This window comes from Bombina bombina, chromosome 5, assembly GCF_027579735.1.
Source record: "Bombina bombina isolate aBomBom1 chromosome 5, aBomBom1.pri, whole genome shotgun sequence".
NCBI classification, from domain to species: Eukaryota; Metazoa; Chordata; class Amphibia; order Anura; family Bombinatoridae; genus Bombina; species Bombina bombina.
The window spans coordinates 278,972,985-280,126,417 of NC_069503.1; positions in this window are offsets into that span (position 1 = coordinate 278,972,985).

Genomic DNA, 1,153,433 nt, shown 5'->3' on the forward strand with positions numbered 1-1,153,433 from the left:
TGCCCTGTTCAGGGCTGGTAAGGTAAAAGAGCTTTGAACTTTAGTAATTTAGAATAGTTTAGGGCATTTGTTTATTTTGGGGGGCTTTGTTATTTTACTAGGGGGCTTAGAGTAGGTGTAATTAGTTTAAAATTGTTGTAATATTTTTCTTATGTTTGTAAATATTTTTTTATTTTTTGTAACTTGGTTCTTTTTTATTTTTTGTACTTTAGCTAGTTTATTTAATTGTATTTATTTGTAGGAATTGTATTTAATTAATTTATTGATAGTGTAGTGTTAGGTTAATTGTAGGTAATTGTAGGTAGTTAATTTAATTAATTTATTGATAGTCTAGTGTTAGGTTTAATTGTAACTTAGGTTAGGATTTATTTTACAGGTAATTTTGTAATTATTTTAACTATTTTAGCTATTAAATAGTTCATAACTATTTAATAGCTATTGTACCTGGTTAAAATAAATACAAAGTTACCTGTAAAATAAATATTAATCCTAAAATAGCAATAATATAATTATAATTTATATTGTAGCTATATTAGGATTTATTTTACAGGTAAGTATTTAGCTTTAAATAGGAATAATTTTATTTAATAAGAGTTAATTTATTTTGTTAGATTTAAATTATATTTAACTTAGGGGGGTGTTAGTGTTAGGGTTAGACTTAGCTTTAGGGGTTAATCTATTTATTAGAATAGTGGTGAGCTCCAGTCGGCAGATTAGGGGTTAATGTTTGAAGTTAGGTGTCGACGATGTTAGGGAGGGCAGATTAGGGGTTAATACTATTTATTATAGGGTTAGTGAGGCGGATTAGGGGTTAATAACTTTATTATAATAGCGGTGCGGTCTGCTCGGCAGATTAGGGGTTAATAAGTGTAGGCAGGTGGAGGCGACGTTGTGGGGGGCAGATTAGGGGTTAATAAATATAATATAGGGGTCGGCGGTGTTAGGGGCAGCAGATTAGGGGTACATAAGTATATGGTAGGTGGCGGCGCTTTGCGGTCAGCAGATTAGGGGTTAATTATTGTAGGTAGCTGTCTGCGACGTTGTGGGGGGCAGGTTAGGGATAATAAATATAATATAGGGGTCGGCGGTGTTAGGGGCAGCAGATTAGGGGTACATAAGTATAACGTAGGTGGCGGTCGGCAGATTAGGGGTTAAAAAAATTTAATTGAGTGTCGTCGATGTGGGGGGACCTCGGTTTAGGGGTACATAGGTAGTTTATGGGTGTTAGTGTACTTTAGAGTACAGTAGTTAAGAGCTTTATGAACCGGCGTTAGCCCAGAAAGCTCTTAACTACTGACTTTTTTCCTGCGGCTGGAGTTTTGTCGTTAGAGTTCTAACGCTCACTTCAGACACGACTCTAAATACCGGAGTTAGAAAAATCCCATTGAAAAGATAGGATACGCAATTTACGTAAGGGGATCTGCGGTATTGAAAAGTCGCGGCTGAAAAGTGAGCGTTAGACCCTATTTTGAGTGACTCCAAATACCGGAGGTAGCCTAAAACCAGCGTTAGGAGCCTCTAACGCTGGTTTTCACGGCTAACGCCAAACTCCAAATCTAGGCCTTAGTGCGTTAGAAATAAACCACGCGTAGCTAACGCACCCCCTCTAACGCCAAACTCTAAATCTAGCCGTCAGTTTGTTATTTGCTAACATTCTATCAGCACCACTGGCACTCTGAGCTGCTGCTGTATTTAAAATGCTAGTGCATTGAGAATATCTAGTTATGCTTCATATGCACATAGAGAAAAATGTTAACACTAAAACAGTGGTAACTTTTACTAGAAACATATTTGCCAATACATGTATATTGCAAATATGTTTGTATTCAAAGAGCCCCATGTATTAAATGGCGTGCAGACAGCTTCTCAACTTGAGAAGCTGTTTGCACACCTTTGCTGCATACGAAGTGTGAGTGTGTAATGCCCGCCCCTTCACTCACATGACCAGTCGCTTGAAAAAAGGGACTGTCAATCACAGAGACCGAGCAAGCTCTCAATGATTTCTCTTCGCCACGTCAGAGATGGCAAAGAGTGTAAGAAGCAGCAGTCAAGTGACCTGGAGGCAGGCTCCCATGTGCGAACTTGCCCTGCAAGAGCTCCGGACCAGCTTACGCTGCTTTGTACATGGAGCCCAAAGATGTAATTAATCTTTGTGAATTCCAATTTTTACAAGAATGTGCCTTTAAGTCTATCAGTTATACCGACTCTAAATTAATAAACAAAAAAAGCTTGATTACAAAAACTTTTGATTAAAAAATAATAAGTACTTAATTATAGCAATGCAATCAAGAAACATTTTAAAGACATTATCTTTGTTCCTAAAATAACTAATTAAAACAAATACACTATAATTTAGTTAAATTCACAGGTAAGCAAAATAATGAAATTAAGCAATATCTAAACTTGGCACATTTATCTTAAAGGGACACTGAACCCAATTTTTTTTCTTTCATGATTCAGATAGAGCATGAAATTTTAAGCAACTTTCTAATTTACTCCTATTATCAATGTTTCTTTGTTCTCTTGCTATCTTTATTCTAAAAGTAGGAATGTAAATCTTAGCAGCCAGCCCATTTTAGGTTCAGTACAATGGATAGCGCTTGCTTATTGGAGGCTTACATTTACCCACCAATAAGCAAGCATAACCCAGGTTCTCAACCAAAAATGGGCCAGCGCCTATGCATCACATTCCTGCTTTGTAAACATAGATAGCAAGAGAGTGAAGAAAAATTGATAACAGGTGTAAATTAGAAAGTTACTTAAAATGTTATGCTCTATCTGAATCATGAAAGAAAAAAGTGGGTTCCGTGTCCCTTTAAATAATTCATATTTAAACTTCTCAGGATAACTGATAAGAATCAGGTAAACTAATAATCATGGCAAACCATGAAAAAACAGGCAATTGGCCTCAGCCAATAGGATTTTTTCAACTTTAATTCCGATTGGCTGATAGAATTCTATCAGGCAATCAGAATTCAAGGGACGCCATCTTGGATGACGTCCCTTAAAGGAACCTTCATTCTTCAATAGCCAGTGAAAGAAGAGGATGCTCCACGTCGGATGTCTTGAAGATGGAGCCGCTCCGCGTCGTAAGGATGAAGATAGAAGATGCCGCCTGGATGTAGACTTCTGCCAGCATGGAGGACCACTTCTTGCCGCATGGATGAAGACTTCTCCCGGCTTTGTTGAGGACTTCTTGCCACTTGGATGAAGACTTCTCTCGGCTTGATGAGGATGGATGTCCAGTCTTCAAAAACTGTAAGTGGATCTTCAGGGGTTATTGTTAGGTTTTTTTAAGGGTTTATTGGGTGGGTTTTATTTTTAGATTAGGAACTTTGGACAATGCAAAAGAGCTAAATGCCATTTTAATGGCAATGCCCATCCAAATGCCCTTTTCAGGGCAATGGGGAGCTTAGGTTTTTAGATAGGATTTTATTTGGGGGGTTTGGTTGTGGGTGTTGTGGGTTTTACTGTTGGGGGGTTGTTTGTAAAAAAAAAATACAGGAAAAAGAGCTGATTTCCTTTTAAGGGCTATTGGCAGTTTAGTTTAGGCTAGGCAAATAAAATAAATAGGTTGGCGCTTACCACTTCCAGGGATCCGTGCTATCAGGTAGCGTTTGCTTCAGCGTTGGCACTTGTCCTCGGTCCGATCATACTTCCTGGAGCCCAGATCCATGCGCCTCCACTTCTGGCGCACACTGTAACCAAATGAGAAACCAACGTAGGTCCAGGCTAACAGGGAAGGAGTCCTCAAATCAAACAGCTGTCTTCAAAAGAAGCATCCAAAAAATAAATGCATATAGAAACCGGCCAATATGTAAAAAGCAGAGTCTTTAATTAGGTACGTTTAAAATCAGAAATAGAGTCAAAGCTCCATTAATCAAAGGTAAAGGCTACAGCTTGGCAGACTGCAGACATGTTTCACGTGTGGCTACACGCTTGTTCACTGCTGTCTGAAAGCTGAACATCTAGCCTCCATTTAAAGGGGCCCTAGTCAATTAAAACAAATTAAGTTAACCCTTACCTTGAACATATACCACATTGTTAGTGAAAAAATACACAGATGAAATGTCAAAGAGCTAATAATAATCATCAATACCCCCATAATGTAATTACTTAAATAAGTGTAGCCTAATATGAAAAACCTAGGGTATAATGGACATGGTAGATAAGATATTTAATGAGTATATATAGGTAAAGTAGTTATTGCTTGTACATTACTACAGGTTTTTCTTTTTAGCACTTTTTATCAGATTAATTTAAATGAATAAATTCACATCACTCTCTGCTCTCTAGCTATCTAAGGCCTAGATTTAGAGTTCGGCGGTAAAAGGGCTGTTAACGCTCCGCGGGCTTTTTTCTGGCCGCACCATAAATTTAACTCTGGTATCGAGAGTTAAAACAAATGCTGCGTTAGGCTCCAAAAAAGGAGCGTAGAGCATTTTTACCGCAAATGCAACTCTCGATACCAGAGTTGCTTACGGACGCGGCCGGCCTCCAAAACGTGCTCGTGCACGATATCCCCATAGGAAACAATGGGGCTGTTTGAGCTGAAAAAAAACCTAACACCTGCAAAAAAGCAGCGTTCAGCTCCTAACGCAGCCCCATTGTTTCCTATGGGGAAACACTTCCTACGTCTGCACCTAACACCCTAACATGTACCCCGAGTCTAAACACCCCTAGCCTTACACTTATTAACCCCTAATCTGCCGCCCCCGCTATCGCTGACCCCTGCATTATATTATTAACCCCTAATCTGCTGCTCCGTAAAACGCCGCCACCTACGTTATCCCTATGTACCCCTAATCTGCTGCCCTAACATCGCCGACCCCTATGTTATATTTATTAACCCCTAATCTGCCCCCCACAACGTCGCCGACACCTGCCTACACTTATTAACCCCTAATCTGCCGAGCGGACCTGAGCGCTACTATAATAAAGTTATTAACCCCTAATCCGCATCACTAACCCTATCATAAATAGTATTAACCCCTAATCTGCCCTCCCTAACATCGCCGACACCTACCTTCAATTATTAACCCCTAATCTGCCGACCGGAGCTCACCGCTATTCTAATAAATGTATTAACCCCTAAAGCTAAGTCTAACCCTAACACTAACACCCCCCTAATTTAAATATAATTTTTATCTAACGAAATAAATTAACTCTTATTAAATAACTTATTCCTATTTAAAGCTAAATACTTACCTGTAAAATAAATCCTAATATAGCTACAATATAAATTATAATTATATTATAGCTATTTTAGGATTAATATTTATTTTACAGGCAACTTTGTAATTATTTTAACCAGGTACAATAGCTATTAAATAGTTAAGAACTATTTAATAGTTACCTAGTTAAAATAATTACAAATTTACCTGTAAAATAAATCCTAACCTAAGATATAATTAAACCTAACACTACCCTATCAATAAAATAATTAAATAAACTACCTACAATTACCTACAATTAACCTAACACTACACTATCAATAAATTAATTAAACACAATTGCTACAAATAAATACAATTAAATAAACTATCTAAAGTACAAAAAATAAAAAAGAACTAAGTTACAGAAAATAAAAAAATATTTACAAACATAAGAAAAATATTACAACAATTTTAAACTAATTACACCTACTCTAAGCCCCCTAATAAAATAACAAAGCCCCCCAAAATAAAAAATTCCCTACCCTATTCTAAATTAAAAAAGTTACAAGCTCTTTTACCTTACCAGCCCTGAACAGGGCCCTTTGCGGGGCATGCCCCAAGAATTTCAGCTCTTTTGCCTGTAAAAAAAAAAACATACAATACCCCCCCCCCCCCCAACATTAAAACCCACCACCCACATACCCCTAATCTAACCCAAACCCCCCTTAAATAAACCTAACACTAAGCCCCTGAAGATCTCCCTACCTTGTCTTCACCATCCAGGTATCACCGATCCGTCCTGGCTCCAAGATCTTCATCCAACCCAAGGGGGGGTTGGCGATCCATAATCCGGTGCTGAAGAGGTCCAGAAGAGGCTCCAAAGTCTTCCTCCTATCCGCAAGAAGAGGACATCCGGACCGGCAAACATCTTCTCCAAGCGGCATCTTCGATCTTCTTCCATCCGGTGCGGAGCGGGTCCATCTTGAAGCAGGCGACGCGGATCCATCCTCTTCCTTCCGATGTCTCCCGACTAATGACGGTTCCTTTAAGGGACGTCATCCAAGATGGCGTCCCTCGAATTCCGATTGGCTGATAGGATTCTATCAGCCAATCGGGAATTAAGGTAGGAATTTTCTGATTGGCTGATGGAATCAGCAATCAGAATCTAGTTCAATCCGATTGGCCGATCCAATCAGCCAATCAGATTGAGAGTCGCATTCTATTGGCTGATCGGAACAGCCAATAGAATGCGATCTCAATCTGATTGGCTGATTGGATCAGCCAATCGGATTGAACTAGATTCTGATTGGCTGATTCCATCAGCCAATCAGAAAATTCCTACCTTAATTCCGATTGGCTGATAGAATCCTGTCAGCCAATCGGAATTCGAGGGACGCCATCTTGGATGACGTCCCTGTAAAGGAGCCGTCATTAGGCGGGAGACATCGGAAGAAGAGGATGGATCCGCGTCGCCTGCTTCAAGATGGACCCGCTCCGCACCGGATGGAAGAAGATCGAAGATGCCGCTTGGAGAAGATGTTTGCCGGTCCGGATGTCCTCTTCTTGCCGGATAGGAGGAGACTTTGGAGCCTCTTCTGGACCTCTTCAGCACCGGATTATGGATCGCCAACCCCCCCTTGGGTTGGATGAAGATCTTGGAGCCAGGACGGATCGGTGATACCTGGATGGTGAAGACCAGGTAGGAAGATCTTCAGGGGCTTAGTGTTAGGTTTATTTAAGGGGGGTTTGGGTTAGATTAGGGTATGTGGGTGGTGGGTTTTAATGTTGGGGGGGGGGGGGGGTATTGTATGTTTTTTTTTACAGGCAAAAGAGCTGAAATTCTTGGGGCATGCCCCGCAAAGGGCCCTGTTCAGGGCTGGGTAAGGTAAAAGAGCTTGTAACTTTTTTAATTTAGAATAGGGTAGGGAATTTTTTATTTGGGGGGCTTTGTTATTTTATTAGGGGGCTTAGAGTAGGTGTAATTAGTTTAAAATTGTTGTAATATTTTTCTTATGTTTGTAAATATTTTTTTATTTTCTGTAACTTAGTTCTTTTTATTTTTTGTACTTTAGATAGTTTATTTAATTGTATTTATTTGTAGCAATTGTGTTTAATTAATTTATTGATAGTGTAGTGTTAGGTTAATTGTAGGTAATTGTAGGTAGTTTATTTAATTATTTTATTGATAGGGTAGTGTTAGGTTTAATTATATCTTAGGTTAGGATTTATTTTACAGGTAAATTTGTAATTATTTTAACTAGGTAACTATTAAATAGTTCTTAACTATTTAATAGCTATTGTACCTGGTTAAAATAATTACAAAGTTGCCTGTAAAATAAATATTAATCCTAAAATAGCTATAATATAATTATAATTTATATTGTAGCTATATTAGGATTTATTTTACAGGTAAGTATTTAGCTTTAAATAGGAATAAGTTATTTAATAAGAGTTAATTTTATTTCGTTAGATAAAAATTATATTTAACTTAGGGGGGGTGTTAGTGTTAGGGTTAGACTTAGCTTTAGGGGTTAATACATTTATTAGAATAGCGGTGAGCTCCGGTCGGCAGATTAGGGGGTTAATAATTGAAGGTAGGTGTCGGCGATGTTAGGGAGGGCAGATTAGGGGTTAATACTATTTATGATAGGGTTAGTGGAGGCGGATTAGGGGCTAATAACTTTATTATAGTAGCGCTCAGGTCCCGCTCGGCAGATTAGGAGTTAATAAGTGTAGGCAGGTGTCGGCGACGTTGAGGGGGGCAGATTAGGGGTTAATAAATATAATATAGGGGTCGGCGGTGTTAGGGGTAGCAGATTAGGGGTACATAGGGATAACGTAGGTGGCGGCGATTTGCGGTCGGAAGATTAGGGGTTAATTATTTTAAGTAGCTTGCGGCGACGTTGTGGGGGGCAAGTTAGGGGTTAAGAAATATAATATCGGGGTCGGCGGGGTTAGGGGCAGCAGATTAGGGGTACATAAGTATAACGTAGGTGGCGGTCGGCAGATTAGGGTTAAAAATTTTAATCGAGTGGCGGCGGTGTGGGGGGGAGCTCGGTTTAGGGGTACATAGGTAGTTTATGGGTGTTAGTGTACTTTAGGGTACAGTAGTTAAGAGCTTTATAAACCGGCGTTAGCCAGAAAGCTCTTAACTCCTGCTATTTTCAGGCGGCTGGAATCTTGTCGTTAGAGCTCTAACGCTCACTGCAGAAACGACTCTAAATACCAGCGTTAGAAAGATCCCATTGAAAAGATAGGCTACGCAAATGGCGTAGGGGGGATCTGCGGTATGGAAAAAGTCGCGGCTGTAAAGTGAGCGTTAGACCCTTTAATCACTGACTCCAAATACCAGCGGGCGGCCAAAACCAGCGTTAGGAGCCTCTAACGCTGGTTTTGACGGCTACCGCCGAACTCTAAATCTAGGCCTTAGGATTTATATTTATTTGACAGGTAACTTTCAATTTATTTTAACCATGTACAATAACTATTAAATAGTTATTAACTATTTAATAGCTTACCTAGCTAAAATAAAGAGAAATGTACCTGTGAAATAAATCCTAACCTAAGTTACAATTACACCTAACACTACACTATACTTTAATAAATTATTACTATTTAAAACTAAATACTTACCTGTAAAAATAAACCCTAAGATAGCTACAATATAATTAATAATTATATTATAGCTATCTTAGGATTTATATTTATTTTACAGGTAACTTTGTATTTATTTTAGCTAGTTAGAATAGTTATTAAATAGTTATTAACTATTTAATAACTACCTAGCTAAAAGAAATACAAAATTACCTGTAAAATAAATCCTAACCTAAGTTACAATTAAACCTAATACTACACTATCATTAAATTAACTAAATAAACTACCTACAAATAACTACAATTAAATACAATTACATAAACTAACTAAAGTACAAAAAATAAAAAAAGCTAAGTTACAAAAAATAAAAAATTAAGTTACAAACATGTTAAAAATATTACAACAATTTTAAGCTACTTACACCTAATCTAAGCCCCCTAATAAAATAACAAACCCCCCAAAATAAGAAAAATCCCTACCCTATTCTAAATTAAATAAATTTCAAAGCTCTTTTACCTTACCAGCCCTTAAAAGGGCCATTTGTGGGGGCATGCCCCAAAAAGTTCAGCTCTTTTGCCTGTAAAAGAAAAATACAACCCCCCCCCAACATTAAAACCCACCACCCACATACCCCTAATCTAACCCAAACCCCCCTTACAAAAACCTAACAATAATCCCCTGAAGATCATCCTACCTTGAGTCGTCTTCACTCAGCCGAGCCACCGATGGAACTGAAGAGGACATCCGGAGCGGAAGAAGTTAATCCTCCAAGCGGCGCTGAAGAAATCTTCCATCCGATGAAGTCATCATCCAGGCGGCGCTGAAGAAGTCTTTGATCCGGCCGATGTCATCTTCCAAGAGGCGCTGAAGATGTCTTCTATCCGGGTGAAGTCATCTTCCAAGCCGGGTCTTGAATCTTCCTTCCGCCGACACGGAACCACCTTCTTCACCGACGGACTACCAACGAATGACGGCTCCTTTAAGGGACGTCATCCAAGATGGCGTCCCCTCAATTCCGATTGGCTGATAGGATTCTATCAGCCAATCGGAATTAAGGTAGGAAAAATCTGATTGGCTGATGGAATCAGCCAATCAGATTGAGCTCGCATTCTATTGGCTGTTCCGATCAGCCAATAGAATGCGAGCTCAATCTGATTGGCTGATTGGATCAGCCAATCGGATTGAACTTGAATCTGATTGGCTGATTCCATCAGCCAATCAGATTTTCCTACCTTAATTCCGATTGGCTGATAGAATCCTATCAGCCAATCGGAATTGAGGGGACGCCATCTTGGATGACGTCCCTTAAAGGAGCCGTCATTCGTCGTAGTCCGTCGGTGAAGAAGGTGGTTCCGCGTCGGCGGAAGGAAGATTCAAGACCCGGCTTGGAAGATGACTTCACCCGGATAGAAGACATCTTCAGCGCCTCTTGGAAGATGACATCGGCCGGATCAAAGACTTCTTCAGCGCCGCCTGGATGATGACTTCATCGGATGGAAGATTTCTTCAGCGCCGCTTGGAGGATTAACTTCTTCCGCTCCGGATGTCCTCTTCAGTTCCATCGGTGGCTCGGCTGAGTGAAGACGACTCAAGGTAGGATGATCTTCAGGGGATTAGTGTTAGGTTTTTGTCAGGGGGGTTTGGGTTAGATTAGGGGTATGTGGGTGGTGGGTTTTAATGTTGGGGGGGGTTGTATTTTTCTTTTACAGGCAAAAGAGCTGAACTTTTTGGGGCATGCCCCCACAAATGGCCCTTTTAAGGGCTGGTAAGGTAAAAGAGCTTTGAAATTTATTTAATTTAGAATAGGGTAGGGATTTTTCTTATTTTGGGGGTTTGTTATTTTATTAGGGGGCTTAGATAGGTGTAAGTAGCTTAAATTGTTGTAATATTTTTAACATGTTTGTAACTTATTTTTTTATTTTTTGTAACTTAGCTTTTTTTATTTTTTGTACTTTAGTTAGTTTATGTAATTGTATTTAATTGTAGTTATTTGTAGGTAGTTTATTTAGTTAATTTAATGATAGTGTAGTATTAGGTTTAATTGTAACTTAGGTTAGGATTTATTTTACAGGTAATTTTGTATTTCTTTTAGCTAGGTAGTTATTAAATAGTTAATAACTATTTAATAACTATTCTAACTAGCTAAAATAAATACAAAGTTACCTGTAAAATAAATATAAATCCTAAGATAGCTATAATATAATTATTAATTATATTGTAGCTATATTAGGGTTTATTATAAAGGTAAGTATTTAGTTTTAAATAGGATTCATTTAGTTAATAAGAGTTAATTTATTTAGATTTATTTAATTAATTATTTAAGTTAGGGGGGCGTTAGGGTTAGGGTTAGACTTAGGTTTAGGGGTTAATAATTTTATTACAGTGGCGGCGGCGTAGTGGGGGGCAGGATAGGGGTTAATAAATTTATTATAGGTGGCGACGGTGTAGGGGGGGCAGGATAGGGGTTAATACATTTAATATAGGTTGCGGCCGGGTTCAGGGGAGCGGCGGTTTTAGGGGTTAATACATTTATTATAGTTGCGGTGGGCTCCGGGAGCGGCGGTTTAAGGGGGTAATAACTTTATTTAGTTGCGGCGGTGTAGGGGGGGTCAGATTAGCGGTGTTTAGACTCGGGGTACATGTTAGGGTGTTAGGTGTAGACAGCTCCCATAGGAATCAATGGGATGTCTGTCAGCAGCGAACTTGTACTTTCGCTATGGTCAGACTCCCATTGATTCCTATGGGATCCGCCGCCTCCAGGCTGGCGCTTTGAAAACCAGGTACGCTGGGCCGTAAAAGTGCCGAGCGTACCTGCTAGTTTTTTGATAACTAGCAAAAGTAGTGAGATTGTGCCGTACTTGTGTGCGGAACATCTGGAGTGACGTAAGAATCGATCTGTGTCGGACTGAGTCCGGCAGATCGAAGTTTACGTCACAAAATTCTACTTTTGCCGGTCTCGAGCCTTTGATAACTAAGGCGAATCAGCCTCGCCACAAATACGCTGCGGAATACGCAGCGTATTTGAGGTTGACGGCTTGATAACTAGGCCCCCATATGTTTAAATCATTTTTTTTTTTTTATTATTTTTATTAAAGATTTTGGTGATAACAATCTGTTCTGGTCATCAATATGTCAGCACTGTAAAGAACAACATTGCTATACAACAATTTTAAGTGAATGTCTATTATACTGACTTTCGTCTTGAATAAGGTTTAGTCATCGTCCCATGTCCAGGTTCTTCTCGTGGACCTTTATTGTCAGCTCGATAGATAGGGTAATCATCTGCTCCGCTGGGACTTGAATTGGATAACCAATGGGGGGGAATAATACTATAACAAACAAACTGGGAGATTAAAGTTTAACATTTGGTTCTGCAACTGGTTCTGCAAGGTATCTTCATTTTCAAGGTTAAGTCTCACTATATAAGTACTCGTAAATACAGTGCGTATTATTATTTTCTGCAAAATAAGTAACCCCCCGGTGCATCTCATCGTATGAATAGGGTATGTAAATATGGTATCAATTCTTTGGTCTATTGATCTCAGCTAGTGGTATCAGTGTGTTTACAGCTCATTGTCTCTTATGCAAGAAATGTCTGGGAGTGTTGCTACTGTCTAGGTGGTGGTTGTGTTGTGGAGTGATTCCTGACAGATGAACTTAGCGTTCAAAAAGGTGTCCATTTTATTGCGGCAGAGGTAACCATACTGTTCTAATGATAGCTGATCTTCTACTTCTTCCAGCCACATTGATTTAGAAATATTCATGGGTTTTTTCCAATGGCGAGCTATTAATTTCCTAGCACTGTTGAGGCCAATCTGTAGAAATAATAATTTAAGGCGGCAAGTCAATTTGGGTAGGTCATTTAATAAGGCTATGTGTGGGCTTAGTATGAAGTCAGTGGAGATGCTTTGTCTAAAATGTAATTCCACTGCATTCCAGAGTGGGCGAATTCTAGGGCACTGCCACCACATGTGTAATAAGCTACCGTGTCTACCACATTCTCTCCAGCATCTGTCTGGCGCATTTGGATATATGCTATTTAACCTTGATGGGGTTAAGTACCAGCGAAGGAGGATTTTAAAGTTAAGTTCTAATATCACTGCTGATGTCGAGGATTTCTTAACCAAACTGAATATATTTGCCCACTTGTCGTGGTCTATGTGACTTGCAAGGTCTAGATTCCATCTAGTGGTATAGGGAGGTAATGAGTCAGTATGGTTTTTAATGAGAAGTTTACGGGATATGGAAAGTGTACCCCGCAGTATAAGGCCCCAATGACATATTTGTTCAAATGCTGTGAGTTTTCTAAGAAAATCGGTTTTAAACGGAGAGGTATGTACAAAGTGGTGTAACTGCGCGTAGTTTAGCCAGTTCGTAAATTTGCCGTCTGCCAGATCAGTCAGTTTGTCCCTTTCTAGGAGTTTGCCTGCTTCAGTAAAATTGAATAGTGGAATAGTATAATCCCATTCGGTTAGTCTTTGCTATCCTTTGTCTAGTCCACCCACCATCTCTACGTTTAGCACTATAGGAAATAGGGGGGATCTACTGGTGGAGATGTGTGTCTTAGTGGCAACTATGTGGTCCCATTTCTTAAATAGCTGTTTATGTATGTCTAATTGTCGGCACTGTGGAGGTCTGAGTTCATTCGGCACCCAGCATAGGGCATGTACTAATGGTGTTTTAAGTATGTGCGAATCTAATCTAACCCAAGCCTTACATTCCTGTTTTTTGTGCCAGTCCATAATCCTTTGGAGTGTCACTGCCTGGTAATACTCTTCAATTTTGGGAAGACCTAGTCCACCCTCTGTAGTTGGTCTGTACATTGTATCTCTATTGATTCTAGGTCTACATTTTCCCCAAACAAACGAATTGGAGGCTGTTTTGCAGTCGCGTCATGTACCCACCGGGGGATGTGCAGCGGCAATGCCTGTAAGATGTATGTGATTCAAAGGGAGTGTGGTCATTTCTTATAGCTTGTATTCGTCCCCACCGAAGATAGATGCTTATTGGTCCATGTTTTATAGGTCCCTTTGCGTGTCAATAAGCAATGTGGTTGTAGTTTCTGTCGAAGAGTGTCATCTGGTTGGGGGAGAGGTGAATCCCTAGGTATTTAATTGTGTAAGTTTTTAGCTTTAGCGGGCATATTGCAGATAGGGATTGAAATTGGGTGTCTGTAAGCGTAATGTTTAAGATTTCAGATTTTTGTTTATTGACAAGAAAATTAGAATATTGTCCGAATCTGTCAAGCTCAGCTAGAATTTCTGGAATAGTTGTGTGGGGGGAAGAAACCGAGAACAGGAGGTCGTCCGCATAGGCAGCTATTTTATAGTTTTGATGGCTGAATGATATTCCTTTGATATTTGAATTCCTACGAATAGGGAGGAAAATACTTTCAATCATTAATATAAATAGAATTGGGGATAAGGGGCATCCTTGTCGCATGCCATTCTGCGTATGGGGAGGTGTGTCTGAAAGGGTGCCATTGACTTTAACTTTTGCATTAGGGTGAGAATATAAACTAAAAATTATGTTAATAATTTTTGGGTAGAATCCTATGCTGTTTAAATCATTTTTATTAAAGAGAAACAAACATACATACTGTCACGCTCAGCTGCTGGGAAGCTCTGCAGTCCTCTCTGTGGCTTGATTGACAGGTGTCTGAGCCACCCCTTCCTGATGATGTCACAACCAGGCTTTTTATTCTTGGCTTCCTGTTTCTCCAGTGCCAGTTTGTTTGTTAACTTTTTGGCTTCTGATAGGATTTCGCTGAGGAATCTCTCTAACTGCTGCTTTTCTGTTGCCAATCTCTTCAAGGATTTACTATGCTGGATTAACCTTCAACCTCCTGATTACCTGTCTCCAAACAATTGCAAGTACTGTTTTGTTTTGTGAAACTTTCAAACTTCCTGTTTACCTGCTGCAAACCCTGCATATTCAGGGACTACTCTGTGTACTGCCAAACTATTCAAATACTGTTATTTCTGTGAAACCTTCAATCTGCATGTTACCTGTTTCCAAACTCTGCAAATACAATTATTCAGTGTAAACCTTCAAACTGCTTGATATCCTGTTGCCATCTCACAAGTACTGATTAATCTGTATTAACCTTCAAACTACCAGCTTACCTGTTGCTATCTCTGCAAGTTCTGACAACACAGTGTTAAGCCTTCAAACTACCTGATTACATTTGTTAATTCTGCAAGTTCTGACTACACAGTGTTTACCCTCAAACTGCCTGATTACCTGTTGCATACTCTGCAAAGACTGTCTACACAGTGTTAACTCTCAAACTGCCTGATTACCTGTTGCATACTCTGCAAAGACTGTCTACTCAGTATTAACCCTCAAACTGCCTGATTACCTGTTGCATTACTCTGCAAAGACTGCCTACACAGTGTTTAACCTTCAACTGCCTGATAACAAATGACTTACTCCTGCATTATTAACTGTTTCCTGTTTAACCCTTCTTCTGTCTGAGTATAAGTGGACTATCCCTGCTCTCCTGATACTGTGGAAGACATTTCCTGAAACCAGTTCCTTATTCAGAAGTCTATCTGGCTGATATCATGAATTACTTTGGCACAGGCTAAACCTGCTCCATATCGTGAGTACTTTGTTTTTTGGAGGTTGTCGTGGGGGTCACATCCTGGATTAAACTCAGAGTGCAAGGGTGTTGTTTAAGTTCGCCCTAGCATTTGGGTCTTCTTCTGGACATTTCCTAACCTGACAGTACAAACTGGCCATAATATGGACCCTGACGAGTTATCCAGGGCTGTGGCTCTACAAGGGCAACTTCTAGGAAATCATTCTGCTCATTTGCAATCTTTGGATTCCAAGCTTGACCAGATTACTGCTCTGCTACATAACCTCTCTGCTCCTTCTCAAGCGACGGTGACTCCTGCTGCCACTGCTACTAGCACCAATGCTGTCTTTAATCCACCTCAAACTGTTGGACAGAATATACCACGAATCCCACTTCCAGATAAATATGACGGTAATCCTGAAGAATGCCGTGGGATTCCTTAATTAGTGTCGTTTACACTTCAGAAACAATCCTCAAGTTTTTTCCAATTCTACTTCCAAAATCACCTTTATTATTTCTCTCTTGAAGGGTAAGGCTCTAGCCTGGGTGTCCCCTCTTTTAGAGAAGAATGATCCGTTACTACAGGATGAGGAATTATTTGTGTCCATTTTTTCTTCTGTTTTTGACAAGCCTGGGCGGTCTGCAGCTGCTGAGGCAGGATTGTTGGATCTGAGACAGGGATCCCTTTTGGTAGCTCAATATGCTATTGAATTCAGGACTTTAGCCTCAGAAACTGATTGGAACCATGGAGCCTTACGGGCAGTCTTTCGCAAAGGACTTTGCAAATGCCTTAAGGATGAACTTGTATTTTGGGAACTCCCTGATTCATTGGAGGGTCTTATCAATTTATGTATTACTCTTGACGCCCGGCATTCTTAACGTCTTCAGGAGAGAGATAGGAATCGGAGATCCTTTGTTAAATCTTCTTTTCGTCCTCCTATTCGAACCTCAAGTCTCCTGAGTCTGTGGAACCCATGGAAGTAGGAGCTATTAAATTGTCAGAAGCTGAACGCCATAGAAGGCATGCTCTTGGGTTATGTCTGTATTGTGGACATTTACTGAAGGACTGTCCTATCCGGCCAGTAAAAGCCAAGGCTTAACTTTTGATAGAGGGACAGAGTTAAGCTAGAATCCCATGTCTTCCCTCAATTCTAAACTTTTTGTTCCTGTAACTATCTCTTTTGGAAACACCAAGTTTCGAGCTCAAGCTCTCATCGATTCTGGAGCTGCTGGAGTATTCAGGGTCTCCTCTACCTAAGGGAAGGACCTATCCCCTCTCTCGTCAAGAAAATGTCTCTCTTGAGGAATACATAAAGGACAACTTAGCCAGAGGATTCATTCGTCCTTCCTCTTCACCTGTGGGTGCAGGTTTTTTCTTCATTGGGAAAAAAGATGGAGGTCTTCGTCCCTGTATTGATTATCGAGCCTTGAATCAGATTACTGTCAAAAACAGCTATCCTCTGCCGCTCATTTCTGAGTTATTCGATCGTCTTCAAGGTGCTTCTATTTTTTCCAAGTTAGATCTCCGTGGGGCATACAATCTGTTCAGAATCCGTAAAGGAGACGAATGGAAGACGACATTTAACACTAGATTTGGTCACTACGAGTATCTAGTAATGCCATTTGGATTGTGCAATGCACCAGCAGTATTTCAGCACTTTGTCAACGAAATCTTCAGAGATTATCTAAATCAATTTGTTATCATTTACCTCGATGACATTCTAATCTATTCGAAAACATTACAGGAACATGTACATCATGTAAGACTGGTTCTTCAGAGGTTACGAGACAATTCCCTGTTCGCTAAATTGGAGAAATGCTCTTTTCATCAGAGTTCCATCCCCTTTTTGGGGTATATCATTTCTGAATCAGGTTTTGAGATGGATCCTGCTAAACTGTCGGCTATCAAGGACTGGCCCAGACCAACTACTCTCAAATCCCTGCAGAGGTTCCTTGGCTTTGCCAATTACTATAGAAAGTTTATAAAGAACTTTGCTGACATCACGTCTCCACTCACTTCTCTTACTAAGAAAGGGCAAAATTGTAAGAACTGGTCCTCTTCGGCAGTACAGGCTTTTGAAACGCTAAAATCAGCATTTTCTTCTGCACCTCTTCTCAGTCATCCAATTCCTGATTTCCAGTTTATTTTGGAGGTTGACGCTTCCTCTATAGTAGCTGGAGCTGTTTTCTCCCAACGTGATCTGACTACCAGCAAGATACATCCTGTGGCGTTCTTTTCGAAAAAATTCAATCCTGCCGAGTTAAATTATGATGTGGGCAATAAGGAGCTTTTGGCTATAAAATTAGCTTTGGATGAATGGAGGCATTGTTTAGAGGGTACCAGTCAACCATTTTTCATTCTGACAGATCACAAGAATCTTTTATACCTCCAAACAGCTACACGTCTCAATCCACGTCAGGCTCGGTGGGCCTTGTTCTTCTCCAGGTTTAATTTTGTACTTTCCTATGTTCCTGGTTCAAAAAATTCCAAGGCAGATGCTTTATCTAGGCAGTTCCAATCTTCTGAACCTTCTCCATTGGATTCATAACCTATACTATGTCCAGTCAAAGTTTTGGCTCAAGTATCCTCTTTTCCAGTACAGGCTTTACATGCTGCTCAAGTCCCGGTATCTTCTTGCAAACTACCTTCTGGTATCCTGTATGTACCCAAAGGATTACGTCTTAAGCTTCTACGTTGGGCTCATGAAAACATTTCAGCAGGTCATCCGGGAATAACCAATACATTGTGGAAACTGAAGCAGCATGTTTGGTGGTCCACTATGAGGAGGGATGTTAAGGATTATATTGCTGCTTGTAGTTCTTGTGCTTCGAACAAACAATCTTCTCATCGACCATTTGGTCTATTATACCCTCTTCCTATTCCTCATTACCCTTGGTCTTACTTATCCATGGACTTTGTTACAGATCTTCCTGTTTCTGCTGGAAATACGACCATTTGGGTAGTGGTGGATCGGTTCTCCAAGTCTGCTCACTTCATACCTCTTCCAGGCTTGCCTTCAGCTCAAAGACTTTCTGAACTCTTTGTTCTACATATATCTCGTTTACATGGTTTTCCCACTGACATAGTCTCAGATCGTGGAGTCCAATTTGTTTCCAAATTTTGGAGGTCTTTTTGTAAACACTCCGGAATCAACATATCACTTTCTACTGCACACCATCCTCAATCCAACGGACAGACTGAGTGTGTAAATCAAGCCTTGGAATCTTTTCTAAGACATTATGTAGACCATCACCACTCCAGCTGGTCTCAGTTATTGCCTTTGGCGGAATTAGCTCACAACTCACATTATAATGCCTCATTACAGACCTCTCCCTTTAAGGCAGCTTATGGATTTGAACCTAGAACCTTTCCTATGATTACCAGTTCTACTGAAGTCCCTGGAGCAGATCGTATAGTGAAAAATCTCAGTAATCACTGGCAACTCATTCGTCAAAATCTACTCTGTTCTTCCTTAAGACATAAGAAATATGCTGATCGCAGAAGGTGCAAGGCTCCTTTACTTCATACTGGAGACAGAGTATTTTTATCCACCAGATTCATATAGTCTAAAACAACCTTGTACCAAGTTGGGTCCTAAGTACATTGGACCTTTTCGAATTGTTTCCAGAGTTTGTTCTTCTGCATACCGCCTGGCCTTACCCAAGACTCTCAAGATTCATCCAGTGTTTCATGTCTCCCTACTCAAGCCAGTCATCTACAATCGGTACTCTATCAAGAGTAAACCACCTCCTCCACTTTCCGTAGAGGGAACTTCTGAGTTTGAAGTCAGCCAGATTCTCGATTCCAAGCTACGGGGCAATCGGCTGTACTACCTGGTCCATTGGAAGGGTTATCCTATCTCTGAACGATCTTGGGAACCAGCCTCTCATGTTCATGCTCCAGCTCTTGTCAAGTCTTTTCACAAGAAATACCCTGCCAGGCCCGGTCGGGTCCCCCGGAGGGATCCTTGAGGAGGGGGCACTGTCACGCTCAGCTGCTGGGCAGCTCTGCAGTCCTCTCTGTGTGCTTGATTGACAGGTGTCTGAGCCACCCCTTCCTGATGATGTCGCAACCAGGCTTTTTATTCTTGGCTTCCTGTTTCTCCAGTGCCAGTTTGTTTGTTAACTTTTTGGCTTCTGATAGGATTTCGCTGAGGAATCTCTCTAACTGCTGCTTTTCTGTTGCCAATCTCTTCAAGGATTTACTATGCTGGATTAACCTTCAACCTCCTGATTACCTGTCTCCAAACAATGCAAGTACTGTTTGTTTTGTGAAACTTTCAAACTTCCTGTTTACCTGCTGCAAACCCTGCATATTCAGACTACTCTGTGTACTGCCAAACTATCCAAATACTGTTATTTCTGTGAAACCTTCAATCTGCATGTTTACCTGTTTCCAAACTCTGCAAATACAATTATTCAGTGTAAACCTTCAAACTGCTTGATATCCTGTTGCCAATCTCAACAAGTACTGATTAATCTGTGTTAACTTTCAAACTACCAGCTTACCTGTTGCTATCTCTGCAAGTTCTGACAACACAGTGTTAACCTTCAAACTACCTGATTACATGTTGTTAATTCTGCAAGTTCTGACTACACAGTGTTTACCCTCAAACTGCCTGATTACCTGTTGCATACTCTGCAAAGACTGTCTACTCAGTGTTAACCCTCAAACTGCCTGATTACCTGTTGCATACTCTGCAAAGACTGCCTACACAGTGTTAACCTTCAGACTGCCTGATAACAAATGACCTACTCCTGCATTATTAGCTGTTTCCTGTTTTACCCTTCTTCTGTCTGAGTATAAGTGGACTATCCCTGCTCTCCTGATACTGTGGAAGACATTTCCTGAAACCAGTTCCTTATTCAGAAGTCTATCTGGCTGATATCATGAATTACTTTGGCACAGGCTAACCCTGCTCCATATCATGAGTACTTTGTTTTTTGGAGGTTGTCGTGGGGTCACATCCTGGATTAAACTCAGAGTGCAAGGGTGTTGTTTAAGTTCGCCCTAGCATTTGGGTCTTCTTCTGGACATTTCCTAACCTGACACATATTACATCTTTGCTAGTCAAGTTGTACATATTTATGGGAACAATACATGACTTTGTCTGTTAAATGTACGTAACATAAGAACCATCTAGGGTTATGATGATTTATCCATTCCTTTCTTCACTCCACATGTCTGTATGAATTCTACATACAAGCAGTCCGAATGTGGGTGGTCAGATTTCTCTATAGTTGAACAAAAACATTATAACAACTTGTACGAAGTTTTAATAATTATTATTGAACAAAAATATAAACTCAAATTAGCATGTTAAATAGTTGGATGCCAGAGAGTGGTCTCATCGGTTATTTGGTTGTATAATACCGTGGGAATCTCGTTTTGCCCTGTCCCTTACCCCTCCACTCGTTTATAACCCGCCCTGTCATTGACCTATAGCTGATAGTCTTAGTTGGAGTGGTCTAAACTGTTCCTATAGGTCCAGTAGAACCATATTTCATCATTCACATCTTTAGTTCCCATCGACCATGCTGCTTGATCATACATATTAAATACATGCTGAATTTTGCACTTAATTTCTTGCCATGTCAGTGTACCCACCTTCCAATATTTTGCAATGCATGTTCTCACTACCGTGCATAGTATTCTTATAAAAATGTTTATTGGTCTATTGTATTTTGTATCTCGTTCATGTAGCAGTGCTTGTGAAATGCTGATCTGTATCTGTTCATCTAGGAGGTAGCTAAGTAGAGATGAAAGTGACTTCCATAAGTCTTGTACCCTTGTACAGTCCCAGATCATATGTCTGTAAGTGCCTAGCTCTCCGCATCCCCTGTAGCATAGTCCCGAGTTGTTATGTGATAAATGCGCAGTTCTAAGGGGGTGTTAGGTACCATCTAAACATTGTCTTTAATGTGTTTTCTCTAAGGTCCGCACTTAGCAGGCCTCTAGTTGCTGTTGCAAAGGTCTCATACCATTGGTCAGGCTCTAAAATAATGTTTAGGTCAGTTTCCCACTTAAGCATGAGTGTCGTTTTGATGCTAGTCTTTGGCTTTTGGATCTCTAGATAGAGTCTAGAGATTGAGTGTTTTGGTCTCGATAGCGGGCCACACAGAGCCTCCAAGGTGGTTTGACCTCTGGGTTGTGTTGTCTGCATAAAAGTGTGCAAGGCTGATGACAGTTGGAGGTATAAATACCAGTGTACTTTGATAGGGGACACCTTTTCTTTTAATTGAGTATAAGTCACGGCTTTATTCTGTATCAAAAGGTCTGCCACCTGACATAGTCCCTTATTTTCCCATTTACTGATTTCTCTCCTAGCTTCCTCATGTACTAGGTATCTGATGGGCCGCAGTAATGATCTCATAGGGCACATCCCTTTTTTTATGTGCCAGTTCTGACCAAGTGTGCTGTGTGGTTTCGCTTGTTAAGGGGTTATGTTGTTTCGTCTCTCGTGTGTTATGTTTGTGTTCCCATATGACTGAATCTATTCTGTTATTTTTTCCTATGTCTGCCTCTAGTTGTATCCAGAGTGCTTCTTCTTTGGCTCTAACTATTACAGTGTCCTGGGCTAATCTGGCTGCCTTATAGTAATCGGTTAGGTTAGGTATTCCCAACCCTCCCAGGCTTCTATGTTTGGTCATAGTTTTCCCCACTATTCTGGCCATCCTCTTTCCCTGTATAAAGGGCAGAATTTCCGATTGAATTCTGTCAATGTCAGGATATATAACTCGTATGGGTAGGGTTCTGAAGAGATAAAGCAGTCGGGGCAAGATGGTCATCTTTACTGCTGACATCCTTCCCACCCAGGAGAAACCATGATTTCTCCAGGTTTGAAGATCTTTTCTTATGGATTTATACAGTGGTAAATAGTTAGTTTTGTATAGGTGTTGTGTCTGAGCTGTCAGGTGTACCCCTAGATATTTTAAGGAATGCTTTGTCTCTTTTAGTTTGAAATTCACCTCTAATAATTTGTTTGTGTGTGGGGGGATCTCTATTGGTAGCATCTCGCACTTGTCTATATTGATACGGTAGCCCAAAATCAAAGAAAAATCACCAAGTACCTCATATAAGTTGGGTAGAGACAGCATAGGTCTGGTCAGGGGGAGCAGTATATCATCTGCAAAGAGGCTCAATTTATACTCAGTGCTTCCCACCCTGACTCCCCATATATCTGGGTTAGTCCTTATTTTAGCCGCTAGGAGTTCGATGCATAACGCGAGCTGCAGGGGGGACAGTGGGCAACCCTGCCAGGTAGGTCCCGTTTAAAATTGGGAATGATCTGGATCTATAACCGTTAGAGGATACATATGCCGCAGATGCCGTAGATGGCCCGTATCGGGTCTACAAAGGGGCCCTCGAAATTCATCTGTGCTAAGGTCTTCATCATGTATCCCCAGTCTACTCTATCAAACGCCTTCTCCGCATCCAACGAGAGGAGCAGAGAAGGTGTTCCTGTCTAGCAGAGATGGTGGATAATATTTATGAGACGTCTAATATTGTCCGAGGCTTCCCTATCCTTAGCAAATCCCACCTGGTCTTTGTGTATCAATTTAGGTAATATTTGGGTCAATCTATTGGCCAAAATTTTAGTAAAAATTTTCAAGTCTTGATTAATCAGGGATATGGGGTGGTAACTAGGGCATTTTTTGGGTCTTTGCCTGGTTTAGATATTACTATAATTTTTGCTTGTAGCAACTGGGGGGGGGGATCGGGTATCCTTTCATAATATAGTTACAAAATTTAGTTAAATGGGGGGACAAGTCCTGAACAGCTTATAGTATCCCCCTGGGAAAACAGTCTGGCCCCATTGCCTTTCCCGGTTTTAGTCCTCTAATCGCAAGGACTACTTCTAAAGATGTTATGGGCTCGTTCAGTGTTTTCCCTATCTTCTTCTGTTAGTTTTTCTAGTGTGGTTGTTTCTAGATAGTTGTGTGTGAGTTCCTCTACTCTCAAATTATGTGCAACCTTGTGGCCGTCGTATAGTTCTGCATAAAACTCCCCAAAAGTATTTACTATCTCTTGAGGGTGGGTAGTGGTAGTGCCGTCTTGCTTTTCGATAAGTGGGATGTTAGCTGCCTTAAATTTTTCTCTAAGTTTGTGGGCTAAAAATGTATCTGGTTTGTTGGCAAATATGAAATATTGTGATTTCAATTTCAGTATAGCTCTATTGGCTTGGGAGTTCAAAATCTTGGCTAACGAGTCTCTTTTGCTCTGCAGTGTGCGCAGTGTGATGGGGTTCCCGGTTAATCTAAGCTGGCTTTCTAGATGTGCTATATCCTCGTGCATCTGCATCATTTACTTTCTGATTTTTTTGTTGTGTGTAGCTTTTTCTTTTATAAGCATGCCCCTAATCACCGACTTATGGGCTGCCCATACATGTGTGGGATTGTTAGTGGAGTCTGTATTTATATCCCAATACTCGACTAGGTGTTGTAAAGTGGAGGAGTGTATCAATGGGTTTTTGTGTAATATGGAGTCATAGGTCACAACCTTATCTGATTGAGGTCCGTCAGTCCACTCATACTAAGTGTCACTATCGAATGGTCTGACCACACACATGGGCATATGTTTGAGGAGCGCAGAATCGGCTGTAAAATTTGGCTAGTGTATATATAATCGAGTCAAGAGTACGTATTATGTGCTGCTGAGTAGAATGTGATGTCAGTGGTTTCACCATTTAATGCGACCCATGTATCGACCAAAGAATGTGAACTGAGCATGGACTGAATGTTTTTAGTTATACTATTGCATCTTAGCTGCTTGTTTGTCCCTGCGGCCAACGTCTGGCTGCCTAACAATGTCATGGGGATGTTAAAGTCGCCCGCCAGGATTGTTCTGTATTGTGACCATTGTGTCATGAGCTGTGATATATTTGCAAAAAAAGTATGTTGTTTTTCATTAGGTAGACGTTGCACAGTACAGTGTCTATGTTATCTATCTGGCCCTTTAAAATTAAGTATCTACCCTCTACGTCCACGACCGTAGACATCACTCTCTTTATTAATGCCTTTGGGATGGCTAGCGTTTAGTAGGAAGATTCATTTTGCTTCCTTGTAATTAAGTGTATACTCCCTATCTCCTCCACATTTATGTTTTGGTACATAGTCAATTAGATAGTAGTAGTAGATGGCACTGGTCTATTGAGTGATTTTCTCTAGTAAGTGAAGAGAAAAAAGGCTTGATGCATATATTGAAGCCAATTAATATGGGTGCTGTATACTCACTCCATAAGATGAATTTTTACAGCTGAAAGGGAACGTAGCGTCAGATGGCAAGAGTCCACAGGTTCCTGGAGTCAAATACTGAATTTTCAGGTTTATCCAAAAGTGGACTATAAATGAATAGAGACCCAAATGACAAAAGTATCCAGTGTGTAATTGAAAAAAATGTAGTAACTTACTCCATAAATAAGGAGATTCCAGCTCAGCAAAACAAGATCTTGACAATCTTTCAACAAAGGATAAAAGCTTTTATTTGCTCAATGCGTTTCAACATATTACGCGTCTTTATCAAGAGCATACATTAAAACAAGTAAAACAGGTAAGTAAAACCAAGTAAATACAGGTTTTACTTACCTGTTTTACTTGTTTTATGTATGCTCTTGATAAAGACGTGTAATACGTTGAAACGCGTTGAGCAAATAAAACCTTTTATCCTTTGTTGAAAGATTGTCAAGATCTGGTCAAATGTGTCTAATTACAGTGAAAAATGGAGAGGTAGTGAGGTTTGGCGGATAAGTATGCTTGCAATTTTAAATATGCGAGTTTGAACATAGTTGACGACTTTGTACATATCAGTTTGCGAGTTTTGACGCAAGATTTGTTGCGGGTAGCTCGCTGACTGCTTAGTACATGGAGCCCCTATCGTTATATTCACGTCCTGTAACCCTTGACGTAAATTTAGTGCCTTCTTTTACATAGCCACATAGTCACAAAGGTGCAAAATGTAAAAGAAGGCACTAAATTTACGTTAACGGTTACAGGACGTGAATATGACATTAGGTTTCAATTAAATTGTAAATCCACTCATGTCATTTAACTTTTGACTTGTAGGGGGTGCCAGATCCAATAGGTGATTCTTCTTTGCTTTCCATACAGGCAATTGACTATGTACCAAAACATAAACGTGGAGGAGATAGGGAGTATACACTTAATTACAAGGAAGCAAAATGGATCTTCCTACTAAACACTAGCTATCCAAAAGGTTTAGGTTTTATTTTACAGGTAAGTATTTATTTAGTTTTAAATAGGAATAATTTAGGGTTTTAATTGTAATTTTTATTTGGAATTTAAATTATGTTTAAAGTTAGTGGGTGTTAGGTTTAGGGTTACGTTAGGGGTTAGACTTAGGGTTAGGTTTAGGGGTTAATAACTTTAGTATAGTGGCGGTGATTTTGGGGGCAGCAGATTAGGGGTTAATAACAGTAATGTAGGTTGCGGCGATGTTAGGCACAGCAGATTAGGGGGTTAATAATATTTAACTAGTGTTTGCGATGCGGGAGTAAGGCGGTTTAGGGGTTAATATGTTTATTATAGTGGTGCGATGTCCGCAGCCGCAGATTAGGGGTTAATAATTTTATTTTAGGGTTTGTCATGCGGAAGGGCCTCAGTTTAGGGGTTAATAGGTAGTTTATGGGCGTTAGTGTACTTTGTAACACTTTAGTTATGAGTTTAATGGTACAGCTTTGTAGCATAAAACCCATAACTACTGACTTTCAGTTTATGGTACGGATCTTGTAGTTATGGGCTGTACCGCTCACTTTTTGTCCGGACAAGCAAACTCATAATACCGGCGCTAAGGAAGTCCCATTGAAAAGGAATTTTTGAAAGCTATATTGCGTTACGGCCAAAAAAGTATGCGGTACAGCTGTACCTGCAAAACTCGTAATACCAGCGGTAGTGAAAAAGCATCGTTATGAAGCTTTTTCACTCATAAGGCAAAACTCGTAATCTAGCCGTTACACATTTAACAATAAAAGATCAACCAGAATTTATTAGTTCACCCGATTAAGGGCGAGATTAATAGCACAATTGTTTGCCCGAGATTGCAGTATTTTTTGCGCTCCACTCCATATTACAAGTGGAGCAGTCTTTACATTCTGCAACTTAATTTGCACTCACTGTACTTTCTATGTGCACCGTCGAGTACAAAAGTGTGCTCGTATTACAAGTTGAAAGTAAAATAAATCGATCGAACACAATTGTATTTTATGCTAAAACTCTTTACGGGTTTGCGCTTCAAAAAAAGATGCACTAAACAAAAAATAAAATAAAATTACGTTTTTTCTACCTACACTATACACCCCCTACACTTTTAACCCCTAAAACACCATATTCGCATCGCAAAATACCCTGCAACACTATTAATACGCTTAAAGGGATACACCAGAATATTTATTGTTTTAAAAGATAGATAATCCCTTTATTACCCATTCTCTAGTTTTGTATAACCAACACAGTTATATTAATACACTTTTTACATCTGTAATTATCTTGTATCTAAGCCTCTGCAAACTGCCCCTTATTTCAGTTCTTTTGACAGACTTGTATTTTAGCCAATCAGTGCTGGCTCCTAGGAACTCCACGTGCGTAAGCACAGTGTTATCTATATGAAACACATGAACTAACACCCTCTAGTGGTGAAAAACTGTCAAAAGGCCTCGAGCTAAGAGGCGGCATTCAAGGGCTTAAAAATTAGCATATGAACCTCCTAGATTTAGCTAACAACTAAGAAGAATACCAAGAGAACAAAGCAAAATTGGTGATAGAAGTAAATTGGAAAGTTGTTTAAAATGACATGCCCTATCTGAATCATGAAAGTTTGTCCCTTTAAATCACCACATCCCCATTTCAAATTAACCCCTAAACTATTAAACCCTAATCCTCCATAATCCCCATTGATATTAACCCCCTACATAATTAACCCCTACATCACCACAACTCCCATCGCAATATACCCCATAACCTATTAACCCCTAAATTACTACTGTCATGCTCGGCTGAGCAGGTTCAGGGGTATGGAGCATGTGCAAGGTGATGGCTGAGTTAAGCTGAGAGGATGTGAAGAGGTGAGTAGACTCAGTATACCAGAATGGAAACACAGAACAAAGAAGGTCTTTTCTTAAAGAAACTTTACTAAGGTAATGCAAGGAAAGCAAGAGGTAAAGCACATTGAGGTTATATTCAAAACTGATAATAAACAAATGAAAGTCTTTGTAAAAGAACAGTTCAAGCAGAAGTCCTTCAACAGACACAGACGACCCTTACGAGTACTTGATATTAGGATCAAGGTGGGCATACACGGGTATTAGAGCCAGGGTACTTGGTATCATATGCCAGTATCTCGGTAAGGCAACTTGGTTTCAGGAATGGGCCGAGCATACGCCTGTATCTCGGTAAGGCAACTTGGTTTCAGGAAGGGGCCGAGCATACGCCAGTATCTCGGTAAGGCAACTTGGGTTCAGGAAGGGGCCAAGCATACACCTGTATCTCAGTAAGGCAACTTGGTTTCAGGAAGGAGCCGAGCATACGCCAGTATCTCGGTAAGGCCACTTGGGTTCAGGAACAGGCCGAGCATACGCCAGTATCTTGGTAAGGCCACTTGGGTTCAGGAACAGGCCGAGCATACGCCAGTATCTCGGTAAGGCAACTTGGGTTCAGGAAGGAGCCGAGCATACACCAGTATCTCGGTAAGGCAACTTGGGTTCAGGAAGGGGCCAAGCATACACCTGTATCTCGGTAAGGCAACTTGGTTTCAGGAAGGAGCCGAGCATACGCCAGTATCTCGGTAAGGCCACTTGGGTTCAGGAACAGGCCGAGCATACGCCAGTATCTCGGTAAGGCAACTTAGTTTCAGGAAGACAAATGTCACAGTATAGTTGCTTAGACTCTGCAAGTAGATTAACATACAGTTCTTACAGCAGTGGAGTTTAGTACCAACAGCCAAGGAAGTATACAGGTACTCACAACAGAGGTACTTGGCTTCAGGATAAACAGATGTCACAGTATAGTTGCTTAGACTAGCAGAAGTACTTGGCTTCAGGATAAACAGATGTCACAGTATAGTTGCTTAGACTCAGCAAGCAGATTAACATACAGTTCTTACAGCAGTGGAGTTTAGTACCAACAGCCAAGGAAATATACAGGTACTCACAGCAGAGGTACTTGGCTTCAGGATAAACAGATGTCATAGTATAGGTGCTTAGACTCAGCAAGCAGATTAACATACAGTTCTTACAGCAGTGGAGTTTAGTACCAACAGCCAAGAAGTATATAGGTACTCACAGCAAAGGTACTTGGCTTCAGGATAAACAGATGTCACAGTATAGTTGCTTAGACTCAGCAGCCAGTTAAGCTTACAGTTCTCACAGCATGGTGATAGACACAGTAGCCAAGTAAGCATACAGGATACAAAAGAATTGTCAGAATACAAGCCAAGGGTCAGTAGCCAGGAAAGCAGTCCAATCTTTTATAACCCCTAAACTGCCAATTACCCCACCATAATAACTGCTATACTACTTAACCCATAAACAGCCAACCCCCACAAGAACCCTAACCTAAGGCCCACTAGGTTACAAAAAATAAAAAAATCTACCATGAAAAAAATAAAAACAATTACCTAAAATAAAAAAACACTATTAGTAAAAGCCCTATCCTAAAACTAAAGTACCATAAGAAAAGTCCACCTAAAAAAACCTTACACTAAAACTAAAATAACCCCCTAAAAAAATCTATCTTTAAAAAAACCTAATCTAAAAATCACCCTAAAAGAGCAAGTAATTATAACTTTTGTAGGGGGTTAATAGTGATGGGGTTTATGGAGGTTTAAGGTTAAATAGTTTAGAAGGGTAATTTGTGATGGGGATATGGCAGATTAGGGGTTACTAGTGTAGCTGGGCTAATTCAGTAGGGGTGTGTGGCAATTTAGGGGTTATTATGATGGGGTTATCGCACAGATATAGGTGTTATTTTTCTTCGCTGCTCCATTGAACTCACTAGGGTGAATATCCAGTGGTTCTTTTTGCGAGTGTCGGGTTTCATTGGAGCAAATTCTTTTTACTTTCAACTAAATAGTGCTCCACTCATAACAGAGCCCTAAATAAAGAGAATTATGTTTCTACATACTTGCGAGATGCAAATTATATCAGCATTAATATTGTAAATAAGCTAATTTCATACTTCACAAAAATGAAACTAATTATCTCTTTTTAATTTGAAGTCAGACTGTCAGATCATACAGTAAGTCTGTCCAAATAGGCTAAGCAATCTTTGGCAATTACAATACAAAAATTATAATCCAAATAGTTTTTTACCTCTATGATGATTAGGAAATTACCCACTCCATATAGGGTTTGACCAGTTCCAAATACAGGAAAAAATTACCCCCCACCCATTTAGATAACCCCTCTATATATACTAATTCAAGATTCTAGGAGTAGTCATTATTTATAATGTATTAACTACTAATTAACATAGAATTAATTAGATAAAACATTGATGATCTGATAATAGATGGCGCTCTCACGTAGGGTAATAATAACTTGGGAGAAGTACAATTTTTTATTTACTTCTACCCCAACATTCCTAGGTACAGCACTTGTTTACATAAATAAGTGAGAAGCTGGAGCCTAAGGCCTAGATTTGGAGTTTGGCGTTAGCCGTGAAAACCAGCGTTAGAGGCTCCTAACGCTGGTTTTGGCCGCCCGCTGGTATTTGGAGTCAGTGATTAAAGGGTCTAACGCTCACTTTTCAGCCGCGACTTTTCCATACCGCAGATCCCCTTACGTCAATTGCGTATCCTATCTTTTCAATGGGATCTTCCTAACGCCGGTATTTAGAGTCGTTTCTGAAGTGAGCGTTAGAGCTCTAACGACAAAACGCCAGCCGCAGGAAAATAGCAGTAGTTAAGAGCTTTCTGGGCTAACGCCGGTTCATAAAGCTCTTAACTACTGTACCCTAAAGTACACTAACACCCATAAACTACCTATGTACCCCTAAACCGAGCTCCCCCCACATCGCCGCCACTCGATTAAAAATTTTTAACCCCTAATCTGCCGACCGCCACCTACGTTATACTTATGTACCCCTAATCTGCTGCCCCTAACCCCACCGAGCCCTGTATTACATTTATTAACCCCTAACCTGCCCCCCACAACGTCGCCGCCAGCTACTTACAATAATTAACCCCTAATCTGCCGACCGCAAAGCGCCGCCACCTACGTTATCCTTATGTACCCCTAATCTGCTGCCCCTAACACCGCCGACCCCCTATATTATATTTATTAACCCCTAATCTGCCCCCCTCAACGTCGCCGACACCTGCCTACACTTATTAACCCCTAATCTGCCGAGCGGACCTGAGCGCTACTATAATAAATGTATTAACCCCTAATCCGCCTCACTAACCCTATCATAAATAGTATTAACCCCTAATCTGCCCTCCCTAACATCGTCAACACCTAACTTCAATTATTAACCCCTAATCTGATGACCGGAGCTCATCGCTACTATAATAAATGGATTAACCCCTAAAGCTAAGTCTAACCCTAACTCTAACACCCCCCGAAGTTAAATATAATTTAAATCTAACGAAATAAATTAACTAAAATTAAATTATTCCTATTTAAAGCTAAATACTTACCTGTAAAATAAACTCTAATATAGATACAATATAAATAATAATTATATTATAGCTATTTTAGGATTTATATTTATTTTACAGGCAACTTGGTAATTATTTTAACCAGGTACAATAGCTATTTAATAGTTACCTAGTTAAAATAATAACAAATTTACTTGTAAAATAAATCCTAACCTAAGATATAATTAAACCTAACACTACCCTATCAATAAATTAATTAAATAAACTACCTACAATTACCTACAATTAACCTAACACTACACTATCAATAAATTAATTAAACACAATTCCTACAAATAAATACAATTAAATAAACTAGCTAAAGTACAAAAAATAAAAAAGAACTAAGTTACAAAAAATAAAAAAATATTTACAAACATAAGAAAAATATTACAATTTTAAACTAATTACACCTACTCTAAGCCCCCTAATAAAATAACAAAGCCCCCCAAAATAAAAATTTCCCTACCCTATTCTAAATTAAAAAAGGTAAAAGCTCTTTTACCTTACCAGCCCTGAACAGGGCCCTTTGCGGGGGCATGCCCCAAGAATTTCAGCTCTTTTGCCTGTAAAAAAAAACATACAATTCCCCCCCCCCAACATTACAACCCACCACCCACATACCCCGAATCTAACCAAAACCCCCCTTAAATAAACCTAACACTAAGCCCCTGAAGATCTTCCTACCTTGTCTTCACCATCCAGGTTCACCGATCCGTCCTGAAGAGCTCCTCCGATGTCCTGATCCAAGCCCAAGCGGGGGGCTGAAGAGGTCCATGATCCGGTCAAAGTCTTCATCCAAGCGGGGCAGAAGAGGATCTTCCATCCGATTGAAGTCTTCATCCAGGCGGCATCTTCTATGGTCTTCTATCCGGAGCGAAGCGGCAGGATCCTGAAGACCTCCAGCGCGGAACATCCATCCGGCCCGACGACTGAACGACGAATGACTGTTCCTTTAAGGGACGTCATCCAAGATAGCGTCCCTCGAATTCCGATTGGCTGATAGGATTCTATCAGCCAATCGGAATTAAGGTAGGAATTTTCTGATTGGCTGATGGAATCAGCCAATCAGAATCAAGTTCAATCCGATTGGCTGATCCAATCAGCCTATCAGATTGAGCTTGCATTCTATTGGCTGATCGGAACAGCCAATAGAATGCGAGCTCAATCTGATTGGCTGATTGGATCAGCCAATCGGATTGAACTTGATTCTGATTGGCTGATTCCTTCAGCCAATCAGAAAATTCCTACCTTAATTCCGATTGGCTGATAGAATCCTATCAGCCTATCGGAATTCGAGGGACGCCATCTTGGATGACGTCCCTTAAAGGAACAGTCATTCGTCGTTCAGTCGTCGGGCCGGATGGATGTTCCGCGCTGGAGGTCTTCAGGATCCTGCCGCTTCGCTCCGGATAGAAGACCATAGAAGATGCCGCCTGGATGAAGACTGCAATCGGATGGAAGATCCTCTTCTGCCCCGCTTGGATGAAGACTTTGACCGGATCATGGACCTCTTCAGCCCCCCGCTTGGGCTTGGATCAGGACATCGGAGGAGCTCTTCAGGACGGATCGGTGAACCTGGATGGTGAAGACAAGGTAGGAAGATCTTCAGGGGCTTAGTGTTAGGTTTATTTAAGGGGGGTTTTGGTTAGATTAGGGGTATGTGGGTGGTGGGTTGTAATGTTGGGGGGGGGAATTGTATGTTTTTTTTTACAGGCAAAAGAGCTGAAATTCTTGGGGCATGCCCCGCAAAGGGCCCTGTTCAGGGCTGGTAAGGTAAAAGAGCTTTTACCTTTTTTAATTTAGAATAGGGTAGGGAATTTTTTATTTTGGGGGGCTTTGTTATTTTATTAGGGGGCTTAGAGTAGGTGTACTTAGTTTAAAATTGTTGTAATATTTTTCTTATGTTTGTAAATATTTTTTTATTTTTTGTAACTTAGTTCTTTTTTATTTTTTGTACTTTAGCTAGTTTATTTAATTGTATTTATTTGTAGGAATTGTGTTTAATTAATTTATTGATAGTGTAGTGTTAGGTTAATTGTAGGTAATTGTAGGTAGTTTATTTAATTAATTTATTGATAGGGTAGTGTTAGGTTTAATTATATCTTAGGTTAGGATTTATTTTACAGGTAAATTTGTTATTATTTTAACTAGGTAACTATTAAATAGCTATTGTACCTGGTTAAAATAATTACCAAGTTGCCTGTAAAATAAATATAAATCCTAAAATAGCTATAATATAATTATAATTTATATTGTAGCTATATTAGGATGTATTTTACAGGTAAGTATTTAGCTTTAAATAGGAATAATTTATTTAATAAGAGTTAATTTATTTCGATAGATTTAAATTATATTTAACTTAGGGGGGTGTTAGAGTTAGGGTTAGACTTAGCTTTAGGGGTTAATCCATTTATTATAGTAGCGGTGAGCTCCGGTCGTCAGATTAGGGGTTAATAATTGAAGTTAGGTGTCGGCGATGTTAGGGAGGCCAGATTAGGGGTTAATACTATTTATTATAGGGTTAGTGAGGCGGATTAGGGGTTAATACATTTATTATAGTAGCGCTCAGGTCCGCTCGGCAGATTAGGGGTTAATAAGTGTAGGCAGGTGTCGGCGACGTTGTGGGGGGCAGATTAGGGGTTAATAAATATAATATAGGGGTCGGCGGTGTTAGGGGCAGCAGATTAGGGGTACATAGGGATAACGTAGGTTGCGGCGGTTTACGGAGCGGCAGATTAGTGGTTAAAAAAAATATGCAGGGGTCAGCGATAGCGGGAGCGGCAGATTAGGGGTTAATAAGTGTAAAGTTAGGGGTGTTTAGACTCGGGGTACATGTTAGAGTGTTAGGTGCAGACGTAGGAAGTGTTTCCCCATAGGAAACAATGGGGCTGCGTTAGGAGCTGAACGCTGCTTTTTTGCAGGTGTTAGGTTTTTTTCAGCTCAAACAGCCCCATTGTTTTCTATGGGGGAATCGTGCACGAGCACGTTTTTGAGGCTGGCCGCGTCCGTAAGCAACTCTGGTATCGAGAGTTGCATTTGCGGTAAAAATGCTCTACGCTCCTTTTTTGGAGCCTAACGCAGCATTTGTTTGAACTCTCGATACCAGATTTAAATTTATGGTGCGGCCAGAAAAAAGCCCGCGGAGCGTTAACAGCCCTTCTACCGCCGAACTCCAAATCTAGGCCTAAGTGATCAAATTAAGCAAAAACACCTTAGCCTAGTGCAAAATATACTGATATAAAACTATCTCAGTCAGCAAGACTAAGGAAAAACTAATTTCAATGTAAAAAATCCTAGGTTATAAGTCGGCCTAACATAGGAACAACATGGAGTCTGCTTTGTCATAGAAAATTCCTGAATGCTGCTATCAGAAAAAAAAAAGACTGAATCTTTAAGGTCACCAGACACCAGGATAATGGAAGTCTATAGAAAAGTCAATGCTAAAAAGGAGATCATACAGTGCTCTCATGTATGTTCACCAAAAGCCAGAGGATTAGAGGAAAGAAAGAAAAACAATAAGACAACAAAATAAAAACATCATAGTGTAATCTGATAAATAATGCGTATCAGTATAATTTGAGTAATTATGCTCACCTTGTTAACCCTCAAAGTATGAGGTATAATAAATGCCTGGAAGGGAAATATATCCACTGTGTTAAAGGTTTAATTAAAGGTTTAAGTTAATTCATCTGTGGGTCCTGATAAGCAATTGCTATGTAGTAGTGTATTCTATATGCTTTGTTCTGGTATTTGATTCCAAAGAATCAGCAAATGAAATGCTTGCAGTATTAAAACCAGGACACCTGTATGGTGTAGTGCTACAAACGGAAATGTTTACACTGCAATGTAAAAAGCAGGAAATATTTAATGATTATAAATGTGTAACTTGAAACACACAAGCGCAAACTTTCGCCTAGATTTAGAGTTCTGCGGCCAAAGGGGGGCGTTAGCTACGCTGGCTTTTTTCTGGCCGCACCTTTTAAATACTGCTGGTATTTAGAGTTCACAGAATGGCTGCGTTAGGCTCCAAAAAAGGAGCGTATAGCATATTTACCGCAACTTCAACTCTCGATACCAGCGTTGCTTACGGACGCGGCCAGCTTCAAAAACGTGCTCGTGCACAATTCTCCCATAGGAAACAATGGGGCTGTTTGAGCTGAAAAAAAAAACCTAACACCTGCAAAAAAGCCGCGTTCAGCTCCTAACGCAGCCCCATTGTTTCCTATGGGGAAACACTTCCTACGTCTGCACCTAACACTCTAACATGTACCCTGAGTCTAAACACCCCTAACCTTACACTTATTAACCCAGAATCTGCCGCCCCCGCTATCGCTGACACCTGCATATTTTTTTTAACCCCTAATCTGCCGCTCCGTAAACCGCCGCTACTTACATTATCCCTATGTACCCCTAATCTGCTGCCCCTAACACCGCCGACCCCTATATTATATTTATTAACCCCTAATCTGCCCCCCCACAACGTCGCCTCCACCTGCCTACACTTATTAACCCCTAATCTGCCGAGCGGACCGCACCGCTATTATAATAAAGTTATTAACCCCTAATCCGCCTCAATAACCCTATAATAAATAGTATTAACCCCTAATCTGCCCTCCCTAACATCGCCGACACCTAACTTCAAACATTAACCCCTAATCTGCCGACTGGAGCTCACCGCTATTCTAATAAATGTATTAACCCCTAAAGCTAAGTCTAACTCTTACACTAACACCCCCCTAAATTAAATATAATTTAAATCTAACGAAATAAATTAACTCTTATTAAATAAATTATTCCTATTTAAAGTTAAATACTTACCTGTAAAATAAATCCTAATATAGCTACAATATAAATTATAATTATATTATAGCTATTTTAGGATTTATATTCCTGAATTTCTTGGGGCATGCCCCGCAAAGGGCCCTGTTCAGGGCTGGTAAGGTAAAAGAGCTTTGAACTTTTTTAATTTAGAATAGGGTAAGGCATTTTTTTATTTTGGGGGGCTTTGTTATTTTATTAGGGGGCTTAGAGTAGGTGTAATTAGTTTAAAATTGTTGTAATATGTTTCTAATGTTTGTAAATATTTTTTTATTATTTGTAACTTAGTTCTTTTTTATTTTTTGTACTTTAGTTAGTTTATTTAATTGTAGTTATTTGTAGGTATTGTATTTAATTCATTTGTTGATAGTGTAGTGTTAGGTTTAATTGTAGGTAATTGTAGGTATTTTATTTAATTTATTTATTGATAGTGTAGTGTTAGGTTTAATTGTAACTTAGGTTAGGATTTATTTTACAGGTAATTTTGTAATTATTTTAACTATTTTAGCTATTAAATAGTTCTTAACTATTTAATAGCTATTGTACCTGGTTAAAATAAATACAAAGTTACCTGTAAAATAAATATAAATCCTAAAATAGCTATAATATAATTATAATTTATATTGTAGCTATATTAGGGTTTATTTTACAGGTAAGTATTTAGCTTTAAATAGGAATACTTTATTTAATAAGAGTTAATTTATTTTGTTAGATTTAAATTATATTTAAGTTAGGGGGGTCTTAGGGTTAGGGTTAGACTTAGCTTTAGGGGTTAATCCATTTATTACAGTAGCGGCGAGATTCGGTCGGCAGATTAGGGGTTAATAATTGAAGTTAGGTGTCGGCGATGTTAGGGAGGGCAGATTAGGGGTTAATAAATATAATATAGGGGTTATTGAGGCGGGAGTGAGGCGGATTAGGGGTTAATAACTTTATTATAGTAGCGGTGCGGTCCGCTCGGCAGATTAGGGGTTAATAAGTGTAGGCAGGTGGAGGCGGCGTTGAGGGGGCAGATTAGGGGTTAATAAATATAACATAGGGGTCGGCGGTGTTAAGGGAAGCAGATTAGGGGTACATAAGGATAACGTAAGTAGCGGTGCTCTGCGGTCGGCAGATTAGGGTTTAATTATTGTAGGTAGCTGGCGGCGACGTTGTGGGGGGCAGGTTAGGGGTTAATAAATATAATATAAGGGTCGGCTGTGTTAGGGCCAGCAGATTAGGGGTACATAAGTATAACGTAGGTGGCGGTCGGCAGATTAGGGGTTTAAAAAATTTAATCGAGTGGCGGTGATGTGGGGGGACCTCGGTTTAGGGGTACATAGGTAGTTTATGGGTGTTAGTGTACTTTAGAGCACAGTAGTTAAGAGCTTTATAAACCGGCGTTAGCTCAGAAAGCTCTTAACTACTGACTTTTTTCTGCGGCTGGAGTTTTGTCGTTAGATTTTTAACGCTCACTTCAGCCACGACTCTAAATACCTGAGTTAGAAAGATCCCATTGAAAAGATAGGATACGCAATTGACGTAAGGGTATCTGCGGTATGGAAAAGTCGCGGCTAAAAAGTGAGCGTTAGACCCTTTAATGACTGACTCCAAATACCAGAGGGCGGTAAAAACCAGCGTTAGGAGCCTCTAACGCTGGTTTTGGCGGCTACCGCCCAACTCTAAATCTAGGCCAGTTTTTGCAGTCACATAAAGAATAAAACAGAGTAAAAAACAGCGGGCGGTTTGTTTTGCAATCTTGAACCCACAGTGTTCATGTGATAGGTACAAAAGGTAAGTTTGAAAATAAGACAATCCCAAAATGTAAAGTTCCAATTTCAAGTATACTTCTGACAATCTGGTATTCTTATCGGTTTGGGGCTCGGTACTGGAAGACTTGGTGCAGGGCTCCCATTCACGTAGGAAAGGATGATCTTGATAAGGTAACAACAGTTTGTGATAAGTTGTTTTATTCTTTATTAGGTGATAAGCCTGCCCAGAGAGCAGTCTATGTTTAAAGACCCTCCAAGCTAAAGTTACACAAAATAATTAAAAGAAAAATGACAGGAAAAAAACAAAGCTATCCAAAAGAAAAAAAATTAAACCTAAACTAATACCCCTATAAAAATAAAAAATCCACCCAAAATAATTATTTCTAAGCCTTAAATGAGCATTGGTCTCACTACATATACCATTATTTTGGTTTGGACAAGTGCAAACAAGTGCCAATATCTCCCTGTAAGCATAATGCATTAATGTTTGTTCATTATTATCCATTCAAACACATGGTTTTCAGTTTTTGGAAATGGAGGGCCAGAATAATAAGCCCATGTTCTTGCATTGTGGCCCCTGAGTCGTATATTTTACCATCATCTTTTAATACATTTAATTTATTTATTTTTATCTTTTGATTTGAGTAAAACAAATGATTCTACATTTTTTTTCTTTTGCGAAGCAGCATCTGGACCACAAGATTGTACAAGGCAAATTGATTGTCATGTTAAAAATGAGCTCTCTGATGTTACTTAAGAGTTGAATAATGTCACACTGTAACTCTCTTATTTCTGTTACATCTGTTGATTTTATTTTAAATTCACTTAAAGCTGATGTTGAGAGTATTAAATTATCTGTCTGAGCATAGAATTGTAACATCACCCTTCTAGATATCTTTGATTTGTGCTGTAAAAAGATAACAACCTCAAACACTTAAAGTACTTCCAGTGTTATTAAAGTACATTATGTGAAGCAAACCAATTTTAATGTTCCAAAAGGATTTACAATTTACTATAATGTTTGCAAAGAAAAAGAAATAGATATAGATATGCTTTGCATTTTAAATATGCACATGCATGATTCATGGTACTTTATGGTAATAACTAAAAACCTGCTAACATTATTTTCAAATAGTTTAGCACAGTCTGTGAATTAACTTTCTATTTTTTTCCTAAGTATATTCCAAACAATGACAGTTTTCAGTGTTCCTTTGATATTATTGTCGGTGACGCTATTGTTGTGATTGAATTATTATGCATCATATTTATTACTGAAAATATTATCAGCCTAAAAGCTGCTTGGGCAACATCAAAAGGAAATAAAAAGGTTCCCAGATTATTTTTTAAAATGTTTGTTTTTTTATTTCAGAATTTATCTTTATCTAAAATATGGCTTACTTGTATTTTGTTCAATCCATTATTTCAGTTTCTTATTACAATTGAAAATGATTATTATACTTTCTTCACTTCTTGAATAACTTATGAGATATTCCTTAAAAAATGTGACTTCGATACTGCTGGTTCACAGACATTGGGAGCAGAATCTATAATCCCAAATGAATGAATTCTCTGGTTGGCTGTACTTAGCATGATCGTTTTAGCATGTAAATTTAATGTTAAATGAATGAAGTTCAATGAATACCGGCACATTTTTTTTTTGATTACCGGCACCTTTTCTTTTGCAATAAAAGCACTGTATATGTATATTAGCATATACATATATATTTACAGGAAACACACAGTTAACATTGACCGCATTGTAAAAGCATTTTTCAGTTAGGTTTTTTTTTTTTAACACCCGCCACTTTTAACCCCTTATAACTGCCTAGTTGAGTTTTTCTTAAATAAATATTTTTTTTTATAAAAAAACAAAACACCACTTTATTTTTGGAGCAATTGGGGTACATTTAGAAAATAAACTAGAGATCTGATCTCTGGTTAATTTTGTGAGTACTAATTGCTACCATGAGCTGACGATATCAATAATCAGCCACATGGAACGGCTGGTTATTTATTGTGCGCCCGTAACCGGGTGAATTTGCCTGTTTATAGGCGTGCAATAAATTAGCACACACATAGATATAGAGAAAGAGCACAGATAGAAATTCAGTCCTGCAAGGTACTAGCAGGGATTGAAGTAAAATAGGGAACTTTTAAGCTACTGCCTAACATTTTCAGCCTCAGACCAGTGTGCTAGCAATACTACCTGTGTCTGCTGTGCCCCCTCACTGAGAGACATTTCCTATTTTTTGTTAATAATATATAATTTACTAATGCTTATGCGACTGCCTGCTTTAAAGAGTGATTAGAAGAGAGATTAGAATAGAAGAATACAATATACTTACGGCTAGATTACGAGTTTTGCGTTATGAGGGGTGCGGTGCTAACTTGCACGTTATTGTCACTGCTCACTTCCCTACAGCGCTGGTATTACAGGTTTACAAAAACCGGCGTTATCAGGCAAAAAGTGAGCGTAGAGCAAAATTGAGCTCCATACAGCACTCCAATACCAGCGCTGATGAAAGCTGCAGTGAGCTGTTTTTATGTGCTTGTGCACAATTTCCCCATAGACATCAATGGGGAGAGCCGGCTGAAAAAAAGTCTAACACCTGCCAAAAAGCAGCGTAAAGCTCCGTAACGCAGCTTCATTGATTCCTATGGGGAAACAAAATTTATGTTTACACCTGTAACATATCTCAGCCTAATGTCACTATCCCTTTAAGAAATCCTTCTCTGACTGCTGCATTTGGGCAGTATTCACATTCAGCTTGCCTGCCTGCCTGATTAATCATTCATGCACCTGATTACCTCAGCCTCTTTTTAAGCCTTGCATTAACATTGAAGTTGTGATCCTGAACAACAGAGGTCTGTGACTGTTTCCTGTATGAATTTATCAACTATTTCAACCTACAGCATTTTCTATTCCAATGCCTAAAATCATCAAATCGCAAGTATCCAAATAATTCCATTTTCTGTTTCCTGGACACTGCTACTTAACAAACTCAGAACTTTATTATAAATCAAGCATACTTTTGGTTATCATCACTCTCTAATTACAACAGCATCCTACTCAGAACTTTATAACTATTTCTCTGCTACAAGTTGTCATTGCTGAAATATCCTGCTGCAAATATGTTAACATATTCTGAGCTCTGCATCTATGTGTTCAATTAAAAGCTTTCCTGTGATTCTCCAATATATGTTCAAACAGTAATTGATGCCTTAAACTTAACTTTCACCTGTGCTGCTCTGCTAATTACTGACATACAGCTCTTTATAATAATATGTACTGTGAACCTGCAACAAACCAAGTTTGCATCTAAATGCACAAACAGTAATTAATGCCTAAACTTGCAGCTTGTCTAAGTACCTGTGCAGCTGTGCTTTAACTCTGACATACAGCTTTATATAATATTATGTATTGTGAACATGCAACAATCCTTAGTTTGCATCTAAGTGTCAATCTTTTACCAGATTACTCTGAAGCCTGAACATTCCACTTTGCTATATTTTTCTTTAATTGAATCCTGCAGTTACTTCTATTAACTAACTATAAGTCACAGTGAACTCAGAATATATTGTATACAAATGTTACACTCTCCATTTATTCTACAATAACTTCTAGCAACTATGAATCACAGAATATCATCTATCCACGTCCAGGATACTCTTCCCCGGGTCAGGGGTTGGTGTCTTCAAATCCCTACCACTGCCCCGAGGGTCTGTGTCCTGAGCGCATGTACACCGGATCATGACAGAATGTTAATGCCTAAAAAAGGGATCCGCAGTGGTAGTGGATGCACCGACCCTCAAAGGAAAATAAAAAATTACAACATAACTCAGACCCAAGCAATCCCTAAAGGAAAAACAGAAGATTTTCAAACTTTAAAAAATTTAAAGACACAGTACTCCCATTCTAGACAATCCTCTACTCATGTTCGTGGTTACCATTTTGGTGAAACTGATCCTGAATCTGACTATGAAAATGAAGAGGATTTAACCATAACTTCAGCAGAAAAAATTCAGATTTTTAAAGATTTAAAGAGACAGAATCACTTTTCTAAAATGTCATCTGTTCCTCAATTTCGTGCTTACCATTTTGGTGAAACTGATCCTGAATCTGACTATGAAAATGAAGAGGATTTAACCATAGCTTCAGCAGAAAAAATTCAGGCTTTCAAAGATTTAAAGAGACAGAACCACTATTCTAGAATTTCATCTGTTCCTCATGTTCGTGATTTCCATTTTGGTGAAACTGATTCTGAGTCTGACTATGTAACTGAAGAGGATGCATTCATAGATTCAGCAGAAAAAAATCAGACCTTTAAAGATTTAAAGAGACAGGACTACTGTTCCAGAAAACCATCTACTCCTCCTGTTTGTAATTCCTATCCTGGTGATACTGATTCTGAGTCTGAATATGTCAACATGGAGGATGACTTCACAGATCCAGCTGAACTGGCATTAGACTGGTATGAGCGCAACTTTAATTTGCCACAAACTCAGACAAGACCTCAACCTATTTGCTATAATGACATCCTTGGTTGTTATATTTACAACATGGATGATACAGACAGCTCCCATCATGAAACCTCTCATGGAAATACTGATCTTCCTATTTCTGATATTACCATGGATTCGTTAGATTGGACAGATTCAGAGCTGGAAGAAAGGACATCTGGTTTACAGACTGCTGTTAGGAGTAAAGGTCCCCTCAACTACTATGCTGATTTATCACATCAGAATTATGCATCCAGTGATGAAGAGGATTTCTGTTCTCAACCTTACTACAAGCCACAATGGCAGCAACCTAAGAAGCCTCATACTGGGAAGAAATCTAAGCTCTCTAAGAAAAAGAAGAAGAAGAAGAAGAAGAAGAAGAAAATCCTTCTGCCCACAGAAAATCAGAAGTGCAAAGAGGAAACTCAGCCTGATTCCCCTGTTTTAGATTCTGTTGTACCAGACCCTCTCTTGCCTCCTGACACTGTCAACACCGAGCTGGATGATGTCTATAGTCACTATCAGTCTCTTCTTAAAGCATCTAATGGTATCTCTTCTCAGACTCTACAACAACTACAAAAACTGTTTCCAACTATTGATTTCTTGCATCCCTCTCATGCTGCCTCAATACCTGTAAACCCTGTGCTAGAAGCAAAAGATAATTCTGTTCCAGATATACAAGCTTTCAGTTTACCAGAGATAATCCCTGGAGAATTTAGCTCTGATATTCAAACTCAAATAAGCATGCCTGCTGAACTCCAGATAACTTCTCAGTCAGAATCTTGTGTCACAATTCCTCCGCATCTACCTGAGTGTGGCATATTTCAGTACACTTCACCTTCTCAAAATTCTTCTGTTATTGCATCTAAGAAATTGTTTCCCTTGGGAGATACTTTGCATCAACCTACATTTTCTACTACATCAGTTTCCTGTACAGGAATTCCTGATACTCAATCCTGTGAGGACAACTTTCAACCAAGTTCGCAAGTGGACATTCTTGAACCTGAAACTTGTACAAAAGTTCTTCAAGAAGATTCCCCTGTGCCCATTCCTGTTCCTGTTTTCCATGATTATACTACTAAACCTGACATCAAGGTGGACTCTCCTGTTTTTGACCCTGGTATGGGTATTCCTTTGTTTAACCCAGAAATGGGTGTAATAATACTTGATCCTGAAGATAGCCATGCCCTCTACTCAGAAGCGAGTATGGTTCTTGGCTCTAAAGTGGGTCTTGTTAATTCTTCGTTTATGAACCCTGAAGAAAGCCTTGCCTTCTGCTCAGAAGAGAGTATGGTTCCTGGCTCTAAAGTGGGTTCTTTTTCTTTCTCTATAGTTGAACCTTGCCCTGGCATGGGCATTCTTTCACCTGATCCTACTGAGGATATTCCTGAACCTTGCCCAGATATGGGTACTTCTGAACATTGCCCTGGCGTGGGCATTCCTTCACCCGATCCTACTGACGATATTCCTGAACCTTGCCCAGATGTGGGTACTTCTGAACATTGCCCTGGCATGGGCATTCCTTCACCTGATCCTACTGAGGATATGACTGAACCTTGCCCAGATGTGGGTATTCCTGAACCTTGCCCTGGTGAGGACATTCATATACCTATTCTTAGTGAGAACACTTTTGATTCTGAATCCAGTAAGGAGACATTTCATTTTGAATTAGAAGATGGCAAGAACTGGACAAATCTTGCACTCTACACTCCTATCTCCTATTTTGAAGAAAGCCCTGCTATTGCGTTAGAAGTGGCTAGAGCTTTTTCTTTTGGAGTATATCTAATCCTCAGCCAAGAGGTTAATTCTGAGGATACTCAAATCTCTGACCCAAAGGTGGTTAATCTGGTTATCAATCCAGAATGCTGCATCTCTATTTCTGAAGCTGAGGAAAGCCTATTCATATCTCTAGGACTGGCTGCCTTTTCATTGGCTATGTACATGGTCATCTATCATGAAGAACATCCACCTGTCTACCCTCAGGATGATTCTGTGGTAGGAAGCTCATTGTATGTTACGTTCATGCATTCTCACGATGACTACAAAAAAGTTGACTTCAAGTTTTGCTCTCATCATTGTCAAAATCTTTTGATACCTGAATTACATGGCCTTTACTTCGTCATTCAACTTTTTCAAGAGATTTCCAACCCTCCTTTCTTGATTTCCGATTGGACTCACTACCTCCATTCACCTACTACAGATTCTCCATATCAATTTTGTTCTCTCTCCTTTTGGATTGTATTGGGCGAACGGAGGTCGCCTTTAAGGAGGGGAATCTGTAACATATCTCAGCCTAATGTCACTATCCCTTTAAGAAATCCTTCTCTGACTGCTGCATTTGGGCAGTATTCACATTCAGCTTGCCTGCCTGCCTGATTAATCATTCATGCACCTGATTACCTCAGCCTCTTTTTAAGCCTTCTCAGGTCTAATGTGCCTTGCATTAACATTGAAGTTGTGATCCTGAACAACAGAGGTCTGTGACTGTTTCCTGTATGAATTTACCAACTATTTCAACCTACAGCATTTTCTATTCCAATGCCTAAAATCATCAAATCGCAAGTATCCAAACAATTCCATTTTCTGTTTCCTGGACACTGCTACTTAACAAACTCAGAACTTTATTATAAATCAAGCATACTTTTGGTTATCATCACTCTCTAATTACAACAGCATCCTACTCAGAACTTTATAACTATTTCTCTGCTACAAGTTGTCATTGCTGAAATATCCTGCTGCAAATATGTTAACATATTCTGAACTCTGCATCTATGTGTTGAATTAAAAGCTTTCCTGTGATTCTCCAATATATGTTCAAACAGTAATTGATGCCTTAAACTTAACTTTCACCTGTGCTGCTCTGCTAATTACTGACATACAGCTCTTTATAATAATATGTACTGTGAACCTGCAACAAACCAAGTTTGCATCTAAATGCACAAACAGTAATTAATGCCTAAACTTGCAGCTTGTCTAAGTACCTGTGCAGCTGTGCTTTAACTCTGACATACAGCTTTATATAATATTATGTACTGTGAACCTGCAACAATCCTTAGTTTGCATCTAAGTGTCAATCTTTTACCAGATTACTCTGAAGCCTGAACATTCCACTTTGCTATATTTTTCTTTAATTGAATCCTGCAGTTACTTCTATTAACTAACTATAAGTCACAGTGAACTCAGAATATATTGTATACAAATGTTACACTCTCCATTTATTCTACAATAACTTCTAGCAACTATGAATCACAGAATATCATCTATCCACGTCCAGGATACTCTTCCCCGGGTCAGGGGTTGGTGTCTTCAAATCCCTACCACTGCCCCGAGGGTCTGTGTCCTGAGCGCATGTACACCGGATCATGACAACACCTAACACCCTAACATGTACCCCAAGTCTAAACACCCCTAATCTTACACTTATTAACCCCTAATCTGCCATCCCCGACATTGCCGACACCTGCATTATACTTATTAACCCCTAATCTGCCGCTTTGGACTTCGCACCACTATAATAAACATATTAACCCCTAAACCGCCGCACTCCAGCATCACAAACACTAGATAAATATTATTAACCCCTAATTTGCTGCCCCTAATATCGCCGCCACATACCTACATTTATTAACCCCTAATCTGCTGCTCCCAACATCGCCACCACTATACTAAATTTATTAACCCCTAAACCTAAGTCTAACCCTAACCCTAACCCCCCTAACTTAACTTAAATATAATTAAAATAAATGTAAATAAAAATTACTTTCATTACCTAAATAATTCCTATTTAAAACTAAATACTTACCTATAAAATAAACCCTAAGCTAGCTACAACATAACTAATAGTTACATTGTAGCTAGCTTAGGGTTTATTTTACAGCTAGGTTTGTATTTATTTTAACTAGGTATAATAGTTAGTTAATAGTTATTAACTATTTACTAACTACCTAGCTAAAATAAATACAAATTTACCTGTAAAATAAAACCTTACCTGAGTTACGCTAACACCTAACCTTACACTACAATTAAATCAATTACCTAAATTAAATACAATTACGTAAATTACAAAAAAACTAAAATACACAAAATAAAAAAGAAATGATCAGATATTTAAACTAATTACACCTAATCTAAGAGCCCTATCAAAATAAAAAAGCCCCCCCAAAATAAAAAAAAAACCCTAGCCTAAACTAAACTACCAATAGCCCTTAAAAGGACCTTTTGCGGGGCAATTCCCCAAAGAAATCAGCTCTTTTACCTGTAAAAAAAAATACAAACAACCCCCCAGCAGTAAAACTCACCACCCACACAACCAACCCCTCAAATAAAATCCTAACTAAAAAAGCCTAAGCTCCCCATTGCCCTGAAAAAGACATTTGGATGGGCATTGCCCTTTAAAGGGCATTTAGCTCTTTTTCAAGTGCCCAAACCCTAACCTAAAAATAAAACCCACCCAATAAACCCTTAAAAAACCTAACACTAACCCCCGAAGATCTACCTACAGTTTTGAAGACCGGACATCCATTCTCAACGAAGCTGGGAGAAGTCTTCATCCAAGCGGCAAGAAGTCCTCAACAAAGCCGGGAGAAGTCTTCATCCAAGCCAGCAGAAGTGGTCCTCCAGACGGCAGAAGTCTTTATCCCGATGACATCTTCTATATTCATCCATCCGACGCGGAGCGGGTCCATCTTCAAGACATCCGGCGCAGAGCATCCTCTTCTTACGACGACTCTTCTGGAATGAAGGTTCCTTTAAGTGATGGCATCCAAGATGGCATCCCTTGAATTCCGATTGACTGATAGAATTCTATCAGCCAATCGGAATTAAAGGTGAAAAAAATCCTATTGGCTGATGCAATCAGCCAATAGGATTGAGCTTCAATCCTATTGGTTAATCCAATCAGCCAATAGGATTGAGCTTGCATTCTATTGGCTGATTTGGATGGGCAATGCCCATCCAAATGCCCTTTTCAGGGCAATGGGGAGCTTAGGTTTTTTTATTTAGAATTTTAATTGGGGGGTTTGGTTGTGTGGGTGATGGGTTTTACTGTTGGGGGTTGTTTGTATTTTTTTTTTACAGGTAATAGAGCTGATTTATTTGGGGCAATGCCACACAAAAGGCCCTTTTAAGGGCTATTGGTACTTCAGTTTAGGCTAGGTTTTTTTTATTTTGGGGGGGCTTTTTTTATTTTGATAGGGCTATTAGATAAGGTGTAATTAGTTTAAATATCTGATAATTTGTTTTTTATTTTGTGTAATTTAGTGGGGTTTTTTTGTAATTTAGGTAACTTTATTTAATAAATGTAATGTATTTAATTGTAGTGTAAGGTTAGGTGTTAGTGTAACTCAGGTTAGGTTTTATTTTACAGGTAAATTTGTATCTATTTTATCTAGGTAGCTAGTAAATAGTTAATAACTATTTAGTAACTAGTCTACCTAGTTAAAATAAATACAAACTTACCTGTAAAATAAAAATAAACCCTAAGCTAGCTACAATGTAACAATTAGTTATATTGTAGCTAGCTTAGGGTTTATGTTATAGGTAAGTATTTAGTTTTAAATAGGAATTATTTAGGTAATTATAGTAATTTTTATTTAGATTTATTTTAATTATATTTAAATTAAGGGTGTTAGGGTTAGGGTTAGACTTAGGTTTAGGGGGTTAATATATTTAGTATAGTGGCAGCGATGTCCGGAGCGGCAGATTAGGGGTTAATAATATTTAACTAGTGTTTGCGATGCAGGATTGGGGAGGTTTAGGCGTTAATATGTTTATTATAGTGGCGGCGATGTCATTAGCGGCAGATTAGGGGTTAATAATTTTATTTTAGTGTTTGCGATGCGGGAGGGCCTCAGTTTAGGGGTTAATAGGTAGTTTATGGGTGTTAGAATACTTTTTAGCACTTTAGTTATGATTTTTATGCTACAGCTGTGTAGTGTAAAACGCATAACTATTGACTTTAGATTGCGTTACGAATCTTGCGGGATAGGCTGTACCGCTCTCTTTTTGGCCTCCCAGAAAAAGCTTGTAATATCGGCGCTATGGAAGTCCCATTGACAAAAGACTTTATGCAAATTGCGTAAATTAATTTGAGTTATGGACAAAAAAGTGTGCAGTACAGCTTTTTTGACAAGACTCGTAATAGCAGCGGTAGTGAAAAAGCAGCGTTATAACCCATAACGCTGCTTTTTCACTCATAACGCAAAACTCGTAATCTAGCCGTAAATTAATTATTAATTAAGAGCAAAATGTTTTTTACTGATAGCTATATAACTTTAGTACTAGTAAATTGAAAAAGTTCTTCTTACATTTTGTTGCATTGCAGTTAGCGGTTACTGGTTGTTTCTCTTTGGAACATATTTGTTTTCAGTACTGTTAATAGTTAAAAAAAACAAGTTCTAATTTTGTTATTTTTTTTACTAAGTTATATTACTTGAAACGTAAGTTGAAAAAGTTCTTACATTGCTACTAGTGGCTGCTGGTGGAATAGTTGTGTCTCTTAAAGGGACATATTTGTTTTTAGTACTAATTTAATGGTTAAAAAAACAAGTTTTCCATTTTTTTTTACTATGTTATAGTACTTGTAAGTTGAAAAAGTTCTTCTTGCCGTTTATTGCATTGCTGCTAGCGGCTTCTGGTGGACTGGTTGTGATAATATTTAAAAAGAATATAAACAATTCCGCCTTTCTGGGGCTGACGTAATGAGCCAATACTCAATCAGCAATAAGCTGAAGTACACGCCCACTTTACAATACATCGCTGGCGATGATTCACCTTACAGGGGCATAGTTACCGCAGAGTATAGTTGATTATAGTATAGTTGATTGGTCTATCACCGGAGACTTTAAATGTATTTATATGGGTGGCACTCGGGCTTCGGTTTGCCTAATCTTTCAAATTGACAAAGGCTGCAAAGATGTCCTAAACTCATTTGTGGTTATTGTGCATATATTTGCACTTTTATTTTCTTTGTTATGTTTGTCACCCCTGTCACCTGACGCCGACGGCTGCAGATATCGGCCAGGAAACAGGGGGGTCACTTAACATACCAGTTTAATAATCCTTTGGCTCTTAATGGTATGTTATGAGGATTTCTTACCCTCCTTATTTTTAAGGTTAACTGAATAAAGTATTGAACTTTTAATCAATTTAATTGCACATTAATATAGGAAAGAGTGCTTAGATTAAACCCTCACTTTGGTCTTTCCCTGTCTGAAATCTCATTGTATTTATTGGGGGGTAGCACCGGAGTGAGTTCTTTAACAACTCCATTATTTCCTATTTACCAATTTAGACTAGTGCCAGTAATTCATTTACGTTTTAATATTTAAAAAAAGCAAGTTCTCCGTTTTAATGTTTTTTTATTAAGTTTATTACTTACTAACACCTAGATTTAGAGTTTGGCGTTAGCCGTCAAAAGCAGCGTTAAGGGGTCCTAATGCTGCTTTTTACCGCCCGCTGGTATTTAGAGTCAGACAGGAAAGGGTCTAACGCTCACTTCCCTACCGCGACTCCAGGCTACCGCAGATCCCCTTACGCCAATTGCATATCCTATCTTTTCAATGGGATCTGCCTAACGCCGGTATTTGGAGTCTTGGGAGAAGTGAGCGGTAGAGCCTCTACCGACAAGACTCCTACCGACAAAAAAAGGGCAGTAGTTAAGAGCTTTATGGGCTAACGCATGAATATAAAGCTCTTAACTACTGTGCTATAAAGTACACTAACACCCATAAACTACCTATGTACCCCTAAACTGAGGCCCCCCCACATCGCCACCACTATAATACATTTTTTAACCCCTAATCTGCCAACCGGACACCGCCGCCACCTACATTATACCTATAAACCCCTAATCTGCTGCCCCTAACGCCAACCCCTATATTATATTTATTAACCCCTAATCTGCCCCCCAACGTCGCTGCTACCTAACTACACTTATTAACCCCTAATCTGCCGACCGGACCTCGCCGCCACTATAATAAATGTATTAACCCCTAATCCGCCGCACCCCCACCTCGCAAACACTATAATAAATTGTATTAACCCCTAATCTGCCCTCCCTATAATACATTTTTATTAACCCCTAATCTCCCGCCCGCACCGTCGCTGCTACTAAAATAGTTATTAACCCCTAAACCTAACTCTAACCCTAACACCCCCCTAACATAAATATAATTTAAATGAAACAAAATAATATTCCTAAATATAGCTAAATTAATCCTATTTAAACCTAAATACTTACCTATAAAATAAAGCCTAATATAGCTACAATATAACTAATAATTACATTGTAGCTATTTTAGGATTTATATTTATTTTACAGGCAACTTTGTATTTATTTTAACTAGGTACAATAGCTATTAAATAGTTAAAAACTATTTAATAGCTGCCTAATTAAAATAACTACAAAATTACCTGTAAAATAAATCCTAATCTAAGTTACAAATACACCTAACACTACACTATCAATAAATTAATTAAATAAATTGCCTACAATTAGCTAAATTAAAATACAATAAAATAAACTATTCTATAATAAAAAAAAAAACACTAAATTGCAAAAAATAAAAAAGAATTACAAGAAGTTTAAGCAAATGACACCTAATCTAAGCCCCCTAATAAAATAAAAAATCCCCCCAAAATAAAAAAATGCCCTACCCTATTCTAAACTACCAAAGTAAGCAGCTCTATTACCAGCCCTTAAAAGGGCTTTTTGTGGGGCATTGCCTCAAAGTAATCATCTCTTTTACCTGAAAATAAAAATACAATACCCCCCAACATTACAACCCACCACCCACATACCTCTACTCTAACCCACCCAAACCCCCCCTTAAAAAAACCTATCGCTAACCCCCTGAAGATCTCCCTACCTTGAGTCGTCTTCACCCAGCCGAGCCGAATTCTTCATCCAACGTGCGCAGAGGAGGTCCTTGATCCGGTAGAAGTCTTCATCTAAGCGGCAAAGAAGAGGTCCTTCATCCGGTAGAAGTGTTCATCCAGGCGGCGTCTTCAATCTTCATCCATCCGGAGCGGAGCCATCTTCAACGGAGCCGATGCGGAGCCATCCTCTTCAACTGATGACTTCCCGACGAATGAAGGTTCCTTTAAGGGACGTCATCCAAGATGGCGTCCCTTCAATTTCGATTGGCTGATAGAATTCTATCAGCCAATCGGAATTAAGGTAGAAAAAATCTGATTGGCTGAAGCAATCAGCCAATAAGATTGAAGTTCAATCCGATTGGCTGATCCAATCAGCCAATCGTATTGAACTCGTATTCTATTGGCTGATCAGAACAGCCAATAGAATGCGAGTTCAATACGATTGGCTGATTGGATCAGCCAATCGGATTGAACTTCAATCTGATTGGCTGATAGCATCAGCCAATCAGATTTTTTCGACTTTAATTCCGATTGGCTGATAGAATTCTATCAGCCAATCGGAATTGAAGGGACGCCATCTTGGATGACGTCCCTTAAAGGAACCTTCATTCGTCGGGAAGTCGTTGGTTGAAGAGGATGGCTCTGCGTCTGCTCCGTTGAAGATGGCTCCGCTCCGGATGGATGAAGATTGAAGACGCCGCCTGGATGAACACTTCTACCGGATGGAGGACCTCTTCTTTTCCTCTTGGATGAAGACTTCTACCGGATCAAGGACCTCCTCTGCGTACCTTGGATGAAGAATTCGGCTCGGCTGATTGAAGGCGACTCAAGGTAGGGAGATCTTCAGGGGGTTAGCGATAGGTTTATTTAAGGGGGGTTTGGGTGTGTTAGAGTAGGGGTATGTGGGTGGTGGGTTGTAATGTTGGGGGGGTATTGTATTTTTAGTTTCAGGTAAAAGAGATGATTACTTTGGGGCAATGCCCCACAAAAAGCCCTTTTAAGGGCTGGTAATAGAGCTGATTACTTTGGTAGTTTAGAATAGGGTAGAACATTTTTTTATTTTGGGGGATTTTTTATTTTATTAGGGGGCTTAGATTAGGTGTAATTAGTTTAAACTTCTTGTAATTCTTTTTTATTTTTTGTAATTTAGTGGGGGTTTTTTGTATTATAGAATAGTTTATTTTATTGTATTTAAGTTTAGCTAATTGTAGGTAATTTATTTAATTAATTTAATGATAGTGTAGTGTTAGGTTTAATTGTAACTTAGGTTAGGATTTATTTTACAGGTCATTTTGTAGTTATTTTAACTAGGTATCTATTAAATAGCACAAAAGAAATCCAAAAGGCTTGGAATACCCGGTTTCGATACCGGCTGATGACGTCATCGCAAGCCGCCGGAGTGTGTTGTTTGGCATTTCATTGAAGGCATTTTACAGAGGCGGTGTGCTCACAGAGTTGGGGACTTACCAATTCAACAACGGCAGTCGAAGGTGCATAGTACCGGCCCGGGGACCCACAGAGTGGTGAACGATCCGGAGGCTGATTAGGCTGCTTAAACATCCGTTTGAATCAACTGGTGCTGGTGAGTTTTACAATACCGCTCTGTATATTCTAAGGATTAATGCTGTTGGGTATATGCACTATACAAGTCTGGAGCTGTCTAAAGGGGGATTTCTTGTGATTTATCTATTAAATAGTTATTAACTATTTAATAGCTATTGTACCTAGTTAAAATAAATACAAAGTTGCCTGTAAAATAAATATAAATCCTAAAATAGCTACAATATAGTTATTAGTTATATTGTAGCTATATTAGGGTTTATTTTATAGGTAAGTATTTAGGTTTAAATAGGATTCATTTAGTTAATTTTAGGAATATTATTTCGTTTCATTTAAATTATATTTATGTTAGGGGGGTGTTAGGGTTAGAGTTAGGTTTAGGGGTTAATCACTTTATTATAGTAGCGGCGAAGGTGCAGGAAGGAGATTAGGGTTTAATAATTGTAGGTAGATGGCGGCGATGTTAGGGAGGGCAGATTAGGGGTTAATAACATTTATTCTAGTGTTTGCGAGGCGGGGGTGCGGCGGTTTAGGGGTTAATACATTTATTATAGTGGCGACGAGGTCCGGTCGGCAGATTAGGTTTTTATAAGTGTAGGTAAGGTAGCGGCGACGTTGGGGGGCAGATTAGAGGTTAATAAATATAATATAGGGGTCGGTGGTGTTAGGGGCAGCAGATTAGCGGTTCATAGGTTGCGGCAGTGTCCGGAGCAGCAGATTAGGGGTTAATAATATAATGCAGGTGTCAGCGAAAGCGGGGGCGGCAGATTAGGGGTTAATAAGTGTAAGATTAGGGGTGTTTAGACTCGGGGTTCATGTTAGGGTGTTAGGTGTAAACTTAGAGAGTGTTTCCCCATAGGAAACAATGGGGCTGCGTTAGGAGCTGAACGCTGTTTTTTTGCAGGTGTTAGGTTTTTTTTCAGCCCAAACTGCCCCATTGTTTCCTATGGGGATATTGTGTATGAGCACGTTTTCCCAGCTTACCGCTACCGTAAGCAACGCTGGTATTGAGGGTTGAAGTGGAGCTAAATTAGGCTCAACGCACCCTTTTTTGAGCCTAACGCAGCCCCTCAGACAACTCTAAATACAAGCGTTGTTTGAAGGGTGCCCTGGGAAAAAAAGCAGTGTTAGCTACGCGGGTCTTTACCGACAAAACTCTAAATCTAGCGGTAAGTTTCTAAGTAGAAAAACACAAGCACATTTCAATTAACTACACCATGGCCCCTATTTATCAAAGTATGGCGGACCTGATCTGACAGTGCGGATCAGGTCCCCCAGACCTCGCTGAATACAGCGAGCAATACGCTCGCCGTATTCAGCATTGCACCAGCTCAGAGCAGGCGGACAGGTTATGGAGCAGCGGTCTCTGTGACCGCTGAATACGGCGAGCAATACGCTCCCCGTATTCAGCATTGCACCATCTCAGAGCAGGCAGACAGGTTATGGAGCAGCGGTCTTTGTGACCGCTGCTTCATAACTGCTGTTTCTGGTGAACCTCCAGGCTCGCCAGAAACACGGGGCATCAAGCTCCAATCGGAGCTTGATAAATATGCCCCCATGACCGTGACATATAATCTCCCAGCAACAAACAATTATTTTAATTTTAATAAAAAATAAAAAGGCATAAAAATAACCCTGATAAGAAGGGCCCTGCCCTGTCCAAGCACAGCTGCAGCAGACCAATTAATTCCACAGCTACTAGAGGAGGCACCACACCATTAATGGCAGTCCCCACTACAGACCCATCTACGACAGAAATAATGGTGCAACCCTCTGCCACTGCCACCAGCACCAGCATGAGTGCTAGAGACAGAGGTGGATGGTGTGTTGTTTCAGTGGCTGGGACCAACTGTGTTGGCGGTGGCACCCCACCACTCAGAAAATGTGTTAGTTCTTCCTTTCTTGAATTTCAGCCACAAGCACCAGCTGCAACAAAAACTAGTAGTGTAACAATCATCAGAGTGTTTGCAATGTTTGGGTCATGACCTGCAGCTAGTGATACATGTAAATTATTTATTACTGACCCAATTTTAAGCCTCCTCTACTCCCTCCACCCCCGCATTCAGTGCCACAGTCAGCAACAGTTCCCTCTTTTTCCCACATTAGTAGTACTCTTCATGGACAAGAGGTAATAAGGGCTGTTGCCAGAATTCAGGATGAAAAGTTTACTGCCAGCAGCAGTAGACCCGAGGAAGAGGAGCGTAGCCTAATGTTAACACCACAAACTAAGCAAGTGTTAGATGCCAGTGACACTCCCGCTCAAATAAGTATGGATATATTTTTTACCTTAGAAGAGGAGGAATTAGATTATAAAGAACAGACAGGCGTTTCTGTAATAGAGAATGGTTCAGGAGATCACCGCATCACCACCTCCTTCTGGTAGTTCCTCTGGAACTGTGCCAATTCAAGAAAACCATGGTGACAGCCCCGAACTAGTTCCTGTTCATTCCTCTGAAAGGGATAGACCTAGTCCTCTTGCTACCACCACTACTAGCAGCAGCACTGCAAGGCAGGAACTGAGGAGCAGCCCACTTCTACCTCACAGCATGCAGAAGCTGGTTTGGAGTGCCATTGGAAAGTATGCGGCTGCTGCCACCCTACACTCTCTAAAAATGCTGCCTGACTTCCTCCTCACAATTAGTTTTACACGCTACACTCTAGGTGCTATAATGAATACACATATCCTTTCCTTCACCCTCCGCCAGGATGAGGGAGCAGATAGTCTCAGTGACAATTACTGAGACTTGAAGAAAAAAGGATACAAACCAAAGCAATCCAGCCTCACAGCGTAAAAAATAAAAGGTGAAACTTTATTAATCCATATAAAATCATGGCAAAACAATGTCAATGCCAGTCTCTAGGTAAAACAATCAGTCAAGAGAAGAATGGTCTGACCGGTTTCAGTCCTGTATACAGGTAGGTAGTGTTTTTTTAAAAAAAAAAAAAAAACACAATGTCATTGGCTGAAAGTTAATTATGTCAATATTAACTCCTAGTTAGCCAAATCTACCAGCTACTAGATGTTTGATTATTATGTTTAACTAATTTGACAATATGGAACTGTATTATCCAGTATATGACAGATGTTAGTTGTAGAACATACATACAATGATTTGGGACAAATATCCAAATATATACATAGAACCAACAACTCTCAACTATCACATATGCATATATCACATATTCATACATAGAAAAAACACATTGTAATTTGCAATATATCGTGACTTCAGAAGGCAAGAGCCCCTTATGTGAGAAAGGTATACGACTACATAATATGTCCAACTTCATAAACATGTATATGGATACTATATGCAGTCAATATTACAATATTAACCAATCCTTTTACAGGTGCATACATAGATATGGTAGAGCAGGCAGCTACACTCAAGTTTAACAAACTAAACCATATCCAAGTACCAGGGGCAAAGTACACTAGCTACTGCCCTGACCTCAGCCGCTACAGGTAATAGAATTGTTACTCTTATCTACTGCCTTATAGGAAAGGAACCCAGAATACATGTATATGTAACATAATTCTTCTGTTGATATAGGGAAAGTAGAGAAAATCCCACAGTAAGTGTCTGTGTGACAACTACTAAATATTAAATATTGGGTGGGGCCAAGTCTCTAGGGCTTAGATCCCCACTAGATGATCCTAAGTACATCCAACAGTGGTAGATATTAATCTTTCTTCATCATCCTTCCGAAAATCAAATTATAACCTTCATATCTAACTTACTAGCTAGTGCTACTAACTATCATTAACCTTTAAACCAAACCAACATCTCTAACACAACACTAATATTACTCTAACTCATCTCATTCTCTAGTCTCTCTCATCTCTACTACTAGTACCAAACCTTTACCTTCCCTAACCGCTTGTGAGTATTAAAAAACTCATAACCATAACCTAACCAACCGCCAACCCAAACAACAATTACTGGCTCCTCTAGTAACTAACTAAACCCTAAATAACCTAAAAAGTGCCTTAACAAAACAATAGCAATTAACTAGTAGTATTATTAGTACTATCTAACTAACTACTAGTAGTATATGTAAAAAAATGTAATACGCTAAGTACTAAAACAGAGAAAGACTACCCCTGCCTGATCTTTCAATCTAATATCATCTAATTAAATATTATTATCTATTTTTATGCATCCACAGATGGTGTTACCAGGGATTTACCAAGACCAACATTTTCAATTTCATTGTGATATGATGATCTCATGGAAAAGAAGAATCAACATTCACCAGATGATTAGGCATCTGGATAAATGATACAAAAAAATTCACCATGCACATTGCACATCTCTCTTCTCTACCTATATATAATTCTGTGTTATTCACAATCTGTCTTTTAATAATTTCCAAATTCAGAAAGCTGTGTAACCTAACAAGAATCATAGCATCAAGCCAACTTCACCAGAAGGAAGGTAACTGACAGCATTAAGCTAACTTCACCAGAAGGAAGGAAGGTAATGTATCTTGATGAAGCCTAAACCCAAGTAAGTTTTACTGCTAATCCTGTTTCATCATAATTTTAAAAATTAACCTAACCTTCCAATTCCTATCCTTAAATTAATTTAATTTCTTTCTACTGTACTTACTTGATCATTCATTTAACCACATTAACGTAACCCATCACCAATAGCAAACCATGACTTATTCCTACAACTCCTTCATCTCATCATCATTCTATTCTTAAAACTCATACTAAATATTAACTAACCTACTAAACCTACTAGTACTACTACCAGTACCTACCTACCTTGCCCTACCTAATTACACTAGGAAATTACTTTCTTATTATTAACTTATTAATTTACTTTACTATTACTAATACTAACTGTGTGTAGAAGTGTTTTGTTTGGAGAAGAGAATGTTGATTGGGGAAATCAGCAGTGGTTATTGGTTTATGCAATACCAAGGTGTTACTGACACTACAAGAGTAAAATCACATTGTGCTTTAGCCAATGACAAGTATGTGTGGTATGAGATTGTGTGGACATAGTAAAATGGTTGACACAATAACATGTGGTATACTGACACTACATGAGTAACACCACATTGTACTTAATCAATATATATATATATATATATATATATATATATATATATATATATATATATATATATATATATATATATATATATATATATATATATATATATATATATATAGTATGGAAAACTGTGTATGTATGTGACTGTGTGTGTTGTATTTGTTCTTTGTTGTACTGGTTCATTTGTAATAACCTGTACTCATTTACGCCTAGATTTGGAGTTTTGTCGGTAAAGACCTGCGTTGCTAACAAACCTTTTTTTTTCCAGCGCACCCTTAAGACAACGCTGGTATTATGATTTGTCTGAATGGCTGCGTTAGCATCAGAAAAGTGAGCGTTGAGCCAAATTTAGCTCCACTTCAACCCTCAAAACCAGCGTTGCTTACGGTAGCGGTAAGCTGGAAAAACGTGCTTGTGCACGATTTACCCATAGGAAACAATGGGGCTGAGCTGGCTGAAAAAAACCTAACACCTGCAAAAAATCAGCGTTCAGCTCCTAACGCAGCGCTATGGGGAAACAAAAGTTATGTCTACACCTAACACCCTAACATGAACCTTGAGTCTAAACACCCCTAATCTTACACTTATTAACCCCTAATCTGCCGCCCCCGCTATCGCTGACACCTGCATTATACTATTAACCCCTAATCTGCCGCTTCGGACACCGCCGCCACCTACATTATCCTATGAACCCCTAATCTGCTGTCCCTAACATCGCCGACACCTATATTATATTTATTAACCCCTAATCTGTCCCCCCCAACGTCGCCACCACCTACCTACACTTATTAACCCCTAATCTGCCAACTGGACATCGCCGCCACTATAATAAATGTATTAACCCCTAAACCGCCGCACTCCCGCCTTGCAAACACTATAATAAATTTTATTAACCCCTAATCTGCCCTCCCTAACATCGCCGCCACCTACCTACAATTATTAACCCCTAATCTGCCGCCCCCAATGTCACTGCTACAATAATAAAGTTACTAACCCCTAAACCTAAGTCTAACCCTAACACCCCCCAAGTTAAATATAATTTAAATAAAACTAACTAAAATTACTATCATTAAATAAATTAATCCTATTTAAAACTAAATACTTACCTATAAAATAAACCCTAATATAGCTACAATATAACTAATAGTTACATTGTAGCTATTATAGGATTTATATTTATTTTACAGTCAACTTTGTATTTATTTTAACTAGGTACAATAGCTATTAAATAGTTATTAACTATTTAATAGCTACCTAGCTAAAATAAATACAAAATTACCTGTAAAATAAATCTTACCTAAGTTACAAATACACCTAACACTACACTATTAATAAATTAATTAAATAAATTAACTACAATTATCTAACATAAAATACAATTAAATAAACTAAACTATAATACAAAAAACAAACACTACATTACAAAAAAAAAAAATATTACAAGAATTTTAATCTAATTACACCTAATCTAAGCCCCCTAATAAAATAAAAAAGCCCCCAAAATAATAAAATTCCCTACCCTAAACTAAATAACAAAGTAATCAGCTCTTTTACCAGCCCTTAAAAGAGCTTTTTGCGGCGCATTGCCCCAAAGTAATCAGCTCTTTTACCTGTAAAAAAAAAATACAACCCCCCCAACATTACAACCCACCACCCACACACCCCTACTCTAAAACCCACCCGATTCCCCCTTAAAAAAAACTAACACTACCCCCCTGAAGATCACCCTACCTTGAGCCGTGTTCAGCCAGCCGGCCACCGATGGGACAGAAGAGGACATCCGGACCAGCAGAAGTCTTCATCCTATCTGGGCAGAAGAGGACATCCGGACTGGCAGACATCTTCATCCAGGCGGCATCTTCTATCTTCATCCTTCCGGAGCGGAGCCATCTTCTATCTAGCCGACGCGGAGCCATCCTCTTCTTCCGATGGACTAACAACGAATGAAGGTTCCTTTAAATGACGTCATCCAAGATGGCGTCCCTCGAATTCCGATTGGCTGATAGGATTCTATCAGCCAATCGGAATTAAGGTAGGAAAAATCTGATTGGTTGATTTAATCAGCCAATCAGATTGAAGTTCAATCCGATTGGCTGATTGAATAAGCCAATAGAATGTGAGGTCAATTCTATTGGCTCATGCAATCAGCCAATCAGATTGAACTCAATCTGATTGACTGATTAAATCAACCAATCAGATTTTTTCTACCTTAATTCCGATTGGCTGATAGAATCCTATCAGCCAATTGGAATTCGAGGGACGCCATCTTGGGTGACGTCATTTAAAGGAACCTTCATTCATCGTTAGTCCGTCGGAAGAAGTGGATGGCTCCGCATCGGCTGGATAGAAGATGGCTCGGCTCCGCTCAGGAAGATAGAAGATGCCGCCTGTATGAAGATGTCTGCCGGTCCGGATGTCCTCTTCTGCCCGGATAGGATGAAGACTTCTGCCGGTCCGGATGTCCTCTTCTGTCCCATCGGTGGCCGGCTGGCTGAACACAGCTCAAGGTAGGGTGATCTTCAGGGGGTAGTGTTAGGTTTTTTAAGGGGAGATCGGGTGGGTTTTAGAGTAGGGGTGTGTGGGTTGTAATGTTGGGGGGGGGGATTGTATTTTTTTTTACAGGTAAAAGAGCTGATTACTTTGGGGCAATGCCCCGCAAAAAGCCCTTTTAAGGGCTGGTAAAAGAGCTGATTACTTTGTAATTTAGTTTAGGGTAGGTAATTTTATTATTATGGGGGGCTTTTTTATTTTATTAGGGCGCTTAGATTAGGTGTAATTAGATTAAAATTCTTGCAATATTTTTTGTAATTTAGTGTTTGTTTTTTTGTATTATAGTTTAGTTTATTTAATTGTATTTTAGTTTAGATCATTGTAGTTAATTTATTTAATAAATTTATTGATAGTGTAGTGTTAGGTGTATTTGTAACTTAGGTTAGGATTTATTTTACAGATAATTTTGTAATTATTTTAACTAGGTAGCTATTAAATAGTTATTAACTATTTAATAGCTATTTTACCTAGTTAAAATAAATACAAAGTTGCCTGTAAAATAAATATAAATCCTATAATAGCTACAATGTAAATAATAGTTATATTGTAGCTATATTAGGGTTTATTTTATAGGTAAGTATTTAGTTTTAAATAGGATTAATTTATTTAATGATAGTAATTTTAGTTTGTTTTATTTAAATTATATTTAATTTAGGGGGGTGTTAGGGTTAGGGTTAGACTTAGGTTTAGGGGTTAATAACTTTATTATAGTAGCGGCAACGTTGGGGGCGGGAGATTAGGGGTTAATAATTGTAGGTAGGTGGCGGCGATGTTAGGGAGGGCAGATTAGGGGTTGATAAAATTTATTATAGTGTTTGCGAGGCGGGTGTGTGGCGGTTTAGGGTTTAATACATTTATTATAGTGGCGGCGATGTCCGGTCAGCAGATTAGGGGTTAATAAGTGTTGGTAGGTGGCGGCGATGTTGGGGGGGGGCAGATTAGGGGTTAATAAATATAATATAGGTGTCGGCGATGTTAGGGGCAGCAGATTAGGGGTTCATAGCTATAATGTAGGTGGCGGCGGTGTCCGGTCGGCAGATTAGGGGTTAAATATTTTTATTATAGGGTTTGCGATGTGGGGGGGGGCCTCGGTTTAGGGGTTCATAGGTAGTTTATGGGTGTTAGTGTACTTTGTAGCACTGTAGTTAAGAGCTTTATGTTCCGGCGTTAGCCCATAAAACTCTTAACTACTGACTTTTTTTTTGTGGTTGAAGTCTTGGCGGTAGAGGGTCTACCACTCACTTCTTCCAAGACTCGTAATACCAGCGTTGGGCAAATCCCATAGAAAAGATAGGATATGCAATTGACGTAAGGGGATTTGCGGTAGCCTCACGTCGCGGGGAAAAAGTGAGCGGTAGACCCTTTCCTGCCTGACTCGTAATACCAGCGGGCGTGAAAAAGCAGCGTTAGGACCCCTTAACGCTGCTTTTTAAGGCTAACGCAGAACTCCAAATCTAGGCGTTAGTTTCTTAACAAAAACACTGGAACCAGGTGGCACACCCCAAATTCATTCCTGCTAACTCATATTGCTCAATCATTATTAGCGGCTGGTATAATGTATTTGAATCTCTTTAAAGCAGGTGCCAGGCAGGCACAATAAAAAATAAAATCCGTCAGTGAGGGGGCTATTTCAGGGTGTGTCTGGAGAGACAACTGCTCTCTGTAATGGATCCATGTTTTTGTCCTCAGATTATGCCGGCCAGGGTTATTCAATTTTGATGAGAGAGAATTTACTGGCAATAATAATGAGTAAGTATAACCCAACCCACCCCTTCAGAGGTATGAACATGAAAATAAATGTAATATTTCAGCTGTACCAGGCAGCCATTGCCACACAAACTTCAGTTTTAATCAAGGCATCATCAAAGGTGTGCGCAATGCACAAACAATACATCCATATCTTCTTTTTCATCATAGGTTTGGGTGTAAAATAAAAATCACATGACATTGAAGTTTGTCCTCTGTCCTTGTTCTCTGTCCTGGCTGCCAGATTAAGTACTATTAAGTACATTTTTAAGTTTTACCAAAAATGCAGTACACAAAAAATAGATGTATAACTAAAATAATAAGTTTAAAAATTACATAAAATGACAAAATTAAAGCTAATATAGCTGATTACAGCTTCAAAATGGCTAAAATCTGCACTGTAGCGCAAATCAAAATTTTTAGTTAAAACGAACATTTCTAACAAAAATTGTTGGAAACAAATGTGACCATGAATAAAAATGAACTAAAATCAAAATTTTTAACAAAACAAAAAATTATGAAGAAATGAAAAATGTTTGCATGCATATCCCTAATTACTCTACTAGTACTAACTAACAACATAAGTAGTAGTGTAAATGTAAAAAATGTAAATTTACACACTACTAAACCATAGACAGACTGCTTCCCCATCTGATCTTGCAATCTAATATCATATAATTAAATATTCAGCTATAATTATGAAGAAATGAAAAATGTTTGCATGCATATCCCTAATTACTCTACTAGTACTAACTAACAACATAAGTAGTAGTGTAAATGTAAAAAATGTAAATTTACACACTACTAAACCATAGACAGACTGCTTCCCCATCTGATCTTGCAATCTAATATCATATAATTAAATATTCAGCTATATTTATGCATGCACAGATGGAGCCAGATCCAATATGCAGCGTTGCCCGCAAAAGCCGTAGTATACAACTTACGCGCATATATTTCTGCCTTCACCCGTATTATTTTTACCCATAGACTGACATACAAAACACGCGCAGTTTGGTAGCCAATATACAGCGTAAGGACTTACGCACGCAGAATTAAAAAAATCTACTCCATTCTTATCTCGCCACAAATTGCAGGTGCAGGAACCCTTGCACTGACTAAAAAAACAACGTAACTCTCGGAAGGCCCAACAAATGCATGCTCAACAACATACATATCAGCAGCAAACCTCAAACAGTTAAACCTCGTCTAAGCATTCTTGCCTGCCCCTGCAAGTGTGTCAAACCAATGTCAAACCAATCACAAACAGCACAACCTCTCATCTGTAGCCTTAAAACACCTGGCAATGCACACCCTCATTAGCCACCATGTTTCCCCTGCATTTTCTGCAACAAATACACAGACAGCATTGTGGGGCACAAGGGGTGCTGGAAGCCCTACAAGCCCCTGTTGTGGAGGATGTACCTGCTGCTGAGGTCCCTGGTCATGGTGCTGTAGCCGTCCCTGCTCCTGTTGCTGCTGCTGTCCCTGCTCCTCCTGCTGTTGTCCCTGTTCCTGGTGCTGCCCCTGATGCTGTTGTTGCTGCAGCTGGTCATAGGCCAGTAGGGCCTATAAGACATCGGCATCAGCAGAGGGGAAGAGCAAGGGCACCAAGGATACACAGGGTTAGGGTCACCCTGTTTGGGTTTGGGATGACAGAAGTGGAGGTTAGGGAAAAGTATCGCTTGACTTCTGCAAGCCTCATTGACCTATATGAGGTCTTGAAGGATGATATTGACCCTCAAGTGAATAGGAACCGAGCTCTGACTGGTATGCAGAAGCTGTTGTGTGTTGTACACTTCCTGGCATCCAGCTCATTCCAGTCAACAGAGGGCCTTGTGTCTGGCCTAGCGCAGTCTACCTTCTCCAGGATTCTAGGGGAGGTTTTGACTGCTCTAGATAACCAGACACAGCGATACATTCATTTCCCCCGTACCCCCCAAGAATGAAACCATCTTAAACAAGGCTTCTATCGACTGGGGGATATTCCCAATGTCATGGGGGCAATTAATTGCACACATGTGCGTATCGTGGGCCCACATGAGGAGCCAATCCTCTATATTAACAGAAAAGGGTTTTACTCCTTGAATTGCCAGATGGTCTGCGATACCACTCTGAAATTCACACATGTGTATGTAGGCTTTCCAGGTAGTGCCCATGATTCCTACATCCTGCGCCAGACCTCCTTATTCCAGCTTTTCCAATCTGGCACACTCTCGGGAGGATGGCTGCTTGGTGAGTACCTTCATTCTGTCTGTATATTTCTACTAAAGGGACACTAAACACAAAATAATTATCTCATGTTTCAGATAGAGAATACAATGTTAAACAATATTACAATTTACTTCTATTATCTCATTTTATTTATTCTTTAGATATCCTTTGTTTAAGAAATAGCAATGCACATAGATGAGGCAATCATATGATGCATCTATGTGCAGCCACCAATCAGCAGCTAATGAGCTTATCTAATATGCTTGTCAGCAAATGATATCAAGAGAATGGAGCAAATTACATAATAGTAGTAAATTATAAAGTTGAATAAAATTGCAGCTTCTTTTTAACTCATGAAAGAAGAAATGTGTGTTTCATGTCCCTTTAAAGGGACAATATACTATAAATAGTTTTTCACTTAAAGGACATTTTCTTAAAGGGACAGTCTACACAAGAATTGTTATTGTTTTAAAAGATAGATAATCCCTTTATTACCCATTCCCCAGTTTTGCATAACCAACACAGTCAGAATAATATATTTTTAACCTCTGTGATTATCTTGTATCTAAGCCTCTGCAAACTGCCCCTTTATTTCAGTTCTTTTAACAGACTTGCAGTTTAGTCAATCAGTGCGTGCTCCCAGATAACTTCATGTGCACGAGCACAGTGTTAACTATATGAATTACGTGAACTAACACCCTCTAGTGGTGAAAACGTTTAAAATGCATTCTGAAAAGAGGTGGCCTTCAAGGTCTAAGAAATTAGCATATGAACCTCCTAGGTTAAAGGGACATGAAAGCCAATTTTTTTTCTTTTGTGATTTAGAAAGAGCATGTCATTTTAAACAACTTTCTAATTTACTTCTATTATTTAATTTGCTTCATTCTCTTGATATCACTTGCTCAAAAGCATATCTAGATATGCTCAGTAGCTGCTGATTGGTTGCTGCACCTAGAGGCCTTTTGTGATTGGCTCACACATGTGCATTGCTATTTCTTCAACAAAGGATATCTAAAGAATTGAGCAAATTAGATAATAGAAGTAAATTTGAAAATTGTTTAAAACTACATGCTCTATCTGAATCACAAAAGAATAAAATTGGGTTCAGTGTCCCTTTAACTTTGTTTGGATTCGTATAAAAGTAGATAGCTTACAATGCACCAATTTAATGTTTTTGTAAAAAATTTATTTAAAATGAAATCCATGTTATGTCCCTTTAAGCACATGATGAACCTGTAGTAATCAGAATACATATGTTACATGACAGGTGACGCAGGGTACAGCTGCAGACCATGGCTGTTAACCCCCTTGGTGCACCCCCTTACAGAGCCTCAATTCAGGTACCAGGAGGCCCACATACAGACCCGAAATGTCATCGAATGGAGCTTTGGCCTGCTCAAAACCAGATTCAGGTGCTGGATTTGACAAGTGGAGCTTTACAGTATAACCCCAACAAAGTGTGTTCCATTGTCAATGCATGTTATATTCTACACAACATTGCTATGGACACACGTATATTGGGGGACATGGAACCAGAAGAACAGCACCTGGTTAATGTACCTGAGGATGTGGACAGGGGGACACTGAGGGGGAATGAAGTGAGGGACTTTGTGAACCGCAAATACTTCACCTGTAAGTTACTTGTTCATAAGTACAGTAAACCGTAACATTCACATGTATTATGATGTTTGACTGTACCTCACCAACCATTGCATGTGTATATATCATGTCTTGCAGAATTACATACTGCGGATTTCCACTGCATGTAAGTGAAACTACTACATCCCACCCCTTTCCCTTAACCACCCTAATTACTGTAAATTTCACATTTGTTTAATTCATGTTTAGGTCACTATGATTTATTGACTATCATTAATAAGAATGAAAATGTATGTTTATACCTTATGTTCACACCTTCTGTAAATACATTATTATTTAGATATACCCATGTGTCAATTTATATTGGATGTGAGAAACCTTGATTTACATCTTATAAGTGAATATTACTATATGTACCCTTCATACACAACTATGTGATGTGGTTTATAGAACATGAATATGTCATAAACATGATAATATGACCTTTTTTGGGCCATTTACACACAGGTCTTATTATATGATTTAACAATATTACTGTACTAAAACACATCTCACATGGATGTGGATGACAAATATATGGTAAATAACAGAGGACCAGATTTATGGTGAACTATAAGAATATTTATTTCTTTTTTAGCTTCTTGTATGAGGGAGCTGAGGTGGCTGTAGTGGATTGCCTTGTTCTGCTGGTTTGAGAGGATTGTTCTGTTTCTGCTGGTGTGCTGGACACAGATGATAGCTGGAGGCAGTGTCCTGCTGGTGAGTAAAGTGCTCAACAACACACACCCAAGAGTTGGTTTTGTTCCCGCCATCTGTTGTCAATTTGCATCTGCATATCAGAAATAACTCTCATCATCTGCAACTAGTTTTGTACCATTTAATGATGCTGCCATGTCCCTCTGCAGGTCTATGGTACACTGGAGTAACCTCTGTTGGCTCCTGTGAAACCTGTGTTGGCCTTTTTGTCTGCTCTTGCAACTTGTTATGAGCCTACTCTGGAGTGAAATGTATTCTTCACCCAGGGGAGAATACAGTGGATCTACAGGCTCTTAAGCAGCAGTGATTCTAGGTGCAGGTTCAGCTCTATCTGCTGGTGCATCATGGCCAACTTCAGCTGCTGGTGCATCATGGCCAACTTCAGCTGCTGGTGCATCATGGCCAACTTCAGCTGCTGGTGCATCATGGCCAACTTCAGCTGCTGGTGCATCATGGCCAACTTCAGCTGCTGGTGCATCAGGGACAACTTCAGCTGCTGGTGCATCAGGGACAACTTCAGCTATATGCTCATCTGAGGATGGTGGAGCTCTCCCGAGGGAAGTGGATGGTGGAGCTCTCACAAAGGAAACCGGATGGTGGAGCTCTCCCAAGGGACGAGGATGGTGGAGCTCTCAGGCTGGTAGTTCCATTGATGACTAGTGTGAGACCACTCAGCCTGTCCAGTTTGCATTTCTTGCGACATCCCCTGTGTGTAAAAGCCATGACTGGCCTGATATTGTGTTGGGGGGGTAAAGACATGGACCCTTCGTGGCTGACTTGGCTCCCCCTCAAAGCCAAAAGGATATTCCTCAGGCCAGGTATCTTGCCAGGGGTCGTATGCCAATGGTGGTGGCATCACTTCTTGGTCCTCAGCGGAGGCAATCCAACCCTGCTCATGCCTGGGAGCATACTGTCCATGTTGCTGCCTGAAGACTGGTGGTGGAGGTGGCTGCATGGCTGTGACTGGTGGTGGAGGTGGCTGCATGCCTGTGACTGGTGGAGGTGGCGGCATGCCTGTTTGCAGCCTTGTGACAGGATGTTCTGTGGAGGAGTCAAATGATGATAGGGATTAGTATAGTCAGATATATGTCCATGTGGGCATACAATGTACATTGATACATGCTAGGAAAAATACTCATTCTCATGTCAAACTGTATAACATGCATGTGCACAATGTGATTTGTGATATGGATTTTAATCTGCACAGTATACAGGTATGTGTTTCATACAATAGTTATGTGTACATGTCAGTGATGGAGAAAATGTGTTCTTTAAGTGACACTATGATCACACAATTTACTTTAGCCTGATGTAGGCACAGAACCTGCTCTCTGAGCTAAATATATTGTGATGGCTATAGTGTCCATTTACTGAAAACTCAACATGTGGCTTGTGGCCTGTGTTACTCTGAGACATGTTAGCATTGCACTATTCCACCTCATATCATGAATTGCATTGTGTTAAGTAGCATTAATGAGAAATATAATTGTAGATGTTTTTGTTAGTAGGCCAAATACCATGCTTCTCATTGTGTACATGAATGTGTCATTAAAGGATGTTATATGTCAAATACATATAATACTGGTGTGTGGGATGTTACTCACCAGCATGAGGTGCTGTGGTTGCAGCCCCTGAGACACGAGCCCCTGGAAGTCCACGGACTGCTGTGATACTCAGGGAGCTGCGTATCATCTCCTGCCAGGTGTTGTAGTCGGTTTCCAGGGGTGGACCCCCGCCTGTTCCCCTCTGGTGCATGGCTTCCTGCCCCATCTTCTCTTTCCCCCGCCTCTAACAATCGTTCCACCTTTTTTAAGTCCCTCGACAGTCCTCCTCTTCGGGGCCACACTGTTTACAGCATCCTCTACCGCCAACCATGCTGCCTTACGCCTTCGGGCAACACATTTGCCCTTCTCCTGGCCAAAGAGGGCACTGTGGTTGTCCATGATGGCCTGGACTAGCGCAACATTCTCATCGAATGAGAAGTTTGGGCATCTCATGTGCTCATCCTCTGTGGCCACCTGGCTTGCTCCCTGGGATGTCCCTGGTGTGGGTTCCTCCCTATCCTCTCCCTCCTCCCCCCTTCTGTCCCCATGTGCACCCTCTGTCCCTCTTCTAAGTGTGCCTGGTCTCTGGGCATTTCCCCTCCCATCATCCCTTCTAACTCTCCCTCTCCCCACTCCACTTACTCCCTGACGGGGACCCCGCTGCTCCTCCTGTCCGCTACAATACTCCTCTCCCTGCAACTCCACTCCCCTCCTCCCCTCCGCCCTACCTCTCCCTGACATCCTCACAGTACACACACTCACACACTCACACTCACTCCCAGTTCAATCACACGCAATCACAACCAAACACTCAGCCTATCACACTGTAAAATTGAAATAAAATATGTGAGGTGTTAGAAAAAAAAGTGTTGTGTATTTTGTATATGTATGTATGCAATATGTGTGCAATATGTAAAAATAAGTTTAAGTAAATGTACAAGCTTACCCAAACAAAAATCTGACTTAACTAACTACAGGGAGTGCAGAATTATTAGGCAAATTAAAAAAGTATTTTGACCACATCATCCTCTTTATGCATGTTGTCTTACTCCAAGCTGTATAGGCTCGAAAGCCTACTACCAATTAAGCATATTAGGTGATGTGCATCTCTGTAATGAGAAGGGTTGTGGTCTAATGACATCAACACCCTATATCAGGTGTGCATAATTATTAGGCAACTTCCTTTCCTTTGGCAAAATGGGTCAAAAGAAGGACTTGACAGGCTCAGAAAAGTCAAAAATAGTGAGATATCTTGCAGAGGGATGCAGCACTCTTAAAATTGCAAAGCTTCTGAAGCGTGATCATCGAACAATCAAGCGTTTCATTCAAAATAGTCAACAGGGTCGCAAGAAGCTTGTGGAAAAACCAAGGCGCAAAATAACTGCCCATGAACTGAGAAAAGTCAAGCGTGCAGCTGCCAAGATACCACTTGCCACCAGTTTGGCCATATTTCAGAGCTGCAACATCACTGGAGTGCCCAAAAGCACAAGGTGTGCAATACTCAGAGACATGGCCAAGGTAAGAAAGGCTGAAAGACGACCACCACTGAACAAGACACACAAGCTGAAACGTCAAGACTGGGCCAAGAAATATCTCAAGACTGATTTTTCTAAGGTTTTATGGACTGATGAAATGAGAGTGAGTCTTGATGGGCCAGATGGATGGGCCCGTGGCTGGATTGGTAAAGGGCAGAGAGCTCCAGGCCGACTCAGACGCCAGCAAGGTGGAGGTGGAGTACTGGTTTGGGCTGGTATCATCAAAGATGAGCTTGTGGGGCCTTTTCGGGTTGAGGATGGACTCAACTCCCAGTCCTACTGCCAGTTTCTGGAAGACACCTTCTTCAAGCAGTGGTACAGGAAGAAGTCTGCATCCTTCAAGAAAAACTTGATTTTCATGCAGGACAATTCTCCATCACACGCGTCCAAGTACTCCACAGCGTGGCTGGCAAGAAAGGGTATAAAAGAAGAAAATCTAATGACATGGCCTCCTTGTTCACCTGATCTGAACCCCATTGAGAGCCTGTGGTCCATCATCAAATGTGAGATTTACAAGGAGGGAAAACAGTACACCTCTCTGAACAGTGTCTGGGAGGCTGTGGTTGCTGCTGCACGCAATGTTGATGGTGAACAGATCAAAACACTGACAGAATCCATGGATGGCAGGCTTTTGAGTGTCCTTGCAAAGAAAGGTGGCTATATTGGTCACTGATTTGTTTTTGTTTTGTTATTGAATGTCAGAAATGTATATTTGTGAATGTTGAGATGTTATATTGGTTTCACTGGTAAAAATAAATAATTGAAATGGGTATATATTTGTTTTTTGTTAAGTTGCCTAATAATTATGCACAGTAATAGTCACCTGCACACAAAGATATCCCCCTAAAATAGCTAAAACTAAAAACAAACTAAAAACTACTTCCAAAAATATTCAGCTTTGATATTAATGAGTTTTTTGGGTTCATTGAGAACATGGTTGTTGTTCAATAATAAAATTAATCCTCAAAAATACAACTTGCCTAATAATTCTGCACTCCCTGTATTATGCTGCGCCTCTCTCACTACTCTTACTAATCCTAAACTCACTGTAGTGTGCTGTAGCTCAACGAACCATCCAAACACACTGAAGAAAATGGTGACTGCGCATGGGTTTATATCTGACTTTTGAATTGCGTAATTACGTTGCACATTTATAGATGGAGTCGCTGGTAATTTTTACGAGTGTTAGCCTAATTTGCATAAAACTTTATTGAGACTTTACGCGGACAAAATACTGGCGTAAGTACTTGCGACGACTGAAATGTGTATTTGCGCACTTTTCAGAACAACGCCAGTTTGTCCTACTTACGCCACTTTAGCATCTGACAGCGCCGTATATTGGATACCCCGATGTGCAAGGTGAAATTATGGCCGGCGCGGGTTCCCTCACTTGCGCCGAAATCTATGCCGTATATCGGATTGTGCCCATGGTGTCACGAAGGATTTAACAAGGACAATAGTTTCAGTTTCATCATCGTATGATGATCTTGTGGACAATAAGAACAAACATTCACTGGATTATGAGACATTTGGATGAATGGTACAAACATTTTCACCATGCACATTCCACATCTCTCGTCTCTGCCAAATATACTTCAGAAGATCCTTCCCTGTTATTCACAATCTGTCTTTAAATCATTTAAAAACTGAAAAAGATATGTAACCATTACCTAACCAAGAATCACAGCATCAAGCAAACTTCACCAAGATAAAGGTAACTGACAGCATCAAGCCAACTTTACCAGAAGGAAGAAAGGTAAGGTATTTTAATGTAGCCCAAGCCCTGGTAAGTTTTGTTACAAATCATATTCATTCTCAAAATAAACCTAAGCTTCATATCCTTACATTCATTTATTTGCTACTGTACTTACTTGATCATTCATTCAACCACCTTAACGTAACCCGTAACCAATAACAAACCATTACTAATTCCTACAACTCCTTCATCTCATCATCATTCTACTCTTCCAAACTTGTACTAAAATCTTAACCAACCTTTCTAAATCTAGTACTACTACCTAATTACACTATGACACTACTTAAACTGTATTAACTTATTAAATTACTAAATTTGTGCAAAAGCACATTGCCCTAGTTCAAGTGTGTACACAGTAAAATGGTTGATGCAATAACATGGTGTACTGACACTTCATGAGTAATAGCACATTGCGCTAAATCAACCAACAAGTATGTGTGGTATGGAAGGAAAATGTGTGTGTGTTATATGTATTATGTATGTAACTGTGTGTGATGTATTTGTTCTTTGTTTTAATCAATTCTAAACTAAATAGAATGTAATTGGCAATGACTACAGTGGGTACCCTTCACACTGCGGTGGACTGTCCAGTGATCTTACGCCATCACTCTATGATGTTAGCTACCTGCCTTGTAGTGGTGGTAGCAGGAGGACTAAGTGTACCTCTTGCAGAATAATAAATGGGAACTAGTTGACAACTAATAACATCCATATTTTGTTTTTCATCATAGGTTCAAGTGGAGAAGAAGAAGCGGGCAACATTTTAGTTTTATTCAAAAATACAGTGCATACAAATTAGATAGATAAATATATTATAACAGAATAAGTTTAAAAATTAGCAGATAGAAAGACAAAACTAAAGCTTATAAAGCTGATTAAATTTAATTACAGCTTCAAAATGGCCAAAATCTGCACTGGAGCTCAAAACTAAAATGTATTTTAGTTAAAAGGAAATTTTCTAACAAAAATCATTTGAAACAAATAAGACCACGATCAACAATGAACTAAAACGAACACTGTATTTTTAACAAAATGAAAATTTTAGAAGAAACGCAAATGTTTCATGTGCACAATGCACATCTCTAGTGGACAGCAGACACAGTAAAATAGTTGACGCAATAACACTTCATGAGTAACACCACAATGCACTTATTCAACAAGTATGTGTTCATGGTATGGAAGGAAAATTAGTGTGTGTGTATTTGTATGTATGTGTGACTGTGTAGTGCAGTGTGTTGTATTTGTTATTTGTTTTAATCCTTTGAATGTAAACTAAATAGAATGTAATTGGCAATTACCATTCACACTGCGGTGGACTGTGAGTGATCCTACAACACTGCTCTATGATGCTACCTGCCTGACTGGTAGTGGTGGTAGCAGGAGGATTAGGTTTAGCCCTTGCAGAGTAAAGAAGGAACTGGAAATACACAACCAAATCAAATAACATCCATATATTTTCTTTTTCATCATAGGTTAGGGTAGCAAAGAAGAAGGACGGCACGTTGTCATATGTCCTTGTCCTCGGTCCTGGCTGCCTGCTTAGTTACTGTGCCTTTAAGTAAATTTTTTAGTTTTGCCAAAAATGCAGTGCACAAAAATTTGAAATATAAATAAAAGAATGCGTTAAAAAGTACATAGAATGACAAAACTAAAGGTAATAAAGCTGATTACAGCTTCAAAATGGCCAAAATGTGCTCTGCAGCTCAACATGAAAATGTTAGTTAAAAAGGTAAATTTGAGACTAAATTCTTTGAAACGAATACGCCCATTAAGAAAAATGAACTAAAAATATTATATTTTTCTAACAACATTTTTTCCCATGTAAATCCCTAGTGGTAACCTCAGGTACAACAAAGACATTTATATTGTACACGTCCTATAGAATTATTATTGTATTGAATGTAGAAAGAGTAAATTAAATACATATATCTATGAAAGATACTGTAAATAATCAATTATAAAGGTGTAAATACCAGTATTTTTATTAGCATAGTATGCAAACAATATATATTTTTATTAATTATGCACTTAATTAATATGGGACTTATACATATGTCCTGTTTTTATAATAGTTTAAAGTATTATGGAATAAAGTTATGTGATAAGTGAAAGTGAATAAATGTGATAATTGATAAACCATAATGTGAACATGTGATAACTGTGTGATGTATTCTATATTAAAATAACAATGTCTTTAATAAAGAGTGGGGATATAAAAATAAATAGTATACCATATTTGTTAGAAATTATCATCTAAGTGATTGTGATTGAATGATTATAGAACTGTATGTGTGAGCTATTGTATGAATATAAAATAATAATAATAATAATAATAATACTTTGCTGTTGACTGTAAAATTAGTGAAGAGTCAACACACCATCATGTGAGATTAAGGTACTGAATTCCTTAGTGAAGAAAATATTATATATATATATATATACAAATTACTGAGTCTATAAGGGAGAAGGTATCAAAAATCCACTTTATATTAATTATTATCGGGTGCAGACCCTGTAAACAATTACATTTACAAAATTCAAAGAAGAAAGTTTGGAGAGGTCACAGTAGTGTTCTCTCCAAAAGAGACAGGGATTTCAGCACTCCATATAGTAAACAATTATTTATTTAAATATTTAGTTCAATGCACACATATGTAAGGATTAATTTAGAAATAGGTATTCCAGGCCTCTACGCAACCAAACAACTTCTGGGTCCCCTAAACCAAAACCACACAAGATTGTTGTAAATAAAATAAATTTATTAGTGCAAACAAAAAAAGAAAAAAGTCAAAAGATCACATACATTTAAAAATACATTTAGTACATTAAATGCATAGATAAAGCTGGCCAGCTCACTCAGGTTAATATGATGCAGATAAATACCTAGAAATAGGTTATTGAGTTCATAGGCAACACCCCTACCAGTGGGTAGCCCTGTGTATCAACAGGAATCTGCTACCATGGATAATAGTGGGGATCCATGCGTAATCACTCATTTAGAGCACAAATGCAAACGACAACACCTATCTCAGAGGGTAACCCAAAGAAATTAGAAAGGCTTGTTACCTTGAGATTGATAATAGGATCTATGTCAGTTACTTATGTGCTAGACTGTAACAATGTAGCAAAATTATTACATGCTTCATATTTTACACACTTTGCATTGAGAAAACAACACCCTGACCAGAGGGTAGCACCAATATTAAAAAAGGTTCCAGCTACCTATCAATCAGGGGCTGGTTCTCAGCTGTGCAAATGTCGTCACAAGCTAACGGCCGTTTCACCCCCCACGTGACCGAATGTCATTAGGGCTTCGTCAGGGCGTATACTTTGTAACTCCATATGCGCTTTATTTAAGCTCAGCCCTTTATTTGGATCGGCGAAAATATATTCAGTGAAAATGAAACAGTGTTTTCTATTTCTCAAATGTAACCAGTATAGTCATTGGTTCTCACCATAACCATACAAATTAGCAACAGTATGGTAACATATTAAACGTTTCAATACTTGCAAATATATAATGACAAAACCCAAAAAACATTGTTCGTACTTGATTACTAAAATAATAATAATTACTTCCAGCAAAGCCAATCCAGCGCGAGACAAACAATGGGAGTAGGAATTTTTTTTATTAATCTCTATTTTTAGATTTTTTAGCTTCGGGAGGACGACAATATAGATTCCTGCATTATGATAAAGTGGTACCATATTATTCTTGTACAAGTTATACAGTTTTTTTACCTTTATTAGAAAGGAGCAAAATCTAGTTTTTCGTTCAAGCCATTTGGTGACAACGTTTTTAATCGAAATATCCATGCCACTTCTTTCCTAAGTAGTAAATTATCAATATCTCCACCCCTGCCATGTAAAGAACATCTTTCAATACTTATAACTTTTAAATCATCTGTAGAACAATTATGGCAGAGTTTGAAATGCAGAGCTATATTACTATTTATAGTGCCTTCCTTTGCATTAGCAATGTCATTGCGGTGTTCTGTCACCCTATCTTTCAGGATTCTCTTAGTTTTCCCTGTATAATACAGGGGACATGGACAGTATAATAAATATATTACATTATCAGATTAATAAATTGTCTGATTTCATATATTTTTTCGCCTGTAGAAAACTTACTAGTTTTTACTATAAATTTACAAAAGACACAATTGCCACATTGAATGCAACCTTGTAGCTTTTGTCATTTTTCAAGCCAATTTTGTGCTTTTGGATTGCGTGAGAAATCGCTCTTTACCAATCTATCTTTTAAATTGGGAGCCCTTCGTGCAACTAGTGATGGAAAGTCACCCACCATACTTTTAACATTCTCATCTGAAAGTAAAAAGTGCCACTTACTTTTTAGAATATTTCGAACCTGATTCCAGTGTCCATTATACTCTGTAATAAACCTGATCCTATTGTCCACTCTTTTCTCTCTTTTGTCGAAAAGCAAAGAATCTCTATTTGCTTTTAAGGCTTTATTCATTGCATATTTCACATTACGTTTTGAATACTCCCTTGCTATAAATCGATTGGCCATTTCTTGTGCATGTGTCTTGTACTTATTCCTACTGGAACAATTCCTCCGAAGCCTGAGGAATTGTCCCGTAGGAATACCTCTGATCAGGGACGGAGGGTGGTGGCTGGAAGCAACCAACAATGTATTTGTTGCAGTGCTTTTTCTATAGATTTCTGTAGTAAGTTTGTTACTTTCTTTTTTAATTACAATATCCAAAAATGGCAGTTCTGATGTACTATACTCGTACGTGAGAAAAATATTAAATTTGTTCTTATTCAAATTACAGACAAATTCTTTCAAAAGGTCTACTGACCCTCTCCAAAGTATGAATATGTCGTCCACATATCGACGCCATATTAACACAGAGGAGGCTATCAATTCATTGAAATCTTCGAAGACAGTAAAAAGTTCCCATAAGCCTAAATGTAGGCAGGCATATGATGGGGCGCATGTTGCCCCCATCGCTGTGCCCCTTATTTGTTTATAAAACTTGTTATTGTATATTTTTAAGTGATCTTTAATGGTGGATACCCTGTAGATCTATTTCTTGATTAGGCTGAGAAGGTAACATAGTATATTAATACTAATATTTAATATATAGTATGGTGTTCTAGGCTTTTGTGTAGTTGGTTCAGCTGAAAGGTCCCCGGCTAGAGCTACACAACTAATATAATTTTAATTTAAGTAACTTCCAGCATGGCCTTTGTAGTGCTTGATGAACAGTGGGAGGCGGAATTAGGCGAGACATTACATGATAATGTGAACACAGATGGAGAGACAAATCTGAATATATATGGTGCTTTCAAGAAATATAGAAACTATCTAAACAGGTTAAACTAGGTGCAGAAAAATATAGCCTAGAAAACTATATTCAATTAAAAATTATACCAAGAGGGTTCCGCCTACATCTAGATCCCGGGTCAAATCTAAGGGATGATGAGGATGGAGACAATTGTATGGAAGATTGGCATCAAAGTCTAACAAACTGTTCTTTAGACCTGATGCAAAAAATGGTGAATAAAAACAAAATCAAACTTGAGAAAATTAAAACGGAGTTAGATGAAACTTTAAAAATATTAAATGAATTTGAAACAGATCAGAAGTTTGCTAAACTTAATGATGAGACTAAGGAAACAATATCTAAATTACAGCAAGAAATAAAAGTGAGAAAAAGACGAAAATTGGCTAGGGATAAGGAAGACTATAAAAAGAACCAAGTATATACTTATTTTATGAGTAGGGGTTCCTATGATTCAGGAACAGATGGGTCTGATATGGAGACAGAGTATGCAAAAAACAATTCAAAAAATGGAGCAATAATAATTAAAAAAAACAAGGAGAAGGGGAGGTAGAAAGAGACAAAGGAATAGATCCACAAATGGATCATGTCACAAATTTGAACAGAGGCCAACAACGTCCAATAAGGAACCGCTATATGGGGAGAGCCAGGGGGGGCGTGGACCATCAGAAACCAGAATGAGAACGAGAAGGGATTTCAGAGGGGGATATTAGATACCCCAAACGTGGAGGATGAACTCCAAATAGTGAACTTGTCCAGATTTCCATTAAACCAAGCGCATATTAGCCTTTTAAAAAAAGGGCTTTCTTTTTGCCCTGCCAGAAGTCTGGACAAGTTCACAATAACAAAAGATTTACACCTATTCGCATGAAAAGTAGTTCTCTCTCAAGTTATGACAAAGAATAAAAGAAAAAATCCTCTAAATCCTCTAAATTTAGAACAACCTAGAATTACTGATGAGGATAGAGATACACTCACAGTTCTTGAGAGTTTAATAGATGAGAGTGAAATAGAGGAATACTCAGTAGTACCTGAAACTTTTTTAGGTGCTACATCTAATACTGTCCCTAAATAACATCTAAATTTAGACCAAAATCATGTTATATGCCTCCCTTGTCACTAGTACCAGCGGTTAACCTTTTTGTAAAAGAAGTTGAGAAAGAAATTGAAAAATTACCTATCAGTAAAATAATTGATGATAATTTGTCTAGACAAGAAAGAACAGCACTTCAGGAACTTACGAATACCCCCGGTATTATAATTAAGCAGGCGGATAAGGGCGGAAATCTAGTAATTATGAATGAGTGTAATTATGTATCGGAAGTAAAAAAACAACTTAATAATAAAGAACAATATCTACCCATTCAAGAGAGTACCATCACTAAAATACAAGGTGAATTACTACACATACTCAATAAAGCAAGAAAATATGGCATTATTAGTAAAAAGGAGTTTGACTATCTGTACATAAAGTTTCCAAAAATACCAGTGTTCTACTGCATTCCAAAGTTGCATAAAAATATGCAGGATCAGCCAATAGGATTGAGCTCGCATTCTCTTGGCTGATTGGAGCAGCCAATAGAATGCGAGCTCGATCCTATTGGCTGATTGCATCAGCCAATAGGATTTTTTCTACCTTAATTCCGATTGGCTGATAGAATTCTATCAGCCAATCGGAATCTAAGGGACGCCATCTTGGATGATGTCACTTAAAGGTACCATCATTCAGTAAGAAGATTCCAGATGAAGAGGATGCTCCGTGTCGGATGTCTTGAAGATAGACCCGCTCCGCGTCGGATGGAGGAAGATAGAAGATGCCGTCTGGATGAAGACTTCTGCGTGTCTGGAGGACCACTTCGCCCAGCTCGGATGAAGACTTCTCCTGGCTTGGTTGAGGACTTCGGCCCAGTTGGATGAAGACTTCGGCCGCTTCCTTGAGGATGGATGTCCAGTCTTCAGAGCTGTAAGTCGATCTTCAGGGGGTTAGTGTTACGTTTTTTTAAGGGTGTATTGGGTGGGTTTTATTTTTAGGTTAGGGTTTGGGCCTGCAATAGAGCTAACTGCCCTTTTAAGGGCAATGTTCATCCAAATGCCGTTTTCAGGGCAATGGGGAGCTTAGGTCTTTTTAGTTAGTATTTTATTTGGGGGGTTGGTTGTGTGGGTGGTGGGTTTTACTGTTGGGTGGGTTGTTTGTATTTTTGTTTTACAGGTAAAAGAGCTGATTACTTTGGGGCAATGCCCCACAAAAGGCCCTTTTAAGGGCTATTGATAGTTTAGTTTAGGCTAGGGTTTTTTTTTATTTTGGGGGGGTTATTTTGATAGGGCTATTAGATTAGGTGTAATTAGTTTAAAGATCTGTAATTTGTTTTTTATTTTCTGTAATTTAGTGGGGGTTTTTTTGTAATTTAGCTAATTTCATTTAATTTATTTAATTGTTTTTAATTTAGTTAATTTATTTAATTGTAGTGTAGTGTTAGGTGTTAGTGTAACTTAAGTTAGGTTATATTTTACAGGTACTTTTGTATTTATGTTAGCTAGGTAGTTATTAATTAGTTATTAACTATTTAATAACTATTCTACCTAGTTAAAATAAATACAAACTTGCCTGTAAATTAAAAATAAACCCTAAGATAGCTACAATGTAACTATCCTATTATATAAAAGGCCAAGTGTGTTTGTCTGAAGCTGTCATGCGCAGTAGAGACAGTACAAGGACAAACACAGTTGGCCTTACCTGGCATGCTGTTGCTGGGAATGTGGGCATGGTCGGGGGAAGAGAGAGAGAGAGCAATAGAGAGGGGGAGAGAGAAAAAGAGAGGGGGGAGAGAGAAAGAAAAAGAGAGGGGGGAGAGAGAGAAAAATAGAGGGGGGAGAGAGAGCAATAGAGAGGGGGAGAGAGAGCAATAGAGAGAGGGGGAGAGAGAGCGCAAAAGAGAGAGGGAGAGAGAGAGCAAAAGAGAGGGAGAAAGAGAGCGTGCAAAAGAGGGGGGAGACAGAGAGCACAAAAGAGAGAATGCAAAAGAGAGGGGGGAGAGAGAGAGCGTAAAAGAGAGGGCGGAGAGAGAGTGCAAAAGAGAGGGGGAGAGAGCAAATGAGAGGGGGAGAGAGCAAAAGAGAGGTGGAGCATGAGAGAGCACAAAAGAGAGGGGGAGTGAGTGCAAAAGAGAAGGGGAGAGAGCACAAAAGAGAGGGGGAGGGAGAGAGCAAGGGGTGGGACCGCTGTACTGCAAAAAATGGCCCATGTGAATGGGCTGTAGGACTAGTTATATTGTAGCTAGTTTAGGGTTTATTTTACAGGTAGGTATTTAGTTTTAAATAGGATTTATTTTGGTAATAATATTAATATTTATTTAGATTTATTGTAATTCTATTTAAGTTAGGGGGTGTTATGGTTAGGGTTAGACATAGGTTTAGGGGTTAATATATTTAGTATAATGGCGGCGACGTTGGGGTGGCAGATAAGGGGTTAATAAATACAGGTAGGTGACGGCGACAATATTATTTAACTAGTGTTTGCGAGGCGGGAGTTTGGTGGTTTAGGGGTTAATATGTTTATTCTAGTCGCGGAGATGTCCGGAGCGGCAGATTAGGGGTTAAAAATGGTATTATAGTGTTTTCGATGCTGGATGGCCTCTGTTTAGGGGTTAATAGGTAGTTTGTGGGTGTTAGTTTACTTTTTAGCACTTTAGTTCTGAGTTTTATTTTACGGCGTTGTACCATAAAACTCTTAACTACTGACTTTAAAATGCGTTAGGGATCTTGGAGGTAGAGGGTGTACCGCTCACTTTTTGGCCTCCTAGGACAGACTCGTAATACCAGCGCTATGGAAGTCCCATAGAAAAAAGACTTTACGAAGTTTACATAAGTCGTTTTGCGGTAAGGCCAAAGAAATGTGCGGTGCCCCTAAACCTGCAAGACTCGTAATAGCAGCGGTAGTGAAAAAGCAGCATTAGGACCTGTTAATGCTGCTTTTTCAGCCTAACGCACAACTCGTAATCTAGCCGTTAGTTTTTTTTGGTAAGAGTCGTTGTTTTAAAGGTAGTTATTTTTTTTTGGGGGGGTAACTTGAGGGGTGTTAGGTTCGGGTGGTTAGCTGGTTAGGGGATTTAGTTTTTAGTGGGTATTTTGTGGTGAGGGTTGTGGCAGTTTAGGAGTTAATAGAGTAGATCAGTATTTTTTGATGTGGGGGTGTGGCAGTTTAGAAGTTAATAGAGTAGAGGGGTAGTTTGCGTTGTTGCAGTTTAGGGGTTAACAGTGTAGAGGGGTAGTTTTGCAAAGTGGGATGTGGCAGTTTAGGGGTTAATAGTATAAAGGGGTAGTTTAGAATGGGGTTTGTGGTGGTTTAGGATTTAATAGAGTAATTTAAGGAAACTGAATGCTCTGGCCAAGCTTTTTATTTTATTTTTTTTATTATTTTTTTTTAAATAATTTTTATTAAGGTTCTTTGTCAAACAAACAGGCAGTTAGTAATTCACAATAAATGGTAAAGAAGACACTGAATGTTACATTGTAGGTCGCCAACAGGAGTCGCACAAGTACACTATGCATTCAAGTGACAAATTACACAGTAAATACAAATAGTAATCAATATTCAAACAGGACGCCCGCCAAGATCTAATGCGGCCCCTCTTGAACCACAAGAATATAATAAACAGAATATAAGGTGGGCACACATTAATGGGATAGGGCCACACAAGGACCCCAAATGTAGAACCTTCCTTTTCAACCTTTTAGAACTGTAGTTGCTGGGGTATACGAGTAACTAAAAGTTTTTTATATTAACAAACTGTGAGGGGCAATGACAAGGAAAAGTAAAAACAAGTATGCATGTCTAGGCTTAATCACCCTCAACTGTCAAAAGGATAATACATAAGTTGCGATAAAAAACAATAACTGTGGAAAAGTGATTGGTAGTGCGAGCGTTAAACATTCTTGCAGTTGCATGTGAGGGAACTGCGGTCAATCTTAATATACACTGCAAGATGGACATATAAAAACAATTACTATTAGGGTGCGATATATACAAGACAGATCGCTTTTTTAGACCTCCTAATCAAGGAGGTATATTATGTGTGGGTGGGGGGAGGAGGTGGGTGCTTAAATTTGGTGCAGGACAGCTCCCACTCAAAACGAAGGGGAGAACCTGTGCTTTCATTGAGAAACGGGAATAACTATTGTCTGAGAACTTAGGATAAATATAACGTAACGTTACTGATCTGCATTAAGTGTTCCTGTATAACTAAGTTACTGAGCTGCTGGGCAATGCATAAAGAAAAAAAAGTATATTAGACTAAGGATATTAAAGAGCCGTAGATTGCTGGAAATACCAAATTAAGCCTCTGCACTCTGACTTGCTGTAGCCAAGTTATGGGAGAGCAAAGTATTATAACTATGTGAAGAGACTAAGTGGTCTGGGGCCTATACCAAATCCTATGTCATAAAATTTAGGGATCTAAGCTACTGTAAATAGGAGGAATCGTGCGATTTTAATATAAAATATAAGGACAGGAAATGGTATACTAAGATAAAGAGGCGCAGGACCAGCCTGCGCCAGGGAGCAAGCATCCTGGAGTAAATAAGATCTGTGCATAAAATAGATATGAATAGGTATCTTGGTAACAACATTTCTATTTAAATACTCAAATGCAGACACACACACTTTTCATATCACCTGCGTTTGCTGTTATGGTGCCGCCATCCAAACAAAGTAAGGCTCAAAACATTTCAAAAACTCACACAACATTATCAACACGCATGCATCAGCTTGCTTTACTATGTAAAACTATGTCTGAAATTTTGCAATGAAGTTGTAGATGTGTAAGACGCAGACAACGCGCCGCCTCGGCCACTGGCAGCAACATGCCACGTCTAGAGATTACACCCAAATTCAAAGCATGTGCATAAATAAGGCCCATGGACATAGAAGCATTATGTGAGAGAACGTTTATGGCTCGCCAACATGTAGGTGGGTGCAAAAAAAAAATAGTGAAGAGCCTGTAAGTGTAGAGTAATAAACATAATTGGGCGGAAAATAACCTGTAGGGAAACAGAAATGGTTAACATATCTAGATAATACATAATATTTACGAATAGCAACATGGTTATGAGGGTAGTACTGAGGATCAGACAAAATTTTGCTAAACTATACTGTAATAAGGTTTTGAGACCATTCTAAATTACTGTGGAAACATATCTAGTGTCACAAATAGTCTCTCTAGTTTAGTTCAAGCGGCCATAAACGCAATATAGTTAGAAAATTCAGTTAGAGCAGGTGTCTGAGCATATTAACATTATATAGCTATAAGCATTGAAAGTCTATTCGCTGTTGGGTAAACATACTGCATTTCAAGTACAGAGGAACATTGCAAATAAGGCAAAACCAAACAGCCCAAAAAGATTAGGGCAACAAGTCCATAGTCACTATAGAAGAGCATTGCGTAAGCATCAATTAGAGGTACACGTATAGACATTCTTCAACTGTAGTGGTAAATAAGACTATCATGTGCAGCAATACTAGGGACAGGAAATATTATTGTAGGCAACCTCCTAAAGTCATATAAATATTACCGAATGTCCCGTGCAAGTAACAATACAGATCAGTAATAGAAAGAGAACAGCGTTTGCTAATTATTTCAATGTGGAGTAGGACTGTCATTTTGTAATTGGGAGAAGAGTTATGTCTTCTGTACTTAGCCCTTATTCATAATAAATTAAGGTCTCTGAGAGGCACACAGAAATCATCTCTGGAGCACTATAATAATTCCTTCTGCTGAGATCTACACCACCCGCGCCATCAAGGGGGTAGAATAAGGAACCTCCAGGGTCCCACTGCCGTTCCAGCCCAGAGACGCAGGAGCAGCAGTAGCAGAGATGGCAAACTCCACAGGTTCGCAGCGTATCCGTTTCAGGAGTCTGTAACTGTAAGTCAGCAGTGCGACCTGTAACTTGTAGCGTGAAGAGGTGTTGGCAGGCAAGGTAATAGGTGGGGGCCACGCAGCGATGAGAATCTCTCACCAGTGCCGCTACTAAATCCCTGTGAGGCTTAACCAGCTGCAAATCCTGTAGTGCAAAGCTGAAATCCATCTTGTTGGCAGCGTCTTGCCTCACAAGCTCTTTTTCGCCGCAGGGCCATGAGGGAAATCCCGGTGCACATAAAGATAGCGACTGCAGTGTGCTGAGTGCGCCTGTGCGTGTTGCACCCCGTAGGCATCAGTTATGTGACTAGCGGGAGGACCAAAAGCCTCATCCACTGCCTCTAGCAATGAGACATGGTGCCGATCTAGTAGATTTGTTAGCTGGGTTAAAAAAAGCGCAGCCATGCTTTCAGGTACTCAGTGTCCCCATGAGAGGTAGAGAGCAGGAATTAGAAGTGCTTCAATGTCCTCCAGTAGAACCCAGAAGGTGTTTTCCAGTATTAGTCTCCAAAATAAGGACACAGATGAGCCTTATCAGTAATATAATTACTGGCCAAGCTTTTTAGGCGACCTTTCAGGTTGCATAAAAGGTTTGAATGTTACTTTCTCTGGTAATATGAGCGGACATTGCATTTGAGCGTAAAGAACACCACGATCTTGCGATTGTGTTTATGCTCCTCGTGCTAACGATAGTGCTCCACTAATAATCTGGCCCTAAATGTGCTGTTAACAGCAACTAGATAGAAGTGTTTTTCAGCACAAAAATTGGTAAAGTATAATTCCAATTTTTTTTTGCACCCCCAATAAAGCAAGCGGGCCATTACAGTTCATGCTATGGCAGGCCACACAGCAAAATATACATGCAGCTTTTAAATCAAAGCTTAACTGACTGCAATTAGATAGAAGGGTTTTTTTCTGCACACTAAGGGCTAAGGTTTAATTTTAAGTTTGTATGCACCCCTAATAAAGCAAGCAGGCCAGGACAAATGCAAGCTATGGCTGCCCTCACAGCAAACATTTATATGCAGCTTTTAAATCAAAGACTTAGACTGTAAATAGAGAGATTTGTTTTTCTGCATATAAAGAGTTAAAGTTTCAGTCTATTTTTTTGGCTCACCAAAAAGCAAGCAGCCTATGGCTGCCCACACAGCAAAAGTTTATGTGCAGCTTTTAAATCAAAGTTTAACTGACTGCAATTTGATAGAATTGTGTTTTTTCCCAAGATATGGAGAGTCCACAACGTCATTCAATTACTAGTGGGGAATATCACTCCTGGCCAGCAGTCGGAGGCAACGAGCACCACAACAAAGTTGTTAAATGTTATTCCCATACCCATAATCCCCAGTCATTCTCCTTGCCTCTGTCAATGGAGGAAGTGAAGTTTGGTGTCTGAAGAAAAAATGTGATTTTGTTTCAGTACAAGCAAGATTTTTGGGAATAGCTGTAGTCCATGTCAATCTCTGCAGTAGAGTAGTGGTGGCTTTAAAGCAGTTAGAAAGTTGTGAGGTAGTCCTTGCTTGGTTTTCTAACATATTTGCTGCCCATGGTATAGAAAGACAGAGTTAGTTACTCTGTTCTTTCTTTTTCTACAGGTCTCTGTAAGGAATATGTGTCCTTTCATGCTTAGTATGCTGTCTACCTGTCGAACAGCTGGATGTGCAGGTAAGTGCTTTTGTCTTCTAGGTTAGGAGACTTGCACTTATATTTTACAAAAAATATGCATTATTGTTTTGGGACACATTAAACCCTTATGACCCCCTATTTAGGGACTACGTTATTCTCAAAGAAAAACACACACACTCCAATTGTTGGGTTAAAAAGGCTGCAGCTTGTTTTTATTAACAACATTTTAACATATAAGAAAACGGATAAATATCCCCGATCATAAACTTAACTTTAAGAACCCCCACGGGGCTTGCCATGTAACCCCTTGATTCTCCGTTCCACAGGTCCCCTCCGGAACCAAAATAGACCTCTCCTGCATGGCAGGAGGTACCCCAGCAGACTTCACAACCACCAAAGGCAAGCCCCCCCGCCAAGCTGCGACATAGGATGTACATCTCCACTACCGTAATTCCAGGGAGGGAGGGAGGGAGGGAGCTTCTTTCACCATCAGGTCCAGACAGAAGATGAGTTTACTTCCTGCTCACTGTCTTTTAACAGCTCCCTTGAGGTCCCACCCCCTTTTACACCTCATACCCAGTTCCTCACACTTGCCCTGCTCTGGGGTCAAATGCCCTTCTGAAATAGGCATTTCTCCAGGGCAGGCATGACCCCCTATTTAGGGACTACGTTATTCTCAAAGAAAAACACACACACTCCAATTGTTGGGGTAAAAAGGCTGCAGCTTGTTTTTATTAACAACATTTTAACATATAAGAAAACGGATAAATATCCCCGATCATAAACTTAACTTTAAGAACCCCCACGGGCTTGCCGTGTAACCCCTTGACTCTCCGTTCCACAGGTCCCCTCCGGAACCGAAATAGACCTCTCCTGCATGGCAGGAGGTACCCCAGCAGACTTCACAACCACTAAAGGCAAGCCCCCCCGCCACAAGGATGGCTTAAAGCCGGACCCCGCCACCACCCAAGGCCTTTTCCTACCCCTTCCCTCAGATTGAAATTAAACAAGTGGAGCCCCACTTCATTGAGGTGGACTCCATCTCTCAAAAAGAAGCATTCCCCTGATCTTCCTTCAAATTCTACGTGTCGTATGGACACCCCACCATTTCGTTCCACAAACTTACTCAAAATTCTATTGACCTTTCACCTTGACATCTCTAGCCTGCCCACATCCCATGCTGCCCGCCACTTCAACCGAGGTTCTATCTCCGACCATACTATTCTTAACCCAGGGAACAATTCCCATAATCGTAGTAAATCTTTTTTAACCCTGCCTAATAACTCTTTTTGAGAGATGAAGCCCAAATCATTTCCCCCTGCCTGGATCACCAGCAATCCTGGAGGGTTATACAACCTAGCAAATTCAACCACTTTAACTATAACCTGGTCCCACCTCAAACCCCAGAACACAAATCATCGAACTCGCACGGTCTCCCCTTCGAAGCCCAGCTGGCTCCCCCCATTTTTTGTCATCGCAGCCTTCCTCGCCCAGTATATGTAGGAATGGCCAATAATCCAACATTCCTTGCCGTGCAACCCTATAGGGACAAAGGACACACTAAATTACCAATTCACTACGGACTTAAGATCTAAAACTGTTAGAAGCCCACCTCCCAATCCTTCTAATCCTTGCATCCGACATACCCAGCATTCTCGCCTCAGTTACGGCCCCAATCCGGAAAGAGTGGGACCCAAAGTCAAGCTGCGGGTGCCCCAAAGCACTCAGCGCTTTCCGAAAAACCTGAAACAAACTGAAAGCGCGATAATGTTTCCCCGTTCTTATGAACAAGCAACGGGCCGTCGCCTTCCGATCGAACCCTCAGGAACGCTGCCACCGCCTCCACCAGGCAACATGCCCCCCCTATTCCCCGAAGCGTAATAGCTTTACCCTGACCCCCTTGATCCGTTTTAGATTGACGCAACCATATAAAAAGATCCTGCCCTTGGAACCACACATCCTTTCGTTGTATACCTCCCACGTCTCTTTTAGATGCACCCACTATTTCCGACACCCGAAATGCCGCAAAAAAGGCTAATACGTATGCTGCCCTAAAAAGTACCACCTCATAATTATCCGAGCATACCGAAGCCAGGGCTCCCACTACTCTCTGTAGTAATGCAAAGACGACTGACCTCCTCAAATCCAGGGCCCTACCTCCCTTGCACAAGCCTTTTGCCACCATCCTCACCACAAATGATTTTGTAACATCGTCCCAACCCAAACATTGACACAAAAAGGCGATCGCCGACAGTCTCCTTCTTGCCATGGCCCTTGACACCCCTTGTCTTCCCCACTCTCCCATCCATGCTAGTAGTACTGAAAACCAGCTCCGGGCCGTCATGGCCCCCCCAGCCCCTTTTAGCACCCCACACCATTCTTTCCATACCTGTGAGTAAGCATTCCATGTGGACCCAGCCAAGGCCCCCCGAACCATCATCATCAAGCCCCGAAGTCCACCTTCCATAATTCCCCCAGGCACTGAGTCCCTACCTGAACAGCACATTACATCTCAAGCACTCCAACACAAACAATCCGAGGAGGACCACCACCTGGGGTGAGGATGCCATCAGAGAATTAACCGCCGATACCACCCCCATGTTATCTGAGTGAAACATCACTTTCCTGTCCCGAACACCAGGTTCCTAGTCAGTCCATTCGCCTCCCATTCCTGTGGCCAAGGCCCGGCGCACCATTTACCTCCCAAGTATGTTTCAAAACCATGGGCCCCCGACGCATCTGTGAACAGGTGCACATCTGGGTCGTCCCACCCATCCTTCTGGATTAGTGACCTACCATTTAAGTCCCCAAGGAACCATATTACCATGTCATCTTTTAACACCTTCGTCAAGCGTACATGGTGGGGTACATGGTGGGAAGGTTCCCTCACCCCCACCGTGGCCAAGGATAATCTCCAGCAGAACACCCTCCCAACCGGGATGATCCTGCACGCAAAATTTAGCTTCCCCAACAAGGATTGCATCTCCCTCAGCGTCAACTTCTGCCGCCCCAAAGCTTGCCATAATACCCCATACAAATCAGCCACCTTGTCCTCCGGCAAACTACACTCCATCTTCTCCGAATCAATGCGTATTCCCAAGAAACTCAGTGCAACTCAACCTCAGATTTGTCTGCTGCCACTGGGATACAAAAATCCTTGGCCACCGCTCCAAAAGCCTCCACCAAATTCTGGCATGCTATGCTGCCAGCAGGGCCCACGAACAGGAAGTCGTCCAAATAATGGACTACGGAAGGCAATCCCGCAACCTGCTTAACCACCCACTCCACAAAAGAACTAAACTTTTCAAAGAAGGAGCATGAGATGGAACAGCCCATCGGCAAGCATAAATCCACAAAAAACTTCCCTTCAAAAGAACACCCCAAGAGGTGATGGCATGCCAGGTGAACCGGCAGCAGCCGAAAAGCTGCCTCGACATCCACCTTCACCATAAGGGCCCGCTTGACCAAAGCCACTGCATTGTCAAATGATGCGTAACGGATGGCCGCCAGCCCCGGATCGATTTCATCGTTTACCGAAGAGCCCTTCGGGTACGACAGATGGTGGATCATGTGAAACTGCCCCGGGACCTTCTTTGGGACCACCCCCAAAGAGGACACCCGCAAGTTAGGCAATGGGCAAGATGAAAAGGGGCCCGCCATTCGCCCCAAGGCCACTTCCTTATCCAACTTCTCCTGAACAATCCCCGGAAACTCCCTAGCCGACATCAAATTCCCCGACCCCCCGTTCCCTTTCACTTCTTGAAAGGGTATGGGGAAACCCAAGCTGAAACCCATCAAAAGCAGCTCAGCATCCCCCCGCTTCCCCCTCACTCTAGCGTACTGCTCTAGCCACGGGACCATCTTTCTGATGTCCACTGGCATCTTGGCCCAGAAGACCCACTTCCCCTGTTCTACTCCCAGTCTTTCCCTTTTTAAAGCATTTTGCGTACGAATGGACTTCCCCGCATCCCGAACATTCGTGCTTGTATTTGCACGACGCCCCGAACCGGCATTGCCCATTGTTAAACTAGAAGCACAGGCCCTTCCTAAGGGCCACTGCTGCCCTGCTCCCGGTTGAACCTGAGTACATACCCCCCCCAGCCCGAAAGGGTTGGGACCCCTGCAATGGAGTCATAATCTCCAGCCATATCCCCATGTCCCTGTCATCCCACCTCATGTCAGGGCGGACAGCTATCCATTGCCGAAACTGCTCATCATATCTCCACCACGCCATCCCCCCGTACGTGCGGTATGCCGACGAAACCTCATCAAAGTAACAAAATAGGGCAGAGCCCTGATCAGGGAAATTCTGGGCCATCACGTTCGCTAATATACAGAACGCCCTGGTCCAATTAGCGAAGGTTTTTGGAATCTTCCGATACCGTTTCTTACTCTCCTCCTCCTCCTTCTTCCCCTGCTCCCCTTTTGGGTCCTCCCTAAGCTCTACAAATTGATCCAATGGAAGGAGAGAAAATAACTCCAAGAACTCCCTTTTCCATATTTTTTCTTTTACTTCAGCTGCCAAATGTAAACCTAACGGGCCTATATAGCATAAGCACGGCCTACACAGTGCCTCATCAGCCACTCTAAAAGATATCACCCCTGAAGCTCCAGCTGCTACACTCCCACCCCCTCCAGCTGCCTCGCCGCCTGCACCCCCCCAGGCCCCTGTGAAGCCACCGTCCCTGGTGTCCCACTCTGGCCCGCCCCTGGGGCTATATCCACCGTTGCCCCTGCTCTCACTACGCTTGCAACCGCGCCACCCTCCTGACATTGCATCCCCCTCTTCCCCTCCCCCCACACTCCTCAATGGTGATATGGACCCCAAAAACTGCGCCAAGGCATCAAGCTCCCCCACCTGGCCAGCTGTACTCAGCTCCAGCGCGTCTACCTCTTGTCGCCCGTCATCATCAAAATCGCTAGGGATATCCTCTATGACTAGGGAGTCCCCGTCCCTCTCCCGAGTCCTGTCGAGCTCCTGCCTCCGACCTTCCTCTGGAGTGGAAGCCGCTGGCACTACAGGAGCAGCCGTCGCTGCCTCCTCTGCGGACTCCATCCGGCTGGCTCCCAATCCGTTCGGGACTCCTCCCACGTGACCGTCCTCTGCCTCCGCCGTTTCCTGCTGTTGTCTCCTCTGCGGGCCGCTCCTCCTCCCGGTTGGCCATCCTCTGGTCCCTCTGCTGCCGCATCCTGCTGCTTGCGCTGCTGAAGTCCTCTCCTTGGGGCAACTGCCGGACTAAGGCGCTCTGGTGGGTGCGACCGCCGCACAGGCCTGGCCCTGGGGGATGTCTCCGCCCCCTCTGGCTGCTCCGGATCTCTGCCGCCTCCCGGTAGGACTCCAGCTGCCTGCATCTTTGCCAGGAGCCATTGAGGGCCTCTCTCCCTGGCGGCAGCTGCAGCAGCAGTAATCAGGTCCTGCAGCTCAGACATGTGAGAGGGTAAGTGCCCTCACGTTCTCTCCGGGCTTGATGAGAGAGGCAGAGCTTCTTTCACCGTCAGGTCCGGACAGAAGATGAGTTTACTTCCTGCTCACTGTCTTTTAAGAGCTCCCTAGAGGTCCCACCCCCTTCTACACCTCATACCCGGTTCCTCACACTTGCCCTGCTCTGGGGTCAAATGCCCTTCTGAAATAGGCATTTCTCCAGGGCAGGCAGTAGGGTTTTTATTTTGGCAGTGTGCAGGCACACAATATGTATGTGAGAGACTTAAGGTTAACCTTCCTTTATGGATAGGAAAGGGTTAACGTTTTCTTTTTATTTGTGGCTCAGTTTATTCTGCTGTGTGCTAAAGGTCCCTTTTGCTTGGTTTTGTTGAAACAATGTGTCTTTATTTTATTGTTTATGTTTGCACTTGAGAGCAGTGTTAAAGCTATGGTCCCAATTTTGTCTTTAAGAGGGCTCGGTTTGCAGAGATTCGCATCTTAGCTTCCTGTTAGTGATTTTGCTGCCTCTGTGTTTGCACGCTTTCACTTTGCCCTCTGTTAGGCAAGCCGGTCACATGATTCATTTTCTCTTCCGCTCTCAGTGTTCAGAGCAGCATTGGTGGTGATTGTTGTTTTTAGTAGATCGTCCAGGTTATTTGGCAAGCTTTTTTGTGTTTTCTCCAAATGGAGGGCAGGTAGGGCACCTCAGTTTGCTGAGGTGTAGAGGGCCTTCATTGGGGTTTGTCTTTTTGGGCGCAGTATCGCTCAGTGTGAGTTTAAAATTTAAAGTGATAGGTTTTATTTGCTTTTTTCTTTGGGAATACCTTAAGCTTGGATCATGGAGCAGAAGTATGTTCCTATGGATAAATGTTTGTTGTGTCTTGAGGCCCAAATTATTTAACACATGCAATTTTGTTCCTCCTGTTAAGACATAACTTTAAAAAGTAAAGATAAACTTTTTGTTTTTGAGCCTCTCTGGATGATGCTGTTCAGGCAATGCCACAGCTTTCTCCTCAAATGTCCAGTTCCTCTCAGCCTCCTGGTGGAGTTTATTTGCCTGCAGATTTTGCTGCTCAGGTATCTTTTGCGATATCTAGGGCATTATCTCCTTTTCCTATTTCCTCCTACACAAGATGAAAACTAAACATATTTCATATAGTAAGGTTTGTGTCCCAGCTGCTGCTACGCAGGTTGCCCTCCCTCATAACTCCTGATGCCTGATGCTAAAGAAGTAAGCTTCAGGTTTAAGTTTGAATACCGTTGTGTAGTGTTAAAGGAAAAATTGGCTACTTTGGACCACACCGACTCTCCTGTCATGGTCAATCCTAAATAATCTAGTAAAATTAACAGATACTATGATGTTCCTTCCTCTGTGGAAGTATTTCCTGTTCCAGACTGTGTGACGGAGATTATATCACAGGAATGGGAGAAGTCTGGGATTCCTTTTTCCCCTTCTCCAGTTTTTTTTAAAAATGTTTCCTGTTACTGACTCCATTAAGGATTCATGGCGCACGGTGCCTAAAGTAGAAGGGGCTATTTCTACTTTGGCTAAGAAAACTACAATCCCTATAGAGGATAGCTGCTCTTTTAAGGATCCCATGGACAAGAAGCTGGAGGCTTCAATGGCAACCTGTAGTCTGTATTGTCACAGAAGCAAGTGTGGCATCTTATTGGTGTGATGCTTTGGCCTCTATTTATCAAGGTCTGTCGGACCTGATACGACAGTGCGGATCAGGTCCGACAGACCTTGCTGAATACGGAGAGCAATACGTTCTCCGTATTCAGCATTGCACTAGCAGCTCACAAGCAGGCGGACAGGTTATGGAGCAGCGGTCTTTGTGACCGCTGCTGCATAACAGCTGTTTCTTGCGAGCCTGCAGGCTCGCCATCAACACGGGGCATCAAGCTCCATTCGGAGCTTGATAAATATGCCTCAATGTCTGAATCTATTTTAGAAGAGAGGATATTTTGGAGGATATTTAAGATAGGATTAAGGCTCTCAAACTAGCCAATTCCTTTATTTCTGATGCTAACATGCAAGTTAATTGACTGGGGGCCAAGATGTCAGGCTTCTCTGTTCTAGCCCACAGGGCCTTGTGGCTAAAATCTTGGTCAGCTGATGTTACTTCCAAGTCCAAGCTTCTGGTGCTCCCTTACAAAGGAAAGATATTGTTTGGACCTGGCCTTTCAGAAATAATGAATCTGATATTACGGGGGAAAAAGGGTCTTTTCTACCGCAAGATAAGAAGATCAGACTTAAAGGATGTCAAAGTAACTTTCGTTCTTTTCATAACTTTAAAAGTCAAAAGTCTTCCTCTTACAAGCAGGAGCAATCCAAGTTTTCTTGGAAGCCCAAACAGTCTTGGAACAAGGGGAAGCAATGAAAGAAACCTTCAGCTGAGCATAAGTCAGCATGAAGGTTCTGCCCCCAGTCCAGGACCGGATCAAATGGGGGGAAGATTTTCCCTATTTTGTCAAGCCTGGATACAAGATGTCCCATATCCTTGGGCTGTGGACATAGTATATCAGGGTTACAAAATAGAATTCAAATCTCTTCCTCCCAAGGGCAGATTTCACCTCTCAAGATTATCTGCAGACCAGGTAAAAAGAGGGGCATTAATGAACTGCATTCAGGATCTTTCCTCCCTGGGAGTGATTGTTCCAGTTCTAGTAAGGAAACAGGGTCTAGGATTCTATTCAAATCTGTTTGTGGTTCCCAAAAAAGAGGAAACGTTTTGACCCATTTTAGACCTTAAGTGTCTAAACAAGTTTCTCAGAGTACCGTCCTTCAAAATGGAAACCATTCCTTCCATTCTTCCTTTGGTCCAAGAGTGTCAGTTCATGATGACCATACATCTGAAGGATGCGTATCTCCATGTTCCCATCCACAGGAATCATCACAAGTTCCTGAGATTTGCATTTCTAGAAAAATATTTTCAGTTTGTGGCTCTTCCGTTTGGCCTTGCCACAGCTCCCAGAATTTTCTCAAAGGTTCTGGGGGCTCTTTTGGTAGTAATCAGGTATTAGGGAATTGCAGTGGCACGCTACCTGGATGACATATTGGTTCAGGCGCCATTTTTTCAACAAGCAAAATCTCATACAGAGATCTTGTTGTCTTTTCTACATTCCCACAGATGGAAAGTGAATCTGGGAAAGAGTTTCCTTGTTCCAGCTACAAGGGTGGTTTTCTTAGGGACCATTATAGAATCCCTATCTATGAAAATTTTTCTGACGGAGGCCAGAAAAGCCAGAATTCTCTCCTCTTGCCTCTCTCTTCAGTCCACTGTTTGGCCATCAGTGGCTCAATGTATGGAAGTAATTGATCTGATGGTCGCTTCAAAGGACATCATTCCCTTTGCTCGATTCCATTTGAGAGCTCTGCAATTATGCATGCTCAGACAATGGAATGAAGATAATTCAGATTTGTCTCAGAGGATAGATCTAGATCAGTCGACAAGAGACTCTCTTCTGTGGTGGCTTTCTCAGGGGCATATGTCTCAAGAAAAATGCTTCCGGAAACCTTCCTTGGTGATTGTGACCATGGATACCAGCCTGCTAGGTTGGGGAGCAGTCTGGGACTCATTGAAAACTCAGAGACTATGGACTTGAGAGGAGTCTGCTCTCTCCAAAAACATTTTAGAGTTGAGAGCAATTTTCAATGCACTGATGGCTTGGCCTCAATTGTCCTTAACCCAGTTTATCAGGTTCCAATCAGACAATATCACCTCAGTGACTAACATCAACCACCAGAGAGGAACTCCAAGTTCCTTAGCCATGAAGGAGGTGGCACGGATTATTCAGTAGGTGGAGGCTCACAATTGTCTTCTATCTGCCATCCACATTCCAAGAGTGGACAACTGGGAAGCGGATTTTCTGAGCAGACAGACTTTTCATCCTGGGGTATGGGCTCTCCATCCAGAGGTATTCTCCAGGTTAACCCTCAAATGGGGGATGCCAGAGTTGGATCTGATGGTGTCTCGGCAGGAAGCCAAGCTTTCAAGGTACGGTTCAAGGTCAAGAGATCCGCAGGCCGCACTGGTAGATGCTTTGGCGGTTCCTTGGGTTTTCAGTCTAGCATACCTGTTTCCTCTGTTTGCTCTCCTTCCACGAGTTATTGCTCATATCAAACAAGAGAGAGCGTCAGTAATTCTAATAGCTCCTGCATGGCCATGTAGGATCTGTTATGCAGACCTAGTGAAGATGTCATCTCTTCCACCTTGGACGTTACCTCTAAGGAAGGACCTTCTAACTCAGGTCCGTTCCTTCATCCAAATCTCATTTCTCTGAAGCTGACTGCTTGGAGATTGAACACTTAGTTTTTTCAGCATGGTCATTGGGACCATGCTGAAGGCTTCTAAGCCTGTTATTTGTAAGATTTACTATAAGGTATGGCGTAAATACCTTTATTGGTGTGAATCAAAGGGCTGCTCTTGGAGTAGGGTCAGGATTCCTAGAATTTTGTCTTTTCTCCAGGAAGATCTGGAGAAAGGGTTGTCAGTCAGTTTTCCAAAAGGTCAGATTTCTACTTTATTTATTCAGTTACATAAACGTCTGATGGATGTGCCAGATGTTCAATCCTTTTTTCAGGCCTTGGTCAGAATTAGGCCTGTATTTAAACCTGTTACTCCTTCTTGGAATCTTAACCTTGTTCTTAACGTTTTGCAGCAGGTTCCGTTTGAGACAATGGGGGATATTTATCAAATCCTGAACCGCAAATACGCCAGAATTCTGCAGCGTAATTGTTTGCGAGATTGATGCGTCCTAATTATCAAAGCCTACAGACCGGCAAATGTTGAAATTTGTGACGTAACATACGATCCGCTGGTCTCAATCCGATACAGATCGATGCTTACATCATTACAGATGTTCCGAATACTCATTCCGGTCTATCTGACACTTTTTCAAAGTAATCAAACTTTTAACAGGTACGCTCGCGGCTATTTCGGCCCAGTGTATCTGGTTTTCAATCTGCCACCCTGGAGGCCGTGGATGCCATAGAAATAAATGGGAGTCTGAAAGCACCAAAAGCTTATGTTCGATGCTGCCAGATATCCCATTGATTTCTATGGTTGAAAACAAGTTACGTTTACACCTAACACCCTAACATATCTGTTGCCCCGACATCGCCGCAACCTAAATAAATAAAATGTATTAACCCCTATCCTGCCTCTCCCTGACCCCGCCGCAACCTAAATAAACTTATTAACCCCTATTCCGACGCTCCCCGACCCCGCTGCAACCTAAATAAACTTATTAACCCCTATTCCGCTGCTCCCCAACACCGCTGCCACTAAATAAACATATTAACCCCTAAACCTCTGGCCTCCCACATCACTACCACTAACTAAACCTATTAACCTCTAAATCGTCAGCCCCCCACATTGCCATAAACTAAATTAAGCTATTAACCCCTTAACCTAACAACCCGCTAACTTTAAATTAAAATTACAACATCCCTATCTTAATATAAATTTAAACTTACCTGTAGAATTAAAAAGAAACTATTTTAAAATATTAATTAACCTACCCTAACTATTATACTAAAATAAATTAAACTACCAATTAAATTAACTAAATTACATATTAAAAAACCCTAACCCTACTCAAATTATTTAAATATACTATTAAACCTTATTACAAATTACTAAATTACAGAAACCCCCCTACATTAATTTACAAAAAACAAACAAGCAAACACTAAATTATGAAAAATAAAAAACCACATTATCAAAATAAATAAATAATTACACCTAATCTAATAGCCCTATCAAAAAAAATCCCCCCCAAAATTAAAAAAAAACCTTTTGTGGGGCATTGCCCCAAAGAAATCAGCTCTTTTACCTGTAAAAAATAATACAAAAACCCCCCAACAGTAAAATCCACCACCCAACCAACCAACCAACCAACCCCCCAAATAAAAAAGTTATCTAAAATAACCTAAGCCCCCCTTTGCCCTGAAAAGGACATTTGTATGGGCATTGCCCTTAAAAGGGCATTTAGCTCTTTTACATGCCCAGACTCTAATCTAAAAATAAAACCCACCCACAAAACACTTAAATAAACCTAACCCTAACCCCGGCGATCCACTTACAGTTATTGAAGTCCCGCTTGAAGGATCCATCCAGCCGGCACAAAGTCTTCATCCAGGCGGCAAGAAGTCTTCATCCGGGCGGCCTCTTCCATCTTCATCCATCCGGAGAAGTCTTCATCCAGACGGCATCTTCTATCTTTATCCATCCGGTGCGGAGTGGGTCCTTCCTGAAGACATACGGCACGAAGCATCCTCTTCATACGGTTGCCACCGTAAACTGAAACATCAATGCAAGTGATGTCATCCAATGAGAGCTCAATCCTATTGGCTGACTGGAACAGCCAATGTCCCACTCCAATGTGGAGTACTAATAATGATATGTGTAGGTTTAACACCAATTCTTTAAAGCAATCTTCAATTATATTTTCTTTTGCTTTTTGAGGCTCCTGTGTCTATTATCAGCTCGCACATATTTATAACAATCTGTTATCTCGTCCAGGTCTATAACATAGGTAATAATATCAATGTTCAATTCCAACTTCACACAAACAAATTCTTCACTCACTGTGTATGTGAATATTCGCTGACAGCTGCTTGTTATATAGCTTCCGCAGCGCTTATTTGTATCTCCATGTCAGCCCAACACCAGCTTATGTATATCTCAATGTTATCTGGGTTTGAATTAGTGTCCCGTGTTGTGAATCATAACAGTGAGACTTACCGCAGTCGTATGTGGCAATGGGTATCGGAATTGTGGAACCCTCCGTTCGCCTACCTCGTATTCTTCGGAATCCGGATAGTTGGTTTGATTGTGCGGCCTTCTAGACACAGGTGATGCAAGTGGTGGCGTCATAAACAACTCCCACGCGTGTTTCGGGACTCCACCCTTTGTCAAGGACAATACAGATGTGTCTTCACTGGGTACTTTTTAAAGGCAAAAAACTAATACCTGATTGGATAAACTTATGCACACCCCCACACTCACATGTGTCATGTAAAAAACTAGTCAATATTAAGTTTTAACACTATCGCAGCTATATTCTAGTCTTTAACACTCAATAGGTGAGTGTTAGCTATTCTAGCGGATCTACAGTTATACATGGGTATGTCACATTAAAAACATCAAATGAAAAACGAAAATACTGATAAATCTAAACCTGGAACAGCCAATAGGATGAGAGCTGCTCAAATCCTATTGGCTGATTGAAATGTTTCAGCCAATAGGAATGCAAGGGACGCTATCTTGGATGACGTTACTTGCATTGACTTTCCAGTTTATGGCGGCGACCATATGAAGAGGATGCTCCACGGCGGATGTCTTCAGGAAGAACCTGCTCGGTGCCGGATGGATGAAGACAGAAGATACCCACACTTTTGTAATCCACTTTAAGCACATTTACATGAATTTATGAAACTCACAATAATGTTTGCTGCTTCTTATTAATTTTATAGGATAATGTCCCACTCCAATGTGGAGTACCAATAATGATATGTGTAGGTTTAACACCAATTCTTTAAAGCAATCTTCATTTATATTTTCTTTTGCTTAACATTACATATGCTTTTTGAGGCTCCTGTGTCTATTATCAGCTTGCACATATTTATAACAACCTGTTATACACACCCCCACACTCACATGTGTCGTGTAAAAAACTAGTCAATATTAAGTTTTAACACAACAAAGTTAATGCAGCACCTGTTGTCACAATGCTAAGGTATTGTTATTATAAACTCACGTTAGTCCCACATATATATAAGGTGCCTTGAAGTATCTCTCCCACCATTAATGAGATCCGTGCGGTCTATGATATAAACCTCCGGTGTGCACGCTACTGACAACAGCGGATTCTGTGGACCCACCTCTAATATCCAGCTCCGGATCCTCTCACAAAGGTATCTGTGCATTTAACAGTGTCCTGGAGGTCGAGCAGCCGTGTGGATCCCTACAGCGTGTCAGCGTCTGAGCGGCTGATCCAGAGAAGCGTGACGTCACAATGTAGAGCAGGTGAAGCAGACAGAACCGGAGAGAGTCCACAGCTTCACGAAAAGATTTCAAAGTGTTGTAGCACCTTGTGGGGAGAATGTTCTACTGCCAAAATACCATCCGTGCTTTAACCATATCCAAAAGGTATCAATGAGAAAGAAAGAGAGCGTAGGCACCGGATGATTTTCATCCGGTGCCTACGCTCTCTTTCTTTCTCATTGATTAAGTTTTAACACTATCGCAGCTATATTCTAGTCTTTAACACCCAATAGGTGAGTGTTAGCTATTCAAGCGGATCTACAGTTATACACGGGTATGTCACATTAAAAACATCAAATGAAAAACGAAAATACTGATAAATTTAAACCTCATCCCAAAATCTTATTTGTTTATTATAATCGCTCTAGTTGATATTCCAATAGTTAAACAACCCCCCCCCCAGGAAATCTCTCTATTCAGACTCCTGGGTGTTAGAGTGTCCAATCTCCTGATCCATTGTGCTTCCTTTTTAAAGAGAAGTTTCTGTCTATCGCCCCCATGACGAAGTGGGGGTACCCCATCCACTACCTGGAATCTAAATTGACTCTTGTTATGACTGGACCTTGTGAAATGATACCCCACTGGAGCCTATTCATCATCTTTCCCAATGGCTGCCTTGTGTTGGCGTATTCTGTCCTTGACCAACTGTGTGTTTTCACCTACATATGCCAATCCACATGGGCATTTGACAACATATATTGTATTTATATTTACAAGAAAACCTGCCTCTAATAAGGATCCTCTTTCCCGAATGTGGATGGGTAATAGAATCTCCTTGTTGCATCGAATGACATAACACACAGTTCATACATGCAAAACATCCTTTTTTAATCATTTCCCTTGGTACTTTTGTTGAACCCAGATCTGCTCTGATGAGTTCATCATCTCTTAAATTCCTGTTTCGCTAGTATGAAAAGAGTGGAGTGTCATTGAATATACCCCCTACTTGACTGTCTTCCCTCAATAGGGACCAATGTTTCAAAATCATTCTATTTAGGATAATAGTGAGTATTGTGACAAATTTGAGGGCATTTTAAATAAATGCTCATATGATATCATTATTTTAACTATAGAATACATTCAGAAGGAATTGCCAAAAATGCAACAAGAAATAGACATAGCAGAACTTTCGATTAAGGAGTTAAAGACAGAGGTAGAGTTCCTCAATTTTAAATCGAAATAGGAGGAAGATTTAGCATCATTTAGAAAACGTTTTAATTGATTACCAAAATGATAAGGTATACAGATGGCGTATTCCAGACTTTGTACCGTTTTGGCGAATGAGGAGAGGACCGCAATTGAATAATTATATGGGATAGTCCTCCTCAGATAGTGACTTTAGTGATACCTCTGTCCCTTTTCCCATCAGGGGATGAGGCACCAGAAACAGGAGAAGAGGCAGAGGAGAGGGGGGAGGAAACATAGGAAACACAGGATATCAGATATCAACAAGACAGAACAGGAGATGATGGAGGTTAGCCTTGTGGTCAATATATCTGTGATAACGAGAGATGATGAGGTGTTGAAAATTTTAAAAAAATGTTTGTCATTTATACCTACAACTTTACCTGATTTTTTTCTCCATTGAGTGTGACTTACAGAGATTCTTTAGAAATTTAAAATTGAAGAGCTTTTTTGCAAATAAAGAAGAAACTGCCGGCTAGATTTAGAGTTTGGCGGCCAAAGGGGTGCGTTAGCTATGCATGCTTTTTTTCTCCCGCACCTTTTAAATACCGCTGGTATTTAGAGTTCACAGAATGGCTGGGTTTTCAGTGCGTTAGGCTCCAAAAAGGGAGCGTAGAGCATAATTTAACGCAACTGGAACTCTAGATACCAGTGGTGCTTACGGACGCGGACAGCTTCAAAAACGTGCTCGTGCATGATATCCCCATAGAAAACAATGGGGCCATTTGAGCTGAAAAAAAAACCTAACACCTGCAAAAAAGCAGCGTTCAGCTCCTAACGCAGCCCCATTGTTTGCTATGGGGAAACACTTCCTACGTCTGCACCTAACACCCTAACATGAACCCCGAGTCTAAACACCCCTAACCTTACACTTATTAACCCCTAATCTGCCGCCCCCGCTATCGCTGACACCTGCATATTTTTTTTAACCCCTAATCTGCCGCTCCGTAAACCGCCGCTACCTACATTATCCCTGTGTACCCCTAATCTTCTGCCCCTAACACCGCCGACCCCTATATTATATTTATTAACCCCTAATCTGCCCCCCTCAACGTCGCCTCCACCTGCCTACACTTATTAACCCCTAATCTGCCGAGCGGACCGCACTGCTACTATAATAAAGTTATTAACCCCTAATCCGCCTCACTCCCGCCTCAATAACCCTATAATAAATAGTATTAACCCCTAATCTGCCCTCCCTAACATCGTCAACACCTAACTTCAATTATTAACCCCTAATCTACCTACCGAATCTCGCCGCTACTGTAATAAATGGATTAACCCCTAAAGCTAAGTCTAACCCTAACCCTAACACCCCCCTAAGTTAAATATAATTTAAATCTAACGAAATAAATTAACTCTTATTAAATAAATGATTCCTATTTAAAGCTAAATACTTACCTGTAAAATAAACCCTAATATAGCTACAATATAAATTATAATTATATTATAGATATTTTAGGATTAATATTTATTTTACAGGTAACTTTGTATTTATTTTAACCAGGTACAATAGCTATTAAATAGTTAAGAACTATTTAATAGCTAAAATAGTTTAAATAATTACAAAATTACCTGTAAAATAAATCCTAACCTAAGTTACAATTAAACCTAACACTACACTATCAATAAATTAATTAAATAAAATACCTACAATTAAACCTAACACTAAACTATCAATAAATTAATTAAATGCAATATCTACAAATAAATACAATTAAATAAACTAACTAAAGTACAAAAAATAAAAAAGAACTAAGTTACAAAAAAAAAAAAAATATTTACAAACATTAGAAAAAAGTTACAACAATTTTAAACTAATTACACCTACTCTAAGCCCCCTAATAAAATAACAAAGACCCCAAAATTAAAAAAATACCCTACCCTATTCTAAATTACAAAAGTTCAAAGCTCTTTTACCTTACCAGCCCTTAAAAGGCTTGTCTTCACCATGCCAGGTATCACCGATGGTTCCAGGCTCCGAAATCTTCATCCAAGCCCAAGCGGGGGCTAGACATCCATCATCCATCAGTCCAGAAGAGGCTCCAAAGTCTTCATCCTATCCGGGAAGAAGAGTAGATCCGGACCGGCAACCATCTTCTTCCAAGCGGCATCTTCTATCTTCATCCGATGAGGACCGGCTCCATCTTGAAGACCTCCACCGCGGACCCATCTTCTTCTTCCGATGACTTCCCAACGAATGACGGTTCCTTTAAGGGACGTCATCCAAGATGGCGTCCCTCGAATTCCGATTGGCTGATAGGATTCTATCAGCCAATCGGAATTAAGGTAGGAAAATTCCAATCGGATTGAACTTGATTCTGATTGGCTGATTCCATCAGCCAATCAGAATTTTCCTACCTTAATTCCGATTGGCTGATAGAATCCTATCAGCCAATCGGAATTCGAGGGACGCCATCTTGGACTTCTTCAGCCGTCCGATGATGGATGTCTAGCCCCCACTTGGGCTTGGATGAAGATTTTGGAGCCTGGAACGATCGGTGATACCTGGCATGGTGAAGACAAGGTAGGAAGATCTTCAGGGATTTAGTGTTAGGTTTATTTAAGGGGGGTTTGGGTTAGATTAGGGGTATGTGGGTGGTGGGTTGTAATGTTGGGGGGGGTATTGTATGTTTTTTTTTACAGGCAAAAGAGCTGAATTCTTTGGGGCATGCCCCACAAAGGGCCCTTTTAAGGGCTGGTAAGGTAAAAGAGCTTTGAACTTTTGTAATTTAGAATAGGGTAGGGCATTTTTTTATTTTGGGGGTCTTTGTTATTTTATTAGGGGGCTTAGAGTAGGTGTAATTAGTTTAAAATTGTTGTAATTTTTTTCTAATGTTTGTAAATATTTTTTTATTTTTTGTAACTTAGTTCTTTTTTATTTTTTGTACTTTAGTTAGTTTATTATTATTATTTATTATTTGTAGGAATTGTATTTAATTTATTTATTGATAGTGTAGTGTTAGGTTTAATTGTAGATAATTGTAGGTAGTTTATTTAATTTATTTATTGATAGTGTAGTGTTAGGTTTAATTGTAACTTAGGTTAGGATTTATTTTACAGGTAATTTTGTAATTATTTTAACTAGGTAACTATGAAATAGTTATTAACTATTTAATAGCTATTGTACCTGGTTAAAATAATTACAAAGTTGCCTGTAAAATAAATATTAATCCTAAAATAGCTAAGATATAATTATAATTTATATCATAGCTATATTAGGATTTATTTTACAGGTAAGTATTTAGCTTTAAATAGGAATCATTTATTTAATAAGAGTTAATTTATTTCGTTAGATTTAAATTATATTTAACTTAGGGGGGTGTTAGGGTTAGGGTTAGACTTAACTTTAGGGGTTAATCCATTTATTACAGTAGCGGCGAGATTCGGTAGGTAGATTAGGGGTTAATAATTGTAGGTAGCTGGCGGCGACGTTGTGGGGGGCAGATTAGGGGTTAATAAATATAATATAGGGGTCGGCGGTGTTAGGGGCAGCAGATTAGGGGTACATAGGGATAACGTAGTTGGCGGCGGTGTACGGAGCGGCAGATTAGGGGTTAAAAAATTTAAATATAGTGGCGGCGATGTGGGGGGACCTCGGTTTAGGGGTACATAGGTAGTTTATGGGTGTTAGTGTACTTTAGAGCACAGTAGTTAAGAGCTTTATGAACCGGCGTTAGCCCAGAAAGCTCTTAACTACTGACTTTTTTCTGCGGCTGGAGTTTTGTCGTTAGATTTCTAACGCTCACTTCAGCCACGACTCTAAATACCAGCGTTAGAAAGATCCAATTGAAAAGATAGGATACGCAATTGACGTAAGGGGATCTGCGGTATGGAAAAGTCGCGGCTGGAAAGTGAGCGTTAGACCCTTTAATGACTGGCTCCAAATACCAGAGGGCAGTAAAAACCAGCGTTAGGAGCCTCTAATGCTGGTTTTGACGGCTACCGCCCAACTCTAAATCTAGGCCTGTGAGTGGTGAAGTTGTTAACACTCCTTCCAGTTTCATATTAGGAATATTAAACCCAAAAGTAATTGTAATCATCCACATACCAATGCATCAGTTGAGGCATATATTACACTTGTTAAAAGGGAATTTTAAAAATTCTGAATTTTTTTTTAATGGAAGGTTTAAATTTAATATGACTAAAAATGTGAAAAGTTTGATCAGAGATATTCAGGATCACAAGGAGATAATCCTAAAGCCTGCAGATAAGGGTGGGGCGCTTGTTATTTTGAGTAGAAATAAGTATAAAGAGGGAGTAGAAATAAGTATAAAGAGGAGTTGCTTTGTCAGCTCCAAGATAGGGGTAACTTTGATACAAGGGTCGATAACCCTACAGTGAGGCTGAAGAATAAGATTCAGAGAACTGTGAATGAGGCTCTCTCCTCAGATATTATCACTAAAAAGCAAGCCAAATTTTAAATAAAAGAGAATCCTATCATCCCGGTCTTTTATGTAGAAGATCCACAAAAGGTTGGAGGACTCTCCAGGATGCCCCATTGTGGCAGGGACTGAATCTGTCTTCCAACCTGTGGCTATTTTTCTTGATCAGTTGATTAGACCCCTATTGGGATACTATAAATTATATTTACAAGACACTACAGATTTCCTGTGTAAGATTGCACCTCAGATGATCCCTCAGAATAGTTTTTTCGTTACAATGATCATTGCAAGTCTCTATACCTCAATCCCACACCACTTAGGCATGGAGAGCGTGTTCTATTTTTTGGACAAAGAGATGTTGTACTCACCAAGTGAGAGACGTCTGATTAAGGATCTATTGGAGATCATACTATATGAGAATTATTTTCTCTTCGAGGACACGTTCTATGTCCAAAAGAAAGGGACAGCAATGGGCTAAAATGTAGCACCTACTTATGCCAACCTGTTTGTTGGCAAATTTGAGGAGGATGTGGTTTATAGGGATCAGGGATTTATAGACTTTGTTATGGGTTGGCACAGATATATTGACAATATTTTATTTATTTGGACAGGGGGGCATGAAATTCTGCTACAATTTGTTTCCCGACTAAATCTGTCCAATGATCATCTTCCATTTACTGTTGAATATAGTGTTGAGAACGTGAGTTTCCTGGATACAAGAGTCACGTTGAAAGGAGAGAGCCTGAGTTGTAATCTATACACGAAGGATATGGATAGGAATAATACATTACATTACACAAGTTTCCATCCTCCACAGTTAATTAAGAATCTCCCCCTAAGTCAAGTCCTTAGAACCAAACGGATAGTAGATGATCCGTTAGTATGTCCGAAAAAATTGGATGAAATGGCACAGAAATTCATTAAAAGGGGATAGCCACAAGAAATATTACATATGAATATGGCCAAAGTGGCTGAGATAGATAGGAGGAGTCTTCTTATTAAGAAACCTCCAAACCCAAAACAATTTTCAGTTCCATTTGTTAGTCAATATGGTCTTCATAGCACAAAACTGAAAAGAATGATTTTGAAACATTGGTCCCTATTGAGGGAACACAGTCAAGTAGTGGGTATATTCAATGACACTCCACTCTTTTCATACAAGTGAAACAGGAATTTAAGAGATGAACTCATCAGAGCAGATCTGAGTTCAACAAGAGTACCAAGGAAAATTATGAAAAAAGGATGTTTTGCATGTATGAACTGTGCGTTATGTCATTCGATGCAACAAGGAGACTCTATTACCCATCCACATTCGGGAAAGAGGATCCCTATTAGAGGCAGGTTTTCTTGTTATTCTAAATACATAATATATGTTGTCAAATGCCCATGTGGAATATGCCAACACAAGGCAGCCATTGGGAAAGATGATGAGGAGGCTCCAGTGGCGTATCATTTCACAAGGTCCTGTCATAACAAAAGTCAACTTAGATTCCACAAAGCACAATGGATCAGATGATTGGACACTCTAACACCCAGGAGTCTGAATAGAGATATTTCCTGGGGGTGGGTTTGTTTAAATATTGGAATATCAGCTAGAGTGATTATAATAAACAAATAAGATTTTGGGATGAGAAGGGTGGTTATACTATATTGAAGGATCTTATATGTCTCTCCAACAAATGACTACAATTGCACATTGTCAGAAATAATTATACTTGTGCAAGGGATTGACATTCTCTTGTACCAGGAAATTACTGCGTAGATGTATATTAACTGTGCAAAGGAATCTTTTTATGTTGGAATCTTTTTTATATATAATTCGCATGAATATTGTGCTCATCAGTTATTGAACGGTAGGCTTGTTTTTTTTTTTTTTTATAAAAATAAAGTCTAAAAATTAGGTTTAGATTTATCATTATTTTAGTTTTTCATTTGATGTTTTTAATGTGACATATCCGTGTATAACTGTAGATCCACTAGAATAGCTAACACTCACCTATTGGATGTTAAAGACTAGAATATAGCTACAATAGTGTTAAAACTTAATATTGACTAGTTTTTTACATGACACGTGTGAGTGAGGGGGTGTGCATAGGTTTATCCAATCAGGTATTAGTTTTTTGCCTTTAAAAAGTACACAGTGAAGACACACCTGTAATCTCCTTGACCAAGGGCGGAGTCCCGAAACGCGCATCAGAGTTGTTTATGATGCCACCACCTGCCTCAACCTGTGTCTAGAAGGCCGCACATTCAAACCAACTATCCGGAGTCCGAAGAATACGAGGTAGGAGAATGGAGGTTTCCACAATTCCAATACCCATTGCCGCACATGACTGCGGTAAGTCTCACTGTTCTGATTCTCAACACTGGACACTAATACAAACCCAGATAACATTAAGATATACATAAGCTGGTGTTGGGCTGACAATCGAAATACAAGTAAGGGCTGCGGAAGCAATATAACAAGCAACTGTCAGCGAATATACACATACACAGTGAGTGAAGACTTTGTTTGTGTGAAGTTGGGATTGCACATTGATATTATTACCTCTGTTATAGACCTGGACGGGATAGCAGATTATTATAAATATGTGCGAGCTCATAATAGACACAGGAGCCTCAAAAAGCATATGTAATGTTAAGCAAAAGAAAATATAATTGAAGATTGCTTTAAAGAATTGGTGTTAAACCTACACATATCATTATTGGTACTCTGCATTGGAGTGGAACATTATCCTATAAAATTATTAAGAAGCAGCACACATTATTGTGAGTGTCATAAATTAATGTAAACATGCTTAAAGTGGATTACAAAAGTGTGGGCCCACGGAATAACTGGGATGGTATGTGAATTGATACAAATATTAGTTGCAACTTTTGAAGACACAGTTACAAGATATAGATAACTGAGGCTGGCTACTTATTTTTCTTGACAGGTGTTGTGAGTCATTCCCCCCTGAGACGCCTTGGGGGTCTGTGTATATACCTCAATCCCACACCACTTAGGCATGGAGAGCGTGTTCTATTTTTTGGACAAAGAGATGTTGTACTCACCAAGTGAGAGACGTCTGATTAAGGATCTATTGGAGATCATACTATATGAGAATTATTTTCTCTTCGAGGACACGTTCTATGTCCAAAAGAAAGGGACAGCAATGGGCTAAAATGTAGCACCTACTTATGCCAACCTGTTTGTTGGCAAATTTGAGGAGGATGTGGTTTATAGGGATCAGGGATTTATAGACTTTGTTATGGGTTGGCACAGATATATTGACAATATTTTATTTATTTGGACAGGGGGGCATGAAATTCTGCTACAATTTGTTTCCCGACTAAATCTGTCCAATGATCATCTTCCATTTACTGTTGAATATAGTGTTGAGAGCGTGAGTTTCCTGGATACAAGAGTCACGTTGAAAGGAGAGAGCCTGAGTTGTAATCTATACACGAAGGATATGGATAGGAATAATACATTACATTACACAAGTTTCCATCCTCCACAGTTAATTAAGAATCTCCCCCTAAGACAAGTCCTTAGAACCAAACGGATAGTAGATGATCCGTTAGTATGTCCGAAAAAATTGGATGAAATGGCACAGAAATTCATTAAAAGGGGATAGCCACAAGAAATATTACATATGAATATGGCCAAAGTGGCTGAGATAGATAGGAGGAGTCTTCTTATTAAGAAACCTCCAAACCCAAAACAATTTTCAGTTCCATTTGTTAGTCAATATGGTCTTCATAGCACAAAACTGAAAAGAATGATTTTGAAACATTGGTCCCTATTGAGGGAACACAGTCAAGTAGTGGGTATATTCAATGACACTCCACTCTTTTCATACAAGTGAAACAGGAATTTAAGAGATGAACTCATCAGAGCAGATCTGAGTTCAACAAGAGTACCAAGGAAAATTATGAAAAAAGGATGTTTTGCATGTATGAACTGTGCGTTATGTCATTCGATGCAACAAGGAGACTCTATTACCCATCCACATTCGGGAAAGAGGATCCCTATTAGAGGCAGGTTTTCTTGTTATTCTAAATACATAATATATGTTGTCAAATGCCCATGTGGAATATGCCAACACAAGGCAGCCATTGGGAAAGATGATGAGGAGGCTCCAGTGGCGTATCATTTCACAAGGTCCTGTCATAACAAAAGTCAACTTAGATTCCACAAAGCACAATGGATCAGATGATTGGACACTCTAACACCCAGGAGTCTGAATAGAGATATTTCCTGGGGGTGGGTTTGTTTAAATATTGGAATATCAGCTAGAGTGATTATAATAAACAAATAAGATTTTGGGATGAGAAGGGTGGTTATACTATATTGAAGGATCTTATATGTCTCTCCAACAAATGACTACAATTGCACATTGTCAGAAATAATTATACTTGTGCAAGGGATTGACATTCTCTTGTACCAGGAAATTACTGCATAGATGTATATTAACTGTGCAAAGGAATCTTTTTATGTTGGAATCTTTTTTATATATAATTCGCATGAATATTGTGCTCATCAGTGCTTGTTTTTTTTGTTTTTTTTATAAAAATAAAGTCTAAAAATTAGGTTTAGATTTATCATTATTTTAGTTTTTCATTTGATGTTTTTAATGTGACATATCCGTGTATAACTGTAGATCCACTAGAATTAGCTAACACTCACCTATTGGATGTTAAAGACTAGAATATAGCTACAATAGTGTTAAAACTTAATATTGACTAGTTTTTTACATGACACGTGTGAGTGAGGGGGTGTGCATAGGTTTATCCAATCAGGTATTAGTTTTTTGCCTTTAAAAAGTACACAGTGAAGACACACCTGTAATCTCCTTGACCAAGGGCGGAGTCCCGAAACGCGCATCAGAGTTGTTTATGATGCCACCACCTGCCTCAACCTGTGTCTAGAAGGCCGCACATTCAAACCAACTATCCGGAGTCCGAAGAATACGAGGTAGGAGAATGGAGGTTTCCACAATTCCAATACCCATTGCCGCACATGACTGCGGTAAGTCTCACTGTTCTGATTCTCAACACTGGACACTAATACAAACCCAGATAACATTAAGATATACATAAGCTGGTGTTGGGCTGACAATCGAAATACAAGTAAGGGCTGCGGAAGCAATATAACAAGCAACTGTCAGCGAATATACACATACACAGTGAGTGAAGACTTTGTTTGTGTGAAGTTGGGATTGCACATTGATATTATTACCTCTGTTATAGACCTGGACGGGATAGCAGATTATTATAAATATGTGCGAGCTCATAATAGACACAGGAGCCTCAAAAAGCATATGTAATGTTAAGCAAAAGAAAATATAATTGAAGATTGCTTTAAAGAATTGGTGTTAAACCTACACATATCATTATTGGTACTCTGCATTGGAGTGGAACATTATCCTATAAAATTATTAAGAAGCAGCACACATTATTGTGAGTGTCATAAATTAATGTAAACATGCTTAAAGTGGATTACAAAAGTGTGGGCCCACGGAATAACTGGGATGGTATGTGAATTGATACAAATATTAGTTGCAACTTTTGAAGACACAGTTACAAGATATAGATAACTGAGGCTGGCTACTTATTTTTCTTGACAGGTGTTGTGAGTCATTCCCCCCTGAGACGCCTTGGGGGTCTGTGTATATACCTCAATCCCACACCACTTAGGCATGGAGAGCGTGTTCTATTTTTTGGACAAAGAGATGTTGTACTCACCAAGTGAGAGACGTCTGATTAAGGATCTATTGGAGATCATACTATATGAGAATTATTTTCTCTTCGAGGACACGTTCTATGTCCAAAAGAAAGGGACAGCAATGGGCTAAAATGTAGCACCTACTTATGCCAACCTGTTTGTTGGCAAATTTGAGGAGGATGTGGTTTATAGGGATCAGGGATTTATAGACTTTGTTATGGGTTGGCACAGATATATTGACAATATTTTATTTATTTGGACAGGGGGGCATGAAATTCTGCTACAATTTGTTTCCCGACTAAATCTGTCCAATGATCATCTTCCATTTACTGTTGAATATAGTGTTGAGAACGTGAGTTTCCTGGATACAAGAGTCACGTTGAAAGGAGAGAGCCTGAGTTGTAATCTATACACGAAGGATATGGATAGGAATAATACATTACATTACACAAGTTTCCATCCTCCACAGTTAATTAAGAATCTCCCCCTAAGTCAAGTCCTTAGAACCAAACGGATAGTAGATGATCCGTTAGTATGTCCGAAAAAATTGGATGAAATGGCACAGAAATTCATTAAAAGGGGATAGCCACAAGAAATATTACATATGAATATGGCCAAAGTGGCTGAGATAGATAGGAGGAGTCTTCTTATTAAGAAACCTCCAAACCCAAAACAATTTTCAGTTCCATTTGTTAGTCAATATGGTCTTCATAGCACAAAACTGAAAAGAATGATTTTGAAACATTGGTCCCTATTGAGGGAACACAGTCAAGTAGTGGGTATATTCAATGACACTCCACTCTTTTCATACAAGTGAAACAGGAATTTAAGAGATGAACTCATCAGAGCAGATCTGAGTTCAACAAGAGTACCAAGGAAAATTATGAAAAAAGGATGTTTTGCATGTATGAACTGTGCGTTATGTCATTCGATGCAACAAGGAGACTCTATTACCCATCCACATTCGGGAAAGAGGATCCCTATTAGAGGCAGGTTTTCTTGTTATTCTAAATACATAATATATGTTGTCAAATGCCCATGTGGAATATGCCAACACAAGGCAGCCATTGGGAAAGATGATGAGGAGGCTCCAGTGGCGTATCATTTCACAAGGTCCTGTCATAACAAAAGTCAACTTAGATTCCACAAAGCACAATGGATCAGATGATTGGACACTCTAACACCCAGGAGTCTGAATAGAGATATTTCCTGGGGGTGGGTTTGTTTAAATATTGGAATATCAGCTAGAGTGATTATAATAAACAAATAAGATTTTGGGATGAGAAGGGTGGTTATACTATATTGAAGGATCTTATATGTCTCTCCAACAAATGACTACAATTGCACATTGTCAGAAATAATTATACTTGTGCAAGGGATTGACATTCTCTTGTACCAGGAAATTACTGCGTAGATGTATATTAACTGTGCAAAGGAATCTTTTTATGTTGGAATCTTTTTTATATATAATTCGCATGAATATTGTGCTCATCAGTTATTGAACGGTAGGCTTGTTTTTTTTTTTTTTATAAAAATAAAGTCTAAAAATTAGGTTTAGATTTATCATTATTTTAGTTTTTCATTTGATGTTTTTAATGTGACATATCCGTGTATAACTGTAGATCCACTAGAATAGCTAACACTCACCTATTGGATGTTAAAGACTAGAATATAGCTACAATAGTGTTAAAACTTAATATTGACTAGTTTTTTACATGACACGTGTGAGTGAGGGGGTGTGCATAGGTTTATCCAATCAGGTATTAGTTTTTTGCCTTTAAAAAGTACACAGTGAAGACACACCTGTAATCTCCTTGACCAAGGGCGGAGTCCCGAAACGCGCATCAGAGTTGTTTATGATGCCACCACCTGCCTCAACCTGTGTCTAGAAGGCCGCACATTCAAACCAACTATCCGGAGTCCGAAGAATACGAGGTAGGAGAATGGAGGTTTCCACAATTCCAATACCCATTGCCGCACATGACTGCGGTAAGTCTCACTGTTCTGATTCTCAACACTGGACACTAATACAAACCCAGATAACATTAAGATATACATAAGCTGGTGTTGGGCTGACAATCGAAATACAAGTAAGGGCTGCGGAAGCAATATAACAAGCAACTGTCAGCGAATATACACATACACAGTGAGTGAAGACTTTGTTTGTGTGAAGTTGGGATTGCACATTGATATTATTACCTCTGTTATAGACCTGGACGGGATAGCAGATTATTATAAATATGTGCGAGCTCATAATAGACACAGGAGCCTCAAAAAGCATATGTAATGTTAAGCAAAAGAAAATATAATTGAAGATTGCTTTAAAGAATTGGTGTTAAACCTACACATATCATTATTGGTACTCTGCATTGGAGTGGAACATTATCCTATAAAATTATTAAGAAGCAGCACACATTATTGTGAGTGTCATAAATTAATGTAAACATGCTTAAAGTGGATTACAAAAGTGTGGGCCCACGGAATAACTGGGATGGTATGTGAATTGATACAAATATTAGTTGCAACTTTTGAAGACACAGTTACAAGATATAGATAACTGAGGCTGGCTACTTATTTTTCTTGACAGGTGTTGTGAGTCATTCCCCCCTGAGACGCCTTGGGGGTCTGTGTATATACCTCAATCCCACACCACTTAGGCATGGAGAGCGTGTTCTATTTTTTGGACAAAGAGATGTTGTACTCACCAAGTGAGAGACATCTGATTAAGGATCTATTGGAGATCATACTATATGAGAATTATTTTCTCTTCGAGGACACGTTCTATGTCCAAAAGAAAGGGACAGCAATGGGCTAAAATGTAGCACCTACTTATGCCAACCTGTTTGTTGGCAAATTTGAGGAGGATGTGGTTTATAGGGATCAGGGATTTATAGACTTTGTTATGGGTTGGCACAGATATATTGACAATATTTTATTTATTTGGACAGGGGGGCATGAAATTCTGCTACAATTTGTTTCCCGACTAAATCTGTCCAATGATCATCTTCCATTTACTGTTGAATATAGTGTTGAGAACGTGAGTTTCCTGGATACAAGAGTCACGTTGAAAGGAGAGAGCCTGAGTTGTAATCTATACACGAAGGATATGGATAGGAATAATACATTACATTACACAAGTTTCCATCCTCCACAGTTAATTAAGAATCTCCCCCTAAGTCAAGTCCTTAGAACCAAACGGATAGTAGATGATCCGTTAGTATGTCCGAAAAAATTGGATGAAATGGCACAGAAATTCATTAAAAGGGGATAGCCACAAGAAATATTACATATGAATATGGCCAAAGTGGCTGAGATAGATAGGAGGAGTCTTCTTATTAAGAAACCTCCAAACCCAAAACAATTTTCAGTTCCATTTGTTAGTCAATATGGTCTTCATAGCACAAAACTGAAAAGAATGATTTTGAAACATTGGTCCCTATTGAGGGAACACAGTCAAGTAGTGGGTATATTCAATGACACTCCACTCTTTTCATACAAGTGAAACAGGAATTTAAGAGATGAACTCATCAGAGCAGATCTGAGTTCAACAAGAGTACCAAGGAAAATTATGAAAAAAGGATGTTTTGCATGTATGAACTGTGCGTTATGTCATTCGATGCAACAAGGAGACTCTATTACCCATCCACATTCGGGAAAGAGGATCCCTATTAGAGGCAGGTTTTCTTGTTATTCTAAATACATAATATATGTTGTCAAATGCCCAAGTGGAATATGCCAACACAAGGCAGCCATTGGGAAAGATGATGAGGAGGCTCCAGTGGCGTATCATTTCACAAGGTCCTGTCATAACAAAAGTCAACTTAGATTCCACAAAGCACAATGGATCAGATGATTGGACACTCTAACACCCAGGAGTCTGAATAGAGATATTTCCTGGGGGTGGGTTTGTTTAAATATTGGAATATCAGCTAGAGTGATTATAATAAACAAATAAGATTTTGGGATGAGAAGGGTGGTTATACTATATTGAAGGATCTTATATGTCTCTCCAACAAATGACTACAATTGCACATTGTCAGAAATAATTATACTTGTGCAAGGGATTGACATTCTCTTGTACCAGGAAATTACTGCATAGATGTATATTAACTGTGCAAAGGAATCTTTTTATGTTGGAATCTTTTTTATATATAATTCGCATGAATATTGTGCTCATCAGTGCTTGTTTTTTTTGTTTTTTTTATAAAAATAAAGTCTAAAAATTAGGTTTAGATTTATCATTATTTTAGTTTTTCATTTGATGTTTTTAATGTGACATATCCGTGTATAACTGTAGATCCACTAGAATTAGCTAACACTCACCTATTGGATGTTAAAGACTAGAATATAGCTACAATAGTGTTAAAACTTAATATTGACTAGTTTTTTACATGACACGTGTGAGTGAGGGGGTGTGCATAGGTTTATCCAATCAGGTATTAGTTTTTTGCCTTTAAAAAGTACACAGTGAAGACACACCTGTAATCTCCTTGACCAAGGGCGGAGTCCCGAAACGCGCATCAGAGTTGTTTATGATGCCACCACCTGCCTCAACCTGTGTCTAGAAGGCCGCACATTCAAACCAACTATCCGGAGTCCGAAGAATACGAGGTAGGAGAATGGAGGTTTCCACAATTCCAATACCCATTGCCGCACATGACTGCGGTAAGTCTCACTGTTCTGATTCTCAACACTGGACACTAATACAAACCCAGATAACATTAAGATATACATAAGCTGGTGTTGGGCTGACAATCGAAATACAAGTAAGGGCTGCGGAAGCAATATAACAAGCAACTGTCAGCGAATATACACATACACAGTGAGTGAAGACTTTGTTTGTGTGAAGTTGGGATTGCACATTGATATTATTACCTCTGTTATAGACCTGGACGGGATAGCAGATTATTATAAATATGTGCGAGCTCATAATAGACACAGGAGCCTCAAAAAGCATATGTAATGTTAAGCAAAAGAAAATATAATTGAAGATTGCTTTAAAGAATTGGTGTTAAACCTACACATATCATTATTGGTACTCTGCATTGGAGTGGAACATTATCCTATAAAATTATTAAGAAGCAGCACACATTATTGTGAGTGTCATAAATTAATGTAAACATGCTTAAAGTGGATTACAAAAGTGTGGGCCCACGGAATAACTGGGATGGTATGTGAATTGATACAAATATTAGTTGCAACTTTTGAAGACACAGTTACAAGATATAGATAACTGAGGCTGGCTACTTATTTTTCTTGACAGGTGTTGTGAGTCATTCCCCCCTGAGACGCCTTGGGGGTCTGTGTATATATTTTTTCTAATGAACATTATTTTCTCTATTGGACATTTATTTCTTGGTATATTTTAGTTTATTTGTTAAAGGTTGAGTGAATTTTTTTGGTAGCGGTTGTTATTTGGAGGATGGGGTGTGTGTGAAGACGAATGGACAAATATGATTTCCCCAATTTTTTTCTGTTTATTAAAGATTAATATTTGTTTATTGCAATTATGAGTTTAATTGTTATAAAAGATAATTAAAAATAAACACAAAATTATATAAAAGTATTAATTTGCACATGCCATGAACTTAAAGTAAAAACACAATCATATGTATAAGGCAGTCAAAAATAATGACTATTCTTTCTTAATTAAAGGGATGTGAAATTCAACATTTTTCTTTCATGATTCACATAGATTATATGATTCTAAACAACTTTCCATTTTATTTCTATTATTACATTTTCTTCATTATCTTGGTATACTTTGTTCAAGGAACAGTAATGCATTACTGGGAAGTAGCTAATAACATCTTGTAAGCCAATGACATAAGGCATATATGTGCAGCCTCCAATCACCAGTTAGCTTCCAGTAGTGCATTGTTGCTCCTAAACCTACCTAGATATGCTTTTTAGCTAAAGATACCAAGAGAACAAAGCACATTAGATAAAAGTACATTTTAAAGTTGTTTAAGGTACAATGCTCTATTAATCTTGAAACTGGTTTACCCAATTCAAATGTTGGATATCTAGATGTTCCAGATTTACAACAATCTTAACCCTGGGCAGGCTAATTAATTTAAACATTTCCAATTCTAATTCTGTAATTTTATTTATATGAAAGAAAAAAAAAATGTGTTAGTAGTTTTAAACAAGTGAGTCTAAAACATTGGAATATAAGCCAATGTCAATTTATAAGGTGTTTCAATCTAAGCCAATAGAATGCGAGCTCAATCTGATTGGCTGATTGGATCAGCCAATCGGATTGATCTTGATTCTGATTGGCTGATTCCATCAGCCAATCAGAATATTCCTACCTTAATTCCGATTGGCTGATAGAATCCTATCAGCCAATCGGAATTCGAGGGACGCCATCTTGGATGACGTCCCTTAAAGGAACCGTCATTCTTCAGTTGGACGTCGCCGGATGAAGATGGGTCCGCGGTGGAGGTCTTCAGGATGGAGCCGGTCCTCATCGAATGAAGATAGAAGATGCCGCTTGGAAAATGATGGTTGCCGGTCCGGATCTACTCTTCTTCCTGGATAGGATGAAGACTTTGGAGCCTCTTCTGGACCTCTTCAGCCACCGGATGATGGATCGCCAGCCCCCGCTTGGGTTGGATGAAGATTTTGGAGCCAGGACCGATCGGTGATACCCGGTGAGGTGAAGGCAAGGTAGGATGATCTTCAGGGGCTTAGTGTTAGGTTTATTTAAGGGGGGTTTGGGTTAGATTAGGGGTATATGGGTGGTGGGTTGTAATGTTGGGTGGGGGGTGTTGTATGTGTTTTATTTTACAGGCAAAAGAGCTGAACTTCTTGGGGCATGCCCCGCAAAGGGCCCTGTTCAGGGCTGGTAAGGTAAAAGAGCTTTGAACTTTAGTAATTTAGAATAGAGTAGGGCATTTTTTATTTTGGGGGTCTTTGTTATTTTATTAGGTGGCTTAGAGTAGGTGTAATTAGTTTAAAATTGTTGTAATATTTTTCTTATGTTTGTAATTATTTTTTTATTTTTGTAACTTAGTTCTTTTTTATTTTTTGTACTTTAGTTAGTTAATTTCATTGTAGTTATTTGTAGGTATTGTATTTAATTAATGTATTGATAGTGTAGTGTTAGGTTTAATTGTAAATAATTGTAGGTATTTTATTTAATGAATATTATGATAGTATAGTGTTATGTTTAATTGTAACTTAGGTTAGGATTTATTTTACAGGTAATTTTGTAATTATTTTAACTATTTTAGCTATTAAATAGTTCTTAACTATTTAATAGCTATTGTACCTGGTTAAAATAAATACAAAGTTACCTGTAAAATAAATATTAATCCTAAAATAGCTATAATATATTTATAATTTATATTGTAGCTATATTAGGATTTATTTTACAGGTAAGTATTTAGCTTTAAATAGGAATAATTTATTTAATAAGAGTTAATTAATTTCGTTAGATTTAAATTATATTTAAGTTAGGGGGGTGTTAGTGTTAGGGTTAGACTTAGCTTTAGGGGTTAATACATTTATTAGAATAGCGGTGAGCTCCGGTCGGCAGATTAGGGGTTAATAATTGAAGTTAGGTGTCGGCGATGTTAGGGAGGGCAGATTAGGGGTTAATGCTATTTATTATAGGGTTATTGAGGCGGATAGGGGTTAATAACTTTATTATGATAGCGGTGTGGTCCGCTCGGCAGATTAGGGGTTAATAAGTGTAGGCAGGTGGAGGCGACGTTGAGGGGGGGCAGATTAGGGGTTAATAAATATAATATAGGGGTCGGCGGTGTTAGGGGCAGCAGATTAGGGGTACATAAGGATAATGTAAGCAGCGGCGGTTTACGGAGCGGCAGATTAGGGGTTAAAAAGTGTAAGGCTAGGGGTATTTAGACTCGGGGTACATGTTAGGTTGTTAGGTGCAGACGTAGGAAGTGTTTCCCCATAGCAAACAATGGGGCTGCGTTAGGAGCTGAACACGGCTTTTTTGCAGGTGTTAGGTTTTATTTCAGCTCAAACAGCCCCATTGTTTCCTATGGGGGAATCGTGCACAAGAAACGTTTTTGAGGCTGGCCGCGTCCGTAAGCAACTCTGGTATCGAGAGTTGAAGCTGCGTTAAATATGCTCTACGCTCCTTTTTTGGAGCCTAACGCAGCCTTTATGTGGACTCTCAATACCACAGTTATTTTCTATGGTGCGGCCAGAAAAAAGCCGGCGTTAGCTACGCGGGTCCTTACCGACAAAACTCTAAATCTAGCCGTTAATAAACCATTTTTGTTCTGTAACTGGAATGCATTTTCAGAAACTCTTTATCTAGATGAAATATTTCTTCTGTTATTTAGTGACTATAATTAAATCAACAAATATTTATTTTTCCACAAGCTGTTCAATATAATTCACATATTTCAGAATATTAAGTTTTTCTTTATACGAGGGCTAGCTTTTATAAAAATGCTATTTAAATTATATTTTATTCTTTATGTTCACAAAATATCTCTTCTTTTATACATACAGCCAGATTACGAGTTTTGCGTTATGAGGGTTGCGGTACTAACTTGCATGTTATTGTCACCGCTCATTTACCTACAGAGCTGGTATTACTGGTGTTTACAAACCCGGCGTTAAAAGGCAAGAAGTGAGCGTAGAGCAAAATTGTGCTCCATACCGCACTCCAATACCAGCGCTGCTTAAGTCAGTGGTGAGCTGGTTATACGTGCTCGTACACGATTTCCCCATAGACATTAATGGGGAGAGCTGGCTGAGAAAAAGTCTAACACCTGCAAAAAAGCAGCGTAAAGCTCAGTAACGCAGCCCCATTGATTCCTATGGGGAAACACATTTTATGTTTACACCTAACACCCTAACATGAACCCCGAGTTTAAATACCCCTAATCTTACACTTATTAACCCCTAATCTGCCATCCCGACATCGCCGACACCTACATTATACTTATTAACCCCTAATCTGCCGCTCCGGACATCCCTGCCATGTACATTATATTTATTAACCCCTAATCTGCCGCTCCAGACATCGCCGCCACTATAATAAACATATTAACCCCTAAACTGCCGCACTCCCCCATCGCAAACACTAGTTAAATATTATTAACCCGTCCCTAACGTCGCCGCCACTAATTTAAATTTATTAACTCCTAAACCTAAGTATAACCCTAACACCCCCTAACTTAAATATAATTAAAATAAATCTAAATCAAACCTACTATTAATAACTAAATAATTCATGTTTAAAACTAAATACTTACCTATAAAATAAACCCTAAGCTAGCTACAATATAACTAATAGTTACATTGTATCTAGCTTAGGGTTTATTTTTATTTTACAGGCAAGTATGTATTTATTTTAACTAGGTAGAATAGTTACTAAATAGTTATTAACTATTTAATAACTACCTAGCTAAAATAAATACAAATTGACCTCTAAAATAAAACCTAACCTGTCTTACACTAACACCTAACCTAACCCTACAATTAAATAAATTCCCTAAATTAAAAACAAATTACAAGATCTTTAAACTAATTACACCTAATCTAATAGCCCTATCAAAATAAAAATAGTCCACCCAAAATAATAAAAACCCCTAGCCTAAACTAAACTACCAATAGCCCTTAAAAGGGCCTTTTAAGGGGCATTGCCCCAAAGAAATCAGCTCTTTTACCTGTAATTTTTTTTACAAACAACCCACCCAACAGTAAAACCCACCACCCACACAACCAACCCCCAAAATAAAACCCTAACTAAAAAAACCTAAGCTCCCCATTGCCCTGAAAAGGGCATTTGGATGGGCATTGGAGCCCAAATCCCTAATCCACTTACAGTTTTGAAGAGCCGACATCCATCCTCAACGAACCCGGGAGAAGTCTTCATTTAAGCGGCAAGATGTCCTCAACGAAGCCGGCAGAAGTGGTCCTCCAGACAGGCATAAGTCTTCACCTAGACGGCATCTTTTATCTTCATCCTTCCGACGCAGAGCAGCTCCATCTTCAAGACATCTGGCACGTAGCATCCTCTTCAATCGACGGCTTCTTCTGGAATGAAGGTTCCTTTAAATTAAGTCATCCAAGATGGCGTTTCTTAGATTCCGATTGGCTGATAGAAGGTTGAAATAATACTATTGGCTGATGCAATCAGCCAATAGGATTGATCTTGCATTCTATTGGCTGATTGGAACACCTATAAAAAAACTACTTTAAAAAAAAAACTTACATGAAAAAGTAAAATAAAAACTAGCCTTGCCTTTAAAAAAACTACCATTACCTAATAATAAAAATATCTAAAAATTGCCAAAAATAAAAAATCAGTTATGCCTTTTCTAAAAACCCACTGAAAAAAAACGCACCCCAAAATGCAAAAAAACTAAACTAACACTAAACTACAGATATAGTCCTTAAAAGGGCCTTTTTTAGGGCATTGCCCTAAAGTGTCAGCCCTTTTGCTGAGAATAATAAACTAAATATATTTATCTTAAAAAAAATAAAATATAAAAAGTGCCCTGAAAATGGCATTTGGCTGTATATTGCTCTTTAAATGACATTAAGCTCTTTTGTAGCCCACTGGAAAAAAACCCTAATCTTAAAAAAATCCCACCCAAAGAAAAACCTAACACTAAACCCCAAATATGGTACTCACCAAAGATGAATCCTGGTGGGGGCGCTCCATTTTCATCCGGCAGTGGTCCATCTTCTTAACTTTATCCCGGTGGTGGTCTTCTTCTAACTTCTTATCTTCATCCATGATGTGCTCTTCATGCGATCACCAGTTGCGCACTTAATTTTGAATGCGAGCTACCCCTTCCCCTTACTTGCTAACTCGTGTCACTAACTGTCTTTCTAATATTTCAACTAGGATGTCCTTTCACTACCTTAAGCTAATTCTCTCCAAAACTGAGCTCCTTATCCCCCCCTTTTTTAAAAATCTCTTCCTTCTATCTTTCCAAAACTGTTGATAATAACTTCACTAACCCATCCCCGCATGCCTGATGCATCACACTTGACTCCCATCTTTCACTTCTTACATCCAGTCTTTCGCCAAATTCTGCAATTTCCACATTAAAACATCTCCCAAAAATTTGACACTTTGTCACACAAGATACAACTAAGATATTAATCCACTGTCTCATCATTTCCTGCCTTGACTATTGCAAGTATATCTTCTCTGTTTTGCCTAGCTGTTGTCTACCTGCTTTACAATCCTTACAATCCATAATGAATACCTTTGTCAGGCTGATCTTCCTTACACTTTGCCTTTCATGTGCTGCATCTTTCTGCCAATCCCTTCATTGGCTTCCTCTTGCCTCCATGATTAAACACAAAATTCTGACTATGAAATACAAAGCCCTCAACTGCACTGCTCCCCCCATATCTCAGACCTTGTCTCCAAATACTCTCCCTCCCATGCCCTTCGCTCTGCTCCTGACCTTCTACTTTCCTCCTCTACCCTCCTGAATTAAACACAAAATCTGACATTCAACGCTTCCAATAAAACTGCTTCCGCCTATATCTCAGACCTCATATCCAGATACTCACCCTCCCATCCTCTTTGCCCTGATCATGATCTTTTGCTCTCCTCCTCTCGTTACCTCCTAAAATTCCTATCTAAAGGACTTCTCAAGAATGACTTCTATATTGTGAAACTCTATGCCTCTATCCACAAGACTCTCCCCTAATTTTGAAAGATTCAAGCTCTTCTTAAAGACGCCAACCTACCGAGTGAACTTTCAAGCTTAACCGCCTGTATAACAAGATACCTGGTGTGCTGTTTAGCGGGGAATGAATACGCTGTAACCATGGTAAGGTTTGGCTTTACAGTCTTGCAGGAACTCTTTAATAGTCTGGATTTATGTCTATACTGCACAGACTGTGTACCTCCTGGAGGGATATCTGATGTAACAGGGTTTTAACAATTCAAGTTTGTTGGCCCACACCGGCTTTAAGTGACTGCCCATCTCAATAACTATACAGGTTGGAAGGAAGGAAATAGTCGTTTAGACAATCCATGCCTGTTGGAAATTAGCAGTCACCTTTTCTGAGCAACTATACCAGTGCTGTTTTTACACTAATGTGCCTGGTCTCAGAGACTGCATTTGCTCTACTTTAACCATTGGGGCCCCATGTTCTTACTTGATATCTGTTACATATTATCATTTGCTGATCATCATTGTGTTATTTGATTACCAATTTTTTGATTCTTTGCACATCATGATGGATATTGGTTCAGCTTAGTAACTGTTTGCAGGTTACATGTTTGTTTAAAGGGATATCCCGTTTTATGTGCATACATAGCCTGTGGTGCTTGTTCTTTATTTTTATGCAATAGTATACCATTTGAAATTTGGGTGGAGGATAGACGGTCTGATTTGACAAGTCACACCCATAGTAGTAATAAAGCGTTTGAAACCACTGTGCAGCATTTGTCCTTCTTTGATTGATATTAGCTTTTGATCAATCCTTTCTTAGTAAGTATAGTTGTATAGTATTTTGGGACAGCTAGCACTGTATGGTAAACGGATTGGAATTGTGAAGTGCACCTCTATGTTTAAAATTTTTTGCTGCATCTTCTTAAAGACTCTACTATTCAGGGATACATACCATATATGCTATCCTTCTTTTTTCCTCCTCTTGAACCCCCACCAACAATGCAACTTTTGGCAGGGCCCTCCACGCATGTGTCTTCTATAAATGCTACCTTGCATTTCTTACCTATGTTTATAGTGCTGCAGAATCTGTTGGTGCTCTACAAAAACTGAAAGTAAAAAAAAATTAAATTTATGGTACATTTTGTGGATCTATGATTTTTTTTAAACTCTGGCTGAGACCATTTATCTATAACAATAATCTTGTGCTGTTTTATAATGTCAATATGCCTTAAATCCAACTATTTTGACATTGAGAAACAATTACATGTGGGGAGTTTAATATTTATTGAATGTCAACATTTATGATTAACCTATTTTTCACTGAAACAATAATGATGAAAGATTATGACCATCACCCAATAAACAAACTCTATGGTTCTTTCCAAAGTTAAATTTTGTATTCAATAGTGAATGTTTTAAGGGAAACTCTTGCCTTCCTCAGACAAGTAACAAGTGCAAAATGTTCAATTTAAATGTACTAACCCCCCCCCCCCCATGAAGAAATGGCACCACATTGCCTCCATTGCAACCAATAAACTGTGCATAATATACTGCATATTCCACAAAGTCTCTAAATTATGTGTTATCTAAATTTGTGTAACACAATATATATAAATACAATACATGTGTCTGTCAAGGGACACTCTGCCTCACTTATTGTTGCAACATATTTCTCAAATTTAACAGGTCTTTGAAAATCGGCTAGGTCTAATCAATAATGCATATTGCAACAAATATTATCTAGCACCCTTATTGCTGTATTGTAAAGGAGGAGCCGAACGCCAAAATCCAATTAAGATGTTGATGCATATGAATAAAATTCAATAAGTGTAATAAAGAAACTAACACATGCTGCTCCTGAGGACATCAAATTACTTCTAGAGTAGGCACTGTGGTGTATATAATACTTAACACTAGGGGGATGTGAACCTTGCATAAGAGACCCAAGGTGGCACGCTAACCTAATATATGATATAGGATATAAAGGTATGTACCATGCATAACGACCTGTAATAGCTTGCTAACCTAATATAGGATATACAGACCTAATAACCTAATATAGGATATACAGACCTAATAACCTAATATAGGATATACAGACCTAATAACCTAATATAGGATATACAGACCTAATAACCTAATATAGGATATACAGATGATAGAAATGTAAATCATTATACTAGTCTACCTCAAATGAAGGATACATATTATGCCAAACTATTCAGATCCTATTTTTTGGCAGTCTCGACCACAATTTTAATGTGGTCTATAAGGGCAAATCTGATGTCACTTGCAGTATGACCTGCATCTGCAAAGTATTGACCCACTTTCTGATAACTTCTTCCCCTCTTGATGGCTGTTCTTATAGCATAACAATGATTCCCCATGCGGGTACATGAGTTGTCCAGTGCAATACCCACGTAAAAATGCCCACAGCTGCAGCTAAGAAGATATATCACATATTTTGTTGTGCAAGTAACAAAAAATGCTGAATTTATTATTTATTATTCTTATGTGGGTGATGAAATGTCTGGCCTGATATCATGGAGTTACAGGTGGTGCATCCAGTACATCTGAAAGCTCCCAATGTATTAGTCTTCAGCCAGGAAGATTGGGTATAACAATGTACTGGGTCAGTAATCACCAACTGATCACATAAATTTATATTTCTTTTAAATCCCACTCTGGGTGGATCACATTCTGCAAACGGTATTGTGGAATCACTTTTTAAAGTGTGCTAGTGATTAATCAAAGGTCGACCATTATCCTTAATATCCGGACCATACTTTTTACTTTCAGTGTCTTCACCTTTGTTGCCTTGTCAATAGCTGGTACTTCTGGATCAAAATTCTCATATGTCTGGATACATTGTGTTGTGTTGCCAGTTGTAGCCTCATGTATGAAATCTATTTGTCATATCCTACAGCTGTATTTTTCTGATGCCGGCATTACTATTATTTCAGGCCACCCTGTACATTCAGGCATTGGGGATTGCCTTTAGTATGGAGTAATGAGTTGTGATCTGTGGGTTTTTGATATAAAGCTGTACTCAAATTTTTATATATATTGAAATTCAATATTTGTTTGATGGTATTTCTTTTAAAATCTGAATGGTTTGCTCTATAGAATTTAGGCTCTCAAAATTCTTGTTCATAATATTCTATACATTGATTGATTTGCAAATGATCGGGCCACATTGGACCCCATCGCTGTACCCATAATCTGTTGATAACATTGTACCTCGAAGTAAAAGAAATTCAAACGGAGACTTAAATCTAGGTGGTCCTACATACAGATATCTTTTAAGAGACCATTCTACTGAAGTTTTTCCAGCCTCATAGGGAATCGCAGTATAAAGACTGTTGATATCTGCAGTTACCAAAATCCAGTCTTGTTCGATTGTGAAATTTGTCAATGCCTCCAAGGGTTGTAGAGAGCCTCTGAGGTACAATCTCATATTTAAAATATTCCAAAAATGGAATTTGGGAAGTGTGTTTAAAAGAGGGCATATACGATTATTTTTCCATATACATATACAAAATATAACAACAAAAAAGTCTGAGCAGACTTGATGCCAGCGTAAGTACAACATCATATCATATATATTCTGTGATCTCTATATTGGAACAGATCTTATTCATAATTGCTCTATTAACTAATTAAACTACATCATTCCAAATTAATCCAGCACCTTATTCTTTCACCTTCTAATATGGCTTAGATCTATTTCTAGCATTTATGATTAAATCCAGCTCTCATGAGAGGCAGAGTAAATGATGAGAAAAAAAAAAAAAAAAAAAAAAAAAAAAACGTAAACCATCAAAAACATAAGTTTCGACATGTACTGTATATCCAGTTATACACATATTTCGGGATGACATCATATTATAGTTTTATAGCTTCATTACGTTTTAAACCTTGTTGAATTCATTTAACTTATTCCAACCATTTTAATCTCTATCATCCTCTTGTTATATACCATAGTATCCACATATTTACATTGAATGTAGCCCTCTTTGGGTATTAAGGGTTATCCTGTGTATAACCCAGATAATAATAGTAATACTTGTTTGTGTACTTATCTATGTGCCGGGGGGAGGGGGGGAGATTTGAAATAGCATCCAAAGGATCTGTGCATCCTTCCAATCCACAATAATTTACCTATAGTAATGTCTTCCATGTAGCCGGCAGTTTGTCATTAGCTATCCAGTGTCTTACTAGACTTGATTTTATTAGTGGCTTGATAATCTGTATTTGTACCACCATTGGTTGTGCCTCTATTACTTTTAGCCATTTATAAAAATAAAAAAATTGAAGTACTCTCTCTGACTTTGGTTTTATATTGTATTGTTACATAGCCATCTGATTTATCATTTCTACTTTAAATTGAGCAATACTTGGTGCCTGAGTAGATTTCCATTTAGCAATGATCAATATATGCTCCTGCAGGATAGCGGTACTAATCAACTTTATATTACTCAGTTGACCAGGTGCATCATATAAAAATATAATACGCTTACTATTAAGTTGCCATTTTCTTCTAACATCTTATTCAGCCAATATTATACTTTTAACCAAAACTGCTTAATTTTTGGGCATGCCCATAGACAGTGTTCCATATCTGCAAGTCTTGATCCACATTTATAACAAACTATGCTGTCATTTTTATACCAATATGCCAATCTACTAGGTGTAATACAGTTGGGGAAAAAAGTATTTAGTCAGCCACCAATTGTGCAAGTTCTCCCACTTAAGAAGATGAGAGAGGCCTGTAATTTTCATCATAGGTATACCTCAACTGTGCGAGACAAAATGTGGAAACAAATCCAGACAATCACATTGTCTGATTTGGAAAGAATTTATTTGCAAATTATGGTGGAAAATAAGTATTTGGTCAATATCAAAAGTTCATCTCAATACTTTGTTATATATCTTTGTTGGCAATGACAGAGGTCAAACGTTTTCTATAAGTCTTCACAAGGTTGTCACACACTGTTGCTGGTATGCTGGCCCATTCCTGCATGCAGATCTCCTCTAGAGCAGTGATGTTTTGGGGCTGTCGCTGGGCAACATGGACTTTCAACTCCCTCCAAAGGTTTTCTATGGGGTTGAGATCTGGAGACTGGCTAGGCCACTCCAGGACCTTGAAATGCTTCTTACGAAGCCACTCCTTCAGTGTGTTTGGGATCATTGTCATGCTGAAAGACCCAGCCACGTTTCATCTTCAGTGCCCTTGCTCATGGAAGGAGGTTTGCACTCAAAATCTCACGATACATAGCCCCATTCATTCTTTCATGTACACGGATCAGTCATCCTGTTCCCTTTGCAGAGAAACAGCCCCAAAGCATGATGTTGTCACCCCCATGCATCACAGTAGGTATGGTGTTCTCTCTCCTCCAAACACGACAAGTTGTGTTTCTACCAAACAGTTCTACTTTGGTTTCATTTGACCATATGACATTCTCCCAATCCACTTCTGGATCATCCAAATGCTCTCTAGCATACTTCAGACAGGCCCAGACATGTACTGGCTTAAGCAGGGGGACACGTCTGGCACTGCAGGATCTGAGTCCCTGGCGGCATAGTGTGTTACTGATGGTAGCCTTTGTTACAATGGTCCCAGCTCTCTGCAGGTCATTCACTAGGTCCCCCATGTGGTTCTGGGATGTTTGCTCACCGTTCTTGTGATCATTTTGACCCCACAGGGTGAGATCTTACGTGGAGCCCCAGATCGAGGGAGATTATCAGTGGTCTTGTATGTCTTCCATTTTCTAATTATAGCTCCCACAGTTGATTTCTTTACACCAAGCTGCTTGCCTATTGCAGATTCAGTCATCCGAGCCTGGTGCAGGTCTACAATTTTGTTTCTGGTGTCCTTCGACAGCTCTTTGGTCTTCACCATAGTGGAGTTTGGAGTGTGACTGTTTGAGGTTGTGGACAGGTGTCTTTTATACTGATAACAAGTTCAAAAAGGTGCCATTAATACAGGTAATGAGTGGAGGACAGAGGAGCCTCTTAAAGAAGAAGATACAGGTCTGTGAGAGCCAGAAATCTTGCTTGTTTGTAGGTGACCAAATACTTATTTTACACCATAATTTGCAAATAAATTCTTTCCAAATCAGACAATGTGATTGTCTGGATTTGTTTCCACATTTTGTCTCTCATAGTTGAGGTATACCTATGATGAAAATTACTGGCCTCTCTCATCTTCTTAAGTGGGAGAACTTGCACGATTGGTGGCTGACTAAATACCTTTTTTCCCCACTGTATATAGTTGGTTTATTATTTTGAAATGTGATTCTCTCCATGAAGTTATATTAGTTATCTTGGCAATCATACTTAAGCTGGAAGTGACCTCTATCAATGTAAGAGTATCAAATGTTTTTGCCCACTTCCCATGTAACACCTGAGCATGTATGTCAGTTTTATGCAACATGTATAAATTGTATATCTTACTAACTGCGTATTTCTTTTGTGCAAATGTTATAATTACTTCTTCTAATTCTCCCAAACTCCAGTTTGATCCGTATTTATTTTGTAGTTCACTAAATAGGTGTCTAATTTGGAGATATGCATAGAATTCTTTTTTAGATAAGTTAAATTCTCTACTTAATACCTCAAATGATTTACTAGTATTCAATGCTATATCTTGAAGTTGTGACACATAACTCAGACCTTGTTCACCCCACTTTTGAAATGTCCCACTTTTATCACAACCTGGCTTAAAATTCCAATAATTGGGAGAAAACGCAAAAACATGTATTCACTTCTAGCCCTTTACCAAATTTATGCCATGCAATTATCACATTGTTAATCACAGTGAGTTGTGATATGTATTTTGGGATTTTCGTAGGTTCACAATGGAGTAATGCTTTTAAGGAATACGGATTGCATATAGTGGTTTCTAATTGGCAATATGTTACATAGTTATCTTCTCAAATCCAATCTATAACATATTTGACTAATATCGCCAAATTGTATATCTTTAAATTTGGGAGCGCTAGACCACCTGCCTTGATTGGTAGGGACAATGTTTCTATTGAACATTTGCTTTTTTTCCCCTGCCAGATCAATTTAGCACACATTCTATTGAACTTGCTATGATCTTTTTGTTTGATGCCGACTTGTGACTTCTCTATCCCTGCTGATGGCATCACCATTTCCCCATCACCCCAAGTCTGCTACCTCAGAGTTACACTTGACTCAAATCTATCCTTTGCCCCCATATCCTGCCGCAACCATCTACGCAACATTTCCAAGATTTTCTGTGTGCTAACACCACAAAGCAAATAACCCACTCCCTTGTTATTTCCCGACTTGACTACTGCAATAATCTACTTACTGGCCTTCCTCTTTCCCGCCTCTCCCCCCTTCAATCCATCCTAAATGCCTCTGCCAGGCTGATCCACCTTTCCCATCACTCTGTATCTGCTGCATCTCTCTGTGAGTCCCTTCATTGGCTCCCCATACACAGCAGAATAAAATTCAAAATTCTCACCCTTGCATACAAAGCGCTCACCAACACCGCTCCCCTCTACCTATCCTCTCTAATCAACAAGTATACTCCAGCCCACCCACTAAGATCCAACAATGACCTGCTCCTTGCATCTGTGACTATCACCTCCTCTCATGCTAGACTGCAAGACTTCTGTCGTGCAGCACCTACCCTCTGGAACACTCTCTCTTGTGCTGTCAGGCTTTGCCCTAATCTTTCTTCCTTAAATGCTCTCTGAAGACTTTTCTGTTCAGAGAAGAATTCCACCCAACTCAATAATATTTCTCTTACCTAACAACATTTCCCTCATCTAACTCTGCATTAACATCTTTCTCAAGCTTGCAGTCCTCACCTTGTGTTTCTCAACCTCCTACCCTTCTAGATTGTAAGTTCCCACAGGAATAGGGACCTCGATTCCTCCTGTATGTGTTTGTAAATTCTGTCCTGTCTCTTAGTCTTAGAAGTTTTATATTATTGTTTTATTTAAATGAACTGTATCCATGGACAGCGCTGCGGAATATGATGGTGCTTCATAAATAAAGTATAATAATAATAATTTGATAATTAAGGGCGTATTTTGGAGTACATAATACATATGTGGAAAGATAATTGTTTTTATTAACATTATTCTAGCTAGCATCGAGATAGGCAGGGCTGCCAACATCTTTTACAGTCTGTTATGCACTTATCTAAGCATGTCATTATATTTCTGCTATCCCATTGTCTAGGGTTCTTAGTTATGAAAATACCCAGATATTTCATACATTCCACTTTCCTGAATGGGCATTCTCCCCTTTCATGTTCAAAGCCAGATATCCACATAATGTCTGACTTATGTATACTAATCCTGAAAAGGAGCTGAAATTATTAGCTATTGAGATAAAATGTCTAATACTCTGCTTCGTGTCTTTGAGAAAGATTAATAAATCATCCGCAAATAATGATAATAGTATTTTATGCTGTTGTGTATTGATACCAGTTAGTTCCTGTCTTAGCATAATAGCTAATGGCTCTATTGAGAGGTTGAATAATAGCGGTGATAATGGGCAGCTCTGTCTTGTTCCCTTTTTTAACTGAATATTGGGTGTTAGTTCATCATTTACAATGATATTGGAAGTAAGGTCCCTATATATCAATCTTATGAATGTCTTTAGATTACCCTGTATCCCGAATTTGTCCAGGGCCATAAATAGATGGTCCCATGTAATAGAGTTGAATGTCTTTTCGTCGTCGACTGCAAGGACTGCAATATCTGTTTCTGCTTTCCCTATGTCCTGATCTAATCTTTGTCTACAGTAATTAATCATTGTAAAAACTTTGCATATATTCCTTGCGGGGTTGCGCCTCTCCATAAACTCAGCTTGATCCATATGCACCAATTTATACATAACTCTCTTCTGGATCCCTATTTTTTTGGCAATTAATGTAAAAGAGGATGTTGCAAAATATTTAGAGTTAATTTCTCCTTGTATAAAGTAGCTATTATATAAATTGGTGAGTATCGATAATATCTCTTTAGACATCATTTGATAAAATTCTGCCGGGAGCATATCTGACCCTGGAGCTTTGTTTACTTTTATCTTATATATGGTATCCGTTACTTCCTCCTCTGTTATAATTTGATTTAGAAACTCATTATCTTTCTCTGTTAACTATGTGGCAACTACTTTCCCAAAAGGCTGTTTTACTATTCATGTCTACCTCACTGTTTGTATATAGTTGATGAAAATACTCATATATTACTTGTTTTATTTCTTTATTAGTGGTCACTCTCCGTGAGCCTATCTTAAAAGGACAGTCTAGTATAAATTAAAGTTTCATTATTCAGATAGGACTTTTAATTTTAATCAACTTTCCAATTTACTTTTATCATCAAATTTGCTTTTTTCTCTTGGTATTCTTAGTTTAAACTAAACATAGGTAGGTTCATATGCTAATTTCTATGCCTTTGAGGGCTGCCTCTTATCACATGCTCTTTAAATCTCTTTTCAACACAAAGAGACAGAAAGTACACGTGGGCCATATAGATAACACTGTGTTCAGGCACAGGGGGTTATTTAAGATTTAGCACAAAACAATGCTAAATTTGAGACAATAGATTATAAACAGTCACAGTCATGTGATCAGGGGGCTGGAAGAAAGTTCCTAGATACAAGGTAATCACAGAGGTAAAAAGTATATTAATATAACACTGTTGGTAATGCAAAACTGGGGAATGGGTAATAAAGGGATTATCTATCTTTTAAAACAATAACAATTCTATGGTAGACTGTCCCTTTAATTGAGGCTATGTAGTTTTTCTCGCCGTATTCAGCATTGCACCAGCAGCTCACAAGAGCTGCTGGTGCAACGCCGCCCCCTGCAGACTCGCGGCCAATAGGCCACCAGCAGGGGGGGTGTCAATCAACCCGATCGTACTTGATTGGGTTGATTTCTGGCGATGTCTGTCCGCCTGCTCAGAGCAGGTTGACAGGCTTCATAATTGCTGTTTCTGGCAAGCCTGCAGGCTCGCCAGAAACACGGGGCATCAAGCTCCATTCGGAGCTTGATAAATATGCCCCATAGTACACCTTAAAAAATATGCCCCATAGTACACCTTAAAAATGCTTTGGCTGCTTCCCAATATATTTCCCATTTGCCTAAATATGCTCTGTTGAATTGTTGGTATTCCTTTAATCTCTCATAGACATGATTTCTAAAGTATATATTATATGTCAAGTATCTGGGGAATATACATTTGCTAACACTGTTTTGGCCTAGCTGTATTCTGTAGCTCAAGAGATATGATCGCGTGATCTAATATAGCAATCTCTTTAATATCCGAGTGGAAGTCTAATCCCATTAAGTTATCTGACATTAAAAATAGGTCTATTCGAGAGAAGGTATTATGTGTTTTAGAAACAGGAGAAAGTTCGTATGTCAGGGTTCTGAATTCTCCATACATCTCGTAGTTTAAGACCTTTACAGAATCCATTAAAGATTTCAACTTCTCTTTTAATCTCTCTAGGGTTACTACACCTCATTCTATCAATTAGAGGAGTTGGTGTCAAATTAAAATCACCTCCTATAATTACATTCTTTCCTATGTATTTGATAAGTTTGTCATTTAATTCATCCCAGAATTCATGTTCCAATTTATTAGGTCCATAAATATACTAAATTTAAATTATGTATTTGTATTTCTGTTATAAGATATCTAGCTTGCTTATCAGATTCTTGAGATAAAATCTTATATGATACATTTTTATTAAAAAGTATTGCTACCCATTTTTTCCTTCCACAATATGGTGTAGACAATATCTCCCCTACCCATTTAGATTTCAGTTTTGCTATTTCAGTTTGGTTAAGATGGGTCTCTTGAAGGAATACTATACTCAGCTTCATATGGCCTAACTGTTTTAAGATCATTTTACTTTTTATCTGTGACGTTATTCTGCCTACATTCCATGATAGCAAGTTGATATTATTTGCCATTCTTACTGGTTTTACTCTGCCTTACTTCTAGATACCTTTCTTTAATAACACAAACAACTGCCTCATACTGTGGATATGGAAGAAACCCCCCTTCCCTCTCGGCACACCTTAAAAAAAGCTCCAACAACATACATAAATAAAATCTCTGACTTAACCATCTTAATTTTCCCTTTTACGTTAAATTGCACAAGAAAAACTTTTGCAATCAATACCAAGTTCTTTACAGAAGGTTTGAGCTTCTATTACCGTAAGCAGATTTCTTATTGTGCCATTACTCTCAATACATATTTTGGCTGGGTAAACCATCCTGGCTGACCAATTTGCTTCAATAGGTTTGGTGCAAAAAGGGGCCATCTCCCATCTTTTCTTACTTGTTTCTGCTGAGAAGTCTTGGAACAGTAAGATTCTGCTTTGCTCTATAATTAGTTCTTGTTACTTTGTCCTGATAATTTAACACTTTTATAATAATTGGTCTAGGTTTTTGCTGTCCCTGGTCTGATCTCCTTGACCCTATCCTATGTGCTCTTTCAATTTTGATGGGTAACTCTTCAGGGGGCAATCCTAAATACTGTGGTAATGTATTAGATGCAAAAAATAACAGATCACTATATTCGTTAGCCTCAGGTAACCCAATAACTTTGATGTTATTTCTTCGGGTTCTATCCTCAAGGTCCTCTAATTTATTTTGTAAAAATAACATCTGCTTACTCTGTGTTAGGACACTTTGATCGGTATTATAAACCTGAGCTTCCATTGTGAATATGCGTGTTTCAGCCTCAGCGAGTCTGTTGGCATATTGCCTAATCTCATTAGAGAGATTACTGATTTTCTGTTTAATATTATTAAACTGAGGTAGCATTATATCAGAAATTTGTTGAAGTAATTGTTGTGGTTCTAACATATTTATGTAGGACTCATCTAAGGTTGTTTCTGATGCAAGTTTACTGCTTTTATTGGGATGTTTTTTTAATTTTTATTTTAGGTGACTGGTGACCTAGACTTCATATATTTTTCAATAGGTATGTGTGCTCAAGTGTAATGTGATTTTTCCAAGAACTTATACAGCAAAGTGCAAAGCCCTATTGAGTAGTTGGCTCATGTATGATTACGTGAGCCTTGATACTCAGTGCAAAAAAATGAAACCTTATACTTTTATAGCGTCTCAAATATAGTGTAATCCTTACAAAAATTTTGCTCACTGTCTACTTTTTATCTAGAGGGTACAGGACACTCTTGTGTGATTAACTCGTGTTTGAGTAGACCTTACTACTCAGTATCCAGCGAAACAAGGGAAGAATTATATTGTTTTAATGGTAGCATCCTTTTTTGTAAAGGTTACTGTTCAATTTTACCTTCCCCAGATCTGTGTTTATTCCTAAGAGTATACCTCAAAAAGGGCATACAGTGTCTATTACCTTAATTTGTGCTTAAATATATGTGTAAACTGTCCTAATATATAGGGCAGTGTGCTTAACCTTACAAACATGTAAAAACAAACATAAAACAGCTATAATATATGCCAAAAATAAACATATTATATAGTGCTTCCATCAAACCATGGTCAATATAAATGCAGCCACCTTTAACATTTTTAAACTGATATACTCCCTATATTAACCTCAGCACAATCTGTGCCCCTTATAGTATCACGTATAGCCCCTCTAAGTACAGTAGTTTCCTAGCTCCTTATGCAACAATACCACCTGTTGCTAGGGGGGGGGGGGAAGGGGTAGTTCACTGATGTTAGACTATTACATACATACAATATCAAATTTGTTATTAAATGGTTTTGTGGCCCTCCAAATTCTCATCTCCTTTTATAAGATGGGGAAAGTTCTTAGGAGTTCTTAAGTTCTAGACTATCTCCACCCCTCCAACAGGCAGGTATATTCCAATTATGTGATGCTGTTTAGGTGCTATTTGAAAAAAGTTTTAAACATGCACAGTTCACTGTATTGTGCCTCTCTTCTTGTTTTAATCTGTAATGACCAGAGATAGTCTATCCTTCCTTGTTTTAGTCTCAGCAGATATGGTTTCTTATGTCCTTGTTTTAGTCTTAGCAAGTATAATTTATGTCAGTATCTGTCCAGCTATTACAGCGTTTCTTTGTAGCCCTGTATTTTTTTAGGCAGGGGTGGCTATATTCTACTAATCTGGGGTGACTTGTCTTATAGTTTAAGAAACAGGTTTCTTTTCTCCCCTATCAATATCCCAGTGATCACAGCTTGCAGGGCTTTTTAAGTTCCCTTAATCTCCGCTGCTTATATTTCTGTAATACAAATATTTATAGGGGTGGAATAGCCTTTCTCTCAGTCCATGACTACTACTGGTCTTTAGTATGTCATCAGAGCTTGTGTGCAACCACTTATCTTTTGCGCATTAGTTTGTGAGAGTTCTATAGCCCAAGCCCCGCTTTCAGACTTAGTATCATAGCCCCCAATACTTGTGTTTAGCTTGTCTGTTGTCTCCTCTGCTTATTGTGTACTTGCCGGATTTCCTCTGATAGATTCCTCTAGGCCAACTACCTGCATAGAGTACTCTGACTCACACCCATGTGAGTGTCGCTAGCTCCTTTATTTGCTTCTCTTTTCCTTGGGTCCTTCGTGTCTGACCTCCTAAATACTGCTTCGGTGTATCCCAGGGCACAGTCACGCTATCTGGGCCGTACATCTGTCTTTCCAGTCTGTATGCACGGTTTTAATTCTAGGTGCCCCGCTTCCTGTACCTTCTGTTTGGTGGATTAAGCCGCGGCTAGACGGCCTTATGCCTCCATAGGGACTTCCTGTGCCAATTTTCTCTGGCTTGTTCCGGTTTTGTGTGTCCTGTCTGGGTCTTGTTCTCACACCCGGCAAGGACCTGTGCACAGCGGTCGATGTATCATGTTCCGTTGGTCGGGGAGCATGAATTCAGCAGCGTATTTGCAGGCTTCGCCCCGTCCCCATCTTCTAATTTATATATCCACAGAAGATATTTTTTTTTCATAGTCTCTCAGCGGATCTTTACTAAATGGACTATATATGCCCATGTTACTGTTGTAGGACCTCTGCTCTATAGTCACTGTAGTTCATGTTGACCGTGGTGCCACCTTTGACCCCAGGATGAATTATTATACTTCAGCCAATGATGTAATTGCAGCTCTCTCTTCACTAGACAAATTATTGTGGAATTTCTGCACATCCTGCCCACGAAAAATCTGTGTGCATTGCCGTGTTTATGTTTTTATGCTCGGATTATTGCTGTTATGACTGCTTAAATATGGACTTTATCAACAAAGAGAAACATGTAACAGTTGATTTTGTTGCTATTCATGTACTTCAACTCACACTGAATTCTATGGGGGGTAGTTATCAACGTGTCTACTTTCCTGCCTTCGCCGGCCCAATACGCCCGCCTAAGCTCGCCTACCTTCGCTGCCGCGGACCTGAAAAAATACGCCTAAGTTATCAAAAAAAGCTGTCAAAAAGCCGCGGGGCGATGAGCAGCGGACTGTGAGAGTTATCACTCATCCGATCTCGCTGCTCTTCGGCTGTTTGACAGCTTTCTTGCTAGCCTGTCACTAAGCACTCACAGTAAACTACACTGCTCTAACCCCTATACCGGCGCCCCCGGAGCCCCCCGCAAGTAAATAAAGTTACTAACCCCTAAACCGCCGCTCCTAGAACCTGCCGCAAGTCTTATAAATGTATTAACCCCTAAACCGCCGCTCCTAGACCCCGCCGCAAGTCTTATAAATGTATTAACCCCTAAACCGCCACTCCTGGACACCGCTGCCACCTACATTATACCTAGTAACCCCTATCCTGCCCCCCCCTATACCATTGCCCTCTATAATAAAGTTATTAACCCCTATCCTGCTGATCCCGCACCTCGCCGCAAATAAATAAATAGTTTAACCCCTAAACCGCCGCTCCCTATATTAAATTTATTAACCCCTATCCTGCCACCCACTACACCGCCGCCACTGTTATAAAATTATTAACCCCTAAACCTAAGTCTAACACTAACCCTAACACCCCCCTAACTTAAATATTAATTAAATAAATCTAAATAATATTTCTCTTATTAACTAACGGCTAGATTTAGAGTTTTGTCGGTAACGACCCACGTAGCTAACGCCGGCTTTTTTCTGGCCGCACCATAAAAATAACTCTGGTATTGAGAGTCCACATAAAGGCTGCGTTTGGCTCCAAAAAAGGAGCGTAGAGCATATTTAACGCAGCTTCAACTCTCGATACCAGAGTTGCTTACGGACGCGGCCAGCCTCAAAAACGTGCTCGTGCACGATTCCCCCATAGGAAACAAGGGGGCTGTTTGAGCTGAAAAAAAAACTAACACCTGCAAAAAAGCCGCTTTGAGCTCCTAACGCAGCCCCATTGTTTGCTATGGGGAAACACTTCCTACGTCTGCACCTAAGACCCTAACATGTACCCCGAGTCTAAACACCCCTAGCCTTACACTTATTAACCCCTAATCTGCCGCCCCCGCTATCGCTGACCCCTGCATATTATTTTTAACCCCTAATCTGCCACTCCGTAAACCGCCGCTACTTACATTATCCTTATGTACCCCTAATCTGCTGCCCCTAACACCGCCGACCCCTATATTATATTTATTAACCCCGAATCTGCCCCCCACAACGTCGCCTCCACCTGCCTACACTTATTAACCCCTAATCTGCCGAGCGGACCGCACCGCTATCATAATAAAGTTATTAACCCCTAATCCGCCTCACTAACCCTATAATAAATAGTATTAACCCCTAATCTGCCCTCCCTAACATCGCCGACACCTAACTTCAATTATTAACCCCTAATCTGCCGACCGGAGCTCACCGCTATTCTAATAAATGTATTAACCCCTAAAGCTAAGTCTAACCCTAACACTAACACCCCCCTAACTTAAATATAATTTAAATCTAACGAAATTAATTAACTCTTATTAAATAAATTATTCCTATTTAAAGCTAAATACTTACCTGTAAAATAAATCCTAATATAGCTACAATATAAATTATAATTATATTATAGCTATTTTAGGATTAATATTTATTTTACAGGTAACTTTGTATTTATTTTAACCAGGTACAACAGCTATTAAATAGTTAAGAACTATTTAATAGCTAAAATAGTTAAAATAATTACAAAATTACCTGTAAAATAAATCCTAACCTAAGTTACAATTAAACCTAACACTATACTATCATTAAATTAATTAAATAAAATACCTACAATTACCTACAATTAAACCTAACACTACACTATCAATACATTAATTAAATACAATACCTACAAATAACAACAATGAAATAAACTAACTAAAGTACAAAAAATAAAAAAGAACTAAGTTACAAAAAATAAAAAAATAATTACAAACATAAGAAAAATATTACAACAATTTTAAACTAATTACACCTACTCTAAGCCCCCTAATAAAATAATAAAGACCCCCAAAATAAAAAATGCCCTACCCTATTCTAAATTACTAAAGTTCAAAGCTCTTTTACCTTACCAGCCCTGAACAGGGCCCTTTGCGGGGCATGCCCCAAGAAGTTCAGCTCTTTTGCCTGTAAAAAAAAACACATACAATACCCCCCCCCAACATTATAACCCACCACCCACATACCCCTAATCTAACCCAAACCCCCTTAAATAAACCTAACACTAAGCCCCTGAAGATCATCAGTTTAATCCCTGTTACGTCCCCTATCAGGGGACGTGTATATGGCATCGATTTTAGGAATCGGGAGATGGAAAAAGATGCTTGGTCGGTCCTCCCACTTCAAATTTGGGGCACTGCACGTGCAATCTAATGTGCCACCAGATAGGAGTGGTGTGTTAAGTAGTACTATTCTTATCAGTTTAATCTCTGTTACGTCCCCTATCAGGGGACGTGTATATGGCATCAATTTTAGGAATCGGGAGATGGAAAAAGATGCTTGGTCGGTCCTCCTACTTCAAATTTGGGGCACTGCGCGTGCAATCTAATGTGCCACCAGATAGGAGTGGTGTGTTAAGTAGTACTATTCTTATCAGTTTAATCCCTGTTACGTCCCCTATCAGGGGACGTGTATATAGCATCGATTTTAGGAATCGGGAGATGGAAAAAGATGCTTGGTCGGTCCTCCCACTTCAAATTTGGGGCACTGCGCATGCAATCTAATGTGCCACCAGATAGGAGTGGTGTGTTAAGCAGTACTATTCTTATCAGTTTAATCCCTGTTACGTCCCCTATCAGGGGACGTGTATATGGCATCAATTTTAGGAACCTGGAGATGGAAAAAGATGCTTGGTCAGTCCTCCTACTTCAAATTTGGGGCACTGCGTGTGCAATCTAATATGCCATCAGATAGGAGTGGTGTGTTAAGTAGTACTATTCTTATCAGTTTAATCCCTGTTACGTCCCCTATCAGGGGACGTGTATATGGCATCGATTTTAGGAACCGGGAGATGGAAAAAGATGCTTGGTCGGTCCTCCTACTTCAAATTTGGGGCACTGTGCGTGCAATCTAATGTGCCACCAGATACGAGTGGTGTGTTAAGTAGTACTATTCCTATCAGTTTAATCCCTGTTATGTGCCTTTTTTTTGGTTTGGTTTTTGAAGCCACAGTGCAGCACCAGAGGCCAGAAAAATTAAGCATGTACACATGCCTGAAAAATTAGGTATTGTTGCAGCCGCTGCTGCAGAAAAATTGATGTTTGTTTCCCAGGCAGAAAGTGCCCTAAAACATTGCGGCGTGAACCCTAGTTGGTGGCGGATAAGTCACGCAAGTCATCCGGCATTCAGAGATCAAATACAGCAGCATGTGGACCATTTTTAGCCCAAGGCAGCTCATCTCATCAGGCCTTTTTTAGTCGAATGTATCGCCCACTGTCAGTCCCTTCGGGATCCATCCCTCATTCCAGGAGCCTCTAACGCTGGTTTTCACGGCTACCGCCAAACTCTAAATCTAGGCCTAAGTTAATCCTATTTAAAACTAAATACTTACCTGTAAAATAAACCCTAATATAGCTACAATATAAATAATAATTATATTGTAGCTATCTTAGGATTTATTTTTATTTTACAGGCAACTTTGTATTTATTTTAACTAGGTACAATAGTTATTAAATAGTTATTAACTATTTAATAACTACCTAGCTAAAATAAAGAGAAATTTACCTGTAAAAAATAAAAACTAACCTAAGTTACAATTACACCTAACACTACACTATACTTTAATAAATTATTCCTATTTAAAACTAAATACTTACCTGTAAAATAAACCCTAAGATAGCTACAATGTAATTAATAATTACATTGTAGCTATTTTAGGATTTATATTTATTTTACAGGTAACTTTGTATTTATTTTAGCTAGTTAGTATAGTTATTAAATAGTTATTAACTATTTAATAACTACCTAGCTAAAAGAAATACAAAATTACCTGTAAAATAAATCCTAACCTAATTTACAATTAAACCTAACACTACACTATCATTAAATAAATTAAATAAACTACCTACAAATAACTACAATTAAATACAATTACATAAACTAACTAAAGTACAAAAAATAAAAAAAGCTAAGTTACAAAAAATTTAAAAAATAAGTTACAAACATTTAAAAACATATTACAACAATTTTAAGCTACTTACACCTAATCTAAGCCCCCTAATAAAATAACAAACCCCCCCAAAATAAAAAAAAATGCCCTACCCTATTCTACATTAAAAAAGTTCAAAGCTCTTTTACCTTACCAGCCCTTAAAAGGGCCTTTTGTGGGGGCATGCCCCAAAGTTCAGCTCTTTTGCCTGTAAAAGAAAAATACAACCCCCCAACATTAAAACCCACCACCCACATACCCCTAATCTAACCCAAACCCCCCTTAAAATAACCTAACACTAATCCCCTGAAGATCATCCTACCTTTAGTTGTCTTCACTCAGCCGAGCCACCGATGGAACTGAAGAGGACATCCGGACCGGCAGAAGTTATCCTCCAAGGGGCGCTGAAGAAATCTTCCATCCGATGAAGTGATCCTCCAAGCGGCCCTGAAGAAATCTTCCATCCGGGCGAGGTCATCTTCCAAGAGGCGCTGAAGAAGTCTTCTATCCGGGCGAGGTCATCGTCGAAGCCGGGTCTTGAATCTTCATCCCGCCGACGCGGAACATCCTCCTTTCCCGACGAACTACCGACGAATGAAGGCTCCTTTAAGGGACGTCATCCAAGATGGCGTCCCTTCAATTCCGATTGGCTGATAGGATTCTATCAGCCAATCGGAATTAAGGTAGGAAAAATCTGATTGGCTGATGGAATCAGCCATTCAGATTCAAGTTCAATCCGATTGACTTATCCAATCAGCCAATAGAATGCGAGCTCAATCTGATTGGCTGATTGGATCAGTCAATCGGATTGAACTTGAATCTGATTGGCTGATTTCATCAGCCAATCAGATTTTTCCTACCTTAATTCCGATTGGCTGATAGAATCCTATCAGCCAATCGGAATTGAAGGGACGCCATCTTGGATGACGTCCCTTAAAGGAGCCTTCATTCGTCGGTAGTTCGGGATGAAGATTCAAGACCCGGCTTCGACTATGACCTCGCCCGGATAGAAGACTTCTTCAGCGCCTCTTGGAAGATGACCTCGCCCGGATGGAAGATTTCTTCAGCGCCGCTTGGAGGATCACTTCATCGGATGGAAGATTTCTTCAGCGCCCCTTGGAGGATAACTTCTGCTGGTCCGGATGTCCTCTTCAGTTCCATCGGTGGCTCGGCTGAGTGAAGACAACTAAAGGTAGGATGATCTTCAGGGGATTAGTGTTAGGTTATTTTAAGGGGGGTTTGGGTTAGATTAGGGGTATGTGGGTGGTGGGTTTTAATGTTGGGGGGGTTGTATTTTTCTTTTACATGCAAAAGAGCTGAACTTTGGGGCATGCCCCCACAAAAGGCCCTTTTAAGGGCTGGTAAGGTAAAAGAGCTTTGAACTTTTTTAATGTAGAATAGGGTAGGGCATTTTTTTATTTTGGGGGGGTTTGTTATTTTATTAGGGGGCTTAGATTAGGTGTAAGTAGCTTAAAATTGTTGTAATATGTTTTTAAATGTTTGTAACTTATTTTTTTTATTTTTTGTAACTTAGCTTTTTTTATTTTTTGTACTTTAGTTAGTTTATGTAATTGTATTAAATTGTAGTTATTTATAGGTATAAGTTATTTGTAGGTAGTTTATTTAATTTATTTAATGATAGTGTAGAGTTAGGTTTAATTGTAAATTAGGTTAGGATTTATTTTACAGGTAATTTTGTATTTCTTTTAGCTAGGTAGTTATTAAATAGTTAATAACTATTTAATAACTATTCTAACTAGCTAAAATAAATACAAAGTTACCTGTAAAATAAATATAAATCCTAAGATAGCTACAATGTAAATATTGTAGCTATCTTAGGGTTTATTTTACAGGTAAGTATTTAGTTTTAAATAGGAATAATTTATTAAAGTATAGTGTAGTGTTAGGTGTAATTGTAACTTAGGTTAGTTTTTATTTTACAGGTAAATTTCTCTTTATTTTAGCTAGATAAGCTATTAAATAGTTAATAACTATTTAATAGCTATTGTACCTAGTTAAAATAAATTGAAAGGTACCTGTAAAATAAAAATAAATCCTAAGATAGCTACAATATAATTATTATTTATATTGTAGCTATATTAGGGTTTATTTTAAAGGTAAATATTTAGTTTTAAATAGGATTAACTTAGTTAATAATAGAAATATGATTTAGATTTATTTAATTAATATTTTAGTTAGGGGGGTGTTAGGGTTAGTGTTAGACTTAGGTTTAGGGGTTAATAATTTTATTACAGTGGCGGCGGTGTAGTGGGGGGCAGGATAGGGGTTAATAAATTTATTATAGGTGGCGACGGTGTAGGGGCGGGCAGGATAGGGGTTAATAAATTTATTATAGGTTGCGGGGGTCCCGGAGCGGCGGTTTAGGGGTTAAACTATTTATTTAGTTGCGGCGAGGTGTGGGATCGGCAGGATAGGGGTTAATACATTTATTATAGAGGGCGGCGGTATAGGGGGGGCAGGATAGGGGTTACTAGGTATAATGTAGTTGGCGGTGGGCTCCGGGAGCAGCGGTTTAGGGGTTAATATGTATAAAGTAGCTTGCGGTGGGCTCCGGGAGCAGCGGTTTAGGGGGTAATACATTTATTTAGTTGCGGCGGTGTAGGGGGGGCAGATTAGGGGTGTTTAGACTTGGGGTACATGTTAGGGTGTTAGGTGTAGACAGCTCCCATAGGAATGAATGGGATGTCTGGCAGCAGCAAACTTGTACTTTCGCTATGGTCAGACTCCCATTGATTCCTATGGGATCCGCCGCCTCCAGGCTGGCGGTTTGAAAACCAGGTACGCTGGGCCGTAAAAGTGCCGAGCGTACCTGCTAGTTTTTTGATAAATAGCAAAAGTAGTGAGATTATGCCGCACTTGTGTGCGGAACATCTGGAGTGACGTAAGAATCGATCTGTGTCGGACGGAGTCCGGCGGATCGAAGTTTACGTCACAAAATTCTACTTTTGCCGGTCTGAAGCCTTTGATAACTAAGGCGAATCAGCCTCGCCACAAATACGCTGCGGAATTCCAGCATATTTGAGGTTGACGGCTTGATAACTACCCCCCTATGAGTGAAACAGGACTCAAATTGCAATTAATGTAAAATATGGTTAAGCAATTATTCAGCAGCATAAACTTGATACAATGTAAAGTTGAGAATAACTATGCTTATAGAACTTGGTGTTGATCACGCCCTCTAAAATGAACACTTTGTTACAGATGTTAACGTTGGTAAATGACTTTGAAAGTATTCAGCATTCAAAGCAAACTGAGATCATAACGTCAAGTAAATGTTCACAGGTATGCAAGACAATTAGATCAAATTAGCGTAAGTATTAGCAGTCTGATAAAAACACATAACAATGCAGAGATCAGTGCTTGTTGTGTAAGCAGAGGTTAGTAAGTAACTGATTATACTTGCAAGTATTATGTGACCACTGTGCTGGAGACGGAGACAGCAGAGATCCTCACAGAGCGGGTGTGATGAGTCTAGCTGGGAGCGGATGTTATCCGATCAGCATCTTAGAGGAACATACAATCAGGATGGAGTAAGTATTTTTACAGTGATTTAACAACAACTTATACTTGCGGTTTTAGTGGTGAGCACAGGGTCTTTTCCCAGAGGCGTGACAGGCAGCGGAGTAAGTAAACCTATGTAGAGTGTGCTTGTTTGCAGCGGCACAGCTGATTCTGTGATGTTCAGCGTTTGTTGGAGGATAAGTATTAGAGGTAATTACAGCGAGTAGCTGGAGTGAAAAAGGATTACATTCATACAAGGCATTCCACAGGAGCTAATAACTTTAACCCTTGAGCTTGGATGATAGAAATGAAAAATCCTTTCAGCTTGTCAAAGATTTAGACATTAGGGATTTGAAAGCATACAAACTTCAATAAACCAGAAAGTTGACATCCTTGCACAAGGATTAACAGAAGTACAGAATGAAAATAATACATTAAGAAGACTTCTGAATGATTTAATTGCTCAAAAACAAGCTGAACACCCATAACCCCATATCAATCCACCAAATGTTTTCTTGGGTGTACGTGCAAAATTTCGGAAATTTCGCAACGCCTGTTTACTACTATTTACTATGAGGCCATGATCGACTCTGGGGCATATGGAATGTTTATGGATCACGGTTTTGTTATTGACGGTTCATCTTATTTAAAGGGTCCAATAACACACCACACCATACCCATTTTAGTTACTTGTTCAGATGGTCATAAAGAATACATATCCTTTGATATTCTCCCTACCTCTTTGCATTCCATCATTCTAAGGTATCCTTGGTTGCACAAACACAACCCGGTCATAAATTAGTCTGAGAACACTTGTTTGTTTAATTCTTTGTATTGCACTTCTACCTGTTACCCATACATAGAGATACAACACGCTCACATCCATAAACAGCAAGAATACTCTGATTTATCTGATGTATTTGACCTCAAGGAAGCCGAAAACTTACCCCCACATAGACCCTATGATTGCCCCATAGACACTAAGCCTTTGGGCGTATTTTACCTGTGAACATTTACTTGACGTTATGATCTCAGTTTTCTTTGAATGCTGAATACTTTCAAAGTCATTTACCAACGTTAACATCTGTAACAAAGTGTTTATTTTAGAGGGTGTGATCAACACCAAGTTCTATAAGCATAGTTATTCTCAACTTTACATTGTATCAAGTTTATGCTGCTGAATAATTGCTTAATAGTGATGTTGCGAACCTAAAATTTTGCATTCGCGAACGGCGAACGCAAACTTCCACAACAGTTCGCGAACAGGCGAACCGGGCGAACCGCCATAGACTTCAATAGGCAGGCACATTTTTATATTTATTATTTTATTGAGGTTGTGCGATAACAATGCAACTTAAACATAACATCACATCAATAAAACAAAAATAGATGGTACATTTCAATTTAACAACTTCTGGAAGATAAAGTTCTCAATATAACAAGTCTTATAGGAGAAACTGGAACCTCTTTTTCTGAATCAGCAGTGTGAGTGATAATTTTTAGACCTATAAACTTAGAATGGTTTAGCAATCGATAAGTTAAATAAAAACAAAGAGGAGAATACAGGTCTGCTATGCAAATAATAGGGTAGGACATATGGGTATAGGTGGATTGCGGCATAAGCAAGAGAAGCCGCATGAGCAGCCCTCCCAAAAGAGGAGATTCATTATGGAGATGGGGGGGCGGGGATGGGAACTTTTATACGATGGATAAGATATATACCTAATGAGGCTATTAAAATATAGGAATATCATAGGCAGATGAAGTAAACCTCAAATAGTAGCTGCGAATATAATATATTTAGTATTTAGTCATTGAATGCGCTATACAAGCGCCTTAAGTAGCCCACTTAAATTAAAATATAGGAAACATCATAGGTGTACAAACTATGGGTGTAGGCAGAGGTGAAGTGTGGGAACTAAGATGAGATCCTCATAATATAAAACGCCACTAATTATGTAAGATTGCTCCTAAGTTACCAGCTGAACCCCACAGCTTGGAGGAATGTGGGAACAAACAACACTCTTCTATACAAATTAGATACTAGCAACAGAGGAGTAGTATTATTATAAGAAATGGAGTAGGACAATTGAGTTTGAGATAGTAGCTACAATGCTATATACAATAAATGTTAGGGCGCCGCCTCGGCCGCTGGCTACGCCTATGCTATAGGCAAACAGGACTCAGTATTCAAAGTATATAGAAGCTAAACAGCAGTAGCCATATAAGATAGATAGGCGAATGTGTCATATGCTGGATTAGCTTAATCTAAGTCTCACATAAGAGTAACACTGTCCTAAAACACTTCTCTGAAACTAAGCTAAACTAAGCTATCCCTATAATCTCAAGAACTATAGTATCTCACTTTATATGGAGACAGCATACAGAGGAGAGATGTGTAGATGGTTGATGTGTGAGCTTACATAGGTGAGTATATTAGCTTACAAATAGATAATCAAACATATGTGACAATAAAAAAATACATATCTCAGTATGCCAAATACATTGCGTAAGAGACATTATATGCAAAGTGAAAAATCATTTAAAACACATATGAACTGATAGCATTTTCATTAAATACGATATTTCACATAATAGATCAACAATATGGAGATAAAAACTTTGCTCAATAATGAACAGAACCTATATACAATGTGAACGTGTGAGCAAATTGGAGGTAAGCTTATCTATATGGCAGTATGTCCAGAGTATTAATCAACAGTTAGTAGGCAGTGGGGCATACTATTTGCTAACCTATGCCTGCTTTCCATAACTTTGCAGTGGACTTGGGAAGCAGATTCCCTTTAGGTGCCAGAAAAGTCATAACACAAAGATGTTGTCGCAGGGGGGAAATTTCTTCTAATACTGACTTTGTTCCAAGTTCTGTGGGGTTAATATCACGGCAGACCAGATGGTAATTAGCGCCCTCAAAAAGCACACTTCTCACAGACATCAATATGGAGGTCAGCAAGTCCTGCGTGCAGTCGCAAAGGATCTGTGAACCGAGCCGTGTTTCACAGGCGTCAGGCCTCAGATGAAAGTCTCTTACCGCCTTTGTAGATAATGGAGCCTCACTGTATGAAACGTCCTCACCCTGACACCAGGGTTCCAAAGCGCAACCCTCCGTACCGGGAGTCGGCTGTGTAAACAGCTGAGGCACACAGATGTCGCTTGTGTCGAGAGCAATGCATAAGGTCTCCTCAAAGGCAGCGTGGTGCTTTGCTAGCATGCGAGCTAATTCCCCAAGCATGCTGATGGTGTCCATCTTGTAGACCACACTGCGATAAAAGCCGGTCACAACAGGCTGTCAGTTATAACACCGGGTTTATAGGTTAGCCCATAGAGATAAGGAATAATGATGGCTATGGCATCCACAGAGGGAACATATTGTAGGTCATTGAATCCGCCGTCAGCCTATGCTTCTGTGGGAGGGCCTGGAGAGAAAATGGCTGCGCTTACAACCCAGCAAAGTCGCAAGGTTAAAGCTGCATATATATCCTCTGCAGATGATTGTACTCCTCACTGCGTGCTTAAACGAGTGCTCATGAGCTCTTAGATGTAGTAGTAGGCTTATGGTACAGGGATATTTCCACTTCTTTAATCCATAATCCTGGAGCTCTGTTCAGATGCGACTGATCTCTTTGGCGGTTGGCCCCGCCCCCCCAGGCAGGCACATTTTAAAACCCACAGGGACTCTTTCTGGCCACAATAGTGATGGAAAAGTTGTTTCAAAGGTACTAACACCTGGACTGTGGCATGCCGGAGGGGGATCCATGGCAAAACTCCCATGGAAAATTACATAGTTGATGCAGAGTCTGGTTTTAATCCATAAAGGGCATAAAACACCTAACATTCCTAAATTGTTTGGAATAACGTGCTTTAAAACATCAGGTTTGATGTTGTATCGATCAGGTAGTATAAGGGTTACGCCCGCTTCACAGTGACAGTCCAAACTCCCCGTTTAAAGGGACAGTCTACACCAGAATTTTTATTGTTTTAAAAGATAGATAATCCCTTTATTACCCATTTCCTAGTTTTGCATAACTAACACATTTATAATAATATACTTTTAACCTCTGTGATTATCTTGTATCTAAGCCTCTGCAAACTGCCCCTTTTTTCAGTTCTTTTGACAGACTTGCAGTCTAGCCAATCAGGGCCTGCTCCCAGAAAACTTCTCGTGCACAAGCACAGTTATCTATATCAAATACATGAACTAACACCCTCTAGTGGTGAAAAACTGTTAAAATGCAATCTGAAAGAGGTGGGCTTCAAGGTCTAAGAAATTAGCATATGAACCTCCTAGGTTAAGCTTTCAACTAAGAATACCATGAGAGCAAAGCAAAATTGGTGATAAAAGTAAATTGGAAAATTGTTTAAAATTACATGCTCTATCTGAATCATGAAAGTTTATTTTGGCCTAGACTGTCCCTTTAACACACCGCAAAAAAAAACGCAAACAGTCCATTTGCACATCCGCAAACTCCCCATTTGCACAAGGTTGGATACCAAGCTAGCCATGTCCCGTTCCTTGCCCTCACTGATGTCATTGAAGGTCTCTTCCTCCACCCAGCCACGTACAACACCAAGGGTCCCTGAAAGGTGACAACAAGCCCCTTGGGACGCCTGTTATGTTTGGTCTTCCACCTCCTCAAAGCCACCTTCCTCCTCTGACTCCTCTTCTTCATACTCCTCTCTCTGCAGTGCCTCTCTCTGCATTATTATAAGGTGTGTTAAGTAGTACTATTCCTATTAGTTTAATCCCTGTTACGTCCCCTATCAGGGGACGTGTATATGGCATTGATTTTAGGAATCGGGAGATGGAAAAAGATGCTTGGTCGGTCCTCCTACTTCAAATTTGGGGCACTGCGCGTGCAATCTAATGTGCCACCAGATAGGAGTGGTGTGTTAAGTAGTACTATTCTTATCAGTTTAATTCCTGTTACGTCCCCTATCAGGGGACGTGTATATGGCATCGATTTTAGGAATCGGGAGATGGAAAAAGATGCTTGGTCGGTCCTCCTACTTCAAATTTGGGGCACTGCGCGTGCAATCTAATGTGCCACCTGATAGGAGTGGTGTGTTAAGCAGTACTATTCTTATCAGTTTAATCCCTGTTACGTCCCCTATCAGGGGACGTGTATATGGCATCAATTTTAGGAACCGGGAGATGGAAAAAGATGCTTGGTCGGTCCTCCTACTTCAAATTTGGGGCACTGCGTGTGCAATCTAATGTGCCATCAGATAGGAGTGGTGTGTTAAGTAGTACTATTCTTATCAGTTTAATCCCTGTTACGTTCCCTATCAGGGGACGTGTATATGGCATCGATTTTAGGAACCGGGAGATGGAAAAAGATGCTTGGTCGGTCCTCCTACTTCAAATTTGGGGCACTGTGCGTGCAATCTAATGTGCCACCAGATAGGAGTGGTGTGTTAAATAGTACTATTCCTATCAGTTTAATCCCTGTTATGTGCCTTTTTTTTGGTTTGGTTTTTGAAGCCACAGTGCAGCACCAGAGGCCAGAAAAATTAAGCATGTACACATGCCTGAAAAATTAGGTATTGTTGCAGCCGCTGCTGCAGAAAAATTGATGTTTGTTTCCCAGGCAAAAAGTGCCCTAAAACATTGCAGCGTGAACCCTAGTTGGTGGCAGATAAGTTACGCAAGTCATCCGGCATTCAGAGATCAAATGCAGCAGCGTGTGGACCATTTTTAGCCCAAGGCAGCTCATCTCATCAGGCCTTTTTTAGTCGAATGTATCGCCCACTGTCAGTGCCTTCGGGATCCATCCCTCATTCATCTTAATAAAGGTGAGGTAATCTAGACTTTTTTGACCTAGGTGACTTCTCTTCTCAGTGACAATACTTCCTGCTGGTCCTTTCTGACAGGACACTTGAAGCGGGGCAAGCCAGAAGTTCTATCGCAAATTGGGATAGCTCAGGCCACAGGTCAAGCCTGCACACCCAGTAGTCAAGGGGTTCATCGCTCCTCAGAGTGTCGATATCTGCAGTTAAGGCGAGGTAGTCTGCTACCTGTCGGTCGAGTCGTTCTCTGAGGCTGTCGCAAATCAAGAGCCTCACTGGCATGTTGTTTCGACGATGGATATCTGAAAAGTGCACCATGGCCGTGTAGGAACGCCTGAAATGGCCACACACCTTCCTGGCCTGTTTCAGGACATCCTGTAAGCCTGGGTACTTATGCACAAAGCGTTTTATGATCAGATTACACACATGTGCCATGCACGGCACATGTGTCAACTTGCCCAAATTCAATGCCGCCACCAAATTTTTTCCATTGTCACTAACCACTTTGCCGATCTCCAGTTGGTGCAGAGTGCGTTCAGGGCGGACAGGAGTGCTGGTCCGGTGTGACTCTCTGCTTTCAGGCAAGTCATCCCCAAGACGGCGTGACACTGCCGTATCCGGGATGTGGAATAGTACCTGGGGAGCTGGGGGGGGTGCCGTTGATGTGGAGCAAGACGCAGCAGCAGAAGAGGACTCAGCCGAGGAGGTTATGGAAGAGGATGGAGTAGGAGGAGTAGAGGAAGTGGCAGCAGGCCTGCCTGCAAGTCGTGGCGGTGTCACCAACTCCTCTGCAGAGCCACACATTCCATGCTTGGCAGCCGTCACCAGGATTACCCAATGCGCAGTGTAGGTGATATGCCTGCCCTGACCATGATTTGCAGACCAGGTATCAGTGGTCAGATGGACCCTTGCCCCAACACTGTGTGCCAGACATGCCATTACTTCTTTTTGCACAATTCAGTACAGGTTGGGGATTGCCTTTTGTGCAAAGAAATTCCGGCTGGGTACCTTCCACTGCGGTGTCCCAATAGCTACAAATTTTTTGAACGCCTCAGACTCCACCAGCTTGTATGGTAAAAGCTGGCGGGCTAAGAGTTCAGTCAAGCCAGCTGTTAGATGCCGGGCAAGGGGGTGACTTTGTGACATTGGCTTATTACGCTCAAACATGTCCTTGACAGACACCTGACTGTGGGCAGATGAGCAGGAACTGCTCAAGGCGAGAGACGGAGTGGCGGATGGTTGAGAGGGGGCAAGGAGGACAGCAGTGGTTGATGTGGCTGAAGATGCTGGACCAGGAGGAGGATGGCGGCTTTTAGTTTGTGTGCTGCTTGTACTCATGTGTTGATCCCATAGGCATTTGTGATGTGCGATCATGTGCCTTCGCAAAGCAGTAGTACCTAGGTGGGTGTTGGACTTCCCAGGACTCAGTTTCTTTTGGCACAGGTTGCAAATGGAATCGCTGTTGTCAGAGGCAGACACACAAAAAAAATGCCACACTGCTGAGCTCTGCAATGACGGCATTCTGGTGGTATCAACAGCATGTGTTGTTTGGCGTGCTGTCTGGCTGACCCCGGTTGCCGATGCATGCTGTCTGACTGTGCCACTAGCTCCTTGCGATGACCTCCCCCTCCTTCCAACTCGTCTCCTCCTCCTCTCTGTCTCCCCATCTGAACTTTTCCCCTCTTCTTCTCTTCTAGCGAGCACCCACGTGACATCCACGGACGCATCGTCATCATCAACCGTTTTACTTGTATCTGACAACTCAGCAAAGGAAGCAGCAGTGGGTACAACATCATCATCATCATCACACCATACGTCCATGTGTGTAATGCTGCCTGACTGAGACATATCCCTGTTATCTACATCCTCTGTCAATAATGGTTGCGCATCACTATCACTCATTTCTTCCAACTGATGTGTAAATAACTCCTCTGACAGATCAAGTGAAGCGGCTGTGGTGCTAGTGTTGGTGATGGCGGCAGGCAGGCGAGTGGTAACTTGAGAGGTGCCCGAAGCTAAGCTGGAGGAGGATGGTGCGTCAAGGTTCCGAGCGGAAGCTGTAGAAGATTTGGTGTCCTGTGTTAGCCAGTTAACTATGTCCTCAGAACTGTTCGAGTTCAGGGTACGTGGCCTCTGAACACTGGGCATTATTCTAGGGCCAAAGGGAATCACAGCAACACAACGGCCCCTGTGGGGTGGCCTGCCTCTGCCTGTCATTTTTTTTTCGATTAGTGGTACTATACCTGCAAGCTACTGTGACAACAGATATGAGTGGCACTGTGCACTGGCAGAAGTTGGCGTAGACGCTGTAGGCCTGACACACACGCTTGCAGACAACTAACTGCTATTCAATCTATTACAGTCAAAATTGTATTTTTTTTTTTTAAATGTACACTACTGTTACACCAGATATGAGTTGCACCGGTGTGACACTGTGCCCTGGCAGGCCCTGAAACGCACACGCGTGAAGGAAACTGACTGCTATTATTTCACAGTCAAAAAAGTGTTGTTTTTTTAAATGTACACTACTGTTACACCAGATATGAGTTGCACTGGGGTGATACTGTGTCCTGGCAGGCATTGAAACGCACACACGTGAAGGAAACTGACTGCTATTATTTCACAGTCAAAAAAGTGTTATTTTTTTAAATGTACACTACTCTTACACCAGATATGAGTTGCACTGGGGTGACACTGTGCCCTGGCAGGCAGGCACTGAAACGCACACATGTGAAGCCAACTGACTGCTATTATTTAACACAGTCAAAAAAGTGTTTTTTTTTTATATCTACACTACTGTTACACCAGATATGAGTTGCACTGGGGTGACACTGTACCCTGGCAGGCAGGCACTGAAACGCACACGTGTGAAGGAAACTGACTGCTATTATTTAACACAGTCAAAAAAGTGTTGTTTTTTTTTAAATCTACACTACTGTTACACCAGATATGAGTTGCACTGGCAGGCAGGCACTTAAACGCACACGTGTGAAGGAAACTGACTGCTATTATTTAACACAGTCAAAAAAGTGGTGTTTTTTTTTTTAAATCTACACTACTGTTACACCAGATATGAGTTGCACTTGGGTGACACTGTGCCCTGGCAGGCAGGCACTTAAACGCACACGTGTGAAGGAAACTGACTGCTATTATTTAACACAGTCAGAAAAGTTTTTTTTTTTTTAAATGTACACTACTGTTACACCACATATGAGTTGCACTGGGGTGACACTGCCCTGGCATGCAGGCACTGAAACGCACACGTGTGAAGGAAACTGCTATTATTTAACACAGTCAAAAAAGTGTTGTTTTTTTTTAATCTACACTACTGTTACACCAGATATGAGTTGCACTGGGGTGACACTGTGCCCTGGCAGGCAGGCACTGAAACGCACACGTGTGAAGGAAACTGACTGCTATTATTTAACAGTCAAAAAAGTGTTGTTTTTTTTAAAAAATCTACACTACTGTTACACCACATATGAGTTGCACTGGGGTAACACTGTGCCCTGGCAGGCGGGTACTGAAATACACACGTGTGAAGGAAACTGACTGCTATTATTTAACACAGTCAAAAAAGTGTTTGTTTTTTTAAATCTACACTACTGTTACACAAGATATGAGTGGTGGCACTGGGCAAGTGGGCACAGTATACGCTGTGAGCCTGACACACACGCTGGCAGGCAGACAACTGCAATTAGATTACACAGGAAAAAAAAAAGCAGATGTTCTAGCCCTAAAAGGGCTTTTTGGGGTGCTGTCCTTACAGTAGAGATCAGATGAGTCCTTCAGGACTGTAGTGGACACTGAATACACTAGCCTAGTTATAGATTTCCCTATTCAATCAGCAGCAGCTACACTGTCCCTCCTCTCACTAACAATGCAGCTTCCGAATGAACCTAAAATGGATGCTGTCCAGGAGGTAGGAGGGTCTGGAAGGGAGGGTCTGCTGCTGATTGGCTGGAAAGTGCCTGCTGACTGTGAGGTACAGGGTCAAAGTATTACTCAATGATAATGAATAGGGGGAGGATCGAACATTGCATATGTTTGCCCGCTGCGGCGAACGCGAACATGCTATGTTCGCCGGGAACTATTCGCCGGCGAACTATTCGCAACATCACTATTGCTTAACCATATTTTACATTAATTGCTATTTGAGTCCTGTTTCACTCATAGAATTCAGTGTGAGTTGAAGTACGTAAATAGCAACAAAATCAACTGTTACATGTTTCTCTTTGTTGATAAAGTCCATATTTAAACAGTCATAACAGAATAAACAAGCCAGGTTCAGGTGTAACAGTCACACCTTTATGGAGCAGTGCTAGTAGGCGGGATCTGAGTAGTTAAAGGTACAGAGAGTCCTGACAATTGCTGGGTGGATCAAATGTGCATTTACTCTAAAAAGGAATATATTTGTCATCAAAATATTTTTTTTAAATAGTTCTTCAATCTTAAGAAAGTTGGAATTCATGCAGATTGATGTTTATATCATAATCATCAGTATAATGCATGGGCACAAAATTTAGTCCCTTATTTAAATGACTCATTCCTGCCTTACTTACTTGTTAGGGTTACCAATGACCTACTTACAGCTAAATCCAAAGGACACTTCTCTCTGCTTATCCTCCTTGATTTGTCTGCAGTTTTTGATACTGTCCACCACCATCTATTGCTCCAAACCCTCCAATCCTTTGGTATTTGTAACACAGCCCTCTCGTGATTCTCTTCCTACCTGTCTAACCGTACCTTTAGTGTAGCCTTCTCTGGGTCTTCCCCTGCCTCTTTACCACTTTCTGTTGGGGTACCACAAGGCTCTGTCATCTGTCCCCTTCTCTTCTCAATCTACATATCATCATTAGGTTCCTTAATTAAGTCCCACGTGTTTCAATATAATTTGTATGCCGATGACACCCAAATCTACCAATCTGCACCAGACCTTCTCCTTCCTTCCTTGCTAACCCATGTCACTAACTGTCTTTCTCACATCTCTTCCTGGATGTCCTATTACTACCTTAAGCTAAATCTCTCCAAAATGGAGCTCCTTATTTTCCCTTCTTCTTCTAAAATCTCCACCCCCCATCTCTCTATAACTGTTGACAACTCCATCATTACCCTTACCCCGCATGCCTGATGTCTTGGAGTCACATTCCTCTCCTTCATTGCTATCCACCATGAACCCCCTTAGCATGTTAGCCTAAGAGTCCAACTGTTTGCAGATCACCTTCATAAGAGCTGACTGCAACAGTGCAACTCTCGGTAGGGTCCTCCACCCATTTATCCCTATAAATGTTACCTTGTATACGCCTATGTTTATAGCGCTGCAGAATCTGTTGGTGCTCTACAAATAAATGATAATAATAATATGGACCAGATCTTCTGGGGTATGCATATTCACCTGGGCAATAATTGAGTTTTTCCCATAACAACCCCCATCCTCAGGTGCAGCCACATTTTCTTCCTTGTCCTGATGTTGTTGTTATCCCCTGAAAAAAAACATATCCCCTCCAGTAGGGGAGGAGAGTCAGAATCAGACCCAGAGCTGCTATTAACTGTTTGCAGTGTCCTCTTCTAATATTGTTGTGGTCTTCTGTGGCATCTAGGAACATATAATCTTTTTAATATCACTTAGCAGGATTCAGCGATAGATGCATTCTCATCTTTCCATAATTGTCTGTTATCTCTGGACACACACACACACACATATATATATATATATATATAGTTAGATTAGAAAAAGCCAGCACTAACTTAATAGAAAAATAAATGTTTTATTCGGTTTCATTTTAAAAAAGGTTATAAACAGCTTCAGGAAGAATAACTCTGTCTGACATGTTTCGGCCCGAGGGCCTTAATCGTAGACATGCTATTGGTTAAAACACTTATAAATATATACCTGCAACTGTCTTACTATTGGATAACCCTTACTCATGTGACTAAAGGTGTGTACAACTTAAATTAATGAAAAACAATTATGGGTAAGAACCAAGTAGGGATTTAGATTAAGCACTCTTTCCTAAATATAAGTGTGAAAGATTTATTATATTTTTTATAAAATTAGGAGAAACTCAGCTCCTAAAAAAGTACAGTACCTATGAAGCCAATAAGATTTAAACTACTATGTTAAATCACCCCCCCTGTTTCCTGGCCAATATCTGCAGCTGTCAGAATCAGGTCATTACACTAAACAACACAAACATGTTTTGACCATCTCTGCAGCCTTTGTCAGTGTGAAAAATGTAGCAAACCAAAACCCGGGTGCCACCTCTTTAAATAAACCATGTATGGCTGATTATTGTAAAATCAGATTGCATCGTGGTATTACCACTCCCTACCTAGACAATCTTAGCGGTAAATGTCTAAATGGAAAGGCGTATGCTTGAGCCATCCATTGATTGGCTATCAGCTCATTGCATCACAGATAGTGGGGCGGAATTTTTATTTTCTGATGGATACAGAGTAGTTAGTGCCGATTCCATCAATTCAGAGTATTGGATATAGTGATGGATCAAAAAGGAAAGTGTCGGCTTAATTAATATCTAATCCACGGACTGTAGCACTTATATAATTAACTACTAGGATAATCGTTTACCAACTATTCACGTAATGTTCTGTGTATTGTCATCCACTTCATTCTCATACACTGTAAACTACTCTATTGTAATCACGGGTTTTACCTGTAACTATTGTTTTATGTACAGAAGTTTATATGAGAAAGATAACGAGAGACAGACTAACACAGTTTATCAATGATCCGTGAATAGCAAACATTGTATGATCACAGAGCTGTGTTGCTGATTGTACAATGTTATTGGCCATTCAGTATTTGGGCAGAACGGAAGAGTGGGAACTATATGAGTAATTGTAATAGTTACCAAAATGTACCTGTTTGTAATCGTCTCTATGTAAGGAGCTGATATATGTTATATGTTAATTCACCTATTCTCTGATTTATTGTCACCGGGAATTTAAAGTGTTTAGAACCAATAATTATATATTCATCATCATAGAGACACATAGCAAAACATATAAAGTGTGTCGTTCAAGATGATTTTTACAATATTCATCTCATTTGGTTAAATTTACAGGACAATGGTATAACATGTTTCCGGATCAGTTATGTTTCATGCTTCAAGTTAAAAATCCCCTTATATCTATCACCGGATTTTTTGAAAAGTATTGGAGCATATTAATAAGTATCACCTTTTCTTTGACCAACACAGTCAAATGTGAATGGATAGTCTAGTGGCCATGGGCTTACTATCACAATATTAGCTGTACATATACGGTGAATGGGGAATTTTTCTATATAGCACAAAAAACATATACATGGAGGTATCCTCCTTCATTGCCTCATATATTGTATTTATTAGGATATGATTGGTCTTAAATGTTGGTATGTCATTACCTTATATAGTTCACCACTGAAAAGAAACAACCCTTATTGAAACACTATAATAATATTTATTTTAATAGCAAAAGATTTAGAGATAGACCCAGTAATTGTTAGCCTCATTCATTCCATTGTGCATTACTGTATTTAATTTAAAAATCCAATTTCACAGTTACCTCCTCTGATACCCGATTAAACTTTTTCCAAGCCCCAGCATTTAAAGGATGTGGGTTTGCCTGCATTGTGTTTTAAGAAATGCTTAGCTACACTGGATATTTGTTTACCTTTATCAAGGTCACCCCTGTCACCTGATGCCGACGGCTGCAGATATCGTCCAGGAAACGGGGGCGTGATTTAACATAGTAGTTGAAATCTTATTGGCTTCATAGGTACTGTACTATTTTAGGAGCTGAGTTCTCCTAATTTTATAAAAAATATAATAAAGTATTTAACTTTTAATCTTTCACACTTATATTTAGGAAAGAGTGCTTAATCTAAACCGCTACTTGGTTCTTGCCCATAATTGTTATTCATTAATTTAAGTTGGGGGTAGCACTGGATTGTTTTATTTAAATCGATCCATTATTTCCTATACTCACTAGAGGCTAGTGCCAGTAATCCATTTTGTAATTATACAACTTAAATTAACCATTGCCTATCTTCCTTACAGAGGGATAAAGTGAAAAAATATACATTGTGTAAGTTATATTGGATTCCACTTTTTGAAACAAGCAAGCAATATATACTTTAAGCTATATGTCAAACTTTGATAAAAAAATAAGAAACTTATTGTTCTGCCTCTTGTTAAATGCAAAAATAATTTCAATATACATCAAGTGTTTATCTTTTTGCCGCTTCCTTGAGGATGGATGTCGGATCTTCAGAACTGTAAGTCGATCTTCAGGGAGTTAGTGTTAGATTTTTTTAAGGGTGTATTGGGTGGGTTTTATTTTTAGGTTAGGGACTTTGGGCCGCAAAAGAGCTAACTGCCCTTTTAAGGGCAATGCCCATCCAAATGCCCTTTTCAGGGCAATGGGAAGCTTAGGTTTTTTTAGATAGTATTTTATTTGGGTGGTTTGTTGTGTGGGTGGTGGGTTTTACTGTTGGGGGTTTGTTTTATTTTTTTTTACAGGTAAAAGAGCTGATTACTTTGGAGCAATGCCCCGCAAAAGGCCCTTTTAAGGGCTATTGGTAGTTTAGTTTAGGCTAGGGTTTTTTTTAATTTTATGGGGGCTTTTTTTATTTTGATAGGGCTATTAGATTAGGTGTAATTAGTTTAAATATCTGTAATTTGTTTATTATTTTCTGTAATGTAGTGTTTTTTTTTGTACTTTAGCTAATTTAATTTAGGTAATAGTATTTGATTTAGTTAATTTATTTAATTATAGTGTAGTGTTAGGTGTTATTGTAATTTAGGTTGGGTTTTATTTTACAGGTACTTTTGTATTTATTTTAGCTAGGTAGTTATTAAATAGTAAATAACTATTTAATAACCATTCTACCTAGTTAAAATAAATACAAACTTGCCTGTAAAATAAAAATGAACCCTAAACTAGATACAATGTAACTATTAGTTATATTTTAGCTAGCTCTGGGTTTATTTTATAGCTAAGTATTTAGTTTTAAATAGGAATAATTTAGCTAATTATAGTCATTTTATTTAGATTTATTTAAATTATATTTAAGTTAAGGGGTGTTAGGTTTAGGGTTAGACTTAGGTTTAGGGGTTAATACATTTAGTATAGTGGCAGCGGCAGATTAGGGGTTATTAAGTGTAGGTAGGTGGTGGCAATGTTAGGGACGGCAGATTAGGGGTTAATAACATTTAAATAGTGTTTGCGAGGCAGGAGTGTGGTGGTTTAGGGGTTAACATGCTTATTATAGTGGCGGCGATGTTGGGGCGGCAGATTAGGGGTTAATAAGTGTTGTTAGGTGGTGGCGACATTGGGGGCAGCATATTAGGGGTTAAAAATATAATGTAGGTGTCGGCGATGTTGGGGGCAGCAGATTAGGGGTTCATATGTATAATGTAGGTGGCGGCAGTGTCCGGAGCGGCAGATTATGGGTTAATAAGAATAATGTAGGTGTCGGCGATGTTGGGGCGGCAGATTAGGGGTTAATAAGTGTAAGATTAGGGGTGTTTAGATTCGGGGTTCATGTTAGGGTGCTAGGTGTAGACATAACTTTTATTTCCCCATAGGAATCAATAGGGCTGCGTTACTGAGCTTTACGCTGCTTTTTGGCAGGTGTTAGACATTTTCTCAGATGGCTCTCCCCATTGATTTCTATGGGGAAATCGTGCACGAGCAGGTATGACTAGCTCACCACTGACTTAAGCAGCGCTGGTATTGGAGTGCGGTATGGAGCTCAATTTTGCTCAACGCTCACTTCTTGCCTTTAAACGCCGGGTTTGTAAAAACCCGTAATACCAGCACTGCAGATAAGTGAGCGGGGAGAAAAAAACTGCTTGTTAGCACCGCATAGCTCCTAACGCAAAATTCGTAACCTGGCCGAATGTTATTACTTATTTTGCTCTACACTTTGCTCTACACTCACTTCTTGCCTTTTAAAGTCGGGTTTGTAAAAACCTGTAATACCAGCGCTGTAGGTAAGTGAGCTGTGAGAAAAAAACTGCACGGTAGCACCGCATAGCTCATAACGCAAGACTCGTAATCTAGCCGACTGTTTTCCTTTAGCCACTCATTTGCTGGACAAAGTGCATTGTGCATAAACTGTGCATGAGTATTGTTTAATCTGCTAAAGTGTATTTAAACACGTATGCATGGTGCATGCAACAGCATCACAGAACAATATACACATAGCCCAAATTACAAAAGTGAATATGCTTAGTAATGTAAAGTACAGATTACAAGGAACAAAAAATCTAGAATATTAAATATATATACACTTGATTGATATTGACATTTAATAGATAATAAAACAATATCTCCTTTAGCTTACACATAGCAAAGTATATATACTGTAATAGAATATTCCTGGAGCATATGCTGTCAGTTATAGACTCTTTGCATATATATGTATAAATATACTGATCAATGGACAAAGGTAGTCAATCTGTACATAGGTGCTATACCTCTACACACCATTTTTGCTATGTTATATTATGTATGGTGTAAATTATGCTAAAATATGAGAATATGAATATTTTATAAGGTTAGTTGATAAAATTAACTGATAAAATGAACAGAGATGCTGATTATTATTATTATTTATTTATTTATTATCAGGTATTTGTAGAGCACCAACAGACTCCGCAGCGCTGTAAACATAGTCAGTATACAGGATAGCTTTTGTAGGGATCAAGTGGGTAGAGGGCCCTGCCGAGAGTTTCACTGTTGTAGTCGGCTCTTATGAAGGCGATCTGCAAACAGCTGGGCTCATAGGCTTACATTCTAAGGGGTCAAGGGGAAAGCAATGGAGTTAGGAAAGGTTAGTGTTGGTTGTAAGCATCCCTGAATAGAAGAGTTTTTAGGGAGTGCTTGAAGCTGTTAAAACTAGGAGAGTGTCTTTTGGAGCGAGACAGGGAGTTCCACAAGATGGGGGCCAGTCTGGAGAAGTCCTGTAAACGGGAATGTGAAGAAGTAACAAGAGAGGAGGAGATCCTGAGCTGATCGAAGGGGACGGGAGGGACAGTATCTGGAGACAAGTTCTGAAATGTAGGTGGGAAGCAGTGCAGTTGAGAGCTTTGTATGTCAGAGTGAGGATTTTGTGTTTAATCCTAGAGGCAAGAGGAAGCCAGTGAAGGTATTGACAGAGAGGTGAAGCAGATGAAGAGCGACGAGTAAGGAAGGTTAGCCTGGCAGAGGCATTCATAATGGATTGTAAAGGATCTATGCAGCAGCTAGGTAGACCAGAGAGGATGGAGTTGCAGTAGTCGAGGCGGGAAATGATGAGAGAGTGGATTAAAATCTTAGTTTTATCTTGTGTAAGGAAATGTCTAATTTTAGAGATGTTTTTAAGGTGGAAGCGGCAGGCTTTAGCCAAGTACTGAATGTAAGGAGTGAAGGAAAAATCTGAGCCAAGTGTGACCCCAAGACCGTTATAGAAATTTTGGGGGTGGAGACATTGGAAGAAAAATAAGGAGTTCAGTTTTAGAGAGATTTAGCTTAAGGTAGTGAGAGGACATCCAAGATGAGATATGAGAAAGACAGTTAGTGACACTGTTTAGTAAGGATGGAGGTAGGTCTGGTGCAGAGAGGTAGATTTGGGTGTCATTGGCATACAAATGATATTGAAACCCATGGGACTTTATTAAGGAACCTAATGATGATGTGTATATTAAAAAGAGAAGGGGACCGATGACAGAGCCTTGAGGTACCCCAACAGAAAGTGGTAACGGGGCAGAAGATGCTCTGGAAAAGGCTACACTAAATGTACAGTTAGTCAGATAGGAAGAGAACCACGAAAGAGCTGTGTCACAGATGCCGAAGGATTAGAGGGTTTGGAGCAGAAGAGGGTGGTCAACAGTGTCAAAGGCTGCAGACAGGTCAAGGAGGATAAGCTGAGACAAGTGGACAAGTGGCCTTTGGATTTTGCTGTAAGTAGGTCATTGGTAACCTTGACAATTGCTGTCTCTGTAGAGTGTTGGGGAAAAAATCCAGATTGCAGTGGGTCAAGAAGAGATTTTAGTGTAAGGAAATGGGATAGACATGCGTATACTATCTTTTTAAGGAGCTTTGAGGCAAGAGGGAGTAGGGAAATAGGGTGGTAGTTGGATGGGGAGGTTGGATCGAGGGAAGGTTTTTTGAGGATAGGTGTGACCAGTGCATGTTTTAGAGATGAGGGAAATATACCAGTGCTGAGGGAGAGGTTGAAAATATGTGTGAGTATGGGGGTGAGGGTAGAAGAGAGGGAGGGGAGTAGCTGTGAGGGGATGGGGTCGAGGGGACAGGTAGTGAGGTGGGAGGACAGTATAAGGGCAGAAACTTCATCCTCATTAACAAGGGCAAAAGAGCTGCATTTTTGGATATTTGGGTTTTGGATGATTCTGAGCTTTTGAGGGAGTGGGAGATTGGTAGTATGTTGAGAGTTGATTTCACTTCTGATGGAGTCAATTTTGTTATTGAAGTGGCTGGCAAAATCTTGAGCTGAAAGAGAGGTTGTATTAGGAGGTGGAGGTGGGTGGAGAAGAGTATTGAACGTGGAGAACAGAAGTTTTGGGTTAGAGTAAAGAGTAGAGATGAGATTAGAGAAGTATTGTTGCTTATAGAGATTAAGGGCAGAATAGTAGGAGTTCAGGGTTAACTTGTAGTGAAGAAAGTCAGCTGAACTCCGAGATTTCCTCCAGTGTCACTCAGCAGTACGGGAACATCTGCGTAGGTACCGTGTCAGAGGAGTATGCCAGGGCTGAGGGTAAGAGTTATGGTTGGAGGGGCCAGATTGTCAGTGATCAATGTAAGGGTGGAGTTATACTGGCAGATAGATTGGTCAGGGCAGGAAAAGGAGGTGATGGATGAGAGGAGAGATTTGAGAGAGCTAGCGAGCAGATCTAATGACTTAGTACTTCTGTAAAGTTTGTTGTTAGGGGTAGAGGGAGGGGAAGTTGTAGGTAGGGAAGTGATGTTGCAAGTTAGGAGATGATGGTCAGACAGAGGAAAAGGGGAGTTTGTTAAATTTGAGATTTTTGCGTTGATAGGTGAAAATCAAATCAAGGGAATGACCATCTTTGTTAGTGGGAGAGTCAGTCCATTGTGACAAGCCAAAAGAGGAAGTGAGTTGAAGAAGTTGATTTGCAGAGAAGGCAGTGGGATTGTCAAGAGGGATGTTGAAGTCACCAAGAATGAGGGCAGGGGTGTCTGAGGAAAGGAAATAAGGAAGCCAGGCAGCAAAGTGATCTAAAAATTGAGTTGGGGAGCCAGGGAGAGAATAACCGAATCATGTGTGCTTCAAATGCAGAAAATGTGAGTGAAGAGAAGGGCTGTATTTGTTGAAATGTGCAATGAGAGGAAAGTAAAGTACCAACACCACCTCCTTGAATATTGCCAGACCTAGGAGTGTGGCTGAAATGGAGACCCCATGTGACAGTGCAGCAGTGGATGCTGTGTCTGAAGCAGAAAGCCAGGTTTCTTTAAGAGCCAGAAGTTTAAGAAAGTGGGAGATAAAGAGATCATGGATAGAAGTCAGCTTGTTGCAAACAGAGCGAGAGTTCCAGAGTGCACAAGTGAAGGGGGATGTGGTTTTAGATGTAAGAGGAATGCGGTTAATGTTACCAGAGTTTTTTTTATAAAGTCTATTGAAAGGCACACAGGGATGTGAAAGGCTAGGAGGTTGTGAGGGACCAGGATTAGGAGAGATGTCACCAGCAGCTATTATGAGCAAGAGGCAGAGTGACATGAGATGAGAAGCAGATTTGCAGTAGTGAGACTTTTTGGGCTGAAGTGCAGGGGGGAGAGAGAGTGTTTAGGAATAGGTAAAGTTCATGAGTACAAAAGCAAGGTGAGTATAAGAGAGCTGGGCTAATGAACAGTGAAGGTGGAGAGGGAGAATGAGTAAATGAATAATGTAGTTTGTTATAGAGACAAGAGGTAGCAAAAAGGAGTATGAAGATATTGAGCATTATTATGAAAGTGGTAAACAAGTTAACACATAAGACACAGTGTTACAGCAGCACTTGCAAAAGGATGCAACGAGATACATAAAACACAGTATTACAAGAGTACTCGCCTTGTGTCTTGCCCCTTGCCCAATCCTTGTTCAATTCTTGTATAATTCTCAAATTAGTGCCTCACTTATAAAATGTTCACTTTAGAAATGTGAACATAGGCTATTGTTAAAATGTACACTGCCCAGGCAATGCACCCCCCTTTGCAATGCACCTCCCAAACTAGTGTGAAATATATACAGGCAGGGCAGTCAGCTGAGTCCACTAAATTTAGTTGATTGCTAATCAAAGACAATTGGAAAGGCCAATTGGAATGTTAGATTTTGGTTTGGTCAGGGTGAGATGAGTTAAGTAAACAGACAATAACATTTGGAGGAGGTTAAACCTATTTAAGGTTAAAACAGTATTGATAAGGATTGAACATCACATAGCAATTAGCTAAACATTAGAAGTAAGACATTGGGAACAACATTACAATTAATGCAGGACTTAATTTTAACAACCTAAATTAATGTGCTCAATATACATATACACATACCAGAAAGAGAGACTTGGAGTACAAATGACACCAAAGCAGGGGAATTAGCAGGATTTGATGCAGGGACTCAATTTAGGTACCAGAAAGAGAGACCTGGAGTACAAATGACACAAAGCAGAGGCATTAGTAGGATTTGATGCAGGGACTCATGATTATGTACATGTCCATGGAGAATTTTTCTTTTTATATATATATATATATATATATATATATATATATATATATATATACAGCAAATATATAAATATATATATATATATATATATATATTGTAATTTAATATATTCTGTTGTAGTTAATGCAACTTTTTTAAGCCCTAACCGTTATGCGAGGACTTTAGTCATGATAACCCTACAAGTGCAAATTTACACCGAGATTATGAGTTTTGCGTTAATTGGGGTGGGTTGCTAACGAGCATTTTTTTTTCACCGCTCACTTAAGACAATGCTGGTATTACAGGCTTTTTTAAACCCGGCGTTAGCCGCAAAAAAGGTGAGCGTAGAGCAAAATTTAGCTCCACATCTCACCTCAATACCAGCGCTGCTTACGATAGTGGTGAGCTGGCTAAACGTGCTCATGCACGATTTCCCCAAAGGAATCAATGGGGCAGAATCGGCTGAAAAAAAAACCTAACACCTGCAAAAAAGCAGTGTTCAGCTCCTAACGCAGCCCCATTGATTCCTATGGGAAAATAAAAGTTATGTCTACACCTAACACCCTAACATGAACCCTGAGTCTAAACACCCCTAATCTTACACTTATTAACCCCTAATCTGCCACCCCCAAAATAGCCAACACCTACATTATATTATTAACCTCTAATCTGCCGCTCCGGACACCGCCACCACCACCTACATTATCCCTATGAACCCCTAATCTGCTGCCCCCAACATCGCCGACACCTACTTTTTATTTATTAACCCCTACTCTGCCGCCCCCAATGTCGCCGCGACCTACCTACAATTATTAACCCCTAATCTGCCACCGCCAACGTCGCCGCCACTATAATAAAGTTATTAGCCCCTAAATCTAAGTCTAACCCTAACCCTAACACCCCCCTAACTTAAATATAATTTAAAATAATCTAAATAAAATTACTACAATTAAATAAATTATTCCTATTTAAAACTAAATACTTACCTATAAAATGAACCCTAAGATAGCTACAATATAACTAATAGTTACATTGTAGCTAGCTGTCACACTGGTTTAGGAAATCTAAAATAAAGACACAGTATTTTGAACAGGTCAGGTGAATCACAACTGCTGAGATGGAAGGTGGCAACAATAGAGAGTGTATGTAGCAAGAAGATACTAAAAACCACAATAGTCACAGGATGTGTGAAGGCGGCTTTCCTGTATCAGCAGGCTGTAATTAATGTAAAGGAGGAGATTCGCTATGTTAACCCTATTGCAGGCTGAAAAGAGTGGCTACACTCTAGTCTGCAGTGAAAACATGAAACACACTTCCTCCGGTAAGATGTTAAATCAGAATACCCAAATTTATAAGACATTAATGGTCAGAATGAACGATGAGTAATGATATGAAGTTTCAGCAGGCTTTTGTAAGTAAAACATGGAGAATAACATATGAGAGTAGATATATGCGAAGGTTGGAACTATGTTAAATAAACAAAAGAACACTGACAAGAAGACATATGCATTTTGAGGATATTATAATGGTAAGCGTTATAGTGCTGGCAGATATCAAGGCTGAGAGTCAGAAGTAGTAACACTTACAGCGTAGTCGGAAGAGCAGGCTAGAGCTGAGTAGCGAGAGAGAGAGCAGCTGGCGTGTGACGTCACCGCGGTAGTTGCGGAGCTCCGTGGAAGTGCTGAGACAGGAGACAGGAGCGTCCAAGGTAATTGAAAGAAAACAATTCAAGTGGAGGTTAGTAAATCACAGGAGTTTCAGAGGAAACTGAAGGTTGCAAGTAAAAAGCAACAGCAGCAAAGTTCGTGACAAAACTTGAATCCAAAGAAAAAAGTTGCTGGTAGCAAATTTGAGTGAGCAGAGTTCAGACAAAACTGGCTAGGCAATTGAAGTGTATATCAATACTAAGCAAAGAATGATTGAAACAGGTGTGCCTTAAATAGGGTGGAGACAGGTATGAGAAGCAGTGATCCTTAAAGGAACAGTACAACCAAGGATAGTGTATATGGCAGAGATGTATATCCTGACAGGATCCCCCCTTCTAAGAGCGACTCCGGAGCTCAGGGTCCAGGAGAGTCGGGATGCCGTTGATGAAAACGAGACACCAACCTGGGTGCGGAGATGTTAACAGAGGGTTCCCAGGAATCCTCATCAGGTGGGTAACCCTTCCAGCTTACGAGGTACTGTAAAACCCCATTCATCATGCGGGAATCTTTGATGGATTGAACCTCATATTCGATATCAGGGTCGACAGAAACCAGAGGAAGAGAAGAAGATGAGGCGGAACCCCTCACTGCCCGGTAAGGTTTCAGAAGGGAGACATGAAATGTCGGGTGGATTTTCATAGTAGGAGGTAGGGTGAGACGAACAGCATTGGCATTGACGATATGAGCTATGGGATAAGGACCAACAAAGAGTGGAGATAACTTCCTGCATGGAGTGTTCATACGTAAATGTTTTGTAGAAAGCCATACCAAGTCACCTACTTCATATTTTGGAGGAGCTGTCCTGCGTCTGTCGTAGTACCGTTTATAGAGCCTTTTTGCGTTTTCAATGGAGGATTCAATACGAGTGAAATTCGAGGAAATGCTTTGGGAAAGCTCAGCGATTGAAGGAGAAGAAGAATCTTGAGTAGGATACAATTGGAATGTTGGATGAAATCCGTAATTCGAGTAGAATGGAGTTTGATTAGTGGTGGCATGTAAGGTGTTGTTATAGCAAAATTCAGCGTATGGTAGTAAGCCCGCCCAAAGATGTTGTTCAGAGGAACAAAAAGACCTTAGGAATTGTTCCAGCCATTGGTTACAGCGTTCGGTCTGTCCATTTGACTGGGGATGGTATGCGGTTGTAAGCCGCCTGTCAATATGGAAGAGTTTGCAGAACTCTGACCAGAGTTTACTGGAGAATTGAGTGCCTCTGTCACTTAAAACGGTCTTTGGGAGGCCATGCAGCTTGATGACATTAGAAATAAGAAGCTGAACAGTTTCTATTGAGGTAGGTAGTTTATGGTACGGGATAAAATGACACATTTTTGTGAAAAGATCCACTACAACCATGATGGTGTTGTTCCTTGAGGAAAGAGGTAGGTCGACTATAAAATCGAGAGCAATTTCGGACCACGGTGTCTTAGGAGTAGGTAAAGGCAGTAAAAGTCCATATGGTGGTTGTTTATTCCTTTTTGATATGGTACAAATGCTGCAGGAGTGGACATGTTGGAATACATCGGCAGTCATATTTGGCCACCAATAACTCCTTTTCGCTAATTCCAGGGTCTTTTTTATACCAGGGTGACCAGCGAGTGGAGAGTCATGTAATGATTCCAGCAGAGGTAGACGGAGTATGGGAGGAATGTATAAACGGGAGCCATGATAATAACATCCATCGGACTTCAACTGCAGTTCCTGTAGTGGTTTTAAAGAATCCTTCTGTTGTTCGGTATGAATAATAGGCCTGGTGTCGTATGTGAAACAGAGGAAATTTTCCGAAGGAATTATACTTTGTTGAGATGGTTGTGAGATGGACTCAGGTGGTATGCGAGAAAGTGCATCAGCTTTCTGATTTTTTGTTGAAGGTCGATAGGTAATAAGGAAATTAAAACGTGAGAAAAACAAATTCCATCTAACTTGACGGGAGGTGAGTGTTCGGGAGGTTTTTAAATATTGAAGGTTACGGTGATCAGTATAGATGAGAGTAGGGTAGGTAGTACCCTCTAAAAGATGTCGCCAATGTTCCAGGGATAGTTTAATTGCAAGTAGTTCTTTATCCCCGATAGGATAGTTTTGTTCAGAGATGTTTAAGGTCCTGGAATAAAAACCGACAGGATGGAGAGGTTTATCTAGATTCTCCCGTTGTGATAGTACTGCTCCAATTGCGAAGTTGGATGCATCAACCTCTAAAATGAACTGAAGTTTTGGGTCAGGAAAACGTAGAATGGGTGCACTGGTGAATTTCTGTTTGAGTGTATCAAAAGCTGATTGACAGTCTTGAGTCCACTTGAATGGAATCTTGACTTTTGTGAGTGTGGTTAGAGGAGTTGCCAGTTTAGAAAAATCTTTGATAAACTTACGGTAGAAGTTTGCGAATCCCATAAAGCATTGAACCTGGCGTCTGGTCTTTGGGGTAGGCCAGTTCAGTACTGCTTCAATTTTTTTATTCTCCATAAAAATTCCTGAAGGGGATATTTCATATCCAAGGAAAGATATGGTCTGGGAATTGAAAACACATTTTTCAGCTTTTGCATAGAGGAAATTGCTTCTAAGCCGGGAAAGAACTTGCCTCACATGTAGAATGTGCTGTTCTAAAGTTTTTGAGTAGATGAGAATATCATCTAGGTATATGACTATGTTGACATCAAGGAGGTCTCTAAAAAGATCATTTATTAAGTGCTGAAAAGCAGCAGGCGCATTACACAACCCGAATGGCATGACTACGTACTCGAATAAACCATAACGGGTTCGGAACGCAGTCAGCCATTCGTCTCCTGATCTTATTCGGAGAAGGTTGTATGCACCCCTTAAATCCAATTTTGTAAAAAACTTAGCTCCCTCTAGTCTCTCAATAAGCTCTGGTATGAGGGGTAAAGGGTAGCGGTTTTTTACCGTAATTTTATTTAGCTGACGGTAATCGACTATAGGTCTAAGAGTGCCGTCTTTGTTTTTAACAAAAAATATTCCGGCCCCAGCCGGCGAGGTCGAGGGTCTGATGAACCCTTTTCTAAGGTTCTCTTCTAAATATGTCTTTAGGTGTTTTAGCTCAGTATGAGATAAGGGAAATATGTGCCCAATAGGGATCTCTGACCCAGGGAGTATGTCTATGGGGCAGTCGTATTTTCTATGCGGAGGCAGACTCTCTGCCTCCTTTTTGCTAAAAACATCAGAAAAATCGCTATAAACCTCTGGTATGGGTGGTATGTCCTGAGTGTCAGAAATTTGTAATACTGTACTGGGGAGACAAGTACTTTGGCAGTATGATGAATTGTAATTAAGTGTGGAATTGGACCAGTCTATCTGTGGGTTGTGTGTATGCAACCATTGCATCCCCAAAACCACCTGAGAGACCGGGCAATTTATTACATCGAAAGAGACATATTCTCTATGCTGATCATGAGAGACCACAAGTAGGGGTATGGTATGAAATTCAACAGGCCCAGATGAAATATTTTTTCCATCTATCCCTCTCAAATAAACAGGAGACTGTTTCTGCATCAGTGGTATTTTATTTACAGTGCAAAATTCCTTATCTATATAGGAAGCCGTGGCACCAGAATCAATTATCGCTGTGGCGTGAAGACGAAGTTGTTCCCACTGTAACAGAAGAGGGATTTTTATGTAAGTAACTGAACTCTGTTGAGTAGTACAACAATAAAAGTCTGTTAAGGTCTTACCCTTGTTTTGTTTTAGGAGGGAAGGGCAGTCTTTCACAGTGTGTTCGTCAGAGGCACAGTACAGGCATAGATTATTGGAACGACGTCTGAGCTTCTCTTGAGGAGATAAAGGTCCTTTGATGAAGGCAATGTCCATGGGTTCAGGAGTGTTTTTGTGTAGGGAAGAGGCATGTGTGGGGTAGGAAGTTTTCCTAGGGTTAGAGTCATGCCCAGTCTTTTCTTGGTACCTTTCCCTGAGGCGCCTATCTATTGTAATACTAAGTGACATGAGCTCTTCTAAGGTATCTGGGATATCTGTGCGAGACAACTCGTCTTTTATTCCCTCAGAGAGGCCGAGTCTGAACTGGTTCCTAAGGGACAGATTGTTCCATTGAGAGTCCTTTGCCCATTTTTTAAATTCTGTGATGTAGTCTTCGACTACCCTCTTCTTTTGTTTAAGGCCACGCATGGCGTTTTCAGCTGTAAGCTGTTTGTATGGATCCTCATACAATTGATCCATTGAGACAAAAAAATTATCCAAAGAATTCAATATCTCTTCATTATTCTCAAAGTAAGTGTTTGCCCATGTACGGGGTTCACCTCTAAGGTAAGATATGGTCGTGAGTACTCTAATCCTATCATTTGGGTAGGTATGAGGTCTTAAAGCAAACAATAACAGGCATGCATTTTTAAACTCTCTGTAGAGAGTCCTGTCTCCATGGAAACAATCTGGAGGACTAACCTGGGGTTCATATATATGTGTTCTTTTGTCTACTACATCCCTAATGTATGCTTTAAGGTTATCATTCTCCACTTTTAATGCGTTTAAACCATTTGTTAACAAATCTACTCTTTGTGTTAATGCCTGCATGTGAGTGTTAATCTCAGCTGGATCCATAGGTTTTAAAAGGCTTAGTATTCTGTCACACTGGTTTAGGAAATCTAAAATAAAGACACAGTATTTTGAACAGGTCAGGTGAATCACAACTGCTGAGATGGAAGGTGGCAACAATAGAGAGTGTATGTAGCAAGAAGATACTAAAAACCACAATAGTCACAGGATGTGTGAAGGCGGCTTTCCTGTATCAGCAGGCTGTAATTAATGTAAAGGAGGAGATTCGCTATGTTAACCCTATTGCAGGCTGAAAAGAGTGGCTACACTCTAGTCTGCAGTGAAAACATGAAACACACTTCCTCCGGTAAGATGTTAAATCAGAATACCCAAATTTATAAGACATTAATGGTCAGAATGAACGATGAGTAATGATATGAAGTTTCAGCAGGCTTTTGTAAGTAAAACATGGAGAATAACATATGAGAGTAGATATATGCGAAGGTTGGAACTATGTTAAATAAACAAAAGAACACTGACAAGAAGACATATGCATTTTGAGGATATTATAATGGTAAGCGTTATAGTGCTGGCAGATATCAAGGCTGAGAGTCAGAAGTAGTAACACTTACAGCGTAGTCGGAAGAGCAGGCTAGAGCTGAGTAGCGAGAGAGAGAGCAGCTGGCGTGTGACGTCACCGCGGTAGTTGCGGAGCTCCGTGGAAGTGCTGAGACAGGAGACAGGAGCGTCCAAGGTAATTGAAAGAAAACAATTCAAGTGGAGGTTAGTAAATCACAGGAGTTTCAGAGGAAACTGAAGGTTGCAAGTAAAAAGCAACAGCAGCAAAGTTCGTGACAAAACTTGAATCCAAAGAAAAAAGTTGCTGGTAGCAAATTTGAGTGAGCAGAGTTCAGACAAAACTGGCTAGGCAATTGAAGTGTATATCAATACTAAGCAAAGAATGATTGAAACAGGTGTGCCTTAAATAGGGTGGAGACAGGTATGAGAAGCAGTGATCCTTAAAGGAACAGTACAACCAAGGATAGTGTATATGGCAGAGATGTATATCCTGACACTAGCTTACGGTTTATTTTTATTTTAAAGGCAAGTTTGTATTTATTTTAACTACGTACAATAGTAAATAGTTATTAACTATTTAATAACTTCCTAGTTAAAATAAGTACAAATTTACCTGTAAAATAAACCCTAACCTAAGTTACAATTACACCTAACACTACACTATCATTAAATAAATGAACTAAATTACCTACAATTAAAGTAAATAAAGTACAAAAACAAACAAACACTAAATTACAGAAAAAAATAAAATAATTACAAGAATTTTAAACTAATTACACCTAATCTAATCCCCCTAATAAAATAAAAAAGGCCCCCAAAATAAAAAAATCCCTACCCTACACTAAATTACAAATAGCCCTTAAAAGGGCCTTTTGTGGGGCATTACCCCAAAGTAATCAGCTCTTTTACCTGTAATAATAATTACAATACCCCCCAACATTAAAACCCACCACCCACACACCCAACCCTACTCTAAAACCCACCCAACCCCCCTTAATAAAACCTAATACTACCCCCTTGAAGATCACCCTACCGTGAGACGTCTTCACCCAGCCGGGCACAAGTGGTCCTCCAGAGGGGCAGAAGTCTTCATCCGATCCGGGCAGAAGAGGACCTCCAGACGGGAAGAAGTCTTCATCCAGGGGGCATCTTCTATCTTCATCCATCCGGAGTGGAACGGGTCCATTTTGAAGCCAGCGGACGCGGAGCATCCATCCATCCAGACCAACGTCTACACGACGAATGACAGTTCCTTTAAATGACGTCATCCAAGATGGTGTACCTTGAATTCCGATTGGCTGATAGGATTCTATCAGCCAATCAGAATTAAGGTAGGAAAAATCCTATTGGCTGATCCAATCAGCCAATAGGATTGAGCTTGCATTCTATTGGCTGATTGAAACAGCCAATAGAATGCGAGCTCAATCCTATTGGCTAATTGGATCAGCCAATAGGATTGAACTTCAATCCTATTGGCTGATTGCATCAGCCAATAGGATTTTTCCTACCTTAATTCCGATTGGCTGATAGAATCCTATCAGCCAATCGGAATTCAAGGGACGCTATCTTGGATGATGTCATTTAAAGGAACCGTCATTCATCGTGTAGTCGTTGGTCTGGATGGATGCTCTGCGTTGGCTGGCTTCAAGATGGACCCGCTCTGCTCCGGATGGATGAAGATAGAAGATGCCGTCTAAATGAAGACTTCTGCCCGTCTGGAGGTCCTCTTCTGCCCGGATCGGATGAAGACTTCTGCCCCTCTGGAGGACCACTTGTGCCCGGCTGGGTGAAGACATCTCACGGTAGGGTGATCTTCAAGGGGGTTAGTGTTAGGTTTTATTAAGGGGGGATTGGGTGGGTTTTAGAGTAGGGTTGGGTGTGTTGGTGGTGGGTTTTAATGTTGGGGGGTATTGTACTTTTTTTACAGGTAAAAGAGCTGATTACTTTGGGGCAATGCCCGGCAAAAGGACCTTTTAAGGGCTATTTGTAATTTAGTATAGGGTAGGAATTTTTTATTTTATTTTGGGGGTCTTTTTTATTTTATTTAGGCGATTAGATTAGGTGTAATTAGTTTAAAATTCTTGCAATTATTTAATTTTTTTCTGTAATTTTGTGTTTTTTTTTCCGTACTTTAGTTTATTTAATTTAATTGTAATTAATTGTAGGCAATTTAGTTAATTTATTTAATGATAGTGTAGTGTTAGGTGTAATTGTGACTTAGGTTAGGATTTATTTTACAGGTAAATTTGTACTTATTTTAACTAGGTAGCTATTAAATACATACACCTAGATTTAGAGTTTTGCATTAGCCATAAAAAGCAGCGTTAAGGGGTCCTAACGCTGCTTTTTAATGCCCACTGGTATTTAGAGTCAGGTAGGTAAAGGTGTACCGCTCACTTTTCTTACGCGACTTTTGGCTACCGCAAATCCCCTTACGTTAATTGCGTATCCTATGTTTTCTATGGGATTTGCCTAACGCCGGTATTACGAGTCTTGGAAGAAGTGAGCGGTACAGCCTCTACCGCCAAGACTCCTACCGCATAAAAAAGTTAGTAGTTAAGAGCTTTATGGGCTAATGCCGGAATATAAAGCTCTTAACTACAGTGCTACAAAGTGCACTAACACCCATAAACTACCCATGAACCCCTAAACCGAGGCCCCCCACATTGCAAAAACTAAAATAAAATTATTTAACCCCTAATCTGCTGACCGGAACATCGCCGCCACCTACATTATACCTATGAACCCCTAATCTGCTGCCCCTAACATTGCCGACACCTACATTATATTTATTACTCCCTAATCTGCCCCCCCAACGTCGCCGCCAACTACCTACACTTATTAACCCCTAATCTGCCAACCGGACATTGCCGCCACTATAATAATTGTATTAAATATAATGTAGGTGTCAGAGATGTTAGGAGCAGCAGATTAGGGGTTCATAGGGATAATGTAGGTGTTGGCGATGTCCGGTCAGCAGATTAGGGGTTAATAACATTATGCAGGTGTCAGTGATAGCGGGGGCAGCATATTAGGGGTTAATAAATGTAATGTTAGGGGTGTTTAGACTCGGGGTTCACGTTAGAATGTTAGGTGTAGACTTAGACAGTGTTTCCCCATAGGAAACAATGGGGCTGCGTTAGGAGCCGATTGCTGTTTTTTTGCAGGTGTTAGTTTTTTTTTCCGCCAGCTCAGCCCCATTGTTTCCCGGTATTGAGGGTTGAAGTGGCGCTAAATTATTCTCAACGCTCACTTTTCTGAGGCTAACGCAGCCATTCAGACAACTCGTAATACCAGCGTTGTCTTAAAGGGACAGTCAACACCAGAATTTTTGTTGTTTAAAAAGATAGATAATCCCTTTATTACCCATTCCCCAGTTTTGCAAAACTAACACTGTTATATTAATACTCTTTTTATTTCTGTGACTAACTTGTATCTACGCATCTTCTGACCGCCCCTAATCACATGACTTTTAGTTATTATCTATTGACTTGCATTTTAGCCAATTAGTGCAGTGTCTGCCACTAGCCACGGGCGTGATCACAATGCTATCTATATGGCCTACATGAGCTTGCTCTCCCCTGCTGTGAAAAGTAAATAAAATAGAGGCAGTCTTCAAAGGCTTAGAAATTATCATATGCACCTTCCTAGGTTTAGCTTTCAACTAGAATACCAAGAGGACAAAGCAAAATTGTTGATAAAGGTAAATTGGAAAGTTGTTAAAAATTACATGCCCTATTTGAAAAATCAAAGTTTTTTTTGGACTTGAATGTCCCTTTAAGGGTGTGCTGGAAAAAAAAGGCTTGTTAGCACCGCAGGTCTTTACCGACAAAACTCTAAATCTAGGCGTTAATAACTATTTAATAACTATTCTACCTAGTTAAAATAAATACAAAGTTGCCTGTAAAATAAAATTAAATCCTAAAATAGCTACAAATGTAACTATTAGTTATATTGTTGCTAGCTTAGGGTTTATTTTATTGGTAAGTATTTAGTTTTAAATAGGAATAATTTAGTTAATGATAGTAATTTTATTTCGTTTTATTTAAATTATATTTAAGTTAGGGGGGTTAGACTTAGGGTTAGGGGTTAATAAATTTAATATAGTAGCGGCAACGTTGGGGGTGGAAGATTAGGGGTTAATAAATGTAGGTAGGTATCGGCAATGTAAGGGATGGCAGATTAGGGGTTAATAAAATTTAACTAGTGTTTGCGAGGCAGGAGTGCGGCGGTTTAGGGGTTAATATATTTATTAAAGTGGTGATAATGTCCGGTCGGTAGATTAGGGGTTAAAAACTTTATTTTAGTGTTTCTGATGTGGGGGGGTCCCTCGGTTTAGGGGTTAATAGGTAGTTTATTGGTGTAAGTGTACTTTTTAGCACTTTAGTTAAGAGTTTTATGTTACGGCGTTTATAAAACTCTTAACTACTGACTTTTAAATGCGGTAGGAGTCTTGACAGGAGAGGGTCTACCGCTCACTTCTTCCAAGACTCGTAACACCGACGTTATGCAAGTCCCATTGAAAAGATAGGATACGCAATTTACGTAAGGGGATTTGCGGTAAGCTCGAGTCGCAGGAAAAAAGTGAACGGTACACCTGTACCTGCCAGACTCATAATAACAGCGGGCGTTAAAAAGCAGCGTTGGGACCTCTCAACGCTGCTTTTTAAGGCTAATGCAAGACTCGTAATCTCACCGTTAGTTTGTACTTGTGCATTTCCTTTCAACTATTTTTTTTTGTCATAATTTTTTAGTGAAGTTTTTTGAATAACAACATAGCATAAGAATAACAAAAAATTCATATATGTTATTTTACAATGACATCAATTTCTTAAAGGACCAGTAAACACAGTAGATTTGCATAATCAACAAATGCAAGATAACAAGACAATGCAATAGCACTTACTCTGAATTTCAAATGAGTAGCAGATTTTTTTCTAACACATTTCAAAGTTATGTATATTTCCACTCCCCCTGTACCATGTGATAGCAATCAACCAATCACAACTGCATTTACATAAAGTCTGTAAGTTCTTGCACATGCTCAGTAGGAGCTGGTGATTCAAAAAGTGTAAATATGAAAGACTGTGCACATTTTTTTTAATTGACATAAATTGGAAAGTCATTTAAAATTACATGCTGTATTTTAATCATGAAAATGTAATATAACCTGAGTGTCCCTTTAAATAGACACTTTATCAAAGCAGTTTTGTGCATTAATAAGCAAGTGTTAGTCGTGAGACCAAATAGTAACTGTGCACATGTAATTTGAGGGCGCTATGACCCAGTAATCTAAAATGGGAAGATAAAAACATTTGATACTACAAGAAATGTATGTCTAATTGCCAGCAATATATCCAGCAATAAAAACTGAACATATAAAAATGAAACCACATTTGTTTATTATATGGACCGCACCAGATTATCAATTGGCCTCTCTTGGACCAATGTGTAAGATGCTATTGCAATGTAGGTAAACTAGACTGATATAAAGTCACTCTTGGGCATGGTATAGTAGCAAATAATATATATGTACTCTGTAATACTGTAGAGAAAGAGCCTGCACTGATTTAAAATAGACATGAGCTATAGTTAACTATACAGAAACACTTCAATGACACAAAGCCACTCTTGGGCATGGAACATTAACACATGATATACAGGTACAATGTAGTAGTATATATTAGCAAAGTTAGAGCTGGCTGTTTAAGTATAGATGAGTGATGAGTGATTACAGCCTTATGTACAATATATTATATGATATAAACTCCTAGTATCCTATAGGGTTGTAGTGGTTGTGGCATATTAACCCCTTGAGCGCTAACGACGGCTCTGAGCCATTGCAAATTTTCCCAGTGAGGTGCTAATGACGGCTTAGAGCCATAGCTAGCACTCACCCACAATCTGAGGGCTCCCACCCTGTCAAGGATGACGTCACTGTGCAACTTTATTTAAAATGGACAATGGAAAAGTATAAGGAGATGGGGGCATGCTGCTTAGAAGCTTGTATCTCATCTAAGCAGCTACAGAACCCAAAGACCCACCATTGGAAAGGTAATCGCCTAACCTTTCCAACTTCTTGGGGATCTGGAAAAAAAGTAAAAAAGTTAAAAATAAATATATTTAAAAAAAAAAAACGTTAACTGCGACAAAAAGCTCAAAACCAGCTTAGCACCCAGGTGGGAAATGGCTTAGTAGCCAAAGGGTTAAAGTATTACTCAAGTGGAACTGATCTAGTTTCTATTGGGCTTCACAAGACTTAAACCTGTATAAGGAGGGTGTATGCCAGTGGGAGGGTCCAACCCATACTGCTATGGGGTCTCAATCTGGTTTGGCTACTAGGGATAATTAATGGATATATCTAAAGTGTGGAGTTAAACCAAAACTCTAGGTCTCAGAGTTTAAAGCTGGTATATGATTTGTGTCCAATCCCCACTCATGTGACTATGTCTGTTCGGCTCAGAGAGGATGCAGTTTACCAACTAGCTAGCACATTATTTAGATAGTCTTTAATATGATATAAAGATTTGTTGTGCCCACATATAGATAAGGATAAAAACAAATGCAGAATACATCTCAACTCTAGATAACTTAGAAACATATGGAACTGACAGGTTATGAGTCAAGAAGAAAACATTAGACAAACTAATCATGAAAAATAATATAAGTATAAACCATATGTCAATAGTGTTACAAGTTGACGAGACTACTGGTAAGTGTAATAGAGATGCTTGTTCAAACTTCAATCTAATTTTGTAGCCACTACACTGAATATTCTGAGTGGGAATAGAATGAATCTCAAGATAGCCCCAACTCGAATTACAAAGAGCTTAGCCCACACCTATTTTAAGAAAAGGGAGAAAAATCCTGTGTAGTTTGTTACAATGCTGGACCGCCACAGTGGCATGTAGGCTAGAAGCTGAACAAAAGGCAGCCACCTTCATTAGCTGAAGCACTGAAGTCTTGATGAAGTAGCTTGGAGAATCCACTCGCTGAGTCAGACCTGGGGGTCAATTTATCATGGTGCGGACAGTCATAATCCGCTATAGCGAATCATGTCCGCTGCACATCGATAAATGCCGACAGCATACTCTGTCGGCCTTTATCATTGCACCAGCAGTTCTTGTGAACTGCTAGTGCAATACCGCCGGCTGCAGATTCACTGCCAATCGGCCCACTAGCAGGGGGTGTCAGTCAACTCGATCGTATTTGATCGGGCTGATTGCTGTCCGCCTCCTCAGAGGTGGTTGGCCGAGTTAAGGAGCAGCGGACTTAAGACTGATGCTTCTTAACTTCTGCTTCAGGCGGAACTGAAGCAGAGTGGGTCAGAAGCAGCATCCGCTGCTTCATAAATTGACCCCTTAGAGTCCATAATCACAGCTTCAGATGTTCCAGCAGGCGTCATGATGAGGTCTATGTAACGCGGGTTTCTTGCATTCTGATTACACTGACTTGCCTGATCTGCCATGTGTGGAGTAGTCCTTGGCAATGGGTAAAACCAGGTAAGCACCGGGGAGCCAGCCACACACACCCGGGTCCCACCGGATTCAGAAGCATACTGACTTGCATCTTCACTAGATGGAGCCAGACCTGTCTGAGGGCATTGTAGTCTCCAGTACGTCCTCATTCAAAATAAGTTGCTGGTTGCCTTGCTCCAGACTTGCAGGCTGTAAGAGAGGCGTGAGTTGAATAAATGACTTATCGATCTGCCTCTGAAGGTTTTTCAGGAGCATCTGTACTTTTATGTGCAATTCATTGTTAGCCTCCATCTCTATTTGGTGTATGTGGCTAGCTTAGGCTTAGGTTGACGGTTATGGAGGTTTTCATAGGGGTAAAATAGCACAATGGGCTGTAATCTTAGCAAGATAGTAGATCAGATTTATGAACAGGTCAAGAGCTGTTCTTACCCAGAGGACCAGGGGGGGGGTAGGTGTTGAGCACGCTGGAGAAGTCTGCCGCCTTAGTGCGTAATGGGTTGAATCAGGACCCAGGTTATAGTAACTGGAACACTCTTGATATTATTGAAGTCAGCTGTTTATGATATAGTGGAGTCTTCAAAATACAGGCTATGATAAGAAGAATCTTTTAGGATATTGGGCTGATTATCCAGACAATCCTAGGAGCTTCATAATTTGTGACCCATCATGGCTGCATGCTAGCCACAACTCCTCCTTTCAACTTTAATAAGCGTGCAAATTTATCGAGGGCATGATATTTTAATATTTAATTTATTTTAACATTAGACTGCTACTTGTCATATAGCTCTAAATATACATGTTGCTCAAGGACTCTTACACTTTTAAGATTATGGAGTATATCATAATCATTTAGAAAAACATATCTAATGATTTATCTACAAAAATCTCCAAAGACTTTAATAACGATTTTCTGTTGAAAACGATTAAATATGTTTTTTTAAATGATTATGATTGACCTCTATGTTGATTTCATTTTTACTTTTCAATTTCAGTTTCTGGTTCTATATTATTATTTACATATAAAAGATAATTTAAAATATTAGATCCGAAAGTACTTTTTGCATTTCCCATTTCTATAAGTGACAACCATTCTCTAGTTAACTTGATTTATCATAGCTCTTTAAGCAACAGATCCAAAAATTACCTTTTCAGTCTAATATGCTAAGAATATGTTTAGAAAAGATGAGCTTTGTTATTCTATTATTACTGTAATTTACAGATATCTTTTTCTATAATTATCTTGCCCACCATTTTTATTATATCTGCAAAGGGCATAGTGACCCTCATTAATGCTTCTTATTTTTGCACACTATCTATACAGTTCTCATTATGGCATAGGGTCCAAATGAGGTTTTAATATATGTTACTTTTTGCTTTTAAATGAGATAACAATACTGTACATCAATCTGGAGTAATAAGTGTCTCTATTATAGTGAATATGCTTATTCTGTACACATTTAGACATTTTCTGCAAGTACAGAGCTCCTTATTATTGTAATTTACCTGAAAATGGATTATGATCAGTGTTCCCTCTAAGGCCAGTTTTGTGTGCGGCCCAGCAGTGAAACAGTTAATTAGGTAACCACACCCTGCAATTAGCAAACACTGCACAATGCAGATGGCAAGGTATGGTTCTCTTGTTAACTGTTTCACTCCTGGGCTGCACACAAAACTGTCCTTAGAGGGAACACTGATTATGATTTGCCTTTATTATTCCATTATCAGGTTTGATGTACTTATTGTTTTTGACCAGAACAGAGTTAACACAAAGATAAATCTGTTCTGGTCAAAATAGATGGTTACTACAGATTTCTGTCATAGAAAATTGAGATTTGTCAATGTATTTGAAATTTGCAGATAGGAAATCAATTTCTAACCCACAGTCCATTGAAGAGTTCAGGATTGTCTTTATCTGTTGTAATGTTTAGCAAAATTGAATCTTTGTTCAAAGTCTAATAAAGAAATTTGCTATAATTCAAGACCAATTTGTGAATTGCAGATATATTTGTGTTCCAAGAATTAAGCGCTGTGGAATCTGTTGGACCTCTACAAATAACGAATAATATTGACTGATCATAATAATAGTATTTTTGTGTGGAGAAAGAAAGAATTTCAAGGGGGTAAGGTCATTTTCCTCTTGTCCTCTTTCTGGATGCCAATGTAAAAAGCATGTTACACTCCAATAAATCCGAAAGGGACAGTGTACTGTACTTTTTACTCTTTAATTTGAACCTAATAATTAATTTTATTTGCTGAAGAGTTTTAAATTGTTTACAAATAGCCCGTTTGCATTTATTTTGACATTTGAAATAGTTTATTTTGCTGGTTTGCCCACCTATACTGAAAATCTTAATACTTCAATATTTGCATAGAAAAGCTATGTAAACATTTCCAGCAGAAGAAATTACTCTTCCATTGGGTATTGGGTAGAAGAAATAAGTAATACAATGCTAATTTTCTATTATTCAATTGTCCTACGACTGCAGCTACTTAACCTATCTGTGACACTTTAGGTGGCAGATTGCAATCATCTCAATAAGAGGGGGCAGCATTGCACCATCAGCGAATTGTGTAACGTTTACTGCTGCTCGCTAAATTCGAGGCTGGGTGGACAACTTTTAAGAACCTCATCCACCCGGTCTCTGATAAATAGAGCACTAAATAAATGGGCCCTGATAAATGGGCTAATTGGCTTTGGTATACAAATAGAGATTTGTTAAGCACGCGTTTGTATAGAAAGTCCATTTAAAAGACCATTAAACTTCACATTTCAATAATGTATACTATATTTAATTATTGAAAGTGAAACAGTATTGCTATATACATTCATTATTTAATGTGCTTCCTTTTATTTAAATACATCTGAAATTTGTATGTGTTTAATTTTCTCCCAACAAAGCTTGGGTTAATACTTGTTTTTGCATCAACATTCATGATAGGAAAAGCATTCACCTAAATACAAGTTATGCGCTAAACTCGGTACGTAAGTAACGTTAAAATTGGGTTGGCATTGGGGGAGCAACATTGTTGCAGAATAAAGGGAGGCCCCTCCTTACCAGTAAAAAGCTGATTCCCTCCAAGCAACTACCTCTTCTCCATCTGATCCAGGCTGAGACAGTTTTCCATATTGTGCAGAGCTGTTATGCATCGTTCCAGGTGTTCCACTTTTCCTCCCAGGCGTTATCAGGACAATTAGGGAACATCAGGACCTGCAATACAAGGCAAAAAGATAAGTGCACAAGCAGACAATATGGAGGATTTAGACATTATACCCCCCACTCAATACACAAATGTAGTAACTGCACAAATTAATACAATTGAAGAGCAGGACTCGATTAATGTAGGGATAGTACAGGATTCCCAGTTGTCTCATCCTATGGAGACTGAGCAGACTACCAATGTAAATTTACAGCCCCAGCAAATTTTACATACTGGCCACATGGCTTCTCTATTTCAAGCTGTACCACCTTCTGCAGTTACAGCAGATTTAACTTTTTTAACATCCATTGCTGCTGCAATGGCTGCTTCACACGGCTATGGGGCTTACTTCCAGGGGGAGTGGAGTGTGGAGCACTGGCCGAGTTCATGGGCTGCTGCTGGCCTTACTTGCAAGTTAACCCTCCTTGAACTCTTTCCCATAGTCCTGTCAATTGAGCTGTGGGGTATAAAATTTGCAGACAAGACGGTTGTGTTCTGGATGGACAATACCAGGGTTGTATATGCAATTAATAACTTATCAGCCACTTCCGCAGTGGTGGTAACTTTGCTGAGTCACTTGGTGCTCCTCTCTTTGGAGCTCAATATTCAGTTCCAAGCAAGACACGTCCCTGGGGTAAATATTTTAGTGGCGGATGCCTTGTCACGATTTGAATGGGAGACTTTTAGATGGCTAGTTCCTAGGGCATCCTCAGTAGGCTTACGGTGTCCTGATTTCCTTTTGGCAGCTGGTAGTTCCTGGATAGCTTTGTTGCCTCTGGTCTGCTCCTCCTTAGCCCCATCCACATGGCACGCTTACGTGAGACTGTGTAATGAGTGGGACAAGTTCTGTCTGTCCAAGGGAGTCGAAGCTGCTCAGGGTTCTCAGGCAACGTTATGTGATTGGTTAGTGAGTCTGCACACCTTAGGCGCGTGCCAGGGAGCCATTCAGTCAAATCTAGCAGCTCTGTCTTTCTTTTATAGGGCACTGGCCCTACCTGACCTCACAAATTCCTTTTTCATTAGACACGTGGTCAAGGGTTGGGGTAGAATACAGCCGCAAAAAAATAATTATTGTGAGCCCATTGCCAGTGAGTAAGCCAAGCACTTAGCATTTGTACCTCACCATTTGAGGTTTTACTTTTCAAAACTGCCTTTGTGTTAGCCTTTGCTGTGGCACTAAGGGTCAGTGAGTTAGTGGCCTCCTCTAAACTAAAGTCAGGGTGGGGGGTTCAATTTGAGCATGTCAGGGCTGCAATTGACTCACTCTTGCTATTTATTCCACATTCTGAAATGGATCAGGCAGGGAAAGGCATTTCACTAACCATTCCACCAAAGGTTGATAATGCTTGCTGCCCTGTAAGGTTAGTTAGCTTGTATCTGGCCAGCAGGCCACAGGTAACAGGCCAGTTTTTGATTAACGCAGATGGTAGATCCCTGTCTAAGTTCCAATTTAGTTGGGTTTTGAAGCAAGCGGCAGTTAAGGCAGGACTGGATGCTAGTAAAATTGCACCGCAATCTTTTCGTATAGGGGCAGCTACACATGCAGCACAATCAGATTCCTCGAGCGTGGACATAAAATGCATGGGTCAGTGGCGTTCCAACTGCTTTAAAACCTATGTCCGTCCAATTGTATAATTTGTAATTGTTTTCCTAAATACTAAACCCTTTGTCTCCACAGAACCTAACCCAGGAGCAAAGCGAATCTGGATTGTGCTTCACTCCTTCATTCACTGGGCCTCTCTCCATTGCGCCTCCCTACCAGCTGGCCAGTCCTTAGGTTTTCCCTCCCACAAAGCCTCTATCAGGTGGTTAGGGAACAGGGGTATTTGCTGGCCACAACTAGCCGGGGTGATCTCCGAGGCACTCTTACCATGGGGGAAACCTCAAATCCTTATCCCTCACCTAGGGGGTAATGACGTGGGGACCGTCCCAATGCTACAACTGATAAAAATTATGCAATCGGACATTAATTGGTTACAAGTCCATATTCCAGGTGTTACCATCAGTTGGTCAAATATAGTTCCCCGCCTACATTGGAGGCATATGTCAGCTCATACAGTGGCATATAGAATAAGGAAGAAAATTAACGCCTCATTAGCAAAAACTGTCACAGTCTGGTGGCTTTGTGGTACGGCACGAGGCCATCTCGGCTGACAGAACCGAGCTGTATAGGAGGGACAAAGTCCACCTCTCTGATTTAGGGCATGACTTATTTAAAGGGGATATTCGAAAGGCTATCTCACCCTTCCTTTAAGTCAGGTTATGGTGCGTGGCGGCAAGAGCATCATTAAAATGCTTCCTTGTGGCGGGAGATCTTGGCCCTGTTGCGCAGGAGAAGGTCGCTAGGGGTGAGTGATGACCAAACGTCCGGGGAGGAGCAGTAGGCCTCATGTGCATGTGAGGTAACCCCTCTCCCTCCCCCTTGGGAGTGGTCACGTGATCTCTGTAACCCATCAGCATCATCTCTTTTGGAGCAGAGACCCCTCTTGCTGTACTGGGTTAGTTGGTCTCTATGCCACCATATTAGTCGTTATGTTGATCTTTTTAATAAAAAGTTAAGGTTTAATAAATCTTGACCTGTGACGGTCAAAATTTTTCCCACCAAAAGTTGTCTGTCATTATTTTATTTATAGCACATATTTAATATTTATAAAGTTATTAAGTTAAGTTAAGTGTGTTTTTTCCCCTTCACTGCTGGAAAGGATCCGATAAGCATTTAATTCCTTAAAACAGTGTAGGGCCCAGCATGGGCCTGGAACAGGCTAAGGGTTAAGGCTGTAGGAGAGTGAGATAGAAGAGAGAGGGTTGACATTGGGGGAACAAAATAGTTGCAGAATAAGGGAAGGCCCCTCCTTACCAGTAAAAAGCTGATTCCCTCCAAACAACTTCCTCTTCTTCATCGGATCCAGGCTGAGACAATTTTCCCTCACTCCCATACCCAATTTTTTATTTTCTTTGCTACATGGCAGCTCACAATGGCAGGGCTATGGCTACTCAACCTAGGCCTCTATAAGCCCATTGCGGTAAGGTATGGATCTCCTTTCTCTGTCTATGCGGTTCGAGCGGCTTGGTAGCAGAGAGTCCTTATCTTTAGGTGGAGATCTTCAAGCACCCTGTCAGCGGGAGATCTCGGCCCTGTTGTGCAGGAGAAGTTTACTAGGGGTGAGTGATGACCAGACTTCCAGGGAGGGGCAGTAGACAAAGGGGCCTAGTTATCAAGCCGTCAACCTCAAATACGCTGGAATTCCGCAGCGTATTTGTGGCGAGGCTGATTCGCCTTAGTTATCAAAGGCTCGAGACCGGCAAAAGTAGAATTTTGTAACGTAAACTTCGATCCGCCGGACTCAGTCCGACACAGATCGATTCTTACATCACTCCAGATGTTCCGCACACAAGTGTGGCACATTCTCACTACTTTTGCTAGCTATCAAAAAACTAGCAGGTACGCTCGGCACTTTTACGGCCCAGCGTACCTGGTTTTCAAAGCGCCAGCCTGGAGGCGGCGGATCCCATAGGAATCAATGGGAGTCTGACCATAGCGAAAGTACAAGTTCGCTGCTGACAGACATCCCATTGATTTCTATGGGAGCTGTCTACACCTAACACCCTAACATGTACCCCGAGTCTAAACACCACTAATCTGACCCCCCCTACACCGCCGCAACTAAATAAAGTTATTACCCCCTAAACTGCCGCTCCCGGAGCCCACCGCAAGCTACTCTATACATATTAACCCCTAAACCGCCGCTCCCGGAGCCCACCGCAACTATAATAAATGTATTAACCCCTAAACCGCCGCTCCCTGAACCCGCCGCAACCTATATTAAATGTATTAACCCCTATCCTGCCCCCCCTACACCGTCGCCACCTATAATAAATTTATTAACCCCTATCCTGCCCCCCACTACGCCGCCGCCACTGTAATAAAATGATTAACCCCTAAACCTAAGTCTAACCCTAACCCTAACGCCCCCCTAACTTAAATATTAATTAAATAAATCTAAATAAATTAACTCTTATTAACTAAATGAATCCTATTTAAAACTAAATACTTACCTTTAAAATAAACCCTAATATAGCTACAATATAAATAATAATTATATTCTAGCTATCTTAGGATTTATATTTATTTTACAGGTAACTTTCAATTTATTTTAACCATGTACAATAACTATTAAATAGTTATTAACTATTTAATAGCTTACCTAGCTAAAATAAAGAGAAATGTACCTGTGAAATAAATCCTAACCTAAGTTACAATTACACCTAACACTACACTATACTTTAATAAATTATTCCTATTTAAAAATAAATACTTACCTGTAAAATAAACCCTAAGATAGCTACAATATAATTAATAATTATATTATAGCTATCTTAGGATTTATATTTATTTTACAGGTAACTTTGTATTTATTTTAGCTAGTTAGAATAGTTATTAAATAGTTATTAACTATTTAATAACTACCTAGCTAAAAGAAATACAAAATTACCTGTAAAATAAATCCTAACCTGTTACAATTAAACCTAATACTACACTATCATTAAATTAACTAAATAAACTACCTACAAATAACTACAATTAAATACAATTACATAAACTAACTAAAGTACAAAAAATAAAAAAAGCTAAGTTACAAAAAATAAAAAATTAAGTTACAAACATGTTAAAAATATTACAACAATTTTAAGCTACTTACACCTAATCTAAGCCCCCTAATAAAATAACAAACCCCCCCAAAATAAAAAAAATCCCTACCCTATTCTAAATTAAATAAATTTCAAAGCTCTTTTACCTTACCAGCCCTTAAAAGGGCCATTTGTGGGGGCATGCCCCAAAAAGTTCAGCTCTTTTGCCTGTAAAAGAAAAATACAACCCCCCCCCAACATTAAAACCCACCACCCACATACCCCTAATCTAACCCAAACCCCCCTTACAAAAACCTAACACTAATTCCCTGAAGATCATCCTACCTTGAGTCGTCTTCACTCAGCCGAGCCACCGATGGAACTGAAGAGCACATCCGGAGCGGAAGAAGTTAATCCTCCAAGCTGCGCTGAAGAAATCTTCCATCCGATGAAGTCATCATCCAGGCGGCGCTGAAGAAGTCTTCGATCCAGCCGATGTCATCTTCAAAGAGGCGCTGAAGAGGTCTTCTATCCGGGCGAAGTCATCTTCCAAGCCGGGTCTTGAATCTTCCTTCCGCCGACGCGGAACCACCTTCTTCACCGACGGACTACGACGAATGACGGCTCCTTTAAGGGACGTCATCCAAGATGGCGTCCCCTCAATTCCGATTGGCTGATAGGATTCTATCAGCCAATCGGAATTAAGGTAGGAAAAATCTGATTGGCTGATGGAATCAGCCAATCAGATTGAGCTTGCATTCTATTGGCTGTTCCGATCAGCCAATAGAATGCGAGCTCAATCTGATTGGCTGATTGGATCAGCCAATCGGATTGAACTTGAATCTGATTGGCTGATTCCATCAGCCAATCAGATTTTCCTACCTTAATTCCGATTGGCTGATAGAATCCTATCAGCCAATCGGAATTGAGGGGACGCCATCTTGGATGACGTCCCTTAAAGGAGCCGTCATTCGTCGTAGTCCGTCGGTGAAGAAGGTGGTTCCGCGTCGGCGGAAGGAAGATTCAAGACCCGGCTTGGAAGATGACTTCGCCCGGATAGAAGACCTCTTCAGCGCCTCTTTGAAGATGACATCGGCTGGATCGAAGACTTCTTCAGCGCCGCCTGGATGATGACTTCATCGGATGGAAGATTTCTTCAGCGCCGCTTGGAGGATTAACTTCTTCCGCTCCGGATGTCCTCTTCAGTTCCATCGGTGGCTCGGCTGAGTGAAGACGACTCAAGGTAGGATGATCTTCAGGGGATTAGTGTTAGGTTTTTGTAAGGGGGGTTTGGGTTAGATTAGGGGTATGTGGGTGGTGGGTTTTAATGTTGGGGGGGGTTGTATTTTTCTTTTACAGGCAAAAGAGCTGAACTTTTTGGGGCATGCCCCCACAAATGGCCCTTTTAAGGGCTGGTAAGGTAAAAGAGCTTTGAAATTTATTTAATTTAGAATAGGGTAGGGATTTTTTTTATTTTGGGGGGGTTTGTTATTTTATTAGGGGGCTTAGATTAGGTGTAAGTAGCTTAAAATTGTTGTAATATTTTTAACATGTTTGTAACTTAATTTTTTATTTTTTGTAACTTAGCTTTTTTTATTTTTTGTACTTTAGTTAGTTTATGTAATTGTATTTAATTGTAGTTATTTGTAGGTAGTTTATTTAGTTAATTTAATGATAGTGTAGTATTAGGTTTAATTGTAACTTAGGTTAGGATTTATTTTACAGGTAATTTTGTATTTCTTTTAGCTAGGTAGTTATTAAATAGTTAATAACTATTTAATAACTATTCTAACTAGCTAAAATAAATACAAAGTTACCTGTAAAATAAATATAAATCCTAAGATAGCTATAATATAATTATTAATTATATTGTAGCTATCTTAGGGTTTATTTTACAGGTAAGTATTTATTTTTAAATAGGAATAATTTATTAAAGTATAGTGTAGTGTTAGGTGTAATAGTAACTTAGGTTAGGATTTATTTCACAGGTACATTTCTCTTTATTTTAGCTAGGTAAGCTATTAAATAGTTAATAACTATTTAATAGTTATTGTACATGGTTAAAATAAATTGAAAGGTACCTGTAAAATAAAAATAAATCCTAAAATAGCTAGAATATAATTATTATTTATATTGTAGCTATATTAGGGTTTATTTTATAAGTAAGTATTTAGTTTTAAATAGGATTCATTTAGTTAATAAGAGTTAATTTATTTAGATTTATTTAATTAATATTTAAGTTAGGGGGGTGTTATGGTTAGGGTTAGACTTAGGTTTAGGGGTTAATCATTTTATTACAGTGGCGGCGGCGTAGTGGGGGGCAGGATAGGGGTTAATAAATTTATTATAGGTGGCGACGGTGTAGGGGGGGCAGGATAGGGGTTAATAGGTTTAATATAGGTTGCGGCGGGTTCATGGAGCGGCGGTTTAGGGGTTAAACTATTTATTTAGTTGCGGAGAGGTGCGGGATCAGCAGGATAGGGGTTAATAATTTTATAATAGAGGGCGACGGTATAGGGGGGGCAGGATAGGGGTTACTAGGTATAATGTAGGTGGCAGCGGTGTCCGGGAGCGGCGGTTTAGGGGTTAATACATTTATAAGACTTGCGGCAGGGTCTAGGAGCGGCGGTTTAGGGGTTAGTAACTTTATTTAGTTGCGGGGGCCTCCGGGGACGCCGGTATAGGGGGTAGAACAGTGTAGTTTAGTGTGAGTGCTTAGTGACAGGCTAGCAATAAAGCTGGGAAAAAGCCGAAGGGCAGCGAGATCGGATGAGTGATAACTGTCACAGTCCGCTGCTCATCGCCCCGCGGCTTTTTGACAGCTTTATTTGATAACTTAGGCGAACGTATTCAAGGTCCGCGGCGGCGAAGGTAGGCGAGCTTAGGCGGACGTATTGGGCCGGCGAAGCCAGAAAAGTAGACGGCTTGATAACTACCCCCCCTAATGTGCATGTGAGGTAACCCCTCCCCCTTGGGGGTGGTCACGTGATCTCTGCAACCCCTCAGCATCATCTCTTTTGGAGCAGAGACCCCTCTGCTGCTGTTTCCGTTGGACCAGTGATCTCCTTGCTGTACTGGGTTAGTTGGTCTCTATGCCACCATATTATTCGTTCTGTTGGTCTTTTTAATAAAAAGATACGGTTTAATAAATCTTGACCTGTGACGGTCAAAATTTTTCCCACCAAAAGTTGTCCGTCGTTATTTTATTTATAGCACATATTTAATATTTATAAAGTTATTAAGTTAAGTTAGTTGTGTTTTTCACGATAAGCATTTAATCCCTTAATACCTGTTAAATAAATTATTACTTAGTAACTAAGAGGATTAGGGGCTAAACAACCTTAAGGGAAGAGAGAAGGGGAGGCTACCCCAATCGCTTTCCATAACTGCACATGTGTATAGTTCATGCTATATATCTGTGTATCAGTTTGTGTTTGGCTAGCAAGGGTTCTTTTATTCTGGGGAACAGGGAAAGCAGTGAAAAGTGAAAAATAAAACAATATACTCATTTGACAAAATTAAAATTGCATTTTTCACTGCAATATTTTTCAGAGATATGAAATAACGTTATCATGCATCTTACATTTTATGTTTAATGTCACTTTAAACAGCCTATAAATTGTCTGCCTCTATAAGGTAATTTAAATGGTGATTCATTGCTAAAATCCAGATAATATTATTAATCATTGGGTTTAATAATATAATCTGTTTTTGAACCTAGATTTGCTAACTTATTTTAACTTAAAACAGTTTTGCATAGAAAGTGCTTATGTGTCATTGTCAGTGCCAAGGTTTCACCTACCATCTAATTTCTTATTTATGAGGATGTGTTTTTCATTAAAAAAAAAAATCAGTCTATTTTTTGACTGCTCTCCTAAAGTAATTAACATTGCCTTGAATACAAACGTACAGACAAATTAAACTTTAATTGCAAGTCTTATTTATTAACATGGCCACTTGCAATGAAAGTGAATACAAAGAGAGTAAAAACATTCCGGTAACCACATTATATTTCATAGATGGTAAAATAAAAATGTCTTGCACTTCAGGGCTCACATCGATTATAATGAGCGGAGTTAGTAAAAATGGTGAGCATGGCAAAATGTGAAATGGAAGGATAATTCTTTACTTACGAACCATCACAAGTGCCAAGTTTAGAGACAATCAATTACTTCCCTTAAAATCTGCTCCTTTCAAATTTAATGTGTCTTTTTATAGATTGTATTTTTTTTTATTTTTTTTAGTTTATTAGCTTATTTATTCATTTTAACATAGTAGTGCATTTTAGTGAAGTTTATGAAACAAAGGAGAACTAAAAATGTAGTGTGCATTCTATTCAAATTATGTTCATTATGTTTATTTTTTTTAGGATTAAATAACCAAACTAGTCTCAATATATAAATAATGTTTAATAAAACGTTCCTCTATTATTAAATTACATAAAATGTATAATTATGTAGCACATCAGCACATCTAAACAAACAGTCATCATGAGCACAGATCTCTGTGTGTTGCACTATTAGACAAATATATCCAGCTCCAAAAATACTTTTTACCACTGTGATTACCTTGTAAGCCTCTGCAAACTGTCCCCTTATTTCAGTTATTCAGGGTCTAAGAAATTAGCATATGAGCCGCCTACCTAGGTTTAGTTTTCAACTAAGAATACCAAGAGAATAACACAAATTTGGTGAAAAAAGTAAATTGGAAAGTTGTTTAAAATTACATGCCCAATTTGAACGTTTATTTTGGACATGACTGTCGCTTTAACAGTGTTTCCAAAGAAGCAATGGATTAAGATTAATGATATGCAAATAAGTTTCACAATACTTTACCTTTCTGGTTCTAAAAAAATAAATTTAAAATATTTTAATCATGAAATCCAGTGTAATGCTTGAGAATGCAAATAACACTTTGAGACTGTAAAATAAAATGTTTGGTTATGTGTAGTAACAAAATGACAATCGGCTAGATTACGAGTCTTGCATTAAGATGAAAAAGCAGCGTTAACAGGTCCTAACGCTGCTTTTTCACTACCGCTGCTATTACGAGTCTTGCAGGTTTAGGGGCACCGCACACTTCTTTGGCCTTACCACAAAACGACTTACGTAAACTTCGTAAACCCATTTTTCTATGGGACTTCCATAGCATTGGTATTACGAGTCTGTCCAGGGAGGCCAAAAAGTGAGCGGTACACCCTCTACCTCCAAGATCCGTAACGCATTCTAAAGTCAGTAGTTATGAGTTTTACACTACAACGCCGTAGCATAAAACTCATAACTAAAGTGTTACAAAGTACACTAACACCCATAAACTACCTATTAACCCCTAAACCGAGGCCCTCCCGCATTGCAAACACTGTAATATTTTTTTTAACCCCTAATCTGCCGCTCCGGACATCGCCGCCACTATAATAAACATATTAACCCCTAAACCGCTGCACTTCCACCTCGCAAACACTAGTTAAATATTATTAACCCATAATCTGCCGCCCCTAACATCCCCGCCACCTACATTATACTTATTAACCCCTAATATGCCGCTCCGGACACCACCGCCACCAACATTATACTTATTAACCCCTAATCTGCTGCCCCCAACATCGCCGACACCTAAATTATATTTATTAACCCCTAATCTGCCGTCCCCAATGTCGCTGCAACCTACCTACACTTATTAACCCTTAATCTGCAGCCCCCAACGTCGCCGCCACTATATTACATTTATTAACCCCTAAACATAATTCTAATCTTAACCCTAACACCCCCTAACTTAAATATAATTTAAATAAATCTAAATAAAATTCCTATCATTAACTAAATTATTCCTATTTAAAACTAAATACTTACATTGTAGCTAGCTTAGGGTTTATTTTCATTTTACAGGCAAGTTTGTATTTATTTTAACTAGGTAGAATAGTTATTAAATAGTTATTAACTATTTAATAACTACCTAGCTAAAATAAATACAAATTGACCTGTAAAATAAAACCTAACCTAAGTTACAATAACACCTAACACTACACTACAATTAAATAAATTAACTAAATTAAAAACAATTATTCAAATTAAATTAGCTAAATTACAAAATAAAACACTTAATTACAGAAAGTAAAAAACAAATTACACATCTTTAAACTAATTACATCTAATCTAATAGCCCTATCAAAATAAAAAAGACCCCCAAAATAAAAAAAACCTAGCCTAAACTAAACTATCAATAGCCCTTAAAAGGGCCTTTAGCGGGGCATTGCCCCAAAATAATCAGCTTTTACCTGTAAAAATAAAATACAAACAACCCCCCAACAGTAAAACCCACCACCCACACAACCAACCCCCCAAATAAAATACTAACTAAAAAAAACTAAGCTCCCCATTGCCCTGAAAAGGGCATTTGAATTGGCATTGCCCTTAAAAGGGAATTTAGCTCTATTGCAGCCCAAATCCCTAACCTAAAAAATAAACCCACCCAATACACCCTTAAAAAAACCTAGCACTAACCCCCTGAAGATCGACTTACAGTTCTGAAGACCGTACATCCATCCTCAAGGAAGCGGCAGAAGTCTTCATCCAACCGGGCCAAAGTCCTCAACGAAGCCTGGAGAAGTCTTCATCCAAGCCGGGCGAAGTGGTCCTCCAGACGGGCAGAAGTCTTCATCCAGACGGCATCTTCTATTTTCATCCATTCAACGTGGAGTGGGTCCATCTTCAAGACATCCGACGCAGAGCATCCTCTTCATCTGGAGTCTTCTTACTGAATGACGGTTCCTTTAAATTACGTCATCCAAGATGGCGTCCCTTAGATTCCAATTGGTTGATAGAATTCTATCAGCCAATCGGAATTAAGGTAGAAAAAATCCTATTGGCTGATGCAATCAGCTAATAGGATTGAAGTTCAATCCTTTTGGCTAATCCAATCAGCCAATAGGATTGAGCTCGCTTTCTATTGGCTAATTGGAACAGCCATTCAGTAAGAAGACTCCAGATGAAGAGGATGCTCTGCGTCGGATGTCTTGAAGATGGACCCACTCCGCGTCAGATGGATGAAGATAGAAGATGCCGTCCGGATGAAGACTTCTGCCCGTCTGGAGGACCACTTCACCCGGCTTGGATGAAGACTTCTCCCGGCTTCGTTGAGGACTTCGGGCCCGGTTGGAGGAAGACTTCTGCTGCTTCCTTGAGGATGGATGTCCGGTTTTAAGAACAGTAAGTCGATCTGCAGGGGGTTAGTGTTAGGTTTTTTAAGGGTGTGTTGGGTGAGTTTATTTTTTAGGTTAGGGATTTGGGCGTCAATAGAGCTAAATGCCCTTTTAAGGGCAATGCCCATCCAAATGCCCTTTTCAGGGCAATGGGGAGCTTAGATTTTTTAGTTAGCATTTTTTTTGGGGGGTTGGTTGTGTGGGTGGTGGGTTTTACTGTTGGGGGGGTTGTTTGTATTTTTTTTTTACAGGTAAAAGAGCTGATTACTTTGGGGCAATGCCCCACAAAAGGACATTTTAAGGGCTATTGATAGTTTAGTTTAGGCTAGGGTTTTTTTATTTTGGGGGGGCTTTTTTATTTTGATAGGGCTATTAGATTAGGTGTAATTAGTTTAAATATCTGTAATTTGTTTTTTAATTTCTGTAATTTAGTGTTTTTTTTGTGTACTTTAGCTAATTGTATTTCATTTATTTAATTGTATTTAATTTAGGTCAGTTATTTAATTGTAGTGTAGTGATAGGTGTTAGTGTAACTTAAGTTAGGTTTTATTTTACAGGTAATTTTGTATTTATTTTAGCTAGGTAGTTATTAAATAGTTAATAACTATTTAGTAACTATTCTACCTAGTTAAAATAAATGCAGACTTGCCTGTAAAATAAAAATAAACCCTAACGGCTAGATTTAGAGTTTTGTCGGTAAGGACCCGCGTAGCTAACGCTGGCTTTTTTCTGGCCGCTCCTTTAAAATAACTCTTGTATTGAGAGTCCATATAATGTCAGCGTTAGGCTCCAAAAAAGGAGCGTAGAGCATATTTAACGCAAATGCAACTCTCGATACCAGAGTTGCTTACGGACGCGGCCAGCCTCAAAAACGTGCTCGTGCACGATTCCCCCATAGGAAACAATGGGGCTGTTTGAGCTGAAAAAAAACCAAACACCTGCAAAAAAGCCGCGTTCAGCTCCTAACGCAGCCCCATTGTTTGCTATGGGGAAACACTTCCTACGTCTGCACCTAACACCCTAACATGTACCCCGAGTCTAAACACCCCTAACCTTACACTTATTAACCCCTAATCTGCCGCCCCCGCTATCGCTGACCCCTGCATATTATTTTTAACCCCTAATCTGCTGCTCCGTAAACCGCCGCTACTTACATTATCCTTATGTACCCCTAATCTGCTGCCCCTAACACCTCCGACCCCTATATTATATTTATTAACCCCTAATCTGCCCCCCACAACGTCGCCTCCACCTGCCTACACTTATTAACCCCTAATCTGCCGAGCGGACCGCACCGCTATCATAATAAAGTTATTAACACCTAATCCGCCTCACTAACCCTATAATAAATAGTATTAACCCCTAATCTGTCCTCCCTAACATCGCCGACACCTAACTTCAAACATTAACCCCTAATCTGCCGACTGGAGCTCACCGCTATTCTAATAAATGTATTAACCCCTAAAGCTAAGTCTAACCCTAACACTAACACCCCCCTAACTTAAAAATAATTTAAATCTAACAAAATTAATTAACTCTTATTAAATAAATTATTCCTATTTAAAGCTAAATACTTACCTGTAAAATAAATCCTAATATAGCTACAATATAAATTATAATTATATTATAGCTATTTTAGGATTAATATTTATTTTACAGGTAACTTTGTATTTATTTTAACCAGGTACAATAGCTATTAAATAGTTAAGAACTATTTAATAGCTACCTAGTTAAAATAATTACAAAATTACCTGTAAAATAAATCCTAACCTAAGTTACAATTAAACCTAACACTATACTATCATTAAATTAATTAAATAAAATACCTACAATTACCTAAAATTAAACCTAACACTACACTATCAATACATTAATTAAATACAATATCTACAAATAACTACAATTAAATTAACTAACTAAAGTACAAAAAATAAAAAAGAACTAAGTTACAAAAAATAAAAAAATATTTACAAACATAAGAAAAATATTACAACAATTTTAAACTAATTACACCTACTCTAAGCCCCCTAATAAAATAACAAAGACCGCCAAAATAAAAAATGCCCTACCCTATTCTAAATTACTAAAGTTCAAAGCTCTTTTACCTTACCAGCCCTGAACAGGGCCCTTTGCGGGGCATGCCCCAAGAAGTTCAGCTCTTTTGCCTGTAAAAAAAAACATACAATACCCCCCCCCAACATTACAACCCACCCCCCACATACCCCTAATCTAACCCAAACCCCCCTTAAATAAACCTAACACTAAGCCCCTGAAGATCATCCTACCTTGTCTTCACCATACCAGGTTCACCGATCGGTCCTGGCTCCAAAATCTTCATCCAACCCAAGCGGGGGCTGGCGATCCATCATCCGGTGGCTGAAGAGGTCCAGAAGAGGCTCCAAAGTCTTCATCCTATCCGGGAAGAAGATGGCAACCATCATATTCCAAGTGGCATCTTCTATCTTCATTCGATGAGGACCGGCTCCATCCTGAAGACCTCCACCGCGGACCCATCTTCATCCGGTGACGTCCAACTGAAGAATGACAGTTCCTTTAAGGGACGTCATCCAAGATGGCGTCCCTCGAATTCCGATTGGCTGAAAGGATTCTATCAGCCAATCGGAATTAAGGTAGGAATATTCTGATTGGCTGATGGAATTCTGATTGGCTGATCGGAACAGCCAATAGAATGCGAGCTCAATCTGATTGGCTGATTAGATCAGCCAATCGGATTGAACTTGATTCTGATTGGCTGATTCCATCAGCCAATCAGAATATTCCTACCTTAATTCCGATTGGCTGATAGAATCCTATCAGCCAATCGGAATTCGAGGGACGCCATCTTGGATGATGTCCCTTAGACTTTGGAGCCTCTTCTGGACCTCTTCAGCCACCGAATGATGGATCGCCAGCCCCCGCTTGGGTTGGATGAAGATTTTGGAGCCAGGACCGATCGGTGAACCTGGTATGGTGAAGACAAGGTAGGATGATCTTCAGGGGCTTAGTGTTAGGTTTATTTAAGGGGGGTTTGGGTTAGATTAGGGGTATGTGGGTGGTGGGTTGTAATGTTGGGGGGGGTATTGTATGTTTTTTTTTTACAGGCAAAAGAGCTGAACTTCTTGGGGCATGCCCCACAAAGGGCCCTGTTCAGGGCTGGTAAGGTAAAAGAGCTTTGAACTTTAGTAATTTAGAATAGGGTAGGGCATTTTTTTATTTTGGGGGCTTTTTTTATTTTATTAGGGGGCTTAGAGTAGGTGTAATTAGTTTAAAATTGTTGTAAGATTTTTCTTATGTTTGTAAATATTTTTTTATTTTTTTTGTAAGTTAGTTCTTTTTTATTTTTTGTACTTTAGTTAGTTTATTTCATTGTAGTTATTTGTAGATATTGTATTTAATTAATGTATTGATAGTGTAGTGTTAGGTTTAATTGTAGATAATTGTAGATATTGTATTTAATTAATTTAATGATAGTGTAGTATTAGGTTTAATTATAACTTAGGTTAGGATTTATTTTACAGGTAATTTTGTTATTATTTTAACTAGGTAACTATTAAATAGTTCTTAACTATTTAATAGCTATTGTACATGGTTAAAATAATTACAAAGTTGCCTGTAAAATAAATATTAATCCTAAAATAGCTAAAATGTAATTATAATTTATATTGAAGCTATATTAGGATTTATTTTACAGGTAAGTATTTAGCTTTAAATATGAATAATTTATTTAATAAGAGTTAATTAATTTCGTTAGATTAAAATTATATTTAATTTAGGGGGGTGTTAGTGTTAGCGTTAGACTTAGCTTTAGGGGTTAATACATTTATTAGAATAGCGGTGAGCTCCGGTCGGCAGATTAGGGGTTAATAATTGAAGTTAGGTGTCGGCGATGTTAGGGAGGGCAGATTAGGTGTTAATACTATTTATTATAGGGTTAGTGAGGCGGATTAGGGGTTAATAACTTTATTATAATAGCGGTGCGGTCCGCTCGGCAGATTAGGGGTTAATAAGTGTAGGCAGGTGGAGGCGACGTTGAGGGGGGCAGATTAGGGGTTAATAAATATAATATAGGGGTCGGCGGTGTTAGGGGCAGCAGATTAGGGGTACATAAGGATAACTTAAGTAGCGGCGCTTTGCGGTCGGCAGATTAGGGGTTAATTATTGTAGGTAGCTGGCTGCGACGTTGTGGGGGGCAGGTTAGGGGTTAATAAATATAATATAGGGGTCGGCGGTGTTAGGGGCAGCAGATTAGGGGTACATAAGGATAACGTAGGTGGCGGTCGGCAGATTAGGGGTTAAAAAAATTTAATCGAGTGGCGGCGATGTGGGGGGGCCTCGGTTTAGGGGTACATAGGTAGTTTATGGGTGTTAGTGTACTTTAGAGTACAGTAGTTAAGAGCTTTATGAACCTGCGTTAGCCCAGAAAGCTCTTAACTACTGACTTTTTTCTGTGGCTGGAGTTTTGTCGTTAGAATTCTAACGCTCACTTCAGACACGACTCTAAATACCGGAGTTAGAAAAATCCCATTGAAAAGATAGGATACGCAATTGACGTAAGGGGATCTGCGGTATGGAAAAGTCGCGGCTGAAAAGTGAGCGTTAGACCCTTTTTTGAGTGACTCCAAAAATTAGTTATGTTGTAGCTATCTTAGGGTTTATTTTACAGGTAAGTATTTAGTTTTAAATAGAAATTATTTAGGTAATAATATTAATATTTATTTAGATTTATTGTAATTATATTTAAGTTATGGGGTGTTAGAGTTAGGGTTAGACTTAGGTTTAGGGGTTAATACATTTAATATAGTGGCGGCGACAGATTAGGGGTAAATAAATGTAGGAGGTGGCGGCGATGTTAGGGACAGCAAATTAGGGGTTAATAATATTTAAATAGTGTTTGTGAGGCAGGAGCGTGGCGGTTTAGGGGTTAATATGTTTATTATAGTGGCGGCGACGTTGGGGGCGGCAGATTAGGGGTTAATAAGTATAATGTAGGTGGCGGCGATGTCCGGAGCGGTAGATTAGGGGTTAATAAATATAATATAGGTGGCGACGATGCCGGGAGCGGCAGATTAGGGGTTAATAAATGTAAGATTAGGGGTGTTAAGACTCTGGGTTCATGTTAGGGTGTTAGGAGTAAACATAACTTTTATTTCCCCATAGGAATCAATGGGGCTGCTTTACTGAGTTTTACGCAGTTTTTTTGCAGGTGTTAGACTTTTTCTAAGCCGGCTCTCCCCATTGATTCCTATGGGGAAATCGTGCATGAGCATGTACGACCAGCTCACCGCTGCTTAAGCAGCGCTGGTATTGGAGTGCGGTATGGAGCTCATTTTTGCTCAACGCTCACTTCTTGCCCTTAAACGCCGGGTTTGTAAAAACCCATAATACCAGCGCTGCAGATAAGTGAGCGGTGAGAAAAAACTGCTTGTTAGCACTGAATAGCTCCTAACGCAAAACTCGTAATCTGGCCGAATGTTATTACTTATTTTGCTCCCTTTTTCTATAATTTTAACCTGAAAACTAAGACTTTTTCTGTTCTAATAACCAACTGCACATGGCAGGCTTTACAAGCCTAACTCTGCCGCATGCCTGTCCCTAATTTTCTTCAGTAGAGAGGGTTTATAACATAATGGCCATGGTTATCCTTGTCTATTTCACTAAAGGGACAGTCTACACTAAAAATTTTATTGTTTCAAAAGATAGATAACGCCTTTACTACCCATTCCCCAGGTTTGCACAGCCAACATTACTATATTAATATAATTTATAACATTAAAACCTCAGAATTTCTGCCTGTTTCTAAGTCACTACAGACAGCCTCTTATCACATGCTTTTTTATTTGCTTTTCACAACATAGTAACATAGTAACATACCTGTAGTAGATGAGGTTGAAAAAAGACCAAAGTCTATCGAATTCAATATATACAAATCTAATATACTTACAAAAAAGCTCCAGTTAATCTTAAACTAATCCCATTACAATGTGGCCCATTTATCACAAGCGATCATATCCATGAATTCTGTTTCTAGACAGAAATGTATCTAAACCATTTTTAAATGTATCTAAGGTATTGACATTCACTACCTCCTTTAGTAATGAGTTCCACAATTTTATTGCTCTTACAGTGAAAAAACGTTTCCATTGCAGGATAATAAATCTCCTTATATCTTAAATTCTCCATTTCCCTTATTAGCTTTGTGGCCCTTCTCTGAACTTTTTCAAGGTCTGCAATGTCTTTTTTTTTTAGATTGGTTCCCAGAACTGCACTCCATACTCCAGGTGAGGTCTTACCAGGGATTTATATAGTGACAGAATTATGATTTCCTCCCTTGAATCAATGCCTCTTTAAATACATGCTAGTATCTTATTAGCCTTAAAAGCCACTGTCTAGCATTGTGCACCAATCTTTAGCTTGTTATTAGTGATATCGCGAATAGTTCCCGGTGAACATAGCATGTTCGCGTTCGCCTCAGATGGCGAACATATGCAATGTTCGGTCCGCCCCCTATTCCTCATCATTGAGTAAACTTTGACCCTATACCTCATAGTCAGAAGACACATTCCAGCCAATCAGCAGCAAACCCTCCCACCTCCTGGACAGCATCCATTTTAGATTCATTCGGAAGCTGCATTCTTAGTGAGAGGAGGGACAGTGTAGCTGCTGCTGATTTAATAGGGAAATCGATAGCTAAACTTCGTCCTGGAAAAGACAAAAATACTCACAAGGATATTTGCACTTCCAGTGCAATAATTCGCAAGCCGATACTTCAGAGCCGTTCGGCTGACTCTTTCTTTCCCGGTCTGCTCCTGACGATGAACATGCCCCTAAGTGGAGTGAAACACAAAACACCTTTGGTGCAGATAACCCCGACCAATGTCGGACGAACAACAGTGAGTTAGGTATATATACTCACAAACGTGTGTGCACAATCAGTGCAATATCAGGCGGACCGAAACTTTATAAAGCCGTTCGGCTGACTTCCAACAATGGTAACTGCTGCTGAGCAAGTATGTTAAATCTATGTGTAGAGTTGGCTGCCAAACAACAAACGGCTTGCAGCCGAGAAACGTGTAGCGAAGTTATAAGATTTTTAATAAAAGTTTTTATATTGTTCTACCTTGCTTGGAATCATTGTACCGACTGGACATTAGAGAGTAGTGTGAGAAGGATCGCAGATTGTTCTGTAACAAGCAGCGTGTCCCCTGTTTGGCAGCCAACTCTACACATAGATTTAACATACTTGCTCAGCAGCAGTTACCATTGTTGGAAGTCAGCCGAACGGCTTTATAAAGTTTCGGTCCGCCTGATATTGCACTGATTGTGCACACACGTTTGTGAGTATATATACCTAACTCACTGTTGTTCGTCCGACATTGGTCGGGGTTATCTGCACCAAAGATGTTTTGTGTTTCACTCCACTTAGGGGCGTGTTCATCGCCAGGAGCAGACCGGGAAAGAAAGAGTCAGCCGAACGGCTCTGAAGTATCGGCTTGCGAATTATTGCACTGGATGAGCAAATATCCTTGTTTATTATATAGTACACCTTCTATTGGAAAATCTCACTTGTTGTTTGGTTTATCTGCACCAGAGCGCCTCTTCTTTTTTGTCTTTTCCAGGACCAAGTTTATCCTCACGCATATTGTGGAGAGAGCCGCTGTTTGTTTTGGAGCTATCTTCTTTGCCTCTTCAGAATTTGTGGGACTTTTGTTTTTATTTGTGGTACACTCTATACATATGGACGATTGTGCTTACAACATCAAGGAATTCATTTAAGTATTCATTTTTTTGCACTTATTTGTTATTGTTGATCATTCATACATTTATAGAAATTTATTGTTGTATCATATTTTACAAAACATACTATAATTAGAACTTAATCTTTGGGAATAGCATAGAATAGGCGCACCTCTCGTTTCTAACACACTATCCTTTGTGTTGTCCTCTCTCTCTAAAATCGATAGCCAGGTTAGTGTATTCAGTGTCCACTACAGTGCTGAAGGACTCATCTGATCTCTGCTGTAAGGACAGCACCCCAAAAAGCTATTTCTTTCATGTAATTAGCAAGAGTCCATGAGCTAGTGACGTATGGGATATACATTCCTACCAGGAGGGGCAAAGTTTCCCAAACCTCAAAATGCCTATAAATACACCCCTCACCACACCCACAAATCAGTTTTACAAACTTTGCCTCCTATGGAGGTGGTGAAGTAAGTTTGTGCTAGATTCTAGGTTGATATGCGCTCCACAGCAGGTTGGAGCCCGGTTTTCCTCTCAGCGTGCAGTGAATGTCAGAGGGATGTGAGGAGAGTATTGCCTATTTGAATTCAATGATCTCCTTCTACGGGGTCTATTTCATAGGTTCTCTGTTATCGGTCGTAGAGATTCATCTCTTACCTCCCTTTTCAGATCGAAGATATACTCTTATTTATATACCATTACCTCTGCTGATTTTCGTTTCAGTACTGGTTTGGCTTTCTACAACATGTAGATGAGTGTCCTGGGGTAAGTAAGTCTTATTTTCTGTGACACTCTAAGCTATGGTTGGGCACTTTTTTATAAAGTTCTAAATATATGTATTCAAACATTTATTTGCCTTGACTCAGGATGTTCAACATTCCTTAATTCAGACAGTCAGTTTCATATTTGGTATAATGCATATGAATAAATCAATTTTTTTCTTACCTTAAAAATTTGACTTTTTCCCTGTGGGCTGTTAGGCTCACAGGGGCTGAAAATGCTTCATTTTATTGCGTCATTCTTGGCGGGGACTTTTTTGGCGCAAAATTTTTTTTTCTGTTTCCGGCGTCATACGTGTCGCCGGAAGTTGCGTCATTTTTATGTTCTTTTGCACCAAAAGTGTCGGCGTTCCGGATGTGGCGTCATTTTTGGCACCAAAAGCATTTAGGCGCCAAATAATGTGGGCGTCATTTTTGGCGCTAAAAAAATATGGGCGTCACTATTGTCTCCACATTATTTAAGTCTCATTTTTTATTGCTTCTGGTTGCTAGAAGCTTGTTCACTGGCATTTTTTCCCATTCCTGAAACTGTCATTTAAGGAATTTGATCAATTTTGCTTTATATGTTGTTTTTTCTATTACATATTGCAAGATGTCCCACGTTGAAACTGAGTCAGAAGATACTTCTGGAAAATCGCTGCCTGGGGCTGGAGCTACCAAAGCTAAGTGTATCTGCTGTAAACTTATGGTATCTGTTCCTCCAGCTGTTGTTTGTACTGTTTTGTCATGACAAACTTGTTAATGCAGATAATATTTCCTTTAGTACTGTTACATTACCTGTTGCTGTTCTGTCAACATCTAATACTCAGAGTGTTCCTGATAGCATAAGAGATTTTGTTTCTAAATCCATTAAGAAGGCTATGTCTGTTATTCCTCCTTCTAGTAAACGTAAAAAGTCTTTTAAAACTTCTCATTTTTCAGATGAATTTTTAAATGAACATCATCATTCTGATTCTGATAATGGTTCTTCTGGTTCAGAGGATTCTGTCTCAGAGGTTGATGCTGATAAATCTTCATATTTATTTAAAATGGAATTTATTCGTTCTTTACTTAAAGAAGTCCTAATTGCATTAGAAATTGAGGATTCTGGTCCTCTTGATACTAAATCTAAACCTTTAGATAAGGTTTTTAAATCTCCTGTAGTTATTCCAGAAGTTTTTCCTGTCCCTAGTGCTATTTCTGAAGTACTTTCCAGGGAATGGAATAATTTGGGTAATTTATTTACTCCTTCTAAACGTTTTAAGCAATTATATCCTGTGCCATCTGACAGATTAGAGTTTTGGGACAAAATCCCTAAAGTTGATGGGGCTGTCTCTACTCTTGTTAAGCGTACTACTATTCCTATGGCAGATGGTACTTCCTTTAAGGATCCTTTAGATAGGAAAATTGAATCCTTTCTAAGAAAAGCTTACTTGTGTTCAGGTAATCTTCTTAGACCTGCTATATCTTTAGCGGATGTTGCTGCAGCTTCATCTTTTGGTTAGAAGCTTTAGCACAACAAGTAACAGATCATAATTCTCATAGCATTTTTATTCTTCTTCAACATGCTAATAATTTTATTTGTGATGCCATCTTTGATATCATTAGAGTTGATGTCAGGTATATGTCTCTAGCTATTTTAGCTAGAAGAGCTTTATGGCTTAAAACTTGGAATGCTGATATGTCTTCTAAGTCTACTCTGCTTTCCCTTTCTTTCCAGGGTAATAATCGTTTTCGTTCCTTTCATCACAACAAGGAACAAAAACCTGATCCTTCATCCTCAGGAGCGGTATCAGTTTGGAAACCATCTCCAGTCTGGAATAAATCCAAGCCTTTTAGAAAATCAAAGCCAGCTCCTAAGTCCACATGAAGGTGCGGCCCTCATTCCAGCTCAGCTGGTAGGGGGCAGATTACGTTTTTTCAAAGAAATTTGGATCAATTCCGTTCACAATCTTTGGATTCAGAACATTGTTTCAGAAGGGTACAGAATTGGCTTCAAGATAAGGCCTCCTGCAAAGAGATTTTTTCTTTCCCGTGTCCCAGTAAACCCAGCGAAGGCTCAAGCATTTCTGAAATGTGTTTCAGATCTAGAGTTGACTGGAGTAATTATGCCAGTTCCAGTTCTGGAACAGGGACTGGGGTTTTATTCAAATCTCTTCATTGTACCAAAGAAGGAAAATTCCTTCAGACCAGTTCTGGATCTAAAAATATTGAATCGTTATGTAAGGATACCAACATTCAAAATGGTAACTGTAAGGACTATCCTGCCTTTTGTTCAGCAAGGGCATTATATGTCTACAATAGATTTACAGGATGCATATCTGCATATTCCGATTCATCCAGATCACTATCAGTTTCTGAGATTCTCTTTCCTAGACAAGCATTACCAGTTTGTGGCTCTGCCGTTTGGCCTAGCTACAGCTCCAAGAATTTTTACGAAGGTTCTCGGTGCCCTTCTGTCTGTAATCAGAGAACAGGGTATTGTGGTATTCCTTATTTGGACGATATCTTGGTACTTGCTCAGTCTTCACATTTAGCAGAATCTCATACGAATCGACTTGTGTTGTTTCTTCAACATCATGGTTGGAGGATCAATTTACCAAAAAGTTCATTGATTCCTCAGACTCAGGTAACCTTTTTAGGTTTTCAGATAGATTCAGTGTCCATGACTCTATCTTTGACAGACAAGAGACGTCTAAAATTGATATCAGCTTGTCGAAACCTTCAGTCACAATCTTTCCCTTCAGTAGCCTTATGCATGGAAATTCTAGGTCTTATGACTGCGGCATCGGACGCGATCCCCTTTGCTCGTTTTCACATGCGGCCTCTTCAGCTCTGTATGCTGAACCAGTGGTGCAGGGATTACACAAAGATATCTCAATTAATATCTTTAAAACCGATTGTACGACACTCTCTGACGTGGTGGACAGATCACCGTCGTTTAGTTCAGGGGGCTTCTTTTGTTCTTCCGACCTGGTCTGTAATTTCAACAGATGCAAGCCTTACAGGTTGGGGAGCTGTGTGGAGGTCTCTGACAGCACAAGGGGTTTGGGAATCTCAGGAGGTGAGATTACCGATCAATATTTTGGAACTCCGTGCAATTTTTCAGAGCTCTTCAGTCTTGGCCTCTTCTAAAGAGAGAATAGTTCATTTGTTTTCAGACAGACAATGTCACGACTGTGGCATACATCAATCATCAAGGAGGGACTCACAGTCCTCTGGCTATGAAAGAAGTATCTCGAATTCTGGTATGGGTGGAATCCAGCTCCTGTCTAGTTTCTGCGGTTCTTATCCCAGGTATAGACAATTGGGAAGCGGATTATCTCAGTCGCCAAACGTTACATCCGGGCGAATGGTTTCTTCACCCAGAGGTATTTCTTCAGATTGTTCAAATGTGGGGACTTCCAGAAATAGATTTGATGGCCTCTCATCTAAACAAGAAACTTCCCAGGTATCTGTCCAGATCCAGGGATCCTCAAGCGGTAGCAGTGGATGCATTGTCACTTCCTTGGAAGTATCCTGTCTATATCTTTCCGCCTCTAGTTCTTCTTCCAAGAGTAATCTCCAAAATTCTGAAGGAATGCTCGTTTGTTCTGCTGGTAGCTCCAGCATGGCCTCACAGTTTTTGGTATGCGGATCCTGTCCGGATGGCCTCTTGCCAACCGTGGACTCTTCCGTTAAGGCCAGACCTTCTGTCGCAAGGTCCTTTTTTTCATCAGGATCTCAAATCCTTAAATTTAAAGGTATGGAGATTGAACGCTTGATTCTTAGTCAAAGAGGTTTCTCTGATCCTGTGATTAATACTATGTTACAGGCTCGTAAATCTGTATCTAGGGAGATATATTATAGAGTCTGGAAGACTTATATTTCTTGGTGTCTTTCTCATCATTTTTCCTGGCATTCTTTTAGAATTCCGAGAATTTTACAGTTTCTTCAGGATGGTTTGGATAAAGGCTTGTCTGCAAGTTCCTTGAAAGGACAAATCTCTGCTCTTTCTGTTCTTTTTCACAGAAAGATTGCTAATCTTCCTGATATTCATTGTTTTGTACAAGCTTTGGTTCGTATAAAACCTGTCATTAAGTCAATTTCTCCTCCTTGGAGTTTGAATTTGGTTCTTAGGGCTCTTCAAGCTCCTCCGTTTGAACCTATGCATTCATTGGACATTAAATAACTTTCTTGGAAAGTTTTGTTCCTTTTGGCCATCTCTTCTGCCAGAAGAGTTTCTGAATTATCTGCTCTTTCTTGTGAGTCTCCTTTTCTGATTTTTCACCAGGATAAGGCGGTGTTGCGAACTTCTTTTAAATTTTTTACCTAAGGTTGTGAATTCCAACAACATTAGTAGAGAAATTGTGGTTCCTTCATTATGTCCTAATCCTAAGAATTCTAAGGAGAAATCATTGCATTCTTTGGATGTAGTTAGAGCTTTGAAATATTATGTTGAAGCTACTAAGAATTTCCGAAAGACTTCTAGTCTATTTGTTATCTTTTCCCGTTCTAGGAAAGGTCAGAAGGCCTCTGCCATTTCTTTGGCATATTGGTTGAAGTCTTTAATTCATCATGCTTATGTCGAGTCGGGTAAAACTCCGCCTCAAAGGATTACAGCTCATTCTACTAGGTCAGTTTCTACTTCCTGGGCGTTTAGGAATGAAGCTTCGGTTGATCAGATTTGCAAAGCAGCAACTTGGTCTTCTTTGCATACTTTTACTAAATTCTACCATTTTGATGTGTTTTCTTCTTCTGAAGCTGTCTTTGGTAGAAAAGTACTTCAGGCAGCTGTTTCAGTTTGATTCTTCTGCTTATATTTTCAGTTTTTTTTTTCTTTATAAGATTTAAACTTTATTTTTGGGTGTGGATTTTTTTCAGCGGAATTGGCTGTCTTTATTTTATCCCTCCCTCTCTAGTGACTCTTGCGTGGAAGATCCACATCTTGGGTAGTTATTATCCCATACGTCACTAGCTCATGGACTCTTGCTAATTACATGAAAGAAAACATAATTTATGTAAGAACTTACCTGATAAATTCATTTCTTTCATATTAGCAAGAGTCCATGAGGCCCACCCTTTTTTTGTGGTAGTTATGATTTTTTTATATAAAGCACAATTATTCCAATTCCTTATATTTATGCTTCGCACTTTTTTCTTATCACCCCACTTCTTGGCTATTCGTTAAACTGATTTGTGGGTGTGGTGAGGGGTGTATTTATAGGCATTTTGAGGTTTTGGAAACTTTGCCCCTCCTGGTAGGAATGTATATCCCATACGTCACTAGCTCATGGACTCTTGCTAATATGAAAGAAATTAATTTATCAGGTAAGTTCTTACATAAATTATGTTTTTTAGGGCTAGAATATCAGTCTGCTTTTTTTTTCCTGTGTAATCTAATTGCAGTTGCCTGCCTGCCAGCGTGTGTGTCAGGCTAACAGCGTATACTATGCCAACTTGCCCAGTGCCACCACTCATATCTGGTGTAACAGTAGTGTACATTTAAAAAAAAAACAACACTTTTTTTGACTGTGAAATAATAGCAGACAGCTGCCAGTACCCAAGATGGCCGCCAATAAGGCAGATGGGGAGGTTTTTTAGAGCTGTTTTGGGGGGGATCAGGGAGGTTGGGGGCTAAGGGGGGATGCTACACCACAGCATATGTAAATATGCTAAAAAAATTATTATTTTTGTAAAAACCTTTTATTTTAGTACTGGCAGACTTTCTGCCAGTACTTAAGATAGCGGGGACAATTGTGGGGTGGGGGAGGGAAGGGAGCTGTTAGGGAGGGATCAGGGGGTCTGATGTGTCAGGTGGGAGGCTGATCTCTACACTAAAGCTAAAATTAACCCTGCAAGCTCCCTACAAACTACCTAATTAACCCCTTCACTGCTAGCCATAATACACGTGTGATGAGCAGCAGCATTTAGCGGCCTTCTAATTACCAGAAAGCAACGCCAAAGTCAAATATGTCTGCTTTTTCTGAACAAAGGGGATCCCAGAGAAGCATTTACAATCATTTGTGTCATAATTGCACAAGCTGTTTATAAATAATATCAGTGAGAAACCTAAAATTGTGAAAAAATGTAAGTTTTTTTTAAATTTGATCGCATTTGGCGGTGAAATGGTGGCATGAAATATACCAAAATGGGCCTAGATCAATACTTTGGGTTGTCTACTACACTACACTTAAGCTAAAATTAACTCTACAAGCTGCCTACATGCTCCCTAATTAACCCCTTCACTGCTGGGCATAAAACACGTGTGGTGCGCAGTGGCATTTAACAGCCTTCTAATTACCAAAAAGCAACGCCAAAGCCATATAAGTCTGCTATTTCTGAACAAAGGGGATCCCAGAGAAGCATTTACAACCATTTATGCCATAATTGCATAAGTTGTTTGTAAATAATTTCTGTGAGAAAAATAAAGTTTGTGAAAAAGTGAACAATTTTTCTTTTATTTGATCGCATTTGGCGGTGAAATGGTGGAATGAAATATACCAAAATGGGCCTAGATCAATACTTTGGGTTGTCTACTACACTACACTTAGGCTAAAATTAACTCTACAAGCTGCCTACATGCTCCCTAATTAACCCCTTCACTGCTGGGCATAAAACACGTGTGGTGCGCGTTGGCATTTAGCAGCCTTCTAATTACCAAAAAGCAGCGCCAAAGCCATATAAGTCTGCTATTTCTGAACAAAGGGGATCCCAGAGAAGCATTTACAACCATTTATGCCATAATTGCATACGTTGTTTGTAAATAATTTCTGTGAGAAACCTAAAGTTTGTGAAAAAGTGAACAATTTTTTTTTATTTGATCGCATTTGGCGGTGAAATGGTGGCATTAAATATACCAAAATGGGCCTAGATCAATACTTTGGGTTGTCTACTACACTACACTTAAGCTAAATTTAACTCTACAAGCTCCCTACATGCTCCCTAATTAACCCCTTCACTGCTGGGCATAAAACACGTGTGGTGCGCAGTGGCATTTAGCACTTCTAATTACCAAAAAGCAACGCCAAAGCCATATAAGTCTGCTATAATGGCCTGTCTGGCACACAGTGTTGGGGCAAGGGTCCATCTGACCACTGATACCTGGTCTGCAAAGCAAGGTCAGGGCAGGTATATCACCTACACTGCATACTGTGAAGCGGGCGTAACCCTTACACTACCTGATGTATACAGCATCATACCTGATGTTTTAAAGCACGTTATTCTAAACAATTTAGGAATGTTAGGTGATTTATGCCCTTTATGGATTAAAACCAGACTCTGTATCAACTATGTAATTTTCCATGGGAGTTTTGCCATGGATCCCCCTCCGGCATGCCACAGTCCAGGTGTTAGTCCCCTTGAAACAACTTTTCCATCACTATTGTGGCCAGAAAGAGTCCCTGTGGGTTTTAAAATTTGCCTGCCTACTGAAGTCTATGGCGGTTCGCCCGGTTCGCCGGTTCGCAAACATTTGCGGAAGTTCGCGTTCGCGACATCACTACTTGTTATCTATTACTACTCCCAAATTCCTTTCCTCCTCTGTTTGGCTAAGTCTAGTCCCATTTAAATAATACATTGCCTGCTTATTTTTACTTCCAAAATGTAGAACCCTGCATTTTCCGATATTAAATCTCATTTTCCATTTACCTGCCCCTACTTCTAATTTTTGCAGATTGTACTGCAAGTTCACCTGCTTTGACCTAATGACCTTACACAACTTTGTTTCATCTGCAAAAATAGAGATGGTGATATTTAATCCTTGCTCCAAGTCATTAAGACAAATATTAAAAAGACCCAGTACGGATCCCTAGGGGACTCCACTGATTACCTTTGTCTAATCTGAGTATGATCCATTTACGACTACTCATTGCTCCCAGTCTTTTATCCAGTTATTTATTTATGAACTAACATTTTCAGCTATTCCCAGTCCATTAGTTTTGTACATTAATCTCTCATGTGGCGCTGCATCAAATGCCTTTGCAAAATCTAAGTATATCACATCAACTGATTCCCCTTCTATCTATATTTTTACTTACTTCCTTGTAGAATCTAATTAGATTAGTTTGACATGACCTATTTCTCATAAAACCATGCTGATTTGAACTCATAATCTTGTTTATACAAATATAATCATCAATATAATCCCTTATAATCCCTTCAAGTATCTTCCCCACTATCGATTTCAGACTAACTGGTCTATAGCTTCCTGAATCAGCGCTGCTTCCCTTTTTGAAGAGTGGCACCACATCCTGGGGTACTATGTCTGAGGATAATGAGTCTTAAAAAATTAAAAGTAGAGGTTTGTCTATAACAGTGCTAGCTTCCCGTAAAACCCTTGGGTGTATTCCATCTGGGCCTGGAGTTTTATTTACCTTAATATTATCCAGTTTTTTCCTGATATCCTCTAGACATAACCCAGTTAATGGTATGGGCTGGCATGTTCTAGTTTGTTCCAAAGTATCCACCATTGGTTTATTTCTTGTGTATACTGAAAAAATAATTGGTTTAAAGGGACATTCAAGTCCAAAAAAAACTTTCATGTTTTAAATAGGGCATGCAATTTTAAACAACTTCCCAATTTACTTTTATTACCAATTTTGCTTTGTTCTCTTGGTATTCTTAGTTGAAAGCTAAAACTAGGAGGTTCATATGCTAATTTCTTAGACCATGAAGACTGCCTCTAATCTGAATACATTTTGACCACTAGAGGGCATTAGTTCACATGTTTCATATAGATAACATTGAGCTCATGCACGTAAAGTAACCTAGGACTGAGCACTGATTGGCTAAACTGCATGTCTGTCAAAAGAACTGAAATAAGGGGGCAGTCAGCATAAGCTTAGATACAAGATAATTTTAGAGGTAAAACGTGTATTATTATAACTGTGTTGGTTATGCAAAACTGGGGAATGGGTAATAAAGGGATTATCTTTCTTTTTAAACAACAAAAATTCTGGTGTTGACTGTCCCTTTAATACCTCAGCCTTCTCCCTGTCACTGTTAATCATGCTACCCTCCACGCATTTTAATGTACCTATATTGTCCTTCTTAGATTTTTTGGCCATTTATATAAATTTAACCTATTTTACCTTTTAAGGTTTGAATTAGAATTATTTTGCAATTAACCTTTCATTTTGGCTAATTTGATTGCTTTTTTTTTGCATGCTTTGTTACATTCCTTATACATTTGGTATATTGAGTCTGTACTTTTTTCTTTTAATTTAAATGCCCTAGGTTTTTTCCTAATCTCTCTTAACACATTTTTATTTAGCCACATTGTCTTGGACTTATTTATTTTACTTTTATAACCATATGGTATGTGTTCATAAATATATTTAACAAAGTTTTAAATGTTATCCATTTATCCTCTGCATTATTAGAGAATACTTTGTCACAATTTATGTTATTTCATTATTTCCTTAAATCATTGGATTTTGCTTTCTTAAAATTAAATCTTAATTAAACCTTTAAACAACAATGAAAAGTGATTTCAAATGTGACTATGTTATGATTACTGTTACCCAAATGTTCTTTGATTTCTATGTTTGATATTATATCTGTATTGTTTGATAGAACTAAATCCAATATAGCTTTATTCCTAGTTTGCTCTTCTATTAATTGTGACAATAAGTTATCCCTGAGAACATTTAAAACTCTATCTCCCTTAGCTGAATTACTAGTTTTAATGGCCCAGTTTATATCAGGGTAGTTAAAATATCCCATAATTACAGCACTGCTATTAGCAGCATTTCCTATTTGCATTAGTAGTTGAGTTTCCTCCATGTCACTAATGTTGGGGGGCTTATAGCATGTTACTAGTAATATGTTTTAAGTATTTTTCCCCCACTCCTTATTTCAACCCACAGGGTCTCTACATTGTCACCTGTATCCTCACTTATTGTAGGTTTAAGGTTAAGTTTAATATACATGCAGATTCCTCCTCCCCTTTTATTACTCCTGTCCCTTCCAAATAAAGTATAACCCTCTAAGTTAACTGTCTAGTCATGTGAATCATCCCATCAAGTTTCAGTTATACTGATAATATCATAGTCCTCTTTTGTAACTAAGAGTTCCAGCTCCCCCATTTTACCCGTCATGCTTCTTGCATTTACATTTCATGTGCTTTTTGATGCTACTTGGTGCACTTTCCTCCAAACTTTCTAATGTGACATTTCCAAAGTAATCCATTCCTTGAGATATTCTAAGTGTGACATATTCACATACTGATCTTTCTTTTCTAATGTGTTCAGACTGACCAACCCCCCTTTGCCTAGTTAAAAAAAATCTCTAAGTGTGCTACTATCCTCTCCCCAACACACTTGCACCCATGTCGTTCAGGAGACTGCTAGTTCATGTGGGCCATATAGATAACATTGGTCTTATACCCATGGGTTATGGAATACACTGCACTAATTAGCTAAAAAAACAGGTCAACAGATAATAAATAAATAGTCATGTGATCAGGGGGCTGTCAAAAGAGCTTAGATACAAGGTAATCTCAGAGGTTAAAAGTATATTAATATAATTATGTTGGCTGCACAAAACTGGGGATTGGGCAATTTAGGGATTATCTATCTTTTTAAACAATAAACATTTTGGTGTTAACTTTCCCTTTAACAAGTCTGAATTGGCTCCTCCAAAGGCTAATGGGAAGGCAAACAGGTGATAATATATTTTCAAATAATGGTTTTGCCTCTGTAATAATATTTGCCATTTCTGCTGGATTCATCTGGACTTGGCTATTATATAAGGTAATAAGACAATTACGTTGTTTGATGACTTGAACCACCTTAGCAGGAGAATTCAAGCAGGAATTGACTGGAAACAACTCTGACTAAGCTGTAGCATCCATGGTATAACAAGATTTGGGTCAATCCCAAGTAGACAATCAGAAGCCATTCATTACAGCAAAAGGGGGAATCAATATCTTAAGCCAGCATGCAGTTCCAAGAGGTTTTATTTAAAAAATTAGTCCAAAAATTGAGGTACAAAAAAAGGGTTAAACAGGAGACAGAAACCAGAGAACTGGCCAGGATCAAAACCACAAAGGTGGGTCTGGAAATAAATTGCTAGGATTTCCATACCAATAACCAACCACTGAACAAATATATACAATAACCTTATAACACCTCCTATCCAGTTTTGGTGCCCAGGAAACAGCAAGAACACTTCCAACATAAATTATACAAATAGCACTATACAATCACATTTTAATCAAGTATCTTCACATAGAAAGATACTCTTAGCTGCCAACTGAGTTAATCCAAAGTTTCTTTAGAGCGGCCCTCAGCTTTAACAGCTTCAAAACTCCTAGACTTAGCGTGCCCACAAACTCTTTTTCCAGGACTGCCAATACATATAGTATAGCTATAACCGTGCCTCAGGACACAACAAATTGTAAGTTTAGTGCCCATTTATTGTGGCTTTTACAGCTCCTCTGGCCTCACACAACTGACCCCTAGTTAAAAAGGGTATACTACCATTTTTTTAATGAGGCGCCCAGGACCAGATTGGCCTACCAGAAAAGAAAGATTTCCTGGTGGGCCACAGCCTAATGTGGCTGGCCAGCTACAATTTAAGGGTGGTGCTGCCAGTGAGGTGACCCAGCTATATTACCTCTCTTTTCTCCTCTGAGCTATACATATTAAAATCACAAAGTATTTCCTTCCAAGATTTATTTTCTAAACTATATACCATTTAAGTATCTCTCCTTTAAATGGTTTCTAGTATTAAGTCCAGTCACACTGTTAGACAGAGTCATACATGTTTTTGAGTTTCTTCTCCAGATCATAAAATGGATAATAATTTTTAACAATCTGAAAGGATGTCATTGATGACATTGGGTTGTAGGGTGCCTATGTAACAACAATATACCATTTTTGTATTACAAACCAGTAAATCTCTTGAGAAAAACAGGTCATGTGCATTCTGTGGACTCAATAGAAAAAAAAAAACCTGTTATTCATTTTTTCCTGGGCTGAATTTTATTCCCAGTCCAGACCTGGAGGGGTCACTTGTCAACCTAGGATGCAACCGACCACCTGTCCAACAAAAACTAACGGCTAGAGTTTTTGTCGGTAAGGCTGTGCGGTGCTAACGAGCAGTTTAAGCTCACCTAAGACAACGCTGGTATTACGGGTTTTTAGAAACCCGGCGTTAGCCGCAGAAAAGTGAGCGGAGAGCAAAATTTAGCTCCACATCTCACTGTAATACCAGCGCTGCTTACGGTAGCGGTGAGCTGGCTAAACATGCTCGTGCATGATTTCCCCATAGGAATCAATGGGGGAGAGCTGGCTGAAAAAAAACTGTTATTCCTCCTTCTAGTAAACATAAAAAGTCTTTTAAAACTTCTCTTTATCCAGATGAATTTTTAAATGAACATCATCATTCTGATTCTAATGATTCTTCTGGTTCAGAGGATTCTGTTTCAGAGGTTGATGCTGATAAATCTTCATATTTATTTAAAATGGAATTTATTCGTTCTTTACTTAAAGAAGTCCTAATTGCATTAGAAATTGAGGATTCTGGTCCTCTTGATACTAAATCTAAACGTTTAGACAAGGTCTTTAAATCTCCTGTAGTTATTCCAGAAGTTTTTCCTGTTCCTGGTGCTATTTCTGAAGTAATTTCCAGGGAATGGAATAAATTGGGTAATTCATTTACTCCTTCTAAACGTTTTAAGCAATTATATCCTGTGCCGTCTGACAGATTAGAGTTTTGGGACAAAATCCCTAAAGTTGATGGGGCTATCTCTACCCTTGCTAAATGTACTACTATTCATACGGCAGATGGTACTTCCTTTAAGGATCCTTTAGATAGGAAAATTGAATCCTTTCTAAGAAAAGCTTATTTGTGTTCAGGTAATCTTCTTAGACCTGTTATATCTTTGGCGGATGTTGCTGCAGCTTCAACTTTTTGGTTGGAAACTTTAGCGCAACAAGTAACAGATCATGATTCTCATAACATTATTATTTTTCTTCAACATGCTAATAATTTTATCTGTGATGCCATTTTTGATATTATCAGAGTTGATGTCAGGTTTATGTCTCTAGCTATTTTAGCTAGAAGAGCTTTATGGCTTAAAACTTGGAATGCTGATATGTCTTCTAAATCGACTCTACTTTCCCTTTCTTTCCAGGGTAATAAATTATTTGGTTCTCAGTTGGATTCTATTATCTCAACTGTTACTGATGGGAAAGGAACTTTTTTACCACAGGATAAAAAATCTAAGGGTAAAAACAGGGCTAATAATCGTTTTCGTTCCTTTCGTTTCAACAAAGAACAAAAGCCTGATCCTTCATCCTCAGGAGCAGTTTCAGTTTGGAAACCATCTCCAGTCTGGAATAAATCCAAGCCTTCTAGAAAAGCAAAGCCAGCTTCTAAGTCCACATGAAGGTGCGGCCCTCATTCCAGCTCAGCTGGTAGGGGGCAGATTACGTTTTTTCAAAGAAATTTGGATCAATTCTGTTCACAATCTTTGGATTCAGAACATTATTTCAGAAGGGTACAGAATTGGTTTCAAGATAAGACCTCCTGCTAAGAGATTCTTTCTTTCCCGTGTCCCAGTAAACCCAGCGAAAGCTCAAGCATTTCTGAAATGTGTTTCATATCTAGAGTTGGCTGGAGTAATTATGCCAGTTCCAGTTCTGGAACAGGGGCTGGGGTTTTAGTCGAATATCTTCATTGTACCAAAGAAGGAGAATTCCTTCAGACCAGTTCTGGATCTAAAAATATTGAATCGTTATGTAAGGATACCAACATTCAAAATGGTAACTGTAAGGACTATCCTGCCTTTTGTTCAGCAAGGGCATTATATGTCTACAATAGATTTAAAGGATGCATATCTGCATGTTCCGATTCATCCAGCGCACTATCAGTTTCTGAGATTCTCTTTCCTAGACAAGCATTACCAGTTTGTGGCTCTGCCGTTTGGCCTAACAACAGCTCCAAGAATTTTTACAAAAGTTCTCGGTGCCCTTCTATCTGTATTTAGAGAACAGGGTATTGTGGTATTTCCTTATTTGGACGATATCTTGGTACTTGCTCAGTCTTCACATTTAGCAGAATCTCATACGAATCGACTTTTGTTGTTTCTTCAAAATCATGGTTGGAGGATCAATTCACTAAAAAGTTCATTGATTCCTCAGACAAGGGTAACCTTTTTGGGTTTCCAGATAGATTCAGTGTCCATGACTCTGTCTTTGACAGACAAGAGACGTCTAAAATTGATTTCAGCTTGTCGAAACCTTCAGTCACAAGGGGTTTGGGAATCTCAGGAGGTGAGATTACCGATCAATATTTTGGAACTCCGTGCAATTTTCAGAGCTCTTCAGTCTTGGCCTCTTCTGAAGAGAGAATCGTTCATTTGTTTTCAGACAGACAATGTCACAACTGTGGCATACATCAATCATCAAGGAGGGACTCACAGTCCTCTGGCTATGAAAGAAGTATCTTGAATTCTGGTTTGGGCGGAATCCAGCTCCTGTCTAATCTCTGCGGTTCATATTCCAGGAATAGACAATTGGGAAGCGGATTATCTCAGTCGCCAAACGTTGCATCCGGGCAAATGGTCTCTTCACCCAGAGGTATTTCTTCAGATTGTTCAAATGTGGGAACTTCCAGAAATAGATCTGATGTTTTCTCATCTAAACAAGAAACTTCCCAGGTATCTGTCCAGATCCCGGGATCCTCAGGCGGAGGCAGTGGATGCATTATCACTTCCTTGGAAGTATCATCCTGCCTATATCTTTCCGCCTCTAGTTCTTCTTCCAAGAGTAATCTCCAAGATTCTGAAGGAATGCTCGTTTGTTCTGCTGGTAGCTCCAGCATGGCCTCACAGGTTTTGGTATGCGGATCTTGTCCGGATGGCCTCTTGCCAACCGTGGTCTCTTCCGTTAAGACCAGACTTTCTGTCGCAAGGTCCTTTTTTTCATCAGGATCTCAAATCCTTAAATTTAAAGGTATGGAGATTGAACGCTTGATTCTTGGTCAAAGAGGTTTCTCTGACTCTGTGATTAATACTATGTTACAGGCTCGTAAATCTGTATCTAGAGAGATATATTATAGAGTCTGGAAGACTTATATTTCTTGGTGTCTTTCTCATCATTTTTCCTGGTATTCTTTTAGAATTCCGAGAATTTTACAGTTTCTTCACGATGGTTTAGATAAAGGTTTGTCCACAAGTTCCTTGAAAGGTCAAATCTCTGCTCTTTCTGTTCTTTTTCACAGAAAGATTGCTAATCTTCCTGATATTCATTGTTTTGTACAAGCCTTGGTTCGTATAAAACCTGTCATTAAGTCAATTTCTCCTCCATGGAGTTTGAATTTGGTTCTGGGGGCTCTTCAAGCTCCTCCATTTGAACCTATGCATTCATTGGACATTAAATTACTTTCTTGGAAAGTTTTGTTCCTTTTGGCCATCTCTTCTGCCAGAAGAGTCTCTGAATTGTCTGCTCTTTCTTGTGAGTCTCCTTTTCTGATTTTTCATCAGGATAAGGCAGTGTTGCGAACTTCTTTTGAATTTTTACCTAAGGTTGTGAATTCCAACAACATTAGTAGAGAAATTGTAGTTCCTTCATTATGCCCTAATCCTAAGAATTCTAAGGAGAAATCATTGCATTCTTTGGATGTTGTTAGAGCTTTGAAATATTATGTTGACACTACTAAGAATTTCCGAAAGACTTCTAGTCAATTTGTCATCTTTTCCTGTTCTAGAAAAGGCCAGAAAGCTTCTGCCATTTCTTTGGCATCTTGGTTGAAATCTTTAATTCATCATGCCTATGTTGAGTCGGGTAAAACACCGCCTCAGAGGATTACAGCTCATTCGACTAGGTCAGTTTCTACTTCCTGGGCGTTTAGGAATGAAGCTTCGGTTGATCAGATTTGCAAAGCAGCAACTTGGTCTTCTTTGCATACTTTTACTAAATTCTACCATTTTGATGTGTTTTCTTCTTCTGAAGCAGTTTTTGGTAGAAAAGTACTTCAGGCAGCTGTTTCAGTTTGAATCTTCTGCTTATGTTTTCATTTAAACTTTATTTTGGGTGTGGATTATTTTCAGCAGGAATTGGCTCTCTTTATTTTATCCCTCCCTCTCTAGTGACTCTTGCGTGGAAAGATCCACATCTTGGGTAGTCATTATCCCATACGTCACTAGCTCATGGACTCTTGCTAATTACATGAAAGAAAACATAATTTATGTAAGAACTTACCTCATAAATTCATTTCTTTCATATTAGCAAGAGTCCATGAGGCCCACCCTTTTTTTGTGGTGGTTATGATTTTTTTGTATAAAGCACAATTATTCCAATTCCTTGTTTTTTATGCTTTCGCACTTTTTTCTTATCACCCCACTTCTTGGCTATTCGTTAAACTGATTTGTGGGTGTGGTGAGGGGTGTATTTATAGGCATTTTGAGGTTTGGGAAACTTTGCCCCTCCTGGTAGGAATGTATATCCCATACGTCACTAGCTCATGGACTCTTGCTAATATGAAAGAAATTAATTTATCAGGTAAGTTCTTACATAAATTATGCTTTTACTGTAAAAAAAATACAATACCCCCCAACATTAAAACCCACCACCCACATACCCAACCCTATTCTGAAACCCACCCAATCCCCCCTTAATAAAACCTAACACTAACCCCTTGAAGATCACCCTACCTTGACCGACGTCTTCACCCAACCGGGTAGAAGTAGTCCTCCAGACGGCAGAAGTCTTCATCCTATCCTAGAAGAACAGGTCCTCCATACGGGCAGAAGTCTTCATCCAGGCGGCATCTTCTATCTTCATCCATCCGGAGCGGGTCCATCTTCAAGACATCCGACGCGGAGCATCCTCTTCTGTCTTCATCCAACGACTAAATGATGGTACCTTTAAGTGACATAATCCAAGAGGGCGTCTCTTCAATTCTGATTGGCTGATAGAATACTATCAGCCAATCGGAATTAAGGTAGAAAAAATCCTATTGGCTGATCCAATCAGACAATAGGATTGAAGTTCAATCCTATTGGCTGATCCAATCAGACAATAGGATTGAGCTTGCATTCTATTGGCTGATTGGAACAGCCAATAGAATGCGAGCTCAATCCTATTGGCGGATAGGATGAAGACTTCTGCCCATCTGGAGGACCACTTCTGCCTGGTTGGGTGAAGACGTCTCAAGGTAGGGTGATCTTCAAAGGGTTAGTGTTAGGTTTTATTAAGGGGGTATTGGGTGGGTTTTAGAGTAGGGTTGGGTGTGTGGGTGGTGAGTTTTAATGTTGGGGGGTATTGTATGTTTTTTTACAGGTAAAAGAGCTGATTACTTTGGGGCAATGCCCCGCAAAAAGCCCTTTTAAGGGGGGCATTTTTATTTTATTAGGGGGATTAGATTAGGTGCAATTAGTTTAAAAAACTTGTAATTATTTTATTATTTTCTGTAATTTAGTGTTTTTTTGTACTTTAGTTTATTTTAATTAATTGTAATTCATTTAATGTAGGTAATTAATTTAATGATAGTGTAGTGTTAGGTGTAATTGTAACTTAGGTTAGATTTTATTTTACAGGTATATTTGTATTTATTTTAGCTAGGTAGTTATTAAATAGTTAATAACTATTTAATAACTATTGTATCCAGTTAAAATAAATACAATGTTGCATGTAAAATAAAAATAAACCCTAAGCTAGCTACAATGTAACTATTAGTTATATTGTAGCTAGCTTAGGGTTTATTTTATAGCTAAGTATTTAGTTTTAAATAGAATTATTTAGTTAATTGTAGTAATTTTATTTAGATGTATTTAGGGGGGTTTTAGGGTTAGGGTTAGACTTATGTTTAGGGGTTAATAACTTTAATATAGTGGCGGCGACGTTGTGGGTGGCAGATTAGGGATTAATAAATGTAGGTAGGTGTCGGCGATGTTAGGGACGGCAGATTAGGGGTTAATACAATTTAACTAGTGTTTGTGAGGCGGGAGTGCAGTGGTTTAGGGGTTAATATATTTATTATAGTGGCGGCGATGTCCGGTTCGGCAGATTAGGGGTTAAACATTTTATTTTAGTGTTTGCAATGTGGGAGGGCCTCGGTTTAGGGGTTTATAGGTAGTTTATGGGTGTTAGTGTACTTTTTAGCACTTTAGTTATGAGTTTTATGCTACGGCGCTAGCCCATAAAACTCTTAACTACTGACTTTTAAATGCGGTACCAGGCTTGACAGGAGAGGGTGTACCGCTCACTTTGAGGAAGACTCGTAATACCGGCGTTAGGAAAATCCCATTGAAAATATAGGATACTCAATTGACATAAGTGGATTTGCGGTATCTTAGAGTCACGCTAAAAATGTGAGCGGTACACCTGTACCTGCAAGACTTGTAATACCAGCGGGCGTTAAAAGCAGCATTGGGACCTCTCAACGCTGCTTTTTAACCCTAACGCAAGACTCGTAATCTAGGCGTAAGTGATTTCAAATGGTGGGTAGGGGGCTACTTCAGAACCCCTGTCATTCATATGATTTAATTAGAGAGAGAATTCCCCCTTTTAAATAAGGGTTCCCAACCCTTTAATTTTCAGGTGATCACCAACATGGAGGTCTTTTACACCTGTTATTAAAAGGTGATTGGCATGAAAATGGCAATCCCCTACCTAATGTATTTAGTGTATGGGGGTAAGTGGCACATACACACAATAATCCTCATACCCTTTAAAAGGGCAGATTAATACCATAAAAGTTACAATCGTCTATTTACTTTGTACTTTTACTATACTCTTGAGATTAGGCTATAGCTATAAATTTAACATCTTGCTATAAAGTGAACATCTTAGTTATAATAATAACCTGACAGTAAATGCTAGATTTATTTTATTTTTTTATTTTTTTCATTTATATATTTTGAGGATATTATGGCATTTAGATCCTTCTGTTTATTTTTTATTGTTTTTCCTAAATTGAGTGAATTTTGACAGGGGTAGTAACATGCATAGACTGTTAAAATGACACTCCTTTGGGAAATCAAATCCACCAATAATCACAACACATCTCTTAAAACACCCACCACCAGTCACTTTTTATACACTTTCCAACTCTTCCAAATATCCTTATGGTGCATTAATGGTACAACAAGAAGACCTATCTTACACACAAACCAAACTGTTGTAACACACCACCCCAATATAACTTACAATCTTAGGGATTCTCAGACCTGCAGTGCTCAGACTTAGGCTCCAACCTGATGCATTCTTCAGCGTCGATATAATCAGAGAGGGATGGTCATGTGATAGGTGCAAGAAGACTGCAGACAAAAGTAGAAAAATCCCCACACTCACAAACAAGCCTCTCCAGATTCCGGTAAAGATAAAACTTAAAAATGTATTCAGTCATTTTTAAAAACATAGGATCTGAATAAAATGTGGAAAAAACATACGGCTAGATTAAGAGTTTTATTGGTAACGACCCGCGTAGCTAGCGCTGGCTTTTTTTCTCCCGCACCTTTTAAATACCGCTGGTATTGAGAGTTCACAGAAGGGCTGCGTTAGGCTCCAAAAAGGGAGCGTATAGCATATTTACCGCCACTGCAACTCTCAATACCGGCGGTGCTTACGGACGCGGCCAGCTTCAAAAACGTGCTCGTGCACGATTCCCGCACAGGAAACAATGGTTCTGTTTGATCTGCAAAGAAGCAGCATTCAGCTCCTAACGCAGCCCCATTGTTTCCTATGGGGAAACACTTCCTATGCCTGCACCTAACACTCTAACATGTACCCCGAGTCTAAACACCCCTAACCTTACACTTATTAACCCCTAATCTGCCGCCCCCGCTATCGCTGACACCTGCATATTTTTTTAACCCCTAATCTGCCGCTCCGTACACTGCCGCAACCTACGTTATCCCTATGTACCCCTAATCTGCTGCCCCTAACACCGCCGACCCCTATATTATATTTATTAACCCCTAATCTGCCGCCCCCAACGTCGCCTCCACCTACCTACAATAATTAACCCCTAATCTGCCGACCGGACCTCACCGCTACTATAATAAATGTATTAACCCCTAAAGCTAAGTCTAACCCTAACACTAACACCCCCCTAAGTTAAATATAATTTAAATCTACCAAAATAAATTAACTCTTATTAAATAAATTAATCCTATTTAAAGCTAAATACTTACCTGTAAAATAAACCCTAATATAGCTACAATATAAATTATAATTATATTGTAGCTATTTTAGGATTTATATTTATTTTACAGGCAACTTTGTATTTATTTTAACCTGGTACAATAGCTATTAAATAGTTAATAACTATTTAATAGCTACCTAGTTAAAATAATTACAAAATTACCTGTAAAATAAATCCTAACCTAAGTTACAATTAAACCTAACACTACACTATCAATAAATTAATTAAATAAAATACCTACAATTACCTACAATTAAACCTAACACTACACTATCAATAAATTAATTAAATACAATACCTACAAATAAATACAATTAAATTAACTAACTAAAGTACAAAAAATAAAAAAGAACTAAGTTACAAAAAATAAAAAAATATTTACAAACATTAGAAAAATATTACAACAATTTTAAACTAATTACACCTACTCTAAGCCCCCTAATAAAATAACAAAGAGCCCCAAAATAAAAAAATGCCCTACCCTATTCTAAAATTAAAATAGAAAAGCTCTTTTACCTTACCAGCCCTGAAAAGGGCCTTTTGCGGGGCATGCCCCAAAGAATTCAGCTCTTTTGCCTGTAAAAAAAAAACATACAATACCCCCCCCAGGATTACAACCCACCACCCACATATACCTAATCTAACCCAAACCCCCCTTAAATAAACCTAACACTAAGCCCCTGAAGATCTCCCTACCTTGTCTTCGCCACACCGGGTTCACCGATCAGTCCAGAAGAGCCTCCGTAGTCTTCATCCAAGCCCAAGCGGGGGGCTGAAGATGTCCATGATCCGGCTGAAGTCTTGATCCAAGTGGGAGCTGAAGAGGTCCATGATCCGGCTGAAGTCTTCATCCAAGCGGGAGCTGAAGAGGTCCATGATCCGACTGAAGTCTTCATCCAAGCGGGAGCTGAAGAGGTCCATGATCCGGCTGAAGTCTTCTATCAAGCGGCATCTTCAATCTTCTTTCTTCTGGATCCATGTTCATCCGGCCAACGTGGAACATCCATCTTCACCGATGACTTCCCGACGAATGACGGTTCCTTTAAGGGACGTCATCCAAGATGGCGTCCCTCGAATTCCGATTGGCTGATAGGATTCTATCAGCCAATCGGAATTAAGGTAGGAAAATTCTGATTGGCTGATGGAATCAGCCAATCAGATTCAAGTTCAATCCGATTGGCTGATCCAATCAGCCAATCAGATTGAGCTCGCATTCTATTGGCTGTTCCGATTAACCAATAGAATGCGAGCTCAATCTGATTGGCTGATTGGATCAGCCAATCGGATTGAACTTGAATCTGATTGGCTGATTCCATCAGCCAATCACAATTTTCCTACCTTTATTCTGATTGGCTGATAGAATCCTATCAGCCAATCGGAATTCGAGGGACGCCATCTTGGATGACGTCCCTTAAAGGAACCGTCATTCATCGGGAAGTCGTTGGTGAAGATGGATGTTCCGCGTCGGTGGGATGAACATGGATCCGGAAGAAAGAAGATTGAAGATGCCGCTTGATAGAAGACTTCAGCCGGATCATGGACCTCTTCAGCTCCCGCTTGGATGAAGACTTCAGTTGGATCATGGACCTCTTCAGCTCCCGCTTGGATGAAGACTTCAGCCGGATCATGGACCTCTTCAGCTCCCGCTTGGATCAAGACTTCAGCCAGATCATGGACATCTTCAGCCCCAGATTGGGCTTGGATCAAGACATCGGAGCCTGGACCAATCGCTGATACCCGGTGTGGTGAAGATAAGGTAGGAAGATCTTCAGGGGCTTAGTGTTAGGTTTATTTAAGGGGGGTTTGGGTTAGATTAGGGGTATGTGGGTGGTGGGTTGTAATGTTGGGGGGGATATTGTATGTTTTTTTTTTTACAGGCAAAAGAGCTGAATTCTTTGGGGCATGCCCCGCAAAAGGCCCTTTTCAGGGCTGGTAAGGTAAAAGAGCTTTTCTATTTTAATTTTAGAATAGGGTAGGGAATTTTTTTATTTTGGGGGTCTTTGTTATTTTATTAGGGGGCTTAGAGTAGGTGTAATTAGTTTAAAATTGTTGTAATATTTTTCTAATGTTTGTAAATATTTTTTTATTTTTTGTAACTTAGTTCTTTTTTATTTTTTGTACTTTAGTTAGTTTATTTAATTGTATTTATTTGTAGGTATTGTATTTAATTAATTTATTGATAATGTAGTGTTAGGTTTAATTGTAGATAATTGTATGTATTTTATTTAATTAATTTAATGATAGTGTAGTGTTAGGTTTAATTGTAACTTATGTTAGGATTTATTTTACAGGTAATTTTGTAATTATTTTAACTAGGTAACTATTAAATAGTTATTAACTATTTAATAGCTATTGTACCTGGTTAAAATAAATACAAAGTTGCCTGTAAAATAAATATTAATCCTAAAATAGCTACAATATAATTTTAATTTATATTATAGCTATATTAGGGTTTATTTTACAGGTAAGTATTTAGCTTTAAATAGGAATAATTTATTTAATAAGAGTTAATTTATTTCGTTAGATTTAAATTATATTTAATTTAGGGGGTGTTAGGGTTAAGGTTAGACTTAGCTTTAGGGGTTAATAAATGTATTAGAGTAGCGGTGAGGTCCGGTCGGCAGATTAGGGGTTAATACTTGAAGTTAGGTGTCGGCGATTTTAGGGAGGGCAGATTAGGGGTTAATACTATTTATTATAGGGTTATTGAGGCGGGAGTGAGGCGGATTAGGGGTTAATACATTTATTATAGTAGCGGTGAGGTCCGGTCGGCAGATTAGGGGTTAATAATTGCAGGTAGGTGGAGGCGACGTTGGGGGGTTAATAAATATAATATAGGGGTCGGCGTGTTAGGGGCAGCAGATTAGAGGTTCATAGGGATAACGTAGGTTGCAGCGGTGTACGGAGCGTCAGATTAGGGGTTAAAAATTTTCAATAGAGTGGCGGCGATGTGGGGAGACCTCGGTTTAGGGGTACATAGGTAGTTTATGGGTGTTAGTGTACTTTAGAGCACAGTAGTTAAGAGCTTTATAAACCGACGTTAGCCCATAAAGCTCTTAACTCCTGACTTTTTTCTGCGGCTGGAGTTTTGTCGTTAGATTTCTAACGCTCACTTCAGCCAAGACTCTAAATACCGGCGTTAGGAAGATCCCATTGAAAAGAAAGGATACGCAAATGGCGTAGGGGGATCTGCGGTATGGAAAAGTCGCAGCTGGAAAGTGAGCATTAGACCCTTTCCTGACTGACTCTAAATACCAGCGGTAGCCCAAAACCAGCGTTAATTATTTTTCTTGTTATTCTTTGTTGAAGGTATATTTAGATAGGTAGCGGGCACATGTTTGGAGCACTACATGACAGGAGTGCTGCCATCTAGTGCTCTTGCTTATGTACAACAGTTTTGCGAAACTGCTGCCATACAGTACTGCAGACAAGTGCACAATCCTAAACTTGCCTACCTGCTTTTTAACAAAAGATAACAAGAAAATGAAAATTTTTTATAATATAAGTAAATTAAAAAGTTTAAAATCTGAATCATGAAAATACATTTTTTTTGGTTTTATGTCCCTTTAACACTTTCCCTTTGAAACGCAAATTTCACTAGCACCAAAAATATTTTTTCATCTCTGCCTTTGTATGGACTTTCTGCCAACTTTCAACCCACTTCGAGTTATCATTAACGTTAATACCAATCCCTTTTGTACAGGCCTTCCACTCAACTCCAATTCTTTCCCCTTACTAAAACCTTTCACCACACATTTATACCAATTAACCTTGAAACAATTTGTACTACAAAAACACTTGATCTATTCTTTAGCTTTCCTCAAATTTGCTTGTGAATTGCATACCACACCCATATAACTTAAAAAGTTACACTTATACTGTTTTGCCTGGCACATCTATGTCTCCAATAAGTTGATCACACTTCCACATTTTCTCATAACAGTACTGTAGTACTTTCATAAGAACTGCTTTAGCTATGACATTACAATCTTCAACAAAGGGCGGAGGGGTTGAACATATGTACAATAAGACCAATTCATCTGGGCTTGATCATACACAAATTGTTTCTCTTTTACATTTGTGTGATCTACAATTTTCATGGTCCTCTTCTAACATTGAGTGGCCAACTCCTCCAATAGAAATATTGCATCATATGACTGGATATTTTACAAGAAAAACCTTGGAAATTCATTAGTAAACAAACCTTAATTCCAGAGTTGACTTTCCCAATGGAGGCTTAGAGTGGATCACAAATGTTACAGCTAGAAGCACAGACGCAATTGTGAGGTTGCAATAGTTTTACCACTAGAATCCATATTGCAAATTTAAAAAAATATTGGAACTTCACATGTGCAAACAATGGGTAACTTTTAGACATCTGCATTTGTTTTTGGAAGAATCAAAGAAAATAACAAACTTGCATTTTTAATATTTTCTTTGCTTTACCGAAAAATAAAATGACCGAAAAGAAAATAAAGGTGCTTTATTTTCTTTTAAAATGTAGTTTTCGGTTGTTGTATGCTGTTTTTATTATGCAAGTAGGCATTATCCAATATATTCACACCAGGAAAGAGTAGCATAATAGATTGACAGTTTCTCTCAGCCTATCAGTGGAAGCCTGTTAAATTTTCTAGCCAACCAGCATTCTTAGGAGGAGGGAGGGAAGTGAAAGAGCAATTTTTAACTTATTGCAGAGTGATCAGGGGCTCAGATCTGTGGAGGAACTGGAGGAAGCTATGGACATGTACAGTGTTTTTGTCACACTGTTGGTGGTACTTGTGCTGCTACTTTTTTTAAATTGGTAAGTCACAAATATTTTTTGTGTAACACTGACCAAAGGTCATGACCCAAAAAATCGAAACATACTGCAGTTCGTCCACTAGTTTTCTCAGCTGGTGGCTGAGATACAACAAAGGAAACCTGCTTTTTAAATGATGGGGTGCCACCACCACCACTGCTAGTCCCAGCCAGTAAACCAACACACCATCCCCCTAAGTCTCTAACAGTACTGCTGCTGGTGGAGGCAGTGGAAGTGATGTTACTGTGTCTTCCTGTTTGGAAGGAAAGGGTTTGAGGGGGCAAGGCCCTTCTTGGCAGGATTATTTCTCCCAAAAAATTGAATTAAAAAGAAATGGTAGGGGGGGCGGAGTCGGCCACGGAACAGCATGGCCGCAAAAATATAGTGCTCCGAGTAGCTGACTCCTGCTGTGACAAATAACAACTGACCAGGAGAAATTATCACAGGCACAGGCTGGGCAAGTGATCAGGGAAACCTAGAAGCACAAAATACCACCATGTGAGAAACCACAATACACCGGAGGTATGGATATAACTCCTAAACTGGTGCGGCTTGGGCCTACAGACGCTACGTCAGTGGCGCGAATCGCCATTAACAACAGAGCCGAACGGAGCTAGGGAGAGGAGAAGGGTGCAGAGCGGACCTTTCCGGAATCTGTCTAACAGCGATCCCAGCATTACGACCCAGGTGATAATGTGGCGGACGCATCGGCAGACACCATCACCGCCTCAGAGGTAAAGAGAGGGGAGAGTGGGGACCCACGATTTTCAAACATAAAAGCCTGATCAGCCATACTGCACCCTTAGTTAAGGGACCATGCACAAAAAGAACTGGAGGTGGGAATCTTAATCGCAGCCTTCCATATCCCTTTCTCTCTCAGCTACACATGAGGCCATAGCGGAGCTAAAAATGGGCTGCAGCACAGAGACAACCATAAATGTAAAATTTAGAAAAGACACAGTATAGCTGCAGTCATATTACTCCCAATAAGCTGTTATAAGACTTAGGCTTTAGCACTGTAACTCCACTGGAGAATGTAAGAGATCGTTGCACACAGTTTTAAATAACATTCAGCAATCACCCAGGAGTGGTGTCTGTGGGTTCTGTGAGTGCTGTTGTGAGAAAAACTTTTATTCAGGAGAGAGACTTTTCAAAGATAGAAGGGGTAATTGTTTGAGCAAGTATAATACATATAAGAGGCCCCCAGTCAGTACAGAGCCATTTCCAGCTCCATCACAAAGATGGCGTCTAAATGACAGCAAAAAATTGATAAAATTCAAAAACCAGCAATGGACCCATTATTAATGTGGGCCAAGAAGACAGAGTAAACAGTCCACCTGGCTTGTGAAACAGTAACAAGCCACCTAAGTATATATAACTGTTCTCCAATTGTTCTCTTTGTTTTCCTTTTCTTTTAGATATACCAAGAAGTTATTAGCCACGAACCCAGACATTAGAATTGTATAAACTCTGGACTCACGCACATTTCTATTTTAGCCGGCGGGAGCAGCAGCAGCACCCAGACTGCTGTTTCCCCCCACTCTTTTAGTATTATGAGAGTAGTCTATATTATGTTAGACGATGTTATTTCGTTTATTGTTATGTTTATTGTTAATAAGTTATTTAGTATTTATGTGTTCCTCTTGATCCATCCACAGAAACATTACTTTAGAAGCAACGGTTGTCTCTTACAGCTACAAGGGTTTGTTCCTGGTCCTTCGGGCTGGGGGGAGAGCTGGGCATCTCCAGGGGATTGTATCTCTCAGCAAGGTAAGAATACACACCTATACCTGATAAGACATAATGCATAGAAACATATGTATAATATCACAGAACACCAAGGGACTTAACTCCCCCTCAAAAAGATCCATAGCATTAAAATGGTTTGCTAAACAGAAAAGCTCGATCATATTTATACAGGAAACCCACTTTGTTAAAAATTCAGAGCCCAAGTTCTCTTCAAGAGAGTTCCCCACAGGTTACCTTAATTCCAATGTGAAGAAGAAAAACGGGGTGGGTATTTTGATACACCGCAACACACCCTTTCAGTTGATCAACACAATAGGAGATAAGGAGGGTAGAATACTCATAGTGATAGGGTTAATATATAATAGACCTGTAACGTTGGTTAATGTATATGCACCCAATTCTAGCAGACCACCCTTTTTTAGAAAATTACTCTCATTGGTCTTAGAAAACAGGAAAGGCTTACTGATTTTACGGGGGACCTCAATGTCACCATGGACCCCCTGCTGGACACGACCTCCTCTAACACAAATGCAGCTCATAGACCCCCAGACTTAGTGTACCGCTGTTTTAGGCAGTTAGGGCTGATTGATATATGGAGGGTACAACATCCCCAACAAAGAAACTACACATTCTACTCCCCCTGGGCCTCATACTCATGGCTGGATTACCTCTACATAGACCAATCAAATCTCTATTTAGTGGTAGACTCTGATATCCAACCAACCACATGGGCTGACCATTCAGTGGTCTCTATCTCCCTAAACTGGCCAGAAACCCCAGTTAGTCCTTATATTTGGAAACTAGATGAATACCTCCTGCGCCACCCACCAACATATCAGTCTTTAACCACATCAATCACAGAATATTTCCAATTCAACGCGAATACAGAGGTATCACCACTTAATATATGGGAGGCGCATAAGGCAGTAGTTCGGGGAGAGTGCATCAAACACAGAGCCTACATTAAGAAAACACAAAACATGGAGATGAGCACTTTACTTTCCAAGTTGCAGGACTTAGAACTAGAACACAAACAACGACCAAAAGATCCACACCTCCTATCTTCAATAACTACAGTTAGGACGGACCTTAATAGTATACTCATGAGGGAGGCCCAGAGAACAGCACTACAACTAAGGAAGACATTCTTTTTCGAGGGGAAACAGAACAGGCTCGCTGTTAGCAAGAGCCCTGAGAAATAAGACTGGTCAAGCACACATACACAAAATACAAAAACAGAACGGGGAAAACACTCATGACAGTAAGGAAATAGCGGACAGCTTCAGAGATTTTTATGCCAGACTATACAATTTAGAACGACTAGAAATGCAGACACATATTGGGGAAATGAAACAATATATCCAAGCTGTGAGCCTAAATCCCTTGACAGAAACCCAAAAGAGAGACTTAGATCAACCAATAACCGTAAAGGAAATTCTGACCGTTATATCCCACCTTTCAGCGGGGAAACGCCCAGGCCCAGACGGGTTCACCAATTTGTACTATAAAGCTTTCAAGCATCTCTTAGCCCCTCACCTCTTGACTCTGTTCCAAGCCATAGATAATAACCTCAAATTCTCACCAGATATGCTATTAGCACACATAGCAGTTATACTAAAGCCAGACAAACCACAAGAATCACCGAGTAGCTACAGACCTATCTCTTTACTAAATTCAGACATAAAGATATTTAGCAAAATTATAGCAAATCGTATAAACACAGTACTGAATGAAATTATACATACCGACCAAGTGGGCTTCATGCCCCGTTGTGAAGCGCGTGACAATACAATATGAGCACTATTGTTATCTACATATGCAAAATCACATGATATACCGGCAGTGATAATGACGACGGATGCAGAAAAAGCGTTCCATAGGACGAATTGGCTTTTTCTCAAAAAAACATTAGAGATGTTCGGTTTCAGATCCAAAATGATAGATAGAGTCAGTAGCCTTTATACATGGCCAGGTGCCAGAGTTAGAGTAAACGGCATGCTTTCAGACCCATTCCCCATATGAAACGGCACACGTCAAGGGTGCCCTCTCTCGCCCATCCTGTTTATACTGACAATGGAGGTATTTGCGGCCCACATACGCAATAATAAAGAAATAAAAGGTATCACTATAGGATCCAATGAATTTAAAATCGATATGTATGCGGATGATGTCCTTTTTTCAGTTACCTCCCCCAGTAGCACCATTCCAAAGATACTTAGTGAAATTGAGAAATTTGGTGCTTTCTCAAATTTTTCAGTCAACCAAACCAATTCAGAAGTCCTGAACATCTCACTTAGTACATCAGAATTTTGTAAACTTTCGCGAGTCTGCCTCCTGCGTCTACAATCAGAGTCAGTCAGATACCTAGGTATTCACCTCTCCCCCTCTCCCTCTACCCTCTTTAAGAAAAATTATGAGTCCCTGATTGGTACTATATCTAGAGACCTTATTACTTGGGCATCCAAAACACTTTCATGGTGGGGTAGGATACACTCCATTAAAATGAAGACATTACCCAAGATTCTATATTTATTACAGGCCCTACCAATTCACCTTCCCTCCTGGTTCTTGAATCGAGTACAGGGACAGATAAACACCTACGTGTGGGGTAAAATTAGACCTATAGTCAACAGAGCCACTTTATACAGACCTACGATCATGGGTGGGGTGGGACTACCCAAAATAGAGGAATACTATCACGCTGTGACTCTCCAGAGGATACTAGGTTGGCATGGATCGATGACACACAAAGCCTGGGTATCCATTGACTCCCACATTCTTCAAGTCCCTTTCGTGAGAGCATTATGCTGGGTTCCCCCTGACCTAAGACCAAAACAATGCGAACATTTAGACATACACAAACACCTTTTTAAAGAATGGGAGAAAATAAAAACTCTATTTCCTCATATCTCTCCATCAGATCTCCTCTGTTTCCAATAGTTCTTAACATGGAGATGGTGGGGGATTGGACAAGGGATTTAGAAGACTTATGGAATGGGGATACACAATCCCATTAAGCAGGTTCTTGGAGAATGGGAAACTACTAGACAGACACAGGCTAGAAACTATAGCAGATGGTCGGTATGCACACTGGCTTAAACATGCACAACTTCAGCACTTCCTACAGACATCTCCCCACAAGAAGGAGTTTCTCCGCCCTATGACTGATTTTGAGAGGCTATGCGACAGAGAGACAGCAATACAGGGCTCTCTATCTTTATCTCGCCGTCTTTTACTAAAACCTCAAAGCACTACATTACCAAACTTTACAACAAGATGGGCACACGACCTACACACTGATATTGACGGGGAAACCTGGCACACTATATTCCAAAGAACAAAAACATCCTCTGCTTCTCCACAAATACTCTAAATGAATTATAAGATTTTATCTCGCTTGTATCTGACCCCGACTAGACTGATCACCATATACCCTGACTCCTCACGTATGTGTTGGAGGGGTTGTGGCAAACAGGGAAGTTTGTTGCATATGTGGTGGGATTGTCCCATAATAACAGGATTTTGGAAGGAATTAGAGGCATACTTCCAGAGACTAGTGGGAGATACATTCCGGCTAACACCTAGAATAGCATTACTAAATGACACCACTCACATCACATGTACGTTGAGAGGCCTTATAACACAAATAGGACTGAATGGAGCCTGATCCCTAATAGCTAGAGCATGGAAGACGTCATTGTCCCCAACCAAAGAGTTGAGGCTAGAGAGGACATGCAAGCTCATGTGTCTAGAGGAGTATGGGTTCTTAAAACGGGGTAGGCTAGCCTTCTTTCTAGACGCCAAATTCCTATGGGAAAATATACATTCGCCATCCCCACACTCAGCACAATAATTTTGATTCACATGAGCGGAGAAATCATTGACTGGGAAGTAGACTTGTTTCCCCCCCCTCCCCTCCCGGCTCGTGGACCAGGGATGACCCAGAGGAGATACGCAGACAATAGGTGAGTTAGTTTAGTAGGAGATGATAGGTAAGACAGATAGTTCTTAAGATTTCGAGTAATGTAACATATATACGTGATACTTCTTAATTAGGGAACACTGAGTTAGTTAGTAGTTAAGTTTAGTTGGTTTTGTAATACTGTCTGAACAACCTAATTAGATCTAAGTGTAAAACAAATAAGATGTACAATGACGGTATGATATCTTATGTAAAATGAAAACATAACAAATAAAAAAGAAAAAAAAAAGAAAAAGAAAAGGTAGCTGTGGGCAGATTATATGTTACAATGTAGTGAAGAGATAACCAAAGTGAAAAGCTCTGTTAAATTAATTGAGCTCCATATATTAAGCAGAAAATACTTCCATGGAGCACTTGCAGAGGAGGATCGCTCCTGTGAGCCTGTTTTCTGCAATGTAAGAAGCAGTTGTCATCAAGTGAGTGTGTAATGGTAAATACAGGCAGAAGATATGCAGTGTCCACTTCCTGCTTAATGCAAAGCCTGGAAGATAAGCTCTCAAGTTGAGAACTTTGTCCGCACCGGCTTCGTACATGGGTCCCATTGTGACTTCAGAAACCTCAAACTTGCCTCTTAATTTTAATTTTCACAATAATTTAAGACATTTTACTGGCAACATTACATTTGTGTGTAGCCAGAACACACTAATGTTATTTCTAGATGTAATTAAATTGACAGTGTACTGTAAAATTAGTTTCCTCTTTATATGTTAACAAATACTTGCTATACCAGCTGCAGAGTTTAAAATCTATGGAACTTGCTCCTTTAGGTATATGTTGTATAAGGAATAGACTTCTGTAAAAAGGAATCACAAACAAGGGTGCCTCCTAGTGTAACACTGATGATATGTGAGATTGGTATATACTTATCAAAACATACTCACAAGTGTGGCAGCACCCAATTGTGCTTAGTGGGGCGTATGGAGAACTCACAGTGTCCCAGCTCACTGATCCAAAGAGCAGGGGAAATCCACTTGACTGCTCCTATTGCTGTGAGCTGGATAATTAAAAACTCAGAATTCCAAAAATGTTGAAAAAAAGATTTTATTTTACAAATTTGTTTTAAAAAACAAAAGAGCACAACATGTACCCTATGTATATTAAAAAACAGTAGCGCAACACGTTTCTCAGCTCTCCTGGCTGTTTCCTCAGGCTTCGGTTAGTTCTCTGGAAGTACTGGCTTTTAAATGAAAGACTATCCAATCACCAAACATTTACATACCCCATCCACTAATATAGGTGTGTTACCTTAATTACCTCTTCCCTTAAAACTCCAACTTATTCTCCTAATGTCAGATGTTATGTTAGATTTATTTGTATACAATATTAACACAAATGTATAATTCACAATCCTATCAGTGATAACTTAATAAAAAATATATATTCATATAACCATTATAACTGTCAAACAGCCCACATAGATGTTTACAAATCTACTAATTCTTCAGATGTAATAATCATGTCCCCCATCATGTGCTTGATATCTGTAATTAAAAATAACCTTTTTTTTATAACCATGATCGGAATTACCAAGAATCTTGTGTATTTTTATACCAATGTTACCCTCAGTAAAAAAGTGTGAGGGAATGATATAGTGTTAATTTTGTGAATACTACCAAACATTAAGGCCTAGATTTGGAGTTCGGCGGTAGCCGTCAAAACCAGCGTTAGAGGCTCCTAACGCTGGTTTTGGCCGCCCGCTGGTATTTGGAGTCAGTGATTAAAGGGTCTAACGCTCACTTTTCAGCCGCGACTTTTCCATACCGCAGATCCCCTTACGCCATTTGCGTATCCTATCTTTTCAATGGGATCTTTCTAACGCCGGTATTTAGAGTCGTTTCTGAAGTGAGCGTTAGAGCTCTAACGACAAAATTCCAGCCGCCTGAAAATAGCAGGAGTTAAGAGCTTTCTGGCTAACGCCGGTTCATAAAGCTCTTAACTACTGTACCCTAAAGTACACTAACACCCATAAACTACCTATGTACCCCTAAACCGAAGTCCCCCCACATCGCCGACACTCGATTTAAATTTTTAACCCCTAATCTGCCGACCGCCTCCTACGTTATACTTATGTACCCCTAATCTGCTGCCCCTAACCCCGCCGACCCCTGTATTACATTTATTAACCCCTAACCTGCCCCCCACAACGTCGCCGCCAACTACTTAAAATAATTAACCCCTAATCTTCCGACCGCAAAGCACCGCCACCTACGTTATCCTTATGTACCCCTAATCTGCTACCCCTAACACCGCCGACCCCTATATTATATTTATTAACCCCTAATCTGCCCCCCTCAACGTCGCCGACACCTGCCTACACTTATTAACCCCTAATCTGCCGAGCGGACCTGAGTGCTACTATAATAAAGTTATTAACCCCTAACCCGCCTCACTAACCCTATCATAAATAGTATTAACCCCTAATCTGCCCTCCCTAACATCGCCGACACCTAACTTCAATTATTAACCCCTAATCTGACGACCGGAGCTCACCGCTATTCTAATAAATTGATTAACCCCTAAAACTAAGTCTAACCCTAACACTAACACCCCCCTAACCTAAATATAATTTACATCTAACGAAATAAATTAACTCTTATTAAATAAATGATTCCTATTTAAAGCTAAATACTTACCTGTAAAATAAATCCTAATATAGCTACAATATAAATTATAATTATATTATAGCTATTTTAGGATTAATATTTATTTTACAGGCAACTTGGTATTTATTTTAACTAGGTACAATAGCTATTAAATAGTTAAGAACTATTTAATAGCTACCTAGTTAAAATAATAACAAATTTACCTGTAAAATAAATCCTAACCTAAGATATAATTAAACCTAACACTACCCTATCAATAAATTAATTAAATAAACTACCTACAATTACCTACAATTAACCTAACACTACACTATCAATAAATTAATTAAACACAATTGCTACAAATAAATACAATTACATAAACTAACTAAAGTACAAAAAATAAAAAAGAACTAAGTTACAAAAAATAATAAAATATTTACAAACATAAGAAAAATATTACAACAATTTTAAACTAATTACACCTACTCTAAGCCCCCTAATAAAATAACAAAGCCCCCCAAAATAAAAAATTCCCTACCCTATTCTAAATTAAAAAAGTTACAAGCTCTTTTACCTTACCAGCCCTGAACAGGGCCCTTTGCGGGGCATGCCCCAAGAATTTCAGCTCTTTTGCCTGTAAAAAAAAAACATACCATACCCCCCCAACATTACAACCCACCACCCACATACCCCTAATCTAACCCAAACCCCCCTTAAATAAACCTAACACTAAGCCCCTGAAGATCTTCCTACCTTGTCTTCACCATACCAGGTTCACCGATCCGTCCTGGCTCCAACATCTTCATCCAACCCAAGCGGGGGTTGGCGATCCATCATCCGGTGCTGAAGAGGTCCAGAAGAGGCTCCAAAGTCTTCCTCCTATCCGGCAAGAAGAGGACATCCGGACCGGCAAACATCTTCTCCAAGCGGCATCTTCAATCTTCTTCCATCCGGTGCGGAGCGGGTCCATCTTGAAGCAGGCGACGCGGATCCATCCTCTTCTTCCGTTGTCTCCCGACGAATGACGGTTCCTTTAAGGGACGTCATCCAAGATGGCGTCCCTCGAATTCCGATTGGCTGATAGGATTCTATCAGCCAATCGGAATTAAGGTAGGAATTTTCTGATTGGCTGATGGAATCAGCCAATCAGTATCAAGTTCAATCCGATTGGCTGATCCAATCAGCCAATAGAATGCGAGCTCAATCTGATTGGCTGATTCCAATCTGATTGGCTGATTGGCTGATTGATTCTGATTGGCTGATTCCATCAGCCAATCAGAAAATTCCTACCTTAATTCCGATTGGCTGATAGAATCCTATCAGCCAATCGGAATTCGAGGGACGCCATCTTGGATGACGTCCCTTAAAGGAACCGTCATTCGTCGGGAGACAACGGAAGAAGAGGATGGATCCGCGTCGCACCGGAAGGAAGAAGATTGAAGATGCCGCTTGGAGAAGATGTTTGCCGGTCCGGATGTCCTCTTCTTGCCGGATAGGAGGAAGACTTTGGAGCCTCTTCTGGACCTCTTCAGCACCGGATGATGGATCGCCAACCCCCGCTTGGGTTGGATGAAGATGTTGGAGCCAGGACGGATCGGTGAACCTGGTATGGTGAAGACAAGGTAGGAAGATCTTCAGGGGCTTAGTGTTAGGTTTATTTAAGGGGGGTTTGGGTTAGATTAGGGGTATGTGGGTGGTGGGTTGTAATGTTGGGGGGGGGGGTATTGTATTTATTCTTTTACAGGCAAAAGAGCTGAAATTCTTGGGGCATGCCCCGCAAAGGGCCCTGTTCAGGGCTGGTAAGGTAAAAGAGCTTGTAACTTTTTTAATTTAGAATAGGGTAGGGAATTTTTTATTTTGGGGGGCTTTGTTATTTTATTAGGGGGCTTAGAGTAGGTGTAATTAGTTTAAAATTGTTGTAATATTTTTCTTATGTTTGTAAATATTTTTTTATTTTTTGTAACTTAGTTCTTTTTTATTTTTTGTACTTTAGCTAGTTTATTTAATTGTATTTATTTGTAGCAATTGTGTTTAATTAATTTATTGATAGTGTAGTGTTAGGTTAATTGTAGGTAATTGTAGGTAGTTTATTTAATTAATTTATTGATAGGGTAGTGTTAGGTTTAATTATATCTTAGGTTAGGATTTATTTTACAGGTAAATTTGTTATTATTTTAACTAGGTAACTATTAAATAGTTCTTAACTATTTAATAGCTATTGTACCTGGTTAAAATAAATACAAAGTTACCTGTAAAATAAATATAAATCCTAAAATAGCTATAATATAATTATAATTTATATTGTAGCTATATTAGGATTTATTTTACAGGTAAGTATTTAGCTTTAAATAGGAATAAGTTATTTAATAAGAGTTAATTTATTTCGTTAGATGTAAATTATATTTAATTTAGGGGGGTGTTAGTATTAGGGTTAGACTTAGCTTTAGGGGTTAATACATTTATTATAGTAGCGGTGAGGTCCGCTCGGCAGATTAGGGGTTAATAATTGAAGGTAGGTGTCGGCGATGTTAGGGAGGGCAGATTAGGGGTTAATACTATTTATGATAGGGTTAGTGAGGCGGATTAGGGGTTAATAACTTTATTATAGTAGCGCTCAGGTCCGCTCGGCAGATTAGGGGTTAATAAGTGTAGGCAGGTGTCGGCGACGTTGAGGGGGGCAGATTAGGGGTTAATAAATAGAATATAGGGGTCGGCGATGTTAGGGCAGCAGATTAGGGGTACATAGGGATAACGTAGGTTGCTGCGGTTTACGGAGCGGCAGATTAGGGGTTAAAAAAAATATGCAGGTGTCAGCGATAGCGGGGGCGGCAGATTAGGGGTTAATAAGTGTAAGGTTAGGGGTGTTTAGACTCGGGGTACATGTTAGAGTGTTAGGTGCAGACGTAGGAAGTGTTTCCCCATAGGAAACAATGGGGCTGCGTTAGGAGCTGAACGCTGCTTTTTTGCAGGTGTTAGGTTTTTTTTCAGCTCAAACAGCCCCATTGTTTCCTATGGGAGAATCGTGCACGAGCACGTTTTTGAGGCCGGCCGCGTCCGTAAGCAACTCTGGTATCGAGAGTTGCATTTGCGGTAAAAATGCTCTACGCTCCTTTTTTGGAGCCTAACGCAGCATTTGTTTAAACTCTCGATACCAGAGTTAAATTTATGGTGCGGCCAGAAAAAAACCCGCGGAGCGTTAACAGCCCTTCTACCGCCGAACTCCAAATCTAGGCCTAAGTGTGTAAAGAGGTTTATATAAAAAACCTAATCTAATACTCCTATAAAAATAAGAAAAGTCCCCACAAATAAAAACACCCCTTAATCTAACACTAAACTACCAATAGCCCTTAAAAGCTCTTTTACTTAATTGTATGTGCATTTGTATGGGCATTGTCCTTATAAGAACAATCAGCTCTTTTGCAGCCCATTAAAATAAAAAATCTCTAGTCTAAAAAAAAACACCCAAAAAAAACCCAAACAAAAAGTCTAACCCCGAAATAGGTACTCACCATTCCTGAAGTCCGGGGGTGAAGGTCTTCTTCCAGTCGGCGACATCTTCATCCATCGCATGGACCTCTTCTATCTTCATCCAGAGCGAAGGCGCTGGGGAGCGGAGATGGTCGCGGAGCAGGAACGGAGCCACGGAGACATCCAGTGCAAAGGATCTTCTTCATGCGATCGATGCCACACATTGAAGCTTGAATGCAAGGTACCTGTTTTATATTTGGGATACCTTGCATTCCTATTGGCTGATATTTTCAAATCAGCCAATAGGATGAAAGCTACTGAAATCCTATTGGCTGTTCATCAGGAGCCTTTGCTCCGGATGAATATAGAAGAGACCCCCGTGCTGGAAGAAGATGTCGCCGCCTGGAAGAAGACCTTCACCGCTGGACTTCAGGAATGGTGAGTACCTATTTCGGGGTTAGACTTAGGGTTTTTTGGGGGGGGTTTTGGGTGGTTTTTTTTTTTCGATTAGGGATTTTAATTTAATGGGCTGCAAAAGAGCTGATTGCCTTTTTAAGGGCAATGCCCATACAAATGCCCCTTTAGGGGCAATGGGTAGCTTTGTTTTTTTTTGTTATTTCTTTTTATTTTGGGGGGTTTGGTGGGTTGGGGGGGTTTACTGTTAGGGGTTGATTTGTATTTTTTAGGTAAAAGAGCTAATTGCTTTAGGGCAATGTCCTACAAAAGGCCCTTTTAAGGGCTATTGGTAGTTTAGTGTTAGATTAGGGGTTGTTTTTATTTGGGGGGCTTTTCTATTTTTATAGGGGTATTAGATTAGTTTAAAAAAATTGGGATAATTTGGTTAATTTTTTTCTGTAATTTTAGATTTTTTTATTTTTTGTAATTTTAGATGTTTTATTTTAATTGAATCTTAGTTTTTTTAATGTAATGTTAGGATTTTTTTATTTACATTTTAACTTAGTATTTTTTTTAATGTAATTGGGGTTAACTTAGGGGGTATTAGGTTAGGGGGCTTAGTGATTAGATTAGTTCTTTGCGTTGTGGGGGATTAGGGGTCAATAGTTTAATTAGGTTTATTGTATTGTGGGGGATGGCGGTTTAGGGGTTAATAGTTAATTAGGTTTACTGCATTGTGGGGGGATGGCGGTTTAGGGGTTAATAGTTTAATTAGGTTTATTGCGTTATGGGGGGATGGCGGATTAGGGGTTATTAACTATATTATGTACTTTGCGATGTGGGGGTTGGCAGATTAGGGGTTAATAGATTTTATTAGTTATTGTGGTGGGGGATGGCGTTTGACAAGGAGATTATTGCACATGCGTTAGGTGTTAGTTAATACTTTCAGGGGGTTATGGTGCTCACATATTCAGTGCAAGGCTTGCTGCGTTTGCCTGAGTGTGGCAAGGTGAAAATGGAGTAAAATGTCTCCATTTTCACCGCATAAGTCATTGCACTAAATAAGTGATACTGAATTGCAACACCGGTTCAATGTTAGTTGATGGGAATAAAAACTGTGGGCGAAATATACGAGCTGCATTTATATGCGTCGTCGTATATGTGATTGCTCACTTCAACTAAACACTGGCGTCGCCGGCTTTGTGGATGACGCCTCATATGTAATCTCACCCTAGATAATTCGGAAGCAATTTCTGCTAGGTTAGGGGACAGTAAAAAAGGAAGACAACACTAACTTTTAAGAGCTACCATATATATAGGTTCCTCTACTTTTTAAGTATAAATACAATTGTTTCCCCCACCCCATTTTTTGAACAGTTACAAATCTATTTGTGTTTTGTTTTTATCTAAAACTGCTGAAAAATTTGACTCTGAGGTTAAAATCCAACAAACTTACATAGGAAGTCTTGGTCAGAGTGCTTCTTTAAGAAGCAAATATTTTCTAAACAATACAAGCAGTTGAGGTTGATTGCAGCGTCCATTTTGAGCCTTTATCACTGGTCCATAGCTTTAACAACTAAAACCAGAATATCTAAAGATATCATTCCAAAATAGCAGTTTATGAGTCTCAATCTAAGCTAATGTATAAACAATTAACCCAACTGAAGAAGACTTGAAATCCATATATTTAAAGGGACAGGGTACTGCAGAATTTTGTACTTTTTAATTTTTTTCCTAATTATCCATTTTACCTGATGGGTTGTATCACATTGTTTACAAAACTCCTTTATCTTTAGTTTGGTATTTGGAATAGTTGTTTTCCCTGTGAAAATGTAAATACTTAAGTTTTGTCTTTAAAACCAATATGTAATCAGACAAAATACACATACAAAGATCTTGAAATGCACCTTGCTGACTTCTGATGGCTATAACCCTGCTATATATCTGTCCCTAATTGACTTTAACTTATAACAACTGCAAAACAATTTCCCTAACTTTACAATAGTGGCTGGTTCTGTTTTCTACAGACTAAAGCCCAGATTGGTGGGTGGAATTTAGCTTTTGAAAAACAAGTGCAATAAAAAGTACATGGTGTTTACTGTCCCTTTAAATTTTAAACTATTCACATCACACAGTTTTTACACTTCACCTAAACCTAAAAGGACTGGAGCACTGGTTTTCAAACCTGACCTCAGGTCTCCCCCAACAGGCCAGGTTTTCAGGATTACCTTAGATGAGAGCAGGTAAAATAACCATGGTTACTAATCAGCTGATTATGTCACCTGTGCTCTTGTTCAGATATCCTCAATATCTGTCCTGTTAGGGAGGCCTGAGGACAGGTTTAAAAACCAGAGGACTAGAGCAACCAGAATACAGCCCCTGAAGATGCTTCTGAATCTGAGGAAGTATATGAAGTGCTTTATGTTTGCTCCATAACATGGTGATCTAGTATGCTTGGATTTATGCTTTTGCTTCCTTGGAGGATAATCCTGCATTTTAGTGAAGGATTTATTATAGTAAAAGAGCAACACACAAATATCTGTGTAAATCCTTACATTAGTCATTTTTAGCATTAGTTAAACTAATGATGCATGACAAAATATGTCCTTCCCTAATAAATACACTACAATAGCATTTTCTAAAATGTCATTCAAGAAGGGATGCAACCTCAGTATAAACCCCAAGATATATCTCTGCAGGAACCTGACCCAGTTGTACTAGAGGAGTCAGCAAACTAAGAAAATCCCAACAGAAATGTAAATATCATAAAATATGTCTATAATAAATATAGCTTTCTTACATCATCTATGCAGTTAATGGCATATTAGAACCTTCTGCCTCTTGAGACATATTCAAGGGTTAGCAAAAAAATCCTGTTCAGCCATCTAAAAGCACAAAACTGAGATCAATATAAATGATCCAAATGCTGGGAAACAAAAAGTAATTTGCCAAAATTATTTAATTAAATACATACAAGTCTATTCCCAACTTTCTCTTTGCATTTGAAATAGCAGAAACGAGCTAAAAAAAGGAAATAAATGTCATGTACTGAACATTTATAAAGATAGTGTCATGCAGTTGTGAAAATAACTAGCTGTAGGGTGGAAAAGGTGCAACAGGGGACATTGAATCTTATAGTGCACAGAATAATGGCAGACTTCAGAACCCACGGTTATTACTTTCTCCTGCATGATTATGTTGTGTAAGTTTGGATAACCTGTTAAATACCATCCGTTGCCAATAGAAACACTGGTATAACCGCAGGTATAAACCCCTTAGATGCCTTAATGTTTTGATGACTTTCAAGTTCTCTACAAGTGCCCCCAACATTTGTCAAGCAAATTTCTTTTTTTATGTGCTTATGCTAAAACAGAGCTTTCAATAAGTATACTTTACTCCATATAGTAGGAAGGAACATAACAATCTGAAAGACTTTTCTTTTGGGGTTGCTTTTTCCATCAGATATCTGGGTGGTATTTATCCACAAACACTGATAAAGGCCTAGGTCCAGAGGCTAAGATTCCAATAAATCAGAAGTCATTCACAAACAATTGTATAGCAGCTTGGTTGTTCATTTTTATCAGTTTAAAAACAATTCAAATCAATAAAAAAATATTTATTTTAATTAGAAAACAAAATTCAATTAGAAAACAATTGAACATTAAATAGTGGTATCACAGGACTTGCAAACAGAACATCACATCACAAGTAAAAAATACACAGCCAAGGCAAAAGTAAAACATGGCAGCTATGCTTAGTAATGGTGACTACCTAATATTTGTGATTGCAAGTAATTTCACTTAAACAATTTTTGGTTTGGGACATCTGTGTAATTTCATATTTTATATAACTGAGTAATTCTAGAATCAAAATATGTAAAACATACTCAATGTGTACAAATAACGATAAAATATAATTCATTAAATGTTTGTTCATACTTACAATAAAATGTTTGGTGGTTTAGAAATTGGATTTTAAGTATATATTACAAAAAAGGAATTGGTTATTATCACTAATAAACATATATATTTGTATGTATGTACAGTATGTATGTGTATATATATATATATATATATATATATATATATATATGTGTGTGTGTGTGTGTGTATACTGTATATCTATATCTATATATATCTATATATATATTTTTTCATAAATGTGACTATTTAGATAGCTGTTTATAAATGGGAGTGAGTGAAGGAAGAGGGACTGAGGCCAAGTAATAATGGTTTCAGCTAAGCGTAGATTTACCTTTCTAATTGAAAATAGATGAGGTGTAAGTCTGTCAAAGAGCATGTTAAATGGAATACATTGACTGATGTTAATACAAACCAAGTTTCTGCCTGCATATAGGAGAAGTGAAAGTTTAAGAGATAGACTTATTAAAGCTGATATAGGTCCTTTAAAATCATCTAATACACAGACATACATCTCTGAAAAAAAACTCAGGTTGTTACCCTTGTTTGGGTTGTGCCAGTTGTAATAGTATGATTAAGGGAAAGTATTTTTTTCATCCTCGTACTGGCAAGAAATATAGCATCAGGGGTCTATTCACATGTAATACTACCTATGCCATATATATGATCAAATGCCCTTGTGGGCGGAGCTATATCGGAGAGACCACTAGGATGGTCAGGGAGATGATATGTGAGCATAGGTCTGATATTAAGAATAGCAAAGTAAAAATTCCAGTAGAAGAACATTTTATTCAGGAAGGTCACAATATATGCCAACTTAGGTTTCAGATCATTGATCACATCACTACACCCAGAAGGGGAGGGGATATGGAATTGTACCTAAAGCAGAGGGAGGTGTTTTGGATTAATAAGTTGGAGACTAAGTATCCAATTGGAATGAATAAAGAATATGACCTTTCGGTCTTTCTTTGAACCACCTCTGCTTTGGGCAATAATTGCGATATATGTTAGATCGATATTATATATTCTGTACTCTTTATGGTTAAATGTATAACATTGTATTTAATATGTAATTATTTTTATTTATATTCACTTTTGTATTTTTGTCACTAGATGGCGCATCCTCCATACTTGCTAGGTAGCATTAAAACAGTAGTTGTGATTTTCCAAACAAGGGGTTAATTAGGAGGTGTGGTTTGTAATCTTTACCCCTATATTAAGGTGTGTCACCTGCATTATGTATTGACATGACTAAGGACTAGAGGTCCGAAACGTTGTCTTTTCTTTTCTTTGAAGTCTGAATAAAGATGGAAGTTTTGTATAAGTGGTGAGTGCTGCTGTTTTTTCTGGACTATGCTATATCATTGGGGATTTGTGTGGTACCCCTACAGCTTGCACCACCCATTACCTCAGTGCTGTGCTGCATGGACTGTGTCAAAATAAAATAAAACTAGGCCAGGTTCCTACAGGGCATTGAAATCAGAGATAGATGATGGTGAAATAAAAAAAAAATACAGCTTCAAAATCAGAATTCTAGCTTTCCTTGATAGGTATTGAGTCCACAATTTCACCTTAATGTATTAATATAGGATGTTCTTTAAACAATCCAGAATGTAGTTTACAAATACAGAGTTTTTGGTTGATAAGAAAGATTTCACAAGGTAAGGTCCGGTAACATGGCAATATTCTTACTAGTTAAGCCAAGAAAAAAATGCTCTCTAAGAAGAAATTAGAGATGAATTGTCTAGTGTCAACAAAGGTAGGCATGAAGAATGCTTCAACTCTCAAGCCACTTCAGTAAAATCAATTAAGGTTATAAACTATTGCATTCCGCTTAGCTTTTCCATTCCGCGGTGCAAACATTTCTTTCAGTGGTGCAAATTTTTCACATGAAAATTTACTTTTTCTGGTATACCCACAGAAAAAAACAAATCCATATCCAAACAGATGATTATAAACAAGCATGATGAAAGAGGTTCCACCTATTTGAGCAATATGCAAATATAAAAAAATAAGGATTTCAGGGAAATCTGCTTTATCTGAGAAATGTAGACTACATTTTAAAATTGACAAATGAGCTCTCAGAGCCACAACCAAGGAGGACATTAGCAAAAAAAAAAAAAAAGTCAAATTTGTAGTATATCATGTCTGAGTTACAGCATTTTTTTTTATCAAATTAAAATTTAAAAGTGAGCTACCTACAGAAACATAGATTGATGACTGACAAGAACAAGTCCACACATTCTTCTTTCTACAGTGTAGATTTAATTATTAGGTTTGCATATTCTAGCATTCTTAAAACCTCTTACAATATTTGTCCCTAAATTCTCTATTGGATGAACTACCCTTCTGTAATGCAATACTCCTGCAAATTACCATTGAGCCTACTATACTCCAACTATAAAGGACTATGAGCCTTCTTTCTGGTTTGGTTCTTTTTGTGAAAAATGCTTTCAGCCTCAACTTTATCAAATCTCTTAATCAGTGAACTTGAACTAAGGGCAGAATCTTTTTTGGAATATGAAATTAGGCTTCCTTTAATTTTTTCGGCATGATAAAGACACTATGAATTGTATGTAAAACATGGTTTGATTTATTATCATTGCTTGGGTAAAACATTAAGGCCTAGATTTAGAGTTTGGCGGTAGCCGTGAAAACCAGCGTAAGAGGCTCCTAACGCTGGTTTTAGGCTACCTCCGGTATTTGGAGTCACTCAAAAAAGGGTCTACCGCTCACTTTTTAGCCGCGACTTTTCCATACCGCAGATCCCCTTACGTCAATTGCGTATCCTATCTTTTCAATGGGATTTTTCTAACTCCGGTATTTAGAGTCGTGTCTGAAGTGAGCGTTAGAATTCTAACGACAAAACTCCAGCCGCAGAAAAAAGTCAGTAGTTAAGAGCTTTCTGGGCTAACGCCGGTTCATAAAGCTCTTAACTACTGTACTCTAAAGTACACTAAAACCCATAAACTACCTATGTACCCCTAAACCGAGGCCCCCCCACATCGCCGCCACTCGATTAAATTTTTTTAACCCCTAATCTGCCGACCGCCACCTATGTTATCCTTATGTACCCCTAATCTGCTGCCCCTAACACCGCCGACCCCTATATTATATTTATTAACCCCTAACCTGCCCCCCACAATGTCGCAGCCAGCTACCTACAATAATTAACCCCTAATCTGCCGACCGCAAAGCGCCGCTACTTAAGTTATCCTTATGTACCCCTAATCTGCTGCCCCTAACACCGCCGACCCCTATATTATATTTATTAACCCCTAACCTGCCCCCCACAACGTCGCAGCCAGCTACCTACAATAATTAACCCCTAATCTGCCGACCGCAAAGCACCGCTACTTAAGTTATCCTTATGTACTCCTAATCTGCTGCCCCTAACACCGCCGACCCCTATATTATATTTATTAACCCCTAATCTGCCCCCTCAACGTCGCCTCCACCTGCCTACACTTATTAACCCCTAATCTGCCGAGCGGACCGCACCGCTACTATAATAAAGTTATTAACCCCTAATCCGCCTCACTAACCCTATAATAAATAGTATTAACCCCTAATCTGCCCTCCCTAACATCGCCGACACCTAACTTCAATTATTAACCCCTAATCTGCCGACCGGAGCTCACCGCTATTCTAATAAATGTATTAACCCCTAAAGCTAAGTCTAACCCTAACACTAACACCCCCCTAACTTAAATATAATTTAAATCTAACGAAATTAATTAACTCTTATTAAATAAATTATTCCTATTTAAAGCTAAATACTTACCTGTAAAATAAATCCTAATATAGCTACAATATAAATTATATTTATATTATAGCTATTTTAGGATTAATTTTTATTTTACAGGTAACTTTGTATTTATTTTAACCAGGTACAATAGCTATTAAATAGTTAAGAACTATTTAATAGCTAAAATAGTTAAAATAATTACAAAATTACCTGTAAAATAAATCCTAACCTAAGTTACAATTAAACCTAACACTATACTATCATTAAATTAGTTAAATAAAATACCTACAATTACCTACAATTAAACCTAACACTACACTATCAATACATTAATTAAATACAATACCTACAAATAACTACAATGAAATAAACTAACTAAAGTACAAAAAATAAAAAAGAACTAAGTTACAAAAAATAAAAAAATAATTACAAACATAAGAAAAATATTACAACAATTTTAAACTAATTACACCTACTCTAAGCCCCCTAATAAAATAACAAAGACCCCCAAAATAAAAAATGCCCTACCCTATTCTAAATTACTAAAGTTCAAAGCTCTTTTACCTTACCAGCCCTGAACAGGGCCCTTTGCGGGGCATGCCCCAAGAAGTTCAGCTCTTTTGCCTGTAAAAAAAAACATACAATACCCCCCCAACATTACAACCCACCACCCACATACCCCTAATCTAACCCAACCCCCCCTTAAATAAACCTAACACTAAGCCCCTGAAGATCATCCTACCTTGTCTTCACCTCACCGGGTATCACCGATTGGTCCTGGCTCCAAAATCTTCATCCAACCCAAGCGGGGGCTGGCGATCCATCATCCGGTGGCTGAAGAGGTCCAGAAGAGGCTCCAAAGTCTTCATCCTATCCGGGAAGAAGAGTAGATCCGGACCAGCAACCATCATCTTCCAAGCGGCATCTTCTATCTTCATCCGATGAGGACCGGCTCCATCCTGAAGACCTCCACCACGGACCCATCTTGGATCAGCCAATCGGATTGATCTTGATTCTGATTGGCTGATTCCACCAGCCAATCAGAATATTCCTACCTTAATTCCGATTTGCTGATAGAATCCTATCAGCCAATCGGAATTCGAGGGACGCCATCTTGGATGACGTCCCTTAAAGGAACCGTCATTCTTCAGTTGGACGTCGCCGGATGAAGATGGGTCCGCGGTGGAGGTCTTCAGGATGGAGCCGGTCCTCATCGGATGAAGATAGAAGATGCCGCTTGGAAGATGATGGTTGCCGGTCCGGATCTACTCTTCTTCCCGGATAGGATGAAGACTTTGGAGTCTCTTCTGGACCTCTTCAGCCACCGGATGATGGATCGCCAGCCCCCGCTTGGGTTGGATGAAGATTTTGGAGCCAGGACTGATCGGTGATACCCGGTGAGGTGAAGACAAGGTAGGATGATCTTCAGGGGCTTAGTGTTAGGTTTATTTAAGGGGGGTTTGGGTTAGATTAGGGGTATGTGGGTGGTGGGTTGTAATGTTGGGGGGGGTATTGTATGTGTTTTTTTTAACAGGCAAAAGAGCTGAACTTCTTGGGGCATGCCCTGCAAAGGGCCCTGTTCAGGGCTGGTAAGGTAAAAGAGCTTTGAACTTTAATAATTTAGAATAGGGTAGGGCATTTTTTATTTTGGGGGTCTTTGTTATTTTATTAGGGGGCTTAGAGTAGGTGTAATTAGTTTAAAATTGTTGTAATATTTTTCTTATGTTTGTAATTATTTTTTTATTTTTTGTAACTTAGTTCTTTTTTATTTTTTGTACTTTAGTGTCATGATTTTGTCCGTTCATCGCCGTGTCACCGCGGCTCCCGGATCTTCTCTGAGTGAATGACGTCACGTTGCTTAGCAACGTGACGCTTCCTCGACACACCCCTCTGATGACGTCGCCGCTCCTGCCTTTAAACCACGGCGGGAGATCTTACTCGGGGCCCGTTTGTTTGTTCCCCTTGGAGTTTGTGAGTACCATACCTAATTCTGTTCTATATTCCTGTGTACCGACTTCTGCCTGCCTGACCAAGCCTTTTGCCTTAACCCTATTACTGATGTTTGGATACCGACTTCTGCCTGCCTGACCTTGCTTTTGCCTTAACCCTGCTAATGTTATTTGGATACCGACTTCTTCCTGCCTGACCTTGCTTTTGCCTTATTCTACTACTGATGTTTGGATGCCGACTACTGCCTGCCTGACCTTGCTTATGCCTTATTGCACTTTCTTTTCTTGGGTAACTATAAACCTGCTTAAAGGGACATTTACTTTTACAAGCTGCAAAAGAGAACTTTGCCTTTCTGTTTGTCATAAGCCTGCTTAAAGGGACATTTACTTTTACAAGCTGCAAAAGAGAACTTTGCCTTTCTGTTTGTCATAAGCCTGCTTAAAGGGACATTTACTTTTACAAGCTGCAAAAGAGAACTTTGCCTTTCTGTTTGTCATAAGCCTGCTTAAAGGGACATTTACTTTTACAAGCTGCAAAAGAGAACTTTGCCTTTCTGTTTAAAGGGACATTTACTTTTACAAGCTGCAAGAGAGTACTTTGCCTTTTTGTTACAAGCCTGCTTAAAGGGACATTTTCAAAACTGCAAATAAGAGCATTATCTTTGTATTTTTCTAACCTGCTTAAAGGGACGTTTTTTCCTTTGTGGTTTCCTTGCATACTGGAACAATTATTATTTTTTTGTTATCATTATCATCTGTTTCCTGAGTGGGTCACGTCCTGGTTATTTCTCAGTGTGCTAGCGTGTGTTTTCTATTCACGCTAGCAGTTGGGTTGCATCCCGGACTGATTCCTAAACGGCTGACATTACATTACAAACGGGCCATAAATGGACCCCACTAAATTATCCATGGCCGTGGCTCACCAGGGACAGCTATTGGGATCTCATGCCACCCACTTGCAGTCTCTGGACACTAAACTTGATCAAATAACTGCTCTATTACAAAATTTGGTTGCTACTGCACCTCCCAATCCTAATCCCAATCCTAATCCTATTGAGGCATTACCTCCTTCGATTCCTAACAATCAGTCTCAGGTACAACTGAGTCCCAGGATACCTCTTCCGGATAAATATGATGGGAATCCTGAAGAATGTAGAGGCTTTTTGAATCAATGCCGTCTCCATTTCCGGAATAGCCCTACTCTTTTTGCTACTCCCTCTTCTAGAATCACATTTCTTATTTCTTTAATGAAAGGAAAAGCCTTGGCTTGGGTATCACCTTTGCTAGAAAAGAATGACCCTATACTTTTGGATGTTGATACATTTCTCTCTATGTTTTCAAATGTATTTGATAAACCTGGAAGATCATCCGCTGCTGAAGCCACTCTCTTGGATTTACGTCAAGGTAGTCAACCAGTTTCTCAATACGCTATTGAGTTCCGTACCCTTGCCTCTGAAACTACTTGGAATCAGGGAGCACTTAGAGCCGCTTTTCGTAAAGGACTTTCTGAGCATCTCAAGGATGAATTGGTGTATCGGGAACTTCCAGAATCCTTGGAAGCCTTAATAAATCTTTGTATCAGTCTCGACGCCAGATTTCGTGAACGCCAACAAGAAAAGGATAGAACACAGAGGTCTTCAACTCGAACTCCTTTTCGTTTGGCTCCTCGTTTTTCTAATCCAGTCACTCCTGCCTCTCCTACTCCTGATCAGGCTGAACCCATGGAAATGGGAAGTATAAAATTAACTGAGACTGAACGCTTGAGAAGACGGACTCTTGGCTTGTGTCTATACTGTGGCCTTAAAGGGCATTTATTAAGGGATTGTCCTACTAGGCCAGTAAAAGCCAGGGCTTAACTCTAGTCCAGGGAACTGAGTTAAGCCAAAACAGTTGTCATTCCCTATACAAGAAACTTTTTGTTCCAGTAACCCTTCAAATTGGACATAGTAAGATTCATACCCAAGCTCTTATCGATTCTGGTGCTGGAGGAGTGTTCATTGACTCTACATTCGTCTCTACTCACTCTATACCATTACTAAAGAAAGAGTATTCAATTTCAGTCTCTACGGTCAGTGGAGATCCTTTGGGTTCTGGATATATTCAGTTTGCTACTCAACCCTTACTTCTCACCGTAGGAATACTTCATTCCGAGACAATTTGTTTTGATGTCATTCCCACTCCTCAATTTCCCATTATCTTGGGACTACCCTGGCTCCAAGTTCACAATCCTACTTTTTCTTGGACTTTCGGGGAACTCACTTCCTGGGGATCTACATGCCAGACTAAATGTCTTCAAAAGATCACCAAGTTACCACTCACTATTGCTCTCACTATCAAAACTCCGGATTCCTTACCTATGCCTTATCATGACTTTGTGGATGTTTTCTCCAAAAAAGAAGCTGAACGTCTTCCTCCTCACCGTCCTTTTGATTGCCCCATTGATCTCCTTCCCGGGGCTACCTATCCTTGAGGCAAGACATATCCACTTTCTAAACCTGAAAACATGGCTTTGGAAGAATATATTAAAGACAATTTGGCTAGAGGATTTATTCGACCCTCCTCTTCCCCTGTAGGGGCTGGTTTCTTTTTTGTAGGAAAAAAGGATGGCGGATTAAGACCCTGTATTGATTACAGAGGATTAAATCAGATTACCATCAAGAACAGTTATCCTCTACCCCTTATTCCTGAACTTTTTACTTATCTTCAGGGAGCCACCATATTCACCAAGCTTGATCTACGTGGTGCATACAATCTGATCCGTATACGCAAAGGAGATGAGTGGAAAACTGCTTTTAACACTCGATTTGGGAATTACGAATATCTGGTCAAGCCCTTCGGGCTATGCAATGCTCCGGCGGTTTTCCAACATTTTGTAAACGAGATCTTTCGTGATTTTTTGAATATCTTTGTCATCATATACCTTGACGATATCTTAATTTTTTCTCAGAACCACCAAGATCATGTGCACCACGTCAAGAAAGTACTTCAACGTTTAAGAGATTTCCATCTGTTTGCTAAACTGGAGAAATGTTCTTTCCATCAAAAATCCATACCCTTTCTGGGTTATGTAATATCAGCATCTGGATTTGAAATGGATCCTACTAAACTTTCTGCCATATTGGATTGGCCTAGACCTGATTCTTTGAAGGCTTTACAACGTTTTCTGGGCTTCACCAACTACTACAGGAAGTTCATCAAGAATTTTGCTACTATTACTTCTCCCCTTACTTTTCTCACTAGAAAAGGACAAAACTGTAAAAGATGGCCTCCTGAGGCTATAGAAGCTTTTGAGTCTCTCAAAGAAGCTTTTTCCTCTGCACCTATTCTCCGTCACCCAAATCCAGATTTTCAGTTTATCCTGGAAGTTGATGCTTCCTCTGTTGCTGCTGGAGCTGTTCTGTCTCAACGAATACCGGAGACTGGAAGGATTCATCCTGTTGCTTTTTTCTCTAAAAAATTCACTCCTTCTGAATTTAACTATGACGTAGGGAATAAAGAGTTGCTTGCCATCAAAATGGCCTTGGATGAATGGAGGTATTGGCTGGAGGGTACTTATTTGCCATTTACCATACTCACTGATCATAAGAACCTTCTTTATCTTCAAACGGCCAAACGATTGAATTCCAGGCAAGCACGCTGGTCATTATTCTTCTCCCGGTTTCACTATAATTTGTCTTACATACCTGGTTCAAAAAATATTAAAGCAGACGCCCTTTCCAGACAATTTCAAGATACCCCAGTTCCTGAGTCTGGTACCATTCTCCAACCTCATGAAGTCATAGCCCAGCTAACAACTTCTTGGTTACAAGATTTACAGTCTGCTCAAAGGAATCTTCCTTTGTCCTGTAAACCTCCCGATGGTTTACTCTTTGTTCCTGAACGCCTTCGTTCTAAGATTCTATTTTGGGCTCATGATAGTCCCCTTTCTGGACATCCTGGCATCAGTATTACCACTCGAAATCTCAAACAGCATGTCTGGTGGCCTACTCTATCTCAAGATGTTAAAGATTACGTCTCAGTATGCACACAATGTGCCATGAACAAAACTCCTCGCCAACTTCCTTCAGGATTGCTCCAACCATTGCCCATACCTCATCAGCCTTGGACTCATGTATCCATGGACTTCATTACCGACCTTCCCTTGTCAGCTGGAAACAATACTATTTGGGTGGTGGTCGACAGGTTCACTAAGACTGCTCATTTTGTACCCTTACCAGGATTACCATCTGCCAAAAGACTCTCTGAACTTTTTATTTCACATATTGTAAGAATCCATGGATTTCCTCTAGATATTGTCTCAGATAGAGGGGTACAGTTTGTTTCTCGATTTTGGAGATCACTTTGTAAACATTTTGGAACTACAATATCCCTGTCTACTTCTCATCATCCACAATCTAACGGCCAGACTGAAAGGGTAAACCAGTGTCTTGAAACATATCTTAGACATTATGTGGATCACTATCACTCTAACTGGACTTCTTACCTTCCTTTGGCTGAATTGGCTCATAATGCCCGGTACAATTCCTCCCTTCAGACCTCTCCTTTTCATGCGGCTTACGGATATCAGCCCAGAACATTTCCTTTGCATACTTCTTCCACAGTGAATCCTGCTTCTGATCTTACTGCCCGAAGATTAACTCGACATTGGCGGAGAATACATTGTATCCTTTCTGTAGCTTCTAAACGTTACAAGTTCTTTTCAGATCTTCAACGGAAGAAGGCTCCCAAGTATCGCCCTGGTGATAAAGTTTGGATTTCCTCTCGTTTTCTTCGCCTGAAACAACCTTCTAACAAATTGGGACCACGATACGTGGGTCCTTTCCGAATAATGGGTCAGGTGTGTTCCACTGCTTATCGGGTGGCTTTACCCAAGACTCTCAAAGTCCATCCGGTATTCCCCGTTTCTCTTCTAAAACCTGTGATGACTAACAGGTATTCTAAACCTTTTTCTAAACCTCCACCTCTGTTTGTGCATGGACACCCTGAGTTTGAGATCAGCCATATTCTGGATTCCAAGCTTCGTGGCAAGAAATTGTATAATCTCATTCATTAGAAAGGTTATCCAGTCACGGAACGATCTTGGGAACCGGCTCATCAGGTAAATGCTCCTACTTTAATCAAGACATTCCACAAGACTCATCCTGATAGGCCTGGTCCTGTCCCCCGGAGGGGTCCTTGAGGAGGGGGGTGCTGTCATGATTTTGTCCGTTCATCGCCGTGTCACCGCGGCTCCCGGATCTTCTCTGAGTGAATGACGTCACGTTGCTTAGCAACGTGACGCTTCCTCGACACACCCCTCTGATGACGTCGCCGCTCCTGCCTTTAAACCACGGCGGGAGATCTTACTCGGGGCCCGTTTGTTTGTTCCCCTTGGAGTTTGTGAGTACCATACCTAATTCTGTTCTATATTCCTGTGTACCGACTTCTGCCTGCCTGACCAAGCCTTTTGCCTTAACCCTATTACTGATGTTTGGATACCGACTTCTGCCTGCCTGACCTTGCTTTTGCCTTAACCCTGCTAATGTTATTTGGATACCGACTTCTGCCTGCCTGACCTTGCTTTTGCCTTATTCTACTACTGATGTTTGGATGCCGACTACTGCCTGCCTGACCTTGCTTATGCCTTATTGCACTTTCTTTTCTTGGGTAACTATAAACCTGCTTAAAGGGACATTTACTTTTACAAGCTGCAAAAGAGAACTTTGCCTTTCTGTTTGTCATAAGCCTGCTTAAAGGGACATTTACTTTTACAAGCTGCAAAAGAGAACTTTGCCTTTCTGTTTGTCATAAGCCTGCTTAAAGGGACATTTACTTTTACAAGCTGCAAAAGAGAACTTTGCCTTTCTGTTTGTCATAAGCCTGCTTAAAGGGACATTTACTTTTACAAGCTGCAAAAGAGAACTTTGCCTTTCTGTTTAAAGGGACATTTACTTTTACAAGCTGCAAGAGAGTACTTTGCCTTTTTGTTACAAGCCTGCTTAAAGGGACATTTTCAAAACTGCAAATAAGAGCATTATCTTTGTATTTTTCTAACCTGCTTAAAGGGACGTTTTTTCCTTTGTGGTTTCCTTGCATACTGGAACAATTATTATTTTTTGTTATCATTATCATCTGTTTCCTGAGTGGGTCACGTCCTGGTTATTTCTCAGTGTGCTAGCGTGTGTTTTCTATTCACGCTAGCAGTTGGGTTGCATCCCGGACTGATTCCTAAACGGCTGACATTACATTTAGTTAGTTTATTTCATTGTAGTTATTTGTAGGTATTGTATTTAATTAATGTATTGATAGTGTAGTGTTAGGTTTAATTGTAGGTAATTGTAGGTATTTTATTTAATTAATTTAATAATAGTATAGTGTTAGGTTTAATTGTAACTTAGGTTAGGATTTATTTTACAGGTAATTTTGTAATTATTTTAACTATTTTAGCTATTAAATAGTTCTTAACTATTTAATAGCTATTGTACCTGGTTAAAATAAATACAAAGTTACCTGTAAAATAAATATTAATCCTAAAATAGCTATAATATAATTATAATTTATATTGTAGCTTTATTAGGATTTATTTTACAGGTAAGTATTTAGCTTTAAATAATAATAATTTATTTAATAAGAGTTAATTAATTTCGTTAGATTTAAATTATATTTAAGTTAGGGGGGTGTTAGTGTTAGGGTTAGACTTAGCTTTAGGGGTTAATACATTTATTAGAATAGCGGTGAGCTCCGGTCGGCAGATTAGGGGTTAATAATTGAAGTTAGGTGTCGGCGATGTTAGGGAGGGCAGATTAGGGGTTAATACTATTTATTATAGGGTTAGTGAGGCGGATTAGGGGTTAATAACTTTATTATAGTAGCGGTGTGGTCCGCTCGGCAGATTAGGGGTTAATAAGTGTAGGCAGGTGGAGGCGACGTTGTGGGGGGGCAAATTAGGGGTTAATAAATATAATATAGGGGTCGGCGGTGTTAGGGGCAGCAGATTAGGGGTACATAAGGATAATGTAAGTAGCGGCGGTTTATGGAGCGGCAGATTAGGGGTTAAAAATAATATGCAGGGGTCAGCGATAGCGGGGGCAGCAGATTAGGGGTTAATAAGTGTAAGGCTAGGGGTGTTTAGACTCGGGGTACATGTTAGGGTGTTAGGTGCAGACGTAGGAAGTGTTTCCCCATAGCAAACAATGGGGCTGCGTTAGGAGCTGAACGCGGCTTTTTTGCAGGTGTTAGGTTTTTTTTCAGCTCAAACAGCCCCATTGTTTCCTATGGGGGAATCGCGCAAGAGGACGTTTTTGAGGCTGGCCGTGTCCGTAAGCAACTCTGGTATCGAGAGTTGAAGCTGTGTTAAATATACTCTACGCTCCTTTGTTGGAGCCTAACGCAGCCTTTATGTGGACTCTCAATACCAGAGTTATTTTTATGGTGCGGCCAGAAAAAAGCCAGCGTTAGCTACGCGGGTCCTTACAGACAAAACTCTAAATCTAGCCGATAGTGAATCTAACCCAATGTTTCTTCTTTCACCCTCTGCTTTACAATAAAATATATCCATAAGGGATAAACCTCCTATTACGTCCTACGTTTTCAATAAAAACACAACACAACTGCTTGGGAAAAAGACCGGTCACGGTCGCGTTTATTAAACAAATTGAATTCTGCCTAATCTTAGCCAATAATTAGGCAGCTCAAATCAACCTATCACTGAACTTGTAGCAAGTTCATTCCAGTTGGTGGCGGCATCTTCTTCTATCTAACTAACCCCTACTTATTGACGGACAAGGCCCCTCCGATGTCTGCAGCGTGGCACAGGGGTTGCGCACGCTCATTGGCACAGTGAGAGAGATTTTGTTATGGAGAGCTCTTCGGCCTGCAGCTCTTTAAAAGGGGGGAGAGGAACCCCTAAGCCGGCACTTAGTGGGCGACACCTCTCCCTGTGTTCGGGCCGTCACTCTGCTCACACTGCGCCCGCTCCCAGGGCCTTGCCCGACCGCCAGCTAGGGCACAATTTCACCAACCCAGTAAGGCATCCTCTCCAAACGAATCGTCCAACACGAATGAGAGAGGTGGATGACTAAATTACAACCTCGGGCTTATGGGGCTGGTTCAACAAAACCTACCCCCGCCGAGGACAGACTTACCATTAACCTAACTTGCCGCCACATACCTTCATCCAGGGACGGGCGGGCGGGGAAAGTTCTCCTCGAAGTCTGGAGGCAGGAAGAGGCTGAATCCACTGGAACAGGACCCTATAAAGGCAAGAGGTACACCCTCCCACACATTTGCAACATTGTAGCATACACACACTTCTAGAATCCTCCAGACTTCAAGTCAGCTATCCCTTAATTTTGCTACAGGCCCACTAGAGGGCCCTCCACTTCCATAAGGGATAAACCTCCTATTACGTCCTACGTTTTCAATAAAAACACAACACAACTGCTTGGGAAAAAGACCGGTCACGGTCGCGTTTATTAAACAAATTGAATTCTGCCTAATCTTAGCCAATAATTAGGCAGCTCAAATCAACCTATCCCTGAACTTGTAGCAAGTTCATTCCAGTTGGTGGCGGCATCTTCTTCTATCTAACTAACCCCTACTTATTGACGGACAAGGCCCCTCCGATGTCTGCAGCGTGGCACAGGGGTTGCGCACGCTCATTGGCACAGTGAGAGAGATTTTGTTATGGAGAGCTCTTCGGCTTGCAGCTCTTTAAAAGGGGGGAGAGGAACCCCTAAGCCGGCACTTAGTGGGCGACACCTCTCCCTGTGTTCGGGCCGTCACTCTGCTCACACTGCGCTCGCTCCCAGGGCCTTGCCCAACCGCCACAAAAGACGCCTCTTGCCGCCACACCTAACCAACATAGCCCTTAAATAACAGTATAACAATATAACATACAACCAAATTCAACTTTTTTTTTTTTTTTTATATAAATAACGCTGTGTTAACAACGGTCGGATGCCAACCATAGCACAGAACTTTGAACTAACTAATGCCCTAATAAGTGTTCATTTTAAACAACCAATGAGATGGCTGTCTTAAGGTTAGCCAGGAAAATGTCCAACCCGACGTCCGCCAGGTGAACCCCATCCGGTCGGTAAAGGGCCTTCTTGTCGGCCGTAATAGTGTCATGCCTGATGACGAAACCTCCCACGGCCGTGACCGCTCTCCCCACTTCCCTATTAACTTTCTTGCGGACATTGTACGCTGCCCTCTGTGTCACAATGTGACGCCAACGCAGCCGTGCAACCACGTTAGACCAACCTATCCGCACATCCTGAAGCCATGTGCACACCCACTTAATGTCCGCAACCATAATCCGAATTAAATCCAACACGGGAATGGATCCCAAGTCATTTCCGCCCAGATGCACAACAATCACTTGAGGCTTCCCCCACCTCCTATGCGCATCCTGTAACAGAGCGGGAAGCTCCCTCCAATTAAGACCCCTGCGCCCGAGCCAGCGAATGTTAGCTCTGGATGCTGCCAATCCTAGCTGCTGCCCTCCCGGGGAATGATGCGCCCTGATAGCCGCCCAGTGGATAAAGGAGTGCCCAATAATCCACACGCGCACTGGGGTCTTTCCTGTACCTATAACAACATGGATGGGGACAATGAAACGGTGACAAACCACTGGCAATACACCCCTTCTCACCCCCCCCCCCCCACTACCCACCAAGTCGGGAAGGTATCAAGAGGTTACGCACCTTACGCGCCCTCATCACTAAGCATGCAATGGGCGAATATAGCCCTTATATCGCTCAGACTTCCAGCGCCCCATTTTCTTAATGACCGCCTGCGACGACCCCAAGGCCGCAGCACTAGTAGCCGCCCCGATGCGGAATGAATGCGGCGCAATCTTAGCTGGATCCAATCCCGCTGCCACTTTGGCTAGCACTTTGCGGAACTGGAAAGCTGAAAGAGAACTGCCGTCCTCATGCACGAGAAACTGTAGTCCTCCGACCGGCCGTACACGGCAATAATCCGCCACGCTCGATACTGGGCAGCACTCTGTGCAGTCGTGTCTGGCTAAAGGCAACCAGGCCCCCTTCCCATCCTGATCAGTTTTGGATCTGGGAATGAGCAAAAGCACGCAATCATCCGTGGGCCTTACGTGCCGCACTTTAATACCGCCTACCTCCCCTCTGGTGGAGGAGGCGACCACTTTGCCTATCCTCAGCGCCCCCGCAAATGCCAGCGCGAAAGCAGCCCGAAACAAGACCGCCTCGTAGGCTGAACTGCACACTGCCCCCAGATTTACTACCAGCGAGCGCAATCTTTCTATCGTGATCGGCTCCCTCCGATCCTTTGCGGGTGGGGCCAACCGGCCCCATCCCTTCAAGATCTGCCTTACTAGGAAAGAACCTGTATAATCCCTGAAACCTAAGGCTTTGTTGAAAAAGGACAATGCCGCTAACCTGCTCAAAGCTAACAATCTGGACACACCCTCAAGCTTCAAGCACGCAAGCCATTCCAGAACGTGTACCTGAGATGCCTGACACAACAAGAAGCCCTTCTGTACGCTGAAACGCTCCCATGCCCTCCAATGCGCCGAATACGCAGCCCACGTCTTAGGAGCCAGCGATGCTCTGATCAGGGGGAGGATGGACTCCCAACCCCCGCCAGCTGCCAAAGGAAAGGAGGGCACGTTAGACCCTCAGCTGCTGCCCTAGGGGCTACCCTTCTAAACTGATCCCATTGAAATCTTGAAAGGGCATCTGCTATCACATTGCTCACCCCTGGGACGTGCCGCGCTGTGAAGCGAACATTAAGCTGCAGACACCGCAAGACGAGGTGCCGGAGGTAGGTCACCACCACCGGCGAGGCTGCTGACAACCTGTTTATGGCATATACCACGCTCATATTGTCTGACCAGAAGATTACTGACCGATTTGACAGCCTCTCTCCCCATAGTTCTAATGCTACCACAATAGGGAAGAGTTCTAGCAGTGCAAGGTTACGCGTGAGACCCGCGGCAGTCCAGCCTTCTGGCCATGGCTCCGCACTCCAGTCTCCGTCCAAATAGGCTCCATAGCCAAACCCGCCCGCGGCATCCGTGAACAGATGCAAGGCTTGATTGGAAATGGGCCCGTCTCTCCAAAGGCAGACCCCATTAAAATGAACAAGGAACCTTTCCCAAACTCTCAGGTCATCCCTCATCTCCTCCGTCACCCTACGCTTGTGGCTAAGCGTCCGAGGCCCCTTCAATTGAGCTTCTAACCTGCGGTTGAAGACCCTCCCCATGGGGATCGCCCTCCCCGCAAAGTTAAGCAACCCCAGAAGAGATTGTAGCTCAGTAATGGAGATATGCTCTGCGCGACATGCTGATTGAACCGCCCCAAGTAGGCGGTCGACTTTATCTTTTGGGAGCCAGCATAGGGACGCAACAGTGGTCCCTGCGTTTTTTCGTGCGCGAGCGGAACTCCAAACTCTGCTGTAAGATCCTGCATCACCCGCATCAATGCTGCACATTCGTCAGTATCTGGACCCCCTACCAGCAGGAAATCATCCAGGTAGTGAGCCACGGCCCCGCCCCCAGACTCCCTCTGCACTACCCAGTGCAGGAAGGAGCTGAAGCATTCAAAAAGGGCACATGACAAGGAGCAGCCCATGGGCAAACACCTGTCAACAAAAAAATTCGCCCTCGAACTTCATCCCCATCAGCCGAAATGAGGAAGGATGAAGCGGGAGCAAGCGGAAGGCGGACTCTATGTCCAGCTTGGTCAAGGCCCCGCGACCCCGAGAGCGAACCACCTCCAGTGCCTCGTCAAAGGACTGATAATGCACAGAACTGAGGTCCGGATCTATCGCATCGTTCACTGACGCCCCCTTGGGATAAGACAAGTGATGAATGATCCTGTACTTCCCCTTCTCCCGCTTGGGAACTACTCCCAGCTGAGAGACTACTAGATCCGCGATTGGTCGTCCCGAAATGGGCCGACCACCCTCCCCAGCCTCAGTTCCTTATCCAGCTTCTCCCTCACTACGTGCGGGAACTCATAAGCTGACTTTAGGTTACGGTGGACGGAGGACCCAATTACTTGTGATGTAATCGGTATCCTAAACCCCACCCTCAATCCTGACGACAGGACTGCCGCTGCCTCGCCGTCAGGGTACAGCGCCAGCCACGGCGCCATCTTCTCGTACTTAAGTGGAGTTGGGGCCCTTGCCACCAGGTCCCCCTCTACTAATCGGGGAGGGTGCACCGGCTCCCCTTCTATTCGTGCATTCTGAACCCGGGTGGGGACCGCTGCAAAACTTGCAGATGTGCCGAAAGGAGCAATTTGCTCCCCTGTCACACTGCTTGTCATGGAATTTCCAGCACTCCCTCCCCCGCCTCTTTGGGCGCGGAAAGGACCGCTGCGTCCCAGGCTTCGCCGCCCCGGTTGGCGAAGTAGACCTCTCGCGCCCCAACTTAGACCACAGGTGCATATCTTGCGTCCCGAAGTGTAAGATGGGGTTACCCACCATTTTCTTGCGAAACGCCACATCGTAGTCCTGCCAAGCACCTTCCCTGAACCTTTTGTAAATATCACCAATAGTATCTTGACATTTAAAAAGGTTATGCCCCTGAGTCGGCCACCTATCAACATAGCAGGACGCCAACACCCTATATCCTGCCTGCCATTCATCATAAGTTTCCTGGCGCCGAACTTTTTTGGGGCCCGAGCCCTCGGCCGCCCTCTCCTTAGCTCTACAGGCTTCCGGAGTGAGTTCGTAGATATTCACATATCTACCCTAAAACAATGGGGCTCTACTATATCTAAGTAGTGTGTCCAGAAATAAGGTGCGCCTAATTTATGCTATTTCAAAAAGGTGATAATATGGATAGATCCTAAGTTTTATATCTTACAAAAAATAAACAATATGAACTGTATAATTATAAATACAAATACATAACAATAGTCACCACAGTCATATGGTTAGGAAATATACATCCATAGATGCAAGTGAAAGTCCCAATATAGAGTGATGTCCAATCTGGAAATGATGTCCCAAACGATAGCTGCTCTCTCCAAAGATGTTGAAAAAGAGATGACTGCGTTCTGTATAGAAACAAAAAAAAGAAGAGGCGCTCTGGTGCAGATGATCCTTGGCTACAAATGATTCTAAACTAACAGTTCAGAGTAATACTCACAAAGATGTTTGCACATGCAGTGCAATAACAGGTGAGCCGAAGCTTCAGAGCCGCTCGGCTGACTCGCTAGTGGGTGAAATCAGCTGTTCACTGGGTAATCACTTCACCAACGATGTGGGGAAAAAGATACCTATGACATAAAATATAGATACCACCCTTGGTGCAGATTATCCCAGGCACAGAATACACATACAACAGGTGTCGAGAATTTATACTCACAAACGGAGTTGCACAAGCAGTGCAATATCAGGCGTGCCGAATCTTAAAGAGCCGTTCGGCTGACTCCCTGAGGCCTGTACAGCTGCTCCTGGATCGTTGGAGGAGTGGTGGAAAATAAAGGTGGATATGCCAATAGAGGTTAATCCAAGCAAGGGATCAATAAGGCAAATAGAACAATTCACCAGCAAGGTAGACAAAATAAAAGTATTTATTAAAAATATAAAAATTACTTAGCAACGCGTTTCTCGGCTAACATGCCGTTTGTGAGTATAAATTCTCGACACCTGTTGTATGTGTATTCTGTGCCTGGGATAATCTGCACCAAGGGTGGTATCTATATTTTATGTCATAGGTATCTTTTTCCCCACATCGTTGGTGAAGTGATTACCCAGTGAACAGCTGATTTCACCCTCTAGCGAGTCAGCCGAGCGGCTCTGAAGCTTCGGCTCACCTGTTATTGCACTGCATGTGCAAACATCTTTGTGAGTATTACTCTGAACTGTTAGTTTAGAATCATTTGTAGCCAAGGACCATCTGCACCAGAGCGCCTCTTCTTTTTTTTGTTTCTATACAGAACGCAGTCATCACATATCTACCCTCTTGGATCTTTTTTAATCACTTTAGCCTTCAAATGGCCATAAAGTGAGTGGACTAGGCATGGGTAGGAATCCCCGTGCACCGCCACTTTCCTTGACGCCACCTGCCCTGCCGGCGCAACTCCCGCTTGCGCTAAAGCATTGTTCTCCACGACGCCCTGCGTGCCTGCCTTCGCCTGCACCTGCGCTGCCACTAATTTTTTAATCATTCTAAACATTTGTTGTTGGCCCTTGCCCACTAAACCCAGCCCTGTCTCGCTATCAGAACCTGAGTCACTAGAGGAAGACCCCATGTTAGTGTGTGTAATATCAGTGATTGTGCACTCACCAGCCTGAGACAGCTGCTGCGACACGCCTTCCGATGGCTGTGATTGTCCACCTTCTGAAATGCTAGCAAGTCCCGCAGCTCCTCCATTTGCCATGCAATGGCTGCTTGTACCAGCCTCCATTCTGTGTTCAGCAACCGATGACACCTGAGGAGACAAAACAGACTGGGGAGTACTCTGAGTGACGAAGAGGGCCCCAGATGGGGCCGCACCCTCCTTTTCGCCACCCCTAGCCCTCTCTTGCACCCCAAGTGCTGCAGCCACCGCCCTTCTAATCAAGTCCTCCTGAACACCCAATGCCTGACTAACGCATTCTCTCACCTCCCGCTGTACCTCAGCAGCGATCTGCGCACTGTCCACACGTGCATTCACACCCCTCGACTGGCCCTGCCTAGAAGCATCTTCATTACCTATAGTACCTGACCCATGAGTCACATTTTCATTGCCTTGTCTATTAGCTGTGTGCTGGTCCCTGCCGGGAGATAGCATCTGCTCCCTCTGCTGCTCACGAGGCTGTTGCGGACGTACCGCTTCCTGAAAGTAGGGGGCATCATTTGTACCTAAACTTTGTCCCCTGCAAACTCTCACACATTGCTCCTGACTCTGTGGCTGATCTCTCATGATAAGATCCCTGTTCATACCGGTAACAGCACCATTCGAGCCACTACCCCTCAGCACCACAACCTCCGCTTCTATTGGAGGTCTAACCTGTTGCTATGCCGCCCGACCCCCGGCCAGAGGCCAGAGACTGGGCGAGGGCCAAGACAGTGGCCAGAGCGCCCGGCGGAAGCGCCGGGAGCTGCTGCATAAGGGCCCCTATGTCTGCGCCATGCTCCCCGGCTCCCCCTACCTCAGGCCCAGCCCTAGCAGAAACCTGGGCAGAGCTAACACTGGGAACCGCTCTCCCTGCTCCTCTTCCCCTAGCCCTGTTGCTTGCCCCGGCCCCCGCCCTGCTAGAAGGGGTGTATCTGAGCTCCCTCCTAACCCTCTGTCTAGTAGCAATGGAGGGCCTACTGGGAACCCTAGCTTGGGGGGTAGGGGGTACCACATCATCCAGGTCTGACTCCTCATTTTCTCCTGCAGGTCTCTTCCTTCTTGAAGGCTCCACCACCGCATCCCTGTACCTCCTGGGAGGTAAAGAAGTACGCCTGGCACGCTTCATGATCACTGGGGCCTAAAGTTCAAGATATCCAGCACAGAAGAAAGTTCTCCTCGAAGTCTGGAGGCAGGAAGAGGCCGAATCCACTGGAACAGGACCCTATAAAGGCAAGAGGTACACCCTCCCACACATTTGCAACATTGTAGCATACACACACTTCTAGAATCCTCCAGACTTCAAGTCAGCTATCCCTTAATTTTGCTACAGGCCCACTAGAGGGCCCTCCACTTCCAATTTGTTCTGTTGTTTCTTTCTTGTTACTATGCAAGTGGTTATTGTTCTGTTAGAATTATGTGCATGATTAGTTAAATACTGTATCAGATATATTTTTACTATGGCCAAATATCCTAACTGAGCTGTTAATGTTTAGTATTTCAGCTTATAACTACCTCACTATATACAATAGATTTATATTTGTAAATCACATATATAATTTGTGGAGTCTAAATATACCAGTAAAACATGAATAAACAAAATGTAAAAGATTTTTTTAGAGATTATATAACTTATAAAACAAGAGCACTTCATAGTTAATTGTTGACATCCTATTAACTAATATATTCCATCTCTTCCCAAGCTGTGCATAATAATTACGGCGCTTGCATCGGCTGTCAGAAGCAATATAAAGCATCATATCTAAGCCTTGCATGCAATAACTAGTTTTGCATGAAACATATTTTTATTTTGTATAACAGTTTTTTCTTTTTCATTTTTTTCTGGAATATTTAAAAAAGATCTTAATTACATACATTTCAAAACATAACAATATAACACCAATTATTGGAGACCCAACTACGGAAAAGATGCAAATTGTATGACTGACTTAATGTGCTTGATTGCTAGTCCATGCTTGTAAATCCTGTTGTTGTTTTTTTGTACTCATACAATGTTATTATCAAATGATGCAAATGGCTGGTTAAAGAATTCTGAGTAATGAGGGAATCAGTGTTACCCATAGAAAAGAAACATTTTCTGTTTTATAAATGTTAATTTACCCAAAGTACAAATTCATTCCACAACTTAACAACATAAATTGATTTAATCATACTTTATCCAACAAACATTGAAATAATTGATACTGACTTAAATTTTAGTCAGGTATTATGCCCAATAAAAAGGGCTTGGGAAATATTTTGCTAAAATAATCAATATTAATATCAATATACAGACATACAGGAAATGTTGTTTTAGATTACAAGTGGTGCTTTTATTTTTGAGCTCATATTACAAGTTCAGAGTAATATATAAGCATGTGAGGGAAAGCCTAGGTTGCACTAACATTTGGGGCGCGTTCTGATATATGGCGTAGTTCTTTGGCGCAAGCGAGGTAACCCGCACCGCCCGTAATTTCACCTCGCAACTCGAGCCATCCAATATACTGCGCCATCAGATGCTAAACTTGCGTAAGTAGGAAAAACTATCAATCAACTAAAATGTGCGCAAATACACATTTTAGTCGTCGCAAGTACTTACGCCAGTATTTTGTTCACGGAAAGTATTAATAAAGAGTAGTTTGATGCAAATTAGGCTACGAATCGTAAAAAATAACCGCAAGTTCTAAAAGATGAGTCACGTAATTACGCCATTCAAAATTCATACATAAACCCATGTGCAGCTGCCATTTTCTTTAGTGTGTTTGGTTGGTTTAACACAAGAAGGTGTTATAAATGATCATATGAGCCATCCTAGGTTTTGCTTTCAACTAAGAATACCAAGAGAACAAAGCAAGTGTTCTAATTAAATATGAAAGTAGTTAGAAATAACATGCCCTATTTAAAAGAAGGTTTTCTTTGGAGTTGACTGTCCATTTATATATTTTGGCATCAGTGCCAAGCTGTGTTAGCATTAGAATAAATTACCCTCCAGTGGGTTCTAAAGAGATGAAGGTAATCCAATTTACAGTAAATAAGCAAGTATATGTCCCCAATGTGATAAAGTACCTACAAGCTCAATCCATTTGACTATTTCAAATACACAAATAAACCTTAAAAAAGCAATATCATAGTATACTGTCCCTTTAACCTTGATATGCTGCTTAAATGTATGTGTTTGTTAAGGCTTCCAGGGAGTTACATTGGTTTTTTAGTCAGTGCAAGGGCTCCTGCACCTGCAATTTGTGGCGAGATGAGAATGGAGTAGATTTTCTTAAATCTGCGCGCATAAGTCCTTACGCTGTATATTGGATACCAAACTGCGCGTGTTTTGTATGTCAGTCTATGGTTAAAAATAATACGGGCGAAGGCAGAAATATACGCGTGTACCTTCTAAGTTATGCCGTATATAGGATACCAAACCCGTGCAAAATTTGGCGTCGCCGGCTTTTGCGGGCGACAATTTATATCGGATTGCGAACTTGGATGTCAAAGTGGGTGAGCTAAATCCCTCACATAGTAGACTCCTATGGAGCTCACTGAAAAACTCATATAGGCTATCTCTTGAGTGCTAAGCCAAAGGTGATCTGAACTAAAGGTGCACTAAGCCGAAGATGCACTAAGACTTTGAAGCATTTAAATACATTATATTAAAGTTAGCTTTTAAAATAAAATATAAAGAATGTTAAGACAGTCTTGTTCTACAAGTAGGGAAGAAGAAATAAAAGCATTTATTATTAGATATATTTGGGATAACACTATTCTTGCTCCATGTAAAAATAAAGCTAAAATTACTCCACAAAGTTTTCAAAGTACAATTTTGTATTGTAATATATTAAAACACTTCACACACACATATATACATACACACATATCCACACACATATACATACTCACACATAAATATACACCTTTGAGCCTTTCCCAGTCAAACACCTTGCCATACACAATTTCCTGATATCTAAATAATTCTGAGTAAATGTTTTATCATACAGATGGCTATAAAACCCCCTCTACACAGTGAAGGCAGACAGTCACTTCACACATAAGATAAAACATGATCCTTCACTCTGTTTGTGTGTTTACCACTAGTGATGTCGCAAACCTAAAAATTTAGGTTCGCGAACGGCAGACTCGAACTTCCGCAAATGTTCGCGAACGGGCGAACCGGGCAAACCGCCATTGACTTCAATAGGCAGGCGAACTTTAAAACCCACAAGGACTCTTTCTGGCCACAATAGTGATGGAAAAGTTGTTTCAAGGGGACTAACACCTGGACTGTGGCATGCCGGAGGGGGATCCATGGCAAATCTCCCACGGAAAATTACATAGTTGATGCAGAGTCTGGTTTTAACCCATAAAGGGCGTAAATCATCTAACATTCCTAAATTGTTTGGCATAACGTGCTTTAAAACATCAGGTATGATGTTGTATCGATCAGGTAGTGTATGGGTTACGCCCACTTCACAGTGACAGACCAAACTCCCTGTGCACCGCAAACAACCGCAAACAGTCCATTTGCACAACCACTAGATAGATAGATTTGATAGATAGATACATTGAAAGCAACTTCAATTAGATTACACTAGCAGACTGATGTTTCAAAGTCAAAAAATATTTTTTTAAAATATTTACACTACTGTTATAAGAAATATGATTGGTGGCACTAGTTGGCAAGTGGGCCTGGCACACACGCTGGGAGGAAGGCAACTGCAATTAGATTACACTAGATGACTGATGTTTCTCAGTCAAAAAAGTTTTTATTTTAAATATTTACAATACTGTTATAACAAATATGATTGGTGGCACTAGTTGGCAAGTGGGCCTGGCACACACACTGGCAGGCAGGCAACTGCAATTAGATTACACTAGATGACTGATGTTTCTCAGTCAAAAAAGTTTTTATTTTAAATATTTACAATACTGTTATAACAAATATGATTGGTGGCACTAGTTGGCAAGTGGGCCTAGCACACACGCTGGCAGGTAGGCAACTGCAATTCAATTGCACTAGCAGACTGATGATTCACAGTCAAAAAAGTTTTTATTTAAAATATTTACACTACTGTTATAACAAATATGATTTGTGGCACTAGTTGGAAAGTGGGCCTGGCACACACGTTGGCAGACAGGCAACTGCAATTAAATAACAATAGCAGACTGATGTAAAAGTTTTTTTTTAAAAAAGTTACACTAATGTTACAACAGATAGGAGTGATGGCACTCAGGATAGAAGTAGGTACAGTATGTGCTGGCAGCCTGACACACAGGCTGGCACTAGTGGCAGGCTGGCCTGGCAACTAAAATTAAATAACACTAGAAGACTTATGTAAAAGTTTTTTTTTACAAAATTTAAACTAATGTTACACCAGATAGGAGTGGTGGACTGGCACTGAGGATGGAAGTAGGCACAGTATATGCTGGCAGCCTGACACACAGGCTGGCCCTAATGGCAGCCAGGCTGGCCTGGCAACTAAAATTAAATAACACTAGAAGAGGACTGATGTAAAAAAAAAAAATTTAAAAAAAATTTACACTAATGTTACACCAGATATACGTGGTGGAAAAAAGAGCTATTAATCACACTATATGATGTGGGCCTGACACACAGGCCTGATGGAAAATGAAATTAGATTACACTAGCAAAATTATTTAAAAGTTTTTTTTTTTTAAATTTACAATAATGTTAAGCAGATATGAGTGGTGGCTGGCACAGCAATTAACCACAGTATATGCTGTGTAAGCCTGACACACAGGCCTGATAGAAAATGAAATTAGATTACACTAGCAAAATGATTTAAAAGTTTTGTTGTTTAAATTTACACTAATGTTAAGCAGATATGAGTGGTGGCTGGCACAGAGCAATTAACCACAGTATATGCTGTGTGAGCCTGAGACACAGGCCTGATAGAAAATGAAATTAGATTACACTAGAAAAATGATTTAAAAGTTTTGTTGGTTAAATTTACACTAATGTTAAGCAGATATCAGTGGTGGCACTAATCACAGTATATGCTGTGAGCCTCACACACAGGCTGAAAGCCAGGCAAATGCAAATAAAATTACAAATAATAATAAAAAAAAATGACTGAAGTTATAGCCCTAAAAAGGGCTTTTTGGGGTGCTGTCCTTACACCAGAGATTAGATGAGTCCTTCAGGACTGTAGTAGACACTAAATACACTAGCCTAGCTATCTATTTCCCTATAATGTCAGCAGCAGCAACACTAAAGCTCCTCTCACTAAGAAATCAAGATTGTAATGAATCTAAAATGGCTGCTGCCAAGGAGCTGTGAGGGTCTGTGAGGGAGTGTCTGCTGCTGATTGGCTCAAATGTGTCAGAAGGCTATGAGATACAAGGTCAAAGTTTTCTCAATGATGACACATAGGGGGCGGATCGAACATCGCATATGTTCGCCCGCAGCGGCGAACGCGAACAAGCTATGTTCGCCGGGAACTGTTCTCCGGCGAACAGTTTGCGACATCACTATTTACCACTTTGTATTGCATATATATGTAATCATGCCCAGTATTCACAAACACTTCACACATCACTGTGAAACCTTTCCCAATTCTCTGACAATACAGCTACATAACAGCAAATGTTTCTAATTTACATTTGTCATTTGTAAATGCATATACCTTACTGCCTTACCCTGTATACTTTATATAAGTGAGCTTCATTTGTGAATAAGAATTCTTAACAAAGGAACCTCAGTGTCCTGAAAGCTTGCACTTTTAGTTAGATTTTAAAGGTATCATCTGTACATTGCTTTTGTTATTTTCTTAAAAAAATAATTGTATTTACTTTGAGTACACTACATATATTAAGGTATATGTTTAATACAGTACATTAGAATAGTTGCATTATTTTCCCCCAAGGGGAATCAAAGTGCTTAGTCCACATGGGTTACATTCTGAGAATGCAGAAAATTAACAGCTACTGTTCCCCAATTTATTGGTAACCAATTTATTAATCCTGGAAAAATTAAAGGCTAAATTGACTGTACTGACTTAGAAATGTGTGACCATAAGTTTGATAAATGAAGGCAGTTGATCAATTAAAAGGAAATCAAAAGTAATTTGTTTTTATATCAGTAGGGCTTCAGACCTGAGGAAAATTATGCATAAGGGTCAAATCACCATGACTTCATTTCCACCTTACCCAATAAAAACACAGACACATAGTTGGAGGTATAAGACCGTGAAGCAAGGTCGCGTTTATTAAAACAAAACCTGGCAAATTCTAAACTTATTTAACTTGTGAAGCATAAGGCTTATATCAATAGGTGGCAGCATCTGAGACTAATCTATATCCTAAAACTAACAATAACTTAGTATCTACAGCAAGCGTAGTGAGGTCACCGGCCCAGATCGATTGTCGCAATGCTCCTGCCGAACATTGCCCTTCAGAGGCTGGCATCATCCACAAGGGGTTTCTAGGTCAGCAGGCCCGCGGGGAGAGGCGTTACAAGCTGCGACTTGCAACATCATGCCCCTCCCATTAGCTCAACCACACCCTCGCGGAAACCATAAAAATAATTCGTCCGGGACCCCGCCACGCCAGCCGGTAACTTCTACCTTCACTCCCAGAAAAAATTGCTCCAGACCCAGTAAGGTCGACATCGGGCGTAAGATGCACAACAAACGCCTTTGATGTGAAGCCAAAAAATTGTTACTACTTTTTCTCCAGCAGTTGCAGACAAGAAAGAGGAAGTGTACCAGCATTCATGCAATTTTATAAGAGGTATGAGTCCCCACCCCACATATTGCAACAAATGTTGCAAACTCACACACTGCACAGCTACATATTTCAGTCAGGCAGCATAACCCTTAACACGTTACATGCACAATTATGCCTTAACCGTGGCTAGCATGCGCTCCACCTTGTCCTCTGGCAGCCTGCACCGCCGCTCTACGGTATCAATCTCGATACCCAGAAACGTCAATGCCTGGCCCCTGGGACTTGTCTTCCGCCAATGGTACCCCGAAATGCACGAATAAGGCCCTCATTACCGACATAAGCCGTGCGCATTCTGCCGCCCCAGCTCTGCCGATCAGCAAAAAATCATCCAAGTAATGGGCTATAAGCCCACCACGTGCCTCGGAAAAAACTGCCCAGTGCAGGAATGTACTGAACATCTTAAAGAACGCACATGAGACCGAGCAACCCATTGGGAGACAACAATCTACATAATATGCCCCTTCAAACCAGAACCCCATCAACCGAAAGGATGCCGGGTGTATTGGCAGCAAGCGAAACGCTGACTCGATGTCAAGCTTCGCTAAAAGGGCCCCAACCCCAGCCTGTTGCACCAAAACCATAGCTTGGTCAAGCGACTGATAGAAAATGGAGCTAACCTCCGGGTTGATAGCATCATTAACCGTATTACCTTTCGGATATGATAAATGCTGGATCAACCGGAATTTCCCCGCTTCCTTCTTAGGCACAACCCCCAGCGGGGAAACCACTAGCCCTTCAATGGGGGGCTCCGGGAAGGGGCCAACCATACGGCCCAATCTCAGTTCTTTACCCAGCTTTTCCCTCACAACATCGGGGTATTCATACGCCAACTTGAGGTTCCGCTTCTGCCGTGCCCCCATCACCGGTCCCTCCACCGGAATGATGAAACCCTCGCAAAGCCCGGACAGGAGAAGCTCCCCCGCGCGCCTGTCTGGGTAGACCCTGAGCCAAGGCTCAAGGGCGTCCAACCTCAGTGGCGTTGGAGCCCTTTGTCTTTCTCCTATAGTCTGCGTCATAAGACCGCCACATGCCGTCCTTATATGTTTTGTGGACAAACTCAATTGTCTCCATGTATTTTAGCACGTCAACCCTCAATTCTGGCTTTGCCTCCACGAGACAGGACGCCAGTACTCGAAAGCACGTGCGCCACTCATCAATCGTTTTGGGCCTCTTCACCTTTTATGGGCCCGAGCCATCCTCACTGCACTCCTTGGCCTTATGGGCCTCGAGCAACAAATCAAAAATGTGCACATGTTTGCCCTCCCTAATTTTCCTAACCATTTTTGCCTTAAGATGCGAATGCAATGAGTGCACATTGCAGGGGTATGCATCCCCCTGCAGCGCTACTTTACGGTCTGCCAATGCCAAGCTCACGGCCCCTGACCCTACCTGCTGACTAGCCACTGCTACCAGACCAGGAACCCCAGCCTGCGCTTCCCCACCCAGAGCGAGCCTCAATTCCTGCCTCTGCTGCTCAGCCACCAATCTACGCAAGTACCTTAACACACGTTTTTGAGGTTTGGACACTGGCCCTAAGGAGTCGTCACTCTCAGAGCCAGAATCACTAGATGAGCCCCCCCGCGCAATGCAATCTCACCTGCTCCTGGTGCTGTAGGGGGAAGCGCCTCCTGACCAGCTCCGGTCCTTTGAGCTGATGCCGGACCAGCCTCCTGGTTCACTGCCACCACTGCATCACTGCTCACCTGTGGAGAAAGAACAGAGCCGGGAGTACCGGGAATCGCAGGAAAGGCGCCACCCCCACCCCGCTCCACAACATGGCTAGCTTGCTGCCCAACCCCTTGTGCCCCACCAGCTGGCTGCCTCTCCCTGCCGCCCCTTCACTCCCACATGCACGTGCTGGCCCATGGCCACCCACCCCCCGTGACTGATTCCAGCCTGACTGGGCTCCAAACCCCCTGCACTAACCAGTGCTGGGTGCTGAGGATGCCCTGCTCCAGAAGCCAACAGTTGCGCCCCTTGGGCTAGCAATGAGGCCAAGCTAAAAATTTCCCCAATCACATCCTGTTGCCCTCTCCCCAGAGGTTCATTCCCACTACTGACCATTTCCTCAGCCACATTCAGTTGCCCTCTCCCCAGAGGTTCATGCCCCCTACTGACAATAGGCCCACCCACGGCCGGCCAGCTTCCAGGCCCGGTAAACCCCTGTATGCTTGCAGGCGCTGCAACCTGCCCACCCCCCCTACCCCATTGCCCTGTACCATCCGGCCCCCCAGGGCCGAAACCCCCACCAAGAAAAGCAGCCCCCAAATGAGCCTGCATCTGCCCGGTGCCTGCCCCCCTTTGCCTGCTGCCATGTGCCCCCAAGTGTGCCTCCAGTTGCCAGGTGCCTGCCCCCTGATGTCCACCACCAGCCACCTCCTGCCCGGTGCCGCCTCGCCCGGATCCCCGGACCCCTGACTCACCTGTGCCACCGCCATGCCCGGACTGAAGACTCGCCTGCTCGCGACTGCGCCCGAAACCGGAAATGCCAATATCCGCGCGGCGCCCGGAAGTGACGTCACGACCGTGACCACCGGAAATGACATCACCGCTGCCCCACACCGACTGGAAGACACCGCCAGAAGAGGACGCACCGCTCGCCGCTCCCGAAAGGACCACGCCGCCTACCGCCAGATAACCCGATGCGCCCCCATGGACAACGCCAGACTGACCGCCACCTGCCGCGACGCTGGAACTGGCACACGACGAGAGGGCCTGGATCAAGGCCGCAACCGCCGCCCGCGCTGCATCCGAGACAGGTAAGTCCGGTAAGTACCCGACCCTGGAGGGGGCCGCGCAGCCACCGGAACCACCAATGTGAAAGGGGTCACCTTGCAAGCCACGATCCGCATCCCCCGAAACCACAAAGGGGGGGAGGGATCCACTAGGCCGCTAGCTCCCAGACCTTTTTGTTCCCGGGCCACAGACGCCCCCGCAGGCCCCGACACGGGCCCGCCGGTCCGCCCGCGACCCTGGGAAAAATGCCCACGCTCCGCCACAGCCTGCTCCCGGGCCCCCGGCACGCCCGCAGGCCCCAAACCAGGCTCGCAGGCCCGCCGGGAGGCCGATCGAGCCATCCGGATCCCCCTCCTCACCCACGCTGTCCCCAACCCTGCCTGAACCCAACCCCGAATCTGAGGGACCCTCACATTGAGATGGGGGAAAAACGAGAGGGGAAGATGAAACACTGGGAGGCTCCCCCAACCCCCAGGAAGGAGTGAGGCCTACCTCCTGGGAAGGGCTAAGGCCTACCTCCCCTGTATCTAAACTAACCCCTCTCCCCCTCACAGATACTCGCCGTGACACAGGCGAAGACTCCCTCAACCTCTTCGGAGGAACTGAATGACGCCTAGGCCGCACCATCACGACAGAAAAAACTTTTCTCCAGCAGTTTCAGACAAGAAAGAGGAAGTGTACCAGCATTCATGCAATTTTATAAGAGGTATGAGTGCCCACCCCACATAATGCAACAAATGATGCAAACTCACACACTGCACAGCTTCACATTTCAGTCAGGCAGCATAACCCTTAAGACGTTACATGCACAATTATGCCTTCCACTACCATTACGAAAGGTCTATTTATAAAATGAAGGTTTTAAATGCATTTGAAATGTCATCAACATCTCACTTGTTTTACCGTTCAAGGATATATCCTTTGAAAAATATGTATCTTCTCTGCTGTGGCCAACTGATGACGTTATCATATTAATGAGTTACTACATTCATCAAGCAAACACTGTAGAATGTAGCAGTGCTAGACTTCTCAAGTCAAGAATACTCCAACTTCTTGCAGAAATTGAAAGAAAACATTTTGTTTATTCACTTTAATATCACACAAATATATATATATTTTTGTTGACAAGCCCTGCTCAAGCACAATTGATTGCCCAAGCGATTGGGTCAGGGTTGCATGCGCGATTAAATCCCAGCAGCAGATGCTGATCCAGAGAAGCCAAATCTCAATGAGAACTATGCTCAAAATATAGTATTCCTAATACAGTACAGTGAAAACTGTATTTTAAATTGTAGCCATGGGATGAGTGGGCCATGTGAATTCTGAACAAGATGAACCAATGATCAACGGATGTAAATGTAAATTCCATAGGTTTCATACCAAAACAAATACCAGTTTCATAAACAAATTAGGTCTTATAATGAAGTCAAAATGGCTATTATTTTTAAAATTATTTGAGTTTATCTGTGTATCAAATTTGAAATCTGAGTAGTACAAAAACGGAAGTATTCTATAAGGAAGCTCAGCGAGTAATATTAATAGTAAGAATGATCACAAAATATGTGATTGATCTTACCAAATCCATGTTTGTTAATTAGTGTATTTGTTCAGTTTTGAAACACACAACTATGTCCTATAAAATAGTGCACTTCCAGAAAATAATTTAATAGGAATTTATTAGCAATAAGATAGCTTTTAACAAATGTTAGAACAAATAATATAAATATTTTCATAAATATATTTTATATATATATATATATATATATATATATATATATATATATATATATACACACACACGCACACATAGGTTTACTATAACTGACCATTATCTTTGAAGTCTACAAAATAAAGGTACCAAATATCATGAACTTCTCTAGTTAAACACAAGCAGAACACATTGAACTAATGCCCCTTCTCCAACGGCCTAATGAATTGATTTACATAGAGTGATCAGTTCTAATTAAAGCATGAAAAATGCAGATCAGGACTGATATGTTGGTTGAGTACATTCTAGGTCAAAACCTCTGACATTATGGAACATTATGCAGTAGCCATCTATGCAAATTAGATCTATATCTTTTATACCTTTTATAATCTGCTTTTCATGCACATGGTAGAATATGACAGCATTTTTACAATATGCATGACTGATAGAGGTACTATATTGAAAATGTCTCTTTTTCCAGACAATTTCTATGTCAGTGATTCTTCAGTACATTGCTCAATTAGCCTTGAACATTTTAACCTATGAACTTTTAATAACAATTCACATCAATATCTTTCTTTTTTTGCATATTTCATTCTATTTTTTCTTGAGTAATTCTTCAGTAATACATCAATACTTGATAAATCAGTCACACGGAAAACATAGCATGAAGAGATAGTTATCTCCTATTGATATGTTGGACAGAGGCCTTTGTTCATATGGTCTACAGTGTGTTTCAAATGTGTGGGAGGTTGTTATAAATCTCAATCAAACAGATTAAGAAAAGCGTAAAATACTTGATAGAGATATGTGACATTTATATACTGTATATATACAGGGAGTGCAGAATTATTAGGCAAGTTGTATTTTTGAGGATTAATTTTATTATTGAATAACAACCATGTTCTCAATGAACCCAAAAAACCCATTAATATCAAAGCTGAATAGTTTTGGAAGTAGTTTTTAGTTTGTTTTTAGTTATAGCTATTTTAGGGGTATATCTGTGTGTGCAGGTGACTATTACTGTGCACAATTATTAGGCAACTTAACAAAAAACAAATATATACCCATTTCAATTATTTATTTTTACCAGTGAAACCAATATAACATCTCAACATTCACAAATATACATTTCTGACATTCAAAAACAAAACAAAAACAAATCAGTGACCAATATAGCCACCTTTCTTTGCAAGGACACTCAAAAGCCTGCCATCCATGGATTCTGTCAGTGTTTTGATCATTTCACCATCAACATTGCGTGCAGCAGCAACCACAGCCTCCCAGACACTGTTCAGAGAGGTGTACTGTTTTCCCTCTTTGTAAATCTCACATTTGATGATGGACCACAGGTTCTCAATGGGGTTCAGATCAGGTGAACAAGGAGGCCATGTCATTAGATTTTCTTCTTTTATACCCTTTCTTGCCAGCCACGCTGTGGAGTACTTGGACGCGTGTGATGGAGCATTGTCCTGCATGAAAATCATGTTTTTCTTGAAGGATGCAGACTTCTTCCTGTACCACTGCTTGAATAAGGTGTCTTCCAGAAACTGGCAGTAGGACTGGGAGTTGAGCTTGACTCTATCCTCAACCCGAAAAGGCCCCACAAGCTCATCTTTGATGATACCAGCCCAAACCAGTACTCCACCTCCACCTTGCTGGCGTCTGAGTCGGTCTGGAGCTCTCTGCCCTTTACCAATCCAGCCACGGGCCCATCCATCTGGCCCATCAAGACTCACTCTCATTTCATCAGTCCATAAAACCTTAGAAAAATCAGTCTTGAGATATTTCTTGGCCCAGTCTTGACGTTTCAGCTTGTGTGTCTTGTTCAGTGGTGGTCGTCTTTCAGCCTTTCTTACCTTGGCCATGTCTCTGAGTATTGCACACCTTGTGCTTTTGGGCACTCCAGTGATGTTGCAGCTCTGAAATATGGCCAAACTGGTGGCAAGTGGCATCTTGGCAGCTGCACGCTTGACTTTTCTCAGTTCATGGGCAGTTATTTTGCGCCTTGGTTTTTCCACACGCTTCTTGCAACCCTGTTGACTATTTTGAATGAAACACTTGATTGTTCGATGATCACGCTTCAGAAGCTTTGCAATTTTAAGAGTGCTGCATCCCTCTGCAAGATATCTCACTATTTTTTACTTTTCTGAGCCTGTCAAGTCCTTCTTTTGACCCATTTTGCCAAAGGAAAGGAAGTTGCCTAATAATTATGCACACCTGATATAGGGTGTTGATGTCATTAGACCACACCCCTTCTCATTACAGAGATGCACATCACCTAATGTGCTTAATTGGTAGTAGGCTTTCGAGCCTATACCGCTTGGAGTAAGACAACATGCATAAAGAGGATGATGTGGTCAAAATACTCATTTGCCTAATAATTCTGCACACAGTGTATATAAAAAATGCAATATAGTATACAATATGCCATAATTAATCATTCAATTAATATAATTTTTTTTTTCTTTTTTTTTTTCTTTCATTTAAAATATTAATTTCAGTCTTTGAAATTACTTGAATCTGGTATGAATATAAACAGTCTAAATATATTTATTTATAGATCCCTTTCTAGATCATCCTTACATTTGATGGTATAAATAGTTTTGTTTTTTGGTCACACTTTTTTCTAACTAACATGGCAAAATTATCTATATATCTATCCATTTTTCTCTGCTACCCCTATCGATTTAGATATAAACTTATTTAACCCATGACCAGAACAGGTCCTGTTTTCAAGTCCCTTGGAGTCTTGAGAGATAGATAATAAGGATTAAGGAAGATACAAAGAATTATAGAGACAAGATGAAACAGAAATTGTTACTAAGATATTTGAAAACGTCTAACTGCTCATAGAAGACATACATATATATATATATATATATATATATATATATATATATATATATATATATATATACATACATACATACAATTCAGAAAGGTATGGTTGATATGAGGGAGAGTGGCAACTTTTTCCGGGGATACTTTCCAATTTTTAGTTTGAATTTGATGCATATGGTGCAAGATGACCAAATATATCTGCAATGGGAACACATCTCATAGTGACTGAGAATTGCATCAATGAAATGACCAAATGATCACAGAAAGTAACACAAGAGTGACATATTGCTTTGCCAAAGACTAATGTTTTCCCTCATAGCTCATCTCTCCTCTGATTCAGGTTCTATTATTTTAAAAAGTTTTGAAGTATGGAAAGAAAATATTTTATTGGTTGTAAAGTAAATCCTTGGTGCTTAGAAGTGAAGTAACATGTGATCATAAAGTAGTCATGCATATAACACACACCTGCCATACAGAGCTATGAACCTTTAAAAATGTAAGTCTGTTGTATAAATGACATGAAAAACATACATAGTAATATATGCAAAGCAAATCATATCAAAATGAAATGCTGATAACATTTACTTTGTTACAGAAATATTATTTTAACCGACAGATGTTAAAAATGCCCTGAAAAATACAGAAACATTATACAATACACACTAACAACTAATGTGTCCTTCAGTCTATCTGTAAATGTTCTACACGCTAGTGAAAAGCTAATAAAGGTCTAGATTACAAGTGAAGCGCAAATTTAATGTGTGCCTGTAAAGGGGCAAATTTGCCAGTTTAAGGGCCCACATCAAATAACCAGCCATTACAAGTGGCTGGTTAATGCTACCACAAGCTCCCGGTAGCACTTCACGCTAAGTGGCTGGTTAATGCTACCACAAGCTCCCGGTAGCACTTCACGCTAAGTGGCTGGTTAATGCTACCACAAGCTCCCGGTAGCACTTCACGCTAAGTGGCTGGTTAATGCTACCACAAGCTCCCGGTAGCACTTCACGCTAAGTGGCTGGTTAATGCTACCACAAGCTCCCGTTAGCACTTCACGCTAAGTGGCTGGTTAATGCTACCACAAGCTCCCGGTAGCACTTCACGCTAAGTGGCTGGTTATTCAAGCTCCCCCAATTGCCCCTCAAATAAAGTGTACAGTTGCTTTATTAAAATAAAAAATATGAGCTTCTTCTTTTTTTTTTTTTTTAAATAAATAACTGTATGAAGCAGTTATGAGGGGTTAAAGTGAGGGGATGTGGGGTGTTAGGAAAAAGGCACTAATAAGTGCCTTTACATTGTGGTCTATGGGGACTGTGTTATCACTGTAAATTTATATGTACTGTATATGCTTATATACATATATACAGTATTTATGTGTTAATATGTGAATATATTCATGGAACATAAAAAAAAAAACACACACACACACACACACACACACACACACATATATATATATATATATATATATATATATATATGTAAATATTTATATGCATATATATTTTTAATTTGCTGCCCAGCGTTGTGCCTCTTACACCCTGCGCTGCTCTAGGTTCTCTGCTGTGTCAGATCGAGGCTCCCGTTGGGGCCTATGGAAGCACACTCTCATGAGCACAAAGCTTCCAGGTAATGTAAACACAAGGTCGTATTCGCATTGCGTTTAACTTATAACACCAGAGCACATTTGTGTGTGCTGGTATAACTGAGTGGAACGCAAAAATATTGCTTTTGCGAATGCAACATTTTGCTCTCCACTTGTAATCTAGGCCATAGACCATATATAATGGTACTTCTTTAAAACATTTTGTATTTTTGGTATATGACTCATATTAAAATTAACAAATAATGTACAATGGTATGCATCTTGTATTTCAAATGCATTATAGATTTGTCCTTAGATTTATATTAAAGTACAAATGGTCAAATCCAGGTAAATCTTATCCGCTACAAATATTTAAATTAACTGGTGAAATGTATGATCATATAACCTTAACCAAATGCTGGCTTAAATTCATTGAATGAGTGTTCAGTTTGTTGAAATAAGGGTCTGCAACAGAATCGTTTTCACATGCAAGATCAGTGAAAAATCATTACAAATTATTGAAAACCAAAATTCACCCTTATGCCATTAAAGGTCATGAGAGCCAACTCATCTCCATCTTCAGTTTTCAACATCATGACTGAGTCACATGTTGGGAAGGTCCTTATGTGTTGCAGATGAGGAATGCTAGTGTAGAAGTATTAAATCACAATCATTCAAATGTTCAGTTTTGTAACTCTTTCCCCTAGATTCAAGTTCTTTCAGTATACCGAATTTGTTTGCAATATTAAAGGGACAGTCTACACCAGACTTTTTATTGTTTACAGGGAGTGCAGAATTATTAGGCAAATGAGTATTTTGACCACATCATCCTCTTTATGCATGTTGTCTTACTCTAAGCTGTATAGGCTCGAAAGCCTACTTCCAATTAAGCATATTAGGTGATGTGCATCTCTGTAATGAGAAGGGGTGTGGTCTAATGACATCAACACCCTATATCAGGTGTGCATAATTATTAGGCAACTTCCTTTCCTTTGGCAAAATGGGTCAAAAGAAGGACTTGACAGGCTCAGAAAAGTCAAAAATAGTGAGATATCTTGCAGAGGGATGCAACACTCTTAAAATTGCAAAGCTTCTGAAGCGTGATCATCGAACAATCAAGCGTTTCATTCAAAATAGTCAACAGGGTCTCAAGAAGCGTGTGGAGAAACCAAGGCGCAAAATAACTGCCTATGAACTGAGAAAAGTCAAGCGTGCAGCTGCCAAGATGCCACTTGCCACCAGTTTGGCCATATTTCAGAGCTGCAACATCACTGGAGTGCCCAAAAGCACAAGGTGTGCAATACTCAGAGACATGGCCAATGAAAGAAAGGCTGAAAGACGACCACCACTGAACAAGACACACAAGCTGAAACATCAAGACTGGGCCAAGAAATATCTCAAGACTGATTTTTCTAAGGTTTTATGGACTGATGAAATGAGAGTGAGTCTTGATGGGCCAGATGGATGGGCCCGTGGCTGGATTGGTAAAGGGCAGAGAGCTCCAGTCCAACTCAGACGCCAGCAAGGTGGAGGTGGAGTACTGGTTTGGGCTGGTATCATCAAAGATGAGCTTGTGGGGCCTTTTCGGGTTGAGGATGGAGTCAAGCTCAACTCCCATTCCTACTGCCAGTTTCTGGAAGACACCTTATTCAAGCAGTGGTACAGGAAGAAGTCTGCATCATTCAAGAAAAACATGATTTTCATGCAGGACAATGCTCCATCACAAGTGTCCAAGTACTCCACAGCGTGGCTGGCAAGAAAGGGTATAAAAGAAGAAAATCTAATGACATGGCCTCCTTGTTCACCTGATCTGAACCCCATTGAGAACCTGTGGTCCATCATCAAATGTGAGATTTACAAGGAGGGAAAACAGTACACCTCTCTGAACAGTGTCTGGGAGGCTGTGGTTGCTGCTGCATGCAATGTTGATGGTGAACAGATCAAAACACTGACAGAATCCATGGATGGCAGGCTTTTGAGTGTCCTTGCAAAAAAAGGTGGCTATATTGGTCACTGATTTGTTTTTGTTTTGTTTTTGAATGTCAGAAATGTATATTTGTGAATGTTGAGATGTTATATTGGTTTCACTGGTAAAAATAAATAATTGAAATGGGTATATATTTGTTTTTTGTTAAGTTGCCTAATAATTATGCACAGTAATAGTCACCTGCACACACAGATATCCCCCTAAAATAGCTATAACTAAAAACAAACTAAAAACTACTTCCAAAACTATTCAGCTTTGATATTAATGAGTTTTTTGGGTTCATTGAGAACATGGTTGTTGTTCAATAATAAAATTAATCCTCAAAAATACAACTTGCCTAATAATTCTGCACTCCCTGTAAAAAGATAGATAATCCCTTTATTACCTATTCCTCAGTTTTGCATAACCAACACAGTTATATTAATATATACTTTTTACCTCTGTAATTACCTTGTATCTATGCCTCTGCAGACTGCCCCCTTATTTTAGTTATTTTGACAGACATGCATTTAGCCAATCAGTGCTGACTCCTAGGTAACTCCACGTGCATGAGCACAATGTTATCTATATAGCACATAGCACACATGAACTAACACCCTCTAGTTGTGAACAACTGTCAAAATACATTCAGATAAGAGGCAACCTTCAAGGACTCAGACATTAGCATATGGCCTACCTAGGTTTAGCTTTCAACTAAGAAAACCAAAAGAACAAAGAAAATTTGATGATAAAAGTAAATTGGAAAGTTGTTTAAAATTACATGCCCTATCTGAATCATGAAAGTTTATTTTTGACTAGACTGTCACTTTAAAAAATAAATATTTTTTGCAATATTAAAAAAAACATATTAAACACATTTATTTGATGTCACTTCTTTAACTGTTATTTTTCATGTTGCATATTATACTGTATATTCAAACATTGTTTGTATATTAAATATTGTGTATATTATATATTGCCATATTGTGAATAAAATGGAAAATCCTGGTTTTCCATCAACATTCTATTTTTCAATAAAATTTCTGTCAGAGTTTTTGCCAAGCAAGCAAATTGCTGACTTTCAGTGTGTATTAGTCACAGCATTATAATGATTACATTAGATATCCATTTAAAGATTTGACTGTGAATTAATTTACTGTGCAAGAAATAATTGTGATCCACAATTCATAGGGAGGAATGTAGCACTTATGGTGCCATTATTAAGAACAATGAGGTTGTAACATTTCTACTAGCATGGTACATCAGCAGGTGCATAGAGGCAGGTGTCCTAACTGAAGAACTAAACGCAATAAACTAATCTTTTGCAATTGCATTTTCGCATGAAATTTTTCAATAACAAGGAAACCAAAATGTTATAACAAATGAGACTACATTCTTGATACTGTACCACTTTTATTTTAAGATATGCATTTAGAGAATGTGCTTGTTTCCAATTTTCTGCTAAATTAAGACATTTCAAAAGGTGTTTTTATTTTGGAAAAAGTATATGTATGTGCTGAATAAACACGATTTTCTTGAAAGGTTAGTTAAGAAGTGTCCTTCTTCACCAATACATCTCTATTAATAGTCTCTAACAGCCAGAGATCATTTAACATGTTTTGTTGTTATTGAATGTGTAGAATAAATATATTAATTAATTAAAGATTATTATTTGAAGAATAGTGCATTTACAAAGTAACATTACATTTATTTATTTTTTGGTTTTGTAATGTACAAAACATTCCACATCCTATGGGAACACCTTCCATATTCAGGACTAGATTGCAAGTGTCGCGGTATATTGCATTTTCGCAAACGTGAAAAACATTGCTAGAGTTAAGCTTTTTACGTTAGTGGGGTTGCGCTTGTATTACAAGTTAAAATAAATCTTCAATGGAGAAAAACAAAATTTATGCTTACCTGATAAATGTATTTCTCTTGTGGTGTATCCAGTCCACGGATTCATCCATTACTTGTGGGATATTCTCCTTCCCAACAGGAAGCTGCAAGAGGATCACCCACAGCAGAGCTGTCTATATAGCTCCTCCCCTAACTGCCACCTCCAGTCATTCGACCGAAGACAAGCAAGAGAAAGGTGAAACTATAGGGTGCAGTGCTGACTGTAGTTTAAAAATAAAAAACACCTGCCTTAAAATGACAGGGCGGGCCGTGTACTGGATACACCACAAGAGAAATAAATTTATCAGGTAAGCATAAATTTTGTTTTCTCTTGTAAGGTGTATCCAGTCCACGGATTCATCCATTACTTGTGGGATACCAAAACCAAAGCTATAGGACACGGATGAAGGGAGGGACAAGGCAGGCGCTTAAACAGAAGGCACCACTGCCTGTAAGACCTTTCTCCCAAAAATAGCCTCCGAAGAAGCAAAAGTATCAAATTTGTAGAATTTAGAAAAAGTATGAAGCGAAGACCAAGTCGCCGCCTTACAAATCTGTTCAACAGAAGCCTCATTTTTAAAAGCCCATGTGGAAGCCACCGCTCTAGTGCAATGAGCTTTATTTTTTTCAGGAGGCTGCTGGCCAGCAGTCTCATAAGCTAAGCGTATTATACTTCTTAGCCAAAAAGAAAGAGAAGTTGCTGAAGCCTTTTGGCCTCTTCTCTGTCCAGAGTAAACAACAAACAATGCCGATGTTTGACGAAAATCCTTAGTAGCTTGTAAATAAAACTTTAAAGCACGAACCATGTCAAGATTATGTAATAGACACTTTTTTGAAGAAGGATTAGGACACAGTGATGGAACAACAATCTCCTGATTGATATTCTTATTAGATACCACCTTAGGAAGAAACCCAGGCCAGGTTTGGTACGCAAAACTACCGTATCTGCATTGAAGATCAGATAAGGGGAATCACACTGTAAGGCAGATAACTCGAGTCGAAGAGATAGCTACCAAAAACAGAACTTTCCAAGATAAAAGCTTGATATCTATGGAATGCAGAGGTTCAAACGGAACCCCTTGAAGAACTTTAAGAACTAAATTTAAACTCCATGGCGGAGCAACAGGTTTAAACACAGGCTTGATACTAACTAAAGCCTGACAAAACGCCTGAACGTCTGGAACATCCGCCAGACGCTTGTGCAAAAGAATAGACAGAGCAGAAATCTGTCCCTTTAAGGAACTAGCTGACAATCCCTTCTCCAATCCTTCTTGGAGAAAAGATAATATCCTGGGAATCCTGACTTTACTCCATGAGTAACCCTTGGATTCACACCAATGAAGATATTTATACCATATCTTATGGTAGATTTTCCTGGTGACAGGCTTTCGAGCCTGAATAAAGGTATCAATGACCGACTCGGAGAAACCACATTTTGATAAAATCAAGCGTTCAATCTCCAAGCAGTCAGGCGCAGAGAAATTAGATTTGGATGGTTGAAAGGACCCTGAAGTAGAAGGTCCTGCCTCAGAGGCAGAGTCCATGGTGGAAGGGATGACATGTCCACCAGATCTGCATACCAAGTCCTGCGTGGCCACGCAGGTGCTATCAAAATCACTGAAGCTCTCTCCTGCTTTATCTTGGCAATCAGACGAGGGAGCAGAGGAAATGGTGGAAACACATAAGCCAGGTTGAAGGACCAAGGCGCTGCTAGAGCATCTATCAGCGCTGCCTTGGGATCCCTGGACCTGGACCCATAACAAGGAAGCTTGGCATTCTGACGAGATGCCATGAGATCCAATTCTGGTTTGCCCCAACGTTGAATCAACTGTGCAAACACTTCAGGATGGAGTTCCCCCTCCCCTGGATGAAAAGTCTGCCGACTTAGAAAATCCACCTACAAGTTCTCTACTCCTTGGATATGGATAGCTGATAGATGGCAAGAGTGAACCTCTGCCCATCGAATTATTTTTGAAACCTCTAACATTGCAAGGGAACTCCTTGTTCCCCCTTGATGGTTGATGTAGGCTACAGTCGCGATATTGTCCGACTGAAATCTGATTAACCTGACCGCAGCAAGCTGAGGCCAAGCCTGAAGAGCATTGAATATCGCTCTTAGTTCCAGAATGTTTATCGGAAGGAGTGTCTCCTCCTGAGTCCATGAGCCCTGAGCCTTCAGGGAGTTCCAGACTGCACCCCAGCCCAGAAGGCTGGAATCTGTCATTACTATTGTCCTATCTGGCCTGCGAAAGGTCATACCCTTGGACAGATGGACCCGAGATAGCCACCAGAGAAGAGAATCTCTGGTCTCTTGATCCAGATTTAGTAGAGGGGACAAATCTGTGTAATCCCCATTACACTGACTGAGCATGCAGAGTTGCAGCGGTCTGAGATGTAGGTGAGCAAACGGCACTATGTCCATTGCCGCTACCATTAAGCCGATCACTTCCATACACTGAGCCACTGAAGGGCGAGAATCAGAATAAAGAACACGGCAGGAATTTAGAAGTTTTGACAACCTGGCCTCTGTCAGGTAAATCTTCATTTCTACAGAATCTATCAGAGTTCCTAGGAAGGAAACTCTTATGAGAGGGGATAGAGAACTCTTTTCTTCATTCACTTTCCACCCATGAGACCTCAGGAATGCCAGCACAATGTCCGTATGGGCCCTGGCGATTTGAAAATTTGACGCCTGTATCAGAATGTCATCTAGGTAAGGGGCTACTGCTATACCCCATGGCCTCAGGACCGCTAAGAGTGACCCTAGAACCTTTGTAAAGATTCTTGGTGCCGTAGCTAACCCAAAGGGAAGAGCCACAAACTGGTAATGCCTGTCTAGGAAGGCGAACCTGAGAAACCGATGATGTTCTCTGTGTATCGGAATGTGCAGATAAGCATCCTTTAAGTCCACAGTAGTCATATATTGACCCTCCTGGATCACAGGTAGGATGGTTTGAATAGTCTCCATCTTGAAGGATGGGACCCTGAGAAATTTGTTTAGGATCTTGAGATCTAAGATTGGTCTAAAAATTCCCTCTTTCTTGGGAACTACAAACAGATTTGAATAGAAGCCTTGCCCCTGTTCCTCCTCTGGAACTGGGTGGATCACTCCCATAACTAGGAGGTCTTGAACACAATGTAAGAATGCCTCTGTCTTTATCTGGTTTGCAGATAATTGTGAGAGATGAAATCTCCCTTTTGGGGAAGAAACTTTGAAGTCCAGAAGATATCCCTGGGACACAATTTCCAACGCCCAGGGATCCTGGACATCTCTTGCCCAAGCCTTGGCGAAGAGAGAAAGTCTGCCCCCTACTAGATCCGTTTCCGGATCGGGGGCTGAGCTTTCATGCTGTCTTAGAGGCAGCAGCAGGTTTTTTGGCCTGCTTTCCTTTGTTCCAAGCCTGGTTAGGTCTCCAGACCGGCTTGGACTGGGCAAAATTTCCCTCTTGTTTTGTATTAGAGGAAGTTGAAGCTGCGCCACTCTTGAAGTTTCAAAAGGAACGAAAATTAGTGTGTTTGGTCCTTAATTTATTGGACCTATCCTGAGGAAGGGCGTGACCTTTTCCTCCAGTAATAACGGAAATAATCTCCTTCAGTCCAGGCCCGAATAGGGTCTGCCCCTTGAAGGCAATGTTGAGAAGCTTAGACTTTGAAGTAACGTCAGCTGACCAGGATTTAAGCCATAGCGCCCTACGCACCTGAATAGCAAAACCTGAATTTTTAGCCGTTAGCTTTGTTAAATGAACAACGGCGTCAGAAACAAATGAATTGGCTAGCTCAAATGAATTGGGTAGCTTAAGAGCTTTAAGCTTGTCAAGGATATCATCCAATGGGATTTCTACCTGTAGAGCCTCCTCTAGAGACTCAAACCAGAAGGCCACAGCAGCAGTGACAGGGGCAATGCATGCAAGGGGCTGGAGAATAAAACCTTGTTGAATAAAAATTTTCTTAAGGTAACCCTCTAATTTTTTGTCCATTGGATCTAGAAAAGCACAACTGTCCTCGACAGGGATAGTTGTACGCTTCGTTAGGGTAGAGTCTGCTCCCTCCACCTTAGGGACCGTTTGCCACAAGTCCCGTGTAGCGGCATCTATGGGAAACATCTTTTTAAAAACAGGAGGGGGAGAGAATGGTACACCTGGTCTATCCTATTCCTTAGTAATAATTTCTGAAAACCTCTTAGGTATTGGAAAAACATCAGTATAAACAGGCACTGCATAGTATTTATCCAATTTACACAATTTCTCTGGGACTACAATGGCATCACAGTCATCCAGAGTTGCTAAAACCTCCCTGAGCAACATGCGGAGTTGTTCAAGCTTAAATTTAAATGTAGACATATCAGAATCAGGTTGAAGTGTCATCCCTGAATTAGAAAAATCACCCACAGATAGAAGCTCTCCATCTTCGGCTTCTGCACATTGTGAGGGTATCTCAGACATAGCTACTAAAGCATCAGCGAGCTCTGTTTTTGTTCTAGCCCCAGAGCTGTCTCACTTTCCTTGTAACCCACCACCCACACAACCAAACCCCCCAAATAAAATCCTATCTGAAAAACCTAAGCTCCCCATTGCCCTGAAAAGGGCATTTGGATGGGCATTGCCCTTAAAAGGGCATTTGAAGAAGATTAGGGGTTAATAGGTGTAGGTAGATAGCGACGACATTGGAGGTTAATAAGTGCAATGTAGGTGTCTGCAATGTCGGGGCAGCAGATTAGGGGTTAATAAGTGTAGGTAGGTGGTGGCGATGTTGGGGGCGGCAGATTAGGGGTTATAAAGTGTAATGTAGGTGTCTGCGATGTCGGGGACGGCAGATTAGGGATGTTTAGACTCGGGGTTTATGTTAGGGTGTTAGGTGTAAACATTAATTTTCTTTCCTTTAGGAATCAATAGGGTTGCGATACAGAGCTTTTTTTTTACGTTTTTAAAGCTTTATTGGTGAAAAAAAAACTGACAATACAAGTGAGATCCCAAACACAATGGGAAATGTAAGACAAATCATGTAAACTTCATGAAACCACAGGAAAACAAAAGATTTGTCACAATTAATTTTTACACTATGTCAAATGTTATCATAAGAAATAAAGGTGAAATGACATCAGGCAAGTTATCGATAAGAAAGAGAGATAGAATGGGAGGGAAAGGAAGGGAGAGAGGGGAAGGGAAAAGAAGAGGAGAATGGAAGAGAAGAGAAAGAAGGGAGGAGGCTCTAGAATAAGCAAAATGCTAGCAGGGAGGATCTAAAGGAACCGTCTACATATCTGATCTAGGGAGCCAATTGGGCCTAAATACTTAAGTCCAGTCTTCCCAAGTCAATTCAAATAGGTCTATTTTATCCATTGTATAGAACATGTTTCTTTCCATAGAGTTAATGTAGGCCATGATGTCTAAGACAGAGGACCAGCTCGGGGGGTTCAGAGTTTTCCAGGCTCTAGTAATCGGCAGTCTAGTGGCCGAAAAGAGATACACACACATATAGCTCTGGAACTTAGGAAGGGAATGTAGGCCTACATGTAATAAAGCAGTTTCTGGGGACTTTGGGACATGTAAATTTAACCTGGCTAGCAGAGTGTATACCTTGTGCCACAAAGGCTTAAGCTTAGGGCAGGCCCACCAGATGTGGAGAGAATCTCCAGGTTTTCTGCAAAGTCTCCAGCCCTGGGGCGTAGGAATCAGGTTAAGTTTAAAAAGTCTCATTGGGGTGAAGTACCAGTGAGAGAGCAATTTGTAATATGATTCGAAAAGGGTCGTTCAATGTATGGCTTTTGTTGTGAGATCAAAGGCCCTAGACCATAGGGACTGAGGGTAATACACCTGTAAAATATCCTCCCATTTTTTGATATGTGAAGCCTTATCATCATCCGGGGTTGCCCCCTCCACAAGCCAGTTGAAATGGGTCAAGGGTTTACATATTTTCTCCCCCTTTTTCCACAGTGTTTCCCAAATGGTCAAAGGACGGGGAGGGGACTGGGTGAATCCCCAGGATCTCAAGATGCTTTTAATCCAGGTATATTCGAAATGTAGTTTGGGAGGAACAGTCTGTGTGCTGCTAAGTTGGGACAGAGGCTGGTAAGTGTCCGGGGAGTGGGGTGAGAATAGGTCAGAAACCGAAGAGAGGCCCAAATTGGACCTCGCGTTGGGGTGCGAGTCTAGGAGGCCTAACAGCAGACCAGTTCGAGAATGAGCAGGCGAGGAGTGGGGGGATACCTCAGGGTAGTGTGTTAATTTATCCCAGGAACTCAGGCATGCATTTATTATAACATTTTCAACATTGAGAGTATGTCTGCAGTGCGAGGGGATCTAAATTAAATTGCATAAATAAATGTGATTAGGCAGAGATGCCTGCTCCAGGGTGCGCCATCTGCTCAAACACGAATTGTTTCCCCAATGTGAGATATGGGAAAGCATAGCCGCTTCATAGTAACGGATAACAGAGGGAGAGGCAAATCCCCCTAGAGATTTCGGGTATTGTAGTAATTTATGGGCCACTCTGGCTGGTTTACCTTGCCAAATATACTTCGAAAAGCCACTTTGAAACTGTAGCAACAAATATTGTGTGAGTCTTACGGGCAAGCACCGAAAAAGATAGGTTAATTTTGGTAAAAATTACATCTTTAGGGCTGCAATCCTACCCAACCATGAAATAGACTTATAATCCCATTTAGAATTTAGGGATCTCAGTTCAGCTAGCAAGGGGAAATAGTTGTCTCGGATCAACTGAGCTTTATCTGGTGAAATAAAGGTATCTAAGTGTTTAATATTGTCAGATTTATGGTTAAACCCATATGTTTGCATTAAGGCCTGGGTGTAGTCTGCTGGGAAGCCCTTAAAATAGACCTCAGTCTTTGAGGTGTTAAGCTTATAATAAGACATATCTCCAAAGCGTTTCAACAAAGATAAAAGAGCTGGGATAGTAGTTTTGGGAGCAGATGTAAATATTGCGATGTCATCAGCAAAAAGAGCAATTTTATGGGTGGTACCGTGTAGAGTGATCCCTGAGATAGAGGGGTCTTGGCGTGTGAGCTCAGCAAGGGGTTCTATGACAATTGCAAAAAGTAAGGGAGACAGAGGGCCCCCCTGTCACGTCCCATTAGTCAAGGGGAAGGAGTCAGAAAAGAATCCTAGGCCCCTGACCTTAGCTGACGGGCACGAGTACAAGGATCTTATAAAGGACACGGATTCTGTTGGAAACTTGAAGATATCTAATACCTCCCACAGAAACTCCCAGCGAACCCGATCAAAAGCCTTCTCGGCATCTAGAGAGATCACCGAGAAAGGCTTGCCTAGTCTAGTAGCTTCCATCAAAATATTAAGTAGGCGTCTGGTGTTATGAGGGCCTTCACGATTATGAATGAACCCCACTTGGTCAAAATTAATTAGGCTAGGTAAAAGAGTTAGAGGGAGGGACAAGCGCTTTCTTATGCTATCAGCATGGTTTTAAGGGTTCTTAAAGGCAAGGAGAGTACACACACATCAGGTTATGATTACGGCAATCTGCCGAAACACGTAAGCCTGTGTGCTGCGCTTTCCTCTCTACAAATGTGGCAGGCTGTCACAATATCTTTCAAGTTCTTTTTTAAATATTGTGCAAATAAAGGTTTGTTTTTATACACGGAGTGTGGAATTGTAACTTTTTTCTCCTTGATCACTTAAAGCCATTTGTTACCACACTCCGTTGTTTTTTCCTGCTTCTAATCGCAAATTGGATGTGAAAGGAGATCTGCATACACCTTTTCCCTAGGACGTGGATTGTACCTTACCAGCAAATCAAGAAGGCTAGCCGGATGGGAGTGCTTGATGCCTAGCCTCAGCAGATTGGGAAAAGCAGGAGCCGAGACCGTAAGCAGAGGTGTGTAAGTGGCATCAGAATCCAGTTCCGTAAGTGAAGACGTTGATAAGGCCAAACACACAGTACCCAGTTTTCCAGCCAATAGCAGCTGACGTGAGGACACACACCCACAGCGGTGACGTCACTGCACCGGAAACGATACACGGCGAGAGCCAAACGGATCACTGATGAGGACGGAGGAACTGCGGCTGAGTGGGTGAGTGAATTATTCCTATATTGCATACAACAGCGTGTCACTAAGCTAATAAGTAAATGTGACCATGAAGCTATCAGTTAATCCCACTTAGCCAATAACCTCCAACTGACGTAGAAGACGGACTCTCTCCATACTGCTGTGGTAATAGTGTGTAAGAGGGAAGGTGTTCAATACGGAAAGATAAAAGGTGTATATGAAAGAAAGAATACATCATACTTGAGTGATTTTCACATCCACCAGTGATTAGCTATTAAAGAGCGTTTTAGAAGCAGGGTTTTATCACAGAACAAAGATGGACAGAAGCCAACAGCAACAGTTTTTTGCTCTAATGCCAGTAGCAGCAAGGAATACCAACACAATAGACTGTGACATTTTCTCTAATGATAAGGGAATATTAACTCTTAGCAGTTTGTTTGATGCCATGGAACGATAATTGTTAAAATAAACTAGATTGCAATGGGACCTATGGACATTTGATAGATATATGAGGTTGAAAATGATACCCCGGGGTCTCAGAATTTTTACGTTTCCAACATTTGAAGTGGATATTAATGACTCTGAATTTATTGAATCTTGGAATGAGGTGCTCTCAGAGTGCTCATCAAGATCAATGTTAATGTTGGTGGAATATAAGCAAAAACAGCTAATTGATATTAGAAAACAGATAGATGACACACAGCTGGAAATGAATAAGAGAAGGGATGAAATTGATTTCCTGAGATTTGACAGTATTTTGAGGAACACTTTAGCAAACAACAAAAAGATAGTTATGGAAAACAAACACACCATATATTTAAGAGACAAATCTGACTATGAGAATGAAACAGTGTACATTTGGAATAGGAAGCAATATATTCATAACAGACATGGTAGCTCAAATAAATAAAATAAAAATAAAAATAAAGGGAAAAAAGGCAAGAGTAGCTCCAAGACAGGTTCCTTTTCAGATAGTGTATCAGATAGTGAGAGAGGGTACTCCTCAGATGAAAGATCATCAGAGAATGATGAATCTTCAGTTGCACACACTGGCATTTTGAAAAAGACAACAGACAATACAGGGGTAGACTCTCCATATACAGCAAGACCAAAAGAGAAAAGGGAGCAGAAAAGATCTGCCACAAAACAGGGAGAAAATAGATACACCCCCACAAACAGAGAAACACAGAGGTCAGAAGCAATTGAGATAGAGCAGGTTTTTCCATTGGACACAACACAGTTCCAGATACAAACACATCACAGGATAGATACCAATTGAGGGGGCAGAGAATACAAACGAAATACAAGTAGGCAATATGATCAATTTGTCTAAGAAACATCTAACTAAGAAACAATTCAATGTGTTACAATATGGGTTATCCTTTTTGCCAACTACAGACTTCAGTGTCTTCCAGACCATCATTGATGTCAACAGACTAGTAAGGAACGTAACTTTAAAAAAACAGTTTGGTGGTAGGGAAGACACAGAGGTCTCTGGAAATATGAGTTTAGAGATGGAGACTAACCTTCCAGGAAGTGTGTGATCAGGTAACATTACAAGGTTTACAATTTGATGAATTCACTGAACATGGCCAAATCAATAAAGGGACAAGTTTCAAACCCAAGTCTGTGTTTTATCCCATTCAGAGTAGGGGACAATTCTAGAAACCTTCTTCAATAGAGTTGAAAAAGATCTAATTGCCCTTAAAGATAGCAGAGTCCCGACCAGACATAATCTGAAGGGGAAAGAGAAAACAGCTCTAAAACAATTGCAGGAAGACACTGAACTTGTCATTAAAAATGCGGAGAAGGGAGGGACTGTAGTGGTCTTGGATAGGGATGTTTATGTAGAGGAAGCATTGAGACAATTAGGTAATGAAAAAAATTACATCACATTACAGAGAGACCCGACAGAGACCTTCAAGAGGGAACTACGCCACTTGTTGGATGAGGGGATGGAGCAGGGGTGCATTGATTTAAAAACTATGGAGTTTCTAATGGTGGATAATCCTAGAACACCCCTGTTCCATCACCTACCAAAGGTCCATAAATCCCTGAGCACCATACAGGGTCATCCCATAGTAAGTGGTATAGGTTCTCTTTTGGAACACCTTTCCCAGTGGGTGGATACTATACTTCAACCTTTTGTAAAGTCACTTCCGTCATTTATTAAGGACACCAAACATGTCCTTAATATGATGGAAAACCAAGTTTGGGATCAGGAGTATCATTGGTTAACAATGGACGCTGTGTCCTTATATTCATCAATCTCTCACAAGGAAGGTTTAGATGCTATCAAATTCTTTCTTAGAAACCATTCTGAGTTTTCGAGAGAATTTCAGGACTTTGTACTAAAGGTGATCAGGTATTTATTGACCCATAATTTCTTCCAGTTTCAAGATGTTTTCTATCTCCAAAGATGTGGAACTGCGATGGGGCTAAGTTTGCCCCGTCCTACGCCAACCTATTTTTAGGTTGGTGGGAATATTTCCACATCTTTGGAGATAGAAACATCTATAAGGATAGAATCATCATGTATGGAAGATACATTGACGATCTCCTGTTTATCTGGAGAGGGGATCCATCAGACATTGTGGTATTTGCGGAGAGTTTGAATAAACATGAAGTGGGTATGAGTTTTACCTATGAACATAATCCCACAATGATCAACTATCTGGGTCTAATACTAACGGGCACTGGAGAAAATAAGGTCACAACGAGAGTATATAGGAAACCAATCAGTGGTAACAAACTCCTACATGGCAAAAGCTTCCATCCGAGGCATACGGCGGCAGTAGTCGCCAAGGTTTAAATTTATTCACCTAAAGAGGAATTGTTCAAGCAAAACAGACTACCATCAGGAGGCAGCTGCTTTAGAACAGAGGTTAAAAGAGAGGGGTTATGCAAACAAGATAATTAAATAAGCCTGAATGCAGGTTGAACCCAGAGCTAGAGTGACTTTCCTTGAGGGGAATAGGAAACAAAAAGAGGACTATAGGGGAGTGACATTTGTCACCAGTGTTATGAGCTGCTTATTCTATTTTCATTATTTTATATGTTTAACCAAATTTTTCCTTTTCTTTTACTGAACTCTTCTCTGAAACTGCAGATATATTACTTCTGTATTTTCCAATAAGTGATGTATCTTTAACAACTTACTTTTAGCCTAATAAGTATGTATCAGTACATCTTAAAGTTATGGCTTCTCCCATACATCATTTTCTAAAAATCTGAAACTCAAGGTAAAATCCAAGGCTTCTCTGTACAGTATCAACTTCTCAATCCAATTAGCCAACTAGCCTCTGGTCACATTCTAAGAAAACATATCTCCCAAATTTTAACATAGAGGACCTGTTTTTTTTCCCCTTTCCTAGTAACCACTAATCACGTGAGATTTATAAAGTATAAAAATGCATGTATGTGAAAATGTGTTAGTCTTGCGTTACTGTTTTTTGTGCTGGGACACTGTTGCAACAGTGTAATAAAGATTACCTCTCCTGAGGTGAGCCCTTGTTTGATAAATATCTGGTCTGGACCTCTTTATTACTGCACCTGAGACGAGCTCACTCAAGACAGTAACTTGGCGACTCTGGTGGGACGTGCTTCAGGTCGACCTTTCCGTGCCTCCCTGGCTGGGAACCAACATCTGTGCGCACCTATCTGATTCAGGTCTATAGCTAACCTGTGGGAGGTTTTGTCTTGTTGGCCAGGGAGTCCCGGGGGGCGATAAGGGAGTACGTCCTGAGGAACAGACCACAAACAATGGACACAATCTACCCCTTGAACCAGTCTGTGAGTGTCTTCTTATCTTTTGTGTTCATCTACGTGTAATATATGTTGTGGGTATTTTACCCTGTTTTTGTTTTATATACTGGATCACTATTAAATTCAGTGGGACATCTGTCTGGCAGTTAAACACCATTAGGGTGCCAGCCCACTATAAAATAAAGTTTCAGGTGGTAGGGATTTTACAGAGGCAGAAATAGTGATCCAAGGCATATTGTGATTTAACTATAGTGCAAATCTCTCCCGCTAAGCAGGGATGTTGAGGTAGTGTCCGCCCGCTAAATGCAGGGACTTGATTGACTATAGTGCTAATCTCTCCCGATAAGCAGCGACGTTAAGGAATTGTCCGTCTGAAAACTGCAGGGACTTGATTAGGGATTAGAGTGAGGTGTGGATTTTGATGGGTTAAAGTGCCCCTGTTTTTGGTCTATTTTTTGTAGACTGGGCACTTTGTCATCAAAATTTACATTCACTTTAAGGAACAGGGATATAATAATGGGATCCCGGCTGTCTAAAGTAGACAAAGACTCTCCCCTTGCTAAAGTATATGCAAATTAGGGAAAACTCAGTACTGCTTGGTTATAAAAAAATAGACCTTATACTTTTTGCACAGAGCTCTGAGTTTCCTATACTCTCAGCCTTGATCCTGAATTAAGGTGGCCGAGATTTGGGTCCTTTGAGCTCCCTAAATTAATTGCCCTCCGCAATCTTCTGGTTGATATATGCCCTGACCAGATGGACTACTATTATCTTTTTGAGAATAGTAGGGTTTTATGTATTACTAAAAGTTTCATGTATGTTAACATTGCTTTAGAATAAATGCTGGGAGTGAAATATTTGAGGTATGCAAGTTGATATGAATTTTGTGTACAATCGCTGCAAAAGAAAGCTGGCCTTGATGTTTGATGCAGGCTGGAGCTGTGTGTGTGTGTATCAGGAATTCTTAGCTAAGAAATTTGATGACGTAATGATTTGCTTGTTATTGCTGTAACTTGGTTTTAAAGTCATATGTATGTTCTTAATTTTGTGCGCCAATAATAGCATTTTTTTTAGTTTTAAGTGATATTTGTTTTATGTATGGGCTGATAAGAGATTTAATGTGTTTCCATCTGTTTGAGGCATATAAAATATATGCAAGTGAAGTAACTAAGGACTTTGAAAGTGCGATGGTGTGTGGGATTTTTGTCACGCTCTAGTAAATATGAGAGTTTTACTGGTATGTGATTAATGGGTTAAGTATGTTGTATTTGCAAGTATTTGTTTGTGGAAAAGATAAAAAAAAAAAAAAAAAAAAAAAAAAAAACGTGTCTTGTTTGCCATTGGAGTTCTGCTTCTTTGCTGTATTAGGGACTGTGTGTTATTAGATGTATGTATTTGGGTCTGTTTCTTTTGCAATAAATATTTAAGTATACGCAGGTTGTGATGCATTGGGGAGGTGGAGTTTTGATGGTAAATAAGACAATAAGGTTGAATATATAATATACATGATAAATGGTCAGCCATTATGGGGACAGTACACTGTAAAATTGTTTTTATATTAATGTATTTTCAATTACTTGTTATACAAGCTGCATAGTATAAAATATAGGAGAAATTGCATTTGCAAGTTTATTTCTATATATATATGAAGTAGCTGGTTTTATGCTTTCAAAACACAGTTGATTGCAATGGGTTGAATTTCAGATAATAAGCATATCTCATTGTGTTCGTTATCTTATATTTGTCTGTAAAATCGGAGCTCAGTGCTTAGATAGAGCAATGGAAAATTGTCATTTTATTACTTAAAGGACCAGTTCACTCATGGGAAAGGGGTTCATGAGTAGCAATAACACTGGATTAACAAGAAAAGAAGATAATACATAAAATGTAGTAGTTTGTAAAATATATTATTTTTTTTCTTCTTCTTTGCAGTTCAGCTAAATGTCCCTGGAATGCCCTGATAAAAGGGCAGTGCTACAATGCTCTATTACCCCACCCCATGGCCAATCAAAGTGCTTTAGTAAATGATATGCTAAAGACAGTAAACCTCCAATGTGCACACACAATCAGCAGCTAACAAAATAAATTTAAATATCACTCCCCACACTTTACATTTAAAGGGACACTCAGGTTTTATAAAATTTTCATGATTCAGATACAGCATGTAATTTTAAACAACTTTCCAACTTCCATTAAAAATATTGTGCACAGTCTTTTATATTTACACTTTTTTTTACTTTCTACTGAGCATGTGCAAGAACTCAGACTATACGTATATGCATTTGTGATTGGCTGATTGCTATCACATGGTACAGGGGGAGTGGAAATATACATAACTTAGAAATGTGTTAGAAAAGAATCGACTACTCATTTGAAATTCAGACTAAATGCTATTGTATTGTCTTGTTATCTTGCATTTGTTGATTATGCAAATCTGCTGTGTTTACTGGTCCTGTCTCTGGGAGAATAATAATTGCATAAGACCTGGATGATTTTCTATATTTTTACTTTAGTTTGTTTTACAATAGTTTGCTTACATAATCACCTTGTGCAGACCTTTCCTTGTATATATATATATATATATACAGTATAATATAAAATCTGTGCGACTAGCAGTGAAAAAAAAAAGCGTTACATTTGCTTTCCAGCTGATTGAGGCTTCATGCCGATGTGGATTTGACTTCTGAGTTGAATACATACAGGTCTGTGTAAAAGTGTGTTCTAATACAGGAGTGGAATTGCATGTTGCAAACGTTTTTTTTTTTTGTTTTGTTTTTTTTAAGTTGCAAACTGAGAGATATCACTGACCTGAATGTATTCAAGCTCTAAAAAAAAACAAAAAAAAAACTGCTCAACACGGAGCCAGGGGGTGGAGCATGTGCTATGCACTGAAGGCAGGGAAACCAAAGTGGCCGCAGAAAAAAAAAGGAAAAAAAAAAAGATTTAAAGGGGTACTGGCAAACTGATATAAAATCTGAGATTTCAAAAAATATTTACAGAGAAAGAAAATGAAGTTTATTGTATGCTCAGCACTAGTATATTTAACTATGTCAGCAGTTTCAATTCAAAATATTCTTAATTTGGGTAAACTGTACCTTTAACTATACTAGGTATGAGACATTGCTTCTTGTACCTTCTAATATCACTATCATCCACTGTACCTCTCTCAACCCAGCAACTTTGTTACCTCTGCCTGATGATGGTACCCCACACTATGACTGTTTATCTGTATCTCTCTTTTCCTCCAAACCAAGGGATGACCTCTCTGATGTGCCTTTACCTAACCTGGATTGGACACTGTTCTGTGATGGAAGTTTGAGGATGGTGAATGTTTCTGGTGCAGTCATGACAGATTCTGTTATAGAGGCCGAGCCCCTCCCATCTCACTACAGTGCCCAAGCGGCTGAGCTACATGCACTCACACTTGCTTGTCAGCTGGTACCCAAATTGCCAATGCACCACAAGTTTCTGCACTCCTTAACTCAATCCATTTACCCACTTCCATCTCTGTCATGCATTGCAAAGCACACACCCACTCACAGGAACCCATTTTACTTTGTAATAGTTATGCTGATCAAATTGCTTAGCATGCAGCTTCTCTGCCATTTACACTACATTGTCTTCTCTTTACACTTCTCTTCCTGAACAAACTGTTCACCTCTGGACTGTTCTTGGTCTTACCTGTGACACTTTTGGTATCTGGTCCACTCCAGATGGATGCCCTGCTCTACCTCAACTGCACCTCTCTCATATGCTATCCTTTCTGCATAACCAAACACACTGAGGTACCACACAACTTGCTGAAACCCTTAACAGACAGTGGTTTGCACCCCCCCCCCCCATCAAGCTGCAAAATGGGTTGTATTGAATTGTGAGACGTGCTCAATTCAATCCAAGGGGGGAACCTAAAGGCCCACCAGGCGGATGTCCATGGGCATTTCAAACTTTTGAATGTTTACAAATGGACTTTTCTGACATACCTTCCTGTAGGGGTTTCAAATATGTACTTGTGATAGTGGACCAACTTACTGGATGGGTCGAGGCCTTTCCTACAAGAACTGTGAAAGTCCAAGAAGTTGCCAAGTGAATGCTAAAAGAACTCATACCCAGGTTTGGCCTCCCCAGAGTAATTGAATCTAACAGAGGGACACATTTTACAAGTAATATTATTCAGCAACTGACATTAGCCTTAGGCTTTACTTGGTATCTCCATACCCCTTGTCATCCAGAAAAGCTCAGGCCAAGTGGAAAGAAAGAACCAGACCCTAAAACAGACTATTGCTAAAATTTGTTCTCAAACAAGCCTTAAATGGGTAGATGCTTTGCCCCTAGCACTGTTTGGGACTCGCACAAATCATAGGGGGACCTTCAAGCTCTCACCATATGAACTGTTGTTTGGTAAGCCACTTCCTTTGTATAGTGCCAACACCTTACACCTGCCTGACCTTGCAGTAGGTGATGTATAACTGACTGCTTATCTTTTGCAACTGCAGACATTCTCTCCACAGACATGTCTCTCTCTCTCAGTCTTTGCCATTGGACATGACTGCACATCCCTTCCAGTCAGGTGACTTCATTTTAGTCCAGACCTATCAAAAAAAGCCACTGCAGCCTCTCTGGAAAGGTCCTTACTGGTTTTGCTGACTACTACAACAACTATTAAAAGTTGCCAAGGTCGACTCTTGGATCCACTACTCCATGTGTACAAGATACAGCCCAGAAAAAGAAGCAGCCTGCAACAAGCCAAAGAAAGAAGAAGCTGGGGCAACCAAGGCCTCTGAAGAAGGGGTAACCAAGACCCCTGACGACGAGTGATTAATTCAGACCCTTCGTGGTTTGAAACTCAGACTAACCAGAAATAGTAAAATCCTACTATCTGAATGAGTGAAACTGAAAGATTTGTCTTCCTTACTCTTATTTTCATTGTCTCACTCCTCTGTTATCTTGAGTAACATTCCTCAATATGTCTCCTTTGTTTTGTGTCACACTTTTGACCATGCTCTCTTACTCTATTTCCCAATATGTGTCTCCTGGTCAGTGTGTTTCTTCTAACCCTTATGCTAAATACTCCTGTTCTGGTAACCTTGTATCTGTGGCAGTTTTCCCTCCCACTACTAGCTGCCCAACAAGTAATTATACTCAAAGTTCACAATAAAAGTCCTAGGGGTTTTGTTATCCAGTCTATTTGCATAGCCCCACTACTGAATGTGGTTTGAAAATTATGGAGTGGGTAGCTGAGAAACGAAAGTTACCCCTCCTTGCTTGGTGTTCCCATATAACTACCTTTGCCACAACCCCTTCTTACCCCCATTATTCTATTCCCCGTAATGATAATTTACCTAATGCCCAATTGTCCACAGAGAACTATTCTTTAGGTGAATGGGGACTAAACTCACACGTTGTCCTACTCCAAACTATAGCCAATCACACCGAGGGCAATTGTTATATTTGTGCTTGCATTCCCACTCATCATAAGGGGGGTATTCCTCTTATGGGTATTAATGTTGATTTGTTACCTTTGATTTGTCTACTTTTATTCCTCCAGGTACACCATTGTTCAACCTATCAGGTAATTTTATCTCTTTGGGAGGCACCTCATATGGTACTATCTGCAGGGAAATTGGCCAAGGTACGATGCGGTTGGGTGCCTCCCTATGTGAGTATGTAATCTCCAGCAATGGCACTCATTTCCGGCTGGTAAATTCCTCTGGTATGATCCTAACTGTGAATTATAATCTCACTGCATTTTTTTTGTTTCCTCCAGGGCCCCAATTATACATTTGTTTCCCCATCCTTTGTACAATCTTTCCTCAGCAGACCACCCCCTTGGTTGTTTTGGATATGTGGACAGATAGTGGTGTCAGTCCTCCCTGGTAACTATACAGCCATCTGCTTCCTGGGTGTGGTAACCCCAGCCATCCATGTTGTTCTCATGCTGCCCTTGGGCCCAATTCACAATAAACGTGAATCTGGAAGCTCGCTGCTCCCCCTTGTCCAACAGTATGCTGGAGATTCAACTGGTCGAGCTATCCTCCCGGCCGTTGGTGTCTACCTGAATCATCAGGACATCATCATGTTATCTGTGATACTACAGACCTTCATGAATGAGAGTGCATGAGTTGTTCATAGTGTGGCCCAAGAGTTGAAACCGCTTAGACAACTGTCATTGCAGAATAGGATGGCCCTTTGATTACTTCCTGGCTTCCAAAGGAGGGGAGGGGGGGTGTAGTCTTGTGAGCAAAGAATGTTGTACCTATGTTACTGATCAATCACTTAATTTGAGTCACCATCTCACAGTTATTAGGTCCCTATCCCAGGATGTCCAAGATGTGATTGATGACAAATTTGGCCTTGGAGGTATTTTTAACCATCTCTTTGATTGGCTACCTAATTTGGGATGGTTATGCTCCCTTTTTCTGTATGGCATTGTTATTATAGTATGCCTTATACTGATGTGTTGCTGTATACAATGTGTACCTGGTCTAACTAATCTCTACATGCAAGAATGTTTACACTGTGTCTCATTCTTCTCCCAAATACTCGTTTCCCTTTATCTGTTTTAAATCTCCCCACCATGTTGAGACCTCTCTTGACCCTGATTTCTTCTGAGTTCACCTACTTCTCCCCTACTCTATGTCTCTTTTGACCTCTAGATCTTACAATGTTATTGCCTACCCACCAGCTGTGCCCTAAAATTCCCTGTCTTATCCCTATGCAGGATGCACTATGTCCCTAGGATCGTCTAGAACTTTCCTACATTGGGAAACTGGCCACGGAGAGACCATGGACCATCATCTACCTTGATGGCCACCCCGGTCGTAGCCTGTATACCCATAACCCACTCCTTTTTCCCTCCACGGTGGTTTCTATTTCTTCATTGTCTTTCTGTATTGTATTATTTTGCCTTCATATTGCATTGCCTTATACTTATACTCTCTATGTTTCCTTCACAGGTGCAGAATTCCTTCACCTCCCAAACATGCCATGACACTGAATGACAACCCACTATTCGACATCAACTCTGCAAGAATGATGGGGATTGTTAATTGTTGTTAATAAATCTGGGAGGGGATGTTTCTGCACTATGTCATGCCACACACATATGTCATGCCACACACACATATACAGCATAGGAATGTTTAGGTAGTTGTCTACTCCACCCGATGGCGACTAGCGTCCGGTAATAGCGGAATTGCCTACTACCTAATAACTTCACTACTACCTTGTTTTTGCTTACCCTCTTGTAGTCCTGTGAACCATCTTGGACGCGAGCACCCATGTACTAATAGCATTGTGATTGTCAAACCGCCATGAGTCGCATTTACTTTTTGTGATCGCGGCACTTTGACGTTTGCGATCAAAGGGGGGAATGTTATGAGCTGCTTATTCTATTTTCATTATTTTATATGTTTAACCAAATTTTTCCTTTTCTTTAACTGAACTCTTCTGAAACTGCAGATATATTACTTCTGTATTTTCCAATAAGTGATGTATCTTTAACAACTTACTTTTTGCCTAATAAGTATGCATCAGTACATCTTAAAGTTATGGCTTCTCCCATACATCGTTTTCTAAATATCTGAAACTCAAGGTAAAATCCAAGTCTTCTCTGTACAGTATCAAATTCTCAATCCAATTAGCTAACTAGCCTCTGGTCACATTCCAAGAAAATATATCTCCCAAATTTTAACATAGAGGACCTGTTTTTTGTTCTCTTTCCTAGTAACCACTAATCACGTGAGATTTATTGGCCAATCATTATCAGCCAATTAGCTCTCTGCTTTGTAAGGAACTGTAATAGTATAAAAATGCATGTATATGAAAATGTGTTAGACTTGCGTTACTGTTTTTTGTGCTTGGAACCCTGTTGCAACAGTGTAATAAAGATTACCTCTCCTGAGGTGAGCCCTTGTTTGATAAATATCTGGTATGGACCTCTTTATTACTGCACCTGAGACAAGCTCACTCACGACACCAGTTATAGTGCTCAGTTTGCACAAATTGCCAATATAGTACAGAAACATTTCCCCATCCTGGTCGCAGATGATAAGCTCATCGAAGTGGTCAAGAAGGGTTTGAGATGTAGTTCGAGAAAATGTCCTACTCTGGGGTCACTGCTATCACCCACTGAACTAAAGTCAGAAATTAAATCTCAGGGTACTTGGATGACCAGCAGGGGTATGTACAACTGCGGTCATAAAAAGTGCAAACCTTGTGAATACCTTTAAGTCCCAAGTGACAGGAGAGGTCTTTCATATTAAAACATGTATGAACTGCAAGACATGTAGTGTGATATACATGCTTACCTGTCAAATGTGTGGAGTTCAATATATAGGCCTCACCTCTAGGAACATTAAGACAAGAATACGGGAGCACATATCTACCATCACGAGAGGTAAATCACAAACACCTCTGGTGCGGCATTTCACTGAAAACCATAATGGTGTCTATGGACACTAAAATGGTGTCCATAGAGGAAGTGAAAATTCCCAAAAGGGGAGGTGACCTATATAAACTTCTGGCAAAAAGGGAAATGTTCTGGATATTGAGACTCAGAACCAGATTTCCAGACTGTCTCAATTCCAGATACAATATAATTAATTATTGGGAATAGGAGAACCCCATTCAATAAGTCTATAACAGGCGTGGTGTTTGTAGTATCCACAATGTGCATAATGTGTCTGACATTTGCAACTTTGTGATGTTTGGTATATTGTATTCATTAGGTTAGCAACTATTTACTTGATATTATTATGCTGATTGCAGACAAGATTTACCCAGCCTCCCATGGCTTTGAATGAGTATCACCCCTTCTGCCAACTCAACAAATCCAACTAGTTAAAGTGACATAAACTCCCATTTTTTCGACAAACCCTAAATATCAGGGATATAAACAAGAAGGCAAAAAAACAAAAAAAAGATAAGCATTAAGATACCTTTTGATATAATACATTCTAATATCAAAGGGAATTTGTCAGAAAAAAGTCATCTGTCTACATATGGAGTTAAACCCACTATGTTAGGCACACACGAATAAGTCAGCATCCAACTAAGAGTTAATTCCCAATTTTAGGTATCCCTTAGGTGCTACTAATTTGAGGGAGGGACAAGTGCTTTCTTATCCTATCAGCATGGTTTTAAGGGTTCTTAAAGGCAAGGAGAGTACACACACATCAGTCTATGATTACGGCAATCTGCTGAAACGCGTAAGCCTGTGTGCTGCGCTTTCCTCTCTACAAATGTGGCAGGCTGTCACAATATCTTTCAAGTTCTTTTTTAAATATTGTGCAAATAAAGTTTTTTTTTATACATGGAGTGTGGAATTGTAACTTTTTTCTCCTTGATAGGTAAAAGGGTCACCATGCGATTCGCTAGAATCTTGGAGTAAATTTTGATATCCGTGTTGATAAGGGAAATAGGTCGATAGCTGGGGCACAAAGAGGGGTCCTTCCCTGCCTTAGGTATGGTGATAATAGTGGCTTTGAGGAACTCCCTTTTAAAGGAACCCCGGGAACCAGAGTATTGGAAAAAATGGTGAAGGATAGGGATAAGGTCTTTTCTATAGGTTTTATAAAATAACGCCGGAAATCCGTCTGGGCCAAGGGCCTTAAGTGATTTAAGGGATTCAACTACCCCTTCAATTTCAAGCATAGAGATTGGAGCTTTGAGGAAGTCTCGTTGTTCGTCTGTCAAAGTAGGAAGCTTAAGGTTTTTGAGAACTTGCTGAATATTAAGTCGTGGGGTAGCAGTGTGGGTTTCTGAGTTTTGGATGTTGTAAAGCTCCTCATAATAGGAGGCGACCTTAGACCCTATTTGTTTAGGTAACATGGAGGATTGGCCATTATGCTTCAGAATTTGTATTCGGGAGGCACTCTCTCTATGTCTGAGCCTTTTTGCTAGCATAGTGCGTGCCCTATTTCCTTTGTGTCCATTGTAGTTCTAAGGCACAAATATGAGCTTATAGGTCTTTTATGGCAGTAGACTGCGCTGGGGAGGGGGAAAGTCGGTTAAGTCTCTCTAAATCATTAAGTTTACTAAAGGCCTGTGAAAGGGGCAAGCCACGGGCCCTCCTAAGGATGGCCTGCTTTCTTATGAACAAACCTCTAACTGAGGCTTTGATAGCCCCCCATAGGGTATCATCAGCAACTGTCTGAGTGTCATTTAAAGCAATTAGTTCCCTAAGGTCTTTTTCAAGCTCCTGCCTGAAGGGAATATCAGACAGAATAGTGTGCGGCATAGTCCACGTTGGTGGACATGAGGTAGTAAATTAATTGTATACTGTGAGTGACACTTGGTCATGGTCAGACCATGCACACAGGGGAATATTAGTGTCCTTGACCTGGTCTAGGGTCTGAGATTGGCTAAAAATGTAGTCTAGTCTGGTGTAGGTTAGATGGGGGGGAGAGAAATGCGTATAGTCTATCCATTGTATGGAAAGCGCGCCAGATGTCAAAATATCCAAATGCAAGCATGAGGGATCTGAATTTAAGTGAGAGGGAATCAAATCTATGAACTTTAGAGTTAGGCTTATTAGTTTTTTTATCTAGAAGGGGATTCCAGATAAGGTTAAAGTCACCACCTAAAATGACTCTACCTTGCTTATATTTATCAACCATCTTTAGTATTTTACGTAAACATTTACACTGACCTGAGTTGGGGAGCTAAATAGAGTCTAACGTGTACATGCACTGGTTGAGTCTATAGTTGAGAATAATGTATCTAGCTTGGGGATCTATTTCTTGGATCGTTATTTCACACGCCAGGCGCTTGTGTATTAGGATGGCAACCCCTCTAGCCTTAGCAGTGAATGGGGGCAAGGATTAAGGTAGTGTAATGTTTAGAGAAAAGTGTGGGAATGTCGCCAGCCTTCCAGTGTGTCTCCTGAAGGAAGACAACATCTGGGTTTGAATGCTTGAGGGATCTGAGGAAGACACTATGCTTGCCAGGCAAATTTAACCCTCTCACATTGTGTTTCAGAAACTTTAAGGAGTACCTGTTAGCCATTTGAGTATTGTGTAAAGCATCTCCAAAACAAGAGCCTGAAGAGGGGAGTAGGGAGAAAGGGGAAAAGGAAGATTAGGTACACAGAAGAAAGAATTTAACTGAGGGATACATTAACAGCAAGAATCTTAGCTCCAGTTACCCTATATCAACATTAGGAAACTATGACTGGACAACCAAGATTATGAGCATCAGAAATGACATAAATAAAATGAGATAGTTGCACATCTTGCACCTCTAGACCCAAACCATTGAATCACAGAGTCTCTGTACAAGGGCATTCAGGGGATCACATCCTGTGGGGTGGTCAGGTGTTTTTGCCGTTTAAGCCTCTGCCCCTTGACTTGCCACTCAGGGGCTGAGGCTCTAAGCCTTGACTGAGAGGTTGATGGTTGAGGGTTGCTCTTAGGTGGGCGCAGGCCCCAGGATTCGAGAAGTGCGAAGCCTTGGTTGAGGTTAGCCACAGTGTGTGAGTGATTGTCCTTTGTGATGCGTATTTTAGTTGGGAAGCCACATCTGTATTTTATATTCTCACGCCTTAGGACCCCTGCTATTGGGGAGAGCAGTCTCCTTTGTTGAAGAGTGTATTGAGACAAGTCCTGCAGCAATTGGACGTTCTTAAACTTTTCAGACAAGGCAGGCTTACGGAAGGCTGCCTGCAAAACCTGATCTTTCAGGCTGTAGCTGTGGAAGCATACAGCTACATCTCTGGGCTTATCAGATGCGAGCACTCTAGATCTAAGCGCTCTGTGGCAACGCTCCAGGATGTTAGGAGTCATAGTGAATGTTCCAAGGAGTTCACTAAATAGCTCTGAAAGAAAGTTCTGTAAATCAGCAGGCAAGACATCTTCTGGGATACCACGGAAGCGAATATTACTGCGTCGCGACCTCTCCTCCAGGTCAGCAAATTTACACTCCAATTGTGTGATCTGATCCGCCAAAGATTCAGAATATGTCAGGAGATTAGTGTGGTCAGTGGTTAGGTCGTCTTGTTTGCGTTCCAAGTCATCAACCTGTTCCCCAATCTCAGAAATGTCCTTCCGGAGCTCAGCCGAGCTGCGATGAAACTTTTGGGTGATTGAGAGGGTTTGGGCAGCCAGCAGTTTCTCTGTGATGTATTTAGGAGAGGACACACAGGAATTGACACTGGATTGCGAGTTCCCATCATGGGAGTCTTGATCAGCATGACTAGAGGCCAACTGAGACGGTACTCTGGAAGTTTGAAGAGAAAAGTGATCCAGAACTGTCTTCTTAGCCTTAGTCTGAGACTTAGACTGTCTCCTGGCAGTGTGTGGCATTCTTAAATTGTGATCAGGCAGAACCTCAAGGCGAGAAAATACAATGTATTCTTACAAAATAAACAGATAAGGGCCCCCCGTGATCTGTGGAATAATCAGTTAAGACATAAGAATGCAGCATAAAACATAAATTAGAGTATGAGCTAAGCTCCGGTATGCTTAAACTGCTAAAAAGGGTCATCCGCCCCAGCCATGAAGCTTTTCTACCTACCGCATCAGAGAGGAAATAAACACCTCACAGAATGCCCAAAAGGGCAAATTAGAGTATACACCTGATGTAGCTGCAAAAAAGCTCCAGGGAGGGAAGTTAAGGTTGGCACTATGACTAGGGTTATGCACACCAGAGGGTGAGCGGGAAGGCTGCAGCAACACTAATACCCTAGAACCAGACCCTCGCCTTAGGGAGCATGGGCATACGACCCAAAGAAAGGGAGAGGGGAATGGGAAGTGACCCACCCAGACAGGCTTGGCAGGAGCGGGAAGGTGAGGGGTGGTCACACAAACAATACCCTTCTAATATAACAAGCACACAATGTTTTGAAATATAATGGTATATGAATAGGCACAGTGCTGAAAGATAGGAATGGAAGGAGAGAGCTTGACAGAATATGCAAACAATCTAGGTGAGATCATATAAAGACACTCCACTCTGGGCCTGGACCTCAGAGGCACATAAGCTGGTGCAGCAGCAAAATCACAATCACATCCCCTTAAGTACTCACTGAGGTGTTTAAAGCCAAATTGTAATGAAGTAAACCTGCAAGAAAGTTTATTAATGAACATGTATAATTAGAGGACACTGAGGGGGGGGGGCCCAAAAGGGCTCTTGGTATATGATAGTCCTAGAAATCCAGATCTGTGTTATAGTGGACGCTTCAATATCCTATGAAAATGAACTTCTTTGTTAAGTTGGTTTAGGATCGGTGTCTTGCTGATATAATGGGGCCTAGTTATCAACGTGTCTACTTTTCCTGCCTTCGCCGGCCCAATACGCCCGCCTAAGCGTCGCGACCTCTCCTCCAGGTCAGCAAATTTACACTCCAATTGTGTGATCTGATCCGCCAAAGATTCAGAATATGTCAGGAGATTAGTGTGGTCAGTGGTTAGGTCGTCTTGTTTGCGTTCCAAGTCATCAACCTGTTCCCCAATCTCAGAAATGTCCTTCCGGAGCTCAGCCGAGCTGCGATGAAACTTTTGGGTGATTGAGAGGGTTTGGGCAGCCAGCAGTTTCTCTGTGATGTATTTAGGAGAGGACACACAGGAATTGACACTGGATTGCGAGTTCCCATCATGGGAGTCTTGATCAGCATGACTAGAGGCCAACTGAGACGGTACTCTGGAAGTTTGAAGAGAAAAGTGATCCAGAACTGTCTTCTTAGCCTTAGTCTGAGACTTAGACTGTCTCCTGGCAGTGTGTGGCATTCTTAAATTGTGATCAGGCAGAACCTCAAGGCGAGAAAATACAATGTATTCTTACAAAATAAACAGATAAGGGCCCCCCGTGATCTGTGGAATAATCAGTTAAGACATAAGAATGCAGCATAAAACATAAATTAGAGTATGAGCTAAGCTCCGGTATGCTTAAACTGCTAAAAAGGGTCATCCGCCCCAGCCATGAAGCTTTTCTACCTACCGCATCAGAGAGGAAATAAACACCTCACAGAATGCCCAAAAGGGCAAATTAGAGTATACACCTGATGTAGCTGCAAAAAAGCTCCAGGGAGGGAAGTTAAGGTTGGCACTATGACTAGGGTTATGCACACCAGAGGGTGAGCGGGAAGGCTGCAGCAACACTAATACCCTAGAACCAGACCCTCGCCTTAGGGAGCATGGGCATACGACCCAAAGAAAGGGAGAGGGGAATGGGAAGTGACCCACCCAGACAGGCTTGGCAGGAGCGGGAAGGTGAGGGGTGGTCACACAAACAATACCCTTCTAATATAACAAGCACACAATGTTTTGAAATATAATGGTATATGAATAGGCACAGTGCTGAAAGATAGGAATGGAAGGAGAGAGCTTGACAGAATATGCAAACAATCTAGGTGAGATCATATAAAGACACTCCACTCTGGGCCTGGACCTCAGAGGCACATAAGCTGGTGCAGCAGCAAAATCACAATCACATCCCCTTAAGTACTCACTGAGGTGTTTAAAGCCAAATTGTAATGAAGTAAACCTGCAAGAAAGTTTATTAATGAACATGTATAATTAGAGGACACTGAGGGGGGGGGGCCCAAAAGGGCTCTTGGTATATGATAGTCCTAGAAATCCAGATCTGTGTTATAGTGGACGCTTCAATATCCTATGAAAATGAACTTCTTTGTTAAGTTGGTTTAGGATCGGTGTCTTGCTGATATAATGGGGCCTAGTTATCAACGTGTCTACTTTTCCTGCCTTCGCCGGCCCAATACGCCCGCCTAAGCTCGCCTCACATCGCCGCCGCAGACCTGCAAAAATTCGCCTAAGTTATAAAAAAATCTGTCAAAAAGCCGCGCACCATGTACGGGGGGCTATGAGCAGCGGACTGTGAGAGTTATCACTCATCCGATCTCGCTGCTCTTCGCCTTTTTGACAGCTTTCTTGCTAGCCTGTCACTAAGCACCCACACTAAACTACACTGTTCTACCCCCTATACCGGCGCCCCCGGAGCACCCCGCAACTAAATAAAGTTACTAACCCCTAAACCGCCGCTCCTAGACCCTGCCACAACTCTTATAAATGTATTAACCCCTAAACCGCCGCTCCCGGAGCCCAACGCCACCTACATTATACCTAGTAACCCCTATCCTGCCCCCCCCATACCGTTGCCATCTATAAAAAGTTATTAACCCCTATCCTGCTGATCCTGCACCTCGCCGCAACTAAATAAATAGTTTAACCCCTAAACCGCCGCTCTCTGACCCCGCCGCAACCTATATTAAATGTATTAACCCCTATCCTGCCCCCCTACACCGTCGCCACCTATAATAAATTTATTAACCTCTATCCTGCCCCCCACTACAGCGCCGCCACTGTAATAAAATTATTAACCCCTAAACCTAAGTCTAACACTAACCCTTACACCCCCTAACTTAAATATTAATTAAATAAATCTAAATAATATTTCTATTATGAACTAAATTAATCCTATTTAAAACTAAATACTTACATTTAAAATAAACCCTAACATAGCTACAATATAAATAATAATTATATTGTAGCTATCTTAGGATTTATTTTTATTTTACAGGCAAATTTCAATTTATTTTAACTAGGTACAATAGCTATTAAATAGTTATTAACTATTTAATAGCTTACCTAGCTAAAATAAAGAGAAATTAACCTGTAAAATAAAAACTAACCTAAGTTACAATTAAACCTAACACTACACTATCATTAAATAAATTAAATAAATTAACTACAAATAACTACAATTAAATAAAATTACATAAACTAACTAAAGTACAAAAAAAAGCTAAGTTACAAAAAATAAAAAAAATAGGTTACAAACATTTAAAAAATATTACAACAATTTTAAGCTATTTACACCTAATCTAAGTCCCCTAATAAAATAACAAACCCCCTCCAAAATAAAAAAATGCCCTACCCTATTCTAAATTAAAAAAGTTCAAAGCTCTTTTACCTTACCAGCCCTTAAAAGGGCCATTTGTGGGGCATGCCCCAAAGAATTCAGCTCTTTTGCCTGTAAAAGAAAAACACAACCCCCCAACATTAAAACCCACCACCCACATACCCCTAATCTAACCCAAACCCCCCTTAAAATAACCTAACACCAATCCCCTGAAGATCATCCTACCTTGAGTTGTCTTCACTCAGCCGAGCAGCGATGGAACCGAAGAGGAGACCCAGAGCGGCAGAAGTTATCCTCCAAGCGGCGCTGAAGAAATCTTCCATCCAATGAAGTGATCCTCCAAGCGGCGCTGAAGAAGTCTTCCATCCGGGTGATGTCATCTTCCAAGAGGCGCTGAAGAAGTCTTCTACCCGGATGATGTCATCTTCCAAGCGGGGTCTTCAATTTTCATCCCGCCGACGCGGAACATCCTTCTTTCCCGACAAACTACCGACGAATGAAGGCTCCTTTAAGGGACGTCATCCAAGATGGCATCCCTTCAATTCCGATTGGCTGATAGGATTCTATCAGCCAATCGGAATTAAGGTAGGAAAAATCTGATTGGCTGATTGAATCAGCCAATCAGATTCAAGTTCAATCTGATTGGCTGATCCAATCAGCCAATCAGATTGAGCACGCATTCTATTGGCTGTTCCGATCAGCCAATAGAATGCGTCGGGAAAGAAGGATGTTCCGCGTCGGCGGAATGAAGATTGAAGACCCCGCTTGGAAGATGACATCGCCCGGATAGAAGACTTCTTCAGCGTCTCTTGGAAGATGACATCGCCCGGATGGAAGACTTCTTCAGCGTCGCTTGGAGGATCACTTCATCGGATGGAAGATTTCTTCAGCGCCGCTTGGAGGATAACGTCTGCCGCTCCGGGTCTCCTCTTCGGTTCCATCGCTGCTCGGCTGAGTGAAGACAACTCAAGGTAGGATGATCTTCAGGGGATTAGTGTTAGGTTATTTTAAGGGGGGTTTGGGTTAGATTAGGGGTATGTGGGTGGTGGGTTTTAATGTTGGGGGGGTTGTATTTTTCTTTTACAGGCAAAAGAGCTGAATTCTTTGGGGCATGCCCCACAAATGGCCCTTTTAAGGGCTGGTAAGGTAAAAGAGCTTTGGACTTTTTTAATTTTGAAAAGGGTAGGGCATTTTTTTATTTTGGGGGGTTTGTTATTTTATTAGGGGGCTTAGATTAGGTGTAAGCAGCTTAAAATTGTTGTAATATTTTTTAAATGTTTGTAACCTATTTTTTTTATTTTTTGTAACTTAGCTTTTTTTTGTACTTTAGTTAGTTTATGTAATTGTATTTAATTGTAGTTATTTGTAATTAATTTATTTAATTTATTTAATGATAGTGTAGTGTTAGGTTTAATTGTAACTTAGGTTAGGATTTATTTTACAGGTAATTTTGTATTTCTTTTAGCTAGGTAGTTATTAAATAGTTAATAACTATTTAATAACTATTCTAACTAGCTAAAATAAATACAAAGTTACCTGTAAAATAAATATAATTCCTAAAATAGCTACAATGTAATTATTAATTACATTGTAGCTATCTTAGGGTTTATTTTACAGGTAAGTATTTATTTTTAAATAGGAATAATTTATTAAAGTATAGTGTAGTGTTAGGTGTAATTGTAACTTAGGTTAGTTTTTATTTTACAGGTTAATTTCTCTTTATTTTAGCTAGGTAAGCTATTAAATAGTTAATAACTATTTAATAGCTATTGTACCTAGTTAAAATAAATTGAAAGTTACCTGTAAAATAAAAATAAATCCTAACATAGCTACAATATAATTATTATTTATATTGTAGCTATATTAGGGTTTATTTTAAAGGTAAGTATTTTGTTTTAAATAGGATTAATTTAGTTAATAATAGAAATATTATTTAGATTTATTTAATTAATATTTAAGTTAGGGGGGTGTTAGGGTTAGTATCAAAAATTGTATAACACCTAGCGCCTGTTGTGGGAAGACCCTTAGCTAAGATAAATTGACCCCTAGTGGTCAATACAATTACAATCTTACAAGGTTACTATCAAAGCGCCAACAAAAATGAGGCAGGGTCTATGACTCTAATATTGGACTAATAATTAAATTTATTAAAATACATGTATAATCAAATGTCATCAAATAACAAAAACAATATTAAAAACAATATTAAAAACAATGTTCCAAAGGTTAATGGTTTAACCCTGGTAGTTCTTTTTCAAGAACTATACTTGTTCTGCGGATATCGTCTATTTGGTTGTGAATAACATTGATTCACAGATATTATATAACAATTTGACAATTTTTAAAATAATTAAATTCCCTCATGGATCCATGTTAACAGTCTAAAATATTGAAATTGTACGTGGTTGACCAATTTGGTCTGATAATGTCCTGAGTTTACAACTGATAGGGTTATTTTACTCGGATGTTATCTTTATCAGATATTGCTCACATCAGAGGCTCAAAACAGTAGTTTGAACTCCCTAATATTCTGGGACTTTTCCAGTGTATCTGCAATTGAGGCTCTCACTCAGATCTTATACTATGCAAGTTGATTAATGTAAATGTGCGTTTTCACGCTTGTATTGTTGGGTGAAATACCACAATTACGTGATGATCTTTCACTTCAAGGTTGCAGATAATAAGAACCGAGTAGAGTGGGCCTTTTTGGTGCAAAATTTATAGGTGATAATGTCGGTACCTTTCCGAGTGGATATTAATACACAAATTATGTGAATTAAACCTAGTGCATAAAACTTGGTGATAAAACTAATTCCTTAAAATACAAACGCTGTGACGAATGTAAAAAGCATTGTGATGGTGCTTTAAACAAACTGACAATTCAAAAATATGTTTCAACCCTTAAACAAACAAAAATAAACAAACAAAAATTAACAAATTGATAACTGATGGTGCTCTTTAAATACGTAAAACTGGTGCTCCAGTCCTGACAAATTTCCGTGTGCTACAAAATTTTTTGTTTGGTAACTCTCGGTTCACGGAATATTGAATCAACTTAACAGTGTCTATATAAATGTGCTTCTATTCGTGCTGTGAGTGAAATGGAGTGAATATAATAACGTCTAAACAGCTCCTCTAGAAAATCTTCTAAACAGTATATGTCCAAAGTCTTTTCAGAGGATGATTAAATTCCCCGATGGATATGTGTTCCCAGGGCCAGTGAATGAACTAATAATCCTATTCAGTGTGAGTGTCAGTCTTCAGTGTGTTTGCGATCGTTAGCAGATCTCTCCCTGCTGTAGTGGGCAATTCTGTGCAGAGCGGTCCCTCTGTAAAAACAGAAATAACAATGGTGCAGACTGCCAAATGTGAATCTAAAGATTGAAAATACTCTTATCAGACAACGCGTTTCGGTCGTTCCTCGACCTTTTTCAAGACTGGTTTGTATTCGTTAACCGAGATAGCTTTATACTACTTTTGCTGTGACCTTTTCACGGTCCCGGAAGTGAATGTTCTAACTCGTCTATTTTATTATTTATTTTTCTCATATTTAACCGGTCTTTTTCTTTTCTACTTTATTACATAGATTTCCAAGTTTGTGTATTCTGAAACCGGTGTTTAGTTTGCTAATATACATCTCGCATGTTCTAATTCAAATTTTCCGGTTTTCCGTTGTTCCTATTGGTCAGAGAGAATTATTTTTCCTTTACATGATTGGCTAATCGTGGGGGTGTGAGACAGAAAATTTACAGATTTTCCTACGTTGCTATTGGTCAGATAAACAGTGTTTCCCTTACATAATTGGCTAATGTTAGGGGTGTGTGATTTGTAATCGAGATGCATCTCCGTTGTTTGCAGTGATTAATCTGACAACCCTCTTAAAAATGAGAACACTTCACTCTTTCTTTTTGTTTAGATGGGGTGCCCTAGCTTATGGATATACCTTTGTTTTTTCATGTGTTTATTAATGAATACTCGCAGAGGCTATTAATAACTATAGTATTGTATAATGTCTTTTATTTTTCTTTTTGCCACTTTTTCGGCTACTGACTTTTCTTGTTTAATAAATCTTACTATCGTTTTGCTCGTCTACTGTCTTTTATTCCTTTCACTGATCTTATTTCTAATGTTAAGGACAATTTTATCATGGAGACTGTAGGCAGCAGCAGCAGCTCTGTAGTTCCGGACTCTCTCCTCAGTCCCTGAATTGCGAAAAGTTACCAGCACCGCCCTTTAGCCTCCGGAGGGATCGCACCTCTCTAGACAGAAGCAGCCAGACCTGATGGTGAAGGTGTTCGTTCACAAGGCTGTTAACAGGGGACGTTAATAGGCTGTGTCGGATCCTTCAGGCAGTAGGCCCTGCCCTATGGAGCATCAGAACGTCTAATTTCTCCCAGTACCTACTTTGAGCAGATCATATATGGTCAAACCGGTACAGTCCTTTGATCTCTCAGAAAAAACTGCTGCCTATGAGTGGTTATAAATTTCTTTTTTAAACTTTTTAAGGCTTAAGCAGCAGGGGCTCCAAATAAATGCGACCATTCAGCTCAGCTGCTGACTCCGCCCCCCACTTTACGCTCCTTTATTGAAGGTGTTAGGCTTTTTATTAGCCGGCTGTCCCCATTGATGTCTATGGGGAAATTGTGCAAGAGCACATAAAACCAGCTCAAAGCAGCGCTGGTATTTGTGTGCGGTATGGAGCTCAACGCTGCGATATTGCCTGCTAATGCCGGGTTTTTGCAAACCTGTAATAGCATCGCTATAGGGAGGTGAGCCGCTCATAACGCAAATCTCTTTATCTGGTCGATAGTCAAACTGTTTTAATATGATCCCTACATGCAGCTAATCTTTAACATGATTTGCAGCTTAGTTCTGCCACCTTCTAGAGGGAAATAGAATAAATAAATATTAAAACTACATTTTTAACTAACTCTAGTGACAATAGGCAAATTACAAAACACAAAAAAGCATAACATTAGAAGTGCAATTTATATTTTTTATATGTGTGTGTGTGTGTCTAAATAATAATTGTACAATAATAGTTAATAATGTTTTTTTTTTTGTTTGTTTTTTAAATAATTTTTATTAAGGTTTTCCAACATAAGTGACATCCTGTCTGCACATTACAAAGGGCATATCTAAGTAAAACAAAAATGGTCCTAGGCATTTACATACATGTTGACACATCAAATTACAAATCCAAGCATCAAATCCATGCATGTTTATAAAATTCAGGCTGGCCACTTTCGGACTATCAACATGTTTCAAATTCTAGCAATAAGTCTAAACCATAGCATATGGAACAACTGTTAGCCCCATGTCTAAATCCTCACATTAAAAAAAAAAAAAAAACCTTCTAGGACTAACACATTAAAACTTCAAACTGCTGGGCCATTTATGACTCAATAACCAAGAACAAAAATTAAAGGTGCAAACTACAAAATAAACCTCTTTTTTTGATAACAACATATCACATAGCCCCCCAAAATAAGTAGGAGAAAAGAAAGATTAGGAATAAAGTACACCCCAGCTAAGAGTAAGTGGCCCCTCCTGGACCACAGATATTAGGTATAAATAAGGGGTGATGAGTGGGCGAATGTTAACAGAGCCCCTCTCATGGGCCCAATGATAAGGCAAGGTACTTCCTACAATTGAATAACTAGCCCCCTAAAATACACAAATAGGTATAGGTTAGGTGTACCCCGACTAAGAATTTATAGGCACTCTTAGACCCCGGGGTTTGAGTACAAACGGGGAGTTACAGATGGGGGGAAGTTTTAGCAGGGCCACTCTGGAACCCAGTCTATGCAAGGTCGTATAAGAAAAGATATGTAGGCCCCTGCTAGGCCTCTATATGTTACTCAGTACAGCATAACTTGTGGATATCCTTCACAGTACATACAGGAAAACACATGCATACCTGTACAAACATCTGTACAATTAAATAAATATAGAGGAAGTGTTAACAGGGCCACTTTTGGACCCCGTCTGACATAGTTACCCAGCAGAAGTTAAATGAGCAACTCCTGGGCATCTATACATCATTTAGTACAGCATACATTTTGAGTAACATTCACAGTATATACACATATGCACGTACAGCTCTTGGGCCTTGTATGTAAGTATTGTGTTAACGATAACCAAGAATCCCCCCCCAAGTGTACAAGAGTTAATGTAAAACGTGCCCCCCTTAAAAAAATAAAAATATTTGGCTGCTCCCAGGCTACAGACAATCATTGTAATAAAGGGGTAGATGTTGGGGTACCTAATAGCATATATCCCAGTACCTGCACATATTTAACAAGCAATATACATTTGAACCTAGTAGTCCTGCTACTACCACCAAGTCTTGCATTACATAATCCAGGGAGAACTCCACAGATAGAAGGGTTGCGAGAAATATACACCAGTTATACTTTGGAGGAGGAGAGCTGCCTCTTATATAGCAAAAACAGCACTACTAGCCCCTAACAGGTTTTAAGCATCAAATGAACACCACTGTTTTTGTCTAAATGGCTAAAGCAGAGCCAGACTTCCCCTATTAATCATCCCACCTTATCTTGTACCGCAACAGTGGTACCTACAAATATCATAGTGGGTTCAGGCTAAACTAAAGAAGACCCCATGGGCTGGTATTCTGAACACATCTACTAAGGGATAACAAAGAGCCCTGCAATGTCAAAGAGAAAATGGTAACAAGCTTCTCAGCGGCAAATGGGCATCAGTGAGTATACTGTCCAGGATCAAGACTCAAGGGAGGGTGCCATTTGTAAGAAAGTACTAAGTCCGACCTGGCACTCCGGGGTCCACCGCTATGCTAGGTGCATCATCCGACACCGACTTTGTCCTGATCCATCCAGTTTGGGGCAGAGTCTTTATTTGAAAGCAGTGCTCGCCACTGCTCCGGGTCACAGTCCCTGAAGAAGCCCAAGGTAATAGGGTAACAGCGGGCCAGAAGCATTCAATACTCAACTGCATAGCCGTACACAGGGGGGCCGGCCGCTCCCCCCCGCACAGCCAAGCAAGCTGCAGTGTACTGGATATCCCTCACAGAGCAGCGACCACGGGCCCTCTTAATGTCCTGCTTGCCTGGAATAGACCTACCGGTCTCAATTAGATTCCCCTCATGTAGGTTATAGTGCCGCTGAGGCTTCAAGTCACATGCTCCGCTCAAGCATTCTTCTACAGCGTTAGCCCCCTGCTGTTTCCTCTCAGATGGGGCAGTACTGATGGGGGCACCTTCATAGCAAAACTCCTGGACGCCATGCTGTGCGGTCGCGACTGCGTCCCTTATCTCTGCGGGCCCTAGGGTCTTCTCTGCAGGGGCGCCTGCCAGAGCCATAAGGCGATCAAATCGGTAGTGCATCTGCCGCTCAAATGCAATAAATAAAGTATGAAACTGCTCGTACAGATCCTTCTCCATGCTTAAGAATGATTTTGCAGAGGGTTTCAAGATACTCTGCTTACCCGGTTTCCCGGGGGGGGAGCTGAGACCTCTCTCCTGAGGAGCCGCCAGAAAATCTCAGCAGTTCGGTCTGGGAAGTCTCTTTATCACACAAAAAGCAAATATTTCCATTCAGCTAAGTGTCTACTGTATCCTGGAGTGTAAATTTTTTGCTGGTTGGATTCTCAATCTTTAGATTACAGGCGGGTTGTAAATCCAATTCACAGAGCTCCCAGTTTAGCAGCCATCTTAGGCTATAGCCCGGACACGCCCCCTAATAATGTTTTTTACTGTGTGTTTACTGTAAATATTTCACATTCCAATGTTTAACCCATACAGGAAAATGTTATTTTTATTTTAAATATTTCTACATTAATCTGTTTATACCTATATCTATATATCTATTATTAGAAATATAGGGCTATACATATAAATATTTTACATTAACATTGATATATATATATATATATATATATATATATATATATATATATATATGTATATAGCAACAAATAAGTGCATTCTCAAGTCTTTTCTTCAGAGAAGGTCAACAAAATTTATTTGACGTTTCAGGGTTCACTCAGGCCCCTTCATCAGAACACAAAAGTAATACGACAACTCAATCTTATATAGTGTTACACGCAATAAAACAAACACACATGACCTGTGAAGTATGATAAGTTTCCTAAGTTGCACAGTGGACCGCACGCCATGCGTTCCACTGAAACCGGAAGTAACTTCACTTCCAGTTTGTTATATAATATCGTACAAGGTCAAAACACATCATAATGTTCATCAAACATTACCCATTTTTGAATTTGCCAAAAAAAATGATTATATGGAACTGTTCATTGCCTTCACTGTGTTGCTGTATATAATTTCGATAAGGGGAATATTGTTTGATGTTGGAACGCTTGAAAATACACCGGATGTGATGTCATTTCCGGTTTTACGAAGCGTTCTACAATGAGCAGGATTCAGTTGTCAAAAAAACAATAACCAATGTTATAACTCATCATATAGTGGTTATGTGGAGTGGTGTGAGGTGTGAGGTGTTCCTATGATTCGTCCTCTGTTATCATTGAGGGACGCATGTTGGTGCTACTCCAAACCGGAACTGACTCAACTTCCGGTTTGGTGAAAAAATAACACAATACCTTTCTCCTCAGTAACCGCAACAACCACCCCCTAGTAGCCTGGCTCAAATATGGTCCAAGGACATTTCATCTATGGAGGGACACTAGAGGTCCCCTAAGGATTTGTAGAACATTTAACTCAGATTGTTTTTAATATTGCATTTTTTTCTTTTCCCCTTTTTTTCCTTTCATTTTTCTATATGATTGTAGGTTCCTGAGAATGATTTTTTTGGCTCAGCTTTATGAGAAAAGCCACTTTTGGCTGAATTTGTATGGGCGGCAGAGTATATTACATCAAACATGCTAAATATAGGGGTACACTTATAACAGCACATAGGCCTCTAGTTATCAAGCCGTCAACCTCAAATAAGCTGGAATTCCGCAGCGTATTTGTGGCAAGGCTGATTCGCCTAAGTTATCAAGCTCTACACACCAGCAAAAGTAGAATTTTGTGACGTAAGCTACGATCCGCCGGACTCAGTCCGACACAGATCGATTCTTACGTCACTCCAGATGTTCCGAACGCAAGTTTGGCACAATCTGACTACTTTTGCTAATTATCAAATGACTAGCAGGTACACTCTGCACTTTTCCGGCCCAGCGTACCTGGTTTTCAATCTGCCGCCCTGGAGGCGGCGGATCCCATAGGAATCAATGGGAGTCTGACCATAGCGAAAGTTCATGTTCGCTGCTGCCCAACATCCCATTGATTCCTATGCAAGATGTCTGCACCTAACACCCTAACATGTACCCCAAGTCTAAACACCCCTAATCTGCCCCCCTACACCGCTGCCGCCTATATTAAACAAGTTAACCCCTAAACTGTCGCTCCCGGAGCCCATCGCCACTCTAATAAACTTATTAACCCCTAAACCGCCATTCCTGGACCCCGCCGCAACTATAATAAATATGTTAACCCCTAAACCAACGCTCTCAGACCCCTCCGCCAACCTACATAATACCTATTAACCCCTATCCTGCCCCCCTATACCGCCTTCACCTATAATAAATTTATTAACCCCTATCTTGCCGATCCCATACCCCGCCGCAACTAAATAAATTGTTTAACCCCTAAACCGCCACTCCCGGACCCAGTCGCCACCTATATTAAACTTATTAACCCCTAATCTGCCCCCCCTACACTGTCGCCACCTATAATAAATTTATTAACCCCCTATCCTGCCCCCCTATACCGCCGCCATCTATATTAAACTAATTAACCCCTAAACCTAAGTCTAACACTAACCCTAACACCCCCCTAACTTAAATATTATTTTAATAAATCTAAATAAAAATGACTCTTATTAACTAAATTAATCCTATTTAAAACTAAATACTTACCTATAAAATAAACCCTAATATAGCTACAATATTACTAATAATTATATTGTAGCTATTTTAGGATTTATGTTTATTTTACAGGCAAATTTAAATTTATTTTAACTAGGTACAATAGTTATTACATAGTTATTAACTATTTAATAGCTACCTAGATAAAATAAAGACAAATTTACCTGTAAAATAAAAACTAACCTAAGTTACAATTACACCTAACACCACACTATCATTAAATAAATTATTCCTATTTAAAACTAAATACTTACCTGTAAAATAAACCCTAAGATAGCTACAATGTAATTAATAATTACATTTTAGCTATTTTAGGATTTATATTTATTTTACAGGTAACTTTGTATTTATTTTAACTAGATACAATAGTTATTAAATAGTTATTAACTATTTAATAACTACCTAGCTAAAAGAAATACAAAATTACCTGTAAAATAAATCCTAACCTAGGTTACAATTAAACCTAACACTACACTATCATTAAATTAATTAAATAAATTAGCTACCAATAACTACAATTAAATACAATTAAATAAACTAAACTAAATTTAAAAAACAAACACTAAATTACAGAAATTAAAAAAATATTACAAGAATGTTAAACTAATTACACCTAATCTAAGCCCCCTAATAATAAAAAAAAAAAAAATAAAAGTCCCTACCCTATTCTACATTACAAAGTAATCAGCTCTTTTACCAGCCCTTAAAAGGGCTTTTTGTGGGGCATGCCTCAAAGTAATCAGCTCTTTTGCCTGTAAAAAAAATACAACCCCCCAACATTAAAACCCACCACCCACATACCCCTACTCTAACCCACCCAAACCCCCCTTAAAAAAACCTAACACTAACCCCCTGAAGATCTCCCTACCTTGAGTCGTGTTCACCCAGCCGGGCCGAAGTCATCATCCAAGGGGCGCTGAAGAGGTCTTCCATCCGATAGAAGTCTTCATCCAAGGGGCGCTGAAGACGTCTTCCATCCGATAGAAGTCTTCATCCAGGCGGCATCTTCAATCTTCATCCATCCGGAGCGGAGCAGAGCCATCTTCAAACGAGCCGACGCGGAGCCATCCTCTTCAACCGACGACTACCCGACGAATGAATATTCCTTTAAGTGACGTCATCCAAGATGGCGTCCCTCGAATTCCGATTGGCTGATAGGATTCACAGATCGATTCTTACGTCACTCCAGATGTTCCGAACGCAAGTTCGGCACAATCTGACTACTTTTGCTAATTATCAAATGACTAGCAGGTACACTCTGCACTTTTCCGGCCCAGCGTACCTGGTTTTCAATCTGCCGCCCTGGAGGCGGCTGATCCCATAGGAATCAATGGGAGTCTGACCATAGCGAAAGTTCATGTTCGCTGCTGCCCAACATCCCATTGATTCCTATGCGAGATGTCTGCACCTAACACCCTAACATGTACCCCAAGTCTAAACACCCCTAATCTGCCCCCCTACACCGCTGCCGCCTATATTAAACAAATTAACCCCTAAACTGTCGCTCCCGGAGCCTATCGCCACTCTAATAAACTTATTAACCCCTAAACCGCCATTCCTGGACCCCGCCGCAACTATAATAAATATGTTAACCCCTAAGCCAACGCTCTCAGACCCCTCCGCCACCTACATAATACCTATTAACCCCTATCCTGCCCCCCTATACCGCCTTCACCTATAATAAATTTATTAACCCCTATCTTGCCGATCCCATACCCCGCCGCAACTAAATAAATTGTTTAACCCCTAAACCGCCGCTCCCGGACCCAGTCGCCACCTATATTAAACTTATTAACCCCTAATCTGCCCCCCCTACACTGTCGCCACCTATAATAAATAGGATTCTATCAGCCAATCGGAATTAAGGTAGGAAAAATCTGATTGGCTGATTCAATCAGCCAATCAGATTCAAGTTCAATCTGTTTGGCTGATCCAATCAGCCAATCAGATTGAGCTTGCATTCTATTGGCTGATTGGAATATCAGCCAATCGGAATTCAAGGGACGCCATCTTGGATGACGTCACTTAAAGGAATATTCATTCATCGTGTAGTCATCGGTTGAAGAGGATGGCTCCGCGTCGGCTCGTCGGTTGAAGAGGATGGCTCCGCGTCGGCTCGTTTGAAGATGGCTCCGCTCCGGATGGATGAAGATTGAAGACGCCACCTGGATGAAGACTTCTCTCGGATGGAAGACCTCTTCAACGCCCCTTGGATGAAGACTTCTATCGGATGGAAGACCTCTTCAGCGCCCCTTGGATGATGACTTTGGCCCAGCTGGATGAACAAGACTCAAGGTAGGGAGATCTTCAGGGGGTTAGTGTTTTTTTAAGGGGGTTTGGGTGGGTTAGAGTAGGGGTATGTGGGTGGTGGGTTTTAATGTTGGGGGGTTGTATTTTTTTTTACAGGCAAAAGACCTGATTACTCTTTTACCTAAACTTTTACCACATTTATTGAAACATTGAGGGGTATTACTTGTGAGCAACAATATGATAATTTACACGCATACACTATTCCACATAAACCCACCTGATTGTGACTGTTTGATTTAGAGCACTAATAGAGATATAGATGTTTTGAACAGTAGGTTATTTTTTATTTCTTAAATTTTTTCTATGCATGATTTAGCTAGTACTTCTTAATTTGTGACACAGCAAGGCAGTTGTGATGGCACCGATACATTGACACTGAGATTCTGTGAAGGCAGGGCTCTATGTGTGAATCATTTGGTGTTGTTGCGATCATGTTGGTGTATAGTAACATGTTGTGGTGGTTACTGAGGTTACTGGTGTAACAGGCTTTCATTAACCCTGTGATATACCTGTGCTTGTAAATGTAATTTTTAGTTAACAATGCATAACTTTGCAAATAAACTTTGTTTATGGCATGCTTGTCTCAATAAAAGCTGCTATGTAATGTTAGATTGCAAATTAATATTGTTATTCACTTGATAAATATGCCAACAGTAAGAAATACATTCTTTCAGCAAGACACTTATAACTAACTATAAATGATAGATTTCTTTTAAATCTATCATGTACAGCTTCTATACATAAAGACTGTACCTTGTTATAAGAGCCTGTTCACATAAATTGTGAAAAATATAATCTTTAATATGCTTATTTTGCAATATATGTATGATTATATTCAAATATATGTTTAAATGATGTACAATATGTACAATGTATAACTGAATACTTTTATATGTTTAAACAAAAGTCTTTTACAATATAAAAGGTTTTTATTATCTGTCTGCTAACATACTAACCAACTAACTAGTCTTAACATAAGATGTTATATGATTTAAAATGGAGGTTTAGTCAACCTTGAATTTATAGCTCTAAAATGGATGCTCCTTGCAATTTAAAGTGCGTATGTCTAAACTTTTGTATAACAGATTATCAAGGCCACATAGTTGAAGATAGAAAAAGCTAGACAAGTTTTGTTGATGTTAAAATGATGCTAAAAATACATATAAAAAGAAAACAATAAATGATGACGTCATCCAAATAAAAAACTATATAAACACCTTGTTGTAAACATGAGGCAGGTGACTCTGACAGGATATTATAGAGCATCTCTAAGGATAAGATTTGGTTGCAAAGAAGTCATTTCGAGTGGTATGTAACAATTGTTATTGAAAGCAAGTTTAAACTAAAAGTCTTTTAACTCTGTGTGTATATTGGATTTAAATGAATTTAATTTTATATTACTTCTGTAAGCTGATTTTTCTGTATAATAAAAATTTATTTTTAAACAATGTTATCTACTCAAGTACCATTTCTTTATTGTACTCAAAACTTTATTTGTAAGAAATGAGACCTGTTTCACTGATATAACATTTAAAGTTCAGTGCTTGGAATTTATATTTCAATATAACTGTGCTTTAAGACCTTATAAGCGAATTAGGTGTGAACCACTACAATTGGCGTCCCTGGGTGTTTTGAGAGATAATATATGTTTTATAATAATTATTATAATTTTACCTAGGTCCTCTTACACGTAAGAGATGGTACTGATATATCATGGCTAATCAGGATTTGCAGAATCTTTTGAAACTCAATGATGTGTTTAAAATGCAGAATGGTAGAGTCATTGGAAATTAGGGTTTAATTCATTTAAACTTTGCTAATGCTGCTGGAGTAGTTTTGCAACAACCTATATATCACACTATAGATGCAAATTTTGATCCTGCAACAAATAGAAATACAAATGTTTTTTATGATGGTATAGTAGAGATTTTAGGCAGACCTCCTGTTATTGCTACAGGAATACAAAGACATTGACCTAAAGGCTTTAGCCTGAATTGAGATGTGGGGTACTCCTAGATCTAGTTTGTACAGTCCAGTAAAGGGAAAATAAATAATACCAGCTGCAGAATATGAGCAAGCTGAGAGGGAAAACCTTTTTAATGTGATACAATGTTTAGGTTATATGTAAGCTCAGGTTTTAAATAGTGAAAATGTCTGGAGTGTCCGGCATATAGCAAGTTTTTTTTGTTGTTTTTTTTTTGCTGAAGCTGCAGGAATTCCTAAATGTAATATAGAAACAACAATTGGAGTGATGCCACGCAATCCGAAGGACATAGCTTTGTGGTTAAATGACAGAGTTCATGCATTGGCTGGAGTTTATCCAACTCATTATCTTTCACAAAGTAGAACATTAGTTAATGCTATTTTATTCTATGGTTTGTGTGTTTTTATATTTGAGGCAAGGAAGTGGAATTTAGTGATTTATGCATATCATGTAAAGACACAAGGTAAAGATACTTTGGCTTCACTTACTGATATTTTTAGGAATGATGAATATAAATAGTGGCATTGTAGCAGCATATTTATTAGAGCTGAGATTTACAATTAAAATAATCACGACATGGTTGTTTAAAGCCAAATGTTAAAGGACAAGGCTTAATTTTGGATATAGAGAGACAAATACTCTCTGTACCTATAGCAGAGAGACCTAAATAAATGCCTGATATATATTAAGACATACTTATACACTTGTAGGTAAGGACCTGACTGGAGATGCACTAGTAACTTCAAATAGCAGAGAAAAGGAAGGAGAAAAGATTTTCCAGCAGAGGAAAAACAGAGCTCAGTTTGTAAAATAAAAAAAGAATGCAAGAGAACAATATCCACAGAAACAAACTAAATTTAACTCTCCACTACCTTACTCCCAAGCACCTCCATCTTACACCAATGAAAATCAGTTTATAACTATTTAGAGCAAATCTTCAGATTTGCCTTATGAGGAATTTCCTCGCAGGACATTGAGACCATTTAAAAAAAAAAAAAAAAAAGACTCCAGATCGGTATGGATTTGGAGATGGTAGTGTAAGATATAGAGGAATAGGTACAGGGGTCAGGATAGATATCAGGAGCGTGAGATTCATTCTACTGAAAGGAGTGACATTTCAGTTGCCCCAGCTAATACTAAAAAAGTAGGGCAAATAGAGAAATCACTACCAGACATCCCAGAAGAGTCTGAAGGTGAATGAAGTAAATTAACAGTAGAATATGGGGGAGAGACTTATGAGGGGTATTTAGATACACAAGCATAAATATCTTTAGTACAATCAGATATGTTAAAAGAAGATGTATTAGCAAATATAACTATACAGACTTTAAAAGGTGAAGGTACTTATCCCTCATGTAATACACAGGTAAAAATAAATGGTAAAAGAGTGCACTTAGAATTAGTTCAGCATCCTAAGCTTGATTCTGATTTTCTTATAGCTTATAAGGATGTAGCACATTTTATTTCATTGCAGCTGGAAGATGAACTTCCTTTAACTACTAGAGTTGATGTAGCAGCATTTATGAAAATGCAATTGGATAATACTGCAGCATCTTATGTTAGAAACTTAGATTTTTGCTTAAGGAAAAATGTTAAAATATTTCAGAAGTGGGAAAATCAGGTTGGGCATCGTAAAGGTATCAGTCATCATATTGCTACAGGCTTAGTAGTTCCTAAGAAACAGGCACAGTATAAAATCAATAGTGTAGCCATTCCCTATATACAGAAAGTCATTGATGATTTACTTAAACAAGGAGTACTAAAAGAACAGTACAGTCAAATGAACTCAGCAGTCTACCCTGTTCCCAAACCGGATGGTTCTTGGTTAATGGTATTAGACTATAGAGAAGCTAACAGAGTTACACCAAGGGTGACAACACAAAATACACATGCACCTTTTATTTTACACAATTTGCAAAGGAAAACTTTTAAGACAAAGTCAGACTTGGCAAATGGATTTTGGAATCATCCTATTACTCCAGATAGTTACTGGATAACAGGTTTTACTTGGAGAGGCAACATTTTGGTATTTACCCGATTACCTCAGGGATTTTTTAATTTGAGTGCGTTATTTACTTCAGATGTAGTAAATTTATTGTCTAAATTTCCAGAAGTGAAGGTGTATGTGGATGACATATATTTTTCACATGATAGTGAGGAGTAACACATAGCAGTGTTGGATCAGGTTTGAATATATTACATGCTGCAGGTTATGTAGTATCTCTTAAGAAATCTCAAATTGCAGGACATACTGTTACTTTCTTGGGATTTGAAATTTCTGAGAGGGGGAGAGGATTATCTTATAATTATAAAGACATAATAGCAGCTTTAACGCATCCACATTCTCTAAAACAATTACGTAGTATAATTGGTTTACTTACTTATGCAATGTTTTTCATACCTGATTTCATTGTGTTAATTACACCTTTGCATGATGCAGTCTCAAGGGAGATAAAATCTAAAACAAAAAGACCAAGGATATTTTTTTAAGTGGACGACTCAGGAAGATGATGCACTAAATGCATTATTAGAGGCAGTAAATAGAACAGAGTATTTAGCTCAAAGAGATAGTACTAAGGATCTATTAGATTACATAAATATATCGCCTAATGCAAGCTATATAAGGTTATATAACGTAAATGAGACAATTCCAATAGCACTTCTATCTTATGTATATTCAAAAACAGAGATAAAGTTTATTATGATAGAGAAGCTTTTGGTAGCTGTTAATATAACACTGTTAAAGTCAAGACAGATTGCACAGGGGAAAGATATATATGTACATACATCATTAGCCTCACTTGATAACTTACAAAAGCAAACTATACCAGACAAGGAAGCACTAAAGAATAGATGGATAAAATGGTTTTCTAATTTGGAAGACCCACAGATACATTTTATTCATGATAAGAATCTGACACCTCTAGATGATTTACCAGCTCCAAAGCAACCCTCAAGTTGGAATTTACAAACTTATCCAAATAATCGTTATTCTGCTATTTTTTATACTGATGGTTCTGCAGTAATTTCTAGTAAAGAAAAAGTAAATAAATCTGCTGGAGCAGGAATTGCAAAATATTCTCCCACTCTGACTTTGATGCGTTCATGGCAAATCCCTTTAAGGGATCATTCAGCTTAATTTGCAGAAATTTCTGCATTAGCATTTGCTATGAAGGAAGCATTGTTAGATAAAGGACCAGTGTTGATTGTAACTGATTCTGCATACCTGGCAAGATCTGTATTCCAGGATTTACGAATCTGGAAATCTAATGGTTTTTTAACTGCAAAGGAAAACCATTAAAGCATATTGTCAAATGGAAAGCAATTGCTGCTTATTTGGATCTAAAGCCTGATATTGAAGTAGTACATGAACCAGCTCATAGAAAGCTAGGTTCTTCTTTGCATACAGAAGGCAATATATTTGCAGATACTCTTGCACAAAGTGTAAGTAAAAATATGCCGTAACTGCAGTTAAAACTCGAATGACAGCAACCAGTAATCTTGACACAGAGTTAAATGCTTGCTTGGATAAAACCAGACCTAATCCACCTGGTTATCCTAAAACATATCTTTATGAATTTAAAGACAAACATTGTATGGTTAAGATTGGAGACAAATAATTGATTATTCCCCCTGTCATAGACAGATGGAACATAACAGAGATGGCCCATTCTAGTATTGGACATCCTCATTTAGGGCGAGATAAAGTCTTATTTACCCTAAATTCAAAATATTGGTGGCCTAATATGAAGGAAATGGTCATAAGAGTTATAGGGAGTTGTAAAACATGTCTCCTTGTTAGTAATCCAAATCACTATAAACAACCATACATTGTTAAAGAAATTCATAATAAGCCATTTGATCTGATTTATTTAGATCACATAGGGCCTTTACCTACTTCACATGGGTATAAATATGTGTTAGTATATGTTGATGCTTGTACAAGCTTCATATGGTTATACCCTGTTAAAAGTGCCACGGCTAGTACCACGCTTGATAGTCTCAATTCTTTAGTAAGTATTGGTAAACCTAAAGCCCTACACTCAGATGCTGGATCAGCTTTAACATCTACTCAAGCACAAGAGTGGGCTAAGTCTTTTGATATAAAATGGGAAATCAGTGCACCTTATCATCCCCAAAGTAGTGGGGTTGTTGAAAGGAAAAATGCTGAGGTAAAACGATTGTTAACCAAGTTACTAACTAACCGCCCAAAAACAGTGGTATCCCCTGTTAACTTATGTACAAGTAGGTTTAAACAATATACCTTCTGTTATTTCTGGGAAAACACCTTATGAATTGTTATATGGTATACCTATGAATACAATGTTTAATACTGAGTACCTTTCTGCACCAGGGAGATTAGAGCAATTATCTATTTTACAAGAAATACGTGATTGTTTTGCACAACCTGCTTTTACACCTAACCTTTTATGAGCTTGGACACCACAGGTTGGTCAGTTTGTCCAGGAAAGAGTTCAAGCAGCGAAACCTTTATGGCCAAGATGGAAACCTACAAAGGTAAAACATGTCATTAACCTAAGGACTTTGATTATAGAAGACAAACAAGGAAAAGACAGAATTGTCAGCATTGATAACTTTAAACCAGCTTCTAAATTTGAGTTAGAAGATGACAAACCCTCTGACTTACTCTCAGTGGGTTACTCTGAATGAAGCAAACCGGATTAATAATCAATTTCAAATGATGCCATTTTCTTCAAATCCAGAGACTATAATACCTTTTATTATTATGATGTTGAAGAAGGTGATCAAATAACTGAAGTAGATTCATTTGATACACCAACATCAGTTACAAGATCTAATCCTGTTTTACCTATCATAAATACTATGCTATCAGCACGAACACTGATACAACAACAAGGACTGAAAATGTTAAAGAACTTGTTCAATTATAAAAACCTTAAAATATCGAGATATACAGTACTGATACTTTTTATACTTCTCCTTATCTTGATATCAACCTGCATGATAGTTTTTCGTCTACAGTGGAATAATCTTGCAAAGAGACCTGGAGCTGTTCTGGCATGGAATCAAACAGAAGCTCAAGAGGATGCTGTACCAACGATATCAAGACTAAAAAGAGCTGAACATTACAATCTGCAACCTGTAGAAATAAAGATGAATGGGCTACTGCAAGGAATTTATTGGAAACCATTTCCAAAACCTATAATACAAAAACAAAAAGTATTAGGAATATCTCAAGTCGTATTGATAGATTCAACAGTAATATCAAAGAAAGAAAAGATCACAACTCAAATGGGAAGAAAATTGGTAAAAGATCACATAAATGGGCAAATGGAAATGATACAAGCAAAGACTTTGGAATATGATTTGCCTTTGCAAGAATACTGGAAACAAAAGGCATACAGAGAAAAAATGTGTTTTTCAACATTTGCACATTGCTATTATGTGGACTTTCAAGGGACAAGGAGATGGCCTGCAAATGAAATAAAAGCAGATCAATGTCCACGTCCTGGGATTACAATTGACAAAGTCAAGTATAAAGAATATCCTATTTTTTATCTAAACACAGGACAATTAACTCAAAAAGGCTTCTTTCCTGAAAATCACACAGATCCTCGCATTGCATTCTGGGAAAATGCAGAGGAGGAGGAATACAGGTTTCCTGGAGGAGTAAAATCATATAATGGAGCAGTGTTTTGTACTAACACACTCTATTCAGAATGGTGGACACCAGAGTTACATACAGATGAAGGATACCTGCAACTATTTGAGAAACTTCAGCTTGAAGTAGTGAATCAACAGACAGGAAGACTGCGAGAGCAAGCATTACCTACAGAATGGAATGAGAAAGGAAAGGATGAAATGTTTTTGAATCTAAAAGAATGGGATACATGTACAAAGCCAAGATATGCAGCTTTCCTGAATACAACATATTACAGTCACTCATGCAAAGAAAAGAACAATCTTTGTAATATAACAGTTGAAGATCTAATTAAAAAGGGCAAACTATCAATGTACATCCTGTTGTTTCTACCTTAAGGAATCAAGGACATATTTTTGTTTTTAACCTAAATACATTGGTAAGGGGTTCCTACATTATGTAGGCATACCTGGGTTTTGGTGCGTGACAAAACATCACATTATTAACAAAAATAATGTAATATATTCCCTGTTTCAGAAATGTCTCATAGATAAAATATCCAGTAAATGTAGTAATTGCAAGTATGAAACTACAAATGGATGTAAATATAACAGTTGATGACATACCATGTAAATATGCTAAATGTTATAAGCAAAATGTGACAGATATGACTTATGATGAAGCTATTTGGGGAACAAATAATATATTTGATAATGTAACATATATTAAAATAGAGAATATAATTCCAGATGATTGTAATACAGAAGAAAAAACAAATAAAAGGCAGTTAATGTCTAATGCTGAAGTTCAGATATTGACAGGGCATTTATTAAGTGATGCAGTATTAATTGTCAGTGAAATTTCAGATATTAATGATGAAGACGTAAAGAGAGGATTGATGATCTTAAGAGATCACATGATAAAAATGCTAACTGCAGTGATGTCTGATTTTACAATGGTAGATGAAGAAATGAAAGCAGTAACAATACTAAATTATTTGACAGCTATAAGGTTAACTTTACAAGAAGGACACATTGATATTACACTATTAAATGTTACAGAAATTTCTACACAATTAAGTCTAACGGTAAAACAAACAGAAATTATGCTGCATATTTCAAAGTCAATGATTTATAAGAGAATTAAAGCGTTGAATAACAAATAACCCAGAAGATTGTGTATGGGAAATATATATATATTATGAGATTATAATAGCTGGGAATATGTTGAAACAGAAAATTGTGTTGATCTAGGATATTTAGTATGTAAAAATGTCTACAAACGAAAAACATGTGGTATTGATAAACAAGACTCTGATTGTACTGTTAAAATTACGCCTGTACAATCACGATACACTCGCATAGAACCAATTCATAATGGGTCATATGTTGTGATTACTAGTCAAAATGATTGTAAAATCCCAATGCTGCAAGCTACAATGGTAACTGTTAATGAATCTGTAGAGTGTTATAATACAATTTTAACACCACCAGTGATTAAGAATATACATGCTAGATCACATTTAACAATGCAGGTACCCCATATTACATTGCAAATTCCATACATGACAGCACTCTGGGCTCATTTACATAACATGCAAGTGAGATTGGGCTCCTCCCATAAAGCAATTGAGAATTTGATTAAAAGGGCACATGCAGACCTCTTAAGAATAGACTTGCATAAAGGGGACTTTCCTACCTGGATTAGAACTTTAGGTAAATCATTGATTCCAATAATGCCAGCATTGGGTAATGTTATTTCAAAAAATTGGAGAAGGTTTAGCTACAGTGGGGAATGGTATTTTTGGAGACATACTGGGAATATGTACTATGTATTAATAGCCATAGTATTGTGTATTATTTTATTTAGAATTTTTGTCCTTTCTTCCTAGGAGAAAATCTAAGTAAAAAAAAATAATAATAAGCAATTATTTGTCAACCTGTTTTCTTTTGAATGAAATAGCAGAAAAGAAACGGCAAGCTTATTATCATGTTATGCTATAATTCATATATGCTATATGTATATATCTTGTTAAGCTATAATTTATATGCCAATAACATCTGTAGAAGTAAAGATTTATTATTTTTATTATAAATGTATTTTTATTGTAAATGTAACCAGTATAAACTTATTGGTTAGAAACATTAATAATCCTTTATTTTCACGAAGAAAACCTGTGGATTACAATTTATTATCTACTTGACTTAAAAAACCTTGAATTACAAATTGTTATCAGTGTCTTTGCATTAAAGCAGAATCAAGAATGAGGAATGTGCACGTTTTTTTGTTTCTTTTTCTCATTTAAAAGGAAAGTAATAAAAGTACTCCTACGACACATTTTTATGAGGATATTTCTCCAAGCAAGAATTACCAAGCTAACTGGACATCTATAACTCATCCACTAATGAATCATACACCAATTAACCAATTTCTATCAAATGGATATTTTGGAGAATTTATTTACGACGTGTTCCTAAATGGCAAGTCATCTTCCAATGAGGAGGATTTAACCATTGTTACCTAAGGATTTACAGTTATTTAACGTTATAATCTTGTAACTTATAAAAGAAATACTAATATGCTTCAATGAAGCTTTATGGAGATTTCTTATTTGTATGAATCTGTCATACTTACATTGGCTGGGATCCAACTGTTTTTCTTACTGGCGCAGGAGTAAAACGTTTCTGTTCAACTAACAGTTTGCTTCAAACTTCCCGAAATGGATTACAAACAAAATCCTGATTCTCCAATCCAGAGATAAGTTTGCTGCAATAATTTCCATAACGGAATACAAACATGATGTTCTGTCTGGCTCAACGCTTCATTAATTAATTACAGATATACTCCTACTTAAAGAAGATTATGAAAAAGTTCAGTTTAATTCCTGGATCATTAATGTCTGACTTTATTTTGTTTGCATTATTAAGGACACTTTGATTTCATGACCGTTACTCTGCTGAATCCTGGACATTAATGACGCATTTCTTTTTCTGTGGGAACGAAGGGCTGGACACTTTCTTATCTTTTCTTCAAGAATGTATTGGAAGGGCTGTAACAGGCTTTCATTAACCCTGTGATATACCTGTGCTTGTAAATGTAATTTTTAGTTAACAATGCATAACTTTGCAAATAAACTTTGTTTATGGCATGCTTGTCTCAATAAAAGCTGCTATGTAATGTTAGATTGCAAATTAATATTGTTATTCACTTGATAAATATGCCAACAGTAAGAAATACATTCTTTCAGCAAGACACTTATAACTAACTATAAATGATAGATTTCTTTTAAATCTATCATGTACAGCTTCTATACATAAAGACTGTACCTTGTTATAAGAGCCTGTTCACATAAATTGTGAAAAATATAATCTTTAATATGCTTATTTTGCAATATATGTATGATTATATTCAAATATATGTTTAAATGATGTACAATATGTACAATGTATAACTGAATACTTTTATATGTTTAAACAAAAGTCTTTTACAATATAAAAGGTTTTTATTATCTGTCTGCTAACATACTAACCAACTAACTAGTCTTAACATAAGATGTTATATGATTTAAAATTGAGGTTTATTCAACCTTGAATTTATAGCTCTAAAATGGATGCTCCTTGCAATTTAAAGTGCGTATGTCTAAACTTTTGTATAACAGATTATCAAGGCCACATAGTTGAAGATAGAAAAAGCTAGACAAGTTTTGTTGATGTTAAAATGATGCTAAAAATACATATAAAAAGAAAACAATAAATGATGACGTCATCCAAATAAAAAACTATATAAACACCTTGTTGTAAACATGAGGCAGGTGACTCTGACAGGATATTATAGAGCATCTCTAAGGATAAGATTTGGTTGCAAAGAAGTCATTTCGAGTGGTATGTAACAATTGTTATTGAAAGCAAGTTTAAACTAAAAGTCTTTTAACTCTGTGTGTATATTGGATTTAAATGAATTTAATTTTATATTACTTCTGTAAGCTGATTTTTCTGTATAATAAAAATTTATTTTTAAACAATGTTATCTACTCAAGTACCATTTCTTTATTGTACTCAAAACTTTATTTGTAAGAAATGAGACCTGTTTCACTGATATAACATTTAAAGTTCAGTGCTTGGAATTTATATTTCAATATAACTGTGCTTTAAGACCTTATAAGTGAATTAGGTGTGAACCACTACACTGGTTACTGAGGAGAAAGGTATCGTGTTATTTTTCACCAAACCGGAAGTTGAGTCACTTCCGGTTTGGAGTAGCACCAACATGCGTCCCTCACTGTTAACAGAGGACGAGTCATAAGAACACCTCATACCACTCCACATAACCACTATATGATGAGTTATAACTTTGGTTATTGTTTTTTGACAACTGAATCCTGCTCATTTTGGAACGCTTCGTAAAACCGGAAATAACATCACATCCGGTATATATTCAAGCGTTCTAATATCGAACAATATTCCCCTTATCGAAATTATATACAGCAACACAGTGAATGCAATGAACAGTTCCATAAAATCATTTTATGGCAAATTCAAAAATGGGTAATGTTTGATGAACATTTTATGATGTGTTTTGACCTTGTACGATATTATATATATTTTATTATCATTACACTTGCACATATATATTTTTATATATATTATTCACTTGACACTTCTCACTATCTATTTTAAGCTTTTATTAGAGCCTGTGGTTTAAGGTTTATTTGGTCCCTTTTTTGTGGCCAAATTTCTCTTATACTTTACTATGATTATACAACAAACCGGAAGTTAAGCTACTTTCGGTTTCAGTGGAACACATGGCGTGCGGTCCACTGTGCAACTTAGGAACCTAATCATAATTTGTGTTTGTTTTATGGTGTGTAAGACTATATAAGATTGAGTTGTGGTATTACTTTTGTGTTCTGATGAAGGGGTCTGAGTGAACCCCGAAACGTCAATTAAATTTTGTTGACCTTCTCTGAAGAAAATATCTGAGAGTGCACTTATTTGTTGCTATATACATTTAATGTCTGCACCCAGGCTGTTGACTTGGACTCCACGATCTGAGACTATGTCAGTGGGAAAACCATGTAAACGAGATATATGTAGAACAAAGAGTTCAGAAAGTCTTTGAGCTGTAGGCAAGCCTGGAAGAGGTATGAAGTGAGCAGACTTGGAGAACCGATCCACCACTACCCAAATGGTCGTATTTCCAGCAGAAACAGGAAGATCTGTAACAAAGTCCATGGATAAGTGAGACCAAGGGTAATGAGGAATAGGAAGAGGGTGTAATAGACCAAACGGTCGATGAGAAGATTGTTTGTTCGAAGCACAAGAACTACAAGCAGCAATATAATCCTTAACATCCCTCCTCATAGTGGACCACCAAACATGCTGCTTCAGTTTCCACAACGTATTGGTTATTCCCAGATGACCTGCTGAAATGTTGTCATGAGCCCAACGTAGAAGCTTAAGACGTAATCCTTTGGGTACATACAGGACACCAGAAGGTAGTTTGCAAGAAGATGGTACCCGGACTTGAGCAGCATGTAAAGCCTGTACTGGAAAAGAGGATACTTGAGCCAAAACTTTGACTGGACGTAGTATAGGTTCTGAATCCAATGGAGAAGGTTCAGAAGATTGGAACTGCCTAGATAAAGCATCTGCCTTGGAATTTTTTGAACCAGGAACATAGGAAAGTACAAAATTAAACCTGGAGAAGAACAAGGCCCACCGAGCCTGACGAGGATTGAGACGTGTAGCTGTTTGGAGGTATAAAAGATTCTTGTGATCTGTCAGAATGGAAAAAGGTTGACTGGTACCCTCTAACCAATGCCTCCATTCATCCAAAGCTAATTATATAGCCAAAAGCTCCTTATTGCCCACATCATAATTTAACTCGGCAGGATTGAATTTTTTCGAAAAGAACGCCACAGGATGTATCTTGCTGGTAGTCGGATCACGTTGGGAGAGAACAGCTCCAGCTGCTATAGAGGAAGCGTCAACCTCCAAAATAAACTGGAAATCAGGAATTGGATGACTGAGAAGAGGTGCAGAAGAAAATGCTGATTTTAGTGTTTCAAAAGCCTGTACTGCCGAAGAGGACCAGTTCTTACAATTTTGCCCTTTCTTAGTAAGAGAAGTGAGTGGAGACGTGATGTCAGCAAAGTTCTTTATAAACTTTCTATAGTAATTGGCAAAGCCAAGAAACCTCTGCAGGGATTTGAGAGTAGTTGGTCTGGGCCAGTCCTTGATAGCCGACAGTTTAGCAGGATCCATCTCAAAACCTGATTCAGAAATGATATACCCCAAAAAGGGGATGGAACTCTGATGAAAAGAGCATTTCTCCAATTTAGCGAACAGGGAATTGTCTCGTAACCTCTGAAGAACCAGTCTTACATGATGTACATGTTCCTGTAATGTTTTTGAATAGATTAGAATGTCATCGAGGTAAATGATAACAAATTGATTTAGATAATCTCTGAAGATTTCGTTAACAAAGTGCTGAAATACTGCTGGTGCATTGCACAATCCAAATGGCATTACTAGATACTCATAGTGACCAAATCTAGTGTTAAATGCCGTCTTCCATTCGTCTCCTTTACGGATTCTGACCAGATTGTAGGCCCCACGGAGATCTAACTTGGAAAAAATAGAAGCACCTTGAAGACGATCGAATAACTCAGAAATGAGCGGCAAAGGATAGCTGTTTTTGACAGTAATCTGATTCAAGGCTCGATAATCAATACAAGGACGAAGACCTCCATCTTTTTTCCCAATGAAGAAAAAACCTGCACCCACAGGTGAAGAGGAAGGACGAATGAATCCTCTGGCTAAGTTGTCCTTTATGTATTCCTCAAGAGAGACATTTTCTTGACGAGAGAGGGGATAGGTCCTTCCCTTAGGTAGAGGAGCCCCTGAATACAATTCGATAGGACAGTCAAATATCCGGTGTGGAGGTAACTTCTCAGCCTCTTTTTTAGAAAACACATCACTAAAGGCATGATAGTAATTAGGCAATGATTCAGGAACTTCCACTATAGCTACGACAGGACTGGATGGTTTAGAGGGATTTTGCAGGCAATGTTTGAAACAGGTAGTTCTCCAGGAAATAAGTTCTCCTTTAGACCATGAGAAAACTGGATCATGAAGCTGCAACCAAGGTAACCCCAGAATCAATGGTATGTGGGGAGAAGAGATGACATCAAAACGAATAATTTCAGAATGAAGTATGCCCACAGTCAAAAGAAGAGGAATGGTAGAATGCTTTATGATACCAGTACCTAGAGGCTGCCCACTGACAGTAGTTACCTTAATTAACTGTTTCTTGGCTTGAAGAGGAATCCTGAGAGAGTCAGCAAAGTTAGAATCAATGAATACTCCAGCAGCTCCAGAATCGATGAGAGCTTGAGCTCAAAACATAGGCCTAGATTTGGAGTTCGGCGGTAGCCGTCAAAACCAGCGTTAGAGGCTCCTAACGCTGGTTTTGGCCGCCCGCTGGTATTTGGAGTCAGTGATTAAAGGGTCTAACGCTCACTTTTCAGCCGCGACTTTTCCATACCGCAGATCCCCCTACGCCATTTGCGTATCCTATCTTTTCAATGGGATCTTTCTAACGCCGGTATTTAGAGTCGTTTCTGAAGTGAGCGTTAGAGCTCTAACGACAAAATTCCAGCCGCCTGAAAATAGCAGGAGTTAAGAGCTTTCTGGCTAATGCCGGTTCATAAAGCTCTTAACTACTGTACCCTAAAGTACACTAACACCCATAAACTACCTATGTACCCCTAAACCGAGCTCCCCCCACATCGCCGCCACTCGATTAAAATTTTTAACCCCTAATCTGCCGACCGCCACCTACGTTATACGTATGTACCCCTAATCTGCTGCCCCTAACCCCGCCGACCCCTGTATTACATTTATTAACCCCTAACCTGCCCCCCACAATGTCGCCGCCAGCTACTTAAAATAATTAACCCCTAATCTTCAGACCGCAAAGCGCCGCCACCTACGTTATCCCTATGTACCCCTAATCTGCTACCCCTAACACCGCCGACCCCTATATTATATTTATTAACCCCTAATCTGCCCCCCTCAACGTCGCCGACACCTGCCTACACTTATTAACCCCTAATCTGCCGAGCGGACCTGAGCGCTACTATAATAAAGTTATTAACCCCTAACCCGCCTCACTAACCCTATCATAAATAGTATTAACCCCTAATCTGCCCTCCCTAACATCGCCGACACCTACCTTCAATTATTAACCCCTAATCTGACGACCGGAGCTCACCGCTATTCTAATAAATTGATTAACCCCTAAAGCTAAGTCTAACCCTAACACTAACACCCCCCTAACTTAAATATAATTTACATCTAACGAAATTAATTAACTCTTATTAAATAAATGATTCCTATTTAAAGCTAAATACTTACCTGTAAAATAAATCCTAATATAGCTACAATATAAATTACAATTATATTATAGCTATTTTAGGATTAATATTTATTTTACAGGCAACTTGGTATTTATTTTAACTAGGTACAATAGATATTAAATAGTTAAGAACTATTTAATAGCTACCTAGTTAAAATAATAACAAATTTACCTGTAAAATAAATCCTAACCTAAGATATAATTAAACCTAACACTACCCTATCAATAAAATAATTAAATAAACTACCTACAATTACCTACAATTAACCTAACACTACACTATCAATAAATTAATTAAACACAATTGCTAAAAAAAAATACAATTAAATAAACTAGCTAAAGTACAAAAAATAAAAAAGAACTAAGTTACAAAAAATAAAAAAATATTTACAAACATAAGAAAAATATTACAACAATTTTAAACTAATTACATTCCAATCGGAATTAAGGTAGGAATTTTCTGATTGGCTGATGGAATCAGCCAATCAGAATCAAGTTCAATCCGATTGGCTGATCCAATCAGCCAATCAGATTGAGCTCGCATTCTATTGGCTGATCGGAACAGCCAATAGAATGCGAGCTCAATCTGATTGGCTGATTGGATCAGCCAATCGGATTGAACTTGATTCTGATTGGCTGATTCCATCAGCCAATCAGAAAATTCCTACCTTAATTCCGATTGGCTGATAGAATCCTATCAGCCAATCGGAATTCGAGGGACGCCATCTTGGATGACGTCCCTTAAAGGAACCGTCATTCGTCGGGAGACAACGGAAGAAGAGGATGGATCCGCGTCGCCTGCTTCAAGATGGACCCGCTCCGCACCGGATGGAAGAAGATCGAAGATGCCGCTTGGAGAAGATGTTTGCCGGTCCAGATGTCCTCTTCTTGCCGGATAGGAGGAAGACTTTGGAGCCTCTTCTGGACCTCTTCAGCACCGGATGATGGATCGCCAACCCCCGCTTGGGTTGGATGAAGATGTTGGAGCCAGGACGGATCGGTGAACCTGGTATGGTGAAGACAAGGTAGGAAGATCTTCAGGGGCTTAGTGTTAGGTTTATTTAAGGGGGGTTTGGGTTAGATTAGGGGTATGTGGGTGGTGGGTTGTAATGTTGGGGGGGGGGTATTGTATTTATTCTTTTACAGGCAAAAGAGCTGAAATTCTTGGGGCATGCCCCGCAAAGGGCCCTGTTCAGGGCTGGTAAGGTAAAAGAGCTTGTAACTTTTTTAATTTAGAATAGGGTAGGGAATTTTTTATTTTGGGGGGCTTTGTTATTTTATTAGGGGGCTTAGAGTAGGTGTAATTAGTTTAAAATTGTTGTAATATTTTTCTTATGTTTGTAAATATTTTTTTATTTTTTGTAACTTAGTTCTTTTTTATTTTTTGTACTTTAGCTAGTTTATTTAATTGTATTTTTTTTTAGCAATTGTGTTTAATTAATTTATTGATAGTGTAGTGTTAGGTTAATTGTAGGTAATTGTAGGTAGTTTATTTAATTATTTTATTGATAGGGTAGTGTTAGGTTTAATTATATCTTAGGTTAGGATTCATTTTAAAGGTAAATTTGTTATTATTTTAACTAGGTAGCTATTAAATAGTTCTTAACTATTTAATATCTATTGTACCTAGATAAAATAAATACCAAGTTGCCTGTAAAATAAATATTAATCCTAAAATAGCTATAATATAATTATTCGTTATATTGTAGCTATATTAGGATTTATTTTACAGGTAAGTATTTAGCTTTAAATAGGAATCATTTATTTAATAAGAGTTAATTAATTTCGTTAGATGTAAATTATATTTAAGTTAGGGGGGTGTTAGTGTTAGGGTTAGACTTAGCTTTAGGGGTTAATCAATTTATTAGAATAGCGGTGAGCTCCGGTCGTCAGATTAGGGGTTAATAATTGAAGGTAGGTGTCGGCGATGTTAGGGAGGGCAGATTAGGGGTTAATACTATTTATGATAGGGTTAGTGAGGCGGGTTAGGGGTTAATAACTTTATTATAGTAGCGCTCAGGTCCGCTCGGCAGATTAGAGGTTAATAAGTGTAGGCAGGTGTCGGCGACGTTGAGGGGAGCAGATTAGGGGTTAATAAATATAATATAGGGGTCGGCGATGTTAGGGCAGCAGATTAGGGGTACATAGGGATAACGTAGGTTGCGGCGGTTTACGGAGCGGCAGATTAGGGGTTAAAAAAAATATGCAGGTGTCAGCGATAGCGGGGGCGGCAGATTAGGGGTTAATAAGTGTAAGGCTAGGGGTGTTTAGACTCGGGGTACATGTTAGAGTGTTAGGTGCAGACGTAGGAAGTGTTTCCCAATAGGAAACAATGGGGCTGCGTTAGGAGCTGAACGCTGCTTTTTTGCAGGTGTTAGGTTTTTTTTCAGCTCAAACAGCCCCATTGTTTCCTATGGGGGAATCGTGCACAAGCACGTTTTTGAGGCTGGCCGCGTCCGTAAGCACCGCTGGTATCGAGAGTTGCATTTGCGGTAAAAATGCTCTACGCTCCTTTTTTGGAGCCTAACGCAGCATTTGTTTGAACTCTCGATACCAGAGTTAATTTTATGGTGGGGCCAGAAAAAAGCCCGCGGAGCGTTAACAGCCCTTTTACCGCCAAACTCCAAATCTAGGCCTTGGTGTTTCCAAAAGAGATAGTTACAGGAACAAAAAGTTTAGAATTGAGGGAAGACATGGGATTCTGGCTTAACTCTGTCCCTCTATCAAAAGTTAAGCCTTAGCTTTTACTGGCCGGATAGGACAGTCCTTCAGTAAATGTCCTTTGGTACCACAATACAGACATAACCCAAGAGTACGCCTTCTATGGCGTTCAGCTTCTGACAATTTAATAGCTCCTACTTCCATGGGTTCCACAGACTCAGGAGATTGGGAATTATTATTAGAAAGACTTGAGGTTCGAATAGGAGGACAAAATGAAGATTTAACAAAGGATTTCCAATTCCTATCTCTCTCCTGAAGACGTTCAGAATGCCGGGCGTCAAGAGTAATACATAAATTGATAAGACCCTCCAATGAATCGGGGAGTTCCCGAAATACTAGTTCATCCTTAAGGCATTCGCAAAGTCCTTTGCGAAAGGCTGCCCATAAGGCTCCATGGTTCCAATCAGTTTCTGCAGCTAAAGTCCTGAATTCAATAGCATATTGAGCTACCAAAAGGGATCCCTGTCTCAGATCCAACAATCCTACCTCAGCAGCTGCAGACCTCCCAGGCTTGTCAAAAACAGAAGAAAAAATGGACACAAATAATTCCACATCCTGTAGTAATGTATCATTCTTCTCTAAAAGAGGGGACACCCAGGCTAGAGCCTTACCCTTCAAGAGAGAAATAATAAAGGTGATTTTGGAAGTAGAATTGGAAAAAAATTGAGGATTGTTTCTGAAGTGTAAACGACACTGATTAAGGAATCCACGGCATTCTTCTGGATTGCCGTCATATTTATCTGGAAGTGGGATTCGTGGTATATTCTGTCCAACAGTTTGAGGTGGATTAAAGACAGCATTGGTGCTAGTAGCAGTGGCAGCAGGAGTCACCGTCGCTTGAGAAGGAGCGGAGAGGTTATGTAGCAGAGCAGTAATCTGGTCAAGCTTGGAATCCAAAGATTGCAAATGAGCAGAATGATTTCCTAGAAGTTGCCCTTGTAGAGCCACAGCCCTGGATAACTCGTCAGGGTCCATATTATGGTCCGTTTGTACTGTCAGGTTAGGAAATATCCAGAAGTAGACCCAAATGCAAGGGCGAACTTAAACAACACCCTTGCACTCTGAGTTTAATCCAGGACGTGACCCCACGACAACCTCCAAAAAACAAAGTACTCACGATATGGAGCAGGGTTAGCCTGTGCCAAAGTAATTCATGATATCAGCCAGATAGACTTCTGAATAAGGAACTGGTTTCAGGAAATGCCTTCCACAGAATCAGGAGAGCAAGGAAAGTCACTTATACTCAGACAGAAGAAGGGTAAAACAGGAAACAGTTAATAATGCAGGATTAGGTCATTTGTTATCAGGCAGTCTGAAGGTTAACACTGTGTAGACAGTCTTTGCAGAGTATGCAACAGGTAATCAGGCAGTTTGAGGGTTAACTCTGAGTAGACAGTCTTTGCAGAGTATGCAACAGGTAATCAGGCAGTTTGAGAGTTAACACTGTGTAGACAGTCTTTGCAGAGTATGCAACAGGTAATCAGGCAGTTTGAGGGTAAACACTGTGTAGTCAGAACTTGCAGAATTAACAACATGTAATCAGGTAGTTTGAAGGTTAACACTGTGTTGTCAGAACTTGCAGTGATAGCAACAGGTAAGCTGGTAGTTTGAAGGTTAACACAGATTAATCAGTACTTGTGGAGATTGGCAACAGGATATCAGGCAGTTTGAAGGTTTACACTGAATAATTGTATTTGCAGAGTTTGGAAACAGGTAAACATGCAGACTGAAGGATTCACAGAAATAACAGTATTTGAATAGTTTGCACTACACAGAGTAGTCTGAATATGCAGGGATTGCAGCAGGTAAACAGGAAGTTTGAAAGTTTCACAAAACAAACAGTACTTGCATTGTTTGGAGACAGGTATTCAGGAGGTTGAAGGTTAATCCAGCATAGTAAGTCCTTGAAGAGATTGGCAACAGAAAAGCAGCAGTTAGAGAGATTCCTCAGCAAAATCCTAACAGAAGCCTCAAAGCCAGAATAAAAAGCCTGGTTGTGACATCATCAGGAAGGGGTGGCTCAGACACCTGTCAATCAAGCACACAGAGAGGACTGCAGAGCTTCCCAGCAGCTGAACGTGACATACAGGCATTTAAGACATTACATACACCTAGTGGAGGGAGAGGTGGTGCTGCAGTGATCATCCACCAGGCACAGGAAGCAGAGCGGATCAAACCATATGTGAACAGGGGGAATGGTGTGGAGCCAACCAAAGGGTAGCGGCGGACTACCGCAAAAAATATGCAAAAAGAAGGAGTGGAAGGCTACTGAGCATCAGTAAAACTGTAAATTTATTTCCAAATTTAAAATTACATACACCTACCCTCTCTACAGATCCTAGTGAAAATTGGCTGACTAAAATAAAACAACAAATTGATAAATATAAAAAGTGATTTAGTAACATTCAAAAATAAGAAAATTGATACAGTCAATTCAGACTATGACAAGGGGAGGGTATATAGATGGTTAACCTCTACACAATCTAATCAACCCAAAAGAAGACATCAACAGCGCAGGGTAAGATTTGAAACTGTTGACACCAGTGGGACTGATTCGTCAGACACAGATAGAGACTTGTCTACACATACTGACTCGTTCACCCCTCCCCGCACCACACAATACTCAGAACAATCAGGAGGACAGTTTAGGAACCCTCATTTTTTAGGGGTGACCACAAGGTCCAGAGGGGGAAACTCCACAGGCCCAACATCAGGAGGGCAAAATATAAGACACAGACCACCCCACAGGGGTGGTAGAAAATATTGTCATTAATCTGAGCTCACATACACTTACATCCATAGAGATTAAATTGCTTAATAAGGGACTATCATTTATCCCAAGTCAGGGAATTTCTGAAATAGATCTCAAATTGGATATCTTTAAATATCAAAGATCACTTAAAATCAAGGAACATTTTCAACACACTCCAAGGGACCCTAACATTTCTGCAACTAAATGCAAAAAACAGAGCATTTGAACCCAGCAATTGCAGCCCCACAATTAAAACTTTTGTTAGACTTATCACACAAGATATGGAAACAGAGAGGGTATACACAAAATGAACTAACAACCCGTCAAGAGACGAACAGTTAGCCATTAAATCATTACAATCAGACCCCACACTAGTAATCCACCCTGTGGATAAGGGAGGGGCCATAGTACTTATGGATTACACTGACTATTGTGAGGATATTTTTCAACAACTAGCAGACACATGTTTGACCCAAAATTACCATAAAAAAATGAGCTGGATGAAACCATCTGGATGGGATTCACATATGGGTACATCACGGAACAAATTAGAGATTTTTGTATTACAGACTACCCAATTACACCCATTCTATACATAAAACCAAAGATTCATAAAATATTACACAAACCCTCTGGCAGGTGTATAGTGTCTGCCAGAGGTTCTATTTTCCAACCTGTGGCCCAATACGTTGATACCTTATTGCAACCTATGGTTAAAACCACAAGTTTTTTTCTTTTAGACACAAATTACCTCATTAAACAACTAGCCACAGTACAAATACAAGAGGGTGACTTGCTAGTTAGTCTAGATGTCAACAATCTATACACAATTATTCCTCATGAGAAAGGATTAGAAGCAATTAAAGAACATTTGTTAAATTTTGAGGGTTATAGTGGCCCACCAATTGAATTTGTCTTATCCCTTATTGAGCTATGTCTCAAAAGAAATTATTTCCGGTTTGAAGACAACTTCTATGTTCAACTCACAGGGATGGCCATGGGCTCGAATCTGCCCCCAGCCTATGGTAATACCTTTATGTCAGCATTTGAGAACCAGAATTTATGGTCACACCCGGAACCCTCCATTATCTTTTACAAGCGCTTTATAGGTGATATTATATTGATCTGGAGAGGGGGTAGGACAACATTAGACACATGGTATAACAAAATTAATTCCACAGAATCCACAGTTAGATTTAAAATTAATGTTGAAGAACATAGTATACACTTCCTAGATATCTATATTTTTATCACAGGGAACAAATTAAGTACAACATTATATACTAAGCCCACTGATCGGAATCCCCTACTTAGAGCAGAGAGTTGTCATCCTCAGTCACTGTTTAAGGGTATTGTTAAATCCCAACTCATTAGGACATTGAGGAATAACACTAATAAATCAACAGGGGTCTCCCAGATGGAGGTGATAAAAAATAAATTCATTGAGAGGGGCTACAAAACAAAGCTTGTAGATAGAATCTTGGATGACATTAAGGATGAAGAAACTTCACATGATGTTATGGCACAAGGAAATACACTAACGCCCATTATTATGAGCACTACTTTTGCACCTAACAATAGACATACAGGACATATTTTGAAAACACATTGGCCGTTATTATCATCTGATATGAAACTTCCGTGTATCAATAGTACTAAACTAATGGTTGGATACAAAAGGGGCACAAAACTAAGGGATCTCCTGGTGAAAACGGACCCTAAACATTGTTACCAACCTCTACTGAGGGTCAACATAAAGGGGTGCTACAAATGTCTGGGTTGCATCACTTGTAATTCAATAATAGCAACAAAAACATTCCATTGCCCACACAAAAATAAGGTTTATGATATCTATCTTCTGTAATACAACACATGTTGTATATTTATTAATTTGACCATGTGCTTCCTTTTACGTGGAAAAAATGCGAGGAACCATTAAGGAAAGAATGGCTAATCACCGCTTGGCGATTAGACAAGCCTTGGAAACAGGACACTCTGACCAACCGGTGGCACGACATTGCCAGATGAAATTGCACCTTGTGGCATCCATCAGAATAATACTTATTGATCACATCCCGAAACCTGATAGAGGAGGAGATTGCGACAAGATGCTACTCAGACGTGAGGCAGAGTGGATATTTCGTTTAGACACCATACACCCACGGGGACTCAACTCGACACTGGACTTTAAGGCAATAATTTAGGAGATGGCATAAGATACTTCCCTGGGGTGCTTGGAATTCGATCGGGGGTGGTCACAGTGAAATAATGGGATGATGGCACACTGATTAGTGGGCGGTTCTCCTCATTCAGAACTGTTGGAACAGGTGTGGTTGGGATTCCACGGTGGTGGTTCCTATTCACTCACCCGCCCCCTACACCTGTAGGAGTTTAGTCACTCGATCAGTCTATGCCCCATAATAGCCTGCTTGAAGGTATTGAGAGTCGATATGAAGATGAGACATGCAGAAATGGCTCAAATATGGTCCAAAGACATTTCATCTATGGAGGGACACTAGAGGTCCCCTAAGGATTTGCAGAAAATTTAACTCAGATTGTTTTTAATATTGTATTTTTTCTTTTCCCCTTTTTTTCCTTTCATTTTTCTATATGATTGTAGGTTCCTAAGAATGATTTTTTTGGCTCAGCTTTATGAGAAAAGCCACTTTTGTCTGAATTTGTATGGGCTGCAGAGCGTATTACATTAAACATGCTAAATATAGGGGTACACTTATAACAGCACATTGGGGCAATTTAGGTTAAACTTTTACCACATTTATTGAAAGATTGAGTGGTATTACTTGTGAGCAACACTATGATAAGTTACACGCATACACTATTCCACATAAACTCCTGATTGTGACTGTTTGATTTAGAGCATTAATAGAGATATAGATCTTTTCTTCATGAATTTTGAATGTTTTTCTTTTGCCCAGTAGGGTATTTTTTATTCCTTAAATTTTTTCTATGCATGATTTAGCTAGTACTTCTTAATTTGTGACACATCAAGTCACTCACATCACAAGATTAATGTATGTGTTTTTGTTTTTGCACAATAGTGCACACTTTTGTAATAATTGCACCTAGGATGGCTATAATGATTTTGGCAGTTGTGATGGCACAGATGCATTGACACTGAGATTCCTTGAAGGCAGGGCTCTATGTGTGAATCATTTGGCGTTGTTGGGATCATGTTGGTGTAAGGTAACATGTTGTGGCGGTTACTGAGGAGAAAGGTATTGTGTTATTTTTTCGCCAAACCGGAAGTTGCACCAACATGCGTCCCTCACTGTTAACAGAGGACGAGTCATAGGAACACCTCACACCACTCCACATAACCACTATATGATGAGTTATAACATTGGTTATTGTTTTTTGACAACTGAATCCAGCTTATTTTGGAACGCTTCGTAAAACCGGAAATGACATCACATCCGGTGTATTTTCAAGCATTACAAAATCGAACAATATTCCCCTTATCGAAATTATATACAGCAACACAGTGAAGGCAATGAACAGTTCCATATAATCATGTTATGGCAAATTCAAAAATGGGTAATGTTTGATGAACATTTTATGATGTGTTTTGAACTTGTTCGATATACTTCCGGTTTCAGTGGAACGCATGGCGTGCGGTCCACTGTGCAAATTAGGAACCTAATCATAATTCACAGGTGATTTGTGTTTGATTTATTGTGTGTAACACTATATAAGATTGAGTTGGGAACGGTGTAAAAGCCGGAACGGAACGGAACAGGCCGGAACAGGCCTTTTATGAAGGAAATTGATTTAAAATATAATGGGATGTGTTAGAGACTCTTGAGAACAATTTTAGGAACAAGAATATTTGTGATATAATAATTAATTAACCCTTTAACTACCAAAATAGTATCCGGAACCAAACATAACAGCCCGGAACAGCACCTTCCCAGAAAACCAGATACACCAAATTCACAAGTCACATGTGACTAAATGTAATAAGTGTAATCAGCCACAAACCATCCACAGAAACCACATTATGATATCTGTTCCGGCCTTTAACACACTTTTTTATAAAAAGTGACGGAACGGCACCTACCCAGCAAAATATACAGACCAAATTCACCAGCCACCCATAACTAGATGTGGTAAGTGTAATCAACCACAAACCATCCACAGAAACCACGTTCCAATACCCATTCCGGCCTGTAAAATGCTTTTTCATGAAAAGTGACGGAATGGCACCTTACCAGCAAACCAGATACACCAAATTCACCAGTCACACATGAATAAATGTTAAAAGTGTAATCAGCCACAAATCATCCACAGAAACCACATTATGATATCTGTTCCAGCCTTTAATACACTTTTTTATAAAAAGTGACGGAACGGCACCTTTCCAGCAAAATATACAGACCAAATTCACCAGCCACACATAACTAGATGTGATAAGTGTAATCAACCACAAACCATCCACAGAAACCACGTTCCAATACCCGTTCCGGCCTGTAAAGCGCTTTTTCATGAAAAGTGACGGAACAGCACCTTACCAGCAAACCAGATACACCAAATTCACCAGTCACACATGACTAAATGTTATAAGTGTAATCAGCCACAAACCATCCACAGAAACCACATTATGATATCTGTTCCGGCCTTTAATACACTTTATTATAAAAAGTGACGGAACGGCACCTACCCAGCAAAATATACAGACCAAATTCACCAGCCACACATAACTAGATGTGGTAAGTGTAATCAGCCACAAACCATCCACAGAAACCACGTTCCAATACCCGTTCCGGCCTGTAAAACACTTTTTCATGAAAAGTGACGGAATGGCACCTTACCAGCAAACCAGATACACCAAATTCACCAGTCACACATGAATAAATGTTATAAGTGTAATCAGCCACAAATCATCCACAGAAACCACATTATGATATCTGTTCCGGCCTTTAATACACTTTTTTATAAAAAGTGACGGAACGGCACCTTTCCAGCAAAATATACAGACCAAATTCACCAGCCACACATAACTAGATGTGATAAGTGTAATCAACCACAAACCATCCACAGAAACCACGTTCCAATACCCGTTCCGGCCTGTAAAGCGCTTTTTCATGAAAAGTGACGGAACAGCACCTTACCAGCAAACCAGATACACCAAATTCACCAGTCACACATGACTAAATATTATAAGTGTAATCAGCCACAAACCATCCACAGAAACCACATTATGATATGTGTTCCGGCCTTTAATACACTTTATTATAAAAAGTGACGGAACGGCACCTACCCAGCAAAATATACAGACCAAATTCACCAGCCACACATAACTAGATGTGGTAAGTGTAATCAGCCACAAACCATCCACAGAAACCACGTTCCAATACCCGTTCCGGCCTGTAAAACACTTTTTCATGAAAAGTGACGGAACAGCACCTTACCAGCAAAACAGATACACCAAAATCACCAGTCACACATGAGTAAATGTTATAAGTGTAATCAGCCACAAACCATCCACAGAAACCACATTATGATATCTGTTCCGGCCTTTAATACACTTTTTTATAAAAGTGACGGAACGGCACCTTCCCAGAGAAATATACAGACCAAATTCACCAGCCACACATAACTAGATGTGCTAAGTGTAATCAACCACAAACCATCCACAGAAACCACATTCCAATAACCGTTCCGGCCTGTAAAACGCTTTTCATGAAAAGTGAGGGAACAGCACCTTACCAGCAAACCAGATACACCAAATTCACCAGTCACACATGCGTAAATTTAATAAGTGTAATTAGCCACAAACCATCCACAGAAACCACATTATGATATCTGTTCTGGCCTTTAATACGCTTTTTTATAAAAAGTGACGGAACGGCACCTTCCCAGCAACATATACAGACCAAATTCACCAGCCACACATAACTAGATGTGATAAGTGTAATCAACCACAAACCATCCACAGAAACCACGTTCCAATACCCGTTCCGGCCTGTAACACACTTTTTCATGAAAAGTGATGGAACGGCACCTTCCCAGCAACATATACAGACCAAATTTGGTCTGTATATGTTGTTGATAAGGTGCCGTTCCATCACTTTTCATGAAAAAGCATATTACCAGCCAGAATAGATATTGGAATGTGGTTTCTGTGAATGGTTTGTGGTTGATTACACTTATCACATCTAGTTATGTGTGGCTGGTGAATTTGGTCTGTATATGTTGCTGGGAAGGTGCTGTTAAAACACTTTACATGAAAAAGTTTATTACAGGCCGGAACAGGTATTGGAACATGGTTTCTGTGGATGGTTTGTGGTTGATTACACTTATCACATCTAGTTATGTGTGGCTGGTGAATTTGGTCTGTATATGTTGCTGGGAAGGTGCTGTTCCATCAATTTTCATGAAAAGCATATTACAGGCTGGAACAGATATCATAATGTGGTTTCTGTGGATGGTTTGTGGCTCATTACACTTTATACATTTAGTCATGTGTGACTGGTGAATGTGATGTATCTGGTTTGCTGATAAGGTGCCGTTCCGTCAATTTTCATGAAAAAGCATTTTACAGGTCGGAACGGGTATTGGAACGTGGTTTCTGTGGATCATTTGTGGTTGATCACACTTATCACATCTAGTTATGTGTGGCTGGTGAATTTGGTCTGTAAATGTTGCTGGAAAGGTCCTGTTCCATCAATTTTCATGAAAAGCGTATTACAGGCTGGAACATATATCATAATGTGGTTTCTGTGGATGGTTTTTGGCTCATTACACTTTATACATTTAGTCATGTGTGACTGGTGAATGTGATGTATCTGGTTTGCTGATAAGGTGCCGTTCCGTCAATTTTCATGAAAAAGCATTTTACAGGTCGGAACGGGTATTGGAACGTAGTTTCTGTGGATGGTTTGTGGTTGATTACACTTATTTCATCTAGTCAATGTGTGACTGGTGAATGTGATGTATCTGTTGCTGGGAAGGTGCCGTTCCGTCACTTCTCATGAAAAAGCGTATTACAGGCCAGAACAAGTATTGAAACATGGTTTCTGTGGATGGTTTGTGGTTGATTACACTTATCACATCTAGTTTTATGTGGCTGGTGAATTTGGTCTGTATATGTTGTTGATAAGGTGCCGTTCCGTCAATTTTCATGAAAAAGCATATTACCGGCCAGAACAGGTATTGGAATGTGGTTTCTGTAGATGGTTTGTGGTTGATTACACTTATAACATCTAGTTATGTTTTGTTGTTGAATTTTGTCTTTACATGTTGCTGGGAAGGTGCCGTTCCATCACTTTTCATGAAAAAGTGTGTTACAGGCCGTAACGAGTTTTGGAACATGATTTCTGTGGATGGTTTGTGATTGATTAATCTTATCACATCTAGTAAAGTGGGGCTGGTAATTTTGGTCTGTATATGTTGCTGGGAAGGTGCCGTTCCATCGCTTTTCATGAAATAGTGTGTTACAGGCCGTAACGGGTTTTGGAACGTGGTTTCTTTGGATGGTTTGTGGTTGATTACACTTATCACATATAGTTATGTGTGACTGGTGAATTTGGTGTATCTGGTTTGCTGGTAAGGTGCCGTTCCATCACTTTTCATGAAAAAGCGTTTTACAGGCCGGAACGGGTATTGGAACATGGTTTCTGTGGATGGTTTGTGGTTGATTACACTTATCACATCTAGTTATGTGTGGCTGGTGAATTTGGTCTGTATATTTTGCTGGGAAGGTGCCGTTCCATCACTTTTTATAAAAAAGTGTATTAAAGGCCGGAACAGATATCATAATGTGGTGTCTGTGGATGGTTTGTGGCTGATTACACTTATAACATTTAGTTATGTGTAACTGGTGAATTTGGTGTATCTGGTTTGCTGGTAAGGTGCCGTTCCGTCACTTTTCATGAAAAAGCGTTTTACAAGCCGGAACGGGTATTGGAACGTGGTTTCCGTGGATGGTTTGTGGTTGATTACACTTACCACATCTAGTTATGTGTGGCTGGTGAATTTGGTCTGTATATTTTGTTGGGTAGGTGCCGTTCCGTCACTTTTTAAAAAAAAGTGTATTAAAGGCCGGAACAGATATCATAATGTGGTTTCTGTGGATGGTTTGTGGCTGATTACACTTATAACATTTAGTCATGTGTGACTGGTGAATTTGGTTTATCTGGTTTGCTGGTAAGGTGCCGTTCCGTCACTTTTCATGAAAAAGTGTTTTACAGGCCGGAACGGGTATTGGAATGTGGTTTATGTGGATGGTTTGTGGTTGATTACACTTATCACATCTAATTATGTGTGGCTGGTGAATTTGGTCTGTATATTTTGCTGGGAAGGTGCCGTTCCATCACTTTTTATAAAAAAGTGTATTAAAGGCCGGAACAGATATCATAATGGGGTTTCTGTGGATGGTTTGTGGTTGATTACACTTATAACATTTAGTCATGTGTGACTGGTGAATTTGGTGTATCTGGTTTGCTGGTAAGGTGCCGTTCCGTCATTTTTCATGAAAAAGCGTTTTACAGGCTGGAACGGGTATTGGAACGTGGTTTCTGTGGATGGTTTGTGGTTGATTACACTTATCACATCTAGTTATGTGTGGCTGGTGAATTTTGTCTGTATATTTTGCTGGGAAGGTGCCGTTCCGTCACTTTTTATAAAAAAGTGTATTAAAGGCCGGAACAGATATCATAATGTGGTTTCTGTGGATGGTTTGTGGCTGATTACACTTATAACATTTAGTCATGTGTGACTGGTGAATTTGGTGTATCTGGTTTGCTGGTAAGGCGTCGTTCCGTCATTTTTCATGAAAAAGCATTTTACAGGCCGGAACGGGTATTGGAACGTGGTTTCTGTGGATGGTTTGTGGTTGATTACACTTATCACATCTAGTTATGTGCAGCTGGTGAATTTGGTCTGTATATTTTGCTGGGAAGGTGCAGTTCCATCACTTTTTATAAAAAAAGAGTATTAAAGGCCGGAACAGATATTATAATGTGGTTTCTGTGGATGGTTTGTGGCTGATTACACTTATAACATTTAGTCATGTGTGACTGGTGAATTTGGTGTATCTGGTTTGCTGGTAAGGTGCCATTCCGTCACTTTTCATGAAAAAGCGTTTTACAAGCCGGAACGGGTATTGGAACGTGGTTTCTGTGGATGGTTTGTGGTTGATTACACTTATCACATCTAGTTATGTGTGGCTGGTGAATTTTGTCTGTATATTTTGCTGGGAAGGTGCCGTTCCGTCACTTTTTATAAAAAAGTGTATTAAAGGCCGGAACAGATATCATAATGTGGTTTCTGTGGATGGTTTGTGGCTGATTACACTTATAACATTTAGTCATGTGTGACTGGTGAATTTGGTGTATCTGGTTTGCTGGTAAGGCGTCGTTCCGTCATTTTTCATGAAAAAGCATTTTACAGGCCGGAACGGGTATTGGAACGTGGTTTCTGTGGATGGTTTGTGGTTGATTACACTTATCACATCTAGTTATGTGCAGCTGGTGAATTTGGTCTGTATATTTTGCTGGGAAGGTGCCGTTCCATCACTTTTTATAAAAAAAGAGTATTAAAGGCCGGAACAGATATTATAATGTGGTTTCTGTGGATGGTTTGTGGCTGATTACACTTATAACATTTAGTCATGTGTGACTGGTGAATTTGGTGTATCTGGTTTGCTGGTAAGGTGCCATTCCGTCACTTTTCATGAAAAAGAGTTTTACAAGCCGGAACGGGTATTGGAACGTGGTTTCTGTGGATGGTTTGTGGTTGATTACACTTACCACATCTAGTTATGAGTGGCTGGTGAATTTGGTCTGTATATTTTGCTGGGTAGGTGCCGTTCCGTCACTTTTTATAAAAACGTGTATTAAAGGCCGGAACAGATATCATAATGTGGTGTCTGTGGATGGTTTGTGGCTGATTACACTTATAACATTTAGTTATGTGTAACTGGTGAATTTGGTGTATCTGGTTTGCTGGTAAGATGCCGTTCTGTCACTTTTCATGAAAAAGCGTTTTACAAGCCGGAACGGGTATTGGAACGTGGTTTCCGTGGATGGTTTGTGGTTGATTACACTTACCACATCTAGTTATGTGTGGCTGGTGAATTTGGTCTGTATATCTTGCTGGGTAGGTGCCGTTCCGTCACTTTTTAAAAAAAAGTATATTAAAGGCCGGAACAGATATCATAATGTGGTTTCTGTGGATGGTTTGTGGCTGATTACACTTATAAAATTTAGTCATGTGTGACTGGTGAATTTGGTGTATCTGGTTTGCTGGTAAGGTGCTGTTCCGTCACTTTTCATGAAAAAGCGTTTTACAGGCTGGAACGGGTATTGGAACGTGGTTTCTGTGGATGGTTTGTGGCTGATTACACTTATTACATTTAGTCACATGTGACTTGTGAATTGGGTGTATCTGGTTTGCTGGTAAGGTGCTGTTCCGTCACTTTTCATGAAAAAGCGTTTTACAGGCCGGAACGGGTATTGGAACGTGGTTTCTATGGATGGTTTGTGGTTGATTACACTTACCACATCTAGCTATGTGTGGCTGGTGAATTTGGTCTGTATATTTTGCTGGGAAGGTGCCGTTCCGTCACTTTTTATAAAAACGTGTATTAAAGGCCGGAACAGATATCATAATGTGGTTTCTGTGGATGGTTTGTGGCTGATTACACTTATAACATTTAGTTATGTGTATCTGGTGAATTTGGTGTATCTGGTTTGCTGGTAAGGTGCCGTTCCGTCACTTTTCATGAAAAAGCGTTTTACAAGCCAGAACGGGTATTGGAACGTGGTTTCTGTGGATGGTTTGTGGTTGATTACACTTACCACATCTAGTTATGTGTGGCTGGTGAATTTGGTCTGTATATCTTGCTGGGTAGGTGCCGTTCCATCACTTTTTATAATAAAGTATATTAAAGGCCGGAACAGATATCATAATGTGGTTTCTGTGGATGGTTTGTGGCTGATTACACTTATAAAATTTAGTCATGTGTGACTGGTGAATTTGGTGTATCTGGTTTGCTGGTAAGGTGCTGTTCCGTCACTTTTCATTAAAAAGCGTTTTACAGGCTGGAACGGGTATTGGAACGTGGTTTCTGTGGATGGTTTGTGGCTGATTACACTTATTACATTTAGTCACATGTGACTTGTGAATTTGGTGTATCTGGTTTTCTGGGAAGGTGCTGTTCCGTCACTTTTCATGAAAAAGCGCTTTACAGGCCGGAACGGGTATTGGAACGTGGTTTCTGGGGATGGTTTGTGGTTGATTACACTTATCACATCTAGTTATGTGTGGCTGGTGAATTTGGTCTGTATATTTTGCTGGGAAGGTGCCGTTCCATCACTTTTTATAAAAAAAGTGTATTAAAGGCCGGAACAGATATCATAATGTGGTTTCTGTGGATGGTTTGTAGCTGATTACACTTATAACATTTAGTCATGTGTGACTGGTGAATTTGGTGTATCTGATTTGCTGGTAAGGTGCCGTTCCATCACTTTTCATGAAAAAGCGTTTTACAGGCCGGAACGGGTATTGGAACGTGGTTTATGTGGATGGTTTGTGGTTGATTACACTTATCACATCTAGTTATGTGTGGCTGGTGAATTTGGTCTGTATATTTTGCTGGGAAGGTGCCGTTCCGTCACTTTTTATAAAAAAAAGTGTATTAAAGGCCGGAACAGATATCATAATGTGGTTTCTGTGGATGGTTTGTGGCTGATTACACTTATAACATTTAGTCATGTGTGACTGGTGAATTTGGTTTATCTGGTTTGCTGGTAAGGTGCCGTTCCGTCACTTTTCATGAAAAAGTGTTTTACAGGCCGGAACGGGTATTGGAATGTGGTTTATGTGGATGGTTTGTGGTTGATTACACTTATCACATCTAATTATGTGTGGCTGGTGAATTTGGTCTGTATATTTTGCTGGGAAGGTGCCGTTCCGTCACTTTTTATAAAAAAGTGTATTAAAGGCCGGAACAGATATCATAATGGGGTTTCTGTGGATGGTTTGTGGTTGATTACACTTATAACATTTAGTCATGTGTGACTGGTGAATTTGGTGTATCTGGTTTGCTGGTAAGGTGCTGTTCCGTCATTTTTCATGAAAAAGCGTTTTACAGGCTGGAACGGGTATTGGAACGTGGTTTCTGTGGATGGTTTGTGGTTGATTACACTTATCACATCTAGTTATGTGTGGCTGGTGAATTTTGTCTGTATATTTTGCTGGGAAGGTGCCGTTCCGTCACTTTTTATAAAAAAGTGTATTAAAGGCCGGAACAGATATCATAATGTGGTTTCTGTGGATGGTTTGTGGCTGATTACACTTATAACATTTAGTCATGTGTGACTGATGAATTTGGTGTATCTGGTTTGCTGGTAAGGCGTTGTTCCGTCATTTTTCATGAAAAAGCATTTTACAGGCCGGAACGGGTATTGGAACGTGGTTTCTGTGGATGGTTTGTGGTTGATTACACTTATCACATCTAGTTATGTGCAGCTGGTGAATTTGGTCTGTATATTTTGCTGGGAAGGTGCCGTTCCATCACTTTTTATAAAAAAAGAGTATTAAAGGCCGGAACAGATATTATAATGTGGTTTCTGTGGATGGTTTGTGGCTGATTACACTTATAACATTTAGTCATGTGTGACTGGTGAATTTGGTGTATCTGGTTTGCTGGTAAGGTGCCATTCCGTCACTTTTCATGAAAAAGCGTTTTACAAGCCGGAACGGGTATTGGAACGTGGTTTCTGTGGATGGTTTGTGGTTGATTACACTTACCACATCTAGTTATGTGTGGCTGGTGAATTTGGTCTGTATATTTTGCTGGGTAGGTGCCGTTCCGTCACTTTTTATAATAAAGTGTATTAAAGGCTGGAACAGATATCATAATGTGGTTTCTGTGGATGGTTTGTGGCTGATTACACTTATAACATTTACTCATGTGTGACTGGTGATTTTGGTGTATCTGTTTTGCTGGTAAGGTGCTGTTCCGTCACTTTTCATGAAAAAGTGTTTTACAGGCCGGAACGGGTATTGGAACGTGGTTTCTGTGGATGGTTTGTGGCTGATTACACTTATAACATTTAGTCATGTGTGACTGGTGAATTTGGTTTATCTGGTTTGCTGGTAAGGTGCCGTTCCGTCACTTTTCATGAAAAAGTGTTTTACAGGCCGGAACGGGTATTGGAATGTGGTTTATGTGGATGGTTTGTGGCTGATTACACTTATAACATTTAGTCATGTGTGACTGGTGAATTTGGTGTATCTGGTTTTCTGGGAAGGTGCTGTTCCGGGCTGTTATGTTTGGTTCCGGACACTATTTTGGTAGTTAAAGGGTTAAATAATTATTATATCACAAATATTCTTGGTACTAAAATTGTTCTCAAGAGTCTCTAACACATTCCATTATATTTTAAATCAATTTCCTTCATAAAAGGCCTGTTCCGGCCTGTTCCGTTCTGTTCCGGCTTTTACACCGTTCCATTGAGTTGAGGTATTATTTTTGGGTTCTGATGAAGGGGCCTGAGTGAACCCTGAAAAGTCAAATAAATTGTGTTGACCTTCTCTGAAGAAAAGACCTGAGAGTGCACTTATTTGTTTCTATATACCTATATACATTTTATTTCTGCACCTCAGGCTGGATTCACTTCCAAGAGTGTGCTATATACAGTGTGCTATATATAGATTAGCGAACATGAATAATAAGTTATCTTAAGGTGCGTTATTTAAATTTAAAAAAATAAATTATTAAAAAATATTAATCACAATCATTAATTATTATAGATACAACACACAGAGAAAGCCCAGCACTCACTTACAAGCTCTCAGCTAAGATTAAAAGCAAAACTGGAAGAGTTAGTTACCGCATCTGGCCAAATGGGAAAAGCCGAGGTACCACGTCAAGGTCTCTTCCAAAACCTGGGTCCCTAATACAGCCATACAAATGCAAGCTCTCAATCAAACAAGCTGGGAACAAGTCAGGGTTCACAGACTTATGTAATCCCCCTAGACATATAAAAAACACAGAAGAGGACTGCACTCTCAGACTGGACTGGGTACACATCCCATGACCCTGCAACATGCTCAGCCCTGGGTGCTATAGCACTCTCAGGAAGCTGTGCTGTCTCCAGAGTCACAGGCTGTTAACCCCAGACAAGCCTGGGTGCAAGGCCCATCGGGAAAATTACAAAATTAATTAATACAACACACAGAGAAAGCCCAGCACTCGCTTACAAGCTCTCAGCTAAGATTGAAAGCAAAACTGTAAGAGTTAGTTACTGCATCTGGCCAAATGGGACAAGCCCAGGTACCACATCAAGGTCTACAACCTGGGTCCCTAATACAGCCATAAATATGCAAGCTCTCAATCAAACAAACTGGGAACAAGTCAGGGTTCACAGACTTATGTAATCTCCCTAGACATATACAAAACACGGAAGGGGACTGCACTCTCAGACTGGACTGGGAGATCCATTACCAGACTACATCTAGATATATAGATTTTATCATCATACTGTGGTATCTATTTTTTGTACACCTATAATACACTATATCACCACACAGAGTCTGTGAAATATACATATTGGTACACTTTCCCAGTTTATCTTCATATAGCGCTGTTTCACTCTCTATTTCTGTATATGAATATATACATATATATATTTATGTGTTAATATGTCTATAAACATATTAACACCTAAATATATGTGTATATAATCATATAAATATGTATTTACAATGCGGTCTATGGGAACTCCCATTTCCCATAGACTGCAACATAAAGGCACTTTTCAGTGCCGTTTTCTTTCTAACACCCCATTCCCATCAACTTTAAAACCCCAAAATTGCCTAGTGCAGTTATTTTTTTATTTTTTTTAAAAAAATTGTCCTTTTTTTAAAAAAAAAAAACTATAGAACATTGCTCTACACTATTTTGAGGTTATTTGGGGCACTTTTAGAAAATGAACCAAAGATCTAATCTCTGGTTAATTTTTGGAGCGCTAATTGCTTGCAGTAACAATAACCAGCCACTTGTATTCGCTGGTTAAAAATTGCAGGCATGTAATAATTTAGCGCTCCACTTGTCATCTAGTCCTAAATACACTAACCATGTTCACCTAAAGTATAATATTTTAGTTTAAGCTAAAAGTTTTTTTAACTCGTATGTGTAAAAATTAATTACTACAATTAACACATCCCATGCAATTTCAACCACACATCCTATCTAGCGATACGCAAGCAAAAAAAAAATAGTTAGCCCCCTTCAAACCTTATATGGACTACAAAATCAATTAGGAGATATTATAATTCCAATAAATTGTAATGTTTAATATTTCATTGAAAATTTGTAGTTATATTATGCAAATTAAAAAGACAATTTAAATAATTCTTACAAATTCTCAGCATATCATTAAAAAAAAGTATAATCTTTATGATCTTCATTCTGACCTTGTCCTTCAAAACATCATTGAATGCATGAAGTGCCCTTTATGGAATAAGAGTTTGAGCATAAGTAGTAAAACTGCTACATCAGTGTGCAAAAGGTAAATTTAGAACATTGCTCTACATTATCTATCTATCTATCTATCTATCTGTCTGTCTGTCTGTCTGTCTGTCTGTCTGTCTATAGATTGTGCCGATAACCAAGCTTAATTAATTATTTTACAATGTACTTCACTCTTACACACTTTTTTTTGTCTGAGTTTAACATAATAGTGCTGGAACTAAAATAAATTGTTTTACAGGATAGAATATTTATCCTTTTATATTAAATGTATATTTAAATCGTATAAATGCTTTATTATATTGAATTGCATTTTATTTAAATACATTCTCTCTTGGCAATATACTCTCTTTTTCTCTCACTCACTCTGACTTTAATAATAAAAATTATTAAAAATTATTAAACATACTGTAAAATATTAAAAATACCAATTTTAAGTCTAATCAAGCAATATATGGCGCAGCAGACAAGTTACGCGTGTATATTTTACAGGTTGCCCCCAGTTTTTACACCCATAAACTAACATAGAACCGGTGTCGCCAGTTGGTATCACATATGCAGCACAAGGACTTACACACGCAGAATTGAGATATTTTACTCCATTTTCTGCTCTCCACACATAGGCAGGAGCAGCAAGCCATGCACTGAGTAAAAAAGTACTGTTACTCCATGGAAGCCTTTTCAAACATCTAATGCATGCACAATATTAACTCTTAAACCGCTATCCCCCCACATTGCAATGTCTAATAAACATATTAACCCGTAAACCGCCATAACCCCACATAGCAGTGACTAATAAAATCTATTAACCCCTAAACCGCCAACCCCCACAACGCAAAGTATCTAATTAACCTATTAACACCTCAACCGCCATCCCCCCACATTGCAATCACCTAGTTAACCTATTAACCCCTAAACCACCAACCTCCCACAATGCAAAGTATCTAATTAACCTATTAACCCCTAAACTGCCAACCCCCCACAAAACAAACACCTAATAAAACTTTTAACACCTAAACCGCCATCCCCCACAATGTAAAATGCCTTATAAAACTATTAACCCCTAAACCACCAACCCCCCACAACACAAAGTATTTAACTAAAAACTAAGCCCCCTAACCTAAAACCCTCTAACTTAACCACAAATTAAACTACACTGAAATAAAATTAAAATTATACTAAATACGTTAAAACTAAAAACAAATTGCAAAAAATAAAAAACCTAATTTACATAAAACCCTACCATTACATTAAAAAACCTACCCTTATAAATAAATAAAAACATTACAGAAAATAATAAACAACTACCATTACGATAAAGTTATTCCTAGTCCAATACCCCTTTTGTTAACCCCCCCAAAAAAACTAATCTATAAATAAACTATCAATAGACCTTAAAAGGCCCTTTTGTAGGGCATTGCCCTAAAGTTAACAGCTGTTTTGCTAAAAAAATAAACAAAGTACCCCCAAACCTTACAACGCCCCATCTCCCAACCCCTCAAAATAAAATAAACCTAACTAAAAAAAGCCCTAATCTACCCATTGCCCCGAAAAAGGCATTTGTATGGGCATTGCCCTTAAAAGGACATTTAGCTCTTTTTCGTACCCCATAAAAAATAAAAAAGCCCTAATCTAAAAAAAAAACTCCCCCCAAAAAAAGAAAACTAACTCCAAAATCGGTACTCACCATTGACGAAGTCCAGCGAAACATCTTCATCCAGGCGGCAAAAGAAGTTGATCCAGGAGGCTCCATCTTCATCCATCGTGGGTCCATCGTCTATCTTCTTAGCGGTGATACAGAGGTGGAGCAGCCAGTGGAGGCAGAGCGGTCTGCGATACGGAGGTCATCTTTATGCGATCGGCTGCCACACACTGAAGATTGAATACAAGATACCCCTTTTATATAGGGGTACCTTTGCATTCCTAATGGATGAAAATTCAAATCAGCCAATAGGATGAGCGCTGCTCACATCCTATTGGCTGATTTGATCCTCTGCCTCCGCCGACTGCTCTGCAGACTGCTCCGCCTCTGTGCCTCTGCCAAGAAGATAGAAGATGGACCCGCAATAGATGAAGATGGAGCCGCCTGGATGAAGACCTTTTGCTGCCGGAAGAAGATGGATCGCTGGACACCACAACCTCAACATCATCTCCTACACCGACGACACACAGCTAATAATCTCTCTCACCAGAGAACCCACCACCGCCAAGAGAAACGTCCATGAAGGGCTTATAGCAATCACCTCCTGGATGAATAACAACTGCCTCAAACTGAATTCAGACAAAACTGAAGTACTCCTCCTCGGACCCGACAATTCAGCTTGGAATAACTCTTGCTGGCCCATAGCCCTCGGACCCCCTCCAACCTCCACCGACCATGCACGAAACCTAGGCTTCATCCTAGACTCATCACTATCCATGTTTTGACAAGTTAATGCCGTCTCCTCTGCAGGCTTCCACATGATCCATCTACTGTGAAAAATCTTCAGATGTATCCCACTGGACACCAGAAAAACTGTGACCCACGCACTTGTCAGTAGCAGATTAGCCATGCTTTATAAAAACCCAATAGATAGATAGATAGATAGATAGATAGATAGATAGATAGATAGATAGATAGATATACAGACTTCTGCAATGGTGAGTACCTATTTTGGGGTTAGTGTTAGTGTTTTGTTATTTTTTTGGGGGGGGTTTATATTAGGGCATGGGCTATAAAAAAGAGCGGAATTCCCCTTTAAAGTCAATGCCCATACATATGCCCTTTTCAGGGCAATGGGTAGATTAGGGTCCATTTTCTGCTCTCCACACATAAGCAGGAGCAGCATGCAATGCACTGAGTAAAAAAGTACTGTTACTCCATGGAAGCCTTTGTAAATACCTAATGCATGCACAATATTAACCCTTAAACCGCTATCCCCCCACATCGCAATGTCTAATAAACATATTAACCGAAACCGCCATACCCCCACATCGCAGTGACTAATAAAATCTATTAACCCCTAAACTGCCAACCCCAACAACGCAAAGTATCTAATTAACTTACTAACACCTCAACCGCCACCCCCCAATTTTAATAAACTAATTAACCTATTAACCCCTAAACCGCCAACCCCCACAATGCAAAATATCTAATTAACTTATTAACACCTCAATGGCCAATCCCCCACAATGCAATCACCTAATTAACCTATTAACCCCTAAACCACCAACCCCCCCACAAAGCAAACACCTAATAAAACTATTAACGCCTAAACTGCCATCACCCACAATGCAAAGTACCTAATAAAACTATTAACCCCTAAACCACCAACCCCCTACAGCACAAAGTATTAAACTGAAAACTAAGCCCGCTAACCTAAAACCCTCTAACTTAACCCCAAATTAAACTACACTGAAATAAAATTAAACATATACTAACTACATTAAAACTAAAAACAAATTACAAAAAATAAAAAAACTAATTTACATAAAACCCTACCATTACATTAAAAAAAATATTACATTAAAAAAAAAAAAAATACCCTTATAAATAAAAAATGTTTACAGAATATAATAAACAACTACCATTACAGAAAATAAACTAAATTATCCACAAAAAAGTTATTCCTAGTCATCTAATACCCTTTTTTTAACCCCCCCCCCAAAAAAAAAAACTTATCTATAAATAATCTATCAATAGACCTTAAAAGGGCCTTTTGTAGGGCATTGCCCTAAATTTAGCAGAAATTTTGCTAAAAAAAAATAAACAAAGTACCCCTGAACATTTCAATGCCCCATCTCCCAACCCCCCAAAATAAAATAAACCTAACTAAAAAAAAGCCCTAATCTACCCATTGCCCCAAAAAGGCATTTGTATGGGCATTGCCCTTAAAAGGACATTTAGCTCTTTTTCGTAACCCATAAAAAAAGAAGCCCTAATCTAAATAGAAACCCCCCCAAAAAAACAAACGTAACAATAACCCCTTTAATCGGTACTCACCATTGACGAAGTCCAGCAAAACATCTTCATCCAAGCGGCAAAAGAATTTGATCCAGGAGGCTCCATCTTCATCCATCGTGGGTCCATCTTCTATCTTCTTAGCGGGGACACGGAGGTGGAGAAGTCAGTGGAGGCAGAGCGGCTGCGACATGGAGATCATCTTTATGCGATCGGCTGCCACACACTGAAGATTGAATGCAAGATACCCCTTTTATACAGGGGTACCCTTGCATTCCTAATTGCTGAAAATTCAAATCAGCCAATAGGATGAGCGCTGCTCATTTCCTATTGGCTGATTTGATCCTCCGCTGAATGCTCTGCAGACCGCTCCGCCTCTGCGCCTCCGCCACCGGGAACAAGACCTTTTGCCGCCAGGAAGAAGATGGATTGCTGGACACCACAACCTCAACATCATCTCCTACACCGACGACACCCAGCTTATCTTCTCTCTCACCAGAGAACCCACCACCGCTAAGAGAAACTTCCACGAAGGGCTTACAGCAATCACCTCCTGGATGAATAACAACTGCCTCAAACTGAACGCAGACAAAACTGAAGTACTCCTCCTCGGAACTGACAACTCAGCTTGGAATAACTCTTGGTGGCACTAACAGTGGTGTGCACCTAGCGCCTACTAGAAAAGAGACCGTTAGCTTTGATATATTGACACCTAGTTGTCAATTATGGAAAGGTCGAATTAATGGAAAGTATACCAAAGCGCCAACTTGACGGAGGCTGGGTCTGGACTGATTACAATGATGTCAATTTTTATATAAACATTTTATTATTTCAACATTTTATTAAATAAACGAGTTAAAAAATTAAAAACATGGATCCATGAATAAACGAACAGATTTGTACAACAATAGCAGCTAAATGAGATATTAAACAGATATTGATAGAGCAAATTTAGCACTTGACATGACAAACAATTGTTCCTAAAAATGTGTAATTCTGTTACAAATTACAAACTTATCAAAAATTAATAAAGCTCTCAGTGCAGGCTTTGACTATGTGTTTAACACATAGTACAAACCAGATGGGACATCAATGGAATTTAAACTAGTATACACTATCACAACACATGAAAATATGAGAATATTGAGGGATAGTGAGAAATATGTGGAAAAAAATTGTGATCTTCAACAATGGTGAAATAAGAACAAAAATACAAAATACAAAATAAAACACCACAAAATACAAAATTTGGCCAAATATCAAGAGTTGATGTGATGTGTTCAAATCGTGAATATATACAAAGCTATAGATGTATATAGTCAATGAACCAATATATGCTGTGTGTCCCTTTAAGAAAAATCCAAATGTCTAAAAAAATGCGAAAAAATGTGAATCCTGAAAACAATAATGGTAGTCAAAAGATGTGTTCAAATCGTGAATATATCCAAAGCTATAAATGTATGTAGTCGATGAACCAATATTGGCAGTGTGTCCCTTTAAGAAAAATCCAAATGTCTAAAAAAAAAGAGTTTTTTGTGGAACAATTGTTTGTCCATTTCCATTAATGACTCTTGGTGGCCCACAGTCCTTGGACCCCCTCCAACCCCCACCAATCATGCACGAAAACTAGGTTTCATCCTAGACTCATCCCTATCCATGAACCGACAAGTCAATGCTGTCTCCTCTGCAGGCTTTCACATGCTCCATCTACTGCGAAAAATCTTGAGATGGATCCCACCCGACACCAGAAAAACTGTGACCCACGCACTCGTCAGCAGCAGACTAGACTATGGCAATTTACTCTACGCCGGATCCACCATCAAGCTCCAAAAGAGACTCCAATGAATTCAGAATGCCACTGCCAGACATTCTCAATATCCCTCGCCAATGCCCCATCACAAAACACCTGCAAGACCTACACTGGCTCCCCATCAACAAAAGAATCACCTTCAAGCTTCTCACCCACGCCTTCAAGTTCCTCCACAACATCGGCCCCGAATACCTATGTCACCCTCTACACCCCCACCAGGCAACTGCGATCAGCTGACCACAAGCCCTCACTCTCATCCCTGCATAAGAAAAACCACTGCTGGAGGCAGGTCCTTCTCTTACGAGGAAGCCAAAACCTGGAACACCCTCCCATTGCACCTCAGACAGGTTACCGACCTAACGAAGTTCAGAAAGGACCTCAAAACCTGGCTCTTCGACTGAACTCCATAACTACTCACCACTAATCGGTACCCATCAGCTCCTCGAGACCCTTATGGGTTATTAGTCGTGCTTTTTAAAAACCCAATAGATAGATAGAAAGATAGATAGATAGATAGATAGATAGACTTCTGCAATGGTGAGTCCCTATTTTGGGGTTAGTGTTTTGTTATTTTTTGGGGTGTGTTTTTTTATATTAGGGCATTTTTTTATGGGCTATGGGTAGATTAGTTTTTTTTTTTTAGTTAGGTTTTTTTATTTTGGGGGTTTGGTGGTGGAGGATGTAATGTGGGGTTGTAATGTTAGGGGATAATTATTTTTTTTTAGCAAAAGAGCTATTAACTTTAGGGCAATGCCCTACAAAAGGGCTATTGATAGCTTATTTACAGATTAGTTGTTTTTTTTTTTTCGGGGTGTTTTTTTTTTAAACGGGGTATAAGAATAGGAATAACTTCTATTTTTTTTGGATAATTTAGTTTGTTATTTTCTGAAATGGTAGTTTATTATTTTTTGTAATGTTAGGTTGTATTTTTTCTGATTTGGTAGTTTTTTTAAAAATGTAATGTTAGGTTTTTATGTAAATAAGGTTTTCTATTTTTTTGTAACTTTTTTATATTAAATGTTGTAAGTATCTTTTTATTTTAATGTAGTTTAATTGGGGTCAAGTTAGGGGATGTTAGGTTAGAGGGCTTAGTTTTCAGTTTAATAGTTTGTGTTATGGGGGTTGGCGGTTAAGGGATTAATAGTTTTATTAGGTAACTTGCATTGTGGGGGATTGGCGGATTAGCTGTTAATATTTTAATTAGGTGTTTGCACTGTGGGGGGTTGGCGAATTAGGGGTTAATATTTTAATTAGATACTTTGCGCTGTGGGGTGTTGGCGGTTTAGGTTTTAATAGTTTAATTAGGTGTTTGTGTTGTCGGGGGTTGATGGTTTAGGGGTTAATCAGTTAATTAGGTAAGTTGCGTTGGGGGGGGTTGGAGTTTGGGGGTTAATAGGTTTATATAGTAGTTTGCGTTGTGGGGGGATGACTGTTTAGGGGTAAATACATTTTATTAGTGATTGTGATGTGGGTGGATGGCGGTTTCGGGGTTAATACATTTATTAGACATTGCAATGTGGGGGAATGGCGGATTAGGGGTTTTGAATGGCATTTTGAAGTGTCGGTTAAATTTTTTGTTTTCTGGGTAAGATTTTTACGTGTGAATTCCACATTTTTTTTTGTTACGCGTCTCAAGATTATATACTGACGTAAATTACTGCCGACATCAGAAATTTGTAGTTGCACACATTTCCGAACCTCGTCAGTTTGTCCTACTTATGGAAGTATAGCATCTGGCGGCACGGGTTATGTGATTCACCCGATGCAGAGAAACGCGTCACATTTTTAGGGGCATACCTCGATACCCCATAGTCCACTACTTGTTGTTTTTATTGTATTTGTTTTAATAAAACGTATTTACTAGAAACAATTTTAGTGGTAGCACCTTACTTGATTGTGTCTACTTATAATTGGGCCAAATACAAGCAATTGCTTTTTCCTGCTTTTGTATCCTGATTACTCGGAGAACCTGGAGTGGGTTAGCTGATACGCCCTCTAAAAAATATCAGTTTGTATCTACCAGCACATAAGTGTGCTTGATCAAAAAGTGAGTATCCATTTGGCACTTGCAAAATATTTGCCATTCAAACTCTGGTTGATCTGCACATGTAGTGCACTTCTGCTCTATCTTCCTATTTGTAGAATACGGGGAACTCCTGGAGTGGGTGAGCTGATACGCCCCTAAGTATATCAGCCTGCATCTACATGCACATTGGGGTGCTACTATTAAATGTAAGTACCCATTTGGCTTGTTCTGAACATCTTGCTTATACATTTGTTTGGTGGATCTACACATGAGGCATCCCTTTGTTCTTTCTCTTATTCTGCAACTAAACTGTTACAAAGTACACTAACACCCATAAACTACCTATTACCCCTAAAACTCCACCCTACCGCATCGCAAACACTATATTAAAGATATTAACCCCTAATCTGCCACCCACCCACATCACAACTATTCAATAAAGTTGCTAAACCCTAATCTGCCGCCCACCCACATTGTAACTATTCAATAGTTATTAACCCCTAATCTGCCGCCCACATTGCCAAAACTATTTAAATATATGAACCCCTATTCCCCCGAACCCTGACATCGCCACCACTATAATAAAGTTATTAACCCCTATTCTGCTGCTCCCCGACATTGCTGCCACTAAATAAAGTTATTAACCCCTAAACCTCTTGCCTCCTACATCTCTGCCACTAAATAAACCTATTAACCCCTAAACCACCGGCCCACCACATCGCAAAACACTAAATTAAACTATTAACCCCTAAACCTAACACCCCCTAAATTTAAATTAAAATTACAATATAACTATTTAAATAAATAAAAACTTACCTGTGAAATAGAAATAAACCTAACATTAAACTATAAATTAACTTAAAATAACTATTGTTTTTTTTTTTGTTTTGTTTAGATTAGGGCTTTGGGCTTTGAAAAAGAACTCAATGCCATTTTAAGGGCAATGCAAAAGAGCTAAATGCCCTTTTAAGGGCAATGCCCATACAAATGCCCCTTAATTTTGGGGGTTTCTTGGGTGGTGGGTTTTACTGTTAGGGGGACTTTGTATTTTTTACAGGTATAATAGCTGATTTATTTAGGGCAATGCTCTACAAAGGCCCTTTTAACCCCTTAATGACAACTGACGTACCAGCTACGTCCTGCAAAAACTGTCAGTTAGTGACAATGGACGTACCTGGTACGTCAGTTGTTTAAGAGAGTGCTGGAAGCGATCGCAATCGCTTCCAGCAGCTCTCAGGGTATTGCAGTGATGCCTCGATATTGAGGCATCCTGCAATACCCTTTAACAAGCATCCGATGCAGAGAGAGCCACTCTGTGGCCCTCTCTGCACCGGTAGCGATGGTGCCGTTCGTTGGTGGGTGGGAGCTTTCAAGGGAGGTGGGTGGGCGGCCCATCGCTACCCGGCATCCGGTTCCTGCAAGTGCTATGTGCACGCTGGATGCTGGGAGCATGCGGAGGGGGGCCTGCGGGGGCGCGCACGCGTGTGCATGTGTGTGCGCGTGCGCGTGTGCAGCAACCACTGCCACCAATGATTAAAGAAGAGAGAGGGGGGCAGAAAACATTTTTTTTAAAAAAAAAATACTAATAGGATCTGCTAGGGTAGGGGGATGGGGTTATTGGGTGTGGGGGGGAAGCTACACTACAGAAAACTATATATTTAAGAAAAAAAACAAAAAAAAAAAACAACCTCTCTTTTTTTGGGAAAACTGGGTACTGGCAGACAGCTGCCAGTACCCAAGATGGTGGCAAATAGGTAGGTTGGGAGGGTTAGAGAGCTGTTTGGGGGGGATCAGGGAGGTTGGGGGCTAAGGCAGGGGTCCATCACAGATGAATAATAAAAAAAAATAAAAAAAAAATAAAAACACCTTTTATTTTAGTACTGGCAGACTTTCTGACAGTACTTAAGATGGCGGGGACAATTGTGGGGTGGGGGAGGGAAAAGAGCTGTTTGGGAGGGATCAGGGTGTGGGATGTGTCAGGTGGGAGGCTGATCTCTACACTAAAGCTAAAATTAACCCTGCAAGCTCTCTACAAGCTACCTAATTAACCCCTTAACTGCTGGGCATAATACAAGTGTGGTGCGCAGCAGCATTTAGTGGCCTCCTAATTGCCAAAAAGCAATGCCAAAGCCATATATGTCTGCTATTTCTGAATAAAGGAGATCCCAGAGAAGCATTTACAACCATTTGTGACATAATTGCACAAGCTGTTTGTAAATAATTTCAGTGAGAAACCTAAAATTGTGAAAATTTTAACTTTTTTTTTTATTTGCTCGCATTTGGCTGTGAAATGGTGGCATCAAATGTACCAAAATGGGCCTAGATCAATACTTTGGGTTGTCTACTACAATACACTAAAGCTAAAATTAACCCTTCAAGGTCTCTACAAGCTCCCTAATTAACCCCTTCACTGCTGGGCATAATACACGTGTGGTGGACAGCGGCATTTAGTGGCCTTCTAATTACCAAAAAGCAATGCCAAAGCCATATATGTCTGCTATTTCTGAACAAAGAGGATCCCAGAGAAGCATTTACAACCATTTGTGCCATAATTGCACAAACTGTTTGTAAATAATTTCAGTGAGAAACCTAAAGTTTGTGACAAAATTTGGGAAAAAGTGAACAATTTTTTTTTATTTGCTCGCATTTGGCAGTGAAATGGTGGCATGAAATATACCAAAATGGGTATAAATCAATACTTTGGGTTGTCTTCTAAAAATAAATATATACATGTCAAGGGATATTCAGAGATTCCGGACAGATATCAGTGTTCCAATGTAACTAGCGCTAATTTTGAAAAAAAGTGGTTTGGAAATAGCAAAGTGCTACTTTTTATATTTATATATTGTATTTATTGCCCTATAACTTGCAAAAAAAGCAAAGATCATGTAAACATTGGGTATTTCTAAACTCAGGACAAAATTTAGAAACTATTTAGCATGGGTGTTTTTTGGTGGTCGTAGATGTGTAACAGATTTTTGGGGTCAAAGTTAGAAAAAGTGTGTTTTTTTCAATTTTTTCCTCATATTTTATAATTATTTTTATAGTAAATTATAAGATATGATGGAAATAATGGTATCTTTAGAAAGTCCATTTAATGGCGAGAAAAACGGTATATAATATGTGTGGGTACAGTAAATGAGTAAGAGGAAAATTAAAGCTAAACACAAACACTGCAGAAATGTAAAAATAGCCATTGTCATTAAGGGTAAGAAAATTGAAAAATGGTCCGGGTCATTAAGGGGTTAAGGGCTATTGGTAGTTTACTGTAGGCTAGGGGCTTTTTTATTTTTATAAGGGTATTAGATTAGGTGTAATTGTTTTTATTTTTGATAATTTCATTTATTTTGGTAATCTTAGTTTTTTTATTTTTCATGATTTTAGTGTTAATTATTTTTGGTAAACTTAGATTTTTTAAAAAATGTTAGGATTTTTTTTTAGTTGCAATTTAGATTTTTGTAAAAAAAATTCACAGTATTAGGTTTTTTTAAATTTGTAATTTAGATATTTAAATTGGTAGTATTTTTTATTTTATTAGATTAGTTATGTTAGTTAAATTTATAGTTTAATGTTAGAATTATATTTATTTCACAGGTAAGTTTTTATTTATTTAAATAGAGTTAAATTGCAATTTTAATTTAAAGTTTAGTGGTTAATAGTTTAATTTAGTGTTTTGCAAAGTGGGAGCCCCGCAATTTAGGGGTTAATAGGTTTATTTAGTGGTGGAAATGTGGGAGGCTGGAGGTTTAGGGGTTAATAACTTTATTATACAGTAGTGACAGTGATGTCGGGAGCAACAGATTAGGGATTAATACATTTATTTAGGTGTCAGCAATGTCAGGAGCGGCGGGTTAGGGGTGTTTAGATTAGGGGTTTATGTTAGGGTGTTAGCTTTAAACATAACTTTTTTTACCCATAGACATCAATGATTTGCGTTACAGACATTTTTCATTCCGCGATCGCAGGTGTTAGTTTTTTTTCTAACACTCTCACCCCATTGATGTCTATGGGGGAAAGTGTGCACGCACAAGGAGACTTTTCAGAAACTTGTAATGGCAGCGCTATGGAGGGTGAAATAACGCAACGTATGTTGCGTTTGTTTCGCACCCTGTTTAGCGCAAAACTCGCAATCTAGGTGTAAATGAATCATTTTATAATGTACTTCACTTTTCACAATTTTTTTGTCTGAGTTTAACATAATAGTGCTGGAACTAAAAAAAAATAGTTTTACATGTAGAATATGTATCCTTTTATATTAAATTTATAATTAAATTGTATAAATGTTTTTTTTATATTGAATTGTATTTTATTTAAACAAATTCTCTCTTGGCAATATACTCTCTCTTTCTCTCTCTTTAAATACTGTATATTGCTATATCTATATGTAAATTCCATTTTCTATCTTAAGTCACTTGTAATTAGTGACTGAGAATCCATTTTCAAATTCTCATTTTTTTTTTCTCTATTGACTTGAAAAATCACATTTGATGTGCACATCTTGTTTTCTTCTCCATCCAGTGACTTTAATCAGTACCTTAATCTGTTGTAGATGGAGACACCTGGATTGAACAGAAGCATTGATTTGCAATAAATGTGCTAAAATTGTAAAAGTGCTTTCTACATCATTATTCTTTGTTCAATATTAAGGGTCAAGATCAAGGATTTTCTTTGAAAGAAAAAACAAAACAAAACATTACATAAGACCTGTTGAATAGTAATAGAAACAAGTAATCCTTAACATGAATTATAATGTAAGATGTTTAGGAATAAATAACAATGGCTGTTGTAATGTTGTCAAGTATTATAAATGTATGTATAAATAAATTTAAAGAAATACTGTCACCATTCATAAATTATTTGATCTTTCTATCTATCTATCTATCTATCTATCTATTTATCTATCTATATATATATATATATATATACCTATACATTTCTAAAGGTGACTTTATTCAATATTAGTGAGTGATAATCTTAACAAAATGTTAAAATTAAAGTTGTTCTCGAATTTCCAGATAATTGTTTAATGCATTAATAGACCAAGCTCTCTGATTTTAAAGTAAAATATTTTATTAAAACTCAGTATACGTATATCCTTTTATGTGCATATAACGTACAAAGGCTTGTTGGTTTAGAACTAATTATGAATGAGCAATAAAAGGACATTAAACACACAAAACAAATGCTAGATAGAGTGATGCATTCAAAGAAAAGATTAGTCTGAAAATAACTTGTAGATGTAATTTTAAAGTTTCATTAGCTGTTGAAATACAGACAACATAAGTGTAAAGTTTTACTATGTATAAGACAATGGGAGCTGCCATATTGTAACTTAGGTTACCTTCTCTGCTGTGGCCAATTAGGGACAGTGATAAATAGGTCACTAGAATGTGCAGCCAATGGCTGTGTAGAATATAACAGTGTTCTGCACATCCATTTCTAACTGGAACTGAAAAGCTCACAATTTCAGAATAAAATTACAAGAAAAGGGGGAAACATAAATTATGAAAGTATATTGTAGAGGTTTTATATAAGAGGTTTTATATATATATATTATATATACACGATTTATCATTTTATATTACCATCTCAAAGTGTTTAATGTCCCTTTAAGGAAAGGGAGTTTGCCACCAGTGACTGAACTGAGGCTTAACAAGGTGCTGCATCATCATTTTGCACATGGCACTGTCAGCACAACAGTAAGATTAAGATCGGAAGCACAGAGCCAATGAAGCTGAGAATGAAGTACTAGAGGTTCCTGATGGCCGCAGTTGAGAGATGAAAGTGTGCTGTACAAACTGTACTGCTGTATATTAAAGAAAATCATCCTCCTAAATATATCTCTTCTTCCCTCTCCCTCTTCTTCTCTTTCTACTGCTTCCTCACCATTTCTGCACTCTCTTTTTCTGCACTCTCTTCTTAACACTCTCAGCCAGAGTGGTATATTTAATGACACTAAAACGTTTATTGCGAATACTTTGCAAGAGACCCTGCTGACTACCTTTTAAATAGTTTAGGTCAATAGATTATTATTTGTGTGTTTATTATCCATACATTTGTATGCAGCCTTTAATGCCTAAAATATTTATCTGTTGCCTCCATGTTTAAAGGTGTTAGTCATCACTGATGTCTGACTACAAATAAAGCATTGCATATACAGAACAAAGATGGAAATAGCATGAATATTACTTAATACAAGTGAAAGAAAACGTGTTTGCTCGAGCGCAATCGAATTTAACACGGATTGGGTTAGCGCGACTTGAGAACTCGAGTAAAGGGTAAAGGAAGAAAAAAGTTACATAAAACACAATATAAATGCATGTTAAAGTACAGTTACACTCATATAAACACTGTCTGATAAAACGATTTAAAAAAATATAAAAACCAAAATTTATGCTTACCTGATAAATTTATTTCTCTTGTGGTGTATCCAGTCCACGGATTCATCCATTACTTGTGGGATATTCTCCTTCCCAACAGGAAGCTGCAAGAGGATCACCCACAGCAGAGCTGTCTATATAGCTCCTCCCCTAACTGCCACCTCCCAGTCATTCGACCGAAGACAAGCAAGAGAAAGGAGAAACTATAGGGTGCAGTGCTGACTGTAGTTTAAAAATAAAAAAACACCTGCCTTAAAATGACAGGGCGGGCCATGGACTGGATACACCACAAGAGAAATAAATTTATTAGGTAAGCATAAATTTTGTTTTCTCTTGTAAGGTGTATCCAGTCCACGGATTCATCCATTACTTGTGGGATACCAATACCAAAGCTATAGGACACGGATGAAGGGAGGGACAAGGCAGGCGCTTAAACGGAAGGCACCACTGCCTGTAAGACCTTTCTCCCAAAAATAGCCTTCGAAGAAGCAAAAGTATCAAAATTGTAGAATTTAGAAAAAGTATGAAGTGAAGACCAAGTCGCCGCCTTATAAATCTGTTCAACAGAAGCCTCATTTTTAAAAGCCCATGAGGAAGCCACCGCTCTAGTGGAATGAGCTGTAATTCTTTCAGGAAGCTGCTGGCCAGCAGTCTCATAAGCTAAGCGGATTATACTTCTTAACCAAAAAGAAAGAGAAGTTGCTGAAGCCTTTTGGCCTTTCCTCTGTCCAGAGTAGACAACAAACAATGCAGATGTTTGACGAAAATCTTTAGTAGCTTGTAAATAAAACTTTAAAGCATGAACCACGTCAAGATTGTGAAATAGATGTTCCTTCTTTGAAGAAGGATTAGGACACAGTGACGGAACAACAATCTCCTGATTGATATTCTTATTAGATACCACCTTAGGAAGAAAACCAGGTTTGGTACGCAAAACTACCTTATCTGCATGGAAGATCAGATAAGGGGAATCACACTGCAAGGCAGATAACTCTGAAACTCTTCGAGCCGAAGAGATAGCTACCAAAAACAGAACTTTCCAAGATAAAAGCTTGATATCTATGGAATGCAGAGGTTCAAACGGAACCCCTTGAAGAACTTTAAGAACTAAATTTAAACTCCATGGCGGAGCAACAGGTTTAAACACCGGCTTGATTCTAACTAAGCCTGACAAAACGCCTGAACGTCTGGAACATCCGCCAGACGCTTGTGCAAACGAATAGACAGAGCAGAAATCTGTCCCTTTAAGGAACTAGCTGACAATCCCTTCTCCAATCCTTCTTGGAGAAAAGATAGTATCCTGGGAATCCTGACTTTACTCCATGAGTAACCCTTGGATTCACACCAATGAAGATATTTACACCATATCTTATGATAGATTTTCCTGGTGATAGGCTTTCGAGCCTGAATTAAGGTATCAATGACCGACTCGGAAAAACCACGCTTTGATAAAGTCAAGCGTTCAATCTCCAAGCAGTCAGATGCAGAGAAATTAGATTTGGATGTTTGAAGGGACCTTGAAGTAGAAGGTCCTGCCTCAGCGGCAGAGTCCATGGTGGAAAGGATGACATGTCCACCAGATCTGCATACCATGTCCTGCGTGGCCACGCAGGAGCTATCAAAATCACTGAAGCTATCTCCTGCTTGATCTTGACAATCAGACGAGGGAGCAGAGGAAATGGTGGAAATACATAAGCCAGGCTGAAGGACCAGATCGCTGCTAGAGCATCTATCAGCGCTGCCTGGGGATCCCTTGACCTGGACCCGTAACAAGGAAGTTTGGCGTTCTCACGAGACGCCATGAGATCCAGTTCTGGTTTGCCCCATAGTTGAATCAGCTGAGCAAATACCTCCGGATGGAGCTCCCACTCCCCCGGATGAAAAGTCTGCCAATTTAGAAAATCCGCCTCCCAGTTCTCTACTCCTGGGATATGGATAGCTGAGAGATGGCAAGAGTGTACCTCTGCCCATAGAATTATCTTTGAAACCTCCAACATTGCCAGGGGGCTCCTTGTTCCCCCCTGATGGTTGATATAGGCTACAGTCGTGATGTTGTCTGACTGAAATCTGATGAACCTGACTGCAGCTAGCTGAGGCCAAGCCTGAAGAGCATTGAATATCGCTCTTAGTTCCAGAATGTTTATCGGTAGGAGTACCTCCTCCTGAGTCCATGAGCCCTGAGCCTTCAGGGAGTTCCAGACTGCACCCCAGCCCATAAGGCTTGCATCTGTCGTTACTATAGTCCAATCTGGCCTGAGCAAGCTTATCCCCTTGGACAGATGGACCTGACATAGCCACCAGAGAAGAGAATCCCTGGTTTCTTGATCCAGATTTAGTAGAGGGGACAAATCTGTGTAATCCCCATTCCACTGACTGAGCATGCAAAGTTGCAGCGGTCTGAGATGTAGGCGGGCAAACGGTACTATGTCCATTGCCGCTACCATTAAACCGATTACTTCCATACACTGAGCCACTGAAGGACGAGAAGTGGAATAAAGAACATGGCAAGAGTCTAGAAGTTTTGACAATCTGGCCTTGTTAGGTAAATCTTCATTTCTACCGAATCTATCAGAGTCCCTAGGAATGAAACTTTTGTTGAAGGTGATAGAGAACTCTTTTCTTCGTTCACCTTCCACCCATGGGATCTCAGAAATGCCAGAACAATGTCCGTATGGGACCTGGCGATTTGAAAAGTTGACGCCTGTATCAGAATGTCGTCTAAGTAAGGGGCTACTATTATACCCTGCGGCCTTAGGACCGCTAGGAGGGACCCTAGAACCTTTGTAAAGATTCTTGGTGCCGTGGCCAACCCGAAGGGAAGAGCCACAAACTGGTAGTGCCTGTCTAGAAAGGCAAACCTGAGAAAACAATGATGATCTTTGTGTATCGGGATGTGAAGATAAGCATCCTTTAAGTCTATGGTAGTCATATATTGACCCTCCTGGATTATAGGAAGGATGGTTCGAATAGTCTCCATCTTGAAGGATGGGACTCTGAGTAATTTGTTTAAGATTGGTCTGAATGTTCCCTCTTTCTTGAATAGAAGCCCTGCCCCTGTTCCTCCTGCGGAACTGGTTGAATCACTCCCATAACTAGGAGGTCTTGAACACAATGTAAGAATGCCTCTCTCTTTATCTGGTTTGCAGATAAATGTGAGAGATGAAATCTCCCTTTTGGGGGAGAGGTTTTGTATTTCAGAAGATAACCCTTGGACACAATTTCAAATGCCCAGGGATCCTGTACATCTCTTGCCCAAGCCTGGGCGAAGAGAGAGAGTCTGCCCCTACTAGATCCATTTCCGGATCAGGGGCTGCTCCTTCATGCTGTCTTAGAGGCAGCAGCAGGCTTTTTGGCCTGTTTCCCCTTGTTCCAAGCCTGGTTAGGTCTCCAAATCGGCTTAGACTGGGCAAAAGTTCCCTCTTGTTTTGTGTTAGAGGAAGTTGAAGCTGCGCCACTCTTGAAGTTTCGAAAGGGCCGAAAACTAGACTGTTTGGTCCTTAATTTGTTGGACCTGTCTTGAGGAAGGGCGTGACCTTTTCCTCCAGTGATGTCAGAAATGATCTCCTTCAGTCCAGGCCCGAATAGGGTCTGTCCTTTGAAGGGAACATTGAGAAGTTTAGACTTTGAAGTAACATCAGCTGACCAGGATTTAAGCCATAGCGCCCTACGCGCCTGAATAGCAAAACCTGAATTTTTAGCCGTTAGCTTGGTTAAATGAACAACAGCATCAGAAACAAATGAATTGGCTAGCTTAAGGGCCTTAAGCTTGTCAATAATATATTCCAACGGGGTTTCAACCTGTAGAGCCTCCTCTAGAGACTCAAACCAGAAAGCCGCAGCAGCAGTGACTAGGGCAATGCATGCAAGAGGCTGGAGAATAAAACCTTGTTGAATAAAAATTTTCTTAAGGTAACCCTCTATTTTTTTTTTTTATTTTTTTTTATATTTTTCTTTATTAAATAGAAATTCACCGTACAGTAATATTAGAATAGCATTACAGCAAAGCATATCTTATAACAAAATATAGCAATATGTATGGTTAACAGAAATATACATTTCACTTGTTGAAATAATCATAAATAGTATAACTGGTGTGTCAACAGTGTATATTCACATAGTAGCCAATATTGGAAAGCAAAGAAAAATCAGGTATCGGGCATTATTTGGCCCTAGGAAAGGGGTAAATAGAAAGTGAGCCAACAGGGCCCACGTACTAATTTTCCAGACAACTTGATAAATATAGGTTATACACATCTCCCTCATATAGAGGGTAAAGAAGGAGATAAAGAGAAGAAAGAAGAAAGAAGAGGAAGAGAAGGGAGAAAAAAAAGGGGTGGGAAGGGGGGAAAAGGAAAGGGAGCGGAACGGGGAAGAGACTGCATGAACTCTCTCCTCTCGTTTCAGGGGTAGATCGCGCTGCTCGTGGGTCTCATTCATCAGAGCTCAAACCAGTCAGACCACGTCTCCCAGTAAGAGTCCAGGGTATTGTTTTCACCGGCGACATATCTCTCCATGATAGCGAAGTGATTTATCACATCACAGATCTCATTTTGATTTGGAGGCTCTGTTTGTTTCCAAGCCCGAGCTATGCACAATTTAGTCGCTGCAAGGACGTAAATTAAGAACTTCTTGGTGTTCAAGGGAAAAGATCTCGGAAGAATATGGAGCAAAGCCATCCCAGGTGTCAGATGGACACCTAGGTTCATGGAGCTAAGTAATACTTCAACCTCTTTCCATAGAGAAGTGACCTTCGGACAACTCCACCACACATGAAGGTTGGAGCCCTCACAGTTACACTGTCTCCAGCACTCTCTGGTGGAGGACAGGTACATCGCTGCCAATTGGGTTGGGACTCCATACCACTTCAACACCCCTTTCATGTATGTCTCAAAGACTGTGACACAGTGAAGCCTCTTTTTAGTGAGAGTAATTGCATAAGCAAGGTCGCCCTCAGAGATGGAAATGTTGAGCTCACGACACCAGGCACTTATCTGCCATGGCACACCCGGTGTACAATCATTAAGAAGTGTGGTATAGTGGAACGAAATGGGACGGGATCTCAGTGCTCCTGTACACCACCTAGATTCCCATCCTGTTTTCCCTCTGAGGGAAGTCATGGGGAATCTCTTTGCCTTGACAAAACTGAGCACTCTGAAGCTCTCGAAGCGGAACCATAGCGGGTTTTCCCCTCCGGGTTCCGCTAGTTGTGAGGCCGTTGTAAGAGTACCAGAGTGATACAAATCAGAAACCTTTGTGATGTCTTTACTTTTCCAAAAATCAAAATGGATCTCTGGTGAGTTCCACAGTAGGCCCCTCAAGCTCTGAATAGGGGAAGGGTAGGGTGAAACACCCTGTCTGTGGCGGAGCTCGCACCAGATACGTAGAGATTGATTGACAATGGGATTATTGATCCTAGCTAAGAGGTTCGCATGCTTGGGTACCCATATGGCATCTCGGAGGACTAGATCTACTGGCAGGGCTAGTTGTTCCAGGTGGTACCAGCCTGGTCTATCCGTCTCTACTCCCCATGCGGTGATATGTGTGAGTCTCGTTGCTTCATAATAGAGATATATGTTTGGAAGCGCAACACCCCCCTTGGAGAAGGGTCTCTGGAGGATTTTATATGCAATTCGGGGAATCCTGCGTCCCCACACATATCGGAGGAAGATTCTATGGATCTGCTGAAAAATCTGATGAGGCACATTGAAAGGGAGGCAACAGAATAAATATAAGGCCTTCGGGAGGAGTCACATCTTAAGCGTGGCGACACAGCCTAGCCAAGAAATCTCACAATGGTCCCATGATATCGCCAAGGAATTGATTTCGGCCGTCAACTTATCAAAGTTGAGTTTGGTCATGGTGTCTACGCTGTCACTAAGCATTATACCTAAGTGAGTTAGGCATTCTGTAGACCACTGGAATTCAAATTTGTCCTGCAGTGCACGTAATCGCTCTGCGGTAATGTTCATGGCGTATGCTTCAGTCTTAGCTACATTAGACTTGTAGTAGCTATACCGGCCAAATTTGTCAATTAGGTCAAAGACCTTCAGGATTGAAGACTCCGGGTTAGTCAATAGAAGGGTCACGTCATCCACAAAGAGGGCAATCTTTTCTTCGCGCGTCGGGTATGGAACGCCAGTAATTCCATCTGACGAACGTATTGCTTGGGCAAAGGGTTCCATCACCAGGGAAAAGATTAGAGGAGAGAGGGGACACCCCTGCCTGGTGCCATTGGAGATATTTATTACCGGTGAACAGAAGCCTGGGCCCCTGATACAAGCGTGGGGGGAGGTGTAGAGGGCCTGAATGGCTAAAACGATTTGGGGAGGAAAGTTGAACACTCTGAGAACTTCCCATATCTATTCCCACCGTACCCTGTCGAAAGCTTTTTCGGCATCCAAGGACAGGGCAACCAGTGGGGTACCATTCCTTCTGGCATCTGAGAATATCGTAATTAAGTGTCTCGTGTTGTCCGGCCCCTGGCGGCCTTTAGTAAAGCCGACCTGGTCCGACTGTATTAGGGAAGGTAGTAAGTTAACTAACCTGTCCGCCAGGAGTTTCGAATAGAGTTTCGTATCAACGTTTATTAACAAGATTGGGCGATAACTACTGCATAACGTCGCATCCTTATTCGGTTTAGGAATAGCGACGATTGACGCCTCAAGGTTTTCTCTCAATATTTGGCCATCTGATTTAATTTCATTGAAAAGTTGTCCCAGCACCGGAATCAATAATTTCGAGAATCTCTTATAGAAGGCACCAGGGAAACCATCTGGTCCCGGGGCCTTATTATTTTTCAAATTCTTGAGAAGTAGTGAAATTTCACTATCCGAAAGTTTCGGTAGACCGAGATCTCTAAGGAAGTCGCCAATTTCCGTGATCGAGGCAGATCTAGGGAGCTCACTTTTGGAAATGTTATATAATTTATCATAGAACATAGCAAAAGCTGATCCGTTGGCAGCTGGGGCATAAACTCTCTTTCCATCCTGTGTGATGTAAGGTATTCTTGCTGTAGCTGCTCGCTTTCTCAATTTACCGGCTAAAAGCGAATCCGCCCTATTACGTTTGTGATATATTAGTTATTTGAAAACTGAAAGGGCATTTTGGATTCTCTGTAATTCCAGCTCCTTTATCTGACTTTTCAGACTCTGTACCTTAATAGAGAGTGCCTGAGTGGGGTTTTGTCTATTTTTTTTTTCTGCCACACGGAGATCACAATGGAGTTTACCCAAGGGAGCCCCCTTTGTACGACGTATGTTCTGCCACCTTAGTAATACAGAAACCTCGTAAGTAAGCTTTCAGGGCCGCAAATCTAATCTGGTGGGACGTTTGTCCCTCTCGATTGTCTTGCAGGAACTTAATGATTTCATCCTCGAGCCCTAGTAGGAAGGAGGTATCCTTCCACAAGAACCTAGGAAACCTGCAACAAGGCCTATCTATAGACGCCCTCGGGCCATATACCTGGAATGTGACGGTGTCATGATCTGACCAAGTACAATAGTGTATACGCACCTCATTAATAGAGTTCAGCGTCCATGAATCAACAAAAAAATAGTCGAGCCTGGAGTAGGACCTATGAGAGGCTGAGAAGTATGTGAAATCTTTCACTTCAGGGTGGTGTGCCTGCCATACATCAAAAAGAGAGTGTTGTGCAATCAAATGTTGAAACTTCGGGGCCACCGATATGGTGTAAGAATCAATTTGTGTATTGGAAGGGATTTTCTTGTCTAGGAGAGGATCCCAGACAAGATTGAAATCACCCCCCAGGACCAGGGTGCTTTGTTTCAGTCTATCAACTAAGAGGAGAGTCCTTTTCAAGAAGGAAACCTGTCTTTGGTTAGGACTGTATACATTAACTAGAGTGAACAATTGTTCATTAAGTTTCCCTATCAAGATAAGGAAACAACCCTCCTCATCCCTTTCCGCATGAATCAAATGGAATGCAACCCTTTTATTAATCAGGATAGAAATGCCTCTCGTTTTGTCTTTGTAGGTAGAATGGAATATTTCGGAGTAATCTGAGAACTTGAGTGTAGGCATATGTGCAGTCGACCAATGAGTCTCTTGCAAATAGACTACATCAGGATTGCGAGATTTAAAAAAATTTCTTAACAGACTGCGCTTGTTGGGGGAGTTCAAACCCTTCACATTCAGAGTGAGGAAGGTTAGCGCCATAGTAGGCTTACTTCAATTTTGCAACGCTCAGACAAGGGAGGGAGAGAGAGAGAAGAGAAAAAAAAAATGGGGGGAGGGGAAGAAGGGGAAAGACCCCAAGGTGGGGAGAGAGAGGGGAAAGCGAGGGGTAAGAGAAAAGTGGAGTGCAGAGGAAGATGTGTTATCCAAGAGCTAGACCCCTTCAAGGAGTGAGGGACCAGCCAATGGAGTACTGACCAAATGTGAAACCACGTCTGGACACTATCTAGTAATGCAGGGAAACAAGGTAGAAGTTTAGAATCTGTGTTCACGTGTCTACAATGTAAACTACAATTCTGGGGGGGGGGGAGAACCCGTTGGATGGGGTTACTTAAGTTTTTAAGTAGATAATCGTGGTAGCCAGCAGCTACGGGGTACTTAACATAGATGTATTCTAAAACTTCCTGACAAAAAACATTACTAAGAGATAAGAAACAATTAACTAGTTAAATTAGGGGCATGGGGGGGGGCAATCAATATGTAATAATAAGCCCGGACCCATGTTTATGGCGGGAAACAGCCTGGGGGGCTTGTCATGATGGATATGGAGGTTTACTAGGCTAATTAAACACATAGGTTAAGTAATTTAGGCAGGAGTGAGTAAGTCATGACCTATGTCTGAATGGACTAACAGTCCTAAATCTAGAATAAACAATTACTAGTTGGTGTACAATAAAATAAACAGAGAGAACATATAACTGTATCTCCTACGTAAGAGCAAAAACACATACAAGCCAATGCATTACAACCTAGAGAAAAAAAAAGAAGGGGGGGCGAGGGAGGGAGGGGAAGGGGCTACTCTCTGGAGGTGCCATACATGATAGATACTCAAACCTTGTCAACTGTGGGGTGTTGGTATATCCTACATATGCAGCATCTTATGAGGAAGCTTAAAGACATGGTCTATACATCGATAATGGGGGGAAGGGGGAAGAGATGAGAGAAGAGAAAATATATAAAAAAAAAAGTCTTTCTTTTTTTTTAAATTAAATTCAAACCTTGGCATTTAAATTAGAAAATGAGGTACATCACATCACAAAAAGAAGAGCTTGTACATTTCTCTATACATTTCTTTCCCCCCTGTCATTCCCTCCACACCCCTCTCCCCACAACCTGGTGGACCTCAGATCCCGGGGAGTCATTAGGGTCCATGGACTGGTGAGGGACTGGACAAGGTCCCAAAGTATAATACCAGGGGGTTTTCTATGTCCAACGATAAACAGTCTATGGAGTTGCAGGCCACCATGTCAGGATGAAAAAACATGGATCCAAGCAATAACACAACAGAAGAAGATACAGTCCCCCCTTTACCAACTAGAATACTTATCGTCCTGGGTTAATCAGTCATTCAGAATCTGGAACAGGAGACTCCGGCCGGAACAAACCAGCCGTGGAAGATGAAGTTGGATCTGAAGGTAAACTAAAGGCAAAAGGTGGTGTCTTATGGGTAGGTGATCTCTGTGATAGAGGTTGCCACTCATAAGCAGGTCTGATGAGTGTAGACTGGGATTTCAGTGGAGCAGTCAGTGGAATTGCAGTAGGCCTCTCCCCTGGAGGTGGAGGGTGACCACTGGGCCCCGGTGTGTGAAGTAGATCCCATTCTTAGAGATACTGACGGGCCCTATCCGGGGTGTTAGCAGCCAGAAGGTGGTTATCTTTGTGGATGAGGAACTTTGTTGGGTATCCCCATCTGTATTTAATTCCCTGCTGTCGGAGGATTTTAGTAACCTCTCTAAATGTGGCTCTCTTTTGGATAGTAAACTGAGAAAGGTCTGGGAAGACTTGAATGTCCCTGAATTTTTTGGGTAAGGCAGGGTTGGAAAACATTGCCTTGGCAATCTGCTCTTTATATGTGAAGAAATGGAAGTGGGCTATCACATCTCTGGGCTTTTCAGGTGGAATATTTCGCCCTCTAGGTAGCCTGTGGTCTCTGTCAAGCAAATTTTCGTTGGGCAGTTGTGGTGATTTGAGGTGGCCACAGAATTCGGCTAAGAAAGATTCTAAGTCGGCAGCGGGGATTCCCCGGAATCTGAGGTTGTTGCGGCGGGAACGATCCTCAATGTCAGCCATCTTTGCTTCTACTGTGTCTAGCATATCAACCACTACATGAGAATGGTTAGAGAGATGCGCCTGTTCTACCGCCAGATCTTCCTGTTTTTGTTCCAAGGCCTCAACTCTCTCGCTGATTGTGCCTATATCTTTCCGCAGATCTGCTATGGAACTTTTTAAAGTCTTAGAAAGAGAGTCTTGCAGGTTAGTGATTTTTTGGGTGATTGTGTTGACAATTTCAGATGCCATAGTAGATTGAAGTTCTCCTGTTGTCTGAGAATACTGATCAAACAGCTCACTTTCGGTGGGTGGAAGAATATTCAAGGACTCTGAACTTAGCTGTCTGTCCACCTGAGATTTAGGCTTAAAATGATCAGACATGGACTTTCTATATTCAGCTTGGTTTACAGTCTTTCGCCTAGAGCCCAGTGGCATGATATATAAATGCTTGCGAGTTCTTCCCGTTCAGGCTGTATAAAGTATATAGAATTATAAGTGAGCAGAGACCCAGGACTAAAGTAATTGTCAGATGTGGAAGTTTAAGACATATTAGAAAGGAGGAGGGACCGGGCCCCCTTAACTATTTCCCCCTGTCGCCAGACTGCCTGCAGGTTTACATAGTGGAGACTATGAGGGCCTTTTAGCCCTGCTTAGGGAATTTATAAACTGTCCAGAAGAATTGTATACTTATGGCATAGGGTCCACACCTTCAGTATGCAGTTGTTGAAAGTTAATTGTTGTTAACAATCTTCACACAGGATACAGTTATATAGCACCACTGCCAAAGGAGAGCAGCTTAGAAATCAGGGCTGTACTCAATTTACAATAAATACCAATCCAAATTTTTATCTCTAGTTCATAGGTGAAGAGAGAAACACGGTAAATACCAATACAGCTATTGCCTATGAAACAGTATCTGCAGCTTGTATGTAATTGAATGAGCACCCACGCAAGGAAAACACATGTGGGGCAGTGGCATATGTTGATCTGTAAAAGTCCTTATGAGTTAGTTTCTATAGCCTATGGTACCAAGAAGGACAGTATACTGTATTGTTGATAAAAGCCCAGGTTGAATTACACTTATATCAGAGGCTTACAACTTTCTACTCACATACTGCCACGTGGGATGTTGCTGATTGCACTATGTCTGCCCAACTTCTGGAAAGAGAAAAAGGAGGATTGTCCATCAGTGTTTACACTCTCCTTTAGGGTTTATGCTGATCCGGAGGAGTAGTCAGAGGGTTTGCTGGTGCTGGGAGAGTTTTTGCACATGTAGGCCCAAAATCGAGTGCCGATATAGGCCGCAGCCGCGGCCTTTCCTGTGGAACGTTCCGGTACTCCCAGGCGGCCAAGATTTGCGTTTCGAGATGTCCAAGAAAAAAGGTAAGGGGCAACTCCAGATGACCCCACAAATTGTCTGAGGTGGTTTGTGGGCAGTTTTGCTGCTCTTAGCTGGTGGAAAAGTCCCAAATACACTTTTTTAGAAGCAGACCTCTGTCTCTGCACGTCTTGCCAATTCAGCTGCTGGCTCCGCCCCCGTAACCCTCTAATTTTTTATCCATTGGATCTAGAAAAGCACAACTGTCCTCGACAGGGATAGTGGTACGCTTAGCTAGAGTAGAAACTGCTCCCTCCACCTTAGGGACCGTCTGTCATAAGTCCCGTGTAGCGGCGTCTATAGGAAACATCTTTTTTAAAAACAGGAGGGGGAGAGAACGGTACACCTGGTCTATCCCATTCCTTAGTAATAATTTCAGAAAACCTCTTAGGGATTGGAAAAACATCAGTGTAAGTAGGTACTGAATAGTATTTATCCAATCTACATAATTTCTCTGGGACTACAATAGCGTCACAGTCGTCCAGAGTTGCTAAGACCTCCCTGAGCAATATGCGGAGGTGTTCAAGCTTAAATTTAAATGTAGACATATCAGAATCAGGTTGAAGTATCTTCCCTGAATCAGAAAAATCACCCACAGATTGAAGCTCCCCTGCTTCAGCTTCAGTGCATTGTGAGGGTGTATCAGACATAGCCACTAAAGCGTCAGAGAGCTCTGTATTTATTCTAGTCCCAGAGCTGTCTCGCTTTCCTTTCAATCCTGGCAGTTTAGATAATACCTCTATAAGGGTATGATTCATAACTGCCGCCATATCTTGTAAGGTATATGCAATGGGCGCGCTAGATGTACTTGGCGTCCCCTGAGCGGGAGTTATAGGTTCTGACACGTGGGGAGAGTTAGACGGCATAACTTCCTCCTTGTCAATTTCTTCTGGTGATACATTTTTTAAAGCCAGAATATGGTCTTTGTAATCTATAGTAAAATCAGTGCATTTGGTACACATTCTAAGAGGGGGTTCCACAATGGCTTCTAATGAACAATGAGCTGAGACCAGCAAGCTTGGAAAACACTTTAATAACTGTGAACAAGCAAAAAATAAAAACGGTACTGTGCCTTTAAGAGAAAAAACAATCACATAAACTGCAAAACAGTGAAAAAAGCAGTAAATTCTACGAAATTTTTACAGTGTGTATAATAGACTGAAATAGCATTGCACCCACTTGCAAAAGGATGATTAACCCCTTAGTTTCAAAACCGGATAAAAAAAAACGATATAGCTGTTTTTAAACAGTCACAACCAACTGCCACAGCTCTACTGTGGCTCCTACCAGCCCATACAACGACTTTGGAAGGCACAAAAACCCTGTAGAGGGGTCCTATATGTCAGGGGACTCCTTCAGGGAATCTGGATGTCTCAAGCTGCAAAAACTACTGCGCAATTAAGGCGCGAAAATAGGCCCCTCCCAACATGTACTCACAGTGAGAGGGCCTTAAAAAACTATCCCTAGGCAAAATCTAGTCAGCCATGTGGAAAAACTGGGCCCCAGAATAAAGTTTTATCACCATTTTTAGTAAACGTTTATATACATCAAGCAAACATTATATCTATTAAGTAATGAGAGTAAATAACAAAAATATTACCCTTTACAGCAAGCATGATACCAGTCGTTATTAAATCACTGTAATCAGGCTTATCTTAAATAAATCCGGTATTGTCAGCATTTTCTAGCTTATCATCTCTCTAGAAAAATTTAAAACTGCACATACCTCAGAGCAGGAGACCCTGCACGCTATTCCCCCTGCTGAAGTTACCCATCTCTTCAGTTATGTGTGAGAACAGCAGTGGACCTTAGTTACAAACTGCTAAGATCATCAAAAAAACTTCAGGCAGACTCTTCTTCACCTTTCTGCCTGAAGCCAAAATAGTACAACTCTGGTACCATTTGAAAATAATAAACTTTTGATTGAAGATAAACTACATTAATTCACCTGTCGAGAGCTGAAAGAGAATGACTGGGAGGTGGCAGTTAGGGGAGGAGCTATATAGACAGCTCTGCTGTGGGTGATCCTCTTGCAGCTTCCTGTTGGGAAGGAGAATATCCCACAAGTGATGGATGGATCCGTGGACTGGATACACCTTACAAGAGAAATAAAAGTTATAAGGACTCAAAGATAGATGGTATACGGTGTTTGAAAAAAAGGGGCTGCAAAGAGCTTTAACATATATATGCATACATACATACATATCTAAATAAGTGTATGTGTGCATATATATGTACATGTGTGTGTGTGCAGGTGTATTTCTGAATTTATAGGTGTATATATGTATTTACATATATACAAATATTTATGTATTTAAATGTATAAATATAAACACATACATATATATGTACACACACACACATGTGTGTGTGTGTGTGTGCGTGTGTATGTGCATTGAAGCCCTTTGCAGTCAAATACATAAAAACATAACAAATATTTTTTTATTCATTTAATTTTGTAACTATGGGGCCTATCTATCAAGCTCTGTATGGAGCTTGACGCCTCATGTTTCTAAAGACCGCTGCTCCATAACCCTGTCCGCCTGCTCTGAGCAGGCGGACAGACATCGCCACAAATCAACTCGATTGAGTACGATCAGGTTGATTGACATCTCCCTGCTAGTGGCCGATTGGCCGCGAATCTGCAGGGGGCGGCGTTGCACCAGCAGCTCACAAGAGCTGCTGGTGCAATGCTGAATACGGAGAGCGTATTGCTCTCCGCATTCAGCGAGGTCTGTCGGACCTGATCCGCACTGTCGGATCAGGTCTGACAGACCGTTGTTAAATAGGCCTCTATGTGTTTACTGTAAATATTTCACATCAAAATGTTCTTCACATAAAAGAATATGTTTTAAGAATTGTTAAATAGATATTCCTATATACAGTATATCTGTGTGTATGTGTGTGTATATATATATATATATATATATATATATATACACACTTTGATTGGAGTAGCCGTGTTAGTCCAGAGATTTAGATATCAAAATAACAAGAGTATTGCATTGAGCAATGATACTTTTTTTATTGGACTAACTATACATTTATAAGTTTACAAGCTTTCGGAAGAGTTCCTTCCTTTATCAAGTCTGAAGCAATACTGACCAATTCAATGGAATTTACAGATTATATCTTAAAACACAGAATAGCTAAGAAGACATAAAGTGCAGGGAGAGGAGGAGGTGTCGTAAAAATCATGATGGGGGCTTAGATAACAGGCAGACAGTGTCCAGTGTAGGAGAACAGACAGGGGAAATATATAGCTTTACATAGAGCATATACTGACATAAAGTTATATATCAACATTGAATCAATATCTATAAAGATGTGAAATTGTATATACAGGGGGGATACAAAAGTTAAAAAAAGACAAAAGTGTGGTCATAGGCTTACCTGTGTATCTATGTATAAAGAATGTGGAATATACAATGTAATTTACTAAATGAACGAACATTACAAAAAAATTTGATAATGTGTTAAGAATCCAGAGTCCACATTTAGTCCAGAATTAAACAAGTTGAAGTGCAATATCATTTTCATTTCAAAGGTTTTTCTTTCCATGGTGTTTTTGAAGTTGCCTCTGAGAATTTTGATTTTGAGGTTTTGGATGGAGTGGTCATGTTGGGTGAAATGGTGACCAACAGGGGTGCAGTATTTTGTTTCACAGTGGTTTTTGATTGAGTGTCTGTGTTAGTTCATCCAAAGGTGCAGTTTTTGGCCTGTTTCTTCAATATAGCATCCCACTTCACGTGCAGTGCAATGTATCATGTATACCACATTTGCAGATATACATGAATATGCCCTTTTAATGTTATAGGATTTATTATTGTGATTTGCTGTGCTGCTTTCACAAACGTGTTGACACAGTTTGCAAAGAGCTTTATAGCAGAACTTGGTTCCTTTCTGAGTGTTCTTTTTCTCAAGGGGTAGCTTCCTATGTACCAGTTTCTGCTTTAGGTTAGGTGGTTGTCTGTATGCCAGGATTGGGGGTTTTGGAAAGATTTTTTGAGTGTGGGATCCTCTAAGAGTAGTGGCTGTAAATCTTTTATGATTTTTCGTATCCCTTCCACAGCAGGGTTGTATTTGACTACTAGTGGGATACATGATATGTTTTTCTTCTCCCTGTATTGTAGTAAATGTTCACATGGAGTATTGAGGGCAGAGTTAATTATTTTATTTATAATCCTTGTTTTGTAACCTTTTTCTCTGAATAATTGGGACAGTGTGATGAGGTGTTTGTCACGGTCCTTGGTATCTGAGCAAATTCTGTGGTATCTTGTAGCCTGACTGTAGATTATGGATTTTTTAATGTGAATGGGGTGAGACCTGGAGCTGTGGAGGTATCTGCATCTATCTGTTGGTTTCCTGTATACAGATGAGTGCAGTTTGCCATTTGTGATGGATATTGTTGTATCCAGGAAGCTGACACAGTCTCTTGAAAAAAGATGCATGAAATAGATTAAATGATTTATGAAAATGTTCAAGGTTTTTTTCTCCTTCTGTCCATATGAAGAAAATATCATCTATGTAGCAAAAGTATTTGAAGGGTTTGTGAGGGTGAAGAGGTTTGCGTAGTGTGGTGCCATTTTGGTGCCCATGGCTGTTCCCATTGTTTGTAAGTAGATGGAGTGGTTGAAGATGAAATAATTGTAAGTATAAATTCTGTAAATTTACTGACTGTAGAAGCACTATATGTCTGGTAAGGGCTGTCGGAGGAAAGAAAGTTTAAGCAGGCATCAATACCATCTTTATGTGGAATATTGCTGTACAGGGATTCCATATCCATTGTCACAAGTATAGTATCCTCTGGCAATTCTGTTATCTGGCTGATTTTGTTAAGAAAATCAGTGGTGTCTTTTATAAAGCTAGAGGTGTTAATTACTAAAGGCTTAAGAATATTCTCCACTAGGCCCGATATTTGCTCAGTCAGAGTGTCCATGCCTGTTATTATTGGTCTTCCTGGGTTCCCTGGTTTGTGGATTTTTGGGAGCATGTAGAATGTCCCTATGCTAGGGTTAGAGGGCACCAGTTTGTCCAGTTTATGTTGCATGTGTTTAGGGAATGTTTTAATTAGTTTTCTAAGTTGCAAAGTGTATTCCTGGGTGGGGTCATTTCCCAGTGTTTTGTAATAAGTTTGATCTGATAATTGTCTATTTCCCTCTGTGATGTAGTCCTGTGTATTCATGATCACCACTGCTCCTTCATGATCATGGCATCTTCTATCTTAATTAAGGTAGAAAAAATCATATTGGTTGATGCAATCAGCCAATAGGATTGAAGTTCAATCCTATTGACTGATCCAATCAGCCAATAGGATTGAGCTTGCATTCTATTGGCTGTTCCAATCAGCCAATAGAATGCTAGCTTAATCCTATTGGCTGACTGGATCAGCCAATAGGATTGAACTTCAATCCTATTGGCTGATTGCATCAACCAATAGGATTTTTTCTACCTTAATTAAAATAGAAGATGCCATGATCATGAAGGAGCATTCTATCAGCCAAATGGAATTTAAGGGACGCCATCTTGGATGATGTCACTTAAAGGTACCTTCATTCAGCTTTAGTCGTCGGATGAAAAGGATGCTCCGCGTCGGATGTCTTGAAGATGGACCCGCTCCGTGCCGGATGGATGAAGATAGAAGATGCCGTCTGGATGAAGACTTCTGCCCATCTGGAGAACCACTTCACCTGGCTTGGATGAAGACTTCTCCCGGCTTCGTTGAGGACTTCGGCCCGGCTTGAATAAAGACTTCTCCCGGTAAGTGTATCTTCAGGGGGTTAGTGTTCGATAGGTTGTATTGGGTGGGTTTTATTTTTAGGTTAGGGACTTTGGGCTGCAATAGAGCTAATTGCCCTTTGAAAGGGCAATGCCCATCCAAATGCCCTTTTCAGGGCAATGGGGAGCTTAGGTTTTTTTAGATAGTATTTTATTTGGGGGGTTGGTTGTGTGGGTAGTGGGTTTTACTGTTGGGGGGTTGTTTGTATTTTTTTTTTTTACAGGTAAAAGAGCTGATTACTTTGGGGCAATGCCCCGCAAAAGACCCTTTTAAGGGCTATTGGTAGTTTAGTTTAGGCTAGAGCTATTAGATTAGGTATAATTAGTTTAAATATCTGTAATTTGTTTATAATTTTCTTTAATTTAGTGGGGGTTTTTTGTACTTTAGCTAATTTAATTTAATTTAGGTAATTGTATTTAATTTAGTTAATTTATTTAATTATAGTGTAGTGTTAGGTGTTATTGTAACTTAGGTTAGGTTTTATTTTACAGGTACTTTTGTATTTATTTTAGCTAGGTAGTTATTAAATAGTTAATAATTATTTAATAACTATTGTACCTAGTTAAAATAAATACAAACTTGCCTGTAAAATAAAAATAAACCCTAAACTAGCTACAATGTAACAATACAATGTACAATGTAATGTGTATTTGTTATACTGTAGCTATCTTAGGGTTTATTTTACAGGTAAGTTTTTAGTTTTAAATAGGAATAATTTAGTTAATGATAGTAATATTTATTTAGATTTATTGTAATTATATTAAAGTTAGGGACTGTTAGGGTTAGACTTAGGTTTAGGGGTTAATAACTTTAATATAGTGGTGGTGACGTTGGGCGTGGCAGATTAGGGGTTAATAAATAGTATGTAGGTTTCTGCAATGTTGGAGGCAGCAGATAAGGGGTTAATTCATATAATGTAGGTAGTGGCAGTGTCCGGAGCGGCAGATTAGGGGTTAATAATTATAATGTAGGTGTCGGCGATGTCGGGGGTGGCAGATTAGGGGTTAATAAATATAATGTAGGTGTCGGCGATGTTGGGGGCAGCAGATTAGGGGTTCATAAATATAATGTAGGTGGCGGCGGTGTCCGGAGCAGCAGATAAGGGGTTAATAATTTTATTTTAGTGTTTGCGATGTGGGAGGGCCTCGGTTTAGGGGTTAATAGGTAGTTTATGGGTGTTAGTGTACTTTTTAGCACTTTAGTTATGAGTTTTATGTTACGGCGTTGTACCATAAAACTTATAACTACTGGCTTTTAAATGCGTTAGGACTCTTGACAGGGTAGGGTGTACTGCTCACTTTTTGGCCACCCAGGACAGACTCATAATATCAGCGCTATGGAAGTCCCATAGTAAAAAGACTTTACAAAGTTTACGTAAGTCATTTTGCGGTAAGGCTAAAGAAGTGTGCGGTCACCCTAAACCTTCAAGACTCGTAATACCAGCGGTAGGGAAAAAGCAGAGTTAGGGCCTCTTAATGCTGCTTTTTTACCCTAACGCACAACTCGTAAGCTAGCCATTTGTTATTCATATTTTCAGTGCAGGTAATTGTTTCAACAGGCAGCTATTTCAAATGAGAAATTTAAAGTAAAGAAGCTGTTTGCAAACAATTAAATACATCCAGCAGGTGAAATAGACTATTGTGAACACATTAAAGTAATGAAATATTTAGCGTGTGATGTTCCATTAAAGAGGAAATATGCCTTGATTTTTTTAAAGAGGCATTGTACAAACACTGGCTAAAGAGTATTAAAGATGGGTCAATAAAAAGAACCTAAGTTAGAGTTATTTGAAAATCATTAGAAAACTACATTTTCTAATGGATTTGACTTGGAAGAAAATGGCTTATTGCAAAATGTAAAACCCTGTAAAAACTTTCTGTATAAGTTGGAAGCTATCCATTTAATTAACTCTGCCATCAACCATTATGGTAGAGTTTAAAAATACCATAATAGAACAACCAACAATTTAGTTTATCTATGCTGATGTTTGAACATTTAGGAACAAGAATGGTTTTATATGAAAATATTGTGAAAAAAATGAATTATACATCATATAAAACATAATTTCAATAATATAAAATCCAAACTTTTCAGAGAATGATATTTTCTCTTTAGTTTTTTCATTAAGATAATGGACACTTTTATGGACACTTTTATGTTTGTTTTTTTATAAAATGGGAGTTTCCTAAACTTATTAGAAATGCCAAATACTCAGGCAAAGAAAATCAAACCAAAATATACATTCTCAACAGAAAACCTCATGACAATATTTTTATTAAAGCAAAAGTAAAATACACGCCAAGCCAAAGTATTTAAATTTGCTTAAAGTTATTGTAGATCACCTTTTTAACTTTGGAAACAAAGAAGAAATAATAGAGAAATAATAATTAGCAAATTAATTAAATTAATTAGTCTACATATCATACACACTGACAGCCTTAGCTTTCATGAGCAAATTATATGTGATAGGTATATTTTTTCATAGTTTATTTTGCTGTGAATTAGTAACTTAAATTTAAATATCATGTCATGGTTCTCAAATAAACTTATATTTGTTTGTTCATTTCATTAGTTACACTGTCATATATTCTAACATATCTGGAAAGTATATGCCAAATGTTTTGGGGGGTTTTATCCTATGAAAAAAAGATTTTCAGATTGTGAAGGCCATCATACTTTTTTTTCTCAGTGAAATAGATTATACTTTATTTTTTAAATCTATATATAGGACTAATACAGAATGTCATGTCCTGAAATTAGCGCGTATTGGACTTTCACTTGCACTTCTTAACAGGGCCACGTTAAAATTATACTTTAAGCACAGTTAGCGCACGAGCGAAAAATGTATATAGTGTGCCTCTTTTAATCTAGCCCATTATTTTACTGGCTGTTTTAATATTTGCAGAAGCCAATAGGTAGTGGTAAAGAGTTATACTTGTTAAGCCTGCCATGTCCACTTTTAGTTCCAAGATCTCAACCCCACAATTTTCACACCTAAATTATAGGAAAAGAGAGCAAAATAATTAATAAAAATATATGTTTGTTTTTACTATATATAATTTAGTAAAGCTGAAGCAATCTGTCACTAAATAATAGTGACAATAGGATGAGAGCTACTGAAATACTAGTGGCTGTTCAAATCAGCCAAAAGGATTTCAATAGTTCTCATCCTATTGGCTGATTTGAATTTGAAGAATCAAATCAGCCAATAGGAATTCAAGGAACGCCATTTTTAATCGCGTACCTTGAATTTACTATTCAGTGTACGAGATCATACGAAGAGGATTTTCCATGCTCCATGGCTCTGCAGTCGCCATTCTTCAGTTCCGCGGTCCTGGATGAAGATAGAAGAGGTCGCCGCTTGGAAAAAGACTTCACCGCCGGACTTCAGGAACCAGTCGCCGCTTGGAAGAAGACTTCACCGCCTGGAACAGGACCTTCTCCATTGGACTTTAGGAACCGTGAGTACCAACCTTGGGGTTAGATTTAGGCTTTTTAAAAATTTTGAGGGTTTTTTTTTTTTAGATTAGGGTTATGGGCCTTCTTAAAAGAGCTGAATGCCCTTTTAAGGGCAGTAAAAGAGCTGGATGCCCTTTTAAGGCAATGCCCATACAAATGCCCCTTTAGGGGCAATGGGTAGTTTAGGTTTTTTAGTGTTAGCTTTATTTATTTTGGGGGGTTTGGTGGGTGGGGGGGTTTTACTGTTAGAGGGGGGACTTTGCATTTTTTTTAAGGAAAAGAGTGTCGTAAGGCACTGCCCTACAAAAGGCCCTTATTGGTAGTTTAGTATTAGATTAGGGAGTGTTTTTATTTGCGGGGGGGGGGGGGGGGGGCTTTTTTATTTTCATAGGGATTAGGTATAATTTTTTATTTTTGATAATTTTGTTTTTTATTTTCTGTAATGTTAGACTTTTTTCAGTAATTTTAGCTTTTTTATTTTCTGTAATTTTAGCTTAATTTAAACTTAGTATTTTTTATTTTTAAAGTAATGTTAGGTTTTTTATTTTAATTGTAATTTAGTTTTATTTGAATTTATGTAATGGGGTTAATTAAGGGGGTGTTAGGTAAGGGGGCTTAGTGATTAGTTATTTGCATTGTGGGCTTTGGTAGTTTAGGGGTTAATAGATTGAATTGTAATTTAGTTTTATTTTAATTTATGTAATGGGTTAATTTAGGGGGTGTTAGTTGAGGGGGCTTAGTGATTAGTTATTTGCATTGTTGGCTTTGAGTGTTTAGGGGTTAATAGTTTTATTAGCACTGCATTGTGTGGGTTTGGTGGATTAGGGGTTAATAGTTTAATAGGTTTATTGCATTGTGGATTAATGGCTAATAGTTTAATAGGTAGTTTGCGATGTTGGGGTTGGCAGATTTAGGGGTTAATACTTTTATTAGGTAGATAGCGATGTGGGTGAATTGCGGATTAGGGGTTAATAGTTTAATTAGGCATATTGCATTGTGGGGGTTGTCAGTTTAAGGGTTAATATTTTTTATTAATAGTTGCAATGTGGGTTTGATGGCAGATATAAGGGTTTATGTGTTGGGTTTATTTTTTGGAGCCGTGTTAGATTTTTCCGGGAGATTTGACTTTTTTTTTTATTTTCTTAGGCTCCGGCAGTTTCTAAAGTGCCGTAAGTCACTGTTGACTCCAGAAATTTGTATTTATGCTCACACCTGGACATCACTAGCTTATCTGACTTACAACACTTTATGAACTGCCGGCACCATATATGTAATACCCGGATGTGCAAGGTGAAATTACGGGTGGCGTGTGTTTCAGCGCTTACGCTGAAGTCTGCGCCGTATATGTAATCTCGCCCCTGGTGTAGCAAACGGGTTAGACTATTTATCTCCAGCTGAAAAAAAAAATACTTATTAGCTGTGGAGAATGGTTGGAGTGGAAAATAAGCCTTGTTTCCTACTGACTAGTGCTCTTCCATTATAATGTCATATTTATTGTCACTATGTGCAAGGTTGTCAAATGTCAGTGTTTTATAAATAAGGGGTGAAAATATAAAGCTGTGTTTATTCAACAGCAGCAATATATGCACTACATTTTCTATCTAAGCACAACAGATTCACTGTATTAAAAATCATTTTGAAAATAAAAATACATCAGTAAATTATTTCCTAAAATCCTTTTCATATGTTTAATTAGACTAGCAATCTGTCACATTATTCTTTGTAAAGTTTATTCATAATTTGCAGTTGTGTGGAAAATAGTTTGCTGCAATTATTTTCTGTTTCAGCATGTCATATTAATTTTATTTTAAAAAGTCATGTTAATTGCCAGTTAGGGATGGACAAATTTATTCATTGAAATAAATTTGATTCATATACAGTATATTATGAATTTAATCTCAGAAAATATGTTCTTTCTCTTCATAATCCACACATTTTATGTATTTCTTAAAAAAAATGAGATTAATTTTCTTTCAATAATTTATGCACAGTGTTGCCTTACATTTCTGTGATAATTTAAGGTCTTTTTTTCAATTAAAGAAATACAAGTACAGAGGGAACTTAAATCAGTTTTGACTTTCCTTTTAAGATGTACTTTTTGAGTTTAACTCTTAGAGATGCAAGAGAAGCATATCGGTAAAATTTACTGTTATTTCAATTTTATGGGCTTTGGGGAAATTTGACAAGCTGATCAAATCATTTAATTATATCATAGGTCTTATTACTTTATTGGGTTGTAATGGCAGCCATATAAAATATGACAAATGGCCTATAAATTTTGTACATAGTATTATGAGCCTTTAAAATTGAAAAGCAATATTCATAAAATATATATGCACAAAACAGGTCTAGAAGATCATCAACTTTATTTTTTTAATATGACAGGATTATTACAGAATTTTAAAATGGACTAACCAGCAGACACAAAAACACAGCTGACATAAGTAACAGGGGTGATAATAGTCCCTGTACCTTCTCAATTTGTTGAAGCTTTGTGTTTGTTTATATTTAAAATTTCCAGTTTTCAACTCTGGAACTTAAATGACCACTAAACACAGTAGAATAACATAATCAATAGATACATCATAAAAAGACAATGCAAAAGCACTTAGTTTTAAAGGAACAGTAAACTTTGAAAGTAAAGGTCTTTTTTTTTATAAATACATTTCTGTATCTATTAACAATGTTAAAATATAAATACATTTCAATTAATATCATATTTCTTAAGTCCAATCATAGTCTTTAAAAGTATCCGTGAGCGCATTTTTAACTCTAGCCCATTGAAAAAAGCAAGCCCCCTCATTTAAAATGTGGCCAATCCTTGCTCTTAATTTATGCACACTTAATTATGTGAAGCACGCTCCTGTGCACACACGCAGTGCCATAACACGCTACACGTTTGCGCAATTTCATCAAATATCACCACTTCCGGTGGTAACATCCCAAAATGAATGTCGCAATTTGATGCACATCAAGGAGATAGATTAAGTGTTATAGATGTGCGCATGGGCTAAAGTGACACACTTGCCCCTATCTGGAAAGCAATTCCGAATATCCTAGCCTTGGTGAAGGAATAATCTAGATTTTATTAAAGAGACAGAGATGAGTATTTTGCATAAGCCTTTTCCTTTACTGCTCAACAGCCATTCAAAGTAACGTAATACAATTCAAAAGTTTAACATAGAAATAGCATAAATGAATATGTAACCAATGAGAAACAACCCTGAATGGTGTGATCCAGGGCAAACCAATCAGAAAACTTTATTCTAGTATAAACAGTCCCAATAATATTCCAACTGCCTCTTTGAACTTTGGTGCTGGAAAAAATATGGTTTATATGACTTGAAATAAGTCCCAAAGACAAAATGAAAAACAATAGCAAGAATCCAAAGAAATAAAGAAAAACTTTTTCATGAGGACTATCGGAAAGGAACGAAGGTTGAGGATGAATTCCTGCAGAAGTTGAAGAAGTTTGTGTGTGATAATTTTGATCACGAAGCTTATACTCACAGGGAGGGAAAATACTCGTCTCTATCTCTTTAATAAAATCTAGATTATTCCTTCACCAAGGCATGGATAATCGGAATTTTATTATAAAGGACAGAGACTCCTATTTTGCAAGTTTAAAGCTAGATATAAATTCAATCCAGATAGCATTGAGGCAAAGAATTAATAGGTTTGAAATAAAACTGTCTGAAGACTGAATTAGATGACCAGTCTGCTGCATTTTGAATTTCTTGAAGGGAAGCTGGTTTAAAAAAGGCTTTAGAAGCAGCTGCTCCCCTTACTGAATGAGAAGAGAAAAGATTTATCTATACCTGCTTCATTCATGACCCATTTAATCCATCTACTAATAGAAGTAGAAGAAACAGGAGCATGAGGAGGAGAATAAGAAATTAAAAGTTGATTAGAAGAGGAATTTCTAAAGGGTAAGGTACGGTTTTCGTATTATTTTAGGCAAAGAACCACACACAAGGAAGGACAATCCAAAAAAATAAGGATAAAAAATAGAAGACATGGATTTAGTTCTTCTAGAGATGCTAAAGATGACTCCTTGAGGAGAAAACATTTTGGAAGAAAAGTCAATGGCTTTAACATCCGAAACTCTTTTGCAAGACAAAAGACTGAGAAGAGTTGCAAGCCTTTAAGAGAAAGGAATTCATTAGAGGGTTAAGATTTAATCAAAGATAAAAAATAAATTAACACCCCAAAAGGAAGAATACTTAGCCCGAAGGAGGACTTTTAAGTTTGATAGATTTCATAAGCCTGGAAATAGAAATATGTTGGCCAATAGGTGTATTGTTAATAAGCTTGTGACCTGCAGATTTAGCTGATCTATAAACATTAATAGATCTATAAGTTAAACCTTCATCAAATAAGAAAATTTCAAATCTCGCTCAAAGGAGCTGAAAAGGGATCCAAATGTTTTTGACTGCACCAGCTAGATTATCTGGCCCAGGCTGAAAGGTAACATTTTTTAGTTCCTGGTGACCAGGCATCTTGTAATAATGATCTAGATGAAGAAGAAAGTCCTTCTGGGGCCCAGGATCCCCTGAAATTTTCCAAGCAATGAGCTGATAAGAACCTTGAAGTACTAGATCATGAAAATCTTCGTTTGGATTTAGTAAAATATGTGGAACAAGAGGGAGGAGAACTGGGAAGAAAAATGACATCTCCAGAAGGTATGGGTACCATGATTGGATCGGCCAAAAAGGGGATATCAGAACAATGGAAATTTTGTTCCTCCTGATTATATTCAAGACTCGAGGAATCATTGAGAAGGGAGGGAAAGCATATGCTCCTTGGAGGGGCCAACTCTGAAGAAAAACATCTACTGCTAGGGCTTCTGGATCTGGGCACCAAATGAAGAAAGGAAGAATTTGGCAATTCAAGTGAGATATGAATAAGTCTATCAAGAACGGACCTCTGATCAGTTGTAAGCTCTGAAAATTATCTGGAAGCAATCTCCAGTCGCTTGAGTCAGATAAGTAATGAGAACTCCAATCTGCAGCTGTATTGGAGAGACCTGGAATGTACTCTGCTCGAATAAAGATTATGTTCTGGAGACATTGATTAATTAATTTCTTCGTTATATCTGATAGTTGTTTGGAATGAGTTCCACCCAAACGATTCAGATAACGAACCACCGAAATATTGTCCATCCGTAAAAGAATGGAGATAGGAGAATTTTTTTTGACAAAACTCTTTATTGCAAATGAGTCGGTAATCAATTTGAGGCAATTGATGTGCATCTTGCGTTCCGAAATTGACCATTTGCCTCCTGTAATCAGGGAACTACATCTGGAGCTTTCCCAAATATAGCTTTGCCATTCCAAGCGTCTATATTGGAAAGCCACTAGATCAATTCGATCCTGCCTTCTTCTGACAAAGATATCTTGTGTGAATAGGAGAAACCCTTCTTTAAATAAAAGATTTTAAATCTCTGCAATGGAGCTGGATAAATCGATTGAATCGAAGCTGAAAGAAGACCTACAATTCTTGCAAGAGATCTGATTGGAAAAAACTTTTTCTTTAGTACATAAGAAATTTCCAATTTTATTTTCTTCACTTTCTCCAAAGGAAGCGTTAGAGTTGATAAAGAAGTATTTATCAGAAAACCTAGAAAAATTCATTTCTGAGATGGAATAAGAACCAATTTTTTGAAGTTGATAAGGAAACCTAAGTTTTTTAAAATATTTAGGGTCAAATCCAAGTGGGAAAGGAGGAGAGAATGATCCTGATTCATAATAAGAATATCGTCCAGATAAATGATCAGACGAATTCCTCTTAATCTGAGCCACGCTACAACGGGTTTCAAAATTTTGTAAACACCCAAGGGGCAGAGGAAATACCAAAAGGTAGACAAGAAAATTGCCAGATTTGACTCCTCCAGAAAAAACAGAGGAAATTGCAATGAGATGGATGGATAGGAACGGTAAGATAAGCATCTGTTGAATCCAATCGTACCAACCAGTCTTTGTCCATAAGACAATCTCTCCGAAGATGAATTCACTCCATCTTGAAATAGTTGTAAGATAGAAAAGCATTCAGATTCCTTAGATTTATCACTGGACGGAGAGATCCTTCTTTCTTTTTCACAAAGAACATGTTGCTGATAAACAAATTTTCGTTGTTTGGAGCTATTTCTATGGACTGTTTTAGCAGAAGATTTTCTATTTCTTGATCTAAAAGACTTGAGTCTGTTTATGAGAATACAATCTGTCTTGGAGGGAGATCTGTTTTGGTGGAGGGAAGGATTGATATTGATATTGAGACCAATTTGGGAAGAAAGGATGACCGGGAAAATGGCCTCGTCCTTTCCCGGCCCAGTCAAAAACATGATTAGTTGTAGGATAAAATATATTTTTAGAGGTAGTCTTTACTTTGTTCAGTGAGTTAAATGTGTTTACATAAAAGTTTAACTCTTTAAGACCAATGTCACCAAACAAGAGACCCTCAGAATTGGGGCCCATCTCTGTGGGGGCAAAGTCTGAGATTTTGGGATCAATTTTACGTAGGATAATGCGTCTACGCTGAGTAGACAGAGCCGTATTGACATCACCCATGAGATAAATAGCTCTCTGAATCCATTGTCTCATGATATAAGGGTCTAATAAAGCTTTATTAACAATGGCTTCTTCGGTAAGTTTGAACATTTTTGTAATAAAATAATAGATTTTTTATTTTTTTATTTTTTAGGATATAATCTGAGGAGGAACTATCCAAAAGTTCTTCAGTAAATATAGACTGCCAAGAGTAATTATAATTTTCTGAAATGGAGTCCGAAAACTCAGATGTAGAAACAAAGTCTACTTTCCTCTTGGATGCTTTCTTAATAGGAGCTGCATCCTCAGAATCTGATTCTGAGGAAATAATTTTATTTTTAGTAGCAGGAGAATTAACTCTGATGTCTGGGTTTTTCAGACTAAAAGCTCCTTTATTTAATTTATATTTCAATAAAATATTTCTACATATTTTAGATAAATGTTTTCTTTTTTGTTTAGCTTTTTTAGGAGCAATAAGATTCTCATTGGCAGATCTTAATGCTGTCTTACAATGACTTCTATAGTCTTAAATAGTACTGTCAAATTCATCTGCAACTGGCTCAACAGAAACAGAATTATATTCTTTTAAATGCATTTTAAATTAAAGTAAAGCACAATGCAACAGAATAAATAAATAAATATATATGTATATATATATATATATATATATATATATATATATATATATTTTAGTAAATCCAGTGAGAAAATACCCAATATAAGTTAAATAACAATCGGCGAGATTACGAGTTTGGCGTTAACAGGGGTACGTTTCTAACAAGGCTTTTTTTCTAACGCTACCTTAAGCCAACGCTGGTATTACAGGTTTTTTTAAACCTGGCGTTAGCCGCAAAAAGGTGAGCATAGAGCAGAATTTAGCTCCACATCTCACCTCAATACCAGCATTGCTTACGGTAGCGTTAAGCTGGCTAAACGTGCTCGTGCACGATTTCCCCATAGGAAACAATGGGGCTGAGCTGGCTGGAAAAAAAACTAACACCTGCAAAAAAGCAGCGTCCAGCTCCTAACACAGCCCCATTGTTTCCTATGGGAAAATAAAAAAATATGTCTACACCTAACACCCTAACATGAACCCCTAATCTGCTGCCCCGACATTGTCGCCACCTACATTATATAATTAACCCCTAACCTGCCGCTCCGGACACCGCCGCCACCTACATTATCCCTATGAACCCCTAATATACTGTCCCCAACATCGCCGCCACCTACATTATACTTATAAACCCCTAATCTGCCGCCCCCAACTTCGCCACCACCTACCTACAATTATTAACCCCTAATCTGCCGACCGCACATCGCCGCCACTTTAATAAATGTATTAACCCTTAATCCGCCGCACTCCTGCCTCGCAAACACTAGTTACATTTTATTAACCCCTAATCTGTCCCCCCAATGTCGCCGACACCTACCTACATTTATTAACCCCTAATCTTCCGACCCCAACGTCGCCGCTACGATACTAAATTTATTAACCCCTAAACCTAAGTCTAACCCTAAGTCTACCCCCCCTAATTTAAATATTATTTAAATTAAACAAAATAAATTTAACATAATTAAATAAATTATTCCTATTTAAAACTAAATACTTACCGATAAAATAAACTATAAGATAGCTACAATATAACTAATAGTTACATTGTAGCTAGCTTAGGATTTATATTTATTTTACAGGCAACTTTGTATTTATTTTAACTAGGTACAATAGTTATTAAATAGTTATTAACTATTTAATAACTACCTAGCTAAAATAAGTACAAAATTACCTGTAAAATAAACCCTAACCTAAGTTACAATTACAGCTAACACTACACTATCATTAAATAAATTACCTAAACTACCTACAATTAAATACCATTAAATTCAATAAACTAAAGTACAAAAAAACCAAACAATAAATTACAGAAAATAAAAAAAGAATTACAATAATTTTAAACTAATTACACCTAATCGAATAACCCTAATAAAATAAAAAATCCCCCAAAATAATAAAATTTCCCTACCCTATACTAAATTACATTACAATCCCCTGAAGATCTCCCTACCTTGAGCCGTCTTCACCCAGCTGGGCACAAGTGGTCCTCCATACGGCAGAAGTCTTCATCCGATCGGGGCAGAAGAGGTCCTCCAGATGGCAGAAGGCTTCATCCAAGCTGCATCTTCTATCTTCATCCTTCTGGAGCGGAGCGGAGCCATCTTCTATCCAGCCGACGCGGAGCCATCCTCTTCAAATGACGTCCTAACGAAGAATGATGGCGTCCCTTGAATTCCAATTGGCTGATTGGATCAGCCAATAGGATTGAGCTCACATTCTATTGGCTGTTCCACTCAGCCAATAGAATGCAACCTCAATCCTATTGGCTGATTGCATCAGCCAATAGGATTTTTCCTACCTTAATTCCGATTGGCTGATAGAATCCTATCAGCCAATCGGAATTCAAGGGACGCCATCTTGGATGATGTCATTTAAAGGAACCTTCATTCTTCGTTAGGACGTCGTTTGAAGAGGATGGCTCCACGCCGGCTGGATAGAAGATGGCTCCGCTCTGCTCCGGAAAGATGAAGATAGAAGATGCAGCTTGGATGAAGCCTTCTGCCATATGGAGGACCTCTTCTGCCCCGATCGGATGAAGACTTCTGCCGTATGGAGGACCACTTGTGAGATTAGGGGTTAATAAATATAATGTAGGTGTCGGCGATGTTAGGGGCAGCAGATTAGGGGATCATAGGTATAATGTAGGTGGCGGCGATGTCCGGTCGGCAGATTAGGGGTTAAAATTTTTTATTATAGTGTTTGCGATGTGGGGGGGGGGCCCTCGGTTTAGGGATTAATAGGTTGTTTATGGGTGTTAGTGTACTTTTGAGCACTTTAGTTATGAGTTTTATGTTCCGGCGTTAGCCCATAAAACTCTTAACTACTGACTTTTAAAAGCGGTCGAAGTCTTGACAGGAGAGGGTCTACCGCTCACTTCTTCCAAGACTCGTAATACCAGCGTTAGGCAAATCCACTTAAAAAGATAGGATATGCAATTGATGTGAGGGGATTTGCAGTAGCCTCGAGTCGCAGAAGAAAAGTGAGCTGTGAGCCTCTACCTGTCAGACTCGTAATACCAGCGTTAGGTAAAAAGCAGCATTGGGACCTCTCAAAACTCGTAATCTCGGTGAATTAAAACAAATAAAGTTTAAACATAAAGTAATAATTAATAATGAAAACTAATTCCTGATGAAATACAGGAAAAAACTGTTTAAGCTAAGTAAATGTGTGAAAAACGTTAGTGTAACAACAATGTAATAAGTAACAAAACAGAAGAGAAGGCTGAGATGTTGCCAAATCTTCTGTGAGGTGAGGGCTGGCTGACAGAGAGAAGCAGGGGCAGGAAACAGGATGACAACACTGAGGAGAAAAGGAAACTACAGCCAGGGGGAGTGGCTACAATTGCATGGAGAAGGAAAGAAAATGGATGCCAGTCTGGAGGCAGCAGAGAATAGGGAGATACAAAATGAAAATGAAGGAGCAGACAGAAGCTCCAAGAGAAAAAATGGGGACAATTAAAAACTGGAAGGTAAAGCAAAAGGAATGATATAGCATGAAAAAGAAAACACAGTAATAATAAATACGTTAACAAGGGAAACAATAGAAATAAATAAGTTCTAAAAGAACAAAAACAAGAGAGAGAAAGGGAGAAAAACAAGAGAAAAATGTAAAATAATAATCTAAATAACACAAAAAAAATTGAAGCATTATTCCAAAACACACTGCAATCACAATATTTTGACACACTGCAAAATACTTATCTTTGAGAGCAGCAAAGTGAAAAGAGGCAGTTGGAATATTATTGGGACTGTTTATACTAGAATAAACTTTTCTGATTGGTCTGCCCTGGATCACACCATTCAGGGTTGTTTCTCATTGGTTACCATATTCATTTATGTTATTTCTTTGTTAAACTTTTAAATTTTATAATGTTACTTTGAATGGCTGTTGAGCAGTAAAGGAAAAGACTTATGCAAAATAGGAGTCTCTGTCCTTGTAATAAAATCAGGGATAGTACTTGCTTGATGGCCAAAACAGAGGGCTTGGAAAACAATAGATATTTAATGTATTATTTTGAAGAAGTTAATAAAAAAAATTAATGACATATATTTGCAAATTTCAACCTCAGTACACATTACACACAATAGAATAAAGACAATTTGAAGGTTTACTGTCCCTTTAATTTCAAATGAGTTGTAGATTTTTTTCTGACAAATGTCAAAGTTAGTTACATTTTCCTTATTATTGTATCAGGTTACAGTCATCAGCCAATCACAAAATGCATAATCATATATTCTGGGAATCTTGCACATGCTCATGACATGCTGGTGATAAAGAAAATGCACATTTTGATAATGAAAGTGAATTGAAAAGTTGTTTAAAATTGTGTGCATTATCAGAATCGTGAAGGTTTCATTTTGACTTGATTATTTATTTAAATGCTGTGCTCGCAAATACGCCTGCATGCAAGCACAACTAAAATAATCACTGTATCCTATAACTCTTCATTTAACAACAAAAGTTGACATATTCTAGGGAAGAGTGGAGAGATTTACAATTTCATTAAAAGATAGAAGGAGCCAGAAGTTTCCCTACTTTTTTTTTTTTCGTTTGGCACACATTTTTCAGTATAGTTGTTTTAGTAAAAATGTCTTTAGCAAAATATATCACATTTTCAACAGCATATTTACATATGTTGTGTAAGCACAGTTCACCTACAAACATGAAATATTCCATATTTGGCTATCTAAGCAGGCAATGTATTTATATAAGGGTACACAGGGCATGCACAGCATATGTTCATCTGCTTTAAAAATAAAGTTTTCACTACAGGCATTTTGATGATACATACATACTGCAAACGTGCTTCTTTTTCAGACTGGTTTACATGCATACACATTTTTATTTTTACTTTTATGTCTGTGTAAATGAGATGAAAACCAGCACTTATAACCTTTAAGTACCCCACATCAGTACACCTCTATGCATTCCTATCTCCCATCACAAATATTCCTTGGATAACTTATTATATATACACTATATAGCCAAAAGTTGGTGGACACTAGCGACTAAATTACAAGTGTTGCGGTATGGCTATACCGCTGAAAAATTGGCCTTTGCACATGGAATGGCAGGCCCCCCATATTGCACTATTTGGTATTCATTTAATTTAAAACTATACACATACTGAATTTTAGTTAAATATTTATATTTGCTTTTGTTAAAATTAATGTAAATGTTTCAAATCTATTTCACCTGTAGCTACAATACTTACCTTATGGTTCTCTGGAGAGCATGAAAACCCCACAAAGGTAAGTATTACCCCCTTAAAATGAAAACTGACAATTTTCGTCAGTATATTTTTATTTTTTTTAAATTTAATTGGCGCATTCTTTCGGATATTCCTTTCATTAAAATAAAATGAAAATCCAATTTTCATCACAAATGTGCATCTGTATAAAAACAAATGTAGACAACTGATTTCCACAGCACCAAAAAATGATAGGAAAATTGTTGAACAAACTTAGCCTTTATTATTCCATTTCAGCACTTGGCACACAGCAGCAAAAAAGCGACGTTTCGGGCTGTTAACCCTTACTCATGCTTATTCAGAACACCTGTTAGCTGCTCCTTAAATACCATATGACATTAACCCTTAATACACCAAATAACATTGTGTTACCTAAACAACTACAAAATATTGCCACCTAGTGGTCAAGACTCATTATTCCTATAAAAATTGTTAAATACATAGTTAAAAACAATCTGCTGTTAGTAGTTACAATTTCCAGATATATATCTTACACATTCATCATATGATAATATTATTATCTTTGCTACAGTTTACTTATTTACAGAGAATTCAATATTGTGTTGTATTACAAACTGAAAAAAATGTCTTTTATTTCAAATTTTACTCACAAGAATACTGTCATGTCTATTTCTCTATTAATCCCTTTGGGAACTAAAGCATCTAACTTGTGTATCCAGAAGGATTCTTCCCTCTTTAGTTGTGTTTCCCTATTCCCACCCCTTCTATGGGGTTCAACACTATCAATGACTTGCCACCTCAGTTGTGAGATATTGTGACCAGCTTCAATAAAGTGACAGGCTACCGGGGCTTTCATGTCCCCACATCTTATATTTGATCTGTGCTGACTGAGGCGATCACGTATTTTTCTAACAGTCTCGCCCAAGTAGATTTTGGAGCATGGACACTTAATAAGATAAATTACTTGCGTAGACTCACATGTATAAAATTTGTTGATGTTAAACTTCTTACCTGTTTGTGGGTGTACAAACTCTCTACCCTTTATGACCGAATGGCAACTGGCACAGTTTAAACAAGGATAGGTGCCACATGATTTAGATGATATGTATGTCTGTTTTTTCACCTTGGCCCCAATGTCATTCTTTACCACTAGATCTTTAATATTGGGCACTCTCCTATATGCCATTAGTGGATAGTTTTGAAACTCAGTAATATCTGTATTACAATTTTTTATAATGTGCCAATGTTTTTTAAGGTATTGGGCAATTTCAGCACTATATGGATTGTACTGTGTTACACACACTATTCTATCCTGTTTATTCCTAATTTTGTGCCTATTTTTACAGACACTATTGGCTTTTTGTTTCTCTCTTTCCACTAAGCTAGAAGGATAACCCCTTTGTACAAATCTCTAAGTCATCCCCTCTGGGGATTCTTTTAACTCTATAGTATTCTGCAAGAGTTATGCTGTGCAGTTCCCAAATCATATTTCTCTTTTTCAATTTTTCATATTCTTGACTGGTAACTTCCACTGGTGCATCCTTGAGGAAATCCCTAGATCCTCTCACAAGGGTAGTGATACGAGCAGCATCCATCTCTGTATAAGTGAACATTGAAGTGCCATTCGTTTTAGTGCTTGTTTCCATATTGTTAATTGTTTAGTTCCTAGTGGTGTTTGCAGGTCTGTCTTGCAGTAAAATATGTCAAACAGTTCCCAAGTGACAGACAGCACACACCTGATGCTCGTGGTAGAGGGCCACTGCACACACCTCTCTGTAATATGTAGACAACTGATTTCCACAGCACCAAAAAATGATAGGAAAATTGTTGAACAAACTTAGCCTTTATTATTCCATTTCAGCACTTGGCACACAGCAGCAAAAAAGCGATGTTTCGGGCTGTTAACCCTTACTCATGCTTATTCAGAACACCTGTTAGCTGCTCCTTAAATACCATATGACATTAACCCTTAATACACCAAATTTTAGCGAGACAAATATTGTATTCTTGGATACTGAAGTGCACAAGGATGTCATGACTGGGAATTTAAAAATTGACATGTACAGGAAGAGTATAGACAGAAATTCCCTACTTAAGTATGATAGCTTCCATCATGAGTCTTTGAAAAATTCCCTACCAAAAAGCCAGATGCTCAGAGTTCATAAAATAGTGAGTGACAGCCATGTGAAAGAGATAAGACTTAGAGAGATGACTGAGAGATTTGTACAAAGGGGTTATCCTTCTAGCTTAGTGGAAAGAGAGAAACAAAAAGCCAATAGTGTCAGTGAAAATAGGCACAAAATTAGGAATAAACAGGATAGAATAGTGTGTGTAACACAGTACAATCCATATAGTGCTGAAATTGCCCAATACCTTAAAAAACATTGGCACATTATAAAAAATTGTAATACAGATATTACTGAGTTTCAAAACTATCCACTAATGGCATATAGGAGAGTGCCCAATATTAAAGATCTAGTGGTAAAGAATGACATTGGGGCCAAGGTGAAAAAACAGACATACATATCATCTAAATCATGTGGCACCTATCCTTGTTTAAACTGTGCCAGTTGCCATTCGGTCATAAAGGGTAGAGAGTTTGTACATCCCCAAACAGGTAAGAAGTTTAACATCAATACATTTTATACATGTGAGTCTACGCATGTAATTTATCTTATTAAGTGTCCATGCTCCAAAATCTACTTGGGCGAGACTGTTAGAAAAATACGTGATCGCCTCAGTCAGCACAGATCAAATATAAGATGTGGGGACATGAAAGCCCCTGTAGCCTGTCACTTTATTGAAGCTGGTCACAATATCTCACAACTGAGGTGGCAAGTCATTGATAGTGTTGAACCCCATAGAAGGGGTGGGAATAGGGAAACACAACTAAAGAGGAAAGAATCCTTCTGGATACACAAGTTAGATGCTTTAGTTCCCAAAGGGATTAATAGAGAAATAGACATGACAGTATTCTTGTGAGTAAAATTTGAAATAAAAGACATTTTTTCAGTTTGTAATACAACACAATATTGAATTCTCTGTAAATAAGTAAACTGTAGCAAAGATAATAATATTATCATATGATGAATGTGTAAGATATATATCTGGAAATTGTAACTACTAACAGCAGATTGTTTTTAACTATGTATTTAACAATTTTTATAGGAACAATGAGTCTTGACCACTAGGTGGCGATATTTTGTAGTTGTTTAGGTACCACAATGTTATTTGGTGTATTAAGGGTTAATGTCATATGGTATTTAAGGAGCAGCTAACAGGTGTTCTGAATAAGCATGAGTAAGGGTTAACAGCCCGAAACGTCGCTTTTTTGCTGCTGTGTGCCAAGTGCTGAAATGGAATAATAAAGGCTAAGTTTGTTCAACAATTTTCCTATCATTTTTTGGTGCTGTGGAAATCAGTTGTCTACATATTACAGAAAGGTGTGTGCAGTGGCCCTCTACCACGAGCATCAGGTGTGTGCTGTCTGTCATTTGGGAACTGTATAAAAACAAATGCTAATCTCTAGTGGACACCTGACCATCACACCAATATGACCTTGTTGGATATCCCATTCAAAAATCATGGGCAGTTATCTGCAACTATAATAGCTGAAACTCTTCTGAGAAGGATTTCCACATAATTTTGGAGTGTGTCTTTGGGTATCTGTGCCCATTCAGAGGTTAGGCACTGGTGCTGGACAAGGTCTGTCTCACAATTGGTGTTCCAATGCATCCCGAGTCTTGAAAAAGGTCTACGTTTGACCGAAACGCGTCGACTGGTGGGTTACATTCTAATTTATAAGTCTATTTGAAAAACCATCTGCACTATTATTATCTCTTTCGGCAGAAGGAATATATACCTGGGTGACGCTGGAGCTGCAAATTGTCTACTGACGCTGAAGCCCTACCCTCGCTACAGGTAATAATACTATACATAGACTGTTTATTCAGAAAAGGAGATTTTTTTACCTGACTTTTTACCTGGAGTACTTTATTACTGATTTTAACATTTCACATTTTTGTTTGCATATTTTTCGGCTGCAAGCATGCTGGTCACTAGTGACATTTGAGGAATGACTTTTATTTGATTTGCACAATTTATTGATTCACAAGTGATATTTGGAAGACTATTTTTTGTTATATGTTGTGTTCCCCAACTGTTGTATTTTTCATCACTAATTTTAGTTTTTTTCATCGTTAATTTTTGGATTTTTTGTGTTGTTGCATTTTTGGTTTAAACATCATTTAGCAGAGTGTTTCAATTTTCACCTATTTTCTGATGTGGGATTGTCAAAGTAGCACTTATCAAATCTCATTAGTTTTATTTCACTAACACATTCTTTTCCACCCTCACTTAATTAGTGTATATTTAGCACCGCTAGTGGAGGACGGTCACTGAACCCCGTGAGAGGTTCAGTGGATCGGCCTTATCCCTTCAACTCACAGCACACAAGGATTAAGTACAAGTTGGGGCTTCAACCCAATTAAACCTGTTTAGGAATTCTAATTCCAGGTAGAAACCAACGCTCTGGTTTAAGTGGGAGGGACTCTAGTAGGTACCCGCCGAGATTTTTTATAAAAGTAACCGTTAACCGCATAACTGCGGGATACTATAGTGGGTAACACTGCTGTAGGGAATTTTCTATTATTGTCTATTTGGAACACAAAATAGAATTACCAATAACCAGTCTGGTATCAACTGTGTGATAACTATAGCAGGTGACACTACTATAGGATCATTTGATCAACTGTCAAAATTGAGTGTTTTTAAATAACCGCATTGTCGTATTATCCAACAGAGTGTTTTTAATTAATCACATTTAAGTTACCTTAACCGGTCCGGTTCTTATTGTGTGATATCTATAGCAGGTGCCACTGCTATAGGATCGTTTTATCTTATTTTATTGTTTATTCTGAATGTTTTACCCAAACTGTCAAATATAATATGTGGATCCACAATCAACTGTAATCGAAGATAATCGACTATATGAACACGAATTTGTATAACATTTATCCTAGGAACACCAGTTGTGTTCAAAGATTACTGTTGAAGGATTATTTTAACTGTTGTTGATTGTAGACTAAGAATTGTTCATAAACAATCCTGTAGGCCGTACTTAAGAAGCTGTTCATAAACTATTCAACAATTTGAATAAAATACTTTATTTTACGAAGTTGTGAAGGAACTGGTTTCACATTTTGAACCCTGCCAGATAGCTGGCGCTTTGATATTTTCTGATTTTCCAAATAACGTCTCTGACCACTAGGGGTCATCCATCAGAGCTAAGGGTTTTTCTAGTAGTAGGCGCTAAATGATTTATTCTATTTTGTATCACAATTGGAGTTCCAATGCATCCCAATGGTGTTCAATGGGGTTGAGGTATAAACTCTTTGTGGGTCACTTGAGTTCTTCCACATGAAACTCATCAAATCATGTCTTCAGTTTGTGCACAGGGGCACAGTCATGTCTGAACAAGAAAGAGCCTTCCCCAAACTGTTGCCACATAGTTGGAAGCATACAATTGTCTAAAATGCCTTGCATCCAGAATTATTAAGATACACCTTCACTAGATTTAAAGGGCCGAGCCCAAACTCTGAAAAACAGCCACATACTATTATCCCACCTCCACCAAAAAGGACAGTAGGCACTAGGAGTTACAGTAGATAGCATTCTCCTTTCATCTGCCACACCTAGATTCCGTAGCCCAAAATATAATTAAAGAACTATGTATTGTGCAATAATGTTCCAGAATTGCAAACAAATTACAGAAATAAAATAAAGTCCCTAAAGAGTGCTTGTAGGACAATAAAGATAGTCAAGAAATCAACAATGTAAAAAGATGTAACATTAACCAAGGGTGAGTTATCAAATAAATATCTTAAAATATAATAAATGGAAACACTACAGTAGCAGAAAAAATACACGATTGTAAGAAATATCCACAAGAAATGTGTTGTGGTCAGTCAGATATGCAATCAGATCTGCTTCTTATTCTGCTGGACTTAATTATAGACTGACCAGTCAATTTAGTTGTGCAGCCAGAAGAAAATTAAGAAAAAATAGACTAATGAAAAAGTTAAAAACAAGTCACTTCTCAAAGGTTCGAAAATGAAGTGTCACTAAGCTTTAGTTGTCTTATAAGGTTTAATATACAGACTTTTGTTTGATAGTTTTTGACTAAATACATTTTATGAGTAGATTTGAATCCATTTTTTTACCAATTTATATCTTCAAAATTCCCAAAGAAATTCCATTATGACTTTTTATTGTTATAAAGCAATACATGTATAGTATAATAAACTTAGCAACAGAAATACAAACTATTTGTTTTTATGTTGCATTGTGAGTATTAGCAGTTATTAGCACTCATTCTAATAGATTCCATGCAAAGTTTTTAAATTCAAAGACATTTCAAACTGCAAAAACAGTTTTTTTTCCTTAAAGGGACATGAAACCCAATTTTTTTTTCTTTCATTTTAAACACCTTTCCAATGTATTTCTGTTATCTAATTTGTTTTGTTCTCTTTGTATGCCTTGTTGAAAAGTATACCTAGGTAGACTCAGAAGCTTCTGATTGGTGGATGTGCATATAAGCATCTTGCCATTTGCTGTCAGCTGACTGCCATCAGTGCATTGCTGTTCCTTCAACAAAGGATAACAAAATAATTAGGCAAATGAGATAATAGAAGTAAATTGAAAAGTTATTTAAAATGGTATGGTCTATCTGAATCATGAAAGAAAAATTTTGGGTTTAATGTGCCTTTAAAACTCTCTATATATAGGGGCCGATTTAACAATGTCTGGTGGACATGTTACGCTGTAGCGTATCATGTTTGACAGACATCGCTGAATGCCGACAGCATACGCTTCCCCCTGCACATTAACGGCCAATCGGCTGCTAGCAGGGGGTGTCAATCAGCCCAATCGTATAGGATCGGGCTGATTGATGTCCTCAGCCTGGAGGCAGCGGACCAGTTAAGGAGCAGTGGTCTTAAGACTGCTGCTTTTTAAATGCTGTTTCCGACGAGCCTGAAGGCTCGCACGAAAACAAGAGGAACAGGGCCCACCTGACAACATATTTCTGATCCATCAGAAAACGTTTTTGAGCTGCTTTTTAAAGATTGTTTGTACTTATTTTTGACTCAGTCATTTTTTTACTTCTTTCACATGAACTAACTTGGCTGTTTGTATTGCTTTTTATTCAAGATTAAAAAAACTGTGCACACTCAGCACATTCATCTCTTTATTAAAAAGTTACACATTACAACTATGAAACTTGTACACTTATAAACTTAATTGCAGAGAACACAATGCTAATGTTTTATAATGATTTTTTTGGATGTTTAAAATGTTTAATTTTAAATATACTTAATATAATGTTACTTCTTAATTGCTCATTTGTCATAAATTGACTTAGCTGTCACATTTTACTCCCGAGGATTTTATCATATCAAATTCATCAAAGATCCTAGAACTAAACACTACTCCCACTACACTATACTACTTACTTAGTGTAATCTTATACATAGAAGGCTTAAAAACCTCCAAACATCTATGACTTGTGTTAGATGGGTTGTGGGAACACAGTAAATATGTTAAATTTATGGCGGTCCTGTTCCTTCATTAAACTGTTTGGTCACAATGTGATAATTTTTCTATGAGTATAACACTAGCTGAGGGTGTTCAACCTTATCCTGAGATAGGTGTAATAAACATGCTTTTCAAACACCCTTGTAAACAACATTGTCAACTGCTTGAAATTGCCTTTATTATGATACAGTCACTTATAACAAAACTTTTCTAAACAAAAAACAAACAAACAATAAAAAAACAGCAATCATATAAACTACACACATGAATAATGAGCTATTCATTTTGGAAGAATGTACATGATTCAAGTAAAGCAAGGAGATATAATATGATATGATATTATGTTACTGGCATTAGTATCTTCAAAGAAACATTATAAAAGCTACAGAAGCAGAATGAAACACTTTATGGAAAGCATAAAACTCTGTTAGTGTTCAAATGTTTTGTGATCACCCTATGGGGCCGATTTATCATGGCCAAATGGGGCCAAATACCCCTGTTTCCGCGTGAGCCTTTAGGCTCACCGGAAACAGAAGTTAAGAAGCAGCGGTCTTAAGATATATATATATATATATATATATATATATATATATATATATATATATATATATATATATATATATATATATAATGTAATTTAATGTTACAAAAGTATGGGTGGAAAATAATGAATTTAGGTTATGTTGTCCTGATTGGCCAAAATTGTATTGGTTGGTGGTAAAGGTGAGGCCATGTATGACATTTATTGAGCATTGTTTAACCTATATGTTCCAGCATTATGTTAGTGGGCTCTCCTGACACTAACAGTTATAGCTACGGGAGGTGCCCAATACATGATATCTCTCACATCAAACAAGATCCACTAGCAAACTGCAAAAAACAAAAATATGATAAACACTTTAGGAAGACAGCTTTAAAAAATTTCTATAAATTTGATTATTTTTTTTTAATTGTGTGTCTGCTTTTTTTAGTAAAATAGTCACAGTGGATAGAAAGAAAGCTGTCTCCAGGAACTGGCAATGGGTGTTCAGGGAACTATAAGACTTTTACAAATACACATATCTGCTGAAGGATGAAACATTGTCTACATACTTAGGTTGATTTTAAACAGTAAGATTAGTCTTTATTTATAGTTATGTTGTTCAAGAATGCCAGATAAAACATTATAGAGATTATCACAGTTCCTTCTAGAATGTTTATCTAAACATTCTAAAGGTTTTTCACTGTCTGAGTGATCACAATCCAAGGAATAACAGTTTCCACATTTGGAAAAGTTCAGATTGGATTGGAAGATATAGTGTGGAAATCACCCATACGATGCATGCAATGGCTTCAGTGATCATAATCCTCCCAATCATCGGTTTTTCACTTTATTTCTGTAATGAAATGGACACATCTAATTCACCACACACAAAGGGTGTTCATAAAGTGTAAACAGTTTTTTTTACAAGTTTGACAGTATTCCAAGATTATATGGAATAATTATATTATATTTCACTTATGCAATATACTCTGAAGTGACCACAGATGCCATTTTAGATGTATATATCAATAAACGGTCCAGGTTAATTAAACCTATAATCAGCACTATTGTAAAGTTCCTCAATTGTGGGTGCAACAGACATTTATATATGTATATGTATTTAATTGACAAATATTGCATATCCCTTGCAGCTAACAAGGTCTGCTGGAAAAACAAGAAAATGGAAAACATGACTGCAACATGGCAAATGGCATTTTGACATCACTTTCTTAATATTTTTTTTTATTATTTATTAGGTATGTACATAGAAATGTAATGCAAGATATATATATATATATATATATATATATATATAAATGTAATGCAAGATATATATATATATATATAGTATATATATATATATATATATATATATATATATATATATATATATATATATAATCAATGTAAATATTTGCATAGGAAATTAGCACATCTAGGCGAGTATCCCCGCTCGCTTTTCCCCAGAAATTCTTAATGTACAATGTTTACCAATGCACAAGAGAATTGTGGGTAAGATATGCAAATTAGATATGCAAATTCTCAGTTTTTTTTGCTTCAAAAATACTGTTTTGACACAGCAAACCTTTTAACAGGATTATGACAGCATAATCATAATCCTGTCATAATCCTGTTAAAAGGTTTGCTGTGTCAAAACAGTATTTTTGAAGCAAAAAAACTGAGAATTTGCATATCTAATTTGCATATTTTACCCACAATTCTCTTGTGCATTGGTAAACATTGTACATTACGAATTTCTGGGGAAAAGCGAGCGGGGATACTCGCCTAGATGTGCTAATTTCCTATGCAAATATTTACATTGATTTAATTTTGAGACATGGAGGATTTTAATTTCAGTTTTTTATCTCCCCCCATAATTTTAATATATATGTATATATATATATATATATATATATATATATATATATATATATATATATAGGATTATCAATATACAAAAACATATTCTGCTACATTGGAATGGGACATATTTACAGAAAATACACATTGTAACTTTTTATTAAATATGGATAGTGTATACATGTGCTTTTACATGTTTTCATCTACTTAACTACAAAGGGCTCTGATGCACTGATATACATGTCTAGATATGTATACATGTTTATTTATGTGTTTATATATGTCTGTAAAAACCTATATACACACATATAAATACATAACTACATCTGTACACATATAGATATTTATATATACATATAACGCCCTCCACTAATGTTGGCACCCTTGGTAAAAATTGTCTTTATATATTTAACCTTTTGATCTTTTGTTAAAAAAAAATACACAAACATACTCTGCTATCATGGATATCAAACATTTGCAAACACAACACAGGTTTATCAAAAAATAAAATTAAATGTATGTGCTGCACTAATATTGGCACCATTTTAGTTAATACTTTGTGCTATCGCCCTTTGCCAAGGTAACAGTTCTGAGTCTTCTCCTATTATGCCTGATGAGGTTTGAGAATACATAACAATAGATCTGAGAACATTCTTCCATACACAATTGCTCCACATCCTTCAAATGTCAAGGTCAATGGTGGTTGACTCTCTCTCCTCTTCAGTTCTCCCCACAGGTTTTCTGTGGGGTTCTAGTCAGGGCACTGGGATGGCCATGGCAGAACCTTGATAAGCCAGTAAGCCATTTTTTTTCTTTTTATATATGTTTTGGATCATTGTCCAGCTGGATGTTTCAACCACGGCACCATTTAAAGCTTGCAAAGGCAGTTAGGTGTTCATTCAATATCAGTTAATATTTGATAGAGTCCATGATGCCATGTATCCTAATAAAATGTCCAGTTGCTCTGGCAGAAAAACAACCCCAAAAGATTAAAGAGTCCCCACCATATTTAACTGTGGCATGAGGTACTTTTCAATTTGACTACCTCTCTGTGTGTTCCAAACCCCCCTCTGGTGTTTATAAGCAAAAAGCTCTATTTTGGTTTCATCTGACCATAAAACCCAATTTAATTTAAAGTTCCAGTAGTGTCTGAAAAACTTAAGACTCTTGAGTTTGTTTTTGGATGAGAGTAGAGGCTTTTTTAACGCTTCCAAACAACTTGTGGTGATGTAGTTGACGTAGGATTGTAGTTTTGGAGATTTTCTGACCCCAAGATGCCACTAACTTCTGTAATTCTCCAGCTGTGATCCTTGGAGATATTTTGGCCACTCAAACCATTCTCTTCATAGTGTGTTGAGACTTTGAGGCCAATTTATCAAGCTCCGAATGGAGCTTGAGGGCCCGTGTTTCTGCCAAGTCTTCAGACTCACCAGAAACAGCAATCTAAAGACCACTGCTCCATAACCCTGTCCGCTGCCTGCTGAATCGCCACAATTCAACCCGATCGAGTGTGATCGGGTTGACTGACACCTCCCTGCTGGTGCTTTCTCTCTCCCCCCTCTCTTTTGCGCTCTCTCTCTCCCCCCTCTCTTTTGCGCTCTCTCCCCCTCTCTTTTGCGCTCTCTCTCTCCCCCTCTCTTTTGCGCTCTCTCTCTCCCCTCTCTTTTGCGCTCTCTCCCCGCCTCTCTTTTGCGCTCTCTCCCCCTCTTTTGCACTCTCTCTCTCCCCCTCTCTTTTGCACTCTCTCTCTCCCCCCTCTTTTGCGCTCTCTCTCCCCCTCTCTTTTGCGCTCTCTCTTCCCCCTCTCTTTTGCGCTCTCTCCCCCCTCTCTTTTGTGCTCTCTCTCTCCCCCTTCTCTTTTGCACTATCTCTCTCCCCCCTCTCTTTTGCGCTCTCTCTCCCCCCTCTCTTTTGCTCTCTCTCTCTCCCCCTCTCTCTCTCTCTCCCCCCTCTCTTTCACCCCCCCCCTCTCTCTCTCTCTCTCTCTCCACGCTCTCTTTCCCCCCTCTCTCTCACCCCCCTCTATCTCTCTCCCTCCTCTCTCTCTCCCCCCCTCTCTCTCCCCCCTCTCTCTCTCTCTCCCCCCTCTCTCTCTCTCCCCCCTTCTATCTCTCTCCCCCCTCTCTCCCCTCCCTCTCTCTCTCTCCCCCTCTCTCTCCCCCTCTATCTCTCCCCTCTCTTTTTATCTCTCCCCCCTCTCTATCTCTCTCCCCTTTATCTTGCGAGCGACCGCCCCAGGTCACGCCCCCTTCACGTCCAGCCACGCCCCTTCACGGGCCTTCACAACCGACCACGTCCCCTTTCACGTCCGGACACCCCCCCCCCCGATCACGCCCGGCCATGCCCACCTCTGCCGCGGATCAGGTAGGGATCTCAAAGGCCAGGTGTTTTTGTCCTCGTGCTATCTCTACTGTGCATGACAGCTTCGGACAAACACACTTGGCCTTTTATATAATAGGATGTTAATGAAAATCAATTCTACGTTTATTAAGGTTTAATAATTTATGATACACATCAATGGGGGTATCACCCCTCAACTCACTTAGGTCAGTAGTATTCCTTATTCGCTCTGCATCATCATCAGTAAACACAAACGTGTCAGTGTTAACAGAGTCCTCATCAAGTGTATGAGTATCAGCAATCAGAGTAGGTATCAAGGCCGTGGCTCCTGTTTCCATGTTATGTGCAAGAGAAAACTGTTAAAAAATTACTGTTGCAGTTAAAAACAAATGTGGGTAATCCAATGGGGATGATTCCTCCTGAGAACTGTGTTAAACAACTATAACAACATTCCTTCAGCAATTATGCAAAAAATATATGTCAATCTTCTGGGTGCAAATACCAAAAATAGTTACAAAGTCCCAAAAGGTATTGTACTCCTATAATCCAAACCAGCAACTACCGGGGTGAAAAAATGTCAAATATTCACAAAGTTAAACAAAAGGCAGCACTCACCGGTGTTTGAAAAATAAAAATTAACTTTTAATGTATCATTTAAAATACAAAGGGAAATTGCATGACGTTTCGGTGCTGTACTGGCACCTTTATCAAATGATCCCAAAGTAGAGACAGTCCCAAGGTCAGTCCATCCTCAGAGTGTTGTCCCACAGTGAAAAGTAAAAACCTGTCTAACTGCAGCTCTAATATATCCTGTAAGATGATAAAATGCAAAACACCCGAGGGTTTGTCTACGTGCACGTCTTGCTGTATACCACGTCTCGTAAAAGCAACCTCTACACACAGTATTAGTATCCACCTCCGTTCACGTAATAGATTGCATGGCTAATTTGCATATCAGCTAATGCTTGAAGATGAAACACGGATATCGGCACATGAAGAGATTATTGTAACACTGTTGCGTGTTAAAACAGATTAGCACAACTTCATGCTCCACTCACTGCGGATGATTCCATAACAAAACCGTATCAAGTCATGTTTGCTTAACACATAATATAGACACATCACAAGCCACATGTAACAATACTAAATCATTTTATCAGAACATATCCAAATGAATTGATGTGACAATATAAATCACCCAGAAAAAAATACTGAGTAGGGAGTCTAACGCATGGTCATAAGCACTCTTTTGTGCCTCTAGGATAACTTGCTCCATCTTCATGCCCCACTTGTAGCAGGTGACACCCAATATCAGAAATCATACACCCAGTAGATGTATAGTGCAACTGGTAAAGAACCGGTGGTGATAAAAGGTATTGTGTAGTTAGGATGTAGGGTTGCATCCAGATGGTATCAGGGATGGCCAGCAAAGTATAAAAAAGAGAGACTGCAGTTAGATCAAGTATGAAATGATGACGATAGCACACAGCATCGAGTATAGGGGATAAGAGTCACATGACAACATAGCCATAATCATAATTGTTCAACCCAAGAATGAGCCAAAGTCCAATTTAATATTAAGACCTTTGGGAGATACTGTATCCAACATATATATCCATCTTGACTCCAATTGTAACAACAATTTTGCACGATCACCTCCTTTTCTTTGCGGGGGGGGATGTGATCAATGATCATGCCTCGTAAACTGGACAGATTGTGTTTGTGTGTTACAAAATGTTGTGCCACAGGGAGATCCGATTTGCCATTTTTTAATGCCTCTCATTGAGCATCGGTGGTTGGCCATTCTATCTCTGAAGGACGTGGTGGTTTTTACAACGTAAAACAGGGAACAAGGACACTGCTGCATGTCAATCTATGTCTGATGGTGTAGCGTTTGTTTTTATGGGGGTGGTGAAAAGAGTCCCCCACATGCATGCTATTACATGTAATGCAATCACCACAACTAAAACATATGATTATGGCTATATTGTCATGTGACTCTTATCCCCTATACTCAATGCTGTGTGCTATCATCATCATTTCATACCTGATCTAACTGCAGTCTCTCTTTTTTATACTTTGCTGGCCATCCCTGATACCATCTGGACACGACCCTACATCCTAACTACACAATACCTTTCATCACCACCGGTTCTTTACCAGTTGCACTATACATCTACTGGGTGTATGATTTCTGATATTGGGTGTCACCCGCTACAAGTGGGGCATGAAGATGGAGCGAGTTCTCCTAGAGGCACAAAAGAGTGCTTATGACCATGCGTTAGACTCCCTATTCAGTATTTTTTTCTGGGTGATTTATATTGTCACATCAATTTGTTTGGATATGTTCTGATAAAATGATTTTGTATTGTTACATGTGGCTTGTGATGTGTCTATATTATGTGTTAAGCAAACATGACTTGATACGGTTTTGTTTCAGAATTATCCGCAGTGAGTGGAGCATGAAGTTGTGCTAATCTGTTTTAACACGCAACAGTGTTACAATAATCTCTTCATGTGCCGATATCCTTGTTTCATCTTCAAGCATATGAATTGACACGTCAACCAACACGCACCCATGGACGTCACTACTTCACCGCATCAGCTGATATGCAAATTAGCCATGCGATCTATTACGTGAATGGAGGCGAATACTAATACTGTGTAGAGGTTGCTTTTACGAGACGTGCTATACAGCAAGACGTGCACGTAGACAAACCCTCAGATGTTTGGCATTTTATCATCTTACAGGGTATATAAGAGCTGCAGTTAGACAGGTTTTTACTTTTCACTGTGGGACAACACTCTGAGGATGGACTGACCTTAGGATAGTCTCTACTTTGGGATAATTTGATAAAGGTGCCAGTACAGCACCGAAACATCATGCAATTTCCCTTTGTATTTTAAATGATACATTAAAAGTTAATTTTTATTTTTCAAACACCGGTGAGTGCTGCCTTTTTTTAACTTTGTGAATATTTGACATTTGCACCCCGGTAGTTGCTGGTTTGGATGATAGGAGTGCAATACCTTTTGGGACTTATACAAATGTAATTTATATTGTTTAACACTTGTCATTAAAACCACTGTATATGATTGCAAAACACAGACTCAGATTCCATTAACTCCTTTAACCCAGTGTTTCTCAACCGCGGTCCTCAAGTACAGTCCTGGTTTTCATTATAACTGAACTAGAGCACAGGTGAAATAATCATCTGATGGCTGAGAGCAGGTTAGTAACAATGATGATTATTTCACCTGTGCACTGGTTCAGCTATAAAGAAAATCAGGCCTGTTGGGGGTATTTGAGGACCGCGGTTGAGAAACACTTCTTTAACCCATTAGTTATTTTAGTAACTGGCATAGATTTTTGGCAGTTCCAAGTGCTGTTGTGGAAAAATGGATATCAAATCTTGCGTATGTTAACAGTCCCATCTTTGTTTGATTTAGAAAGATTGTGATCACTTTGTTAATAAAAAAAAAAAATGTTCCCATTTTTCGAACATCAGAAAAAAAATGGAAAGATTGAAATCAACCGCATAGGATTTATCAGTATAATCCTTATGTCTAGATCATTTTGGGAACAGCTTTATGCACACTGAGATCATTTTTCATAATTTTCAGTTCTCGGATTACTATTAGTTTTTATAGTATATTGTGACTTTAATGGCATAGTTTGCACTGAGGATCAAATGCAAATCAAAACATAAAATATGCATATACTTTATTTAATATGAATGTCTAAATTAGGGCTGTGCATCACCAGATAAAAAGACTCATGTTCTGTGAGCAAAGTATTCTCCCATAGGTATGATGATGAGTAAAATGTGAGTTGATTTTTAATTGGTGATAAACTTTAATTATTAACATATAAGGTGCACATTAAAACATTGTGCATTACTAGAATAACAGGAATAAACTTATGCCAAAAATGTATCAAAATAAAGTGTACACGAATTGTACACCTACTGTGTCAAGCAACATATGTTACGTGCTGCAAATAATGCATAAGGCAAGCACTCTAACAGCTAAATAATCAATTTAACATTTTTTTTGTTTGTGCTGCTTTTTCGCTTAGTGTAGCTGCTGTGCATGTAGGAATATTAATATTTAATGAGCTATACACTATATTTGTCTACATATTGGATTAAACATTGGGTTAAAGGATTTAAAGGATTATAAATCAGTGCAAAATGTATTATAAATAAAATATATAATTTGATTTAGAAAGATAAAAGCAATAAAAAGATCTAACTAGTTTTTGAAAATAAAGCCTCTTTTTGGTTGAAAATTAATCATTTTATTTACGGCGTGACATCACCAAAGACAGCCCTGAAAATGGCTGTGTGAACAGAAATATATGTGTCCAATTATTGTTCTAAATTATGAATATTATAATTCGCCGTGAATGTTCGAGTCCTCATGCCCAGTACTGTTAAAAGATTTTTGCACGAGCACCAGACTCTTTGAGGACGTGCCTACCAGCAGTTACTAATGGCTTTCTGCATTAAATATCTATCTATCTGCAGCGATACAGAATTAGTTTTTAATGTCACTAATTGTATATAAATGCTCATTATCCTTGGGGCGATTATGTGCTAAATACTAACCTTACTCCGAGGGCACCGTAGCTGGAACAGTGATGTAAGTGGCACAGACTGTGCATGTGCATCATTGTAAACTAGTGCCACACATTATAGGATACTCTGAACCCAGGTAGACCCCCTTATAGGACTCATTTAAAGAGTCCCATGGGGTTTTTGGAAAAGAAAGACATTTTACAAGCAAATTGCAAGAAAACCAAGGAAAAACATTCATAGTAATGAACTAGGAAATTGTTCTTTTGCTTGCAATAAACCTTTTTTATGTCCATTTAAATTATTTTACTAACACTATTGAGTCCTTTACTTATATTTTGTTCTAATTTTAAAATATTTACTATGTGCTAAACATTTTGAAACAAACTAACCTTTAGCTGTTTAGCAAACTCTTTAAATCAAGAATAGAAAAAAAAGCTTTTCTGCTATTCTTATGTGTGTGAATATATATATATATATATATATATATATATATATATATATGTGTGTGTGTGTTTTTGTACCTTGTAATTTATTATGTTCTGCTACATTCCAGCCTATTAACCACAAGATTATTATTATCGGTTATTTGTAGAGCGCCAACAGATTTGGTAGCGCTAACTGATTCCCCCCAAAAAAGCAGGTCAAGTGATCCCTACTCAAGTTTTCCTCCAAGCCAACTTAACAGTACAATGATTCTTCACACCTATGGCCCAAATCTCAATAGCTTGCTGGATTAAAGAGAAATTAACCATTTATTTTATTGAGCCTTGTATTGTAAAGTAAGTGTCTTCCCTTTACATAAAGAATATTGGTAAATCACATTTAATGAAATACACATTTACAAAAAAATAAGCAATTGGTGGTGAAAGGGGCTGACAAGGGAGGGGCTATTGTTTTGCTTGATATGGAGTACTATGTTCATGAAATTATGTAACAATTATCTGATTTGGCGTTATATAAACCATTATCTGGTAATCCCATTTTTGAAGTGAAAAAAGAGATTGCATCATGTGTTAACTTTGCATGTAAAAATGGCATTATAAATAATGATATAAATAAATTTATTTTGAATTCTGAGGATATTACCCCTGCAATGTATACACTCCCTAAAGTACATAAAAATCCACAAACCCCACCTGGTGTCCCTATTGCTGTGGCTATGTGCTCAGTACTTTCAAAAGTCTCCATTTATCTTGATAAGGTACTTAGACCATTTTGTTCTTTCAAGCTCCTATATTAGAGATACAGGGGATTTTTTTAGTAAAACTAAAAAATTTGCAACTTGAGAAAAATAGGGGAATTATCTTCAGTCTAGATGTAACTTCCTTTCATAATGTTATTACACATGAAGCTGGTATTGGAGCTGTGGGTAAAATGTTGAGTGAGAAACTTAAAAAAGGATGGCAGCATATGGTAGAAAACAGGATTTATTAGCACACAAATATAACAGCAGCAACGTTTCGGGCATATCTTCTCTTAATCATGCAGTAAAATATAATGGTACACAGCACCCTTATATACCCAACCTCCACAAGAGGGCAGTAAGGATATATTTACAATTTAACCCTTTCACCTCTAAAATCTTAAACAGATACATATAATGAATGCTATGCAACCTTACACTGAGCAGAAGCCAGACAAGAAAAAAATGAAAAATAATATCAAAATATAACATGTAAACTGACTAATAGAGAAACAGAAACAAAAATACAAATATTTTTTACAAAAATACTTTTTACCAAAATGCATTGAATAAAAATATTCTGTATAAACACTTTTTATAAAAATACTGAAAGATCCCAATCCCTATTCATACCCTCAGGTTCCATGGTTCCTAATTCATATATCCAGAAACACTCCCTCTGTTTTAACAGGAGGTCTCTATCACCCCCTCTTCGAGGTCTGGGGATATGCTCAATAATTTGAAATCTGAGCTGTTTAACAGCATGTCCCATTTTGGAAAAATTACAAGATACAAGGGCTAACTTATTATTAGTTCTGACAGTGCTTTTATGTTCAATTATCCTATCTCTAATGGACCTCGTTGTCTCCCCCACATAGCCCCGTCCACAAGGGCACTTAACCAACTAGATCACATATTGAGTATTGCAGGTGTGGTACCCCTTGATAGAATATTTTTTACCTGATCTAGGATGGAAAAAAACTGAACCTTTAATCATGTTCCCACAAAAGGAGCATCCAAGGCATGGGAAGCACCCATTGTTTTTACTGGTTAAATACCTTTGTTTATCACAAATTGTCGGGGAACCTATATCAGCTCTAATCAACTTTTGATGAATGTTATAACCCCGTTTGAAAGCCAGCATAGGTTAATCAGTGATCTAGAATACCCCAATGTTTTGTAATTATATTATGAATTACATAGCTTTGGTAGTTAAAATCAGAGACAAAGACCATCCGTTAACCATTACGTTTTTTTCACAGAGTCCTACCTAGGGCCCAAAGGGGTCTCTCTAGGCACCACTGAGACTAAATTCATCTCATTTTCAACCATGGTCAACGGATAGCCTCTCTCTACAAATCAATCTCTTATTTCCCTAAGTCTAATATCAAACAGAGACTCATCAGTCACAATCCTACATACCTTGAGTAATTGGCTACAGGGTAAGGCTTTTAAAAGGGCAAGGGAGTGAGCACTATCAAACTGTAAAATGCTGTTACGGTCAGTAGGTTTCCTAAAAGGGTCCACCTTTAATATGTTACCCAATTTAATGACCTTAGTATCAAGAAATACCAGATCTTTCTCACTATATGTGAGTTTAAACTTCAGATGAAAGGTTGAACTATTCAAATCATTAACAAATGCAATCAGGGTTCCAACGTTGCCCAACCATATTCCAAAGACATCATCGATGTAGCGCCACCAACAGGCGCCACACCGAATGAAATCCATATTGGGAAAAACAAATCTTTCTTTAAACATGTTCTATAACAAATTGGCATAGTTAGGCGCGACGTTGGAACCCATTGCAGTGCCCTTTATCTGTAAGTAATATTCATCCCCAAACAGGAAATAATTATGATACAAAACAAATTCCAAGATTTGAATAAAAAGTCAACCTGAATAGTGGAAACCAGTTGAGCAATGAAAATGTTTACAGGAAATTACCATGTAATCCCATGTTCCAGATACAGAAGGAGCTTCATAGAATTGTTCTCTATGCACTTAATAATGAGCAGTCATTGGTAAAGATTTGGCTAAATACTTGGAGATTAAACATCCCCAAACTCCTGTAATTTACACTTTGCCAAAGATCCATAAAAATGAAAAGGAGCCCCCAGGTCACCCCATTGTTTCTAGTATCAGTTCAGTATTCTCTAATGTTTCCATATATTTGGATAACATTTTTAGACCTTATGTTGAAACTGCTAGTTCTTATATTAAGGATACTGGGGACTTTTTACTTAAACTTGAAGCATTGTGTTTAGGTTCCAGTAAATTTCTTTTTAGTCTTGATGTGGAAAGCCTATACACTTCCATCACCCATGTGAGTGGTGTAGGAGCAGTGAAAGCTGTTTTGAGTAACAGTAAAAATCTTTCCACTATTCAGGTTGACTTTTTTATTCAACTCTTGGAATTTGTTTTGTATCATAATTATTTCCTGTTTGGGGATGAATATTACTTACAGATACCGGGCACTGCAATGAGTTCCAACATCGCCCCTAACTATGCCAATTTGTTAATGAACATGTTTAAAGAAAGATTTGTTTTTCCCAATATGGATTTCATTCGGTGTGGCGCCTGTTGGTGGCGCTACATCGATGATGTCTTTGAAATATGGTTGGGCGACATTGGAACCCTGATTGCATTTGTTAATGATTTGAATAGTTCCACCTTTCATTTGAAGTTTAAACTCACGTATAGTGAGGAAGATCTGGTATTTCTTCACACTAAGGTCATTAAATCAGGTAACATATTAATGGTGGACCATTTTATGAAACCTACTGACTGTAACAGCATTTTACATTTTGATAGTGCTCAGCCCCTTACCCTTTTAAAAGCCTTACACCATAGCCAATTACTCAGAGAACGTAGGATTGTGACTGATGAGTCTCTGTTTTATGTTAAACTTAGGGAAATGAGAGATCGATTTGTATAGAGAGTCTATCTGTTGACCATGGTTGAAAATGAGATGAATTTAGTCTCAGTGGTCCCTAGAGAGACTATTTTGGGCCCTAGGAAGGACTCTGTGAAAAAACGTAATGGTCAACGGATGGTCTTTGTCTCTGAGTTTAACTCCCAAAGCTATGTAATTCATAATATCATTAAGAAACATTGGGGTATTCTAGCTAAATGCAACCCTGATGTGATTGAATTTGCTGATGTACCTATGCCGGCTTTCAAACGGGGTTATAACATTCATCAAAAGTTGATTAGAGCTGATATAGGTTCCCCCACACTATTTGTGATAAACAAAGGTATTTAACCAGTAAAAACAATGGGTGCTTCCCGTGCCTTGGATGCTCCTGTTGTGGGAACATGATTAAAGGTTTAGTTTTTTTCCATCCTAGATCAGGTAAAAAATATTATATCAAGGGGTACCACACCTGCAATACTCAATATGTGATCTAGTTGGTTAAGTGCCCTTGTGGGCGGGGCTATGTGGGGGAGACGACGAGGTCCATTCGGGATAGGATAATTGAACATAAAAGCACTGTCAGAACTAATAATAAGTTAGCCCCTGTATCTTATTATTTTTCCAAAATGGGAAAATTATTGAGCATATCCCCAGACCTCGAAGAGGGGGTGATAGAGACCTCCTGTTAAAACAGAGGGTGTGTTTCTGGATATATGAATTAGGAACCATGGAACCTGAGGGTATGAATAGGGATTGGGATCTTTCAGTATCTTTATAAAAGTGTTTATACAAAGCATTTTTATTCAATGCATTTTGGTAAAAAGTATTTTTGTAAAAATTATTTGTATTTTTGTTTCTGTTTCTCTATTAGTCAGTTGGCATGTTATATTTTGATATTATGTTTCATTTGCTCTTGTCTGGCTTCTGCTCAGTGTAAGGTTGCATAGCATTCATTATATGTATCTGTTTAAGATTTTAGAGGTGAAAGGGTTAAATTGTAAATATATCCTTACTGCCCTCTTGTGGCAGTTGAGTATGTAAGGGTGCTGTGTACCATTATATTTTACTGCATGATTAAGGGAAGATATTCCCGAAATACTGCTGCTGTTATATTTTTGTGCTAATAAATCCTGTTTTCCATCATTTGCTGCCATCCTTTTGAAGTTTCCTATTCCATTTAAGGCTGTGTTGGTGGCCTTCGATTGGCATGCAGTGGCCTGAAGTGCTGGACTGGGTCCTTTTTTCTGTTAAAATGTTGAGTGAATCAGACAAATACACTTCTAAACAGGCAGAATTTATTCTGCAGTTATTGAACATTGTATTAAGGTGTAACTATTTTCTTTTTTGAGGATAAATATTATCTTCAGCTCCAAGGTACAGCTATGGATTCCAATGTCGCCCCTACATATGCCAATATCTACATGAATATGTTTAAGGAATATTTTATTTATAATCATCCTTTATTTTTGTCATTTGGTGCCACATGGTAGCGCTATATAGACAACATTTTTGGTGTGAGGATGGGCAACATTGGAACCCTAATAAGCTTTGTTAATGATTTAAATGCAGGAACTTGTCATATTAAATTTAAACTTTTGTCTAGTGAGCAGAGTATTGTATTACTTGATACAAGAGTATCAAAATGTGAGTTAGGTCTGTCAGTGGACCTTTATAAAAAAGAGATGGATTGCAATACTCTATTACACTACACTAGTGCTCACCCACCTTCTCTTTTTAGATCCTTACCTAAAAGCCAATTTCTGCGGGTTAGACGTATTGTGTCTATTGGCATATTTTAAACACATTTAATCCTAATTTACAAAAATAAAAAAAAACCTCCCTATGCCTGCCTACAAAAGAGGTAGAAATGTAAAAGATGTTTTGGTTAGGACAGACATTGGTCCTTCTAAGCACTCCTCTCAAAGATATATTGGAAAGAAAAACGTGGGTTGCTTTACCTGTTTTAGCTGTTTAACTTGTAACAGTTTAACTAGTGGGTCAACATTTAATCATCCTAGCTCAGGCAAGAAATATGATATTAGGGGGTACCATACTTGTAACATGGATTTTGTGGTTTACCTAATTAAAAGCCCATGTGGGCTATGGTATGTAGGGGAGACCACCCGTACTGTACGGGAACACATTACCCAACATAAGAGTAATATTAGGACAAAGAAAACTGATGCCCTGTAGCCCATCATTTTTTGTCAACTGGACATAATCTGAGCCATTTTAAGTTTTTAAATCCTAGAATAGGTGAAACATCCTAGGAGGGGAGGTGACCCTATTAAATTACTAAAAAAAAATAGAGGCATTCTGAATTTTTTAACTTGGTACTTTGATGCCAGGCGGGATGAATAAGGAACTTGACTGGGCTATATTTTTATAGTACAAATATGTACTGTGTAAGAGATGTAATTTTTTGTAGTAGGATATACTGTAAAAGAAATGTACTTTGTAAATAGGTGAATATAATATACATTGTATTTAGTGACTATGTGTAAACTTATTGTGTAGGATTTATGCATTATAGTAGTTCGTTTTCTACATAACATGACCACTAGATGGAGGTGTGATTAATAGGTGGATTGTGTACAGGTAACTTAAGATTGGGGGTGTGGTCTGTCTAGGTATTTAAGGATGAGGTTAGTGCCTGTTTAACCATACATGACTAAGGACATCTGTCCGAAATGTTGTTGTTAATTTGCAGTCTGGTTCAATAAATACTTGATTATTTGGAACCTTGGTGGTGCGGCTATTTTCTAGATTTGCTGTCTATATAACCCCAGCACTTCCTATTCTTTTTGCCCAATTATAGAGTTATCTCTGAATGTGTTTGTTCCTGCAGTTGCTGTTGCATGGTTTTTTACCTGGATTGTGACTGACTATGCTCTGCCTAATGAATTAGTTTGCTGCTGCTAATTCATGCAAAAAGCTAAATTCCGAATTTTGTGAAGTGTTAATGTATTCCGCCATAGACCTCAAGGGAGAGCGAAAAATTGGAATAATGGGCATAATATGTCATATTTATTCTTAAAAATGTATTTAAATATATATATATATTTAACTTTAAGTATACAGTGCCAATGCACCAAGGCACCAAGGCTGGATTGGCCTACTAGGATACCAGGAGATTTTCCAGTGGGCTTTAGCAGATGCGGCTGGCCATCTAAAATGTAAAGGGGTGGTGCTGCTGGTGAGGTGATACAGCTGTATCACCTCTCTTCTCCTCTGAGCTATATGTATTAAGGTCACAAAGTATTTTCTTGTAATTTTAATTGTGTATCTTCTCCAGATCACACTATGGATAATCACTTTCACAGTAATCAGAAGTCAAGGATGAAATTGGGTTGTAGGGTTTCCAATATAAAAACAATCTATCACCTAGAATATGAGTCTTGCATTAGCCTTAAAAAGCAGTGTTGAGGGGTCCCAACTCTGCTTTTTAACGCCCACTGGAATTACGAGTCTAGCAGGTACAGGTGTACCGCTCACTTTTTTCCGCGATTTTCGCATACCGCAAATCCCCTTAAGCCAATTGCGTATCCTATCTTTTTAATGGGATTTTCCTAACGCCGGTATTATGATTGCTGGAAAAAGTGAGCGGTAAACCCTCTCCTGTCCAGACTCCTACCGCATTTAAAAGTCAGTAGTTAAGAGTTTTATGGGCTAACGCCGTAACATAAAACTCTGAACTAAAGTGCTACCAAGTACACTAACACCCATAAACTACCTATTAACCCCTAAACCGAGCCCCCCCCACATCGGAAAAACTTTAATAAAATTTTCAACCCCTAATCTGCCGACCGGACATCGCCACCACTGTAATAAATATATTAACCCCTAAACCGCCGTACTCCCGCCTCGCAAACACTAGTTAAATTTTATTAACCCCTAATCGGCCGTCCCTAACATCGCCAACACCTATCTACATTTATTAACCCCTAATATGCCACCCCCAACGTCGCCGCTACTATATTAAATGTATTAACCCCTAAACCTAAGTCTAACCCTAAGTCTAACGTAAATATAATTTAAATAAAATGAAATAAAATTACTACAATTAGATAAATTATTTCTATTTAAAACTAAATACTTACCTATAAAGTAAACCCTAAGATAGCTACAATATAACTAATAGTTACATTTGTATCTATTTTAGGATTCATTTTTATTTTACAGGCAACTTTGTATTTAATTTAACTAGGTACAGTAGTTATTAAATAGTTATTAACTATTTAATAACTACCTAGTTAAAATCAGTACAAATTTACCTGTAAAATAAATCCTAACCTAAATTACAATTACACCTAACACTACACTATCATTAAATTAATTACCTAAACTAACTACAATTAATTACAATTAAATTAAATAAACTATAGTACAAAAAAAACAAACACTAACTTACAGAAAATAAAAAAATAATTACTTTTTTTTAAGCTAATTACACCTACTCTAATCCCCCTAATAAAATAACAAAATAATAAAATTCCCTACCCTATACTAAATTACAAATAGCCCTTAAAAGGGCCTTTTGCGGGACATTGCCCCAAAGTAATCAGCTCTTTTACCTGTAAAAAAAAGACAATACCCCCCAACATTAAAACCCACCACCCACACACCCAACCCTACTCTAAAACCCACCCAATCCCCCCTTAATAAAACCTAACACTACCCCCTGGAAGATCACCCTACCTTGAGCCGTCTTCACCCAGCCGGGCACAAGTGGACCTCCAGATGGGCAGAAGTCTTCATCCGATCTGGCCAGAAGTGGACATCCAGACCGTCAGAAGTCTTCATCCAGGCGTCATCTTCTATCTTCTTCCACCCGGAGCGGAGCGGGTCCATCTTGAAGACATCCGACACGGAGCATCCTCTTCCATCCGACGGCGACTGAAGAATGAAGGTTCCTTTAAGTGACATCATTCAAGATGGCGTCCCTTCAATTCCGATTGGCTGATAGAATCCTATCAGCCAATGGGAATTAAGGTAGGAAAAATCCTATAGGCTGTTGCAATCAACCAATAGAATTGAAGTTCAATCCTATTGGCTGATCCAATCAGCCAATAGGATTGAGTTTGCATTCTATTGGCTGTTCCAATCAGCCAATAGAATGCAAGCTCAATTCTATTGGCTGATTGCATCAGCCAATAGGATTTTTCCTAACTTAATTCCTATTGGCTGATAGGATTCTATCAGCCAATTGGAATTGAAGGGACGCCATCTTGGATGACGTCACTTAAAGGAACCTACACTCTTCAGTCGCCGTCGGATGGAAGAGGATCCTCCGCATAGGATGTCTTCATGATGGACCCACTCTGCTCCGAATGGAAGAAGATAGAAGATGCCACCTGGATGAAGACTTCTGCCAGACTGGATGTCCTCTTCTGGCCAGATCGGATGAAGACTTCTGCCCCTCTGGAGGTCCACTTGTGCCCGGCTGGGTGAAGACGGCTCAAGGTAGGGTGATCTTCAAGCGGGTAGTGTTAGGTTTTATTAAGGGGGGATTTTGTGGGTTTTAGAGTAGGGTTGGGTGTGTGGGTGGTGGGTTTTAATGTTGGGGGGGTATTGTCTTTTTTTTTTACAGGTAAAAGAGCTAATTACTTTGGGACAATGCCTCGCAAAAGGCCCTTTTAAGGGCTATTTGTAATTTACTATAGGGTAAGGAATTGTATTATTTTGGGGGGCTTTTTTATTTTATTAGGGGGATTAGAGTAGGTGTAATTAGCTTAAAAAAATTGTAATTATGTTTTTATTTTCTGTAATTTAGTGTTTGCTTTTTTGTACTTTAGTTTATTTAATTTAATTGTAGTTAATTGTATTTAGTTTAGGTAATTAATTTAATGATAGTGTAATGTTAGGTGTAATTGTAATTTAGGTTAGGATTTATTTTACAGGTAAATTTGTACTTATTTTAACTAGGTAGCTATTAAATAGTTAATAACTATTTAATAACTATTGTACCTAGTTAAAATAAATACAAAGTTGCCTGTAAAATAAATATAAATCCTAAGATGGCTACAATGTAACTATTAGTTATATTGTAGCTATCTTATGGTTTATTTTATAGGTAAGTATTTAGTTTTAAATAGAATTAATTTATTTAATTATAATAAATTTATTTAGATGTATTTAAATTATATTTAAGTTAGGGGGGTGTTAGGGTTAGACTTAGGTTAAGGGGTTAATAAATTTATTATAGTGGCGGCGACATTGGGGACAGCAGAATAGGGGTTAATAAATTTAATATAGTTGTGGCGACATTGAGGGGGCAGATTAGAGGTTAATAAATAAAATGTAGTGTTCGGTGATGTTGGGGGCATCAGAATAGGGGTTCATAAGTATAATGTAGGTGGCAATGGTGTCCGGAGCGGCAGATTAGGGGTTAATAATATAATGTAGGTGGTGACGATGTCGGGGTGGCATATTAGGGGTTAATAAGTGTAAGGTTAGGGGTGTTTAGACTCGGGGTTCATGTTAGGGTGTTAGGTGTAGACATAAAATTCCTTTCCCCATATGAATCAATGGGGCTGTGTTAGGAGCTAAACGCTGCTTTTTTGCAGGTGTTAGGTTTTTTTTTTATCCAGCTCAGCCCCATTGTTTCCTATGGGGAAATCGTGCACGAGCATGTTCAGCCAGCTCACCGCCGACTTAAGCACGCTGGTGTTGAGGTGAAATGTGGAGCTAAATTTTGCTCAACACTCACTTTTCTGAGGATAACACCAGCTTGCAGAAAACTTGCAATACCAGCGTTGTCTTAAGTGAGCGGTGAGAAAAAAAGGCTCGTTAGCACCGCACACCATTATCAACAAAAACTCGTAAACTAGCAGTATGATTTTATTAATTAAAGGAGCACTCAATGCATTAGAATTGCAAAATTAACAAGTGCATAATAAAAAGACAATTATTTAACAACTACTCTGAATTTCAAAAAAGCAGTAGATTTTTTTCTGACAAATTTATTTTTTCGCCCACTCTCCGGCCCCTTGTATCATGTGACAGATATCAGCCAATCACAGACTAGCATACGTATACCATGTGAGATTGTGCACATGCTCAGTAAGATCTTGTTCCACAGAAAGTGTGTACATAAAAAGACTGAGCAAACTTTGATAACTGAAGTAAATTGGAAAGTGTCTTAAACCAGCATGCTCTTTCTGAATCATAAAAGTTTATTTTGACTTGAGTGTCCCTTTAAAAACTAATCAAATTTAATTCTGAAAAAAATCTCCCTGAGAAAAAAAGGGGCTTATGCAGTCCAATAACCCAACAGAAAATAGGGCTGGTCTTAAATTTGTCAAGGTATTATTTTATTCCCAGTTTGGCCCTGCAATAAGCCAACCTTTATTGCAATACATTTCATAGCAGTTGTCATTTTCATAAAGCTATCTGATTTAAAAAAATAAATAAATAAAAAGTGCCTGTAGTGGGAATCAAACAGGTAACGTTTAGCATACAATATATAAATGTTACCACTATGCTAATATTTACACAAGTAAATGCTTGTGTAGCGCCACACACTGTTCTCATGCAACCACTCATACAAGAACAGGGATTGTCAATCATCCTGGTTAAATCAGTTTAAGATGCCGGGAAGACATCTTATGATCTCTGCTTTTTAACAAGCAGTTTGCAGGTTCGCAAGAGCTAGCCTGCACCACAAGGCATACAAACTGCGTCAATAACTTGGTAGATTTACCCCTATTATCTCATGTGAAAAGTAAACAATGGATTGGAGCCAAAATATAACTAATCTTTTAATATATACATTATACATTGTGTAAATTAAAAGGATATACTGTATACTTCTCATACTAATGCATAGAAAGATAAAACAATTTTATAAGGTATCTTGACAATTTTTCTAAAAAATGTTGCTGTGACTCAGTAATTGATCTTTTATTTATTTATATATGATCAATAATTTAGTTTGTCTCCAATTACCAGTATTATTATATTGTTTCTCCATGTAGCTAAGTCCTGATTTGTTAATGCAATTTATGTTTCACTTCATTTAATACTCTCTTTAAAATGTAAGGATTTACTTTGTTTAAAAACATCATTATTTTCTTCTTTTCAGTTGTTTTACAATTCCAAGAATACAACTGACAACTCTGGGATTTCTGTATAAAGAAATCTATAGCATACTGTTACCTATTGCTGTACCTGAATATTTGTTTTGATCAGATAATAGTCAGCCACAGGTGAAAGATAACCTTTTTCCCAATCTTGCATAAACTTACTGAGTGTAAAGAAATATTTTTTTATGATAGAGAAAAAAATAAATCAGTAGCTCACCTGTAGGCCATCTCCTGCAGAGGTGTTTTAGATGAAGAGATTCATATGGTGTGTTTATTTGCAACTTTGGAATAAGAAAGTATTTTCAATTGAAGCAAATGGTGTTTAACGCCAGATAAGAAAAAAAAAAAGTTCAAATCATTTCACTTCTCAGCATCAGCCTACATGATGTGTGAGATATGAAATGTTTACCACCAACGGATACAAACATGGGATTTTGGATTTTGGATAAAACCTCTGCTTTTTAATAAACAGAAGTGCAAAGCATGATTTACCCTGAAAAAGATTACAGTGAGTTATGGAGGAAATAGCAAATCTCAACACACAGATTTAGCCAAGACTAATGGAAAATGTCTGTGACATGAAGAACATTGAAGGAAGTCACAAGGGGTGAAAACTTTCATCTATCTGCTAAAATAATACTTTTTTCCAGATTAAGCTTCACATTGGCATGGACCTGTGGGATACCAACTTTCACACCATTCTAAAAGAATGTACATGATGGATACAATGTCATTTTTTTTATCCCAGTTTGGACTTTTTTCTTCACTTTTCATTACCCAGTGTTTACCAAAGAGTTTCATAAAACCAGCATTTATTATATAAATTAGGATTTATTTACTGGAGTAGAAATATATATCACTGTTTTATTTACTTTTTCTATTATGTTTAAATAGTTTATTAAACCTTATTTATTTTTAATAAAACACTCATGCATTTATATGTTTTTACTGAATTTGTAGCAGATGTAATTGAATCAGTGATTATAGTGATTTACTTTGAAGTATAATTTCTTACCTATTCAGTTTACTATTTTTTGTAAATCTTTTATAATTATAATAAACTTAAAAATATGGAAAATGTTGGTTGTCCTATGTTTTTGTAATTATTAGATTGTAAATTCAAAGTTTATTTATGTTTTTTGGTGCATTCAATACCTTGTAAGATAGCATTGAGACTGACCATTAGTTTTTCTGTCCACCATAAAACATCTCCCACTGGTTTTGGCATTTCATCTAGACTGTTCAGTTCTTCATATGCTTAGATTAAATTTTTTTCAAACACAATTATTCGCTAGTTTATTAAAATTATGACTGCACAATGACCTGGTGAATTTAAAAAAGTATTTTGTAATGTGAACTTTGTAAGATTTATTTTGAGTTTCAATTACTGTGAGTGAGATGAGCATAACTTCGAGAACCATCTGAGGGGATTCTCACCATCATATGAAAGAACAACAGAGAGTCCAGGATTACCATTGAATTCACAGGCTCCTTCCAAACCAAGGGAACAACAAGTGGTCTATAAAATCTGAAGGCAACTACGCGGGGATTAAAAGACACAATCATCTTTACCCATGCAGAGCAGATACCTTACCTCATATGATTGAGGTCTAAGTTGGTAAGCAGGAATTCTTTACTTCATTATACTACACCAAGAAGTCTTCTACAAAAGAAATCCAATTTAACACCACATATTTACTATCTAAAAACTGTTTTATTCTAAGAAAATCTGTTTACATATTGGAAAGACTGAGTTTAGCAGAGCACCTTTTCACCTCTATTGATTTCTCTTCTCAGAATATATATATATATATATATATATATATATATATATATATATATATATATACAGGGAGTGCAGAATTATTAGGCAAATGAGTATTTTGACCACATCATCCTCTTTATGCATGTTGTCTTACTCCAAGCTGTATAGGCTCGAAAGCCTACTACCAATTAAGCATATTAGGTGATGTGCATCTCTGTAATGAGAAGGGGTGTGGTCTAATGACATCAACACAATATATCAGGTGTGCATAATTATTAGGCAACTTCCTTTCCTTTGGCAAAATGGGTCAAAAGAAGGACTTGACAGGCTCAGAAAAGTAAAAAATAGTGAGATATCTTGCAGAGGGATGCAGCACTCTTAAAATTGCAAAGCTTCTGAAGTGTGATCATCGAACAATCAAGCGTTTCATTCAAAATAGTCAACAGGGTCGCAAGAAGCGTATGGAAAAACCAAGGCGCAAAATAACTGCCCATGAACTGAGAAAAGTCAAGCGTGCAGCTGCCAAGATGCCACTTGCCACCAGTTTGGCCATATTTCAGAGCTACAACATCACTGGAGTGCCCAAAAGCACAAGGTGTGCAATACTCAGAGACATGGCCAAGGTAAGAAAGGCTGAAAGACGACCACCACTGAACAAGACACACAAGCTGAAACGTCAAGACTGGGCCAAGAAATATCTCAAGACTGATTTTTCTAAGGTTTTATGGACTGATGAAATGAGAGTGAGTCTTGATGGGCCAGATGGATGGGCCCGTGGCTGGATTGGTAAAGGGCAGAGAGCTCCAGTCCGACTCAGACGCCAGCAAGGTGGAGGTGGAGTACTGGTTTGGGCTGGTATCATCAAAGATGAGCTTGTGGGGCCTTTTCGGGTTGAGGATGGAGTCAAGCTCAACTCCCAGTCCTACTGCCAGTTTCTGGAAGACACCTTCTTCAAGCAGTTGTACACAAAGAAGTCTGCATCCTTCAAGAAAAACATGATTTTCATGCAGGACAATGCTCCATCACACGCGTCCAAGTACCCCACAGCGTGGCTGGCAAGAAAGGGTATAAAAGAAGAAAATCTAATGACATGGCCTCCTTGTTCACCTGATCTGAACCCCATTGAGAACCTGTGGTCCATCATCAAATGTGAAATTTACAAGGAGGGAAAACAGTACACCTCTCTGAACAGTGTCTGGGAGGCTGTGGTTGCTGCTGCACGCAATGTTGATGGTGAACAGATCAAAACACTGACAGAATCCATGGATGGCAGGCTTTTGAGTGTCCTTGCAAAGAAAGGTGGCTATATTGGTCACTGATTTGTTTTTGTTTTGTTTTTGAATGTCAGAAATGTATATTTGTGAATGTTGAGATGTTATATTGGTTTCACTGGTAAAAATAAATAATTGAAATGGGTATATACTTGTTTTTTGTTAAGTTGCCTAATAATTATGCACAGTAATAGTCACCTGCACACACAGATATCCCCCTAAAATAGCTATAACTAAAAACAAACTAAAAACATCTTCCAAAACTATTCAGCTTTGATATTAATGAGTTTTTTGGGTTCATTGAGAACATGGTTGTTGTTCAATAATAAAATTAATCCTCAAAAATACAACTTGCCTAATAATTCTGCACTCCCCCTATATATATATATATATATATATATATTTATATATATATATATATATATATATATATATATATATATATTTATATATATATATATAAATAAATATATATATATATATATATATATATATATATATATATATATATATATATATATATATATATATATATACTGTATGCATATAAATAATGACACATATAAATACATAAACACATGCCAGTGATCAAGGGCTAGGGGAAGGCCCGAAACATTTTTGGCACTCTTTTCCACCAGACTGTGGATTTTTTTTCATTGATTTTATGGCTTTTTGTATTTTTAATTGTCCATAATAAAAATAATTTTTTACACAAAATATATGAGACTCAATATATCAAGCAGCGCTTACACTTAGGAACATAGACAAATTTGACAATGTATGGATAGAAATCACAGTCTTTTAACAATCCCAAATGATAATAGTCTCAATATTAAAAACAAAAAATAGTAGGGGGCGGATCTAGCTTGATAACAGCATGGTCACACTTCATTAGAGCTCCAGAATATTTATATCTGTATGCAAGACTATGACCATCTGATTGATTATTTGATATCTCAAAAGAGTGGCAGAAGCCTAGAAAGCTAAGACCTAAATGACAATGCCACTTCCATCTTGATCTACTGAGGCTGTCGAGCTGTATGCCCTGCAGGGGGATCTCCCTGTATGGATACTATCGGGAAACGAACATTTTGCCCTCGTGGAACTACATAGCTCTGATACAAAAAGCTTCATTCTTTGTAGGCTAGTGGAACATTTGAAGAACAAAATGGATTATATGGTTCCTTTCCTCACAGTCAACTATGTGATACTATAGATGCAGCATTCAAATATATATGGGGAGTGCTTCTCAGGATCAAAGGCAACCAAACTTGCTTCCCACGCCCTACTAACAAGCACCATGAGAAGCTGGAGATGGTGTCGGCTTGTGATGCTGAGGCATCAGTGACATGGAGCCAGCAGAGTTCACAGCCATCTCTACTACTTCTCTGAGATGATACCAGAACTGAGGAGCAGCTGATCATGAAGGAGTGTGGGCCGGAAGGCGCTATCGCAGCCCTACAGTCATCTGCAGGATAGTTGGCTGTCGATGTCAATTGAGACCTGGTGGTTGGATGGCATTGACTCGCTATTGGAGGCTAATACCTATAGTCCAATGGACACTGAGACCCTGGATAAATCTCCCATAACAGAGACTGATGCGGATCAGAGGAGAGTACCGGGCATGTTATTTAGATACCATATGCAGCTTGCTTATCTTACCAAATATTGTCTGCCTGACGAATTGATATTTCTACGAAGGGCTGGTGTTGGATGAGTTCTTGGGACACGAACAATGGCAAATACGGAATGAGCAAGTCGTCTTTGCCCTGTCCTTTGCTGCTTAGAAATGTCTATACATCTTTATGGACAGTATGTTTGGTTTGCTGTTCCTTGATAATACTATGTTATAAGTTCATAGTTTAAAGAACAAATTGTTTACTTTTGTGCATTACTGTTCCTGCTCTGATATTTTACTGGGCATTAGAGCTTTTGTTAAACTTAAAAATTGAGTCCAGATAGGTATTTTATTAGCACATATATTTTTTGCTAAGTTTATTCTATCTCCCGTTATTAAGAACTATATAGCACAAAAATTTGAATATATCCACCACACTATCAGACAGATAGATATTATCTATCAATATTTATATTTTCCTGGATAGCCTTTGCTCATCACACATTATAGTTAGATGTTGAATCCTGCCCGCGGCCGGGGCAGGGGAACACTCTATAGATAATTGTTGCTCTCACATTGGTGAGTACATGTCATACACTGATAACGTTATTCTTTTAACTAGTCAGAGTTAATACAAAGTTCTCTAACATGCAATTATCACCAGGTGCGCATAACTCCATATAGATAATTTTTGTCACCTAGCTAACTTCACTTTGATATATGTCTTTTGGATATTTAGAGTTCCCAACTTTAAAATTAGCTGCTTTCTCAATTTTTTTTGAAATTAGACATATGTTGGTAATACCCAAGTATATACAAGTGGGTCTAACAGGGATATTTTTTTTACTGTACCCACTTTGAGTTAAACCTGCCTACTTTTCATTATGAAAGAATCTAGGTTTGTATATATGTGGGGGTGTGAACTTTGCTTTTTCAACTGTATGTGTTATGTACTCTTTGGGGGAATTAGACCAAGTATATTCTACCTACTCACGGGGATAGAGGTTAAAGTCATTTGGTCCCTGATGAGATTCACTGGGCCTACCTTAAAGGGACATTAAACACTTTGAGATGGTAATATAATATTATAAATTGTATATATAAAACAACTCTGCAATATACTTTCATTATTTATTTTGTCCTCTTTGCCTGTAATTCCATTCTGAAATTGTGAGCTTTTCAATTCCTGTTAGAAATGGAAGTGCAGAACACTGTTAAATCCAGCACAACCATTGGCTGCATCCTCTAGTGACCTATTTATAACTGTCCCTAATTGGCCAAAGCAGAGAAGGTAACACAAGTTACAACATGGCAGCTCCCAGTGTTTTATAGACACTAAGGCCTAGATTTAGAGTTTGGCGGTAGCCGTGAAAACCAGCGTTAGAGGCTCCTAACGCTGGTTTTAGGCTACCGCCGGTATTTGGAGTCACTGAAAAAAGGGTCTAATGCTCACTTTTCAGCCGCGACTTTTCCATACCGCAGATCCCCTTATGTCAATTGCGTATCCTATCTTTTCAATGGGATCTTCCTAACGCCGGTATTTAGAGTCGTTTCTGAAGTGAGCGTTAGAGCTCTAACGACAAAACTCCCGCCGCAGGAAAAAAGCAGGAGTTAAGAGCTTTCTGGGCTAACGCCGGTTCATAAAGCTCTTAACTACTGTACCCTAAAGTACACTAACACCCATAAACTACCTATGTACCCCTAAACTGAGGTCCCCCCACATCACCGCAACTCGATTACATTTTTTTAACCCCTAATCTGCCGACCGCCACCTACGTTATCCTTATGTACCCCTAATCTGCTCCCCCTGACACCGCCGACCCCTGTATTATATTTATTAACCCCTAACCTGCCCCCCACAACGTCGCCGCCAGCTACTTACAATAATTAACCCCTAATCTGCCGACCGCAAAGCGCCGCCACCTACATTATAGCTATGTACCCCTAATCTGCTGCCCCTAACACCGCCGACCCCTATATTATATTTATTAACCCCTAATCTGCCCCCCTCAATGTTGTCGACACCTGCCTACACTTATTAACCCCTAATCTGCCGAGCGGACCTGAGCGCTACTATAATAAAGTTATTAACCCCTAATCCGCCTCACTAACCCTATCATAAATAGTATTAACCCCTAATCTGCCCTCCCTAACATCGCCGACACCTAACTTCAATTATTAACCCCTAATCTGACGACCGGAGCTCACCGCTACTATAATAAATGGATTAACCCCTAAAGCTAAGTCTAACCCTAACACTAACACCCCCTAACTTAAATATAATTTAAATCTAACGAAATTAATTAACTCTTATTAAATAAATTATTCCTATTTAAAGCTAAATACTTACCTGTAAAATACATCCTAATATAGCTACAATATAAATTATAATTACATTGTAGCTATTTTAGGATTATATTTATTTTACAGGCAACTTTGTAATTATTTTAACCAGGTACAATAGCTATTAAATAGTTAAGAACTATTTAATAGTTACCTAGTTAAAATAATAACAAAATTACCTGTAAAATAAATCCTAACCTAAGTTATAATTAAACCTAACACTACCCTATCAATAAATTAATTAAATAAAATACCTACAATTACCTACAATAAAACCTAACACTACACTATCAATAAATAAATTAAATACAATTACTACAAATAACTACAATTACATAAACTAACTAAAGTACAAAAAATAAAAAAGAACTAAGTTACAAAAAATAAAAAAATATTTACAAACATAAGAAAAATATTACAATTTTAAACTAATTACACCTACTCTAAGCCCCCTAATAAAATAACAAAGCCCCCCAAAATAAAAAAATGCCCTACCCTATTCTAAATAACTATTGGCTGTTCCGATCAGCCAATAGAATGCGAGCTCAATCTGATTGGCTGATTGGATCAGCCAATAGGATTGAACTTGATTCTGATTGGCTGATTCCATCAGCCAATCAGAATTTTCCTACCTTAATTCCTATTGGCTGATAGAATCCTATCAGCCAATCGGAATTCGAGGGACGCCATCTTGGATGACGTCCCTTAAAGGAACCGTCATTCGTCGGGAGACGCCGGAAGAAGAGGATGGATCCGCGTCGGCTGCTTCAAGATGGACCCGCTCCGCACCGAATGGAAGAAGATCGAAGATGCCGCTTGGATGAAGATGTTTGCCGGTCCGGATGTCCTCTTCTTGACGGATAGGAGGAAGACTTTGGAGCCTCTTCTGGACCTCTTCAGCACCGGATGCCAGGATGGATCGGTGATACCTGTTGAGGTGAAGACAAGGTAGGAAGATCTTCAGGGGCTTAGTGTTAGGTTTATTTAAGGGGGGTTTGGGTTAGATTAGGGGTATGTGGGTGGTGGGTTGTAATGTTGGGGGGGGGTATTGTATGTTTTTTTTTACAGGCAAAAGAGCTGATTTTCTTGGGGCATGCCCCGCAAAGGGCCCTGTTCAGGGCTGGTAAGGTAAAAGAGCTTTTAACTCTATTAATTTAGAATAGGGTAGGGCATTTTTTTTATTTTGGGGGTCTTTGTTATTTTATTAGGGGGCTTAGAGTAGGTGTAATTAGTTTAAAATTGTTGTAATATTTTTCTTATGTTTGTAAATATTTTTTTATTTTTTGTAACTTAGTTCTTTTTTATTTTTTGTACTTTAGTTAGTTTATGTAATTGTAGTTATTTGTAGTAATTGTATTTAATTTATTTATTGATAGTGTAGTGTTAGGTTTTATTGTAGGTAATTGTAGGTATTTTATTTAATTAATTTATTGATAGGGTAGTGTTAGGTTTAATTATAACTTAGGTTAGGATTTATTTTACAGGTAATTTTGTTATTATTTTAACTAGGTAACTATTAAATAGTTCTTAACTATTTAATAGCTATTGTACCTGGTTAAAATAATTACATAGTTGCCTGTAAAATAAATATTAATCCTAAAATAGCTACAATGTAATTATAATTTATATTGTAGCTATATTAGGATTTATTTTACAGGTAAGTATTTAGCTTTAAATAGGAATAATTTATTTAATAAGAGTTAATTAATTTTGTTAGATTTAAATTATATTTAAGTTAGGGGGTGTTAGTGTTAGGGTTAGACTTAGCTTTAGGGGTTAATCCATTTATTATAGTAGCGGTGAGCTCCGGTCGTCAGATTAGGGGTTAATAATTGAAGTTAGGTGTCGGCGATGTTAGGGAGGGCAGATTAGGGGTTAATACTATTTATGATAGGGTTAGTGAGGCGGATTAGGGGTTAATAACTTTATTATAGTAGCGCTCAGGTCCGCTCGGCAGATTAGGGGTTAATAAGTGTAGGCATGTGTCGGCGACGTTGAGGGGGGCAGATTAGGGGTTAATAAATATAATATAGGGGTCGGCGGTGTTAGGGGCAGCAGATTAGGGGTACATAGGGATAATGTAAGTTGCGGCGGTTTACGGAGCGGAAGATTAGGGGTTAATAATATAATGCAGGGGTCAGCGATAGCGGGGGCGGCAGATTAGGGGTTAATAAGTGAAAGGCTAGGGGTGTTTAGACTCGGGGTTCATGTTAGAGTGTTAGGTGCAGACGTAGGAAGTGTTTCCCCATAGGAAACAATGGGGCTGCGTTAGGAGCTGAACGCGGCTTTTTTGCAGGTGTTTGGTTTTTTTTCAGCTCAAACAGCCCCATTGTTTCCTATGGGGATATCGTGCACGAGCACGTTTTTGAGGCTGGCCGCGTCCGTAAGCAACTCTGGTATCGAGAGTTGCATTTGCGGTAAAAATGCTCTACGCTCCTTTTTTGGAGCCTAACGCAGCATTTTTTTGGACTCTCGATACCAGAGTTAAATTTATGGTGCGGCCAGAAAAAAGCCCGCGTAGCGTTAACAACCCATCTACCGCCAAACTCCAAATCTAGGCCTAAAACTTTACACTTATTTTGTCACTTTTTAAACAACTAATGAAACTTTAAAAAATACATCTACATGTTAGTCATGGACTAATCTTTTCTTTGAATGCATCATTCTATCTAGCATGTATTTAGTGTTTAATGTCCCTTTAAGGGTCCTACTTGTTTTGAGTGAATATGCAGTATGTTTAGTCGTTTGATTTACTGTACCACTAGTTGTGCCATCTATTTTGTACATTATTACTAGGCCACGGGCGATGAGAGGTCCTCTAGCGTCTATAATATAATTGAAATATATATGGTATGCCAGTATAAATGTTCTAGAGAGTCATTATGGATTGTAAATTTTCTATATATTTTCATGCACTGGTAGGCCGTAGTTAGTTAGATAGACCTCTCCTGCAGGTGCTGAGGAGTAAGTATGCTTTAAGTCATTTACATTATGCTCCATTTACCCCCCCATCATATTGCTTACTTGTTAAGCTTAGGGGCACAGACCCCATTGGAAACTCCTAATTCTGTTTAGATATGTTTATTTCTAGAGTTAACTGATATATTCCCCTTCCCCTTTAAAAAGAGGTGTTGTCTGTATAGGCTCTATTGATACATTTCCAGTGTGACCATATTACATGTGAGCTCGATTCTTTTATTTGACTGTTTATAATTTTCTGTCCTGACCTTTGAGTATGAAGATTCATATTTTCTGTGTATTTTGTTTGCAATAACCTCAATAAAAAAAAAAAAAGTAAATTAGTCTTACTGGTCAGTACACTGTAAATAATAAAAGTCCCAATGTGGGTTTCAGGAAAATCCGGATCACGCAATTCCGGAGAGCCAAGCTTACAGACAAGGTTGCAGCTGTTTCAAATCCTGTGGGTTCCTCCTCCACAGGCAAAAGTAGTAGTCTAAGAAATATGGAACATAAAAGTGACAGCGCAACTCAAATTCAAGGTGGTTTTATTGACAAATAAAATTGCACAAACAAGAAACACACTTACTAGAAGTAAGTTCTTTAACGCATATCAACACAAATGCCCGAATGTAGTTGAGTTGATTTGATTTGATTTGCCTTATTTCCTGATGACCGGTCATGGTCACCGCTTACATCAATGGGATCTCTTACTGCAGCAACAACAGTCAACTACGGATCCTCATGTGTGACATAACTACCTCAACGCGTTTCTCCCGGATTACACCCAGGCTTTCTCAAGAGCAATGTTAAACCAGAGGACGTTATCGTATTTACACAACTTCCTCATTCCTGATTGGATTGTTCAATTACTGGTTAACCCACTGGCTTTGCGGGGTACTCTATTGACATCTGTAAGTCCATTTACTATACTCTATTCATGATTATGAATTCATAAAACATACACAGCATGGAACAATATAAACAGTTAAAACACAATTAATAGTGTAGATGATAAATATAACAATACGGATAGAATAACTATATGCTAAAAAAAAAACTGATTTTCACAATACATTCATTAAAACAAATTGATAGATTATTCCAAGACATAAATATATAAAAAATAAATATTAAATATTACTATATATAAGAATTACTTTCTAAAAAAATCATAAAAAGTCCCCTAGGATCACTACCATGTACGTCAATAAAATGGTTAGGTACGCTATGTTTATCAAAATTATTATTAATATTATAGAGGTGTTCATTAAATCTTGTCCTAATTTTTTTTTGTACGCCCACTATAAATTAAATCACATTTGCACCTTAATAGATACACTGTAAAAGTAGATTCACAATTGCATCTATGTTTTATCATAAAGTGTTCAATGTTTTTTTAATTTGCAAATGTATTTCCCTTTTTAACGTGTTGACACATGTTACATTTTCCCTTATTACAATTAGATGTACCCATAGGGATAGATAACCGATAACTTAGGTCATTCTTTTGTAAATAACATTTAGTTTCCTCTTTCCTTATTTTACTGTGTGCCAAGACATTATTTTTTTTTCTTCTTAAAGGTAATGATGGGTTTATCCCAATTACTTTCCTCAATAAGGGGTCTGTCTTTAAAAGACCCCAATGTTTATTACAGCCCCCTCATTGTAAGTAGTGATAAATCTTACTTGGTCCATTCCTTGTATAGTTTATTGAGTACCTTTATTACCACATATAATGGCACTCCTGTAAATTGATAGATTTGGTTTTAGCTTTTTCTAGTGTCACTTTGTCATATCCCTTGCTGATAAATTTTCTATCAAGGACCTCTGCCTCTTTTTCAAAATCAGACATCTTTGAGCAATTACATCTTATCCTGATATACTGACTAGCTGGGATATAGGATTTCCAACTTTTTAAGTGTGTCCTCTTTGCATCCACAAAGTTACATATCATTACCTTATTCTCAATGATATCTCTATATAGGAAAAAATTCAATACCCTCTTTTGAGCTCATACCGATAAACTTCAGATCATATTTATTAATATTGATATATTCTGAGAACCAAGTTAGATTTTCTTCAGAGTCCTTCCAGAGAATAATAACATCATCAATGTATCTGTGGTATTTTACCAGATTCTCTCTGAAAGGATTATTATTCCAGATACATCCTCTCTTAAAACTATCCATAAAAAAGTTTGCATATGAGGGGGCAAATGTTGCCCCATTGCCATCCCCCTCACCTGCAAATAAAACTTGTCTTCAAACTCAAAATAGTTATGAGAAAGAATGAACCCAATAGAATCCAGTATAAACTTTAAGTGGACCTTAGGGATATCATAACCAACGAAGGCCTGTTTTGATTGCTTCAAGTCTTTTTTCATGAGGTATATTGGTATAAAATGAAGACACATCGTAAGTGACCCACCAAAAATCATTCTCCCATTCTAACCCCTCAGAGATATTGATAACCTCAGCAGTATCTTTCAGAAATGCGCTTGTCCTTTTTACCAGCGGCTGGAGAAATTAATCAACATACTTCGAGAGGTTGCGACTAGTGAACCTATCCCCAAAATAATTTGTCTTTCAGGGGGTTTATTAAGATTCTTATGAACCTTTGGGAGGTGATAAAAGGTGGGCATTTTGGGGGAGTTCTGTGAAATAAAGTTAAATAAAGTAATTTTGAGTCAATACTCCCTAATCTTTTGCAACCCTTATAAGATCATTTAATTCAGTTTGGAAAGGTAGTGTAGGATCTGTTTTTAACTTTTTATAAGTGGCAGTATATGCCAGAAGATTATAAGCCTCCATAGTATAATCCTGTCTGTTCTGTAAAACAAGGCCACTCCTATTATTTTTCAGTGTGTCTAGTGCTTCACTTTTCACTTTAGATTATCATTATATTTATCAATTTTGTAATGTGAGAGCTCTTTATTTGAGAGCTCTATATTGAGAAACTTGATTACATGATTATTTACCTAACTCTTTTAAATTTTGTATTGTATTCAAATCTGTCCCTTCTATATAGGTTTTATTTGGCAATTCACACCATCTTTTATCTTTAAGGTACAAATTTTTACTGACAAATTTTTGAACATCCATGTAGACCTAAAAAAAATAGGTTTTGGCTTTGGAATGAAATGTAATTCTTTACCTAGGAGTCTTACATCATCATTATTTAGAGTTATATCTAAAAGATTGATTATTTCTTTTTTGAGCGATACTAACTTATCCTTATTTTGTTTGTCTGACTGTATTCTAGCTCCCCCTCATCTTCCTCGTCTGTTTCCAGAGCCCTTTTTGAAGCTCTTCTTCTGGTTTCCCACAATTATATTGTCTCTCTGTTTTGGCCTATCGCTATATCTGGGTTTATATGGCCCTGACCTAAAAAATTATTGGATGAGGATGGTTTAGGTTTTGCCCCGAGTTTATACCAAATTGGTTCCTCCTTTTCATCGGTACAATTGTCATTCTGTAGAACCTCATATCTATTTGAATAATTATTATGTGTATTATACTTATTTATATTTTACACTTGGTTCTTAGTGTTCCATTTCACAGAATTTTTGTTTTTGTTTTTACCTTTATTCTGGGAGCTCTGATATCTATGATAATTACCAAGACTTCTTCCATAGGTTTCATTATCTGATGAATTGTAATTCCCTGTATAATGATTTTTATTCCCTGTGTTGTAATACCCCTGTTTATAACCTGATTGTGGTTGTTTTTTATGTTTATTATTCTTATATGGAACTACAGATATTTTGTTTTGATTATTAAAAGGATTCCTAATATCCCTATCCAGAGGTAATTCCTTCTGAGTGTTTTTCATTTGTTTACAACAGGACACAGGACAGAGTTGTGGCTACTTCTCCTAATATCACTTTATTTTTATTTTTATTTTTATTATATGTATAGATCTAATTATTCTTAAAATCTTTAATGTATCTAATTAATTTCTTTAGTTTTTTTGCTGCTCTTTAGCTTACTTTAGCTACTCTATTTTGGATATTGGAGTTCAGAGTTTTCAAACTCTCATCTTTCTTATACACCTTAACCTGATCCACCACTTCTCTTATCTCCTCCTACAATTTTTACAACCTAACTTCTCTAATTAGGATTTGGATTAGGGTAGTCAAGCTTAGCTTTTTAGATCCGTGCAGCATTGCATGTGTGTAGTTCTCAAGTGTGCTAGTTCATAAGTGTAGAGAGAGTTATAACAGCAGAGTTATTATATATATTATATATGGATATTAACAATATAGAACAGCGACTGGTATATAATTGGAATATTTTAACCCTACTTACACTGCTGTCTCTCCTCTCTCACCAGGTATGTGCATAAGGACTCAATTTTAACCCTGCTTCACATATTTTATCCCTGCTCCACATACTATAACTGCATGTTCCCCTACAAATCTTTATCTCTGGTATGTGCATAAGGACTCCATTTTAACCCTGCGTCACATATTTTAACCCTGCTTCACATACTATAACTGCATATTCCCCTACAAATCTTTATCTCTGATATGTGCATAAGGACTCAATTTTAACCCTGCTTCACATATTTTATCCCTGCTCCACATACTATAACTGCATGTTCCCCTACAAATCTTTATCTCTGGTATGTGCATAAGGACTCCATTTTAACCCTGCTTCACATATTTTAACCCTGCTTCACATACTATAACTGCATATTCCCCTACAAATCTTTATCTCAGGTATGTCTCTATTACCTTAAAAAACACTTTATTTTCTCTCTCTTCCAGTTTGACAAGAAAGGCGTCATCTGCAATGTTTGCTTATGCCTTGTTCGATCCTGCTCTAATTTATGACCTTTGCTAATTAGAAGCATGTGAATGTTATTACCTTTAAATTGAATATCCCCAGCTTGTTACAATCAAGCTTAGCTTGTTAGATCAGTGCAGCATTGAATGTGTGTAGTTCTCAAGTGTGCTAGTTCATAAGTGTAGAGAGAGTTATAACAATGGAGTAAGACAAAGGAGTAGACAACAGAGATAAGTACTTTCAAATTTCCAAAATTAAATTCAAACATGCTACACTTTCTAATATCTTTATTAACCTTTTCCTCCCTTCTCCTTAAAGTCACAGTTCTTCCATGCACAAACAGCACTCAGAACATTCATCTTTCTCCTTCTCTTTTACCTTCCCCTCTCTACAATACACATGAACTCTATTCCTATCTCACATCCCTCAGCCAGCCATGCTTCACTGATCCTAAACGTAAACACTCACATAAGACACATTTTCATCTCCTTTCGCTCACCATCTTTCTTCTTCTTGCAGCTGGGGATGTCACGCCTAACCCAGATCCGCCCTCTGCTTCCCTCAGATCACAAACCCAAATGACACCTCATACACCTTGCCCACGTAACCATCTAAACCTCATTAACTGCACCTCTATTAGTACACCCCAATTCTCGTGTGCCCTTTGGAATGCACGCTCAGTATGCAATAAGCTTACATCTATTCACAACCTATTTATTTCAAGTTCACTTAACCTGTTAGCCCTCACTGAAACTTGGCTTTCCTCCTCTAACACAACTGCTGTTGCCTCTCTGTCCTATGGCGGCCTGCATTTCAGTCACATTCCCAGACCTGGAGACAAACAAGGAGGAGGAATAGGAATTCTCTTGTCTCCAAGCAGTACCTTTCACGGCATTCCTTCACCCCCCTCTCTTTCCTTCTCAACTTTTGAAGTTCATGCCATCCGCCTCTTCTCCCCTATAGCTCTTCATGTTGCAGTTATCTATCGGCCCCCTGGCCCAGCATTACAATTTCTGGACCACTTTGAAGCCTGGCTTCCACATTTTCTCTCTTGTATTTTCCCTTCTCTCATACCCCTTAATAATCCTAACATGCCTGCTGCCTCTTAACTTCTATCCCTTACCACCTCTTTAGGCCTGTCCCAATGGAAAACATCTCCAACACACTGTGAAGGCAACTCCATAGTCCTGGTCTTCACAAATCTCTGTGTTGTTTCCAACTCCCTTGACCTCCCCTTTCCTCTCTCTGACCACCATCTACTAACTTTCTCTGTTACTCTACCTGCTACATCTTTGCAAGCCCCTAAAAAACTGCTACCTTACAGGAATTTAAATGACTTGGATCTCACAGACTTTTCCACTCAACTGAGTCCTCTGCTCTGTGACATTTCATCCCTCTCTTGTCCAAACCTCATGACTCTACAGTTTAATTCGGCACTAAAATCAACACTTGACAAAACTGCACCCTCCACTCTTCGACGTACATCAATCACTCGACGGCAACCATGGCACACTAAACAGACCAGATATATTCAGCGATGCTCATGGGCTGCTGAACAGCAGTGGAGGAAATCAAGCACCTGTGCTGATTTCCAGCATTATAAATTCACCCTTAAGTCATACAAGTCTGCGCTCAGCCTGGCCAAACAAGTCTATTTCTCATCCCTTGTGTCATCTCATGCATCAAACCCCAGAAAGCTGTTCTCAACCTTTAACTCCCTTCTATGTCTGCCTGCCCCCCGTTCACTACCAACCTCACTGCTCAGATTATTGCTGATCGCTTCAAAAATAAAATTGACACCATTAGAAAAGAGATCTGCACCTCACACCCCTCAAACCCAGCAATCCTACCCACCCCTTCTATTAACAAAAATCTATGCTACTTCCCTCCTGTAACAGAGGAAGAAGTCTCTGCACTCCCATCCTTGGCTCATCTCGCAACCTGCCCACTTGACCCTATTCCTTCACGACTCATTCCCTCTCTCTCTGCTTCACTAACCCATACCCTAACTCATCTCTTTAACCAATCTCTCACCGCTGGCACAGTTCCTGACACATTCAAGCATGCATCAATCAAACCAATCCTTGCTTGACCCGTCCTCGCCTTCTAACTATCGACCAGTCTCCTTACTTCCCTTTGCTTCAAAAATACTAGTCTATAATCTGCTAACTCAATTTCTCACAACTAACTCCTTACTTGATCCACTACAATCTGGTTTTCGCCCTAAACACTCAACAGAAACCGCTTTTGCTAAAGTAACAAATGATCTTTTATCAGCTAAAGCAAAAGGCCATTACTCCTTACTAACTGTCAGGGTTTTTTCCCTGTTGAGTTTGCCATGTGCTGCTGGCACCCATTTTACTCACCTCTCTTCCTGACTATGGTGCATTGTGGGGGATGCTGCTCAATTCCTGCACTTCCTTTTATGGCCAAACTGCTGTGCATCATCCATGTCAAACTGCTGTGCATCATCCATGTGAGACAGGATGCAGTCTCAGAATTGTGATGTCATCACTTATTATTTAAAGGGCCTCTGTTCAGTATGCTTTGCCTTTGCATTGTCTGAGACCTGTCTGTGAGAGTTCCTGTGTATTACCTGGCTGCCTGACATACTTCCTGGTTCCTGATTCCTGGCTTGTTCCCAACTCTGCTGTTTTCCTTGTTCCTGATTCCGGCTCGTCTGACTATTCTCTTTGGCTCCTGACTCGGCCCGTCTGACTACCAGTTCTGGTTTTGATTCCTGGCTTGTTATTTGACTTGTGGACTTTTTATTATTTTTTGCTATTAATAAAGGTGTGATTATTTTTGCACTTCTAGTCTAAGTCTGATTCCTGGCACCCTGACATTACGCAAAGGCCATGAATGAGTGTGCTAATAATCCACCTTTACCTGCCATCATTTCCAGGATGGATGTACAGGATCACCGCTTTGGATCAATTTGCACTAGCCCTGCAAACCCTGCTGACTCGCACTGCACATTTGGACCAAAGTGTCCTGCAAGTTATGGCTGATCCTGTTTCTGCTGCTGCACCTATGCCTACCAGGAGCATGTCCGGTTCTGCACCTCTGCCTCAGCGATATGGAGGCGATCCTATTCAGTGCAGAGGGTTTTTGAACCAGGTGGGCATTTACTTTGAGATGTTACCTCAGGCGTTTCCCTCTGACAGAGCTAAGGTGGGATTTCTCATCTGGTTACTCTCTGACACAGCTCTTGCCTGGGCTAATCCATTGTGGGAGACTAATAAACCTGTGATTTCAAATTACCCTGAATTTGTGGCCTCCTTTCGAAGGGTATTTGATGTTCCGGCTCGCTCCTCCTCTGCTGCTAAACAACTCATGTACATTCAGCAAGGTACAAGATCTATTGCTCAGTATGCTATTGAGTTCCGTACGCTTGCTGCAGAGGTAAGTTGAAACAATGAAGCCCTTGTTGCCGTCTTCTTTCATGGGCTCTCTGATGTGATTAAAGACGAAGTTGCTGCCAGAGATTTACCAGAGGATCTCGAGGCATTGGTGTCTTTTTTGATCCTAATTGACATCAGACTCAGAGAGAGGCCCTCTTTCAAGGAGCGCTTGCCGAAGCCTCCTGTTCCATTGTCTCCTACATATTCGTTCCCACCCATACCTCCCTCTCCTCCCATGCCTCCTGGTCTCGAGTCACCAGGTACTGCTGAGCCGATGCAGCTGGGATTCACGCGCCTCTCCGCGGCGGAGAGGGCCTTTAGGAGGAGGGAGGGGCTCTGCCTCTATTGTGGGTTACAAGGCCACCTTTTGAAGTCTTGTCCTACATGGCCGGGAAATGCTCACACCTAAGGTCCTGTCGGGGGCAGACCTTGGGTGGTTTATCCTCATCCCCGGAAACCGCTAAAGGAGAAAACTTTGGTCACGGTTGTCCTTTCCTGGGTGGACTCCTCCATAGTCACCCAGGCTCTTGTTGACTCCGGTGCTGTGAGCTATATCATTGACAGTGCTTTTGTATCAAAGCACTCCATTTCTGTTTTGCCTCTGTCCGTTCCGCTTGCTATTGAGGCCATTGATGGTAGGCCCCTTCAGCCCGCACTCGTTACTCACAAAACTGCTCCGTTGTCCATGGCTGTTGGAGCTCTCAATTTTGAAACCCTCCAGTACCAGGTGATAAACGCTCCGCATTTTCCTGTTGTTCTGGGTTATCCCTGGCTCCAAAAGCACAATCCCAGTCTTGATGTATTTCCTCTTGTCTTCGGAAACCAGTTAAAGTCTTTTGCACTTCTTCGGTTTCTCAATTGCCAGAGGAGTACCGAGAGTTCCTAGACGTGTTTGACAAGGTGCGTGCCGGTACGTTGCCTCCTCACCGGTTCTACGATTGTGCCATAGACCTGCAACCCGGAGCCATTCCTCCTCGGGGCTGGGTGTACCCTCTGTCTGTTGCAGAGAATTGTGCTATGGAGGAGTATGTTGCCGATGCTCTGTCGCGGGGGATTTTCTGCAAATCCTGCTCTCCTGCAGGGGCTGGCTTCTTCTTTGTGAAGAAAAAAGGTGGCGAATTAAGACCATGTATCGATTATAGGGGTCTTAATCATCTTACCATTAAGAATGCTTAGCCTATTCCACTTATTACGGAACTCTTTGACCGCCTCAAGGGAGCTACGGTCTTTACTAAACTTGATTTGAGAGGAGCGTTCAATCTCTTTAGGATTAAGGAGGGCCATGAATGGAAAACAGCATTTAACACCAGGAGCAGGCATTATGAGTATCTTGTAATGCCCTTTGGCCTATGTAATGCTCCTGCTGTTTTTGAGGAATTTATTAATGATGTTCTACGAGATATGTTGCAACAGTGTGTTGTGGTGTACTTAGACGACATCCTCATACACTCACCCACACTTGAGGCTCATTGTTCTGATGTTACACGGGTTCTTCAGAGACTACATGAGAAAGGCCTGTTTTGTAAACTCGAGAAATGTAAGTTCTATCAGACTCAAGTAACCTTCCTAGGTTATGTTGTCTCCGTTGCATGGTTCTCCATGGATCCTGACAAGTTATCTGCAGTTCTGCAGAGGCCTTGCCCACTTGGTCTATGGTCTATTCAACGTTTTTTGGGGTTCGCCAATTACTATAGAAAGTTTATTAAAAACTTTTCTTCCTTGGTCAAACCTATCACAGACATGACCCATAAAGAGAATGATCCACTCCATTGGTCACCTACTGCCATTATGGCCATTGATAGTCTTAAGACTGCCTTTGCTACAGCTCCAGTTCTGGCTCATCCTAACCCTGTCCTGCCTTTCATTCTTGAGGTTGATGCGTCTGAGACTGGAGTAGGTGCCCTCTTGTCTCAACGTCCTACGCCTGACGGTTCCTTGCATCCATGTGGTTTCTTCTCTAAGAAATTGTCTCCAGCGAAGTGCAATTATGAAATTGGCGACAGGGAATTACTGGCCATAATTTTAGCACTTAAGGAATGGAGGCATCTTCTCGAGGGTACTAGCACGTGCCAGTGCTCATTCTTACTGATCACAAGAATTTAACTTATCTATCTCAAGCAAAATGTTTGTTGCCCCGACAGGCCATATGGGCGCTATTTTTGTCTCGGTTTAATTATGTGGTCTCCTACCTGCCTGGTAGTAAGAATGTTAGGGCTGATGCCCTCTCTCGACAATTTTCGCCTCTGTCCAAGGAGGAGTCTGTACCTACTCCTGTTATACCTCCTGACCATATTTTGGCTACCATACGTACTAATTTGACTTCTCCCTTGGGGGAGGAGATCCTGGCTGCACAAACCAATGCACCTCCTGAGAAACCTAGTGGTAAGTGTTTTGTTCCTGAGAATCTTCAAACTAAACTTTTGCACACTTACCACTATCCTAAAGCCGCAGGTCACCCAGGCAATAACCAAATTATTTGGTCTGTCACTCGACAATTCTGGTGGCCAGGTCTTCGTTCTGATGTTGCTGCGTATGTTGCCTCCTGCTCAGTTTGTGCACAGAATAAGACTCCTCAACGTCTTTCTGTGGGTTTTCTTCAACCTATTGCTAATGGTGAGTGTCCTTGGACACATCTTTCCATGGACTTCATTGTTGAGCTCCCTGTTTCCAATGGCAATACTGTTATCCTTATGGTGGTTGACCATTTTTCTAAAATGTCACATTGCATTCCCTTGATGAAGCTGCCTACCGCTCAGGAGCTTGCTTCAATTTTTGCCTGGGAGGTCTTCCGTTTACATGGGTTACCCAAGGAGATAGTGTCGGACTGGGGTAGCCAGTTTGTCTCCAGATTTTGGCTTTCCTTTTGTGCTCAAATGGGGATCCAGCTTTCCTTCTCCTCGGCATATGGGGCTGCAGAAAGGTCTAATCAAGCTCTGGAACAGTTCTTCCGTTGCTATGTCTCAGATCACCACAATAATTGGTCGGAACTGTTACCTTGGGCAGAGTTTGCTCGTAATAGTGCTATTAATGCTTCCTCCAAGATATCCCTGTTCATGGCAAATTATGGGTTTCAACCATCCTTATTGCCTGATTCATTCATGTCTCAGGGTATTCCGGCTTTGGAGGAGCATCTCCGGCAACTCCGTTCCACGTGGGTGCAGATTCAGGATTGCCTTCATCGTTCTATGCAGCGCCAAAAGTTCCAGGCTGATTGTAAGCGTCTGCCCGCACCTTCCTACCAGGTTGGTGAGAGCCGCAACTTGAACCTTCGTGGGCCTTCCAATTAATTGGCTCCCCGTTATGTTGGTCCTTTTTGAATACTCCGACGGGTTAATCCTGTGGCCTACGCTCTTGAACTTCCTCCTGCTATGCGCATCTCCAATGTTTTTCATGTCTCCCTCTTGAAACCATTGGTTTGTAATAGGTATACCATTGTGTTGCCTCGTCCCCGTCCTATCTTTGTTGACAACCATGAGGAGTATGAGGTCAGCAGCATTATTGACTCTCGTATGTCCAGGGGCCGTGCACAGTATTTGGTTCACTGGAGAGGCTACGGTCCGGAGGAGCGTTCTTGGGTTCCCTCCTCTGATGTTCATGCTCCCGCCCTCCTCCGTGCCTTCCATGCCCGTTTCCCCAATAAGCCTTTTTGTCCTCCCGCAGGGGAGGGGTCGTTGAGGGGAGGGTACTGTCAGTGTTTTTTCCCTGTTGTGTTTGCCATGTGCTGCTGGCAGCCATTTTACTCACCTCTCTTCCTGATTATGGTGCATTGTGGGGGATGCTGCTCAATTCCTGCACTTCCTTTTATGGCCAAACTGCTGTGCCTCATCCATGTGAGACAGGATGCAGTCTCAGAATTGTGATGTCATCACTTATTATTTAAAGGGCCTCTGTTCAGTATGCTTTGCCTTTGCGTTGTCTGAGACCTGTTTGTGAGAGTTCCTGTGTATTACCTGGCTTCCTGACGTCCTTCCTGGTTCCTGATCCCTGGCTTGTTCCCGACTCTGCTGTTTTCCTTGTTCCTGATTCCGGCTCGTCTGACTATTCGCTTTGGCTCCTGACTCGGCTCATCTGACTACCAGTTCTGGTTTTGATTCCTGGCTTGTTATTTGACTTGTGGACTTTTTATTATTTTTTGCTATTAATAAAGGTGTGATTATTTTTGCACTTCTCGTCTCAGTCTGATTCCTGGCACCCTGACACTAACTCTTCTTGACCTGTCCTCAGCTTTTGACACCGTTGACCATCCTCTCCTCCTAAAAAGTTTGCATCATATCTGTCAAACTGCTCGTTCTCAGTTTCCTTTAACAACATATCTTGTGATCCTATGCCTCTCTCAGTTGGAGTACCGCAAGGCTCTGTCTTGGGCTCCTTGCTTTTCTCTCTCTATACATCCTGCCCTGGAAAACTGTGCCCTGGGTGTACCCTCTGTCTGTTGCAGAGAATTGTGCTATGGAGGACTATGTTGCCAATGCTCTGTCGCGGGGGATTTTCTGCAAATCCTGCTCTCCTGCATGGGCTGGCTTCTTCTTTGTGAAGAAAAAAGGTGGCGAATTAAGACCATGTATCGATTATAGGGGTCTTAATCATCTTACCATTAAGAATGCTTACCCTATTCCGCTTATTATGGAACTCTTTAACCGCCTCAAGGGAGTTACGGTCTTTACTAAACTTGATTTGAGAGGAGCGTACAATCTCTTTAGGATTAAGGAGGGCCATGAATGGAAAACAGCATTTAACACCAGGAGCGGGCATTATGAGTATCTTGTAATGCCCTTTGGCCTATGTAATGCTCCTGCTGTTTTTCAGGAATTTATTAATGATGTTCTACGAGATATGTTGCAACAGTGTGTTGTGGTGTACTTAGACGACATCCTCATACACTCACCCACACTTGAGGCTCATCGTTCTGATGTTACGCGGGTTCTTCAGAGACTACATGAGAAAGGCCTGTTTTGTAAACTCGAGAAATGTAAGTTCTATCAGACTCAAATAACCTTCCTAGGTTATGTTGTCTCCGTTGCATGGTTCTCCATGGATCCTGACAAGTTATCTGCAGTTCTGCAGAGGCCTTGCCCACTTGGTCTACGGTCTATTCAACGTTTTTTGGGGTTCGCCAATTACTATAGAAAGTTTATTAAAAACTTTTCTTCCTTGGTCAAACCTATCACAGACATGACCCATAAAGAGAATGATCCACTCCATTGGTCACCTACTGCCATTATGGCCTTTGATAGTCTTAAGACTGCCTTTGCTGCCGCTCCAGTTCTGGCTCATCCTAACCCTGTCCTGCCTTTCATTCTTGAGGTTGATGCGTCTGAGACTGGAGTAGGTGCCCTCTTGTCTCAACGTCCTACGTCTGACGGTTCCTTGCATCCATGTGGTTTCTTCTCTAAGAAATTGTCTCCAGCGAAGTGCAATTATGAAATTGGCGACAGGGAATTACTGGCCATAATTTTAGCACTTAAGGAATGGAGGCATCTTCTCGAGGGTACTAGCGTGCCAGTGCTCATTCTTACTGATCACAAGAATTTAACTTATCTATCTCAAGCAAAACGTTTGTCGCCCCGACAGGCCATATGGGCACTATTTTTGTCTCGGTTTAATTATGTGGTCTCCTACCTGCCTGGTAGTAAGAATGTTAGGGCTGATGCCCTCTCTCGACAATTTTCGCCTCTGTCCAAGGAGGAGTTTGTACCTACTCCTGTTATACCTCCTTACCATATTTTGGCTACCATACGTACTAATTTGACTTCTCCCTTGGGGGAGGAGATCCTGGCTGCACAAACCAATGCACCTCCTGAGAAACCTAGTGGTAAGTGTTTTCTTCCTGAGAAACTTCAAACTAAACTTTTGCACACTTACCATTATCCTAAAGCCGCAGGTCACCCAGGCAATAACCAAATTATTTGGTCTGTCACTCGACAATTCTGGTGGCCAGGTCTTCGTTCTGATGTTGCTGCGTATGTTGCCTCCTGCTCAGTTTGTGCACAGAATAAGACTCCTCAACGTCTTCCTGTGGGTCTTCTTCAACCTATTGCTAATGGTGAGTGTCCTTGGACACATCTTTCCATGGACTTCATTGTCGAGCTCCCTGTTTCCAATGGCAATACTGTTATCCTTATGGTGGTTGACCATTTTTCTAAAATGTCACATTGCATTCCCTTGATGAAGCTGCCTACCGCTCAGGAGCTTGCTTCAATTTTTGCCTGGGAGGTCTTCCGTTTACATGGGTTACCCAAGGAGATAGTGTCGGACTGGGGTAGTCAGTTTGTCTCCAGATTTTGGCTTTCCTTTTGTGCTCAAATGGGGATCCAGCTTTCCTTCTCCTCGGCATATCACCCTCAATCCAATGGGGCTGCAGAAAGGTCTAATCAAGCTCTGGAACAATTCTTCCGTTGCTATGTCTCAGATCACCACAATAATTGGTCTGAACTGTTACCTTGGGCAGAGATTGCTCGTAATAGTGCTATTAATGCTTCCTCCAAGATATCCCTGTTCATGGCAAATTATGGGTTTCAACCATCCTTATTGCCCGATTCATTCATGTCTCAGGGTATTCCGGCTTTGGAGGAGCATCTCCGGCAACTCCGTTCCACGTGGGTGCAGATATAGGATTGCCTTCATCGTTCTATGCAGCGCCAAAAGTTCCAGGCTGATCGTAAGCATCTGCCCGCACCTTCCTACCAGGTTGGTGAGAGCCGCAACTTGAACCTTCGTGTGCCTTCCAATAAATTGGCTCCCCGTTATGTTGGTCCTTTTCGAATACTCCGATGGGTTAATCCTGTGGCCTACGCTCTTGACCTTCCTCCTGCTATGCACATCTCCAATGTTTTTCATGTCTCCCTCTTGAAACCATTGGTTTGTATTCAGTTTACCACTGTGTTGCCTCGTCCCGTCCTATCTTTGTTGACAACCATGAGGAGTATGAGGTCAGCAGCATTATTGGCTCTCGTATGTCCAGGGGCCGTGCACAGTATTTGGTTCACTGGAGAGGCTACGGTCCGGAGGAGCGTTCTTGGGTTCCCTCCTCTGATGTTCATGCTTCCGCCCTCCTCTGTGCCTTCCATGCCCATTTCCCCAATAAGCCTTTTTGTCCTCCCGCAGGGGAGGGGTCGTTGAGGGGAGGGTACTGTCAGTGTTTTTTCCCTGTTGTGTTTGCCATGTGCTGCTGGCAGCCATTTTACTCACCTCTCTTCCTGATTATGGTGCATTGTGGGGGATGCTGCTCAATTCCTGCACTTCCTTTTATGGCCAAACTGCTGTGCATCATCCATGTGAGACAGGGTGCAGTCTCAGAATTGTGATGTCATCACTTATTATTTAAAGGGCCTCTGTTCAGTATGCTTTGCCTTTGCGTTGTCTGAGACCTGTTTGTGAGAGTTCCTGTGTATTACCTGGCTTCCTGATGTCCTTCCTGGTTCCTTATCCCTGGCTTGTTCCTGACTCTGCTGTTTTCCTTGTTCCTGATTCCGGCTCGTCTGACTATTCGCTTTGGCTCCTGACTCGGCTCGTCTGACTACCAGTTCTGGTTTTGATTGTTATTTGACTTGTGGACTTTTTATTATTTTTTGCTATTAATAAAGGTGTGATTATTTTTGCACTTCTCGTCTCAGTCTGATTCCTGGCACCCTGACACTAACTCTTCTTGACCTGTCCTCAGCTTTTGACACAGTTGACCATCCTCTCCTCCTAAAAAGTTTGCATCATATCTGTCAAACTGCTCGTTCTCAGTTTCCTTTAACAACATATCTTGTGATCCTATGCCTCTCTCAGTTGGAGTACCGCAAGGCTCTGTCTTGGGCCCCTTGCTTTTCTCTCTTTATACATCCTGCCCTGGAAAACTTATAGCCTCCTTTGGATTCCAGTACCACTTATATGGTGATGATACCCAAATCTATCTTTCCTCTCCTGATATCTCTCCCTCTTTACTCAACCAGATTTCCAACTGACTCTCTGCAATTTCCTCTTGGATGTCTTCACATGCTTCTTATCCCCCCTCTTCGAGACATCCAACACCTGACATTTCTCTGATGGTTGGAGACTCTATTCTCAACACCTCACCCCAGGTCTGCTGTCTTGGGGTCACACTAGACTCAGAACTCACATTCAACCCACATATACAAGCGCTTACCAAATCCTGTCGTTCACACCTACGCAACTTATCCAGAATTTGTCCCTTCCTTACTCAAAAAAACTATAAAAATACTTATTGATTCCCTCATTTTGTCATGCATTGATTATTGCAATCTACTCCTAAATGGCCTTCCAAAACACTGCCTCTCCTCCCTCCAATCGATTATGAATGCTTCTGCTAGACTCATCCATCTTAGTCGCCGATCTACATCAGCTGCTCCGCTCTGCCAGTCTCTACACTGGCTCTCCATACACTCCAGAATACAATTTAAAGTATTAATCCTAACTTACAAAGCACTCAACAGTCTAACTCCCAACTATATTTCCTCTCTCATCGTGAAATATTCCCCATCCCATCCTCTTCGATCAACCTCTGACATACATCTCTACACTCCTGTTATCTCTACGTCCCACTCCCACCTCCAAGACTTTGCACATGCTACTCCTGCCCCCTGGAACTCTCTACCCGCTCCATAAGACTGTCTCCAACCTTGTATACCTTCAGACCCTCCTTGAAAACTCACCTATTCAGAGAGGCTTACCATCTCTCCTCCATCCCTTATGCCAACCAAACTAATACATGTACATGAACTGCCTGACTCACTGCTGAAAATACAACCGATGTAACAAGCTACCCCATCCTTCTGTCTCTGCATCCTTAACCTATAGACTGTGAGCTGTCCTGAGAAGGGCCCTCTTCCTCCTGTACTAGATTTGTTAAGTTTTGTTATGTTTTGTATTTTATCACAAATCTTTGTCATTGTATACTCCTATCAGTGTACCCAGCGCTACGGAATTTGGTGGCGCTTTACAAATAAATGATAATAATAATGTAGGGAAAGCCTTATCCCAATCTGTAATAAATTCTATCTCATCCAGATTGAATATAGGCTGTTTGTAGAATCTCAAACCTCTCGGCACGACCTCATGAAGTATATAATTATCTAATAAAAGTAGATCTTGCCACTCTTTTGTATCCTTAAGTAGCACATCTTCTAATTTACTAAAGGTATTTTTAGGGTTAACATTACTACATGATAGTGTTTCCCCACAGATTAGTGGATCTTTCTCTTATCAATCTAGAGGTATAATCACCAAACCAATTTTCAAATGCCATTACTGTTTTTAAAAAATAAAAAAAAAGTGCAGCTGCTACTAAAAGAGAAACAAGTTAAACAACGAAACACAAAATATATGAGACAAACTCAATATATCAAACAGTGCTTACACTTAAACAAATTTGACAATGTATGGATATAAACCACAGTGTTTTAACAATCCCAAATGACAATAGTCTCAATATTAAAAACAAAAAATATTAAATCAGTCTTACTGGTCAGTACACTGTGAACAGTAAGAGTCCCAATCAGGGTTTCAGGAAAATCCAGATCACGCAACTCTGAACAGCCAAGCCTCCAGACAAGGTTGCAGCTGTTTCAAATCCTTTGGGTTCCTACTCCACAGGCAAAAGTAGTAGTCTAAGAAATATGGAGCATAAAAGAGATAGCGCAACCCAAATTCAAGGTGGTTTTGTTGACAAATAAAATTGCACAAACAAGAAACACACTTACTAGATGTAAGTTCTTTAATGCATATCAACACAAATGCCCGAATGTAGTTGAGTTGGTTCACCTTAGTTCCTGATGACCGGTAACGTTCGCCGCTTACACCAATGGGAACTTTTACTGCAGCAACAACAGTCAACTACGGGTCCTCCTGTGTGACGTAACTATCTCAACGCGTTTCTCCCGGAATAAGCCTGGGATCTCTCAAGAGCAATATTAAACCAGAGGACGTTATCATATTTTCACAACCTCCTCATTCCTGATTGGATTGTTCAATTGCTGGTTAACCCACTGGCTTTGCGGGGTACTTTATTGATAATTTTTAAGTCCATTTACTATACTCTATTCATTATTATGAATTTATAAAACATACACAGCATGGAACAATACAAACAGTTAAAACACAATTAATAATGCACATGATAAACATAACAATACTAATAGAATAACTATATGTTAAAAAAAAAACTGAATTTCACAATACATTCATTAAAACAAATTAATAGATTATTCCAAGACATAAATATATATAAAAAAAAAATATAAAATTTTACTATATATAAGAATTACTTTCTAAAAATTCATAAAAAGTAGCATAGAAAAAAATCATCTAAAATGACATGACCAGTAGCATAAAGAGTAGCTTAGAAAATGCAGACACTGAAAACGTTACGTTAATCCATAGGGAACAATTTTACAAAAATGCTTGTACATCTAGATCCACATTAAGCCCTAGTGGAGTCAGACTTTTCAGTCTGAAAATCCATTCTGTTTCTTTTTGTCTCAGGGCTCTCAGTCTATTTTTATTCTCGGGGGGTATCCAGTCAATTACCTATTTAAAAAGTCCCCTAGGATCACAACCATGTACGTCCCTAAAATGGTTAGGTACGCTATGTTTATCAAAATTATTATTAATTTTATAGAGGTGTTCATTAAATCTTGTCCTAATTTTTCTTTTTGTATGCCCAATATAAATTAAATCACAGTTGCACCTTAAGATATTCACTGTAAAAGTAGATTCACAATTGCATCTATTTTTTATCATAAAGTGTTCAGTGTTATTGTAATTTGTAAATGTATTTACCTTTTTAACGTGTTGACACATGTTACATTTTCCTTATTACACTTATATGTACCCATAGGGATAGATAACCAATTACTTATGTCATTCTTTTGTAAATAAACTTTATTTTCCACTTTGCTTATCTTACTGGCTGCCAAGACATTCTTTAAATTTTTATTCTTCTTAAAGGGAATGATGGGTTTACCACCAATTACTTCCTTTAATAAAGGGTCTGTCTTTAAAAGACCCCAATGTTTATTAAATACTTTTCTAATTCCACTAACCCCCTCATTGTAAGTAGTGATACATCTTACTTGGGCCATACCTTGAATGGTTTCTTGAGTACCTTTATCTTTATTACCATGTATAAGGGCACTCCTGTAAATTGATAGCTTTGGTTTTAGCTTTTTCACTTTGTCATATCCCTTGCTGATACATTTTCTATCAAGGACCTCTGCCTTTTTTTCAAAATCAGACAACTTTGAGCAATTACGTCTTATCCTGATGTACTGACTAGCTCGGATATTGGATTTACAACTTTTTAAGTGTGCACTCTTTGCATCCACAAAGCTGTTTTTATCAACCAATTTCCTATGGTTACCTTATTCTCAATGATATCTCTAGATATGCGAATGTCCAAAAATTCAATATCCTCTTTTGAGCTCATACCAGTAAACGTCAGATCATATTTATTAATATTGATATATTTTGAGAACCTAGTTTCTTCAGAGCCCCTCCAGAAATAATAATAGCATCATCGATGTATCTGTGATATTTTACCAGATTCTCTCTGAATGGATTATTATTCCAGATACATCCTCTCTCTAAACTATCCATAAACAAGTTTGCATATGAGGAGGCAAATGTTTATTAAGATTCTTATGAACCATTGCGACGGCAATGGACTTCAGGGGGTCGATCACATATGCAGCGGCGTCAGTTATTTTTTGTCGGATGTTGTAATTCAAATGCGGCACGTATATTTCACCTATCGCCCGCTATTTTTACTCCCAAAAACTAACATAGAAATGTTACTCCATTTTAACCTTGCCACACATAGGCAGACACAGCAAGCCTTGAGCTGAGTATATGAATACTGTTACTCCCTGGATGTTTTAACAAACACCTAACACATGAACAATATTTACCTGTCAACTGCCATCTCCCCACCGCAATAATGAAATAAAATGTATTAATCCCTAATCCACCAACCCCCACATCGCAAAGCACCGTATAAAGTTATTAACCCCTAATGCGCCGCTCGTCCAAAACGCAAACTACCTATTAAAACTATTAACCCCTAAATCTCCAACCCCCACAACGCAATCTACCTAATTGACCTATTAACCCCTAAACCACCATCGGCCCACAACCCAATCTACCTAATTAATCTATTAACCCCTAAACCACTATCCCCACACAATGCAAAGTATTAATCTAATCACTAAGCCCCCTTACCTAATTTAACCCCAATTACATAAAATAAAAAAAACTCCCTAAACAATTAATTGAAAATTACCAAAGTAAATAAATCTAAGATTACAGAAAAATAAATTAAATTATGCAAAAAAAATAAAAAATATAGACCTAAACTAATACTCCTATAAAAACAAAAAAGCCACCCCAAATTAAAAACACCCCCTAATCTTAGACTAAACTACCAATAGCCATTAAAAGGGACTTTTTTTTTTTTAAAATAGTTTTTTATTGAGGTACTATAGCAAACAAAAATACAATTTCAAAGAGAAACATCACGGCAACATGCCCATTTGACATACATCAGGATTTACATGGTGGATTAAACAAGCATCTGTATAATCTAAGTATATCTTTACCCATATATCTTTACCCACAGGTACATTTTCTAGCCATGTAAATTACCTCATTTTACCTAAGTGCGTTTTCAAAAGGACAAATAACACAAATTAAAACAACCAGCTCAGTATAAGCCTAATTTCAATGACCAATTCGTAACATATGCAGGCTTGTACTTGTCCTTGATATATTCAACAAAACTTGTAATACATACAATTTAGTTTGGACAACAGAAGATAAGTTAGCAGATGATAATAATAATGCCTAACTTTCCATACAAATGTTCCAGATAAGAAGAGGTAGGCCTTTAAGTGTCCATACTATTCACATCAAGACATAAAACAGATTAACTATCATAATAAATTATGAGACCTATTTTTTGTAGGAAATCTGGAAGAAAGAGGTAGGTCTTTAGGTATCCAGAGTACAGACGTTATATTAGTATACATAGGTAGCATCGGGTATAAGGGTAAGAAAACAACCTATTTTATAACTAAGATTCTTTCTAAACATTTCTTAATAATAGTAGAATATGGGACCTATCTTTTTTGTAGGAAATTCGGAAGAAAGAGGTAGGTCTTTAGGTATCCACAGTAAATGCGTCAGATTAGCATATATAGTTATCAAAAGGCATAAGGATAAAAAACAACCTATTCTATAACTAACATTCTCTCTATAAAAGGGGATCACTTGATAGCATATCTTATAGTTTGGATGTATTTTATGAGCATACCCAAGAGAACAAACCTTAGTTGCAAAAACAAAAAATGATATTTTGGGTCTCTCTATATTATTTAGTGCAGTAGTCTTCATGGCGTATACATATATGGGCCAGCAACTCTGGAGCCCTGTGTAAAAACTCTGTGTTAGTGACCCCTTAAGGTATATAGGAGTAGTATTTGGCCACTCTCGGGCCACAAGTAATCAGTTGAACCAAGGGGTAAAGGCTGGGTTAACTATAAACACACGTACTAGTACCTGTACTAATTTAAAACACAAACATATAGGGCATATATAACAATGTAGAAATTTTGTAATGAGCCAAAGGTATATAGTGATTATACCTCCATAGTAGAGGATTAAATATAAGGGCCACTTTGCGTATATGGTCAAACATGTACCCCCTTGAGTCCTCTGAAACCATTTAGCGATTATACAAGATTACTTTGGGCATTATCGCGAAAATAACATATAAACCACCGAATGCTATCACAATGAGGCACACTTATTACTGTACATTGGCATCTTCAAAACCCTTAGTACCTGTAGAGCTGAGCAACTTAAAACCCTTTGTGGTATGGCCACAATTATAACATATACACAGTTTTTTTAATCAACTTTTAGCCCATGTAACATCCTCTTGAATTGAGCCCTGGCATGTAGGTTCCCATCATAGAGAAAGAAAAAAGTGACACATATATTATGAAACAATCTTATGCAACAATTATAAAACATCCTAATAATTTTGATCCTACAGCATGCATTGCAAGCTTATTTTAAGTATTATATGGAATAGACCCTGAGGCCTCAGAACTATCAGTCTTGTTTGCGGAGATCAGAACTGGCAATAACAATACAGCCCCAGTCCGGCATCAAAGGAGACACCAAAGTCTATCCAATGCCCAATCGGGCAGCCATTTCAACAAGTATGTCTGTCCACAAGCTACATTTAAAGTCTCCAGGGGGGTCACACTGCCCAGATTGAATCTTCATTCGAAGCCAGATCTGCACGGCACACTGCAAGCCTTGCATGTCACATACCTCTCCGATTGCGCAGTTTAGTAGTCCGGCTACCTCTTTGCTCAGATAAGGGACTCCCACCGCTAGCAACCAAAATTGGTCCCTGGTAACTTCAAATGCTTCCGGACAGTTGTGGGACCCGGTCCCATATCTGGGGGGCTCTCCTGGCTGACTAAATGTCCCATTAGACAAATTGATCCCTGATTGCACCATAGCCTGTATCTTTTCCCCCTCCAGGGGGTCGGCCGTACCTCTCCATATGGGGGCCAAAGTAGAAGGTAGGGAATCGTCACAGATGTTCGTCTGCTCACAGACAGGCAAGAGTGGGATCATACCTAATTGTGTAGCGCTGCTTAGATGAATGGTTTCCGCGCTCATATCTTTACAAGATGTAGATACCTCAGTTCCAGCATGGGTGCGCTCCATATGGCCTATAAGGCGATCAAGCTTTTCACAGAGCGAGTGTTCCAAATCCGCCATAAATTTTTGTATGACCTGCAAACTCTCCTCCATGGTTAAGGAGATGATAGCAGTATAAGACCAATACTGCTCTACCCCGGAATACGGGGGGGGGGGTGTTGACATGTAGGCCGCCGCCTCCAACTTCAACGATCCAGATCAGAAAAACTGCCAGTATCTTATTAGCAAAAGTTATGTCCCCAGGTTCAGCACATAATTCTTTAACTAGATATTCCAGTCTCAGTGTTAGATGGGACCTTCAATGTTAGGTAATCGGCGGATTGACCTTATCTTTTTAGCAGTCCCTGAGTTTGCGACCGATCATGGCCGCTGCCCGGACACGCCCCCGAAAAGGGACTTTTGTAGGGCATTAACAGCTCTTTTCCATTAAAAAAGACAAATTAACCCCTAACAGTAAAACCCCACACTCACCCACTAAACCCACCAAAATAAAAAAGACCTAACTCTAAAAAAATCTAATCTACCAATCATGTTCAAATCAGTCAATAGGATTTAAGCAGCTCTCGTTCTATTGGCTGATTTAAAATTTTCAGTCAATAGGAATGCAAGGTACCACAATATAAAAGGGGTACCTTGCATTCAATCTTCAGTGTGCATGGGACGATCGCATGAAGAGGACCTCCACATCGCTGATGACTGCCGCAACTGAGGAATTCCAGCTCTCCGGATCTGTGCATCGGAAGACCGCTCCGCACCTCCGGCAAGAAGAAAGAAGATTTTCCCACGATGGATGAAGATGGATCCGCCTGGATTAAGACTTTTCTCCGCCGGGAAGAAGATGGATGTCTGGACTTCACGAACGCTTAGTACTTTTTTTGGGATTAGTGTTAGTTTTTTTTGGGGGGGGGGTTGTTTTTTGTTTTTTTTCCAATTAGGGCTTTTTTATTTTTTAATAGGCAGCAAAAGAGCTGATTGCCCTTTTAAGGGCAATACCCATACAAATGGGCTGTTGGTATTTTAGTGTTAGATTAGGGGGTGTTTTTATTTTGGGGTGGCTTTTTTGCTTTTATAGGGGTAATAGATTAGGTTTACATTTTTTTATTTGGGAAATTTTGTTTATTTTTTTCTGTAATCTTAGATTTTTTTTTATTTTTTGTAATATCCGATTTTTTAGTTTAATTTAATCTTAGTTTTTTTTATGTAATCTTACGGCTAGATTACGAGTTTTGCGGTAAGCTTAAAAAGCAGTGTTAACAGGTCCTAACACTGCTTTTTAACGCCCGCTGGTATTACGAGTCTTGCAGGTATAGGTGTACTACACACTTCTTTGGCCTTAACGCAAATCAACTTACGTACATTTCGTAAAGTCTTTTTTCAATGTGACTTGCATAGCACTGATATTACGAGTTTGTCCTGGGAGGCCAAAAAGTGAGCAGGACTCCCTCTACCTCCAAGATTCCTAACGCATTTTAAAGTCAATAGTTAAGAGTTTTATGGTACAAAGCTGTAGAATAAAACTCATAACTAAAGTGCTAAAAAGTACACTAACACCCATAAACTACCTATTAACCCCTAAGCTGAGGCCCTCCCGCATTGCAAACACTAAAATAAAAGTATTAACCCCTAATCTGCCACTCTGGACATCGCCACCACTATAATAAACATATTAACCCCTTAACCGCCGCACTCCCACCTCGTAAACACTAGTTAAATATTATTAACCCCTAATCTGCCGCCCCTAACATCGCCGCCACCTACCTACATTTATTAACCCCTAATCTGCCTTCCCCAACATCGCCGCCACTATACTAAATTTATTTACCCCTAAGTCTAACCCTAACCCTAACACCCCCTGACTTAAATATAATTAAAATAAATATAAATAAAACCTACAATTATTACCTAAATAATTCCTATTTAAAACTAAATACTTACCTATGAAATAAACCCTAAACTAGCTACAATATAACTAATAGTTACATTGTAGCTATTTTAGGGTTTATTTTTATTTTACAGGCAAGTTTGTATTTATTTTAACCAGGGTAGAATAGTTATTAACCCTTTAAGGACACAGCTTTCAGTTTGCTCAATTGTTTTATGACAGAAAAATTCCGTCATATGTCCTTAAGAGGTTAAATAGTTATTAACTATTTAATAACTACCTAGCTAAAATAAATACAAATTTACCTGTAAAATAAAACCTAACCTAAGTTACACTAACACCTAACATAACCCTACAATTAAATACATTACCTAAATTAAATACAATTAAAAAAATTAAATAAAATTAGCTAAATTACAAGAAAAAACAAACATTAAATTACAGAAAATAAAAAACAAATGATCTAATAGCCCTATCAAAAAAAAAAAAAAAAACTAGCCTAAACTAAACTATCAATAGCCCTTAAAAGGGCCTTTTGTGGGGCATTGCCCCAAAGAAATCAGCTCCTTTACCTGTAAAAAAATACAAACAACCCCCCCAACAGTAAAACCCACCACCCACACAACCAACCCCCCAAATAAAACCCTAACTAAAAAAATACTAAGCTCCCCATTGCCCTGAAAATGGCATTTGGATGGGCATTACCCTTAAAAGGGCATTTAGCTCTATTGCTGCCCTCTAACCTAAAAAATAAAACTCGCCTAATACACCCAATCCCCCGAAGATTCACTTACCGGGAGAAGTCTTCATCCAAGCGGCAAGATGTCCTCAACAAAGCCAGCAGAACTGGTCCTCCAGAGGGGCAGAAGTGGTCCTCCATTTGGGCAGAAGTCTTCATCCAGACGGCATCTTCTATCTTCATCCATCCAGCGCGGAGCGGAGAGGGTCCATCTTCAAGACATCCGACGCGAGCATCCTCTTCTTCCGACGGACTAACGACCGTTCCTTTAAATGACGTCATCCAAGATTGGAATTAAGGTTGAAAAAATCCTATTGGCTGATTGGATTAGAATTCTATCAGCCAATTGGAATATAAGGGACGGCATCTTGGATGACGTCACTTAAAGGTACATTCATTTCGAAGAAGACGTTGTTGGAAGAGGATGTCTTGAAGATGGACCCGCTCCACGCCGGAAGGATGAAGATAGAAGATGCCGTCTGGGTGAAGACTTCTGCCCATCTGGGGGACCACTTCTTCCCGTCTGGAGGACCACTTCTGCCAGCTTTGTTGAGGATATATTGACGCTTGGATGAAGACTTCTCCCGGTAAGTGAATCTTCGGGGGTTAGTGTTAGGATTTTTTTAAAGGTGTATTGGATGGGTTTTATTTTTAGGTTAGGGCTTTGGGCAGCAATAGAGCTAAATGCCCTTTTAAGGCCAATGCCCATCCAAATGCCCTTTTCAGGGCAAAGGGGAGCTTAGGTTTTTTTAGTTAGTATTTTATTTGGGGGGTTGGTTGTGTGGGTGGTGGGTTTTTCTGTTGGGGGGTTGTTTGTATTTTTTTTACAGGTAAAAGAGCTGATTTCTTTGGAGCAATGCCCAGCAAAAGGCCCTTTTAAGGGCTATTGATAGTTTAGTTTAGGCTAGGGTTTTGTTTTATTTTGGGGGGGCTTTTTTATTTTTATAGGGCTATTAGATTAGGTGTAATTAATTTAAATATCTTATCATTTGTTTTTTTATTTTCTGTAATTTAGTGTTTGTTTTTTTGTGATTTAGCTATTTGTATTTAATTTATTTAATTTAGGTAAGTTATTTAATTGTAGTGTAAGGTTAGGTGTTAGTGTAACTTAGGTTAGGTTTTATTTTACAGATAAATTTGTATTTATTTTAGCTAGGTAGTTATTAAAAAGTTAATACCTATTTAGTAACTATTCTACCTAGTTAAAATAAATACAAACTTGCCTGTAAAATAAAAATAAACCTTAAGCTAGCTACAATGTAACTTTTAGTTACATTGTAGCTAGCTTAGGGTTTATTTTATAGGTAAGTATTTCGTTTTAAACAGAATTAATTTAGTTAAAGGGACACCAAACCCAATTTTTTTCTTTCATGATTCAGATAGAGCATGCAATTTTAAGCAACTTTCTAATTTATTCCTATTATCACATTTTCTTTGTTCTTTTGTTATCTTTACTTAAAAAGCAGGAATGTGATGCATAGGAGCCGGCCCATTTTTGGTTGAGAACCTGGGTTATGCTTTGGTTATTGGTGGGTAAATGTAAGCCTCCAATAAGCAAGCACTATCCATGGTGCTTAACCTAAAATGGGCTGGCTGCTATGATTTACATTCCTGCTTTTAAAATAAAGATAGCAAGAAAACAAAGAAAAATTGATAATCAGAGTAAATTTGAAAGTTGATTAAAATGTCATGCTCTATCTGAATCATGAAAGAAAAAATTTAGGTTCAGTGTCCCTTTAATGATAGGAATTTCATTTAGACTTATTTAAATGATATTTTGTTGGGGGTGCTAGGGTTAGACTTAGGTTTAGGGGTTAATAAATTTAGAATAGTGGCGGCGACGTTGGGGGCAGCAGATTAGAGGTTAATAAGTGTAGGTAGGTTGCGGTGACATTGGGGGAGGCAGATTAGGGGTTAATAAATATAATGTAGGTGTCTGCGATGTTGGGGGCAGCAGATTAGGGGTTAATAAATATAATGTAGGTGTCTGCGATGTTGGGGGCAGCAGATTAGGGGTTAATAAATATAATGTAGGTGGCGGCGATGTTCGGAGCGGCATATTAGGGGTTAATAAGTATAATGCAGGTGTTGGCGATGTCAGGGCAGCAGATTAGGGGTTAATAAGTGTAAGATTAGGGGTGTTTAGACTCAGGGTTCATGTTAGGGTGTTAGGTGTAAACATAACTTTAGTTTCCCCATAGGAATCAATTGTGCTGCGTTACTGAGATTTACGTTGCTTTTTGGCAGGTGTTAGACTTTTTCTCACCTGGCTCTCCCCTTTGATGTCTATGGGGAAATCATGCACGAGCACGTATAACCAGCTCACCACTCACTTAAGCAGTGCTGGTATTGGAGTGCGGTATGGAGCTCAATTTTGCTCTATGCTCACTTCTTGCCTTTTAACACCGGGTTTGTAAAAACCTGTAATACCAGCGCTGTAGGAAAGTGAGCGGTGAGAATAAAGTGCATGTTAGCACCACACAGCTCATAATGCAAAACTCGTAATTTGGCCGTTAATTTTTTTTTTTTAATGTAATGATAGGATTTTTTTTATGTTAAGTTAGGATTTTTTATTTTGGTAATTTTTAATTAATTGTTTAGGGAGATAGTGTTTTTTATTTTATGTTATTGGGGTTAATTTAGGTGGTATTAGATTAGGGGGTTTAATGATTAGATTAATACTTTGCATTGTGGGGGATGGCGGTTTAGGGGATATTAAGTTAATTAGGGGGGTTGGCAGATTAGGGGTTATTAGTTTTACTAGGTAGTTTGCGTTTTGGGGGGATGGTTGTTTAGGGGTTAATAGTGTTGATAGATACTTTGCATTTTGGGGGATGGCAGATTATGGGTTAATACATTTATTAGGTATTTTGCATTGTGGGGGACTGGCAGATTAGGGATTCATATATTTTTTAGGTAGTTTGCGTTGTTGGGGGATGGTGTATTAGGGTTTAATACATTTATTAGGTACTTTACGATGTGGGAGGCCAATCCAATAGAGCATTGAGTCCAAAGGCCCTGAGCTTTTCACAAGTTCCAGACTGCCCCCCCAGCCCAGCAGGCTGGTGTCTGTGGTCACGATCACCAAGGAAGGTCTCCGAAAACATGTGCCCCGAGACAGATGTTCCTGAGAAATTCACCATGGGAGAGAGTCCCTTGACAACTGATCTAACTCTATTCTCTGAGATAGATCCGCTTGTTCGCCATTCCACTGTTTGAGCATGCACAATTGGAGAGCTCTCAAATGGAATCGAGCAAAAGGAATGATGTCCATGGAAGCCACCATCAGTCCGATTACCTCCATACATTGAGCCACTGAAGGATAAGCAGTAGCCTGAAGAGAGAGGCAAGAGGAAATTATTTTGTTTTTCATGACCTCTGTCAGAATAATCTTCATTAACAGATAATCTATTATGGTCCATAAGATAAAAAGGGAGCTTTTTTCCAGATTCACATTCCATCCGTGGGAATGAAGAAAAGACAACAATATCTCTGTGTAAGATTTTGCTTTTTGAAAGATGGGGCCTGAACCAATATGTTGTCTAGGTAGGGTGCCACAGCAATTCCACTAGAACGGATCACTGCCAAAAGAGCCCCCAGAACCTTTGAAAACATTCTGGGAGCCGTGGCTAGACCAAATGGTAGGACCACAAACACAGGAATCTGTGATAGTCCATGTGAATAGAAACATGAAGATACGCATCCTTTAGGTCTATAGTTGTCATGAACTGACCCTCTTGTACTAAAGAAAGAATGGAGCGTATAGCCTCCATCTTTAAGGATGGAACTTTGAGAAACTTGTTTAGACACTTCAAGTCTAGAATGGGATGGAAAGTTCCCTCTTTTTTGGGAACCACAAATAGGTTGGAGTAGAACCCGAGACCATGTTCCTGCACTGGAACTGAAACAATCACTCCCAGGGAGGAAAGATGTTGTATACGTTTCAAGAACACCTCTCTCTTTATCTGGTCTGCAAATAATCTTGAGAGATGGAATCTGCCTCTGGGAGGAAAAGTCTTGAATTCCAATTTGTAACCATGAGATACTATGCCCACAGTCCAAGGATCTGGGACATTTCGTATCCAGGCTTGAGAGAACTGAGAAAGGCTGCCCCCCACCTGATCCGATACCGGATCGGGGCAAACCCTTCATTCTGATTTGGAATCAGCTGTGGGTTTCTTTGATTGTTTCCCCTTGTTCCAAGACTGATTGGGTTTCCAAGAAGACTTGGATTGTTCCTGCTTAGAATAAGAAGGTGAAGGCTTTCCTCTGAAGTTACAAAAGTAATGAAAATTACTCTGATGTCCTTTAGGCCTATTCCTCTTATCGTGAGGTAGAAAAGACACTTTCTGCCAAACCGGGTCCAAACAAGGTTTTGCCCTTGTAAAGAAACAACAGAAGCTTGACTTTAGAGGAATTGTCCGCAGACCAGGATTTCAACCATAACGCCCTGTGGGCTAGGGCAGCAAAATTAAAAGTTTTAGCTCCTAGTCTAACAACCTGTAAAATGGCATCTGCAATAAGGGAACTGGCCAACTTAAGAGCTTTAATCCTATCTTGAATTTAGTCCAAGGAAGTCTCTACTTGAAGAGAATCAGACAAGGCGTTGAACCAATAAGATGCCACACTAGTCACAGTGGCAATACGCACCACAGGTTGCCATTGGAGACCTTGATGAACATAAATCTTTTTAAAATAAGCTTCCAGATTCTTGTCCATCAGATCTTTAAAATAGCAGCTATCTTTAATAGGAATAGTGGTTCTCTTAGCCATAGTGGAAATGGCCCCTTCAACTTTGGGTACAGTATACCAAGGGTCTTTAATGGAGTCCTCAACAGGAAACATTTTCTTAAAAGTGGAAGACGGGAAACAGACACCCATGGTTTCTCTGATTCATGTGAGATAATCTCCCTAGCACGGTCCAGTAGAGGAAAAACCTCTGAAGTGGAAGGTTCATCAAAGAAACTATTAAGTTTACTAGATTTCTTAGGAGTGACAACGGCAGGGGTATCAGAGTCATCTAAAGTAGCTAAAACCTCCTTTAACAATACACAATGTTATTCAAGCTTAAATCTGAAGGATACCACCTCAGTCTCAGAAGAAGGAATTATACTGTCCAAATCTGAGATTTCACCCTCAGAAAGTCCTGATGTATCTTCCTCATCAGACTTATGAGAAAGGGCAACTTGGGAAGCAGAACTGAGGACAGGCACCTTACTTTCTGAATTTCTAGATTTCCTCTTGAGTTTTCCCTGTAATCTGGGAATGGTAGCTAATGCCGCAGATACCGCTAAAGATACCTGGGCTGCAATTTCTGTTTTTAAATAAACTCCATTAGGAGTTATAGAGGAACCGCAGGGCACTGCATGTGACACAATTGAGGCTTGGGACTAGCAGGAGAAAGCTGAGGTATTATTTTAACAGCATCATCCTGACATTAGGCTCAAAATATTTACCTTTATTTTGCAAGGTTTTCTTGACACATGAAGAACAAAATTGCATAGTAGCTGCAATTTGTGCATCTAAACATAATAAGTCTGAATTCATGAGAGCAGACTCATTCCCCTCAGGCAACCCCACACCTCAATTACTGAGGTTCCTTATCGCTATCAATTAAGACCAGATTACCCAAAAATGGAGAAAAACTACTTTTTCCTTAGAAACGTTATGAAGTAAATCCGGTCATGTGACCGCAACTGCCAAGCTCAAATTACAGCTGCAACAGAGATAAGCACTACTTCCTGGTACACTGAGTACCAAAAATAACTGGTTTTTAAAACCTGACAGTTTAAAATGTTGCATTGTTTTATTTTAAAGCATAGGCAAAATTAATAAGCTGCTGAAATAGAAAATTCAGCCTTACTTTCAGTTTACACTTGTATTGTTTTATCAGGTAAATATGTGTCAGAATATAAAGTCTAATAAAAACATTTGACCCTTTCTTTTTAAAAGAGTTTAAATGTTAGTCTCACACATGCTACAGTGCCTGCTTCATGCCCCAGTTTAACCCATACAACAGAATTATCAATGCCCCAATTAAAAAGCAGTGTTTTTAATTTGTTAAGTGCCTGGTCTCCCCAACTGGAAGAAAAAGCACTTACCTGCTCTGCTGGCATGTAGACAGTTACAAGGTATGAGAGGACACAGTTCCTCACAGAGACCTTTGAAAAAGAAAGAACAGAGTAGCCAACTCTGACTTTCTAAACTAGAGCAGCAATTGTTAGGAAAATGCAGTAAGTACCTCTTTACAAGTTCCTAACTGCTTTTAAGTCACCACTACCCGACTGCAAGGAATGACGTGGGATACGGCTATACCCCAAAACTTGCTTGTAGATTAAACACATTTTTTTCTTCAGACACCTAAACTTCACCTTCTCCATGCACCAAAGGCAAAGAGAATGACTGGGGGTTGTGGGTAAGGGAGTGATACCTAGCAGTTTAACTATGGTGCCTCCTCTGCTGGCCAGGAGTGATATTCCCAACAGTAATTACTCAAGCCATGGACTCACCATATCTTAGGAAATAAATATTTTTATTACTGTAAAAAAAAAAAAACTTGGCTCTCTGTGGTATGAATAAGTGCTCTTTTAAAGCCCACACAAGCCAATATAGCAGGTGTTTACTTTAATGCAATCAGTGGGCTCTATTTTTGGAGCTACAGATGCAGCCTCTGAGTCATTATGTATAGTCTTGCTCATGCTAGCCAGCAACCAGTGGTCACATATCCTCCACCTCAGAGGTTATGAATAAAAATTGCCCCAAAATAATCTGTCCATGGTAATTGACAGCCATTGCTCTAATTCTAGTGGTTGAGTGAGAGCAGTGGGTGGGTGGGATCTTAGGTTTTGCATATTTTAATGATCCCGATACAATATGGCTGTTTGACAGTGCCTGTTTGAGCAGGTTTGTGCAATGATACATGTGGGAAGGGAACCTTGTCCCCCAAGCATACAATAAATGGTGCCCAATGAGGCAAAATTAAACTAAAATAAATCAAATTAAAATGACTTGAATAGATTACTAATATGAAAGGAAAAAGATAAAAACAGCATAAGTTCTTCTAATAAGTTATCATAAGTTGTAATAATAACTTGCACATTTCATACAAGCAGGTCATTTTGATCTTGACATGACTACAAAGTTGGTTTAAAAAAGTTATGGAAACAGCAAATGTGCCTGCTCAATAAATTAAATCTTTTGTGCTACAGGAATGAGCAATATTGTAATTTTGCTACTAGAAAGTGTATCCTCAAAAATGCAAAAACGTAAAAGATATTTTCCAATTCAAAGTTATAAACGCCTGAATAATCTTTTAACATTGAATATATAACATATTTTTTATACTATAGAAATTCAGTATTTATGGATTTATCATGGATAAGCAAAGTATAATTGATTAAAATTCTAGAGATGTCTAAAATCATAGATGTATCAATAGTAAACAGACAAGACTATTGTTTTTGCTCTCTTGTCAGTTAAGTTTGACATATTGTTTTGCTGCTAACAGTAATGGACTTTTAGTCAATACAAAGCTCACATAAACAATGAATTCATTTATATGCCTGGATCTATTTGCTAACAAGAATACATCAAGAAAGGTGGCTAAAATATATTGGTCAAACAAGTTTAAAGAATATTACAAATTTCTATAAATTGCACAGGGCTCTGTCAGTTGACACAATTTCATGTGTATAGTTACCTTTGATATAAAAGCTAATAACATTTTTTGTCTACATTGCCTTAATGTATTACATGTTTGTTACTAGGCCCCAATGTTTGACTTATTATTGCTAAATTTGTCTATTGTTAAGATACCGTAATAAAGAATTATTTTTTTTGTGTATCCTTTCCACTAACCTCAAAACAATTTAAAGTAAGATTATTTTGCAGAATTTTATTTTTTAAACATCATACTTTAGGTTTCAATTTTGTATAGTGTATAATATTTTTTTAAACACATTGGTACTTGGTGTGTCCATTGCCTTGAAGCAATTATTAAACATCTCAATATATATACTGATTAAAACTCAAGCATTACATATAATATATGACACATCTTGGGCTCTATGTACTAAGCAGTCAATTTGCTTTTTGTGTCAAATTTTGCGTCTTTATTATTATTATTATTATTATTATTTTATTTATTATACTTTATTTATGAAGCACCAACATATTCTGCAGCGCTGTCCATGGATACAATTCAATTAAATAAAACAATGATATAAAACTTGTAAGAGACAGGACAACATTTACAAACACATACAGGAGGAATTGAGGGCCCTATTCCCGTGGGAACTTACAATCTAGAAGGGTAGGATGTTGAGAAACAGGAGGTGAGGACTGCAAGATTGAGAAAGATGTTAATGCAGAGTTAGATGAGGGAAATATTAGGTAAGTGAAATTAATGTATTATTGAGTTGGGTTGTAGGCTTCCCTAAACAGAAAAGACTTCAGGGAGCATTTAAAGGAAGAAAGAGTAGGGCAAAGCCTGACAGCAGGGAGAGTGTTCCAGAGGGTAGGTGCTGCATGACAGAAGTCCTGCAGTCTAGCATGAGAAGAGGTGATAGTCGTGGATGCAAGAAGTAGGTCATTGTTGGATCTTAGTGGGAGAACTTGAGTATACTTGTGTATTAGAGAGAATAGGTAGAGGGGGTGGCGTTGTATGTAAGGGTGAGAATTTTGATTATTTTTTTTTAAATATATTTTTTTATTGAAGTCATAAACAGATACAACCAGGGTTATGCCCCAAAGCATTTACAGATAAGTGCAATTACAATATTATTAGATAAGTGTTACAAACAAAACCCTCCAGTAAGGGTATAATGTATCCAAACAGCATACGTAAGGTTATAGAATTTGGGCAGTTTACAATAAGACTTCAGCTTTATAATAAAGGTAATAACAATAGAACAAAAATAGTCCTCCCTGGGCCATATAGCAGGCAAATTGAAGTGTCCACTCAGATACAATTAGGGCCAGGGGGGGATTAGCTTTAAAAGTTTAAAAAGGAGGGGGGTGCAGCGGGCAAGAGCCGCTCGAAATGTAATAGGGGGGGGGAATGGAGGGCGGAGCCAGTCGGGATGTCAATCATTGATTAACTATTATCAGGACTCTAAGTGAGCATTAGTTTTAATTGCCACGTATACTCTTAAAAATATCTAGACAAAGCATAAATTGGAATACTCAATTAAAGGGATATAGTGGTGAGCTTTCATTAGTCTCATTATAGCCTGGAGACAATGCTTTATATACCAGAATGAATCGTAGCACATGGAATATGAGGACTAGAGTAGAATTAAACACATAATACAATGGTATCATGACCAAGATTAGGGATTGACTCTCTATAAAATGGATAGGGGTGACTCCCAGCATTATTAAGTGGGGAGGGGGACATTAATATGCAAGGAACATAAGCGATTTCCAGGTGAGCCCCTCCCCTAGGGAATTACCAGCTATAGGCGATGTGGGAGAAAGGCATAGGGATATGACCCTCAGGCAACCAGTACCGGCGGGAAAGGGAGGGGAGGAGCCCACCAGAAACAAATAATTTTGTATTAACAGAAAACTCAACATAAGCAATGCCATATCCTAAGAAACATGAATATAAGAAAGCATAAGCATAGCATGATTCCATAAACAGTTAGAAGAGCAAAGAGTATTAAATACATTAAGTGTACCCACTAGCGCCTAAACATATACACATCTTTGCGGGCTTATGAAAAAACAAACCGTATCTATATCTTAGCTTAGTCTTTGAACCCCTGAGCAAGGGAACAATCACTCTTAGACATAATGATCAGATATCCAATATCACAGGATTGTCACTAAAAAAGTGTAACACTGTAAGGCCCAGTCAATAAGTCCCATAGATAGTTACTACACTCAGGTTAAGAATAGAATGCAAGTTAACTCTACCTACTTTCTAATACATTGGGGGAAGGTTAGGTAATTCGTAGATTATAAGGGTTAAATGCTCATAGAGAGCACTATGACATCCAGCACCAATAACTTATAATAGAGGTAATGTGATAGCTGGACATAATACACATAGGCTATCAAGAGCAGGTAAGTTATAACACATTCACAGCTGCAGAAACTGGTACATGAGCTTCACAGGGACCACACATCTAAGTAGAATAATGTAGAGCCTAGTCATACCAATATAGGAGGCCTGAGTCAAAGGGGCTAAATACCTAGGAATAGTGGTACATGCCACGGGTCTGAGCAGGGTAGAATATAAAAAAGAGAGATAATAATAATTTTAAGAAACCATGCAACTAACATTATCTATACATGACTGTGAGTAAAGGTGGGCATTACAGGGAAAATATATTAGGTACAGATACATTTTAAGTAGTTTGAGGAATAGATGATTAGCTTATCTGTCCCTCTCGTTGCTCTAGTATTTAATAGATCTTAAAATAACAAGGAGCTTAACCACAATCTAGATATTTTTTCAGGTAAGATTGTTCAAAAACCTAAACACAGAGAAGACGGATACTATAGGACACAGGGGGGGTATATGGTTGGAGAGAGACTGTGAGCAATGGGAATCTTAAATAGATACCAAATATTAGTTCTAAAGAGTTGGATTAATATTTATGGATATATAGCAACTGAAATTCTGATCCCAAATGCCCCAGAACATATTACACACCCACAACCCTAGTACCATCGATTCAGATAATAGGAAGATACAGGCAAAGCAACGTTAGTTTATATAGTATAATAGAGAGATCAGAGTGCAAGCAACCATATAATCCAAACATGTAAACATTACAATGCATCAAGACTAGCAACAAAATATATTATAAAATTCGCGCCAGGTATAACAAGTAGTGCACTCTCATCAAACCAGTCAGCTTTCAATAAAATGTCCCGTCAGTATATTCCCATAGATGGGTTCAAGCTGCAGGTCCAAAGTTATCAGCCTATGCCAGTTTTCACAGGGAGTCCATCTATTAACTGGTTTCATCAGTTCAGTTCACAGCCTCCTGGGTCAAACGGGTCCAGAAGTGCTGCAGCAGAAAATGCAATGTCTCTCCTGCGTGGTGCAGATAGTGACCCCTTCTGCGTGTCAGACCCTGTAGCGGTATGGAAGGCAATCTGTTCACAACTTAGCAGGGAAAGGCCATCAGGTAGAACGTAATTATAAACTGCGTGGCGGAATCTCCACAGAGTCCCCGGTTCACAAAATAGCTCGATAAGGGCTCCTCTCACATGCTCACCTGCGGAGTCACGGCCCGGATGGCTGCAGTCTGGCGGCCCCAAACACAATCTGCGGTTCCAAGCTGCAAGAGGTATGTTTACCTGACTGGTGCTTATCCGGATCTCTCTCTGTACAGATGAGTAGGTAGGAATCTGTGTTGAGGCGCTAGCTGCATCCCTCTGAGCCGCGCTATAGCTGGGCAGGGAATGATCAATGACGATACCAGTTGTCAGAGTAATGTCCAGTGTTGAGTCCGGTAGCCCTTCCCTTTGCTTGCAGGATCGATCTCTGTGAGTAGATGTAGCGACACTTTCCACCTTGTGCTGCTGCAGCAATTCACACTGTGTTACGGAGGCTCTAAGGTGGGTTGATATGTCAGTGAACCTAATCGACATCCGCAGACTCAGATCTTGCAGAGCTGCGTAGATGTCTGACCAGGCTTCCTTGTCTTTTGGCGCCATGAGAGGTGTAGGCCGTAAGAGCCTAGTCGTTTCCCAGCAGGTATGGGTGATCAAGTAATGTGGTTATCGCAGCTTTCCAATGGGGTAGAGAGTATCCTGCAGGAGATAGATTAGTTCTAGGGCAAATCTCAGAGGTTTTAGTCCCTATTTACCACATAATTAAATAAATTGCAGCAGGAGCTCTCATATACACGTATTTCTTGTTCAGTTGCTGGCTCCGCCCCCTGAGAATTTTGAATTTAATTCTGCTGTGAATGGGGGTCAATGAAAGGACTTGCAGAGAGGTGCAGCAGATACAGAGCGACGGAAAAGGTGGATCTTTATCCACGCACGGATCAAAATTCAAATGTACAAAGCAGTCTATCGTGCATAAATCCGTATTTTTTTTTACTTCCGAGCGTACCTGTCCGCTACAACTCAATCAGACAATTTTTTCCACTAAAAAGACCTCACTCGCCAAAGAACTCACAGTTATTCATAATTACTAGACAATCAACTTATCCGCTCGTAACATTGTACGTGTCGAATTCATGGGGAATTTCCTCACCACCATTTAGGTGGTGAGCACAATACAAAACAATGGGGGTCTGAGACTGATGCCAAAGTAGTGCTCTATAAAACTTGTGAAACATGTGTACTACTTAAATTTTTGTCAAATAGTTAGTGATGGAGTCACTTCTTCATTTGTTCATGCTTCCATTCATCCAAATTCCACATAGAAAGCAAATTAAAAAAGCTCCTGTGGATGATGACAGAAAAAGAAGAAGGAGAGTACCAAGAGTATTCCTCCCACAAATGGGTTTACATAACCTTTCTGACAGACAAATCATTCAACGATTTAGGATAGATAGATATTTTCTACAACGAAATCTCCCATCATTAGTCAGTCTCCTTTTTCATGTCACCTTTCCAATGTAATTGTCAGAGTCTGTACCTTTTAGGACCCAGCAGCTCTCAACTACCTCAGCCTACCTAACTAATAAAACACCTGGCCTCACAGCGCTCGGCGCTTAGTATTTTTTTATTGTAGCCTGCAAGCTACTGTTCACTGAGCTTTACCCTATTGGATTACAAGGATACCTTAGCTAAGTCTAAATTCAGCAATTATCAAAACTCCTCTACTGAATCTACAATATTGAACTGCCTATGCACTTCATGGAATTGTGAATTATACTGAGGCTGTTTACCACTACCTGATTCTACTTGTCAGCCGCGGTAGTCACTTATCACTCCTCTTGGCATTTCCCTTCCGCTCTGCTGAGCTGAGCAACACAAGCTCCGTTCCTTCACGCTGCACAGCGCAACACCGAATACAACTTACCAGCAGGCAAACAACGGATCATCCTGAGCATCAGCGTGTTACATCAGATATGCTCTGAACTCCTTTCTCTCTTCAGTTAGTGCGTTCCTGCAGCTCTGAGGCTGCAGCATAGGCCACTCTGCAACGGCTGCTGAAAAAGAGAATTGTTGTTTCACCTCTTTGCCTCTGAACTGTGATTGCATAGGGGAATCCAGATAACAAGTAAGAGTGTTTAGTTCAAATACCTTTTCTAGGAGATTACTGTTATCGTTTGTGAATGCTATCAGCAATTGATTGGTACATTTGCTGATCAGACTACACCGTTCTGATTTTTGTCACAGTGTGTATTCAAGTATACAAAGAACCAAGACACTCTTTCCTGCTGGAATTAGTACTACTCTATCTGTGAACTTATTTATGTGAGTCTAGTTCTCTGCACCTCTTACTATCTTGAGGTTTATTACTAGACTAAATTCACTTCCTTGCTACATATTGCACATGCTCAGTAGTGCTTATATGCAAGGAGCTGATACAAACTAACTTTATAATATATACATATCTACTTCGTTCAGGCGTTCTGCAGTTGAGCTCCAAAAACCAGTTTCTTACATTCTCACTCTCTGTGAATATCAGAGAGCTGTTACATAATACTAAGCCCGACAAAACCTATGGAGCCCGCAGAGATACCACAGCTCATCTACAACCTGACCCAGAGGGTAGACCAGATCGCACAAGTGGTCAGAGACCTGCAGGTAGAAAACCAATCCCTACGTGACATCATAAAAGATTCAATAGCCCTAAAGGCAACACATGACACCTACCTTAACCACAGGTCTCTTTGCCAGAAATATTTTTTGGAAACAGGAAGTTGTACAAACAATTCAAAAATGCTTGTCATTTCCTGTTCAGCCTCCAGCCATGCAGTTATCCTACTGACAGAATAAAAGTCCTCTCAGTCGTGTCATTTCTACGTGGAGAACCGAGAGGTTGGGCCGACAATCTATGTGAACACCAAGATCCCATAATGTCTTCCTTGTCTTCCTTTTTCGACAATGTGGATGAATTATATTTAGACAAGGATGTTCAACTGACTGCAGAGTCCATGATGAGAGAGCTTAAACAAGGGAAGAGGCCGGTCGAGGACTATATCTCAGAGTTTAAACTATATGCCTCTGATTCTATGTGGAGTCCTGTTGCTCTCCGAAATCAATTTAGATTAGGATTAGCTGAGTCCCTTAAGGATGAATTAGCTCGCATAGATATGCCACCCACATTGGAAGCCTTGATGAGGGTTACAACCCAAATCGATAGAAGACTCCGTGAGAGGAGACATGAGAGATACCACGCGGATACTTCACCCAAGACAACACCTTCACCAGTACGCAGCAGTTCGCAAAGCCCTAACCAACAATCTGTACCTATGGAAATTGGGGTTGTTCGAGGTCCTATCACACCAGCAGAAAGGTTTCGGAGGAAGACTCATAATTTGTGCATGTATTGTGCTGATGCATCACACACTGTACAGGATTGCCCTCTTTTGTTAAAGAACAAGAAAAGTAAGTTTATTTCTATCAAATCAACTCATATGTCACATAACCCAATAACTTAATGTGGATTGTCCCTTGTTTTGCAGTGGGACCACAAAAGACTACCTACTGACGCCATCGTGGACTCTGGTGCTTTTGGAAACTTCATCGATTCCAATCTTGTCATCACAATACAATTCCTCTTGTTCTGAAATCTAAACCTCTTGCTTTCAGAGTCATTGATGGTTCTACTGTTACCACTGGTCCCATAACGCATCACACCATACCTTTAGTAGTCAGTTCTAGTGGGGGTCATACTGAACACATTTCTTTTGATGTCTTACCCTCACCACACTTCCCCATTGTTTTGGGCATATCATGGTTACAACAACACGAACCACATATAACCTGGTCTTCCTCTAAGATAAGTTTCAACTCCACTTATTGCATTAACACTTGTTTTCCCAAACAGTGTCTCTTACAAACTACTCCAGACCAACCGGTGATACCACCTGAATATTCAGAATTCAAAGACGTATTCAGCAAATCCGAAGCCGAGAACCTACCACCCCATCGCACCTATGACTGCCCGATACAACTACAACCAGGGGCCAACATTCCTTTTGGACATGTCTATCCTTTGAATCAACCAGAATTACAACATCTCAAGAGCTACCTAGACGAAAACATAAAGAAAGGGTTCATTAGAGTTTCAACATCTCCAGCGGGGGCCGGAATGTTCTTCGTCACGAATAAGGACGGCTCACTCCGACCTATTATAGATTATCGGGAGTTAAATAAAAGAACAGTAAAGAATCAATACCATCTCCCATTAATTCCGGAGTTGATTGAACGCCTTTCAGATGCCACCATATACACAAAACTTGACCTCCGAGGGGCCTATAATCAAGTCCGTATCTGCGAAGGTGACGAATGGCTCACAGCTTTCCGTACGAGATACAGATTATTCGAATATCTTGTGATGCCATTCGGCCTTTGCAATGCCCCGGCAACCTTCCAACATTTTATTAATGACGTCTTCCGAGATTTGTTGGATCTTTGCGTTGTGGTGTATCTGGATGATATCCTTATTTATTCCAAAACTCTTGCAGAACATAAAAAAGGGTATTGTCCCGACTTCCTGTACATAAACTATACGCTAAGTTGGAGAAGTGTCAATTCCATTGCTCACAGATCTCTTTCCTCGGTTATGAGATATCACCAGTCGGTATTAGTATGCAACACAAGAAGGTTGAAACACTTCTAGATTGGCCACAACCCAAGGATAAAAAAAGAACTGCAGAGATTTCTTGGGTTCTCAAACTACTACCGTAAGTTCATTAAAGGGTTCTCGAAAATTGCCAGACCTCTCACTCAGCTTACTAGTAAATCTATCCCTTTTTCTTGGACTAAAGAAGCAACTTCAGCCTTCAATTTTCTAAAAACCAGTTTCTCAACTGCACCTATACTCCGATTTCCAGATATCAATCTGCAATTCATCTTAGAGGTCGACTCCTCTGACTACGCTACTGGAGCAGTTTTATCGCAAAGACAATCTCTCTCCGAACCTTTACATCCTGTCTCTTTTTTTTCCAAGATCATGAGTCCAGCAGAAATGAACTACTCGATAGGAGACAAAGAACTGTTAGCGATACCCAGAGCATTAGAAAACTGGAGACACCTTTTGGAAGGAGCAAAATACTCCATCACCATCTACACTGATCACAAAAATCTCCAATATCTGCAGTCAAATAAAACACTTTCTGCCAGACAGGTTCGTTGGTGCTTATTTTTTGCCAGATTCGACATTCACATTTTATACCGTCCTGCAATTAAAAACGGAAAAGCAGATGCTCTAACCAGATTATACACCAAACCAACCTTAGAGTTCAACACAACATCAATCATACCTGAAGAGCGCTTTATTTCCCTTTCTTCTTGTTTTAAGGAAGAGATATTAGCATCCTACAAGAACGACAATTACCTTTAGACTTACTTTCACAAAAATCTGGAGTATACTATCATGACAATAGGATATATGTGTCTCCCAGTCTAAGAACTACACTTATACGACACCATCACGATCTACCCTTATCAGGACATCCTGGTGTGAATCGCACAACAGATTTAGTCCAAAGGACTTACTGGTGGCCAAAATTGAAGAAGTCAGTTCATGACTACGTAACTTCTTGTTCGGTATGTGCTTCTTCTAAATCGGAAAGAAACAAACCCTACGGACTTTTAATGCCTCTTCCTATTCCCCAAAGACCCTGGGAACAAGTTTCCATGGACTTTATTGTCGAGTTACCACCCTCTAAGAGACAAACGACTATCTTAGTCATAATTGATATGTTTACTAAAATGGGACATTTCATCCCGTATCATAAGTTGCCTACCTTTGCTGAGACTGCTAACCTATTCCTACAACATATCATAAAACTTCATGGAACTCCTGCTAGGATAGTCACGGATAGGGGCACCCAATTTACCTCGAGGTTTTGGACTAAACGATGTTAATTGTTGAGGATTAACAACAGCTATACCACCTCATTCCACCCACAGACTAATGGCCAAACTGAGCGTTTAAATCAATGGCTTGAGGAATACCTCCGATGTTATTGTAACCAACAACAAGACGATTGGGTGGACTACTTGCCCATGGCAGAATATGCCTACAACAACTTAAAAAATTCATCTACTAAACTGTCATCCCACTTTTCACATTAATTCTGAAACCTCTTCTGCTTCTCCACAACTGGAAGATTATAGCCGAAACCTTATTACGGCATTTTCTAATATTACCCAGAATATCGAGAAGGCACAAGGAAGCCAAAAACATTACTACGACCTCCGAAGACGAACACCCCCGAATTATGCCATAGGGGACAAGGTTTGGCTTTCAACAAAAAATTTACGTCTACAAGTGCAGTCCAAGAAGTTGGCTTCCCGTTTTATTGGACCTTTCCCTATCAGTCGAATCATAAACGAAAATGCTGTGACCTTGGATTTACCACCTTCTATGAAAGTTCACCCAACTTTTCACGTCTCTTTGCTCAAGCCATACAGTCCCACTCGAGACACTGACCTACCCTACCTCTGGGGGAGACAGATTCATATGAAGTTCATTCTGTATTGGATTCCAGATTTCGGGGTGCAGTGTTGGAATACCTGATACAATGGAAGGATTATCAACCTGAGGATGACACCTGGGAGCCAGCTTCCAATTTGAATGCTGCCCATCTTGTGTCTCTGTTCCATCGGAGACATCCGGACCGTCCTGCACCTCGAGCTGTGGGACAGCTCGCTTGAGGTGGGGGTGATGTCAGAGTCTGTACCTTTTAGGACCCAGCAGCTCTCAACTACCTCAGCCTACCTAACTAATAAAACACCTGGCCTCACAGCGCTCGGCGCTTAGTATTTTGTTATTGTAGCCTGCAAGCTACTGTTCACTGAGCTTTACCCTATTGGATTACAAGGATACCTTACCTAAGTCTAAATTCAGCAATTATCAAAACTCCTCTACTGAATCTACAATATTGAACTGCCTATGCACTTCTTGGAATTGTGAATTATACTGAGGCTGTTTACAACTACCTGATTCTACTTGTCAGCCGCGGTAGTCACTTATCACTCCTCTTGGCATTTCCCTTCCGTTCTGCTGAGCTGAGCAACACAAGCTCCGTTCCTTCACGCTGCACAGTGCAACACCGAATACAACTTACCAGCAGGCAAACAACGGATCATCCTGAGCATCAGCGTGTTACATCAGACACGCTCTGAACTCCTTTCTCTCTTCAGTTAGTGCGTTCCTGCAGCTCTGAGGCTTCAGCATAGGCCACTCTGCAATGGCTGCTGAAAAAGAGAATTGTTGTTTCACCTCTTCGCCTCTGAACTGTGATTGCATAGGTGAATCCGGATAACAAGTAAGAGTGTTTAGTTTATTCAAATACCTTTTCTAGGAGATTACTGTTATCGTTTGTGAATGCTATCAGCAATTGATTGGTACATCTGCTGATCAGACTACACCGTTCTGATTTTTGTCACAGTGTGTATTCAAGTATACAAAGAACCAAGACACTCTTTCCTGCTGGAATTAGTACTACTCTATCTGTGAACTTATTTATGTGAGTCCAGTTCTCTGCACCTCTTACTATCTTGAGGTTTATTACTAGACTAAATGCACTTCCTTACTACATATTGCACATGCTCAGTAGTGCTTATATGCAAGGAGCTGATACAAACTAACTTTATAATATATACATATCTACTTCGTTCAGGCGTTCTGCAGTTGAGCTCCAAAAACCAGTTTCTTACATTCTCACTCTCTGTGAATATCAGAGAGCTGCTACAGTAATTGATTCATTGATGGTTGTATATCCACTTTACGTATGTCTCCCATCTACCCAAGAAGAGTGGCAATCAGTAAAAGCCAATTTCTATAGGATGGCAGGGATGCCAAATGTACTTGGTGCCATCGACTGTACTCATATTGCTGTCAGACCCTCACGTTACCGTGAAGAGGTATTTAGGAACAGAAAGCATTATCACTCTTTAAATGTCCAGATGGTGTCTGACCCCAATATGAAAATAATAAGTGTACGTTACAATTTTCTTGGGTCTTGTCATGACTCATACATTCTAAGGCAGACTGGATTGTACCGTAAATTTGAAAATGGAGAAATGCCTGAGGGATGCTTGTTAGGTAAGTTATTTCGTCAAAATGATTAATTAGAAATAATAAAATTGTACAAATTTGAACCTAATTGAATTGAAACTTCTATATTAGTTTCTATATTAAAATATGTTATGTTGTAAAAAAAAAATATGAAAAAGGGTCAATGTAATCCAAAAATGTATTTTATTATCCAGGTAGATGTAGATTATCCCTTTATCACTCACAGTTTTTCATAGCCTACATGTATATATTAAAATAATTTTAATCACAGGTGATAAACCATTGTATAAGGTCATGCAGACAGCACCCTTATCTCAATAATATTTATTTATTGTCTTCTGACTGATATAATTTAACAATTTACCTCTGTAATCTCATTAGCCTGCTTTAATTGGTAAAATCTATTTAAGTCTACATTTTGTTGTTGTTGCGTATAAGTAAAATAGCAAGTCATATCTCAGTGTAGTGCATCTGTCTTTAGTGTTCATCATCTTGAAAGGGACCTGAAAACAAAAAAAAATTCTATCATGATTTTGGTTGAACATAATTTTTTTTTAAAAATATACATTTTTAGATATATTGTCAAATTTGCTTCATTCTCTTGTTATCTTTTTGTTTAAGGAACAGCAATGCACTACAGGTTTCTAACTGAACACATGGGCGAGCCAATGACAACATGTACATATGCAGCCACCAATCAGCAGCTATAACCTAGTTTATGTGCTGCTTCTGAGCTTACCTATGTAAACCTTTCAACAATGGATAACAAGAGAAGGAATAAAATTAAATATTGGAAGTAAATGACAAATTAGTTCAACACTGTATGCTCTGTTTAAATCATGAATGTATAATTATGACTGCAGGGCTGACACTTAAGCCAGACAAATATATGGTAGGGTGCTCGGAGGTCTTGGGCACTGAGTAGTCTGCGGGAAGCAGCAGCCAGAGCTGGCCAAAATTGAGTTAGTCACAAACTGGCCAACCCCCAAAACCAAGACTCAGGTCTTAGCTTTCCTAGGGACCACAGGGTAATACCGCAAGTTTATCCCCAACTACAGTACCCTAGCCAAACCCCTGACTGACCCACAAACAGATGCCCCGACAGGTCCTGTGGTCTCCCAAGTGCGAGGCTGCCTTCCAAAGCCTCAAAGAGCTCTAAGTTCTGCCCCTATTCTGGCCGCTTATAACCCATCCAAACTTTTTTGTGTCCATACAGATGCCTCCATGTTCGGGTTGGGAGCAGGTGAGCCAGGTGGATGAGGAGGGCCATGAGCACCCGTAGCCTATATCAGTAGGAAGCTATTGCCCAGAGAAGTAGGCTACGTGAAGTGGAGAAAGAATGCCTGGCCCTAGTGTGGGCCCTTAAAAAGCTACAACCGTACCTCTATGGAAGGGCTTTCACCATCCTCACGGGCTGCAACTTCTTGGTCTGGCTCAACAGAGTCTCTGGGGACAATGGATGCTTGTTGTGGTGGAGTTTAGCCTTGCAGCCCTTCAACTTTACTATCCAATAACGGCCGGGAAAGAGCAATGGTAATGCTGATGGACTTTCCTGGCAAACTGAGATGAAATAGCTCCCTGGACAGCCCCAGCCAACCTGCGTATGGATCTAGCCGGGTCTGCTGGACTTTTCAGGGGGGAGCACTGTCAGGGATACCAGGCTTCCAAGGCTACCCCTAACCCCCTACTGACTGGCTCACTCCTTTTTACACAAGTTTTTGGACTTTTCAGGGCTTCCCAAAAGTCTTCTGTCTCTTGTTCTACTATTTGCACCTCCTCACAGAAGACCTGAGAGCCAATAGGATTGAGCTTGCATTCTATTGGCTGTTCCAATCAGCCAATAGAATGCGAGGTCAATCCTATTGGCTGATTGCATCAGCCAATAGGATTTTTCCTACCTTAATTCTGATTGGCTGATAGGATTCTATCAGCCAATCGGAATTCAAGGGACGCCATCTTGGATGACGTCATTTAAAGGAACCTTCATTCTTCGTTAGGACTTCGTTTGAAGAGGATGCTCCGCATCGGCTGGATTGAAGATGGACCCGCTCCGCTCCGGAAGGATGAAGATAGAAGATGCCGCATGGATGAAGATTTCTACCGTCTGGAGGACCTCTTCTGCCCCGATTGGATGAAGACTTCGGACCCTCTAGAGGACCACTTGTGCCCGGCTGGGTGAAGACGGCTCAAGGTAGGGTGATCTTCAGGGGGTTAGTATTAGGTTTTTTTAAGGGGGGATTGGGTGGGTTTTAGAGTAGGGGTGTGTGGGTGGTGGGTTGTAATGTTGGGGGGTATTGTATTTTTTTTTTTACAGGTAAAAGAGCTGATTACTTTGGGGTTATGCCCCGCAAAGGGTCCTTTTAAGGGCTATTTGTAATTTAGTATAGAGTAGGGAAATTTTATTATTTTGGGGTTTTTTTTTTATTTTATTAGGGGGATTAGATTAGGTATAATTAGTTTAAAATTCTTGTAATTCTTTTTTTATTTTCTGTAATTTAGGGTTTATTTTATCGGTAAGTATCTAGTTTTAAATATGATTAATTTATTTAATTATGTTAAATTTATTTTGTTTAATTTAAATTATATTTAAGTTAGAGGGGGTTAGACTTAGGGTTAGACTTAGGTTTACGGGTTAATAATTGTAAGTAGGTGGCGGCGACGTTGGGGCGGCAGATTAGGGGTTAATAAATATAATGTAGGTGTCGGCGATGTTAGGGGCAGCAGATTAGGGGTTCATAGGTATAATGTAGGTGGCGGCGATGTCGGTTAGGCAGATTAGGGGTTAAAAAAAGCTACAACCGTACCTCTATGGAAGGGCTTTCACCATCCTCACGGGCTGCAACTTCTTGGTCTGGCTCAACAGAGTCTCTGGGGACAATGGATGCTTGTTGTGGTGGAGTTTAGCCTTGCAGCCCTTCAACTTTACTATCCAATAACGGCCGGGAAAGAGCAATGGTAATGCTGATGGACTTTCCTGGCAAACTGAGATGAAATAGCTCCCTGGACAGCCCCAGCCAACCTGCGTATGGATCTAGCCGGGTCTGCTGGACTTTTCAGGGGGGAGCACTGTCAGGGATACCAGGCTTCCAAGGCTACCCCCTAACCCCCTACTGACTGGCTCACTCCTTTTTACACAAGTTTTTGGACTTTTCAGGGCTTCCCAAAAGTCTTCTGTCTCTTGTTCTACTATTTGCACCTCCTCACAGAAGACCTGAGAGCCAATAGGATTGAGCTTGCATTCTATTGGCTGTTCCAATCAGCCAATAGAATGCGAGGTCAATTCTATTGGCTGATTGCATCAGCCAATAGGATTTTTCCTACCTTAATTCTGATTGGCTGATAGGATTCTATCAGCCAATCGGAATTCAAGGGACGCCATCTTGGATGACGTCATTTAAAGGAACCTTCATTCTTCGTTAGGACTTCGTTTGAAGAGGATGCTCCGCATCGGCTGGATTGAAGATGGACCCGCTCCGCTCCGGAAGGATGAAGATAGAAGATGCCGCATGGATGAAGATTTCTACCGTCTGGAGGACCTCTTCTGCCCCGATTGGATGAAGACTTCGGACCCTCTAGAGGACCACTTGTGCCCGGCTGGGTGAAGACGGCTCAAGGTAGGGTGATCTTCAGGGGGTTAGTATTAGGTTTTTTTAAGGGGGGATTGGGTGGGTTTTAGAGTAGGGGTGTGTGGGTGGTGGGTTGTAATGTTGGGGGGTATTGTATTTTTTTTTTTACAGGTAAAAGAGCTGATTACTTTGGGGCTATGCCCCGCAAAGGGTCCTTTTAAGGGCTATTTGTAATTTAGTATAGAGTAGGGAAATTTTATTATTTTGGGGGGTTTTTTTTATACTAAAATGGGACACTCTCTGTGAATATCAGAGAGCTGCTACAGTAATTGATTCATTGATGGTTGTATATCCACTTTACGTATGTCTCCCATCTACCCAAGAAGAGTGACAATCAGTAAAAGCCAATTTCTATAGGATGGCAGGGATGCCAAATGTACTTGGTGCCATCGACTGTACTCATATTGCTGTCAGACCCTCACGTTACCGTGAAGAGGTATTTAGGAACAGAAAGCATTATCACTCTTTAAATGTCCAGATGGTGTCTGACCCCAATATGAAAATAATAAGTGTACGTTACAATTTTCTTGGGTCTTGTCATGACTCATACATTCTAAGGCAGACTGGATTGTACCGTAAATTTGAAAATGGAGAAATGCCTGAGGGATGCTTGTTAGGTAAGTTATTTCGTCAAAATGATTAATTAGAAATAATAAAATTGTACAAATTTGAACCTAATTGAATTGAAACTTCTATATTAGTTTCTATATTAAAATATGTTATGTTGTAAAAAAAAAATATGAAAAAGGGTCAATGTAATCCAAAAATGTATTTTATTATCCAGGTAGATGTAGATTATCCCTTTATCACTCACAGTTTTTCATAGCCTACATGTATATATTAAAATAATTTTAATCACAGGTGATAAACCATTGTATAAGGTCATGCAGACAGCACCCTTATCTCAATAATATTTATTTATTGTCTTCTGACTGATATAATTTAACAATTTACCTCTGTAATCTCATTAGCCTGCTTTAATTGGTAAAATCTATTTAAGTCTACATTTTGTTGTTGTTGCGTATAAGTAAAATAGCAAGTCATATCTCAGTGTAGTGCATCTGTCTTTAGTGTTCATCATCTTGAAAGGGACCTGAAAACAAAAAAAAATTCTATCATGATTTTGGTTGAACATAATTTTTTTTTAAAAATATACATTTTTAGATATATTGTCAAATTTGCTTCATTCTCTTGTTATCTTTTTGTTTAAGGAAAAGCAATGCACTACAGGTTTCTAACTGAACACATGGGCGAGCCAATGACAACATGTACATATGCAGCCACCAATCAGCAGCTATAACCTAGTTTATGTGCTGCTTCTGAGCTTACCTATGTAAACCTTTCAACAATGGATAACAAGAGAAGGAATAAAATTAAATATTGGAAGTAAATGACAAATTAGTTCAACACTGTATGCTCTGTTTAAATCATGAATGTATAATTATGACTGCAGGGCTGACACTTAAGCCAGACAAATATATGGTAGGGTGCTCGGAGGTCTTGGGCACTGAGTAGTCTGCGGGAAGCAGCAGCCAGAGCTGGCCAAAATTGAGTTAGTCACAAACTGGCCAACCCCCAAAACCAAGACTCAGGTCTTAGCTTTCCTAGGGACCACAGGGTAATACCGCAAGTTTATCCCCAACTACAGTACCCTAGCCAAACCCCTGACTGACCCACAAACAGATGCCCCGACAGGTCCTGTGGTCTCCCAAGTGCGAGGCTGCCTTCCAAAGCCTCAAAGAGCTCTAAGTTCTGCCCCTATTCTGGCCGCTTATAACCCATCCAAACTTTTTTGTGTCCATACAGATGCCTCCATGTTCGGGTTGGGAGCAGGTGAGCCAGGTGGATGAGGAGGGCCATGAGCACCCCGTAGCCTATATCAGTAGGAAGCTATTGCCCAGAGAAGTAGGCTACGTGAAGTGGAGAAAGAATGCCTGGCCCTAGTGTGGGCCCTTAAAAAGCTACAACCGTACCTCTATGGAAGGGCTTTCACCATCCTCACGGGCTGCAACTTCTTGGTCTGGCTCAACAGAGTCTCTGGGGACAATGGATGCTTGTTGTGGTGGAGTTTAGCCTTGCAGCCCTTCAACTTTACTATCCAATAACGGCCGGGAAAGAGCAATGGTAATGCTGATGGACTTTCCTGGCAAACTGAGATGAAATAGCTCCCTGGACAGCCCCAGCCAACCTGCGTATGGATCTAGCCGGGTCTGCTGGACTTTTCAGGGGGGAGCACTGTCAGGGATACCAGGCTTCCAAGGCTACCCCTAACCCCCTACTGACTGGCTCACTCCTTTTTACACAAGTTTTTGGACTTTTCAGGGCTTCCCAAAAGTCTTCTGTCTCTTGTTCTACTATTTGCACCTCCTCACAGAAGACCTGAGAGCCAATAGGATTGAGCTTGCATTCTATTGGCTGTTCCAATCAGCCAATAGAATGTGAGGTCAATCCTATTGGCTGATTGCATCAGCCAATAGGATTTTTCCTACCTTAATTCTGATTGGCTGATAGGATTCTATCAGCCAATCGGAATTCAAGGGACGCCATCTTGGATGACGTCATTTAAAGGAACCTTCATTCTTCGTTAGGACTTCGTTTGAAGAGGATGCTCCGCATCGGCTGGATTGAAGATGGACCCCGCTCCGCTCCGGAAGGATGAAGATAGAAGATGCCGCATGGATGAAGATTTCTACCGTCTGGAGGACCTCTTCTGCCCCGATTGGATGAAGACTTCGGACCCTCTAGAGGACCACTTGTGCCCGGCTGGGTGAAGACGGCTCAAGGTAAGGTGATCTTCAGGGGGTTAGTATTAGGTTTTTTTAAGGGGGGATTGGGTGGGTTTTAGAGTAGGGGTGTGTGGGTGGTGGGTTGTAATGTTGGGGGGTATTGTATTTTTTTTTTTACAGGTAAAAGAGCTGATTACTTTGGGGCTATGCCCCGCAAAGGGTCCTTTTAAGGGCTATTTGTAATTTAGTATAGAGTAGGGAAATTTTATTATTTTGGGTTTTTTTTTTTATTTTATTAGGGGGATTAGATTAGGTATAATTAGTTTAAAATTCTTGTAATTCTTTTTTTATTTTCTGTAATTTAGGGTTTATTTTATCGGTAAGTATCTAGTTTTAAATATGATTAATTTATTTAATTATGTTAAATTTATTTTGTTTAATTTAAATTATATTTAAGTTAGAGGGGGTTAGACTTAGGGTTAGACTTAGGTTTACGGGTTAATAATTGTAAGTAGGTGGCGGAGACGTTGGGGCGGCAGATTAGGGGTTAATAATATAATGTAGGTGTCGGCGATGTCAGGGGCAGCAGATTAGGGGGTTCATAGGTATAATGTAGGTGGCGGCGATGTCGGTTAGGCAGATTAGGGGTTAAAAAAAGCTACAAACCGTACCTCTATGGAAGGGCTTTCACCATCCTCACGGGCTGCAACTTCTTGGTCTGGCTCAACAGAGTCTCTGGGGACAATGGATGCTTGTTGTGGTGGAGTTTAGCCTTGCAGCCCTTCAACTTTACTATCCAATAACGGCCGGGGAAAGAGCAATGGTAATGCTGATCGGACTTTCCTGGCAAACTGAGATGAAATAGCTCCCTGGACAGCCCCAGCCAACCTGCGTATGGATCTAGCCGGGTCTGCTGGACTTTTCAGGGGGGAGCACTGTCAGGGATACCAGGCCTTCCAAGGCTACCCCCTAACCCCCTACTGACTGGCTCACTCCTTTTTACACAAGTTTTTGGACTTTTCAGGGCTTCCCAAAAGTCTTCTGTCTCTTGTTCTACTATTTGCACCTCCTCACAGAAGACCTGAGAGCCAATAGGATTGAGCTTGCATTCTATTGGCTGTTCCAATCAGCCAATAGAATGCGAGGTCAATCCTATTGGCTGATTGCATCAGCCAATAGGATTTTTCCTACCTTAATTCTGATTGGCTGATAGGATTCTATCAGCCAATCGGAATTCAAGGGACGCCATCTTGGATGACGTCATTTAAAGGAACCTTCATTCTTCGTTAGGACTTCGTTTGAAGAGGATGCTCCGCATCGGCTGGATTGAAGATGGACCCGCTCCGCTCCGTAAGGATGAAGATAGAAGATGCCGCATGGATGAAGATTTCTACCGTCTGGAGGACCTCTTCTGCCCCGATTGGATGAAGACTTCGGACCCTCTAGAGGACCACTTGTGCCCGGCTGGGTGAAGACGGCTCAAGGTAGGGTGATCTTCAGGGGGTTAGTATTAGGTTTTTTTAAGGGGGGATTGGGTGGGTTTTAGAGTAGGGGTGTGTGGGTGGTGGGTTGTAATGTTGGGGGGTATTGTATTTTTTTTTTTACAGGTAAAAGAGCTGATTACTTTGGGGCTATGCCCCGCAAAGGGTCCTTTTAAGGGCTATTTGTAATTTAGTATAGAGTAGGGAAATTTTATTATTTTGGGTTTTTTTTTTTATTTTATTAGGGGGATTAGATTAGGTATAATTAGTTTAAAATTCTTGTAATTCTTTTTTTATTTTCTGTAATTTAGGGTTTATTTTATCGGTAAGTATCTAGTTTTAAATATGATTAATTTATTTAATTATGTTAAATTTATTTTGTTTAATTTAAATTATATTTAAGTTAGAGGGGGTTAGACTTAGGGTTAGACTTAGGTTTACGGGTTAATAATTGTAAGTAGGTGGCGGCGACGTTGGGGCGGCAGATTAGGGGTTAATAAATATAATGTAGGTGTCGGCGATGTTAGGGGCAGCAGATTAGGGGTTCATAGGTATAATGTAGGTGGCGGCGATGTCGGTTAGGCAGATTAGGGGTTAAAAAAATATTTTAGTGTTGCGATGTGGGGGGGGCCTCGGTTTAGGGGTTAATAGGTAGTTTATGGGTGTTAGTGTACTTTTTAGCACTTTAGTTAAGAGCCTTATGTTCCGGCGTTAGCCCATAAAACTCTTAACTACTGACTTTCAAATGCAGTGGGAGTCTTGCCAGGAAAGGGTCTACCGCTCACTTCTTCCAAGACTCGTAATACCAGCGTTAGGCAAATCCCATTAAAAAGATAGGATACGCAATTGACGTAAGGGGATTTGTGGTAGCCTCTAGTCGCGAAAAAAAAGTTAGCGCTACACCTGTACCTGCCAGATTCGTAATACCAGCGAGCAGTAAAAAGCAGCGTTAGGACCCCTTAACGCTGCTTTTTTATCCTAACGCCAAACTCGTGATCTAGCCGTTAGTAGTTTATTATTTTTTGTTATTTTAGCAGGGTTTTTTTTTTAATTTTAGATTTTTTTATTTTTTCGTTTATTTGATTTTCTTAAAATAGTTATGTTAGGTTTTTTATAGTTTAATCTTTTTTATTTATTAATAGTTTTTATTTATTTTAAGATAGTTATATTGTAAATTTAATTTACAGTTAGGGGGGGTGTTAGGTTTAGGGGTTAATAGTTTAATTTAGTGATATGCGAGGTGGGGGGTCAGCGGGTTAGTGGTTAATAAATTTAATTTATTAGTAGTGATATGGGGGGATGGCGGTTTAGGGGTTAATACGTCAATTTTGTGTTGGCGATGTGGGGGGTTGGTGGTTTATGGGTTAATAGGTTTATTTAGTGTTGGCGATGTGGGAGGGGTCGGTGGTTTAGAGGTGAGTAGAAGAAGCATTTTAGCCGGACTGCACAACCTGTAATACAGGCGCTATGAAAGTTCTGCACTCAAAAGCCATTTTTTAAATGCGGTATGGAGAGTTGCGTAAAGGCTAAAACGCTTGCGGTATAGATTTACCACAGCGACTTGTGATATGGGAAACCTGAATATTCTTTGCAAATGTCAATTTTTCATCGGTATAGCCGTACCGCACCATACCACAAAATGTGTAATTAAGGTGAATGTTAGTAAAACATGCAATAAATTGTTAATATATTATATATATGATAATGCAACATGCAAATAAAAATAAGATAACCTTGAACATAAAATTTTGTTTTATAGATAGGAAAAAGGAAAAATTGAAGGGCAAATATCAGCCATGTTACTTAAGATCCATCAGCTAGATTATGAGTTTTTTGTTTTGAGCTGTGCGGTGCTAACGAGCAGTTTTGTCTCACCGCTCACTTAACTACAGCGCCGGATCTGGATGATTGCTCTCTGCCACCTCAGAGGTTGCGGACGAGTTAAGTAGCAGCAGTCTTAAGACCATAGCTTCTTAACTTCAGTTTCATAGGAATCTGAAACTACAGGGGTAGATTGCAGCATCCGCTGCTTTATAAATAAACCTCTTTGACTGCCACTAGGCTTGAAGTAACTCACAACTTGACTGACAAAGGTATAATTCAATGTATTTATTTTATGTATAAACCAAAAACAAATATAAATAAATTATGTAATTAAAATAATGTGTTGTATTATTTATATTTTTTTAGCTGTTGGATCCTTATTGTTACAGTTGACCAAAGTGTGCAAGCAGATGTAACTGGGGATCCATTGACAACACCACCAGATGGTAAATTTAAACTTTACTATTTTTTTTTACAAATGATATTACCCACATCGTTTAAACTAAAAAAATATTCTATATTTTTATTTAACTTGATATTTTAAAATATATTGAAAAAAAAAAAAAGTGGTATCTCTCCAAATTCGTCGAGAAACAGAATATGCTAATAATATACAGGTCAAACTGGCAAATAGCAAAGGCATAAAAGAAAGATTAATTACATAAATGATGGCTTCTATGTTGTAATAATACATTTACCTCCTATGTTGCTGGACCCAGCCGCTGTTTTCCTCATAATCGGTTAGGTCAGGTACATAGGTTGGGCCTCCACCAGTACCCCTTGCAGAATTCTTCTCCATAGGCAATTTTTGTTTTGTGAAGCATTTAATATCATTGAAAGGCTTTTTAATTTGGTCTGTGTTTTCAGCCACACACTCTTGGTTCCACTGAAATTCTGTTTCTATCTGTTGGGTTACATTTTTTTCCAAATCAACTTCTTACGACATGTAGGTGTCTGCCTCATGTGACATCCAAAAAGGCAATCGTATGTTTCTAGGATCATGTCAACAAGGACGACATTCTGCTGAAAATTGATATTGCTTGGCTTTTGCAGGTTAAGAATTGGATGCAGAAGAAGCCATGTTATAATAAAAAAATGTAATAAACAACTAACTTCGTCCAAAAAAGTTATTCTAATGGCAAACCACCTGACAAAGCTTGTTTTTATAAAAGGCTGACTGTACTTCCGGCAACTATGATGTCTCTGACACCTTGTACGTCACATGGGATAAAAAAGTTAGTGTATACTTCGCCAGACATTATAGTAAATTCGAATAACTGCAGCGAGCAAGGCGTCTAATTTATCTATCGTCCTCTACAGCTGGCGACGGATTAGACGCAACATTTTCCGAGGTGTTTCTTAGTATATACGTGTACCAGACTTCATTTTGCTCGCAGCGAGCAAAGCGAGATTGTCAACCGTTGCTTTAGTATATAGAGCCCCTTATTTAGTCCTTTGTTTCCAGGTGTTTGACTTGTTTAATATAATATGGGCCAGATTACAGGTGCTGTGCTATTTAGCGCTTTCACTCGCACGAAAACACCACCAGAAGCAAACTTTTAAGTAGTACCTGAATTAGCTAACTCATATGTCTTATACTCACAGCCTTGTGATACATTGTTAGTTATTTATTATGACTTAGTTGTTGTACAGCACAGTTCAAGATCAAAAGAATGTTTAATGTTATATATTATTGGGATTTATTTATGAAAAAAAACAATAATTTATAATCCTGAGAATGCACTAGAAGATGCTAAATATACTGTAGTAAAAAAAAAATGCAATTTTGCTGTTAACAATAATTCAAACTTTGGCATGATTAAAAAAAAACTTAAATGAAAAATGAAGTTCAGATAATACCAACATGGTGCTAGATTATAAGTGGTGCGCTCTTAAAACTTCCTTTATGCAATTTAAAAAATATATATATTTTTATTAGAAAGTGTTATTATGAATGTAACTGTACTGTTAAATGTATTTTTAAGGTGTTTTATGCAACTTTTTTGACTCGCAAATCAGTTAACCAGAGCTCTGAAATCGTGCTATCCGGATGCATGTTAAATTCAATTGTGCTCAAGCAAATGCGTTTACTTTCAACTTGTAATACGCACGCTACTTCCAAAGTGTGCAAAGATAAACCAATTATTGCTCACGCAACAGTTAGCGTGCCACTATTAATCTACCCCATGGTGTTAGCATCTCCATGTAGAAGTTCACAAAAAAGATTGCACTCATTTCTTGTTTTTAACAGAAACACTTAAAAATACTTGAAAAGCAAGATAGACTCAAGTGTGTAGATATCTATTTAATATATTTTATTTTTGAAAGGGCATATGCAACATGAGAAATAAAAAGTAATTTTCTTGAACTGTAGGGCTAACTGCTTGAAATAAATTGACACAATTGCATGAATGCACAAATTAAGGTTTACTTCCTATGGGAAGGGTTTTCTATACGCATGATGATGCTATATACATTATATATTTCATTAGAGCATGTAATTGTAGTATTAATAACCCTGTAATGCTATTTGTTTAAACCCCCACAAAGGGGTTAAACATATACTGAAAGAGGACTTCCGGTGGGCGGGCTTAGGAGAGAGCAGCTTGGAGTGAGAGCTCCGGAGCAAAAAGCTTCTAATAAGTATTTTTTCCTGGGAATTACATCTGCCACAGGAAAATCTCACCCTCCTAGAGCCCAGGTGCACCCTAGCCTTGGTACACAGGGTACCCGGCAACTTTTGCATCGGCTGACTACATCTACCTCCACCGCAAGCTTGTTGGCACATAAGGTGCACTCGTACATAGCAGACTTACCACACTGCCTGGGCGGCTACCCCTGACCACAGATCTGAGACAGGACTGCAGGCTGGAACACAGGCGCAGGGACTCTCGCCCTGGGCAGAAACCTGTCCGTGTAACGGTGACAGAGGCCGGCCTCCCCCCACGCCCACGTGTACTTGCCCATCCGGAGCGGGCTGAGTGCGGGAGAACCAGAGGCACAATTCCTGAGGGCAAACGGAGCTGCTAATTTCCCCGGCAGAGACCCTACAGGCAGCGGAGAGAGGGAAGCACCACAGACCGCCATCAAAGGTAAACAGACTCACCCGCTTGCGACTGGCTCCCATTGGCGCGAAAGTTCCGGGCGCCATCTTGCCCTGCACGCACCTGGCTATAGTGTGCTCCTCCTGCCCTTCTTGCTGCGGCCTGGAATGGATGGCTAAAGGTAGAGGGTGATTGTACCTCTCAGCTCTGGGAACACGCTGGAACGATCCCCCCTCTGGCTCCGGTCTAAGTCTGACAAGACAAGATTGGGTAACGTACTGCACTCACTCCCTCACACAGGCCCTCTCTAGATTGCTGGGGTCATTTTTTGTACAGCGGGCTGAGGATACAGAACGCTTGATTATCCCTTGATTACCCCTTACCACTCACATTATACTCCCCAGATTGGAGGGTTCCATGCCCCAGCGATTTTACTTGTACCCATGCTGCCGGGAGCCACTGATCTCATTACAGGGGGCAGATAGCAACCTTTCATAAACTGTGTGCTGAGATAGGCTGAAACGCTTTGATTGCCCCTGGGGAATAGTCTGAGTGCTAGTGAAAGACCTGGGCCTTTCAGCCCTAAGCGAGACTTTTAAGGAAAGACTGCAGAACAAGCCCTCTCATTTCATTCTTGGTTGTCACTTCTATGGCCCCAGAGATACAGTGCAGGACATTGAGCACTTAGACTACTGATGAACTCTTGAGAGTCCAATTCCTGGTCAAATGTTTTTTGTGGGGGGTCTGGAGAGTGAACTCTTTCAACTGTAGGAAAATATTTGTGTTTACTAACTCACTGTATATATTGTGTTTTACTGTTTTTCACTGCCTGCTTGTAAAATAACAAAAACACATTGTGTTGGTACATGGATAGATTTCTGACAGGAGGTAGGATGTCGGGTAAGAATAAAAATATGAGCAGGGGTAAGGGAGCTGCTGACCACCCACAAGACACGCCCACTGTTGGGCAGGAGTCCTCTGCAAATTCTATGGACACACATGTTGTGGTTCAGCAGCTCTCCTCCATCTTCCTCCCAAAGATAGAAAACCTCCAAAAGGGTCTTGATCATCTAACTGGGGAAATTAAGCAATTTTCAGTTAGGTTCACTGAAATGGAGGATAGAGTGTCTGGGCTAGAGGACACTATAGTAACGCACGACACTCAGCTAGATGTCTTACTGAAGCAAAATATAAATCTACACCAGAGACTTGAAGACCTAGAAAATAGGTCGCGCCGCAACAACTTGCGCATTCTGGGAATACCTGAAAGTGTAAAACCTAAAGAGCTTATCCGCTTTGTAGAAGACACCTTGCCTAGGCTCCTTAAACTAACCCCCACTGTGTTCAAGGGCAGTGTAGAAAGGGCTCACAGAGTAGGCCCAGAGAGGCAGGCAGATAGAGGTAACACCCAACCCAGACAGGTCATGACCAAACTGCTACATTTCCAGCTTAAGGTAGAGATACTGCAAGCTTATAGAAAGGCTTCCCCTGTTTTGTTTGAAGGCTCTAAACTTTAAATATTTCAAGATTACTCCTCTGAGTTAATGAGAAAACGTAAAGAATTTTCACCAATTTGTTCTGAACTGAACAGGAAGGGGGAAAAAGTGTACCTTCTGTACCCAGCTAGACTAAAGCTACTAACCCCTTCTGGCCCAAAATTCTTTGATTCCCCGAGGGAAGCTAATGAGTATCTGGGTAACAGGGGAAACAGAGACGGAGCAGACTTGCCTAGATCACCCTGCTCAGACCCAGGCTGAGGGATAAGGGGTGGGAGAGTTAGAGTGATTTTCTAATAAGTACCCTGATTGGGGTTCACCAGGTTCTGGAAGGTTAAACTAATGAGTTATTTGCATATGTTAGGGGGGGAAGTTGGTTATGTTGTTTTTTTTTAACAAACTTCTTTATGCTGCATTAATTATATTGGTCACATTGGTCCTCGTACCAGGCTGCTCCCGTAAGGACGGACCAGGGGTGTCGCAACATGTGGCGATGCACTCATCAGTTTTTGGACTATATAGTCCTAACCAGTCGATTGGGGCGCCTCCTCTCCAGCCGGGGGGAGCAGCTAAGATCATTGCCATGTCATACAGACTCAGCTGAGCACTATATGTTTGTTTATGTTCATATGTTGTTTTTGTACATAGTATGCTTCTCATACACAACAACCAAATTAGTATTATTTCCTCTTAGGAATGGAACATTGACTCTATATCTGGATGTGGCGTATCCGGAATTCCTTAGTTTAAATACTCATGACAATATAAATGTAAAATGTCAACTCCATTCCTGAGTGATATGCAACTTATCATGTTTTCTCTTACGACTAGGGGTTACTGTTTTGTTCATAGGCAAGATAAGGCTAGTGGGAATTTTTTTTTTCTCCTCTCTCCCCTTCTCTCTCTCAGGTGACTGGCTTGATGTGGGCCCACACATGGACATTTAAATGGCGGTAAGGTTTATAACCTGGAACGTTGGAGGGATTAACTCCCCCACTAAGAGAAGCACCATACTGACACATTTAAGACGTTTAGGGACAGACATCACACTACTACAGGAGACCCACCTCTCTGAGGTGGAACACGAAAAGCTTAGGAGGGATTGGGTGGGATTGGTGGAACATGTTTCATAACCTAATTCCAGTAGAGGCATATCAATTCTTTTCGGGAGAAGGGGGAACGCTGAGATTCTAAACACGCATAAAGACACGGAAGGGAGATTTCTGGTGGTTAAGGTCAGAATACACCAAAAAATACTAGTGATATGTAACATATATGCCCCAAACGGTAAATCCACAGCTTTCTGGACAAGACTCATTCAAACACTTACTCCTTATCTAGGCCTGGATATTTTGCTGGGGGGAGACTTTAATCTGGCTCCGAATCCCGCCTGTGACAGGATGCGGGATCCGGAGCGTATGGGGGAGGGGAGTAGGCCTGGAGGAAAGGGCGCTTTTGAGCAGAAGATATTCTCTCGGCTGTCAAGCTCCTTACAGATTGTTGATGTCTGGAGGCTGCAAAATTCTGAAAGCAAAGACTTCACTTGCATATCTAGAGCCACGCCAACGCTGTTGCGCATAGACCTCTTTATGATCTCCTCTAACGTCGTCTAAGTGGTAATCTCGATTGGAGCCATGGTCTCCAACAAACACACACTTAGATTCCCAGGGTATCTTTACACCTCTGATGCTTTCTCAAAGCATCTAATCCACACGTGGAACGACTACTATACGGACAACTCCGCTCATCGGGACAATCCAGAACTGTTCTGGAACGCAGCGAAAGTGGTCCTGACTGGGGACATTATCTCTTAGGTGGCGGCACTACGGAAAAAGGCGCAGGCGAAGCTGCAAAGACTGCAGGAAGCCTTGACAGAGTCTTATCAAGCATATTGATCCCTGTCAGTCCTCGAAGGATGAATACCTCACCAGCAAGGGCGAGCTGGATGTGTTTTTGAGCCACCAAGTGGTTGCGCAGCTTCTTCGATCCAATGCCAAATACTATAGGAGAGGGGATAGATCTGGCATGTTGTTAGCCTCACTAATAAACAGGCGGACAGTGCGCAGACCAATCGCAGCCATTTCCTACCGCAGTAAAACTCACAAAACTCCAGAATCCATAGTGGAGGCCTTGGCGAAATACTACTCTACTCTATATGCTAGTCAGCAGCTGTCTCCTCAGGAGACTGTTGACACTTTTTGGATCGACATAGATCTGCCACAAATTAAAGATGAGCAACTTACGGCCCTTAACTCCCCAATATCCTCAGAGGAAATCATGAAAACTATTTCCTCAATGTCCAATGGGAAGACCGCAGGCCCGGATGGCTTACCCATTGAATTCTTCAAACTACTAAAGTCCCAGGTCACGCCCACCCTAACCAAATTATTTAACCTATATTATCAGGAACTGGTCTCTCCCCCTAAAACGTTTACAATGGCACATGTGGCCTTGATTCCGAAGCCTGGGAAGGATCCTGGCCTACCCGAATCTTATCGCCCTATTTCCCTCCTAAATTCGGATTACAAGATATTAATGAAAATCTTGACCGACAGGTTGAAAGTATTTTTGACAGACATTATTCATCCAGATCAGACTGGATTCATGTGCCACAGAACCTCGGTGACAAACGTGCAAAGGGTGCTCCATGCGATGGTACACTTCGCGACCGGACCTGAGACCCGAGGAGCTAGGGGGGAGTCGGAGGCCTTCCTTCTGTCCTTGGACGCAGAGAAGGCCTTTGACAGAGTGGAATGGGGTCACCTCCTGGACGTGCTGCACCGCTTTGGTTTCTCGGGATCGTTCCTTCATTACATTGGTAACATATACTCAGCACCATGGATCCATGTCATGGCCAATGGTCTGTTCTCCCCGCGCATCATTTTACAGAGAGGCACCCACCAGGGATGTCCCCTCTCGCCCCTCCTTTTTAATCTAGCTCTTGATCCCTTGGCTGTTAAGCTGCGCAAGGTATATCCTGGTATCGCGATAGGGGGGGCGAGACTGCATCTCGCACTCTACGCGGACGACATACTACTATTTATAGAGCACCCAGCAAAACATGTCCCAAAGATATTGGCAACAATTGAGGCATTTGGGTCCTTTTCGGGCTATAGAATAAATGAAACCAAATCGGAGATCCTGTGGCTACGGAAACACCGGGTCCAATCAGTGACGTATCCTTTCCAGGAGGCTAAACCCACCATGACATACTTGGGTATCCAATTGTCTACCAACACCCAAACTCTATACAAATCAAATATTACGCAAGTGTGCCGTGATATAGAATGGACTCTAGAGGGCTGGAAGAATCTACCAGTTTCCCTCACAGGACGGGTACACCTAATTAAAATGGTAATACTGCCACGAATTCTGTACCCCCTCCTAATGGTACCCTTCTTAATTACTAAGAAGGACATGACGTTATACACCTGGGCTCTATCAAACTTCTTATGGCGGGGCGGCAGGCCTAGGATAGCACTCACGAAACTATATGCTCAACCCTCGCAGTGGTGGCCTGGGCCTGCCCAATCTTAAATTGTACAACTGGGCGGCACTCAGTCGTCTCATGCTGGACTGGCAGCTAAAGACTTAACACTTCTACTTGCCTGACTTAGAGAGGCACGCCCTAGAGGCGTTTGACCTGTCATTCTTACCCTATGCCCCATTTAACAGCATCCCAATGGAGATTCGGGATAGTACTCTATACAAGGATGTGTTAAGGGCGTGGCGTCTGGCCCTCGGCCATCTGAATCGTCGGTGCGTGTAATCGAGCATGATCCCGTTGAGAAACAATACTAGCTTCCCTCCTGGGATGGACACCTCTCCATTTGTCATATGGGAGGACAAGGGACTGAGCCTCGTGGGAGATGCTCTTGATCTCTCGAGGAAATGTGTAAAGTCATTTGCTGAATTGCAGACCCAATACGGACTGCCGAGAATTCACTTTTATGCCTACCTCCAAATGCGTCACTATATTACCCAGCTGATCAGGGATGACCCACAATTTTGGGAGCAGCATGCATTTGGTGCATCACTAACCTCATTCCGAATGGGTAACTTCACCATTTCAGGGATATACAAAACTTTGTTAAGTCCAACTGAATCCAAAAACTTGACCTTACTAGAGAATAAATGGAAGGACAGCCTGGGCAGGGAGGACCTCGTGGAGGCGATTCAATAGACCCTATCCATGACCCTTAGAGAATCCCAGATTAGAATGATACACAGGGACTATATTATCCCAAGGAGGCTATCTAAGTGGGACCCTAGAGTGGTAAACGAGTGTAGTAAATGTAGACTTAGCGACCCAGATTTCATTCATTACTTTCTCGCCTGCCCGCGAGTTAGACAATTCTGGGGTAAGATTACCTTTTGGATCACCAATGTCATTAAGCTTAGAGTTCAAATTGATATAGAACAAATCTGTCTCCTGGAGTGGAGGGAACAGGGGCCTAGAGTTGTCCCTCTGCTCAACACCATCATTTTGATAGCTAGGAAGATTATCCTGAGGGTGTGGACTAAGAGCGCTGCCCCTGCTTTTAACACGTTTAAACGCACCCTGCACAAACAGCTGCTCATTGAGCAACTACACACCAAGAGGGACACTAATAAAAGACTCAAACACTTCATAAATAAATGGCGGGAATATATTGTGACTCTGAGCTTGGACTCCCAGAAACAAATACTGACTCCCTTTGCACACACTGAATATATGCTCTCAGCCTCTTTGAGGGGGGAATGGGGGTTCCTATACCAGACACGGGACGGCGGGGGGGGACGAGAGAGAGAGAATCGCTATCTAGTCTAGGTGATGGACGGATCCTGCTTACTTTTTTTTTTTTCCCCACATAGAGTGTACCTAAGATTTATGCACTCTGCCTGAACGGATTAATTAATATTTAGCTGAATAGATCAATGTTACTGGTTGAGTTTTATTTAGGTAACATATGTTTGTATTATTTGCTAGATTATAGAAAGAGAAAGAAAGTTAAAGGTAAAGGGGACTGAGAAAAGCTGATTCACAACTGTATTACTGTATGCACTGTGATGTACAACTGTCGATCTTTATGTTATTGTATTGCCTTGGACACCTTGCTCCAACTTGTACTGGATAACTTTCTCTTTTCCCAATAAAAACAGTATTTAAAAAAAAAAAAAAACATATACTGAGAGTACTGCCATGGAGCTACAGAAAATTGTGAGGGTTTAAGTGAGAGGATTTGAGGAACTCAAATGCAAACATAGATACACTTGAAACATCAAGTCAACTAAAGGACTTAAAACAAGAGAAAATGAAACAAAATTAGTCAAAGGTCAGGTACCAGCCCAGCAACAAGGTACCAAGGAAACAGCAAGAGCAAAGTCCAAGAGCAGGTCAAAGGTGGGGTACCATGAGAAAAGTCCAGCAACTAGGTACCAAGAGGTAAAGCAGGAGCAAAGTCCAGAAGGTACAGGTGGCAAGGTGGCAAGGTGGTAAGGTTGGTTTAGGATACTAGATAAAGTGCAGGTGGAACAGCAGGATTTAGGTAAGCTGCCTCTAATACAGCAAGTACAGCAAGCTCAGCAGGCACTGGAAACCCAAATGCTAATGCATCTGGTAAGGCAGGAAGGATTTAGATAAGCTGCCACTGGTACAGTAACTACAGAAGGCTTAGCTGGCACAGATAGGAGACCCAGCAGGTACAGTTGGTGCAGCTGTTATGGGATATCAGGCAAATCCATCTGGTAAGGCAGGCAGGAATTAGATAAGGTGTCACTGGTACAGTAACTACAGAAGGCTTAGCTGGCACAAGAAACCAAGCAGGTACAGTTGGTGAGTCTGTAACATGATATCAGATAAGTGCAGCTGGTACAGAAGGATTCAGGTAATCTGTGACTGGTGCATCAAGTACAGGAGGCTCAACTGGCATAGAAAACCCAGCAGGTAAAGTTGGTAAGGCTGTAACAGAATACCAGGTAAGTGCAGCTGGTAAACCAGGATTCAGGTAAGCTTCTGCTGATACAGAAAGTACAGGAGGCTCAGCAGGCACAGGAAACCCAGCAGGTACAGTTGGTGAGGCTGTGATGGAGTAACGGGTTAGTTGGCTGGTACAGCAGGATTCAGGTAAGTGGTATCAGGAACAAGGTAACTACAAGCTTGCGGCAACACAGGATACTGTGAGAGCTGAGATCAGGGAAGTACAAGGTGAACTACTTAATAACCCAGAGAAAAAAGAAGTCCTGAAAGACATTGGGGATGAAACACGTGTAAGTTTAATCAGGTGACGTCACACACACTGTGCACGGCTTATTGGAGAGACCTCTATTGTTTGCTTGAGTCGCACTTGACTCTTATTGCTCTCAGAGGATCCTGGATGACACAAAACGTTTTTTTGGCTTAAACCCAGCACCTAGGTATGTGAGCAGAGTTATTCCTTACCTTTGAGTGCATTTATTGTGGGGAAGGACTGCCTATATTATCAGTCACCGATTGTTTCCAGTGTAACTGCAACTAGTCTGCAACATTATTTCCAATTACATGCATTTCTACGTACAGCACACCCACAGTTTTACCTTGAATCAGCGTTACGAACGCATATTGGTGTGCTAGACTGCTTGATTGTTTGTTCATTCATCGCTTGTGCTATACTAATTATGGAAGCTTTGTATTATTGAAAATTCATGAACATTGATGCTTTATACGACTTGGCCTATTGAAAAAAAAGGAAAACATTGCAGGATACATAAGAATGTTACATTGGCCTATCATGCGGCTAGATTTAGAGTTTGGCGTTAGCCGTCAAAACCAGCGTTATAGGCTCCTAACGCTGGTTTTTACCTCCCGCTGGTATTTAGAGTCAGTCAGGAAAGGGTCTAACGCTTGCTTTCCAGCCACGACTTTTCCATACCGCAGATCCCCTTACGTCAATTGCGTATCCTATCTTTTCAATGGGATCTTTCTAACGCCGGTATTTAGAGTCGTGGTTGAAGTGAGCGTTAGAAATCTAACGACAAAACTCCAGCCGCAGAAAAAAAACAGGAGTTAAGAGCTTTCTGGGCTAACGCCAGTTCATAAAGCTCTTAACTACTGTGCTCTAAAGTACACTAACACCCATAAACTACCTATGTACCCCTAAACCGAGGCCCCCCCACATCGCCGACACTCTATTAAATTTTTTTAACCCCTAATCTGCCGGCCGCACACCGCCGCCACCTACGTTATCCCTATGTACCCCTAATCTGCTGCCCCTAATACCGCCGACACCTACATAATATTTATTAACCCCTAATCTGCCGCCCCCAACGTCGCCTCCAACACCTACACTTATTAACCCCTAATCTGCCGACCGGACCTCACCGCTACTCTAATAAATTTTTTAACCCCTAAAGCTAATTCTAACCCTAACATCCCCCTAAGTTAAATATAATTTTTATCTAACGAAATAAATTAACTCTTATTAAATAAATGATTCCTATTTAAAGCTAAATACTTACCTGTAAAATAAACCCTAATATATCTACAATATAAATTATAATTATATTGTAGCTATTTTAGGATTAATATTTATTTTACAGGCAAATTTGTATTTATTTTAACCAGGTACAATAGCTATTAAATAGTTAATAACTATTTAATAGTTACCTAGTTAAAATAATTACAAAATTACCTGTAAAATAAATCCTAACCTAAGTTACAATTAAACCTAACACTACACTATCAATAAATTAATTAAATAAAATACCTACAATTATCTACAATTAAACCTAACACTACACTATCAATAAATTAATTAAATAAAATACCTACACATAAATACAATGAAATAAACTAACTAAAGTACAAAAAATAAAAAAGAACTAAGTTACAAAAAATAAAAAAATATTTACAAACATTAGAAAAATATTACAAACAATTTTAAACTAATTACACCTACTCTAAGCCCCCTAATAAAATAACAAAGACCCCCAAAATAAAAAAATGCCCTACCCTATTCTAAAATTAAAATAGAAAAGCTCTTTTACCTTACCAGCCCTGAAAAGGGCCCTTTGCGGGGCATGCCCCAAAGAATTCAGCTCTTTTGCCTGTAAAAAAAAAAAATACAATACCCCCCAACATTACAACCCACCACCCACATACCCCTAATCTAACCCAAACCCCCCTTAAATAAACCTAACACTAAGCCCCTGAAGATCTCCCTACCTTGTCTTCACCACGCCGGGTTCACCGATCGATCCAGAAGAGCCTCCGATGTCTTGATCCAAGCCCAAGCGGGGGGCTGAAGATGTCCATGAGTTGGCTGAAGTCTTCATCTAAGCGGGAGCTGAAGAGGTCCATGATCGGGCTGAAGTCTTCATCCAAGCGGGAGCTGAAGAGGTCCATGATCGGGCTGAAGTATTCTATCAAGCGGCATCTTCAATCTTCTTTCTTCCGGATCCATGGTCATCCCGCCGACGTGGAACATCCATCTTCACCGACGACTTCCCGACGAATGATGGTTCCTTTAAGGGACGTCATCCAAGATGGCGTCCCTTGAATTCCGATTGGCTGATACGATTCTATCAGCCAATCGGAATTAAGGTAGGAAAATTCTGATTGGCTGATGGAATCAGCCAATCAGATTCAAGTTCAATCCGATTGGCTTATCCGAACAGCCAATCAGATTGAGCTCGCATTCTATTGGCTGATCGGAACAGCCAATCGGATTGAACTTGAATCTGATTGGCTGATTCCATCAGCCAATCAGAATTTTCCTACCTTAATTCTGATTAGCTGATAGAATCCTATCAGCCAATTGGAATTCGAGGGACACCATCTTGGATGACGTCCCTTAAAGGAACCGTCATTCGTCGGGAAGTCGTCGGTGAAGATGGATGTTCTGCGTCGGCGGGATGACCATGGATCCGGAAGAAAGAAGATTGAAGATGCTGCTTGATAGAAGACTTCAGCCCGATCATGGACCTCTTCAGCTCCCGCTTGGATGAAGACTTCAGCCCGATCATGGACCTCTTCAGCTGCCGCTTGGATGAAGACTTCAGCCCGATCATGGACATCTTCAGCCCCCCGCTTGGGCTTGGATCAAGGCATTGGAGGCTCTTCTGGATCGATCACTGATACCCAGTCTGGTACAAGGTAGGGAGATCTTCATGGGCTTAGTGTTAGGTTTATTTAAGGTGGTTTGGGTTAGATTAGGGGTATGTGGGTGGTGGGTTGTAATGTTGGGGGGGGGTATTGTATGTTTTCTTTTTACAGGCAAAAGAGCTGAATTCTTTGGGGCATGACCCGCAAAGGGCCCTTTTCAGGGCTGGTAAGGTAAAAGAGCTTTTCTATTTTAATTTTAGAATAGGGTAGGGCATTTTTTTATTTTGGGGGTCTTTGTTATTTTATTAGGGGGCTTAGAGTAGGTGTAATTAGTTTAAAATTGTTGTAATATTTTTCTAATGTTTGTAAATATTTTTTTATTTTTTGTAACTTAGTTCTTTTTTATTTTTTGTACTTTAGTTAGTTTATTTCATTGTATTTATTTGTAGGTATAATAAGTATTTAGCTTTAAATAGGAATAATTTATTTAATAAGAGTTAATTTATTTTGTTAGATTTAAATTATATTTAAGTTAGGGGGTGTTAGTGTTAGGGTTAGACTTAGCTTTAGGGGTTAATACATTTATTATAGTAGCGGTGAGGTCCGGTCGGCAGATTAGGGGTTAATAATTGTAGCTAGGTGGAGGCGACTTTGGGGGCGGCAGATTAGGGGTTAATAAATATAATATAGGGGTCGGCGGTGTTAGGGGCAGCAGATATGGGGTACATAGGTATAATGTAGGTTGCGGCGGTGTACGGCGCGGCAGATTAGGGGTTAAAAAAATATGCAGGTGTCAGCGTTAGCGGGGGTGGCAGATTAGGGGGTAATAAATATAATATAGGGGTCGGCGGTGTTATGGGCTGCAGATTAGGGGTACATAGGGATAATGTAAGTTGCGGCGGTGTACGGAGTGGCAGATTAGGGGTTAATAATAATATGCAGGGGTCAGCGATAGCGGGGGCGGCAGATTAGGGGTTAATAAGTGTAAGGCTAGGGGTGTTTAGACTCGGGGTACAGTGTTAGGTGCAGACTTAGGAAGTGTTTCCCCATAGGAAACAATGGGGCTGCGTTAGGAGCTGAACGCTGCTTTTGCAGGTGTTAGGTTTTTTTTCAGCTCAAACAGCCCCATTGTTTCCTATAGGGGAATCGTGCACGAGCACGTTTTTGAAGCTGGCCGCGTCTGTAAGCACAGCTGGTATCGAGAGTTGCAGTGGCGGTAAATTATGCTCTACGCTCCCTTTTTGGAGCCTAACGCACTGAAAACCCAGCCATTCTGTGAACTCTAAATACCAGCGGTATTTAAAAGGTGCGGAGGAAAAAAAGCATGCGTAGCTAATGCACCCCTTTGGCCGCAAAACTCTAAATCTAGCCGATGGTGTTTTGAGCATTATATGGGAACATGTGCATTTGAAATTGGCTCATACAAATGGAGCTATGCTTAAGTTTGTCAACCAATTATTCATAAAGCAATACATATACCTATAATATACCTTTCTAAGTCCTCAATATTGCGGCATAGGTTTATTTTGTTTACAGCAATTTATTGTGTACACATTATTGTTCAATATTAACCCTGTATACTGCTCTTGGTATATTTGTATTCAAAGTGGGTACATCTTTTCAGGGTGATCTAGGGACTGCATAGATCCTACTTTCTTCCATGACAGCTTCTTCCCTTCCATTTTGAGTTGGGGCTGCCCTCTGGTAAGGTGTTGCAGGTCCCTGATATCCCCTCTAATTATGATCTCCCAGTGACGTCACACTTTTTTCTTTCTTTTTCTTTTTTTATTGTTGGTATTTCACTGTATATTAAGTATTTGTTCACATCAACATTTATTTTGATTCTATTATGGTTTTTGGTTTATAGCTACTTCTGTGAGAAAATGTCTCTATCATGATTTTTTTTTTAATTAACATTTGGAATTGCAAAATATGTCTAGCTATATAAAACAATAAAAAGAGTGCTTGATTCCCTGTCTTTTTGTGATAGAGGATACCACTGTAACTTCTTTCTAATTTTTTCAATGTATATCTGTGTATGGGTCTGCACCATTTCCTCTAAAGAGGACACTATAAATAAATATATACATATATAGCTTTCAACAGTGGTACTAAATTTTGACTCTCCTCTTAAAGGGACAGTCTAGTCCAAAAAAAACTTTCATGATTCAGATAGGGCATGTAAATTTAAACAATTTTCCAATTTACTTTTATCAACAATTTTTCTTTGTTCTCTTGGTATTCTTAGTTGCAAGCTTAACCTAGGAGGTTCATATGCTAATTTCTTAGACCTTGAAGGCCGCCTCTTAAGAATGCATTTTAACAGGTTTTTCACCACTAGAGGGTGTTAGTTCATGGTTTTCATATAGATAACACTGTGCTCGTGCACGTGAAGTTACCTGGGAGCCATCACTGATTGGCTAAACTGCAGTCAAAGAACTGAAATAAAGGGGCAGTCTGCAGAGGCTTAGATACAAGATAATCACAGAGGTAAAACATATATAAATATAACTGTGTTGGTTATGCAAAACTAGGGAATGGGTAAAAAAGGGATTATCTATTTTTTTAAAACAATAACAATTCTGGTGTAGACTATCCCTTTAAGTTTTTACACTTAATAACCAATGCCAGAGTTATAAGCTGAATGGATTATATAGGAACTCCCACACCTATGCCAATTTAGGTAGGGGAACACTGAAGCAGGAGCCTGTTGTTGGCCCATGGTCAGGTAAGTGCCTGACAGTCATACATGTCTTTTTTTGCACTGTAATGTCCCTTTAACTGTTAGTTGCACATGTGTCATGAATAGATTGCTTACTCAAATAGACAGGAAAGCCCAGATTTTTATTTTGTGATTTGGATAGAACATGCAATTCTAATTAACTTTATCATTTACTTCTATTATCAAATTTGCTTAATTTTCTTGTTATCCTTTGCTGAAGGAACATTGGCATCAAGCTCAACACATCCAGTTAGCCAATCACAAGAGATAAATGTGTGCAGGCACCAATCAGCAGCTAGCTTCCACTAGTGTAGGATATGTGCATGTCACGAAAACCTCAGGATTTAGCTAAGAAGGGGTTAATTCTGTGTAGCTTGAACTCAAAACAGTTATTTGTTTTTCAAGAGGAATTGTGACTTGTGTTTTCTTTGAAGTGCCAGGAGCCTCACCAATTGTTATTGTGTATGCCTTGAGTCATGAAGCCACTCAAGCTCTTAGTTTCAGAAAATACACAGGAAAGGGTTTATGGCTTAGGCTGTCAATAGAATGCAGGATACAAAACAGGCCCTTCATCACAAAAACTGACCAGGTCACTGAAAGGACATTGGTATATTATGTACATATGTGTGTTAAAAATGTTATAACCTTAAATTAAGGTAAATATGACAACCTATGGCATATTTGATATCAAACTGATTCTCCCAATGAAACGAAAAGGTTCTAGATATGTAAATATAGAAATTGAGTTACCTAGCAGAACTTATAATGGATTGTATAATTTCAGGCAAGAAATTAGTCTATTGAAAGTCATAAAGACAGGGGTGTTTTCTTAGCCTGCCCAGGAGGGGGTGGTCAGGCAACTTGATCTCTGCAAAATGGTATAGGAATTTTATGTTTTAACAATAAGATTGTCATTCTTACAAGGGAGGCTGTGACAACACAGAGTAAGGCTTCATGCCATCTCTCTGGTAACAGATTCCAAAGACTAGTACAGTGTAAGGTTTCTAATTTTCTTCTTTTTATTTTGAAAAAACTGTTTGCGTGTGTAATTTTATTTGTAACAACTTGTTTATTAATAATGCATTGTGCATAATATTTTTGGCATAATAAATAATTCCTTTATTAAGTTTGGCCTTTGTCTAATAATTGAACCACGTTACTGAAAGAGACTGGAATATTAGAACTGTATAATTTAGGTTATTTTCTGCTAAATTGTATTTCTAGAGTTAATGTGTAAAGTCTGGGTTTTTCTTAGGATTTTCTCTTTAATAAATTTTAAGTGGTGGCAGTATTGAAGCTATAGTATTGATAGTTTATTGTGGGTGGCATTAAAAGTGAGTTTTGGGCATTTCTCTTACGTCTAGTACAGACTAGGGAGTGTGGTTAACCCTTGCACCCACTAAACTGAATCACAAGCTTGCCTGGTGTGGCTAGATTGTGACCTATTGGTGACAGTAAAAGGGGGGCTGAAAACCCTTTCTGTGCCAAATAAGTGACTGGCGCAGGGTTGGATAACCTTGGTTTGTCACAAATTGGTGGGCAGCGGTGTAGATAAAAAAAAATTATTATTAGATTTTAGTGCGTGTGGATTTGCTAGTGTGAAAATCCCGGTGCTAAAAGAAATTGTTTCTTGCAATTTCCAAAGGCTAAAACTCAGTGCATTATATAGTCACACATTGCAAACAGTACCCTTCCCTATTCTCTGTTTTTCTTTTCTATTTTATTTTTGCTATGCAATCATACAAGCAGCAATCTAAAGAGACAATAACACGCCAGGAGCGTGATATTCCAACACATTCAAAGAACAAAAAAATACTAATACAAGCTCTTGTGGAATATGATAACAGCCAAATCACACCAGTTGAGGTCTCAGGAGAGATGTCTGCAGCTGGGGGCAGCGATTCATTAGGATCTGGGGATCCATTGGACTGTTATTTGCAAACTGTTCTTAAACATATGGGCTCAGTGGATGCAAGTTTGCGCATGGAACTGAGAGACAGGAAGCCGCGGAAGCAGCTGAGAGACAGGTGGCTAGGGAAGCTGAGAGAGAGTCTCTGGCAGCTGAGAGAGAGTCTCTGGCAGCTGAAAGACAGGCTGCTGAATGACAGGCTGAGAGAGAGTATGAGCTACAGCTTGCACGGTTGGAGAGAGGGATGGTCTCACCTGTTGTTATTGAACCTAGAGACCCACCTGCTCCCAGAGTGCGTGCAGAGAATTTTCCCACTCTGGAGAAAGATGGAGATGTGGATGTATTCCTGCGTAGCTTTGAGAAAGTTTGCAGACAGTTCCAGCTTCCAAGGGAGCAGTGGGCCAAGTACCTTACCCCTGGCCTGAAAGGTCCTGCACTGGAGGCGTTTGCTGAACTACCCCCAGAGTTTGATCAGGACTATGATTCCATTAAAGTTGCAATACAGAGGAGGTATAATCTTAGTCCTGAGGTGTACAGAAAGAAATTCCATTCTCTGCAGAAAGGTTTGTCAGAGAGCTATACTGCAGCTGTTGGGAACTTGATGACAGCCTTTAAACAATGGGTCAGAGGATTAAAAGTTGCCACTATAGAGGAGCTGGAAGATTTGATTGTGAAGGAGCAATTTATGCAGCTGTGCCCAGCCAGAGTTCAAGAATGGGTTTTGGATCGGAAGCCCATAACAGCATTGGAAGCTTGTGAGCTGGCTGATTTTTACACAGCCAACAGGTCACCAGGGAATGGGAGGAAAACCTTTTCTAAGGGGGGATCCACCTGGAATGGAGCTGCTGCATGACCCGCCCCTTCACAAAACCTGCTGTGCCTTTATCTAGTGTGTCTGCTCCCTCTGGGAAAGGAGGAGCGAGTGCTGCATCTGGGCAGGGGGATACCTGCAGATGTTTTGCTTGCAACAAAGTGGGCCACATCAGCTCCACTTGCCCAGAGAGGATTAACTTGGAGCAATCAGCTGGAGGGGGTAATCCCTCAGATGTACCAGCATCTGTTTTGTTTGTTACCTGTCCAGAGGAATACAACCATGAGAACTTGCAACCTGTGACTGTTGGAGACAAGGTAACCTTGGGGCTGAGGGACACGGGTGCAGAAGTGACTATGGTGCGTCCAAAGCTAGTGAACTCTGAGAACATTATCCCTGGAAAGACTCTAGCAGTTAAAGGGATTTGGGGAATGAAACTTGCAGTGCCTATGGCACGTGTATATCTTGATTGGGGAGCGGGGAGAGGTTTAAGAAATGTGGGGGTATCTGAAAATATTCCTAATGATGTTTTACTGGGTACCTATTTGGGTAGATTGTTATCTCTTTATGTGCCTGACAATGCTACATGTGACCTCGTGACATTAGTTGCAGACCCTTATGTGGAAAGGGCTGTGTGTAAAAATGCTCAGAGACATTATGACCAGGAGGGAGGACAGAATTACCGTTAACTGTATGGGGAGAAACTGTCTGTGAGAGGAGGCTGATGAGGGGTGCTTGTCTGTCTGTGATTGAATCAGTGGATTCTATAGAAGGAGGTGAGATTGACGGGGGAGAGAATGACTGGGTTACTGGGCCGCTGGATGATGTGTGCCAGTCTGTGCCAGGGCCAATTCCATTCCCTGTGAGAAGACACGATAGTTGGGATAAGTGGCAGAAGGAAGATGTGTGCTTGTCTGCACCAGTGTCAAAAGGATCTCAGATTCTGTGTGAGGATGCAAAGTGGCAGACTGACTGTGAGAGAGAGCAGGGGGGGGCAAGCTAGCCCACTCTATGACAGAAGCAGCAGAGCCACAGATTTCAGAGTGTATGGGGGAGGAGGGTACAGGATACTCTTTGAGGGACCCCCAGAGTGAGTGTGGAAGATTGTGGGTGACAGAGACCACAGTAACCTCAGCTGTGACCTATAAACAGACTGCACAGGCTAGGGGACAGAGACTGACACAGACTGCAGGCACAGGGGGAAGGATTACAGAGAAGTGTATTTACACAGCCCCACAGTGCCAGTCAGCAAATACAGTGGTAGGTGTGCAGCCTTAGAGTCCCCAGCAGGCTCAGCAGCTGGGACCCACAGTGAAGAGGAGGGTGTGAGTTAGTCAACCCCCTACCAACCATAACAGAGGGCAGGAGTACAGGAATTCTACTCCAGTGGGAGGGCAAGAGCCCATGGTAGTTAAGCAGCAACTGACAGCACACAATATGTTTAGAGAGCAAACCATAGGTAGCAAGACACTAGGTTTCACAGGCACCTCTGTAACAGGGGGTTATGGATTGTATAATTTCAGGCAAGAAATTAGTCTATTGAAGGTCATAAAGACAGGGGGGGTTTTCTTAGCCCGCCCAGGAGGGGGTGGTCAGGCAACTTAATCTTTGGAAAATGGTATAAGAATTTTATGTTTTAACAATAAGATTGTCATTCTTACAAGAGAGGCTGTGACAACACAGAGTAAGGACCCAATTGCTTGCAAGTCTGTCAAAGAACTGAAATAAAGGGGCAGTCTGCAGAGGCTTAGATACAAGATAATCACAGAGGTAAAACATATATAAATATAACTGTGTTGGTTATGCAAAACTAGGGAATGGGTAAAAAAGGGATTATCTATTTTTTTAAAACAATAACAATTCTGGTGTAGACTATCCCTTTAAGTTTTTACACTTAATAACCAATGCCAGAGTTATAAGCTGAATGGATTATATAGGAACTCCCACACCTATGCCAATTTAGGTAGGGGAACACTGAAGCAGGAGCCTGTTGTTGGACCATGGTCAGGTAAGTGCCTGACAGTCATACATGTCATTTTTTGCACTGTAATGTCCCTTTAACTGTTAGTTGCACATGTGTCATGAATAGATTGCTTACTCAAATAGACAGGAAAGCCCATATTTTTCTTTTGTGATTTGGATAGAACATGCAATTCTAATTAACTTTATAATTTACTTCTATTATCAAATTTGCTTAATTTTCTTGTTATCCTTTGCTGAAGGAACATTGGCATCAAGCTCAACACATCCAGTTAGCCAATCACAAGAGATAAATGTGTGCAGGCACCAATCAGCAGCTAGCTTCCACTAGTGTAGAATATGTGCATGTCACGAAAACCTCAGGATTTAGCTAAGAAGGGGTTAATTCTGTGTAGCTTGAACTCAAAACAGTTATTTGTTTTTCAAGAAGAATTGTGACTTGTGTTTTCTTTGAAGTGCCAGGAGCCTCACCAATTGTTATTGTGTATGCCTTGAGTCATGAAGCCACTCAAGCTCTTAGTTTCAGAAAATACACAGGAAAGGGTTTATGGCTTAGGCTGTCAATAGAATGCAGGATACAAAACAGGCCCTTCATCACAAAAACTGACCAGGTCACTGAAAGGACATTGGTATATTATGTACATATGTGTGTTAAAACTGTTATAACCTTAAATTAAGGTAAATATGACAACCTATGGCATATTTGATATCAAACTGATTCTCCCAATGAAACGAAAAGGTTCTAGATATGTAAATATAGAAATTGAGTTACCTAGCAGAACTTATAATGGATTGTATAATTTCAGGCAAGAAATTAGTCTATTGAAGGTCATAAAGACAGGGGTGTTTTCTTAGCCTGCCCAGGAGGGGGTGGTCAGGCAACTTGATCTCTGCAAAATGGTATAGGAATTTTATGTTTTAACAATAAGATTGTCATTCTTACAAGGGAGGCTGTGACAACACAGAGTAAGGCTTCATGCCATCTCTCTGGTAACAGATTCCAAAGACTAGTACAGTGTAAGGTTTCTAATTTTCTTCTTTTTATTTTGAAAAAACTGTTTGCGTGTGTAATTTTATTTGTAACAACTTGTTTATTAATAATGCATTGTGCATAATATTTTTGGCATAATAAATAATTCCTTTATTAAGTTTGGCCTTTGTCTAATAATTGAACCACGTTACTGAAAGAGACTGGAATATTAGAACTGTATAATTTAGGTTATTTTCTGCTAAATTGTATTTCTAGAGTTAATGTGTAAAGTCTGGGTTTTTTCTTAGGATTTTCCCTTTAATAAATTTTAAGTTGTGGCAGTATTGGAGCTATGGGATTGATAGTTTATTGTGGGTGGCATTAAAAGGGAATTTTGGGCATTTCTCTTACGTCTAGTACAGACTAAGGAGTGTGGTTAACCCTTGCACCCACTAAACTGAATCACAAGCTTGCCTGGTGTGGCTAGATTGTGACCTATTGGTGACAGTAAAAGGGGGGGCTGAAAACCCTTTCTGTGCCAAATAAGTGACTGGCACAAGGTTGGATAACCTTGGTTCATCACAGTGCATATTATTTTTCAACAAGGGATGCTGAGCGAACAAAGCACATTTGAAAATAGAAGTGAAATTAATGACATCTCTATCTGAATTAAGCAAGTTTTATTTTTACTTTCCTATCCCTTTAACTGTTATTTTTCCATTTGTGTTAGCTCTATAACTTCTGTGAAGATATGTGATGACTGCTGGATATGTCTTCGTATTCTTATGAGTTTTCATGTACCTAACTATCACCAAGATAAACCCGTTGCATACATACCATGCGAAATGGGGCCATACCACTATTTCCATAGCGCTGCCATTACAGGTAGCCCTAAAACTTTCTTTTGTTGTGCGATATAGTGCGTTAAGCCGCATACCGCACAAAATCCAAGTTCTGACTTGGTGTGCTCATGCATGTATTCCCCCATAGAGATCAATGGAGATAAAATATAGGAAAAAAAACCTAACACCTGTGATTGCGAAATTGTTACCGCATTCTCTCATTCCCCATTGAAGTCTATGGAGAAAAGAAAGTTTTACAAAAACCTAACACCCCAACATAAACCCCTAGTCAAATAACCCCTAAAACCCCATCCCCCCACATCGCCAACACTAAATAAAGCTATTAAACTCTGGACGCCGTCCCTCCACCTCGCCAATACTAAATAAATCTATTAACCTCTAAACCGCCGCCCCCACAATGCCAACACTAAATAAACCTATTAACCCCTAAACCGCCAACCTCCTACATCGCTACTACTGAAAAAAAAAACTATTAACCCCTATACTGCCATCCCCCCCACACCGTGACTACCTAAATTTAACTATTAACCCCTAAACCTTAAAATTAAAGTTCCAATATACTTACTTCCTTAAAATAAATAAAAACTTACCAGTCAAAAAAAATAAAACCTAAGCTTAAACTAAAAAAAAAATACTAACATTAAAGAAAATAATAAAAATCTAAAATTACACAAAATAAAAAATCCAACATTACAAATATAAAAACTAACATAACATTTAAAAAAAAAACTAACATTACAGCAAAAAAGCTAAGCTTACAAAAAATAAAATAACATTACAGAAAATAACAAACAAATTTATCCAAAATAAAAATGTTATTTCTAATCTTATCCCCCCTTAAAAAAATACCCCAAAATACACAAGCCCTAATCTAAAAATATATTACCAATAGCCTTTAAAAGGGCCTTTTGTAAGGCATTGTCCTAAGTTTAACAGCTCTTTTGCCCTTTAAAAATACAAAGTACCCCCTAAAATTACATTCCCCAACCTACCCAGCCCCCCAAAATCAAAAACACCTAGCTAAAAAAAAAAATCTACCCATTGCCCCTAAAGGGGCATTTGTATGGGCATTGCCCTTAAAAGGGCAATTAGCTCTTTTACTGCCCATAAAAAAAAGCCCTAATCTTAAAAAACTTACCCCCAAAAAACCTAACACTAAGTAAAAAATAGGTACTCACCATTACTGATATCCGGTGATCCATCTTCTTCCAGGCGGAGAAAAGTCTTCATCCAGGCGGATCCATCTTCATCCATCGTGGGATCATCTTCTTGCCGAAGATGCAGAGTGGTCTTCTGATGCATGGATTCGGAGCGGTAGTCCTCATGTGATTGTCTGCCGCACACTGAAGATTGAATGCAAGGTACCCCTTTTATATTGGGGTACCCTTGCATTCTTATTGGCTAAAAAATTCAAATCAGCCAATAGGATGATAGCTGCTGATTAGACTTTATTTATTTATAGATTAGGGTTTGTTTTATTTTGGGGGGTTTTTATTGAAGGGGATTAGATTAGGAATGTTTTTTTATTTTGGATAATTTAGTTTGTTACTTTCTGTAATGTTAGTTTTTTTTATTTTTGCAGTCTTAGCTTTTTTTGTTGTAATGTAATTTTTTTTTGGAATCTAATGTTATGGGGTTTTTTTTTTTCTTTAATGTTAGATTTTTTTTATTTTGTGTGATTTTAGATTTGTATTATTTTATGTAATGTTAGTTTTTTACTTTGTAGTTTAAGCTTTGATTTTATTTTTTTCACAGGTAAGTTTTAATTTATTTTAAGGTAGTTAGTATAATGTAACTTTAATTTAAAGTTAGGGGGTGTTAGGTTTAGAGGTTAATAGTTTAATTTAGGCAGCCACGATGTGGGGGATGGTGGTTTAGGGGTTAATAAGTTTATTTTAGTAGTAGCGATGTAGGGGGATGGCGGTTTAGAGGTTAAAAGATTTATTTAGTGTTGGAGATGTAGGGGGACGTGGTTTATAGGTTAATAGCTTTATTTAGTGTTGGCGATGTGGTGGGGCGGGGTTTAGGGGTTATTAGACTAGGGGTTTATGTTAGGGTATAGGCCATAACGATCGAGGTAAAGCCATACCGCGTGACTTGTAATACTGAGTAGCTGACCATTATGCACTCAAAGGCCATTTTTAAGCGGTAATAGCCATACCACACAACTTGTAATCTTGGTGTAAGGGCTTAATTACAATCTATTGTTTGGTAAAAAGCATGTTAGCAGCTGTAAATGAAGTCAAACAAGGAACCCCGAGGGGAACCTAAGGCGGGGTGCGCTGAGTGAATGTGAAATGTGAATTTATGCACAAACAATATGGCTCCCGTGAAATAGGGTAGAAAGTCAATACCAGTGTAAGACAAAAAGAAGTCGGCGGCAAAGCTCCTCTGGTCTTCGGCGTGAAGATTTCTGAAAATTAAGAGTGAGAAAGAGGGCGCCACATAGCGTGATACTGTTGATACAGATTCAGAAGGCAAGGAATTCAAAAAGGCTTACCGAACAGCTCGGCACCGTTCTGTGACCGGTGCTATCAGGCAGACTAACACTCTCAGTGGTTAGCACACTGGGTGGCCTCGGATGGAATGCAGGCGGGTGGGTCTCAGCGTTGAGAATTAGCACACTGGGTGGCCTCAGATGTAATGGAAACAGGTGGATTTCAGCGTTGCTTAATTAGAGCAAATCCGCGTCTCTGCAACACCTATACTGCAGCCTCCAATGGATTATAAACATAAGATACCTCTCCAAGTAAGGTAAATGATTGTGAGCGACAACTTCCGTGTGATAAAGTTAAAATCTTTAATCAAACCAGGTTTTTGCTACGCGTTTCTAGACCAATGGTCTTTTCCTCAGGCATAAAAACAAGGAATAAATTTACAAATACAATGCAACCTTATATACAGGTGATTAAAAACGGAAGTTGTCATAGTATTAAAAAAGACCTATCATGGTCAAAATGACCCTGTGAATCTTATCAGCATTAATTAACAAATCAGCAAATTAATAGCCAGTGTCAGCACATGTTACGATATCTTTACAAAACGTTTCTAAATGGTTTCTAATATTTGTTACTGATTTTTGATATTACATATGAATGTGAAATGTTAATAAAAGGGAGTGTGAAAAAAAGAATTTGTTACTGATTTTTGATATTACATATGAATGTGAAATGTTAATAAAAGGGAGTGTGAAAAAAGAATGTAGTTGTTTCACACAATTGTGTGTATCTGCTAGTTGATATATATATAAACCATAACATATTGGATTTTAAAATTATTTCGTGTATAATATTATGTGAAACTGTTGTGTGGAGCTTATAATGTAATTGAAAGATACTGTGGGAAAAAAAAAAAACTTTATCTAGATGTGAAAAGGAATATAGTGGTTTCTAAAATTGGGTTACCAAAATTAATAGCTTAGTTTTATTTCGAACGTCACGGCTGTGGAAGTGAGTACACTGTAGTTTGGATATATATATAGTATCTTTCAATTACATTATAAGCTCCACACAACAGTTTCACATAATATTATACACGAAATAATTTTAAAATCCAATATGTTATGGTTTATATATATATCAACTAGCAGATACACACAATTGTGTGAAACAACTACATTCTTTTTTCACACTCCCTTTTATTAACATTTCACATTCATATGTAATATCAAAAATCAGTAACAAATTCTTTTTTCACACTCCCTTTTATTAACATTTCACATTCATATGTAATATCAAAAATCAGTAACAAATATTAGAAACCATTTAGAAACGTTTTGTAAAGATATCGTAACATGTGCTGACACTGGCTATTAATTTGCTGATTTGTTAATTAATGCTGATAAGATTCACAGGGTCATTTTGACCATGATAGGTCTTTTTTAATACTATGACAACTTCCGTTTTTAATCACCTGTATATAAGGTTGCATTGTATTTGTAAATTTATTCCTTGTTTTTATGCCTGAGGAAAAGACCATTGGTCTAGAAACGCGTAGCAAAAACCTGGTTTGATTAAAGATTTTAACTTTATCACACGGAAGTTGTCGCTCACAATCATTTACCTTACTTGGAGAGGTATCTTATGTTTATAATCCATTGGAGGCTGCAGTATAGGTGTAGCAGCTGTAAATGAGCCTTTTCGATGCTGATGGGATCACTATCAGACATTTTCATTGTTTATTGGTGACAATCCAAATTCTTGATACTTAAAGGGAAATTAAACCCCAATTTTTTCGTTCATGATTCAGGTCATACAATTTTAAACAACTTTCCAATTGAGTTCTGTTATCTACTTGACTTCTCTTGGTATTGTTTGTTGAAAAGCATACCTTGGGGTTCAGGAGCTATGAGTTAGCTGCTGATTGGTGGCTGCACAAATATGTCTATTGTTATTGGTTTACTGATTTGCTCAGCAAGCTCACAGTACTGCATTGCTGCTCCTTCAAAAAAGGATAATGAGAGAATGAAGAAAAAGATTAAAATAGAAGTAAATTGGAAAGTTGTTAAATAATGTCTACACTTGCAATCACACAACACAAGTAACTCCTGGGCATCATAAAATAATGTTCCCAAAATGCTCACCATTAAAGGCTTTTCATAGATTTTTGTAAATCATTTCAGTTTGGGTTTTTAGAGTTTCCATTTAATTTATTTCAAGGAATTTGGGATTTTCTCTTTGTATATTTAATTTATTATTTTATTGATATGTCTATTTAGATAGAGACCGGAAACCCCAAATATTTATTTCATGATTTCAAAATAACATACAAAGTTTAACAGCTTTCCGATTTGCTTCTATTATCAAATTTGCTTCATTGTTGTGTTATTCTTCTGCTTAAGAAACTGCATTGCACTACTGGCTTCTAGCTGAACACATCTAGTTAGCCAATCACAAGAGACTGAAGTGTGCAGGCACCAAAAAGCAGCCAACTCCCACTTGTGTAGGACATGTGGGTACCAAGAGATACCAAGAGAATGAAGCACATTTGAAAATAGTGAATTTAAAAGTGTCTTAAAATCACATGCTCTATCTGAATTATGCAAGTTTAATTTTCACTTTCCTGTCCCTTTAAATGTTGTTTAGTTGTAGCAAACTATACTAAACAATAATGCTAATAAATACTTAATAAATGTTGCATTTAGACTTTGCTCATTTTTAAACTTACAAGATAAATGTTCAAAACACATTTTTTATTTACTTATTTAATTAAAATAAATAAATGTAATTACGTAGGAGCTTGCCAAAGAAAAACAAATGGATTGATGTTTAATATATGTTTGTTTGTTTGTTTGTTTTTTTAAATAAATAATGGATGCTCAAAAAACCACCCTTAATTTAATTTTAGAAATATATTTTGTATATTGGTTATATTGTAATCATATTTTTCAGTGTTTTGGTCATTACATTAGACTCATTGATGGTCTTAAATAAGTGCACTCTACGATATCACACAAAAGACACATATTTAGACATTTATTTCTATCACTTGTCTAATTTACTATATTAAATAATGGGATTTATTTCTGCATTTCCTTATACTTTTTTTCACCATACAGTTTATAGATGTTTCTTTATTATTTCTATCAAATCTGTATTTTAAATATATTACAGTAAGTATTTGTCATCCACTGTCAATCAGGCTTACGCAAAGCATTAATTTGACTTAGCAATTAAACTCTTTAGTGCAGCATACAACTAAAACCCGTACAAAACATGACATACATAATTGACCTTTGTTCTATTAATATCTATTGGTTCATTAATTTATATAAAGTAATAGTTAAAGAATGACAAGTCTTTTTACCACATGGAATATGAAAGTATTGTACAATTGAAATAATAAAAGTTAACTCATTAATAAGCATAAAGCAGTGTTGAAAACATGTTCATTAAAAGGGCCCCATTTATCAAGCTGTGAAAGCAGCTTTGGAGGCCCCAGCATTTCAGGCTTGTGCAAACAACCCTAAAAACCCTAGTTCAGTAGCAGCGATCTTAAGACTGTTGATACTTAACCTCTCCCCCGCCTAAAATGTGGTGGAATTAATTCATCCCGATCCAATCAGGATAATTGAAAGCTGGCAGCATTGCACAATTAAATACAGGCAGCATATGCTGCCTGCTCACAGCGAGGCCAGGTGGACAGGTTGTTAACATTGTCCATCCAGCAATTAATAAATGGGGCACAAAGTATGTAGGAATTGCAAGATTTTATTTACACGTGACAAATTCCCCAAAAATTGAAATATTGCTAGAATGACTGTATTATTATTATTTATAGCCTCTGATTTTATATCTACCCATTAGCCAATACTGAAAGTATTCTTTTTCATTTTAGGATAAAAGGCTTCTTGAACATCCTGCTATAACCATTTCATGGAATGTATCCTGTAAATTTAAAGTTGATATACAAGAAAATGTTATCTGCGCTACAACACTGCAAAAAGTTGTATGTCACTTTAAGGATATACAAATCTGTACCATCAGAGTAGTATATTAAAACATATAAAGATTTACATATATAGATGGAAAACAATATAATACAATAAGTTCATATGAGTAGCAAAGTTTTTATCCAAAGATTTGGGCAGTAGAACAAATGAGGTGTGAAGATTCCCAAAGACTTCACCAATAGATAAGGGTACAAGAAAAGATTACCTATCTGCACCTCAAAGTATTGGTAAAATATGAGTTGAAAATGGCAATATTAGTATGGGGAATTAACCCCTATAACAAAGCATTTACTTCCAACTACCCCAATCAGTATGTGGTAAGTAGGCGCTGTAAAGAAATAGAGCACTGCTCCCTCCGGTATCCAAGCTGCCCAATATATATGAAAACTGGGGATCCAGGGGGTCTGGTCTGCCGTACCATTCCAGAAGTATGAACAGCTCATCATAGAGCAGTTCACCCTGAACTGGAAGACTGAACAAGAACAAGTGCAGGTGCTTCCGGTGTACATTTGTTTTTATATATATACGCAAGACATCTTGAAAGGCTAAAGTGTGGATGTCCAGTGGAAAGGATACTACCATACTTCAGGAACAGCACAGCAGACCAGACCCCCTGGATCCCCTGTTTTCATATATATTGGGCAGCTTGGATACTGGAGGGAGCAGTGCTCTATTTCTTTGCAGCGGCTTCTTATCTCATACTGATTGAGGTAGCTGGATAAAGTGCTTTGCTACAGGTGTTAATTCCCTATACTAATATTGCCATTTTCAACTCATATTTTACCACTGCTTTGAGGCGAAGATAGGTAATCTTTTCTTGTACCTATATATCTATCTATCTATCTCTCTCTCTCTCTCTCTCTCTCTATCTATCTATCTATCTATCTATCTATCTATCTATATATGGCCAAACATATTTTGCAATTACAAATGTTTAGGCATTCTCATGTTTATTTCTTTTGTTTGTATTGGTATGACACAAAAAAATTGGTGAGGAAAAAAAAGACAAATCTGACACATTCCACGCAAAAATTATTGGCACCTTCTCAAAATTGTAAGAAATAATTACATTATAAGTTTGTAATGTTCCTGTAATATGTAATTAAACTCACCTGTATCAATTAACAGGTTTTAACAATATAGAAATCCCACCGGCAACCAGTTAACATGGTGAAAAATGGACTCTGTTGTGAGTCTGTGTGCCCCACTGAGCATGGAGAAGAGAAAGATCAGCAAATAATTTTCTGAGGATTTGAAAATAAAAATTGTGCAAAAGCATGGACTATCTCAAGGATACAAGTCCATCTCCAGAGATCTTAATGTTCCTGTGTCCACTGTGCACAACATTGTCAAGAAGTTTACAGCCCATGGCACTGTAGCTAATATCCATGGACGTGGACAAAAGAGAAAAAATGATCAAATATTGCAACAAAGGATTGTTCGAATGGTGGATAAAGAACCTCAATCAACTTCCAGACAAATTCAAGCTGACCTTCAGGCACAGGGTAAATGTGTCAGCTCGCACTTTACTTTGCCATCTGAATAAATAGGGACGTTATGGTAGGAGACCCAGGCGGACCCCACTGCTAACACAGAAACATAACTAAGCCAGATTGGAGTTTGCCAAAACTTACCTGAGGAAGCCAAAAACCTTTTGGGCGAATGTGTTGTGGACATACGAAACACAATTACAGCTTTTTGGTAAAGCCCATCTTTTTACTGTAAGAAAAGAAAGTTCAGTGTCAGAAAGTTGGGTCTGTCTCAGAGGTTGGGTCTTACAAAGTCAAAAGTCTGTATCCAGCACAAAATCTCCCAAGGTGTGCACGAAGCTGTGAGGTGCAAACTGCAAAAGCACCCAAGAAACATCCAATGAACAAAATCACAGCAGCACCACTGTAGTATTTCCAATCTTTTTTCCTTTATTCCATGACACAAGTATAGCAAACAGCAATAGAATAGAATGACGTTTCGGGTTATGTACCCTTATTCATGTTCATACAAAATGAGCCACTACATACAAACTTAAATAGCTACAGACAGGTTTAACCACACCTCTTGGATTAACACTTTCAGGTATACTTCACAATTCTTTATTTCTAAATACTGACACCCAGTGGTCAACACCTGTCAATGTTACAAACATTTTTTAAAACAATTTTTTTTTAAAAGATAAAAACATAGTATAAATACTGATGAGGAGGGGATATTTCTAATAAACAGATTACATCAAAGATAATGCTTTAACACTTCCAGATATTCACTTAAACTTAACCTATATTAAAATACACTCAAATCTATCTCCCTATTCATGCCTTTGGGAATTAGTGATTCTAATTTGTTAATCCAAAGTGCTTCCCTCCTTTTAAGGAGAAGTTCTCTATTGCCCCCTCTCCTTGGAATGGGTATATAGTCAATTATTTGGAACCTTAATTGTAAGACTGTATGGCCCTTCTCTACAAAATGGTGTGCTACTGGGGCATTAAGGTCACCATTTCTAATATTAGATTTGTGTTGGAGGATTCTATCTCTGACCCTTTGGGTCATCTCGCCAATGTAAATTATACCACATGGGCATTTAATTAAATAAATCACATAAGTGGCATTACAATTATAGTATCCTTTGATTCCAAATTTCTGACCCGTTAGGGGGTGGGTGAAAAAATTTGCTTTTATTAAATTATTGCAGTTTGAGCAATTGAGGCAGGGATAACAACCATTATTCATAGAGGTAATGAAAGCCTGTTTGGTTTTCTTAGCACTACCTATATCAGCCCTAATTAGCTTATCTCTTAAACTAGGAAGCCTAGTGTAGGCAGGCATAGGCAGTTGTCTAAATGCTTTCACCTCGGGGTTACACTCAGTAAGAATATGCCAATGTTTACGTATAATCCGTTGTATTTTTGGTCTACAGGCATTATATTCTGTAATAAATACCATCCTATCAGGATCTTTTGTTTTGTCTTTTATTGTTATCGTTTCCCTTAGGTGTTAGCAATACCCTTTTAGTAACCTCATCAATCATTTTCTGTGGATATCCACGCTCCACAAATCTACACCCCATTTCCTTAAAGGGACACTATACCCAAACATTTTCTTTCATGATTAAGGTAGAGAATATAATTTTAAACATCATTCTAATTTACTTCTATTACCTAATTTGCTTCATTCTTTAGATATACTTTAATGAAGAAATAGCGATGCACACTGTGAACCAATCACAGGAGGCATCTATGTGCAGCTACCAATCAGCAGCTACTAAGCATATCTAGATATGCTTTTCAGCAAAGAATATCAAGAGAATGAAGCAAAATAGATACTAGTAGTACATTAGAAAGTTGTTTAAAATGCTATGCTCTTTCTAAATCATGAAAGAAAAAATTTGGGTTTCATGTCCCTTTAAGTCTTGTCTGAGCCAAAGTGTCATCACCCACAATTCTTTTTACTCTCAGCATTTGACTAAATGGTAGTGATCTAATTAATGCTGGAGCATGAGCACTAGTATAATGTAGGAGACTATTTTTATCTGTTTGTTTCCTATAAAGATCTGTTTTCAAAACCATACAATCTTTATATACTTTGGTATCAAGAAAATGTATATATTGCTCACTCCAGGATAATGTGAACTTTATATTTCTTGTTGTAGAGTTTAACTCTGAAACAAACCTCTGTAGGGATCCAACGTCGCCCTACCAAATGCCGAAAATATCATCTATGTACCGCCACCAGGTGGCGCCACATAGCTGAAACAATACATTCTCATAAACAAACTTTTCTTCAAAGATACTCATGAAGATATTTGCATAGGTAGGGGCGACGTTGGACCCCATAGCAGTACCCTGTTTATGTATATAGTACACATCTTCAAACAGAAAATAGTTGCAATACAGAATAATCTCTAGTAACTCAATAATAAATTACTGCTGTTCAAATGAAAATCTATTACTCTTAACCAGTATAAACTTAATTGCATCCAAACCACTAGTATGGGGTATTGAGGTGTAGGGACTAATGATATCCAAACTATAAAGTATACACTTATCCATTCGCCCTGGTAGATTGTTAATTTTATCCAAAACATTATTTGTGTCTTTAATAAATGACATAGACTGTGTTACAATTGATCTTAACAATTTATCCAGGTATATTATTTATTATTATTGAGTTACTAGAGATTATTCTGTATTGCAACTATTTTCTGTTTGAAGATGCGATAAAACTACACAAAACAACACACTTGCCTACACAGTGCCCCATTTAACCACAGCCAGACAGACGCGGTTCCCTTCTGTGAACCTGCCCACACACATCACTGTCCATCTGGCAGTGCTCTGCTCATGTGAGGCCAATTGAGAGCAAGCAGTGGCTTTCACTCACCCCAGCTGAAGTAGGGAGAAACATCAGGGGTCTTATAAAGGCAGGAACACAAAGTACAGAGACAGAGTGAGTGATTTGACATGAAAAATAGTGACGAAGGAAAAGCAAAAACTAAAACTAAACTAAAAATATGTATATATGTATGCCATTAACCATTATATACTACATTTTAAAAATGCACAAGTTTAAATTCAGGCTTTTGTGTAGGTCATCTGCATAAATAGTGTGTAAGAGCCAATTTCAGTGTCCACGATAGGTAACTAGATATGTAAAATGTGTCAATAAATAAATACATTTTTAATGCAAGTATAACACAAAGTTTCCTTGAATGTTGAGACAAAGGAGCGAGAGAGAGAGAGAGAGAGAGAAGGAGAGAGAGCATTATAATTTTAAATTGGTTTAAAGAAAAATATTTAATAAAAAATGTTTTTTCTGCAACTAATGGTACATAATCCACTTTTCTGATCAATATACTGGTAGCACATACTCCTTTTAGGATACATCCCTTAATTTAAGAGCACACCACCACCCTGATACTATAAGCTCATATTTAGAGCCATTTCAAACCTGCCATTGCAGAAATCCCACAGGCAGCTTTGCCTGAAAAAAATGTGAACAAATTAGTTTGTATCTCTAATTTGATGTACTATATATGATCAATAATGTACTTTCATTTAGTCAATTACATTGTATATGCCACATTCTTTATACATAGGTACACAGGTAAGCCTATGCCCACACTTTTGTCTTTTTTTAACTTTTGTATTCCCCCTGTATATACAATTTCACATCTTTATAGATATTGATTCAATGTTGATATATAACTTTATGTCAGTATATGCTCTATGTAAAGCTATATATTTCCCCTGTCTGTTCTCTTACACTGGACACTGTCTGTCTGTTACCTAAGCCCCCCTCATGATTATTACGACACCTCCTCCTCTCCCTCCACTTTTTGTCTTCTTAGCTATTCTGTGTTTTAAGATATAATCTGTAAATTCCATTGAATTGGTCAGTATTTCTTTAGACTTGATAAAGGAATGAACTCTTCCGAAAGCTTGTCAACTTATAAATGTATAGTTAGTCCAATAAAAAAAGTATCATTGCTCAATGCAATTGTTATTTTGATATCTAAATCTCTGGACTAACACGGCTACTTCAATCAACGTGTGTATATATATATATATATATATATATATATATATATATATATATATATATATATAATATCATGTATATCTTTTATATTCTACACAGAAATTTGAAATAAATCTTCACTAAGAATTGCAAGAAAACACTGTATTATCTCTTATCCCCAGGTTTGTGTGGCTGTTGTGAAGTTTTCAAAGTGTTTGTTTGAGTTAGACAAGGGATTGAACACAAAAGTAGAGTACAACAAACTACACAGTGTGCATTATTAGATTTAGTTACCCTTTCATATATCCAGTATATTGACCACTTTTTCTACAGTATTGGCTTTATATGCAAATGTTATCATACTCATCAATAACCATACTAATTTTTTTTAATAGAAGAATATGACTATCATAAATTTAGCAAGGAAATAGAAATTGTATTATTCTTTGAACAGTAGAAATCAGACTAAAGATAGGAAATCCCATTATACAGAATTCGTGCTGCATATTTGTGTCTAATGAACACAAAAGAGAAAGCACAATATGTGCTTCATGTTTTATCTACTTAGTCTAAAATATTGCAGTTGATCACAATCCTGCGTGTATCTTTTCACTAGATTTTTGGAAGCTGCCCCTATTGTCTGTATTTTTTCCAGTGATCTCAATCATAAAATGCTTTTGCCATGACTACCCCTCAAACTTGGAATTATTACCTCTTTAAAAAAACAATACAAAAATCATCTGCCTTGCTAATTAATGTCAGTATTAATCACATACAAAATTGCGATTTTGGGGGTTTAGTGATTACATCACAGGTTGAAAAGTCTGTATGTGGACTGATCTCTTTTAGGTTAATATAATGATATTAATAGGTAATTAATAGGTGAGATGGTTGACATTAACCAGTTTTGGTGCTTCCGAACCACAGAGATATGTGTTTTTATATATATATATATATATATATATATATATATATATATATATATATATATATACATACAGGGAGTGCAGAATTATTAGGCAAGTTGTATTTTTGAGGATTAATTTTATTATTGAACAACAACCATGTTCTCAATGAACCCAAAAACTCATTAATATCAAAGCTAAATAGTTTTGGAAGTAGTTTTTAGTTTGTTTTTAGTTATAGCTATTTTAGGGGGATATCTGTGTGTGCAGGTGACTATTACTGTGCATAATTATTAGGCAACTTAACAAAAAACAAATATATACCCATTTCAATTATTTATTTTTACCAGTGAAACCAATATAACATCTCAACATTCACAAATATACATTTCTGACATTCAAAAACAAAACAAAACAAATCAGTGACCAATATAGCCACCTTTCTTTGCAAGGACACTCAAAAGCCTGCCATCCATGGATTCTGTCAGTGTTTTGATCTGTTCACCATCAACATTGCGTGCAGCAGCAACCACAGCCTCCCAGACACTGTTAAGAGAGGTGTACTGTTTTCCCTCCTTGTAAATCTCACATTTGATGATGGACCACAGGTTCTCAATGGGGTTCACATCAGGTGAACAAGGAGGCCATGTCATTAGATTTTCTTCTTTTATACCCTTTCTTGCCAGCCACGCTGTGGAGTACTTGGACGCGTGTGATGGAGCATTGTCCTGCATGAAAATCATGTTTTTCTTGAAGGATGCAGACTTCTTCCTGTACCACTGCTTGAAGAAGGTGTCTTCCAGAAACTGGCAGTAGGACTGGGAGTTGAGATTGACTCCATCCTCAACCCGAAAAGGCCCCACAAGCTCATCTTTGATGATACCAGCCCAAACCAGTACTCCACCTCCACCTTGCTGGCGTCTGAGTCGGACTGGAGCTCTCTGCCCTTTACCAATCCAGCCACGGGCCCATCCATCTGGCCCATCAAGACTCACTCTCATTTCATCAGTCCATAAAACATTAGAAAAATCAGTCTTGAGATATTTCTTGGCCCAGTCTTGACGTTTCAGCTTGTGTGTCTTGTTCAGTGGTGGTCGTCTTTCAGCCTTTCTTACCTTTGCCATGTCTCTGAGTATTGCACACCTTGTGCTTTTGGGCACTCCAGTGATGTTGCAGCTCTGAAATATGGCCAAACTGGTGGCAAGTGGCATCTTGGCAGCTGCACGCTTGACTTTTCTCAGTTCATGGGCAGTTATTTTGCGCCTTGGTTTTTCCACACGCTTCTTGCGACCCTGTTGACTATTTTGAATGAAACGCTTGATTGTTCGATGATCACGCTTCAGAAGCTTTGCAATTTTAAGAGTGCTGCATCCCTCTGCAAGATATCTCACTATTTTTGACTTTTCTGAGCCTGTCAACTCCTTCTTTTGACCCATTTTGCCAAAGGAAAGGAAGTTGCCTAATAATTATGCACACCTGATATAGGGTGTTGATGTCATTAGACAACACCCCTTCTCATTACAGAGATGCACATCACCTAATATGCTTAATTGGTAGTAGGCTTTCGAGCCTATACAGCTTGGAGTAAGACAACATGCATAAAGAGGATGATGTGGTCAAAATACTCATTTGCCTAATAATTCTGCACTCTCTGTATATATATATATATATATATATATATATATATATATATATATATATATATATATGTGTGTGTGTGTAAAAATTACCCTATGAATTTGTGGTTAAAAGTATTGAGAATTTGAATTGTTATCAGGAAAACAGAATTGGCATATGTTACGTATACAACCATTTTTCAGAGAACTGGTAATTAAAAATGAAAAATGACTGCTTATGATCACATCAATTTGGAAAAGGGTTCACCTGCAGCTGTTTAACATGCTACTTATCATATGATAGACTGGGATTAACTCCATTGTTAGAAAACAGGATACTGCTTTGTATTTATATAAAATAGAAATCACCAATATAATATAATATTGAATAGGATGCAGAAGCCATCATGGCTATTGATTGCTAAAACTAAAGTGATAATTTGCAAGCCACCTGAAACAGAATAAGTTGTATGAGAGCAATGTGAAACAAACAGAGCAAAAACTATTCTGTTATAACTAATAAAATAAAATAAAGATGATGTGAAAATATGAAAAACATGTAAATAAATAGATCAAATAAGAGTGCAGGGTTATTTAATATACAGGCTTTGAGTGACTGTATACCATCCATTGTATTTATCATTAGGTGATAATGTATACTGCATTACATCACTTGTTACTAAAGTGCCTCTCAGAAAGTACTAAAGAAAATAAAGCAAAATTTGAAGCCGTCTGACAGTAAACTCACACTGATCTCATCTTCCATGCAACACTGCAAGCGTGATCTTGAAAAATGGGCAAATGTTAAAACACAGCAGTCATTTCTCCTTTAGAACTGTGCAATATCCATTTTCTATTTTCAGACTTTAAATAATGCAAGACATACAGTGATTCTTGTTGGAAAATATTGCTCAATTTGTAAATCTTTTTTTTGGACATTTGAAGAACTGTTTTTATTTGACAATATTACCTGAGTCTAGGATGTCAATAAAGTACTACTTCATTGAAAAGGCAAAGCAAGTTTTTTTGGGATTTGCCTTTATTCGTCTATAGAAACAATTTCTATAAAGTTGACAACGTTTATAAGGTTGAAGTGTTATGGATATGGAGCTGAGATAGTCTAGCTATTTTGCTTTTAACAGGTCATAATAAAATATATGCCAAACGTGCAACAATTTACCTAACCAGCTACCTTCATGTTGACGCAGCTGTTAATCATAGTGAATACTGTAAAGTCCGGCCTTCATTTAGTCTGTCCTTACTGTGATAAATTGTTCCATTAGTATTTAAATTACCTTGCCAATGAATTTGTTGCCTCTAAGGAGTACAAAGTCTGTAGAAAATATACATTTGTGTATAGAAACATTTAGGTAGTTTCAAGAAGGCATTTACATTTTTACTATTTAATCAATAGAAATGATGTGTTTTTATTTTTATTTCAATACACTCATAAATGGGCTGTTTGTAGCATGAAAAAATAATTATTAAGGTTGTCCAGGTTGTTTGGATAAGGATTTATTTTGTAAATGTGAATATACAAATATATTTTTAAATGATGACACATTTACCTGACAATAACTGATTTAGTATAAAATTACAAAGTGTAGTAATTTAATTAAATAGATAAATAATAGTCATGGAAACAAGATATCATTTCAAAGGAATGAAAAAGCTTGATAATAACAAAGCAGCATTAAAAAAACAACAAACATAGGTCTCCATTTACTGCGAGCGTAGAGCATACATTGTCCACATTTAACATTGCACAAGCATTGCACCAGAAATGCTTGTGCAATGCTGCCCCGTGCTCCATGCGGCCAATCAGCTGCTAACAGGGGTTGATAATTTAAATCCCCTACTTTTTAGTTGGCGGCCAGGTTAAGTAGCAGCCATCTTTAGACTGCTGCTACTTAACGAATGTTTCTGGTGAGCCTGAAATGACGGACCTCCAAAGCATCAAAATCTTCTTGGTAAATGGAGCCCATGCTGTGGTGGCAGCTGCGATGCAGACTCATGCAAGCCTGCAAACTGCTAGATAAGAAGCAGCAATCATAAGAGTGCTCATATGCCCAGCGTGATTGGCAGGCCCTGCTCTTACGTCTTTGTGTAATAATAAATACAGGCAGTGTGAGCGGGAGGAGCCTTGTTAGCCTGTCAGCTGATAATTTGGCCCAATATTAATAAATATCTAAATAGGTTAAGGCTGTTTTAAATATTTTTTAGGTCCAGGGTTGGGAGCAAGATATTTTGTAATTAAATACTGTAGCAATTAAACTGGACAGTTGAGGAAAAAGTGCCAATCCAATGCTACATTAATATTACCAAGGTCTATTGAAAAATATAAAAAGATCCTAAGCTGATGTAAACAAGGAATAAATATGTTGTATATAAAAAAAAAAAACTTTCCAGGTGCTCTTCTAAGGTTTTTTTAATTTCCATTTCTATATAGTTTGGTATGAATTAAGCAGTGTGACTCAGTGTTAAGAAAACACCATCATTCATTTAAAAATATGGTGAAAATCACACTTTTAAATTGTGAAATTTGTACTAAAGTTAAATAAGATGATACAAAAATAATCTTAATCTAGTATTGCTATAAAGTGTTTTCCCAATGTATTGAATTAATTAGCTGCCATGTTTATTTTTGCTTTTGAGAGTAATATCTAGGAAAATTCTTTTGAAAGTCCCCCTGTTGTTTAGTTCAGTGCTTGTTCATTTGCACATATTTACTTATTAAAACTATTCAGAGGGAGCATGCAATTTAATTCAACTCCAATTTATTTCTATCATCTAATTTGTGTTGTTCTCTTGGTATCTTTTGCTGAAAATCATACCTAGGTTGGATCAGGAGCTGCTAATTGGTGACTGATTGGTGGCTGCACATATATGCCTCATGTTATTGGCACACCCATGTGCATTGATGTCTTTCCTACAAAGGATACCAAGAGTATAAAGCAAATTTGACAATAGAAGTAAATCGGAAAGTTGTTTAAAATTCTATACTCAATCTGAATCCTTAAATAAAAAAAATTGTGTTTCATGTCCTTTTAATTCTATAAATGTTCAACATTAGATTGCTTACTCATTGTAGCTTATTGTAAAATAAAGGGAAAATATGCAGCTCAATTTATGAACCTGTATATGCAGCTTTGAAGCCTTTGCAGGATGCAAGCCTATGACTGGAAGGTAGGAAGCAGCAGCCTTATGAGATGTAAGATAATACATGAAATCTTATTTTGAACTTATATTTAATTAGAATTCTAAGTATGCATCCTCATCTGCCAAAGTATCACCAAACTCTAATAAGAAAAAATAAGAGTTTGAAGATTTCGTAATCTAATATGGCAGATCTAAAAGGGACATAACACCCCACAATTTTCTTGTATGATTCAGATAGAACATGCGATTTTTAAACAACTTTCCTACTTACTTCTATCATCAAATTTTCTCTGTTTTCTTTTTATCCTTTGTTAAAAAGTAGGGATTTAAGCTCAGGAGTATGCACTATATGGCAGCATTTTTGCAACAATATTATACATTAGCAGGAGCACTAGATGGAAGCACTATTTCCTGTCTTGCATACTGCTTCACGCTTGGTATCTCTTCAACAAAGAATAACATTAGAATTAAGCAAATTTGATAATAGAAGTAAGTTGGAAACTTTTTTAATATTGTATTCTCTATCTAATTAATAAAAGAACAATTTGGGTTTCATATCCCTTTAGGTATATGTGACACATGGTTCTCTGACAGAATGCCGACGGGCAGATACGCTCCAGAGTGCTCTGTTCAAATCAGAGCCTCGGGCACCGCAACCGCCTCTGGGAACCTAACCATGGTTCCCAGACCGCACGTCTTGTAGTTCTCTGTCTGGGAAATACTCTATCTATCTATCTATCTATCTATCTATCTATCAAATCTATCTATCTATTTATCTATCTATCTATCTATCCATCCATCCATCTATCTATCTATCTATCTATCTATCTATCTATCTATCTATCAAATCTATCTATCTATTTATCTATCCATCTATCCATCTATCCATCTATCTATCTATCTATTTATCTATTGAATCTATCTATCATCTATCTATCTATCTATCTATCATCTATCAATCATCTATCTATATATATATCTATCTATCTCTCATCTATCTTCTAGTACAGTAATAATGCATTTATTTTAAGATTATGTCAATACATGTATTTTATATATAATAGATTTCTATTTAAAATAATATGTTTCAAAGTTTTGCACAGTTGCTTTTTTTACTTTTTGATATTACATTATTACATCAGTAAAACTATTCAAAACTTTCACAATTAACTTTGCTGAATATATAGAGCAACTATATAGATAAAACTTTAGCCTATAATGCATATTTTCAGATCTCTTAGGTCATATTATCTGACCTATCAAAGAAGACGGAATCAGGACCTTTTAAATAGCGTAGGTTAAAGATTTTGCTAAGTGGTTGACCTTGCCTTTCTAGAAGACAGATTAAACCACAGCCTGCCTCTGTGAATGCTTTTAGATTTTCCTTACGCCCACTTCATCCTTGTCCCTGTTTTTAATTGATCTCCTGAATCATTAGTGAATTAAAGCAACCTAATGGCACTTAGAAAGATGAATGTTGGTTTACTGTTTCAGACCTATGGGAAGCCATATATCTTTCTTTTTTCTGAGAAGTAGAGAAAGACTGTAAGAAAACTGAGCAGTTTCCAAATATGATTAAAAAACAAAAACAAAACCCCCCCAAAAAAAAACAAAACAGTGTAATTAATAAAAAAAGAGTGTTAGCAATTATTTCTCAATGGAATCGCATCAATAGCAGTACAAATATATTTAGAACATTGCATGGATTGTTTTAACTTTAATTTGTTCTCAGAGTAAATGCATCAGTTTTCCTTTAATAATTTATCTATTCAGGAGACACAGGACACATTAGAAAATGCTACAAATGCAAAGTAAATAATTATTCAGAGTAGGAAACAATATTTTAATTAATAAAATGCAGACAGCAGTTTGACATTTTAAATTAAATGAAATAATTTACAGACTTCCAATTTTAATTCATTGTGACCACATTGGTATTAATCTCAGAGTAAATAGATTACACAATGGTTTAATTTCAAATACATGGAATGAGATAAATGTTAAATATGCACACACTACTTGTCATTTTTAAGTTAAAGTTAAAAAAATGTTACTAGTACTTATTGCATACTCATTTTTTATGTTTCTAGAGATGTTTGTATATTTGGAAGATAATACAATCTTGCATAGACTCAAGGCTAGCCTACAAATGTTGCACTATTGTTTGCGCAAGTTGCAATAAGCAATATTGCAAACACTCTTACTTGCTCACGTATTCCAAGAATTAAAAAAAAATTGCGATTGTTGGGTTAGTGCGACTGAAGACCTTGCACAATGGCTAAGTGTTAAAATTAGTGCTCACTAACACCCAGATTACAAGTTATGCGCTAAACCGGGTGCTTAAAAAACACAAAAAAAATTGCGGTATCACACTCTCCATAGTGCTGCCATTACAACTTACTTAAAAACCTTCTTTTGTTATGCTATATAATTGGATACTTGTATAGTGCACAACCTCAAACGTAATCGACTTGCGGCACTGATAACAGGTATTACCCAACTTAACGGTATTAATTTTCTGACCTCAGAAGGATGAAAGGCTGAGTGGACCTTGGCAGGATCAAACCTGAAACCTTTGGGTTGCCACAGATCTCTGTAACAGTGCATTAGCACGATGAGCTATCTGTCTGGCTTGTGTTAAAGTGCAGTAAGCTCCATACGGCACAAAACCCAAGGCCTGACTTCACGTTCTCATGCACGTTTTCCCCATAGACATCAATGGAGAGAAAGTGCTAGAAAAGTTGATATTAGCTGATTTGTACACCAATAGGATTTAAGCATCTCTCTTCCTATTGACTGATTTGAATTTTTCAGCCAATAGGAATGCAATGGTACCCCAATATAAAAGGGGTACCTTGCATTCAATCTTCAGTGTGCGGCATTGATCGCATGAAGGTGTTCCTCCACGCTGGATGGCTCTGCGGTCGCCGGTCCTGTTCCGTGGTCACCTTCGCTTCGTACAACTTTCACCCTGGATGAAGATAGAGGAGGTCCCCGCGCTGGATGAAGATGTCGCTGCCTGGAAGAAGGCCTTCACCACCTGTAAAATACCTTTCCCACCGAACTTCAGGAACTGTGAGTACCTATTTGATGGTTAGACTTAGGGGTTTTTGGGGGTTTTTTTGTGTGTGTTTTTTTTTATTTTAGATTAGGGCTTTTTTATTTTAATGGGCAGTAAAAGAGCTGAATGCCCTTTTTAGGGCAATGCCCATACAAATGTAAAAGAGCTGTTTAACTTAGGACAATGCCCTACAAAAGGCCCTTTTAAGGGTTATTGGTAGTTTATTGTTAGGTTAGGGGGTGTTTTTATTTTGGGGTGGCTTTTTTGTTTTTATAGGGCTATTAGGTTTTTAGCTTAGGTTTAATTTGTATTATTTTGGATAATTTAATTTATTATTTTTTTGTAATCTTAGTGTTTTATTATTTTTGTAATTTTAGCATTTTTTTGTGGTAATGTTAGATTTTTTTTTACTTTTTCCTAGTGTTAAGTTTTTTTAAATTTGAAAAAAAAAAATTTCGTTTATTTTATTTTTTGAAATAGTTATGTTAGGTTTATTTATAGTTTAATATTAGTTTTTTTTATTTCACAGCTAAATTGTTATTTATTTTAAGATAGTTATATTGTAAATGTAATTTAAAGTTAAGGGGGTGTTAGGTATAGGGGTTAATAGTTTAATTTAGTGGAATGCGATGTGGGGAGGCGATGGTTTAGGGGTTAATATGTTTAGTTTAGTATTAGTGATATGGGGGGTTGGAGAATTAGGGTTTAATAGGTTTATTATAGTAGTTGCGATGTGGGAGGCCGGTGGTATAGCTCTACTGCACAACTTGTAATTTAGGTCTAAATAAGGTGTATAATAAGTTTTAAGTTGAAGAGGCACTCACAGGACTTATAATTTCAAAAAGTATTATTTCTTTATTTTCATTTATTCAGGTCAACGTTTCTGTCCGTGCAAGGACCTTCTTGAAGACCAATTGTTTCTTTTCTCAATAGTGTTTTATAAAATATGATGAAAAAATGGAAAAAAACACATTTTTTTCTAACTTTGACCCCAAAATCTGTTACATATCTACAACCACCAAAAAACACACATGCTAAATAGTTTCTAAATTTTGTCCTGAGTTTAGAAATAACCAATGTTTACATGTTTTTTGCTTTTTTTGCAAGTTATAGGGCAATAAGTGCAAGTAGCACTTTGCTATTTCCAAATCATTTTTTTTTTTCAAAATTAGTGATAGTTACATTGTAACACTGATATCTGTCAGGAATCCCTGAATAACCCTTTACATGTATATATATTTTTAGTAGACAACCCAAAGTTTTGATCTAGGCCCATTTTGGTATATTTCATGCCACAATTTCACCGCCAAATGCGATCAAATAAAAAAAAAAATTGTTAACCTTTTTACAAACCTTTTCACAAACTTTAGGTTGTCACTGAAATTACTTACAATTATGGCAAAAATGGTTGTAAATGCTTCTCTGGGATCCCCTTTGTTCAAAAATAGCAGACATATATGGCTTTGCATTGCTTTTTGGTAATTACAAGGCCGCTAAATGCCGCTGCGCACCACACTTGTATTATGCCCAGCAGTGAAGGGGTTAATTAGGTAGCTTGTAGGGAGCTTGTAGGGTTAATTTTAGCTTTAGTGTAGTGTAGTAGACAACCCAAAGTACTGATCTAGGCCCAGTTTGGTATATTTCATGCCACCATTTCACCGCCAAATGCGATCAAATAAAAAAAATCATTAACATTTTCACAATTTTAGGTTTTTCACTAAAATTATTTAAAAACAGTTAGTGCAATCATGGCACAAATGATTGTAAATGCTTCTCTGGGATACCCTTTGTTTAGAAATAGCAGACATATATGGCTTTTCAGGAATTAGAAGGCCGCTAAATGCCGCTGCGCACCACACTTGTAATATGCCCAGCATTTAAGGGGTTAATTAGGTAGCTTGTAGGGTTAATTTTAGCTTTAGTGTAGCAATCAGCCTCCCACCTGACACATCCCACCCCCTGATCCCACCCTGACCCCCCTCAAACAGCTCTCTTCCCTCCCCCACCTCACAATTGTCACTGCCATCTTAAGTACTGGCAGAAAGTTATTCTGCAGTGTTGGATCCCCCCTTAGCCTCCAACCTCCCTGATCCCCGCCAAACAGCTCTCTAACCCTCCCCCCTATACCTAGTTGCCGCCATATTGGCTATTGGCAGCTGTCTGCCAGTACCCAGTTTGTTAAAAAAATACCCAATTTTCTGTATTGTAGCTGCCCCCCCTCAATACTCTACCCCCCCTCCCAGATTCCTTGACAAATGTTGATTCCCTCCTCCCACTCCCTCCTCATACAATTTAACACTAGGCAAACTAGGCAAATCATGTGGCGAGTGTGCATGCCCATGAGTTGAAAGCAAAATCTTTTTGCTCTGCGCTACATATGTTTTTTTATGTTTTCATCTACTTTACTGCAAAGGGCTCCAATAAACTTCTATATATGTCCATATATGTATACTTATGTCTATAAATACATATATACACATATAAATATGTGCGTGTATGTATCTCTGTATTAAAGGCCTCATGTCTTTTTAGAAATAATCTTTATTAGATGGTGTTATTATGAGTGTAAATGACTTTGTAATGTATTTTTGATGTGTTTTGTGACATTTCTTTTGTTTTTGTCGAAGCAGTTAACCAGAGTTAATCGGACAAGTGTTAACTTAAATTCTTAAACTCAATTGGGGGGCGGAGCTAGCCGTTGCAGAGTGCAGACGCATTTCAGCAGAAGTCCTGCTACACATCCAATTTAGGGGTAAAATATACATAATGCCCCTTCAAATGTATACCAGTTTAATGGAGATGGGTCCCAACACTGCCCAAAACATTTGTCGCTGAGAGGTTTGTCTCCAGAGTGCGGATCAACGGAGGTCATCTCACCAGGATCTGTCTGCATTGGGACCGATGTCTGCTGCCCTCCCAGTTGCGATCTCAGCTGTAAACTCTAGAGTGATCTGAAGAAATGAAGCAGACAGATACCCTGAAATCCAGAAACGGGAAGCTACAGAGCTACAGTAGTGACCTACTTACGATATAAGGGCCACCATCTTGCCCGCCACCCAAGCTAAGCAAACTTACCCTCAGATTTGCAGCCCACAGATCCCCATGCTCCCACACTGACTCATACCCAACTAGCGCATAACCAGTGCCTGTTATACTTTTATAATGAAGCGCATCATTCTCCTTCTGAATGATTTATCTACTCGCATAGATTGGCACTATGCGATTTGCAGGGATGTTCTGAGACCTGGAAGCCACGTGTCTTTGGATACCTTTCCTTTTGAAATTTCACACGCTCTTCAACACGCTCACAGGATCAAGCCTGACAACGACAAAGCTTACCAAGCGGAAAAGGAGATAGTCACAGAGTTGCATCAGCCTGTCTACATTATGGAGGTACTAATGGATATGGAGGCAACTCCAGTATTAGCAGACATGCGTTTTCCAGATCAATTAAATAGCACATTTTTTACTATCTGCGCTACCCCAGGACATTTTAGTATCCGATTCGCAAACTGAAGAATTCTTACTTTCGGATGGCCGACAGCCTTTGCAGACCTATCTTACTCAAAATGGGGTCTGGGTTGCACTGCTCCCTTGCTCACACAGCGGATCTCTACACTCATAGCCAAGTCTGGAGTAGGGTAAAGCGATATGGCATTCTATTGTGGATGGGACACCCTAACACTTATTGTTTTGGAGAACTTTCCCAGTCCGACATAATCCTTTGTCCTTAACAAGACACTTAGCTATGGATACTTGGGCCTTTAATGATAACAATATTATTTGATGCCTCAGACTCTGATTTGTCTATAGCATATGGCTTGTTTGTCTTATCCCTATATTAAGATCTTTTAGGGGTTTGACAAGAGTCATTATTATATCAGTTGTACAGTTAAACTGTTTATGTGTATGTTGAGAGACAATTGATTTATAGTTTTATGTATTTAGCAACATTCTTCTTTACACTTAGATTAATATAAGAGCAACCCGCTAGTACCAACTTAGAGAGATCATACACAATGACACTCAGCAGGCACATGCAGATGACTAGTACCACTACTACATAGAGAGATACTCTTAGTTCATTATATGTTTAGAGGGATTTCAATAAGTGTGAAAGCTAATCAGTCTTTAACAGATATCCTACTATAATTGATATAAGAACCAATTCCTATTAGCAAAACATTTACAGTCTAGCCCAATTTGGTTATTGGTAATACTATTATCAACTTAGCTAGCCATTTCTAAATAAGTCTGTTCCTTCAGAGCAATACTGCTGCGGTACATCAATTTTGTATAGTTCTACTACCATTTTGTTATTGTAATCACATCTGGTAGGCATTTCTTAACAAGGACCCTTTGGTTTCATACACAAACATATGCTTGCACAGACTGTTAATTGGGCTACAACCTCATTGAAATACGTTTGTATATATGTATTATGTTTGCTTGAGGTCTATTTTTATATGGCTTCACCATTCACCTCCCTCATCTACATAGGTCCTACCAGCCTAACGATCACATCCCAACCCTGATTATATTTTGCCTTGCAGCCCTGATAAAAAGAAAATCTCAAACTGGGGCTAAGAGCTTGTTTCAGAATATCTGTTGGAATATTCAATCAACCCCAAGCACCTTTAGAATTTTAGATTATTGTACTTACTAAGTTTCACTCAATGACCAGTTAAAACAATGGGCATATTGTCAGATATTTTCCTACATACCCCACATCTTTCCCTTCCATACAATTTGCGTTATATAGTATAAGGACTCCCAGAGTTTCAAATCAACACCTCTACATTTTGGATACAAGCTGGATTCTTATCCATAATATTCCATAAAGCCAAAAGAAACCTAATATTGTTTAGGCCACCTTACTCCCCCCACCCTCATTGATATGGGACATACTTGCCATACTTAATAGCCATGTGTGTGTAAACCAAACATATCATATTGGTTCCCCTGGTCAGGATCGTATTAGTACAATTCTGCTGCTTCTTAGGTTACTACAACACACAATAGATAATATGGAGACCCAATGGCACTGAATTTGCACGTAGGACACAATCACACTGTACATATTGCCATCATATGATTTAACCTTCTTCTCCATACGGTTGTCCTCATATTTTAGCAATTAAGGTTTCCATAATAAGTACAGACAATGAGGACCATTTATCAAGCTCCGGATGTGGCTTGAGGGCCCGTGTTTCTGGCGAGTCTTCAGACTCGCCAGAAACAGCAGTTATGAAGCAGAGGTCTAAAGACCACTGCTCCATAATGCTGTCCGCCTGCTCTGAGCAGCCGGACAGAGATCACCTGAATTCAACCCGATTGAGTATGATCGGGTTTATTGAAACCCCCTGCTGGCGGTCGATTGGCCACAAGTCTGCAGGGGGCAGCGTTGCACCAGCAGCTCACAAGAGCTGCTGGTGCAATGCTGAATACGGAGAGCGTATTGCTCTCCGCATTCAGCGAGGTATGTTATACCTGATCCGCACTGTCTGATCAGGTCTGACATACCTTTGATAAATATCCCCCTATAGGCTAGAAATCCATGCCCAGATGTACTTAGTAGATACTGCTTATACTGCATCTCATTTCAGCATGCAAATACATCTTATATGGTGTAGTTGTGCAACAAGGTCCTTTGCCATAGTTGTTGTGCATAGGTTTAGATATGTTACACTGACTTTTCTCTTATATAGACATATGCTTAAGATGTAGGATTGTTACAACTAAACATTGTTCCCAGATCCAGCATAATATGGTGCATTATTTGACATGAATCTATGGTATTTAATTGTATAATCTATATGCATTATCATTAGATTCTCATTTTAGACTTTATAAGGAGTCACTCACTCTCCCTGTCGAATACTAACTGTTACAAGTTCCTTGAGCTATCTGTGGATATATTCTCATATACACATGGGCCAGAAATTAAGGTTTCTCAGTTTACATGCAGGTGTATATTATGTACTCGTGGTTCCAGCATTTACTACCCACAACTCTTGTTAGTCCCAATGCCACTACATCTTTACTACACGCCTTTGTTCCTGTGCCCAGTTTACAACGAGCTTCTTGAGTGTTCTCTCAACCCTTATTGTTACTTGTGGATATCTTTTTATGTGCATGTTATCTGGAACGTAAGATATATACTATAATTATTGATTTATCTATGATAGTGGAGCAGAAAGAAACTTAGGTTAACCCCTAGGCTCATTTAGTGAGCTTTTTAGTCTGTCTTCTTAGTCTTTCCAATTATTTTTGGACTTTTATTATGTTCCATATCTGTTATATTTATTATAAACTGCCATATCATTATAGGTCTAGGGAGTTAGTGCTTTTAAACCCCCACTAAATAGTACTATCTCCTATCTAACCTCCAAGGGCTCTACCATTTATTAGAGGGGACATATTCACTCACAACTTACTTCCAAACCTTATACCAATCCTTATGTTAATATCCTTCACTACATGTAAGTGCAGGATCACTGATGTAGACAATACATTACATTACTCATGGATAAGGTAGTCAAGTTTTATTTAAATATGATCAAGCACCTCAGCTTTTTCTAGAAAGAAGACCTCATAGTAGGTTGTGGGCACTATAACATCCTAAGATAGTCCTAAAACAAACACTCATTAAACGTCCACAAACTAGCGGTATACTGCCATTAACCGGATCATTAAGAGACCAAACATGGTAGTTCCTCTTCTATTATATATTCTATATTGTGAAAGAAATTAAACATATTTCAGTTTTCCACCTCTACACATAGCATAGATAGGAGATATCCTTTCCTGTATTGTACTCAAAAGCTCAGAGGCTTAAAAGTGTTTACTAGTCTGACATCCTAACTAGCTCCGCCCCCCATCCTCCTCCTTACCTCATTAAGAGCAGCTCTCGGCCACTGAATTTCCCTATCCCCAAAAACCATAAAGCCAACCCCCTTGCCCCAATCCTTCTTGAATAGATTACATAATGTATATTTTCTATTGCAATGTGGGGACCATTTTTATTCTTTATATGATATAAAATCGAGGTTCCATTATACCCTATACAAAATTCCTCCGGACATACTAGTTTAACCCCTTAATGACCAAGGACGTACGCCACACGTCCTCAAAAAAAAGACAGTTAATGACTGAGGACGTGTGGCGTACGTCCTTGGTCTGGAAAGCAGCTGGAAGCGATTCTGCTCGCTTCCAGCTGCTTTCCGGTTATTGCAGTGATGCCTCGATATGGAGGCATCCTGCAATAACCCCCCTTGGCCATCCGATGCAGAGAGAGCCACTCTGTGGCCCTCTCTGCACCGGACATCGGTGCCCGGTATCGTTGGTGGGTGGAAGCAAGTCTGGGAGGCGGGTGGGCGGCCATCGATGAGCCGAGTGGAGGGAAGGGGGGCGGGATCGGGGGCGGAACAGGCGGGAGCGCGCACTGAAGGGCACGCGTGCACGGGGGGGGCGGCGGGCGGGCGCGTGCACAGGGTGGGAGCGGGAGGGAACCGCTACACTACAGAAAAAAAAATTGTTAAAAGTTAAAAAAAAAAAGTTTTAAATGTAGAAATAAACATCAAAGGGATCAGGAAGGGGTGGGGGGTTGGTCTTGGGGGGGGGGGAAAGCTACACTACATAAAAGGGCATTTAAAAAAAAAAAAAAAAAGGCACATTTGTTGCTAAACTGGATACTGGCAGACAGCTGCCAGTACCCAAGATGGCGCCCATTAAGGCAGAGGGGGAGGTTTAGAGAGCTGTTTGGGGGGGGATCAGTGAGGTTGGGGACTAAGGATCCTACACAGCAGCATATGTAAATATGCAAAAAAAAAACAAAAAAAAGCCCAAATATAGCTTTTATTTTAGTACTGGCAGAGTTTCTGCCAGTACTTAAGATGGCGGGGACAATTGTGGGGTGGGGGAGGGAAAAGAGCTGTTTGGGAGGGATCAGGGGGTCTCATGTTGCAGGTGGGAGGCTGAGCTCTACACTAAAGCTAAAATTAACCCTACAAGCTCCCTACAAGCTACCTAATTAACCCCTTCACTGCTAGCCATAATACACATGTGAAATGCAGCGGCATTTGGCGGCCTTCTTATTACCAAAAAGCAACGCCAAAGCCATATATGTCTGCTATTTCTGAACAAAGGGGATCCCAGAGAAGCATTTACAACCATTTGTGCCATAATTGCACAAGCTGTTTGTAAATGATTTCAGTGAGAAACCTAAAATTGTGAAAAATTTTACGTTTTTTTTAATTTGATCGCATTTGGCGGTGAAATGGTGGCATTAAATATACCAAAATTGGCCTAGATCAATACTTGAGGTTGTCTACTACACTACACTAAAGCTAAAAGTATCCCTAAAAGCTCCCTACATGTTCCATAATTAACCCCTTCACTGCTGGGCATAATACACGTGTAGTGCGCAGTGGCATTTAGCAGCCTTCTAATTACTAAAAAGCAATGCCAAAGCCATATATGTCTGCTATTTATGAACAAAGGGGATCCCAGAGAAGCATTGACAACCATTTAAGCCATAATTGCACAAGCTGTTTGTAAATAATTTCAGTGAGAAACCAAAAGTTTGTGAAAAAAATTTGTAAAAAAGTGAACGATTTTTTGTATTTAATCGCATTTGGCGGGGAAATGGTGGCATGAAATATACCAAAATGGGCCTAGATGAATACTTTGGGATGTCTACTAAAAAAAAATATATACATGTCAATGGATATTCAGAGATTCCTGAAAGATATTAGTGTTCTAATGTAACTAGCGCTAATTTTGAAAAATTATGGTTTGGAAATAGCAAAGTGCTATTTGTATTTATGGCCCTATAACTCTGACAAAAAAAGCAAAGAACATGTAAACATTGGGTATTTCTAAACTCAGGAAAAAATTTAGAAACTATTTAGCACAGTGTTTTTTGGTGGTTGTAGATGTGTAACAGATTTTGGGGGTCAAAGTTAGAAAAAGTGTGTTTTTTTTTTCAATTTTTTCCTCATATTTTATAATTTTTTTAATAGTAAATTATAGATATGATGAAAATAATGGTATCTTTAGAAAGTCCATTTAATGACGAGAAAAACAGTATATAATATGTGTGGGTACAGTAAATGAGTAAGAGGAAAATTACAGCTAAACACAAACACTGCAGAAATGTAAAAATAGCCTTGGTCCCAAACGGAGAGAAAATGGAAAAGTGTTGTGGTCATTAAGGGGTTAAGTTATTCTAGCCTATGACTTCCACTTACTAATACCATGTTGTTGTTTGTTTATATTCTCTTACAGACAGGTGGAATAATAGACTAAGCTACTCTATAGGCACAGTGTTTGCATTGTTTCAAAGATTTTTAGGAAGTACAGGGAGTGCAGAATTATTAGGCAAGTTGTATTTTTGAGGATTAATTTTATTATTGAACAACAACCATGTTCTCAATGAACCCAAAAAACTCATTAATATCAAAGCTGAATATTTTTGGAAGTAGTTTTTAGTTTGTTTTTAGTTATAGCTATTTTAGGGGGATATCTGTGTGTGCAGGTGACTATTACTGTGCATAATTATTAGGCAACTTAACAAAAAACAAATATATACCCATTTCAATTATTATTTTTTTACCAGTGAAACCAATATAACATCTCAACATTCACAAATATACATTTCTGACATTCAAAAACAAAACAAAAACAAATCAGTGACCAATATAGCCACCTTTCTTTGCAAGGACACTCAAAAGCCTGACATCCATGGATTCTGTCAGTGTTTTGATCTGTTCACCATCAACATTGCGTGCAGAAGCAACCACAGCCTCCCAGACACTGTTCAGAGAGGTGTACTGTTTTCCCTCCTTGTAAATCTCACATTTGATGATGGACCACAGGTTCTCAATGGGGTTCAGATCAGTTGAACAAGGAGGCCATGTCATTAGATTTTCTTCTTTTATACCCTTTCTTGCCAGCCACGCTGTGGAGTACTTGGACGCGTGTGATGGAGCATTGTCCTGCATGAAAATCATGTTTTTCTTGAAGGATGCAGACTTCTTCCTGTACCACTGCTTGAAGAAGGTGTCTTCCAGAAACTGGCAGTAGGACTGGGAGTTGAGCTTGACTCCATCCTCAACCCGAAAAGGCCCCACAAGCTCATCTTTGATGATACCAGCCCAAACCAGTACTCCACCTCCACCTTGCTGGCGTCTGAGTCGGACTGGGGCTCTCTGCCCTTTACCAATCCAGCCACGGGCCCATCCATCTGGCCCATCAAGACTCACTCTCATTTCATCAGTCCATAAAACCTTAGAAAAATCAGTCTTGAGATATTTCTTGGCCCAGTCTTGATGTTTCAGCTTGTGTGTCTTGTTCAGTGGTGGTCGTCTTTCAGCCTTTCTTACCTTGGCCATGTCTCTGAGTATTGCACACCTTGTGCTTTTGGGCACTCCAGTGATGTTGCAGCTCTGAAATATGGCCAAACTGGTGGCAAGTGGCATCTTGGCAGCTGCACGCTTGACTTTTCTCAGTTCATGGGCAGTTATTTTGCGCCTTGGTTTTTCCACACGCTTCTTGCGACCCTGTTGACTATTTTGAATGAAACGCTTGATTGTTCGATGATCTCGCTTCAGAAGCTTTGCAATTTTAAGAGTGCTGCATCCCTCTGCAAGATATCTCACTATTTTTGACTTTTCTGAGCCTGTCAAGTCCTTCTTTTGACCCATTTTGCCAAAGGAAAGGAAGTTGCCTAATAATTATGCACACCTGATATAGGGTGTTGATGTCATTAGACAACACCCCTTCTCATTACAGAGATGCACATCACCTAATATGCTTAATTGGTAGTAGGCTTTCGAGCCTATACAGCTTGGAGTAAGACAACATGCATAAAGAGGATGATGTGGTCAAAATACTAATTTGCCTAATAATTCTGCACTCCCTGTATGCCCAGAGTATTTATAGCTCTGCTTTTTCATTAGGTCTATTCACTAAGAATGTATGTCTTATCACAATGTTATTATTGTTTGTTGGTGATTCTTTTGATGTAACATCTTATACAACCTCAATAAAAAAATAAAAAATAAAAAATTACACTCAATCAATGGCGTTTACTTTCAACCTGTAATATAAACGGAAAACCTGTGATAAACTTCTGATTCTAAAAACTTCACTGGGTCATATGTGGCTTAATATGCTAACACTTGCAGGGACTGCCCTTAAGAAAATGTATAAAAAAGTCTCCCATAAAATGTGATGAAGCTCACTAGAAAGGGAAGAACAAATTTAGCAGGGAGAGGGGGGCTCATTTTAAAAATGTAATCCTGCAGCCAGATTACTGTATACTATCTTACAATCACTTTTATTTTCAGATGCAGTTAATTCTATTTTAAGGTAATATCGCCTAGATTTAGAGTTTGGCATTAGCCGTCAAAACCAGCGTTAGGGGCTCCTAACGCTGGTTTTGGGCTACCGCTGGTATTTAGAGTCAGTCAGGAAAGGGTCTAACGCTCACTTTCCAGCCGCGACTTTTCCATACCGCAGATCCCCCTACGCCATTTGCGTATCCTATCTTTTCAATGGGATCTTTCTAACGTTGGTATTTAGAGTCTTGGCTGAAGTGAGCGTTAGAAATCTAACGACAAGACTCCAGCCGCAGCAAAAAGCCAGTAGTTAAGAGCTTTCTGGGCTAACGCCGGTTCATAAAGCTCTTAACTACTGTGCTCTAAAGTACACTAACACCCATAAACTACCTATGTACCCCTAAACCGAGGCCCCCCCACATCGCCGCCACTCTATTACATTTTTTTAACCCCTAATCTGCCGACCGCACACCGCTGCAACCTACGTTATCCCTATGTACCCCTAATCTGCTGCCCCTAACACCGCCGACCCCTATATAATATTTATTAACCCCTAATCTGCCGCCCCCAACGTCACCGCCACCTACCTACAATTATTAACCCCTAATTTGCCGACCGGACCTCACTGCTACTATAATAAAGTTATTAACCCCTAAAGCTAAGTCTAACCCTAACACCCCCCTAAGTTAAATATAATTTTTATCTAACAAAATAAATTAACTCTTATTAAATAAATTAATCCTATTTAAAGCTAAATACTTACCTGTAAAATAAACCCTAATATAGCTACAATATAAATAAGAATTATATTGTAGCTATTTTAGGATTTATATTTATTTTACAGGCAACTTTGTATTTATTTTAACCAGGTACAATAGCTATTAAATAGTTAATAACTATTTAATAGCTACCTAGTTAAAATAATTACAAAATTACCTGTAAAATAAATCTTAACCTAAGTTACAATTAAACCTAACACTACACTATCAATAAATTAATTAAATAAAATACCTACAATTATCTACAATTAAATCTAACACTACACTATCAATAAATTAATTACATAAAATAGCTACAAATAAATACAATTAAATAAACTAACTAAAGTACAAAAAATAAAAAAGAACTAAGTTACAAAAAATAAAAAAATATTTACAAACATTAGAAAAATATTACATCAATTTTAAGCTAATAACACCTACTCTAAGCCCCCTAATAAAATAACAAAGCCCCCCAAAATAAAAAAAAATGCCCTACCCTATTCTAAAATAAAAATAGAAAAGCTCTTTTACCTTACCAGCCCTTAAAAGGGCCTTTTGCGGGGCATGCCCCAAAGAATTCTGCTCTTTTGCCTGTAAAAAAAAACATACAATACCCCCCCAACATTACAACCCACCACCCACATACCCCTAATCTAACCCAAACCCCCAATTAATAAACCTAACACTAAGCCCCTGAAGATCTTCCTACCTTATCTTCACCACGCCGGGTATCACCCATCGGTCCAGAAGAGGCTCCGAAGTCTTGATCCAAGCCCAAGCGGAGGCTGAAGACGTCCATCATCGGGCTGAAGTCTTGATCCAAGCGGCGGCTGAAGAGGTCCATCATCGGGCAGAAGTCTTCATCCTTTCCGGGCAGAAGAGGAGATCCAGACCGGTAGACATCTTCATCCAAGCGGCATCTTCTATCTTCTTCCATTCGACGACGAGCGGCTCCATCTTCAAGACCTCCGGCGCGGATCCATCCTCTTCTTCCGACGTCCTAACACAGAATGAAGGTTCCTTTAAGGGACGTCATCCAAGATGGCGTCCCTCGAATTCCGATTGGCTGATAGGATTCTATCAGCCAATCGGAATTAAGGTAGGACAATTCTGATTGGCTGATGGAATCAGCCAATCAGATTGAAGTTTAATCCGATTGGCTGATCCAATCAGCCAATCAGATTGAGCTCGCATTCTATTGGCTGATCGGAACAGCCAATAGAATGCAAGCTCAATCTGATTGGCCCTGCAAAAGGCCCTTTTAAGGGTTGGTAAGGTAAAAGAGCTTTTCTATTTTTATTTTAGAATAGGGTAGGGCATTTTTTTATTTTGGGGGGCTTTGTTATTTTATTAGGGGGCTTAGAGTAGGTGTAATTAGCTTAAAATTGTTGTAATATTTTTCTAATGTTTGTAAAAAAAAAATTATTTTTTGTAACTTAGTTCTTTTTTATTTTTTGTACTTTAGTTAGTTTATTTAATTGTATTTATTTGTAGGTATTTTATGTAATTAATTTATTGATAGTGTAGTGTTAGATTTAATTGTAGATAATTGTAGGTATTTTATTTAATTTATTTATTGATAGTGTAGTGTTAGGTTTAATTGTAACTTAGGTTAGGCTTTATTTTACAGGTAATTTTGTAATTATTTTAACTAGGTAACTATTAAATAGTTCTTAACTATTTAATAGCTATTGTACCTAGTTAAAATAAATACAAAGTTGCCTGTAAAATAAATATTAATCCTAAAATAGCTACAATATAATTATTATTTATATTGTAGCTATATTAGGGTTTATTTTACAGGTAAGTATTTAGCTTTAAATAGGATTAATTTATTTAATAAGAGTTAATTTATTTTGTTAGATTTAAATTATATTTAACTTAGGGGGGTGTTAGTGTTAGGGTTAGACTTAGCTTTAGGGGTTAATAACTTTATTAGAGTAACGGTGAGGTCCGGTCGGCAGATTAGGGGTTAATAAGTGTAGGTAGGTGGAGGTGACGTTGGGGGCGGCAGATTAGGGGTACATAGGGATAACGTAGGTGGCGGCGGTGTACGGAGCGGCAGATTAGGGGTTAATAATAAAATGTAGGAGTCAGCGATAGCTGGGCGGCAGATTAGGGGTTAATAAGTGTAAGGTTAGAGGTGTTTAGACTCGGGGTACATGTTAGGGTGTTAGGTGCAGACTCAGGAAGTGTTTCCCCATAGGAAACAATGGGGCTGCGTTAGGAGCTGAGCGCTGCTTTTTTGCAGGTGTTAGGGTTTTTTTCAGCTCAAACGGCCCCATTGTTTCCTATGGGGGAATCGTGCACGAGCACGTTTTTGAAGCTGGCCGCGTCCGTAAGCACCGCTGGTATTGAGAGTTGCAGTGGCGGTAAATTATGCTCTACGCTCCCTTTTTGGAGCCTAACACAGCCATTCTGTGAACTCTAAATACCAGCGGTATTTAAAAGGTGCGGGGGGAAAAAAGTCAGCGTTAGCTACGTGGGTCGTTACCGACAAAACTCTAAATCTAGCCGTATGTGTTTTTCAATTTTTGACACAATTTGTCACTGTTTAGCTTGCAAGAAAAGAACAGAGAGGAAATGTTAGCAGAATACCCAAGACTAATATGTTTGAATTTTGTATTATAAATAGGAATTTCCCATTCTTTTTGGCATATGCAGTGCAGTTTTATTATGATTTCTATTGTACACCCTAAATTGTTTCTTTCCTGTACAATATCATTATGAATTCTATATTTTTTTTTAGAAAATATTATTTTTACAGAGCAATTTTGTTGTGATTTTTAATGCGATTAAACAATATAATTTTTTAATACATATTTAAATTTCAATATTTAATTTATTTGTTTTTACCATTTTTAAATGACCGCTGCTTCTTACATTGTGAGAAGCAGGCTTGCATATGCAAACCTGCCCTGCAAGGTTTCTGGAGCAGCTTTCTTTCATGTAATTGGCAAGAGTCCATGAGCTAGTGACGTATGGGATATAAAATCCTACCAGGAGGGACAAAATTTCCCAAACCTAAAAATGCCTATAAATACACCCCTCACCACACCCACAATTCAGTTTTACAAACTTTGCCTCCTATGGAGGTGGTAAAGTAAGTTTGTGCTAAGATTTCTAGGTTGATATGCGCTTCTCAGCATTTTTTGAAGCCCGATTCCTCTCAGAGTACAGTGAATGTCAGAAGGATGTGAAGGGAGTATCACCTATTGAATTCAATGGTTTTCCTCACAGGGATCTATTTCATAGGTTTTCTGTTATCGGTCGTAGAGATTCATCTCCTACCTACCATTTCAGATTGACGATATACTCTCATATTCCATTACCTCTACTGATAACCGTTTTAGTACTGGGTTGGCTATCTGCTATATGTGGATGGGTGTCTTTCGGTAAGTATGTTTTCATTACTTAAGACACTCTCAGCTATGGTATGGCACTTTATGTATTTATATAAAGTTCTAAATATATGTATTGTACTTATATTTGCCATGATTCAGGTTTTCAGAATATTTCTTTTTTTGCAGACTGTCAGTTTCATATCTGGGAAATGCTTTTTTATGAAAATGTATTTCTTACCTGGGGTATAGTCTCTTTTTCAAATTGACTGTCTTTTAAATTCACGGGCAGAATTAGGCTTGCAAGGGCGCAAAATGCCAAAGTTTATTGCGTCATTCTTGGCGCTAGATTTTTTGGCGCAAAGTTAAGTTTGTTGATGCAAATTCGTCATTTCCGGCGTCTTAGTTGATGCTGAGTACTTCACAAGGTTGCGTCATCTATGACGTGATTGTGTAGTTTTTGAACGTTTTTGATAGCAAAAAATATTTTTCTGTTTGTTGTGCGTCATATTTGGCGCCAAATATTTTCATCATTCCTATTTGCCTCTTGCCTTTTTCTATGTCAGGGGGCTATGCTGTTTGCATTTTTTCCCATTCCTGAAACTGCCATATAAGGAAATTGATAATTTTGCTTTTTATGTTGTTTTTTTCTCTTACATTTGCAAGATGTGTCAATCTGATCCTGTCTCCTCAGAATTCACTGTTGGATCCCAGCTGCCTGATAACAGTTCTACCAAAGCTAAGTGCATTTGTTGTAAAATTGTGAAGATTATACCTCCAGCTGTGGTTTGTAATAGTTGTCATGCTGTTCCCTCAACATCTAATGCACAAGATATACCTGTATATTTAAAATAATTTATTTCTGATTCTATTCAGAAGGCTTTGTCTGCCATCCCGCCTTCTAATAAGCGTAAAAAGGTCTTTTAAAACTTCTCATAAAGTTGATGAAATTTCAAATAACCGGCAACATACTGATTTATCCTTCTCTGACGAGGATGTATCTGATTCAGAAGATCCTGCCTCAGATATTGACACTGACAAATCCTCTTATTTATTTAAAATGGAGTATATTTGTTCTTTATTAAAAGAAGTGTTGATTACATTGGATATGGAGGAAACTAGTCCACTTGATATTAAAACTAGTAAAAGTTCAAATTCTGTTTATAAACCTCCTGCGGTTATTCCAGAGGTTTTTCCAGTTCCTGATGCTATTTCTGATATGATTTCTAAAGAATGGAATAGGCCTGGTACTTCTTTTTTTCCTTCTTCAAGGTTTAAATTTTTTTATCCTTTGCCAGCAGTTAGATTGGAGTTTTGGGAAAAGATCCCCAAAGTTGATGGGGCTATCTCTACTCTTGCTAAACGTACTACTATTCCAACGGAAGATAGTACTTCTTTTAAAGATCCTTTAGATAGGAAACGTGAATCTTATCTAAGGAAGGCTTATTTATATTCAGGTCATCTTCTTAGGCCTGCAATTTCTTTGGCGGATGTTGCAGCTGCTTCAACTTTTTGTTTGGATACTTTAGCGCAACAAGTATCAGATCATGATTTGTCTAGCATTGTTAAGTTGATTCAACATGCTAATAATTTCATTTTTGATGCCATTTTTTATATCATCAAAATTGATGTTAGATATATGTCTTTAGTTATTTTAGCTAGTAGAGCTTTGTGGCTCAAATCTTGGAATGCTGATATAACTTCTAAGTCCAGATTGCTTTCTCTTTCTTTCCAAGGTAATACATTATTTGGTTCTCAGTTGGATTCAATCATTTCAACTGTCACTGGGGGGAAGGGATTTTTTTTTGCCTCAGGATAAATGTAAATCTAAAGCTTCTTACCGTTTTCGTTCCTTTCGACATAATAAGGAACAGAAATCTAATCCTTCCCCAAAGGAATCTGTTTCCAATTGGAAGCGTTCCTCAAATTGGAATAAATCCAAGCCATTTAAGAGATCAAAGCCAGCCCCCAAGTCTGCATGAAGGTGCAGCCCTAATTCCAGCTCAGCTGGTAGGGGGCAGATTAAAATTCTTCAAAGATGTTTGGATCAATTCGGTCCAAAATCATTGGATTCAGAGTATTGTCTCTCAGGGGTACAGAATAGGATTCAGAGTAAGACCACCTGTGAGAAGATTTTTTTCTCTCACGCATTCCAGAGAACCCAGTAAAGGCTCAGGCTTTTCTGAAGTGTGCTTCAGACCTGTAGTTATCAGGGGTAATCATGCCAGTTCCATTTCAGGAACAGGGCCTGTGGTTTTATTCAAATCTATTCATTGTCCCAAAGAAAGAAAATTAATTCAGACCAGTTTTTGGATCTAAAGATTTTAAATCGATATGTAAGAGTACCAACTTACAAGATGGTGACTATAAGCACCATTCTGCCTTTTGTTCATCAAGGGCATTATATGTCCACAATAGACTTACAGGATGCTTATCTTCATATTCCGATTAATCCGGATCACTATCAGTTCCTGAGATTCTCTCTTCTAGACAAGCATTAGTCGGATCAGGGCAGCAAGACCTATGATAAATAGGCCTCTTAGTGTTTTGTAATTTATATAACATCACACTTCAGATTAAGTTTTATTACATTTAAACTTTGCACTTTCTGTTTTGTATTTTATTTTGTATACAGCAGTGTATTTAGGATTGAGATTTTACAAATTATGATCATGCTTTCACATTTTCTGTGTAACTTTAGCAAATTATGATAATACTTTGTATATTTATGTCAATATTTTACAAATTACATTGCACTTTGTATTTTTTCTATTTAAAATAAAATTGAAAATCTGATCGCTTCAGTTTCCCAGAGAGCTTAATTACTTTCTATGGGCCTGAAAAGCTAAGATTTTTTAGTTTGGAAATAAATTAAAGTGCACACTTTACAGGGGCTGAACTCACTGAATTCTATAAGAAAAGTAGAGTGGAACCTGGAAATCCCAGAGAGATGAGAGATGCCTTCCATAGAAAGTAACAAAGCTAGAATTTTACAGGCGAGAAATGTTTTCACTACAATTTAATTTACTTTTGCCTATAGTTTAGAATATATTACATTTCTGCCAGTTAAAAAATGTTTTTGTGAATTTTTAGCAAACTACACCTGCATACAGTTGGCAAAATAGTTAAATGAGACCAGCTTGTTTAAAATGCTTACAGCATTTAAAAAAAAAAAATGTGAAAGAGTTTATAAATACACTGGGAACTCCCTGTTCATCCTAAATAACTCCATTGTCCCTCCCATTTGCTGAAGCTCTGTTTTATTTTTAAATAGAGAAAATATAAAGTGCAATGTAAGCTGTATAAGATACACAGAAATATACAAAGCATGATCCTATTTTGTTAAAGTAACACAGACACTTTCAAAACAAAATCAGAAATTTTAAAATGTAATAAAATACAAAATTGAAAGTACAAAGTATATTGAAAAGACCTAATCTATAGTGAGAAGTAATATAAAATACAATGGACAAAGTGTATGTGCAACAAAACTCTCATATCATAAAGTGCTATATTGCAATTGGCTTATCTCTCGATCAGATACAGAAATGACCTGTAAGATAAGAGAACACCTTAACCAACATAAGTCTTACATAAGGAAGGGGGATTTGCAGGCTCCAGATGCATGTAATTTCCTTGAGCAAGGGATCAAATCAGCCAACTACGCTGGAAAATAATTGATCATTTAGGCCCTTTAAGAGCAGGAGGAGACAGAGAGACATATCTAACACAAAGAGAAGTATCATGGATACACAGATTAGATTATATGTATCCTAAAGGCTCCAATAGAGACTTTGATTTATCTGTGTTCATTTAAGCCCCTTGTGTATTATTTCTTCCCTTTCCTGACATTTCTATCCCCCGTCATAAAATATAATCTTCCAACTTATAAGATTTATCAATTATGTTAACATGGAGTTGGCAAGCATAAAATTAGAAACAAGAGAAAGGATATTGATCATGTTTAATTTTGCCAAGTCTATCATGATATTTTATACTTACACATTATGAGTAATAAGTAGATGTGTACATTTTTGCTGCCTTCATTTATTTTCTGATTTTTGTAGAAAATGTAAAATTGAAATGAAAAAAATGTTTTCACATTTTTTGTATTATTCTTATTCACTAGGTGGAGTGTTCAGTTTTTGTATAGTCCACATATGGTATGTTTAGAGTAAAGATTTTATGTGCATGTTCATTGGTTGAAGCAGTCTTTAAAGGTAACACAGGTGTACACAGAAACCATTCATGATTAAGGGCGTGTGAGCCCAAAATATCGCTTTTGCTTTTTTTGCTTGTCTGTATGCTTTATTAAAAGTTTTTCTGCATATACAGTGCTGTGGACGTGAACTTTGTGTTGTTTAGATAAGATGATATAATGATTCTCAATCACTGTTAAATCTCTCACAAGATTCTAGAGAAGATTCTAGACAAGCAGATTTATAGACAAGCCCAGTGCAATGCAGTACTGCATGCCATGAGAGTTTTGTTACATTACAGTTTGTTTTACTACATTTAAGCTTTGAGCTTTCTATTTTGTATTTTAATGTATTTAGTTTTAGATTTAGACACATCAGTGATTTATCAACATTCTGATTATATTTTGATATTTTCTGAGTTACTTTAACAAATTAGAATCATAATTCTGTGCATCTTTTACAAATTACTTTGCACTTACACTGGGAGGGGCAGGGGAGTTCGCTGGACTGAACCGGATTTCCCAGGGTATATTTGAATCTCACAATTCTCATGATATGCTCTGTGTATGTTTTTATTCCTGTATGTTTCACTTATTTATCTTGCCAGCTCTATGCTGGTGGATGTTTGCTCAACATTCACAATATACTTATTTAACTGACAGAAAATTAATATATACTAAATAAAGATTAATTTAAGTTAAATTGTAGTGAAAACATTTTAGTTTAAATTCTATTTTGTATGATTCAGATAGAGCATACAATTGTAAACAAATTTCGAATTTTATTTTATTATCATATCTGCTTCATTCTTTTGGTTTACATTGTTGAAGGAACAGCAAAGCACTAGTGGGAACTATCTGAATGGGTGAGCCAATGAGAAAAGACATATATGTCCAGGGGTGCTTTGCTGCTCCTTGGCCTACCTAGGTACACTTTTCAACAAGCTAAGAAAAGAACAAAGCAAATTAGATAAATAAAATAAATTCGAGATGTATTTAAAATTGCATGCTTTATCTAAATCATGAAAGCGAAATGTGGGTTTCACATGTCTTTAACAAATGAGCACCTGACACTGATGTAAATTCTTAGGCCTAGATTACGAGTTGTGCGTTAGCCTTAAAAAGCAGCGTTAAGAGGTCCTAACGCTGCGTTTTAACGCCCGCTGGTATTACGAGTCTTGCAGGTATAGGTGTACCACTCACTCTTTTGGCCAGACTCGGAAATAACGCAAATCCACTTACGGCAATTGCGTATCCTATGTTTTCAATGGGACTTGCACAGCGCCGGTATTACGAGTCTGACCAAAAGTGAGCGGTAGACCCTCTCCTGTCAAGACTGGTAACGCATTTTAAAGTCAGTAGTTAAGCGTTTTACACTACAACACTGTAGCATAAAACTCTTAACTAAAGTGCTAAAAAGTACACTAACACCCATAAACTACCTATTAACCACTAAACTGAGGCCCCCAACATCGCAAACACTAAAATAAATATTTTAACCCCTAATCTGCTGAACCGGACATTGCCGCCACTATAATAAATATATTAACCCCTAAACCGCTGCACTCCTGCATCGCAAACACTATTTAAATATTATTAACCCCTAACATCGCCACAACCTACCTACACTTATTAACCCCTAATCTGCCGCCCCCAACATCGCCACCACTATAATAAAGTTATTAACCCCTAAACCTCAGTCTAACCCTAACACCCCCTAACTTAAATATAATTTAAATAAATCTAAATAAAATTACTACAATTAACTAAAGTATTCCTATTTAAAGATTACAAGATTTTTAAACTAATTACACCTAATCTAATCCCCCTAACAAAATAAAAAAGCCCCACCAAAATAAAAAAAGCCCTACCCTACACTAAATTACAAATAGCCCTTAAAAGGGCCTTTATGTGGGGCATTTTCCCAAAGTAATCAGCTCTTTTACCTGAAAAAAAAATACAATTCCCCCCAACATTAAAACCCACCACCCACACAACCAACCCTACTCTAAAACCCACCCAATACCCCCTTAAAAAAACCTAACACTAACCCCCTGAAGATCACCTTACCGGGAGACGTCTTCACCCAACCGGGCCGAAGTCCTCAACGAAGCCGGGAGAAGTCTTCATCCAACCGGGCAGAAGTGGTCCTCCAGACGGGCAGAAGTCTTCATCCAGGCGGCATCTTCTATCTTCATCCATCCGGCGCAGAGTGGGTCCATCTTCAAGACATCCGACGCGGAGCATCCTCTTCTTTCCACGGCCGACGACTGAATGAAGGTTCCTTTAAATGACGTCATCCAAGATGGCGTCCTTTAAATTCCGATTGGCTGATAGAATTCTATCAGAATTTTATCACCAATTGGAATTAAGGTAGAAAAAGTTCAATCATATTTGCTGATCCAATCAGCCAATAGGATTGAGCTGGCATTCTATTGGCTGTTCCAATCAGCCAATAGAATGCCAGTTCAATCCTATTGGCTGATTGCATCAGACAAAAGGATTTTTTCTACCTTAATTCCGATTGGCTGATAGAATTCTATCAGCCAATCGGAATTGAAGGGATGCCATCTTGGATGACGTCATTTAAAGGAACCTTCATTCAGTCGTCGGCCGTGGAAAGAAGAGGATGCTCCGCATCGGATGTCTTGAAGATGGACCCGCTCCGATGGATGAAGATAGAAGATGCCATATGAATGAAGACTTCCGCCCGTCTGGAGGACCACTTCTGCCCGATTGGGTGAAGACGTCTCCTGGTGAGGTGATCTTCAAGGGATTAGTATTAGGTTTTTTAAAGGGGGGATTGGGTGGGTTTTAGAGTAGGGTTGGTTGTATGGGTGGTGGGTTTTAATGTTGGAGGGGTTTGTAATTTTTTTTCAGGTAAAGGAGCTGATTACTTTGGGGCAATGCCCTGCAAAAGGCCCTTTTAAGGGCTATTTGTAATTTAGTGTAGGGTAGGGCTTTTTTTTTTATTTTGGGGGGCTTTTTTATTTTGTTAGGGGGATTAGATTAGGTGTAATTAGTTTAAAAATCTTGTAATTTCTTTATTATTTTCTGTAATTTAGTGTTTGTTTGTTTTTGTACTTTAGATAATTTTATTTAATTGTAATTAATTGCATTTCATTTAGGTAATTAATTTAATTGTAGTGTAGTGTTAGGTGTAATTGTAACTTAGGTTAGGTTTTATTTTACAGGTAAATTTGTCTTTATTTTAACTAGGTAGTTATTAAATAGTTAATAACTATTTAATAACTATTGTACCTAGTTAAAATAAATACAAAGTTGCCTGTAAAATAAAAATAAACCATAAGCTAGCTACAATGTAACTATTAGTTATATTGTAGCTAGCTTAGGGTTTATTTTATAGGTATTTCATTTTAAATAGGAATCATTTAGTTAATGATAGTAATTTTATTTAGATTTATTTAAATTATATTTAAGTTGGGGGGGTTAGGGTTAGACTTAGGTTTAGGGGTTAATATGTTTATTATAGTGGTGGCGACATTGGGGGTGGCAGATTAGGGGTTAATAAGTGTAGTTAGGTTGCGGCAACATTGGGGGCGGCATATTAGGGGTTAATAATATAATGTAGGTGTCAGCGATGTCGGGGGCGGCAGATTTGGGGTTAATAAGTGTAAGATTAGGGGTGTTTAGACACGGGGTTCATGTTAGGGTGTTAGGTGTAGACATAAATGTATTTCCCCATTGGAATCAATGGGGCTGCGTTAGGAGCTTTACGCTGCTTTTTTGCAGGTTTTATACTTTTTCTCAGCTAGCTCGTCCCATTGATGTCTATGGGGAAATCGTGCACAAGCACGTTCAGCCAGCTCACCGCTAACGTAAGCAGCGCTGGTATTGAGGTTAGATGTGGAGCAAAATTTTGCTCTTCACTCACTTTTTTGCGGTTAACGCCGGGTTTGTAAAAAACCGTAATACCAGCGCCTTCTGTAAGTGAGCGGTGAGCATAAACTGCTCTTTAGCACTGCACAGCCTCTAATGCAAAACTTGTAATCTAGGCGTTAGTTTGCAGCAAATACAAATTAAACTGAAATATTTTCAGTCACTTCAATTTAGCTTGTGTTTGCTTCTAGTTTAGTATACATATATTTTCTGTCTGTTAAATCAGTGTATTGTAAAATTTGAACAAACTTCACCTGGATACAAATGCTGATTCATGAGAATTGTGAGAAAGATTCAGACAGACCCTGGTAACTCCTCTGTCCCTTCCACTTTCTGAAGCTGTCAGTTTTATATTACATAAAACAAATACAAAGTGCAATTTAAGATTTAAAGATACACATAAACATGCAAAGTATTGTTCTAATTTGACAGAAACAGCCAAAGCATTATCAGAATTTGTAAAATCACAATCTTATATACATTGATGTAAACTTCATTAAAATACAAAAAAAGTAAATAAAACTTAAAGGATACAATTTAAGTATAAGTAAATATACAATACAAAGCACAAAGTGTAATACAGCAGAACTCTCATTTTGTGCAGTGCTATATTGCACTAGGCTTGTCTATCATTCACAGGTAGAAACATAGGGAATGTGCATTGAAGAAGTAAAACAAAATCTGCCTTTTTAGAATCTTGTGAGGAAACTCACAATGCAAGAGAATAGTTTTACATCATCTCATCTAAGACGAGAGCTTTAGACCAGAGATAGGACTAGTGAAAGAATGAGAAAGCATGAGCTGTGGGGAAAAAAGGTAAAGTGAGTTAGTTTTAAAATATAAATAATTCATAGGATACCCAGATCTACCATATGACTTTTAACGCTTATAAAAAAATTGTTTTGATATTTATATGAATATTTTTATTAGATAATGTGTGTATATTTGAGTGCAACACTTTATTTTAATGTACTTATCTTGTGCTTGGTGCAACTGTTTTTAACCCCTTACACTTTATGCTAGGTCTTCAGCAATGCAAACTTAATGAACGCAAATCTTGTTTGTGCTCGAGCGCACAAGTTTATGTGATATTGCTCATGACAACACTCTCTAACTTTAGTGTGCCATATGCAATCTAGCCCTAAATGTTTGAGCATGCTCTCTATAAGGGTCTGATTATCTAAAGCTCTCTGCTCTGGTAAGATGATCTGTGAGGCAAATTTAACTTTTAAGCTATTTGCCTAAATTTGCAGAGGTCTTCGTGTGAAGAAAGGAAACATACATTAATAATAAAGCTCAAACAAAGCCTACAAAGATTTTGCGTGATGCCAGAAAGTTTTATATCATGCAATAAGGCTAGACAGTCAAGAGCAGAGAAATAGGGGAAGCTAAAGCAGGTTCAAAATCTTGAATCAATTACTCTTACATGCTCCATGATAAACATAGGAGCCTAGATAAAATCAAGTTAACAGATTATAAAAGCAAAAAAAAAAAAAATCCCGGGGGCGGTGCCAGCTCTGCATCTGAGTGGTCGCATATCATAGCAGCTCCGGACCAAGTCCGATAATTTACTTATTTTTGACCGCTCAGTGCAGCTTTACTTACTACCTAATGGATTTATATGCTACCCGCATTACATATGGTATCAGGGAGATAATTTCAGAACCGGAAATCTCAACCCTATCTATTTCACCACGGCCTCCCATGGCGGCACGCATTGCCCCAGCATCGGCTCTGTATATCTCAGAGATGAGTAGATGGTCAGTTCCACTAACTGCTAAACAGAAGGTCACTCTGCTACCACGAATCGATAGGCTGATACCAGACGCTGACCAGCGGAGTCCTTCTGGAGTGCCGGTCTTGGTGCCGCTCATGCCTCAATCTAGATTTAGCCTTTGGAGCGACGCCAGACAGCAGATGTCTTGTCGGGGACTTATTTCACTACCTGGGCAGATCCTTAGCAGCCCACAGCTGGGACCCAGGATAAATAAAGCTGGAGTAGGCTAGCGATCACTTTGTAAGTAAAACAAGGCAGCAATTAGCGCTCCCTACATGACGGTTTACACGGACTGACAATGAAGCTTTGCAAACTTCCATATATTGAAACAGACTTTTATGTATACAGGGCAGTCTTTAAGATATGACCATTCATTCACAGAAGCTGCACTTCCTATGTTATGCTGTAAAATTCTCTTTTATTTTATCTTTTATGTAAACCGGAGTGGGGTAAACTTATAGTGACTGTCCCATGCCGCAAGTGCCCAACTCTTGCTGGTCTGTGATAGGACTTGCTGCAGATACGTGAACTCTTGTGTGGCTTGTGTCCAACAATGTTTTGTTTCAGTTTTAGTTTAAGATGTTTTCTGGTAATGCATAGTTTAAACTCATGTTAGGTAACATGCATAGCAAGTTATTTATTGATGGATATACAAGTGAAGCACTAGTCTTGCATATTTAGTCTTGTATACCCCTACAATGTGAGTGCCGTAGTTATATCACTGTATACCCAGCTATATTATTGTGCGCAATTAGCCCTATACATCTTCCTCACTACACACATAGCTTAGATCTGGGAATATATTATGCTATTACCTCGTATTTGTTCCCCTAACCTGAGATATATATATATATATATACGGAGGAGACTCCTGTCATCTATTACCTTCCTCAAACTAGAAGGGACCAGCGTTGAGTGTTTTCCCTTTCCCACAGAGATAGCTTATGGTTTTTTTAGCTCTGATATATGTAGTAGCCTTACCCATTACGGAGAACACAGTATAGATGTATATTCTAATTAATTTAGCATTACCTGTCAGTAGCATGTAAGAGATCACTATGTCTAAAATTTAAACTCATAATCAGAGGCATACGCAATCCATTTTAGGTACCTTAGCTCTAAGGAGAATCTTTATAGTACTGACTAAGCCCATATTAGTAGCCTAAGTTATATGTTACTGTCATTTAATTTCTACTCCCATACATCACATAATTGTGACATCACTCATACCCTGGCTAGTCCATATAATGACACACACACCTGAAACTTCTCTCCCTTCATAACAATAGCTTCTGAGTCTCTCTCATACTGTCGCTCTATGCAACCCCCCAAGATGACAAACAACCTATCCCAGGCCTGGCCTCCTCTCCTCTAGCCTCACGTATCTCCCATCATATTAAGAGGCCATGTACACCCTATACAAGTGATGTTGTTTAATGTCCTCATATTGTGTCATGCAGTTTATCAATGAATACAATGACCATGTCCCTCGGTAACCGTAGCACATGTCCCCCATCTGAGAAAATTACTCTATTAAGCTTAAATGTCCATACACTCTTATATCTCTCTCCACCTTAATAATTACGCCCTAGGCAATATGCTATACTATACTAGACTATTGTATATAGTAGAGACAAATTCCATACCTTAAACGATAAAGAGATATCCCTATTTTATTTCGAATCTCCAGTCACTCTCTCACCCACTTTAGTAGGTTCAAAATGTCCTCAATGGAGACCCTATACAGTCATATTATACTAATACCACTATATTCCTATACTATTGGTCACGCGCCCCTTCTTCTTCCCTCTATCCTTTCTCTCATCTCTTTCTTCTTCCCCTCTTCTTCATCTCTTTAAAGCAGCTGAGGTCTGCTGATTTTGTCCCATCTCACTCTTTTAAGTACTAGGTCCAAAAGAGACCATTCTCAATGCCAATTTCCTCTCTCAATGTCCATAAGCTTTGTTGGGTTCAAAAGTAGCCCGTTGTCTTCATAGAGGAATTCATTCCAGAATATAATATAAAACAGAGGTTTAAGATAACTAGCCATATAGATTAACTGTATTATGTTTGCTTTAATCAAAATATTTCTGTCTGTCATATAGTTGGATATATATATTTTATGGCATCTCACACATGTTGTATTTTTCCATAACCTCAATAAAAATTATTAAAAAAAAAAAAAAAAAAAAATCCCATTTGTCGATAGGGGCACACTAAACATATACAAAAGGAGAACAGGTAGAACAGGAGCACCACATAGCTTAATCAAGTTTAAGTAAAATGCATAATGAAAATGTGACTACTCACAAAGAAAGAACAATGAATGGAGATCCAAATGGAGCAGCTAAAAATCTTCAATCCTTTATTATCTTAAAAACAGCAAACTCAGAAACTTGTAAAATAACAGGTAATATGTTCAGACTACGTCGTCTAACGTGTTTCAGCTTACTCAGCCGTACTCATATACCTCACAAATAGCACTTACATACTCACAAATCGCACACACTAGATCGGAGCAATAAGTGCCCTTATTGCACTGATCTAGTGCATGTTATTTGTAAGTAGTTTGTCACATTTTCATTTTCTTGAACTTGAGTACGCTATGTAGATCAAATCAAGACAAATTATTATTAAGTAAAAGCTAGAATATTTATATGTATATATACACACATATATATTCCACAGGTATCTGCACTCCCACTTCTAGATAGTCAACAACCAGGGTTCTTAGTCAAAATTAAATTTAAGTAGTAAAAGTATAGATTGCACTCCCTGGATTTGTGAAAAAATAGAAAAGTTTTTTTATTGCATAGTGACGATACAGTAAACAGACCCCTTCCTCAGACCGGACAGCATAGTGAAAATGCTGTTCACTATGCTGTATGCATCTCTATGTTAAAGACCTTTGCAGTCTTTTTTTTAACACCTGAGACCTGATATCTTCAAGCCCTTATACTTTTTTATGCAATTTTTATGCAATTTTGTTAATGATATTTTTATTAGATAGTGTTAATATGAGTGTAACTGTACTTTTACATGTATTTTTATGTTTTTTTTTACACTTTTTTTGTGCATAGCAATTAACCAGAGCTCTGAGGTCACACTATCCCAATGTGAGTTAAATTCAATTGCACTCAAGCAACTGTGTTTACTTTGAACTTGTAAAACGTGCGCAATTTCCGATAAACCCGATATCGCTCAAGAGCAACTGTTAGCATGCCATACACAATCTAGCCCTAAATGTGTTATGAAACATTCCAAAATCTTATTTGCTCCACTAGAAATGAGTATTATCAATGCCATATGAAAATGTGTTTTCAGCAAATATATATTGTGTAAAACCTAGAATCTACAACTCTGTTGTAAATGAGTGTGGGTGCAGCTAAAGCATCATATTTCAAGAAACCTGGTGAGTAAAACATAGAAAAAGTAATATTTACACAAAATTACTTACTGTGTAAATCTGCCTTTCACAGGAAAGAGCTACATATATTAACATTACACTTAGGGCTCGATGATTGAAAGCTCTCTGGGCTGGCGAGATTATTAAAGAATGTTCACCAGTCCTATTTCCCTGGTGGAATGATCTAAAGTCACTTTTTACCCTGAAAACAGGGTGTCTCGCTAAGGCACGTATACTGCATTTTCATATGAAAAATGCACAATTAAATTTAAAACATCATACAAAACAAATTGATTTGAACTAATCACACAAAAATAAGCAGGGAACAATTGTACTGTTAAGGTGCATCAAAAATCATAACAAAATTCTTCACCAAAAATCGTATTTTAAAACAAACGTAAAGTTTGTAAGTAATTTAAACAGGAATACATCAAATTAAATATGCACAGCATAAATCGTAATTTTAGTACACTGGATGTGCAAAAATCACTCCGAAATTTGTACTTATAATTTATAAATACAAAATATAAAGCCATCGTAATTGTTTTTTTTTTCTTTCGTAAAATGGGCTGAACATGAGCGTTTCATGGGCGTATATGAAAATATCTCTCTAATCTCAGCGTAATTCTATAAAGATTTTCGCACTGCAGATATCAAAGTTTTTTCTCGCCAACTAAAAGGTGGCAAGCTTTTCTCAGAACACTCAAAATAATTCTAATAGAAAAACACATATATACAAAAATATAGGCGAATGTAAGATGCTCTATGTGTCCAGGGGTGCTTTATGCAGAAAGCCGCATAATGTGAGTTATATTGGCTGCAGGATTTAATTTTTTTATTTTTTTTCGATTTAATAGATTTTTATTGAGGTTGTTAGGTGACATAACATTACCCAGACATTTTACAGAGAGATTGAAAAGCATAGTCATCCAAATTATGACACAGTAGCAGAAAACAATAGCATGTCTATTCCATATGCAACTGAATGTTTTCAAAAAAGACAATAAAATAACTAAAAATTAATGGATTGAGAATATTACTTTGGAACCTCTTTTTTAACATTATTATTATTATTTTTTTTTAATCATTTATTTAATTTCCAAGATCAAATACAATTCCATTTCCAACATGAACATAACAATTTAAATAACAAAAAGGAAAACAAACATTACATAGACGTTAAACCAGTCAATAATAGCAACATAGAGAGTACCATCTAAGTTAAACAATATGGAAATTACTTAATATATTTTGTTTCCAATCTAGCTTTATATAGCTATGAGCTTGGCAAAACATGTAAAAGATTCTATTAGGATCTTGGTGTTTTTTGCCGTGCCTAAAAAAAAAGAAAGAAATAGTGAACCCCCCGCCAGCAAATCTTCCTTCCTATCAATACCTGTATCAGGTATATTCAGAAACGTTTTAGTACCACGCAGCCAGAAACATATCTTTTAAAATTAAGACTTCAAAACAGGTTGACCTATGGAATTGCTTAGTGAGTATATACTGTGTCGGTAGAAGATAGGACTGGACAATTTCTAGCCACTTCTTAAAGAAAAAGTAAATTTGTTTATCGTGTAGTATAATTATGTTGTATTGTTCAAAAAATATTTGGGACTTTATTGCCATGATAAACAAACCGTAAGGGGGAGCAATTCGACTCTTCCAATTTTTCAGAATCAAATTCCGGCCAGTCATAATGGCTGTATTAACTAGATTATAATTTGGGATATCCGTATACTTATAAAAAAAGAAAACATATTTTAAATCTATATTAAATTCATCAGCAGAGTTCTTATTAAGCCAATATTTGACTTTCTGCCAAAACTGCCTAATTTTCGGGCATGACCAGAAACAGTGTATAACATCAGCTTCCGGAAAGTAATAACTGTGACAGCAAGGTTGTTTAGAATGTGTCCATTTAGCTAGTCTGGTAATATACAGATTATTAATTCATTTTATATGTGATTCTTTCCAGGAGGAAGAGGCGCCTCACAAACCCATTTAATACCAACTTTGATCATTTCCATATCAACAGTCTCTATGAATCTTGTCCAGTGTGACAACACCTTGTCTAAACATAATTGGCCTTGTTTGGCCAGGAGTATTTTATATAATAAAGCAATTGAGCAATTCCCTGCACTATAAAGATTGATATAGTCGCCTATTTTCCTAAAATGTTCCTCTATCTGACCCGATTGCAGCTTTTTATTAATAAAATGATGAAGTTGAATGTAGGCATAAAAATTATTATTGGGTAAATTATACTTAGTGCTGATACTTTCAAACGTTCTCGTTCTATGGGTTCCCTCTAGGGTTTGTGTTATGGTGTTCAAACCTTTCTGAGCCCATCTACTAAATATCTCTGACTCTATCCCAGGGGGAATCTCCTGGCCACACCGAATAGGTAAAAACACAGATAATTAAAAGTTGATGTCCAGTGTGACACAGAGTCTCTGCCAAGCTTTAACCACTTTATAGATACTGGATAACATCTTAATGTTCTCTGGGAGCTGTGTGTGTGGACAGTGCAAAATAGCCTTAAGAGAATAAGACAAGATTAGCTTTTCTTCCATGCTAATACTAGTCAGGTAGTCTTGTGACTTAAACCAGTCTGTTGCATATCTTCAGAGTATTGAGAAATGATATGCTCTGATATCGCGGAAGGCAAGGCCCACAAAATCTGGCAGCTTCATTATTTAAAGTAGAGATAGGGCGCTCCTTTTCCCTTTCCATATAAATTTAGCACATTTCCTATTAAGGTTCTTAACATCCTTGTTTAAAATAAACAAGGGTAAATTATTCATAATATACAGTAACTGTGGAAAAAGGATAGCTTTAATAATCATCACTTTTGCCAATAATGAAATAGGGAAAAGACTCCATCTTTGCAGTTTGTCAATAGCTTTGACAAAAAAATGGTGTATAATTAAAGGGACAGTATACTATAAAAAAATTCCTTAATGTGTTTCCATTTACTTTTTTTACCACCCACAGAGTATACAATTTATGATATTTACTTTTTTAAGGCTTATTTATGTATATGAATTACGTGAGTTTGTGTTTTGAAGCCACAACCTAATAAAATAGGTTGAGTTTGTAGGTATAATCAGATCTTATTACTTTATCACATTGTGTAAATATACCTGCTTCTTTATCTTATATCTGTCCATAAACCAATCACCAATACTTGGAGAGAACAATGGAAAATTAACAGTGTATTACCTTATCTCTTCTATAACCCACTGGGAGTGTAATTTCTTCTACTGGCTGTGTTAACACAGCTTGGCCTTGAAGCCAAAAACTTTAAGGATGGGTGGGGATACCACAAGCTAAATAAACTATTTCAAATGCCAATATTTAGGTAGTAGAATTACTTTTAAACAATTTAATAAACTCCAGCAGGTAAAGTGGATCATTGCTACGGAATTTGGCGGCACTATAAAAGTAAATGATAATATTAACAAATTAAAGGGGAGACATTTTTTGAGTAAACTGTTTCTTTACGTCTATACTACATATTAGGGTCTTTATGTAGGTTAATTCCTAAATACAGTTTCTGAAACATTCTACTTCTTTAAAATCATGTTGGGTATAACTATCCTTGTTCTTAGGGATCCAGACCACTTCAGTTTTGTCAGCGTTTATTTTATAACCAGAAAATGAGCTAAAAAGCTCAGGTCTTATACCCTGTAGTTCTTGTCTAAGAATAATTGCTAAAGGTTCTATAGCAATATTAAAAAGAAGAGGCGAAAGGGGGCAGCCTTGTCTGGTTCCCTTGTTTAATCTAAAGAAAGTTGTATTGCTACCATTAACTAAAATGGATGACATAGGGGAATTATAGATGACTTTAGTAACATCTACTAGAAAAACCAAAATTAGCCAAGGAAGAATATAAATGATCCCATATTATGGAATTGAAAGCTTTCTCAGCATCAATTAAAACCATAGCAAAATCTTGCTTAGTTGTTATTTTATGATTATGTAATTTAGTCCAAAAATATTCTTGAGTCAGATATGTTCTGCATATATTTTTAGTTGAGGACCTCCCGTTCATAAAACCGTATTGGTCCTGATGCATAATTTCATTTAACAAAATTCTAAGCCTGTTAGCTATGATAGAAGCAAGCAGTTTATAGTCTGTATTTAGTAGTGAGATAGGTCTATATGACCCAGGATCCACAGGGTTCTTATTTAAATTAAGGTTATAATTGACGCTGAGAAATACCTAGACAAAGCTTGTTTTTTTTACATAATAATCGTTGAATAAAGTGGTTAAAATGTTAGAAATCTCTGATTTAAATATCTTGCAAAATTCTGCAGGTAATTGATCTGGCCCTGGGGATTTATTGGGTTTAGCAGCATCTATTGCCTCCGTGACTTCCTCCAGCATAATAGGGGTATTTATAAGATCGAGTTGAGATTGCGGCACTTTGGGTGTAACAATCTTATTCCATAAAGTAATTTTATTATCTCTATTAAATTCATTTGCTGCATAGATATCTTGATAATAATCAAAAAAGGTCCTCTTAATAGCCCTAAGCACTGTGAAATTATGGTGACCATCTTTAATATTTTCAATAATATAATTTTTTTTCATAGCTTTATCAAGCCAAGATAGATATTTTGCTTATTTACCATAATGACCCTTTTATATGGCATTGATTCTGATCTCTTCACTGGTCATTTTCTGTTTCAAGAAAAGGTCCCTGTCCTGCCCAGATTTTCTTAGTAGGTGTATTAACATAATTCTTATATGTATTCTTTACCATGTTTGAAAGCTGAAGTTCACATTCTCTGATTTTTTTTTAAATTTTATTATATAGGCTTTAATCTCACCTCTAAAGTAAGATTTCACTGTTTCCTACAATATCTCTGCTCTATTAATATAGAGAATATTGTCTTCTTTAAACTCTCTCCATTTATGTCACAGCCAGTTTTGGAATGAGACATTATTAATTAAATGCTTGGGAAACTAAAAATTGTCTGCAACATCTACCCGAGGAGGTTTAAGTAAGAGCTCCAAAGAAACTATAGCGTGGTCAGATATGACAATGTTAAATTTTTGTGTTTTGCTTTCTAGTTTAAACAAGGAATTGGATACTAAAAAATAATCGATCCTAGACCTATATGATATAGACTCGCAAGTGTATAACTTAGTGCCAGGATGGGGAATGCACTGCAGTTCATGTAGCTTTAAGTTTTTACAAATTTGTGCAAATATTTTTTATTTTTGGGGTGAACCGGAAGCCCCCCTGGGAGAGTCTATTGAGAGACAGGAGAGGAATCAGATTAAAATCACCTGCTAGGATTATTTTTTGTTCTGAGTATTTAGAAAGCCTAACCATAATTATCATAGTCAATACTATTAGGGCCGTAAATATTACATAATATATATTTTTTGCTCAAAATCATTCATCTATCATGTGGGTCAACTTCGGTGTATAGAATATTATAGGTAAGATTTTTATTTAATAAGACTGCTACACCTTTCTTTATTCTGGAGCATGCAGATGCCACAACCTGACCTACACATTTGCTTTTAAGTTTAGTAGCTTCTTCTAGTTGTAAGTGCATCTCCAGTAGAAGCACTTTGTCCAGATTATATTTAGCTAAATGTTTGATTATTCATTTTCTTTTACTAAGGGAGGTTATACCATCTACATTCCATGAAAGACACTTAATCTGATCCTTCATTTCCTATAAAAAGTAGATGCCATACCACTAGAACAATAATCCAAAAAGGAAAAATATGGAGAGAGAGAGAGATGCTGGGAGGTGAGAGAGATAAAAAAAAAAAAAGGAAAAGCACACACAATGCCCAATATGGGCATATCAACAAACATTAAAAGCAAAATAACCCATATATTGTCAAAACTGAACACAACACGTAGATTATAGTTTTTCAGGGTGCTTACAACAATAAACATTTTTCTTTTTGCAAATTTCTTTGCTACATCATTTCTATACAGCATAATTTCCAAGAAATAAACAAACCAACAAAGCATAAAAACCAAATAACCCCTTTCTTAATCAAGAGATAGTCAAGTCACCTATTTTGTGTCTTTCAATATCTTAAAGTCAAAGGACATTTTTCTTATTACAGAATTCTTTCACTTCTTCACTGTTGTGTAGTGTGATAATACCATCCATCTCCTCTATAAGGAGTTTAGCAGGATAGAGGAGTCTAGCCTTGAGGCCAGAACTAATCAATTTCGTACAAAATAGGGATAGTTCTTTTCTTTTTGCGGACATTTCACTAGAGTAGTCCTGGAATATTAAAATTTTAGATTGTCCTAAGGATAGGTTACTCACTTTCCCATAAAGCTGAAGCATATTCATTTTATCTTGATAGTTTAAAAATTTGACCATAATAGGTCTATTATATTTCGAAACATTGATGTTAGTCCTAATAGGCCCTAATATGTGTGCCCTTTCAATTGCTAGTGGCAAATCCTTCTGTATCATGCCTAGAGCAAGAGGGAGTGTTGTGTTTACCAAATATAGTAAATCAAAGTACTCTCTGCTTACCTATAATTTTAAGGTTATTCCTTCTTAAGCAATTTTCAAGTTCATATAATTTGTCTTGCATTATTTTTAATTGTGTGTCTTGATTACCTAAAGTTTGGCTCTGTTTGGCAAATGTATCTTCTACTTCTAGCACACTATTTTCAACTTCTGTAAGCCGATAAGCAAATTACCTAACTTTTGAAGTTAAATTAGTCATTTTTTATTTCAATAATTCAAATTGTGACAAGAAGATATCTGACAACTGACTTACTATTGGTTGTATAACAATTTTGTGCATCATAATCTCATTGGGACTATCTAAATGTGTATCAGAGGTGCATCATTTTTTGTCTCTCTATTTGACAGGCATGACCGGAGAGTTGTGTTTAAGAGTTTAAGATTAATAAAAAAATTTTTCATGTGATATATCTATAGTGGAAGAAAAGAAAAAAAAAGTGAAGTGAATGTGTTTTTTAAGGGAGTTGTGTGCAGTACACACACCCCAAAAAAATAAAAAAAATAACAGATACCTAAAAGAAGTATATAAGAGGGTATCCCATACCCTTATAGTGAATGAGTGGTGTTGCCATATACTTTTTTTTATTTTCTTTTTAAATATAAAGTGAGTGCAATATAGTTAAATTCTAACTGATCATGTAGCACATATAATTTTAGTTACAGTTTATACATTTTATACAAGTAGGAAAAAAAAATAAAAAAAAATAATAATACATGCCTTCTCAAATAAACATTTAGTATACCAGAGACAATGATTCAGCTGTAAAACAGCAACAACCTGCGCACACGTCTTAATTTGGACATATATGTGCCAGCATTCCCTAAAAACCAGGGCACAATTACCCACAAAAATAATATTTTTTTTGTATAGAGGGAGATAAAAGGAAAAAGGGAAAAAGAAACAAGCCTTCAACAAATGGTAGCTACAATTGACAAGTTACCATGACTAAACAAATATACATATAGCGATATACTCATGAGTTGTTAAGGACAGGTCTAGATCCTCTAAAGCATGATTATTTCCATAGCATGTAAAGAAAGCCAAGATAAAAATACATATATCATGATACTAAACCACTTTGTAGGCTTCCTTCCAGCCCTTAGAGCTTTACTCTATCTACCCCTAAGATTTAATTTTGGTTTTAACATGGAAGATAAATTCTGCATTTGCTATTCCCAAAGTCCTATGAATACATAAATACCACTAAATGCTGTGGGTTGAAAACAGACGAATTTTCAGTCCATCTTTATGCATGAAGACTTTTAAAGGAGGAGCGTCAACTGTTCTGGGTGCGTACTAGTAGCTTTAAATTACTTATTTAACAACAGACTGAGAGAACCTTAAATTAGGCACAATGCTGGAAGTTCCCAGGGGTGGTACAAAAAAAAATACAAAGATGGCACTCAGCTTCTAACGACGACAGCATTGTTATATAGAGGAGGTTATAATGGCAAAAGAGTACTTGTGCTTTAGAGGGTTATGATCACTCGGCCCCCACTTTATATGACAATGTGCATTTCTGCAACAGTGTGAATGGCCAAATAGCCCACAGATTAGACATCCTGCTGAAGATTCCTCTCCAGTTAAACATCCACCACAGGAATACGGACAAGTCGCTCCTTGAAAAACAGTTTTTATTGATTTTCAAATCATACAATGCAATTTTCTATAATATAGTAACTGAATCATGAATACAAGTTGTTAATCGGGTATTGATATACAAATCTTGACCTGGCATTTAACATTGATGCACTTTCTATAGATCAAACTGAATGACAATAGTCACAAGGATGAAACTGTACAGACACATCAATTTCAGATTGACTTTGAGTTGCCTCCTGGTCATTTTATACTGAATTAAGCTAAACTAAAATAAACTAAACTAGACTAAAACTAACTGTCATCCACTTGAATTCAGATCTGTGTCTGTATTAGGGGGATGTTGTTAAATATCACTCCTTATCTGGAATTCAACATTCCCCTTAAATATCCTTGCAGTTACTCTACTCCAACTACCTCAAATTAGATTGTCCTCCCCCCCAGGGTAGATTGTAAATATATGGGCTGAGGCAGCAAGGATGACCCAGGACATGATGCTTTATGAAGGTGAAAGGTGAAAGAAGGGAAAGACAGAGTGTTATCAAGATGCATGTTGTCAGTTGGTAGTTCTAGAGTTGTCCTTCATAGTGCCCGAGCCCGTGCTCAACAAGCTCTCCTCCCATAGGAATCTCATATCAGCCAAAAAGTTTAGTTTTTTCCTTTTAGTGTAACCATATTCCTCAAGTGTTAGCAAGTCCGTTACCTTGTCCATCCAATTAGTGACAGTCGATGTATGTGGTGTCAATGCTATCAATGCTTTGGCTCCCATCAGACCTATCTGCAGCAAAGTACATCTAAGTTTACAGGGAAGCTTTGGCAAGTCGTTCAGCAATGCTATTCTAGGTGTTAGGGGGAAGTCGCTGGACAAAAGTGATCGAAAATACTGTTCCACTGCATTCCATAAAGCTTGAACTTTGGGGCAGTTCCACCACATGTGGAGATAATTTCCCCTAGTGAAAAATCCTCGCCAACACCTTCCTGATGTTTCAGGATATATAGATTGCAACCTAACGGGGGTAAGGTACCATCGCGTCAACACTTTGAAGTTAAGCTCCAACGATAGGGGGATGTGGTTGCTCTTTTTGCCTGTGAGAATATTTTCAGCCATTCCTCCTTTGTTATTTTGATTCCTAATTCAGTCTGCCAATTGAGCGTGTCGGAAGGGGGTTGGTCTGCATGTGAATTTTGTATAATTTTCCTCGCTATTGACAGTGAGTGTCTCGTCTTTCCCTGAGTAGAGCAGTAGCTCTCAAATGGAGTGGGCTCTCATGTAATCTTGTTTAAAAGGGGAAGTGTGAATGAAATTAACTAACTGAGAATATTTCAGCCAACTGGAGTATCTACCCCCCGCTATATCTGTCAACTCCTCTCTTCTTCAATTTCCCTTGTATAGAGAACTCTCTTAGTTGCGTGGTGAAATTCCACTCTGTCAATCTCTTCGGCCCTTGTCTAAACTTCCTATCAGTTCAGCATTTCTGGGGATTGGGAACATCGGGGAGTGTGCACTCGATATATGCTTCCTTCTCACTATGATTGAGTCCCAGGACTCAAACACAACGTGGTGCATCACCAATTCTGTGCATTGGGGTGGTCTGAGGTCCTTAGAGACCTAACAGAGAACCCCTACTTCAGGGGCCCTAAGTATGTGTGAGTCTACTGCCACTCAAGTCTTTGTGTCTTTGGATCTATGCCATTCCATCACCCTCTGTAATGTTATTGCATCCAGATAATCTGCTATGCATGGCTAACCTAATTCCCCATTTTCGTATGATCTGTATAGACTATCTTTATGCACCTTGGGCTTAATTTTCCCCCAAATGGATAAATTGTTATGTTTTTGTAGTTGCGCTATGAACCATTTAGGTATGGGGATAGGGAGAGTCTGAAATAGATACAGGATCCTGGGCAGGCCAGTCATTTTAAAGCATTGGGTTCTTCCCCACCATGTGATCGGCTTTGTTGCCCATGTATTGAAATCTATTTGTATTTTATGCGAAAGGGTCAACTAATTCTCATCAAAAAGTTGTGAGATGTTAGGGGAAAGTTGAATACCTAGGTATTTCAGGGATTTCTCTTGAAGATTTATAGGGCAAATATATTTTATGGATTGAAAGAGGCTAGTGGGAGATAAATGTTTAGTATTTCTGACTTTTGTTTGTTAACCAAAAAATTTGAGAAACTGCCAAAGGTTTCTATTTGCTCCAGTACTTTCGGGATGGAGGAAAGTGGGTTTGCAATTGGGAACAAGATGTCATCTGCATACATAGCTATCTTAAAATGATGTGGGCCAATGGAAATTCCCTCTATTTCTTTGTCCTGTCAGACGTGTGCTGCCAGGACTTCCATGGTAAGGATAAACAATATAGGCAAAAGGGGGCAGCCCTGCCTAGTACCGTTGTGGATGCTAAAAGGGTCCAACAGCAATCCATTTGCTATATATAGGATGACAGTGTAATTGCTCTGATTGTGTTGTCCTCTGCCTCCCTCCCAGGAACAAAGCTCACTTGGTCTGTATGTACTAGTGAGTGCAGGATTACGTTAATTTGGTTGGCCAATATCTTGCCCAGGATCTTAACATCAGTGTTTAATAGGGATATAGGTCTGTAGCTACCGGGGTCAGTGGGGTCTTTATTGGGTTTAGGGATTACTGAGATGTGTGCCATCAACATTTCCCGTGTGACTGTATGGTTGTCGTCTAGCGCGTTGAATAGGCGGACTAGGTGTGGGGCTAGAGTGCTTCTGAATAATTTGCAATAGGCATTGGTAAAGCCATCTGGGCCAGGGCTCTTCCCTGAGGGTAGATCCCATATCGCTTTGAGCACTTCTGGAAGTGATATAGGTGTCTCTAAGGTTTCTTTTTGAGTCTGGTCTAATGCGGGCAGGTTCGCTCGGTCTATGTAGTCTTTCATTTGTTCTAAGTGTTCAGATGTGAGTTTGCTGTCTAGCTTGTATAATTTAGAATAGAAAGTGCTAAAATGGTTGGCTGTTTGCTGTCATATAAACAGTGTTGCTCTGTCATTACTAGTTTGTCGACCTGGGATATAAGTGTTTGGGCCTTTAAAAGCTTCGCTAGAAGTGGTCCTGCTTGGTTGCCTTAATAAGCGTATAACTTCCCAATTTGCAATAGGCATTGGTAAAGCCATCTGGGCCGGGGCTCTTCCCTGAGGGTAGATCCCTTATCGCTTTGTGCACTTCTGGAAGTGATATAGGTGTCTCTAAGGTTTCTCTTTGAGTTTGGTCTAATGCGGGGAGGTCCACTCTGTCTATGTAGTCTTTCATTTGTTCTAAGTGTTCAGATGTGAGTTTGCTGTCTAGCTTGTATAATTTAGAATGGAAAGTGCTAAAATGGTTGGCTATCTGTTTGCTGTCATATAAACAGTGTTGCTCTGTCGTTACTAGTTTTTTGACCTGGGATATAAGTGTTTGGGCCTTTAAAAGCTTCGCTAGAAGTGGTCCTGCTTGGTTGCCTTCATAAGCGTATAACTTCCTGATGTTGAGTGCTTTCCTTTACGCTTCCCTCATTAATATGGTATTAAGGTCTTGCCTAGTCTTTAGTAGGTGGGTGTATGTATTGATGTCTGTCGGTGTGTTTTTATGTAAGAGCTCCAAGTTTCTTAGTAGTACAGTTAGGATTTCTATTTTTTTGCTACATGTTTTCCTCCGAAACGCTGTGTGCTTAATACATTCCCCCCCTCAAGACAGCTTTATGAGCCTCCCGTATAATATTTGGATCCATTCCTGGGGTGGTATAAATTTGGAAGTATGAAGAAAAATACACAGGTACACCTTAAAGTGATTTAAAGGGACATTCCTAGGAAGTGAGTGCTGGCCCTGTGACTTTTCCATTAAATTGGAAGTAGTCTTGTAAGGATTTTGTCAAAGCTTCTCCATATGTATGGAGTGATGGGGTGATTAGGCCATTTAAGATCTATGCTAATCTGGGAATGCCCAGACCAAGACATCGGTTGTATATCTGAGTCAGTGGCTAAAGAGAGGTGATTTCTGTCAATTAGCAGATAGTCTATTCTTGTGTACACTGCCCAGGGGTGGGAGTAAAAGGTGTAGTTTCTGTAGGTACTGTGTTGTATTCTCCAAATATCGATCAGTCCTAGCTGTGACATACAGTTGTAAATCACATTGGGAGGTCTTGTTTGAGTTAGGAGGTTGCCTGAGAAAGAGTTTAGTTTAGGGTCTAAGGTAGCATTTAAATCCCCTCCCAAATCCACTCTCTATTTTAACATTATTAATCCCTCTCATTCAGCTAAGGGTCACTCATGGACCTAAATGTACTAAAATTATATTTAGAAGGAATTTTAATGATGAAAATGGTCTCTTTTGGACCTTGCAATTATAGTAGGATTATGAACAATATGATAAATAGTATATTTAAATGAGATAGCAACTTATATTACAAATAAGAAATGCAGAATTTCAGTTGGAAAAAGAGAATATATTTTGAGATATGTTCCCCAAATTACATAGAAGGTCACTCTTGGACCTACCTAGTCTAAATGAGTGAAGGTGAAGGGAATTAGATTATTGCCTTGGTCACTTTTGGACCTTAGTATATGAGAACAATAATAAGCATCTTATAAAACAACTGATATAATATATGTTTACATATTGGTACAAAGAGGGAAAGTCTTATGTAAGATAATATTATTTGGGGACTGCAAGATGTGGACCATGACTTTCCATAGGCACATAATTATAAGGCAAGTGGGATGGGTATTGAAACTGAGCTGCAATGTGTGGGGAAGTTTTCTATCAGCAGTCTCTCTTCAATAGGGGATGATTGGTCATATATCTAAAGATCACAGCTCCTAGATAAGGGTATTAGTAAACTGAGAGGCACATTAAAGGTCCTATCAAATAGGAAATGATTTGGTAAACAAAAGTTATGCATGTCCATGCTGCCTCAGCCGCAAACAGCTGGACAGCCAGCATACTTATTTTATAATGTAAGAAAATGACAGTAGGTAAGTGGGCATGTTAATCTAATGTTGTTAATACCTGCAGGGACAGGTGAGGGCATAATCGTGATAAATGTCAAAGAGCCTAACTACTCAAAATTTTAGCTAAACTATATGAACCAGAGGAGAAGATGTTTAAATTTGATATATTTACTTCTGATATACACTTTATTTTACAGTTTCTAGTAAACAAAGAGATCTCCCCCAATTATGTTGTCAGTATATGGCCGGGTTATAGCTCAATATATTTAATAATTATTCTTTAAAATAAACCCACAATCAATATGCATATACTAGAAACCATAAAATTAATATAAATCCCGGAATTCTTTTTTTTATTAGTTGATATCTATAAACACATTGAAATATATTTGTAGGAACCAGAGTATGAGTCAATACTATACACGTTTAAACTATTAAAATATGCTATGCAAAGTTCATAAAAGTTTACCTTTAAAACTAGCCTTATTCACAATAGCCTTTCATTCAATTAACACAATGAGATTCCAAGATATTAGTTACTAACATTCAACAGTACAATCAGCTATATAGCTACAATTGGTTCTAATACAATTCTAATTAGGACACTAAAGTGCATATATTCTTAATGTAAACAGTCACTTTAAATGTCCATTTATCTAGTTGAAATAAATTCTCATTTACTTATAATTAAAACCAATTTTAAGATATATATATATATATATATATATATATATTTTTTTTTTTTTTTCAAAGATAAATTACTTAGCATACAAAAGACAAACTTAACACACTATACAGGACTATGAAACACAGTTTAAAATACAGGGTGCCCCTTTAAATCTATTAATTACAACAACAAGGAATGCTTATCTTAAATGTTTACCTATATTTTAGCAATCTTTTAATACTTTACCAAATCGATAAGTCAGCTTCAAAACTTGTTTGTCCCACCTCATATAAAGATAAGTGTAATTGCAATTGATAAGGAAAAGTATGGCCCACTTTGCTTATAGTTTGACTGTGTCCCACGCAACAGTTTTCAGTCAGTTTAGCAAAATCAGCAGCAGCCAGCCCCCTCTCATCTTGCATATCCAGCTTATATTGTTTAATCATAGGTGATAAATATGGGAGGCCCTATGGATCTGTTTTGTGATTGGATCATTTTGGCAATGTATGTTGCTAGGGAGATGCATCTTTGTTAACAACCAATTGTCTTTTGGCTGTAATTCTTGCATCACAAGACCGGATTTTGGCCATCGGGGGGCAGCATGACAAACAAACATCAATACATTTAATCATTTCTAACATTCAAAAATATTTCTTTAAAATGTGTAATAAATGCCATAATTTCTTTACATTAATAATTTACATGTTCAAATGTATTGTACTATGTCAATTCCTTCTGATTATTTTAATATGAAACATCAGTATTCTTTTTAATATCATAATACATCAAAGTAATTTATTCTGCTAACTGATTAGCTTAAAATCCATTTAAAATGTCACCAGGTAATTTCCCCACATTTATATACAAACACAGCATATTTCATATTCAGTATTGCACTGCATCCCAACATGAATATAATATAGGTCATATTTCTAATAATCCTGAATGCATGAATCTTGTCTATGCAGATCTGAAATAAAAATGATAGTGTTATTAATCATTGCTTTTTAGGTCCACAAATATCTATTAATGTTCTTCCTGTCATTTTCCATTAGCTTCCTGGAAGACAGAGAAATTTTTATTAATTTTGGAATAACTTAAACATTTTATGTCTTCTAATGTAGTTATTCATTTAATTTATTTCAATCTGATTTCATTATAGACATGTAATACAGTCTAAGGTATATATTAAATATTTTGTCTAAATACATATGTACATGTGTGTATATATATATATATATATATATATAGTGATGTCACATATAGTGATGTCGCAAACTTAAAAATTTGGGTTCGCAAACAGTGAACGCGAACTTCCGCAAATGTTCGCGAACCGGGCAAACCGCCATAGACTTCAAAAGGCAGGCAAATTTTAAAACCCACAGGGACTCTTTCTGGCCACAATAGTGATGGAAAAGTTGTTTCAAGGGGACTAACACCTGGACTGTGGCATGCCGGAGGGGGATCCATGGCAAAACTCCCATGGAAAATTACATAGTTGATGCAGAGTCTGGTTTTAATCCATAAAGGGCATAAATCACCTAACATTCCTAAATTGTTTGGAATAACGTGCTTTAAAACATCAGGTATGATGTATAGATCAGGTAGTGTAAGGGTTACGCCCGCTTCACAGTGCGCAGTGTAGGTGATATACCAGCCCTGACCATGCTTTGCAGACCAGGTATTAGTGGTCAGATGGACCCTTGCCCCAACACTTTGTGCCAGACATGCCATTATAGCAGACTTATATTGCTTTGGCGTTGCTTTTTGGTAATTAGAAGGCTGCTAAATGCCACTGCGCACCACACGTGTTTTATGCCCAGCAGTGAATGGGGTTAATTAGGGAGCATGTAGGGAGCTTGTAGAGTTAATTTTAGCTTAAGTGTAGTGTAGTAGACAACCCAAAGTATTGATCTAGGCCCATTTTGGTATATTTAATGCCACCATTTCACCGGCAAATGCGATCAAATAAAAAAAATTGTTAACTTTTTCACAAACTTTAGGTTTCTCACAGAAATTATTTACAAACAACTTATGCAATTATGGCATAAATGGTTGTAAATGCTTCTCTGGGATCCCCTTTGTTCAGAAATAGCAGACTTATATGGCTTTGGCGTTGCTTTTTGGTAATTAGAAGGCTGCTAAATGCCACTGTGCACCACACGTGTTTTATGCCCAGCAGTGAAGGGGTTAATTAGGGAGCATGTAGGCAGCTTGTAGAGTTAATTTTAGCTTAAGTGTAGTGTAGAAGACAACCCAAAGTATTGATCTAGGCCCATTTTGGTATATTTAATGCCACCATTTCACCGCCAAATGCGATCAAATAAAAGAAAATTGTTCACTTTTTCACAAACTTTAGGTTTCTCACAGAAATTATTTACAAACAACTTATGCAATTATGGCTTTAATAGTTGTAAATGCTTCTCTGGGATCCTCTTTGTTCAGAAATAGCAGACTTATATTTCTTTGGCGTTGCTTTTTGGTAATTAGAAGGCTGCTAAATGCCACTGCGCACCACACGTGTTTTATGCCCAGCAGTGAAGGGGTTAATTAGGGAGCATGTAGACAGCTTGTAGAGTTAATTTTAGCTTAAGTGTAGTGTAGTAGACAACCCAAAGTATTAATCTAGGCCCATTTTGGTATATTTAATGCCACCATTTCACCGCCAAATGCGATCAAATAAAAAAAAATTGTTCACTTTTTCACAAACTTTAGGTTTCTCACAGAAATTATTTACAAACAACTTATGCAATTATGGCATAAATGGTTGTAAATGCTTCTCTGGGATCCCCTTTGTTCAGAAATAGCAGACATATGGATTTGGCGTTGCTTTTTGGTAATTAGAAGGCTGCTAAATGCCACTGCGCACCACACATGTTTTATGCCCAGCAGTGAAGGGGTTAATTAGGGAGCATGTAGGGAGCTTGTAGAGTTAATATTAGCTTAAGTGTAGTGTAGTAGACAACCCAAAGTATTGATCTAGGCCCATTTTGGTATATTTAATGCCACCATTTCACCGCCAAATGCAATCAAATTTTGCCAGTACTAAAATAAAAGGTTTTTAATTTTGTTTATTTTTTTTTAGCATATTTACATATGCTGTGGTGTAGCATCCCCCCTTAGCAACCTGTAACCTTGTTAAGATTCTCTTGGACTAAAGAGATGATTCCTTAAAGGGACATGAAAGGGACATTAAATCCATTTTTTTTTATGATTTAGTATGCAATTTAAAAATAAAAAAGTTCCACTTTACTCTATTATCTAATTTTATTTATTCTCTTCATATCCTTTGTTGAAATGAATAACTAGGTAGTTTCTGAAGCAGCAATGCACTACTGGTAGTTAACTGCTGATTGGTAGCTGCACATATATGCGTCTTCTCATTGGCTCACCATATGTGTTCATCTAGCTCATAGTAGTGCATTGCTGCTCCTTCAACAAAGGATATCAAGAAAATGAAGCAAATCAGAAAGTTGTTCAAAATTGCTGAATCATTAAATTTAAAAAAATTTCCCTTTATGTGTTTTTTTCTAAAATGAACTTTTCTTAAATAGACCAATATGGTCCAATCTAAAATGATAGTCTTTCCTTGAATACCATGTAAATCTTCTTTAAAAAAAGAGTTGTCAATAGATTGTTGTACTTTTTTTTTTTTATTTAATACCATAATAACATTTTCTTTATTGTGTGGGTACTTGCAAAAAGGCTATTTGGTTTCCTCCATCCACTTGCTTCAATATGTGCTTATGTTAAATTGGTGTCAGCTGATTATTATCTTAGCTACTTGTTAATAAGAATATTAATATGTTTGTAAAATAACCAGTGATAGAGAAGGAAAACATAAACATGGCATTTCATTGTACACTGTCACTGGATCATTTTATTGATTTATTATAGTTTCTTTTAAATCTTGTTCTTAATTTGTATTTCTCCTAAATAAAGCTGAATTTAAGTTTGACTTGCAAAGCATGCTGGATGAAGGAAATGATAAAATGTTTCTGTACAATACCAGATGGAAATATTTTTAGAATAAATACAAAATTAACAGTAACACTTAAGATTTATCTCGGTTGTATCATGTCCTAAACAACTTTTATAATTTTTTCATACTTCTCTCAGTTATAAATTATTTTAATACATTTATTTTCAATGCTGGTGTTGAAAACTGACTTTAAAATGCCTTTAACCCTTTAATTTCTCTTCAAGAGCTTCTTTATTTTCAATATAAAGCAGCTCACATCTTGCAGGGAATTCAGTAATAAAGTCACATTGTACTGTAAATGTGTCTCTCTTTTAATGCATTCCTAATGATATATAGTAACTGCTGGAGTGTGTGTAATTATTTACAAATAGCTCTTTTAATTTTTTTTGTCATTGCCTGCCAACAAAATAAATAAAATAAAAAAAATCAATACTGCAGTATTGGCTCCAAAAATAAAACCAGGCAGTAGCAGGAATCAAGTTGCCCATAGGGGGACGTTTGAGAGAAAGCTCATGCCATTTGAAAGGGTGCTCCTTTAGCATCTTTGAATACAATGAGTAAATAGTCTCTTTAAGCAATTTTTCTCCATCATACAAAGCTTATTAAATCTATGCTTAAACTATCTTCTGAAAGATAAGCTTAAAAAAAAAATAAGTAAAAAAAAAATGTTCACAGAATGCGTAAAGTTTCAGTACACATGAAAAGCAACATCTGATTTACTGTAACTTAAAGCAAATAGGATATATTGTATTGCAATTTCTGAATACATTTATCAATTATCTTCTAGCAGAAAGGCATTTGTAAACTCCTCTATGCTGTCAGAATAACTTAAAAATAATGTATTCCATTATAAGTATACCTTTTATTTGTATTATTGATGAATTGATTAATATATAAGTACAATTATAATTTTTGCTTACCATGAAATTAAATTAGGACATGTAAAATTAATTATTCTCAAGTGTCTATAATATTCAGTGTTGCACATTCATCCTCTTATGGTGCTACAGATGGTTTACCGTAAATTTCTACATAAAGAGCTAACTCTAATCATGAGTTATATTCCTCTTGCTATACTGATACTTGCTAATGATTTACACTTTTGTGAATAATGCCTAAATCAAGAAAAAAGTAGATTTGTGGAGTACATACTGTGCCAGCTGGGAGCTTACGGGATAATATAACACTAATGTTTAATATATGGTTTCATAGTGAAAATTAAATTTTTCAGTATTATTTACAAAACATTATATCACCCACTCCCCTGATATTAAAACAAGAAACATGCAAAAAGTTTGCATTGTTAGCATTTAAATAGCAACTGGCATCTATTAAAACTGGTAATGTAAATGGAAATACTATTTTGTGTTACTTTTAAAAGATAATGGGCACAGTTGATCTTTTACTCAAACTCGCGCAAAAAGTAATACAAAATCTGGTAAGTGAATGGTTAAATATTTTAACCAAAGCACCTTAAAGTGCCAAAAACTTTTTAACGTGCTGTACACTTTTAGTGGCTAGAGCTGGGAGTGGTATTAGCTCGCTCATTGCACTCGTATTACTAGTGGTGACTTAAGTGTATGATTGAGCGCAATCCAAAATATCTCTGTAAAAATTAGCACTTTTTAAGACCTGAAGTAAACTATAATTTTTGGGAGCTCCCTTAGTCCTTAGTACACCCATGCATTTGTTAGCGCACCGTGGACTATCAATTGGGTGATAAAAAGTAACTTTGGACTTAGAATGATTGATTGCTCCTAATCAATGTTAACACATATATGGAAGATTACAAGTGGTGCTCTTTTTAGTGCTTTCTCTAGAGCGTTAACACCCCCAGAAGTAAATATTTTGTGTTCACGGGTTAGCGGGCATATTACAAGTTGAAAGTTAAACTTTTTTGTTTGAGTGAATCCGATGTGCGCTAATGTCAGGGCTTTGGCTATTGCAACTGCACTAATTTCTTCTCCCAATGGAGAGCGCAGAAGAAAAAAAATCTAACACTTATCGCTCATACACTAACCCAACAGGAGATATTAATATTTTGCATTCCAATGTTCTTCACATACTGGAAATATTTATTTTTATTTTAAATAGATTTATACCAATACCTGTATATGTACTCATAGACATGTATAGTTATATATGTTACATTAACATTATCAGATAAATATATTAAAAAATATATTTTTTTTATTTACTATGTGAAGAACATTGGAATGTAAAATATGCATAATGCACTTTGGGTTTCACAGTGTAGGTCGGCAGGTGCACATGAAGAATTAGTAATCTTAAGGCACATCATGTAAATATTAAAATATGTAAATATTTAAATATTAAAATACCAAAAAAATATTATTAATTATTGTAGTTACTGTCAAATATATATATATATATATATATATATATATATATATATATATATATATATATATACAACTTTAACAGGTAAGTCCAACACCTTTCTTAATGCTATTTTTTCAGCATTTTCTCAGCAACCTTTTTCAAGATTATAGCAGTGCACGACCACTGAGTGGGGTCTGCCAGCCCACATTTATGAATATGATAAAGCAAGATAGCGTCAGCACTTCTTCATACAAAATTCCACTTTATTGAGGTTTCAGACAAAGATAAAAACAGCGACGTTTCGAGTCAACACAGACCCTTAGTCGTGCAATGGATTATGGGAAAAATCACCTTCTTTTATAACACCTGTGTATCAATTAACTTGATTTACCTGCATACATTCAAATTACCATTTTGGATTTTTGACCCCTAACAGGTCAGAATGGTCAGAAAATAATCTTTGTATCTAAATCACAGTTTTTCATTATATGATAGAAGGTTCCTATCTAGTGATTATAACCCAAGACTATATTACAACACATATTATTAAAAACATATCATACAAAATTACAGAATTACTATACATTAATACTTATAAAAACAAATGAAGATCATAGTCTTTGTTTAGACCATTCGGACTAAGTGTTTTTAGATGCTGTATCCACCATACCTCTCTTTTCTTTAACAGTAACTCTTTGTTACCCCCTCTCCTTTGTTTTGGTATGTGGTCAATTACTTGGAATCGTAACTGGCTAACTGTATGTCCAGCATTGATAAAATGGGATGACACGGGCAGTGTCATATCCTTACATCTAATGGAAGATTTATGGGCACTTATCCTATCTTTAATGGGGTTAATGGTCTCTCCCACATAGCCCCGCCCACATGGACACTTAAGGATATACACCACATGATCAGTGTTACATGTATATAAGCATTTAATTTAATGTTTTTTATTATCATTTATCTGTGCTAAATGGACTTAGAATGATTGATTGCTCCTAATCAATGTTAACACATATATGGAAGATTACAAGTGGTGCTCTTTTTAGTGCTTTCTCTAGAGCGTTAACACCCCCAGAAGTAAATATTTTGTGTTCACGGGTTAGCGGGCATATTACAAGTTGAAAGTTAAACTTTTTTGTTTGAGTGAATCCGATGTGCGCTAATGTCAGGACTTTGACTATTGCAACTGCACTAATTTATTCTCCCAATGGAGAGCGCAGAAGAAAAAAAATCTAACACTTATCGCTCATACACTAACCCAACAGGAGATATTAATATTTTGCATTCCAATGTTCTTCACATACTGGAAATATTTATTTTTATTTTAAATAGATTTATACCAATACCTGTATATGTACTCATAGACATGTATAGTTATATATGTTACATTAACATTATCAGATAAATATATTAAAAAATATATTTTTTTTATTTACTATGTGAAGAACATTGGAATGTAAAATATGCATAATGCACTTTGGGTTTCACAGTGTAGGTCGGCAGGTGCACATGAAGAATTAGTAATCTTAAGGCACATCATGTAAATATTAAAATATGTAAATATTTAAATATTAAAATACCAAAAAAATATTATTAATTATTGTAGTTACTGTCAAATATATATATATATATATATATATATATATATATATATATATATATATACAGAAGTGGCTTCCCTTTTGTCTTCCTCATACCTCACTACCTGCCCACTTGACCCTATTCCTTCACACCTAATTCCCCCTCTGTCTCCCACCCTCACTCCGGCTCTTACTCACATATTTAACCTATCCCTTTCTACCGGCTCATTCCCTGCCTCCTTCAAACATGCAACGGTCCCCCCCATCCTCAAAAAACCCTCCCTTGACCCTAACTCCACTGCAAACTACCGCCCCATATCACTGCTCCCGCTAGCTTCAAAATTCCTTGAAAAAATAGTTTTCGATCGCCCAACCCAATTCCTGTCCTCCAACTCATTGCTCAAACCCCTGCAATCTGGCTTCGGTCCCTAACACTCAACTGAGACTGCCCTCACCAAGGTTACTAAAGATCTCCTTTCTACTAAAAACAAAGGCTACTACTCTATACTCATCTTACTTGACCTCTCTGCTGCCTTTAACACTGTTGACCATCCCCTTCTCCTACGGATTCTCAGCTCTCTTGGGGTCTGTGACACTGCCCTCTCCTGGATCCACTCCTATCTCTCTAACAGATCCTTCTCCGTCTCTTTTGCTGGTGACTCCTCCTCTCTTTTGCCTCTATCTGTTGGAGAACCTCAAGGCTCTGTCCTGGGTCCTCTACTCTTCTCTATTTACACTTCTTCACTGAGTAAACGTATCAACAGCTATGGCTTCAGCTATCATCTCTATTCTGATGATACCCAGATCTACCTTTCCACCCCTGCACTCTCTCCTTCTATCAATTCTCACATCAGTGACTGCTTATCTGGCATTTCCTCCTGGATGGCCTCTCACCACCTAAGAATAAACATGTCCAAGACCGAACTACTTCTAATTCCCCCCTCTAACTCTACTCCAGTTTCTAATTTTTCTATCACTGTTGGCGGCACCACTATCTCCCCATCACCCCAAGTCCGCTGCCTCGGAGTCACGCTTGACTCAAATCTGTCCTTCATTCCCCACATTCAATTGCTCTCTTCATCCTGCCGCAACCACCTATGCAATATCTCCAAAATTCATCCGTTTCTAAGTGCTGAAACTACTAAACAGCTAATCCACTCCCTGGTAATTTCCCAACTTGACTACTGTAGCAACTTACTAACTGGCCTCCCTCTCTCCTGCCTCTCTCCCCTTCAATCCATCCTAAATGCATCTGCCAGGCTAATCCACCTCTCTCGATGCTCTGTTTCTGCTGCACCTCTCTGTGAGTCCCTTCACTGGCTAACCATTCACAACAGAGTTAAAATCAAAATTCTCACCCTGACCTACAAAGCCCTCACCAATGCTGCCCCACCCTACCTGTCCTCACTTATCAACAAATATACTCCTGCCCGCCCCCTAAGATCCAATAATGACCTGCTTCTTGTGTCCTCTACCATCACCTCCTCTCGTGCTAGACTACAGGACTTCTCTTGTGCAGCACCAACCCTCTGGAACGCACTTCCTCATGCTGTCAGACTTGCCCCTAACCTTTCCTCCTTTAAACGTTCCCTAAAGACCTTTCTGTTCAGGGAAGCTTATCACCCGACTTATTAACAAACTAACTTCACTTAACTAACAGTTGCCCTCTATCTCCTCACTAATATCATTCTCACCTTTGCAGTCCCCACCTCCTGTTTCCCATCCTCCTACCCATCTAGATTGTAAGTTCCCATGGGAATAGGGCCCTCAATTCCCCCTGTATTTTGTACTGTTATCCCTGTACCCATGGCCAGCACTGCGGAATATGTTGGCGCTTTATAAATAAAGAATAATAATAAAAATATATAAATATATATTTACATATAATATCAAAGTAGGGAGGATTTGCACTCTCCCCTTCAAAAACATCTGCCAGAGTGTCAGGAAACAATTATAGATTCCAAAACATATTAAAATCTGCATTCATTGGGCTTATAAGCAAATACCTCTTTATTCAAGTGACATTTCTGAGTTCACTAGCCACTTTCTCAGACCAACAGCAAACAAGTGTGTAAACAAACAATTTATAGCCATAACCCCACCCCCACCAATCAAAAATTGTGCCAAAACCAGTAGTCATTGTGATAACTAGTGTAAACAAATACCGGGTGTTGCTATGTGAATAGCGTAGTGATCCAATGGAATATTACAAAAAATAGAATACATTAATATGATAAAACACTTATTGTGTATATAAATCATGTGCATAATAGTCATATCCCCATAAGGTGCATGACAGATATTCCCCCAGAACACATTAAGTCAAACATATAAGTCAACACCTCAAGGTTAATGTGAGCTAGCAAACAAGGCATCCTATCTTTTTAAATAAGATATGCTATTGTTATTCGATTGCTTATGCAGTACAGACATTATTAAAGAGTAAACACATTGAGGTCAATGTAAGCTTGCAAACAAGGCATCCTATCCTTAAAACATGGTATGCTAAAATGTATACCCACAAACAGTGGCATTGGAGGTCTGCTACCTATTGAACTTTTCTTGCTTTTATCCCCTCACTCACCCTGGAACTAGATAAGCTCAGAAAAAGGAACAATCAATATTTTCAACAAAGAAAGAAAAAAGAAAAAAAAGTAAATGTGTCATTATACTGTTTGTACTCATCTATTTATGTAATGTTACATTTTGTTATAATAAACAGTTTGAAACAAAAAAAAAAAAATATATATATATATAGTATGCTATTGCTGTTATGTTGCTTATACAGTATTTACATTGTTAAGGGTATCGATAAAGCACATGTGGCGCATCTGGCCCTCCAGTGCTGTGAAATCGAGTGTATATAAAAACATTAGTGAAATAAACTCTGAAGTATAAAAATACTGTTCAATAGCCAACCTGTGTAATCCTATGTGTGCATCAGAATCAAACATTAGGATTACGATCAATGTTAACTGATACCATATAGTACATGTATAGAGCCAGCTCAATACAGTGACGTCATAGGCATGTGGCTAACCAACAATTACAATTGTTGCTAAGCAATAGGCATGAACAAAACCGCTAAGGGATACATAACCGCGTGTAAAGGTGTGTGCTAATAATATGAGTAAAACATATCAGACAATATTAAATAGCGCTTGCTATTCTAATATGACGTCACCTGAATGGTATCTAAATTAGGTTATATTCATATCAGGGAACGCTACCGTAGAAGTGCCCTCATAAATAGGCACCAGACAGTCTAAGGATTATCATCCCAAATAGGTAATGTATAATACTAATTATGTCAATAACATTGTTTTAATGTACCTAACTTAGTGAAAACCTATAACCACTGAAAAGTAGCATAGAGTAGAAAACACATATGCACAGCAAAGCTATCAAGTCTATAAAATTCTGCAGACAAAGATAACCAGAAAGGTGGCAATGTAAGTGTTCAGAATGTACAAATAAAAATAAATCTGAATAAAAACAACATATATCAATATCTGTTTGAGTATAGAATCAATAAAAGAATCCTGGAATATCTCAATTGCACAATAAATAAATCATAAATGACATAATGCACCTAAACATAACTAATTCCTCATGTGTGCTAACCAGACACCGCGACCTACAATGCGAAAATCAAACGCCTAGATTTAGAGTTCTGCGTTAGCCTTCAAAAGCAGCGTTAAGGGGTCCTAACGCTGCTTTTGGCCGCCCGCTGGTATTTAGAGTCAGGCAGGAAAGGGTCTAACGCTCACTTTCAAGCCGCGACTTTTCCATATCGCAGATCTCCTTACACCAATTGGGTATCCTATCTTTTCAATGGGATCTTCCTAATGCTGATATTTAGAGTCTTGGCTGAAGTGAGCGGTAGACCCTCTACCGACAAGACTCCTACCGCCCATGGAAAGGCTGTAGTTAAGAGCTTTATGGGCTAACGCCGGTATATAAAGCTCTTAACTACAGTGCTCTAAAGTACACTAACACCCATAAACTACCTATGTACCCCTAAACCGAGGTCCCTCCACATCGCCGCCACTCAAATAAATATTTTTAACCCCTAATCTGCCGACCGCACATCTCTGCCACCTACGTTATACTTATGAACCCCTAATCTGCTGCCCCTAACATCGCCGACCCCTATATTATATTTATTAACCCCTAATCTGCCCCCCCAACGTCGCCGCTACCTAACTACACTTATTAACCCCTAATCTGCCGACCGGACCTTGCCGCCACTATAATAAATGTATTAACCCCTAAACCGCCGCACTCCCACCTCGCAAACACTATAATAAATAGTATTAACCCCTAATCTGCCCCCCCCAACGTCGCCGCCACCTAACTTCAAGTATTATCCCCTAATCTGCCGACCGGACCTTGCCGCTACTATAATAAATGTATTAACCCCTAAAGCTAAGTCTAACCCTAACACCCTCCTAAGTTAAATATAATTTTAATCTAAAGAAATAAATTAACCCTTATTAACTAAAGTCTTCCTATTTAAAACTAAATACTTACCTGTAAAATAAACCCTAATATAGCTACAATATAACGAATAATTATATTGTAGCTATTTTAGGATTTATATTTATTTTACAGGCAACTTTATATTTATTTTAACTAGGTACAATAGCTATTAAATAGTTATTAACTATTTAATAGCTACCTAGTTAAAATAATTACAAAATTGATTTAACTCCATAACTCCTGAAATAGTAGAGAGGCTAAGTAGCAATGCTCTTAATACCACAGCTACTTAACTATTATTTCAGGACCGCTTGTGCAAACTTCATAGGCAATAAAACTGCATAAATGGAACCCATTTACTAGAAGGGACTTCACGTAAGATTCAAGGGCTTACATTAAGATACAAAAGACCATTTTTTTGTGGAAGAGTGATGAGTATCCAGGGCTTTACACAATGCTGGAAAAATAATTAAAGGGACAGTCAAGTCCAAAAAAAACTTTCATTTTTCAAATAGGGCATGTAATTTTAAACAACTTTCCAATTTACTTTTATCAACAATTTTGCTGTGTTCTCTTGGTATTCTAGTTGAAAGCAAACCTAGGAAGGTGCATATGATTATTTCTAAGCCCTTGAAGGCCTCCTCTATTTTATTTACTTTTCACAGCAGGGGAGAGCAAGCTCATGTAGGCCATATAGATAGCATTGTGATCACGCTCGTGGCTAGTGGCAGACACTGCACTAATTGGCTAAAATGCAAGTCAATAGATAATAACTAAAAGTCATGTGATTAGAGGCAGTCAGAAGATGCTTAGATACAAGTTAGTCACAGAAGTAAAAAGTGTATTAATATAACAGTGTTGGTTTTGCAAAACTGGGGAATGGGTAATAAAGGGATTATCTATCTTTTTAAACAACAATTCTGGTGTTGACTGTCCCTTTAAGGATTAACTCTGTCTTTTGGCTTTTCAGAGTTCTTGCACTGACTGTGAGCCATTTGGATAGAGGTCATTTTGTTGTAAATATACTTGGATAGCGGATTGCTTGCAAAGTTGCAATATCTTTCAGAGGCATAGTCATGGTTGTTCCAATTAGGAACAGAATATTGTGATGGAAATGTGGTGGGTGGCATACCTTTGGATGCGACATTTAGTTTTTTAAGAGGTAAAAGTGCCTATTTAGATAAAAGTCTGGAATCCCAGTAGTATGATTAATGAATGTTAGAGATGACCTTACTGGAATGAAGTTTTGGCTTGTTATATGGAAGGACTTAAAGGGTAGGTGATGTTATTTCCCCCCTATTAAGCCTATTTTATTGTTGTGAACCTGTGCATTAAACATTATTGTAATACAACATATGGTAAGCCTTTGCAACTTGCCACTAATTGTAAATAATTGTTTGGTAGTAGATTAGAACATAAGTTTAATGCTTATGGGCCAAGCAAGGGATACCAGTGTGTTGAAAACAGGTTTCAAGCAGTAGACAGAGGCAGAACTGCAGACTGGACAAGCAAATAGGCACATTAGGCTGTGATATAGCTGGGAAAATTGCAACAGAGAAAATACAGATAAAAGTATGTACTGGGCCAAATGCAGAGAAAAGGTTAGGTCAGTATATATATATATATATATATATATATATATATATCAGCCTATGCCTTTACTGCTTGCTCTTGCATTGGATTCTTTATATATATAGTCAAAGAGCACTTCCCTGATTAGCTAGCATCCAGAGAAGATGTAGCTGGGAGACAAATCTACTGATGATAATATTGATCCACAAAATCCACACAACATCCTCTGGTGGCACAACAACACACAAACATCCTCTGGTGGCACAACCAGAGCAAGCCAGACATGGAACCTGGAGTCTCCTGGTTAGATCCAAGAAAGGGCACGATGAGGTAAAGTTCCTGCCATACAGTTTGCCTTTTGTTATGAGCAGAGCTTATGGTATCCTGACAAATGTGCACAAATGTTAACAGGGTTCAAAATAATGTTAAAATGCCTGAGAAGGGATTGTGATGACTTTGAAAAATAAACTTGATGTTGATGAATAGGGGAATTTAACCCTAGAATATTACTGTCATGCCGCATCGCTCTGTTCCTTGTGGCCACGGATGCAGGTGGCTGTTTCTGGTTGCCATAGCTGTTGCCATGGACAGGGTGGTGCTGTGGGCGCACTTGCTGCAAAGTCTTTCCTCTGAGCCTCCTGGAACTGTTCCTTGGCGCAAACTTGGGGCTATGTAAGTACCTCTGTTCCTTACTTACATCGCCCTAGTATACGTGTTACTGTTTGTGCTCCTGGGTGCTTATTTCCTGTTTAACCCCTGAACTGCTGGTTTCCTTATTGTTGATAAACGTTGCTTGTCTCAAGACCACTTGTCATGTCGGACCATCTTGGCAGCATCTCTACCTCTCCTCCTGCCATGGATGGAGCAATTGTTGTGGCGATGACTTCATCAACGCACACCGCTTCTGGCCTCTGATGCCGCTCTCCTGTTTGCTGTTCTTGGTGCAAACCTACACCTATTTAAGTACCTCTCACTTATTTCACTTTGGTCAAGTATAGGTGTTACTGTGTGTGCTCCTGGGTGTTTATATTTTCTAAACTGAACTGCTCTTTGCATTACTGAACTCTGCCTGTTTCAAGACTACTCTATTGCTTAACCCCTGAACTGCTGATTGCCTTAATGGTAAGGACTTCTGCCTGTTCCTGACCATTCTACTGGTTTACCCCTGAACTGCTAAACTGCTGATTGCCTTACTGTTGCTGACCTCTGCCTGTTCCTTACCATTCTACTAGTTTACCCCTGAACTGCTGGATTGCCTTATTGTTGCTGATCTCTGCCTGTCTCTGACCATTCTACTGGTTAACCCATGAACTGCTGGATTGCCTTTCTGTTGCTAAACTCTGCCTGTCTCTGACCACTCTTCTGATTAACCCTGTTGATACCTGGATATCCTACTTATTGCCAGACTTTGCTTGTATCTGACCATTCTCTGCCTTACCCTTATTGCCGTGAAGGACTACCCTGTCTACCATGAGTACTGCTTACCTAATTTCTTAAACTCATTTTGTTCTGGGATATTTCCTTATCCTTCCACTTGACGCCGGGATAAGAAGACTACTGGCCAAGTTTGGTCTGATAGGGAAATGTCCCACGAGCAATACATTATACTTGGGCCATGGACCCAAATGAGGTATGTCTCTCTTCAGGGACAAATATTGGGAACCCACGCCTCACACCTGCAAAGTCTGGATTCAAAATTAGAACAAAAATCCAGGGTTTGATACCCCCTGATGATTTGCGCTCATGGAAGGAAATGAGGAATGAAATAGTCCAAAGTCGTGGCAGCTCTTCCGATGTATTCAGAGACAGAGAGGAGATCTACAGTGGAGATAAGAAGGCGCCAAACATAGGGTGATATCGTCACTACACAGCAATACGCTGTGCAGACAGAATACTTACAAACGGAGCGGCACTACGATGTGCCTAGTTGCGCAGACCGGGACCTCAACAGTCGCCCGGAAGACCAAACACTGGCGAACGGCAAACCTCCGGCAATCACGTGGTTCGTATGGCCAATCACGGTCCGATAGATACACACACCTTCTTCCAATCTTCCGAAGGAGACAGAGTGTTCTGCAGTGACGACAGGCAGGAAATCCCAAACACTTCAGACACTAGGAATTACTGTGTGATGTTAGAGGGTAAAAAGGAGATCCACTCCAGCGAGGTACAATAAAAACAAATTTATTAAAATGTCCTTAAAATCAGCAACGCGTTTCTCGGCTACACAGAGCCGTTTCATCAGGCTGTAATACATTTTTTAACAGTCCCGCTGCTTAAGTACCTCTTCTAACCAATCATAACAATTCTTACTTGACACACCTTTCTTAGGGAGGATACATACAATTGATGTTAATATGTGTTCACAATACTTGGCTAGTAACATTGTATCCTCATCTTATTAAAATCACTACTAAAGTGGATTTTTTGCTTTATTATAAGCTCACCTCTAGTAAATGGTTACTAACTGATGCAAACTATATTTCATAATATTTCAACAAATGTTTCATTATTGACTCTATTACCGATATACCAATATTGTTTTTAGTAAACCTGTTCATGAGTTAGATATATATTTATAGTAATACGTAGATCACATAAACTCAATTCATGTGCAATATATTAATAGTCCTATATATCAATATACATAACATTGATCTTATAGTATTTTATAATATAAACATCTAAAACTGGGATCTATGACAATCAATTTTCCCTTCCAAAATCTCTCAATTAATATACAAAAATGAGGCATAAGTAGCATACTCTCTATGAAAAACGCTATATCATCTCTCATATATGACATCACATCACAATTTGTTACCTACGTAATCATGTTGGATTCTTAATGATCCTATATATTTTATATGTGTTTCTAAAGGATCACCTATTGAGATTCTAGAGATATTTAAATTATTAATATTAGTAAAAACCTATAATATACAAACTCTCAAATGTACACATACTATATAAATTTTCAGTAAATGGTCTCACTATTCACTTGTGTTGTTTATAGTTTCTGGTACGATTATGAAAGAACCTATGAATTTCATAATATTTGATATATCAGATATATTATTCACCAATTAATTGTTTGACCCTATATGTTATATAATTATTTTATTTGTTTGTTTTGTTACTAGTTCATTGTATTTGAAGGCTGCAAGGTCTTAGGTTCCAACTGAACCTAATCGAGCATTCTACTATCATCTCCCAAAGCTGCATAAAGACCCCAAATGTCCCCCCGGTCGCCCGATAATTTCGGGGACTGGGAGTTTGACGGATAATGCCTCATCCTACGTAGACTTCTTTTTACAGAAGTATGTAGTAGGTCTCACTTCCTATATACGGGATTCATCAGATTTGATCAGTAAATTAGAAAAAATCAATATCACACGTGACCTAATTTGGATCACGTGTGATGTCCAAGCACTTTATTCTAACATCCCACATATTTTAGGTATTCAGGCCATTTCAGGATTTTTAGAAACAGATATTTATTTACCAGATACACAAAAAGACTTTATTCTATCATTAATTTCATTTATGTTACACCATAATTATTTTATTTTTCAAGATGAATATTATCTCCAAGTCAGAGGGACGGCCATGGGTACCATGTTCGCCCCTAGTTATGCAAATTTATTTATGGGGTCATTCGAACAGCAATACATCTATGACTCAGACTTTGGGGCGAACCTGGTATACTATGGCCGCTTTATAGACGATTTGATCGTCGTCTGGAAAGGTGACAAACTCTCAGCTGACAATTTTGTTAAACACCTTAACAATAATAATAGAGGTTTGAAATTCACCAGTACAATAGATGGTAGTAATGTGGTATTTATGGATTTAAATTTACGCTTTGATAATGACAGGATTATCACTAGTACTCATTTTAAGCAAGTCGACTATAGGAGCAATCATCATCTCCCATGGAAGACTAATGTGGCTTATGGGCAATTTAAGCATGTCCGTAGAAACTGTAGTAGTTTATTAGATTATGAGTCCCAGAGTAAAATTCTTAAAAAAAGATTCAGAGAGAAAAGGTATCCTGAACATATCATTAATTGTGGGTATGAGAGAGCTAAAAATGATGATAGAAACCTATATTTTCATAAAAAGCGAAACCATAATCTATCTCAGGAGAATTTAAAGAATCAGGTCATGTTCATTACTGAATACAACTGCAATTATGACATGATTAAACAGAGTATTAACAAACAATGGAAAATTCTTATGAAGGATCCAATATTGGGCCAATTATTAGACACAAAACCTACAGTTGTTTTTAAAAAGGCACCAAATTTAAAAAGGATCTTAGCACCCGGTAAAATAGTTAAAAATAAGGTTAACCCTACGACAAACAAAATTAAAACAAATGGGGAAAGTTTAAATCACCTTATAAATAAAAACATTATAAGTAAACCATTAAGAAAAGGTAGTTTCAAATGTAATAACAAGAAATGTAAGATGTGTGACCATATAATCAATAATGTTAACACATTCCAATCTAATGTCACTTTCAAAACATTTAGAATGAGTAGTCGAATGACTTGTGCATCCAATTATATAATATATATTTTATCCTGTGTTTGTGGGTATCAATATATAGGACGAACCTGCAGACGCCTAAGCGTGAGATGGTCGGAACATGTCCGAAATATTAAAAATAATTATAAATTACACAGTGTATCTAGACACTGTAATGTGAAACATAATGGGAATCCATGTTGTTTAAGAATCACACCAATAGAACATATCCCCAAATCAGATTTCTACAACCGTTTCTTTAGACTCAGACAGAGACCTTCTGGATATACAGACTACAAACTTTACATCCACTAGGTCTCAATATGAATATCGACCTTGCAGCCTTCAAATAAAATGAACTAGTAACAAAACAAACAAATAAAATAATTATATAACATATAGGGTCAAACAATTAATTGGTGAATAATATATCTGAAATATCAATGGGACATGACATGATTACAATTTGGTTGATTTATTAAAATTAACATAACATTATAAGTTAGGTTTTGATATATTTTTATTGCAATAATTTGTTGACTTTTTATTATATTTTTATTTTTTTATTGTCAAATAACTGATGAATAAGGTGAATGTAAGTGCAACTTAGTAGTAATAAGAATGAGACACAGTCTAATGAATCTGATGTCTGTTTATAAAGACTATATTAAGTTCAAAATGAACATCTATATCACAAAGAACTTAATAGGTCACCTTTAGGAATCTACATGAAATTCATAGGTTCTTTCATAATCGTACCAGAAACTATACAACACAAGTGAATAGTGAGACCATTTACTGAAAATTGATATAGTATGTGTACATTTGAGAGTTTGTATATTATAGGTTTTTACTAATATTAATAATTTAAATATCTCAAGAATCTCAATAGGTGATCCTTTAGAAACACATATGAAATATATAGGATCATTTAGAATCCAACATGATTATGCAGGTAACAAATTGTGATGTGATGTCATATATGAGAGATGATATAGCGTTTTTCATAGAGAGTATGATTTTTTTATATTTTTTGTATATTAATTGAGAGATTTTGGAAGGGAAAATTGATTGTCATAGATCCCAGTTTTATATGTTATATTATAAAATACTATAAGATCAATGTTATGTATATTAATATATAGGACTATTAATATATTGCACATGAATTGAGTTTATGTGATCTACGTATTACTATAAATATATATCTAACTCATGAACAGGTTTACTAAAAACAATATTGGTATATCGGTAATAGAGTCAATAATGAAACATTTGTTGAAATATTATGAAATATAGTTTGCATCAGTTAGTAACCATTTACTAGAGGTGAGCTTATAATAAAGCAAAAAATCCACTTTAGTAGTAATTTTAATAAGATGAGGATATAATGTTACTAGCCAAGTATTGTGAACACATATTAACATCAATTGTATGTATCCTCCCTAAGAAAGGTGTGTCAAGTAAGAATTTTGTGATTGGTTAGAAGAGGTACTTAAGCAGCGGGACTGTTAAAAAATGTATTACAGCCTGATGAAACGGCTCTGTGTAGCCGAGAAACGCGTTGCTGATTTTAAGGACATTTTAATAAATTTGTTTTTATTGTACCTCGCTGGAGTGGATCTCCTTTTTACCCTCTAACATCACACAGTAATTCCTAGTGTCTGAAGTGTTTGGGATTTCCTGCCTGTCGTCACTGCAGAACACTCTGTCTCCTTCGGAAGATTGGAAGAAGGTGTGTGTATCTATCGGACCGTGATTGGCCAGACGAACCACGTGATTGCCGGAGGTTTGCCGTTCGCCAGTATTTGGTCTTCCGGGCGACTATTGAGGTCCCAGTCTGCGCAACTAGGCACATCGTAGTGCCGCTCCGTTTGTAAGTATTCTGTCTGCAACCATAGCGTATTGCTGTGTAGTGACGATATCACCCTATGTTTGGCGCCTTCTTATCTCCACTGTAGATCTCCTCTTTGATTCTAAATTAGAGACTATTACCACTATGCTGTGCTCAATTGTTGCAGAGAAAAAATCTGCTCCTGTTGCCACACAGCTGGTCCCTGCTGCTAGTGCTGCTGTAGTATACCCCAGATACCATTGCCTGACAAGTATGATGGTACTACCGACTGTAGGGGTTTTCTCAACCAGTGCCGGCTGCATTTCCACAATGACCCTCACACCTACCAGTCTCATTAATCAAAGGTCACTTTCATCTTTTTTTTTTTTTTTTTAAAGAAAAGGCCATAGCTTGGGTCTCTCCCCTTTTGGAACAGAGGGCTCAGCTCCTAAACAAGGCAGAAACCTTCATTTCTGCATTAACTTCCGTATTTGGGACCTCTGGTCGCACTTCTGCTGCAGAATACTCTGTCTTGGATCTCTGACAGAGCAATAGATCTGTGGCACAATACGCCATTGAGTTTAGCACCTTGGCACATGAGACCAGTTGGGATGGCAGTGCTCTCAAATCGGCCTTCAGGAGAGGCCTGCATGAGCACATAAAGGATGAGCTCACTTATCTCAATGTTCCATATCGTGATGTTCCATCTTCCCTGGATGAATTCATAACACTTTGCATCAGTCTGGATTCTCGCTTTCAGGAGAGACAAGCTGAGAGAGAGAGAACTCGCAGAATCCTTAGCTCTCATCTTACTACCCATGCAGTCACTAGACCGCACTCTACTCCTTCAGCACCTCCAGTTACCTATGAAGAAGAACCCATGGATCTCTCATCCCTTAAGCCCTCTGAATCTGAAAGACAGAGAAGAAGGAAATTAAGGCTGTGTTTTTATTGTGGTTCTAATTTACACCAACTCAAGAATTGTGATATACTGCTAGGAAAAGCCAATGCATAAAGGATAAAAGTGTGGTACCTCTAAGCTTGGCCACTACTAATTCTCCTCACTCTTATTGGATCCTGGTACCTGTTACCCATACCTTTCTTCAGAATTCTGTCCATGCTTAAGCCTTTATTGATTTAGGGGCAGCTGGAAATTTCCTAGATCAACGTTTCACGATTCACGCAGGGTTGCCTCTTCTTCAGAAAAAACAATGTCTTAAAATAAACACTCTGGATGGTACTCCCCTTGGATTAGGTTTAATCCATTTCGAATCGGCACCCCTAACCTCTAACTGTGGGAGTCCTACATACTGAACAGTTGCAGTTTGATGTCATTCATTCTCCTGCACAACAAGTTATACTTGGTCTTCGTTGGCTACGTAAATACAATCCTCAATTTGACTGGATTGAGGGACAGTTTGCCTCTTGGGTTAAATCCTGTTTTCACTCCTGCCTGGCTAAGGTTACTCTGCTGCATCACATCCCTATAGCCAGCCTTCTGACCCCTTCTAATCTTCCCTCAGTATATGCAGACTTTATGGGTGTCTTTGAAAAGAAAACTGCTGATGTTCTGCCACCTCACTGTCCTTACAACTGCTAAATTTACCTATTTCCTGAAGCCCCACTTACTAAAGGGAGGACTTATCCGCTCACCAAAACTGAAACCAAGGCCATGAAGGAATATATCCAAGAGAACCCAGCTAAAGGTTTTATTCACCCTTCCTCCTCTCCTGCCGTGGCTGCCTTCCTTTTTGTCAGTAAAAAGGATGGTGGTCTGAGACCCTGTATTGAGTACAGAGCCCTAAACAACATTACAATCAAGAGCCTTTATCCTATTCCTTTAATCACTGAATTATATGATTCGCTCCAAAATGCTTGCTACTTTACAAAATTGGATCTACGTGGGGCATACAATCTCATTCGTATATCTTCCCGGGATATGAGTGAAAGACTGCCTTCAACACGAGATCAGGGCATTATGAATACCTCATAATGCCTTTTGGGTTGGGCAATGCCCCTGCTGTCTTTCAAGCATTCATCAATGGTGTCTTCCATGACCTTCTTAATCACACTCGTCTATTTGGATGACATCCTCATATTCCCCACCACCATTGAGGAGCATCCTGAGCATGTAAAACAGGTACTTCTTTGCCTCAGAAAAAATTATCTGGTAGCCAAGCTGGAGAAATGTGAGTTTGATCAAGTCCAGATCCAGTTCCTTGGATATGTCATCTCAAAGGAGGGTTTTGCCATGGATCCTACAAAGCTTACTGCAGTTCTGGAATGGCCTCAACCCATCTCATTGAAGGAACTACAGAAATTTTGGGGGTTTTCCAATTATTATCACAAGTTTACAAAGAATTTTGTCCCAAATCATTGCTCCACTCACTGAGCTGACTAAGTGCTGTGGATGTTTTCTCTCATCTGAAAAAGGTCTTTTGTTCTGCTCCTGTGCTCCACCATACTGATCCTGACCTACAGTTCACGCTAGAGGTTGATGCCTTCGAGATAGGAGTCTTTTTTTCCAAACGGTTTACTCCTGTAGAGAGGAATTATGATATGGGTAATTGTGAAATCTTAGCCATTAAGATACCCCTTACTGAACGGCGTCATTGGCTAGAGGGTACCACCAACCCCATTCAGATTCTCACTGACCACAATAATCTGACGTACCTAGAGACTGCTCATCGACTCAATCCTAGACAGGCCAGATGGGCCTTGTTTTTTTCTCATTTTAACTTCAGAGTCTCTTATCTTCCTGGGACCAATAATAAAAAGGCTGATGCTCTTTCCCATCAGTTTCCTTAGTCTAATGACTCTTCAGAAGCACCTATTGAACACATCCTCCCTCCGTCCTGTGTGCTTGCTCACCTTAACACCTCTCTTCTTCCTAGTCTGCAACTTGCCCAGTCTAGAAAACCTCCTGAAGCCGCTCCGGCTCCTGATACCTTCTTTGTACTCCGAACATTCACACTCCTGTGCTATCCTGGGCTCATGACAGCAAACTATCAGGACATCCTGGTTTGACAAGAACCTTTAAACTTATTTCCCGACTTATTTGCCCTCCTCGGTTTAGACTAACCCTTTGGGATTTACGACCTATAGGAAGCGACTGTACTAAATTAAAATCTCTTCCTAGCAGTATGGGCTCATCTGCATGTAACAGTAAAATGGCTTGAAGGGTCTGCCAGAATTGCAGGTTTGGGCAATTTGGGCCATATTTCCAATTAAGTAGGATTGTTCAGCCATTTGTAAGGCCACTATAATAAACCTGCCTTTAGTATATGTCTCAAGAATTGTGATTTGTACTGGCAAGGCCTTTCTGATCAAAATTGCCACCTATTTTTTCTAGCCCTTAGTAGGAGACAAAAAACTCTAGTTTTGAGTTTCTCGTGTTCTATATCAGTAAAGGTGAGTTTCCTGCAAAAGTGTTATATCTGTGTTTATATGTTTCAAGTGTTGAAGGATAATGCTTCTCTTGGCTGGGGAGGTGATGCCTTCAACGTTCCAAGAACCAATATTAAGAGGAAGAGCCATTACCTATATTAAAAATGGTTAAGAGTATAAAGAAGTGTTTGTTAAAAATTTGATTAAATACTGTAAAAAAAAGCCCAACCTAGTTGTGTTTTTTTAAAAAGTGCATGAAGTAGATTATAAAGTGATCTTGTGCCATATGTCTACTACATAATTGAAGTGAGGTGTTTTATTAGTTCTACTATCAATGTGTCATTGTTTGACCCTTAAAGTCATTATTTCTAAACTAGATGGGAGATGAAAATTCCTTTCTCTATCTTGAGATAAGCGCCCAAATTTGTGAGTATTAATTCTAGGGGAAAAAAAAGGGCTTCTACTGTTGTTGCTTTGGCAACTTGCTTGAAACAAAATCAATAACTATACAAAAATACATAGAAATATAGAAATTAATATAAATGCTATTTACATTTGCTATTTACATTTTAAAAACACAATCGGCTAGATTTAGAGTTCTAGGGTTAAAAAGCAGCGTTAAGGGGTCCTAATGCTGCTTTTTAACGTCTGCTGGTATTTAGAGTCAGACAGGAAAGGGTCTACTGCTCACTTTCTTTCCGTGACTCAAGGCTACCGCAAATCCTCATACGTCAATTGCGCATCCTATCTTTTCTATGGGATTTGCCTAACGCCGGTATTACGAGTCTTGGAAGAAGTGAGCGGTACAGCCTCTACCGCCAAGACTCAAACCGCAAAAAAAAGTCAGTAGTTAAGAGTTTTATGGGCTAATGCCGGAGCATAAAGCTCTTAACTAATGTGCTATAAAGTACACTAACACCCATAAACTACCTATGAACCCCTAAACCGAAGCCCCCCAAATCGCAAACCCTATAATAAAACTTTTTAACTCCTAATCTTCCGACCGGACATCGCCGCCACCTACATTATAGCTATGAACCCCTAATTTGCTGTCCCTAACATCGCCGACACCTATATTATATTTATTATCCCCCTAATCTGCACCCCCAACGTCGCCGCCACCTACATACACTTATTAACCCCTAATCTGCCAACCGGACATCGCCGCCACTATAATAAATTTATTAACCCCTAAACCGCTGTACTCCCACCTCGCAAACACTATAATAAATTTTATTAACTCCTAATCTGCCCTCCCTAACATTGCCGCCACCAACCTACAATTATTAACCCCTAATCTCCCGCCCCCAACGTCGCTGCTACTATAATAAAGTTATTAACCCCTAAACCTAAGTCTAACCCTAACCCTAACACCCCCCTAAGTTAAATCTATTTTTAATAAAACAAAATAAATTTACTATAATTAAATAAATTATTCCTATTTAAAACTAAATACTTACCTATAAAATAAACCCTAATTAAATAAACTAAACTATAATACAAAAAAAACAAACACAGAAATTACAGAAAATAAAAAAAAATTACAAGAAGTTTAAACTAATTACACCTAATCTAAGCCCACTAATAAAATAAAAAAGCCCCCCCAAAATAATAAAATGCCTTACCCTATCCTAAATTACAAAGTAATCAGCTCTTTTACCAGCCCATAAAAGGGCTTTTTGTGGGGCATTGCCTCAAAGTAATCAGCTCTTTTACCTGTAAATAAAAATACAATACCCCCCCAACATTACAACCCACCACCCACACACCCCAACTCTAAAACCCACCCAACCCCCCTTAAAAAACCTAACACTAACCCCTGAAGATCTCCCTACCTTGAGTAGTCTTCACTCAGCCGAGCCAAATTCTTCATCCAAGCGGGGCAGAAGAGGTCCTCCATCCGGGTGAAGTCTTCATCCAGGAGGGGCAGAAGAGGTCTTCCATCCGATTGAAGTCTTCAGATTGAATTTTCCTACCTTAATTCCGATTGGCTGATAGAATCCTATCAGCCAATGGGAATTCAAGGGACGCCATCTTGGATGACGTCATTTATAGGAACCAGCATTCGTCGGGAAGTCGTCGGCCAGGATGGATGTTCCGCGTTGGAGGTCTTCAGGATGCGGCCGCTCCGCTCCAGATGGATGAAGATTGAAGATTCAGCTTGGATGAAGACTTCAATCGGATGGAAGACCTCTTCTGCCCCACTTGGATGAAGACTTCAACCGGATGGAGGACCTCTTCTGCCCTGCTTGGATGAAGAATTTGGCTCGGCTGAGTGAAGACGACTCAAGGTAGGGAGATCTTCAGGGGGTTAGTGTTAGGTTTTTTTAAGGGGGGTTTGGGTGGGTTTTAGAGTAGGGGAGTGTGGGTGGTGGGCTGTAATGTTGGGGGGGGGTATTGTATTTTTATTTACAGGTAAAAGATCTGATTACTTTGGGGCAATGACCCGCAAAAAGCCCTTTTAAGGGCTGGTAAAAGAGCTGATTACTTTGTAATTTAGGATAGGGTAGGGCATTTTATTATTTTGGGGGCTTTTTTATTTTATTAGTGGGCTTAGAATAAGTGTAATTAGTTTAAACTTCTTGTAATTTTTTTATTTTCTGTAATTTAGTGTTTTTTGTATTATAGTTTAGTTTATTTAATTGTATTTTAGTTTAGATAATTGTAGGTAATTTATTTAATTAGTTTAATGATAGTGTAGTGTTAGGTGTATTTGTAACTTAGCTTAGGATTTATTTTACAGGTCATTTTGTAATTATTTTAACTAGGTAGCTATTAAATAGTTATTAACTATTTAATAGCTATTCTACCTAGTTAAAATAAATACAAAGTTGCCTGTAAAATAAATATAAATCCTAAAATAGCTACAATGTAACTATTAGTTATATTGTAGCTATATTAGGGTTTATTTTATAGGTAAGTATTTAGTTTTAAATAGGAATAATTTATTTAATTATAGTAAATTTATTTTGTTTTATTAAAAATAGATTTAACTTAGGGGGGTGTTAGGGTTAGGGTTAGACTTAGGTTTAGGGGTTAATAATTTTATTATAGTAGCTGCGACGTTGGGGGCGGGAGATTAGGGGTTAATAATTGTAGGTAGGTGGCAGCGATGTTAAGGAGGGCAGATTAGGGGTTAATAAAATTTATTATAGTGTTTGCGAGGTGGGAGTGCGGCGGTTTAGGGGTTAATACATTTATTATAGTGGCTGCAATGTCCGGTTGGCAGATTAGGGGTTAATAAGTGTAGGTAGGTGGCGGCGATGTTGGGGGTGCAGATTAGGGGGTAATAAATATAATATAGGTGTCGGCGATGTTATGGACAGCAGATTAGGGGTTCATAGCTATAATGTAGGTTACGGCGGTGTCCTGAGCAGCAGATTAGGGGTTAATAATATAATGTAGGTGTCAGCGATAGTGGGGGCGGCAGATTAGGGGTTAATAAGTGTAAGGTTACGGGTGTTTAGACTCAGGGTTCATGTTAGGGTGTTAGGTGTAGACTTAGAGAGTGTTTCCCTATAGGAAACAATGGGGCTGCGTTAGGAGCTGAACGCTGCTGTTTTGCAGGTGTTAGGTTTTTCTTCAGCCAGCTCAGCCCCATTGTTTCCTATGGGGATATCGTGCACGAGCATGTCTTTCTAGCTTACCGCTACCGTAAGCTACGCTGGTATTGAGGGTTGAAGTGGAGCTAAATTATGCTCAACGCTCACTTTTCTGAGACTAACACAGCCATTCAGACAACTCGTAATACCAGCGTTGTCTTAAGGGTGCGCTGGAAAAAAAAGGCTCGTTAGCACCGCAGGTCTTTACTGACAAAACTCTAAATCCAGGCGAATGAGTTTTCAAAGCAGTCGTTTTGATTAAAAACGTACCTGTTTTTTCTTTTCACAGCGAGAGCAGCTTCCTCCTCTTGGAAATCCTCTCTTCAGAATTCAGCAATGACTAATCCAACTTCCTCCAATTACAGCATGGCCTCAGGCCGTGACTGGAGGAAGCCAGATTAGTCATTGCTGACATATGAAGAGAGGATTTCCAGGAGGGGGAAGCTGCTCTGGCTGTGAAAAGAAAAAAAGGTAAGTTTTTAATCAAAACGGCTGCTTTGTAAACTTTGATGAATTAAAGTGCCCCTGTTTTTAATAGTATTTTTAAAAAACTGGCTTTCATTCACCAAAGTTTACCTTCACTTTAAGGATATTTTCCTCTTTTCTTTTACAGAAAGTATCAACGAACATTTCTAACAATAATAACAAAAATTCAAAGTCTCGGGCATTTTGATATTAAGCGTCTTTTGATATCTAATGTTTGCAACACCAAGAGTCTCAGATATTAGTTATCTTACAAACTGTGTTTTGTTTTATTTTATTTTATTTATTTATTTTGTTTTAACTGGCCAGTTTTTTAGTGATCTAAGTATATTTATAACCAAACATTTTTCGAAGTATGCACTTTTAGATATTTTGTTATAACATTTGTTGTCACATTTAGACTTGCTACAAAAACCATTGGTTTGCTACTTTTATTAATTAGTAAAGATTATCTTATCTTACGGTCTGTGTTGAGTACTTCATTTTTAGAAATATATTTTATAAGTATCAATTAGTAAAGATTATCTTTTCTATTAGTTTAACTAGTATATTGTGTGAGGGTACATCCCTTTTTTATAAATATATCTTATAACTATTCCCTGTGCTTCCCACTTTCAGACTCTATTATCTTTTATGGTAATAGTATAGGCGCAACCAAACTCATTGTGTTTTTATATTTCTATATCTAACCAATTTTTTGATGTTTTTATTGGTAAAGTTTGGTTGTCTAGTGGACAAGCACTTAATACACTTTTTATTATTTATAACTCCCCCTTTTTTTAGTACTGTACATTTTCCCTTTTTCCCCAACCAAAAAGAAACAATGTCCCTTAATTCAGCCCCTATTTAGACTCTAGGTACTCCTGTAAAGATTGAGTGTTGAGAAAAAATGTGGGTCCTTTTGTAGTTATCAGTCTTAGCTTAGCAGGATATAGCAATGAGACCTGCCTGCCTTGAATATATAGCTTGGTGCAAAAAGGGGCACATTCTTTTCTTCTTCTGGCAATTTCTACTGAAAAGTCCAAAAAAATAAGTAATTTATTCTCCTAGTAAGTAAGATCTGATTTAGCTCTGTATGTTCTTAAAATAGCTTCCTGGTATCTAAGTAGTTTAAGGATAATCTGTCTTGGACGTTGATTAGATGCTGATGACTCTGGTCCTATCCTATGAGGTCTTTCCACTTAAAGCGGCAGGATATCCATATACAATGGTAGGAGTTTAGGTAACATTGATGCTTTAAAGTCCAGTAGGTCTTTATTCTTGGTACTCCAACTATTCTTAAGTTGTTACGTCAAAAATGGTTCTCAAGATCCTCCAATTTTCCTTGAAGGATGATATTTTGACGTTCTTATTTTTGAATATTAATAGTATTTGTGTGTTGAGAGTCCTCAATATCAGAAATGATTTGCTCTGCATGTTGGAGGCAAGAAGACTGGAGAAAAAGTAAAACTGTAGACTTTTTTTTTTGCCTTTATATCATAGATAAAAAGTTTTTCTTTTTATTCCAGGTGACCATCCACAGGTGTCACCATAAATTCATGCACACTCACTCACTTATTATTCAGCAGTATCTCTGTTTGGTTAATCCAGCTCAGATACTTTTATACAGATGATTTAATCTGTGCTTTTTAGGAATGGTGTTGGATACGTGAATATCGAGAGTTATACTCAAAAAGACTCTATGGGCCCTGATACTGCAGCTAGATTGGACTAGTGTTGCTATGTTAGATTTCCACTTGTAGTAGGATTCTTTTAGTGGAATTCCATTAATTACAATCCCCACATGCTAAACAAAAGTTCCACTGCAGTAGTGTATATACATTAGATATTATCACCAAAGCTGTCACTTTACAGTGTTCATAGGCCTTACTATTATAGTGAAGGGTATATTTTACCATCTTTGATGTATGTTCAGTCTCTCGCTATAATCTGGGCCAAAGCTTGTTCAGTTCCAAGCTCCAGGTGTCTGTAATGACGAAAGCTGGGCTAATCCAGTAGCCTCTTCCAATCTCTTCCAACTATAGATGAAACAGAAGCTGCAGTGTTCCGTTCAGGTGCCTCTCTGCACCACAATTTCCCTTGACCTCCGGTGGCTAGGATGCGGTCGATCGATCCTACACACTGTCACCAGCTGTGATCGTGTCGGCTGTAATCGTGTCTTCAACATGTGCAAAGCCACAATCCAGCAAGGAATTTAGCATGGGGATGGTCTGGATGTACTAAGGAGCAGGAAACTGCTACACGATACTATAGTGTTCCTCACACCACTCTCATCCAGGCACCCCGCCTTTCCGAAGTCCAATTATCACACAATAAGAAGACTACTGGCCAAGTTTGGTCTGATTTTGAAATATCCCACAAGCATTACATTATGCTTGGGCCATGGACCCAAATGAGGTAGCAATAGCAGTCTCTCTTCAGGGACAGACCCTGGGAACCAATTCCAAACACTTGCAGAATTTGGATTCTAAACTAGAGACTATGAGGTCCATTTGTCAAGCTCTGTATGGAGCTTGTGGGCCCATGTTTCTAAAGACCACTGCTCCATAACCCTGTCTGCCTGCTCTGAGGAGGCGGACAGGAATCGCCACAATTCAACCTGATCAAGTACGATCGGGTTGATTGACACCTCCCTGCTGTCTGCAGGGGGCGGCGTTACACCAGCAGCTCTTGTGAGCTGCTGGTGCAATGCTGAATACGGAGAGTGTATTGCTCTCCGCATTCAGCGAGGTCTTGCGGACCTGATACGCACTGTCTGATCAGGTCCGCAAGACCTTTGATAAATAGGCCTCTATAACTGCTATGCTCTCCTCACTTGTTGCTGAGAAAAACTATACTACTTCTGATAGTATTCCCCGGATACAACTGCCTGATAAGTATGACGGCGCTACTGACTTAGGGGATTTCTCAACCAGTGCAGACTGCATTTCCACAATGACCCTCATACCTTCCAGTCCCATCAGTCAAAGGTCTCCTTTATTGTTAACAAGGTTCTCAACTCCTGAATGATGCTGATACCTTCATTTCTGCATTCTCTTCCGTATTTGGGACCTTTGGTCACACTTCTGCTGCTGAATGTTCTCTCTTGGATCTCTGTGAGGGTAATAGAACGGTGGCACAATACGCAATCGAATTTCTCACCTTGGTACATGAGACCAGCAGGGATTGCAGTGCTCTTAAGAACGGCCATTCAGAAAGGTCTACATGAACGCATCAAGGATGAACTCACTTATCGTGATGTTCTATCTACCCTGGATAAATTCATTGAGCTGTGTATCAGTCTGGATTCTCACTTTCAGGAGCGACAAGCTGAGAGAGAGAACTCGCAGAGCCCTGTCTTCCTGTCCTCCTACCCGGCTAGCCACTAGACTACCCTCTACTTCTCTTGCACCTCCAGTTGCCTCTGAGGAGGAACCCATGGATTTCACTTCCCTAAATGTAATGTCTGAAAAGAGAAAGGTGTATATTTGGACCACAGCTACTGATTAAATACTATATTTGTGTGTTGCTGGATGTGTGGCAGGAGAATACATGAATATCACCCCTTAGTAATACGTGAACCCCTAGCACACACACATGAGCAGTTTGTTATATGAATGTAAGAGAAAACAGCAGATAAGACTATAGCTGATTTCACAATGAAAACATTATGTTCAGCAGTGGAATTTCTATGTCTCAGTTCAATTAATAAACACTTTCATAAATGAGCAATGAGAGAAACATGAGAGAATCATTATTGAGTGGTTCAGAACTATAGGTCATGTTTTCTTATAGAATATGACAGGCAGAGTGAAACTATTAGACTATATAGTATTCTAATAACAGCGTGATTTGATGAGTAGAAGGCACAATAAGTAAAACCAGAACAGTACCCTTCCTTATAGTACCTGTAGTGGGATTAGTAGGTAAGTGTCCGTAAACAGTGGAAACACAGACTTGTGCAGAGAGGAGTAGCGAGCTCCGTGATGGCGGCAGTATTGAGAGTGAGCCGCGCTGGGCGTGTGACGTCACAGTGGCCGAGGTTCCGGTCTAGAGCTGCAGATCCCTGCACAGCAGTGCAGACTGAAAGCTGAGGATTAGCGATGACAGAGAACTCCTTAGAGACAGGATGTCAGGTGCAGCTTGATCCGATTTCAGGGAAACAATACCAAGCATAGAATAGAAGGAAATACTGGTATTTAAAGGGACAGCCTGAAGAGGTGATTGGGTAATCAGTGAAGTGAATTTGGATATGGAAGGAATCATGACAGGATACCCCCTCCAAGGAGCAGCTCCGATGCTCAAAGGCGAGGACGATCAGGGTACCTCTGATGAAAGAGAGAAATTAACCTGGGAGCAGAGACATTAGTGGCAGGCTCCCAAGAGTTATGTTCAACAGAGTAGTCCTTCCATTTGATGAGATATTGAAGAACACCCCTCACCAGCCTACTGTCCAAGATATCCTCAACCTCGTACTCCATGTTCGGATCTATAGAGATAGGTGGTAGAGTAGTGACCATATCCTTATCACGTACATAGCGGTAAGGCTTTAGTAGTGATACGTGAAAAGTGGGGTGAATTCTCAGGGTGGTAGGTAGAGTGAGGCGAACAGCATTGGAATTGATTATTCTCTGTATAGGAAAGGGTCCAATGAAGAGAGGGGTAAGCTTCCTAGAGGGGGTGGACAAGCGGAGATTTTTTGTTGAAAGCCAGACAAGGTCTCCTACAGAGTATGAAGGTGGAGGAGTGCGTCTTCGATCGTAATACCTTTTCTGTATATCCTTTGATTCTTCTATCGCCTGTTTAACAATAGCGAAATTCGAATTAATACTGGAAGTTAGATCAGAAATGTGGGGATGGTCTGGAACCAGATCAGGTAGGTACTGGAATGTCGGGTGGAATCCATAATTGATGAAAAAGGGAGTTTGTTTAGTGGTGGAGTGCACAGTGTTATTGAAGACGAATTCTGCAAAATGTAACTGTTGGGACCATGAATGTTGAGAAGTATGGCAATAAGTACGTAAGAACTGCTCAACCCATTGATTGCATCGCTCAGTTTGTCCATTTGTCTGTGGATGGTAAGAGGAGGATAAGGATTTGTCTATAGAAAACTGTTTACAGAATGCAGACCACAAAGCACTGGTGAACTGGGAGCCACGATCGGTTAGAATCTTCCGGGGTAAACCGTGGAGTTTAATCACATTGGTCAGTAATAGTTGTATAGTCTCAGCGGCTGATGGAAGTTTATGATAAGGTATCAGATGCAGCATTTTACTAAAAAGGTCAACCACGACAAGAATAGTAGTGTTCTTATCGGATTTTGGTAAATCAACAATGTAATCCAAGGCAATCTCTTGCCACGGTTTATCCGGGGTAGGTGTGGACAGTAGCAGTCCAAAAGGTGGTCTCTTAGAACGTTTAGATATTGTACAGGAAGAACAGGTGTTGATGAACTGAGTAGCATCAGATAACATGGTGGGCCACCAGTAAGATCTCTGTAGTAGCTCCTTGGTCTTTTTAACTCCACAATGTCCTCCAAGAGGTGATTCATGTGCTGAAGTGAGTAGTTGGGCTCGAAGAGATAGGGGAATGTAATATTTTTTTCCATAGTGATATACTCCATCATTATCCTTTGATAGGAGATGTAGAGGTTTAGAGCAATCTTTGGTTTGTTCGGTACGTAGTAAAGGGAGTGAATCAATGAAGAAGAGGAGAAAATTCTCATCTGGAATTACTTGCTGATGTGAAAGTTGTCGTAATGGAGTAGAGGGTAGTCGAGAGAGAGCATCTGCTTTTCTATTCTTGCTTGCGGGCCGGTAGGTGATGAGGAAATTGAAACGCGAAAAGAAGAGATTCCATCGCACTTGGCGAGCAGAGAGTGTTCTGGTGGTCTTTAAGAACTGGAGATTTCTATGATCTGTATAGACTATTGTAGGTGTTGTAGCTCCTTCGAGTAAATGCCTCCATTGTTCGAAAGCAGCCTTTATGGCGAGAAGTTCTTTTTCTCCTACGGGGTAATGTCTCTCTGCAGTAGTCAAGGTCCGTGAATAAAATGCAACCGGGTGTAGAGGTTGATTGAGAGTCTCCCTTTGGGAGAGAATGGCTCCGAGAGCGGAATCGGATGCATCTACTTCGAGTACGAAAGGGAGTTCAGTATTGGGGTATCTCAGAATAGGAGCAGTTGTGAAACTAGTTTTCAATTTATTAAAAGCAATATGAGCTTCATTAGTCCAGACGTACTTTATGTTTTGTTTTGTAAGATTAATGAGGGGTTTTGCCAAAGATGAGTAATTTTTTATAAATTTCCGATAGAAGTTGGCGAACCCTAGGAAACTTTGTACTTGTTTCCTATTAGAGGGGGTAGGCCAATCTAATACCGTTTTGATCTTGTTGTCATCCATGCGGATACCTTCGTTGGATATGATGTATCCCAGAAAAGGAATGCTGGTAGCGTGGAAAATACATTTTTCAGCTTTCACATACAAAGAGTTGCTTCTGAGGCGCGTGAGAACTTGGCGAACATGGAATTTATGTTCTGAGAGGTTTTTTGAAAATATGAGGATGTCATCCAGATATATTACGACATATAGGTCAAGAATATCCTTGAAAATATCATTGATCAGGTGCTGGAAGGTGGCAGGGGCATTACAGAGGCCGAATGGCATGACAACATATTCGTATAACCCGAAACGGGTACGAAATGCCGTCAGCCATTCGTCTCCTGCCCGCATCCTGATCAGATTGTACGCCCCCCTAAGATCAAGTTTAGTGAAGATCTTAGAGCCCACTAACCGTTCGATTAACTCCGGGATAAGTGGTAGGGGGTAGCGGTTTTTTACGGTTATTTTGTTCAGTTGCCTATAATCCACTATAGGTCTTAGAGATCCATCTTTATTTTTCACAAAGAAAATACCTGCAGCAGCAGGTGAAGTGGATGGCCTAATAAAGCCTTTTTTGATGTTCTCATCTATGTATGTTCTGAGGTGCATTAATTCCGGTTTGGACAGAGGAAAGATATGCCCACAGGGTATGACTGCTCCAGGTAAAAGGTCTATGGGGCAGTCATATGGCCTGTGTGGAGGGAGTGTCTCAGATTGCGTTTTACTGAACACATCAGTGAAGTCCGCGTAATCCATAGGCACGTTAGACTGTAAGCCTTCTGATGGAGGCTGAAGGAGTAAATGGGGAAAACAGGTTGTTTTACAATACTGAGATTTAAACTGAAGAGAGAGAGAAGCCCAAGAAATCAGAGGATCATGTTGCCTTAGCCACTGTAAACCTAAAATTAAAGGGAAATCAGGTGAAGTGATTACATCGAATTTAATGTACTCCCTGTGGTGACACTCAGTTGACATCAGAATGGGAGTAGTTTCGAACATAACAGGGCCTGTGGTTAGTACTTTACCGTCTATTCCCCTCAAATGAACAGGAGACAGTTTCTTATGCAGGGGAATTTTATTATTTTCACAAAAGGTTAAATCAATATAGGAAAGAGAAGCTCCAGAATCAATGATCCCTTGGACTGTCACCCGGGATTGGTCCCACTGCAAGACAAGAGGAATGTTGCAGTAATGAGGGCATTTGAGTACAGTTTTTATTGAGAATGGGGGAGTAAGCGGCTTACCCTTTCTTTGCCGGGCCAGATTAGGACAGTCCTTGACCCCGTGTTCATCGGAAGCACAATACATGCATAAGTTATGCGTACGGCGTCTTATCTTTTCCTGAGAGCTTAGAGGTCCACGTAGAAAAGCGATATCCATAGGTTCTGGTGGGGGTTTTGAGTGTGTACTGGATATATTAGGTGAGGGTTTTGGCCTATAAGCAGTGTCATGACTGACTCTTTCATGATGCCGTTCCCTAAGTCTCCTATCTATGCAGATACTCAGATCTATTAGTTGCTCCAGAGTTGGGGGTATTTGTGTACGTGAAAGCTCGTCCTTAACGGCTTCTGACAACCCCAAGCGGAACTGATTACGTAGGGAAAGGTTGTTCCATTGGGTATCAGGGGCCCACCTTTTAAATTCAGCTATATACTCCTCAACTTCTCTTTTCCTCTGCCTTAGGGACCTCATAGCATTTTCAGCAGTTTGTTGTTTAAAAGGGTCCTCATAGATTTGTGCTAAGGCAGAGAAAAAGGAGTCAAGGGAATTAAGAATCTCATCATTATGCTCAAGGAAAGTGTTTGCCCATGCTCTAGGCTCAGCTCTTAAATATGAAATAGTTGTCATGACTTTTACCCTATCATTAGGGTAGGTGTAAGGTTTAAGGGTGAATAATAGATAGCAGGAATTCTTAAATTCTCTGAAAATCTTTCTATCACCATAAAAAGGCTCAGGGGTAGAAATTTGTGGTTCCTGGGGAGGAGGCTTCCTATCTACTACCTCTTTTATGTAAGATTTTAAGTTATCATTTTCTACCTTAAGTGCAGTAAGGCCTTCAGTTAACATTTCAACTTTTGTGGTTAATGTTTGTATATGTGTTGGTAAATCAGTTGGGTCCATCTTATTTTTTAGTTTGCTTGGTATTCTGTAATGTCTGAAAAGAGAAAGGTGTATATTTGGACCACAGCTACTGATTAAATACTATATTTGTGTGTTGCTGGATGTGTGGCAGGAGAATACATGAATATCACCCCTTAGTAATACGTGAACCCCTAGCACACACACATGAGCAGTTTGTTATATGAATGTAAGAGAAAACAGCAGATAAGACTATAGCTGATTTCACAATGAAAACATTATGTTCAGCAGTGGAATTTCTATGTCTCAGTTCAATTAATAAACACTTTCATAAATGAGCAATGAGAGAAACATGAGAGAATCATTATTGAGTGGTTCAGAACTATAGGTCATGTTTTCTTATAGAATATGACAGGCAGAGTGAAACTATTAGACTATATAGTATTCTAATAAAAGCGTGATTTGATGAGTAGAAGGCACAATAAGTAAAACCAGAACAGTACCCTTCCTTATAGTACCTGTAGTGGGATTAGTAGGTAAGTGTCCGTAAACAGTGGAAACACAGACTTGTGCAGAGAGGAGTAGCGAGCTCCGTGATGGCGGCAGTATTGAGAGTGAGCCGCGCTGGGCATGTGACGTCACAGTGGCTGAGGTTCCGGTCTAGAGCTGCAGATCCCTGCACAGCAGTGCAGACTGAAAGCTGAGGATTAGCGATGACAGAGAACTCCTTAGAGACAGGATGTCAGGTGCAGCTTGATCCGATTTCAGGGAAACAATACCAAGAATAGAATAGAAGGAAATACTGGTATTTAAAGGGACAGCCTGAGGAGGTGATTGGGTAATCAGTGAAGTGAATTTGGATATGGAAGGAATCATGACACTAAAGTCCTCTGGATCTGAAAGGCAGAGAAGAAGGAGGTTTGTGACTATGTTTTTATTGCGGTTCCAATTCACATCAACTTAAGAACTGTGATATACTGCCGGAAAAAGCCAATGCTTAGAGAAGTGGGGTACATCTAAGCATGGCCATTGCCAATTCCCCTCTCTCTTTTTGAACCCTGGTACCTATTACCCTCACGTTTCTCAGGAACTCTGTTCAAGCACAGGCCTTTGTTGATTCAGGGGAGCTGGAAATGTCCTACATCACTGTTTCATGATTAAAGCAGGTTTGCCTCTTCTTCAGAAAAAAACAAAGTCTCAAAATTACAACTCTGTATGGCACATCCCTGGGATCAGGCTTAATCCATTTCAAATCAGCACCTCTTACTATGACCGTGGGAGTCTTACATTCTGAACAGATACAATTCAATGTTATTAATTCTCCTGCTCAACAGGTTATCCTTGGTCTTCCCTGGTTACACAAACACAATACTCAATTTGATTGGACTGAGGTACAGTTGGCTTCCTGGGGTAAGCCATGTTTCCATTCCTGTCTGGCCATGGTTGCTCCATTGCTTCGCACCCCTTTGGGCACTTTTTAGACCTCTTCCACCCTTTCCTCAGTATATGCAGATTTCATGGACGTGTTTAAAAAGAAGGTTGCTGATGTGCTGCTACCTCACCGCCCATACAACTGCAAAATAGAATTGTTTCCTGGAGCCCCAATTCCTAAGGGAAGGACCTATCTACTGTCCAAGGCTGAAACTAAAGCCATGGAGGACTACATCCAAGAGAATCTAGCTAAAGGTTTTATTCACCCTTTCTCCTCTCCTGCAGGAGCAGGATTCTTTTTGTTAGCAAAAAGGATGGTGGTTTGAGACCATGCATTGATTACAGAGCTCTGAACAACATCACAATTATGAATTGTTATCCTATCCCCTTGATCACTGAACTTTATAACTCACTCCAAAATGCTTGATACTTTACTAAGCTTGACCTTCGTGGGGCATACAACCTCATTCGTATCTTCCCAGGACAGGAGGGGAAGACAGACTTCAACACAAGATCAGGTCATTATGAATACTTAGTGTTGCCTTTTCAGTTGTGCAATACCCCTGCTGTCTTTCAAGCCTTCATCAATGATGTCTTCCGTGACTTCCTTAATTGTACTGTCATTGTTTATTTGGATGATATTCTTATATTTTCCACAACCTTAGAGGAGCATCACGAGCACCTAAAACAGATACATCTTTGTCTAAGAAACAATTCTCTAGTAGCCAAGCTGGAGAAATGTGAATTCGAACAAGTCTGGATCCAGTTCCTCAGATATGTTATTTCTAAGGAGGGTTTTGCCATGGATCCTAGGAAGCTAAAAGCAGTTCTAGAATGGCCTCAACCCACCACTTTGAAGGAACTACAGAGATTCTTCAGGTTCTCTAATTATTACTCTAAGTTCATAAAGAACTTCTCCAAGATTGTTGCTCCCCTCACTGATCTCACTAAACGAAACAAGGACTGCAAGAATTGGCCTCCAGCAGCTACAAATGCTTTCTCTCTCTTAAAGAGGGCTTTTTGTACTGCTCCAGTATTATGCCACCCTGATCCAGATCTGCACTTCTAGTAGCCAAGCTGGAGAAATGCGAATTGGACCAATTCCGGATCCAGTTCCTCGGATATGTTATTTCTATGGAGGGTTTTGCCATAGATCCTACAAAGCTAACAGCAGTTCTGGAATGCCCTCAACCTACCACTTTGAAGGAACTACAGAGATTCTTCAGGTTCTCTAATTATTACCGTAAGTTCATAAAGAACTTCTCCAAGATTGTTGCTCCCCTCACTGATCTCACTAAACAAAACAAGGACTAAAAGAATTGGTCTCCAGCAGCTACAAATGCTTTCTCTCTCTTAAAGAGGGCCTTTTGTACTGCTTCAGTATTATGCCATCCTGATCCATATCTGCACTTCACCTTAGAGGTTGATGCCTCAGAGATAGGAGCTGGTGCTGTCTTGACTTAAAGAGATTCTTCAACCTCCAAATTGCATCCTGTAGCCTTTTTCTCCAAACCTTTTTCCCCTGCAGAGAGGAACTACAATGTGGGGAATCATGAACTTCTAGCCATTAAAATGGCTCTTACTGAGTGCCAAAATTGGCTATAGGGAGCTACCAACCCCATTCAGATTCTTACCGATCATAAGAACCTGACATACTTGGAAACAGCCTGACAGGCCAGGTGGGTCTAATTATTTTCTCTCTGTAATTTCACAATCTCTTATCTTCCTGGGACCAAGAACAAGAAGGCTGACACACTTTCCCATCAGTTTCCCAATTCTAATGACTCTTCTGAAGCCTGAACACATCATTCCTTCCTCCTCTGTGATTGCTCAAATTAACACCTCTCTACTGAGGAGATGGCAGCGTGCTCATTTAAGGAAACCTCCTGAAGCCCTTACAACTCCTGAGATCCTTTTTGCACCTCCTAACCTATGCACTCCTGTGCTATCCTGGGCCCATGATAGCAAACTATCAGGTAATCTTGGTTTGACAAGAACCTTTTAACTTCTTTCTCAGCCTGGTTGGTGGCCTACCATGAATTGTGACTCTCAAGATTATGTCAAGGCTTTTCAGACTTGTGCTGCCAATAAAACTCCCCGATCTTTACCTCATGGCTTACTTCAACCTTTGACCATACCCAAACAATCCTGGGCACACATAGCCATGGATTTTATTGTGGACGTCCCTCCTTGTGACCATCATATGGTTATATGCTCATTTTGTGCCCTTGGTCAAGTTACTTACTGCCCAAGAGTTGTCAACTCTGTTTCTTCTTCATGTAGTACGTCTTCATGGTAATCCCATAAATATTGTCTCTGACAGAGGACTTCAATTCATTTCCATCTTCTGGAGAGCTTTTTGCAAAATAATTGGAACCACAATTTCCTTGTCTTTCGGTTATCATCCCCCAGACCAATGGTCTGATGGAGATAATGAATCAACATCTCGAAACCATCTTAGAGCTTATGTCGAATCCCAGCATACCAATTGGTTTGGACTGTTGCCCTTAGCTGGACTGGCATGAAAAAGTCATTGGCAATCATCTTTACGATGCTCCCCATTTCAAGCTGCAGCAGGTTACCAACCCTGTGCCACAAGGAACAGAGCAGATCAGCGTGACAGAGCCCCCCTCTCAAAGGGTACCTCTGGGACCCTAAATAGGCTTGGTGGGGTGAGCAGTATGAAACTTGGAGACCAGAGAAGGAGCATGTACATGACGGGCAGGAACCCAGGATCAATCCGCCACAGACTAACCCTTCCAGTGCACAAGGTATTGCAATTGCCTACATCTGTACCTGGAGTGCAAGATCTTGGCAATCTTATACTCTGGCATGCCATGAACCAAAAGTGGTGGAGGAAGAGGTCTGAGTCGAGTAAATCTGTTTGTGATGTAGGGTTTGAGCAGAGAGATGTGGAAAACTAGATGGATATGCATGGTTCTGGGTAAGGCCACTTTGTAGGCCACAGGAGAAAGTCATTTGAGGACCTTGTAGGGACCAATGTTGCAAGGACTCAATTTAAAGCAGGGCTGACGTAAGCAAACGTGTCGAGTAGAGACCCAGAATCGCTCCCCTACTGCAAAGGCACAAATAGTAGCTCGATGGTTGTATCTGGATACAGCTGAATGTAACTGAGAGCGTATACACTGCCAATGAGTAGTAAGGTCAGTGAAATGATGATCAGCAGCAGGATCCCCTGTAGACTGAGTTGAAAGGGGAAATACACCATTGCCATGGACCCAGGTGACTGTTTCCGGTTGCCATTGCCGTTGCCATGGATGCGGCGGTGCTCTGGGCAAACTTGCCGTGACGTCATTCTTCAGAGCCTCCTGGAACTGTTCCATGGCGCGAACCTGGGGCTATGTAAGTACCTCTGTTCCTTATTTACATCGCCCAAGTATAGGTGTTACTTTTTGTGCTCCTGGGTGCTTATTTTCTGTTCATCCCCTGAACTGCTGATTGCCTTATTGTTGCTGAACTCTGCCTGTCTCAAGACTACTCTCTGATTAACCCCTGAACTGCTGATTGCCTTATTGTTGCTGAACACTGCCTGTCTCAAGACTACTCTACTGAATAACCCCTGAACTGCTAGTTGCCTTATTGTTACTGAACTCTACATGTCTCAAGACTACTCTCTGATTAACCCCTGAACTGCTGGTTGCCTTATTGTTGCTGGACACTGCCTGTCTCAAGACTACTCTTCTGAATAACCCCTGAACTGCTGGTTGCCTTATTGTTGCTGAACTCTACCTGTCTCAAGACTACTCTCTGATTAACCCCTGAACTGCTTGTTGCCTTATTGTTGCTGGACTCTGCTTGTCTCAAGATCACTCTTCTGATTAACCCCTGATCTACTGACTGCCTTATTATTGTTGAACTCTGCCTGTCCCAGAACCCCTGTACTGTTGGTATTCTGGATTGCGTTATTATTGCCGAACTCTGCTTGCCTGACTATTCTCCAGTTATTCTCTGTAGTGCCGTGAAGGATTGCTCTCTCTACTGTGAGTACTGCTTACCTCGTTTACTTACCTGTTCTCTTGTTCTGGGATATTTCCTTATCCTTCCATTTGACGCTGGGATAACAAGATTACTGGCCAAGTTTGGTTTGATAGGGAAATATCCCATGAGCATTACAATTACAATGCAGCAACCTCACCACTGTGCCAGAGGAAACATGCAGAGTTTGAGTAGTTTTCTCTAATTCATTTGTATGTAAAACATATGAAAAAATAAGCACTGCATAAATATAACATTGTTCACATTTGCTTTTAAAACTAGGTTTACTCTTCAACATAGGATATAAATAGAACAAAACAATTTGTTAAATCTTGCCTTTAGTCTCTGTTAATAAATAAAGTAGTCCCAAATTCATGATATTGTTTATTACAATGAAAAGTTATACATATCTAAACTAAATGAAGCTCATAATGGATATTTAAGATTAATGTTATACATAGCTTAAGCAAATGCACATTGAACAGGTTGTAACATGAAACATTTTGGACTATATTACAAGTGGAGCGCTTAATTATTGTGCTTCCTTTGCACCATTACAAGTGGCCGGTTATTGCTACCACGGCCTTGTGGTAACAATTAGTGCTCGGAAAATTAATCAGAGATTAGATCTCTAGTTTATTTTCTAAAAGTGCCCCAAATGCCCCTTTTTAATTAAAAACAAAAAGTTTGTGGGAGTGGGTTGTTAGAAAAAAACATCACTGAAAAGTGCCATTACATTGCAGTCTATGGGAACTGTGTGTTCCTATAGACCACAATGTAAATATATATGTGTATGCTTATATAGATTTATATTTATGTGTTAATATATGTATAAAAAAAATCACAAGAAAGCAAACAAAGGAGCGGCTTCCAGAGTATATCCTTAAAACAGCATTTATTGCAGCATAACATTAAAACGTTAACAGACAGTCCACATGCTACACTCAGTAGCACACATATCAGCTGAGAAGAATGCTTCCACTTTCAGCTTAAACAAGCCGTAATCATAGCATGATTGTGGCTATAGAATAACAAAGCAAGTGTATTATCTATTTGTGTTCCCACTCTCCTTGATTTTGCAATATATGTATATACACATATCAACACATAAATATATATGTATATAATCGTATACATATATATTTTAAAATGCTGCCATCGCTGCACTACTTATCCCCTTTGCTGCACAAGGTTCTGATGCCGTCTGACGTTCGCATTGCAATTTACTTGTAATACCAGTGCACATTAAATAGTTTACACAACTAGGCCTATATTTTGTGCAACTCTAGTTCTTTAGATAAAAAAAGCATTACTGATAAAAAAACCCCCACTAATGATCTCAATAATCACATGACAAAATCAATGACATCACACTTTCAATGAAAATTTTGGTTAATCTCGTTAGACTCTAAATATATACAAAAGTACTCTAAGTATGCAGTATTAGTAAGGTTACATTTTACTTTATTTATGGTGCATGATAATGAATTACTATATATTAGTCTCTTAGTACAATATGAATATTAAAAATTAGTGATGGTAACAAATCTATATATTGAGGGTGGAAGGTGATACTGGTGGAGACACATCATATTCTACACTGTATTCCTACATCAGTAATTGTAGAAGTACATTTAGTGCAAGCATCATGCTGGTTAACAATATTCTATGCCAGTGGAATACTGTTTTTCTTAATTGTTATGGATGTATCTGATATGCAAGTTTATCGATGATTTAATCGGCCATATCATGTTGCATATGATCAGTGAAGTAATTAATTATACCATTAATAATGTATGATGTCATCAACAAAGCCTTATGATGAAGAGTTTCTGCATTTACTAAGTTTTATTCACATACAAGAGCACACAAGTCCATGTTCTTTGTGTGTTTAAATTAACCTGTCCATTAAATAGATGATAAGAGAAGCAGATTTTTTATGAGATGATTAAACTTATAAGTAAGACTGATATATAACAGAAATATAATTTTCTTCTTGTACTGAATAAATAAAATAAATAAATAAAGTTAATTAATAATAACCTCAAATTTATATTTAATTAAACTGTAATTGTTTTGTCATTTAAGCCTAAAAATCTGCATCACACTGAATGTGGATGATCATCAGCTATATTCATTAGGATTTTTGCCATTAACATCACAGGTCACAGTTTTATAATCTGCTTTTCTCTCTGTATCCTTGCTATGAAATATTCCTCATTCCATAATTTTTTTCTTATGTTTGATTAAAACTGCTTAATAAAGTTGGTTAAATATACATTAGTGCCAGTTTTTGACTTAACTTAGGAGTGTGGAATTAATTATACCATTAATCATCCTAGCCTAGATTACTTTGAAAGTTACCTTGGTATTAAAATTTAATGACACTATTAGTTTGGGTTTCTCTGCTAATATTGTATTGCCTACTATCAATCAAGATAATTTTAATGGTTGTGATATTGTCACAAGATGTATTTGCTCAAGAATTATTACATTTCTAAAATCTCAAATCAAAAGATTTCCTGCGACTGTTTATAAATTGTAATGCAAACATATGCTAGAAAAAATAGTGTTTCTTTAAAAATAATCTTTATTATTACATACATTGCATATCTATCATGCTTTTTCAGATCTTATAAAAAAATCTGTGCCTTTAATTTAGATAAAGTCACAATTTATTCTAAAAATACTATAGTTACTTTTTAGTGGTCTATGTTTTCATTAAGAAATTAAACTGTGTCAATAAACTGTTTAAAAACTGGAGACATTTGACTGATTCTCTGAAAATGATTGCTTTGTTATAGTGTTCATGGCCAAACAACTGAAGTATTGCTCCTAAATAAAAAGAAAGACGGACCACAAAGTATGCTACAGGGATTATCTGATAGGTGGCATGAAGCTTACAGTTTGTTTGTCTTTTCTGTAATATGCATACTGGGTGTGGACAATTTCCTTACTTGCCATCAATTTCATAAAAAGTAAAGGACATCTAGAAAAATAACAGGGATCTTCCTTTGTTATTTTCTACTTTAATGGTAACATTGTATTTAGAGTTTTTGCAAAAAAAAAAAAATGGAATCCAGCAGATTGCTCTCTGATTTTATTTACATTCTACTATGTAATATTTTATAATGGAACAATCCATTTTCTGTAGATTGCAAATTCTTGAACAAATTCTTACAATAAAATTTAGGATGCACTTAAACAACTTTAAATGTATTCGTTAGGAGTAAATGTTTTTCCATAGATCTTGATTTTTTGCAGGACAGGGTGGATGAAGAACTAGCAACCATGTTCTATAAAATATAGATTTTGATACATTTGGTAATGCTTAAAAAACCTTGCTAAGCATTGGCGAGTATTTTCCGATAGTCAAGTTCATTTGCAGTTCATTTGCAGAGCACATCTTAAAGTATGTATGTATCTTTTTGTAAAACATTGAGGTATGTTCATTGCTAACACATTTTGTGTGCACTGTAACTTGTTTCTTTCTAAATATAATAACTGGCAGCTATTCTTTCCGCATGCAAATGCAGAAAGACAAAAAAAAAAATTCTATGTTGAACAGTTAAGTTGTATTAATACAAAAAAATATGATATCACAAATAAAAGCACAAATCAATCAATCTATATCAATGCATGTCTAAAAAATACTGATTTATATTAAATCTAGAAGCATACAAAAAAATGTGGAATATTTCAATAGAAAGGAAATATTGAATGGCGTATGAGTGCATTATGGAAAAGCCTTAGGTTCAGTTTTGATGGTCATTGCATGCAAATATCATTACAAGCACCCTTCTAGCATTTCAATCTTTCTGTGAAATTTATATTTTAATTTATATTGCAAGTACCTAGCAACATTTGAGTTTCAAAACAAATCCCTATAATGGTTTCAGTTATAACAATATAACAGCCAGATTACAAGTTTTGAGCGCTATAGGTAATATAACGACCGCAAGATTTTAGGCGTTATTTCACCTCCCTATAGCGCTGCTATTACAGGTTTACAAAAAGCAGGCTTGTTCAGGCGATATAGTTACGTTGAGCTCCATAACGCACCGAAATCCAGCGCTGCTTTGACGTCCTTGTGCACGCTTTCCCCATAGACATCAATGGGGAGAGACAGCAAAAAAAAGCCTAACACCTGCGATCGTGGAATGAAAAAAGACATTGATGTCTATGGGGAAAATAAAAAGTAACGTTAAAACCTAGCACCCTAACATAAACCCAAAGTCTAAACACCCCTAATCTGCTGCCCCTGACATTGCCGCCACCTACATTACAGTTAATAACCCCTAATCTGCTGCCCCAAACATCGCCACTACCTACATTATAGTTATTAACCACTAATCTGCTGCCCCTGACATTGCCACCCCCTACATTACAGTTATTAACCCCTAATCTGATGGCCCTAACATTGCCGCCACCTACATTAAAGTTATTAACCCCTAATCTGCCACCCCTAACATCGCCACCACCTACATTACAGTTATTAACCCCTAATCTGCCAACCCTAACATTGCCGCCACCTACCGAAATTATTAACCCCTAATCTGCTGCCCCCAATTTTAACGCCACTGTACTAAAGTTATTAACCCCTAAACCTAACCCTAACGTAACCCTAAATCTAAGTCTAACCTTAACCCTTACACCCCTAATTTTAATATAATTAAAATAAATCTAAATAAACCTTATAATTATTAACTAATTAATTCCTATTTAAAACTAAATACAAACTTACCTTTAAAAAAAATAAGCTAGCTACAAAATAACTAATAGATACAATGTAGCTATCTTAGGTTTTATTTTTATTTTACAGGTAAGTTTGTATTTATTTTAACTATGTAGACTAGTTATTAAATAGTTATTAACTATGTAAAATACCCCCCCCCCAAAAAAAACAAAAAAACCTAGCCTACACTAAACTGCCAATGGCCCTTAAAAGGGCCTTTTGCAGGGCATTGCACCAAAAATACCAGCTCTTTTACATTGCAATAAAAAATACAAACAACCCCCCAACACTAAAACCCACCACCCACCCAATCAAACCTGGTATCTTTGGGGCAATGCCCCGCAAAAGGCCCTTTTAAGGGCCATTGGCAGATTAGTGTAGGCTAGGGGTTTTTATTTTGGGAGGGCTTTTTTATTTTGATAGGGCTATTAGATTAGGAGTAATTTGTTTTTATTTTTGATAATTTCGTTTTTTATTTTTTGTAATTTAGTGTTTATTTTTTTTCTAAGTTTGTAAATTGTATTTTATTAATTTAATTTATTTTATTTTATTGTAATGTTAGGTTTTAGTGTAAGGCAGGTTAGGTTTTATTTTACAGGTAACTCTGTATTTATTTTAACTAGGTAGCTAGTAAATAGTTAATAACTATTTAATAACTAGCCTAACTAGTTAAAATAAATACAAAATTACCTGTGAAATAAAAATAAATCCTAAAATAACTATTTGTTATTTTGTAGCTAGCTTAGGGTTTTTTTTTTTTTACAGGTAAGTATGTATTTAGTTTTAAATAGGAATTATTTAATTAATAATTGTAAGGTTTATTTAGATTTATTTTAATTATATTTAAATTAGGGTGTGTTAGGGTTAGGGTTACGTTAGGGTTAGCGTTAGACTTAGGGTTAGGGTTACGTTATGGTTAGGATTAGGGGTTAATATATTTATGTAGAGTTAGTGATGTGGGAGGTCAGAGATTTAGGGGTTAATAATCTACTATTTTAGTATATTTTGTTGTGGGGGCTTGCGGTTTATTGGTTAATTGGTTTATTATAGCGGCGGTGTGGGCGGACGGCAGATTAGAGGTTACTAATATTTAAATAGTGTTTTTCGATGCTGGGGCTGCGGTTTAGGGGTTAATAGGTTTATTATAGTGGCAATGATGTCGGGGAGCGGCGGAATAGGGGTTAATAAATTTTAATAGTGACGGCAAGGTCCAGAGTGGCAGATTAGGGGTTAATAAATGTATTATAGTGTTTGCTATGCGGGAGGTCCTCGGTTTAGGGGTTAATAAGTAGTTTATGGGTTTTAGTGTACTTTTTAACACTTTAGTTATGAGTTTTATGGTACAGATTTGTATTGTAAAACTCATAACTACTGACTTTAGATGGTGGTACGGATCTTGTCAGTATAGGGTGTATCCCAGGAAAACTTGTAATACCGACGCTATGGAAGTCCCATTGAAAAAGGACTTTTTAAAAAGTGCGGTACTGACGTTGCATGACGGCCAAAAAGGTGTGCGGTACACCTATACCGACAAGACTTGTAATACCGGCGTTAGGGAAAAAGCAGCGTTAATAACGATGCTATTTGACTCATAATGCAAAACTCGTAATCTAGCTGTAAGTAAATAAAAACTATTCCCTTTATGCAAAATTAGATATTTTAATTAAGAAAGTAAAGTATAAAAATGTTTTAATTTAAAAGACTCCACATAGGTTCAATAAAACATGAGACGTTAAGCTTGAAAGGAAACCTAAAGCAATGTTGTTCATGTATTAATAATAATTTGTAAATAAGAAACTCCACTGTGAAAATATAGTATTTTTTCTTATTTAGATTTAACTTCTTTCATTTTAATTAGATTTTTAGAAGCATAGAAGAAATATCATAACAATATAATCAAGGTGCAATAACTTAAAGGAACAATATTTTTTGTTTAAAAAATATATATAATCCTTTTATTACCCATTCCCCAGTTTTGCATAACAATTGCTGTTATATTAACACTTCTTACGTCTGTGATTACCTTGTATCTAAGCCTTTGCAGACTGCCCCCTTATCTCAGTTTTTTTGACAAACTTGTATTTTAGTCAATCAGTGCAGGAGTGACCACAGTGTTATCTATATGGCAAACATGAAATAGCTCTGTCTAGTTGTGAAAAGCTAATAAAATGCACTGATATAAGAGATGGCTTTCAAGGGCTTAGAAATTATCATATGAGCCTACCTAGGTTTAGCTTTCAAACAAGAATACCAAGATAACAAAGCATATTTGATGATAAAAGTAAATTTAAAAACAGTTAGATTACAAGTCTGTGCATTTGTCTTTTAACGCTGAAAATATGGTCATTTCAGCATTAAAACAGCACTGCACCCATTACAAGTCTTGTGGGTATAGCTGTACTGCAAGCCTTTTAGCCTGTAACGCAACGTCAGTCCCGCACTCATAAAAATTACGATTTTTCATGGGATTCCCATAGCGCTGCCATAATGAATTTTTTCGGCGAGGCTAAAAAACCTGCGCTACATCCAAAAACAACTAGAACCATACCGCCATCTAAAAGCAGTAGTTATGAGTTTTACGCTACAAAACTATTACATAAAACTCATAACTAAACTGCGATAAAGTACACTAAACACTCATAAACCCCTAAACCGAGGCCTTCCCACATCGCAAATACTATATTAAAGTTATTAACCCCTAATCTGCAGCTCCTGACATCGCCGCCACTAAAAATAATTGACCCTTAAACCGCAAGCCCCCTAGAACAAAATATATTAAAATAAACTATTAACCCCTAAACCGAAAGCCCCCTACATCGCAATAGACTAAATTAAACTAGTAACCCCTAAACGCCCCCCTTACTTTAGATTAAAATTACAATTTCCCTATTTTAAATTAAATTAAAACTTAAATGTCAAATTAAAAAAAAAGTTTAAACTAAAATTAAACTAATATAATTATTAAACTAAATTTAAACTAACTACTAATTAAATTAAACTAAACTACACATTAAACAAATCCTAACACTACTCAAAAAATTACAAAGTATCTAATTACAAAAATAAAAAAGACTAAATTACAAAAAATAACAAACACTAAATTACGAAAAATAACAAACAAAATTATCCAAAATTAAAAAGAATTACACCTAATCTAATAGCCCTATCCAAAAAAAACCCACCCAAAATAAAAAAACCTCCTAGCCTACAATAAACTACCAATAGCTCTTAAAAGGGCCTTTTGTAGGGCATTGACATAAGTTAAACAGCTCTTTTACCTGTACCGCTATAGGGTGTTAAATAACGGAACTTTTGTTGCGTTTGTTAATTGTCATATAGCGGGCATAACTTGTAATCTAGCTGATTGTTATTTAACTCATTAAGGACCAGCAACGTACCCAGTATTGTTTGTTTGATAGAGACTGCATTATTCCAGGATGCCTGCAGCAGGGAGGGAAGTCATAATTTATTATTATTATTAGTTATTTGTAGTACGCCAACAGATTCCACAGTCCTATAAAAATAGGTGGTATACAAGGTAACATTTTGGGGATACATGGGATAAATAGCGCGATCCTGCCACTTGCGGCGAGATCCAGGCTGTTATGGCCTGAAAAACCCTACGTACAGGGTACGTTATGGTTATTAAGGGATTAACCCCTTAAGGACCGGGCATTTTAGACAAAAACTTCCCCAAAAGACCACAGCATTTTTAGCATTTTTGCCATCACTACATTTAAATAGAAATAGAGCCTTATTTTATATTTACCTATCGAAACAATATATTTTTTTAGTAGACAACCCAAAGTATTGATCTAGACCCATTCTGGTATATTTCATGCCACCATTTCACCGTCAAATGCGATCAAATAAAAAAAATAGTTAACTTTTTCACAATTTTAGGTTTCTCACTGAAATTATTTACAAACAGCTTGTGCAATCATGCACAAATGGTTGTAAATGCTTCTCTGGGATTAGCTTTGTTCAGAAATAACAGACATATATGGCTTTGGCATTGCTTTTTGGTAATTAGAAGGCTGCTAAATGCCTCTGCGCACCACACTTGTATTATGCCCAGCAGTGAAGGGGTTAATTAGGTAGCTTGTAGGGTTAATTTTAGCTTTAGTGTAGAGATCAGCCTCCCACCTGACACATCCTGCCCCCTGATCCCTCCCTGACCTCCTCAAACAGCTCTATTACCTTCCCCACCTTACAATTGTCACTGCCATCTTAAGTACTGGCAGAAAGCCTGCCAGAATGAAAATAAAAGACTATTTTTAATATATATATTTTTTTAAATATATTTGCTGCAGTGTAGGTTCCCCCCTAACCCCCCAACCTCCTTGATCCCCCAAAAAAGCTACCTAACCCTCCCCCTCTGCCTAATTGCCGCCATCTTTGGTACTGACAGCTGTCTGCCAGTACCCAGTTTGCTGCAAATTAGGCATTTAAAAAAAAAAATAGCCATTTTTTTCTGTAGTGTAGCTTCCCCCCCTCAATACCCTACCCCCTCTCCCTCCTAGATTGACTTCCACCCTCCTATTCCCATCACTAACCAATATAACCAGGATCACCCCTCCCCACTCCTTCCTTCTCCCTCCTTGCTGCTTTCAGTGGGGGTTATTTTTTTTCAATAGTGGCGCACAACTCCAGCGCAACTCCTGCCTCCCTCCAGCGATGGGCCGCCCACCCGCCACCAAAGATCGGCATCACCGATGTGTGATGCAGAGTGGGCCACAGCTCTGCAAATCTATTTCTGTAGTGCCCCACTCGAGGGGCATACAGAAATAGCGCAATATTGCAATTTTGAGCGAGATTGCGGCAGAGAGAAGTCCAGGACTGCAGCGACATACAGGGGGGTCCTTAAGGGGTTCTTAAGGGGTTAAAATTGCATGCCCCATCTAAACAATGAAATTTTGACTTGACTGTCCCTTTAAACTTGGAATTTAATTAAATTAAAAATACATTTAGGCATCATATTTAAAAATATTGGCACCTTTTGTGTAAACATTAATTTCAAACATGCTCACTGGGGGATCTTTCAGTTTCCTCCATCAGTCTAAAGGCTAGCATAATGTATTCCTTGTTTTATTAAGTTCCCACAGTAAATCATGAGGCATAAGGTAAAGCCTTTTTCTGTTTAGATAAGAAGTCTTATAGAATATAGACTTATAGAATGTTACCATCCAATCATATAGACATTCTAATGTGTGACATTAGTTTTATACATTTGTAATTGTATAATATAAGTGTAAATTTTGTATTTCTTTTAGCTAGGTAGTTATTAAATAGTTAATAACTATTAAATAACTATTCTACCTAGTTAAAAGAAATACAAAGTTACCTGTAAAATAAATATAAATCCTAAAATAGCTACAATATAATTATTATTTATATTGTAGCTATATTAGGGTTTATTTTATTTATTTATTTTAGGTAAGTATTTAGTTTTAAATAGGAATAATTTAGTTAATAAGAGTTATAATATTTAGATTTATTTAATTAATATTTAAGTTAGGGGGGTGTTAGGGTTAGGGTTCGACTTAGGTTTAGGGGTTATTAATTTTATTATAGTTGCGGCGGTGTAGGGGGGGCAGGATAGGGGTTAATAAGTTTAATATAGGTGGCGGCGGGGTCCGGGAGCAGCGATTTAGGGGTTAATAACTTTATTTAGTTGTGGCGGTGTAGGGGAAGGACAGTTTAGGGGTTAATATGTATAATCTAGCTTGCGGTGGGCTCCGGGAGTGGCGGTTTAGGGGGTAATACATTTATTAAGTGGCGGCGGTGTAGGGGGGACAGATTAGGAGTGTTTAGACTCGGGGTACATGTTAGGGTGTTAGGTGTAGACAGCTCCAATAGGAATCAATGGGATGTCGGGCAGCAGAAAACATGAGCTTTCGCTATGGTCAGACTCCCATTGATTCCTATGGGATCCACCGCCTCCAGGGCGGTGGTTTGAAAACCAGGTACGCTGGGTCGGAAAAGTGCCGAGCGTACCTACTAGTTTTTTGATAACTAGCAAAAGTAGTCAGATTGTGCCGAACTTGTGTGCGGAACATCTGGAGTGACGTACGAATCGATCCGTGTCGGACTGAGTCCGGCGGATCGAAGCCTACGTCACAAAATTCTACTTTTGCCGGTGTAAAGGGCTTAATAACTAAGGCGAATCAGCCTGCGGAATTCCAGCGTATTTGAGGCTGACGGCTTGATAATTAGAGGCCAATGTCTCTGGATTTGGTTGCCTGATGGAGAAGGCCAGTGAATATGTGGATTATAGGCTATCGAAAATTTGTTCAAGAACGGACTTCATATGTACAAGACACCATGCAAGTGTTACAGAGATTAGACAATCTTACTCTCAATGAATCCACCTGGTTGGTCACCACAGATGTAGAATCTCTGTGCACGTCAATTGACCATAAAATGGGCATATAAGCAGTGAAATATTTTTTGTAACAACATTCAGAAGAAGGCTTAGATCATGATAGATTTGTTCTGAAGTTATTAGAATTTATATTGTGCTACAACTTCTTTACATTTGATAACCGGTTTTACTTACAAACTCATGGAATGGCCATGGGGACCACTTTTGCCCCCACCTATGCCATTCAATTTCTTGGTTGGTGGAAGGCAGAATTTGTATTTAATGAAAATAACATTATGTACACCGATAACATCCCTCTGTGGATACATTTGATCAACAATATACTCTGTTTATGGAAAGGTCCACACTTTGCGTTACAAGAATTCCTAAAGAAATTGAATCTGAACAATCTCATTATAAAGTTGACTCATGAAGAAAATCAATCTAAGATTAATTTCTTGGATAATTTCTTGCATATAACACTTGGAATAATGAGAGGTCTACCTACAGGTGAATTTTTGAGACTTCGCAGAAACTGCTCGGAAGATCGTATTTTTAATATCAGAAAAGTAGAATTAGAATCCAGATTAGTGAAACGTGGGTACAGTAAAAGAAGTATTAAGGAGTATTAAGAGCAAAATATCGAGCTCTACATTCCAATAGACAAAATGTATTGTACAAAAGGACAAAGACTGGTTCTAATGTATCTAGATTAATTTTGACCTACAATGCCCAAACCCCACAAATATTAAAAATAATAAATCAACACTGGAACATCTTAATGACTGACCCAACATTAAAAACTAGTCTGGGGGACAAAACCTCTATTGGCTACAGACGAACTAGAAATATCAAGAACTTATTTACCAGTAGCCACTTCCAGTGAAAGAAAACTGCTACAGCATTTAAACCAGGAGCACACAAATGTGGAAATTGTAACACATGTAAGTAAATTTGTAAAACATTGACTATCCACAAAATACTGAGATATATCAATTGCAAAACTACAAGTGTTATCTATGTTTTGCAATGCATGTGCAATTTATTCTATGTTGACATGATCACATGTAAACTCTGATTGAGACATATGGAACATTTTAGGAATTTAAAAAAAGCTGCCAAAGATAGAGATGCCCATAAAACTTTGACAAGTGTTGGCTCACATTTCTTGAAATTTCATAAATCCAACAACGATGACTTGGAGATCTAGAAACTGCACTCTTAAAATCCAAAAGTCGTGGATTTATTTATTAAATTCAGTACAAACCTTTGGATTTAACAATCAGAATAATTATTATGTATTTCTTTAAGTAACTGGTTTGTATTATACCAACAACTATAAAACCATATGGAAAATTGGTACAGGACCATATCTGTATACCTGAGTGTCAAACAGATTGGGACCAGCTATCATGTTTACTCTCATATTCAATAGTCACATTTTCACAGGTTCAGAACACAATTCAATTTAATGAGGATCTCAATCCTAGCCTGAGATTGTTATAATACACTTAGCTGTTACAGGAGTGTGCATAAGCATTTGCGCTAGCACGATACTGTTAAGTATAATTGGGAGTCTTTACAACCACAATAACTAGAAAACTCAGATAGCGGTCTCACTGCTGCACTCATTTATCTAGTACCTGTTTGGCAGTTATGCTTAACAATACACAAGCTATTCTATTTGCTTAATAAGCTGACATTTTAGGGGGGTGACATAATAAATACTATGTTACTGAAATTAGATTAGTATTAGAGTGTTGACATTCACTGTAGAGCCTTCATTTATCAGTTGACTCAGAAAGTATGTGCAACAGTGCAATCCTCACAAGTTGACACACTGATCAAGTTTTTTTATGCCAATAGATATAATAGTCACAGCAGAATATACAGGACCTGCCAATATCTACCAGCTAATAGACAGCTCAGTAAGCGTCTATACTATTGTTACTCTTTTAACTCCCAAATAGACTGGGTAATTTGATATGAATTGACATGCCTGGTGAAAGAGATAATTCCATTTATTTCTGCTGGATAATTTGCATAAAGTAACTAAAATACATCTGTAGGAAGTAACATTCTTACAACTGTCCACTCTGAGAGCATTGTAAATAGCGTAACCTTTGTGATTCTCTAATTGACAAAACCTTCAAAAGTCATTCGATACATGTGTTGAAACATAACACTCAGTACATGATAATATTACATTTTACTAGAGTAACAGATAATTGTTGGCTCTGATAGCGTTGTTATTAGTGGTACTCCAATGTCCCCTATACAAACAGGGCAATCTGAAAAGTAAAGAGATATATGTTGAAGTAAACTAAAATTTGGCATGATAATACTACACACTACTTGATTAACAGCTAGCTGCTGAGAGGAACGATACCTGGTTTATGCATTATGACACACATAAGTAGCATGCTTTAATATTGCAAGAACATTTTGTGTATTTACTTCTACTTCTTATACAAGCAAGGAATCTGAGCACCATTTGACATCTGTATTTTAGTGTCATACACCCACCCACTACCACCAGGATTATTTATGTTCACTTGTTATTTATCTGAGTTATTGATCTACACATCTTAGTGTTTTATTGCAAGAATGTGTAAGTAGGAGATCATTTATGCCTTCTATGATCATCTAGAGGTATAGAGGACTACATTGACTTCAGGCCAGATTTATTCTCCATCCATACCTCTTTGTTATATTATCACAGTGCTAATATCCTGTGTTTTTACATTGTGTGTAACCCTATTTTAATTTATTTTTATTTTGAATAAAAGTTATGTTTTAACCTTTTCTGGTAATTCCTGCCTACTAGTCTGGGTTTAGAGTGTTGTACATGTATCCTTTTTTGTGGAAGTCTTTCTTTTTTCCACTAAACTGTTTTGAAACAATGCATAAGCACCAATCCCTCTAAAACAGTATTGCACTAAGGTATATCATACCACTATTACAGACAACAAGAGGGAACCAGCCTTTATAGTGTCATTGTTTTTTTGTATTTGTCTTATATGAAAAAGATTTATGTTCATCAAGGTCTCCAATGGCAACCTGCAGTGTGTATTGCCACCGTGACTAGTGCAGCATCTTATTGGTTCGACGCCTTGTCTGATTCTCTTCAAGTAGAGACTTCCTTGGATGAAATTCAAGATAAGATTAACTTCTTAAAGGGACAGTGTACACTAGAATTTTTTTGTTTTAAAAGATAGATAATTCCTTTATTACCCATTTCTCAGTTTTGCATAACCAACACAGTTATAATAATATACTTTTAACCTCTGTGATTATCTTGTATCTAAGCCTCTGCAAACTGCCCCTTTTTTCAGATCTTTTGACAGACTTGCAGTCTAGCCAATCAGTGCCTGCTCCCAGATAACTTCTCATGCACGAGCACAGTGTTATCTATATTTAATACGTGAACTAACACCCTCTAGTGGTAAAAAATTGTTAAAATGCAATCGGAAAGAGGTGGGCTTCAAGGTCTAGGAAATTAGCATATGAACCTCCTAGGTTAAGCTTTCAAGTAAGAATACCAAGAGAACAAAGCAAAATTGGTGATAAAAGTAAAATGGAAAATTGTTTAAAATTACATGCTCTATCTGAATCATGAAAGTTTATTTTGGCCTAGACTGTCCCTTTAAGTTGGCAAATTCCTTTATTGCAGATGCCATTTTACAGGTTGTTAGACTAGGAGCTAAAACTTCTAGTTTCGCTGTCCTAGCCCGCAGGGCGTTATGTTTGAAATCCTGATGTGCGGATGTTTCCTCAAAAGTCAAGCTTCTGACGATTCCTTACAAGGGCAAAACCTTGTTTGGACCCGGTTTGGCAGAAAATATCTCTTACGGGTGGAAAAGGGTCTTTTCTACCTCAAGATAAGAAGAATAGGCCTAAAGGACGTCAGAATTATTTTCATTCCTTTTGTAACTTCAGAGGAAAGCCTTCCCCTTCTTCTTCTAAGCAGGAACAATCCAAGTCTTCTTGGAAACCCAATCAGTCTTGGAACAAGAGGAATCAATCAAAGAAACCTGCAGCTGATTCCAAATCAGTTTTCCACCAATCTGGGATCAGATCAGGGGGGGGGCAGACTTTCTCAGTTCTCTCACGGCTGGATATGAGATGTCCCAGATCCCTGGACTGTGGACATAGTATCTCAGGGTTACAAATTGGAATTCAAGACTTTTCCTCCCAGAGGCAGATTCCATCTCTCAAGATTATCTGCAGACAAGATAAAGAGAAAAATGTATACAACATCTTTCCTCATTGAGAGTGATACTTCCAGTTCCAGTGCAGGAACAGGGTCTCGGGTTCTACTCCAAACTATTTGTGGTTCCCAAAAAAGAGGGAACTTTCTGTCCCATTCTAGACTTGAAGTGTCTAAACAAGTTTATCACAGTTCCATCCTGCAAGATGGACACTATACGCTCCATTTTTCCTTTAGTACAAGAGGGTCAGTTCATGATAACCATAGACCTAAAGGATGCATATCTTCATGTTTCTATTCACAGGGACCATCACAGATTCCTGAGATTTGCCTTTCTGGACAAACATTTCCAGTTTGTGGCCCTTCCATTTGGTCTAGCCATGGCTCCCAGAATTTTTTCAAAGGTTCTGGGGGCTCTTTTGGCATGTGATCCATTCTCGTGGAATTGCTGTGGCACCCTACCTGGCTGACATATTGGTTCAGGTGCCATCTTTTCAACAAGCAAAATCTCACACAGTGATATTGTTGTTTTTTCTTCATTCCCACGGATGGAATGTGAATCTGGAAAAAGCTCAATTTCTCCTGCTACAAGAGTAGTTCTCTTATGAACCATAATAGATTCACTATTGATGAAGATTTTTCTGACAGAGGTAAGGAAAAACAAAATAATTTCCTCTTGCCTCTCTCTTCAGGCTACAGTTTATCCTTCTGTGGCTCAATGTATGGAGGTAATTGGTCTGATGGTGGCTGCCATGGACATCATTCCTTTTGCTCAATTCCATTTGAAAGCTCCTCAGTTGTGCATACTCAGATAATGGAATGGCGACCATGCAGATCTATCTCAGAGAATAGAGTTAGATCAGTTGTCAAGGGACTCTCTCCCACGGTGGATTTCTCAGGAAATCACATGTTTTCAGAGACCTTCCTGGGTGATCATGATCACAGAGGCTAGCCTGCTGGGCTGGGGAGCAGTCTGGAACTTGTTAAAAGCTTAGGGTCTTTGGACTCGGGAGGAGTCTGCTCTTCCCATCAACATCTTGAAGTTGAGGGTGATGTAGTAAACTCTATTGGCTTGGCCTCAGTTGTCCTCAGCCCAGTTTATCAGGTTCCAGTCAGAAAACATAACCCCAGTGGCTTACATCAATCACCAGGGGGGAACTCGGAGTTCCTTAGCCATGAAGAAGGTTACTCGGATTCTTCAGTGGGCAGAGTCCCACAATTGCTGTCTATTTGCCATCCACACTCTAGGAGTAGACAACTGGGAAGCAGATTTTCTGAGAAGTCTTTTTATCCCGGGGAGTGGGAACTCCATCCAGAGGTGTTTTCCAGCTTAGTCCTCAAATGGGGGGTGCCAGAGTTAGATCTGATGGGGTCCTGTCAGAACACCAAGCTTCCAAGGTACAGTTCAAGGTCAAGAAATCCACAGGCCGTTCTGATAGATGCTCTGGTGGTTCCTTGGGTTTTCAGGTTGGCATACCTGTTTCCTCCGTTTGTTCTCCTTCCACAAGTCATTGCTCATATCAAACAGGAAAGGGTGTCAGTGATTCTAATAGCCCCTGCGTGGCCTCGCAGGATCTGGTTTGCAGACCTAGTGGAGATGTCATCTTGTCACCTTGGAGACTACCTCTGAGGAAGGACCTGCTGATTCAGAGTCCCTTCCTTCATTCAAATCTCAATTCTCTTAAGCTGACTGCTTGGAGATTGAACGCTTAATTCTGTCTAAGTGTGTTTTTTTCTGAGTCGGTCATTAAGACCATGATTCAGGCTCGCAAGTCTGTTACTAGAAAGATTTACCATAAGATATGGTGTAAATATCTTTATTGGTGTGAATCCAATGGCTACTCTTGGAGAAAAATTAGAATTCCTAAAACTCTATCTTTTCTTTAGGAAAGCCAAGAGAAGGGATTGTCAGTCAGTACCCTGAAGGGTCAGATTTTTGTTTTATCAATTTTACTACATAAACATTTGGCAGATGTGCCAGATGTGCAATCTTTTGTCAGGCCTTGGTCAAAATCAGTCCTGTCTTTAAGTCTGTTGCTCTTCCTTGGAGCCTTAAGCTTGTTCTTAAAGTTTTACAGCTTGCTCCATTTGAGCTGTTGCATTCCATAGACATTAAGTTGTTATCTTGGAAGGTTTTGTTTCTTGTTGGTATCTCTTCTGCTCGAAGAGTCTCAGAACTCTCAACTCTGCAGTGTAATTCCCCTTATCTTATTTTTTATGTGGTTCTTCGTACTAAGTTAGGTTTCCTTCCTATGGTTGTTTCTAATAGAAATATCAACCAGTAAATTGTTGTTGCCTCTCTGTGTCCTAATCCTTCTTCTTCCAAAGAATGTTTGTTAGAGAATTTGGATGTTGTAAGTGCTTTTAAATTCTACTTACAGGAGACTAAGGATTTTCGCCAGTACTCTGCCCTCTTGTCTGTTTCTCTGGGAAATGTAAATATCAGCTACTGCTACTACTTTTTCTATTTAGTTACGAAGTATAATTCGTTTGACTTATGAGACTGCAGCCTCCTGAGAGAATTACGGCTCATTCCACAAGAGCTGTTTCCTCTTCTTGGGCTTTCAAAAATGAAGCTTCTGTGGAACAAATGTTCCAAATTTGATGTTCTTGCCTCGGCTGAGGTTTCTTTTGGGAGAAAGGTTCTTCAAGCGGTGGTGGCTTCTGTTTAGGACTGACTGTCTTGTGCCTAATTTTTTTAGAAATAGTTCTTTAAGTAGCTCAGACATAGATTTCACTGAATAGTCATCGTAATGGCTGCAGAGAAATATAACACCATCCAATAGTTTACAAAGTTATTGTATTTTAGCCAATTAGGGGCCAGATTACGAGTGGAGTGATACATTGTGTTCCCACTCAAACGTTAACTTCGCTAGACGGAGGCTTTTTGTGCACGTCAAGTAGCATGCGTCATACAAGTTGAAAGTAAACGTTTTGCACGCGTGCTAACCCCACGTTTGCAAAAAGCCAAACTTTGTATATTGGGAACGTGTTAACATATTTTTACATAGACTTCAATGGAGTGTGAAAAGTGGAAAAAAAGACCCTTACTTGCACACAAATCTGATCACATTTTCTTAAGTGTTAAATATTAAATATTAATATTTTACATTTCAATATTCTTTACATAGCAGAATATGTTCTATTTAGTGATATATATATATATATATATATATATATATATATATATATATATATATATATATATATATATATATCTAAGTTTACACTTGAATGTATATTATTTATACGAAGACGGGGGTAAAACCCAAAATGTCACAATTATTGGATTAAAGTAATTTGGTGTTTAAAATCTGGAGAGTGCCTGCTTTTTGTGCTGGATTGTATTTGATGCTGCTGAGCACCCCAATTACTAGAGGATATTTGTGAGTGCTAACCCTTCTTGAACTTTTTATATACATTTGCTATAATTAAATATGAAGGGTAGGCAGAAATGGCAGACCTCCACTCCTAGAAATAAACCATGAACAGAGAATATAGTATTGAACAGAAATAGCTCTTTTATTAGTTACATATACATAAAATTAATTAAACCACTCATCAACCATAGTGCACTTATGGAACAGTATTGAGAGCTCTAAAAATAAATATATATATATAAGAAATATTTTTCCAACTTCCTAAAAAAAAGATTCAAAAAGTTTCTCCTGTTATATAACAGGAAAATATTTAAGAAAAAATGAGAAGAGTTCCATTTTGGCATCAAAGGATAAAAAAAAAGGGGGTTTGATAATGAAAGTTCAATGTTGAAAGTGAAGTTACATAAGATAAAGCTAAGTGAAGCTATGGATTCCCCTTTACCAATCGTAAATAAGCTCCCTTAGGGCCTACGGAGAATCCAATCACTCTGAACAATTTTTGGCAGATGGGAGGATAGTAGTGCAAAAGACAGTGTCCCTTGTAGTTATCACGGTGCTTTAAGCATCAACAGTGTACTCACTCAGATACACTTCCCCGGATATTTGCTGTAATTATCATGCTGCTTATAGCATTGGCGGTGTACTCACCGCCTCTATCCCTGTCTGCATATTCCAACCAACAGTATAAAGATTCGACAGAGACACCATACACCTGTTGATCCAGGCTGTTCCGCCTCCCACCTTGTCTGCGTTTTCCGAGATGTCGGATAGACACTCCCCCGTCTATTTAAATGAAGCAAGCAGCTTAACACTTATCCTGGAGACTTCCATATGAGTAGTAATAGATTAGTTATGTAGAAAGCCAGCTGGACATGTAACTAGAATGCCCGCTATGCACGTTTCACCCCTTCAGGCACTGGGGCTTCATCCGGCTTGTTTAGCAACTATAAATCCAATAGAGTTCTTGAGACCTATTTAGGGGAGGAGAAGTAAAATTTGCAGATAAAAATGCAGGCACTTCTCGGTGTAGATAAGTTAAAAAATGTAAAATTTATTCAGCTTCCTATATCTATCTATCTATCTATCTATCTATCTATCTATCTATCTATCTATCTATCTATATATATATATATATATATATATATATATATATATATATATATATATATATAGAAACAAAAGAGAGAGTGCACTCGCCAGGACTTTTCAGAAATTTATTCCAAGTTTGAAATAAATTTCTGAAAAGTCCTGGCGAGTGCACTCTCTCTTTTGTTTATATATATATATATATAGGAAGCCTATATGTTGTACCCTGGGCACTTGTGACTTGATTTTTGGAGTGCTTGTCTACTTTGAACTGCGCACAGATATATGGCCATTCAGATGATATCACTATTGTGTGTTTCTAAACACTACTAATCATACTTTTAAACATTTTTATGTTAATTCTTGAATGTTGAAAAGTATGATTAGTAGTGTTTAGAAACACACAACAGTGATATTATCTGAATGGCCATATATCTGTGCACAGAAACCTATTTTGCAAGATCCACAAAATTCTGAGATATATCAGTTGCAAAACTGCAAGTGTTATCTATGTTTTGCAATGTATGTGGAATTTATTCTATGTTGACATGATCACATGTAAACTCTGATTGAGACATATGGAACATTTTAGGAATATAAAAAAGCTGCCAAAGATAGAGATGCCCATAAAACTTTGACTAAAACTTTGACTTGATTTTTCTAAGTGCTGGCTCACATTTCTTGAAATTTCATAAATCCAACAAAGATGACTTGGAGATCTAGAAACCGCACTCTTAAAATCCAAAAGTTATGGATTTATTTATTAAATTCAGTACAAACCTTTGGATTTAACAATCAGAATAATTATTATGTATTTCTTTAAGTAACTGGTTTGTATTTTACTAACAATTATAAAACCATATGGAAAATTGGTACAGGACCATATCTGTACAGCTGAGTGTCAAACAGATTGGGACCAGCTATCATGTTTACTCTCATATTCAATAGTCACATTTTCACAGGTTCAGAACACAATTCAATTTAATGAGGATCTCAATCCTAGCCTGAGATTGTTATAATACACTTAGCTGTTACAGGAGTGTGCATAAGCATTTGCGCTGGCACGATACTGTTAAGTATAATTGGGAGTCTTTAAAACCACAATAACTAGAAAACTCAGATAGCGGTCTCACTGCTGCACTCATTTATCTAGTACCTGTTTGGCAGTTATGCTTAACAATACACAAGCTATTCTATTTGCTTAATAAGCTGACATTTTAGGGGGGGGGGGGACATAATAAATACTATGTTACTGAAATTAGATTAGTATTAGAGTATTGACATTCACTGTAGAGCCTACATTTATCAGTTGACTCAGAAAGTATGTGCAACAGTGCAATCCTCACAAGTTGACACAAGTTTTTTTATGCCAATAGATATAATAGTCACAGCAGAATATACAGGACCTGTCAATATCTACCAGCTAATAGACAGCTCAGTAAGCGTCTATACTATTGTTACTCCTTTAACTCCCAAATAGACTGGGTAATTTGATATGAATTGACATGCCTGGTGAAAGAGATAATTCCATTTATTTCTGCTGGATAATTTGCATAAAGTAACTAAAATACATCTGTAGGAAGTAACATTCTTACAACTGTCCACTCTGAGAGCATTGTAAATAGCGTAACCTTTGTGATTCTCTAATTGACAAAACCTTCAAAAGTCAATCGATACATGTGTTGAAACATAGCACTCAGTACATGATAATATTACATTTTACTAGAGTAACAGATAATTGTTGGCTCTGATAGCGTTGTTATTAGTGGTACTCCAATGTCCCCTATACAAACAGGGCAATCTGAAAAGTAAAGACATATATGTTGAAGTAAACTAAAATTTGGCATGATAATACTACACACTACTTGATTAACAGCTAGCTGCTGAGAGGAACGATACCTGGTTTATGCATTATGACACACATAAGTAGCATGCTTTAATATTGCAAGACCATTTTGTGTATTTACTTCTACTTCTTATACAAGCAAGGAATCTGAGCACCATTTGACATCTGTATTTTAGTGTCATACACCCACCCACTACCACCAGGATTATTTATGTTCACTTGTTATTTATCTGAGTTATTGATCTACACATCTTAGTGTTTTATTGCAAGAATGTGTAAGTAGGAGATCATTTATGCCTTCTATGATCATCTAGAGGTATAGAGGACTACATTGACTTCAGGCCAGATTTATTCTCCATCCATACCTCTTTGTTATATTATCACAGTGCTAATATCCTGTGTTTTTACATTGTGAGTAACCCTATTTTAATTTATTTTTATTTTGAATAAAAGTTATGTTTTAACCTTTTCTGGTAATTCCTGCATACTAGTCTGGGTTTAGAGTGTTGTACATGTATCCTTTTTTGTGGAAGTCTTTCTTTTTTCCACTAAACTGTTTTGAAACAATGCATAAGCACCAATCCCTCCAAAACAGTACTGAACTAAGGTATATCATACCACTATTACAGACAACAAGAGGGAACCAGCCTTTATAGTGTCATTATTTGTTTGTATTTGTCTTATATGAAAAAGATTTATGTTCATCAAGGTCTCCAATGGAAACCTGCGGTGTGTATTGCCACCGTGACTAGTGCGGCATCTTATTGGTTCGATGCCTTGTCTGATTCACTTCAAGTAGAGACTTCCTTGGATGAAATTCAAGATAGGATTAAAGCTCTTAAAGGGACAGTCTACACTAGAATTTTTATTGTTTTAAAAGATAGATAATCCCTTTATTACCCATTTTATTTATTTATTTATTTATAAAATATTTTACCAGGAAGGATACATTGAGATTTCTCTCGTTTTCAAGTATGTCCGGGGATCACAAAACATTGCATTGATCCAATAGGGTTCAATAAAATACAAAAACAATAATAAAAATACACATATATGCAAACATTTAACATAGAGCAGGTATGAAATATTTAATCAACCATGACAGGAGCATTCTGTTTTGAGATATGTATAGAGGGATCTCTTAAAGGATTTTAGGCTTGGGGAAGTTTTAAAAGTGTGAGGGAGGTCATTCCATAATTGTGGCGCTCTGTAGGAAAAGGAGGATCGAGCTGCTTTTTTTTTTGTATTGAGGCAAGCTAAATACAGGGAGTGCAGAATTATTAGGCAAATGAGTATTTTGACCACATCATCCTCTTTATGCATGTTGTGTTACTCCAAGCTGTATAGGCTTGAAAGCCTACTACCAATTAAGCATATTAGGTAATGTGCATCTCTGTAATGAGAAGGGGTGTGGTCTAATGACATCAACACCCTATATCAGGTGTGCATAATTATTAGGCAACTTCCTTTCCTTTGGCAAAATGGGTCAAAAGAAGGACTTGACAGGCTCAGAAAAGTCAAAAATAGTGAGATATCTTGCAGAGGGATGCAACACTCTTAAAATTGCAAAGCTTCTGAAGCGTGATCATCGAACAATCAAGCGTTTCATTCAAAATAGTCAACAGGGTCAAAAGAAGCGTGTGGAAAAACCAAGGCGCAAAATAACTGCCCGTGAACTGAGAAAAGTCAAGCGTGCAGCTGCCAAGATGCCACTTGCCACCAGTTTGGCCATATTTCAGAGCTGCAACATCACTGGAGTGCCCAAAAGCACAAGGTGTGCAATACTCAGAGACATGGCCAAGGTAAGAAAGGCTTAAAGACGACGACCACCACTGAACAAGACACACAAGCTGAAACGTCAAGATTGGGCCAAGAAATATCTCAAGACTGATTTTTCTAAGGTTTTATGGACTGATGAAATGAGAGTGAGTCTTGATGGGCCAGATGGATGGGCCCGTGGCTGGATTGGTAAAGGGCAGAGAGCTCCAGTCCGACTCAGACACCAGCAAGGTGGAGGTGGAGTACTGGTTTGGGCTGGTATCATCAAAGATGAGCTTGTGGGGCCTTTTTGGGTTGAGGATGGAGTCAAGCTCAACTCCCAGTCCTACTGCCAGTTTCTGGAAGACACCTTCTTCAAGCAGTGGTACAGGAAGACGTCTGCATCCTTCAAGAAAAAGATGATTTTCATGCAGGACAATGCTCCATCACACGCGTCCAAGTACTCCACACACAGCGTGGCTGGCAAGAAAGGGTATAAAAGAAGAAAATCTAATGACATGGCCTCCTTGTTCACCTGATCTGAACCCCATTGAGAACCTGTGGTCCATCATCAAATGTGAGATTTACAAGGAGGGAAAACAGTACACCTCTCTGAACAGTGTCTGGGAGGCTGTGGTTGCTGCTGCACGCAATGTTGATGGTGAACAGATCAAAACACTGACAGAATCCATGGATGGCAGGCTTTTGAGTGTCCTTGCAAAGAACGGTGGCTATATTGGTCACTGATTTGTTTTTGTTTTGTTTTTGAATGTCAGAAATGTATATTTGTGAATGTTGAGATGTTATATTGGTTTCACTGGTAAAAATAAATAATTGAAATGGGTATATATTTGTGTTTTGTTAAGTTGCCTAATAATTATGCACAGTAATAGTCACCTGCACACACAGATATCCCCCTAAAATAGCTATAACTAAAAACAAACTAAAAACTACTTCCAAAACTATTCAGCTTTGATATTAATGAGTTTTTTGGGTTCATTGAGAACATGGTTGTTGTTCAATAATAAAATTAATCCTCAAAAATACAACTTGCCTAATAATTCTGCACTCCCTGTAATGTGCTGTTATTGGATCGGAGGTTATAGGAGGTGGGAATAGCAGGGGAGAGCATTCTGCTCAGGTAGGGTGGGAGCTTCCCAGAAAGGCTCTTAAAGACAAGGCAGGAAAGATGGAGGGTGCGTCTGGATTCCAGCGACAGCCAGTTTAGTTCTTTTAGCATGTCACAATGGTGGGTCCTGTAGTTACATTGTAGCACAAAGTGGCAGAGCGAGATATATAATGTATTTAGTTTATTAAGGTGAGTTTGCGGAGCAGGTGCATATACTATGTCCCCATAATCCAAGATAGGCATCAGCATTTGCTGTACAATTTTTTCCTTTACTGTAGGGCTGAGGCAAGATTTGTTTCTGTACAGGGCACCTAGTTTTGGATAAAGTTTAGAGGCAATTTTTTCTATGTGGAGTCCAAAAGATAGATTGGGGTCTAACAACATACCTAAGTATTTAAAAGAGTGGACTGCGGTCAGCGTGCAATTGGATTTTGTTTTGATGCGAAGATGGGAATTTTGCAATTTATGTATTTTAGGTCCTGTTCCAAAGATCATTGTGACCGTTTTGTCAGTGTTTAGGAAGAGTTTGTTTTTCGAGATCCACTTTTCTACCTCTGTGAACTGGTCTTGGAGCACTGTTTCAAGCTGCAGCAGATCAGATTTGTTTGCATAGATTACCGTGTCGTCTGCGTACATGTGTACAGTTGAGGATTTGCAGACATTAGGCAAATCATTTATAAATAATTTGAATAGTAGGGGGCCGAGAATGGAACCTTGGGGAACACCACATGTGACTGGGAGAGGGAGGGAGTCACTGTTAGAGACAGAGACATATTGTGATTGATCCGATACATATGATTTAAACCAGGTTAACGGGTGATCAGCAATACCAGAGTTTTTTAGTTTGAGAAGTAGTAGGTCATGGTCCACTGTGTCAAAAGCCTTTGCAAAATCAAGGAAAATAGCTCCAGTTAGGTCTCCTTGTTCCATGTCAGTTTGGATGTCATTGCAAACTTTTAGGAGGGCAGTTGTAGTGGAGTGATTCGGTCTGAAACCTGATTGATCAGGGGTCAGATAGTTAGAAAGTTGATAATACTCGCATAATTGCGTATGGACGCATTTTTCTAGGATTTTTGACAATACAGGGAGCAGTGATATAGGACGATAGTTAGAAACCAAGGTTAACTCCCCACTTTTATGAATAGGCACTACTCTTGCAGTTTTCCAGAGTTTGGGTATGTATCCAGACACCAAGGATTCGTTAATTAGGGTTGCAACAGGCTTAGCAATTGCCGGCGCACTGAGCTTCAACAGCTTTGCTGGGATTTGATCAGGTCCTGACTGGTTTTTCATTTTTTGATTATCGAGGTATTTCTTAATGACATTGAAGGGTACAGGTCTAAAATTGAACTTTTCTATATTGGGTCTTTGCTGTTTTAGTGGGGCCTGATCCACATTTGTAGCTTCAGGATGCGTGCCATTTATTAGTTTGTCAATCAGGGTGGTGGAGCATCCTACAAAATAATTGTTAAAGGCATTTGCTACTTCTAAGGGGAGTTGCAGGTTTTGGTTATCCACATTGACAGTGGAGGGTTGGGAGTGTATTGGTGGATTTTGTAAGTTATTTATGAGTTTCCAAAACTTTCTAGGGTTACATATATTATTGTTCAGATTTTCACAGAAATATTGCGCCTTAGCCAATTTTGTTTGTTTAGTACATATATTTCGCCAATTTCTATATACTCAGTGATCATTCATAGAGCCAGTATGCTTGAACTTTGACCACAATGAATCCCGAAATTGGTACATTTGAATGAGGTCATATGTGATCCAATTCAAGAGTGCTCCTTTTACTCTCACCTTACGCAGCGGTGCATGTAAATTCCAAACTTGTAGGAGTTCAGACTGAAAGAATTCAACTGCAGAGTCTAGATCTGGGATTAGGTTTAATCTGTGCCAGGGGAGGTTCTTGATGTCATTTAGAAATGATTGAAGATTAAATTTTTTGAAGGACCTGGTGATTTTAACCTTGGGAGAGGATTTAGTTGCCTTTATTTTGCGCACGCAGTACACTAAGCAGTGGTCACTGAAATTGTTAGGGAGAACACCTGCCTCCTGGATTCGGTCGGGAGAAGTGGAGAGAATCCAGTCGAGCAGGGTATGATTATGGCTTTTGATGTTTATGCGAGTTGGGGAGGAGATTAATTGCGTTAGCTGCAAAGATTTAAACAGCGAGCGACAACTGTTATTTTTTGGATTCAGCCAATCGATGTTAAAATCTCCAAAAACCAAAATTTCACTTTTTGGGTTTTGAGTTATGGATTCACTAAGGAGCTGTGCTATGTCCGAAATGGAATTCACAGGGGAGCTTGGTGGGCGGTAGATTCCTGCAACAATGATTGATTTACTGAACGGGATCTCAATTTTGCCAGAAAGGAAATTAAAGGTGGCAGGAGAGCTAGATTTTTGTATGGGGGTGAACTTTGTGGAGTTGTCAACATAAATTACAATGCCGCCTCCTCTCTTTGCTCTGTCAATTCTATGGCATGAATACCCAGGTATTGCAATGGCAGAGTCAGGTATTTTTGCAGTTAGCCATGATTCAGAGATAACAATGATTTTTGGCTTGTATTGTAAACACCAAGCTTGCAGTGCATCGGTTTTTGGAAATAAGCTGCGTATATTACAGTGCACAAAGGAGAGGCCTTTTTTAGCTGGAAGGCTAGGAATGGAATTTGCTGGGGGAACAGGGTTAGACTCTACATCATTTGCAAGGGCAAGTAGCATAAGGAATAGGAATTTGGACATAGTTTTTGTTTGGCTATATAGTGAATGGCATACTTTATAATTTTGTGTGGTGGGGGTAGGAGGGCTATTTTTTATAACTCACCACCAGCACTCAGCAGATAAGTTACAGCAACAGAGCAGGCCATGGTGTATGATAATTTGTTATCCAGTTTGAGGTGGGTGATTATGGCGGTAATGAAGTGAACAAAATTGGAGTGAGAAAACAGTTGTCACGAATATCAGTATGGTCATATTTTGATACATGTTAGTGCTATGAGATGTGTAGGTGAAAATAAATCAAGAATAGTACAATATAAAAAAGAAATATATATATGTATACATACATACACACACATACACATATATATTCACACACTATTGGTGTGGGATATATAGCTATTTGTAGGGAGAGAGGGTATGTATTCTAAAGGGTTAAGTGAATGGAAGGATGAGCTGATTAGTGTTTGCAGCTGTCAGTTTGGGAGAATCAAAGGTGTGTGGGAGACTATCTATAAATGGGGGAATGAACCTGGGGTGGGTGGGGTGAGGGGCAGGGTGGGAGGGTAACTATCTTCCTGTAACTACCTGATGCAGAGAGCAGTGTCAGCTACAAATGTGGGTCTGTGAATGTTCCTTAGACTTGTTGTGGGTATACTTTAAGTCAGCTGGGGGAAAGATAAATTAGTGTTATATTGGTCTGCAAAAAAAGTTAAGGGAGGGTGCTAGGGGTCATACAGGCCAAAAAGAAAATAAAAACCAAGAAAAAAACACAGAGAAAGATCACAAATTAAAGAGATAAGAGAGGTATCCATTGAGGAAAATAAAACCATTTAACACAGAGAAAGATCACAAATTAAAGAGATAAGAGAGGTATCCATTGAGGAAAATAAAACCATTCCCCAGTTTTGCATAACCAACAGTTATAATAATATAACTATCTTGTATCTAAGCCTCTGCAAACTGCCCCTTTTTTCAGTTCTTTTGACAGACTTGCAGTCTAGCCAATCAGTGCCTGCTCCCAGATAACTTCTCGTGCACAAGCACAGTGTTATCTATATGAAATACGTGAACTAACACCCTCTAGTGGTGAAAAATTGTTAAAATGCAATGGGAAAAAGGTGGGCTTCAAGGTCTAAGAAATTAGCATATGAACCTCCTAGTTTAAGCTTTCAAGTAATAATACCAAGAGAACAAAGCAAAATTGGTGATAAAAGTAAATTGGAAAATTGTTTAAAATTACATGCTCTATCTGAATCATGAAAGTTTATTTTGGCCTAGACTGTCCCTTTAAGTTGGCCAATTCCTTTATTGCAGATGCCATTTTACAGGTTGTTAGACTTGGAGTTAAAACTTCTAGTTTCGCTGTCCTAGCCCGCAGGGCGTTATGGTTGAAATCCTGATCTGTGGACATTTCCTCAAAAGTCAAGCTTCTGACGATTCCTTACAAGGGCAAAACCTTGTTTGGACCCGGTTTGGCAGAAATTATCTCTTACGGGTGGAAAAGGGTCTTTTCTACCTCAAGATAAGAAGAATAGGCCTAAAGGACGTCAGAATTATTTTCATTCCTTTTGTAACTTCAGAGGAAAGCCTTCCCCTTCTTCTTCTAAGCAGGAACAATCCAAGTCTTCTTGGAAACCCAATCAGTCTTGGAACAAGAGGAATCAATCAAAGAAACCTGCAGCTGATTCCAAATCAGTTTTCCACCAATCTGGGATCAGATCAGGGGGGGGGCAGACTTTCTCAGTTCTCTCACGGCTGGATATGAGATGTCCCAGATCCCTGGACTGTGGACATAGTATCTCAGGGTTACAAATTGGAATTCAAGACTTTTCCTCCCAGAGGCAGATTCCATCTCTCAAGATTATCTGCAGACAAGATAAAGAGAAAAATGTATACAACATCTTTCCTCATTGAGAGTGATACTTCCAGTTCCAGTGCAGGAACAGGGTCTCGGGTTCTACTCCAAACTATTTGTGGTTCCCAAAAAAGAGGGAACTTTCTGTCCCATTGTAGACTTGAAGTGTCTAAACAAGTTTATCACAGTTCCATCCTGCAAGATGGAGGATATACTTTCCATTTTTCCTTTAGTACAAGAGGGTCAGTTCATGATAACCGTAGACCTAAAGGATGCATATCTTCATGTTTCTATTCACAGGGACAATCACAGATTCCTGAGATTTGCCTTTCTGGACAAACATTTCCAGTTTGTGGCCCTTCCATTTGGTCTAGCCATGGCTCCCAGAATTTTTTCAAAGGTTCTGGGGGCTCTTTTGGCATGTGATCCATTCTCGTGGAATTGCTGTGGCACCCTACCTGGACGACATATTGGTTCAGGTGCCATCTTTTCAACAAGCAAAATCTCACACAGTGATATTGTTGTTTTTTCTTCATTCCCACGGATGGAATGTGAATCTGGAAAAAGCTCAATTTCCCCTGCTACAAGAGTAGTTCTCTTATGGACCATAATAGATTCACTATTGATGAAGATTTTTCTGACAGAGGTCAGGAAAAACAAAATAATTTCCTCTTGCCTCTCTCTTCAGGCTACAGTTTATCCTTCAGTGGCTCAATGTATGGAGGTAATTGGTCTGATGGTGGCTGCCATGGACATCATTCCTTTTGCTCAATTCCATTTGAGAGTTCCTCAATTGTGCATGCTCAGATAATGGAATGGCGACCATCCAGATCTATCTCAGAGAATAGAGTTAGATCAGTTGTCAAGGGACTCTCTCCCACGGTGGATTTCTCAGGAAATCACATGTTTTCAGAGACCTTCCTGGGTGATCATGACCACGGACGCTAGCCTGCTGGGCTGGGGAGCAGTCTGGAACTTGTTAAAAGCTTAGGGCCTTTGGACTCGGGAGGAGTCTGCTCTTCCCATCAACATCTTGAAGTTGAGGGTGATGTAGAAAACTCTATTGGCTTGGCCTCAGTTGTCCTCAGCCCAGTTTATCAGGTTCCAGTCAGAAAACATAACCCCAGTGGCTTACATCAATCACCAGGGGGGAACTCGGAGTTCCTTAGCCATGAAGAAGGTTACTCGGATTCTTCAGTGGGCAGAGTCCCACAATTGCTGTCTATTTGCCATCCACATTCCAGGAGTAGACAACTGGGAAGCAGATTTTCTGACCAGTCTTTTTATCCCGGGGAGTGGGTGCCAGAGTTAGATCTGATGGTGTCCCGTCAGAACACCAAGCTTCCAAGGTACAGTTCAAGGTCAAGAAATCCACAGGCCGTTCTGATAGATGCTCTGGTGGTTCCTTGGGTTTTCAGGTTGGCATACCTGTTTCCTCCGTTTGCACTCCTCCCACAAGTCATTGCTCATATTAAACAGGAAAGGGTGTCAGTGATTCTAATAGCCCCTGCGTGGCCTTGCAGGATCTGGTTTGCAGACCTAGTGGAGATGTCATCTTGTCACCTTGGAGACTACCTCTGAGGAAGGACCTGCTGATTCAGAGTCCCTTCCTTCATCCAAATCTCAATTCTCTTAAGCTGACTGCTTGGAGATTGAACGCTTAATTCTGTCTAAGTGTGTTTTTTCTTAGTCGGTCATTAAGACCATGATTCAGGCTCGCAAGTCTGTTACTAGAAAGATTTACCATAAGATATGGTGTAAATATCTTTATTGGTGTGAATCCAATGGCTACTCTTGGAGAAAAATTAGAATTCCTAGAACTCTATCTTTTCTTCAGGAAAGCCAAGAGAAGGGATTGTCAGTCAGTACCCTGAAGGGTCAGATTTTTGTTTTATCAATTTTACTACATAAATGTTTGGCAAATGTGCCAGATGTGCAATCTTTTTGTCAGGCCTTGGTCAAAATCAGTCCTGTCTTTAAGTCTGTTGCTCCTCCTTGGAGCCTTAACCTTGTTCTTAAAGTTTTACAGTTGGCTCCATTTGAGCTGTTGCATTCCATAGACATTAAGTTGTTATCTTGGAAGGTTTTGTTTCTTGTTGGTATCTCTTCTGCTCGAAGAGTCTCAGAACTCTCAGCTCTGCAGTGTGATTCCCCTTATCTTATTTTTTATGTGGTTCTTCGTACTAAGTTAGGTTTCCTTCCTATGGTTGTTTCTAATAGAAATATCAACCAGTAAATTGTTGTTGCCTCTCTGTGTCCTAATCCTTCTTCTTCCAAAGAACGTTTGTTAGAGAATTTGGATGTTTTAAGTGCTTTTAAATTCTACTTACAGGCGACTAAGGATTTTCGCCAGTACTCTGCCCTCTTGTCTGTTTCTCTGGGAAATGTAAATATCAGCTACTGCTACTACTTTTTCTATTTGGTTACGAAGTATAATTCGTTTGACTGAGAGAATTACGGCTCATTCCACAAGAGCTGTTTCCTCTTCTTGGGCTTTCAAAAATGAAGCTTCTGTGGAACAAATTTGCAAGGCTGCAACTTGGTCTTCTCTACATACTTTTTCCAAATGTTCCAAATTTGATGTTCTTGCCTCGGCTGAGGCTTCTTTTGGGAGAAAGGTTCTTCAAGCGGTGGTGGCTTCTGTTTAGGACTGACTGTCTTGTGCCTAATTTTTTTAGAAATAGTTCTTTAAGTAGCTCAGACATAGATTTCACTGTATAGTCATTGTAATGGCTGCAGAGAAATATAACACCATCCAATAGTTTACAAAGTTATTGTATTTTAGCCAATTAGGGGCCAGATTATGAGTGGAGTGATACATTGTGTTCCCGCTCAAACGTTAACTTCGCTAGACGGAGGCTTTTTGTGCACGTCAAGTAGCATGCGTCATACAAGTTGAAAGTAAACGTTTTGCACGTGTGCTAACCCCACATTTGCAAAAAGCCAAACTTTGAATATTGGGAACGTGTTAACATATTTTTACATAGACTTCAATGGAGTGTGAAAAGTGGAAAAAAAGACCCTTACTTGCACACAAATCTGATCACATTTTCTTAAGTGTTAAATATTAATATTTTACATTTCAATATTCTTTACATATCAGAATATGTTCTATTTAGTGATATATATATATATATATATATATATATATATATATATATATATATATATATATATATATATCTAAGCTTACACTTGAATGTATATTATTTATACGAGTCTGAAGACGGGGTAAAACCCAAAATGTCACAATTATTGGATTAAAGTAATTTGGTGTTTAAAATCTGGAGAGTGCCTGCTTTTTGTGCTGGATTGTATTTGATGCTGCTGAGCACCCCAATTACTAGAAGATATTTGTGAGTGCTAACCCTTCTTGAACTTTTTATATACATTTGCTATAATTAAATATGAAGGGTAGGCAGAAATGGCAGACCTCCACTCCTAGAAATAAACCATGAACAGAGAATTTAGTATTGAACAGAAATAGCTCTTTTATTAGTTACATATACATAAAATTAATTAAACCACTCATCAACCATAGTGCACTTATGGAACAGTATTGAGAGCTCTAAAAATATATATATATAAGAAATATTTTTGCAACTTCCTAAAAAAAAAAGATTAAAAAAGTTTCTCCTGTTATATAGCAGGAAAATATTTAAGGAGAAATGAGAAGATTTCCATTTTGGCATCAAAGGATAAAAAAAACAGGGGGTTTGATAATGAAAGTTCAATGTTGAAAGTGGAGCAACATAAGATAAAGATAAAGCTAAGTGAAGCTATGGATTCCCCTTTACCAATCGTAAATCACTCTGAACAATTTTTTGCCAGATGGGGGATAGTAGTGCAAAAGACAGTGTCCCTTGTAGTTATCACGGTGCTTTAAGCATCAACAGTGTACTCACTCAGATACACTTCCCAGGATATTTGCTGTAATTATCATGCTGCTTATAGCATCGGCGGTGTACTCACCGCCTCTATCCCTGTCTGCATATTCCAACCAACAGTATAAAGATTCGACAGAGACACCATACACCTGTTGATTCAGGCTGTTCCGCCTCCCACCTTGTCTGCGTTTTCCGAGATGTCGGATAGACACTCCTCCGTCTATTTAAATGAAGCAAGCAGCTCAACACTTATCCTGGAGACTTTCATATGAGTAGTAATAGATTAGTTATGTAGAAAGCCAGCTGGACATGTAACTAGAATGCCCGCTATGCACGTTTCACCCCTTCAGGCACTGGGGCTTCATCTGGCTTGTTTAGCAATTATAAATCCAATAGAGTTCTTGAGACCTATATAGAGGAGGAGAAGTAAAATTTGCAGATAAAAATACAGGCACTTCTCGGTGTAGATAAGTTAAAAAATGTAACATTTATTCGGCTTCCTATATATATATATATATATATATATATATATATATATATATATAGAAACAAAAGAGAGAGTGCACTCGCCAGGACTTTTCAGAAATGTATTCCAAGTTTGGAATACATTTCTGAAAAGTCCTGGCGAGTGCACTCTCTCTTTTGTTTCTATATATATATATATATAGGAAGCCTATAGGTTGCACCCTGGGCACTTGTGACTAGATTTTTGGAGTGCTTGTCTACTTTGAACATATATATATATATATATATATATATATATATATATATATATATATGGGAGGGCACTCACAGGACTTATATTGAAGTAAAGAACAGTGCAATTTGATTTCCAAATTAGTTTCACATTAATCTTAAATGTCGATGTTTTAACCCATTTGTGGACCTTCTTCAAGACAATTTATAATAAACCACCATCAGTATTTTCAAACTAAGCTATTCAAGGCAGGTTTCATAATATTCGGCTATATAAGTTTAAATATATTGCTACAAGAACCAATGTTGTAGTAAAGAGAATAAATCAAAAATAGGTTTCTGCGCACAGATATATGGCCATTCAGATGATATCACTATTGTGTGTTTCTAAACACTACTAATCATACTTTTCAACATTCAAGAATTAACATAAAAATGTTTAAAAAGAGCAGTTCACAAAAGTATTCACAAAATGTTCATAAAATAATGCTGGTATTGGTGGAGGATTTACTTTTTACCAGAAATTACCTCAATCATATGAGGTAATGTATGATGTCAAACAGAAGGATGAAGGCTTGGTTAAATCCTTGGTCTGTGGTTGGTTAACCCCCGTGGATCCTAAGTGGAGATGGAATAATTGTCCCTGGGGATGTCTGATCAGCTCTGTGGTCTGCCTTGCGCCACTTGATTGGCAGAAACTTCCAACTTTCTTAGGGATATGTGTGGTCTTGGTATCTCACAGGAGTATGGTATATGTTTTTTCTTTCTTTAACACCAATTCTCGCATCCAGGCGCTCTGAGCAATCTTCCACACGTTATCCCAACTACCGCTTCCGCAGCTCTATTAGAGGCGAGGAGTGCTTCACAAACTGGAAGGTTACCTCCTTAGCCTTTCTGGGGAGTACACTTGCCTTGCAATATTAACAGCCTCCTGGATCCCCACGCCGTGTAAAGCGTTCTGCGTCTCAGCAGACCCACACGCCTGACAGCAGTTTCACCAGAGATTTTGCAAAGGTAGAGCTGCAGAAGCAGTAGTTGGGATATTATATTTAGTGTGGAAGATTACTCAGAGCACCTGGATGCCAGAACTGGTGTTAGAGAAAGAAAAAACATATACCATACTCCTGTGAGATACCAAGGCCACGCATATCCCTAAGAAAGTTGGAAGTTTCTACCAATCAAGTGGCGCAAGAAAGACCACAGTGCTGATCAGACATCCCCAGGGACAACTATTCCATATTCACCTAGGATCCACAGGGGTTAACCAACCACAGACCAAGGATTTAACCAAGCCTTCATCCTTTTGTTTGAGATCATTACCTCATATGATTGAGGTAATTTCCAGTAAGAAGTAAATCCTCCACTAATCCCAGAATTATTTTATGAACATTTTGAGAATACTTTTGTGAACTGCTCTTTTTAAACATTTTTATGTTAATTCTTGAATGTTGAAAAGTATGATTAGTAGTGTTTAGAAACACACAACAGTGATATCATCTGAATGGCCATATATCTGTGCACAGAAACCTATTTTTGTTTTATTCTCTTTACTACAACATATTTTCCACCAGTGTTAAGGGTACACTGAATCATCTTATTTTTGCAGCACGATGCACATACCGAGTTATACTACTATTTTGCAGACTAACACTCTCTTTTTTCATTTCTCTTACATCCACACTTGCGAGAAAGTCCGACATTCTACTTTCTGACATATATATATCCATATATATATATAGAGAGAGAGATAGATAGATAGATAGATAAATAGCGACATAAAGTGACAGTTTAGCGCTGGTATTTTTCCTTTATTTCTTTTCTACAAGAACCAATGTAGAGCTTTTTATACTTTCTGTTCAAACATGCATCTAGAACTTGCTATATATTAAAAGCAGCAATAACAGAGGATTTTTATTAGTACCTGGATGGGAACATTTTTGCCCTTAAACAAAATGGAGAAAGGGCAATCAATCAGGTTAGAGCAGTGATGCATATAACAGGGAAATAGGGGCGCGTATACCTACCTCTGAAGAAGCGACCAATCGAGTCGCGAAACGTGGCAGGCTCCGCCCCCGACTCACAAACACTCCAGTATACTGGCAACATAGTTAATAAGCTGTTTTCAGCTAAGCTTCTGTTTACAGCAATAGATTGACTTGTGCCAGCAAACACTGTAGTGGTTTTTAGACATTATATTATTTTATTTATTTGTACAATTTTACTCCATTGTATATCTATACTTGTGTATTTGGTGCTTTATGTTAAAATAAATTACTTTTAATCTCAATGAATCTTGCTCTCTGCAAGTGTACAATAAGTTATATTGCCCTAAATCCCCATAACCCATTCACAGAACAATCAGCATAAAGCTGAACAATCAACATAAAGCTGTGCTTGGTAACACCAATCAAGGACCTGGGAGTTTGTGTGGAAGGGCTAAAGTACACAGAGCAGAAAGTCTACTCCGATATCAACAGCATCTAAGGAGACCATCAGGGCTGATGCCACGAAAGGTAAACTGGAAACCTTTCCATCAATCAGGAGGCAGGATTATGGCCAGTTGAGTTAATCACACTCGTTGGAGGAGACAAGCTCTCGAGAAAGAGAGGCCCTAAAGGCGTTTATCAGAGCCGTATAACCTGATCCTGTAAACAGATTCACATCTAAAGGAAAGGTACCTTTTGTTTTGCAACACCAATAATAAGGGTGAGAGACAGTTAGACAGACCGTAAGAGCGGTGTGAATACCGCGGTTATTTATGGGCATCCCCGATATTGTTTGGAGCAATTATTGTGAAAGGCTGGTTGTCAGCATGAACTAGCCATTGGGACTGGCCTTAAGTGCGGTGTGAATACCGCGGACATCTACTGGTACTCCTTGTAAACTTTTGGAGTAATACTCTTCTAAGAATATGTGTCTGTATAAGCCTGTTGTGGTATTTTTCTGAAACAGAATAAGGGCGAATGGTCACTATAAAATCAGAACCTTTTTAATTGGGTTTCCATAAATCTAGGCATTAAGAGTTAACCTTACTGGCTCTTTAATAGTTCGTTAGCAGGGAGTGTTTGTATGACATATCACGTTATTATGCCAGAAATTATGAATGTAGTAAACTCCTGGTACTAACTCAGCAATTTAACGATCTAATACATAGTATATTTTTATATGTCATATATGTATATTCGCCTTATGTTTGAATCAGGCATAAGTTGTATATTTGTATATTTGAATCTGAATAATGCTTCACAATGATCTTGGTGAGGTCTTTAAGTGGGAATTTGATTAATGAATAAAAAAATATGTTTTAATATATAAAAGAGTGCTGTATTCCCTTTCTGTGTAAAAGAGGGGTTTGTTTCCTCCTAACGATATCTTTCTTAAATTTTCTTAATATATATATATATATATATATATATATACCCCAGGGACTTGAATACACACCTGTCTCTGTCCTGTTTCTTGTAAAATAAGTAATCTGAAACTCAATAAGCTGAATTTTTTTATTATATTCTTATAGTGGACTCTTGTACCACTAATGGAGGGGATATAGTAGTTAGTTTATAAATCAGTTATAATAGTTATTTGTAAATATGTTTATTACCCTTTAATCCTAACAATTTTTTTCTAGTGACTATAGTATTCTAATGTATTAATGCTTTATTTTAGGTAGAAAAAAGGAAAATTCCAGTAATCAGTTAAGTGAACTGAATTCAGATTCTACCTTAAGAAAATCAGATAATCACAGGGTCATAGAGCATTACCTGAGTGAGTGGGGGAGTGGTTTAACAGGGTATAAATCTTAGTTTGCATTGTATGTTACCTTGACAAAGGCCCAGGTTGGGGCCAAAACGTTGGAAAATAAATGTTGAAAAACCTATGAAAAAGAGAGAAGAGTCTTTCTTGTATACCTATACATATGTATATATATATATATATATATATATATATATATATATATATATATATATACACATACAAACATATTGTAACATTCTGGGCCTTTAAAGGGATGTTCACCTGGTTCTAGAGCTATCCTATTTAAAGCATGGATACTTCAGTTCCCTGCTTCGTATTGAAGTATCCAGCTTCTCCTAAGCATTTCTCTTGGCTTTTCGAGTGCTTTTTCCCTTGTAGTTGGGATTACCCTCTTCTCTTTAGGAATTCACTTCAACCTGAACATTCTACAAATTCTTTGCCACTTCCTACCTGTCTCCAACAGTGTTAGAATTCAGCTTCACAGTTTCTCAGAGCTCCATTACAGCTGGAGCACCGCCGCATCCGCCCGCTCTGACGTCATCCCATCTGGGATTCTCAGTTGCTCAGCGTGCTTGCCTGCTGCATCGATCCAGCTCCTTGGACGCCAAAGCAAGGATATCACTCAAATTTAGTTATTCTACCCAGGGGGTAAGATCTAACTCTATACTACATTGTATCTCCCTCTTGTTAGCTAACATTCAATAATACTATGCAGAAATCAGGGAACTTTCATACTTTACATTAATTTATATTATTGATCTTTACTATCTCCACAATAAATGCTCATGTATCTAAGTTTCCTGAAGATTAATCCTCTCGTGCAGGGCTATAGTTGAATTTCTAAACAATGAGATTTGCCTTTAGTTTATTTATGAGACAAATACTAACTTTGAGTTAAACCTGAGAAATGCATTTTCCATACTGTTCTGATATTTCTTTTTTGGGGTATCACATTTCTCCAAAGGGTATATTCATGGAAAAAACTAAAGATCCAATCTATACTGGATTGGCCCATACCTAAGAACAAAAAACAAATGCAGAAATTTCTGTGTTTCGCAAATTTCTATAGGAAATTCATAAAGAATTGTTGAAACATCACTAAACCACTTACTGATCTCACTAAACTACATTCTCAATTCATTTGGAATAAATCTGCTAACAAAGCTTTTTTCTTTTTAAAGGAGGCATTTACTACTGCTCCTGAATTATCATACCCCAATCATCATCTCCAGTACACCCTTGAAGTAGATGCTTCAGATTTTCGTATCGGTGCAGTATCATCCCAAAAATCTCCTTCCACTGGATTACTCCATCCAGTAGTCTATTATTCATGAGTCATAACAGCCCCTTAATTAAATTATCATGTAGGCAAAAAGGAACTCCTAGCAATTAAAAGTTCACTTAAAAACCTACTGGAAGGTACCATTGAACCAATTCTCATTTATACAGATCCCCGAAACTTGCAATTCCTAAAAAACACTTGTACACTAACTATCAGACAAGTGTGATGAAGTAGAACCTCTGAATTAATCAAAAGATCTTACTGGTGGTCAAACATTATACAGGATGTACAAAAACATATTGAATCTTGTGAAACTTGTACAACTTGTAAAACTGACCAGAAAGGACCTGCTTGATATTTACTTTCTCTCCCAATTCCAGAAAGACCATGGAAAGAGATTGCAAAAGACTTTATAGTTGATCTTCCAGTCTCTGAGAAAAACACTACCATAATGATAATTGTAGATTTATTTTCTAAAATGGCTCATTTTGCTCCATTCCACAAGCTACCCACTAGCTTAGAAACCGTTAACTTACTCATCTAAAACGTGATTAAATTACATGGTATATCATCCTTTATCACTACTGACAGAGGATCTCAATTTACCTAGAAGGTATGGATACAATTGTATCAAACCCTCAAAATTGGTCAAAGGCTATCCACCGCCTTTCATCCACAATCTAACGGAATACCTCAGATGTTACCCCTCCCAACACCATAATGACTGGACTTCATTACTACCACTAGCCGAATTTGCACATAATAATACTCATCATGCATCTATTAAAACTACTCCCTTCTTTGCCAACTATGGATATCATCTCACTTTCCATCTCTACCCAGATATTCAAAGTGATTGTCCTATTGTCAACGATCTCACTAATACTATGTCAGAGACCTTTTCACTTCTCTCAGATAACATCAAGGCTGCTCAACTTTGACAGAAGAAGTACTATGATTTGAGACGTCGGCCATCACCTTCATATGCTATAGGAGATCTAGTATGGCTCTCCACAAAAAATCTCAGGCTTACAGCTCCATGCAAAAAGTTTAACAGACTCTTTATTGGACCATTCCCTATAACTAAAATTATTAATGAGAATGCTGCTAAATTGGAACTCCCGTCGTATTTGAAAATCCATCCTACGTTCCATGTTGCTCTTATTAAGCCTTATACAGCTCTCTGGAATTTTCATTCTCCACAGTCGCCCTCTCTACCTATAACACCATATATGGAATATGAAGTTGAAGCTATACTTGATTCTAGAAAAGTATCTGGTCTACAGTACCTCATCCATTGGAAAGGATTTTCTAACGAGGAAGATTCCTGGGAACCATCTACTAATCTTTCAGCTCCGAGGTTAGTATCCCTCTTTCATAGGAGACATACTGATCAACCACGGCCATGAACCCCAGAGAGGTTAATTAGGAGGGGAGTCCTGTAACATTCTGGCCCTTTAAGGGGTGTTCACCTGTTTCTAGAGCTATCCTATTTAAAGCGCTGGATACTTTAGTTCCCTGCTTGGTATTGAAGTATCCTGCTTCTCCTAAGCCCTTCTCTTGGATTTTTGAGTGCTTTTTCCCTTGTAGTTGGGATTACCCTCTTCTAATCAGGAATTCACTTCAACCTGAACATTCTACAAATTCTTTCCACTTCCTACCTGTCTCCAACAGTGTTAGAATTCGACTTCACAGTTTCTCAGAGCTCCATTACAGCTGGAGCACCGCCACATCCGCCCGCTCTGACATCATCCCATCCAGACTCTCAGTTGCTCAGCGTGCTTGCCTGCTGCATCGATCCAGCTCCTTAGACGCCAAAGCAAGGATATCACTCGAATTTAGTTATTCTACCCAGGGGGTAAGATCTAACTCTATACTACATTGTCTCTCCCTCTAGTTAGCTAACATTCAATAATACTCTGCAGAAATTAAGGAACTTTCATACTTTGCATTAATTTATATTATTGATCTTTACCATCTCCACAATAAATGCTCATATATCTAAGTTTCCTGATGATTAATCCTCTCATGCAGGGCTATAGTGGAATTTCTAAACAATGAGATTTGCCTTTAGTTTATTTATGAGACAAATACTAACTTTAAGTAATAATTCATATCATGAATGCAATTACTATGCACAATAAGTACTTTAACAAAGAGATATCTTTTTCTCTTTAACGTTATTAACATTTGAGAAGCTTATCATTACACATATACTGTACATGATTAGACATCTCTATGTTAACTCTTTCACCTAAATGGACATAAATATATATATACATAGTGATGTACTTTGGCTATTGTACCACACAACCTATATATACTTCTTAGTTTCAGGGAGCTCCAGGAGTCTCGGCTGTAAAGTTACAGCCAAGAGTTGTATTTCATAAGTACTGGGCATCAGCCCGCATATGGAACCGGAGCGGGATCGGTGCTCCGGTACCATATGAGGGCAAATGCCAGATCTTTACAGACGGTGACACTGTAAAGACAATCCCTTTATTTACCGTTCCCTAGTTTTGCATAACCAACACTGTTATATTAATATACTTTTTACCCCTGTGATTACCTTGTATCTAAGCTTCTGCAGACATTCTCCTTATCTCAGATCTTTTGACAGACTTGCATTTCAGACAATTAGTGCATAGTCTTAAATAACTCTGTTGGTGTGAGCACAACGTTATCTATATGGCACACATGAACTAACACACTCTAGCTGTGAAAAACTGACAAATGCACTCAGTTAAGAGGCGACCTTGAAGGGATTATAAATTAGCTTATGAGCCTACATACTTTTAGCTTTCAACTAAGTATACCAAGAGAAAAAAGCAAATTTGATGATAAAACTAAATTGGAAAGTTGTTTAAAATTACATGCCCTATCTGAATCATGAAAGTTTAATTTGGAATTTACTGTTCCTTTAAAGGAATATGAAACCAAACTTTTTTGTGATTCATAGGGAGCATACAATTTTGAAAACATTTCCAATTTACTTATATTATGAAAGAGATACCTAGGTAACCTAGGTAGGGGCCTGCAGATCTATATGGCAGGAAATTGTGCTGCCATATAGAGCTCTTACAAATCGATAACATTACTGAAAAACTGCTGCCATATAGTTCTCCAGGTGTGTGCACGCGCCTGAGCTTACATCCCTGCTTTTAAACAAAAGATACCAAGAGAAGAAATAAAATGTAATAGAAGAAATCAGAAAATTGTTTAAAATTGCATGCTCTATCTCAATAATGACAAACATTTTAAGTTTCATGTTCCTTTAACATATTTTCTTAAATTAAAGGAGGATATTTACTTTTTCATGTGAAACAGAAGATGATGGTAACAACAAATTAGTTTAAATTAGTTAATTAGAAAGCTAATTAGAATTACTTTGTCCATCTTAAATAGATCATATGCAAAAAACAAGGGATCAACATATTGTATTTGATAAAATGCGATTGATGTAATAATACACTGTGGTGTGTTGTCACTAGCCACCTTATCATAATAAACATATATTCTATTGGCTGATTTGAATAACCAATAGAATTTCAGTAGCTTTCATCCTATCGGCTGATTTGAACAGCCAATAGGATTTCAGTAGCTCTCATCCTATTGGCTCATTTGATTTCAAAAAATCAAATCAGCCATTAGAAATGCAAAAGACGGGGGCGGAGCCAAGTGCCGCCAGAGATGGCCGCTTAAGAGAGAAGTTCTGTACATTAAAAAAGAATCTAAAACATACAACCACAGCGTGCAAGTCTACTGAAAAAGCTGGGCAGTAAATACCTAAATCTACCAACTATACGGATGCATCAATTTTATCAATATTTCTGAGCTGGATTCCAGTGTTTACCACCCAAACTTTCCAGTGTTTACCACCCAAACTGCTCAGGATTGAAGGCATGCAGCATTGGTTTCTAACTATGCCACATTTCCTAGCTCTATATGTGTTGGCCTGGCTCTAATAACCCTGCAAGGAGTGAAGTTACACTCTAAGTGTTCAAAACTATCAAGTATCCTGCGAACTATGGAGCCTTTCACACTTCTCACAGCCTTGACTGACTTATTCGATGTACATTACACGAGACTCCTGGAATCTGTGGCAGAAGCATTTGGCCCTCTTACTCGAGGAGACCCAATCGAGGCATTGGGTGAGCTTGTCTCAGAGAGTCCTAAATGCAATCAAGGGGCAGAAATAGGTGACTCAGTAAAGACATCAGCGGACATGAAGGACAGCGCCTCAGAGCCATCTTATGTGGCACTCCGTGATCTGCCTATCTCCTACATTTGGACACCGGCTTAATCTTTGGGGATAACCACTAACACACATCAAGCTGCAGTGAAAATTGCGCCTCACACCGTACAGCCGATCATGTGGTTTCAGACCCAGAGATGGAGGATGGCAGGTCATCGGGTACTCTGCTTTTCTTATGCTCCTGGAGCTACCCTAGTGCCTGGTTTTGGCAGCAGCCCTAAAGTGTCATTGAAATCTCACCTGTGGAGCGACACACAGTTGTTTTACCTATGTGCACCAGGAGAGATCATGGGAGAGCCTCAGGGCTCTGATAGCAATGAACTGTACTTTTACCTAGCCGCACATTTGGATTTGCATATGGAGCCTCATATGACAACTGGTGTTATGGCTGGAGAGCCCTTGCAGTTCAGAGATATGGTTCTCAGGCTGAGAGACTGTTACATATCATTAGCTACCGGTGTGGGGTAAATTCATAGAACACTATTCTGGAACTGTATGCCACTCATCTTCTTTTTACTACTTTAAGCGTTTGTGCTGGTATGCCTTCATAGCATTTGTTAATCCCTACCCCACAATGTGTTCTGTAATCTCCCATGTGTTGTTTCAGGGACTACCTTATTATTGTTATCTTACAATCTTTATTGAAATCTCATTGTACTAGTGCCCTTGTTAAATTAGGTGACTGTATTCTTGGAGCCTAACACCTAGAGTTTCCATGGTTTTTTTGGGACTTATCCACTCTAAGTAGATTGTGAGATTTACTAGGTTTTTCATATTGTGTACTGAAAGTTTCTAGGATCTTCTAAATAACCGTTAGCTTTTGATTTATCACTGCAAGTTTAATTTGTTGGTACTGCCCTTTTTAAAGTTGTTGCTTGCAACCAGATACTACTATATTAGGGTACAATATTGACAAACTTAAGATCTGAGCTCTACATAAATTCCTGCCCACGTATGTTTACTACTTTATATTTACAGGCTCCTTACTGTTTATTTGCACCTACCGTGATATAAATAGAATTTAAACATTTCATCATATAATACTTCCATGTCTGCAGATTTTTATACTTTATGCATATGCCTGGAGTTTAGGTGTGGTTTCTAGACATGACTCATTGCTGCCAACGGGCCCGGGCAGCGTGATGCCCTATATTTTACAAATCTATAGCTCCATAGCATAGTTTCAGACATAGTTTTACACCGTAATGCAAATCAGTCTATATAAGCAATGTTCTTATTTTTTGCTTTATGTTAAGGTTCTTGACATGTTTCCAGTATTATATTTACAACTGTTGTACAAGCACGGCAAACACATGTGATTTAAATATTAAGTATATTTGAACATATATACAGGAGTGCTGTAACCTTACTACTTACTTATGTGATAAAATAATAAAGAATGAAGACTAACAAAAGTGTACTAAATACTCATAAAAAGTTCTTTATAAGGATATGTGTGTAATTTTCGGAATCTTCGATCTTCTATTTTCCTTTGATCCTCATATAGAAAGAGAGAAAGAAATGCCACATAGCGTGATTCTGTGATTATTCAGGATGCAGAATGCGTGTTTACAAATGCTTACTCACATGAGATGGAGCTATAGCCTAGCTCAGGTTTATGCGCACACCCGGTATTATACTGTTGGGTAAACAGTTGCTTGAGCCGGATTTAGGTAAAAAAGATTTATTAAATACAAATGTAAAAAGCGTCACAAGGGCTGCAAGAAACACAAATATAACATAGGGTTGCAATACAATTAAGTAGTTGCTCGCATTGAGCTTATACACAGTACTAGAAACTTAGGTCAGGAGTGCAGAAACTTAACCCACACAACCTTTCCATTCAGAGTCCAGCATATGTTGCTCTCCTTACTGGTGTGCAGAATCTTGGAAAGACGCCAAGGGTAAGAAAACAATGTATCCGACGTACGTTTCCGCAAAGGAGCTTTTTCAAGGAATGGTAGTGCGCATGTCTGAAAGTCTTATTTAAGTGTTTCTGATTTATTGAGCTGGATATCCGGTATTGAGTCCTCCATTTTTGGAAGTGGGCATATTTCTGATTATCCCTTCTTACTCTTTGCCGATACTTGTGCACAGGAATCATAATTATTATTTCTATATATATGAGTTAAGGGCAATAGTGATTTTATCTCAATTAACATTTATAAACATCCTAACCTATAAGACAATTTTCGCTAGCAGGTCTAATACATAGCGTATCATTCTATGACATTTTAGAATTCTTGTGTGACATATCGGTTTAGATCACATTATTCATCTCTTGTACTCTCATACTATTTATTCATAACAAGGATATACATGTTTGAAACTAAACATCACAACAAATTAGCCTTTAAAACATATCTACATAGTATCTATATAGATTAAATTTCCCACAACTAGTACTATTTGGTAACCTTCTTAGGCTATATAAAGCAGTGTGTTCTTTTCAATCAGAACACAGAGTTTTATCAGGATATCGATAATTTTTATATTATCTGATTTCACTATAAAGATATAAAATGCTGGGGGAATTTTCTAATAATAGGGACTGAGTTATATCTTTATTTTATAAGAAGTGATGTAACTCAAAATCCTTGTTAAGGCCGTTCGGTATGAAACTATCCATAATGTGGATCCATTTCATCTCAAGTCGACCCAATTGATTTTGTACATCACCTCCTCTCCAGCTATATTCTACCTTCCTAATACCAAGGAGTCAAGAACTTCTATTCTCCTATTGTGTTATTCTATCGAAATGTGCTGATAAGAGTGTTTTTTGGAGGCCTTTTTCCTATGTTGTAAATATGTTCATTTAGTCCTGACTTTCAGAAGCCTAGAGGTACGACCAATGTAAATTAAATTGCCACGAGCATCTTAGTAGATATAGTTACGTTCTTACTGTTTACATGTAATTGAACAGATTATATCATAAGTTTTATTGCCATTCAACAGAATGAAATATGTTACAAACTCTTGGTCCCTTTTTCATTTTCTTGCAAGCCATTACAAAACTGACACCTTCTGAAGCCCTAGCTTGTGGAGACGATAACCAGTTAGCATTAGGGTTTATTCTTTCCACTTTTGTAATATTATGTGAAAGTTGTATTTTAAATTAGGTACCTTTTTAAAGATTATGTTTGGTTTATCCTCTATAATTTCTGACATACTAGGGTCTCTAAAAGAGAATACCCCAATGTTTTTAGGTATACATGTCTCTGACTTCTTTACTCTGAGTACTATGTTGTAGAATAAGTCTACTTGCTGTTTTTGTGTTGTTTAATGCCGATATTTCTTTTATCTCTTTGTTTGTAATGTAATAATTCTTTCCTAATCTAGTTTTGCAACTTCCGCTATTTTTTCCTCTAAGAAGGCTTTAGGATAGTTTTTTTCTTTAAATCTATCTTTTAACACTTTCGCTTGAGTCTGATAATACAGTTTCGTCTTTACAGTTGCGTCTCAGACGAACGAATTGCCCCTTTGGTATATTCCTTAACCAATGTTTCTGATGACAGCTGTCAAGACTGATATAATTATTCACAATCGATACTTTTAAAAAAATTTTTTGTTTTCAGTGTATTATCCTCTATGTAGATTTCCAATCGAGGAATTCTACCTTAGTTTTACTATGGGTCCATGTAATACTATGTTGAACTCATTGTTTGCCAGAATAATGTTTAATAATTCGTCCAACTGACATGCTGTTCCTGACCCAAATCAGGAACAGGTCGTCTATGTAACGACGATAGGACACCAGATATTGCGCCCAGGGGGAATTATGGATGTAAATGTTTTCCCCAATTAGCCATATATAAATTGGCGTAGCTGGGCGCAAATCTGGTGCCCATCGCCGTTCCACTAATCTGAAGATAATAGTCATTGTTAAACCAGAAAAAATTGGTCTCAAGAATAATCCTAATCCCTCCAAAATGAAATGTAATTGTTTAGGGTCAAGGGTAGTGTCTTCTTCTAAGATGTTTTGTACTGATCTAATACCTAACTCTTTATCTATGATGGTATAGAGAGATGTTTACATCTCCAGTTACTAATAGCCAATCTTTATTCCATTTGATGTGTTCCAGGTCATTTAATATACTAATTGTATCTTTTAGGTTCGATTTTGTATTTTTGACATATGTTTGTAAAAACGTATCTATATAAGCTGATAAATTGCTAGTATGTGAATTGATCCCAGACACGATAGGTCTTCTGGGGGGGGGTTTTTTTGATCCTTATGGATCTTGGGAAGTATAAGAAATTTGCAGTTTTAGGGAATTTGTTATATATATATTGATATTCTTTCTTATTTAGAATACTTTCTTTTAGCCCTTCATTTAAATATTTTTCAATTCTTTTCTTGAAGCTAAATGTAGGATTAGAATCTAGTTTTTTGTATGTGTTTGTGTCGTTCAACTGTCTAAGACCATCCTCATTATATTTTTTCCTGTCCATAATGACTGTGCCTCCGCCCTTATCGGCCGGCTTCACCACTATCTCGTTGTTACTTTGTAATTCTTTTAATGCTACTTGTTCTTCCTTGGTTAAATTCGATGTATAATTTGTTTTTAAATGTTTAATGTCCCTGTGTACTAATTCCAAGAAAGTCTCCATTGGAGCTGATTTGTATTGAGTGGGGTTAAACATCGATATGTTTTTAACGTCTGCATGTCTATATTTGTTAATTTCAGGGATTCTCTCTGTTATAAATGGACTGTTCAAAAAATACTTTTTAATACATAGGTTCCTTATAAACTTTTGTATTCCTATGTACGTATCGAATTTATTAATCCTGTAGCTCGGGGCAAAGTTTAGTCCCCTATTTAGGACTGAGGTCTGTGCTTCTGTTAATGTTATTGTAGATAAATTAAAATCCCTTTACCTGTTATCTTCTTATTTGTAATTTCTATAGTAGATTTTGGTTTACTGGATTTATTATTTGTCAGTGTTCTACCCTGTCCATATTTCTTCTCCTTTTGTTGAATAGGTCTGAATCTGTTCGATTGTACCTTCTTTTCCCTGCCTCTAAAAAAACCTCCTCATCCTCTTCTGAGTTGTATCTATTTAGGGTGTCAAATCTGTTATGTGTAGGGATATCCTCCTGATAGTATATCCTCTGTTTTTTGAAGGGGATTTCTGGGTTGTTGCCAGTCATAATCATCCTTCTTATATTGTTCTGTATGATAAAAGTTCCCTTTATGTTGTATGTGATTGCACCCCCTATTTCATACTGGTGGTTATTGCCCTTATTACCCTGTCTTGGATCTCTCTCATTATTGTATGAGTAGTAATTTTCTCTCTCCCTGTTTGCCAAAGTGTTTTGATGGTATCTATTCTTATTGCTATTTATTGTACATCGCTCATATTGTTGTGTCTTGGTTTGTTTTCATTATATTGGCTGTCTATGTTAGTTCTGTTATTATCGTTAAAATTAATAGCTCGGGAGTTTTTAGTTTTAAAATTCCTTTCTTTTCCTCTCTTTGTAATCATCATGATCTCTAAAGTATTTTCTTCTCTTGGTGTTTTTTATCTCTTTCTTCAGAGAGTCTAAGTTTTCAGCTATTTTCTGTGACAATTCTTCATAATTTTTATTGCTCATATGAGGAATAATTTTTTGTTCTAACATATTAATTTCTTCATTTACTGCATCCAAAAGTTTCTTTCTTTCATTGATGATTAAGTTCATCAATTCTTAGTACATTCTTCAAGAATGTGATTCCATTTAGTTATAAACATCAGATTATCTTGTCCAAAGGTTGGGATTTTTAAAAATCCGTAACCCTCTAGGTGTAATTTGTTCTTTTAAATATTTTTCTAGAGTAACTATTTCTAGGTGGTATTTGATTTCTTTAGACATCTGTTTCTCTACTTCCCTTAATAGATTTTCTAAGCTCTCATTAGTGGTGTCAGAATTGTCAAAGAAATCATCGGCACCTGATGTAGTTGTGCGTCTATTAAGAAATAGAGACATCTCTGGTCTTTATTTTATCTAGATGCGAAATAAGTCTAGATCTAAAAAATTAGCAATATAATTATTTGCTAATATTAATAGAACTTATCCTAACAGAGTGCTTCTTAAATTTCAAACTGTATCTGCTCGTTTAGTATTTATTCAGAGTTGGTATATAAAAGACAACTTCAATTGTGTCAGTCTTCCTATCTATTCATATAGCTACGGGTGATGAGTGTTATAAAAATTTTTTTAAAAAAGTGACTAAACGTGTTTTTAATTTATATATGAGTTCATATGAACTAAATATGCCCTAGAAAAAACCTTTATGCATATAATTAAGTGCTAAAAAACAACTAGGATTTAGGTGCTGTAAAGATATGTCAACCAACTGTTCAGTTTTCTAACAATAAAAGTATTGTGCACCGTGTGAACGGTATCATATAGTGAAAACAAATACCTACTATAAAAACAATCCCGGAGTTCTCTACTGAATACGAAATACAAAATACATAAAGTGCTACGTAAATTTAGATATGTCTTAAAACATCTATCTATACGATTTATTACAAAAGGTTCTGTGCACTGGCTAAGAAACGGTATCAAATACAAAAAGTGAAATAAATACCATGATATCACAAAAATGAAACAAATGTGAAATAAATGTGATAAAATAATAAAGAATTGAAGACTAAACAAAAGTGTACTAAATACTCATAAAAAGTTCTTTATAAGGGATATGTGTGTAATTTTCGGAATCTTCGATCTTCTATTTTCCTTTGATTCCTCATATAGAAAGAGAGAAAGAAATGCCACATCAGCGTGATTCTGTGATTATTCAGGATGCAGAATGCGTGTGTTACAAATGCTTACTCACATGAGATGGAGCTATAGCCTAGCTCAGGTTTATGCGCACACCCGGTATTATACTGTTGGGTAAACAGTTGCTTGAGCCGGATTTAGGTAAAAAAGATTTATTAAAATACAAAATGTAAAAAGCGTCACAAGGGCTGCAAGAAACACCAAATATACATAGGGTTGGCAATACAATTAAGTAGTTGCTCGCATTGAGCTTATACACAGTACTAGAAACTTAGGTCAGGAGTGCAGAAACTTAACCACACAACCTTTCCATTCAGAGTCCAGCATATGTTGCTCTCCTTACTGGTGTGCAGAATCTTGGAAAGACGCCAAGGGTAAGAAACAATGTATCCGACGTACGTTTCGCAAAGGAGCTTTTTCAAGGAATGGTTGTGCGCATGTCTGAAAGTCTTATTAAGTGTTTCTGATTTTATTGAGCTGGATATCCGGTATTGAGTCCTCCATTTTGGAAGTGGGCATATTTCTGATTATCCCTTCTTATCTTGCCGATACTTGTGCACAGGAATCATAATTATTATTTCTATATATATGAGTTAAGGGCAATAGTGATTTTATCTCAATTAACATTTATAAACATCCTAACTATAAGACAATTTTCGCTGAGCAGGTCTAAGACATAGCGTATCATTCTATGACATTTAGAATTCTTGTGTGACATATCGGTTTAGATCACATTATTCATCTCTTGTACTCTCATACTATTTATTCATAACAAGGATATACATGTTTGAACTAAACTCACAACAAATTAGCCTTTAAAACATATCTACATAGTATCTATATAGATTAAATTTCCCACAACTAGTACTATTTGGTAACCTTCTTAGGCTATATAAAGCAGTGTGTTCTTTTCAATCAGACACAGAGTTTTATCAGGATATCGATAATTTTTATATTATCTGATTTCACTATTAAAGATATAAAATGCTGGGGGAATTTTCTAATAATAGGGACTGAGTTATATCTTTATTTTATAAGAAGTGATGTAACTCAAAATCTTGTTAAGGCCGTTCGGTATGAAACTATCCATAATGTGGATCCATTCATCTCAAGTCGACCCAATTGATTTTGTACATCACCTCCTCTCCAGCTATTATTCTACCTTCCTATACCAAGGAAGTCAAGATCTTCTATTCTCCTATTGTGTATTCTATCGAAATGTGCTGATAATGAGTGTTTTTTGGAGGCCTTTTTCTATGTTGTAAATATGTTCATTTAGTCTGACTTTCAGAAGCCTAGAGGTACGACCAATGTAAATTAAATTGCACGAGCATCTAGTAGATATATTACGTTCTTACTGTTACATGTAATGAACTGATTAATATCATAAGTTTTATTGCCAATCAACAGAATGAAATATGATACAAACTCTTGGTCCCTTTTTCATTTTCTTGCAAGCATTACAAAACTGACACCTCTGAAGCCTGCTTGTGGAGACGATAACCAGTTAGCATTAGGGTTTATTCTTTCCACTTTTGTAATATTATGTGAAAGTTGTAATTTTTAAATTAGGTACCTTTTTAAAGATTATGTTTTGGTTTATCCTCTATAATTTCTGACATACTAGGGTCTCTAAAGAGAATACCCCAATGTTTTTGTATAATGTCTCTGACTTCTTTACTCTGAGTACTATGTTGTAGAATAAGTCTACTTGCTGTTTTTGTGTTGTTTAATGCCGATATTTCTTTATCTCTTTGTTTGTAATGTAATAATTCTTTCCTATCTAGTTTTGCAACTTCCTCTATTTTTTCCTCTAAGAAGGCTTTAGGATAGTTTTTTTCTTTAAATCTATCTTTTAACACTTTCGCTTGAGTCTGAAATACAGTTTCGTCTTTACAGTTGCGTCTCAGACGAACGAATTGCCCTTTGGTATATTCCCTTAACCAATGTTTCTGATGACAGCTGTCAAGACTGATATAATTATTCACATCGATACTTTTAAAAAAAATTTTTGTTTTCAGTGTATTATCCTCTATGAAGATTTCCAAATCGAGGAATTCTACCTTAGTTTTACTATGGGTCCATGTTAATACTATGTTGAACTCATTGTTTGCCAGATATTGTTTAAATTCGTCCAACTGACATGCTGTTCCTGACCAAATCAGGAAAGGTCGTCTATGTAACGATGATAGGACACCAGATATTGCGCCCAGGGGGAATTATGGATGTAAATGTTTTCCCAATTAGCCATATATAAATTGGCGTAGCTGGGCGCAAATCTGGTGCCCATCGCCGATTCCACTAATCTGAAGATAATAGTCATTGTTAAACCAGAAAAAATTGGTCTCAAGAATAATCCTAATCCCCTCCAAAATGAAATGTAATTGTTTAGGGTCAAGGGTAGTGTATTCTTCTAAGAATGTTTTGTTACTGATCTAATACCTAACTCTTTATCTATGATGGTATAGAGAGATGTTACATCTCCAGTTACTAATAGCCAATCTTTATTCCATTTGATGTGTTCCAGGTCATTTAATATACTAATTGTATCTTTTAGGTACGATTTTGTATTTTTGACATATGTTTGTAAAAACGAATCTATATAAGCTGATAAATTGCTAGTATGTGAATTGATCCCAGAACACGATAGGTCTTCCTGGGGGGGGTTTTTTTGATTCTTATGGATCTTGGGAAGTATATAGAAATTTGCAGTTTTAGGGAATTTGTTATCTATATATTGATATTCTTTCTTATTTAGAATACTTTCTTTTAGCCCTTCATTTAAATATTTTTTCAATTCTTTTCTTGAAGCTAAATGTAGGATTAGAATCTAGTTTTTTGTATGTGTTTGTGTCGTTCAACTGTCTAAGACATATCCTCATTATATTTTTTCCTGTCCATAATGACTGTGCCTCCGCCCTTATCGGCCGGCTTCACCACTATCTCGTTGTTACTTTGTAATTCTTTTAATGCTACTTGTTCTTCCTTGGTTAAATTCGGATGTATAATTTGTTTTTAAATGTTTAATGTCCCTGTGTACTAATTCCAAGAAAGTCTCCATTGGAGCTGATTTGTATTGAGTGGGGTTAAAACATCGATATGTTTTTAACGTCTGCATGTCTATATTTGTTAATTTCAGGGATTCTCTCTGTTATAAATGGACTGTTCAAAAAAATACTTTTTAATACATAGGGTTCCTTATAAACTTTTGTATTCCTATGTACGTATCGACTTTATTAATCCTGTAGCTCGGGGCAAAAAGTTTAGTCCCCTATTTAGGACTGAGGTCTGTGCTTCTAGTTAATGTTATTGTAGATAAATAAAAATCCCTTTACCTGTTATCTTCTTATTTGTATTTTCTATAGTAGATTTTGGTTTACTGGATTTATTATTTGTCAGTGTTCTACCCCTGTCCATATTTCTTCTCCTTTTGTTGAATAGGTCCTGAATCTGTTCGATTGTACCTTCTTTTCCCTGCCTCTAAAAAAACCTCCTCATCCTCTACTGAGTTGTATCTATTTAGGGTGTCAAATCTGTTATGTGTAGGGATATCCTCCTGATAGTATATCCTCTGTTTTTGAAGGGATTTCTGGGTTGTTGCCAGTCAATAATCATCCTTCTTATGATTGTTCTGTATGATAAAAAGTTCCCTTTATGTTGTATGTGATTGCCACCCCCTATTTCATACTGGTGGTTATTTGCCCTTATTACCCTGTCTTGGATCTCTCTCATTATTGTATGAGTAGTAATTTTTCTCTCTCCTGTTTGCCAAAGTGTTTGATGGTATCTATTCTTATTGCTATTATTGTACATCGCTCTATTGTTGTGTCTTGTTTGTTTCATTATATTGGCTGTCTATGTTAGTTCTGTTATTATCGTTAAAATTAATAGCTCGGGAGTTTTTAGTTTTTAAAATTCCTTTCTTTCCTCTCTTTGTAATCATCATGATCTCTAAAGTATTTTCTTCTCTTGGTGTTTTTTATCTCTTTCTTCAGAGAGTCTAAGTTTTCAGCTATTTTCTGTGACAATTCTTCATAATTTTTATTGCTCATATGAGGAATAATTTTTTGTTCTAACATATTAATTTCTTCATTTACTGCATCCAAAAGTTTCTTTCTTTCATTGATGATTAAGTTCATCAATTTCTTAGTACATTCTTCAAGAATGTGATTCCATTTAGTTATAAACATCAGATTATCTTGTCCAAAGGTTGGATTTTTAAAAATCCGTAAGCCTCTAGGTGTAATTTGTTCTTTTAAATATTTTTCTAGAGTAACTATTTCTAGGTGGTATTTGATTTCTTTAGACATCTGTTTCTCTACTTCCCTTAATAGATTTTCTAAGCTCTCATTAGTGGTGTCAGAATTGTCAAAGAAATCATCGGCACCTGATGTAGTTGTGCGTCTATTAAGAAATAGAGACATCTCTGGTCTTTATTTTATCTAGATGCGAAATAAGTCTAGATCTAAAAAATTAGCAAATATAATTATTTGCTAATATTAATAGAACTTATCCTAACAGAGTGCTTCTTAAATTTCAAACTGTATCTGCTCGTATTAGTATTTATTTCAGAGTTGGTATATAAAAGACAACTTCAATTGTGTCAGTCTTCCTATCTATTCATATAGCTACGGGTGATGAGTGTTATAAAATTTTTTTTTAAAAAAGTGACTAAACGTGTTTTTAATTTATATATGAGTTCATATGAACTAAATATGCTAGAAAAAACCTTTATGCATATAATTAAGTGCTAAAAAACAACCTAGGATTAGGTGCTGTAAAGATATGTCAACCAACTGTTCAGTTTCTAACAATAAAAGTATTGTGCACCGTGTGAACGGTATCATATAGTGAAAACAAATACCTACTATAAAACAATCCCGGAGTTCTCTACTGAATACTAAATACAAAATACATAAAGTGCTACGTAAATTAGATATGTCTTAAAACATCTATCTATACGATTTATTACAAAAGGTTCTGTGCACTGGCTAAGAAACGGTATCAAATACAAAAAGTGAAAATAAATACCATGATATCACAAAAATGAAACAAATGTGAAATAAATGTGATAAAATAATAAAGAATGAAGACTAACAAAAGTGTACTAAATACTCATAAAAAGTTCTTTATAAGGATATGTGTGTAATTTTCGGAATCTTCGATCTTCTATTTTCCTTTGATCCTCATATAGAAAGAGAGAAAGAAATGCCACATAGCGTGATTCTGTGATTATTCAGGATGCAGAATGCGTGTTTACAAATGCTTACTCACATGAGATGGAGCTATAGCCTAGCTCAGGTTTATGCGCACACCCGGTATTATACTGTTGGGTAAACAGTTGCTTGAGCCGGATTTAGGTAAAAAAGATTTATTAAAATACAAATGTAAAAAGCGTCACAAGGGCTGCAAGAAACACCAAATATACATAGGGTTGGCAATACAATTAAGTAGTTGCTCGCATTGAGCTTATACACAGTACTAGAAACTTAGGTCAGGAGTGCAGAAACTTAACCACACAACCTTTCCATTCAGAGTCCAGCATATGTTGCTCTCCTTACTGGTGTGCAGAATCTTGGAAAGACGCCAAGGGTAAGAAACAATGTATCCGACGTACGTTTCGCAAAGGAGCTTTTTCAAGGAATGGTGTGCGCATGTCTGAAAGTCTTATTTAAGTGTTTCTGATTTATTGAGCTGGATATCCGGTATTGAGTCCTCCATTTTGGAAGTGGGCATATTTCTGATTATCCCTTCTTATCTTGCCGATACTTGTGCACAGGAATCATAATTATTATTTCTATATATATGAGTTAAGGGCAATAGTGATTTTATCTCAATTAACATTTATAAACATCCTAACTATAAGACAATTTTCGCTAGCAGGTCTAATACATAGCGTATCATTCTATGACATTTTAGAATTCTTGTGTGACATATCGGTTTAGATCACATTATTCATCTCTTGTACTCTCATACTATTTATTCATAACAAGGATATACATGTTTGAACTAAACATCACAACAAATTAGCCTTTAAAACATATCTACATAGTATCTATATAGATTAAATTTCCCACAACTAGTACTATTTGGTAACCTTCTTAGGCTATATAAAGCAGTGTGTTCTTTTCAATCAGACACAGAGTTTTATCAGGATATCGATAATTTTTATATTATCTGATTTCACTATAAAGATATAAAATGCTGGGGGAATTTTCTAATAATAGGGACTGAGTTATATCTTTATTTTTATAAGAAGTGATGTAACTCAAAATCCTTGTTAAGGCCGTTCGGTATGAAACTATCCATAATGTGGATCCATTTCATCTCAAGTCGACCCAATTGATTTTGTACATCACCTCCTCTCCAGCTATATTCTACCTTCCTAATACCAAGGAAGTCAAGATCTTCTATTCTCCTATTGTGTATTCTATCGAAATGTGCTGATAATGAGTGTTTTTGGAGGCCTTTTTCTATGTTGTAAATATGTTCATTTAGTCTGACTTTCAGAAGCCTAGAGGTACGACCAATGTAAATTAAATTGCACGAGCATCTTAGTAGATATATTACGTTCTTACTGTTACATGTAATGAACTGATTAATATCATAAGTTTTATTGCCATCAACAGAATGAAATATGTTACAAACTCTTGGTCCCTTTTTCATTTTCTTGCAAGCATTACAAAACTGACACCTTCTGAAGCCTGCTTGTGGAGACGATAACCAGTCACATACTAGCAATTTATCAGCTTATATAGATACGTTTTTACAAACATATGTCAAAAATACAAAATCGTACCTAAAAGATACAATTAGTATATTAAATGACCTGGAACACATCAAATGGAATAAAGATTGGCTATTAGTAACTGGAGATGTAACATCTCTCTATACCATCATAGATAAAGAGTTAGGTATTAGATCAGTACAAAACATCTTAGAAGAAGACACTACCCTTGACCCTAAACAATTACATTTCATTTTGGAGGGGATTAGGATTATTCTTGAGACCAATTTTTTCTGGTTTAACAATGACTATTATCTTCAGATTAGTGGAACGGCGATGGGCACCAGATTTGCGCCCAGCTACGCCAATTTATATATGGCTAATTGGGAAAACATTTACATCCATAATTCCCCCTGGGCGCAATATCTGGTGTCCTATCGTCGTTACATAGACGACCTGTTCCTGATTTGGTCAGGAACAGCATGTCAGTTGGACGAATTTAAACAATATCTGGCAAACAATGAGTTCAACATAGTATTAACATGGACCCATAGTAAAACTAAGGTAGAATTCCTCGATTTGGAAATCTACATAGAGGATAATACACTGAAAACAAAAAATTTTTTTAAAAGTATCGATGTGAATAATTATATCAGTCTTGACAGCTGTCATCAGAAACATTGGTTAAGGAATATACCAAAGGGGCAATTCGTTCGTCTGAGACGCAACTGTAAAGACGAAACTGTATTTCAGACTCAAGCGAAAGTGTTAAAAGATAGATTTAAAGAAAAAAACTATCCTAAAGCCTTCTTAGAGGAAAAAATAGAGGAAGTTGCAAAACTAGATAGGAAAGAATTATTACATTACAAACAAAGAGATAAAGAAATATCGGCATTAAACAACACAAAAACAGCAAGTAGACTTATTCTACAACATAGTACTCAGAGTAAAGAAGTCAGAGACATTATACAAAAACATTGGGGTATTCTCTTTAGAGACCCTAGTATGTCAGAAATTATAGAGGATAAACCAAACATAATCTTTAAAAAGGTACCTAATTTAAAATTACAACTTTCACATAATATTACAAAAGTGGAAAGAATAAACCCTAATGCTAACTGGTTATCGTCTCCACAAGCAGGCTTCAGAAGGTGTCAGTTTTGTAATGCTTGCAAGAAAATGAAAAAGGGACCAAGAGTTTGTAACATATTTCATTCTGTTGATGGCAATAAAACTTATGATATTAATCAGTTCATTACATGTAACAGTAAGAACGTAATATATCTACTAAGATGCTCGTGCAATTTAATTTACATTGGTCGTACCTCTAGGCTTCTGAAAGTCAGACTAAATGAACATATTTACAACATAGAAAAAGGCCTCCAAAAACACTCATTATCAGCACATTTCGATAGAATACACAATAGGAGAATAGAAGATCTTGACTTCCTTGGTATTAGGAAGGTAGAATATAGCTGGAGAGGAGGTGATGTACAAAATCAATTGGGTCGACTTGAGATGAAATGGATCCACATTATGGATAGTTTCATACCGAACGGCCTTAACAAGGATTTTGAGTTACATCACTTCTTATAAAAATAAAGATATAACTCAGTCCCTATTATTAGAAAATTCCCCCAGCATTTTATATCTTTATAGTGAAATCAGATAATATAAAAATTATCGATATCCTGATAAAACTCTGTGTCTGATTGAAAAGAACACACTGCTTTATATAGCCTAAGAAGGTTACCAAATAGTACTAGTTGTGGGAAATTTAATCTATATAGATACTATGTAGATATGTTTTAAAGGCTAATTTGTTGTGATGTTTAGTTCAAACATGTATATCCTTGTTATGAATAAATAGTATGAGAGTACAAGAGATGAATAATGTGATCTAAACCGATATGTCACACAAGAATTCTAAAATGTCATAGAATGATACGCTATGTATTAGACCTGCTAGCGAAAATTGTCTTATAGTTAGGATGTTTATAAATGTTAATTGAGATAAAATCACTATTGCCCTTAACTCATATATATAGAAATAATAATTATGATTCCTGTGCACAAGTATCGGCAAGATAAGAAGGGATAATCAGAAATATGCCCACTTCCAAAATGGAGGACTCAATACCGGATATCCAGCTCAATAAATCAGAAACACTTAAATAAGACTTTCAGACATGCGCACACCATTCCTTGAAAAAGCTCCTTTGCGAAACGTACGTCGGATACATTGTTTCTTACCCTTGGCGTCTTTCCAAGATTCTGCACACCAGTAAGGAGAGCAACATATGCTGGACTCTGAATGGAAAGGTTGTGTGGTTAAGTTTCTGCACTCCTGACCTAAGTTTCTAGTACTGTGTATAAGCTCAATGCGAGCAACTACTTAATTGTATTGCCAACCCTATGTATATTTGGTGTTTCTTGCAGCCCTTGTGACGCTTTTTACATTTGTATTTTAATAAATCTTTTTTACCTAAATCCGGCTCAAGCAACTGTTTACCCAACAGTATAATACCGGGTGTGCGCATAAACCTGAGCTAGGCTATAGCTCCATCTCATGTGAGTAAGCATTTGTAAACACGCATTCTGCATCCTGAATAATCACAGAATCACGCTATGTGGCATTTCTTTCTCTCTTTCTATATGAGGATCAAAGGAAAATAGAAGATCGAAGATTCCGAAAATTACACACATATCCTTATAAAGAACTTTTTATGAGTATTTAGTACACTTTTGTTAGTCTTCATTCTTTATTATTTTATCACATTTATTTCACATTTGTTTCATTTTTGTGATATCATGGTATTTATTTTCACTTTTTGTATTTGATACCGTTTCTTAGCCAGTGCACAGAACCTTTTGTAATAAATCGTATAGATAGATGTTTTAAGACATATCTAATTTACGTAGCACTTTATGTATTTTGTATTTAGTATTCAGTAGAGAACTCCGGGATTGTTTTATAGTAGGTATTTGTTTTCACTATATGATACCGTTCACACGGTGCACAATACTTTTATTGTTAGAAACTGAACAGTTGGTTGACATATCTTTACAGCACCTAATCCTAGGTTGTTTTTTAGCACTTAATTATATGCATAAAGGTTTTTTCTAGCATATTTAGTTCATATGAACTCATATATAAATTAAAAACACGTTTAGTCACTTTTTTAAAAAAATTTTTTATAACACTCATCACCCGTAGCTATATGAATAGATAGGAAGACTGACACAATTGAAGTTGTCTTTTATATACCAACTCTGAAATAAATACTAATACGAGCAGATACAGTTTGAAATTTAAGAAGCACTCTGTTAGGATAAGTTCTATTAATATTAGCAAATAATTATATTTGCTAATTTTTTAGATCTAGACTTATTTCGCATCTAGATAAAATAAAGACCAGAGATGTCTCTATTTCTTAATAGACGCACAACTACATCAGGTGCCGATGATTTCTTTGACAATTCTGACACCACTAATGAGAGCTTAGAAAATCTATTAAGGGAAGTAGAGAAACAGATGTCTAAAGAAATCAAATACCACCTAGAAATAGTTACTCTAGAAAAATATTTAAAAGAACAAATTACACCTAGAGGCTTACGGATTTTTAAAAATCCAACCTTTGGACAAGATAATCTGATGTTTATAACTAAATGGAATCACATTCTTGAAGAATGTACTAAGAAATTGATGAACTTAATCATCAATGAAAGAAAGAAACTTTTGGATGCAGTAAATGAAGAAATTAATATGTTAGAACAAAAAATTATTCCTCATATGAGCAATAAAAATTATGAAGAATTGTCACAGAAAATAGCTGAAAACTTAGACTCTCTGAAGAAAGAGATAAAAAACACCAAGAGAAGAAAATACTTTAGAGATCATGATGATTACAAAGAGAGGAAAGAAAGGAATTTTAAAACTAAAAACTCCCGAGCTATTAATTTTAACGATAATAACAGAACTAACATAGACAGCCAATATAATGAAAACAAACCAAGACACAACAATAGAGCGATGTACAATAATAGCAATAAGAATAGATACCATAAAAACACTTTGGCAAACAGGGAGAGAGAAAATTACTACTCATACAATAATGAGAGAGATCCAAGACAGGGTAATAAGGGCAATAACCACCAGTATGAAATAGGGGGTGGCAATCACATACAACATAAAGGGAACTTTTATCATACAGAACAATATAAGAAGGATGATTATGACTGGCAACAACCCAGAAATCCCTTCAAAAAACAGAGGATATACTATCAGGAGGATATCCCTACACATAACAGATTTGACACCCTAAATAGATACAACTCAGAAGAGGATGAGGAGGTTTTTTTAGAGGCAGGGAAAAGAAGGTACAATCGAACAGATTCAGACCTATTCAACAAAAGGAGAAGAAATATGGACAGGGTAGAACACTGACAAATAATAAATCCAGTAAACCAAAATCTACTATAGAAAATACAAATAAGAAGATAACAGGTAAAGGGATTTTTAATTTATCTACAATAACATTAACAGAAGCACAGACCTCAGTCCTAAATAGGGGACTAAACTTTGCCCCGAGCTACAGGATTAATAAATTCGATACGTACATAGGAATACAAAAGTTTATAAGGAACCTATGTATTAAAAAGTATTTTTTGAACAGTCCATTTATAACAGAGAGAATCCCTGAAATTAACAAATATAGACATGCAGACGTTAAAAACATATCGATGTTTAACCCCACTCAATACAAATCAGCTCCAATGGAGACTTTCTTGGAATTAGTACACAGGGACATTAAACATTTAAAAACAAATTATACATCGAATTTAACCAAGGAAGAACAAGTAGCATTAAAAGAATTACAAAGTAACAACGAGATAGTGGTGAAGCCGGCCGATAAGGGCGGAGGCACAGTCATTATGGACAGGAAAAAATATAATGAGGAATGTCTTAGACAGTTGAACGACACAAACACATACAAAAAACTAGATTCTAATCCTACATTTAGCTTCAAGAAAAGAATTGAAAAATATTTAAATGAAGGGCTAAAAGAAAGTATTCTAAATAAGAAAGAATATCAATATATATATAACAAATTCCCTAAAACTGCAAATTTCTATATACTTCCCAAGATCCATAAGGATCAAAAAACCCCCCCAGGAAGACCTATCGTGTCTGGGATCAATTCACATACTAGCAATTTATCAGCTTATATAGATACGTTTTTACAAACATATGTCAAAAATACAAAATCGTACCTAAAAGATACAATTAGTATATTAAATGACCTGGAACACATCAAATGGAATAAAGATTGGCTATTAGTAACTGGAGATGTAACATCTCTCTATACCATCATAGATAAAGAGTTAGGTATTAGATCAGTACAAAACATCTTAGAAGAAGACACTACCCTTGACCCTAAACAATTACATTTCATTTTGGAGGGGATTAGGATTATTCTTGAGACCAATTTTTTCTGGTTTAACAATGACTATTATCTTCAGATTAGTGGAACGGCGATGGGCACCAGATTTGCGCCCAGCTACGCCAATTTATATATGGCTAATTGGGAAAACATTTACATCCATAATTCCCCCTGGGCGCAATATCTGGTGTCCTATCGTCGTTACATAGACGACCTGTTCCTGATTTGGTCAGGAACAGCATGTCAGTTGGACGAATTTAAACAATATCTGGCAAACAATGAGTTCAACATAGTATTAACATGGACCCATAGTAAAACTAAGGTAGAATTCCTCGATTTGGAAATCTACATAGAGGATAATACACTGAAAACAAAAAATTTTTTAAAAGTATCGATGTGAATAATTATATCAGTCTTGACAGCTGTCATCAGAAACATTGGTTAAGGAATATACCAAAGGGGCAATTCGTTCGTCTGAGACGCAACTGTAAAGACGAAACTGTATTTCAGACTCAAGCGAAAGTGTTAAAAGATAGATTTAAAGAAAAAAACTATCCTAAAGCCTTCTTAGAGGAAAAAATAGAGGAAGTTGCAAAACTAGATAGGAAAGAATTATTACATTACAAACAAAGAGATAAAGAAATATCGGCATTAAACAACACAAAAACAGCAAGTAGACTTATTCTACAACATAGTACTCAGAGTAAAGAAGTCAGAGACATTATACAAAAACATTGGGGTATTCTCTTTAGAGACCCTAGTATGTCAGAAATTATAGAGGATAAACCAAACATAATCTTTAAAAAGGTACCTAATTTAAAATTACAACTTTCACATAATATTACAAAAGTGGAAAGGATAAACCCTAATGCTAACTGGTTATCGTCTCCACAAGCAGGCTTCAGAAGGTGTCAGTTTTGTAATGCTTGCAAGAAAATGAAAAAGGGACCAAGAGTTTGTAACATATTTCATTCTGTTGATGGCAATAAAACTTATGATATTAATCAGTTCATTACATGTAACAGTAAGAACGTAATATATCTACTAAGATGCTCGTGCAATTTAATTTACATTGGTCGTACCTCTAGGCTTCTGAAAGTCAGACTAAATGAACATATTTACAACATAGAAAAAGGCCTCCAAAAACACTCATTATCAGCACATTTCGATAGAATACACAATAGGAGAATAGAAGATCTTGACTTCCTTGGTATTAGGAAGGTAGAATATAGCTGGAGAGGAGGTGATGTACAAAATCAATTGGGTCGACTTGAGATGAAATGGATCCACATTATGGATAGTTTCATACCGAACGGCCTTAACAAGGATTTTGAGTTACATCACTTCTTATAAAAATAAAGATATAACTCAGTCCCTATTATTAGAAAATTCCCCCAGCATTTTATATCTTTATAGTGAAATCAGATAATATAAAAATTATCGATATCCTGATAAAACTCTGTGTCTGATTGAAAAGAACACACTGCTTTATATAGCCTAAGAAGGTTACCAAATAGTACTAGTTGTGGGAAATTTAATCTATATAGATACTATGTAGATATGTTTTAAAGGCTAATTTGTTGTGATGTTTAGTTCAAACATGTATATCCTTGTTATGAATAAATAGTATGAGAGTACAAGAGATGAATAATGTGATCTAAACCGATATGTCACACAAGAATTCTAAAATGTCATAGAATGATACGCTATGTATTAGACCTGCTAGCGAAAATTGTCTTATAGTTAGGATGTTTATAAATGTTAATTGAGATAAAATCACTATTGCCCTTAACTCATATATATAGAAATAATAATTATGATTCCTGTGCACAAGTATCGGCAAGATAAGAAGGGATAATCAGAAATATGCCCACTTCCAAAATGGAGGACTCAATACCGGATATCCAGCTCAATAAATCAGAAACACTTAAATAAGACTTTCAGACATGCGCACACCATTCCTTGAAAAAGCTCCTTTGCGAAACGTACGTCGGATACATTGTTTCTTACCCTTGGCGTCTTTCCAAGATTCTGCACACCAGTAAGGAGAGCAACATATGCTGGACTCTGAATGGAAAGGTTGTGTGGTTAAGTTTCTGCACTCCTGACCTAAGTTTCTAGTACTGTGTATAAGCTCAATGCGAGCAACTACTTAATTGTATTGCCAACCCTATGTATATTTGGTGTTTCTTGCAGCCCTTGTGACGCTTTTTACATTTGTATTTTAATAAATCTTTTTTACCTAAATCCGGCTCAAGCAACTGTTTACCCAACAGTATAATACCGGGTGTGCGCATAAACCTGAGCTAGGCTATAGCTCCATCTCATGTGAGTAAGCATTTGTAAACACGCATTCTGCATCCTGAATAATCACAGAATCACGCTATGTGGCATTTCTTTCTCTCTTTCTATATGAGGATCAAAGGAAAATAGAAGATCGAAGATTCCGAAAATTACACACATATCCTTATAAAGAACTTTTTATGAGTATTTAGTACACTTTTGTTAGTCTTCATTCTTTATTATTTTATCACATTTATTTCACATTTGTTTCATTTTTGTGATATCATGGTATTTATTTTACTACTTACTTATGCCTATCTTATGTACAGATTTCAATTACTCCAGGATGACTTGTTTTCTAACGCAGGCTGGACCTACACTAGTGCCTTGATGTACAATCTCTCGCCCTTATGTTTCATAATAGAGCTGCATAACATTTGTTATCTGTATCATCTTAGATTCTTAGGTTTTATAGAGCAGAATATAGTCTTGGCCCATGTCAAATTAGTTTCTCCACATAGATATAATGCTTTGCTCCATTGCACCCTGTTTACTTTAAGTCAGGACGCAGTAGCTTATCCTACACTCTCTAGCAATGTACGACTCTCTGATATACCTCACTTAATATACTTAAATTCCCACCTCCTCCCCCCGATATTCTCATATAATATACCTCCTAATTTAGGAGAGTTAACCTAGCGGTTTATCTTGCTTATACCGCACCCTAATTACTTCTCTCACATGTTTCTCTTGCAATGTAATTTAATATTGAATATATCCCTTTCTCTTAGCTCTGCAATATTGTATAACGCCTTTTGTTTAAAGTTTTTCTTTTTATTATTTTTATTTCTTACAAAGTCTAGTAGTAATGTTTGAATTTAACACAACATACCTACATATCTCACTGCACTAATTATGTATAAGAAAGAATCCCTCCTCTACAGTGCTGTAAACTTTTCAAGGTCCACGAGTGACCTCACGTGTTATTGGAGGTCATTATACTTGCTATAAAATGAGGTTGTAACTTTTCTTTGTACTATAACATCTTTGTTGTTCTAAACTTTTTATTGTTAAGATAATCTTATATTGCAAAAATTGTGAAAATGATATTTGTTGTACATGTATATATTATTGTACGTGTTGAAAACCTCAATAAAAACGTATTTAAAAAAAAAAAAATGCAAGAGATGACATTTTGAAAAGGCTCCCTTGCATTGAAGATTCAGTATACAGCGGCGACCGTATGAAGAGTATACTCCGCACCGGATGTCTTCAGGATGGCACTGCTCTGTGCCACCGGGATGAAGATAGAAGATGCCGCCTGGATGAAGTTAGAAGACGCCACCTGGATGGATGAAGACCTCGCACCTGGATGAACACTTCTCGACGCCTGGATGAGGATGGATTGTGGTTGGTTGGGTGGTGGGTTTTACTGTTGGGGGGTCTTTGTATTTTTTTCAGGAAAAAGAGCTGATTTCTTTAGGGCAATGCCCTACAAAAGGCCATTTTAAGGGCTTTTGGTAGTATATTGTAGGCTCTTTTTTATTTTGGGGGGGTTTATTTTGATAGGGCTATTAGATTAAAGGGCCATAATACCCAAATGTTTAAACACTTGAAAGTGATGCAGTATAGCTGTAAAAAGCTGACTAGAAAATATCACCTGAACATCTCTATGTAAAAAAGAAAGATATTTTACCTCAAAAGTTTCTCAGTAGCCACATCCCATTGTAAAGGACTTCTAAGCAGCAAATTAGTATGTCTGTCCTGAGACAGCCGAAGGGTTGAGCCTCGTGCACTCTCGTGCTGATTGGCTGCTGTTCATTTCTTCATTTTTTAATTTTTTTTTTACCTGCAGCTGGGCTGCAGCTGAGTATAACTTTTTACACAGAACTTACTCTGCTGATCTGAGGAGATTGTGAGGCAAAATATATTCTTTTTTTACATAGAGATGCTCAGGTGATATTTTCCTGTCACCTTTTTACAGTTATACTGCATCAGTTTCAAGTGATTTAGCATATGAGTATTATGTCCCTTTAAGTGTAATTGTTTTTATTTTGGATAATTTTGTTTGTTATTTTTCATAATTTAGTATTTTTTTATTTTTTGTAATTTAGTATTTTTTATTTTTGTAACTGTAGATTTTTTTTAGTAGTGTTAGGTTTTTTAATTTTACTATAATAGTAATGTTAGTTCAATGTATAGCTTAAACTTAGGTTTTTTTTAATTTCCCAGGTAAGTTTTTATTTATTTTAAGATAGGGATATTGTAATTTTAATTTAAAGTTAGGGGGTTTAGGGGTTAATAGGTTGATTTAGTGGCAACGATGCGGGAAGCCATAGGTTTAGGAGTTAATAACTTTATTTAGTTGCGACGATGTCGGGGAGCAGCAGGAATAGTGGTTAATAACTTTGTATAGTGGTGACGATGTCGGGGAGCGGCAGAATAGGGGTTAATAACTTTTATTAGTGGCGGCAATGTCGGGAGCGGAAGATTAGGGGTTAATAACTTTAATTTAGTGTTTGCGATGTGGGAGGGCCTCAGTTTAGGGGTTAATAGGCAGTTTATAGGTGTTAGTGTACTTTGTAACAATTTAGTTATGAGTTTTGTGTAACAGTTTTGTTGCATAAAACTCATAACTACTTGTCTCAGATTGCGAAACGGATTGTTTCGGTATAGGCTGTAACGCAAGCTTTTTAGCCTCACTGCAAAACCTTAAAATAACAGCGCTATGGAAATCCCATGCCAAAACTTCATTTTTTTTGAGTGCAGGAATGACGTTGCGTTACAGGTTAAAAGGCTTATGGTACAGCTATACCGACAAGACTCGTAATGTAGCTGTAGATCTTGTACTCTATTATTTCATTGATTATCGTTATCTTTTGACTCCCCTGTTGTATTACCCTGTTGTTGGGTTATCTTGTATTACTTTTTATATCTGATACTGATATATTTAGTGCATATATTTTTCTTTATCTTGGTATTGTGAATTTCGTTTTGATTTTTTTTTAGTGATTTATTTCTTCTCCAAGACTACACTATGGGTTCCATTTATTAATGTGTGGACCGGCATTTTCTCAACTGTGGGTAGTCATAATGCTACCCACATTTATCATTACATGAGTTGCTGCTTGTGCAGCAAAGCCTTCTTCTATTGTGTGGCTATCAATCACCCTGGTAGAACTAGTCTGGGTAACTTTTAGGAAACAGTGGTCTGATGATAACTGCTTCTTCAATACTGGCTGTAGGCTCTCTCATGCAAGCCTTGGCAGAAGAAGGAGCCCTATGTTTAGCTCATATATGAAAACCTTATTTCTAGGCAATTCAGTTCTTAGTCGTTTTATGGTGTCATCAAGCTGTTTCTTGAATATTATCTAGGTCTCATTCTCTTAAAGTTACTGATAATGTGGAATAACTTTTTATTTTTATTAGAATGTAATGCCTTTCCTTGGTTTTAAGTCTCACTAGTTTCTGCGTAAGCATTAATGATCAAATAGTCTCATTCCATTACTGCATGCAATCCATAAGATATGTTTCAAAAGAGGGAAACTTCTCAATCCTTAACCCTCTAGGTACTTTGCTTTTTGTCAGGTAAAGTTGTAAAAACTCTATGTCTCACCAGAGTTTTGTCTCCTTAGACATCATTGTTTTTATGTGTGAAAAAAAAAAACACTTCTTGAGTCCTTTTCTGATTGTATATGTTGGATTTTATTGGAAATTACTTTTTTGGAGTAACTGTTTACTGTCTTGATATAATTTCTTGGGAAATACCCTCTTCTATGTCTAATTTGTTGTCTAAATTTAATCAGCCTATTGAGGAAAATAGCAAATGGCTGATTGGATGGCTTTATAGACTGTTATCAGACCTTATTTAACCTTTTGAACAAAAATGTCTGTACTAAATCAGTTGCTTTAAATTCCAATTTGACAGTGCTGGAAGTGTTAGTGTAAAAATAGGTTTCTCACCAAGGCAGCTGGTCACTGTGTCTGGCAAAGTCCTGTTTCTCCATCTGCTTTATAAGCAGCTTCACCATGTTCAGACATTGTGGAGTTAGTGTGGTGTTGTGCACGGCTGTCTCCAAACTTCCATTTGGGGTTATCTCAGCCTTCTGGTTTGTGGAACACCATCTCACTGTGATTTGATTGATTCAATCTCTGTAACAGTTCAGAAGCTGAACTGTTGTAAGGCAGATTCCCCACCGCCTGTGCACATAAACAATAAAGAACAGAAAAAGTATTGAAATTGCAATATTGTGTTTTTATTCAAACATGGAACCCCCATGTATTAAAATGTGGGCGGACAGCTTCTCAACTTGTGAAGCTGTCTGCCCACCTTTACTGCATACAGGTAGTAGATTTGTGCATCCGCTGTCCCGTATGTATTATTATACACACCAATGAGCCCCTTCATTGGTATAACCAATCGCACAAATGAAGGGACTGTCAATCACTTCCCCTCAATGGCTCCAGAGCAGCTTTTGCGGCTTAGTACATGGAGCCCATAGAATGAACTTCATAGTGTAGCATATTCAACATAACAGTCAAAACAAGTTTCCTATGAGTACACCTCACACTTTGGGCCTTATACGTTGAAATATAATGCTAAAAAAGATTTTATGTGATTTTTGAACATAAGGTCTTTTGTCAGAGTGAACTAGCCTATAGCAATTAAAAGTCATGAACATTTTGTGAAGAGAAACCTCAAGTAAGGGGTTAAAAATGACACTGTGATCTGCATGTCAAACCTCCACTGTGGGGAAAATATAAAAAATAAATATAACAAAGTTTTCCTTAAAAAAAATTCAGAAACTACTGAAAACCTACAGCTACATGGATATTCCCATTTTTTAAATAACTGAAAATCAGCCTTTGCCCCATAATTAAACAATTTAAAAAATCAGGCTTACAATGGAAAGCCTTATCAAACTGAAACTGGCATTTTACATTTGTAAATGGATCCCATTTTATGGCCAGTTTTACAGATGCACCTAAATCTAAATCTTGATTTATGACAAATATGCCTCAAATTTAATGTTTTAGAAGAAATTGAAAAAAAAAAAAAAAAAAAGAGAAAGTAAACAATAAAGGGCTAGATTACAAGTGGAGTGCATTAGTGAGCTGTGTTTGCTGGTATTACAAGTGAGGCACAATGCACCTTGCGTTCGCATTGCTTGGAAGCCTCACACTCATGAGAGCATAGCTTCCATAGGCTCCAATGGGAGCCTCATTCTCATGCCATCAGAGACGGGAAACCACCTATCACAGCACAAGTGTCAATTTGCGCAGCTTTGGGTAGCAATAATTAAATATACGTGTATATATATATATATGAATATAATACATATATATTTATGTGCATATACACATATTAACACATACATATACTATATATATAAGCATATACATATATATTTATGTGCATATACACATATCAACACATACATATACTGTATATATATATATATATATATATATATATATCCTCCATGTGTGTCTGCACTCCCAATGCTGTGTAGTCATCAACCAGGGTGCAAAGTCAAACAAGTATACAGTCTATATCCAATAAAGGACTGCACTCACTGGATTTAGTTTCAGAAACCTTCAAATCTTTATTGTGGTAACGTTTCGGGGTTCGCAGACCCCTTCCTCAGACCAGACAACAGTGCAAGTGAACAAAGTGTGCAATATATAGCACTAGCCCCACCCATCACAAACATCAAAATTGCGCCAAAAATCCATCACCATGGTAACACACATACAAAGGCCCCATGACCATACCACCAGAAAACACAATCAAAATACAAAATAAAACAAACTGCATATGCAAGTATTTTGCATAACCTCATAGTTGAACACTAATATGTACAATCATCAGTAGTAGTAAGATATTCAGTAGTTACAATAGAATCACTGTAATTAGTTACTGATCCAGTTTAAGTAGCTTAAAGTATATTTAGACAAGCAATGATGGAAAACACACTAATCAAATAATCAAAATAATCAAAGTAAACATCATGCAAGAAGAGGAAATCTATCTATCAGTTGCACTGTTTAAAAAACATATCCACCTCCCTGTATCAGTTACAGGACTCAATCTTAAGGAAATATACACATAAGCCATATCATATAAACATTGCAACATGAGATTAGGCATTTAAACTTCTAGCATTTGAATAGATGAAAAATAAACCAAATAATAAAAGTCAATCAGATATATATAGATATATATGAGGTCTGTTTACTGCTAATTAAATGTCCCCCCATATTTATCCCAAGGCATGCTATGACCAATCCTATGTAAAAGTATGTGAGCTATAAGTACTAATCTGACATTTCTGGCAGATACAAATATACAAACATACAAAATTGTCAAGCCCCCTGGGCGCGCAGAGCATTGTGTTGTGTCCCATGCGAGTTGAATATAACAAAAAGGCCCGTAGTTCCCAGTTTCAGGGTTCTATGCAGGATGTCTTAGCTGGTGTATTATACCCTAGTGTTGGGAGCTAAGATAGATGTAAACATGGGGTGCGTGTATTTACCTATGTAGCAAGTCTGTGTACCGAGTCTGTAGTGCATCAGTGAAACAGGCGCGGCTCAACCCGTTATAGGCGTGAGTGAGCTTGGAGCACGACCGCATGGCTAATAGCATAGCCTGGTCAGTCAGTCAATGGGCGTAGCTAGGTCACGGAGTGACAGCGGAAGCCTGTGATTAGAGTTATGCGGCTGCTACTATACCTATCTCAACTGAGCTTCTTTGTGAGCCCCAAGAAAATCAAAGCTAGTATATCAGGCTTATATTAAAATGGTCACATAGGTCTTAAATATGGTCTATTGTGAATAAGTATGTATAATCATATGTGTGCCTAAACATCAGAGCATTTGGTGGGAGCTATCAGAAAACCGCTGGTGCGTGATAATGGGAGGCAGGCAGATTCAGGATAAGACGAACCTAGAGCAACACGGATTTACTGCTTAAAACGTGAATCATTAGAAATTAAAAGATAAAAAAATATAAAAATTAAAAATAACCAAATTAATATTAAACCTGTTAGTGAATAAATAAATTAAATCAAATCAATAGCCAGCCTGCATCACAGGCAAGTAGAGAAAAAAGGGGGGTAGTTGGGTACTGCCAATCATGGGTCTTACAATGCTCATAAGAGCCACTAGGGTGTAATTTAATAAGATTGTTATGATCATGCAACCACAGATATTATTACGGGGTAATTCTATTTAGAATAGGCACCATAGTAACAGTTTGACGAATGGTATACCATAGTCAATGGTCTAATACCCCTACAGGTCCTCCCAAATGTAACATGTATAAAACATACTTGTGCCCGAGAAGGTCACTCGTACAGTAGGGATCTCAATACAGATATCATTGACCCCCTGTATACATATGGCAATCAAGTTGAGTTAGAGAGACACAATCAAAAGAGGGCACGCTACAGGGTAGACATTTCAGTTGAGCCAAAATTTTGCAGAGAATAGCAAAAATGACAGAAAATATCAAAAAATAAAAAAATATATATCAAGGCAATATCAAGATGCTAAATGCACAGCGGCCTACGGGTCACCATATCAAAAATGTATAGTACAAGTGAACCCTAACCAGCATATATAATACACTAAGTGCTGTCAATACGAATACATTGTTGTGCACAAGACATATACAACTGTGGTGATTCAAGGCCATCAGAGGAAACAGTGCCAATCATTCGACATGTTTAATCCTCTGGGGTAGATGGTATCTAGTCTATGGATCTATCTAGCCTCCATCTGCAAGAGTGTCCTGCCCCGGTCACCCCCACGCCTGAGGGGGGGGGATGTGGTCAATTAAAATGAAGCGTAAATCTGTTACCTTGTGGCCTGCTTGCAAGAAATGTCTTGCCACCGGTTGATCCGAGGTCCCTTTGTCGATAGCAGTTCTTATCGCCGAGCGGTGGTTTGCCATTCTTAAGCGTGCGTTGTCTGTTGTTTTGCCAACATAAAAACGTCCACAGCAACAGCTCAGTAGGTATACGACATGGCTTGTCGTACAGGTGATGAAGTGCTTTATAGTGAATTTCTGGGTAGTATGGGGGTGTCTGAATACTTTGCATGGGATCATACCGCTGCAAGTTGTGCAGCCCTTGCATCTGTAACAACCCGTTTTGTTAGTTCTAAGCCATTTCTTGGTGTAACTATGTTGAGGATCTGTTTGCATAAGTATGTCCCTTAGACTTCTACCCCGTCTATAGCCCATGATTGGTGGATCCATATGCCCAAAGGGTAGTGTCCGGTCTGTGCCCAGAATCTCCCACCTGTTACGAATTGAATCTGCCAATGGTTTCTTTCCTCTGTCAAAGGTGGTTGGTAAAGTCCATCCTTGGGGTCTCTTTCCTAGTGATTGCTGGAGTGTCTTGTGCCATGTTTGTTTCAATTTCCTCTCTCACCTTCTTAATCAGGGTTATCCTTATATCCCCTTTGTTGGAATTTCTCAGCCATCTGGTCCAGTTGGAGATCTCTATTTGTGGTCTCCGTGTTGTTTCGTACAACCCGTATCAGCTGTGATTTAATTATTGCCTTCCGGGGTATGTGGGGGGGTGATTGCTTGTGGCTTCTAGCAATGAGTTTTCGGTCAGTAGGTTTAGAGAAAAGGGTTGTGAAAAGTCTATCATGTTTCTTATAAATCCGTAAATCAAGGAAATCTATCTTTCTCTGGATCATATTTCAACTCAAAATTTGATTGGGTTTGGTAGTGCATTTGAGTTCGGTTACCCATTCAGTGAGGAGTCCCACTGGTCCATGCCACACAAAGAAGACATCATCAATGTACCTTCTATAGTGTCTTATCATTCCATGATTGAACACATCCATGACGTCTCTTTCAATTGCTGCATGTAAAGGTTTGCATACGACGGTGCCCATATTAGATCCCATGGCTGGTCCCTGTCAGTTGCTGGGTAGAAAGGTATCTTCAAAGCGAAAAAAGTTCAATTTTAGACATTTCTCAAGAAGATTTAGGATAAAGGTTGTGGGTGGTCCTATGTATGGGTACTGGTCCAATGCTGCTGCAATTGCATTATACCCCCGGCATGAGGGATCACCGTGTACAAACTTCTCACATCCATAGTTACCAGGGATATCATCCTGGGTGATACCCTCCACAGTGTTAAGTATCTTATAAGTTCAACCTGAGTCTTTGATGTAGGAGTCCATGGATCTAACGATAGGTTGTAGAACTACATCAACATATTGAGCCAATGGTTGTAGCAGAGAGCCCCTTGCGGAGACTATCGGTCTTCCAGGTGGGTTTATTTGGTCCTTGTGTATTTTTGGCAGGGTATAAAGTATCGGATGGATGGGATGTATAGTGCAGAGGAAGTCAAATTCATCCTGATCAATCCACTTAAGTTGTAATGCTTCTGTCAGTGTTGTATCAATCTCCATTTTGAATTCTTCAGTGGGGTTCCAGGTGAGTTTTTTGTATGTCACTCCATCATTGAGTTGCCTCAGTATTTCTGTCACGGTACTGCGTATAATTCATAATGACAATGGCCCACCCTTGTCAGCCCGGGCGTATGACAATATCAGGGTCAGAGGAGAGTGTCTTTATTGCCAATCTCTCTGTCTTGGTTAAGTTTGGACGATGAAATTCATTGTTACATTGTCCAGAATCCTTGGAAATTAGCCTAGTAAAAGTTTTGATACTAGTTCCACAGGTGTTAGGTTCAAATTTACTTTTGGCTCTAAATCTCTTGCGCTCTGTGTCCACATTTAGATCTTTGAAATGTTCTTTAAGTTTTAGATTCCTCTGGAATTTTTGTATATCAAGGTACGTATCAAAGTCATTGTGTTTAAATGTGGGGATGAAGGTAAGGCCTTTGTTGAGAAGGCTATTTTCATCAGCCGTCAATGTCCTGTCACTGATGTTAATGACAATATCCAGTTTGTCTACCTGGGTGGTAGGGGTGGTCTTCTTGCCACAGTAGTTCCCCCTCCTCGGGTGCGGCCATCGGGCCTCGGCCTCTGTGTTGGCTGATCTGGTTGTGACCCCTAAAAAATGTGAGTAGAAGTAGATGGTACCTGATCTGTATTTCCTTGTTCCACATAGTTAGCCTCATTATCTGATCCTGAGCTGCTGTCAACTGTGTTTAAGAATCTGGACCGGTATTGTCGCTGTCGTCTTGGTCTTTGTGTGTTTCTCTGTTGATTGCTACCATGTAGCCAATAGTAGACTTTTTTCTCCTTATAGTCATTGTCCACAGTGGTGATCTTCTGATTCTTAAAGGCCATGAGTTCTTTCTTGTACTCATTTACTTGTTTGCCGATCTTTTCCATCCATGCATTGTCAGGATCATCCATGAGTACTTGCAATTTCTGGTTGTTAAATATAGTTAGTTCTTCTCTGACTGTAGCCAAAATGTTTGTACATTCCTCAATGACAAGTAGAATCAGGTCCATTGAACACTTGTTAAGAATCTGACACCAGCGTAGGCAAAAGTTTTTATTATTCCTGCCTATAGTTGGCTGGTTCCTGATCCTGAATCCCCTTGGTATCTTATTACTCTTGGTAGTATTTAGAGAGTATACAGTGTGGAGTTCCAGGTCTGTCTCTCTCTTCCTCAGTCTCATTAGATTATTGAACACCGTTAAAGTAGTTTCAGTCTGTTCATTTTCAATCAGTTCTGAATCCACCAATATTCTTAGCGCATCCTCATTGGTAAATGCAAATGTTTTGGTGGTGAATTCCTCCTCTTGTGGATCCAAGTCACCCAAGGCATCCACCAATCATGGGCTATAGACGGGGTAGAAGTCTAAGGGACATACTTATGCAAACAGATCCTCAACATAGTTACACCAAGAAAATGGCTTAGAACTAACAAAAACGGGTTGTTACAGATGCAAGGGCTGCACAACTTTGCAGCGGTATGATCCCATGCAAAGTATTCAGACACCCCCATACTACCCAGAAATTCACTATAAAGCAACTTCATCACCTGTACGACAAGCCATGTCGTATACCTACTGAGCTGTTGCTGTGGACGTTTTTATGTTGGCAAAACAACAAGACAACGCACTAGCTGAGAATGGCAAACCACCGCTCGGCGATAAGAACTGCTATCGACAAAGGGACCTCGGATCAACCGGTGGCCAAGACATTTCTTGCATGCAGGCCACAAGGTAACAGATTTACGCTTCATTTTAATTGACCACGTCCCCCCCTCAGGCGTGGGGGTGACCGGGGCAGAACACTCTTGCAGATGGAGGCTCTAGATGGATCCATAGACTAGATACCATCTACCCCAGAGGATTAAACATGTCGAATGATTGGCACTGTTTCCTCTGATGCCTTGACTCACCACAGTTATGTATATGTCCTTGTGCACAACAATGTATTCGTATTGACAGCACTTAGTGTATTATATATGCTGGTCTAGGGTGCACTTGTACTATACATTTTTGATATGGTGACCCTTAGGCGCTGTGCATTTAGCATCTTGATATTGCCTTGATATATATTTTTTGATTTTTTGATATTTTCTGTCTTTTTGCTATTCTCTGCAAATTTGGCTGAACTGAATGGTCTACCTGTAGCGTGCCCTCTTTTGATTGTGTCTCTCTAACTCAACTTGATTGCCATATGTATACAGGGGGTCAATGGAATATCTGTATTGAGATCCTACTGTACGAGTGACCTTCTCGGGCACAAGTATGTTTTATACATGTTACATTTGGGAGGACCTGTAGGGGGTATTAGACCATTGAACTATGGTATACCATTCGTCAAACTGTTACTATGGTGCCTATTCTAATAGAATTACCCCCGTAATAATATCTGTGGTGCATGATCTAACAATCATATAAATTACACCCTAGTGGCTCTTATGAGCATGTAAGACCCATGATGGCAGTACCCAACTACCCCCCTTTTTTCTCTACTTGGCCTGTGATGCAGGCTGGCTATTGATTTGATTTAATTTAATTTATTCACTAACGGTTTAATATTAATTTGGTTATTTTTAATTTTTTTATATTTTTTATCTTTTAATTTCTAATGATTCACGTTTTAAGCAGTAAATTCCGTGTTGCTCTAGGTTCGTCTTATCCTGAATCTGCCTGCCTCCCATTATCACGCACACAGCGGTTTTTGATAGCTCCCACCAAATGCTCTGATGTTTAGGCACACATATGATTATACATACTTATTCACAATAGACCATATTTAAGACCTATGTGACCATTTAATATAAGCCTGATATACTAGCTTTGATTTTCTTGGGGCTCACAAAGAAGCTCAGTTGAGATAGGTATAGTAGCAGCCCCGCAATAACTCTAATCACAGGCTCCGCTGTCACTCCGTGACCCTAGCTACGCCCATTGACTGACTGAACAGGCTATGCTAATTAGCCATGCGGTCGTGCTCCAAGCTCACTCACGCTATACCGGGTTGAGCCGCGCCTGTTTCACTGATGCACTACAGACTCGGTACACAGACTTGCTACATAGGTAAATACACGCACCCATGTTTACATCTATCTTAGCTCCCAACACTAGGGTATAATACACCGGCTAAGACATCCTGCATAGAACCCTGACACTGGGAACTACGGGCCTTTTTGTTATATTCAACTCGCATGGGACACAACACATTGCTCTGCGCGCCCAGGGGGCTTGACAATTTTGTATGTTTGTATATTTGTATCTGCCAGAATGTCAGATTAGTACTTATAGCTCACATACTTTTACATAGGATTGGTCATAGCAAGCCTTGGGATAAATATGGGGGACATTTAATTAGCAGTAACAGACCTCATATATATCTATATATATCTGATTGACTTTTATTATTTGTTTATTTTTCATCTAGTTCAAATGCTAGAAGTTTAAATGCCTAATCTATGTTGCAATGTTTATATGATATGGCTTATGTGTATATTTCCTTAAGATTGAGTCCTGTAACTGGATACAGGGAGGTGGATATGTTTTTTAAACAGTGCAACTGATAGATAGATTCCTCTTCTTGCATGATGTTTACTTTGATTATTTGATTATTTGATTAGTGTGTTTTCCATCATTGCTTGTCTAAATATACTTTAAGCTACTTAAACTGGATCAGTAACTAATTACAGTGATTCTATTGTAACTACTGAATATCTACTACTACTGATGATTGTACATATTAGTGTTCAACTATGAGGTTATGCAAAATACTTGCATATGCAGTTTGTTTTATTTTGTATTTTGATTGTGTTTTCTGGTGGTATGGTCATGGGGCCTTGTTTGTGTGTTACCATGGTGATGGATTTTTGGCGCAATTTTGATGTTTGTGATGGGTGGGGCTAGTGCTATATATTGCACACTTTGTTCACTTGCACTGTTGTCTGGTCTGAGGAAGGGGTCTGCGAACCCCGAAACGTTACCACAATAAAGATTTGAAGGTTTCTGAAACTAAATCCAGTGAGTGCAGTCCTTTATTGGATATATATATATATATATATATATATATATATATATATATATATATAAGCATATACATGTATATTTATGTGCATATACACATATTAACACATATATATATATATATACTATGGCCTAGATTTGGAGTTTGGCGGTAAAAGGGCTGTTAACGCTCCGCGGGCTTTTTTCTGGCCGCACCATAAATTTAACTCTGGTATCGAGAGTTCAAACAAATGCTGCGTTAGGCTCCAAAAAAGGAGCGTAGAGCATTTTTACCGCAAATGCAACTCTCGATACCAGAGTTGCTTACGGACGCGGCCGGCCTCAAAAACGTGCTCGTGCACGATTCTCCCATAGGAAACAATGGGGCTGTTTGAGCTGAAAAAAAAACCTAACACCTGCAAAAAAAGCAGCGTTCAGCTCCTAACGCAGCCCCATTGTTTCCTATTGGGAAACACTTCCTACGTCTGCACCTAACACTCTAACATGTACCCCGAGTCTAAACACCCCTAGCCTTACACTTATTAACCCCTAATCTGCCGCCCCCGCTATCGCTGACCCCTGCATATTTTTTTTAACCCCTAATCTGCCGCTCCGTAAACCGCCGCAACCTACGTTATCCCTATGTACCCCTAATCCGCTGCCCTAACATCGCCGACCCCTATATTATATTTATTAACCCCTAATCTGCCCCCCTCAACGTCGCCGACACCTGCCTACACTTATTAACTCCTAATCTGCCGAGCGGACCTGAGCGCTACTATAATAAAGTTATTAACCCCTAACCCGCCTCACTAACCCTATAATAAATAGTATTAACCCCCCTAATCTGCCCTCCCTAACATCGCCGACACCTAACTTCAATTATTAACCCCTAATCTGACGACCGGAGCTCACCGCTATTCTAATAAATGTATTAACCCCTAAAGCTAAGTCTAACCCTAACACTAACACCCCCCCTAACTTAAATATAATTTACATCTAACGAAATAAATTAACTCTTATTAAATAAATGATTCCTATTTAAAGCTAAATACTTACCTGTAAAATAAATCCTAATATAGCTACAATATAAATTATAATTATATTATAGCTATTTTAGGATTAATATTTATTTTACAGGCAACTTGGTATTTATTTTAACTAGGTACAATAGCTATTAAATAGTTAAGAACTATTTAATAGTTACCTAGTTAAAATAATAACAAATTTACCTGTAAAATAAATCCTAACCTAAGATATAATTAAACCTAACACTACCCTATCAATAAAATAATTAAATAAACTACCTACAATTACCTACAATTAACCTAACACTACACTATCAATAAATTAATTAAACACAATTGCTACAAATAAATACAATTAAATAAACTAGCTAAAGTACAAAAAATAAAAAAGAACTAAGTTACAAAAAATAAAAAAATATTTACAAACATAAGAAAAATATTACAACAATTTTAAACTAATTACACCTACTCTAAGCCCCCTAATAAAATACACAAAGCCCCCCAAAATAAAAAATTCCCTACCCTATTCTAAATTAAAAAAGTTACAAGCTCTTTTACCTTACCAGCCCTGAACAGGGCCCTTTGCGGGGCATGCCCCCAAGAATTTCAGCTCTTTTGCCTGTAAAAGAATAAATACAATACCCCCCCCCCCCCAACATTACAACCCACATACCCCTAATCTAACCCAAACCCCCCCTTAAATAAACCTAACACTAAGCCCCTGAAGATCTTCCTACCTTGTCTTCACCATACCAGGTTCACCGATCCGTCCTGGCTCCAACATCTTCATCCAACCCAAGCGGGGGTTGGCGATCCATCATCCGGTGCTGAAGAGGCCCCAAAGTCTTCCTCCTATCCGGCAAGAAGAGGACATCCGGACCGGCAAACATCTTCTCCAAGCGGCATCTTCGATCTTCTTCCATCCGGTGCGGAGCGGGTCCATCTTGAAGCAGGCGACGCGGATCCATCCTCTTCTTCCGTTGTCTCCCGACTAATGACGGTTCCTTTAAGGGGACGTCATCCAAGATGGCGTCCCCTCGAATTCCGATTGGCTGATAGGATTCTATCAGCCAATCGGAATTAAGGTAGGAATTTTCTGATTGGCTGATGGAATCAGCCAATCAGAATCAAGTTCAATCCGATTGGCTGATCCAATCAGCCAATCAGATTGAGCTCGCATTCTATTGGCTGATCGGAACAGCCAATAGAATGCGAGCTCAATCTGATTGGCTGATTGGATCAGCCAATCTGATTGAACTTGATTCTGATTGGCTGATTCCATCAGCCAATCAGAAAATTCCTACCTTAATTCCGATTGGCTGATAGAATCCTATCAGCCAATCGGAATTCGAGGGACGCCATCTTGGATGACGTCCCTTAAAGGAACCGTCATTAGTCGGGAGACAACAGAAGAAGAGGATGGATCCGCGTCGCCTGCTTCAAGATGGACCCGCTCCGCACCGGATGGAAGAAGATCGAAGATGCCGCTTGGAGAAGATGTTTGCCGGTCCGGATGTCCTCTTCTTGCCGGATAGGAGGAAGACTTTGGAGCCTCTTCAGCACCGGATGATGGATCGCCAACCCCCGCTTGGGTTGGATGAAGATGTTGGAGCCAGGACGGATCGGTGAACCTGGTATGGTGAAGACAAGGTAGGAAGATCTTCAGGGGCTTAGTGTTAGGTTTATTTAAGGGGGGTTTGGGTTAGATTAGGGGTATGTGGGTGGTGGGTTGTAATGTTGGGGGGGGGGGTATTGTATTTATTCTTTTACAGGCAAAAGAGCTGAAATTCTTGGGGCATGCCCCGCAAAGGGCCCTGTTCAGGGCTGGTAAGGTAAAAGAGCTTGTAACTTTTTTAATTTAGAATAGGGTAGGGAATTTTTTTATTTTGGGGGGCTTTGTTATTTTATTAGGGGGCTTAGAGTAGGTGTAATTAGTTTAAAATTGTTGTAATATTTTTCTTATGTTTGTAAATATTTTTTTTATTTTTTGTAACTTAGTTCTTTTTTATTTTTTGTACTTTAGCTAGTTTATTTAATTGTATTTATTTGTAGCAATTGTGTTTAATTAATTTATTGATAGTGTAGTGTTAGGTTAATTGTAGGTAATTGTAGGTAGTTTATTTAATTATTTTATTGATAGGGTAGTGTTAGGTTTAATTATATCTTAGGTTAGGATTTATTTTACAGGTAAATTTGTTATTATTTTAACTAGGTAACTATTAAATAGTTCTTAACTATTTAATAGCTATTGTACCTAGTTAAAATAAATACCAAGTTGCCTGTAAAATAAATATTAATCCTAAAATAGCTATAATATAATTATAATTTATATTGTAGCTATATTAGGATTTATTTTACAGGTAAGTATTTAGCTTTAAATAGGAATCATTTATTTAATAAGAGTTAATTTATTTCGTTAGATGTAAATTATATTTAAGTTAGGGGGGTGTTAGTGTTAGACTTAGCTTTAGGGGTTAATACATTTATTAGAATAGCGGTGAGCTCCGGTCGTCAGATTAGGGGTTAATAATTGAAGTTAGGTGTCGGCGATGTTAGGGAGGGCAGATTAGGGGGTTAATACTATTTATTATAGGGTTAGTGAGGCGGGTTAGGGGTTAATAACTTTATTATAGTAGCGCTCAGGTCCGCTCGGCAGATTAGGGGTTAATAAGTGTAGGCAGGTGTCGGCGACGTTGAGGGGGGCAGATTAGGGGTTAATAAATATAATATAGGGGTCGGCGGTGTTAGGGGTAGCAGATTAGGGGTACATAGGGATAACGTAGGTGGCGGCGCTTTGCGGTCGGAAGATTAGGGGTTAATTATTTTAAGTAGCTGGCGGCGATGTTGTGGGGGGCAGGTTAGGGGTTAATAAATGTAATACAGGGGTCGGCGGGGTTAGGGGCAGCAGATTAGGGGTACATAAGTATAACGTAGGTGGCGGTCGGCAGATTAGGGGTTAAAAATTTTATTCGAGTGGCGACGATGTGGGGGGAGCTCGGTTTAGGGGTACATAGGTAGTTTATGGGTGTTAGTGTACTTTAGGGTACAGTAGTTAAGAGCTTTATGAACCGGCGTTAGCCAGAAAGCTCTTAACTCCTGCTATTTTCAGGCGGCTGGAATTTTGTCGTTAGAGCTCTAACGCTCACTTCAGAAACGACTCTAAATACCGGCTTTAGAAAGATCCCATTGAAAAGATAGGATACGCAAATGGCGTAGGGGGATCTGCGGTATGGAAAAGTCGCGGCTGAAAAGTGAGCGTTAGACCCTTTAATCACTGACTCCAAATACCAGCGGGCGGCCAAAACCAGCGTTAGGAGCCTCTAACGCTGGTTTTGACGGCTACCGCCGAACTCCAAATCTAGGCCTATGTATATAAGCATATACATATATATTTATTTGCATATACACATATTAACACATACATATACTGTATATATATAAGCATATACATATATATTTATGTGCATATACACATATTAACATACATATACTGTATATATATAAGCATATACATATATATTTATGTGCATATACTCATATTAACACATACATATACTGTATATATAGAAGCATATACATATATATTTATGTGTATATACACATATTAACACATACATATACTGTATATATATAAGCATATACATATATATTTATGTGCATATACACATATTAACACATACATATACTGTATATATATATATATAAGCATATACATATATATTTATGTGCATATACACATATTAACACATACATATACTGTATATATATAAGCATATACATATATATTTATGTGCATATACACATATTAACACATACATATACTGTATATATATAAGCATATACATATATATTTATGTGCATATACACATATTAACACATACATATACTGTATATATATAAGCATATACATATATATTTAAAGTAAAATCACAGTCCCCATTCACCTCTATGCAAAGGAACTTTCAGTGCCGCAGAGGGGTACTCCCTGCATGTAAGTAAGTTAATATACATAACAATAGGGCTGACAAAAAATATAAAGTATAAAATGTATGAAAAGGATAAATGAGATATTTTATTAAGGATACAGTAAAAATGGTTCTACAAACATCTTATTTTATGGAAAAAAATTAATTGAAATAATGCAGGAAAAAAACTATTCAATAGAAAAATGAAACATCATAATAAAGCTACACTGGGTAAAGCAGTGAAATTGGCACTTATAAGTACAAAATTCAAAGCATATTATTTTCCGTATTGTAAAATGAGTTTCTCACCTCTCAGTGGCATTGCCCAAGAATATATTCTTTAATGCTTAATTATGCATAGTAAAATAACATTGTTATATACTTTCATTATTTGCTTTGCTGACTTTTCTGTACTTTAAGCCACACTTACCACATATATCTTCCTAACTTGCTGTTTGTTATCTTATCTTTTCTGCTGACCCACAATGGAGATTTTGTTAACACAATGACAGTAGCAAACCCTGTCTCCAAGCTCATTTTGGCTCTTTCGAATAAAGAAAGTGGCAGATGAAGTTAGTGACTGTTATAGTAAACAAAAACAATTATAGCAAACAAGGTGTTATTCTGATATTGTTCAGACTATGGTGATTTGTTAATTTATTAGAAGAATGCATAAAGGTGTTTACTTTACCTTTATATTTACGTGTGCCCTTTGCTCCCTGCTAACTTCACTCTCCCCAGCAAAGTTTCCCTTTCCAGCAATCTCAATTACTTTCTATGGGAAGGATCTTGCAAGGGACAACTCCATTTTCCAGAGAATTCCGGAGGCAATTCCTAGTGAGAGTCAGCAAGGTTTTTCATGTTACAATCCAGCAAATTTAGATAATTGGGAGCTCATACTTAAGTAACAAAATTTCATGGGTGTGAGTGTCCCCTCTGGGGCCCAGCCCTCCAGGCACTGATTAAATTTAATATAAATGAGCCAAATTTATCAGAAGGTTCATGTACCATTACTATATCTCGGTTGCTGAGAAGAAGCCTTTTATTTCAAAATGTGGCGTACATATCTGGCATCAGCATTTTGTTATTTAGTAATGAGGTTTGAACTGCAGTAGAGGTAAAGTGTTGAACACATTAAAGATCAGAACCAGCAGTTTAAAAGTAATGGTAGAGGTGAATGGGAGCCTGGGTAGGATTTTTCAGAGGAGCACTAGGTGATGAATTACATGTGAAGAAAAAGAGACAGGCAGAGAAGTTGTGGATTATTTGTAGGGGAGAAATCTGTGGGATAGATGCCAGTAAACAAAATGCTGCAATAATCACTTTTTGAAACAATTAGAGAGCAGAAAAGGATTTTTTGTAGCACTGATTTTAGGACACTAGCAAATCTTTCTTTTTAACTGAAGTTAACTAACTGGGTGAGCTAGAGAGAATAAAATTAAAGCAATCTCTGAAGTTAAAAAAACTAAGGTAACATGACTTATAGAAAATGTTGATTCCAGCCTTTCAGGTTTGCCACTTCCATCTGTTCCATATTGAAGTTTGTGATTTTGACAAATTGTGATTTCACAGGTATGAATTCAGCAGAACTAAAAAATAAGGAATTTGCCCTCAGGGAGATAGTTGTGGCATCCAAAAGGAAAGGTAAACAATGATATGTCATTGTAAATTGTTGGCATTATTTAAGTCAGTGTCCCACTTTCTGTTTACTGACATACTTCTGAGATTATTGCAGAACATCAAACAACTTTCTTGATTTGGTTAAGTATGTATTTGTAACATGCATTTTGACAGACGTTTTTTAAATTTCTAATGTTTAATGAAGCCAGGAAGTGATCATGTTTGTGGACATTTGCAATAATCCCACAATAGGATATACAGCCTCTTCAAAAAAACAAGCAACAAAATCAAGGCTATGCAATATCATCTGCAGAAGATTTTGCACAATTCTTTCACAATTGTTAAATATAAAGGATTAATTTGAGTTGTAAAACTTGTATACATTTTTTTAATTTGAAAATTTATGAATCCATTTGAAGATGAGGTAATCATGGAACCTAAGCATAAATAACATACATATAAAATAGTTTTCTTTCATTTGACTATTGCACTTGATCTATAGACAGTTTAGCACTTAGAGATCTGCTACAGTGCTGCATTGCAGAGATGTACGACAGAAATAAAATGTGGGTTATACATTAACATGCAGTCTATGACGAGCATATACTACATCTGCTGTTTAGAGAATGTCTCATTCTGTCCAAGTATAATTTGAAATTTTAATTATGTCAAAACATCACAATAGTGATTATAAATAAACAATAACATTAAGGACAAACAGTAATCGGGCTTGTTTTGTTTGCTTATTTCCAATTTCTTTTTCTATTCCTCATCAAAATAATGAAAACACAATATTATCTTCTGGCTCATTCACTGTGTTCATTATTTTCCATAGTTTCATGTCACAGATTTAATTTTGACAGGCATTATCAAGAATCTCTCACATCTGACAGTCTAAAAAAATTATAATGACATACATTTTAATGTTGAATACACAAAACACTTTCATTTGGACATTATGCTCAGCTTCACTTTGTTCACATACTTTCAGTAGATTTAGGATAATAAATATTTCCTCTGAGAATGCAAAGTGGGATGTAGAACTACTAAATGTGCATTAATATTTCAGATGCATTATAAAGCAATATGTGGATGAGGGAATTAATCAAAGAATATTGCATTAGATATTAATCTCTGTCTGTGGATTAGGGTTCCTGCAAATTTACTGCTCACAATAATGTAGTAGTTATGATGATTTTTAAATGGCTTGTTTTTCATGTGAAACATTTTTCAGGCTTGAACTTTACATTAAATTGTTAAACAAAACCTTTTTAAAAGTCTCATTATCATAGGATTTGCAAATGGTTATATAACATTTATACATTGTATATATGTCCAGTTGCTTCTTATTTTCATTTAAAATTAACCAAATGTTAAACATATTGTATCTGAATTGTATTAAATATTAGTACTTACAAGACTTCTGAAATAACGAAATAACGAAAAATACTGTCAAAATACTTAACTTACGCCTAGATTTAGAGTTTTGCGTTAGAAGGGGTGCGTTAGCTACGCGTGTTTTTTTTCCCCCGCACCTTTTAAACAACGCTGGTATTTAGAGTTCTCAGTAGGGCTGCGTTAGGCTCCAAAAAAGGATCGGAACAGCCAATAGAATGCAAGCTCAATCTGATTGGCTGATTGGATCAGCCAATCTGATTGAACTTGAATCTGATTGGCTGATTCAATCAGCCAATCAGATTTTTCCTACCTTAATTCCGATTGGCTGATAGAATCCTATCAGCCAATCGGAATTCGAGGGACGCCATCTTGGATGACGTCATTTAAAGAAACCTTCAATCGGACTTAGGACGTCATTAGAAGAGGATCCGCGTCGGCTGCTTCAAGATGGTCCCGCTCCGCGCCTGATGGAAGAAGATAGAAGATGCCGCTTGGATGAAGATGTTTGCCGGTCCGGATCTCCTCTTCTTGCCGGATAGGATGAAGACTTCAGAGCCTCTTCTGGACCTCTTCTGGACCTCTTCTTGACGGATAGGATGAAGACTTCGGACCCTCTTCTGGACGGATCGGTGATACCCGGCATGGTGAAGACAAGGTAGGAAGATCTTCAGGGGCTTAGTGTTAGGTTTTTTTAAGGGGGTTTGGGTTAGATTAGGGGTATGTGGGTGGTGGGTTGTAATGTTGGGGGGGTATTGTATGTTTTTTTAAAGGCAAAAGAGCAGAATTCTTTGGGGCATGCCCCGCAAAAGGCCCTTTTAAGGGCTGGTAAGGTAAAAGAACTGTAAAATATTTATTTTAGAATAGGGTAGGGCATTTTTTTATTTTGGGGGGCTTTGTTATTTTTTTAGGGGGCTTAGAGTAGGTGTAATTAGTTTAAAATTCTTGTAATCTTTTTTTATTTTTTGTAATTTAGTGTTTGTTTTTTTTGTAATTTAATGTTTGTTTGTTTTTGTAATCTAGTTTAGTTGATTTAATTGTAGATAATTGTAGATAGTTTATTTAATTAATTTATTGATAGTGTAGTGTTAGGTTTACTTGTAACTTAGGTTAGGATTTATTTTACAGGTAATTGTGTAATTATTTTAACTAGGTAACTATTAAATAGTTATTAACTATTTAATAGCTATTGTACCTGGTTAAAATAAATACAAAGTTGCCTGTAAAATAAATATTAATCCTAAAATAGCTACAATATAATTATTATTTATATTGTAGCTAGATTAGGGTTTATTTTACAGGTAAGTATTTAGATTTAAATAGGAATAAGATTTATTTTATTTCGTTAGATTTAAATTATATTTAACTTAGGGGGGTTTTAGGGTTAGACTTAGCTTTAGGGGTTAATACATTTATTAGAGTAGCGGCGAGGTCCAGTTGGCAGATTAGGGGTTAATACTTGAAGTTAGGTGTCAGCGATGTTAAGGAGGGCAGATTAGGGGTTAATACTATTTATTATAGGGTTTTTGAGGTGGGAGTGAGGCGGATTAGGGGTTAATACATTTATTATAGTAGCGGTGAGGTCAGGTCGGCAGATTAGGGGTTAATAATTGTAGGTAGGTAGCGGCGACGTTGGGGGGGGCAGAGTAGGGGGTAATAAATATAATATAGGGGTTGGCGATGTTAGGGGCAGCAGATTAGGGGTACATAGGGATAATGTAGGTTGCGGCGGTGTGCAGTCAGCAGATTAGGGGTTAAAAAAATTTAATAGAGTGGCGGCGATGTTTGGGGGCCTCGGTTTAGGGGTACATAGGTAGTTTATGGGTGTTAGTGTACTTTAGAGCACAGTAGTTAAGAGCTTTATGAACCGGCGTTAGCCCAGAAAGCTCTTAACTCCTGGCTTTTTTCTGCGGCTGGAGTCTTGTCGTTAGATTTCTAATGCTCACTTCAGCCAAGACTCTAAATACCGGCGTTAGAAAGATCCCATTGAAAAGATAGGATATGCAATTGACGTAAGGGGATCTGCGGTATGGAAAAGTTGCGGCTGGAAAGTGAGCGTTAGACCCTTACCTACAAGACTCTAAATACCAGCGGTAGGCCAAAACCAGCGTTAGGACCCCCTAACGCTTAGGCGTTAATGTTCTCTGGAGAGCACGGAGAGCACACTAAGGTAAGTATTAATCTCTTTTAAAAAAATACAGGAAACAAAAATCTGATTTTGGTAACAAATGTGCATTTGTCTGAAAACAAATGCTCATCTCAAATGTGGTGCACACGTTTTGTTAAAGGGACATAAAACCCGATTTTTTTCTCTCATAAATCAGACAGAGAATACAATTTTAAACAACATTCCAATGTACTTCTAATATTTAATTTACTTCATTTAATCCGATATCCTTTGTTGAAGAAATAAAAATGCACATGGGTGAGCCAATCACAAGAGGCATCTATGTACAGCCACCAATCAGCAGCTACTAACCCTATTTAGCTATGTTTTCCAACAAAGGATATCAAGATAATTAAGCAAATTAGATAATAGAAGTAAATTGGAAAGTTGTTAAAAATCACATGTTCTTTCTAAATCATGAAAGAAAATTTTGGGTTTCATGTCCCTTTAGATGAAAACATAACAGATTAACTAAGTGAATTAGACTTCTGTAATGATTGCTGTTTTTGTTTTCTTTCCATTTTAATTGATTTATTTTTACACACATAAACTTATTTCAAAATGTAATTTCCTTTTAATGCATTTTCTTCAAAATGCATAGATCTGTTATGTCCTGTTTTCCATTTTTTTTGTGAAACCAATACTAAAGAAGGAATCATATTAGAATGTATAAAAAGATTAAAACACAAAGTTGTATATCAGCGCTAATCCCATATAACAAAGGACAAAATCATATACAAAGAAATTCAGCAAGAATCAAATAAAATAACATAAAATACAGTAGTGAACATAATAAACAGCAATAGTAATTACGTTATTCAAATTGGAAAACCACCACATAATTTATTTATAAAATATTTTACCAGGAAGGATACATTGAGATTTCTCTCGTTTTCAAGTATGTCCTGGGACCACAAAACATTGCATTGATACAATAGTGTACAATAAAATACAAAAACAATAATAATACACAATATATGCAAACATTTAACATAGAACTGGTAGGAAATATTTAACCCTAACCCTGACAGGCACATTCTGTTTTGAGATATGTAGAGAGGGATCTCTTAAAGGATATTAGGCTTGGGGAAGTTTTTAAAGTGTGCGGGAGGTCATTCCATAATTGTGGTGCTTTGTAGGAAAAGGAGGATCGAGCTGCTTTCTTTTTGTATTGAGGCAAGCTAAATAATGTGCTGTTATTGGATCAGAGGTTATAGGAGGTGGGAATAGCAGGGCAGAGCATTCTGCTCAGGTAGGGTGGGAGCTTCCCAGAAAGGCTCTTAAACACAAGGCAGGAAAGATGGAGGGTGCGTCTGGATTCCAGCGACAGCCAGTTTAGTTCTTTTAGCATGTCAAGTTCTTTTAGCATGCCGTGTCTCTCCTGCTTGTTGTTTTTAATCTGCTTATCTGGGTTTAAAAAAAAATATATGTCTTAAAATAACATGGCAACATGACAAATGTGCTGCAAAAATAAAAAATACCTAAAGTCCAATTGTAGTAAATATAGCAAAGCCCCAACAGGGAAAAGTAAAGTCCAGGATTGGCTTTAGGTAATTACCAGGATCAATGCCGCTCTCCTTAAGTGATATTTCCACTGATCACCAAAAGTTTGAAAAAACTAGGGCAAAAGAAGTAAGAGAAGCACAACGAAGCTTTAGTAATTTATTACACAAATGGGTAAAAATACATAAAAACTTACACTTAAGTAAGCATTGAACAATCCCCAATCAGAGAGCAATCATCGACAGCAGCAGTCTGGGTCCCACTCAACAAAAAAGGCGTCCAAGTTAGCAACACGCTTCTTCGATACAGATTGGCGTCTGACGTCACTATGGAGAAAGGATCCGGAGCGTCCCCCTTCAGGCGAATGCCTCTCAGACTACCCGGCTGTCAGTGAAGTCCCACTCAGATGTCTGTGGATATCCCTACGCGTTTTGTCCATGTCATGGCCAGACTTTCTCAAGGGCACATTTAGAGTAATGTTCACCCCCTCTGAGGAAGCGTTCTGTGAAACGCGCATGAGGGGTCCAACAGGAGCAGCCGTTGTTTTTAATCTGCTTATCTGGGTTTAAAAAAATATATATCTCTTAAAAAACTTTAACATATGATGGTGCCCACGGTATTAGCTATTAATATTTATAAGTAATACAGCCCTCGGATTGTAAGGACTTAGCTTGCTTTAGTACAATATCAATAGTGGGCTTATACTAATAATTATCATAAATATTTCAGCAAACTTATATTATTCATTAAACCAGGTTTAACTGTTTTTAATTCACTTGCCTTTGCTACAGCATGAATGTGTGTTCCTAGTTTATTTAATAAAGACTACAATGGAATGGAATGGAACTTTTTAATAATATAAGTTAGAATTATCCGAATTACATTAGATTTTTTGAGTTAAGACTTATTATATTTTTGTGGAGTTCTTTGCTACAAACTTTTTTGTATTTCTTTATACAATTAGTTTATCTAGTTGTCTTGTCCTATCTCACATCCCTTAGCCAGCCATGCTTCACTGATCCTAAACTTACACACTCACATAAGACACATTCTCATCTCCTTTCACTCACCATCTTTCTTCTTCTTGTAGCTGGGGATGTCTCGCCTAACCCAGGTCCACCCTCTGCTTCCCACAGATCACTACCCCAAATGACACCTCATACACCTTGCCCACGTAACCATCTAAACCTCATTAACTCCACCTCTATTAGTACACCCCAATTCTCGCGTGCCCTTTGGAATTCACGCTCGGTATGCAATAAGCTTACATCTATTCACAACCTATTTAGTTCATGTTCGCTTAACCTGTTAGCCCTCACTGAAACTTGGCTTTTGTCCTCTAAAACAACTGCTGTAGCCTCTGTCCTATGGTGGCCTGCACTTCAGTCACACTCCCAGGCCTGGAGACAAACAAGGAGGAGGAGTAGGAATTCTGTCTCCACACAGTAGCTTTCACTGCATTCCTTCACCCCCTCTCTTTCCTTCTCATCTTTTGAAGTTCACCCTATCTGCCTCTTCGCCCCTATAGCTCTTCGTGTTGCAGTTATCTATCGGACCCCTGTCCAGCATCACAATTTCTAAACCACTTTGAAGCCTGGCTTCCACATTTTCTCTCTTGTAATGTCCCTTCTCTCAACTTAGGGGACTTCAACATAACCCTTGATAAGCCTAACACACCTGCTGCCTCTAAACTTCTATCCCTTACCACCTCTTTAGGCCTGTCCCAGTGGACAACATCTCCAACACACTGTGAAGGCAACTCCATAGACCTGGTCTTCACAAATCTCTGTTCTGTTAACTTCCCCTTTCCTCTCCCTGACCACCATATACTAACTTTCTCTTTTAGTCTACCTGCTAAATCTTTGCAATCCCCCCAAAAACTGCTACCTTACAGGAATTTAAATGACTTGGATCTCACAGACTTTTCCACTCAACTGAGTCCTCTTCTCTCTGACATTTCATCCCTCTCTTGTCCAAACCTCATGACTCTACAGTATAATTCGGCACTAAAATCAACACTTGATAAAACTGCACCCTCCACTCTTCGACGTACATCAATCACTTGACGGCAACCGTGGCACACTTAACAGACCAGATATATTCAGCGATGCTCACGGGCTGCTGAACGGCAGTGGAGGAAATCACGCACCTGTGCTGATTTCCAACATTATAAATTCACCCTTAAGTCCTACAACTCTGCGCTCAGCCTGGCCAAACAAGTCTATTTCTCCTCCCTTGTGTCATCTCACACATCCAACCCCAGAAAACTGTTCTCAACCTTTAACTCCCTTCTACGTCTGCCTGCCCCCCTCGCCCACTACCAACCTCACTGCTCAAATTATTGCTGATCACTTCAAAAATAAAATTGACACCATTAGAAAAGAGATCTGCACCTCACACCCCTCAAACCCAGCAATCCTACCCACCCCTTCTATTAACAAAAATCTATGCTACTTCCCTTCTGTAACAGAGGAAGAAGTCTCTGCACTCTTATCCTTGGCTCATCTCACAACTTGCCCACTTGACCCTATTGCGTCATGACTTATTCCCTCTCTCTCTGCTTCACTAACCCCTACCCTAACTCATCTATTTAACCAATCTCTCACCCCTGGCACATTTCCTGACACATTCAAGGATGTGTCAAATTGAATCATAACAATCCTAAAAAAGCCCTCACTTGACCCCTCCATGCCTTCTAACTATCGACCGGTCTCCTTACTTCCTTTTGCTTCAAAATGATTGGAACGACTAGACTATAATCGGCTAACTCAATTTATCACAACTAACTCCTTACTTGATCCACTACAATCTAGTTTCCGCCCTAAACACTCAACAGAATCCGCTCTTGCTAAAGTAACAAACGACCTGTTATCAGCTAAAGCAAAAGGCCATTACTCCTTACTATTTCTTCTTGACCTGTCCGCAGCTTTTGACAGAGTTGACCATCCTCTCCTTCTAAAAATACTACATTCATTTGGCATCCGAGACACAGCCCTCTCCTGGTTTGCATCATATCTGTCAAACCGCTCGTTTTTAGTTTCCTTTAACAACATATCTTGTAATCCTATGTCTCTCTCAGTTGGGGTACCACAAGGCTCTGTCGTGGGCCCATTGCTTTTCTCTCCTTATACATCCTGCCTTGGAAAACTTAAAGCCTCCTTTGGATTCCAGTACCACTTATATGCTGATGATACCCAAATCTATCTTTCCTCTCCTGATATCTCTACTTCTTTACTCAACCAGATTTCTGACTGCCTCTCTGCAATTTTCTCTTGGACGTCTTCACACTACCTCCAACTCAATCTGTCCAAAACTGAGCTGCTTCTTATCCCCCCCTCTTCGAGACATCCAACGCCTGACATTTCTTTGATGGTTGGAGACTCTATACTTAACACCTCACCCCAGGTCCGCTGTCTTGGGGTCAAACTAGACTCAGAACTCACATTCAACCCACATATACAAGCGCTTACCAAATCCTGCCGTTCACACCTACGCAACATTTCCAGAATTCGTCCCTTCCTTACTCCTTACTTAACTACAAAAATACTTATTCATTCCCTCATTTTGTCAAGCATTGATTATTTCAATCTACTCCTAAATGGCCTTCCAAAACACTGCCTCTCCTCCCTCCAATCTATTATGAATGCTTCTGCTAGTCTCATCCACCTAAGTCGATGATCTACATCAGCTGCTCCGCTCTGCCAGTCTCTACACTGGCTCCCCATACACTCCAGAATACAATTTAAAGTATTAACCCTAACTTACAAAGCACTCAACAGTCTAACTCCCAACTATATTTCCTCTCTCATCGTGAAATATTCCCCATCCCGTCCTCTTCAATCAACCTTTGACCTGTGTCTCTACACTCCTGTTATCTCTACATCCCACTCCCACCTCCAAGACTTCGTACGTGCTGCTCCTGTCCTCTGGAACTCTTTACCCCGCTCCATTAGACTTTTTCCAACCTTGTATAGCTTCAGGCGCTCCTTGAAAACTCACCTATTCAGAGAGGCTTACCATCTCTCCTCCATCCCACATCCGAACCAAACTATTACATGTACATGACCTGCCTGACTCACTGCTGCAAATACAACCGATGTAACAAGCTACCCCAACCTTATGTCTCTGCACCCTAAACCTATAGACTGTGAGCTCTCTGGAGCAGGGCCCTCTTCCTCCTGTACTAGATTGTACTAGATTTGTTTAGTTTTGTTATGTTTTTGTATTTTATCACAAATCTTTGTCATTGTATACTCCTATCACTGTACCCAGCGCTACGGAATTTGGCGGCGCTATACAAATAAATGATAATAATAATTATGAGATAACAAATTAAATATATCTCATAAGACAAAGCAGATATTTCATTGTAATTTAGCAAAATAAAACATAAAGGAAATGATAATAATTCAGACTTATCTGTGACCCTTTAAACAAACCCTTTAAACAAAAACATATCTTACAGCTTTTTTATCAAAAATAATATTTTTGTCCTTTGTTACCTTGGGCATCCAATCAATAATCATATACTCCAATGTTCTCATCAAACTGGCTAAAAAAAAACAGAAGCAAAACTCATGATAATTTATAAAGTTAAAAGGACATTCCGGTCAAAATTGAAATGCACATAGATGAATTACATATTTGAATAGAAACATATTTGCAATATACTGTACATGTATTAGCAAAAATGCTACTAGTTAAAGTTACTACTGTTTCAGTTTTAACATTTTTCTCTGCACGTGCATGTGAAGCATAGCTAGACATTCTCAATGCATCAGCAATTTAAATACTGCAGCTGCTCGAAGATCCAGTGGGGCTTGTATCATGTCAAGCAATTTACAAATTAGTTAATTACCAGATGGTACAAACTCCTTAGACTCTCTAAGCAAGTGTTGTGTTTAAAATGCTGGTGCATGGTGCATAATTAAATACACTTTTGAAACAGTTATAGCTTTTATTAGAAGCATTTTTGCTGATACATGTATATTACAAAAATGCTTCTGTTCAAAACTAAAATGCATCCATGTGTATTACAATTTTGGCTAGAATGTCCCTTTAAATTATGAACCAGTAATGCAAAGGGCCTCTTAAGTTCAAAGTCAACTTTGATTAAGGTAGGTTGGCAGTAGTAAAATGTTTCTTAAAATCCGGTTTCTTTAACATTAACTTGATGACAGAAATAGGAATATTATGCTTTGAGTCAACAGATTATTTAACCCAAAATAACAGTATTTAAAGGCACATTAAACACCTTGTAATTTCATGAAATGTCTGTGTTGTTGCTATAGAACAACATAGCAGCCTTAAAGGAACATTAAACACTTTGAGATAAAAATATAAAATGATAAATTGTATAAATAAAAAACCTGAAAAGAAAAGGTACTGGCCCTGCGCCAACCAAACCCCCACTGGCCTTAGGGTAGTGGTACCTAGTTACCACCTGAGTTGTATAGTTCAATAGTGTAAGATCCTTCAGGCGCCTAACTGAAAGGCGGAGGGGAATAAGAAAGGATGATCAAACCCATGTTATAAGTATCAGATGTAAATAAAAGTTAGTACAATGTATTACAAACAGTCTATCTGCACAAAAATTCAAATATTCAAAAAATACATGGATCCATGATACAAATATCACATATATAAAAAACAACAAGAAGAATTAAAAACAATGTGGATGATATAATATGTTTCCTGATAGATTGGATGATCCCAAAAATGGTGAATTATTCTAAGTGATGGTTATAGTGCAAGTGACACCAGGTGGTGTGTAACTTCTAAATAGATAATATAAGATAAACAAATTAAAATAAAATGCAATACAATGATTGAAAGTCCATAATAATGGGTAAAAAATGCACAAAAAAGGTAAAAAGTTTAAAAAGTGAAAAAATTCAAACAGAAAAATTCGAGCAAAATTCAAACAAAATGGATCACAATTAACCAACTGTGAAAAGTGTAATTGGAAAAGTGTCCAACTAAAAAAGGATAATTCAATAAGTGTCCAACTAAAAAATGTGTCCAACTTGAAACTGTGTCCAATCCAAACAGTATATCAAAAACAAAAATTGGCCATTCAAAAAATGTGTGTATTTAAATGTATCCAGCAGTTAAAAATGTGAGTGAAGGTGAAAGGAGTATCCTGCGGTGAGGAATGATGAGACCACAATAGGAACAGTGAATGAATATAACTATAAACGATGTTATACTTCCTCTAGTTGTCCAAAATTAATAAAACATCCAAGGCGATACCTATAAAAAAATAAATAAAAACAACATAGTGCAATAACGTCTTTGTAATAGTGGTGATATAGGAATATAGCTTATCAATCAGCCAACGCATTTCGGCCCGTGATAGGCATTTATCAAGACTGATTTTTAATGAGGATTGGTAGCTATTTGTAGTCTAGGAACCGGAAGTGTCACGTTAATCCACTTCCGGTTTTCGTAAAGTCACAGTTGGATTTTAACATATATAATTAAACAAATATGTGTCTATAAAACAGTTTAGTGTACATTTATACTTTAAACGGAGGTAATAGTGAGACAAGAGGTGGAAATAGAACTTTTTGATCATCCTCTTATTTCTCTGTGTGCCAGTGACGTCACTTCCGGTTGGGTCTCTCGATTTTCTAAACCTTACTGGTGCTTTTTTAGGTATTAAAGATACTTTTCTTATAGACAATAATAGTCGTCAAAAAGTCTAATTGCTTAAACTATTTTTGTATGAAAAATGGGTGTTTTACCCGGGAGTTGTAATGTCCGTTATTTGGACTACCCGATTGGTCGTGACGTCAATGGGGGAGTTTGAAAGGGCTTGATGCTTATTCACTATCCTTCTTGTATGTATATATAGAATGGTGCCTGATCATTTAAATACAGGGGATCTTAAATTGTGGTTTTAATATAAACCATTTATCTGAAAGGTGGGAGATGCATGATCGTTATATACTGTTTACATACGATAGTCATCTGAATAAATTTATAGAGTATTTCTATGACATCTAATGTGTGTATATAGAGCCTTATATTACCTTCATGGTGTGTTTAAATAGGAATAAAGTACTTTATTCCTATTTAAACACACCATGAAGGTAATATAAGGCTCTATATACACACATTAGATGTCATAGAAATACTCTATAAATTTATTCAGATGACTATCGTATGTAAACAGTATATAACGATCATGCATCTCCCACCTTTCAGATAAATGGTTTATATTAAAACCACAATTTAAGATCCCCTGTATTTAAATGATCAGGCACAATTCTATATATACATACAAGAAGGATAGTGAATAAGCATCAAGCCCTTTCAAACTCCCCCATTGACGTCACGACCAATCGGGTAGTCCAAATAATGGACATTACAACTCCCGGGTAAAACACCCTTTTTCATACTAAAATAGTTTAAGCAATTAGACTTTTTGACGACTATTATTGTCTATAAGAAAAGTATCTTTAATACCTAAAAAAGCACCAGCAAGGTTTAGAAAATCGAGAGACCCAACCAGAAGTGACGTCACTGGCACACGGAGAAATAAGAGTATGATCAAAAAGTTCTATTTCCACCTCTTGTCTCACTATTACCTCCGTTTAAAGTATAAATGTACACTAAACTGTTTTATAGACACATATTTGTTTAATGATATATGTTAAAATCCAACTGTGACTTTACGAAAACCGGAAGCGGATTAACGTGATACTTCCGGTTCATAGACTACAAATAGCTACCAATCCTCATTAAAAATCAGTCTTGATAAAGGCCTATCACGGGCCGAAACGCGTTGGCTGATTGGTAAGCTATATTCCTATATCACCACTATTACAAAGACGTTATTGCACTATGTTGTTTTTATTTATTTTTTTATAGGTATCGCCTTGGATGTTTTATTAATTTTGGACAACTAGAGGAAGTATAACATCGTTTATAGTTATATTCATTCACTGTTCCTATTGTGGTCTCATCATTCCTCACCGCAGGATACTCCTTTCACCTTCACTCACATTTTTAACTGCTGGATACATTTAAATACACACATTTTTTGAATGGCCAATTTTTGTTTTTGATATACTGTTTGGATTGGACACAGTTTCAAGTTGGACACATTTTTTAGTTGGACACTTATTGAATTATCCTTTTTTAGTTGGACACTTTTCCAATTACACTTTTCACAGTTGGTTAATTGTGATCCATTTTCTTTGAATTTTGCTCGAATTTTTCTGTTTGAATTTTTTCACTTTTTAAACTTTTACCTGTTTTGTGCATTTTTTACCCATTATTATGGACTTTCAATCATTGTATTGCATTTTATTTTAATTTGTTTATCTTATATTATCTATTTAGAAGTTACACACCACCTGGTGTCACTTGCACTATAACCATCACTTAGAATAATTCACCATTTTTGGGATCATCCAATCTATCAGGAAACATATTATATCATCCACATTGTTTTTAATTCTTCTTGTTGTTTTTTATATATGTGATATTTGTATCATGGATAAATGTATTTTTTGAATATTTGAATTTTTGTGCAGATAGACTGTTTGTAATAAATTGTACTAACTTTTATTTACATCTGATACTTATAACGTGGGTTTGATCATCCTTTCTAATTCCCCTCCGCCTTTCAGTTAGGCGCCTGAAGGATCTTACACTATCCCTACTTTATTCCTATTTAAACACACCATGAAGGTAATATAAGGCTCGATATACACACATTAGATGTCATAGAAATACTCTATAAATTTATTCAGATGACTATCGTATGTAAACAGTATATAACGATCATGCATCTCCCACCTTTCAGATAAATGGTTTATATTAAAACCACAATTTAAGATCCCCTGTATTTAAATGATCAGGCACCATTCTATATATACATACACGAAGGATAGTGAATAAGCATCAAGCCCTTTCAAACTCCCCCATTGACGTCACGACCAATCGGGTAGTCCAAATAACGGACATTACAACTCCCGGGTAAGACACCCTTTTTTCATACTAAAATAGTTTAAGCAATTAGACTTTTTGACGACTATTATTGTCTATAAGAAAAGTATCTTTAATACCTAAAAAAGCACCAGCAAGGTTTAGAAAATCGAGAGACCCAACCAGAAGTGACGTCACTGGCACACGGAGAAATAAGAGTATGATCAAAAAGTTCTATTTCCACCTCTTGTCTCACTATTACCTCCGTTTAAAGTATAAATGTACACTAAACTGTTTTATATACACATATTTGTTTAATTATATATGTTAAAATCCAACTGTGACTTTACGAAAACCGGAAGTGGATTAACGTGATACTTCCGGTTCATAGACTACAAATAGCTACCAATCCTCATTAAAAATCAGTCTTGATAAAGGCCTATCACGGGCCGAAACGCGTTGGCTGATTGGTAAGCTATATTCCTATATCACCACTATTACAAAGATGTTATTGCACTATGTTGTTTTTATTTATTTTTTTATAGGTATCGCCTTGGATGTTTTATTAATTTTGGACAACTAGAGGAAGTATAACATCGTTTATAGTTATATTCATTCACTGTTCCTATTGTGGTCTCATCATTCCTCACCGCAGGATACTCCTTTCACCTTCACTCACATTTTTAACTGCTGGATACATTTAAATACACACATTTTTTGAATGGCCAATTTTTGTTTTTGATATACTGTTTAGATTTGACATAGTTTCAAGTTGGACATATTTTTTAGTTGGACACTTATTGAATTATCCTTTTTTAGTTGGACACTTTTCCAATTACACTTTTCACAGTTGGTTAATTGTGATCCATTTTGTTTGAATTTTGCTCGAATTTTTCTGTTTGAATTTTTTCACTTTTTAAAACTTTTTTACCTTTTTTGTGCATTTTTTACCCATTATTATGGACTTTCAATCATTGTATTGCATTTTATTTTAATTTGTTTATCTTATATTATCTATTTAGAAGTTACACACCACCTGGTGTCACTTGCACTATAACCATCACTTAGAATAATTCACCATTTTTGGGGATCATCCAATCTATCAGGAAACATATTATATCATCCACATTGTTTTTAATTCTTCTTGTTGTTTTTTATATATGTGATATTTGTATCATGGATCCATGTATTTTTTGAATATTTGAATTTTTGTGCAGATAGACTGTTTGTAATAAATTGTACTAACTTTTATTTACATCTGATACTTATAACGTGGGGTTTGATTCATCCTTTCTAATTCCCCTCCGCCTTTCAGTTAGGCGCCTGAAGGATCTTACACTATCCCTACTTTATTCCTATTTAAACACACCATGAAGGTAATATAAGGCTCTATATACACACATTAGATGTCATAGAAATACTCTATAAATTTATTCAGATGACTATCGTATGTAAACAGAATGTAACGATCATGCATCTCCCACCTTTCAGATAAATGGTTTATATTAAAACCACAATTTAAGATCCCCTGTATTTAAATGATCAGGCACCATTCTATATATACATACAAGAAGGATAGTGAATAAGCATCAAGCCCTTTCAAACTCCCCCATTGACGTCGACGACCAATCGGGTAGTCCAAATAACGGACATTACAACTCCCGTGGTAAAACAACCCTTTTTTCATACTAAAAATAATTTAAGCAATTAGACTTTTGTGACGACTATTATTGTCTATAAGAAAAGTATCTTTAATACCTAAAAAAGCACCAGTAAGGTTTAGAAAATCGAGAGACCCAACCGGAAGTGACGTCACTGGCACACGGAGAAATAAGAGGATGATCAAAAAGTTCTATTTCCACCTCTTGTCTCACTATTACCTCCGTTTAAAGTATAAATGTACACTAAACTGTTTTATAGACACATATTTGTTTAATTATATATGTTAAATCCAACTGTGACTTTACGAAAACCGGAAGTGGATTAACGTGACACTTCCGGTTCCTAGACTACAAATAGCTACCAATCCTCATTAAAAATCAGTCTTGATAAAGGCCTATCACGGGCCGAAACGCGTTGGCTGATTGGTAAGCTATATTCCTATATCACCACTATTACAAAGACGTTATTGCACTATGTTGTTTTTATTTATTTTTTTATAGGTATCGCCTTGGATGTTTTATTAATTTTGGACAACTAGAGGAAGTATAACATCGTTTATAGTTATATTCATTCACTGTTCCTATTGTGGTCTCATCATTCCTCACCGCAGGATACTCCTTTCACCTTCACTCACATTTTTAACTGCTGGATACAGTTAAATACACACATTTTTTGAATGGCCAATTTTTGTTTTTGATATACTGTTTGATTGGACACAGTTTTCAAGTTGGACACATTTTTAGTTTGGACACTTATTGAATTATCCTTTTTTAGTTGGACACTTTTCCAATTACACTTTTCACAGTTGGTTAATTGTGATCCATTTTGTTTGAATTTTGCTCGATTTTTTCTGTTTGAATTTTTTAACTTTTTAAACTTTTTACCTTTTTTGTGCATTTCTTACCCATTATTATGGACTTTCAATCATTGTATTGCATTTTTTTTAATTTGTTTATCTTATATTATCTATTTAGAAGTTACACACCACTCTGGTGTCACTTGCACTATAAACCATCACTTAGAATAATTCACCCATTTTGGGGATCATCCAATTTATCAGGAAACATATTATATCATCCACATTGTTTTTAAATTCTTCTTGTTGTTTTTTATATATGTGATATTTGTATCATGGATCCATGTATTTTTTGAATATTTGAATTTTTGTGCAGATAGACTGTTTGTAATAAATTGTACTAACTTTTATTTACATCTGATACTTATAACGTGGGTTTGATCATCCTTTCTTATTCCCCTCCGCCTTTCAGTTAGGCGCCTGAAGGATCTTACACTATTGAACTATAAATAAAAAACCTCTGCAATATAGTTTCATTATTTATTTTGTCTCCTTTTCCTGAAATTCAATCCTGAAATTGTAAACTTTTCAGTTCCTGTTAAGAGATGGAAGTGCCGAACACTTATATTCCACACAGCCATTGGCTGCATACTCTAGTGACCTATTTATAACTTTCCCTAATTTGGCCACAGCAGAGAAGGTAACCTAAGTTACAACATGGCAGCTCCCATTGTCATTATTTAAACAGCTAATTCAATTTTAAAAAATACATCTACATGCTATTCTCATACCAATCCTTTCTTTGAATGCATCTATCTAGCATGTATTTAGTGTTTAATGTCCCTTTAATGTTTTTTTTTAAAAATTAGCATATTTTTTACTGCAGTTATTTATCAATAACCAAACTCCACCCACCCTTAACCTTATTTGGAGGAGACAATCTGGTCTTTAGTCTGCAGACAAGAAGGCTAGCTACGGCTATAGTGAGAAGGCATTGTTTTGTAATTGTGATCAGTTAAAGGGACAGTCAAGTCGAAATTAAACTTTCACGATTCAGATAGGGCATGCAATTTTAAACAACTTTCCAGTTTACTTTTATCATTAAATTTGCTTTGTTCCCTTGGTATTTAAACTCAAACTGATTTCGAAACCGTCGATGGCCGCCTCTTATCTCAGGGCATTTTGACAGTTTTCCACGATTAGACAGTTCTAGTTCATGTGTTTCATATAGATAACATGCTCACTTACGTGGAGTTGTTTATGAGTCAACACTGACTAAAATGTAAATCTGTCAAAAGAATTGAAATAAGGGGGCAGTCTGCAGAAGCTTAGATTAAGGTAATCACAGAGGTAAAAAGTGTAATAATATTACATTTTGGTTATGCAAAACTGGGGAATGGGTTATAAAGGGATTAGCTATTAAGCAATTAAAAAGTAAATGGTCAATTTAAATTAGGGATAGATATAAAACATGGTGATAGTCTTGAGAAGTCAGCAGGGTGAAGTTTAAGTTCTGGGAATTAGAAATTGCTAAATTTTCGTAACTAAATTACATTAAAAGGAGACAAAATAAATAATGAAAGTATATTGCAAAGTTGTTTCATTATGCATAACTAAACATTTTATCTATAAATCTCAAGGTGTTTACAGTCCCTTTAATGGGACAAGAAATCTGAAAATTTTCTTTCATGGTTCAGATAGAGTTTACAATTTTAAATGACTTTCCAATTTACTTCTGTTATCAAAATGTCTTCATTCTCTTGTATCCTTTGTTTAAGGAACAGCAATGCACTACTAAGAGCTAACTGTACACGTTGGAAACACCAGTGACAAAAGACATATATGTACATCCACCAAACAAAAGTTAGCTCCAAATTAGCACATTGCTTCTCCTGAGCCTACCTAGGTATGCTTTTAAACAAAGGATATCAAAAGAATGAAGCAAATTAGACAATATAAGTAAATTTGAAAGTTGTTTAAACTACGTGCACAATCTGAATCATAAGAGTAGAATTTTGACTTAACTGTCTCTTTCATAGATACAGGGCTAGATTACAAGTGGAACACCAAATTATCTCACGCCCGCAAACGAGCAAATTTGCCCGTTTGGGGCACACAATAATTAAGCAGCCATTACAATCTCTGGTTCATTTTCTAAATGTGCCCCAAATGCCCTCAAAATAGAGGGCAATAAAGTCCACAAATCCATTCCAATTACCAGTGGGAATTCAACTCTTGGCCAGCAGGAGGAGGCAAAGAACACCCCAGCAGAGCTGTTAAGTGTCACTCCCATTACGCATAATCCCCAGTCATTCTTTGCCTTTATCAGGAGGATGTGTAAAGATGGTGTCTGAAGATATTAAATCCTTTAATGGGTACTTTTCCCTGTAAGCAAGGATTGGGGCTATGCTTTGTCCATGTCATTTTCTTTAGTAAGAGTATTGATGGCTTTTAGCAGTTAGAAGATAGTGAAGTGGTATTTGCTTAACTTCTAACATCAGTGCTACCCCTATTATAGAAAACCTGTAAAAAAAAGAAAAAACAGAGTATCCACTCTGTTTTTTCTTTTTTTTACAGGTCCTTGTCAGAGGTTGATAAGTCTGTCACACCTAAGAAGCTGTTCCCTGCCCTGCAGCTGGATACACAGGTAAGTGTTTTCCATTCTAGGTTAGAAGGAACCAGCACTTTAGGGGTTAAATCCTCTGTGGAATTTTTCCTGGGACATAACTTATCTCTAAAGATGGAGATATATTAAGAACAGGGGCATACAATTGGGTACTGCATATGCTAATAGGGGTATATAACTTGAATATTCAAGTTATATTTTAAGAGGCTGGCAATGAGAGGGTTAAGGGAGCTCATAAATATCTGTGAGAAGGCTCAATATTTATTATATATAATTTTAAGTTTTTATAAGGTAATTTATTCTTTATATTGTGTGTTGCAGATTATCGTTATACAATGGTAGTTGTTCACTCAGTCTATAACGGCTGGTTTGTTTAGTCAGTTTGCGCCATCTTTCGCTGTGGCGCAGTTTCTTTTCTCTGTTGCAGTCATGTGACTGGCCTCTGCGCTTCCACTCCATGGCTTTCTCTATCAAGCCGACAGTTGAGCACAGTGTTTGGCAAGCTGGATATTATAGCAGCTGTCTGCTTAGCTGATCCGGATCTGTGTTGCTTAGCTGGTTATAGAGTTGTCGAGTTTCATCTAGTGGGATATTCTCTGCTGGTCACCAGAGTGGTGAGTCCTCGGCAGAGCTGAGGGTTAGAGGTGCCAGTTAGTTTTGTATTATCCTTCTGGGATCCTAATTATATTTTGTTTGCGGGTATACAAGATATTTTGGGGTTTTGTTAAGAGAATATTTAACTAATTAAACATTTATTTTATTAGTGGGGACCAATTTCCTATCAGATGGACCCTGATGCAAACTTAAGTGTGTCATTTGAGAAATGTTTATATTGCTTGGAGGCTCAAATTATTCCTCCTGTGCAGTTTTGATCTTCATGTTTAAACACTATTCTTGTGTTGTCCATCAAACGTCCCAAGCTTTAGCAGTTTTACATGCAGTGCCCGGTGGTTCCTCTCAACAAATTTCTGAAGGTGTTTATTTTCCAGGAGATTCTGCTGCGCAAATAACTACTGCGGTTTCTGCAGCCTTATCAGTCTTTCCTATAGCTGGTAAAAGAAAGAGGAAATCTAAGACTATAGCTCATACAAAGAGTTCTGACTCCACTAAGTCTGCGTTAGTCAGCCTTTTTCAGCTATCTGAGGAGGATCATTCCTCAGCGGCTTCTCAGGGCAAGATTTCAGACTCTGAGACTGCTGTCACTAGTACAGCAGATCCAGAGGAGGTTAATTTTAGATTTAAGCTGGAACACCTCCGTTTACTTTTGAAGGAAGTCCTTTTTTCCCCGTCCCCTGTTTTTAAGATTTTTTTTTTCTGTTGCTGATTCTGTGCGTGATTTATGGTGCATTGTACCTAAGGTAGAGGGCACTTTATCCACTCTAGCCAAGAGAACAACTATTCCCCTTGAGGATAGTTTCTCGTTCAAGGACCTTATAGATATGAAGCTGGAAGCTTACTTCCCCTGTTTTTAAGATTTTTTTTTTCTGTTGCTGATTCTGTGCGTGATTTATGGTGCATTGTACCTAAGGTAGAGGGCACTTTATCCACTCTAGCCAAGAGAACAACTATTCCCCTTGAGGATAGTTTCTCGTTCAAGGACCTTATAGATATGAAGCTGGAAGCTTACTTAAGAAAGATGTATATTCATCAGGGTTTACAATGGCAACCAGTTGCTAGTACTGCTACTGTTGCAGGTGCAGATTCTTATTGGTGCGACTCCTTGTCTGACCAAATTTCAGAGGAGACTACCATTGAGGAGATCTAGGATAGGATCAATGCTCTAAAACTGGCTAATACTTTTATCTGTGATGCCAGCATGCACATTTTTAGACTGGGAGCCAAAATTTCTATCTTTGCCGTTCTAGCTCGCAGAGCTCTGTGGCTAAAATCTTGGTCCAAGTCCAAACTTCTGCCTTTACCTTTTAAGGGAAAGACTTTATTTGGTCCCTGGTCTGGCCGAGATTATTTCTGAAGTTACTGGTGGAAAGAGATCTTTCCTACTTCAAGACAAGAAGGCTAAACCTAAGGGTCACCAGAATTCTAACTTTCGTTCCTTTCCCAACTTCTAAGGACAAAAGTTTTCCTCCTCTTCTTCCAAGCCAGAGCAATCCGGGACTTCTTGGAAGTCTAGTCAACCTTGAAATAAGGGGAAACAATCCAAGAAACCTTCATCTGAGTCTAAATCATCATAAAGGGTCCACCCCCGATCCAGTCCTGAATCAAGTAGGGGGCAGACTTTCTTTGGACAGGCTTAGATCCAAGATGTCCAAGATCCTTGGGCTGTGGAGGTGGTATCCCAGGAATACAGGATAGGGTTCAAGTCTTGTCCCCCCAGGGGCAGATAAATTAAAATGATCTGCAAACCAGGTGAGGAGAGAGGCTTTCTTAAATTGCGTAAAGGACCTATCTTCCCTGGGAGTGATTGTCCCAGTTCCTGTAGCGGAACAGGGTCAGGGATTCTATTCAAACCTTTTTGGGAGTTCCCAAAAAGGAGGAAACTTTCTGACCAATATTGGACCTCAAGAGTCTCAACAAATCTCTCAGGGTTCCGTCCTTAAAAATGGTGACTATATGTTCCATTCTACCCTTGATTCAGGAGGGTCAGTTTATGACTACCATAGACCTGAAGGGCGCAAATCTTCATGTTCCTATTTACAGAGAACATCAACAATTCCTGCCATTTGCTTTTCTAGATAAACTCTTTCAATTTGTTGCCCTTCTCTTCTGCCTTTTCACAGCTCCTCAGATCTTTACAAAGGTCCTAGGAGCACTTTTGGCAGTGGTCAGATCTCAGAAGATAGCATTAGCGCCATACCTGGACAATATATTGGTTCCAGCGCCATCTTTTCATTTAGCAAAATCCCACACAGAATCTCTGTTGTCTATTCTTCATTCCCACGGGTGGAAAGTAAACCTGGAAAACAGTTCCCTGGTGCCACACACCAGGGTGTGTTTTTTGGGAATGATCATAGATTCCCTGTCCATGAAGATTTTCCTGACGGATGTCAGAAAATCCCAAATTCTTGCTTCTTGTCTTTCACTTCAGTCCTCTATTTGTCCATCAGTGGCTCAATATATGGAAGTAATTGGTCTAATGGTTGCTTCCATGAACATTATTCCTTTTGCTCGTTTGCATCTGAGACCTCTACAATTATGTATACTCAGACAATGGAACAGAGACCACTCAGATCTATTTCAGAAAATAGTTCTAGACCCCCTAACGAGAGACTCTCTATCCTGGTAAATTTCTCAGGACCATCTGTCTTAGGGAACATGCTTCCTGAGACCATCCTGGGTGATTGTGACTACAGATGCCAGCCTGTCGGGCTGGGGAGCAGTTTGGGGTTCTTTAAAGGCTCAGGGTCTTTGGACTAGAGAGGAATCTTCTCTCCCTATAAATATCCTAGAGTTGAGAGTAATCTTCAATGCCCTATCAGCTTGGCCTCAATTGCTTTTTGGTCCAGTTTATCAGGTTCCAATCGGATAACATCACCTTGTGGCATATGTAAGCCATCAGAGATGAGCACAGAGTTCCTTAGGTGACTTGCATTCTACAGTGGGCAGAGTCTCATGATTGTCTTCTCTCTGCAATCCACATCCCAGGAGTTGACAACTGGGAAGCAAATTTTCTGAGCAGGCAGACCTTTCATCTCGGGGAGTGGGCTCTCCATCCGGAGGTATTCACAATAACACTCAGGTGGGGGTTTCTGGAATTAGATATGATAGTGTCTCATCTAAACACCAAGCTTCCAAGGTATGGGTCAAGATCCACAAGCAGCTCTGATCGACGCTCTGGCGGTCCCTTGGGACTTCAGTCTTTCATACCAATTTCCTCCGTTTGCTCTCCTTCCTCGAGTTATTGCTCATATCAAACAGGACAGTGCATCATGATTCTAATAGTTCCTGCCTGGCCTTGCAGGATCTGGTTCGCGGATCTGGTGAGGATGTCATCTCTTCCCCCTTGGAGGTTGCCCTTAAGGAAGGACCTTCTATCTCAGGGTCCCTTCCTCCACCCAAATCATGGTTCTCTTAAGCTGACTGCTTGGAGATTGAACGCCTAGTTCTAGCTAAGTGTGGTTTTTCTGAGAAGGTCATTGATACCATGCTTCAGGCTCGTAAACCTGTTACTCGCAATATTTACCATAAGTTATGGCATAAATACCTTTATTGGTGTGAATCGAAGGGTTTCTCTTGGAACAGGGTGAGGGTACCCCAAATCTTGTCTTTTCTTCAGGATGGCCTGGTGAAAGGTTTGTCAGTCAGCACTCTGAAGGGTCAGATTTCTGCACTGTCTATTCTTTTGAACAAACATCTGGCAGATTTGCCAGATGTTCAATCTTTTGTGCAGGCCTTGGTCAGAATCCGGCCTGTATTTAAGCCTGTTGCTCCCCCTTGGAGTCTTAATCTTGTTCTTAAAGTTCTGAAGCAGGCTCCATTTGAGCCTATGCATACAGTTGATATTAAGTTGTTATCTTGGAAAGTTTTGTTTCTCCTTGCTATTTCTTCTGCTCGCAGAGTTTCCAAGCTTTCGGCTCTGCAGTGTTATTCCCCTTACCTTATTTTTCATGCGGATAAGGCGGTTCTTAGTACTAAGTTTGGATTTCTTCCCAAGGTAGTATTGGATCGCAATATCAATCAGGAAATTATTGTTCCTTCTTTTTGTCCTAATCTTTCTTCTCAGAAGGAACGTCTGTTGCATAACCTGGATATTGTATGTGCTCTAAATTTTTACCTTCAAGCAACTAAAGATTTTTGGTAATCAACTGCCCTGTTCTTTGTTTTCTCTGGTAAACGTAAGGGTTCAGAAGGCTACTTCTACTACTCTTTCTCTCTGGTTAGCTTATGACAAAGCTGGACAACAGCCTCCTGAGAGAATTATGACTCATTCCACTAGGGCCATCTCTTCTTCCTGGGCTTTCAAAATGAATGTTCCTTTAAATGACGTCATCCATGATGGCGTCCCTTAGATTCCGATTGGCTGATAGAATTCTATCAGCCAATCGGACTTAAGGTTGAAAAAATCCTATTGGCTGTTGCAATCAGTCAATAGGATTGAGCTTGCATTCTATTGGCAATTCCAATCAGCCAATAGAATGCGAGCTCAATCTTATTGGCTGATTGGATCAGCCAATAGGATAAAAGCTCAATCCTATTGGCTGATTGCAACAGCCAATAGGATTTTTTCAACCTTAATTCCAATTGGCTGATAGAATTCATCATGGATGACGTCATTTAAAGGAATAGATTAGGGGTTAATAACATAATGTAGGTGGCGGCAGGGTTACGGGAGTGGCAGGATAGGGGTTAATAACTTTATTTAGTGGCGGCGATGTCGGGCGGCAGATTAGGGGTGTTTAGACTCGGGGTACATGTTAGGGTGTTAGGTGTAAACATAACTTTTATTATACCATAGGAATCAATGGGATATCGGGCAGCAGCGAACGTCAGCTTTCACTGCTTTCAGACTCCCATTGATTCCTATGGCATCCGCCACCTCCAGGATTGAAAACCAGGTACGCTGGGCTGGAATAGTGGCGAGCGTACCTATTAGAAAGTTGATAAATATCAAAAGTAGTCAGATATTGCCGAATTTGCATTCGGAACATCTGTAATGATGTAAGCATCGATCTGTGTTGGACTGAGACCGGCGGTTTGTATGCTACGTCACAAATTTCAACTTTTGCCGGTCTGTAAGCTTTGATAAATAAGGGGAATCAGGCTCTCCACAATTACGCTTCGGAATTCCAGCGTATTTGCTGTTGACGGCTTGTTAAATAGGCCTCAAAGTGCAAAGTGATGTCTAACGTTATCCAGAATTGAAAATTATAATTGGTGTGTAAAAAATTGTAGTCCCATGTAGTATCCCAGAATAAAGTTAATTCAATAGAATTGTTTCATGAAAAAAAAAAAAAATTGTGAAAATTGTGTTTTTGTGAAAGAAAAAATAAAAATAAAAAAATATAATAAAAAATAAAAAGTGAATAAACTGTAACAAACAATAGAAAAAATCTCAAAAAGGTGCACACCTTAAAAAGAAGAAAAAAATGGTGATGTGCAAAACCATTGAAAATATATAGTTCAAATATATATATATATAAGCGATAAGTCCTTAGTTTAAATTACGGAAAGAATATCCTTCTATTTCCATAGGTTATGTTGATCCTCAATTGCATAGTGGTAATCTTCTAGACATCAAAAGAGATGGTCTTTTATGGCTAGAAGATTACCACTATGCAATTGAGGATCAACATAACCTAAGGAAATAGAAGGATATTCTTTCAGTAATTAAAACTAAGGACTTATCCCTTATATATATACATTTTTTAACTATATATTTTCATTGGTTTTGCACATCACCATTTTTTCTTCTTTTTAAGGTGTGCACCTTTTTTGAGATTTGGATGTTTTTTCTATAGTTTGTTACAGTTTGTTCACTTTTTATTTCTTATTATATTTTTTATTTTTATTTTTTCCTTCACAAGAACACAATTATTTTTTTTTTCATGAAACAATTCTATTGAATTAATTTTATTCTGGGATACTACATGGGACTATCGTTTTTTACACACGGATTATAATTTTCAATTCTGGATAATGTTAGACATTACTTTGCACTTTGTCTGAGAAATTTGTAACACATTTGTAACATGTTTTTAGAACTTTTCCATAAGGTGCGTCAAACAGGAGCTCTTATCTTTCTTTCCTTAGAGGAGACTATTCGGATTGGTGTCATTGTATACATTAATACATATACATAGTATAGATACTCCTTAGGTCTTAGTAAGACCCACTATTTACTCTGTATTTATATTTTTATATATTTATATAACTTACTCATTTTTTTGTTTCTTATGTTTTTTGTTTCTTGTATATACATTTTTTGTTATATTAGGGCAGAGGAGTAGTGATGTCGCGAACCTAAAAATTTGGGTTCGCGAACATCTAACGCGAACTTCCACAACTGTTCGCGAACCGGGCGAACCGCCATAGACGTCTATAGGCAGGCGAACTTTAAAACACACAGGGACTCTTTCTGGACACAATAGTGATGGAAAATATGTTTCAAGGGGACTAACACCTGGACTGTGGCATGCCGGAGGGGGATCCATGGCAAAACTCCCATGGAAAATTACATAGTTGATGCAGAGTCTGGTTTTAAGCCATAAAGGGCATAAATCACCTAACATTCCTAAATTGTTTGGAATAACGTGCTTTAAAACATCAGGTATGATGTTGTATCAATCAGGTAGTGTAAGGGTTACGCCCGCTTCACAGTGACAGACCAAACTCCCCATTCAAAGGGACAGTCTACACCAGAATATTGTTTTAAAAGATAGATAATCCCTTTATTACCCATTTCCCAGTTTTGCATAACTAACACATTTATAATAATATACTTTTAACCTCTGTTATTATCTTGTATCTAAGCCTCTGCAAACTGCCCCTTTTTTCAGTTCTTTTGATATACTTGCAGTCTAGCCAATCAGTGCCTGCTCCCAGATAACTTCTCGTGCACAAGCACAGTGTTATCTATATGAAATACGTGAACTAACACCCTCTAGTGGTGAAAAACTGTTAAAATGCAATCTGAAAGAGGTGGGCTTCAAGGTCTATGAACCTCCTAGGTTAAGCTTTCAAGTAAGAATACCAAGAGAACAAAGCAAAATTGGTGATACAAGTAAATTTGAAAATTGTTTAAAATTACATGCTCTATCTGAATCATAAAAGTTTATTTTGGCCTAGACTGTCCCTTTAACGCACCGTAAACAGTCCATTTGCACAACCGCAAACTCCCCATTTGCACAAGGTTGGATACCAAGCTAGCCATGTCCCGTTCCTTGTCCTCACTGATGTCATTGAAGGTCTCTTCCTCCACCCAGCCAGGTACATCACCAAGGGTCCCCGAATGGTGACAACAAGCCCCCTGGGACGCCTGCTGTGTTTGGTCTTCCACCTCCTCAAAGTCACCTTCCTCCTCTGACTCCTCTTCTTCAGACTCCTCTTTCTGCGTTGCCTCTCTCTGCGTTATTATAAGGTGTGTTAAGTAGTACTATTCCTATCAGTTTAATCCCTGTTACGTCCCCTATCAGGGGACGTGTATATGGCATCGATTTTAGGAACCGGGAGATGGAAAAAGATGCTTGGTCGGTCCTCCTACTTCAAATTTGGGGCACTGCGCGTGCAATCTAATGTGCCACCAGATATGAGTGGTGTGTTAAGTAGTTCTATTCTTATCAGTTTAATCCCTGTTACGTCCCCTATCAGGGGACGTGTATATGGCATCGATTTTAGGAACCGGGAGATGGAAAAAGATGCTTAGTCGGTCCTCCTACTTCAAATTTGGGGCACTGAGCATGCAATCTAATGTGCCACCAGATATGAGTGGTGTGTTAAGTAGTTCTATTCTTATCAGTTTAATCCCTGTTACGTCCCCTATCAGGGGACGTGTATATGGCATCGATTTTAGGAACCGGGAGATGGAAAAAGATGCTTGGTCGGTCCTCCTACTTCAAATTTGGGGCACTGCGCGTGCAATCTAATGTGCCACCAGATATGAGTGGTGTGTTAAGTAGTTCTATTCTTATCAGTTTAATCCCTGTTACGTCCCCTATCAGGGGACGTGTATATGGCATCGATTTTAGGAACCGGGAGATGGAAAAAGATGCTTGGTCGGTCCTCCTACTTCAAATTTGGGGCACTGCGCATGCAATCTAATGTGCCACCAGATAGGAGTGGTGTGTTAAGTAGTACTATTCCTATCAGTTTAATCCCTGTTATGTGCCTTTTTTTTTGTTTTGTTTTTGAATCCACAGTGCAGCACCAGAGGCCAGAAAAATTAGGCATGTACACATGCCTGAAAAATTAGGTATTGTTGCAGCCGCTGCTATAGCAGCGGCCAGAAAAATTGATATTTGTTTCCCAGGCAGAAAGTGTCCTAAAACATTGGGGCTTGAACCCTAGTTGGTGGCGGATAAGTCACGCAAGTCATCCGGCATTCAGAGATCAAATACAGCAGCGTGTGGACCATTTTTAGCCCAAGGCAGCTCATATCATAAGGCCTTTTTTAGTCGAATGTATCGCCCACTGTCAGTCCCTTTGGGATCCATCCCTCATTCATCTTAATAAAGTTGAGGTAATCTAGACTTTTTTGACCTAGGCGACTTCTCTTCTCAGTGACAATACCTCCTGCTGCACTGAAGGTCCTTTCTGACAGGACACTTGAAGCGGGGCAGGCCAGAAGTTCTATCGCAAATTGGGAGAGCTCAGGCCACAGGTCAAGCCTGCACACCTAGTAGTCAAGGGGTTCATCGCTCCTCAGAGTGTCGATATCTGCAGTTAAGGTGAGGTAGTCTGCTACCTGTCGGTCAAGTTGTTCTCTGAGCGTGGACCCCAAAGGGCTGTGGCGATGCGTAGGACTTAAAATGCTCCGCATGTGCTCCATCAACAACACGTCTGTAAAGCGTCCTGTCCTTGCCGGCGTGGTGGTGGGAGGAGGAGGATTACTTTCACCTCTTCCCCTGTTGGATTCCCTTTGTGCTATGACATCACCCTTATACGCTGTGTAAAGCATACTTTTTAATTTATTTTGGAACTGCTGCATCCTTTGTGATTTGTGGTAATTCATATCTGGTGGCACATTAGATTGCACGTGCAGTGCCCCAACATTTCAGGCACTTTATGCTTATACTGGGGATCTAGTAGCGTGGACACCCAGTACAGGTCGTTCTCCTTCAGCCTTTTTATACGAGGGTCCCTCAACAGGCACGACAGCATGAAAGACCCCATTTGCACAAGGTTGGATGCCGAGCTACTCATGTCCCATTCCTCGTCCTCAGTGATCTCACTGAAGGTATATTCTTCCCCCCAGCCACGTACAACACCAAGGGTACCAGATAGGTGACAACGAGCACCCTGGGATGCCTGTTGTGGTTGGTCTTCCTCCTCCTCCTCCTCCTCAAAGTCACATTCCTCCTCTGACTCCTCTTCCTCACAATCCTCTTCCAGCGTTGCCGCAGGTCCAGCAAGCGATGCTGATAAGGCTGTTTCTGGTGTTGATGGTGACCACAACTCTTCCTCTTCCTCTTCACGCTCATCTACGGCCTGATCCAGCACTCTTCGCAGGGCATGCTCCAGGAAGAAAACAAATGGTATGATGTCCCTAATGGTGCCTTCGGTGTGACTGACTAGGTTTGTCACCTCCTCAAAAGGACGCATGAGCCTACAGGCATTGCGCATCCAGCAACGTGGCAAAAAATTCCCAGCTCCGCAGAGGCTGTTCTAGCACCCCAGTCATACAAATAGTCGTTAACGGCTTTTTCTTGTTGGATCAGGTGGTCGAACATTAGCAGTGTTGAATTCCAATGTGTCGGGCTGTCGCAAATCAAGCACCTCACTGGCATGTTGTTTCGCCGCTGGATATCTGAAAAGTGTGCCATGGCCGTGTAGGAACGCCTGAAATGGCCACACACCTTCCTGGCCTGCTTCAGGATGTCCTGTAAGCCTGGGTACTTATGCACAAAGCGTTGTACAATCAGATTACACACGTGTGCCATGCACGGCACATGTGTCAACTTGCCCAAAATCAATGCCGCCACCAAATTTCTTCCGTTGTCACTAACCACTTTTCCGATCTCCAGTTGGTGTGGAGTCAGCTACTGATCCACCTGTGCGTTCAGGGCGGACAGGAGTGCTGGTCCGATGTGACTCTCTGCTTTCAGGCAAGTCAACCCCAAGACGGCGTGACACTGCTGTATCCAGGATGTGGAATAGTACCTGGGGAGCTGGGGGGGTGCCGTTGATGTGGAGCAAGACGCAGCAGCAGAAGAGGACTCAGCCGAGGAGGTTATGGAAGAGGATGGAGTAGGAGTAGTAGAGGAGGTGGCAGCAGGCCTGCCTGCAAGTCGTGGCGGTGTCACCAACTCCTCTGCAGAGCCACGCATTCCATGCTTGGCAGCCGTCAGCAGGTTTACCCAATGCGCAGTGTAGGTTATATACCTGCCCTGACCATGCTTTGCAGACCAGGTATCAGTGGTCAGATGGACCCTTGCCCCAACACTGTGTGCCAGACATGCCATTACTTCCTTTTTCACAATCGAGTACAGGTTGGGGATTGCCTTTTGTGCAAAGAAATTTTGACCGGGTACCTTCCACTGCGGTGTCCCAATAGTTACAAATTTTTGCAACGCCTCAGACTCCACCAGCTTTATGGTAAAAGCTGGCGGGCTAAGAGTTCAGTCAAGCCAGCTGTCAGATGCCAGGCAAGGGGGTGACTTTGTGACATTGGCTTCTTACGCTCAAACATGTCCTTGACAGACACCTGACTGTGGGCAGATGAGCAGGAACTGCTCAAGGTGAGACACGGAGTGGCGGATGGTTGGGAGGGGGCAAGGAGGACAGCAGTGGTTGACGTGGCTGAAGATGCTGGACCAGGAGGAGGATGGCGGCTTTGAGTTTGTGTGCTGCTTGTACTCATGTGTTGATCCCATAGGCATTTGTGATGTGCGATCATGTGCCTTCACAAAGCAGTTGTACCTAGGTGGATGTTGGACTTCCCACAACTCAGTTTCTTTTGGCACAGTTTGCAAATGGCATCGCTGTGCTGTCAGAGGCAGGCACACAAAAAATGCCACACTGCTGAGCTCTGCGATGTCAGCATTCTGGTGGTGACAACAGCATGCGTTGATTGGCGTGCTGTCTGGCTGACCCCGGGTGCTGATGCATGCTGTCTGACTGTGCCACTAGCTCCTTGCGACGACCTCCCCCTCCTTCCAACTCATCTCCTCCTCCTCTCTGTCTCCCCATCTGAACTTTTCCCCTCTTCTTCTTCTCTTCTAGCGGGCACCCACGTGACATCCACGGACGCATAGTCATCATCAACCACTGCACTTGTATCTGACAAGTCAACAAAGGAAGCAGCAGCGGGTACAACATCCTCATCATCACACCATACGTCCATATGTGTAATGCTGCCTGACTGAGACATATCCCTGTTATCTACATCCTCTGGCAATAATGGTTGCGCATCACTATCACTCATTTCTTCCAACTGATGTGTAAATAACTCCTCTGACAGATCAAGTGAAGCGGCTGTGGTGCCAGTGTTGGTGGTGGCGGCAGGCGGGCGAGTGGTAACTTGAGAGGTGCCTGAAGATAAGCTGGAGGAGGATGGTGCGTCAAGGTTCCGAGCGGAAGCTGTAGAAGATTGGGTGTCCTGTGTTAGCCAGTCAACTATGTCCTCAGAAATGTTCGAGTTCGGGGTACGTGGCCTCTGAACACTGGGCATTATTCTAGGGCCAAAGGGAATCACAGCACCACGAACACGACGGACCCTGCGGGGTGGCCTGCCTCTGCCTGTCATTTTTTTTCCGATTAGTGGTACTATGCGTGCAAGCCACTGTGACAACAGATATGAGTGGCAGTGTGCTCTGGCAGAAGTTGGCAGAGTAGACGCAGTAGGCCTGACACACACACTTGCAGACAACTAACTGCTATTCAATCTATTACAGTCAAAATTGTATTTTTTTTTTTTATGTACACTACTGTTACACCAGATATGAGTTGCACTGGTGTGACACTGTGCCCTGGCAGACAGGCACTGAAACACACACGTGTGAAGGAAACTGACTGCTATTATTTAACACAGTCAAAAAAGTGTTGTTTTTTTTAAATCTACACTACTGTTACACCACATATGAGTTGCACTGGGGTGACACTGTGCCCTGGCAGACAGGCACTTAAACGCACACGTGTGAAGGAAACTGACTGCTATTATTTAACACAGTCAAAAAAGTGTTGTTTTTTAAATCTACACTACTGTTACACCAGATATGAGTTGCACTGGGGTGACACTGTGCCCTGGCAGGAAGGCACTTAAACACACACGTGTGAAGGAAACTGACTGCTATTATTTAACACAGTCAAAAAAGTGATGTTTTTTTAAATCTACACTACTGTTACACCACATATGAGTTGCACTGGGGTGACACTGTGCCCTGGCAGGCAGGCACTTAAACGCACATGTGTGAAGGAAACTGACTGCTATTATTTAACACAGTCAAAAAAGTGTTGTTTTTTTTAAATCTACACTACTGTTACCCCACATATGAGTTGCACTGCAAAGGAAATTGACTGCTATTATTTAACACTGTCAAAAAAGTGTTTTTTTTTTTTTTAAATCTACACTACTGTTACACCACATATGAGTTGCACTGGAGTGACAATGTGCCCTGGCAGGCAGTCACTTAGACGCACACGTGTGAAGGAAACTGACTGCTATTGTTTAACACAGTCAAAAAAGTGTTGTTTTTTTTAAATCTACACTACTGTTACACCAGATATGAGTGGTGGCACTGGGCAAGTGGGCACAGTATACGCTGTGAGCCTGACACACATGCTGGCAGGCAGGCAACTGCAATTAGATTACACAGGGAAAAAAAGCAGATGTTCTAGCCCTAAAAAGGGCTTTTTTGGGTGCTGTCCTTACAGCAGAGATCAGATGAGTCCTTCAGGACTGTAGTGGACACTGAATACACTAGCCTAGCTATAGATTTCCCTATTCAATCAGCAGCAGCTACACTGTCCCTCCTCTCACTAACAATGCAGCTTTCGAATGAATCTAAAATGGATGCTGTCCAGGAGGTAATAGGGTCTGGGAGGGAGGATCGAACATCGCATATGTTCGCCCACTGCGGCGAACGCGAACATGCTATGTTCGCCGGGAAGTATTCGCCAGCGAACAATTTGCGACATCACTACAGAGGAGTCTAGTTTTACTCATTAAAATTATATAACAAATAACTGTATATCTCATTCCCCCTATAGATCTCACCTTAAGCTATTAGCTCCCCTTCAGGACGTATATAGCGCTCCTCTTATATAGCTTATATATATAGCTTATATATTATAGCATTCTTAGTTCTCTCATGAGATCTGTTTGAGAGATCTCGCATTTGGGAGGAGCTTGTGGGGTTGCTTTCTGGCGCTGCGGATATATATTTGGTTTAGAACAGTATGAGACACTCAGAGAGGTCCTCGGCAGCTGCCTTTTAAGGTTATCAGGATATAGTGCAGATAATTTATATATAGTGAATATACTAGCCACAATGCTTTTGTTTTAAACTAGTACAGCAATGTTTATGCTTATCTTTGTCTGTACTAATAGTTCATGTTCACTCAATTGAGATTCTCAGCAACTTTTTTCTTCATGGAAATATGTTCTAGTTGTGGACTTTTCTAGAACAATAATTTTTTTCAGATGTTTTTATACCAAATGCTAAGATTCCCAACAGTATCTATATCTAAACAACAGTTTTATTTTTACTGGTTTATACCCCAAATTTCATAACATTCTCCAGGAGATCAGTGATTAAGGTCTAAAGTTAAGCCATGTTGTCTGAGGCCGGGACAGCATGACTCAGTTGCTATATATTTTGCATAAATAACAGACCTTCCTATATAACAGCTATCTATGAATATCTTAAAAAAAAAAAGAAAATAAAATAAAGGGGAGTCCTGAAAATTATTATAATAAATACCTATACCGTCATACCAATAGCCATAAAATACTCACTAGCCTTTATGCTGATTGTTTGTGTCAGATCGACTGATAATACCTGAGAAATTATATAAGCTACTCATAAATAGATAACTGGATATTAGCTTACCAACATTACTTCAGCTCCCTTCATAGCCACTAAATAACGATAGTATCTGACTGCCTAACCTACTTACAAACGTGTTTTATTGGAGTTGCAGCCTTAGCTTCATCAAGTTCTTTAGATTGTTGATTTGTTAACATGTGTGACAAGTTTTATTAGCAAGTTCTTTGTTTATACCCAAAGGCCTATTGATAGCCCCTAACCCTACTTTAAATCCTCCACCGTTTAGGTTTATCCCCAGTTTATATAAGTACATGAATGACCAATTTAGCTTATCAGCTGTACTAACATCCTAGCAGCCTAACATTAAACAAAGACAGTATTAGGCTATGTATAATGCTTATATTAATGTACTGTTGAAGTTGCAGCCTTAGCCTTATCAAGCTTTTACCATATATTTTTCCAATGGTCCAAGAGTGACCGTTTGTATCACTATTTTTCCTCCCCTGGGTTATTTAAACTTTACTGAGTCCATGAGTGGCTCTATGTAGACATGGAGGAAACTATCAATTGTACAATGAGGTTTCATTACCATATATTTACTATGTTTTAGAGTACTTCATTTTTCAGATATACTAGGACATAGGGTATAAAAATGATGGTTTTAAGTATTTTGTTATCACAATGTAATTGTACCTAATGTGCCTTTAACCAATTGACAACTGTTTGTTTTCACTTATTGTACTCACTAAAAACCTTAATAAAAATTAAAGTAAAAAAAAAAGAAAACAACATCACTAGGCAGTTTTTCAGGTCTAAAGTTGGTGGGAGTGGAATGTTAAAAAAAAAAAATGCGGCAATAGCTGCACTACTTCGCTGCGCAAGGTTCTGATGCCGTCTCTGACTTCTCAGAACGAGGCTCCCATTGGAGCCTATGGAAGTGCGCTCTCCTGAGCGCAATGCTTCCTAGCAATGGGAAAGCAAGCTTTTCTTGTAATACCAGTGCACATTAGCGCGTGCTGGTATTACTCAGTGGAGCGCTAATATCGCTTGATTGCAAACGATATTTAGCAATCCACTTGTAATCTAACCCACAGTATACTGTATTTTTGATGCTACTTTTTTAAAAATATGGTACCATAATTTACAGATCTATGTTTTCTATTTGCTTTTCATTAACACCTATATACCTTTTTGTATTTTTATCAACCCTAAAGTAAAGTAAATTGATTTCACTGTAATTATTCACATATTGCTGCTTTAGAACTTATATAATACGCATTTACAATAGAAAATGTGGATTCAAGATAATAGGAGGTTTTAAAAGAAAATGTCAAACATGTTGGTGGACCAAATGTAGAACCATTTTAGCAATTTAATTAAACTCATACTGGCCTTATTTATTGCTAGTGTGCTATATGCAGCTCACTAAATAGTAACGGGCTATTTACAGCTAATCAATATGAACAGCTATTTTAGATTGCTTAACCTCACCTGCTATAAACCATGTACCTATGTAACAGTGGCTTAGCTTTTGAGCCCCACTGCTATAAACCCTATACATGACTCAATTTCGACAATTTTCATGAAAAGCCCACCACTTATTATAATCCCACTGCTAAACACAATCTTCCCAATTACAATTACTCACTTAAAGGATTCTCCCTTCACAGTTGCCTCAACTCTATCATGCCATAGTAATTACCCACATTCTTCCCAATCACAATTATCCCAAACCTTATCCTCACACTGCAATGACCCTCTAAAATGATTAATCCTTTTAAAACATTTAACTAAAACTACAATTCACTTACCTTAACACCTCTTTTTTTCTGGCTGAAAGGGTCACTTTTTATTTCAACGCAATCACAAAAACACATTTTAGTTTATTTCCAGCAGCTGTAATTATGTTTTTGATCAAAGAAGTTTTCAAGCCATTTTCAAGAGACTTTTCAACAGTTTTCTGAGACAATTTTTTCCTTTTCAAAACTATTTGGAATCATTTTTTATATTTCACATGTGCAGGGCCCTCCAAAATGGCCACTGGAGACATTTTAGAGGTGCCTTAGCTTAAATGGTATTGATTCATTAAAGCTCTATTCATTGCTATGCCTTCAGTGGCTAGGGCATATATTAGTATATGGGTATGTACTAAGTATGTGATATCCTGTACAACTAAAGGGATCTGCAGGAAAAGTGAGATCAGGACCCCAACAGCTAGAAATTGTGTGGAGCAACCTCTTGCTGTTAATGTTTGCGTCTTAGCCACAGTTGCACTGTTGTGATTGTCAATATTAGTACAGATATCTTCTTAATTGTCAGTTCAAAAGGAACCTATCACAATCCAATTCCTTCCTCACTACAGTTAAATACTCTGAATACCATTTGTATCTAGGAATGATGGGTATTCTGAGCATGTTTGCTCAATGACTTTATTGTCACTTTTAATATTTGAAAATTATTGTTTTTTCTTTCAATATTTACATGTATTGCTTTGAAGGCACTATTATTTAAGTTTGGCTTAATCTACATCTGAAAACAAGACAACTACAAGTTTTTATTAGAAGGGAGTAAGGCAAATTACATATTCTTAAACTGTATTTCAACAAAAGTGAAGCTTTAAAATGTGAAACCTCTCCATTGCAATATTGTAGCTGCAAAGAAGATGTTGAAATGAGATTGCACCTTTGTGATCATGTTTTTAAAAGGAAACTCCCCTTGGTGATCGGCTGTCAAATGAGATCACGCCTTCATGAATGCAATGTGCAAACACAGCATTCTGAAGTATAAAGTAAATAATATAGCCTTTCTGAAAGCATAGGGCAGAATCAGAGTCAAATTACTGAAATAGCAATGCAAATAAATATTGAAATATTGAAAGTACTAGATGTGCATTCGGACAAATGCAAAAAATTACAAGTTTTGTTGTACTAAATGCAAAAGAAACAGAACTACTAAAAAGATATACTTTATTTTGAATGCATTAAAAAGGCTCACATGTATTTGTATAAAAACGGTACAGACATATCAGGGTTGTCTAACGCGTTTCGGCCGTGACAGCCTTAATCAGTTTTGTTGTATATTCTTTGCATTCATCTAATTAATAAACAAATAAACAAATACAGGCAACACAAAAATTTAGCTGATTTGCTCATGTTGTTAAAACCGTTACTCTAAAAGTTCCCAAGTGACAGACAGCACACACCTGATGCTCGTGGTAGAGGGCCACTGCACACACCTCTCTGTAATATGTAGACAACTGGTTTCCACAGCACCAAAAAATGATAGGAAAATTGTTAAATAAACTTAGCCTTTATTGTTCCATTTCAGCACTTGGCACACAGCAGCAAAAAAAGCGACGTTTCGGGCTGTTAACCCTTACTCATGCTTATTCAGAACACCTGTTAGCTGCTCCTTAAATACCATATTAACCCTTAATACACCAAATGACATTGTGTTAACTAAACAACTACAAAATATCGCCACCTAGTGGTCAAAACTCATTATTCCTATAAAATTTGTTAAATACATAGTTAAAAACAATCTGCTGTTAGTAGTTACAATTTCCAGATATATATCTTATACATTCATCATATGATAATATTATTATCTTTGCTACAGTTTACTTATTTACAGTGAATACAATATTGTGTTGTATTACAACCTGAGAAAAATATCTTTTATTTCAAATTTTTAAATTCAAATTTTTACTCACAAGAATACTGTCATATCTATTTCTCTATTGATCCCTTTGGGAACTAAAGCATCTAACTTGTGTATCCAGAAGGATTCTTTCTTCTTTAGCTGAGTTTCCCTATTCCCACCCCTTCTATGGGGTTCAACACTATCAATGACTTGCCACCTCAGTTGTGAGATATTGTGACCAGCTTCAATAAAGTGACAGGCTACCGGGGCTTTCATGTCCCCACATCTTATATTTGATCTGTGCTGACTGAGGCGATCACGTATTTTTCTAACAGTCTCGCCCAAGTAGATTTTGGAGCATGGACACTTAATAAGATAAATTACATGTGTAGACTCACATGTATAAAATTTGTTGATGTTAAACTTCTTACCTGTTTGGGGGTGTACAAACTCTCTACCCTTTATGACCGAATGGCAACTGGCACAGTTTAAACAGGGATAGGTGCCACATGATTTAGATGATATGTATGTCTGTTTTTTCACCTTGGCCCCAATGTCATTCTTTACCACTAGATCTTTAATATTGGGCACTCTCCTATATGCCATTAGTGGATAGTTTTGAAATTCAGTAATATCTGTATTACAATTTTTTACAATATGCCAATGTTTTTTAAGGTATTGCCCAATACCTTAAAAAACATTGGCATATTGTAAAAAATTGTAATACAGATATTACTGAATTTCAAAACTATCCACTAATGGCATATAGGAGAGTGCCCAATATTAAAGATCTAGTGGTAAAGAATGACATTGGGGCCAAGGTGAAAAAACAGACATACATATCATCTAAATCATGTGGCACCTATCCCTGTTTAAACTGTGCCAGTTGCCATTCGGTCATAAAGGGTAGAGAGTTTGTACACCCCCAAACAGGTAAGAAGTTTAACATCAACAAATGTTATACATGTGAGTCTACACATGTAATTTATCTTATTAAGTGTCCATGCTCCAAAATCTACTTGGGCGAGACTGTTAGAAAAATACGTGATCGCCTCAGTCAGCACAGATCAAATATAAGATGTGGGGACATGAAAGCCCCGGTAGCCTGTCACTTTATTGAAGCTGGTCACAATATCTCACAACTGAGGTGGCAAGTCATTGATAGTGTTGAACCCCATAGAAGGGGTGGGAATAGGGAAACTCAGCTAAAGAAGAAAGAATCCTTCTGGATACACAAGTTAGATGCTTTAGTTCCCAAAGGGATCAATAGAGAAATAGATATGACAGTATTCTTGTGAGTAAAAATTTGAATTTAAAAATTTGAAATAAAAGATATTTTTCTCAGGTTGTAATACAACACAATATTGTATTCACTGTAAATAAGTAAACTGTAGCAAAGATAATAATATTATCATATGATGAATGTATAAGATATATATCTGGAAATTGTAACTACTAACAGCAGATTGTTTTTAACTATGTATTTAACAAATTTTATAGGAATAATGAGTTTTGACCACTAGGTGGCGATATTTTGTAGTTGTTTAGTTAACACAATGTCATTTGGTGTATTAAGGGTTAATGTCATATGGTATTTAAGGAGCAGCTAACAGGTGTTCTGAATAAGCATGAGTAAGGGTTAACAGCCCGAAACGTCGCTTTTTTTGCTGCTGTGTGCCAAGTGCTGAAATGGAACAATAAAGGCTAAGTTTATTTAACAATTTTCCTATCATTTTTTGGTGCTGTGGAAACCAGTTACTCTAACAGGCCCATTTATCAAGCTCCGTACGGAGCTTGAAGGGCCGTGTTTCTGGCGAGTCTTCAGACTCGCCAGAAACACAACTTATGAAGCAGCGGTCTAAAGACCGCTGCTCCATAACCCTGTCCGCCTGCTCTGAACAGGCGGACAGGAATCGCCGGACATCAACCCGATCGAATATGATCGGGTTGATTGACAGCTCCCTGCTGGCGGCCGATTGGCCGCGAGTCAGCAGGGGGCGGCGTTGCACCAGCAGCTCTTGTGAGCTGCTGGTGCAATGTTAAATGTGGAGAGCGTATTGCTCTCCGCATTTAGCGAGGTCTTGCGGACCTGATCCGCAGTGTCGGATCAGGTCCGCAAGCCCTTTGATAAATGGGCCTGCAGAAGTGGGAAATATTTTCTGTCTACGGAAAAGCATTCAAATTTACAAATTGTATAGTATTCAATAGCAATCCAGCAATTTCCTTCTCAGTTGATTGATTTGTGTATCATTAAGTAAGCTTCAATTTTGGTCTTGACAATGATGAAAAAACAATAATGTGCTGCTGCTGGCTTGTAGTAGTAGTACAAAAACTATTTTACCTTTGTTTAAATGTTAGCTGCTGACAAGCTGCTCCTCTTTGAATGATTTTTAAAATTTACTTTCAGTCTGTGCACATATCTAGAAAGTACTTTGCATGATTTGTTTGTTTTTTAAACTTTGCATAATTAAATATTTTGGACCAAAGCATAAACTTGCCTAAAGCCTTTTGCACTCAGCTCAGCATGAAGTCACTGTCCCAACCCTTTAGGACTTGTACAAGGAGTGCAGTATCCCACTGGGATCTCAGAGGGGAAGAACCCTCAAGTTACTTGCTTACTCACGTAAAAAATATCATGGATGGACTCATTTGGATGAGACTATGCACAGTTTGTGGACTTGGGGGAGAAGCCGGTACATCTGATGTTTACATAGCCTCCTTTCTACAGTTAAGCTGAGTTGGCATAGACTAGATATACAAGTCAATAACAGTAATTGAGGATGACCTGGGACAGGCTGCCCTCTTGTGTGTGAACTTCTTGTATATGCTTTTAAACCATGCTCCTGCTCAATATCTTAACTAAGTCCCTGCCTGTAGCAAACCTGTTTTTTTATAAGTTACACGTCCTCAAGTACTCATCCCTTAGCCTAGTTTCAGTGCTGCTTATTTATATGTCACATAATATTAAGTGCAGGAGTCACCACGAACTATAACTTATACCTCTTTAAGTCTCACACCTGAAAACCAGTCCAGCATATTTTTGTTTGAGTAGCATTAATACATATACTTACCCAAGCATAGTAAGGACAGTGGTGTTGAAATCACATAGACTTATATGCCATTATTTGTAATACTCAAAATTAGTAGGTTTAATATAGGGCTCTGTAACCCATATATTGTCATCTATTAGACTTCCTGAGTTTCCTAAAAAAAGATTATTTACTAGCACTATTTATACCTTAATATCACCCAATATTTGCAAATAAACTCACAATCTGATAACTAATAGTGATGTCGCAAACCTAAAATTTTCGGTTCGCGAACCGCGGACTCAAACTTCTGGTATTGTTCGCGAACGCGCGAACCGCGCGAAACCGCCATTGAATTCAATAGGCAGGCGAACTTTAAAACCTACAAGGACTCTTTCTGGCCACAATAGTGATGGAAAAGTTGTTTCAAGGGTACTAACACCTGGACTGTTGCATGCTGGAGGGGGATCCCTGGCAAAACTCCCATGGAAAATTACATAGTTGATGCAGAGTCTGCTTTTATGCCATAATGGGTCTAAATCAACTAACATTCCCAAAGTGGCTGTCTCAAAACATCCCGGACAGAAGATAGATTGATAGTGATAGATAGGATAGATAGATATACATAGATTGATAGTTAGATAGAATCGATAGAAGAGAAATAGATAGATTTGTTAGATATATAATTACCCTAATAAATTCTAATAATCAAACATGCGTTCTTGGACCCAACTAGCTTGTGTCAATTAGTACTTTTCTTAGCACTTTAATCCCTATTCCCCCACCCCCCTATCGGGGGAGTTCTATATGGCCTGCCAGATTACCCTGAAAAATTATAATAATAAGACATGTGGTCTGCTACCTATTTTAACGAGGTTGTGTTTTAAGTACTACCATTCTTAGCACTTTAATCTCTGTAACTCCCCCTATTTGGTGAGGTCTATACGGCCTGGATGATTACCCATACAAAATATAATAATAAGACATCTGCTCTTGGTCTGCGACCCATGGTAACTATGTTGTGTTAATTAGTAATGTCCTTCGCATTTTAATAGCTGTTACTCATACTCACCCTATCGGTGGAGGTCTATATGGCCTGCATGATTACCCTTACAAAATATAACAACCAAACATATGCTCAGGGACCCATGGTAAGTAGGTTGTGTTAAGTAGTACTGTTCTTTGCATTTTCATACCTGTTACAACACCAAATGGTGGCAGGTCTATCTGGCCTTCATGATTAGCTGCACCCAAACCCAAAAAAATAGCCGAGTGGTCTTAGACTAACACCCATGGCTAACTCTGTTGTTTCAATTAGTACTATTCTTAGCACTTTCATCCCTGTTACGGGCGGTCTACATGGCCATCATGATTAGCCGAACAAAAATACTACAATCCAACCTTTGCGCCAGTCTTCATAGGCCCTTCATTGTCTGTATTTTGATAGTACAGTTCTTATTATTTTTATAGCTGATACAACACCGAATGTTGTCAGCTCTATATGGCCTGCATGATTAGCTGCACCCAATACAAAAATAAATCCAAGCGGTCTTGGATTAACACCCATGGCTAACTCTGTTGTTTCAAGTAGTACTATTCTTAGCACTTTTATCTCATCATCCCTGTTACTTCCAGGACTCTCGGTGGTGGTGGTCTACATGGCCATCATGATTAGCCTAACCAAATACTACAATCCAACCTTGGCTTAGTCTTCCTAAGTCCCTTCATTGGCTGTATTTTGGTAGTACTGTTCTTATTTACTACATGGTGGTCTACATGGCCATCATGATTAGCCTAACCAAATACTACAATCCAACCTTGGCTCAGTCTTCTTAAGGCCCTTCATTGGCTGTATTTTGGTAGTACTGTTCTTATTAGTTTAATAGCTGATACGACACCGAATGTTGTCAGCTCTATATGGCCTGCATGAATAGCCGCACCCAAAGCCAAAAAAAAGCCAAGCGGTTTTGCACTAACACCAATGGCTAACTCTGTTGTTTCAAGTTCTAATATTCTTAGCTCTTTCATCTCATCATCTATGTTACTTCCAGGACTCTCGGTGGTGGTGGTCTACATGGCCATCATGATTAGCCTAACCAAATACTACAATCCAACCTTGGCCCAGTCTTCCTAAGGCCCTTCATTGGCTTGTATTTTGGTAGTACTGTTCTTATTAGTTTAATAGCTGATACGACACCAAATGTTTTCAGCTCTATATGGCCTGCATGAATAGCCGCACCCAAAGCCAAAAAAAAGCCAAGCGGTTTTGCACTAACACCTATGGCTAACTTTGTTGTTTCAAGTTCTACTATTCTTAGCTCTTTCATCTCATCATCCCTGTTACTTCCAGGACTCTCGGTGGTGGTGGTCTACATGGCCATCATATTAGCCTAACCAAATACTACAATCCAAACCTTGGCCCAGTCTTCCTAAGGCCCTTCATTGGCTGTATTTTGGTAGTACTGTTCTTATTAGTTTAATAGCTGATACGACACCAATGTTGTCAGCTCTATATGGCCTGCATGAATAGCCGCACCCAAAGCCAAAAAAAAAAGCCAAGCGGTTTTGCACTAACACCTATGGCTAACTTTTTTGTTTCAAGTTCTACTATTCTTAGCTCTTTCATCTCATCATCCCTGTTACTTCCAGGACTCTCGGTGGTGGTGGTCTACATGGCCATCATGATTAGCCTAACCAAATACTACAATCCAACCTTGGCTCAGTCTTCTTAAGGCCCTTCATTGGCTGTATTTGGGTAGTAACTGTTCTTATTAGTTTAATAGCTGATACGACACCGAATGTTGTCAGCTCTATATGCCTGCATGAATAGCCGCACCAAAGCCAAAAAATAGCAAGCGGTTTTGCACTAAACACCATGGCTAACTCTGTTGTTTCAAGTTCTAATATTCTTAGCTCTTTCATCTCATCATCCCTGTTACTTCCAGGACTCTCGGTGGTGGTGGTCTACATGGCCATCATGATTAGCCTAACCAAATACTACAATCCAACCTTGGCCCAGTCTTCCTAAGGCCCTTCATTGGCTGTATTTTGGTAGTAGTACTGTTCTTATTAGTTTAATAGCTGATACGACACCAAATGTTTTCAGCTCTATATGGCCTGCATGAATAGCCGCACCCAAAGCCAAAAAAAAGCCAAGCGGTTTTGCACTAACACCCATGGCTAACTCTGTTTTTTCAAGTTCTACTATTCTTAGCTCTTTCATCTCATCATCCCTGTTACTTCCAGGACTCTCGGTGGTGGTGGTCTACATGGCCATCATGATTAGCCTAACCAAATACTACAATCCAACCTTGGCCCAGTCTTCCTAAGGCCCTTCATTGGCTGTATTTGGTAGTACTGTTCTTATTAGTTTAATAGCTGATACGACACCGAATGTTGTCAGCTCTATATGGCCTGCATGAATAGACGCACCCAAAGCCAAAAAAAAGCCAAGCGGTTTTGCACTAACACCCATGGCTAACTTTGTTGTTTCAAGTTCTACTATTCTTAGCTCTTTCATCTCATCATCCCTGTTACTTCCAGGACTCTCGGTGGTGGTGGTCTACATGGCCATCATGATTAGCCTAACCAAATACTACAATCCAACCTTGGCTCAGTCTTCCTAAGGCCCTTCAATGGCTGTATTTTGGTAGTACTGTCATCCTTTTGAATAATAGATTACAGGAAAGGCATTGATTTTAGAATCCCAGAGATCATTTATATGACCCGTAAAATAAAAAAAAAATTCATTAGATACCCGTTACATAATTATTTATCCTTAGGCCTTTTTAATACGAGGGTCCCGGAGCCTCAACCGAAACAACAGCATGAAAGAGGAGATATGTCATCCTTTTGAATAAAAGATTACAGTAAAGGCATTGATTTTAGAAACCCACAGATCATTATTTGCAACCGTGAAATTAGAAAAAAACATTGATTACACAGCTGTGACACTTATTTATGCTCAGGCCTTTTTAATACGAGGGTCCCGGAGCCTCAACCGAAACAACAGCATGAAAGAGGAGATATGTCATCCTTTTGAATAAAAGATTACAGTAAAGGCATTGATTTTAGAAACCCACAGATCATTATTTGCAACCGTGAAATTAGAAAAAAACATTGATTACACAGCCGTGACACTTATTTATGCTCAGGCCTTTTTAATACGAGGGTCCCGGAGCCTCAACCGAAACAACAGCATGAAAGAGGAGATATGTCATCCTTTTGAATAAAAGATTACAGTAAAGGCATTGATTTTAGAAACCCACAGATCATTATTTGCAACCGTGATATTAGAAAAAAACATTCATTAGACAGCCGTGACACTTATTTATGCTAAGGCCTTTTTAATACGAGGGTCCCGGAGCCTCAACCGAAACAACAGCATGAAAGAGGAGATATGTCATCCTTTTGAATAAAAGATTACAGTAAAGGCAGTGATTTTAGAAAACCACAGATCATTATTTGCAACCGTGAAATTAGAAAAAAACATTGATTACACAGCCGTGACACTTATTTATGCTCAGGCCTTTTTAATACGAGGGTCCCGGAGCCTCAACCGAAACAACAGCATGAAAGAGGAGATATGTCATCCTTTTGAATAAAAGATTACAGTAAAGGCATTGATGTTAGAAACCCACAGATCATTATTTGCAACCGTGAAATTAGAAAAAAACATTCATTAGACACTGGTTACACTTATTTATCCTCAGGCCTTGTTAATACGAGGGTCCCGGAGCCGCAACTGAAACAACAGCATGAAAGAGGACATATGTCATCTTTTTGAATTATAGATTACAGGAAAGGCATTGATTTTAGAAACACTGAGATAATTACTTGCAACCGGGAAATAAAAAAAAACATTGAACAGACACCCAGTACACTTTATTATCCATAGGCCTTTTCAGCAGAGGCTCCAGGACCCTCAACAAAAACAAGAGCAGGGAGCTGGGCATAGGAGTACAATGGAGTGTGACAATAATAATCTGAAGGTGAAGATTGCATAGTTGTGGCATTTTTATTTTGTTATTGTGGGAACTTAGTACTTGCAATGACCTTGCTCTGGTGAATCCATATTGCAAATGTGTTATTTAAGGCACTGTTTGTCTATTTTTTGGAATATCAGCATTTGGTAAATGAAGCTCAACTTAAGGCTGGTGAGAAACGACCTTTCTTCTTGCTGTTTGCAAATGTTGTGGCTCTGGACAAACATGTGAATAAGGGGCCATCAGCCATATTCTGCACGCAACCCCTTTGATGATTGACGATAAACATGTGTCACCTGCAAGCAGAGCTCGTTACTTCTGTCTAAATCATCTTCCTGGTATGGACAGGCCACTGTTTCCCACAGCAAGTATGAATATTGAAATACAAGATTGTCTTGAGTATGGTAGGAAACCAAAGTTTATTTAATTCTGTACTATCTATCACCACAAAAAATGAACTTCTTGAAGCAACGAAAATGCCAGCAATTTCATGTGCTTATGGATGACAAGGACGTCCTGTCCTGTGGTGCACAGAGATGGAGACGATTTTTGCCCTCCCTGTACACTACCCAGATGTCTCAAACATCACCAGAAACACAATACAGCCACTCTTGTGAAGTTCCTGGAGTGTTCCGGTAGCCATCTCTTTGCGCCCCAAAAGGAATTCTTTATTGTTGTTTTTGTATACATCCGACAATAGCTTCGGAGACTGTGGTGACGCACATGTTAGTTACTGTTGTTCCAGCTGTGGGAATATCAATTGGCATTAAAAAGGTAAGATTTGGGTGGGCGCTGTTGCGGTAGGATGTTTGTTTGAGGAGCTCCAGGTCTTACAATTTACTTAGGAGTAATTTTTCAACCTTAATTTAATTTTCTTTTTGGGATTCATACTCACACTTTCTGGGGCTATCCAAGAGGAGCCTGGTAAAAGCACTAGTAGTCACCCCTTATATCAACGGGTACCGAGACCTGTTTTTGCCTTTCCAATATTGCGCCGTACCCCAAACTAATCCTGAACGAAAAAAAAAATATTAAAATTTGGACTAGTGATGCACATTTTATGCACGCTGTGGCAATTGCAATTTGCAATAAAAATAATCTGCTAACAACAACCACTACCTACGACCACACCTGACTCCTGAAGTCATGGTTCAGTTATTAAGTCAAGTTAAATTAATTTTTTTTTTCTTTATTATGCGCAGCAGAGGCTCCAGGACCGTCGACAAAACCAGCAGCAGCAAAGAGGACATATGGCATCCTTTTGAAAAAATTATTATAGGAAAGGCATTGATTTCAGAAACACAGAGATCATTAGTTGCAACCGGTAAATAGAAAAAAACATTGATTACACACCCAGTACACTTATTTTTCATTAGGCCTTTTTAATAAGAGGCTCCCGGAGCCTCAACCGAAACAACAGCATCAAAAAGATACCTATGGCATCCTTGTGAATAATAGATTACTGGAAAGGTATTGATTTTAGAAACCGTGGATAATTTTTTGCAAATGTGAAATCTAACAAAAACTTAGATTATAACCCAGTACACTCTCTTTATCCTTAGGCCTTTTTAGAAGAGTCTCTCGTAGCCTTAACAGAAACAACAGCATGAAAGAGGAACATATGGCATCCTTGTGACTAATAGATTACAGGAAAGGCATTGATTTTAGAAACCCGGAGATAATTTGTTCTGCCAACAGGGAAATCTAAAAAAAAAATGGATTAGAACAACCAGGACACTTATTTATCCTTAGGTCTTAGAGCAGAGGCTCCAGGACCCTCAACAAAACCAGCAGCAGTAAAGAGGACATATGGCATCCTTTAGAAAAATAGATTTCTGGAAAGGCATTGATTTTAGAAACACAGAGATCATTAGTTGCAACCGTGCAATCTCTAAAAAATTGGATTATACAGCAAATACACTTATTTATCCTTAGGCCTTTTTCGCAGAGGCTCCAGGACCCTCCACAAAACCAGCAGCATGAAAGAGGACATATGGCATCCTTTTAGAAAAATAGATTACAGGAAAGGCATTGATTTTAGAAACACAGAGATCATTAGTTGCAACCGTGTTTGAAATCGCCAAAAAACTTTGATTATACACCCAAGTACACTTATTTATCCACTTAGGCCTTTTTAGCAGAGGCTACAGGGACCCTCCACAAAACCAGCGCAGCATGAAAGAGGGAACATATGGCATCCTTTAGAAAATTAGATTTCAGGAAAGGCATTGATCTTTAGAAACACAGAGATCCATTAGTTGCAACGATTGAATCTAAAAAACCATAGATTATACACCCAGTACACTTCTTATCCTTAGGCCTTTTTAGATGAGTGTCCCAGAGCCTCAACAGAAAGAACAGCATGAAAGAGGACATATGGCATCCTTTTGAAAAATAGATTACAGGAAAGCATTGATTTTAAAGGTACAGAAAAAAAATTTGTTACAAATGGGAAATCTAAAAAAACATTGAATAGACACCCTAGTACACTTCTTTATCCTTCGGCCTTTTTAGCAGAGGCTCCAGGACACTCAACAAAACCAGCAGTAGGAAAGAGGACATTGGCATCCTTTGTGAAAAAAAGATTATAGGAAAGGCATTATTTTAGAAACCCGTGGATAATTTGTTGCAAACCGTGATTTGAATCAAAAAAATTGATTGGATGGACACCCAGTAAAATTCTTTCTCCTAGGCCTTTTTATAAGAGGGTCCAGGACCCTCAAACAAAACACCAGCAGGAAAGGGGACCATATGGCCATACTTTTGAACAATAGAGTAAGAGTACAGGAAAGGCATTGATTTTAGAAACCCATAGATAATTTTTTGCAAATGTAAATTAGAATCAAAAAAATTATTCAATGGACACCCAGTACACTCTTTCTACTTAGGCCTTTATAAGAGGGTCCTGGACCCTCAAAAAAAACACCAGCAGGAAAGAGGAAATATGGCATACTTTTGAAAAATTAGATTACAGGAAAGGCATTGATTTTAGAAACACAGAGATCAGTCTATATGACCCGGGGAAATAGAAAAAACATTGATTGAACACCCAGTACACTCTCTTTATCCTTAGTCCTTTTTATAAGAGTGTCCCGGAGCCTCAACAGAAAGAACAGCATGAAATAGGACATATGGCATCCTTTTGAAAATAGATTACAGGAAAGGCAATTGATTTTTGAAAGACAGAAAAATTAGTTACAACGGGAATCTCAAAAAAACATTGAATAGACACCCATTACACTTCTTTATCCTTAGGCCTTTTTAGCAGAGGCTCCAGGACACTCAACAAAACCAGCAGTAGGAAAGAGGACACATGGCATCCTTTGTGAAAAAAGATTATAGGAAAGGCATTGATTTAGAAACACCCGGGGATTATTTTTCTGCAACCGTTGAATTTTAACTAAAAAAATGATTGGATGGACACCCAGATTACAATTCTTTATCCATAAGGCCCTTTTTATAAGAGGGTCCAGGACCAGGACCATCTTTAACACAGGGCAAAAGGGGCAGCTGCCCTGCGGCCCAGTCTTTGTTGAGGGGCCCTATAGTATATGTAGTTTTTTTTTTTTTTTAAGTTCATGCCAGACTGCTGATGGTCATGTAACATGGGGGGGGACACACAGTCAGTCCTTAATATTTGTCACAGTCAAACGTTCATCTGCTATATTTATTTGTGAGGAAAAGGTGCCAGACGTGCCAATGTCATGTGGACATTCCAAAGATAGTGCCATGTGCTGTCTTTAGATGTGCACTGTTGCAGCACTGCTGGATGCTAAGCCCCTAAACTAGGCATCCAGTCAATCCCACTGCATCAGAAAAGGTCCTGCTGGGGTTACCACTGTTACCTGGTAACTGCTCTGGTGGTGGGGCTTGTTTCTGGGTAGGGCTGACTATAGGCGCATGCAGCGAAGCAGCTGGAGTGCCAGGCACGTGAGGATTTGAGCATACTGTGCAGCTGCACACACTGCTCTCTTCAGTCTTGAGGCTGTGTGGACTCGTCTGTATCCATGCAGCATTGGGCAGACAAACATGCAGACTGCTGGTCCCCTTATCCCCTGCTCTTTCTGCTGTGGCTCTATGGTCAACTAACTGAAGTTTGTTAGGGAAAACAATGCTTTGTAGAAAGGTTTCAGTGGGAAGAAATAAGTGTGGTGTACAACATGCCCCTCTCCCATGCAGCATTGTCTAGTGCAGGATGAGAGGGAACTTGTTCCTAGCAAAGTAGTGACATGTGCTGCTGTGGCTGATGTATAGTGTCATGCTGATACTTCACACATTAAGGTAAGGTTTATTTTTATAGTTTTTATTTCTCTCTGTTTCAGATTTTACAGCTTCCCATAGTAGTTCTACTGTTCCAGTCAGTAACCTTATATCTGTCTGCACCCTCTATGCCTTCCGCCTCAGTCTTTACCTTGCTTTGCTCTGTCTGGCTGCTCTAAATCTCCCTTTAACAGCTAACCTCACACCAGAATCACATTCAAAGCATATTAATTAATCCAAAGTGGAGGAATTTATATATTTATTTACTTATTAGTACTGCTTAGGTCCAGTTTCACATATTGCAATTTTTTTTTAATGATTAGCCCAGCAGTGGATGATCCACTGCTGGGCTAATAATTTAAAAAAATAAATAAAAATAAATTAATTTAGTTGTTTTTTGGGATGTTGGGGTGGAGAGCGAAATTGCATGGGAGGGGGGGGGCCCAAGAAAATGTTTGCCCGGGGTCCAGTCAATTTTAAAGACGGCCCTGTCCAGGACCCTCAAACAAAAAACCAGCAGGAAAGAGGACATTTGGCATACTTTTGAACAATAGAGTACAGGAAAGGCATTGATTTTAGAAACCCATAGAATTTTTTTTTTTAAATGGAAATTTGAATAAAAAAAAAAGATTCGATGGACAGCCCGTACACCTCTTTCTCCTTAGGCATTTTTATAAGAGGGTCCTGGACCCTCAAAAAAAACACCAGCAGGAAAGAGGACATATGGCATAGTTTTGAACAATAGAGTACAGGAAAGGCATTTATTTTAGAAACCCATAGATAATTTTTTGCAAATGGAAATTTGAATAAAAAAAATGATTCGATGGACACTCAGTACACCTCTTTCTCCTTAGGCCTTTTTATAAGAGGGTCCTGGACACTCAAAAAAAACACCAGCAGGAAAGAGGACGTATGGCATCCTTTTGAACAATAGAGTACAGGTACGGCATTGATTTTACAAAACCAGAGATAATTTTGGTCAAATGAGAAATAGAAAATAAAAATGAGTGGACACCCAGTACACCTCTTTCACCTTAGGCCTTTTTATAAGAGTGTCCAGGACACTCAAACAAAATACCAGCAGGAAAGAGAACATATGGCATACTTTGGAACAATAGAGTACTGGTACGGCATTGATTTGTGAAACCCACAGATAATTGTTTGTAAAAGTGAAATAGCCCCAAAAACCATGCTTGGACTCCCACTCCAGGTCGTTCTCCTTCAGATTTTTTATAAGAGGGTCCAGCACCCTCAACAGAAACTACTGCAGGAAACACCACCACATATGCCATCCTTTTGCACAAGCGAGTACAGGTATGGATCCCATTTTAGAACACCAAAGATAATTGAGAGGAACCAGGAACATTTTTCTAAAAATTGGATGGGCACCCATTACTAAGGCTCGTTCTCCTTCAGCCTTTTTTATAATCATGGGCATGACCGCCAACAGGCACAACAGCATGAAACCAAACATATGCCCACCCTTTTGCCACAATAGAGTACAGGTATGGCATAGATGGAACAGGGAGTTAATTTAGAGCAAACCAAGAGACGGAATAAAGATGCTTGGTCGGTCCTACTCTTTCAAATTTGTTGCATTTTGCAGTTCAATTGAATGGTCCACTGGATATGAGTGGTGTGTAATAGTTGTACAATTTGTAACAGTTTAATCACTAGTGTTATGTGCATTATTTTTTTTATTTGAGATTTGTACCCACCAGAGATGCAGCAGAGGTCAGAAAAAATTAGGAATGTACAAATGACTGAAAAATTGGGGTATTGTTGTAGCAACTGCTGTAGCAGCGGGCCAAAAAATCGATGTTTGTAATAAACATTTATAAAGTGCCCTAAAAGCTTGTGGCTTGAAACACTAGTTGTTGGCGGATAAGTCAAGAAGTCCTCCGTCTTTATAACCAAAAAAAAAATGCCAGCCTGTGTACCAGTTGTAGCCAAGCCAGCTCATATCATCATCAGTAGTTTTTTATTCTAAATGTATCGCCCAATGTCAGTCCCTTCGCGATCCCAGCCCTCATTCATTTTTATAAAAGTGAGATAGTCAAGGCTTTTTTGACCTCTAGGCGACCTTTCTCTTCTCAGTGACAAACCTCTGCCTGCACTAAAAGTCCTTTCGGACAGGACACTTGAAGCGGAGCAGGCCAGAAGTTCCATTGCAAAATTGGGATAGCTCAGGCCACAAGTCCAGCACTGCACCACCAGTAGTCAAAGGGGTCCATCGACTCCTGAGAGTGTCGAGATCCGCAGTTAAAGCTAGGTAGTCTGCTACCTGTCGGTTGAGTCTTTCTCTAATGCTGGATCCCGAAAGGCTCTGAATGGTGCATGGGAGTTAAAAAGGTACGCATGTCCACCATCAACAAGACGTCAGGAAAGCGCCCCGGTTCTTGCCGCCCGTGGTCGTGGGAGGAGGAGGATTAATTTCATCTCTTCCCCCTGTTTACATTTCCCGTGGTGCTGTGACATCACCCCTTATACGCTGTGTAAAGCATAGTTTTTAATATATTATGAAAATGCTCCCATCCCTTTCCGACTTGCGGGAATTTGGTAACATTTCAAGGCACTTTATGCTTATACCGGGGGATCGAGGAGCGTGGACACCCAGTACAGGTTGTTCTCCCTTCAGCTTTTTTATAAGAGGGTCCCTCAACAGGCACGACAGCATGAAAGAACCATTTGAACAAGGTTGGATGCTGAGCTAATCATGTAGCGTTCCTCCACCTCCTCACTGATCTCACTGATGGTATCTTCTTCCCCCCAGCCACGTACAACAACACGGGTACCCAGAGAAGGTGACAACAACAAGCACCCTGGGATGAATGTTTGTGCTCGGTCTTCTCCTCCTCATCCTCCCCAAAGCCACATTCCTCCTCTGACTCCTCTTCCTCACAATCCTCTTCCCTGCGTTGCCGCAGGTCCAGCAAGCAATGCTGATTCGGCTGTTTGCGGGGGTGTGATGGACACCCACAACTCTCCCCGCTTCCTCTTCACGCTCATCTACTGCCTGATCCAGCACTCTTCAAGGGCACACTCCAGAAGAAAACAATTGGTTCTATGATGTCGATGATGGTGCCTTCGGTAGCGACTGACAAGGTTTGTCACACCTCACTCAAAAGGACGCATGAGCCTACAGGCATTGCGCATGTGCGTTCAGTAATTTGGCAAAAAATAATCCACAGCTCCCAGAGGCTGGCCTAGCACCCTGGTCATAACAAATACTCATTAACAGCTTTTTCTTGTTGGAGCAGGCGGTCAACAATTAGGAGTGTTGAATTCCACCGTGTCGGGCTGTCGCAAATCAAGCGCCTCACTGGCAGGTTGTTTCGACGCTGGATATCAGACAAGTGCGCCATGGCCGTGTAGGAATGCCTGAAATGGCCACACACCTTCCTGGCCTGCTTCAGGACGTCCTGTAAGCCTGGGTACTTATGGACAAATCGTTGTACAATTAGATTACACACATGTGCCATGCACGGCACATGTGTCAACTTGCCCAATTTCAATGCCGCCACAAAATTACTTCCATTGTCAGAAACAACCTTGCCAATCTCCAGTTGGTGCGGAGTCAGCCACTGATCCACCTGTGCGTTCAGGGCGGTCAGGAGTGCTGGTGCGGTGTGACTCTCCGCTTTCAGGCAAGTCAACCCCAAGACGGCGTGACACTGCCGTACCCGGGATGTAGCATAGTACCTGGGGAGCTGGGGGGGTGCCATAGATGTGGAGCAAGATGCAGAAGTTGAAGAGGAGTCAGCCGAGGAAGAGGTTATGGAAGAGGATGGAGTAGGAGGAGTAGAGGAGGTAGCAGCAGGCCTGCCTGCAAGTCGTGGCGGTGTCACCAACTCTTCTGCAGAGCCACGCATTCCATGCTTGTCAGAAGTCAGCAGGTTTACCCAATGCGCAGTGTAGGTGATATACCTGCCCTGACCATGCTTTGCAGACCAGCTAATCCGTGGTCATATGGACCCTTGCCCCAACGCTGTGTGCCAGACATGCCATAACTTCCTTTCTCACAACAGAGTACAGGTTTGGGATTGCCTTTTGTGAAAAGAAATTTCTGCAGGTACCTTCCACTGCGGTGTCCCAATAGATACAAATTTTTTGAAAGCATCAGACTCCACCAGCTTGTATGGTAAAAGCTGGCGGGTTAAGAGTTCAGACAAGCCAGCTGTCATACGCCGTGCAAGGGGGTGACTTTGAGAAATTGGCTTCTTACGCTCAAACATGTCCTTGACAGACACCTGACTGTGGGCAGATGACCAGGAACTGCTACGTAAGAGAGACTGAGTGGAGGATGGTTGAGAGGGGGCAAGGAGGACAGCACTGGTTGACGTGGCCCTGAAGATGCTGGAGCAGGAGGAGGAGGGCGGCTTTCACTTTGTGTGCTGCTTCTACTCATGTGTTCTTCCCATCGGCCTTTGTGATGGGAGACCATGTGCCTTCGCAAAGCAGTTGTACCTAGGTGGCTGTTGGACTTCCCACAACTCAGTTTCTTTTGGCACAGGTTGCAAATGGCATCGCTGTTGTCAGAGGCAGACACACAAAAAAATGCCACACTGCTGAGCTCTGCGATGATGGCATTCTGGTGGTGGCAACAGCATGCGTTGATGGGCGTCGGCGGGCTGTCTGGCTGACCCCTGGTGACGATGCATGCTGTCTAACTGTGCCACTAGCTCATTGAGACGACCTCCCCGTGCTTCCAAATCGTCTCCTCCTCCTCCCTCCTCCTTCTGTCTCCCATCTGAACTTTCCCCCTCTTCTTCTTCTCTTCTAGCAGGCACCCACGTGACATCCACCGACAACATCATCATCAACCGCTTCACTTGTATCTGAAACATCAAGAAAGGAAGCAGCAGCGGGTACAACATCATCATCATCATCACACCGTACCTCCATGTCGGTAATGCTGCCTGACTGAGACTGATCACTATTATCTACATCCTCTGTCAATGATGGTTGCGCATCACTCATTTCTTCAAAATGATGTGTCAATAACTCCTGTGACAGATCAAGTGAAGCGGCTGTAGGTGCTAGTGTTGGTGGTGGCGACAGGCGGCGGCTAGTGGCATGGTCACTTGAGACCTGCCCAAAGCACAGCTGGACTTAGATGGTGCGTCAAGGTTAGGAGGACTAGCAGCGGAAGCTGAAGAAGATTGGGTTTCCTGTGTTAGCCATTCAACTAGGTCCTCCTCAGAAGTTTTTGCATCCCCCCTGGCACCCGGCGTCTGAACAATGTGCATATTTGTAGGGTCTAAAGGAATCACAGCACCTCGACCATGACCACGGAACATGCGGGGTGGCCTGCCTCTGCCTGTCATTTTTTTTTAAATGGACACTAACAATACTATTACACCAATTGAGTGGTGGCACTGTGAAAGTGGGCACAGTATACTCTGTGAGACTGACAACAACAAAAAAGACAGATGTTTTAAAAATCACAAATTGTTAATTTTTTTAAATATTACTAGTACTGTGGCAACAAATATGATTGTTTGGCACTATTTGGCAAATGAGCCTGTCTGGCACACACGCTGGGAGAAAGGAAACTGCAATTCAATGGCACTAGGAGACTGAAGAATCACAGTCAAAACAGTTATGATTAACAAAATTCCAATCCTGTTACAATAAATATGAGTGGTGGCACTAATTGGCTAGTTGGGACTGGCACACAGGCAGACAGGCAGGAGGAAAATGCAATTCAAGGGCACTAGTAGACTGCAGATTGACAGTCAAAACAGTGTTGATTGACAAATTTTGCAATACTGTTAAAAGAAATATGATTGCTAGCACTAATTGGATAGTTGGGCCTGGCACACAGGCTGGCAGGCAGTAGAAAAGTGCAATTCAATGGCACAAGCAAAATGAGGATTAAGATCAACAATCAAGATTTTTTTTATTTTAATTAGTAACTATACTGTGACAACAATTAGGATTGGTGTAAATAGTTGGCAAGACGGCCTGGCACAATAGGATGGCAGGCAGGAGGGAGATGCAATTCAAGGACACTAGGAGACTGATTAATGACAGTCAAAACAGTGATGATTGACAATTTTTGCAATACTGTTAAAAGAAATATGATTGCTGACAACAATTGGCTAGGTGGGCCTGGCTCACAGCAGGCTGCAAGGCAGGAGGAAAGTGCTATTCAATGACACCAGCAAACTGAGGTTTCAAATCACAGCAACTATTACCAAAAATTTTAATTTTTAATTATTAGAATACTGTCACAACAAATATGATTGGTGTAAATATTTTTTAAGTAGGCCTGGCACACAGGCTTGGAAGGCTGTAGAAAAGTGCAATTCAAAGGCACAAGCAAACTGAGGGTTAAGATCATCAACAATAAAGATTTTTTTAATTGTAATTAGTAACTATACTGTGACAAAAATATTTGGATTGGTGTAAATAGTTGGCCAAGACGGCCTGGCACAAAAGGATGGCAGGCAGGAGGGAGATGCAATTCAAGGAAACTAGGAGACTGATTACTGACAGTCTAAACAGTGATGATTGACAATTTTTGCAATACTGTTAACAGAAATATGATTGCTGACAAAAATTGGCTAGTTGGGCCTGGCTCACAGCAGGCTGCAAGGCAGGAGGAAAGTGCTATTCAATGGCACCAGCAAACTGATGATTCAAATCACAGCAACTATTACCAAACAATTTAATTTTTAATTATTAGAATACTGTCACAACAAATATGATTGGTGTAAATATTTTTTAAGTAGGCCTGGCACACAGGCTTGGAAGGCTGTAGAAAAGTGCAATTCAAAGGCACGAGCAAACTGAGGGTTAAGATCATCAACAATAAAGATTTTTTTAATTGTAATTAGTAACTATACTGTGACAAAAAATTTGGATTGGTGTAAATAGTTGGCAAGACGGCCTGCCACAAAAGGATGGCAGGCAGGAGGGAGATGCAATTCAAGGACACTAGGAGGACTGATTACTGACAGTCTAAACAGTGATGATTGACAATTTTTGCAATACTGTTAACAGAAATATGATTGCTGACAACAATTGGCTAGGTGGGCCTGGCTCACAGCAGGCTGCAAGGCAGGAGGAAAAGTGCTATTCAATGGCACCAGCAAACTGAGGATTCAAATCACAGCAACTATTACCAAAAATTTTAATTTTTAATTATTAGAATACTGTCACAACCAAATATGATTGGTGTAAATATTTTTTAAGTAGGCCTTGGCACACAGGCTTGGAAGGCTGTAGAAAAGTGAAATTCAAAGGCACGAGCAAACTGAGGATTAAGATCATCAACAATAAAGATTTTTTTAATTTTAATTAGTAACTATACTGTGACAAAAAATTTGGATTGGTGTAAATAGTTGGCAAGACGGCCTGGCACAAAAGATGGCAGGCAGGAGGGAGATGCAATTCAAGGAAACTAGGAGAATGATTACTGACAGTCTAAACAGTGATGATTGACAATTTTTGCAATACTGTTAACACGAAATATGATTGCTGACAACAATTGGCTAGGTGGGGCCTGGCTCACAGCAGGCTGCAAGGCAGGAGGAAAGTGCTATTCAATGGCACCAGCAAACTGACGATTCAAATCACAGCAACGATTTACCAAAAATTTTAATTTTTATTAATTAGAATACTGCTCACAACAAATATGATTGGTGTAAATATTTTTTAAGTAGGCCTGGCACACAGGCTTCGGAAGGCTGTAGAAAAGTGCAATTCAAAGGCACAAGCAAACTGACGGGTTAAGATCATCAACAATAAAGCATTTTTTTAATTTTAATTAGTAACTATACTGTGACAAAAAATTAGGATTGGTGTAAATAGTTGGCAAGATGGCCTGGCAAAAAAGGATGGCACGGCAGGAGGGAGATGCAATTCAAGGACACTAGGAGACTGATTACTCGACAGTCTAAACAGTGATGACTTGACAATTTTCTGCAATACTGTTAACAGAAATATGATTGCTGACAACAATTGGCTAGGTGGGCCCTGGCTCACAGCAGGCTGCAAGCAGGAGGAAAGTGCTATTCAATTGCACCAGCAAACCTGAGGATTCAAATCACAGCAACTATTACCAAAAATTTTAATTTTTAATTATTAGAATACTGTCACAACAAATATGATTGGTGTAAATATTTCTTTAAGTAGGCCTGGCACACAGCGCTTGGTAGGCTGTAGAAAAGTGCAATTCAAGGCACGAGCAAACTGAAGGCTTAAGATCAACACTAAAAAATTTTTTTTATTTAAATTAACAACAATTATGATTGGTGTAAATAGTTGGCTAGACGGCCTGGCACAAAAGGCTGGCAGGTGGCAGGCAGGAGGTAAATGAAATTCAATGGCCCCTAGGAGACTGAATATTTGCAGTCCAAAAAATTATGTTTTTTTTTTTTTATTACTGTTACAAGAATTGTGATTGGTGCCACTAATTGGCTACTTGGGCCTGGCAGACAGGCTGGCAGATATGAGTCGTGGATGGTAGGTAGGGCAGCAATTTAACACAGTATGCTGTGTAAGTGACAAAAACACAGGACTGATAGAAAATTAAGTTACATTACACTAGCAAAATATTTTAAAATTTTAGATTTTAATATTAAAATTATGTTAAGAAGTGCAATGCACATAAGACTCTATGAGTGGTCGCACTGGCTGGCTGCTACGTAGGGCAGCAATTATAACAACAGTATGCTGTGTAAGTCAGATAGACAGTTAGACACAGGCCTGATAGAAAATACAATTAGATTACACTAGCATAATGATTTAAAGACTTTTTTTTGGAAATTTTAAGAAAAAAGTTAAGCACATACATATGAGTCGTTGCTGATAGCCTTGGAAGGGCAGCTATTAAAAACAGTAGGCTCTGTATGTCGGATACACACACGCCTGATAGAAAATACTATTAGATTACACTAGAAAAATGATTGAAATTATTTTTTGGGGGGGGAAATTAAAAAAAGGTTAAACACATATGAGTCGTGGCTCATAGACTAGGGAGGGCAGCAAGTAAACACAGTAGGCTCTCTATGTCAGCAAAACACACAGGCCGGATAGAAAATTATATTACATTACACTAGCAAACAAATTTAAACTTTTTTTTTTTTTATATATATATATATTAAAATTAAGGTGAAAGAAAAATAGATATGAGTGCTGGGTGGCTGCCTGGCACAGACCAATTAACCAAAAGACTGAAAAAAAAAGAGGTATATTAATGCTGAGTGAGCCTGACAGACACAGGCATGATAGTAAATGTAATTAGATTACACTAGAAAAATATTTTTTGTGTTTTTTTTTTTAAATTAAAAATAATGTTATAAACGGATATTAACACTGCTGGCTGCTGGCTGGCACAGAGCAATGAACCAGAGTATATTCTGTGTGACACTGGCCTGATAGAAAATGAAAAAAAATTACACTAGAAAAATAATTATATTTTTGGGTTAGTTAAATTTAAACTAATGTTGTTAGGGAGATATCAGTGGTGGCAGTAGTCACAGCATATGCTGTGAGCCTTAAACACACAGCTGAAAGCCAGGCAAATGCTAATAAAAAAAAGAAAAAAAAAAAAAAACGGCACAAAATATAGCCCTAAAAAGGGCTTTTTGGGGTGCTGTGCTTGCAGCAGAGATGAGTGGAGTCCTTCTGGACTGTAAATACACTAGCCTAGCTATGTTTTTCCTATTAATGTCAGGAGCAAAAACACAACACGTCCTCTCATTAAAAAAGCAAGGTCGTTATGAGTCTAAAATGGCGGATTCCGAGTAGCTGGGAGGGTCTGTGAGGGAGTGTCTGATGTTGATTGGCTCTAATGTGTCAGGCGGCTGTGACATAAAGGGTCAAAGTTTCCACAATGATGACACATAGGGGCGGATCGAACATCGCCATGTGTTCACCCACAAACGCGAACACGAACAACCTATGTTCGCTGTGAACCGTTCGCGGGCGAACAGTTCGGGACATCACTAATAACTAACATTATAACTCTCTAATGTATGTATTGGTACCCCTTACAATATGTGACATCAGGTATTTGTATTTGCTTCATACAGTTTAGCAGTGGCATTCATTATAACCTCATATATTTTTTATGTGTTATGCAGATATCCAGTGGTATAATTTTGCTAGTATTCTTCAATATATTCAGGAGAGAGGTTCCTGAACTATCCTAAACAGAAAGACGCTCTAAATATTACCTATTACTGTTGTTATTGAGGCTATGTGGGGAAGTATATATATATATATATATATATATATATATTACTGGTTACTATTATAAGTTTTCTCCCCTATTTTGCATTTTAAGGTTATCCTCTAACATTTCATGTGCTGTTAGTTTTACTAAATCCTTGCTAAGTCCCTGTCGCGGGCATATGGGTCCTTAATGATAACTATATTATTTGGGATATGTACTTTTGATCCACTACATACCTGCTCTCTATATCCTATACGTTTTCCAGCACTCACCTCTTAGTCTGGATATAGTACTGCTTATTCATATGTCACATTATGATGAGCACAGAAGCCACAGCAAATTATAACTCATGATTCCCCTGCTATTTCCTTACTTCTTGCATCTAAATATCATGAGCCTAACATATTTTTTATATACGTAACACAAATACATACACTTAATACTTAAAATACCCATGATTAGTAAAGATAATGGTATTGGAACTACATAGAATTAACTGCCACCATTTGTATTATTCTGAGCAGTGGATATAGTACAAGGCTCTGATCCCATCCACTGCTGCCTACTATACTTTCTGAATATTAAGAATAAAGATCAGCTACCAACACTATCTTTGTCTCAATGTCACCCTATATCTGCAAATAATCTTATAAACTGACATTTAACTCTATAACTATCTAATTTCTGGTACCCCCTACAAAATGTGACATCAGGTATCGGTATTCGCTTGTCACAGTTCAACATTAGAGATTGCTGTTATCTCATAAATTCTAATGTGCTATGTAGCTGTCCAGTATCACAATTTTGCTAGGACATTTTAATGTATACAGAGGAAAGGTTTCTGAATTATTCCAGATAGATTGACACTCTAAATATTATCTCTTACTGTTGCTATAACTTTTGAGCCTATATAGGGAAGAGCTTGTATTTATATTACTGGTTTCTATGACAGGCTTCCTCCCCCATCTTAAGTCTTAAGGTTATCTTCTAACATTACATATTTTGTTGGTTATACTAAATCCTGAGCAGTGTTTACCCGCTAAAGATCAAACTGATACTTGACTGAACCAATATGGGTCCATATTTTAATATTACAGTTTCAATTATATTTTCATACCTACTAAGGATCTCTGATATGACTATTCTACCCTACCAGTTCCACCTGTATCAAAGGGTCCACAAGTGACCAGCTAAATAGTCATTAACGAAAGCTACTAAAAAAGTACAAAATAGAGGTTTCAGGAGCTCATTGGTCAGTAATCATTCTGCTTCTTACTTAAATTCATATATTGTGTTTAACGAAAACTTTGTCATTTATGTTCTGGCATTTGCTGTATGTTCTTGTTTTTCTTATGCAAAACCTCAATAAAAAGATTATTAAAAATATATATATATACAGTATATATATATATTTTGGGCCAGATTAGAGTGGAGCACAAATATAACTCACGTAAGCAAATGTGCGCTGGAATTACAAGTTGAGCGAATGGTGAACACGACCTCACGTTTGCATTGCAGGGAAGACACATGGCTGAGAACCTAGTGCAGCAAAGGGGGTAAGTTACGCTGCGATGGGCAGCAAAATTTAAATATATATGTACAGTATATGAACATATACATTTATATTTATGTGTTAATATATGTATATACACATATTTACACATTAATATACATTTATATATTCATATACCTATATATTTACAGGGAATACACAGTCCCCATAGACCGCTATGTAAAGGCACTTTTCAGTGCCATTTTTTTTCTAACATCCCACACCCATTCACTTTAACACCTGCTTTAGAAAATGAACCACACACTTTATTTTGGGAGCAATTGGGGGACATTTTTAAAATTAAAAAAAGATGTCTTATCTCTGTGCTGATTGCTACTGCAAGCTCACAGTAGCATTAACCAGCCACTTGTAATGGCTGGTTATTTATCATGCGCTCGTAAACAGGCGAAGTTGCCCGTTTACGGGCGTGCGATAATTTAGCGCTCCACTTGTAATCTAATCTTTTATGGAGTTTTATTTTATGTCTGTTAAACAGAAAAAAACGGGTCTTTAGAAGCCTCACTTAAAAAAAATCTTTAAAATTGCCTATTTACCAAAAATAAAAAAATAACCTTCAAAAATCCAGTTTAATTTTGTTGACATTCTTTAATGTATGAGTTACTTCATTGTCCCTTTTAGTCTAATATTCACAAATTGATTATTTAGAAATAAACAGCTTATTCAAAGACTTTAAATTAAAGTGTATCACAGGGTCAAAAGTATGCTGTTTCAAATCCATGTCACTGATTCAACATATGATAATCATCTCTTGATTAAGGACATTCGATACCAGTGAAATTCATTATTGCTGAAGAAAATCAATATTGTATGTAACCAGTCAACTTTAAAAGAAAACTATTATTTGCTACTAATTAAATAATCCTCTCAAAGGAAGTGTATTATGTGAAACAATGAAATAACTCAGTTTGCAAATAAAAATAGGAATATAGTGAGTGAAAGACAAATAAAAACAGAAATCAGTAGCTCAATAAAATTTGTTGTGAATCCTTTTATATCATGATTGTTTTATTTATATTTTTATAGACTCTATATACATATTTTTTTTGCAATAGGTCATTTAGTTATTTTATTGTTTATGATATTAGTTAGTTAAAATAAATAATTATATAAAGATGTCATTGTTTCAATTTATATTTTGCAATTTCCCTGCATTGCTGTTAGATTTGTTAAAAAAAAATGCTGATAAATAGATGGCAGTTGTCTTGGACTGCACTTTGTAGATGATCACATTAACCACAAGAAATCTTCTATTGTTTGTAGCCAAATAAATTACGGTCTGCACAGCTACAGCTCTTAATCAAATCCTTTCCTCTCTGATACTGAGAGGCCTTCTAGGTTGCCATATCTTCCCCATACACACTGTACCTAATCCAGCTGAATGGCTCACTTACCTTTCTTTCAAATCCCATTCTTGATCTCCACTACTGGAACCCCTTACCTAGCTTCCAGTAAAGTCACATGTTAGCAACTAAATCATTCCCTTTTTTAAGCTATCCTGCTCCCATTTATGCTTTTAATCCCATGTCTTGGTGTTCTACTACACATCCTGTATGGTCTATAGAAGAATGTCACTCTTCCCAAGAGTTGCACATTTACCTCAAGGTCAAAATACAATAGTTTCAGCTCAGTGCTTCAAGGAGCTAGAATGTTTGTCAGGATACTTCTTTAACATTTGAATCATATCTGTCAAATATAACTCTCAAAAAGGCATTTATATAGCTCTATTGTTAATGTAGTTTTCTCTGACACCGAATCTAAGTATACGATTATGGAGCACAAGCAATATTCTTTTTTCTTTTAGTTATGGATAGCTTTCTATTTAAGTTTGACTATGCAGCACATTTTTCTGTTGGTTTTGTGTATGACTATATATGACTGCAGTACTTATCACATACCTTGTTAGCATGGGAAACATCCTGAATAAATGCACAACGTATTTGTGCATTTTTTTCTATTTATGAAAGATATATAAATTATTATTGCTCATTGGTGTATGAACAGGGCCCATGTGCATTTGCTTATTCATCTTAATCCATGCACATGTACTTTTGTTTACTAAAGTTAGTTTCTGCCCCATTGATGAATAGTGAGTTAGTGGAAAGGGGGCCGATAGCCACGCTATCTGTGACACATACTGTTACATTCCTTTGAATCAGAGTGACTCGGTATTGGTATCCACCTCCTGTGATGAGATCCATATGGAACTTTACATATAGGCCGGATGGGAACAACAAAACAATATAGGAGAGCGCTACGAGAACCAAATAATTGGTTATCAAGCTAATATAAGATTAGAAGAATATACTTTTTATTGAAAACAATTTACTCAAAATCATAAAATGTTATAACAGCAATACATAGCAGCAATATGTATTAAAGGCAATATATATTAAAGGTAAAAGATCGTACAAGTAAGAACAATGGGCTCTAATAAGAGCTGTGTGCTCTAATGAGAGCTAACGCGAGAGAGCAAATAGGTTCTAAAAATTATAACGATACCATTAAAAGCAAAAAGCAAAAATAGCACTGCAGTGAGAGTCTATGACTCAGGGTGAAAGATATAAAACTTAATACATAACAAGGGAGGGCCCTCTATTAATGTTTCCAAACCAAAAGGAACAGTGGTGAGGAAAGTCTAAACAGGTCCTGTTTATTGTAAAGTCACATGAATCACTGTTACCATATGATCAGCTGGAGATTCACTGTATGTTATTCAGTGAATGAATGGTCTGTAGAGATGAGATGAAACTCCATACATACAGCGTTATGTGCCATTTGGCTGATGGTAATGCTATAACGGCGTGTTGATGAAGAAAACCTCTGTTACAAAGAGATTGGGTTTAGATCAGCTCCTCAGCGGTTAGGTACCCGAGTAACATGTGATCTGGTTAGAGGGGTCCTCTCTGCCGATTGGGCTAAGACCTATGAAGAAGAGTACAGCTCCACAGTGATAGTGTTCCCACCAGGTGTAAGCCTGTGTGGGTCGCTCTGCTTCACGTCTTGTAGGTATTAAAAGCAAAGAAACAGGTGGTAAGTTAACAGCAATGAGTTACAAAATAGTAATCACCCCACTTGGATATTTGTAGGGGGGAGAGAGTTTATTCAGCTATTAAGTTGACAGGACTGTGAGAGATCTATGCATTTTAGCCATTCGGGCCTTTATCAAGATGCTCACAGTATGTAAAAAAGTCCTTTAAATACATTTTGAAATCTCTGTAGGTTTTGTTCATTGGTTGGGCAAGTAACCTTAATATCCAATGAGCTTTCTTGGTGAAAGGATTGAAAACTTGGTAATTATTAGGTAAAATATTTACAAGTACAGATAATTGTAAACCAGATGTTAGCTAGTTGTAATGTTAATACATATTGCGAGAATTAAACATGTATATTAACATGTATAATGTTAGTAGCGAGAAAATGTTAATAGCAAAAAATCTTAAATAGTGAAAAGAACCTGACATGGCTGGTTTGGACGACAAGTAAAATAGTATCAAAGAGTCTCAGAACGGGCTAATCTAGACATACAAAATAGCCCGTGTATAATAAAGGACTGTCAGAAAGATTTGCTAGGAATACAATTGTCATTACGATATTTTAAAGAATAAAATTGTCATTAAGATATTTTAGGGAGACCACACTAAAAAAAGTACCTAAAAATTAGGGTATTATATGTTAAGGAGCGATTATAAAGATTTCAAGTAGGTATGTTTTTCTGAGTGTACCAGTGTATATACCCTACTATGTGAAATAATGGAATTGTGAAAAAAATGGAATTGTGATAAAAGGTCAGAGGTTGTGCACAGGTTGAGTTTTCTTACTATGTGTTGTTTTTAATGAGAACAAATCGGAGGTTGTGCATGAACATTCTATATGCCAACCTATTAGTCCGACTGTGTAAAAAGCATAGAGAAACTGTTTACAAAAGTAGATGTGAAAAAAATATATTATATTTGTGAACAAAATAGTTCATGTGTCATTAAATTACGGAGAGAATAAATAAATAAATAAATAAATAGATAGATAGAATGACTATTTTCGTGAAAGGGAATTAAATTATATGTAAATTATACTTACAATTGTAAAGTTAATGGGGAAAAAAGAAAAAGGGGGGATGATTAGGATTATTATATCAAAAGTGAAATTAAGAGAAGTATAAATGGGGAAAAGGGGTTAATTGATATTATTTTACTAAGCATGTATAATAAATAAAATAATAGTGAAGAGAGTATAATTTAGAAATGGGTAGGTACTAATAATAAATTATTGTGAAGTATAATCATTTATAAAAAGTATATATAAAGACTATATACAAAAAAGATATACAGTATACAGGGAGTGCAGAATTATTAGGCAAGTTGTATTTTTGAGGATTAATTTTATTATTGAACAACAACCATGTTCTCAATGAACCCAAAAAACTCATTAATATTAAAGCTGAATAGTTTTGGAAGTAGTTTTTAGTTTGTTTTTAGTTATAGCTATTTTAGGGGAATATCTGTGTGTGCAGGTGACTATTACTGTGCATAATTATTAGGCAACTTAACAAAAAACAAATATATACCCATTTCAATTATTTATTTTTACCAGTGAAACCAATATAACATCTCAACATTCACAAATATACATTTCTGACATTCAAAAACAAAACAAAAACAAATCAGTGACCAATATAGCCACCTTTCTTTGCAAGGACACTCAAAGGCCTGCCATCCATGGATTCTGTCAGTGTTTTGATCTGTTCACCATCAACATTGTGTGCAGCAGCAACCACAGCCTCCCAGACACTGTTTAGAGAGGTGTACTGTTTTCCCTCCTTGTAAATCTCACATTTGATGATGGACCACAGGTTCTCAATGGGGTTCAGATCAGGTGAACAAGGAGGCCATGTCATTAGATTTTCTTCTTTTATACCCTTTCTTGCCAGCCACGCTGTGGAGTACTTGGACGCGTGTGCTGGAGCATTGTCCTGCATGAAAATCATGTTTTTCTTGAAGGATGCAGACTTCTTCCTGTACCACTGCTTGAAGAAGGTGTCTTCCAGAAACTGGCAGTAGGACTGGGAGTTGAGCTTGACTCCATCCTCAACCCGAAAAGGCCCCACAAGCTCATCTTTGATGATACCAGCCCAAACCAGTACTCCACCTCCACCTTGCTGGCGTCTGAGTTGGACTGGAGCTCTCTGCCCTTTACCAATCCAGCCACGGGCCCATCCATCTAGCCCATCAAGACTCACTCTCATTTCATCAGTCCATAAAACCTTAGAAAAATCAGTCTTGAGATATTTCTTGGCTCAGTCTTAATGTTTCAGCTTGTGTGTCTTGTTCAGTGGTGGTCGTCTTTCAGCCTTTCTTACCTTGGCCATGTCTCTGAGTATTGCACACCTTGTGCTTTTGGGCACTCCAGTGATGTTGCAGCTCTGAAATATGGCCAAACTGGTGGCAAGTGGCATCTTGGCAGCTGCACGCTTGACTTTTCTCAGTTCATGGGCAGTTATTTTGCGCCTTGGTTTTTCCACACGCTTCTTGCGACCCTGTTGACTATTTTGAATGAAACGCTTGATTGTTCGATGATCACGCTTCAGAAGCTTTGCAATTTTAAGAGTGCTGCATCCCTCTGCAATATATCTCACTATTTTTGACTTTTCTGAGCCTGTCAAGTCCTTCTTTTGACCCATTTTGCCAAAGGAAAGGAAGTTGCCTAATAATTATGCACACCTGATATAGAGTGTTGATGTCATTAGACCACACCCCTTCTCATTACAGAGATGCACATCACCTAATATGCTTAATTGGTAGTAGGCTTTCGAGCCTATACAGCTTGGAGTAAGACAACATGCATAAAGAGGATGATGTGGTCAAAATACTCATTTGCCTAATAATTCTGCACTCCCTGTATATATATATATATATATATATATATATATATATATATATAAATCACTAAATACCTAAATAGTTTCTTATAGAGTTTATAGTAGAGGTTTTATATAATACAACGTTTTTTATTATTATAAAAATATTGGATCTGAGTTAGTTTGTTAGAAAAGGAAATTCAAGTCAAACTCTATGTTTAGACCCAAAGGGTGTAGAGTCTTGAAGTTAAAAATGAACTTAGCTTCTTGCCTGAGTAATAGTTTATTCATGTTTCCACCTCTTTTACTGAACTGGATTTTTTTTGATACCCCAGAATTTGAAATAATTTGTGTTTCCCTTGTGAATTTCTGTGTAGTGTTTTTATAGTATTGTGTCTGTCGCTTCCTGTTCTACTTGTAGTAGATGCTCTCGAATCCTATCTCTGAGAGGTCTGCTAGTTTGGCCAAAATATTGCAGATTACAAGAACATTGGATGCAATAAATTATGTTCCTATCAGTACATCTTATTATTTCCTTCATTTTTGTATCATGTTCAGTGTTAGATGATCTGCTTACTTTATTTTTAGTACTGTGTTTGCAGGCTTTACATGTTTGTTTGTTGACCATATAGGACGGACGGGCCTGGGCTAACGCTGATATCATCACATTACAGGTTGTTGGGAATATACTATGTTATATATATTATACATATAACATAATATATGTTATAAATGATCATAAAGTTAGATTGATCTAAGTGGTACAGGTACATCTTGAAAAATAATTTTAGCTGTCATTTTGATATAAGTGAAACTGAATGGCCTAGATTACGAGTTTTGCGTTAGAGGCTGTGCGGTGCTCAAGTGTTGAGCAAAATTTTGCTCATTACCGCACTCCAATACTAGCGCTGCTTAAGTCAGCGGTGAGCTAGTGTAACGTGCTCGTGCACGATTTCCCCATAGGAATCAACGGGGAGAGCTGGCTGAAAAAAAGTCTAACACCTGCAAAAAAGCAGCGTAAAACTACTTAATGCAGCCCTATTGATTCCTATGGGGAAATAAAATTTATGTTTACACCTAACACCCTAGCATGAACCCCCAGTCTAAACACCACTAATCTTACACTTATTAACCCCTAATCTGCTGCTCCCGCGATCGCCGACACCTAAATTATAATTATTAACCCATAATCTGCCGCTCTGGACACCGCCGCCACCTACATTATACTTATGAACCCCTAATCTGCTGCCCCCAACATCGCTGAAACCTACATTATATTTATTAACCCCTAATCTGCTGCTCCAATGTCGCCACAAACTACCTACACTTATTAACCCCTAATTTGCTGCCCCAACATCGCCTTCCACTATAATAAACATATTAAACCCTAAACCGCCACACTCCCGCATCGCAAACATTAGTTAAATATTATTGACCCCTAATCTGCCAGCCCTTACATCGCCGCCACCTACCTACATTTATTAACCCCTAATCTGCTGCCCCCAACGTCGACATAACTATATTAAAGTTATAAACCACTAAACCTAAGTCTAACCCTAAACCTAACACCCACTAACTTAAATATAATTTCAATAAATCTAAATAAATATTCCTATCATTAACTAAATTCTTCCTATTTAAAACTAAATACTTACCTGTAAAACAAACCCTAAGATAGCTACAATATAACTAATAGTTACATTGTAGCTAGCTTAGGATTTATTTTTATTTTACAGGCAAGTTTGTATTTATTTTAACTAGGTAGAATAGTTATTAAATAGTTATTAACTATTTAATAACTACCTAGTTAAAATAAAGACAAATTTACCTGTAAAATAAAACCTAACCTGAGTCACACTAACACTTAACACTACACAATAATTAAATAAATTAACTAAATTAAATACAATTACCTAAATTAAATTAAATTAGCTAAAGTATAAAAAACACAAAATTACAGAAAATAATAAACAAATTACAGAAATGTAAACTAATTACACCTAATCTAATAGCCCTATTAAAATAAAAAAAGCCCCCCAAAATAAAAAAAACCCTAGCCACAACTAAACGACCAATAGCCCTTAAAAGGGCCTTTTGCAGGACATTGCCCCAAAGTAATCAGCTCTTTTACCTGTAAAAAAAATACAAACAACGCCCCCCCAAAAGTAAAACCCACCACCCACACAACCAACCCCCCAAATAAAATACTAGCTAAAAAAAACCTAAGCTTCCCATTGCCCTGAAAAGGGCATTTGGATGGGCATTGCCCTTAAAAGGGCAGTTAGCTCTTTTGCAAGCCCAAACCCCTAATCTAAAAAATAAACCCACCCAATACACACTTAAAAAACCCAAACACTAACCCCCTGAAGATCGACTTACCAGGAGACGTATTCATCCAAGCCGGGCGAAGTGGTCCTCCAGATGGGCAGAAGTCTTCATCCAAGCCGGGCAGAAGTGGTCCTCCAGACGGGCAGAAGTCTTCATCCAGGTGGCATTTTCTATCTTCATCCATCTGGCACGGAGCAGCTCCATCTTCAAGACATCCGATGTGGAGCATCCTCTTCTTCCGATGACTAAAACAGAATGAAGGTAGCTTTAAGTGACGTTATCCAAGATGGCATCCCTTAGATTGCGATTGGCTGATAGAATTCTATCAGCCAATCGGAATTAAGGTAGAAAAAATCCTATTGGCTGATGCAATCAGCCAATACGATTGAAGTTTAATCCTATTGGCTGATCCTATCAGCCAATAGGATTGAGCTTGCATTCTATTGGCTGATTGGAACAGCCAATAGAATGCGAGCTCAATCCTATTGGCAGATTGGTCAGTCAATAGGATTTTTTCTACCTTAATTTTTTAAGGGTGTATTGGGTGGGTTTATTTTTTAGATTAGGGTTTGGGTTTGCAAAAGAGCTAACTGCCCTTTTAAGGGCAATGCCCATCTAAATGCCCTTTTTTAGGGCAATGGGGAGCTTAGGTTTTTTTAGCTAGTAATTTCTTTGGGGGGGTTGGTTGTGTGGGTGGTGGGTTTTACTGTTGGGGGTCGTTGTTTGTATTTGTTTTTTACAGGTAAAAGAGCTGATTACTTTGGGGCAATGCCCTGCAAAAGGCCCTTTTAAGGGCTAATGGTAGTTTAGTTTAGGCTAGGTTTTTGTTTTTTTTTTGGGGGGGGGGCTTTTTTATTTTAATAGGGCTATTAGATTAGGTGTAATTAGTTTACATTTCTGTAATTTGTTTATTATTTTCTGTAATTTAGTGGGGGGTTTTTTGTACTTTAGCTAAGTTAATTTAATTTAGGCAATTGTATTTAATTTAGTTAATTTATTTAATTATAGTGTAGTGTTAGGTGTTAGTGTAACTTAGGTTAGGTTTTATTTTACAGGTAAATTTGTCTTTATTTTAACTAGGTAGCTATTAAATAGTTAATAACTATTTAATAACTATTCTACCTAGTTAAAATAAATGCAGGTAGAATAGTTATTAAATAGGCAATGCCCATCCAATGCCCATCCAAATGCCTGTAAAATAAAAATAAATCCTAAGCTAGCTACAATGTAAGTATTAGTTATATTGTAGTTATCTTAGGGTTTATTTTACAGGTAAATATTTAGTTTTAAATAGGAATAATTTAGTTAATGATAGGACAGGTTTAGGGGTTAATAACTTTAATATAGTGGCGGCGACGTTGGGGGTGGCAGATTAGGGGTTAATAAATGTAGGTAGATGGCTGCAATGTTAAGGCCGGCAGATTAGGGGTTATTAATATTTAACTAATGTTTGCGAGGTGGGAGTGTGGAGATTTAGGGGTTAATATGTTTATTATAGTGGCGGCGACATTGGGGGTGGCAGATTAGGGGTTAATAAGTGTAGGTAGGTGGCGGCGACATTGGGGGTGGCAGATTAGGGGTTAATAAATATAATGTAGGTGTTGGCGATGTTGGGGTCATCAGATTAGGGGTTAATAAGTATAATGTAGGTGGCGGCGGTGTTCGGAGCGGCAGATTATGGGTTAAACATTTTATTTTAGTACTTGTGATGCGGGAGGGCCTCGGTTTAGGGGTTAATAGGTAGTTTATTGGTGTTAGTGTTCTTTTTAGCACTTTAGTTATGAGTTTTATGTTACGGCGTTGTACCATTAGACTCATAACTACTGAATTTTAAATGCGTTAGGACTCTTGACATGGTAGGGTGTACCGCTCACTTTTTTGCCTCCCAGGACAGACTCATAATAATGGCACTATGGAAGTCCCATAGAAAAAAGACTTTACGAAGTTTACGTAAGTCGTTTTGCGGTAAGGCCAAAGAAGTGTGCGGTCACTCTAAACCTTCAAGACTCGTAATACCAGCAGGCGTAAAAAAGCAGCGTTAGGACCTCTTAACGCTGCTTTTTTACCCTAACGCACAACTCATAATCTAGCCGAATGTGTTGTAAGGGAGTTGTAGTGGTTATTTGGGGTATTTGATTTGTTTCACTTCATTAAGATTCTGCTTGTACATGGGTGTTATGGGTATCATCATTGATGCTTTGGGGCCTTTGATTGGTTGATGGCTAGGAGGTGTTTTTGTGTTTGGTTATATATGTTGGGCCTGTGCATTAGTTCAGGTTTGTCTTAGGAAGGGACACAGTGCTGTCTCGAAACTTTACATACAAACTACACGAAGATAACACAAGTCCAGTAAGTGCTTATTTGATTTCGTCTGAATGAAGTTATAGCACCCTAGCAGATAGATTATGTTGGTGAGATTGCATCTTCTTTTGTAAATATATATATATATATATATATATATAAATAACAAGAGTATTGCATTGAGCAATGATACTTTTTTATAGGACTAACTATACATTTATAAGTTGACAAGCTTTTGGAAGAGTTCCTTCCTTTATCAAGGCTGAAGATGTGTATTGCTTCAGACTTGATAAAGTAAGGAACTCTTCCGAAAGCTTGTCAACTTATAAATTTATAGTTAGTCCAATAAAAAAGTTTTATTGCTCAATGCAATACTCTTGTTATTTTGATATCTAAATCTCTGGACTATCACGGCTACTCCAATCAACGTATATATAGATAATGTAATAGATGGTAAAGCGCACTACAGCCCATAAAGTCATAAAGTCTACCTTATGGTAAAATCCAAAATGCTTTAAGCATCAGCACTGCGGAATCTGTTGGCGCTCTACAAATACCTGATAATAATAATAATAATAATAATAATAATAATAATAGACTTTTGGACTTTTTGGGCTGTAGTGCGCTTCACCATTTATTACATTGTTTACTACTTGGATGTGCAAAGCAGACGCATCGTGGAGCAGCATTTATTTTCCCTAGCAGTCTGTAACTCACTCTCCTTTGTGCCGGTCAGAAGACGCAGCAGCAGCGTTGAAGAGGTGAAACCCAACTACTGTTTTCGAGGTGAGAGATTTTTTGTGGCGCTTTCCCTGCAGTATTGTTTTTATATATATATATATATATATATATATATATATATATATATATATATATGTATATATATATATATGTATATATATATATATATATGTATATATATATATATATATATATATATACACTATTAAATGACCATTAAATACAATAAAAATCAATAATCAATGAGTGCATTATAAAAAAGACAATGCAATAGCACTTACTCTGAATTTTAAATGAGCAATGGATTTTTTTCTTGCAAAATTCAAAATTTACTTGAATTTGACGTTTCTTAGTATCATGTGACAGCCATCAGCCACTGACTCAAATACATATACACTGTGAACTCTTGCATAGTCTCAGTAGTAGCTGGTGCCTCATAAAGTATGCATGTAAAAATAATCTGCACAATTTAATTATAGAAGTAAATTGGAACGTTTTTTAAAATATATGCTGTATCTGAATCATACAGAATTTCTTTAGTTTCAAGTTGTACATGATGACTTTATAAATATAGATAACAGGGATTTATTAACTTGAAATTCCTATGATACTGCAAGTGAATACATATAAACAAGTATAATAAACAAGTAAACATTTATTGCATTTAATAATAATAATTACATTATTGCAGTTAAGTTCTTTGATTTCTGTAGTGTCCTAGAAATATTGCTTTGAAAGTAAAGTATGGGGCTTTTATAATTAGCAGCTTCATCTGTGTCTTTTACAATTATCATTATTATTATTACAACATTTTAGCACTGAACTGGAAAGCTATTGCAAGTAATGGGTACTTACTTTTACTATTTAGTAAAGTGTTATAGGAAAAAAAATTACTGTTTAACATAGTAGTCTATTAAAAAGCCAACATTTTGGGGGCTTTCTGGTAGGTCTATTTTGGATAGACACTAAGAGCATTTATTCCATAGCACAATCTGAACTAGTTAATTCCCAAACTTTCTCCTCTTAGTATCAAAAATATGCTATATTGATATATCAATCATTTGTACCTGTATCCCTTGGAGGGTTTGTTCAGTAGTTGCATGGATGCTCTGCCTTAATGCTTGATGCTGGCCTTCTTTTGATGAAGACCAGAAGGTGCTACATAACTGAGAGTATACACACAGAGAGAAATGCACTCACAGGAACGAACAACCAGCTCAATACCATTGTTAGCCTGTTCTATGGCGATTTACCACCTGGGTGAAACTTCTTTTAGCCCAGCAATGCTTTTCACAGAGTAGAACTTTCCTGTAGTATATCAGTCTGATCCCGCATATTATGGTCAGTCCAGCGCCGAAATACCAGGCAATTCCTCCCTGAACAAGGAACACAGCAACCCAGATGATCGTTTCGGCCTTCATTGGGCCTCGTCAGTGAGGTGTAGCTGTATTCCTCTAAGTACACTGAGCAAGGAGTCCACGTCTGGTTTCCCCTTTTTCCCATAGGGAGACTAAATACACACAGAGAGAAATGCACTCACAGGAACGAACAACCAGCTCAATACCATTGTTAGCCTGTTCTATGGCGATTTACCACCTGGGTGCAACGTCTTTTAGCCCAGCAATGCTTTTCACAGAGTAGAACTTTCCTGTAGTATATCAGTCTGATCCCGCCTATTACGGTCAGTCCAGCGCCGAAATACCAGGCAATTCCTCTCTGAACAAGGAACACAGCAACCCCAGACGATCGTTTCGGCCTTCATTGGCCCTCGTCAGTGAGGTGTAGCAGTATTCCTCTAAGCACACTGAGCAAGGAGTCCACGTCTGGTTTCCCCTTTTTCCCATAGGGAGACTAAATTCACACAGAGAGAAATGCACTCACAGGAACGAACAACCAGCTCAATACCATTGTTAGCCTGTTCTATGGCGATTTACCACCTGGGTGCTACTTCTTTTAGCCCAGCAATGCTTTTCACAGAGCAATAACAGGTGAGGGACAAGACTGGTCCACTTTTTAAAGGGTTTAGAGTCAATTTGTGGTTTATTTTGGTACAGTGCTTTAGGATGATCAGAAACACAGTCAAGCGCTGTCAGTAGTTCTGCTCTGTCCATCTTCTGCTAACTTGCTTTCTTTCAATCATCTGATACAGGGGAAGCAGATGAGACTGTGGGGTATATTTAACATAGTGCGAGCGGACATTATACAATGTAGCGTATCATGTCCGCTTGTGAACTGCTGGTGCAATGCCTCCCCCTGCAGATTCGCTATCAGGGGTGTCAATCAACCTGATCATATTTGATCGGTTAATTTCTATCCGCGGCCTCAGAGCAGGTGGACAAATTATGGAGCAGCGTTTTTTAGACCGCTGCTTTATAACTTCAGTTTCCAGCGAGCCTCGAAAAACAGAGTTTGATAAATCGGCCCCTGTGTCTGAAAGGATCAACATTGCCACTGGGCCTAGATGCCATTGTTTTGAGAAGCAAGTAGCTGGAAATTCATAATTTTTTAAAGCTGTTACCTGACATTGAATGAATTTTAATCCAGAAACACTGTAGTGGAAGAGAGATGTCAGTTAATATTTACACTTAAGATCTCCCAACTTGATATTTCAAGGAGTTTATTATCTAGTTCCTAATGTAAAGTTATGTCCTTTCTCTTATAATGCCTCTTTTTATGAGAACATTTAGTTTTAGATACCTGAAAGCATTTTATTATTATTTGTACTATTTTATTTGGCTTTTACACTGGCTTATTATTAGCTGGACTAATGAGGGACAGAGAACTGTTAAGATATTAGTTACTGATGTTTAGCTCAGTTGGGATCTTGTTAAGAAATGGGATGTTATCAGTTAAAGAATTTTAAATTTGGCATGATAAATTACCCCTTATATTCAGTACAGTTTGTAATATTTGCAGTTATTGGTTTATTTGTTATTTATATAAAAAATATTTTGTACAGTTCACCTTGGAAAACACAAATAAATAGCCATATATGTTCTGATATATTGGTGAATGATAGCTCAGCTTTGATCATTCATGCCCTTGTTTAAACTGTGGATCTTATCAATTTAACCTTGTGTTGTAAAACAAACTGATGATATAAATTTGTATACCATATGAAGCATAGTTTTTAGATATTCAGAAACCTCCAGAAAGTGCTAACATTCTCTTACGCCTAGATTACGAGTTCTGCGTTAGCCTTAAAAAGCAGCGTTAAGAGGTCCTAACGCTGCTTTTTAACACCCGCTGGTATTACGAGTATGGCAGGTACAGGTGTACCGCTCACTTTTCTTTAGCAACTTTTGGCTATGGCAAATCCCCTTACGTCTATTGCGTATCCTATCTTTTTAATGGGATTTGCCTAACGCCCGTATTACAAGTCTTGGAAGAAGTGAGCGGTACAGCCTCTACCTACAAGACTCCTACCGCATGTAAAAGTCAGTAGTTAAGAGTTTTATGGGCTAACGCTTGAACATAAAGCTCTTAACTACAGTGCTACAAAGTACACTAACACCCATGGGTGTTGGGGGCGGGAGATTAGGGTTTAATAATTGTAGGTAGGTGGTGGCGACGTTGGGGGGCAGATTAGGGGTTAATAAAATTTGTTATAGTGTTTGCGAGGCAGGAGTGCGGCGGTTTAGGGGTTAATACATTTATTATAGTGGCGGCGATGTCCGGTCAACAGATTAAGGGTTAATAAGTGTAGGTAGGTGGTGGCGACGTTGGGGCCGCAGATTAGGAATTAATAACTATAATGTAGGTGTCAGCGATGTTAGGGGCAGCAGATTAGGGGTTCATAGGGATAATGTAGGTGGCAGCGGTGTCCGGAGCGGCAGATTAGGGGTTAATAGTATAATGCAGGTGGCGACGATGTTGGGGGTGGCAGATTAGAGGTTAATAATATAATGTAGGTGTCGGCGATAGCGGGGGCGGCAGATTAGGGGTTAATAAGTGTAAGTTTAGAGGTGTTTAGACTCGGGGTTTATGTTAGGGTGTTAGGTGTAGACTTAGAAAGTGTTTCCCCATAGGAAACAATGGGTCTGCGTTAGGAGCTGAACGCTGCTTTTTTGCAGGTGTTAGGGTTTTTTTTTTAACCAGCTCAGACCCATTGTATCCTATGGGGAAATCGTGCACGAGCACGTTTTTCCAGCTTACCACTACCGTAAGCAACGCTGGTATTACAGGGAGAAGTGGAGCTAAATTTGCTCAACGTTCACTTTTTCTGAGGCTAACGCAGCCATTCAGAAAACTTGAAATATTAGCGTTGTTTAAAGTAAGCACTGGGAAAAAAGGCTCGTTAGCCCCGCAAGTTTTTACTGACAAAACTTGTAATCTATCCGTTAATTATTTTATAGATTATATTTTGATTTTCTTATTTATTTAATTAATTATTTAATTTGTTTGTATTACCAATATTAAGATTACAATGTAGGTTTAAGCTTATATCTATTGCTTTATAAGTTGTGTGTGTGCCTTTGTTTGACTATGTATGTGTATATTGGCTTCTTATTTGTTGCTTTATTACAATAATTTCACGGGTGGCTGATTTGATGTTTTTTTACCATTAGTGATAAATTATATCCAGAGGAGCTTTGGAAAGTACTAAGAAAGTGCTTGTATTATAGATGCACTATTCTTATTTTAAAATTCAGTAATTCAATGACCCTTTAGAGGACCTGCGGCCCCAAGTAACACTCAACAAGCCCATGACCACAATCACTTGATTAACTAGTCAGAGGGGAGCGATAATTAACTACTGTCTGTAGAGTAGCTCCAGTACTTTGTTCCTCAAGACACAGGGTAATGCTGCAGTATCTCTGCTAGGGTGTATCCCTTCCACAACTACCAAAAAATGTAGCAGAGCTCCGGAACTTCTTTCCACAAGACACTGGAGAACTTGGCATTATCTCCACTAGGGGGTCTCCCTTCCTTCGTCAAAACCTCAGGACAGACCCTAACTAGTAAGCCTGCCACCAAAGTGATTTGGATTCGGATTTGTTTCTGTTCTTGCCCGCAAGATTCTGACCTTTGGCCTGGACATTGTTTACCCCCTTGGATTCAGATTTGGCACTGTATTTAGCTAACCTTGATTTTGTCTTTCCCTCTGGATTTGTGACGTCCGGTGTCTAACCCTCCATGCCAGGGCAATGTGTCTCATTGTCACTTCCCTATCTCATGAGCCTTTCCTGGACTAACTTTACACTTTTGTGACACTAATACCTTTTTTTAGAATCCAGTAATTTAGGGATACTTTGCTTAAACACAATTTGTAGTTAATAAGTTTTAATGTAAAATGCTATATGTGTTATTTGCTTCCAAAACACAATACCAGAAACAAGAGAAATTGTATAATATGAAATAATGTGTGTCATAAAATAAATGAATAACAGAAATGCATGTACTAAATAGCAAGGATTAGCCCAAAAATACAAGTAGATCAACACCAGATATGTAGACCAAGTCATCTGAGAGAACAGCAAATGTTAAAATAAGAAACTTATATGAATTATATTTTCAATCTATGACAGAAAAAGTAACACTATTGGCATGAGTATGTATTATACCCACCATGTACAGGAAACATGATGAGAATATAAACTGCAGAAGTGATGATGTTCCACAGCCATATTAATTATTAACTATAATATTGTATGAAAGGCAGCAACACAATAGTGGAATTAAATTAAAAGAGTTAAACATTATTTATAGTAAAATTAATTTATTTAAATAGAATGCTGTGTTCAGGGTTTTTTAGCTATTTTTTGTCTCAAAGGGGTCAAGCAATGATCTAACGGCTAGATTACGAGTTTTGCGTTATGAGTAAAAAGCAGCGTTATGGCTCTTTTTCCCTACCGCTGATATTACGAGTCTTGCAGGTTTAGCTGCACCGCACAATTTTTTCATTTTGTTATTCAAGCTTAAAGGGACACTGAACCCAAGTTTTTTCTTTTGTGATTCATATGGAGCATGACATTTTGGGCAACTTTCTAGTTTGCTCCTATTGTCAAGTTTTCTTCATTCTCTTGGTATCTTTATTTGAAATGCAAGAATGTAAGTTTAGATGCCGGCCCATTTTTGGTGAACAACCTGGGTTGTCCTTGCTGATTGGTGGATAAATTCATCCACCAATAAAAAAGTGCTATCCAGAGTTCTGATCCCCCCAAAAAACTTAGATGCCTTCTTTTTCAAATAAACAGCTAGATTAAGAGTTTTTGTCGGTAAGGCTTGTGGGGCTAATGAGCAGTTTCAGCTCACCGCTCACCTACAGACAACGCTGGTATTACAGACTTTTTTAAACCCGGTGTTAGCCGCAAAAAAAGTGATCGGAGAGCATAATTTAGCTCCACATCTCACCTCAATACCAGCGCTGCTTATGGTAGCGGTGAGCTGGCTAAAGTGCTCGTGCCCAATTTCCTCATAGGAATCAATGAGGCTGATTAAGCTGAAAAAAAGTCTAACACCTGCACAAAAGCAGCGTTCAGCTCCTAACGCAGCCCCATTGATTCCTATGGGGAAATACTTTTTATATCTACACCTAACACCCTAACATGAACCCCAAGTCTAAATACCCCTAATCTTACACTTATTAACCCCTAATATGCCGCCCCCGACATCGCCACAACCTACATTATATTATTAACCCCTAATCTGCCACTCCGGACACCGCCGCCACCTACATTATACTTATGAACCCATAATCTGTCGCCCCCAACATCGCCGACACCTACATTATAGTTATTAACCCCTATTCTGCTGCAACCAATGTTGTCACAACCTACCTACAATTATTAACCCCTAGTCTGCCGCCCCAACGTCGCCGCCACTATAATAAAGTTATTAACCCCTAAACCTAAGTCTAACCCTAACTTAAATGTAATTTAAATAAATCTAAATAAAAATACTATTTTTACATAAATTATTCCTATTTAAAAATAAATACTTACCTATAAAATAAACCATAAGCTAGCTACAATATAACTAATAGTTACATTGTATCTAGCTTAGGGTTTATTTTTATTTTACAGGCAACTTTGTATTTATTTTAACTAGGTAGAATAGTTAAAATAAATACAAATATACCTGTAAAATAAATCCTAACCTAAGTTACAATTACACCTAACACTACACTATCATTAAATAACCAATCAGCCAATAGGATTGACCTTGCATTCTATTGGCTGAATGGATCAGCCAATAGAATGCAAGCTCAATCCTATTGGCTGATTGGATCAGCCAATAGGATTTTTTCTACATTAATTCCGATTGGCTGATAGAATTCTATCAGCCAATCAGAATTGAAGGGATGCCATCTTGGTGACGTCACTTAAAGGTACTGTCATTTAGTGTTAGTCGTCGGAAGAAGAGGATGCTCCGCGTCTAATGTCTTGAAGATGGACCGGCTCAGGATGGATGAAGATAGAAGATGCCGCCTGGATGAAGACTTCTGGCCGCCTGGAGGACCTATTCTGCCCGGATAGGATGACGACTTTGGACCATCTGGAGGACCACTTCTGCCCGGTTGGGTGAAGACGTCTCGAGGTAGGGTGATCTTCAAGGGGGTAGTGTTAGGTTTTATTAAGGGGGGATTGGGTGGGTTGTAGAGTAGTGTTGGGTGTGTGGGTGGTGGGTTGCAATGTTGGGGGGGTATTGTCTTTTTTTTACAGGTAAAAGAGCTGATTACTTTGGGGCAATGCCCTACAAAAAGACCTTTTAAGGGCTATTTGTAATTTAGTATAGGGTAGGGATTTTTATTATTTTGGGGGGCTTTTTATTTTATTAGGGGGATTAGATTAGGTGTAATTAGTTTTAAAAAATTGTAATTATTTTATTTTTTTCTGTAATTTAGTGTTTTTTTTCCGTAATTTAGTTTATTTAAACGGACAGTCTACACCAGAATTGTTATTGTTTTAAAAGATAGATAATCCATTTTTTACCCATTCCCCAGTTTTGTATAACCAACATAGTTATATTTATATATTTTTTACCTCTGTGATTATCTTGTATCTAAGCCTCTGCAAACTGCCCCTTTATTTCAGTTCTTTTGACAGACTAGCAGTTTAGCCAATCAGTGATAGCTCCCAGGTAACTTCACGTGCATGAGCACAGTGTTATCTATATGAAAAACATGAACTAACACCATCTAGTGGTGAAAAACCTGTTAAAATGCATTTTTAAGAGGCGGCCTTCAAGGTCTAAGAAATTAGCATATGAACCTCCTAGGTTAAGCTTTCAACTAAGAATACCAAGAGAACAAAGCAAAATTGGTGATAAAAGTAAATTGGCAAATTGTTTAATATTACATGCCCTATCTGAATCATGAAAGTTTGTTTTGGACTTGACTGTCCCTTTAATTTAATTGTAATTAATTGTAGTTAATTTAGGTAATTTATTTAATGATAGTGTAGTGTTAGGTGTAATTGTAACTTAGGTTAGGATTTATTTTACAGGTATATTTGTATTTATTTTAACTAGGAAGTTATTAAATAGTTAATAACTATTTAATAACTATTCTACCTAGTTAAAATAAATACAAAGTTGCCTGTAAAATAAAAATAAACCCTAAGCTAGATACAATGTAACTATTAGATATATTGTAGCTAGCTTATGGTTTATTTTATCGGTAAGTATTTAGTTTTAAATAGGAATAATTTAGTTAATTGTAGTAATTTTATTTAGATTATTTTAAATTATATTTAAGTTAGGGGGGCGTTAGGGTTAGACTTAGGTTTAGGGGGTAATACATTTAATATAGTTGCAGCGACGTTGGGGGCGGCAGATCAGGGGTTAATAAATGTAGGTAGGTGTCTGCAATGTTAGGGACAGCAGATTAGGGGTTAATACAATTTAACTAGTGTTTGTGAGGCGGGAGTGCGTCGGTTTAGGGGTTAATATATTTATTGAAGTGGCAGTGATGTCCGGTCGGCAGATTAGGGGTTAAAAAATGTATTTAAGTGTTTGCGATGTGGGGGGGCCTCGGTTTAGGAGTTAATAGGTAGTTTATGGGTGTTAGTGTACTTTTTAGCACTTTAGTTAAGAGTTTTATGTTACTTGCGTTAGAAGTCTTGACAGGAGAGGGTCTACTGCTCACTTTTTCCAAGACTCGTAATACCGGAGTTAGGCAAATCCCATTAAAAAGATAGGATACGCAATTGACGTAAGTGGATTTGCAGTATGCTCGAGTCACAGAAAAAAAATGAGCGGTACACCTGTATCTGCCAGATTCGTAATACCAGCGGGCGTTAAAAAGCAGCGTTGGGACCTCTCAACGCTGCTTTTTAAGGCTAACGCAAAACTCGTAATCTAGGTGAAAGATAGCAGGAGAATGAAGAGAAGTTGATGGTGGGAGTGGCTTGGAAGGTTGCTTGGAATTGCATGCTCTGTCTGAATCATAAAAGGAGAAGGATGGGTTCAGTGTCCCTTTAACTGGAGCTTTTTGTATTTGTATTAAGTATTTTAGATTTGTATAGGTTGAACTCGATGGACTTCGGTCTTTTTTCAATCTTATCTACTATGTTACTATGTTACTATGTATTTACTAATTACCTAGCTAAAATAAATACAAATTTACCTGTAAAATAAAACCTAACCTGAGTTACACTAAAACCTAACCTTACACTACAATTAAATAAATTACATTAATTAAATACAATTAACTAAATAAAAAAACACTAAATTACACAAAATAAAAAATAAATGATCAAATATTTAAACTAATTACACCTAATCTAATAGCCCTATCAAAATAAAAAAGCCCCCCAAAATAAAAAAAACGCTAGCCTAAACTAAAATTCCAAAAGTCCTTAAAAGAGCTTTTTGCCGGGCATTGCCCCAAAGAAATCAGCTCTTTTACCTGTAAAAAAAATACAGTAAAACCCACCACCCACACAACCAAACCCCCCAGATAAAATCCTATCTAAAACACATAAGCTCCCCATTGCCCTGAAAAGGGCATTTGGATGGGCATTGCCCTTAAAAGGGCATTTAGCTCTTTTTCCGGCCAAAGTCCCTATGCTAAAAATAAAACCCACTCAATAAACCCTTAAAAAAACCTAACACTAACCCCTGAAGATCCACTTACAGTTTTCGAAGACCGGACAGCCATCTTCAACGAAGTGGCAGAAGTCCTCATCAAAGATGGCAGAAGTCTTCATCCAAGCAGACCGAAGTCTTCATCCAAGCTGGCAGAAGTCTTCATCCAGATGGCATCTTCTATCTCCAAACCATCCATCCGGTGCGGAGCGGCTCCATCTTCAAGACATTCGGCGCGGAGCATCCTCTTCTTCCGATGGTTAACAAAGAATGAAGGTTCCTTTAAGGGACGTCATCCAAGATAGAATTCTATCAGCCAATCGGAATGAAACTGAAAAAATCCTATTGGCTGATGCAATCAGAAGTCTTCATCCAATAGGATTGAGCTTGCATTATATTGGCTGTTGAAGATGGAGCTGCTCCACGCCGGATGAATGAAGATAGAAGATGCCGTCTGGATGAAGACTTCTGCCGGCTTGGATGAAGACTTCGGCCCGCTTGGATGAAGACTTCTGCCGGCTTCGATGAGGATGGATGTCCGGTCTTCAAAAACTGTAAGTGGATCTTCGGGGGTTAGTGTTAGGTTTTTTTAAGGGTTTATTGGGTGGGTTTTATTTAGGGTCTTTGGGCGGAAAAAGAGCTAAATGCCCTTTTAAGGGCAATGCCCATCCAAATGCCCTTTTCAGGGCAAAAGGGAGCTTATGTTTTTTATATAGGATTTTATTTGGGGGGTTTGGTTGTGTGGGTGGTGGGTTTTACTGTTGGGGGGTTGTTTGTAGGGAGCTGATTTCTTTGGGGCAATGCCCTACAAAAGGCCCTTTTAAGGGCTATTGGCAGTTTAGTTTAGGCTAGGGTTTTTTTTAATTTGTGGGGGGCTTTTTTATTTTGATAGGGCTATTAGATGTGGTTAGGGCTATTAGGTGTAATTAGTTTAAATACTTGATAATTTATTTTTTATTTTGTGTAATTTAGTGTTTGTTTTTGTAATTGTATTTCATTAATGTAATTTATTTAATTGTAGTGTAAGGTTAGGTGTTAGTGTAAGACGGGTTAGGTTTTATTTTACAGGTAAATTTGTATTTATTTTTACTAGGTAGTTAGTAAATAGTTAATAACTATTTACTAACTAGTCTACATAGTTAAAATAATACAAACTTAGCTGTGAAATAAAAATAAAACCTAAGATAGCTACAATGTAACTATTAGTTATATTGTAGCTAGCTTAGGGTTTATTTTACAGGTAAGTATTTAGTTTTAAATAGGAATTATTTAGGTATTAATTGTAATTTTTAATTTAGATTTATTTTAATTATGTTAAAGTTAGTGGGTGTTAGGTTTAGGGGTTAATAACTTTAGTATAGTGGCGGAGATGTAGGGGGCGGCAGATTAGGGGTTAATAAGTGTAGGTAGATAGCGACAACAATGGGGGCAGCAGATTAGGGGTTAATAAGTGTAATGTAAGTAGCGACGACATTGGGGTAGCAGATTAGGGGTTAATAAGTGTAGGTAGGTGGCGGCGGTGGCAGGGGCGGCAGATTAGGGGTTAATAAGTGTAGGTAGGTTGCGGCGATGTTAGGGGCGGCAGATTAGGGGTTAATAAGTATAATGTAGGTGTCGGCTATGTCGTGGGCGGCAGATTAGGGATGTTTAGACTCAGGGTTTATGTTAGGGTGTTAGGTATAAACATATATTTTCTTTACCCATAGGAATCAATGGGGCTGTGTTACGGAGCTTTACGCTCCTTTATTGCAGGTGTTAGGCTTTTTTTTCAGCCGGCTCTCCCCATTGATGTCTATATGGGGAAATTGTGCACGAGCACATAAAACAAGCTCACAGCAGCACTAGTATTTGAGTGCGGTATGAGCTCAATTTTGCTCAACGCTCACATATTGCCTGCTAACGCCGGGTTTTTGCAAACCTGTAATAGCAGCGCTATAGGGAGGTGAGTGGTGACAATAACTTGCAAGTTAGCCCTGAGCCGCTTATAACGCAAAACTTGTAATCTAGCCGTAAGTTTCTTAAAGATTGCTTTGATCAAGGCCTCTATTTATTAAAGGTCTTGCGGACCTGATCCGCAAGACCTCGCTAAATGTGGAGAGCAATACGTTCTCCACATTTAACATTGCACCAGCAGCTCACAAGAGCTGCTGGTGCAACGCCGCTCCTTGCTGACTCGCGGCCAATCGGCCATCAGCAGGGAGGTGTCAATAAACCCGATCGTACTTGATCGGGTTGATTTCCGGCGATTCCTGTCCGCCGGCTCAGAGCAGGCGGACAGGGTTATGGAGCAGCGGTCTTTAGATCGCTGCTTCATAACTTGTGTTTCTGGCAAGTCTGAAGACTCCCCAGAAACACGGCCCTTCAAGCTCCGTACAGAGCTTTATAAATATGGGCCCAAGTGTTTTTGTTCATTTGATGTATGGGCATCCACATATTTTTTTACAATGGAAAAGGCAAAAAAAATAAACAAAAACTAAATATGAACATGTGTAGCTGTAGACTTATACTTATGTAATGCATATCATTTTAAAAAAGTAAGTAAAAAACTCAAGAGGGTTCTTATGTTTTGATATAAAGAGCAGAATGCCAGGGGTGAAAGTACCTATTATTATAGCTAATCCAAGTGTTTTCACCATATCCAATAAACAAAATCACAGTGGTCAAGGGAGTTGAAAGTTCACAGCTTGAGGTAAGAAATATTTTACCAGTTAAAGATGAGAGACAGGAAAGGTAGAGGAATAATATCTTAAAGTTAACTTGCCCTTTGCTACATCTTCCAATATTTTGCTTTCAATAGATCTTATCATCTTAATCATTACTATATTTCAAGCAAAAACATGCAATAGTATATTAGTACATATGAAAAAGTAGCAAATAGGCCCTAATGGAAGTGATACAAAATGTTTGCATTGATTGCTAGTCCATGTCGAAATTCCTCACTCACCCATGAACTGTGTTCCTTACTCATTTATAAACTGCTATTCTTAACGCAAATATCTTCATGCATCCTGAGCTTTAAAAATTTCTTTTTTTAAATTTGTGAATTTGGGACGAGATTACTTATACGGCATAAGTTTCAGCGCAACTGCTGAAACCCACGTCGCCTGTAAGTTCACCTTGCACATTGGGTGAATCACATAAACCCACTGCCAGATGCCATACTGGAGTAAGTAGGACAAACTGGTGAGGCTCAGAACTGTGTGCAACAACACATTCCTGTCATCGCCAGTAACTTACGCCAGTATTTTGCAGGCGTAAATTGTAAATGAAGAGTAGTTTTATGTAAATGAGGAATTCACACGTTAAAATCAAAACCAAAAGAAATTAATAAACCGACACGTAAATTTATATACACCATTCAAAATCCCTATATAAACCCATGCGTAACCCCCATATTTTGCATGTGTTTAGATTGCTCTTTGAGCTACAACACACGGCTCAGGAGCAGAGGATTTAGATAGTGAAGAGAGAGAGGCAAATTCAAAAAGGTTAGTTAGGTCACATTGGATTGAGAAATATTTGTACACTTACACATATTTTGACATATTACACACATTGCATACATACTTATACACATACACCACACTTTTATTTTTAAACACCTCACACATTTTTATTTTTTATACAGTATGATAGGCTGAGTGCTTGTTTGTGATTATGAGTGACTGGGAGTGTGTGAGGTGGGAAAAGTGTTAGGATGGCAGGAAGAGGAAGGGAGGAGGAGAGGAGGGGACAAGAGGAGCATTGAGTCTCCCGGCAGAAAGTAAGTGGAGTGGGGAGAGGAAGAGACAGAAGGGAAGATGGGAGGAGAGATGCCAGAGAGCCCCAGAGAGGGACAGAAAGTGCACATGAGGACAGAAGGGGGAGGAGAAGAAGGATAGGCAGGAACATACACTGCCAGTGACATCTCAGGGAGGAAGTCAAGTAGCCATGGATGTGGAGAGACTGAGAAGTCCTAACTTCTTCTTCAAAGAAAACCTTGCCCTAGTCCAGGCCATCATGGACAACTATGCTGACCTATTCAGTCAGGAGAAGGGCAACGTCTGTGCCAGGAGACGGAAGACTGCATGACTAGAGGTGGAGGATGCTGTAAACAGTGAGGCCCCAGGAGCACTGTAGATGGCCTTAAAAAGAGGTGGAATGACTGCAATAGTTGGTTAGATGGAGACGATGGGGCAGGAAGCAGTCCACCAGAGGGGAACAGGTGGTGGCCCAGTGACATAAGTCACATACAACACATGGCAGGAGATGATCCACAGGTTGCAACCAGTAAACATCAAGCTGTCAGAGTATATGAATATTATGATGAATATTACATATGTATACATATATATGTATATATATATATATATATATATATATATATATATATATATATATGTGTGTATTTTATACACTGTATATGTTAGATGAGACCTCAGGATTAATTGAACATAAGTTTGTTGAACACAGTTTCTAATCCACAGGGGGTCCCAAACCCCTACCAGATGGGTTAGCATAGCTTTTGAAGTACCACCGCCTGCGGTGTAACATACACAAACATTTTTTTTTCTAAAGGAACTAACTCTATTCATTTGACTATATATGCAGAGTTTTATAACTCCAAGCCATTTGGTGATGAGAGAAAAATGTGCTTGGAAGCCCTCTGGAATTTGTCACCTAAGTCTTGTGATTTCAAAGTAAGATGTGTTGCAAACACACAGCTAGGGGGAAGGTGACACAGATAGAGTTGGATGCATTTTGCAAGGGGAACAATGCCAGTTTTCCATGTATGTTTGGAATGATTCATATATATATATTGAAATTAAACACATTATATTAAATAGATAATTGCTGCAGGGGATATTTATATAGGAAATAAATTCAGATATACATAGAAATTATATATATGTTTTGAAAACATAAAAGATCTTACTTAGCCTCTGTGTTTTTAAGAATATAAATAAATATTTGTGGACCTAAAAGTAAATGATTAATAATACTTAATCTTATTTCATATGGACCATAGACATATGAATGCTTGGATCATTTCTAAAAATTATTTCCTTTTTTATTGCAGACAACCATTGGTCATGAGCATCAATCTATGCACTTAGAAAGAGATGGAATGCCTGCATGAAATGAAATAAGTCATATCATATAAATGTGCAATAAATGTTTATAAAGTTTTAAATACATCTTTTAAAATATAGTGAGATGAAGATATGGAAGTTACTTGGATGTGATATGACTATGAGATATAAATTTTTTGTTAGGCTAAATGAAATATAAATTATTTTAATATAATGTTAGATATATGTGATGTTTCATATCAAAATGATCAGAAAATTCATTAAGATATAACTTATCCAAAACAAATATTGTGAATAGTTGTTGCAGTAAATTATGATAAAATGAATAACCATTTCATAGAAATACTGATTTAAGTTGTTTCAAATGTTGCTGTGTCTGTTTGTGATGCCACCCGGTGTTGCCATGAGAGAACTACAGCCAGAAAGCTTTTTTTCTGTTGGAAATGGGATATTCAAATTATCCAATAGCAGGGACAAGGTTTCGAAGGGCCACCCATATTTCACACAAATGATTACATTATAAAGTGCTATGCAGGAAAAGGTTGAGGACACTGGCTGCTGAGTTTTGTAACTGACTGAAACTGTTTTGCGTGGGACACAGTCAAACTATAAAAACAAAGTGGGCCATACTTCTACTCTTCCATTGCAATTACACTTATTTTATATGAGGTGGGAAAAGTCTTGAAGCTGAGCATCATTTTGGTAAAGTATAAGAAAAGGGCTGCTTATTACATGTGATATTTTAAAGTCACTGCAGTTTAAAGTACAGTTAAAGGATTTAAAGAAGCAGTGTGTTTTTCAAGTTAGCATTTCACAGCCTATATATATTGTTTAAATCTGTATCTGATTTGTTAAGTAACTCATCTGTGCAAGTTCTGATATTGTACTGTAAATTTTGTATTAGGATAAATTGCAGTTAAATAACAGAATATATATATTATCCTATTGCTTAAGAGCACAGTTTAAAATTGTATTGCTTGGATGTTAAAAGATTTGTAAATAAGGCTGGTGTTTAAGATAAGCTGATATATTATTGCATAGCATATTTTTTTTTATAAATATTTATTTATATCCAGTAGTGTACAAAAGAAGAAAAACAAACAAAACATGGCAGCAAATAATAGTACATTTCTTAATCGGGACCACGCAGGGCCATAAGTGTACCTCTAACAATGAGGAAAAGAACAAAAATGATGAGGTACAAAAAAAAAAAAAAAAAGGCTAGTTTCTTATTTGCGCCTTACAGGGCCAGAAAAGAGAAAAAGAGAAAAAAAAAAACTATTTTAACAATCTTATACATCTTGATGCATTCTCGCCCTTAATGCTTCCTTGACACCACTGTTTAAATGACATTTTTAAACTTCTTTCTTTGAGTGATTCCAGATACACGAACCTTGGATACATTTCATAAACAATAAGTCATCTTTATACCAAAGAGAAAAAATAACAAACTACGAACTTTAGTGAGGACTTTACACGCAATCTAGATTGAGTGTAATCTGTATTATATTGTTTTTCTCATCTGTTAGATTAAACCAACCAATCTATTATTTTGTATTCCTGAATCCGTGAATATCCACTCATACACACACATACATTCATACCTATCGAGCCAATCGGTAGGTACCACAACCCACACCGGGGAAGAACGGGGAAGAGAAAGAGAAAAAAAAAAAATATATAAAAAACAAAGAAAAAAAACTGATCCGTAACCCTCAGTATACTTTCTTAACTAATTTGACCATTCTTTGGGAAAGTGCCCTGTAAGTATATTTTGAAGAACAAAAATGGCATTGCACAGTGGGTGAACTATTTGAATTTGAGTGCTATTCGGGAGTGACTTAATAATGCTCTCCCATTTATTGAAGAAAACTTGCACATGTTCATCATTAGAAGTTTTTATATTGTACTGTTCCAATGTAATTTGCATGATGACTGCTTTCTTAAAGCCTGAAAATTCTACTATCTGTGCAGCCTTCCAATTTTTCAAAATAATATTACGGGCTAACATCAATAATGTATTAATATGTTTGTACTCTCTACCACCTGTAGACCGCGTGGTGAGAAACACCACCTCTTGCGGGCCTATATTTATTCTCGAATTAACTACCCGCTTGATCCAATAAAATATCTTGCTCCAAAATTGCATAATTTTAGGGCAGGACCATAAACAATGCATAATATCGGCGTTTTCTATACTACATTTTGTGCACTGATGGACTTTTTTATACCACATGGTCATTTTGTTTGGAGTAATATATACATTATATAGCAACTTCAATTGTGATTCACGCCATGCTGTCGTTACCCAAGAGTCATTAATTATTGTTAGACAATTCTGCACATCTATAACAAGAATCTCTGGAAAATATCTTAGCCATATCGAATGTATATACTTAATTTGTCTAGTTTTAATATTGGCATTCAAAATTTTGTACAAGTTAGCTATTGAGAAACTTCCTGCTTGATAGATTTTAATCCCGATTGCTAATGGCCCCGTGTTCCACTGAGACTTGAATTCTGTTTGGATAGAAGTTAGATAATGTCGTATTTGGAGATAGGCAAAAAACTCCTTATTCTGCATTCCATACTTAAATCTAAGAGTGTCAAATGTATCAATTACGCCAGGTTCCACCATTAACTGCCTAACATATCTTAAGCCTCTCTCTCGCCAACCCTGAAAAACTTGAGACTGGTACCCCGGTTGAAATCCCGGGTTTCCTTGAATTGTTAAAAATTCAGTAGCAAATGGGACAACCTTAATTTCCAAACAGAATTTTTGCCACACCCTGATAACATTTTTAAACGTTATCAGATTGTCAATGTTACAGGGGAGGTTTCTAATTGGGCAATGTAATATGGCTTTCAAGTCAAATGGAGCAACAATACTGGATTCACACTGATATAGGTTAACATATTCCTTTTCAGTAATCCAGTCAATAGCATATTTTAATATTGTGACCCAGTTATAGTATTTAATATTAGGAAACGATAGGCCAGCGGACATATTATCATTCATTAATCTATTTAACGCCATCCGAGGTTTCCTCCCCTTTCAAATAAACTTAGAGCACATCTGATTGAATCTGTCGATGTCTCTACCTTTAAGTAGAACTGGAATATTCTGTAACAGGTACAATAACTTGGGAAACAATATTGTCTTAATTAACATTATACGTGGTATAAGTGAAATCGGAAGACTCATCCAATTATCTAATTGTTTCTGTATTTCCTGCAAACAAGAAGGAAAGTTTAAAGTATACCACTCTAACGGGTTATCACTAAGAACTATACCTAATTAATTTATATGCTTGGTTTCTTTGAAAGGGTGCCTCACATTCCCTTTTAGTGGTCTCCTTATCCACAGTAATTCAGATTTACTTGAATTGATTTTATAACCTGATATTGAGCCAAACAAATGCAAAAATTTAAGCAATATTGTTAGGTTAAGCTCCACGTTATTTAAAAAGAGCAATAAATCGTCTGCGTATAGTGAAAGAATGAACTTATGCCCCCTAATAGTGATACCCTCTAATTGATCGTGCAACAATATAGCCAATGGTTCGAGTGATATATTAAAGAGAAAGGGAGATAAAGGACACCCCTGCCTTGTACCTCTATGGAGAGAAAAAAAATCTGTAGTTACATTATTTACAATAATGGAGGAAACCGGATTACTATATATCAATTTAATGAAATTAGCAAAATTGCCACTAAATCCAAACTTATCTATCGCCATGAAGAGATGACCCCAATCTATATAATCAAAAGCTTTTTCCGCATCCAAAGCCACCACTGCGGCGCTCAATCTGTCCACGGTTTTCTCTGATAGATTGTTCCAAAAATAATCCAATATCAACATAGTTTTACGAATACTTTTTACTGGGTTTCTCCCCTGCATAAAACCGACTTGATTCTCATGTATAATATTTCTAAGAACAGGTTGTAATCGCATAGCAATAATCGATGTCAATAGCTTATAGTCTACATTTAATAATGATATAGGCCTATATGATTCAACTCTCTCTGGGTCCTTGTTTTTCTTTAGGATAAGTGATATATTAGATGCTGTAAAATACAGAGAGCAACTTAAATGTGAGCAATAGTAGCTATTGAATAACTTATATAAGATTGGAGTCACTTCCTCCTGTAACATTCTATAAAACTCTATCGGGAGGCAGTCAGGCCCAGCAGCTTTATTAAGCTTAGCTTGTTTAATTGCTGTGTTTATTTCTTGTAATGTAATTGGCGAATTCAAATCTCGTTCTTCCTCTAACGAGATTCTTGGGAGTTTTACCCTAGACCAAAATACCTCTCTATCTACCTGATTAGGAGGATCTGACCTGTAGATTCCTTGAAAGTATTTAAAGAATACCTTCTTTATTTCTTCTGTCTGTGTATACCTACTATTGCTCTGTCTAATTGCAAAAATCCGGTTGCTGTCTTTAGGTTTAGCTCTTCTAGCCAAATATTTTGCAGCCCGGCCAGTAAATCCTCTGTATAACTCTTTCTGCTTTAGACCTTCTTGCATGGCTTTCTGTTTTAAGAAAATGTTCCACTGGGATTTAGCCTCAGCATATCTCTTCCAATTATCGTTGGTTCTAAGGGCTATATATGTGTTGTAACAGTTCCTAACTGTATTTGAAAGTTGTAGTTCTGTCTGTTTGTTTTTTTTTTTTTTTAATATACCTAAATAAACTTTAATGTGCCCTCTAAGAACAGCCTTTGCTGCCTCCCAGTAGATTTCCGTCTTCTCCAAATAATTCTCATTGAAACTATGATAATCAGCCCATTTATTTCTAAGGTAATTCTGAAAACCACTGTTTGTTGCAAGATATTTGGGGAAAAACAAATTGTTATTATTCACCTTTTTAAATGCGTTACACCCAAACTCCAGAGAAATAATGGCATGATCTGACAACACAATATCTTTAATGTCAGTTTTACAATCCAAGCCAAGCAAATTCTCTGCAATTAGGAACATATCGATTCTAGAAAGGCTTTGAAAACTTGATGATGCACAAGTGTATGCCTTGCTATCTGGATGATGGATTCTCCAGATATCCCGGACCCCAAGTTGAGCACATAATTTTTGGAATATACGTGTTTTCTTATCCCCCTTATAGAATTCCTTCTTCCCAATTCTATCTAAATTAGGTAGGGGTGTTAGGTTGAAGTCTCCCGCTATTATTAAATTCTGTCCTATATATCCCAATAACTTATTTATTAAGCCATTCCAGGAATATGTGTCTAACACGTTAGGTCCATATACATTACAAATTATAAAACAAGCTGTATTAATTTTTATCTGCATAATTTGAAATCTGCCTCCAGGATCCTGTTCTGTGCCAATTATTTCATACCTTAATTTTTTATTAATCAGAATTGCCAATCCTTTCTTCCTACCCTCCCCCGCTAATGCAACAATTTCTCCTACCCATTTTGTTTTTAACTTCATGATCTCAGACTCTTTAAGGTGAAGTTCCTGCAACATTACTAGATCAGGTTTATATGCCCCAAGCTGTCTAATGATGGCTTTTCTCTTAATTGGTGATGTTATCCCTCCTACGTTCCATGAGAGGAAATTTAAAAGGCTCATATCTACCTTAATTCCTTTGAGTGTAAAGTTAAACTATATGACTCCATTCTGCAAGAAAAAAAAAAAAAAAAGGGGAAAGATCAACATCGCCACACCAACAGGCAACACAACCATACAGCCATACATTCACTAATCTACATACAATCAACACAATCATATCGAAACCTGACTACCTGTCCATAGTAAATTTTAATTTATTATATTTATTTCATACCCTGGTCCTTACAAAAGGCCTGCGCTTCTTTATAATTGTTCAATACCTTCTGAGTTCCATCTATAGATAACACCAGCTTAGCCGGGTATAACATCCTGACGTTATAGTTTGCATTTAAAAGTTTAGAGCACAATGGAGACATCTCTTTGCGCCTTGCTACGGTCTCACTAGAGAAATCCTGAAAAATTTAAATCTTATGTTGATCTATCACAAGTGGATACATTTTCCTATATTGACGTAAGAAAGTTACTTTATCTTGAAAATTTAAAAACTTCAGTACAATAGGTCTACTAGTATTATGATCTTTTCTCACTGGACGTACTGCTCCTATTCTGTGTATCCTCTCTATAAGTACTGGCGTAGCTGAATTAATTCCAAGACTCTGAGATAATGTGACCGTAGCAAAATACATTAAATCCTGGTAAATATCATCTTATGGAAGACCGATAATTCTAAGATTGTTGCGCCTGGATCGGTCTTCCAGATCCTCAACTCTGGCTTGCAACTTATCAAGACGCGCCATATAATCAATAGTAATAGGTTCAGCTGTATTGAGTTTATCCTCTATATCTGAGATCCTTGTCTCTACCTCTGTTAATCTTGTGGAGAAATGCCTTATTTCTGCCGTAAGACTACAAATATCATTTTTAATATCTGATTTCATACTATCCAATTGTGGTGTAATGGACTTAGTGATTTGAAGAACCAGTTCCTGCATGTCAATATGTGTCTCACTCTGAATTTGTGATGAGTCTAATGTCTGATTGGTGCGTTTAGCCATTTTTTTTCCCTTCTGTTTAGCAGGCATAATAGGAGAAGGATTCCGAGTTGTAAGTATGAATTTATCCATATATACAAAATCTAATCAAGTCTACTACTTTTATTAGGCCACTCAAGGTGACTGTGCCACACAATTTACGGGACTATTGAATTCGTGTGTTGTATAGAAGTGCTTAGAAGAGTCCAGGGGATGTGAAAATATATTCACAAAAGGGAAAAAATAGGCAATACGTGCCTGTGCTACTGAGCCAAGGGAGGCTAATCAATATCTACATGCAAAAAGGGGTCAGTGAAGAGTGCGAGAGGGAATGTGAGGTGAGAAAAGAAAAAAAAAAAAAAAGAAAAAAAAGGAGTGCAATACAAGAAACGTGAGAAGTGATGAGAAACAAACAAAGGAGTGGCCTGAATGGAGAATTATCAAACTCTGAAATACTTAGGACCTTTTTAGAAATTTTAAGCTATTCTCACTCGCACTTAATAAACCACTAGCTGTTAAGTATATTTACCAATATAGGAAGTATGAGTTTAAAGTGATTACTCTCTCAAAACATATTTAGACCACCAAATTTCAGCATTTTGTACCAAACAATACCTATTGCAAATCTATGCCGTATAATTACTCTAAGGGTTTGTCTTGGCAGGTTAACTTTCTACCCACATTTTGCTTATATCTGCTAAGTTTTATACAGTAATGAAAAAATCTTACAGCCTGAGTAATATTTCTAGTTCCCACACTAGGGGCTTCCTTCTAGCATTTAGAGATCAAGCAATTTAACCAGCATAATTTGACTAAGAATCCCAATCCAGAAGACTGACAACCTTATTTGTCAGCCTAGAAATGCACCCTCAGGCGATGCAATATCTCATTCAGCCACAATTTACGGTATGATCCAATATTCTTACCCTTAAACACAATATAGTCCTGCCTAAACCATGATGCATACAATAAACTGTACCTGTAAGAAAAAGCATTACCCCCTTATACTAGCATATGTATAAATATCTAATAGTAACTTCTTTTAAAGTGTCCAGAGGGAACCGTGCAACGCTCATTGTCCATAAACATAACCAATTTACTGAAATTTATTGCAAGATAAGTGTTTAAATGTCCAGATATCCAAATGATTATTTAGATGTATTTGCAACTACAAAGAGCCACCTTCAGGGAATATGTCCAAATTCTATAGGATAAGTTCCTTATCAATATAACATAAATCGAACCCGTTCAATTATAACTGACATATACAGCCAGTGCATAGGGATATTGCCCAACATGTGTGTCCCCTACTCCATGGCCTAGAGAGGGCCAGGCCTCTCCCCTTCCACTTGTCGTGCTTTCACAGGTCGTATTTGTATTTCGGGAGGGATACTGGAAAACAGTGGCAAAAGTACCTTAATTATGGAGAGGGGATCACTCCGGTGCTCTTTCGTCAGGCCTTCCTGTACCCACACTGTATCCTTATGCGAATCCTTATGTGGATCCGTTCGTGGGACCAAGCTTGGCGTGCCCCAGCCGTCTTCCGTTTGATGCTCCAGCCCCACTGTCAGCTCTCTATGGGGGTGCACCTCTCTGCCGGAACTATGCTTCACGCTACCGTCGTAGCGCTACAGAACGTCTGTATTCATCCGCTGAACCGCCACCGGTTCTATACCTGACGCCTCGGTCTATGCGCTCACCAGGGAGCCACCAGGCATCTCGCAACCTCCGACACTCTGGTAGGCACAGGACACAACAGCAGGCAGGTATGTCAGTTGAAGGCGGGAGTGGTTGGTTCAAGCTGTAAGCAGGAGCAGCCCAACGTGCAGCACCTTGCTTGCTCCTCCCTCAAACGGAAGTCCTCTTCTTGCATAGCATATTTAAATAGTTTTCAAACGCATATAATATTATTTCATTTCCTTTTATTGCAAATATATTTCAATATGTTCATGGATATTAACTAAATAAAAGAATTCAGATATTTATATTAATTGTATGGTCTAGTAGATGCATGGTTGATTAGGGTTTCTATTTTTAAGGAAAATTATAATTTGTATTGTATTTATAACCCTGCCCCTAAGCTGAGATATTATTTGGATAACACTACTAAGATTTTCATAAATATACTGACAAAGCTGATGAGAAACATCACTAATCATTACTGCTACATAACATAATGCCATTCATGATGTTGTCTGGAATATTGCAATACTAACACCAGCCCCAATCCACATGGAGAGTAAGCCTTAAAAGGAAACTATAGGCATCCAAATAATTTAGATTAATAAAGAAGTGTGGGTGCCTAGATCAAGCTAAAGTAAATTTGGTGACTATAGTGTCCCTTAAAGTACCCATAAGTTTATCATTGACATGTTCACATAGGAATTGTATAAAACACATCCTGTATAGTGATGTCGCAAACCTAAAATTTTGCGTTTGCGAACGGCGAACGCGAACTTCCACAAAAGTTTGCGAACCGGCGAACCGGGCGAACCGCCATAGACTTCAATAGGCAGGCGAATTTTAAAACCCACAGGGACTCTTTCTGGCCACAAAAGTGATGGAAAAGTTGTTTCAAGGGGACTAACAATTGGACTGTGGTATGCCGGAGGGGGATCCATGGCAAGCTCCCATGGAAAATTACATAGTTGATGCAGAGTCTGGTTTTAATCCATAAAGGGCATAAATCACCTAACATTCCTAAATTGTTTGGAATAACGTGCTTTAAAACATCAGGTATGATGTTGTATCGTTCAGGTAGTGTAAGGGTCTTTTTTTTTAAATGTACACTACTGTTTTAGCAGATATGACTTGCACTGGTGTGACACTGTGCCCTGGCAGGACCTGGAACGTACACGTGTGAGGGAAACTGACTGCTATTATTTCACAGTAAAAAAGTTTTTTTTTTTTTTTAAATGTATGTACACTACTGTTTTAGTAGATATGACTTGCACTGGTGTGAAACTGTGCTCTGGCAGGACCTGGAGCGCACACGTGTGAGGGAAACTGACTGCTATTATTTCACAATAAAAAAGGTTTTTTTTTTTTTAAATGTATGCACACTACTGTTTTAGCAGATATGACTTGCACTGGTGTGACACTGTGCCCTGGCAGGACCTGGAACGCACACATGTGAAGAAAACTGACTGCTATTATTTCACAGTAAAAAAAAAGATTTTTTTTTTTTTTAAATGTACACTACTGTTTTAGCAGATATGACTTGCACTGGTTTCACACTGTGCCCTGGCAGGACCTGAAACGCACACGTGTGAAGGAAACTGACTGCTATTATTTCAAATTAAAAAAGGTTTTTTTTTTTTTTTAAATGTACACTACTGTTTTAGCAGATATGACTTGCACAGGTGTCACACTGTGCCCTGGCAGGACCTCAAACGCACACTTGTGAAGGAAAATGACTGCTATTATTTCAAATTAAAAAAAGTTTTTTTGTTTTTTTTAAATGTAAACTACTGTTACACCAGATATGAGTGGTGGCACTGGGCAAGTGGGCACAGTATACACTGTGAGACTGAGCTGGCAGGCAGGCTGCAATTAGATTACACAGGGAAAAAAAAAAAAAGCAGACTGATGTTCTAGCCCTAAAAAGGGCTTTTTGGGGTGCTGTCCTTACAGCAGAGATCAGATGAGTCCTTCAGGACTGTAGTGGACACTGAATACACTAGCCTAGCTCTCGATTTCCCTATTAAATCAGCAGCAGCTACACTGTCCCTCCTCTCACTAAGAATGCAGGCTCCGAATGAATCTGGGAGGGAGTGTCTGCTGCTGATTGGCTGGAATGTGTCTTGTGACTGTGAGCTACAGGGTCAAAGTTTACTCAATGATGACGAATAGGGGGCGGATCAACATTGCATATGTTCGCCATTCGCTGAGAATGCGAACATGCTATGTTCGCTGCAAACGATTCACAGCAGAACAGTTTGCGACATCACTAATCCTGTATATTGATCCTATTAAAATCACTCATAGACCACCTCACAATGTGCACATGCATCTAATAGAGGTTACCATGTGAATCAGTTTAGGCTTTAGCATGTATCAATGTAAATAGGATACCCACATGTACATATATCTAACTGTACTAATCCCTCTCATCCTTTAACTCCTCCACAGAACCAACTCTTGAACCAGATATGACAAGGATACAAACAGCACACTCTGTGCATCCGTCAGGGACTTCCGCTATGTCACCTCCACCACCAACATTATTCAGGCAACCACAGAAACAGTGGGCTCCCAGGCAGGAGCATGGTTGGCTAGCTTTAATGCAGGACCTGGGAGTGATGCAACTACCGTTGCCATATGACCCGTGGCAACATTCATAGCCAGAGGAATATCCTCCCATTGGTTTCGAGGGGGAGCCAACATGGCCACAAAGGGTCTAGGTATATTCTCCACAAGAAACACAATCACAGTCTCAACTCAATCACAACAATTATCCAAGGACACTGTCATAGGATGTGGCTATTGAAGAGGCTGGGTGGTCGCACACTTGTCCACAGTGGGAATTTGAAGCATCTAGGCGACACCTCCATTGTCATCATTTGTACAAGCTCCACCATCTGCTTCCTTAGGACGAGCTCCACCATCTGCCTCCTTAGGATGAGCTCCAACATCTGCAGCTTGAGCAGAAGAAACTACAGAAGCAGCTTCAGCAGAAACAACTCCAACAGAAGCAGCAGCTATTCCACCTCCAGCAGCAGAAGCAGCAGCTATTCCACCTCGAGCAGCAGAAGCAGCAGCTATTTCACTTCTAGCAGAAGCAGCAGCTATTCCATCTCCAGCTGCAGCAGGTATTCCACCTCCAGCAGCAGCAGCATGACCATCAGCATCACCTGTTCTCCGACATCCCGGTCCTCTAACAACTGCCAGCCGTGTTGCTCAACAGTCTGTGTATGCATTGGATTTTCCCCTGGATACAGAATACATTATGCTCCAGAGGAGGATCTTTAAAAGCACAGAGAGGTTCCACATACGGAGCATAGAGTTGCAGAGAGACATGGCAGCATTGTTAAGTGCAACTGTGCAAAATCATTCACAGATGATGAGATGGCAGTTTAATATGCAGATGCAGCTGGACAATATATTCAAAGAACTAAATCAGCTTTTGGGTGTGTTGGTAGAACACTTTACACACCAGCAAGACACAGCCTCAAGCATATCATCTGCCAACAGCACACCAGTAGAGACACCAGCATCTTCAGGAATAAAGAGGGCAATGTTATCCACCACAGGCACCTCAGCTCCCACATCCAAAAAGCCACTTAAAAAATAAAGACTTTTCTATTTCACCACAACTATTGTCCTTTTTATTTACCATTTGAATGTCATACACATCCATGTTATGGATGCTAGAGTACAATATTATTGAATAAAAATGATGATGATGTGTTAAAGTGGCACTACACCAAAGGTAATATTATCATCTTTATGATATATTATTGTACTCTAACTCACATAACATAGTTGTGTATCAAGGGCACAGATTGTAATATTCAATAACAGGATGATAATCCATGTATCACACACAAAATTAGTTCAGACAGACGTTTATGTCGACACATGGTTATACATTTTATACATAATTATGGAACATGGGGATGTGGCATGTGTTTTTCCATTCATGAGAATAGTGACATATGAGCATATCAGTGACACCTAAACATCAATAACACAATGAGACATATGCATGAATTAGGGGGGTTAAGAGAAAGGTGGGATGTTGTAGATTCATCTACATGAAATGGGAATCCTCAGCAGGGATTCATGCAAAACGTAAAATATACACATAGAATGTTAAGTGAGATACAGCCATACATCATAATTAATTTGACCCATATGGCTTAGTGGCCTTAGGAACATGTCAATTACATGTGAAGTTTTCTTGGATAGCGTAATCCCGTAATTAGTCCCCCTCAGTGTCCCCCTGTCCACACCCTTAGGTACAGGCACCACATCATGTTGCTGATGCTTAATGTGCTGATGTATAAGTGGCCCTGAAGGCCTTAGGTTGTGCATGACCAGCATGCCATGACCAGCAGGGGATGAACCTGAGACTGGTGGTCCATCTGGCACCCCTTGTGCCTCATGACTTGGCCTATCAAAACACTCCCTCTCACATCTCAGAAACTGGTGTGTAATCAGGGTGTGCATTGTCTGTCAGGTGTTTTAAGGCTGCAGGGGAAAAGTTGTGTTGTTTATTATTGGTTTGGCACAATTGCAGAGGGGGTGTTTTGAATAATTAAGTGGCCATGCAAGGTTTAACTGTTTGAGATTTGCGGCTTAAATGTATGTGATTGCGCATGTGTTGGATGTTTGTTAAGCCTTCCAGGGAGTTACAGTGATTTTTTACTCAGCGCAGGGCTTGCTGCGCCTGCCTATGTATGGTGAGGTAAAAATGGAGTAAAATCTCTCCATTCTGTGCGCATAAATCCTTGCACTGAATATATGATACTGATTGGCGACGCCAGTTCTATGTTAGTTTATGGGAGTAAAAAATGCGTAAAAAACTGTGTGTAAAAGATATGTATGTAACTTGTCTGCTGAGCCATATATGTGATCGCTCGATTTGACTAAAAATTTGCCACGCTGGGTTTTGCACCCATCGCCACACATGTAATCTTACCCCTAATCTGTATGCTTTCACATTAAGCTTAACTAAAGAGATGTCTTTTATTTCTTTGAACAATTAAAGAGGTATAAAAATAAAATTTTGTAATCAGAAGAGATCATTGTTTGGATTTGAGGGTAGTAATTCTTATAAAAAATGTAAATAAACACCATTAATTCTCATGATGTTAGATGTCACAAAAAAAAAACCAAAACATTATAACGTTTTCATGGTGTATTTTTTTTAAGCAGAAAGCATTTTAATTTTTAAAGCTTTATTTATACTCTTTGGCAAATATTAAATCTATATCCACAAAAATGAATTGCCTTTTAATTTAAATATAATTTTGTCTCCTTTTCCTTGTCTCCTTTTCCTTTCCTTATCACTCAGACCTCAAATGTACACTTTTGAGTGTCTCAAAGTGTCATAAGATACCAATTTATATAGAAGACAAGGACTCATATCAAACTGTTTACATGTAGCATTCAGCTCCCATTAACCACCTGCTCTAAAAATATATATTTTAGTAAATTTAAACATTTACAGATTAACTGAAAAAGTATTGAGAGATTTAGGGGGATATTTATCAAAGCGTCAACCAAAAATACGCTTGAATTCTGCTTCGTAATTGTTGTGAGATTGATCTGACCTAGTTATCAAAGCCTCAAGATCGGAAGAAGTTGAATTTTCAATGGTCATACTCTACATTATTATTTAATTCCCTCTTTAAATACATTTTTGAACAAAGGATAGCGAAAGAATGAAAACGTAAAAAAAAATTCACATAAAGGATAGCAAGAGAATGAAAACTGAAAAATTTCACACAAAGGATACCAAGAGAATGAAAACAGTGCCAAAAAAATACAATATTTGAAAATGATAATCGAATTCACGCAAAGGATAGCAAGAGAATGAAAACAGTGGCATTAAAAATACAGTGACATGATTTGAAAATGGCATTCTATGTTTTGCATGTTCAACAGCTGTAATAAATGTAGGTGTAATAAATGCAGGTGTAATCTTTGTGCAATTCAATCAATTACTTATGCACAACACATGAGTAATTATCTAGGGATGAATTTTTTTTTCTGATTTTCTGAATTCTGATTTTCTGTTTGCATGGCAGTGTCGTGGAGGCTTAAAAGGTCAGTCATTATATTTTAACTTCAAAACACATAATAGCACTTTTTTCATTCTGTTGCTATCCTTTGTTGGAAGTAGAATGCCATTTTAAAGTCATTTCTATGTATTTTGAATGTCATTGCTTTCTTTTGTGCTTGAAAAATACATTGAAATTAATGTAAAATGGCATATCATAATGTTCAACATTACATTCTCTTTCTAACTTAGGTTTAGCAATGTTAATTGTTAATACACCACATTGTTCTTAAAATGTTATTTAAAAAAACACAGTAATCACTGACCTTTTAAGTCTCCACAATGCTGCCATCCAAACACAGAAAATCTGAATTATGATTGCAACCATAGTTAAATACTCATGTGTTTTGCATAAGTCATTTAGTTAATTGCACAAACAATACACCTGCATTTATTACAGCTGCTGAGCTCACCCGGATGATCTAATTCTAGACATTCATTTTTAATTAATTATTCAATCAATTTGCTTGGAAAATGACACAAGAATTATGAAATTCTGTAAGTCATTGGTTAGGTAATGTGTGGCGCATCTCTTATTCAATTGCTGAAATCATTCCCAGCTGTAGAACTTGGCAGTATAAAAGGGGCTTCTGTTCTTAAGAAGATGCAGGGAAAGACGGGTAATGATGGCTGCGGTTGTGCGACAACAAAGACGCCAGTGGGTGCCGAGGGTGTTCCTGCCTAGGGTCGGTCTCCATGCCCTCAGTGACCGAGAGGTGATCTGTATATTTTGACTAAATAGGGCTTCTATTGAGAGGCTCTATGTCGAAATCAAGGACTCTTTCGAGCCACTCACTGCAAGGACTAGGGCAATCCCTTAGATGGTGAAATTACTTTCGGTCCTGTATTTCTTAGCAACTGAATCATTCCAGGCTGTGGCAGGTCTAGGCATAGGTATGAGCCAGGCAACCTTCTCACATCATCTAAAGGTTGTCCTGAATGCCTTGCACAAATGCCTAGGCCCTTATGTCCACTTCCCAAATACACCTGAGGAGTGGCATGCTGTCAACCTCCAGTTCTATTATCTGGCTGGATTTCCAAGAGTATTGGGGGCCATAGATTGCAAGCATGTATTGGTGCAGCCTCCCAGGGGTACAGAGGAGCCATACCGGTACAGGTTGCACAACCACTCACTGGATATCCAGGTCATCTGCGACGCCAGTTTGAGGATGATGAGTGTGCGCTCTGGACTCCCTGGCTGCAACCACGATTCCTTCGTCCTCCGGAATTCGGCCATCTACCATCGTTTCCAGGAGGGACAAATGCCAGAGGGAATCCTGATAGGCTAATATCTCATATATACTCCAACAAATGTATATGATATATTTTATTCATTCTGATTGCTAATGTCAATGATCTATTTTATTACGCAGGTGATTCTGGATATTCGTGTCTTCCGTAGCTGTTCACACCTGTCCCCAAACCCAATGGAGTGGAAGAGGTGCACTACAATGCGGCACTACATCGCCCACAGACTCGGTGATTAAGCGCACCTTTGGCATACTTAGACAGCGTTTGATTGGAACAGCCAATGAATGCAAGCTCAATCCTACTGGCTGATTGGATCAGCCAATAGGATTAAAGCTCAATCCTGTTGTCTGATTGCATCAGCCAATAGGATTTTTTCACCTTGAATTATGATTGGCTGATAGAATTCTATCAGTCAATCAGAATTCAAGGGACGCCATCTTGGATGACGTCATTTTAAGGAGAATTCATTGTTCAAGAGACGTCGATTGAAGAGGATGCTCTGCGCTGGATGTCTTGAAGATGGACCCACTCAGCGCCGGATGGATGAAGATAGAAGTTGCCGTCTGGATGAAGACTTCTGCCCGGTTGGATGAAGTCTTCTTCCCGGTTGGATGAAGACTTCTGCCCCTTCGTTGAGGACTTTTGTTGGGTTCGTTGCGGATGGATGTTGGGTGTTCAAAACAGTAAGTGGATCTTCGGGGGTTAGTGTTGGCTTTTTTAAGGGTTTATGGGTGGGTTTTATTTTAGATTAGGGTTTGGGCGGAAAAAGAGCTAAATGCCCCTTTTAAAGGCAATGGGGAGCTTAGTTTTTTAGTTAGGATTTTAATTTGGGGGGTTGGTTGTGCTGGGTGGTGGGTTTTACTGTTGGGGGGTTGTTTGTATTTTATTACAGGCAAAAGAGCTAATATCTTTGGGGCAACGCCCCGCAAAAGGCCCTTTTAAGGGCTATTGGTAGCTTAGGTTTAGGCTAGGGCTTTTTATTTTGGGGGCTTTTTTATTTTGATAGGGCTATTAGATTAGGTGTAATTAGTTTAAATATCTGAAACTTTCTTTTTTTATTTTGTGTAATTTAGTGTATGTTTTTTTGTAATTAGTTAATTGTATTTAATTTATGTATTGATTTAATTGTAGTGTAAGGTTAGGTGTTAGCGTAACGACAGTTTAGGTTTTATATTTAGAGGTAAATTTGTATTTATTTTAGCTAGGTAGTTAGTAAATTTTTAATAACTATTAGTAACTATTCTACCTAGTTAAAATAAATACAAATTTGTCTGTGAAATAAAATAAACCTACAACTCAGCTACACTGTAACTATATAGTTATATTGTAGTTAGCTTAGGGTTTATTTACAGGTAAGTATTTAAAATAGTTTTAAAAAGGAATTATTTAGTGATTAATAGTAGGTTTTATTTAGATTTATTTTAATTACATTCAAGTTAGTGGGTGTTAGGGTTAGAGTTAGATTTATGGTTAGGTTTAGGGGTTATTATATTTAGTATAGTGGCGGCGATGTTGGGGGCGGCAGATTAGGTGTTAATAAATGTAGGTAGGGGCGGCAGATTAGGGGTTTATGATATTTAACTAGTGTCCGCAATGCGGTTTAGGGGTTAATATGTTTATTATAGTGGCGGCTATCTCTGGAGCGGCAGATTAGGGGTTAATAAGTATAGTGTTTAGGTCGGCGATGTCGGGGCGGCAGATTAGGGGTTAATAAGTGTAAGATTGGGGTATTTAGACACCGGGTTTATGTTAGGGTGTTAGGTGTAAATATAAATTTTCTTTCCCCATAGGAATCAAAGGGGCTGCGTTACGGAGCTTTATGCTCCTTTATTGCAGGTGTTAGGCTTTTTTTCAGCTGGATCTCCCCATTGATGTCTAAGGGGAAATCGTGCATGAGCATGTAAAACCAGCTTACCGCAGATCACCGCAGCGCTGGTATTGGAGTGCGGTATGGAGCTCAATTTTGCTCTATGCTTACTTCTTGCCTGCTAATGCCGGGTTTTTGTAAACCTGTAATACCAGCACTGTAGGTAAGTGAGTGGTGACAATAACTTGCAAGTTAGTACCGCACCACTCATAACACAAAACTCGTAATCTAGCTGTATGTTTTTTCAAACTGCCCCTTTATTTCATTTCTTTAGACAGTCTTGCATTTTAGCCACTCACTGTTAACTTCAGGGTAACTTAATGTGCATGAGCTTAATGTTATATATATGAAACACATTAAAGGGATATTTACTAAATACAATTTTTTTTGTTCATGATTTAGATAGAGCATGCAATTTTAAGCAACTTTCTCATTTGATCCTATTATTACATTTTCTTTGTTCTCTTGTTGTCTTTATTTGAAATAGCAGTAATGTAAGGTTAGGAGCCGTCCCATTTTTGCTTCAGCACCTGGGTAGCACTTGCTGATTGGTTTGCTAGATTTAGCCACCAATCAGCAAGTGCTACCTAGGTGCTGAACCAATGTGAAAGAGGAAAAAGTGATAATAGGAGTGAATTAGAAAGTTGCTTAAAATTGCATGCTGTACCTGAATCAGTAAAGACAAAATTTGGGTTTAGTATCCCTTTAACTAATGACCTCTAGTGGTCTAAATTATTTCTGAATAGAGGTAGTCTTCAAGGTCTAAAAATTCGCATATGAACTTCCTAGGCTTAGCTTTCAACTAAGAATACCAAAAGAACAAATCAAATTTTAAAAATAAAATTGATTTTATAAAATTAAATTTTACATTTTAAATCATTTTTTTTTCTACATTTTCATTTTTAAAAAATTAACTTTTCACCCATATCAAAAAATGCAATTCATTAGATTGCTATCATTTGTTGAAGTAGCAGCAATGCACTACAGGTTTAGAAATCAAAACGTGTCTCTCTCTTTCTCTCTCTCTCACAATCTCTCTCTCTTTTGCACTCTCTCTCTTTTGAAATATATATTTTTTTCTTAAAAATCAACAAATAGAAGGTTTATTTAGCTGTTCAGCCTTCACGTCTTCACAGTTTGTTGGATTGAGAGCTTACATTCACTGAGATTACGAGTTTGGCGTTATCCTTAAAAAGCAGCGTTGAGAGGTCCCAACGCTGCTTTTTACCTAACGCTGGTATTACAAGTCAGGCAGGAAAGGGTCTACCGTTCACTTTTCTTCCTGCGACTCGAGGCTACCGCAAATCCCCTTACGTCAATTGCGTATCCTATCTTTTTAATGGGATTTGCCTAGCGCTGGTATTACGAGTCTTGGAAGAAGTGAGCGGTAGACCCTCTCCTGGCAAGACTCCTACCGCATTTAAAAGTCAGTAGTTTTTTTATGGGCTAACGCTGGAACATAAAACTCTTAACTAAAGTGATAAAAAGTACACTAACACCCATAAACTACCTATTAACCCCTAAACCGAGGCCCCCACCACATCGCAAACACTATAATAAAATTATTTAACCCCTAATCTGCCGACCGGACATCACTGCCATCTACATTATACACTTTAAAAAACCTAACACTAACCCCCTGAAGATCACCCTACAAAATACAAAATACAATACCCCCAACATTAAAACCCACCACCCACACACCCCTACTCTAAAACCCACCCAACCCACCCTTAAAAAAACCTAACACTAACCCTCTGAAGATCACCCTACCTTGAGCCGTCTTCACCCAGCCTGGCACAAGTGGTCCTCCATACGGCAGAAGTCTTCATCCAATCGGGGCAGAAGAGGTCCTCCAAGCGGCAGAAATCTTCATCCAAGCGGCATCTTCAATCTTCATCCATTCCGAGCAAAGCGGGTCCATCTTCAATCCAGCCAACGCGGAGCCATCCTCTTCAAACAATATCCTAACGAAGAATGAAGGTTCCTTTAAATGATGTCATCCAAGATGGCTTCTCTTGAACTCCGATTGGCTGATATAATTTTTATCAGCCAATCGGAATTAAGGTAGGAAAAATCCTATTGGCTGATTGGATCAGCCAATATTATTGAGCTCGCATTCTATTGGCTGTTCCAATCAGCCAATAGAATGCGACCTCAATCCTATTGGCTGATTTCATCAGCCAATAGGATTTTTCCTACCTTAATTCCGATTGGCTGATAGAATCTTATCAGCCAATCAGAATTCAAGGGACGCCATCTTGGATGGCGTCATTTAAAGGAACCTTCATTCTTCGTTAGGACGTCGTTTGAAGAGAATGGCTCTGCGTCGGCTGGATTGAAGATGGACCCGCTCCGCTCCGGATGGATGAAGATAGAAGATGCCACTTGGATGAAGATTTCTGCCACTTGGAGGACCTCTTCTGCCCGATTGGATGAAGACTTCTGCCGTATGGAGGACCACTTGTGCCCGGCTGGGTGAAGATGGCTCAAGGTAGGGTGATCTTCAGGGGGTTAGTGTTAGGTTTTTTTAAGGGGGGATTGGGTGGGTTTTAGAGTAGGGGTGTGTGGGTGGTGGGTTTTAATGTTGGGGGCATTGTATTTTTCTTTTAAACATAAAAGAGCTAATTACTTTGGGGCAATGCCCCGCAAAAGGCCCTTTTAAGAGCTATTTGTAATTTAGTTTAGGGTAGGGAAATTTTATTATTTTGGTGGGCTTTTTTATTATATTAGGGGGATTAGATTAGGTGTAATTATTTTAAAATTATTGTAATTCTTTTTTTATTTTCTGTAATTTAGTGTTTGTTTTTTTCGTAATTTAGTTTATTGAATTTAATTGTAATTAATTGTAGGTAGTTTAGGTAATTACTTTAGTTATAGTGTAGTGTTAGGTGTAATTGTAACTTAGGTTAGGATTTATTTTACAGGTAATTTTGTATTTATTTTAGCTAGGTAGTTATTAAATAGTTAATAACTACAATATGATAATGAATACATTTACACAATTTTAATACATTTTAATTTCCTTGCCTATCACATGGTAATTATGACTCATTAAATTAAAATTATGGATGAATTGAACCTTTTATAGAAGTGATTTGTTTAGGCCAAAGTCAAGACTATATAATTGTTTTTTTAATTTATTTTCTATTCAAAACATATATGTCGTAGATTCAACCTTTAAGAAGCGGATAACAGTATATCTTACACATGCATTGAATTTGATCATCAATCATTTGTAACATTTGTATTATGTGAATAAAGTAATAACAAACAAACAAATGTATTAATCTTCAAATTATTTGTATTCATAATTTGGATTAAATCCAATTTCAAAATTTTATAAAAGAAAAATACTGTCCATAAATAATCACACAAAAACAAAATAAATAAAAAAAATATAAAAGAGCACAATAAAAGCCCTATTTTTCCGCTATTTTTTGAGGATTTAGAAAGGGGGGAGATCTATCCCTTGTTCCCCTTCTCCCAAACATTAAAAACAATTTTCTATTAAAAATCTGGCCTGCTCTCTCCCGACGCTGAAGTTCTCCCTGCTCTACAGCTGCCCTGGCCCTATCTACCTCTTATATCTCCCTATCAAAATGTATTATATCACTATCTCTCTGTCTTTCATAAAAAATTCTATCCCTCTCTAATTCTAATCTTGCACTATCCCTCATCCGTTCATATTCAAATCTTTCCCTCTCTAAATCTATTCTACCTGATTCTATTCTCAACCTTTCCCTCTCTAAATCCAGTCTTTCCCTATCTACTATGATGCCCCTCTCTAATATCTGCCCCTGTTGCTCAACAGATAATCTTAGTGCCCCATGCAACTCATGGTGATCATCCCGGTACTGCCTGACCAGATGTAATATTTGACGAACTGCCTCATCATCATTGATGGGAGGCAGTTCATGGCCAGGATCAGCAGAGCCATGAGAAGCTGGGGCATGAGCAACAGGTGCAGGAGGGACACCAGTGTCCAGAGCAGCTGGGTCTTCTGGGGCAGGAGGGGCAGCACAGATGAGAGCCTCCATATCCGATGTCCCCTGGGAGATTCCCTGCTCCTAGGATTCTGCTAATTGGGTCTCTCCCAGGGACTCCTCCTCCTCCACAATGGCTCTGATCTGACTAACACAACCGTAGAACTCCTACGAAACATTATGTGCATGTTCCATATCTAAAGAAATTGGGAAAAAATTCTTAGAATCCCATGTAATGTAAAGTGAAAGATTAAAGGCATATAAAAGTAAATAGATAGCTTCCATGATTCCTATCGTGATTATCAATTTCAAACACTGTATTTTGACAGGAAGAATTCTGCTAGTTAATGTTATCTTAAAGGGATACTCCATTTTGTTTTAGACTGTTTCTTAATTACTGACATGATACAAGCTGCACAGGTGCTGTGAGAAGCTTGACTATTGACAAAGCTGTTGCGCAGAGAACATCGTAATCTGAGTCACATGGATGTGCATGTAAAAAAATAAATTATTAAAATTAATATTTAGATTTTAGCTGAGATAGATAGATCTATCTATATATCTATCGATCTATCTATGTGATAATGCTGATGTTTGTATAGTTTAAAGTAATATTCTGTTCAAAATAGAAGGGTAATGATTGTGATAGAGCGTGACATTTGAATGAACTTTATAAATAAATCAATTAACATTTTTCTCTGTTCTCTGTTAATATTGTTTGAAATGTAGGCTTAGATGTTCTTTGTTTTGTTAAGCACATAGGTAGCACTTGATGATTGTTGTTAGAATGTAGGCAATGAATCATCAGGCAAAACACAGTTGATGATCCAAACCTGTGATTCCTTCTAAGTTTAAAGGGACATGAAACCCAAAAAATGTTCTTTCATGATTAAAAGGACAGTGAAGCCATTTTTTTTTCTTTTGTGATTCAGATAGAACATGCAATTTCAAGCAACTTTCTAATTTACTCCTTTAATCAAATTTTCTTCATTCTCGTGGTATGTGTATTTGAAAAGCAAGAATGTCAGTTTAGATGCCGGCCCATTTTTGGTGAACAACCTGGGTGGTCCTTGCTGATTGGACAGCACCAATAAACAAGTGCTGTCTATGGTACTGAACCAAAAAATTGCTGGATCCTTAGCTTAGATGCCTTCTTTTTCAAATAAAGATAAAAAGAGAACGAAGAACACTTGATATTAGGAGTAAATTAGAAAGTTGCTTAAAATTGCATGCTCTATGTGAATCAGGAAAGAAAAACATTGGGTTCAGTTTCCCTTTAAACTAGAGAATACATTTTTTTTTAATTAAAAATTGACTTCTATTATCTAATTTGTTTCATTCTCTTGGTATGCTTTGTTGAATGAGCAGCAATGCACTACTGGTTGCTGACTGAACACATTGGTGAGCCAATGACAATCAGTATATATATTCAGCAACCAGTCATCAGCTATAACCTAGGTTATTTGCTACTCCTGAGCTTGCCAAGATAAACATTTCAGCAAAGGATGACAAGAGAAGAAAGCACATTAAATAATCAAAGTAAATTTTAAAATTGATTACTATAGTATTCTCTATCTAAATCTACAAAGTAAAGGGTTAAGTTTCTTGTCCCTTTAAATTTTTTAACAAAAATAGATAATATTAAGAATAATATTTGACAATTTTTGGATGTATATATTAAATGCATGGTCTATGTAAATGAGGAATATCATCGTTTGACTATACTATTATTATAAATACTCTAAAATGACAGTTTTTAACAACCATCAATGGAATTTAACCTTCATGTTTAAGAATGTGATATTCTTCATTAATACAAAGTTAACTTTAAGATGATGTTATTGACAGTCCCGCTAATGTGAGCACACATAACATTAATGTTTAATCTTGTTTTTGTTACCTGAGGAGGAGATCGAAGATGTTGAAGGGTGTCCCAAAGCACTTGTGACCTCAGCTGGAAAAAAAAGAAATGAGTATATACAGAGTTAAAATCAAATTACTATCATACGAGTAAAAGCATTTTAATCAAACAAAATATAACATTTAAAAATATACCTGTAGAATGGCCAATGCTTGCTCTATCAGGGGTGCTGCACATCATGTCAGGATCTGTGGCGGCCGAGAAGAAGCTGTGGCTGGATTCAGTATGGATACTGACAGGCAATAGTAGTGTCTCATCCCCAGCAGTGGCAGCATCAGCAGCAGCTGTACCTGCAGCAGCTGCACTGGTAGATGCTTTTGAAAAAAAAACAAAAAACAAACATGAGTACAAATATAATTTTACACCCTTATGTCAACTAAAACAAAAAATATATATTTTTATTAAAAAAAAAATTGTGACATGAAAGACGCAAGTAATAAAACTTTAATTATTTGCCAACTCATCAGTATCATGCCCAAACAAATCCAGACAGAGCGTCATATTTGACCCCAGCTTCTCCATCAGCTGAGTCTTGTATGTAGACAACTCAGCTGTATACGGCCCACCACCACCTGTAGAACGTGCAGCCTGCTTCTCCCTGATGTCCAAGAATCTCTTCTTACACTGCTCCACCATTTTCACATGAGCACCTTCAGCGGAGACACTGTCAGCTATATCTCTCCAGATATGTTGTTTTCTGGAGAGAGAGGTCTATTGGGCTTTTGGAACCATATATAAAATCATAGTTGTCTAAAATTAAAACTCTATTTTGCGAAAAAGAAAATTGAATGTTTCGCCTGGACTTAGTCTTTCCGGACGCCATTTCCAAAGAACAAAAGTAAAGCACACCAAAGTCGCAATAAAACTAAGAAAAAACAATCACAAGAAGACCAACAGCTCTGAAAGCTTTGTAGGACTTTATAGACTCCATTGTCATCCCCCTTTTATAGTTAGTCAATACGTAGACAATCAGCCATTAACAATTATACAATCATCAATTAAAAAGTACAATTGAGAAACCCAATTGAAAGTAGTATACCAACTCTTTAAATGAGAATTATCCCAAAAATCTCAAAGTAAGTATATATGTCGAGGTGAAAGAGTGTGCTAAGGAGCTAACTACAAATATAATTTATTCATATATAAAACTTATATCCAGATGTATTAGGTAATATCAACATATGCAACCTCAGAATAAATTAAAATAAATATTATTTATTGTCCCTTAATAAACATTAGGAGTCTAATAGTATCACAATGTTATTATGTACTACTTATATTTCTATAAAGTAACAAACTCTAATGCGCACCAAATAATTAGCTAATTAACTTATCAGTATAAAATCATGGATCCACGTGTAAATATATATATATATATATATATATTAATTAAAAAAACATATATGCATCAAATTATACCATGCTAATACATGATTTCAATACTTTCATTAACAACAAACTAATGATCTTAGCAGCATATCTCAGTATTGCTTTTATAACAAATATTTTATCAGCACTGTCCTTTTGTAATATTTTCTTGGTTTTATGTTATATTTCCAAAGTATCTTGAGAATATTCCTTAATGTCAAAACATAAATGATCAGTCTTTAAATGTTTAGAGGATTAACGTTCTATTGAACAAGAGTATCCCAAGATGAAAGGATGTGTTTATCAATAAGCATTTAAGCGTTAAAGTTCCGGATGACCAGAAGGATTCTACTCACCGAAATCCAAAAGCTTTTCTATGTTATGCTTTCTCTGACTTAGAAGACCTTTACACACGTACCTCTCTTGTAAGTCTCGCCACTTACTCTGCCACTTCTGGGTTTCACTGAAGTAGTGGTCACGTGTTATGTTCAGATCCAATTGGAGAGTCAGATTGTCGGCATCTGTAGCAGAATCCTCGGTAACCAAATTGTTACAATATTTTCAACACTTTGACAAAGCTTTTATAATGTTTTTTCACTCAGAGCGCTCATGAGACTTGTACTATACCAGGTAAGGGTGTAGAAATAGTTCCTTCTTTTATTCCAAACGATTGTGTTTGATAACCAGCAAACATCTTTTCTTTTCTTCTCAGTACAATACAGGACAGCTCATCAACATGTTTCAGTTACACAGCTTTTTTCAAGATGATTCTGTGATTGCTCTTCCTCCTGATTTATAGTCTTTAATTAAAGGGGCAATGGTATCATCCTTTATTATTTAAAGGGACAGTTTTGATTTATATATATTGATTGTTAAAAGTATAATTTATCATATAAACCTCTTTTCTATATATATTTATTACAGACAATATATGGATATGAATTCTGTTATAAATTCATCAATAAAAAAATTTCAATAAAAAATATTTTAGAACATTGGAAAATTGTTTTTGATAGTGATACATATTGATATAACCATATATTTTAAAATGTGATTAATACATACATGCATAAACTGCAAAGTCTGTAAATTCAGCAGAAAAACTAAAACGGTCACTTCCACTGTCACTCAAAAGGAATATAAAATTAGATTTGATAATAAGATGCACTGATAATAATGTAGTATATTTAATTCAATGTCCTTGTTCTAGGCAGTATTTGAGGGAGACCTCTCGCCCAATAAGAGATAGAATTAGGGAATATTTATTAAATATTGAGCACGGTTTTAAGGGTCACCTCCTTTCAAAACACTTTAGAGAAGTACATGCACAAAACACAAAAAGGTTTTCAATACTGGGGTATTAAAAAAATGAAATCTGATAGGAGGGGGGAGACACAAATAGCAAACTCTTAAGAGCAGAAGCACAATTAATTTTCGACTTCAAAACATTAGATCCATTAGGTCTCAATGCTGATTTGGATTTAAATCCTTTCATCTGAATAAGTTAGATTCACTTAATCTACTAAGAGTATGTATCAATTACATTTTAATATATGGCTCTATTAACATGTGTAATTTTAAGACCGTATAAGAGACAACAATTCACGATTAAGATTTAAAACCTTTTTATTTAAGTCAGCTAGATTTATTAATTCATCTAGAAGTATGTATTAATCACATTTAAAAATATATGGTTATATCAATATGTATCACTATCAAAAACAATTTACCAATGTTCTAAAATATTTTTTATTGAAAGGTCTTGACAAGGTTGAGACAAAACAAACTCTACGCTAAATTAGAGAAATGTATTTTTCATGTGTCTGAAATTAAGTTCTTAGGTTATATTCTAAAACCCAATAAGATTGAAATGGATCCACAAAAGATCACAGCAATTGTCGATTGGCCCAGGCCTACAACTGTACGCACACTCCAGAAATTTCTGGGATTTGCAAATTATTATAGGAGATTTATCAAAGATTTTTCATCAGTGGTAAAACCACTCACCCAATTAACTAGTAATAAAGGGAAATTTCTTTGGAACAACGAGACTCAGGAAGCTTTTACTAAGCTAAAAGTCCTTTTCACCACCGCGCCAGTGTTAGCTCTACCCGACTATAACCAATCATTTATCCTAGAAGTGGATGCATCTAATTCAGGGATTGGTGCAGTACTGTCACAGCAAAACATCATAATAAAACAGATCCATCCTATCGCTTACTATTCAAAGACTTTCTTACCTGCAGAAAGAAATTATAGTGTCAGTGATAAGGAATTATTAGCAATAAAACACGCTTTAGAACATTGGAGATCTCTGTGTAAGCTGTTAAAGATAGATGCAAGGTATTCAACAGCTTTTCACCCTCAGATTAATGGGTTAACTGAGCGTCTCAATCAAACATTAAAGCAATATCTTAGATGTTACATAACGCACTTACAGGATGACTGGGTCACCTACCTTCCTATGGCAGAATTTGCATACAATAATTCCATCTCTTCTTCAATAAAAATGACTCAATTTTTTGCCACTTATGGTTACCACCCTACCTCCATAACAATTACTAATACAACAGTTAATTCCCCGAGAGCTATCACTTATGCAAATAGTTTACAAGACAGACTAAAGACTTTAAAGACTCACCTAGCCGAAGCCAAAGAAAAACAAAAATTTTACTATGATCAAAGACGACGACAAACACCTGACTATAAGATAGGTGACCAAGTTCTTTTGTCCACAAAGAACTTATGGTTGCAGACACCAAGCAAAAAATTGGCTAACCAGTTTATAGGACCATTCATTATTGACAAAATCATAAATCCTAACGCAGTAAGACTTCAGTTACCAACCCATTTTCGAATACACAATACTTTTCATGTCTCACTTATAAAACCTTATACATCAGATCATGAAAGATTAAAACTAACTCCTCCACCCCCTACAATTCTTGATAATCAAGAGGAATTTGAAGTGGAAAAGAGATTGGACTCTCGAATCAGGAGGAGAAGATTGGAATATCTGATACAATGGAGAGGTTATGGTCCTGAGGAGAATTCCTGGCAACCTCAGTCTGCGGTTCATGCATCAGAACTTGTGAAGCGTTTCCATCATCGCTATCCTTCCAAACCTCATCCAGGTTCTCCAGGGGTGCTCCCTTAACGGGGGGGAGATGTAATATCCCTTTAAGTGAGAACCTCCCATCAACTCCCTACCCCTATTTAAAGCTCACCTTTTCACTTACAAATTGCCTGTTAATTGAAGTGCATGTCAAGCACACTTCTCAATCCTGCTTATACACGTAGGATATTTTCCTTTTCAGGTCAAAACTACGAAGTTGACAACTCTAATCTAACTACTGAAAATCTTCTATCTGAAGTTCATATCTCATTTAAGGCTTATTGTTTATCTCAAGTTGTTACAGAAAACTAACTTACAAGATTGCTTTGCGAATCAATTGTTTCTCTCCTCGCCTCAGCGATAACCGGGAGTAAGTCACGCTCACACGCCGCAGTCTCACTAACCGCTCGAGTCTCTTCCAGGTAAAACACTCACTACTGTTTCTCCTACACCATCGTCTGATCGGAATAAGGTAAATTGCACCCAGACTGTATTACTTGTATTTGAACTGTGCATACAATTTACCGCCAAAGTCTGCTCTTACCTTCGCATATATAAGATCAACTGAATCACCAATTTAATCAATCTGTCTGAAAGTTAAGTGTTAGTTCGTTTAAAGGACATTGTTTATATTTCTTTTATTTTGGTGTGTGAGTGTGTGAAGATGAATGGATGAACGGAGACTCAGAAGATAATAACTAAAGTAAAATCTATCTAAGCCAAGTTAAACTCTCTAGCAATTCTGTTGCACTTTAAATATAAGGATCTCGCAACTCTATCTACATAGTTCAAAAAAGGCATATTACTCAGAACATTCTATCAATTCTCTGATAATATAATTTAACTTTTGAACAATCAGCTCACCGTTTTTGATCTCTTTTACAAAGAAATAATATCAGAGACAATATACAAAAGAGCAACAAAAACTTTTTATTACAAAAGTAACAAGTGTGTTACAGGAGATCAAGTGCCGTGGCATATTTTCCGCTATACATAGCCTCTCAAATGGAGTAGGTGTTCTATCTAGGTCCTGCTTATGTTTATGCCCAGTGATAAAGTGTAACAATTGGTTGTAATGTAGCCAAGAGGCAAATAACAATGGCTGAGTTTTCTGGAGTGCAGCTTGTGAGATGACTTTCCCATTGGTAACTACTCCAGATATAGAACCCTCCCTCATTTTATAAGGTTTAATTTTACGGTAACCCAACTTATAGTGTGGGAGCTCGAGGTGCTCAAAAATTGGTGTAAGTGGGGAGTATTTTGTAGAGATATGTGTAGACGTGGCTATAGTCACATCCCAATTATGAAGTATTTCTTCCGTTAGGTGGTATTGTGAGATCTTATTGGGGCGCATTGAGGGTGGTAGCCAGGCTAGCGAGCCCATGTTATGTAGCTTGAAAATCTGTCTATCTAAGGCAATCCATGCTTTGTGTTCATTATTTTGCGCCCATTCAACTACCCTCTGAAGGCCTATTGCTCTCTTATATGATAAGAGATCTGGTAAACCCAGTCCCCCGCTATCTCTCGGAAGGTACATAGTGCGTTTTGGTATCCTAGGCTTGGTGTTCGCCCAGATAAATTGTTCAATTAATTTTTGCATCTGAGTTATGTATCCTCTGGGAAGTGTAATAGGCAGGGTTTGAAGGAGATATAATAATCGGGGTAAGATATTCATCTTGATAATTCCTACTCTGCCTAGCCAGGATATATATTTATTCTTCCAGGAAGAAAGATTGGCAGAAATATCGCTCTTTAATGGGGTATAGTTATATTTAAAAAGGTCTGCAGGGTCAGACGTTAGATATATGCCAAGATATTTTAATTTCTTATTTGCTAGGGTAAGCTTGAATTTTTGTTGCAAATTTTGTATAATTTGCGGGCATGTGTTAACATTTAATAGTTCAGATTTATTTAAGTTAAGTGAGAAATTCGAGGCCCTACCATAAGCTTTGAGTTCATCTAGGAGTTCAGGTATAGATTCAGTGACATTAGTCAGAGTGTAGAGAACATCATCCGCGCAAAGCGCCTGTTTATACTCCACATTATCTAACCGTACGCCAGTGATTTATTGATTGGAGCCGACTTTTTGGGCCAAGACTTCTAATGACAATGCAAACAGCAATGGGGACATGGGGCAGCCCTGTCTGGTGCCATTGCTGATGTCAAATGATTCAGATAAAGTGCCATTCACTCTGACTTTAGCGTTTGGATTCGAGTATAGTGCGAAAACCGAATGTAAGAACGCCTGACCAAACCCCAACTAACCCTGTCAAAAGCCTTCTCCATGTCGGTTGAGAAGAGCACCAAGGGAAGACCCAGGTTCCTGGAGTGATTTATCAGTTGTAAAACCTTAATCATGTTGTCCCTAGCCTTGCAACCAGGAACAAAGCCCACCTGATCGTTGCTAACTAAGTCAGGTAAGTATTTATTTATTCTGGTTGCTAAAATCTTCGCAAGTAACTTCATGTCTGAATTTATTAGGGAGATGGGCCTAAATTGACTAGGGGAATCTGTGGCTTTACCCGGTTTAGGTATAACTGTAATATGGGCTTCTAAAAGTACTCAGGAAAGATTGGGGCTATCTCGGAGTCCGTTAAATAAATCTAGGAGGGGGCCTGCTAGGACCTCCTTAAATTTTTTGTAATATGCTGAGAAAAAACCCATCTGGACCTGGACTTTTACCTCCGGGGCAATTTTTTATTGCATTAAAGAGCTCCTTCACCGTTATTGGAGAGTCTAAGAACTCCGACGCTTCCCTAGTCAACGTGGGGAGGTCAATGTCCATCAGATATGAGCTAATAAAAATCTCTTGTTGGGTAACCTCCTCTATGGGGGGGGGGATGCTTCTGATTTATCATGTATATTATATAGGGCGTGATAGTATCTATGAAACTCTGCCGCAATTTGGGCACTACTGTGAAATATGTGACCGTCTGAAGATTTGATGTAGTGTATGTGGGACCGTAGTTGCCTTTTTTTAAGAGTCCTGGCCAAGATTCTGCCTGGCTTATTTCCCCCTTCATAATAGTGTTGTTTTAGGTGTAAGGCCATTTTTTGATGTGATTCAGTTAAATGTTTTTGAAATTCCAGTCTTGCTTCCTTTAACTGGGTTTTAGTGTCCATACATGAGGGATCTGTTTTATGTTTATTTTCCAAGGAGCCTATCTTAGTCTGCAATTCCCTATATTTGGCCCTATATTGCTTATTGAGGAATGCCTTGTGTTTAATTAGTGCACCTCTCATTACGCTCTTATGGGCTTCCCAGATTGTGGCTTTAGAAGATGTCGGGTATGTGTTAAGTTGAAAGTATTCCTGCATAATTTTATTTATATCGTTAAAGACTAGAGGGTTGTCTAGAATAGTTTCATCTAGCCTCCATATTTGTTGTGTAATGGGGATGTCTGGCCAGAGGATTGAGCAAGTGACTGGGGCATGGTCGGACCAAGTTATATGTCCTATAGTACTATGATGAGTGATCGAGAGGCCACAAGAGTCAATATAGATATAGTCAATCCTAGAATAACTATTGTGGGGTATTGAGTAAAGCGAGTAATCCCTAGAAGTAGGATGGAGAGTGCGCCAGACATCGTGTAGGGCTGCTTTTTTAAGAGTGTCATTTACCTGGTTTATCATGGACATGGGTGTACAAGTGATTCCTCGTGAAGTGTCAACTAATGGATCGGCAACCAAATTAAAATCACCGGCTAGGTATGTAATTCCTCTGGAGTGTTCCAACAGGAGATCAGAGATTTTAGTCATAAAAGTCTCCTCACCACAGCTAGGCGAGTAGATTGAGACTAAAGTGATATAGTGTCCAAACAAAGTTCCCACAATAAGAACATACGGCCCCTCTGGGTCCCTCTCAATGTGTGTCAAAATGAATGGTACTGATCTGTGGAATAGAATACCCACCCCTCCTTTCTTACTCTGTCCCGAGGCAAAATATGCTGTTGGGAATTGGGAGTTATGCCATTTAGGCTCCTTGCCTTTTCTATAGTGTGTTTCTTGCATTAAAATAATATGGCTCTGGGATTTGTTCAGTTCCTTAAAGGCTATAGAGCGCTTACCTGGGTCATTTAACCCTTTAGCATTAATGGTGGTAAGGTTAATGGAGTGGTCACCAAATTTACTGGCTTTGGACTGCATGACTGTATCAGGAAAAGGGGGAGGGAAGCGAGGGGAAAAAAAAAAAGGAAGGATATAGTGAAAATAGAGAAAAAGGAGGAAGATTCTATACAGGGAAAAAAGCACCAACAAGAATTAGCGAGAAAAATCTAGACCAGCTAGGTGCTTTTAATGTTCCTCTTACCCTATACAGATGAGAGAAACTAGATGTAAGAATAAGTACAGGGGATAAGCCCCTCTACTGGCGTGAGTTATAAAAATATGTGCATACTAATAACACAAATTAACCTTAAAACAAGTTAACCTTATTGCATCAATTGGAACTGTGCTAGAGTAGAAGACTAGAAGACAAAGAGGTTTCTTAGTCAGGGTCATTATATAAAACTTTATAGGCACTGGTTAAAAATTCAGCCGAGACGATAAATTTCCCCTCTTTTAAAACATCACCTGATGGCTAATAACAGTGCATACATTTTAATGCCATTAATAGGAGATGGGCTGGATATTCAAATGGGGAATATAACTCAGCGGGGAAGCTGGTCTACTCCAAACCTTCTTATTTTGGTGACATAGGAGTTTGTTTATATCAGAGGGAAACAGGGTATGTTATATTTACCCCGTACTGCTTCAACATGATACCAAACATTTATTGTTAACAGTTAATAGCGCAAACCTTTTGAATGATCTGGGCAAACCTACTTATTGCAAACAGTTATTCTCAGCCAGAAACCTATAACAAAGAGAGTCATAAACATGTAACTGATCATGAACATAAAAAAACAGAGATATCGTCTTACTGAAACATAACGGTGTGAGTCAAACATCAATCCTTGGAGGAACATTACAGAAGTCGTGTAGTTGTAAAAAGACAGTGCTACCAAGGGAATCATTCACCCTCCCTCCATATTAACATTTGCTAAATACTGCTCATGTTTAAAGTGAGCCGGGATACAGCTTTCGGTGCATCTTAGCTGCTAGTCATCCTAAGGACGCTTATCAACAATCAAATTGTCATACGTATTAAACAGTTATAGCACTATCTAGGTTATACCATACTATGTGAGAGAAACAATGTTAATCCTTGCATACATATAACATTTTAGAGACAACATTAGAGTCTTGGAATATCATTTTGGTTAGAGCGGCAGTCTATGGGCATCATTCTGGGCAGAATAACAAACTAACAGTATGACCCTATTGATCTAGGCCTACATTCTAGATATGGAATAAGAGTCTTGGATCCTAATCATAGTCCAATTGGAAGTACAATAACAACATTCTTTGCCCATTAGAAGTCTGACATCTGTACAAAATACCTATACATACATTACCCAATCGCCTATTCCGTGGGTCGGTCTCTTAGTGAGCGAGCAGAGGATTCTGCTCTCCTTGGCTGTGTTCCTTCTTCTGCGGAGGCCTGTAGAGATAGGTTTTTTAAAAAAAAACTTTTTGAGCCATTCCAGGCCTGAAAATAGCCGTTTTGATGTTGTTAGTGGCTATGATGGATACAGGAAATCCCCATCTGTATGGGACTGTGTTGTTCCTTAGAATAGATGTGATATGGCTTAAATCCCTACGTTTTTGCAGGGTCAGCTGTGATAAATCTGTGAAAACTTGTATCTCTTCTCCTGCATGCATGATGGGGTGCTTTTTCCTGGCTCCTTGGAGGATCTCCTCCTTATCTTTAAAGCTAAGGAACCTAACAATGATGTCCCTAGGAGGAGCTTTGCTTGGCGGTTTGGGCCTAAGAGCCCTATGGGCTCTTTCAATAGGGAGTTCTGGGGAAGATGGAGAGTCTTTAATGATTCTAAACAGAGATTGTTCCTGCGTCCCCTGTTATCAATGTCCTCAAGCTTATCATTAAGGTACTGTAAATTGTCAGCATGGTTTTGAATATCTGATGCTTGTTGCTGCAAGGAGGAAGCATTATAATTAGAGGCCTTTTCAACTGTTGATACTCTTGCCTCAAAACTCCTTGTATATCTTCTTTTGAGGAGAGGTGGAGTATATCTAGCTTTGTGACAAATTGAGAAGAAGTATTGCTGCTGGATGGCTTAGTGAGGATTAAGCTCTCTTGTTGGCTTTCCATGTCTCCCCCTGTTGTTTCTCTGGCAGTGTCTATGGGTTTAAGGTAGTGGCTCATAGACTTAGAGGCACCTGTTTTTTCTGCCCTGCTAGTTCTTTTATTAGACATACCCTACCAACAGTGTTGTAGTGGGGAGTTAAAACCAGGGTTAGTAAGCAACCTTTCTAGAAAAAACAAAACAAAAAAACAATTATGGTGCTGTGCAGGACAAAGATATAGAGCAAACGTGATATCCTCACAACTAAGGCCCAAGTGCCTGTGTGATCTTATTACTTTGCAGGGGATTTATTAAGATGTGCGTGCCTAATACCGTTTTGTAGCTTTAAATAAATCTACTATCAGTCCTGCAGTTTCCAGCTAGATTTACTGAGATCTCTCCCTTTTGTCGCTTATTTATAGTAAGTGGAAAGTGTTACCCTTCACTATTTTAAAGGCAGAGTTAGACTATGTTAGGGCCGCAGCTCGTGAATATGCTTCGCTGCTACAGTAAATTGCCTACAGTCATTTAGCCCTGTCTTTCACCCCTCTGTTCTGGGCATTATGAAAGTTGTTCTCAGCCGCTTACCTTTAGCGGACCTCCGACCTCAAGTTGCTCAGTGCCGGGTTTTAGATGCAAGTCCCAATGTAGCTGTTGTTTGCGGGGGGATTACCCCTGTTGCCCAGCACTCAAGATCCGCTCCGGCTCAGGTGACTCCCCTGATCGCCAAGCACTTCCAGCGATATGAGCTAGCCCCGTAGCGGAGCTCACAGTCCTCCCCTGTCAAAAGAAGCGCTTCAGCCGAAAGACAGTGCTCCGACAGGTACCAGATCTTTTGCAGCTCCTACCGCCAATAATCTGCAGATCACCTCGTCCACTGTAGATATTATGAAAGTAGGCCCTCCACGTGGGTTCAGCAGCTCCGTTTCTTACCACGCTGAAATAGTGCACAGTTAAGGGCTCCCTCAGTGGATCTAAGTTTCAGGCTAGGGGGAACTCAATCCCAGTCAAATGCACAGGTATAACGTATAATTTAGAGAGCTTTAGTGTTAAATTAGGCTATTATGTCAGCTTTTTGGTGGCAGGAGTCCTCCTAGTGTGCGACCATCTTCCTGCGTGGTCAGGCTCCGCCTCCCGTTCAATAGAACTTTAATCCTCTAAACATTTAAAGACTGATCATTTATGTTTTGAAATTAAGGAATCTTCTCAAGATACTTTGGAAATATAACACAAAACCAAGAAAATATTCCAAAAGAGCAGTGCCGATAAAATATTTATTATAAAATCAATACTGAGATATGCTACTAATATCATTAGTTTGTTTTTAATGAAAGTATTGAAATAATTTATTAGCATGGTATAATTTGATGCATGGTATAATATATATATTTTTACACGTAGATCCACTATTTTATACTGATAAGCTAATTAGCTAATTATTTGGTGCGCATTAGAGTTTGTTACTTTATAGAAATATAAGTAGTTATACATAATTACATTGTGATAATATTAGACTCTTAATGTTTATTAAGGAACAATAAATAAATATTTATTTTAATTTATTCTGAGGTTGCATATGTTAATATTACCTAATACATCTGGATATAACTTTTATATATGAATACATTATATTTGTAGTTAGCTCCTTAGCGCACTCTTTCACCTCAACATCAATTAAAAAGCTTTACAGTATTAGCTTTATTGACCATTGTTCAATTATTTTAGTACATGCTATTAATTTATCCGTCATTATTGATGCATATATATAATTTAATTTTTAGGTGAGTTCTAAAATTAAATTGTTTGTTAAATTTAATCAATATTGTTATATAATCAATAACTTAGGTTAAATTCGTTAACATTGATTCAATACACTTATGTAAGTAAATATACATTCATATTTTTTATTGAGGATTTATTAGCAAGTGCGAAAAAAAAGATGTTATAAGATATAGTTTTCATAACTCAGTCATTGGTGACGCATATTTTCATAAACACATGATGAATATAATCCGCCAATCAGATATTAATATTTTTTTCCACTGTCAATAATCAGATTGCTTTCTAATTGGTATAGTTGTGTCGCACTTAAAAATTATGTTATATAATTGTTTGGAGTTCAAGATTTTAGTGATGGGGAATTGTTGATCCTAGTGTATGGGATGAACATATATTTCCCAAGGAGGATAGGAGGTGTGCGAGGGATCGCTCATGAGGATGATGCGGCGCATGAGAAGGGTGTTGGGCATTTGGAGGTCGCGTCTGAGTGGTCTCCGGAGGTTTTCGGACCTTCGGAGATGCGAAAACGAGTGATAATGGGCCTTCCGATCGCTCATTAGAGCCTGTAAGTATCACTTCTTATATTGTTTATTGTAATTATAAATTATGTATATTTTAATGACACAGAAAAAAATGAATTTCATGACAAAGTATTGAATTTGAATCAACTTTGTAATGTAATCCTATTCATTTTATTTCATTCTGTGAATATGTTTATTTGAAAATCAAAGAATATAAGTTTTGTTGCAGGCCCATTTTAATTTCAAAACATGGGTTGTTTTTAATGATTGTTGGCTTTATGGCAGTCACCAATTTTATGTCAGCCCCCAATAAAACAGTTCTGTACAGGGTCATTAAAATAAAACTGGCTGTCTCCTTAGCTTATATACATTATTTTTTAAATAAAGACAGCCATAGAAGAAGAAAATCGGATAATACGAGTGAATATGGTTGATTACAAATTCATACTCTATCAGAATCCTTTCCAAAAAATAAAATCAAGTTTATTTCCAAAATAAAAAATTATATATATATATATATATATATATATATATATATATTTATTTATTTATATATAAATATATATATATGTTATTTTAAATTGGTTGTTATTTTCATTTTCATAGGGGAAAAAAATTACATGCATTACAGCTGCAGATACATTACGCAAAAGAAAAATATCTCATGGATCTAATGTTGACATACAACTTTATATGTTCACAGATCTCAGGCATCCCAGAGAACGTATGCCCCGGTACGTCAGGCCAGTGTCAATGGCGACACCTATGAGCAACCACTCTTCTCCTCCACTGCCATTGACACTCCTGTAGGGTCGTTATGAGGACAAGTCAGGGACAGATGTGGACGTCCCTGATATTCAAGGTAAATTTCAAGTATAATACTATGTTTGCAGTATTGTACATTAAAAAATTGGGTTTTTTTTGCTACAGGTTCATTCAGGGTGCAGGTTAAAAGGACTGTCTACTCCAGAATTTTGATTGTTTAAAAAGATAGATAATCCCTTTATCACCCATTCCCCAGTTTTGCATAACCAACACTGTTCTACTTATACACATATTACCTCTGTGATTACCTTGTATCTAAGCATCTGCAGACTGCCCCCTTACCTCAGTGCTTTTGACAGACATGCAGTTTAGCCAATCAGTGCAGACTCATAAAAAACTCCACGGGAGTCAGCACAATGTTATCTATATGATAGATACATACATATAAATACATCAAGGAATAAAAAAAAAAATATATATAAATATATATATATATAATATAATATATATATATATATATATATATATATAGTAAATTATGTATGCACAATCTTCAAAAAAATTCTAATAATTGACTCTCCACTTTGCACCAAATATGTCGCTACTTGCTATATTGGCAATTAATTCCTGCCCTGAAAATTTTTTCCGCTATATACAATAATGTACTAGAGAAATGTGCTTGTTCGTGGACAGTAATGAAGGTATAAATAAAGTTGGGAAAAACCCGAATAGACGCGAGATCGATGACTGTTAGTTAACAACAGTCCGATGCTCATCGCATGTGTTTTTGACGTTTTTTTTAAATAAATCTGGAGATCATATTTAGATCCACGGCCGCGATGTTTGGGGAGCGTATTGACACCCGCGAATGCAACATACTTGACACTTTGATAAATATCACCCTTAATGTTAATATGTACAGGCAATAATAATGAATGTTTGATACATTATTAAATTCTAAAGGAATGTTGAATGTTTGGGGAATACTCAACCTTGTCCCCCTGTATCAAGTGTAGGATTAAAAAACAAAACTTGATATAGCATGAAAAACCTATCTTACTACCTACCTAACTTAAGTTATCGCATGTGGGTGTATGTATTCCCCCATATAAATCAATGGATAAAAACAGTAAAAAAAAAAATTAACACTGGAGATCGTGCGAACATCATCAAATTTTTGCATTCCCCATAGAAGTCAATGGAGAAAAAAAAATTCCATCACACAAGCAACATAGCATATTCGCATTAGCAAATGTGAAATATTTACAGTAAATACATAGTTAAAATCTTTATTAAATATGAATATTGCATAGATATGTTTTATCATGTTTTCATCTACTTAATGGCAAAGGGCTCTAATGCACTTATATATATATGTCTATATGGGTTTGCATATATATTAATGTTTTTATATGTGTATATATGACTGTAAATACATAAACACATATAAATACATTAATATATATGTACACGCAGGGCCGTCTTTAATATTGACTGGACCCTGGGCAAACATTTTCTTGCCCCCCCATGCAATTTCTTTCTCCACTCTAACATCCAAAAAAACAGCTAAATCAATTTATTTTATTTTATTTTTTTAATTATTAGCCCAGCAGTGGATCATCCACTGCTAGGCTAATCATTTAACAACAATAAAATAAATTGCAATATGTGAAACTGGACCTAAGCAGTACTAATAAGTAAATAAATATATAAATTCATCCACTGTGGATTAATTTAATATGCTTTTGAATGTGAATCTGGTGTGAGGTTAGCTGGTTAAAGAGATTTAGGGCAGCCTACAGGAGCAAAGCAAGTTAAAGACTGAGGAGGAAGCATGGAGGTGCAGACAAATATAAGTTTACTGACTGGAACAGCAGAACTACTATGGGAAGCTGTAAAATCTGAGACAGAGAGAAAAAACCCTATAAAATTAAACCTTACCTTAATGTGTGAAGTATCAGTATGACTTTATACATCAGCCACAGCAGCACATGTCACTTCTTTGCTAGGAACAAGTTCCCTCTCACCCTGCAGTAGACAATGCTGCATGGGGGAGGGGCGTGTGTGCACTTATTCTTCCCACTGACACCTTTCTACAAAGCACTGTTCCCCTAACAAACTTCAGTTAGTTGATCTTAGGGCCACAGCAGAAAGAGCAGGGTTAAGGGGACCAGCAGACTGGATGCTGTCTGCCCAAGGCTGCATGGATACAGTGTGAGATGAGTCACACAGCCTCAAGACTGAAGAGAGCAGTGTGTGCAGCTGCACAGATGCTCAAATACTCACGTGCCTGCCGCTCCAGCTTACTGCTGCATGCGCCTACAGTCAGCCCTATCCACCAGAGCAGTTACCTGGTAACAGTGGTAACCCCAGAAGGACCTTTTCAGGTGCAGTGGGATTGGCTGGATGCTGAGTTAGGGCTTAGCATTCAGTGCTGCACAGTGCACATCTAAAACAGCACATGGCACTAGCTTGGCATGTCACATGACACCGGCACGGTCTGGCACAGTTTCTTACAAATAAATATAAGCAGAGAAGTTTTGACTGTGACAGTATTAGGACTGACTGTGTGTCCCCCCATATCGCATAACATGAGCAGTAGACTGGACCCTGGACAGCTGCCCTTTTTGCCCTGTGTTAAAGACGGCCCTGTTTACACACACACATATAAATAATAAATATATATATATATATATATATATATACATATACATGTTTAGCAATGTATATGTATGTGTCTCAATGTTAAAGCCATTTGCCAGTCTTTTTTTTTCTAACACCTGAGATCTCATATCTTTGAGCCTTTATAACTTTTTTGTGCAATTTTTTTTTAAATAATTTTTATTAGACAGTGTTAATATGAATGTGTGTACTTTGTAATGTATTTTGTGCAACTTTTTTGTTTCGGAGAATAGTTAACCACAGCTCTGAGATCGCCATAAGGATTGAAACTTCAATGGCGATTTTGATCAACTTATAATATTAACACAATAAAAAAGGCTTGCAAAAAGATGATATCTTTTAGATGGTGTTTGTTCATGGAGCAATGCTTATCTTGACTTGCATTTTGGAACTACCTGACATAATCTTCAGTCAATCCAGCTTTATTATTGAGGTATCTATTATATATACTCAGTATTATAGATTTCATACAGGATTTATATTCAAAGTGGATTCCTGTTCTGCATTATCGAGTGAATCGTGACATATTGAAGGAGAGCTGCATTACAAGTAAGGAGAAGGTACCCATAAGGATCTGAATCCGGTTATATAATTACTTGTGAAACAGTGGGCTTACTACTGTGAACATCAGCCTGCCTTTTTTTGCACCGCAGCAGTTGGTGCCAACATCAAATGTGAGTGATTTTCCACCATTTGCAACATCAACTTTTCTCTGATGCATGGCTATGCTATGAGGTGCCCCGTCTTTTCATTTGTTTTTCATTTAGTGTTTAATGTCCATTTAAGGGGAACATTTATTCTGAAAGTGTATGTTCTGCGTTCTCTCATTTTTATCAAACACCTGAGCTACAATTACATATATTATTATTCAAACATCTGGAAGCACTTCTTAGGCCTCTAGTTATCAACGCGTCTACTTTACCTGCCATCGCAGGCCCAATACGCCCGCCTAAGCTCGCCTACCATCGCCGCCGTGGACCTGAATACGCTCGCCAAAGTTATCAATAAAGCTGTCAAAAAGCCGTGCACCAAGTACAGGGCGATGAGCAGCGGACTGTGACAGTTATCACTCATCCGATCTCGCTGCTCCTCGGCTTTTTGACAGCTTTATTGATAAGCTGTCACTAAGCACCCACACTAACTACACTGTTCTACCCCTTATACCGGCGCCCCCGGAGCCCCCCGCAACTAAATAAAGTTATTAACCCCTAAACCGCTGCTCCTAGACCCCACCGCAACTATTATAAATGTATTAACCCTTAAACCACCGCTCCCGGACACTGCCGCCACCTACATTATACCTATTAACCCTTATCCTGCCCCCCTATACCGCCGCCACATATAATAAAGTTATTAACCCCTATCCTGCGGATCCCGGACCCCGCCGCAACTAAATAAATAGTTTAACCCCTAAACCGCCGCTCCCGGACCACGCCGCAACCTATATTAAACTTATTAACCCCTAATCTGCCCCCCCTACATCGTCGCCACCTATAATAAATTTATTAACCCCTATCCTGCCCCCCCTACACCGCCGCCACTGTAATAAAATTATTAACCCCTAAACCTAAGTCTAACACTAACCCTAACACCCCTCTAACTTAAATATTAATTAAATACATCTAAATAATATTCCTTGTATTAACTAAATTAATCCTATTTAAAACTAAATATTACCTTTAAAATAAACCCTAATATAGCTACAATATAAATAATAATTATATTGCAGCTATCTTAGGATTTATATTTATTTTACAGGTAACTTATTTAGCTAGTTAGAATAGTTATTAAATAGTTATTAACTATTTAATAATCACCTAGCTAAAAGAAATACAAAATTACCTGTAAAATAAATCCTAACCTAAATTACAATTAAACCTAACACTACACTATCATTAAAATAATTAAATAAATTACCTACAAATAACTACAATTAAATTCAATTAAATAAACTAATTAAATAAACTAACTAAAGTACCAAAAATAAAAAAAGCTAAGTTAAAAAAAAATAAAAAAATAACTTACAAACATTTAAAAAATATTACAACAATTTTAAGTTACTTACACCTAATCTAAGCCCCCTAATAAAATAAAAAAGCCCCCAAAATAAAAAAATTCCCTACCCTATTCTACATTAAAAAGTTACCAGCTCTACTACCTTACCAGCCATTAAAAGGGCCTTTTGCGGGGCATGCCCCAAAGAAAACAGCTCTTTTTCATGTAAAATAAAAATACAACCCCCCCAACATTAAAACCCACCACCCACATACCCCTACTCTAACCCAAACCCCCCTTAAATAAACCTAACACTACCCCCCTGAAGATCATCCTACCTTTAGCCGTCTTCAGCCAGCCGACCCACCGATGGAACTGAAGAAGAGATCTAGAGCGGCAGAAGTCATCATCCAAGGGGCGCTGAAGAAGTCTTCCATCCGATTGAAGTCATCATCCAAGGGGCGCTGAAGAGGTCTTCCATCCGATTGAAGTCTTCATCCAAGCGGCATCTTCAATCTTCATCCATCCGGAGTGGAGCCATCTTTAGACGAGCCGACGCGGAGCCATCCTCTTCTTCCCGACGACTAACAACGAATGAAGGTTCCTGTAAGGGACGTCATCCAAGATGGCTTCCCTTCAATTCCGATTGGCTGATAGGATTCTATCAGCCAATCGGAATTAAGGTAGGAAAATTTTGATTGTCTGATATGAATCAGCCAATCAGATTGAAGTTCAATCCGATTGGATGATCCAATCAGCCAATCAGATTGAGCTCGCATTCTATTGACTGTTCCGATCAGCCGGCTAAAGGTAAGGTAGTGTTAGGTTTATTTAAGGGGGGTTTGGGTTAGAGTAGGGGTATGTGGGTGGTGGGTTTTAATGTTGGGGGGGTTATATTTTTATTTTACAGGCAAAAGAGCTGTTTTCTTTGGGGCATGCCCCGCAAAAGGCCCTTTTAAGGGCTGGTAAGGTTATAGAGCTGGTAACTTTTTAATGTAGAATAGGGTAGGGAATTTTTTTATTTTTGGGGGCTTTGTTATTTTATTAGGGGGCTTAGATTACAGGGAGTGCAGAATTATTAGGCAAATGAGTATTTTGACCACATCATCCTCTTTATGCATGTTGTCTTACTCCAAGCTGTATAGGCTTGAAAGCCTACTACCAATTAAGCATATTAGGTGATGTGCATCTCTGTAATGAGAAGGGGTGTGGTCTAATGACATCAACACCCTATATCAGGTGTGCATAATTATTAGGCAACTTCCTTTCCTTTGGCAAAATGGGTCAAAAGAAGGACTTGACAGGCTCAGAAAAGTCAAAAATAGTGAGATATCTTGCAGAGGGATGCAGCACTCTTAAAATTGCAAAGCTTCTGAAGCATGATCATCGAACAATCAAGCGTTTCATTCAAAATAGTCAACAGGGTCGCAAGAAGCGTGTGGAAAAACCAAGGCACAAAATAACTGCCCATGAACTGAGAAAAGTCAAGCGTGCAGCTGCCAAGATTCCACTTGCCACCAGTTTGGCCATATTTCAGAGCTGCAACATCACTGGAGTGCCCAAAAGCACAAGGTGTGCAATACTCAGAGACATGGCCAAGGTAAGAAAGGCTGAAAGACGACCACCACTGAACAAGACACACAAGCTGAAACGTCAAGACTGGGCCAAGAAATATCTCAAGACTGATTTTTCTAAGGTTTTATGGACTGATGAAATGAGAGTGAGTCTTGATGGGCCAGATGGATTGGCCCGTGGCTGGATTGGTAAAGGGCAGAGAGCTCCAGTCCAACTCAGACGCCAGCAAGGTGGAGGTGGAGTACTGGTTTGGGCTGGTATCATCAAAGATGAGCTTGTGGGGCCTTTTCGGGTTGAGGATGGAGTCAAGCTCAACTCCCAGTCCTACTGCCAGTTTCTGGAAGACACCTTATTCAAGCAGTGGTACAGGAAGAAGTCTGCATTCTTCAAGAAAAACATGATTTTCATGCAGGACAATGCTCCATCACACGCGTCCAAGTACTCCACAGCGTGGCTGGCAAGAAAGGGTATAAAAGAAGAAAATCTAATGACATGGCCTCCTTGTTCACCTGATCTGAACCCCATTGAGAACCTGTGGTCCATCATCAAATGTGAGATTTACAAGAAGGGAAAACAGTACACCTCTCTGAACAGTGTCTGGGAGGCTGTGGTTGCTGCTGCACGCAATGTTGATGGTGAACAGATCAAAACACTGACAGAATCCATGGATGGCAGGCTTTTGAGTGTCCTTGCAAAGAAAGGTGGCTATATTGGTCACTGATTTGTTTTTGTTTTGTTTTTGAATGTCAGAAATGTATATTTGTGAATGTTGAGATGTTATATTGGTTTCACTGGTAAAAATAAATAATTGAAATGGGTATATATTTGTTTTTTGTTAAGTTGCCTAATAATTATGCACAGTAATAGTCACCTGCACACACAGATATCCCCCTAAAATAGCTAAAACTAAAAAGAAACTAAAAACTACTTCCAAAAATATTCAGCTTTGATATTAATGAGTTTTTTGGGTTCATTGAGAACATGGTTGTTGTTCAATAATAAAATTAATCCTCAAAAATACAACTTGCCTAATAATTCTGCACTCCCTGTAGATGTAAGTAACTTAAAATTGTTGTAATATTTTTTTAAATGTTTGTAACTTATTTTTTTATTTTTTGTAACTTAGCTTTTTTATTTTTGGTAGATTAGATTTATTTAATTAATATTTAAGTTAGCGGGGTGTTAGGGTTAGTGTTAGACTTAGGTTTAGGGGTTAATAATTTTATTACAGTGGCGGCAGTGTAGGGGGGGCAGGATAGGGGTTAATACATTTATTATAGGTGGCGATGGTGTAGGGGGGCAGATTAGGGGTTAATAAGTTTAATATAGGTGGCGGCGGGGTCCGTGAGCGGCAGTTTAGGGGTTAAACAATTTATTTAGTTGCGGTGGGGTCCGGGATCGGCAGGATAGGGGTTAATAACTTTATTATAGGTGGCAACGGTGTAGGGGGGGCAGGATAGGGATTAATACATTTATTATAGTGGCGGCCGTGTAGGGGGGCAGGATAGGGGTTAATAGGTATAATGTAGGTGGCCGCAGGGTCCGGGAGCGGCAGTTTAGGTGTTAATACATATATTATAGTTGCAGCGGGGACCGGGAGCGGCGTTTTAGTGGTTAACATATTTATTTTAGCTTGCGGTGGGCTACGGGAGCGGTGGTTTAGGGGGTAATACATTTATTTAGTTGCGATGGTGTAGGGGGGACAGATTAGGGGTGTTTAGACTCGGGGTACATGTTAGGGTGTTAGGTGTAGACATCTCCCCTAGGAATCAATGGCATGTCTGGCAGCAGCGAACATGAACTTTTGCTATGGTCAGACTCCCATTGATTCCTATGGGATCCGCCTCCTCCAGGGCGGCGGTTTGAAAACCAGGTACGCTGGCCGGAAAAGTGCCGAGCGAACCTGCTAGTTTTTTGATAACTAGCAAAAGTTGTCAGATTGTGCCGAACTTGTGTGCGGAACATCTGGAGTGACGTAAGAATCGATCTGTGTCGGACTGAGTCCGGCAGATCGAAGCTTACATCACTAAATTCTACTTTTGCCGGTGTCTAGGGCTTGATAACTAAGGCGAATCAGCCTCGCCACAAATACGCTGCGGAATTCCAGCGTATTTGAGGTTGACGGCTTGATAACTAGGGGCCACTGTGTTAGGGTGCTTAGAAGATATGTGAACTATCTTAAAAAAAATCTTAACTGAAGTCAAGTAAACATACCTAGATATCTAATAGAACTAAATGAAAGTGTATTTATTTTATTGAGAAACAAGTTGTTCCACATCTTGTAATGCTACAGCAGGATCATAACAGCTCCTGTGCTTTTGAGTAAGAAATAATTACACATCATAATCTATTCATAATGGCAAATGTCTCTTTTATTCTCTAATCCTTAGAGATGTTTAGAGAGACATACCCATGATATGTCTAGTAAAACACATGTTTTGCGGAGTTTAATTCCTCTCCTCAGGCTACTTAAACACCACCTGCTTGTTTTGCGAACACATTAAATAAAATGATTAGCATTTTATTTCCTTTCTTTTTTAAGAAAAATAGGGAAATAGGAAATTGAATACTTATGCTTTAAGTATGCATTATTGTTTTGTTGCTACTAGTAATTTTTAAATTGTATGTGCCATAGCCTTTTGAAACATTTTATTAGAATTCAGCTAGAAACAATAAAAGTAGATTTTCTTTTGTATATGGACAAATGTATAGCAGTATCTTAAAAAATCTTAAACTATTTAACTATATGAAATATTTTAAAAAGTAATCATTCCTTACTATTTTTTTCCATAACATTGTACTAATACAAGGTAAAAATGGCTAATATTATGCTGTGTAATTTATGTTTGTATATATGTCTTATACATACATTGCATAAATATATATATATATTGGCTACTGTTGCTCTATGTCAGTTACAGGACTGTAGCTGATTTTCCCTTTTGTTTTTTCTTTCATGTTTTTACATGCAACTGATTTTAACATTTTTTGTACCAAATAAAGCTGTATTTTTCAACTTTTAACAATTTGACATATACTTTTTTCTTTTTCATATGATCTGGAGATGCGGATTAGCAGAGTGTTTTTATATATATATATATATATATATATATATATATATATATATATATTTTTTTTTTTAATTAAAGGTAGGTCACCAGCACTAAAACTTCAACAAATCTTGACCAATATACAGTAAAACTTATTGGTCGTTAATTTAATATTACTCTGTATCCACCCTGTTTATTTCTATGGGTAAGAGAACCAAATATCCTAATTGGTGGATAGTGTTAATATGTCTAATCGTGCTGCGTGTGATTGATACAGTGAACCTTTAACACTATTAGAAATTGCAATAGAAAAGAGGAAATCAATACGTGTACATCCGCACACAGATACAATCTTAACATATGGTGTATGTCAGCATATATCCAATAGTAAGAGTATATAACACTAGTATTTAACTTTAAAAATATATAAATTCTTAATAGTCCAGTGTTGGATTAGGATGAGAAATAAATGGTGATCTTCTTACCAGATCTTACCCCAATCATATGAGGTAATGTATGCCCTCAAAAGAAAATAGGAACACTTCTCCTGTATTTTCCCTGTGCTCCTCGCTTGGCCTGTGATTCCGTGGATTTTGATCCTAGGTCTATTCTTAAACCAGGCTGCTGTTTAAGGGGTACTCCAAACTCTTTGGTAGAAACTTCCTGCTTTTATTCTCTCTGGCTTTGTATCTTTGTATCCTCCAAGAGTATGGTTAAGGTAGAAGGTCTCAGTGGAATATCATAAAAGGAAAAGAAGAGATCACATAGCATAACTCTGTCATAAAATGTATTTATTACTGTATTAAGTAAAAAGATTTACACTTACATTTATAACCCTCAATCCTTAATGAGGTAAGCATTCAAGGATAAAAACATTCGGCTAGATTACTAGTGTTATGAGCTGCTTATTATATTTTCATTATTTTATATGTTTAACCAAACTTTTCCTTTTCTTTTACTGAACTCTTCTCTGAAACTGCAGATATATTACTTCTGTATTTTCTAATAAGTGATGTATCTTTAACAACTTACTTTTAGCCTAATAAGTATGTATCAGTACATCTTAAAGTTATGGCTTCTCCCATACAAAGTTTTCTAAATATCTGAAACTCAAGGTAAAATCCAAGGCTTCTCTGTACATTATCAACTTCTCAATCCAATTAGCCAACTAGCCTCTGGTCACATTCCAAGAAAACATATCTCTCAAATTTTAACATAGAGGACCTGTTTTTTTTTCCCTTTCCTAGTAACCACTAATCACGTGAGATTTATTGGCCAATCATTATCAGCCAATTAGCTCTCTGCTTTGTAAGGAACTGTAATAGTATAAAAATGCATGTATATGAAAATGTGTTAGTCTTGCGTTACTGTTTTTTGTGCTGGGACACTGTTGCAACAGTGTAATAAAGATTACCTCTCCTGCGGTGAGCCCTTGTTTGATAAATATCTGGTCTGGACCTCTTTATTACTGCACCTGAGACGAGCTCACTCATGACAGTAACTTGGCGACTCGGGTGGGACATGCTTCAGGTCGACCTTTCCGTGCCTCCCTGGCTGGGAACCAACATCTGCGCGCACCCATCTGATTCAGGTCTATAGCTTACTTGTGGGAGGTTTTGTCTTGTTGGCCAGGGAGTCCCGGAGGGCGATAAGGGAGTACGTCCTGAGGAACAGACCACAAACAACGGACGCAATCTACCCCTTGGACCAGTCTGTGAGTGTCTTCTTGTCTTTTGTGTTCATGTACGTGTAATATATGTTGTGGGTCTTTTACCCTGTTTTTGTTTTATATACTGGATCACTATTAAATTCAGTGGGACATCTGTCTGGCAGTTAAACACCATTAGGGTGCCAGCCCACTATAAAATAAAGTTTCAGGTGGTAGGGATTTTACAGAGGCAGAAATAGTGATCCAAGACATATTGTGACTTGAGACTATAGTGCTAATCTCTCCCGCTAAGCAGGGACGTTGAGGTAGTGTCCGTCCGGTAACTGCAGGGACTTGATTGACTATAGTGCTAATCTCTCCCGCTAGGCAGGGACGTTGAGGAAGTGTCCGTCCGGTAACTGCAGGGACTTGATTAGGGATTAAAGTGAGGTGTGGATTTTGAGGAGATAAAGTGCCCCTGTTTTTGGTCTAATTTTTGTAGACTGGGCACTTTGTCATCAAAATTTACATTCACTTTAAGGAACAGGGATATAATAATGGGATCCTGGTTGTCTAAAGTAGACAAAGACTCTCCCCTTGTTAAAGTATATGCAAATTAGGGAAAACACAGTACTGCTTGGTTATAAAAAAAAAAATAGACTTTATATTTTGTGCACAGAGCTCTGAGTTTCCTATACTCTCAGCCTTGATCCTGAATTAAGGTGGCCGAGATTTGGGTCCTTTGAGCTCCCTAAATTAATTGCCCTCCGCAATCTTCTGGTTGATATATGCCCTGACCAGATGGACTACTATTATCTGTTTGAGAATAGTAGGGTTGCGGACGTCAAAACCCAAATGAAAATGTGTTTTCTGTATTACTAAAAGTTTCATGTATGTTAACATTGCTTTAGAATAAATGCTGGGAGTGAAATATTTGAGGTATGCGAGTTGATAAGAATTTTTGTGTACAATCGCTGCAAAAGAAAGCTGGCCTTGATGTTTGATGCAGGCTGGAGCTGTGTGTGTGTATCAGGGATTCTTAGCTAAGAAATTTGATGACGTAATGATTTGCTTGTAATTGCTGTAACTTGGTTTTAAAGTCATATGTATGTTCTTAATTTTGTGCGCCAATAATAGATTTTTTTTTAGTTTTAAGTGATATTTGTTTTATGTATGGGCTGATAAGAGATTTGATGTGTTTCCATCTGTTTGAGGCATATAAAATATATGCAAGTGAAGTAACTAAGGAAAGTGCGATGGTGTATGTGATTTTTGTCACGCTCTAGTAAATATGAGAGTTTTTCTTGTATATGATTAATGGGTTAAGTATGTTTGTGGAAAGATAATAAGGTAAAAAAACTTGTCTTGTTTGCCATTGGAGTTCTGCTTCTTTGCTGTATTATGGACTGTGTGTCATTAGATGTATGTATTTGGGTCTGTTTCTTTTGCAATAAATATTTAAGTATATGCAGGTTGTGATGCAGTTGGGAGGTGGAGTTTTGATGGTAAATAAGACAATAAGGTTGAATATGTAATATACATGATAAATGGTCAGCCCTTATGGGGACAGTACACTGTAAAATTGTTTTTATATTAATGTATTTTCAATGACTTATTATACAAGCTGCATAGTATAAAATATAGGAGAAATTGCATTTGCAAGTTTATTTGTATATATATGAAGTAGCTGGTTTTATGCTTTCAAAACACAGTTGATTGCAATGGGTTGAATTTCAGATAATAAGAATATCTCATTGTGTTATATTTGTCTGTAAAACCGGAGCTCAGTGCTTAGACAGAGCAATGGAAAATTGTCATTTTATTACTTAAAGGACCAGTTCATGAGTTCATGAACAGCAATAACACTGGATTGACAAGTAAAGGAGATAATACATAAAATGTAGTAGTTTGTAAAATATATATATTGTTTTTACATTTTTTATCTTCTTCTTTGCAGTTCAGCTAAATGTCCCTGGAATGCCCTGATAAAAGGGCAGTGCTGCAATGCTCTATTACCCCGCCCCATGGCCAATCAAAGTGCTTTAGTAAATGATATGCTAAAGACAGTAAACCTCCAATGTGCACACACAATCGGCAGCTAACAAACAGATACAGCATGTAATTTTAAACAACTTTCCAATTTACTTCCATTAAAAATAATGTGCACAGTCTTTTATATTTACATTTTTTTTGAGTCACCAGCTCCTACTGAGTATGTGCAAGAACTCAGACTATACGTATATGCATTTGTGATTGGCTGATTGCTATCACATGGTACAGGGGGAGTGGAAATATACATAACTTAGAAATGTGTTAGAAAAGAATCTACTACTCATTTGAAATTCAGACTAAATGCTATTGTATTGTCTTGTTATCTTGCATTTGTTGATTATGCAAATCTGCTGTGTTTACTTTTCCTGTCTCTGGGAGCATAATAATTGCATAAGACCTGGATGATTTTCTATATTTTTACTTTAGTTTGTTTTACAATAGTTTGCTTACATAATCACCTTGTGCAGACCTTTCCTTGTATATATATATATACAGTATAATATAAAATATGTGAGACTAGCAGTGAAAAAAAAAAAAAAAGAGTTACATTTGCTTTCCAGCTGATTGAGGCTTCATGCCGATGTGGATTTGACTTCTGAGTTGAATACATACAGGTCTGTGTAAAAGTCTGTTCTAATACAGGAGTGGAATTAATTGCATGTTGCAAACGTTTTCTTTTTCTCTTCAAATAAGTTGCAAACAGAGATATCACTGACCTGAATGTATTCAAGCTCTAAAAAAAAACTGCTCACTGCTCAACACCGAGTCAGGGGATGGAGCAAGTGCTATGCACAGAAGGCAGGAAAAAAAAATATTTAAAGGGGTATAGGCAAACTGATATAAAATCTGAGATTTCAAAAAATATTTACAGAGAAAGAAAATGAAGTTTATTGTATGCTCAGCACTAGTATATTTAACTATGTCAAGCAGTTTCAATTAAAAATTATTCTTAATTTGGGTAGACTGTCCCTTTAACTATCCTGCACCCCTGTGAGTGTGGTTTCTTATTACTCGCTTGTTTACTTAGGCTGATTGATAGCTGAGACTCCAGTATAAAACTTATACTATAGGTGGGTATACCACAGGCTAAATTAGCTATTTCAAATGCCAAAATAGAGGAATGGAGCTTGTACAGGGACATCCTTTACACATTTATGTGCCACTCGCAGTACACCTCTTACTCAGTCAGACAAATACACAACATTTTTTTAAACCAACGTCTCACTAGGTATGAGACATTGCTTCTTGTACCTTCTAATATCACTATCATCCACTGTACCTCTCTCAACCCAGCAACTTTGTTACCTCTACCTGATGATGGTACCCCACACTATGACTGTTTATCTGTATCTCTCTTTTCCTCCAAACTAAGGGATGGCCTCTCTGATGTGCCTCTACCTAACCTGGATTGGACACTGTTCTGTGATGGAAGTTTGAGGATGGTGAATGTTTCTGCTGTAGTCATGACAGATTCTGTTATAGAGGCCGAGCCCCTCCCATCTCACTACAGTGCCCAAGCGGCTGAGCTACATGCACTCACACTTGCTTGTCAGCTCTCAAAGGACAGGTCAGTAAACATTTACACTGATAGTAAATATGCTTTAGGGATTGTATATGCCACTGGTCAATTGTGGAAATTAAGGGGTTTTCTAACTTCTGCTGGTACCCAAATTGCCAATGCACCACAAGCTTCTGCATTCCTTGACTCAATCCATTTACCCACTTCCATCTCTGTCATGCATTGCAAAGCACACACCCACTCACAGGAACCCATTTCACTTTGTAATAGTTATGCTGATCAAATTGCTTAGCATGCAGCTTCTCTGCCATTTAAACTACATTGTCTCTCTTTACACTTCTCTTCCTGAACAAACTGTTCACCTCTGGACTATTCTTGGTGTTACCTGTGACTTTTGGTATCTGGTCCACTCCAGATGGATGCCCTGCTCTACCTCAACCACGCCTCTCTCTTATGCTATCCTTTCTGCATAACCAAACACACTGAGGTACCACACAACTTGCTGAAACCCTTAACAGAAAGTGGTTTGCCCCCCCCCCCCCATCAAGCTGCAAAATGAGTTGTATTGAATTGTGAGACATGCTCAATTCAATCCAAGGGGGGAACCTAAAGGCCCACCAGGTGGACGCCCATGGGCATTTCAACCTTTTGAACGTTTACAAATTGACTTTTCTGACATACCTCCTTGTAGGGGTTTCAAACATTTACTTGTGGAGGCCTTTCCTACTAGAACTGTGAAAGCCCAAAAAGTTGCCAAGTGAATGCTAAAAGAACTCATACCCAGGTTTGGCCTCCCCAGAGTAATTGAATCTAACAGAGGAACACATTTCACAAGTAATATTATTCAGCAACTGACATTAGCCTTAGATTTTCCTTGACATCTCCATACCCCTTGGCATCCAGAAAAGCTCAGGCCAAGTGGAAAGAAAGAACCAGACCCTAAAACAGACTATTGCAAAAATTTGTTCTCAAGTAAGCCTTAAATGGGTAGATGCTTTGCCTCTAGCACTGTTTGGGACTCACACAAACCATAGGGGGACCCTCAAGCTCTCACCATATGAACTATTGTTTGGTAGGCCACCTCCTTTGTATAGTGCCAACACCTTACACCTGCCTGACCTTGCAGTAGGTGATGTATAACTAACTGCTTATCTTTTGCAACTGCAGACATTATCTCCACAGACATGTCTCTCTCTCTTAGTCTTTGCCATTGGACATGACTGCACATCCCTTCCAGTCAGGTGACTTCATTTTAGTCCAGACCTATCAAAAAAAGCCACTGCAGCCTCTCTGGAAAGGTCCCTTCCTGGTTTTGCTGACTACTCCAACAGCTATCAAAGTTGCTAAGGTCGACTCTTGGATCCACTACTCCAGGTGTAAAAGATACAGCCCAGACAAAGAAGCAGCCTGCAACAAGCCAAAGAAAGAAGAAGCTGGGGCAACCAAGGCCTCTGAAGAAGGGGTAACCAAGACCCCTGACGACGATTGGTTAATTCAGACCCTTCGGGTTTGAAACTCAGACTGACCAGAAATAGTGAAATCTCACTAGCTGAATGAGTGAAACTGAAAGATCTGTCTTTCTAACTCTTATTTTCATTGTCTCACTCCTCTGTTGATATCTTGAGTAACATCCCTCAATATGTCTCCTTTGTTTTGTGTCACACTTTTGACCATGCTCTCTTACTCTATTTCCCAATATGTGTCTTCTGGTCAGTGTGCTTGTCCTAACCCCTTTACTAAATAATCTTGTTCTGGTAACCTTGTATCTGCGGCAGTTTTCCCTCCCACTACTGGCTGCCCAACAAGTAATTATACTAAAAGTTCGTATTTAAAGGTCCTAAGGGGTTTGTTATCCAGTCTATTTGCATAGCCCCACTAGTGAATGTGATTTGAAAATTATGAAGTGGGTAGCTGAGAAATGAAAGTCACCCCTTCTTGCTTGACGTTCCCATATAACTACCTTTGCCACAATCCCTATTTACTCCCATGATTCTTTCCCCATTTACTTAATGCCCAATTGTCCACAGTGAACTATTCTTTAGGTAAATGGGGACTAAACTCACACGTTGTCTTACTCCAAACTATAGCCAATCACACCGAGGGCAATTGTTATATTTGTGCTCGCATTCCCACTCATCATAAGGGGGGTATTCCTCTTATGGGTATTAATGTTGATTTGTTTACCTTTGATTTGTCTACTTTTATTCCTCCAGGTACACCATTGTTCAACCTATCAGGTAATTTTATCTCTTTGGGAGGCACCTCATATGGTACTATCTGCAGGGAAATTGGCCAAGGTACGGTGCGGTTGGGTGCCTCCCTATGTGAGTATGTAATCTCCAGTAATGGCACTCATTTCCGGCTGGTAAATTCCTCTGGTATGATCCTAACTTTGAATCATAATCTCACTGCACTTTTTTGTTTCCTCCAGGGCCCCAATTGTACTTTTGTTTCCCCATCCCTTGTACAATCTTTCCTCAGCAGACCACCCCCTGGGTTGTATTGGATATGTGGACAGACAGTGGTGTCAGTCCTCCCTGGTAACTATACAGCCATCTGCTTCCTGGGTGTGGTAACCCCAGCCGTCCGTGTTGTTCCCATGCTGCCCTTGGGCCCAATTCGCAATAAACGTGAATCTGAAAGCTTGCTGCCCCCCCCTTGTCCAACAGTATGCTGGAGATTCAACTGGTCGAGCTATCCTCCCGTCCGTTGGTGTCTACCTGAATCATCAGGACATCATCATGTTATCTGTGACACTACAGACCTTCATGAATGAGAGTGCAGGAGTTGTTCAGAGTGTGGCCCAAGAGTTGAAGCAGCTTAGACAACTAGCATTGCAGAATAGGATGGCCCTTGATTACCTCCTGGCATCCCAAGGAGGGGAGGGGGGTGTAGTCTTGTGAGCAAAGAATGTTGTACCTATGTAACTGATCAATCACTTAATTTGAGTCACCATCTCACAGTTATTAGGTCTCTATCCCAGGATGTCCAAGATGTGATTGATGAAAAATTTGGCCTTGGAGGTATTTTTAACCATCTCTTTGATTGGCTACCTAATTTGGGATGGTTACACTCCCTTTTTCTGTATGGCATTGTTATTATAGTATGCCTTATACTGATGTGTTGCTGTATACAATGTGTACCTGATCTAATCTCTACATGCAAGAATGTTTTCACTGTGTCTCATTCTTCTCCCAAATACTTGTTTCCCTCTATCTGTTTTGAATCTCCCCACCATGTTGAGATCTCTCTTGACCCTGATTTCTTCTGAGTTCACCTACTTCTCTCCTACTCTATGTCTCTTTTGACCTCTTGATCTTACAATGTTATTGTCTACCCACCAGCTGTGCCCTAAAATTCCCTGTCTTATCCCTATGCAGGATGCACTATGTCCCTAGGATCGTCTAGAACTTTCCTACATTGGGAAACTGGCCACGGAGAGACCATGGACCATCATCTACCTTGATGGCCACCCCGGTCGTAGCCTGTATACCCATAACCCACTCCTTTTTCCCTCCCTGGTGGTTTCTATTTCTTCATTGTCTTTCTGTATTGTTTTATTTTGATTTCATATTGCATTACCTTATACTTACACTCTCTATATTTCCTTCACAGGTGCAGAATTCCTTCACCTCCCAAACATGCCATGATACTGCCTGACAACCCACTATTCGCCATCAACTCTGCAAGAATGATGGGGATTGTTAATTGTTGTTAATAAATCTGGGAGGGGATGTTTCTGCACTGTCATGCCACACACATATGTCATGCCACACACACATTTACAGCATAGGAATGTTTAGGTAGTTGTCTACTCCACCCGATGGCGACTAGCGTCCGGTAATAGCGGAATTGCCTACTACCTAATAACTTCACTCCTACCTTGTTTTTGCTTACCCTCTTGTAGTCCTGTGAACCATCTTGGACGCGAGCACCCATGTACTAATAGCATTGTACTTGTAATTGTCAAACCGCCATGAGTCACATTAAGTTTTTGTGATCGCAGCACTTTGATGTTTGCGATCAAAGGGGGGAATGTTATGAGCTGCTTATTATATTTTCATTATTTTATATGTTTAACCAAACTTTTCCTTTTCTTTTACTGAACTCTTCTCTGAAACTGCAGATATATTACTTCTGTATTTTCTAATAAGTGATGTATCTTTAACAACTTACTTTTAGCCTAATAAGTATGTATCAGTACATCTTAAAGTTATGGCTTCTCCCATACAAAGTTTTCTAAATATCTGAAACTCAAGGTAAAATCCAAGGCTTCTCTGTACATTATCAACTTCTCAATCCAATTAGCCAACTAGCCTCTGGTCACATTCCAAGAAAACATATCTCTCAAATTTTAACATAGAGGACCTGTTTTTTTTTTCCCTTTCCTAGTAACCACTAATCACGTGAGATTTATTGGCCAATCATTATCAGCCAATTAGCTCTCTGCTTTGTAAGGAACTGTAATAGTATAAAAATGCATGTATATAAAAATGTGTTAGTCTTGCGTTACTGTTTTTTGTGCTGGGACACTGTTGCAACAATGTAATAAAGATTACCTCTCCTGCGGTGAGCCCTTGTTTGATAAATATCTGGTCTGGACCTCTTTATTACTGCACCTGAGACGAGCTCACTCATGACACTAGTTTTGCGTTATGAGTGAAAAAGCTTCATAACGCTGCTTTTTCACTACCACTGCTATTACGAGTCTTGTAGGTACAGCTGTACCACACACTTTTTTGGCTGTCACGCAATGTAACTACCGCACCTTTCAAAAAGTCCTTTTTCAATGGGATTTCCATAGCGCCGGTATTACGAGTTTGCCTGTCCGGCCAAAAAGTGAGTGGTACAGCCTATAACTACAAGATCTGTACCGCCACCTGAATGTCAGTAGTTATGAGTTTTAAGCTACAAAGCCGTACCATAAAACTCATAACTAAAGTGTTACAAAGTACACTAAAACCATAAACTACCTATTAACCCCTAAACCGGGGCCCTCCCGCATCACAAACACTAAAATGCAATTATTAACAACTAATCTGCCGCTCTGGACATCACCGCCACTATAATAAACATATTAACCCCTAAACCGCAGCACTCCCACATCGTAAACACTAGTTAAATATTATTAACTGGATACTATGGAGGTGTGAGGTCTTCCCGACGGCGCTAACTTACAAGACCTAAGCTCCTATAACGATAGGGTCTCTAGATACCCAAGAGGAAAAGAAAGGAAAAGTTTGGTGTTAGGAGCGCCTATTAAAAGGCTAAGTCTAATGGGGGTATAAACGAAAATTCGTCGTTTAGTATACCAGCACAAGGAGCCCAAGTAAGTAAAATATTTAAAATATTTAAAAGTTTAATATAGCTTTAAAATTAACAAATTTATTAAGGCAATAGCTTGGTATCTATAATTGCGCACAGATTATAAAAGCATAAAAGTATATGGATCCATATTACTTCATAAAATAGACAATAATTAAAAACATTCCAATGGTGAACTGTTTATGTGATAAAAACAGTTTTACAATCTATGATAAAATTGGTTTGGGTGAAGTCAAAAAGATGAAAAGATAATACAATAAATACAATAAAATAAAATACAGAAATGATGCAATAAAATTCAGAAAATGGTGTACAAAAAGCAGCAAATGGGGATAGGTCGTGTGACCTAGGATAAAAACATATATGTGAAAAGTGTCTTCCTTATATAAATGTTGATCCTTTGAAAAAAATGAAATAGTGTTTTAAACCTGATGAGATTGTGAAGAAACTTGTGTGAATCCCCTCGTGGAAAAAATCAAAAAGTATCCAAAATTAAAAAGTGTCCAAAATTAAGTCAATAATTATATCAAAAAAGGCAAAAAAGTCAATTACAATAAATCGAAAATCCAAAATAAGATGTCAAATTGAAAATTAAATCCAAAAGAATTTAAGTGATAATGTGATGTCCAATAAAAGTCAAAAAAAGTTAAAAAAATGCCATCTGTGTTTATGAATCAAACCGTGAATAACTGAAAGAATAGAATCCAACTGACCAATTTCTTGAAAATATTTGGATATAAAAAACCATGGATATATAAAAAATGATGAATATAGAAAATAATTATAAAAAAATGTAAGACGATCCAATCCCTGTGGAAAAAGAAAAATGCAACATAGAGCAGTATCGTTTAAAATACGTTTACACAAGTAGAAATAAAACTCACCATATATGTCAACGCGTTTCGGCCCACCAATAGGGCCTTTTTCAAGACTGATATATGGTTGGTGAGACTGCTTGCTTTATACTTGTTTGGTTTGTGCAATTTGCGCCAAAATTCTCAATTGCGCCAAAAAACTCGCGCCAAAAATTAACCTTTGGACCCGGAAGTGTAAGATAGACCGGATATGTGTGGCTCCGGTTTCGGATAAATATATATATTGTAATGTTATGGCACAAATATAAGTCCTTCCTTATAGACTTATTTAGTTGATGTCCCTTAAAGGTAATGATTGGCAATTGGGGACTTGAGATATAGTAAGTGTCTTGTACCGGATGTATGGTATTTACATTCTACCGGATGTTTCCATTCTACCGGATGTTAACTAAAACCGGAAATTGGTTTATGGCATGGAGACCAAAATTTGACCGGATGTGTACTTCCGATGTCTACTTCTATTACGATATTGAGGCCACGATTTATTATTGTGTAATACTCTCAATAAGGACTCATTGTACTGGTAACCCCAAAAGATATATATATAGTATGGCAGTTCAGAGATTACTAGACCCAAAGTTGGTGTCTGGTGCTGGATGTCTGAAATAGCCGTTCTACCGGAAGTGAATACATACCGGAAGTTGACATAAACCGGAAATTGGTTTATTACGTGGAAAGCGGAATTTGTCTAGAGGAGGCAGTAGACATGTGTCTGGAAGTTGTGAATAAAGAACATTCTGAAATCTTAAGTTTAGTATGGGAACTCGATTATACTAGTTTGACTTGTGTTAGAATGACATGGGATAAGATAAAAAGAAATAAAGAATTTTTGAAGCTGTGATGTAGTCTCCAAATTGAGATACGTAAATAATTATTCGCTGTAATCATATTGATTCTGACCTAGATGTATAGTGTGAATGGATTATAATCTCAGTTATGAGAATAACCTATAGTTGTGGTAACTTCGTCGATTATTATTTAGGAGTTGTTAAATCCAGACAGTTAGACATAGAGATCAGATCGTATTTAAAATTGACATAAACGAGTTTGTAAACCTCCTGAAAAAATAAAAAATATAAACTGAGAAATTATCGGAAATATAAAAAAGACATTCGAAGGTGTAAAATTGTCTTTCCGAAAGATATTAAAAATATTAAAAATTATAAAATTATGAAAAATATTAAGAGGTGTTAAAAAACGAAAGCTCATGAAATAAAATTTTTAAAAAATTGTTAAAAATTGTGCATAGGGGAAGGTTTCGGGGCCCTGAATCAGCCAACCAGCTGTTGTTGCTTTACGTGTAGATCTATAATTGTTATAGGTGTTTGATATGTGGGATCCTTCATTTAAGATGTAATAGGTGCGATAAGTCTTCTTTATTATTGAGACCTTTAGGATAGAGACAGTCAAGTTCATAGATCCATCTTGATTCAGCTACAAGAAGTTTTCTTTCGTAATCCCCGCCTCTCCAGTTGGGTCTTATTCGTTGAATCCCATAGTAGCTGAAATCTTTAAGGTTGCTTTTATGATGGATGGTAAAGTGTTTGTACATGGCGGTTTCAGTGTTGCCGTGTTCCACTTGTAGAATGTGCTCTCTAATCCTATCTTTTAATGGTCTAGTGGTTTGACCCACATACTGTAGTGCACAGCTGCATTGTATTACGTATATTACTCCTTTACTTGAACACTTTATCATATCTTTGATTATATGTTCCGCCTTGGAATTGTTGGATACGAATTTCTTGGTCTTGATACCTCTTTTGCATGCTTTGCAACTTATGCATGGATAGAAGCCCCTGATTGTCTTGCCGAAGACATCTTGTGTTCCTGTTGATCTGGAGCGTGGGACACTAGGTGATAGTATGTTTCTTAGATTGTCTGATTTCCTGTAGATGAATTTCGGTTTGTCTGCTAATATTTCCCCTATGGTATCATCATTTTTCAGTAGAGGCCAATGTTTTTTAATTATCCCCTCTATCAGATGTCTGTTTTCACAATATTGTGTGATGAATGCTACATCGATGGTATTTCTGTCATCCGTTATTGTCTTCAGTTTGTCTTTATATTTCAAGAGTTCGTTCCGATCTTTTCTCCTTACTTCTTCAATCTCTTTGTCTATCGCATGAACAATAATATACATAATTTAAGATTCACCTATGAAATAAGCAGCTCAGAGATCACTTTTCTAGACCTCAGGATCACAATCCAAAACAACACTATCAAAACATCAACATACTTCAAACCTGTGGATTGTAGTCATTATATACACATCAACAGCTGTCACCACTCCAGGTGGAAAAGAAACATTCCCAAGGGACAGCTACTAAGACTGAGAAAAAACTGCTCAGATCCCGACCTATGGGAAATACAAGCCAAGACCATTAAAGCTCGCTTCATAGAACGAGGATATGAAGAAGATGCGATAGACAAAGAGATTGAAGAAGTAAGGAGAAAAGATCGGAACGAACTCTTGAAATATAAAGACAAACTGAAGACAATAACGGATGACAGAAATACCATCGATGTAGCATTCATCACACAATATTGTGAAAACAGACATCTGATAGAGGGGATAATTAAAAAACATTGGCCTCTACTGAAAAATGATGATACCATAGGGGAAATATTAGCAGACAAACCGAAATTCATCTACAGGAAATCAGACAATCTAAGAAACATACTATCACCTAGTGTCCCACGCTCCAGATCAACAGGAACACAAGATGTCTTCGGCAAGACAATCAGGGGCTTCTATCCATGCATAAGTTGCAAAGCATGCAAAAGAGGTATCAAGACCAAGAAATTCGTATCCAACAATTCCAAGGCGGAACATATAATCAAAGATATGATAAAGTGTTCAAGTAAAGGAGTAATATACGTAATACAATGCAGCTGTGCACTACAGTATGTGGGTCAAACCACTAGACCATTAAAAGATAGGATTAGAGAGCACTTCTACAAGTGGAAACACGGCAACACTGAAACCGCCATGTACAAATCACCTTTACCTACCATCATAAAGCAACCTTAAAGATTTCAGCTACTATGGGATTCAACGAATAAGACCCAACTGGAGAGGCCGGGGATTACGAAAGAAAACTTCTTGTAGCTGAATCAAGATGGATCTATGAACTGACTGTCTCTATCCTAAAGGTCTCAATAATAAGAGAAGATCTTATCGCAACTCTATTACATCTTAAATGACGGATCCCCACATATCAAACACCTATAACAATTATAGATCTACACGTAAAGCAACAACAGCTGGTTGGCTGATTCAGGGCCCCGAAACCTTCCCCTATGCACAATTTTTAACAATTTTTTAAAAATTTTATTTCATGAGCTTTCGTTTTTTAACACCTCTTAATATTTTTCATAATTTTTATAATTTTTAATATTTTAATATCTTTCGGAAAGACAATTTTACACCTTCGAATGTCTTTTTTATATTTCCGATAATTTCTCAGTTTATATTTTTTATTTTTTCAGGAGGTTTACAAACTCGTTTATGTCAATTTTAAATACGAATCTGATCTCTATGTCTAAACTGTCTGGATTTAACAACTCCTAAATAATAATCGACGAAGTTACCACAACTATAGGGTATTCTCATAACTGAGATTATAATCCATTCACACTATACATCTAGGTCAGAATCAATATGATTACAGCGAATAATTATTTACGTATCTCAATTTGGAGACTACATCACAGCTTCAAAAATTCTTTATTTTCTTTTTTTCTTATCCCATGTCATTCTAACACAAGTCAAACTAGTATAATCGAGTTCCCATACTAAAACTTAAGATTTCAGAATGTTCTTTATTCACAACTTCCAGACAACATGGTCTACTGCCTCCTCTAGACAAATTCCGCTTTCCACGTAATAAACCCAATTTCCGGTTTATGTCAACTTCCGGTATGTATTCACTTCCGGTAGAACGGCTATTTCAGACATCCAGCACCAGACACCAACTTTGGGTCTAGTAATCTCTGAACTGCCATACTATATATATATCTTTTGGGGTTACCAGTACAATGAGTCCTTATTGAGAGTATTACACAATAATAAATCGTGGCCTCAATATCGTAATAGAAGTAGACATCGGAAGTACACATCCGGTCAAATTTTGGTCTCCATGCCATAAACCAATTTCCGGTTTTAGTTAACATCCGGTAGAATGGAAACATCCGGTAGAATGTAAATACCATACATCCGGTACAAGACACTTACTATATCTCAAGTCCCCAATTGCCAATCATTACCTTTAAGGGACATCAACTAAATAAGTCTATAAGGAAGGACTTATATTTGTGCCATAACATTACAATATATATATTTATCCGAAACCGGAGCCACACATATCCGGTCTATCTTACACTTCCGGGTCCAAAGGTTAATTTTTGGCGCGAGTTTTTTGGCGCAATTGAGAATTTTGGCGCAAATTGCACAAACCAAACAAGTATAAAGCAAGCAGTCTCACCAACCATATATCAGTCTTGAAAAAGGCCCTATTGGTGGGCCGAAACGCGTTGACATATATGGTGAGTTTTATTTCTACTTGTGTAAACGTATTTTAAACGATACTGCTCTATGTTGCATTTTTCTTTTTCCACAGGGATTGGATCGTCTTACATTTTTTTATAATTATTTTCTATATTCATCATTTTTTATATATCCATGGTTTTTTATATCCAAATATTTTCAAGAAATTGGTCAGTTGGATTCTATTCTTTCAGTTATTCACGGTTTGATTCATAAACACAGATGGCATTTTTTTAACTTTTTTTGACTTTTATTGGACATCACATTATCACTTAAATTCTTTTGGATTTAATTTTCAATTTGACATCTTATTTTGGATTTTCGATTTATTGTAATTGACTTTTTTGCCTTTTTTGATATAATTATTGACTTAATTTTGGACACTTTTTAATTTTGGATACTTTTTGATTTTTTCCACGAGGGGATTCACACAAGTTTCTTCACAATCTCATCAGGTTTAAAACACTATTTCATTTTTTTCAAAGGATCAACATTTATATAAGGAAGACACTTTTCACATATATGTTTTTATCCTAGGTCACACGACCTATCCCCATTTGCTGCTTTTTGTACACCATTTTCTGAATTTTATTGCATCATTTCTGTATTTTATTTTATTGTATTTATTGTATTATCTTTTCATCTTTTTGACTTCACCCAAACCAATTTTATCATAGATTGTAAAACTGTTTTTATCACATAAACAGTTCACCATTGGAATGTTTTTAATTATTGTCTATTTTATGAAGTAATATGGATCCATATACTTTTATGCTTTTATAATCTGTGCGCAATTATAGATACCAAGCTATTGCCTTAATAAATTTGTTAATTTTAAAGCTATATTAAACTTTTAAATATTTTAAATATTTTACTTACTTGGGCTCCTTGTGCTGGTATACTAAACGACGAATTTTCGTTTATACCCCCATTAGACTTAGCCTTTTAATAGGCGCTCCTAACACCAAACTTTTCCTTAAATATTATTAACCCCTAATCTGCTGCCCCCAATATCGTCGCCACCTAACTACACTTATTAACCCTTAATCTGCTCTCCCTAACATCGCTGCAACCTACATTACTGTTATTAACCCCTAATCTGCTGCCCCCAAAATCGCCGCCAGCTAACTACACTTATTAACCCATAATCTGCTGCCCCCAATGTCGCTGCCACTATACTAAAGTTATTAACCCCTAAACCTAACCATAGGTCTAACCCTAACGTAACTCTAACCCTAACACACACTAGCTTTAACCTAAATAAAATAATTCTAAATAAAAATTACAATTAATACCTAAATTATTCCTATTTAAAACTAAAAAAATACTTACCTGTAAAATAAAACCTAAGCTAGCTACAATATAACTAATAGATACATTGTAGCTATCTTAGATTTTATTTTTATTTCACAGCTAAGTTTGTATTTATTTTAAATAGGCAGACCTGTCTTACAGTTAAACCTAACATTACACTAAAATTAAGTAAATTAAATTAAAAAAAATACATTTATCTAAATTGCAAAAAATAATAAACACTAAATTACACAAAATAAAAAAGAAATTATCAAATATTTAAACTAATTACACCTAATCTAATAGCCCTATCAAAATAAAAAGCCCCCCCCCCCAAAAAAAAATATAAAAACCTTGCCTACACTAAACTGCCAATGACCCTTAAAAGGGCCTTTTGCGGGGCATTGCCCCAAAGAAATCAGCTCTTTACTTGTAAAAAAAAATACAAACAACCCCCCAACAGTAAAACTCATCACCCACACAACCAACCCCCAAAAAAACCTACCTAAAAAACCTAAGTTCCCCATTGCCCTGAAAAGGGAATTTGGATGGGCATTGCCCTTTAAAGGGCATTTAGCTCTTTTACGGTGCCCGAAGTCCCTAATCTAAAAATAAAACCCACCCAATAAACCCTTAAAAAAACCTAACACTAACCCCCCGAAGATCCACTTACAGTTTTTGAAGACTGGACATCCATCCTCATCCAGCCGGGAGAAGTCTTCATCCAAGTGGCAAGAAGTCTTCAACAAAGCCGGCATAAGTCTTCATCCAAGTGACATCTTCTATCTTCATCCTTTGGCATCAGTCAATAGGATGTTTTAACCTTTAATTCCGATTGGCTGATAGAATTCTATCAGCCGATTGGAATTCAAGGTATGCCATCTTGGATGACGTCCCTTAAAAGGAACCTTCAGTGGACGGCTGGGACCGTATTAAGAGGATGCTCCACGCCGGATGTCTTGAAGATGGAGCCGCTTTGCGTCGAAAGGAGGAAGATAGAAGATGCTGTCTGGATGAAGATTTCTGCCCATCTGGAGGATGACTTCTTGCAGCTTGAATGAAGACTTCTCCCGGCTTTGTTGTGGATTTCTGGCTGCTTGGTAGGTCGGTTTTTATTTGGGGGGGGGGTTGGTTGTGTGGGTGGTGGGTTTTACTGTTGGGGGGTTGTTTGAATTTTTTTAATAGGTAAAAGAGCTGATTTCTTTGGGGCAATGCCCCGCAAAAAGCCCTTTTAAGGGCCATCGGCAGTTTAGTGTAGACTAGGGATTTTATTATTTTCTGGGGGCTTTTTTATTTTGATAGGGCTATTAGATTAGGAGTATTTGTTTTTTATTTTTGATAATTTCCTTTTTTATTTTGTGTAATTTAGTGTTTATTCTTTTTTGTAATTTAGATAAATGTTTTTTTTTTTTATTTAATTTATTTAATTTTAGTGTAATGTTAGATGTTAGTGTAACTAACAGGTTAGGTTTTACCGGTATTTTACAGGTACATTAGTATTTATCTTAACTAGGTAGCTAGTAAATAGTTAATAACTATTTACTAACTAGTCTACCTAGTTAAAATAAATACAAATACAAACTTACCTGTGAAATAAAAATAAAACCTAAGATAGCTACAATGTAACTATTAGTTATTTTGTAGCTAGCTTATGGCTAGATTACGAGTTGTGCATTAGAGTAAAAAAGCAACGTTAAGATATCCTAACGCTGCTTTTCACTTCCGCCGCTATTACGAGTCTTGAAGGTTTAGGGTCACTGCACACTTCTTTGGCCTTACCGCAAAACGACTTACGTAAACTAAATCTTTTTTCTATAGGACTTCCATAGCGCCAGTATTACGAGTCTGTCCTTGGTGGCCAAAAAGTGAGTGGTACACCCTACCCTGTAAAGATCCCTAACGCATTAAAAGTCAGTAGTTTTGAGTTTTATGTTACAACGCCGTAAGATAAAACTCATAACTAAAGTGCTAAAAAGTACACTAACACCCATAAACTACCTATTAACCCCTAAACCGAGGCCCTCCCACATCGCAAATACTATAATACAATTATTAAACCCTAATATGCCGCTCCGGACACCACCGCCACCTACATTATATTTATGAACCCCTAATCTGCTGCCCCCAACATCACCGACACCTACATTATATTTATTAACCCCTAATCTGCCACCCCCAATGTCGCCACAACCTACCTACACTTTTAACCCCTAATCTGCCGCCACCAAAGTCGCCGCCACTATAAAAAACATATTAACCCCTAAACCGCCGCACTCACGCCTCGCAAACATTAGTTAAAAATTATTAACCCCTAATCTGCCATACCTAACATCACCGCCACCTACCTACATTTATGAACCCCTAATCTGCCGCCCCCAACGTCGCCACCACTATATTAAAGTTATTAACCCCTAAATCTAAGTCTAACCCTAAACCTAACACCCACTAACTTAAATATAATTTAAATAAATCTAAATAAATATTCCTATCATTAACTAAATAATTCCTATTTAAAACTAAATACTTACCTATAAAATAAACCCTAAGCTAGCTACAATATAACTAATAGTTACATTGTAGCTAGCTTAGGGTTTATTTTTATTTTACAGGCAAGTTTGTATTTATTTTACCAAATGTAGAATAGTTATTAAATACTTATTAACTATTTAATAACTTCCTAGCTAAAATAAATACAAAAGTACCTGTAAAATAAAACCTAACCTAAGTTACAATAACACTTAACACTACATTATAATTAAATAAATTAACTAAATTAAATAAAATTACCTCAATTAAATTAAATTAGCTAAAGTACAAACCCCCCCACTAAATTACAGAAAATAATAAACAAATTACAGATATTTAAACTAATTACACCTAATCTAATAGCCCTATTAAAATAAAAAAAGCCCCCCCCAAAAAAAACTTAAAAAGGCCTTTTGCGGGGCATTGCCCCAAAGTAATCAGCTCTTTTACCTGTTAAAAAAAAAATACAAACAACCCCCCCATCAGTAAAAACCCCCACCACCCCACACACAACCAACCCCCCCAAATAAAAGCCTAACTAAAAAACACTAAGACTCCCCATTGCCCTGAAAAGGGCATTTGGATTGGCATTGCCCTTAAAAGGGCAGTTAGCACTTTTGCAGGCCCAAAGTCCCTAACCTAAAAGTAAAACCCACCCAATACACCCTTAAAAAAACACTAACCCCCTGAAGATCGACTTACCGGGAGAAGTCTTCATCCAAGCCGGGCCAAAGTCCTCAACGAAGCCGGGAGAAGTCTTCATCCAAGCCGGGCGAAGTGGTCCTCCAGACGGGCAGAAGTCTTCATCCAGACGGCATCTTCTATCTTCATCCATCTGGCGCGGAGTGGCTCCATCTTCAAGATATCCGACGCGGAGCATCCTTTTCATCCGATGACTAAAGCTGAATGAAGGTACCTTTAAGTGATGTCATCCAAGATGGCGTCCCTTAGATTCCGATTGGCTGATAGAATTCTATCAGCCAAATTTAATTAAGGTAGAAAAAATCCTATTGGCTGATGCAATCAGCCAATAGGATTGAAGTTCAATCTTATTGACTGATCCAATCTGAGCCAATAGGATTTAGCTTGCATTCTATTGAATGTTCTAATCAATGGGGCTGTGTTACTGAGTTTTACGCTGCTTTTTTGCAGGTGTTAGACTTTTTTTCAGCCTGCTCTCCCTGTTGATTCCCATGGGGAAATCGTGCACGAGCATGTACAACCAGCTCACCGCTGACTTAAGCAGCGCTGGTATTGGAGTGCAGTAATGAGCAAAATTTTGCTCAACGCTCACTTCTTGTCTTTTAACACCGGGTTTCTGAACAGGGTGTATTGGGTGGGTTTTATTTTTAGGTTAGGGACTTTGGGCCTACAAAAGAGCTCATTTGCCCATCCAAATGCCCTTTTCAGGACAATGGGGAGCTTAGGATTTTTTAGTTAGGCTTTTATTTGGGGGGTTGGTTGTGTGGGTGGTGGGTTTTACTGTTGTGGGGGTTGTTTGTATTTTTTTTACAGGTAAAAGAGCTGATTACTTTGGGGCAATGACCCGAAAAAGGCCCTTTTAAGGGCTATTGGTAGTTTAGTTTAGGCTAGGGTTTTTTTTTTTTACTCTTTGGAGGGGCTTTTTTATTATTTTTTTAAATAAATGTTTTTTTTATTGAGAAACTTTGGTACACATTAGACACATAACCTTAGCATCCACCGCAGGGATGACAAAATGTTCGTGAAGGTACATTATCCATATATTCGAAGACCAAGGCTTAAGAGATTGGCCGAACAAAGCTATGAAAAAAACAATAAAAACTGGAGAACACCTCCAATACAATAATTAGAAATCATTGGTGGTGGGTTTTAATGTTTGGGGGGGGTTGTATTTTTCTTTTTCAGGCAAAAGAGCTGAATTCTTTGGGGCATGCCCCCACAAAAGGCCCTTTTAAGGGCTGGTAAGTAAAGAGCTTTGAACTTTTTTAATGTAGAATAGGTTAGGGCATTTTTTTATTTTGGGGGGGTTTGTTATTTTATTAGGGAGGCTTAGATTAGGTGTAAGTAGCTTAAAATTGTTGTAATATTTTTTAAATGTTTGTAACTTATTTTTTTTTATTTTTTGTAACTTAGCTTTTTTTATTTTTGTACTTTAGTTAGTTTATGTAATTGTATTTAATTGTTGTTATTTGTAGTTAATTTATTTAATTTATTTAATGATAATGTAGTGTTAGGGTTTAAATTGTAACTTAGGTTAGGATTTATTTTTACAGGTAATTTTGTAATTTCTTTTAGCTAGGTAGTTATTAAATAGTTAATAACCTATTTAATAACTATTCTAACTAGCTAAAATCAAATACAAAAGTTACCTATAAAATAATATAAATCCCTTCAGATAGCTTACTATGTAATTATCTAATTATATTGTAGCTATCTTAGGGTTTATTTTACAGGTAAGTATTTAGTTTTAAATAGGAATCATTTTATTAAAGTATAGTGTAGTGTTAGGTGTAATTGTAACTTAGGTTAGTTTTTAGTTTACAGGTACATTTCTCTTTATTTTAGCTAGGTAAGCTATTAAATAGTTAATAACTATTTAAATAGCTAATTGTACTAGTTAAAATAATTGAAAGGTACCTGTAAAATAAAAATAAATCCTAAAATAGCCTACAATATAATTATTATTTATATTGTAGCTATATTAGGGTTTATTTTAAAGGTAAGTATTTAGTTTTAAATATGATTAATTTAGTTAATAATAGAAACATTTAATATAGGTTGCGGCGGGTTCAGGGAGAGGCGGTTTAGGGGTTAAACTATTTATTTATTTATTTGCGGCGAGGTGCGGGATCAGCAGGATAGGGATTAATAACTTTATTATAGAGGGCGACGGTATAGGGGGGGGCAGGATAGGGGTTACTAGGTATAATGTAGGTGGCAGCGGTGTCCGGGAGCGGCGGTTTATTGGTTTAATACATTTATAAGACTTGCGGCGGGGTCTAGGAGCGGCGGTTTAGGGGTTAGTAACTTTATTTAGTTGCGGGGGGCTCGGGGGTGCCGGTATAGGGGGTAGAACAGTGTAGTTTAGTGTGAGTGTTTAGTGACAGGCTAGCAAGAAAGCTGTCAAACAGCCGAAGAGCAGCAAGATCGGATGAGTGATAACTCTCACAGTCTGCTGCTCATTACCCCTCGGCTATTTTGACAGCTTTACTTGATAAACTTAGGTGAATTTTTTCAGGTCCACGGCGTCGATATGAGGCGAGCTGCTTAGGCGGGCGTATTGGGCCGGCGAAGGCAGGAAAGTTGACACGTTGATAACTACCCCCCAAGGAGTTTTAGGTGGGGAACTTCTCCACCCATGGACGCCATATATCTAAGTAGGAATCCAGTGCATCCTTGGCCTTATATGCGTATAACTCCATATCACGAAGGTAGGTGATGGTGGCTATGACTTGCCTGATAGATGGGGGGGATCTCTGTTTCCAAGCCCTCGCTATCTCAAGTTTGATGGACATAAGGAGATAAATCGTTAGGCTTTTTTGATCTGTAGAGAGTGGAGGGAAATCTAGGTGGAGAATACATGTTTGTGGGCTGAGGGGGAGTGTGATGCCTAGCTGTCATCGAATGCCGAAAAGTTGCATCCAGAGGGGTGTGAGCAAAGGGCAATGCAACCAAATTTGGCTCTGAGTGCCCCTAAGGCCACAACCTCTCCAACAGGTTGGAGTGTGGGAGTTGTATATTTTGTGCAGAGTGGTCGGTACCAAGTGCCAGCGCACAGTTATTTTAAAATGCAATTCCCACAAGGTGGCGCAATGTAGGATCTTTCTGGTAGCAAGAATTTCCCTGTGCCAAGTATCTAAGTCACATGTAAAGTTCAGCTCCTTTTCCCATGCTGTATGTTGTGAAATCTTGTGATGTGCATATGGGTCAAGAAGTAGGTCATAGTGGTATGAGAGGGCACCCCTAATCTGTGTAGCTGACAGCCATCTATTTTCCCAGTTATAGGTTGCTCTAAGGGAAGCGTTAGGGAAACCCCAGGATTTGAGAAGAGAACAAAGGTGAAAGGTTTCAAAAGTCAGAAGGCGAGGAATCTGAAGATTTACACAGAGATTATTGTGCGAGAGTGTATGTGCCTGATCGTATATGTCCGAGATATATTTAACGTTTAGATTGGCCCATGATAGAATGTGTGAGTCTGGGAGGCAGACTAATACGATGGCGATTGATTGACATGGAGAGGGGTGAGGAGCAATATTAGGGGAATGTCTGATTAGGTTCCAGAATTGTAAAGTGTCGGAGATGACATGGTGAGTCAATTTAAGGGCTTTCCTATAATGAGTAGGTACCCAAGGTAAATCCTCTAACAGGAGACCGGCCGGCAGGGTAGACTGTTCAATTGCTCTCCAAGAGGCTACATTAGTCGTGTAGCTCCAATTTAATAAGTGGGTTAGGCGAGCTGCTTGGTAATAGAATAGAATATTAGGAAAACTTAGCCCCTCCTTTGGTTTATGTTTCTTTGTAAGGTCTGAGTAGCTGTCTTAGGTTTCTTGCCTTTCCAAACGTAAGACGTGATAAGACTCTGCCAGCCTGTTAAGTATAGGTCTAGGAATATTTATCGGAAGGGACCTAAATAAGTAGATGATTTTAGGGATAAAAGACATCTTGACCGCAGCAATCCTGCCTGTCCAAGAGATCTCTCGGTATTCCCATGAATCAAGAAGTTTACGCCATTCGGGGAGCTGTCAGAATTTTTTTTTAGAGATGATAATGGAGGTGTCCATACTAAGATGTATACCTAGAAGTTTAATAGATTGCGGGGGACCAATGAAAATTTATTATGAACTCTGTAGTCTGTCCAAGTCAGGGGGGTGGGATGTTTAAATACAGCACTTCAGTCTTGGATATATTCAACTTATAATGACTTAGTATAGAGAATAACTTAAGTAAGTCAAAGACAGCGGGGAGGGAACTGGAAGGTTTTGTTAGAAGAAGTGTGATATCATCGGCAATAAAGCGAGATTTTATGCTGTGAGTCAGGTGAATAGAACCCTGTAATTTTTGGATCTAATCTTACTGCCTGAGCCATCGGTTTTATCGCGAGCGCAAACAGTAAGGGCGATAGGGGGCAGCCCTGCCTGGTCCCATTAGAGATTTGGAAAAGAGTTAGATTGAAAGCCTACACACTTTAACTGTAGCTGAGGGGTTAGAATAGAGGGCCTGTATTGCTGTGATAAATTTAGCGGGAACCGAAACACTTTCATTGTTTCCCAAAGGTAATCCCATCTCACCCTGTCAAAGGCCTTCTCAGCGTCCAATGACAGGGCGAGAATGGGGGGTCCCCTGATCAACTCCACTAGCCAGGATGTCAAGTACATGTCTCTGTCGCATCGGGGGCCCCTCTCTCGAGAGTATGAAGCTAACCTGATCAGGGTGGTTAGGGCGGTGTATAATTTTAGCGAGGCGATTAGCCAAAATTTTGGCATATAACTTAGTATCAAGATTTAATAAAGAGATAGGGCGGTAATTCCCACAGTCTAAAGGGTCCTTACCAGATTTGAGAATGGTCGTTATAGACGCTTCTAGATATTCCTTATGGAAAAAACCTTTACCCATCATTTCATTGAACACTCTGCAAAGTATAGGGGCGACTATGTCAATATAAGATTTGTAAAACTGGCCAGTGAAACCCATCTGGGCCTGGCGATTTGGTTAGTTTGAGTTCTTTTATATTAAATCTGACCTCATCCAAAGAGATCGGAGCGGTTAAATCTTGGTTAAGTCTGAGGTGACCTGGGGGAGATCAAGGGATTCTAAACATCTACTAATTTCCGGGAACCTGGAGGAGAGGGGACGAGTCGGAGTCCTCAAGGTTATATAAATCTTTATAGAATTCTCGGAAGGTATCTCCTATCTCTTTCGGGGAAGTGACTATTCCACACCCTGAATTAAGTCTCATAATTTTTGCTTGCGCCGTTCGGTTGCGAAGTTTAGCAGCCAGAAGTGGGGAAGCCTTATTGCTTTTATAATAATAAATTTGTTTAAGTTTTTCTAAATTTGCCCTGTGTCCTTTGGGTTTCTAAATCTTTAATCTGTCTCGTAAGGTCTGAGATTTGCATATTGGTTGTAGCAGTGTAAGAGGTAGAGAGATGACTCTTGAGTGATCTGAGGTTGGCCAGTCAGTGCAGCGAGAGAGGCATGCTGAGCTTTATGCATTTTTGTTGTCTTGGTAATATAGTGACCTCTAAGATAAGCTTTGAGGGATGCCCCATAGGACTTCTGCAGTAACATAGGTAGAGTCATTGAGATCTAGAAAGCAGGTTATTACTTCCTGTGTTTCATGTTTAAGGATTGGGTGTGTGACAAGGAAGTCTTTAAGCCCTCCAAGTGGGAGGGGGCATGTAGGAGGGTGAGGTCCTAGGGTTAGAATGACAGTGTCGTGGTCTGACCAGAGAGATTGGGAGAATTTGAGCTTGTGTTCTAATACACGAGAACCTGTGAAGAAGAAGTCAATACGGGAATGGGAGCGGTGTGGGGAGGAGTGGAAAGTAAATTCTTTATCTAAAGGGTGTAATGCTCTCCAGGTGTCATAGAGGTCATAATTGGGAAATTAGATTTTGGGAAGGCTTGGGATGAGGGGATGTGTGATCTCTCAGTTGCGAGATCTTCGGGCCCATTCTATCTAATGAAGGGTCCCATATTAAATTGAAATCCCCTCCTAGAATTAAAATTCCTTGTTTGACAGCGAAGGCCTGGTCTAAGAGATGTCTGAGGAATTTTATTTGTTTTGTGTTAGGGGCATAGGCATTTACTATGGTACATAATACATCATTTAATTTACATGTCAAGATGATGTATCGGGCCTGTAGGTCAATTTCTGTGTAGATAGGTTCATAGTTTACTAGGGAATTAATAAGGATCGCAACCCCCCTAGATTTAGAACTAAATGAGGCCTCAATGATAGTTGGATACTTTTTATACTTGCGGGTAAAGTCAGGATTAGTGAGCCAATGGGTTTCTTGAAGAAGAGCCACGTCTATTCTGGAGCACTGCAGCAGACCCAACATAAGGCTACGCTTGGTGGGAGATTTCAGGCCCTGAGTATTGAGTGTTAAAATGCGGAACTGAGCCATGGCTAGGAGAGGGGTGGTGAAGGAGGAAGGAGTGTGAGGAGAGGAAGAGAAAGAAAAAAAAATTGGGGGGGGAGAATTCGATATAAAACGCTAATGAAACCTACGAGAGAAGTAAATTAGAACAAAGCATGAACATTGCTATAAAACATCAAATAAGGGGGGGGGAATTCAGCGGGCGAGAGTCGCCTCATATATAAAAGGGATAGGGGGATGGGGGGTTAGAATGATGTGTAAACTGTAGAGATAATAGGGCCAGGAAAGAAGCAAAAAAAGACAATATAACAGATACACAGTGCTATAGAAATTTTTGTAAACCAAATGCTATAGGTAGTTGGGAGGTAGGGATATTATATGAGAAGGTTTGTATATCTATCTGTCAAAGATTAGAAATTAAGATAGGAGAAAACTTGCAAGAATAATAAAAAGGGGAGCACATAGGGAAAGGGGGGTGCCAAAATATAGTGAGGAGGGAAGTTATTAGTTAATATAGATGAATTGTGGAACATCAAATTTATGAGTTTTGTCAACAATAAGTAGGCAAAAACGTTTAGATATGGATGATAATTACAATTATATAATCTAATTAACCTCATAAGGAATAACAATACATTACAACATCTATTTGCTATGAGTAAAAGTGACATGTCATACAAAGGGAAATTAAAAAAAAAAAAAAAAAGAGAGAAAAAAAAACAAGGCCAGAGCTTAAGTATAAAAGGGCGTTGTATTAAGGATAGTAGGGCGATTTTTGTTATTGAGTAGGGGAGATAAAATTTGGACCTCAGTGTGAGGCAAACAGCTTTAAGCAGTCTAGAGGGGGATTTGGCTATTTAAAATTTGCAGTGACCTGGGTCATGTCAAGGGAAGAAAAATACTTTACTGGAAGTTAAGTTAGCGCGCTTTCTATTATGTGACCACTACAGGGAAAAAATAAAGAAAAACTATCTTAGGGGTACAACCATAGATAAGAAAACAGATGTTAAATATCTGAGTTAGAACTTAGTAAAATTAGAATTAAAAAGAAGAAGAAACAAAACATTAACGAAACTGACAACATCATAACAAAGAGCATAACAGATCTTGTTACATTACCAACAGTAGTGTCCATCAAAGATGTGGTCTCTAATACGTGAGATTGACTGTTTCATCTACATTGAGTGAAATAATGGAGACCAAGGATTGATATGTGAACAGTCCTTCTCGTTCTAAGCGGTATCAAAAAAAAAAAAAGGAAAAAATAATCTGCTGGTATGACGATCAAGGATTGGACTCTGAAAAGTCTTTCCATTCTGAGCTGCATCAGGGATCCTCTTGTGCGGAATGAACCTCTTTTAGCTTGGTAACTGAATCGTTGTGGGAGAGGACGCCATCCATTTGCAGTGGCATTAAGTTTCCCAGGCTGGGCTGCAGAACCTTTCAGTTCATTTTGAGAACGAAGGAGGCCGGTCGATTGAAGAATCTTACATCCTTGTTCAAGGGTAGATACAGTATATGACTGATCTTCTATCTGAAAAAATAACTTGACCAGGAAGCCCCATCTATATTTGATATTATTTTGGCGTAAGGGTCTGAGTTATTTGCTGGAAGAGCGTCTTTTATTCAGCGTGTGCATGGATAAGTCAGGGGAAGATCTGGATGCTTGGTATGGGTCTTTTAGTTGTTTATTTTGGTATGAAGCTCTGAGTAGCTTCTCCTTAAACGTGAAGTAGTGTAGTCTTAGGATCACATCTCTGGAGGAACCAGAGGGGCGGCTTTTTTTTATTTTAATAGGGCTATTAGATTAAGTGTAATTAGTTTAAATATCTGTAATTTGTTTATTATTTTATGTAATTTAGTGGGTTTTTTTTTTGTACTTTAGCTAATTTAATTTAATTTAGGTAATTGTATTTAATTTAGTTAATTTATTTAATTATAGTGTAGTGTTAGGTGTTATTGTCACTTAGGTTAGGTTTTTATTTTACAGGTACTTTTGTATTTATTTTAGCTAGGTAGTTATTAAATAGTTAATAACTATTTAATAACTATTCTACCTAGTTAAAATAAATGCAAACGCCTGTAAAATAAAAATAAACCCTAAGCTAGCTACAATGTAAGTATTAGTTATATTGTAGATAGCTTAGGGTTTAGTCTATAGGTAAGTATTTAGTTTTAAATAGAAATAATTTATTTAATGAGAGGAATATTATTTAGATTTATTGTAATTATATTTAAGTTAGGGGTGTTAGGGTTAGGGTTAGACTTAGGTTTAGGGGTTAATAAGTTTAATATAGTGGCGGCGACGTTGGGGGCGGCAGAATTAGGGTTAATAAATGTAGGTAGGTTGCGGCGACATTGGGGGCAGCAGATTAGGGTTTAATAAATATAATGTAGGTGACGGCAATGTTGGGGGCCGCAGATTAGGGGTTCAATAAGTATAATGTAGGTGGTGACAGTGTCTGGAGCAGCAGATTAGGGGTTAATAATATAATGCAGGTGTCTGCAATGTCGGGGGCGGCAGATTAGGGGCTAATAAGTGTAAGATTAGGGGGTCTTTAGACTCAGGGTTCATGTTAGGGTGTTAGGTGTAGACATAAATTTTATTTCCCCATAGGAATCAATGGGGCTGCGTTACTGAGTTTTATGCTGCTTTTTTGCAGGTGTTTAGACTTTTTTTTAGCCTGCTCTCCCCTTTGATTCCTATGGGGGAAATCGTGCACGAGCTCATACAACCAGCTAACCGCTGACTTAAGCAGCACTGGTATTGGAGTTTGGTAATGAGCAAAATTTTGCTCAACGCTCACTTCTTGTTTTTTTAACGTCGGGTTTCTGAAAACTTGTAATACCAGCACTGCATGTAGGTGAGCAGTGAGGGAAAACTGCTTGTTAGCACCGCACAGCCTCTAATGCAAAACTCGTAATCTAGGCCTTTGGGTTTATTTTACAGGTAAGTAAGTATTTATTTTTAAATAGGAATTATTTAGTTATTAATAGTAAGTATTATTTAGAATTATTTTAATTATATTAAAGGGCCATAATACCCAAATGTTTAAACACTTGAAAGTGATGCAGCATAGCTGTAAAAAGCTGACTAGAAATATCTCCTGAACATCTCTATGTAAAAAAGAAAGATATTTTACCTCAAAAAATCCTCAGTAACCACCTCCCATTGTAAAGGATTTCTAAGCAGCATATTAGTATGTCTGTCCCGGGACATCTGAAGGGATGAGCATCGTGAACTCTCATCTTATTTCACCAATCAGGTAAAGGAAGTTTACTATGAAATCTCATGAGAGTTAAGTCAAAATCTCATGAGATCACAGTAAGAGTTCATGACCTCAGCACTGCTGATGCTGATTGGCTGCTGTTCATTTCTTCATTTTTTAATTTTTTTACCTGCAGCTGGGAGCAGCTGAGTATAAGTTTTTACACAGAACTTACTCTGCTGCGCTGAGGAGATTGTGAGGTAAAATATCTTCCTTTTTTACATAGAGATGCTCAGGTGATATTTTCCTGTCAGCTTTTTACAGTTATACTGCATCAGTTTCAAGTGATTTAGCATATGAGTATTATGTCCCTTTAAAGTTAGGGGTGTTAGGGTTACTTTAGGGTTAGGGTTAGGGGTTAATATATTTATTTTGTGTTAGTGATGTGGGAGGCCAGAGTTTTAGGGGGTTAATAACTTTAGTATAGTGGCGGCTGCGACTTTAGGGGTGGCAGATTAGGGGTGTTTAGACACAGGGTTTATGTTAGGGTGTTAGGTTTAAACATAAATTTTCTTTCCCCATAGAATTTAATGGGGCTGCGTTACGGAGCTTTATGCTCCATTATTGCAGGTGTAAGGCTTTTTTTTAGCCTACTCTCCCTATTGACGTCTATGGGGAAATCGTGCACGAGCACGTCAAAGCAGCTCAAAGCAGCACTGGTATTTGTGTGCATGGTATTTGTGTACAGTAGGGAGCTCAATGCTGCCATATTGCCCGCAAACGCCATTTTTTGCAAACCTGTAATAGCAGCGCTATTAAAGGTGAGCGGTGGAAATAACTTAATAAGTTATTACCGAGCCACTCATAACGCAAAACTCGTAATCTGGCTGATAGGTTGTTAAGTCCTGTGGAGCCTTTACTGGCCGTTTAAACTGCCTCTGATCTACGGGGTGTGTGTTCAACAGGAATCCTTACAAACCTTCTTTGTTTGTTGGTTGTGTATAAAAACATTATAAAGTGTATGGTAATATAGTCCCATATAGTATAGTATAGCTTCATAGGTGTTTATAAACCCAGGGTTGGCAATACCATAAAAATCAATCTCTTGTGTAAAATGCAGATAAAAAATGTAAATACTACAAAAAGCCCAAGAGTAAACTTTGGAAAAGTGCCACTATCGGTTGCCGGTATCTTTAAGATAAATTCTGTACACCCACTCGAGTTATCCTAGGATAGGGTGTACAGAACTTATCTTGACAATATATAAGTTCTGTAAGAAGATTTATAAAGATTCCTGTTGAACACACACCCCGTAGATAGGAGGCAGTTTAAACGGCCAGTAAAGGCTTCACAGGACTTAACAACCTATCGGCTAGATTTAGAGTTTTGTCGGTAAAGACCTGCGTAGCTAACGCTGCTTTTTTTCCCAGCGCACCCTTTAAACAACGCTGGTATTGAGAGTTGTTCTGAGTGGCTGCGTTAGGCTCAGAAAAGGGAGCATTGAGCATAATTTAGCTCCACTTCAACCCTCAATACCAGCGTTGCTTACGGTAGCGGTAAGCTGGCAAAACGTGCTCGTGCATGATATCCCCATAGGAAACAATGGGGAAGTTTGGGCTGAAAAAAACCTAACACCTGCAAAAAAGCAGCGTTTAGCTCCTAACGCAGCCCCATTGTTTCCTATGTGGAAACACTCTCTAAGTCTATACACCTAACACCCTAACATGAACCCCGAGTCTAAACACCCCTAACCTTACACTTATTAATCCCTAATCTGCCGCCCCCTCTATCGCTGACACCTGCATTTTATTATTAACCCCTAATCTGCTGACCGGACACCGCCGCCACCTACATTATCCCTATGAACCCCTAATCTGCTGTCCCTAACATCGCCGAACCCCTACATTATATTTATTAACTTCTAATATGCCCCCCCCCCCAACGTTGCGGCAAACCTAACTACAAGTATTAACCCCTGATCTGCCTACCAGACCTCGCCGCCACTATAATAAATTTTATTAACCCCTAATCTGCCCTCCCTAACATCACCGCCACCTACCTACAATTATTAACCCCTAATCTCCTGCCCGCAACGTCGCCCGCTACTATAATAAATGTATTAACCCCCTAAACCTAAGTCCTAACCCTAACACCCCCCCTAACATAAATATATAATATTTAAAACTAAATGCTTACCTATAAAATAAACCCCTAATATAGCCACAATATAAATAATAATTACATTGTATCTATTTTAGGATTTATATTTATTTTACAGGCAACTTTGTATTTATTTTAACTAGGTACAATAGCTTTTAAATAGTTAATAACTATTTAATAGCTACCTAGTTAAAATAATTGCAAAATTTACCTGTAAAATAAATCCTAACCCTAACTTACAAATACACCTAACACTACACTATCATTCAATTAATTAAATAAATTACTTACAATTAGCTAAACTAAAATACAATTAAATAAACCAATCTATAATACAAAAAAAACAAAACACTAACTTACAAAAAATAAAAAATTATTACAATAATTTTAATCTAATTACACCTAATCTAAGCCCCCTAATAAAATAAAAAAGCCTCCCGAAAATAAAAAAAATTCCCCTACCCTATTCCTAAATTACAAAAGTAATCAGCTCTATTACCAGCCCTTAAAAGGGCTTTTTGTGGGGCCATTGCCCCAAAGTAATCAGCTCTTTTACCTGTAAAAGAAAATACAATACCCCCCCAACATTACAACCCACCACCCACATACCCCTATTCTAACCCACCAAAACCCCCCTTAAAAAAAAACCTATTTTGGGGGGATTTTTTATTTTATTAGGGGGCTTAGATTATGTGTAATTAGATTAAAATTATTGTAATATTTTTTTATTTTTTGTAATTTAGTGTTTTTTTGTATTATAGATTAGTTTATTTAATTGTATTTAGCTAATTGTAGGTAATTTATTTAATTAATTTAATGATAGTATAGTGTTAGGTTTAATTGTAACATAGGTTAGAATTTATTTTACATGTAATTTTGTAATTATTTTAACTAGGTAGCTATTAAATAGTTAATAACTATTTAATAGCTATTGTACCTAGTTAAAATAAATACAAAGTTGCCTGTAAAATAAATATAAATCCTAAAATAGATACAATGTAATTATTATTTATATTGTAGCTATATTAAGATTTATTTTATTGATAAGTATTTAGTTTTAAATAGGAAATAATTTATTGTATAATAGGAATATTATTTTGTTTAATTTAAATTATATTTATGTTAGGGGGGGTGTTAGGGTTAGGGTTAGACTTAGGTTTAGGGGTTAATACATTTATCATAGTAGCGGCAACGTTTAGGGCAGGAGATTAGGGGTAATAATTGCAGGTAGGTGGCGGTGAGGTTAGAGAGGGCAGATTAGGGGTTAAATAATATTTATTATAGTGTTTGCGAGGCGGGAGTGCAGCAGTTAAGGGGTTAATACATTTATTATAGTGGCGGCGAGATTCTGGTCAGCAGATTAGGGGTTAATACTTGTAGTTAGGTAGCTGTGACGTTGGGAGGGGCAGATTAGGGGTTAATAAAATATAATATAGGTGTCTGCGATGTTAAGGGGCAGCAGATTAGGGTATAATGTAGGTGGCGGCGGTGTTCGCTCGGCAGATTAGGGGTTAAAAATGTTATTATAGTGGCGGCGATGTGGGGGGGCCTCCGGTTTAGGGGTTCATAGGTAGTTTATGGGTGTTAGTGTACTTTATAGCACAGTAGTTAAGAGCTTTAGCCCATAAAGCTCTTAACTACTGACTTTTTTTTGTCGGTAGGAGTCTTGTCGGTAGAGGGTCTACTGCTCACTTCTTCCAAGACTCCAACTACCGGCGTTAGGCAGATCCCATAGAAAAGATAGGATACGCAATTGGCGTAAGGGGATCTGCGGTAGCCTGGAGTCACGGGTAACGAAGTGAGCGTTAGACCCCTTTCCTGGCTGACTCTAAATACCAGCTGGTGGCCAAAAGCAGCGTTAGGACCCCTTAATGCTGCTTTTGACGGCTAACGCAGAACTCTAAATCTATCTATGTTTTATGCTTGAATGCTTACCTCATTAAGGATTGAGGGTTATGAATGTAAGTGTAAATCTTTTGACTTAATACAGTAATAAATACGTTTTATGACAGAGTTATGCTATGTGATCTCTTCTTTTCCTTTTATGATATTCCACTGAGATCTTCTACCTTAACCATACTCTTGGAGGATACAAAGATACAAAGCTAGAGAGAATAAAAGCAGGAAGTTTCTAAGAGTTTGGAGTACCCCTTAAACAGCAGCCTGGTTAAAGAATAGACCTAGGAACAAAATCTATGGAATTTGCAGGCCAAGGGAGCAGCACAGGGAAAATACAGGAGAATTGTCCCTATTTTCTTTTGAGTGCATACATTACCTCATATGATTGGGGTAAGATTGGTAAGAAGATCACCATTTACTTCTCATCCTAATCCAACACTAGACTATTGAGAACTTATATATTTTTTAAAGTTAGATACTAGTGGTATATACTCTTACTATTGGATATATGCTGATATACACCATATGTTGAGACTTTATCTGTGCACGGATGTACATGTATTGATTTCCTCTGTTCTATACAATATATATATATATATATATATATATATATATATATATATATATATATATATATAATAAATAAAAATATACAAAATTATTAGGGAGATGGTATAAAAAATCTACTTTTTATTATTAATTATTATTTGGGTGCAGACCCTGTAAAACTCATACATTTTCTGTAATTTGAAGAGAGAGAAATTTGAAGAGAACACAGTAGTGTTATCTCTGAAATAGACAGGGATTTCAGCACTCCATAGAGTAAACAATTATTTATTTAGATCAATGCACACATTCAAAAGAATTCATTTAGAGCAGGTGTTCAAAGGCCTTCACGCAGCTAAACAACTTCTGGGTCCCCTAAACCAAAACCACACAAGATATGTTGTAAATAAAAATAAATTTATACACATACAATACGACTCACAAAAAAATCTAATTAAATTTTTTTATAAAACAAATAACCAATTGAAATAAAAATACACAGCAATTTATTTTTATTTTAAATGGCATTAAAAGGCATAACTAAATTGTTCAGCAAATATCGTATTTTATGAAAAAAAAAATGTATTGAAATTACACAGGAAGACAATGATTTAACCCTTCATGATGGGTGAAAATGTTCATGATCGTAAAGAAATTCCAACGTAAACATTAAATGGAAAAAGGAAGTCACATGATCTCCAATGCAATCATTCCAATGGTGGTATTTGATCCTGGGGGAATGCCTACGATGCTAGGCATGTAATTTTTAATAGCAGGAGGGTGCAGGATACCAAAAAATGTAGGACGTTCCATGCCGTCCTAACAGCATAAAGCCCAGTGTATTATTTAGGACGGCATGAAACATTCTAAAGGTAAGTGGTTAAGGTGCACTATAGAAATCTTAATAAAACTATACTCCACATGCAAAAAAATGCTATGATATTTCAAAGAATATTATTTTCCTTATCATAAAATTACGAAAGTGAGCTGAACAGACATTCCATGGGTGTAGCTGAAATTTCTCCTTCAAGTCTGGTGTATTCTGTAAACATTTTTCCACTGGAGTTCTTACTTTTGTTTCGCCCACAAAGTAAAAGGTAGCAATATTGTGTCATATATGGAAAACACTTTTTACCTTAATAGAAAAACACTTGTTTATAAATTGTAAGATACTATACGCTAAACTTGTATTGGCTGCAGGATTTAATTTTTAAAGTATTCCTCTTTATCCCTGCTAATTTCACATTACCTTTTATGGGAGACATCTCACAACTCACAGGTATAGTCTCTTTTTTATAGAATTCCCTGAGGACAGCCTCTATGAAAATTGATGTGGAAAACCAAACCTGACCCAGCAATCAGGACCGCCATCAGGGGGTGAAAAAGGTAAAAGGCATTAGTGGATCGGGCACTGACCGCCAGAGTTGCACATATCTGCACATAGTTTAATTTTACTGTTCAACGTATTTTGTTTCCCACTCCACAGTTTTAGATGCGCATCAGGAAACAAGCTACCAGTAAAAATTAAACTGCTGGCAATGAAGGCAGCCCAGGCCCTTCATACTTCCTCTCTAAGATGGGTCCACCTCTGACACAGCATAGGGCATGGTGGGCTGGGGCTGTTGGTGGGCTGGGTGTCTTAACCTTCCTATCAATCAGGACTGAAAAGTTTGACTATTAAGTGGATATTTATAAAAGCATCAACTATGTTGCATTCGCCAGCATCAATACGCTCACTTAACATCCCCAATACATTGCCGGCCGTGGATCTCAATACAATCTCCATATTTATAAAAAAGCCATCAAAAACATGCGCCCCAAGTACGGGCGATGAGCATCGGACTGTTTTAACTAACAGTCATCGATGACGCTGCTATTCATGTTTTTCCCAACTTTATTTATACCATTTCACTAAATGCCGCCACTATACTAAATGTTTAACCCATATCCCGCCACTGCTGCAACCTAAATAAAGTTATTAACCCTTATCCCACCGCTCACCGACCCACCACCACTAAATTAACTTATTAACCCCTAAACCTCTGGCCTCTCACATCACACCACTACCTAAACCTATTAAACTCAAAACCGTCAGCCCCCCACATCGCCAAAAGCTAAATTAAGCTGTTAACCCCTAAACCTAACAACCTCTTAACTTTAAATTAAAATGACATCATCCCTATCTTAATATAAATTAAAACTTACCTGTAGAATTAAAATAAACTAATTTTAAACTATTAATTAACCTACCCTAATGATTATACTAAAATGAAATTAAACTACCAATTATATAAACTAAATTACATATTAAAAAAACCTAACCCTACTAAAATTATTTAAATATACAATTAAACCTTATTAAAAGTACTAAATTACAAAAAAAAACCCACTAAGTTACACAAAACAAAAAAACACTAAATTACGAAAAATAACAAACCAAAATTATCAAAAAATATATTTTTTTTAAACCTAATCTAATAGCCCTATCAAAATAAAAAAGCCCCCCCAAAATAAAAAAAAACCCTAGCCTACAATAAACTACCAATGGCCCTTAAAAGGGCTTTTGTGGGGCATTGCCCCAAAGATATAAGCTCTTTTACCTGTAAAAAAAAAAGAATACAAACACCACCAACAGTAAAACCCACCACCCAACCAAACCCCCCCAAATAAAAACCCTAATTCTAATAAAAACCAAAGCTACAAATTGCTCTGAATAGGGCATTTGTATGGGCATTGCCCTTAAAGGGCATTTAGCTCTTTTACATTGCCCAGGACCCTAATCTAAAAATAAAACCACCCAAAAAAACTTAAAGAAACTTAACACTAACCCCCGACTATTCACTTACAGTTCTTGAAGTCTCGCTTGAAGGATCCATCCAGCCGGCAAAGTAATCATCCATGCAGCAAGAAGTCTTGATGCAGGCGGCCTATTCAATCTTCATCCACAATGTGACAACAAGCTAGTGATTGTCTCTTCCTATACTTAAAGTGGAAGACGTTTAAAGGGACACTAAACCCAATTTTTTTCTTTCATGATTCAGATAAAGCATGCCCATTTTAAGCAACTTTATAATTTACTACTATTATCAATTTTTCTTTGGGCCCTAGATTTGGAGTTTGGCGGTAGCCGTGAAAACCAGCGTTAGAGGCTCCTAACGCTGGTTTTAGGCTACCGCCGGGTATTTGGACTCATTCAAAAAAGGGTCTAACGCTCACTTTTCAGCCGCAACTTTTCCATACCGCAGATCCCCTTACGTCAATTGCGTATCCTATCTTTTCAATGGGATCTTCTCTAACTCCGGTATTTAGAGTCGTGGCTGAAGTGAGCGTTAGAAATCTACGACAAAACTCCAGCCGACAGAAAAAAGTCAGTAGTTAAGAGCTTTCTGGGCTAACGCCGGTTCATAAAGCTCTTAACTACTGTACTCTAAAGTACACTAACACCCATAAACTACCCTATGTACCCCTAAACCGAGCCCCCCCACATCGCCGCCACTCGATTACATTTTTTAACCCCCTAATCTGCCGACTGCCACCTACGTTCTCCTTATGTACCCCCTAATCTGCTGCCCCTAACACCGCCGACCCCTATATTATATTTATTAACCCCTAACCTGCCCCCCACAGCGTCGCCGCCAGCTACCTACAATAATTAACCCCTAATCTGCCGACCGCCACCTACGTTATACTTATGTACCCCTAATCTGCTGCCCCTAACACCGTCGACCCCCTATTTATATTTATTAACCCCTAATCTGCCCCCCTCAACGTCGCCTCCACCTGCCTACACTTATTAACCCTAATCTGCCGAGCGGACCGCACCGCTACTATAATAAAGTTATTAACCCCTAATCTGCCTCACTCCCACCTCAATAACCCTATAATAAATAGTATTAACCCCTAATCTGCCCTCCCTAACATCGCCGACACCTAACTTCAATTATTAACCCCTAATTTGCCAACCTGTAGCTCACCGCTATTCTAATAAATGTATTAACCCCTAAAGCTAAGTCTAACCCTAACACTAACACCCCCCTAAATTAAATATAATTTTAATCTACGAAATTAATTAACTCTTCTTAAATAAATTATTCCTATTTAAAGCTAAATACTTACCTGTAAAATAAATCCTAATATAGCTACAATATAAATTATAATTATATTATAGCTATTTTAGGATTAATATTTATTTTACAGGGTAACTTTGTATTTATTTTAACCAGGTACAATAGCTATTAAATAGTTAAGAACTATTTAATAGCTAAAATAGTTAAAATAATTACAAATTTACCTGTAAAATAAATCCTAACCTAAGTTACAATTAAACCTAACACTACACTATCAATAAATAAATTAAATTAAATACCTATAATTATCTACAATTAAACCTAACACTACACTATCAATAAATAAATTAAATATAATTCCTACAAATAAATACAATGAAATAAACTAACTAAAGTACAAAAAATAAAAAAGAACTAAGTTACAAAAATAAAAAAATATTTACAAACATTAGAAAAATATTACAACAATTTTAAACTAATTACACCTACTCTAATCCCCCTAATAAAATAACAAAGACCCCCAAAATAAAAAAAATGCCCTACCCTATTCTAAATTGCTAAAGTTCAAAGCTCTTTTACCTTACCAGCCCTGAACAGGGCCCTTTGCGGGGCATGCCCCAAGAAGTTCAGCTCTTTTGCCTGTAAAAAAAAACATACAATACCCCCCAACATTACAACCCACCACCCACATACCCCTAATCTAACCCAAACCCCCCTTAAATAAACCTAAAACTAAGCCCCTGAAGATCTTCCTACCTTATCTTCACCATACCAGGTTCACCGATCAATCCAGAAGAGCTCCTCCGATGTCCTGATCCAAGCCCAAGCCAATCTGATTGAACTTGATTCTGATTGGCTGATTTCCATCAGCCAATCAGAATATTCCTACCTTAATTCCGATTGGCTGATAGAATCCTATCAACCAATCGGAATTCGAGGGACGCCATCTTGGATGACGTCATTTAAAGGAACCGTCATTCGGCGAGTAGGCGTCGGGAGAAGAGGATGTTCCGCGTCGGATGGAAGATGATGGCTCCCGAAGAAAAGAAGATTGAAGATGCCGTTGATAGAAGACTTCATCCGGATCATGGACCTCTTCAGCTCCCGCTTGGATGAAGACTTCAGCCGGATCATGGACCTCTTCAGCTCCCGCTTGGATAATGACTTCAGCCGGATCATGGACCTCTTCAGCCCCCCCGCTTGGGCTTGGATCAGGACATCGGAGGAGCTCTTCTGGATCGATCGTTGAACCTGGTATGGTGAAGATAAGTTAGGAAGATCTTCAGGGGCTTAGTGTTAGGTTTATTTAAGGGAGGTTTGGGTTAGATCAGGGGTATGTGGGTGGTGGGTTGTAATGTTGGGGAGGGGGTCTTGTATGTTTTTTTTTACAGGCAAAGGAGCTGAACTTCTTGGGGCATGCCCCGCAAAGGGCCCTGTTCAGGGCTGGTAAGGTAAAAGAGCTTTGAACTTTCGTAATTTAGAATAGGGTAGGGGCATTTTTTTTATTTTGGGGGTCTCTTGTTATTTTATTAGGGGGCTTAGAGTAGGTGTAATTAGTTTAAAATTGTTGTAATATTTTTCTAATGTTTTTAAATATTTTTTTATTTTTTGTAACTTAGTTCTTTTTTATTTTTTGTACTTTAGTTAGTTTATTTCATTGTATTTATTTGTAAGAATTGTATTTAATTTATTTATTGATAGTGTAGTGTTAGGTTTAATTGTAGATAATTTATAGGTATTTAATTTAATTTATTTATTGATAGTGTAGTGTTAGGTTTAATTGTAACTTAGGTTAGGATTTATTTTACAGGTAAATTTGTAATTATTTTAACTATTTTAGCTATTAAATAGTTCTTAACTATTTAATAGCTATTGTACCTGGTTAAAATAAATACAAAGTTACCTGTAAAATAAATATTAATCCTAAAAATAGCTATAATATAATTATAATTTATATTGTAGCTATATTAGGATTTATTTTACAGGTAAGTATTTAGCTTTAAATAGGAATAATTTATTTAAGAAGAGTTAATTAATTTCGTTAGATTAAATTATATTTAACTTAGGGGGGTGTTAGTGTTAGGGTTAGACTTAGCTTTAGGGGTTAATACATTTATTAGAAAAGCGTGTGAGCTACAGTCGGCAGATTAGGGGTTAATAATTGAAGTTAGGTGTCGGCGATGTTAGGGGAGGGCAGATTAGGGGTTAATACTATTTATTATAGGGTTAGTGAGGCGGATTAGGGTTAATAACTTTATTATAGTAGCGGTGCGGTACGCTCGGCAGATTAAGGGTAATAAGTGTAGGCAGGTGGAGGCGACAGTCTGTGTGGGGGGCAGATTAGGGGTTAATAAATATAATAAAGGGGTCGGCGGTTGTTAGGGGCAGGCAGATTAGGGGGTACATAGGGATAATGTAAAGTAGCGGTGGTTTACGGTAGCGGCAGATTAGGTTTAAAAATAATATACCCCCAGGGGCTCTGCGATAGCTGGGAGGGCGGCCTGAATAGGGGGTTAATAACGTGTAAGGTTAGGGGTGTTTAGACTCGGGGTACATGTTTAGAGTGTTAGGTGCAGAGTAGGAAGTGTTTCCCCATAGCAAACAATGGGGCTGCGTTAGGAGCTGAACGCAGCTTTTTTGCAGGTGTTAGGTTTTTTTCAGCTCAAACAGCCCCCATTGTTTCCTATGGGGAATCGTGCACGAGCACGTTTTTGACGGGCTGGCCGTGTCCGTAAGCAACTCTGTATCGAGAGTTGAAGTTGCGCTTAAATATGCTCCTACGCTCCCTTTTTTGGAGCCTAACGCAGCCATTCTGTGGACTCTCAATACCAGAGTTATTTTAAGGTGCAGCCAGAGAAAAAAGCCCAGCGTTAAGCTACGTGGGTCGTTACCGACAAAACTCTAAATCTAGCCGTTTGTTTGCCTGCTATCTTTATCTTGAAAAGCAAGGAATGCAAACGCTTGGTAGCCGGACCATTTTTGGCTTCAGCACCTGGGTTGCACCTTGCTGATTGGTGGCTAAATGTAGCCACCAATAAGCAAGCACTATCTAGGGTGCTGAACCTAAAATGGAATATTTCAATAAGCGTGTAAAAATGTTTTTACATTTAAATTCTAATCATCCAATAGATAAGGATAATTAGAATTTAAATTTAAAAATGTTTTTGGCTCTAATTAAAATCAGCGAATAGGGATGTGACAGATTTAAAACCAGCCAATCAGGATTAGGCAGTACCCCCTATATATTGGGGTTCCGCAGTTCTGGAATTTCAGTGTGCAGAGTAGACCGCATGAAGATGAGGGCCTCGCCTAAAGAGGCCTGATGAAAAGAAGATGCACGAGCATCAGTAGCGGAAGAGGCTTGCATGAAGATAGGCCCCGGTTCCAAGAAACCGGGATGAAGAGGACCCCGATGTGGATGAAGATTGTTAAGCGGAGGTGCCAGAACGAGGCCGCTGAAGTCCACCTCCATGAAGATGGGCCCCTGGCACCAGAAACCAGGGTGAAGAGAGAGTCTCAGGTCCAGATCAAGAGAAGCTTGATTTAATAACAGTGAGTACAAACTTTTGGGGATAGTTAGGGCTTTTTTTTTTTTTTTTTAGAATAGTTTTTATTTTATTTGTACTTTTCATTTCTAGGAAAGTTTTTTTTTTTCTAGATTTTGTTACTTTGGGGAAAGGGTAGGTACTTTTATTGTAGAGAGGGCTTTTGTAATTGTTTTTAAATGTAATAGAGCTGAAATCACTTTTAGGGCAATGCCTTACAAAAGGCCCTTTTAAAGGATATTGTAATTTATTTTAGTGTTAGGGTTTATGATATGTTTTTTGTTTTGTGGGTGTTTATTTCTATTTTATGAGGCATGAAAATTAGTGTTAGATTCATGTACCCCCCCCCCCCCCCCTTGTGTTTATTTTTCAGATAATGTAGTTTATTATTTTTAATAACTTAGATTTTTTATTTTATTGCTAACAGATTACTTTTTGTAATTTAGGTGGTTTAGTTTTAGAGGGGGATTAGATGTTATTGTAGTTTTAGTTTGCGTTGGGAGGTGGAGGTTTAGGCCTTAATCTCCTACCCCCCCTCCTTACCTGTATGGGGGTCGTAGATTAGGTGATTATTGATAGTTAGCATGTATTAGGCCCATAAGTTCCTTAACCAATCCTATACCTGTATGGTTGATTAGGTGATTATGGATGGTTACCATTTATTAGGCCTTATTCTCCTAACCACCCCCATACCTGTATGGGGGGTTGATTAGATGATTACCGATGTTTTACCATTTATTAGGCCTTAATCTCCTAACCACCTCCATACCCTGTATGGGGGTTGATGATGCTAATTATGTTAGGGCAGCTTAGGGGTTAATAGTGCATTTTATCTACATTTTTTAAAATATTATGCATTCTTATGTACAATGCATATTGGTTTTAACTATTCTAATATTTAATGAATATGTATTTATTTTTTCTTGCTGTATTTGTATTGTAAATATAAATATTTATTTTAAAATTGATGTTACAAAAGGCATTAGTATTTCAATTCTTTTATTTACATAACAGGCATGCATCAAGCAAGAATATCTACATTTTAATTTATACATCCAATACTTAAACAAATATGCATTATACAATAATAAGATTGTAGATATAATGTAGTTAGGCCTTGCATTGATATTCAATATTTAAACTGTTATGAATGTATATTGCATATTGCATAATGATTTAAGTACTGAATAATACCATTAAAATGTATTTATGTTAGCTTTTTATGTGTATTAGTGATAACATTAGATATATATGGTTAAATATAAATTTATGTTATAGTAGTCATTAGCATTAAATTATATTTTTACATAACATGCATGCAGTTATGTAGAACTATAATGTTAATTTTACTGTCTTGTATATATCAAAATTATAAACACAACAACCAACCATATGTGTAGGGCCTTAGATTCTACAGATAGTTATAGACTATGACAGTTTAGAGGTCAATGTTTAAATGATATGCATAGTCATGTAAAATGCATATTGTTTAAAGTATTGTATATATATATATTATATATATATATATATATATAGACTAAAAGGTATTTAATGATGCTTTCTTTTATTTTAAACATAAAAATACATTTTCAAATATATATTTATGTTTGAAATAATAACAAGCAACCATTAAATACCTTTTAAAAAAAATATCTAAAATACTTTAAATAATCTACATTGTACATGATCATGCATATTTTCGTCAAGGAGCTGGGCTCCTGGATCTAAGAGCTGGACCTGAATTGAGCTCCGGTTCACAGCTACGTAAATAGGATGCCGATCAAGAAGGGTGCCAGGGAGTTCAAGTCACCCCCTTTAGTATGTTGTCGGCAATTTGATAAGGCACCTAGATATACACTTGTTAGGGTGTGCAACCTTTAAGGGAGGATTGGGGGGACACTTAAATTTAATTCCCCATAGTATAGTTTATTAAAGTAAAGTATTTTTCATACAGTGGGCAGCTATGTTGTGAGTTAGCTGGGGTGTTCCAGGGGGAGTGTTGTTTAGACCTACATAAGTGGAAGCAAGTATTAGAGACTTAGCTGTTCCGGAGACGTGTAGGTTAGGTGTGAAGTCAGTGTAGGTGGTCAGGGGAAGGTAGCTAGGCAGTTTCAGGGTGGAGTGTAAGTTAGCTGTAACGTAGGTGTAGACGGTTGGGGGGAGGTAGCATGGCAGAGCAGGGGGAGTGTAGGTTAGGCGTGACAGAGTTATAGGCATTCAGAAGGAGTTAGTTAGCTCATGCTCTATGCGAGCAGCTTACACTTTGACGTCAGACACATAGACACAAGATCGATATGTTCAAATCAGTGAAGTGCAGGTTTGCCCGAGGAGGGTAGCGGCCCATATTTGTCTCCCCCAGCTATCAAACTGTTGAGACTACATCGCCTGAGGGTAGTTAGTATAGGTGTAAATAAACTTAGGTCCCCATTTTTTGAATTGCTTGGACACACTCCTTTTATTTGAATACCTCAACAGACCCATTGCAACTGTGAGGCAGACAAGGCCAGTGAGGCAGACGGGCCAGTGAGGCAGTTTCCTCAACGGTCCTGTCAATGCTTTGAATTTCAGGGCCCAAGGGACAATTACAAGTGATGCATTAACAGTTACACACAAGCGAAAAGGGGTTTATCGTGGGTGTTTGCACGCAACAGGTTTTATCGCTCGAATTACAAGTAGCAAGTAAATGCAATTGCTTAAAGCGCAGAATGATTGCCGCGCCGTCCTCAGAGCTCTGGTTAACTTTGGTTAACTTTTTTGCCCAAACAAAAAAACAAAAAGTGTCACAAAACACATCAAAAATACATTACAAAGTATGGTTACACTCACATAATCAACACCATCTAATAAAAATTTATAAAAAAAAAATTCACAAAAAAAGATATGAGGTCTCAGGTGTTAAAAAAAAGCAGGCAAAGGGTTTTAACAAAGATATATAAATATATGTCTAAAGATGTAAATGTGTCTATATCTATCTAACTATCTATCTATCTATATATCTATCTAATCTATATATATATATATATATTATATATGTTTTATATGTGTGTACAATGTATTTATATATACTACATATACTACACGATTATACCCTCCCTGGCTAATTAGACCTCTGATAATAATCTCTTGATTTCAGCCAATATTTTTTAAAATGGTCATTTTTATTTGTTTGATTACATCAAGGGGTCCAGAATCTATATACTCTCCTACTATTTACTTCTCTTATATATTAAATTCTTAAAGGACCAATAAATACAGTAAATTTACATAATCATCAAATGCATGATAAAAAGACATTGCAATAGCACTTAGGGGCATATCTTATCCTGAAGGCTCTGCGGAAACTGAAGAAGTTCTGAAGCAGCAGTCTGAAAGACTAAGATTATCGAACTGTCCGTGGCGATGTGCAGTGGACATGATACGCTACTTTGTATCATGTCTACTCGCACATTGGCTATAATATATATATATTACAGGGAGTGCAGAATTATTAGGCAAGTTGTATTTTTGAGGATTAATTTTATTATTGAACAACAACCATGTTCTCAATGAACCCTAAAAAACTCATTAATATCAAAGCTGAATATCTTTTGGAAGTAGTTTCTTAGTTTGTTTTTAGTTTTAGCTACTTTTAGGGGTATCCTGTGTGTGCAGGTGACTATTACTGTGCATAATTATTATTGTGTGATATAGTGAGCGCTGGGAAGCTTAAAAGGACTGTGAGGTATGGATATGTTAAAAATGGAATGTATTTATTACAGTTAATATGCAATGAAAATACAATATAATACCATACAAATTAAAAAGCTTCTAAAATTCTTCCTAAAATCTCTATGGACTCCATGACGATATAAGTCTTAAGGATATAGTGTTACCTATATCTGTGGCTGTCTGGAACAAATATTACGTTAGCTCCGACAACAGTCTAAGACCATAGTATTATGGTCTATAAGTGCAGTTTAAGCACAGATATTTACAAACAGCAGATTCCTAGAAAGGGGGTACAAGGAGGAAAATCTGGTGGAAAAAGATAGAGGAAGTTGGCAAAACGACAGAAACAGTCTGCTGAAGTACAAGACAAAAACGACAATAGGAGAAGAAGACAGTTAGCATAAATGTACCGATGATAACAGAATATAGTTCTAACAGACATATACTCGAAACGAATCATCAGGAAACACTGGGTCATCCTAAAAGAAGATGATGTGATCGGCGAAAAACTGACACCCTCACCGAGATTTATATATAGAAAAACCGATAACCTAAAAAGGCATACTGGCCCCGACTGTCCTGAAGAACAGAAGAAAGGCTATCACCAAACTACCAGGGAAAAGCAATCAAAGGCCTTCTTCCCGTGCCCGAACTGCAAAGGCCTGTAGGTGTGGAGTCAAAACGAACAAATTCCTTTGGACATAACAAGAGGGATGAACACAAGATACAAGACCTCCATCAGGTGTCAAGATAAGGGAGTCATCTACATAATATTCTGCCCATGCGGCCTACAACTATGTAGGACAAACTTCAAGAACACTAAAAGACAGAATAAGGGAGCATATATTATGCATTGAAAAACTGGATAAAGACACGCCACTGTATAGACACTTCTCCACTAACCCATAAGGTAATATAAACGACTTTAAATTCTTCGGGATACAAAAGATAGAGAAAACTGGCGAGGAGGAAACTACGAGAAGAAACTGCTAATTCAATGAATCCCAAATGGATCATTACATTGGATTTTGCCTTTCTCCCAAGGGACTCTAAATCACAAAGAGGATCTGTCACACTTGCTGTCTTTACGAAAAGACACTAGACCGCAAATGCTACATCCTTATAGATGATGCATAAAATGAATTTACCATTAAATATCCTTATCAAGCAAAAGCATACCAATAAAAGCATGTGTTTTCACACTAGCTGGATTGCACGCTCTAGATTGATAGAACAGAAGACAGAATCCGCCATATTAGGTCCCCAGATATTCATCAATAGATTGAAGAAATTGAGAAATAGGAGTCCTTTCCTTCTCCATTCTTCTCTGAGGAAAATATATAACTAACTAAACTCCCTTCCTAAGCACCTAGAATACAAAATACAATTATCACCGGAGAGGTTCTCTCCCTGAAGTACACCAGCAAAAACCATTCTCTCCTCCATGTACAAATAATTTAAATAAAGACGTCCAAATTACTGCAGACAAGCGACTTTAACTACCAACATTCATTTATGCCAACTCCAATAGGTTTAACAACCTCTTTAAACTAATGTGAGACCTGACCCCCACACGCTTCCTAAAAAGCCTCTTTATTATATGCAAAACCCAATCCTCATTTCATATACTCTTTTACATCCACGGAACAAATTCTAAGTAAACCCCGCATTTTCAGCATGTGACTTATTCACACAAATTTCTATATTTGTGATATGTACATATATAACTTTTAGAGAATTTTTAGAGAATTTTCAGAGAACTTTTAACAACTCTAAATGCCCTTGAAGAGATTTTTTACATATTTTACGATTTTTTATGATATTTTACAGTTTTAAATCCCTAGGTATTTGTGAAATACGCACCGATCATAGCACATACAATAATCAGCATCTACACATATACGTTAAGGCTGTTTTGTATATATGCATTAAAGAATCAAACACTGGCTTATATAGACACAATCAGGACAACGATGGACCCCTAACCCATTATATAGTCATGCAGGCCATATAGAAAGGGTCCAGACAAGACTAAGGTTCCAAATTAGATAAACATCCGGCAATAGTACAACCGGATAAGAATAAATACACACTTCCGGTAAAAGCGAAACCGGAATTAGCGAGAGCGAAACCGGACGTAGCGAAACCGGATGTTAAGCTACAGATAAAAGAACCGGAAGGGATAGTAAGTTAAACACCCCGGAAGTGGGGATATCAAAAATAAGATACACCGCTTGATATACATTACATTAGTAAGATAAGAGATGCCCCCAAACAATAACACATACGATATAAATAATAAACACGTATGAAGTGAATCAAATACAGATATCTTTTAAAACATAAGAGACAACAAAAAAAAAAAAAAAAACTACATTTCCCATGTAACACTGGGCTAAACAGGAAAGGGCAGACCCCGACTTTTGGCGCCAAAATAGAACCAATCACCTATGGTATTAGGGTATAAAGCTCCCAGAGACATACAGACCAGTATTGTCTTGAGAAAGGCCTAGGAGGGCCGAAACACGTCGACATACTGGTGAGCAAATTTCTGATTTTATTATACCACATCTAGACGTTATTACACTATTGCACTTTATTTCACCCACAGATTAGGAGGAGGACTTTGGACCTACCCGCCACATTATTGTACTTTTTTTTCTTCTGCATTTTTATATTCTACATTTTTTATATATTTTTTATATTCTGCATTCTTATAATCTCCTTCACGTCTACCACAGCTATTGGAGTTTATTTTGGAAGTTAATCATCTAGGATTTCTTTGAACGCACTTACCCACCATATTTTTTGAACACTTTGATATTTATTTGTGGATTAATTTTTTACAATTTTTGTGGAACACTTTTGCAATTTTTGTGGAACACTCTGATATATATATATATATATATATATATATATATATATATTTTTTTTTGGAACACTGTGATTTTCCAAAGAGACATTTTTTAAGAAAATATTTGAGAGACATAAATTTCTTCATTTTTTCAACAAATTTTATTTCCATTTTTACACAATTGGATTTCTCCTACACTTTTATTTATATTGTATTTCTATCACTTATACTTTTATACTGCATCTGTATTGTTGACATCTGTATTATTGACATTGTACTACGCCAATTTTGTCCATTTACATCACATCTGCTGTTTGTAAATATCTGTGCTTAAACTGCACTTTATAGACCATAATACTATGGTCTTAGACTGTTGTCGGAGCTAACGTAATATTTGTTCCAACACCACAGATATAGGTAACACTATATCCTTAAGACTTATATCTCATGGATCCATAGAGATTTTAGGAAGAATTTTAGAAGCTTTTTAATTTGTATGTATTATATTGTATTTTCATTGCATATTAACTGTAATAAATACATTCCATTTTTAACATATCCATACCTCACAGTCCTTTTAAGCTTCCCAGCGCTCACTATATCACACAATTGTAGTCACATCCCAAGTCCACTAGGGGACTTTTGCCAGTGAGCATAAGGCTGTAAAATACTAGCGCTCGGTCTACCACACACACGTTTTAAGATTCCCTGTGCATAATTATTAGGCAACTTAACAAAAAACAAATATATACCCATTTCAATTATTTATTTTTACCAGTGAAACCAATATAACATCTCAACATTCACAAATATACATTTCTGACATTCAAAAACAAAACAAAAACAAATCAGTGACCAATATAGCCACCTTTCTTTGCAAGGACACTCAAAAGCCTGCCATCCATGGATTCTGTCAGTGTTTTGATCTGTTCACCATCAACATTGCGTGCAGCAGCAACCACAACCTCCCAGACACTGTTCAGAGAGGTGTACTGTTTTCCCTCCTTGTAAATCTCACATTTGATGATGGACCACAGGTTCTCAATGGGGTTCAGATCAGGTGAACAAGGAGGCCATGTCATTAGATTTTCTTCTTTTATACCCTTTCTTGCCAGCCACGCTGTGGAGTACTTGGACGCGTGTGATGGAGCATTGTCCTGCATGAAAATCATGTTTTTCTTGAAGGATGCAGACTTCTTCCTGTACCACTGCTTGAAGAAGGTGTCTTCCAGAAACTGGCAGTAGGACTGGGAGTTGAGCTTGACTCCATCCTCAACCCGAAAAGGCCCCACAAGCTCATCTTTGATGATACCATCCCAAACCAGTAATCCACCTCCACCTTGCTGGCGTCTGAGTCGGACTGGAGCTCTCTGCCCTTTACCAATCTAGCCACGGGCCCATCCATCTGGCCCATCAAGACTCACTCTCATTTCATCAGTCCATAAAACCTTAGAAAAATCAGTCTTGAGATATTTCTTGACCCAGTCTTGACGTTTCAGCTTGTGTGTCTTGTTCAGTGGTGGTCGTCTTTCAGCCTTTCTTACCTTGGCCATGTCTCTGAGTATTGCACACCTTGTGCTTTTGGGCACTCCAGTGATGTTGCAGCTCTGAAATATGGCCAAACTGGTTTCAAGTGGCATCTTGGCAGCTGCACGCTTGACTTTTCTCAGTTCATGGGCAGTTATTTTGCGCCTTGGTTTTTCCACACGCTTCTTGCGACCCTGTTGACTATTTTGAATGAAACGCTTGATTGTTCGATGATCACGCTTCAGAAGCTTTGCAATTTTAAGAGTGCTGCATCCCTCTGCAAGATATCTCACTATTTTTGACTTTTCTGAGCCTGTCAAGTCCTTCTTTTGACCCATTTTGCCAAAGGAAAGGAAGTTGCCTAATAATTATGCACACCTGATATAGGGTATTGATGTCATTAGACCACACCCCTTCTCATTACAGAGATGCACATCACCTAATATGCTTAATTGGTAGTAGGCTTTCGAGCCTATACAGCTTGGAGTAAGACAACATGCATAAAGAGGATGATGTGGTCAAAATACTCATTTGCCTAATAATTCTGCACTCCCTGTATATATATGTTTTATGATAAATTTCAATGTTATGTCTTTTTCACTCCTGCTGTACTATGTGACAGACATCAGCCAATTAAAAATGCATACATAGTTGCTATTGACTCAAAACATGTATATATAAAAATATTGTGCACATTTTGTAAATTGAAGTAAATTGGAAAGTTTAATTTTGACTTGAGTGTCCTTTTAAGATTGTGTGGATTTCAGTGCACTCTACATTTTCAATATAATTTACATCTGCTAAAACCTAAATTTCTCTCTCAACACAGATCTCTTACCTACAGTTATCACATTATAAGCCTTTACAACATACTTTGTTTGATGGCTTCCAATCACTTTGGGATAAACTTCTCAAAATCACTTCTAGCAGAGATATGATTTTTAGCTCATCTACAGTAAGAAAAATGTATGGGGGGGGGCATATCAACCCCTCTGATCCGATTTTAATGTGCTATACTTGACTCCTTTCTCCTTCATCCCTCCTTTCTCCTTCATCCATTTATCCAAGAATTCACAAACTCTTGTTGTCTGAAAAATACATGTGTTTTATTTACAAAATACATCTGTCCCTTTTTATCTAATATTCTGTTTTCCGAGAGTCTGAGTAATCACTCCAACTGTCCTCCTCTTTCGTAAAGGTATAAGAGGAAATGTCCAGAAATATAGTAATTGACTCAAATTTTTCTGGCAGGGTGGAAATATTGGCCAAATCACAAAGGATTATCTCATTATGAGTGAAGAAATGGATCCTTGCCAGGACAACCCTAGGCCTCTCTTGGGAGACATTTCTCAGATGTGGGACTCTGTGGACCCTATCTATAATGAGTCCAGGAGGTGACATTGTAGGCAAAAGTTGAAGACGGAGTTCAAATATGTAGCTATCCAGAGCTGCCAGACTCACTTCCTCAGGGACTTCTCTGAATCTCAGGTTATTGCACCTGGATCTGTGGTCAATATCCACTAGTTTAAGCTCGAGGTCTGAGATCTGAAGAACTCTCAGAATAAGTAAGGAGATTGGCATGATCTATAGCCAAGTCCTAGTGCTTTCTCTCTAAAGTCTAAAGTACATTCACATAAAACTGCAATGTCTCTCTGTAGTTCTGTAGCAGAGTCTTAAATTGCCTTAGGGAGCGAATCTTGGATGAGGTTTATGCGTTGAGTCAAAACATCTACAATGTTGGAAGCCATGTCCAGGGCAGTTACTGTTGGTGCTTCTAGGGATCTCGTGGATTCACTTAGATTTTGAAGCTGTTGGTCTCACACATGCAAGGAGGACTCTGGCGAGGGAAACTCTCTGAAGTTTTCTATGAATGTCTTTTTAGCAGACAGAGTAGCTTTAGGGTTTTTATTTCTGGATTGAGACATAATAAAAGAACAGCGGAGGAAAGAAGTCACAGTGGAAGAGCTTCAAATCGCATTGCATCATTATTTTAGTGTTGTAGAGTATAAGAAGATATGCTAATCCCTCAGTGGTGTTTGTTAGTAGGTTATGGCATCATAGCTACCAGCATGGGCATCCTTAAACATTTTTCGGGGGGGGGGGGGCAAAAAAAGGAAATATACCCAGACAAAATATATACAGTATATATGTATATATATATATATATATATATATATATATATATATATATATATATATATGTATATATATATATATATATATTTGAAAATTATCCCAAAATACTTCTAGTCTTACTTTTACAAGTGCTCTTTACATTTTGAAGCCACTATATGCTAAACTTTAAAGTCATAATTAAAGGGCTATTTGTAATTTAGTGTAGGGTAGGCCTTTTTTTATTTTGGGGGGGCTTTTTTATTTTGTTAGGGGGATTAGATTAGGTGTAATTAGTTTAAAAATCTATTATTATAGATATATTATTTTCTGTAATTTAGTGTTTGGTTTTTTTTCTACTTTAGATAATTTTATTTAATTGTAATTAATTGTATTTAATTTAGGTAATTAATTTAATTATAGTGTAGTGTTAGGTGTAATTGTAACTTAGGTTAGGTTTTATTTTACAGGTATATTTGTATTTATTTTAACTAGGAAGTTATTAAATAGTTAATAACTATTTAATAACTATTCTACCTAGTTAAAATAAATACAAACTTGCCTGTAAAATAAATATAAATCCTAAGCTAGATACAATGTAACTATTAGTTATATTGTAGCTATCTTAGGGTTTATTTTACAAGCAAGTATTTAGTTTTAAATAGGAATAATTTAGTTAATGATAGTAATATTTATTTATATTTATTTAAATTAGATTTGTTAGTGGGTGTTAGGGTTAGACTTAGGTTTAGGGGTTAATAAATGTAATATAGTGGCGACGACGTTGGGGGCAGCAGATTAGGGGTTAATAAATGTAGTTAGGTGGCGGCGGTGTAGGTACGGGCAGATTAGGGGTTAATAAGTATAATGTAGGTGGCGGTGGGCTCCAGAAGCGGCGGTTTAGGGGTTAATAAGCTTATTTAGTTGCGGCGGGTTCCGGGAGTGGCGGGATAGGGGTTAATAACTTTTATTTAGGTGACGGCGGTGTAGCGGCGGCAGATTAGGGGTTAATAAGTATAATGTAAGTGGCGGAGGTGTGGGGGGGAAGATTAGGGGTTAATAACCTTTATTTAGGTGGCAGCGGTGTAAGGGGGGCAGATTAGGAGTTAATAAGTATAATGTAGGTGGCGGCGATGTGGGGGGGGGCAGATTAGAGGGGGTTTAGACTCGGGGTACATATTAGGGTGTTAGGTGTAAATGTTCCCCTAGGAATCAATGGGATATCGGGCAGCAGCGAACAGAAGCTTTCGCCAAGGTGGCAGATTGAAAACCAGGTACACTGGGCCGGAATAGTGCCGAGCGTACCTGGTAGTTATTTGATAACTAGCAAAAGTCGTCAGATTGCGCCGAACTTGCATTCGGAACATCTGTAATGATGTAAGCTTCGATCTGTGTCAGACTGAGTCCGGCGGATCGTATGTTATGTTACAGATTTCTACTTTTGCCGGTTTGTAGGGTTTGATAACTAAGGGGAATCAGGCTTGTCACAAATACGCTGCGGAATTACAGCGTATTTGCGGTTGAAGGCTTGATAAATAGATGTCACTGTCACATACACTGTAACTCACACATACTGACACTCACACAAACTGACACACACAATATGAGTTTGTATTGGTGCAGCAAGAAATATCGAGAGGTTGACTTGGAGCTAGGTTTTGACAATATTTGAATGATTTACCTACAAAATATATATATATATATATATATATATATATATATATATATATATTATTCATAAAGAATCACGTGAGCCTAAGCATATATTTATACTTACAATTTTTTATGTATTACACATAAAAAAAAAAGTATAGTTTAGACCTCATAGGTCTTAAAAACATGTAATCTGCAAAAATGGGCCACATATAGACACATTAACGGTACAGTAAAGTTATAATTAGACATTCATGATTTAGACAGAGAATTCAATTTTAAACAACTTTGTAATTTACTGCTATTTTTATTTGCCGCCTTCTCTTGTTATCCTTTGCTGAAAGGTTTATCTAGGTAAGCTCAGGAGCAGTAAAGAACCTAGGTTCTAGCTGCTGATTGGTGGATGCATATATATACAGATTGTCATTGGCTAACTCATGTGTTCAATTAGAAACCAGTAGTGCATTGCTGCTCCTTCAACAAATGATACCGAGAGAATGAAGCACATTTAATACTAGAAGTAAACTGGAAGGTTGTTTAAAATTGTATGTTTATTTAACTGCAAGTAGCATTTTCTCAGGCTGTTTCTGAAAGCAATAATTCCCAGAATTGTGTAGTCTAAGGTGGTGGTTCCAAGGCCCATTATACATTGGTGTAAATCAGCATTGCTGAACACTGCTGCTTCTGATTGTGTAACTAGTAAAAATATACAGATACAGCAAGGGTGCATGGAGATAAAAAAAAACATACAAATTGTGCAGCTGTAACTGTGACATGATCTGACTTCCCATAGTGCTGGCTGCTTATGTGTACATGTGCAGAGGAGGTGTGAAGCACTTAACAAGCCACGTGCAGCACAAAAGTACTATAAAAAGCAAACTGCTTCTAATCTAATCAGTAAAGCATGTTCCTTACACATACAGACCAGTATATATAGCTTGTCTGATTTATGCTTATACCCAGCAATATTTCAGAAATGTATTTATTAGTAAAGAGCAACATGGTCAGTGATTTTATATAAGAACAGGCTTACACTATATAATAAAAGGCTTACATGTCATCCATTTGCTATGCAGTGTTCCCTCTACAGAGTTCAAACAAGAAATAACTGTACTATGCATGCTGGGAATTAGAGTCTAGAGCTTGTGGGCTTGTGTTTCTGGCGAGTCTTCAGACTCGCCAGAAACACAAGTTATGAAGCAGCAGTCTAAAGACCGCTGCTTCATAACCCTGTCCGCCTGCTCAGAGCAGGCGGACAGAAATCGCCGGAAATCAACCCAATCGAGTACGATCGGGTTGATTAACACTCCCCTGCTGGCGGCCCATTGGCCGCGAGTCAGCAGGGGGCGGTGTTGCACCAGCAGCTCTTGTGAGCTGCTGGTGCAATGTTAAATGCAGAGAGCGTATTGCTCTCCGCATTCAGTGAGGTCTTGCGGACCTGAGCCGCACTGTCGGATCAGGTCCTCAAGACCTTTAATAAATAGGCCCCTAAAACTGCAGTGACACAATACAGTAGGATATTGTAAACTACATATTCCAGAATGCTTTGTAACTCCCAGAATACTGTGCTTCTTCCTCTAAAACTGAACTGATTAAAATACATAGAAAGTTAGAAACAGACTTTAAATTTTCTTTTTTTTTCTGCAGTTTTACTCTAGATGGGGAGGAATATCCAGGGGGGGCAGATGCCCCTTGTGCATTTATCTGAGCTCGGCAATTTTTTCCTTTTTGAGTGGTTTCCAGGCCGCCGATACGGTAGCAGTTATTGGCCTCCCTGGCCTGACACTATAGCTCACAGAAGTCACTGGGCAAGGACCTGTGAGATGTCGATGCTTAACTTTGGAAAGAGAGTCTCACACGGGTAGGACTTTACAGAAGGCTTTAGAGGTAGGTCCGGAAGAGGCACAAAGATCGATCCTGGGTGGATGCTGGGCTCCAGATGCAGGGCAAAAGAGCCAAAAATCAAGTTCACTGGCTCTTTGGCAGTAAGAAGGTAAAAAAGGCTGAGGTCTTTCTTTGAGATCTCCTGAGGTTATTTAGGCTTAACACTGTGAAGAGAGCCGGAGCAATGTGGAGATACGTCTTCACTGCTTGTCTTCTGACTCCGCCCCCTGTCTCTTTTTATCATCATACAACACCAAAATTCATATTTAGCAACTTTTCATCTCCCATAATAGCTATTTAATACCCAGCTATTTGGCCCTTCTCTCTCCCATGTTTCCGCTCCAATCTATTTAACTGTTCCTGGTATACCGATCTATTGCACCCATACCGCTACATAATCTGCAAATATGTTTACTGTCTTCCAATACCCAACAGAATAGCATTCAAAATCCTTACCCTGAAAGCTCAAACATTTTTTTCTCATATATTAGTCCTAATTTGTCATTACTTGCACAGCCACACATTTTGCTTAACCCACAATTCCTTCCTCCCATGCTTGCCAATAAGACCCTTTACTCCCATTTACTAAATTCTCCATTTGTCCTCACCTTATATTTATCTTCATCACAAACTGTCTATTATTAGAAAATAAAACAATCCTTTACGCTGTTTGCTTACATATATAACATTTTCCTCGACATGTGATAATTATTTGGGAGTAAAGCCATGATCTATTTATATTAATATATACATTTTTTGGGAAACATATACATATATAAAAATATACATATATTAAATAAATAAATTATTTATTTTTCAACAGTTTACAGCTACATAACATGAACTGCAGCTTCATGCTTTAGAAGCATATTGCAATGAATATTATAGCTTTTTTTTTAGATTAAAATTGTTATGCTTGCTCTATTCACTGATTCCCTATCATATGACAAAATGACTCTTGATAAGCTGTTCCAACCTTGACTATATGGATGATCAATGAATGTGCAATGTGGTTTACATATGGAGATTAAACACTCTTCACTACAAAGCTCTCACCTTTTTCCCTCATACATTTGTTTCTATCCTTCACTCTATAACTAATAAGAATATATTTATATACACACACTTTCAAATACCTACATTTAAGGGATACATTTATAACCTTATTAGGGCAAGATTACAAGTGAGGCACAATGGATTTTGAGCTAGCACAATCGCAAATTTGCAATTTATTATTCTACTGCTGATATTAAAAGTCTGGAGAAATCATGATTGTTCTAGTGGAATAGTCTTTTCTGCTTCAATCCATACCACTATATAAAAGCTCTGGTAAACTGTTTTCCTAAACTACAAAGGTGCACAAAACACAACAAAAGTACCTTAAAAAGTACACCAATAAACTACACTATTAACCCCTAAACCGCCATCACCCCACATCACAAACTAACTAAATAAACTATTAAACCCTAAACTTCTATCCCCGAAAACACAAACACTAAATAAAAGTATAAACCCCATAACCACCTTCCCCCAACAACGCAAACTAATAAAATAACATCTAAACCCCCTAACCTAACAACCCCTAACTTAACCCCAAATAAAATATCCATAAATTAAATTAATATGAACAGAAGAGAATAGAGGAATCCTCACAGGAGGTGCGCTTGAGACCGAAAAGGGGGGTGCATTAATTGTCAGTGGAAGGCTGCTCTCTTTACACAGAAACCGATTCACAGGAGACCTAAAAAGGAAAAGCAGAGGCACCACATAGAGCAGTATAGTCTTCCAAAGAAGAGACAAAAGGAGGCCCAGGGCCTCTAATAAAAAGCCTCTCACCAGAAGTTGCTGCACAACCAGAGTGCCAGACAAAGCAGCACGGGACCTTCACAGTCGCCCGTAGGACACAGCGGCAACATCAGGACACGTACCAAGGGGGCAGGTACCAGGGCTATCCAATCAGGAAATCCAAATGAGCCGGAGGTCAGCAGATCCAAAAATCCATAAATAGCAGACAGAGCATGGTTAGTGTAAAAGTACAATCTTTTATTTGTACAGGAAAACAATAGCGACGCGTTTCTCAGCAAAATATCACAGCTGTTTCATCAGGCTACATACACTATCAAAAACATGCTACTTATTTAAAACATTAGTGGACCAATCAGAGACCATGCCGGTGACAACACCTACCGTGACGTCAGAATGACAGTCACATCCACCTGCCACCAATGATAGGAGCACTAACGGAGAGTTAAAACAACAGAATAGTATTAACAAATATAAACTTAGATATAATGCAAATACAATGCAAATATAAATATAAATACCATCATATTCGATGTGAATCAGATTAAAAATCACTCATAAGTACATAAGAGATTATTGGCGGTCATAAAATAATAATGGTAGTAAACAATGACTAGACAAATCATAAATATCCTTCTAGCTATAACAGAGGATAAAAAACAAAAAATAAAGCAAAAATACGATAATCTTTAAAGTCTCACACAAAAACTACAGATGAGAAATTATGGTCTATAGAGTATAAGATAGGTGTTAGTCCAACGCCCTATTGACTGTATTTAAACAATCAGCGAAAACATATAAATATAATCATAGTGCCAAACACATATATGATCAAACTATAAATATCATATAGTGTTGCATATTGATATATTTATATGTTTTCTCTGAATTGTTTAAATTGCAGTCAATGGGGCGTTGGACTAACACCTAGCTTATACTCTATAGACCATAATTTCTCATCTGTAGTTTTGTGTGAGACTTTAAAGATTATCGTATTTTTGCTTTGTATTTTGTTATTTATCCTCTGTTATAGCTAGAAAGGATATTTATTGATTCGTCTAGTCATTGTTTACTACCATTATTATTTATGACCGCCAATAATCTCTTATGTACTTATGAAGTGATTTTTAATCTGATTCATATCGAATATGATGGTATTTATATTTATATTTGCATTGTATTTGCATTAGATATAAATTTATATCTCCGTTAGTTCTCCTATCATTGGGTGGCAGGGTGGATGTGACTGTCATTATGACATCACTGTAGGTGTAGTCACCGAAATGGCCTCTGATTGGTCCACTAACGTTTTAAATAAGGAGCATGTTTTTGATTAGTGTATGTAGCCTGATGAAACAGCTGTGATATTTTGCTGAGAAACGCGTCGCTATTGTTTTCCCTGTACAAATAAAAGATTGTACTTTTACACTATCCATACTCCTGTCTGCCTATTTATGGATTTTGGAGCTGCTGACCCTCCGGCTCATTGGATTTCCCTGATTGGATAGCCCTGGGTACCTGCCCCCTTGGTACGTGTCCCTGACGTTGCCGCTGTGTCCTACGGGCGACTGTGAAGGTCCCGTGCTGCTTTGTCTGGCACTCTCCGGTTGTGCTGCAACTTCTGGTGAGAGGCTTTTTATTAGAGGCCCCTGGGTCTCCCTTTTGTCTCTTCTTTGGAAGACTATACTGCTTTATGTGGCCACCTCTGTTTTTCCTTTTTAGGTCTCCTGTGAATAAATTAAATTAAAACTATCCTAAATAAAAACTTACCTGTAAAATTAAACTAAACAATACTTAAAAATTAAAAATTTAAATTACAATACATAAAAAAACTAACATTACAAAAAAATAAAAAACCTAACATTACAAAAAAATAAAAAAATAACATTTACCACAAAAAAACCAGGTGTTTTGTTTTCACTTTTTTTGTCGTTTTCTCAAGTAGGGTGTACGCTAGCAATTTTTGTGCTTCTAAAGCTATAAGCTATGCGAAAAATAATGTTTTTTTTCAACTTGTAACATGAGCCGGATCCTGAGAAGCACAAAACGCATTTGGTGTCTTCGCTAGCGAAAAATATAGATTTGCTGCACACCAGTGATGTCACGAACGTGAACTTCCGCAAAGTTTCCGAACAGGCGAACCGCCATTGACTTCAATAGGCAGGGCGAATTTTAAAACCCACAGGACTCTTTCTGGCCACAATAGTGATGGAAAAGTTGTTTCAAGGGGGACTAACACCTGGACTGTGGCATGCGGAGGGGGATCCATGGCAAAACTCCCACGGAAAATTACATAGTTGATGCAGAGTCTGGTTTTAATCCATAAAGGGCATAAATCACCTAATAATCCTAAATTGTTTGGAATAACGTGCTTAAAACATCAGGTATGATGTTGTGTCGAGGGTTACACCCGCTTCACAGTGACAGACCAAAACTCCCTGTTTAAAACGCACCGCAAACAACCGCAAACAGTCCATTTGCTCAACCGCAAACTCCCCATTTGCACAAGGTTGGATACCAAGCTAGCATGTCCCGTTCCTTGTCCTCACTGATGTCATTGAAGGTCTCTTCCTCCACCCAGCCGATGAACAACACCAAGGGTCCCCGAAAGGTGACAACAAGCCCCCTGGGACGCCTGCAGTGTTTGGTCTTCCACCTCCTCAAAGCCACCTTCCTCCTCTGACTCCTCTTCTTCAGACTCCTCTCTCTGCATTGCCTCTCTCTGTGTTATTATAAGGTGTGTTAAGTAGTACTATTCCTATCAATTTAATCCCTGTTACATCCCCTATCAGGGGACGTGTAATGGCATGGATTTTAGGAACCGGGAGATGGAAAAAGATGCTTGGTCGGTCCTCCTACTTCAAATTGGGGCACTGCGCGTGCAATCTACTGTGCCACAGACTAGGAGTGGTGTGTTAAGTAGTACTATTCTGATCAGTTTAATCCCTGTTACGTCCCCTATCAGGGAACGTGTATATGGCATAGATTTTAGGAACCGGGAGATGGAAAAATGCTTGGTCGGTTCCTCCTACTTCAAATTTGGGGCACTGTGCGTGCAATCTACTGTGCCAACCAGATAGGAGTGGTGTGTTAAGTAGTACTATTCCTATCAGTTTAATCCCTGTTATGTGCCTTTTTTTATTGGTTTGGTTTTTGAAGCCACAGTGCCTGCAGCCAGAGGTCAGAAAAATTAGGCATGTACACATGCCTGAAAAATTAGGTATTGTTGCTGCTGTAGCAGCGGGCAGAAAAATTGATGTTTGTTTCCCAGGCAGAAGTGCCCTAAAACATTGCGGCTTGAACCCTAGTTGGTGATGGATAAGTCACGCAAGTCATCCGGCATTCAGAGATAAAATACAGCAGCGTGTGGACCATTTTTAGCCCAAGGCAGCTCATCTCATCAGGCTCTTTTTTAGTCGAATGTATCGCCCAATGTCAGTCCCTTCAGGATCCATCCCTCATTCATCTTAATAAGGTGAGGTGATCTAGACTTTTTTGACCTATGTGACTTCTCTTCTCAGTGACAATACCTCCTGCTGCACTAAAGGGTCCTTTCTGACTGGGACACTTGAAGCGGGGCAGGCCAGAAGTTCTATCGTAACTTGAGAGGTGCCCGAAGCTAAGCTGGAGGAGGATGGTGCATCAAGGTTTCGAGTGGAAGCTGTAGAAGATTTTTTGTCCTGTGTTAGCCAGTCAACTATGTCCTCAGAACTTTTCGAGTTCATGGTACATGGCCTCTGAACACTGGGCAATATTCTAGGGCCAAAGGGAATCACAGCACCACAACCACGATGGCACCTGCGGGGTGGCCTGCCTCTGCCTGTCATTTTTTTTTTTAAATGTACACTTACACTACTATTAAACAAGATATGAGTGGTGGCACTGGGCAAGTGGGCACAGTATACGCTGTGAGGCCTGACACAAAAAAGCAGACTGATGTTTCACAGTCAAAAAAGTTTTTTTTTTTTTTAAATGTACACACACTACTATTAAACAAGATATGAGTGGTGGCACTGGGCAAGTGGGCACAGTATGCGCTGTGAGCCTGACAATAAAAAGCAGACTGATGTTTCACAGTCCAAAAATTTTTTTTTTTTTTAAATGTACACTTACACTACTATTAAACAAGATATGAGTGGTGGCACTGGGCAAGTGGGCACAGTATAAACTGTGAGCCTGACACAAAAAAGCAGACTGATGTTTCACAGTCAAAAAAGTTTTTTTTTTTTTTAAATGTACACTTACACTACTATTAAACAAGATATGAGTTGTGGCACTCGGCAAGTGGGCACAGTATACGCTGTGAGCCTGACACAAAAAAGCAGACTGATGTTTCATAGTCAAAACATTTTTTTTTTTTTTAAAATGCACACTTACACTCCTATTAAACAAGGTATGAGTGGTGGCACTGAGCAAGTGGGCACAGTATACGCTGTGAGCCTGACACAAAAAAGCAGACTGATGTTTCACAGTCCAAAAAGTATTTTTTTTTTTTAAATGTACACTTACACTACTATTAAGCAAGATATGAGTGGTGGCACTGGGCAAGGGTGGGCCACAGTATACGCTGTGAGCCTGACACAAAAAAGCAGACTGATGTTTCACAGTCCATAAAGTTTTTTTTTTTTAAATGTACACTTACACTACTATTAAACAAGATATGAGTGGTGGCACTGGGCAATGTGCACAGTATACGCTGTGAGCCTGACACAAAAAAGAAGACTGATGTTTCACAGTCAAAAAAAGTTTTTTTTTTTAAAATGTACACTTATACTACTATTAAACAAGATATGAGTGGTGGCACTGGGCAAGGTGGGCACAGTTATACGCTGTGAGCCTGACACAAAAAAAAGCAGGACTGATGTTTCACAGTCCAAAAAGTTTTTTTTTTTTTAAAATGTACACTTACACTACTATTAAAACAAGATATGAGTGATGCCACTGGGCAAGTGGGCACAGTATACGCTGTGAGCCTGACACAAAAAAGCAGACTGATGTTTCACAGTCAAAAAAGTTTTTTTTTAATGTACACTTACACTACTATTAAACAAGATATGAGTGGTGGCACTGGGCAAGTGGGCACAGTATACGCCTGTGAGCCTGACACAAAAAAGCAGGACTGATGTTTCACAGTCAAATTTTTTTTTTTTTAAATGTACACTTACACTACTATAAACAAGATATGAGTGGTGGCACTGGGCAAGTGGGCACAGTATACGCTGTGAGCCTGACACAAAAAAGCAGGACTGATGTTTCAACAGTCCAAAAAGTTGTTTTTTTTTTTTTTAAATGTACACTTACACTACTATTAAACAAGATATGAGTGGTGCCACTGTGCAAGTGGGCACAGTATAAGCTGTGAGCCTGACACAAAAAAGCAGACTGATGTTCTCACAGTCAAAAAAAGTTTGTTTTTTTAATGTACACTACTATTAAAACAAGATATGAGTGGTGGCACTGGGCAAGTGGGCATCGTACACACTGTGAGCCTGACAGACACGCTGGCAGGCAGGCAACTGCAATTAGATTACACAAGCAGACTGATATTTCACAGTCAAAAAAGTTTTTTTTGTTTTAAATTTACACTACTGTTACACCAGATATGAGTGGTGGCACTGGGCAAGTGGGGCACAGTATACGCTGTGAGCCTGGCACACACACTGGCAGGCAGGCAACTGCAATTAGATTACACAAGCAGACTGATTTTTTCAAAGTCAAAAAAGTTTTTTTTTTTATATTTACACTTCTGTTACACCAGATATGGAGTGGTGGCACTGGGCAAGTGGGCACAGTATACACTGTGAGCCTGACACACACACTGGCAGGCAGGCAACTGCAATTAGATTACACAAGCAGACTGATGTTTCACAGTCAAAAAAGTTTTTTTTTTAAATTTACACTACTGTTTACACCAGATATGAGTGGTGGCACTGGGTAAGTGGGCACAGTATATGCTGTCAGCCTGTCACACATGCTGGCAGGCAGGCAACTGCAATTAGATTACACAGGGGAAAAAAAGCAGCCCTAAAAATGGCTTTTTGGGGTGCTGTCCTTACAGCAGAGATCAGATGAGTCCTTCAGGACTGTAGGGGACACTGAATACACTAGCCCTAGCTATAGATTTCCCTACTAAATCAGCAGCAGCCTACACTGTCCCTCCTCTCACTAACAATGCAGCTTCCGAATGAATCTAAAATGGATGCTGTCCCAGGAGGTAGGAGGGTCTGGGAGGGGAGTGTCTGCTGCTGATTGGCTGGAATGTGCCTGCTGACTGTGAGGTACAGGGTCAAAGTATTACTCAATGATGACGAATAGGGGGCGGATTCGAACATCGCATATGTTCGCCCGCCGCGGCAAACGCGAACATGCTATGTTTGCCGGGAACTATTCGCCGGCGAACAATTCGCAACATCACTATGCACCACATGTAATTTCTTAGTGTATAGTCTATTAATGTTGGAAAGGCATGGCAATCTATACCCTAAACCACATTCTATTTTTACTTTAGCCAGTTTCAGAAACAATGTTTGAATGCAACAAATGCTTCTGAAATTTCAGCATTTCAGTTTTGAAACTATTAGAATGTTCTGAAATTATTTTAGAAAACTTGCAGAATTGATGTTCAAATCTAAAGGGAAAATGATTTGTTCCCCTAATCAAAGTTACTATCATCAGGTCCCAAGTTTCCACAGTTTAAACCAGGTATTCTGCAATACACCAAGTTGTAATGGTGGCATGGCATGCTGCAGTTTTTGCAGAGGCTAATGATAGCACCTGACACTAGGAGAGAAACACATTGTAGCGAGGGAGATTATTAAGTACTGTGGGTTATAGCCTCAAACAACTAACAACATAGAAGCCTAGTGGATAGGTGAAGGGTCTACCTTAGTCAAATGAGGACTAAAGAGAAAATGGGATATCTTTATTTTTAGAACTGCAAAATAAATATTCAGCCCTGTTTCATATAATATGAAAATGTTTGTTGTAGTTGAACAGAAAAACTTTGAAATAAAAAAAATCTGCTGGATGCAGGTGGAATTATAGTTGAGGGAATCAGTGCAATTGGATGTATAAACATGTATAAACTATAACATTTGCATTCCCTAAAGCAAGGAAAACATTTTTTAAATTAATAGTTGTTTTATTGGCTGTTAAATAAATGCTAAAGAGTAAGTATGAATAGATAAAAATGTAAAGTATTGCTATAAGTAATTTCTTTTCTAAAATGCAAATATGAATCTTTTTGTGTAGTATTAATATTAATGTATTAATATAAGTTAGCTCCTCAAGCCTCTTAGCTTTGATATTTACAAATCTGAAAAGTCCTTGTGCATTAATGTCTAGGCATTCATGCATATTGCAAGCTGTCTGAAGTGGACTTGAGACTGATACTTGTGTCCTATTGACAGTGTGAGTAATCAGTTGTTGACTTAGCAGGCATTCTTTAGCCAATATTTTCTCCAAAAGATTATCTTCTCTGAAGTATGTGATTATTCTGTCATGAATACTATATACTTTCCTCAGATCTATATGAGTAGTGTCTGTGTTGTGTAGAGATAATCTGATGTAAAACACAGTTGAAAGAACCAGCAAAATTAAAAAAAAAACTATCTATAGATCATCTATCTTTCTATCAATCTGTCATTCATTATTATCTTTATTAAATATATTCTTTTTTTCTTACTATTGTTTGTTGCTAGGCTAGATTATATTGCAAAACTAACAGACAGCTAGATTACCAGTTGTGCGTTATGAGTGAAAAAGCATTGTTGTGGCTATTTTTCACTACCGCTGCTATTATGAGTCTTGCAGGTATAGGAGTACTGCACACTTTTTTGGCCATCACGCCACGTCAGTACCGCACTTTTAAAACAAGTCCGTTTTCAATGGGACTTCCATAGCGCCGGTATTACGAGTTTTGCCTGGGAGGCCAAAAAGTGAGCGGTACAGTCTATACCGACAAGATTCGCATCGCCATCTAAAGTCAGTAGTTATGAGTTTTACATTCAAACTCTGTATCATAAAACTCATAACTAAAGTGTTAAAAAGTACACTAACTCTCATAAACTAACTATTAACCCCTAAACCGAGGCCCTCCCACATCGCAAACACTAAAATAAAATTATTAACCCCTAATCTGCCGCTCCGGGCATCGCCACCACTTAAAAAATGTATTAACCCCTATTCTGCCGCTCACCAACATCGTCGCCACTAGAATAAAGTTATTAACCCCTAAACCACCGCCCTCCCGCATAAAAAACACTATTGAAATATAATTAACCCCTAATCTGCCGTCTGCCCACTCCGCTGCTATAATAAACCTATTAACCCCTAAACCTAACCCTAATAATAATACCTAATACCCTAACTTAAATGTAATTAAAAAAAAATCTAAAAAAACCTACTTTTAATAACTAAATAATTCCTATTTAAAACTAAATACTTACCTATAAAATAAAGCCTAAGCTAGCTACACTATAACTAATAGTTACATTGTAGCTATCTTAGGTTTTATTTTTATTTTACAGCTAAGTTTGTATTTATTTTAACTAGGTAGACTAGTCATTAAATAGTTATTAACTATTTATATCTAGTTAAAATAAAGACACATTTACCTGTAAAATAAAACCTAACCTGAGTTACACTAAAACCTAACATTACGGGGGCAGAGCCAACGCTCAACAGAGATGGCTGCACTTCTTTGAGCTCCAAGCTCCCTTCAGGGCTAAAGAGATTCAATAACACCCTAGCAGCACAGAAAAGTGTTTCAAAGGATGCCTAACAATGAGGTGAAAGCAAGCTGAGGTGAAATATCTGATTTGTTTTGCCCAATCTGTCCTCAGAATCAGCTTGTAAGCATTCCTCTTGGCAAGGAGAGCCACGTGGGCACTGGTTTGCAAGGGACTCAGCCGCACATCACCAACCGCTCAACACCTGAAAACTACAAGCTCCGGAATACAGAAATTCATCAAGGAGGTTAGTCCGGTTCTCACAGAGAGTCTGGCGACATCTGAGTAGGAGCTTTTAAGGTGCGATACACACAAATGCTATCGGCGCCATATTTTTACCCCCACATACCTCCAAGCTGAATTAGGCTGCCCGAATCTAACTATATAGCATAACTGAAGCGGAGGGGATGTGGGGTCATATGAATAAGCCTAACTGGGACATTTATAACATATAGGTCAGATGCCATCCTTACTTTTCATGCGCCCTTTATATATACCTAATCCTCTGCAGGGCAGCTTTAAGGATAATTTTTGCCTTCATAGCATGATATTTGCCTTAATATGCCATGATGCCTACACTCCCTTAGTGATATTGACAACGTTGGAAGAGATTGAATAACTGTATTATCATATAATTGGAGTTGATCTGCAGCTGTTATATTATAGCTTTCTTTTTAGGCAGTTGCTGTCTCCCTTTTTCTTATAAGCATTTCTGCCCTAATTACTTGGAGTGTTGAATGCTGTTGTACTGACACATTATAACACCTCTGAGTAGCAAGTATGTCGCCTAAGAAAGGAGGAAAACCTGAGAAAACCATCAAAAAGCAGGGGCAGACTCCCTCAGTGAACAATTTTTTTTAAATCTATGGAAACCTCGACTCCTGCTTTATCTCTTCCATCAGATATACAACCCAGATCTCCCTCATCTTCATCAGAGTCTGAACCGGAAAATTTAGAATCTGCTATCACTATTCCCAAGGCCTTGCAGGATTCGCTACCGTCTAAAAAGATTTTTCTTCCCTGGTTGGCCAGGTCAAGCAATGTATTAGAGAAGAAATTGCAGAAATTAAAAAAGAAATCACAGAAATTGTCCAGAGGGTGGAGAAACTGGAGGGCCATTCTGACCTTACTAATTCTAACCTTGCTTTTCTCAGGGCTAAAATAGTCCAGCAGGAATCTAATATGGCTCAAATGGAAAACAAGATCAACGATCTGGAAAACAGGAGCCGCTGAGGTAACGTGAGAATTCGGGGCATTACTGAAACTGTTGCTCCAGCAGACCTTGAGAATTTCATCCAAGGCCTTTTCACATCACTAATGGACACAGGTGATGCCACAATAGCCTTGGATCACTTTCACAGAGCTCTTAGAAGTAAACCACTGGGGGATCAGCCTCCTAGAGATGTTATTGTCAAAATCTCTAACTACCCCATCAAAGAAGAGATAATGAAAAATGCTAGGCAAAAGCATCCGATAAGGTTCAGATCAACCTCCATACAGATATTTGAAGACCTGACACACAGAACTCTATTAAAAAGAAGGGAACTCAGGCCTTTAACAACCAAACTGAGGCAACTCAACAACCCATATCGATGGGGTCATCCATTCCATCTGCAAATTAATTGGAAAGGCAAGAGATTTCTGTGCCATTCACAGGAGGACATTGGTCAGATCTGTAAGGATTTGGAAATAAATCTACCACCTCTGCAGGATCATATCAGCCGTCCTGCGGCTAAAGAAACTTTGCATCCACCACTTCTTCCACAAAGGGAGGAATGGCAAGAGGCTTCCTCAAGAAAATCTCGTTAAACCAAACCTGGATCTATGACATCTGACTCGATGGGCTGATAGCTCTAGGATGGTAACTATTTCTTGACAGCATGGCTCCACTAGGAGCTCTGATGCAGAACTTTTTGAGAGCAGATAGTAATCTGGTTGTCTTATATACAGAGACCTGTTATAAGGGATGATTCTGTTAATGGGCGGTGGGTATGATGATCTGTTCTAGTATATTTTATGTGATGTGTTGTGTTCTAACACCTTATGATATGTTAAAAATATATTATCATATTCAAATCGTAGTGGGATATGTTTCAATGGGATACAATTTGTGTCTTAGCACTATTGGAACGTAACTGTTTTAGTTCACTGCATTCTCTCCCGGACCCACAGCATATCATAAAAGGTTTATTTTTCTTATATATTTACCTTACCTTAAGTGGTGTTAAATACCTTTAATAAGCATGTTTATGCCCACTAGGGGATTATATCTCCTATCCTAGAGGATTCTCTTGTTACACCTGTTGTGTATTTTTAGTTTTCTTTCATATTTTGGTGTTACAGTTATTTAAAAATGTTTATTCTGCTTGTCAAGGGAAGTTTGACAAAAGTTGGAAGCATTATTACATCAAAAATGGTTCTGTGTTTTTCTGCTGTTTGCTTAGTAAGATAATATGGTTAAGTTGTCTTTAAAAGTGCAAAATGTTCAAATAATTACACAAAATGTGAAGGGGTTCAATAGCCCAAGTAAGAGAGCTTTAGCCATACGGGATTTATGTAAGAGAGGAGGGTATATATTGCTACTGCAGGAAACTCATTTTAAAGGTAATACAATTCCCAAATACTTTTCCACACATTACCCTCAGCACTACCATAGTGCTTGCCCCACCAAAAAAACAAATGGAGTAAGTATATTACTACATAAATCTATTTAATTTAAACTCCAACGGTTAGATAAAGATAAAGAGGGCAGGTACTTAGGTGTTACTAGTCTGCTGTTTGGTAAACCGGTCACTATAGTAAACCTTTATGCTCCCAACACTGGTCAAGACAAATTTTTGTCCCGTATTTCTATTAAAATATCTGATCTCCAGAAAGGCACGCTTGTGGTCGCTGGAGATTTAAATATCCCCTTAGACCCTGAGTTAGATTGTTCAAATTCCAACTCCAAGACTAACCGAAAAGTCTTGCACTCCATTTGGAAAAATATTAAGTCCTTGACTCTCCATGATGCATGGAGATATGTCCACCAGCATGTGAGGGACTATACCTTCTTTTCAAATCCACAAAAAAGTTACTCTAGGATCGACTACATATTGGTAGATCATTTGGCCCTTTCATTAATTAAAGATATTCATATAAAACATACCTCTTGGTCAGACCACTCCATGGTGGAATGCACCCTGAATTGGCCCTCTATCCTGGTCAAACCCTTCAATTGGAGGTTAGACGACTCCCTATTATCTGATCCAGAGATTTTGGAGAAACTAAATAAACAATTAGACCTATACATCTCCCTTAATAATCTTCCAGAATCCAACATTGCTATGGTCTGGGAAGCCCATAAGGCCTTTATACGGGGCGATTTAATTGAGATTAAAGCTTTTAGGAAAAAACAGTCCTTAGCAGTATATACTAGGCTAGCGCAAGAGCTTACAGAAGCAGATTATCTCTTAAAATTGAACCCGAAGCAAAATAATCTCACTCAATATTTACAAATAGAATCCCAAAGACAACAAATGTTCATAAAGCAGAAATATTACGGGGAGGGGAATAAATCTGGGAAACTCCTGGCAAGATAATATATAGGTAGACAACTAGCGCCTAGAATCGTTTACTTGCTACACTATAAAAGAACCCCCTAATCAGGTCCTATTGACAGAGTTAAATATGTATAAATGTATATAGAAGCGCCTAAGGAGGCTAAGGTAAACACCAGGTTCCTTCTTAAACACCACCTAAATTCTCTTAGGTGTATTACTAAGTGGGCAATAATCTGATAGATACGATTTCATTAAAAAAGTATACATTTTTTTTCTTTATTACCATACATCAGACCTAAACAAATCTTTGAACATATATTTTAAAAACAATGAAATTAAAATCAATCGTACTCTGAGGTTGTGTGAAAAAAATAATAACAAATCTTAACAAAAAACACTAATCTATTATTAAAAGGAATAATCCAGAACTATTAGATTATGTTATTAAGTATTATTGGGTGTATCCAATAAGAATTATTAAGTATTATTGAGTGTGTCCAATAATCATAAAATCAAGGGGATCAGTGTATTCTCCAGTTATAATATGTGTTATTTAGTGTAAAACAGTGCGAGTGTTTATCTTATTTTCAAAAAACATATTCAAACAAGTATACAATAAATTGAAAACCCATAGTGTGTAAGAACACACAAAATATGCAATAAAAATAACAATCAAAATTTTTTTAATTTTTTTTTGGAAAAAACAGTCAAAATATGCTGATGGTGTTAAGTGTAAAAGAAAAATGTGTAAAATATTGGTATGTGCACAGTAGAGAAATAACGTAAAAATATATTACCACCAAGATCAAATACCGGTATGATCTAAAAAAGGAGAAACCAATTGGATAAAAAATGGGGAATGTTAAAATAAAGGTTATGTATATATTATAATAACCAATAAGCCAACTAAATTATCTTGTCTATAATACCTACTGATTCAGTTCCTGTTAGCCAAAAGGGCGGCAATCTGAAAAAAAAGGCGCTAAATTAGTGAGGTCAAAGTTTGACAATATACCGCCAATGCCTGCTGTTCTTCCGTGATTTAAAATGGAAGTTGCCATAACAGGAAGTGATGTCAAGGTCCCTTCCGGTTCGTCACTTCTGATTTTCACTAGAACCATTTTGGATGAGGGCATGTTATGGCTAGTGTGGGCAATAATTAGAGACGATATCTCTCTAATAATATTATGAAATTATTGAATTTTAAAGAAGTTGTAGGTTATATAAAATCCATTTGTTGGATTAATACTAATCGATCATATAGATTATATCAATACAAACTCGATCTTACCTCAGAAAATTCTTTTTCAATTCTAATCGTTAGAACAGGGAGGATCAGACATAATATTTGAAATAAAATCGTACTCATGGGCAATGTTATATATGTATAAAAATTGTATCATTTACGATTAGAAAATATATATTGATTTTTTACTTTAAGTGGTCATTAATCTTTATGGGGGCTTCAATTGACTGTTAGGGGTTTCAAAAAAAATAAAAAAATAAAGATGAAATTAAAACGATTCTAATGGCAGTCTATTGTGTGGGTGGATCAAAGCTAAATTTTGATTTTAGGCTCATATACTTCCAGGACTTACAAACTTGACATAATAGGCTAGCAATGGTTATGACAATATAAATATACATAATATATTGATATAGAAACATAGATTTTATTCGTTCTACTTTTTGGAGATTTAGGGGCTGTCTTGTTTGTAAGCAGTTTTCCCTGTTAAGGGAGGAAATAGCTAAACTTCAAGCTAAGGTAAGTAACATACCTGTTACCTCTACAAAGCTGCCTCAGAAAGAAGCCCCTCTACCCCAGAGATCAGCAAGGAGAGGCAGATGGAGCACTGTAGGCTCTGGAAGAATTAGAACAGTAGACCAGAAGCATTGCCCACAACCTCTGCCATTGCAAAACTCCTATGCTGCTCTTGCCGAATACACTTGTGATGAGGAGATTGCTGTTTCTGAGCCCTCTGAAGCTGTAACAGGTAATTTAAATCTATTAGCACCTGATTCTCCAGGTAACATAACACAGGAAAGAACTGCATATGTGTTTTTGAGAAAAAGACTGTTAGTGGGTGACTCTATTTTGAGGAATGTGTATTTAGGTGAAAGTAAAGGAGAAACAAGGGAGGTTAGATGTCTTCCAGGAGCTACTGCTCACAGGGATAAGAATCGTATTTTGAGAATTGTTAAGGCAGCAGGAAAGGGAAGTGAGTTAGATGTGATTGTTCATTTAGGAACAAATGATCTGGCTAGTAATCATGTTGCTGCTGTTCAGAAAGAGTTTTGTGACCTAGGTAATCATTTAGAGACTGTGGCATCAACTCTATCATTTTCTGCTATTTTACCTGTGTATGACCAGGAAGCAGGAAAGATGGAGCGGATAACAACATTTAATTCTTGGTTAGATAAGTGGTGCAGGGAACGAGGATTTGGTTTTATTGGCCATTATAGCTCTGTTTGGAAAGATACTAGGTTATTTAGGAGAGATGGCTTGCATTTGGATGCTAAAGGAACAGAGTATCTGGGAGAGGAGTTCAAATACTTTATTAGAAATCATTTCAACTAATAAAGGGGGGTAGCATTAATATATCCACCTGCCCCCCACAGCATGCCAAAACTGTTAGTCCAAGTAACAATTCTAGAAATTCTAGTAGAAAAATTCTTCGTGCCATGAGCACAAATGCTCGCAGCTTAGGAAATAAATTACCTGAACTCATTTCAATAATGACTAGGGACAACTTGGATTTAGTAGCTACAACAGAAACATGGTACAATGATTTGCATGACTGGGACATAGTCATACCTGGATACAGGTTATTTAAAAAGAACAGAGTAGGAAAGAAAGGCGGAGGAGTTGCTTTGTATGTAAATGAAAATATAAAGGTTACTGAAATTGTAGGAACAAATGATGAGGTGGAAAGTATTTGGGTGACTTTGGAAATTGGAGATAAAAATGTTTTTAGAATAGGGGTTGTATATAGGCCTCCATTGCAGGATGAAAAACTGGACAATCTGTTATTAGATGAAATAACCAAAATGACCATGAAGGGTAAGGTTATAGTACTGGGGGACTTTAATTTGCCAGATATAGACTGGAAGATTCCTTCTGCTAGATCGGCTAGAAGCAGGTATATTCTTGAATCTCTGCTAGGGAAATCACTTGAACAATTAGTCAAGGAACCAACTCGTAAGGAAGCTATATTAGATCTAATACTTACAAACAGTGATACAGTTTCAGATGTGTCTGTAGGTGAGAACTTAGGATCCAGTGATCATCAATCTGTTTGGTTTAGTATTCATGTTCAGGAACTGTCCACCCAGACTAAAACAAAAGTTTTAGACTTTAGGACGGCAGATTTTTCATTAATGGGAGAATACCTAAAAAACTATTTAAAGGGGAAAACTCTTATTACAGGGGTTCAAGAACAGTGGGAATTTGTGAAAGGTGCCATTTTAGATGCAACCGCACACTGTATTAGACATGTCTGTAAAAGTAAAAGAAAGCGGAAACCAATTTGGTTTTCCAAAGAAGTAGCACATGCTGTAAAGACAAAAAAGATAGCTTCTAAAAATTACAGACACACACAAGCAGATGATGATATGAAAATATGGAGACTCCAACAAAAAAAGACTAAGCAGTTAATTAGGAAGGTTAAAGCTCATGCAGAAGAGAAGATAGCACAGTCAGTAAAACATGGGGACAAAACATTCTTTAGATATATCAGTGAAAGAAGAAAAAATAAGGTAGGAATAGTAAAATTGAAATCAGTTGATGGTAGAATAATAGAAGGAGATAAGCAGATTGCAGACTGTCTCAATGATTACTTCTGTTCTGTTTTCACTAAAGATTGTGAAGATACAATGTCTACATTAAGGGATGCTACGCAAAATAGAAACAAGCTTAACAGTAATCTTTTTACAGAGGATGAGGTTTTGTTAGCATTATCAAAAATAAATGTTACAAAGGCAGTGGGTCCTGATAATATTCATCCAAGGGTTTTAAAATAACTTCGATCAGTGCTAACTGTCCCATTAACTGATCTGTTTAATCAGTCACTATTAACAGGAGCTGTCCCAGATGATTGGAGAATAGCAAATGTAATACCTCTTCATAAAAAGGGCAGTAGAGAAGAATCTGGCAACTACAGGCCAGTTAGTTTAACTTCAGTAGTAGGGAAATTAATGGAAAGCCTCTTAAAAGAAAGAATTATGACTTACATAAAGACAAACAATTTAGAGGACCAAAATCAGCATGGTTTTACTTCAGGGAGATCATGTCAGACTAATCTAATTGACTTCTTTGATTATGTAACAAAAGTATTAGACAAGGGAGGAGCAGTTGATGTAGCATATCTAGATTTCAGCAAAGCATTTGACACCGTCCCACACAATAAACTTATTCACAAACTATATCTCCTTGGTCTAGATTCAAAAATTGTGAACTGGGTGGAATGCTGGCTTAAGGACAGAAAACAAAGTGTCTTAGTAAATGGAGTTCATTCAGCAGAGGGGGCTGTTACTAGTGGTGTTCCTCAGGGGTCAGTTCTGGGGCCTGTTTTGTTTAACATATTTATCTGCGATATCAGCAAAGGGCTACAGGGGAAAGTATGTCTCTTTGCAGATGATACAAAAATTTGCAACAGAGTGGATGTTCCAGGGGGGGTAGACAAAATGAGAAGTGATATACAACAATTGGAGGATTGGACAATCGACTGGGATCTAAAGTTTAACACAGCAAAGTGTAAAATAATGCATTTAGGGAAAAAAAATCCAAATGTTAATTACAGACTCAATGACACTTTACTGACTGTTACAGACGAGGAACAGGACTTGGGAATTATTATTTCAGATGATTTAAAACTTAGTAAACAATGTAGTAAGGCAGCGAGTAAGGCTAGCAGAATGCTTGGATGTATTGGTAGAGGTATTTGCAGCAGAAATAGTAAGGTTCTTATGCCACTTTATAGATCATTAGTTAGGCCTCATCTTGAGTATTGTGTGCAGTTCTGGAGGCCATATCTTCAGAAGGATATTAACAAACTTGAATCTGTGCAAAGGAGGGCTACCAAAATGGTACATGGTCTAAACAATAAAACTTACCAGGATAGGCTCAATTACCTAAATATGTATAGCTTAGAGGAGAGAAGGGAAAGAGGTGATATGATAACAACTTTCAAGTACATTAAAGGGTTTAGTAAAACTGAGGCTGTGGATATTTTACATAAAATGGAAAATTCAAGAACAAGGGGTCATGAGCTCAAGCTAAAGGGTAGTAGATTCAGGAGTAATTTGAGGAAGCACTTCTTTACAGAAAGAGTGATTGATTTATGGAATAAACTTCCTCAAGAGGTAGTAGCAACAAACACTGTGGGGGACTTTAAAAATGCATGGGACAAGCATAGGGCTATCCTACGAACTAGATAAGTTTATACTGTTAGGTAAGATCGGGCAGACTTGCTGGGCCTATGGCTCTTATCTGCCGTCAATATCTATGTTTCTATGTTTCTATATAGAAACATTGGAAATCCATTCTATGAAATAAAGAACTGTGTTATTTAGTGTTCTAGTCTAAATATTGAAATAAAATATCTAGTGCTTTATGTGAATGAAATAATTAGTTTGGGCAAATGTGGGTGGGACAAATATGGATTGATCGCTAAAAATTGAATCAATAATACTATTATAAGAAATCAATTTATAAAATACTGATATGAATGCTCAATCCCTTAAGTAACAGTGGTCTTATATTGAATGAAGCTTTGTCTGAAACTTTAATTCATTAGATATCTGATAAACTATCTTCTTATCTGTATGGTAATTCTAAAATTAATGTACCATTTCAAAGTTGGCATTTAGCCCTCTAGGATGGATGCAGTCCATGTTGATAATTGGATTCGGTTTTTAATAGTTTTGACTCAATGTCACCTCCTCTCCAAACTTTTGTTAATTTGCAAATCCCCATGTATCTCAAACTTTTGTTACTACCCCCATGTACTTCTTTGAAGTGTTTATATAGAGGTACGTCAGTTTTTTTCCACTTGATTTGGAGATTTGGAGAACCCCATTCAGACAAACATGACAACACCAGACGGATGAATATTATCCCCAGGTGAATCAAAGAAGACCAAATGAGTGGAAAGAGAATTATAGAGAACATTCAAATAGGTTCTCTCCTCTAGCGACTCCATCATTCAGAGAGACTGGAAACACCCCAAGGGAAGGAACCAATCAGGCTTCATCCTCTGTCCCTTTTTTAGAGATGGGTCACAACAACCCGCAGATGAGGGAACCGAAAGGGAAAAAAAAACAAGTAACACTGGAAAATGTGGACACACTGCTAAAAAGAAGGTACATCAGGGATGAAGAGCAGGGTCTAGAGGTAAGAACAGACACCAACTGAACCCCTCAATAAAGACGTCTGATATAGTGGAATCGAACACAAAGGCTGATCGGAATGAAAACAAAGTGAAAGGCATATTTAATCTGAGCAACACTGAGGAGAAAGAAGTTTTAGGATTAGGTCTTCCGTATGCTCCATCTAGGGGATTGAATAAATTCCAAACATACCTTAATACAAAAGAATTTATACGTAAACTAACCCTGAAAATATATTTTCTGAGGTCCCCAGTGGAAAGTAATTTGTCATCCTTACCAAGATCTTCGGATGGAGATCAGTTTATACATTCAGACCTTCATCCTAAATCATGTTTTTATCCCATACATTGCAAAGGACCAGCCATCGAAAGCTTTGAGACCATGGTCTGTTACGATATCAAGAAACTTAAATCCAAAAAGGCACATAAAATGAACCTGAATATAAGACAAAGAAATGTAATATCCAAATTGGAACAAAACAAAAATATTGTCATTAAATCAGCGGATAAGGGCGGAGGGATAGTGATACTAAATAAGGCGGATTACCTGAGGGAATCCAGAAGGATTTTGGATGACAAAGAAACATATGAAACATTAAGAAGCGACCCGACTAATGAATACAAGAGGACTCTAGACTTTCTAATTACAGAAGTCAACAATATAGGCATTCTGAACGATAAAGAAGCTAGTTATCTAACCACAAAATACACAAAGATTCCAGTGCCCAAAATTCATAAAAGTTTGGTCAATCCACCTGGGCGACCGATAATATCGGGCATCGATTCTCTTTCTAGCAACTTATCGCAATATATAGATAAAAAATTGCAACCCTATGTCAGGTCTCTGCCATCTTACCTGAGGGACTCCACTGAAGTTCTGAACCTATTGAAAAATATTGAATGGGATGAAAACTACATCATGGCCACAAGTGATGTAACATCACTATATACCTCAATTCCCCACGAGAAGGGTCTAGTGTCCATTAGTCATTATTTGGACAAAGATGAAAATATGCCTAAGCTCCAAAGTAGGTTCATACTAGATGGCATCGATTACATCCTTAAGCATAATTATTTCCATTTTGACAAAAGACAAATCTGTGGAACAGCAATGGGGACCAGATTCGCGCCCAGCTACGCTAATCTTTATATGGGTAAATGGGAAACCATATTTTGGGAATCCCGCCCAGCGAGCGCGGATCTGGTCCTCTACAAGAGGTATATAGATGACCTCTTAATAATATGGAGAGGGAGTGACGATGATTTGAAACATACATTAGAGGTCATGAATCTGAATGAATCTAATTTAAGATTCACGAACAACATAAGCAAGAACTTCATAACCTTCCTCGACTTAAACATCCAGGTGATTAATGAAAAAATAGAAACATCCACTCACTTCAAAGAGGTGGACTCCAATAATTATATCCATCAGACCAGCTACCACCATAGAAAATGGATCAACAACATCCCAAAGGGACAGCTGATGAGAATAAGAAAAAATTGCTCGAGTGAAGAAATGTGGATGGAACAGTCTATGGTGCTTAAGAGCAGGTTTTTGGAAAGGGGCTATGACGAATGTCTCATCAACAACATCATTAAAGAGATAAGCAATATAAAAAGAGACACCCTCCTAACCTACAAACCAAAATAAAACAACTTCAAGGAAGGCCGAGGAGACATAATGGTACCTTTTATTACACAATACAGTGAGAATAAGAAGAAAATCGAGGATATAATAAAAAGACAATGGCATCTCTTGAAAGATGACGATATTCTGGGTGAACACCTTTCAGCACATCCAAGTTTCATATACAGAAAAGCTGACAACTTGAAGTCTATCTTAGCTCCCAGCATCCCGAAAAACAAAATGAGTCCAAACAACTTGGGAATAATGGGGAAAAGATTACAAGTTTTTTTCCCGTGTCATCTATGTAAGGCATGTACCATTGGACTGAGGAAAGATACTTGCAAGTCCAAAATCTCCCACAAAACATTCAAAATCAAACAAAATATAAGATGCACGGACCAATGTGTTGTATATCTAATTGAGTGTGGGTGTGGTTTACAGTATATAGGTCAGACCACCCGAAAACTGAATGACAGAATCAGCGAACATTTACTCCAAATCAAGTGGAAAAAAACTGACATACCTCTATATAAACACTTCAAAGAAGTACATGGGGGTAGTAACAAAAGTTTGAGATACATGGGGATTTGCAAAGTAACAAAAGATTGGAGAGGAGGTGACATTGAGTCGAAACTATTAAAAACCGCATCCAAATGGATATTCAACATGGACTGCATCCATCCTAGAGGGCTAAATGCCAACTTTGAAATGGTACATTTATTTTAGAATTACCATACAGATAAGAAGATAGTTTATCAGATATCTAATGAATTAAAGTTTCAGACAAAGCTTCATTCAATATAAGACCCCTGTTACTTAAGGGATTGAGCAATCATATCAGTATTTTATAAATTGATTTCTTATAATAGTATTATTGATTCAATTTTTTTCGATCAATCCATATTTGTCCCACCCACATTTGCCCAAACTAATTATTTCATTCACATAAAGCACTAGATATTTTATTTCAATATTTAAACTAGAACACTAAATAACACAGTTCTTTAATTCATAGAATGGATTTCCAATGTTTCTATATCTATGTTTCTATATCGATATATTATGTATATTTATATTGTCATAACCATTGCTAGCCTATTATGTCAAGTTTGTGAGTCCTGGAAGTATATGAACCTAAAATTAAAATTTAGTTTTGATCCACCCACACAATAGACTGCCATTAGAATCGTTTTAATTTCATCTTTATTTATTTATTTTTTTGAAACCCTTAACAGGTCAATTGAAGCCCCCATAAAGATTAATGACCACTTAAAGTAAAAAATCAATATATATTTTCTAATGGTAAATGATACCATTTTTTACATATATAACATTGCCCATGATTACGATTTTATTTCAAATATTATGTCTGATCCTCCCTGTTCTAACGATTAGAATTGAAAAAGAATTTTCAGAGGTAAGATCGAGTTTGTATCGATATAATCTATATGATCGATTAGTATTAATCCAACGAATTGATTTTATATGACCTACAACTTCTTTAAAATTCAATAATTTCATAATATTATTAGAGAGATATTGTCTCTAATTATTGCCCACACTAGCCATAACATGCCCTCATCCAAAATGGTACTAGTGAAAACCGGAAGTGACGAACTGGAAGGGACCGTGACATCACTTCTGGTCACGGCAACTTCCGTTTTAAATCACGGAAGAACAGCGGGCATTGGCGGTATATTTTCAAACTTTGACCTCACTTATTTAGCGCCTTTTTTGTCAGTTTGGCGCCCTTTTGCTAACAGGAGCTCCCACATCAGATTGTATTTAAGGTCAGTAGTACATGAGCCTCACTATGTCTTGAAAAGGCCCCATCCAAGGGCCAAAACGCATAGACGATTGGAAAGATTTGTGAGGCTCATATACGACCAGGACCAAGGCTATTTGGGTGAGTCTATTACCAATAGACTTTTTTCTCATAAGCCCACTGTTTAGTGTATTTTGCATTTATTTCACAGGTTTTGGATACTATCTGTATTAAAGACCTGATTTATTCCACTACTATTGGCTAGCATCCGGATTCATTTTCAATTGGAATTTTGGACATTTTTATAAATTTGTTTTCATTGGGATTTATTTGGTTTTTTTATTGTTTTTTATTGGGACTTATTTTTGTTATTGGAAAAACTCTGTGTTAAACCTATCATTGTATCTGTATGGGAGTAAAATCCTATTGTTATAATACTGAATCAGTAGGTATTATAGACAAGATAATTTAGTTGGCGTATTGATTATTATAATATACAGGGAGTGCAGAATTATTAGGCAAGTTGTATTTTTGAGGATTAATTTTATTATTGAACAACAACCATGTTCTCAATGAACCCAAAAAACTCATTAATATCAAAGCTGAATATTTTTGGAAGTAGTTTTTAGTTTGTTTTTAGTTTTAGCTATTTTAGGGGGATATCTGTGTGTGCAGGTGACTATTACTGTGCATAATTATTAGGCAACTTAACAAAAAACAAATATATACCCATTTCAATTATTTATTTTTACCAGTGAAACCAATATAACATCTCAACATTCACAAATATACATTTCTGACATTCAAAAACAAAACAAAAACAAATCAGTGACCAATATAGCCACCTTTCTTTGCAAGGACACTCAAAAGCCTGCCATCCATGGATTCTGTCAGTGTTTTGATCTGTTCACCATCAACATTGCGTGCAGCAGCAACCACAGCCTCCCAGACACTGTTCAGAGAGTTGTACTGTTTTCCCTCCTTGTAAATCTCACATTTGATGATGGACCACAGGTTCTTAATGGGGTTCAGATCAGGTGAACAAGGAGGCCATGTCATTAGATTTTCTTCTTTTATACCCTTTCTTGCCAGCCACGCTGTGGAGTACTTGGACGCGTGTGATGGAGCATTGTCCTGCATGAAAATCATGTTTTTCTTGAAGGATGCAGACTTCTTCCTGTACCACTGCTTGAAGAAGGTGTCTTCCAGAAACTGGCAGTAGGACTGGGAGTTGAGCTTGACTCCATCCTCAACCCGAAAAGGCCCCACAAGCTCATCTTTGATGATACCAGCCCAAACCAGTACTCCACCTCCACCTTGCTGGCGTCTGAGTCGGACTGGAGCTCTCTGCGCTTTACCAATTCAGCCACGGGCCCATCCATCTGGCCCATCAAGACTCACTCTCATTTCATCAGTCCATAAAACCTTAGAAAAATCAGTCTTGAAATATTTCTTGGCCCAGTCTTGACGTTTCAGCTTGTGTGTCTTGTTCAGTGGTGGTCGTCTTTCAGCCTTTCTTACCTTGGCCATGTCTCTGAGTATTGCACACCTTGTGCTTTTGGGCACTCCAGTGATGTTGGCAGCTGCACGCTTGACTTTTCTCAGTTCATGGGCAGTTATTTTGCGCCTTGGTTTTTCCACACGCTTCTTGCGACCCTGTTGACTATTTTGAATGAAACGCTTGATTGTTCGATGATCACGCTTCAGAAGCTTTGCAATTTTAAGAGTGCTGCATCCCTCTGCAAGATATCTCACTATTTTTTACTTTTCTGAGCCTGTCAAGTCCTTCTTTTGACCCATTTTGCCAAAGGAAAGGAAGTTGCCTAATAATTATGCACACCTGATATAGGGTGTTGATGTCATTAGACCACACCCCTTCTCATTACAGAGATGCACATCACCTAATATGCTTAATTGGTAGTAGGCTTTCGAGCCTATACAGCTTGGAGTAAGACAACATGCATAAAGAGGATGATGTGGTCAAAATACTAATTTGCCTAATAATTCTGCACTCCCTGTATACATAACCTTTTTTTTTTCACATTCCCCATTTTTTATCTAATTGGTTTCTCCTTTTTTAGATCATACCGGTATTTGATCTTGGTGGTAATATATTTTTACGTTATTTCTCTACTGTGCACTTACCAAAATTTTACACATTTTTCTTTTACACTTAACACCGTCAGCATATTTTGACTGTTTTTTCAACATTTTAAAAAAATGTTTTGATTGTTATTTTTATTGCATATTTTGTGTGTTCTTACCCACTATGGGTTTTCAATTTATTGTATACTTGTTTGAATGTGTTTTTTGAAAATAAGATAAACACTCGCACTGTTTTACACTAAATAACACATATTATCACTGGAGAATCCACTGATCCTCTTGATTTTATGATTATTGGACACACCCAAAAATACTTAATGATTCTTATTGGATACACCCAATAATACTTAATAACAGAATCTAATAGTTCTGGATTATTCCTTTTAATAATAGATTAGTGTTTTTTGTTAAGATTTGTTATTATTTTTTTACACAACCTCAGAGTACGATTGATTTTAATTTCATTGTTTTTAAAATATATGTTCAAAGATTTGTTTAGGTCTGATGTATGGTAATAAAGAAAAAAAATATATACTTTTTTTAATGAAATCGTATCTATCAGATTATTGCCCACTTAGTAATACACCTAAGAGAATTTAGGTGGTGTTAAAGAAGGAACCTGGTGTTTACCTTAGCCTCCTTAGGCGCTCCTATATACATTCATACATATTAAACTCCTGTCAAGAGCTTTGAAAAAACAATCACTACATTCATACATTCATTCTCTCACCTCACAGCAAGGTAAGGCAATCGAAGACACAAAAACCATAGGCAAGGTTTTTAAATCATTCTACCACAGGCTATACAATCTGTTTCCAAATAGACCCTCAGAATCACACAAGACTTTATGTGATGAGTATCTTAGCAGCATTAAACTCCCTGAACTAAGCTCCAATGAGAAGGAAGTATTAGACGCCCCAATTACAAGTACTGAGATCTTAAATGCTATAACGGGCTTGAAGTCAGAAAAGGCCCCTGGCCCCAATGGCTTTTCAAACAGATACTATAAAACCTTTAAAGCCCAGCTCACCCCTCACCTTCTTAACCTCTTTAACTACATCTCAGATTCTAACAAGTTTCCAGACACCATGATGCAGGCACATGTTTCAATACTCCCTAAGCCAGGTAAACTCCCTACTTCCCCGGCAAACTTTAGGCCCATTTCCTTGTTGAATGTGGACCTGAAGTTATACGCTAAAATATTAGCAAATAGAATTAACAATTTTTTACCAAATTTAATTCATTATGACCAAGTGGGGTTTGTCCCATTTCGGGAAGCCAGGGATAACACATGTAAGGTGTTACACCTCATGGAATATGTTAAAAATTTAAATATCCCCTCTGTACTTCTATCAACTGATGCTGAGAAGGCTTTTGATAGGTTGGACTGGACCTTTCTCCGGTCCACCCTTCAAAAATTTGGCTTTCCCAACACATTTATAAATAAAATATTCGCTCTTTATTCCAATCCCTCAGCCCAAATTAGATTCAATGTGACCCTATCAAATTCTTTAAAAATTCGTAATGGGACACATCAGGGATGTCCCTTATCCCCTTTATTGTTCGTGTTGTCCTTAGAACCCCTAGCCGAGAAAATGCGTAACAACCCAGAGATATGCGGCATTGCAATAAAAGGAGAAACTTATAAATTGGCAATGTTTGCCGATGACATCTTAATGACCCTGTCCTCACCAAGGCAATCCCTGATAGCTGTCCAGCATGAATTAAAAACATTTGGCGATGTCTCAAATTTTTCAATGAACTATAACAAGTCAGAAATTCTTTCAATAAATGTGTTGGCTAATGATCTTTTATTAATTAGTCAACAGCACCCTTTTAAAATCCAAAACCATGCCTTAAAATACTTAGGGATCTTTCTCACATCCAAATTAGATGACCTGCGCAAGTTGAACTATGGAAGGCTTCTGGAGGAGTTCACACGTTTGTCTTCCTCCTGGCTACCAAAGAATATTTCTTGGCTGGGTAGAATTGCAGCGATGAAAATGACCCTATTGCCAAAGGCCCTCTATGTTTTGCAGGCTCTTCCAATCCCTGGCACTAATGTATATATTCGGAAACTACAAGCCATTGTGGCCTCCAAGAATAGCGAAAAGCACCATGTATACATGTAGGGAAGGGGGGGGCTTGGCGGTCCCTAACATCTTTCTCTATAAATTGGTGATATCACTACATAGAGTGATTGATTGGTGTAGGCAAGGAGAAAACTCTTAAAAGAGTTGCGTACATTTGGAAAACCAATTATCAGGAGTCACTCACTTGGGTGGAGGCTGTTGGGCTCCCCAAAAGCCCCCTATAGATAATCTAGCTGCTTACCCAATTCTTAAAGAAGTATGGTCATATTGTACACTAATAAGAAACAAATTTCACCTCATTACTTCACACTATTCACCACTATCAATCCTACATCCAAATAGGGAATTCCTAGTGGATGCAACAAGACTACCGGCTAGCAGTCTTAAACCAGCCTCTTTAATAAGTCACCTGCCCGTATATCTATTATTGACGTAAGGCCAGATGTCCTCTAGGAAAGTATTGCTAGAGAGGGACTTAACCCAATTCAACTCCTGGCTATATTATCATCAAGTTAGACACTTTCTTGTATCCAACTATCACACCTTTTGAACAGTAACAGTATATTTTGTAAACAAAACTTTTTATATTGGAAGTATACTTTCTGGTAAATGAATGTCTCAGTTTCCTTAAATACAAACAGCTGAAAGTACTGCAGGCAAAGAATCTGAGTTTGATATATGCCTAATGCAGTAGTGATAGACAGACACTGGAGTCTGTATCACTGTGCAGAGGCGTGGAGAAAATGGTAGAATTCACAAGTAATAATATGGAGAGTAATACTGTAGTTTAAAATATGAATATAGGAGTTACAGCATTCATGAACAAGAATAAATATCACCAGTTTGGAAGTATACGACCTGAGGTTGCTGTTAGAGGGAACCGTCACAAGCCAGAAGATAATACAACTTGATTTACCCCTGCTCTGAGGATCGGTGAGAGCGGTAACGATTGTGGCTGCAGCTGATGACGTAACAGCGTGTGCTGACAGGCTGTGAGTGCTGAGAGTCAGTGAGAGCTGACAGGCCCTGAGCGCAGAGTGTTAGGAAGAGTGCAAAAGGCTTGAGAGGAGCAGAGACCACAGAAGCAACTGACTTCCTGTAAGGTGAGAACCGGATTGGTTCACTGAAACTCTGAAACGTCAGAGACAGGAAAAATAATCCAGCAAAGAGTTAGAGAAGCTGTGGGGTTTTATAGGCTGACAAGAGAAATTTAAAGGAACAGTAACAGGAGGCAGATAGGATCTGACACAGCCCCCCCCCCAAAAGGAACGCACCACGAGTGTTCAGGGTGCAGGCCTATCGGGGTTTCAATGGTGGAACAGGGACACACACCTAGGAGCAGATACAGAAGTAGCCGGCTCCCAGGAGTCCTCAGAATGATCGAAGTCCTTCCAGTGGATGAGATATTCCAGAACACCCTTTCTGCGCCTGGAATCAACAATAAAATGCACCTCATATTATTATATAATTATATTATATTATTATATAATAGATCCTGGGCTACGTTGTGGGAGACCAAATCGGGGGTTAGGTTGTGAACAAGACAGGGTTTCACTAGGGAAACGTGGAATGTGGGATGAATTTTGTAGGCATCAGGTAGTTGAAGAGTAACAGTCGTAGGATGTTTAATGTCCACAATTGGGAACGGACCAATAAAAAGTTTACTTAACTTCTTAGATGGGGTACGTAAGCGTAGATTCTTAGTAGAGAGCCATACATGTTGACCAATTTGATAAGTAGGTTGAGGTGTATGACGCAAATCGTAGTATTTTTTATGCGATGCTTGTGCAGAAAGTTTGGGAGATATCGTTTACAGCATCATTCACCCTTGGGTTTGAGGATGGAGTGTAGGGTAGGTAGGAAATCCTTGGATGTAAACCATAATTGAGAAAGAACGGGCTGAAAGAGGTGGATGAGTTAGTGGAATTATTATAAGCGAATTCTGCCAAAGCTAGATGCTTTGCCCAAGTGTCTTGTTGGTTTGAGCAGAAACACAGCAGATACTGCTCCAACCATTGGTTAGTTCGTTCTGCTTGCCCGTTGGACTGGGGGTGATAAGAAGTTGTGAGTTTCTGAGTAATTTGCAGGGTTTGGCAGAGGGTCCTCCAGAATCGAGACGTAAATTGTGAACCCCTATCAGTCAAAATCACTGTGGGGAGCCTGTGTAAGTGGACTACTTCTTTGATGAACATGTCGCAGGTCTCTTGAGCAGTAGGTAAACCAACTGCAGGGACAAAATGTGCCATTTTCGTGAATAAGTCTACTATTACAAGTACTGAAGTGTAACAGTTGGATGGTGGGAGGTCGACAATGTAATCCATTGCAATATGGGACCAAGGAGTTTCAGGAACCGGGTATGATTGGAGCAACCCTATTGGAAATCGATGACTTGGTTTCGAAGTTGCACAAGTGGTACATTGAGTGATGAAATTTTGAACTGATGTGGTCATAGCTGGCCACCAATAGTGATGGCGAAGCAAATCCAGTGTTTTCCTAAAACCTAAATGTCAAGATAGAGGAGAGGTATGACAAGAGTGAAGGAGATCAGTCCTGCAAGTAGGAGGTATATATAGTAAGCTTTTGTAATAATACAACCCGTTTTGTTTTGTATGAAGGAGATGCAGTGGTTTGGATGGATCATTGATTTGAGAGGTTTGAAAATCTGGATGAGAGGTTATAAGTAACCCTAGAATTTTAGATTTTGGAATAATGGTAGATGGTGCTTCCAGAGTAAGAGGTCTGGAGTCCCTTCTGGAAAGGGCATCAGCCTTACCATTTCGACTACCTGGTCGATAAGTTATGATAAAGTCGAATCGAGAGAAGTAGAGATTCCAGTGAAGTTGTCTGGCTGAGAGAGTTCTATTTTGCTGTAAGTACTGCAAGTTTTTATGATCCTTTATAACTACAATAGGACATGTAGCACCTTCAAGTAGGTGTCTGGAAACTGCAGTATGGGAGCTGTGGTGAAGTCCATTTTTAATTTTTGGAAGACCTGTTCACATTCATCAGTCCATTTAAAAGGCTTTCCCAACTTAGTCAAGTCAGTAAGAGGTCTGGCTGTATGTGCAAAATTACGAATAAACTTACGGTAAAAGTTGGCGAATCCAAGAAACCGTTGTACCTGTTTCTTGGTATTAGGAGTTGGCCATTGGGTTATAGCATGGATTTTTGAGTCATCCATCATAATTCCAGAGTTGGAAATGACATATCCCAAAAAAGTGACCCTTGAACTATGGAACTCACATTTTTCTACTTTGGCTTACAATTTATGTTCTCGTAAACGTGCTAAAACAGTGCTAACATGGGTGGTATGCTGTTGTTCAGTGTCTGAATAAATGAGTATATTGTCTAGATATACAACTACAAAATTATCTAAAATGTCACGGAAGATGTCATTAATAAAACATTGAAATGTTGCTGGGGCATTATAAAGGCCGAATGGCATGACAGTATATTCGTAATGGCCATACCGGGTTCTAAATGCCGTCAACCATTCATCTCCAGCCCTCATTCGTATGAGATTGTAAGCACCCCTGAGATCCAATTTTGTTATATCACACCTTTTGAACAGTATCAGTATATTTTGTAAACAAAACTTTTTATATTGGAAGTATACTTTCTGGTAAATGAATGTCTCAGTTTCCTTGACTACAAACAGCTGAAAGTACTGCAGGCAAAGAATCTGAGTTTGATATATGCCTAATGCAGTAGTGATAGACAGACACTGGAGTCTGTATCACTGTGCAGAGGCATGGAGAAAATGGTAGAATTCACAAGTAATAATATGGAGAGTAATACTGTAGTTTAAAATATGAATATAGGAGTTACAGCGTTCATGAACAAGAATAAATATCACCACTTTGGAAGTATACGACCTGAGGTTACTGTTAGAGGGAACCGTCACAAGCCAGAAGATAATACAACTTGATTTACCCCTGCTCTGAGGATCTGTGAGAGCGGTAACGATTGCGGCTGCAGCTGATGACGTAACAGCGTGTGCTGACAGGCTGTGAGTGCTGAGAGGCAGTGAGAGCTGACAGGCTCTGAGCGCAGAGTGTTAGGAAGAGCGCAAAAGGCTTGAGAGGAGCAGAGACCACAGAAGCAACTGACTTCCTGTAAGGTGAGAACCGGATTGATTCACTGAAACTCTGAAACGTCAGAGACAGGAAAAATAATCCAGCAAAGAGTTAGAGAAGCTGTGGGGTTTTATAGGCTGACAAGAGACATTTAAAGGAACAGTAACAGGAGGCAGATAGGATCTGACACCAACAAATCACATAAAGACATGTTAAGACAACTCACAATCTTTGAATCCCTTTGTTCATCACAAACCACTCCGAAAAAAATAATTTCTTTCATGTACCAAAGCCTTCTTAAATCATATTATCCTGAAAGCTGAACTACACCCTCAAATGGGAAAAAGAGCTTAATATGCACATTTCGGCTAAGCAATGGTCCTCTTGGTTCAAAGCTACAGCCAAATCTGCCCATTCTGCAACAGGTCTAGAGACTTACTTAAAGATCATCACCAGGTGGTACTTAACTCCAAGCAAATTAAAACATATGTTCCAAAATGCTAGTGATAAATGCTGGAGAGGCTGCGGTCAGGTAGTCACTATGTGCCACATTTGGTGGGACTGTGAGGTGATAAAATCTTTTTGGTCGAAAATCCATTCATTAGCATGTAACATAATAGGTGTTCAACTAGATCTTTCCCCAGATATGATTCTGTTTAATGCTTTATCTGAAATCCCCTGCAAAATTAGAAGATATCTCTACCAAATTTTAATAAATGCTGCTAAACGTCTTATCCCTACATTTTGGAAAAAGCCTCAGATTCCAAGCATATCCCACTGGATCGACCTAGTGAAAAACACATTAATTTTAGAGAAATTTCACTATTTTAAGATAGGTCAGTTAGATTTCTTTCATGACATGATGTTTCTATGGGAACAATACATCTCTGCCAAACCACATTAAACTCTTCACCATAATAAGAATATAGGAGTTTTCTGTAGTGCAGAGCCATTTTGATTTCCTTCTTCTTTCTTTTCCTTCTCTTCCTTTTACGCTCTTGATTTGCTCCTTTTTTGAGGGGGGGGGGGAGGGAGAGGAGAGGACATTACATTGTTCAACATGAGATTACTGTTATGCACAAATCCCTGGTTGTTTTGTTTTGTTTTATTGTTGTATGTTTGTTTTTTGTTTATGCATAAATCATTATGCCACTGATTGCACCGCAAAAGAAGATTTTACTACCTCTTCAATTTTATAATAATTGGACTTTTTGCATTCGATTCGAGCTATCATAACCCAGCGGTGCATACCGGACATAACTGTTTAAATATTGGCCTTACTTATTATGTACCAAATGCATAAACTGTAACTTGTTTGTTCAAAATATTTGAAATAAAGAGAAAGATATAAATATATATATATATATATATATATATATATATATATATAAACTAACATTACAATAAAATTAATTAAATTAAATTAAAAAATACATTTAACTAAATTACAAAAAATAAGTAACACTAAATTACACAAAATAAAAAAAGAAATTATCAAAAATTAAAAACAAATTATTCCTAATCTAATAGCCCTATCAAAATTAAAAATTCCCCCAGCATAAAAAACCCTAGCCTACACTAAACTGCCAATAGCCCTTAAAAGAGCCTTTTGCGGGGCATTGCCCCCCAAAAAAACAGCTCTTTTACCTGTAAAAAAAAAATACAAACAACCCCCAACAGTAAAACCCACCACCCTCACAACCAACCCCACAAATAAAATTCTATTTAAATAAACCTAAGCTCCCCATTGCCCTGAAAAGTGCATTTGTATGGGCATTTAGCTCTTTTACATTGCCCAAAACCCTAAGCTAAAAATAAAACCCACCCAATAAACCCTTAAAAAACCTAACACTAACCCCCGAAGATCCACTTACAGTTTTTAAAGACTGGACATCCATCTTCATCCAGCCGGCAAAGTCTTCATCCAAGAGGCAAGAAGTCCTCAACGAAGCCGGGAGAAGTCTTCATCCAAGCAGCAAGAAGTCATCATCCAGGCGGGCAGAAGTCTTCATCTAGACTTTTCCCGGCTTCGTTGAGGACTTCTTGCCGCTTGGATGAAGACTTCGTCGGCTGGATGAGGATGAATGTCCAGTCTTCAAAAACTGTAAGTGGATCTTTAGGGGTTAGTGTTTGGTTTTTTTAAGGGTTTATTGGGTGAGTTTTATTTTTAGCTTAGGGTTTTGGGCAATGTAAAAGTGCTAAATGCCTTTTTAAGGGCAATGTCCATACGAATGCCCTTTTCAGGGCAATGGGGAGCTTAGGTTTATTTAGATAGGATTTTATTTGGGGGGTTGGTTGTGTGAGTGGTGGGTTTTACTGTTGGGGGTTGTTTGTATTTTTTTTTATAGGTAAAGGAGCTGATTTCTTTGGGGCAATGCCTCACAATAGGCCCATTTAAGGGCTTTTGGCAGTTTAGTGTAGGCTACGTTTTTTTTTTTTGGGGGGGGGCTTTTTTATTTTGATAGGGCTATTAGATTAGGAGTAATTTGTTTTTATGTTTTTATTTTGTGTAATTTAGTTTTTATTATTTTTTTGCAATTTAGATAAATGTATTTTTTTAATTTAATTTATTTAATTTTATTGTAATGTTAAGTGCTAGTGTAACTCAGGTTAGGTTTTATTTTACAGGTAAATTTGTATTTATTTTAACTAGGTGGCTATTAAATAGTTAATAACTATTTACTAACTAGTCTACCTAGTTAAAATAAATACAAACTTAGCTGTGAAATAAAAAATAAAACCTAAGATAGCTACAATGTAACTATTATTTATATTGTAGCTAGTTTAGGGTTTATTTTACAGGTAAGTATTTATTTTTAAATTAAGTTATTAATTAATTAAGTTATTAATAGTAGGTTTTATTTAGAATTATTTTAATTATGTTAAAGTTAGGGGTGTTAGGGTTAGGGTTACGTAAGGGTTAGACTTAGGGATAGGTTTAGGGGTTAATATATTTATTTAGTGTTAGTGATGTGGGAGGCCAGAGGTTTAGGGGTTAATAACTTTAGTATAGTGGCGGCGGCAACGTTGGGGGCGGCAGATTAGGGGTTAATAAATTTATGTAGGTGGCGGCGACATTGGGGATGGCAGATTAGGGGTTTATAAGTGTAATGTAGGTGTTGGTGATGTCAGGGGTGGCAGATTAGGGGTGTTTAGACGTGGGGTTTATGTTAGGGTGCTAGGTTTAAACATACATTTTCTTTCCCCATAGACATCAATGGGGCTGCGTTACGGAGCTTTACGCTCCGCGATTGCAGATGTTAGGCTTTTTTTTTTGTTATGTCTATGGGGAAATCATGCACAAGCATGTCAAAGCAGCTCAAAGCAGCACTTGTATTTGTGTGCTGTATGGAGCTCATTGCCGCCATATCGCCTGCAAACGCCGGGTTTTTGAAAACCTGTAATAGCAGCGCTATTAAAGGTGAGCGGTGTAAATAACTTGCAAGTTATTATCGAGCCACAAGAGTAGGAGGGTTTCCTCCTACTCTTGTCTTGGGTCTGAGAACTATCACTCTCCATATAACAAGGTTAAGTTTCCATTGACAAGATAGGAAGAGGAGTCTCTAGACATTGCAATGGGCTTTTTGTGTACCATTAAATGTTTTTTTTTTTCAAGGATAAATCAATTTAGAAAAACATGACCATTATATTACAATGCAATACCTAATGAGAAGAAAATAACAATTAAACAAATAATTAAGAGGAAAATAAATTAACCATATGTATTATTAATATTAATGATAATAATATGAATGTGTCCAAAATGATTAGTAGTGCATATTATGTAGCACCATGTATCTATGTTAATTGCAATTATTAATAAATGGAAATTTCTGTGTAGTCAGATGTAGTTGAGATTAAAACACTTTTTATTTAGGTATTCAAGGTTTGATTGTAATAGAAATTAAATAGATGACTAAATTTAGAGTAAAGACAAAATTGATTTTAGGGCCTTTTCTCCAAGCAGATTAAATATCAGTCCAACATATTTTTTTTTCTAGAAAGACAAAGAGAAATAATAGAATGAAAGACTTTACCATCAGAGCCCAGTATAATATATGACAAGGTATACTTTATGTGTTATAGTATAATCTTTCCATGTTGACAGCCTTTTTTTTTTTAAATGATCAAAAACAGTGTTCAAGTTTCCACAAAATACATCTTAATATTTTTAGCTATGCATGTGCACATGAAAGAACACGTTAACCTGAAGGCAATAGCATGCTGGAAAATGTGTTAATCCTTCATACACACAACTGATTAAGTCAATTGACTGTCTTTTAGGACAGAGTATAAACTCAATAGAAATGTGCCATAGGAGATTTGCCATTTATTAAAAACTAACACATGGGGCTCCTGAGCAGCACACAACATTGTAAAATATTGGAGTACACTCTGGAGCATCTTTATAATGTGTAAAACACATCCTTACATGAAACTTGAGCGATGTACTAGTACTACTTAGGGATGGGCGAATGTGCAAATTTTCGAATTTCGAATGTAGAACGAATGTTATTACCGAAATTCGAATTCTAAATTCGAATGTCGATAAGAACGAATATTCTTAAAAATTCGAAAATCGAATGTTATTTACAGTTTTCGAATGTCACTTTCGAATTCGAATGTTTATAATTATATCGAATGTCTACATTCGAAATTCAAATTTTTCGAATTCGAATATAAATTCGAATTTTTCGAATTCGAATATAAATTCGAATTTTTCGAATTCGAATATAAATTCGAATTTTTCGAATTCGAATATAAATTCGAATTTTTCGAATTCGAATATTGCATAATTCGAATATTACATTTAAAAGCATTAGAAATACTATTACAATCTAAATTCGAATTTTTTTTTCGAATATTGCATAATTCGAATATTACATTTAAAGAAAAAGCATTAGAAATACTATTACAATCTAAATTCGAATTTTTCGAATTTGAATACACGTATTGCATAATACGAATATTACATTTAAAGAAAAAGCATTAGAAATACTATTACAATCTAAATTCGAATTTTTCGAATTCGAATACACGTATTGCATAATTCGAATATTATATTTAAAGAAAAAGCATTAGAAATACTATTACAATCTAAATTCGAATTTTTTGAATTTGAATATTGCATAATTCGAATATTACATTTAAAGAAAAACATTAGAAATACTATTACAATCTAAATTCGAATTTTTCGAATTCGAATACACGTATTGCATAATTCGAATATTACATTTAAAGAAAAAGCATTAGAAATACTATTACAATCTAAATTCGAATTTTTCGAATTCGAATATTGCATAATTCGAATATTACATTTAAAGAAAAAGCATTAGAAATACTATTACAATCTAAATTCGAATTTTTCGAATTCGAATATTGCATAATTCGAATATTACATTTAAAGAAAAACATTAGAAATACTATTACAATCTAAATTCGAATTTTTCGAATTCGAATACACGTATTGCATAATTCGAATATTACATTTAAAGAAAAAGCATTAGAAATACTATTACAATCTAAATTCGAATTTTTCGAATTCGAATATTGCATAATTTGAATATTACATTTAAAGAAAAAGCATTAGAAATACTATTACAATCTAAATTCGAATTTTTCGAATTCGAATATTGCATAATTCGAATATTACATTTAAAGAAAAAGCATTAGAAATACTATTACAATCTAAATTCGAATTTTTCGAATTCGAATATTGCATAATTCGAATATTACATGTAAAGAAAAAGCATTAGAAATACTATTACAATCTAAATTCGAATTTTTCGAATTCGAATACACGTATTGCATAATTCGAATATTACATTTAAAGAAAAAGCATTAGAAATACTATTACAATCTAAATTCAAATTTTTCAAATTCGAATATTGCATAATTCGAATATTACATTTAAAGAAAAAGCATTAGAAATACTATTACAATCTAAATTCGAATTTTTCGAATTCGAATACACGTATTGCATAATTCGAATATTACATTTAAAGAAAAAGCATTAGAAATACTATTACAATCTAAATTCGAATTTTTCGAATTCGAATATTGCATAATTCGAATATTACATTTAAAGAAAAAGCATTAGAAATACTATTACAATCTAAATTCGAATTTTTCGAATTCGAATATTGCATAATTCGAATATTACATTTAAAGAAAAAGCATTAGAAATACTATTACAATCTAAATTCGAATTTTTCGAATTCGAATATTGCATAATTCGAATATTACATGTAAAGAAAAAGCATTAGAAATACTATTACAATCTAAATTCGAATTTTTCGAATTCGAATACACGTATTGCATAATTCGAATATTACATTTAAAGAAAAAGCATTAGAAATACTATTACAATCTAAATTCGAATTTTTCAAATTCGAATATTGCATAATTCGAATATTACATTTAAAGAAAAAGCATTAGAAATACTATTACAATCTAAATTCGAATTTTTCGATTAGAAAACACGTATTGCATAATTCGAATATTACATTTAAAGAAAAAGCTTTAGAAATACTATTACAATCTAAATTCGAATTTTTCGAATTCGAATACACGTATTGCATAATTCGAATATTACATTTAAAGAAAAAGCATTAGAAATACTATTACAATCTAAATTCGAATTTTTCGAATTCGAATACACGTATTGCATAATTCGAATATTACATTTAAAGAAAAAGCATTAGAAATACTATTACAATCTAAATTCGAATTTTTCGAATTCGAATATTGCATAATTCGAATATTACATTTAAAGAAAAAGCATTAGAAATACTATTACAATCTAAATTCGAATTTTTCGAATTCGAATATTTTCGAATGTAATCGTAAAATTCGAAACCGAATATTCGAAAATCGAATGTTAGAATGTTATGTAAACATTCGAAATTCGATTCGAACGAACGAATGTGTTAAAATTCGTGCCGTTTTTCGAATGTAGCGAAACATTCGCCCATCCCTAGTACTACTGTACACAAAGGTCTAGTTTCCATTGCTGTTGTAAAGTGGTGGTAACATAAAACATCACAACATACTCATACCTTTAGCATAATGCAGAGCCACACTTGCCCGCTCCTCTTCTTCACAGAACCCCTTTAGTGCAGTCCCTGGGAACCACTGTGCTAAACCTACTAGTAGTGCAGTCAGGGCTCTGAGAAGAAGAGGAGTGGGTTAACACGGCTCTCCAGCACACTAAGTATAAAGCTACTGGTGAACATTTTTACCTGTAGCTTTGAAACATTTACATTTTGTTATAAAAATGAATGTAAAATGTTCAGTATTTGTTTAGTTTAAAACAAAATAAATATTGAATATCATGGGCAACAAATTTTCCTTAATATTCTTTTCGAAAAATGTGTCCTAAATGATTTATTCTCTGTGCACCCATTTTTTGGATATATATATATATATATATATATATATATATATATATATATATAATTAAATGAGACTTTTTTTTATTCTTTTTTTTCCAAGCAAGAGTTATTATAAGAATTGTTCATGATACGAAGCAAAACATATGACTGTATCTCAGATACAGCAGTGTGACAATAGAAGTGACATGAGTATCATTAATACTATAATCTAGTCCATAGTTCTTGAAGATTTATATTGAGTAGATAGTCCAAATTTGTTTTGAGTATCAGAAATGAAACTTTGTTTTAAGTCATTCTTTTCATTTTTTTTCCTATACAATTTTGTTCAATATGATCATTTGAAAACGTTTGAATACATAAATGTACAACAGTGACATTTTGAAAACCCAACGGTTATGTGTACATCATATATGTTTATTGTGTGTGTGTTTATTTAATAAATAAATATATATATTAGAGATATTAGAGATGTGCAAGGAAGAAAATTTAGTTGTGCAAGGCCAACATTTTTGTTCTAAATATTCGAAGAAATTCGTTTCCCTGAAGATTTGTTGCCTGCACTATTCATTTTTTATTTTGTTTAAAAGAAAAATCGAATTTTTGCTAAAGATTTACATTTTTTTTTTGCTAAATTAATGTAAATGTTAAAAAGCAAAGGTTAACAGTTCACCAGTAGCTACATACTTACCATAATGTGAGAGCGCTCTAACCTGAACCTCTTCTTGCGAGATCCCTGGCCTCACTAACAGGAAACTAAAGTTAGTGCAGGTCCTGGGTGCCAAGCACACTCTCCTCCATTTAGTGCGGCCAGGGGCCTGACAAGAAGAGGATTGGGTTAAGGTCAGTATTAAGCCTCTAAAATTAATTTAACCCCTTAAGGACCAAGGGCGTACAGGGTACATCCTACAAAAAAATGTCACTTAAGGACCAAGGACGTACCCTGTACGTCCTCAGGGTTTTCAAGCACTGGAAACACAGCTGCTTTAATGTTTTTGCAGTGATGCCTCGATATTGAGGCATCTTGCAATAACATTTTTTAAGCATCCGATGCAGAGAGAGAGCCACACTGTTGGTGGGTGGAAGCCATAGCAGGGAGGTGGGTGGGCGGCCCATCGCTGGTGCTAGATCCGGATCCGGTTACTTTGTGTCCGGGATCGCACAGAGGGCGGGGCTCTGGAGTGCGTGCCTGGACATGAACTTTAATTCACATGAACATGAACAATTAATTTGTGTGCAAGGAGAGAGGGGGAAAGGGAAAGGGAGGAGAAATAAAATGTTTTTCAAGGGATCGGGGAGGGAGATAGTGTATTGAGGGGAGGCAGCTACACTACAGAAAGTGGGGTGTTAAGTTTATTTTTTTTAAAAAGGCAAATTTTTTAGTAAACTGGGTACTGGCGGACAGCTGCCAGTACCTAAGATGGCGGCCATTAGGTCGAGGGATGAGGCTGAGAGAGCTGTTTGGGGGGGGGGAATCAGGGAGGTTGGGGGTAATGGGGGATCCTACACTTATATATATATATATATATATATATATATATATAAAAGCACCTTTATTTTTAAACTGGCAGACTGTCTGCCAGAAGATAAGATGGCGGGGACAATTGTGGGGTGGGGGAGGGAAGGGAGCTGTTTGAGGGGGGTTAGGGGGTGGGATGTGTCAGGTGGGAGGCTGATATCTACACTAAAGCTAAAATTAACCCTACAAGTCACCTAATTAACCCCTTAACTGCTGGGCATAATGCATGTGTGGTGCGCAGCAGTTTTTTGCAGCCTCCTAATTACCAAAAAGCAATGCTAAAGCCATATATATCTGCTATTTCTGAACAAAGGGGATCCTAGAGAAGAATTTACAACCATGTGTGCCATGATTGCAATTACTGTTTGTAAATAATTTCAGTGAGAAACCTAAAATTGTGAAAAAGTTAACTATTTTTTTATTTGAACGCATTTGACTGTGAAATGGTGGCATGAAATATACCAAAATGGGCCTAGATTAACACTTTGGGTTGTCTACTACACTACACTAAAGCTAAAATTAACTCTACAAGCTCCCTACAAGTTCCCTAATTAACCCCTTCACTGCTGGGCATAATACACGTGTGGTGCACAGCGGAATTTAGCGGCCTTCTAATTACCAAAAATCAACGCCAAAACCATATATGTCTGCTATTTATGAACAAAGGGGATCCCAGAGAAGCATTTACAACCATGTGTGCCATAATTGCATAAACTGTTTGTAAATAATTCCAGTGAAAAACCTAAAGATTGTGAAAAAGTTTGTAAATTTTTTTTTTATTTAATTGAATTTGGCGGTGAAATGGTGGCATGAAATATACCAAAATGGGCCTAGATCAATACTTTGGGTTGTCTACTAAAATATATATATATATACATGTGAAGGATTATTCAGGGATTCCTAACAGATATCAGTGTCCCAATGTAACTATCGCTAATTTTGAAAAAAAAATGGTTTGAAAAAGGCAAAGTGCTACTTTTTTTTATTGCCCTATAACTTGCAAAAAAAGCAAAGAACATGTAAACATTGGGTATTTCTAAATTTAGGACAAAATTTAGAAACTATTTAGCATGAGTGTTTTTTGATGGTGGTTGTAGATGTGTAAGATTTTGAGGGTCAAAGTTAGAAAAAGTGTGTTTTTTTCCATTTTTTCCCTCATATTTTATAATTTTTTTAGAGTAAATTATAAGATATGATGAAAATAATGGTATCTTAGAAAGGCCATTTAATGGCTAGAAAAACGGTATATAATATGTGTGGGTACAGTAAATGAGTAAGAGGAAAATTACAGCTAAACACAAACACCACAGAAATGTAAAAATAGCCCTGGTCCCAAACGGTCAACAAATAGAAAAGTGCTGTGGTCACTAAAGGGTTAAAGAAAATAAATAAATACTGATGAAATTCTTCACTATTTTTTCATTTTCTTTTAATTTTGCTTTCATTACGAATGTGCATTTTTCTGCAAATGAATGCATATTTCTAATATATATATATATATATATATATATATATATATATATATATATATATATATATATATAGACACACACAGTATATATATATATATATATATATATATATATATATATATATATATAGATAGATAGATAGATAGATAGATAGATAGATACACACACAGTATAAATAGATAGATAGATAGATAGATAGATAGATAGATAGATAGATAGATGATAGGTAGATAGATAGATAGATAGATAGATACACACACAGTACATATATATATAGACACACACACAATATATATATATATATATATATATATATATATATATATATATATATATATATATATATATATATATATATATATATATATATACACATACATACACACACATCTGGCTATGTAACATTCAGTAAGAGAACATTTTTACACAAAGTATCTTAATTTTGGCCAAAGCAATATCTACTACAGCATTCACATTTTTCATTTCTCAATCAAGAGTTCTAGCTCTTGGGAGACATTGTTATTGTTTAGGAGCTTAATCTGCGTGAATGCAGTAGCAAAATTTAAGCTCAGTAAACAAGCAAACAATGGGACCCTAGGTGATTATCTGGCATAAGTGTGATTGCTGCTGTCCAAAATAACTTTATTGTGTGTCACTAGGATCCTGAATTCATATAAGATAAAACAACATAAATTGCTAGCTTGTAAGGCCACAGCTTAACAAGATTAAAAAAAATAAACTCCACCATATACATATATATTTATTTTGTTATTCTTGGTGTATTTATGAAATGTTCTAGTTCATACAATAAATGTTGGCCTTAACAAAGCCCTCATTTGTTATCAGGCATTGCAGAAAAAGAGCATGTTACTGCTATATATAATTGGCACACTGGCCTGTAGGGATGAACCACTAATTTACTGACAAACTAAAAATAACTGCATGCAATTAGCTACAATGTTTCAAATTAATGATTAGCAGCTATTCCTTATCATATCATTTTAGCTCAAATACCATGTAATTGTGACATAAGAACCAACTCTGAAACTAATCTGCTATTAATTTCTTGTTTTTCCAAGAATTATTAGTTATAACATATATTGATCACATTTATTTTAATTAGGATGACCATATTGCCGCTTTAAAGAGGGACACATATAAAAAATACATATGTCAGAGTTCTTATAACAGAACATTATTCAAAGCATTTCTTTCAACAGCCCTGGCGTATGTATTTTTCATATGTGTCCTTTTTTAAAGTGGCAATATGGTAAGCCAAATTTTAATGTATTGATTATAAAATATATGTTAGACAGTCATGCTCCTTTAACTTAGCTTAAAGGCATTTATCTTTTTTTTTTTATTATAGTTCCAGTAATACTATAACTTTACTGTGTTTTATATGGCATTAAAACATAGAGCATTAAAAATAATTAAATGTCTATGTACTCAAAAATTACTTTACTAATCTATATACTATATGACAGTTATGCAAGACAGCATTCTCTTAAAACTGCCTATGAAACATTGATCAATTACTTTTTCCTTCTCAGCACTTGGCTGATGATGGATGTTTTTCCATGAATACTGTATATATTATGACAATCCCAATGATTTTACAATAATTAGTAGATCATGTTGCATATGTGGAAGCAAATCCACAATTAGTTGAACTCTATAAATAACTGCTAATTGCGAAATAGTTTATACGAACAGAATAAAATAAATTATTAGTATGCAAAATGTAATATTACAACTCTATATATGTGTTTATACATCTGCAGTTGAAAATTATATATATATATATATATATATGGATTTTTTGTTGTAAGTGTGTGCACTCTCACCATCTGTCATCAACCGCCAGGGTGCTATATAGGTATTGCAATAGTATTCAGGAAAGATGACGTTTCGGGACAAAAAGAGTACCTTCCTCTGACAAACAACAATACAAAGTATCAAACTTTTAAAGGTGAATAAAGCCCTCCCCTCTGTGAAAAAACCAATCAATGTGATCTGTGTGTGAAGACTGGAGAAACAAGTCTCCTGATAGGTTAGAGACCAAAGGTCAAATAGGTTGATAGGATAAAAAACTGTCAATCAAAAGTGCATATTCGTCTAAATGATTAAAAGTGAACAAAAGTGTATAAGTGTATTAAAAACAAAGTACTGGGTCAGCAACTCGTTAATAAGCATATGAAGACAACCAAAGGTGTCAATAAAAATGTTGAGTGAGGCTCGTGTGGCGAGGAAATTACATAATACAACTAACCAATGGCATTGATCCACACAAAAGGTTCAAGCTCGAACAACCAATCACACAAACTGTCAGCCAGAAGGTAAGATGAGTCACAACTCATCCGACTTCACCTCCAAAACTGTCCATGTCTCATAGACTGTCTCCACCAAAACATCTGTGTCAATCAGAATATATCCCTCACTCTAGATATTAGCTATACAAAGGGGTCTCATATATATCCCCACACTGTGTTAACACAACCACATAAAAGGCCGGTCGCCAATACAAATCTAAAACAATGTCATCCAGATCAATGGGAAAACACACTAGAAACCTAAAGTGATGTCATCCTAATCAATGGGAGCGCACATTTGTTATACTTTCCCATCGGGTTCCCTTCGCCAAAAGGCTGCACAGTATTGTCATCACTAATAAACAGAGAGAATCGCAATCAAGATATCAAAATCCATGTCCGGCAAGTGTTTATTATCCTGTGCGCGTCACTAGCCAATGGTATGTCAGTGTGGAGCCACACACCACCGGTACACCAATCACGCGCATTGTTGACTAGCTACTATAGTCACGCGTCACTATCCTATGGTGTTGCAGTGTGGAGCCACACACCCCTGTGTAACCAATCGTGTGATGCCAAGTAGTAATGCACGCCCATATGCTCGCACGTAATTTACATACCTATGGACAGCACTGTCTGCCTCTGCCAGTCGAAAGATGCTGCGTAAACATAATTATGTATCTATAATAATGATCATGTTATGTTTGAAGTAAACCAAAGCATAAATAATAATAGTAATAATTATCCTAATCATACTAGCTAACTAACTGGGTAGTGTCATCACAACAATTTAATGTGTGAAATAAATCCCATATTCAGTACCCAAAACATATAATGTGTAGTTCCCAAATACAGAACCCAAAACACGAATGTGCATGTACTAAATCACAACCAAACTACCATAGGCAATCTCTTAAAGCCCAATGAATGCCACCAACTTACTTGGCATCACCCTGTATAACCATAGAAATCATGGGTCGCAGCCCATCGCCTTACATATTCCTCGCAAATCTGTGATGCGGCTAACCAGTTTTAATCAAAGTGAGAAACAAACACAAACGCACCTACTCACTATCATACCAGAGTGAAAATAGATAGAAATAGATTATAGAATACATAATTGGTTAGCACCCATAGTGTCTAGATCAAACCAGGATCCTAGACACACTGGAGAAAATCATAATAATAGTAATAATTGTGGAAACACCCCAATTATTAGAGTGTAAGTAAACTACCTCATATCAACTCCTTATCTTATCAACATAAATCTCTCAAAATGCATCCTTGGTTAGCTTAAACCAAGATTCTAGACATTCTAGTAAAAATAATATTAGGATTGGTAGTATGTGTGTAATTCCATGCCCACACAACCAATCACTCTCTTAGCACCAACATGGCTATTTGCTGACCAAGAAACTTTGCAAGAATAAAAACTAAAGGATCAAAGACAAATTAAAAACAATAGTATCCTATTGTGATTTTAGTATCTTGTTATAAAATGTACCCATTGTATATCTTCTTAACATCAGAGGACCATAATGATAGTATACAAAGTAACCATCTTAATATATTGATTCATATTAGTAAAATGCGGACAAAATCTGTATGTAGTAGGTTCCCAAGGGCTCGTGGGCTCTCACTAGCATCTGTGGACCATAGACTCTCATTGCTAAAAATGGATCAATGAACTCTCATCAAAGATAGCATTGCCATCCTGTGTGGACGTTGAGGCCTCTTGGTTGTAATGTCCCCAATTCGAACATCCATCTGGCTTCTTTCTTTAGGAGGATTGTCACCCTATCACCTCCTCTGTTCAATTTAGGAACATGGTCAATAATCCGAAATCTCATGTCAGTGACCGTATGTCCAGCTTCTAAAAAGTGGCGAGCTACCGGTTGGTCTGATTTGCCATTGTTGATTGCAGATCTAATGCTGGACCGGTGATTTGCCATCCTAGTCCTAGCATCATCTGTCGTCTTACCGGTATAATATTTGCCACATGGACAATTCAGAAGATATACGATGTGCGTAGTGGTACAGGTCACTACATGTTTGATTTTATACTTCTTTCTGCGTTCTGGATGTTGAAAATGTGTCCCCGCTATCATCGCATTACATGTAACACATCCTAGACATCTATAACATCCAGCTTTCTTGCTGAGCCAAGTTGTATGTGTGGCTTCAGTGATGTCTGTCTTCATCAACAGATCCCTGAGGCTCCGTCCCCTTCTGTAGCCTATCCGTGGCATCTGCCATTTAGTAAAGGGTAGCTTCGGGTCAGCCTCCAATAGCTTCCACTCTTCCTTTAGGGATTGAGTGATCCGGTTCTTGTCTGGTGTATAGGTGGTTACGAAAGTCATTTGAGGTGACTTCCGATTATCAACAGTATTGCTCCTTATAGGCGTAGTGGCCAATGTGCGCATTTCAGTAAGCACTTTCTGGCTATACCCCCTTTCCTTGAACCTTTGTGTCATTTCTTCAAGCTGGGTTAGACATCTCTCGTTTTTAGTGTTGTTTCTGATCACTCGTTGGTATTGTGCTTTTGGGATGTTTTTGATTAGACTGGGTTGATGGCAACAGCGAGCAGTGAGTGCTTATCTTTCCTGAATACTATATATATATAATATCCACAGTAAAGAGCACTCACTGGGTCTTAGCATATAATAACAATAATTCTTTATTGTGCCATAATGTGATGTTTCGGGGACTTTAACCCCGTATTCAGATCATAAAAAGTGTACATACCTTCTTTGTAAATACCCAATACCAGCTTGTCCATGCCGCAGCACCGGAAGTCACCTGACGTCGTTACCGCACTATTGCGCATGCTCAGTCTGTCGATATTGCTACCGGACGTGGCGTAGCTGAAAAACACCATAAGTATAACTAAGTGCGATACAATATGGAGAGTGATGTCTAACATATACAGTATATCATGGGTAGCGATCCTATCAAACAAGATTATTAAACATACTATATCCTTATAATAGGTAATCGTAGCATTTGTTCAAAGTACGCTAACCCAAAAATCATATAATATTGTTGGTACTACAGACCTAAATTTTTATATATATATATATATATATATATATATATATATATATATGTATACAGCACACAAAAAAGGGGGGTTGATACATATTATGAAACATTAAGACAATATTATGAAATAATGATATTACACACAATATAGCAATGTAGTATAAATCATGGACCCCGCCTAAGAACTAGGCTGACTTAAAGAAAACAGTGCCAGTTGAGATGGGTATTCAACCCTACAGGCACTAAAGTACCCAGATTGAAGATCCATCTGGACTCGCACTGCAGCAACAATTTGCTCCTGTCCCCCCTCTCACTAGGGGTGGAATGTGATCTATAATCACATATCTTCGTATGGCCAGTCAGTGCAAGATGCTGAGCTATGGATTGATTGGAACCCCTTTTATTTATGGCAGCTCTAATTGCAGCACAATGATTGGCCATACCGGTGCGGAGGTCATCTATGGTTTTACCAACATAGAATAGCCCACATGGACAATGCAAGAAGCACACAATATGTGTCGTTGTGCAGGTTACGCCGGATAATATATCTGTGATTAGTACTAGGATGAGTGAAGAACTTTGCATTTGACAGACCATTACACATAGTGCACCCTGCACATCTGTAACAACCTGGTTTGGCAGTCTGTAACCAAGTAGTAGTTCCATAGCTCTAGACTGGATCTACCTTTACCAAGATATCTTGTATGGATCTGGATCTCCTAAACTCCACTTGTGGGTGTAATGTTCCTTGGAACGGTAGATTCTTATCAGTTTCCAGTATGTTCCAATTCTTCTTTACTAATTGTTGTAATTCTCGTTTGTCGGAGGTATATGTTGTAGTGAAGATTATTCTATTAGCGTTATCCCGTGTTGATGAAGCTTGTAAAGCCGTATCTTAATTCATTGTTTCAAATCTCTGAAAGTGTTGGTCAATCTGTTTCCCTCGATAACCCCTTTGGAGAAATCTCATTCTCATCTCACCAAGTTGCTTCTGAGCATAACCTTGTTTGCTGTTGTTTCGTATCACCGTCTTGAACTGAGAGATTGGAAGGGCATTTTTCAGAGATGGTGGATGGCAACTTGTAGCCTCCAGCAAAGGATTTTCGATCTGTGTACTTCCTAAATAAAGTTGTGTGTCCAAGCAATCAACCGTCTGAGGATTATGTGCATCTTGAATTGTAAACTAGAGGTAACTGTATTTATATTTAGAAACCAGTTCTCCAATTCTGCTTCATTGCCTGTCCACAGGAGAAACAAGTCATCTATGTATCGTTTAAAATGCATGATGTGGTAAAGTGTAAAGAGGTCAGTGTCCCTTTCTTCAAATTCAGCAACATAAAGATTGGCGTATGATGGGGCCATGTTTGACCCCATCGCCGTCCCCATTAACTGTAAAAAGAATGACTTTTCAAATTTGAAGTAATTTCTGGTAAGACATAGTTCTAATAGTTCTAAGATCAATTCCACCGGAGGTTCCACATAGGGATAACGGTGGAGCTGTTTGTGAATAGCCATGAGCCCCTGTTTATGTGGAATTACGGTGTACAGACTCACCACATCCAACGTCACCAGAATTATAGGTTCTTCAATTATAGGGAACAACTTCATTTGTTTAATTAGACTGATTGAATCAATGAGAAATGAAGACATGCTATATACCAATGGCTGCAAGATGTTATCGAGGTATACTGCAATGGGCTGCAGGAGAGACCCAATTTAAGATACTATGGGTCTTCCAGGTGGTCTAGTGTGGTGCTTATGGACTTTTGGTAAAGTGTAGAAGGCAGGAATCCGGGGGTGTTCCACTTTCATAAACCCAATCTCTTGTTTATCCAGCCATCCATTCTCAAAGGCCTGATCCAAGACCTGATCAATCTGTGTTTTGAAGAGTTTTCTGGAGGATGGTATGCTACACACAACTTTATTTAGGAAGGACACAGATCAAAACTCCTTGCTGGAGGCTACAAGTTGCCATCCGCCATCTCTAAAAAATGCCCTTCCAATCTCTCAGTAATGCGAAACAACAGCAGACAAGGTTATGCTCAGAAGCAACTTGGTAAGATGAGAATGATATTCCTCCAAAGGGGTTATCGAGGGGAACAGATTGACCAACACTTTCGGAGATTCAAAACAATCGATCAATATACGGCTTTACAAGCTTCATCAACACAGGATAACGCTAATAGAATGATCTTCACTACAACATATAACTCCGACAAACAATAATTACAACAATTAGTAAAGAAGAATTGGAACATACTGGAAACTTATAAGAATCTACCGTTCCAAGGAACATTACACCCACAAGTGGGGTTTTGGAGATCCAGATCCATATGAGATATCTTGGTAATGGTTGATCCGGTCCAGAGCTATGGAACTACTACTTGGTTACAGACTGCCAAACCAGGCTGTTACAGATGTGCAGGGTGCACTATGTGTAATGGTCTGTCAAATGCATAGTTCTTCACTCATCCTAGTACTAATCACAGATATATTATCCGGCATAGGATAACCTGCACAACGACACATATTGTGTACTTGTTGAATTGTCCGTGTGGGTTATGCTATGTCGGTAAAACCATAGATGACCTCTGCACCCGTATGGCCAATCAACGTGCTGCAATTAGAGTTGCCATAAATAAAAGGGGTTCCGATCAACCCATAGCTCGGCATTTTGCATTGACTGGCCATACGGTAGCTGATTTAAGATATGTGATTATAGATCACATTCCACCCCTAGTGAGGGGGGGGACAGGAGCAAATTGTTGCTGCAGTGCAAGTCCAGGTTGTTCTTCAATCTGGGTACTTTAGTGCCCGACGGGTTGAATACCCATCTCGACTGGCACTGTTTTCTTTAAGTCAGCCAAGCTCTTAGAAGGGGTCCGTGATTTATACTAATTTGCTAGATTGTGTGAAATACCATTCTTTCATAATATTGTCTTAATGTTTCATAATATGTATCAACCCCCCCCCTTGTTGTGTGCTGTATATATATAAAAAAATTTAGGTCTTTAGTACCAACAATATTATATGATTTTTGGGTTAGCATACTTTGAACAAATGCTACGATTACCTGTTATAAGGATATAGTATGTTAAATAATCAAGTTTGATAGTATCGCTACCCATGACATATATGTTAGACATCACTCTTCATATTGTATCACACTTAGTTTTACTTATGGTGTTTTTCAGCTATGCCGCATCCGGTAGCCATAGCAACGTACTGAGCATGCGCAATAGTGCGGTCAGGATGCCAGGTGACTTCCGGTGCTGCGGCGTGGACAAGCTGGTGTTGGGTATTTAACGAGCAAGGTATGTACACTTTTTATGGTCTGAGGATGGGGTTAAAGTCCCCGAAACGTCACCTTATGACACAATAAAGAATTATTGTTATATATGCTAAGACCCGGTGAGTGTTCTTTACTCTGGATATTGTACTATTATCGGATGCACCCCAGACAGTTGCTGAACAAATAAGTTAGTGCAGAGTTTCCAAAGGACTGTTATATATATATATATATATATATATATATATATATATATATATATATATATATAACATTAAAACAAGCAGCACTCCAAAGGTCCTTTATCCATATAACCTTTATTAGTGAACGTTTTCGGGCTCAAAAATAGCCCGTCCTCAGACTTACAAGGTTATAAAAACTTAACACCAAGGTGTGCTTATATCTACCACCAAACAAGTGAAACCACGCTCTCCACGGTAGATGCGCCTCCCTAAGCGAGTGACGTCATAATCCGTGGCAACGTGCAGGGGACTACAATGGAACAGACCAAATTAGACAAATCGTAAGTACAAATGAAAAATAACAAAACAAAAAAGCAATACGCATCCTGATACAGTATCGGAAAGAAAAAGATAATGGCATGAGAAATGTTTATAAAGTTCCCAGTGCCGTACCTCATATGTCTGAAATGGTTACCATGGCAACCAGATAAACAAAGCAACAATAATCAAATGAGGAGGGCAAGCAAATATGACAGATAATATTGACATTCTGCAAAAAAATTGCATTAATATAGACATTAATATAGACAACTATACATATAATAAGACAATCAAACATGTCTAATACAATCATAACAAATCAAGTAGATTAATATAGAAAAACATTAGTAACCGACACCACTAGACAGAAACCAGGCCAAACCAATTGGGAATAAAACACAGGGGCCACAACTATGAAGCGGTGTCAGCCACAAATACTATAGTTTGCAAAATAAATTAAAGATAATCCATAACAGGATAATATAATACATTATTAACTAAACTAAAAATGCCATACCAAAATCTTAAGCCAAAACCCGGACAAATACAGAAACTGAAATAGATCATGGATCTCATAATGTTGTGGACTCTATACTTATAAAATTATTAAATTATATTGAATGATTCAGGACTCCCAACAGAGGCACCAATCATTGGAGGAATCTCATAAGAACACATGCCAGTCCAACTGGGTGTTGAGTCCATAGGGGACAAGGGTATTCAACTTGAATGTCCACTTAGCTTCCCTTTGTAGAAGCAAACGGTTCCTGTCTCCTCCTCTTGACAACGGCGGTACATGGTCGATGATCGTGTATTTTAGATCCATTACATTGTGCTTGAGTTCCAGAAAATGTCTGGCTACTAGTTGTTCCGATGAACCTTTATTGATTGCTGCCTTAATAGCAGATCGGTGGTGTACGCAAGTCATTAGTGGTTTTCCCTACATAATATAACCCACAAATACAGTGTAGGAGGTACACTATATATGTAGTAGTACACGTCAGGCGGAATCTGTGTTTATAGATTTTCCGTTTGTGTGGATGGGTGAAGCATGAACCAGTTATCAATCCTCCACAAGTAGTACAGCCGAGGCATCGAAAGACACCAGGTTTTTTGATGTCTAACCATGTAGAAGTTTTATAACTCTGTACAGGGTCAGTTTTGATCAGTAAGTCCTGCAAAGACTTCGACCTCCTGTAGGGGACCCTTATCACTTGTAAAAGTAGTCACAAATGTCATTATTCTATCCTCATTTTTAGGATCTCTGTCTTTATCTTTGCAAATGTTGTCACATTGTTCATTCAATAATTTAAGAGGACAGCTCCTTGTTCTAAAGCATTGAACCATCTCTGTCAGTTGTTTATCCATATTATCGATTTCCGAGTTGTTCCTAATCACTCTCAGCAATTGCGATTTGGGCAATGCTCTCTTCAATGCAGGAGGATGGCAACTGGTGTAATGTAATAGTGAATTTCTGTCAGTGTCTTTTCTGTACAGTGTCGACTGGATTTTACCATTCCCTTTATATAGCCTAACATCTAGAAAATCGATTTGTGTTCTACTGGACACCATTTTAAACTTCAGAGCTGTGTTAGCCTCATTTAATTGTTGAAACCAAATCTCCAGGCTCTCCAATGTGCCAGACCAGATCAAGAATAGGTCATCTATATACCTCTTAAAAAATCGGATGTTTTTGTCCTGAAAGAGTTTTGTCCCAAACTCTTCAAAATGGGCCATAAACAGATTGGCATATGATGGGGCCATATTTGACCCCATCGCCGTCCCTTTCATCTGTAGGTAGAAAGATTGTTCAAATCTAAAGAAATTGGTAGTGAGTCAAAACTCTAGGAATTGAAGTAGTATCTCAGGAGGGGGTCCAATGTAGGGATGTCTGCAAAGATGAAATAAAACAGCTTGTAGTCCTTCCTCATGGGGGATTACAGTATACAGACTAGTCACATCTAATGTGACTAGCCATATATCCTCATCCATGTCCTCAAAACTCTGTAACATATCAAGAAGTGCCGTAGAATCTCTCAAATAGGATGGTGTATGGTGTACAAGAGGCTGTAAAAACTTATCTACAAAAGTTGCAAGAGGTTGCTGTAGCGAGCCTATAGAGGACACAATGGGTTTGCCTGGTGGAGGAGAGATCCCCTTATGTATTTTCGGAAGGGTATATAAGACCAGAGTTCTTGGATGTGTCACCAATAAGTAGAGATAGATATCCCTATTGATGAAACCCTGGTCATATACCAATTTTACATATTCATCCAGCTTTCTCTTGAATGTCTGTGCAGGGTCACACGGTAGTGGTCTATATGTGTTATCATCCGCAAGTTGTGACAAGATCTCTGTCCTGTAGTCCTTATAATTAAGGATGACCACTGCCCCACCCTTGTCAGCCTCACGTATAATTAAGTCCTTGTTGTCTCAGAGATTTCTTAACACCTTCCAATCTTCCTTGGAGAAGCTATTAAAAGTTTCTCTTTGGTGTGAGCCTATGGAATGATTCATATCATCCTGTAGCAGTCTCGTAAAGGTATTAATACTGGCATTGCCAAAGGGAGGAGTATATGTCGACTTTTTCTTTAATAGGTCATGTTCCATTTCTGATTCACCAAATTTGTCTTTCAGAGACAATTTTTTTTGTGTCAATATAGAATTCAAACGAGTCAATTCTACTGGTGGGAACAAAAGTGAGTCCTTTATTTAGGATTTTAATTTCAGAGTCACTCAAAGGGTAATCACTCAGGTTGACTACTATGTTGTTCATCATTTCTGAGGGTGTATGGGTGGTTTTCCCTATACCCCCCTCTCCTTGTCCGCCCCCTCTTCCTCTGTAGTTTTTTGAGCGTGTTGTAACTCCTTGGGGGTGTTGGATTTCTTGAGTAGGATTCTGTGTTTGGTCCGTATCAGAGCCTGAACCAGACCCTGAACTTTCTACAGTAGTCAAGTCCTGAGGTTTATAGTATCGTGCACGTCTCCTCCTGGAGATATGTTGTCTCTGCCTCTCACTGGCAGTCAATTGCCATAAGTAGACCCATTTGTCCCTATAATCGCTTATTACAGACTCCAATTTCTTATTTTTAAACTGAATCAAATCAGTTTCATATTTGTCAATCTTACTCTGGAGTTTGTTTAGCCAATCCTCTGTGTTATCAGCCTGTAATTTTGCAAAAATGGTAATTAATAGGCTGCAATCTCTGCCTTAATCAGTTGTAGCAACCTTCCCACTTCTTGTATGACTAATAGTACAAGATCTAGAGAGCATTTGTTTTCAATGCTGCACCATCTGTCACAAAATGAGGGGTTGTTTCTGCCCAAAGTGGGCACATTCCTGATCCGGAATCCCCTAGGAATGAAACTTCTGCGGTAATACTCTGAGAGATATGCCCCATGTAGGGTTAAGTCCTTTTCTTTTTGTTTAAGCTTTAATAAGTGTGTATAGATGTACGCTGGTTTATCCAAAACAGGGTGTAGAGCTAATTTATCAAATAAAATCCCTTCTGCATCTGCTTCCGTAAAATGGAAGGTGCTGGCTCCAGGGATTGTGTCAATATCCCTAATATCTTCTGTAATACCAGGTGTTAAATCCGTTGTCATAATGTATCCAAATTATAGTGTCCCAAAGAAAAATGTAAGAATGAAAACAGCAGCAAGGATAATATTCCAATTCTTGTAATCGGGTGCAAGCAAAAAAGTCTAAATAGAAATATATGGCAAAGTGCACTCCAGATCTAAAGTAATCCTCCTGCATTGAAGAGAGCATTGCCCAAATCGCAATTGCTGAGAGTGATTAGGAACAACTCGGAAATCGATAATAGGGATAAACAACTGACAGAGATGGTTCAATGCTTTAGAACAAGGAGCTGTCCTCTTAAATTATTGAATGAACAATGTGACAACATTTGTCAAGATAAAGACAGAGATCCTAAAAATGAGGATAGAATAATGACATTTGTGACTACTTTTACAAGTGATAAGGGTCCCCTAATGGATATTCTGAATAAGCACTGGAAGATCATTAATACAGATAAATCCTTACCTCTATATAGATTTGAACCATCTAGGGTGGGCTACAGGAGGTCGAAGTCTTTGCGGGACTTACTGATCAAAACTGACCCTGTACAGAGTTATAAAACTTCTACATGGTTAGACATAAAAAAACCTGGTGTCTTTCAATGCCTCAGCTGTACTACTTGTGGAGGATTGATAACTGGTTCATGCTTCACCCATCCACACAAACGGAAAATCTATAAACACAGATTCCGCCTGACGTGTACTACTACATATATAGTGTACCTCCTACACTGTATTTGTGGGTTATATTATGTAGGGAAAACCACTGATGACTTGCGTACACGTATGGCAAACCACCGATCTGCTATTAAGGCAGCAATCAATAAAGGTTCATCGGAACAACAGTAGCCAGACATTTTCTGGAACTCAAGCACAATGTAATGGATCTAAAATACACGATCATCGACCATGTACCGCCATTGTCAAGAGGAGGAGACAGGAACCGTTTGCTTCTACAAAGGGAAGCTAAGTGGACATTCGAGTTGAATACCCTTGTCCCTTATGGACTCAACACCCAGTTGGACTGGCATGTGTTCTTATGAGATTCCTCCAATGATTGGTGCCTCTGTTGGGAGTCCTGAATCATTCAATATAATTTAATAATTTTATAAGTATAGAGTCCACAAAATTATGAGATCCATGATCTATTTCAGTTTCTGCATTTGTCCGGGTTTTGGCTTAAGATTTTGGTATGGCATTTTTAGTTTAGTTAATAATGTATTATATTATCCTGTTATGGATTATCTTTAATTTATTTTGCAACCTATTGTATTTGTGGCTGACACCGCTTCATAGTTGTGGCCCCTGTGTTTTATTCCCAATTGGTTTGGCCTGGTTTCTGTCTAGTGGTGTCGGTTACTAATGTTTTTCTATATTAATCTACTTGATTTGTTATGATTGTATTAGACATGTTTGATTGTCTTATTATATGTATAGTTGTCTATATTAATATCTATATTAATGCAATTTTTTTGCAGAATGTCAATATTATCTGTCATATTTTCGAGACATGGTCAATATGTTTACTGTTCTTGCTTGCCCTCCTCATATGCCGCTTTGATTATATTTGCTTTGTTTATCTGGTTGCCATGGTAACCGTTTCAGACATATGAGGTACAGCACTGGGAACTTTATAAACATTTCTCATGCCATTATCTTTTTCTTTCCGATACTGTATCAGGATGCATATTGCTTTTTTGTTTTGTTATTTTTCATTTGTACTTACGATTTGTCTAATTTGGTCTGTTCCATTGTAGTCCCCTGCACGTTTCCACGGATTATGACGTCACTCGCTAAGGGAGGCGCATCTACCATGGAGAGCGTGGTTTCACTTGTTTGGTGGTGGATATAAGCACAGCTTGGTGGTAAGTTTTTATAACCTTGTAAGTCTGAGGACGGGCTATTTTTGAGCCGAAAACGTTCACTAATAAAGGTGATATGGATAAAGGACCTTTGGAGTGCTGCTTGTTTTGATGTTATTACTATTGTTGCTATAGCACCCAAGGCTGGTATACTTTAGATCTGGAGTGCACTTTGCCATATATTTTTATATATATATATATATATATATATTTTTTTTTTTTTTTTTTGTTTATTATTATTTTTTTAAATAATGTTTTGCATTATGTTGGAATCAACCTTTACATCCCTTAAAATATACTCAAAAATGCTTATGTCACTGGAGTTTGTTATATTACAAATTAAATTGTGAACACAAATTATTCTAAGATTTAAAGACACTGAACTGAAAAAGTTCATTTCAATGATATAAAATGGAAATGTGAACTTTAGCAAAAAGTACCTATCAATGCCAGAGAAAGCGCTGTTCCTTGGCGTGCCTTGAGTTGAACCTGGATCCTCTAGTCTCTAGCTGTTTGCCTTACACCTTGAGCCACTGGAGAAATCTGCATGTGAGTTAATTATTGGATCAAGCTGCCTGCACTGGCTTACTCTCTAGCTACACCTGCCTGCCAGCTGGAGGCAATTACCTAATCAGCAGCCTATAAAAGGCTGCTTCCTGTCCTTGCCTGTGTATGGTTCTCTGTATCCTGGGTGTGCTACTTCTGGTATGCTACTGTTTGCTGTTGATCTCTGTCTGGATATTTGACTACTGTTTGCTTGCTCGTCCTGACTACTTTTTTCACCCTTCCTTTTGATACCTTTGCTAACCATCCAGTATACTGATCATTAGCCTGTCTCTCACTCTTCTTCTGCCTGAAGATTTTACCTCACTCTGTGCCTGCCTGTTGCCAATTTGGACTGCTGACTACTCCTTTGTGTTTGTGCCCTCCTCTGCCTAATTCTGGCAAGTTTTCCTGGGAACCTCCTTGCCTCTGGGTCCCTTATTTGTTACCTCTGACTGACTTTCTACCTGTCACTTCACCTGGTGCTGGGATAAGAAGACAACTGGCCAGACAATTGTAGTGGCAGGGGAAATTCCAAGCAGGCCTGATAATAAACCAATGAGATTTGAAAGGAAGTACATAATTCACAACTGATAATGCTGTATTAGTTTCATTTTAAATCTAAAAACTTATTTACTTAAAATTTTTATTTGAGAAAGAAAAAAAACTGTTTCTGTATGTTTAAATACTCCTCTTTCATATGAATGATAAAAAATGTTTGAGCACAATGTTTCTTAAAGGGACACTCAAGTCAAAATAATATTTTATGATTCAAAAAGAGTATGCAGTTTTAAGACACTTTCCAATTTACTTCCATTATCAAATTTGGCACAGTCTTTTTATATTCACAATTTATGGGGAAGAAGATCCTACTGAGCATGTGCATAAGCTCACAGGGTATATGTTTACTAGTCTGTGATTGGCTGATGTCTGTCACATGATACAGGGAGCCGGAAATGGGGGGAAAAAAATCTGCTTATTTGAAATTCAGAGTATTATTGCATTGTCTTTTTATTATGCACTTGTTAATTATGTAATTCTACTGCATCGAGTGGTCCTTTAAACAAATTTTTATTACTTGTCTATATCTGAATGGAATGCTGTTAAATGAAACATTAGTAAAGTGTACACTGACAGAACTGAAATTAAAGTCCACATAACAACAGTAAAGAAACAATAATAAAATCAATGCAAACTTAGCATTTAGTACTCTAAATAAACTATTGCCAGTGTGTATTTGTAGTGTGAGACATCTGGCACTTCGCTGTGCCAATCACCATACAAGATATACCACACATAATTAAAAGCAGGATGGTAAAACTCTATTAAAACAAAGATTTAATGTTCAACTGATGAGTGCAATGAAGTATGCTTGAAGGTAATTAGCATTCATAAAGTAATAGTTCCTTTAGCCATATTGCAGTTTTACCAGACAACTTCTGAATTTTTATGTTTGTAAGTAGCTACAGTTAAATATTTTACTTTACAGAATAAAACCCACATTTATTGTGTAACTTTCAAATACTAGTAAATACCTACATGTATATTATATAGTAATTACACAGTAAATCCTAATGCATGTACATTACCAAACTCCTGTCATTACATTGCAATCAAAATTCAAATGCATATAATCCATTTCAGTTTTTTTCAATTCAAATATGTTATATGAGCCCAAGTCCTGATACAGTCACCTAACTCACACAAGGAACTTTCCCTGGCACCTAAGGGTGCCCAAGTCTATTAGGGCCTTAGTGACTGTCTTCCTATAACAAACAGAGTACAGCTAGAAGACACACTCAAGAGATAACGAGGTGCTATACACAGTATCAACTCGCAACTCTCCTTTCCACCATCAGTAGTGGTCATTGGGAACAAACATTAAGACCATTTCTATTGGGACTGTAGCCTAAGATCAATGTGATTAGGAGAAAGGGACTACACATCAAAACAAATAATTAAAGCTTTTTACTTTTATAATACCACTTACAGTGCACGCAGCAAAGAACAGGCCCAACACTGTAAAACCCCCTCACCTCCACTTTTGAGGAATCAGTATCAAGGTACTGGTCTTGAACAGAGGCCTATGTAAGCAGTTTAAGTCTCAGACCCCCATTCTCTTTCCTCTTGGAGACTGTGAATGCTCATACCTTTTCGCAAAGAATTTTCCTCAAAAGCTAATGGGATATCTCATTGGTGGGGATTAGGCCACACTTGTCTCCCCTTTTCCTTTATGCTTGCCCCTAGTGGGTATTATCCCAGAATACCCTTACCATTCACCGTCCCTTGTGGATACATCCTTGAGGCAGTGTGGTTGAGGTCCTAATTAGCTACCAACATCTTGCCATCTACTATTTCTACTCACCATGGCATACATTAATATGATGGTGTAACCTCATCCACCATGGGGCAGAGGAACCCCCCCAAATTTCACTTAAGCTAGAAGCTCCTATTTTCAGACATACAAGCGAAGACACCCTAAGATTTTGCACCTTTTAGTCTTTGGGTACACCTACTAATATAGAATATCTAAGTGATGAGAAGACTGCCCACTTAAATTATCTGAAAGGGTCACTGGTCTATACTCTACACAAATGGCGCAATCTCAAAGGAAAAACACCAAGAAGGACACAAAAGAACAGTAGCTGATCACTTTAGTAGCAAATTTCAAATGGAGAAAGAATTCTCTGATGAGGACTCCATAGATTCACTTACTCCTCACAAGATGGCTGGTACCTCAAGTACAACAGATCTATCTCTGTCTGGCAAAGATAATGTTTCAATCATAAACTGGTCAACTCCCTATCCACCAAGACTTGTATCATTCTTTTCTGAAACAAGAAATTAAACCTTCGGTGGCAGATCTCAAAAGAGACATAGCCACACTAGTTGAATGTACAGACACATTAGAGAGAAATCATGAAGATTTAGCAACAGACCACGCCAATCTTGCTTCTTATTCACAGACTCTGGTGGAGTTGATATCAGACCTAGAAAAAATAGGTCAAGGCAAAATAACATTCCCATTCACGGTATACCGAAGAGTGTCTCACCCACTGAGCTACCGGAGTACTTACTAGATCTGTTGGGCTCCTTTCAAGATCAGGACTCAATAATTGACAGAGTTCATAGAGCCCTGAGTCCGAGAAACTCCAGTACTGAAAAGCCGAGAGATGTCATCATTCGTCTTCATTATTTCACCTTTACGGAAAAGGTATTGAGGGCAGCTTTCCTGAACAAATCCCTTCCAGACCCTTTTCAAGCTGTGGAACTGTTCCACCCTATCACTCAGTGTCTTCGGAATCAAGCCATTATTTTTTCAGCACAATGGACACTCTTATGTCCTCTCCTCCCTAAAACAAGGTCTAGAAATTCTAGACACAATGTGCCTTATGCAAACTTCTACCTCAAGTCAGGACTGCGCCAATCCTCAAGCTTTAAATATCACAGCCCTTAAATGGAGACCTCAGCCTAGACATTCATCAGACTCTGTCAAACAAAAAGATCCCCCACCAACAGACATCCAGATAGTTGTATCCTTTTACTGTTTTGACCTAAATTATTCTTGTCCAGGTAATCTTACAAAGCATTAAACATGAGATTAGAGTTTATAGCCTTTTAACGATACAAAACATACACCCACACAATTTGTCTGGGCTTCTCTCAAGACCTTTGTTAGAGGTCTTTCTATTAAGCAGGCTGCATTTGCATGGAAGAGACAGGGTAGGTCCATAGCTGAACTTATCTGAATTTTCTCTAATATACAGAAAATAAATCCTACCACTCATGGCATAGTACAACTAGAGAAAATCCAAGCTGAATTATTATGGATGGAACTTACCAGAACCCAAAATACCCTCAGCAAATTCAGACAGATATATTACTATCATAGTAATAAAGCTAATGCCATGCTAGCCAGACAAGCACAACAAAAAATCAACTCCATCAAAAATGGAGAGTATCTTGTTATAGCACCTAATGACATTGGGGATTTATTCCATAGACTTTATGCTTCCCTCTACAACTTGAATGATTCCCACACCACCTCTCAGACAACGATTTCAGAAATATACGTGCTTACCTTAACTCACTACATCTACTCTAGGCAAGGACCAGATAGTGTGTCTTAGGTACCCCTTCACTATAGAAGAGCTCCAGATAGTTACTAGACAAATTAAATCTAGCAAGGTCCCAGGCCCAGACTTTTGCAGATATTATTAACTCTTTACTCTTGAAAACTCTTAAAGAGTTTGCTAGAACAGTTAACTGTCTCAAGGAATTCCTTGCAGCTGAAATCATAATTATACTCAAGCCAGGCAAAGACGCCCAGCTTTGTCAGAGCTACAGACCCATCCCACTCATTAATACGGACATCAAGCTGTACTCCAAAATTCTAGCCAACAGATTAGCAGGAGTTATATTAAAAGTAATACATAAAGACCAGGTAGATTTTGTCCCTGGTAGAGAGGGCCCAGATAACACTCGCTGGATTTTGTCTATACTGTTTGAGGATCGAAAACGGAAGGTGCCCCTCCTGGCCTTGTCACTTGATGCTTTGAAGGGGTTTGATAGGGTCAGGTGGGACTACCTCTGGGAGGTTTTGGAGACTTTAAATCTCCCTCTCCAGTTCATTGTGGCAGTACGGACACTGTACTCACATCAGACGGCCAGATTCCGAGGAGTGGACTTTGTATCAGAGTATTTTGATATAACAAATGGAACTAGACAGGGCTGCCTGCTGTCCCTGCTGTTGTTTGCTCTGTCCATAGAGTCACCATTACTATTCAACAGCCGATCCATAGGTAAGGACTTTCTTACCCCAGTATCCTTCTATATTACGATGCAGCTCACCTTTTTCAACTGAAAAACTGGTCTACGCCAGCAGCCAATTTTTGTTGGCAAGAAGTTGAGGAATCTCTGTTACGCAGAGACATCCCCCTGGATTCCCTCCTACCTGAAAAGTAGATTAAAGATAGATCATCCAATCATTATAGATGCTCTTAAGCATTGGGATACGAAGAACTACCACACCATACCCGTCCCCTATTTACAAGATCCAAACTATCCTATTTTTTTGCCTGAGACACATATCTCTAAATAGTCAGACACAGCCAACTTGCCTATCACAGCTCTATATAATGAAAACAAAATACTAGATTTTTCAGTAGCCAGGGAGAAATTTTCCCTTCCCCATTCGCTCAACTTTGAGTACATTTGCCTAGTAAGCCTCCTAAACTCATGGGGCCTAGTGGGTCACAATCCCAAGGACCTTAACGTTGTGGGAGCTGAGATGGGTGTTGGGTAAACCTCTTAAAGGCTCTTTATCATTTTACTATTGTACCTTAATTACAACACCAGAACCTACCGAGCACAATCAATACATAGCCTGAGAGAAATATCTGCATGCAGTGTCTGAAGCATCAGAGTGATTCAGGCAGCTGGTGGTAGCCAAGAAAATTCTGTACTGTGCAACACTGTGGGACCTTTAATACAAAATATCACTATTCTGGCATTTAGTACCCACCACATTACATACATTTTCATCAACTTTGTGTTGGAGAGTGTGTCACGCCACTCCTCCGGTCTCAGGTCCCGGTCGCCACTCCAATCCGTTGCCATTGCCATGGACGCAATGGTTGCTTCAGGTGCACAGCGATGATGTCATCGCTGCACATTCTGTCTTCCTCTAATGCTGGTCCAGATCTCAGCTATGCTCTCTTTGGCGCGAATCCTGCTCCTATGTAAATTCTTCAGTTGCTTTGCCCAAGCATAGGTATTACTGTGTGCGCTCCTGGGTGTTTATATTTTGCTGAACTGCTGCTTACCTTATCGTTACTGAACTTTGCCTGTTTCAAGACTACTCTATTACTTAACCCCTGAACTGCTGATTACCTTTTTGTTGCTGACCTCAGCCTGCCTCTGACCAATCTACTGGTTAACCCCTGAACTGCTGATTGCCTTTTGTTGCTGACCTCTGCCTGAACATTCTACTGGTTTACCGCTGAACTGCTGGATAACCTTTTTGTTGCTGGCCTCTGCCTGCCTGACCATTCTACTGGTTAACCCCTGAACTGCTGGATTGCCTTTCTGTTGCCGAACTCTGCCTGTCTCTGACCATTCTCTGCCTTACCCTAATTGACGTGAAGGACTACCCTGTCTACCATGAGTACTGCTTACCTCATTTCTTAAACTCACTTTGTTCTGGGATATTTCCTTATCCTTTCACATGACACCGGGTCAAGAAGACTACTGGCCAAGTTTGGAATGATAGGGAAATATCCCACGAGTATTACATTATACTTGAGTCATGGACCCAAATGAGGTAGCAAGAGCAGTCTCTCTTTAGGGACAGACCCTGGGAACCCATGCCATACACTTGCAGAATTTGGATTCTAAACTAGAGGCTATAACCGCTATGCTCTCCTCACTGATTGCAGAGAAAAACGCTGCTCCTGTTGCCACACAGCCAGTCCCTGCTGCTAGTGCTGCAACCTCCTCCCCTGTTTCTGGTAGTAAACCCCGGATACTGTTGCCTGACAAATATGATGGTACTACCAACTGTAGGGGTTTTCTCAACCGGTTCAGGCTGCGCTTCCACAATGACCCTCACACATTCCAGTCTCATCAGTCAAAGGTCAATTTTTATAATTTCTTTATTGAAAAATAAGGCCCTAGCCATGGTCTCTCCCCTTTTGGAACAGAGTGCTCAGCTCCTGAGCAATGCAGATACCTTCCTTTCTGCTGCAGAATACTCCTTCTTGGATTTCAGCAAGAGCAATAGATCTGTGGCACAATACTCCATCGAATATCGCACCTTGGCACATGAGACCAGTTGTAATGGTAGTGCTCTCCAAGCTTCCTTCAGTAGAGGACTGAATAAGCGCATCAAGGATGAGCTCACTTATCATGATGTTCCATCTTCCCTGGATGAATCCATAACACTTTGCATCAGTCTGTATTCTCACTTTCAGGAGAGACAAGCTGAGAGAGAGAGAAGTTTCAGAATTGTTCCCTCTCATCCTCCTACCTGTCCAGTCACTAGACTATCCTCTACCCCTTCAGCACCTCCAGTTAACTCTGAAGAAGAACCCATGATCTCTCTTCCCTTAAGCCCTCTCAATCTGAAAGACAGAGAAGAAGGAGATTAAGACTGTGTTTCCATTGTGGTTCTAATTCACACCAACTCAAGAATTGTGATATACTGTCAGGAAAAGCCAACAAATAGAGGATAACAGTGGGATACCTCTAAGCCTGGCCACTACTAATTCCCCTCATTCTTCTTGGATCCTGGTACCTGCTACCCTTACCTTTCTTCAGAATGTCCACGCTCAAGACTATATTGACTCAGGGTCAGCTGGAAATTTCCTAGATCACCGTTTCATGATTCACGCAGTGTTGCCTCTTCTTTATAAAAACAATGCCTGAAAATAACCATTCTGGATGGCACTCCCCTTGGATCAGGTTTAATCCATTTTGAATCAGAACCCCTAAACATGACTGTGGGAGTCCTACATACTGAACAGTTGCAGTTTGATGTCATTCATTCTCCTGCACAACCAGTTATCCTTGGTCTTCCTTGGCTACGTAAACACAATCCTCAATTCGCTTGGACTGAGGGACAGTTGGCCTCCTGGGGGTAAATCCTTTTTTCACTCCTGCCTGGCTAAGGTTACTCCTCTGCATCACATTCCTATAGCCAGCCTTTTGACCCCTTTTAATCTTCCCTAAGTATATGCAGAATTTATGAATGTCTTTGAAAAGAAAGCAGCTGATGTGCTGCCACCTAACCATCCTTAAGACAAAATTGACCTCTTTCCTGGAGCCCCACTTCCTAAAGGGAGGACTAATCCGCACTCCAAGGCTGAAACCAAGGCCATTGAGGAATATATCCAAGAGAACCTAGCTAAAGGCTTTATTCGCCCTTCCTCCTCTCCTGCCGGGGCTGGCTTCTTTTTGGCAGTAAAAAGGATGGTGGTCTCAGACCCTGTATTGAATACAGATCCCTAAACAACATTACGATCAAGAAACATTATCCTATTCCTTTGATCACTGAATTATATGCTATCTACGTGGGTTGAACAATCTCATTCGTATCTTCCCAGGATATGAGTGGAAGACTGCCTTCGAAATGAGATCAGGGCATTATGAATACCTCGTAATGCCTTTTGGGTTGTGCAATGCCCCTGCTGTCTTCCAAGCATTCGTCAATGACGTCTTCCGTGACCTCCTTAACCACACTGTCATTGTCTATTTGGATGACATCCTCATATTCTCCTCCACCCTTGAGGAGCATGTAAAACAGGTACTTCTTTGCCTCAGAAACAATTATCTGGTAGCCAAGCTTGAGAAATGTGAGATTGATCAAGTCCAGATCCAGTTCCTTGGATATGTCATCTCAAAGGAGGGTTTTGCCATGGATCCTACAAAGCTAACTGCAGTACTGGAATGGCCTCAGCCCACCTCATTAAAGGAACTACAGAGATTCTTGGGGTTTTCCAACTATTATCGCAAGTTTATAAAGAACTTCTCCCAAATTGTTGCTCCACTCACTGAGCTGACTAAACGAAACAGAGACTGCAAGGCATTGGCCTCCTGTAGCTGTGGATGCTTTCTCTCATCTGAAGAAGATATTTTGTTCTGATCCTGTGCTCCGCCTTTCTGATCCTGATCTACAGTTCACTCTAGAGGTTGATGCCTCCCAGATAGGATCTGGTGCAGTTTTAACCCAAAGGGACCCTTTATCCTCCAAGTTGTACCCTGTAGCCTTTTTTTCCAAATGCTTTACTCCTGCAAAGAGGAATTACGGTCATTGGCTAGAGGGTACCACCAACCCCATTCAGATTCTCACTGACCACAAGAATCTGATGTACCTAGAGACTGCTTATCTTCTCAATCCTTGACAGGCCAGATGAGCCTTAGTCTTTTCCCATTTTAACTTTATAGTCTCTTACCTTCCTGGGACCAAGAATAAAAAGGCTGATGCACTTTCCTGTCAGTTTCCTCAGTCTAACAACTCTTCTGAAGCTCCTATCGAAAACATCATACCTCCCTCCTGTGTGTTTGCTCAGCTTAACACCTCTCTTCTTCAAAGACTGCAATGTGCCCAATCAAGAAAACCTTCTGAAGCCCCTGCGGCTCTTGAGATGTTTTATGTTTCTCCAAACCTTTGCTCTCCTGTGCTATCCTGGGCTCATGACAGCAAGCTGTAATGTCATCCTGGTTTGACAAGAACCTTTAAACTCCTTGCCCAACACGTGTGGTGGCCTACCATGAAGTCAGACTCTCAGGATTATGTCAAGGTTTGTCAGACTTAATAAGTCTGTTAATAAGACCCCCATTCCCTACCTCATGGCCCACTTCAACCATTGCCCATACCTAAACAACCATGGACACATATAGAGATGGATTTTGTTGTAGACCTCCCTCTTTTTGACCATCATATAGTCATCTGGGTTGTGGTAGATCGGTTCTCCAAACTTGCTCATTTTGTACTATTAAATAAATTACCTAGAGCACAAGAATTATCCACTCTTTTCCTGTTACACGTGGTACTACTCCATGGTATACCCGTAAATATCATCTCTGACAGAGGACCTCAATTTATTTCCACCTTTTGGAGAAGCTTCTGCAAATTACTTGGAACCACTGTTTCTTTTTCCCCTGGTTATCACCCCCAGACTAACGGGCAGACGGAGAGAACCAATCGGGATCTTGAAGATTATCTCAGAACATATGTCAATTCACAGCATACCAATTGGTCTGGGTTGTTACCCCTAGCTGAACTGGCAAAGAATACTCATTGGCATTCTTCTCTATGTTGTTCTCCTTTCCAAGCTGCAGCTGGTTATCACCCTGTTTTTTTTTTTACCTCTTTCTGCTCAGTCTACAGGAGATCCTGCTGCAGAATGTCACTTAACTGACCTCACTACCCATTGGCAATGAATACGCTCTCAGTTATGCTCAGCTGTCTCCAGATACAAAAGCTTTGCTGACCATCATCAAGCTGCTATTTGTGCTTTTTCTGCAGGTGATCGTGTCTGGGTCTCTTCCCGACATATACGCTTACGTCACCCTTGTCACAAATTAGGGCCTCTGTATATTGGTCCTTATAAAGTTCTCAAGAGACTTTCTCCTGTTGCCTACAGAGTGACCTTGCCTAAGGCCTTACACATTCACCAGGTCTTTCCCATCTCCCTGCTCAAACCCTAAATCACAAGTAAATATACTCGACTCAGACATCCTCCTTCTCCACTCATGATTCAAGGGGAGCCGGAGTATGAGGTTGCCAGGTTCCTGGACTCCAAAATTAAAAGCAGGCAGCTCCAATACCTAGTTCACTGGAAGAGTTACTCTGTGGCGGATCGTTCCTGGGTCCCTGCCCATGATGTGCATGCCCTATCTTTGGTCTCCAAATTCCATGCTACTCATCCTTTGAAACTGACTCTGGTTCCAGGAGGGAACCCTTGAGAGGAGGGCTTTTTCACACTGCTCCTTCCATCTCAGGTCCTGGCGGCCACTCCAATCCGTTGTCATGACCATTGCCATGGACGCGGCGGTTGCTTCAGGCGCACAGTGATGATGTCATCGCTGCACACCCTGTCTTACCCTGATGCTGGTCCGGATCTCATCTGTGCTCTCCTTGGCTCAAATCCTGCTCATATGTAAGTACTTCAGTTGCTTACATCTGTGCCCAAGTATAGGTGTTACTGTGAGTGCTCCTGGTTGCTTATATTTTGCGGAACTGCTGCTTACCTTATTGTTACCGAACTTTGTCTGTTTTAAGACTACTCTATGGCTTATCCCCTGAACTGCTGATTAACTTTTTGTTTTTGTTTTTTGTTTGTTTTTTTTGAACTGCTGATTAACTTTTTGTTTTTTGTTTTTTGTTTTTGTTTTTTTATTTTTAAAAAAGCAAACAAGATAAACATGACAATAAAGGTTTTACAGCTACATGCATTCCACCAATTTAACTAACAGTTGTTGGATCATTTAAATAAAATGTGAGTAGATACCAATACAGACAGAAATTGGATAACAAAGTTAGTGCCAAGAAAACTTTGCACCTTCAAAATAACTTAAAAGGCCATTCCAAATTACCTGGTCATAAAAAAGATAAAAGGGTAATCAATGAAAAATAAGAACAAGTACACTTTTGGAATACTCTATAATATATAGAGTTCTGCTCTATGGTACTATACGTTACCTTGCTCTATTTACTAACTACATATGTACAGGAGTCAATGTTTACCATATATATCTTAACAATCCTCAGAAATACCGAAACCTTAAGTATAGGAATCAAGCATGGAGAGGGAGATGTTGTAACTACCGGGAGGAGATCAATTTCTTATGGGATTATTCTGTTTATCTCTTCCAATGGATACCTCTAATTTCTTATTAACTACTTGTGGTTGAGTCTCCATCATATAATAGAATTGATCTCCATTTCTAGATCCTCCCTTAAGGACTTGCTAATCTGTACCTTATTCTATATTGAGGAGGATGCTTTAAGTATATTTTTAATCTTTTAAGTTAAACAATCTCAGCATCTAATCTATTGTTACCACTTAGCGCTACATGAGCACTCTCCATCCCTACTGTCCTTTATGTTCTACCCAACATAGTGTGATTCTAACATTTGCTATCCATCTACAATTGTTGATTAACTTATTACATCGCGTTAATGGTCTAATTTTATCAGATCACTTACTATCATTAACTGCTAATACTGCTTATAAACTGTCTTATATCAAATTATGTATGTCTGAGCTCATCTTATCCACTAACATATATAACCAAGTTTTCAGGGCCACTGTATCTACCTATTTAGAGAGGGCCCCTGCCTTTGTTAACTCCTGTTTGATGTTCCTCCTACGAATTTGACCTATTCCATTAGTTATCTCTTGAATTATTCAAGGCGCTTTTCCATCCCTTTTTCTTCCCTCTACTTTTTCTTAATCAGATCTGTATCCCTATGGGGGAGGTTTAGAGATGGAGGAGAACGAGAAAGGGGGAAAAAAGGGGTAGGGGGGAACCTTCCTCTTTCTCCCTCTTTCTTCTCTCTTCTTTCCCTTTTTTATCCCTCCCTATATAATCTGTTCCTCTGAAGACCATAGTCTTGGAAGTTTCCCCCATTCTATTTGTTGTTGCACCCAGGTAGAAGCCTTGCAAAAGGAAACCGCCTGTCTCTGCATCTCCATCGAGAGAGAAATTATGTATTTCTTCCATTTATTGAAGTATCTGGCCATTTGTTTGAAATTAATACCCCTCACGTTATATTGTTCAAACACCATTTGGTATTGTACTTCTTTAAGAAAATCACTAAATCTAGGTGCTTTTTGTCCTTTCCAGTTTTTTTAAATTAAATTTCGCCCGATCAAAATGAGTAAGTTAATAAATCTATTGCTAGGGAGAGCTAAAGTATATTTACATAGGAAAAATATCTGGTATTGGGTCAGTTTAAATTTATTCCCTGTTATCCTAGTGCCCCATTTCAAAAATTTCAAAATTATATCATAAATTCGAGAAATAGTGTTTACCCCCTCCTGATATTCTCTAATTATGGTTTTTAATTCTTTGCTATATATTTTGAGGCCTGTATCTTGCCTTAATCTTTCTATCCAATGTCTCACCTGTAAATAGGCATAAAAACTAGATCTAGGGAGATTAAATTGTCGAGATATTTCCTCGAAAGGTTGTAACCTTAAACTTTTGCCTTTGCATATCTGTATTACCTGATTCAATCCCTGTTCGGCCCATATCTGAAATATTGAGGGACCCAGTCAATTCTCAACTCATTACATATTCTTTGCCAAGCCTGTATAATGGCTTTGAAAGTGATCATTTGATATACTATTCCTGGAAGTTTGTTTGCAATATGATGTAAAATTGCCTTTAAGTTGAAAGGTTTTATTAGCATCGATTCCATATCATAAAATGTAACCAATTCTTTTTCAGTTATCCAATCTAATGCAAATTTACATAGAGCTGCATAGTTATAATATTTCACATTAGGGCATGCCATCCCTCCATAAATTTTGGGGAGTGTTAGTTTGAATATTGAAATACGAGGTTTTTTACCTTGCCAGATAAATCGATTAAAACTCCTATTAAGGTAAACCAAATCTTTTTTATAAAGAAGCAGAGGAAGGTTCTGCAAGAAATATAGAAGTTTAGGAAACAGAACCACCTTAACTAACATAATCCGAGCTGTGATTGATAAAGGTAGATTGCCCCAGCTCTGGAGCTTTAGATCCAACCCCTTAATACACTGTTTAAGGTTAAGGTCATACCATAAGTTGGGATCTTTACTCAATATAATACCTAAATATGTAATATGTTTTGTTTCAACAAAGGGGTAATTTATCTGAGCATAAGGTTTACATATCCACATGATTTCCGACTTGTCGTAGTTAATTTGGTAGCCTGAAAATGAACTGAACATGTTGAATATCCTAATGAGCCGAGGGATAGAATCAGCTGTATCACTAAGAAAAAGTAGAAGATCATCTGCAAAAAGAGAGAGAACCAACTTGTGCCCTCCAATTTGTATACCCTGCAGTTCCTTTCTTAAATAAGTTGCCAAAGGTTCAAGCGCTAGATTAAAGAGAAATGGTGAAAGTGGGCACCCTTGATGCTTACCGCGCTTGAGCACAATCCCCTTGGTAGATCCCCCATTCACTATAATTGAAGAGATTGGTTCTCTGTATAGCTGTCTAATAAATTGTTGGAGGACCCCTGTTATACCAAATTTCTCCAATGAGGTAAAGAAATAGTGCCATATGATGGAATCGAACGCTTTCTCAGCGTCTATTGTGAGAATAGCCAAATCAGGCTTGAGATTATGTCTTTTTTTTCCAATTTGTTCCAAAAGTAATCCAATACCAATTGCACTTTCTGTAGATTTTTAACTGGGTTTCTACCGCTCATGAAGCCTGTTTGGTCAGAATGCACCATATATCCAAAAGGGGATTTCAATCTGTTAGCTAAAATAATAAGTTTACATAGGACCACTGGTATCTGTTCTAAAAGTATTTTATAAAATTCAGCGGGTAAAGCATCTGGCCCAGGGGTTTTTCGAATTTTTAACTTTTTTATGGCATTATTTCTTCCTCTGCTATAGGGTCGTTTAATCTCCGCAGATCTTCTATCTCAATTTGAGGTAAACTTACCCCCTGCCAGAACTGATCCTTACTCACAGTACTAATCTGTTTGGATGAGTATAAGTCCTGGAAAGTTTGATAGATGGTTTCTCTTATCTCTACGGGATCCGTCACTCTAATATTCCTAACTTTCAAAGCTGAAATATAGTTTTTCTGCTGTCTAATCTTAGTGATTCTTGCTAAATATTTGGCCGAAACACCCTGTGCCCCTGAATAGAGAGCCTTAAGTTTTTGTTCCTCTAAGATCGAATTTTGTTTGAGGAAAAGATTATATACCAATTTACTATCTTTATATTTGTTACAATATTCAATAGAGGGATTACTGATATATTTACAATAATTGTTTCTTAAAGTGTTAGATAATTGTTCCTCTCTCTTTCTCTGGATCGCCCGAGTTCTTATCAAATACGCTTTTATCTCCCCTCTGAAAACTGCCTTCACAGTCTCCCAGAATATTTCTGGTTTGACTAAATACCCTGCATTTTCCGCCCAGAATTTGTACCATCTATTTTGCATCCACATTTTAAAGTGGACATTATTTACCAAATATTGAGGGAAGAATAGTCTACCATTTCCTGCAGAGGATTTGTCACTCAAACCAATCTCTAATAAGATAATTGCATGGTCCGAAATCACAATATCTTGAATAGCTGTCCCTATATTCATTTTTTGACATGTTTTTGAAATTAAAAAATAATCAATTCTAGAGAATGGGGTATGTACACTAGAGGTGCATGTATGTTCTTGTTGGTCTGGGTTTTGTACCCGCCAAATATCTTGCTTCCCTAGCTTTCCTTGGAACAAATCTGGCTTTCGATCTATCCAGGATATGCGAGAAAGCCATATTAAAAACACCCGGCACCACAATATTCTTCCCAATATGTAAAAACAACTTTAAACTAATATCTTCCCAAAATTCTTTGTCTACCATATTCGGACCATAGACATTGCAAAAAACAAAGTTAAAACCATTGACTTAGATCTTGAGAATTTGATATCTCCCATTAAGGTCATTGTTTACTGAAATTATGTTATAATTCAACTGTTTGCGTATTAAACTAAAAAATCTCTTTTAGGCTTATCATAAGGGGTAAACACCACTTCTCCCACCCATTTACTTTTGAGTTTTATGGCCTCCTCTGGCCTAAGATGGGTCTCCTGTATAAATATAAAATCTGGTTTTGCTTTCCTAAGTGTCTTATCAATAGCTTCCTTTTAATCGGGGACGAGATCCCTCCACTATTCCAGGACAGTATTTTTATTTTAACCATCTAAAGTCTCATCGAGGAATAAACAATGGGGAAAAGAAGGAAAGAATGGGAATAAAAGGGAGGTCTCTTCTCCCCCCTCTCCCCTCCCCCAGAGGAACCCTTGATACCTTTCCCATTGCCATTTATCATTCTCCTATAAAAAAACACCTTCATTTGGTTTAACTCATAAATATTTGCAGTAAATAGACCCCTCGTTTAATGGGGTCCATTCCCTCGCTTACCTCTACGTTTTTCTGTCCATATATTCTGACAATATGCTTTAATTTCTTCAACTTTAGTAAACGTCTGAGATTCCCCGTCTTTATCCACTATTATCTTCGCCGGGTATATTAATCTTGCCCTTACATTGGCCTTAATTAGCTGGGAGCAAAATGGGGCCATTTCCCTACGTTTGTTTTGAGTCTCAAATGAAAAATCTTGAAATAATAGTATTCTATTAGCCCCTAACATGATATTATTATTTTTATGATATAACCTAAGTATATGGAATTTATCCTGGAAATTCAAGAATGTGATAATTACTACTTTAGGTTTTATCATGACATCTGAGTTCCTTCTAGGTGCTCCTATTCTGTGAGCTCTCTCTATAGGTATCCTTACATTTTCAATAGTGCTCCCTACCAGCTTAGGAAGCTGAGTAGCTGCAAAACTTATCAGATCTTGATATTCTGCTGTCTCTGGGAGGCCAACAACTCCAAGGTTATTGCGCCTCGACCTGTCTTCAAGTTCTTCTATTTTCGATTGTAAAAATTTAAGTTTAATGTCATGCAAATTGGTCATCTGGTCCTGTACTACCAGTCTGTGTTCCACATCTGAAACTCTAGTTTCTAACTCGTTCATACGTGTTGCAAATTGTTTAATCTCATTCACAGCTGCAGCCATTTCTTGTCTTAAGGACTCAAATTGCGGCATAGCTAACTCTGAGATCTGTTTTATAGCAATGTATTGTCTGTACAACTCAAGCCTGTTTCATTCTGTACATGTATTTCTGAACTACTTTCATTAGGCTTAAGCTTTTTATCTTTTGGTTTAGGCGGCATGTTAGGTAATATAGTTTTAGAGTGTGAAATATATCTTTCCATAAAGCTTATTAAAGATGACTATTGTCAAATCCCAAAACCTTACTTGTGATTAACCCTAAAGGCTACCAAAGAGTGTGCTATTTACTTCTTTCCTTTAATTATGTGAAACCAAAAATTAAAGAGTGTAAAAATACAAAAAAAAAAAAAGGAAACATTACATGCTGGTAAAAACCAGTCGCACATCAATACTAAAATATTTTTTGTGTAATCACACTTGTGATTCTAGAACCAATCTATCCTGAAAAACAATGTGTTCATGTAGACCTACATTGGTCAAAAAAAAAAAAAAACAGTGCTTCTGCCACTTAAACAACCAGTTATGACCTCATAGTGCTATCCTTACAAAAGGCCAATATATAAACACCTTTGACCACTGTCAATTTATATACCTGTAAGAGTTAGAACGGTTTGTCCTCTGGACCAGTTTCTCACTACCTGAAGAGCTCAACCAATCAATTAATTTACCTGTGACAGCAATTACAGTTAGAAAATTGTTATTTACCTATAGGGAAGCTTTGTAACACCCCTCAGTCTCCAATTTCTTTGTTAAGAAGCTAATATAGTATACAGATACTCGTCGACTTACGACCGCGTTACGTTCTGACCTTCCGGTCGTAAGACGATTTGGACGTAAGTCGGACAAAATATATGGCATGTAAATAATATGGTCTATTGTGTGATGTGTTGGGCTGACATTTCATGATTAATAATAACAATAACACCAGAGTTGTTTTAAATTAAATTCCTTTACTAATACAGTATCATCACAGTATGAATAATAAAATAACCTTTACTGTACTGTACCTGTACTGTGCAAATAATAACATAACATTTACTGTGCAAATACTATTACTGTACTGACATTTACTGTACTGTACCTATACTGTACTGTAATAAAATAACATTTTTTTTTGTACTCTACCTGTAGTACTATGCAAATAATAACATAACATTTACTGTACCTGTACAGTAGTTTGCAGGAACTTTAACACTTATTTTACTTTAAACTTTTAAGAAAAGTAACTGAACTTAAATTTTTCTTTTACTGTACTTTTACAGTTATGTCATCAGAGTTATTATCATCTTGGTGAGTTGAGGCTGGAGGGGTTTCAGATGCAGTGTTCTTTTCAAAAAACATGCTGAGCTTTGTTTGACGCGTTTGTTTCTTTTTCTCCTCATAGATTTCACGATAGCCACGCACAGCTTCCTGAATTTGACGGTCAACCTTGTTAAATCTTTCAACATTCTGGTCCATGTTTTCAAAACAGGAGACAGCTTTATTTAGCAATGTAAAGCCTTCAGCCAACCCCTTTGCAGTGAATTTCTTCTCTGGCTCTTCTTCTTCTTTGTCTTCTTCCTCTCTCCTATTTTCCTCTGCAACTCTCTCTGCTTCCAGTTCTATTAGATCTTCATTTGAAAGTTCTTTTGACTCATAATCTAACAGTTCTTCTACATCTTCCACTTCACATTCCAATTCAAGATTGTTTGCAAGTCTTACAATGTTTTCTCGAATTTCATCGAGCTCTTCCTCTGTTTCAAATCTCTCAAATCTGGTCACGTATCGTTTTAGGCACTTCTTCCAAATTCCATTCATGCACTTTTCTGTTACATCCTCCCACGCTGCTGCAATATTTTTTATGCACTGAAGAATGTTATAACTTTTCCAAAAATCATGCAATGTTATGTCATCATCAGCATCTGTAGCAGCTATGGCTTGGGCGAATGTAGATCTGAGGTAGTATGCTTTAAACGTGGCAATTGCCCCTTGGTCCATAGGTTGAATGAGTGGTGTTGTGTTAGGTGGCATATAAACCACTTTTACATCAGGATTAAGGTCACCCAGGTGTGGTGGATGTCCAGGTGCGTTGTCTAAAATCATTAAAATTTTGAACTGGATTACTTTCCCTAAGCAATATTCACGAACTTGGGGAATGAAACAGTTAACAAACCAGTCTGTGAACAATGCCTGAGTCATCCACGATTTAGCATTTGACCGGTAATACACAGGCAGCGTGTGCTTATTAATGTTTTTAAATGCACGTGGGTTTTCTGAGCGATAGATAAGAAATGGCTTAAGCTTAAAACCAACAACGTTTCCTCCAAGTAACAAGCTTACCCGATCCTTGAATGCTTTAAATCCTGGCATGGTTTTTGATTCTTGGTGAATGTATGTGCGCTCAGGCATCCGTTTCCAGAACAGACCCGTTTCATCAACGTTGAATATTTGTTCAGGTAAATACCCTCCCTCTTGGATTAATTCATCCAAAGTGTCAATGAACTTTGCAGCGGCTTCTGAATCTGCACTTGCTGCTTCTCCTGAAACCCGCACATTATGCAGACTGAATCTTCTTCTAAAACGTTTAAACCATCCAGTGCTTGCCTGGAAATTCTCTTTGTAATCCTCACCAGCTTTCTCCTTTAAAGTCTCAAACAAACTTTTAGCCTTCATCTGAATTGTTAGAAGGCTTATGGGTGTACGTTTTTGTATTTGATCTTCTATCCACAACATTAATAATTTCTCCATTTCATGAATGGGCCCTTGACGTTGTTTTGTTATTATTGTTGATTTCATTGGTGCGGAACCTTTTACAGCTTCACGTATGCGTTCCTTGTCCTTAATGATTGTGGAAACTGTGGAATGCGACAGTTTCATATCACGGGCAATCGCATTCACTTTTTTACCTTCGTCATACTGCTTTATTACTTTCATTTTTAACTCCAAATCAAGAGCTTTCCTCTTCTTTGTAGCCTCTTTGCCACTACACGGTACCGGCCTTTTGGACTGCGACATGGTCAGACCCATACAAAGGCTGCTGCTTACAGTCACTTCTCATCACACACAAGCACCGCCTTTGCGCACACAAGCACTGTCTTGCCGATGGTCGTAAGTACCGCCTTTGCGACCGATGGTCGTAAGTACCGCCTTTGCGCACACAAGCACTGCCTTGCCCCTTTACGCACATACGCAAATAAGCATCACCCTCAGTGCGACCGATGGACGTAAGTACCGCCTTTGCGCACACAAGCACTGCCTTGCCCCTTTACGCACATACGCAAATAAGCATCACCCTCAGCGCGACCGATGGACGTAAGTACCGCCTTTGCGACCGATGGTCGTAAGTACCGCCTTTGCGACCGATGGTCGCAAGTACCGCCTTTGCGCACGTATCGCCTCTTCAGTGCGACCGATAGTCGTAAGTACGGATGGCCGTAAGTCGCATAGGTCGTAAGTCGACGAGTATCTGTACATATTTAGTGATGACGCGAACAGTTTGCAGTGAACCTAGCATGTTCGCGTTCGCAATGGACGGGGAACATATGCAATGTTCGATCCGCCCTCTATTCATCATCATTGAGTAAACTTTGACCCTGTAGCTCACAGTCACAAGACACATTCCAGCCAATCAGCAGCAGACACTCCCTCCCAGACTCTCCCACCTCCTGGACAGCATCCATTTTAGATTCATTCGGAGCCTGCATTCTTAGTGAGAGGAGGGACAGTGTAGCTGCTGCTGATTTAATAGGGAAATCGATAGCTAGGCTAGTGTATTCAGTGTCCACTACAGTCCTGAAGGACTCATCTGATCTCTGCTGTAAGGACAGCATCTCAAAAAGCCCTTTTTAGGGCTAGAACATCAGTCTGCTTTTTTTTTTTTTTTTCCCTGTGTAATCTAATTGCAGCCTGCCACTCCTATCTGGTGTATCTGCTAAAAATAATAGTGTACATTTATAATAAAAAAAAAACTTTTTTTAATTTGAAATAATAGCAGTCATTTTCCTTCACACGTGTGCGTTTGAGGTCCTGCAAGGGCACAGTGTGACACCAGTACAAGTCATATCTGCTAAAACAGTAGTGTACATTAAAAAAAACAAAAAAACTTTTTTTAATTTGAAATAATAGCAGTCAGTTTCCTTCACACGTGTGCGTTTCAGGTCCTGCCAGGGCACAGTGTGACACCACTGCGTCATATCTGCTAAAACAGTAGTGTACATTTAAAAAAAACAAAAACCTTTTTTTAATTTGAAATAATAGCAGTCAGTTTCCTTCACACGTGTGCATTTTAGGTCCTGCCAGGGCACAGTGTGACATCAGTGCAAGTCATATCTGCTAAAACAGTAGTGTACATTTAAAAAAAAAAAAAAATCTTTTTTTTAATTTGAAATAATAGCAGTCAGTTTCCTTCACACGTGTGCATTTCAGGTCCTGCCAGGGCACAGTGTGACACCAGTGCAAGTCATATCTGCTAAAAAAGTAGTGTACATTTAAAAAAAAAACAAAAAAAACTTTTTTTACTGTGAAATAATAGCAGTCAGTTTCCCTCACACGTGTGCGTTTGAGGTCCTGCCAGGGCACAGTGTCACACCAGTGCAATTCATATCTACTAAAACAGTATTGTACATACATTTAAAAAAAAAACAACCTTTTTTTACTGTGAAATAATAGCAGTCAGTTTCCCTCACACGTGTGCGTTCCAGGTCCTGCCAGGGCACAGTGTCACACCAGTGAAAGTCATATCTGCTAAAACAGTAGTGTACATACATTTAAAAAAAACAAACCTTTTTTTTTGTGAAATAATAGCAGTCAGTTTCCCTCACACGTGTGCGCTCCAGGTCCTGACAGGGCACAGTGTCACACCAGTGCAAGTCATATCTACTAAAACAGTAGTGTACATACGTTTAAAAAAAACAACCTTTTTTTACTGTGAAATAATAGCAGTCAGTTTCCCTCACACGTGTGCGTTCCAGGTCCTGCCAGGGCACAGTGTCACACCAGTGCAAGTCATATCTGCTAAAACAGTAGTGTACATTAAAAAAAAAACCTTACACTACCTGATCGATACAACATCATACCTGATGTTTTAAAGCACATTATTCCAAACAATTTAGGAATGTTAGGTAATTTATGCCCTTTATGGATTAAAACCAGACTCTGCATCAACTATGTAATTTTCCATGGGAGTTTGCCATGGATCCCCCTCCGGCATACCACAGTCCAGGTGTTAGTCCCCTTGAAACAACTTTTCCATCACTTTTGTGGCCAGAAAGAGTGCCTGTGGGTTTTAAAATTTGCCTGCCTATTGAAGTCTATGGCGGTTCGCCCGGTTCGCCGGTTCCCGAACTTTTGCAGAAGTTCGCGTTCGCGAACGCAAAATATTAGGTTTGCGACATCACTATACATATTAGAGAACAGTGGAAACAGGTTGCTATTTGCTAAAAAAACCACTATGCCAGAGAACCCTCTATTAGTAGGGTCTTTTATCTCTTCTATGGATCTATCTCATGATACCAGGCTACCACCTGTGTTGCTTAAACCCTTTTTATATTTCCATATATCTGGCATATAGTACTTTTATATTCTTCCCATCAACATTAGGGTTTTCTATTACATCAACCAGATCACCCACATTTAATATAGCTCAAACAGTTACATTCACTCTTATATAATACAGTCCTAGTTCAAAAGACTTTTAACTGATTGCGGTTTATTTAAGGTTAAACCACATTCAAAGAAGTTCAAACATGATGCCACTCCTGCCAATAACATGTAAAAATGTCTTTACAGAGCTATAATTCTAATAAGCCCAACTCTGATTACTGAGTCTCTTATTTTTGTTGTTTTTTTTTTGTTTCCCGGGAGTAAAGATATTTCACCTCTTATTTGGCAAGTCCTACTTTTGTGGCAATTACTTGTTGTATTTTACAAATAATGTTATTACGGTTAGGTTTACCAACTTGTGTATTGTAAAATGTCCCAAGCTAAAACACCTTGTGCACATATATGCCTTTTGTCCTTCAGCCCTTCCTTTTATGATTGATTTAAAGGGACACTGAACCCAATTTTTTTCTTTTGTGATTCATATAGAGCAAGCAATTTTAAGCAACTTTCTAATTTACTCCTATTATCAATTTTTCTTCATTCTCTTGCTTTCTTTATTTGAAAAAGAAGACATCTAAGCTAAGGATCCAGCCAATTTGTGGTTCAGAACCATGGACAGCACTTGTTTATTGGTGCTGTCCAATCAGCAAAGACAACCCAGGTTGTTCACCAAAAATGGGCCGGCATCTAAACTTAAATTCTTGCTTTTCAAATATAAATACCAAGAGAATAAAGAAAATTTGACAATAGGAGTAAATTAGAAAGATGCTTAAAATTGCATGCTCTATCTGAATAATGAAAGAAAAAATTTGGGTACAGTGTCCCTTTAACCCCTTAATGACCGCAGCACTTTTCCATTTTCTGTCCGTTTGGGACCAAAGCTATTTTTACATTTCTGCGTTGTTTATGTTTAGCTCTTACTCATTTACTGTACCCACACATATTATATACCGTTTTTCTCGCCATTAAGTGGACTTTCTAAAGATACCATTTTTTTCATCATATCTTATAATTAACTATAAAAATATATATAATATGAGGAAAAAATGGAAAAAACACACACTTTTTCTAACTTTGACCCCCAAAATCTGTTACACATCTGCAACCACCAAAAAACACCCATGCTAAATAGTTTCTAAATTTTGTCCTGAGTTTAGAAATACCCAATGTTTACATGTTCTTTGCTTTTTTTGCAAGTTATAGGGCAATAAATACAAGTAGCACTTTGCTATTTCCAAACCCCTTTTTTTCAAAATTAGCGCTAGTTACATTGGAACACTGATATCTTTCAGGAATCCCTGAACATCCCTTGACATGTATATATATTTTTTTTAGAAGACACCCCAAAGTATTGATCTAGGCCCATTTTGGTATATTTCATGCCATCATTTCACCGCCAAATGCAATCAAATAAAAAAATAGTTAACTTTTTCACAATTTTAGGTTTCTCACTGAAATTATTTACAAACAGTAAGTGCAATCATGGCACACATGGTTGTAAATTCTTCTCTGGGATCCCGTTTGTTCAGAAATAGCAGACATGTATGGCTTTTGTTGTTGCTTTTTGGTAATTAGAAGGGCGCTAAATGCCACTGCGCACCACACGTGTATTATGCCCAGCAGCAAAGGTGCTATCTGCCAGTACCCAGTTTGCAGAAAAAAATGTTTTTTGTTTTTTTTTCGCTGTTTTTTTTTCTGTAGTGTAGCTTCCCTCCCACATACCAACCCAACACCCCCTTATTTATTTTTTTTATTTTTATTTTTATTAGATGGTATAAACCTGATATTTTCTGTAGTGCAGCGTTCCCACCCGCTCCCTCCCCGTGCACGCGCCCGCCCCCTCCCTATCGTGCACGCGTGCGCGCCCCCGGCCATCCCCGCCCCCGATCCCGCCCCCCTGCACATCTCCAGGGCCATCTATGGCCGCCACCCGCCTCCCGGTCCTGCTCCCACCCACCAACGAAGGAAGCCACCGATCTCCGGTGCAGAGAGGGCCACAGAGTGGCTCTCTCTGCATCGGATGGCCATACATGGTTATTGCAGGATGCCTCCATATTGAGGCATCACTGCAATAACCAGAAAGCAGCTGGAAGCGAGCAGGATCGCTTCCAGCTGCTTTCCACACCGAGGACATGCAGGGTACGTCCTCAGGCGTTAACTGCCTTTTTTTTGAGGACGTACCCTGCACGTCCTCGGTCATTAAGGGGTTAACCGGATTCACTAAAAGGGGCACTTAATACAGTTAAAGGCAATTCTTAAAGTCAAACTTTTTATCAATTGATGTTAGGCAATCTTGTGTTCTTTTCAAATATGGCTCACTGCTTGTTCATGCTCTACACCAGGGTAGAACCGCCTGGTAGTCCCAGGCCTTATTACGAAAAAGGGACTTCCGCCAATCACAGCAAACAAAAGAAACAAGCCTTGCCCATTGTACTTGTTTCCCAGCTTATCCCTCTGAACAGCAGTTCTGGACCTTGTCCGCTGTTCCCGTTCTCAAAGCAGCCACCTCCAATGTCCGGCTACCACAACCTTTGCTTCGGGTCTTTCCGCGGGGAGATACCAGGGAGCAGTATGCTAGTAGGCCGCCAATCTCAGACACCTCCGTGACCTCAACCTCTGCTTGTTCCACCAGCTCCACTGCCCCCTAACCACTGCTCAGCAAGGCTCCACCGGTTCGGCTGTTATCTGGCTCTGCGCTCTAAAGTGTGAGGAATTCCCTGTACCAAAAAGCCACTTGGCGTCACGACTCTGCTTCTGAGTCAATCTCCTTTGGAGATACTGGTATCCGCTATGATGTATCCGGGCCAGGTCATGTGTGTCTTCACTGGCCAAGGAAAAGCACAGATGGGGTAGATCTATTCAGCCCTTCTCCCTATGGCCAAGTGCTAGCGTCCCACATTGTTGCTAGCTCCTCCCCTTCCGGTCTCCACCTGATTACCTTTTTGTTGATGACCTCAGCCTGGCTTGACCATTCTACTGCTTACCCCTGAACTGCTGATAGCCTTTTGTTGCTGACCTCTGCCTGTTCCTGACCATTCTACTGGTTTACCCCTGAACTGCTGAACTGCTGGGTTAACTTTTTGCTGCTGACCTCTGCCTGTCTCTGACCATTCTACTGGTTAACCCCTAAACTGCTAGATTGCCTTTCTGTTGCCAAACTTTGCCTGTCTCTGACCATTCTCTGCCTTACCTTTATTGCCATGAAGGACTAACCTGTCTACCGTAAGTACTGCTTACCTTATTTCTTAAACTCCCTTTGTTCTGGGATATTTCCTTATTCTTCCACTTTATGCCAGGATAAGAAGACTAGTGGCCACGTTTGGTCTGATAGGGAAATATCCCACAAGCATTACAGAGAGTGCGGTAACCTAGATACAACTATACATATGTGGTGGGAATGCCCTAAGATACTAGGCCTATGGAGAACAGTTTTTGATACATTCAAAAACTTACATATACAGTATCTGTACCTGTAGGCCCAGCCTTAAGTCTGTTGCACTATGGCGCTCCTAATCTCTGCTAATCTGATAGATATCTCATGATATATCTCCTGATGGCCACAAAACTTGCAATCGCAAGAGATTTGAAACAGACAGCCCCCCCCTTAATCTCCTAAAATTGTTTCTATTATGGAAAATATCAAATCTATGGAGCTCTACGCCTTCAGAATGACAAATAAAATGTTTTCTTTAAAAAAAAAAAATATATATATATATATTATTTTTTAAATATGAGAAATAAAAATGTATGTCTTTACAACATTTGTCAGATTTAAAGAGTGATTATTTTAAAGAGCTTGTGGATTGTATTACAGATGCTGTGCACGCTATAATATATGAACTTGATGATTAGCAGATAATTAGCAATAATGCTCTACGGATTTAAGTAAGTCATAAAATGCTTTTTATTTTTTTCCCCTTCTTTATTACAGAATTACGTTTTGTTACAAATGTTGATATACTAAAAATAAATATATAAAACAAAATATACTAGTTAAATTTCTTTGAGTTTATAATCTGAATCTAATTTATACTGAGTTTATGTATACACAGACACAGACACACACAAAACAGTTATGAACTGCAACCAAACTGGATTGGGTGCAAAGCCCTTGTCCTAGGCAGAACTCTCAAAATTCATTGAGTATATTTTTCTTAGCCTTGGAAGCACTGACTGAGAATTTAGGGCACATATCCACTGATACAGGCAGCTTACCTCAGGGCAGGCTGGCTTTGCCGAATGCCCTAGAGAAGTGCTATAGAATCGGAAGCTGATATAAAGACCCAGTCACTGAAAGGTTATTTGTGAATAGGGTAACCATATTGCTGCTTTAAAAAGGGACACATATGAAAAATACATATGTCAGGGCTGTTTTCAGGGTTGTTTAAAGAGATAGTCAACACCAGAATTTTTGTTGTTTAAAAAGAAAGATAATCCCTTTATTAGCAGTTCCCCAGTTTTGCATAACCAACACTGTTATAGAATTTTTTCTTTTTACCTCTGTGATTACATTGTATCTATACTTCTGCAAACTGCCCCCTTATTTCAGTTCTTTTGACAGACTCGTATTTTAGCCAATCAGTGCTCACTCCATGGTAACTTCATACGCATGAGCTCAATATTATCTATATGAAACACATGAACTAATGCCCTCTAGTGGTCAAAATGCATTCAGATTAGAGGCAGTCTTCAAGGTCTAAGAAATTAGTATATGAATCTCCTCGGTTTAGCTTTCAACTAAGAATACCAAGAGAACAAAGCAAAATGGGTGATAAAAGTAAATTGGAAAGTTGTTTAAAATTACATTCCCTATTTAAATCATAAAGGGTTTTTTTTGGACTTGACTGTCCCTTTAAAGAAATGTTTTGTATAAGAACCCTGACATATTTATTTTTCATATGTGTCCCTTTTTAAAGCGGCAATATGGTCAGCCTATTTGTGAAGTGCTTGGGCTCTTCATTATTTAGCAAATACTTGTTACTTGATCCTATACTCCTTTCCCAAATAATTAAAACACATAATTATGGGTTATAAAGCCCAAAGCTTTGTTTATTAATAAACAATGTAAACAGGTAATAAAACACAACTAAAATTACATGAATTAGCAAAAAACACCCATGGCAGTTACCTGATAAACATTATTTATCTGGGCTCTAAAGCTCAACAACCTCTTTAAACCTATCATGTTTTCCGGGAGGCACTGCCATTTACATGCCCCCGTTTTCTCAAAGTCAAGCAACCCACCAGCTGCAATAACACTCTGTGCCTTCCCTAGGGTCAAATGACAATCGTTAATAGGCATTATTCTGGGGCTGCCTTATCCAACATTGTAATATTTTTTATGTAAGTGTGTGTCAGCTAATTCTTTCTCTTGATATTGACATATGCAAATCACCAATGAAGCTATGCAAATTCAATATTTTTTTTTAAAAAATCTAAGAAATCTTTTCTTTTTTCTTTTTTTTAGTAGAATTTTGTTCACAAAATATATATGTTTTTAATATCTTAGATATATAGGGGCATATGTATCAAGCTCCGAATAGAGCTTGATGCCCTGTGTTTCTGGCAAGTCATCAGACTCGCGAGAAACAGACGTTATGAAGCAGCGGTCACAAAGACCGCTGCTCCATAACCTGTCCGCCTGTCAATCAATGATCGGGTTGATTGACACCCCCCCCTGCTGGCGGGAGATTGGCTGTGAGTCTGCAGGGGGCGGCGTTGCACCAGCAGCTCTTGTGAGCTGCTGGTGCAATGCTGAATACGGCAAGTGAATTGCTCGCCGTATTCAGCGAGGTCTGGCGGACCTGATCCGCAGTGTCGGATTAGGTCCGCCAGACCTTAATAACTATGGGCCATAGTCTTTGATAAGTCCTTAGAGTATGTTTATCATATCTGAATTGTTTTGACAAAACTAAGAGAGATATAAATGAGCCCTTCACTCCTCTGTGTGGCATATTACTGTATAGTTATATATCTAAAATGAAAATCTTGAAAAAAAAAAAAGGATTTATTTCATTTTAAAGTGGGATATAGGAAAGTGTTTCCCAACTCCTGTCCTCAAGTAACCCTAGCAGGCAAGGTTTTCATGATATCTTAAGAGTGCAGGTGAAATAATTAGGTGATGGGTGATTTTAGTTATTTTATTTTTATCAAATTTTGTTAAAAAAATTTCTTGTCTTTAATCCAAAATTTATGACGTGCCCAACTAAATTTGAAAAAAATGGAGTTTTATCCCCACCCACATGTTTAATAAACAATCTTATTACCTACTCTTCACCACCTTTCTACTCATCTCCCTTTCTCAAATTCCCTCCCCAACTCAACTCATTTTTCGAACTTCACTCCTTGGGCAAAATTACATATGCGGCGTCGCCCGCAAAAGATGGCAACGCCAGTTTTTAGTTGAAGTGAGCGATCACATTTACAGCGCCACATATAAATGCAGCATGTATATTTCACCCATCGGCCGCAGTTTTTACTCCCATAAACTAACATAGAACCGGCGTCGCAAGTCAGTATCACATATTCAGTGCAAGAACTTATGCAGCAAAAATAGAGAAATTTCACTCCATTTTCACCTTGCCACATATAGGCAGGTGCAGCAAGCCTTGGGCTGAGTATATGAGCACTGTAACTTGGAAGTCTTAATAAACACCTAACGTATGCGCAATATCTACCTGTCAACCGCCATCCCCTCACCGCAATAACTAATAAAATCTATTAACCCCTAATCCACCAACCTCCACATCGCAATCTACCTATTAAAACTATTAACCCCTAATCCATCCCCCACATTGCAAAGTATCTAATTACACTATTAACCCCTAATCTTCCATCCCCCCACAAAGCAAAATACCTAATAAACACAGAGATTACGGGTTTTGCGGTAACAGGGTGCGTTGCTAACGAGCAGTTTTTTCTCACCGCTTACTTAAGACAACGCTGGTATTACAGGTTTTTTTAAACCCGCCGTTATCCGCAGAAAAGTGAGCGTAGAGCAAAAATTAGCTCCACATCTCACCTCAATGCTTGCTTACAATAGTGGTGAGCTGGCAAAACAGGCTCATGCACGATTTCCCCATAGGAATCAATGGGGCAGAATCGGCTGAAAAAACACCTAACACCTGCAAAAAAGCAGCGTTCAGGTCCTAATGCAGCCCCATTGATTCCTATGGGGAAACAAAAGTTATGTCTACACCTAACACCCTAACATGAACCCCGAGTCTAAACACCCCTAATATTACACTTATTAACCCCTAATCTGCCGCCCCGGACATCGCTGACACCTACATTATATTATTAACTCCTAATCTGCCGCTCTGGACACCGCCGCCACCTGCGTTATACTTATGAACCCCTAATCTGCTGCCCCCAACATTGCCGACACCTACATTATAGTTATTAACCTCTAATCTGCCCCCCCAACATCGCCGCAACTATATTAAATGTATTAACCCCTAATCTGCTGCCGCCAACGCCACCACCACTATAATAAAGTTATTAACCCCTAAGCCTAAGTCTAACCCTAACCCTAACACCCGTTAACTTAAATATAATTTAAAATAATCTAAATAAAATTACTACAATTAAATAAATTAATCCTATTTAAAACTAAATACTTACCTGTAAAATAAACCCTAAGCTAGCTACAATATAACTAATAGTTACATTGTAGCTAGCTTAGGGTTTATATTTATTTTACAGGCAAGTTTGTACTTACTTTAACTAGGTAGAATAGTTACTAAATAGTTATTAACTATTTAATAACTACTTAGTTAAAATAAATAAACATTTACCTGTAAAATAAATCCTAACCTAAGTTACAATTACACCTAACACTACAATATCATTAAATAAATTACCTAAACTACCTACAATTAACTATAATTAAATAAAATAAACTAAAGAATGAAAAAAAATAAAGCACTAAATTACAGAAAAAAATTAAATAATTAAAAGAATTTTAAACTAATTACACCTAATCTAATCCCCCTAATAAAATAAAAAAGCCCCCCAAAATAATAAAAATCCCTACCCTATACTAAATTACAAATAGCCCTTAAAAGGGCTTTTTGCGGGGCATTGCCCCAAAGTAATCAGCTCTTTTACCTGTAAGACAATACCCCCCAACATTAAAACCCACCACCTATACACCCAACCCTACTCTAAAACCCACCCAATCCCCCCTTTAAAAAACCTAACACTAACCCCTTGAAGATCACCCTACCATGAGACGTCTTCACCCAGCCGGGCACAAGTGGTCTTCCAGAGGGGCAGAAGTCTTCATCCAATCCGGGCAGAAGAGGTCCTCCAGACGGGCAGAAGTCTTCATCCAGGCGGCATCTTCTATCTTCATCCATCCGGAGAGGAGCGGGTCCATCTTGAAGCCAGCCGACGCGGAGCATCCATCCAGACCGCCAACTACATGACGATGGACGGTTCCTTTAAATGACGTCATCCAAGATGGCATCCCTTGAATTCCGATTGTCTGATAGGATTCTATCAGCCAATCGGAATTAAGGTAGGAAAAATCCTATTGGCTGATCCAATCAGCCAATAGGATTGAGCTCGCATTCTATTGGCTGATTGGATCAGCCAATAGGATTGAACTTCAATCCTATTGGCTGATTGGATCAGCCAATAGGATTTTTCCTACCTTAATTCCGATTGACTGAATTCTTTGCTATGACTTCGTTTGAAGAGGATGGCTCCGCATCGACTGGATTGAAGATGGACCCGCTCCGGATGGATGAAGATAGAAGATGCTGTCTGGATAAAGACTTCTGCCGCTTGGAGGACCTCTTCTGCCCGGATCGGATGAAGACTTCTGCCCCTCTGGAGGTCCACTTGTGCCCGGCTGGGTGAAGACGGCTAAAGGTAGGGTGATCTTCAAGGGGGTAGTGTTAGGTTTTTTTAAGGGGGGATTGGGTGGGTTTTAGAGTAGGGTTGGGTGTGTAGGTGGTGGGTTGTAATGTTGGGGGGGTATTATCTTTTTTTTCAGGTAAAAGAGCTAATTACTTTGGGGCAATGCCTCGCAAAAGGCCCTTTTAAGGGCTATTTGTAATTTAGTATAGGGTAGGGAATTTTATTATTTTGGGGGGCTTTTTTATTTTATTAGGGGGATTAGAGTAGGTGTAATTAGTTTAAACAAATTGTAATTATTTTTTTATTTTCTGTAATTTAGTGTTTGTTGTTTTTCATACTTTAGTTTATTTAATTTATTAGTATTTAATTGTAGGTAGTTTAGGTAATTTATTTAATGATATTGTAGTGTTAGGTGTAATTATAACTTAGGTTAGGATATATTTTACAGGTAAATTTGTATTTATTTTAACTAAGTAGTTATTAAATAGTTAATAACTATTAAGTAACTATTCTACCTAGTTAAAGTAAGTACAAACTTGCCTGTAAAATAAATATAAACCCTAAGCTAGCTACAATGTAACTATTAGTTATATTGTAGCTAGCTTAGGGTTTATTTTACAGGTAAGTATTTAGTTTTAAATAGGATTCATTTATTTAATTGTAGTAATTTTATTTAGATTATTTTAAATTATATTTAAGTTAAGGGGAGTTAGGGTTAGGGTTAGACTTAGGTTTAGGGGTTAATACCTTTAATATAGTAGCAGCGACGTTGGGGGTTGCAGATTATGGGTTAATAAATGTAGATAGGTGTCGGCGATGTTAGGGACGGCAGATTAGGGGTTAATAAAATTAAACTAGTGTTTGCAAGGCGGGAGTGCGGCGGTTTAGGGGTTAATATATTTATTAAAATGGCGGCGATGTCCGGTCGGAAGATTAGGGGTTAAAATTTTTATAAAAGTGTTTCCGATGTGGGGGGGGGGCTCGGTTTAGGGGTCAATAGGTAGTTTATAGGTGTTAGTGTACTTTTTAGCACTTTAGTTAAGAGTTTTATGTTACGGCGTTATTCCATAAAACTTTTAACTACTGACTTTTAAATGCGGTAGGAGTCTTGACAGGAGAGGGTGTACCGCTCACTTCTTCCAAGACTCGTAATACTGGCATTAGGCAAGTCCCATTAAAAATATAGGATACGCAATTGACGTAAGGGGATTTACAGTAAGCTTGAGTCGCGGAATAAAAGTGAGCGGTACACCTGTACCTGCCAGACTCGTAATAACAGCGGACATTAAAAAGCAGCGTTGGGACCTCTCAATGCTGCTTTTTAACCCTAATGCAAGACTCGTAATCTAGCCGTATGTATGTAAACTGTGATGAGATTCTTTAATTGATTAAACAAAAACACATATGTTAGTTTTAATAGAAGCTATATATATATATATATATATATATATATATATGTGTATATATATATTTATTATATATATATATATATTTATATATGTATATATATGGAGCTACATTTACTTGATCTCTTTAAATAATTTAGTATGAGTTCAACTTCACAATAAAAAATAAAATAAAAATCAAACCAGTCATGAAATCCCTTTTGCAGAAAAAAGGCTACTGTAATGCTACAAAAGCAGACCTGGATTATATATATATTTTTTCTTATTTTATATTTAATGATGGTTAGCAGTATTGTATTATTTTATCTTTTGTTAAGTAAGAACTGCAGAGCCCAAATTATTTAACATGTAGTACAAACTACCTGACTCATTTTGATTCTAGACCTATGACTAGGCTTTTTTTCTTCTGGAAACCACGTAAGTGCTAACCCCAACATTTTTATGTAGTTGAGAGAACTATTCTTATTTCTTCTGCAAGAGTTTTACTGTGACCTTAAGAAATTTAGAAAAAGTCACTGCTAAGTCTGATAATTCCAACTTGTTAAACGGTTACTTCTTCTTCTATTTCACTTTACTGGGGCTTGATGGTGAGCTGATATATTTTTTTCCCAGTTGGCTTCTTTTCCATTGTTACTGCATGTGTCAAAAATCAATATACATGTTAAAAATGTTTTAGCCTTTCTGCACTTACATTAAAACACACAAAGAAAAAAAGAATTGGTACTGAAAATGTCTTTTGTACATCAATTTATGTGTATTACTTTACGTGCTAGACTTTGCCATAATACCACTTTAGATGTATAGCTTGCAATCTTTCTATTTGCTTCTTGTTCAATTGTATTTTTTATATGTGTGGGTGTATTTGTAAATGTGTATGTTTATATAATGAATAGCTTTATATTATTAAACTATTATTTCATCAAGGAATTTTGCTTTAACCCTATAACTGTACCCCCCCCCCCAAAAAAAAAAATATGGCAATAGATTCATTTACATTGCTCAGGGCTTGAGTCAAAACAGCAAAACCAATCTATTATGCATTAAAGACAAAATAGTTGTTAATGGTTGATAAAAAAAAAAAATCAACCTACTTTTAGAAGTATTTGTTATAGAGGGTCCAGTGAATACTTATTACTCCAATTATTATACTAGCACCATTGCATGTTAAGGATTTCTATAGCCAGAAATTTGCAGGGCAATATATTTATAGATGCCCTTTTATCTACTGAGAACAAAAAGCAAGATGAAAAGAAGAAAATGATGAGAGCCCTTGATGTTTACTTTTATGGCAATGATTGTTATTACCCTAATTTTCTTAAAGCCTAGAACATGCTTAAATGAGATGGGGTCTACTTTTTTGTGAAGCTTGTCAGGATGATTTATCATCCATGTGCTAAACATAAGAAAGTTGTGCTTGCACACAAAATGTATCCTAATTTAACATAGGGACTAATATTCTTCTGATGAATCACACGTTTTCTAATTGAGGACACTGCAGTGATGCAGAATATACTTGTGCAAAATACATGTTTGAATTTCTTTTTGTTTGGACCCATATTATTCTACTGGCTGTAAGAGAAACTGGAAATCATATAAAAGTCTTCAGATCTACTGGCATACACTTAGGACACAATTTTAAAAGGATTGCTAGATCTGCAAAAAATGTATGCAGAGATTCAAAAATAGTACAGCCACTCCTCCCCTGATTCTTTTACAACAGATCTGCAAGAAATGCTCAGTCTCACACCAGGTGATATATATGTAGATAATATGAAAGCTGTATGAGCTGGGGGGTTGTGGGTATGCTGTACATGTGTATATAGTTTATTATATGTATTTATTATACTTTAAAATAGTATATTATGTATTTGAAGTAAGTTTAATATAAAAAATGTGTTTATAACTTTTTGGCATGTACTTTTCTCTATAGGAAGAAGATTTATTTACGAGATATTAATTTAATTTTACATTAGTGCATTTTTTTTAGCTTTAAGGCTGTGACACACTGCAAGCGATGCGGCGCGAGGCGAAGCAGCTGCTTTGCTCCGCGTTGCATTGCTTCTGAAGTTCAAATATTTCATCTCTGAGCGCTCAGCTACGCATCCTGACGCAGCAGAGTGCTCAGAGATGAAAAGGCAGGACACACTGAGCGCACACAGCCGCATGTACACGCTGCGCGTCGCTCCGCTTGCAGTGTGTCACAGCCTTTACACTATTGTAAAATTAAAAATCTGCAGCTACTGTCTTCTGTGGCTATTAAACTCTTGAATATTAAATCTTATTCCCCTCCAAAAATAAGAACATACCTAAGTAAAAAAAAACATTTATTTAAAGTGATAGTAAATCCTAGCATTTTTGAAACACTAGGATTTACCAGTGCAACAAATAGAGGGGACTTTCAGCCATGATGTATAAAATACTTCATGCTGAAAGTTCCTTTATTTGTCTGTAGCATTTGCTGCGTCAAGCCACACACACCAGAATTGTATTATTGAAGTAATGTTAGCCTGGGCTGCATGACTATTGTCTAAGAAGTGGAAAAGTCACCTCATTGAAAAATTCTGCAATGGGAGGCCTGAGGCACTCATTGCGGCATTTGCTGCGCCTGCAAGCAAATAAAGGAACTTTCAGCATGAAATATTTTATACTTCATGACTAAAAGTCCCCTTTATTTGTAGCACTGGTAACTCCTAGCATTTAAAAAATGCTAGGATTTACCATCACTTTAACCCCTTAATGACAACTGACGTACCAGGTACGTCCTGCAAAAACTGACAGTTAGTGACAATGGACGTACCTGGTACGTCAGTTGTCTAAGAGAGTGCTGGAAGCGATCGCAATCGCTTCCAGCAGCTCTCAGGGTATTGCAGTGATGCCTCGATATTGAGGCATCCTGCAATACCCTTTAAAAAGCATTCGATGCAGAGAGAGCCACTCTGTGGTCCTCTCTGCACCGGTAGCGATGGTGCCGTTGGTGGATGGGTGGTCACTTACAAGGGAGGTGGGTGGGCGGCCCATCGCGTGCGGAGGGGGGCCTGCGGGCGCATGCGCGTGCATGTGTGTGTGCGCGCGCGTGCGTGAGCAGCAACCACTGCCACCAATGACTAATGAGAAGAGAGAGGGGGGCAAAAAACGTTTTTTTTTTAAAAAAAATAATAGAATCTGCTAGGGTAGGGGGATGGGGTTAGGTGGGGGGGGCAGCTACACTACAGAAAACCGCTGTTTAATAAAATAAAAACAAAAAAAATCAACCTTTCTTTTTTGGGGAAAACTGGGTACTGGCAGACAGCTGCCAGTACCCAAGATGGTGGCAAATAGGTAGGTTGGGAGGGTTAGAGAGCTAAAAACAAAAAAAATCAACCTTTCTTTTTTGGGGAAAACTGGGTACTGGCAGACAGCTGCCAGTACCCAAGATGGTGGCAAATAGGTAGGTTGGGAGGGTTAGAGAGCTGTTTGGGGGGGATCAGGGAGGTTGCAGATGAATACTTAAAAAACAAAAAAAACAAAAAAAAAACAACAATTTTTATTTTAGTACTGGCAGACTTTCTGCCAGTACTTAAGATGGCGGGGACAATTGTGGGGTGGGGGAGGGAAGAGAGCTGTTTGGGAGGGATCAGGGGGTGGGATGTGTAAGGTGGGAGGCTGATCTCTACACTAAAGCTAAAATTAACCCTGCAAGCTCTCTACAAGCTACCTAATTAACCCCTTAACTGCTGGGCATAATACAAGTGTGGTGCGCAGCAGCATTTAGTGGCCTCCTAATTGCCAAAAAGCAACACCAAAGCCATATATGTCTGCTATTTCAGAACAAAGGAGATCCCAGAGAAGCATTTACAACCATTTGTGACATAATTGCACAAGCTGTTTGTAAATAATTTCAGTGAGAAACCTAAAGTTTGTGACAAAATTTGTGAAAAAGTGAACGATTTTTTTTTATTTGCTCGCATTTGGCGGTGAAATGGTGGCATGAAATGTACCAAAATGGGCCTAGATCAATACTTTGGGTTGTCTACTACACTACACTAAAGCTAAAATTAACCCTTCAAGGTCTCTACAAGATCCCTAATTAACCCCTTCACTGCTGGGCATAATACACGTGTGGTGCACAGCAGCATTTAGTGGCCTTCTAATTACCAAAAAGCAATGCCAAAGCCTTATATGTCTGCTATTTCTGAACAAAGAGGATCCCAGAGAAGCATTTACAACCATTTGTGCCATAATTGCACAAACGGTTTGTAAATAATTTCAGTGAGAAACCTAAAGTTTGTGACAAAATTTGTGAAAAAGTGAACGATTTCTTTTTATTTGCTCGCATTTGGCAGTGAAATGGTGGCATGAAATATACCAAAATGGGCATAAATCAATACTTTGGGTTGTCTTCTAAAAAAAAATATATACATGTCAAGGGATATTCAGAGATTCCGGACAGATCAGTGTTCCAATGTAACTAGCGCTAATTTTGAAAAAAAGTGGTTTGGAAATAGCAAAGTGCCACTTGTATTTATTGCCCTATAACTTGCAAAAAAAGCAAAGATCATGTAAACATTGGGTATTTCTAAACTCAGGACAAAATTTAGAAACTATTTAGCATGGGTGTTTTTTGGTGGTCGTAGATGTGTAACAGATTTTTGGGGTCAAAGTTAGAAAAAGTGTGTTTTTTTCCATTTTTTCCTCATATTTTATCATTTTTTTATAGTAAATTATAAGATATGATGAAAATAATGGTATCTTTAGAAAGTCCATTTAATGGCGAGAAAAACGGTATATAATGTGTGGGTACAGTAAATGAGTAAGAGGAAAATTACAGCTAAACACAAACACTGCAGAAATGTAAAAATAGCCATTGTCATTAAGGGTAAGAAAATTGAAAAATGGTCCGGTCATTAAGGGGTTAAATAACAAATTTCAAATACATAATACATAACATAATATAGTTTTACAGTATAATCCAGACATATAACACACTGCATACACATGTACAATATACCCACAATCCCCTTGCACATATAGGTTTATTTGTCATGTTCTAGTTTCACTACTGTATTTTATAAAAAAAAAACACATGTAGAGGGGCGGAGCGTGCGGGCATACCGAATGGCCGCACCAACTTAAAACTCCTGCTGCAGAGTGGACGGGGCTCTCCCGTAGACCATCTATAAGCCTTCAAAAGTGCCGAAACAGATGTATTGAGAAGTCGGAAAGAGTGGAGAGCTTAGTATCCTCACCTACTTGTTGTTATATGCGCTCCTGACCCAGCAGTCTGATAGCGGCAAAGGCCGCAGCTGCAGCCTAATTTCAGTAGAAGCCGGGTTGGCGACACGTTACCATAGACGGAGCGGATGTAACTGCTGACCCTGTACAATCCCTGAGGGCAGATCGGAGGAAGCTGTAGCGCAATACCCGCCTGTCAATGATCCCCATGCAGGCCCGGTAAGCAGCATACACTGTGGCACACACGTGTCAGTCACCATCATTAATAAGGGGAAATAACAGAAGCCCCATGTCATAATAAAAAAAACGGACACAGCCCCAAGCATTGCTAGCTATACTTGCTTTAATTCCTACAGGGGCAACATGCTAGATTGGTGTATAATGATATACAAAAGCCACTAACCACTTAAGTATATACTTATGGTATAGCGAGAGCTGTATGAATCTACCTTGCTCTAACTTGCTAAATAAACGAAAGCTCAATATTAAGTTATCTGCTAAAGAGTGGTAAATAGGTATCTGTATAACAGGGAAAGCATACCCTCCCAGCTGTACTATCATGTCACAACGTAGAGCTACAAAACCTGACAAGGCCCTAAAATCAACCTTGACATCAGGGGCAGTAAACTCCTTTTTTAAAAAGACAGACAACACTAAAAAGAAAACTGATATACCCCAAGCCTCTAGTGAAGATGAGGAATTATCTGATAGTCCAAACCCACACTTGCATTCTGAAGATGCTCCAGTAACACTAAAAGCCATGGAAGCTTTGATTAACCAAGTGAAATCCTGCATTAAGGCTGAATGTGCTGAATAAAAAAAAGGACATTAATGAGCTAGGATTTAGGGTTGAGACGCTAGAAGATGACAGGGAAGAAATTATTAAAGAAATGACAGCCATGTCACACTCCATAGAGGCTAAGCAAACACAGATCTCTGTCTTGGAAAATAAACTCGACAATGTCGAGAATAGGGCGCAAAGAAATAATCTTCGAATATGTGGTATTCCTGAATCAGTAAAGGGCGAAGATATATCAGAGCATTTACAGAATCTGTTCCAGTCTCTAGCAATCTCCAATCAGCGAGTGATTGAAACCATACTCCTGGAAAGGGCCCATAGATCTTTACAGCCGAAGCCAAATGATAATCAACCTCCTAGGGATATTATAGTATGCTTCCTGAGCTATAAAGATAGGGAAAAAAATCTTCAACTGGCAAGAACACAGCCCCATTTCTCTTACATGGGCACAAAAATTCAAATCTACCAAGACCTATCAGCCAGAACGTTACAACTCAGAAAGGGATTTGCCTCCTTTACCTCCCATCTAAGGTCTCTAAAGATCCCTTACAGGTGGGGATTCCCCGTATCACTGCAACTTATTAAAAATGGAAAACGTTTTGAGTGCAGCTCTCCAGAAAATGTTGAAGACTTCTGCGAACTGCTGGACATTCCTCTACTAGAAACCACCAATCCCCAGTCGGAGATACGTACAGTACCACAACCAAAGCCACAGAGTCGACTTTGGTCTGAAGTAGTCGATAAGAAGAACAGGAAAAAGATGTGCATGGACCCCACCATCCCAGTGGATACTACATGAATGAGCCTACACTCGCCTTTTTCTTTAGTAAATCTTGAAAAGTAACACCAGGCTTGAGTTCCGGGGTACAACCTAACTTTTTAAAAAAAAAAAAAAAAAAAAAGCACGAATTTGCTGTGTGAAAGTCATTTGCCTTATTTGTTCAAGAAGAACTATTCGCAAAAAAGGAAATGATACGAGTCAAGCCCCTTCCTGCAAAAGCCTTGACTTTGGCAGAAGAATAACTTGATATGCTGAACAAGGTACATGCTGGTTCGTGGTTGTGCACTTAAGCACAAGTTATGGATGTTTGATTTATGTCTCCCCTTTTTCTTTGTATGTTTAATTACGCTGCATAAAGGGAAATTGCTTGTGAATACCCCCATCTCAGTGGACACTACCGGAACTGTTTCCGGCTAACCCTGAATTTCTGGAGGTCGAGAATAAATATTGCTGGATACAAACTTCAGGACACTGTTTAATTATTATAGTATGAGATTTTTTTGCATTTAATTAATCTGAGCTATGGCATTTAATTGTTTAACTGTATCCCTGTTATATTATCAGTTGTATGCTAAGATGTACGTATTATTATTCATTCCAGCCCTTGTATCGGGCACATGTTTTTGTTCTCATGTTTTTCTGTTCTCGGCCTGACAGGGGGGCTCCTTCATGCTGCACTTACCCCCCTCTCAGTTTTTCTACTCTAATCCTTCCCTTTTTGCCTTGCTTCTTTTCCTCCTCCCTTTCCTTTCCTCCTTCCCTTCTTCTTGATCCTCTCTTCTTGCACTTCAAGGAGTATTTGATATAAATTATCTCTTTGTTTTAATAGTTTATATTGTTAAAGTGTACTAGATAGTACAGTATTTATCTGTGTGCAGGTGACAGCAGGGTTATCTTGACCTTATACAATTTATTGTAATACACATTTATACACATTGGGACACTTACAACCAAGGCCACATGCCTGAACACAGACAGCCTAGCCAATTTCAACTAGCCACACAGAATGTTAAGGGATTCCTCTCCCCTCAAAGACGCTCAATAGCTTTTCATGATTTTTACAAAAAGAGAGTTGACATTATTATGACACAGGAGACCCACTTTAAAAAACTAACAAGCCCAAACTTTTGCAGTTTTACTACGATCAACATTTTTAGGATCAGGACCGACAAGGCACAACAGTTTGTACATCTCCTTCAGGAGGGGCGCCTCATTTGTACTACTTAATAAATACTCTGACATAGATGGCCAAATCTTAGTTTTAACGGGACTTTATTTTGGCAGGCACATTACATTGGCAAATGTATATGCACCTATTCGCCCCAAACCCTCATTTTTCCGTAAGGTAATTACTCAAATTCTGGAAATCTCGAAAGGCCCAGTGTTCCTGGGTGGTGACTTTAACTTTCCAATCAGCCCCACACTAGACACTTCTACAGGCCGCTCTTACATTCAAAACTCTCTGATAAAGGCCAAGTGGCAGGCTATACAAGCTATGCCCTTGTTTGATACCTGGAGAGTGGCACACCCAACTACTAAGGATTTGCACACCCAACTACTAACCCACAGCGCTCGTACACCCGCCTAGACTATATTTTATGTGAGCAGCAGATACTTTCCTCACTATGTGACTCTAGACTCTTCCACACTGCTTGGTCAGATCACAGCATGGTGTGTACAAGCTTCCTGTGGTCAACTAAGCCACAATATCAGCAATACTGGAGACTAAATGACCAGATTTTCCTAGACCCATTGATCACAACTGATTTAGCAGAAAAGACGACTGAGTTCTTCTCTTTTAATGACCCCTCGGTCACTACAGCAACTAACAATTGGGAAGCATATAAATGTTATATCAGGGGGTGATAATGGGGCACACACATAGACAGCATAAGCAAAGAGAGGGCCAATTCATCTTACTGACCTCTAATTTTAAAAAATGTGAAAATGAGTTGAAACGTAATCCGCAATCCCAACTGCTCCTAAGCAATCCCAACAGTCTAGGGAAGAGCTACATCAATACCTATTTAAAAATGCTCATATGCGAGCTTTGGCGTCTAAATCAAAATTCTTTATTGAGAGTAATAAAGCGGGGCGTCTTCTTGCTAGGTCCCTGAAGAAGAAGTGCTATAAAACCTTTATTGATAAAATTACAGGCTCAGATGGTGCCACTTACACCACTAACACTGACATTGTTAATCAATTTGCACAGTATTATTCTTCTTCATTATACAATCTTCCAACCCCAGATTTGGATGCCAAACTTGCTAGGATAAACAATTATTTATCCAAGGTTCAACTTCCTGCATTACTTAAAACAGATTGTGAGGCCCTAGACGATAAATTCTCAATTCAGGAAATTATGTTAGCAATCAAAAACATCCCCCAGGGCAAGGCCCCAGGCCCCAATGGGTTTACGCCTAAATTTTACCATCTGTTTAAGACCCTCCTCTGTCCCCACCTGTTAAGTATGTATCATTCCTTCGATCAGGAGGGACAGCTAACCCCAACCCTCCTGGATGCCACTATTTCTGTCATCCCTAAGCCAAATAAGCTAACTTAAAGTATCCAATTACCGCCCTATTTCCTTAATAAATATTGACATTAAATTGTATGCCAAACTAATTGCCACAAGAATTAATAAATATCTACCATCTTTAGTGCACTCTGATCAAACGGGATTTATCCCAGGCAGAGAGGCTAAGGATAATACCATTCGAGTATTGCATACTTTACTCACGGCTTTGTCCACCAAAATGCCCTTGGTCCTATTATCCACATATGCAGAGAAGGCTTTTGACAGGGTGGACTGGGATTTTCTCTGGTCCATCCTGTCAAAATTTGGTTTCTCGCAAAAATTGATTTCTCATATTAAAGCACTTTATTCTGGTCCATCAGTGTGCGTCACTGCAAATAATACACTTTTGCAAATAATTTATATAAACAATGGTACTCGTCAGGGTTGCCCCCTTTCTCCACTACTTTTCACTTTGGTGGTGGAGGCGCTGGCTACATGAATAAGAAGCAACCCCCTTGTTCAGGGTGTCTCCTTCGGATAGATTCATCAAAAGTGTCTTTTATATGCAGATTACATTATATTTACAATACGCTCCCCACTTACCTCTATCCCCGCCCTACTTAGTGAGCTAGAGAATTATAAACTAGTTTCAAATTTCTCTGTCAATATGGAGAAGTCAATGCTACTACCCGTACATCTAACAGGGGACGAATTACAGTACATTACAAGCAATACCTCATTTCAAATGACTAACAAAATACACTATTTAGGGATAGATATCTCCCCTAATCATACGGAATTGTTCAACCTGAATTATATACCCCTCCAATCAGAAACTAACAGGTCACTAGAGCTCTGGAGTAAACAGGGTCACCTTTCTTGGGTAGGGCGCATCAATGTAATAAAAATGAACCTCTTCCCTAAATACCTATACCTGTTTCAGGTCCTTCCATTAGACCTCCCAACACAGTATCTATTAAAACAACAAAAAATGCTAGACTCATTTATCTGGGATCACAAGAGATCCAGAGTAGCCAGGAGTACTTTGTTTTTAAATAAAGAGGATGGAGGTTTGGGATCCCCGAACTTGATGAATTACTACAAGTTGGTTCAAATTGCTCGCATAGTTGCCTGGAAACACTCTCCTCTGGGGAAGCCCTGGATACAGATAGAATTCTTTCTGGCAGATGGCCTAAATTTGGGCGATTAATGCTGGATCCCACATAAAAACAGACCAATAGAAATCTGGGGAAATTACTATATAGCTACCACACTTAGGATATGGGATAAAATTCTATCCAAGGAAAGATAGATTTCGACACACATTTCCCCTCTATCCCCCTTGCTTAACAATCCCTTGATGTTACATTTTCACACTTTCCCCTGCCACAGATTGCAGGGACACCTACTAATATTCCGACACATATGATTCTTCAAAACGGACTTATAAAACCCCAAGCTGATATATACCAGCTTTTGGGTGCCCCTTTCCACCTATGGTTCCCGTATCTTCAAATCAGACATGCCATACTTACTAGTGCCCATAAGACTGAACTTACAAGACCCCTCACTCCCTTTGAAACATTGTGCACTTCTACCTCAGTTACCAAGTCTCATGTATCTATAATATATAAATTACTTAGAGGCACCTTCCCTAGTAGGAAACCTACGTTTACCACAAAATGGGAAAGAGAACTAAATATAGCAATCACAGACGCCCAGTGGCTACATATTTTTACAGAAACTAAAAAATCATCCGTATTTTTGATGTTGGTCAAAATGAACTATAAACTTATTTCGAGGTGGTATCTGTCCCCCCATCGCCTGCAAAGCATTTTCCCTAATTCTTCTTCATTGTGCTGGAGACATTGCGGGGAGGTGGGTACTCTCTCACACATTTGGTGGACCTGTCCTCACCTTCGTTCTTATTGGGACAATATAAATAAACGCATAGACAAGGTGCTGGGAGGGCCCATTACACTTATTCCAAGTCTGGTGCTTCTAAGCGATACCCCTAAAATACAGTGTATGTATAGAAAGAAACTATTACACTGTATGCTTGGCTGTGCTAGGCGCTTGATTCCTAGGTATTGGAAAAAGACTGTTATCCCCACTTATACCATGTGGGTAAATGAATTGAGTCATGTGCTTGAATTAGAAAAAATATATTATGTGTATAAAGGAAAGCAGGATATTATTGCGGACATGATTTTCATTTGGGAACATGCACAATAATTGGACGTTGTCTGAGGGGAAGGCTACTATTGACAATTAAATTGATGTGGTTTGTTCTAATATCAAACGTCTTTACTTGTCTTTTCAAGATCTTGACTTGACTGTTTTGGTTGGTCCGAGCTATATTTTAGGGCCTTTACTTTAATAATATTGTATATGTGATCATTATCAGCACACTTCTGTCTGCACATCTTATGTACACTTATTCTGTTTTGTTTTGTTTTGTCTTGAAAATAAAAATTACTTAATGGGAAAAAAAAACCCACATGTAAATTGTATTAATATTCAATACAGTCTAAAGGTATCATTTATATTACTAAAAGTAAGAAATAGGATTAATAGTGCACTAGTGTCAAGGGGAGAGGGTGGTGGATCAAACTCCTTACTTATAAGTTTAGATCCTTCAATCTAAACACATATAAAAAGGGGGACAGACAAAGTGCAGTAAGGGCGCTATAAGCTAAAGATACCGTATGATAAAAATGTGTGTATTTTATATTGTGATACTAAAACTTTAGATTATTATATACATTCAGTGCGGATAGCTGGTAATTATTAGGTGTTCTGTGTGGTCAGTGTGAACTGTAAAAAACTCAATATGTTAAGAAATTTTAAACATTAATTCATTTAATGATAAAAATCAGAAAATTACATAAAAAAGTTAATTTGCTTAGTTCCAGACAGCTTATATAAATTGATAGAGACGTCTCTAACGTGGACCAAAATAATATATGTAAAATACAATAATATATGAAACAGCAGACTAAAAATAATTCTAACAAATTTTGTTTCTTTGTAAGCTAATATCTCTTCTTAGGAGCATAAAATTCATTGACTTAAAATGTATCATCAGGTATAATGTAGCATGTCTCACAATTGATAAATATTAACAATCAAGCGACACAGATATGTATAAAATCAATAAATGATAGACCAAGGTATAGCTCATTAATATGTTGGAAAGTCCATATTCAAATGCATAGATATTATGATGTTCGCTCAGCTGATATTGTGAAATGTACTTTCTTTTGTTTTTAGTGAAGTGGTGTGAAGGGAGTTCGACTGCAGGGTATTTAAATTCGTCCTGTGTTTTCAAGTAATAGTAGGTCACAGTCGGTGGCCACTATGCGGTAACGTACCTTGCAACTTGTTTATCCAAGACCGCAGAGGGATCTGAGGATACTCTACGGTCTTGGATAAACAAGTTGCAAGGTACGTTACCGCATAGTGGCCACCGACTGTGACCTACTATTACTTGAAAACACAGGATGAATTTAAATACCCTGCAGTCAAAGACTGTATAATTATAAAGGTACGATCCTTATAAAGAACTGTGTTACTAACTCCCTTCACACCACTTCACTAAAAACAAAAGAAAGTACATATCACAACATCAGCTGAACGAACATCATAATATCTATGCATTTGAATATGGACTTTCCAACATATTAATGAGCTATACCTTGGTCTATCATTAATTGATTTTATACATATCTGTGTCGTTTGATAATATTTATCAATTGTGAAACATGCTACATTATACCTGATGATACATTTTAAGTCAATGAATTTTATGCTCCTAAGAAGAGATATTAGCTTACAAAGTAACAAAATTTGTTAGAATTATTTTTAGTCTGCTGTTTTATATATTATTGTATTTTACATATATTATTTTGGTCCACGTTAGAGACGTCTCTATCAATTTATATAAGCTGTCTGGAACTAAGCAAATTTACTTTTTTTATCATTAAATTAATTAATTTCTTAACATATTGAGTTTTTTACAGTTCACACTGACCACACAGAACACCTAATAATTACCAGCTATCCGAACTGAATGTATAAAATAATCTAAAGTTTTAGTATCACAATATAAAATACACACATTTTTATCATACGGTATCTTTAGCTTATAGCGCCCTTACTGCACTTTGTCTGACCCCATCATTTATATTACACCTTCAATGAAGATGGTGATACTGCTTTTAACATTCTGCGAGTATCAGAGAAACATCACAGTGAAGTTTAGTAAAATCCCTCTCGAAGATTTCAGCCCTTTAAAACATTTCACTGCAAATCTCGATCCCTTTATAAAATATCCCTTTTGTGACGATACTTACAACATCGAATCTTAGAAATCTAATGGTAGACCCCAATCTAACCTTTGGGCACACATGGTCAAGGACTCCCCCTTTGTTAAAAGCTATAGTCAAATTGCACTTTAGGTTTAATAAAGAAAACTTCTTTTAAAGTGATGCTAAATTTCCCTCCATAACTTTACATATTTTGAAAGCTCTTGTCAATACTAGCATATTGATCTGCTTATTTATTTCAAAACTCAATTAAACTTCTAAAAATCAGCGTTTTTTTCAGGCTCCGTTACCTGATTTTATACAGCCCCTGTCAGAGATTTTCAGAGTGTAGTATTTGATTGGCATCTCTTTCAGCCAATAGGAGCCTCACCATGCGCCCCATGGATTTTATTCACAGCACGCTCCCGTGCTTGTAACTCTGCCTGGAAGAGCAACTGCGCAACTCAATACACTATTTGCGCAACTAAAACAGTGAGGCCGCTAACGGGTACAGGTATTTAGTTGCGCAAATAGCCTATTGAGTTGCGCATGCACAGTTGCATTTAAAGGCAGAGTTACAAGCACGTGAGCGTGCTGTGAATAAAATCCATGGGGCGCATGGTGAGGATCCTATTGGCTCACCAGCTGGTTATATGTGCTCGTGCACAATTTCCCCATAGACATTAATGGGGAGAGCCGCCTGAGAAAAAGTCACCTGCCAAAAAGCAGCGTAAATCTCAGTAACGCAGCCCCATTGATTTCTATGGGGAAACACATTTTATGTTTACACCTAACACCCTAACATAAACCCTGAGTCTAAACACCCCTAATCTTACACTTATTAACCCCTAATCTGCTGCCCCTAACATCGCCGACACCTGCATTATATTTCATAACCCCTAATCTGCCGCTCAGGACATCACCGCCACCTACATTATATTTATTAACCTCTAATCTGCTGCCCTCAACATCGCCGACACCTACATTATATTTATTAACCCCTAATCTGCCACCCCCAATGTCGCTGCAACCTACCTACACTTATTAACCCCTAATCTGCGGCCCCTAACGTCACTGCCACTATTCTAAATTTATTAACCCCTAAACCTAAGTCTAACCTTAACACCCCCTAACTTAAAAATAATTTAAATAAGTCTAAATAAAATTCCTATCATTAACTAAATTATTACTATTTAAAACTAAATACTTATCTATAAAAAAAAACCCTAAGCTAGCTACAATATAACTAATAGTTACATTGTAGCTAGCTTAGGGTTTATTTTTATTTTACAGACAAGTTTGTATTTATTTTAACTAGGTAGAATAGTTACTAAATAGTTATTAACTATTTTATAACTACCTAGCTTAAATAAATACAAATTTACCTGTAAATAAAACCTAACCTAAGTTACACTAACACCTAACACTACACTACAATTAAATAAATTCCCTAAATTAAATACAATTAAATAAATTAAATATAATTAGCTAAATTACAAAAAAACAAACACTAAATTACAGAAAATAAAAAACAAATTACAAGATATTTAAACTAATTACACTTAATCTAATAGCCCTATAAAAAATAAAAAAGCCCACCCCGAAATAAAAAAAACCCTAGCCTAAACTAAACTATCAATAGCCCTTAAAAGGGCCTTTTGCGAGGCATTGCCCCAAAGAAATCATCTCTTTTACCAGTAAAAAAAAAAAATACAAACAACCCCCCCAACAGTAAAATCCACACCCACACAACCAACCCCCCAAATAAAACCTTAACTTAAAAAACCTAAGCTCCCCATTGCCCTGAAAAGGGCATTTGGATGGGCATTGACCTTAAAAGGGCATTTAGTTCTATTGCTGCCCAAAGCCCTAACCTAAAAAAAACCCACCCAATACACCCTTAAAAAATCCTAAAACTAACCCCTGAAGATTCACTTACCGGGAGAATTCTTCATCCAAGCGGCAAGATGTCCTCAACGAAGCCGGCAGAAGTGGTCCTCCAGACTAGCAGAAGTGGTCCTCCAGATGGGCAGAAGTCTTCATCCACATGGCATCTTCTATCTTCATCCTTCGGGCGTGGAGCTGGTCCATCTTCAAGACATCCAACGCGGAGCATCCTCTTCCAACGACGTCTTCTTCGGAATTAATGTACCTTTAAGTGACGTCATCCAAGTTGGTGTCCCTTAGATTCCAATTGGCTGATAGAATTCTATCAGCCAATCGGAATTAAGGTAGAAAAAATCCTATTGGCTGATGCAATCAGCCAATAGAATTTTGGCAATGCCCATCCAAATGCCCTTTTCAGGGTCAATATTTTTAGTTTAGTATTTTCAATGCGGGAGGGCCTCGTTTTAGGGGTTAATAGGTAGTTTATGGGTGTTACACCTATACCTGCAAGACTCGTAATACCAGCGGGCATTAAAAAGCAGCATTAGGACCTGTTAACGCTGTTTTTTAAGGTTACCGCAAAACTCATAATCTAGCCGACTGTTTCTTAAGTGCTACATAAGCAATTAAACATTTTGAATTCTGAGCTAGAAGCTGAAAAAATAGATAAGACAGTGTACAAAAGAGAGTTTCCTTTCATTATTAAAATCCTTTTTTTCATATACTTATACTTACTGCAAAAACAAATAGACAACCAGTAGAAAGTGTATAATAATTATCTGGGATACTTAAATGGACAGTCTAGTCAAAATTAAAATTTCATCATTCAGATAGGGCATGCAATTTTAAACAACTTAGCAATTTACTTTTATCATCACATTTGCTTGGTTTTCTTGGAATTCTTTGTTAAAAGCTAAACCTAGGTAGGCTTACAGTATATGGTAATTTCTAAGATCTTGAAGTCTGCCTCTTATCTCAGTGCATTGTAAAAAATTTTTTTACAGCTAGACAGCGCTAGTTCATGTGTGCCATAAAGATAACATTGTGTTCACTTCAGTGGACTTACCTAGGTGTCAGCACTAATTGGCTAAAATGCAAGTCTGTCAAAATAACTGAAATAAGGGGGCAGTCTGCAGAGGCTTAGATACAAGGTAATCACATAGATAAAAACTGTATTAATATAACAGTGTTAGTTATGCAAAACTGGGGAATGGGTAATACAGAGAGATTATCTTTTTAAACAATATAAATGTTTTATTTCTTTGCCCTCTTTTCTTGCAATTTAGCTCTGAAAATTGTAGATTTTCTGTTCTCAAAACCTGAAATGCAAACTGCAGACTCCTGTTACGTATTGTAATTAGTGATGTCCCGAACTGTTCGCCCGCGAACGGTTCACAGCGAACATAGCTTGTTCGCGTTCGCGTTTGTGGGCGAACACATGGCGATGTTCGAGCCGCCCCTATGTGTCATCATTGTGGAAACTTTGACCCTTTATGTCACAGCCGCCTGACACATTAGAGCCAATCAACATCAGACACTCCCTCACAGACACTCCCAGCTACTCGGAATCCGCCATTTTAGACTCATAACGACCTTGCTTTTTTAATGAGAGGACGTGTTGTGTTTTCGCTCCTGACATTAATAGTAAAAACATAGCTAGGCTAGTGTATTTACAGTCCAGAAGGACTCCACTCATCTCTGCTGCAAGCACAGCACCCCAAAAAGCCCTTTTTAGGGCTATATTTCGTGCCGTTTTTTTTTGTTTGTTTGTTTGTTTTTTATTAGCATTTGCCTGGCTTTCAGCTATGTGTTTAAGGCTCACAGCATATGCTGTGACTACTGCCACCACTGATATCTCCCTAACAACATTAGTTTAAATTTAACTAACCCAAAAATATAATTATTTTTCTAGTGTAATTTTTTTTCATTTTCTATCAGGCCAGTGTCACACAGCATATACTCTGGTTCATTGCTCTGTGCCAGCCAGCAGCCAGCAGTGTTAATATCCGTTTATAACATTATTTTTAATTTAAAAAAAAAAACACAAAAAAATATTTTTCTAGTGTAATCTAATTACATTTACTATCATGCCTGTGTCTGTCAGGCTCACTCAGCATTAATATACCTCTTTTTTTTTCAGTCTTTTGGTTAATTGGTCTGTGCCAGGCAGCCACCCAGCACTCATATCTATTTTTCTTTCACCTTAATTTTAATATATAAAAAAAAAAAGTTTAAATTTGTTTGCTAGTGTAATCAAATCTAATTTTCTATCCGGCCTGTGTGTTTTGCTGACATAGAGAGCCTACTGTGTTTACTTGCTGCCCTCCCTAGTCTATGAGCCACGACTCATATGTGTTTAACCTTTTTTTAATTTACCCCCCCAAAAAATAATTTCAATCATTTTTCTAGTGTAATCTAATAGTATTTTCTATCAGGCGTGTGTGTATCCGACATACATAGCCTACTGTTTTTAATAGCTGCCCTTCCAAGGCTATCAGCCACGACTCATATGTATGTGCTTAACCTTTTTCTTAAAAATTCCAAAAAAAAGTCTTTAAATCATTATGCTAGTGTAATCTAATTGTATTTTCTATCAGGCCTGTGTCTAACTGTCTATCTGACTTACACAGCATACTGTTGTTATAATTGCTGCCCTACGTAGCAGCCAGCCAGTGCGACCACTCATAGAGTCATATGTGCATTGCACTTCTTAACATAATTTTAATATTAAAATCTAAAATTTTAAAATATTTTGCTAGTGTAATGTAACTTAATTTTCTATCAGTCCTGTGTTTTTGTCACTTACACAGCATACTGTGTTCAATTACTGCCCTACCTACCATCCACGACTCATATCTGCCAGGCCCAAGTAGCCAATTAGTGGCACCAATCACAATTCTTGTAACAGTAATAAAAATAAAAAAAATCATAATTTTTTGGACTGCAAATATTCAGTCTCCTAGGGCCATTGAATTTCATTTACCTCCTGCCTGCCACTGCCAGCCTTTTGTGCCAGGCCGTCTAGCCAACTATTTACACCAATCATAATTGTTGTCACAGTCAGACAGTATAGTTATTAATTTAAATAAAAAATTTTTTTAGTGTTGATCTTAACCCTCAGTTTGCTCGTGCCTTTGAATTGCACTTTTCTACAGCCTTCCAAGCCTGTGTGCCAGGCCTACTTAAAAAATATTTACACCAATCATATTTGTTGTGACAGTATTCTAATAATTAAAAATTAACATTTTTGGTAATAGTTGCTGTGATTTGAATCGTCAGTTTGCTGGTGCCATTGAAACGCACTTTCCTCCTGCCTTGCAGCCTGCTGTGAGCCAGGCCCCTACCTAGCCAATTGTTGTCAGCAATCATATTTCTGTTAACAGTATTGCAAAAATTGTCAATCATCACTGTTTAGACTGTCAGTAATCAGTCTCCTAGTGTCCTTGAATTGCATCTCCCTCCTGCCTGCCATCCTTTTGTGCCAGGCCGTCTTGCCAACTATTTACACCAATCCAAATTTTTTGTCACAGTATAGTTACTAATTATAATTAAAAAAATCTTTATTGTTGATGATCTTAACCCTCAGTTTGCTCGTGCCTTTGAATTCAGTTGTCTACAGCCTTCCAAGCCTGTGTGCCAGGCCTACTTAAAAAATATTTACACCAATCATATTTGTTGTGACAGTATTCTAATAATTAAAAATTAAAATTTTTGGTAATAGTTGCTGTGTTTTGAATCATCAGTTTGCTGGTGCCATTGAAACGCACTTTCCTGCTGCCTTGCAGCCTGCTGTGAGCCAGGCCCCCACCTAGCCAATTGTTGTCAGCAATCATATTTCTGTTAACAGTATTGCAAAAATTGTCAATCATCACTGTTTAGACTGTCAGTAATCAGTCTCCTAGTGTCCTTGAATTGCATCTCCCTCCTGCCTGCCATCCTTTTGTGCCAGGCCGTCTTGCCAACTATTTACACCAATCCTAATTTTTTGTCACAGTATAGTTACTAATTATAATTAAAAAAATCTTTATTGTTGATGATCTTAACCCTCAGTTTGCTCGTGCCTTTGAATTCAGTTGTCTACAGCCTTCCAAGCCTGTGTGCCAGGCCTACTTAAAAAATATTTACACCAATCATATTTGTTGTGACAGTATTCTAATAATTAAAAATTAAAATTTTTGGTAATAGTTGCTGTGATTTGAATCGTCAGTTTGCTGGTGCCATTGAAACGCACTTTCCTGCTGCCTTGCAGCCTGCTGTGAGCCAGGCCCCCACCTAGCCAATTGTTGTCAGCAATCATATTTCTGTTAACAGTATTGCAAAAATTGTCAATCATCACTGTTTAGACTGTCAGTAATCAGTCTCCTAGTGTCCTTGAATTGCATCTCCCTCCTGCTTGCCATCCTTTTGTGCCAGGCCGTCTTGCCAACTATTTACACCAATCTTAATTTTTTGTCACAGTATAGTTACTAATTAAAATTAAAAAAATATTTATTGTTGATGATCTTAACCCTCAGTTTGCTCGTGCCTTTGAATTGCAGTTTTCTACAGCCTTCCAAGCCTGTGTGCCAGGCCTACTTAAAAATATTTACACCAATCATATTTGTTGTGACAGTATTCTAATAATTAAAAATTTAAATTTTTGGTAATAGTTGCTGTGATTTGAAACCTCAGTTTGCTGGTGCCATTGAATAGCACTTTCCTCCTGCCTTGCAGCCTGCAGTGAGCCAGGCCCACCTAGCCAATTGTTGTCAGCAATCATATTTCTTTTAACAGTATTGCAAAAATTGTCAATCATCACTGTTTTGACTGTCATTAATCAGTCTCCTAGTGTTCTTGAATTGCATCTCCCTCCTGCCTGCCATCCTTTTGTGCCAGGCCGTCTTGCCAACTATTTACACCAATCCTAATTGTTGTCACAGTATAGTTACTAATTTAAATAAAAAAAAATCTTTATTGTTGATCTTAATCCTCATTTTGCTTGTGCCATTGAATTGCACTTTTCTACTGCCTGCCAGCCTGTGTGCCAGGCCCAACTATCCAATTAGTGCTAGCAATCATATTTATTTTAACAGTATTGCAAAATTTGTCAATCAACACTGTTTTGACTGTCAATCTGCAGTCTACTAGTGCCCTTGAATTGCATTTTCCTCCTGCCTGCCTGCCTGTGTGCCAGTCCCAACTAGCCAATTAGTGCCACCACTCATATTTATTGTAACAGGATTGGAATTTTTGTTAATCATAACTGTTTTGACTGTGATTCTTCAGTCTCCTAGTGCCATTGAATTGCAGTTTCCTTTCTCCCAGCGTGTGTGCCAGACAGGCTCATTTGCCAAATAGTGCCAAACAATCATATTTGTTGCCACAGTACTTGTAATATTTCAAAAAATTAACAATTTGTGATTTTTAAAACATCTGTCTTTTTTGTTGTTGTCAGTCTCACAGCGTATACTGTGCCCACTTTCACAGTGCCACCACTCAATTGGTGTAATAGTATTGTTAGTGTCCATTTAAAAAAAAATGACAGGCAGAGGCAGGCCACCCCGCAGGTTCCGTGGTCGTGGTCGTGGTGCTGTGATTCCTTTAGACCCTACAAATATGCACATTGTTCAGACGCCGGGTGCCAGGGGGGATGCAAAAACTTCTGAGGAGGACCTAGTTGAATGGCTAACACAGGAAACCCAATCTTCTTCAGCTTCCGCTGCTAGTCCTCCTAACCTTGACGCACCATCTAAGTCCAGCTGTGCTTTGGGCATGTCTCAAGTGACCAGTGACACTCCGCCGCCTGTCGCCACCACCAACACTAGCACCACAGCCGCTTCACTTGATCTGTCACAGGAGTTATTGACACATCATTTTGAAGAAATGAGTGATGCGCAACCATCATTGACAGAGGATGTAGATAATAGTGATCAGTCTCAGTCAGGCAGCATTACCGACATGGAGGTACGGTGTGATGATGATGGTGATGTTGTACCCGCTGCTGCTTCCTTTCTTGATGTTTCAGATACAAGTGAAGCGGTTGATGATGATGTGTCGGTGGATGTCACGTGGGTGCCTGCTAGAAGAGAAGAAGAAGAGGGGGAAAGTTCAGATGGGGAGTCAGAGAGGAGGAGGAGGAGGAGGAGACGATTTGGAAGCACGGGGAGGTCGTCTCAAGGAGCTAGTGGCACATTCAGACAGCATGCATCGTCACCAGGGGTCAGCCAGACAGCCCGCCGACGCCCATCAACGCATGCTGTTGCCACCACCAGAATACCGTCATCGCAGAGCTCAGCAGTGTGGCATTTTTTTTGTGTGTCTGCCTCTGACAACAGCAATGCCATTTGCAACCTGTGCCAAAAGAAACTGAGTTGTGGGAAGTCCAACAGCCACCTAGGTACAACTGCTTTGCGAAGGCACATGGTCTCCCATCACAAAGGCCGATGGGAAGAACACATGAGTAGAAGCAGCACACAAAGTGAAAGCCGCCCTCCTCCTCCTGCTCCAGCATCTTCAGCCACGTCAACCAGTGCTGTCCTCCTTGCCCCCTCTCAACCATCCTCCACTCAGTCTCTCTTACGTAGCAGTTCCTGGTCATCTGCCCACAGTCAGGTGTCTGTCAAGGACATGTTTGAGCGTAAGAAGCAAATTTCTCAAAGTCACCCCCTTGCCCGGCGTCTGACAGCTGGCTTGTCTGAACTCTTAGCCCGCCAGCTTTTACAATACAAGCTGGTGGAGTCTGATGCTTTCAAAAAATTTGTATCTATTGGGACACCGCAGTGGAAGGTACCTGGCAGAAATTTCTTTTCACAAAAGGCAATCCCAAACCTGTACTCTGTTGTGAGAAAGGAAGTTATGGCATGTCTGGCACACAGCGTTGGGGCAAGGGTCCATATGACCACGGATAGCTGGTCTGCAAAGCATGGTCAGGGCAGGTATATAACCTACACTGCGCATTGGGTAAACCTGCTGACTTCTGACAAGCATGGAATGCGTGGCTCTGCAGAAGAGTTGGTGACACCGCCACGACTTGCAGGCAGGCCTGCTGCTACCTCCTCTACTCCTCTTACTCCATCCTCTTCCATAACCTCTTCCTCGGCTGAGTCCTCTTCAACTTCTGCGTCTTGCTCCACATCTATGGCACCCCCCCAGCTCCCCAGGTACTATGCTACATCCCGGGTACGGCAGTGTCACGCCGTCTTGGGGTTGACTTGCCTGAAAGCGGAGAGTCACACTGCACCAGCACTCCTGACCGCCCTGAATGCACAGGTGGATCAGTGGCTGACTCCGCACCAACTGGAGATTGGCAAGGTTGTTTCTGACAATGGAAGTAATTTGGTGGCGGCATTGAAATTGGGCAAGTTGACACATGTGCCGTGCATGGCACATGTGTGTAATCTGATTGTACAACGATTTGTCCATAAGTACCCAGGCTTACAGGACGTCCTGAAGCAGGCCAGGAAGGTGTGTGGCCATTTCAGGCGTTCCTACATGGCCATGGCGCACTGTCTGATATCCAGCGTCGAAACAACCTGCCAGTGAGGCGCTTGATTTGCGACAGCCCGACATGGTGGAATTCAACACTCCTAATGTTTGACCGCCTGCTCCAACAAGAAAAAGCTGTTAATGAGTATTTGTATGACCGGGGTGCTAGGACAGCCTCTGGGGATATTTTTGCCAAATTACTGGACGCTCATGCGCAATGCCTGTAGGCTCATGCGTCCTTTTGAGGAGGTGACAAACCTTGTCAGTCGCACCGAAGGCACCATCAGCGACATCATACCATTTGTTTTCTTCCTGGAGCGTGCCCTGCGAAGAGTGCTGGATCAGACAGTAGATGAGCGTGAAGAGGAAGAAGAAGAGTTGTGGTGTCCATCACCCCCACAAACAGCTGAATCAGCATTGCTTGCTGGACCTGCGGCAACGCAGGAAGAGGATTGTGAGGAAGAGGAGTCAGAGGAGGAATGTGGCTTTGGGGAGGATGAGGAGGAGGAAGACCGAGCACAACAGTCATCCCAGGGTGCTAGTTGTTGTCACCTCTCAGGTACCCGTGGTGTTGTACGTGGCTGATACCATCAGTGAGATCAGTGAGGAGGAGGAACGCGACATGATTAGCTCAGCATCAAACCTTGTTCAAATGGGTTCTTTCATGCTGTCGTGCCTGTTGAGGGACCCTCGTATAAAAAAGCTGAAGGAGAACGACCTGTACTGGGTGTCCACGCTCCTCGACCCCCGGTATAAGCATAAAGTGCCTGAAATGTTACCAAATTCCCGCAAGTCGGAAAGGATGGAGCATTTTCATAATAAATTAAAAACTATGCTTTATACCGCGTATAAGGGTGATGTCACAGCACCACGGGAATGTAACAGGGGAAGAGATGAAATTAATCCTCCTCCTCCCACAACCACGGCGGCAAGGACCGGGCGCTTTCCTGATGTCTTGTTGATGGAGGACATGCGTACCTTTTTAACTCCCATGCACCATCAGAGCCTTTCGGGATCCAGCCTTAGAGAAAGACTCAACCGACAGGTAGCAGACTACCTAGCTTTAACTGCGGATCTCGACACTCTCAGGAGCGATGGACCCCTTGACTACTGGGTGTGCAGGCTGGACTTGTGGCCTGAGCTATCCCAATTTGCAATGGAACTTCTGGCCTGCCCCGCTTCAAGTGTCCTGTCCGAAAGGACTTTTAGTGCAGCAGGAGGTTTTGTCACTGAGAAGAGAAGTTGCCTAGGTCAAAAAAGCCTTGACTATCTCACTTTTATAAAAAGGGCTGGATCCCGAAGGGACTGACATTGGGCGATACATTTGAATAAAAAACTACTGATGATGATATGAGCTGCCTTGGGCTACAACTGTTACACAGGCTGGCCTTTTTTTCTTGGTTATAAAGACGGAGGACTTGCTTGACTTATCCGCCAACAACTAGTGTTCAAGCCACAAGCTTTTCGGGCACTTTATAAATGTTTTACAAACATCGATTTTTCTGGCCGCTGCTACAGCAGTTGCTCCAACAATACCCCAATGTTTCAGTCATTTGTACATTCCTAATTTTTCTGACCTCTGCTGCATCTCTGTGGGTACAAAACTCAAATAAAAAAAATAAGGCACATAACACTAGTGATTAAACTGTTACGAATTGTACAACTTTACACACCACTCATATCCGGAGGACCATTCAATTGAACGCAAAATGCAACAAATTTGAAAGAGTAGGACCGACCAAGCATCTTTATCTGTCTCTTGGTTGATCTAAATTATCTCCGTGTTCCATCTATGACATACCTGTACTCTATTGTGCAAAAGGGTGGCATATGTTTTGTTTCATGCTGTTGTGCCTGTTGCAGGTCATGACCCATGATATAAAAAGGCTGAAGGAGAACGACCTGTAGTAATGGTTGCCCCATCCAGTTTTTATAAAAATGTTCCTGGTTCCTCTCAATTATCTTTGGGTTTCTAAAATGGATGCCATACCTGTACTCGCTTGTGCAAAAGGATGGCATATGTGGTGGTGTTTCCTGCAGTTGTTTCTGTTGAGGGTGCTGGACCCTCTTATAAAAAAGCTGAAGGTGAACGACCTGGAGTGGGAGTCCAAGCATGGTTTTTGGTGCTATTTCACTTTTACAAACAATTATCTGTCGTTTTCACAAATCAATGCCGTACCAGTACTCTATTGTTCCAAAGTATGCCATATGTTCTCTTTCCTGCTGGTATTTTGTTTGAGGGTCCTGGACACTCTTATAAAAAGGCCTAAGGTGAAAGAGGTGTACTGGGTGTCCACTCATTTTTATTTTCTATTTCTCATTTGACCAAAATTATCTCTGGTTTTGTAAAATCAATGCCGTACCTGTACTCTATTGTTCAAAAGGATGCCATACGTCCTCTTTCCTGCTGGTGTTTTTTTTTTGAGTGTCCAGGACCATCTTATAAAAAGGCCTAAGGAGAAAGAGGTGTACTGGTTGGCCACTCATTGTTATTTTTCTATTGAACAATTGACCAAAATGATCTCTGCGTTTGTAAAATCAATGCTGTACCTATACTCTATTGTTCAAAAGGATGCCATACGTCCTCTTTCCTGCTTGTTTTTTTTTTGAGGGTCCAGGACCCTCTTATAAAAAGGCCTAAGGAGAAAGAGGTGTACTGGCTGTCCATCGAATCATTTTTTTATTCAAATTTACATTTTAAAAAAAAAATTCTATGGTTTTCTAAAATCTATGCCTTTCCTGTACTCTATTGTTCAAAAGTATGCCATATGTCCTCTTTCCTGCTGGTTTTTTGTTTGAGGGTCCTGGACCCTCTTATAAAAAGGCATTATGGATAAAGAATTGTACCTGGTGACTGTCCATCCAATCATTTTTTTTAATTCAAATTCACGGTTGCAACAAATTATCCCCGGGTTTCTAAAATCAATGCCTTTCCTATAATCTTTTTTTCACAAAGGATGCCATATGTCCTCTTTCCTACTGCTGGTTTTGTTGAGTGTCCTGGAGCCTCTGCTAAAAAGGCCGAAGGATAAAGAAGTGTACTGGGTGTCTATTCAATGTTTTTTTAGATTTCACATGTGTATCTTATTTTTTCTGTCTTTCAAAAATCAATGCCTTTCCTGTAATCTATTTTTCAAAAGGATGCCATATGTCCTCTTTCATGCTGTTCTTTCTGTTGAGGCTCCGGGACACTCTTTTAAAAAGGCCTAAGGATAAAGAAGTGTACTGGGTGTCCAATCAATGTTTTTTTTCTATTTCCCGGGTCATATAACTGATCTCTGTGTTTCTACAATCAATGCCTTTCCTGTAATCTAATTTTCAAAAGTATGCCATATTTCCTCTTTCCTGCTGGTGTTTTTTTTGAGGGTCCAGGACCCTCTTATAAAAAGGCCTAAGGAGAAAGTGGTGTACTGGGTGTCCATCGAATCATTTTTTTGATTCAAATTTACATTTGCAAAAAATTATCTATGGGTTTCTAAAATCAATGCCTTTCCTGTACTCTTACTGTATTGTTAAAAAGTATGCCATATGTCCCCTTTCCTGCTGGTGTTTTGTTTGAGGGTCCTGGACCCTCTTATAAAAAGGCCTAGGGAGAAAGAATTGTACTGGGTGTCCATCCAACCATTTTTTTGATTCAAATTCATGGTTGCAACAAATTATCCCCGGGTTTCTAAAATCAATGCCTTTCCTATAATCTTTTTTTTCACAAAGGATGCCATATGTCCTCTTTCCTACTGCTGGTTTTGTTGAGTGTCCTGGAGCCTCTGCTAAAAAGGCCGAAGGATAAAGAAGTGTACTGGGTGTCTATTCAATGTTTTTTTAGATTTCACATGTGTATCTTATTTTTTCTGTCTTTCAAAAATCAATGCCTTTCCTGTAATCTATTTTTCAAAAGGATGCCATATGTCCTCTTTCATGCTGTTCTTTCTGTTGAGGCTCCGGGACACTCTTCTAAAAAGGCTGAAGGATAAATAAGTGTACTGGGTGTATAATCTATGTTTTTTTAGATTTCACGGTTGCAACTAATGATCTCTGTGTTTCTAAAATCAATGCCTTTCCTATAATCATTTTTTTCAAAAGGATGCCATATGTCCTCTTTCCTGCTGCTGGTTTTGTGGAGAGTCCTGGAGCCTCTGCTAAAAAGGCCTAAGGATAAAGAAGTGTACTGGGTGTATAATCTATGTTTTTTTAGATTCCACGTTTGCAAAAAATTATCCACGGGTTTCTAAAATCAATGCCTTTCCAGTAATCTATTATTCACAAGGATGCCATATGTACTTTTTAATGCTGTTGTTTCGGTTGAGGCTCCGGGAGCCTCTTATTAAAAAGGCCTAATGAAAAATAAGTGTACTGGGTGTCTAATCAATGTTTTTTTTCGATTTACCGTTTGCAACTAATGATCTCTGTGTTTCTGAAATCAATGCCTTTCCTATAATCATTTTTTCCAAAGGATGCCATATGTCCTCTTTCCTGCTGCTGGTTTTGTCGAGGGTCCTGGAGCCTCTGCTGCGCATAATAAAGAAAAAAAAATTAATTTAACTTGACATAATAACTGAGGCATGACTTCAGGAGTCAGGTGTGGTCGTAGGTAGTGGTTGTTGTTAGCAGATTATTTTTATTGCAAATTGCAATTGTCACAGCATGCATAAAATGTGCGTCACTAGTCCAAATTGTTTTTTTTTTTTTTTTTTCATTCAGGATTAGTTTGGGGTACGGCGCAATATTGGAAACGCAAAAAACAGGTCTCCATACCCGTTGATATAAGGGGTGACTACTACTGCTTTTATCAGGCTCCTCTTGGATAGCCCCAGAAAGTGTGACTATGAATCCCAAAAAGAAAATTAAATTAAGGTTGAAAACTAACTCCAAAGTAACTTGTAAGACCTGGAGCTCCTCAAACACACGTCCTACCTTAACAGCTATAGGCTCCACAACCCACAAATCTTAACTTTTTCATGCCAATTGATATTGCCACAGCTGGAACAACAGTAAATAACATGTGCGTCACCACAGTCTCCAAAGCTGTTGTTGGATGTATACAAAAACACTGATAAAGTATTCCTTTAGGAGCGCGAAGAGATGGCTACCGGAACACCAGGAACTTCACAAGAGTGGCTGTATTGTGTTTCTGGTGATGTTTGAGACATCTGGGTAGTGTACAGGGAGGGCAAAAATCGTCTCCATCTCTGTGCACCAAAGGACATGACGTCCTTGTCATCCATAAGCACATGAAATTGCTGGCATTTTTGTTGCTTCAAGAAGTTCATTTTTTGTGGTGATAGATAGTACTGAATTAAATAAACTTTGGTTTCCTACCATACTCAAGACAATCTTGTATTTCAAAATTCGTACTTGCTGTGGGAAACAGTGGCCTGTCCATACCAGGAAGATGATTTAGACAGAAGTAACAAGCTCTGCTTGCAGGTGACACATGTTTATCATCAATCATCAAAGGGGTTGCGTGCAGAATATGGCTGATGGCCCCTTATTCACATGTTTGTCCAGAGCCACAACATTTGCAAACAGCCAGAAGAAAGGTCATTTCTCACCAGCCTAAGTTGAGCTTCATTTAACAAATGCTGATATTCAAAAAAATAGACAAACAGTGCCTTAAATAACACATTTGCGATATGGATTCACCAGAGCAAGGTCATTACAAGTACTAAGTTCCCACGATAACAAAATTAAAATGCCACAACTATGCAATCTTCACCTTCATGTTATTATTGTCACACTCCATTGTACTCCTATGCCCAGCTCCCTGCTCTTGTTTTTGTTGAGGGTCCTGGAGCCTCTGCTGAAAAGGCCTATGGATAATAAAGTGTACTGGGTGTCTGTTCAATTTTTTTTTTTATTTCCCGGTTGCAAGTTATTATCTCAGTGTTTCTAAAATCAATGCCTTTCCTGTAATCTATAATTTAAAAAGATTGACATATGTCCTCTTTCATGCTGTTGTTTCAGTTGCGGCTCCGGGACCCTCGTATTAACAAGGCCTGAGGATAAATAAGTGTAACCGGTGTCTAATGAATGTTTTTTTCTATTACACGGGTCATATAAATGATCTGTGGGTTTCTAAAATCAATGCCTTTCCTGTAATCTTTTATTCAAAAGTATGACATATCTCCTCTTTCATGCTGTTGTTTCAGTTGAGGCTCCGGGACCATCGTATTAAAAAGGCCTGAGCATAAATAAGTGTCACGGGTGTGTAATCAATTTTTTTTTCTAATTTCATGGTTGCAAATAATGATCTGTGGGTTTCTAAAATCAATGCCTTTCCTGTAATCTTTTATTCAAAAGGATGACATATCTCCTCTTTCATGCTGTTGTTTCGGTTGAGGCTCCGGGACCCTCGTATTAAAAAGGCCTGAGCATAAATAAGTGTCACATCTGTCTAATCAATGTTTTTGTCTAATTTCACGGTTGCAAATAATTATCTGTGGATTTCTAAAATCAATGCCTTTCCTGTAATCTTTTATTCAAAAGGATGACATATCTCCTCTTTCATGCTGTTGTTTCGGTTGAGGCTCCGGGACCCTCGTATTAAAAAGGCCTGAGCATAAATAAGTGTCACGGCTGTGTAATCAATTTTTTTTTCAAATTTCACGGTTGCAAATAATGATCTGTGGGTTTCTAAAATCAATGCCTTTCCTGTAATCTTTTATTCAAAAGGATGAAATATCTCCTCTTTCATGCTGTTGTTTCGGTTGAGGCTCCAGGACCCTCGTATTAAAAAGGCCTGAGCATAAATAAGTGTCACGGCTGTGTAATCAATTTTTTTTTCTAAATTCACGGTTGCAAATAATGATCTGTGGCTTTCTAAAATCAATGCCTTTCCTGTAATCTTTTATTCAAAAGGATGACATATCTCCTCTTTCATGCTGTTGTTTCGGTTGAGGCTCCGGGACCCTCGTATTAAAAAGGCCTGAGCATAAATAAGTGTCACGGCTGTGTAATCAATTTTTTTTTCAAATTTCACGGTTGCAAATAATGATCTGTGGCTTTCTAAAATCAATGCCTTTCCTGTAATCTTTTATTCAAAAGGATGACATATCTCCTCTTTCATGCTGTTGTTTTGGTTGAGGCTCCGGGACCCTCGTATTAAAAAGGCCTGTGCATAAATAAGTGTCACGGCTGTGTAATCAATTTTATTTTCTAAATTCACGGTTGCAAATAATGATCTGTGGCTTTCTAAAAGCAATGCCTTTCCTGTAATCTTTTATTCAAAAGGATGACATATCTCCTCTTTCATGCTGTTGTTTTGGTTGAGGCTCCGGGACCCTCGTATTAAAAAGGCCTGAGCATAAATAAGTGTCACGGCTGTGTAATCAATTTTTTTTTCAAATTTCACGGTTGCAAATAATGATCTGTGGCTTTCTAAAATCAATGCCTTTCCTGTAATCTTTTATTCAAAAGTATGACATATATCCTCTTTCATGCTGTTGTTTCGGTTGAGGCTCCGGGACCCTCGTTTAAAAAAGGCCTGAGCATAAATAAGTGTCACGGCAGTGTAATTAATTTTTTTCTAAATTCACGGTTGAAAATAATGATCTGTGGCTTTCTAAAATCAATGCCTTTCCTGTAATCTTTTATTCAAAAGGATGACATATCTCCTCTTTCATGCTGTTGTTTCGGTTGAGGTTCCGGGACCCTTGTATTAAAAAGGCCTGAGCATAAATAAGTGTCACGGCTGTGTAATCAATTTTTTTTTCAAATTTCACGGTTGCAAATAATGATCTGTGGCTTTCTAAAATCAATGCCTTTCCTGTAATCTTTTATTCAAAAGGATGACATATCTCCTCTTTCATGCTGTTGTTTCGGTTGAGGCTCCGGGACCCTCGTATTAAAAAGGCCTGAGCATAAATAAGTGTCATGGCTGTGTAATCAATTTTTTTTTCTAAATTCACGGTTGCAAATAATGAACTGTGGCTTTCTAAAATCAACGCCTTTCCTGTAATCTTTTATTCAAAAGGATGACATATCTCCTCTTTCATGCTGTTGTTTCGGTTGAGGCTCCGGGACCCTCGTATTAAAAAGGCCTGAGCATGAATAAGTGTCACGGCTGTGTAATCAATTTTTTTTTCAAATTTCACGGTTGCAAATAATGATCTGTGGCTTTCTAAAATCAATGCCTTTCCTGTAATCTTTTATTCAAAAGGATGACATATCTCCTCTTTCATGCTGTTGTTTCGGTTGAGGCTCCGGGACCCTCGTATTAAAAAGGCCTGAGCATAAATAAGTGTGACGGATGTGTAATCGATTTTTTTTTCTAAATTCACGGTTGCAAATAATGATCTGTGGCTTTCTAAAATCAATGCCTTTCCTGTAATCTTTTATTCAAAAGGATGACATATCTCCTCTTTCATGCTGTTGTTTCGGTTGAGGCTCCGGGACCCTCGTATTAAAAAGGCCTGAGCATAAATAAGTGTCACGGCTGTGTAATCAATTTTTTTTTCTAAATTCACGGTTGCAAATAATGATCTGTGGGTTTCTAAAATCAATGCCTTTACTGTAATCGTTTATTCAAAAGGATGACAGTACTACCAAAATACAGCCAATGAAGGGCCTTAGGACGACTGAGCCAAGGTTGGATTGTAGTATTTGGTTAGGCTAATCATGATGGCCATGTACACCACCACCACCGAGAGTCCTGGAAGTAACAGGGATGATGAGATGAAAGAGCTAAGAATAGTAGAACTTGAAACAACAGAGTTAGCCATGGGTGTTAGTGCAAAACCGCTTGGCTTTTTTTTGGCTTTGGGTGCGGCTATTCATGCAGGCCATATAGAGCTGACAACATTCGGTGTCGTATCAGCTATTAAACTAATAAGAACAGTACTACCAAAATACAGCCAATGAAGGGCCTTAGGAAGACTGGGCCAAGGTTGGATTGTAGTATTTGGTTAGGCTAATCATGATGGCCATGTAGACCACCACCACCGAGAGTCCTGGAAGTAACAGGGATGATGAGATGAAAGAGCTAAGAATAGTAGAACTTGAAACAACAGAGTTAGCCATGGTTTTTAGTGCAAAACCGCTTGGCTTTTTTTTGGCTTTGGGTGCGGCTATTCATGCAGGCCATATAGAGCTGACAACATTCGGTGTCGTATCAGCTATTAAACTAATAAGAACAGTACTATCAAAATACAGACAATGAAGTATTTTGTTCGGCTAATCATGATGGCCATGTAGACCGCCCGTAACAGGGATGAAAGTGCTAAGAATAGTACTAATTGAAACAACAGAGTTAGCCATGGGTGTTAGTCTAAGACCACTCGGCTTTTTTTGGGGTTTGGGTGCAGCTAATCATGAAGGACAGATAGACCTGCCACCATTTGGTGTTGTAACAGGTATGAAAATGCAAAGAACAGTACTACATAACACAACCTACTTACCATGGGTCCCAGAACATATGTTTGGTTGTTATATTTTGTAAGGGTAATCATGCAGGCCATATAGACCTCCACCGATAGGGTGAGTATGAGTAACAGCTATTAAAATGCGAAGGACATTACTAATTAACACAACATAGTTACCATGGGTCGCAGACCAAGAGCAGATATCTTATTATTATATTTTGTATGGGTAATCATCCAGGCCGTATAGACCTCACCAAATAGGGGGAGTTACAGAGATTAAAGTGCTAAGAATGGTAGTACTTAAAACACAACCTTGTTAAAATAGGTAGCAGACCACATGTCTTATTATTATAATTTTTCAGGGTAATCTGGCAGGCCATATAGAACTCCCCCGATAGGGGGGGGGGGAACAGGGATTAAAGTGCTAAGAAAAGTACTAATTGACACAAGCTAGTTGGGTCCAAGAACGCATGTTTGATTATTAGAATTTATTAGGGTAATTATATATCTAACAAATATATCTATTTCTCTTCTATCGATTCTATCTAACTATCAATCTATGTATATCTATCTATCCTATCTATCACTATCAATCTATCTTCTGTCCGGGATGTTTTGAGACAGCCACTTTGGGAATGTTAGTTGATTTAGACCCATTATGGCTTAAAAGCAGACTCTGCATCAACTATGTAATTTTCCATGGGAGTTTTGCCAGGGATCCCCCTCCAGCATGCAACAGTCCAGGTGTTAGGACCCTTGAAACAACTTTTCCATCACTATTGTGGCCAGAAAGAGTCCTTGTAGGTTTTAAAGTTCGCCTGCCTATTGAATTCAATGGCGGTTCGCGCGGTTCGCGCGTTCGCGAACAATACCGGAAGTTCGAGTCCGCGGTTCGCGAACCGAAAATTTTAGGTTCGCGACATCACTAATTGTAATTATGAATATTAATAATTAATAGCAGTATAAAACTATTGTCAGCGATATCTACAATTAATATAGCAGAACTTTGTCAATACACTTCAGCAAGATATTAAATCTCTGTAGTGTTTACTAGCTCAATTAATAACCACCAAAAAGATTGTATATGATGAATGCAACAACCTATTTTTATGCCAATTAATCTGGCCTGAAAAAAACTCTTATTTAGCCACAATAAAACAAATTCTAAAATATATCACAATAGCTGCAATTAACTTATGACATTAAAATACAAAAATGATTTCTAAATATTAATATTTTACACCAGTATACTTACTACCCTTGGTCTAATTAATATTAAATATAAGAATAAATTACGTGGTAACTCACAGCTGTAGTTTAACTATGCTATAAATAATGTATTTGGTAAAATCTATTAAAATATAAAATAACCATTAATACATTAGAAAATAAACCAATATGAAAGTTTCAGCTTTATCAGATAAATCCTTTTCACTGTCATGTAAGAGAGGATGCACATGTATGGAAAAAAATGTTAGGCCCAATTTGTTGTCTTACAAAAACTTTGTGTATTTCCAAATTCAGTAAGTCAAAATCACCAGGATCATAAGCCCCTTACTTCCTGTGTCAAGGGTTTTTTATTTCTCTGAAAAAACCCACCGCTTTTTCTAATTATTGGCGAACTTTTGTTAAGGCCCTCAACCGAAGCTTGTCCTTCATAGGCCATTCGAAGCTGAACATTTCATTGGCTTACTGTGAATGTATGTTTTTTTTATAGCCAGCCCTTTTGACTTTAATTCTCACTCAAACTATTAGGGGGTGACAGACAATAGAAATACAGTTTCATTATCAAATACTGCTAACAGTTATATATATATATATATATATATATATATATATATATATATATAAAAGTGTTCATTAAAATACACTTATTTTTTCCAGCATTAGCAAACAAATATGTCCAATATGTATTGGAACATTTAATACTATTTAATCTGAGTATTTTCATTCTAAATATGAGGTACTTTGATATTCTATATTATTAAAAAAAATGCATTTAAAACCACATCTTTATGAGGGGATTTAAAATAATAACAATACTTTCAGCATGGATCCAACAATTTTCTCAGTTTACAATTGTCATATTTTCTAGTTATTATTTTATTATTTAGTGTATAACTATATGATGTGAAGCAGGGCACACTCCATACAGGCACTCCTGTAACAGCATTTATTAGCCCCATCTGGAGCCCAATCTGTTCCTCAGTTGTCTGGAAGATAGAAGAACAAAAACATGTAATATACTTTAAGGGCTCCATGTACTAAGAGGCGGGCGGACAGCTTCTTAACTCGCGAAGCTGTCCGCCCGCCTCCGCTACACACGGGCAGCGGATCTATTGATCCGCTTGCCCGTATGTATCATTACACACTCAGCGGAGTGTGTAATGCCCGCCCCTTCAGTCGCGCGACCAATCACGCGACTGAAGGGGCTGTCAATCACCGAGAGCGAGCGAGCTCTCGGTGATTTTGCTTCGCCACCTAAGAGGTGGCGTAGGGTGTAGGAAGCAGCGGTCTAATGACCGCTGCTTCTTACATTGCGGGAAGCAGGCTCGCATATGCGAACCTGCCCCGCAAAGGCTCCGGAGCAGCTTTCGCTGCTTCGTACATGGAGCCCTAAATGGGATTATTACAATTGTTTATTTATTTCATATTTAGTGTTTCACTGTGTGATTTGATTTACAGCACCAACTACACATGCATTGTCCCTTTCAGAAAATTGAATATTTTGTACAATCTAATTTTCATTTGCCAAATAGTTAAATATCTCCAATACATTTTATTTATTTAATATAGCAGACACTTATTCCAAAACAGTATATTTTATATATATATATATATATATATATATATATATAATGTACAGCACGGTAGCGCTTTCTTGGTTGCTTAGCAACCTTGTTCTCCTCGGCCCCTTCTGCTGACATCAGAGGGCCTTCTTATTCCGGCGTCTCCTCACCTCGGGGCCTGTTTGTTCTGTTCCTGGCTTGTAAGTAACTTTTGGATTACTTATTTTGAATCGGAATTGCTGGCTTGTTTGATTCCTAATCCCTTCCTGCTTGTTTCCTGTTATCTGGACTATTGCTAGTTTTGAACATTTCTACTGTTAACCCCAAACTGCCTGATTACACGCTGCTGGAACTTGGCTTGTTTGACTATTCTACTGTTTAACCCTAAACTACCTGATTACACGCTGCTGGGACTTTGCTTGCTAGACCATTCTACTGTTTAACCCCAAACTGCCTGATTACACGTTGCTGGACTTTGCTTATTTGACCATTCTACTGTTTAACCCCAAACTGCCTGATTACACGTTGCTGGACTTTGCTTATTTGATCATTCTACTGTTTAACCCCAAACTGCCTGATTACACGCTGCTGGAACTTTGCTTGCTAGACCATTCTACTGTTTAACCCCAAACTGCCTGATTACACGCTGCTGGAACTTTGCTTGCTAGACCATTCTACTGTTTAACCCCAAACTGCCTGATTACACGTAGCTGGACTTTGCTTGTTTGACCATTCTACTGTTAACCCCAAACTGCTTGATTACACGCTGCTGGAACTTTGCCTGTGTGACAAACCCTTCTGGTTAACCCCTGCCTGCCTGATTCCATGTTGCCGGTTATTGCTTGATGGATTACTCTTTTGGTTAACCCTTATCTACCCAAAGTTCTTCCCCTGACCCTGCTGTATCATCTTCCAGTTTATTTCTGTGAGTATACTATTGCAGCTGTCGCAGGGTCAGTTCCGGGAATATACTCACAGTGCTAGAGTGTTATTCTAACTTCATTTTAGCATTTGGGTCTAACTCTGGACTTAACCTATCCTGACACTGAGTATGGAGAATTTTAACTTATATGAAGATTAGTCACAAGCCATTTCATATGAAATCTTGGATTCCCACATGCTGATATCTGCTACTATCTTTTCCAGATACATATGTGTATTGTAGTGTTGGATATACCAGGGTTATATTATAATGTATTATTATCTCAGCAGTAACCTCCAGTAATGTGTTGGTGTACTTATCTTAGCAGTTGCCAACCAATAAATGTTGTATATCCTATAATTATGAATATTAATAATTAATATTCAATCCTTTGTTCTTGATTAGTTATCTTTATAGACAACTTGAATTATATTTATGTAAAAACTAGATTATGAATCAATTATACATGCTTATTCTGTTACAATTTTCTATATAAAAGAGATCTTCAAATGTATCCCTAAAATTAAACTTTTTCACAATGAATCGCTTATTAACATACCACAAATGAGAATACCAGAACAGTCTATAATTAGCCAACAATTCTTAGTCCAATGCCGAAATATGGACTGCTAACTTAACAATGCTTAGTTAACAATATAACAAGATACCCCACACAAATCTTACTTAATCTCAATAAATCTAAGATAACTTTCAGAAAAGTATAATTGAACTATTTAGCCAACCAATGGTTATATATATATATATATATATATATATATATATATATATATATATATATATAACTTCAATTAAACCACCAGAAATTGTATATTATTAATGCAGCAGCCAATTTATATGCCAGTTTCTAAGTGATTTCACAATAAGCAAGACTGACTTATAAATACCAAAATACAAATAATTTTTTCTAGCAATAAAATAACATCAATATAATTATTTCTAAGCTACACAGGCCTATGGGACATACATTTAAAGTACACCATACCCTTTTAAATCACAGCTACAATTTAATTGTAGCTAGCTATAGCATACCTTTAAATATTAAATATACTTAACAATCGTGTATACTTTACCACATAACCAATTTTGAGAATTTCAGCTTTTTCAGACAGATCCGTTCAGCATCATATATAAAGAGGTATATGCAATTCTGAGAATAAAAATGTTTAGGACCAATGTTGCTTTCTAGAGACTGTGATTTAAAGCCAGGTTGTCAATCAGTTAAAATTCAGCTAAGCTACACAGGCCTATGGGACATACATTTAAAGTACACCATACCCTTTTAAATCACAGCTACAATTTAATTGTAGCTAGCTATAGCATACCTTTAAATATTAAATATACTTAACAATCGTGTATACTTTACCACATAACCAATTTTGAGAATTTCAGCTTTTTCAGACAGATCCGTTCAGCATCATATATAAAGAGGTATATGCAATTCTGAGAATAAAAATGTTTAGGACCAATGTTGCTTTCTAGAGACTGTGATTTAAAGCCAGGTTGTCAATCAGTTAAAATTCAGCAGCATGTCCACTTTTTTTTCTCTTGCATGAGAATTTATCCAGTTATAAAGCCCACCTCTATTCTAATCATTGGTGAACGCTCGGATACGTCCCAATCAATACTTGTCTCTGATAGGCCCTTCGAAGCTGAAAATTTCATTGGTTCTTTGAGAATGCATATGGTTGTTTGATACTACAATCCCCTTTGGTTGCAATTCTCGCATAAACCACCAGAGGGCAACATGAGCAGAAAAACGGGTTTGTTAGCAAAATACTATCATAGCCAAATGTATCTTTAATATACTTACTATTTCCTGCCATTAATAAATTATATGTTCAACACATATGGGACCATATAATACCATTTAATCTGAGTATTTTCATACTAAACATGCTATACTACTTATAATATTTTAAAAGATGCATGTTAGAGTTACATCTTTATGAAAAAGACTCAAAAGGACTACAACATTTTCAGCATGGATCCAATTAATATTTTAGTTTATAATTTCCATCTTGATATCACATACATACCTTGTGAGTATCAGATGTAATTTTATATAGCTATATTTACATTTGATTATTATCCCATATTAATATAAATATTTCATATCTGTGGATATTAGTTTAATATTTAGTGTATACGTTATATGATATGATTCAGGGTACACATTATATAGGCATTCATATATTAGTATCTACTAGTCATATCTGGAACCTAGTTTGTATCTCAGATGTCTGAAAAACAAAAGAATATTATTTATTTTGAAATAAATTGGTTAAACGTTTTTAAATATGTGGTTATTTATTTAACACAGCAGACGTTTATCCAATATAGTATAATTAGGCATTTCTCTCAGATAAATTTATTTATACATATTATTTGGAAAGTCTGAGGCACATATTAAATATTTTAAAATCAGAAACAAGAAATTAAGTTTTGAAGTTTCAATCTTATGCTTTCAACCATACATATGTTTAAAAGAATATTTCTTTGCTATTTCATGGAGATGTAATGTCTGAAGTTTGTGTATTTGAACTCAGTATGGGACAATTAAACACCTATACATCCACTTAGAATGTTTGTATATTCCATTATCCTTGCAGACAGACTGTCCACTCCTTCAGATAGGAAAACTCCTTATACAGGCTTCCTTTGAAGTGGATAATTGAGACATCCTGGCCTGTAATGTGTATCTAGTCACAGCAGGCAGTCTGTGTATTGGATGGAGATGGTTTGGGGCTGAAAATTCTGATTTTAGAATTTAACATACATTTTATTATTTTTTACAATTATTTTATCTTATCATATACATGTATATATATATATATATATATATATATATATATATATATATATATATATTATCGAATGGCACTCAGCAATAGCCTGACAGTAGCCTAGCATGGGATACCTATCTGTATATAATGTGCAAATTACTACACTTTCCTGATCTTAGCTGGCTTCAAATGTTAGTCTCAGACTGTATGTCTGCATGGACAATCTAATTCCATATGCTAAAATCACTTGGTCTAGTGCAGTGATTTTTAACCTTTTTTTTGCCGTGGCACACTTTTTTACATTAAAAAATCATGTGGCACACCACCATCCCAAAATTTAAAAAAAAATCACACATTGTAGCCTAATACAGCATATATATACACATACACACAAACACACACATACTGTATGTATTGTGCTGTTATGCCATGCCTCCTACAAACTACCCCTGCACTGGGAGTAAAAAACAAGCAAAGTTTAAAAAATATGTCACACTGTTGTCAGTCTGCCGTGGCACACCTGAGGATCTCTCACGGCACACTAGTGTGCCACGGCACACTGGTTGAAAAACACTGGTCTAGTGATCTATCTTAACTAATTGAACAATTGTTTATTCCTCTGTAATGTGTGTTTGACTATGGGGTCCACACATGTTTATAACAAAGATCCGTTGAAATAAGATCATCCTGCCTGTGAGGTTTAATTTAGCATAGCCAGTAGTCTGAAGTTAATTTCTGATTTCAGAAATTAATGCAACTTGCAGTACATAAATTACACATATATAGATGAATTAATCTATGCACATAGCTTACAATAATATTTCACCTTTTACATGACACTTCTCAAGGCTGAACTTGCTATATTATAGAAATGACTAGCCTTATTATCTCCAAATAAAACTAATTCTGCGTGTTTAGATAGAGAAAAAAATTGTAGTAAACAAGATTTTAAAATGTTAAGCCTTAGCTAATATGTTATTCTATAGTCACACAACAGAAATGTATTGTATATACAAGGTGTTTACTGTACCTTTAAAGATTTTTTAAGACTTAAAAATTTAGATTAAATTAAATTATTTTTGGAGCATGAGCAGTAGCATTATCTTTTGAAAAATTGTTATCTGAATATGGAGGCCTAGTACCCATTTCTGTTGTAAAGTGTGTAAACTGGTTGTATCAAAAAAGGGTCTCCATTAAAGTCTATGGAGATGTTTTATGTAACACCAGTTTAACAGCAATGAGAACTAGGCCGGAATTTATATTAAGTGCTCCATTTATCAAGCTGATTAGCAGCTTTGGAGCCCCAGCATTTCAGATTCACTCGTTAGATTGACATTTCAGGTTTGCTAGTTAAGTAGCAGTGGTCTTAATACTGGTGCTACTTAACCTCTTTGTCACCTTAAGTGTGTTGAATTTCAATCATCCTGGCCAGATCCAATAAGGATGAATGACAGCCCCCTCTTACCCTCGATATTAAATTTATTGAGCGAATTGTTGCTCGCTCAACGAGAGGCTGGACAGATGAAGTTCATTACAGTGAACTTTGTCTGACCACCTGATGATAAATAGAGCCCTATATTTGATACATTTATGTTAAAAAAAAAAGACACTCTTTAAAGGAGGGCACTTCCCAGCAGGGGCATGTAACTAGTGATGATATACTTTGGGCCAGATGATAGTGGAGTGCTATAGTTTGCTCTCAAGTTAAATTGCCATTGACAATTGCACATCACAAATACATTACAAACAGTGGCGTCACTAGGGGGGGGGCGGGGGGGGGCGGGCCGCACCCGGGTGACACCCTCCAGGGGTGACACCAAAAATTTTTTTTTTTTTTTAATTTTATTGAAATTCAAAGAAATACAATGTTGAGATGCATAGATTTTTTTTTATTAGAGGGGCTGGCATTTGTGAACATTAGTGGGACTGGGGAAGTTGTAGACACACTGACATGTGGAGCAGTGGAGTCACTCACTGCTGTGCTGTCTCTCTAAACGGGAACTGGCAAATCATGAGGGGATGCCTGGCACCTGACCGCATGACTGTTTGACACTGTCTTTAAAGTGAAGGAGCCACGTATGATGCCCACCAGACCATTACAGTTACGGTACACTAAGTGCACACTGAACAGGTAGGAGGGAGGGCGGGGGTCTGGGGGTGGGAAGAGTGCAGAGGTGATTGTCCATAAGAAGCGGTAGGCACGCGGCCCGGGGCTGTGCACTGACAGGCTTGGAACAGAGTCAGAGAGCAGAATTTTCATAGTTTGCGCCTAAACCTTTTCTTTAGTGATTTATTTTTAGAGTGCTCTGTTTATCTTTCATTTGATGCTCTGCTGAGCCAGGGAGCAGCTCTAGGCATGCGCTTTATAATTAATGCAGTGCAGTTTACATATTTTGTAAGTGTGTGTCTGAGTTTTTGTTTGTGTGTGTCTCAGTGTTTTTGTGTGTGTGTCTGAGTGTGTTTCCAAGTGTTTGTGTGTGCATCTGAGTATGTTTTTAAGTGTGTCTGAGTGTTTGTATGTGTGTTTGCCTGTGTTTTTGTGTGGTTCTGCTTTCTGGGGGGGGGGGTGACACCATAACTTACCGCACCGGGTGACACCAACCCTAGTGACGCCACTGATTACAAAGTACAATTGCACTCATAATAACACCATCTAATAAATAGTATTGTAAAAATATATTGCCCAAAAAGTTATAAAGGCCCAAAGAAAGATATGAGGTCTCAGGTAAAGGGCAAAACCTTTAACAGAGATATATACATACATACATACATAAACATGTCTAAATGTGTATATTTATGTATATATAGGGTATTTATGTGTATATATATATATATATATATATATATGTGTGTGTGTGTGTGTGTTTATATGTGTGTACATATTTATTTATGTATTTACAGACATATTTACACATATAAACACACAAATACATATGTACACATATATAGGCATATATATTCAAGTGCACTGGAGCCAATTGCAGTCAAGTAGATGAAAACATGTAAAAGCATATTTATGCAATATTCTTATTTTATAAATGTTTTAATTAGGTATTTACTGTAAATGTTTTTACATTCCAATGTTCTGCACATATGGAAATATGTTCTATGAATTTTTAAATATATAATCCTATATATATATATATATATATATATCTGTATATATGCCTATATATAATCATGTATATACAGTATATATATAGATAGATAGATAGATAGATAGATAGATATCAAGAATTAAACAGCGGGGAAGCAAACGCTGGTACAGAGATAAACATAAAAAACAGTTAGGAAATTACCGTCTTCATTTAGTTGCCCGAAAGCAAATGGTTCAGACCCTTAAATACAAATGTCATGAAGCAGATTCTGAAGGGTAAACAACGAAATCTTGTTGCAAAAAGACAGGGGATTCAGCACTCTTTTCGAAAAATAAAAGCTCAAATGTAAATGTGTCCACAATTTATTTATTTATTAATATTTTTATTTTTATTGAGGGAGAAAAGAAACAAACAAACAGTTTTGCTCGCAAAGCAAACAAACATAAATATAACAGTAAATTGCTAAGTACAATCTGCGAGATACAATGTTCAAGGAGCAAACCCATACTTCCCTCTTTATTGCCCCATTCGACAATCAAGATAGCTGCAGCCACATGTGGGCATCTGTGAAAACTTCTAAGCTAGGGGCTTTAGATACTATACGCTCACCCTCCAATGTCACAAGGACCGCAGGTGGGTCCAGGAAAGTAATATTGCACTAAGGGGGGAGGGGGGGCATATGGGTGCAAGGAATGAAAGTTCACTATAGTAAGACTCAGAGTACAACCATAGTACTCCGAGCACGGCAGAGACTACTTAACTCTGCCAAAAAATACAGAGGTCAGGAAAGGGAAAGTGAGCATAAAACACTATGGGTATACAGGTACATTCTATTACAAGTTTAATCACTTGGTTTTCATGAGCACAGGAGATCTATTATGAACCAGAGCAATTTCAGTGCTATTAACTCACAGCCTAAATCTCACTCATCAAACATAGGAGTGTGTTGATCTACCTATCACAGACCCCAGGAAATCCCCATCTCACACATTAGTATTGTTGATAGATTGCTATATCATCAGAGGAGCTCAACAAGCCCCCAGCCTGCATTTACAGACATAAGACCCCCAGAAACTTCATCAGGCCAGCGTTCAAATATAAGTGGCCTTGTTAGACTGTCCTGTGTATACGAAAAAGACAGGGATAAGCTATTTGATATGGGTTGAGTGAATGTCTCGTGAACCAACCCCTCTCCTACATATACCTGACATGGTAACAGTCACATACATAACGTTATAGACTAAAGTTTGGCTGAATTAAATAACATCAGTTTGCATTATAGAAAGTCTGTCACATGTAAAATACGGCATCAGACAGTTAAGTCATCATGAAACAAGGGGAAAGAGAAAGTTCAATGCATTGCTTAAAATTTCACATGTGTTGAGAACTGCATAGCTAAAAGAGCTGCTGCTCGGTACGCCATGGTAGTCAAATCCACAAAGGGGTGTATCTCGCAGGCCCTCACAGGATTCCCATTTCTAGCCTACTCCAGCTTTCTCCATTTGCACAACATGCTCGACAGTCAAACCTTTGCAGCTAGAGCCTGTATGCCGTTCCATGTAGAAACCAGATCCGCAAGATGCTGCCTACACAGGGAGTCCAACCGCCCTGATGGTGCAGAGGTAGACGATCCCCTAAACCCTCTCTGGCTCAAAGGTGACCGGGGCTTTCCCCTGTCTGATCGTCGCGTAATTCTGGGGTGGTCCAGTTGCTTAGTGGACCCGTTTCTTGCTGGTGCTTCAGTTTCTCTACGCTGCAGGGGAGTCACCTTTGCGCACATTCGTCTTTTTTAAAAGTTGACACACATACACCTAGATTATGAGTTTTGCGTTAGGAGGGGTGCGGTGCTAACGAGCAGTTTAAGCTCACTGCTCACTTACAGACAGCGCTGGTATTACGGGTTTTTAGAAACCCAGCGTTAACCGCAAAAAAGTGAGCGAAGAGCAAAATTTAGCTCCACATTTCAACTCAATACCAACGCTGCTTACTTTAGCGGTGATCTGGTAAAACATGCTTGTGCACAATTTCCCCATAGGAATCAATGGGGGAGAACCGGTGAAAAAAACCCTGCAAAAAAGCAGCGTAAAGCTCCTAACGCAGCCCCATTGATTCCTATGGGGAAAATACACTTATGTCTACACCTAACACCCTAACATGAACCCCGAGTCTAAACACCCCTAATATTACACTTATTAACCCCTAATCTGCTGCCCCCAACATCGCCGACACCTGCATTATATTATTAACCCCTAATCTGCCGCTCCGGACACCGCTGCCACCTACATTATACTTATGAACCCCTAATCTGCTACCCCCAACATCACCAAACCCTACATTATATTTATTAACTCCTAATCTGCCACCCCCAATGTCGCCACCACTATAATAAAGTTATTAACCCCTAAACCTAAGTCTAACCCTAACTCCCCCTAACTTAAATATAATTACAATAAATCTAAATAAAATTACTACAATTACCTAAATAATTCCTATTTAAAACTAAATACTTACCTGTAAAATAAACCCTAAGCTAGCTACAATATAACTAATAGTTACATTGTAGCTATCTTAGGGTTTTTTTTTTTTACAGGATTGAGCTCACATTCTATTGGATCAGCACTGCAGAATCTGTTGGCGCTCTACAAATACCTGATAATAATAATAATAATAACTTAAATCCTATTGGCTGATTGCATCAGCCATCCAATAGGATTTTTTCTACCTTAATTCCGATTGGCTGGTAGAATTCTATCAGCCAATCTGAATTGAAGGAATGAAATCTTGAATGACATCACTTAAAGGTACCGTCATTTAGTAAGAAGACTCCGGATGAAGAGGATGCTCCGCGTCGTATGTATTGAAGATGGACCCGATCCCCACTGGATGGATGAAGATAAAAGATGCCGTCTGGATGAAGACTTCTGCCGGTCTGGAGGAACTCTTCTACCCGGCTTGGATGAAGACTTCTTCCCATCTGGAGGACCACTTCTGCCCGGTTGGGTGAAGACGTCTCATGGTAGGGTGATCTTCAAGGGGTTAGTGTTAGGTTTTTTTAAGGGGGGATTGGGTGGGTTTTAGAGTAGGGTTGGTTGTGTGGGTGGTGGGTTTTAATGTTGGGGGAGCATTTGTACTTCTTTTTTTTTTACAGGTAAAAGAGCTGATTACTTTGGGGCAATGCCCCGCAAAAGGCCCTTTTAAGGGCTATTTGTAATTTAGTGTAGGGTAGGGCTTTTTTATTTTGGGGGGGCTTTTTTATTTTGTTAGGGGGATTAGAGTAGGTGTAATTAGTTTAAAAATCTTGTAATTATTTTATTGTTTTCTGTAATTTAGTGTTTTTTTTTCGTACTTTAGATAATTTTATTTAATTGTAATTAATTGTATTTAATTTAGTTAATTTATTTAATTATAGTATAGTGTTAGGTGTTAGTGTAACTTAGGTTAGGTTTTATTTTACAGGTAAATTTGTCTTTATTTTAACTAGGTAGTTATTAAATAGTTAATAACTATTTAATAACTATTGTACCTAATTAATGTAAATACAAAGTTGCCTGTAAAATAAAAATAAACCCTAAGATAGCTACAAAGTAACTATTAGTTATATTGTAGCTATCTTAGGGTTTATTTAATAGGTAAGTATTTAGTTTTAAATAGAAATTATTTAGTTAATTGTAGTAATTTTATTTAGATTTATTGTAATTATATTTAAGTTAGGGGGGGTTAGGGTTAGACTTAGGTTTTGGGGTTAATACATTTAATAGAGTGGCAGCGACGTTGTGGGCGGCAGATTAGGGGTTAATAAATGTAGGTAGGTGTCAGCGATGTTAGGGATGGCAGATTAGGGGTTAATAATATTTAACTAGTGTTTGCGATGAGGGAGTGCGGCGGGTTAGGGGTTAACATACTTATTATAGTGGCGGCGATGTCCTGTTCCGCAGATTAGGGGTTAAAATATTTATTTTAGTGTTTGCGATGTGGGAAGGCCTCGGTTTAGGGGTTAATAGGTAGTTTATGGGTGTTAGTGTACTTTTAGCACTTTGGTTAAGAGTTTTATGCTACGGCGTTGTAGTGTAAAACTCTTAACTACTGACTTTAAAATGCGGTACCAGGCTTGACAGGAGAGGCTGTACTACTCACTTTTGGTCAGACTTGTAATACCGGTGCTATGCAAGTCCCATTGAAAATATAGGATTCGCAATTGACGTAAGTGGATTTGCGGTATTTCCGAGTCTGGCCAAAAAAGTGAGCGGTACACCTGTACCTTCAAGACTCATAATACCAGCGGGCATTAAAAATTAGTATTGGGACCTCTTAATGCTGCTTTTTAAGCCTAATGCACAACTTGTAATCTAGCCGACAGTGTGTAGACAATGAAGTGCATAGTTAAAAATTAAATTTACATAGACATAGACACAAAATTCTACCTAGAACGATCTGACCGGTCAGGATGGGCACAGGCGCAAAGATAATCTAAATGAATAAATAGGAGAGTTGCCTAACCAACTACACCCTACTGCTCACAGAACCCCCAACAAACAGTAAGGAGGTATAGCCTGGGCAGATGTGTAATGGGATCTAAGTAGTTAGGAAAGAAATCTCCTAATTGAATATATACATCTATACACATGTATGTGGCATCATGAAATCAACATAGTGGAGCATCATAGAGAATACAGATACAGGCACAGTAATATATTATAGGTGAGAAATTAGCTAGACCGACTATACCCTGCTGCCCACAGAACCCCCAGTTCCGGAGGTAAATACTGGGCAGGTATTAATTGGGATCTAAGTCGTCTAGAGCACAGTGCAGTCCCACCTAAATACTGACATAAAGCATTTAATTTTGCATACAAAGCATAAGCAGATATGAATGGACAATAGCAGTAATGCCATAATAGAGTTTAAGTAGCTTCCAACGCATTAGTATACACAGTCATGCAATGAGGTTGAGCTAGATGCTTAGCATAGGTCAGTAGATGATGTTAATTCAAATGCCAGTTCTGTGAACCTATGTATAGTGGCTTCCCTCAACAGGGATATATGAAGGATCAAAGCTTTTCTGCAGCTTACAAAGCAGGACAATGGCTTATTTTCGAGAGGTGCATACTAGACCTTACTGACAGTTGCAGAAACCAAGGGAACCTTGCTTGTCCTTAGCGGTAATGCTTGTCTTTACTTTATCCGTGTTGTTCTTGTCTTTGTCCGTGCTGTAAAGGAAAAGCTGCTCCATAGGATGCCACAACTTTCAAAGCGTTACTTTGCAATCTGGTGTTCCCATAACAAGGACCAGTCAGCAAATGCTGATGCGTGTTTCACCCCCTCATCTGGTAGTGAGACGGGGCTTCATCAGGGCGTATGGAATGTAGGCGTAAATGTCCCTTTTTAACTTGGGGAAAGTAATTTAGCCATTACAGTTTGTAACACATTTGATGATATGTATCAATAGTAGCTAGATAGTTTTAGATACCTTCATCATATATTACATTAGAAAGATCTTACTAGCCAACTTAAAAAATGAAAGTAAAAGAAAAATTACAACTAGTAACTATTTAGTGTAAAATAGCTAGTCAGATGAAAGAACCATTGTATTTACAGGAAGCAGGCCATATCCAGTTTACCATTTAGGCCTTTAGGGAGTTGAGTCTCTATGACAGAAATCCATCTACACTCCTTCTACACTCCCCCTCTACCATTTGTTATACCTCTGTCTATGCCAATAAATTTCAGAGAGTCAGGATTACACCCATGAAATTTCTCAAAATGTCTTGGGACACTGCTTTTTTGAGTTTTGTTTTTCACATCATCACGATGTTCTGTGATTCTGTCTTTTATTGTTATTTTGATTTAGCCCACGTAAAAATAAGGGCACGCACAGGAGAGAAGGTATATTACCCCCTCTGTATTACAATTTACAAAATGTTTAAATTTGCACACTTTTCCGGTATTTGTTTTAAACTCTTTGGTTTTGACCATGTATTTGCAAGCCACACATCTCCCACATGGGTAGTTACCAGTTGATCTATGGGTGGTTATCCAATCATTTCCATTTAATTTTGACACATATTGACTTCTAACCAGTTTGTTGCCCTCCTTGCAGTGATGGTGGGGTATTTCCCCACCTCCCGGGATACACCATCATCACTTAATAATAAGTGCCAATTTTTCTCAAGTACTTTTTTAAGGCCATTCCAATGGCAGTTGTAATCAGTAATCAATCTAATTTTCAAAGTTTGTTCTTTCACCCTAGGGAAGAGCAGACTATCTCTATTTAAGCGACCTGCCTTATTCCTAGCCCCTCTAACTGTTCTTTTCGAATAACCCCTTTCAAGGAATCGTTTTTCCATTTCATTTGCATGTTTCTGATATTTTTCCTTAGAGAAACAGTTTCTATGAAGTCTGAGAAACTGTCTCTTGGGGATTCCCTTTTTGAAATGTGGGGGTGGTGGCTAGATGCTAGAAGGAGACTGTTAGTAGCAGTATCCTTACGATAGTTTTCAGTCACCAGAATAACTTTTTCTATTCTCACTTTCACATCAAGAAACACAATTCCTTGTTTACTATGCTGCAAAGTGAGTATGATGTTACTCGCATTGGTATTCAAAGTGTTGTCAAATTCTTTTAGAGTCCTTTCTGACCCTTCCCATATCAGAAAGATATCATCCACATATCTTAGCCATATGTGGATGTTACTTTCCAAGAAGAGATTTTGGTATACCTCATTAATTTACCATAGACCTAGATGAAGACATGAATACGTGGGGGCACATGTGGCGCCTATGGCTGTTCCACATAGTTGCTTGTATATTTTATCATCAAACATAAAAATATTGTTCATAAGCACAAAGGTCAAGAGTTTAATGAAAACATTTGTATGGTTCTGAAAGGTGGACCCTCTTGTCATGAGAAATTGTTCGCTTGCTTTAATACCAATGTCATGAGGGATGGATGAATACAACCCTTCCACATCAAGGGACACCAACATGGCTCCTTGTGGGATGGACAAGCCATCAATTTTATGCAGAAAATCTGCTGTATCAAGAACAAATGCTTGCATTGTATTCAAGAAGGGTCAATGTAGGTACCAAGGTTTTCTGTAAGGTTACCAATTCCAGCAATAATTGGTCTGCCTGGTGGTCTGCCTGGTGGGTTAGTCAGATGTTTGTGTATTTTTGGAATACAGTAAAAAAACTGGCATTATGGGATGTTCAGGATAGAGGAATTTGATTTCATTAGTGTTTATTACCCCATCATATTTAGCATCATTTAAGATTTTAAACAGTGTTGCTTGTAGTGATGAAATAGGACTATATGTAAGACTCTAGGGTGTACTTACTTTCGTCCCAGAGGACAAGATTCCTGCCCTTGTCTGACGGTTTTATAACTAGCCCCTTCGCATTCCATGAGTTCATTCAGAGCTCTTCTTTCTACCTGACTCAAGTTGTCATTCACTAGACCTACAAATGATAATTTGGCTATATCCTTTTCTACCTGTTTGACAAAAATATTGACAGCAGGTACCATCAGTAATTGGGGTATATACTTGGATTTTGGTCTAAAGTGAGAGGATACTTTAGTTTGTACAGTCTCATTTTCCACTTGTGAGGGATCATACTGGCTGCCCTCCATTTCGGGAAGTAGTTCCTGTAGATCTACTATAGCCAATCTTTCCTCCTTGCTCAAGGACATATCTTCAGTAAAATGTCTGCTCTTGCCTTTCATAATTTGAGAAAGGACAGTTCTTCTAGCAAAGAGATGTAGATCTTTTAAAAAATTAAACTTATCAAAGTTATTAGTGGGACAAAATGAAAGTCCCCTTTTTAAAACCTGTATATGTGTTAAACTGAGTTTGAAGGAAGACAGATTGACTACCTGGAGATCCTGGCTTGGGCTAGTTAGTAACCCCTGCGCCCCCGGAATCTCTGGGGTCTGCTCTGCTGAAAGCCTTCCTGGCTCTGATTGTAATTTTGCTGTCACCGTTGTCTGGAGGAGTACCTCCTCTCTCTTGAGTTTGTACCTACTGCCCCTACACCTCTTCCTCCCCCCTCTCCTCCTTCCCCTAAAAAATTCTGTTTGTTGTTTGAGCTATTCTTTTTGGTGTCTGTCTCAATATCTGACCCATCCGTTCCAGAGTCATATGATCCTGTTACTGAATGATAGCTATATACTTTATTATTCTTGAAGTCATCATTATCCCTAGAGAACATTCTACCTTTCCTTAGTTTTATATCTGTTTGTAGTTACGCTATATTTTCCTTAATTTCTTAATTTAATTTGCCAAAATTAGGATTACTCCCAAAGCTATTGACTACTTTTAAAGATTCTTCAGCTTGTGTAATCGTTTTGTCAAGTCTCTCTTTATTAAGTTTCACCATCTTTTTCATAAGGATGATGGAACAGTCGGATAGACTAGAGTTCCAGTTTTCCATAAATTCTTCTCCTCCTCCCTCATCCTCTCTCAGATTAGTACCGGATCTAGTCTGAGGCGCAAGCCTCTAGGTATAATTTCATTTTTTTATATAATTCTCAAGACTAGATGTCTCTGCCCTGAGTTTCCCTTGTTTTACCAATAGCTTTTTGTAGTCTTTGAATGCACCATATATATTTGTTGGCACATTGTTCTTATCCTTACCCTCTTCCAAATTTGACATAGACAGAGTTGCAGTCAATTCAGCTTCCCAGTTTTCATCTGATAGCATAAAAGCCATGTTGTGAAGGACCTGGGAAAGTCTCACAGAAAAAAATATCACCGAGATCTCCCAATCAAGGAGTACTGCAAATTAATTGCCAGCTAGGGATCTACCACTTAGGAAACCAAGGACTAGGGGCAGACAGCCCAAGTATAAAAGGTATATCATACAGATATCAAGAATTAAACAGACAGGAAGCAAACGCTGGTACAGAGCTAAACATAAAAAGACAGGAAATGACCTTCTTCATTTAGTTGCCCAAAAGCAAATGGTGCAGACCCTTAAATACAAATGTCATGAAGCAGATTCAGAAAGGTAAACAAGAACGAAATCTTGTAGCAAAAAGACAGGGGATTCAGCACTCTTTTTCAAAAAATAAAAGCTCAAATGTAAATGTATCCACAATTTTTATATACATATATAATTTTATATATATATATATATATATATATATATATATATATATATATATATATATATATATATATATATATATATATATATTGATATTGATATACTGTATATTGTACCAAAATATCATTACATATATGTAGAAATATGTATTTATGAATAAAATTAACATATTCTGCTATGTGAAGAACATTGGAATGTGAAATAGTCATATTTTTATGTTGGGTTAGCACACTTGAGAATATGCGTTCGGGTTATTGATGGAGTGGGATGTTTTTTTCCACTTTTTTCTCCATTGACTTCTATGGGGGAATAGGTTATCACGTACGCAATATTCAGTTACAAACTTCAGTTACAGTTAGCGTGCTCCACTTGTAAATTGTCCCATTATATTTTAAAATATAAAATATAAATTTGCCAGAAATTGTGAACATACATAAATATTTTCCTTAAAAGTATCTCTTCTCAATTACTCAATTATAATCACGGACGTCTCCCTTATATATAATATTCAAGCTGCAGTATAATAATGAATACAATTAGTAAAATATCAAACTAAGTCCGTTACATTTATACAAAAAAGGATAGGAGATCAGGCTATAATTGTAAAACACCTCATATTCAGTCACTGATATCCTGGGGTATTAAAAAGTTAAACAGGAGATCTTGATCTCCTAAGGAGAGGGTGAAATGCATTGATGTACTGTGAATTACCCTAATAATTTTTTTTTTTTACCAGAGTACCTGGAAGTATCCAACTGCAATACACAATCAGACAGTAAGTTTAAGGTTACATAACCGGCTCTCCAGAGACTCTTGTTGGAACATAGAGGATTACACTACACCAGGAGTGTTGAGTAACTTTCAAAATTGATAATAGAAGTAAGATGGAGAATTGTTTAAAATGTCATGATCTGTCCAATCATTTAAGTTTAATTTTGAATTTACTGTCCCTTTAAGTAAACTGAGAGTTAATAGTGGGTTGAATTCTATCTTTTTCAGAACTTTTTCCTATCTATATACATTGGCATCTTAAGGAATTAATTATTGGGAGGGTACTTCCCAGAGGCCCACTAGTGTTTTGAGTTATGAAAGGAGGGCCAGGGCCATGTATTCAGTGGGTGTGTCTGGGCAGAGCTGGAAAAATTCTGTACAGAGGTGGTAGGAAAACTAAGCGCATATAAATACTACCTTCACTGCTATATTTTCAGAACAGGGAAGACAGTATTGATATTTATTAATTATATTATAGTATAGCCCAACAAGGTTCCCAGATAGAACACATATAACCTCTCTCAAACATAGACACAGCCACAACGTTCCATACACACTCATGAAACAAGCACACACATTTTACTGTTTAATATATACAGTCAATTAAATTTGTCACATTTTATATATCAAGAGCAAATTTCTCTCTAATCAAAAAAATTATAGTTGATTCTGCCTGTCAGTTCATATTTTTGTTTGAAAAGTAAACAAGCAAATATGTTTTATATCTTTCAAATGGAAAGTAAAATAATTTAGCATAATAATAATAAAAGTGATCTACAGGTTATATCTTTAATAGCTAACTAATGGCTAGCTTACAAGTGGAGTGCAATATGTGCGCTGGTATTACAAGTGCAGAGCAATGTGAACGCGACCTCACATTTGCATTACCTGGAAGCCAAGCGCTCACGGGAGAGTGCTTTCATAGGCCTCTAGTTATCAATGTCTGTCGGACCTGATCCGACAGTGCGGATCAGGTCCGACAGACATCGCTGAATATGGCGAGCAATACGCTCGCCGTATTCAGCATTGCACCAGCAGCTCACAAGAGCTGCTGGTGCAACACCGCCCCCTGCAGACTCGCGGCCAATAGGCCGCCGGCAGGGGGTGTCAATCAACCCGATCATACTCGATCGGGTTGATTTCCGGCGATGTGTGTCCGCCTCATCAGAGCAGGCGGACAGGTTATGGAGCAGCGGTCTTTGTGACCGCTGCTTCATAACTGCTGTTTCTGGCGAGCCTGCAGGCTCGCCAGAAACATGGGGCATCAAGCTCCATTCGGAGCTTGATACATATGCCCCATAGTCTCCAATGGGTGCCTCGTTTTAATGCCAACTGACACGGGAAACCACCTAGTGCAGTGCAGGGGGCAAATAGTGCATTGTTGGGCAGCAATAAATAAGTATATATGTATATGAATATATACATATATATTTATGTATTTATATATGTATATACACATAATAACACATAAATATATATATATGTATATAATTATATACATATATATTTATAGTGAAAACACAGTCCCCTATTGACCTTCATGTAATGGCACTTTAGGTGCGTTTTTTTCTCAAACACCCCACATCCTCAAACCTAGGTTTAGCTTTCAACTAAGAATACAAAGATTTGATGATAAAAGTAAATTGGAAAGATGTTTAAAATCACATGCCCTATATGAATCATAAAAGTTACATTTTGACTAGACTGTTCCTTTAACCATCCACTTGCGATACCAGATTGTGTGTTAATATTTGTAATCTATTGTACTCCACTTGTAATACAGCCTTTTATGTATATAATGTATAATATAAATATTGTATCACTATTTATTAAAACATTTATTTAATATATTGTACCAGAATGATTTTTTTATGAAAAATTAATTTCAGCTGTCAAAAAGAAGCAGTACATTTTGTTCTGCATTACAGTTTTCCCACTAATGACATCAGCTAATTATTTATCAGATTTGTTGTAAATCTCCAATTATTTTAAGTAAGCCTTCCAATTCCTGCACAACACAATTTTCCATATCCATCATAGCCTATTCAATATGTGAGTGACATTTTTTATAACATCTGGATTTTCTACTTCTAGTGCTTCTAAAGCTTTAAAAGATTTGGAATGACATTCTCCAACTGTTTCTTAAATCAAATTTAGAAGTACCTTATTGTAGATTTGTAATATGTGAAGCCTAACTAGCAGGTTGGTGAATAATGGTCAAATAATTGATCTATCTAGCAAAGTATTTGACTCTCTTTTACACCATAAACAGATCCAAAAACTGCATTTTATCTGACTAAACATTGGATAATTAACTCTGGAATGTCATTTATTTTTCTATTTTGCCGTTCTACCGGTGATTTAACTCTCGAGTGACTACTGCAAAGCTATTGCTTGATCATTGCAGTTTTTTTTTCTTTTAATATTATTTTTTATTGCAGATGATTTAAAGGTAAGCACATTTTGCATTTGCATTTTTTTTATTTTTAAATCTTTATTTATTTCACTCCAACAAAGTATAATAGAACCAAAAACAAAATTTATGTAAGAACTTACCTGATAAATTCATTTCTTTCATATTAGCAAGAGTCCATGAGCTAGTGACGTATGGGATATACATTCCTACCAGGAGGGGCAAAGTTTCCCAAACCTCAAAATGCCTATAAATACACCCCTCACCACACCCACAAATCAGTTTAACGCATAGCCAAGAAGTGGGGTGATAAGACAAAGTGCAAAAGCATAAAAAATAAGGAATTGGAATAATTGTGCTTTATACAAAAAATCATAACCACCATAAAAAGGCTGGGCCTCGTGGACTCTTGCTAATATGAAAGAAATGAATTTATCAGGTAAGTTCTTACATAAATTATGTTTTCTTTCATGTAATTAGCAAGAGTCCATGAGCTAGTGACGTATGGGATAATGACTACCCAAGATGTGGATCTTCCACGCAAGAGTCACTAGAGAGGGAGGGATAAAATAAAGACAGCCAACTCTGCTGAAAATAATCCACACCCAAAATAAAGTTTAAATCTTATAATGAAAAAAACTGAAATTATAAGCAGAAGAATCAAACTGAAACAGCTGCCTGAAGTACTTTTCTACCAAAAACTGCTTCAGAAGAAGAAAACACATCGAAATGGTAGAATTTAGTAAAAGTATGCAAAGAAGACCAAGTTGCTGCTTTGCAAATCTGATCAACCGAAGCTTCATTCCTAAACGCCCAGGAAGTAGAAACTGACCTAGTAGAATGAGCTGTAATCCTTTGAGGCAGAGTTTTACCCGACTCGACATAAGCATGATGAATTAAAGATTTCAACCAAGATGCCAAAGAAATGGCAGAGGCCTTCTGACCTTTCCTAGAACCGGAAAAGATAACAAATAGACTAGAAGTCTTTCGGAAATTCTTAGGCCTAGATTTGGAGTTTGGCGGTAGATGGGCTGTTAACGCTACGCAGGCTTTTTTCTGGCCGCACCATAAAATTAACTCTGGTATCAAGAGTTAAAAAAAATGCTGCGTTAGGCTCCAAAAAAGGAGCGTAGAGCATTTTTACCGCAAATGCAACTCTCGATACCAGAGTTGCTTACGGACGCGGCCAGCCTCAAAAACGTGCTCGTGCACGATTCTCCCATAGGAAACAATGGGGCTGTTTGAGCTGAAAAAAAACCTAACACCTGCAAAAAAGCAGCGTTCAGCTCCTAACGCAGCCCCATTGTTTCCTATGGGGAAACACTTCCTACGTCTGCACCTAACACTCTAACATGTACCCCGAGTCTAAACACCCCTACCCTTACACTTATTAACCCCTAATCTGCCGCCCCCGCTATCGCTGACCCCTGCATTATATTATTAACCCCTAATCTTCCGCTCCGTAAACCGCTGCAACTTACATTATCCCTATGTACCCCTAATCTGCTGCCCCTAACACCGCCGACCCCTATATTATATTTATTAACCCCTAACCTGCCCCCCACAACGTCACCGCCAGCTACTTACAATAATTAACCCCTAATCTGCCGAGCGGACCTGAGCGCTACTATAATAAAGTTATTAACCCCTAATCCGCCTCACTAACCCTATCATAAATAGTATTAACCCCTAATCTGCCCTCCCTAACATCGCCAACACCTAACTTCAATTATTAACCCCTAATCTGACGACCGGAGCTCATCGCTACTATAATAAATGGATTAACCCCTAAAGCTAAGTCTAACCCTAACACTAACACCCCCCTAACTTAAATATAATTTAAATCTAACGAAATTAATTAACTCTTATTAAATAAATTATTCCTATTTAAAGCTAAATACTTACCTGTAAAATAAACCCTAATATAGCTACAATATAAATTATAATTATATTGTAGCTATTTTAGGATTAATATTTATTTTACAGGCAACTTGGTAATTATTTTAACCAGGTACAATAGCTATTAAATAGTTAAGAACTATTTAATAGCTACCTAGTTAAAATAATAACAAAATTACCTGTAAAATAAATCCTAACCTAAGTTATAATTAAACCTAACACTACCCTATCAATAAATTAATTAAATAAAATACCTACAATTACCTACAATTAACCTAACACTACACTATCAATAAATAAATTAAATACAATTGCTACAAATAACTACAATTACATAAACTAACTAAAGTACAAAAAATAAAAAATAACTAAGTTACAAAAAATAAAAAAATATTTACAAACATAAGAAAAATATTACAACAATTTTAAACTAATTACACCTACTCTAATCCCCCTAATAAAATAACAAAGACCCCCAAAATAAAAAAATGCCCTACCCTATTCTAAATTAATAGAGTTAAAAGCTCTTTTACCTTACCAGCCCTGAACAGGGCCCTTTGCGGGGCATGCCCCAAGAAAATCAGCTCTTTTGCCTGTAAAAAAAAACATACAATACCCCCCCCCCAACATTACAACCCACCACCCACATACCCCTAATCTAACCCAAACCCCCCTTAAATAAACCTAACACTAAGCCCCTGAAGATCTTCCTACCTTGTCTTCACCATCCAGGTATCACCGATCCGTCCTGGTATCCGGTGCTGAAGAGGTCCAGAAGAGGCTCCAAAGTCTTCCTCCTATCCGGCAAGAAGAGGACATCCGGACCGGCAAACATCTTCTCCAAGCGGCATCTTCGATCTTCTTCCATCCGGTGCGGAACGGGTCCATCTTGAATCAGCCGACGCGGATCCATCCTCTTCTTCCGGCGTCTCCCGACGAATGACGGTTCCTTTAAGGGACGTCATCCAAGATGGCGTCCCTCGAATTCCGATTGGCTGATAGGATTCTATCAGCCAATCGGAATTAAGGTAGGAATATTCTGATTGGCTGATGGAATCAGCCAATCAGAATCAAGTTCAATCCTATTGGCTGATCCAATCAGCCAATCAGATTGAGCTTGCATTCTATTGGCTGTTCCGATCAATTTAATTATAACTTAGGTTAGGATTTATTTTACAGGTAATTTTGTTATTATTTTAACTAGGTAGCTATTAAATAGTTCTTAACTATTTAATAGCTATTTTACCTGGTTAAAATAATTACCAAGTTGCCTGTAAAATAAATATTAATCCTAAAATAGCTACAATATAATTATAATTTATATTGTAGCTATATTAGGATGTATTTTACAGGTAAGTATTTAGCTTTAAATAGGAATAATTTATTTAATAAGAGTTAATTAATTTCGTTAGATTTAAATTATATTTAATTTAGGGGGGTGTTAGTGTTAGGGTTAGACTTAGCTTTAGGGGTTAATCCATTTATTATAGTAGCGATGAGCTCCGGTCGTCAGATTAGGGGTTAATAATTGAAGTTAGGTGTCGGCGATGTTAGGGAGGGCAGATTAGGGGTTAATACTATTTATGATAGGGTTAGTGAGGCGGATTAGGGGTTAATAACTTTATTATAGTAGCACTCAGGTCCGCTCGGCAGATTAGGGTTTAATAAGTGTAGGCAGGTGTCAGCGACGTTGAGGGGGGCAGATTAGGGGTTAATAAATATAATATAGGGGTCGGCAGATTAGGGGTACATAAGGATAACGTAGGTGGCGGCGCTTTGCGGTCGGCAGATTAGGGGTTAATTATTGTAAGTAGCTGGTGGCGACGTTGTGGGGGGCAGGTTAGGGGTTAATAAATATAATACAGGGGTCGGCGGGGTTAGGGGCAGCAGATTAGGGGTACATAAGTATAACGTAGGTGGCGGTCGGCAGATTAGGGGTTAAAAAAATGTAATCGAGTGGCGGCGATGTGGGGGACCTCGGTTTAGGGGTACATAGGTAGTTTATAGGTGTTAGTGTACTTTAGGGTACAGTAGTTAAGAGCTTTATGAACCGGCGTTAGCCCAGAAAGCTCTTAACTCCTGCTTTTTTCCTGCGGCTGGAGTTTTGTCTTTAGTTGTCTAACGCTCACTTCAGAAACGACTCTAAATACCGGAGTTAGAAAGATCCCATTGAAAAGATAGGATACGCAATTGACGTAAGGGGATCTGCGGTATGGAAAAGTCGCGGCTGAAAAGTGAGCGTTAGACCCTTTAATCACTGACTCCAAATACCGGCCTCTAACGCTGGTTTTCACGGCTACCGCCAAACTCTAAATCTAGGCCTATGTAGCTTCAACATAATATTTCAAAGCTCTAACTACATCCAAAGAATGCAATGATCTCTCCTTAGAATTCTTAGGATTAGGACATAATGAAGGAACCACAATTTCTCTGCTAATGTTGTTAGAATTCACAACCTTAGGTAAAAATTTAAAAGAAGTTCGCAACACCGCCTTATCCTGATGAAAAATCAGAAAAGGAGACTCACAAGAAAGAGCAGATAATTCAGAAACTCTTCTAGCAGAAGAGATGGCCAAAAGAAACAAAACTTTCCAAGAAAGTAATTTAATGTCCAATGAATGCATAGGTTCAAACGGAGGAGCTTGAAGAGCCCCCAGAACCAAATTCAAACTCCAAGGAGGAGAGATTGACTTAATAACAGGTTTTATACGAACCAAAGCTTGTACAAAACAATGAATATCAGGAATATTAGCAATCTTTCTGTGAAAAAGAACAGAAAGAGCAGAGATTTGTTCTTTCAAGGAACTTGCAGACAAACCTTTATCCAAACCATCCTGAAGAAACTGTAAAATTCTCGGAATTCTAAAAGAATGCCAGGAAAAATGATGAGAAAGACACCAAGAAATATAAGTCTTCCAGACTCGATAATATATCTTCCTAGATACAGATTTACGAGCCTGTAACATAGTATTAATCACAGAGTCAGAGAAACCTCTTTGACTAAGAATCAAGCGTTCAATCTCCATACCTTTAAATTTAAGGATTTGAGATCCTGATGGTAAAAAGGACCTTGCGACAAAAGGTCTGGTCTTAACGGAAGAGTCCATGGTTGGCAAGAGGCCATCCAGACAAGATCCGCATACCAAAACCTGTGAGGCCATGCTGGAGCCACCAGCAGAACAAACGAGCATTCCTTCAGAACCTTGGAGATTACTCTTGGAAGAAGAACTAGAGGTGGAAAGATATAGGCAGGATGATACTTCCAAGGAAGTGACAATGCATCCACTGCTTCCGCCTGAGGATCCCTGGATCTGGACAGATACCTGGGAAGTTTCTTGTTTAGATGAGAAGCCATCAGATCTATTTCTGGAAGTCCCCACATTTGAACAATCTGAAGAAATACCTCTGGGTGAAGAGACCATTCGCCCGGATGTAACTTTTGGTGACTGAGATAATCCGCTTCCCAATTGTCTATACCTGGGATATGAACCGCAGAAATTAGACAGGAGCTGGATTCCGCCCATACCAGTATTCGAGATACTTCTTTCATAGCCAGAGGACTGTGAGTCCCTCCTTGATGATTGATATATGCCACAGTTGTGACATTGTGTGTCTGAAAACAAATGAACGATTCTCTCTTTAGAAGAGGCCATGACTGAAGAGCTCTGAAAATTGCACGGAGTTCCAAAATATTGATTGGTAATCTCACCTCCTGAGATTCCCAAACCCCTTGTGCTGTCAGAGACCCCCAAACAGCTCCCCAACCTGTCAGACTTGCATCTGTTGAAATTACAGTCCAGGTCGGAAGAACAAAAGAAGCCCCCTGAATTAAACGATGGTGATCTGTCCACCACGTCAGAGAGTGTCGTACAATCGGTTTTAAAGATATTAATTGAGATATCTTTGTGTAATCCCTGCACCACTGGTTCAGCATACAGAGCTGAAGAGGTCGCATGTGAAAACGAGCAAAGGGGATCGCGTCCGATCCAGCAGTCATAACACCTAGAATTTCCATGCATAAGGCTACCGAAGGGAATGATTGAGACTGAAGGTTTCGACAAGCTGAGATCAATTTTAGACGTCTCTTGTCTGTCAGAGACAGAGTCATGGACACTGAATCTATCTGGAAACCTAAAAAGGTTACCCTTGTCTGAGGAATCAATGAACTTTTCTGTAAATTGATCCTCCAACCATGATCTCGAAGAAACAACACAAGTCGATTCGTATGAGATTCTGCTAAATGTGAAGACTGAGCAAGTACCAAGATATCGTCCAAATAAGGAAATACCACAATACCCTGTTCTCTGATTACAGACAGAAGGGCACCGAGAACCTTTGTAAAAATTCTTGTAGCTGTTGCTAGGCCAAATGGCAGAGCCACAAACTGGTAATGCTTGGCTAGGAAAGAGAATCTCAGAAACTGATAGTGATCTGGATGAATCGGAATATGCAGATATGCATCCTGTAAATCTATTGTGGACATATAATGCCCTTGCTGAACAAAAGGCAGGATAGTCCTTATAGTTACCATTTTGAATGTTGGTATCCTTACATAACGATTCAATATTTTTAGATCCAGAACTGGTCTGAAGGAATTCTCCTTCTTTGGTACAATGAAGAGATTTGAATAAAACCCCAGCCCCTGTTCCAGAACTGGAACTGGCATAATTACTCCAGCCAACTCTAGATCTGAAACACATTTCAGAAATGCTTGAGCCTTCGCTGGATTTACTGGGACACGGGAAAGAAAAAATCTCTTTGCAGGAGGCCTTATCTTGAAGCCAATTCTGTACCCTTCTGAAACAATGTTCTGAATCCAAAGATTGTGAATTGAATTGATCCAAATTTCTTTGAAAAATCGTAATCTGCCCCCTACCAGCTGGGCTGGAATGAGGGCCGCACCTTCATGTGGACTTGGGAGCTGGCTTTGGTTTTCTAAAAGGCTTGGATTTATTCCAGACTGGAGATGGTTTCCAAACTGATACCGCTCCTGTGGGTGAAGGATCAGGCTTTTGTTCCTTGTTGTGACGAAAGGAACGAAAATGATTATTAGACCTAAATTTACCTTTAGATTTTTTATCCTGTGGTAAAAAAGTTCCTTCCCCTCCAGTAACAGTTGAGATAATAGAATCCAACTGAGAACCAAATAATTTATTACCCTGGAAAGAAAGGGAAAGCAAAGTTGACTTAGAAGACATATCAGCATTCCAAGTTTTAAGCTCTTCTAGCTAAAATAGCTAGAGACATATACCTGACATCAACTCTAATGATATCAAAGATGGCATCACAAATAAAGTTATTAGCATGTTGAAGAAGATTAACAATGCTATGAGAATTATGATCGGTTACTTGTTGCGCTAAAGCTTCTAACCAAAAAGTTGAAGCTGCAGCAACATCCGCTAAAGATATAGCAGGTCTAAGAAGATTACCTGAACATAAGTAAGCTTTTCTTAGAAAGGATTCAATTTTCCTATCTAAAGGATCCTTAAAGGAAGTACTATCTGCCGTAGGAATAGTAGTACATTTAGCAAGAGTGGAGATAGCCCCATCAACCTTAGGGATTTTGTCCCAAAACTCTAATCTGACAGATGGCACCTGATATAATTGCTTAAAACGTTTAGAAGGAGTAAATGAATTACCCAAATTATTCCATTCCCTGGAGATTACTTCAGAAATAGCATCAGGGACAGGAAAAACTTCTGGAATAACTACAGGAGATTTAAAAACCTTATTTAAACGTTTAGATTTAGTATCAAGAGGACCAGAATCCTCTATTTCTAATGCAATTAAGACTTCTTTAAGTAAAGAACGAATACATTCCATTTTGAATAAATATGAAGATTTATCAGCATCAATCTCTGAAACAGAATCCTCTGAACCAGAGGAATCATTATCAAAATCAGAATGATGATGTTCATTTAAAAATTCATCTGAAAAATGAGAAGTTTTAAAAGACCTTTTACGTTTACTAGAAGGAGGAATAACAGACATAGCCTTCTTAGTGGATTTAGAAACAAAATCTCTTATGTTAACAGGAACACTCTGAGTATTAGCAACAGGTAATGTAACATTACTAAAGGAAATATTATCTGCATTAACAAGTTTGTCATGACATTCACTACAAACAACAGCTGGAGGAACAGATACCACAAGTTTACAGCAGATACACTTAACTTTGGTAGATCCAGCACCAGGCAGTGACTTTCCAGAAGTATCTTCTAACTCAGGGTCAATCTGGGACATCTTGCAATATGTAATAGAAAAAACAACATATAAAGCAAAATTGATCAAATTCCTTAAATGACAGTTTCAGGAATGGGAAAAAATGCCAGTGAACAAGCTTCTAGCAACCAGAAGCAATAAATAATGAGACTTAAATAATGTGGAGACAAAAAGTGACGCCCATATTTTTTAGCGCCAAAAAAGACGCCCACATTATTTGGCGCCTAAATGCTTTTGGCGCCAAAAATGACGCCACATCCGGAACGCCGACACTTTTGGCGCAAAAAAACGTAAAAAAATGACGCAACTTCCGGCGACACGTATGACACCGGAAACAGAAAATAATTTTTTGCGCCATAAAAGTCTGCACCAAGAATGACGCAATAAAATGAAGCATTTTCAGCCCCCGCGAGCCTAACAGCCCACAGGGAAAAAAGTCAAATTTTTAAGGTAAGAAAAAAATTGATTTATTCATATGCATTATCCCAAACATGAAACTGACTGTCTGCAATAAGGAACGTTGAACATCCTGAGTCAAGGCAAATAAATGTTTGAACAGATATATTTAGAACTTTATATAAAAGTGCCCAACCATAGCTTAGAGTGTCACAGAAAATAAGACTCACTTACCCCAGGACACTCATCTACATGTAGTAGAAAGCCAAACCAGTACTGAAACCAGAATCAGTAGAGGTAATGGTATATATAAGAGTATATCGTCGATCTGAAAAGGGAGGTAAGAGATGAATCACTACGACCGATAACAGAGAACCTATGAAATAGACCCCGTAGAAGGAGATCATTGAATTCAAATAGGCAATACTCTCCTCACATCCCTCTGACATTCACTGCACGCTGAGAGGAAAACCGGGCTCCAACCTGCTGCGGAGCGCATATCAACGTAGAATCTAGCACAAACTTACTTCACCACCTCCATAGGAGGCAAAGTTTGTAAAACTGATTTGTGGGTGTGGTGAGGGGTGTATTTATAGGCATTTTGAGGTTTGGGAAACTTTGCCCCTCCTGGTAGGAATGTATATCCCATACGTCACTAGCTCATGGACTCTTGCTAATTACATGAAAGAAAAGCATTTATGCCACGCAGGGCATCATAATAATTGACATATTTATTCATGTACAATTCAGACTTCATTGTCAAAAGACATAATAGAAACATGATGGAATTTCCACATTTCCCCCACCCCCAATATATAACTCAACAAAACAAAACAAAACAAAACAAAAAAAAACCTTCCTATACCCTATATTCTTGGTTATTCTCCAAATAGTCCTCTAACCAATATTTAGGAAAATGGCCAGCGTATATATTTAATTGAACGAAAGAAGATTTTTTTTTTTCTTTTGTAATTCAGAAAGTGCATGCAATTTTAAGCAACTTTCTAATTTACTCCTATTATCAATTTTTCTTCGTTCTCTTGCTATCATTATTTGAAAAAGAAGGCATCTAAGTTTTTTTTTGGTTTCAGTACTCTGGACAGCACTTTTTTATTGGTGGATGAATTTATCCACCAATCAGCAAGGACAACCCAGGTTGTTCACCAAAAATGGGCCGGCATATAAATTTACATTCTTGCATTTCAAATAAAGATACCAAGAGAATGAAGAAAATTTGATAATAGGAGTAAATTGGAAAGTTGCTTAAAATATCATGCTCAATCTGAATCACGAAAGAAAATTTTTGGGTACAGTGTCCCTTTAAGTAAGGGCTTTATCAGCACTCTTTGTGTTGCCCTCTGTAGTGATAATATAAAGACTTCCCATTTCTTAAAATAGGAATTTATTTGGTCATCCGACCGGTGTGGTAAGATATACTGTTCTGCTATACATTGCCCAGTCAATGCTTTTTTAAGATGGTCAAGTTTTGGGGCAGACGAGGATTTCCACATTTTAAGAATGAGATTACGACCTATTAATATTATGGTATTGTCAGGATAATGGCATACTTATTCTCTGCACTGTCCCTTTAAAGCATCCTGCTCCCATTAACATCAGCCTATTTAAGGCCCCTCCCAGCATTTTCACATTGCTTAGTATTGAAGTTTGTCTTAAACCTTAACCTGAGCCTGCAATCTGTGAGATTTATCATACTACTTCTGTTTGTTGGATTCCTCTACTCCACCTAACTGGATTTCTGTTGTCATCCTCTCCTTCCTGCCTGCTTCTCCCTCAGAAGATTCAGCTATTTCAAAAGCCTCATTCCTACCTTTACCTCTAACCCAGTTTTCCCTGCAGCTCACCGGCCTTGGGATTCACTTTTCACAGAGCTCTGCTTCCTCATGCTGTGACGTCATCAGCCAGCTGCTACTGAGCTTCCCTGCTCCCTCTGGCAAGTCGCCATTACAACCCGGTGTTTGCAACTATCATTATAACAGTTCTGTTAGCGGTAAGCCAGTCTCTGAATTTTTACTTAGCTGCTATACTCTAAGATTAGTATCTCAGTTGCTGCTGTTATTTTCTGTGACTTTTAGTTCATTCCCTCATATCCTGCTGTTTTACCATAACTCTGTTCACAATAGCAATTGCTTACTTTTTTCTATGATCATAGTACCATTTTTTCCTTGCTTATTTATTTTTACCTTTATTAATGTTAAAATCTCAGGTTTATCTGAGCATACCCCTGCTGCATTTACTTTCTCACAGTGACTACCCAGACACATGTGGCAGCCATAGGGAATATGCTCAATTACTGCCTGTATATTAAAACTTTGCAATAAGGAATAAGGTTTTACATAGCTGCCTAATTCCTAAATTGTGTTTTACCTTTTCACTCTGTTGCAAACAACCATACAATTTCTATTGTTTTTTCATTTCCAGCAGTTGTGGTCCAAATAACTAAGCTGCACACATTTTTTCTTTCTTAGTTGTGCCTGACATAATACTAAGCCTAAACTATGGACCCAGCTGGAATGAACGCACATGTGCAAAATATCACACAGAGGGTTGATTTATTAACTGAAGCTGTTAATACTTTGAAAACAGAAAATGATACTTTAAAAGCTTATATCAGGGATGTGGTTGATAAGAGGGTACCTATATTAGAACCACAGGTTAGTACACCAGAAAATTTTAGTGGTGAGAGATCTGAGTATAGAGATTTCAAGAATGCTTGTTTGCTTATGTTCTCCCTTAAACCTCATACCTATCCCACTGATAGAGCAAGGGTACTCACAGTTATATCCTATTTGAGAGGTGAGCCCCGCACATGGGCCAACACTTACTTTGAGAATAACGATGATATACTTAATTCGTTGGAAAGTTTTTTTTCTGCTATGGGTCAGCTATATGAGGATCCATATAAACAGCTTACTGCTGAAACTGCAATGCGAGGCTTGAAACAAAAGAAAAGAGTAGTTGAGGATTACATTGCCGAATTTAAAAAATGGGCGAAAGACACTCAATGGAATGACCTTTCACTGAGAAATCAGTTTAGATTAGGCCTTTCAGAAGGAATTAAGGATGAGTTGTCTAGATCTGAACTACCACATACTCTTGAGGCTTTAATGTCACTTAGCATAACTATAGACAGAAGACTGAGAGAGAGACAGCAGGAGAGATCATTTCATGAATATCCTGCAAAGAAACAAAATACACCCAGCCCCAGCAAATCAACTGCTGAACCTATGGATATAGGTTTTATAAAGGGACCATTAACCTCTGAGGAGAAGATCCGACGAAGGGCTAATAACCTCTGCTTATACTGTGCTTCAGACAAACACACTGTCAGGGACTGTCCTTCCCTCCTGAAACAAAACAAGGGTAAGATGTATAAAGAACCTTTTTGTTGTACCACTCAGGATCATGCTCTCCCTTACCTAAATTTATCTCTTCTTTTACAGTGGGAGTCACATCGAATCAATGCTCCCGCGATTATTGACTCAGGAGCTACAGCCTCCTACATAGATACTGTATTCACTAAATTCAATAAAATTCCACTTGTGCAAAAAAGGTCTCCTGTGTTATTACGTGGAATAGATGGTAATCCAATCACATCAGGTCCAGTTAAATATCAAACAATACCCTTACTTGTTGTTACCCCAGACCACCATAGGGAGTATATGTCATTTGATGTAATATCATCCCCTATTTCACCCATAGTTCTCGGTATAAACTGGCTCCGAATTCATAATCCTGAAGTAAATTGGTCTACCTCAACAGTCACATTTAATTCTACATTCTGCTCTACTACTTGTTTTCCAGCTACTATTTTGCAAACCACTGAATCCAATGAGACAATTAAAATTCCTGAGGTTTATAAGGATTATGCAGATGTATTCAGCAAAACCCAGTGCGACAATCTTCCTCCTCACAGGAAGTATGATTGTCCTATTGAGATCATACCTGGCTCTGAGATCCCCACGGGTCATATTTACTTACTCTCAAACCCTGAGTTAACACACCTTAAATCTTACTTAGATGAAAATCTAAGGAAAGGTTTCATCCGTCCCTCCACCTTTCCAGCTAGTGCTGGGATTTTTTTTGTTAAAAATAAGGATGGCTCATTGAGGCCAATCGTAGACTACAGACAACTAAATAAAATTACAGTGAAAAACAGATATCCTTTACCCCTCATCCCGGAGTTAATTGAAAGGTTGGAGGGAGCAAAATTTTTCACAAAATTGGACTTAAGAGGAGCCTATAATCTCATCCGAATTAGATCTGGAGATGAGTGGCTCACGGCGTTTCGAACAAGATACGGATTGTTCGAATACGTCGTGATGCCTTTTGGGCTCTGCAACGCGCCCGCAACTTTCCAGCACTTAATTAATGACATTTTAGGGACATATTAGATGTCTTTATTGTCATCTATCTGGATGATATTTTAATTTATTCCAAGACCTATCAGGAACACATTTCCCATGTTAGACAAGTTTTATCAAGGCTCAGAGGTAACCACTTGTATGCTAAGGCTGAGAAATGCCTGTTCAATTCACAGACCATATCCTTTCTGGGATATGAAATTTCTCCTTCAGGTATCCATATGGAACAAAAAAAGGTTGATGCAGTTTTAAATTGGCCCATACCAACAACTAAACGTCAAGTTCAGTCCTTCATGGGTTTTGCGAATTTCTACCGCAAATTTATTAAAAATTTCTCCAAACTTGCTCTTCCTTTAACTGTTCTAACAAAAAATAATTCACATTTCAGGTGGACTAAAGAAGCACAATCCGCTTTTGATTTGTTCAAACAAAAGTTCACTTCAGCACCAATACTCCGTTTTCCTGACCCTAATCTACAATTTGTTCTTGAGGTGGACGCCTCAAATTCTGCTATTGGCGCTGTTCTCTCCCAAAGAGAAAACTTGTCAAAACCGTTACATCCTGTGGCTTTTTACTCCAAGACTTTGAATAGTGCGGAACAAAACTATCCTATTGGTGACAAAGAACTCTTAGCCATAAAACTCTCCCTGGAACACTGGCGACACCTCCTTGAAGGTTCTTCCATTCCTACACTCATCTATACAGATCATAGGAACCTGCAGTACTTGAAGGCCACTAGAACCTTGTCAGCAAGACAGGTTCGCTGGAATCTCTTTTTCTCTCGTTTTAATTTCCTCATCACATACCATCCTGCTGGAAAGAACCAAAAAGCTGACGCACTATCCCGGTTACCCACAAGTCTTCCACATCAAACGCCTGACCAATCCATCATACCAAAAGAAAACTTCATTTCTTTTACTCTCGAAGTCTCATCTAACCTTAAAAAGGAACAGTTGGCCGACTCTACAAAGCCATCACACCTTCTTCAACTTAATACTCAAGGACTTTATTCTCATGATTCAAAGATATATGTTCCACCTTCCCTCAGACTCATTCTCCTTCAATCTGTACATGATTCACCTCTAGCTGGTCATCCAGGTATCCATAAAACTCTCGATCTAGTAAAAAGAGATTACTGGTGGCCTCATATGGCAACTCAAGTTAAGGACTATGTAAACTCTTGTCTTAATTGTACCATTTCAAAAAGGGATAAACACTCTCCCTATGGGTTGCTTTTGCCTTTGCCTACTCCAAAGAATCCATGGTCTGAGATTGCTTTAGACTTTATTGTAGATTTGCCAGTCTCTTCAAAGAATACCACCATCCTTGTAGTTGTAGATCTCTTCACGAAGATGTGCCATTTCATCCCCTTCTCCAAACTTCCTACCGCTTTGGAGACAGTACATTTGCTTCTCAAACATATTGTTAAGTATCATGGACTTCCCACTTCAATCCTCAGTGATCGTGGCAGTCAATTTTCTAGCAGACTATGGTACCATTTCTGTAAAACTTTATCTGTTGAGAGAAAGTTAACTACTGCTTACCACCCGCAATGTAATGGTCAAACTGAACGTTGTAACCAGTGGTTGGAACAATTTTTAAGACTCTTCTGTTCCTCTCAACAACATCTTTGGAGTGACTTCCTGCATTACGCTGAATTTTGTTACAACAACACTATTCATTCCACTACTGGTCAAACTCCCTTCTTCGCAAACTACGGTTTTCACCCCAAGTTTCACATCCTACCATCTTCTACCGTTCCAGTATCTAGTATATCAGATTTGTCTGATTCCATCTCTTCCAACTTTAAAACCATCGAGTCCAACATCATAGCAGCAAAACAACTCCAGAAACAGTATTATGATCGCCGCAGAACTCCGCCTCCTGTCTACACAAAAGGTGATCTCGTCTGGCTATCTACCAAACACCTAAGTTTGAAAACCCCTTCGAAAAAACTTTCTCCGTTGTTCATTGGTCCATACCCTGTTGAACTCGTCATTAATGCCAATGCTGTCCGGCTTAAATTACCCGATAATTTAAGGGTTCATCCCACATTCCATGTATCCCTTCTCAAACCCTATAAGGATCTCAGGGATTTCTCTTTACAAACGTCTCTTCCACCTATTTCTCTCGACCCTGAAATGGAGTATGAAGTTCACTCAATCCTGGATTCCCGTTTCCGCAGGGGACGTATTGAATATCTTGTTCGTTGGAAGGGTTTCTCTACAGATGATGATTCCTGGGAACCAGCTACCAACATATCCGCTCCTCGTTTGATATCTCATTTCCACCAGAGACATCCGGATCGTCCTGGGCCTTGAGCCTCTGGAGTGGCTCCTTGGAGGGGGGATTCTGTCAGGATAATGGCATACTTATTCTCTGCACTGTCCCTTTAAAGCATCCTGCTCCCATTAACATCAGCCTATTTAAGGCCCCTCCCAGCATTTTCACATTGCTTAGTATTGAAGTTTGTCTTAAACCTTAACCTGAGCCTGCAATCTGTGAGATTTATCATACTACTTCTGTTTGTTGGATTCCTCTACTCCACCTAACTGGATTTCTGTTGTCATCCTCTCCTTCCTGCCTGCTTCTCCCTCAGAAGATTCATCTATTTCAAAAGCCTCATTCCTACCTTTACCTCTAACCCAGTTTTCCCTGCAGCTCACCGGCCTTGGGATTCACTTTTCACAGAGCTCTGCTTCCTCATGCTGTGACGTCATCAGCCAGCTGCTACTGAGCTTCCCTGCTCCCTCTGGCAAGTCGCCATTACAACCCGGTGTTTGCAACTATCATTATAACAGTCCTGTTAGGGGTAAGCCAGTCTCTGAATTTTTACTTAGCTGCTATACTCTAAGATTAGTATCTCAGTTGCTGCTGTTATTTTCTGTGACTTTTAGTTCATTCCCTCATATCCTGCTGTTTTACCATAACTCTGTTCACAATAGCAATTGCTTACTTTTTTCTATGATCATAGTACCATTTTTTCCTTGCTTATTTATTTTTACCTTTATTAATGTTAAAATCTCAGGTTTATCTGAGCATACCCCTGCTGCATTTACTTTCTCACAGTGACTACCCAGACACATGTGGCAGCCATAGGGAATATGCTCAATTACTGCCTGTATATTAAAACTTTGCAATAAGGAATAAGGTTTTACATAGCTGCCTAATTCCTAAATTTTGTTTTACCTTTTCACTCTGTTGCAAACAACCATACAATTTCTATTGTTTTTTCATTTCCAGCAGTTGTGGTCCAAATAACTAAGCTGCACACATTTTTTCTTTCTTAGTTGTGCCTGACAGGTATTTATCAGTTTATAGTTTTTATTAACTCCCAAATATTTTACCAGAAAAAATATTTCAATTGGTTTCATTTGATAATCAAGATGTAGTACTGCATTTATCCAGTATAGGGTCTTCTGCCAAAACTGGCGGATTTTCGGGCATCCCCAAAAACAGTGAAAGATATCTGCATGAAGATTACTACATCTAGAACACCGAACATTAGAATTATACCACCTGGATATAATTTCTGGTGTAAGATAGGACCTAAGACTAAGCTTAATGTGTGATTCTCTCCAAGATGTTGGAACCCAGCTTTGGTCAGTTATCTTGAAACTATTAGTTATCACTTGATAATTAATATCTGGAAGCTTCGGAATCCATTTTACTACCATATCCTCGACCTGCAAAGAAGAAGATTTTTGTACAAATAGATCATATAGGGGGAATACCGCATATATCCCTGAGAGATACCCCGTTATTCTATTAGAAATTTCACCCAAGGACCAGTCTCTCCCATATTTTTGTCTTAATTCATTAGCAAAATGTCTTACCTGGAGGTAAGCATAAAAGTCTTGAGATGGGAGGCCAAATCTATTAACTAGAGTATCAAAAGTAACTGGATATCCTTCCGGCCCTATTATTTGGGCCATCCATTTCAATCCTGTATCTGCCCATCTTTTGAACACATTGTTAGAGAGTCCCGGTTGAAAGTTAGGGTTACCTCTGATAGGAAGATATTGTGAGACAAAAGGAGAAGTTCCCAACTCCGAACAAAATCTTTTCCATGCGACTATAATGTTTTTGAATGTAATTGAAAAGAAAATTGTCGAGGGCAGAGAAGTAAGCGGACAGTGCAATAGGGCTTTCAGAGAAAAAGGCGCTACCAGATTATCTTTGCAACACAATACTGAAATCTGTTCTTTTTCAGTGATCCGATCAATAGCCGTTTTTGTTAGAACAGTAATATTATATATTTATATATTAGGGAGTGCAAGTGCTGCTGCCATTTTGGAGTTCATAAGCCGGTGTATAGCTATCCGGGGTTTTACCCCTTTCCATAAAAATCTGTTACAAACTTTATTATATTTAAAGATATCGGATTTATGTAAGAGAAATGGCATATTTTGAAAGACATATAATAATTTTTGGAAGATTATTGTCTTGATTAAAGAGACCCGAGCTGATAAGGAGATGGGTAATGAAACCCAATCTGCCAGTTTTTTTTACAATTTTCTAGGCAGTGGACATAATTTAAGTTGTACCATTCATTTGGATTGTTGGTTATCCGCAAGCCCAAGTAAGTAATTTGAGATGCCTCAAAGAAAGGCAGTTCAAATCCAATCTCTGGTTTATTGTATATCCATAATAATTCTGACTTCGACAAATTAACCTTATATCCAGAGATTGATCCGAACGAAAAGATAATCTTTTGTAATATTGGTAGACAGTGTTTTATGTTAGACAGAAATAAGAGAAGATCATCTGCGAAAAGTAAGAGAACTAATTTCTGTCCGCCCAAATGAATGCCTTCGAGTTCCTGTCGTAATAGTATTGCTAAAGGTTCTAAGGAGATGTTGAAGAGCAACGGCGACAGGGGGCAACCCTGCCTGGTACCTCTTTGCAAAATAAATCGATGAGAAACTATGTTATTGACAATGATTGCCAAAGAAGGAGAGCTGTAAATTAGTTGGACAAACTCATTAAAGTGGCCTGATAGACCAAATTGTTCAAAGAGAAGAACAGGTGGTCCCAGCAAATCCGGTCGAAGGCTTTTTCAGCATCAACCGTTAAAATAGCCCTATCTGGGGATTTTTGGAGACCAGCACTCTTATATCTATTCCAAAAAAAGTCAAGCAACATTAGTAATTTCCTCATGTTTCTAACAGGATTCCTACCAGGCATGAATCCAGATTGGTTTTAATGAATCAGCTCACCGATATATAACTTAAGATGATTAGCTATAATGGAAGTTAAAAGTTTGTAATCAGTGTTCAAAACCGAGATAGGTCTGTATGACATTGGGGATTCTGGGTCTTTATTCTTCTTTAAAATGAGGGAAATATTAGCAGCAGCGAAATAAGGGGAACATTAATACTTTTCCAAAAAGTAAAAATTAAATAATTTGTTCAAGGTAGGCATAATCTGGGTTTGTAATATTCTATAGAATTCTAACGGTAAGGCATCTGGGCCTGGTGCTTTATTCAACTTAGCATTTTTAATAGCTTCTATGATATCACTCTCAGATATTGGTGCATTAATTGCCGATAGATTTTCTGCTGAAAGTCTAGGAACTTTAATTTTATTCCAAAAATCCTTTTTAATACTTAGATCCGGATTTTCAGCTTTATATACGGCTAGATTTAGAGTTCGGCGGTAAAAGGGCTGTTAACGCTCCGCGGGTTTTTTTCTGGCCGCACCATAAATTTAACTCTGGTATCGAGAGTTCAAACAAATGCTGCGTTAGGCTCCAAAAAAGGAGCGTAGAGCATTTTTACCGCAAATGCAACTCTCGATACCAGAGTTGCTTACGGACGCGGCCGGCATCAAAAACGTGCTCGTGCACGATTCTCCCATAGGAAACAATGGGGCTGTTTGAGCTGAAAAAAAACCTAACACCTGCAAAAAAGCAGCGTTCAGCTCCTAACGCAGCCCCATTGTTTCCTATGGGGAAACACTTCCTACGTCTGCACCTAACACTCTAACATGTACCCCGAGTCTAAACACCCCTAACCTTACACTTATTAACCCCTAATCTGCCGCCCCCGCTATCGCTGACCCCTGCATTACACTTTTAACCCCTAATCTGCCGCTCCGTAAACCGCCGCCACCTACGTTATCCCTATGTACCCCTAATCTGCTGCCCTAACATCGCCGACCCCTATGTTATATTTATTAACCCCTAATCTGCCCCCCACAACGTCGCCGACACCTACCTACACTTATTAACCCCTAATCTGCCGAGCGGACCTGAGCGCTACTATAATAAAGTTATTAACCCCTAATCCGCCTCACTAACCCTATCATAAATAGTATTAACCCCTAATCTGCCCTCCCTAACATCGCCGACACCTACCTTCAATTATTAACCCCTAATCTGCCGACCGGAGCTCACCGCTATTCTAATAAATGTATTAACCCCTAAAGCTAAGTCTAACCCTAACACTAACACCCCCCTAAGTTAAATATAATTTTTATCTAACGAAATAAATTAACTCTTATTAAATAAATAATTCCTATTTAAAGCTAAATACTTACCTGTAAAATACATCCTAATATAGCTACAATATAAATTATAATTATATTATAGCTATTTTAGGATTAATATTTATTTTACAGGCAACTTTGTAATTATTTTAACCAGGTACAATAGCTATTAAATAGTTAAGAACTATTTAATAGTTACCTAGTTAAAATAATTACAAATTTACCTGTAAAATAAATCCTAACCTAAGATATAATTAAACCTAACACTACCCTATCAATAAAATAATTAAATAAACTACCTACAATTACCTACAATTAACCTAACACTACACTATCAATACATTAATTAAACACAATTGCTACAAATAAATAAAATTAAATAAACTATCTAAAGTACAAAAAATAAAAAAGAACTAAGTTACAGAAAATAATAAAATATTTACAAACATAAGAAAAATATTACAACAATTTTAAACTAATTACACCTACTCTAAGCCCCCTAATAAAATAACAAAGCCCCCCAAAATAAAAAATTCCCTACCCTATTCTAAAATACAAATATTACAAGCTCTTTTACCTTACCAGCCCTGAACAGGGCCCTTTGCGGGGCATGCCCCAAGAATTTCAGCTCTTTTGCCTGTAAAAAAAAACATACTATACCCCCCCCCCCAACATTACAACCCACCACCCACATACCCCTAATCTAACCCAAACCCCCCTTATATAAACCTAACACTACCCCCCTGATGATCTTCCTACCTTGTCTTCACCATGCCAGGTTCACCGATCCGTCCTGGCTCCAAGATCTTCATCCAAGCCAAGCGGGGGCTAGACATCCACTGAAGAAGTCCAGAAGAGGGTCCAAAGTCTTCCTCCTATCCGGCAAGAAGAGGACATCCGGACCGGCAAACATCTTCTCCAAGCGGCATCTTCTATCTTCTTCCATCCGATGACGACCGGCTCCATCTTGAAGACCTCCAGCGCGGATCCATCCTCTTCTTCCGACGACTAGACGACGAATGACGGTTCCTTTAAGGGACGTCATCCAAGATGGCGTCCCTCGAATTCCGATTGGCTGATAGGATTCTATCAGCCAATCGGAATTAAGGTAGGAATTTTCTGATTGGCTGATGGAATCAGCCAATCAGAATATAGTTCAATCCGATTGGCTGATCCAATCAGCCAATCAGATTGAGCTCGCATTCTATTGGCTGTTCCGATCAGCCAATAGAATGCGAGCTCAATCTGATTGGCTGATTGGATCGGCCAATCGGATTGAACTAGATTCTGATTGGCTGATTCCATCAGCCAATCAGAAAATTCCTACCTTAATTCCGATTGGCTGATAGAATCCTATCAGCCAATCGGAATTCGAGGGACGCCATCTTGGATGACGTCCCTTAAAGGAACCGTCATTCGTCGTCTAGTCGTCGGAAGAAGAGGATGGATCCGCGCTGGAGGTCTTCAAGATGGAGCCGGTCGTCATCGGATGGAAGAAGATAGAAGATGCCGCTTGGAGAAGATGTTTGCCGGTCCGGATGTCCTCTTCTTGCCGGATAGGAGGAAGACTTTGGACCCTCTTCTGGACTTCTTCAGTGGATGTCTAGCCCCCGCTTGGCTTGGATGAAGATCTTGGAGCCAGGACGGATCGGTGAACCTGGCATGGTGAAGACAAGGTAGGAAGATCATCAGGGGGGTAGTGTTAGGTTTATTTAAGGGGGGTTTGGGTTAGATTAGGGGTATGTGGGTGGTGGGTTGTAATGTTGGGGGGGGGGTATAGTATGTTTTTTTTTACAGGCAAAAGAGCTGAAATTCTTGGGGCATGCCCCGCAAAGGGCCCTGTTCAGGGCTGGTAAGGTAAAAGAGCTTGTAATATTTGTATTTTAGAATAGGGTAGGGAATTTTTTATTTTGGGGGGCTTTGTTATTTTATTAGGGGGCTTAGAGTAGGTGTAATTAGTTTAAAATTGTTGTAATATTTTTCTTATGTTTGTAAATATTTTATTATTTTCTGTAACTTAGTTCTTTTTTATTTTTTGTACTTTAGATAGTTTATTTAATTTTATTTATTTGTAGCAATTGTGTTTAATTAATGTATTGATAGTGTAGTGTTAGGTTAATTGTAGGTAATTGTAGGTAGTTTATTTAATTATTTTATTGATAGGGTAGTGTTAGGTTTAATTATATCTTAGGTTAGGATTTATTTTACAGGTAAATTTGTAATTATTTTAACTAGGTAACTATTAAATAGTTCTTAACTATTTAATAGCTATTGTACCTGGTTAAAATAATTACAAAGTTGCCTGTAAAATAAATATTAATCCTAAAATAGCTATAATATAATTATAATTTATATTGTAGCTATATTAGGATGTATTTTACAGGTAAGTATTTAGCTTTAAATAGGAATTATTTATTTAATAAGAGTTAATTTATTTCGTTAGATAAAAATTATATTTAACTTAGGGGGGTGTTAGTGTTAGGGTTAGACTTAGCTTTAGGGGTTAATACATTTATTAGAATAGCGGTGAGCTCCGGTCGGCAGATTAGGGGTTAATAATTGAAGGTAGGTGTCGGCGATGTTAGGGAGGGCAGATTAGGGGTTAATACTATTTATGATAGGGTTAGTGAGGCGGATTAGGGGTTAATAACTTTATTATAGTAGCGCTCAGGTCCGCTCGGCAGATTAGGGGTTAATAAGTGTAGGTAGGTGTCGGCGACGTTGTGGGGGGCAGATTAGGGGTTAATAAATATAACATAGGGGTCGGCGATGTTAGGGCAGCAGATTAGGGGTACATAGGGATAACGTAGGTGGCGGCGGTTTACGGAGCGGCAGATTAGGGGTTAAAAGTGTAATGCAGGGGTCAGCGATAGCGGGGGCGGCAGATTAGGGGTTAATAAGTGTAGGTAGGTGTCGGCGACGTTGTGGGGGGCAGATTAGGGGTTAATAAATATAACATAGGGGTCGGCGATGTTAGGGGTAGCAGATTAGGGGTACATAGGGATAACGTAGGTGGCGGCGATTTGCGGTCGGAAGATTAGGGGTTAATTATTTTAAGTAGCTTGCGGCGACGTTGTGGGGGGCAAGTTAGGGGTTAATAGATATAATACAGGGGTCGGCGGTGTTAGGGGCAGCAGATTAGGGGTACATAAGTATAACGTAGGTGGCGGTCGGCAGATTAGGGGTTAAAAATTTTAATCGAGTGGCGGCGATGTGGGGGGAGCTCGGTTTAGGGGTACATAGGTAGTTTATGGGTGTTAGTGTACTTTAGGGTACAGTAGTTAAGAGCTTTATGAACCGGCGTTAGCCAGAAAGCTCTTAACTCCTGCTATTTTCAGGCGGCTGGAATCTTGTCGTTAGAGCTCTAACGCTCACTGCAGAAACGACTCTAAATACCAGCGTTAGAAAGATCCCATTGAAAAGATAGGCTACGCAAATGGCGTAGGGGGATCTGCGGTATGGAAAAGTCGCGGCTGAAAAGTGAGCGTTAGACCCTTTAATCACTGACTCCAAATACCAGCGGGCGCCCAAAACCAGCGTTAGGAGCCTCTAACGCTGGTTTTGACGGCTACCGCCGAACTCTAAATCTAGGCCATAGATTGTTAAAATAATCAAAAAACACTCTTTCAATATCTGCTTGATTGGTATATCTGTCTACGCCTTTTTTTATAACTGGAATAGCATTTCTTGAAATTGCTTTAGTGATTTTTGCAAGAAACTTGGCCGATCGGCCAATATGTCCACCGTATAGAGACTTTAGCCTCACTTCCTCCTGTGTATTTTGTAGTTTTAGAAAAACATCCCGTTCTGCTTTCGCATTTACATATGGGGTCCACCATGCTCTAGTGGCATAGTTTATATGTAAGCATTTTTAACTCAGTTTGCTAACTGTATTTCAGTACGTTTATTCCTTTTTTTTTTTTGTTGGGACATATAGGATTTAATTTGGCCACGCAGGACTGCTTTAGCTGCCTCCCAAAATACTTCTATCTTCTCAGAATATTCATTATTATACAAAGAGAATTCTTCCCATCTATTCCTCAACCAATTCTGAAAACTATTATTATTGATTAAATATTTAGGGAAGTATATATTATTATTCACATATGTTGATGTATTCATTTTACAGGTCAAGGATATGGCAGCATGGTCCGAAATTAAAATATCATCGATATCAGCTGTCCAGATAAATTTAAGTAATGAGTTAGAAATACAAAAATAGTCAATCCTGGATAGAGATTGGTGAGTTTTAGATAGACAGGTATATGCCCGAAGGTCAAGGTTTTGTACTCGCCAAACATCGATAAGATCTAATTGAAAGCATAGTTTATTCAGTATCCGTGATTTCCTATCCCTAGTAATTGTTTTTTTCTTATTAAGTCTGTCTAAAGTGGGTTCTGCTATTAAGTTAAAGTCCCCACCAATAACTAAATTCTGTCCAATAAATTTGTGCAGTTTTAATGTCAGATTATTCCAGAAATCACGGTCAACATTATTTGGGCCATAGATGTTGCATAGAATATAACGTATTTTGCTTATAGTAATTTCCATAATTTGGAATCGGCCTTCTGGGTCTAATTCAACAGTTTTAATATGGTAATCTAAGTTCTTATTCAGCAATATTGCCACTCCTCTTTTCCTGGAACTCTGAGTAGCGGCAATAACCTCTCCAACCCATTTAACTTTAAGTTTAGGTATTTCTTCCGATTTTAAATGTAGCTCCTGCAGGAAAACTATATCAGGTCTAGACTTGCCCAAATATTTGATTATAGTTTTCCTCTTGATTGGAGAGGCTATGCCGCCCACATTCCAGGAAATTAAATTAAAATCAGTAGTAACCATATTACAATATTAATTAAGGCCACTCCAACACGAAATATAGGTCAAAAAACAAAAAAAAACATTGCATTTTGCATTTTAAGGGCCATTGTTAGTTTATTGTAGGCTAGGGTTTTTTTTTTATTTGGGGGGGCTTTTTTATTTTGATAGGCCTATTAGATTAGATGTAATTCTTTTTTATTTTTGATAATTTGTTTCTTATTTTTCGTAATTTAGTGGTTGCTTTTTTTAAATTTAGTTATTTTATTTTTTTGTAATTAGATACTTTTTGTAATTTTTAGAGTAGTGTTAGGATTTTTTAATGTGTAGCTTAGTTTAATTTAATTGGTAGTTAGTTTAATTGTAGTTTAATAATTATCTTTGTTTAATTGTTAGTTTTGTTATTTTGATAGGCCTATTAGATTAGGTATAATTCTTTTTTATTTTTGATAATTTGTTTCTTATTTTTCATAATTTATTGGTTGTTTTTTTTGTAATTTAGTTTTTTTTGTAATTAGATACTTTTTGTAGTTTTTAGAGTAGTGTTAGGATTTTTTTTTAATGTGTAGTTTAGTTTAATTTAATTGGTAGTTAGTTTAATAATTATCTTTGTTTAATTGTTAGTTTAAAATTAATTTATTTCATTTGACAGGTAAAGGTAGGGAAATGTATATTTCGTTGTGGGGAACTTGTGGTTTAGGGGTTAATAGGTTTATTATAGCGGCGGTGTGGGCGAACGGCAGTTTAGGGGTTAATTATATTTAAATAGTGTTTGAAATGCGGGAGGTTGGCTGTTTAGGGGTTAATAGGTTTATTATAGTGGTGACGATGTTGTTGAGCAGCGGAATAGGGGTTAATACATTTTAATAGTGGTGGCGATGTCCGGAGCGGCATATTAGGGGTTAATAAATGTTTGCGAATGCGGGAGGGCCTCAGTTTAGGGGTTAATAGGTAGTTTATGGGTGTTAGTGTACTTTGTAACACTTCAGTTATGAGTTTTATGCTACAGATTTGTAACATAAAAGCCATAACTACTGACTTTAGATGGCGGTACGAATCTTGTGGCTATAGGGTGTACCGCTCACCTTTTGGCCTCCCAGGCAAACTCGTAATACTGGTGTTCTAAAATAAGTTGTCTACCATAGCAATGTATCCACCACGTCACTTCCGAGGGACACATTCAGCTGCTGGAGGTTTGTGGCGCTCACTGCACATGCGCTAGAGGCCCAACCTCCTACAAACAGCTGATTGAGGAAATATATGCCACCAAATTCCTGAGTGCACGTTACTGTTTGCAAAATCAGACGGAACAAGCTGTCTGTCATTTTATAACCAGAAAGTGTGCCAGATGGGTTGCAGAATCTGTACACCACCACACAACAGCTGCAACAACTTGCACAGCTATTAACCCCTTATACGCAGTCAACAAGTTCAGCCAGGCCCTTCACTGTGTAACAATCTGTGGGGGGAGTATTTGAAACACTTTATCTATTTTTGCGAGTCTGTAAATGTATGACAGAATGTAAAGCCTAAATATTTCTGACTTTACAAATAAGAAAAGATGATTGACAAAGGGTGACTGAGACTCACAAAAAGAGATAACTTGTTTCAAATACTCCTCCCCCCCTCAGATTGTTACACAGTGAAGGGACTGGCTGAACTTGTTGACTGAGTATAAGGGGTTAATAGCTGTGAAAGTTGTTGCAGCCGTTGTGTGGTGGTGTACAGATTCTGCGACCGGTCTTATGCACTTTCTGGTAACAAAATCCAATGACAGACAGCTTGTTCTGTCTTATTTTGCAACCAGTAACGTGCGCTCAGGAATATGGTGCCATATAATTCTTTGACACGTGTAAATCAGCTGTTTTAAGGAGGTTGGGCCTGTAGCACATGCGCAGTGAGCGCCACAAACCTCAAGCAGCTGAGTCACTTCACCGGAAGTGACATGGTAAACACATTCCTACGTGGTAGACAACTTATTTTAGACCACCAGCGTTATGGGAGTCCCATTGAAAGAATACTTTTTTAAAAGTGCAGTACTGACGTTGCGTGACAGGCTAAAAGGTCTGCGATACACCTATACCTACAAGACTTGTAATAGCAGCGTTAGGGAAAAAGCAGCGTAATGGGCCATAATGCTGCTCTTTCAATAATAACGCCAAACTCGTAATCTAGCTGTAAGTTATTTGCAAGCAAAAGTGGGTTAACAAAATGCTTTAACACATTAAAGCACTTTCTTTTTGCATTTTTATATCCCTTTTATATTGATATACCTTCTTATTTTGGGGATAGTGTGCAGGTATTTGCTTTTACTTTTTACAAAAAATGTGACTGCTTTTTTTTCTTTGTAGGCAAACATTTATTTAGAGAATGTCCTATCTTCTTTTTTACTTATTTTGAAACCTAAAAACAATTTAAACTGAATTTAAAATATGTGCACTCATTGAATATCTCTCTTATTTTTCACTTCCACAGCTAAATGGACTTGATTAACCCCCAGACAAAATTTTTCCAATTATTAAAGAAAACCCTTAAAATGTTTTAAAATGTAACATTGGTTTTATCCATGCACAAAACACAGTGACATGACCCCCACTGCATTGTTGGACGCTGGTAAACACTTTTCAAATGCAACATTATCACAATCATTTTTTATTTATTTTTTGAAAAAATATACAAAACATGGGACAGTCCTCTTCATGGTGATCGTGATCCAGTTTCTTGATACTACTCAATGGACTTCTAGGACATTTTTCTTATTGAATTCAATAGCTAGATGGACTTGATAAAATGCAAAGCTGGCCTTTTCAACTTGTCAGCAGGTATCCCAAGATCTTTATCAAATGGAAAAGTGGTTTTGTGCACAGGGCCGGACTGGATGAAAAAAAGCAGCCCTGGAAAATTTGGAGATTACTGGGATACTCCTTCCCCCAATATTTTTTTTCAGAATTTAATGATATTACTATAAAACAAAGTGCCAGATTGTTGTTATATAGGCACCCTACAACCTAACTGCTACTGTTAATCAGCCCTTTAAATTGTAGTTTTCTAGCCCCAGCTGCTGCAGCCCACTGGGAAATCTTTTGGTATCCTGGTAGGCCAATCCAGCCTTGTTTGTGTATGGGCAAACATACACTAAAAATAGACGACAACACCATCATGGATGAATTTATGAAATTGTGGTCTAGATTAATTAAGCCTCTCTTCATCTTTCTTGTATGGTCCCTTGTTAGTTGTCATTCCTCTGATTTACATTATTTGTTGTATTGGCAAAACACATGACATCTCGTACAGCAAATGAGAAGTGCTAAAAACACCAGAAAACATAAATAATGACTGCAACATCTAGAAAACCCATTTTGCATTCTAGAACCATGGTACAGTTTTTTGTGTTTTTTAAAACTTTCCTTTAGAAGTATTTTGTGTCACAGCCTGGTGCTACTAATTGAAGATATGCATTTTATGAAAGTTTTGAAATTCATGATATTATATTCCTTTAAATAAAAAAAAAGTTAATGTAATTTACATGTAGACAGTTTTAAATGGTGTAGAAATGATTTTTGTTTTTTCATTTTTCTTTTGTTTATTCCTTTATCCTGCACAGTAAAATCTGATTATGTACAGTAAGAATGTAATAATATAAACTGTTGGTAAGATTAAAGAAGATCCATTGTTTTAAGAAAATCTTGGAGCTTTGTGTTTTGATGATTATAAAATTTCCAGCCACTTTGTTCTGCACAGAATACCTTTCCTGTATTTATTTTTCTATTAATTTTAGGTCAAAACCATGCAAAACTGAAAAATGCTTTCTACTAAATCAATTAAGACTAAAATGTACAATATGAAGTTTTATCGTATTATAAATATAAATAAGTCTACCAACACACATGTTCACTATACCCATCATGCCCCTGAACAAATGGCATTATTAGTCATTAACACATATTACTATGGTTTTGGAACACTAGAGTAACATTTCACACATCTCACATATTAAACATTTTACACCGTAAGATGGGGCGATTTATCAAGCTCCGAATAGAGCTTGATGCCCCTGTTCCCGCGCGAGCCTTCAGGCTTGCCGGAAACAGCAGTTATGAAGCTGCAGTCTAAAGACCGCTGCTCCATAACTTGTCCACCTGCACCGAATGGAGCTTGATGCCCCTGATCCCACGCGAGACTTCAGGCTTGCCGGAAACAGCAGTTAGGAAGCAGCAGTCTAAGACCGCTGATCCATACCATAACTTGTCCACCTGCTCTGAGGCTGCAGACATCAATCCGCCCGATCCTATCATATGCTGTCAGCATTTATCGATGTGAGGTGGACATGGTATGCTACATCGTATCATGTCCGCTCGCACTTTCATAAATCGGCCCCATAGTGTTCAATTATAACACATCTAATGTAATATTTAAAATTGCAAAATGATCTTCGTATTTATCAATTTTATTTGCGTTTTCAGTTTCAATGCTGATATCAAGAACGTAATAACACAAAAATATGTTTTCATTTGGTATACTTGTGTGCAGCAAAGGGGTTTTAACACCAGAAGCAATTTGGAATTGTGGCCTCTTGAAAACCATGCTGACAATATCGTCTGAAGTTCAAACATTGAAATTGGCAGAACATATCAGAAAGATTGTGCTTGATCACTTGCTTGCTAATCAAGTTCTCTTCTCTAGTTTCCACCTCCTTATTTATTTCTTCCCAAACGTTTGGCATGTCTCCCAATTAAATCCACCCCGCTATACGGGATTATGCAAAAAACAAACAATGATGATGATAATAACATCTTGGTGATTATACTATGGACTTAAGCAGAGTGATCAAAATACTATATTAAGTAAACAAATCTACACTAATGATGATATTATTCTCCACAGGAATAGGGCCCTTAATACCTCCTGTATGTGTTTGTAAAATGTTGTCTTGTCTCTTACAAGTTTTATATCATTGTTTTATTTAAGAATTATGATTTTTTTATGAATTGTACCCATGGACAGCGCTGCGGAATATGTTGGCGCTTTATAAATAAAGTATAATAATAATAATATTCCCACAGGGCATCTCTTTCTTTCTCTCTCGCTCATTCTCTTAAAATATATTGATGTTACCCATTCCTTAACTTAAAGGGCCATGAAATCCACATTTTTTCTTTCATGATTTAGAAAGAGAATGTAATTTTAAACATCTTTCTAATTTACTTATATTATCTAATTTGTTTTATTCTCTTGGTATTCTTTGCTGAAAAGCATATCTAGATATGCTCAGTAGCTGCTGATTGGTTGCTGCACATAGAAGCCTTGTGTGATTGGCTCACCATGTGCATTGCTTTTTCTTCAACTAAGGATATCTAAACAATGAAGCAAAATTAATAATAGAAATAAATTGTAATGTTGTTTAAATTTCTATTCTCTATCTGAATCATGAAAGAAAGATTTTGGGTTTAAGGGCCCTTTAAAGGCTTGCTCTTAATCATTTATTAAAGTTCAAAATCTTAAATATGAAAAAAAGATATAAATGTTTAAATATGCCTGCTACTTAATTTGAAATATTTAAGCAAACGAGGAAGTGTATTTTTTGTTCGTTATGGTAATGTACTTGCTAAAATATAATTAAGCTAGTTTATTGTCTCTGATAAATAAGTAGTTATCAAGAGAAACATGTTGATAAAAATGGTGTTAATGGGTCTCAAAAAAAATCCCACAATAAATTAAGTGTTTATTGCATTGCAATATTACGTTTCTCCTGGTTTATCATAGCATGATGTAATCTGAAAATCACTGACAAAAATTATAATTGAATAACTTTACTTAGCCTTGAAATAGAAAATATATTGATAAGGCAACAATAAAATACCCAGTAAGTTAATTGGTTAAATTGGTATCTGGGGTCTTCTTTGCCATCTAAGATTTTTTTCAGAAGATCAAAGTAATCTGTTGAAATGAGAATATGTTTTAAATTATATCTATATCTATCTGGTTTAATAGTTCATTATTTAATTTGCTAATTATTTTGTACTTTTAAATTTATTTAATCTGTACATTGATTTGCCATGTCATTTTAAATCACCTAGCGCTATTTAAATACAACCTTGATAATACAGACCATTTTATATTTTGGCAAAATTTATGAAAATCTGTTCAGCCCTATGAGCTTTAGACATTTATAAGCCATTGTTTTTTTTCTGAACACATTTACTTTAAATTTCACACGTTTTAATCTTAATTGCTAATTACAGGCATCCACAGAAAGTTTTCTGGGAGGGGTACACTGGAACTAAGAAGTAAAATTTCTCATAATGGGTTACAAATGGAGCATTATTGTAAGCTCCTGCTCGAGCGCTAACTGCACTAGAAGTAAGCATTTTGCATGCAGCGGGTTGCGCTCGTATTATAAATTGAAAGTAATTTTTTTTTTTCTTGTGCGCTAACCCGATGAGTGTAAAAAGCTGAACTTACAATATCACACGCCATATAACCTATTCCACCATAGTAGTCAATGTAGCAAAGAAAGTGCAAATAACACTAACACCCTACGCATGCGCAAACCCGATAACATATTCTTAACTGCGCTAACTCTACAAGAAAATATGAATATTTCACATTCCAATGTTCTTCACATAGAAGAATACGCTCTATTTATTAATAAATACATATTTCTATATATTGTTAATGTTTTTTCGGTACAATATATATATCTATACTAACATATTATGAAGGAATGTAATTGTCATGAGATGCAGGACATATGCAGGACACAGCAATGATGGTACAACTCTATTTTATTGCAGAGCATAGCAATACACATCTAGTCAGGTGGTTTGTACTAAACTAACTGCGACACAGACACCGGACCTAAGCCCCGCCCACCAACTAGTGACATCACATCCTGCTCTCATCACATCTTCCCCTTTTTCAAAGGCGAAGCATACATTTGCATATAACAAATAACAATGTACACAAACAGAGTATACAACAACATTTTTGTTTTTAAACATTATATAAACAAATAGGTTAGAAAACATGAACAAATAAATTACATCCTGACTTGGACATCGGGGTAGACTACCCTAGTCCACAGTGACCATGGGATTATTCTGCCCATACTTCCGGTCACTGTTCTAGCTAAAGTCAGTCCCTATATCGGCCGGAAGTTTCACCACTCTTCCGCTTGATGTAACTTTGCATGAACTGTCCTCTGAAACAGAAGATGGTGAACAAGAGTCCGCTGGAGTCAAAGATATATCCCCGTTGTGGTCTTGCTGAGGGGAAGGCACCTCACCGGCGGTGATACTGAGGCATCCAGTTCCAGACTCTCAGGTACAGACTGAAGATGTCTTCGGTTACGGCGTGTAACCGTCCCTCCCTCCGTAAGGACTGTATAAGATCTTGGTTCTGGAGAGCGGCCAACTACCGTAGCAGGCGTCTTCCATTTCTTCTCATCATCCAGTTTAATTCTGACACTTTGGCCCGCTTTCAGTTCCTGTAAGGGCCTGACAGAATGTCTCCTGTCATAGAAGAAACGATAACCCTTTTTGGCCTCTTCATCCCTCCTAAGGACTTCGTCCCGAGGAACAGGGCCAGGCGGCTTGAAGACACCCACTGAGGGTAAAGTGGTGCGAATCTGGCGTGGCTTGAATGGGCGTCGCCCTGTATGACAAGAGGGCTAGGTATGGCTCAGATTGCTTTAGAATGAATTTTGTTGTTTGAACTGCCCTTTCAGCCATTCTGTTGGCCTGCAGATAATGTGGACTTGACGTGGAATGTATAAAATCATACTCCCTGCTGAAAGCACTGAACTCTGTAGAAGCGAACTGCATACCATTATCACTCACTAGCTCCATTGGAATGCCCCAGTGGGCGAACAAGCTCTTCAGGCGAATGATAACGGCCTGACTTGTGATATCATTCAGGGGTGCAATCTCCAAATACCTGGAATAGTAGTCGATCACAACAAGGAACTTTTTCCCGTGCAGTTCACACAAATCAGCAGCTATTTTCTGCCACGGCCCCGCAGGCAGCGGAGTAGACATCAAGGGCTCCCTTCTCTGAGTAGGCCGGCGTTCCCGGCAAAAGGCACATTTAGACATGTGATTTGCAATGTCGGAGCTGATCCCAGGCCACCACACAGCTGTAGCTGCCCTTTCTCTGCACTTTGTAATGCCTAAGTGGCCATCGTAAATCCTGTTTAACATCTCCTTCCTCATGCTGACAGGAATTACAATGCAGTCTTGGAACAGCACCAACCCCTCCAGCTCCGTGAGCTGCAACCTCTCTGGCTGGTAAGCATTTAAAGACATCCAGGCTGCCCGGCTCTCGGGCCAGCCTTCTTTTATGTACCTTATAACTTCTCGCAGATCTGTGTCCAAATATGTCTCTTTCTTTATCTCTTCCAGTTTCCTTGAAGAAATGGACTTAGAGGCCAGAACTGAATCAACATACACTTTCACATCCGATTCTGTGGAGGATTCTTCAGCAGCAGCCAGCGGGAGCCTGGATAGGGTATCCGCCACAACCAGTTGTTTCCCCGTCACATGCACTGCCTGAACATTGAACCTGAGCAGTCTCATTAAAAGTCTCTGGCATCTCAAGAGTGTTTTGTCAATGTTATAAGAGTTGATTAGAGGGACTAGCGGTTTGTGGTCAGTTTCCAGACTAAATTTCTCCAAACCCACTAGATAGCGTTGGAAGCGCTCACAGGCCCAAACTGCAGCCAGGCACTCTTTCTCAATTTGAGCGTATTTTGACTCTGCAGCCGTCAGTGTGCGGGAACAGTAGGCGATGGGCTGTAGTTTATTTTCGTTCAGCTGCAGGAGTGCAGCCCCCAACCCATAACTGCTTGCATCGGCACTAACCACAGTCTGTTTTGAAGTGTCGTAGAACCCCAGCACTGGGGCAGACCCCAGCAGACCCCAGCAGGGACTTGGCATGCAGGAAAAAAATTTCTTGTGAAGGTCCCCAGACCCAGGCAACGTCTTTCTTAAGCAACTCTGTGATAGGGTGTAAAACTGTTGATAAATCTGGAAGAAACTTGCCCACGTAATTTACAAGGCCCAATATCTGTCTCAGCTCATGTATATCAGAAGGGCTTTTCATCTGTTAAATAGCACAAATTTTCTCAGGGTCTGGCTTGATGCCATCCCCGTTGATGATATGCCCAAAGTAGCATAATTCAGTTTTCCTAAAATGACATTTTTCTTTATTCAGCTTCAGCCCAGACTCTTTGATAGCCTGTAGCACACAACTCAAATGCTGATCATGCTCCTCCACTGTAGACCCATACACTAGAATGTCGTCCATGACGACCGCTGTGCCCACGTGGTCACTCAGGAGAGAACTCATTTCCCTTTGAAAGATTTCAGGAGCAGAGGATATCCCAAAGGGGAGTCTGCAGAAGCAGAACCGACCTACCGGTGTGATAAAGGTAGTCAGTTTGCGGCACTTTTGGATCCAGGGGGATCTGCCAAAAGCCGCTAGAAGAAAAGAACTTCGCCTCAGCCAACTTCGGAGCTATATCTTCTAATATCGGCAGCACAAATCTCTCTCTCTTCACTGCCTCATTCAACCTTTTCAGGTCCACACAGATGCGCACCTTTCCGTTTTTCTTTGCAACTGGAACAATGGGGGCACACCAATCAGTCGCTTCAACAACCTCTTCAATAATCCCCATAGACTTCATGCGCATAAGCTCTTTCTCCACTTGAGGCATGAGCGGGAACGGAATTCTACGAGGAGTAGAAATACTGTATGGGACTGCATCACTTTTAAGTGCTATACGGACTGGTTTTCAATTCAGTAAGCCCAACTCGCCAAACATATCTTCGGAAATCTCATTCACTCTGGCCACGAGGCCCAAGTCACAGGCTGCTTTTCTGCTTAATAAATTGTTAACACACTGACCTCGAATCACATGCACCCACATGGTGAACTTTCTTTGCTTGTACTCACAGCTGGCAAGAAATTTCCCCGCACAATCAATGCAGCCACCAGGACTATGGACATTTGTTGTAACCTTCGCCAGCTGGGGCTGTCGAGGCAGTTTCATAAATTCAGCAAAAGACATTACAGTGATATCTCTCCTGTGTCAATCTTAAAATCAACTTTGTCTCCCATTACAGTAAAAGTAACTTTCCAATCTTCCTCTGAGCTTGGCCGTTCCACAACGGACCCCACAAAAGACACTTCCTGACCCTCCTGGTCACCGTCCACCTGCCTCTCCTTAATGTATTCAGTTCTACACCCCACTTCAAAATGGCCCATTCTGTTACATTTTCTGCATCTTTTATCCCTGGCCGGCCATATAACACTCTGATCATGGTAGCACCAGGTGCATCGGGCATGTTGCGCCCATCCATTTCTAGGCCTTTCCAGTACTTTAGATCTACCGCTCACACTGTGCCTTTCACTAGCATTTTTCCTAGACTGTTGCACTTCATCCACAATACTCTCAGACCTCAGATCAGCACTTTGCTTTTTCACCAGTTCACTCTGGCGGGCCATCCTAATAGCCCCATCTAATGTTAAATCAGGCTCTAACTGCAGCTTCAGTGACACTTCAGCATCTGCAATCCCAATAACTATTTTGTCTCTGATTTGCTCTTCTTTAGCAACACCAAACTCACAGAATTCAGCTAGTTCATACAAGCTGCACACAAATGACGCCACAGATTCTCCCACACGCTGATTACGTCTGTGAAAACAAGCTCTCTCATGAATCACATTTCTTTTGGGCACAAAGTGGGCACTGAGTTTATCCATAACTATATCAAAGTTAAATTCTTCCCCTTCTTGGAAAGTAAAAGCATTGAACACTGGCTCCACATCTTTCCCCATAGAGTATAAAAGAGAATTAACTTGTACTTCACCACTCTCCTTGTTCAGTTTGGATGCAATCCTGAAGCGCTGAAACCGCTGACGCCATGTGGGCCAAGCTGCAGGCTGAGAGAAGTCAAAAGGCTCAGGTGGGGTAAACTTTGACATTGCAATCGATCAGGAACAGAAGCGCAGTCCAGAACTTCTGACACCATGTCATGAGATGCAGGACATATGCAGGACACAGCAATGATGGTACAACTCTATTTTCTTGCAGAACATAGCAATACACATCTAGTCAGGTTGATTGTACTAAACTAACTGCGACACAGACACCGGACCTAAGCCCCGCCCACCAACTAGTGACATCACATCCTGCACTGATCACAGTAATTACTAGCACCTATTAAACTTCAAGCTAGGTCAACATTCTTCTTGACACCGGTAAGCATGCCCAAAATAATTTCAATAGAATCTACTTTATGAAGCCATTAACTATTTGTTTGGCTTCCTGATCATGTCAAATTTCACACATGAATGATAATTCAAAATTATGAAGCTGCCGCCATATAAATAAAGTTATATGACGGTTACCATAGAGTCATGTGAGTATGATTCAGGGTTAATTGGGAACACTTATTTTTCATGTAGATATTCTTAACCCAACCAACACAACTATTTTCTATGTGTTTTCTTTCTTCTTCAAGGAATCTCAAACCACATTTTGAATAGTGTTTTGTATTCAACAGATATGAAGTTGCAAAGTCTATAGAACACCGATGACCAGACTTTCCGGGTGGAAATAATTATACATGGATTATAGTGAGCAAATATAATGAGCCTACACCAGTGTACTTTTTTAATTTGGTGATTTTCCTGACCAATTCTAATGTAATGTGTTGTCACTATTTTTATACATAACATATGGCTAGATTATGAGTTTTGCGGTAAGAGCGGCTCGGAGCTAACTTGCAAGTTATTTCCACCGCTCACCTCCCTATAGCACTGCTATTACAGCTTTGCAAAAACCCAGCGTTAGCAGGCAATATTGCAGCATTGTGCAAAATTGAGCTCCATACTACACACAAATACCAGCGCTGCTGTGAGCTGGTTTTACGTGCTTGTGCATGATTTCCCCATAGACATTAATGAGGAGAGCCAGCTAAAAAAAAAAACTCTATTGATTCTTATGGGGAAACAAAAGTTATGTTTACACATAACACCCTAACATAAACCCAGAGTCTAAACACCCCTAATCTGCTGCCCCGACATCACTGACACCTACATTACACTTATTAAACCCTAATCTGCTGCTCCTAACATCGCTGCCACCTACATTACACTTATTAACCCTTAATCTGCCGCCCCCAACGTCGCTGCCACTATACTAAAGTTATAAACCCCTAAACCTAACACTAAGTGTAACCCTAACACCCACTAACTTTAATAAAATTTAAATAAATCTAAATAAAAATTACTATTATTACCTAAATAATTCCTATTTAAGACTAAATACTTACCTGTAAAATAAACCCTAAGCTAACTACAATATAACTAATAGTTACATTGTAGCTATCTTAGGTTTTATTTTAATTTCACAGCTAAGTTTGTATTTATTTTAACTAGGTAGACTAGTTAATAAATAGTTATTAACTGTTTATTAACTACCTAGCTAAAATAAATACAAATTTACCTGTAAAATAAAACCTAACCTGTCTTACACTAACACCTAACCTTACACTACAATGAAATAAATTACATTAATTAAATACAACTAACTAAATTGCACAAAAAAAACAAAACACTAAATTACACAAAATAAAAAAGAAATGATCAAATATTTAAACTAATTACACCTAATCTAATAGCCCTATAAAAAAAAAATGCCCCCCAAAATAAAAAACCCTAGCCTAAACTTAACTGCCAATAGCCCTTAAAATGGCCTTTTGCAGGGCATTGCCCCAAAGAAATGATACAAACAACCCCCCAACAGTAAAACCCACCACCCACACAGCCAACCCCCTAAATAAAATCCTATCTAAATAAACCTAAGCTCCCCTTTGCCCTGAAAAGGGAATTTGGATGGGCATTGCCCTTAAAAGGGCATTTAGCTCTTTTTCTGACCAAACCCTAAGCTAAAAATAAAAGCCACCCAATAAACCCTTAAAAAAACCTAACACTAACCCCCGAAGATCCACTTACAGTTTTTGAAAACTGGACATCCATCCTCAACGAAGCGGCAGAAGTCCTCAGCGAAGCCAGCAGAAGTCTTCATCCAAGCCGGCGAAGTCTTCATCCAAGCCGGCAGAAGTCTTCATTCAAGCGGGCCAAAAGTCTTCATCCAAGCCAGCAGAAGTCTTCATCCAGACGGCATCTTCTATCTTTATCCATCCGGCGCGGAGCGGCTCCATCTTCTAGACATCCGTCACGGAGCATCCTCTTCTGATGATGGCTAACGAAGAATGAAGGTTCCTTTAAGGGATGTCATCCAAGATGGTGTCCCTTGAATTCCGATTGGCTGATAGAATTCTATCAGCCAATCGGAATTAAAGGTAAAAAAATCCTATTGGCTGATGCAATCAGCCAATAGGATTGAGCTTCAATCCTATGGACTATGTTACTATGTTACTATGTAATTCCAATTGGCTGATAGAATTCTATCAGCCAATCGGAATTCAAGGGACACCATCTTGGATGACATCCCTTAAAGGAACCTTCATTCTTCGTTAGCTGTCATCAGAAGAGGATGCTCTGCGCCGGATGTCTTGAAGATGGAGCCGCTCTGCGCCAGATGGATGAAGATAGAAGATGCCCTCTGGATGAAGACTTCTTTCGGCTTGGATGAAGACTTTAGGCTGCTTGGATGAAGACTTCTGCCAGTTTGGATGAAGACTTCGGCCCGCTTGGACGAAGACTTCGTTGAGGATGTATGTCCGGTCTTCAAAAACTGTAAGTGGATCTTCGGGGGTTAGTGTTAGGGTTTTTTTAAGGGTTTATTGGGTGGGTTTTATTTTTAGCTTAGGGTTTGGGCTGAAAAAGAGCTAAATGCCCTTTTAAGGGCAATGCCCATCCAATCGCCATTTTCAGGGCCATGGGGAGCTTAGGTTTATTTAAATAGGATTTTATTTGGGGGGTTGGTTGTGTTGTCGATGGGTTTTACTGTTGGGGGTTATTTGTATTATTTTATTACAGGTAATAGAGCTGATTTATTTGTGGCAATGCCCCACAAAAGGCCCTTTTATTTAGGGGGGGGGGCTTTTTTATTTTGATAGGGCTTTTACATTAGGTGTAATTAGTTTAAATATTTGGTCATTTCTTTTTTTTATTTTGTGTAATTTAGTGTTTTTTTGTTTTTTTTGTAATTTAGTTAATTGTATTTATTTAATGTAATTTATTTAATTGTAGTATAAGGTAAGGTGTTAGTGTAACTTAGGTTAGGTTTTATTTTACAGGTAAATTTGTATTTATTTTAGATAGTTAGTTAGTAAATAGTTAATAGTAACCTAGTAGATGAAGTTGAAAAAAGACCATCAAGTTCAACCTATACAAATCTAATTTACTTGCAAAAAAGCTCCAGTTGAGCTTAAATTAATTCCATTAAAAAGGATGACCTATTTAACACCAGCAATCAAATCCTTGAATTCTGTTTCTAGCCAGAAATGTATCCAAACCATTTTAAAATGTTTCTAAGGTATTGACATTTTCTACCTCCTCTGGTAATGAAAATGTTGTTTTCATTTTACTTTGCATTCACATAAATTGTGCCTTTAAAGTTATTATCTAATGTCAGTCTTCTTGATGCAATTATACAAAGCAACTGTTTTATAACTATTGATAGCCTATTTGGGAGAAATTAGTCATACCAGGTCTATTCTCATCTTAGAAATATTACTGACTATTAGCTTAATAAATCTGGGGCTAAAACAAAAGTATTTCCTCTTGCACCATGTGATCCTGATATGCTGTTGCTTAAGCTACTAATTCATCACTGAGTCGAAGTATTCTCAGCAAAGAACTTTATTAGACTGCACACCTGTGGTGTTTGATTCATTATTCATCCTACTCCTTCTTTCAGTTGGAACACTAACAAGATATCTGACAACAATATGTGGCATAACCATAAGCCAAATGCAAATATGGCAAATAAAGATTTTTTTGAAGAATGCATTATTGCATATTAAATATGAAATATATAAGTCCAGATTGCAAGTGGAGCGCTAAATATCATTTGTGTGAAAGCAATATTTGCGCTTCTCTGAGTAATACCAGCGCACGCTAATGTGCACTGGTATTACAAGTTGACAGCAATACAAACATGGCACAGAACCAAATCGCAGCGAAGGTGGTAAGTCATGCAGTGATGGCAGCAAATTGTAAATATATATGTATATGCTTATATACTGAACATATATTTATTTATTTATATATATATGTATATACACTTATTTACACATAAATGTATACGTATATAAGCATATACATATATATATATACTTACTGGGAACACACCGTTTCTATAGACTGCAATGTAAAGGCACTTTTCAGCGTGGTTTTTTTTTTCTAACACCCCACACCTGCCAACTTTAGCCCCCAAAAAACTGACTGTGCAGTTATTTTATTAAAAAATAAAAATGCTACAATTTTTACACACCACATATTTTGGGGGCTTTTGGAGCACATTTATAAAGTTAACCAGAGATCTGATCTCTGGTTAATTTGATAAGCGCTAATTGCTACAGAAAACTCGTGGTAGCAATAACCATGTTATAACCAAGTTTGCCCGTTTGCAGGTGCGCAATAAATTAGCGCTCCACTTGTAATCTAGTCCATTATGTATTAATTATAATACTATTTAAGTCTATCTGTGACATAATTTGGTAGAATATTTAATCTAGAATATCAAAACAAGATATAACTGGAAAAAAAATAGTAAAATCTACAAAGCATGGAAATATAAAAAAGAAAAGGACACAGGACAACACAATAAAAAGAACAATCAAATCGATTATAAAAAGAAAGAAACAAACAAAAACAATTGTCAAAACCAGCTATTTCCTGCTTTAAAGGGACAGTACACTGTAAAATTGTTTTTATATTAATGTGTTTTCAATTACTTATTATAGCAGCTGCAGAGTATAAAATGTATGAGACATTACATTTTTAGGTTTATTTATGTATATGAAGTAGCTGGTTTTGTGCTTTTAAACCACAGCCTATTACAATGGGTTGAGCTTCAGTTAATATAATATATCATTATGTTATCACTTTTATGTACACAGACTTGCTTCCTTATCTTATATTTGTCTGGAAAACTAAAGCTCAACACAGAGAGAACAATGGAAAATTATTATTTTATTACTTAACTATCCTGCACCCCACTATGAGTGTCATTTCTTCTGCTGGCTGTGTTTACTTAGACTTGTCAATAGCTGAGACTCCAGTATCAAAACTTTCAGTATAGGTTGGGAAACCACAGTCTAAATCAGCTATTTCAAAGGCCAAAATAGGGGTAAAAGAGCCACTTGTAAACAATTTAATGCACTCCAGCTGGTCAAATGTACAATTGGGAACAATTTAAATGGGAGAATTTTTTTGGGTGAACAAAAAAGTCAAAGATTAGACCTGAGGAATGGGCATAGTTTAAAAACATATTGTGGTATTGAACTGACCAGCTACTTGTGGCCTTGTGTATTCTATAAATTGTACCTTTCAAAGTTCAAGTGATTTTACTTTTGTAAAATTATATTTTAATTTAATTAAATTATTTGATAATGTAAATTTTTACTAAATGTTTTCCTTTTATTGCATTGTCTTGTTACCATTTAAATAAGATTTAGAAGTGTTTTATAAATATTAGTTCTGTTAGTCCTGGAATGATTTGTTTTCCTAATTTGTAATACTGTTTTCCTAATTATAATATAATTTTTTATTTATTACTAAATTAAAAGTTATATTTCTTAGGGAAGCTTCAACGGCCATTTTTATCTTGTTTTTGTGTAGTCATATAAACTGTATAAAACCTGTTCTCTAACATGATTTTCCACTGTGTTTTCATTTCCTGCTGTTGGGTGAAGATATGTGGAGCAGCTGGAGCATTCTGTGAACGGGTGAAATACAATGTCAGCAAAATACAGAAATACTGTAGGAAATCATTTTGCACATCTTTCATCCACTCATCTTCATCTTCCTGGCAGGGTGACAATCTATGCAGCTCTAAACAGAAACCAGACAGCTTGATTTCACACCATGGCATATCACAGTTGCAAAAACTTTTATTAGAGTTTGTCCTAATTTTAAACTGAGACTAAAAAGCAGACTCCAGCTGTCAAAATAATCTGCTATGTCAAAAATGGAGACAGAGCAGAGAATAAACTATAACAATAATAAACAGCTTCTAAGAATATGTCTAAAGATATAATATTCCATAGCTAGGAAAGGGTAGTTAATGTATAACCTGAAAATGTACATTTTTGTTTTTCATTTTTTAAAGTTTTATAGCAACAGCATTGAATTCAATTCACATTCAGCTAGATTACGAGTTATGCGTGCTATAGGGAAATTAACAAATATAGCACAGCCATTACAAGTTTTGAAACAGCTGGCTTGTGTGTGCGATATGGTGGTTTTAAGCTCCATACCGCACAAAATTCAAGAGCTGTTTTGATGTGCTCATGCACGCTTTCCCCATAGAAATCCATGGGGAGAAGGTGTCAGAAAAAAAAGTTATGTTTAAACCTAACACCCTAACATAAACCTCACGTCTAAACACCCCTAATCTGCTGCCCCAACATTGCTGACACCTACATAATGTTTTTAACCCCTAATCTGCAGCTCCTGACATCACCGCCACCTAAATAAATCTATTAACCCCTAATCTGCCGCTCCCAATATCGCCGCCACCTAAATAAAGCTATTAGCCCCTAATCTGCCGCTCCCAATATTGCTGCCACTATACTAAAGTAATTAACCCCTATTCCCCTGCACCCCAACATCGCCCACACTATAATAAATATATTAACCCCTATTGCATTGAAGATTCAGTGTACGGGGGCTACCATATGAAGAGGATGCTCCACCCGGATGTCTTCAGGATGGACCCGCTCCGTGCTGCCGGGATGAAGATAGAAGACGCCACCAGGATGAAGATAGAAAATACAGCCTGGATGAAGATGGAGCCACCGGGATGAAGATCCTTCAAGTGGGACTTCAGCAACTGTAAGTGGATTTTTGGGGGTAATTGTTCTATATTGTAGCTATTTTAGGATTTATATTTATTTTACAGGTAACTTCGTATTTATTTTAACCAGGTACAATAGCTATTAAATAGTCAATAACTATTTAATAGCTACCTAGTTAAAATAATTACAAAATTACCTGTAAAATAAATCCTAACCTAAGTTACAATTAAACCTAACACTATCAATAAATTAATTAAATAAACTACCTACAATTATCTACAATTAAACCTAACACTACACTATCAATAAATTAAATACAATTAAATAAACTAACTAAAGTACAAAAAGTTACATAAAATAAAAAAATAATTTACAAACATTAGAAAAATATTACAACAATTTTAAGCTAATTACACCTACTCTAAGCCCCCTAATAAAATAAGAAAGCCCCCCAAAATAAAGCAATGCCCTGCCCTATTCTAAAATACAAATAGAAAAGCTCTTTTACCTTACCAGCCCTTAAAAGGGCCTTTTGCGGGGCAAGCCCCAAAGAATTCTGCTCTTTTGCCTGTAAAAAAAACATACAATACCCCCCCCCAACATTACAACCCACCACCCACATACCCCTAATCTAACCCAAACCCCCCTTAAATAAACCTAACACTAAGCCTCTGAAGATCTCCCTACCTTATCTTCACCATGCCGGGTATCACCGATCCGTCCAGAAGAGGCTCCGAAATCTTCATCCAAGCCCAAGCGGGAGCTGAAGAGGTCCATCATCGGGCTGAAGAGGTCCATCATTGGGCTGAAGAGGTCCATCATCCGGCTGAAGAGGTCCATCATCGGACTGAAGAGGTCCATCATCGGGCTGAAGTCTTGATCCAAGCGGGGGCTGAAGAGATCCATCATCCGGCTGAAGTCTTCTATCAAGCGGCATCTTCAATCTTCTTTCTTCCGGATGCATCTTCATCCCGCCGACGCGGAACATCCATCCTGGCCGACGACTTCCCGACAAATGACGGTTCCTTTAAATGACGTCATCCAAGATGGCGTCCCTTGAATTCCGATTGGCTGATAGGATTCTATCAGCCAATCGGAATTAAGGTAGGAAAATTCTGATTGGCTGATGGAATCAGCCAATCAGATTCAAGTTCAATCCGATTGGCTGATGGAATCAGCCAATCAGATTGAGCTCGCATTCTATTGGCTGATCGGAACAGCCAATAGAATGCAAGCTCAATCTGATTGGCTGATTCCATCAGCCAATCAGAATTCTCCTACCTTAATTCCGATTGGCTGATAGAATCCTATCAGCCAATCGGAATTCGAGGGATGCCATCTTTCCTGACTGACTCTAAATACCAGCGGGTGGCCAAAACCAGCGTTAGGAGCCCCTAACGCTGGTTTTGATGGCTAACGCAGAACTCTAAATCTAGGCGATAGTATCAGGACTTCTCTTATTACCACTTTTATGAATAACAGAACTAATCTCTGCAAAAAGCTATAATAGATTACTTTGTGTCTGTCAATCCCATCCCAGCCTTTGTTAACTCTTTAAGAAATGAAAACATTCTTCAATTTTCAGCAGCCGTAGAGCAGTATTCCTATAACTATATACACGTATATTACTTATATTTCAATAGTCTCTTTGGATTCAAGAAGCTGCCCTTCATGGACAAAATGTTCAGGTTGAGCAAGTTCCAGCAAAACCCTGCAAGGTTTTGACCTGTGAGTTAAAAAGATATTCTCCACACACAGAACCTTTTTACAGTTAATGGCTCAGTAATAGCTGTTAAGAGTTAATTTACTTGTCTCAATGCGGGGAGATATGTCACACTCGTGATTTATAATTCCCAGTCCTCTTTCAGACCAGATGCCTCTTCTGCCAGCATAACTTCGGCTTTAATGTTCCCTCTCCTATTGCAATTGAGTGGTTATTAAAGGACTTGGAACTTCCACCTACTATTGCAGGCCTCCCTCATCTGCTGTACGGTTATTCCATTAGGGAGGGGGAAAGGATATCAAAGATATAAAGTTTAAACAACTTTTATGCTGGTCTTAATCCTGGGCACAAGAAATGTTACTGTTAATCGTGGCAATTATCACTTTAAATCCAGGGGTCAATAGATAGTTCAGGCTTACTGGGGTCTTTACTGCAGTTTTAACTGAACACAAGCAGCTTGTCTTACCTTCACCCTGTGCATCACAGGGACTTTCACAGCTGAACTCCCGGCTTTGCTCCCAATTAATCTGTGAGCTCCGGCACCAGCGATCTGGACTCACCAGCAATGCCCTCACCTCCACCACCGGAGTGTAGCATGGCGTCCTGGGCCGGAAGATCTTGAGAAACTTATCACCGTCAATAAGCTTGTGTGTGCCTAACGTCTGTCTACTTTGTTTTACAGGTGTAATTCTGCAGCTTGCGCTGCTACAGGTGGCGCCTGGAGCTATTGGGCCGCGACTAGCCGACCTATAGCTGCTGCAGTGACTTCCGCCCACCAGGCCCCACTGATGAAGGGCATCAAAAGTATCTGGCCTGGGGAGTAGCATCTCAGCCAAAGAAACTGACAGGTCAGCGAAACCTGGAACTATCGTTAGATTGTAGGAGAGCACGAACCAGCAGCATGCACTTGCTCTGCCTACCAGAAGTTTGTAATTTAGTATTTGTTATTTTTTGTAATTAGATTGTTTGTAATTTTTATAGTAGTGTTAAGATTTTTCTAATGTGTAATATAGTTTATTTAATTGGTAGTTAGTTTAATTTTAGTTTAATAGTTATATTAGTTTAATTGTTAGTTTAAACTTAGTTGTTTTTTAATTTGACAGGTAAGTTGTTAGGTTTAGGGTTTACTAGTTTAAATTAGTTTATTGCGATGTGGGGGGCTTTTGGTTTAGGGGTTAATAGGTTTATTTAGTATATTTTGTTGTGGGGGGCTTTCGGTTTAGGGGTTAATAGATTTAATATAGTTGCGGTGGAATTAGGGGTTAATAACTTTTGTATAGTTGTAGCGATGTGGGCGGATGGCAGATTAGGGGTTAATAATATTTCAATAGTGTTTGCTATGCAGGAGGGCAGCGGTTTAGGGGTTAATACATTTATTATAGTGGTGGCGATGTCGGAGAGCGGCAGAATAGGGGTTAATAAATGTTATTAGTGGCGACGATGTCGGGAGCGGCAGATTAGGGGTTAATAACTTTATTATAGTATTTACGATGCGGGAGGGCCTCCGTTTAGGGGTTAATAGGTAGTTTATGGGTGTTTAGTGTACTTTGTGACAGTTTAGTTATGTTTTATGTAACAGTTTTGTAGCGTAAAACTCATAACTACTGTTCTCAGATTGCGAAACGGATCTTGTCGGTATAGGCTGTAACGTAAGCATTTTAGCCTCACCTCAAAACTCGTAATGGCTGCGCTTTGGAAGTCCCATGAAAAAACTTAATTTTTACGTGTGCGGGACTGACGTTGCATTACAGGCTATAAGGCTTGCGGTACAGCTATACTGACAAGACTTAGAATGGACAAGTGAAGGGGAGCTAAGTATCAATTAATTAGAAAATAATTGAAAAATATTAACAAAGTGCTTTTAATCGTATTGCATCTTGGTGAGTGAACAGATATTAAAAATACAGAATTTGTATGTGCTAACTGGTTTGTGTGGTGATAAAATAATAAGATTGTGGAAGTTAATATAAATAAAGAGAGAATTAGGTATAGTACAAAATGTGACAATTTTTATATATTGAATAATGTAGCGAATACAAGTTGTAACAAATACAAGTTGTAACAATTGTGAACAAGGAAAGGAACATATGAAATTTTAATACAAAATGGTATATATTGAAATATATGCAGATTAAAAAAGAGGCAAATTAAAAAGACACAAAATACATATTTGCACAATATATATGTGTCGTATGTGTATCTCACTGCAGTGGATAAAAATGGATAAAAAAAGGTCTAATAAAAATTGTATAAAACAACCAAAATTAGGGTAGTTTTTGATAAGAGCGGTTGATTATTAGAACAGTGCCTTATAAACACCTTATAAAAGTACCTTAGAAAGTAGTGGTTCTCAAAAACTACTTAGTGGTTTAGTGGAATCCGTTGAAAGACATTCATATGGATAAGCTATTAGTAATAGCTAAAAAGGGTTCTTTTGTGGATGGCGGTTGTCTCAATACTATTTATCAGTATGGACTCAGGTCTGATAGCAGGTATCTGATTCCAAATGGAGTTTTCTTTGTTTAAGGTCCTGTGGGATTTCCTGTAAATTGCGGTGTCCCAATACTCTCTGTCAGTATGGACTTCAGTTCACAAATGAAGGAGAAGGAGAAAATTCTTTGGAAGTAGCAGTGTCCCAATACTCTCTGTCAGTATGGACTTTTGGATCCTTAGCTGAACCAGTGTGTAGCAGCAGTTGGGTTTCTTGGGATCCGTTTGGCAGCAAAAAAGGGTTCAAATTTTAAATTACCGGCTTTTTTCAGAAGTGACCGGCTTTTTCAAACTGAACGTTTTTTTCAAATAACCGGCTTTTTCAAATAGCCCGGCTATATATGCAGTGTTTCAGAGTGTAGGCAGCTCTACGCGTTTCGGCCGTAGCCTTTATCAAGATGCCATTGAACACTCTGTGGGGCATTTATAAAGGGCAGTATAGATTGCTATTGGATACCATTGGTAGGCATTCTGTGTTACTATTGGGTGTTTGTGATTGCTTTTAACCAATAGAAAAGATCATAGAAAAAACAAAAAAGGAAATTCGAAAAATGTAAAGTGGAACATCTGTTATTGAATACACAGTTTGTGTAGGAAAAAATGTTGTGAAGCTTGTATTAGGGCAAAGATTTTTATAACTAATTGTGTTATGATAAGGTATATTGCCAAATATAATATAAAGGTACAGTGTCAAAATGAAAAAATGGGTATAGGAGGAACAATTGATTTCTTCGTGCCTAAATCTTTTGTGATTAAATAAAGTGTCTGCTATTATGGATCTAGATGCTCATTTATTAAGGTGTTATTGCTTTAGATGAAACGTAATGTTAAGGGAAGTATTTTAATCTTAAAAGATGAGGTATTAGATTGTTGTTCGTTATCTTATATTAATCTATATTTTGGAATGGTTATTCTTTGTGTTGATCAGTGTTAATAGTGTTGATTTTTATAAAAAATAAAGATTTTTTTGGGGAAGTGAAAAAGGGGCAAAATAAACTATTTTTTATTAAACTAAGTTATAAAGATTAATTTTATATCCTAAAAGTTGTTGGGTTTAGACTGAGCTAATTTTATTCAGTAGTTGATTCGTAGGTCTTAATATTGAGAAAGGGGGGCAGAGTAAACTATTATGTTTAATCAACTAATGTAAATATCATTGTGTATAAGTTTGTTTAATATTTGTTTTAATTAAAGAGTGGGAAGAGATATTTATAGGACTTTGTTATTAAGTATTTATAGTTATATTTTGATAGAAGATCTTCTTTTGATTTGTTTTTATTTTTATTTTTTGATTTTGTTTTTAATTTGACTTTTACTTTGGTTTTAAATTAGAAAGTTTAGGTCAAATTCCATGTTTAATCCATATGGATGGAGAGTTTTAAATGCATAGATATATTCTGCTTCCTTTCTAAGTAGAAAATGTTCCATATTACCTCCTCTGGGGCTAAGAAATACTTTTTTAATTCCCCAATATTTGAATTTGTTAGTGTTTCCATTGTGACATTCTGTGAAGTGTTTGTATAGTTCAGTATTGGTAGCTTTGTGTTCTATATGGTGTAGGTGTTCTCTAATTCTATCTCTTAACATGCGGCTCGTTTGGCCAAAATATTGTAGGCCGCATGAACACTGTATACAGTAAATTACGTTTTGATCTGAACAGCGTATGATTTCTTTTATGTTTATGTATTGTTCATTATTATTTGATTTTATTGTTTTGATTTTTGAACTGTGTTTACATGATTTGCATGAAATGCATGGAAAAAATCCTTCTATTTTTTCTTTTTTGAAATTTGTGTCTACTAAGTTGTTGGTTGTTTTATTTTTAAATTCACTAGGTGACAGAATATTTTTTAAATTTTTTGCTCTTTTAAAAATAATGTCCGGCTGATTTTTTATTCTAGGTCCTAATATCTGATCTTGTTTGATGTAATGCCAATGTCTATTGAGGATCTTTTTTATTTCATGATGTTGGGAGCTATATTGTGTGATGAATGGTATAAAAAATGGGTCTTCAGTTTTTTGTTTTTGTTTTTGTTTTGTCAAATGTTGTGTAGTTAGTATTAACTCTCTGTTTTTTTCTTCAGCTTCTTTTTTGACTTTATTAATAATGTGGGACTTATACCCTTTTTCTTTAAATCTCTGTGTGAGAATTTCGGATTGTTTAGAAAATTGGTTGATATCTGAACAGTTTTTACGGATTCTTAGATACTGACCCTTGGGTATATTAGTTTTCCATCTTGTTAGATGGCAGCTATCATTGTGAATATAATTGTTTGCGTCTGTTTGTTTTAAATAAGTTCTTGTTTTTATTTCTGTGTTAATGATTTCAATTTCTACGTCTAAAAAGTGGATTAGATTACTGCTGTACTCGTGTGTAAATTTAAGATTCATTGGGTTAGTGTTCATGTACTCTATGAATAGTTCTAGAAGTTCATGTTCCCCCTTCCAAATGATGAAGAGATCAAGAATTATTATGATGAAGAGAACAAGAATTATTGTTGAGTATGAAATTTATGCATTCAAGTAGAAATTGGTTTTGGTCTGACTTTAAACTCAGACCAAAACCAATTTCTACTTGAATGCATAAATTTCATACTCAACAATAATTCTTTTCTCTTCAATGAAAATATATATCTCCAAGTCAAAGGAACAGCAATGGGCACAAGGTTCGCCCCTAATTATGCGAACCTGTTTATGGGTCTCTTCGAAAAAAACTTTATATATGAAGGACAATGGGGGGCAAACCTTGTGCACTACTACAGATACATAGATGATCTCTTCATCATTTGGAAGGGGGAACATGAACTTCTAGAACTATTCATAGAGGACATGAACACTAACCCAATGAATATTAAATTTACACACGAGTACAGCAGTAATCTAATCCACTTTTTAGAACTTATTTCAAACAAACAGACGAAACAATTATATTCACAATGATAGCTGCCATCTAACAAGATGGAAAACTAATATACCCAAGGGTCAGTATCTAAGAATCCATAAAAACTGTTCAGATATCAACCAATTTTCTAAACAATCCGAAATTCTCACACAGAGATTTAAAGAAAAAGGGTATAAGTCCCACATTATTAATAAAGCCAAAAAAGAAGCTGAAGAAAAAAACAGAGAGTTAATACTAACTACACAACATTTGACAAAACAAAAACAAAAACAAAAAACTGAAGACCCATTTTTTATACCATTCATCACACAATATAGCTCCCAACATCATGAAATAATAAAGATCCTCAATAGACATTGGCATTACATCAAACAAGATCAGATATTAGGACCTAGAATAAAAAATCAGCCGGACATTATTTTTAAAAGAGCAAAAAATTTAAAAAATATTCTGTCACCTAGTGAATTTAAAAATAAAACAACCAACAACTTAGTAGACACAAATTTCAAAAAAGAAAAAATAGAAGGATTTTTTCCATGCATTTCATGCAAATCATGCAAACACAGTTCAAAAATCAAAACAATAAAATCAAATAATAATGAACAATACATAAACATAAAAGAAATCATACGCTGTTCAGATCAAAACGTAATTTACTGTATACAGTGTTCATGCAGCCTACAATATTTTGGCCAAACGAGCCGCATGTTAAGAGATAGAATTAGAGAACACCTACACCATATAGAACACAAAGCTACCAATACTGAACTATACAAACACTTCACAGAATGTCACAATGGAAACACTAACAAATTCAAATATTGGGGAATTAAAAAAGTATTTCTTAGCCCCAGAGGAGGTAATATGGAACATTTTCTACTTAGAAAGGAAGCAGAATATATCTATGCATTTAAAACTCTCCATCCATATGGATTAAACATGGAATTTGACCTAAACTTTCTAATTTAAAACCAAAGTAAAAGTCAAATTAAAAACAAAATCAAAAAATAAAAATAAAAACAAATCAAAAGAAGATCTTCTATCAAAATATAACTATAAATACTTAATAACAAAGTCCAATAAATATCTCTTCCCACTCTTTAATTAAAACAAATATTAAACAAACTTATACACAATGATATTTACATTAGTTGATTAAACATAATAGTTTACTCTGCCCCCCTTTCTCAATATTAAGACCTATGAATCAACTACTGAATAAAATTAGCTCAGTCTAAACCCAACAACTTTTAGGATATAAAATTAATCTTTATAACTTAGTTTAATAAAATAGTTTATTTTGCCCCTTTTTCACTTCCCCCAAAAAATCTTTATTTTTTATAAAAATCAACACTATTAACACTGATCAACACAAAGAATAACCATTCCGAAATATAGATTAATATAAGATAACGAACAACAATCTAATACCTCATCTTTTAAGATTAAAATACTTCCCTTAACATTACGTTTCATCTAAAGCAATAACACCTTAATAAATGAGCATCTAGATCCATAATAGCAGACACTTTATTTAATCACAAAAGATTTAGGCACGAAGAAATCAATTGTTCCTCCTATACCCATTTTTTCATTTTGACACTGTACCTTTATATTATATTTGGCAATATACCTTATCATAACACAATTAGTTATAAAAATCTTTGCCCTAATACAAGCTTCACAACATTTTTTCCTACACAAACTGTGTATTCAATAACAGATGTTCCACTTTACATTTTTCGAATTTCCTTTTTTGTTTTTTCTATGATCTTTTCTATTGGTTAAAAGCAATCACAAACACCCAATAGTAACACAGAATGCCTACCAATGGTATCCAATAGCAATCTATACTGCCCTTTATAAATGCCCCACAGAGTGTTCAATGGCATCTTGATAAAGGCTACGGCCGAAACGCGTAGAGCTGCCTACACTCTGAAACACTGCATATATAGCCGGGCTATTTGAAAAAGCCGGTTATTTGAAAAAACCGTTCAGTTTGAAAAAGCCGGTCACTTCTGAAAAAAGCCGGTAATTTAAAATTTGAACCCTTTTTTGCTGCCAAACGGATCCCAAGAAACCCAACTGCTGCTACACACTGGTTCAGCTAAGGATCCAAAAGTCCATACTGACAGAGAGTATTGGGACACTGCTACTTCCAAAGAATTTTCTCCTTCTCCTTCATTTGTGAACTGAAGTCCATACTGACAAAGAGTATTGGGACACCGCAATTTACAGGAAATCCCACAGGACCTTAAACAAAGAAAACTCCATTTGGAATCAGATACCTGCTATCAGACCGGAGTCCATACTGATAAATAGTATTGAGACAACCGCCATCCACAAAAGAACCCTTTTTAGCTATTACTAATAGCTTATCCATATGAATGTCTTTCAACGGATTCCACTAAACCACTAAGTAGTTTTTGAGAACCACTACTTTCTAAGGTACTTTTATAAGGTGTTTATAAGGCACTGTTCTAACAATCAACCGCTCTTATCAAAAACTACCCTAATTTTGGTTGTTTTATACAATTTTTATTAGACCTTTTTTTATCCATTTTTATCCACTGCAGTGAGATACACATACGACACATATATATTGTGCAAATATGTATTTTGTGTCTTTTTAATTTGCCTCTTTTTTAATCTGCATATATTTCAATATATACCATTTTGTATTAAAATTTCATATGTTCCTTTCCTTGTTCACAATTGTTACAACTTGTATTTGTTACAACTTGTATTCGCTACATTATTCAATATATAAAAATTGTCACATTTTGTACTATACCTAATTCTCTCTTTATTTATATTAACTTCCACAATCTTATTATTTTATCACCACACAAACCAGTTAGCACATACAAATTCTGTATTTTTAATATCTGTTCACTCACCACGATGCAATACGATTAAAAGCACTTCGTTAATATTTTTCAATTATTTTCTAATTAATTGATACTTAGCTCCCCTTCACTTGTCCATTCTAATTTTTACATCGATAACAATTTGGAGGAATTGCTATCTCTTAGAAGGGTTGTAGAGCATATTCTTAACCACTCAAAAATTATCTAGCTCACTATTATCTAATTATTTCTAAAGGTGCACTCACTCCATCCTGCTACTCAAATACTGACAAGACTTGTAATGGCTGCAGTGCTGTTTTAACACTGAAATTACCATTTATTTATGTAGAGCCACAGAATTCGGCAGCATTGGGTACAACAGTAGGGGCATACATTGAAAGGATACAAATACATAACATACTAAAGAAAACAAGTTGGTACAGGAGGAAGAGGGCTCTGCTCCAAAGAGCTTGCAGTCCAGAGGTTGAGGGTGCAGAGACACAGGATTTAGGGTAGCTTGTGAAGTGGATTACAGGTGCAGAAGCAAGTCAAGGCAGTTCAAGAATTATTTGGTTAGAATAAAAAGCAATTCTAGAAGACTTATACGCCTCTTCAAAGGTGGTTTTTCAAAGAGCTCCTGAAACTATACAAGGTTGGAGACATTCTTATAGAGTGGGGTAGAGAGTTGCAGAGGACAGGTACAGCATGTGAGGAGGCTTGGAGTTGAGAGAGGGAAGAAAAATAATATGAGTGCAGAGATATAGGCTAGAGATGGATTGAAAATGCTGGGTCAGGGAGTATTTGGAGATAAAGAAATGTATTTGGGCATGGCGATGTTGAGTGCTTTTTAGGTTATGATTAATCTTTTGAATTGTATTCTTAAGTTTAAGGGGGTACTAAATGAATAATTTATGATAGATTAGAGGTGGGATTTGGGAAGGCAATTTAAGAGTAGGTAGCAATAATCAATATTTGATAAAATGAAGGAATGTATAAGTAATTGTGTAGCTTATTGGGTAAGGAAGGGTGATTATGTGGAATAAATAAATGTGCAGAGTTTAGTGTAACACCAATACAGTGGTGATGGCATGAGGTTTTGATAAGAGTCTCCTAAAGTAAGAGAAACATCAAGGGTGCAGTGTCAAGGAGAGGGGGTAATACAATTCAGATCAGTTTTAGACAGGTTGAGTTGAAGATAGTGTGTAGAAGACATCCAATAGGAAGTTGAAAAGAGTCCTCTGGTAATCTGGTTGAGTAAGAGGGAGAGATATCAGGAGGGGAAAGATAGATTTGGGTAGCATTAGTATATAAGGGGAGGATATAAGATTTTCCAAGGCAGAATGTACAGATAGAAAAATGCTAGGGACACAAGACAGAACCTTATGGTACTCCTACCATGAAAGCCAGCACAGTTTTTGAAATAGAGACATATGTAGCTGCCTGATTTTAAGCTCATATGTGTAGATATTCCCTGCTCTTCTGATTTTACACATAAAGGCTGTGACACACTGCAAGCGATGCGGCGCGAGGCAAAGCAGCTGCTTTGCTCCGCGTCGCATCGCTTCTGAAGTTCAAATATTTCATCTCTGAGCGCTTAGCTACGCGACCTGATGCAGCAGAGTGCTCAGAGATGAAAAGGCAGGACACACTGAGCGTGCACAGCTGCATCTAAACGCTGCGCACCGCTCTGCTTGCAGTGTGTCACAGCCTTAACAGTTTCTAAGCTTAATTCATATTACTAATTGTAGCTCCAGCATCAGCGAGCCAGGCGTGTGAGCTAGAGACTACCAGGCTGCAGGCATGCTAGTTAGAGAGTGAGGGAAAATCCCTAGCTCAGTGATTAAGTCTAATATGTATGTATACATATGCAGTGAAACACTCTCCAAAAGTTTTCCACACTTTTAAGAGATTCAGCTGCAAAAAGGTAATGGGTTTGATTTATCAAATGTCAGATAGATATGATATGCTGGACATCACTGCAGGTGGACAGCATACGCTGAACGCATTTATCATTGCACAAGCATTTCACCAGAAATGCTTGTGCAATACCGCCCCCTGCTCACTGGCGGCCAATTGGCCCCTAGCAGAGCAGTCAATCATCCCGATTGTATGAGAGATAATTTCAATCAGCAACCTTTTACATCTTACGTCCACTGCTTCTTAACTGTGAGCATGTTATCAGGCTGATATGGTAACAGGGGTGAATAATGATGATGTCATCTGGCTGTGCATACATATGAGGAGAGACGCAACAGCTGAGAGTGTTAGGTTTGTAATTGTAGGTGGTTAATGGGTACTTAAATGGGGTTCTTTCCATGCATTGTTATGTCTGTCTGGCCTCCATTTGAGAAAGGCTTGTGAAATGTTATGGCTTTAGGACTGTTTCCTATGTATGCTTATTAAAGGTGCTCTGATACTTGACTTATGGGCACTGATCCTATCCTTTAGGGGGTGTATGGTCTCCCCCACAAAGCCCCATTAAATAGTTGATTTGACTTATTTTATTAGAGCGGCTGTAGGTAGTAATCATTCAAATCATTGACCATATCCCCAAATTAAGGAGAGGAGGGGATAGGGAATTGATGTTAAAAAAGAGAGAGGTGTGGTGGATTAAAAATTAGGGACTCAACATCCAGTAGGTTTAAATAAAGATTATGATTTACATTTGTTTCTTTAATTTGTTAGTTTATTTTTTGTGACTTTATTGTTGGAATGTTTTTAATATGTATTGGGTAGAAAATAATATTTTTTTGATGAACTTGGGTATAATGATGATGTCTGCAACATGTCTGTTTTTAAACAAAATATTTTGTAATTATAATCTGACAGGTATCCCTGACATTTTAATGATCTCATTTATTGTGTTACCTTGATGGTGCCAGAACACAAAAATTGTGATTAATGTGGTAATGAAAGAGCTAACTAACCTGCTATAAAAAGAGGGTTTTTACCTGTAAACTACAGCATGACTAAGGGCTATATAGGCCCGAAACATAGCTGTTATTTGTCTTACTTCTCATCTTAATAAAGGGTATAAAACAGTGCTGGGACTTTTTCTATGTTTTTTTGGATTATATATGTAGATATATATATATATATATATATATATATATATATATGTATGTAGTACTACTATATATATATATATATATATATGTATGTATGTGTATATATATATATATATATATATATATATATACACACACACACACACACACATACATGTGTGTGTGTGTGTGTGTATATATATATATATATATATATATATATATATATATATATATATATATATATATATATATATATACAGTTGTATGCAAATGTTTAGGCACCCCTGACAATTTCCATGATTTTCATTTATAAATAATTGGGTGTTTGGATCAGCAATTTCATTTTGAGCTATCAAATAACTGAAGGATACAGTAATATTTCAGCAGTGAAATGAGGTTTATTGGATTAACAGAAAATGTGCATTATGCATCAAAACAAAATTAGACAGGTGCATAAATTTGGGCACCCCAACAGAAATATTACATCAATATTTAGTAGGGTCTATTTTAGCAGAAATAACAGCCTCTAGATGCTTCCTATAGTCTGTAATGAATGTCTGGATTATGGATGAAGGTATTTTGGACCATTTCTCCTTGCAAAACATCTCTAGTTCAGTTAGGTTTGATGGTTAACGAGCATGGACAGCCCGCTTTAAATCACCCCACAGATTTTCAATGATATTCAGGTATGGGAACAGGGATGGCCATTCCAGAACATTGTACTTGTTCCTCTGCATAAATGCCAGAGTAGATTTTGAGCAGTGTTTTGGGTCGTTGTCTTGTTGAAATATCCAGCCCCGGCATAACTTCCACTTTGTGACTGATTCCTTAACATTATTCTCAAGTATCTGCTGATGTTGAGTGGAATCCATGTGAGCCTCAACTTTAACAAGATTTCCAGTACCGGCCACACAGCCCCACAGCATGATGGAACATCCGCCAAATTTAACTGTGGGTAGCAAGTGTTTGTCTTGGAACACTGTGTTCTTTAACGCTCCTTGTTATGACCAAATAACTCAATCTTTGTTTCATCAGTCCACAGCACCTTCTTCCAAAATGAAGCTGGCTTGTCCAAATGTGCATTTGCATACCTCAAGTGACTCTGTTTGTGGCATGGCATCACTCTCCCATACAGCTTCTCGTTGTGCAAAGTGCGCTGAATTGTTAAACGATGCAGAATGACACCATCTGCAGCAAGATGATGTTGTAGGTCTTTGGAGGTGGTCTGTTGCCTGTGTTTGACCATTCTCACCATCCTTTGCCTTTGCCTTTCCAAAATTTTACTTGGCCTGCCACTTCTGGCCTTAACAAGAACTGTGCCTGCGGTCTTCCATTTCCTCACTATGGCCTAGATTTAGAGTTCGGCGGTAAAAGGGCTGTTAACGCTCCGCGGGTTTTTTTCTGGCCGCACCATAAATTTAACTCTGGTATCGAGAGTTCAAACAAATGCTGCGTTAGGCTCCAAAAAAGGAGCGTAGAGCATTTTTACCGCAAATGCAACTCTCGATACCAGAGTTGCTTACGGACGCGGCCGGCATCAAAAACGTGCTCGTGCACGATTCTCCCATAGGAAACAATGGGGCTGTTTGAGCTGAAAAAAAACCTAACACCTGCAAAAAAGCAGCGTTCAGCTCCTAACGCAGCCCCATTGTTTCCTATGGGGAAACACCTCCTAAGTCTGCACCTAACACCCTAACATGTACCCCGAGTCTAAACACCCCTAACCTTACACTTATTAACTCCTAATCTGCCGCCCCCGCTATCGCTGACCCCTGCATTACACTTTTAACCCCTAATCTGCCGCTCCGTAAACCGCCGCCACCTACGTTATCCCTATGTACCCCTAATCTGCTGCCCTAACATCGCCGACCCCTATGTTATATTTATTAACCCCTAATCTGCCCCCCACAACGTCGCCGACACCTGCCTACACTTATTAACCCCTAATCTGCCGAGCGGACCTGAGCGCTACTATAATAAAGTTATTAACCCCTAATCCGCCTCACTAACCCTATCATAAATAGTATTAACCCCTAATCTGCCCTCCCTAACATCGCCGACACCTACCTTAAATTATTAACCCCTAATCTGCCGACCGGAGCTCACCGCTATTCTAATAAATGTATTAACCCCTAAAGCTAAGTCTAACCCTAACACTAACACCCCCCTAAGTTAAATATAATTTTTATCTAACGAAATAAATTAACTCTTATTAAATAAATGATTCCTATTTAAAGCTAAATACTTACCTGTAAAATAAATCCTAATATAGCTACAATATAAATTATAATTATATTATAGCTATTTTAGGATTAATATTTATTTTACAGGCAACTTTGTAATTATTTTAACCAGGTACAATAGCTATTAAATAGTTAAGAACTATTTAATAGTTACCTAGTTAAAATAATAACAAATTTACCTGTAAAATAAATCCTAACCTAAGATATAATTAAACCTAACACTACCCTATCAATAAAATAATTAAATAAACTACCTACAATTACCTACAATTAACCTAACACTACACTATCAATAAATTAATTAAACACAATTGCTACAAATAAATAAAATTAAATAAACTATCTAAAGTACAAAAAATAAAAAAGAACTAAGTTACAGAAAATAATAAAATATTTACAAACATAAGAAAAATATTACAACAATTTTAAACTAATTACACCTACTCTAAGCCCCCTAATAAAATAACAAAGCCCCCCAAAATAAAAAATTCCCTACCCTATTCTAAAATACAAATATTACAAGCTCTTTTACCTTACCAGCCCTGAACAGGGCCCTTTGCGGGGCATGCCCCAAGATTTCAGCTCTTTTGCCTGTAAAAAAAAACATACAATACCCCCCCCCCCAACATTACAACCCACCACCCACATACCCCTAATCTAACCCAAACCCCCCTTAAATAAACCTAACACTACCCCCCTGATGATCTTCCTACCTTGTCTTCACCATGCCAGGTTCACCGATCCGTCCTGGCTCCAAGATCTTCATCCAACCCAAGCGGGGGCTAGACATCCACTGAAGAAGTCCAGAAGAGGGTCCAAAGTCTTCCTCCTATCCGGCAAGAAGAGGACATCCGGACCGGCAAACATCTTCTCCAAGCGGCATCTTCTATCTTCTTCCATCCGATGACGACCGGCTCCATCTTGAAGACCTCCAGCGCGGATCCATCCTCTTCTTCCGACGACTAGACGACGAATGACGGTTCCTTTAAGGGACGTCATCCAAGATGGCGTCCCTCGAATTCCGATTGGCTGATAGGATTCTATCAGCCAATCGGAATTAAGGTAGGAATTTTCTGATTGGCTGATGGAATCAGCCAATCAGAATCAAGTTCAATCCGATTGGCTGATCCAATCAGCCAATCAGATTGAGCTCGCATTCTATTGGCTGATCGGAACAGCCAATAGAATGCGAGCTCAATCTGATTGGCTGATTGGATCAGCCAATCGGATTGAACTATATTCTGATTGGCTGATTCCATCAGCCAATCAGAAAATTCCTACCTTAATTCCGATTGGCTGATAGAATCCTATCAGCCAATCGGAATTCGAGGGACGCCATCTTGGATGACGTCCCTTAAAGGAACCGTCATTCGTCGTCTAGTCGTCGGAAGAAGAGGATGGATCCGCGCTGGAGGTCTTCAAGATGGAGCCGGTCGTCATCGGATGGAAGAAGATAGAAGATGCCGCTTGGAGAAGATGTTTGCCGGTCCGGATGTCCTCTTCTTGCCGGATAGGAGGAAGACTTTGGACCCTCTTCTGGACTTCTTCAGTGGATGTCTAGCCCCCGCTTGGGTTGGATGAAGATCTTGGAGCCAGGACGGATCGGTGAACCTGGCATGGTGAAGACAAGGTAGGAAGATCATCAGGGGGGTAGTGTTAGGTTTATTTAAGGGGGGTTTGGGTTAGATTAGGGGTATGTGGGTGGTGGGTTGTAATGTTGGGGGGGGGGTATTGTATGTTTTTTTTTACAGGCAAAAGAGCTGAAATTCTTGGGGCATGCCCCGCAAAGGGCCCTGTTCAGGGCTGGTAAGGTAAAAGAGCTTGTAATATTTGTATTTTAGAATAGGGTAGGGAATTTTTTATTTTGGGGGGCTTTGTTATTTTATTAGGGGGCTTAGAGTAGGTGTAATTAGTTTAAAATTGTTGTAATATTTTTCTTATGTTTGTAAATATTTTATTATTTTCTGTAACTTAGTTCTTTTTTATTTTTTGTACTTTAGATAGTTTATTTAATTTTATTTATTTGTAGCAATTGTGTTTAATTAATTTATTGATAGTGTAGTGTTAGGTTAATTGTAGGTAATTGTAGGTAGTTTATTTAATTATTTTATTGATAGGGTAGTGTTAGGTTTAATTATATCTTAGGTTAGGATTTATTTTACAGGTAAATTTGTAATTATTTTAACTAGGTAACTATTAAATAGTTCTTAACTATTTAATAGCTATTGTACCTGGTTAAAATAATTACAAAGTTGCCTGTAAAATAAATATTAATCCTAAAATAGCTATAATATAATTATAATTTATATTGTAGCTATATTAGGATGTATTTTACAGGTAAGTATTTAGCTTTAAATAGGAATTATTTATTTAATAAGAGTTAATTTATTTCGTTAGATAAAAATTATATTTAACTTAGGGGGGTGTTAGTGTTAGGGTTAGACTTAGCTTTAGGGGTTAATACATTTATTAGAATAGCGGTGAGCTCCGGTCGGCAGATTAGGGGTTAATAATTGAAGGTAGGTGTCGGCGATGTTAGGGAGGGCAGATTAGGGGTTAATACTATTTATGATAGGGTTAGTGAGGCGGATTAGGGGTTAATAACTTTATTATAGTAGCGCTCAGGTCCGCTCGGCAGATTAGGGGTTAATAAGTGTAGGTAGGTGTCGGCGACGTTGTGGGGGGCAGATTAGGGGTTAATAAATATAACATAGGGGTCGGCGATGTTAGGGGTAGCAGATTAGGGGTACATAGGGATAACGTAGGTGGCGGCGATTTGCGGTCGGAAGATTAGGGGTTAATTATTTTAAGTAGCTTGCGGCGACGTTGTGGGGGGCAAGTTAGGGGTTAATAGATATAATACAGGGGTCGGCGGTGTTAGGGGCAGCAGATTAGGGGTACATAAGTATAACGTAGGTGGCGGTCGGCAGATTAGGGGTTAAAATTTTTAATCGAGTGGCGGCGATGTGGGGGGACCTCGGTTTAGGGGTACATAGGTAGTTTATGGGTGTTAGTGTACTTTAGGGTACAGTAGTTAAGAGCTTTATAAACCGGCGTTAGCCAGAAAGCTCTTAACTCCTGCTATTTTCAGGCGGCTGGAATCTTGTCGTTAGAGCTCTAACGCTCACTGCAGAAACGACTCTAAATACCGGCGTTAGGAAGATCCCATTGAAAAGATAGGCTACGCAAATGGCGTAGGGGGATCTGCGGTATGGAAAAGTCGCGGCTGTAAAGTGAGCGTTAGACCCTTTAATCACTGACTCCAAATACCAGCGGGCGCCCAAAACCAGCGTTAGGAGCCTCTAACGCTGGTTTTGACGGCTACCGCCGAACTCTAAATCTAGGCCTATGTTCCCCACAGTGGACACTGACAGCTTACATCTCTGCAATAGCTTTTTGTAGCCTTCCCCTAAACCATAATGTTGAACAATATTTGTTTTCAGGTCATTTGAGAGTTGTTTTGATGCCCCCATATTGCCACTCTTCAGAGGAGAGTCAAAGAGAACAACAACTTGCAATTGGCCACCTTAAATACCTTTTCTCATGATTGGATGCACCTGTCTATGAAGTTCAAGGCTTAATGGGCTCACCAAACCAATTGTGTGCTCCACTTAATCAGGTAGTTACAGGTATTCAAATCAACAAAATGACAAGGGTGCCCAAATGTATGCACCTGTCTAATTTTGTTTTGATGCATATTGCATATTTTCTATTAATCCAATAAACCTAATTTCACTACTGAAATATTTACAGTGTTATTATTAGTGTACCTGTACTTTGTAATGTATTTTTGATGTGTTTTTTGAAATCGCGTTTACGCTCAACTCGCAATACAAGCGCAATTTAACCTGCATGCATTCGTGAAAACCGACGCACAAAAGTTTGCGCTCCACTAGTAATATGGCCCTTAAATGTGCAAACACTACAAAACATGAAAATCTGCAAGTGAATTTTTTTAGTAGTTTTTATATGTTTCAGGAATCTCTACTCAATGCTGTTCGATAAAATGTGCAAAAGGTATTTTCATTGCTTTTCTATTAGGTTTTAAAATCCAAGGTCATTCTGATACATCAGAAAACATTTTAATGTGTTTCCACAAGACTTTTCGATTAATTTTGTCTATTTTAAATGTAATTTCTTGTCTATTTTGGACTAGATTACAAGTGGAGTGCTATTTAAACCCCCTTGTCATATTTCATATTACTTTAAAACATGTTTTTTTAGAATATAAATACTTAAAATTGCATTGTTCTTTTCCAAAGAAAATGTTATTTTTATTGTTAATATCTATCATCTATCTATCTATCTATCTATCTATCTATCATCTGTCTGTCTGTTTAGCTATCATATATCTATATATTTGTATATTTCTTTATCATCTAACTATAGATCTGTATATTAATCTCTCTCTCTCTCTATCTATTTATCAATCTATCTATATATCTATTTAGCTTTCTATCTATCTAGCTATCTGTCAAGAAGCCCTCAAGATTTTAGGAAGTAAGGAGTTTTTTTTTTTTTTGCTTTTAATTTTCTGCTGTATGTAGCTGCAATCAGAACTGTTTAAGACAAGGAAATGCAAGGGTTTGGTGGAAGAGTTTCATTACCCCTGGCTGACACAAATGCTTTTTTTTACACATCATTCTCCTTTGAAGCCAGGAAAGGGCACATCATTAACCCAATAGCAGGCTGGGAAGGCCATAAATAATCTGCTACAGTTGTTGGACGACAGTATTTCACATAACTGGGGTCAATCACAGGATAAATAATGTTGCAAATATACTTTTATAAATAATAATGAGCTGGGGCAATAAAGGATGCCAAATATATGGTGCCTGGTATCAAAATGCTCCTTGCTGCCCAAAGACTATTGGACTACCTTGCAGGTACATTAGGGCCTGTGCAGAATTTATGCTAATGACGCAAATTCAAAACTTTTTCTAACTTAGAATGTAAGGTCATAAAAGCTGGGGGTAGATTATTTTACACCTCTCTCACCTAGATGAAATAAGCAGTAGATTTTTTTTCTGGCAAATTTATTATTTCTCCATTTGTCTTGCCCACATTTTCATGTGACAGACATCAGCCAATTACAGACTACTATACGTATACCCTGTGAGCTTGTGTACATGCTTAGTAGGATCTTGTTCCCCCGAAAGTGTGAACATAAAATGGAAGTAAACTGGAAAGTGTCTTAAAACAGCATGATCTATCGGAATAATGAAAGTTTATTTTAACTTGAGTTTCCCTTTAAGTATAAAGTGGTGCAAATTTCACAACAATTTGTCATTCTACATCAGAAGCTGTTCATAATGGAGTTACTGAATCTTTTTTTCCAATTATCATTTCCTTGGAAGCAGAAACTATTTCCTTTGGGTAAAGTTATTAGGTTCTGTTATTTTTCTTTTGCTTGTGTAAGAATTGCTTGTTAACTGTTTTTTATATCAATGCACTGTGACTTCTTTTTTGCTCATAATAAATATTCCTTTATTAAGTTTTGCCTTTATCTAATATTACTGACAGACTGATAGCATTAATACTATGTTTTCTAGATACATTTTTGATAAATGATATTCTGGGATTTTATTTTGTCAGTCTGAATTATCCCTATAAATTTCCCAAATAATAAATATTAGATTAGTCCAAAATTATTCTGTAAATACATCATATAGGGCTTTATTTATATTTAGCTTCATTTTCTATGCAATTAAATCCATTGGAAGAGCTTTGGGGGAATATTTATCAAGCTCGCCAGAAACAGAAGTTATGAAACAGCGGTCTAAAGACTGCTGATCAATAACCTGTCTGCTTGCTCTGAGGCAGCGGACAGAAATCGACAGAAATCAACCTGATCGAATACCATCGGGTTGATAGACATCCCTGCTAGAGGCCAATTGGCTGCGAATCTGCAGGGGGCGGCATTGCACCAGCAATTGCTGGTGCAATGATAAATTCCGACAGCATATTCTGTTGGCATTTATCGATGTGCAGTGGACATCCGCTATATCGGATCATGTCCGCTCGCACCATAATAAATAGGCCCCATTGTTTAAATCATAGAAATATTTTTTCTTATAATTGAGTAAACTCACAAATAACCTGTAAACTGTAAATAGGACAACCAAGGTCAAGAGGCACTTTAGAGGAACAATAAACTATTCCACTCTCTCAATGTAAAAATGGTTTATAATCTAATACACATAATAACCCCATACACATAATACATGTTAAAACAGTATTCTCTGGAAATACTCCCTGTAATACTTTGTGAGATGGTTAGGGTGTGCATTTCCTCAAACATAGGTGTTAGGTGCCTGGGATATTTATTTATTATGTTTCTTACCTTTTCTGAATAAAGTGCAATTGCATTGGTTAGTAAAGGGTTAGATTAATGGATTCCAGTTATACTGCAGAGGGACCTATTTATAGAGGTAACCCTATGTTTAATATGTTCTATCTGATTGCAGGATGGACTATTCTATGAAGGTTGCTGTTTTTTCTTTTAGGCAAGATTACAAGTCGCGCGTTATGTGTTTTCAGCATGCTATATGGTCTTTTCGCAATCAATCTCCATTGCGCAGCGGTTGTTAACAGTTTTGAGCAACATAAAAGTTTCATGAATCACTTCAAAAATACATTACAAAGTACACTTACACTCATATTAACACTGTCTAATAAAATTATTTTTAAAACATATTGCACACAAAAGATATAATGGTTCAAAGATACAATAGTGTTAGAAAAAAAAATCAGACGCAGGGATTTTACATTGAAATACATACACATATATAGAGAAACATGGATTATATGTATAGAGATATGTTTAACAATGGAGATAATGAAACGATTTTACATTACAATCTTATGCACATTAAACAATATCTCAAAGAGATATTCGCATATAGATCTAAATATATATATTAGACATATATAATCATATAACACACAGAAAACCTGGCACTCGCCAGCAGATACACAGTAATGTTTAAAAGCAAAACTGTGGGAAGTCAGTTACAATGCCTACTTTCAAACAAACCATCTGGGAAGCCTGTGTTACTCTGCGATGTTCCCATTTGGTTTGTTTGAAAGTATGCATTGTGTGGGTGCTGGTTTAGGGTCCCAGGAAGGGGGAGACCTTGACATGGTCCTGGGCTTGATCCTTTGGCACCAAATGTAACTGACTTCCCCCAGTTTTGCTTTTAAACATTACTGTGTATCTGCTGGCGATTGCAAGGGTTTTCTGTGTGTTGTGTTGATAATGTTTGTAATGCTTCCCTTTGGCCCTGTCAACTAGGTTGCTCAGGGGTTAACTGCCTGAGTTACTGGGACCTGTGCAGCTGTCTGTCAGTGTTCAGAGCTGTGGAGTTTACAGTGGTTTAGGAAGTGTACCCAATCCAGTGTGTGGGTGTGGTTTATTCCTGTGTTTTGTATTTACATGGTTGAGATTACAAAAGTCTGTGTCACCCTGGGAAGTTCCCAGTTGGTTTGTTTGAAAGTATGCATTGTGTGGGTGCTGGTTTAGAGTCTCAGGAAGAGGGAGACCTTGACGTGGTCCTGGGTAGGGATGGGCAAATGGGTAAATTTTTGAATTTCGAATGTAGAACGAATGTTATTACTGAAATTCGAATTATAAATCCGAATGTTGATAAGAACGAAGATTCTTAAAAATTCTATAATCGAATGTTATTTACAGTTTTCGAATGTCACTTTCGAATTTGAATGTTTATAATTATATCGAATGTCCTCAAGCTAAATCTCTCCAAAACTGAGCTCCTCATTTCCCCCCCTTCTTCCAAAATCTCCACCCCCAATCTCTCTATAACTGTCGACAACTCCATCATTACCCCTACCCCGCATACCCGATGTCTCGGGGTCACATTTGACACAGATCTCTCTTTCACTCCTCACATTCAGTCCTTTGCTAAAGCCTGCTGCTTCCACCTTAAAAACATCACTAAAATTAGACACTTCCTTACACAAGACACAACTAAGATTTTAATCCACTCTCTCATTCCTTCCCGCCTCGATTACTGCAACTCTGTTCTCTCTGGTCTCCCCACCTACCACCTAGCTCCTTTACAATCCATAATGAATGCCTCTGCCAGACTCATCTTCCTTACACATTGCTCTTCATCTGCTGCACCTCTCTGCCAATCCCTTCACTGGCTTCCTCTTGCCTCTAGGATCAAACACAAAATTCTCACTCTGATATACAAAGCCCTCAACTGCACTGCTCCCCCTATATCTCAGACAGACCTTGTCTCCAGATACTCTCCCTCCCGTCCCCTTCGCTCTGCTCATGACCTCCTACTCTCCTCCTCTCTGGTTACCTCATCGCACTCCCGTTTACAGGACTTCTCCAGACTGGCTCCCATCTTGTGGAACTCTCTGCCTCACTCCATAAGACTCTGCCCTAGTTTTGTAAGCTTCAAGCACACCCTAAAGACTCTACTGTTCAAAGATGCATACAACCTATGCTAACCTTACTTTATACCAGTTCCACTCCTCTATTGCTATCCCCTGAACCCCCTTAGCATGCAAGCCTAAGAGTCCAGCTGTTTGTAGATCACCATCTTAAGAGCTACAACAGTGCAACTCTTGGCAGGGCCCTCTACCCATTTGATCCCTATAATTGTTTTTTTGTACTCCCCCTTTGTTTATAGCGCTGCAGAACCTGTTGGCAAATCACCGATAATAATAATAATGTTATTTAAATTGTGACACTGTCATAGGATGCCACCTTTTCCACAACTAAGTTTGTGAAATTTCTGAACTACCATATCTATTGTAAAGTGTAAGTATCTAGGAACAACAACAGCCCAGATACACAATAGTAGACTATACACTCTCAAAGAACCAGACTTCTAAGTGCTAAAGAGAATAAAAATGACCTATTATCTGTTGCATCACTTACTACAGAGTTCTGAACTGCAAAGATTAGTGAAGAAGAGCTAATGGTCTGTGACTTTGTTTCAAGATTTGGACTAGGCACCTTAGTTCCAGAAAAAGGTAAACGTAATGCTACAGGAAAGACATTTTAGACAATTGGGCACTTCAAACTTTGTGGCAACAATATGGAGAAGATGCTTTCCTGTTCAAACATAACTGTGCCCATTTGCAAAAAGGGATTCCCATGAATATACGGTTTGTTGATTTTGGTATGTAGCCTGCGCACAGCTCTGATCTCAACCCTTTGAATACATTTGGAATGAATAGGAACATTGCTTGTTCCCAACCAACATCTGTGCATTTCCTAAAAAATGCTCCAACATTAGTTTCAATCTTGTAGAAAGCCAGAAGAGTGTCAGCTGTTATAACCGCAAAGGAGTGAGCAGCTCCATATCAATATCCATGGTTTTTTTTTAACGAGATGTCCATCAAGGTCATATAGGTATGATTGTAAGGTGTCCACATACTTTTGGTCAGACAGTGTAGCTTTCAGAAGAGTTGATCCATGGTGTGAGAACTGCCTTTTAAATATCCTTATTAGCATTGACTACATTGAAACTATGTAATACTACCTGGTTGCTATAATATGTAGCTGACATAGAAACACAACTGTAGCCTCTACTCTGGTCCTTTTGCAATCTGTCACATCTTGCTGGGTCAATGTTTTTGGATCACACATCATCTACTCTTACCTTTTAATTATCTTTCAATTGGGTTACATTTTGTCCTGAAAGGACAGTTAAGACATGCCCACACTATAATAATAATAATAATAATGGGACTTCAACATTCTCATTGACAATCCTAACATGCCTGCTGCCTCTCAACTTCTATCCCCTACCACCTCTTTTGGCCTTTCCCAGTGGACAACATCTCCAATCTACTGTGGAGGCAACTCTATAGACCTGCTCTTCACTAATCTCTTCCTCTATCTGAACACCAACTACTAACTTACTCTCTTATTCTAACTCTCACTGCTGCATCTTTGCAAACCCCCAAAAAACTGCTACCTTACAGGAATTTAAATAACTTGGATCTCACAGAATTTTCCACTCAACTCAATCCTCTGTTCTCCAAAATTTCATCCCTCTCTTGCCCTAACCTTGTGGCCTTACAGTATTATTCAGCACTAAAATCAACACTTGATAAAGCTGCACCTTCCACTGTTTGCCATACATCAATCACTCGACAACTGTGGTGCACCAAACAGACCAGATATCTTCAGCAATATTCATGGGCTGCTGAACCACAGTGGAGGAAATCACTCACCTCTGCTGATTTCCGGCATTATAAATTAATCCTTAAGTCCTACAACTCTCCCCTAAGCCTGGTCAAACAAGTCTATTTGTCTTCCCTTGTGTCATCTCACGCATCTAACTCCAAAAAGCTGTTCTCAACCTTTAAATCCCTTCTACATCCCCCTGCACACCTGCCTACTACCAAACTTACTGCTCAGATTATTGCTGATACCTTCAAAAATAAAATTGACACCATTAGAAAAGATATCTACACCTCACACCCCTCAAACCCAATCCTCTTAACCACTGTTTCTATTAACAAAACCCTTTGCTACTTCCCTCCTGTAACAGAAGAAGACATCTCTGTACTTCTATCCATGGCTCATCTCACAACCTGCCCACTTGACCCTATTACTTCATGACTTCTTACCTCTCTCTCTGCTTCACTAACCCCTACCTTAACTCCTCTCTTTAACTAATCTCTCACCGTTGGCACATTTCCTGATCATACCAATCCTAAAAAAAGCCCTCACATGACCCCTCCACCCCTTCTAACTATCAACTGGTCTGCTTACTTCCCTTTGCTTCAAAATTTTTGGAGTGATTGGTATATAATCGGCTAACTCACAACTAACTCCTTGCTTTATCCACTACAATCTGGTTTCTGCCCTTAACACTCAACAGAAACCGCTCTTACTAAAGTAACAAATGACCAGTTATCTGATAAAGCAAAGGGCAACTACTTCTTACTAATTCTTCTTGACCTGTTCACTGCTTTAAAACAGTTAACCATCCTCTCCTCCTAAAAATCTTACATTAATTTGGCATCCGAGACACAGCCCTCTTCTGGTTTGCCTCATTTTTCTCAAACCATTTCCTTTAACAACATATTTTATGATCCTTTGCCTCTCTCAGTCGGAGTACCGCAAGGCTTTATCTTGGGCCCCTTGCTTTTCTCTCTCTATACATCCTTTCTTGGAAAATGTATAGGGGCCAATTTAACATGCTGTGAATGCATAAGACTGCTGCTCCTTAACTCATCCGCCACCTAAGATAAGATCGGGATGATTGACACCCCCTGCTTGCAGCTGATTGGCCACGAATGTACAGGGGGCAGCATTGACAAGCATTTTACTAGAAATGCTTGTTCATTGTTAAATGCTAACAGCATATCATGTCCTTCTGACATTTGTTAAATCAGCCCAATAGTCTCCATTGGCTTCCAGTACCACTTATATGCTGATGATACCCAAATCTATCTTTCCTCTCCTGATATTTCTCCCTCTTTACTCAACCATATTTCCAACTGCCTCTCTGCAATATCCTCTTGGATGTGTTCACACTAACTCCAACGCAATCTGTACAAAGCTGAGCTGCTTCTTATTCCCCTCTCTACGAGACATCCAACACCTGACATCTCTCTGATGATTGGAGACTCTAGTCTCAACACCTCGCCCCAGGTCTGCTGTCTTGGGGTCACACTTGACTCAGAACTCACATTTAACCCAAACATACAAGTGCTTACCAAATCTACTGCCGTGCACACCTATGCAACATTTCCAGAATTCATCCCTTCCTTACTCAAAAAACTAAAACAATTCTGATAAATTCACTCATTTTGTCATGCATTGATTATTGCAATCTACTTTAAAATGACCTTCCAAGGGGGGCGGAGCAAGCCTGGGTACTGAACAGTCGCACTTTCTCTCAGCTCTGCTGATGTAGCATATAATCTTACTTTTTTGACCGTTCAACCCAGTTCAAATTCACATTTTAGGTACATCTAACCCCTGAGGGAAGAAAGAGAGGCATGGAGCACCGGATGGTCACATTAAAGAAGAAATAATTGATGTTCCTGTGGTTTGTCTAATGCTGGGACGGCATAGGGGCAGCCATCTTTCATCTATGTAAAAGCTCCCTAACGAAGAGTCCTTCCTTTACAAAGTGTGTGTGTCTGGCTGCTTAAAACAGCAGAGAATATTACTGAGGTGATATCATGGATACCTGCAGTGTTGAACTAACAACCGCTATTTCCCGCCTGCTAAATGCTCATTTTAGCCGCCTCTTGGACTGCCTCACCTTAGAGTGGGACTCTATTTGTAAGCGGAGGCCCCACGACAGACCAGATGTGGATTTGGTAGAAGAAGAAGATCGGGGGCAAGAAGCTACAGTTGACACTTGGTGTGTGCAGGCGGTGGAAAACAATTTAACAACTGCGGACCCAGCAGTCACCGGAGAACGCTGCAACCATGATAACCTCCCTAAAAAGGTGAGCTCATTGCATAATTTACCTTATGAGATGGAGGAGGAGAAGCCAATACCTGTGGTGATAAGGCCGATCGATGAGGAACTGGCGGGGCTGCCCGCTGTTACACGGGAGCAGATTTTTGTGCAAGCAATATGGCTAACTCACCAATCTTTTCTAGCAATTGAGGACAATTCTAGTGGACCGGTGACTTTTCTCTTAAAAACTGCTTACTGTTTGGCCATTCCCCGCAGCAGATCGCCAACCTTGTATTACTCCGATGCGGCCATTAACCGCTTTGGGAGTAACGGTGAAAATTTACCCTGCTTGATGGCAAGGCCCTCTATCCCCCAGATTCATCAACAAAAAATAGGAGTCGGTTGAAACCACAGAGACTCAAGTGTTCCTGGTGCTATAGACAGATCTTATGTGTAACTATGATCACCTATAGTTGAGATGTGAACTTTTCATTTAATAGTTGTGCCTGGTTAAGTAGGTCTCTGAACCAGCTGATTTTTGGCACATAAGATATCTAAAAGTTTATATTTGTTATAAGTTGGGACCTTAACAACATAACTCTTTATTATTTAAACCTTACACTGAACTTACATTACTATGAGTTAGGTTGAGTATAGAAGGAATTGAGCTTATTGGTTATGCAAAAGTTATTGCTTGTCTAACTATATAATGGCAACTCTGTTGAATGCTTTAATGAGCTAAATGTTCTTTGTTTGCTCTCCCTATGGAACTTTATAACAAGCCTCTAAATGTCTCACTATTCATTTATTTAATATGCTGTTTTATGTTACCTTAAAAAATGCTTATATTCAATTGTTATGAGAGGCTATGGCGGGGATTGTCCAGGAAGTTGTTTTATTTTGCATACTTATGTCACACTCTACCTTTTCCATTATCCCCTTATGTGCCTACATATAATTACACTGATTATTTTTTTTTTTGCCTCATATAGCGGTCAATACTGATCTAATGTTTCCACTATATTCACCCCTAGATGATAGCGTTGTTTAGGCTTAACAATAGTGCTCTCTGAATTAGCACTGAATCAGGCTGACTGCAGGCTACACATTTATTTTGTACTCCCTAGTTTAACAGAGACACATGCAATTGCTCTGATGTTCTTGATATGTACTCCCATTTATATACATTTATACATGTTCTGTTCCCTATTGAGCATAGTTGTTTTTCAATTTTGTTGTCCTGTTATATGAAGGTGATAATGTGGTTTATAATGTGCCGCCATATTTCTCTGTCTATATTTCTCACCCCACTTGGTGCATTCATATGGAAGTTGCTTTTAGTCAATTGGCCTAGCTTCATAGTCCTGAATTTATTTAAACCGCTTTTCTTATCCTACAACACACTTTGAAATTTAAATTTATATTTTCTGGATGGCTGATGCAGTTACCATTTTCTCTCACTTGAAGGGAGTGGAGATTTGCTATCTTACAAGCAACCCTATAATAGTACTAGTGACTGTAACTCTGTTTAGCCCATATGGTCTAGATATAACTGTTTTCTCCTTTTTAATGTTCGTAATGTTTCACCAAACATTTAAGACTATACCTACCTTGATGAGAGTGGGTAGCTTCTTGGAAAAAGTCATAATTTCCCACTAGACTAAATTAATTGCTCTGCCCGTCGCCTGGACATAGGGCCCGTGCCCAGGCGGCAGGGATAGGTTACATGGGAGTGTGAAAAACTATCTTCCTCTCATCATAGTTCAGGTCTCACTGTACTCTAGTTATATATGAATATATATCTACTATAGTAGGTGCTATTTTAGCCACCTCAGACTCACAGCTCCTTTTGAGGGTTCATTCCCATATCTGCTGCGCTACCTACTCAGTAGTCTATAGTCATCCTACCATGATTCCAGGTTAATATATATCTTTCAGGCAGGCTGGTCCTGCGTTCATCATGAATAGCAAGGCCATAGTATGCGCTATATAAGGATTAAAACCTCTGCAATAGAGCAATTTAGAGGACTCCTGTTAGGGCACCTTTGCATATAAGATTCTAAATCAGTTCAGAATATACCTAGCTTACTTCTTCTTGTTATATGTGTACTCTTCAGTTTATATGGTTGGTTCCTAATTTACTTACTCACCACCTCCCCCCCCACTTCATAATATACCTCCTGCAACAGGAGGGTTAACTAAGCGGTTTCTCTCGCCAATACCGCATCTTAAGTATACTTTCCACTATATATAGCAATATACCTTTATATTTCACTCCGCAACTTTATCATTTGAAAGATTGTTAAAAAAAAAAAAAAAAAAAGAGCCTCTAACCCTCATATGCATATTTCTACTTTTTACTCTAGTAACTGAGAGGCTAGAACTCAAATAATCCAAAAAATTTGAGTATCCCTATAACATTTACCCTAACATACACACTTTTCATATAAACACGTGATAAAATAATACAAAATCGAGGTTTACTAATGTGATCCATAAGTGGTCTCCTTTGTTTGCATATGCCTTCTTTCCTCTTAATGTTTGTGATGGTCCAAGAGTGGCCTATGATATTATTTAGAAGGCTTCTAATTGTTTGGCATCCTATGTATCCCATGTTTGCATGATATGTAAATTGTTATCTTTACGTTTATCTTATCATTCTTGTAACACTGAAACCTTACTGTATGTGAAATGCAATGCAAGAACCTATCTTTATGATCAATGTATGCCTTTAAATACACCTCAATAAAAATTATTTAAAAAAAAAATAAAAAAATAAAATGACCTTCCAAAACAACGTCTCTTCTACCTCCAATCTATTATGAATGCATCAGCTAGACTCATCCACCAAAGTTGCCGATCTACATCAGCTGCTCTGCTTTGCCAGTCTCTACACTGGCACATCCATACACTCCAGAATACAATTTAAAGTTTTAACCCAAACTTATAAAGCACTCATTAGTTTAACTCCCAACTATATTTCCTCTATCATCTCCAAATAATCCCCATCCGATCCTCTTTGATCAACCTCTGACCTACGTCTCTCCACTTCTGTTATCTCTACGCCCCACTCCCGTTTCCAAGACTTCTCACATCCTGCTTTTGTCCACTGGAACTCTCTACCCGCTCCATAAAATGATCTCCAACCTTGTAAAGTTTTAGATGCTCCTTGAAAACATACCTATTCAGAGAGGCTTACCACCTCTCCTCCATTTCTCATCCTAAACAAAATAATTCTTAAACTGCCTGACTCACTGCTGCCATTACAATCCATGTGACAACCTACCCCAAACCTTATGTCTCTGCATTCTCAACCTGTAAACTTTGAGCTCTCTGGATCAGGGCCCTCTTCCTCCTGTACTAGACTTGTTTAGTTTGCTATGTTTTGTATTTTTCATACCCCTATCTTTGTACCCAGCGCTACAGAAATTTGTGGCGCTATACAAATAAATAATAATAATAATAATAATAATAATAATAATAATTTTATTTAAAAAAATAAAAGTACATGTTTTTATCATGCAGCACTTCATGCACACACAGCTTCAATATCCTCATAATCATTTGTGTTTTCAATAGATACAGTCAACTACTTCCACCCTTATATCCATTGTGCAGATTTTTTAATATTTGAGGGGTCAAAGACTTCTCTAGGTGGTAGGTGACTGCTAAAGATCAGCTATTACTTGTTTTGTAACTGATACTTAAAATGCATTGATTGCTAAAAAATACTCTAGCATCCCTATCTAAGCACTAAGGGCAAGATATAAGTGGCGCACTAACACTTGCATGCAAGCAATAAGGGGTTTATCACGGCTGTTTGAGCGCATCGTTTTTTTTTCACTCGTATTACAAGTTGAAATTAAACAAGATCGCTTTAGCACAATTGAAGTTATCATATGTAGGGTAAGCGTGACCTCAGAGCTCTTTTTAAATGTTTCGCAAAACAAAAAAGTGTACATATGTATTTATGTAAACAAATATGTGTGTACATTTGTATTTATGTATTTATATGTGTATATATGTATTTACAGACATATATACACATATAAACACATAAATACATATGTACACATCTATAGAAATATATATGTACATTGGAGCACTTGCAGTGAAGTAGATAAAAACATGAACAAACATATATGCAATATTCATATTTAATAAAGGTTTTAACTATGTATTTACTGTAAATATTTCACATTCCACTGTTCTAAACATAGCTGAATATTTTCTAAGTATTTGTTAATAGATATTCCAATATACTGTATATCTGTATATATCTATACCTATATATAATCATCTATATATAGGTATAAATATATATTTTAGCAAAAAAAAAAAAACATTATATATATGTAGAAATATATATTTATGAGTTCATAGAACATATTCTTCTATGATTAGAACACTGGAATGTGAAATATTTATATTTTCATGTTGGTTAGTGCACTTGAGAATAGGCAATTGGGTTTTCTCGCAAGTAGGGTGTTATTATACTTCTAGCATAGTTAATGCTCGAGCGGGGGTGTTAAATAGTCCTCCACTAATCCTAGTCCTCTAATCTATCTGAAATAAGGCAAGTCATCCTAATTTTCAAAGAAGGCGACTGAGAGTGAATGTAGGATGCTGACAAATGTTGAATGGACACTGTACATAAAAAATACACAAAACCTATAAGAATGTTTCCAAGAAATGGATAAAAAATGTTCCAATGGAATTAGGAAAGCACTATATTGCATTACAAACCTGCTTATTTGCCCCCTGCTGCTTTTGTTTCAGTTCCTCAAGTAAAGCATTTTTCTAGCATTTTTCTAGCCTGCAAGAGGTTATAAGGAAAATGTTTTTCTGTTCTTTGCATCTATCAGAATCTGGATTTACATTTAAGATTAATCTTGATTTTGAATACACTGTTTCTGGTTCTTATTATAAATTGATGCCTTATATCTTTGGTTGTATTTTCTGGTGGTTCAGTGTCAATCAATCCTTAAAGTATTAAGTATTAAATATATTCTTTATCATTATAACACATTTCTGTTGCCTTGACAGAAAGTCAGCCAAGTCTAATTTTTCTAAACTAATTAATATATTGTTTGCAGAAATTGTGCAAAATTTCATAATGGAAGTATATTGAAAAGTGTCTGAAAACGACATCCTCTTTCTGAAATATAGGGTGTCTATTTATGATAGTGCAGATGGACATGATACGATGTAGTGTATCATGTCCGCCACTGTCAGCATTTATCATTGCACCTGGTGCAATGCCGCCCCTGCAGATTCACGGCCAATTGGCCGCTAGCAGGGGGTGTCAATCAACCTGATTGTATTCAATCAGGTAGATTTCTGTCTGCCACTGCCACCTCAGAGCAGGCGGACAAGTTATAACATACGGAGCTTGATAAATTGACCTAAAAGTTTATCTTGACTTGAGTTTCTCCGTTAAAGGGACACTAAACACATTTTTTTCATTCACGATTCAGGTAGAGCATGCAATTGTAAGCAACTTTCTAATTTACTTCTATTATCAATTTTTTTTCATTCTCATGCTACCTTTATTTGAAAGAGAAGGAATGTAAGCTTACAAGCCAGTCCAATTTTAGGTTCAGTACCTGGGTTGCGCTTGCTGATTGGTGGCTAAATGTAGCAAACCAATCAGCAAGCACTACCCAGGTGCTGAACCAAAAATGGGCTGGCTCCTAACCTTAAATTCTAGTTTTTTCAAATAAATATAGCAAGAGAAACAAAGAAAAAATGATAACAGGAGTAAATTAGAAAGTTGTTTAAAATTGCATGCTCTAGCTGAATCATGAAAGAAAAAAAATGGGTTTAGTATCCCTTTAATGTTAATATAGAGTACATTGTTTTGCAGTCCTTATTATCTTTAGGCAATTAAAGGGGCATTGAACACTAGATTTTTCTTTGCATAAATGTGTTGTACATGATCCATTTATATAGCCGATCTGGGGGTGTTTTTGTAAAAATGCAGTTATGCTTATTTTTAAATAACATTGTGCTGATTTTCAGACTCCTAACCAAGCTCCAAAGTGTTAGATGTATGCTGATGTAATCAGACTTTTCATATGCAGGGGAGGTAGGAAAGGGGGGAGGCTCTGCTCTCAGTCCCTTTCAGTGGGTGTTCCAGACTAATCTCATTAACAGTAGTGTTAGTTTGTTTAATGTTTAATTTAATTTATTTAATTGATAGTTATTTTAATTTTAGAATAATAGTAAAGTTAGTTTAATTTATAGTTTAAATTTAGACTTTTTTAATTTCCCAGGTAATTTTTTTTTTAAGATAGGGATCTTGTAATTTTAATTCAAAGTTAGGGGGTTGTTAGGTTTAGGCGTTAATAGTTTAATTTAGTTTTTTTGCAATGTTGGGCTGTCGGTTTAGGGGTTAATAGGTTTATTTAGTGGCAGTGATGTGGTAGGCCAGAGGTTTAGGGGTTAATAACTTTATTTAGTGGCAGCGATGTTGGGGAGAGCGGCGGAATAGGGGTTAATAACTTTATTATAGTGGTGGCGATGGCGGGGAGTGGCGGAATAGGGGTTAATAACTTTTATTAGTGGCAGCAATGTCGGGAGCAGCAGATTAGGGGTTAATAACTTTATGTAGGTGTCTGCAATGTCGGGTGAGGCAGATAAGGGGTGTATAGACTTGGGGTTATGTTAGGGTGTTAGGTTTAAACGTAACTTTTTTCCCCATAGACATCGATAGGGTTACATTACGGAGCTTTTTATTCCGCAATCTCAGGTCTTTTTTTTCTAACACTCTCTCCCCATTGATGTGATGTCTATGGGGAAAGCGTGCATGAGCACGTCAAAGCAGCGCTTGGATTTTATCATCGCCACCATATTGCACGCACAAGGCAACTTTTCGAAATCTTGTAAGACAGCGCTATGGAGGGTGAAATAACGCAACTTTTGTTGAGTTCGTTTCACATCCTCTATATCGCAAAACTTGTAATCTAGGTAATAGGCATTTATATATAGGTAAAGATATATATTTTACCAAAACAACATCATATATATATATATATATATATATATACAGTATTTATATATAAGTATTTAAGTATAAATAGAACCTATTCTGCCATGTGAAGAACATTAGAATGTGAAATATTAATATTTCATGTTGAAGCAGCGCACTTAAGAAAACATGATTGGGTTGGGTGGTTTTTCACTTTTCGCACTCCTTTGAAGTCTATGGGGGAGAATGTTCTAGGGGTCGAGATATTCTAACTTCAGCTTCTTGCCGCGTCGGGTGAGCGCAAATAATTTTGCTTTCAACTTGTAATACGCCCACTATTTGATGCATGTAAAAAGCCGCAGTCTAGCACAGTAAATGGACAAGTGGGAGTAATAAAAAGCACTCCATTGTAATCTAGCCATAAGTCAAGAAAAGCATTAGAATATTTAGCAACGAGTGTATAAGATTCATCCTTAGGATAATGAAATTTTGGAAGGTGGCTCTGTTGCTCCCTAGATACTATGTCATACAGAGTATTGTAAACAATTACTTCTCCCCATTTGATGTAGATTTAACTCCTTCCTGGATAGGTGTTAGGGTGGTACTAGGTAATCCATGCTAGGCCACAAGCTATTATTAGGGGGATAGAGAGTAAAGATATTTTGAGTGGGATATTATTTTTAAGGGGATTTAGTGAAATGTGTGGCTGTCAGCATTGTATTATGCCTTCTTTATATGTGGCTGCTGCAAGGGGATCACACAGCTATATATGTGGCTTAGAACAAGGAATACTCATTCTATATGACACTAAGGGGGGTAGTTATCAAGCCGTCAACCTCAAATACGCTGGAATTCCGCAGCGTATTTGTGGCGAGGCTGATTCGCCTTAGTTATCAAAGGCTCGAGACCGGCAAAAGTAGAATTTTGTGACGTAAGCTTCGATCCGCCGGACTCAGTCCGACACAGATCGATTCTTACGTCACTCCAGATGTTCCAAACACACAAGTGCGGCACATTCTCACTACTTTTGCTAGTTATCAAATGACTAGCAGGTACGCTCGGCACTTTTACGGCCTAGCGTACCTGGTTTTCAAACCGTCACCCCTGGAGGCAGCGGATCCCATAGGAATCAATGGGAGTCTGACCATAGCGAAAGTACAAGTTCGCTACTGACAGACATCCCACTGATTTCTATGGGAGCTGTCTGCACCTAACACCCTAACATGTACCCCGAGTCTAAACACCACTAATCTGTCCCCCCCTACACCGCCGCAACTAAATAAAATTATTACCCCCTAAACCTCCGCTCCCGGAGCCCACCGCAAGCTACTCTATACATATTAACCCCTAAACCGCCGCTCCTGGAGCCCACCGCAACTATAATAAATGTATTAACCCCTAAACCGCCGCTCCCTGAACCCGCCGCAACCTATATTAAATGTATTAAACCCTATCCTGCCCCCCCTACACCGTCGCCACCTATAATACATTTATTAACCCCTAATCTGCCCCCCCTACACCGTCGCCACCTATAATAAATTTATTAACCCCTATCCTGCCCCCCACTACGCCTCCACCACTGTAATAAAATTATTAACCCCTAAACCTAAGTCTAACCCTAACGCCCCCCTAACTTAAATATTAATTAAATCAATCTAAATAATATTTTTATTATTAACTAAATTAATCCTATTTAAAACTAAATACTTACATTTAAAATAAACCCTAATATAGCTACAATATAAATAATAATTATATTCTAGCTATCTTAGGATTTATTTTTATTTTACAGGTACCTTTCAACTTATTTTAACTAGGCACAATAGCTATTAAATAGTTATTAACTATTTAATAATTTACCTAGCTAAAATAAACTGAAATTTACCTGTAAAATAAATCCTAACCTAAGTAATAATTACACCTAACACTACACTATACTTTAATAAATTATTCCTATTTAAAACTAAATACTTACCTGTAAAATAAACCCTAAGATAGCTACAATATAAATAATAATTATATTCTAGCTATTTTAGGATTTATATTTATTTTACAGGTAACTTTGTATTTATTTTAGCTAGTTAGAATAGTTATTAAATAGTTATTAACTATTTAATAACTACCTAGCTAAAAGAAATACAAAATTACCTGTAAAATAAATCCTAACCTAAGTTACAATTAAACCTAATACTACACTATCATTAAATTAATTAAATAAATTACCTATAAATAACTACAATTAAATACAATTACATAAACTAACTAAAGTACAAAAAATAAAAAAAGCTAAGTTACAAAAAATAAAAAAATAAGTTACAAACATTTTAAAAATATTACAGCAATTTTAAGCTACTTACACCTAATCTAAGCCCCCTAATAAAATAACAAACCCCCCAAAATAAAAAAATGCCCTACCCTATTCTAAATTAAATAAAGTTCAAAGCTCTTTACCTTACCAGCCCTTAAAAGGGCCATTTGTGGGGGCATGCCCCCAAAAGTTCAGCTCTTTTGCCTGTAAAAGAAAAATACAACCCCCCCCCAACATTAAAACCCACCACCCACATACCCCTAATCTAACCCAAACCCCCCTTACAAAAACCTAACACTAATCCCCTGAAGATCATCCTACCTTGTCTTCACTCAGCCGAGCAGCGATGGAACCGAAGTGGACATCCGGAGTGGAAGAAGTTAATCCTCCAAGCGGCGCTGAAGAAATCTTCCATCTGATGAAGTCATCATCCAGGCGGCGCTGAAGAAGTCTTTGATCCGGCCGATGTCATCTTCCAAGAGGCGCTGAAGAGGTCTTCTATCCGGGCGATGTCATCTTCCAAGCCGGGTCTTGAATCTTCCTCCCGCCGACGCAGAACCTCCTTCTTCACCGACGGACTACGACGAATGAAGGCTCCTTTAAGAGACGTCATCCAAGATGGCGTCCCCTCAATTCCGATTGGCTGATAGGATTCTAAGGTAGGAAAAATCTGATTGGCTGATGGAATCAGCCAATCAGATTGAGCTCACATTCTATTGGCTGATCGGAACAGCCAATAGAATGCGAGCTCAATCTGATTGGCTGATTCCATATAATTAAATATAAATACTAAGATAGCTACAATATAATTATTATTTATATTGTAGCTATATTAGGGTTTATTTTACAGGTAAGTATTTAGTTTTAAATAGGAATAATTTATTAAAATATAGTGTAGTGTTAGGTGTAATTGTAACTTAGGTTAGGATTTATTTTACAGGTAAATTTCAGTTTATTTTAGCTAGGTAAGCTATTAAATAGTTTATAACTATTTAATAGCTATTGTACCTAGTTAAAATAAATTGAAAGGTACCTGTAAAATAAAAATAAATCCTAAGATAGCTAGAATATAATTATTATTTATATTGTAGCTATATTAGGGTTTATTTTATAGGTAAGTATTTAGTTTTAAATAGGATTAATTTAGTTAATAATAAAAATATTATTTAGATTTATTTAATTAATATTTAAGTTAGGGGGGCGTTAGGGTTAGACTTAGGTTTAGGGGTTAATAATTTTATTACAGTGGCGGCGGCGTAGTGGGGGGCAGGATAGGGGTTAATAAATTTATTATAGGTGGCGACGGTGTAGGGGGGGGCAGGATAGGGATTAATAGGTTTAATATAGGTTGCGGCGGGTTCAGGGAGCGGCGGTTTAGGGGTTAAACTATTTATTTAGTTGCGGAGAGGTGCGGGATCAGCAGGAGAGGGGTTAATAACTTTATTATAGAGGGCGACGGTGTAGGGGGGGCAGGATAGGGGTTACTAGGTATAATGTAGGTGGCAGCGGTGTCCGGGAGCGGCGGTTTAGGGGTTAATACATTTATAAGAGTTGTGGCAGGGTCTAGGAGCGGCGGTTTAGGGGTTAATACATTTATAAGAGTTGCGGCAGGGTCTAGGAGCGGCGGTTTAGGGGTTAGTAACTTTATTTAGTTGCGAGGGGCTCCGGGGGCGCCGGTATAGGGATAGAACAGTGTAGTTTAGTGTGAGTGCTTAGTGACAGGCTAGCAATAAAGCTGGGAAAAAGCCGAAGGGCAGCGAGATCGGATGAGTGATAACTCTCACAGTTCGCTGCTCATCGCCCTGAGGCTTTTTGACAGCTTTTTTTTATAACTTAGGCGAACGTATTCAAGGTCCGCAGCGGCGAAGATAGGCAAGCTTAGGCGGGCGTATTGGGCCGTCGAAGGCAGAAAAGTAGACGGCTTGATAACTACCCCCCTAAGAGAGATTAACACAGATGTATATGTAACATAAATAAGTTATACTATTGTATGTGCATTTGACTCGTCTCTGTGTCTGGCAGGAGTGTGTGTATGTGTGTGTGTGTGTGTGTGTGTAAAAGAATGCCTAACTGTAACTGCATTTTTCTGATATCGCCATGATGTAGCCCAGACCCCCTTTACAATATATTTTATTTGTGACCCCACACATATCAATCTTCCTTTCTACAACATCAAATAACTCTATTTTTTAGCTACATTAAGTCCATAGTTCCTAACCTAATTACACCTAACCTTTACCACTTTTCTAATCACAACAAAAAATTCAAGAAGCTTTAGTTAACCCTTTCATGACAGGGTCATAATGTCTAAATCGGAACAACGTTCCGATGTAGAAAAATTGAAATATTGTGATTGTGCAGGTGATCCTGAGATTTCAATTATGGGATTGGGTCAGGGGGGCGTCCCTATGATGCTAGGCACACCCTACAGACCGCGATCATATCCAGGAAGCGATGTTTGCTTCAGAACAATGAAACGGCTATGAAGTTGTATTCCATCCTAATGGAGCTAAAGCCCCGCCTTGTTTTTATGCCTTGTTTTTATATTTTGATTTCCAGATTATCCAAGGACACTGTTCTTCCTATGAAGTATTGGGTTCTGAAGAACAAACAGACTTATTCAGCAATCTATTGATCCTGTCTATAGACCAACTGTTTCTTATGTGTAAAATGACCAAACTTTAAAAATCACAAAAATTCACATCACAATATACTGATGTTAAAATTAAAAGTCTAATATGAAAAATCACTTACATGTATAAAACTTTGTGATTTCAACACCCCTGACTGCTATTTGGGGTCAGAGCTACATTTTGTAGCAATTGCTGCTCAGATGGTTTTGCACCAGATACCACTCTAATCAATCTCAAACTTCAAAATAATTTGTTCAGCCATTTGGGCACTAGACATGACTAAAGTTTTTCATGAGCCACATGGAGATTTAGAAAATAATGAAACATTTTAGTGTCTATTGGACACCTCAAAACCACTAAACAAATGTACATAAAACAGTTTGCATTGATTACAGTCACTTGAAATAACTTTTGTTTTGTCAATATGAACATTTGAACTATGTGTGTTTGATGTCAAATAAATCTACATACACCTGTATATGCACACCATAACTAAAATATATTACTCTTTGTTTTGAAGTCAAAGCAAAATATGGATATCAATTAGGATGTTTTACTAATTTAAATAGTTTGCTTTTCATTTTGTGCCATTATTTTTGATTGCTAGCTCCTAAAAAGTTATTCCTACAGGCTGATTCACAGTCACATAATTAAGTGGTTAAATTTACGTGAAGTTTGCAACCTGAAAGAAGATGCTTTTTTGGAAAGTAATTTCTTTTTCTTTCTTGGTCATGCCTCACTGACGCACTTGAGCAGCAGTCATTCCTAGCAAAGGTAAGAGTGTGATTTGCCAATATACTTCAAGTAGGCATTTTGGGAAATAAATGTATTTTAAGGACACTGCACAAAAGGTGATTAAAGTTTGTCAAGTCTTATTGTTAAAGCAGAAGTAGTTCCCTTTGTTTCATATGTCTGTGAGTTATATTAAAAATATTTTAAGATTTTTTTTACAGATATAAAATAAAGTGAAAAGAAAATAAATTCATAGTTTATAAAGAATACCTTATCTTTGATTATTACATAAATACATATTTCTTATTCATAAGCTTGATTATCATTGATTGAATACATTGCATAGGGGTCATCATAGAGCTGCACAATGTCATAAAATGTTTTGAGCCAAATGGGTGCTGGTAACATTGCAAAGAAACTAAAATATTGATAGAAGTTATGAATCTTGACTTGGTAGTGATTGCCAGATCAGTGGTGTTGCAACATCACCCCTGTTAAAAGAGAAGAATGTTTGAGCCAATGAGAATAAAAACCCTTAAAATACTTTCTAGGTGCTGGCTCTTACCTCTCTTTATATTCCTGTCTAGTCTACTGAAAAGAAGTAGTATTACTGCCTCAAGACTTACAACTGAGTTTACAGCTAAAGATAGCCTTACTGCCTTGAACTACCCAATGGCTAGAATCTGCCATCTTGCTGTCAAGTTCACAAAGTAAACAAAAGAGGCCTTTCAGCATTGGACCTCCATTACTTTATTTTTGTTATTATTATCATTCCGTAGCGCTGGGTACAATGATAGGGGTATACAATGACAAGGATTTGTGATAAAATACAAAACATAACAAAACTAAACAAATCTTGTACAGGAGGAAGAGGGCCCTGCTATGGAGAGCTCATAGTCTACAGGTTTAGGGTGCAGAGACATAAGGTTGGGGTAGCTTGTCACATGTGTTGTAGTTGCAGCAGTGAGTAAGGCAGTTCAAGAATTATTTTGGTTAGGATGTGTCATACAGGGTTAATATAGGTTTTGTTAGCAGTAGTTGTTAATGTGGAATCACTGGTCAGACTCCCCACAAGGAATACTGCAATTGATTTAAATGTAAGTAAGTGAGCAGCTGAATAAGCAGACTCAGATTAGAGGACAATTCAGCAAGCAATAAAGCAGTTGAAAATGTTAAACAAACAGATAGTATTAGTTTGTATAGGCAGTTCATAAACATAGGGAGAATGCAGTAGGTGTTGGATCAAGCAGTTAATTCAAGCAACAGTAAAATAGGCAGTCAGTATTCAGGTGGCAGTTTGTGGGAGAACAGCATCTCATAAGGCTTGGTTATTCAGCAAGCAAATAAGCATTTGCATATGTTGAACAAACAGATAGCTTTAGTTTGTATAGGCAGTTCATAAACATAGGCTCAATGCAGCAGGTGCTGAAGAAAGCAGATAGTTTAAGCAACAGTAAAACAGGCAGTCAGTTTTCATGTTTGAAGATATGTGCAGTTTTGAGGGCAGTCGGAAGTTCAGTTAATGGAACGAAATGTACCATTTAAGTGAATTGGTCCATGACCACTAGGATGGTGGTGTATTCTGACGAAGGGGGTAAATCAACAACAAAATCCATTGAGATCGAGTTTCAAGGTATAACCGGTATAGGCAATGACATGAGGAGTCCATATGGAGGCACTGTCCCTTGTTTAGAAGTTGCACAAACTGTACAAGTTCTGATGTAGTCATAGGTTGTTATGTGCATATTTGGGCACCAAAAATCTCTTTTAAGGAGTTCCATCATTTTGTAGTGTCCGGGGTGTCCTGACAATGGGTTGTCATGTATGGTTTGTAGGATTTTGAGGGGGAGATCAGGAGGGATGTATAATTTATCATCCTTGTAGAGTAGCTGCTCAGATTTTTTATGTGTGTGGGTGGATGGTAGAGATGGATTATTCCTTAATGCTTGTTTTAGTCTTAAAGGTAAGTCAGCTAATAGGCCAATAATGCAGTCTGTGGGTATTATGGTAGTAGTGGTGGAGCAATGTGGCTTGGGCAACATCCTGGAGAGAAATTCGGCCTTACTGTTAGCAGAACCAGGTCGATAGGTTATTAGGTAATTGAACCTATCAAAAGAAAGACTCAATTTAACTTGTCTGGATGATAAAGTCCTAGTAGATTTGAGATACTCCAGGTTGCGGTTATTGGTATAGATTAGTTAGTTCCTTCTGGTACTTAAAAGGATAGAAAAGTCAAAATTAAACTTGAATGATTCAGATAGAGCATGTTATTTTAAGACACTTTTAAATTCACTTCAATTTTCAAATGTGCTTCATTCTCTTAGTATCCCTTGTTAAAAAATGAACACACACATATCATACACTAGTGGGAGCTGCTGCTAATTGGTGCCTGCAGACATTTGTCTTTTGTGATTGGCTGAATAGATTTTTTCAGCTTCCTGTCAGTAGTGCAATGCTGTCCCTTCAGCAATGGATAACAAGAGATTGAAGAAAATTTGATAATAGAATTAAATTGGAAAGTTGTTTAAAATTGTATGTTCTATCCGAACCATAAAAGAAAATTTTGGGGTTTACTATCCCTTTAAAGTATAGGTTCAGAAGTGAAGGCTGTTTTTTGAGTTTATCAAAAGTGAGTTGAGCTTTGGGATCCCATTTAAATCTTGTAGTGACACCAGTGACTCTAGTTAATGGTTTAACTATGAGAGAGTAGTTTTTTATGGACTTTCTGTAGGATTTCAAAAATCCAAGAAAGCATTGCAGTGACTTCTTATCAGCAGGAATAGGCAACTTAAGTATGGAATTAATATTTTCATCCTCTATACAGATTTCACCGGGGGTGAGCTTATATCCAAGAAAACTGATCTTGTCAGAATGGAATATACATTTTTCTAATTTTGCATACAGATGATGGCTTTGTAGCCTAGTGATGACCCAGCGAACATGTTTAATATGTTCTTCTTCTGTAGATGAGTAGATGAGGATGTCATCTGAATAGATGACAACACATATGTCAAGTAGGTCATGAAAAATATCATTCACAAAAAACTGAAATGTGGCTGGGGCATTACATAGCCCGAAAGGCATCACCAAATATTTGTAAAGGCCATATCTGTTGTGAAAGGCTGTTTTCCATTTATCTCCGCTTTTGATGAGCACTAGGTTGTAAGCACCCCTTAGATCGAGTTTCGTGAAAATTTTGGCCTTCTGTAATCTTTCCACTAGATCAGGGATGAGTTGAAGGGGATATCTATTTTTTATAGTTATTTTGTTCACTTGCCTATAATCAATGATAGGGCAGAGGGAACCATCTTTATTACAGATGAAAAACATTCCAGCTCTGGTTGGTGAAATTGATGGTCTTATGAAGCCCTTGTGAAGATTTTCATCAATATAGATTCTGAGCTGGGTGAGTTCCGGATCAGATACAGAGTATGCCTGTCCATAGGATACAGTAGAACCAGGTAGAAGGTCAATAGGGCAATCATAAGGGCGGTGAGGTGGAAGACTCTCAGCATCCTTTTAACTGAAGATATCATGGAAATCCTTGTAGTGATGAGGTAATGGGTTAGTAGTGGCCTGTAATAGGTGATGTAAACATGTCTTGTTACCGTACTCAGAGTTGAAATGATCTTGGAGGTCTTCCCATGATATGTAGAGACAATGCAAGCGTAACCAGGGCAAACCCAGTATTAAAGGGATAGGTGAACCATCAAAAATGTTAACAGACACAGGGCTAGACTTCTGAATAGTAGGAATTTTATTATGTTTTAACACAGTTGCATCAATGAAGTTAGCACAAGCTCCTGAGTCAATAATTGCTTGCAGATGAAGGAGATTCTAAACACACTGCAAAGACACAGAAAGTGTACAGTAAGAAGAATGTTGAAGACATGAGGATAGGCAGTAAACTGAGTGGAGACTCTTACCGGTTACTTTTTTCTTGAGAAGTTGGCAAGTGGGAACATCATGTTATTTTGCAGCACAGTACAAGCATAGGTTTTTACTCCTTCTTCTAAGTTTCTCCTCAGGTGTCAGAAGGCCATGGACAACACATAACTGCATAGGCTCAGGTTGGATCTGATGTGGCCTTGGATTCTGATGGCAGCTTTTCTTGAAGGAGTGCTCAGGGTGAGTGTGCTCAGCTCTTTTTCCCTGATTCTTCTGTTGATGACTGTAGCCTTTTTGATGAGTTTATCAAGAGTGGGTGGTAACTCCGTTCTAGAGAGTTCAGCCTTAAAGGGACACTGAACCCAATTTTTTTCTTTCATGATTTAGATAGAGCATGACATTTTAAGCAACTTTCTAGTTTACTCCTATTATCAATTTTTCTTCATTCTCCCGCTATCTTTATTTTAAAAGCAGGAATGTAAAACTTTAGCAGCCAGCCCATTTTAGGTTCAGCACCTTGGATAGCTCTTGCTTATTGGAGGCTTACATTTACCCACCAATAAGCAAGCATAACCCAGATTCTCAACCAAAAATGGGCCGGCTCCTATGCATTACATTCCTGTTTTTTAAATAAAGATAGCAAGAGAATGAAGAAAAATTGATTATAGGAGTAAATTAGAAAGTTGCTTAAAATTGCATGCTCTATCTGAATCATGAAAGGAAAAATTTGGGTTTAGTGTCCCTTTAAGGGTCTCAGACAGATTGAGTCTGAACTGATTCCTCTGACTAATATCATTCCACTTGGATTACCGGGCCCATTTTTTAAATTCTATAACATAATCTTTGACGGGTCTTTTCCCTTTTTTAACTGCCCTAAGGGCAGTTTCAGCAATTATTTGACTATCCGAATCCTGGTATAATGATGTCATTGCTGGAAAAAACTGTTCCAGGGAATTTAGAATTGGTTCTTGGTTTTCAATAAAAGAATTAACCCAGGTTCTCGGTTCCCCATGTAAGTATGAAATAACTGTACAAACTTTAATATGCTCATTGTGGTAGGTTTTTGGCTTCATCATGAAGAGTAGGTTATCTGCAATTTTAACATCTTTAAATTGGGATTGATCTCCATAGAATGTTTCTCGGGGACTAATATAGGGTTCAGGTGGCTCAGTTATGTTATTAGCAAAGGTCAAAGCTCTTAGAGTTGCCTTTATGTTTTGAGTTTAACGTTGTAGGTCTTGGAGGACTTGGGTCAGTAAATCAACCCTTTGCATTACATTCAAAATAATGTTGACCATTTCAGTAGGTTCCATAATGATTGGAATAAGTGGAAAGAAAATTAAACTCACAGAAAAAAAAAGTTTATTTTTTAATTTTTTATGGCTTATGTATTCTGTCATACAGGGTTAATATAGGTTTTGTTAGCAGTAGTTGTTAATGTGAAATCACTGGTCAGACTTCCCACAGGCAGTACTGCAATTGATTTAAATGTAAGTAAGTGAGCAGCTGAATAAGCAGGCTCAGATTAGAGGACAATTCAGCAAGCAATAAAGCAGTTTAAAATTTTAAACAAACAGTGAGGGACTGATTTATGAAAGTTCGCTGTCAGCATTTATCATTGCACAAGCAGTACTTGTAAACTGATTGTGCTTTGCCGGCCCCTATAGATTCACGGCCAATCAGCCGCTAGAAGCGGGTGTCAATCTGCCCGATAATATAGGATCAGGTAGCAGTTTGTGGGAGAACAGCATTTCATAAGGCTTGGTTATTCAGCAAGCAATTAAGCAGTTGCATATGCTCAACAAACAGATAGCTTTAGTTTGTATATGCAGTTCATAAACATAGGATCAATGCAGCTGGTGCTGAAGAAAGCAGGTAGTTTAAGCAACAATAAAACAGGCAGTCAGTTTTCAGGAAGCAGTTTGAGGCAGAACAGAATTTGATATGGTTTGATTATGCAGATGAGAAAACAATATCTTAACTGCTAGAAAAGTTACAGTACAGTACAGTAAAGTAACAGTACTTAGCTCTTAGAAGCAGTGCAGATGAGATTAGTGGTTGTTATGCTGAGCTTCCATGACAGCAGGAAAGTAGAAAGGCTGCAGGTAAACACTTAGTAGTAGCAAACAAGGTATGACTCCAGTAAGTTAACTAAGGCACAACAGGAAACTCTGCAGTAGAAGATACATAAGCAGAGTGTCAGGCAAACTTACAGCTTAAATAGGGTGAAGTAGGAGGGCCAAACTTAAAGGGGCAGCAGGATCATTACAGGATAAGAGATGGAGGAGAGATGGTAAGCCTCTCCGCATAGGTAGCGTCTGAAGCTATACAAGGTTGGAGACAGTCTTATGGAGCGGGCTAGAGAGTTTCAGAGAACAGGAGCAGCACGTGAAAAGTCTTAGAGACGCGAGTGGGATGTAGAGATAACAGGAATGGAGAAACATAGGTCAGATGTTGATTGAAGAGGATGGGATGGGGTATATTTCAAGATGAGAGAGGAAATATAGTTGGGAGTTAGACTGTTGAGTGCTTTGTAAGTTAGGGTTAATACTTTAAATTATATTCCGGAGTGTATGGGTGAGCCAGTGTAGAGACTGGCAGAGAGGAGCAGCTGATGTAGATCGGCGACTTAGTTTGATGAGTCTAGCAGAAGCATTTATAATAGATTAGAGGGAGGAGAGGCAGTGTTTTGGAAGGCCATTTAGAAGTAGATTACAATAATCCATGCATGACAAAATGATGGAATAAATTGGTATTTTTTTTTTTTTTTTGAAAGGGACAAATTCTGGAAATGTTGCATAGGTGTGAACAGCAGGATTTGGTAAGCACTTGTATATGTGGGTTAAATTTGAGTTCTGAGTCAAGTGTGATCCCAAGACAGTGGACCTGGGGTGAGGTGTTGAGAATAGAGTTTTCAACCGTGTCATGTGTTGGATGTCTCGAGAGGGGGGAATAAGAAGCAGAGTCCAAAGGAAACAGCAGCACTCACCAATTATCGGATATTCAAAGAGTAATTTAACATTTCGGACCTCTAATCATTAGCCATGTCAAATTTGACATGACTAAGGACTAGAGGTTCGAAACGTTGTCTTTTACTCTTTGAATATCCCAATAAAGATGGAAGTTTTTGCATAATTGGCGAGTGCTGCTGTTTCCTTTGGACTCTGCTTCTTATTCCCCCCTCTCGAGACATACAACACATGACACGGTTGAAAACTCTATTCTCAACACCTCACCCCAGGTCCACTGTCTTGGACTGTGTTACAATTTTGGGGTTTTGGGGTTTTGTGTGGTACCCCCACAGCTTGCACCACCCATCAACCATTGTGCTGTACGACTTGGACTGCGGGAATAAGAAGCAGCTCAGTTTTGGACATATTGAGTTGGAGGTAGTGTGAAGACATCCAATAGAAAATTGCAGAGAGGCAGTTGGAAATCTGGTTGAGTAAAGAGGGAGATATATCAGGGGAGGAAAGATATATCTGGGTATCATCAGCATATAAGTGGTACTGGAATCCAAAGGAGGCTATAAGTTTTCCAAGGGAGGATGTATAGAGAGAGAAAAGCAAAGGACGCAAGACAGAGCCTTGAGGTACTCCAAATGAGAGAGACATAGGATCATAAGATATGTTGTTAAAAGAATCTGAAAATGAGCTATTTAAGAGATATGAGACAAACCAGGAGATTGCTGTGTCTGTGCCAAATTAAAGGGACACTGAACCCAATATTTTTCTTTCGTGATTCAGCATGCAATTTTAAGCAACTTTCTAATTTACTCCTATTATCAATTTTTCTTTGTTCTTTTGCTATCTTTATATGAAAAAGAAGACATCTAAGTTTTTTTTTTTTATTCAGAACTCTGGACAGCCATTTTTTATTGGTGGATGAATTTATCCACCAATCAGCAAGGACAACCCAGGTTGTTCACCAAAAATGGGCCGGCATCTAAACTTAAATTCTTGCATTTCAAATAAAGATACCAAGAGAATTAAGAAAATGTTATAATAGGAGTGAATTAGAAAGTTGCTTAAAATTCCATGCTCTATCTGAATCACAAAAGAAAAAATTTGGGTTCAATGTCCCTTTAATGTAGTATTTTAAGGAGGAGAGAATGGTCAACTGTGACAAAAGCAGCGGACAAGTCAAAAAGAATTAGTAAGGAGTAGTGACCCTTTGCTTTAGCTGATAACAGGTAATTTGTTACTATAGTAAGAGCGGTTTCTGTTGAGTCTTTAGGGTGGAAACCAGGTTGTAGTGGATCAAGTAAGGAGTTAGTTGTGATAAATTGAGTTAGACCAGTCATTCCAATAATTTTGAAGCAAATGGAAGTAGTAAGGAGACCGGTCGATAGTTAGAGGAGGTGGAGGGTTTAAGAGAGGGCTTTTTTAGGATTGTATGATTGACGCATGCTTGAAGGTATCAGGAAGTGTGCCAGCAGTGAGAGATTGGTTAAAGAGATGAGTTAGGGTAGGCATTAGTGAAGCAGAGTTAGAGGGAAAAAGTTGTAAAGGAATAGGGCCAAGTGGGCAGATTGTGAGATGAGCCAAAGATAGGAGTACAGAGACTTCTTCCTCTGTTACAGGAGGGAAGTAGCAAAGAGTTTTGTTAATAGAAGGGGTGCGTAGGAGTGCTGGGTTTGAGGGGTGGGAGGTGCAGATATCTTTTCTAATGGTTTCAATTTTATTTTTTAAGTGATTAGCAATAATCTGAGCAGTGAGGTTGGTAGTGGGTGGGGATGCAGGTGGACATAGAAGGGAGTTAAAGGATGATAACAGCTTGGTAGGGTTGGATGCATGAGATGACACAAGAGAGGACAAATAGACTTGTTTGGACAGGCTGAGCTCAGAGTTGTAGGACTTAAGGATGAATTTATAATGCCGGAAATCAGTACAGGTGCATAGTTTCATCCACTGTCATTCAGCAGCCCGGGAACGTCGCTGAAGATATCTGGTCTGTTTGGTGTGCCATGATTGTCATCGAGTTTTTGATGTATGGCGAACAGTGGAGGGTGCAGCTATGTCAAGTGTTGACTTTAGTGCCAATTTTTACTATAAAGCCACAAGGTTTGGGCAAGAGAGGGATTTAATGTTGGAGAGCAGAGGATTCAGTTGAGTGGAAAAGTCTGTGAGATCCAAGTCATTTAAATTCCTGTAAGGTAGCAGTTCTTTGTGGGCTTGCAAAGATGTAGCAGGTAGAGTAAGAGAGAAAGTTAGTAGATGGTGGTCAGAGAGAGGAAAGGTGAAATTAAATAAGTTGGAAATGGCACAGAGATTAGTGAAGACCAGGTCTATGGAGTTGCCTTCACAGTGGGTTGGAGATGTTGTCCACTGGGACAGGCCAAATGAGATGGTAAGGGATACAAGTTTATCATTAGTTCTGCATATCAAAACACTTCTTTGCAACACCACTAACCCCTCTTTTAATGGTTCATCAGTTGCAGTTGGTGGAGGGTGCTGGGCTTCTGAAGCACATTCATTACAGCTGCTAACAGATGCACTGATCCACAATTTTTATCACGGGAAGGGAAGTGGGATAGCTGCTGAGTGAGTATACATACACACCCTAATGAGAGACACACCTTTAATGTACACTACAGCAAACAACTACTTCTCTCTAACTTCTGAGCTCCTGCTGACAGTACTATGAATTGTTTTTGAGACATACAAAGCATCCCTCCTAAACAATTGTCTGCATTGATTAAAGTCCTGCTTGACTATTTCAAAACCTGTAAACTACCATAATGCTTACAATATGTATTTATTATACCAAAATGATGTTATTTATATTTTGAAGCTTGGATCTTGTAGAGTGTTGATGTATATGGCAGGCTGTGGTGTGGTTTCTTCCTACCCTCCTAAATCTCTGGGTAACAGATAAACATGTCTGCCTATATTCCAATGCTCTTACAGCTCTCATTTAAAGGACCATTAACTACAGTAGAATTGCAAAATTAACAAGTGAAGGGATCCTGTTAGAGAGGAAGAGAGAGGCGCCACATGGGGTAATATTGTCTGCACAAACCACACACCATACACAGAGGGACACATTTCACCCCTAAGGGTAGCTACTCACAGAGATGGTGGCACAACTGGAGTGCCTAGCTAGGCGGTATGGGACCAACAGAGTGGCCCGAAAGACTCAAAGTGTAGCACAGGAACGTCAGACATCAGATCACGTGAGATTACGTCAGGATGAAAGACCCTTAGGGGTGGAGTGTGTCCCTCTGTGTACGGTTTGTGCTTCGTGCAGACAATATTACCTTATGTTGCACCTCTCTCTTCCTCTCTAACAGGATTCCTTCATCGATCTACTTTATCAAGAGTGCGGCCTGATTTTTTCCAGCTTTCTACATCTTTTACACTAGCGCACCTCTTTAGGACTTTGGTTTCCTAGTATTTCCAAAATTAACAAGTGCATGATATAAATACAATGTAATAACATTTACTCTAAATTTTAAATAAGCAGTAGATATTTTCTTCTGGCGAATCTTTTCCCCATTTGCTGACCCCCTTTATCACTTGACAGCCATCAGCCATTCACAGACAAGTATACATATATCCTATAAACTTGAGTAACAGATAAATATAGGGGCACCTCATGTGCGTATAAATCAGTATTGTCAAGTTAGGTAGACACAAGCAGTAAAACAGGGTATTCACATTTGGCAGAAGCACCCATATGTGCTTGTAGAAACAGGCTGAAGAATTAAGGTGTATCAGCTCACCTAATCCCGGCAATCCAAAACACTTCACTAGTTGCTCTAAAGAGTCAAAACATGTAGTGCTGTATATAACAACTCCGCCAAGAATAAGCTTGAAGAAAGAATGTATTTAATAAAAACAGGTAAAAAAAAAAACAGATAAAAACAAGCAAGGAGTGTGAAGGGGCAAACAGAGTGCTCCCTTACGCATTTCTCAGCCCTAGTCAGTCAGCTTTTTCATCAGGGATTAGGTGAGCTGATAGATCTTAATTCTTCAGCCTGCGTCTGCAAGCACATAAGGGTGCTTCTTCCAAATGTGAGTACCCTGTTTTACTGTTTGATACGCACATAAAGCACCCCTCTATTTATCAGTTACTCAAGATCTGTGCCACCTGAAGTGTGAAGAGGAGTGCAGCCGACTTCTTATATAGAAGATTCAGATCTACTTACTTGTGATCCATTTTGGTGTTTTTTTGGGGATTTACACGAATCGATGTTGCATGGTTCTAATTATTATACCAATACGGTTGGTATAATAATAATTGTTCTTAAGAAAGACAGCTCTGACAGTTGAAATGATTTGAGTATAAAAATTGTGGAGCTGTTTTTATATTTAGAATAAACTTCTGTGACATTTAAATCCTGTGTGTACATCCGGTTTGGTTGATTATTTTACATTGTTTGATCTGCACTATGTTCGGAGTTTGCACTATAAGTGAGCAAGTATGACACAAGTCTGGGACTTGTTGATTATTATGGATATCCTGCCATTTTTGTTTTTGTATTGCTTTCCTGGTTTTGACCCATGCCTATGTCCTAGCCTACACCTTATACTTCATCCTGTACCTTTATATGAAGACTGATTTACTGGCTATTGACACCTGGAATATAACAATTTATTATACATTTGTCTACTTCCTTTGCTGTGACATTGGTTTCTGAAAGATATTTTAATTTTAAACTTAAGCTTGACTATCAACTACTCTCTTCAGTTAACCCTGTGTGCTGACATCTGGTTCTGTGTATGAGAACCTTGCCTGTCCCTGACCATCACATAGTTTGCCACTTCTGCAAGTTTAGTTATTGATTCCAAGCAAGGTAAATATTTTATTGCCTTATTTAAAGAATTATTTAACTCCACACCCTCTTAGGTGGTGGAAGGCTTAAAAGAGCAGTGGTCTTAAGACTGATTACTTTTAACTTGTGAGTGCATACTTGATTTGCATACCTTCACTGCAAGGGTACTGGAACTGCAACTGCATTTTCATAAATGGAGCCCTGTAGCTGCTTGTGGTGCTTAAGCCATACATGAAACATAGACCTTGTGCTTTCTTAAAGCCAGCTTTATGTTCAATAAATTGAAATTAATATACAATTTCATATTTAAACTCACTAAGGAGCTGTCAATCACCCAGGTCAGACTTGTCCTAGGTAATTATAAACCACCGACTAGGAGGTGGCATATAGGTTAAGAAGCAGCGTTCTGATGACTGCTGCTTCTTCACTATCGGCCACAGGTTCACTTATGCAAAGCATCTTGCAGCTTTATATAATTATCTGTTTGCTCCCACAATTTTCTTATTTAATTGAATGGCTGTTACCTTAACTTGTTCTGTGATTGTACTTTCTTACCGAGGTTTGCCAAATAACTTGGAACAAAATTGTAGACTTCCTTTGCCATTCCATTTCATCAATAATGTCAAGAAAAAAGTGTTTTAGAGACCCAAAATATATGCAGCCAAAGCAAAAGACTTCATAGAATCATCAATAAACTGCCAGGTGCACATTTGTGTTGGGCCTACTGTTTGGTTCATCACTGTGAGTGTGTTTGAGCTGTCCCTGGACTACGTGCAGCTGTCGAGAGGAGGTGAGCTGACACCTTTATACTGCCAGCCTGCGTCTGCTAGCACATAAGGGTGCTCTATGGAAATGTGAGTACCCTGTGTTTGACATTTTCTATCTGATTTGTCTATTTGGTGACTAATACACACTTGAGGTGCCTCTCTTATATTTGCTAGATGCTGTTGATTTATTCCACTACATTCGTTTGAAGAGGAGTGCAGCCACTGTGATCCTGAAATTGCTACAGGAAATTTAACCACTGATGAACTGACAATATATGGGAGTCCCGGAGCTTTAACCCCTGATGAACTGACAATATACAGGGAGTGCAGAATTATTAGGCAAATGAGTATTTTGACCACATCATCCTCTTTATGCATGTTGTCTTACTCCAAGCTGTATAGGCTCGAAAGCCTACTACCAATTAAGCATATTAGGTGATGTGCATCTCTGTAATGAGAAGGGGTGTGGTCTAATGACATCAACACCCTATATCAGGTGTGCATAATTATTAGGCAACTTCCTTTCCTTTGGCAAAATGGGTCAAAAGAAGGACTTGACAGGCTCAGAAAAGTAAAAAATAGTGAGATATCTTGCAGAGGGATGCAGCACTCTTAAAATTGCAAAGCTCCTGAAGCGTGATCATCGAACAATCAAGCGTTTCATTCAAAATAGTCAACAGGGTCGCAAGAAGCGTGTGGAAAAACCAAGGCGCAAAATAACTGCCCATGAACTGAGAAAAGTCAAGCGTGCAGCTGCCAAGATGCCACTTGACACCAGTTTGGCCATATTTCAGAGCTGTAACATCACTGGAGTGCCCAAAAGCACAAGGTGTGCAATACTCAGAGACATGGCCAAGGTAAGAAAGGCTGAAAGACGACCACCACTGAACAAGACACAAAAGCTTAAAAGTCAAGACTGGGCCAAGAAATATCTCAAGACTGATTTTTCTAAGGTTTTATGGACTGATGAAATGAGAGTGAGTCTTGATGGGCCAGATGGATGGGCCCGTGGCTGGATTGGTAAAGGTCAGAGAGCTCCAGTCCGACTCAGACGCCAGCAAGGTGGAGGTGGAGTACTGGTTTGGGCTGGTATCATCAAAGATGAGCTTGTGGGGCCTTTTCGGGTTGAGGATGGAGTCAAGCTCAACTCCCAGTCCTACTGCCAGTTTCTGGAAGACACCTTCTTCAAGCAGTGGTACAGGAAGAAGTCTGCATCCTTCAAGAAAAACATGATTTTCATGCAGGACAATCCTCCATCACACGCATCCAAGTACTCCACAGCGTGGCTGGCAAGAAAGGGTATAAAAGAAGAAAATCTAATGACATGGCCTCCTTGTTCACCTGATCTGAACCCCATTGAGAACCTGTGGTCCATCATCAAATGTGAGATTTACAAGGAGGGAAAACAGTACACCTCTCTGAACAGTGTCTGGGAGGCTGTGGTTGCTGCTGCACGCAATGTTGATGGTGAACAGATCAAAACACTGACAGAATCCATAGATGGCAGGCTTTTGAGTGTCCTTGCAAAGAAAGGTGGCTATATTGGTCACTGATTTGTTTTTGTTTTGTTTTTGAATGTCAGAAATGTATATTTGTGAATGTTGAGATGTTATATTGGTTTCACTGGTAAAAATAAATAATTGAAATGGGTATATATTTGTTTTTTGTTAAGTTGCCTAATAATTATGCACAGTAATAGTCACCTGCACACACAGATATCCCCCTAAAATAGCTATAACTAAAAACAAACTAAAAACTACTTCCAAAACTATTCAGCTTTGATATTAATGAGTTTTTTGGGTTCATTGAGAACATGGTTGTTGTTCAATAATAAAATTAATCCTCAAAAATACAACTTGCCTAATAATTCTGCACTCCCTGTATGAGTTCAGTATATCTTGTGACTAGGGTTATTGTTGTATATCATTATCTGTATATACTTTGTTTCACCTTGTATGTTTTATGTATTCTATCTTTAGCGCCCCCTATAGAGCCCTTTTTATAGTTCTTGTTGAATTATCATCAATAAATGTGAAGGTGTCCATATTAAGGTTGTGTATGATTTATATAGTTTAATATTGTTATTTTTCCTTTTGCTATTAATTAAACAGAAAACAATCTTGTTTATTAACATGTGAACTGAACATGTAAACCCTAATAAAAAAAAAACACTGTGCAAGCAGCACCTGTTATTCAAGAGGTCAAAGTTGTTTAAAGAGACAGTTCACCCCAAAAAGTTCTTCCCTTTAAATTGTTCCCAGTGATCCATTTTACCTGCCAGATTGTATGAATTTCTTAACAAGTAGCTCTTTTACCCCAATTTTGGCATTTGAAATAGCTGATTTAGCATGTGGTATCCTCAACTATACTGACATTTTCTATACTGGAGTAAACACAGCTAGCAGAAAAAATTACACTCCCAGTAGGGTGCAGGATAGTTAAGTAATAAAATGATAATTTTCCATTGTTCTCTCTAAGTATTTAGCTTTGGTTTTCCAGACAAATATAAGATAAAGAAGCGTGTGTGTACACAAAGTGATAACATAATGAGATCTGATATTACCTGAAACTCAATCCATTGTAATAGGCTGTGGATTAAAAGCAAAAAAACAGCTTATTCATGTATACAAATAAACCTGAAAATGCAATTTCCCATACATTTTATACTTTGATGCTAGTATAACAAGTGTTTGAAAATACAGTAATATATATAAAAACTATTTTATAGTGTACTGTCCCTTTAATCAAAAGTCCAAAACTCTGAAAAATCTGCTCAAAAGATATTTTTGGTTGGACCATAATAATACTGCTGTCAAGTTCTCACAATGCAAAGTATTAATTAAATTAACATAGTGCAGGGACTCGAGAAAATCCCACAATTGCAAGTTTTTCAAATTTGTTTTATCAATTAAAATGACCTTAAGTTTTAAAAACCATGGTGAAAAAAGCACCCAAGACACTGCACAATTAATCTAATGGTTTGGAATAGAGCTATGAGATTTAAAATCTTCACAACCAACAGCAAATTGTTGACTTTGTGGTTAACTTGGCATTTTGATATAAACCGGATTCCTAATAGATATGGCAGCTTCTGACATCCATATTCCTTTGGTAAGGACTATGACTTACACCATTTGGGAGTGTTGGTTATGATTAGTGTACACATTCAAAATTCAATCCATTGTGATCTTGTAATGATGCATCACTGGGAGTCTGGTAGGTTCCAGTAAAAGGTATCATATCTATTTATTCTGCCAAAGCAAAAGTGTAAAAATATGTACTGCCTTTAAATACTCTAAAAAAGTTGGAATCTTATTTCACATTGTATAAAGGATACAACATACAGAACTGTAATTTACATTATGCCATTACTAAAGCTTCCATCGTTTAAAGTAAAAGCAATATCATGTGACATTATATGTTAAAGGGACAGTCTAGTCAAAATTAAACTTTCAAGATTCAGACAGGGCATTTTAAACAACTTTCCATTTTACTTTTATCATCAAATTTGCTTTGTTCTCTTGCTATTCTTTGTTGAAAGCTGAACCTAGTTAGGCTCATATGATAATGTCTGAGCCTTCAATGCCACCTTTTATCTCAGTGCATTTTGGCAGTTCTTCACAGCCAGACAGTGCTACTTCATGTGTGCAATGTATAACATTGTGCTCACTCCTGGTGAGTTATTTATGAGTCAGCACTGATTGACTGAAACAAAAGTCTGTTAAAAAGAACTAAAATAAGGGGGAAGTCTGCAGAGGCTTAGATACAAGGTAATCACAGAGGTAAAACATGTATTAATATAACAGTGTTGGTTATGCAAAACTGGGGAATGGGTAATCAAGGGATTATATATCTTTTTTAAAAATAAAATATTGGTGTAGACTGTCCCTTTCAGTTCAACTTGAAAATTCAATATGATACCAAACAAAGGTTTCTAAACTGAACCATTACAATTAAATTCAATTTATTTGAAGTCAGGCTTTGAGTGCATATATGGCACACTGATGTTTTACGTTATATCTGTGATGTGTTTGTCTAGCTAATATGAGAAACCCTTTTAAATTGTTCTGTTTGAGTGTATAATTGATTAATCAAGTATTTCCTTTTTTTTCTCTCATTTTCAGTCACACTAAACAATAAGATTTAGTGATTTTTTAACTAAATAAACTTTGCTGGAAAATCTAAGACCTTGTATATATATATATATATATATATATATATATATATATATATATATATATATATATATATACAGTATATATCCAATACAGTACCACCACAGTATAAAGTAAATAAACAGAAACAGTTTTGTAGGTTATTGTTTATTTTATTTGGAAAAAAAAGGTATTATTGCATTAAACTACACTTCTAAGAATTATTAGATACTCAACTTAAAAAAGTTACACTTCATGTACAACAAGAAGTGGAATATACTGCATTTTGTTACTGTACTATTTACAAGACTTTATACTATACATTTAATACAAAATCATTTTACTATTTTATAAATGTATCTGAGGGAATGAACAATTGAAATTGACCTTAAACCTAAACAAGCTGAAGGCAATATGCATACTGACATGCTAAATATACATTCTTTCATAGGATTTGTATGAAAGTTGTATGGATACATAGCGGTCTTGGAAAAGTATGTATCTGTTTATAAGAATACAAGGCAATATACATTTTTATGTTGTGTTAATAAACCACAATGTAATGTTTTTCTTTTGAGTAACCCCAGAGAGAATTATTTATAATGGCATTTTCTAAAATTATTCAAGCATAGCGGATTATGATATGAAGAGAATGCTTTAATCTTTGAACATATTATATCGGGAACTACATATTTTTTAAGGCCTATGTTTTAATTGGACTAACAATTCAAATTTTGCAATACATGTTCATCCTCAGATTAAGCTGCAGTGATTCTTAAATATTTAGGAAATGAGCATAAGTACTACAAAAGATTTTCTGCTAAAAAAAGGTAGCTAATTTTGTTTTAGAAATGATTCAAACAGAATGGTTAAACCATTCCTGTACCTGATCTTTTGCCTCTTTAAGCATACCTTCAAAAATAGAGCATGCAAAAATAGCTATATCATGCGCTACTGAGGCTGCCAAAACTGTGTGTGTCATTATAGTAAGATCATAATGTAACCCACATAATTTTAGTGACTCTAAAATAATGCAGACAAATTTAGCACCGATGGCAGGTTTAAAGATAAAGGATGGAGAATAGTTTAGGGACATGTGGGCTAAAGTTAAAGGGAAAAGGACATACATGTTGAATTAGAATAGAAGAATGTTTTGTCATATACATTCTCTTACAAAAGTGCTTTCTTTAAAAATGATGACTGCATTAAGCAACATGGACATATATCCTTCACCCACAAATGCCCTGAGAGCTGGTAATATAAAACTTGCCATTGCCAGCAGTTTAGAACATGTATAACTGTAGAATACACCAACACCTGGCTTACTTGTGCACTTTAAAAGTTATCATGGAAGCCATCTTTAATTCACTAGCAGTTTATTCATAGCCCAGTGATACCAATAGCTCAATGATAACACACAAGGAAGTAAAACAAAGGGTTAAAGTCCACTCAGGAGCTAAGATGCCTTAATGATTATGAACTTGATATGGCAGGTGAAGCAATAAGTAGCAGCATATGTTCATAACTGCTAATCACCAGATGTATCCTGATCAGTGGGGGTTTAAACATATGAGGCAAGCAATTGTTCAATAGCAAACTAAGTTCTGATACTTTACAAAATGTAATTGTTGTACTGCTAATATTTGGTTTAGGGCTTAGGAATACAAATGGCAATAGGGTATACTTTTTAGGTGCAACACCTTGCAGCTCTAGTTGAAAGCCAAGGACTTCACATTTGTTCAAGGTTAATATTATTTTTAGGGATATGATTAACTAATTAACTATCAACTAGCACAGCCAAGAGGATAATGCAATATTGCATATACATGTTGTTGAAAATCGATGAAAAGATACCCAGATATCTATTCTTATTAGTCTCTTTGAGTCCTAGTGGGAAAATATAACATATAATAAAAAGTATGCAGTTCACTATCATGCATTATCAAAACAGGATGAACTATGAAAATAAATTAACAAATTTGCCTAATTGAAAATTAATTTGTTCATTTTGAGAACGGTAAAAGATAAACAACACTTACTACAGTCCTACAGTAAACTGGAAAAACAGTGAGTTACTAAATAACCCGAAGCAGTAAACTAAAGATTAAAAGTGTCTAATCAAGAATAATGTGTATCTGATTTTATGGAAAAAAAATGTTATCAGACATAAAATGACTGCTCAGCTGGAAATCATTCCAAACTCTTTTTTGCATGTTGAAAAATACTCAGACATACTGTATGAGAAATAATATTCATACACATAAAAATGTAATCTCTGTGTGTGTTATTTTTAAAATAGTTTAAGATGCTAATAATTATAATCTAAAGACATAAGAGCCCATTTATTAATGCACTGGTAGACAAGGTTCCCAACTTGTGAAACTGCCCACCCCTTGCACAAGCAGCTTGTTAAATTGAACCCATCGTGTTGAATGTTGCATGATCAGACGGCTTCTTTGTAAAAAGTTGAAAAAATTAGGTTCAGAGTTAAGTGGCAGTAAGATAGAAAAAGGAATAATGAGTACATAGACCTCTATTTATTAAGCCCTAGATGGACACGCCTCTGTCCACCCAGCGTCACAGCTAGCAGGCAGCAATACGCTGCACGCATATATCATTGCACAAGCTGCTGCTTGAGCAATGCCGCTCCTTGCTGCTAGTCATTCCAGTCAGAGAATTCTGAGGGGATAGATAAATGCCACTTTATAGTTGGTTTAGTAGGTTATAACCTCTGCTTCTTAAAGGGACATGAAACCCAAAATGTTTCTTTATTGATTCAGATAGAGCATATAGTTTTAAACAACTTTACCATTGATTAAATTTGCCTCATTCCCCTGTTATTCTTTATTGAAAAAGCAGCAAATGCATTACTGGGAGCTATTTAATGCATTTGGTGAACCAATAAAATAAGGTATATTTGTGCAGCCACCAATCAGCAGCTCATAAGCCTACCTAGGTATCCTCCTTAACAAGGGATACCAAGACAACAAATAAGATAACTTGTTTAAAAAACATGCTCTATCTGTATCATGAAATTAAAAAAAATGGGTTTCATGTGCCTTTAGCTATCAGCTGCTCGAAAGCTGCATTGACAGCTTCTGAAATGTAGCCCATAGTGTTTATTTATAAGAATGTAAACATATTATTAGGGGTTCTCGGTTTAATTTACTTTTAAAGAAAAAGACTAGTTTGACCACCAATTTGGCAAAAAAGCAAGTGAGCCAGAGGTTGAAACAAAGAGAGCCTATATTGATAAAAAAATATGCTGTACCCCAAGCTCTCAGAAAAACCAACAGCTGTGAAAAATTAAACACACTAACTGAGGGATACCAACTGGAATTTATTAGTATTTTCTCTTAGATTGTGTTACCAAAAAAGCAGCAATTGCCATCCTAAGCAAATACAAAAGGAGTGGAAAAAATCTTGTTGTATGCATCTACAGCAGCATAGGAAAAGGGGAATCTAAAGGGAAATAATAGTCAAAACTGAAATAGGCATGACTGCATTTCGATTTTTCATAAAATATTTTTTTTCCAAATAGAATTGGCCATTTGCAGGAACACGATAATTAACCAGCCATTACAAGTGACTGGGTATTGCTACAATGAGCTTGCAGTAGTAATTAGCACTCAGAAAATTAACCAGAGATCTGATCTCTGGTTAATTTTCTAAAAGTGCCGCAAATGTGGTTTTGGGTCTTTAAAGTTGTTGGGAGTGGGGTGTTAGAAAAAAAAAAAAAAACAGCACTGAAAAGTGCCTTTACATTGAAGCCTGTGGAAACTGTGAGTTCCCAGTAAACATATATGTACAGTATATGTTTACATGCATATATATTTATGTGTTAATATGTATATACACATGTTAACACATAAATATATATGTATATCAGCATATATATTTATATTTGCTGCCATAGCTGTGCTGCTTACCCCCTTTGCTGCGCTGAAGTTCTGATGCTGTCTCTGACAGCATCAGAACGAGGCTCCCATAGGAGCCTATGGAAGCACACTCTCGTGAGCGCAATGCTTTCCAGCAATGTGAACGCGACCTTTGTGAAATTGTAATACCAGTGCACATATTACAAAGTGGAGCGCAAATATCGCTTTCTGGTCCTTAATACATTTTTTAAAATAAATACTTCTTTCTTGGCTCTTAAAATGTTTCAGTGCAATAACTCTAGACTTGGCATGTTGCAAAATTGGATTGTGAAACCAAGAAAGATATTCCTATTGGTGTATTTTTCTTTAAAAAAATACAAAAACTAACATTCCAATACATAAGAAAATGTGCTCTGTTTTTCTCTGCTTTTTTCTTGTATTTAGTCTTTGTTGAAATTATTTCAGTAAGGCATGGGTAAGCTTTCCACAATTTATATTATTAAAGGGACACAAAACACTAAAGACATTTCATGCATATCCCTCTAATGGTGGTGCCATTTTGGAACCTAGATTACACTGCAAGTATTTGTACAAACATATCAGCACTGGAATGTAGTGAAATCTAAATTTTAACATGGCAGCATCCATGACTAGAGGGAGACGGGGGGAAAACACAATGTTATGCTTATAAAATGTATTTGGTGTTTAAAGTCCATTTAAACAATTACAAGTCCATTCTTCTGTATTTACTGTTTCTCCCTTTATTTTTACAAAATTAATTTTAATCTTTTTTTCTACAGCCATCTTTAAATGGACCTTTATACCAAAATATTGTATTGTGCATATGAAACAACACTATTTTTTTTTATTGCACATATGAAAAATAATTATGGATGAAAAGGGTTGAACAAAAACATGTTTAATTGTTATAGTACCGGTATCTAAAAGAAGATTTCTTATTGAAAACTAGCACTACAGTGGCTGTTTTCACTGGCTGATTGAGTAAAATTCTCACAGCATTTATGTTATTTATGGTTGATAGGGAAAAGAAATAATAACAAAATAATAATAACAATATAAACAAAAAGGGGGCTTATTTAGCACAGAGATATGCATTAAAAAGTTGAATACAAGATTATATACCCTCTTTTTAGAAAATGCCTTCCATGACCCATTAAGTGCATCTATCAGTATATAACAATCTGCTCTCCTCTCTCTTTTGCAATAGTGTTTTTTCTCAACATTTTTATTCAGTGCAGCTTGACCTGAGAAAATAAAATAACCTAGAAATATAAGCACACTTTAAAATATATTATCTACTAATTGGGATTCTATTAATTTATAATCTCTGGCACAGTACAAATGTGACTTTTCAAACTTCAAACACAATATTGTTACATAAAGTTACATATTTCTGAGACAAAGTATATGATAACTTAATTTGGATTTGCTATTAATGATCTGTTTACAAGTTTTTTGTGAAACTATTATTAAATTATTTTTTATTGTTGATGGTCACGTTTGTGCTTTTCATTCTATAATTAAAAAAACATTTAAAAATATAATAAAATATAGTGATGACATATTTGTAATTTAGAAACAACAAATATCGTGGCAAGTATTGTGTGTCAAGTAAATTAAGTGTGTTAAAAAAAAGTATATAAAGAAAGTTCCATGTAAAATATTTATTGTTAATATAAATAAGTAAACGTAAATATATTTGTAAATGACAGCTGTAGTGCTGAAATATTGCACCAAGTTGCGGCCTGGATTTAAGTTAATCAGAATTCCCATTGTATGATGGTTAGGATTTTCTTTATGTTTAACCCAGTCTAGTACATTAATAAAAACTTCCATTTAAATTAGGAAAACATTTGAATTTTAAAATGATCTAACAGCAAAATCTAGTTAACAAAAGCAAAATGAAAACATGTCAGTTTATGAATTAAAGGGACATGAAACCCAAATTTTTTCTTTCATGATTCACATAGAGAATACAATTTTAAACAACTTTCTAATTTACTTCTATTATCTAATTTGTTTCATTCTCTTGGTATCATTTGTTGAAGTAGCAGCAAGGCACCAATGGTTTCTAACTGAACTCATGGGTGAGCCAATCACAATCAATATATATGCAGCTACCAATCAACAGCTAGAACCTAGGTTCTCTGCTAGTCCTGAGATTTCCTATATAAAGCTTTCAGCAAAGGATAACAAGAGAAGGAAGGAAATGAAATAATAGAAGTAAATTGGAAAGTTGTTTAAAATTGTATTCTCTATCTGAACCACGACATAAAATTGTTGGGTTTCCAGTCCCTTTAAGTATTGAGTATGATGATTAATGCCTAGTATGTCTGAATGTGTTTTCTTTTTCTTAAGGTATGTGCAAATGTGCATATTCGGCATTTGTTTGATTTAGCATTTTGGTAACTAATCATAAATATCAATTTATCACATTTGTGCAGTTAATAACTTCTTATAATTTGAGTAATGCTATAATTAATGTTTGAACTTTGAAAAACATCTCAATCATAAATTTACATTTACATTTTATTTAAATTGCGCACAGATTGAGTCATTTAAAAATATGATCTGAATTATATTTTTAAATTTCAGTTAAAAAATATTTTTTTTATATATATTTTAGCAGAGCATGTGCAAAAACCTTAATACTGAAAAATACTGTATGAACGGCTAAAAAATATCTCTCAAAAATGAGTCCAATGTGTTACAATTTAAAAATAAAAAATAAATCAAAGTTGAAAAAAAATAATTTGAAAATGTTTGGAAAAGTGTTTTAATTGATTGGAATATTTGTGTTCAATTAGTTCCATGCAGTATATTCAAACCTGAAAAAAGAAAAGAAAAGTCATGCAATAATTTTAGCATGTGAATTCGGATTAATTAGAATCAGTGCCTTAGTTTAATTATGTGACCATGAGAGCCTCAAAAATATGTATACAAAATATTGTTTATGCTAATAAGGATTACATATTCAGAGAAGATTACTGATCTTTTAATCATCCTTCTTGGCATATTATGTGACATTAGTTGATGTTAAAGTGCAAAGTCTAATATTTTTAATTGAATTAGACAAAACTGAATAAAATTAAACAACCACATGCATACACTGAAATTTAAATAATACATTAGTTAGATATTTTATTACTTCTTTTTTTAACGTGTCCTATTGAATAGATTATTATTTGATGCGCAAAGATGAACATAGTATTTGCAACTCTAATACTTATAAATGCCATAAGTAGGTTTTTGGTATGACCTGAAAACCTGTATGAGGGTATCCATTTTTTATGCAAACTCCTTGCAACAGTTACATGTATTCACTTATATTTTTCATTTTAAACTTTTTTACACTTTTAGGAAGACATAACTTCTGTAAAATATGAGCTAATTTTGAAAAAAAAAAAACACATACATTTTTAAAATTGTATTTTTCAGATTAAAACAACTCATTCACAAAAGAATGAACACAAACTTTACAGTATATTAATTCAATTTAGGTAACCATCAAAAACTAGAGTGAAGGAATTAAATATAGATATTTTTTTAATTCATGTCATGTTTTAATTCATGCAACATTCATTTTGCATGTGTATATTATTTCAGATATTGTATTTTTTATACTGAGGCTATTAATAATATAATGCTTGGAACGTTATTTTCTTGCATAGATAACATTAATGATATATATTATGTCCACTTAGATGTTACTTTTAAAATGTTAAAATGCACAATATGCATAGCATGAATTCAAAAACATTTTTTAGAATATTCTGTTGTTAGTAATTTAGCATTTGCAT